Source organism: Lissotriton helveticus, chromosome 3_1 (assembly GCF_964261635.1).
Source record: "Lissotriton helveticus chromosome 3_1, aLisHel1.1, whole genome shotgun sequence".
Classification (NCBI taxonomy): Eukaryota; Metazoa; Chordata; class Amphibia; order Caudata; family Salamandridae; genus Lissotriton; species Lissotriton helveticus.
Window position 1 is genome coordinate 501364866 of NC_136061.1, and position 1153433 is coordinate 502518298.

Below are 1153433 nucleotides of genomic sequence, written 5' to 3' on the forward strand. Positions count from 1 at the left end.
TTATTTAAGACTGGGTGGACTATAGCGAGGGTAGTACCTCAACGGAGGACTTAAGGTCAAGTGCAGTATCATCAAGTCCCAGTGTTGCAACAGTCAAAAGACGTAAGAAGAGAGCGCTGCATTTACAAGGTATCAGAGCTGATGGGGTGACGGAAATGGACAAGGATGGGGTTATATCAGGCACTGATATAGTGGCCTTGGATAAGGAACAACCTGCTCCCCAGGAGATCACTTTGGCCACTATCTATGATACAATGATGAATCATAGAGCAGAGAGTAAAGCAGAGAATTTACGTACTCAAGCTACATGTTGTAAAGTCAAGAATGCCCTCCGACGGGCAATCAAAAGATGTGCAGGGACAGCTGACAGAGTCACGGAAACTGAGGCCAGAATCTCTGTATTGGAAGATGAGGCTTCTGCTCAGAAGTCAGAGTTAGAGTTGGTCAAAGCCCATCGGGATGATCTCAGTCACAAACTAACGGAGTTGGAAAATCATAGCCAAAGAAATAATCTACGTTTTCTGGGGGTACCTGAACATAAGGAGGGCTCTTACACACGCAAGTTTGTAGCTGAATTATTGCAAGAAGCTTTTCCTGAGCTGACAACATGGGACTGGCCAAGGGAAATTCAAAGGGCGCACCGTTTCCCTTTTATAAAGAAACAGCCACGTCCAGGAGAAGAGGACCTCCCAAGGGCAATTCTAGTCTGCTTTAACAATTTCCTAGCCCGGGAAGATATCTTTTTGCGAGCACGACCTGATAAGAAAGCACTCGCTAAGGACTGCAGCTTTTTTGTTAGACCAGACTTTTGTCAGGCCACGGTGTCTAAACGATGGCATTTGCGCCAATTGATACCTGAATTTCAACAAAAAGGGGCAGTGGTGTATTGGCAGAACCCGGCAAAACTCAAAGTTATGTTTAAGGGGCAAACAAAATTATTTTTGTCTGAAGTTAAGGCCAAAGAATACCTGGATGTTATAAAGTAGAGCAATAGTTTATTTCTGGGTTTGTATTTTTTCCTTGTTGGGTTCTTTCCCGCCCTCTATGGTATTTAAAACTTATTTTCATGTATCTCTTTTTGGAGAGACCGGGAGGGAGGGGGACACGGCATTACATATTCTGCAGGGACTGATGGTCCCTGGGCCTCATGTGCTGGGTAGGGTACTAGGGGAGGAGGTTGGTTTCGAAGGGTGGGAGTGGAGGGGAAGGGGTTGGGCTTGGGGTGTAGGTGGTGGGTGGGTGAAAAGTCAGCAGCAGAACAGAAGCAGGTGGTTGTAAATGATGTAAAGAGGAGCAATATCCGTCCTGACAGCTCCGTGGCCTTGTCGACAGAGCTAGTCGTTTGTGAGTTGGTTAAGTTGTTTTTTGATGACAATGGATAGGAAAATAAAAATTTGTATGCTGAACATATGTGGTTTTAACAACTTTAAGAAACGGCAGGTATTGGCTAAAATTGTGCAAATATTACATATTGACATATTATGTTTACAAGAGACCCATGTTGCTTGGGTTAATAGGGGATACTTGAAAAATCTGGGTATGGAGTTGGCAGTATGTTCCAAACAAACTGGGGTGAAAAGAGGGGTTGCTATACTGATGATGCCAAACTACTGGATTTTATTAATGTTGAAATAGCCCAATGGCCACAACCTGTAGTAATGTGCGGTTACTTTAATATAAATATTGCTGCTGGTCTCAATGTCCGTTCAACTCGTGTGTATACAGGAAGAAGGAAATTAATGTACTCTTCACTACGGGGCCTAATGATAGAACATGGTCTCCAGGAGAAGTGTGGCTCAATGGTTAGAGCGGCAGACCCTGATGCAGAGGTCTAGCCCGGGACCAGGGTTCAATTCCCCGCCTCGGCGGGTCTTGGGCTAAAAATTCCACGGACCTGATAATGCTCGCCTCGGTGCCCATTCCAATCATGGAGTCCCACTCTGCAACTCTGGGCAATAGCTTGCTTAATCTCCACAACGGCCCCCACAACGCTAAGGATGCCTGGCCTCCACCTTGGGGGTGCCCAGGAGTGGACACCTCACAGGGAAAGCCAGGATGGGTTCCACAGCGGTATTCGTACAAGCGCCTTGAGACCCTTGCGGATGAGTAGTGCGCTATACAAGTATCAATTTACATTTACGTGATGTCTAGAACGTCTAGAACGCACTGCACCCTGAGAATCCCGGTTTTACCTTTTCTTTCTGCTCCACATTCCAAATTTGTTCGACTAGACTTTTTTTTATCGCTGCAGTTTTGTTATCCAAAGTTAATATCTCGATTCAACCCAAATTGGTTTCTGACCATAATCCGGTGATTTTAGAGCTGGCTCTGGATTCCGGGTTTCAAGTAGGCCCACGACGTTGGTCTTTTGATAGGAAATTACTAGCCGATGAGGACTACTGTCAATTTATGTGTAAGACTATTCAGGAATTTTTTATTACCAATAAGAGCACGGCCTCACAGGAGATAGTCTGGGAGACATTCAAAACAGTTGTCAGAGGAGAAACTCTCAGTTTCTCCAAATGTAAACGTAGAAAGGTCTTGATTAAGCATCAACAAGATTTTGCACGGGTCATCAGTGCTGAGCGCAATTTAGCTGATGCAATACGCCTAGGTGTGGACCCAGTTTTAGTTCAAAAGGCTCAACAGGATCTTACTATTACTAGATCGTCCGCGTATGCCAATATTGCTGATCAGATCGCTGAAAAATTTACACAGTATAAAGAAAAGGCGTATGAATTTAGTGAAAATACTGGCAGACTATTGGCTAAGAGGCTAAGGGAGAGGGCAGTTTATAATGACATTTCAAAAATTAGGGATTTACAAGGGATTATGCAGGAAACCAAGGCAGGCGTTCTTGAGGCGTTTCAAGGATTTTATCAAGCATTATACAGTAATCCGGGATTTGGAACGGGTGGTGGGGAGGAGCAGGAGTACCTGCATGAGCTGGCTTCTGAGACACTGCCAGATCACTGTAAAACAACATTATCTATCCCTTTGTATTGTACTGAGGTGGAACTAGCACTCTTAGGCCTGGCACAGGGTAAGACTATGGGCCCCGACAGCATCCCTTTAGAATTCTATCGTACGTTCTGGAATGTATTAAAGAATGAACTGGTGGAAGTATGTCAACAGGCTTTTCTAGGCAAGGCACCAGATTCATGGTCTAAAGCAACGATCGTAGTTTTTAAAAAGAAAGGGAAAATAGAAATAGAAATGGGATCATATAGACCAATTTCGTTACTGAATACAGACAGTAAGATTTATTCTAAAATTATAGCCAACAGGATGAACGATCTTATTCCTGGGTTAGTCTCAGTAAGGCAGCATGGGTTTATACACTGCAGAGACACTACTGACCATATTAAAAGGATTGTCTCCATGCTAGACTGGTCACAGAGCAGTAAATCCCCTGTCGGCGTGGCCCTGTTGGATGCTGAAAAAGCATTCAACAGGGTCTCGTGGCGGTTCCTGTGGGCAGTCATGGCTTGGAAGGGATTTCCGTCAGAGTTTATTACAGCTGTACAAACTCCGTATTCTCATCCATCAGCCGTAATCCGTATAAGTGGGGATGTCTCTGGTGAGGTTGCGATAGCAAGGGGGACGAGACAAGGCTGTCCCTGCTCCCCCTTGCTGTTCGCTTTATATATTGATCCCTTTATAGTTACTTTAGAGGAAGATAGTGTAATAAAACCGTCCAGATAAATAGCGGACGCTTTAAAGTATTTGTGTATGCAGATGACATCGCTGTAGTAACGTCGAATATTGCTGATGCTTTACCCCGAATTATTGAGGGTGCGGGAGTTTTTGGCAGGTTTTCCGGTTATAAATTAAACGTTACTAAAACTCAACTGATTCACTCACAGACCGGCTGCCCTGAAAATATGACCATCGAGACGAGGCAACTTATCTTGGTATTATGATCACACCGAAAGTAGAGGATATCATCTCTATAAATCTCAATCCCATTATTGCCTCATCTAATAAAACATTAGAAAGGATCAATAAATTACAGCTATCACTTTTTGGCCGTAGTAACGTCCTAAAAATGCTTATCTTCCCTAAATTTCTGTATCCCGTGCCATTCCATTCTTAATACCCGCTGTTTTCTTTTCTCGAATTGAGAGAATGTGCTCAAGGTTTCTCTGGGGCTATCACCGCGCCAGACAAGTCTTGAAAAAGTGTAGTTTACCTAGAGAGAGAGGAGGTTGGGGGTCCCCGATTTTCAACTATACCACTGGATTGCTATATTGCAACATATAGGGGGTGCTAATCCTGCCGGAAGATCCAACGCCAGATTTTGCTGCCCCCTCAATCTATGAGATGCTTTTGGGTTCAGAAGCAAAACAGTGTTTAAATCGTATAATTGAGCCGCGCTATTATAAACAAATGTAAGGCTGTTACTGCTGCGTATGTAATATGGAGGAAAACAAAGAAGAAATTAGGTATAGGCCCGAATCTGAATGTATATACTCCGCTTCAAAATTGCTCTTTGCTACCTGAGACTTTTGGTGATCATGTAATGGCAAGATGGCACAATTCGGGAATTTGTCACCTTGGGGATCTATTCCATGGGACTCATTTCGTATCATTTGAAATTCTACAGAAGAATCACAACTTAGCTCAAAGGGATTTTTTAAGTATCTTCAGGTGCGCAGTTTTTGCGAACAGAAATTAAACAAGAAGGCAATTACATTAAATAAAATTGAGATTATGGAAGCACTTAGATCAAGGGTTAAAATGGGCCCCCTTTAGGAGTTATTCATGGTTACAACGGAGGATGATCTAGAAGCTTGCGAGCTAAATTGGGTTAATAAAGGGATGGAGGGGGTTAACCTCACAAGAAGTATAGAGCTTGCAACTAATGTATTATTTAACAAACCCTTAAAGAGTCAGCACTTTATGTCAATTTTTGGATTATATTATACACCTGGAAAATTGGCTAAATGGAATTCCGGTAGGGGGACTGGTTGTAATCGGTGTGGTTTGTATGCGGCTGATGCCCCCCACATGTTTTTCTTCTGCCTTAAGCTCTCTAAATTTATTAAGGATGTCGAGGATTTTATTACGGTTAGTTTGGGCATAACAGTACAATTATCATCAACGTTGGTGATCTTCTGGTGTCAAGAAAATTTACTGAATGACTGGTCGCCCGCCGAACAGGGATTTGTATTTATCTGTATGGCCATGTTCCGTTTATGTATCACCTCTCAATGGCTGGACTGTGCACCGCCAACTTTTATTAATTGGCAAACCAGGTTGCTCTCTACATATCATCTTGAGATGGCGCTATACTGAACCAAGGGTATTAGAAGGAGAATACAGGGGAATAAATTGTGGCATCCCATTGCTAAGTGGATAGGTTCATAATCTGAAGCAAACTATGGATATAAACTAATGTACTTCATGTTCTTCCTTCTTATAGGAGTATAATATTATTTGTTAATGTTAATGTTAATGTTAATGTTAATGTTAATCTGCATTTATTGAGCGCTCGTGCGCCCGGAGGCTTCATGGCGCTATAGAAAGGAGCAATGCGCGACAGTCAATTAGTGAAAATGAAGCAGCTCAGTAATGTGCCTGAGAAAAGAGCCAGGTCTTCAAGGAATGTCTGAAGCTGAGGATGTTGTCACTCAGTTTTAGGGGTAGGGGAAGAGAGTTCCAGTAGGCCGCTGCGAGATGGTCAAAGCAGCTGCCTCCGAGACGCTTCCTCTTGAATGGAGGCACAATCAGGAGAGATTTGTGGATGGACCGAAGATCACGGGAAGGGCTATATCTTTTAAATAAGTCTCTAATAAACAGGGGACCAGTGTCATGCAAAGATTTAAAGATAATGCACCCAGCTTTAAAGGCCACCCGTTGCTCAACCGGCAGCCAGTGTAGCTGTTTGAGGCCAAGCCTGACTGACTGCCTCCTGGGAATGTTCAACAGGAGTCTGGCCGCCTGGTTCTGAACCAGCTGGAGGCGTTTAAGCTCTCCCATCTGGAGCCCAAGGTAAAGACTGTTGGAAAAGTCCAGCCTGGACAGAACCAGGGAGATGACGATCTGTGTGAGGGCCGCTGTGGAGAAGAAACAAGCTTTTTTTTTATTTTCTTCAACTGAAAAAAGCTGGAGGACACAACTGCTCCAACCTGTTTTTTTAAAGAGAGGTCCTCGCTAATGAAGATACCTAAGCTCTTAACCGAAGATGATTTGGATGGGGGAGCGCCCATGCTAGAGGGCCAGAAGCTGGGGTTCCAACTACATATACTCTGTCCAGGCAAGACCAGTTCGGTCTTGCCCGGGTTGAGTTTCAGATGATTGCAGCTCATCCAACTCAAAATGTGGGACATGGTGTTTTGAAATTCAACCACAGAGTCCTTGGTGTTTAAAGGAAAGATGAGCTGCAAATCATCAGCGTAGTTGAAGATGGTTGCCTTTGCATTCCTAAGGGAGAACAGAAGGGGGCGAAGGTACAAGTTAAAAAGCAGAGGAGATAACGAGGAGCCTTGAGGTACTCCGCAGGTGGTGGGTATGGCCGGAGCCGTAAAGGAGCCCAGTCTGACCGATTGTGTTCGGCCAGTGATGAATGAACGGATCCAGCTCAACGCAGGGCCCCTGAGGCCTGCCTGTTCGACACGGCCGACCAAGATGGTGTGGTCGACCGTGTCGAATGCAGCAGAGAGGTCCAGTAGTACCAGAGCCTGATGGATCCCCACATCCGCGTTCCGCCTCAGAGTATTCTGCACCGAAAGAATGACCGCCTCGGTAGAGTGGCAAGGACGGAAGCCAGCCTGATTAAGTGCAAGATACTCTGATTTCTCCAAAAATGTGGAGATGCTGTCACAGACGTGAGACTCCAGAAGCTTGGCGCAGTATGGCAGCAACGATATCGGTCTGTAATTGAGCGGATCAAGTGGGTTGGCACCTGCCTTTTTTATAAGGGGAATGAGAAGGGCTTTTTTGAAGTTGTTTGGAACTACACCCTGTATAAGTGATCCATTCAACATGGAGAGTAAGCACCCGGGGAGGCTTGTGCCCACTTCTTTCAAAATGTGAGGGGGGCAAATGTCGTCAGGGGAACCGGATTTAACCTTAGTGAGGAGTTTGCATAAATTGGCATTTTCGATAGAGGGGTAAGAATCCAGGGTAACAGCATTGTGACAGGTGTCTGCAACGAAAAAAGAAGACTGAGTAGGACGGATACTTTGTTTAATAGTGCAGATTTTATCGAAGAAGAAGGAGTTTAGTGAATTGCAGAGCTCCTGTGTGGGAACCATCGGGAGGGAAGTTCTGTTGCTGGTGCTAAGGTTTTCCACAATATTAAACAATTCTCTAGATTTATTTTGGGCCTTGAGAATTTTTTCCGAAAAATAATTCGTTTTGTGCCTCAGAATAAGCTTTTGATAATCCTTACGGGCCTTGCAGTAGTTAGCCCTGTCCTGACTAGAATAAGCTGTCCGCCACTTTCGCTCCATTTGACGAACTTTAAGTTTAACGGTTTTCAAGTGAGGTGTGAACCACCTGTGAGCGTCATTGGGGCGAGAGCGGGGAAAGTTGATGCAGGGAGCATGAACGTCAGCCGCCTGAAGTAGCCACTCTGAGAAGGCTTCTTCCATTCCTTCAATGTCCTGATCAAGTGAGGGAGCAAGAGATGTTAGGGATCCTATAAAAGCGGGGATGTCAACATTCTTCCACATTCTAGTCTTACCTCCTAGCTGGGGCAAGGGCTTTCTACTTCTTTCAGTGGTCATGGTAAAGTTGATCAGAAAATGATCTGACCAGATGCAGGGCGTGATGGACTTAATAGCCAAAGAGATGTTTTGAGACCAAATTTGGTCTAAGCTATGCCCTTTATCATGAGTTGAAAGGTGAATATGTTGGAGGAGGTTCATATCTAGGAGGGTCTCTTTCAACATGGCTGCCTGGGGGTCAGACTCAACCGAGTCTAGCCAGAGGTTAAAGTCTCCCAGCAGCACAATTTTATTGTGGGAAATTATCAAAGGGGCAAGTTGTTCTGCTAGAGATGCAGTAAACGTGGGCATGCTTTGAGGGGGACGGTATATAAGGATCAAGAGTAGTGATCCAGTGTTCATATCCATTTTAAAAATCAGATTGTCTGATCCTGTTAAACAAAGAGAGGGTAAGATGGAGACTTTGTAGGTGTTGCGAATGATCGCAGCGACCCCTCCGCCCCTTTTACCGGCTGGCCTGTCGGCATGCAATATATAGTAGTTCGAAGGGACTGCGGCTAAAATATCAGGCAGGGATCCCTCGTTAAGCCAGGTCTCTGAAATGAATAAAAAGTCTGGTTGTTCCGCTTGGAGCAAAAGAAAAATGTCCAAGTAGTGCTTAACCATAGACCTGGTGTTTATGTATAGACACTTGAGAGTGGTTTCATAGGCATGGGGGGTAGAGGAAGGGCACGCGGGTTTTGGCTTAGAAGCTTTCCCAAGATAGAATTCAGGCTTCAATATACCATAAGTGGCGGCTCGCTTTAGGATGTAAGCGGGTGGAGCGAGTCCAGTGCTATCAGAGGGTCTAAGTGACAGCAACAAAGAAGAGGAGTATTTATGAATTAGACCAGGGATTCTGGCCCCTGGCCCCGGTCTGCCGCGGACGGGCGCAGACGGGCTTGACTTGTGCGCGACTTCGGCGCGAAGTCGGCGTGCCCGCTGCGCTCGTCCGCTGCGCTCCTGAAAACACATTGGTTTTGTAGCCTGCCTCCCGGGAGAGCTAGACCGCTAAATCCGGTCCAGCCCCACTCAAGATGGCGGCTCGCCTCACCCTCCACACAAACGGCACCAGCCGCGATGGAACGGGGCGGGCAACAAGGATTCTATCAATGCAGTCGGTAAGATAGTGACATAGGAAGTATTCACAGATTTAAAAGCAGCATAAAAATATTTTAAGAGCGCTGGCGCCTTACTCGCGCCAGAGCAGCGACAATATCAACCAATGCCTGCGCAATGAGCAGAAATGATATGCTAAGCTCCAAGAGAGCCTGGTTGCTGCCACCAACCGAGCGTTCTCGGGAAACACTGTGTCTCAGAACGTTTTGTAGCCTGCCTCCCGGGAGAGCTAGACCGCTAAATCCGGTCCAGCCCCACACAAGATGGCGGCTCGCCTCACCCTCCACACAAACGGCACCAGCCGCGATGGAACGGGGCGGGCAACAAGGATTCTATCAATGCAGTCGGTAAGATAGTGACATAGGAAGTATTCACAGATTTAAAAGCAGCATAAAAATATTTTAAGAGCGCTGGCGCCTTACTCGCGCCAGAGCAGCGACAATATCAACCAATGCCTGCGCAATGAGCAGAAATGATATGCTAAGCTCCAAGAGAGCCTGGTTGCTGCCACCAACCGAGCGTTCTCGGGAAACACTGTGTCTCAGAACGTTTTGTAGCCTGCCTCCCGGGAGAGCTAGACCGCTAAATCCGGTCCAGCCCCACTCAAGATGGCGGCTCGCCTCACCCTCCACACAAACGGCACCAGCCGCGATGGAACGGGGCGGGCAACAAGGATTCTATCAATGCAGTCGGTAAGATAGTGACATAGGAAGTATTCACAGATTTAAAAGCAGCATAAAAATATTTTAAGAGCGCTGGCGCCTTACTCGCGCCAGAGCAGCGACAATATCAACCAATGCCTGCGCAATGAGCAGAAATGATATGCTAAGCTCCAAGAGAGCCTGGTTGCTGCCACCAACCGAGCGTTCTCGGGAAACACTGTGTCTCAGAACGTTTTGTAGCCTGCCTCCCGGGAGAGCTAGACCGCTAAATCCGGTCCAGCCCAACTCAAGATGGCGGCTCGCCTCACCCTCCACACAAACGGCACCAGCCGCGATGGAACGGGGCGGGCAACAAGGATTCTATCAATGCAGTCGGTAAGATAGTGACATAGGAAGTATTCACAGATTTAAAAGCAGCATAAAAATATTTTAAGAGCGCTGGCGCCTTACTCGCGCCAGAGCAGCGACAATATCAACCAATGCCTGCGCAATGAGCAGAAATGATATGCTAAGCTCCAAGAGAGCCTGGTTGCTGCCACCAACCGAGCGTTCACTCGGTTGGTCCATTAATGATGAATGCTTTCAAGCTGTATGTAATTTGCAGAATTTTTTTGTAACCTAAGTACATTTTGAAGTTTTTTTTCTTCTCCTTCTTTGATTGACTTCTCATGTGTCTGTCTGCTGACATAAACTTCAATAAAAAAATACAAACAAAAAAAAATAGACTGTTTAAAGTTCAACATAATATTTAAAGTTAAACACATTGCAGGAGTTGAGAATAACATCGCAGATGCAAAATCTCGTATTCAGTGGGAGAGATTCCGTGGTTTGACGCCTGGAGCGGATTTACGGACGACTCAGGAACCCAGCGAGATACGGGATTTGGCGAAATGAATGCTCATCAACTCATCGAACATTCATTAGCAAAGAGTATCAAACTGGCATACAGAAGAGCTTGGATGGAGTTCTTAGATTCAGGTGCATCGTATAGAGTTCATGATAATGCCGGGTTGCGTCAGAGCAGAGAAGTTCATTATGCTTAATATAGACAGGAACATCTCTTCTACGACAATTGCCAGGAAGCTAGCTGGAATATCTTTCTACGGCAAGTTCTTTTGGGGATACAAGCCATCGGCAGGGAAATGGGCAGGAGGGTCTTGCAGGGATGGGCAAAAACAAAAAAGAGAGGGATATACAAAAGAGAGCCTTAATCTTTAAAATTATTGTATAGGGTAACAATTAGCTTATATGACATTTGTTTTTCTACGTTCGAATACCATTTGTTCAAGTTATGTATGATTTGGCTTTTCTTTGGTGCCTTCAGGATATCTGAATTGCTGGGCACTGCTATTGACGGGGACCTCAAAACACAAAATGTAGCCTTAGTTCATTTAGGTATAGAAATGTTTCTTGAACACTCAAAGACAGACCAAACAGGGAAAGGTTCAAAAGTAATTCTACAAACCATAGGTGGTCCTTTATGCCCCAAACAAGCTTGGTTAGATTTTCTAGCAATAGGAGGTACATCTTCAAATTTAGTTTTTCGTCATTTGGACGGATCCCAGTTAAAAGCTACCCAATGCCTTTCTATTTTGCGGAAATCTTTAAAGAAGTTTGCGAAAAACCCTGTCAATTTTGGTACACATTCATTACGCATTGGGACGGCATCAGAAGTTGCCAGATGGGGATTCTCCATTAGCGAGGTTAATAAATTAGCACGCTGGTCCTCACATTGTTGCTTGCGTTATATTAGAAATTTAGAATACGAAGTTTAGGAGCACTGTTATTAATTGTTTTCTCTTTGCAGCTCTGATGGCAAGTCTATCACTGTTAAAGGTGCAGCCCCTGATTAGGGGTTGTCCCCCAGTGCACATCGTGTTCCTGGCCAATAGAGCTTATATCAAAATTATTCAAGTTGCACAATCGAAGAACATTAAACCGATCCGTTTTCAAAAATTCTTTAGTGGTCACTTTTCCAGTAATCATTCGTTTTTCAAAACATAATTCATGTTGATTGTCACATGATCATATGCAGTTATTCTGTGATCCCAATGCATTTCGGGCACTGCCTGTGCCCTTCGTCAGGGGACATTCTATAAACAAAAGATGCAGGAAATGGTCTCAGTGAGGAAAGACTCTCGCGTGTCTGTAAGATTAAAATGAGCAACATGCATGTGTTCGTCTAAACGAAAGAAACGTGTCAAACGAAAAACATGTGATCTTAAACATATTGTGCCTCTATGTGTGAAGTGTGACATGCCTGTTGCTGAGTAGAATAATCACAACGGTGGTCATTAGGTGAGTATAACATGACAAAAAACGTGTGACCAAGAGTCATGTGGTGTATGCCGATGGAATGAATAAAAAAGTGCAATGAACCCAAGTTAAACCATAAACGAGTTCAATGTGTGATTAACGGAGCATAAAAGTGAGGTTTGAATACGTGGCCTTATACAGGAGGACATCTCGCCTTTGTCCAACACTAGAAGTAAAGAAAGCAATTTTAAACAGTTATTATATCTTTTAAAAAACAGAATCCAATCAACGATTACATGCGAGCACGCTCATCAGGTATCACCGTGCCCAACGAATTCCTAGGGGCCTCAGAGTCCCTCGAAAACCCTTACTCTGTAAAAATAACTCCAGGTTTGTTGAAAAGTGGTTTGCTATTCTCAACAAATGCTCTCTAGATTTAATCTTATTAATTGTGGAGGAATTATCAAAAGCCTTGGAAGAACTTGCCGCTGAGATTAACATTATTAAAACAGAGCTCACAAACACCATGGAAGCCAGCGATTTGACCAAGATGTTGGATGACATCAAGATACAACTCAACAAATATACTCAAGAAATACAAGAACGGAAGATACGCAAATACAAAAGGGATACCATAGATTATAAACTCAGGGAGGTATACACTTGGGCAGAAGTGTATGCCCGCCGCCGTCAAAACCGCCCTTATAATCCGTATTCAGAAACTGACACCTCCTCCTCTGAAGGAGATACCAGAACACAACCTACAGCACGGGCTCAAGTCACCACTGAAAAAACTGCTTCAACTACCGTACCCACGGTTCATTTTTTAGAGGAAGGCCCAAACGAACCAGTCGACCCCGGCGGGGCAAAAAAAAGCATAGACACACCAGCAGCACCAATCGAAACGAAGAACAAGAAAAGCAGCAGGAGAAGATAAAAGATTTCAATACTTTAGTGATTAACATCTCTTCTTATGAGCTCACAGAACAAGAAACAAACACTCTACAAAAAGGACAAACATTTGTTCCAACGACTAACACTAACACCTTGGAATTAGAAGTGAGTTTCTTCAAACTTATGCGCAACATCAGATTGAGACACTATTTTGAGAACGTGGTACAGACTAAGAATCAAGAAGAAGACATGTTGATGGGACTCAGACCCAGGAGTACGTTTTTGGCTCCAGTGAGCCATAAGATCATTGACACATTTGAGAACTTTGTGAAACATGACTTATCTACTTGGTAATTTCAACAGACCTCGAAACATACAAACTTGACCATGAAAGACAGAAGCATTTTTAAAGAACTTGCTGAGAATGACACCATTGTTTGCCAGAATGCGGACAAAGGCGGCGCCTTAGTCATTATGGACAAAACGTACTATAATGAACAGGTTTTGCTACACGTATCTGACACCAACACCTATGCCGTTCTACACCACGATCCTACGCAGCAATTTACTTCCATTTTATTGCAGATCGTCCAACAAGCATTAGATGATGGCATCATCACCGAAAGAGTTAAAAGATACCTCACTCCGGATAACCCCAGGCCACCATCCCTCTATATGCTGCCAAAAATCCATAAAAATCAAACGCACCCACCCTTCAGACCCAAAGTTTCCACCAGTGGAAGCATCCACGAACCAGTTGGTAAATACATAGATAAACATCTCCAGCCCTTAGTGACTACTACAGCATCATACATCCGTGACACCACAGATTTTTTAATCAAGATCGATTCCGTTCAACTTCATACAGATGAAGAACTTTGGTTATGTACAGTTGATGTTTCATCACTGTACACATCAATTCCCCACAACCTAGGGATAGAGGCCATTGAACATGTTCTACTTAACTCACCTTTGGATCCAGACTTACAAGTCTTTTTGATGAAATTAATGATGTTCACCCTGTACCACAGCTATTTTACTTGGAATGATGACTGGTATATGCAACTCTGCGGAATTTCCATGGGAAATTGTGCGGCACCGGCTAACGCCAATCTGTTTATGAGACATTTTGAGGAACAGCATATCACGAACCACCAGTTATGGTTGCAACACGGAAGAATTTATCTTCGATTCATTGACGATATTTTCATTGTCTGGTCCGGCAATGAGAACACCCTCAAGTGCTTTCTGCAGCAAATGAATGACATTGACGAACGGATATCAATCAATCAATCATGCCATTTGTATAGCGCACTACTCACCCGGGAGGGTCTCAAGGCGCTTGGGGGGAGGGGTATGCTACTGCTCGAACAGCCAGGTCTTGAGTTGTTTCCTGAAGGCGAGATGGTCCTGGGTCAGCCGAAGGTGGATGGGGAGGGAGTTCCAAGTCTTGGCAGCCAGGTAAGAGAAGGATCTTCCTCCGGCGGTGGCTCTTCGGATGCGTGGTACGGCTGCGAGGGCAAGGCTGGTGGACCGTAGCTGGCGGGTGGGCGTGTAGAAGGTCAGGCGGTCGTTGAGGTACTTGGGGCCCAGGTCGTGGAGAGACTTGTGTGCGTGGGTGAGGAGCCGGAACGTGATCCTCTTGTCGACGGGGAGCCAGTGCAGGTTCCTCAGGTGGCTGGAGATGTGGCTGCGTCGGGGGACATCCAGGATGAGTCGGGCGGAGGCGTTCTGGATGCGCTGGAGTCTTTTCTGTAGCTTGGCTGTGGTTCCGGCGTAGAGGGCGTTTCCGTAGTCCAGTCGGCTGGTGACGAGTGCCTGGGTGACAGTCTTCCTGGTCTCGGTCGGGATCCAGCGGAAGATCTTGGATACAGTTCACCTGGGAGTTTGATCAACAATCTATCCATTATCTGGACGTTCAAATTCATATCAGTGAAGGAAAGCTCACCACTAACTTGTTTCGTAAGTCCACCATTCGAAACAGTATCCTACATTACAATAGCTTCCATAGATCCGGACTTAAACACAATTTACCTTTTTCCCAACTGTTGCGTGTCAAACGCATCGTCTCATCTGATTCTGAATGTACTGCACAAATGGAGAATATGTTGACTAGATTCAAACAATGAGGCTATCCCGACTGGATCCTGGAAAATGCCAAAAGGAGATGTCAAACCTTCAAAAGACCAGATCTTCTGAAAGTTAAACAAAAAGAGGCCCAAGAGTGGATGGTTGTAGTGTCCAAATACTCAACAGCCAGCAATAAGTTTTGGAATTTGATATTAAAACATTGGCCATTACTGACTAACGAACAAGATTTTAAGGGACTTTTTGATAGTACACCCATCTTCGCATATACCAGAGGTCACAATTTAAAAGATTTGCTCCATCGTACATCAGATGACTCACATACCATTCAATACAAAGGTTTGGTACCTTGCTACAATTGTAGCAGTTGTCATAACATCATCCCAGGAAATGTCATGAACCATTCCATGAAGGGCACACCTATCAAATTGAAAGTTAATGCCACATGTAAAACTGTGAACTGTATATACATGTTGAAGTGCCCATGTGGGGCATGTTATGTGGGACACACTGAGAGGAAAATACGCACACGCATTGTGGAACATAAAAGCAACATTCGTACTAACAATCTCAGATCCACTGTCGCGACACACTTCATAGAAAAAAGACACAACGTGTCGCAATTGAAATTCCTCATTTTGGAGGTTGTCAAACCCAGAGCTGGCATTCACAATAAAAACAGACTTTTACAAGTCGCACATTCCCAAGTGGCAAGCTGCCACCACCGCAACACGAGAAGAGAACGTCGCATGGCACCACATCATGAAGGAAAGAGTGACAATCCTGTCTCCCTGAAGAAGGTTTTCCACAGAGCACCACAAACATGGAGGAATATTTCCTTAGAGTCCCTTCAGAACCTCTGAATTATTTTGAACATTTGACAGCTGTGCCGTAGAATTCACCTTTTGGTGCAGTTTTTTATTTTTTTTGTCAGGGAGAACACCCATCCGAACCTATTTAGTAGGTTCACTAGGTTTAATTGCTTTCAAGTGGGTCTGGTGCTCGCAGTAAAGACAGCCGGCAGTGTGATGATGGCCCAGTGATGAAAGTGAACCGCATCAGTGGTGAAAGGGGGTCATGACCTCTTTAAAAAAATGTTGGACAATTGCACCTATTTTTGGGGGGTGACAAATTAAGCACTTGAACTTAATTGTAACTCCTGTTACAGCACTTACAAGCGGTTAAAGGGAAAAACTTTGAGAGAGAGGAGAGCAGATGGGAGGTAGGAGCAGGAAGGGCACTGTAGTGTTATGCTGGACACATTCTAGTGTCTCAGCAGACACTTGGTTAGTCAGCCACTCCCTCCTGGGGCCCGGGTGCACGTGCTCGTGGCCAGTTATCTAACCACATACCTGGTGTCTGTGTCATGATTCAGCAACATGTAGCCCCAGGGCCCACAACACCACAATGGCGACGAGTGGGTCTTAACCCACGTGCAAGCTAGCAAGCACCTCGCAGGTCCTTGGTGAGGAAAGTAAGTGCCACAAAGTACTGCCACTATCGTTTGTCCACGGAGAACACAGCAAGCAGCACCCCTGCCTGATGTGGAGCAGTGAACTGTACAGTGCTGGAGAGATACATGGCAGGCTGGTGAGTGCCACCCCTAGCCTGTGCATGTGGGTGAACGGTGGTGAGTCAGCCCCCTAGCAAGAGGGATGAGTCCGGACAGTCCCTGCCTGCAGCACTATGATGCCCGACACCAGGACCGAGCCAGTGGTGCCACGCGACCTCACCTCTCATGGCGCACCACACCAGTGGTGTCTCAACTGCAAGTGGTGCAAGCGTTTAACACAGTGACTTTGCCAACAATGAAAGCCATGAACCAAGGCTACACCTGCCCTGATTAGGCCCCTGCTACGCCCGGAAGTGCCTGCGGCCACTCTGTGGACCAGGAGGTCTTTTCCACAAGTAAGGAGTGCCTGAACTTCCCTCACAGAGTGGCAAGAAAGCCAGCAGCCCTGCCACCCACCTAGCGGGAAGCGCACCACGAGGTGCATTGGAACAAGAACCAGTCTGCAACGGAACCAGAGGTACATCCCCCTTCCTGTGGAGGTGCCCATTAGCGGCACTGCCTGCCGCCATCTGCCTGGGAAGAAAGCACTCTGTCAATAAAATGCATTCTGACCCCAAGCAAGGCCTAAGCAAAAGCAGCCTCCCTGTGTGGTGTGCACTCAAGTGTACGAGGCGCATAAATACTGCGCAGCTCCCTGCGAGTCTATGAAGAATCATCCGGCAATAAATGCTAAGAGGAGAGCTTGTGGCCTGGAAGGGTCCTCTAATGAGGCCAACCTCGACGGGGGACAGGAGAGGCTGCCCACCACTGTCAGCTTTCGCCTCCTTACCTGCTGGTGAGCAGTTACTCATCGATTCGTGCTGCTGTCCCCGCATGCACTGATACTCCCGGCGTGGGCCGCATCCCTCTCATCTGCGCAGCTACACCATCAATAGTCCTGAAGCCCGCAATACCAGGAAAGGCTGTTGATTTAAATGTGGTGCTAGCCCCATCAAAGGACCGCCACTCCAGTATGGATCTCTCAGTCAAGAAAGCTGCGCAAGCTGTTAAAGATGGTATGCAAGAATTGTCCCTCATAGACATTTGGAGATTGAGGCACCCGGGGCGCAGGAGGGTATATGTCACTCTTATGCTCATCAGTCCTGGTCTTGCCTGGATTATTGGTTGACTACCAATGATGTAAATGCCTTGATTACTAAGGTTCTCCACTTACCCAGGATACTCTCTGACCACTCCCCATCGCTATTCCAAATGATAATACCCATGTATACACTGCCACAGTTCCAGTGGCGACTGCAATCCACTGCCATGCAGGACCAGGTGTCCCAGGAAGTGGTGCGGGAAGCCATTGTAAATTATTTTGATGATAACGTTAGTTCTGTACAAATTTTGGGCATATTGTGGGAGGCGTTTAAAGTGACGATACGAGGGGTATGCATAGGATTGCAATATGGGGTACTTAAATCACTTTGTGGCTCTATGAAAAGCCTTGAGCAAGAACTGTTAGATCTTGAACGGCAATATGAAGCTACGTCAGATACCGCTAGATTAGCATCAATTAGAACCAAAGTCACTGAATATAATGATCTGGCGGATTTAGAGGTAAAGCATATATCCCGGCGCTGGACATCCAGATATTATGGGGAAGGTGGGAGACCGGGACGGGCCCTAGTAGCCAAAAGAACAGAACCGTGGGCAAAAAACTGTATGGTGCAATCAATTGTGGAAGGGGACACTAGGCACTGTGATAGTGCAGGTATCCATGACTCCTTGGTGCATTACTACACAGCTATGTATAAAAGTAGACACACGGCTGATGAAACTGATATAGCACAATACCTGGAAGATATAGCCCTGGTCTGGTTGTCAAAAAGACAACAAGACTTTTTAATGCACCCGATAACGCTAGACGAAATATGTGAGGCTATACTTACCTTACCCAATGGCAAAGCTACAGGCACAGATGCGCTCCCAGCGGAGTTTTATAAAGAGTATATTGATTTACTGGTGCCACTTCTTCATGCTATGTTTGAAGATGCCTATGAGCAGCAAAAGCTACCGGACACACTCCGCAAGGCACTAATTATAGCCCTACTGAAACCAGGAAAGGAACCTGATAAATGCAAATCATATCGGCCATTGTCTTTAATGAACAGTGATGTGAAGATATTGGCGAAAGTACTGGCAACTAGGTTGAAATTACTGGTGTCTGTCATGGTGTTGCCTGATCAATCGGGATTTATCCCTGCCTGTTCCACGGCTCATAACCTTCGGACGCTTTTTGCAGTTATACATCTTCTGGAACCAACCTTGCCTGCTGCGACGGTCCTGCTGGATGCCGCAAAGGCATTTGACTCCATTTCCTGGCGGTACATTTTGGCAGTGTTACACCGTATGGTAGGTGCCATTAATCTTCACTAACTGGATCAAGTTATTGTACATGGATCCAAGGGCTCGGTTGCGTGTTAATAGCAGGACGTCTGATACATTCCCGATTGGGCGTGGGACGAGGCAGGGCTGTCCTTTATCGCCTCTACTATTAGCAGTGGTATTAGAACCACTGGCCTGTACATAGCGACAGCGTCATGCGCGGGCAGCACTACTCTTTCATCAGCGGCCGCTAGCGGTCTCCATGTATGCGGACGACATGGTTTTATATGTGCGTGAGCCAGCGTTGCATTTGAAACAACTCATTAGAGAAAACATTAGATTTGAATGGCACTCTGGTTCGGGAATAAACTGGGACAAGTCGGTTGTAATCTCTCTGACAGAAAGCGCAGATTGACTTGGGATTTCCGTTGGAATGGAGCGAGGAACCGGTTAAGTACCTCGACATATGGGTTCACAGAGACCCGCAGATTGTCAACCGAGCAAACTTTGGCACTGCGATCACGCGACTTGAGGAGCAAGTCACTAGATGGATACGACTTCCATTAACGTTTGCTGACAGGGTGGCTCTGCTTAAAATGGTGGTTCTACCGAAATTTTTATACTTATTTGTCACCATACCTATTATATTGAGAACACATTTTTTTAATACCATTCGTAGGTTACTGATCACGTTTGTTTGGGGAGGTAAAAAGCTGTGTGTTAAATCAGAGGTGTGAACATTGCCATATGAGTTGGACAGGTTTAGAGTGCCTGACATGCAGTTATACTACTTATGTGCACAAGCACAGTAAGGCTTCTACTGGCGAAACGCGCCCCCATATACACCACATGTCGTGGTTGAGGCAGGTGCGGTTCGCCCAACACCACTGAAAGCCATGATTGTTAATGAAACTATGGTGTTTGAAAAAGATTAAATTGATACGGTACAATGTACAGCTCATGCTTGGAGGGAACTTGGGAAACGTGCCGGGAGATTGCCGCTGTATGCCTCTGCAATGCCTCTGCTGCATCATGGAGAAATATCAATGACAAGTGAAATAGATTCACTAAATGTTTTACAGATGGCAGGAGCGTGTACCATGGAAGATATATATCCTAATGGCCAGTTCATAGATCTTCAGATCTGTGTGGGGGATGAGGAAAGTCCTGTTATGTCGACATTTGTATACAGCAGACTGCGAGCTGCAGTTAGGGCATTATACCCTTGTTTCCCTGAAGAACCTCCTACTCTAGCGGCCTTACAAATAATATATACCACACAGCTTAGAACTAAATTAGTTACTCGAACACATAATGCATAGCAGACTGATGAAAGGGCTGTCAGATTTGGCCCTGTGGGGAAGTGGAATGATATATTACCACAGGCGCTAACAGAAGATGAGTGGTAAACCTGTTGTAGGCTAACGGGTCAGTTCACTACAAATGGGAACCTTCGTCTGATCCACTATATTAATCAGATGTACTATACACCACCGCAACTCTACAAATATGGGCTTAGGGACTCGCATTGTTGTAGAAGGTGTGGTGCAGATAGTGCCGGTTTTCAACATCTGGCGTGGAGCTGTCTAAAAGTGGCTGACTTCTGGGAGAAAGTTACTGGGGCTGTGACAGTGTAGTGAATGTGCCATTTATATGGTTGAATGGCCCGATTATGACCGTTGCCCATCACCATCTCAGTGTATTCTGACTTAATATAGTGATGTGTAGGCCTGCATAGTATGAATAAGCTACAAAGTAGGGCTCGATTATGCCTTTTCTGTTTCCGACTTTATCTTGCTACATTGCAGTGCTTTGCCTATCGGCTTTGGCATACTCTTATGCCGTCTTGCATACTAATTTTGCTTGTTTACGGGAGTAGTGGCCTATGCTTACGCGACTCCATTTTCTAAGCTGTCGCCATCTTCTGAGCCTTTCTAGGTGAGAAGCCATGTGATGCTTTTCACTTGTTTTCTGCACTTTGTATGCTGGTAGAAACCGGTTCTTGTCGGAGGAATGTGCTCACTCTGCTCTGGAGTCATAATAGACTCTTGGCCAGCCAAAGCTGTGGCCTTGGTGCAAAGTGGTACGGAATCTGATGGGAAAAGGGGGCGCGGCTCACAGGAGCTTCGTCTTACGTCTCCACTTGTACTAAAGGGGGTGTCTGAGTCTCAAACACCGGAAGTTCATCGCAGTGCAGACATGCAGCTGTGACGGTGGAGCGAATAATCCCAATTCGGCTGGAGAAACGGACTCCCCTCTGGCGAAGTAGAAGCGGGATGTGTAGATACTTGGTGAGGTGTTCCACTAACTCTTATATTCTTACTGATCTTGCTTAACTATATTTTCATATTTTCAGATCCAATACATTTATATACATATAAGTTCTAAATATGTTTTATCGATTGCATTTAGCAATTGCTTAGGTGCTAATGTGAAGAAGGCCTATCGTGACTTATATCTATCTTTATCCTATCATTGTGTAATAAAAGAAACCCCAGAGTATATGATTATTTGTCTGTAATCCTTGTGAAGGGAGAACGGGCTCCTTTTTGACCAAATGCTTATGGAAGGATGGGTAAGTTCCCTTCTAATGGGTAATTGTTGATACGGAAGGTTGTCTGGCTCCCAGCAAGGAGCGAAATTCTAATTCTTCCACCCCCAGCCTTGTTAGGAGAGGTATGCGCTGGATATATGTAGCCCTACCTGGGTGAGTATTCTGTAATCGGAGAGGAGCGGAAAATAGCCTCCCGAACAGCGCCTGTCACCAGTAGGTTTGTGAATATGCTGTAATACATTGTGGTATATTTTATTGTAGTTGTTATTCTGTGCGAGCCTCTCGGCAAGAGCTATAGATTCATTCTTAGTGATGGTGTTCCATTCTTGGGTAAGTATTGTGAAGTGTTGTATCATTTTTGGTCCCAAGAGGAGATAAGCTTGCATGTCCTGATTATTGGCAGAATTTTCAGGCCATTAAAGACAGAAATGGTAGGTGAATCTATAGTTTATACCATGACCACTTGCCTTTTGGGAAATGTGATGAAGCTTAAAGCTAGTAATCTGAAATTGGCTGCCTTGGCGCTACTGTTGGCTAAACGCAGGGTCTCAATACGTTGGGACGGTAGACCTGCACCAGAATTAGCGCATTGGCTAAGAGATATTGCATAAGGTCGAGATCAACTTACTTGTAATGGGGAGGAACTGCCAACAGCCTCAAGACCATGTGACATTTGGAGGCCATTCACTGCTTATATGTTAGCTCACTCAACTGACTAATGACTCATCTTGCATTAATACTGTGTCTGATTTATGTGTTTTTTTACTGAATTGCAATGCTGCTGTGACATAACTTATTATAATAATATTGTAACAACCTACTGCTATGTATTTTGCAATATAGTGAAAATGATGATGTTCTATTGAAGTTATATGAAAATTTATAAATAAAACTAAAAAAAACTAAAAAAAACTCCCAGAGTGAGCAAGAATGTTCAATCGGAGACTGTCAAACCCAGCAGGTACTATCGCCACCGTGGGCTGGCAGAAATATGCAAAAGGCCTCAGCGCAGCATCAAGACTTGCATGGCAGAAAATGTGCCCCCATGTATGGGAGACAAAGAAACAAGACTGGCCCAGAGAAAAGGCTGCCCCACCAGATCCAAGCACATGCAGTGCTAGAAGCGGATGTATGACGTTACAACGCGACATATTACAACACACTCCATTACAACGCAGGATCCATTACATCGCATGCCTTTACAACGCATGACATTACATAGCAGATGCTATTACAACGCATGCCATTACAATGCAAGTATAAGTAAGTATATTATTTTTTTTTTAAATGTAAATAATTTATATTTAATTAACACCTTAGGAGCTCGTAAACAAATCTCCCCAGTGCTGCGCTGTCCATTATCCAGTGCTGAACTGGACGTCCAGCGGTCGCACGCAGCACTGGGGAGGTAGTGCCCGTGACGACCGTTGGCCGACGGCAGCACCTAAAGGGTTAATTAAATAAATTAAATTATTTTTAAATAATTATTTAGTACATATATTACTTTAAGTTTATTTTTAAAAGAACTTTTAATAATAAAGAACTATTTTTAATAAATAATAAAATTATTGAAATTAAATTTTTTAATTAAAATAAAAGATTGTATTTTAAAACTAAACCCTAAAAAAAACCTGTACCCCAAAACCCAAACCCAGCCTTGAAACCTAAAAATACCCCTGTACCCCAAAACCCAAACCCAGCCCTGAAACCTAAAAATACCCCTGTACCCCAAAACCCAAACCCAGCCCTGAAACCTAAAAATACCCCTGTACCCCAAAACCCAAACCCAGCCCTGAAACTTAAAAATACCCCTGTACCCCAAAACCCAAACCCAACCCTGAAACCTAAAATTATCCCTGTACCCCAAAACCCAAACCCAACCCTTAAACCTAAAAATATCCCTGTACCCCAAAACCCAAACCCAACCCTTAAACCTAAAAATACCCCTGTACCCCAAAACCCAAACCCAACCCTGAAACCTAAAAATACCCCTGTACCCCAAAACCCAAACCCAACCCTGAAACCTAAAAATACCCCTGTACCCCAAAACCCAAACCCAGCCCTGAAACCTAAAAATACCCCTGTACCCCAAAACCCAAACCCAGCCCTGAAACCTAAAAATACCCCTGTACCCCAAAACCCAAACCCAGCCCTGAAACCTAAAAATACCCCTGTACCCCAAAACCCAAACCCAGCCCTGAAACCTAAAAATACCCCTGTGCCCCAAAACCCAAACCCAGCCCTGAAACCTAAAAATACCCCTGTGCCCCAAAACCCAAACCCAACCCTGAAACCTAAAAATACCCCTGTACCCCAAAACCCAAACCCAACCCTGAAACCTAAAAATACCCCTGTACCCCAAAACCCAAACCCAACCCTGAAACCTAAAAATACCCCTGTACCCCAAAACCCAAACCCAACCCTGAAACCTAAAAATACCCCTGTACCCCAAAACCCAAACCCAACCCTGAAACCTAAAAATACCCCTGTACCCCAAAACCCAAACCCAGCCCTGAAACCTAAAAATACCCTGTACCCCAAAAACCAAACCCAATATAAAAAAACATAAATTAATATATTTATTTATTTTTAATATTAATTAAATTAATTAAATAATGTTAAATAAAATATAAAATAAAATTATATACTTACCTATACTTACGTTGTAATGGCATGCGTTGTAATAGCATCTGCTATGTAATGTCATGCGTTGTAAAGGCATGCGATGTAATGGATCCAGCGTTGTAAAAGTTGCGTTGTAATAGAAGTGCGTTGTAAAAGTTGCGATGTAACGGCTGTTTCCCGCTAGAAGCAGGTACACAACACCGTAAAGAAAGCAAAAAAGAATGGAGAGAGTGTCATGCACGCCCCCTAGTGGTTGTCTGCCGAAGAAGGCTGTGAGAGACACAGCCAGGACTGATGCGGAGTACACCACGTGCCCCCAGTGGCCGTAGATTACTACAGCAGCAACAAAGAGCCCCCAAGAAACACTATGCTGCAGAGCATAAGAAAAGGAGGTGCCTAGTATGAAGTGGAGAGCATCATAAGCTGAGCATTGCAAGCCCGAGGGCAAGAGGCTACCACTGCAAGAAAGTAGAGCAAGCATTCCAAGTAACAGAAGAGGGCACCCAAGAAGGAGATCGAAGAGCTCGAAGTCAGAGGTGTGCAGAAGGACACACCAGGGAACCTGACAGCATGGGCAGGGGCCCGGGAGATAGAGACATCTCCAAAGCGAAGAAGCAATGCTGAAGGCAGCAAGGAGAATATCCACATTTCCATTGCTCCAGCAATGCCCCGCAGTGGGCCAAAGACAGCAAAGAGTGTCCTCCCAAACACAGCCTCAAAACAGAGTCACCAGTGGCCCAAGACAGGCAAGAGGAGAGTCGCACACTTCCCATGGCAAGCTGCCACCGCAACATGCAATCCAAAGACACACAGCAAGTGGCCGAACACCACATCGCACTGCAGGCAAGGGTCACGTCACTTGAAGTGACCCAACCGCCAGGCCTGCCAGAACGGAGGCATGAGCAGGCACAACGATGGCGCAGGCTCGAAGCGCAAGCACAACACCCTCGAGTGAAGAAGGTGACCTGCGAAAACCTTTGAAGAAGGGATTGGACCAGCAAGAGGTCCGCGCAAAGAAAAGTGACAATCCAGTCACCATGAAGAGCCAGACGACCACAGTTGAGCTGAAAAGACCAACAAAAGGAGAAGAACGAGGACTCGTACCGTCACAAGACAAGAGCGCACCCTGAGACACCAGACAGCCACCAAGGCGGACTAGCATCCCTGGAGACAGCCCAATGGGAGAACCAAACGTAAGCTGAAGCCAGCGCGAACAGCGTCTCTCTTCAATGCTTCCCAGTGCGACCGTCCAGGCACCACAGCTTCAGAGGATAACGTCCTGAACATCATCGCCTTTCCAGCCATGGCCGATTGGTCATCGTAGTGCCCAAACACCTCAAGCAAAGACTCTACAGCAGGCCTCCACTGACGCTCCTGATGCACCATAGTCTAGTTGAGAGACACCAACAGCATCACGTCCAGAGCACACAAGTTCATCCAGCAGTGTGCGAGAAGACATTGATCTGACGGACAGGCTGCCAAGAAATCTGGACTCCATTGACCCATCGTTCGTGCCCAGTAGACTTTGGTTAAATTATGGACGGGTGCAGAGATGCTCTGGTGCTCCCAGCTGCACCTGTCCACTACTGTCCCGTGGACAGCTTCTTAGGACCAAGAGACTGTGTGGTGTCCTATGTGCATAGTTTGTTTCCATAAGTTGGACTTTGTTTTATTTTAAATAAAGTTTGGGGGAAATGTAGTGTCGTGCTGGACACGTTCTAGTGTCTCAGCAGACATTTGGATAGTCAGCCACTCCCTCGTGGGAGTGGACACACACGGGCCCCACACCCAGCGATTACGAGTGACGTGGCCCTGCTAATAAAAGGGCCCGGGTGCACATGCTCGTGGCCAGTTAACTAACCACATACCTGCAGTGGTAGAAGTGGGCGGGATCGGAATGGCACGGCGTGCCCCTACTTCTAAAAATTATTCCAGGCCGTTCCCCTACTTCTTACTTTCAAAAAAGCATCCTGGGATGGCAAGAATAGTCCAACTTAAAAATGATAACTTTTTTCATTCAGCTTCCAGGGGCTGCTCACTCTTCTCTGTTGAACTCCAGAGGCTGCAGCAGCCCTTCCCTGAGCTCTCACAGACTGAGGGCAGGGCCATTGTCATTCTGATTGAGGCAGATTATCCCCTTTGGAATGACAATGCACCCATGCCCGCCCTCTGCCTTTAGCATATCATGTGCCAGCCAGCGAGATCGCAGTGAGTGATTACAGAGGAGCTTTCCCCAAACAGAGTACTGTGGGGAATTTGCCCCCTAGTGTAATTTGTGAATGTTGTGCACAGAGTGAACTGGGCAGGAGCAGTGACCGGACAGAAGAGGCGACAGGAAAGGAGAGGTAATAGGGCAGGAGAGGTGACTGGGCAGGAGAAGTAACGGGCAGGAGAAGTGACAGGGCAGGAGAAGTGAGGGGCAGGAGAAGTGACGGGCAGGAGAAGTGACGTTTCAGGAGCAGTGACGGGACAGGAGAGGTGACGGAGTAGGAGAAGTGATGGGTCAGGAGAAGTAAAGGGGCAGGAGAAGTGAAGGGGCATGAGCGGTGAATAGGAATGGGCAGGAGGAGTGAATGGATAGGTGCAGTGGCAGTGAACGGATAAGAGCAGTGAACGGGGCAGGAGAAGTGATGGGACAGGAGAAGTGATAGGGCTGGAGCGGTGATCGGGCAGGAGTGCTGACCGTACAGGAGCAATGAACGGGCAGGAGCAGTGTACGGGCAGGAGAGGTGACAGGGCAGGAAAAGTGACGGTGTAGGAAATGTGACGAGGCAGGAAAAGTGACGGGCCAGGAGAGGCAACAGGAAAGGAGAGGTGACTGGGCAGGAGAGGTAACTGGGCAGGAGAGGTGACTGGGCAGGAGAAGTGATGGAGCAGTAGAAGTGATGGGGCAGGAGAGGTGATGGGGCAGGAGAGGTGATGGGGCAGGAGAGGTGATGGGGCAGGAGAGGTGATGGGGCAGGAGAGGTGATGGGGCAGGAGAGGAGATGGGCCAGGAGAAGTGATGGGCAGGAGAATTGACGGGGTATGAGCTGGAGCGGTAACCGGGCGGGAGCGGTGAAAGGACAGGAGCGGTGAATGGGGCAGGAGCAGTGAACGGGGCAGGAGCAGTGAACGGGGCAGGAGCAGTGAACGGGGCAGGAGCAGTGAACGGGGCAGGAGCAGTGAACGGGGCAGGAGCAGTGAACGGGGCAGGAGCAGTGAACGGGGCAGGAGCAGTGAACGGGGCAGGAGCAGTGAACGAGGCAGGAGCAGTGAACGGGGCAGGAGCAGTGAACGGGGCAGGAGCCGTGAACGGGGCAGGAGCCGTGAATGGGGCAGGAGCAGTGAACGGGCAGGAACAGTGAACAGGGCAGGAGCAGTGAACGGGGCAGGAGCAGTGAACGGGGCAGGAGCAGTGAACGGGGCAGGAGCAGTGACTGGGCAGGAGCAGTGACTGGGCAGGAGCAGTGACTGGGCAGGAGCAATGACGGGGCAGGAGAGGCGACAGGGCAGGAGAGGTGATGGGGAAGGAGAGGCAACAGGGCAGGAGAGGTGACCGGGCACAAGAAGTGATGGGCAGGTGACGTGACATGCAGGTGATGTGATGGGTAGGAGGGATGACGGGGCAGGAGCGGTGATTAGGCATGAGCAGGAGCGGTGAACGGGCAGGAGCGGTGAATGGACAGGAGCGGTGAACGGGGCCGGAGCGGTGAACGGGGCCGGAGCGGTGAACGGGGCCGGAGCGGTGAACGGGGCAGAAGCGGTGAACGGGGCAGAAGCGGTGAACGGGGCAGAAGCGGTGAACGGGGCAGAAACGGTGAACGGGGCAGGAGAAGTGACGGGACAGGAGCGGTGACCGGGCAGGAGAAGTGACCGGGCAGGAGAGGTGACAGGGCAGGAGAGGTTATGTGGCAGGAGAGGTGACGGGGCAGGAGTAGTGATGGGGCAGGAGCGGTGATTAGGCATGAGCAAGAGCTGTAACCGGGCAGGAGCGGTAACGGGGCAGGAGCAGTAAAAGGGCAGGAGCAGTGAACGGGGCAGGAGTAGTAAACAGGGCAGAAGTAGTGAACAGGGCAGAAGTGGCGGGCAGGAGCAGTGAACGGGGCAGAAGTGACGGGGCAGGAGAAGTGACAGAACATGATAAGTGACTGGACAAGAAAAGGGACAGAGCAGGAGAGATGACAGGGCAGGAGAGGCGCCAGGGCAGGAGAGGCGCCAGGGCAGGAGAGGCGCCAGGGCAGGAGAGGCGCCAGGGAAGGAGAGGCGCCAGGGAAGGAGATGCACCAGGGAAGGAGATGCGCCAGGGAAGGAGAGGCGCCAGGGTAGGAGAGGCGAACGGGCATGAGAGATGATGGGCAGGAGAAGTGACGGGCAGAAGAAGTGACGGGCAGGAGAAGTGAGTGGTGATGGGGCAGGAGTGGTGATGGGGCAGGAGTGGTGATGGGGCAGGAGAGGTGATGGGGCAGGAGAGGTGATGGGGCAGGAGAGGGGATGGGGCAGGAGAGGTGACGGGTCAGAAGGAGTGATTAGGCAGGAGCAGTGACCGGGCAGGAGCGGTGAACGGACAGGAGCGGTGAACGGACAGGAGCGGGGAACGGGCAGGAGCGGGGAACGGGCAGGAGCGGGGAACAGGGCAGGAGCAGGGAACCGGGCAGGAGAAGTGACGGGCCAGGAGAAGTGACGGGCCAGGAGAAGTGACGGGCCAGGAGAAGGGACGGGGCATGGGAATTGACGAAGCAGGAGTGTTGATCGAGCATGAGCAGGAGTACTGACTGGACAGGAGCAGTGAAAGGGCAGGAGCAGGCGTTTCCCGGGGCGACTGGAAGGGTAGGGGGCCAGTTTAGTTTGGGGGGGGGGAAATCGGTTTTGTACAAGTGCAGGAGTTTTAAAAACACTGCAAAGTTCTTTGTATATTCAGCAGGTTTCAGTCAACAATACAAGTGCCAAGATAACTTTGGTGATCAATGTACCTGCTGGAGAGAGATGGGAGCATGTTTTGTCTAGTGGCTGCAAAGAACATGTACCATGCATATCAAAGAGCAATATTTTATGTGAATAGTTCAGTGGGTACTGCTTTGTGTTCACTTCTTGAATGAAAGGACACTTGAATACATATGGCCTGGCAGTTCGGGCTGGACTGTTCCCATTGGGTGCAGGATCAAGACTGATTTGCATATGGCTGGGTCCAAACTGGAATGGCATGGTGAGCAAAAAACAATGGATTTAAGCCCAGATCGCTGTACTAAGATGAATGTATGACATTGTTCTGCATGCTGTCCACCAGTTGTTCGTTTTGCTATATTATGATTGAGCAGCTAGCTGGCTGACATGAATATGAAGGAGCGTTTGAGGGTTTTCGTGAGTCTAGATTCTCCTGAAGAGTCCCTTTCTCTTCTGAGCCCTGCTTAACACATGTGTACAGGAGGAGCCCTGTATTCATGACCTCAATGTTTGAGACAAAAAATAATCATGGATTTCTGAACAATGAGAGTAAAAGCATTAAGGTAACATGTTGTACCTGCTTATATTTCACACACTTTACATAAACCTGTATTCCCTATGAGTGTTTGCTTTTTCCTGAATTAAATCTCAAATAAACATGTTTATCTATTGTTTTAATTAAATAACGTTATAAGCTGTAACTAGTCAGTGAAATGCTACACGTACTAAAAATTGGTATATTTTGCTATTTCTAGCCGCACCCCTGACCCCGCCCCCTGATCCAATCTCCGGTTATTCCCGCCCACTGATTCTCCACCCACAGTTCCCCTACTTTTTATTTCCCACTTCGACCACTGCATACCTGGTGTCCATGTCGTGATTTCAGCAACATGTGGGCCTAGGGCCCGCAACACCACATGCACCAAATTTGATTTCGACCGGTGTGCCATCTCTACGAAGTCCGGCTCTGACTACTGATAAGGGTAAATCATTTGTAAATACAGAATCGAACGTCATACACTATAGGACAATTGGTTCACCACTCCAACATAATATTTCTTCTACTCCCAAAATATGAAACCAATCCAACTAGTAATTCGTTAGATATCTACCTTCCTTGATAGTATGCGCACATCACGTCTATTAGCTGCGCTAAATTAATACAAAAGCGAAACTACCAGCCCCAAATTATAACGTGCTTTCGACTAACATATTATGGGCCTTACAGCAACTATTACTGGGATAGCCTTAAATACGTATTTTAGCTGTGATGTTGATAGTACTTTTGCAACAGAATTCTTCTGGAAATATCAACAGTTGTTTTTCAGGTCTACAGGCGAAAACTATAAAATAACAATTGCAGCTCCATTATAAACTCCTTGGCTTGGCCTGGGCTTATCAAACTGGTGGTAATGTGTCTGCACCTGCAGGTGGCGCTGTTTGCTCCCTGGGAAAGAGACCCCCTGGTTTCAAGCAAAACAGAGGCAGAAAGTGTGCAGCCGCGCTGTCACCAGCAGGGGGAGACGATCTGAGCTGCTGTCCATCCCCGCCCCGGGCTGCTCCACCTTCCAGCGCTCCTCGGCCAGGCGTGGCCATCCCAGGCAGCAGGAGTACCGGAGGAGGAAGAGGAGAAGCCGGCTCCCAGCTTAGCCCAAACTCCTGTAGCCGGGGCGGCCACTCTGCAGCCGGGTCCCGCTCAGTGCCGGTGCCACTCTGCTGTGATTCGAGACAGTGGGGAGCAGTGTCAGGTCAGTTTGTCGTCTCAGGAGAGTGCTCTTTTTATTGTACTCAGCAGCGAAGGGTACCGTGAGTTAATGGGGGCTGGTGCTGGGGGCGTACTCAAAGGGGGTTAGTGCTTGTGGGAGCAACCGGTGGATACACACTTAAGTACTCCAAAAATTAAGTAATAGTTAATGTGTTTTTTTACCTTCACTTTGCAGTTAACTCATACCGGCATCCAAACCGTAGCACAGAACTGAGTGTTTGATATGTCCAAACTTTACTCCTCAATCCCGTTTCCTTTGTCCATGCCTGAGTAGTATGCAGCCCCCATTGCACTCCGGGGCTTGCAGCGCTGCGTGTCACACTCATACAGACAGCTGGGATTGAACGGTGCTCACGCACACACGGACATGGGGATGGGTGATGCGGGCTGTGCTTTTCCTGCTTTAACGTCCCCTTATTCTTCAATCAGTCCTAGACATATGGAAAGGAGCACTCCTGTATGTGGTGTGGCCCCCGGCCCCTTTGGTCTTTTTATGTATGTTCCCGTCTGCTAGTAGAAGTGCCTCATGCCGGGCAGGGAGGGGGCAGGCACCGGTTGTCCACGCCTGCCCAGGACACCACAGGGTGCATTGAAAAAAAGTGGCCCTAGTAAGTCGTCCCACTTTATTCACTTTTCTGTGGCACTAAAGTGTGAACTCTGCCTGCTCGTGGCTGGCCGTAGTCCCGTTTCCGGGGAAGCGGGGGCTTATGTAGAAGGTTTGTTTAGTTGGGGCCCTCCTGGGTCTGATATATGGGCCCCGCGCCAGGCATGTGCACACCCCTCGCCCCTGTGTCTTCTTGGAATAAAAGTAACGAGCTGCGCTGTGCCCTCCGGGAATCACCCACACCTGTTCAGGAAAGAGGTGTGTGTTTTGGGGGAGGGGGCCTTGTTCTGCCGACGTCAGTAGCGTCAGTCCATGCTCTCCGACAGAAGGGATACTCAAACTTGCAGCCGAGCCCGCAGCTCCTCAGTGTCCTTGTCAGTTAGTGCACTTTTTTTCCTGTCAGTTGTCGTAAAGTCACGCCGTCATTTTCGTAGGTCGGCTTTGCATCAGTGTTGTTTAGTTGGCTGCAAGACTTCTCACGTGTACTGCTGGAAGCGTTGCATTTTTCTTTCATTATATAGCGCTTCATTCCCTCGAGGACGCATGGAAGCGCATGATTTGCAATGGGCTTCTACATTAAAACGATCGCCGCATGTGAGACGAACTCTTCAAGGTTATTGGATTAGTTCAGTCATATCTAGCGGATCAAGAAGCCTCAGTTGCCTCATGGCGCTAGAGACAGAACTGTAACCGAGGGGCGACGCGCTGTGCAATGATTTTTATACTTGAGCCTCAATCATGTATGAGCCCTTAGATAGCACACTTTCACGTGTATTTGTGTTCACTGAAAGTACCCCCTTCCCCCCCTTCAATACTGGGATATGTGTATAATAAACATGCTATTTTCTTTTTTTTCCATAACCACAATTTGCCTATAAATCTCAGTGATTGCAGCTTGACTTGTTAAGAGACACCGCTCCCGGGTTATGTTCCGGGGGGCTTTCTAATGCTTTTCAGCCCCCAGTGAACACAAAGGGCGTCCCCTTCCTTCCTTTACTTCAGACTGCAGACGCCCCCTCGTGCTGCTCCCGGCTCCCTCCCTGCAGCCCCGTGGTCCTGCTCCGGGGGTCTGGTGGGCGGGGTGTCTTTGTCCAGGCGGCGGCAGGGCCGGCCTCCCTGTGAATGAAAGAAACAGCCCCCGGGTCCTGTTTCCCACACTGGTGTGATTCATTCTAGCCCTGATTGGAACCACATTGGGAGCAGCCGTAGATAACATGTCGGCGCTGGCAGTGCTCGGGCGCAGCCGGCCTGCTCTGGAAACCTCTTCCTGCTCAGGATGGTTGTTGCTTCTATTGTTCAGGGACGTGTTGAGTGGTGTCGTCCGAGGCGGCGCGCGCTGTTGCTTGGTGCTGAATGAGGCTGATTTGGAGTGCAGATAAACTCTCTTCTCTTGAACGCAGACCTGGACACCAAACGTCAACAAGGCTGGCCCCTCCCACCTCTCTCCCTCCAACATGTGCCCGCATAGGACCAATGTGGAAACCAGCTTAGTGGACTGGGATCGTAAGAAATACCAAAGAGGGACCCGCAGAGTTACTCAAAGCTTCCAGCTTACCGGAAGCCGTAACCTGCATTACTACCCGGCTCTCTCACTTATCTCACTGAAAAGCGCTACGTCCCTTAACATGAAAACTGGTCATCACACACAACATGGAAGCACTTCCGGCATAGGATCATAGCAAAAGCAAACCCTTCAAGCCACGCACCATACCTACATGCTGTCATGTGCTATGCATGTATGCAAGCACATCATCGCCCCATATAGTCTTAGTAAGCTCTATATAAATGTTACATGACTATTTGCCAAAATAACATGTATTTTAACTACAGGGATATTTAAACATAATTGAAAGAAATTCTTCAGAAACAAAATCTTTTTATACAACAGGTTGGAAGAAATGGCAAACAAAAACTGATCAGGGTACCCAAAAATTGGGTTATGGTTACATCTGACATACAGTGCCTAAACACGGCTGAAGTGTGGTATGTAGTGCTGTGCAAAAGTAGCTATCAAGCTCAGGGCGTGGAAATCGAACGGGGTGTATTTGATAGTTTTCACGCTCCATCCCTCATTAGTTTAGCTGTCGTACCTCTAATAAAAGCTGTACTGGGAGCCCTAGGAGTCAGTGTTTCCTCAGTCAGCCACCTGATGTTTCTGGCCGCCTCACGCCTCGGTGTTCCTCTGCTTCCTGGTCCCAGCAGACACTGGGACAGCATCAGAGACTGCATGTGCAATCCTCGCCCTGCTGTCATGTTATTACCAACAGCATGAGATCAGTGCAGGAATTCGCCTGAGCGGGCTGGTCCAATGCTCGCTCAGGCAGTCTAGCCTGTTTGTCCAAGCTCACTGTGCAATACAACTGGGTTGGAGAAACCTAACTGCGCATGCCTGTTTGGCTGACCTGAGAAGGCCGGCCAAACAGACATGAGCACTTAGAAGTGCACATACCACTTCATACCTCCTCGCTCCTATTGCCCGGCCTCGCGACTCCCTACACACACTTGCTCAGCCAGTAGCTGAAAAAGAAAACCATAATAGAAATTGCTTTTATTTTTCAGCTGCTGACTCTGAGCCAGTGGGGCGGCGCTCCTTTGCCATTGCAGAGGAGCCGCCGCTGGTGTTGCATCATCGGTGTCATGGAGTCACCTGGTAAACTTATCAAGAATGGTAAAATGCTTATCAATCAGGGGTGCATAATAGTCTCTCCCGTATTGATTATTTTCTCCTTTCTGCAGAAGGCCTCCCCATGTAACCGATGTAGAGATACGCCCTCGAGGCATATCAGACCACTCCCCAATACACCTGACCTACACATTGCACGTCAAGACGAGGAAGCGTATTTTCCCTATTCAACCGGGTTATTTACAAGTCCCCAAGATTCGTAAAGACATAGTGAGGGCTACGAAGCACTACTTTCAGGACAATGAACACTCTGTACAGTCCCCGGGTATTCTATGGGAGGCATACAAGACAGTGGTTCGGGGTCAAGCTATTGCTTCTATAACGGGCTATAGGCTTGAGGCGAAGACAGAATTAGATACCCTAGAGGCTGACTTAGCAGTGCTTCAGGAACAACACGAGCCAAGCCCATCTCCAGACACGGTGCAAAGCCTGCGTCTCAAACAAAGCGCCCTTAAGGAATATCAGATTGAGCAAGTTAAATTGCGGCTCCTAGCCACTTGGCATACCATATACGAGGTAGGTGATAAGACAGGCAGGCTCCTGGCATGGTTAGACAGGAGGGATAGAATGCAGAGGACAATAGCGCAACTCCGCACTCCGACTGGCACCATAGTCACCGCCCCTGAAGACATAGTGTGCACCTTGGCTTACTACTGTGAGCAAGTATACACCTCTAATTCCCCTATGACAGTGGAAGTAGCCCGTACGTACATACAAGACATTCAAATGCCGACTCTTACTGAGCAGGCAGCACTGACTTTGGAGGCTGACTTCACGGTTGACGAGGTTACAGCTGCCATCCACTCTTTGCAATCCGGAAAGGCCGGAGGGCCCAATGGCATCCCCATTCAGCTATATAAGCGCACAACCAATTCAGTTGCCCCGTATCTTCTGTCCATGTTTCGGCATAGCTTGGAGGCTGGTGTCTTGCCACATGACCAACGTAGGGCCACTATAATTACGGTGCCTAAACCGGTAAAGCCCCCAGATGACTGCTCCTCTTACCGGCCAATCTCTCTGCTAAACGCCGAGGCGAAAATACTGGCTAAAATGATAGCTGTGCGGTTAACCCCACACCTCGAAACGTTGATCCATCCGGATCAATCCGGTATAATGCCCAATAGGAGCACTGCACTTAACCTACTGAGAGTCCATGCGGTTGTGGCACGCATGCCCTGTCTTCAAGAACCAAGAAAAACCAAAGGAAATGATGGACGGAGCATTGACAATACAAGCACTCACCCCCAGTCAACTGATCTGGGTTTAATCCATCACCGTTCTTTAGCCCACTCTGCCACCCCAGTTCAGACATGGCCATTTGCAAATCAGTCTGACCCTGTGCCTCATGGGAACAGTCCAGCCCGAACTGCCAAGCCATGCCTTCCCTGGACCGGAAACAAGCTACCTGTTGTTTTTGCAATTGTCACCCCGAGTGTGACGGGTATTCTCAGACGTGAGTCCCGTGCACTCCATGCCACTGGAATCAAGTTATCCAGGCTGATGAGGGCTGAAAACCCGAAACCGGTCCTTGGATGCTTGTTTCCAGTCCAGGGAGGACCAGGCTTGGCAGTTCGGGCTGGACTGTTCCCATGGGGCACAGGGTCAAGACTGATTTGCATATGGCTGGGTTCAAACTGGAATGGCATGGTGAGCAACAAAACAATGGATTTAGGCCCAGATCTCTGTACTGAGGTGAATGTATGACATTGTTCTGCATTCTGTCCCTCACCTGTTGTTTTTGCAATTGTCGACCTGAGTGTGACGGGTATTCTCAGACGTGAGTCCCGTGCTCTCCATGCCACTGGAATCAAGCTATCCAGGCTGATGAGGGCTGAAAGCCCGTAACCGGTCCTTGGATGCTTGTTTCCAGTCCAGGGAGGACCAGGCTTGGCAGTTCGGGCTGGACTGTTCCCATGGGGCACAGGGTCAAGACTGATTTGCATATGGCTGGGTTCAAACTGGAATGGCATGGTGAGCAAAAAAACGATGGATTTAGGCCCAGATCTCTGTACTGGGGTGAATGTATGACATTGTTCTGCATTCCGTCCATCACCTTTTGTTTTTGCAATTGTCACCCCGAGTGTGACGGGTAATCTCAGACGTGAGTCCCGTGCTCTCCATGCCACTGGAATCAAGCTATCCAGGCTGATGAGGGCTGAAAGCCAGAAACCGGTCCTTGGATGCTTGTTTCCAGTCCAGGGAGGACCAGGCTTTGCAGTTCGGGCTGGACTGTTCCCATGGGGCACAGGGTCAAGACTGATTTGCATATGACTGGGTTCAAAATGGAATGGCATGGTGAGCAAAAAACCGATGGATTTAGGCCCAGATCTCTGTACTGGGGTGAATGTATGACATTGTTCTGCATTCTGTCCATCACCTGTTGTCTTTGCAATTGTCACCCTGAGTGCGGCGGGTATTCTCAGACGTGAGTCCCGTGCTCTCCATGCCACTGGAATCAAACTATCCAGGCTGATGAGGGCTGAAAGTCCGAAACCGGTCCTTGGTTGCTTGTTTCCAGTCCAGGGAGGACCAGGCTTGGCAGTTCGGGCTGAACTGTTCCCATGGGGCACAGGGCCAAGACTGATTTGCATATGACTGGGTTCAAACTGGAATGGCATGGTGAGCAAAAAAACAATGGATTTAGTCCCAGATCTCTGTACTTGGGTGAATGTATGACATTGTTCTGCATTCTGTCCATCACCTGTTGTTTTTGCAACTGTCTTCAAGAACCAGCAATCATCCTTTCCTTAGATGCTCGAATGGCATTCGATATGGTGGAATGGACTTATTTATTTGCAGTTCTCGAACATCGGGGCTTTGGCCCCAAGTTCTGTGCCTGGGTGAAGCTATTATATTCAAGCCCCCTGGCCCACGTGGTGGCAAATGGTCATATCTCCAGGGATTTTCAACTGGGACGGGGCACACGCCAGGGCTGCCCATTGTCACCCTTGCTATTTGCTATGACTTTGGAGCCATTGGCGGCTTGGATCCGATGGGATCACCTGATCGGGGGCTGCACTGGACCGCATCGTGGGAGGACCTCATTTCCCTATATGCGGATGATATCCTTTAATACCTGACGTCCCCAAAGCGGTCTATCATGGCGCTCTTAAATATTTGTGGAATTTTCGGACCGGTGTCGGGCTATACTATTAACTGGGCCAAGTCTATCTTATTTGTCCTCAAAGGCCCGCCCCCACAACTCCCGGCATACTGCCCCCTAAGGGTTACAGAGGAATCCTTTAAATACCTGGGGATATGGATAACGCCTAGTTCTAGTCTTTCTCCTCAAAAATCTAGAACCTCCCCTTGAAAGATTCCGATCTGATGTCAAGCACTGGCATACATTGCCTTTGACGCTGCTAGGTTAGGCGGCCCTCTACAAGATGATGACACTTCCGCGGTTGTTATATGTCTTAGAAAACACCCCGTTCCCTGTTCCGGTGAAGTATTTTAAACAAACTGATACCCTGGTTTCGGGTCTACTTTGGGGCACCAAGACGGCGCGAATTTCGCGTGGCAAGTTGATTAGGAGCTGGTATGACGGAGGCGTCACCCTCCCAGACATACAGCTGTACTATTGAGTTGCTCATTTGAAAATAATAAACCAATGGCTACACACATCACACACAGAACCGGCATTTTAAGCTGACCGATACGAGATTGGGGAGGAGGGAACTCTTTCTGTATTGTATGACAGAAAGAGCACAGCATCCCTCTTGGGCCCAACGGCACACACGGTGGGCATATGGTACACTGCACAGACCCGTCTCAAATGCAAAGACACGATTACCCAAATGACTCCGCTATGGACCACACGCAGACTGGGCAAACTTCGCAACAGTAAAGGGTTTAAAGGATGGGACCTGATCGGAATCTCCAAGGTAGGCGACCTATGGAAGATGGGTACAATTATACCTTTTGACCAGCTACAAACCCAGTATGATCTAGCACCAAATGAAAGATTTAGATATTTGCAGGTCCGCCATGCACTACAGTCAGTTATCCCACCCAATACTGACCTGCCAGAATCAACCCCGCTTGAAGACAGGCTGCTTACGGAACCTATGCAAAAAAAAGCGACGTCTTTTACATACCGCAAGCTAGTTAACAATTTACCAGATCCCACCCTGAAATTAAAGCACAATTGGTCTGACGACTTGGGGGAATTTGATGAGGCAGACCGTGCAATCCTCCCCAAGAGAAGTGGCCATACTCTCTAGGCTTCACTTGTTACAGTTAAAAATACTTCATCGTGTGTACTTCACTAGAACTACTCTACATGCTATAGGACGCGCCCCACACCGCTTTTGCCTGAGGGGGTGCGGGGAGGAGGGTACATTCTTCCACACCATATGGCAATGCCCTCGAATTGCTCCATACTGGGCAAAGGTTATGAGAACGATGTCGCAGGTAGTGAATGCATCTGTGTTGTCCGATCCCCGGTGCTGTTTATTAAATATTTGGGACCCTAACGACCTTACCCACCCTGCTCAGGACTGGGTGACGCTGGGCAACATGTTTGCCAAACGCAATATCGCCAAATACTGGGGCGCTCAAGAGGTTCCCATATTGAAAGATTGGTGCGCTGATTTGGATGCGGCCATGATGGCAGAGAGAGTGGTGTATCTGCACCGGGGTTGCCCCCGAAAATGGGATAGGATCTGGGGTGCCTGGAACGAATACAGCGGACACTTGTGTGATCCACCGAGGCCAGATGAAAGTAGTGATCCTGATTGTTAGAGGGGGGGGATGAGGGGTTAGGAGAATGTACTGCCGGATTTGTAACACTGATTGGAGTATTCTACAAACTGTACTGATGTTGTCATATGCATTACATTGCCTTCTTTTTTGATATGTGAATCAATTGTCTGTCAGATGCCCTATTTATGTTCTCAATAAAAACTCTTAAAAAGAAAATAAAAAAAAAAATGGTAAAATTAGTCTACCACGTGGTGTAACTCAACAGGCTGTTTGGATGGAACTTTGTCTTTGGAGAGATTTGTGGAAGAGTCTGCGGGGAATGTACTCCTCCCAGAAGACATCTCTTGTTCACATTGTTGGTGTTCTGCTTAGTTTCAGGAAGCAGTCATGTTATGTTGCCTGTTTTCATGGCAGATGTCTAGAATTTCCATAGTAGAGGGTTTGGTTAGTGCTGGATCCAGGGTATTCTGAACCCACCATTGAGGGACTGCCAAGGGATGACATTTGTGGCAGTGTTGTCAAATGGACATGATTTGAAGAGGCTGGGGCTGTCTTAATTTTGAGAGCAGTAAACCACAGTGGCCGCTTCTAGAGAATGGGGTGTGGAGTTTAAAAAAAACCAAGAAAGGATAAAGGAAGACTTACCTTTGGAACGTCAGCAGCTGTCTCTCCTCCGTTCTCCCTCGGATCCTGGCTCCCGGAAGCTCAGGCTCCCCTGACCAATCACATGGCTGCCTTACAGCAGCGTAGTGATTGGCCTGAGCACCTTGGTTCGGTGCTTATAGAGGGACTGGGACCTGGGCATGTTCTCTCACCCAGGCTGCAATGCAGCCTGGGTGAGATAACATGCAAAGTGTGCATGACAGGTTGGCCGGCCCAAGACAGCCGGCCGAACCATCATGCGCTCTTAAGGTGCCCAATACTCCTCCCATTGCTGGCTGTGATGACATCCTTGCCCTGCCCCGACCCGTAAACTGTAGAAAAAAAATGATAATAAGTTATCATTTTATTTTTCCTTTTTCCACTCCTCGAAGAGCAGGACCGGCCACTGGTAAACCGACTGCACGAAGGCCAACCTTGATGGATGGCGGTTTTGGACTTGATATGGGCACCACTTGTTTTCTGAAATAGCGTGTATCACAAAGGCCAGACCACTGCCCCATTAGTTTCTCTGTGGGGTGGATGTGTTCTTATAGTCAACACTGTTACTTTGTCTTCCTCTACATCAAGATATAGTATTTTGAAGCTTGTCGCATTGACGTTTTGGCATCTGTTGCGTTTTTGTTGTTTATAAGTAGTTACTTTTGTTATACAACATGATACAACTCTGACACTCCTCCACATGTGGCCCGATCCTTTTCCCACAGGAGAGATCAAAGGAGCAGAGTACTAGCAGAGGTTCACTGGGGGGGGGGGGGATCTCAGATGTTCGCGGACAAGAAACTGGTAACAGCCAGAAATACAGGTTGCCCCAGGTGCAGCAAGGATTCTCGCCTATCTTGGATCAGGACCATCCACTTAAAAGGCTGCTTGCTGCATGCTGGGCAGGAGGAAGGGAGATGGCTGGGGCATGTAAACCTCCGTTGCCTTACAGGAACTCGCCTAGGGATTTGCGCTCCCTCTCTGGAATCCAAAAGTGAGTTCCAGTAAGGTGGCGCAGGTTTACATACCTTCACCATCCCTCTTCCGCCTGCTCAGGGTGCAGCAAACAGCCTTTTAGGTGGTTGGTCCTGGATCAATTTTGAGACGCATTTACCCGTCACTGCGTAACACTGTCATCTTTTAGTGAAGAACAACACATCAGAAAAACTGGTATTAAAGATTTGTGATACTCTTTAATACCCCTCCCTCACCTTAACAAGCGCTAACCATACCCCTCCCCCACCTTAAGAAGTGCTATCAGTACCGCTAACTGCTGTGTTTTAGTTAATTTCTGTAATGTTAGCTTTTTATCGAAAGGTGTTCGCTATGTTCTTTTTTATTTTTATTTTTATTTTATTTTTTAACTCCTTTTATTAAATTTGCTCAATAGACCATTACGTACATGAATCACTTATGCTCGTACATAAGGCTTCAATATTACAACCATTATCTGTGAGAGAGGGAAGAGACTGTAGATCACTGGCGGTTTCCGATACACGCTTATACAGCAAAAACATTTTCACAAGGAATAAGCTTAAATCAGGGGCCTACCTTGCCATCCCTATTACACCCTGACATGGATGATACATATCACTCCCCACCCTATGTCGCTCTATATCGCTTCCATGGTAACCATGTCTTCTCCCATTTTTTTTAACACAACCTCTGCTCCTATACACCGTTTCCTCTGCTCGCTGGCACCAGTCGAGATCTTTTTCCCACTCCCCCACTATTGGTGGCAAGAATGCACCCCACCCCCTGGCAATGTTCCGCTTGGCATTCCCAGCCGCAGAGCTAGCCCTATGCCCACGTGTGTCGGCCATCACTTCTAATCATTAGGAGGAGCCATTTAGCATTAATTGGAACCTCCACCCCTGTCACCTCAGACATAACGTCTGTTACTTTCTACCAGAAACGGGTAATGTCGGTACACTCCTACAAAATATTGAAGAAAGTTACTTCCTGCTGACAACCTCTTACACACAGCACCGCCGGCACCCTACCGCATTTATACAAGTGCATACGCGGGTGGTAGGTGCGGTGTAGTATCTTAAGTTGTTTTCATCTAAATCTTGAATAGACTGTGATTTCCCTTGGACTCTATATTGCCTCCTGCCATTCCTTATCCTCCATATTTCCCAGGTCGTCCGCAAACGCCCCCTCGCAGGGTCAACGGGGGCTCTGGTGTTATTTATTAGTATGGAGTAAATTGTCGTTGTCGCTTTTTCAGGGATGGAATCGAGTAGCAGCCTATCTTGCAGAGGCGAGTGATCCGGGACTGGGGTACCCCATGGGATGTGGCTTCATAGTGCATGCATTAATCTAAGGTAATGATACCTCTGCGTCTGGTTCAAGTTGTATTCCTGCTGCAAGTCCTCGAATGTAAGGGGAGCCTCCCCCCTGCACTCGTCTCCCAGATACACGATGCCTATCAGTTTCTACCCTTTGAAGCCCGTCAGGTTAGTCACCTCTTTCAATGGGTCACCCACCCATAGTGGGGACCAGCCTGTCTATTTATCCTTCCAGCTGAGGAATCTATTAGCTTCCCTCCAACACTCTACCACCACTCCAGTGTGTACTGGCCACTCCTCACTCTTTTTCTGAGCATACAAGAGCGGCTCACAGTTCCCTTGCGGCATGGATGCTCTATCTGCTCTGTAGGCCGGCTCGTTGGTGTCCATGTATACCCAGTCATTAATGACCAATAATTGCAAAGCCCAGTCATATAATTTGATGTCAGGGACCGCCAGGCCGCCATCATAGACTCCCTTTTGTAATTTATGTAGTGCGATTCTGGGAGAACCACGTAGCCATACTAGTGTTCTGGCTTCATGGCCACCCTCTTAAAAACTGTTGGTGGAACAGGATATGGGGTATTTTGGAGAACGTACAGGAGGCGCGGCAGAGCCATCATTTTATAGAGGGCCACCCTACCCATAAGAGACAATGGGAATGTACAACAATGACGAATGTCAGTGCGTAGTCGGTCTATCTGGGGCTCGAGGTTTTCCAATAGGAACGTCTTCTGCCTTTGTGTGACGTAGATGCCCAAGTACTGGAAGCCTTCCCCTACAACAGGAGTGGCACATTTCATTGGCAGCCTAGGTGGAGGACCCGATAAAGGGAAGATCCCGGACTAAGACCAATTGATGTTGTAGCCCGAGTAGCTCCCAAACAACTCGTAGATGTGGAGCACCCCGCCATCCAGTGATATGGTCTTGCTAGATATAGGACTATAACGTCCACATTGAGCGAAATTCGCTCTTCCCACCGGCCCTGTACCTCTATACCCCATATCATTGGATCCCTTCTGAGCCAGTGCGCCAACGGCTCCAGCGCAAGGGCAAATAGTAATGGAGACAGGGGGCAACCCTGTCTAGTTCCACCGTCTGCAATTGAAAGGGTCTCAACAGTCCCCGTTGACCCTCAACCTGGCCATGGGTGTCGTATACAGTAGCCTTAGCTGCAGAAAATGGGACCAAATCCCATCTTGCGAAGAATCATGAACAGATATGACCACTCAATACTATTGAACACTATTGATGCGTTCGAGGCAGAAGGAAAGCTTTATATACCAGAGGAAGGCACCCTATACATGGTAAACCTTAGAGCATGGAATACAATTTAATGAGAAAGTCTGAATCTATAACAGTCCATTGTTTATTAAGACCTGTGCTGATTAAAGTATCGTGTTTTTTTGTGTAGTTTCATTTTTAGGGTTTGTACCACTCTTGATATGCAGAAATGCTTTGTGGACGGGTAGCGTGCAACCTTGTTGGACTTATTCAGTTGAAAGGATGTTGGTTCTGAGCGGCCTATTTGGGAGGTGTTAAGCATCCTGAATAAAGTTATGTTCTTTCATTATGTTGCTGTACCACTCCAGGTAGTGGAGTGAAAGTGAGTGAGCTAGGAGGCTTGAGCCTACAATGTAAAGTTATAAAAAGATTTGTATCGTGCTCTAATACTCTAGAGTGTCCTGTCGCGGGCTGTGGAAGAACGGGCAGGAAAATTAAAAGACCAGTTTAAATAGATGAGTTTAAAATTTTTTTTTAAAAAGGCAAAAGTCCTGTGTATGCTGTAGCTCCACGGGGTGGGCTTTCCAGGCTGCTGCTGCTTTGACAGAGAGTGACTGGCCTCCCAAGCGCACCCTACAAAACCGCGGGATGACCAGTCGCCGCTGAGTGGCAGATCGTAAAGAGCGACTTGGCGTTTACAGAACAAAACACCTCCTAAGATACGCCAGCCCTTGGCCATGAATGGCCCTGTGAGATAGAATAAGGGCCTTGAATTGCACCCGCTGGGCCACAGGTAGCCAATGCAGATCACGCAAATGCTGCCGGATACTAGATCTCCAAGAGATGTCAAACAGGAGCCTGGCCACGGCATTCTGTATGATTTGAAGTTTCTTAACCAGATCGCCTGGAATGCCAGTGAACCGTGCATTGGCATAATCGAGGCGGGAGAGGATGAGGGCATGCGCTACCATTTCTTTAGCCTCTCTCGGAAGCAGGGGAAAGAACCTTCGTAAGTCCTTGAGGGTCCCGAAGCAGACTCCAGTAAGTCTTTTAATGTGTTCTGCAAACCGTAGATCTTCCCCAAACCAAACCCCCAAGTTCTTTGCCGGGTCACCCAAAGAGCTGGGGCATGGAACATTAGGAGGCCACAGGGATTCTCTGAAGACAGGGGGGGAACTGGCCATACAGGAGTGCCTCCGACTTTTCCTCATTGCACTTAAGTTGGGCATGTGCAAGCCAGTGGAAAACAGATGAAAGGCAAATCTGAGCGACCTTGATATCCAGATCAGAACCCCTCCAAGTAAATAGCAGCTGGGTGTCATCCGCGTAGGCTATAATTTTTTCACCCAGTTCCTCCGCTAAAAAAATCAGGGCGGTCAGATATATATTGAATAGCAGGGGGCTCAACGTGGAGCCCTGAGGCACTCCCGTTGAAAGTTTCCTCACGGAGGATGAGTGGGGAGGCACCCAGACCTGCTGAGTACGGTTGTCCAGAAAGGATTCTATCCACTCCAATGCAGGACTGGCAATGCCAATAGTTGACAGCCGGGCAAGAAGAAGTTGGTGGGGCACCGTATCGAAGGCGGCAGAGAGGTCCAACAAAATCAGAGCCGCCCTGCCGCCTCCATCTAGGCACTCCCTGATCACCTCAGTCATTTCCACCAGCGCAGTCTCCGTACTATAGGAGGCTCTAAACCCGGATTGAGCAGGGTGCAGAGCACTAGATGTTTCCACGAAGGCCTCAAGCTGCCGGAATACCACCTTCTCACAGGCTTTTGCCAAAGCTGACAAAAGAGAGATGGGACGATAATTTGATGGAACAGAGGGATCTAGTGAAGGTTTTTTAAGAAGGGGTAAAAGTATAGCCTGCTTCCAGCTCGCAGGAACGGTGGCAGTCTGAACGGAGAGATTGATAATCTCCGCTACCTCTGAGCAAGCCACCTCTGCTACCCCAGCTAAAACTCAGGCCGGACACGGATCAGTAGGTGAGCCTGATTTCAAAGATTTCAGAATAGCTAAAATATCAGGCTCAGCCACAGGCAGAAATTGCATAAACAGGGGGGTGGGTGGACTAGAAATCAGAGGGGGTGCCAAACGAGCACTCCTCTGTTCAAGGGAGAGAATTCCCAAGCTATCCTGAATCTTTGCTATTTTCTCGATAAAAAAGGAAGACAGGTCCTCACACCATTGTGCAGAAGCTGGCAACCTCCTTTGCTCCGTACAGGGAGATAAAAAGCTTTTAACAATAGAGACATTCTCCTTACTGTTATTAGCTCTGGTAATCCGCCCAGCATAGTAGTTACTCTTCGCTTTCCTAATAGCAGTGTAGTATTCCCTCTGGGCTGTACGGAGCGCAGGGAGGCAATACTCCTGACGCCAGCTGTGCTCCAATTTTTTTACAGCCCAGTTTCAGCTCTTTTGGGCATTTGAAAACCAAGGCTTCAAAGGTGGGAAACACTGTTTACCACTAGAAGCTGGTTTGGCATTGTAGCTAACCCCTCGGCTAATCCAGGAGTTAAAGCTGTCCACCGCACCAGCAAGATCAAGAGCAAGTGCCGGTCTGGCCTGAAGCAGAGCTTCAGAGAACGCCGGAAGATTAATCTTCTGGGGGCGGGTGCCAGAAAGTACGCCAGAAGTACAAGGAGACTTCCCCATGGACCACGAAAACCTGATCGGATAATGATCAGACCAGGTAACTTGTTCTGGTTCTCTAATAGACAAATCAAAATGAGTACAAACTAGGTCCAGTAAGTGGCCCCCTGAGTGCGATGTGTTCATGTCTTCAATTGGAAGGGTAAGGGAATGCAGCATGGGCTCTGTGGGGACTGTTTTGGTTTTGTGTGATTGATATCGTAACTTGTGGAGTGTTGCTGCACTTTTGTCAGACATGGTACAAAGTAAAGTGAGGGCAACATGAGACCGTTTTGTTGGCTGTACCCATGATCCCGGTCCAGGCACTCTCTACTATTTCAGAGAACCTGCATTCTTTCCTTAGGAACATAAGCCCCTTTGTTGAATCCTTGTCTAATGATAGGAGCACTGTCTTCAGACCTTAAAATCAAGCTCTTTGTTCCAGCCCACCCCCTCGAGTAAATTCAGCGTTGGCGGGCTCGGTGTCAGTTAAGCGGGGCACGAGGCAAGGGTGCCCTTTGTCACCGGTCCTCTTTGCTTTTTTTTATTGAACCGTTGGCAGCAGCAATTCGGAACTGTATTAATATTTCTCCACCTGTAACTCGTCTGTCCAAAATAAAGTTTTATTCAGACGATATTATGTTGTTAATCAAACCGGATATGCAGTCTCAAACTCATGCTCTTCAGATTTTTGAGGAATTTGAGGCTCTGTGGGGGTACCGGATCAATAAAAAGAAAACGGAAATTTTGGTGTGCGGTGGTATAGACCCGGAACTCCATTCGGATATTGCCCGTGGTATTCACAATAAACCCAAAAGATATCTCGGAGTCTTTTTTTCGGCTTCTGTGCAGGATCTGTATATACTCAACTTTGATCCCCTTCTCTAGAAAGTTTGTTCAATGTTCACACGGTGGAATCCTTTCCCACTCTCGATTCTTGGGAGGGTCGCCTTAATTAAAATGTCCATTTTACCCTTATTTAATTTTTTGTTTTCAACCATTCCCTGCTATTTATCAGGTGCTTTTTTTCTAAGATAGAATCCTTGTTTTCAGCTTTTATATGGGCCAAAAAGACGCCACGTATTTCAATGGGAAATCTATATGAGGATACAGAGCAAGAAGGCCTATCCCTCTCTAATCTTAGGGACTACTACAACGCATACTTTGCACAATACCTAGCAAGGTTTAGGAATAAAACTGTCAGCCAGAATCTATTCATAAATTTTTTCTTTGATTTAATTTGCCTTGAAATTCAGATACCCTCTCCCCTCTTGGTAATAAAATCTCCCAAATTTGTACGGTACAAGATACTGACTTGGTTCTTTAAGAAACGTTGCGCCATGTTAAAAAGATACTCTCTTTCTTATTTGAATTTAAATACCCCCTTGATTAGTGCATTTTCGTTTCTAGGAATCAGAATAGGGTCGGATACACTTGACAATTTGGGGCAGGCCGGGTTTGCTAAAATCGGGGATTTTTTAAGAAATGGGTCATGGATTCCCCCGGTAGAAATGATACGCTTATTTCAGGGAAATTTTCTGCTGATAGGATTCTAAAAATCAAATGATAAGAACCTAAGGCAACTGGATTGCACACAAATTAGTTTACTCACCCAACTGTTTAACGATCTTTTTTTGGAGGAGCGACTAAGAAAACCCGGGGAATGGAAACGCTGCCTCGCACAGCGTAAAGAGACTGCTCTACGTGTAAAGGCGATTAAAAATTGGCAGGATCAAGAGGATCATGTGTTACCGGCGAATGGGAAGGGACACAGAGAAAGAAGGGGGCGGGGCCGCAGGGGAGCATCGGCGGGAGAGGGTGGGAAACGCGGCAGGGGCTGGGCACAACAAGTGGGGCAACACACAATAACGCTGGGAAACAATCGACGAAAAAAAAGAGGCAAAATACAAAATACAAATGCAACAGAGGCAAGATACAAAATACAAACGGTCAAGGATCAGGAGCACAGCTGTGGGCAGCGGCGGCACTCGGCGGGATCGGGGGCAGCCTGGGCTCACTCACGGGAAGTGTGCGCGGTGCGTGGGGTGACCGGCCCAGAGGGTCATAATTCCCTCCGTGATTTAGGCCAATTATTTGTGATGTAAAAACAAAAAAAAGTGTGACTAGTCAAACAAAACTTTTTTTCATCACAAAGGAAAACATATTTCCACCTTTTGTAAATGATTATTATATATTTACGTTTTTTGTTTACTTCTGTTTATAAAAGCCCTATGTCTCTTCAACCGTTGGCAATGTTTACACTATTTGGGAAAAAATTTAATTTCCTATATACAGCAATCCGCAGCTGATAAGTGAGTACTGAACTTTTAGAAGGTGACAAGCTCTGCAGTTGAACCTCGTGTACTTTTTTTTAATAGGTTTTGATTTATTTGAATCAGAAACAACATTGTTTTAGTTAAACTTCTGTAACCGATGACGAGGATTGAAGATTATGTGGCAAATGTTTTAAACTAAGACTGAATCAGAAACTGTCACAATGGGTGGCACTGACTGTATTGCACAATGCCTAAAGAACTGCTTTTTGTAAAATCATAACTCCAAACCCAGTTCACCACCATTAATCAATAGAGTAGGTCAAGCAGACGCCCCTTGGCATCACTAGTGCCACGTTGTTTGCCCCATGTTCATCGTGCCCAGATAGCCTCATTTGGCCAAGACACCGCACTGCCATCCCTGGACTTTGCTTTTACATGTCAGTGTTATCAGGTGTATTGGTCCAATTTGCTCAATTAAAATGAACCCCGGCTACAACTCGCAGAATGCACTGTGTATAAAGGTCCAGTTCAGGAACGAAAAAGGGGTGTCCCTATGACCAGGGCCGGTTCTAGGATTTGCGGGGCCCTGGGCCAAAAATCAATGTGTGAGGCCCCTCTAATTTACATAAGGTACCCCTTGCAAGGAGACCATTCAGAGACACTGCGGGAGGGCCATTGTCCAGCATTTTAGCACCCCGACAGTTTTAACTTTCAGCCCACAAGCAACGCTCACACCTTCAGCCTGATAGGTGTGAGAATTGCTTGTGGGCTAAAAGTTAAAACTGTGGGGACGCTAAAATGCTGGGCAATGGGTGTCCCGCAGTGTCTCTGAATGGTCTCCTCGCAATTGGGACAAGAGGAAGCGTCTCCCTACCCTAGGTCTCCTGAGACCATCCTTGAGTTGCCTGGGGAGGGGACCCCTCCCACGGACCCTAATATATTTTCTTAGTTTTATATAGCGCGAACTTGACCCGAATCGGGTATCAGAGCGCTTTACATAGCACCAGTTGCATTACATGAGGACACATTCATTTTTGTTAGGCACGGGGAGATTAACCCCCAGATTCATCATTGTCATGTTTTGCGAGTCCTAAATAGCGATTATTAAGTAATCGCTATTAAAGACTCACAAAACGGGATTCATGTAGAAATCGCAATAATATTTGCGATTTCTACTGCTTCCTTATTTGAGATTAGCAAATTGCTAATCGCAAATAAGGAAGCGATTTCAAGGGTGCCAGGGGTGTCCAAAGGACACCCTGTAGCACCCCTGAAATGAAAATGTAGACTGATGTTGCGCACACACATGTCCAAAGGACGTGTGTGTGTAACATACAACTTAGAAAAATGCACTAAAGTGCATTTTTCTAAGTTTTCGCTATTTACCACGAAGTTACACTTCGCGGTAAATAGCGGCCCCAGATTGCGAATTCGCAATTTCAAAAAGGTTCATGAATAGCATTTAAAGAATCTCTAATTGAGATTACTTAAATGCGATTCTTTGCAATATAGCGATTTCTAGTATAGCGATTTTTGCATTTGTGAAGATGAATCACAAATTTGCTAGCATTCGCGACAAGAATTTGCAATTCTATTAAGGACACGGAGGCGAGGATTATGCTTCTCCATCTTTATTGAAGCTCACAGCAGCCAATGAAAATGCTTGCTTTTCATAGTAAACACGTTAAACAACTACACATCCCATCATGACTAGCCCAAAGGCACGCCCCCTCAGTCCATAAGAGGCCTCTGCCTGCCGCCATCTTCCTCTTTCTTTAAGGCGAACAGCTCCAACAACACTTGGATAACTTGGTAACTCCTCCAACGTGGAAGAAAACAACTTTTCCGGGCGTATTATCCTTGCAGTCGTCGACTTTCAGTCACTCTTCTTATCTGACCCTGCAATAAAGGATATGAGACCGTAACCACCATAACCATTGGGTGGGCAAGCATTTATACATAACATGCCGGGTGGGATAATCCTCGCCTCCGTGTCCTTAATAGAATTGCAAATTCTTGTCGCGAATGCTAGCAAATTTGTGATTCTATTTCAGGACCGGAGGCTTCCGATTATGCTTGTTTAACGCTTACTAAAAACAACAGAGGTAATATCCCCCACCGGCTTATAATAGTACGTCTTGAAGGTCGATTCTGAAGACCAATCTGCACTACGCATGATATCTTGTATGCTGGACCCCAACATAAATGACTTAGATGCCATGGCTCCTCTGACTGAATGTGCACCAAAAATGGAGATATCCACACCGGCTTCTTTCATAACATAACGAAGCCATCTGGCAATGGTAGCAGCCGCCACCGCTTTAAAAGGCTTTTGTATGGCAATCAATAACTGAGAACAGCCCTGCGGTCTATTAGCCGCTGTACATTCCTCATAGGTTTTCAAACATTTTACAACACATAATTTATCGTTCTCCTGAAAAGCATTATAAGAAATATGACGAGATAATGTCTTTGTGCGTCCTGAAATGGAAAAAGAAACTCCTTCTGGAGTAAATACTCTACCTGTAAGCTCCAGCGCTCGCACGTCCGATGACCTCCTGCACGCCGATAAGCAGAGTAACATGGCCAACTTAGCTGACAACTGCTTTCTGGATAAAAGTGAGTTAATCGGCCATTTGTTAAAAAGTTCTAAAACCAAAGACACGTCCCACAACCCCGTGTATTTGGCTTTCGGTGGGTTAGCCACCCTTATTCCTTTAAGCAATTTGCACACCACTGGATGCATACCTATTGGTTTTCCATCCAGCTGAGCATGGCCTGCTGAGATGGCTGACCTAAAATTATTGACCGACCTGTAGGCCAAACCCTCGGAAGCCTTATCCGTGAAGAAATTCAGCACGTGGGATAAGTCTGCCCCCACGGGATCCAGGAGTCGTTCCATGCACCAATCCATCCAGTTCTTCCAGGCCGAGGAGTATCGCTTCCGCGTGGATGGTGCCCAGGCCTGCTTGATGAAATCACAAGCCCTGCTCGAAACGCCTGGCAGCTGCCACTGTTCCCTGAAAGCCTCCAAGCCATCAGCCGGAGCCTGCCTTCCATTATCAAGGGATGCTGTTCCTGATGAGGGCCCAGCAATAGCGTCTCCGATTCCGGGAGGAGTCTGGGGCGGTCGCAACTCCACTGCATCAGTTTGGGGAACCATGATTGTGACGTCCACCAAGGGGTCACCATGACTACTTCCGCTTGTTGCTTGATCACCTGAGACATTGCCCTCGGGATCAGCAGGAAGGGTGGGAAAGCATACTGCGTCCCCTCCGACCAGTTCTGGAGAAATGCATCCGTTGCCAGCGCCACGGGATCCGGTCTCCAGCTGAAGAATCTGGGTACCTGATACGTTAGTCTGGATGCAAACAAGTCCGTGCTGAACGGACCCCAAATGTTCTGCAGCCATCGGAACACCTTCGGAAGCAACTTCCAGTCGCTGTAGTCCCTGAGGTATCTCGAGTTCCAGTCCGCCACCTGATTGGACTGACCCGGTAGATATTCTGCTATTATCGATATCTGATTCCTTAGGCAGTAGTGCCAAAAATCCTTGGCTATTTGTACAAGCATGGACGACCTCGTGCCGCCCAACTTGTTGATGTATCTCACCGCTGACACATTGTCCAAACGCAGGAGGATACAACAAGACGTCCGCTTCGGGGACAACGTCCGCACCGCGAACGATCCCGCGAGCAGTTCGAGACAATTTATGTGAAGCGAAAGCTCTTCCGGAGACCACCTGCCACCTGTAGAGATGTCTCCGCAACGAGCTCCCCAGCCCCAACGGCTGGCGTCCGACTCTATTGTTATTTCTGGAAGAGAGCCGAAGATCGCTCGACCGTTCCAAGCGTCGACATGACCTAACCACCATTGCATTTCGGTTCTCACCTCTTCTGTGAGAGGAATGCTGTCCGAATACGACAGACCCTTCCGCAGATGTCTGATCTTCAACTGTTGCAGAGCCCTGTAATGCAGAGGGCCCGGGAATATCGCTTGCACCGATGATGCCAAAACTCCTACCACTCTCGCAATTGCTCTGAGTGACACCATGTGACTGTTCAGCAGTCTCCTGATCTCTTTCTTCAGGTCCTTCAGCTTGTCCTTCGGGAGGCTTAGCTGCGCTATCATAGAATCGATCGTGAAACCCAGGAAGTCGATCACCTGAGTGGGTACCATTACTGATTTCTTGGAGTTGACTACAAAGCCCAAGTTTTGAAGCAACGTTGTCGCAAGAGTGAGGTGTCGCAGGAGAGTCTGCCGACACTGATCTACTATCAGGATGTCGTCCAGGTAGATTATGAGGCGAATACCACGTTCTCTGAGGTATGCCACCACAGGTTTCATCACCTTGGTGAAGCACCAAGGTGCCGAGGAGAGCCCGAAAGGCAGAACCAAATATTCGTACCACCGGCCTTTCCACCGAAATTGGAGATATCTGCGATGCGGGGGAAATACCGGCACAGACAGATAAGCGTCTTTCAAGTCCAGCCGGACCATCCAGTCTCCCACTTGTAGTAGATCTGTCAAAAGATGGATGCCCTCCATCTTGAAATGATTGTACGTTATAAACTGGTTGAAATCCCTGAGGTTCAAGACCAATCTGTTTCCGCCTCCCTTCTTCAGTATAACAAAGATATTGCTGCAGAAACCGCGAGGACCTTGACAGACCGGTGCTATCGCGTGTTTCTGCAGCAATTCGGAGATCTCTTCGTCTATAAAACTGAGATCTTGTTGGGAAAAATGGAGATCTGCCGGGAGCCCCGACTGAACGGGACGAGAATAGAACTCCAAGCGGAAACCTTGCACAGTCTGTAGCACCCATGCGTCCTGTGTAAGCTCCCGCCACTGCGCTAGGCAGTGTCGTGTCCTTCCCCCCAAAGGAAGAAGAGAAACCTCTGAGACTCTCACCTGAGTTCTGCTGGTGCTTGAAGGTCCCCCTGTTGGTATTCGTCTGATAACGGCTCTTGTCGAACCTCCTGCGGGAGGGGTAGAAGGTTCCACCACGGGTGGAGTCATACTCATTTCTGCCCCTGCCGAAGTCGCCTCTTTGGGAACCTTGTTGACCTCCACGGCCCGACGAGCGGCCCCCGCCTCGTCCGGCCCTGTTAAAAACTCTCTGGCTGAGAGCTCTTTTGATGCCTGACTGCGCCTTGTCCAGCGCCGTAAAGGTCCCCACATATTTGGAAACATCCTTGACAAATTTGTCTCCAAATAATTGACCCGCTGCTAGGGGTCCCGGCTCAGCGTCGGCTAGCTCGGTCAAATTAGTGTCCATCTTCATGAGCAGCGATTTCCTTCTTTCTGACGAAATGGCACAATTCGCGTTGCCCAGCAAGCAGATGGCTCGCTGGGTCCAACCAGCCAGTACGTCCGGGTCCACAGGAGTGGAACTCTCCTTGGCCGCTAGAGCCATCTCTAAAATCTTCGCCAATGGACCGATTGCGTCCAACATCTTGTCCTGGCATCCTGACCAGGCCCTGTCCAAACCTCGTTTGGGGTCTTTTGAGAACTTCCTAAGGAAGGTCAAGAGGCTTGCGTCGATCTCAGGAGTCTCCGCAACTTTGTCTGGGATGTCCGGACGAGGGCATTCCGATTTAAGACGGTTCCTGACTTCCCTGGGGAAGCTCTTGCGTAGATTGTCGTGAATGTAAGCCGTCACCGCCTGAGGCGGCACCCAGTCCTGGGATCTGGGGTGCATTATTTCCGAAGGATCGAAGGTGAAAGGCGTATTCACCTGAGCAGTGGCTACCTGCGCCTTCTTCGGAGGAGGCTGCTCCTCCGAGGTATCCGTATCTGTACCTGAAGTAGTGTCCGTGTCAGTGTCAGTATCTGCATGGACCCTGCGCTTGGATGTGGCCTTAGCGCCAGAATAGGAATGATCCGCCGTATCAGGTAGGGTAGCAAGGGCCTGTGCATGAGGCCATGTGGCAGTGTCAACAGCAGGTTGACTGGAAGTGGATGCTTCCGCCTTCTTCTTTTGCGGTTTGTTAAAGCCATGCCTCTTGGCAAAGCCCTCCAATTGCTTCCTTATTGGGCGAAGGGCTGTGGCTAGGGCTTGCTGCACTGTTTGTGGGACCGTAGTCTCCATAGCCCTGTTGACGGACGACTGCACAGACGCGTCCAATGCAATGACTACATTGTCTTCAAGGACAGCCTCTTGCTGTCCATCATACACCTCCTCCTCCGCATACTCTTCATTGTACTGACCCCACTTCGACATTTCCGGATTGGTTGGTCTGCACGTCAATGAAGAATTGCCAAAACACTGATCAGCCACTGGGAGGGTCAAGGGGGGGGTTAGCCCTGCAAGCACACTGAATGTCACCAGTTCAGAACCCCCTCAGCAAAGCTGTAGTCACAGGGGCCAAAGACCCAGGCCAAAACACTGTCCACCGAGCGTGTGCACACTCAAATCACTGGCCTTAATATTTTACAGCCTTCACAGGCGTTTTGATAGAGCAGAGGGGCCACCGTTAACTCGCCGTGCAGAAAAACGCTAAGACTGTCAGTTTGGGGTTCGCGCCGCGACATGCAGCCCAAACGCGACTGAAATCCTACTAAAAAGGAGCCCAAATTCAGCGCGTTTGGAAGCACGTCGCGGCCGAGAGCCACCCGGACCCTACTCGCGTCATTGGCCTATGAGGGACGCCAATGCGCATGCGCGAGACGCGCCTACGGGGAAATCAGCCGGGAGAAGGCTCCAAGTGTATATTTCGGTGCCCGTCTGCCCCCGGTCAACGACCGTCGCTACCGCACGCCACTAGGCGATATTGACGCCACTGAGGAATGATTCTAGAGTCGCTAGGCGCCGCGACGCTAGCGAACAAGCACAACACACTCCCTGAAGTCCCAGTCACCCCACAAGCAGGTAAACTCGATATACCAACATACACATTAACAATTGTATGTTATAGCGGGCAATTATAACCACTCGTTCATTACTGTAACATATCTTAGCCTACATAAACATGACAATATATGCCAACAGCAGAGGGAGGTAACAAAGTGCACTTAGCTCTTGCTGTGAGCAGCAAAGAAAGAGGAAGATGGCGGCAGGCAGAGGCCTCTTATGGACTGAGGGGGCGTGCCTTTGGGCTAGTCATGATGGAATGTGTAGTTGTTTAACGTGTTTACTATGAAAAGCAAGCATTTTCATTGGCTGCTGTGAGCTTCAATAAAGATGGAGAAGCATAATCTGAAGCCTCCGGTCCTGAAATAGAATCCCAAATGCAAAAAATCCGCTCGCAAAGGGCCAGATTCTCAGAATCTGGCCCTTTGCGAGCCGATTTCAGTATGATGAATCTGGACGCAAGTGATTTTCCCAGAATCACAGGATGTTCCGCGCCATTGCTGAGACCCGAACCCTGTTCCCCAGATTTTAGGTCGACCACCCTAGCCGTTAGGCCTACTCCGCTTTCTGAAATAGCAAGGAGACCGCTTTCTTTTAGTTGTATCGGCCGGGAAACAACTGGACACACGATAAGTGCAGGCCCCATGCTGTTAGGCTGAGTGCGAGGCCCTTGGCAGCTGCCCACACTGCCCATGCGTAGCGCCGGCCCTGCCTGTGACATGGAGGCAAGTGGTTATCGCCCTTTTCATGATGCTTTAACAATTGGGTTTCAAGTCTGATGTGCCCGGCTACTTCTCTTCTGGGAGCCTCGCCCCCTCCTAAAGGCGAACACTTTTGTGTTTCTGTCATAACACACCGTTCACAACGCTGGGTGGAGCAGGTCTTTGTGTTTGTAACACACGTCAGGTGTGTCTTCCTAGTGTCATTCTATACTTCCTAATCTGTAGATCAGGAAAACGACCCTTCTTTCCTTCCGTCGGTTTGTATGTCGCAGACAGGTGAGCACGTCAGCAGAAGAGACCGCGGGGCTTGTTTTTGCTCTTTCTGTGGCTCGCACACATTCTGCTGCCTCAGCCCTTTGGAAGCACCCACACAACAGGTTCAGCCCGGGTCTGTTGTGAGGCGAAGAGGCCGAGACACTGCCACTTTTGTTCAAGGGCTTGCAGTAGGACATTGTGGCCAAAGTCTGCTTTTTGCTGAGCCAGAAAAACGATGGCCTAACTATATCGGTGCTCCGAAAATGTTGCCTTCGTGGAGTTTCTTTGCTGCATATTATGAGCGAAAAGGTCGAGCTGGGGGGGAAATATAGAATCCTCTTCAACTGATCTCAAGCAATTGAAATTTCACAGGCATTTGAGGTGATTAATTTTTTCCAGCTGCTAATTTAAATGACAAAACGGCATTCTGGTAAATAGTCAATTAGATGAATGTGCGCTGTGTGAGGGGGTGATTCACTGCTGTCCTTCGTTGGGCGGCCCCACGTGTTATTGTTTGTTGCAGCAGTCTGCCGGGGCCCCACCTGCGCCTCGCATGATTTACCGCTTTGACAATTCTTCATCCTTGCTTTAAAGAGCCGGACGCAGGGCAAGAAGAAACGCTCCTAACCCCCTTTAGTGCATCATTATCAGAAAAGAGAGGCTTGGTGGATACTGCGAATCCGATATTTTGCGTTGGGCTGGTGGCACGGCCCACCGGCGAAGAAGAGGGTGGATGTGTCAGTCCGAGTCGGTAAACTCCAGGCGGCTGCCACAGGCAGCATCGCCACCCTCCGCGAGGCCGCGGCTACCGGGCAGCGTGGCTTTCCATGAATAGAAGAGGCGGGTGAAATGACAGAGCAGTGGCTGACCGCCGCGCCATAATGAGAGAGCCAACCCGGAGCATTAAGAGCACAGCTGGGCGCGCGGCCGCCGCCTGCAGCCTGCACATTAGGTTTGTGGTGGTTAATGGCAAGCTAACATGCGTCTGATATAGCAAGAGGCTTGGTTCTTGTACTAATTTTAGTTCAGTCACCTGGATACTCATTACATGTCAAAAAGAAAACAAGAGTTGGAATGGTGCTATAAGGGTGGGGCGATGGCATGAGAGGAATGGAGCGAAATGTCTGTGGGCGACGCCCTCTTTCTCGAGAAAGGCTTCCTCTCTGCTGCACTCTGAGTAAAATCATCCTTAAACCCCCTTAACCTGTTGTGAATCTTGCCTGGGTGTTCTCTGGTGTCATTAGGACAGTGATCTATGTCACCTCCAGCAGGTTAGCAGCTGAGATTCCATTAGCAATGTTGTTACTTTTCTCGGTCTTATTTCACTGCTGAGTTTGCGGGGATAGTCTGGTTAGGTTACTTTCTATCTCCCCAAGAGCCGTGCAGTGCAGGAGACAGTTCGCCGAAAGCAGGGTCTGGAGAAGGACGCAGGGTCTTCTGAGTAAGTGGAAACAGGTTTGCAACAACCCAGCCTCACCCTCCTCACATAAAGGCTAGCGTCACACGCGGGTCTCCTATTTCTGAGAAGACGGTGAGACTGGGTTGTTTCCCTTGTGTGATATGTCTTTAATGCCACCCAACTCTTGGCACTGAACAGCTCTTCCGTGTCATAAATGCAGGACACGGAACAACAGAATGGGGATTGCTTGCCTCTCGTGCAGTTATGTTGTGTATTTGTAGAGTGCACGATCACCTGGGAGGGTATCCTGCCAGGATACCCTCCCATATTTCATTTGTTCCCCTTGCCTCTTCTGTCCTTCCCCATCTCCTCAGTGTTTTACAGTGGCTCTATTGTATGGATTATAAGATTAACCAACATGGCTAGTCATTGAAATCTCTTGTATCTTAGCTCAGATTCTGAGTAACAGATTGATTGCATTTTTTTAGGATTACTGTATGTGCGTTGTGAAGGTACGCAGAGGAAGGATACCACTGCAAGAGGTAAGCACAGCCTTTTGAGCTGTGCTTAAGATTCATCAAAGATTGAAGAGACTAGGTGAGAGCCGGCTCATCCATGTTTCTCTATGATCCCAGTTTAAATCTCTGTATACGGTTCACATTGCAGGGGATATCACATCTTTTGAGCTCTCTGCATGTCTTACTGTAATATTGGCAAGCCTTGGTGCCATCTTTGTACATTGCATTGCTGCTGTTGAGCTCCAACACATCGCTTGTGTTTATTGCTGAGGTTGGCCTGTCTCAGATGTCCAATGTGCGTTTTTTATTGTCTATGGACCCTACACTCTTTTGCTGTGGGATAAACAGTTTCTCTGAAGAGTAATTTGCTCCCAGATGAGTTCCCCAAGTTCCCCAAGTTGCCCCTTCTGCTGGTGTCGTACGGTTGTACTTTATCAAGTAAAACTGTGCATTTTTTGTCCAACATAAACGTTGGACTGGTGCAAGAATGATTCTAAGCACCCCTCAGGATATGTTGTCCCATAGTCAGATAGCTCACAGTGCACTATTGTTTATTCAATTGTGATGGCTCTGTCGCAGAAGAGCCGAAAACAAATAAGATCTTGCGTGCTGAATTTAGCCCTTGTACAGAGTGTTCAAGGTCTTCTGATACAATGCCTACGATGTGGTATTGTAAGCAAACCGAGTTCGAGGAATGTTACCCTGTGTGTGCAAGCAAATGAATGTGTGTCAAATGTAATCGTGTTTAGCCCCTCCCATGCTCATGACGAGCTGAGCTCGTCATGAGCCACGGCGCTCCGGTGCTCATGACGAGCTCAGCTCGTCATGAGCCGTGGAACGCTCAGGTGCTGGGAGAATTTCTCTCCTGAACGTTCCACTGAGCCAATGCACCTGTGACGAGCTGAGCTCGTCATGAGCACAGGAGCCCCGTGCCTCATGACGAGCTCAGCTCGTCATGAGCATGTGAGCGCTGTGCGTGCCCCCTCCCCCCCAGCACAGCGGGGGAATAACCCCCGCAGCGAAGGGGTTAAGGGGAGAAAAGGCAACTTAAGAATGTGAGCATGCAAAGGTGGCGTTGCTCAACCGGGCCTAATAACTCCACGTGATACTGGGAACATGGGGAATGAAATACCGGTCTGGTGCCCTATTTGCTTTGCATTACTGAAGGCTGACCCTTTCCTGTAGCCCTCTGTCTGCCTTTCATTAAGAGGGGTTGACCCCTTGTTGAGAGTAGCCTCAGTGTAACTTGCATTGTTGGGGGGCTGGCTCAAACCCTTCTTGCCCTGTGTGCATTGCATCAGATAACATTTTTGTCCCCCTCTACTTTTCCTCTCAGAGTTTGCCATATTTTCACAATGTGTCTGGGTTTCAACTACTATGTCAGGGTCGCCAACTTTCTATAGTGATATCTACTTCTACTAACAATCCTCCCGAGCTAATATCAAATGTTATCACTGTATAATAGTTACAACATCACTTAACATTAATTAATGACCACTCTAAGCAGCATTATCACTAGTGACCACCAAGCCTTTCAGGTTACCAGCAGAAATGTAAGGAAAAACTTTTGAATAGGAAATAGCAGCCAAAGTAGCTAGTGCCTTCTGGCACAAAGGACTGAACCACAGCAATAGATCTCCCCACCTCAGCTAGAATTATCGCACAACTATCAGTTTTAAATGTGTTTAGAAATGCAACCTTTTGCCGTCTTCAGTTTCCGATAATGCACATATGTTTCTATTGTATACATCTTTCCATTTTGGGTAAACAAACTCAATTTGCAGTTGAAAAATCTTTTTGAAATATATATATTTTTCTATCAAAATATCCGTTTAAATTTTTCAGATTTACACAGTCCCCAAACATCGACTTTTCATCTTCATCAAGTATTCTCATGTACGGCTGCCACACATGAACAGATTCTGCTTCAAACGCCCAGTTAGTACATTCATAGACCTTGGATGCTCACCATAACACCATGGATGCCTGTAGTATGCCATTAATGACCACCATTGTACCAGAGCCAGCATTGTGCCCAGGCTGGTCAATTTAAAAGCAAAGATACCCACAATATGTCAGTCATGGTCATTATTGTTTAGGGGTGGCCAGCATTATATTAGGGATGGCTACAAGTGGCCAGTCGTGCTCTTAATACATACATTATGCCTGCCAATAGTTCACAACTAGACCAAGAATGTCCAAAATATATCAAGGACGATCATTATTATTCTATTTCCATTATTATTCCTTGCACGGACACTTGTGTCAGAGATAAACCCCTTACGATGGGGGCAGCATATATTTGTAGTATTCCTTAACATAAGCATAGGTTCCAGGGATCAATACCATTTTATTAAGGAGGGCACAATAGCAGGCATCACAAACACACAGGAATATGCGCATGAGAGTCTCAATTAACTCCTCTCTGGATCCAGATGCTACGCTCCACAGATCTAAGGCTGATCTCGCATCCAACTAGAAAATGTTTTACTCCGACCACTGCAGCCTCGCTCTTCAGTGAGTCCACACTTCCTAGCTACTTCTTTAGTTGCTTCTTGTACTTATCTTTACCATTGTCAGAGCCACTGCAATTAAGCAGCTGTAGAGAACCAAATTACGCAGCAGTGTTGATTAAAGTATGTGGCAACAAAAGGCAAGCTATGCACAGTAATGTGACACATTTAGTAGCCATTTCACGTCATTATTTTGTCATTGTTAAACGGATATCACAAATGTGACCAGTTAACCTCTGTCAAGGGCCTTCCACTGCGTAACAACATATGTTGAATCATTTTTAGTAACTTTTGATCCATTTGAGCAAGAAACAAAATAGAGTTTTCCTGAAATCTGCTGATTATGCAACAGATGGATTGTCGCAAATCCATAATTATCGGGAAAAGGTTGCAGCAGTAAAATCACATCATTCCAGTGCCCCAGCCTATTGATTACACACATGTCTTACAACATGGCCAGTTTCCTTGTGACTTTGCTGGACTGCAAAATGAGCTAGATCATAATGATGTAATTCAAATAGAATGACACTGCGTGTGTTTGAGTGTTCTCTTGAGACCTTGCCTTTGGCTTACTTACCTGCTCCTCTAAGGGTCTTGACATGTGCAATGCTGCTTTCTTTAATAGTCACAGTCCTCCGAATGAGGTAGTGGGTTTAGCTTCACGTTCAAGAGCAACTTAGAGCATGCTGGTGAGCTACCAGTAGTACCCGGGCTACTCATTGGAAATTTCTGTTCTATTTGCTTTTTTTGGGCCAAGCCCTATCCGGTGCCATCTGTGTTCTTTGGTTGGGATGGAACTCTCTGCCCCTGCAGAGGGCTCTGATGCCCTCTGTTTGATCTGCAGGGGGTGGAATTCTTTATGTTGTTCTGTGTGGGGAGCTTTAGGGCTGGGTGGGGGGTGTCAGCACTCTCTGTTGCACTGGATGGAGCTTTGAAGTGGATTCAGAGCTCGCTGTTGCCATCTGTGTGCTTTGCATGGGACCGAGTGTGCTCTCTGGTAGCTTCTGTTTTTTTAGGTCTCGCCTGAGCCAGCGCATGCACTGGCCTGTCGAGACATTTAGTGAGTGAGGCGTTAGAAATGCGACCACAAGCTTTTGCTTGTGGCCTAAAGCTTGCTGTTATGCGTGCGGGCACACACACAGCCGCCTTCTGGCTTTCCTCGTGATCAGGCGCCATCTGGCTTTCCTCTCGCTTGCTTTTCAGACCAGCGCATGCCCCTCCCCACCACAGAGCTCGTCTCGCGGCTGCAGGTCAGTATTCCAACACTGCTTGCTCTTTAATTGTCCCACTTTTGTGGCCGCGTCACTTTTTACTGCTGTGCGGCCAATGCTCGTTTTAATTATGATGTGCTATCTGTCTAACAAGGACTACCAGTTTACCTTCACGAGTGACTAAATGTATGCTCCCAGACTTATCAAATCATTTCCCAAATGTTCGGTTCATTTTTCTGCTCCATAAAACGGAAGTTTTTTTTTAGTACAATGTCCAAGAGTCTCGTTCCAGTATTTGGGGTAGGGTATAATCTTGTACAACCCTTCCTGAGTGCTGGCAATCAGAATGCCTCCTCAAAAGCTCTCAAGATTGTTGATGCTTTACATAAGAGTCCATTTGCCCTTCCTCCATGGACATCTCACTCACCCCTGCCCAAAACACTCCCGCTGATGGGGCTTTGTCTCTGCCATTTTCACTTACAGGGCCTGATTATTGAACTTGATTGCGAGAGGCGAGGCCGCGTCTCCCCACATCCTGGCGCCTTTGAAGTCACAATGGCTTTGAGATTCGATTGCGGATTCTGCCCACGGCCATGCTATCTCTCCCGCTCCGCCCCCTGTCCTCTCTTCATTAACACCTGCCCTTGGCGAAGCTGAGACAAAGGCCCTCATCTGCATGCGCTGATTGGCTGTAACCTGCAGAGCACAGGAATGCGGTTAGGTGGCAGAACCGTAGGGAAGAAAAGGCGATCAGGGCCTACGAATGCAGACATTGTACCTCAGATTACAAACAGATTTGCACCCCTGCTGACTCAAGGGAACTCCGCTTCCCTGCCCCCTTAATGCAGCCAACGCCACAGCATAACAATTCCTGTTCCGACAATTGTACGAGTCATTAGAGAAACAATTGTTTTTTGGGGAAAATTTCACTTTGGGTTGTTTAAAGAACATGTCTGTCCTTAGAAGAAAGGACCACTTACCAGATGACTCCGTGTCATCAAGGACACCATGTTGCAATCATGGGATTTCATTTAACTCACTAATGAATTCTGGGACTTGTAGTCATGATGTTCATATTGGACGCAGGTTCTATTTCGACGATATTTGAAGGGGAAACCCAGGACAGAAACATAGAGGGGCAGATTTACAAGCTCCTTGCACCACTTTTGCGTCACTTTTCCCATGTTAAAAGTGACGCAAAAGTGGCTTGATAATCTACCCCAGAGTTCCTAATGATGATAAGTCGTCTGGTAATCTTATCATACAATACAGTAAAGGTGTACTGATGCCATGTTTGTGGCTTTCATGCACACCGCGCTGTTTTCACACAGTAAAGGTGCCCCAGTAAGTATATGAGGCATCCGATTGGCTTGAGCAGACTTGTTTTGGTTTTGTGCAAGTTTGGTTTGTTTAATTTAATTTGTTATTCAGCTCCCGAACTTGCTTGCTTCATTGGCATGTGTTATCCATGAGCGATATAAAAATAAATAAATATATGCGTTTAGCACTCTGCCGTTTTGATTCCCTGCAAGAGATTTCTGTTACTAAACCCTCTCTCCCCCTTTCTTTTCTTTGGTTTTTCAGTGACTTTCTCCTGCGAATAGAGACTCTTTGTAGTTCCCTGTCTGAAAGTTCATAAGGGGTTGGGCTGTATTTTTGTTACGTTCCATTCTGTATCGTTTAAATGGCGTTCCTCACAAATGATCCAGTTCTTGTTAGTTTTGGCTACATAATAATGTGGGACTTCAGGTCCCAGAATTCCAGGGTTGTACAGGAAGTGTCGGTTGGCTGGATAATTCACTGCCACCACACACACCCTCCTTCTTTAAATGCCTTGACTCCCTACGGTGTTCGACGTCTATTTCGGATTACGCATTTGTCTGCTGTGATTTTACCTGCAGCAAGTACGTTTTTGTTGCAGATTTCGCACTTCGTCCGCGTTTGCCTTCCATAATTCCCAGCCTCCTTTAGACTTTGTGCTAATACCGTGTTTGTGCTAATACCATGTTTTGATTTTTAAATAGGAAACACCAGGGTTTTGTTCCCTCTGCCTGAAGGCTGCTCTCTTATTAATTGACAATGTGCCTATATTACATTCGCATTCTTGAACTTCTTATGACCCCCTCGGTTGGTGGACCAGTCCCTGAAGACTGTCTGGTCTTAAGTAACTCTCAATTGTTTAAGTATACTTAGAGCACTGTGGATTTTTAGTTGAATTTAATGCCTCATATTTATAAATGTTCGGTGACCTTATGCAAGGATTAATTGCCCCTCATACGTCTCTATGCTGCATGGTTTACCGGTCTAATGCTGCATTGTTTCTTGGTTTACCAGACTTATTGCTTTTTTGTTCTAGTTCGGTGCTGTCTCAAATTAAGTATGTTTTTGGTTTATAGTTCTCATTTTGAGCGGTTTGGTTGTGCTTCAACTACACATACTGCAATACATGTGCAACCATTTAGGTGTGTCTGTCAGTACTTCATTTGAAAAAATATAAGTGCCAGGGCCCTCCTCAGGAGTCCACTGTCAAGTGCACCACTTATTTTCCCTGCCGGCACTGCCAATGACAGCACCAACACAATACTCTTTGTGCAACAACATCAAGTGTTGCATGGCTAAACACTTATAAGGTCCCAAAGGCGAGACCTATTGGCTATGCCAATGCTTGTTTGCTTTGTTGGGGGTTAACATCTATTTGGTGAAGATTTCCCTCTATGCCTACCGTCGTGCATGTTTTTATGGCTACCTGATTTCTCTCTCTGATGCATGGATGCTAGCAGTGAATCACTTCTTTTGAATTGCCCATTCTCTAGTGACTGATTAAACCGACCAAGGCTATTCCACTGCTGAGGTGTTCTATAAATAGATCACAAATTGATGTTGAAAAGGGGATTTCAGAAGACCATACTTTCAGTCTGTACAGTGTGTTACTATGAAACAAGCAAGGTCCTGCTGCCAGATACTTACACTTTTATTCCATAGGTACACGAGGTTTCCAGTTCATTTGTGGTCTTCCGCAATTGCACTGAAGTCATCACATACCGAAGCATGTCAGGACCAAATATCCTTAATGCTTATTCCAGGGTATTTTAAGAGGTTTACTGGAGCTTGGCAGCTGTTGACTGAAATAAAGAAGATATTTTAAGCCAAGTATTTTCTGGTTGGAACTGAGCCTGGGCTTGTGTTCTGTAATAGTGAGGTAGTTGCTGTACACTGGTTTGCTGTTATGATATGTGGTTTGCTGCATCAATGCATTTCACTGACATCTCAGGGCACCTTGTCCTGAAGTCGTGTGTAGCAGCATGGCCACCACTCCGAATGTACTATTTGCCCTCCATCTCCCTGCAACACACACTCCGAATTAGAACTCGCTGCACAGAACCACTTCGACTGATAATGATCCTACACACAACTGCATTCCACAATATTTTGGCATCAGTGGCACCTGAAAAGTAGGTGCCCATTTGCCACATTCGTTCATGAGCTCTTGATGTTCCAGGTTACATTTAGTATGCAAAAAGTGAATGCCCAACTCTGCGAAATGAACCTTGATGGCCCGCCCAATAGGAAGTAACGGATGAGGCTTCTCTTTTTCCAAGTCTATAAATAAACGGGAGATGGTAGAGGAGACAATGTCGTTCTTACAGTGTGGGCTCACTTGAACACGCGGTTATTCAGCAATGCTTGAGGCCCTAAGAAGCAAATGCCTAAAAAAACATGTCTCCCAGGTTTTGCAGAATGTGAAGTTAAAACAAGCATTTTTTAAAAAAAGAATACGAAAAATCAGCGCATATGTAAATTTGTGTTGATATTTAACAATTTTAACAAGCACTGGCAAAGTCTAAATGTGTTGCCCTGTTTTGGCTTTGTCTATGCAGTTTGCTTATGCTGTGCAGCATTGTGTAAATTGGAGAAAAAAAGCGATGATGCATGTATGGTCTGACGCATATGCCATATTTTTTATTTACAGATCCCAAGTTGGTAAACGGCTCTTGGACCAACTATTAAAAAAAAAATTAGCTTGCACGAGAAAACATTTTGTAAGCATTAGCACAATTCATGGCAGCTGACCAGCCATCCAAAAAGATTTAAAAAAATAATAATAATGATGACTACCGGGAGCTGTGGGAGGGCAGTGGAGGAGAAAGTGAGGGGAAGGAAGCAACAGGGAGTGGGCAGTTGCACGGGTGCAACCGAGGCTGGACCTGGTGGGAAGAAACCAAAAATAGTTTTTAAAAGGCCAAGGATGGAGTGGAGAAAGCAATGGGTGAACTGCAGTCTTGGGGAGATGAGCAAGTTACATTGTGCTCGGGTGTGGGTGTTTGGGGGAGGAAGTTACACACTCGAGGGAGAGAGCTAGAAAACACTTGCATTAAGTGCGGGGGAAAAAGTACAAAATAGTTTACTGAATGGGAGCAGTGTAAGAATATAAATCATCCCATCAAAAGGATTGTAAAGAGACTATGCCCTGAAGAGAGACCTATACAACACGAGGAAAGAAAGTCCTCAAATAAGAAGTAAGCAAATGTGTGAGTATAAACTCAACCAGGGATAAGCAGTGGGTTTGCTCTAAGCACCCTATGCTTTTGGTATGGTTCAAAAAAGGTTTTCGCTAACAGACGGAAGCCCTGATAAGAGAGACCTATAAATGTATGTTTAAATGATGTGTATATTGTAACAAAAAATTAATGCTTTGTCAGTTATCCTATCATGTTACTCTTGTATGATTTTTGGAACATACATCTCCTTACATGCATGCTGCATGGGATATTGCCTATAAAAGATGTGGGGATGAAGTGTGAATCCTAACACCCATTCGCAACTGACATTACATTTAATACATGTTCGATGAGGTTACCAGGAGTCTCAGAATTAGACCTCAAAGTCACTGATTGAGGACATTCATAAATAAAAGTTTGAAACACTTCCTTCACTGATTGGATGTACAGCAGCACGCCTCGGCATTGGGCCAAGAGGAGCTTCAGAAATCTGTGTTTGAAACCGTGGTAACCGGTGTAAATCTTGGAGCGTATCCTCTGCTTGTTAACCACAGAAGGATGATGAAATGAGTACTATTGAGTTGGTACCAATATTTATATATCTAATGTGTGTGTAGCGCCAGGATACCACTTAATTAAAATGTTCATTCTATAAATGTACCAGATAGATTTGTGCTCGAGCTGGTATGCTGATTGTGATGATGTGTGTGGATTAGAATGCAGAAAATTGAAAGACCGGTCAACTGGAGAGTTGGGCAAAGCTGAAAGAATGTGTTGGTCCTGGCACAGTATGCACGCTCACTCACACTTCTGTGTACCCGAAGAAGTCTATTTTACAAAAATGCTTCCTGGTTCATTCACTCAAACCTATATTTAGCTTCCACATTTTTTTTTCACTCGTTACTGCTGTACATGTTGCACAAGTACAGCACCTTGAGAGCCAATGCATTTTCTTCTCAAACTCGTCCTCCTCCCACCCCTTGCTCATAATGTGGACTTCAATGAGACAGGACCTCCAGTTGCGCTATTTAGAAAACTCTAGGCCCATCCAGTTCCCCCAGCACGGCATGCTAAGGGCAGTCCCAAAATCTTTCTGGATTTTTCCTGCCTCTAGCAAGAAACTGGGGGCTTGGTTAAAGAATCTTTGCTGGGGTCACTATTGTTACATCCTCGTGTGTAGAGGTGAATGGCTTCAAGGCATGCAAAGCAGTAGACCAGCTGATGGGAACGTGGTATTCTTAGCGTATTTGCCTTTGAGCTGCGCACCTTCTGTACTACAACATTTATGCTTCAACCCTTTGCTAAAACAGTTATGGAATATTTAAGGCTCACTACAGAGCTTTGCATTAGCAACATTGGTGGTGATTCAAACCAGAAGCAGAAATAAATCTTCCTGTTACGGTTGCTGTCTGGGCTCACAGAATTATGGAAATAAAGAGATAGGAAAAGTTTATGGAGAAGGTATTACATGGAGGTCCTTGCCCTTGAATTGAGGTGCGATGACCTGTGACACCGATTAACTGAGGCAGCACACACTCACGATTGCCCAAGGTCTCTGGTAACAGATGATGTGTAACCCGGGCCATTCTTGGAGTGGTACTTGCTGCTCGTAAAATCACAGCAGACAAATGCGTAATCCGAAATTGACATCAAGGCATTTAAAGAAGGAGGGTGGGCGTGGCCAAGATGGCGAGGTGAGCAGTCTCACTCCCTGCGAGCTCCCCGGAACCTAGACCCCTGAGCCTTGTTTTCATGCCGATCTCCCCCCGATCAGCCCAAAACTTGCAGCGGAGGCGGTAGTGCTGCCGATGGTCCATTCTGAGCCTGCGTCCGCCCTGGGGACTGCGCCGGAGGAGCTCCGCGGCGCAGGCCGGTGCTGGCGCCAGAGGCGGGAGGGGCTGCGACCTACGGCCTGCCGAAGCATCGGATGGCGTGGTGACCAGGCCCACAGCGGATCTAAAGGGAGCGGACTGGCCGAATAAACAGCGGAGGCTTCTGCAGAGCAGCGGACGGAAGCCCGGGGACTGCGAGGCGACCGGAGGTGGCCGGCGGTGCTGTCGGGGCTTCCCCAACGGCCGGGAGCTTCTACGCAAGGCCGAGGACGCGGCCTATGGGCGGAGCTACCCGGATTCCCGCACCGGACCGGGAGAGCGCGGCGCTTGCCATCAGCGGAGGAGAGGTGAAGGGCCGGTGGGGACAGAGAGGTCGAAGGGAAGCAGGCCCCCCGAGGCGACGAGGCCCACTGGTTGCCGAGACGGAATAGGCTCCGGACAGGCCCCACCAACGGAGGACGGCCTCATCGGAACACGGCCGAGGGTGAGGCCGGTCGTGACGCAGATCAATATCAGCACCCACTGGGCCCCTCACGGTGGAATGGCCTCGGGACTGTGACAGAGGTGAGGCTTACTTGCAGCGGTATTTGAAGAGCAGGGCGCTTCGACAACCGGTCACAGCGACAAGGCCTTCCGATCTGCGCCACCGCATGGAACAGGGGTGTTGCCGAGGGTGGCCCTGAACTTGAGGCGACAGACGCGGGCCCTGAGGCGGAAGAGCTGAGGCGTGGAGCACGCGCCGGTTCGGCGCCGGCAGCTAAGAGAGGCGGCAGCGCCACGAGAGTGCTATCTGCAGGAGCCCGAGAGAAACGCATCCCTTAGAGGCCCACGGTGATGAGTACAATGGCGGTCAGATGGGGTGGCCTGTAAAATTGCACTGGGGCCGGCTATGGGGGGCTAGCAAGGAGCCGCCCAAGTACTGCGAGGGGGCTAGGGCAGGCATCTAGCCCACAGTCTTTGCCCGCGGCGGTGAAGACCACCCACAGATCGCTACCAGGTTGGTGCCCATCGGGATCACGACAGCGGTCTGGATTTCGTAGAGGGGCAGACCTGACCCGCACTAGTCAGAACGGACCTCCACGTGGCAAATCAGAGGGCAGAACCGGACACCGCACTGCATCTGCACGCAGCGAGCGCTTGAGTGCTCTCGTGCTCTGAGATAGAGCCGGACAGCCCCACCGGGGAGGTCAGACTGACCATCGGTGGAGGGCAGGGCAATCTCCCCGGACTATCAGTGACCCCGGCATACTGCTGGCTATCTCCAAGGGCCGAAGATCCGCCAAGTCCCTCCCCAGCAGCTTCTGCCTCCAGGATGGCCGGCAACAGGGGTGGGAAGAAAGGAGACAGGACTCTACCAGAGATGCTAAACAGGGGATCATCGAAACAAGATAAAGGACAACACTCACCGGGCCCCTCGCGCAGCCCGCCAGAGGCGGGAGGGGGAGAACCACCGGTCACTAGGTCCTTCCTGGAATCTCTTTTCAGCTCGCTGCGGGAAGACTTTCAGACTCTAAAGCAGGAAGTGGCCAGAGAAGTCCGAGAGGTGCGGAGAGAGGTGGATAGCCTAGGTGAAAGAGTGGCCAGCATGGAAGAAACCGGACACTCGAGGGATGAAGAGGTCGGACATCTGCAGCAGGAGGTGCTGCAACTGCAAGAACAACAGCTGGACCTCCAGGCCCATGCGGAAGACCTGGAAAACCGGTCCCGCCGGAACAACATCCGCGTCCGGGGGGTGCCTTCCAAGGAAGAAGGAGAGGACACTGCTGGATACTTGCAGAGCATGTTTAGAGAGATACTGGGCGAGCCGGAGGACTTTCCTATCAGGATCGACCGGGCGCATAGAGTGGGCACAGCGTGCCGGTCCTCGGCACCTCCGCCGGATCTTCTGGCCTTCCTGCCGGACTTCCCACTTAAGGAGCGAATCCTGCATGAAGCGAGGAAACGACAATCACTCCAATTCCGTGGGCACTCAGTTGCACTTTTTCAAGACTTATCGACGATCACGCTGCAAAAACGCAAATCATTTAAAATAGCAACAGACTTTCTGAGAACCCATGGGATACAGTACTCCTGGGGACATCCTTTCCGTCTCATCTTCCGGTGGAATGGCGTCCTACACCAGCTCCGATCGCTCCAGGACACTTCCGGGCCGGGATGGACGGGGCGCTCCGGGAGACGGCTGTAGGAGAGTGGGGTCTGCAATCCTATGGTCACCCCAGATTTTTGCTTTTTGCTTCACTGGTTTATGACTTTCCCTGGCTGTGGGCCTGCTAATCAGACCCACAGCCTAGCTGTTCTCTCTCTAAATTGACAACCATGTACTTTAGGTGCATTTACCAATTGGTACTGGGCCACCTTATCAGTCCCTGTACACAGGGCATAGGTGTACCCAGGGGCTGAAGCATGTATTATGCCACCCCTGGCTGGCCATCTAAATCTGACACAACTGGCTGCATGACAGCTGGGGCAAGGTGGTGTAAACACCCTTTGCTGTAGATATAGTATACCTATATCTAACCCTAAAATGGACACATATATTCCTATCAGTCACTCCTATGGAAGGCCTTATCAATCCTGAAGGCAGAGTGCTTGGAATTATGTGAGATGGTGCTCTGGCATGAGCTGAGGCCGTTTGCAGCTTGCGGAACCAAGTCCTAATAGCTGTTCCATGATAACGCTATACCATATACTCTTAAGTGCATTATCAACCTCGCGGTTAAATGCTAACTCTGGTATAACATTATCAAAACATGTCGAGTAAGGTGTCATACAATTTGGAATACTACCCCATCGCCAATTCTGGCGACGGGGGTAGCATTCCACCCTTCTAGAGGGACACGACATGTATGTAACTGTGAACCCCGGTTAAAGTTAACTCGAGCCTCAGCATCACAAAATGGATGCTGCCACCACAGACACAAGTCTGACCTCCTGCTGCTGGGAGTCCTTCCAGCGAGGATGGCCTGGACAAAGGGTTTCCTGCCTTGGGAGGTGCTAGCACCACCCCAGACAGGATTTTGTGTATTGAGGTAGGGAGGCCTGAAAGGAATGAGACATGCCTGGGGCACACAAGGTGCCCTGTGCATACACCGGTTCAAACCAGTTGCTGGGGCATCCCTGCCCCAGCTCTGGCGGGAAACCGGACAAAGGATAGGGGGTGTAACCACCCCCCTTCCTGGTCCCACCTAGGGGAGGGACCTAGTCAGTAGTGCAGCCCCCTTTAGGAGAATAAAGGTAGGAGCTGGTCCCATTCCAAATTAGATTATCCTGAACTATTCAACAAGAAGAAACTCTGGCCTTCGACGTTCTGCTCCACAGAAGACTGAAGAATCTCCCTTGTGGACAAGGAGTGTCCACCCTGCAACTGCAGGCACCATCAAGCGTCCAGCGGCTTCACTTTGTCGTCTTCCCTCGAGGATCCAGACTTCTGAGCCCGACGAGACCCGGATTCCCAGACCTCTCCGACCTCTACCTACATCTGCAGCAAGGCTGAGACCCGTGGGTGCGACGAGACACGTGGGACCGGCCATCTTGAACGAACCTGCACTTTGCTTCCAGCATGACTCCCGAGGTAAACTCGACCAAGTGCTTTGGGGACTGAGAAGCCCCAACCCCGAGCAGCCCCTGCACTGAAGATCAGCCCTCCAGCTTCCACGAGATCTGCGTGGGGCCCTTCTGCTTGTTTGCTGATCGACGCGTTGTCTGGTCACTTGCCGGCTGGCTAGTGGCCTCCCAGACGACGAACCTTTGAATCTTCACTGCTGGTCTGGTTGCTCCAGACTGGCCCTTGCTCCCTTCCAAAAGAGGGGCACCCCGGACTCTCCTAGTCCGCACCAGACGCTTTCTTCACTCACCGCGTGGGTTGCCTTTGCCAAGGCCTGTTGAGTCCAATCCTGGATCTGACACCGCCGACAGCGAGAGCCTGCGTGGGACAGCTCGTGCCTCCATCCTGGTCGTCGAAGACACCTCCTGGTCCACGTGGCTGCAGAGTCAAGCGGCCACCCTTCACCTGATCGCGACGACGACATCTGGTTCCTTCCTGGTTCCACTCCAGTCACTGGCTAGTGACTGTGAACATTGTCCCCTCTGCTTTCAGGTCTCCTTCTTCAACAATCCACCCTTGGATTGCACCGGACATCTTCCTCCTGGTCGCCTGCAGCATCTTTTCTTTCAGGCTCCATTGACTTCCACGCGAGAACCCGACGCACTTTGACACCTATGCACCCGCAGCCCGTGGGTGAGGTAACGAGAGCATTTCGGTGCTCAAGGGTAGTTTAACTGTCCTAGTGTCCAGTCCCACAGTCGTTTTAGTCCTACCTAGTCAGGATAGTCCGTACTCACCTTTAACTTGAACTGTACTGTCCATAGACGTTGTTACGCATCTCGCGTGTGAGTTCACACTCTGCACACGCGTTCCGTGGGCCTCCTATTACTTACCTGAAGTTAGTATAGCGTGGTCCCATCGATCCTACAGCCTCTGGACAGCTCCATTCCTTTTATCGACTCTCACATTCCACTTACTTAGTATATGGTTTGTCGTGCCCCTAGGGCACCATTGTAATTTGTGCAACTTGTAGTATTTTTCGTAAGAGATTGTCATGTGCTTAGCCCTCTGACCTCATAAAGAGTTCAGAGGTGTTGTTATTAATAAATATACTGTTTATTTTCATAACAACCTGTGTGGTGTCCTTTCATCTGGTATTCAAGGGGTTATATCGTGGTAAAACAGCTGGCTTCACATGCCAAAAGAGTTTAGCCTAAGACTGCTTTGTCCATGCTACCATTAGGATAGCTGGTCTATAAGGTTGACTTACAACCAATCACCATAAGGGTTGTTTGGACTGATACAAGGTGATCACTAGAACTAGTGAGCATCATATATCAGGCCAACTTCTCACAACGGCCGGTCACACTATCTCGAGTGACATCGCGCTGACAGCCTGAGTCGACTCCGGGGGAGATCAACACAGCTTCTTTCACATTGCAGGTTTGGGGGTTCTGAGGGAAGGGGGTGGTGGGCGGGAGTGTAGTGGCTGGACGTGTAGTGGCTGGACGTCCACTTCAGTGACTTAGCACGGACTTATCCCTTGAGGACCGGTCTGGGACTATGCCGTTCTGGAACTTGTTGAGGGTGGGAGGGGGGTATAGAGGGGGGTGCGGGCTGTTTTCAGAAGGGAGGGGGTCGGTGGGAGGGAGGGAAGGGTGGTGGGGAGTTTTGGGGGTTTGGCTGGGGAGAGAGGGCTGGAGGGGTGGGGATGGGGATTTTTGGGTGGGGGTTGGGGAGTTGGAAGGGAGGGGGTGGGTCGTCCAGTGCACTATACAGGTCCTAAGCGCTTTAGCGGCATTCATATACCTTACCTCGCTCGAGGGAGGAAATTGCGCTTTCAATTACACCTTCTCTTATGCCTCCCAGCATATTCAAGGTGGTGACCCTTAATGTTAGGGGCCTCAACAACCCGGTCAAAAGGCGGGCGGTATTGTCTCTCCTGGAGAGCACCCAAGCTGATGTTTGTCTTCTTCAGGAGACACACCTACTATCCCGAGATACTCATAGATTGCGCTCACATAAATTCCCAACACAATTTTTCTCTTCTAGCACCACTAAGACGGTGGGGGTGGCAATCCTGGTGGCCAGACACTTCAGAGGGGAAATCCTTCACAAAAACACAGAACACAAAGGTCGGCTGTTAGCATATCGGTTTAGGATTGGAGGTATCGCCTTCACAGTTGGGTCCTTGTACAGCCCTAATGAACAACAAGAACGCTTCTTGCGATCCGCGCTTGTAGACGTTACTGCTTCGCAGGATAGGCATGTTATCATCGGAGGAGACTTTAATATGGTCTTTGACTCAGCCATGGACAGATCCGCGCAACGCTTCCCGCAGGTCGGGGAGTTCTCAGCCGAGTGTAAGGCACAGTTGTAGGAGGTAGACATACACGACCTCTGGAGACACATGCACCCCACTGACAGGGGGTATTCGTATTACTCCCATGCCCACAAGACGTACGCGAGGCTAGACCATCTCCTGGTCACAACTCCGGTACAGGCTTTGGTCTCAGCGACGGACTTGGGAATGCTGTCCTTATCGGACCATGCCCCGGTCTCCGCCACTTTGGGTCTCCCGCCGGTGGCTACTCCTCCCAGAACATGGCGCCTCCGCGACACCTTGCTACACAGGAAGGTGGTGGTTGACCGCATCGAGGGAGCGATCCGAGAGTATCTGTCCCAAAACGACAACCCTGACACCACCCTGGCAACGCATTGGGCGGCCCTGAAGGCAGTCCTTAGGGGGGAATTTTCGGCAATCTCCTCTGCTGAAAATAAAGAATGGCAGGCCAAGAGGGATGAACTTACCCAGCGAGTCCGCGAGCTTGAACAGATGCACTGCAGGACGGGAGCCCCCAGAATTTGGAAGTAGCTTAAGGGGGCAAGGAAACTCCTGGCGGCCCTAGATGTGGACCGAGCGGAGTATGCTGCGCTTCGCCTGCGCCATGCATACTACACCAGAGGGGACCGCTGTGGCAGACTACTAGCTAATAGGCTTCGGGTGGCGCATCAGAATCAGCTAGTGAAGGAGATCTCTGACTCCATGGGGACGGTAGTGACGGAAGACGCCCATATAGCCGAAACGTTCCGCAGATTTTACGCGGATCTATATGCTGGAGACCCAACGGATGTCACTGCGATGTCCACATACTTGGACTCGGTCACCCTGCCCTCCCTGGACCCCTCGCAGGCAGAGCACCTTGATAGGGACATTTGAATAAAGGAAGTGATCTCCGCCATCGCCAGACTCAAGCATGGCAAGGCTCCGGGACCGGACGGGTATACCTCACTTTTTTATAAAACGTTCTGCACGACATTGGCCCCGATCCTCACCCGCCTTTTTAACTCGTTCGCTGCTCCAGGGGCCATACCATCTGACCTCCTGCGAGCCTCACTCACAGTTATCCCCAATCCCGGGAAAGATCGGAAGCACTGTGGCTCTTACAGGCCGATATCCCTCTTGAATGTGGATTTAAAACTGTACACTGGGATTCTGGCGGCCCGACTCACCCCCCACCTACCGGGACTTATAGATCCGGACCTGGCGGGATTTGTTCCGGGGAGGCAGACGGTGGACAACACCAAGAAGATCGTTCATCTCTTGAAGAAGGCCTCCCGGATCCCTGGAGAGAGAATAATGCTGGCAGTGGACGCTGAAAAGGCGTTTGACCGAGTGCATTGGCCTTATCTCGAACAGGTCTTGATGTAGGCAGGCATGGGAGACCAGTTCCGTTCCATGATCCTCAATTGCTACAGATTACCAACTGCGGTAGTGCGAGTGAATGGTTATAGTTCGAGGAGCTTTAACATCGAGAGGGGTACCAGGCAGGGATGCCCGCTCTCGCCACTGCTCTTCACCCTTTATATGGAACCATTCGCCCAACGGGTGCGTAACAATCCGGCGGCAACGGGGGTGCGGTTCGGGGGCTTTACACACACCATAAGCCTCTACGCGGATGACATCATACTATCGCTTGACGAGCCCCGGACAGCCCTTCCGGCATGCATCGAGGAGCTGGACTCCTTTGCTGCTGTTGCGGGTTTTAAAATGAATATGGGGAAATCTGTGGCTCTGGACATCTCCCTTACACCAGCCACTAATTCTCATCTACAAGGCCAATTCCCCATGCTCTGGTCGTCGGAGCTGGTGCCTTACCTGGGAATCCAGTTGGCTCCCACCTTGCCGGCCATGGTGGCGGCTAACTACACTGCGCTGGGCAAGAAGATCCGGGAGGAACTAGGGCGATGGAATCGCAGCACTCTTTCCTGGCTAGGCAGAATAGCTGCTGTCATAATGACGTTCTTACACCAGGTTCTTTACCTGTTCCGAGCCTTACCCCTCCAGCCACCGGTCGGGTGGATCTCGCAGTTACAGGCAGACCTCTCGCGCTTCATCTGGCAAGGCAAGAAGCCTCGAATGCGCAGGACTCTTTCCATGCTGGCCCCAGAGGCAGGAGGGCTGGGAATACCGGATCTTCGCAAGTACTTCCAGGCAGCACAGTTGCGCTACCTGGTTGAATGGAGCAGGTGGGAATCAGATAGGCACTGGCTCTTCCAGGATCAGGCAGTAGCGGGCCGACCCCTGCAGGAAGTCCCATTCCTACGCCGGCCTCACCGGCCCGCGAATCTGTATGCCTCCTTTGTCACCAGAGTACCTCTGCGGGTCTGGGACGCCACCAACCTCGCACATACTCTTACTACGTTCCCGTCACCACTCACACCGTTGGTGGACAACCCGGATTTTACTCCGGGGATGGAAATGGGAGCCTTTACCCACTGGCGAGCGGCCGGGTGTCGAGCCCTGTGTCACATGTATGGCCCAGAAGGAGTCATCCCCTTCCCACACTTTCATCAGGAGTTTTCATTCCCTGAATCTGAAAGGCTCCGCTATATGCAGGCTCGCCACTGGGCACTACACCCGCAGGTACGGGAGTCGGCCGACAGACAACTCCTTCCATATGAGAAATAGCTTATGACGCGTACATCAGACTCGAAATTGATCACAGATCTTTATCGGCTACTGCAACCACTTTCTTCGCACCTCTACAACCCGGGAAGGGAGCGCTGGGAGAGGGAGTTGGGCAGGACACTGAGCCACAAGGAATGGGAGCAGATATCCTACAGGGCAAGACACTCGGCATACCACATGGGCCTCACCGAAACGCTGACTAAGGTCTCTACCTACTGGTACTATACGCCGGAGCGGATCCATGAAATGGACCGTAGCAAGGACGATACCTGTTGGAGAGGGTGCGGACACCGGGGCACACTGACACACGTTCTATGGGACTGTCCGCTCCTAGAGCCCTACTGGAAGGAAGTATTAGATGAAATTGACTCCCATTTTAACATAGAACTACCACGCTTCCCCGCATATACCCTGTTAGGGCTCCCAAACGGGTTGATGTATACCCTCAGATCACGCAGGGGCAGACAGATAGCCATAGCACTGGGTTCAGCTGTTCAGAACATTTTATTACATTGGCGCACTACCACATTACCCTCTCTCACGGCTGGCTACACAGGTTGTGGCATGTACTGGGCATGGAGAAATTATCACTCACAGTGGCGGGGGACATAGAGCAATTTAACGATCTTTGGCATCCGTTCCACTCTCTGCTGCTCACTGAATTCAAGGAGCTCACCTGTCCTAAATACCTCTGCCTCTTGAGGCTCACGAGCCCTGCAGCACCGACCTCCTGAGTGGATAAGGGATCCACCTCTCTCGCTAAAGGCGACCAAGGTAGACGGCTGGGAGACGACCTGTGCACTGGACGATGGGTGGGTTGGGGGGGGGGTGGGTAGGGGTATTGGGGTTCCTGGAGTTGGGGTTGGGGGGGAGTTTGAGAAGGGAAGGTTATTTACTCACTGCAACAATGCATATCCGTTAATGCCGTTGTGGACCGGCCCGTGATCGAATTATCCTTTGGAGATATAACGCTGTGGGCGTGGCCTTGTCCGCACTGCCCTGATGCCTCATACATTTTGAATGTTTGTCCATTTATGTTGTACCAAATAAAATATTTTAAACTTAAAGAAGGAGGGTGTGTGTGGTGGCAGTGAATTATCCAGCCAGTCGACGCTTCCTGCACAACCCTGGAATTCTGGGACCTCTATTGGTCCAGCTGAAGCTGCCAGTTCAGCATCTGACACAACAGGAGGAGCCATCGAACAGTGAAATGGCCGCTGATAGACAGTGACCGGGAAAGAGAAGATCGAACATTCTTAGAACTAGAAGTGTGTGAGAAGAAAGACTGCAGGGACGTTGAACCTACAGGGTTTCTGTCGGTAAACCAACCAATCTCATGATTACTGCGCATAAGAGATGAGTGGAGTGGGAGGAGCTGAACCAATCGTGAGTTTCAGCCGTGTACATGCCGGCCGAGTGTCTCTCGTGAAACTCAGCACGCCACCCGAGCGTGAACCTGCAACTGGAAACAAACAAGCGAAGTGTAAGGCCAGGATGCGGACAGCAAGTGGGAAATGCCTGCGACTCAGCAACCTTTAGTTAAAGCAGCAAGAGGTCAACCGAAAAAGCAAAAGTGCGTGTTTTGATCACAAGAGCGAACTCTCCACGCACACCGGGAAAGAGAATAAGAATATATAGCCTCGTTCAAACCTTAAACTCATTTACTGCACAGTGCACTGATCAGGGATGCCAAGAGCTTCAGCAGAATTTCGTTTTGATGAAGTTATTAAAGCACCAATTAGTAGAAAGTATGTTTGATTGACCCTTCGTCGATGCCCAGCCAGAACAGAGCCACGGGCTTGCTGCATTTCTTTGAGAAATTCTAGTATAAAGTTTCATCAAAGACTCATTACTGTCATGGCTGCCCACTGGATCTGAAGTATGTGTGCACTTGTCCTATATTTTAAAACCTGCTTGAGTTAACAACTCTTAGCTGGGGCCATCATAACCTTCTGTTGCAGTAAGCCCTCGCAGTTCTAAAATGACCTAGGTATGCTAGATGGTGCCTGTATGAATGCAGCATTCATCACCTTTGAGTTTCCTCTAAGTTTGATTGATCTAATATCTAACTAATATTGTTCTCCAGCGAAATGCAGGCTCTCAGTTATGAGGATTCATTTCTTTTATATCAATCAATAATTTATTGTGAACCTTATTTTGATAAAGAAATGACTCTCCTGTTTGTTCCCTTTCTTCTCTTTGCCTGCTGGTGTGGGGTCTGTTCCATTGTTGTAAATTTCGTTGTGTAATTTAGGGTTCAGTGGCATTCTTTTTGGAAACTGACTGCACGGATTGGTAAATGAAGAGTAAGTATGAGAAGCAGATCGGCCTTTCATTTTATTAACAAGGAAGTGTCACTGCCTCCAATTAAGGCAGGTAGATCTGAAGCTGCTTGGCTTGAAAGCTCGTACTGAACAGACTTGAAAGTCCTATTTTTATTATTAGATAGCAGATGAAATGTTAATCCTACCCATGGCTGATGCATGGGGAGAAAAGTCCCCTTACGTCAACACCATTATATTTGTGTTTTTCCACACAATATTATTTGTCTTCCCTTCTCTGCGCTTACGTACATCTGGCTCAATGTTTGTAGCGGAGCGATCACCTGCTGTCATTTAGCTTATTTCTAAGAGTAAAGCTCAACTGTAGAGCAACAGCGCAATATACCGGAAAAATAAACCTTAATTCGCCAACTCTTCCAGTCCACCTCACCAGCAGCCTTTCGTTGATGAACCCCGGTTTACGTATTCCAGGTGCTTTTGCTTCAGTCATTGAAGCTAAAGATGTCTGTTGGTGAATATATGCTTCTCCCACATCATTTAACTTCTCAGTGTGTGTTAAGCTGGGGACGGTGCAAAAGCCTTGCAGAAATCCATGGAGACCACATACAGTGTTCCTCTTTGGTCTGAGTGCCAGGTCTCTTAGTAAAGGACCACCTCCTGGTCATAGTCTAGTAGTAGTTAGGAAGCAAACTGGACCTACTATTAAATTGCCATTGCTTTCCTCAATGTGTTTAGCCTACATTTACTGTATTCTAATCTATCTCCGGATCCTGTGCTTCGAAAGAAAGGGTTGCAGGGCTGGGAAAGGATCAGTCATCCTTTTCATAAAGTTAATGGAGGGGAGTGGGTGTGCGTGTGTGTAAATAAATATTGGTGAAAGGGAATCTTCAGCATGCATTTGGATGTCTGCAAGCTAATGTTTCTTCAATTTGAATAGTATCCCTTTGCAGCAAACTAGTTTTTCTCCTATGTAGTAACATTGCATTTGACACAGCTAACTTGATTACCTGTGTTCAGAGATACGAACTAGAGCTCTGGGTAGTTTTGCGCGTAGTCTGTCCTGAAGAGAAGCAAACCGGAACATTAGCAAATTGGGACTCTCTAACTGGAGCTGGAGGGGCCTGTGGGTGCTGGAAGGAGAAGAGTAGGCTTTTGAGGTTGTTCTGCTCGTCTGCTACAGTCCAGATCCAGGCTCAGACCTCTTGAAACAAGATGCATAAAATTTTATTTTGAAGCGGTGGGGTTATAACTTATAAGCCATGGCCTCTGACTCACTATTACTAATTAAAGGTAGACAAACTGTCATTCAACTCGAGGATAAGGTTATAACCATATTGTGACAAGGTTATCCGATTAGCCTTGTCCTATGGACCAATTGGTCTTTCGTTGCTGCTCACAAGACATGCTAGTTTGCATCATACATATATTGTACAATTATCCCCTTGAACCTATTGGGTAAATCTAAATGAACTAACGGGGGAGAATGAGAGCGGTGTCTTAAAAGAGGGGGTGAACTGAACATACTTCCTAAACACAAGTTGAACGCAGAAAATGTAGTCCACCCTTATATGATATGTAGACACTGAGTAATCCGGAGTGATTATATTTGTGATGATTGGCCTCCCCCACATAGTATGACATGCTTTATCATCAGTGGCGGCCGGCATGGATCAGGGTGGCGGGCGGCAGGGGGGAAGAGAGATGTAAAAAAAAGATTTTTAAAAAGTACCTCCTTGCCGTGTGTCTCCTCGAGAGGAGCCGGCCAATCATTGTGTAGTTACAGAGTGCTCACCACTTCCCCACCCCCCTTGCTCCTAGAGCAGGGCTGCCCCTCCCCATCCGCACAGGAACTGCAGCAGGAACAAATAAAATGACAATAGCAACGAGTTATTGTCATTTTATTTTTACTTTATTTCCACTGGTGAAAGCCACTGTTCATCATCAGGACTCCATCCAGCACTGGGAGGCATCTCGTGGGAAGCCAGATTGTCAATAATTTCAATGTGCTTTGTCGTGAGGCTTTCTTTTTCTGTTTTTGGGATGTATGAGAACGTAGAATGTAATGGGAGAAACCTTGACAGCTTAACATTGTGAGGGTAGGCTACTTTGTGACAATCAGCTTATTAATACCTCTCTAGCTACAAGGTTAAATAGAAGCCAATCTATTTTTTACACACTGCTGTTTCATTGGTCAGCATGTTTCAGAGCAATATATAAATATAGCACTTTCACCAGGACTTGTTTCCACTAAAAAAGGATACATTGATCAGTCACTCAAAGTTTGAATGTCACAGCTGTGCCCCTAAGACGGCCACATTCATGGTCGTCAGTTTCCAGTTACCAAGTAAACGCTTAAGACTATGTGCACAGTAGTGTTTTTCTTTAAAAAGATGAAAATATAGCGAATCATAATTTTAGGGGTTCACAAGAACTGAGGAGTCCTATACGCATGTGGTTATGGGTGGCACACTCCACTGCGAGTGGGCATTTTGTTATATTGAACAAGTGCTGTGTACTGTCAATTCTGCATGAATATGCTGCTGTAAATGGAATGGAACGAAACTCACTCATTTGAAGAAGTAACCGCTAAGTGAAGGGATTCTTGTCCACAGTGTTCTGGTAACATGCCCATACCAATTGCTCCTGAGGCTAGGCAAGCGGCAATTCCTGTTGGTCGAGAGCAAGAGATGTTGGAGCTGCAAAGAGTCTGGCATGTAACAATAATAACTCGTGATCACTCAGACAAAGGTGGAGAACCTAGTCCTTAGGTGCCCCTATCCAGAGGGAGTAGAAAAGAACCTAACACTGTAAAAAAAGGCTCTCCTGAGCAGCAAACCGTTCCAGCGAGCACCACCCAGTTATATGGAAGTGCCACAACATACCCGTGTGGTTACCAGGAAGACCCTTGCCCATCTTGAGTGGTAAAGAACTACTCTCGCCTCCATGCAGACCGCTTTCAACACATCATTCAATATGATATGTTCAAGCATAAAAAGGCTCAGGAATAACCTTACAGACACAGTTTCCACAAAGCTGAAGTTGGTGAATTGACTTTTACATTGCAGCTATGTAAATGCTGTTACCATAAACAAGGCGGGAATGAACCTAGGCATTAATCATGGTTATGGGAAGATCAATGAAGGAAAAATCTTGAGTAACTTGAAATAAATAATGCACACTGTCTATTTTCACAAGCTGGGTTTCCAGATCAATATAGATTTCCATGTTACGTAAAACATTACCTAGAGGAGAAAGCGGACCCATTGCTTGCAGCTAGCAACTACAGACAGCACCCAGAATAGCTCGTAATAGCTGGATTTTGGTTGGATTGAGCTTGAAGGTTGACTACATCGATCACCTTTTGATACTCAAAAAATTGCCCAAAGCACTTGGATACCAGGTAGTCTTCTCTAAAGTACATTGAGAGAGACCAAGCACTAGCTTTATGACTTCTGTGTACACGTAAAATTGGTCTCCTTCCTGATTGAGTATTATAGCAAGGGTCACATACACATGTCAGATGAAAAGGTAGGTACTATGGACCCTTGTGGGAACACAAGTTTAGTTCCTTGGACTACGATGTATATGGTGGAAGAGCCAAAGCTTGATGATCAGCCAGGAAAGACATTATGCAGTCTAGGGCTGTGCCAGAGAAGTGTTCCTCACTAGGGCGTTAGAGGCATAATCAATGGTGTTTAAGGCAAAGATCTAATAGTACCATCAATCATCAACAAGCCTGAGGAACTCGTGAATCACCACAAATCTGGTGCTACAGCAATGGCTAAATCCTGTCTGGGACAGATCCATCATTTTATTTCTGCTCATTATTGCAGTTGCCTAATACCAGTCTCTTAATCAGTGGAATTTGCCAATAATTACTCAGCGGTCTGGGACAATTTCATGACAATTTAATGAGCAGTTGCTCCGCAATAGCAGATTTTAAGATTCTGAGGACCATTCCCAAGGTTAGTAAAATAAATAATTAACAGAAGTAGCTCCTCTTCTATGTAAGTACAAAGCTGGTAAATGACTCTCTGCTAACTGACCGTGTGGGAGCTGCTGAGTCCACTTTCAGAATTAGTGTCACGTTGAGACTCTGTAATATTCCCAAACTAGGTAAAAAGAAGTATAGCATACTTGAACAAGGACTGCAGAAGCAGGATGTACCCTCAAACCCTGTGAGCAATGAGAGTGATCGAACCCTCTGATTCATCGGTTTCCTGGGCATTTGATGAATAATTTATTTCTGAACGGAATACATGAATGGCCCAGGGAGGGGTTGAGTGTTGAACGTTGATTGTGACCACCAGAAGTTGTTCTAACAAATGTTCTGGTATACTCAATAAAATCCATTAAAAAGTGAAAGGAGCATAGGTCTTTTCTAATGCCACCAGTATTTGGAGAATGTTACTCTGAAATAGCTTTTTGGAAAATTCTTCTAATGCGTTTGTGGTGTCCAAGGTGGAATCTTGGACTCTGTAGCTGACTGGAAGAGACGTAGGTATTATGTAATAAAGCTTTGTCTCAACAACTTTCTTATGGTGTGGTGTACTGTCTTTTCACAGTCCTCTGAACAATTATGTTATTGTCGTCCTTTTATCTGCGCCTGACAGGCAGTAGTTTCAGCAGCATTTACTTTTTTTTAATTTCAAAGTATATTTATTAAGAATTTTTAAACATACATTTAACATTGCTTTCCTATCGAGGGGTAACATCACAAACTGGTCGTACATGACAGCGGTTCAGGTTAAAGTTTACATGTTCGGATGCACCCCTTTCTTCTGTCCTACTAAAGAAGTGTAGGTAAGTGAGAAAAAAGAAAAGAAGGAGCAAGAAAAGGGAAGAAAAGGGGGGATGCGCACGGAGGTGACATGCTTGTGATTCTATCTTGGTCTGTGGGAGCGGCCCTTGTGGGTGACCGCCCTGTTTTGATACTGTTCACAGGGGCTCGTAGTGGCCCAGGAACTCATCCAATGAGTTGAGTGCTTAGTTTCTGTTTAATAGGTTTGGGAGAGAATGAGCAATTTCTTCTAATTTAGATTGCAATTGGATTCTGCATACACAGAGATTTGTTCTGGATTCTGTAGAGACCCTCGTTAAATACATAATGAACAACTGTAGAATCAAAGTTTAACGGGGGGACCTACACCATGCAAATGCTGTGCTAGCGTGTACAGTGTTGGCCTCCAACTAGCACTGCCTGTAGTCCCTCACTGGTGTGTAAAGGATAAATAATTCCTTCTCTGTGGGACCACAGTTGCAGTAGAAAGAGGGAACTCAACGTGTTTGCATATAATTTTGATATACTCGCCTCCAACAATAATGTCACTGTTTAGGGAATTGACTCCTAACAGGTGACTGGAAAAAAACGTAACTTTTTAGCTCCGCAGGTACTGTAAACCTATTCAGAGAATTGAGCACTACGCCTAAAGAACCCTCCAACCGAAGCTTTTTCTCAGGGAGAAAGGCGTGATTATTTGAGAAGATGTTTCGAGGCGGTCAGTCCTCCGTACCTTCTTTAATTGCTGTTAGTTGTTAGTGTCACATGTATATTTCCCTGGTCACTGTACTGCAGAGTTCTGACAGCTTCCCTTGTTGGTGGTAGGCTTATTGGTATTGTTGCGAGTTTGGAGATTTCTTCTATACTTTTGTGAGAGAAGAGATGCTCTTTGCAGGAATGTTTTCCCTCTAATTGAACTCTTTAGGTTAACGAGTGTATCTGAGGTCTTAAAAAGGTACACTAAAGGCCTGGGGTGTAACTGAGGTGGATCTTTCACCAGTTTTGTGTGACTCTGAAGCTCACATATTCTGTTGTTAAACCAGCGAACTGAAAGCAGAACCACTTTTTTTTTTTTTTACTAATAACCGGCTTTATTGGACGCCCTGTAAAATAGCTAAGTTTGCTCCTTTGCCTCCCCCAAGTGCAGAAGATGTGGTTTTGTGGAAGCTAATGACGACCATACTTTCTTCCTGTGTCCCAGTATAGAGGAATTCTGGAGTGGAATAGTTTATCCTGAGAGAAATTTTCGGGATGATTGTTATGAATTCAGTGTTAGTTCTCTTGGGAGTTGACATAATGCGCAACCTCCTACGGTGGAAGCAGAGTGGGTTCCTAGTTTATCTGATACTTATTGCATGGAGGGAAGTCTGCAGGATGTGGATTGATTTGCTACCCCCGAGGGTTGAGGACTGGGTTAGGGCAGCAGTCTGGGTTTGTCGCTCAGATTTGGGATGTAAAACGGGCATTGCATCTACGATTTGGGCCGATTTTTCAAAGTGGTGTAGGGACCAAGGAATTGGTCAAGTATTCCAATGATTACACTGAGGCACCGTCCGAGGTGATGGTACCACCTGGCTTTGCCCGGGACTAGGGAAAAGCCAGAGTGGATAGATAGAGCTATGGGTATTTGAGGACAAAAAAAAACTAAAGACCTGGGGTAGGTAGTGGCCTCTGTGCCCTGAAATGTATGTGATCTATGCACTTCCAACCGGCAGCAAAGAGTAGGCCCTTAGGTTATTGCTGTATGTTGGAAGTGGATGTTGGATGATACTGCTCAATTTTGGCCACGTTTATTAAAACTCTTACACAAGACACTGGCCAAAGTCTTGTTTCCCTTTTGAGGTAAATTGTCACGTTTTCTCTGAAACTCGGTTTGTATTTCCAGCTCTTCCTGTTTTTGTGTGTATGAAAGCCTACACCGTGAATATGTGGGTCGATTCTGTACATACTGTGCATCTTTTATGATTTGCTGTTAGTCCATGGAGAATTCCAGTGTTTCAGAGACTTTTCTTTGCAATAGACTTTACTGGCACAATATGGGTGGTGACTGGTTGAGATTCAGCTATGGTGAAAGGTGATCCACTTCATACTTTAAAAGAAAAGTGTGAGTTTCAGTAGAAAGAATTGAATGGGCCGCTTGAATACATACCCAGAAACCTATTGACTGGGCAGTACATCTTAACAATGCTCTTGAATGTACGCAGAAGACTCAGATTACTGAGTAACTAAATAACTCTCCTTTTATAGTACTTTTTTCTATATTTAGTCCGGAGTAGATTTATTTCATTGGGACTATTGTCTGTTAACACACTGTGAGGAGGCTGAGATGTCTAATTGACTAAACCATGCAGCCAATCCTCAAGTTCTCCTTCTTTCTACCTACCTCTCCTCCAGAGTGATGACCTTTGCAGGCCACAGTGGTCCCTCCCATCAGTGACTTCAACAGTTGTGGTGTTAAAAAAAAAACAGAATGAAGAAGGGCTTCTCAGAACAGCTACATCACTTTTCTGGAGCAATATTGGGTATCCTAATGAGCAGAATATACTTTTTATCTGCCTTGTCTCTGTTGTTCAGAGTGTTCGTATTTGCCCATGAGGGTTGACTGCCTGTATCTGTTTTCCACAGTGCTTGTATTTGCCCATTAGGACATAAAGCGTAATGCGGGGGTGAAAAGGCCAGTGAACTCGCCAGTTAACGCAAGAGGAAGATGTATTTGTCTAGACTTTGACCTTAGTGATGTGGATTGCACAATTCCCTTATTTTATATTTTTGTAGAAAATATCTATTACCGCAGTTGTGCGTTTCATTCACTTTCTTTTAAAAACATTTTTTTCACTTTCTTCAAAATAGTTCGAGCCCTGATGATTGAATTCTAGGCCCATTGCACAGTGCATTAATTTCTCCAAATGTTTTCTTAAGTGCTGCTTCTCTTTATCCTTCTCCAGTCTTAGTTTGGACGGCTCTGCCTCAATCACTGTTGTCTCACCAACCCACTGCATGCAGTAGAAATGTGGAACATTCTGTTCGAGGCATATGAGCTGCAGATCGTATACTTCTGCATAGTTCGCCATCTGGTGTTGGGCTCGGATGTTTGCACTTTGTTTTGGTAGGACGATAATGCGCATGGTCATCGACTCCATCCTTAGATTGTTTTTTTCCACCATTGGGTTTGGATGTACATTGCAGTGCTCTAGGTCGATATCGGTTTAGAATCCCCCTTCGATGCGCAATTCTCTCCACTCAACAGTATTGTCTCGTTCGCGTTTCCCTTTTCAAAGCGTATCTTTAAAACAAACTTCTCAACCTCCATCTTCGACGCGGGTCATTTGGCCTCTACGCGCCGACCACGCCTGGAGTCAATGGAAAGGACTCCTTTAAAAAAAATGCCCAGGTGTGGTGCTAAGGTCCCACACACAGACTTGCATGAGGTGTGCAATCTCTGGCTCTCCCCGGAGCACGAAGAAAAGAACTGCAAGGCCTGTGCATCGTTCAGGTCGAAGAAAAGCATCTGTGATCGTCGAGCTTGATGTCCTGAAATGTTTTGCATAAGCAGCTCGATTCGGGACGTCTTCGAAGCAGATCCCAAAATCCAGCCGGAACAATCAGGTGACGAAGAAGACATCTACGTCTTCGAAGATGATGACTCCGACGCTGAAGAGGAGACAGTCACCCTGGATCAGTGGTCCGTGAGTACTGAAACCACTCTCCCCTAAAACAAACTGAAGGCCCCGGTAACACCCTCGCCCTCCGGCTCGGGTCGTCACTGATAACATACTTCAGTCGCCCCGTCCTTGGGCCCGTCTCTGAAACCGAAACATAAGCCTTCCGACTCGGGCTCGAGTCAACCCCATTCCGGCGCCATGAAATCCTCCCCTGCACCAAAGCCACAAGGGAAAGACTCTTCATCGACGTCAAAGCTCTCGGTGTCAAAGCATACCAAAGACAAAGATCGGAACCGAAGAAATCTTCAGAGCCGAAAAAGGCTTCGGACTACAAAAAGTTATCGGAGCCGAAAAAGGCCTTGGACTCCAAAAAGGCTCGGAGCAGAAGTCCAAAGAAGTCTCGGTTCCGAAATCTTCGACAACGAACAAAGACAATTTGCCCACTCCGCCTGATTTTCCAGACTAAAAACAAAAAACTTTGTCTATTGATCCAAACACGGGCAAACTAGTCACCAAGCCTCCAAAAAAGAGGAAACTGGACACTTCAGAGGACCCTCAAATACCTCCTAAGAAACAGAACATGGGCACTAACACTTCCCCACCTCCTTCTCCTCCTCCAGGGAATCCACACCTATTAATTTCTCCACCACACTCCCTACAACCTATAGTTTCACCTCAGACATCAGATACTGACAATGACTTAGGTGGGGAAACTGATCCACAGGGGATGATAATGATGATTCACATACCATCCCACATAACTTAGACCTTTGGGAGGACTACAATACAGACACCGACCCACATAATGACCCGGATGTCTATCCATCTAAGCCGTCACCACCAGATGACAACACTGGGTTTGCACAACTAATCACCAGAGCTGCCCAATACCATGGAGTCCCCTTACACTCCGACCCCTTAGATGAAGATTTTTTGCTAGAAACCTTTGCATGCTCGCAAAAAACAACAAGCACCCTGCCAACGTTAAAAGGCTTAATAAAACATGCCTCAGAAGTTTTTAAGGACCCAGTCAGAGCCAGGGTTCTCAACCCCAGGGTGGATAAAATGACCCAATTTATATTAAAGGTCAGATCCCCTTGGACTCCCTTCTGGTAACTAATGCACGCAAGCGGGCAAACTCACAGGGAACAGGTGACACTCCACCTCCTGGTAAGGAATACAAATTAATTGACGCATCAGGGAAACGTATTGTGTCACAGGCTGCAAACCATAGGCGCATCGCCAATGCCCAAGCTTTATTGGCCAGATACGACAGAGCCCACTATGACGAGCTTCGAAAAGCTCATGGAACACCTTCCTGACCAGTACAAGCAAAACGAGGGTAAATTAATTTCCAACACCTCAATAAAATGTGCTTTGGATGCGGCCGATATTGCATCTCATGCAATTAATACTAGTGTCTTGTTGCGCAGACATGCCTGGCTCCGGATTTCGGTATTCAAGCAGGAGGTTCAAACTGCTATTTTAAACCAGCCGTTTGATCAGGAACATCTTTTTGGGCCTACAGTTGACACATCCCTAGAAAAGATGAAGAATGACACCAAGACTGCTAAGTTTATAGGGGCCTTACAGTTCCCTTCCCCTAGAGGCTCTTTCTACAGAGCCGGCTCAAAAACCACGGGTTCAGAACAGCCCTCTACCTCTTACAAAAGCCCCACTCAAACATCCTCCAAAGGATACTTTTGCGGAGGATACAGAGGCAACAATATTGTATTGTATGTGGATTTGTAAAGCGCGATTGCTGCCCGGGGGCGTCCAAGCGCTAGGAACCAGCAGAGGAGATTGGAGGAAGCAGGAGTACTGGCAGAGAGTTACTGTGGGGAGTTGAAGAGGAATGTTTTGAGCTGTTTCCGGAATGAGGAGAGATTGGGGTTGGCTCTCAGATGAAGGGGTAGGGCGTTCCACATCCTGGAAGCATTATGGGTGAAGGTCCTACCGCCTGATCTGGCCTTTTTTATTCTGGGTGTTGTGGCTATGAAGGCTTGGTTTGAGCGAAGGTTTCTCCTTGGATGGTAGTGGGAGACTAGGTTACGGGTGATCAGAGGACCTGTGTCCCAAAAAGCCTGGTGGGCGATACACATGGCTTTGAAGTGGATTCTTTGGCGTATTGGCAGCCAGTGTAGGCTGATCAAGCCAGCTCTCACAGATTGTCGGCGAGGGAGCCGAAGTAGTGTGCGCGCTGCACAGTTCTGCGCTGTTTGAAGTCTCCGCAGTGTATAATCTGGAGCCGCAAGGTAGAGGACGTTGTTGAAATCCAGGCGGGACTGGATCAAACCCTGGATGACTACCTGCTTAGCCTCCACAGGTAAAAGATAAAGAACTTTCTTTAGCATCCTAAGAAGGCCAAAGCAGGTAGCCGAGAGTTTGGTAGCTTGAGTACCGAATGATAGGGATCTGTCCAGCCACACCCCAAGGCTCTTGATGTTATCCTTGGGTGCCGGGGAGGTGCCCAGACAGGGTGGCCATAGAGCATTGAAGGAACTGGGATCAGCAGGGCCCAGAAGCATCAGCTCTGTCTTGTCCCCGTTCATTTTGAGTGATGAGGAGGACATCCAGTTCTTTACCTCCTCTAGACATTTCCTGAGCCCTCCTCCCATTGGCTTATTGGCTTCCTGCGCCAATGAGACCACCAGCTGGGTGTCGTCAGCGTAGGAAATGATCTTAACTCCAAACGGACGGACGACCTCAGCCAGTGGCCTCATATAAATGTTGAAGAGCGCAGGGCTTAATGAGGAGCCTTGTGGGACCCCACATCTTAGTGGTCTACTAGTGGACATTGACTCGCCGTCAAATACCCGAAAGGATCTGTCCTTCAAGAAGGACTTGAACCAAAGCCATGCCTTGTGTTTAATACCAATATTAGTCAGACGATTCAGCAAGATGTCATGGCTGACCGTGTCAAAGGCCGCACTGAGGTCAAGGAGGATCACTGCCACTGATCCTCCTTGGTCCAGGATGTTTCTGGATTCCTCGGTGACCATGAGAAGTGCGGTTTCAGTTCCATGCTTGGGGCTGAAGCCTGTCTGAGTGGGGTCCAACAGTTGGTTGTTTTCTAGGTAAGCGACCAGTTGGCCGTTAATGTATCTCTCGAAGATTTTACTCAGCCAAGGGAGTAGAGAGATTGGCCGGTAGTTGCTAAAGTCTGAAGGGTCCAAGCTGGGTTTCTTTAGCAGGGCTCGGACCATGGCCCGCTTCCATTCAGGTGGGACCGTGCCGGAGATGATGGAGGAGTTCAGGAGGTCCATTATGATGGGCAGAGTGACCTGGGATGCTGACATAACAATGTCTGGCGGGGCTGGGTCGTCAGGGGAACCAGATTTGACTTTCCGGGCCACAGATTCCAGGGACGCAAGGTTGAGAGGGGGAAAGTGGTCCAGTGTGGGAAGAGGCTGAGATGAAGGGTGTGTCTGAGTTGTGTTGGGCAGGGCTGGGAGGGCGGTGGCCAGGGGGGGGAAGGATTCATAGATTTTATTGATTTTTTGGTGGAAGAAGTCTGCCATCTTGTTACAGTGTTCTGTGGATTTGGTCTCAAGTAGGCTAGGTGGCAGCTTTGTGAGATTTTTCACAATCTGAAAAATTTCTCTGGGTTTTGATTTGGCTGAAATAATTTTATTAGAGAAGTGTGCTGCTTGGGTGACTTTGATTTCTTCTTTATACTCTTTGATTAAATTTCGGTATTGAATTTTATTTCCTGGTGAGAAATCCAGACGCCATTTCCTTTCGGCTTTCCTACACTGGCGTTTCTTTGCCCTCAGGGCCTCTGAGTACCAGGGAGCAGATTTATGACAACGTTTCACTGTGGTTTTTCTTTTGGTGAGGGAGTGGTCGAGTGATTGAGTAATCCATTCTTCGTATGTCTGGTTTGCTAAGCAGGGGTCCTCATTGTAGAGAGGAAGACTGCTAGCCAATTTGGCGGTCCATTTTTCGACTGGTAGGCGAGACCAGGGTCTGGCTATTCTTACTATGGGACTGATGGTTAAAGGCCTAGATGTGGTCCAGGTAAAGGGAACTAATAGATGGTCAGTCCACGGGAGGGGGATTGGTAGACTAGTTGCCAGATCTACACAGTTGCTGAATACTGGGTCCAGCAAATGACCCTTAACGTGGGTTGGAGAACTGACAAATTGAATTAGTTGCAGAGCTGCTAAGTCGTCTGTAAGTGTGGTTGCTGTGTGATCTGCTACGGAATCAAAGTGAAAGTTAAGATCACCTAGCAGGGTGAAGTTAGAAGAGGTACTAACTCGTTCAGCCACAATCGAAGCAAGATGGTTGTGGAATTGCTTGGGGGGACCAGGGGGCGGTAAATTAAGGTACCTGAGAAGCAGTTGTTAGGGGAGAGTTCGAGACTAAAGGCTAGGCTCTCGCAATCAAGGATAGTTTCCGGGATAATTCGGCAGAGAAACTGATCTTTATAGATAATTGCTAAACCTCCCCCTCTACCCTCGGGACGGTCCTGACGAGTGATTTGGAAGCCGGGCGGAAGGGCTGTGACCAGGGCAGGGTCCGAATCTGTGGCAAGCTAAGTTTCCGTCAGGAAGACAATGTCTGGCATACGTTCTTCCATCAGTAGTGCAAATTCCTCCCTATGTTTAGGTAGGGATCTACAATTTAGCATAAACATGCGGTACTCGTGAGACTGGTCTGGGGCCGGCTTGGGTTTAAGGGTAGATTTGCAGGTAGGGCAAGTTTGTGGGATTTTTTCTACATGGAGCAGATGCTGTGTGCACTCCTTTCGAAGGGGCCTTAGTCCAAGGAGGGTATCGGCACTGTAATGCCTGGGCTTTGCGGTTTGAGATGTAGGGGGGATAGCCCTAGGCCCGGTCTCGGCGCGAACGAGCGCAGACGAGCTTGCCTTAAGCGCGCCTTCGGCGCGCAATCGTCGCGCCCGCTGCGCTCGTCCGCTGCGCTTCCTCCACATACACATGATTTATGGGAGGAGGGGAGGTGAAGGGGGGCGTGGCCTCGAGGGGGCGTGGCCTCTGTGCACGCCGGTGATGGCGGCAGCTGTTGGTGTTTACAGGAGGGCCGCGGCTGCGATAAAATCCGCAGCGCGGTATGTCAGCGTCAGGGTCTCTGCCCTATCTGAGCAACAGAGAAGCTGGTGAGTTTAAAAACACAACACAAATAACGTGACTCTCAAGTGTAAATTTTAAGATTTTTAGCTAAGCAGTAAAAGCTCCCGGCTTCCGCCTCAGGAGTGGTGGTTCTCAATAATAAGCGAAGAGGTCGCAGCAACAATAGCCGCACCTTCCCTACCATTAAACAGTGACTTCTTCTTCTTCCACTCCCACCCCCCCACCCCGATCATCCCACTCCTGTCTGGGGACGTCTTTCACAGTTCCTACCTGTCTGGAATTCCAACAGAATAGACAAGTGGGTAAGACAAATGATCCAGTATGGTTATTGCCTGGAACTCACTTCTACCCCCCAAACATTCCTCCCAGACAGCACCCGATGTCCTTAGAACATCTAACACTTCCCAAAAAAGAGGTTCTCTCTCTATTACAAAAACGCGCAATAGAACTACTCCATCTGCTTCCTAATTCCAAAAAAGGACAGCTCTCTGAGGACCATACTGGACCTCAGGCCAGTAAACCTCTACATTCAGTCAGACATGGTCACACTACAACAGCTGCTTCCACTACTTAAACAGGGTGACTTTCTCTCCACTCTGCATCTAAAGGACGCCTACTTACATGTTCCCATTTACCCCGCTCACAGGAAATATCTCAGGTCTGTGGAAGATGGTCAACACTACCAATTCAAAGTCCTCCCATTTGGGGTCACTACAGTCCCCAAAGTCTTCACCAAATGCCTCTCAGTAGTTGCAGCCCACTTAAGGATACAGCTTGAATATGCCTTCCCTTATCTGATCGATTGGCTCATAAAAGCCAAATCACACAGCAGCTGTGTGCAACACACACAAAACAATTCAACTGCTTCATCGCTTGGGATTCACAATAAACCTCACCAAATCCCATCTCCAACCGCCCAACATACAACAATACCTAGGGGCTACAATAGACACTTCACAAGCTCTAGCATGTCCCAAACCAGTCAGTTCAGCCTCATCCCTCACTACCAACGCGAGTGTTCATGCAGTTAACTGGGATGTTGTCCTCCTGCATTCTCCTTGTCCCTTATGCAAGACTCCAAATGCGTCCATTACAGGAATGTTTGGCGAGTCTGTCGAACCAGTCTCAAGGTCAGCTAACAGATCTGGTGTTGGTGGACGACCGCACCCAGCGCTCTCTGCAGTGGTGGAACACACAAAACCTTTCTAAAGGGCGGCCTTTCCTCGACCCAGTTCCACAGACAGTATTAAGAGCAGAAGCATCACTCACCGGCTGGGGAGCTCATCTTCAAATCCATACAATCCAGGGCATTTGGACCCCCCCCCCCAACAAAAACCATTCCACATCAACTACCTGGAATTGTTAGCAATCTTCCTAGCTTTAAAATCTTTTCAACCTCAACTCCCAGGCAAAGCTGTCTTGGTCCGTACAGACATGACAGCAATGTACTACATACAGAAACAGGGAGGAACACACTATCTGCAGCTTTCACACCTAGCTCAGTGCATATGGAGATGGGCCATTCCGCAAAACATATATCTCCTTGCAGACACCTCCCAGGGTACAAAATCAAATCGCAGATCTGCGTAGTTGTCAAACACAGCAGATCCACGAATGGAAACTTCATCCTCAAGTTCTTCTTACATTTTTTCACATGTGGGGTCACCCAGAAATAGATCTGTTAGCCACACACCAAAACACAAAATGCCCAACGTTTGCGTCCAGGTATCCACACCCATTGTCCAAAGGCAATGCGATATGAATGAAGTGGTCGGGCAAATTTGCTTACGCTTTCTCGCCTCTCCCACTCATTCCGTTAGTGGTTCGGAAACTCAAACAGCATTCCCTCACAATGATCCTGGTTGCTCCAACATGGGCCCAACAATCATGGTTCACAACCCTATTGGAACGATCAGTAGTTCCTCATCAAAAGCTACGCCTCTCACCCAAGCTTCTCACTAAGAACCATGGAGAGATGAGACCTCCAGATCCCAATCAACTCAACCTTGCGATCTGGCACCTGAGGTCTTAAAGATTGGCTACCTCAATCTCCCACCAGACTGTATGAACGTCATTAAAGAAGTTCAACGTCCTACCACCCCGGGCATGCTATGCAGAAAAATGGAAAACATTTTTGTTGTTTGTGCAATAAATGACAATCAATCATCTAGATGCATCGATTCAAAACATTATCTGCTACCTCTTGCATCTACAACAATGTAACCTAGCAGATACATCTATTAGGCTACACCCAGCGGCCATTGCAGCATACCTCCAAAACAGACAACACTTGTCTTTGTTTCGAGTTCCCGCTATCATAGCTTTTATGGAAGGACTTAAAAGAATAATTCCACCCAGAGTTCCACCCTCTCCAGTGTGGCACATAAACGTGGTCCTTACCAGACTCATGGGTCCCCCTATTGAACCTCTCCACAAATGCGAACTACAGTTCCTCACTTGGCAAGTAGCTTTTCTGGTCACTATCACATCTCTCAGAAGAGTTAGTGAACTCCAGGCATTAACCATACAAGAACCATTTTTACAAATCCATCATAACAAAGTGGTTCTTAAGACTAACCCTAAATTTTTACCCAAAGTCGTATCTGCCTTCCATCTCAACCAGTCTGTTGAACTCCCAGTGTTTTTCTCTCAACCAGACTCAGTGGCAGAACGAGCTCTTCACACGTTAGACGTTAAAAGAACAATACTTTACTACATTGAAAGAACAAAATTCTTTACAAAAGAACATACAACTCTATGTGGCTTTCTCCCCACCTCATAAAGTCAATCCTATCTCAAAAACAGGAATTGCAAGGTGGATTGTTAAATGCATCCAGATATGCTATATCCAGGTCAAACGCACTTTAACCATTCCCCCTAGAGCTCATTCCACCCGCAAAGTAGGGGCTTCTATGGCATTCTTAGGGAACATTCCCTTAGATGACCTCTTCAAAGCTGCAACTTGTGCTACACCACACACCTTCACAAAACACTATTGTGTAGATGTGCAAGCAAAACAAGCTAGTGTGGGCCAGGCTGTATTAAGAACACTTTTTCAAACCACTGCAACAGATACAGGTAGCCACCGCTGAGGAGGTAACTGCTGTATAGTCTATGCACAAGTAAACGATCTGCAGCTCATATGCCCTGAACGGAAAATGCTACTTACCAGTATGCATCTGTTCATGGCATTTACAGCTGCAGATTCGTATAAGCCAACCCACCTCCCAGATACCTCTTATCTGTTTCAGCAATATCCCACTTAGATACATTACACATGGGCATCTCTTTCTACTACTTACTACTCCATTGTAACACTTCATGGCAAACACAATCTAAGGATGGAGTTGATGGCCATGCGCACTTTCGTCCTAGGGAGGAGTCGCCTACCTCGTGACTACAAATACTTTTTCCAAGGCAAAAACAAAGAGCAAACATCCGAGCCCAACACCAAATGGCGATCTATGCACAAGTATACGGATCTGCAGCTTTACATGCCAAGAACAGATGCATACTGGTAAGTAGCATTTTCCTTACTTGTCGGCACCATACCCTAGCTCTGTGTCCTTAAGTACATGATGGTAATGCAAGGATCTGCGGTATTAAAAAGTGGCTGCTAATTGTCTACTGAATTAAAAATCTGCCAACAATGAAATAGAGGACTAAGATGCATTTAAACTGTTATTGGTGATGGCAATGAGCCCTTAGCGAAACTCACGTGTTAGCAAGGCTCTATCAGAAACATGGGGTCGCACTTGACATACGTGACGTATTTCCAGATTAACAGGTCTAAAGCCTCACAGAACAAGAAGACAAAAGCCAGTGTGACTCAGGGTATTGCCATATCACCTTGCATTCAATAAGCAACTGAAAACCCACCTCTTAAAGCTAACCTTCCCCAGCCAATCCACCCAACACTGGCACACCACAGCACTTTTCTGGGTTAGCCACCTCCTTAAATTTAACATTCTTCCTGCAAATGCCTGTAACGCGCAGCACCACTGATTACGTGGTTTGTAGCCTATGTAGATGGCCAAATAAATAATTCCAGGCCGTTTTGCATAATTAAGACGCTCTGTAAAAAGTGTTGCAAAGTAGAATATTGTGTTTTACATACATACACATTATAAAATCAAGTCTTTAAAAGCCATTGATAAGAAGGCATCTCAACAGTTACGTATGCAGAGTTATTTTTAAATAAAGAATGTTTCTGTATGCTTATGAAAGTTGTCCCCGTTTGTGAACATAAAGTGTGTTCTTTTGTTAGAAGTGATAATGATGAATTTGGTCTTAAAATGGATTTAAACCAGAATACAAGTCAGTATGCCGGTGATTGTTGTCTTTATAGAATATTTATGTACTCCTTTTAACAGTATTTAATGTTACTGGTACTGTATGGTTTCTACCGTAGAGTAAGTTTGTTTTTGTTTTCATCACTCTAAAAGATGAGCACTTTTCTCCAAACACACCTAAGAGTCAACCCTCCTGTGTGTTCCTTTTCCTTCAAATTAAGTGTTACCTGTGGCCTTTTTTCAGTCTTGATGTAAGCAGTGCACACGGGGAACAGTTGAGTCTGACATTGCTCTGTGTAGTGGTCTCTGAATCACTTCTGTAAATTATGACCTCTATGCTCCTTTCGCTAAATATCAATTCTGTTGCATTTGTGTTCGGTGGCACCAGCCAATACTGTCATGTCAAAGTATTTCCAAACGTGTGTACGTAGATCAGTGGTGGCATGCTTGTTCACTTAATTCACAGTATGCTCTTCAGTGCTTGTATTCCAAGTGTGATCATAAAGTCTCATCTGAATGTGTGGTGGCCTCCTTAAAGCGTCTGTCTGCTGCCCTATTTCTGATTGTACCGGCCACCTATGTGAGGGCTATAGGCACAGATGCTCGACAAAAGGGACTTGTTCACTTAAATTAAGTTGCAATATATATGTATATATACCTAGCCACTGTTACAACTAATGTGGGGATTTCAGCCGTATCTATGATGAATATGCGATTGGAGGGGGTTTTATTCCCTTTTGGGCCATGATGAATGAACTCACTTGAAAATAATTTGGTTTGAGTGCTGGTAGGAGTGCAGTGAATCCTTTTGGCTTGGCACACTTCTGTGGTGAATGTAAGCTTGAGTTTCACTAGAAAACAGTGGATCGCACTTGTAGAATATCAGCCCTGTTTAACAGCGTGTTTATGCCAGTGTTTAAGGTGCAGCAAAAATGACCTGCACACATATAAATTGTTAAATCCAATTACACCCTCAAAGCCCCAGGGGTGTGTAACACACGTTCAGTGTTTTATTTATTGATTGTGAAAATTAAAACTACCCTTTTTTGTACAATTATCACTGATGTATTATCTCTCTGTCTATCTCTCTCTCTCTCTCTCTCGCTCTCGCTCTCGCTCTCTCTCTCGCTATATATATATATATATATATATATATATATATCTCCAACATAGCAGGTAGCCTCAAACGAGAGCCTCAAAACACAAACTTCGCTATGTAAACTTTAAATGGCGGTTTTGCAGGCAGCAAAGACAGAATAGGCATCCAAAATAAATCGCCAAATGTGTTTCAGGAGTCTTAAATCCCTTCGTCAGTGGCACGTCTTCATAGAAGCAAAGCAAAGTTCAACTGCACATTTATAATTGAAAATTCCCCGCCCAAATGGGCGTGGCCCTCTCACGGCCTTCTGGTTATTTTAGTGTGCAGCATTTACATCCTCCGTGGGCATGCTTTCTTCACGAAATCTCATGACATTCATTAATTTTGCATGAAATAACCTGAAATAACAGCGCGCCCACTTGGGATAAACGCCTACGCACTACAAAGAAGGCTTATGGGATGGCCACGCCTACAATTGCAGGGACATATAAGAGAAACGAGTGTGCAAGGAACTGTGCTTGCATTTCAGCTTTGACCCAATGCCACTGATGAAGGGAGCATATGTACCCGAAACGCGTCTGGCATCTAATTTTGTGATGTGTCTTTCTGGGCAGGAGGTCTGCCAGCAAGCTGCCTGACTACCATTAAATGACCAGAATACCATACTTTCCTGTGGCCTGTCTTCAGTCGGGTTCCTGTGTTGATGGATATGTTCCGGCTTTCATTAATTTTGCATGGAATAACATGAAATAACAGCGCTCCCACTTGGGATAAACACCTACGCACTACAAATCCCAGAAGGCTTATGGGATGGTCACGCCTACCATTGCAGGGACCTATAAGGGAAACGAGTGTGCAAGGAACTGTGCTTGCATTTCAGCTTTGACCCAATGCCACTGATGAAGGGAGCCTATGTACCCGAAACGCGTCTGGCATCTAATTTTGTGATGTGTCTTTCTGGGCAGGAGGTCTGCCAGCAAGCTGCCTGACTACCATTAAATGACCAGAATACCGTACTTTCCTGTGGCCTGTCTTCAATCGGGTTCCTATATTGGTGGATATGTTCTGGCTTTCCCAGTCGGGAAGAAGGCCCACCGCTGTTGCGGACCCGTCCTGACACCACTTTGGTGTTCGAACTTTGGGAGGAAACAAAGGGTGTGGTTTGCAGGGAGCACCTCGTTTGAAGCTCGAAGCGGCATCTACAAAGCACGGCAGGCGCCTGACAGGACTTTACGTCAGCCCACCTGGGTTTTACTGGTTTTAATTTTGCATGAAATAACAGCGCGCCCACTTGGGATAAACACCTGCGCACTACAAATACCATAAGGCTTATGGGATGGCCACGCCTACCATTGCAGGGACATATAAGAGAAACGAGTGCGCAAGGAACTGTGCTTGCATTTCAGCTTTGACCCAATGCCACTGATGAAGGGAGCCTATGTACCCGAAACTCGTCTGGCATCTAATTTTGTGATGTGTCTTTCTGGGCAGGAGGTCTGCCAGCAAGCTGCCTGACTACCTTTAAATGAGCAGAATACCATACTTTCCTGTGGCCTGTCTTCAATCGGGTTCCTGTGTTGATGGATGGATGGATATATATATATATATGAAACTTCCTGTGGCTTCCTTCAATTGTGGCACCTGTGTCGATGGATGTATTACGGCTTACCTAAGCCGTGAAGGATTGCCCGCTGCTGTTGCAGACCCGCTTCGACATCACTGTGATTTTCGGACTTGGGGAGGAAGTCAAGCCGGTGCTCAGCAGGGAGCTGCCTGCTTGAAGCTCTTTCGGGCATCTACAAAGCACGGCAGGTGCCTACCAGGACAGCATTTCAGCCCACAAGGGTATATTTGATTTATTCGCATGAACAGTCAGCGCGCCCACTTGGGTATCACAGACTTGCACTACACATCCCAGAAGGCCACAGTGAGGGCCACGCCTATCAGGGAGGGATGACGAAGATAAAAGTGCATTGCTCAGCGCTTACATTTCTGCCATAATCAACGCCGCTGAAGAAGGGATTTTAAACCTGAAACGCGTCCGGCGCTACACTTTCTGATTTGGTTTCCTGTACAGGGCTCTGCCAGCAAGCTGCCTGATTCAAATAAATGAGCTGATTAAATGAAACTTCCTGTGGCTTCCTTCAATTGTGGCACCTGTTTCGATGGATGTATTAAGGCTTGCCTAAGCCGTGAAGGATTGCCCGCTGCTGTTGCAGACCCGCTTCGACATCACTGTGATTTTCAGACTTGGGGAGGAAGTCAAGCCGGTGCTCAGCAGGGAGCTGCCTGCTTGAAGCTCTTTCGGGCATCTACAAAGCACGGCAGGTGCCTACCAGGACAGCATTTCAGCCCACATGGGTATATTTGATTTATTTGCATGAACAGTCAGCGCGCCCACTTGGGTATCACAGACTTGCACTACACATCCCAGAAGGCCACAGTGAGCTTTCATTTCAGAGTGGGCTAAAGAACGGTGATGGATTAAACCCAGATCTTTTGACTGGGTGTGAGTGTTTGATTGATTCAGATGCTCCGTTCATCACCACCCCCTTTTGTACCGTTTTTGGCCGCCATAAGTGTGGCAGGGTATGCTCAGACGTGAGTCCCTTGCTCACTTTGCCACTGGATTCAAGCAAGCCGGGCTGAAGATGGCTGGAATGCCAGAAACCGGTCCCTGGATGCTTGTTTCCGGTCCAGGGAAGACATGGCTTAGCAGTTCGGGCTGGACTGTTCCCATGAGGCACAGGGTCAGACTGATTTGCCTATAGCCATGTCTGAACTGGGGTGGCTGAGTGAACTAAAGAATGGTGATGGATTAAACCCAGATCAGTTGACTGGGGGTGAGTGTTTGATTTGTTCAAACGCTCCGTCCATCATCCCCTTTTGTATCGCTTTGGTCGCCCTAAGTGTGGCAGGGTATGCTCAGACGTGAGTCCCTTGTTCACTTGGCCACTGGATTCAAGATAGCCTGGCTGATGAGGATTATGAATCCGAAACCGGTCCCAGGATGCTTGTTTCCGGTCCAGGGAAGACATGGCTTGGCAGTTCGGGCTGGACTGTTTCCATGAGGCACAGGGTCAGACTGATTTGCATATAGCCATGTCTGAACTGGGGTGGCTGAGTGAACTAAAGAATGGTGATGGATTAAACCCAGATCAGTTGACTGGGGGTGAGTGTTTGATTTGTTCAAACGCTCCGTCCATCATCCCCTTTTGTATCGCTTTGTTCGCCCTAAGTGTGGCAGGGTATGCTCAGACGTGAGTCTCATGTTCACTTGGCCACTGGATTCAAGATAGCCTGGCTGATGAGGATTATGAATCCGAAACCGGTCCCAGGATGCTTGTTTCCGGTCCAGGGAAGACATGGCTTGGCAGTTCGGGCTGGACTGTTCCCATGAGGCACAGGGTCAGACTGATTTGCATATAGCCATGTCTGAACTGGGGTGGCTGAGTGAACTAAAGAATGGTGATGGATTAAACCCAGATCAGTTGACTGAGGGTGAGTGTTTGATTTGTTCAAACGCTCCGTCCATCATCCCCTCTTGTATCGCTTGATTCAAATAAATGAGCTGATTAAATGAAACTTCCTGTGGCTTCCTTCAATTGTGGTGCCTGTGCCTGTGTCAATTTTGATATATATATATATATATATATTCACTGAAAAAACCATAGGTTTTAGGAGTTATATAGTTAGGAATTTGTTTTTAGAAAACCTTTGAAATTCACTCAAAAAACTATGGGACAGATGTAGGTGGCCAATTACCGGTCGGTAACGGCCGAATTCGGCCGTTACCGACCGGTAATTGGATTTTGAGATGTAGGAGCATGCTTTACAGAATCGGTATTTTACCAATTCTGTATTTACAGATTCGGTAAAATTACCGAATCGGTAAATACAGACTCGGTAAAAATACCGAGTCTGTAAAAGCATATGTAGGTAGCACATCTTTGAGTGCCGCAGGCCTTTCAGATTCGGTATTTTACCACCCAATCCAATTGGGTGGTAAAATACCGAATCCAGGTGTGCATGCACATGTGTGCATGCACACCTGTGCCATGTGACACACAGACATGCCCTTAGGGCATGTCTATGTGCCACATGGCGCACATGCCTATTTTTGGGGTGCCAGAGGGTGTCAAAGTGACACCCCCTGCACCCTTGCAAAAATCGGTATTTACCGATTCTGTAATTACAGAATCGGTATTGCCCATTGATTCCTATGGGCTGCAAGGCCCATAGGAATCAATGGGCAATACCGATTCGGTATTTACAGAATCGGTAAATACCGAATCTTAACGATTCAGTATTTACCGACCCTGAAATACCTACATCTCCCCCCCCTCTATTTTACCACCTCTTAAATACCGATTTGGTATGAATCGGTATTTAAAAGGTGGTAAATTAAAATTACCTACATCTGGCCCTATAAGTTTTAGTGGTGTTATAGTTAGCTGGACATTTTACTCGTACAAAACCAATGAAATTGCTCCTATATAGTTAGTTGTACTAACTATATTTCGCGCACCCGCAATCCACTGCTGATGATGTCACATATTAGATCATTCATGACATGGTCAGTGACATCACTGATGACATCTCAAATGACATCACTGATGTCATCATCCAGTGAATGTGGTTTGCTTCGTTATTTAAATATGCATTATATATATAGCAATTTACATTGAAGAATGAGTGGATATATATAAATAAATATTTGGATGGAGGATTTAGTAGCAGTGTAATTGACTGTTTACTTGACCAATTTATAATGTCTCACTAAATATAGTGGATAGTGACTAAACTGTGTGAATATCTGTATCACTTTGTCAGTTGTTGTGTAAACTGATTCTACAGTTGGTTACTAGCTATGTGAAAGTCTATATTAGTTATTGATTAGTTAACTGAGTATTTGTATGGGAGTGTGAAAGTGTGTGTGGTTCGGTGGGGGGTGTGTGACTGTCCAAAGATGTGTGAATAGTTGATTCAGTAGATATATGAAGTTAAAACTACATGTTCTAACAGTTTGGGTGAGTGAATATCTTTATGGGTGTGGTGATGAGCAAATATATTTCTCAATGGTACAGGTCCAACAAACTAGAAAAATAAAAGGCAGTGTGTGTGTCAGTTGTTGTATATAAATAAGTATACATAAGACACAATGATTGTGTGAGTGACTGTATGGATAACTGTATACTTATAATAATGATTTTATAATTCACTAAGTATGACTTACTATCTAAATGAATAGAAGAAGTGGTGTTTGTATAAGTGTTTTGCTAAGTAAATATGTAAGTATGATCCATTGTTTGCATAAGTGAGTAGGATGACTTCATATGTGAATAGGATGCGTGCTGTTGTTTAATGTCGATATAGATGTATAAGTATTTTTGATAGTGTTCTATTGTTCATTGACAGCATGTATAAGTGAATCCATAGGTAAGTGATTAGATGTGTGTATACATCTATGAATCACTGAGTGGATTTTTAGATACTTGTATTGCTGTGACAATTGATTTAAATATGATACTCTGTAGTTTTACAAACAGTGATGTAAAATTGTATTAGTGTATGAAAAGGTGTATGTGATTGTCACGTGGATGATGTCATCAGTGATGTCATTTGAGATGTCATCAGTGATGTCACTGACCATGTCATGAATGATCTAATATGTGACATCATCAGCAGTGGATTGCGGGTGCGCGAAATATAGTTAGTACAAATAACTATATAGGAGCAATTTCATTCGTTTTGTATGAGTAAAATGTCCAGCTAACTATAACACCACTAAAACTTATAGTTTTTTGAGTGAATTTCAAAGGTTTTTTAAAAACTAATTCCTAACTATATAACGCCTGAAACCTATGGTTTTTTCAGTGAATTTCAAAGGTTTTTTAAATGCTGATTCCTAACTATATAAGGCCTGAAACCTATGGTTTTTTCAGTGAATTTCAAAGGTTTTTTAAATGCTAATTCCTAACTATATAAGGCCTGAAACCTATGGTTTTTTCAGTGTTTTTAAAAAAAAAAAATGATTGGTTAACTGGCTTATTAAGTGTATCTTAGTGAATACATATATTAGCGAGTAATGTTTAAATATTTAAATATATGCATGAGTGATGTAATATGTGACGTCTTCAGCAGTGCATTGCAGACGTGCAAGTTATAGTGAGTCCAACTAACTATAACGTGGGAATTTCAATGGTTTTATGCGAGTAAAATTTCCAGCTAACTATAACTGGTGTGAAACCTATGGTTTTTTCAGTTAATTTCAAAGGTTTTTTAAATGCTAATTCTAACTATAACTGGTGTGTAACCTATGGTTTTTTCAGTGAATATATATATATATATATATATATATATATATATATATATATAAAATTTCTATGGCAAAATGAAACCCCTCATTTTGTTCCTTTTCAAATTAAATGTATTGTGTTACCACTTTATTCCAATCAAGATGACTTCAGGTGTGCCATACTTTTGTCATAAATAAGACTGTTAGCGTTCTAGTTGTTCTTTAGAACACTCTGGGACATTCTGTCATTGAGCTATAGTTGGGCTACATCTGGCTGATATTTGGGCTCTTTTGTCTCTGGTGGCCATCTTGGGAGACTGCATATCAGAATGTTTTTAATGAAATATAAGAGGATTTGAGAAGTCACTCAAAATGTGCCCTAATTTTTCTTTCTTCAGCACTAATCATAATTTCTATGGCAAAATGAACCCCCTCATTTTGTTCCTTTTCAAATTAAATGTATTAAGTGTTACCACTTTATTCCAATCAAGATGACTTCAGGTGTGCCATACTTTTGTCATAATTAAGACTGTTAGCGCTCTAGTTGTTCTTTAGAACACTCTGGGACATTCTGTCATTGGGCTATAGTTGGACTACATCTGGCTGATATTTGGGCTACATTTGTTTTTTTTGTCTCTGGTGGCCATCTTTGGGCTACATTGGGCTACATTTGGGCTCTAACATATATGTAGCCCAATGTAGCCCAATATATATTTTTTCAAAGTTAATTTTCGTAAAAACCACTGGAGCACATATCTTGAGACATAGCAAAGGCACATCGGGCTACCAGTCCCTACAATTTTGCCAAGTTTGGTGGAAAACCATTCAGCCGTTCGGGCTAAAAGTGAGTCCAACCGCCCTATAGAAATTAACATGGGGAAAACACGTTTTGGGACCCCCCTCTTATCTCGGCCCCCGCTTGACGAATCCCCCCCCAAACTTTCAGGGAAGGAGCGGAGCGCCGCGAGGCAAAGTTGAGGAAAATTTCAGGAAGATTCCTCAACCGGCGCCAAAGTTATTCCCAATAGAATGTTGCGATTTCCCTATGGAAAACAATCCTAACTATATATACATATATATATATATATATATATATATATATATATATATATATATATATATATATATATATATATATATATATATATATAATATCATTTTTTTAATGTAATCTCGTCCTAGGCTTCATCCTGGTAATTTTCATATAGTATAAGTAGGGCTACCGGTTTTGTGGTATTTATTTTTTTGACATTTCAGTCTGTATTTATCCAGATTTATTTTGGGTTTTGTGGAAAAATTAAGCTGAAATAAGTATATTTCCACATTTATTTAAATATGAACCCAAGCTTCAATCCCTGCCAGGATTCAATGTTGTGAACACCCGCACAAGATAATTCAATGCACATATCTGAAAATATGCACATTTTAGTATCAACCCTGTGCATATCTACTGGTGTTAAAGCCTCTTTACTAAAATTCCTTTCTTTTTTAATCCCCTTACCTATCAATTCACACAGCTATTGGCCTGGCAGTCATGGCAGACAGTATTAAGAATTACTCAAAAAGCAACCCAATCTCCGTTTTTATCCACATTTAAAAATAAATACAGACAAGAAAATAAAAGTTTTCTGTCTGTATTTATCTGTAAAAATCAGTAAAAACGGAAAACAGGGAGCCCTAAGTATAAGGCCTTAAAAAGGCATCCTTCATTTAGAGACATCACAAAAGAGGATTGTGCGAGTCATTGCGTTATTATGGTGCTTTCATTAGTCACCTCTGGGTTAGTTTCAAGGTAAATACAGTAATTGCATAGTATAGTTATTTGCGGTTGTTACTCAAACTGGAGCATGTTCAGAAGTATGTTTATTAGTGCGCGGTGCACACCTAGATGCATTGTCTTGGGATAGATTCGAGTTGCGGTAATGTACCTTAGAAAGCTATCGCCTCAGTTTGTGTTTCAGGTGCTGTAACTTGTAAAAGTTCTGACATCCTTTTTTGAAGGCTTGCTGTGTCAATATGTAAACATTTAAAAAGACCGCAGACGTGTTGATTCTCCAGCAGGGACGAGTTTAATGTCTCAAGACTTGGGCATAAACTTGCTTGCCAAGGGTACCATGCTGTTGTGCGCTGCACACCCTGCTCAAAGCGGAGCGTTGGGCTTTCGACGTGCCCAGCCCTGGCTATTACAATGTCATGTTAACCTCGGCTGTGAAACCATTGACTGAAGATCTGTAAAAGCAAGGAGCATAGTGAATAGGATAGTTTTACGGTTAGATTCTGCTCCATGTCCTGGGATATCAGCAATCCATCCCGCTTGCATCCGTCTTCCTCAGAATTTGGACTTTACACTTGAAAGTCTAGACGTCTGTCTGCCTTTATCCAACTGTGATCTCCGAGGTCTTACTAATTTACCGAAGCTCTGCTTTAATTTTAAATTGTAACTCTCCTTGTATTGATGTGTTCACCTTCTGTGATTTTGATGGGATTGCCTGGGCAGTCTTTAACTGATATTTTAAGGATGTTTTAATTTACAATTGTATCTCTTATTGTATTGAGCTGTTCTGCTTTTGATGTCTGGTGGTACTGCACCCCTTTTATCGTTTTAACCAGCTAAATAATTGTTTTAAAGTCCAGTCCCTCTTGCATCTACGCTGTGTCGGTGTTTGATGGGTACAAATCTTTTGGAAGCCCTTTTGCAGTTTTGGGCCATGGTGGGCATGTTTTAATAGAACTGCAAGTGATTTGAAATAGTTGAAACAACCCTTTTTAGAAGTGTTGATTTTTCATAGATCCAGTTACCACAAACCATTGGGAAACTTCATTTCAGTTAAATATGTAAAGAATGCTGAGGTGCGTTCCACTTCATGTGGAAATGTTAAAACTATGTATGTAATCTGATGGGCAAGTCTGAATGCATTTATGCACGGTTTCTTTCGGTTTTGTGTCATGGCATTCGCCCAAGTAAAGTTTTGGTTACAGCACAAAGGCAGTTTCCCCCAAGAAACGCGTTAGTTGAACTTTGTTACCCAATGGTAGCATCCAGTTATTCATGTCGAGGTCGATAAGGATCTTGGTTCTGATCACTTTCACAGAATGCATGTCAAAGTCTTGCATCTTTAGTTTGCAGGGCGACTCTCCTCTAGGTTCACATGCTGTGCGGTTTCTTGCCGTCCCCTGTTTGGTTGCGTAAACTGTATGTCAAGCAGGACTCGTACAAAGTATGTAAGATATGCCTGTCCAAGGATTACAAGTCTGAAGGGTTCTGAGCCTATACAGCTTTCCAACTAAAGACCTTAAAAACTATGGAGTAAGAGGCAAGGCGCGTTATGTTATGGCAAAGTCCAAAGACATTCCCCAAAGCACCTGAGGCTGTCACCAGTGGAAGCTCTGATGTGCTTGAAGAAACGGAGGAGTTTCAGAGGGAATGCTCTGCGGCTGGCTCCAAAGTTTCAGCGGCAGTTGACTATAGGTATGCCAAGTCGATGCCAGAATTATCTCAGTATTGAAAAACCCAGGTCTACAATGCCTCCGTAGGAAATCCTCTTGAAGCCATCACGATCTGCAGATTATATGAGGAAGAAAGCTCAGTCGACACCGAAATAAAAACGCTCTGCGGTTGAGGGAGGCAAAAAGAACAAGCATTTACAATGCAATGGTCTCGCCTTTGCAAACGTTAGAGCTGACAACATTTTTTATTTATGTGTTGGTTTTGAAAACCGATAAATAAATGGCATTGTCATTTACAATGCCAATAGCTTAATCTCTCGCAAATGCGAGACCTATTGCATTTGCACACACACACACACGCACAGAGCCACACACACAGAGCCACACACACACACACACAGAGCCACACACACACACACACAGAGCCACACACACACACACACAGAGCCACACACACACACACACAGAGCCACACACAGAGCCACACACACAGAGCCACACACACGCAGAGCCACACACACACACACAGAGCCACACACACACACACAGAGCCACACACACACAGAGCCACACACACAGCCACAGAGCCACACACACACACACACAGCCATACACAGAGCCATACACACACAGAGCCACACACACACAGAGCCACTCACACACTCTTACCCAAAATAGTATACACATGGGTTTACAATGGACATTTAGCAACACTTCTAGTGCCTTAAATGTTTAATCCCCATAGCCCAGAACCCTTGAGTGTATGTGTGGGGTTGTGTGTGTGGGGTTGTGTGTGGGGGTTGTGTGTGTGTGGGGTTGTGGGCTTGTGTGTATGGGGTTGTGTGGTTGTGGGATTGTTTGTGTGTATGTGGGGTTGTTTGTGTGTGGGTTTGTTGTGTGTGTGTGTGTGTGTGTGGGGTTAGATGGGGTACAGGAGATAAGCTCCCAAGGACAGGAAGGCTGCACGTGCCCGATGTCAGAACAATGTTTGTTTTCAGTAAGTCGGGGCTTCTTAAGTGAAAACAACATTGGCCCGTCTGAGCTTCAAACCGAAAATTCACAGAGGAGGCCAGTAGTACGATTAGAAAAATGTCTATCCAAAACCGCCCGCAGGCAGCAGCATGGAGGTAAGCGAGCATCTATGGAAAACACAGACCACAGCCTCAGCAGTTACGGGCAGACCCGGCACTTGCGTCCAATAACACTTGTTACCAGGGCGCCTCTTTGAAATGGAAACAGTGGAAGGTAACCTGGAAAGGGAGATGTTTTTCAACAGCGTCAGCTCCCATATGTAACCAAACAACGCCCTTCTGCGCGCGGCATTTCCAGATACGAAAGGACGTTTTGAGAATATAGATTTTCCCTGGAGAGTCCCGTATTTCATGTCTCGGCGCGAGAGCTGCTGCACAAAACCTACATTAGTGTCTGAAAGAGGCCATACAAACTAGAAAAAACAGTTAAATGTGCCTCAATTCCCACCACAGCAGAGTACCTTATGTGCGTGACGCGAGGATGCGAACAAACCACACTCGCGTGTGCCAAACGCTGCCCGGGAAAATTCACCAAAACAGTTGAAATAAGTGAGTTCATCGCACTGCTCGCATGAGGCGGTTCAGGCAGCAAGCAGAGCTTCCTTGTTCGGTTGTTTATTTTGGAAACATAAATAAATTAAAGGCCGCATTTCGTGGGATTTTATGCTGCGGAACAATTAAAGGAGGTGTGGCATTTAAATCCGATTTTAATCACACTGCCGGCTAGCGCTCGGGAGCTCGTGCGAGCCATTTGTGCGCGCGTGAGCATCTGAGAGTGAGTGTGGGTGCACGCGCGCGCGCTGGAAGGCCAGTTTCGCACAGCCTTGGCTCTACCTCCCCCAGACGTCACCGCTTCCCCCAGCAGCTCCGTGAGAGAGGGTTGGGTGAGTGACAGACCAGCCTACTTTTTAATAGCTTTGTCATGTGCCTGGGAACAGTAGTAAGACAGGTGCCTTCCACTCTGCCTCAGTGAGGGGCCGCTTTCCTCCATGAGTGTGTGCTGGGCGCCTGGTGGATCCGTGCACTGGAGTTTGAATGCTGTGCAGCCGTCATTCGGGGACTGGATGGCGTGGGACATGTGCAACCAGGACTCTCTATGGAGTGACTTAGAGGTGAGCAGTGCAGTCCGTGCAACACGCAAGCTTGCATTTTGAGCCCAAATGCACGTTTATCGGTCGTGCTGTTATTCTGCATAAAAGGGAAGCTGCGCCAGTGACCGGGCCGGCCGGCGAGGAAGCACACACCTGGTCTTATCTGCGCTCCTCCAAGTGGCTATTTTAAGACTGTCTGTGCGATGCCTCGGAAAAATCAAAGATTAGATGCTGTCATCGGCGTCTCATGCAGTTCTACTAGGGACACGAGGCAAAGTTATGCATTCCCTTCTGTGCTTTTATACATTAGCAGCCATGTAAATATAGCAAATTAAATTGACAAAAGGGTGCAGTGGAACAAATACTTCAGTACCCATCAGGGCCGGCCTAAGGCATGTGCAAGCTGTGCACCTGCACAGGGCCGCCAAACCCCAGGGGCCGCCACGCCAATATATATCCTTAGATACATATTTGCGTGGCGGCCCCTGGCAGGGATTTGGCGGCCTCAGACCCCCTACCTAACCTCCCTGCTCAGGGCCTCCGTGAGCCTAGAGCCGGCCCTGTACCCATAGTACAAAGAGAAACAAGCACGCGCCATGACGCAAGTTTTCTCTTTTAGCCTGTCCTTTTCAGACTGGGCTCCCGGACTTCCTGCTGACTTAAAAGGTTCCTTATCTTCTTTATGGGGCCATCTGGACCCTTAAAGAAGATAAGAAACCTTTTACTTCAGCAGTAAGTCAAGGAACCCAATCTGAAAAGGACTGGGCTTAAAGAGAAAGGAGAACCTCACTAGGACCTCTTCTCCAATGGCTGGCCACCGTTTAGGAGGCCAGCCAATGGAGAAGAGGGGCGGGGCGTAACCCTCGCTAGTGAAGTTCTCCTAAAAACATAAAATCTCGCAAGCTCGCTTGCGCGCAGTACGCCACGCAAGACCTAAAAACTATCTTCTGTGTCGAAAGAGACATCAGTGCGCACAAACCTTCAGATTGTTTTGAGTCCAAAAAGTGATTCTGATCACGGGAGGGCTAAATAATAATACACAACTCCATCTTATAAAAAAGACTGATTCTAATCGTGATGCCAGAGTGAAAAAAAAAGCTATCAACATCCAAAAACAGAAAGCCATGTCTGCAGTCCGAGGCTCCAGCCTTTGTACAGGAAAAGAAAGAATTTGAGTACATACCTGCTGCTCCTAAAATAAGACCTAAACAGTATACAACTCTTAGGAAGGAAACCGAGCAGGAGTGAGAAGAATATACACACCCAGCATCGTCTGAGCCAGAGGAATAGAGTTTAAGGTAGACACTCGTATGCCCATTCTATACGACATTGAGGAATTGATATTGCAGGAAATGGATCAAGATTCCACCCAAGAGGAGATGGACACCTATTCATCAAAACCCTCTGTTCCAGGTGACTTATCCACATATCACACACTAATAAGGAAAGCATCTAATAAATGGTGTCAGCTGGAAGACCAGGAAAATACTTTGTTTCTGCTAAAGTGCCCAATGCGGAGGGAAAATCTATAACTTCAAGTTCTCCTACCATTTCATACAAAGGACAGCTGATATTTAACGGGCTAGTATCATCTAAAGTTTTGACTTCCATGGTGGACATAAGAACCAATTAACGATAGATGTAACATGCCTGCGGGCTCACACATTGTCTCTACTGCCAGGAAAAGGGTGAATGTACCAGCCCCTCTACCAGATAAGGATAGCAAGTGACTAGTTTCTGCCTGGAGGAAAATGGAGACATCAACAGCCAACAGAATGGAAAATTCTGAAGATGAGCGTGACCCTTGATAGCTTTATACAATATCAGTGGGAGGCAATAGAGTAGTCTATTTCTGAAAATAGAAAAAGAAACAATTAAATAAAAGAGAAAGGCAATCTCCAATAGCTTTCTAAAACCTGCTCTGAATGCTGCCGATACTGAGGCCAATGAGACGTTCATAACTGAGCCTTTACCAGGCGCATTGCCTCTGGTATTAATTTCCAGAGTTCCCCAGGGCTTATCTCTAATGGAGACCCTATTGCAGAGGTCTTCAATCTTTGTTGCTCTGAGCCCCCCACGCAAAATGTTGAGGTCAGCCCCCCTCCAAAACTTTATGGCAAGGATTGGGGGACTGGAAGTGACATGGCTATGCAGGGGGTGGGGCTTATGAAATGATTTCAGGAGTACTTTTTCTATAGCTCTTAAACCACATTAAATATGAGACTTCTAAACCCGCAAATGCATCAAACAAAAACATGTATTGTCCCAAAAATACTGCTCCCCATAATGGCGGTGTTGTGAACCCCTCGCATTCTTGGACCCCATTGCAACTGTGCCTGCTGCATTAATGATAACGCAAAACCAAAGGGGATGATGGACGGAGTGTTGAACAATGCAAGCACTCACCCCCAGTCAACTGATCTGGGTTTAATCCATCATCATTCTTTAGCGCACTCCGCCACCCCAGTTCAGACATGGCCATATGCAAATCAGTCTGACCCCGTGCCTCATGGGAAGAGTCCAGCCCGAACTGCCAAGCCAGGTCTTCCCTGGACAAGAAACAAGCATCCTGGGACCGGTTTCTGGCTAATCAGACCCTCTAGGATTTCGCAGTTTGCCGTGAAATCGGCACTTTTGTAAAAATGCAGCGATTTTTACAAAAATGCCAGCGAAATCGGCACTTTTGTGACAGGATTTCTGTATCTCTGCTCACCCATATCCCAAGGTCTGTCACCGAGGATGTGCACCATTTAACAAGGTAGTTCAGAGTGCATTTAGCTACAGCAGCAATGAAGGGAATTATAAATAACTATGTCCAATTAATAGTGATAAAAAAAAATAGGTTTGATACGCACAGCCATATTGTTTGTTCCTTGGGTGAACAAGTTGTTTCGTGCTCCTAAGGTATCACTCTCCAGTCCTATAGAGTGTTGTCTCAATTAAATTGTATAAAGCATCCCCTGGCTAGGGGATGTCCCTTAGTGCACAGCGAATGGGCCCAATGGGTCTTTCAATTTTTAATCCAGTTGAAAATGAAAAAATCCACAGTAGAAATGTGGTTAACTCAAATTTTTAATAATGCATAGTTCCCAAATCTGATAGAAATCTCAGTTCATAATTCTTTTCACAAGTGACTTATTTGTCATTCCAATGTCAAAAAAACGTTCCCGATGCAATTCGGGCAACTACGTGCCCTTCTTCAGGGGACTCATCTGGAGATGAAACCAAGCAAAATGCGCAATTCACAAACTGAAATATGATATACATTCACAATACATAAAATTTATAAGCATCATAGTCATGTACATGTCCATTATTTCATATTCATGTAATACCATAATTAAAGAATTCAAAAGGTGGCAAGCGGTAGCAGTGGTGAAAACCATCATGGAACGTGATGTCGATAAAAGTGGAAAGATGTCTATTGAAAAACATCAAAGATTACTATGTTCAATTTGTGTGGAGACCGGTGTGAGACTTCATGCAAACCACGTTACAAAACGAAAAGCGCTCCCGAAAAGTGACCCGTGTAAGAAATATGGAGACCAAAATGGTTGATCACACATTCTTTAATATGTGCAAACGTGAAACTTACAAGGAAAGTGTTCAAAGTCACGTCCTGTTAAAAATACAAAAGAAACAAATCTTTGTATTCGGGCAACGAAAGCTTAGTGCGGAAATATTGGGACCCTGCGCAGGGGTGTGGAATTTAATGAAATATGTACTTGTCCAAGGGACAAGTAGCTTCATAAATCTACTTGTCCTGTAACAAAACCCACTTGTCCCTTTGGTGCCACATAGTGCGCCGTAAAATAATGGCAGCCATCTCAATATAGAAGAGCTTTGATAGTAGCCTCTCTGGTTAATGTCAGGCTAATACTATAAAAGGATTTGACTTTTGAGGGTTTTCACTAGCTTTTCTCTAATCTTTTCCCATACTGAGAAAGGTTGGAAATTTACTTCCCCTGACAATGACCGAAGTAAAGTTTCTTCCAGGGCTGGGAAAAATGTGGTTCGAGGAAAAGTGAACTTGTAAACACTCAGATTTCCACTGGGGCACATTCATCTTTGCTCATGCTAAAATGCAATTCACAAATGTTTTCTAGAATTACGGTTTCCTGGCCTACTTAAGGAAATTCATGTGAATTCATGAAAAACGTAAATCTGCATTAATATAAGGACATATATCCTGGGTGCACTTTTGTGACTTTCTTTAACATTTGAGCCTCTTATTCAATCTGAGTTAACCAAGACTTTTTGTTTTTATTTAAATGCTTTCTCATCCTATCTATCGGCTGGCTTGATTGTGTGTGACAACATTCTGCTATTTTACAAAGTAGTTTTGTTCAGTACCAGGAATTTCTATGGCACTGAGGTCTTTATGAGACCAAATACTGGCTGTCTAGTAAGAACGTGCTGGCGAACAGCACCACACCTACCTGATAATCCCCAGGTAGAGAAAGGAGCATAGTGCAGGCCAAGTGAGTAATCAGAAAATTGAAATACCCCCCACTTTGATCCAAAGCTCTTATGCCACCAAGCAAGCGAAAAAAGTCACTAGAGTCCTCTCCAGAATTGCTCCGTCTCTTCCATCTAAGCATCCATCCATTCATCCTTTCACCCACTGATATCTAGCATTTCATCTTTACGTAGTCATCCATTCATTATTTCATCCATTAGCCTTTCACCAATGTGTTCGTCCATCTGTGGATTTGTCAGTCCATCCGCTCATTAATATCCAAACCTACCCATCCATCTCCAAACCTAACCATTTCAGCCATCTGTCCATCCTTTTGCTCATCCATACAGCCACCCTTTCCCTCCATCCATCTATCTATCCATCCATCCTTTCACTTATCCATCCATCCTTTCACTCATCCATCCACCCTTTCACTCATCCACCCACCCATCTACCAATCCATCAATCCATCCTTCCCCTCAGCCATTTATCCTTTACACTCATCCATCCTTTCGCTCTCTAATCCATACACCCTGTAACCCATCCATCCATCTTTTCCTTCATTATAACATCCTTTGTCCATCCACTATCCCCGTCCCTCAACCATCCCTGTCACTCATTCATCCATGCATTTAGCCAGCAACACTTACACTCACTTATCCTTTCACCCACACATTCATCCATCCTTTCACTCACACCCACCCTTTCACATTAATTATGAGCCTTTGTCTGTCGAGCTGCAGACAGAAGAGGCCCATCAAGAGCTCCACCTCTACAGTAGCTGCTAAAGTGGGGTGTTCACGAAGCCCCTGTTCATTCCTATCCTTCCATCTCCAAACCTATCTACCAAACTCATCGATCCCGCCTTCCTTTCACTCATCCATCCTTTTGCGCATCCATCCTTTCACCCCACACATCCTCCTTTTCGCTCATATTCATCCACCCTTTCACTCATCCCTCCACCATCCTTTTGCTCATACATACATCCTCCTTTTCACTCGTATATCCTTCCACCCTTTCACTTCCTCCATTTACGCTTTAGCTCATCCATCCACCCTTTCACTAATCCCTCCACCCACCCTTTCACTAATCCCTCCATCCACCTTTACACTCAACTATCCACCCATCCATCCACCCTTCCACCCAGTTAGCGACCTACCCACCCACCGATTCACCCAGCCATCCATCCATTTATCTACTCTATCTCTCAACCATTAATCCCCCTTTCATTCAGCCATCCATCCTTTCACTCATCCATCCACTTTCACCCCATCCATCCACTTTCACCCCATCCATCCACTCAGCAATCCATCCTTTCACCCTTGCCCATCCATTCTTTCACGCATCCTTCCTTACATCCATCATTTCACTCATTCATTCATCTATCCATCCACCCTTTCACTCCACCCATTCATCCATGGACCTATCCATCCAGCCTTTACTCATTCATCTATGCAGCTATCCATCCAGCCTTTACTCATTCATCTATGCATCTATCCATCCACACTTTCACTCATTAATGTATTCATCTATCATCCACTCTTTCACGTATTCATTCATGCATCTATACATCCACCCTCTCACTTATTCTTCCATGCATCTATCCATCCACCCTTTCACTCATTCATCCATGCATCTATCCATCCACCCTTTCACTCCACTCATTCATCCATGGACCTCTCCATCCAGCCTTTACTCATTCATCTATGCATCTATCTATCAGCCTTTCACTCATTAATGTATGCATCTATCATCCACTCTTTCACTTATTCATCCATCCACCCTTTCACTCATTCATCCATGCATCTATTCATACACCCTATCACTCATCCACCCACCCCTTTCAAATCCATTATGGGCCTTTGTGTGCGGACCTGCAGACTGAAGAGGCCCATCAAGAACTCCACAGCTGCTGTAGTTGCTATGGCAGTGTGTTCAAAATGCCCCTAGTGTATGCACAAAGTGAGATGAGAGGCCTACTGCAAGGACAGAAATGGGGGTGGCCTTAGGCCTGCGTGAAAGCCTCATGGAGAAACTTATGAGCTTTAATGTAAGCCCTGAATGACTAAGAAAACGAGAGGCCAAGGGGAGCAGGGGTGTCAAGGTTTAGGCACCGGGTGAAACAAAGTGTACAGGAAAGGCAAAGTGCAAAGAAGGGGGTGCACGAGGTGCATGAGAAGGGAAAGCGCTGCTATTGGGGCCGTATGAGGCCCAAGAGTGGAGCAGAGATTAAAACGCAGGGGTCATAGAGTTCAAGTCAGAGCAAGGGGCCAAGAGGCAGATAAGGCAGCCTCTTACATGCCATTGCTGCGAGTGTTCTGGAGCTGCAGAAGCACGATGTTTGTCTCCTGCTCAAAGAAAATAAAAGGAACAGGGGCGGGCCTGGGGGGCACACAAGCTTATGGAGCTGGCTGCAACTTTGAGCTCTGCTATATCTCTGTTGTTGTTCTGCTCTTGGGAAATTAAAGTGCAGGCCCCAGCACCATTAAACTGTCTACTTGTCCTTTGGACAAAATGCAAATTAAAACCTCTTGCCCTCCTAAGAAATCTAGATGTCTCGGGCGTCGGGAGATAGGAATTCCCCTCCCCTGCCTGCGGAAGACCACTTACATATAAACACAACATGTGTGTCTGGTATCCGATCTTGTAATCGCTTGTTACGAGCTGTAAGCAGGCTCTGTACGGTGCAGTAGCATCTACAATAAAAGAGGGGTGGAGCTCATGAGCGAGTCTGACAAATTTGAAAACGTTATGTGGTGTAGGCGAAGGGACACCCCAATGTTACTTACAAAAGTTAGCGAAGCGCGACGGCAATGTGAATCTCAATCACGGTGTAGGTTGTGGTCTGGCGTTCAAACGTGCGCGTAGTCAGATAAAAAAAAACAGTGTCAAAAATCACGTGACTGCGTGAATAATGGCGGCCATCTTAGCATGGTGAAAACGGAAAAAGAACCGTGAAGTTGAAAATAAAAATGAACGAACGCGACAAAAGAAAGATGCAATGACAAAGTGCAAGTATGTGTGAGAAGGGAAGACAAGGAAGTGTATACCCTAAATATGATACGAAAAATGGACATGATGAATAGCAGAATAACCGGTACAATGTACATCCTGCTACACTACATTGTTGATAATAAATCCAATTATGAGTATCTAAACATGGGTGTACTATGTCTCAAAGGGATGTTACAGTTGTTCATAAGTCAATGTCTTATGAATTAATATATCATATGCATTAATGTAATGTAATGTAATGTAGATCTGTTCCTTCTTTGGTTTCCACAGTTTCCAATATCAAAAACTTTAATTGAGCAATGTTGTGTTTTGTCTGTAAAGTGAACTGCTAGTGCTGATTTAGATTCTTTAAACTAATGTTACTCATATGTTTGAGAATTTGAATTCTTATTTTCCAAGACGTTTTCCCTACACAACATAAGCCACAAGGGCAATTATTCATGTAGATGACTTTTACAGTGTTGTAGGTAGCATTCACTCGGAGTTTAATTAACCAAAGACGGAACAGATCTAAACAACAGACTCTTACAAAGTGAAAACTTTTGGATCCATTTTCTGAACACAATGCATTTTAATGGACTAAATGATAGGATGGAATTCTTATGAAACCTGTAATTTAGATCTAATGATTGTCTTTGTTGTTAGCTCATTCTTGCATTTATTTTTTGCAACAAATGTTATATTTTTTCCAACAAATGTTACATTAATGCATAAGATATATTACTTCGTAAGACATTGACTTATGAACACCTGTAACATCATTTTGAGACATAGGTCACCCATGTTTAGATACTCCTAATTGGATTTACTATCCACAATGTAGCAGGATGTACATTGTACCGGTTATTCCGCTATTCTTCATGTTCATTTTTCATATCCAGCCCGAACTGGATCATTCTTTAGCTCACTCTTCCACCCCAGTTCAGACATGGCCATATGCAGCCTGGCTGATTAGCCAGAAACCGGTCCCAGGATGCTTGTTTCCGGTCCAGCGAAGACATGGCTTGGCAGTTCAGGCTGGACTGTTCCCATGAGGCACAGGGTCATGCTGATTTGCATATGGCCATGTCTGAACTGGGGTGGTGGAGTGAGCTAAAGAATGATGATGGATTAAACCCAGATCAGTTGACTGGGGGTGAGTGTTTGATTTGCTCCAACGCTCCGTCCATGATCCCGTTTGGTATCGCTTTGTTCGCCCTAAGTTGGCAGGGTATGCCCAGACGTTTGAAAGGCACTTTCAGACGTAGTGTTTGTGTGACTGTCAGGGAGCTGTTACTACAGTTGCTGCTCTCTTTGCCTATATTGCTTTTACGGGGGTTTGTTCTCTAAAATTGGGGATTTTTAACTGCACCATTCCTGTTGCTCGGGGGTGGAAAACATTTCACCTACCCTTTAGGATCACATTGTTCTCCCTGATTTGTGGTGTCCGTCCGTGCGAGCGGACCCGCCATCATGGAAGTTAGCGCTTCAGCTCTCGGGGACAGATTAGCATAAAAAGAGTTGATGGCGCGAATGCGCAGCAGACGCGCGCAGCGGGCATGTCAAAGGCAAGCCCGTCTGCCCCGTCCGCGCTAAGTGCCAGCCATGCTGTCCCTTTAGGAGAAAAAGTGGGCTCTAATGAAGCCTGTCGTTTTATAAGTTATACTAGTGTGGAGCTACACAATATTGGTGAGCTGGTCAAAGATAGGGGGGAATTTACATTCGCAGAGACTGCATTACCGACTTCAGTCTTCTTAAAAGAAGGTATTTTGACTTGTGGGCTGTTAAATGTAAGATCCTTGCCCAAACACCGCGTGGAAATTCAGCTGTTGCTGGAACTCCATAACTGGATGTATTGTTCATGACAGAGACCTGGACTCACTTAGAATATGAGGTAGAACCAGGATGGGCTTGTCCGCCTGGGTATAAAATCTGCCATAAACCTAGATTGAGTGGGAGGGGTGGTGGGGTTGGTGTGATCTATAAAGACCCCTGGAACATGGTTACCATTGATATTGATGTTGTTGAAGGTTTTGAATTACTTGGCTTCGCCATTAAGAACGACCATGGCCATGTTTTAACAGAAATTATCTGTTATAGACCTTTGGGGGCCTTTAGTGTGTATCAGCAGCAATCATTGCTGGAGACTTTCACCAACATGGCCGCCACTCCTAGAAGATTAGTGATTCTGGGTGATTTCAATCTCTGGCTGAATGGAACCCTTGACTCAAGCTATTATAATGTCCTCCAATCATGCGAAGGCCTTGGCTTTTTCCAGCAGGTGGCTAAGGCTAGTCATAAGGTTGGGCATATATTTGATTTAATTTTTTCAGGGGTTTAACACCTTATTATTGTGGAAATTCTGCCTATGGATTGGTCCGATCACTTTCTGATTAAATTCCATGTGGACATTGCTATTCACAATAATCAGGCAGCCTGTATTATGAGTAACTATATTAGCAGAGACTGGAAGGCTCTCCTGTGTAAGAGGGGTTTAGCCCCCATGTTTCAGTTAGAGGACTGCTTTTCTTTAGATAAGCAGGTGGAGGAGAACTATGTATCCCTCTGCTCGAAGATTACTGCGGTTGTAGACTCTATGGCTCCATTAAAAAGTCACAGAAGAAGGGGTAGACCATTGGCCCCTTGGTTTAATGATACATTTAAAAAATGTAAATCTGATTGTAAACAGGCGGAGAGGAAGTGGAGAAGGGGATATGAGGATAAGGATAAACACATCTGGAAAACCAAGATTGTGTGTTATAAGAAATAGATTAACAGGGCCAAAGCAGAATACTTCTCCAACACTATTCTTAATGCTCCCAATAGTTCAAAAAGTATTTTTTTAATTTTGAATAGCTTAATCAGTCCTGATTGCACTAAGAATCAGATACCCCCCCCTCTCAAGACCTTTGTGATAATTTGGCTAGGTTCTTCAATGATAAAATTAAAACTATTATTGATGACCTGGGTGGGGACCATCAGCAACTTGAGTCTGGGATCATAGACAATATGGGTCTTAGTGGTATTGCTGAGAGTGGTACCGATGCTTCTATTAACAGTTTAGAGAGCTTGGCCATCAACAATTTAACAGATGTTGTGCCATTGACTGTGGTGGACTTTAGTAGGGTAGCCTTAGGTATCCCTTCTGGATCCCCTTTGGATCCTGTGCCACAAAAAATCTGGAAAGAGTTTGAGGCAGAGCTGTTCCTACACTTTGGCTAATTTGCAATCAGTCTCTTTCTAATGGAGTGGTCACGTCTCACTGGAAACAGGCATTGGGGACACCTCTGTTAAAAAAAGCCCACACTGGACCCGGCCTGCCCCAAAAACTATAGGCCAATTTCCCTTTTTCGGACAAAATTGTAGTATGAGTGGTCAGCAGTACTCTTTCTAATCACTTGGAACAGAATAAACTGCTAGAGGATGTACAGTTTGGCTTTCGGCATGCCCATGGCACAGAGTTGGCCTTGGTGACCGTGATGGATGAGCTTCGGATGCGGGCAGACAGGGGTCAAGCAGCTGTGCTTATTCTGCTCGACCTGTCTGCAGCATTCGATATGGTTAACCATGGGATCCTGTTGAGAAGACTGAGGGAGGTGGGGGTGACGGGCCGTGCTCTGAGTTGGTTCCAGTCTTTCTCTCTGATAGGAGGCAAGCAGTGTCTACCCCCCCTTACCAATCTGCCTTTACCAACATCACGCATGGCGTGCCACAGGGCTCGGCAATTAGCCCAATTCTATTCAACATTTACATGAAACCTTTGATTGCGGTCATAAAAGAGCATAACATCAACATTATGCGCGCGTTAGTGGTACAAAGTACCATTTTAAGCATATTAGACTACTGCAACGCATTGTTGTTAGAGTCTCCGAAATATCTTCTGGATAGACTTCAGAGGATTCAGTCAACGGCAGCCAAGCTAGCCCTAGGTTCTTCTTCCTCATCGACCTTGGCGGAGTTGCATTGGCTTCCGCTTAGACCGAGAATCCAGTTTAAGTCTCTCTGTCTAGTGTTCAAACCTTTGCATGGGTCTGGACCTGCTTCCATGCGGAGAAAGTTTGAATGGTATGTTCCAGCAAGAAGCCTCTGCTCCTCATCGGCGAGACTGGTGAAAATACCAAGAGTCCGGAAAGCAAAATCGGGTGGCAGAACTTTTGGCATACCAGCTGCTAGACTTTGGAATGAACTTCCATTAGAATTGAGACAAGTCAGCGATTCCATTCCTTTTAGAAAGAGACTAAAAACGTGGTTGTTCCCCAAAGTCTAACTCAGCTGTCAGCCTCCGGGCACACTTATATACTGTAATCTGAGTATGCTAGCGCCAGGATGCCTGCCAGGTGATCGAGCGCTTTATAAATGAAATAAATAAATAAATTAAATAAATAAGACGTGGGTCCCTTGCCCACTGTGCCACTGGATTCAAGCTAGCCTGGCTGATGACGGCTGATTAGCCAGAAACCGGTCCCAGGATGCTTGTTTACGGTCCAGGGAAGACATGGCTTGGCAGTTTGGGCAGGACTGTTCCCTTGAGGCACAGGGTCTGGCTGATTTGCATATGGCCATGTCTGAACTGGGGTGGTGGAGTGAGATACAGAATGATGATTGATTAAACCCAGATCAGTTGACTGGGGGTGAGTGCTTGCGTTGTTCAACACTCCGTCCATCATCCCCTTTGGTTTTGCGTTATCATTAATGCAGCAGGCACAGTTGCAATGGGGTCCAAGAATGCGAGGGGTTCACAACACCGCCATTATGGGGAGCAGTATTTTTGGGACAATACATGTTTTTGTTTGATGCATTTGCGGTTTTAGAAGTCTCATATTTAATGTGGTTTAAGAGCTATAGAAAAAGTACTCCTGAAATCATTTCATAAGCCCCACCCCATGCATAGCCATGTCACTTCCAGTCCCCCAATCCTTGCCATAAAGTTTTGGAGGGGGGCTGACCTCAACATTTTGCGTGGGGGGCTCAGAGCAAAAAAGATTGAAGACCTCTGCAATAGGGTCTCCATTAGAGATGAGCCCTGGGGAACTCTGGAAATTAATACCAGAGGCAATGCGCCTGGTAAAGTATCGGCAGCATTCAGAGCAGGTTTTAGAAAGCTATTGGAGATTGCCTTTCTCTCACCAGCACTGATAGGTTTTGACAATGTCATGTGAAGTGGAGGACGCTCAATGGGAGAGCAATGATGTGAGGTGATTTACTCAGAAGTAATGGAGGGACAACGAACAGGAGAAACAATGAGTGAATACGCCATGGCAGGGAACCAAGCACACAAAGGCGGGAGAATTATCACCAATGCACCAATACTGTACAAAGCAATCCTACTGATTATTATGAAAAGATCCTTGGGAGAAAATGGGAGGAAATGTAACTGTGGCTTCCAGAACCGGAAAACAATGCCTCTGTTAAAAAGCAGAAGCACAAAACTGCCCCCAACTGTGCAGCTGTTACTGTACAAAGCAGTTGAGGTCATTCTAATTAAAGTTCCTCTGTGTAAGACAAAATAAAGCTGCAGTCCGTAAGGTAGGTGCCGTGCGTGCAGCATTCACTAAAAGATGCTCGGGTCAAAAATAAAGCTGCAGTCCATAAGGTACTACGCAAACAAATGATGGACGAAATGCTGAATAAATCATACTTTCACCCCCAGTCAAGAGATCTGAGTTAAATCCACCGTTCTTTTGCTCACCATGCCACCCCAGTTTAGACCCAGCCATATGCAAATCAGTCTTGACCCTGTGCCTCTTGGGAACAGTCCAGACTGAACTGCCAAGCCAGGTCCTCCTTGGACCGGAAACAAGCATCCTGTGACCGGTTTCTGGGTATTTCCCTTCATCAGCCAGGCTAGCTTGAATCCTGTGAGCAAGGGACCCACGTCTGGGCATACCCATCCCACTTAGGGTGAAACGTGCTACGCAAACAAATTATTGACTGAATGCTGAATAAATCATACATTCACCCCCAGTCAAGGGTCCAAACTGGAATGACATGGTGAGCAAAAAACAATGGATTTAGGTCCCGATCTCTTATTGGGGTGAATGTATGACATTGTTCTGCATTCTGTCCATCAATTGTTCTCATTGCATTTGTCACCCCGAGTAGGACGGGTATGCCCAGACGTGGGTTCTGTGCTCTCCATGCCACTGGAGACAAGCTGTTCTGGCTGATGAGGGGTGAAACCCCAAAACCGGTCCTAGGATGCTTTTTTCCAGTCCAGGGAAGACCTGGCCTGGCAGTTCGTGCTGGACTGTTCTCATTGGGCGCAGGGTCAAGACTGATTTGCATATGGCTGGATCCAAACTGGAATCACATGGTGAGCAAAAAAACGATGGATTTAGGCCTAGATCTCTGTACTGGGGTGAATGTATGACATTGTTCTGCATCCTGTCCATCAATTGTTCTTTTTGCAGTCCATAAGGTAGGCGCCCAGCGTGCAGCATTCATTAAAAGTTCCTCAGAGGAAAATAAAAGCCACAGTCTATAAGGAGGCTGCTGTGCGTGCAGCATGCTAGTACACAAGCCATCGCCGCAGTCCGTAAAGTGGCTCTGTACATGCGGCATGCTAATACACAAGCCACCACCCAAAGAAAAAAGAGTGCGCACAAATACACATTAATTAGAGAAAGACGAAAAACATTTAGGGAGGGTCTAAAACAACAAAAGGTGGGAGTAATTAGACATGCTGACTAAACAGAAGGATGCATTTATAAAAGGCACAGATGGCAACCAATGAAAAAAGAGGGCTTCAAGCCATAGTATACATTACAGCATGCCTCACAGAGCAGCGTATGCGCTGCCCAGGTGTGATCTTAAAATCATATACAGGAATCTGGATCTATTTTTTTTATTTTTATTTTAACTGAGTTTTATATAGCGCGAACTTGACACGAAGGTATCGGGTATGAGAGCACTTTACATAGCACCAGTTGCGTTACATGAGGGCATGTACATTTTTGTTAGGCACAGGGAGATTAACTGATTTACCCAGAATCACAGAATGTTCAGCGACAGTTCCGAGACTCGAAACCAGTTCTCCAGATTCGGGGTTGACCGCCCTAGCCGTTAGGCCAACCAAATGTTTGGTAACACACAGATCCATTTGTTTCCGTACCTTTAAGGAAAAATGTTTACGCTGGCAGACGTAATCTCTTAAACATGCAGACACATTCTCCATCCCATTTCAGGCTTTCTGTAACCTGTTAGCTTGAATGTGGTTCAGAGCAGAGATTGGTGGTGCACCTTTTGCATTAGGACAGTTGGCTCCTTAACCAGTGGGCGCAGGATTGCAGAGTGTGGCCCTTCTCCTGTTCCTGCCTCTTGGTGAAGAACAGGACAGTAAATCTTTGCAGTGGTTGTTTGTCTTCAGCAGGTACAGGCTCCAGGCGGGCTGGAGTCCTCCACTGCTGTGAATGTCTCGATTTGCAGCAGGAGAACAATTCCTCCTGGTCATGTTACCATGATCCTGGACGACACGCTGTCTCGGAGGTTGTTGATACTTGTAGTTCACCACACAAACTATGTAGAGTGGCCGGGTGACCCATTGTAGGCTGGGTCAGTATTAGTTACCCTCACATTGATATGTCCTCTCTCATGGGTGTTCCACTTCTCCTCTTGGACAGTCTCTCCTCCTCCAGGGACAGACTCACTCCTTAGCTCTCCGAGCAGGCAGGTAAGCTTCTGACTTTAAGCAGACCTTCAGCTCTCTAGCAAATTGTGCAGATTTGAGGTGATGTGCCTTCACCACTGGGAGATTGGTTGTCAGACACACACTAGTCCTGGATCACTGCAGCTCTTGCAGTATTATTTGAAGCACTTCCTTCCTTGTCCATGTCCATCTTGGAGCTGGAACAACATGGGACGGTTTGTCTCTCCCCTTTATACTGATTTTTCAGACCAGGGATGTTGATTCATTGTCAGAGGTCCTGGAACCAGGTAGTTTAGATAATATTCAAATTGTGTTTTCTGCCTGCAGTGCAGGCACAGTCGTTGTGCAAAGAGATGTCTCTCCCCTGAGGTATTAACCATGTTGGCTCCTGGCAGGAGTATCCAAAACGTGTGTGAGAACTCTACTCAGAAAGTTATGCACCTTTTAAGAAGAGAATCTGCTGAGCCACCTCCCCTACCATCAATCAAGTGGCAGTGCTCAGGCGTGACTAACTTGAAATCCCCCTGCGGAAAGGCCCTCCTAGAATTTCTTATGGTAACCAGGTCTTCATCTTCCCACACTTCAATGTCTGGGGCTCTTCCTTTCAGCTTCAGGAATGCAGACAATACATGTCCACTGTCTGGGGAAACCATACTCCAACCTCCATAGTGTGCCCTGTCAAATCAGGGGCGGTTCACGATGGGTCCCGATGATCCCAGTCCTGCTGCTATCCATACCTGGCACATAGGCACTTAACATGCAAACGGGATGTTAGCGCAAGGGTGTAAGTGTCACATATAAGCAGAACTTTCCAAGAGCGTGGCTGGTCGGTAGCACTCCATCTGAAACAGAGAAAAAAGTCTGTTCGGTGCTGTGATCCATAAAAACAAACCTTCAGCTACCGCCACTTTGTCAACAACCCAGGACTAGGAGAGCAGTCCCATTTCTAGATGGAGGCCATGCTTGGTACCGCCCTCCAGGTCAGGACTTCGGAATCATCACGTATAGGCCTAGGCCTCGAAAGGCGTAGTAGGTGAGCATGTTAATTGGGCCAAATAAAAGTTTGAAAATCAGTTTCACATGCGATCAGGTAACTAGGGGCTGGGGGACAGTTGAGAAGTTTATTGATGGTGATACTGTTGGGATAGAGAAGGGTAGGTGAGAGAGAGGGGTAGATGTGTGAAAAACTGTTGATAATATCCTGGGTTTATAGAAGAGTTCTGTCTCTCCATGTGGTGGGTGGTAGAAACTGGTCAAACTTTGAAGGATGCCAGTAGCCCAGTGAGTGCATTGGGATGGCACTGAAGGGACAACAGCAGAGTTCAGGCACACTGAAACTTGTGTACTTTGGAATTCAGGAAATAGGTAATTCAGTCACTAGTAGAGAAAGAAGCCCGTTTTAATAACCTGGAATTTAAAATGGTTAGATGCCGGCCAGAATTGCAGGTATTTTATCGTATCGTGAAGGGAACGTTTGAGTTAGCATCTCTCAACCTTGTTTGCGGCCACCGGGCAGTCCTGTCTCCTGACAGGCACGGTCTTGTTAAAAGCCTGTTGAATATTAAAAGCCGTCTCTGGGAGTCTCTCTGACAGCTGCTGCTGTTTGTTCTTTGATGTCTGTGGCACTCTAGCCTCGGGTTGGTAATAGTTCGCTGGACAACCAGGCACTAACGCAGTTCTGACGTGACACATCTGTCTCGTTGCTTTTATCTGCAGCAGTAAACGTCTGGGAGAAGTTTTGGCGGCTGGAGTGAGAGCGCAGCTGATGTGAGAAGCTTGGCCGGTCTAGGGTAAAGGCGCCGCCAGCGCAGGGGATAGTGCCTCGGCATATAGCGCATCGCCCCGTTGCCTAGTGAAGGGCGATACTGTCACTTTTATAGGGTGTCGTGGTGTGTTATTTTGTGTGTTTTGGTAGCGAAATTTCACAAAAAGTTGTGGGATAACCGTAAATAGATGGACCTTAAATTGACAGTTTCTGTTGCAGCAGCTCACACGCTTGGAGTTGGAGATAGCGTGCACCCAGTGCTTCAGTGAGCCCGCTGGCGTCACCGAACTCCCCTCCCCCATGCTCCACGCCGAGCCTGTGTTTTGAAACCAAAGGCTGCGAGGTGCCAGCTGTCTGTGTGTGAAATGAAGGCTGCTTGATGCAGATTGTCGCTCGCTTCCTTTACAAACAGGTATGCACGCATGTGACGCGTGCTGCGCCGCTGTGCACGCTGTAATCCTCACAAACTGACAGAGGGGCTTCGCCGGGGGAGGAGTGGGTGAAAGGTTTACATTTTTGTGGTGAAGGCCAGATGCCTTCTGAACTGATAACCCGATAGACCTGCCAGCCAGTCTGTGAACGCAGCCTCTGCTCAGCTGCCAGCCCTGAGCCTAAAAATGACATGAATTCAAAACTAGACTGTCCAAACGTTTTTTCTCCTGCTCTACAGGGGCCCCTTAATTGGCCACCTAGTTGCTAATATTAAATATTCTGCTTGAATGTGTTTAAGTAACCTTGGCTTATGCCGCTGCAGTCTTTTACACATTAAATCGCCCCTTCTGGCATTATTTAGAATGATGAAGAGAGGTTCTAGCTCGTTAAACGTATGGATTCAGTTAATTAAAAAAAAAAAAATAATAATAACTTACATTCGTGACATCACTCCACATTATTTTAAGGATAGAAACCGACAAGTTTTCCTGAGGGCATGCGGCCTTCCTCCAGGTCACATCAAGTTGTCTTAGGTGCACAGGTTACAACTTTCGATTATAAACGCGTGCTTAAAACTGCGGCAAACGTAGAGTACGTGACCCCAGGCAGAGAGGAGAGACCCGGAAGTGTTTAGCAGCCGAGCGAGGAGTGGCCACCGAGGACCAGTGTTCCCGAGTGAAGCTTCTTTTCTAAATCAAGAACCGTTGTTAAATCGAACATTTCTGAGTAATACAATACCTGACACTAGGAAACGCCAGAAGGCTCACTTTAAATAATAATGGGAAGAAAGTCAGTCTGTAATTTTTTTTGTCCCTTTAATCCAAGAAAGTGACTGCTTGTTTACATCCCCGTCAGTGAGGCCCTTCAAGGTCTACCTTAAGTCTACAGTCGGTTCCCTTGCTCTTGTCCTCCGAAAAGGTTTGTTTTCATGCACAGCCCGCGAAAGGCGTGGTACATTGCCACTGCGCAGTGTCGTGTAAACAGTGCGCCCCTCCAACCCAAGGGACTGTAACTTATAATTATACCGTTAATAATGAACACTTCTATCACTTATAATCGATTTTCTGTAAGATATTATTATTATTTATTATATTGAATGTGGAAGCAGGCTTCACTTCTCTTGACAGTTACAGACTAGGCAAAATGTTGCCAGATGTGTGCCCTTATAGGGTTCCCTATTTTCTTTTTAAAGGATGTTAATACCTTCCAGCGGCTGGACATTGTACCGGCATTGTGGACCATACTGTGAAAGAGCAGTTCTAATGCTTTCATTTACATTCATTCATGGTTTCTTCCAATGAGTGAGTTATACACAAAGAGGATTGTTTTCCAGTACCTTGTTCATTGGAAGGTTTGACTTTGTTTGGTCCAAGTGATGTAGCCATCACTTTCAAAGGCAAGTGCGCACAACACGATGTTCGTTGGACAGCAGTCTCTTCTGAGGATGCTAACTTATTGTGGGAAACCTTTCTGCACATCCTCCCATCTCTCAGAAGCTCCCTTGCACAGCACGGGTCCTTGAGACCACTGTCGCAGGTTGCTTGAGCCGCACCTGGATTGCAACCGCTGCCTCTGGCTTGCAGTGTGGTCCCACCCGCTCCAGTGAGAGATGAAAACTACCAGTCGAATAGGATTGAAGAATTGTTATTCACCTGGAAACAAAGTCAAATCTGTACCCCACCTTTTTCTCCTGTTCATAGTCTCCGCCACATTCATCAACCATTGATTGCTGCATCCTCCTCAAATTAGTGGCTGGAACTACTGAGATCGGCACACGTAGCTTAATTAATTCACGTCTTCCCTTCTAAACTCAATAAATTAGGTAACATTTTGCTCCTAAAATTCTCTGTATAATGCACCTCAACGATTGTTTTAAGCCCTTTTCAACATTTACAATCTAGTGCCTACTCTAACAAATACACTCCTAAAACTCATCTGCGCCTGAAGATACAGAATGGGGAGGTAGATAGTCACCAAATCAGTGCCTGTCTGTTTTACATTCAAGTTTGGGTACAGAGAAACATGCTTTGCCTTCAAGGTTATTAAACTGAGATCCCGTTTTACAGCAAGCCAATCCTACACCTTCCTATACATTTTAAAAATATTTATTAATTTTCAGTGAACTTAGTACAAAGATCACGAAACAAAACCACAAGTACCAATTTTAGAAAGCACGACCTTCCACTTGGCAAGCCGCTACTTCAGGCCACATGGAAATATAGAAACCTCAATGCCGCTCTCCTTTTTGCATCCTGTTGCATCGGTACCAAGGCTGCAAGACATAAACATTGCAGGAAACTGTTTAATCACCAATCTATTAGAGTGCATTCCCCTGCCTCTTAACTGAAAAGTATACCATTCTGAACTGAGAGGGCTTATTACCCGCTATATCTGGACAAAGTGTCACAATACAATTTACATGGTCAAGTCGGTCATGGTCGTATCACCAGAGCGGTCACTTTGTCTCAACGTTTGTGACTATTTGTTTCTAGTACGATATGTATTCTAAGCTAGGCCTCAACAATATTTTGATACAACCGCACAGTGTGCATACAAGCCTGGCAAGCGTATCTTTGTTTGTCTGAGGAATAGTCTACACACTGAGTCACTGTCTCACTTCTAAAAACCTGGATCCGAGATGGCTTAGAAATGTTTTAGTTTCATGACAAATCAACATTTTGCTAATAAGCACATTGCAAACCTTCATCTAAATTGGAATTCCTAAGAACTTTTCTAATAAAAGTAAGTGAGACTAGTCCGTTTTGTTATACTCCAATTATGGTGTTCTGCTTTTTCTCAGTTAAAGGTTGGTTATTTTTATACTTTTCTTGCGCTAAAGTCTAGCAGTCATCTAGCTTTAAACGTGTTGCAGAGCATCAAATTGACAACACCTTAGGGAAATGATACACAAGACCCATGCATGAGCGCTTCAAGCAGTATGTGTATGAAGTTACTATGCTGTTCTTTTTAAACTAAACCATTCACAATACAAAAGTTAAGATCCACAGCACTTCATGATACGTTGTAACTGGGCTTTAAGTGGAAGGAAAAAAACAAAGGGGGTGGGGGGTCTCTCAAAGGGGCATAGCCGATTGAAATTAAGGGCGTGCCTAAAAAAGAAACAAGCTAAAAATCTGTGCTTAGCATAGTGTGCTGCCCGACTGGATTTCGCTGCCTCTGTCATTCCAGATATATAATACAACAAGTAACATTACACCCACAACAAGTCAGGGTTATTGGCTTTGCCGATGCTCATTAGTTGTGTAAGATTAAATGGGCAACAACTATGGCTTCGTTGTACAGGATATTTTAAATGCTTTGATTCTGAAATAATGAGACAGTGAAAAAACTATACCAAGTCTCTTTCAGGGCTGGGAACCAAAACAGGCCCTGGCAAAGTGCTCGCCCCCCTCCCCCGCCCCGTGGGGGGTTGGGGGTGCCGCCGAGCTGCCAGGGCCGGTTTTCTGCCGATTTTGTTACAGGGACGATTTTGCACCTATGCTGCAAAAACGGCCCTGTAACAAAAACGGCCCCCAGGGCCCAAAACCGGCCCCCACCTGTGCGGCGCACCAGGGTTTTGCTCGGTGCCCACTACGGCCAGTCCGGCCCTGGTCTCTTTGGAGTTACCTCAAAGGCTGTGAAGTGTGGTATAGTGGCAGGTTTAAGATTTTTTTTCACCTGAGGGTAAAAATGCTGAACCCGATAGAGACCCGTCTCAGCACCTGCTTTTTACAACTGAGTGTGGGTTGGGATCCTGATAACCAAGCCCCAGCACCAGTATTCTTCACCAAAACTGTACCTTCTCCCACGATTGGCCCAGCTCTGGGCCACATGTAAGCCCCTTGTAAAAGGTGTATCCCTGGTACCAAGGGCCTTGTGACCATAGAGAGACTGAGGTCTGCAGCATGTATTGTGCCACTCATCGAGACCCCTCACCTTTTACAACTTCACCCAGCCATGGCAGGCTGCGTGTTTTGGTGCAGACCAAACTTAAGAGTCGACTTGGCACCCATCCCTGTGTTCTATGCCCACCAACACCGCCTGTGGCATGGGTAAGTCACCCCTCTAGCAGTCCTTAAAGCCCTACCAGGTGAGGTCATAGCTACAGGAGCAATATGCCCCTACAGTGTATGTGCCATTCAGAGACACTGTAAGTGAAGTGAAACCATTTTGAGTACATGGGGTGGGGTTGGTCACCACGAACTCCAGAGTTCCATGATGGCTTTACTGAAGTCTGGGAAGTTTGGCATCAAACTTACCAGCGCATTAAACCCACACTGATGCCAGTGTGGGATTTGATGAAAAATGCGCTCAGAGAGCATTTTGGAGATGCCCCTGAAAAACAACCAACCCTAGTGTGATTCCTGACTGGCTCAAGGCCATCTACCACTCTCAGAAGGGTTTCTGGACCTCTGGGTAGCGAGCCCCCACTCTCTGGGTCAGGAAAAATGCAGATCTTGGGCAGAGGTGTCATGCCTCCTCCCTCCAGGATGGGCAGGGTCCGCGAGGAGGGAACTTCAAAGGCCTGCTGCCTTTGGTAGCTGCCCCTAGCCTTTTCCTGCTATCATCAACTGGCTATCACCAGTTCTGACCCCCATTTTATGCGAGAGAACCTTGCCAGGAAAGCAGGTGTTCCCACCTTTGCCACCCCCAGCCCTCAGGTGGGAGAGGCGACGTGAAGGCCACCTCTCAGTCCCCACCATCCTGGAGATGGAGGGACCCCTCCAATCAGGAAGAAGCCTATGTACCTCTCCCACTGGAGGGAAGCATACTAGGGGGCGTAGACACCCCAGGGAAGGGACCCATTGGTCTCAACCTGCACATCACTATAACGCCCCATAATCAAGTATTTTTATTGACACCCCTGAACCTTGCCTCTTCAGATGAGAGGTGACCAGAAGAAGGAGGACTGAAGGGCTGTGGTTCAGAAGAGGAAGATTACGACAACTGCTTTGGCCCCAGCCCTACTGGTCTGCCTCCTGCTCTGAAACCCCCTGCTAGCTGAAACTGGCATGTCCTGCAGACAGCAGCCTCCAAGAACCCAGGAGACCTGCCCTGCCTTCCTAAAGAACTCTGATCTCCTGTGGACACTGAATTTGTACGATACCACCCCAAGAAAGAACTCGAGATCCAGCTGGATATGCAAGTCCTCACTGTAGGAAGGTGGAATCTGACTATATGGTTACCCCAACTTTTTTCCTGGTGTTTTGCTGGTTTTCGACTTAGTTGGCCTGGAACCCTGCTATTCAGGGCCCCAGACTATCTGCTTTCTCTATAAAATGGACTCCATGTAGTTTAGGTACATACCAGATTGGTTACTGGGTCACTCTTGTGAGCCCCTGTATAGTGTACCATAGGTACCCAGGGCATAGGTGTACCATAGGCCTACCAGGGGCGGCAGCATGTATTGTGCCACCCCTGGTTTTCCTTCCAAGCTGACACCACGGGTCTGTTCACACAGCCTGGGTAAGGTGGTGTAATCACCCCTTCTTTAGATATAGTATACCTATATCTACCTTTACATATAGACACATATACACCTATAAGCCACTCCTATGGTAGGCCTCGACAATCCTGGAGGCAGAGTGCTTGGTGTTATCTGAGAGGGTGCCCTAGCATGAACTGAGCCCCTCTGCAGCTTTCGGAACCATCTCCTTATAGCTGTTCTATGATATAGCCATACCATATACTCTTAAGTGCATTATAATCCTCGCGGTTAATGCTAACTTTGGTTTGGCTTTATCAAAACATGTCGTGTAAGCTGTCAAACTCTTTGGAATACTACCCCCCCTCCCCTGCCAATTCTGGCGGCGGGGGTAGAATTCCACCCTTCTAGAGGGAAAAGACATGTATGTTACTGCTTTACCCGGTTAAAGTTAAACCGAGCCTCAGCATCACAAAATGGATGCTGCTGCCACAGACACAAGTCTGTCCTCCTGTTGCTGGGGGAAACTCCAGCAAGGGCGTCCTGGACAATAGGTTTCCTGTCCAGGGAGGTACCAGTACCTCCCCAGACAGGGGTTTTGTGTATTGGGGCAGGGAGGGCTGCATTCAGTGAATGCATCTAGACACTGCCTGTTACGTTAAAAAAAATGTGTAAAAGCGCACTTACACCAAGCGGTTTCATGGCGCTGAGGCGGAAGAAAATGTGGAGGTGAGAGTGGGAGAGGTGTTTATTCATAGGCTTGTGAGGTGCTCCATGCATAGCCCGGTTCAAACCAGTTGCTGGGGCACTCCAGCCCCAGCTGTGGCGCGAAACTGGACAAAGGGAAAGGGGTGTAACCACCCCTTCTCAGGTCCACCCATAGGAGGGACCTAGCCAGATAGTCCAGCCCCTAACCTTAGTATAAGTATAGGAGCTGTGTCCCTAGGACTTTAGATTATCCTTGACGAATCTTTGAAAGACATATCTTGGACCTTCGACATTCCATTCTGACCTCCCTGTGTAAACCGGCACCAACAGCAACTTCGCCGGTCTGCAGTTTCAAGACTCCCATTGGAACCTGAAGACTCTGCGACTCAAGAACTGGACTTCCAGACTTCTCTGATCCCGATCCACATCCACAGCAAAGCTGAGACCCGTGGCGGACACGAGAGACGTGGGACTGGACATCTTGGACCTCCTGCATTTTACTACCTGCACGCCTTTCCTGAAGCCTCAGTAAGTTGTGAATTGGGGTACGAGAAGCCCCAGCCACGAGCACCATTTGCACCGAAGCCCAGGCCCCCACACTCCACGAGTGTCCCGTGGGCCCCGCCTTTGCATTTGAGCTCAACGTGTCTTCCCGGTTTGTTGCCCGTTTGCTAGTGAGCCCCCTTAAGACGCCATCTTGAATTTGCTTTGCTTTCCTGGTTGCTCCAGGCTTGCTCCAGCTTCCCTGAAAAGGAGAAGCACCACAGACCTTGCTGGTCTGCAACAGAGCCAATCTCGACATCCTGCGTGGGTTGCGGTTGTCAAGGCTTGTTGGGTCCAATCTGGATACAGACACCGCAGTCATCTAGATCCATTGTGGGACAGCTCAAATCCAGCGCCTGGTCATCGTCGATGCCACCTGGCCCTCGTGGCTGAAGAGACAAACTCACCTTCAAGCACGCAACATCGCCTGGTTCCTTCCTGGTCACTGGCTAGTGACCCAGACTCTGTTCCCTCTGCTTTCAGGTTCTTTACATCACTGATCCACCCTTGGATCCACCCGGACACTTTTCCTCTGGTCGCCTGCAGCACTTCTTTGCGGATCTCCATAGAAAACGACGACGAAACCTGACATGAAAAGACACCTATGCACCCGGCTTCCCTGGGTGAGGTAACATGAGCACTCCGGTGCTTCCGAGGGTCTGGACTCTTGAAGTGTCCTAGTTTAAAAGGGTTCCATCCTAGTCCATCCGGAAGTGTCCTTAAACAGTAACTTTGTAACTTCTTCATTTCCCATTATGAGTCAATGGTAACTTGCGACTGTGTTTAGACACTGCACGCGTCTCACGTGGACCTCCTACTTTCTAACCTTTGGTTGTTTAGTGTAGCCCCAACGATGCCCTAGGCCTACTCTCTATTTCAGACGTGGTTCTTATACCACTTTCTTAGTATATGGTTTGTGAGGCCCCTAGGGCATTACTGTATATTGTGCAACTTATCGTATGCTAATTGAGTAACTTGTGATGTACTTTTACCTCTGACCTCATAAAGAGTGCAGAGGGGTTGTGTTTAGAATAAATATATATATATTTGATATATACCTTGTGTGGTGTCCTTTCATTTGGTATTCAAGGGATTATAATTGGTAAAACAGCTGGCTTCACATGCTCTCTGAAGTCTTAGCCTATTGACTGCTGGTCCATGCTACCACTAGGATAGCTTTCTATAAGGTTGACTTTACAACCACCATCAATAAGAGTTGATTAGACTGGTGCAAGGTACCCACTAGAACTAGTAGACATCATATGCCAGGCTAACGTCTCACACTCACCACTCTGCACTTGATGCCCACAGCCCAAGTTTTAGTGGCCAACACCCCAATGAAGTCTCCCCGGCTATAATGACCTGTGTTCCAGCATTGTTCCAGCATTGGATGACCTCCACCAACTTTCTCCTCAATGCCTGCTGCCTCATCCTGAAGTGCCCCCACAACCATGACCGGAACCGGTGAGAAGAACCCAACACGAAAGGACACCCCTGCACCCGCAGGTTATGAGTTCTGAGGTGCCCAACCGATGATGTCCTGGTGTTCAGCCACGCTTCATCTTCATCCTCCAGTCATTGGGTCCCTTAGTCCAGGCTTCTAGCTCCAGCCTGCAGCTCTTTTTTGCGACTGAAATCTTCCATTGAAAAGCATTGGCTTCCTGAAACCTCCCGAGCACCCTGCACCCAGCTGCCCCAGCGCTGCTGGTGGTGTGGGCTTGATGCTAACATGGGACCCCCTTTGCCCTGACCCTAACCTTAGGAGTTGGCTTCCAAGACAGAGTGGCCTGGCCGTGAGCAGTCCATAACCGAGGTGCCCCCGAGCTCCATTGTCTAACATTGGCACCCTGCACTCTACACTCAGCCGCCCTAGTGCCGCTGGTCATGCCCCTTGAGTGCCAACCTGAACCTTGGTTCTACCCCTCAAAACTCCAACCCTGAAACCGTTTACTTACCTGTAAACTTAACAATTTGTTTTTTTTTCTTCATAGGACTGAATGGTGGGTGTTCTCTGAAAGATCTTTTAAGTGTTGAACTGTCTTGTACTGCAACAAAAAGTGACTTAGTGCCTTCACCAGAGTTAACTTGTTTATCAATTGTTTGTGTTGCTAAAACTGTTAGGAGTGTGTTTCATTCCAAACTGGAAAATTAATCTAGAAGTAATCCAAAAGTATTCTAATTGTAATTCCAAGTATTTTGAATACATTGCCAATCCTTTTCTCCACTGCTAAAATAATCTAAATGTTCCTACCAAATCAGTGTTAACTGTCTTTTGAAAAGTAACATTGTATTAAGAGTTTAACTTACTTGCTACTAAGTAAATCTTGGTTCTAGAAATAAAATATAATAACTTTTTATACACACAATTTGCCTGGATTCAGTCTTTGAGTGTGTGACATCATTTCTTGTCGTAGTGTGTACAACACATGCTTTAACATTACCCTCTGATAAGCCTGACTGCTGAATCACCCTACTGCAAAAGAGAGTAAGGGATTATCTACTTTAGCCACTGCTATACCTTTGGGGATCTACTGGACTCTGTGCACACCATACCTTTGGTGTGATATATAGAGAGCCAGCTTCCTACACTTCAGCTCTGCAATTTGCACATCTCACTTTTTCTAGTACGTTTCCCGTTTAGTTGGAGATAACAGAATGTTGGACAATATAAAATAACTGGACATTTTCAGTTTGGATAATAGGCTCATTGTCTACCATTTCTTTAAAAAAAAAAGTTTACCCATAAAAGATCTCTTAAAAATTTGTTTCCACCAAATGTGCTCTCTGAGACCAAGTCTGGTTTCCACATCTCGACAAGCGAGTTGAAAGAGAGTTAAATGCATGCCATCTATGCAACTGCCTGACATAGCAAACCATTCGACACCCGTTAAAAATGTCAGAGTTGCCAATGCATGCATGGTAGAGAATTGCAGTGTTTTTTTTGGTACTCTTGAAAACGGACATCACCTGATAGTGATCGTTGGTGAATATTCCAGTTTTCCATTGATTGAAGAGCTCTCATCTGTCCCTCAAGAACGTGTCGTTGAGAGGTTAGACAGGATCTTTACGACATGGAATGTTCCTGTGATCTTAAAATCTGACAATGGCCCAACGGCCCAACTTTCAACAGTCAAAAATTCAAAGACTTTGTAAATCATCTTAATGTGAAGAATCAGAAGAGCACTCTTCTTTGGCCACAGGCAGTGGCCTTGTTGAACGGTTCATGAGTACTCTGAGGAAAGCCATCCAGCATGATATACTGGAAAAGCCCAATCTTAAAGCTGTCCTTAATTCCACTCTTTGAGCTTACCGCTTGTGCGCCCTCACTCGACTACAGGTGAAAGGAGGTTTGGAAGAGCCTTACCTCAAAGGACCTACAGAAGAGCAAATACTAAGGAAGTAACCCGCATGAAAGAGGAAAAAGAAAAAGAAGTCCAATACAAACAAGTGTCGACATGCAATAGATGTCATGTTCACTATTGGAGATAGAGTCCTTGTTCGTCAGCATAGAAAACTAAAGTCGGATGCTGAACCAGTTAATGTTTTGACCAGCAAAAGACACCTGGTGACTGCCCAACGTCCTGAAAAGTCCAATACACGAGACCCCTCGCACTTGCGACATGTGGCTTGTCAGGCACTGATGCCATTGTAAAATCTGAAAAGGCAAGTGAAGAACCCCTGACTGTTGCTGTCTCTCCATCACCAATGCCAGTCATTGACATTTATACTGCCAGTCTCCAGTTTCTGAAGACACGGTCGGAACATGTGATCCAAGTGCCACAAAGACTCATTGAAGAGCTGTAATTGTATATATTTGTAAAAAAATATAATTTTTATTTAACAGAGGCGGATATGTACTGTCATGTGAGTTTGTAATGACTGAACCATTGTGGCTCCTGATGAACTCCATAGAACGGTGACGTAAGAATTTGAGTGAAGTGAATGTAGATTAAGAATGTTGAGTTTGCAGTTACATGCATAAGAATATAGACCTGTTATACTAAGCTCTGTGGGTAGTGTAGTCATTGGCGAGTACCCGGGCTGGGGAGGGCGCTACATCATCCCTCTTGAATATTCATAAAAAGAGCAAAATCCCTCATACACACTTGGTGTCATGCTCCATCAGCACTTCTGTCACCTAGTACTCCTATAACATTGGATCTTGGTATCTTATGTCCGTGTTCAAAAAAACTTTAACCAATCTTGCTGAAGAGATGAAAAAATGTGACTGTTTTCCTTTAGCAAGTTGGAAATAGTCACCTTTGAATAGAGGCACCTATTAGTGTTATCTCTGTATAGCAGTGGCTACCCCAAGCATTGTCTTTGATACCCCTGGCCCAAGGGGTATTGAAGGCAGCGTCAAACACAGATGTAACCGGGGACTGCAAGCACCCTGTTAACTTCAAGTAATTTACACACTCTTCCATTCCTTTAACCCTGCAGCAGCAAATAAAAAATTGTTCAGGAAATAAAGGTGGACCAAGTGGTGAATCTTGTGATATCATCATTGGTCAAAAGCACATGATGTCACTTCCATGACCTCTGGCATTTTGGTGAACATATATACATGCTTTACAGCATTACTAAGGTAATTATAAATTATAATTGCCTGATGTGCCCCTAGCAGATGATAATCATGGATTTCTGCCCATCCTAGCTGCTTCCCGACCCACGGGCATGGGGTACTTAGGAGTCAGAAGGAGATAGATTTGCACAAGCATGAGTTCTGTTTGTGGTGTGCACTTCTATGATCCTGATGAAGGGCTGTGAGAAATGCCTCTGGTTTGTTTGACTAGCCAGAGCTTTGTACTCGGGGTTTCACCATCTGTTTAAATTTGCCTTAAATGTCTAAATTCAACAATACTGGAATTCTTGCCCATCAAATATTGAAATGGATTTAGATTTTTTTTTTTATTTGTTCTACTTTGAAAATTACATTTGTAAAACAAAAGCAAAGTGCATTTTGGCTATTGTTCTCCCAAAGCTCATTAGTGTTCAGGTGAGAGCTAAACAAAAGTTAATGCTTTTGTTCTTTCTCATACCGAGGGCTATGCAACTAATGGTATAATATTTGTTACGAAATACAAACTTGGAAAAGATGTCATCAAATGATTGTAGAGGATTTCTGTTATTGATTGTTAAATTAAAAAGCCTTCATGGTAAATAACAGATGATCATGGGTTTCTGATGGATATGTAAGTGCTTTTCTTTATAAATTCAAGCATAATTAATGGACAAGGAGGGAAAGAGTGGTGGGTAAGATGTCTATGCTATTTGTTCAGCTTGTACAGTGAGGAGTTAGCTGAAAGGTTTCATAAGACTGACTTTTTAGTTCAGTCCTTTCAGAATTACATGCTATTTGCTATTACAATACTTTGGATCAGGGGTCTTCAATCTGTGGGGCCCGACCCCCAGGGGAGTCGTGGAGTGACAAAGTGGGTCCCACATTCCAGGTCACACTTCTGTCTATTTTTATTATTTCCAAAAAGGTGTCCTGGGGCTAATAACTATCTGCTGGCTGAAATGGCAAATAAGAAACACACAGAAGGGGAAGGAGAACCAGCCAAATGGGGTAACCTACAGGGTGTAGGGCCAGGTTTTTATAGCTTCCTAAAGGATAATAGATTAATGGTGGAGCGAAGCAAAGGTGGGTGAAAGTTCCATAACTGTGCAGCTGCACCAAAACAGTGAAGCCGACTATTCATGTTTTTCTGAATTAGGGAACAATAAGAAGATTGGCACAGGCCGAGAGGAGCATACAGGTATGCCCAGTGATGAGAGGGTGAGAGTTGATGGGATGAGAGAGGACAGCATGGGAGCGAGAGAATTCGATTTAAGAGGTCAGGGATGAGGAGAAATGTGAAGTGCTGAAGAAGTGCAGTAACGCAAGAGAAGTGAGTGTAAGCGAAAGGTGATTGCACAGAGGAGGGATACTGTTAAACGGTGAGAGAAGATAGCCGAGTGATGATCTGTGACATAAAAATAGAATTTGGTACGACATGGGTGAGGGGCAACAGGGATGAGGTAAGAGAGGGAGTACTGTGGTGGGTGCTGAGGTAATGGGGGAGAGGGACGTTGGTTCAAGAAGGTGTGGAAGAACAAAGGGGAGATGTGAAAGATGAATGGTGGACTGGAGAGGTGTAAGATACAAATAGACAGAAATTTGAAGGAAGAGACTTGAGGTGAATGAGAGGTGCTGAGGGTAGAGAGAGGTGATGTGTCCAGAGAGGCCATGAGATAAATTAGAGAGGAGGGCAGTGAAAAGACCGAATGGCAAGAGGTGATTAAACATGAATGATAGGTTGAATGGGGAGAGTTCAGAAGTTGTAAAAAGGGGTGAAAGAAAATGGCTTGCAAGGCGAGAGAGGGATCTGGGGTTGGAAGAGGAGAGTGGGGTGGAACGGAGGGGGTGAGAGGAAAGTGGCGTGGGTAAAATGCTTACCTCTGCATAAGGCTGCCAGGGTTTTAATGGACCCTTGCTGCTCCCGGCCAGTGCCAGGTGAGCTTCTAATGTGGCAGCACTTATTCCTGCAGAGTGGAAGGCCCTTCACAAAGGTTGACTAGACATCTTTCTGTTGTTTATTGCTGTATTTTCATTATAAACTGGTAGTGATGAGATTAAATCTTTCCTCAGTGTTACTGTATGTAAAAATGTCAAAATAATGAAGCAATAGTATCCCAAAATAAGCGGCATCACATAGCATTATTTATTTTTTCTTACCATACAATTTAGTCGAACCTGCCTCATAATTTCAGTTGCTCTGCCTATAGGTTTAGAATTGTTTGTCCCGGGGGAGGGGGGATATGGTCCTTACGCCTGAAAATTTTGACTGGGTGGGCCTCGGCATCCAAAAGTTTGAAGACCTCTGCTTTGGATGGATAGGTAAAGCAACCTTGCCTCTGAAATAGGTACAACATCCCTTTTCAAACACCTTCGCACATCCACATGCTCTCCTTGTCCATTGTATAAAGACACTCAGTCCAGTAGAGTAATTCATGCAGTGTAGACGTTCTCCATGAACTGAGGGAGTGTCATGCATCAAACAATTTGAGTACGATGGTGATCCAAGCATAAACATTCTAGAGTGTTCGAAAGTGCTGATCAAGATTCACAGAACTTGTCTTATAACCATGCAAAATTCCTGTTACATGACCCCTGAGAAGCACTTTCCAATTTTGTTAGCATCTTCATTCAACATACTTCTGCACCTAGCTAACCCTGGGCTTAGTTCGCTTACCAGCGCTACGCATAGCACTAAGCAAAGTGCGGTAGGGAAATGCTGTTTGCAACGATTGCACAGTGCCGGATGCTTGTCCGCACTGTGCAATCATTGCAAACGACATCTTGCACAGTGCAAGTGGTAGTTTTCTGCAGCTCGAGTAGTTTTGTACTCGAGCGGCAGTTTTCTCAACGCGGCCTCGTAGTTTCTCATCGCGAGCGGTCGCGAGCATACATGACCACTCGCAATGAGAAACCTGACCTCCCCGCGTTGAGAATCTCGCCGGGAGGTTTATTTTCCATGCTCGCGATCGACAACTTGATGTTGCTGATCGCGAACGAGGAAAAAAGTCTCACCGGGATGTCATTTTGCTCGCTCGCGGTCGCCAACTTTACGTTGAAGACCACCGAGCAAGCAAAAAATGCCCGCTACGCGTTTTTGCACTGTGCTACGTGCAATTTGCATAGAGCGTAGTTGCGCAAGCTACGCGAGCCTAAGGTAGTTTTCCACCCAGGCCTACACCTAGCCTCCTTTACTACTTGAGGGAGTGCGATGGTGGAATAATTTTGTTTACTGTTCACTGGGATTAAAGGGATGCTTTCTGAGGCTCTGTTGTGGATTTTGGCATTGTAGGTGAGTCCACGTGTGCCCAGTCTAGTTATCAAGTCATTTAATGCTTTTGTGTTACAGACTTATTCTCCTGGCTGCAGATTAATCAAGGACGGCAATCCCTCTGCTCCTCAAGCAACATTATCTTTGCTCTATTAGGCAGGTAGCATTGGTAAAGCAAAACCACCTCTGCTGTACCGTCTTGGTCTAGCTCATAGAGTGTATTTTCACTCATGCTGTCTTTATTTTCGCCTGCTGCACTGGAGGGCCTGTTTCTGACCAGTCAGAGCTTTCTGACTTTCAACTTCCTTATTTTTAGGTCTCGCCTGCAGCAAGCTTTTAGCAGACCTACTGTGTAACATTACCAGGGCCAGACTGGCCATAGTGGGCACCGGGCAATCCCCCGGTGCGCCGCACGGGTGGGGGCCGGTTTGGGCCCCTGGGGGCCGTTTTTGTTACAGAGCCGTTTTGCAGCATAGCTGCAAAATCGGCCCTGTAACAAAATCGTCCGAACACCGGCGCCGGCAAAAAGCTCGGTGGCACCTCCAACCCCCCCCCCCCCCCGAGTGGGGAAGGGGGGCCGACCGAGCACTTTGCCAGGGCCGGTTGTGGTACCCAGTCCGGCCCTGAACAGTACTGAAGCTTTGAGAGGGCCCTGAGTCGGCCCATTCCATATCTTTGGTTACCTTTTTTGTCAATCTAATTTTCTTGATTCTTACTTAGTGTCTTTCTTTCCTCTTCTTGTGTTTGCCCCTTTTCCTGCAGCACAGCTTCTTTACCATTCGCATGATTAAATGACTTGTATCCTTCTATAGTTGACATAAGGGAACAATTTTTTAAAATGATTTTTATTCCAGGACTCTATGGGAGTACATGTGTTTTCTTGCTCTCTCCCCTATCTACTACGCCTGCCTCTTCCTGCTCGCACTGCTTGCTTTCCACGTTGCCCCCTCTACCCAGCTCACCCATTGCTTCCTCCACCCTGTGCTTCTTTACTATTCATTTAAAAAAATATGTTTTTTACCCATGTTTATTTTTTCCCCTCCATCCCAACCAGTTCTTCTTGCCTTGGCCCTTGCTGCTTGGTGATGTCCATTCTTCCCGTCTTCCACACTCCTCGTGTGCTCCCCAGCAGCTTGGCAGCATGGACTATCCTGCTCTTCAAGTCCGCTGCTCCCCTACCCCTTTATTTGTTTTTTTGGTTAAAAGTTTTTTTCAGAGGGTCCGACATCTCTCAATTCTCTGCAGTGCCCCTCTTTTTTCCTTTGTGTGCTTTTGCACATTTTAAAAAATGTTCTGCTCCAAGATTGGCAACCTCTATGTTAGAACAGTAAATTAAAAGTAAACAAAATAACATATGTCGTATACATCTGTATATGTGTTGACTGACGCCTGCCCATTTGCCTTTATTTTGTTTTTGCAGATGCTGTTAGGCATCGGCTACAGCGAGCAGATTTTTTATTACTTTTCCACAATGCTGTTGAGCATCAGCAAACATGATTTAACTGAGCCAAAAGGCTGGGTAACGGCTTTCAAAGGAAAGACTTGTTTTTATTTTTTTTTAATGCTCGGGGCTGGTGTGAGGTCACTGTAGCTCACTCTGCATCTAATTGCAGCGCACAGCATAGAAACGGTGGTCATATGTCGGATGATTTCACATGTTCTCTTTTGTCTGAAGAGCATACTTCAATCAGAATATGCGCCGAGCCTTGCAATAGTCCAGGATGTGCCAGCATTGAGGGTTCTGAGGACCCTGCCTGATTTCATGTTTCTCCGCTGTAATTGATTTGATTATACAGTCTAATCATTGCTTATCCCAGCCCAACGTCCTCCCACGGTCTCGTGCTCCGTGTTGTACTGGAAAATGTTAATCCACTGTTACATTGTACAATATCCAGTTTAAGTGATGCCACAAATAAACTTTGTTGAACAGATGGGTTGTGTAAACTGAGTTTGTAAACTTTGTTTTAGCTGTCTGTTTTTCTCAGATTTTCTTTTCTTTTGTGTTTTTATATCTAGTGTTCCTTTTTGATACATTTCTGTAAGCCGTTTAAATTATGAGTTATGCTAGTGACCATAGGTAATATGAGGTACATCTGTGACTCAAACTATTTGATGGGCAGCTAGAGGCTGGGATTTCTACCCTGGTTATATGCGAGGATCAAAACGTCATCGACCATTCAGCGCAATAGATGGCACATTTCCCATTGTGGCTCGTCCAAATTACTCCTTCAAATCTGAAAAAACGTTTGCATTTCAGTTCATTTGGAGCCACATTGTTCTCTTGATTCACTGTATATATTTAAACACTTTTATACCATGCGCCGTTCATGCTGATCACATTTGTCACTTGCGTCGCCACCTTTTATGTCACTTGCACATGCCGAGCACCAAGTCCAATTCGGGTTGTTTTGTTATTCATTTACGTACAGTGCTGCTACAACTGTATTTCTTACTTTTCATAAATTATATGATGCCATGAGCACGTTTCAAAACAAATTGAGTCTCTTTGCTTCTGTCCACGTAATGCTTTTCGCATACATGTTTAATCGCCTTTTTAGTAATACCAGTTGGGATATTGTTTCTTTATTCTAACGTTCAGGGTGGAGCATATATTATTTTGAAAGGAAATTTGGAAAAAAGTTATTTCAAGAGAGGGATCCCAAGTGCAGAAAGCAAAATGAATTCAAACTGTCGAAGTGGGTACCCGCCTACATTTCATTATGGGCCCCACTTGGCAGGATTAAAAACATATGAGAGGTTGGCGCTTATGTATACAAGAGCTATTGACATCTGTCCCACACGGCAGAACCCGGAAGCCACATTCACTCACATGGTCTGGACATGCCCCCAAATAATGGCATTCTGGAGTGATGTTGCTGTGGCACTATCGGACGCAACCGACATGGTAGTTATGACCCAAGGACTGCATTTTATACTAGGCATAACAAAATGCAACGCACTACATAAGAACATCAACAAATTTCTGGACTTGGCACTTGGCCTTGCCAAGCGCAGAGTAGCCATAGCCTGGAATTCAGCAGCGGCGCCCAGTATACATGCGTGACTCACTGATCTCCGCAGGGCACTAGTGGCGGAACACGAGTTAACTTAAGCTAATGCTGCACAATTGCCCACCTCAGCGCCCCCCACAGATTGGCACAAATATTTAGACTTAGTGGGGTCAAAACTGAATGTTACAATCCACATCCCACAATAGAGCCGGGACTGCACCATCAACGAGGGATACTAAGCGTCTCTGAGACATCGCCATAACTCAGGAGGGAACTGAACCCCCCTGCCCTCCTTCAATCCCTCTCCTGTCATCACACCCCAGCCGAGATGATACCGACCGACATTAAGCTGCACAAGACCCACGGGCCGGACTACTACACTAGATGTGACCAGGCACTGACCTGTATCATACTGCGCAGACGGAGGACTCGCCCCAAATTTTGACATTTTGCAAACATCCACCCCATGATGCGTACGGAGACGTGCCCAAAATTAATAGACTGAGGAAAACAAAAGGAGCCAGGCCCTTAAGGACAGGTGGGAAGGCTGGACCTTATCTTGAACACAAATACCAAAAGTTGCCTCACCACCTACATTTACATCCACATTTAAGGAAGGCTGAAAACGCTGACTGTCGAATTCAACCAGGTACTTTTATTTATACCAATAATATTTTTTGTTTCATCAAAATTTGTCAAAAACAATACATGAAGACACACAAAGGCACTTGTCAACATTACATATTTACACTAAAATTATCATCATTTTCTCTATACAAAAGTATTCTAAATGAAAAAACACAAAATACCGTAAGGAACTAATATTGGGGCAAATCTACAACAAAACAGAACAATTTAAACATGTGCAAAACAGGACAAAAGATCTCTACAAATGTGCTAGATAAAGCATCAAAAACGAGTTTTAGAAAAAGAGAAGAGTGAGAAAGGACTACAGACAATTTATGAATCGTTTTGCCACCAGCAGTTGCTGGTATAAAGGACTAAATCCCAAGTTTAAATTGTTCTGTTTTGTTGTAGATTTGCCCCAATATTAGTTCCTTACGGTATTTTGTGTTTTTTCATTTAGAATACTTTTGTATAGAGAAAATGATGATAATTTTAGTGTAAATATGTAATGTTGACAAGTGTCTTTGTGTGTCTTCATGTATTGTTTTCGACAAATTTTGATGAAACAAAAAAAATTATTGGTATAAATAAAAGTACCTGGTTGAATTCGACAGTCAGCGTTTTCAGCCTTCCTTAAATGTGGATGTAAATGTAGGTGGTGAGGCAACTTTTGGTATTTGTGTTCAAAATTAATAGACAACAAAGATATTCGGTAGATTATGGGACAGTTGTTAATTATGTTTATGGATATGTCAATGGACAATTTATGTAACTACAAGATCCTGAATCAACACTAATATCAGAACACTGGGATACTGTTATGACTGTAACCTACCTCTCTTGTATTATTTTTGTCTTTGTAACTGAATGTACGAAAATATGCTTAAAATATACTGTCATGGATTAGTATTAATAATAATGTAAAAAGAACCGATTGACAGAATGCAGAACAATGTCATACATCCCCCCCCAGTACAGAGATTTGGGCCTAAATCCATAGTTTGTTTTGCTTACCATGCCATTCCAGTTGGAACCCAGCCATATGCAAATCAGTCTTGAATCTGTGCCTCATGGGAACAGACCAGCCCGAACTGCCAGCCTGGCTGAAGAAGGGTGCTACCCAGAAACTGGTCCCAGGATGCTTGTTTCAAGTTCCGGAAATTCCTGGCTTGGCAGTTCGGGCTGGCCTGTTCCCATGAGGCACAGGGTCAAGACTGATTTGCATATGGCTGGGTCTGAATTGAGGTGGCGTATTGAGCTAAGGAATGACGATGGGTTCAACCCTGATCTGTGACTGGGGGTAAGTGTCTGAAAAGATTCAACGCTCCGTCCATCATTTCCTTGTGTTTGCTTTGTTCGCCCTAAGATGGCATGGTATGCTCAGACGTCGTTCCCTTGCTCACTTTGCCACTGGATTCAATTTAGCCTGGCTGAAGAAGGGTGTTACCCAGAGACTGGTCCCAGGATGCTTGTTTCCGGTTCAGGAAAGACCTGGCTTGGCAGTTCAGCTGGACTGTTCCATGAGGCACAGGGTCAAGATTAATTTGCTTGTAGCTGGGTCTGAACGGAGGTGGTGAAGTGAGCTAAAGAATGATGATGGATTCAACCCAGATCTGTGACTCTGGGTGAACGCCTGAAAGTTGTATAGCATGAATTTGGCCCGAATCGGGTATCAGAGCGCTTTACATAGCACCAGTTATGTTACATGAAGACACACATTCATTTTTGTTAGGCACAGGGAGATTAAGTGATTTGCCCATACAAAAGATTTAATTTCATACAAATGAGTAACCGCAGATCAGATCATGTGAACCGTAAAGCCCCCTTTAGTTCCTAGTCATTCAACTTCTCCATGGAACTATTTAGAGTAGTCCATGGCAGTAAGAATCTCAACATCTATCAGTACATTAATTGTTTCACGGTCTTACCTGGGAGCAAGAAAGACTCCTAGAAGAACTACCTATCAACCAAACGTAGCCAGGATGTTGAATGCAAACCTGAAGTGAACCCTTCCTGAGAATTAAGTTTGCCTTGATCACCAATGACAGTAGACACGCTGAAGTGAAGAATGTTGTATGGTAATGAAACTCTGCAGTTTCACCTCCTAACTCTGACACCACAAACTCACTTGGATACCACATCAACCATGGCTTTATGTTATAGACACATTACTAAGAATTGCCACCTTTCCTCCTTTACTATGTTCGGGCATTCCTCCCCCAAGTCAGACTACAGAATGGGTGCTTAAACATTTTTCCTGTGCCAGCATGGAGAGCAGGGATGCCCTTCTTGCCAACATCCCAGAGGAAAACTGGGAGAATCTTGTAATGACCATCCCTGGAGTTTATGATTTTACCAGTCGAATCGGTGAAAGCCACCCAATCTCTTGTTAGAGATATATAAGGCCAAGTGTATCCCGATGGCAACCTTTGGCTGCTAAACCTAGGGGCATGCCAAAATTCATCACATCCAAGTTGTTGAAATACATTTTTTTTTTTTAATCTTTTTATTGTTATAGCACAAGAGAAAAATATACATAGACATATCAGGTGTCAATAAATGAATTACAGCACAGTCGTGGACGGGCAAATTAGGGTTCGAAATAGTGTACCATCATAAGCAACAGAAAATCAAATGCAGCGTGAACCAAAAGCAAGCATTGGACAGCACCGACAGCCATCACCAATCAACAACACCCGCCCACCAGAAGTACAGGATATACGGAGCAAATATAGGACACCCGAATGCTCTGTAGGGAAAAAACAGGAGAATATGCACACAGCTCTTGTGAAGAAGGAAAAGGGGAAATAGAATGGTCATAGAAAATAACAAAGAAAAATAAAAAATCCCCCCCCCCACCCTACACCCCTGCCGAAGGCTACGACCTAACCCCACTAGCAGCGTGCCTGTCGCCCCCTAAACTACACCCCAAGGAAGGGAAAAAAGATGGAGGAGGAGAAAGTAACAAATCAATAGAAGCTCCCTGACTCCCATCCCCCGGCAACGAGCAAACACCCCGTACCGGAACGTTAAGCCAAATATAGCAAATCAAGAGATATTTCGTAGGGGAATGGCAAGCAAAAAAGGGGGACATCCTGCCCGATCCCCGGCACCACAGAAGCATCAAACCGTCCCGCATACAGCAGACAAAAAAAGTCAAACACTCAGAACCACGTCTGGCTCTTGCTCCCATAGATGTAACCCAACAAAGACAGAAGAAACATTGCTTCAATGTCCAATCAAATTCAACTCAAACCCGCACGGTCCATCACGGAGACCCCTTCGAGTACTAAAGAGTGGTCGCGAATGTCACACGGAGCAATCTGGGGAATAATAAACAATTGACATACAATAATGCAAGTTATACAGTGCCACATGACGCCAGACGTAATACCATTATAAGCGTGTCCCACATTGTCACCGGCCAAACAAGCACCAGAAAGCACCAAAGCACTCAGCCCTGGCCCGCACGATCAATTGAAGAGACAGAGTCCAGCTGGCCATCCGCCATTTTGGGTATTGCAGGAGACCAGGGCGACCAGGATAATCCGTTGGACCGCCCACGACAGCCGGTCGGGAACAACAATGTGAAGGCAAAGTCAATGTGAAAAAGCACCCTGCACGACTGTAAGTCCCCAATGCGTGATATCTGGCACAATAACACCAAGTCCGGGAGAAGAGGGAGAGGCATCCCGTCAATCCACAGCTGAAATGGTGGCAGCAGTCGGAGCCGAGTCCCCACCCACGGTGCAGAGCCAAAACCTCGGGTCCCCTCCTTACCGGCAGCAAGCGGCCCAGAGGTGATTGCGTGATCCCGGTACTTCAGTGCCACCATGTCCGCTGGAGCAAACAATATAGTCCGCCCGGGTGCAAGATGAGGTCCAGTGCCCCGCACACGAGAACAATCCCGCACAGCGTGTCCCGCAGCGTAAATCATGGCGTCTAATTTCCTCCCCAGGTCACGGGCGATGCAATCAAGGGCGACACGCAGGGCACCAAGCGCCGCCATAACATCCCCGATCCCCGGCGGTACCACGTAGCCATGAGCCGCAGCACTCCTCCTCACTGGTAGCTCCCCGATCAGCTGCGATTCAGCAGGCAGGACGTTACTCTCCAGGGAGCCCAACCGGTCACCATCACGTCGCCCGCATGAGTACTGTCGAGCTGTGACCAAAGGAGCAGTAGACTCCATGGCGCAGTATAAATTAGCATGGAAGCAGACGCAGGACGGCTATCACACACCGGAGTCCTCAGTGCATCGGCCCAGCGCACCTGACGTCCAAAATGTCGCCCAAAACAACACCGGGAGGAAGAAGAAGGGTGTCCGAGCGGCACACGGGCAGGAAAGGATGAAATATGAGCACCTGGGTCTATGGTGTAACGCAAGCACTCGGACCGCCTGGTGAGCCGGATAGCTGCGGCGAAGGTGCTTTCAATTAAGGCGACTCGTTCCGACAGGCCGACTCCGCCCCGAAGCAGATGGCCACCGTGGCTGCGTCAGGGGCCGGCCATCTCAGTCACCCAAAGCCCCGGTTCCATGTCCATTCAGGGCCGGAGATCGAGCGAGGACACTTCTCCGGTTCTACAGCTGGCAGAAAGCACGGGAGCACACCACCGGGGGCAGCGTCAGTTCCCCGTAGCAAAATTGTGGCACGGGTGCAGGATAGATTACAGGATAGGCGTGAGGGATGAGAAGATCGGCGGAGCTGAGATCCTAGGCGGCCATCACGGTCGCCTGCTTGGCTCCTCCCCCCTTGAAATACATTTTTGAGCAACCTTTTGGCTGTAAGTCAGGGTGCCCCCACCGAGATCATTCACGAGGAACTTCTTTTCTGACTTCATCCGTGTCTGCCCACTCCTCTTGTGGTGTTATCTGTCTGGTTCACGGAGGATCTACACCTAAATAGACTTATCCCACAGGACTGTTTGTCATCAGATAAAGCCGACCACATACCATGGATCTCATATTATTTATATGGAACTGTGCCACCCAGATCTTTACGTTCCTATGGTGTAACGAAAAAAGAATCTAATCTGAGCTAAGCAGGCCTTTGTTCGGAGGGTGGTTGCAGAAAGGGAGAATTCTTCTGTAACAAAACAGTTGTTTTGCGGTTATGTCATAGTTAAATCAGTCACGGCATGGAGCTGTACTGCGTAGTGGATATATCCAATCACCATTGGCGTCTCTTAACATTTCTGAGATGAACACCTTTCACCAATTGTTATTTCCAAAAGAGGTCTGTTTTTCTCAATTTACCTTGCCTCCATGCAGCTGCGACAAGACTTCCATCTGTACTTCCATGCACATAGTACTGCTGTGTCCAAAGCTTTCAGCCCTATGGCATAACTATCGAAGGCCTATATTGTCTGTATGTGATTCAACCAGATTAAACCTGCTTACCTATAGCTACAGCTTTTGGCCACACCCAAACTGTGCTTTCTTGTTTGTTCTCTATCTGGGGTTTTAAGCGCCACTCAAAACATTGCATTTGCTTGTTTTAGGAATGTGGTGTTAATTTTATTGTTTTTAAGAGCCTGATATTGACTGTGATTGCTTTTTAATTCACTCTGAGCCGATGCATGTGCTTATTTATCCAGGCTTGTTTGTCTTATGATGTAACATTTTATAGTGTACTTCTATCATTTTCTCTAAAAATTGAATAACAGTTCATTAATTGAATGACTCCCCCTGTAGCTCCCGAGAGTACACTTTGAGACTGCATGACATAGAGGGACTGGGAAAGTTTGACCAGATATTGTAGAGAGCCACCGGCCTCATACATACATTGTATCCACTGATACATGCATCCCCACACCCCCGGGGCAGGCTCGCTCCGGGGTATATAATAAACAGGCGGAAGACCGCTCGGGGTCTTTCCGGCACACCGCTAACTGTATGTGTCCTTGTCGTTATTGTATGCTGAGAGCACATGTGCGAGGCCCTGCCCCCGCACACCACATTGGCGATGAGGCCGGTACTGACCTCGCGCGTGCCCTGCCACCTGCCGAGTGCATCGGCCGTCCGGTGCTGGCGCCCACGTCTCAGTGTGCCACCTGCGCCGACCAGATCGGGCCACGGAGCCCACCCGCTGTGGCCGTTTATCTGCCCACGGCCTGTCTGCTGTGTGTTGCTGCCGGCGCATCGGCTTGAGGCCCGCCCACGCGCCTCCTCTAAGGGAGCGTGTTCAGTCGGCGGGGCTCGCCGCGCACGAAGAACGGGTGAGTGCTCTGTCGGCGGCCACGCCCGCGTGGCGCATCTGCGGCCTAGTCAGGCCCTCCCCGGCTGCGCGCACACTGGACCTGCCCCGCATCACGCGGCCCCGGGCGCATCGCTCTAGCGCGCTACACCATGCGCGCTGCCCCGGTGGGGGAGGGGTGAAGAGGAGCGACGGTGCACGTCGGCTCCAGGCTTTCTCTGCTGCCCCGCCTGCCCTGATCAGCGAGGTACGGAGCTCCACAGCCTTCCCTGCGTCTCAGTCAACGACTGCACGCCTTGGACACACCTGGCGCCACCACCACCCCACGGAAACAAGCATTGGCCAGTTCAAGAAAGAAAAGAAATAAATAATAAAGGCATAAATAGGAACACCTGCACTCCAGCTCGGAGGCACGCTGGCCCTGACTGGCCCCTGTGCGTCAGTTTGCTGTCCCTGTGCCCGCAGCGACTTGAGAACTGTCTGGGAGGGAGAGTAGCTGCTCCGCACCACGGAAAGTGCCCCGGTTTTTCCTGCCCACATCGCCTGGTTGCACACGCGCCCGCAAGAAACGCAATGACAGACGCAACGCAAGGAGCTGCAGCGACAGCACCAGCACCAGGCCCAGCGCCACCGGGCCCCTCAGGCCCACCCCAGAACCTCGCCACTGGTCCACAGATGATCGGCCATGCCCACACAGGGGTTGCACCCCTTCCTCCGTTCAGCGAATCGACTGACCCGGCGACTGCAGCACTGCGGTGGAAAGCGTGGCTGGGCCGACTCAACTTATATTTCAAAGGAACCCGTGAGACAGATGGCACGGTCAAGAGATCCCTCCTCATCCTATATGGAGGCCCCGAAATATATGACCTTTTCGAAACTCTCCCGGAAACTGGAGGAGAAGACGACTATGATGCGGCGGTCGATGCCCTCAACGCCCACTTTGACCCCCAACTGAACAATGATTTTGAAAAGTTTAAGTTCAAGAGGGCATGGCAAACGGAGGCTGAATCAGTATACATGTATTACGCCAGGATACGCCGATTAGCCAGCAGCTACCCGTTCGCTAATCTGAGAGAGGAGATACGAGACCAAATAGTTGTGGGGTGTCGTTCAAAGTTGCTAAGGAAACTCATTCTCCGACAGCCGGGGATCACCCTATACGAAATCCTCGTCCTTGCCCGGTCCCACGAGCTATCGGACGCGAGGGCTGACGAAATGGAAATGGCGTTGCGCTCACCGATGGCACTACCAGCAACTCCCAAGATGGCGCCGATTAAGGAAGAAAGGGTGGACGCGTTGCAGAGAAGACCGCAAGGCGATCGCCCGCAACAATGGCAGTCGCGAGGCACCCAGTGTGCATACTGCGGTGAAGACCATCCGGCGACAGCGACGTGCAGTGCTAAAGGAAAAACCTGCTTGAAATGTGGCCGACTGAACCACTTTGCAGCAGTGTGTCAAGGAGGAAGATACCGGCCAAACGCCCCGAGATCACGTGGAGGATATGGGCCCAAGTCATTGACACAAAGAGTACGGCGACTGTCGCTGGAGCCCGAACATCCACCCCCAGACAATCAGGCCCAAGAAAGAAGACCGCGCTATGAGGACGACGACGATGATGAAGTGTACGTGATATCATACGTCAGCAGGACATTCACAAAAAGAAGACCGCCACCCATGTGCACCGTGTCGGTGGAAGGCACCGAAATGTGAGCGCTCAGACACAGGGGCATCAGTGAATGTGATGGACTCCGAACAGTACGAACAAATGTCACTCAAGCCCGCACTTGCACCATCGAGCGCACGCATTTACACCTATGGGGGTACCGACCCACTACCACTGCGAGGGGTCATCAGCACCACCATCGTCAATGGTGAATACTCGACGGAAGCTCGGTTCCATATCACCGAAGGAAAAAAAGGCACACTCCTCAGCTGTCACACAGCCGAAGACCTGGGGTTAGTGTTTTTCGCAAACCAAGTTCACCAATCACACGCGGACAGCATGCTACAAGAATTCCCAGCACTATTCAGCGGCCTAGGGAAACTCAAAGGAAAGAAGGTGCGACTACACATTGACACCACCGTGCGCCCAGTTGCCCTAAGGCACCGGAGGGTGCCGTTCAACCTCCGACCACAAGTGGAGGCCGAACTCAAAAGACTAGAAGATCTGGGAGTCATTGAGAAGGTGTCGGGACCGACTCCCTGGGTGTCGCCACTTGTCGTGGCGCCCAAACCCAAGCAGCCTGGCGCCATCAGGCTGTGCGTTGACATGAGGCTCCCTAACGCTGCTGTGAAGAGAGAGCGCCATATCACCCCAACGATGGACGACATCGTTGCTGACCTGAATGGAGCGAAGTGGTTCTCCAAGCTGGACCTCAACGCGGGGTACCACCAACTGGAGCTCGAACCCGAAAGTCGATATATAACAACCTTTTCGACTCACGTCGGGCTCCGACGATACAAGAGGCTGAGCTTCGGCGTATCATCCGCCGCTGAAGTGTTCCAGAACGCAATAAGAGAGGTATTGTCGGGGTTGAGTGGGGTAATCAACCTGAGCGATGACATACTCATATATTCCAACACTCTGGAGGAACACCACACCCATCTGAGAGCCACGCTGCAGAGGCTGGCGGAGCACGGACTGACCCTGCATAGATCGAAGTGCTCGTTCTACCAAGAAGCTGTCGACTTCTTCGGATACACGTTCACACGGGAGGGTCTAAAGGTGGACCCGAAGAAGGCAGAAGCAATCCGGACTGCAAGCACTCCACGGAATCCATCCGAGGTGCGGAGTTTCCTCGGAATGGCCACATACTGTGGCCGGTTCATTCCCAATTTAGCGGCCCTAGCAGAACCTTTGAGAGCGTTCACACGCCAAGATCAGGAGTGGGAATGGACATGCTCAGCAAATCAGGCGTTCCAGGATATCAAAGCGAGCATTCTGGACAAGGCAGTAATGGCGTACTTCCAACCACGCCGGAAGACAGAATTAATTGTGGACGCCAGCCTAGTGGGCCTGGGAGCCGTATTGCTGCAAGAGTACGGCAGAGACGAGTGGAAACCTGTTGCTTATGCGAGCAAGGCCTTCACTGACACTGAGACTCGATATGCACAGATCGAGCAAGAGGCCCTTGCCATAAAGTGGGCGTGCCAACATTTTCATTTGTATCTATGCGGACAAGAGTTCACCATCGTGACGGATCACAAGCCATTATTGCCCCTCTTCACAGGTTCATCCAGGCTTGCACCCCCACGCATTGAGCGTTGGGCCGTCCAACTGCAAGGATACATCTTCAACTTAGTGTTCCAACCGGGGGCACACAACCCGGCCGACTATCTGTCTAGGCATCCGGACGTGACGAGGAAGGCGCTCCCGCTCGCAGATGGACAAGGAGTGGAAGAGTTCGTCCATATGGTGTCTCAAGCTGCATGCCCGGACACATTGACGCTGCAGGAGATAGGCGAGGCCACCGCCACTGATGAGACACTTACCCGAGTAAAACGAGCCCTTGAAGACAATAGCTGGACGCGATTCCTCGACAGGATCCAGAGCCTGAGACCGGAAGTGAGCCATGCCCGACAACAGATCTGGCAGATCCGAAATGAATTAAGCGTGGGAGATGCGGGAGTTGTGCTTCGAGGACACCTCATTGTTGTGCCCGAGAGCCTCCAACAGCACATGCTAACCATAGCCCACGTGGGCCACCAAGGGATGGCCAAGACAAAAGCCAGGCTAAGAAACAAGGTCTGGTTCCCAGCCATGGACAGCATGGTAGAGGAAATGATATGATCCTGCCACGCCTGCATCATAGCAGGGGGAGACCCGGCGCCAGCCCCGGTCATCACGGAAGATGCACCTCAAACTCCTTGGACTCACCTGAGTGTCGACTTTGGAAGCTTCCCCGATGGCAGACACACACTCGTGGTTGTGGACTCGTTTTCAAAGTTCCCCGTGGTGGAGATCATCCCGTCAGTGGCATTCCCTCAAGTCAGAAAAGCACTCAACCACATTTTCGCGACGATGGGACTCCCCGAACAGATAAAATCCGATAATGGGCCACCATTACAAGGAAAGGACTTTCAAGTGTATCTGGACAACCTCCGAATACGACACAGGAAGATAACACCGCTATGGCCCCAAGCCAATGGGGAAGTTGAAAGACTCATGAGAACCCTTAACAGAGCCCTCAGGATAGCGGTAGACAGCAGAAATGACCCGGAGGCTGCCCTGGACCAATTTCTAAGTGCTTACAGACAGACCCAACATAGCACCACAAAATGTGCTCCAGCGCACGTGCTATTCAAAAAGGCGCCCCGAGGCAACATACCGGCAGCACCCACCTGGACACCCGAAACAAGAGACAGCGAAGCCATCCAGTCGCAGAGGCTCATAACGAACCAGAAGGCGAGCGCGGCTCGGCATGCACAACAATCATGCATAAGAGAAGGAGACACCCTGGTGGTCCAAGACCGTCATCCAGGGTGGAAATTCCGGACTCCTTATGAACCGGAGAGGTGGACAGTAGAGAAAATTCAAGGAACCATGGTGACGGCGCGCCGAGGCCGTCAGACAGTCACCCGTAACATATCCTGTTTCAAGAAGGCGGAAGCGCCGGCTGGCGTCCCCGCAAACATTATTGAAGCATCGTGTGCAGAGACAGACACCTAGGACGAAGACGAACCATGGGCTGCGGCCGCCGCCCCGCGACCAAGCCAGAGAGGGCCTGACGAAGGGGCCAGCCAACCGCATACATCTCAAAGCACCCTGGCGGGGGCCCCGTCTCCAGTGCTGAGGTAACCCCGGCTGGGGTTGCCGGCTCCCCCGCATGCAGAAGCCGCCGATACCATCTGAGGCCCAATCCAGGTCCGAGCCAGAGACTAAGAGATTTTGCCTGGACCTCACCATAGTGAGATGATGACTCTATAAACGAACTAAATTGAAGGAGGGATGTAGAGAGCCACCCGGCCTCATACATACATTGTATCCACTGATACATGCATCCCCACACCCCCGGGGCGGGCTCGCTCCGGGGTATATAATAAACAGGCGGAAGACCGCTCGGGGTCTTTCCGGCACACCGCTAACTGTATGTGCCCGTGTCGTTATTGTAAGCTGAGAGCACATGTGCGAGGCCCTGCCCCCGCACACCACAGATATGTCGACATTTGAGGTATTTACCGGCTCTTCTTGCCATTGAGAGTAATACTAAAGCATATCCAGCAGTCAAGCTAAAGCTCCCTGATGGTCAGTGCAGCCAGTCGTGAGTCCAAGTGCAAGTTTAGGAGACCAGAAATCTCCCGCTGTGCCCCCTAGACCTAGAGCCTCATCCTAACACAGTTCTGTCGTGCTTCGTTTCTTTTCAACTTCTGGACGCCGCCCAGTGGGCACCTCTTAAATGAGAACCTCCTCCTGTAATCTCAGAAACGGCGCCCCCTGCTGATGCTGTATGAAGAAAGACAGTGGAACTTGGACGCAAATTGTACTATCTTGTCTCCCATCCACTTTCTTGAATGACGTCTGTTGCTCTGAAGCTAGGAACGGTCTTTGCATATATGCATACAAACCAGCACGGTACAGTGTCAAGGAGAGTTGCAGGGGTGTGACCCCCCAGCTGCAAAATGGCTAGTGTGACCCCCTCACTGCAGATCATCATGGAAACTGTCTACAGTCCTGGCCTTTTAACCTGCAAACTATTCGTTTCAGGTATCTTAGTCTAATTCTTTTAATACAAGCAAGGAAAGACGAAAACACCCTGAATCCATTAAGTGAGCTGCATGCCTGTGTCCCTTCCCAGGCCTGCGAAGTAGCCCTCCTGCTATCACTGTTTCTCAATTTTGTGATTCTGCAAACGTTAACTTACAATTAAATTACTATAACGCACCAGGTCTGGAAACTTAAAAGTAGGGTTCTTTACCTCGTGTAATCGTCACGAGGGTCCGTGGCTGGCATGAGGTAATGTATCCTCCTTAAAGTGTTTCATTTTTCTGGAAGTTAATGCTGTAAAGTAATGAGTAAAAACTATAGAAAGTTTCCACCGTCTGTGATGTTTGCATGAGGTGACGCATCCTAACAGCTCGTTATAGATGTGTGCATTGTTTTAACGGATATCGTATTACCTCAGTTAATAACTCCATGGTGGTTATTTTTCAGACGCACAATGTTCTGTAGTGTTGTGCAACCGCAACTGGCCATACAGTAAGAGATTAGTCCACTTTGATTCCCGATAAACGAGGAAAGTCTGCATTAATCAAGGAGAAGGGCCAGGGGCAATAAAATGATGGCAAATAAATGTTGTTGTTTTTTTGGGGGAGGGGGGTTATTATGTAGCGCAAACTTGACCCGAAGGTATCAGAGCGCTTTACATGAGCACCAGTTGCGTTACAGATGGACAAATTAATTTTGTTAGGCACGGAGAGATTAAGTCATTTGCCCAGAATTATAGGATGTTTAGCGACCCTGCTGAGACTTGTACCCACTTTTCCGGCTTGGAGGTAGAAGCTCTAGGCCTCAGTCCATATCGGAAACCCCGAAAAGGTTATGGGGACCTCCCAATTGTTTGCACCTGTTAATTTAGCTTACCTGTGCTGAGGTGGTCTAAGGTATTTCTAATCCATCGACACTTTAGCACATATTTTTTTAGCAGGGCCTTACTGGTTGTGACAACTGTGCCCTTTCAAAATGCACTAATCACTGTACAAGAGCCATTTAAATAAGTGATCTGTTTTTTTTTTTATGCGAGAGTGTATGTGTGATCAAGAGAGTTAAACAGTATTATTATTGATCGAAACCCGTATAAGGGCAATTTGTACACTTTTTACGTATGATTTCGTAATGTTTGTAAATTTATCAATTGATAATACATGAAATAATGTTTTAAACAATAAAATTCCCATTTTTTGATGACATTTATGTGAAATAAACCAAATATGACCCCCTCCCTGTTACTGTCTTTTTGGGGTTCACTTTTCATTCGATTTTGGAATCATTGTCCAATATAGAGAGGAGATAAGTTATGATAAAGGGAAGAGTGGGAATTGACATCTTGTCCATTGGTGCTCTATTTACTCCCAACCAAATCAAAATAGCTTAAAAAAAAGCAAGTTTATAGACTTTACATAAAGAGCGCTGGTCCTGGCTTGAGGCTTTAATTTGGTCATGATGGGGTCTTCCACCTCGAGGAGCAATGCAAAGGACATATCGTCGGAAGAGAAGAAGCTGCTGGGAGAATTGGAGTAGGTGAAAATTTGGAGGATGAAGCATCTGGGGCAAAGCATTTTACATTTTATTTGCCAGTGCACCCCCCTACTGTAGACTTCGGCACGTTACTTTTGAGCAAAGCGGTCTTATCCTCTAGTGGAGCGGAAAATGACACGAATACTGTCGGACCACGCACTAGTGTGAGTAGCATGTAGTGGTGATCTGTCCTCCCCTTTCAAGGAGAGGAGCTGGCGAGTGAACAGGCACCCTCTTTAGGATGCAGTGAATAGGGCAGAAATCACCAAAGCTGAAGATTAAGAGAAGGAATATAATAGTTCACCAGACAACCCTTAGGCAGTTCTCTGGGACACTTTAAAAGCCATAAGTGGTGGCAGCTAACTTCCAAAAGGCCATGCTTGCTGTTAGTACTTGGATGGCCTCCAATTGTCTGAGGCTTAACTCGGACAAGACCGAGATCATGATTTTCGGCAAGCTTTCTCCGGAATGGTCCTCCATCTGGTGGCCTGTCCAGCTGGGTGATCCACCCATCCCGGTAGAAAAGGCTAGAAATCTGGGAGTTATTTTTGATAGCAAGTTGTCATTCAGCCTTCACGTCAACAAGGTTGTGTCGTCTGCGTTCTTTATTTTAAAGAAAATCAAAAAATTACTGCCTTACCTCCCTACTTCAGCTGGGAAGACCCTGGTTTCCACCCTAGTATTTTCAAAAATTGACTACGGGAACGCCCTCTTTCTAAATACTCAAAAACTTGTTCTATCGAAGCTGCAGTCCATACAGAATGCGGCTGCAAGGATTCTTCTTGACATCCCCAGTCGCCAGTCCACTACTCCCGCCATTCGTCATCTGCATTGGCTAAAAGTAGAGAGCCGAATTAAATTTAAGGCCCTCTGTATTGCCTATAAGGCAGTGCATGGCGTCGGACCTAAGTTCCTGATAGAAGCGTTTCAGCTGTACACCCCCAAGAGGCAGCTTAGATCTGCCAACACCTGCCTCCTTTCAGTGCCTCGTACAAGAACTGCTACCTGGGGAGACAGGCGCTTTCTGGTGGCTACACCCAAACTTTGGAATCTATTGCCATTGGAGATTAAAACTGCCCCCAATCTGATGAGCTTTCGTAGGCTCTTAAAAACATGGTTGTTTAACCAGTAAGTTGCTGTCTGATCGTATTAGCCTCCATATGCGCCGAGACACCTTCGGGTATTTGTATGCGCAATAAAAATCTCGAAATAAATAAATAAATAAGTGGGGCAGATGATGGCACTTGTGCCATAGGCCAGGAGGCACAAGTCTGCCTTGAAGCTTACTAACAATACCAGAGGTCTGCCCCGGAGTTGTGCTTGGGAGAAGATCTTAAGGCAGTCACAGCAAAATGGGAACACCTGAGGGTGCTAATTAAAAAAAACAAAACAGAAAATGCATTGCTAACTCTGAAGAGAAAGGCTATGAAACCGGTTTCGGAGCCCATTGCATTTTAGTGAACTGGTTCAAAGCTAAATATAATACAGGAGGCATGTACATCCTGAGTAATAATGAAGAGGACCTAGTGTTTGAGAATAGGGCAAAAGCAAACCTGCTCTGTTCTTACTACTCAAAGCTACACTCTACAAAAAGTGAAGTAGGAGATCTGAGCAGGCACTTTTTGGGAAAGTTAATGTTTTCCCAGATAGTTGAAGCTCGAGGAGAAGCAGTGGGGTTACCATTGAGGATCTGGAAATCAGCAATGTAGTTCAAAACATTTATATTACATGGGCTCCAGGCTCCAGATGGGTTTAGTTTTGAGTTCTGTATGATCTTCTACAATACATTGACACTATACTGAGGGACAGGTATAGATTGTTTTCAGAGCCTTGTCATCTATGGCGAATGCAAATATGATTGTTATCCTTAAGCCGGGGATGGACCACTCGGAATACTCAGCCTACAGGCCCATAATATATTTTGAGTGTAAATATATATGTAATAATACTAGTAAATAGACTATCCACACTCCTCCTCATGCTTATCCATGAAAACCCTGAAATGTTTGTGGTGAAGAGGCAGACATTTGGCAGCATCTGAAAACCGGGTAACCTTTTTGAAGATGCAAAACTCAGGAAAGTAAAACATGCTTTGTTATCAGATTCTGAAAAATCTCTCAACAGTGAGGGGCTCCTGTATGGTGAATGGGATGGGGAAGTTTGGGCAAAGAAAGCTTTTGTGAACATTGTACTGGCGTGTTTCAAATAACAGAATGGCCGAGCCATGCTTGATGGGGTACCCTCACAACAAATTAACCTGCAAAGATGTACGAGGCAATAATGCCCACTCTCTCCCCTCTTGTTTGTACCAACAGAGTAATTGAACTGCAAGTACAATTAAACAAAGCCATTGAAGGGATTACTTTTGGTACAGTGGAAAATAAAGCATCTCTGTTCACCTATGACATAATGTTATTGCTGCAAGATCTATTATATATCTATCTTCCTTGCTTGCGGCATTAGGGGACTACGGGTAACCTTCCAGGTAGAAGGCTAATCAGAGTAAACCTAAACTTCTTTTCCTTAACCTCTTGAATGGAAAGATTGCCGAGCTGAAAGGTGCCTTTCAGAGCTAGGAACAGTGGCAGTACATTTTTGGCCATATTTTTTACTTCGTCCGCTACTGAATGATGCGTGGTTAATGTCCCTGTATCATATAATGAAGTAAAAGGTGACTTTCTGAATTTAAAGTAACTATACATAACACGGCTGAGCAGTATGGCAGAGTTTAAGATGAACATTATTCTCGGGGAGCCATACAAATTTAAGGCCTTGCTGGTTAGGATAGTGAAAAAGACCAGAAAATCTACAGAAAGCTGTAATAGACTTATTATGAAATGGAAAACCTCCATGGGTATTCGGTGAACTCTTGAAGGCCCTGTGAATGGGGGAGGGCATTTATGATTCCCAAACATCCTAGACTGCTAAAAAAGTTCCCAACTGCGGAGCGCCAGGGAGTGGTTGAGAAGGAAGTCCAACAAGCATTGGGTTCAGATGGGCCAAGCTGTTGTGAGGAGGTACTTCTGAGACTTGACCTGGTTTCCTACAAAAAAACGAGCCCAAATGTTTGCTTTAGTCAAATTATATGTAGTCTATTGGCTGTCAAGGACAAGGTAGCAATATTCTGTCAGATTCCTACTTTTTCAAACCCCCGTGACCATAATATGTATTAATCCAGAGTTTGGGTCCACACAAAATGAATCCTCCTTCAGAAACTCGGGTGGATTGATTTCTGTTTGAGATGTGTTCATACATGCCCAATTTAGGGTCTTTGAGTCGATTATAAACAGGCTTATGGCCTACCAGAATCTGAAACATTTTGATACCAGCAGATATGCCATTGGATGGCACAGCCCAATTTAGGATGTTTGTGTCGATTGTAAACAGGCCTACGGTTTACCAGAATCTGAAACATTTTGATACCAGCAGATATGCAATTGGATGGCTCAGTCAGAAATTAGAGGCACAGCAATAGGTGGAGATCTGGCATCTACAAATGGTTAATACAGCGGTAACTGTACTTTAGGAATTATTTGTCTAGATGGGAACATGATCTGGGAAAAGTTTTCTACTAAAATCTGGGAAACACTGTGGAGAAATGTATATTAGAACACAATATCAGTCTAAATACAGAGATTCATCCACTCGAATTATGATTGGATGGTATCTAATGCCAAACAAAGCAGAATTGTCTCTTAAGTGATTATTGGGTATTTTAGTGGTTGTGGAAATTATTCATGCAGCTCGATATAGGAGGATTATGAGAAATTGGGTTGTTGGTTGACTGGGGTGTGAGCCCTGGTCAAGCAACAGTTACAATCCCTTGCAGTCTGAAACCCAAAAAGTCACTAAGTTAACCTGTGTTTAACCCTGGGTAGCTTGGCACAAAATAGCAGTCAGGCTTAAGTGCAAAAAAGTATTTATGCAGCACACAAACAGCAATAAAAGTGAAAACGCAACACTAGAAACTTCCTACACCAATTTAGAAAAATAGAGTAAGATTTAATACATTGACACAAAAACAACAAAAACCCAATCAGTAGAACCAGAGTTATGAATTTTAAAAGTTACTAGTAAAATCAAAGCGCCAACCTCTGACATCTATTCATGCGAGACCTGGTCAAAGTTGAAAAATATGGCTGACCGCTATGGAGCGCGGTTTGCATACAAGTAGTGGATTTAGCCTGGTCAGTACTTATGTTTCTGTGAAGGCAGAGCACTCCCTATTCAGTTGCAAGTGGGGCTGTGCTCCGCTCCACCCCTCAACCTGCCAAAATATGGCCCATTGAGGTCCAACTAATCCATCTATTGTGACTGTGAGGAATTCACTAAGTCTGTCAGTTACACCCAGTCATGTGACCCAAGACAGGCTACAGGTACAAAAGGGATAAGGGCAGAAAAATGCCAGCTTTCTAAAGTGGTATTTTCAACATTGTAATAAAACAACCTGATTTCACCATTTAAATATGGATTTTCATTACAATTCCAAATGCACCAAACATGACATAACTACATGCGCCAAGTTGGAAATTGATACTTATTAAATGTAATAAGGAATTCCCAATGCTATCTGATGGGAGATGTAGGCCTCACAGAGGTGAAAAATGAATTTAGTTTTTCCACTAACAGGACATGTAAAACTTAAAAGTACATGTCTAGCCTATTAACCCCTTCGCTGCTAGGCCTTTCCCCCTCCTGTGCTAAGCCTTTTTTTGGCGTTTTGGAGTAGTGCGCGCTTAGGCCCTTGTAACTTTTTGACCACATAAGGTATCCGCGCCAAATTTGCGTCCTTTTCTTCCAACATCATGTGGATTCTAAAGGCGCCCAGGGTTTGTGGATTCCCTTGGAGGGGTCCCAGAAATTAACCAAAATATAGTGATTTTTTAGTTTTTTTCAGAAAAATGGGAAAAACGGGCTGCAAATGAAAGCCTCTGGGTTTTTCCCTGAAAATGGTATCACAAAAGGGTTTGTGGGGCTGAAATCTCCATTTTCTCAGCTTTCAGGGAATGACAGTCTTTTGTCAGAGAACCGAAATTTTTCACTCAGTTTTGGCATTTTTCTGGGACATAGCCTATTTTTGCTATTTTTAGAGCTTTCCACCTCCTTCCAGTTAATGGTAGAAATGAGTTTGAAAGCAATAATGGATCCTGGAAAGCTTTACATTTTCGAAAAGTAGACAAAATTCTGAATTCAGAAAGGGGTCATTTGTCTAAATCCATGAAGGTTTCGTTATAGAAACTAACAGTTAGATATTGGAATAATTGAAAATTTGTTGAAAAAAACAGCCTTTTCTCTCAACGTTTTCACCTATAACTTTTTCTAATTTTGACAGCTCTTGGAAAGCAATATACCGTTACATTTGTTAGACCTTCCTGGTTGTGGGGATATATAGGACTTGTAGTTTCACCAAGAACCCGACGAACCCAGATCCAAAAACTGAGCAGCAACTTGCAATGGTATTTTTTCATTTACTGGGTATAGTGCACTTTGTCTTGGAAAATGTATACATGGAATAATCTGTATGAAAGACACCTATGTATTTCTGAATTGGGTACAAATTATAGAGTTCAGAAACAGTATATAATTGCACATTTTCAAAGTTGGGAATACTCATACTAGCATGAGAATTATTGGTCATTTTTCATAAAGATTTTTTTTTATACAATGTCTTTCATTGAAAGGGAGAAATGCATCAAAGCTCAATTGGTAATAACAGTTGTTTTACAAATCTGAATTACCCCAAGTGTCCCGATAAAAACGGTACCTCACTTGTGTGGGTCGGCTTTGTGCCTGCGACAGGAAACGGCGCAAAATGCAACGTGGTCACACCTAAATTTTGCAGTTACAAATTGACCCTTTTTTGGCAAAGTGCCTACCTGTAGTTTTTGCACCCTAGCTCTGCCGGCACCTAGGGAAACCTAGCAAACCTATACATTTTTGAAAAGTAGACACCCAGGGGAATTCAGGATGGGGTGACTCGTCTGCCTACCCCCAGGTTTTGTTACCCAGAATCCCTTGCAAATCTTAAAATTTGACCAAAAAAACACATTTTCCTCACATTTCTGTGGTGGAAAGTTCTGGAATCTGCGTGGATCAACAAATTTCCACCCACCCAGCGTGCCCCCAGGTCTCCCGAAAAAAATGGTACCTCACTTGCGTGGGTAGGCATAGTGGCTGCGACATGAAACAGCGCAAAACGCAGCATGGTCGCACCTCAATTTCCCAGTGAAATTTAGCACGTTTCGGACAAAAAGACTACCTTTTGTTTTTGCGCCGTAGCTCTGCCAGCACCTAGGGAAATCTAGCAACCCTATACATTTTTGAAAACTAGACACCCAGGGCAATTCAGGATGGGGTGACTCGTCTGCCTACCCCCAGGTTTTGGTACCCAGAATCCCTTGCAAACATAAAAATGTGACCAAAAAAACACATTTTCCTCACATTTCTGTGGTGGAAAGTTCTGGAATCTGCGTGGATCAACAAATTTCCACCCACCCAGCGTGCCCCCAGGTCTCCCGAAAAAAATGGTACCTCACTTGCGTGGGTAGGCATAGTGGCTGCGACATGAAACAGCGCAAAACGCAGCATGGTCGCACCTCAATTTCCCAGTGAAATTTTGCACGTTTTAGACAAAAAGACTACCTTTTGTTTTTGCGCCGTAGCTCTGCCAGCACCTAGGGAAACCTAGCAAACCTATACATTTTTGAAAACTAGACACCCAGGGCAATTCAGAATGGGGTGACTCGTCTGCCTACCCCCAGGTTTTGTTACCCAGAATCCCTTGCAAACATAGACATTTGACCAAATAAACACATTTTCTTCACATTTCTGTGGTGGAAAGTTCTGGAATCTGCGTGGATCAACAAATTTCCACCCACCCAGCGTGCCCCCAGGTCTCCCGAAAAAAATGGTACCTCACTTGCGTGGATAGACATAGTGGCTGCAACAGGAAACGGTTCAAATCGTACGGTGGTGAATTTACATTACCTTATTGCAAAACTACCTTGATTTTGGGGGGGGGGCATCTGAGTTTGTGGCCCGGGGCTCGGTGGTATTCTTTGCAAAGTAGCAAACCCAAACAGTTCTGAAAACTAGACACCCGGGGGAGTCCAGGGAGGTATGGCATGCATGGGTCCCCCAATGTTTTCCTACCCAGAACTCCTTTCAAACCTTAAAATTAGGTAAAAATAGCACTTTTCCAAACTTTTTGGCGTGGGATTGCCGTGCCGGCAAAAAGGTCCTACCACCCTGCGTTCCCCTTGTTCTCCCAAGTAAAAGGATACCTCACTTGTGTGGGTGCCCCAAAGCAGAACACGCCAAAAATGAATTTTGAAAAAAGTAGTTTTAGTCATATTTAAGTTTTACAAATTAAGCACCCCAGCCTGAGTCACATGCCTTTGGCCCACCCACACAAGTGAGGTATCATTTTACTCGGGAGAACAAGTGAAATGCTGGGTGGTAGGACATTTGTCCCGGCAGCGAGATCCCACCCAAAAAAGTATGGAAAAGTGGGGTTTTTGACCAAAATTTCAGGTTTGCAGGGGTTTCTGGGTAGGAAAACATTGGGGGACCCACGCATGCCATACCTCCCTGGACTCCCCCGGGTGTCTAGTTCTCAGAACTGTTTGGGTTTGGTAGTTTCCAAAGATGCCTGCCAATCCCCGGGCCAAAAGCTCAGGTGACCCCCTCAAAAAATAAGATTATTTGGCTAAAGGTAATGTTTTGGTCTCCACAGTATGAATTGGGCCTTTTCCTAAAGCAGCCGCTATGCCTACCCACACAAGTGAGGTACCATTTTTATCGGGAGACCTTGGGGAACACTGAGTGGGAGGTAATTTGTGTGAGCCCAGTGATGCCACGCTTTCCCACACTAAAACGTGTGAAAAAACTGATTTTTTCCAAGCAAAAAATGAGGTTTGCAAGGGATTCTGGGTAAAGGAACGTTGGAGGATCCACGCAAGCCATACCTCCTTGGAAGCCCCCGGGTGTCTACTTTTCAGAAATGTGTGGGATTGGTAGGTTTCCCTAGATGGCTGTCTCGCACGGGGCCAAAAACCCAGGTAACCCCTCTTGCAAAAGCTGGTGGACTTAAGATTTTCACCATTGTTAAATTCACCAGCTTTTGCAAGAGGGGTTACCTGGGTTTCTGGCCCCGTGCGAGACAGCCATCTATGGAAACCTACCAAACCCACACATTTCTGAAAAGTAGACACCCGGGGGCTTCCAAGGAGGTATGGCTTGCGTGGATCCTCTAACGTTCCTTTACCCAGAATCCCTTGCAAACCTCAATTTTAGCAGAAAAAAATCAATTTTTTCACACGTTGTAGTCTGGGAAAGCGTGGCATCACTGGTCTCACACAAATTACCTCCCACCCAGCGTTCCCCCAGGTCTCCCGATAAAAACGGTACCTCACTTGCGTGGGTAGCCATAGTGGCTGCAACAGGAAAAGGTCCAAATCGTACGGTGGTGAATATAAAATACCCTGAAGCAATATGACTTTGATTTTGGGGCGGGGGGGCACCTGAGTTTTTGGCCCGGGGCTGGGTGGTATTCTTTGGAAAGTAGCAAACCCAAACAGTTCTGAAAACTAGACACCCGGGAGAGTCCAGGGAGGTATGGCATGTGTGGGTCCCCCAATGTTTTCCTACCCAGAACTCCTTGCAAACCTTAAAAATAGGTAAAAATAGCACTTTTCCAAACTTTTTGGCGTGGGATCGCCGTGCCGGCAAAAAAGTCCTACCACCCTGCGTTCCCCTTGTTCTCCCGAGTAAAAGGATACCACACCTTAACAGAGTTACTCAAAAGTCAAACATTCAAGCACGGCTATCTATTCCTCAAAGACACACACATACAGGTTGGATTTGGCACGAGGGCGAGTGATGGTTCAGTACATAAAATTTTATTAACAAGATATTTCAAAAAAATGAAATGCTCTGTCAATAAATAAATGCATAAAAACTGAACCAGTGACTCGCAACTCGTGAGCTGTAAAGCCACGACAAGGCACCAACCGTTTTACAGGCCATTCACGCACCTTTCATACCTGATACAAACCAGACCATTGACACCATCCGAATGGAAAAGCAACACATAACAACAATCACAATAAGGGGCAAGGTACACCCTACTGCAGAAAGAGAAAAAAAACAATTATTACTGCACAGCCATCTAATCCGCAAGCACACACACATACTGGTTGGATTTGGCACGAGGGTGAGTGATGATTCAGTACATACAATTGTATACGCAAGTAATTTCACAAAAATGAAATACACTGTGTATAATTGAAAGTATGATAAACTGAACCACTGACTCACAGCTCGTGAGCTGTAAAGCCACGTCAAGGCACCAACCTCTTTACAGGCCATTCATACACCTTTCGTACGCGTGACACATACAAAACATTCACACCGCCAGCCGCGGACCCATCACATTCCAACACTCACACCAGCAAACAGCGCCATTCAAGGGCCCATCACTTTCACACGCCCACATTTCGGACACTGCAACTACACAAAATGGTGGACTGTGTGGAGTGTCACTCAACTAGCAGTGTGTGTAGTGACCAACAGAAAGTAACTACTCACACACCGCCTGCCGAGCGCCAGTCCACCCACACCACCATCCAAGCACCAGACCATGCACACCGCCAGCCAAACACCACTCAGCGCACACCGACAGCCAAGTACCACTCCACACACACCACCAGCCAAGCATCACTCCACGCATACCACCAGCCAAGCGCCACTCCACACACACCGCCAGCCAAGCACCACTCCGTGCACAGACAGCCAAGTACCACTCCATGCACACCACCAGCCAAGCGCCCCTCCACACACACCACCAGCCAAGCGCCACTCCACAAACACAACACCAGCCAAGCACCACTCCGTGCACAGACAGCCAAGTACCACTCCACGCACACCGTCCAGCCAAGCGCCACTCCACACACACCGCCAGCCAAGCACCACTCCACACACACCGCCAGCCAAGCACCACTCCGTGCACAGACAGCCAAGTGCCACTCCATGCACACCACCAGCCAAGCGCCCCTCCACACACACCACCAGCCAAGCGCCCCTCCACACACACCACCAGTCAAGCACCCCTCCACGAACACCACCAGCCAAAGACAAATCCAAACACAACACCAGGCAAGCGCAAGAGCACGCACACCGCCAACCAAACACCAGACCACGCACACCGCCAGTCAAGCACCAGTCCGCAGACACCGCCAGACAAGCACCAGTCCACAGACACCGGCAGTCAAGCGCCAAACCATGCACACAGTCAGACAATGGACACTACACGCAAACCAACATCATACTTTAGTTTTTTTTTAAAACAAAAGAGAAACAAAAACAAATTGAAAATTGATACAAATCTACTAACTAGACAACTAAATCTAAAAAGACTACACAAATACAAACTTTGAAACTGAACAATAACTATTACAGAATAAAGACCAACCAGTTCACTTTACCACTCATTGATACTCCCAAAAATTCTTTTGCGTGTGGTACAATCTAAAACAAGCAGGTACACACAGCCCGGGGTTTGAAGGGCAGTCGGGGCAGTACATGCAAACCTCCTTCCGCAAACCTCTTCGCCAACAGACTCTACATCTCCGACTGGGAAAGTCTTTTGAGGTTGTAGGAGGAATTGTATCAGGAAAGTGGCGATCTTTCAATCTGGCAACATCCTCCACCACTCCAACTCTAGGAACACTTGCCTGTTCCACTAAAACAAGGCTGCCTATTACAGACTCCTGAAACTTTACAAAAGTCAACTTTGACTGGGGACAAGATTTCTGGAACACAATAAAAGCATTAAAGGTTGCCAAGTGGAAAAGATGGATAGCCAACTTCTTGTACCAAATGTAAGCCTTACGAAGAGCAGCATACGGTTCCAACCTCTGATCAACTCTGTCAACACCACCCATGTACTTATTGTAGTCCAGTATGCACACAGGTTTGCGCACTTCTGCAACCTGACCCCAAACATTCTGCGGTTCAGTGCTTTCATCATGTATTGTAGTCAACATGTAGACATCTCTCCTGTCTGTAAACTTCACAGCTAGAAGCTCCTCACAACGCAAACCACAGCACTGTCCCCGAGCAAGCTTTCGACAAACAAGTTCTTTTGGGAAACCTTTACGGTTTGAGCGGATTGTGCCACAAGCAACAGTGTCCACTTTGGCCAATTCCCTGAACAACCGCACACCAGTGTAGAAGTCATCGACATACAAATGATGGCCTTTGTTAAAAAATCCACGACCAAGTTCCCACACAATTTTCTCAGTCACTCCAAAAGTCGACGGACAACCAGGGGGGTTAATCCTGGATTCCTTACCAGTGTACACCCTGAAATTAGAGACATATCCAGTCTCACTGTCACACAGCATATACAGTTTGATTCCATAGCGTGCCCTCTTACTAGGAATGTATTGCCGAAATACCAAGCGGCCCTTGAACAACAGCAAAGACTCATCCACTGCAATTTCTTTCCCAGGATAAAAGATCTCAGAAAATCGATCAACCAAATGATCAATGACAGGCCGAATCTTGAAAAGACGGTCACAATCAGGGTGATCTCGTGGCAAAGCAAGACTATTGTCAACAAAATGCATCATCCGCAGCAGAAGCAAATACCTATCACGAGTCATGACTGCCGGAAATATAGCTGTTGCCATCAAGGGACTAGTAGACCAATATGAAGCCATTGATGGTTTCCTAAGCAAGCCCATCAAAAGAGTTAAACCCAAAAACTTTTTCATCTCCTCCAAATTGGTGGGAGTCCACCGGGTAGCTCTAGCGTGGGGCTTAAGGCTGGCACTGTTCACCCTCAAAAAATGTTCAGCATACAAATTAGTCTGCTCTACAATCTCTGCCAAAAACACATCATCCATAAACAACTTGAAAAAATCAATAGGCAAAAAGTTTTCAGTGTTCACCCTACACCCTGGAACACCAGTAAATTCAGGCAATGCCGGCTGCACCATGCCTGGTGCAACCCAGAGGTCAGAACTTTCATCGTCAAGTCTTGCAGCCGCAGGCCGCCGCCCAGCTAACTCTTGTCTCACAACACCAACTGGAAGTCTAGCAGCCCCAGGCTGCAGCCCAGATCTCTCTTGCCGCACAATTGGCACCTCACTGTCCTCCGCAACCACAGGCACAACCATGTCCTCCAAAACCGTAAACACAGCAATGTCCTCCCCAACCACAGGCACATCATCCACACCAAAAGTAGCTTCATCAGCACTCAAAGTGTCTTCATCATCAGATGAAGCCATGTGTAGAGAAAACTCACTACCTGAATCTTCACCTCCCACCTCTGGCTCAGAATCAGAGTCAGACTCTGGACCATGGTCAGAGGAAGAATCAAAAAGCATTCCAACAACTTGCTGAGCAGTAATCCGGCGGCTAGCCATTATCCTTACAAATAAAGGAGTCTGCACAAACAACTCAACAACCCCAACACTGCGCAAAGTAAGATAAAAATGTAAGACTTTTTCACCCAAAAATATATTTAGAAAAAATATACAATTCACTTACAAGACACAACTACACTCACCAGCACCTACTCTGCAAAGACACAGCAAATAGGCAACGATATCCCACTAGAAAGAAGAAATAAAAAACCTTGCATCTACAGAAGGACACATCAAAAACAAATGCAAAACATGTTTTACAATCACAACAAACAGCAACAACACATACTCGTATTACTACACACTTTGCAAAATAAACAATTACATTACAATTGAACAAAAAAAAAGGTCTCTTACCAAACACATGCAACTACAGAAACAGCAGAACAGAACCACCAGTAACAGAACCGCACACTGCAACAATCTAAAGAGAAAAAAAACCCAATACACATTAGAAGAAACAAAAACACACATTACAACAGGCTATGTCACAGGGTATGTCACAAATGGGGTGTCTGTCCCCAAGGGGGGAAGATTATAAATCATTATAAACGTGGGCCCCCTGGAAGCAACCCTACGGAGGGCAGAGAGGCCAAATAAAGTCACGGCAGAACATACTGAAAACAAATGGGCCCAAGGAAGCAACCCTTGGCCAAGGGGTCGCTCCCTATAAAAAAAATAACCCTGGAGTCTAGTGGGCTTTTCTATTCCCCCCCCTGGGGCAGAAAAGTCTAAAAAAATATTAGGGCCACTAGGAAGCGACCCTTCCCAAAGGGGTCGCTTCCTTTTCAAATAAAAAACAAATCCCTGGTGACTAGTGGGCTTTTCTGCTCCCCCTGGGTGCAGATCGGCCGAAAAAACGGCCGATCTGCCCCAGGGGGGGCAGAAAAGTCTGAAAAATATTTTATCCCCCTAAGGAAGCGACCCTTGCCCAAGGGGTCGCTTCCAAAAAACAATCCCTGGTGTCTAGTGGTCTTTTCTGCTCCCCCTGGGTGCAGATCGGCCGAAAAAACGGCCGATCTGCCCCAGGGGGGGCAGAAAAGTCTGAAAAATATGTTATCCCCCTAAGGAAGCGACCCTTGCCCAAGGGGTCGCTCCCTTTATAAATAAAAAACAATCCCTGGTGTCTAGTGGGCTTTTCTGCCCCCCCTGGGTGCAGATCGGCCAAACAAAACGGCCGATCTGCCCCAGGGGGGGCAGAAAAGTCTAAAACATGATTTGGCCCCCTAAGGAAGCGACCCTTGCCCAAGGGGTCGCTTCCTGCACACAAAAAACAAACACAAGCAATCCCTGGTGTCTAGTGGGCTTTTCTGCCCCCCCTGGGTGCAGATCGGCCAAACAAAACGGCCGATCTGCCCCAGGGGGGGGCAGAAAAGTCTAAAACATTATTTGGCCCCCTAAGGAAGCGACCCTTGCCCAAGGGGTCGCTTCCTGCACACAAAAAAACCAAAAACAAGCAATCCCTGGTGTCTAGTGGGCTTTTCTGCCCCCCTGGGTGCAGATCGGCCAAACAAAACGGCCGATCTGCCCCAGGGGGGGGCAGAAAAGTCTAAAAAATAATCTGGGCCAAAAAGGAAGCGACCCTTGCCCAAGGGGTTGCTTCCTGCACAACGTTATTGCCCCCAAACACATCCCTGGTGTCTAGTGGGGCATTCCTGGTGCACGATCGCGACGCTGTGCGCGATCGTGCACCAGGAATGCCGTGCATTGGGACATCAGGGGAGAGGAAACACAGTTTCCTCCCCCCCCCGATGCCTCAAGGCACCGAAAAACGGCCCCACCGGAGCAGCAAACACTCACCTCTTTGCTGGACGCGCTGGAAACAAATGGCTTCCAGCGCGTCCAGCGCTTCCTGATGACGTCGGCGCGCGCTGTGCGCGCTGACGTCACCAGGAAGCGTGGGGGGGCCAGGGGGTGGCAGCGGAGAGTCTTCCGCTCCCACCCCTGCAAAAAAAAAAGAGATCGCCTCACAGGGGGGGGGGGGGGGAGCGCCAGCGCTCTCCCCCAGGGCTGTACTGATGACGGAGCGGTTCCGTCATCAGCACAGCCCAACCGATGCTGATGACGGAACCGCTCCGTCATCAGCATCGAAGGGGTTAATTACAGAGCACTATGCCCTGTGGGGCTATCTAGGGCCTACATTAAAGAGACTTATATGAAATAAATGGAGAGTTTATGGCTTGGCAACGGGGTTTTAAGGCCAAGTTGACATGACCGTTTAAAACTGTTTTCAGGCTAGAGTGATGGGCATTATTTAAGGTGCTACTTAAGTGGGTGGTACAATCCGTGCTGCAGGCCCACTGGTAGCATTTAATTTATAGGCCCTGGGTATATGGTATACCACTCTACAAGGGAATTGCACGTAAAATAAATATGGCAATTGAATATAAGCCCATTTAACCATGTTTAGGTGAGTGAGCAAAATCACTTTACCACTGCTATGTCTTAAGGCCACAAAATCAAATTCAGCAAAAAGTGGAGGGTAAAAGCCAAAAAGATTTAGGGGTGACACTGCAGAGAGGGCCGGGTCCAACAATGATCATGCCTGATATTAAAAACATTTGTAAAAGGTACTGGTCTCCATAAAGCAGATGTTATGCTTTGCGATTCAGCCATTGCAATTATAGGTCTTTGCCCCAAGAAAGTTGAAAGAGATCACCCCCTCCATCCCCCTCCCACTGATTCCAGAAATTGATATACCAAATATTGTTGGTGCCCAAATTGAACATGGCCAGACAGTTGAAACAAAGGTGAGAACTTGCGTTGTGCTGGAGGATATAGGAACAATGCCCCCTGAGCTGCTTTTGCTCAAATTATGAAAGACCAGGATGTTTTTTTTGTCCATCTGGTTCCATGTACTGCAATTACATGATGGGGGCGGTAGGGTGATTATAGTTGAGTGACTCTTCAGCCAGACTGAGGGCACCAAGTTTGAACTGACTAAAAGATCGCTAGAGTTGAAAGGTGAGAGACCTTCATTTCAAGACTGACGCGCATATATATATATACTAATGGGGAACATGTTGCTTATCCGCACCATTCTTTTGGTGGGGGAGGGGCTGGAGTTATAAGAGTGGAATTGTTAATGTTTGATTTAAAAAAAAAAATTTGGTTTATTTTACCCCACTTGTTCTTAAACTGTGCTGTTATGAAAGGTGCTCAACACGGGGATGCCAAGTTCACATGATGAGATGGTCTCATCTATGTAGTCTGTTCTTGCACCTGAAAAATTAATATAAGTTTAAAAAAAAAAACGGCAGTTACACAACTCTGAGTGGAGCATTAGCTTTTTCTGAGTTTTTTCCCCCTGCAGATGATTTAAGATCAGTTGAACGCACACTTTCAACCTTAGCACCTCTATTGAGACTGAAATGGTCACCATGTGTTAAACTAGTTAGGATAGAAGTTTTAGAATGAACTGAGACACTTAACACTTTTCACATAGACCACCAAACATATCACAGACGAGAGGTGGCAACGACTTAAGGTTTGTACTGCTGTACCTGTGAACACGAATGGTAGTCCATTCTGTAGTCCATTGCTAATTTATTGAGCCTTGTGTACTGTACTTTATTGCCGGTCCATTGAGCCTTGCAGCCGCTAAGGAGTGAAAGTTCTGAGAAGATGTGCGATGAAACCAAAACAATCTGCTTTTGAACACCATGATGTATTTCCAGTTCTGCAAGTCATTTTACAGTGTGGCTCTAATGGGTACATGCAAACTAGGAAAATAATGTATGTATTTTTTCGTTGCAGGTCAAAATGGCCAAAATGGAGGCGAAGACCTCGCTTTTGGATAACATGATAGGTGTGGGAGATATGGTACTTTTGGAACCACTGAACGAGATCTCTTTCATTGACAACCTCAAAAAACGATTTGACCATGGGGAAATCTATGTAAGTAATTAAAGCGATTCGCAGCAGAGAATATTTACAAAACACAGAAATTAATGATATTTTGGCATGGTTCGTGAAGAAAATTATAATGTAACACTTTCAAAGTTTTACTTAACATGACTTGGAACATTCCCTTATATGGCTGTGCATCAAAATTTTTAAGAAATATTTTAGCAGCTTGGTGGGGGGGGGCAGAGAAATGATGTATGGCATACAGCCAAAGGCGTGGCTTAGAATAATTTATTTAATTGATCTAGGCGAAAGAACTGTCCCTTCAATGCCTTCATCTCGGATTGGAAATTTGCCAGCATTGCTGATTACTCCACCTGTGTTGACTTATAAATAATCATTACAGTACTGCACTGTCCTCTTATAAATGTAGCCCCATATGTAGGTAACTTCACAACTGTCTTCTACAGTGAGATAATCTGCATTCTGCAGACTTACCCTTTCTAGCGTTTCAATGTCAAAGGTTACAGCATTAAGTGCATTTTACACAAATGTGTCTGTACTGTAGCAGTGTCATAGGAAAACGTGTGATATAAAACCACACACATGCTGTATTTTAGGAGTATATAGACAAATGTCTCTATCACGTTATTCCTCATATCTGTATTTTGTGCAATTGTGCGTGCACCTTGCACACAGTCAAATGTCTAACCACAGTGATATTCATAGCCATTTAGAAATAAATAGGTGTGCACTTTACATGTAGCTGGGTTTAGCAGGCCACGGCCACCTTAAGTGTCAAAACACCAGTTGTACAGACCAAGACATTGGGAGAAAAAGGCTTAAAGATTGTATTGTCAAAATGCACCCTTCAGACTTGACATCAATTCTTGTCCTTGTGGCATCATGTAGGAAACTGGCTTTATAAATTCTACACCAAAGGTATAGTGTGTATAGAGTCCAGGTGACCCCAGTGGTAGGCAGAGGTTCGAGTTAGATAGAACCGTACTCTATTTGTGGTAGAGTGGTCAATCAGTAAGGCAATATCAGAGGACAGTGTGAAGCATTTGATGTACACACTCTGTCAGCAAATGAATTCACACACTCAAGGACTGAACTCTAGACCAATTGTTTTGTATAAAAATATACTGTTGTTTTATTTTTAGAAGCAAGCCTGGCACAGGTAAGCATTAAATACTTTACAGTAATAAGTTGCTGATTGTAGAAGAGTTTGAAAATGCAATAGGAATTGTACTTTGATTTACAGGGGATACAGTACATTGAAATGAATAGGCTTTTTCAGTAAATTATAGGTGAGTTACTTTTTATGTTACTTTTCTAACTCAGTGCTGGATACCTAGATTCTGTCGGACCGGAATACACAGTAATATAGTATTTCAATTGTGTTATTTATACACTCTGCTCAAATGAAGGGTACACAGACAGTGGTACTTATATCCGTATAACCAAACACACTGACCACAAAGAAAAATTCAAGTAAAGTTTTACTCGTATACTTTCATATTCTCTGTATTATTAAAACAATTAGTTTTGCTGTCCAAAAACAAACATAAAACATATACAGCACATAAATTCTGTGCAGGACTAATATAAATCTAAAACAAGATACAAAAATGTAAATTCCACAGACTAATTGGCGAAGACCACTATATATGCAATAATCCAGTAGATACATCAATTAATTCTTGGATCCTAGAGGATTTTGTATAGTAGGTTCTAAATAGAAGGAAATGCGTCGACGTTTCGACCCTGGGGGACGATGCGCTTGTTGTGCGCATTAGAGGCGGGTCTTCATCAGGACTGTGCAGTTGTAGGACAGCCTTATCCGAACCTTGGCTCCTCTTGAAAACCTGGTCCTATTAAAATAGTATTGCTGGTCAGCCGACTCAGCCAATATTACGAAATTCCTTGGATCTCTGTAATTCTTCCGTCCTTGCACGAGGAAGAGTAGAAGAGAGACGCGAGCAACTCTTGTCAAATCGAAGAAATCACGCCTCACTTATCCCACCAACTGTATAATTCAATTATTACACTATTCTGTATTAAATATATTAATACAGAATATGAAAGTATATGAGTAAAACTTTACTTGAATTTTTCTTTGTGGTCAGTGTGTTTGGTTATACGGATATAAGTACCACTGTCTGTGTACCCTTCATTTGAACAGAGTATATAAATAACACAATTGAAAGACTATATTACTGTGTATTCCGGTCCGACAGAACCATTATTATTCAATGTATTACACACCCAGGTTCTGAGGGTTACAGGGTCACCCCATTAAATGTAATGGGATACCTAGATTCAGCACTGGGACATTTCGTGCCAACAGGTAAGTAAATACGTTTTGGTTATTCATGCAATTTTGAATGAATATTTTTTAGATTTCAAAACTCCACACGTAAAAACTTTTTGGAAGAAAATTGTCAATGTTACCCTATGGAGGAAAAACAAGTTATCGGTTCACAGGTAAGTTATCGAGTGTGGTAGTTAAGGTTCTGGGTTTAGACTCGGTGGTCCCCCAGGGTCAGTGATGCACTCTTGTTACACCCTCAGCAGCACTAGCTCGGCCGGGTGCAGAGTGTTGAGGCCCAATGTTATCCAAGGGGGGATGGGGAGCCTCTGGTTGGAGGCTGCTGGCAAGCAGGCCACTGGGTTTAGGTCAGGGCAAATGGGGAAACCACGTAGCACAAAAGGTGCAACCTCAGCGGCTGTCAGGTGCAGAGTGCTGTTTCGACATCGGGCGCACAGTTGTTTTCAATGGAGAACCTCCTGTTTGCAAAAGCACTCCAGGCAAGGAGACCAAGGACTTCTGGGTGCGACCACCACTTCCAGAGGTAAGTTGGGAAGTTAGGGGTTGGTTAGGCACTGTTGGTTTGGGCACACAAGGACGTGGGGCGTCAGGTGCAGGGGTGCCTTTTGGGGTCGGATCTTCTTACCAGCTCCTGGTCGGCATCTGGATTTATGCTGCAGGTGTCAGCTGGAGACTTGAGGCAGGTCAGGCGTCGCCGGATCGTGGTTCAAGATCGCTGGGGAGACCTCCTCGTGGTGTTTTTCCACTCGAGCTCGGGCTGGGTTCGGTGGGTGCAAAGTGGGCTGGATTTGCGGTTTCCGGTGCTGCCAGAGGTTGCAGTTGAACAAATCCGGTGTTCACGGGAGAAGCAGTCTTTGGAAGTGAAGGCAGGCAGGCCTCCGGGGTTTTTGAGGTTGCTGGCTGCAGGACTCATTGGGATTTCGCAGGAGCAAGTTTGAGGGGAGACAGGCCTGTTGGGATGGGACCAAGTCAGTGGACGTCTTTCTCTTGTTAGCTGGCTGCACGGCTGTTCGGTCCTTCTTTTTTTCTTCTTGTCGTTTCTGGATCTGAGGAAGCAAAGTTCAGGGTACCCACTAAATACTAGATTTAGGGGTGTTACATGTAGGTAGAGGGCAGAGACCAATGGGTCCCTTCCCTGGGGTGGGTACACCCCCTATTGTGCCACTCTCCAGTAGGACGGGGATAGGAGCCTGTCCCTGGTTGGCTGGGTCCCCCCAACCTCAGGATGGCGGGGACTCTGATTGTGCTTCACCTCGCCTCCCCCACCTAAGGGGTGGAGTTGGCAGAGATGGGCACACTTCTCTCCCTCACTTGTTTTTCCCGCCGGTTCTCATGCCCAAAGTGGGGGCTAGAACCAGTGGGGACCAGTTGCTGAAAGCAGCAAGTGGTCTGGGGAAGGTCACGCTTCCCCTTCGTGAACCTTGCCCATCCTGGGGGAGGAGACTTGGCACCTCGTCCCAGGATGTGCGTTGGTTCAGGCCCCAGAGAGCAGCAGGCTCTCGACCCAGGGGTCCAGTAACAGCTCTGTTGATGGCAGCCTAAGCAGCCACTCAGGTGGGACACTAGAGGTGGGTTAGTTTTCAGGGTGCATCTCTGAAATGCCCTCTGTGTGCATTTTTCATTAAATCCCACACTGGCATAAGTGTGGGTTTAATGTGCTGAGAAGTTTGATACCAAACGTATCAGTTTTAATTGTAGCCATTATGCTGCTGTGGAGTTCGTAATGACAAACTCCCAGCACCATATACTCTTAATGGCAGCACTGCACTTACAATGTCTAAGAAGGACTTAGACACTGTAGGGGTACAGGCTCATGCACCTATACCCTCACCACTGGTATAGTGCATCCAGCTAGAGGGGTGACTGATCTATGCCAGGGCAGTGGGTTGTAGGCATGGTACACAGACGTGTGCCATGTCGACTCTTCACTTTGTTCTGCATCAAAACATGCAGCCTGTAAAGGCAGTGTGTGCGTGTGTGTTTGTGTGTAAAAGTACAGGGCCTCTAAGGGTGGCACAATAAGTGCTGCAGCCCTCAGAGGCCTTCTCTGGGTAGAGTGCCCTGGGTACCTGTTGTACCATTTACCAGGGGCTGACCTGTTGCCAGAGATGCCAAATGGGTTTAGTTTTGAGGAAATAACACTTCGCCTAATTTTAAGCAGCGAGGCAAACCGTCTTCATCTTTAACGATGGCAGCCACGCCTTTCTTTTCTGTGGCGCGGCTCGCCAAACTCTTTTTTCTTTTTTTTAAAAACTTTTTATTGGTACTGATATCATGACATAATACATTCACATGATACATATATTTGGCTGTAGTCATAGCTTTGAAGTTTGGCAACATTACACATTTTAACAGCATCCATTTTATAATAAATGTTTCAATTGACCCATGCTCATGGTCGTCCCACTTTTCCTGAAACTCTTTTTTTAATATTTTATGCTTTTGGTAAGGAGCTCAGTACGCCGCTGTTGTGTTCCCTGTCAGCCGCCTTTATCTTTAACAATGGTGGCCGTGCCTTTCTTTTCTTTGGTGTGGCTCACCCAACTTCTTTCTATCCCTTTCTCGCACAGGGCAGCTAGGGTTAAAGTGAACTTCGAGGTCTAGCATCTGCTGGCTGACCTCACCTGATCCCTCGTAGTCCAGCCCATCTCCACCATGGAGAAGTCCAGCGGCTCCACCCCTGCGCCTAAGTAGCTTGTCCGCCTTCCTCTTCTCTTGTCTTCATTCCCTCCACCCCCAACTCCTTAACGCCCCAACTAATTCTAATAATATAGTATTGCATGCACTTTTTTAGTTCAATAATCCCTCCGCTTCAAACCCCAAAATATAAATTAAAAACATTATTTATAATGCCAAAAGCTTAAACTGTTACAAATGCAAGGTCTATTGCATTGCAAATGCTAGTTTTATGTAGTACTTCATCACGGTGTAATGTTGTTTTGTTGTCCTTTAATTAAATTGTGTTGGTACTAGGTCACATCATTTTATTTTATTTAAGAATATTAAAGTCTTTGCCAGCTCTTCCTAGCTCTGTACCCGTGACTTTCTAAGAACATATAGGTTTTGGCAGCAAGTGCTTAATTTGCTGTGTACCTTACCAGCGTTGGCACACTCACCCACACACAAGCACACCATGTCTGCCTGCATTTTCACAGCCATCCCAAATTTTCGCTGTAGCAAACATGTTTCTTTGTACTTTTTTCCACTCTCTTTGCCAAGCTTGTACCAGTGCTGGTGTATATTGCTTTTGATCTGCCACTCTTTATTTGCACCAGTTTCATTACTTTAAGCAGGTTCTATTAAAAATGTTTTTGTCACTATTTTTCATTGCACTGTTTTTCTTTCCAGGCTGTGTCCCTCCCCCCACTTTAATCTCATCAGTATACCTGTGTAATATCTTTTATGACTCAATTCTATTTTCTCTCTGGAAATTGTAGACAGTTTGTAGAGTAGCAATGAAGGCAAATGGTGCAAGTTGTCGATACATCGCCTTTTAAAAAGTGCAGGAGTGTGAAAATAGAGAAAGGCTAGGACCTCTTTCACTTTGTGTTGGAGATGAGCAGATCTGCACAGGCTAAGAGGAGTGGTAAATGTATGCCAGTTGAGCAGAAAAGGGACAAGAAGAGGGTGACAGAGAGGGGCTGAGAGAGAGTTTGAGACATTGAGTAGGGAACAAGGGAGAGAACAACGATTTTTGTTGGGTTTTAAATAACTTTATTTCTGTTTTAGCTTTTTTAGTAGATGCCTGATACCCGAGTGGCCCAGGCTCTATTCATTTTGTTTTATTTGTATTTGAATTTTCACTATTTATCCACTTTCTGTATTCAAGAGCCGGTGTAAACATACTAGTTTTTATTCGAAGGAATGGCAAATGAGCATTTTTCTCTGCATTGAAGGTATCTCATCTCTAAAAGCCAATTAATCCTCCCATGAGGAATATCTATCTTTTGAAACTGGCAACTTTCAGTTGAATATCCATTTGCACCATGATTGTTCACATGGTGATGCCAGCTTTGTGTAGGATTTTGACAATCCACCAACCCCCCTCCTTTGATCACAATATCTTCTATTTTGATGAACCTACACGTCTCCATTAATCTTAATGCTGCTGCTAAATTTCCAGTTGTAGATCTGTTAATAAGGTTCCCTGATACCACCCATGGCCTGACCTGGAACAACAAGATTAACTATTCACCGGTTAGTTTTTTAACGTGACCCAGAGAATATGAGTTTGCTACCTTTTTGTACAAATTAGCAGTTGTTTTTAAGGAGCTTGGTGTTGTACACACATTGCATGTATAGTGGGGTTTTGGACTTGGGCAGGCAAACCGGTGCATTAGTGGAATTCTTGCTAATAGTTATCAAAGGCTGAATTTAGAAGAAAAATTATGTATGACTGTGGCAGTGCATCCGAAAAACAGTTGGGAAATATGAAGCGTCTTATAATATTTACACTATTTTCAACTATGTCAAATGAGTGAAGGTGACACATGGAATTTTCAGAGCTTGGACAGGGATGGTGACCGCGGATGTTTTAGAGTGAGACATGTGTTCACTAACATAGTGATAGACGGGTAAACAACAATTTCTTCCAAATAATGCAGAGGTGGGAGAATTACAAATTTTGATTTGTTGATGCTTCCCTTTACAGAAATGTTGCTCAGATCACTCCATATTCTTTGCTGAGCCCTCAGAATCCGAGCAAGTTGGTTCAGGAGGACCCTGACGGTGCTGCAATGCCATACTAAAAGCAACATGTAAGGGAGATGAACAGTGGTAGAGAGTAAATGGGGTGGCCCCTCACTAATGTTGGTCTCCATACCACTAATTCTGATGTGAGATACATTTTCCTGACAATATATTATTTATTCAGAAATCATAAGGGGATAGAGAACTTCAACTTGGTCCACAATAGGAAAACTGAATAGATCACTCAATAAAGATGTGTGAACTGGTGTGGTGTTGAAGCCCAACTTGTGTGTGATTGTTCCATCTTCCATAGACTGATTGACACTGCAGTGAAGCTTACGCTGTACCTGTCAGAGACCTTCTTCTCTTTGCACCTACCCAACCACATTAGAGAGCAATTGAGATCCGATGTGACATTGGCCCCTGCCACCCCACGAAGCCTAGAGGAATAACGTGTGAGAATTATTGTTCAAAATCTTTAATGAAATGTAAATGTTTCCAAACGTTTATGCTTTGATTCAGAAACGTTAGCAGTATTTTACATTAAGTTTTGGTTCCTTGGCTGTTGGACCAAGCAGCTCTCCAAAACAACTCGAATACTGTGTTTTCACGTTTCTCTTTCCTTTAACGAGTTACCTTTGTGGAAACCACTTTTCTATTTTATCTTGAAAACCCAACATGTTTCCTCCCTGCTTTGTCCTTTGCAGTGAAATCTGTTTTTTGGTGTCTTACCTTGCTTTCGTTCTGTGGTGAAATAACCGGTTAACATTGTGTGCAGTGTAAATCCCTGGGTTTTGTTTACGTTTAGGGGGCCCCTGGAGATTCACAAAATGCTTGCCTGACCTTAGGGAGAGTTTTGCGGTGGGAAGAGAGAATTCCCATGAACTGTGTCAATTAATGTTAAGAAACTGGAGTTGAGAAGCAAGTTACCAAGCATTTTTTACATTCTTTCCTAGGGAGCTGGACTCAATCTGAACTGCCATCTCCTGCAGTGGAGAGCAGATATTGCATGGGAAGAAGGGTCATGTAATGTGGGAGGGGGAAGGGTGGTTCTGATCAGATAGGAGCTGTTTCAAATAGCAACTTGTTGAACTGTGGCTGCCAGAGAACACTAAGTACCTACTTTTAAAATAATTTACAAACCAAATCGCAAAAAGTGCGTTTTGCCTGCCCATTGTTAACCTTGTAATTATTTGGAACGTTAGGGGATACACTCTGTAGTTTGGTTTGAAGCATAGCCTGTGTTAGTGTGGTATTTCGTTGTACATTGCAAACAGAATCCTTCTTTTTAGGTCTAACTGCAAACCGCTTTCGGGGTCTGGGTGACCTGATGTACGCAACACACACAAAATGAGCCTATTTGGGGCAAACAACCTTTAAGTATTACTTGCCTGAGCTATTTGACAAATTTTGGAGCAATCCCCTGCCTATCACAGATGTGTAGGGACTGGGATCAAAGTAGTCTTCTCCTGTATTTCGCACAGGTGTCTGTATTGTATTGCAGTGTGTATATATCACTTACTACCCCTACGCGGGAACGGAACCGCCATGTATGTGTGGGGTTCAAAGGTTTAGTAGGAAATTGTCTTTGTTTTGTGATCATGTCTGGGAAGTTTTTCCATGTTGTGCTTGATGACTACCAAGGTGCGGTTATCGTTTTATTGGACTCTCGGATTATGAGATGTGAGAGAGAAACACTGAGTTTATGGTTTTCAGTAATCTGGCAGCTTTGAGCAGCTCTGAAGATCCTTTATTGGTATTCCTTATGATCATAGTCAATTTAGCTGGTTATTGCACTGAGCTGAAAATGTATTTATAGCTTTGGTCCAGAACTGGCATAGTTGGTGAGATCGCCTTTTTTGCTATCATCCTATATCTGATTGTCATTGTGAGATTTAAAGAAGCATTCATGCTGCATAGTTATTTGGGACCTTCAATGATGGACTAGACTAAAGTCCTCTAATTGACCAGCATTCTGTGACCGATCTCTTCAGTTGTTCCATGCCTGTTTGTTGTGTGATGGTTGTTTTATTGGCTGCTCCAGTACTCGTGATGATAGTGCACTCTACAAATCTGTAAAACCTATTTCCCAGGAGGTTATCCTAGTGCTGAGCTGGTATGATTCGCTCCAAACCTAGGGCCTAGTGGAACGACTTGAAAAGCAAGGTCTTCAGCTTATTGTGGAATTCAGAAAGTAAGGAGGAGGCTCTTATATAGTGGCAGGCCATTCCACCATTTAGGAGCTATTTAATCGAAGGCTTGACTGCCAGATCTGGTTTTACGTGCATGGGATGTGTGAAAGTAAGAGTCTAGACAAATGGAGCTGTCTGGAAGGTTTGTGAAAGCAGATGTGATGATTGAGGTATGCTGGGCTAGTGTTATGTAGTTCCTTGGAAGTGTGGTTGAGGAGTTGGAAATGTGCGTGTAATGTACGTTGAGTCCTGTAGCAGATATGTCTTATGTGAGTGTAAGAGGGGTAAGTTACACTTGGCTACTGACTGCTCAGTGTTATGGTATTAATGTTAGTGTGGACCAGAAATGTTCTATATGAATTTACATAACTATATAATATCCAGGCGAATGATAGTTAACTCTTCTTAGGTTAACTGCATATAGAAAGTAGTTTTCAGGTTGGGTTTTTCCATAACTTGTGGATTGTAAGCTGAAGATTGAACTTGAAAGTGCAATTGTTTTTCTGGGTTCAATCTCCTGAATGAGAGAGAATGGAGCTCCTTCGGCTCTCTGACTGCTCGCACCTGGCAGTCATTCACGTTCAGTGCACCCGACTCCCCTTCCATGTGACATTAGATTAGTAGTGAAGGCAGGCCTCTGCCCGTGGAGTGCATCAGACTGCTTGATGTCTCAGATGGGGCTCTCCTCAGGCTACCCCAGGAGTTGGGCTTTAGCTGGGGCTATCTGTTCAGTGATTCTTAAGTGGAACTCGCTTCTGCCCAGTCATTTAGAGGTCTGTAAATCAGTGTGTCCCTGCTATATGCGACTAGGCACAACTCGGCCCCGTCTCCACCCATTTCTACCTCCCGTTGTCAGTGATTCTCCCCTCGGCTCTGGTTGGGCCCTCAGTCTCCCATCAGTTCTACACACCATTCATTCCCATCAGTGCCCTTTCCTGTTTTTTACCTACCTGCTCTCGCCTCAGTCCGTCTATCTTCAACCACTCCCCCCGACTCCTGCCGACTCCTCCCTTGGCAGCCCTATCTCCTGCCCCTCAGCATCTTTCCCCTTCCACTGTTTTCCTCAACTCAGCAGTCCTGCCTACTCGCCTGACTTCAAGTTTGCATGTCTTCAGGGACGTAGCCTTTCTCCCTCAGTACTCTAGTATCCTCCATTTACTGCGGTTTCCTCGGTCTCCTAACAGCTTAAGCTATTCTGTCTGGCCTCTCGTCTTGAACTTGTGAATGAACTTGTGTTTTTTGTAATCCGATACCCCACAGTCTAGGGCTGCAATCAGGAAATATAGTATGTTGCCCCACTTTAGGACTGAAATCAATCCCATGCCCTTTCTCTACTCCTCAAATTGGACTTGAACACCTCCTCTGGCACCCTGGAGTAATAGTAAAGTAACAAAGAAACAAATACATGCATTAGAGTTTGCCCTTACTCCTCAGCCTCTGTATTCAAAGATCACGAGGCATCGCAATTTCAGTAGAAATTCAAACCTTATTCATAACTTTAGGGAATTAAAACTGTACGCTAATGTATCATTTTGTCTGTATGCTGGCTATTAGAAACCATGTATGTTGCCTAAGTGACTTTCAGGTGCGATAACTCGTCGTGTTTACTGAAATAATGATTTTCATCAAAGTGACGATGTGATAAAGTCCCATGGCTGAATTTCACGAAGGCACATGGGATCACGCCATCTTGGAATTTTACAGCCAGAAATGGCACTGCGAGGACAGAGTATGTGAAACACACTACACAGCACAACATACATTTAATCCTGCAAGGTAAAAGGGACCATCCGTTGAACCAGAACACATTGTGCCTTAAAACCCAAACAGACATCAGCAAGCAAAGAAACATTCTGGAAATCGTATTGTTGATGATTTTAGTAAGGGAGTAATGGGTAAAGAGAACTATTTGCTTTCTCTACCTAAGTGGTAGCCTATAACGCCTTCCCTCAACATAGGGAGCTCTGAACTAGCATTGGGGTTCTTCCTTTTGTGTTATCTGGCATTTGTAAAAACTCACAAGTGGCACAACTGTGCAGTTTTTACAGATGCACCTGTATGGTTAGTCTAGTAGATTAGGAGTAGTAAAACTTTACTACTCCTAAACTGAGAAAAATCCTAACTTTAAAACTTTCGGTATTCACAGAAGGCATTTAGGAGTCCTAACTTTACTACTCCTAAACTGAGAAAAGTCCTAACTTTAAGACTTTCGGTATACACAGAAGGCATTTAGGAGTCCTAAAGTTAGGAATCCTAACTTCTGTGACTACAGAAATGAGTAAGTGCCTTCTGTGAATACCAAAATGAGTAAGTGCCTTCTGTGAATACCAAAATGGCAGTAAGTTTAGGATTTAGTCTTAAGTTAGTTCTGTGATTCGGGCCCTGTGATTCTGGGCAAATCACCTAATTTCCCCATGCCTAACAAAAATGAACGTGTCCGTTTATAACGCAACTGGTGCTCATGTAAAGCACTCTGATAGCTTTAGGTTGAGATTATGCTATATAAAACTCTCCCCGCCCCACCCCCAAAAAAAGCTTGGCATTTTCCAAACCGTATGTGTCGTCCAGTATTACCATACTGTGAGTATGTTCAATATTCCCATGAGGAGTGTAAGGGCCACACATTGTTTTCAACTCCACATTTGACGTGGGAGTCTACAAGTGTATCCTAGAATGTGGTGCTTCCATTCTCACTCAAACTGTTTATTACACAATTTCTGCTTGGAACACATCATCCACAAAAAGATGGAAGTAGACAATAGGCAAAAAAATTGCAGTATTGACTTCACATTCTACATCGTCAGGAAACAGGAGAATTTGCACCTTAAATATTTTAGGGAATTCCATGCCAGCACTCTTTCTTTGCTCCATAAGGTATCTGCCTGCACTCTAGATTTAGCTACACTGCCTCTCAGCTGCACAGATTATACTTGCAAAGCGACATCACTGGAGTTGTCATCAGAAGGAACTCCACTGACTTAAAATACCTTTCAGATTCTGATCCATAATACTCTGCCTCAAATGCAGTATCCATATCAGAACCTTCGTAAGAGCTATCATCCATTATTTAAATAGAAGCCTGAGCAGCAGCAATCCAACGAGACGCCATTTCTGGGAACCAACTAAGATGTTCTTCCTCCTACTTTGCGCTAGGTAAACTGCAAAGGTGTGTGTAAAAATGTCAATGCACTGAGAATGCAATATGCATGATGCGAGCTGAAAGTATAAATACAATACAGTGCAATGCTGTGAAAGTTAGTGTACTACTAAAGTATTAAGAGTGTAACAATTTCCTCAATTGCATTTGCAATTCTGAAATACGCATATCTTCTCCAAAAAAGCCAAAAGAGAAAAAGATTGCTTAAACTAGCAACACAAGGCAATTTTTTTTTGGGTTCTGTAAAAACATGTATTTCAATAGTAGTCCTTGGCGTGGAAAGGAACTACTCACTCACTGTGAAGGTAGTCAGTGGCTGAAGTGGTCTGACTCATTGCCCCATGCTATATGCTGAAGTGGGCCAAAGCCAAATGTGAATGCCACAACAACAAAGCAGCAGTTAAAGTGGGCTGACCCACTGCACCATGTTTATAATATAATTTTTCCTCCTCTGAGGAGGGGTGGAGGGCACGATTTTCCTAACTGCCCAAAAAAGATTCCCTGGTGGCCTAGTGGGATTTGTGGGCATGTATTGCAGTCTGTGCCCCAAGGGCAGGAATCTATGGCAGAGAGGCAACTCTGCAATTGAGTCACTCCATTTCCACGGGTACTCCTCGTGTCACAGTTGCTATCTGAGAAGAGGTGGTAGCAGAAAGCCCCCGGACAGGTATGAGCAAAAATAAATGATCTTTGTATTCAGCCTCACCAGGGGAATTCTGTTCAGCAGCTTTGGCTGTAGCACAGTTCAATATTCCAATGGGAAATTGCATAGGCAAACATGTTTTGGGACCCCCTTTTTTTTTGCCACCAGCTTGAGCAAAACCAAAGGGGATGATGGACGGAGTGTTGGACATTACAAGCACTCACCCCCAGTCAACTGATCTGGGTTAAATCCATCATCATTCTTTAGCTCACTCCGCCACCCCAGTTCAGACATGGCCATATGCAAATCAGTCTAACCATGTGCCTCATGGGAACAGTCCAGCCCGAACTGCCAAGCCATGTCTTCCCTGGAGCGGAAACAAGCACCCTGGGACCTGTTCCTGGCTAATCAGCCGTCATCAGCCAGACTAGCTTGAATCCAGTGGCAAGCTGAGCAAGGGGCCCACGCCTGGGCATACCCTGCCAACTTAGGGTGAATGTTTTGATTTGTTCTGCATTCCGTCCATCAATTGTGTGTCTTTTGCTTTCTCGCCCTAAGTGCGCCAGGTATGCCCAGACGTGGGTCGTGGGCTAACTTTGGCACTGGAATCAAGCTATTCTGACTGAAGATGGGTGAAACCCCCGAAACCGTTCCTAGGATCCTTGTTTCCGGTCCAGGGAGGTCCTGGCTTCGTAGTTCGGGCTGGACTGTTCCCATGAGGCACAGGGTCAAGACTGATTTGCATATGGCCACGTCTAAACTGGGGTGGCATGGTGAGCAAGAGAATGATGGATTTAACCCATATCTCTTGACTGGGGGTGAATGTTTTGATTTGTTCTGCAGTCCGTCCATCAATCGTGCGTCTTTTGCTTTCTCGCCCTAAGTGCGCCAGGTATGCCCAGACGTGGGTCCTGGGCTCACTGTGCCACTGAAATCAAGCTATCCTGGCTGAAGAGGGGTGAAACCCCGAAACCAGTCTTAGCATGCTTGTTTCCGGTCATGGAGGACCTGGCTTGGCAGTTCGGGCTGGACTGTTCCCATGAGGCACAGGGTCAAGACTGATTTGCATATGGCCAGGCCTAAAATGGGGTGGCATGGTGAGCAAAGGAATGATGGATTTAACCCACATCTCTTGACTGGGGGTGAATGTTTTGATTTGTTCTGCATTCCGTCCATCAATTGTGCGTCTTTAGCTTAAGGGATCACAGCAAAACTTTCCAGGAAGGAGCTGAGAGGATGAACACTTTATTTTGGAAGGCTGTGTGAAGATTTATCAAATGGCGCCAACTTTATTAGCAAACAAAAAATCCTTTTCATATGGAAACATGGGGCCTAATTTAGCTCTCAGCGGATGGGTTACTCCGTTACAACTGTGATGGATATCCCACCCTCCGAAATATAAATCCCATAGGATATAAGGCATTGATATTTGGGTGGAGGGGATAACCGTCACCATTTTGACATAGTAACCCATCTGCTGAGATCTAAAGCAGGCCCCTGGTTCTAACTATAACTACATAGTGGAAACTGCCACTGTGAAAAAGAGATGTTTAAATGTACAATGGAGTTGGAGTGCCAGACTGAATGGCGCACGCCAGCTACTCAAAAATACCATTGTGATACACTGCTTATGGGAACACCTATTACATCACCGATGACATCTAAAGTCTATGGCGCTGCATGATATACATAGGTTAGGTACATATAATTGGGGAATGTTGGTGGTTGTGTTTTTTATTTTAAAACAAGGGGCTTTTTTATTATTAGAAGACCTACATATAACTCTACCTTAACCTTTGTTTTTTGTACTCTGTGTGTGTATGTGTGTGTGTGTGTGTGTGTGTGTGTGTGTGTGTGTGTATGAAAATGTGTTGGTGTGTGTACAAACCTATCAGGGGTGGGTAGTGTATAGGGGTAGTATTGAGATTTTTAAGCTCAGGTATGGGCAATGTATAGGGAGTTTTTAGGACTCTTGAATCAGTAGTATGTAGAGGTACTAGGGGGTAATATGGTTAAGGCATGGGTAATGAATATTGGTATTAAGGTTTTTTTTATGGAGGTTAAAGAAATGGTAGTTTAAAAATTAACATTAAACGAAATTAAGTTAAAAATGCATTATGTCAAAATAAAATCACGATTAATTCACTATAGAGTAAATATTAATAGATACAATTTGCCCCCCAAAAGCAAATTGGTTACTTTTTAAAATGTAACTAAAGCATCGTGTGGTAGCATGCTATCATTTACGGTAGGACATTTTCCGCTGAAATGGCCACTAAATTTGCACAGACCTACAGTTTTACTAAAAAAAAAAACCTATACTGCACACCAATAATAATGTGTGGAATTAAGGTTTCAGTAATATTAAGAATTAGTGCATCACCAAATAAAGTATATTTTTTTATTATTTTTGTACTCCTTTAAAAAATATTTTGTTTCCATCACACTTCAGAATTACATAAGAAATTGTGCTTAATTTTTGCTTTCCTACCCGCTGAATGTGTACATGTCATTTACGGATATTTACATTTTATTGTGTTACCAAAGCAAAATGACATTCTACAGCCTTTCCTTTCACTCTCCCTGAACCCTAGCAAGACTGTCACATAATTTACTTTACATTTCTTTCTCTGATTGCAAAGTGAGAGGAGTTTGTAAACACAAATCCCCATGTTAAAAAAACATAGGCTACGTTTTCTGACGAACTGCTGCTTGACATTCGACCTCTATTTTTGAAGCTCAGCAACTGTGACAAGATGATACATGATTTAAAAATATCTTTATTTATTGCTTGGAGTTTTGAGACTCACCAAAACTTTGCTCACCACCCATCTATGGGTTGCGACCCACAGTTTGGTAAACACTGATGTATGCTAAGTTCCTAGAGGATATTGAAGTTCCTCAAACATTTAATTCAGTTTTATTGCATCATGTTAAAACTTTATACTGTATATAAACAACTCGGATGATGAAAGAAATCTGAAAGAATAGATCCTTGTTCTGACAAGCCTTTTGAGTGTGGGAGAAGGCCAGTAAGAAAGATTAGAAATCACATCTTAGTTTTGTTTATTCTGAACTTGTCTAGGTCATGTTCATGACATACCAGCTGCTAATTTAATAGATACAAATCTCATTTCCAGGCCAATGTTGTGCAGCTCCATCAGTGAGACATTTTACCTCCTGCTGGGCTTTGTATGATTGATTTAATTCCTACCCCCTGCAGCAGTCTAGAGAAAGCAGACCACTTAAAGCGCCACTCCACAATTTTTTTGTAAAAAGTTTTTTAAGTATTCATCTATTCTTTCAGAATACAGGGTGCCCACATACATAGTAAAATTCACAGTGACTTGCTTCTTTTGGAAATTAAGCTTTTAATGTATTGACTGAATAATATTCTCACTATTTGCACAGGCAGTGCAGTGTGAAATCCCAACCTTGCAAACCAACATCTTATTCTTTGTTTGTAACTGTTGACCCAACCTTTTATAACAAAGAGTGTACATTCAGACCTGCGATTTCCCAGTGTGGAGACCAGTCTAGCATAAGACTCAAACAGCCATGCGTAACCTAATGTAGTACACAGCTGGAAAACATTTTGCTTCCTTCTCTTGAGAGTTAATACACGTGTATGTGAAGGTGACTTCTTTTGTTATATTTACTATTTCCACATCCACAGGTACATTGCAGTCCTGTGACACTCTCTTAAGAGATTTTCATGAAAAGTATGGCTCGCGCGGGAAACTGAGTATCCATAGGAATATTTTTCGCCAAATGGACACTTTTCCCTTTAAGCTACTTTCAGAGACATGGTGGACTTTGGTCGTGAACTCTGTCATCGGCCTTTCCCGTTATCCAAACAGTTAGCTTCACTTCCTTGCAGTTTTGAATGTGCACGCCTTTCATACAGCACTTAAAGCGCCACTAATCAGTGTATTGCCGAAGTAATCCATTTTTTCTGTGAGTAGGAGTGCCATTCGTGACTTGGTCAATTTTGTAAATGCCACGACTGGCTAAGTTTGCGGAAAATGTTAACCTTTTTTGGTAAACAGAATCGCTTTGCTGTGGGAATGCAGTAAACATCAGGCTCTCAAAAGGCCCTCAACTGTTTCAGACATTTCCATATAATTCGTGTTTGGTACACCCAGAGTTACTGCACCTCCGCCTCCAGATAGGGGTGATTATGTTGATAAACCATGTGTGAAAGGTAAGGTTATCAGATCCCTTTTGGCTCGAGGGACACAATGTTCCAGTTCCACTTATCATTCTACAAATCTTTTTTTAAAAAGCTATACATTTATAATAGTTTTACTCAAATTAAATAAATAAGTAGGACAAATTGTTAAATTCATATGTAATTGGAAATACAGTGAAGGCTATAATTATAAAGATAGAAAGAGTTTTGTGAATGTTTCTTTGGAAACAGATGGAACATGTGTGATGCGAGAGATAACGAATTGCATTCGCGAAACTCTTTTCCAAGGCATTAACATTAGACCAGTGCTCTCATGCAATGCCTCATTTTTGTTTCTATGGTTTACATCTTTTACTTAAGGGATAGGGAAGGAAAACACTAACACAGTGATCAAGGCTTCTCAGCCAAAACATGTCTTGCTTGCTTCCCTGAGTTGAACAATAAAGCATTTTAAACTCCTTGGAGTGCCCATTGGAAAATAAATATATATATATATATATATATATATATATATATATATATATATATATATATATATATATATATATATTCTCTTGCTGCATATGAATCTGGTTATATATTTTGAATTTACTTTTATAAATTCTTCGCAATTTTTTGCACTGTATTTAGACACCTTGCACTTTTTCTATTATGGCGTATTGCTATATACTTTTAACATATCTATTATGATTGAATAATTTGATTTGTACACTTTTATTTTTATTTTGCACTAATTTTTACTGTTGTGTGTTTTTTAATTCCTCATGACTACCTGCACTTTTAGCGATCCTGACTATTTGGTACATTTTCTGTTTAGGTATTTGCTTCTTGTACTGCAATGAATTGGGCACTTGCCCTTTATGTTTTATAAATTCTGTGACGTATTTATATGTGTGGTTAATTAGCATATATATTTTGGATGGTTTTAATTGTACAGCTTAAAGCTACTGCTGGCCACATTACAATTGAAGCCTGTATTCCAGTTTTACCTATAGTATTTTGTTGCTGTTTATGAAATAGTAGGTGGAGCATCTGTTCAAAAAACCACAGTATTTAAACACATTTGGTCTTGAGCATGTCATGTGATCAAGATTGGGTTTACCTGGTCGAAACGCGTCTTGCTGCTGTTGTTGGAAAATAAAGCACTGCATCTTTAATGAACCTACCGAGTGGTCTGTACCTGGTTTTGGCTTCACCAGCGTTGCTTCAGGATTGTGGATTATATACATATATATATACATGTATATGTATACATATATTTTCACATATATCTATATATTAGCAGCCCACCCCGACGTTGTCCGGGGCAGAAGGGGGCTGGGGGCAGCACCGCTGCAGGAGACGTGCAGCAGAGCGGCCATCAGCGGGAGCAGCAGAGCGTACTTACCAGCTCCCGCGCCGCCGCTCCTCCCCGCATGTCGGGTGTGTGTCCTTTGCTCCTTCCTGCGCTCCCACCAGCATCGCCGCTCCTCCAGAGCGTACTTACCAGCTCCCGTGCCGCCGCTCCTCCCTGCATGTCGGGTGTGTCCCTTGCTCCTTCCTGCGCTCCCACCAGCATCGCCGCTCCTCCCCGCGCTGGGCACTCCAATGATGTGTGTTGGTCCCGCGCCACGGCTCCTCCCCGCATGTCGTGTTTTGTTCCATTGCTCCTTCCTGCGCTCCGGTCCGGACAGCGAACGTCGCCTTGACGTGACATCACGCCCACACGCCATTGCGCCTCTCGCAAGCGTTGTGACGACGCCGAACGCCGCGTGCAATCACTGTATCCATACGCCCATACAGACTACTTTTCCCCTAACGTCCCCCCCACCCCCTAATGTATATGGTGTGGTTTTCTATAGCCTATGTCCATCTCCTGGACCTCCCCTTTCCAACGCTGTATTGGGTGTTGTGATTGGTGGTGTACTTTTCGAGTTTACCTGGCTCAAAGGACACAGTTCTCTCTTTATAATAGTAGTATAGGTATATATATATATATATATATATATATATATATATATATATATATATATATATATATATATATATGTGAAAATAAATGTTATCGAATAACATTGTTAAGGGCATGTGTACTAATAAACACGACTAAACACATTACTTCAGTACAAAGGTGTTATTACCATAGTAGATTTGAGAAACAACTGAATAATGCTTTATAGTTTCCATTTTAGATTCACATTATGGAAGAAGCAAACTGATGCCAAACTGACAAGACCTAGTTCTTATAATTTTTAATTCTCTGCACAGATATCTCCTTCTGTTCTGTTTATGGTTATACACTTACTACTAACTACTGCATTTGAAAAAAATATATCAAGGCAGAAACCATACATTCAGATCTGCAGAGTGCACTAATCTATATTTTACCATTGTTTAGGGATGGGCATCACGATTCACTCAAGGCTTCGCCTCTAGTGAATCATGGCTAGCTTTGACTCTGTTAATAAATCGAATACTCCACTCTGTGCACCTGTTTATGTACTATATATTCACAGAGAAAACTACAATAACTTCACTTCAATTCGATCAGAATGAAAATAACCTGAAATTCATTGCTTATAATATAGTATGCCAGTCATACATCAGGTCCTCCCATGAAAATCAATCACCTCTCAATTGACGAGACAGATGATGTAACAATAGTCCATTGAACATGACTTATCACAATATCTCCTTACCATTGACATTCTCAATGACCTCACTATAGATGCAATTTAATTTTTGTTTCTGTATGGTATTTAATAATTCTGTTTTTATTTTGTACTGGTATTTATTGGTATATTGTTGGATCATGAGCAGTCTGTTTATATGTTTTCCTGGCGAGGGCCGCTTTTAATTAGCTTATTAAGCATAATTCATTATTCTCAGGTGTTTCATTTTTTTTTTCTTGAGCTGCTTTTTACATAGAATTTTGGTTTGTTTTATTGTATTGTAATTGCATTTATATAGCGCTTACTACCCCCGACAAGGTGTCAAAACGCATTTTGGGCTAGTAGCACGCTACACCGGAACCCATAAAAGATTAGTGGTGAATTAGTATAGTGAAATTTGAAAGTAATTTGAGTGGGGGATATATTAGTCCGTTATTTGGATTGAGAAGAATAGTGGAGGGTTGGAAGAGGGAAATAGGTTTGTATTTATATAGCGCTTGATAACCCTGATGGGGTGCTGAAAATACCCTGAAATTCATTGCTTATGATATAGTATGCCAGTCATACATCAGGTCCTCCCATGAAAATCAATCGCCTCTCAATTGACGAGACAGATGATGTAACAATTGTCCATTGAACATGACTTATCACAATATCTCCTTTTAACCTCCGTTTTTATTTTGTACTGGTATTTATTGGTATATTGTTGGATCATGAGCAGTCTGTTTATATGTTTTCCTGGCGAGGGCAGCTTTTAATTAGCTTATTAAGCATAATTCATTATTCTCAGGTGTTTCATTTTTTTTTTTCTTGAGCTGCTTTTTACATAGAATTTTGGTTTGTTTTATTGTATTGTAATTGCATTTATATATTGCTTACTACCCCTGACAAGGTGTCAAAACGCATTTTGGGCTAGTAGCACGCTACACCGGAACCCATAAAAGATTAGTGGTGAATTAGTATAGTGAAATTTGAAAGTAATTTGAGTGGGGGATATATTAGTCCGTTATTTGGATTGAGAAGAATAGTGGAGGGTTGGAAGAGGGAAATAGGTTTGCATTTATATAGCGCTTGATAACCCTGATGGGGTGCTGAAAATACCCTGAAATTCATTGCTTATAATATAGTTTGCCAGTCATACATCAGGTCCTCCCATGAAAATCAATCGCCTCTCAATTGACGAGACATATGATGTAACAATTGTCCATTGAATAGGACTTGTCGCAATATCTCCTTACATTGACATTCTCGATGACCTCACTATAGATGCAATTAAATTCTTGTTTTTATGTGTCAATTAATAATTCTGTGTTTTTTTAGTACTGGTTATTATTGCTATAAATATTGTTGGGTCATGAGCAGTCTGTATGGTTTTCCTGGCGAGGGCAGCTTTTAATTTACTTTTCAAGCATAATTATTTATTCTCTGGTGTGGTTTTTTTTCTGAGCTGCTTTTTATATTGAATGTGTTTGTTTTTATGATACACTGTGCTTATGTGCCATGCATTTAACCCATTTGCATCAGGCACTTCTCAGGTTGCCCCAGCTCCATGCCTAAGTCCCATACATTTGCAAATTCAGGCGTGCAAATTTCTGTTCTGTGCTTAAATCACACACTCCCAATTTGTCTTTTAAATTGGCTTACAGCAGTGCCTTTTTTGTGGATTATTATTTTTACTCTGGCGTTTTTTGGAATACAAAATAGTGGGCATGTGCTTGCGATAGTGTGAAAAGTTTAAAACTTACATGTTCGAAATGCATTTTGTACTATTGTTAATACAATTTTTCCATGCAACAGTGTTTATACCTACATCCCCCCTCCCCACCCACCCCACCAAGTCATCGTTCCTCCCAGGGCTTTAAGTTGGATGAAAAACCAAACTGGGGGGTCTCTGAAAGGGGTGTGGCCAATGTAATTAAGGGCGTGGCTTAAAAAACACGTAAGCTAAAAATCTGTGCTTAGCATAGTGTGCCACCCGACTTATATTTTGCTGTTTCTGTCATTGCATCCAGATTCATGATACAACAAGTAATATCATACCTACAACAAGTCAGTACTATTGGCTTTGTCAATGGTTGTTAGTTGCATAAGATAAATAGATAAATAACCTGTGGCTTGTTGTATATAATATTCAAAAAGCTTCCACTTAAAGCCCTGGTGACACCACGACAATGTTGCTGCTCCTGAATTTCAAAAAGAGAAGGGAAATTCAGAGAGAAAATTACTCTCTTTAAAGGATTTCCCTTCCCCTACAAACCTCTACTGGCATGATGTCATGCTGTAAGTTCTCCAGTAGGTAAAAGTGAGCAGTGTGAGCACGCGCATATCGATGTGCCTGCTGTCACTGCAATCCAGAAAAAAACGGACTACCTGTGCCCTGGGCACAAAACAGAGTCCGATAGAGACCCGTTTCGAGGCCCGCTTTAAAAAACTGCATGTGCTCAGCACCGGTGAGACCCAGCCCACTTAAAGCCTTGGTGCCTCCCGTGTCTGATGTTGTGTTTTTTCCACGATGAACAACTCACCAATGTGTCTTAAATTGCGAATTTCAAGATGGCACCAAAAAAGGAAATCCCTCAAACAAGAACCTATACAATTACCCTGGGTTGGAGGTTTAGGTAAAACAAAGTATGCCTTTTTGGTTGGAAAATAAGACACTTATGCAGCCTGTCTATTAACTCTTTAAATGCATACAAATAACAATAATTAGTCTGTAGCAATCTGAAACCTATCTGCGTAATAAGGGCACTCCCAAATGTAGTGCCTATTAAAGTGCCTGCGAAAAATCGACTCCCAAAGTTGTCACTTCTGATTGAGTGGCAGTCAAGTGGCTTTATCTCACTCACGGACTTTGATAACTCGACCTGGAATCAACTTGCTCATCTACTTCTTAATCATGACACACCGTGTACTTGTAGAAAAGAATTGTCATCTCAATGTGCCTCATGCTGCTCTGGAATGGGTGTATAAAGCTATTAAAAGCCATGACTAGAGAGACGCGCGATCGCGCGCTGCAAGATGGCCGCCATTTAGGGAGCTCCACAACATCGGACCCGTTTTTGGGCTTCAAAACGCCGAAACCTTGTCCAAAAATCGGCGAAAATTAGGGCGCTTTGCTTATTCAGCGCCTACCTGTTTGGTGAGGTGTTTCTTGACGATTTTTACGACGGTGAGCAGCTTTCTTCCATTATTTGCTGCTGCTCCCAGCTCTGCTTCCAGGAACAGTCGGGTCAGTCTGTCAGAGGGGCGGAGCAACCCTTCAGAAAGAGCCTGGCTTGGGCCTAGCAACTCCCATAACCTATTATAGCTGCTGCACCAGCTTCAACAGGGTTTTCTTCTTGCTGCCTCAGTACTTTGCTCCCTTTCTTTATTTCTTTGATAATAATTGTGACTTTGTCATCTCAATAAAATGGAATATAAGAATTCTAATCCATCCAAAAGAAGGCAGCAAGTTTCACCTCCACCTATTAAATCAAAGGCGGTTGAGTCATCTGAGCCTTCTTTGTCACTAATTTTAGAGGAAATTCAAGCTCTCCGTATTAATACTGACTATTGCTTTAGAAATTAAAAATGTTCGAAAAGAAATGGCGAGTTTATCAATGACAATTTCTAATAATACCATTAAAATACAGGATAATAAGTCTAAGCTTGACTCCTTCAACCCACTTGTTGCAAAAATATCACCAATGGCTACAGAACTTTTGGACATGGAAAATCGTAATAGGCAGTACAACCTACACATTTTTTATCTGCCAGAAGAGGTTGAGGGAAATAACTGCAGGCTGTATTTAGAAAATTTGCTTCCAGGCCTTCTACAAATTAAATTTCCAGAAAAGTTTGAGAATGACAAGGCCCACAGGATTCCTTCTCATCGCAATCTTAAACATAATAAACGTCGTCAGATGATTTTCAAAGTTCTTCGACATCACCATCTGGTTTTGATTAGAAAAGCTGCGCGGGAGATTCCATCCTTGATGGTTAAAGGGAATAACATTTTTATTCACCAGGATTTTGCAAAAGAAACTGTTTCAACTCGTAAAGAGTTTCTGCTCTCTGTCCTCAACTGAGAAGATTTGGGTTCAAATCTGGTCTTTTTGACCCTTCTACTATGCGTATCTGGAAAGACAATGTCTCAAAATCTTTTCACAGTCCCGATGATTTACATAATGTTTTGGACCAACAGTCACATCATTCTATAGATACTCATGACTTTAATACTTGAATCCAACTGAATTCTTCTGTCCTGACAAGATGATTACGTATTCTTCTTTTGTTCTTCAACGGTTCCGGTCATACTTGTTGAGCGTATGAGCGTTTCATTCTTGATATTAATGTACCTTGTTTGTCACTTTCTCCCTGCTTTCGTTTCTTCCTATCCCTTCTTTAAATCTAGAGTTACTGTTTTTCTTATATTCTATATTTATTTCTTCCTCGCCTCTTCTTGCTTTTTTACATTTATTCCCTTTTCTATTTCTTCTTTATGGCTAACGTTCATAATATTAAAGTTGTTTCTTTAAATGTTAAAGGTTTACGTCATCCAGTTAAACGTACAACAATTTTAGATTATTTAGGTAATTGTAAGGCAGATATTTGCTTTGTTCAAGAGACTCATATTGATGATAAAATATTAAATTATATGAAAAAAGTGGGTAGATACTATTGTTTCGTCACCTACTAATGGTAAGAAAAATGGGGTAGCTATTTTCTTTGCAAAAAAAATTACATTGCCAAGTTCTAAGTAAAACCTCAGATACTGATGGTAGATACATAATAGTTAAAATTAAATTTCATGACTCAGTCTTATTCTTACTCAATATTTATGGCCCTACTACAGATGACCCCACTTTTTGGTCTAATATTACCACAGAAGTTTTAAAGTTGGGCAAAGTTCCTTTGATTGTTGGAGGGGATTTTAATGTAATTGCTGACCCGTTATTAGATAGATTGTCTAGTGCTAAATTTCGTCCTCCTAAGGTTTTCCATGCTTCTAAATAATTTATACATACCACCAAATTGGCGGACATTTGGCGCTTGTATTTCCCTACTGACAAATGTTTTACTTTTTTTCTAATCCCCATATTTCACATTGCAGAATTGATTATTTTTTAATTTCTCCTTCACTTATTCAGTCTGCGACTAATCCCATGATTGGCAATATTGATATCTCTGACCGTGCCTTGATTTCTTTTGTGTTAAATTTAACCTCCACATATACAAAACAAACTAGATGGCGTATGAATACTGGCATTGTTCTTAATTATAATAATAAATCAAAAATCCTAAAGGCCATTAATGATTACTTTTTGCTTAACACTGAAGACTCCACTTCTATGGTCAATAGATGGGATGCCTTTAAAACCTATATTGGGGTGAAACTATTTCTATTATGGCCTATGAGAATAAAACTTTCAATGCGCATATTAATCACCTAGAAAAACAAATAGCAACATTTGAAAGACTTTTTATTACGTCTAGTGACCCTCAATACAGAGTTAAGCTGCAAAAGCTCCGATATGAATTTAATTCGATCCTTAGTAAAAGAGCTGGCATCCAACTCTCCAAATCTCATGCTAAATTTCACTTTAATGCCAATCGTTCTGGGAAACTCCTAGCGAATTATTTGCGTATAAAAAAAGATAAGACACAGATCACCTCAATTCATGGCCCTAATGGTAAAATTGCTCTGTCTCATAATGATATTGTTAAAGAATTTATGGATTTCTATTCTACTCTATATAATAAGCCAGATTTTCATGATATCTCATTAATTGATTCTTTCTTAGATACTTGTGACCTGCCTAAAATTTCACAATCAGATAGGCTTGGACTAGATTCTCCCATTTCTACTGATGACATTTTAAATGCCATTAAATCTCTTAAAAAAATAAGTCCCCTGGCCCTGATGGTATACCAGCTGAATTTTATAAAGAGTTCCAATCCCAACTTTTACCTTATCTTTTTCAACTTTTTACTTTTTTTGGTTCTTCAGGAACTATCTCAGGTTCTTTTACTGATGCTTTAATTATTGTACTTCCCAAACCTGATAAATATCCTACCCTTGTTTCTAATTATCGGCCCATATCCTTAATTAATCAATTAAATTATATGCCGGACTCCCTGTTTTCCGTTTTTACTGATTTTTATAGATAAATACAGACAGAAAACATTTATTTTCTTGTCTGTATTTATTTTTAAATGTGGATAAAAACGGAAAATAGGTTGCTTTTTCAGTAATTCTAAATACTGTCTACCATGCCTGCCAGACGAATAGCTGTATGGATTGATGGGTAAGAGGGTTAAAAAAGAAAGGAATTTTGGTAATGAGGCTTTACCAACAGGAGATATGCACAAGGTTGATACTGACATATGCATATTTTCATATAAGTGCATTGATTTATCTTCTGTGGGTGTTCACAGAATTTGAAACTTGGCAGACATTTAAGTATGAGTGCCTATTTATTGGTTAAATAAATGTGGTAATATACTAATTTCCGCTTCATTTTTCCACAAAACCTAAAATAAATATGGATAAATACAGATAAAATTAGCAAAAAATAAATATGGATAAATACAGACGGAAATGTCCCAAAAATAAATAAAATAAAACCGGGAGCCCTAATTATATGCTAAAATTCTTGCCTCTAGACTAGCCCGTATACTTGACTCGATTATTCATCCGAATAAGTCAGGTTTTATGAAGAACCGATATTCTGCAAAACAATACGAGAACCTTATTGCATGTAATTGAACAGGAATTATGGCTTTAAATGCTGAAAAAGCCTTTGATAAAATCAATTGGCAATTTTTATTCCGAACCTTGCTATCATTTAATTTTGTTCCCTTGTTTATTAGTATGATTTCTGCCTTGTATTATGCTCCCACTGCTCGGTTATTTATCAATGGACAAATATCATCTCAATTTTCCCTTTTTAGAGGCGCAAGACCAGGATGCCCCCTTTCTCCACTTTTATTTCTAATTGGAATTAAACCTTTTATTACTCATGTAAGAAAATGTGATAATATTAAAGGCATCACGGTGAAGAATGTTACTCTTAAAACCTTAGCTTATGCTGATGATGTGTTACTATTTATTAATGATCCTGTATCCTCAATCCCTTCCTTATTAGAAATTATCACAAAATATTCCATGGTTTCAGGTTATAAACTTAATATTAATAAAACAGAATGTTTCTCTTTAAATGTTTTTTGTACTCCTGATATGCTGCCTATGACTGATAATATTTGGCAAAAAAATACGTTTAAATATCTTGGTATTTTGTTCTCGTCCTCCATCAAAGCCACATTAATATTGAATAGTAACTTTCTCCTAACTTATATTAAAGATAAAACATCTCAATGGTCTTCTCTTCATCTTTCTTGGTGGGGTAGAATGGAGTCCATAAAAATGACTATTGCTCCTAAAATTTTTTATACCCTTGCTATGATTTCTACTCCGTTTCCTTTAAAATGTTATACAGGTATTGATAGATTGTTATCTACATTTCTCTGGAATAATAAATCACGTCGAATTGGTTATAAAAAACTTTAAAATACCTAAATATAATGCCGGCTTCAGGTTGCCTGACTTTTTTCTATATCATAAAGCATTTATATTGAAACAAAGTTCTATATGGCTTAATTCTTCCTCTATAATTAAACCCCCCATTTGGTTTCATATAGAACAATCTCTTGTTACCCCTTTTCCATTACCAACCTTGTTAACAATGTATAATCTACTATCCTACACCGTTCAGTTATTATTTAATCCTCTAAACTAATTTTTAATGACTTAGATTCACATTTTGTATTTCCTATAGGTCATTCAGTAGATTTATTATTATGGTATAGTAATGTTATTAAATTGAATAAAATGTGAATTTCTGGAATTCATGGATTGAAACTGGTATCTTTTACCTTCAGGATATATATTTAAATAATGCATGTATTCCATTCGAAACTTTACAATTGAAATTTAGGTTACCTAAATACGATTTTATTAAATTTGAGTTTCTATGTAATTCAATTTTAGACTCTTTCCCTCATTGTATCACATCTAATGTTGAAATAGATTTAGTAACTTATATTCACGCTGTCTCTAAGTCTTCACATGCTGTTTCTATTTTGTATAAAAAATTTACTACCTCGATAGGCACTAATTTAGATATAATTTCGTCATTTCGGAATACAGAACTTTCCCTCTCTTTATCTAATGACACTTGGAAAATTATATGGCTTAATAGTATTTCAGGTTGGTTACCTGTATCGCTTTATCAGACCAATTCCTACATCTTGCTCAATTGTTTATGGATTCCAATACGCCTATTCCTTGCTAAATTGTTACAATCTGATATATGTTGGCATTGTAAATTGCATTCCGATCACTGCAACATATGCTTTTTGTCTGCCTTTACTTTCTACATTTTGGGCTGATGTGTGGGATATTATACAAAAGATATTACATATTCCAGATGTTCTTTCTTATAAATTGTTAATTTGTAAATCGATTGATCTTGTACATATCCTAACTTATTTAGAAGAAAAGTTATTCAATTTTTTAATGTCAGCTGCTTTAAAATCTATTACTTTTTGTTGGAAAGATATTTCTGAATTATCTGTTCATGCTTGGTGGTCTTGGGTCATTTTTACAAGAAGAGGAGCGCAATTATCTATGAATGGGATTAATCCTAATTCTCACTTCTATCAATCCTTTTGGTTACCTATTGATTATTTATTACGTTAAATGTATTTTTACGCCGGTTATATAAATTATCTTCATATTTCATTATTTATATGTTATTAGTAACTCTATTTTATTTAGATGATTTAAGATATACTCCTATTCCCTTTTACCCTTTTCCCTCTCCTGTTTGTTATTCTCCTTTTACCGTTTGAGTATTGAAATTGAGTACCTATTATAACTTACTGATGTTTTTTATGTTTCTTCATATTTTGCTCATGTATAAGTTTTCTATATTGTCTATTTCTGTACTTTATTCTGAAACTTCAATAAAATTATTTTGAACATAAAAAAACCCATAAAAAGCCATGCCTAGAAGTTTGTGTAGTGCCAGGGAAAGTGTTGAACCATTTATTTTCTGGGTGGGGCAAACCCTGGAGCAGATCCAGGAATATGTATCCTTCAGGGTTTACTGCTAGTTATCTCTGCAAATGGATCAGCTTCTACTCACTTTATTTGCAATCCTCTTGAGGACCAAAGAGTGATAATTGTATCCACATAAGTACCCATTTAGAAAAGAAAACAACTCTTAACGTACATATCCGATTTTTTGCACTGGCAGGTGTTGATTTGGAGTTATATGAAAGTCCAGGCATGTTCATTGACTTACTAGTAATTTTCCTCAGCCGTACTCCCCTTTCATCCTAATTTAAGAATACATCTCACTAAACATTGTTACTTACATCACAGTTGAGTGGTTATTAAATAGCCCAACCTGTCAATGCTTAGTAAACAGCCAAACCTGCTCAGAAAGACAGTCTCTCCAGAACCATGTATTCTCGTTAAAAAAGTCCATTCTTTCAGAGGCACCAGCATTTTGGTTAAGGCTTTTCAGACCGGGACACCTCTTCCCAGGGGATGTGTTTTGGTGACTGAAGCTTGACCTCACTTGGTGGCATTGTGTGATCCCAAGCAAATAACATGAATTTTCTGCACTGGATTTCCATTAGCCTATGTTAGAAGCACTTAGAAATGAGCTAAACAGCGTTCATCACTGTTAAAAAAATTATTATATTGAGATTTTTCCTTGAAAGTTAATTTCTATCATCCATCGAGTTCATTAATACTGATAATAGTTATAAATTACAAGATAGAAGGATAATGGAATCCCAGTCACACTCATCAACTTCATCATAGTCCTCGCTACTAAAGCCCTAAGATCTACCCTCAAAATAATCATGTTTGTAGTAACCACAACCCCACTGACTCGAGTTGCCCCACCCGCCTTGCAGCGTCTGTAGAATCTTGGATACTGCACAAGTTGTGAAATACTCCTTTGACAGTGTAAAACGCAGCTGGAAATTCCATTTCCTCTGAGTCCCACATTGGGTTCAAGTTACATTGCTCTTGTACTTTCCTGCTTCTTCTTTGGACAAATAGGTACTACATTGGTGACCAACCACACCACCTGCTCAGACTTCAAGATTCTTCTGCAAGATTCATACTTAATCTATGCTCTTGAAATCGCATAAAGCTGAACTTAGAACTGCTACACTGGCTGCCAGTGGCCTGCTGAATCCCTCTCAAGGACCAGTGTATTGCACATCTTGCCTTCCATTTAACTAGATCATTGTTCTAGCAGTGAAAGCTGAACTGCTGCAGTCCCAGGCAATCTCACCTTGTGAAGAGACTTTTCTGACCTGGTCATAACTCTCAGTACAATGTGTTAAAGTATATGCACCCAGATGCACCCAGTTGCAAAATTGTGTTCCACCTCTTTCTGTAAGATTATTGAAATATGCTATTCACACCCAACTAATGACAAATAGAGCACCAGAGCCATTTCCCTGACCAGGATTAATTTCCTGTGTCTTGACCAGTGGGCCATGATCACGAATCAGTTGTCCAGTTTAAACCACAAACATCTTAGGATATGTATAAGCACATTATTTTGCCCTGCGTACACACACTCTGTGATTCTAGTGTGCTTAACTGGAACAAATTCACTGCAACAATAAGGGAGCACATTTCTGACTCTCCAGCTCACCTGCCTTTTACCTTGTAGGACACTTGCAGCTATGAGTGTAGATACTTGGTTAAATTGTGAGTGTGTTTTGGAACTGCTACCAGCTATTTTCTGTTACAAAAGAAGAACCTCAAGCAATGTGAAGTGACAAACATCCACAACCTTAAAGGAAAGTTCAAAAACCTGGAGTCCCGGTTCAATGTTCTGAGGGGGTGGAAGGGAAACTAAGGAGAGTGGGGGTTCTCTCCTTACGTAAGTAGGATGATGTGGTTGAGGTCTTGTAGAAAGTGATGTTGGAAATCATGTTAGTCAAAGGCCTGACAGAAAACTAAATGGTTACAAGCGCATTGAAACTGGCCATGAAGGATTCAGTATTGAGAACTCAGACCTGCTAATTGTAAGAGCATCCGAGACTAACGATCTAATATCGAGAGCTGCATTAAGGAAACAAAAGCAAGGGAGTGCTTTGGTTTTTAGGTCTCGCCTGTCGATGCGCATGCGCATCGAGCAAGGCGAGAGTATTGGGACTTATCCGCTCTTTATCCACACTGCAAGGAATCGTGGCGATTCCTTGCAGTGCCCGTGACTTTTAAGCTCAATGCGCATGCGCATTGAGCTTAAAAGCGCGTGCACGTCCGTCTTTGTTTACCCGCTCCGCCCCCTCCCCTTCCCGCCGTCTCGCATTTCCCCTGTCGCACTTCTCCTCCCCCCTCCCCTCTCTTCCCTCCGTCTTGTTTATTGTACCCGCTCCGCCCCCTCCCCTTCCCGCCGTGTCGCATTTCTCTTCCCCCCTCCCCTCTCTTCCCTCCGTCTTGTATGCCACTCGCAACGCTCCCTGTCTCACACAGATCCGACATTAGTTCATGTTAACTTTGTATGTGGTCATCGATTCTTTAGGATGTTAAAGTTCACAAACTGTTCTCCTGCTTGCAATTGACAATGTACATAACATGTACTGTATTGCGCAAAACACATCCTGCTGACAAATTAGTTAATCCCTAAGCTATAACACGCAATTCTCTGGACTACAAGTTTTTACCCGCTCCGCCCCCTCCCCTTCCCGCCGTCTCGCATTTCCCCTGTCGCACTTCTCCTCCCCCCTCCCCTCTCTTCCCTCCGTCTTGTTTATTGTACCCGCTCCGCCCCCTCCCCTTCCCGCCGTGTCGCATTTCTCCTCCCCCCTCCCCTCTCTTCCCTCCGTCTTGTATGCCACTCGCAACGCTCCCTGTTGCTGTCTCACACAGATCCGACATTAGTTCATGTTAACTTTGTATGTGGTCATCGATTCTTTAGGATGTTAAAGTTCACAAACTGTTCTCCTGCTTGCAATTGACAATGTACATAACATGTACTGTATTGCGCAAAACACATCCTGCTGACAAATTAGTTAATCCCTAAGCTATAACACGCAATTCTCTGGACTACAAGTTAATTTCAACAGGTATGCTCGAGAAAACCTCCAGTTCCAGGTTTTAAACTCAGCGCCATACACAGGTTAGAACGTGCATGCTAGCACGTTGGCCACGCCACGCAGTATTTAAACAGGACCTCACACGCGGCACTTCACGCATCACCAGCCACATCAAGAAGGAGATAGACCCTTGCAGCTCTGCTCGAAAGTAAGTCTGCCCCACTTTTGCTCTCGCTAGACGGCAGAAATCACCATTTTAAACAAGACACCTTACCGGCACAAGTCCACGAAAGACCCGTATTAACAGCTCACGGTTTGTTTAACTGATTGCACCCAATGTTTATGAGGATAACAATTACCGTTGGTCCTCTCTTTAGACACTTCCTGAATCACGCTAGGTAAAAAGAACTCCGCCCGCGCCTACTATAATGACGCTTATTCTGCATGTTTATTGTTTTCAACGAGTGGCACATATGGCCGACCAACTGCATTATGAGCTACCTGAGACATTCTGATGTTAGGTTTTCCTATTCTTTATCCCCGCAGGTAATCGCTTTCGCTGCACTTAACCCCCACCCCCCCCATTTGCAGCAGCCCTACTGTCCTGTACCTGTACTCACAGTGCAAGCACCCAGTGCAGCCCAATCCAGACTTGCAGCAGCCGTACTGCCGCTGTACTCGTACTCACACTGAGATCAAGCAGTGCATCTTCTTAATCCCTACTTGCACAACTCCCTACTTTTTCATTACCAGGACACCAAGCAGTTGTCCAGCCTTGCAACCTGACCTGCAGCGCCCCCTTATGTCCCAGTACCGAAGCACACACACATACAGTCCCGTCACTACCCTAACTGTCGGACGCGTCCCAGCATCACTAGTTTGTGGCACTCACCCTAGACCCCCCGAAAACAGCAGCGCCGTATCCCGCTGCTCGCATTCTTCCCTGACAGCACCGCGCATCTTGCCCGCCTTCGGCTCGAAGGAGATTATCCCCCACAGCTGCCCCGGAGCGTGGCGGGAGGAGGGGCAGGGACCAGATAGACTCGCCGCCTCCCTCCGTCCAATCGCATCGTCTGCAATCTGGTATCAATAATTTAATTTATAGGCACGATAAACGCTCCCAGCTCTGGCCGGTGGGGGGATTTGCTCAGCGTTTTTGCATCTGTCTAATTTGATGTGGTGTAATTGGTTATTTAGATCCGCTCACCCACACTCACCCTCACTCACCCTCACTCACCCTCACTCACCCTCAACCCCTCACCCTCACTCACCCTCACCCACCCTCACTCACCCTCAACGCCTCACCCTCACTCACCCTCAACCCCTCACTCACCCTCAACCCCTCACCCTCACTCACCCTCACTCACCCTCACTTACCCTCAACCCTTCACCCTCAACCCCTCACTCACCCTCACTCTCACTCACCCTCACTCACCCTCAACCCCTCAGCATCACCCTCACTCACCCTCACCCTCACTCACCCTCAACCCCTCACCTACCCTCACCCTCACCCTCAACCCCTCACCCTCACCCTCACTCACCCTCAACACCTCACTCGCCCTCACCCTCACTCACCCTCAACACCTCACCCTCAACCCCTCACCCTCACTCACCCTCACCCACCCTCACTCACCCTCAACCCCTCACCCTCACTCACCCTCACTCACCCTCAACCCCTCACCCTCACCCACCCTCACCCACCCTCACTCACCCTCAACCCCTCACCCTCACTCACCCTCACCCTCACTCACCCTCACTCACCCTCACCCTCACTCACCCTCAACCCCTCACCCTCACACAGTGCAATAGGTCTCGGAGCATTTGAGTTAGAGCTTTTAGAAATGTTTATGGCTTTTTTTTTTTATTCTTTAGCATTGGCTACAGGAAACAAAAATGCTAAAGATTTACAAAAAAACCCATAAACAATCCTAAAAGCACTAACTCTAATGCTGCGAGACCTATTGCATTTCCAATGCTTGTTCAACCTTGGCCACAAGACTGGTTTAGAAGACCTTTGGAGAAGAGAACATTCCACGTTCTCATCACCTATCCAGCTCGGCAGAGTCCGAGTTACAAGAGTATTTCTTTTTGTTCTTCCAAGGTGAGGCAAAAGACATTCTTTGAAAAAGTGAAAAAATAACAGTGCCTGATCAAGTTTACAGCTTGCAGAGCACATTATTGATTTTGTCCAGGAGTTGCAAAATATACTTCTGGACTGATGTCGGAGTGGACAAATTAGCTAGAGAGGTGGGTGAGGGTAACATTTACTTGTTGGATTTTTCCATTTATTAGTCCACATTAGCCCAACATTTGTCCGTCAGTCTATTCTCTTATGTGCCCATCTATGTACTTTGTTACTGATAGGGTATTCCTAAACAAATTGGTAAATATGATGGCTATCTCCATTTACTCCTCTAACAGGATTGCACCGAGTAGCAGCCGTTCCCTTTGAGCAAGCCATATGCATTTGGATGCAATCCAATTAATCAACACATCAACTGCTTCTGTTTCTGAATATAGAGGATATGCTCGATGAGCATTTTATGCCGTCCACTCTGAAATTGTGAGGAAATGCCCACTCACTGACATGGGGAACCTTTTTGAAATTAAGGTCACATACTGTCCTTCTCCAACTCCAGATCATTCCATATTCAGGCCTGATGATGCCCCGCTAGGATGTAAAGAAAGCACATACTACCTAAGACGGTTGATGGTTCTAAAATCAGTAATAATCCATTCCTGGTTGTGGGCAAATTACGAGCTGATGAACTTAGTCTATCAATGAGAGATTACAGATTTGAATATGTTGGACAGGCGCATTCAAGATTTGAACCGTTCTTGTACAAATGTTTGAGTACCATTTATCTTCACTTATCACCTATCGAGCACCTAATGTTTTATTTATGGAAATTGATCGCATTAGAGCCATAAAATATATCATTCTTAGTAATTAAATTGTCTGGACCATCATGTTCTTATACTTTTTTTGTTGCTATCCATGAATGTGATTTAACCATGTAATACAACTCTATATATGATCAATTATGTAAGTATCCAACAGAACCAATTTTTGTTTTTTGTACAGTATTTGGTGCCCAGGTTCTGAGGAACATAGGGGCATCCCATTGATATTTAACTTTATCTCCACTCAGTAGCAGGAGTTAATGCAATGCTTTTGAGTCAAGGGTTAAAATAGTCTTCACACTGGTTTCTGAGTTTTGTGTTACTTATCTGCTGCTAATGTGTAAAAAAATTTGCAGATGCAGTGTAATATGGTATTTGTTATCGTTGTCGCGCATCAAAAGTGCCCGTGTTTCACAACAGGTAGTAACTAAAGTGGATCATGATGATCCTTCACTCCCACTTTGTAGGCATGCAGAATTGCAATAACCCATTGCCATAAAATGTCTTGTAAATTGGTATAGAAACTAGTGCCTGAGGTATCAAAGTAAGGTCCACCCCATGCAAAGGACATTTACCTTACACATTCCATTTGTGATGATCAGCATGGCTGTGTCTGGTAAATTCAGTCGCATGCGAGCCCCATTCCATACCAGTCTAATTTGGTCTCTTGGTTAGTAGGTACAAATCGACCGACAGGACTTCATGGAGAATTACAAATGAGCCAGGAAAAAATGTCCATCAATTCGCCCACAAGTATTGTGTGCCATTGGCCAGTTCATCAGATGCTATATAATTTGTTATTTTTTGGTATGGATTTCCGGTGCTAGTTTGTGCCCCCACTGATGGAGGAAAGGATACCATTCTGTTACGTGATTCTCTCCCCCCACCACTCAACCATCCAGTTTTTATCGCATCTTCGAAGGAAGAATTACAAATTGGTCATTAACCACAGAGAGAACCTAATATAGGGAAAATAAGTAAAATGATGAACATCCTCTTAGTGACTGTTATGTGTATTTAGTGGGAAGGGCTGGTTAGATATTGTTCTCATTTAGTAGTTCAGTTGCTTAACAAGGGGAAAACTGCAAGCTTTAATCCATGTTGAGGATTGATAATAATAGGCTGAAACACGTTTCTTTTTTTGTTGCAGACTTACATTGGCAGTGTCGTTATATCTGTAAATCCTTACCGATCTCTAACCATTTATACACCGGAAAAAGTGGAAGAATACAGGAACCGAAATTTCTATGAACTCAGTCCCCACATGTAAGTATTAAAGTTAAGTTGCAGTGCTGGCATGATGGCGGAATGTAAGCAATTAATCCCATTTGTATTATTAATTCTGCTTCTAGTTTATCACTGTGACTATAATGTAATTTTTATTCAGATGGGCTATGGTTTAAAATGTGTTATTTTGTGAAGTAAAATAGAAGCAGAGAGGCATACAATTGCATGCGGGCAATGTACTATTGTGTACCACACATTATAATTCAAATGGGTTTCATTAACAATATCCATGCTTATAACATTTAGCAGTATGTTTTTTTAAACTTCAGGGATGCTCTGTTTATACATAAAACAGTAAAATAAAAAATAGGTGACAAATATTTAATTTAGAAGTAATATAGCTAAAGTAATTTTTCTATCTTTACATTTCATACCTGGATCAACAAAGAGGTGATTTATGGGAAAAACATGAGAAATAAAGAATGAGAGGATTCAAACCCACCTTGTGGTAGTCCGCTCCTTTCTCTAAGCTTGCTAGAGGCTTTTGACCGTTCAAGTGGCACTGTCTTCCTCATTTTACGATGCAAAAAAAGTCCTAATCTATTTAACTTCAATCTTAATACATTTGATTGGTCATTACGTGGGTTTAACTCTGCTCCTTCAACCACACAAACAATGAGAGAGGCGGTAATTCACTGTAAATTGTTATTTGTAGTCTATTTAACAGTGCCCTCTGTTGCTATAAATTACTTATGTCATTTTGTCTAACTATATACTGTTGCGCTGACATGTGCCTATCTTATCCAACAAAGATAAGGCTCATTAAGCTAGATCAACTTCAGAAAACAATTCGTGAGGTACCACAGGACCAAACCATCTAATGGATTGTTTGCCTGTGCGTTCACAAGTTGAAGGCGATTCCTCAATGTATAAGCATCTGCAGCAGTGCAGTCCAGTACGGTCACGACCAACTTACTCAATACCATTGAAGCAGTATCTGATGGGCCCAGGGTTGTCCTCTTTCCTGCTGGCCAAGGAGTTGTAGTTTGACAGTATCCACTCTTCCATTCCTGTCTTATAATTCCCACTGCACCAACATGTACCCCCAAATAATCTCTATATGCTTTACTCTTGCTGCTTTTCACCTAAAGATTACAGGCATTGACTTCTCTTTTGCACATCAGTCGAAAGTGAAATCTATAGAGGTCTCAACAGTGGCCAAGAAGACACATTGTTACTGGTGTCCATATGACTCCTGTCACACCATAGCTGCAGATTTACATCTCTGAAGTCGTGGAGGACTTGTTTGTTCTTAATTCCTTTCACTGGACCCAGATTACCAGTGCCTCCTGGGGACTTCAGAGGTTAGGATAGGCTTGGCAATAAAGCCTTACACGAACACCTTCAACTCTCACTCAATGTCTAGGGGATCTCTAATGGAGATCAAGAGACTTCTCATAGAGCGTATCCACCCTAGGGTGGACATACAGCCTGTCCACCCTAGTACTATGTACTTGGTTAATATAATAAAGGAGGTGGGTATCACCGAATTCTGCATCTGTAAGATCCGAATCATTCAACCCCCTTTCAGAAGGTTAGAAATATTGGCTTTGGCAGCAGTTTTGAACAATGGTTGGTTTTTACTCCATGGGTTCACAGAATACATGTTTCTCCAGTATTAGGGTGTCTTTCATAGATTCACATGCTTGAATATTCCCCGTCGTCGAAGTGGGTGTCCCACGGTAAATAAAATAGCAATAAAATACTAATAATATATATATGCAAAAACATAACACCTAAAATATGTACTAGAAAAGGTAGTAAATACCCAGACATAATTCCTACATAGGAATATATGGTAGAGAGACAAAACACTTGCAACATATTCCTGTCATTATGTTAGTCTAAACTACAGCCAATCAGGCGCTAGCACCCCTCCAGAACCTTCTTCTCAGAGCTCAGTCCCTCAGATTTTCTACCGCACGTCATGTGAAGGGAGTCTCCCTGAGCTCTGCTCAGTTTTCTCAACTTCAAGTTTTCCTGTGATTTCCAGCATGTCTTCAAGTAAGAAGTCCTTATTTAGACCTTGTTCTTCTTGTGGGAAACTCCGTCTTTATTCTGAGGACCCCCACAAGAAGTGCATTTACTGTCTGTATCCAGACCATGAGGTTGGAATCTACTAAAACCCTTAAGGACAGAGAAGGCCGTCTCCTACGGCTTCAGAGACTTAAGGATAAGGATTCAGCACTTTCAGATGCAGAAAGCCTAGTGTCTGGACCTTCAAAAGCAGCCTCCAAATGTAGCAGTGTGCAGGATTTGCCCTCACCATTCCTAAAAAAGAAGCTTTCGCTATCTGTGGCTCCTGCGGTGTCTTCTCCACCTCCTGCTACGTCCACGCCCCCGAGACCTGGCTCTCAGGCGTCTCTTGCTTCTTTCCATCATGTTTCTGCTAAAAAATTTGTTTCATCGTCGACGATCGTCCCGACGACGAGATCTGCCGTCTACGGCTCGTCGACGGCAACTGTGACGACGATGTCAGCTTCTGGATTATCGACGACGGCGACATCGTCGTCATCCATGTCGACGAAGGTATCCCTCAGTTTCAAGACTGTTTCATCGATGATTCCTATTGCTTTGTCGTCGACGAAGAAGTCTCGCTCGTCGTCAGTTAAATCTTCGTCGACGAGAGTTGTTAAGAAATCTTCGTCGTCGGCCCCGTCAACGGGGCTGACGACGAAGATTTCGGTGGCTTCATCAACGACGACTTCGTCGGTGGTGGTACCGTCGACGATGGCCCCGTCGACGATGGCCCCGTCGACGGCGGCCCCGTCGACAGTGGATTCCTGTGCTACGACTCCGTCGACGCCTATGCCATCATCGTCGTCGGTACCATCGACGATGATTGCATCTTCATTTGCTTCTTTGCCTTTGGTGCCGATTCCTTCCTCCGGGTCTGGCTCATCCACCGTCGACCCACTGCACCAACGTCGCAAGATGCCTGTTGACCAGCTGTCTATCCCAAGTGATCCGCAGCCTCCATCGCCCTTGTTTGCCACGGGTTCTGAGCAAGACTCTGATTTGGACGATGATGTGGATAATTCCTTCAGGGTAGCACGCAGTCCTTTTGATTTAGTTATTAAATGCCAGGACTATGGTGAGGATGATGATGAACAGTATTTTCAGGCAGAGGAACGTTCTGTACAGGTTCCAACTGCGACATTGCCTCTGTGGCTCATCTCCAATCTCCAGTAACAATTGTTCTTCTATGGCCCTACTTGCAGGAGCACACAGTCCTCATAGTGTATCCTTGGTGCTTGAGTGTGATAGAAATGATCTATTTTGCTGTTTTACCTGTATAAGAATCTGCCCTTTGTCAACACAGCCATGTGAGTTTTGCACAAACGTACGGGCCCTGCAAGCAGCCTGTGTGCAGTTTTAAAAGGTTGGTTGCTACCCTTACGTGGGGCACTTTCAGTGGTGGCTGCTTTCAGGGAACTATTTGTAGGTTCTCTATTTCTTTGGACCCTCTTAGATCTTAGCGTTATGTTGAGCATAAAATTAAAATCCTCTCAAATTCTTCAGGAAGCATCCAGTTTATCAGAACTATTTTGGACACTGATCTGGCAAAGTATTTCCTCCACCCCAAAGAGTGCCATTTATTGATGGAACAGTGTACCTTTTAGATATGTGCAGCTCTGATGGTTTGAGAAGCTTCAGGGACACCAAAGAGTGGTGGTTCCTCATTTTAAATTGTGTGTTTTGCAGCTTCACTTGGCCAAGCACTGTGTTGCTGGAGAGCCTTCAAAGTCTGTCACAGTTTAGCCCACTCAGACATCATATCTCAAATCGTGGATCCTTTCTCCAAGCCTGTCAGTGGGTTAACCGTTCAGCCTTCGGTCCAAAATTTCAGTTGCTGGACACTCCTCTCAGTATTGTGGTGAAGCACTGTGGGAACCTGTGCATAAGCACTTTCTGGTCCCAATCTGACACACACCTCCACAAAGCGTTTTTGTCGTTGATCCTGAAGGTGTTCCTATACTTGAAAGCTCTTCTGTCAGTGGTCAGGCCAAAGGTTGTGATGATGCAAACCATCACCATTACAGTCAGTTTTGTATAGGGGAACAAGAAAGTGGGATCAACAAACCACATCTCTGAAACTGTCAATAGACCTACAGGAGTGGGCCATCTATGTTGTCACATCCCCGGTTTCACATCTGGAGAGCATACTGACTCAACCGCTATTTCAGCTTATCCCACATATCGAAAACAAACATGACAGTACTTGAGACAATTGTTGAGGAAGTGGGTATCCAGACATGGATATATTTGCGGTTCACATACATTGGAAATGCCAGGACCTAACATCCTAGATGAGCACATGTCCCAGATTCTGTAGGAGTTGACTTTAAATAAGACTGTACGAGGTGACCTCAATTTGGACTGGTCAGAGATTTCATACAATCATTACTGTGGGCATGGCTTCACTTTATCTACCTCTGGCATACTACACCTCCCTTAAGAAGCCGACCATCCAGCTTCTGCAACAGTCACACCTTCTGCTAGTAGAAGAGAATGATTTTTAAAGCCTCCATATGTTGGATCAGATTGAATACCTGATCCCTGATCAATTAGTTTTTTCCCACTTTGGTACCATCTCTGGCAACTGACTACTGGAAGGATATCTTGCACTAGTTTCAGTTTAAGATGTTATGGGGCACCTGCCCAAAGGTTCCATCCCTCTCCCATGCTCTGTGGACTAATTAATATAATTGTACTGAGACCTGGCAGTTTTAGATGTGCTGGTGGATGTCTGAAAACCCCAAACTGTTGGGCAGCCATTTTGACTTAAAGGCCAGAAGACTCATTTGCCACCTCCCAGGTGATCAAACCCCACCTTATATGTATAATGGTATTTGGACGACGACTTCTGGACGTCAGTACTCCATTTACTTTACGTTTAGAAGGCACCTACAAAATCCCTTAATGAACTGTTTTGGACACTCAATCCTGTCAATTTATCGTTACTCCAAATGCTTATCCAGTCAATTCTGAAGTGTTTGTGAAACATTTATTAATAAACGGCTCAGATACTCTCCTAATTTCACGTTTCTTCTGTTTTGCTGTGATTTGTTTTCTAGTGAGTTCTGTTTAAAGCATCCCAGTACTCTGCAGTGTGGAATTCTATAGGTTATTTGTGTAAACTGAATGCTGGATTATCTCCTCCTTGTCGGCAGACTGTTGAATGGTATATACATATTGTTCTCTCACTTCCTAAAACACAAGCATTTTAGACACCTTTTGCTGCTTGGACATCAATCTTCTATACCAGAAAGCAGCCTTCTTGACCGCATTCACTTCTGCGGGCTGCATTGGTGAGCTCTGAACACTAGCAGAGGTCTTCCTTTTATATACCAGTCCACACCTCATGTTAATGTGGTAGCAACCCTCTAGAGACGGATAGGTAAATCACAGAAATTCTTAATAAAAAAATATAGTTCTCTAAGAGCTTGGCATCCTGACGTGGCAGGGTAGGTCATACGAAAATGTTGTTCCTCAATTGGGATAGTGATTTCAGATCAGCCATTCTTTTAGAGAAGACCTACCACATGTGCAGCTGAAACAGACAACTGTAAAAATCTTTCTAGCATTTCATGAACTGAATACATCTTGTGCAGTATCTTTCAAAATAACAGCATCACTGTTAAAGTTGCCTTCAGGGTTCCTTTAGGTTTGAGGAGGTCACTTAATTAAAATATTGAATCGCCTGAGACTTCCTGCTACACCCACAGTCACCTGCAGTGGAAGCTCCTATAAAAGAAGGCTGTGGTGACGCCACTCATTTCAAGGCTTAATACTGTATCTCCTTTTAAAAAAAAATATTTTTATTAAGCAACTCCGAAAAGATTGTACAAAAGATAAAAACATGTTCACAAATATTACATATATCAGCATAAATATTTCATACAATTAATAGAAGTTAAATGGCTAAAACATCATATTGTCATAAAAGTTTGTCATATAAAAGATTTTAAAATCACTATAGGATACAGAGCGTAGGAGCTGAGAAAGAGACGATATTTCATTACGCATATCTAATACCATTATTCCAAGCATCGATTGGCTCCCAAATTTTGCTGCTTTGTAATCTAGTACTTTTCCCTCTTGCTGCATATATTGCCTTTTCTTGGTTATAGATCCCCAAATAGCGTGTTTAGCCATATTTGAAAATTCGGGGATCGGCCTCCTTCCAGCGAGCTGCTAGAGTTATTCTGTAGACTGCCGTGCCCAAAAACAGACATGTTTCCTCTTCCTTATTATGCCTGAGAGTGTTATCGTATCCTAATAAATATAGAGTGGGCGATTCTGCTTCTTTGTGGCCAAACACTTCCTCCCAGAACACAGATATCATTTGTCTGAAGGGTGTTAGTTTATCACAGTCATAGAACATATGAATCAAGTGCGTGGGACTTGTTCCACATCTAGGGCATTCGTCATTTGCTCTTTTCCCCCAGGTATATAATTTGGCAGATGTATAATATAAATTATATATGGTTTTGTACAATTGAGCCTTTAAGTTAGAAGATACAAATTACTTAGATATGAGCAGTAGTGACATATCCATGTCGACATTGGGATTGTTAAGTTTATTTGCCCATGCAGACTCTGTATGTTCTAAATCATCCTTCTGTCTTTCCATTAATATATCATACAGGGCACCTATCCTGGTTGATGATTTTCTTATATGTTCTAGAAGGGGAATGTTCGACAGAGATATTTGGGATTTTTAGGCTGAGGATGGTATTGACTTGAATGAACTTAAAAATATCTGTATTCGGGAAAGAGAAATTATTTTGAAGGTTCGGGGAACCTAGTATCTGGGTCTCTGTTAAGGAAGTCCCCTACAGTTACCACCCCCAACTTTTCCCATCTCTTAGAAATGTCGTCATTAGCTTGTCTAGATAACACAGAGGAGTGCCATAATGGTGTATACTTGCTAAACTTTGAGATAGCGAGATGTCTTGAGGTTTTCTCCCATATTCTCCAAGCGCTATTTATAATCTTGAATTTAACCTTCTTATAGTAAGACGGTTCTATTTGTCTTTACAGAAAGCCTTTTGCTTTGTTTCCTAACGCTACTTCGTAGATCGATGGTATAGCATTCTGCTCGGTGTTTATGCATGATGTATTTGCATTAAACAGGGGTGACATTTGCTGGAGTAGAGTGGCCCATAGATAAAACATTTTATTGGGGATTGCTAACCCGCCTCTGTCCTGTGGCAGGGAAAGATAGTTCAAGGCCCTCCTGACTTTCCCATAATTCCAAATAAACGTACTCATTTGAGATTCTATTGTTTTAATGACATTATCTTCCACTATTAAAGGGATAGCACGGAATAAATACAACAGCCTAGGGAGAATATTCATTTTTAAAAAGTTCCCTCTACCAATGATTGAGAGGCGAAGACTGTCAACCCTCTCTAGGTCTTTCTTAATAGTCTTAATTAGGGGGTCATAATTTAGTTTATTAATATTCTCTACCTTAGGGGATATACATATTCCAAGATATACGGCATTGTCTACCTTCTTTGGATCGTCAAACTGAACATTATCAGTACAAATAACCATTGTTTTATCTCGATTTGAGCGAATATCCAGAGATCTGACCAATGGCTTGAGTGATCAATTCTATTTCTGCAATTGCCTCGGTGGGGTTGGATGGAACTACCGCCACGTCATCGGCATATGCAAGTATCTTAGTTTCATGGAGACCAACCATAACGTGTTCTTTTGCCTCGCTTGATATTAGTTTCAGGATCAGGGGATTTATGTACAAGGCGAACAGTATTGGGGAGCATGGACATCCCTGCCTCGTTCCTCTTAATATATTAAATGAACTAGATTCCTGGCCCATCACTAGCACCTTAGCCTTTGGATCCCGATACATTGCCTGGATTGATTTAGAAAAGCAAGGCCCAAAGTTGTTTTGATCGAGCACCGCCCATAAGAATTCCCACGAAACTCGATCGAAAGCCTTTTCGGCATCGAGCAGGATCATCGACATCTGGCCCCTCGCCGCATTCATAATGTCAAATAACGCTATCTGTGGTAGCCTTACCAGGGATAAAGCCATGCTGCCCTGGGGAGACCAGATGTTCAATGACCCTCCTGAGCCGATTGGCCAAGATCTTCGCGTAGAGCTTTGAATCAGAGTTTATTAAAGAGATTGGGCGGTACGAGGATGGAAGTTTTGGGGGCTTTTCTTTTTTGGGGAAAATAACTATATTTGTTTCCTTCCATGATTCAGGAGGGGTGCCACTTCCTTGAATCCCTATGAATAGGTCTAATAAATAAGGTGTTATATGTTCTCCGAGAATTTTATATAATTCTAGTGGAAGTTTATCAGGGCCCGCTGCTTTACCCGAGGCCAGATCTAACAAGGCCAGTTGTAATTCAATATACGTAATATTTTTTTCCAGATCTTCTCTGGTGGTATCATTGATGATCTTGTTCGATCCAGCCTCGGTTAGCCATAACCTCAGGGCATCTCTGATTACATCTTGATCATTCATATCTTCATTTTGATATAATTTTTTATAATATTGTCTAAAGGTTTCTAATATATCTTCCGGTGTTGTATACTTCTGACCCTCCACTTCGATAGTAGTAATTGTATTAAGAGAGTGTTTTTGGCGAGTGCGTAGAGCTAGCTGCTTCCCTACTCTCTCCCCATCTTCGTAGATTTTATTACGGTTTGACTGGGAGGTCTCAGCCACCTTCTGGGTAAGCCTACTGTTAAGCTCGGTTTTAAGAATAAGCATTTTTCGTAGAATAGTTCCCCCATCTTCACCTCGCATTATTAAAGTGGTGTGCTCTTCCTCTATCTTAGCCAGCTCCTGCATCTGTAAGTTATTGACTTTATCTAATTCTTTCTTGCGCTTGGCGACAAAGCTAATTGTCTCCCCCCTTAGAGCAGCTTTGAAACAATCCCATACTATACCCCTGGACGCGCTATAGCGGTTACAATTAAAAAAAACCTGAGTCCATGTCTTAATATATTTGACATAGCCTTTATTTGCCAGAAGTTTTCTATCGAAAGACCAGGTGGAGCGTGGCCTATTAAGATTGGTAATATCGAGTGTGAAGGCTAACAGGTTATGATCGGAGATTGTCTTTAGAGATTTATTAATTTGTGCCCCATCAGAACAATCTCTAGTTGACGATATATAATCAATCCGCACATATTTATTGTGAGGATATGAAAAATAGGTGTAACCGGGATCCGACTGGTGTTTTAAGTCCCAAGTATCTATTAAGCCCAGACTCTCTCTTAGTTGGGAGGGATGTATGTCATTACATCGCATTCTAATACCACGCATACCATTACAACGCGGGTATTACAACGTGATGACAATGACATCGCATGCCATTACATTGCATACTTTTACCACGAGTATGCTTTTACCACGCATGCCATTACAACGCAAAGGCATGCGTGGTAAAGCTATACTCGTGGTAAAAGTATGCAAGGTAAGTTACATCTCTATCCCTACACCTACACAACAAACTACTCCCACCCTTACACTACCCCAACCCAAAAACACTACTACAGTACTACACTACCCACACTACCCACACTACTCCCACCCTTACACTACCCTAAACCCTAAAACACTACTACGCTACCCACACTACTCCCACCCCTACACTAAACCCTAAAACACTACTACGCTACCCACACTACTCCCACCCCTACACTACCCTAAACCCTAAAACACTACTACACTACCCACACTACTCCCACTCCTACACTACCCTAAACCCTAAAACACTACTACGCTACCCACACTACTCCCACCCCTACACTACCCTAAACCCTAAAACACTACTACGCTACCCACACTACTCCCACCCCTACACTACCCTAAACCCTAAAACACTACTACGCTACCCACACTACTCCCACCCTTACACTACCCTAAACCCTAAAACACTACTACGCTACCCACACTACTCCCACTCCTACACTACCCTAAACCCTAAAACACTACTACGCTACCCACACTACTCCCACCCTTACACTACCCTAAACCCTAAAACACTACTACGCTACCCACACTACTCCCACCCCTACACTACCCTAAACCCTAAAACACTACTACGTTACTCACACTACTCCCACCCCTACACTACCCTAAACCCTAAAACACTACTACGCTACCCACACTACTCCCACTCCTACACTACCCTAAACCCTAAAACACTACTACGCTACCCACACTACTCCCACCCTTACACTACCCTAAACCCCAAAACACTACTACGCTACCCACACTACTCCCACCCCTACACTACCCTAAACCCTAAAACACTACTACGCTACCCACACTACTCCCACCCCTACACAACCCTAAACCCTAAAACACTACTACGCTACCCACACTACTTCCACCCCTACACTACCCTAAACCCTAAAACACTACTACGCTACCCACACTACTCCCACTCCTAGACTACCCTAAACCCTAAAACACTACTAGGCTACCCACACTACTCCCACCATTACACTACCCTAAACCCTAAAACACTACTATGTTACCCACACTACTCCCACCCTTACACTACCCTAAACCCTAAAACACTACTACGCCACCCACACTACTCCCACCCCTACACTACCCTAAACCCTAAAACACTACTACGCTACCCACACTACTCCCACCCCTACACTACCCTAAACCCTAAAACACTACTACACTACCCACACTACTCTCACCCTTACACTACCTTAAACCCTAAAACACTACTACGCTACCCACACTACTCCCACCCCAACACTACCCTAAACCCTAAAACACTACTACGCTACCCACACTACTCCCACCCCTACACTACCCGAAACTCTAAAACACTACTACGCTACCCACACTACTCCCACTCCTACACTACCCTAAACCCTAAAACACTACTACGCTACCCACACTAGTCCCACCCTTACACTACCCTAAACCCTAAAACACTACTACGCTACCCACACTACTCCCACCCCTACACTACCCTAAACCCTAAAACACTACTACGCTACCCACACTACTCCCACCCCTACACTACCCTAAACCCTAAAACACTACTACGCTACCCACACTACTCCCACCCTTACACTACGCTAAACCCTAAAACACTACTACGCTACCCACACTACTCCCACCCTTACACTACCCTAAACCCTAAAACACTACTACGCTACCCACACTACTCCCACCCCTACACTACCCTAAACCCTAATACACTACAATAAACATACACTACAACACTACACTACCCTAAAACCTAAATCACTACACTACATAAACACTACACTACCCTCCCTAATACACTACACTAAATAAACACAACACCACAACACACACTAAAACGTTTTAAAAAAACACAAACCAACATTATCACAGCTTTACAGGTAAATCGCAACTCTTGAAAATGATAACCAACTTGCAGAAATTGGTGGAGATATGATTCCACATATTTTAAAATTGATGTTATAGTATTTGCACGCCGTAGAGCTGGTATTGCATCTTCCAATTAGCAAGCGGAAGTCCCGCTGCCCTTGTAATTAGAGCCTCCTTTCTGTTTCGGCGCCACATTTTGACAACCGAAATAAAGTGCCTTTTTTATTCACACTATTTTACCTTACCCAATTTCGAGTGTTTTAGATGCCGCCCCCGCCGCAATTACACATTACATCGCATGCGTTGTAAAAGCGCATGCGATGTAATGGTATATGCGATGTAATGGTATGCGTGGTTTTACCACGCGTTGTAACATCACATGCGTTGTAATACATGCGATGTAAAAGCAACGCGTGGTAAAACCCGCGTTGTAATGGTTGTTCCCCGTTGGGAGATTGCTCTAAACACTTTCGGTTTGCGTCCGGCATATATATATGTGTCTTGGTTTTGTCTTGTCCCCTTAGACCCCAAGGAAATATTAAAATCCCCACAGAGTATTAGTGTTCTGGGCCAGGAGGCTAATTCTAATTCTAGATCCTCAAATATATATGGGTCATCCTGATTAGAAGCATACACTGTGCAGATTGTAATACCAATTTTCAGCTCTATAATAGCCCACCTTCCTAGGGAATCAACTGATTTACGTGTAGCCTGTCCTAAGAAAGCTCTGCCTAATATGGCTACACCCCGGATTCTGGATGTCTGTGTTGTGGTCGCCAATAAATTATACCCAGGGAGCTTTAATAAATCCCTTTCATCCCATGGTATATGGGTCTCCTGGAAGCAGAGTACATCATATGAGCTTTGCATGATTATCCCGTGTAAACGGGCCCTCTTGTCCCTGTTGTTGAGTCCCGCCACATTCCCGGAGCATAATTTCAATTTACCCATAATATTTTGGGTTAGATGAAAGAAGCCTAATATATGTTCTTCTAGTTTTAGCCTGTATAGAAAATATACCTGACATTTGCATATTCTTTGTACAAATTGAGTTGCTTTTTTTGTTGCTTTTTTCCCCCCCTATTTCCCCTGTCCCAACCCCCCCTCTCCTCTCCCACTCCCTCCCCAACACCCATAGTGAGGCGTGTAGACTCCATAAGAGTCTGTTTGATGAAAGTGCGTCTGCTGACCAGTGCTAAATTAGATATAACAGACTTATCATCCTACGGATTAAGTAACCTTATATCATTATATCACTATTATATGTGTCTATTTTGTTACTTTTTTTTCCCCTTATTTTTCCTACCCATTCACTCCCCCCTTTTTTTTTTTTTAGATTGTATTCTAGCCCAGCAAATTAGTTGCTTTTCAGCATACACCCCGAGAGGCCACAATCAACCTTTAAGCTATAAATGTGATTACCAACCAAACTTATTAGACATCCTCGTGCTCTTAATCATAACTTAGGGGCCGATTAGGATTGCGGTTTTTCCGGAGGATGCGGAAAAACCGCTGCGGAGCTTCCAAAGACCCACCGCCATATTAGGATGGCTGGTGGCTCTGGAATTCCGTCCGCCGCTTTTCCGCCGCAGTCGCATTACAACCGCGGCGGAAAAGCTATGATATGGTGGTGGTGTCTATCAGACACCGCCAGCCATATAAGGATTGTGGGAAAGACATGCTTTTCCACGGCGGCTTTTCCGCCTTGGGAAAGCATATGGACTTTCACTTAAGGGGCCCGTTGCGGGCCCCCTGGGTGGAGGGGGGGTGGGGGGTGCAGGGGTGGCGCAAATGCAGGGGGGTACCATAGGTACCCCCCTGCATTTGCGTGCACAAAGCAGCAGGCACAGCGCGGTGCCTGCCGCTTTGTGCATGCAAATGCGATGCATGCATTTTGAACCTTGTGGCGGGTGCAGCTTGAAGCTGCACCCGCCGCAATGTTAAAGATAGAGGATGTGACCGCCACCCTGGCGGTCACATCCTAATCTGCTCGGAGGGAACGCCGCAGCCCCTGCGGACGTTACCTCCTCCTCAGGGGTCGCGGACGGACTTGGCCTTAGTTAAGACCATCTAGATATTCTTTTGCTTTGATTTCCGAGGTGAAAAATTTTGTTTGACCCCCATTTATTACTTTCAGTCGAGCAGGATTGTTCAGGTATGCCTGCGCCTTTTTTTCTTGGAAGGGTTTAATGAGTTGGCGGAGCCGCCACCTCCTTTCCACAGTCGCGTGACAGAAATCAGGGCGTACGAAGTAGGATAACGAGCCCCTAACACGCTTTGCTTCAGGCCTAGCTTTCTCAGAAATTGCTTGCCTAAGAAGGAAGTTACCAAAATAGACTAGAATAGCACATGGATACCCCCAGGTTTCGCTGGATGCCTTAGAGTGAGAGGAACGCGATGGGCACGTTGGACTTCTAAGTCCCAGTTCCAGCTGGGTAGTTCAGGCAGAGAGTCACGGAATAGTTGTATTACATAGGAGTGAGCATCTTCCCCCTCCATTGCCCCTGGGATGCCCAGGACGCGAAGGTTATTCCTTCATAGACGATTTTCGAAGTCCTCCAACTTCCACCTCACGTCTGACAATTCAGCCTCGTGTGCGTCAACCTGCTCGTGATTTGCGGCAATCTCAGATTCATTAGAAACAATTCGAGACTCTAGTTCTGTCATTCGATCACCAAATGTACCGACTGTTCTCGTCAACTTGCGCACCACCCCTTGCACCTTACGAAGAGCTGCTTGGGCCTTGCGCCCGTCTTGCGATGTCTCTTCACGGTGCGCAGCTATAGCTTGAAGTACCGTTTCAAGTGTGGGAGCAGTTGGGTTCGGATAAATTGGGGAACCTGATAGTTGTGATACAGTCAACAGAGCTGGTGGAGCTGTGAGCTGAGTTGACGGAGTGTAATCCCATGCTTGCTCCGCTGCGCCATGATGGCTCTTTTTTCGCTTTAGGACAAGTTTTTTGGCCCACCTTGGGATCTCTCGTTCTCATTTAATCACTTGCGTTGCTAAGGAGAGAGCCAGTCTCATCAGACCACTCGAGTTCATCTGAAAATTAGTAGAAATAACTCGGATCTTTGTCTTTATCCTGGTCCACATCAGTACCTTTATAAGCAGCCTCAGCTCTGCTAGACTTTGTAGAATCCGTCTCTGTCTGGAGCTCATTTGTCGCATTTGATCTAGCATTAGCCCCTGACTGATCAACCAGATTGGTATTAATGCTCAGACCTCCCCCCTCCCCCCCACTACTTCAGGTATTACATTGTCCCCCATATCAACCTGGGGCACTAAAGGAGTGTTGTTATCCACAACTACCTGCAGGGGTGGCAGGGGAAGCAGTGGTGCAGTGGTGATGAGACAGTCAGCCTTGTCGTTTTGAGCATTTTTTTTCTGTTTCATTTAGCATTATTTCTCCCCCAGTTGTCACGGCGATGAGCGCAGGACTTACTATGTCGATGCTGGCCGGTCCGAGATCATCCAAGGGGCTGCCAACAGCAGCGGAATATTCATCGGCTTTCTTCGTGGCTACTGGAGTCTGCAATTCACCCGGCTTACTCTTCCCGCCTTGACCCGGAAGGAGTTTAGCCGGTGTTTTGCAGAGGAGGTCCGCAACTGAAGGGCCGGTCAGACTCCCTTTCCTCGCCGGAGCTGCTCCCTGCTTCGGTGTCCTGGATGGAGCGGTAGCAATAGCATCTGCCGTGGTACCACCGACCTGCTTACTCGGCTCCGCACCCTCGCGCAGGGCCAATCTTGCAGCCCTTGCCTTGGCGGCTGCCGCCGCCGCGTTCTTTGGAGCCATGGTGATTTTGCTGATGTCCGCGTCAGTGCCTCCGTCAGCCCCCCACCCCGGAGCTCCGAAAAGGTACGTCTTCTCCGTAGCTTTGTGAGTCTTGGTGCTGCCTCTGCATAGATACCGAATCACTATGAGGCCAATCAGGGAGCCCAATGTCGCAAGTTGACTTCTGATTGGCACCTTCGTGTTGAGGCTGTTTTTTTCCTCCAGCATCTCCGTTTCTCTACTTATTTTCACGCTGTCACATTGTCAATTGGACATGCAGGCTTGCAATTTCTGGAATGCTTTTAGTGGACGCCTTCATGTGGGGGTTAGAATCATTCTCAAAGACATATCATCCACGTAGACTGTTTGATCCGCATTTTCTGTGACACCAAGCACTGGTCTGTGCGCACTACGGTCTCACACGACCACCATCTTGCCCCCCGATTCTGCCTTAATACTGTATCTCCTGTGACTCATGATCTTAAGCATGCCAGGATGGCCGATCTAATAAAAAGAAACCTGTCTGCCTCCAGATAAACTGGCAAACCTCAGACTAGTCTCTGACCTTTCTTGCCACAAAAAGGTTCTGGAAATTGTGGTACTTTTGCAAATATCTACTCCTGCGAAACATAACCTCACTCTCACAGGGTACTGACACAAATCTTTATGAATCTAGGAAAGAAGATGCCTAGCACCAGGGCCACATCTGTGCATTCATTCTTTACAACCTGTCTGTCACTAGTGACACACTGAACCACAATACTCCATTGACTAGTACCACTTTTGTGGTTCAGGTCTTTATGGGGAAAGCATACAGACCGGTGACAGCTGAATATTTATTTCAGTCCTTAAACATCTTGAATGTTGTTCCACAAGATTTAGTAGTCTCTTCTGTGCCCTTGTGCTGACGTGGCTTCCATTGCCTCATTCTGAGCAAGCATACCTAAATGATACACAGATCTGCAGTAGACTTCTGCAGTTTTTTTCTATTGCCACATAGTGATGAAGCACCTCACTCATTTTCTTTCAATGGATGGGTCTCCGCTACATTTGTTTAACTGATGCACCAGGCATCCTTGGTCAGATCATTTTATAATCCCGATCATCTGGAAGTCATCAAGGCTTATCCCCAACGACCAGCTAATAAAGAGCTGGGACCGATCTTGGGCAAAACTAGCTCCTGAAATCTGGCCTAATACACTGTCAAGCGCTAACCATAAAGGCGACCCCATTCCTAGTATAGCCTGCGATAACCTCAATGAATGCAACGTTACATCCCTGGACTCCATTTGTTCCATATAATTGGAGCTCAAATCGACCTACAGAAAACGATTCCCATGGTACACCCCTAACATACGAGAAGTTAAACAAAAATGTAAAAAAACTAGTGCGGGCATGGAGGAAGGATTACTGCCCAGAGAAAAAACTGAAATATAGAGAGGCATTTAAAACTTATCAGACAGAAACTAAGAGCTCAGGCACAATACTATGAGTAGAAAAGTAACTTGGCAGCCAATGATCCCAGGGAAATTGCCAGAATAGCAAAGAATCTGCCACTCTGCCCCCGCCAGAAAGGTCCGTAGAATCAGCACCTCAACGCTGCATGGAATTAGCAGAATTTTTAAATAAAAAATTCTCAATATATACAATGCCTTTCCACCAGCTCCGAAGCCAGAGAATCCGGGCACTAAAGTGGAAAGTACCATCCAGGGATCGGACCGTCTAGTCGACTTTCCCATCCTAGACCTGATTACTCTATCCAAACTTTTCACGACAGTCATATTAGGATCCCCTGTGAAGCAGCACCAGTACACTTGCTGCACAAGATACAGGAGGTTATACTACCGGTATTACTGGAAGTTCTCAACTCGTCCATATTCACCGCGATAGTACCATTGACCTGGAACCACGCCATGGTTAAAGCACTAATAAAAAAAAACCAACCTCAACCCGGAAGTCTGGAGCAACAACTGGCTGGTTTCGCTACCCCCCATAACCAGTAAAATCTCTGAAAAACATGTAAATAAGACCCTTACTTACTACCTTGAATCCCTTGAGATTTTACACAACTCCCAGACAGGATTCCGACCTAACCATGGCACACAAACAGCACTATTAACAGTTATGGAGGAATCGCGGAAAGCCCTTGACCTGGGAGGTACAGTGGGCAATCATCTTGCTTGATCTAAGTGCCACATATGGCACTGTAAATCATGGTATTCTACTGGATAGACTTAAGGAGGTGGGAGTTGCAGGCAAAGCTCTATCCTGGTTTAGGTCCTTTTTAACAGATAGATCATTCCAGGTATTTGAAGGCAGTGATACCTCAAGAAGGATCCCACTAACTTGCGGTGTCCCACAGGGATCTTCATTGAGCCCCACTCTTTTCAATGTGTACTTAAGACCCCTGGCTGAGGTCCTCCTGTATGGGGCCCAGATAGTGACCTATGCGGACGACACTCAGCTGGTGGTAGCCCTCAACCACCCTAAGAAGAGCGCAGTCGACCTTCAAGCTTGCCTAGGAAAGGCGGCCACCTGGATGGACCAATCATACCTTAAGCTTAATGGGGATAAGACTGAGCTAATGATTCTTGGCAATGGCACGAGCCGCCAGTCAGATGTGAACTGGCCAAACTGCTTAGGTCCAGCCCCAAAACCCAAAGAAAGGATGAAAAGCTTAGGAATCTGGCTAGACAGGTCACTTAAAGTTGACCACCAAGCAGTACAAGTAGCGGCTATATGCTTTGGAATCTTAAGGCAATTGAGGAAAATATTGCCACTGCTCCCGGAAACGGCACGCAGAACTATGGTACAGGAATTGGTGCTGCCTCGGTTGGACTACTGTATTTCATTATACCTGGGCACCCCGAATGCCACCACAAGAAATCTTCAGGTGGTGCAGAACTGCGCAGCTAGGCTGCTACACAACATTCCCAGAAAACAATCGGCTAAACCAGCACTGAAGGCACTGCATTGGCTACCCATCACAGAACGCATAATGTTCAAATCACTTTGCATTGCCCACAAGACGCTCTGGGGTACTGGTCCAAAAATCAACTGCGCTATGTCCTTTCACCGGCCCTCTCACAGCCTGAGATCAGCCAACCTATTCCAAGCAAAGGTTCCTTAAATTTTGAGAGTACGTTCGGGCGGGCGTATGTTCCCATACAATGCATTCATTCTATGGAACACGCTTCCGATCCAGCTTAGATCAACGACTCACCACTTTGCATTCAGGAAGCAATTAAAAATGTGGCTCTTCCAGAAACTGCAGTGAGACTGGAAACTTCTTGTGGTTGCATCTAGCGCTGAGATGCCTAAGGGTAGCCATGCACTTTATCAAGAATGAATTAATAATAATGATAATGATAATAATGTTTCTAGTTAACTGCTCATTTGTATAATCACTCATCCTCTTACTCCAGCTATATCTATCCTCAATCTGGTGCTAATCCTTGACTCAGAGTTGCTTTTTCCATTGAATGCCAGTAATGTGGCCAAGAGTTTGTTCTTCCATCTTTGCTGCTTTTCAGGGGTCCTTCAGTTAATGATAAAACATCACGTAGCAATAATCTTCACAGCTGACAGGCCCCCCTGAGCCTATCACAACGCTGGTGCGGGGTTGTGATTGGTCTGAGCGCCAAGGATCGGTGCTCAAACTGGAACAGGGAGCCTGTGCATGTTCCTGACCAAGCTGTGTAATGTAGCCTGGTAGGAACATGCAAAGTGTGCATGAACTGTTTGGTCGGCCCATTAGGGCCGGCCAAACAGTTCATGCGCACTTAGGGAGTGCACACCACTCCTCCCCTGCTCTGACCAGCCCCGCCCCACCACTGACTGCTATAGGGAAAATGAAATGATAATAACAATACTTTATCATTTTCTTTTGAACAGTAAGGCGATGCTCCTACGCCTTAGCGGAAGAGCCACCACTAGCTTATTTTATAAACATTACAAATGAAGCAAAGCAATTATTAATTTCTCTACAATTGAAACAAGTGGATAGTTAAATATACTGTAAATCGTCTGTAAGAAGGTTACACATAGTTCTTTATGAATTTGTCAGTCCGTAGCACGTTTGGCTGCTTCGGTTAGGCCACTTACTTAGTAACATTGGCTTGTTTACAACCTTAGTTCAGGCCGGGCACTTTGGTAAGAGCCTGCCTGAATGCTGTTTCCCTACATTTTATGGTCCTCCCTGCTTCATCCCTCGTACATCACTAGCAAAGGAGATGCTCAGTATCTCAAAGTAGCCATTGAGCTAGAACTGTGAATCCAAGTGTATATTTCTAAACCACAATCTCGTCCATGTTTTGCGGTGCCAGAACGTCTCCTGTATTGAAAGTGGGAGTGGTCATTGATTAAGTGTTTCTGGTCTTCAGTGAGTGCATTTCTGTGCCACGTTCCTTATTCTTTTGTTTGCCATCCCTGCTTATAAACAATACAGTGCCAGAAAGTAAACAGCTGTTTGCCGAAAGTCTACAGGCTGGGGACATTGTCAGTAGTCGTGGATGAATGACCTTGTGTAGTTTAGTCTGCTGCCAGGATGTGTGCCATACCATGCATGGGTAAATGTGGATTGTTCATCTGGGTCCACCACCGCCTTATAGCCCACCGTAGCGGGCTATAAGGTCCATTAAAGTCCCCCTCCAGCATTAAAGAGCCACGGCTTTTAATGGCTGGTATAGCCCAATACGGAGGACTCTCAGGCTATTAGAACATTACGCCCCTAGAGGGCAGAATGTTCTAAATAGTAAAACAAATGCCTTAGGAGCTTGAGTGGGTTGGAATCCCCTCAGGCACGTGAGGCCTTTGTTAACAGCAACAGTTGTGAACAAAGGCCAACTCGGAATGTTGGAGCCCATTAGAAGCCCGGAGCATGCCATTGTCTTTAATAAAACTCCGAACATTCCAATGTTCGAACACCCGAGAGTTCAGCATGGCGTCGGCCACCCTTGTAGTCTCTTCCTTTCATGCAGGGGGGCTTTAAAAGAATCTGCGCAAAGGTAAAATTGGCTTCCGGTGAACAGACTCCTGTAATACTTGCACGTGCCCAGCAAACGCGTGCTTCTTCTGAAGGGAGCCGGCTGCTGACTCGCTGCAATGATTTTTGGAATTTGAACACTTGAAATGCACTTCGCCGCCACGGACTGAAGCGAAAGAGCATTGGCCTGGAGTGCGCGCGCTCCTGCCAGAGAATCTTGTTTGTTGTAAGAGTATTGTGAAGTCTGGTATTGTAACAAGCGTGAGGACACTGCCAAGCGCAAGGGGGCACACAAAAGGCAGAGATCGCCACGAACTGTATTGTAAAAGTCCCTGAGAAAAGATGGAACAATCATTGCTGATCAATGTCTTCTATGAGTAACGTATACTGGTTGTAATGTATGAGGACAGAGGCCTCGATAAGTGAGGGGTGGGGGGGCGGTGGGTAAGAGTTCTCCCCGCTGCTGGCAAGTTTGATGTGTCACTGCTTCTGCCCCAGGACTTCAGTTAATGAAGAGAATACGAATTTACTCCATGGATGTAAATGTGAACTACAGCTTCTGTCTTCTGTTTTTGGCAGTTTCTTCCCACCTTTAGCGCTCTACTCTTCACACACTTGGGACGCCTGTGATCTGGATGACAAAGTTATAGAAATACATGCCCATGTCCTTTGCACTGCTGGCTTGAGAGTAGGCAGCTGGTTGGAGAAATTCTTTAACCACATGAAATAAAAAAAAAAAAAGCTCTCCCCAGTGATTGCTATGGATCACCATATTAAAATGTAACACCAACGATTTGAGGAAGGCTCGTTGTATTAATTTTGAGGGCACAAGATGAATTTTTCTGGTTTATCATTGGAAATTGTTGAACATTTACCTCGAATGTGCAGCATTAACAGATTGTGCTAGATCTGTGAGAGTGACATTTTTGGGTTTCGCCTACACGCATGTGCTGTCAGCGAAAGCTATTTTTCCCCCAAAAAAGTTTGAAAACGGGCTTAGAATCTACCCATTACTTACCACTCATTACCATTGGTTGGAGTCCACTTCATTCTCTGTTCCTTGCTTTTTACTGATCATGCATTCTGCTGCCTGTTCACTTATTACTGTAGTCTCCTTCGGGCTTCTGTCCATGCGTGCAGCCTGGACCCAGCACAGCTTCCTGTTTGCGGCCAGTGTTCTTCCACTTGCAGCTCTCTCCTGAAAAGACTTTTGTTTTTGTTTGTTTTGGGCAAGCACTCTATCTATAAGAGTGCATGGCACTATACGGTCTACCCACTTTCCCCTACAGTCAGTTTTCCCCATCCTCCCGCTGTCTTTTTTCACTCCCATCCTCCCGCTGTCCGTTTTTACCTCCAATTCCCCCTGTCCATTTTCACCTCACTCCCTGCCATCCATTTTCACCCTCACTCACCTCACCGCCCTCCCGGTTGCCATTGTCACCCTCCTGCCCACCGTCTTTTAACCTGCCGCCCACTTTGCACTCGCCATTGTTTTAAATTGCTCCCACCCCACCCTCCTCCTTTATGTTGCTTGTCTCGCTCTTGATTGATATAGTGGAAACTTGGCAAAGTGGCATTAGGGCACATGTTGAGCCTGCTGCCTCTCTCTAGCGCGCCGTTGTTTCAATTGCTCCCTGCCCCGACTCTCCTCTCTTGTGTTGCTTGGCTACTCCAGCCCCGCACACTGTATTTTTTCTTTTTTTTGCGTATTGCACCACCGCGCAGGTTGCTGTGCCACATGTCAAGAAAAAAAGTTCTGTAGCCTGGTAAATGCTGACAGCATCAGTGCTTTTTTTTGCTTTTACTTTTACTTTAAGCCATGTTGCTTAGCATCTAGCACTGCTGTGCAACACGTAAAAAAAGTGCCAAAGGCAATAGATTTCACATAGGCGAAATGTTGGCTTTGCTAATGATTGTTTCACTTCTTCTGCACCTGAGGTATGGCTAGAAAGCTACGTTGTCTTATGGTTGTATCAGACTTCTCTTCACACACGCAGACAGGTCACTGATTAGGCAAGTTCCCTCTGCTAAACCCGACTGGCCAATGAAAATATTTTTGGCATTTCTTGTTTAGATCTAACATTATCGCAGTGCTACCAGAACAGCTGCTTGCCATTGACTTTAGTCGATCTAGTAAGAGAGTCTGGGTTATAGAACTATTCGGGAACATCTAGTAAGCAATAGGTATTCTTTAATTACAAAAGGCACATGATACTTTCTTACTCATCCAAATGTAAACCATCTTGCAATGTTAATCTGGTCAAATTTGACTTCGGTTTAGTCCAGCTTGAGACCCTTAGAAGCAAAGGGAGGAGTTTTATCGTATTCTTCATATACAGTTGCCCTACTTCATTGTGGCAAACATAAATGGAACAGCTTTGCGCTACAGCCAAAAGTCTGCTTAGAAATTTGTTTTCCACCTGCTGTAAACTACTAAAATGTGAATACCTCCACAAACCTGTACCATATATTGTCGCTGAAAGGCACTTATTATTACAAATTGTTCACATTTCCCTAATCAGTCCCAATATGGCCGCAGACCTACAATGGGCTGCTTTGCCCTAGAAAATTATTGGTGCCTTACCATGCATAAATGCCCCAACTAAGAGCTGTGTTTAGTGCTATTCCCAAATAAGTAAGTCTGGACACGCCCCACCTGTGTTCCAGAAATGATGTGGGAGAGCTGTTGGTCGATTTTGGCCCTCAAATCATAAAGTAATTTGCCTCCAAATCAAACATTTTCATTAAAGCAGTAAAGTAAGCCAATGAAATCTGGAGCCCATTTCCAGTCCTGGCATGCAGGACTGCATCATCTGCATATAGCAACACCAGTACCGGGCACTGGAGGCCAGGAGTGATATTGGTCTAATAACTCTGGTCCCTAATACCACCCTTTAAAAAAAAAATGGCACTATTATTGATCTTGACTAGGAGTGTGGTAGCGCACTTTTAGTGGCAGCTCTGATTGCTTTCATTAAAATAGGGTCCACAGTTGTGTGTTAGTTTCTCTCTACTTTGCTCTTTTTGAGATAAGCAAATAGAAGCTGATTGTTGGGTCCTACTGCCTACGCTATTTGAAAGTAGTCAATATAAGTTGTGTACGTTTATATGTACTGAGCTGGGTGACTCCGCCCTTAAGGTATACTCATTCCAATGACTCCACCATAGCCACACCATTAATATGGAAGCATCCTACAATCTTAGTCTTTCTACCCAAACGGCAAGGATGAGTGGTACGTGCTATCTCAAAAATGTGTGAATAGGACTAGATTAGCAGCTCTTGGGGGGGACACCCATCATATTAGGTAAAGGATGGGGTTGGATTTCCAATCCCTCGGAGTTCAGTCAAATATATAGAAGAGGAAGTAATGTGTAACTGCTCAGGCACCTAAGCTCTAGATATCACTCCTTCCTAAAGTGGTAAATCTGAAACATGCAGAAGGTACACACCTAAGCCTGTTGTCTTTGTGAAGCGTTTTTTAAAGTTTCTCTGGGAATTGAACAGTCAATCATTCAATCAGCATGTGTAAAGCGCGACACTGTCACCCTTAGGGGTATCTGGGTGCTCTGTCCAAGAGCCAGGTCTTGTGTCTTTCTGCTATAGAGGGGGCTGTACGTAGCTGGAGGGGATGGCCATTCCAGGTCTTGGCAGTGAAGGAGCGGCCATCACTGTGGATGTGACCGATGTGGGTGGTGTGTGCGAGGGTGAATGAAGAGGAGTGCAGGTGTCTAGAGGGATGGTGAACGTTCAGTCGGTAAAATACAACGAAAGGGGGTGTTGTTTTTCACAGGGTTTGGAGTGGCGCTTGCTCAATGGCGTGAAGTTGCCTCACATTTGAATTGTAGCTGCGGTGCTACAGGTGAGGGAAGAACCCCTAAACCCTCAAATCAAGGACCAATGTCCGTCTACAAACAACTGCAGATCCTGTGCACATGCTGATAAGTTGATAGACAATATACTTCACAGGCCAGCCAACACATGTTTCGTCAATAGGATGTAAAACCCTGGACTTCCTCAGGGCTGTGCTAGAGTAGAGTACGTTTTTGGACCTTGCAACTAGTGATACTTCCGACCCACTGGGTCCTAAAGAATTTTTCTCTCCGCGTTGAAAATGTTCATGAGATTATAAATCATAGATGCATCCTCAGATCAGAACACTTTTCTGCGAATAAATTGGAATGGTAACATTTGTTAAATCACTCAAAATAATTATTTTCAATGTATGTATATTTATACTTTCTATTTTTTATATGAATGCAAATAGGTTGAATGTTGGAACGAAATAAAGAGAAGTGATTGTGAGTGCAAGTAGATGATTATTCCTTTTCAGGCTACATTTTTTTTGTATCCTACTTTTATAAATAATGCTGTCTTGCTAGAACCGCCATTAAAGGTTAGAGTTAATTTACGTAATAAGGAAGGCTGGGCTACTTTGATAGTGCTTACCTCTCTAAGAAGTGTCAATTTAGAAAGGCAAAGTGAATATCAAGACCAGCGAGTGACCAGAAAACTAATTTGGAATATAAATCAATAAAACTGCTATATGGTAATTCATTTAAGGAGAAATACATAATTACTTACTGAGTTTGCAAGAAATGAAGGTAATCAATCTAGCAATATAAAGAATTGGTGGTAGATGGTAAAACATGGTTTCTCTGGGAATGTTGTTTCATTGGACTGTGTGGTACCTGAGGATATGTGAGGCCTCAACGTTACCAATGTGTATAGACCTTTTCATAAGCTCATGTCACATGAAGATTATTGTTCTGGAAGGGTGACCGCTTGACTTGTGAGGCCTTCTGTATGTGGATAAACCAACAAGACCCATTTCTAAAGTTCACGGGAACGATTTCCAACCTTTCCATACCCTTTTTGGACCTTACTATAGCACTGGAACCAACCACTATTAGCACCACTCTATACAGAAAGGACACTGACAGGAACAGTTTATTGCCTTATACCAGCCATCATACTAGATCGCTAAGGGACAACCTACCTTTCGGCCAATTTCTCCGCCTACGGAGAAATTGCAGTTCAATCACTGATTACAAACAACAAGCGCAGTCCTTACAAACCAAGCTTCTGGACCGGGGCTATCCCACTCGTCTTTTGAAAACCTCCACCAAAAGAGCACTTAACAATAACAGAGAAGCTCTGCTCGAAGTACATCCCAAGGAGCAAGAGGACACGATTACCTGCGTGACTTCGTTAACGAAACATTCTACATTTTTCAAAAAAACAATCAATTCACATTGGGGCATTCTCAACTCTGCAGGGATGGAGATACCGCGCCCCCGCTTTGCTTTTAAGAGGACGGCAAATCTTAAGGACACGCTGATTCACACCCGTCCTAAAAAAACCAACACTCAAGTTGTCAATACTCTCTGGGACCTTCCTCCAGTTACTGGACACTATCGCTGTGGGTCCTGCGTTGTATGCCCCCAGAGCATCCAAGGCAAGACCATTGTACTCCAAGGCAACTACACATGGACAATGAACAAACATACCAACTGTAACAGTTCCAGATGTATTTATGTGCTGATTTGCCCATGCGATCTGTCGTACATTGGGATGACCATGCGCCCAGTTAAACATCGAATAATGGAGCACAACAGCAACATTCGATGTCACAAATCACACACCAAACTGTATGAACATTGCAAAGAAAATCATCATCTCCCAGAAAACATCAGGTGGACTGTCCTTGAGAGTCTACCAAACTTCAACCAACAAGCCCTCTTCAGACTCGAACAAAGATGGGTACATCGATTACAGTGCGATGAACTGGGATTGAATGATGGGGTGCCCTGGACTACCCTCGCCAGATAGTTATCAATTGGACATTTGTCCACCCCCACCAGATTAATCTGCCCGTTCCAAGATGGCCCCCGCATTGCAACGCGTTAGCCTCGCTGTTTTGAGCTAACCCCTCTTTGCTCTCCACTCCAGCGTGCCGGTGCCTAGCAACCGGAGGGACACGCCCCCCTGGTGCGCGCTCAACTCTCCTTTATCTGCACCGGACTTAGCCCAACTACTCTGCTGGCTGTCCGGACTTCGGTTCACCGTGGGATGGGTAGGTGCTGAGATGCCTGCCATCAGCGACCTTTGAGGTAAGGTGTCGAGCCGATCCCTGACAATCCGCGTGCTCTCTGCCAGCCGCGCGGCAAGTCACTTCTGAGCTGGCCCCCTATACGCGGGGCTCTGCGTGGAGGCGCATATATATATATATATGTTTGTCTAAAACGATCCCGCTGGGCTGCCTTACTCTCCCTGCAGGTACCCCTCTCTCGCTGCTGGCCCCACCTGGACAGCTCGTGAGGCCCCCAGGAGCAATCATAACGGGTAAGCGCATCATTGATTCTGACTCTGCCCTTGATCACGCGCACTTGTCGATCAGGGCATTCTGTTTGTTTTCAATACTTGCTGGTGATCACGACCATCACGCCAGCACCAACCTCACTTAGAGACAGAGTGTCAAACTCCACACGAGCGGTTTTATACTTGCGGTTTCTTTGGGTTATGTGGCTAAACTCCTTAGTCGACATATACATATTTTTAAACATAGGCTCCTCACACCACCTGCCTGTATTAGGGTGTAACATTTTCAATGGCCATGAATTTGGTGTCACACCCGACTCAGCACGCTGCATAGCCGTGAGCCCAGCCTTTTCACCTAGATGCATGCTATAATGGATAAGCATGACAGCCCAAACACAGAACGTGTCCTCCACGCGCTCTGTATTGATTAACCACTTTTCTCTCATAGTACCACTCAACTCTGGTATGACATAGTAGTGTTTACTTCACTGGGCACTCATTTTAAATCACTTTGAATACAGGCACTTTTTGATGTAATTTGTTCATACCACACTTTAACATCATCAATGTCTGTTTATTTTTCTCTAGTTCCCAGGAGGTCCCGCGCATGGAACCAATTCTGTACGACACTAAACAGGTCGTATATTGGGGTCTTCTTAGCTAAGAGGATTCCAGCAATCATATGAGCACTAAGGTCCTGACGAATTGCCCTTATGGCAAGAAACATGTCGACCGCATTCACATCAAGGGTTGAATAAGGACTGGTCCCATTGTCCATCACTCCTTAATACCCCTTATTTTTACTAAAGCAGCAAGCCTGATCATTAAAATCATTCCCAAAGGACTCGACTGACTTTTTTTAGACACACACACCCCCTTGCTCACTATTGCACTCCTCAGGCCCCTCACACACACACACCCGTTGGCTCAGAATAAAAGATCTCCACTAAAGTGCAGCTCCCCTTGCTGCCCGACGGGCATTGCACCGCCAGCCTGCCGTAGGAGCAGGATACCAATGATGACGCTGGACGGTCATCGACTGGGACAACAGTTGTTGTCCTGTCGATAATCTGTGTGAGGTATCCTTACATTCTGAAAAGGGTCTACACCATGCACTTTTCCTGTCATTACTATTGAGAGAAAAGACTAACCGAGCTAAACCACTAGCTCCCACTGGGGAACTCTGTACAATACTTTTTGTTTGCTACATGAAGATTATATAGCAGACAAATATGGTCGGATTTATGGGACTTTTCAGTACATGAGGGATTCTCTTCTTTCTTTGAACATAATCAGCGCTATTGGTCCTTGGAATTTTTGCACTGTAATGGTAAAACACCATGGGTGCTGGAGGGCATAACAAACCGTACCTTTGTTTGTTGGGTTGACCAGAGTGACTGCTTTAGAGTCTTGAAGAGGGACAAGGGTGAAACCATATTTAAAAGGACTAGTGACCTGATTGTTCTAATTATTATATGATTAGGTTGTCATTAGTTCAAAAGCGTATTCCAAAATTGGTTTGCAGCATTTAACAGCGTTGGTGGCAGAAAAAATGTGGCTCCTCCTGAGAAGGTTGGCCATTATTACCATTGGTCTTTATTTCTTAATCTGGGCTCATGTGGGGAAATTGATGAAGAAAGCTAAATTTGAGGTTGTTGCATTGTCTTCTGTAAGTTTTCGATCTGGTGGATACAGAGAGACCTTGGAGTCGTCTTGCAGTTTGGGATGTTCACCCTTGGTCTCCTGTCTAGCTTGGGTTCCTGTCAGATTTCAAATCTACTGTACAGGTGAAAATCGGCCTTTCAGGTCACCTAAATAAATCTATTTATGTGTACAGTGGGTCAAAGGATAATTTTTGCCCCGGACCTGTTGCAGGAACACATTAGTTTTCTTCCAGAATGGGTGGTATTCGCATCTCCTGCATGTTGCCTGCAGATCACACACACCTGCTCCTCCAGAGAAGACCATGCCTCACAAGATGACTGTACTATTGGCAGTTTCACAGTGAATGAGGATAAAAGTAAGTCTTGTTTTTTAAAAGAATCACTGCAATTAATCCTGGTGGTTAGCTGAAGGACGACCAGAAATAGTAAGACCTTTAAATATCCCTGCCTTATGTTTCATAGGCTTGTTAAGGCAGACAAGTCACTTTAAGCTAATCTCCTCGCATACTTTGTGTCTTTAGGTTGACTGGTATAATTTGATCCGGAAGGTTGTTAGTTGACTTCTGCTCCCTTGTTACCAATAAAGTAGAACATAGAATACTATTGGGAGTCAATGTTCAAAACGTCTCTTAAATGTCTCCCCCAGTTCAGCGGTGAGGGGATACGAAGAGAGTGAAGGCTATCATTATAGCCTGTATTAGTGTATTAGCAGGTATTAGTTTGGTTTTTCCATTGATAAAGTGGTGTTGAGGAATCAAGTGCTTGCTCTTCATGGTGAATGAGCTGTAAAACAGCAAGAGAATTTGGGCAGTGGAAAGTCTAATGCAGGTTAATTGTATTAAATATTTGGATATTAGCTGGGATTTAATTCAACAGTGGGAATCTTTCCTTTGAGAATTAGTAGTTAGAAAATATGTACAGCATGTTGGTATCTAAAGCATTTGCATTGTTTAGTAGGGAAACCAGTAATCTAGAACTTTAAAATCTTAGGACATTAATAAGTTCTTTACCTGTGTGCCGAGCCCATAGTTTTATGAATGAGGTACATGAATTTCATCTGAGAATGAAACATTTTAATCAATTTCTAGTATTACATCTGTGATTTTGGTGTATGATAGTAATTGTATTTACCAAATATTAATTGAAATACTTCTCTTATGTTCATAGATGCACCTTTGCCGTAATGATTTATTACTGCATGACATATTTTATTAGATGTTGCAGTTGGTTTACGTAGGTTTCTAGGGTTATTGAAAATGTTTAATTTTACTGTTCCATTATGAATTTAAAATGTAGTCCTTTTCAATGTTTTACATTGGTTCTGGTCTGCATGACATTGTATACAAATACAATTTTAATGAAATTAGCTCCCACTTTAAATGCACTCAAGCAACAAATACACACTTTGATTTTGATGACACTGAGATGTCTTTATTCGCCTGCAAAGCCAGCTCCCATATGAAGTATTGTCTCTTTAGGAGAGGACTAAGTATTAAGATAGCTTACCTACAAACGGGATCTAAATATGGTTCTTTCCAACCTGCCTGTGACGTAGGCCCACAGACTTAAATTCAGATATTTGTTTTTAGAAACCAATGATTTGAAGGAGCCTTAGGCATAGTTTTATTTTAATTGAGATACCTGGATTTCCTTTGGATGATTATTCCTAGTTGATCTTTAAGAGGACATTATTGCTTTACTTTGACCCTATATAGTATCCAGTATTAAATAATTATTTCTGGAGTTACATTTTTAGCTTTATTTATCTCATGTATATCAATGTAACCCAGGCATTCTTTCAGGGCATGTGCCTTAGGGTTGCCCACCCTGTTAATATTTAGGCAAGTGTTAGATTCATCTGTCTTTGTGAGTAAACCCGTGGTATTTTGGCTGTAGCTCAGAACACTTAAAATGTATCCACCTCTACCAGGCGTGTGACAGTAGGATCCTTCAAATTAGTTTTTCTTACCTTAATACAGTGGGAATATTGTTTGATAAATGTGTTCATTAAAAATGTGTTAAGGCTTTTTACTTTAAAGTTGTTCTCTGTCGTATTTGCTTGTAATGTTTACCAGCTTTTAATTATAGACAAAACAAAGAATTTCTGAGGCAATGTTCTTTATCAGTTTCCCCTAGCATTCAAAGCAGATTGTCTCCAGACTTTGATAAGAGCCAAGTCATGAAGGTCACTTTTCAGTGTGCATAGTCTAGTGACCTGTCTGTCTTCTAACATTTATAAGGCAATTCGATCTTTGATTTCTATAATTAATATTTATATATTTTTTATGACTTGTAATGTAACAATAGAGTTCATCGTTGTATTTCGGGCACTGATTATGCCAGATTTGTTTAAAACCTGTTGATTTACATTAAGCTATTTGTTTTTGTTGTCATACAAGGTATTTTCTCATTCCTTCAAATATTTTCACCTTCGCCTAACAATGCCACAAATCACCTTAATTTAAATTGCCCTTTAGTCAAGGTTATTCACTTTGGGCCAGAGGCACGACGCTTTTTAGCGTGCGCAAATGGGTGCACAATACCCCGCTCTGTTGCCCTTATAGGCGCTGGTAACCACCACCGCGCAGGGGCCCGAATTAAATTGAAAGGGACCCTTTATTAAAAAACTGGATCGGTCTGTGGGCACCCCCCTCATTGCCAATCAGGGGCCAGGGACCACCACCTCCCTGGGCCCGAATGAAATTGATTGGTGAGGAGGACTACGAGGCCCCCCTCGCCCGGGGTCCACCACCTCTCCAGGACTTTGTTACATTTTAAGAGGGGGGAGGGGGTGCGCAGCCCCCCTCCCAGGCTGTTTTTAGCCACGGGCACCACCACCTCCCTATCGCAGGCCCTTCATAATGAAAGATGGGGAACTTCGTGGCCCCCCCACTTCTGGAGCGATTAATGGCCCTGGAGATTACTAAAACCCCCAGGGTCAGCTCCCTATCTCCTGAGGTGGCAACCATCTGAAGCTAGCAGTTTGCTTTTGCTTGATGGGAGCTTTGACTGCTCCCCCCAAGTGAAAGTAAAGTGTCAGTCCGCTGCCAGTGGGTAGGAGCAGGAAAACTGCTCTTTTGCTGGGAGCGAACTTTTCATCTGGAAACTAGATGAAATATTTATTCCCACGTGCACAGAGCAGCATTTTTGGCTGTCCCTAGGTGTAGGAGCCATGCTGACTACAGCTAGTGGTGGGGAGCCAGCAGGTACCGTGGGGACTCCCACCGTGGCTCCCAGCGTATAACACTGGGGGCCCTGGGTGGGCTGTCGAGCACCCAGGGTCAGGATGCCGGGCCCTCTGGAATGGGATCTCTGGGACCAAAATTGGCTCAACGAGATGGACCACGCAGCCCCCCTCCAGTTGAATAAAGGATGCTGTAGTACTCCCTTTTAATTACCATGAGTAAGCAAATGCCCCAAATCCTCTGCAAGCTCCGCTCCAGTTGAATAAAGGATGCTGTAGTACTCCCTTTTAATTACCATGAGTAAGCAAATGCCCCAAATCCTCTGCAAGCTCCGCTCTTGTGGCGTCCCAGTCGTTTTCTTTGGTAGTATGCAAAGGTCTTTCCACCTTTTCCCCGGTTGAGGACAGGTTACCAAAAGGTGCCAGAGCGCATTTTCCGACAATTTTGGTGGCGCATTCTTGTTGCAGAGGAATAAGAAGACATCTCCACCTAACAAAGAGGCACTTACTTCATATTGCTAAGAGGAAGTACCTCTGGTGGAGATTCACCTTTTTATAGCCTCGTTGTCTCCTCTTGATGAGGATTCATGTTATCACAGATTTGTGGATGAAAATGCTGCAGGACAATCACATTGCCGAAACTACATGCACAGAAGGTCACTCGAGACATTACCTCATGGTCCTTTACGCAGCTGTAGTGAAGTATATGCACTAGACATTTACCCAACAAGGTAACACTTAATATTTAAGCAGTAGAAAGTACTCCAGTTGGATAGACATTTTTGGCAAAACTATAAATTCTTCCCGGAAAAAGTGAGGTTCCACTTTGGCCCTGATGCTCGTTTTACAGAAATTAAACCTCAATGGGAAGCACAAACATAAACACAGAAGGTGCTCCAGTTAAAGCTCCACTTCTGTAAAGCACACATTTTCCTAACTTCTTGGGCTTGTCGAAGGCAAAGCAAGTGTGTTTCCTGTCGTATGCTATTTTGAAAACCAATTTGAAATCCTTAATAGAGGTGAATGCATCGTTGATTTATTGGAGCTCAATCTGATCTGTAGTGACTGTTAGAAGTGGTTTCTTTCTTGTCTTGAGACCAGAATCCATGGTTCTTCATTTTAATTACCCCAAGTATGTAAATGCCCAGAATCATCTGCAATGTCTGCCCATTTGGCTCTGCCCTGTTCTACTTAGAAGTATGCAAAAATGTAGTGCCTTGTCCCACGTTGGGCAGCTTTCCAAAAGGCCTAGAAGCACATTTATAATCGATTTTGGTGACCCGTTCTTGATGCAGAGGAATATTAAGGACCCCTCCACCAAACAAAGAAGCACTTAGTTCTTATAGTATCTGAGGAAGGACCCCTGATCACTGATTTGTGGACCTAAAAGCCTGAGGAACAATCACTATTGCTGAAATTACATGCATACAAGGTCAATGGCACTAACTAATTAAGTAGTAGAAAGTACTTCAGTTGGATATTCATTTTGTGCTAAACTGTGGACTCTTGTTGGCTAAAGGTGCAGATGAGGTTTCATTGTGACCCAGTCATTCACACAGCTACTGATGCACCCACACACACTCAACCACACACCCACACACCCACACACCCATTCAGCTACTCTCACATACACTCACAGACCCACACACCCACTCACACACCAATACAATCACTCCCACACCCACAAAACCTTTCACACCCCCACTCCCGGATCCATACAGCCACTCACACACCCACTCACTGAGCTATACAAACTCCCCCACACCCACTCTCAAATGTTACAGGTTACAGTCAGGAAATAAACTTAAACAGAACCTTAGAAATTCACTAAAAAAACAGAGGACACAGGGACATTATAGTTAGGAAATAGAATTAAAGAAAACCTTAGAAGTTCACTGAATAAAACAAAGGTTGCAAGGAAGCTATAGTTAGGCTCAGATTTCACTCATACAAAATCAGTGAAAAACAGCAGTTATAATTACCTGAGCCAACTATAACTTATGCCCCCGCATTGCAGCGCTTATTACCTCACATATTACATCACTCATAACAGCAAATCGCAGAATCCGCCAAACCCTCGCAGGTGGCCAATAGAGCCTAGAGACTAGTTACTGAGGACTTCACCCCCGATAATATGAAGTCTTTGAGTTGTCTTCCAGTGAATATGGGAGCAGCCAATCTCGAAACGGAAATGATAAAAGTCCTGGACCTATATGCCCCCATGATAAAATGCAAAAAGACAATCTGACCCCAATCTGAGAAGTGGTACACAACAGACTTGAGGGCACTAAAAAGAAAGTGTAAAATAACTGAACACCAATGGAGACTGTCTAAGCAGGAACCTGACAGGTTAAGGTTGAAGTCTGAGCTTAGGATCTACAACAAAGCCATTAAAAAGGCTAAGAAGACCTACTACATGCAACGAATTAACGAGAATTGCAACTCAGCAAAAGAGTTGTACAAAATAGTAAGGGAACTTGGCAAACCTGTGAGTATGTCCCAAAAACTGCCCCCCTCAGAAGAAGCCTGTGAAGAAATCAGTAGATATTTATCCGACAAAAATTGTAGAATCTACTCTTCCTTTAACCCAAATACCACTGCAAACTCAATTAACTGGGAGCACCGGACTCCTCACCCAAGTGGGCAACATTTCCCCTCTAACAGAGGATGAGGTCCTAAAAGCGATGGAAGAAGTGAAATCAGGATCTCCCTTAGACCTCTGCCCTCATTTTATCTTTGCTCGGATCACAGCGGTGTTATGTCCCTATGTCACTCAACTACTCAACCACTCTCTTAACTCTGCTACCTTCCCTGAGGTCTGGAAGCAGACGGCAGTGACCCCCGTTGAAGAAAGCAGGAACAGATGTGCACAACCCTGCAAACTATCTGCCAATTTCTCAGCTCCCATACCTCGCCAAGGTTTTGGAGAGATAGGGGAAACAGACAACTATCTAGAGTCCAATAATTTATTAGACCCCACACAAAGTGTTTTCAGATCTACCAACAGCACAAAGGCAACACTTTAGATAACATCATGATTGCTGGAAATCCTGCATGAAAAAGGAATCCACGCCAAAGCCCTACAGTGGCTCAGCTCATTTCGGAGTAGCAGAGGACAGACAATTGAACTTGACCAGTTCTTCTGTAAACCTAGGGCCATCGGCTGTGGCATGCCACAAGGAGCATTCCTGAGCCCCACACTTTTCAATGATTGTGTCATCCTTAGCGAAAATCCGTAAAAAAATGGGTCTCAGTGTTTGCTCCTATGCGGATGATACCCAGCTGATGGTAGCGATTGAGGAAAGGCATTATGACACCAGAGCAAAACTGAAAAACTGCCTCGCAGAGATGGCACAATGGATGTCAGAACATTGCCTGAAATCAAACGCAGGGAAATCGGAAATCCTGCTCTTTGCTGGAACGAACCTGATTTGGGATGTCACTTGTTGGCCACAAACTCTGGGAGATGCTCCAGCACCCCCACCAATGTGTTAAAAAATTAGGCATCCTCATCGACCCTACCCTTTCCATGAAGGACCATGTGCGGGCCCTGTGTGGAAGGGGCTTTTCAACCCTGAAAATCCTAAGGAGACTCTTTCCCTGGATCCCATTGGAGTGCAGACATACAGTCACACAGGCCCTGCTCATTAGCATGCTAGATTATAGGAATGCCTTGTTCGTAGGCATGGCAGGCTATCTTTTTACACGCCTACAGGTACTACAGAACGCTGCCGCAAAATTGGTATGCAATAAAAGCAGACTGAGCTCAGCATCCATGTGCATGAAACAACTCAACTGGCTACCCATGCGACAGAGAGCAGTGTTCAAACTACTCAATCATGCACATAAAGTACTATACTGCAGTGGACCAACAATCTTACAGAATAAAATCGAATTTTAAGCTCCTACGAGGTGCCTACAGTCACTCTACCAAGCACAAGCCAGAATAAAGCGCATAACGAAAGTGAGGGCAGGAGGACATTTGTTCTCATATCTGGCAGCAAAAAAGTGGACAAACTATCTCAAGACCTTACAGCAGATTATCTGGTTTTCAGGAAAAAAAGTCAAAACCCATCGGTTTCCTAAATCCTAATATCTGTCAGATCCACTATTCCCGCAGGTAACTGTACAACGAACTCCTGGTACTTAGCGCCGTGATATCCTTCGGGATGATTGTTAGCATTCTATAAATAAATAAATAAATGGTCAGTGACATCACGATACTATAATCCACAGAACCACTCACATTCCCACACAACCACACCCGCTCACACATGTATGCAACCACTCACACAACCACTCACACAACCACTCACACATCCATAGACCTTCACATACCCATTACTTTACCCATACAACGAATCACATGGCCACTCACTAACCCATTCACCTACTCACAAAGCTACTCACTGACCCATACAGTCACTCACACAGCCACTTGCTCACCCACACAACTACTCACACACATGTATTCACCAATAAAGCCACTCACACCCCCACTCCCTAACCCATACAGCCTCTCAACAGAGCCACTCACTCGCGCACCCATCCAACCACTCGCGCACCCATCCAACCACTCGCGCACCCATCCAACCACTCGCGCACCCACCCAACCCCTCGCGCACCCGCCCGACCCCTCGCGCACCTGCCCGACCCCTCGTGCACCCGCCCGACCCTTCGCGCGCCCGCCCGACCCTTCGCGCGCCCGCCCGACCCTTCGCGCGCCCGCCCGACCCTTCGCGCGCCCGCCCGACCCTTCGCGCGCCCGCCCGCCTGACCCTTCGCGCGCCCGCCCGACCCCTCGCGCGCCCGCCCGACCCCTCCCACGCCCGCCCTCCCACGCGCGCCCGCCCGACCCCACGCGCGCCCGCCCGACCCCACGCGCGCCCGCCCGACCCCTCGCGCGCCCGCCCGACCCCTCGCGCGCCCGCCCGACCCTTCGCGCGCCCGCCCGACCCTTCGTGCGCCCGCCCGACCCTTCGTGCGCCCGCCCGACCCCTCGCCCGCCCGACCGACCCCTCGCCCGCCCGACCCCTCGCCCGCCAGACCCACCCCTCGATCCCCTCGACCGACCGCTCGACCCCTCAACCCCTTGCTCGACCCCTGGACCCCTCGCTCGACCCCTCACGCACCCGCCCGACCCTTCGCGCACCCGCCCGACCCTTCGCGCACCCGCCCGACCCTTCGCGCACCCGCCCGACCCTTCGCGCACCCGCCCGACCCTTCGCGCACCCGCCCGACCCTTCGCGCACCCGCCCGACCCTTCGCGCACCCGCCCGACCCTTCGCGCACCCGCCCGACCCTTCGCGCACCCGCCCGACCCTTCGCGCACCCGCCCGACCCCTCGCTCGACCTCTCGACCCCTCGCTCGACCCCTCGCTCGACCCCTCGCTCGACCCCTCGCTCGACCCCTCGCTCGACCCCTCGCTCGACCCCTCGCTCGACCCCTCGACCCCTCGCTCGACCCCTCGCTCGACCCCTCGCTCGACCCCTCGCTCGACCGCTCGACCCCTCGCTCGACCGCTCGACCCCTCGCTCGACCGCTCGACCCCTCGCTCGACCGCTCGACCCCTCGCTCGACCGCTCGACCGCTCGACCCCTCGCTCGACCGCTCGACCCCTCGCTCGACCCCTCGCTCGACCCCTCGCTCGACCCCTCGCTCGACCCCTCGCTCGACCCCTCGCTCGACCCCTCGCTCGACCCCTCGCTCGACCCCTCGCTCGACCCCTCGCTCGACCACACAACCACTCACAAAACCACTTATATACCCATTCTCACAACCATACAATCTCTCACAAAACCACTTATATACCCATTCTCACAACCATACAATCTCTCACAAAACCACTTATATACCCATTCTCACAACCATACAATCTCTCACAAAACCACTTATATACCCATTCTCACAACCATACAATCACTCACAAAACCACTCTGAGAACATATGTTAGAAATAGTATCACTTAGTAATACAGAAAGAATATTTGTTTACCTTATGCCGTCGCTTAGTATATATTTTTAAGTCTCCGAAACATTCACGATATGCTTACAATCACTGGCTGATGTTATGAATGATGTCATTTGAGATGTCACTGATCATGTCATGAGTGATGTAATATGTGCTGTCATATAACTGCTGAAATTCACTTGTTTTGTACGAGTGACATTTGAGCCCAACTATAACGTCTCTGTAACCTTTTGTTGTTTTTCCAGTGTGTGTGTGTATATGTGTATTTTATTTGAAAGTTTTATAGAGCACTAACAAGATCCTAGGCGGATATCAGAGCGCTATACAGTCAGTAAAGTTAATAGAGTACAGACCGGTCCAAAAACGGTTAGGTTACGTAAAGTACATAAATACATGATAAATCATAGAAACTTGGGGATGGTCAAGTTGAAAACAAAGTACATGATTGTGCCATCTTGGCGTAGCTGGTTAATGGTGTGTCGTCATCTTTGTCTCGGTATGGGCGACGTAGGTAAGTTGAGGAGAAATAGAGGGCTCTTAATGGAGCCTTTCTCCGGTATAGGAACAAGGACCAAGCTGAAATAGTCTTGCTGTGTCTGAACATCACGCTCCGCAGAATTTGGCCATGAGGATCGACTACACTTGTTTTTTGAAGGAGGCTGTGGAGGGGTTCAGTCTGTCTTCTGGGGGAAGAGCATTCCAGATTCTGGGTGCCATCCCGGAGAAGGATCGGTTGTATGTTTTCTTCTTGTGGAATTTTTGTGGCTTGAGTAATAGGTTTTGCGTGCTTCTTAAGGCTCTAGCCCTGCCCGAGAGGGTTAGTTTCTGCGCTAAATAGCTGGGTGTATTTAGATGCAAGGCTTTATGAGTCATACACACAATTTTCAGATGTATTCTGGCTTCCAAGGGTAGCCAGTTCAACGAGTGTAGCTCTGGGGATATGTGTGATCTTCTGTTGGCACCGGTGATGAGTCTCGCTGTGGCGTTGATTGACGCTCTTAGTGCGGCGGTTGATGTCTTGGGGAGGCCACAGAGAGAGATGCATCCATAGTCCAGTCTTGGTAAGACTAGGGCTTGAACAGCCTGTTTGAGGTCGTTGGCTGGTAGGAAGGGTTTCAGTTTCCTCAGTATGTTAATGTGGAAGTTTGCTCCCTTTGTCGCATTACTGATGTGTTTCTGCATGGTGAGGTTGCTGTCCAGGGTTATTCCTAATGATTTTGCTGAATCCACGATTGTGGGTTGGACATTGAGTGCTGACAGATGTTTAATCCATTCTTGCATCATGGGTAATTTGGCGGGAGGGGCTATTAGCAAGAATTCTGTTTTTAGGGCATTCAGTTTGAGATGGTTTTCTGCCAGCCATGTTTGAGTTTTCCTGAGGGTTACGTTAAGCAAGTTGATGTCGTCTACCGAGTGAATCTTGAGGTATAGTTGTGTATCGTCTGCGTACATGTGAAATTGAACGTTGGATGCTTGCAAAATTTGAGTGAGAGGCTCCATGAAGAGGTTAAATAGTGTTGGGGAGAGTGCGGAGCCTTGTGGAACACCCAGGGTTACTTGGACCGGTTTGGATAGAGAGTTATTTACCTTGAATTGCTGAGTCCTGTTCTGGAGAAATTATGTGAACCACTTTAACACTGTTCCTGAGAGCCCCATTCTGTGTTCCAGAAGGTGTAGCAGGTGCTCATGCTTGACCGTGTCAAACGCTGAGGAGAGGTCGACGGGCCCGGACTGGCCGTTGCGGGCACCGGGCAATCCCCCGGTGCGCCGCAAGGGTAGAGGCCGGTTTTGGCCCCTGGGGGCTGTTTATGTTACAGGGCCGTTTTTGCAGCATAGCTGCAAAATCGGCCCTGTAACAAAATTGGCCGAAAATCGGCCCAGGCAAAGAGATCGGTCGCAGCCCTAGGGGGCCGGCCGAGCACTTTGCCAGGGCCGGTTTTGGTTCTCAGTCCGGCCCTGGAGGTCGAGTAAGTTGAGTAGGCAGGAGCCGTTTTGAACGAGGATATGCAGTGCATCATCAATTATGTGTGTCATGGCTGATTCGGTCTGTGCCCTGCTCGGAAACCTGACTGGTGTGTGTTCAGGAGGTCGAAGTTCTCGATTTGTCGGACCTTGCTAGTGTCATCAAAGCACATGGGATGAGCCTAACCTCATACGCAGATGACACGCAATTGGTGTTGGCCATCAAGGGTGATGGGCAGGAGGTAGCAGAACGGTTTCAAAATGGAATGATTGCTATTGGTGAGTGGATGGCGAGAAACTGCCTGAAGCTCAATTCCGATAAAACGGAGGTAGTCATTTTTGGAACTCTCTCGCCTGCCTGGTCTGCAACCTGGTGGCCCTCAGCTTTTGGCACCCTCCCATGCCCTTACCTCTAAGGTCAGGAACCTAGGAGTAACCTTCGACGACCAGATCAATTTCATGGCACATGCAAATAAGGTAGCGGCCTCTGCCCATTTTAAACTCAGAATGATAAGAAAAATCATTCCTTTTCTGCCGGACACGGCCGCCAAGACTCTGGTTACTTCTTTGGTTTTAACATCATTAGACTACTGTAATGGACTCTTTCTTAATGCACAATCTCGAGTCACAAAAAAGCTCCAGACTATACAGAACGCGGCGGCACGCCTGTTGTCCAGAACGCCTAAATTCGCGCCCATTTCAGACACCTTAAGGACTTACCATTGGTTGACCATCCAAAACAGGATTAAGTTTAAATCCCTGTGCACAGTTTATAAAGTACTGCAGGACCAAGACCTCGTTTTCTCAAAGACCAGCTAATTCTTTATAACCCGGCTAGACAGCTCCGATCTACATCCCTTAATCAACTAGTTGTCCCACGTTCCAGAACAGTCTCCTGGGGCGACCGCCGCTTTTTAGTGGCGGCTCCTAAAATCTGGAATACTTTGCCACACCACATAAAGACCAGTCCTTCACTCTTGCAGTTTCAAAAAAGACTGAAGACGTGGTTATTCAACCAATAACATAGAACATCAATCTGCATGAGCTTTCAATCATTGGGGAGGGACATTGCTGTAGTCTAGCGCCGAGACGCCTACGGGTATTCGTTAGCGCTCTATAAATGTCAGTAAATAAATAAATAAATAAAGATGTGCCTTGTCAATTGAAGTTGTACACATTTTTCCAAACGTTTGGCCACTGTAGGGATGTTGGAAATAGGGCGATAGTTATTTAGGTCCGAGGGATCAGCCGTGGGTTTCTTTAGGATAGGTGAAACCTGTCCGATTTTGAGGGTATCTGGAATGTGGCCTTGGTCCAGTGAGCTATTGATAATCTTGGACCAGAGGGGTAACAGCAGGGTTGAGAGGTCTTTGACTGCATTTGCGGGGAGGGGGTCCGTGAAGTGATTGGCAGGGTTCAGGGTATTGATCAATCTGCCAATGGAGTCTTCAGTGTAGTTCACAAAGGTTGTGTGTGTGTGTGTGTGTGTGTGTGTGTGTATATATATATATATATATTCACTGAAAAAACCATAGGTTATAGACCATATATAGTTAGGAATTAGCATTTACAAAACCTTATTTTACTCACACAAAACCATTGAAATTCCATATATAGTTAGTTGCACTAACTATATATCGCGCACCCGCAATCCACTGCTGATGATGTCACATATTACATCATTCATGACATGGTCAGTGACATCACTGATGACATCACTGATGACATCTCAAATGACATCACTGATGACATCTCAAATGACATCACTGATGACATCACAGATGACCTCTCATTTGACATTACTGATCACATCACTGATGACAACATTCATGGGATAATACGATGAACTTCTTCAGACTCTAATATAACCTTAGATACACTCAGTGTAAACAGACACTCAGACTGTCGCTCATCCATGAAGTTACACACACACCTAGTCAGTCATGCAAAGAATCAATCACACCTCCATTTTCTCAACTATACAGTTATACACACCTTACTTATTCAAACACATACTAACACATATTTACTCTCTTATACAATCCCGGATACAAGTTCACAATGATCCATACAGCCACTCACACATTCACTGGCTCTTATGCACAGTTATTTATATATGTCAATTCTCACATGTACTGTGTTTTACATATGTACTTACTTTCACATGTAGCACTGAGATATCCATTCACTCACCAATACACTCATGCACACAGTCAACCGCCCATACAGCTGTTTCCACATGCACTTTTGAACCCATACATCTAGTGAATCAACTGCTCACACATCTATGCACAGAGTCATACACCTCCCAGACACCCACACACACACTCAGTCTCCCATACAAATACATGGGCAACCAATCAATAACCCATATAGTTACTCATATAGCTACTGATCAACACATGCAGCAGTTTACAGAACAAAAGATATAATGATGCACAAATTAAGACAGTTTAGTCACTAACCCATGCACTCAGTGAGACACATTTAATCACTCACTCATACAGTCAGTCATGCACCTACTAAATCCTTCATCCAGACACTTATAAATCCACTCATTCTTCAATATGCAAGACATATTTTAACTTTAAAGAAATATACAGTCACTGGATGTTGTCATCAGTGATGTCATCAGTGATGTCATCAGTGATGTCATCAGTGATGTCATTTGAGATGTCATCAGTGATGTCATTTGAGATGTCATCAGTGATGTCATCAGTGATGTCATTTGAGATGTCATCAGTGATGTCATCAGTGATGTCACTGACCATGTCATGAATGATGTAATATGTGACATCATCAGCAGTGGATTGCGGGTGCGCGATATATAGTTAGTGCAACTAACTATATATGGAATTTCAATGGTTTTGTGTGAGTAAAATAAGGTTTTGTAAATGCTAATTCCTAACTATATATGGTCTATAACCTATGGTTTTTTCAGTGAACTTCAATGGTTTTTTAAAAGCTAATATCTATATCTGTAAAATATATTCTTTATTACGTGACGTATCACGTAGCCACGTGAGACGCCTCATGACGCGTCGCATAACCGTGACGTATCGGCTCTGCAGCGCAAACAAAACCCGTAACGTAAGCGCGCCGGAGCACGCTTACAGATATATATATTTTTTTTAACCTTAATTAGACAAAATCCACACGTGCACATATCTTGAGGCCTTGCAAAGGCACATCAAACAGTCCCTACAATTGTTCATATGTACTTACTTTGACATGTAGCACTGAGATATCCATTCACTCACCAATACACTCATGCACACAGTCAACCGCCCATACAGCTGTTTCCACATGCACTTTTGAACCCATACATCTAGTGAATCAACTGCTCACACAGATATATATATATTTTTTAACCTTAATTAGACAAAATCCACACGTGCACATATCTTGAGGCCTTGCAAAGGCACATCAAACAAACAGTCCCTACAATTTTTCAAGTTTTCTTGATAATCTATTCCATTAATTTTTTTTTTTTACTGTTTCTCTTGTTACGCTTACCGGGACCGAACCCGGTACGAGAACCGGACGCTCCAAAAACACAAGATGGCGGACTCCCGTTACGCTGCCAGTTAGCTGCCCGGTTCGCGTACCGGGACGCGCCTCTATGGCGAAAAATCGCAAATTTTTTTTTGCCCCGCGGGGCACTTTAATATCCCCCTCATCAATCCTAGGGGGTCAGGAGGGGTCTACCTTGCCCCCTTTCCTTCATTTCCCCCTTCGTTTTTCACCGCATCTTGTCTCTCGATCCTACCAAGAGACAAGATGGCGGCCGCTCCGGACTGTTTAGAATGTTGACAGACACCAGAGAGCCAATCAGCTTCGCTTCGCGAAGTTCCGTTACGCGTCAGGTATGCGAACCGGGGTGCTGCCCGGAGCGCGCTTACAGATATATATATTTTTTTGAACGTTCATTTCTCAAAATCCACTGGAACACATATAATGAGACCTAGCAAAGGCACATCGGGCTACCAGTCCCTACAATTTTGCCAAGTTTCGTGGAAATCCATTCAGCCGTTCGAGCTAAAAGTGAGGCCAACCGCCCTATGGAAAATTGCATGGGAAAAACGCGTTTTGGGACCCCCTTTTTTCTCGGCCACCCCTTGACGAAACCCCCCCAAATTTTCAGGGACTGCTCAGAAACAAAATGTGCCATTTTCCTGAAAATTTCAGCCAATTCCGTCCTCAAACGCCAAAGTTATTCGACATAGGATTTTTTCTCTATGGGATTATGGGATTTTTGAAAATTCTAACTATATATACCTACTGGCGACCGCCAGTAGGTTATATATATATATATATATATATATATATATATATATATATATATATATATATATATATATATATACATATACATATATATATATATATATATATATATATACATATACATATACATATACATATACATACACACACACTCCACCAATGCCAGTACGAGCGTTGCAGCTGTCACGAGTGGTCCAGGTCACTGGCAGACCTCAATATTTACTCCGAATCACCTCTCATACAAAGAAGTTCACCTGGACACTCAGCGCTTGCTAATAATTCTTTATTTCGACAAGAGAATAGTCATGACGCGTTTCACCATTACGGCTTGATCAGCCGTAATGGTGAAACGCGTCGTGACTTTACTCTTGTCGAAATAAAGGATTATTAGCAAGCGCTGAGTGTCCAGGTGAACTTCTTTGTCTGAGAGGTGATTCGGAGTAAATATATATATATGTATGTATATATATATATGTGTGTGTGTGTGCGTATATGTGTGTAGACACATCTAGAGAGAGCGAGAAGGGGCTCTAGTTAACTGAGCTACCTATAACTTCCATCCCTGACATGCACTGCTCATGATCTCTCAAATTACATCACTAACGACATGTAAAATGACATCTTTGATGCCATCTCGAATCACAGTTGGAAAGATGACAAGCACATGCTAGGCTGGACCCAGGAGGAAGATGGCAGCATGATATGTAGCTTTCAATTCGAGGTTGAGAATGGCACTGATAGTGGACCAGGCCCAGGGTATGGTTAATACTGGTGTTTTGATCACTGCGGAGATGAAAGGTAATAATAATGATGAGGTTTGGTGGACTAAAGACCAAGTAGTGATTAACAACAAGTCCAGAGTAGAAGTCAGGTGCTGACTCTGAGTAGGAGGAGTGATGGCGCAGGAAGGGCAGGTAGAAGAGTAATGTGTGTTCTGTATGTTTTGAGAGAGATGGTGGCTGATCATTGATGAACTGGGCTAGACGGCAGTGATACTGTTCTATGAGGAAGCTTTTAGGTGTATGAAATGAAGATTCGATTGTCTGGAGTTGTCGTAGTAGGAATGGTTTGTAGAATACACAGCGAGCAAATGCTATGGGTAGGATTGTGGGAAAATGTGGTAGTGACCTGGTGATAACTGGTCTGGCGATAGGTGGACTGAGATAGTTTATGTCCATGCTGGGGAAACATCATACGGAGAGATCTAGAATTAATAGGTTAAGGTTTCACTGGGGCTGAATGGCGCCTGTTCCATCTTAAAGTATTCAGCTGTGGCAAATACTTTTCATTCGAACTGTATATATTTTGCGAGCAAGATGGGGTTGCATTTCTACTTTCTGAGATAAGGGGTGTAGTTAGTGAATTTGTTGATGTTGTTGGGTGGTGGAGAGAGATGCTGAGATTTATTGTTAACTCAGAAACCACGTCGGGGAAGAATTTGTTTTGCGTTGCAGTAAGAGAGAGCTAAAAGTTTGATAGGGAAAGAGCTGGGAAGATTGGGGAAGAAAAGTATCGGTAAAGATCTAATCAAGGAGGGGCGAGGGGCAGTCTGGGCCTGCTGCTTGCAGGCTGTAAAGGAAGTAGATGAGGATTCAGGATAATAAATTGGAGTTGAGAGGTGAACAGATTAACGTGTTGAAAGTTAAATGGAGGGGAGCGTTGAAGACTTAACGGGTAGATAATGTTTAGGGGTGGGTGCGATGGAACTGATTAATAGAACATTGTGTATGTGTCTAAACTAAAACATTGTCAGCTCTGCTTGCTTCCAATAAAACAGCCAGCTTCGAGTGGTCCTTCACTCAGTCTGTAGTAGGCCATTACTTGAAGGGTGTGGTGTGCATTACTTTAAGATGAAGCATGGGGAAGGATATGGAACAAGCGAAAGGTTCTAACCCTCCCCCGTCCCCCTTAATTGATTTGTTAAAACAAAAGGGGGGGGACTAAATCTGCCACAAGAGTGGAACGATTTTCGAGTAACTCTGTCACAAACTATTCAGTCACAAATGCTTTTAAGACACAAGTTGCAAACCTGTGTTTTGTGTAAACAGACCTGGTTAAGACTTTCCACAGTGTTTTGTCAACATAACCCTTACTTGGTATGCAGTATCATATCATTGAGATATATTTATGCCCAGTGTCTCACTTTTTTGAAAATGCCGAGAACCAACTGCAAAGTTACAATTATAATTATCTTGTGCTTTCTACCCTGATGAAACAGTGAAGTGGTTTGCGGCGAGTGGCACACTCCTCCAAAACCTCAGTGTAGAGGTATATGGGTAGTAGATTAGTAATATGGGGTTCTTTTCTGTGTGTGAATAATTGTATTTTTTTGTGCTCTTTAGACCTCATGCATTTATTCTAGTGTTTTGACTAGGGATAGATGAATTGGAATAGATCAATAAGGCGAAGGCAAGATGTTATTGTGAGTGATGAACATGTACCCTTGTTAGTTGGATGAGTAGGTAGAACAAGAGAAGGGTGTGTAACACATGTTTGGGAGTCCATTGTATTCTAAAAGGTTTAGGATGTATCAGTGTAGGGTAAGAGCGACATGGAAGGTGTGTGTGTGGTGTGCATATGTGTATGTTTGTATATATATTTGTGTGTGTGTGTATATGTATTTGTGCTTATACATAAATGTGTGTATATGTACACAGTACATTCCATTGGATCAGAGAGCATTGGTGTTTTTTTATTTTTTGCTGTCTAGTGGGAGATTGTGGGACCCAAACTTGGGATCGCAAATCTGAGAGCTTTGATACTTGAAACAGGAAAATTTCAGTTGCGGCTGTTATTACATGACCTGATGCTCTATGCCCATATGGAGCGAAAAAATATTAAAGGGCGAATTAGGGGGCAGCATCCTCTGACCCCACTCCCATGTGGTGTTGGAGGACAACCCTCCATGTTTCTTAAAGTTGTGGAGTTCATGAACCCTAAGAACCTGCTTGAGAACTGCACACATATTAGGTCTTGGGTCCAAGACCCTCAAAAAAATACACCCAACTACAGGGATAAGGCCATGTAGCCATGTTTGGATGCTGGGTCTGGACATAGGCTAGGCCTTATTTCCCATACCTCCTGTGCACGGCTGAGGACCATGCACAGTGGGGGTTGGTCGCTCATGGGGGGGAGGTGAAGGTCTTCACCCTCAGACAATTGTGTGTTGTCCATTTTTTTGGCAAACGGCCTGGCAGGAGGCCAGACCCTGCAGTCAAACTTGCTGTGCAGAACCAGGCTCTGTGTGACTTGGTTATATAGGAGATATGTAATAGAGCATCCAGAAAAAAACAATTTCAAAAATGTAAAAGTAAAAAGGATGGTTTCCTCCTGTTGATAACACGCTAATATTTGTTTGAAACATTTAAGAAATTTGCTTAAAAAAGAACAGGTACTCTGTAGCAGTGGTTACGAAATAAAAGCAAAACACATACGAGATTGGCCAGTTGTGGTTATCTCACAAACCATGATTTGCACCCAGATTCAATGCTCAGGACCTTGCAGTACTTCTAATATCAAACAACAAGAGTAAACAACCGAGTATAAGATTGTGTGGCATAAAGAAATCGCACTATATGCGTAGCGAGCTCATCGATTAATGTCAAGGTGATGTGTAGTGTAACTGGTGATTTCATGGATGTCATGTTGTCGAGGTCATGAACATTGAGATTCGAGTGCCATCAATAAATATACCCACGATGTTTATTGCAAACCAGTAAACCCTAGGTTACCTGCAAACTGAAAAACGATGGCAGCTGTGCGAGTTATACTTATTTGATGTTTGTTTCTTGATTGAAACATATTCTTAATGAACACTTTTTCCTTTAATTTATTTATTTCTTATAAAAGAGGCACAAGAGCTCCTTCATCCGCCGTGCCCTTAGGTGCAACACCTGCTGTTTACAACTCTTTGTAGCTCAGCCAATAACCCCCTGTGTTAAAACACATTATCACGATGCCTATCACAGTCTGCGACCTACTCCTAGGCGCAGCAGGGTTTTCCTGCCTGACAGCCAGGGGTACGCTGCACGGCCTGGAACGTTCAAGCTGCGGTGGCTACCTGCTTTTGACAGTGGTTGCAGATATTTGCAAATCACCTCCATGTGAGAAAGCTGAAAAGCGGCTCTCTGGAAGAGATTTAGTCCATGAATGATGTATATATTTAAAAAGCAGCACGTGGCGAACAAGAACTACTGGGCACGGATAAAGCAGCACACACACCCCAGATCCTCCCCCACGACTAGCTTGGGGCATGGGGTGTGTGGCAGGTGAACCAGCACTTATGATTATCTTGGAGAAAAATCAGGTATGCTTCTCTTGTCGGACTAGGGTATTGTATTGTAATTGTATTTGAATTTATATAGCGCTTACTACTCCTGACGAGTCGTTGAATCGCTTTTTCGGCGAGTGACACGATACTCGGGAACCGATAACCCCATGTGTGTGTTGATGCACAGCAGTTGGGTCACATTCTACTTCGCCGTTCAAGTGAGAGTTTTTGTTCTCCAAAGATGGGACCCTGGCAAATTAGCTTCTCTGCAGAGATACTAAAATGCAGTCATTTGACTCTTGCTGTTTGATCCTATGCTTTCTAGCTCCCCAGAGGCGTAAATTGTTGGCAGTGTTTTTGCCTGCTACCATTTCACTGGCCTTTCCGGTAACCAGACATCTGGCATGAATTTTCAATGTCTCCAGAGACTGGTAGGAAATACATGCAGTTCTTTTTTTATCAGTGATTACATTCTCTGTAATATGTGGTATAATTAGTATTATGATCTTGTGAGCAGCTCCAGAAAATTAAATGTTGTGGCTAGCCAGCGAGTTGGGGTGAGCGGACACTGAAAGATTCAACAAACACCCCATAAAAAATAATCGCGAAAGCAACAAGCACAGTAAGTGAGTCAATGGATGGAAAAAATGCAGCAATCTTAACAGTGCAACTTGGATACAATAAAGGAAAATAACTAAACATGAACAACTTTTGACCCACCCCTCCTCCCAATTATATCTCAGTGTCTGCATACCCGCTTAGGCAGCCCTCCCCGTGTGATCCTATTGTCCCATATTAATGTCTGAAGTCTGTTCTCATGCTGCTTCAGCGGTAGCTCAAATGATCCCTGCGAGGAGGACAATATGTCATCCACCATTTTCTAAAGCCTCAGGGTACGTCTTCTTACTGATATTGGTAATGGTGGTTTTCTCTGCTGTTGCTTATTTCTTCAGGACCCTGCACCACAGCGACACTGATGGAGGCTTTGTTGCCTTCCAGGTCATCGCGGTGCGGCGTTTGTACAGCATCAATGCTAGGTCTATCATCAGCCTGCACTCCAGCCTACATGCTTTAGGCCTCGGCATCCATCCCAGGAGGAAGAGTTCAGACTTAAGGACAAGTTCGCTGTCCTGGTCACTAGCTCCGCTAGCTCGGTCAGTACTGCTACCGAGGCTTTTGCTATCTTGGGGCATGCCCACATCATATGATACAATTGCGCACAAGGCGTGCTGCACCTGGGGCCCTGGAAGCTTAAGATTTCTCATAACACAGTTGAAATGTTAAAATGGACTGAACTGTTTGGTTTCTGAGGAGCATAGCAGGGGTTGTTGGAGGCTCTTTACCTTTTCTACATAGACCTACTTCTGATTGCTCAGTGACAATCTTCATAAGGTACTGCATGCTAAGCAACTCGCTCATTGTTACCAGATACCCCCATACCCAGCTTCATTGACTTTGAACCTATTGTCCATAGAGCCATATACTATGGTTTGAGCAAAATACTTTGACTAGGAGCACTATGACAGGGTTTCCATGTGTCTCAGTGAGTGTGTGGTCTTTGGGGTTGTATGAACATATGTGCATATGAATGAGATATATGTTCATGGGTGACTGAGAAATTGTGTTGTATGTACTTGTGGCACTGGACATACCTTTTTCTATATGTGGCACCGTTGCAAGTATAACACAAACATGCAACCACTTATTTTTTTAAATGGGAGAAATTTCAAGTGCAGAAAAGTGTTGTGCAAAATGTTCATAATGTGGAAAAAATGTTGCTCTTTAAATTCCTCCCACTTAAAATAATGACTGTATTTTTCAGTTCTAAATATGGCACTGTGTCTACCAGCCTCTGGGAGCATTATGCCTACTGTGTGAAAGTGTGACACTTTGAAATGGGAGAATATAAAACTGAAGAATCACTCAAATGAACTCATATTTCCCGATACTAATCAACCACTAATCCTTTTGGGTTCTGGAGTAGCATGCTACTCTCCGAAAAGCGCTTTGACGCCTCATCAGGGTTACTAAGTGCTATATAAATACAAGTACAATATTGATTCCATAAAACTCATGATTTAAATTTTCTCCTATTTCCAAGTTTCATATTTTCAAACAGCAAGCATCTTGCTTCCAGTGGCCTGTAAACAGATTGCCATATTTATACCCGAACAAAACAACCATTTGGAATATAAAGTGAAGAAACATGTTTCATAAAGCATTATGACTTAATTGGTTTAAGAATGGAGAAAAATACGGAGACTTCATGTTTCATTGAAATATTTTTATTCACTTTAAATTTCTCCCATTTAAAAAAATGACAGTATTTTTCAGCTATAAATGTGGCAGTGTCTGCTGACCACTGAGAGCAAGAGTTCTGCTATTTGTAAATGCAACATTTTGAAATGGGAGAAAATTAAAATGAAGAGTTAAATGAATCAATTATGTAACTTTTCATGTTAATTTTCTTCCATTTAAAAGCATTCAGAAACATAATTTTCTTGTCACGCCAAAAATGAGTTGACCAGGGCTTTTCTTTAAGAGTTAAATACCGTGTCCCTGCCGTTGCTCATCCCCCACGGCCCCACCACCCTCCAGTGCTGATTTCCACTTCCCTGCCTTCCAGCTGTCCTGCCCTCCTGTTCACACTACTTATGGCCGCTGCGCCATTGGCTCGCCAAAGGCAAACCTGTCAGCGCCTGGACTGCGCCCAGTACCAGGGACCTTGGTTCTAGGACCATCCACCGATACGATGCCAGCGCATCCACGCACTCAACACCAGAAGGCACACCGCCTGCTGCTGGGCATCACCGATGAACACCCACGGCCCGTTTTCCTGTCAGAACTGCAGCTGCACCTTCGCCTGCCACTGCACACTAGCCCTGCTCACCACAAGATCGACAGACACCGGTCCCGACTGCCTCAAGTGCATCATGCTCAACGCATGCTCCCTCCATAAGCACGCCATGGAGATCTGGGACCTGCCTGTCTACCCCCGACATCGCCTTCCTCACGGAAACCTAGATGAACTCCGCCTCTGCCCCGGACATCGACACCACATTCCCAGATGGTTACAAGATCATCCACAAGGACCACGTCCGCAAACCAGGAGGAGGCATTGTCATCGCATACAAGAGTACCCTCCGCCTCACCACCCATGCAGACAACCTCTGGGCCAACATGAAGCACCTCCACTTCCAGGTCCAGACCAACCCAAAAACCACCCTCCATTGCACCCTTGTCTACAGCCCCCCCGGACCCTGCCCACCCATCAGCGATTCCATCAACTGCTTCACACCCCAGGCTCACAATTCCACAGACTACATCCTCCTCGTTGACTCAACTTTCACCTGGACAGCCCCAATGACAAAAACAACTCTTCCCTTCTGGAGAGCCTTGACACCGTCTGACTCAAACAACTGGTCACGTCTTCAAACCACTCAGTGGGACAAACGCTCAACTCCATCTACTTTGCCAGCGACAACATCCTCATTAGCCATACCACCAAGCTCCTGTGGACCGACCACTGCTGCGTCCACTTCGCCTTCACCAAACTCACTGAACACCACCACGGCCACTGCTACCCATGTAAAAGCTGTAAAAAGGTCACCGAAGAACAGATCACCACCTCCCTCAACAAAACCCATCCAGCCAAAACATCCACAGAAGCAAAACCGCAGCACGCAATCTCCACCTGCGCCTACACTTTGGCTCCCCTGGAAAAAAAAACAAGCAAGCGACACTCCAAGAAAGCCAGCTGGTTCTCTCCTGCCCTTCATGAGTCCAGCGCACATGTAGACAGCTTGAGAAGAGATGGAGGAGCAGCAAGACCCCGGAAAAAAACTCGCCCTTCAAGACCGCGTTCACCGCACACCACCACCTCATCAGAACAATGAAGAAAGTGACCCTACAAGAAAGGATCAATGCCAATGCACTCAACAGCAAGGAACTTTTCACAGTGGTTAAAGAATTCGCCACACCTAGCACAGAGACAGCTGACATCCCCCCTCCCAAGACCTCTACAACGACACAGCACGTACTTCTACCGCGAGATCAAGGAGATATAAGACCGCTTTGACAGCATTCCTACCTAAGACCCTCCCACCCCACCCGCAACCACCACACCCTACTATGCCGAACCCCAACAGACATCACTCAGCTGGACCCCCTCATCACAGATGACACCCTAATGATCATTAGGAGCATCCACTCTGGAGCACCCTCGTACACCTGCCCGCATCACATCTTCAACAGAGCAGGCACCGCCATCGCCCCACAACTCTGCCGCACCATCATCTGATCCATCAACTCCGCCACCTTTCCAGAAGACTGGAAACCGAGTTCAACCCCTTGCTGAAGAAACCCTCTGTGAACCCAAGGGCCCTCAAGAACTTCAGACCTATCTATCTCCTTGTTTTCTCAGCCCAGGTCATCGAGAAGGCTATCCACGTTCACATTTCCGAGTTTATCAAAGCGAACCACATCCTGAGTCTCTCCCAGTCTGGCTTCTGAAGCAACCACAGCACCGAGGTCGCCTTCCTCACTGCCACAGACTACACCATGCCCTCCTTGGTCGAGGCAAAACTGCAGTCCTCATCCTCCTGGACCTCTCAGGCGCCTTAGATACCGTCTCACCGTACCTTCTGCCGAAGACTCCACGATGACTGCATCCAGGGCAAAGCCCTGAAATGGATCCACTCCTTCCACACCGGCTGAACACAGAGAGTAAGACTACCTCCGTTCCTCTCGGAACTCACAGAGATCAGCTGCAAAGTACCCCAAGGCTCCTCCCTGATCCCCACACCTACATGGCCCCGCTCACAGCCATTATCAGAGACCACAGACTCAACATAGTCTCCTATGTTGACAACACCAAGCTGCGTCTCTCCCTCACCAACGAACCCACAGTCACCAAGACAGCTTTCATGACGAGATGAAGGTTCTGGCCACCTGGATGAAGAACAGCTGCCTCAAGCTCAACTCAGAAAAGACCAAAGACCTCATCATGGGCTGCCCCCCCCACCCCCCATCTGCCTGGAACGACTCCTAGTGGCCCGCAGCACTTGGAACCTCCCCCACACCCACAGACCCAGCGCAGAACCTAGGCATCATCCTGGACTCCCCGCTCACCATGAACCGCCAGATCAATGCTGCCTCATCATCCTGCTTTCACGCACTACACCTGCTCTGAAAGATCTTCAAATGGATCCTTACAGAGTCCAGAAAAACGGTCACCCATGCACTCGTCCGCCTCAGAATTGACTACGGCAACGCACTCTACGCCGCACAGGGCTCGAAAAATCATGAAAAGTTTACTAGACCTGCAGGTCTAGTAACTTTGATGATCTATTAGACCTAACTGTAATGTACTTGACCCCTGAACTGGTCTAAAATTGTGTGATCCTAGGCAAATTGTGTCTTATGTAGCCGCCTATTATCACATAAGAGAGCACATGCAAATATGGGAGTTCACTATTTCTGCTGTACAAAACAATTAGTTTTATTTACTAGACCAAATGTTTGTTCCATTTATAACCAGAATCTAGTCCATATATAGGGTACTCATGATTACTGCCTTACCTCTTATTTCACTTATAGCATTGTCATGTGGGCAGGAGCAGTAATAATTCCCAGTTTGTTTAAAAACTCACTGTTCATAAATATATTTCCAAAACATGATGTGGTAGTGCAATGTCATTTACAGATAGCATATTTTCCATGAAATGGCCACAAAAATTCCACTAACATGTGGTGTTACTGATAACGCAACAACAATTTTTGGAAATTGGGTTTCAGCAAAAATATTGAAAATTTGCACAACACCAAGTAGTGTTCTAATTTGTTTTATCCAATAAAAATATCTTTTCACCACAAAATTTCAAAAATGGGTCTTCATAACTAGTGAAATATATTTGAAATGTTTGAACAGTTCACTATTTCAGTGTTCTGTTAGAAAAAAGGCTGACATCTTACAGCCTTTCATTTGAAATGGTTTGCACACAGTTCACTTTACAAAATCCTCTAACTCAAGTCACGAAAGAAAAATAAATGTAATAAGATAAGCTGACTTTGACCCCTATCTCTGAAAGCCAGCAAAAGTGACAAAATAACAAGATGCATTGGCATTTTTCTTGCTCTTTCACTTTGTGAGCAATAAAGATGTCTTTAAATCATATCTTGTCACATTTGTTCTGCTTTTAGAGACAGAGGTCAAAAGTCAGTTTGTCTTCCCTGAAGTTAGAGGATTTTCAAATTGCCAAAAAGGGGGAGTAGTCCCTAAAAATAGCTCATCCTGAATAAATCTTGCTCGACAATGCAAGTGGATTTTTTTGAGCCTGCGTCATCACGCGGAAACGCCTTAAGAATCTGTAGAACATCTAAAATGCCTCCTTCACACTCCTCCTCAACATCCCCCACCGCAGCCACATCACCAGCCACCTCGGAGATCTCCACTGATTCCCAGAATCACCTTCAAGCTCCTCACACAGGCCTACAAATGCCAGCATTTGTAAAGCGCACAGCTACCTCCAACGGAAGTGTCCCAGCGCTGTCCGTATACTGCTATGGAACCCTTCCTGGCTTTTTCCCTGTGAAATGTCCACTCCTGGGCACTCCCAAGGTGAAGCCAGGCATCCAGCGCTGTTGGGGCCGTTGTGGAGATTAAGCAAGTTATTGCCCAGAGTTGCAGAGTGGGACCCATAATTAGAATAGGCACCGAGGCGAGAATTATCAGGTTCGAGGAAATTGAGCCCAAGACCCGCCGAGGCGTGTATTGAACCCTGGTCCCGGGCCAGAACTCTGCATCAGGGTCTCCCGCCCCAACCATTGAGCCACACTTCTCCACAAAGCCTTATACGACATGGGACCTGTGTACCTCCGCCACTGCCGCGCATTCCACGTACCCACCTGAGACCTCTGCTCTGCCCAAATGGCCCTGGCTGCCGTCCCACATAGCCAGGGCAAGACCATAGCCGGAGTAAGATCCTTCTTCTACCTCACAGCAAAGACCTGGAACACCCTGCCTCTCCACCTCATTAAATGACCACCACTGGCTCAATTTAGGAAGGACCTCAAGACCTGGCTCTTCAATTGAACCAAAGCGCATTTTATCAGGCAAGTACAAAATAAAATTACGTTGGTGTCCTTCAAATTTCTCTGGACCAATACCAATAGATAAGTGATAAACGTGATGACTTGATTTACTTGACTTGAGGTTGACTAATGGATTAATCAACAAAAGATTGCTTGAGTTAGTTTCTCTAATTTGTGGAAGAATAGCAGTAAATTGAAATCTGTCGAGATTAGCCCAAAATAAATATAGTTCTAGTGGCCAGATTGAACACTTTTCTGCTGCCCAGTTTTATTTTCTAATTCTAAAAAAAAATCTAAGATTCAAACACATATCTATGTCATATCTGTGTTCTAATTATTGATGTGTTTGGTTGTGTAAGGAATGGAAAGTGTATTGATTAAATCGGATAATCATTCAATTTGGTGCTGATACATGACTTACAATAAAGTATTGTTAGTCCATCTTATAACTTCTTCTAGTGAGATTGCTACAAGGTTTCAGATCTGACTTTCTATTCAGAATGTGAAAGGAAGAAAATGTGTGTAGTCCAGCTCACAATGTTTGGTGTAAGTGGGGTTTCAAGGTTTCAGAAGAAGTGAAGCAAAAAAAAAGTCCTTGCTAGGTTTCTCCTGATTAGCTCTCGTCTTGGGACACTGATTATATTGTTCCAAATGTCTGTTCACTCCGGAGCATGGGAACAAAGGGGCCACCATACTCCGGAGTGGATCAAAATAGAGAATGTTAAATTGTGCATCCTTTGCAAGTGGGTGGTGATACACTCTGGTATCATTTAGTTCATGTTTTCTTCCAAGTATTAGAGTTTTCCTTTTGAATGTTTGTCTGTAGAAGGGTATGTATATGGAGTATTTCCGTGCTTGATGCTGAAGCTATACATGGCTCTCGTCTTTTACACAGCTGATGGTTAAGGGACTGTTAAGAATCTGCATCATGGGTACTGACATCCTTGAAGGAGATGTTGTTCCTGGAGCAGGTTGGATGTCCATTATTATGCTATTTGTTTTTTACATTGTATTTTGTATACTTACTTAAATCCTGTATGTGGTGTTGGTACAGCTCTTTACTTTCTAGCATTCTTTGGATTTTAGCATATATGGGCCTGAACAGCAACCTTCACATTTGTTCGCAATGATTTATTTTATCGATCAGTCGAAGATTTCATCACGAACAGTTAGACCTTTGGAAACCTGAGGGTGACTGCCATTTATTGGAATGTGCCTATTTTCTCAACTTGGTATAAGTTATATAGATGTCCACATTTAACCTGTGGATAACTGATCGGAAGGTTAGAATTCATTTTCTTTACCAACCCAGAGACTTTGTGTTTTGCCTGATGTGATAAATTTGTATACTTCGGTCTATTTTTTAGGTTTTGCCTTAGCCATGCGTACGAAGTACGCATGCGCTAGCAAAACCTCTTGATTTCTATCTGGGGTGATGACCCGCCTCTGCCTATCATTGGCTAGCTCCATAAATGGAGGCTAGCCATTGGGAGGCAGAGGCTGTCAAACGCGCTTTCTCTCAAACGCGATTCGGGGGCGTTTCTGGTGCTTTTTTTAAGCCCCGCCCCTTTGTCCCGGGCCGCGCTGCGATTGGCTGCCGGCCCGGGACACCCCCGTGACGTCATTCCCGGGCCGCGCTGTGATTGGCTGGCCGGCCCGGGACCTGACTTGTTTGCAAAATGTCGATGCCAAACCGATGGCTAGGTTCGTGCACGGGACCTTTAGAGCCTTCGCTTGGCTCCCCCTGCTCATTTGTTGGCTTCTTCCCTAATTATGCAGCGAATTGTGACAAATTCAATAAAAAAAAATATAAGACATGGAGAATAAAAAGCCAACAAACATGGCGTTTAACAATGGCAGAAGTACGTAGAGCGATCACTCTACAATCGTAGCATCTTATTGTTTATTTATGTCCTGGGCATGCGCTGCTTTGCCTGAAAAAAAAAAGTGACGCACGCAAAAGAATCCTGGTAGGTACATACATGATAAGCGGAAGTGACGTACTGCAAGGGGGTGGCGAACTGACATTACGGGAAATCGAAAGCTAAGGGAAATAGTAAACAGCAGGGGCTGCGAGCTGCGGTAGAGTACCCCGTGGGAGCTGCGACCTTAGGACGGAATCACAAGGCGTTCCCGGAGCAGCAGCACGATGGGGGCGGCGTTGGGACTATGCTCGGCCGCCAGCTGGGCAAGAAGGGTGCTCGGTATAGCGAGGGGAGGTCTGTAAAGGGTGCTGCATTGACGCAACTCTGTCTCACCCCCGCAACGATCTAGCCAGTGGTATCCATTCTCTCACCCTTGTGCATAGATATACTCGCATGTATATGACTTCCGGTTTCCTTTGTGCGGACGGCAAGCAGAGCTGGCAGCCGCCGCATCCCCACCCTCAGTCAGCCTCCCTCTCTGGAACCTCCTCGTCCTGCCGCTTGCCCGGCCGCTGCAGCAGCACCCTGACTCCCTGACCCACGCTAACAGCGCTCGGCGCCCCCCCCCCTTGGCGAAGATAGAGCACGAGCTGAAATTCCGAGGTAAGACGCGAGGGCCGAGGTATTAATGCCACTCTGAAATTGGCTATGCCAGGGTGCTAGCGCACGCCCCTGGCGCCTCTGTGTACCTGCTGGTCCCCGCAGACTTGCCAGCAGCTGCATATTGAATCCCCCGGCGCGGCTCTCCGTCACTGATTGACCGGCCTTTGACCTGGCTGACCCGGGACCTCGGCCGACGCCAGAGTGGTGTCTCAGCACCCTGAACTGAACTGGGGTCTGCCACCTGTTTGCCGTGCGTGTCGAGTCCTGCACTGGACACACTGCCTGGGGAGTCATCGCGGCTGGAGGCCTGTGAGGGAGACAGCCTGGAAGTCAAGTTTCTCCTGAGGTGGGCGGGCCGCGGTGGGAGCATGTGGCAGTGTTACTGAATTTCTTACTTTAATTTGAGCGGCAGCATTTACTCGCACTGCTCGCTGCCAGTGCCCAATTGGTGATCACAGTGCGTCATCATGCCTGCTGCTCTCGGCGCTCCATTTGCGCACTACTGCTGACTCTAGTGCCTGCACCGGTTGGGCCGTCGCACAGTGGGGCTTATTTTATGGCCATTGCTCAGCCGCCACCAGGATAGTTATAGACAGGACTCAAATGAACAGGCCGCAGCATGGAATAACGCGGGCGCAGGCGGCAAACCGAAGTGAGTGCCCCGAGGGTTCCTGGAGGTTCGCCTGAGCCTGGCAGTTTGCTGCAGAGAGTTGCCAATGTCAGTCATGCAGCGCTGCCTGGCTGAAGATTCAGAACAGTAAGTAAGTAGTTACCATTTGCCACCCACCGAGTGTCTGTCCGTGCGTGTTAATTATATCATTTTGAGCGCACTCTCGGGCACATTGGTAGATCAGCACCGACAAGATGTTGGGACTCCGGTGCTGTTGGGGCACCGGCTGGGTCACGCCAATCACTCGGATCACAGTGGTACCAGCCCGAGTCCTGACCTGAGATTTATTTTACCGGTAGCGGGAGGGGGTTGGGGGGACATTGGCGTGCAAACTGTATTTTGTTTTTTCTTTTCGTCAACACTAGGTACCAGTGTGTTGTTGCAGTTGTTGGGGCCAGACGCAGGAGTGAGATGTTACCTCTGCCTTTCTACCCTGCTTCTGCATTAAATTGTAGTGGCAGTCTGTCCATGTCTTTATAATGCCCTCGTGTCTATCTCTCTGTATCTGTGTCCCAGTGTCAGTTAATACATCTCTTTCAGCCTCCTTGTCTCTCAATTCCAGTGTTCACAGTATCACTGCACAGAGGCCTTTCCCAGCCTTCTGATGCTCCCATTCAAACTTCATTGATGTATATTTCACAAAGTGCAGTAATGACTGCCAGGCATTTCACTCCTGCAACAAAGGAAGCAGGGGTACACTGAGAAACTAGTACATGGTTTCTCATTGAGTAAATGGTTGTAATTTGCAATTTTTATATGTTTCTCTCGTCTTCACTGCTTTGTTTTGCTCGCGAGAAAGTGTCACTCATACTCGTTGAAATGTCACTCATAATAACACTGAAATTATAAAAATGTCACACATGGCAATCTGAAACCTTGGCAGCTATGCCCAACCCTCCCGTTGTCAGTGCCTTCTTTTCCACCCCTGCCCTCCCTCCGGTAGTCTGAGCCTTCTTCTCCCCTCCCCTGCCCCTCCCGTTGTCTGTGCCTTCTCCCCTGTGCTCTCCCTCCCATTGTCTGTGCCTTTTTTCCACCTCCTCGCCCTCACGACCGTTGTCTGTGCCTTCTTCTCCCCTCCTGCTGTCCTCCAATTGTCTGTGACATCTTTTTCACCCTCCTGCCCGTTGTCCGTGCCTTCTGTACTGACCTGCTGGTCTAGTGTTCCAAAGTACCAGCCACTCCCAGAGGGCTGGCTCACACCCCACCCCACCATACATGCCAATAGAACCGATTCAGGAGGGAGACTACCGATTTTTCAAGCCAAAAATTGCTTTATTTTAGCTGTCTCCCACCTGAAATTGCATTTTCAACAATAGAAGTCAATGAGGAATTTTCATTCTCACGATTTTTTATTTTAAATCTCCCACGTCCCTGTCCTAAAATGTTGGCATGTATGCACCCCACACCGATCTAGCGCAGGCGTCAAAGGAAATGTGACCCTGTAACTAAAAGGGTCCAGGCGCACGTGCCCTGGGCAAGTACTACCATCTAAGTCCAGAGTCTATGTCCTTACTATTATTATATGAGGGCCTAGGGCCCCACGACTTGATCCGAAGCCGCCCCCTCCCTAGCGCCTTGAGACCCTCACAAGTGAGTAGCACGCTATACAAACCCCTGATTGATTGATTGATTGACTTTACACCTTCTTTTCCACCCCCGCCCTCCCTCCCGTTGTCCGTGCCTCCTTCTCCCCTCCTGTTGTCCGTGCCTTCTTCCCCTCACCTCCCTTTGTCCGCGATGCCTACCATTTGCAATGCAATAGGTCTTGTGTAAATGCAAAACCTATTGCATTGCAAATGCTTGTTCCTAATATCTTTGCAATAGGGACAGTTCATTTAAATCGACAAATGGCCTAGCTGCTATTTTGTTTACACATTCGTGAATGCTTCTCCTCTTAGTACAGTGCACACAACTTTACTTTGTATATAAATTTGATAAAAAGTCAAATTAATTAAACCTACAGTATCAAACACGTTTTTGCATTTTCACCACCTAATCCAATTTGAGAGCGTCAGTGGGATTCTGGTTAGATGTAGGCTTAGAGTACCTAAAAGGAAAAGGGCACCTGCTCTTCTTCTCCTAGAGCTTAAATAAAATGAAGTGTTCCTGCCTGATGAGCAAGGCTGTAAAGGCAACCAGAGTGCAAACGTGATCAATTCTTTACACAGCCATGGTTGTGTTTCTAGTATTGAGTGCTTCTTTGTCCATGATACCTTACTCTGAATGCATTTCCACCTAAACCAAATCCAAGTAAGTAGCATTGTGAATCATCTATCTGCTGACGTTGGGAAAGCACAGGGAATATAATTTAGCTTGCATTTTCTCCTCTTCATGTGAGCCACCAAGACAATTCAGTTGTATATTAAATTGCATACCTGTTCTTATATCCTCAGGCTAACTGCATGAGATTGAAGTATGGATGTGACCTGGCTGATTTGTCCTGTGTGGAAGGAAATAAATTGTCTTTGTGTATGTATGGGAAGAGTAGCCCAGTAGTACAGTGTTAGACATGAAAGTGATGCATTGAATGTTGGGGGTCTGTGTATTATGGATGGGGCCCTGACCGAAGCTTTAGAGCTATAGCTGGAACACAAGGGCCTAACCTGGAAGGAATAACTTACGTTTCACCTAAGTGGTTCCACATTCCGCTGTGCTGAAGAGCCCTTAAACTACAACATTTTGGTGATGACATTTTAAAAAGGACTTGCATGGAGTTGCAGGACAACTCTGGTGGCAGTAAGGAGATGTTGCTGAGAGAGGATGAGGACTATTTGGAGTTGTAGAGAGACCCTGGTATCTGGCAGTACTAGTGAACTTGGAGTTGCAGAACAATGGACAGAAGAACCTGCTTGGATCTAGTAGCAGTAACTGGTGGGATAATTTGACCAGAAGGTGCTCAAATTTGGAGCGATTGCTGTTCAGGTTATGCACTCTCTCTGGAAAACATTCAGGAGAAAACCTGTCTTGGCTGCATTAACCTAATTTTGGAAGTGGAGTGAGGACATGATTGTTTGCTTAATTAACTTTCAGGGCTACCAGTTGGCTGCTGTGCATTCACATGGTCTGAACAGTTGCCGCTGTTGGTCGGCAGTGGAAGAGCAGTTTAATTGTGCCTGAAGCTAGAACATGGTGCAAGTAGGTGTGTTGACATTGAGCATAAAACTTGAATGAGAGGAGGTATTTGTCAAATGTTTCTTAGGTGAAGATATGCAAGCAGCGTACCACCTCTGTCTGAATGGTATTGAGGCTTCTAGAATACCATTTAATGAGAATGTTTCATCGATGAGTTAGGCCTTAGGCATGGGGTTGGGCACCAGCGATAAATCACAAGGAGGTACTTGGTACTAGTGATTGTGAGGAATGTGTTTGCGTATAGGGAAACAAAGCAAATACAATAAGATGATGGACGGAGCACTGAAACGTTTCAGAAACTCACCCCCAGTCGCTATTAAATGTGGGTTGAATCCATCATCGTTCTTTAGCTTGCTTCGCCACCCCAGTTCAGACCCAACCATATGAAAATCAGTCTTGATCCTGTTCCTCATAGGAACAGTCCAGCCCAAACTTCCATGTCAGGTCCTCCCTTGACCGGAAAGAAGCATCCTGGGACGGATTACGGGGTAACACCCCATATCAGCCAGGCTAGCTTGAATCCAGTGGCAAAATGAGCAAGGGATCCACGTCTGGGCATACTCCGTCAACTTAGGGCGAACAATGCAAACACAATTAGATTGTGACTACAGGGAAACCTCTGATAGAAAGGGCCACAAAGAGGAAGGCTTGTACTTGTGGCCTGCCATCCTGTATGATATATTGCCATGGAGGAGTGTCCTTGTCCCTTTACCCGCAAGGTGATGTTAGTGAGGGACGAGTTATGGCCCGAAGCCATTTTCAGACCATTTTTTGAAATGTAGAATTTTAGCACAGAGACATGTTGTCTGTTCTCTTGAGGGACTGTTTTGTGCGAAGCTGACCCCCTGCATTGCTTGGTAATCCTAATTTGCAGGTTCTACGGCCTTAGACACTGCAGAGAAGTCTCAGACCGGTGTTTATCCACCAACACAGCACAAACTGCGGCCAGACTAGGGCAATTCAGAGATGCAATTCTGGCCGCACTGACACATACCATTAAAGCCACTAGCAACAATTAGCGGGCCATCAAGCTTGATCAAATGGCTTGCACAGCAAAATAACAGTCTTGCGTCCACAACCAAACCAGAGTCCTGGCCAGGATTTTGCCTAACCTAAATTCTAGCCACACAAGGAAATTAAAATGGTCAGGATCACAAGATTAAATGAGCACGTCAGGCAAGTCAATTTAGGAAAATACTTGTTAATGTTGTATTAAATGTTTTTATTCATAATCAATGTTAGGATGGATAGCATAAAGGTTTTTACCTTCCACTATAAACTAACATGAACCCATTGTGTTAAACGGTCCACCTTAAGGTAACCCTGGGCGGCCAACTACGCTACGCTTGCGAAGTTTGCGTAGTGTGTGCTACTTCACGCTACTTGAATTGCACGGAGCACAGTGCAAAATCACGTAGCGTAGTTGGCGGTTTTTGCTCGCTCGCGGTCCTCAACGTCAAGTTGGCGACTGCAAGCGAGCAAAATGACATCCCGGCGAGACTTTTTACACGTTCGCGATCAGCAACATCAAGTTGGCGATCCCGAACGAGGAAAATAAACCTCCCGGCGAGATTCTCAACGCGGGGAGGTCAGGTTTCTCATTGCGAGTGGTTGAGTATGCTTGTGACCGCTCGCGATGAGAAACTACCAGTCCGCGTTGAGAAAGCTGCTGCTCGAGTAAAAATCTTCTCGAGCGGCAGAAAACGACAGCTCGCACTGTGCGAGATGCCGTTTTCAATGATTGCATAGTGCTGACAAGCATCCGGCACTGTGCAATCATTGCGTAGTTCGCATAGCGCTACGCGTATCTCGTGTAGTGCAAAGTGCACTACGCGTAGCGCGACTACGCGAACTACGCCCTGGGTTTATTTATTTATAAAGTTACCTAAAGGATGAGTAGCCTGGGTCCCCAGGCGTAGCTGTCATCCTCATGTTTAGTTCCAGCCTGGGCTATTGCGTTTACGATTTTATAGATTTTAGCGAATCCCGTTACTCCAGCTGGAGCATGCTCGTCAGTTATGATTTCAAAAGCCTTTCTCTTTTACTTTTCTCTTCTTTTCTACTTTACACATGGTGGCGGAACAGATAAACTAAAGATGAAGTACAACAAGTTTGTCAGTATATCGTTATTTTGCTCAAGGTTTACATCATTTTAGTGAAAATGGACTTGCATGTTAGATATATATATATTGGAAAGTACTAAGATGACGTTTGAGAATTCTTGCAAAGTAGAATACATTAATTAGTTAACACAAAGAGGTGGAGGGCCATGGGAAATGCTTCATGTTTTTGTTGCATAGACATACCTTGAGGAAATGTATTGGCAGATGTGATCTATTAGTGTGCAAGTCATTCTCGCAGACTATGTTGGAAAAAATATTTCTGCAACATTTCTATCTTTGTGAAATTGCCTGCATCAAGAATGGGGAATACAAAACGATAGTGTAACAAAGTGTTGATATTGCTGTCTGAGTGTTGCAAGTTTATATTTGGTTTGAGGTTTTTTTTATTTGGCCATGAAGTGTTTGTGTTTCATTTTTGCGTTGCAGCATGTGAAGGACGGGCAGTACCCATCTGCAGGTTGTGTTTCTCCTAGACGTGGGTGTAAGTGGTTTGCTCGGAGCTGTGTTGGTAAACTGTGTGAATCTGGCTGGCAGCTTGCGAAGTGAATTTTTAGTTCCCTTACGTAGGCTATCGCAGAGGTGTCTAAATGCATCGCAAGATATGTTTTCCTGTATTGCGAATATTGGAATACAGCAGTACCCTGTCGCATGGTATTTTCTTTTGGTGTTGAAGACGTGCAAAATAGAAATACTCTTTGTTAAAAGGAAGTTGGTTGACGTATAGTACCCTGTGGTGTTGTAGTTGGTAGTAAAATGTTCCACCTGTAGACCTCTTGTCAATGCATAAATGGGATGATTTGAAAAGTGTAAGTTACTAGAGGCACATTGGCGTTTGTCTTGTTAGTATATTGGTGTGTGTGTTTCAGCTTGCGTGAACTGGGGCTCATCATTGTTGCATAAGAAGGGAGGAGCTGGCTTCAGAATTTGTGGCATGTAGTAGGTGTGGCCTTAGGACATTGATCTAATGTGCTGATGAGGATTAGTTGAAATTTGAGTACAGAACTGCACTGTTTGGTTTCTTTTTATTTTGCAATATTTTGTGGGTGCATAATGGTACTGTCGAATGTGGAAGATGTACCTTCTGATGGTTTGCAGGATGCAGAGGGTCTGGTGTGGTTGCAGATTCAGGTGCGGTTTCCGGTTGACCCTTGTGAATCTCTCATCTGCCTTATGTATGAACAATTTGTGCTACAATATCACCTCTGGAATTAATGTTAACCACTGTTGGAAGTTGCTAATATCTGCTTGTCGCATCACACAATAAACGTATTCACACCTGCTCTCCACAGCGCTTTGAAACCAGTTGGGTGTTGCTTGTGCTAGATAAGGCAGCCAATAAATAAAGATGGTTAAATGTTGAAGTGGCAGATGCTTGACTCTTCATCAACACGGCTTACTTGATTGGCTGGAACCTGATGGCATAATTTTCAAGAGCTAAGCAGTTCCTTTTTGCTACATGAAGACATCTTCCTATATTCAGGAGAGTTGGATATGGCACAATTTCAATCATTTTGGCTGCTCGGAAAAGGACTTACTGCCACTCTTCCTAAGTAGGATCTTGCTCTCTGATGATACAGACTGTTGTTTCAGCATCCTTCCTATCTTCATAGGTGCTCTGGCCATTATGTCTAGTTATCGTTCAGTAGCGTGCCTTCTTTGTAAGTTATGCAATAATTAGTCCCTGCCCAGGAGAGTAGTATCTTACCACAGCTGATAGATGGGTTGGTCGCAGAGCACTTGCTGTCTGGCGTTCAGAAACTCAGCATAACATTTGTGCAGCAGACGACCCCATTCTTACAAATATGTTTTAGCTAAGTTCAAATTGAATCATTATATCTGTCAATCTAGTGTGTGCAGGTAAAAGGGGATGTAGTACACAAACTAATGCTACCTTTCATAAAACATATGTCTGTTCTGAGTCTACATTTCTAAAGTTGCAGAAATTCGAAGGAGAAGGCCTTCAAATGCAGGCTATCTATTGATACTAGTTCAGTGTTGTGCTCCCACAAGATGCACAGGGGCACGACTCACTAGCCGCTGCTCCGTCTACTCTGGAATACAGTGCATCACTGAGAACAAAACTCAACAACCCCCTCTCCGGGAATATTCTTTATTCTGGACGGTTCATACACAACTATGACGTTCAAAAAGCGACAATGTCGTGGCATCTTTCTCCAGCTTCCTCTTTAAATCTATTCTGCTTGGACTAGTCCAGTTTGAATCTATTGAGCTAACTAAATCACCTTAAACAAATGGCACGTTTTCAAATGACCCTCATTTTTTGTGATATAGTTTTTTCATGGATATGGCAGTTTGTTTTTATTGATATTGTTCTGTAGTAAAGGAAGGATGTAATGGGTAGTATTTTATGTGCTCAGACACAGAGGATTAGACCGACAGTATGATGCAGCATAGATTTTTTGGGTTTAAAGCTTGCAGAGATCAGGCCACTAGACTACAGAGTTTATTTTATCTTGTAATCCAGATTAGGCTGCGGGCACCTGCAGTGCAGTAGAATGTTATCAAATGTCTGACAGGTTGCTGCAGTAAGACATTGAGAAACCTGGCACTGCACAACAATTTTCTGCCCCTTCTTTAAGGCTTAGAAAGGTAAGAAAAACATCACTCTCAGCCTAGCAAGATCCTTTACCTTTTTCACCTTAATTGCTTTAAAACATATTCATTCTCCCAAATCAGTCTTTTGTTACTAGTTGGATTTTGCCGTTCTTTCTAAATGTGCTTGTGGATCGCTGGGAATTACTCTGAAATTCTTGTGTGCATTTTGGAAATTTGCAGACGAGTCATTGGCTGATTTGACCATGCTCGTGTGAACCTCTGGTTCTACACTTCTGTGGTACGTAGATGGTTATTTCGCTACCTAATGCATCTGTGCTACTTTTATAGTTCGTAAAAGGCAGTATAAAATTCTATATTTGGGCTGTATATCAAATAAAAATGAACACTTTTTATATGTTCTTTTTCCTCCGTCATTTGGATTAAAGTGATGAGTGATTGGAGTTCGAGGGTTTAGAAGAAGGATGCACCTACCTAGAAAAAAGATGTCAAGGTTGTGAAGTGTTTGTGTTTTATTTTTGCGTGACAGCATAGGAAGGACAGGAAAACTTTAAGAAATAGTGTTTGTTGTTTGAGTGATGTAGAAAATGCACGACTCAAAATGGAGATAAGTGATGCGAGATATGTAGAGGTGCCAGAGTGTGCAATGCCCACCTCACAGTTCTCACTGATGACATGAACCCGGAAATAGAGGCAGGCTCAGAATGAGTGGGTAGTGAGAGGAAAGGTGATAGAGAGGAGAAGCTGGGCCATGGACAGATGTAGATGGCTGAGTGGTAAGGCAAGCAGCGACAAGAGAAACTAAAAGCAAAAGGAAATAAGCCACGGCTTGAGAAATAAGGAACTAACGCTGAGGAAGAAGAATCCACTCCCAAGTGGAAATTGGAATGCGGTGAGAGGGACGAATAGGGATGTAATGACTAGTTGTTTAATGGGTCCCAAGAAGTCAGGAGGTCACTTAGGTGGTCTAAGAACAGACCGAGCAATGCGAATACTGGACCCTGAAGGGAAAACGAGGTCGAACGTTAAATTGCAGGGGCCATTTGGTCTTCATTGGCTTTTTTTTTTATTTACCTAACTAAATTGGGAAAGCGTGGGGCTCCCTGAAGAGAAGAGAATATTTATAAACATAAGAGAAAATATGAATGGTCAGAAAGAATGTAATAAGGAGGGGACCAATGCAGCCTAGCTGCCAAAGTTTTTGTTTATTTATTTATTTCAGTGATTGGCAATACGACCATGCTCAAAATATGGTGACCTAGTTTTAGAGAAAGTTTGAAGAATTGAGAAGGTAATGAAAAACCTGGTTGGAGAAAAGAAATGGGAAGAGAATGGAGGAAGGGCAAGGGATGAGTTGGCATGCTGTTTTTAACCCGAGGAGAGACAATGGTCGAAGACAGATACAAAGCCCTTGACAGAAAGGAAGAAATATGATCATATTGAAACACTTACCGGTTCCTCATATGTTCTGCCGAGAGGGCAAGAATACTCCTGGCACCTGGGGGGTGGGGCGGATGGCTGTAGAGTGGTACAGCAGCACCAGTCCGGAGGTTACCGAATAATCGACAGGATTGAATGAAGAAAAGAAGTTCATTCAGAAGCTTGCGAAGACCCGAAGAATCTTACACTTTTTTATTGAACAAAGAACGTCGGTGTGAAGATGATTTATTATACAACTAGCTTAACCGTCGCTCGTTGCTGCGACCTCCGAAGAAAGGAAATTCAAGGAAACTCGTTATGATAACATTCAATTTACATTGTGTCATTTTTATTGAAACTTATTCATTTTAATATGGAAAACATTTCAAAGTGTTTTAATTCTATTTATTTATTCGAGTGCTTGTGGATACACGATTTTTTGTTTTTCCGTTTGGTGCGTACATCAGTATTCGAAAGATTATAAGGGCCCTGTGGGGCCGATCTTTAAAAAAAAAATGTATGCCAGAAACCCTCACAGGAGTGTACTCAACAACTTCCCAAAGTTTCTTGGCGATCGGCTGAATGGTGTTTTAATTCTATTTATTTATTCGAGTGCTTGTGGATACACAATTTGTTGTTTTTCCGTCTGGTGTGTACATCAGTATTCGAACGATTATGAGGGCCCTTGGGGGCCGATCTTTAAAAAAAATGTATGCCAGAAACCTTCGCGGGAGTTTACTCAACAACTTCCCAAAGTTTCATTGCGTTCGGATGAATGGTGTAGTAATGCATAAAGGACAAACAGACAGACAGACAGACATACATTCGTTTTTATATATATATATATATAGATAGATTAAACCAATGCAGGCCCCTTGATGGTATCTACTGTCCACTCCGAAGGGCTGTGAAAAGATTAAAATGGAGGTGGTGCAAAAGATTGAGATGTAGGGTAAGAAGTCAAAGCTTTTATCATGATGTAACCGTATTCACATTCTAAAAACATAACACTGTACCTAATCTGGTGCTTTTTACACCACGCTCCAGGGGAGTGAATGTGCTGGTACTGCCATAGCCATAGGACATATTTGGGTTATGCCTCCATGAGGAACTCTGTGTGATGCATTGATATCCTTAATTATTTTGTCTATTGAGCTCGTAATTCAGTTATGTTATTATGTAATGCATTCGACATTTCATTGATTAGGATTTCACGGTCCTGGCTTGCAGCCTTTCATCACGCTTTACACATGTTGTGGTGACAGCTACTAGAATATTATGTGCATTGAGAAGTGAATGTGAAATGCTTGCTCTGAGGGTCCCGTGGCAAACATGAAAGCGGTTGAACATTTGAAATCTCCTCTAGATAGTTTTCAGAGCTTGTGTAACGTCAGTCACTCGAAGGCAGCATTTCAGGTTTGGGGGTTACAGGCTACTGGGTGGACAGAGCACAACGGATATTGGTTAGGAGAGCTTACTAGGGTTAAATGAAGGACACTGCTGCAGCGCTTGTGTTTATTCGGGTACAGCAGAGACCAGCCCCAGCTCGTGTAATCTCTGCAGGAGGGCGCATTGAGTTCAGCCGGTTTTTCATTCATCAGCCAAATGGGCCAGTGACTGATTTTAGCTGTCATTTGTGATATTTGACGTTTTTCAATCACACTTAGATCAGTGATCATCTTATTGGTGCAGCCTTGAGCTGAGTCCACAGAGAAAAGGGTATCTAATTTTCTTTGTTTTATGCATCTGTATTTGTTTTTGTTTAATGAGTTTGAATTTTTTTTTATCAATTGACTGCGTTTCTTTGATCAGACAACATCTAGAATGTTCTGATAAAATCAGCTATTTACTGCACAGTTTTTAAGAATTCCTAAGGATCAAAAGATAATTTCAGAATCATAGTGCTGGTTCAGGCATAGTCTTTTTCGAAGCGCATGAATTCGGGAGATTAATGCTCCTTCAAAGCCAACAGCCATAGCAGAGCTAGTCACATGTAAGCCCGAGCATAGTTCGTGGAGTTTTGCTACGCAGAACTCCGCAAAGTTACACACAGTTCCGCAAGTGGCGGAGTGCAGTGCGAACTGCAGTTTGTGCTGGAATTACTGTCGCTAGGGTAGAAATTCTACCCGAGCTGCAGCTCACGCTCGCGAACTTACAGTTCGCGATCGCGAGCAGGGAAAAAACTCTACTGCACATCGTGAAGCAGAGTTTTCTGCACTCCACGAGCTCTGCGGAGTGCAGAAAACTCCACAAACTCCCCGAACAGAGCGAAGTTAACCGCCCAGGCATAGTCACATGCTGGAGGCTTGTGACTAGGCCTGGAGGCCACCAGAGTTGGGTCAAAGTCATTCACAAGTTGAGTGCACCTCAGGTGGGTGGTATGGCTGGAGCAGAGATGGCCAAATACCACTAGCACGTCTGAAAGGCAAGATGGCCTTATACAGGTATCATACACATCCTATATCCGGTGCACATCCATAAGATCAATAGAGCTGGTGCTAAGTCATAACGTCAATCATGTCAGATACCTCAGAAAGGAAGTTCGGAAGGGAGAAATCCACTCTGTGTCTTGTGCACTTTTACTATGCAAATAGAACTTGTTGCAGGGATTCTATTTGAAAACAGAACTGTGCCTTGGGAGAACAGGCCGCCCGAATGTAGGGACTGAGGGCCATATGCATCAAGCATTTTTTGCCTTCGCAAACGGCCGATTCGCTTGCGAAGGCAAAAAAATGCCTTTTTGTTTCAGCAAACCCTATTTTGCGATTCATTAAGCTGTTACTAAATTGCAAAATGGGTTTGCGATTCGCTATTAGGAAGGGGCGTGTTTAGGGCGCCCTTCCTAATACCGAATCGCATCAGTATGAATGTTTTGCGACCGAAACATTCACATTTTACCACCTACTTCATGGTAACCAGTTTGCAAATGGGAAGCTTTGTGAATGTCTGTAAATGTATTTTCAAAGAGTAGGCAGTGGTCCCACGGACCAATGGCTGCTCTTAGAAAATGAAAGGAAAAGTTTTCATTTTCTCTTTTGTAAAGTATCCCGTTTTACTTTAAGGAAAACGGGCTGCTTTACAAAAAACAATTGCATTAATTAAAAGCTATGATGTACATGGTGGTCTGCTGATCCGCGCGGGCCACCATCCCCGTGATTTGGTCAATTCATAGGGGGTCGCAAATGGCAACCTACCTCATTATTATTCATGAGGTAGGTCATTTGCGAGCCCCTAGGAATTGCAGAAAGTGTTAAACACACTTTCATGTATTCTATTTTGCAATTTTCTAATTGTGAATTTTAAGAATTCGCAATTAGGAAATCGCAAAATAGATTGTTGATGCATCTGGCCCTGAGTCTCTCTACCACATCAGTACATGTAGGCCCAAATTGAACTAACTCACAGTGCCTCACCCTCACTCCTAACGTTTTCAGAGTAGCAGGTGATTTTGGCAAACCTAGAACACAAACATCTAGTCCTCAAGGGAACCGTGGAACCTGATCACCACCTTTCGTTCTCACTCGTGTATGTGCACAGTAAACCAAAAAAAACACATGAAGAACATTTACAGTATATTTAATGAAACTAACATTTTGATGCAGGTTTGGCTATAAACAATGAACAACCCGACCATGGCAACTAATATATCTATCTAGGCCCACCCTCACTATGTGAGCACAGGGATATATTTGCGATCTCTGGGATTAGCGCCAAACCCCATACCTGGTATGTGTATTGAGGTGGTCTGCATCATGGGTGTAAACTCAGTTTACTCAAGGCTGCTGCCTCAGTTCCAAGACTGATCTCTCTTATGGAATTCTCCACTCTAATCTCCAATGAGCTGAGACACAGTTTATATTATAAGAACTGTTCTGTTAGAAAGACTACAGCTCTGCTACTGTGGTTTTGTCTAAAAACTTTAGATGTTGGTGACCGTGCACAGTAAAGCAGTACACAATGTTGTTTCACCTTGTACGAAATGTTCAGATTGAATCCGAAGTAGTCACTGACTAACAAATAATATGCACAGAGTATTTCTAAAATAATATCATGTCACAAAAATAAATGTATTGTGTGTGGCTGTGCAAAGCAAAGGCAGTCTAAAGCTGCTAATACGAGCAACCAAGAGAGACCAAAGTGAACCCAGAAGGGTAAATACTACAGACTACAACACTGCATGTGTTGCATGTTAGTTGCAACACTACAGAGCCATATTCAGGAACATGCCTGGTTTACCACTGGTAAGCCAGTGGTGCTGGGGTATGCCAGTCAAACCAAGCCTACTTTGGGCATCTAGAGAGATATGGGGCTGAACCTTGGACAGTTTTGTATGACTGGGCCACAAGCAGTATGTATGTATATATTTGTTTGTATTTATATGGTATTTCTATAGCGCAAACCTGGCCAAAAGGCAGAGGAGTGCTGTACATGGTCGAAGACGAGCATAAAGTCCGCAATTAATTATAGGGGAAGCTGGGTTTGTGAATGGTTAATGCATTGTCAAGTTGTGTACTTTAAAAAGGTGATTCTTGTACGTTTTAGGGCGAGACAACTTATGTTATCACTTTTGGGGGAATGTGGACAGCAGACTGTCACGCGCTTCTCCTGCCGGAGATTGTACCTCGTGGGCGCGCACGGCGCCGTGCCCCTCTCCTGCACTCACACAGTTACACTCACGCATGCGCACATACACAGCCACACGCATACACAGGCAAACACACACTGCATACACACACGCACCCCCCCTCGCCGCCGCACCTACACACACACACTAGCGCACCTACACACACACATACAGAGACCCCCCCACACACACACCAGCGCACCTACACACACGCACACATACAGAGACCCCCCTCCCCCCGCCGCCATCGCACATATACACGCACACACACGCGCACCCCCCTACCCCCTACAACTAAGCCCCACTTACCGCCATTCGGGACTTCTGTAGCCGGGGCTCTCCCTCGGGCATCGGAGCCCGGCACTCCGTGGGCGCGTGCGCGGGACTCCCGAAGACGGAAGTCCCGCCCAAAGGAAGTGGGCGGCGTGCGCGCCGTACTTTCCAGGACGCTGCAGGTTGGTGCGAAGGGGTACGCTTCAGGCGTATGTGGCGTGCGGGGAGCACCCGCGGACTGCTACGCTTCCGGCGTACCTTCGGGCCTCACAGCGGCAAGGAGGCAAGTGTAGACGGGGCTCCCGGGGCAATCTGGAGGCTCTCCTCCCGGTGGGAGCTCGTCCGGCTCGTACAGGCGTCTCCAGCAACTTCCCTCACTGCTAGTTTTTTAATCCTCCGTTTTACTTTTGTCATTACAAATCGCAGCTCAAAACACCCAAAGAGAACAGTGAAAACCGGGAGTGCACGAGCTTCTGTACTCCTGACAAGGGATGGCGCTTATCTGCGGATACAATTACCAGAATGTAAAGATAAAACCGGGAGGGACTACGTGATTATGAATAGCTGACAGGCGGACTTCTGAACTGTGGGAAGGTGGCGTCATTTGTACAGGGCCTCCGGTGAAGCAATAGAGATTCAGGGAACTGAAAGAGCAGGGAGCTGTCCGTAGGCAGGAAGTTGGATCTCTACATTGGCTTGTCCGTGGGGCTGGGCCTCCGCCCCTTGCCCCTCCCGCAGGCGGACGCGCGACTGTAGGAGTTGTATTTTGGCCGCAGGCAGCGTGAGATAAGAAAGTGATGTAACCGTGGGGATGAGCTTGCGCAAGAAAGGGTTCTCAGGCCCAACACCTCACCTGGGCGCGGCCTTATAAGGCACACAGGAACTAAACTTCTGAAAAAAAAACTCTATTTAGCGCTAATTGCCCATGACGAGGCGTTGTTCTTCAACAGGAACGCCGGGCCGGCAGGGCTGTGGTGGTAGGTTCACTGGCTAAACTCTGCCAAGCAGCTGACCCTGCTCCAGATTTAAGTAGAGCCTGGCGTACAAATTATTCCTGGTGAATACAAATCCCAGGATGCCTGCATTTTATATTCTACCGAAAATCCATAAGCCTGCCCGGCCTCTGCCGGGCAGGCCGATTGTGTCGGGGATACAATCTATTCTTGAGCCCCTGTCTCAATTTGCAGACTATTTCTTGCGAGAATCAGTGATCACACAAAGGTCATTCGTAAAGGATACCATGGATATCCTGAATGTGATTGGTGAAATGACCTTTGATCCCACCTTTGAAATATTGGTCACCATTGACATCGAATCTCTCTACTCTTGTATCCCCCAGGACGCCACGCTGGTGGCGGCAGCGAGGGCTCTGGGGGAGCAGGAGTGGTTTTACGATGCCCCACAAACGTTTATAATCCAATGCATTGAAATAGCACTGACACGCAATTTCTTTTGCTACAAAGACAAGATGTTCCTACAAACCACGGGGACCTCTATGGGGGCCACAATGGCCCCATGTCTGGCTTGCATATATGTAGGCCAGCTTGAAGAGCACATCATCTACCCCACCAGCAATCCCTTCAGAGACCATGTGCGTCTCTGGAGGAGATATATAGATGATGTGCTCTGCATCTGGACTGGAGATGAGACTAAGCTGCTGGATTCCCTTAATTGGCTTAATTGCCAGGATCAAAGCTTGAGGTTCACGTGGTCCTACAGCAGGGAGTCTGCTGTATATTTAGATCTGGACATCACAGCGAAGGACAACATTTTGAGTACTAGTGTACATCAAAAACCCACGGATAGGAACTCATTGTTGTCCTACCAGTCTTACCATCCACGGGCCCTCAGGGACAATCTCCCGGTGGGCCAATTTCTCCGATATAGGAGAAATTGTTCAACCACGGAAAATTTCATTGAACAGTCACAAGTGCTGGGGGAGAAACTTCTACAAAGACAATATCCAGCGAAAACCATCAAATCTGCTAAAAAAAAAAGCCTTAAACACACCAAGAAGTGCTCTGTTAGAAGTCAACAAGAAAGAAAGAAAGGACTGCCTTCCTGTAGTCCTGACCTTTGACCCTCTGGTTCTAAAATTAGACAGTCAATACGAAAACACTGGGCGATTCTCTCCAACAAAGACTTCAAAATGCCACAGCCAATGTTTGCCTTTAAACGTACTAGTAATTTAAAAGACAAATTGGTACATACTCGGATACAAACACCGAAAGTGAACAGCAAACCACGCCTCACAGGTCACCACCCTTGCGGAACTTGTTCTGTGTGCCATCTCACTGCAAAGATGACTAGTGTCACTCTAGAGTCAGGTAAGGAATGGGAGCTAAGACAGTTCAGTAACTGTAACACCACAAATGTGGTGTACAGACTGAACTGTGAATTTGGACTACATTATATAGGGCTCATGACGCGTAAAATAAAAACACGCATTCAAGAACACCTGAGCACTATAAAATCTGGAAAGTTGACAACAAAATTAGTGCAACATTGCCACATTAACAAGCATTCGTTTAAGTGGTTGGTGCTGGAGAAAGTGACAGGAGACACACATTCAGTGGAGCGTCTGCTGGTCAGGAAAGAAGCTAAATGGATTTTTCAAGAGAAATCGGACAGACTTGGGCTGAACGATTTATTGGAGTGGAATAAGATACATTGAAATACTCAGTAGAAGGAGCTTTTTGGCATTCATATGAGTGTACACGTATACCCAATACGTGGCATGCCGTGGGACACTTTGTCCATGAGGACACCTGGCTAAATATATACCTATAAGATCCCCTCTATAAACTCCTTAGAGGTAGGGATACTGTAGTGGTCCACTCCCTAATCATATGAACTGGGATCTCTCTGCTCTTAGGCAGTTATTGGGCTAGACTCACGATGGTGCAGACAATATTGTTCAGTGTACACTGAATTTCGATACTGTACCCTTGCTTTATAAAATAACATAAAAAAATGGTTTGCCATAAGCATCAATTTTAATATTCAATGTTGCAAAACGTATAAATATCCGATCTACAATAGTGTTTGGATGTCATATTTAGGTGGGCATGCATAAAATTAGAAACAAATGTGCCTGCTGGCTAAATAACAAACACATTTGTCACCTTAAATATCGAGGTGACTGTGTTTTGTTTGTCCGTAGAAAGGCACATAAAGTTTAAAAGGGTTTGACTCCCGAGAAAATGAGATCACGAGCCGTAATCTCGCGTGATTTAGACTCTTCTGGGTACTCTACACTAAGGGGAATGGGAGTTGGCCCAATCCAAGATGGCGGCCGCGTTTTTACGCGAGAACACGCCAGGCAATACATATACTCTAATCATTCCATTGGTAAAAACGCAGGGGCTGAGACACGGCTGATGATCTTCCACCATTCTGGTAAGGGGTAGGGTCTTCCGATTTTGCTGAAGTGTGGAAGCTGTATTTGGCTGCTCCGAGCTCGCTATGTGTGATAGACATATCGAGTAGGATATAAACGGACCATTCCTAACATTTGGGAGGCACTGAATTGTCATTGCAATTGATACCAGTGTAAATGGACGGGGACATAAGGGATTTTTAGAGCATAGAACCGGAAGGTCCACTGCAAGATTGTGCCCTGAGTTGACAGAATTCGCACTAAATTGTCTGGGGGGTGCAGTATTAGCAGTGCTGTGATCTCATGTGTACAAACTCACTCGGGCAAATATAAATGATTGAACAATTTGTCACTTGCAGTAAACTGAAGGGGAAGAGTGAAAAATCGACCGTAGGCGATTTTTTCATGTACTATGATCAACAACCTCGTTCCCCCCCGGCTAGTAGGAGCACCTATGGCCAGATGAGGGTAATTATCAGGAGGTTACATGTATGGTATACTGGGTGGACATGCGCTATGTAAACAGGTTAACTACAGAGGTGTGTTTTTCATGTGTTTTTACAGTTGTGAAGACGTTTGGGTCCATATGCAGTGGCTTTAATATACATGACGCCCTGATGAAATTGCCTAAAATTCAATGGGCAATGAAACATGTCGGCAAGTAAAGTAGGATTGGTTAAATAGGTGATAACCACGACTACTTTTTCTTTTTTATCTCTCCATACCCAACACAAGAGACAGAATAAAATTGTATATCTGTGTTGGAGTGTGAGTGTTTTAATGTGTTGATTGACACTTTGCTGGTCACTTTCTTTCTTTATCTACGTTCACTGCATCTTTTCACAACCTTTTTGTGTTTCTGGACACTATTTTTTCTTTTCGAGCTTGATGGTACCAATGATGAGAACAGGGCTATCCTGGCGAGTACCAGTCAGGTTCCCGTTTGGCGGTGCGCTCGTGAGGTGCCATCTCGCTCTTGCACACTTTTTTTCGGTTTAGCACAATATATGTTGGACACAAGATTAGGTGTGGTATGAATGGTCTCACAACTGTATCTTAGTTTTTGAGAAACAGGCAATGGTTTAAATATAGCACTACCCTAAGGTATATCGACTACCCCATTAAAGCTTAAAAGGGGAGTATGGTTTGCAAAAAGAATGCAACAAACGAAATATCCTAACTAAGGGTGAAGTTATTGAGTGCTTATACAGTCTAGGTCTTGTTTTGTACTAGTTGTACAAATTATTCTGCCAAAGCCCCACGCCACGTTTAGAAACGCTCGTTTTTGTGTCACCAACTCTGCACCGATGACTGACACCGAGGGCGGGTTTTGCAAAAAAATAAAGCTCAAATCATGTTTTTTGTCACATTGGTGTGAGAGTATGTTAATGAGTTGATTTTGTAACACACACATGCAGTAAGGGGGCCACTTCAGAAATATAGACCATGTGCTCTGGAGCACGTTTTAGTGCATCACAGAAAGTTGCCTCTTTCTTCATAGGTCCTCGCTGATCTCCACATGACTAGTTACACATATAAACAAGCATTTCCAATACAATAGGTCTCGCAGTTACAAGAGTTTCAGCTATTGCATTGTAGATAACAATGCCTTTTATTTATGTTTTTAGCACAAAAACAAGAATAAAAGGCATTACTATTTGCAATGTCAATAGCTCAAACTCGCGTAAATGCGAGACCTATTGCATTGGAAATGCTTGTCTGAATTGGAGCAGCATAGGGCAATCCTGTTAAACACACTTTTTAATTGAGATATTGGATGCATAGATAGAAAAGGCCTGCTGTCTTGTTTTACTTTTTCACACTTATTAATCTGCAGTCTGATGCTGTCCTGCCTGCGGGCATGCTGAGAACCTTCAGTTTTGGTGAGTTTGTGTGATAAGTGGGGCTGCTGATCATGATGGCTGTGTAAATGATGCAGAAGGTATTGAAGATGGTGCGGGCCAGCACGGGTAACCAAAGTAGTTCCATCAGGAAGGGGATGATGTGATAATACTACTTCAGGCCCAGGATAATACGTTTTGAGGCATGTAGGAGGCACCTAAAGGGTGCTAATGTTGAGTCTGAAAGGCCAAGACATAGGGCATTACCACCATCCAAATCTGAGATTAGAAAGGCTTGACGGTTTGACTTTCTTTAGAAGAAAGGGCATAAGGATTCCTTGATTTTTGACAATGTGTTCCTTGAAATTGAAGCTTGTGCCCAAGGTGCGACCAAGTGATTTGATATTCAGCAAAAGTTGGAAGCTGTCAGGCACCTGTCATCTGGACAATTCTAAACGACCAGTAGAACAGTCCCAAAGTTCTCATCCATTTTGCTTGCCAACACTTGACCAGCATTGCCATTCCCAGTTGACTTTGCTTTTTGTATATTGCATGAACACAGAAGGGCACATGCAGACAGAACAAGATACTTACAGGCTTACATTTGTACACAGAGCAAGTAGCATATAGGCACGTGCACTAGGGCAACACACATACAGGCACCCCATACACGCTCCCCATACTTGATTTTTAAGTCTATCTTTGATTTGAAGTAGAGAGCTTGGGCGTTGCTTGTGATCTAAGCTTTCTCTCTTGACTCTTCCCTTTTGTGATAGCTGGGGAGACATGGACTTGCTGAACTACTTTCTGAAGTAACACAATGAAATAAGGTAGCTGGCCCCTGTGATAGATGATAGCTGGCAGGCTCCTGCATGTCTGTGGTAAAACTAATTTCTTTGTCACGTTTTAGATGCCACTGCCTTCATGTACACTTGCACACGCACCACAGCCACAAGCTATTCTGATTTAGAGATAATTGTGTTAATCCAGTCCACACAAGTGAAGCAGGACATGCGCTAGAATTACTTGCAGCAATTTTTAGGCCTGGTGTGTGTACAGTGCCGGCATACACATTGTTACCAATTTTTTAAAACTGAACAAATCGGACTTTGATTCACTCAGATGAGCTTCATCTCCTCATGTTATGACTATGTGGTGTATCATTCCACCTTCTAGGAAGTGTTTCTGTCAGACTGCATAAAGGACAATTTTCATCTGAAAAATACACTCCAACACCATGTTTATGACATTCTATCCTTTCACCTATCTGCATTCTAATCAGAAAGCAATATCTTATAGCTACTTTTTCCCCACTGATGAAAATTATGCTATGCCCATTTTCGTTTCTAGTATTCTCCCTCATATTTAGTGACACACCAAAGTCTGGATTGTATCGCCAGCGCGCCGAAGGCGCGCCAAAGGAAAGCCCGTCTGTGCCCGTCCGGGCCCAGCCGGCCCTAGGCCCCGATTCCATGTCCAACTCCACCCGTAATCGCCTTAGCTATACTCAAGGAGACCTTCTATCCCTCAGACCCACTAATAATGTTAACTGTCACTATATCTACAAAGGGGAGAAATCCTTCATTAATTGCGATCCCTGCAGTCAAGTCCACTCCAAGATGGGACACCACGCCCTGCATCTGGGCCTTCTGAACTGTAGGTCCCTCCCGAAACATTCCCTAGAGATATACCTCCTCATGCAGGATCACAAGACAGACATACTGTTCCTCATGGTAACGTGGCTAACACCCAACTCGGAAGCCGACATCGTTAGCGCCCTCCCTCAAGGTTTTCTAATTTACTTCCAGAACAGACCCCTCGGTAGAGGAGGTGGCATCGCCATAATATATAGGGAACAATTTGTCTGTAGAGCAAAAAACGGCGGCGTCGAAGACTGTGAGAGCTGCCATTTTACTTTACAAATTTCACCCACAGTCTCCCTCTCCGGCCTACTTGTATACCGCCCACCCGGAGTCCCGACTCGGTTCTCCAGTGCCCTCATAGAAACCGTTACGACACTGGCAGCCTCTACCCCGAACTTCATGATTCTGGGAGATCTTAATCTCCACTTCGGGAACCCCCAGGACTTTGCAGCGTCCGATCTTCTCCTCGACCTCACTTCATACGATTTGAAATTAATCAACTCAGAGGCGACTCGCAACAAAGGGCACCTACTTGATCCTATTTTTACCAACATCCACGAGCTGAGAACCACTCCCCCTCTCCCACTCCGTGGACAGACCACTTCCTGGTCCCACTTTCCTGGCAAATCAGTGCCCCGCCTCCCCAACCCCTCAAGACGCGAGTTAGGGATAGAATTTGGTCCAAACTTCCGATTGAAGAGTGGTCCTCCATCCTTAAACAGTCCTATCCCCCCCCGCACTTGACCCAATAACTGCAGATACGCAATTCGAAAACTGGCTCACTCGCTCACTTGATTCCATTCTTCAAAAAAAATACACCCCGAAAATGGAAAAGAGGATCAATCCCGCCCCTTGGTACACACCCGAGCTAAGACTACTTCGAAAAATATGCAAAAAACTGGAGCGCTCCTGGAGGAAAGACGGAATAAAATCCAGAAGAGACGAATATCGCATCGCCATGAGAACTTACAAAACAGCCCTGCGTGACACCAAGAGGCAATTCTTTAATGAAAGAATTATAAAATCCTCCAACTCCGCTTGAGAAACCTTCCTATTTATGAAAGAACTGCTCAAAGTGCCTGACCCTCCCCCAGCTCCTGACACCTTCGAGAACAAATGCAACAAATTGGCAAAATATTTTGACGAAAAAATTCAAAATATCCTGGCCACTTTGCCCCAAGTCAATCTAAGAGCCGACACTAATTGCCAAGCCAACCTAAGAACAGACTTGAATACCCAGCTGGCCAAACCAGCTATCTACTTGGATACCTTTGGTCCCGTAACAGGAGATGAAGTTCTCAAAACGCTGGCCATTATAAAAAGCGGTTCTCCGAGCGACCCGGCTCCCATGTGCATCCTCAAGATGGTTGCATCCATTATTGCTGCACCCATCACTGACCTCATTAACTCCTCCCTGCTTCAGGGAACGGTACCCCCCGGTTGGAAGGGAGCTATCGTTAAAGCCCTTCTAAAGAAGCCACTCCTAGAACCCTTGGACTTGACCAATTACAGGCCAATCTCCCTTCTGCCTGGTATCAGCAAGGTCACGGAAAAACTAGTCAATAAAAAACTCTCCCAATTCTTGGAGTCCAACAATCTCCTCCGGAAATCGCAGACTGGTTTCCGTCCGGGTCAGGGCACAGACACCGCCCTCCTGGCAGTGGTCGAGGAGGCCAGATGCATTCTGGACTCAGGAGGATCAGTGGCAGTGATCCTCCTGGACCTCAGTGTGGCCTTCGACACTGTCAACCACTAAGTCCTCATACAGCGACTTACCGACATAGGGGTGGTGGGAACTGCTCTTGCATGGCTCACGTCATTTCTCAGCAATCGCACCTTCCAGGTCTGGAAGAGTAACACCCGATCAGCGACGATCCCCCTCCAGTGTGGAGTACCTCAGGGCTCTTCCCTCAGCCCTACCCTATTCAGTGTTTACATGTCCCCACTGGAGGAGGTGGTCGCCCCGTTCGGAGTTAAAATCGTGAGCTATGCCGATGACACCCAACTGGTCGTCTCCCTTTCCCAACCTAACCAAGGACTGCCCACTGTCCACACCTGCCTATCAAAAATCTTCACTTGGATGGGCGAATCATCCCTAAAACTTAACGGATCCAAGACAGAGATCATGTTACTAGGACATAAAGGATCCACCCTCCCCCCTAACATCTGGCCCACCTGCCTGAGAGAGCCTCCCTCTCCCATAGGGGAGATCAAACGTTTAGGAGTATGGATGAAAAAGGACTTATCCTTTAAAACCCAAGCCAAAAAAACAGCTGGAACCTGCTTTGGCCTCCTCAGATCGGCCCGGAAAGTCCTGCCTCTCCTCCCTCAATCCTCCCGTAAGTTGCTCATCCAAGGACTGATCCTGTCTAGATTGGATCACAGCAACGCCATCTTCCTTGGAGCACCAGAATCTACCCTCAACAAACTGCAACAAATTCAGAACGCCGCAGCTCGGCTCCTCACGGACACCCCGGCCAGAACTTCTGCCAAACCCGCGCTAAAACTGCTGCACTGGCTCCCCATTAGAGAAAGGATAAAGTTTAAGTCCCTTTGTATAGCACACGAACTTAGTCGTACCCTACAAAGCGAACAGACCCCTCCGCTCAGACCATGAACATCTTCTCACAGTGCCCAGAGTAAAAAAGGCACGTACAGGAGGTCGTCGATTTGCGGTCAACACAGCCACTCTGTGGAACGCCCTTCCCCTCAAACTCAGGAGCGAACCTTGTCATCTCCGTTTCCGGAAACTCCTGAAAACACTTCTCTTCCCCTAAACCCCCCCTCGTCCCGCTGCCCCCCCCCCCCTCAGACTATGCTGTTTTGGTTTTAGCGCTGGGATGCTTCCGGGTTACTACGCGCTCTATAAAACCCACATTCATTCATTAATCCGAAGTTGTATTGTTTTGTATGTTTTGTAAAATAAAGTTTATGTAGGGATTCCTACTCTTTGTTATGAGCCACACCACTGGGTACTACCTATCCTGTTTGTTGCAACATCACCTAATGTGCATGACTGGGAAGGTGTAGGTTTATCGTGTGATCTATGTGGTGAATATTTTGTGCAGGCCAGGTGTTCCACTGTTGTTGTTGAAGAGTGCAAGATTGATTGGGTAATGACTTTCCTTATTTACCTTCTCCAGCAGAGAGGCTCAAGGTTGTTACTAAAGTTGTTGCCACATCAACAGACCTTATGATGTGGGCTTGTTGTTTATTGCAGCTCGCCTAAAATAAGACTGAGGGTCAGATGGTGGAGAGCAGCCAGGTTTTTAAAGTACTTCAGAATTCTTGGTTGTTAGTGAGATTCTGGACTTGTGCTGGGAGAGTGATCTAGAGCTTAGCTGTCACAGAAAACTAGGTGCCACAGATTCAGGGATTTCTGTCTCTAGGAATGTTCAGTAGTTTATTCAGCATCAATCCCGAGAGTCCTTCTTCATTCAGATTTGTATATTTTGGGACGTACAAATATCAACCTGATATTGATGGCTTGATGTACAATGCAGATAGCTTTGAAGGAGATACACCTGAGTTTCTGGAGCCAGAGAATCTTAAAGAGCAGGGGCAATGGGGTAATTGCATGAAATATACAGGAGTTCTTTTTACAGTGGTGTTCTGATTATGATGTAGGCTGTGTAGAATAAAGACTGGAGCATCATGTTATATGTATTGTTAATTTGTGTTTTGTAAGATGGCAGTAACTAAGGTGCTGGCAGCCTGGACCATGTAGAAGAAAACAACAGAAGTGTTGCAATGGCATCCTGGTGTTAAGGAAGGCTTTGGTAGCCTGGTTTACTTTGGGTATTAGGGAGCGACAGAATCCATTATTGCCCAAAGGTTTCTCATCTTGCTGGTCCTAATTCCTGTGGACATTTATCACTGAGGTGGTGCATAGACTAGTTCCGCAACTAAGGAATGATGGTTGCACATCATCCATTAGTTCAGTACTAGTAATCATAGCCTTTGGTCTCGCGTTGTTGCTAGCGTAGTTGTAGCATGAGATGTTTAAGGATTTTATGTCTGAATGAGGATTAGGTAGGTATGGAGCAGAGGAGTAATCAAACTTTAAGGGATGAGTACATCAGGGAGTAAAAGCGATGACAGTAACAAATGCAGTGTGATTATTAGATAAAGCTTCATAAAGTTTGAGATAAAGTCCAGTTCAGTGATTTGTATGCGGAGCAAATTGGTGACCAGCCTTCCTTCTAAATATTTTTGTTTGTGTGCGGCTATAGAGTTGTACCTCTGGACCCTTTGTAGTGTGTAAAAAATACATACATAAATAAAAAGAATTGACAAAGCCAATAGCTCTCTCTTGTAGGGAAGACCTATTAGCTTTGCCAATACTTGGTTGTATTGTTTATGAGAAATCCTTTCCCTTTATTGTACTGTTTTGTGCTTTTGCTTTTACTGTCTTCAGGTTCTTGGAGAAACGGCCAATGCTCAAAGTGGTATTGACTTGGAGGGAACAATGAGATTGTTTTTGTAATAAGTGTCAAAAGGCAGTTCACAGCCAGGAGTGAAATGGCTGTATTGGTAGTCTAGTTTTGTCCAGCATAAAATCGGGTATTAATAGCTCAAATACATTGCAGTCAAGCGTATTTAAAAATCTTTATCTTCGTAGTTAATGAAGTTGTTCTTGTGGGGGGGGGGGGGCGCTAGAGGGCGCACTGCGGAATGGCTGGCTGAGTGTGTCAGCTCCGCCGGACGGGAGCTAAACAATGACCTTTGACCCCCTTCGGACGCCCCAAAAGCGGCGAAAACGGTGGATATGGCCGTCGGAATACACTACCCAAGAGAGAAGTATGCTGCAATGACGAATTAGTGGCGTTTACCGACATTAACGGAGATAATTGCTGCTGGGTGGGGAGAGGCGGCAAGATGGCCGCGCCCGCCATTCAGGACTATCGCAGGTACTGACGACCAGACGCCCGACACACAGTCATCCAGACCCGCTGTGGGACCTGCCGGGACGCTCGGATGCCAGCGCAACTAGAGACAGCCAACGGAGAGCCCTGGGACACACGGAGATTGCGGAGATGCGGTGTGCGTTCCAACGGACACAAAATGGCGGAGGTGCTGGAACGCAAACCCGCTGCGGAGTGAGGAGCGCCTAAATAGTGCCCAGACCCGCGCGACGCTAAGGGGTCCTGTATGCCGGAGGATCAGAGACCACTGGCTGAGGGCGAGCGACGAAACCTCCTGACAGCGGTGAGCAGAGCTGGCGGCGAGATCAAGTGCGTCTACTGCCTGCAGGTCGGCGAGAGCTGAAACTGGAAACGCGAGGTGAGATATCGGCAGAGCCAGGGGTGCGAAAGCGGCAATTCTAAGCGGCAAATCCTGGCGAATGGAGCATATGCAGCAAGCACACCACAGGGTCATAAACCAAGACTACGCTGGGAAGTGAAACAACACGATTATAGTCATTAAGCTGCAGCGCCACTGCCACACTATACGGGGGGCGTGTAGCTCCTGCAGCGCAGAAGGTTTGGCACAGCAATGGGCCTAGGGAAAGTCTAGGTCCCCATATAGTTGCCCTGCGATCACATATGAAGAGTGGTGCCTGAGCACTGCGGAGACGGCAATCATGGCCGCCTGACCTGTGGCTGCCCATACCGCTACAAGTGAAGACAACACGGAGGCCCCGCGCAACTAGCCAGCAACTGATGAGTAGACCTGCTGCCCTGTTGGGAGCCAGAACACCAGCCCGCCGCACCCAAGCCAAGGCGGGAGCCCAGAAATCAGCGAGCCCGCACAGCCACAGCCCCCAACAGCACGTTGGTGACATGGGAAAGCCAGATAAGCAACAGACAAAACTTGCTTCCTGGTCTCGAATGGGAGTTAAGAGCAACGCGGCTACCCCAGACATAGAAGGAGACCAGGAGACGCCTGAAGGTGCGGGCATGGAGGCAGTCCTCAGGGCCATCCAGCAGAGTCTCCAAGAGATGAACAACAAACTGGATAACGTGATGCAGAGGGTAGACAGCATGGCGGCGACGATAGAAAAACACGGTGGGTGCATAGTAGAAGCAGAACAGCGGATCTCTAAAGTGGAAGACGACTCCAGGACCGCATTGAAGGCGTGCAGCGGTTATGACAAAACGTTGGAGACTCTCCGGGCGAAGGTGGAGGACCAGGAAGCGAGGTCCAGACGCAATACCGTGCGCATTTCTGGCCTGCCGGAGTCCACCAACACTGGCAAAATGGAGACCTATGTCGAAACGCTACTAAAAGAGATCTTTGGCGCTGACAAACTATCGTCTGTCTTCCTGGTCGAACGGGCTCATCGATCATTGGCACCGGTGCCTAAACCGGGTGCGGCCCCACGCATGATCGTTGCCCGTTTGCTAAACTACAGGGACCGGGATACAGTCCTCAGATTGGCCAGGGACATGGGCAAAATCGCGCATAATGGGAATACCCTGGAATTTTACCCGGACCACACCATGGCAGTACAAATGGCGCGCAAAGAATTTGCTCCGGTAAAGAAAAAATTGCGTGATCTGGGACTGGAATACGCAATGCTGTACCCTGCGAAACTCAAGATCATGTCTGCGGGTAAACCGGTGGTGCTCCCGACGGTGCAAGCGGCACAGGAATACATCAAGAAAATGGGCAAGCGGAGGAAGGCACAAGATCGAGACGAGCAGACCAGTGACATAGATTGACTCTTCAGGAGAATGGACCCCTCGCATAAATGCATGACCAGATGTCGACAAGTTTTTTTTTTTAAACTAACGGGTGCTGCAGTGAGGAGCGAGAGTAGTTGGGTATCGCGCTCCCAGAGGGACGACGGGAAGTGCTGGTACCACACTGCTTCCGGGTGTGGGGACCTCCCACGCACCACATGCTTGACAGAGCTGGATGATTACACTAGAGGTGGCACCTCTCGCAGTGAGTACACTGGTCATGGGTTGAGAGTCGGGCTGGAGGGAGAAGAATATAGACAATAATGGGCTGCACGACGTCACGCTGAGTGCTGAATGCTAACTTGTGCATATAGGGATATTGATGAGATTGGACTTAACGAATGTAACTGAACATTGGAATTGTGAGGTAGAGTCCAGTTGGACGTCCCAGCAAAGACGGATTCAGAAATGTGTCAGTCGACGTAACTGACGCCTGCTGAGTGGCAAACATACAACGGGGCGGCAATGTTGAACTGTGTGTTTGCGGACTGACGAGGGGTGGGGGAGGGGGAAAAAGGGATTACGTACATTAAAATGACTAGACCGCTAGCTTCTGTCCACATCCACCATGTGGATGGAGATGTGTGAACCTGGCGACACCCCCGAGAGGGTGCGCCCCAATCCAAGTTCTACTACAGTTATGAAAGTTTTGCAGGGAAGGCATTGGTAAAGTTTGGGCGCTGAAGTGGGTGGGGGGTGGGGGGGATTTGGGGATTGTTGGATTACAAACGCTGTGTCTGAGAAGCATGGCGACCTCCTTGTTACTGAATCACACAGACACGACAACAGAAATGCGAATCACACTTCACCTATTGCACACAGGGCTGCGACCAACTACTAAGACGTACACAAAGATGACCACTAACACGACATGGCTATACCTGCCAACACCGTCGTGACGGGATCACACGCATTAAAAGTTCTCACGTGGAATGTAAGAGGCCTAGGCAACCCCAAGAAAATCAGGCAGATATTTGCATACCTGGATAGAATACATGTTGACATTGCGTTTCTACAAGAAACGCATTTTGCAGCCACGGGCACAGCAAATCTGGGCGCTAGGTGGGCGGAGTCAGTTACCTGCTCGAATTATTCGTCATATTCCAGAGGGGTCAGCATCTTAATAAAGAAGGGGACACATTTTGAAATAGCTAGCACACACACGGATCACGAAGGCAGATATGTGATATTAGCGGGTACAGTGAGACAAAGGAGGCTAGCATTAGTGAACACATATGGCCCTAATGTCGATGATCCAGGTTTCTTCAGGAATATATGGAATACCATTGCAGAACTTCAGGTGGAACATGTGCTCTGGGGTGGAGATTTTAATGTGGCGCTGAGGGATGGGCTGGATAGAACACCGGGCACGCTGGAGCCACATGTCAAAGCGAGAGCAATGATACAGGATGCAGTGGAGGACTTGGGCATGATTGATATGTGGAGGGCTCAACACCCGGGGTTGACAGTGGCGACACATATCAACGCAGCCCATAACAGCTGGTCCAGACTGGACTACTGGCTAGGAACACGTGAGGTGACGTCATGGGCCATACACATACGGCATCTCCCCAGGACATTGTCTGACCACAGCCCTGTGCTGGTCGAGATGACTATCCCACAATATGTGCCGCCGCCTTTCACTTGGAGATTCAATGCGGCAGCACTGGGAGACCCCTTATATGTAGATACCTTACATAAAGCAATGGTAGATTACTTCGAACTCAATGACCCAGAGACCGATGATCCTTGTCTGTTGTGGGAGGCGTTTAAAGCCACAACTCGAGGGGTCTGCATCAGTGCTTCTGCAGGCATTCTAAAAGATATCCGACGCCAGTTAACAACACGCGAGGATAACATACATGACCTAGAACAGAGATATGCACAAACAGGCGACACTAAACTGTTGGGAGATACACCGCCAGTTTGCATAGGACGAGCTTAAATATATGTCCAAACGCACAACTGCCAGACGATATGGGGAGGGGGGCAGACCGGTCAAAGCACTAGCGGACAAGATCTGCTCAGGTCGTCCGCCCCCCCAAAATATCACGGCTATTCAAACCCAAGAGGGACACGTCATTAGGGACATGGAGGGAATAACTAGAGAATTCATGGCCACATATGGTAAGTTGTATGAGGCACGCCCCATGATACCACAAGAGGACTTATTGGACTATATGGCAGACGTAGAAATAGCTTGGCTCGCGGATGGGCACCGGGAATATCTAGCTCGACCTATTACAATTGAAGAAGTCACAGATACGATTAAAAGACTCCCCAATGGTAAAGCGCCGGGCCCAGATGGGTTTGTGACGGAATTTTATAAAACATTTGCAGACTTGCTAGCACCATATCTGGTGAGATAGTACGGAGCGGCGCATGAAGCAAAGTCTCTGCCACCATCAATGATGGAGGCACTACTAATCGCGTTGTTGAAACCTGGGAAAGACGAGGATAAATGCGATTCGTACCGCCCCCTCTCACTCATTAATGTCGACACAAAAATAATAGCAAGTCTATTGGCAGATAGACTCAAGCCACTGATGCCCATGTTAATTCGGCCAGATCAATCTTTATTCATACCTGATAGGTCCACCATGCATAACACGCGCACGCTCTTCGCACTGGCCCACTACTTGGCGCCAGAACTTAACGCAGTGGCGGTGCTGCTAGATGCGGCCAAAGCTTTTGATACCATAGATTGGTCATTCCTACGCGCTGTTCTGCTCCGCATGGGCTTTCCGCCTATCTTCCTGGGATGGATTAATATGCTATATACGAACCTAACAGCAAGGATACGAATTAACAAATATGTCTCTGAGCCGATACCGATCTGTCGGGGCACCAGACAAGGGTGCCCGCTTTCACCGATGCTCTTTGCTCTGATGTTGGAACCTCTGGCGTGCAAAATTCGACAACATCACCACTATTCGGCGATACAGCTACCAACACGGCCCATACACATCTCGCTTTACGCTGATGATATGGTGCTGTACGTTAAAAACCCGGAACAACATCTCAATCCCCTGTTAAGGGAATATATTAAGTTCGGACAGCACTCGGGTTTACAGATAAACTGGTCCAAATCCTTAGTATTAGCATTGACAGATAGCACACATCCCACGGAGCTAGACTACCCGCTTGAGTGGTCAGACGAACCAACCAAATACTTGGGGGTATGGTTCCATAGAGACCCGGAACTGGTCATTCGCACTAATTACGGTAGAACGATTTCGTCATTAGAAGATAAGGTTGCCAGGTGGAATAAATTGCCGTTGTCACTGGCAGACAGAGTAGCAATAATAAAGATGGTGCTACTGCCCAAGTTCCTCTATTTATTTAATAATATCCCAATAAAACCGCCTGCGGAGGTCTTCCGCAACATTAAGAAACTGGTGCTTAACTTGCTGTGGGCGGGAAAACAGGCCAGGATGGATTTACACACTATGACACTACCATTCGCACAGGGGGGTTTCAGGGTCCCAGATCTATATCTCTATTACCTGTGCGCTCAGGCGCAATTCGCGCATTACTGGTACCATGAAATACCCTTCCTGACACATGTGGCGGTGGAAGCGGGGGATGCAGACCCGATTCCGCTGACAAGTATAATAACGTACAAACGGCCTAGTATACACGACCATGCAATTAACTCAGTCAACACCACCACGGAAGCGTGGAGACTGATGGGGAAGGCTGCGAATTGCTTACCACTTTATGCGCCTGCCCTTCCACTAGAGCATCATCCAGCACTCTCAGTCACCCAGGAACAGGTTGGAATGGATTTGCTGAAATGTGCTGGGGTAGATAAATTCGGCGACCTATACCACACAGGGGCCTTTAAGACACTAGATAGCCTGGAATATATTACTAATCCGACATTGCTGTTTAGTTTTACCTATTACAGGCTGCAGAGGGCAGTCAAAGAGCATTTCCCGAATTACCCAACTGAACCTAAAACATTGGCACCTTTACAACTCGTACTCACCACACCTACGGCTTCCCACTTGGTATCGAAATTGTACACCAGCTTGCAGCGAGACATAGGAGTGAACACAGAGAGGGCGAGGGACAAATGGAACACTGCGCTGGGCGTACAACTCACGGATGATGAATGGTTAACGACCTGCCTGCTCACAGGTATGCTGTCGCCAAATGGGAACCTAAGGATCATTCACTACAAGTACCTACATCAAATGTACTATACCCCAATGAGATTGCACAGATATGGGTTAAGAGATGACTCCAGATGTGTAAGGTGCAAACAAGAGAATGCGGACTTCATACATTTGGCGTGGAGTTGTCGCCGGGTGGCGGGATTTTGGGAGGAGGTGGTGCAGGCACTAAATGAAATGCTTGGGATGACAATGCAATGTGAAGCCAAGATATGCTTATTGGGTATTATCCCACAGCTGAGAGCACAACGACGTAAATTCTGCGGGGTGGCATTGCTGATGGCCAAGAGAAGGGTGTCAATGCATTGGAACAGTACACTAGGGCCGAAGGTTAAGAACTGGGTGGAAGATTTGACATATTGCCGGGATATGCTGGTCGTGTATGAGGAAGAGTTGCCAGCGGGGTCGCGACCCAGAGACTACCGGATGTACTTACGCAAATATTTAATGGAACATGAGTTGGTAGACAATGTGGATAACCCTTAGAGTAGACTGCATCGGGCATGAAGAAATGTGGTGTAGTGATATCAACCTGTGACAGGGCGAAGGATGCTGTGACACAGTGATAGTTCTTCTCAGATTTCCTGGGTTTTTAGTTGTTTAAAGAGTGTTAAACGTTATCAAAAAAAAAAAAAAACAGAAAAGTAAGATGACTAACGTGATTTTTATGTGCAAATGCACTGCTCTGAACTGCCACACAATCTTCGCCACAACGCCGCCGGTCCCATGGATGTCGGCTGATGGGTTGTGTACTTAGCAAGCATTGTACGTGTGTTATATCTGAATAGCCGGCCTGTTAAGGTTGTAGGCGACACCATGTATACTGACGAACTGATAAAGTGCAATAAACATCTTACAAAAAAAAAAAAAAAAGGTTGTTCTTGTGGGTGGTTGAAGTGAAGCGTGATGGCACGTCTGTCATTCTAGGTGAAGGCATGGTCTCCTGTTATAGTCAGAAATCCAGGAGTTGCAATGATGGCAACAAATGTGCATTCATCAGGGGATGGTTATTAGCTGTTTAGCTTTTATTGTGGATCATTGGGTATTTCTGGAATTAGGAAGAGGATAAATTACAGCACATTTGTCAAAGTTTTTTCTTTATTGAGATTAGGAGTATGACCAGAGTAATCCAACCTAGGTTTATTTTTTACCAGATTCTAGCTTATTTATTTTTAGGAAAACCTATGTATTTGATTCTCTGTTACTGATGACTGCCTCAGAGTTATTCATTGAAAGCTGTGATTTGAGCAATAGTACCCTGCACTTCAAGTTAAAACTTTGGTTTGTTGTGTAAGGTTTATGTAGATTGGGGATTAGACTAAGCCAGACAATTTGCATTCACCTTTAGTTTCTGTAGGGGTTCATCCCCCACTGAGAATGGATAAAACTACCATTTATATAGCGCGTTTCAAAATGAAGTTGTATCTAGATGCTGAACTGCCCATGGTGTTGCATTATTGCTGCTCAGTGAAAAAGAAAAGAACTCAACACTATTATGTCATATTTTGGAAGTCATATATGTATTTAAATCGCCATTGTCTGTGTATGAATAAACTAAGTAGCAGTTTGGAGTGGTTTCATATACTTGTTGATTAAGGGAGAGCACGATGGTAACTTGGGCAAACTCCACAAATGTTAAGGCTCCTACATTTGGTACTTTCAAAAATACCTTTGGTAGGGGAAATCTGTTCATAAATTGCGTTTCAACAAAATGTTATTAAATCGTACAGTAAACGTAATAAAAAAACTATATCATCACAGTCTTCTAAAAATAATTCATAGGTTGTTTGTTTCAGTGTTGTCCTCTACTTAAGGTATTACAAGTTCTTCAGGAGATAAAAGTTGGAAATTGAACAGGGGAAGCCTGGTAAATATTTGGCAAACGTGTCCTCTTCCACCTGCAGCTTTGGGTGTTGACACAGCCTCAATGTTCTTAGTCTAGTAAATCTTCAGCTTTGAGGAGACACCGACACCACCATGACCACTAAGCAAATCTAATAGAACCCTAGTTTATTTTTGTCCCCATATGTTGCATGCTCAAGGTAGATGATGTAGAATTTAGTTTGGAATCAAATGATTAGACAGTGAATCTACACTTTCAAAGAAAAATATTATTCACTCACATTTTGTATGTTTAAAATCTACACATACGGACATCCAACTCTTTCCAACATTTGCAGAGCATGGTCTGCTGCCAACTCAATGTAAGTGAGTGGTGTGCGTTCATGACAGTGATCATGTTGGGGGTGAACAGTAAGGGAGCTATAATGCACAGTCGCAGCACTTCACTACCATAACTGAAGAGGGCATTGCACTCACCATTACAACAGTTCATTTTAGCTCCTTGGACATTATTATGAGTTTGATGTCCAGGTCACACATGTCTAAGGCTACCCCATGTTTCCCAATAAGCCCAGTCCACCATTTCAAAGGTCATTTAAGGCCAAATGAATAGCTTTCTTCTTCTGAAATTAATATTTGCAATTAAGTAGCTGGCACTGTTCCATGGAAGCCAAATTGCTTCTGAATTTCAAATTGGACTCTGGGTATGACAATATTCGCACATACACAAATGCAAGGTATTCCCACTACAGAGGGAAAATAAATGAGATCACAAAAAATAAAGAAACTTTTTTTATACATCATTTAGAGAGCATGAAGCTGCTATGATTAGCATCTAAGAATGTAAGAAGTACAGCAATTTAACTGGCCAATTAGAACCAATGGCGGCATTCCAAGTAGTGCTGTAAGGGTGCTTCCTTTTTATTGAAAACACCATTGTAATTGCATAGGATAGGAAGTAGAAACTTTCTTGTGAGATCTGACTTCCCCTTTCACATATGTTTTTGCTTTATAGATTCTGCTTCATTGAAATGATAATGGACTGTCTGTACACATGTTTGTTGCATTTATTTTTTATTCTAAAGCTGGTATGCCATCAAGCTACAGTTGCTTAATGCTTTATTTGGTTCGTTTTATGTTCTGTTAAACGATTTGTTTGTGGGAAAGGGATAGTTATTGGGATGAGTCTTGACAGTGGCATACCAGCTTGCTTACTTCATGACCGTTTCAGCCAGTTTATAAAAGTTGGTTGCTTTTAGTAAGATACATTTATGAATATTCCATTAGAATAGAAGAACGCCCTTAGAAGTTTTGGCTAAATAAAATTACACTAATTTCGGAATGCGGTAAGTCATTTTCCTAGTCGGTTTGTGATGAATGCTGACGGTCACTATTTAAATTTTTAACAGATGCCACACAGCTGCTTTTAACTAAATGCTTTTCTTGAGATGCATTCAAATTGTTTAATTGTATAGTGACTTGGAACTAAGGCATGTGGTTCAGGTCTGTAGCTATAAATAATGACACAAGATACAGCCATAACACTTAGGGGTAAGAAAGTGAGGTGATTTTAAGATCTGAGAAAACATGCTTAGACACTTTGACATGTACATTGAGATTTTTATGAAGACCCAAGGTAATTGATTGACCTCTGGTATAATGATGATATTTATAATTTTGGAATATGAGGTGCTTTGTCTCAAGAAACTATACCTGGTACATATTGTATTTTGCTAGATGCTAGTTTTGGCCTGAATGTGCTTCTGGCATGAATCTGCTCTGAAGACACAGCTGCTTCCAACTTTCATCTAGCCAGCAATCTTTTGTTCTCATACCGTAGAGCAGCTGGTTTTGCTGTGAATTTGAGGGCTGGAGTCTATGGAGTATTAGTTGTTAGTTATTATCTAAATGATGATAATTATCCTTAATGGTGATCTCCTTCAACTATTGTTAGTTTATGCCAGTTTGAAGTGCTGCGCTTTATATTGAAAAAAGTAATGGAAAGTGCTGAAGAAGGCAGCTGCCAATAAAAGCATAAATGCTTTACTAGATTTTCATCAGTATAATCTCGCAATGTATATCTTTTTTGATCAGTTAGATTTGTGTAAAGTCCTTGTCCAAGTACGTTTTTTGTGTGCAATATTCTATTAACTGAATAGTTAATATAACTTTTGCTATTTGTTGTGAGCCATTTGACTGCAGCAGAGGAAAAGAGTGACATTTGCATCTATATCTATGATAAAAACATAATTTTACTTTTCAGTTGATAAGAATGTATGCCAAGGGAAGAGGTTTATAATCAGCTAGTTTTCAGCTTGTTCAACACTGCACCTACTTGCGGTAAAAAAAAATGTTTTAATATAGAATCGCACTACCAAAATGCAGCTTAAAGAATGTCTGCTAACAAGCTCCAAACAAAATACATTGTATGCCATAACTTTCTTGAGTAAAAAGCCAACATATAGATCAAATCCTTCCAATCCCAATGCCTCTGGTACTTCTCAGCTGCATACAGTTGCCGTCATGTGTTAGTCCTTAGTGACTTTGAGTAATGTGGGCAGCCTAGTTTTAGCATCAATAGAAAAATATAGCTCCAGAGACACCTGATATGTAAGGTTTGATGTGAGAACAGACGTGGTGTTCCTATTCATCACACTTTGGTGCTTAGTGATGACTATATGGACGCTTTTTTGCCTACTATAAAACAAATAATGGCTGTTGTCTTCAGTAGATCGATTGTCCGTCGACTTCTCCCTCTTTTATGGCTATTCATCTTTCAGCTCAGTGGAGTCAGGTAGACAATTGTCCAGAGAATCCTCTGCCTAGGCATCTTGGTTGATAGGAATATGACTGGTCTCTGGAACAATTCTTTTCCCGATATTCCTCGAGCCTAATTTAACACTTAACTGATCCATGCCTGTCCCTGCTGTGGATACTGAAAATACTTGTAGGGCAGGATAGCCTTCACATTTCTTTTCTCTCTTCAGAAACGAATTTATAGTTGCCAAAATAAGTGATAGCTTGCCGTGAGCCTACTTTCAAGTCTGTTTGATGATGACCAAAGTGTAATCCGTAGGTCTTGAAATGCCATTCTCAACATTTTTTAATCTAGAATCCTCCCCTACCAGACTGGATGTACATAGTCTTAATTCCGTCTAATAACAATTTATTTGATAGGTTTTTTAAAAATTTCTTTTAAATGTTGGCTAATTTGTATAAAGGGGAGTTAATCGTCTTTAAGTAGGGACTGTGAGTAGTGCTGGGTGAAATATTTTGGTGAAAAGCCAAACTAGTGAAATTAGTCATTGTTTTCAGCTTCCCCACTGAAGCAAAATTAGATTTAAAATCATCTTAATCAACTCTTTATATGAATTAGAACGTCAGATTAATTTGATTAATTAATGTTGCAAACCTCCTTTATTCAGGCTCCATACATTTCCCTTGGCCTCAAGCCGTGGTCCAGAGGGGTGTTGATGACTGCAGCGATTATTATTGGCTGGCAGCAGTTTAGTGCAGGGATGTATTCTGAGTGGTTTAACATGTTGCCAATCAGATCGCTGTTCTTTCAGTCATCTGATTAGCCGAAATTTCAGACAAGCAGAATATGGCTGTGTTTGGCCTCCAGCAACCAATCAAAATAACCCTTCCATGAACCATGCCAACTTGTACACCAAATGTTATAATTCAGTGGTCTGCTGACATTGCCAAATTACCGACCTGCAGTTCGCTTTCCTTTTTAACATTTTTCAGGCAGAAATGTGTGCCTTGAAAATGGAAAATTTCCACGTGGGGTTACTTCCACGTATCGTGGATTTAAAAATGTAGGACATGACAAACATGAAGCCTTGCCTAAAAAACTGAGACGCTGTGTTGACAAATAAGGCATCGAAGTATTGAAGAAGATGCAGCAGTGTGTTAGGCTGAGATGCACACCTAATGTACTTTAGTCTGACTCTCAGTGCAGTGGAAAGAGGAGACCGGAAATTCCTACCGGCCTCCCAATGAGAGGTATTTGACCGCACTTGCCTATTTGATTGCTTCAGGGGTGAGTGCCTGGAACCCCTGGGCTCTCCTTCCTGTCTGTGCCGTCATAGGGCGCACAGACTGTGCCCCACTTCCAATGTAGTGGATAGTGAATGTGCCTCTGACAGCTTTTTTTGTGCCTTTTCACTGGTATTATGACACAGGTGCATATGAGGTAACTCTCCCCTGAGGCCTTGCTGGGATGAAATGTACTTGCAAGATCAAATATATATCGATTTGAGCCGAAGTGTCTGCAGCCTGTCTTTAATCAAAACATTCCCTTAAGGTGCAGAAAACAAATACGGAAGAACGTTGTGCCCTTAGGGCTCCTCTGTAATACAACACCAGGAGGTCGATATGCATGTGAATTGTAAGTAAAAGGTTGGGGTTCATTTTCAACTAGTATTGACTGTCAGATTACTCTTGTAATATCGCTTTTTAGTTAATCTTGGTGACTGTGTTAACTTGTTTTTCATTTGCTAGTGACACGGAGGCTTTCTTCATGCATCAAGTCTTGTTTGACCCTCTTGGCTGGCTGTCGCCCTTTGATAAACCGTGTTCACTCTAGGAAGCTGCAGCATGCTCGCCTGGAACGCACTTTTCCTCGCTAGCTCTTCAGCTTTGAATTTCTCACTATATGACTTCCTTTTGTTATTTTAATAATATGTACATGCATTAGCAAATGAAGTTTATGCTTTCAATGTAATCAGTCTGATATGAATTCTGGAAAGTGAATGCTGTCGTCTTTGTTTTTTCCAGCTATGCTATTTCAGATGAGGCATACAGATCTCTCCGGGACCAGGACAAAGACCAGTGTATACTCATCACCGGGGAAAGCGGAGCGGGAAAAACGGGTATGTATCTCTTGGCTGCGTCTACCATGTGCCAAGCATTGCAGATTTTGATAATTCGCCCAGAGTTACAAGAACGGAGTGGTGCATCTTGTTGGTCCAATGATCATGGCAGGTCCTCGCCCCCTGCTTCTGATTTAGTGTAGGTTGTTGTTGATGTAGCTTGTCATCAGTGGTAGGGATCAAAACCTGTGAAATGTGCATGCCGGAGCAATGGTGCGTCTGAGGAGGTTAAAATCAACTTGATGTAGATCTATTAGGAAGGACTTTGCTCGTTCTAGTAGAAAGTATCAAGGCCAGGATAATGAATGCGAACGACTGCAGCAAACGTACCACTGAAATGACAGGGAACCAGGAGCTCATGCGTTTTTGTCTTCCGTGGATATAACTGCACTTTTAATTGCAGAGTGTGGATCCAGCGAGAGTGAGGGATATGAAGCTTCAAGGTTGGGATGGAGCTTAAATTGCCAATGCCATAATGACTATAGAGCAAGGAAAGGAAGGCGCATGTGTCAGCAGGTTCGGTTTCTCTGCCTCTCTGAATTTTTGATACATTGCATGCTGCGGCACCCATAGCTCCCATGGATTACTGATTTACCTCACCCGCTGCTGCCATCACTTGGCATTGTTCAGTGACCTTGAGGATCTTGCCGTTTGCAGTTAAGATCCAGTTTGCTTAATTTTTTTGGCATAGGTACCGTAAAAGCACAAGATATTAAATTCGTCATTGAGACAACCTTGAACAGTTGGATGTCTCGAGGCAATGGCCATGTATCCTTTGGGATCATTTGTATATCCAGGTTACTCCTTTTTAACACTTTCCTCTTTAAGGGTTAATTAGGTCGACAAGTATAGAATTAATCCTGACAATAGGAGTATGTTGGGAATTCCTTCACACTATGGAACATTACTATGCCATTTAAAAAAAAAAAAAAGTTATTTACGTACAGGAACTATAGAGTAGTCACACACAAAACAGATTATATCCCCTTCTTGTGCTGGGATATTGCACAAATAGATTTAGTAGATGTGAAATTCTGGAACAGACTATATTATTGGTTATGGTAACATGCAGTTTTGTCATCTGTCCTCGGAATAAAGTGGTGCTTAGTCCCCTGACTGTGTCTTTGTTTACAGTCTCCAGTCAATGAAACATGTGCTAAGCAGAATGCCATATTACGCTGTTCATTTGCATAATGTTGCATTGAATTTATTATGTTTGTGATTCATTTGTCCTTCGATCAATTGTTATGTGCAGCAGCGGTAGATGTCACAAATCAATGAGATTGAGATCGAGTCTAGGCAGTTGTCCTGTATAATGAAGATAAATGTTATAAAAACGTCCACCCAAAAGTGAACTAGTATTTGCCCCCACAGTAAAATGACTTTATCTTGCCAATAGGTCAACTCCAAAGTCGCAGTGTCCCTTGCCAGTTATAGGTCACTGACCTTTGGTGGTTGGTGATGGAGGTGCACCTGGCACATTTCAACAGGTCTGAACAAGTCTCTCAAGTCAAACTTGCAATTTGCATGACTTGAGTTGGAAATTACTGTGTTGGTTTAGAAGCTGGTCTGACGGATTCCCATCTGGATGAAAAGGCAAATTTAGATGCTTTATTACGGTTTTGGATGTGAAATATTTGCAGAGTGGCTTTATTTCCTTGGGTGATTGGCTTTGGGAATATAAGCCAGGCCTAAATGAGACCGCCCCCTAATTTTATTCACGGTTCTATAGTTTTTGCATTCCACCAGTTTGATCTGTTCTCTTTTGGTACTTATAGCTGTTGGATGAACTAGCAATTAAAGACCAAACAAAGGGATATTTTTAGCCAATATATTCCCTAAACTCCCTTGTTTTGGTCAGCCCCTACCACTTGTTCCCCTACCGCTGCCTGATACTAGGTTGAGACTCCAGGGCAGATCGACTCATTCTATGTCCCAACTCTTGTCACTCTGCTTGTAATTGATAGGTTTCTCTGTATTGGGGGTTTCAATGTACTTGACGTAGGATCATTTTTCTTCACTAGGTCTGTGAGGAGAGATGTGAGACTAAAAAAGTGGGTATCACCGACCTCTAGAATCCATTAACCCCTATTTTTTTACGTTGGGATGTTTTAGAGTCTAAAGTGACTTGATTTTCTCGACATTTGGATGTGAGTCCATGTATGAGTCAAATCCTTAGGGCAAACGCTGTGTAGCTAACTTAGATATCTTCTATCCCGTATTTTTGAGGAGTTTTTGCACTGAACCAATGACTTGTTAATGTTTTAGGTGTTTGAGCTCGTATATCACTGAAATTTAGTGTCATCTAAGTAGGAGGTGGCTTTTGTTTGCCCGTATTACATTTTCCTTCCATTTCTGAGAGGTCGCTGGTTTCTTAGTGTAGGCCTGTTGTAGATGTTGAAGCAAGAAACAGTAGTGATTTGTCTAAGGCTCTGCAATACTAGAGCTCGACCAGGATTTCTTTTACACTTCAATGATGTCCATTCACACTGTATTTCCTATTTTTTCTTTTCCTGTGACTCTTCTGGCATTGCAAATTCTGAGTTGCTGGACCTACATCTGTGTGGAATGTGTTCTCCCATGATGATGTAGCCCAGTGTACGTTCAGAACATATGTCCTATATGTTGTATTAGGTTTTCTGATGGGTATTTCTAACTGCGGATTCCTCACTTTAGAATACTCCCCAAGCATCATACTGGATCACAAAAATGTCTCTCCACAGCAGTGCTTCTGTGCACAGCTAGGTGGTGTAATGCAGCTTGTTGCTGAGTCCACATTGCCCTGGAACTGTTGAAGATATAAACACCACTCTTGTGCTCTGACATCTGTTCCTTTTTTTACCCACCCCCTATGATGTGGATCTAGAGCTCCGCTTTATACTTTGTCAGTTTTTACAATGATGACTTCTAAACATTTTCACCATTTATTTATTTATTTATTTTTTGCATTTATACGGCGCGCTTACCCGAAGGTGTCCTGCGCTAGATGAATACTCCTAAAGGATCAGGCCACAATCAGGTTAATGTGTAAACAGCCAGGTTTTAATGCCTCTCCTAAAGGTCAACAGGTCTGTCATGTTCCTCAAGGCAAAGGACAAGGCATTCCAGGCCTTCGTTGCCCCCAAAACAAAGCTCCTGCCTCCCCACCGTGCCTTCTTTATTCGAGGAACTTTGACCAAGCGCTGCCCAGCTGACCGTAAGTGTCTGGGAGGAAGATACCATTGAAAGTACTGCTTCATGCAGGCCGGACCCAGGCCTTGCAAGGCCTTGAAAAACAGACATAAGGCTTTGAAAGAGATTCGCTTCCGTACTGGCAGCCAATGTAATTTAATAATTTCGGCGGAGATGGAGGCATACTTTGGTATGCCCATCAGCAGTCTAGCTGCCGCATTTTGCAACACCTGTATTTTATTAAGAAGCCCCTGTTGAGCATTCAAAAGCAGGCTGTTGCAGTAGTCTAGGCGTGACAACGCTAATGCAGAAATAACTGTTCTTTTACTGCTCTCAGGTAGGAAAGGGAGAATCTTTCGTACCATTTTAAGTATAAAAAATACTGATGATGCTATGGCTTTGACCTGGGGCCTAAAGGTGAGCTGCTCATCAATGCCGACACCCAAGTTCTTCACCTTAGCGACTGGGATAGGCGGGGAGCCCATCTCCGGCCACCAGAGAGGACTCCAAAAGTTCTCCTTTGCGCCAAATACAATGACCTCAGTTTTGGCTGTGTTTAATTTGAGGCAATTGTCAGCCATCCACCTGCTCACTGCCAACATACATTCCTGGAATTGCATAGCGATTCCTTCTTCCTTCCCGGGTAACAGTGACACCACAATTTGTGTGTCATCTGCGTAAGATGTTAAATCAAAACCAAAGGACATGACAATCGGGGCCAGCGAGGTGACATAAATATTAAACAGTGTGGGGCTTAGGGAAGACCCCTGGGGAACACCAGAGGGCAACGCGAAAGGTTTAGATGCGTAATCACCCATTGCCACACACTGGTCTCTATTAGTTAGGAAAGCTTTCAAGATCCTCAACCCTTGAACCCCACAGGCCCTCAACCGGTCCATCAGGATCCCATGATGTACCGTGTCGAAGGCCGCGGATAAGTCCAATAGGACCAATGTAGCTCTGCCTCAGAGATCCAGCACTTCCCTGATTTCCTCCGTTGCTTTAATCAAAGCGGACTCAGTACTGTGACCAGCTCTGAATCCGAGCTGGGAGGGATCTAGGGCCCGGGTGGCCCCTAAAAAGTCACTAAGTTGAAGGTTCATCATTTTTCTCTACTAGTTTGGCTGGTAACGGCAGCCTAGATATGGGACGATAGATATTAGGGTCCTGTATATCGGAATGAGCTTTTTTCAATAAAGGAAGGACGGAGACCTGTTTCCAACTGGAGGGAAAAAGTCCGGTCGCATACATGTTGTTGAAAATCACCGTTAGAGCCGCGGCAATTGGAACAGGCGCCATTTTGGCAACCGTTGCCCGACACGGGTCACATCGGGATCCCGATCTCACCGTAAAAGCAATTTAGTTGTCTCCTCCGCACTCATCGGAGCAAACTGCTCAAGCCTGGAACCCTGGAACTCTCCCACTTCAATAGTCTGACTAGGACTAAGTGGATCGCTCTTATATTCATCCAGAAAGACCTTAAAAATAGTATCAACTTTGGCCTGTAAGAACTTGGCCAAAACCTCACATAACTCTTGGCTAGGTTGAGGACCTGGCACTTTCTGGGATGCGAGGCAGGACACTGTTCTAAATAGTTCCTTTGAGTTACTGGCCAGATTAATCCGGTTTGTGAAGTAATCTTGTTTTGCCCGCACTATCATTTTCTTATAATCAAGAAGGCTCCGGTTTAAGTTTGCCTTATCCGTTTCCTTATAACCTTTGCACCAATCCCTCTCCAAGTTTTTACAACCTAATTTCCACCTTCTAAGGTCATCCGTATACCAAGGGGCGGAGGGAAAGATCCTATAGGAACGACCCCTACTTGGTGGCACTAGTGTAGCATACGCTTGCTCTAACCATCCCGTGTAGGCCACCGCGGCCTCTTCCACCTCTAGTGGGAGTTCTACCCTAGAGGCCAACAAAAGCTCCTCCAGACTTGCCCCTACCAGCATATTCCAGGTTCTATGGCCCTTTACTCCAGTGCGGCCTTGCTCTACTTTAGGGAGTTTCTTAAGAGTTATCTCAAACTTCACGGCCATATGATCAGTCCAAACAACTGGCCAAGTCCCCGTGAACACTAATGATGGATGGTTAGAAAACATAACATCCAGTAGATGATCCCCGCTATGAGTGGGTCCTACCACGAGTTGCTTTAGCTCAACTCCCGCCATCAGGTCCAGAAGGGCAGTGGTGTCGGGATCCTTTAAGTTTTCCACATGAAAATTGAAATCCCCCACCAGGGTATAAGCCTCCTCGCATAGACCTGCCTCTAGCACGGTTCCTACCGAGGTAAGAAAAGCGTGTTTTGTCCCTGGGGGTCTATACAATAGGCATCCTTTAAACGAATGGTGGTTGGCGAGAGTGAAATTGAAAGAAAGGGCTTCACATGTCTCAACCTGAATATGCTGAAACCTACCCTTTAGGGAGTTGTGGTATATAACCGCCAGGCCCCCTCCTCATTTACCTTGCCTATCCTGCCTATAGCACAGAGAGTCTAAGGGAGTGGCCTTATTTATATCCGGCCCCGATGCCGCATCCATCCAGGTTTCAGTAATGAATGCGATTTTTATTTCTTTCTCAATTAGCAAATCGGCGGATTCCAGGCTATGTTTCACCAATGACCTGGCATTGATGGACAAACATTTATAAGAGATAACAGCATCCCTTAAAGGCCCCTGTTCGGCCCTTCCTGTGTCCTGGATAGACATCATAAGCATTTTAGGGATCGCTCTATTGCAAGCCGGGCAGGACTCCGTGATGGTAACTGGCCAGCTATCAGGTTGGAAACAGAAGCAATCAGCCTCCCGGTCCGTACCCCTAAGCTCCATCAGAGTATCCCTATCATAGGAGTATAAGGAGGCCTTACCGATCGGTCGATGACCAGGGATCCTGGCGCAGAGCGCAGGTCGAGCGTGGACTGGCGCAGATGGGCTTGCCTTTGGCATGCCTGCTGCGCGCGTCCGCTGCGCGCCCGCGCCAGCCCTGAATTTATTTTAACTTCCTCGAAAAGACATCATTCCCCATGTGCTAGGGAATGATGCAATCGCCCAAAACAGGTTTCAAACCATGTATTGAAAGTAGGAATCAAATGTTGGTCTCAGACATGCATGAGGCATGTGATTGGACTCCAGGCTTGGCCAACAACACAGTTGTGCAGTAAGTGTATATTCAATCAATCAATATTGCTCAATCAAGCCTTAGACTTCCTATGCACCAGTTGGCAAAGTCAGGTTTGAGTCCCATCATGCTTCTGGTTTATGGATAATAGACCAGTAAATAACACAAACCTCAAACTATTGGAGAGTGAAAGGGTAGACACACCTCTTCACCCTTGACTAGATTGCTTTCTGGACCTCTTTATCAACTTATTGTATAGCTGCCCCTCAAACCTCTCACTCATTCTGTAATAGTTTCAAGCTGTATCTAATCAGACACACTTTGTTGTCCAGGTGATGGAGGTTGAGGCCCATGGTCAAAATGTCCTTAGCTTCAGATTTCTCTATTGATTCCCTTTTTGTGTGTCCAGCGCTGAGATGTGCATTTCGGTATGATTCTTTGCACTATACCAAGTAATAATAACATAACATAGCAAATATCAGAAATAAGGGATGAGCTATATTGCTGACTGCCAACACACTAGATAGGTGATGCCCTGCCATATTTTACATCTGGTATTGGGCAAATCTCAAAAGAATAAAAACAGAGAGTAACATGATGATGATATGATATGATAAAAATCATTTATACAGCGCACGTACACCAACGTTTTCTTGGCGCTTCGAGGACAGCCTGGGAACATGCACCGAGGAGTGATCAGTTAACTGTAGGCTTGGGAAAAGAGCAAGGTCTTCAGAGCCCTCATGAATTGAGGATAGGAGGGGATTAGACGGAGAGTTGGGGGAAGTGAGTTCCAGAAGAGTGGAGCCTGTGAAGAGATTCGCAGGCCGCCATGTTTCCTGCGTCTGAAAGTGCAAGTAGACAATAGGGTTGAGCCCGTGGATCGAAGGACATGGGAGGGAGCATAACAGTGGATCCGAGAGGCGATGAAGGCAGGGCCTTATGGATCAAGCAACCTAGTTTGAAGACAGGGCTGGACTGGGAACCAAAACCGGCACTGGCAAAGTGCTCGGCCGCCGGCCCCCCCTCCCCACTCGGAGGGGGGGATGTTGGAGGTGCCGCCGAGCGCTTTGCCGGGGCCGGTTTTCGGCCGATTTTGTTGCAGGGCCGATTTTGCAGCTATGCTGCAAAAAACGGCCCTGTAACAAAATCGGCCCCCAGGGGCTCAAAACTGGCCCCCACCCTTGCGGCGCACTGGGGGATTGCCCGGTGCCCGCTATGGCCAGTCCGGGCCTGTTTGAAGAAGCTGCGCTGGGCCACAGGGAGCCAGTGGAGGCTCCTAAGAAGGGGTGTAGTGTGACTAGACCTGGGCTGGCCAAAGACGAGTCTAGCAGCTTGATTCTGGATAAGTTGGAGTTGATGTATTTGGTAGGCAGGTATTCCTACATACAGTGCATTCGCATAGTCAATCTGAGATATTACCAATCCCAGAATGACTTGAACAAGAGCATCTTGAGAAAGAAATCTGCTGATTTTCCTGATGCGATGTAAGTGGAATATACAGACCGATACCACTGATTTGATTTGGGCCCTCATGGAAAGGTCACTATTAATGGTGACTCCGAGACTTTTTACAGAGTTGATGGAGGATGGAGGACAGCCCAGGGAGCGTGGCCAGAAGTTGGTGTTCCAGGGGTTTCCTCGGTGCCCTGTCAAGACCAGCTCGGTCTTATCGGGATTGAGCTTGAGCTGGTTCGCGTTCATCCAACTGCTAATAAAAGTCATAGTGGTTTGAACATTCTCAAAGGAGGAAGGGGAGGAGTCAATATTAAAAATGAGCTGTAGGTCATCTGCATAATTAAATATGACTGCTGATCTCTTTTTGAAGCTCAGAAGTGAAATGAAAAATGTACAGATTAAATAATAAAGGGGAAAGGGAGGAGCAATGAGGGACTCCGCAAGTGAGACTTTTTTTCTGAAGTGAAAGTGGAAAGGCGAACTGCTTGATTGCGGTCCTGGAGGAATGATGTCAGCCACCTCAGAGGTGTGCCCCGGATGCCGGCGTTCTTGACCCGGTCGAGAAGGATGGTATGGTCGACGGTGTCAAACTCCGCCGACAGATCCAGGAGCACCAGGGCTTGTGAGATGTTCTGATAGGCCCCCTTTCTGAGTTCATCATGAACCGCCAGGGCAATGGACTCAGTCGAATGTTGAGGCCTAAACCCCGCTTGCTGGGGGTCTAGGAAATGAGAAGATTCCACGAAGGTGCTGAAACTGTTTGTTACAAAAGCCACCAGGACTTTACCCAAAAAGGGAAGCAGCGAGATAGGACTGAAATTACTCAATACATAAAATACTCAAGCTTCCTCTTTACCTCCCTGACAATGTGATATGCCTAAATATGATTTCCTTCTGCTGCGGCCTAATTTGAAGTAGAGTCTTAAAGTTTAAAATTATTTTTTATGCACGCAAATTGGTAGTTGTCCTGAGTTACATAAAACATTTATGGTTGAAAGTGTGCCCAAGATTACCCAGTCTATTCATTGCTGGTTGAAGCACTTTCTCGAAAATGGATTTCAAGCTGTGATTCTAAGAGAAACTAAAGACTCCTTACATCTTGATAACATATCGAACCACCTTCTTGTATGATTTGATTTAGCATCTTAATGGCCCACTCTTCAATTTGATCTAAAACACAAGTCTGAGGTGTTGTTAATAAATAGAGGCACACATGATCATGTCTTACAACGGGCCCTTAGCAGGTAGAGGAGTAAACCCAGAGTGTTTTGGGTTGAAGAGTACATGCAGGGAAGTTCACCGCATGAAAATGCAGATAAGACTAAAGGTGTATTTCTGGCTTTTGGAACTACCTCTGTTTTAGTCCTCTAAAAGCCCAAACCCACCCCATTCTTTTGTTGAATAGAGATCTTTATCCGACGACAGAAATAAGTACCACTTTTTATATAGTGATTTTGCAGGTAATCCGCATTCATTAGTTGTGCAGCACTTCATACTCCTAGTGAGGTCATGAAGCACCCTTCCTGTTTGGAGCACATGGTTGAGTTTTGACTGTATGGCACTTGTTGGATGAAGTGCCCGAGATTTGAATGATGTGATTGTAGCATGGGGTGTTGTGAAGAGTGTGAAAATAGTTGCAGTCATGTATGCAGGTAGTCATCATCAACTTTATCGTGGACAGTACAACTGTATAACTTGATGTTGATGTGCGTCAATTGTGGCCCCTAACATATACAGAGTCGGTCTTGAAGCATAAAATAACCTTTTGGAGTCCCTGTTATTCCACCCAGGGAATAATATATGAAGTCCGCCCAGGAGTGAAAAAAGGGGAGTTCGTTGAAGTACAGTAGAGGTGAGAGTAGCAGGAGATTTTGCCTCAAGCTATTTCCTCCCCCAAATAGTGAAATATGCTACATGCAGATGCCCTTAACCTTTCATCTCTTTAGAAGGGGTAAAAGGATGTGGGAAGTCCTCAAGGTGGACTGCCATAACTCACTGCTGGAACCAAATTGAAGAATCTCAAATTCTACAAATGACACTAGCTAGGTCGAAGAAGGCAGTTAGCCGAAAGGTCTGCAACAGAAAAAATTAAAGGACACAATGAAATTAGCATCCTGAAGTATCCAGAGGCATACAGATTTCTTCTCAAACCATTCTAAAATGTGCAAGAAGCCATACTTCAAGGCTTCTGATCTCCCAAGTCTGGCACAAGTGCATTGCATACATAATTGAGTATTTAAAAAACGTGTATAAAAACGAACTGGTCAAAATTAATCTCCAGCTGTTATCTCTTTTTAGTTTAATTTTTGTGAGGAAATATCTGCTTTGCTAAGCTAAGTTTACATGTGCAGCACCAGTCACCTTAAGAAAAATACAAAGGATTGTCCTTTGGGAATAATCTAACCACTGACAAATTTGTAAATACATTTACAAATTTGTAATAAAGATCTATGTGCTAGCGCACTGATTTTCTGGTCAGAACAGTAATCCTCATGAAGTGTGTATACAAGGTCAAACAGTGGTTACATTATTCCCAAAGGACAATTATTTGTGTTTTTCAGATTGAACCCTAGTACTTTGGGTGTGCAAGGGTCCCTCTCACTTTTTAGGTCGAGCTGGTGTGAAGTATCTATTTGTTGTCCACTTCCTGGGAATCTGAGACAGGGGATGTGCACGCGCAGGAGATTCCCCAATGTGAGCGCGCACGTTCACTCACACGGCGTGCACATCTCCTGTCTCACATTGCCAGGAGGCCGATAAAACATACACACACGTGCGCACACACACACACGCACGCACCCCCCCCGCTCACGCGCACACACACAGCCACGCACCCCCCACCATTCATGGGCTCACATGCACACACACAGCCACGCACGCACCCCCCCACACACTCTCGGGCTCACTCGCACACACATAGCCACGCACGCACACACCACCCACCCCACTCACGGGCTCACACACAGCCCCCCCACCCCCTCACTCACCGGGTCTCTCAGGCTCCTCTCGTCCCGCGGTGGTGGGGGCTGTACGGGCTTGGTAGGCAGCGGGGGCAGGCACCGGCAATGTGCCTCGAGCCCCCTCCGCTTCTCTCCCCATGCTACTGGCGGCAGCGGTCCAGGCCCTGCAGCAGGCGGGGCTCTCCCTTAGCATGGCAGCCCCGCTGGTGTAACACGCTGGCTCCCTCCTCGTCGGAGCGCAGGGTAGGCTCCCATCTGCTTCCTGTCTGTGCTGGTGGCCCCGCCCTCAACCAGGAAGTCCCGGGCAGTCCTGCCTGGCTTCCTGTGTCTCGTCTCGAAAGGCAGAGTCCGCCTCGTTCCTCCTGTAATGCACCTTTGCTAGTCCGCGCTATATAAAAACGCATACAATAAAATGCTAAAACCTTTGTGCGTGGTAGGGGACCTGAGCAGTAGGTCGGTCGTGGCTAAGGCAAATGTTGTGTTAGTCCTGGGTCCCGTCCATCGCGCCATATGCGGCAGTCACAGTGAAGCCCGTTTCAAGGTAGGTGGGCAAAAGTCTCGAAGGGAGAAGTTATATTTGATAGTTTCCGAAGACTGCAGCAGGAGACTTTGACGCTCTACATGCCTGAAGCCATCATTAAAACACGGGGAACGAATCTTGAGAGCACTACGAACAAGAAAGCCTCAAGTCGCTTACCACGGCGGAGCCCTACAATCAAACGCGTATGTGATTACTTTACTCAGCATTCGCACTTCCGGTAGCTTCAAGCACACAGTGACAGAACACCAATATGGCGACAACAGTAGTTCCGGTATTGGAAGGCGATCTGGCGGCAGTGCTCTTAAGTGGTTCCCTGTGCTGCTGACAGCTGAACTAGATGTCTTGAAAGATTCCAGTTGCTGAGTCAGAGTAGTCGAGATGCAGGGGCGGATGGCTGGGGCCGGCAAGAGCCTGAAGGTGAAACAGTAGTAGGGAGGGGACGTCCCGAAGCCTTATGCCCAAATAAACTTTAAGTTTCTGCCCAATGCACATGCGTTCCTACTCCGTCGCCCTTGTCTTTGAGCATTTAGCCTCTTTAACCTCCACACCCTTGTTCAAAACATCCTCCACCCCTGACCTTTATAATCTCCTCACAGCGCTGTTCGCCTTTTTCCACTCTCCCTGCTCCCCTTGCCACTGTTTCTGATTATCCCGTTCTGCACCTGCTTCTTCTTGCCTTTACATCTGCTCTCCACCCAGCTGCCCCTTTATGTATTGATTCCCCGCTATCCCTTACCACACCTGATCACCATTTGTCTCTGTTTGCGCTCTCACCTTGGACCGTAGGTGCTCCGTGGGACTGTTGGACATTCTTCGGACAGACAGTCCCTAGCTTTATGGGTAAAACCCGCTGTATGGTAGGATTTTCGAGCACATGTACGCAGTGTCATTGTAAATTCTATTTTTATTTTTTAAACATATCATTTTATTAAGACCTCTACGGAGATCAACAATTAGTATAATCTAGTACTTAAAACATTTATTTATATCATCTATGCAGTCAGAACTAAATTTCAAAAGCGAGTTAAAAATGTACAAACATTATAGCAAATACATTCTTCAAGTGGAGAAAGAATTAATCAAAGCGTCCCAATTAGTTATATTAAATTTAAAATATAGCAAAAGTGAGGTTTTACTGTTGACGGCCAAATAAAAATAAGTAAATAAAAGAATTGTATTTGTATAGAGCTTACTACCCCGGACACTGCGTTGAGGCGCTTTGCTGTGTGTAGCACACTATTCTTTAACCAAAAGTTCTAAGTAAAGGGGTGATAATTTAGCAATAAGTGTTTACCTCTCCTTGTAGTATTAGTTGTGTTAATTTTGACACTTGAGATCTCATACATTAACTCATGGTTTTGAATAAGAATAGTTTAATCAAAGTGTATTAGTAAACAAAAGACTGATTATTTAATGTTATTGGATGTGGTCGACATGTGCCTGTTAGTTGGATGAATTAGAAGGGACGAGAGAAGAATTTGGTAAGCATTTTTGGGAGTCTATTGACCATTTTGCGTTGTTAAGAGTGGAGAAAAAGGTAGAGATGGAAGGATTTTTGTGTTTTTATTTTTTTTAATATAAAACAATACTATAAACATGTATACAGACACACTCAAATTAAAATATACACATATATGTATAGTTAAAAACACATATATAGTCATTTGTGTACAGTGCATAAACCCATTATATGTACATACTCTTTATTGCTAGACCATCCTTCTGGCAAATCAGGAGGCGGCGTCGCACTGATTGCTCGTAGAGAGTTCTCTTTTCAGTCCTTAACCTTTTCCTCCATTGGCTCAGCCGACTTTTTAGTGGTGCGCTCAGCGTCTTTTGGAGTCCCACTTACCTGCCTGCTCATGTACCGTCCCCCCCAGCCCTCTCAACTCTTTCTCCCCGGGTTCCAAGATCTAGTGGCCACCCTTGCGGTCAACAACTCCTCCATATTGGTGTTAGGAGACTTTAACTTCTGGCCCTCCAACCCTGCAGAATGCCCTACTTCCAAAGAATTCTCAGAAACCCTTCGTTCCCTCAACTTCGACTCCCACGTTCACTCTCCCACTCATAATCAGGGTCACATCCTTGATCAGATTTGGTCCCTCAACTGCCCGATAGCCTCCCTGTCTATCTCCCCTTGCACCTGGTCTGATCACTTTCTGATATCCTTCTCCCTACACCTTAACCCAGTCACCAAGCCTCTCCTTCCCAGAAACACCTGGGCACGCTCTTGGAGCAAGGTGGATGTGGCCGCTCTATCTGTCACACTCTCCGCATCTAGCCCGGACCTAGACGGACTGTCATCTTCCGCCCAAGCCGACTCTATAAATTCCTGGCTCCTATCGGCTTGCGACTCTGTCGCTCCCCTCAGGCGGGTGTCTTCCAGACGTCCGAATGACGCTAATCGCTGGTTTAATGAAGAACTCAAAACCCTAAAACTCTCAGTACGTCATGCTGAGCGGGCCTGGAGGCGTGACTACTCCCCAAACCTTAAAACCCAGTACTCCGTTCTCCTATCCCAGTATAAAAAAGCAATTCTGGCCACTAAGACCGCCTTTTTCTCCTCAAAAATTTTAGCCGCTGAAAATCAGCCCAGGGAAATCTTTTCTATAGTACACGATCTGGCCTACTCTGACAGAACCACCCTCAAACCTTCTCCTTCCCAGGATCTTTGCGACTCCCTTAATACCTACTTTCTAGATAAAATCTCTAATATCAAAGCAAACATCCCTCCTCCCCCCCCTACTTTTGTCGACCCACCGTGTCCGTTAGGCGAGGCTCGCCTCGTATCCCTCCCTCCTTTGACAGAGGAGGCCTTTCTTACCCTCCTCTCGACGGTCAAATCAGGCTCACCCCTAGATCCCAGTCCCCCTCACATCCTCAGACATATCTACTCCACCTGTGTGCAGCCCCCTCTCAAACTTCTCAACAGCTCACTGTCTCAGGGCATTGTTATCCAACCCCTAAAAACAGCCACCATCTTGCCCATCCTCAAGAAACCTGGAGCCGACCCCTCCGCCCTTGTCAACTACCGCCCTATTTCATTATTTCCCTTCCTATGGAAGGTACTAGAGCGCCATGTCACCCGTACGCTTAGCACCTTTGTGGAGGAGAGCGGGGTTTTAGCCCCCCGGCAGGCGGGGTTCCGCCCCGCACACTCCACGGAGTCAGTGGTGCTATCGGTCCTTGACAACCTCAGAGAGGGTATGGACACCAACCATCCCCAGGCCCTGGTCCTCCTCGACCTCTCCGCCGCCTTTGACACGGTTGATCATTCCATCTTACTTTCTCGTATCAGGGCGGCGGGGATCGGAGGTTCGGCCCTGGTCTGGCTGTCCTCCTTCCTGAGGGACCGCATCCAGGCAGTACGCCTGGGCGACTTCTCGGCGGACTTCCGGAAAGTCCCATGCGGGGTCCCCCAGGGTTCCTCCCTTTCTCCCCTTTTATTTAATTTGTACATCGCCCCTCTTATTTTCGCCCTCCACCAAATGGAAGTCACCGTTCTTAACTATGCGGATGACCTGCAGCTTATTTTCACCCTGTCCCCATCCCCAGAGTCCATGGTGAATTTTCAGTCCACCATGATCTTCATCCGGGACTGGATGAATTACAACCACCTAAAGTTAAATCCAGATAAGACCGAGTTGATTCTGACAGGTGGTTGCTCCAGTCCCTGGACCGCTCTCTTCTGGCCCCCCTCACTTGGTCCCCCTCCATCCCCTTCCTCCTCCGTAAAAACGTTAGGGATCAAACTGAATAACCAACTCACCCTGCACTCCGAGGTCAGTTCGGTGGTGTTCTCTTCTTTCCTTTCACTTCGCACCACCCGCAAAGTTTCCCGTTTTTTTCGTTCTCTGCCCTTAAACTCATTGTCCTAGCGATGGTGGTCTCCCGCTTGGACTATGGAAATGCTCTATATTGCGGTATGCCCGCCTATAGCATGCGACGTTTACAGCTGGTTCAAAACCAGGCGGCCCGCCTGGTCTACAACTTGGCCAAATTCCATCACGCTACGCCTCTCCTAAAGTCCCTACACTGGCTCCCTATTCGAGAACGAGTCCAGTTCAAGATGGGATGTATCACCTTTCAAGCCCAGGCTGGCACAGCTCCCGCCTTTATCTCTGCGGAAATCAAGGCATACGCCCCCGCCAGGGAACTTCGCTCATCTTCCCAACACCTGTTGGCAGTCCCACGCTTCAGACGTAAAAAGTGGGGGGGCACGAAATTCTCCACACTTGCCCCCGCCTTTTGGAATTCTCTGCCTGCCCACCTCAGATCTTCCACTCAATACTCCCACTTCTGAAAGGCCCTAAAAACCTTTCTTTTTTCACAAGCCTTCCCTTCATAATCCACCCCTCCTCATCTTCCCCGACTTCCCTACCCTCTAGGGCTCAGTACCTCATAGCGCCATGAAACCGCCAGGTGTACGCGCGCTCAATAAATGTTTTAAACTCAAACTCAAACTAACTGTGATTATATATATATATATATATATATATATGTGTATATATTACCTACTGGCGATAGCCAGTAGATATATATAGTTAGGACCTAGTTACCATAGGAAATCCGCAACATTCTATTGGGAATAACTTTGGCGTCGATTGAGGAAATTGCGTGCAATTTTCCAAAATTTTGGCCAGCTCAGTTCTGCTCCTTCCCTGAAAGATGTGGGGGGATTCATCAAGCGGGGGCCAAGAAAAAAGGGGGTTCCCAAAACGTGTTTTCCCCATGTTAATTTCCATAGGACGTTCAGACACGACTACAGCCCGAACCGCTGAATGGAATTACACCAAACTTTGCAAAATTGTAGGGACTGGTATGCAGAAGTGCCTTTTCTATATTTGGTGAAAATTGCTTCAGTGGTTTTTATGAAAATTAACTTAAAAAATACATATATATTTATATGCGCGCTTCAAGCGCTTACCGGTACGCGTACTGGGGAGCGCACCCGGCGCGCCACGGAAGATCGCAAGCGGAAAGCTGATTGGCTCTCGGGTGTCTGTCAACATTCCAAACGGTCCGGAGAGTCCGCCATCTTGTGTCTCGGTAGAAAAGAGACGCAAGAGGTGAAAAACAAAAGGGGAAAACTCTAAAAGGGGGCAGGGTAGAGACCCCCTGACCCCCTAGGTTTTCGCAGGGGGGCCTAGGAGGACCCCGAAGGGCAAAAAAACCTTTTTTTTTTATATTTTAATTTCGCGGAGTACTCTCTGGGTGCGATGCCATGTACACTTACAGGTACGTGTACCCTGAGCGTACCAAGGGGAAAAACAGAAAAAAATTATTTTTGGGCCTGGAGGGTCCTTGTGGGACCCCCTGAGCAGGCCTAGGGGTTCAGGGGGCTTCTACCCTGCCCCCTTTGCGTGTTTTGCACCTTTGTTTCACTGCTTTCTTGTGCCTTGATTCTACCGAGTCACAAGATGGCTGCCAACACTTCCTGGTTTGGAGTGTTGACAGACCGTGGCAGCCAATCAGCATGCCTTTCACCGGAAAGCAGCATGCTCATTGGCTGTCAATACTTCTAACCAGGAAGTGTTGACATTCATCTTGTGCTAGGTAGACCGAGGCACAAAAGAAGCAGAAAAACAAACGTGTAGAATGCAAAAAGGGGGCAGGGTAGAAACAACCTGACCCCCTAGGGCTGCTCAGGTGGTCCCACAAGGATATTAACATATTTAAACGTTATCCGCTAATAGAATTAGCATTTAAAAAACCTTGCGAATTCACTGAAAAACCCATAGGTTTCAGGCCTTATATAGTTAGGAATTAGCATATAAAAAAACCTTTGAAATTCACTGAAAAACCATAGGTTTCAGGCCTTACATAGTTAGGAATTAGCATTTAAAAAACCTTTGAAATTCACTCAAAAAACTATAAGTTTTTGGGGTGTTCTAGTTAGCTGGACATTTCACTCATACAAAACCATTGAAATTGCTCCTATATAGTTAGCTGTACTAACTATATTTCGCGCACCCGCAATCCACTGCTGATGTCACATATTACATCATTCATGACATGGTCAGTGACATCACTGATGACGTCTCAAATGACATCACTGATGACATTATCCACATGACAATCACATACACCTTTTCATACACTAGTAAAATCTTTATCACTCTTTGTAAAATACAGAGTATCATATTTGAATCCATTGACACAGCAATACAAGTATCTAAAAACCCACTCAGTGGTTCCTAGATGTATACACACATCTAATCATTTACCTGTAGATTCACTCATACATGCTGTCAATGAGCAATAGAACACTGTCAAAAATACTTATACAGCTATATCGACATTACACACCAGCACACAACCTATTCACATATGAAGTCATCCTAATCACTTATGCAAACAATGGATCATACTTACATACTTACTTAGCTACACACTTATACAAACACAACTTCATCTATTCATTTAGATAGTAAGTCATACTTAGTGAATTATAAAATCATTATTACAAGTATAAAGTTATCCATACAGTCACTCACACAATCATTGAGTCTTATGTATACTTATTTAAATACAACAACTGACACATACACTGCCTTTTATTTTTCTAGTTTGTTGGATATGTACCATTGAGAAATATATTTGCTCATAACCACACCCATAAAGATATTCACTCACCCAAACAACTGTTAGAACATGTAGTTTTAACTTCATATATCTAGTGAATCAACTATTCACACATCTTTGGGCAGTCACACACCCCCCCACCGAACCACACACACATCCACTCTCCCGTGCAAATACTCAGTTAACTAATCAATAACTAATACATAGTTATTAACATACATAGCTAACACATAGCTAGTAACCAACTGGAGAACCAGTTTACACAACAACTGACACAGATATTCACTCAGTTTAGTCACTATCCACTATATTTAGTGAGACACTATAAATTGGTAAAGTAAACCGTCAATTACACTGCTACTAAATCCTCCATCCAAATATTTATTTTTATATATCCACTCATTCTTCAATGCAAATTGCTATATATTTTAATAACGAAGCAAACCACATTCACTGGATGATGTCATCAGTGATGTCATCAGTGATGTCATTTGAGATGTCATCAGTGATGTCTCTGACATGTCATGAGTGATGTAATATGTGACATCATCAGCAGTGGATTGCAGGTGCGCGAAATATAGTTAGTACAACTAACTATATAGGAGCAATTTCAATGGTTTTGTATGAGTGAAATGTCCAGCTAACAATAACACCCCTAAAACTTAGTTTTTTGAGTGAATTACAAAGGTTTTTAAAATGCTAATTCCTAACTATATAAGGCTTGAAACCTATGGTTTTTTCAGTGAATATATATATATATATATATATATATTCACAAACAGTCTGTCTAGCAAGAAAGAGTGCAGACAGTTTATGTGTTATTTCAAAGTGATTGTATTCTTTGTCTGCTACGACACGTTTTGGCTGCTTTACACCGCCTTGTCTTTTAATGTATGCTGATAACGTTGTTATATTTGATTTACCCCAATTGAGCTGCAGTGCAATATGGAGGCTCTTTTTAATTACACAGAGAAACATTTTTTAAGAATAAATATTTCAAAAACAAAAATAATTTAGGGGAAGGTATCCACCGCCCTCACTCTATCCACTGCCCTACCTATCACCCTCACTCTAACCACCACCCTATCTATCACCCTCACTCTATCCACCGCCCGATCTATCACCCTCACTCTATCCACCGCCCTCACTCTATCCACCCCCCTATCTATCACCCTCACTCTATCCACCGCCCTCACTCTATCCACCGCCCTCACTCTATCCACCGCCCTATCTATCACCCTCACTCTATCCACCGCCCTCACTCTATCCACCGCCCTATCTATCTCCCTCACTCTATCCACCGCCCTCACTCTATCCACCGCCCTATCTATCTACCGCCCTATCACCCTCACTCTATCCACCGCCCTCACTCTATGCACCGCCCTATCTATCACCCTCACTCTATCCACCGCCCTCACTCTATCCACCGCCCTATCTATCACCCTCACTCTATCCACCGCCCTATCTATCACCCTCACTCTATCCACCGCCCTCACTCTATCCACCGCCCTATCTGTCACCCTCACTCTATCCACCGCCCTCACTCTATCCACCGCCCTCACTCTATCCACAGCCCTATCTATCACCCTCACTCTATCCACCGACCTCACTCTATCCACTGCCCTATCTATCACCCTCATTCTATCCACTGCCCTCACTCTATCCACCACCCTATCACCCACACTGTATCCACCGCCCTCACTCTATCCACCGCCCTATCTATCACCCTCACTCTATCCACCGCCCTCACTCTATCCGCCGCCCTATCTATCACCCTCACTCTATTCCCCGCCCTATCTATCACCCTCCCTCCATCTGTCTATCGCCCTCCCTCCCTCTATCTATCGCCCTCCCTCCCTCTATCTATCGCCCTCCCTCCCTCTATCTATCGCCCTCCCTCACTCTATCTATCGCATCACCACAGCATCACTCAGGGGCACTACAACATCACTATGCACTACCACAGCATCACTAAACGCCACTGCATCACTCGTCGCCACCACAACATCACTCAGCGCCACCACAGCATCAATCTGTGCAACCATTCAACAACAACTAGTTCAAATATGTTCTCTCAATGTTTCAAGCTTTATTACAAATGTCACAAGAAAGATGTTAATATTTCACTTCTGTTCTTGGATTTTCGTCACAATAAAATACACTGAACATAATCTTCACAAAAGCTATTTACAAAAGTTTAAGCTATTGCCATTTATTAATTACAATAACGTTTAAGTATTAATTATTACAAAAATAAAAGCCATTGTTATTTGTAATATCAATACATCTAAGTCACGTAAATACAACACATATTGCATTACAAATGCTATAGGTGTCACATTTGCCAAAGTTAAAACTATTGGAATTGTAAATAACAAAGCTATTAATTTAGCTATTTTCAAAACCAACACATAAATACAAAATTTGCCATTTACAATACCAATAGCTCAAACTTTCCTAATGCGAGACCTATTGCATTGCAAATGCTTGTTGTAAGAGCAGTCCCCTTTAGGCCGGTTTAGTGTCCAGATTGAGGGATGGTGCCTCACATCCATGATGCTTCATTCAGATGCCTGGATCATGAAGCTGAACGTAGTATGAAAGAGAACATAAGATGGTATGTTACACGCAGAACACTTATGTCTATGAACCTCTGCATAGATGTGCCAGACTACTTTTAGGACCTAAGTGGATATTACGGGTTTCAGCCTAAAGTGCAGGCTAGAGGCCAGGCTTACAGTTTTCAAGACAAAGCAACAAGCCGTTCCTGTAAAGGTAGGACAAACCCATGTCTTCGTTTAGTTCTATTTACCTTGATTATGGTTGCCCACTGCTTTATAATTCGCTTTGTTCTGCTGTGTTCTGTAATCTTCCCGTTCAGCAGCCCCATGTTTGGCTGTGTAACTGAGAGTTTCTGGTGGCTCAGCTGCTCTTCACATTTAGGATCTTTATTTCGCACACACCAAGTATTCTGATCCACATTCTTAAACTAGGGTTGCTCAGCAATTGCAGTGTTGATGTATTATTACCTGGTGAGAATTGCTCCTTTTCCTGATATTGACACCTTTCCTATGGCTTTGAACTCCAATTCTCCCAGATAAATATAGACTTTAAAATTAAAAAAACGTTTTCTGGCTTTCTATGTTTATTCAAATATTTGTTTGAAATGGTTTCTTTTTCTGGGGGCACAGGGGCAATGTAGCTAGGTCTTCTATTTAGCGCTTTTTGGTTTTTTTCTTCATCAGCTTTAGTGGACTGTTATCCACCGGAATGGAATTTTTCCTCATTAATTTGCTTTATGAATTTATCAATGAATATATGAATTATTAGATCATTTATTTGTATTCATTAAACGTATTAAATTATAATTATTCATTAATTTATCACGCTAATTAGACCTCATTTCTCCATGACAAAACTTACCAGCCGGCCAAGTGTTATAGTTATGCTACAACAATGTAGATGTGCTTTGTAATCCTAAATGTTATGCCATTAAAATTGAAATATTCTTGTTCTGCAGAGGCCAGCAAGTTGGTTATGTCCTATGTTGCTGCTGTCTGTGGAAAAGGAACTGAAGTGAATCAAGTGAAGGAGCAGCTTTTGCAGTCTAATCCAGTTCTTGAAGGTCAGTGTCCTGATTGAAGAGTATATTGTTGTAATATGCAACTCTGCATGTTGTAAGATGAGTTTTGGTTATTTGTACAATAACTAGATGACTCATTTTTTAAACCGTATGACACAGGTTTTGTTTAATGAAGGAGACATATTTTTGACCCCTCCCTTTTTAAACCTTTGCAATCAAATATCACACCTGATATGTGCTTATGTATTTAAAGTGCCAGAAATGTTCTATATTTTTCAGGTTTCTGTAATCAAGCTGTCCATCAGTGGGAATCGGTCTATGATTTTGACATTCCTTCCTGGTGTTTTATAGAGCATGATGAGATTTAAGTTGGCCCGTCGGTTGTTAGCTGATCGGGCTAACCATGTGCCTTTTGGGGTCTGTTTTCGTGTGGTGATGGGCATAAGAAATTGATGCTTGCATTTTGTAATCTTGTGAAACCCAGGTTGCCCTCATCTTCTCGTCCCAATTGTAAATTCCTAATACTGCCCTAGTAAACTCTTTTTTTTAAAAAAAATATGTTGAAAGTAGTTTGTCTGACTTATTTGATGTAATTTACATTTTGGACGGTTCTGAAATTGAATGACCTGCCCCTTCATTTGAATTCAAAATTCACTTTTTGTGTGTGCATTCTTTTTTTATAACGTACATCGATTCATTGCGCAAATTAGCTGTGCCCTGCAGAACATGACGATTCCTATGTACAGCAGGTTACAATTCTGCCTCTATTAATTTGCAAAAGAGGTTAGAATTTTTGCTTGAAAATGATGCACGATGACAAGGTTAAAATCATTTAGCACAATGGGGGTATCTGTGAAATCAATTTGACACACTACTTTCAATGCCTATTGGGCGGGCACAATGCATTTGTGTTAAACCGCGTCATTGGTATTTAGAATTCTTAAATTTACAGGTATTTTGGAAGGGTATGAATTCTATTAGAAATAGACACTCAGCATCTGCGAAACACAATTGAATGATGACACTAAAGGCTGGTTAAGAAGTTAAACGAACTTCTGTGGCTTTCTGTACTCTATGCATATTTTATCACCATGGTAAAGACTGTTGTATGCAAGGGGAGATTAAATGACCGCAATGCTTGCTGGCACTCTTTGGGGGGAAAAAGCAAGAAGGTGGAAGTGTCTTCTGAATTCCTATGAATGAAAACTCATGTTTTAGTCATAGCTTTCAGTTGCTGCTCAGTGTAGGGTTTAGAGTCAGCCGGTACAGCAGTTACTTTTAAAGATACCATTGGGCTTGGTGCAGGTTTCGTTGAGAATCCTGTTTGGGCAGGATTCTCTAGGACAAAACAGTACCTATCCTGTATCATTTTAAGCTGAACAGCCATACTCTACATCTACCAGGGCTACCAGTTAACCGAGCACCTTATCGTATTCACGAGTATCTTCCTACTGATTCAGGCATATATCTGTGGGACCAAATAAGGAAAGCTAATTGTTGTAAGCAGACCATAAAATAAACAAAAATTGTGAGACTTCTGAGATACTCACAGTTAGAGTTTGAAATTAGGAAGTGAATAGGTCATGCGAATGTTGCACAAGCTTGCAGTATCCAATTAAACTACCACAACCTACGTACCACAACTCAACAATATCACAAGTGCAAGCTACAACTTGAACGGAAAGTACTCCAGCCTAAGTGCCATTGTTCGCTACCTCCAAATCTCATTGTTGCCTGATAAGTGCTCTTGGTTTCAAGTAACATTACGGCGCCCTGTTTGTTTTAAAAATATTCATAAGAGCTTCCCATGACATTGCATTGGCCTTATAAATTCTGATGCCAGACTAGAATCACGCCTTCTGCTCCATCCGCGACCTGAGCTATAATGGAACAAATCCGAAACAAGCATTTACAATGCAATGGTTTTGCCTTTGTTAAAGTTAGAGCTATTGGCATTGCTCTTGACACTCTGAAGCTCCACTCTGAAGCTCCACTCTGAAGCTCCACTCTGAAGCTCCACTCTGAAGCTCCACTCTGAAGCTCCACTCTGAAGCTCCACTCTGAAGCTCCACTCTGCACTCTGAAGCTCCACTCTCCACTCTGAAGCTCCACTCTGAAGCTCCACTCTGAAGCTCCACTCTGCACTCTGAAGCTCCACTCTGAAGCTCCACTCTGCACTCTGAAGCTCCACTCTGAAGCTCCACTCTGAAGCTCCACTCTGCACTCTGAAGCTCCACTCTGAAGCTCCACTCTGAAGCTCCACTCTGCACTCTGAATCTGCACTCTGAAGCTCCACTCTGCACTCTGAAGCTCCACTCTGCACTCTGAAGCTGCACTCTGCACTCTGAAGCTCCACTCTGCACTCTGAAGCTCCACTCTGCACTCTGAAGCTCCACTCTGCACTCTGAAGCTCCACTCTGCACTCTGAAGCTCCACTCTGCACTCTGAAGCTCCACTCTGAAGCTCCACTCTGAAGCTCCACTCTGAAGCTCCACTCTGCACTCTGAAGCTCCACTCTGAAGCTCCACTCTGCACTCTGAAGCTCCACTCTGAAGCGCCACTCTGAAGCGCCACTCTGAAGCGCCACTCTGAAGCGCCACTCTGAAGCTCCACTCTGAAGCTCCACTCTGAAGCTCCACTCTGAAGCTCCACTCTGAAGCTCCACTCTGAAGCTCCACTCTGAAGCTCCACTCTGAAGCTCCACTCTGAAGCTCCACTCTGAAGCTCCACTCTGAAGCTCCACTCTGCAGCTCCACTCTGCAGCTCCACTCTGAATCTGCAGCTCCACTCTGAATCTGCAGCTCCACTCTGAATCTGCAGCTCCACTCTGAATCTGCAGCTCCACTCTGAATCTGCAGCTCCACTCTGAATCTGCAGCTCCACTCTGAATCTGCAGCTCCACTCTGAATCTGCAGCTCCACTCTGAATCTGCAGCTCCACTCTGAATCTGCAGCTCCACTCTGAATCTGCAGCTCCACTCTGAATCTGCAGCTCCACTCTGAATCTGCAGCTCCACTCTGAATCTGCAGCTCCACTCTGAAGCTCCACTCTGAAGCTCCACTCTGAAGCTCCACTCTGAAGCTCCACTCTGAAGCTCCACTCTGAAGCTCCACTCTGAAGCTCCACTCTGCACTCTGAAGCTCCACTCTGAAGCGCCACTCTGAAGCGCCACTCTGAAGCGCCACTCTGAAGCGCCACTCTGAAGCTCCACTCTGAAGCGCCACTCTGAAGCGCCACTCTGAAGCTCCACTCTGAAGCTCCACTCTGAAGCTCCACTCTGAAGCTCCACTCTGAAGCTCCACTCTGCAGCTCCACTCTGCAGCTCCACTCTGCAGCTCCACTCTGAATCTGCAGCTCCACTCTGAATCTGCAGCTCCACTCTGTATCTGCAGCTCCACTCTGAATCTGCAGCTCCACTCTGAATCTGCAGCTCCACTCTGAATCTGCAGCTCCACTCTGAATCTGCAGCTCCACTCTGAATCTGCAGCTCCACTCTGAATCTGCAGCTCCACTCTGAATCTGCAGCTCCACTCTGAATCTGCAGCTCCACTCTGAATCTGCAGCTCCACTCTGAATCTGCAGCTCCACTCTGCAGCTCCACTCTGAAGCTCCACTCTGAAGCTCCACTCTGAAGCTCCACTCTGAAGCTCCACTCTGAAGCTCCACTCTGCACTCTGAAGCTCCACTCTGCACTCTGAAGCTCCACTCTGCACTCTGAAGCTCCACTCTGCACTCTGAAGCTCCACTCTGCACTCTGAAGCTCCACTCTGAAGCTCCACTCTGCACTCTGAAGCTCCACTCTGCACTCTGAAGCTCCACTCTGAAGCTCCACTCTGCACTCTGAAGCTCCACTCTGCACTCTGAAGCTCCACTCTGAAGCTCCACTCTGCACTCTGAAGCTCCACTCTGAAGCTCCACTCTGCACTCTGAAGCTCCACTCTGCACTCTGAAGCTCCACTCTGCACTCTGAAGCTCCACTCTGAAGCTCCACTCTGCAAGCTCCACTCTGCACTCTGAAGCTCCACTCTGCACTCTGAAGCTCCACTCTGAAGCTCCACTCTGCACTCTGAAGCTCCACTCTGAAGCTCCACTCTGCAAGCTCCACTCTGCACTCTGAAGCTCCACTCTGAAGCTCCACTCTGCAAGCTCCACTCTGCACTCTGAAGCTCCACTCTGAAGCTCCACTCTGCAAGCTCCACTCTGCACTCTGAAGCTCCACTCTGAAGCTCCACTCTGCACTCTGAAGCTCCACTCTGAAGCTCCACTCTGCACTCTGAAGCTCCACTCTGAAGCTCCACTCTGCACTCTGAAGCTCCACTCTGAAGCTCCACTCTGCACTCTGAAGCTCCACTCTGAAGCTCCACTCTGAAGCTCCACTCTGAAGCTCCACTCTGAAGCTCCACTCTGCAGCTCCACTCTGCAGCTCCACTCTGCAGCTCCACTCTGCAGCTCCACTCTGCAGCTCCACTCTGCAGCTCCACTCTGCAGCTCCACTCTGCAGCTCCACTCTGCAGCTCCACTCTGCAGCTCCACTCTGCAGCTCCACTCTGCAGCTCCACTCTGAATCTGCAGCTCCACTCTGAATCTGCAGCTCCACTCTGAATCTGCAGCTCCACTCTGAATCTGCAGCTCCACTCTGCACTCTGAAGCTCCACTCTGAAGCTCCACTCTGAAGCTCCACTCTGAAGCTCCACTCTGAAGCTCCACTCTGAAGCTCCACTCTGAAGCTCCACTCTGAAGCTCCACTCTGCACTCTGAAGCTCCACTCTGAAGCTCCACTCTGCACTCTGAAGCTCCACTCTGAAGCTCCACTCTGAAGCTCCACTCTGAAGCTCCACTCTGAAGCTCCACTCTGAAGCTCCACTCTGCACTCTGAAGCTCCACTCTGAAGCTCCACTCTGCACTCTGAAGCTCCACTCTGAAGCTCCACTCTGCACTCTGAAGCTGCACTCTGAAGCGCAGGACGGGCAGCTCGGAGCTCCGGAGCCCCCTGCCCCCTGCCCCCCACCACCACCACGTCCCTAGCATTAGAGCTCAGGACTGGGTCAGGAGCCGGGGGGGGGGATGTACTTTGTAGGAACGGGAGGCTACATTTTCGTTACGCCACTGCCCTGCGCATCTGTGAGAAGCGGCAGGCTCTGGGCTCATTCAGCACTCCGAGGCTTCCCCAGGGGGATACGAACGCTATTGTCGGTCTACGTTCTGAGATCTGTGAAAAAATATTTCTTTTAAAAAAAAAAGCTAACAACATCAGAGTGGGCACATCAGTAAAAACACTTTACACTCGAACACAAAAATGTTTCACCTGTTGCATAAGTCAGACCCAACTCAGCGAGGCAAACTTTCCTTGCAGAAGCCAAGCCTCCTTCAGACGTAACTAGCTGCAGCGGCGAGTTCTTCCCCTTCCCTGCTCCTCCGTCGCCAAACAGCTCCATAGGGCACGGATTAGGGCATTTTACCGAAGTCTCAGGGTTTCCCTTTGTTCACTCACGGGAACCAGAAAACAATACATTTACATTTTCCTGCAGTTGCAGAGAGTACTAAAGTAAGCGCTTGTATTCTCCGCTTTGTTTTAACTTTATCAAACATGGGGTGACGTAAAAGACAGCTAAAAAAGATTACCCCATATTATGCTGTAAGTAATGGTTTGGTGTTCTCTTGACTTAGAAGCGTTCTTGAATGTTATGCGCTGCTTAGAATGCTCTGCAAAACATAACATAGAACAATACAGGACAAACACAGAATTTCGGACAACACGGGAGGAACACGTTTAATATCGAACAAGTAACCCCCACAGTTTACTTGACTTTAATGGTGGCTCTGTTGCATCCCGCTCCTGTAGGACAGACACGTACCTATAGAAGCAAATAAGGCACCACAAGCCCACTCGGGCCCTAATTCAGTGGGGGGTGGGGAGGGTGGAGGGAGGGGGGGGGAGGGTGGAGGGAGGGGGGGGGGCGGACATTGAAAGAAAGTAATGTTTTTACAGAGTGACACTAACAGGACACCTAAAAGCAAAACCTCGTTTAAATCTGTTGAGTGTTGAAATCTCTTCCCACAAAGGTACCGTACAGGCACAGTAAAACAGGCACTAGCCCACTGTGTTGTACAAACTCCACAGGGCCTCCGACTTTATCCCTGCCGACTCCGCGTTTACCGCCCCGTGTCTCTCCCAGCTTCACTCACTCAGACCCTCGTACCCTGGTTTCTCTTTACGTGCGCACGACATACAGTCTCAGGGTTTCCCTTTGTTCACTCACGGGAACCAGAAAACAATACATTTACATTTTTCTGCAGTTGCAGAGAGTACTAAAGTAAGCGCTTGTATTCTCCGCTTTGTTTCAGACATGCTGCGCCGGCCAGGGCTGGGGTTCATGTAAGTGAGGGGTGCCCCTCCTTGGCCAGAGCTCAGCTGTTTCAGGCTGGAGCATTGTCTGCGCCGCGGAACGGCAAGAGTTAACCTCTCTGCCGCATCTGCAGCCTGCTCCACGAGTGACCGGCGGGCTCAGAGCGCGGAGGACCCAGGCAGCGGGGCGAGGGCTCTGGATGCGGGGAGGACGGAGGTATGTCGCCGGGGGTAGGGGGCTGCTTCCTTCAGGCCGGCTTCTCGCTGCGGGCAGCATCTCCGGTCTCCCTCACAACACGGGAGACCGGCAAGGCAGGCAATGGCAAGGCAGGTCCCGGCAATGCCGGACCAGATTCGGGGGCGTTCCCGGCGTCGCGTGACGTCGGCAAAAGGGAAAGAATGTCAGGAACGCCCCCGTGTCTGGTCCGGCATTGACGGACAGGCCCCTCGTCCAATGGCAAGGCTCTGTTTACGGAGCCAGCCAATCAATGACGAGGGCCGACCCAAAGCACCCTACAGTTCTCAACAGGATTTCGCCTGCGCGAAAAGCTGCGCAGAGCGCAGCTTTCGCTAGGCAAAACCTAAAAAGCAAACCACCCTCCACAAGATCCCTAAATGAAGAAAAACAATGGATGCTGTTTAGATCAGCCAAGATGCCCAGTAAGTAAGTGGTCCCAGCATGCACCATTTTAGCAACACAAACACTTATATTAGATATGCAATTCAAAAAACAGACTATTAATACTGTGTTCTATTGTATGGCCTAGGTGCTACATTGTTCTTAAAAAGTGCGGAATTAATACACCTTGTGATGTCAACAATGCATTCTGTGACCTCACTGGATCTTTAAAAACACTTACCACCAACCCTATTCCTCACAAAAACCACTTACCTACCCCACCTTCCCCTTTTCTTCTGGGCACATTGTATATAACGTGTAAACATTTGGAGAAAATTGTTTGTCATATATGTGCTTTGACGAGGGTGTGATTAAACTAACATCTCTCTCCCCAAATGCTTTACTGTTTTTTGAATTGCATATCTAATATAAGTATTTGTGTTGCTAAAATTGTGCATGCTGGGACCACTTACTCCCTGTAACATTGAATACCCAGGTCCCGGTACTTTTGGGTTGACCCTCCTAGGTAATGAAGATGCCCAGTAAGGCTCCTCCACTCTAAGCGTGTTGTGGCTTGAGAAGGAAGGAGGTAATTTTATGATTGTGTTGGTAGTACCTTATTCCTGGTTGCATCATAGTGGTCAGGTTCTAGAACGTTTGTGGACATTAACATAGTGGAAGGGAACTCTATTATTATTTAAGTCAGTTTTAGGCAAAATAAAAATACTATTGTCAGGGAGCAGCCCACTCTAAAGGTTTTAAGTTGTTGATATATTTTGTTGATAAATCAGTCCAGAGAACTGCTATATTAACAGTTTTTTTGGGAAAACGTTTCTGCAAGTGACGAAAAGATTGCATATGTCTAAGTCATCTGCTAGTCTATCTTTAATAATCATGGATATAGTACTATCTAGATCAATGTATATGCATTTGTTTCTCACTGTTGGTTTACAGATGTACTTAAGATTTTTTTTTTTTTTTTTACCACTAGCTTTTGGAAATGCTAAAACTGTAAGGAACGACAACTCATCCAGATTTGTAAGTACTATTCGGAGCTGCGTACCTAAAGTGTTTGAAGCCTATGATTACTAATATGTAGCAGCACATTTGTCTAAGGAAGTTGTTTTGTACCTTGCCAAAAACAAGAGTTTATATTTGCCATTTTAAGCACTATTAACGCTGTCAGGGTCTGTCATTATAAGGTGTCTGATTAGTTGAAATGCATGCATTTGACATCTTGTTGCTATCGATATTTATTGTGGCTGGTAGGATATTACATGCCACTTCAGTGGATTTCTAAGCCAATGTTTTTTTAGATTGAAATCGAGTTCGAAACCTGGCTGTTAAAGTGCAGTAGGTTTCAACTAGTTTAAAAAATCAGATATTGAGGTACAACAGTTGCCCTGTACATTCTAACTGGAGCCCCACGTTTAGTCAATTTAGGTTTAACTGTGAACTCTGTGAGTTTGAGCATTTAATTTATTGCTTTGTCTTGTACACATTTGAAAAATATTTTCCAGTCACACAACAGTTTTTATGCTACTATTAGTTTTCCATTCTACATCACCTGATCTCCATTGCGTTGACCTGACCATATTATTGATCATGTAGTTACTGTTTCTAATGTTCAATTGTCTTCTTTTACGTACTGTTGCTCTCTTATAAAGTACTCCAATTCCCTTGGGCGGCCGCCGTGCTATATACACATGTATAGATAAAAAAATAAATACCCTTCCTTTTTGTGTTGTACCTTCACACAACCCTCGCACTCAAGCTCCCTTTGATGCCTCTCGTCCTCCGTTACATTCTCAAGCATATCTTTAAAAAAAGCAATCTTGTGCTGATAGCATCCAGTAATTATTTCACCTCACAAATAAGCAATCTGAATAATTTTTATGAGATTGAGACCATGGATTGCATTGCAGATGGTCTGTGGAGCATAATTTATAAAGCATCAATTGTAAGATGAGAGGAGCATAAAGTAAGGGTGAAAGTGGGTTTAAAAGTGAATGAGTGATAGGCATTGGTTGGATGTGAATTTAAGGAAGTAGATGTTTGAAAAGTATGGTATTTGATATGCTGAATGCTGCCCTGAGCCATGGACCGAATTGCCACACACATCGCAAAGTATTGTCTTGGGCCTTCTTGATTGTACCACTTCAAACGCTTAACCTAGTCACTCAGCCTAAATATCCAGACGTTAACACCACACAAAAACTGGCTATTTTGTCCCTTTTATCCTGTTATGTCAGTCAAGCTTTCATGATTGCACTGTCTATTGGAAGCACAATGCCCCTTGTAGTCCCAGCAAAGTACACAGCTCCACCTATTCCCCTTAATTGAAGGAGCAGTGGAATCACATGATCCTCGTATCCAAATACAATCTCATTGAAGGAAATGTGGCTTACCTTTGAATGCTGCTAGTCGAATAAAGCCTCTGTATTTTTCATTTGTTGATGTTCCTACTTACAGGAATAGAAAAGTTGGATATTGGTTCCCAAATTTCCCTCAGTTAAGTTTTTAGTGTTATGCAAAATGATGTGGAATAATGAATGCTCTACTGTTTTCCAAAGCTTATGAGGTTGTAATAGAAATAACATTTTGAAAAATAAAATTGCAAACTCTCCGCCTTTTTGACTCTACTCCTTCCATCTCTTCATCAAATCATGGTCAAATATTTATAATCGTCGGCACAGACCCCAACGGCACTGAAACTTATATCTGTGCTGAAGTCTTTAGGCTGAAGACTGCTTGCGCCACAGTCTGTGCCGAAACGATAGAGCCACTCCTCGATTAAGTCCAAAAAGAGATTGAGGCCCGTCAAAGACGTTTGATAATTCATCCTCAAACGGGAAAATCATTACTCAGCCATCTAAAGCTGACACACATCACCCAAAAATGCATCTTTCTTTTCAGGAAGCTTTGGAAGAAACTCCAGTTCCTAAATCTTGGAAAAAAACGGACTAGGCCACCCGCCCATTACCTGCCCCTCCATCACCAATTCAGCTTATGCAGGAATCATCTTCCCAGCACTCCTCACATGGGGATTCTCTTTCATACACCCCACAGGGATCACCACTGCCATTCCACAAGGAATTAGAGGGGGAAGATCCAACCCCCATTTCACCACAGCTAGAACCCTGTGACACTTACGATGCTGCACCCCCAGCCGACACCAACCCTGCTCTGTACTCTACTCGTCCACCCCCGCAGATAATTCCTCAACTTGCCATGAGCTACTTGCCAGACAGCAGCTTAACATAAAGTCCCCATCCATTCTGATCCTATAGAGGAGAATTTTTTATTTGAGACCCTCTCCACCGAACAATGCACTGCACAATGCATCCCTATGTAAAAAAGTTATGTTGTGAGAGACAGGATATTTTTCAGAGCCCTTTCCGAGCACTGGTGATAACTCCCCATTTAGACAAAATATATAAGGCTTCCTCTTCTGATCTCTCTTACATTTGAGGTCAGCTTTTCTTGTTGTCCATATAGCTAGGAAGAGGATTGACTCCCATGCGGGAGAAGCACCCAGCTGGACAAAAAGAGCGAGATATTAGACTCTGTGGCAAAGAGAGTAGCGACGATGTCTGCTAACCACTGGCAAATTGCCAGTTCTATAGGTCTCTTAAGTAGACAGAGCCACATGGGACGAAATGGAGGAACTCTTTGAAAAACACCAAAATAGAGGGCATGAATTAGTGTCTGAGGGAAAATGAATTTCAAACAATACTATAAGATGTTCCCTTGTCATGGCCGACACTACTGCTGGAGGTATAAACTCAAGCCTCCTTCTTAGACACCACGCATGGCTGCGCATATCAGGTTTTAAGCCTGAGGTTTAGCAGAGTTTGTTAGCCCGAACCATTTGATGAACTACATCTTTTTGGACATTAGTCAGATCATATCTTGGAAAAAATGAAAAAAGACACAGAGGACCTTAAGGGCGGTGGGTGCACTTCATACGTCCACTTTTCCTGGTTCCTTTTGCTGCATGCTCTTCTTCCAAACAGGTTTCGCTGGAAACCTCCACAACACGCAATTACCTGCATAAACAAGCACCCTCGGGTAGAGATTATTCCTGAGGCTCCTCTGGAGGATATAGTTGAAGGAGAGGTAAAGGCCCCTCCCCAAAAGCTACCCCTACCACAGCTACCAAACCCTGACTTATCACTCATGCCCCCATCACAAAACACCTGTCAGGGGTCGTTTACAACAGTTCCTACCCATTTGGTGGAACATCACTTCCGACCAGTGCGTGCTGGACATTTTACAGCAAGGTTATTGCATGGAGCTAACTACCACACCTCCCACTATACCCCCTGCAAACACAGTATCTCACCAGAGCACATAAAACTGCTCATTGAAGAGGTGCATTCCCTCCTTCTCAATGTTGCCGTCGAACCAGTATGTCCTCAACAACAGGGGTTAGGAGTGTACTGTCTGTATTTTCTAATGCCTAAAGAAGATGGGTTTCTCAGGCCCATTGTGGACCTAATACCCCACATCAAATACTTTCGCTGAGAATATTTTCATATGGTCACCCTCCAAGAAGTTATGGCTCTTCTACAGCAGGGTGACTTTATGACCGCACTCGACCAGAGAGATGCGTACTTTCACATACTTCTAAATCCTGCACATTGGCGTTACCTCAGGTTTGTGGTTAATGGCAAACATTATCAGTGAAAATTCCTCCCTTTTGAAGTTACGACAGCTCCTCCGAGTGTTCACAAAGTGTCTGGCAGCAGTAGCCACACACCTACGAAAGCAGGGAATTCATGTCTTCCCTTATTTAGATGACTTGCTCATCAAGTGCCAGTTATACAGCGACCACACTCAGACCACTTTACATCTTCTGCACACATTAGTATTCACAATCAACAAGTTCAACCATACTTAATAGCAATTCTTGAATCAGGAAGGAGGTTGGCCTATCCCAATGCGGCAGGAATACAGTCCTTTCAGACAATCCTTCTACAATTTGAACCAGACTGCCAAGTTACAGCCAAAACAGATACACACCTTCTAGGCATAATTACCTCCTGCATTGTGATAGTGCCTCATGCACAACTAAGCTTGCGTCCATTGCAGGAATGTCTAGCGCAAAAAAGGTCTCCAGCGGAAGGTCATTCGGAAGATCTAGTGTTGGTCAGCCACCAAACTTGTCACTCTTCTGTGGTCGAACACCAAAAACATGTTGCATGGGCAGCCTTTTCTCAACCCAATTCTGCAGAAGACCATCACAATGAAAGCTTACCTCATTGGATGGGGAACACATTTGCAAACCTTGACCGCCCAAGGCCACTGGGAACCCAAACATCAGGGCATTCACATCTACTGGCAGTTGAACTAGCATTTAAAGCATTTCTTACCCACCAAGTGGAAAAGGTTGCCCTGTTTGTACGGACAACACCACTGCCATGTTTTATCTACAGAAACGGGGGGTAGGGAGGAATCTGTCTCCATAGCTCTCTAGGCTCGCCCAACAAATTTGGAGGTGGGCTCTCCATCACAAAATACACTTACTAGCGGAGCACCTCCCAGGAATAGACAGCAACCTCCTCCGCAGGGTGCAGCAACAAGTCGATGAGTATTCCACCCGCATGGGAACTCCACCCGCAAGCCCTCCACCAATACTTCCAGTGGTGGGACTTTCCTCAAATAGACCTATTCACAACTGCAGAAAATGCAAAATGCCCAAACTTTGCACCCAGATACCCACACCCACAGTCGAAATGCAATGCACTGTGGAGGAACTGGTCAGGGATATTTACCTGTGCTTTTCCTCTACTTCCCCTGCTTTGTTTTCTGGTTCAGAGGTTAGGACAAACATATCTCACCCTCATTCTGGTAACACTTACTTGGACTCACCAAACTTGGTTTATGGTACTTCTGGAACAATGAAATTGTCTGCTACCTGCTACATCTGCAGAATTGTGGACTTGCACTTACTTCCATCAGGCTGCACCTTCCCACTGTGACTGCTTACCTACAAAATAGACATCATATGTCTCTTTTTAAAATCCAGTTATCAAAGCCTTTATGGAAGGCCTCAAAAGGTTATTTCCTCACTAATCCCCCCCAGCAACATCATGGACCCTCAATATTGTTTTCACTAGGCTTATGGTTTGCCCTTATGAGCCTCTTCACTCTTTTTCACTCCAGTTCCTTTCTTGGAAAGTGGTTTTTCTAGCAGTTTTACTTTATTATGGTGTGTTAGTGAGCTCCAGGCATTAACCTTTGAAGAACTTTTCTTTTAGGTACATAGAGACAAAGTTGCCCTCCATACCATTCCAGAATTCCTTCCTGAGGTGGTTTTGCAATTCAACCTCAACCAATCAACAGAACTCCTTGTGTTTTTCCCCTCAACCAGACTCAGTGGCAGAAAGGGACCTTAACACACTAGATGTCAAACGAGCTCTCATGCATTATATAGATATAACAAAACCATTTAGAAAGAGGCAACAACTATTTGTTACTTTAGTCAAAACCTCACAAAGGAAAGGCCATTCACAAATCTGGTATTGCCAGGTGGATAGTCAAATGTACTTGAACCTGCTATGCTAAAGCACACCAAACCCAATCAGTCCCTTCAAAGGCTCACTCCACTCACAGAAAGGGTGCTTCTTTGGCCTTCTAGCAAGCATTTAAATAGCTGAAATATGTGAAGCAACTACTTGGTCCACACCAAACACCTTCACAAAACATTACTGTGCGGATGTGTTAGCTAGACAACTGGCCAAAGTTGGCCAAGCAGTACTCCGCACAGTTTTTCCATTTACTGCAACACCCACAGGTTAGCCATAGGTTTTTGGAGGACTGCTTTAGGGTCTATGCACAGCATGTGTATCTACAGCATTCACATGTCTCGAACGGAAAATGTTTGTTACCCAGTAGACATATGTTTGTCTGATATTGTGCTGTAGATTCACATGCCCACACCCTCTTCCCCAGAAAACCTGGGACCACTGCAGTAATCTTCCTATTAATTTCTCTTTTGCATCTACATACACCTCTGCATAGCTTTTCAAATCACTACATCCTCACCCGTCGTATGGCGGAAAATAATCTAACAATGGGTCTCTCTGTGGGAGGTAGTCTTTACTTGTGAATTTTTGAGAAGCTATAAAACCTTGGGTTCCTTGATTTTACTGCATTGAGGAATTATACCTCATTTTTCATAATCCAATCATGGGCCTGTGCTTCCTCCACCATCGTGTTGGTAAGTTTAGGAGTGGGGTCCCAACTCAGAATCTCTTAACTGTCTGAGAGGAGTTGCTGGCACTCATTGTTGTACATGGCCCAATCCATGACCATTATTGCTCCACCCATAGCGCCTGGTTTTATAATCAATCCTGTATTTTCCTTCTGGGTTTCTAGAGCCCTCAACTCTGTTTAGATTGTCAAATGTGTTCTTGGTGTTGCAATTAATAACATCAATAACCATAAGGACTGCTTGTTCAAACGCTAGAACTTCTCGTGGTTGTGACTGTGCGGGGGGCTGGAAAGTCTCTTTTATCTGCAGACCACTATTCTGTTCCTTCTCTGTGGGGCTATCCTGATTTTCAAAAAATGCATGTAGTTTGATTGTTCTAAAGAACTGTGCTAGTTCAGTGTGGAGATAAAACAAGCCGCTCTGTGGACAGGGGACAAATCCCAAACCTTTTGATAAAACCCCCAATTCTTAATTCGGGAGGCCAGTGATAGTGAGATTAACTACAATGGAGGGTGCCTGCTCGTGGACGGAGAGAGCTTTTTTTTTTTTCTTTTTCTACTGCTCGTGACCCTCCGTTCGATTTTAACCACACATGTACATTTGAAATTGTTTAGAAATTCAGTTCAGCTGCCTCCAACCATGCCCAATTTAACTTGTTGCAAAAAATGTTATCATCATTGAAGACATTTCAACGTTAAACTTACCCAGAGTCTATTCTTTGGAGCACAGTGGAACCTATATTGCCCCAGAGGTCAGAAAGTACAACTGAGTCAGCTTCACCAACTGGTAATTTCAACTCTCCTTTAATAAAATAGTGAAATAGATAAATGAAACATTAGCTCCTATAACTATTTAAACATGGGAAGCAGGTGATCTGCACAACATTGATTAAACTTCTCTTGGTCCCAAAGAAATAAAGAACCGCAGTCTGCGCCAAGAAATGAAGTGGCCTCTGTGGTCTTGTAGGCCTTTGTAACAAGTGCCGGGGCAGCCTCTGCTGGCATATACTACTACAATGCCTTTCTAGCTATTTCAGGGTTTCTGGACCCAGGATTACTAGGTTTGCAGATGCCAGGCCTGGTAATTATGTGCCTGTAAAACACAGGATCTGGATATGGAGCTACTGGGACTGCAGGCGCCTACGGAGCTCAGTACCTGGCTTCTCGTCGTCTTGCACTACTCTAGTAAATGGCAGTCTCCCCAGGCACTCCCAGCCTAATAAGCCTAAGATCTTTCCCCCTACTGCAGTTTAACGCCTGCTGTGAAAATAGGTCCGGGATGAAGAATATTTGCCAAAAAGAACCCTATAAAACAGTACTGCTGGGCTATTCCAAGCTCTGGGCTCATGATCTCATATGGCCGAATTTGGTGCTGGCATACTTGCTGGGATCGGAGATTTTCCCCAGCAACAAAAAACTTGCATTACGTGTGGTAGGAGGCGTCAACGTGCATTTCCAGTGGGGAGAAAATGCTTCAATATCACTTGACACAAATGTACAATGGACAAGCTACACAACTGTGGTCATAGGAATAGAAAACGGAATATGTGGGAGATAGGTTGTGCTTGCCTAGTCTTGTAATTGGAATGCACTGTTGGCCAATATTCATATCTGTGTGCATATGCACAAACTATACAAGCAAGTGGTGCTTCTTGCCTAGTGTAGTAGAAAGTGAAAATGTGGACCTGTGTGTGTTACTGTTACACTGAAGTCTGATGAGCAAGCACTAAAGGGGGCGCAAATAGCTATAAGCCCAACAAAATACTTGAACTTCTGCCTGTCACAGGGCCACTGGCACCAATGGAGACTTTTTCATCATGGCATGACCCTCCCTGTTATTGCAAAATACTGCTCCTCCATCTTTGCGATGTTGTCCTAAAGAGACCCGTTGGTGGTTATTTTTGCACGGTGGTGTCCAAGTGTGACACAGCTCGCCAATGGAAGTCTTCCTTCGCACCCAATATTGTGGACTGGTGTTCCATGATGGACTGGTGCGTGAAGTTAGTGGAGGCAATCTATCGCTCATGAGGATTCCCTCGTGAACACTAGAAAATTTCGGGGAGGTGGTGGGCCTACTATAATCTATCAGATGTATAACATGTCAAAGCACGTTTTCCTCTTCACTGTTTCCATTTCGGCTGTGAATGCATACTGCTCGGAACGTTTTATTATTTTATTCCCTTATTTGCAAAAAACAATAAAAGTTTGCTTAAAAAAAAAGTACTTAAACTCTCGCTTTGTTCAGTTCAAAAGCCACTCTTTATGTACGATTTCACTTGTACATCCATGAAAAGTGGAAACGGGTATATTTCCACACATCATTTGTTAAATATTTGCATTGGCTTTAAGTAGAGCATTGTTGACTGAGAGGAGAAAAACAACGTTTGCCCTGGACTTTGGACAGTGCTCAAAATGGAGTTTCGTGTTTAGTTCAAAGGAACTTGATGATAAAAGAAAAGTAATTGCACGTTTTATTATAAAGTGTAAGGTAGACCTACTTTTCCTAGCAACGGACTAGTTGGTCAAATGTTTTTTAAAAACACAGTTTTCTGTCTTCTCCACTTGATACTTTTGTATCACATTCGATATTATTTGTACACAAGTAGTGCAGTTACCACACATATGGAAACTTCCCTCACAAAATAAAGCTGATAATATATGCGACTAACCGCTTGAAGTTGACTCCTGGGGCCTTGCAGGATTGTGACAGGGGGTAGCATTGCTGACATTCTTTCTTGTTTGTTTTCATTTACTGGAACACTAATGCCGCAGCTATTTGTAAACCACAACCTGTCAGTCTAGCCTGGTGAGTTGCAGACCATGTTAAACTGCAGTACGGGGGGTTTGTTTTGCTTCTGATAATGTTAATTCTCCTCCCCTTCGACTCCTGGACTGTCAGACATGGATTCTACATTTCCGTTTTACTATTTTAACATAATTGTTCAGGGTCCTAGGTCTTACACACTTACTTGGCCAGGAAGGAGAAGGGGGCTCAGAATGGTCAAATTCCTTTTCCTCACTGTAGGCGGGCCATTGTGTTTCTTTTATGATTAAGAAAGGTGGTCCTGTTGGTGGCTGTGTATACTAGAAACTAAAGAATCAAACACACAATACTAGTGGATGCTCTCTGGAGTGTCTAGAATCCTGGCTAACCCTCTGCCTGACAGATATCATGCTGCTGCCCAGACCAGAGGAGTGCCGGGCATGTCTTTACTGTTCTTACTGTTGGTCCCCAAGCTCATCTGCAGCCATTTGTATGATATCTTCAGGAGCATGCACTGTTGTACAAGAAGCACTTTACACCTCTTGCAGCAATGTGCATTAAACTTTAACTGTAGCTGACTTGGCAGTGTTTTTTGTTGAGTGCCTCTGGCAGGTTTGGTCATAGAAACCAGGTAGCATGAGCGTAGGTCAGCCTCGAAAGGCACATTCATTGTCCTCAAGGACATTACATGAGGCCTCGTGCTTCCTCAGAGGAGGATCTGGCACATAGCAGAATACCCCTAAACGTGCTTCACACTGGAGCCTTCTAATGATCATAGAAAAGTGCCATATGGTGACTGACAGGAAGTGATGCCCAGTTCCATAGTTGCCACTCTCCTTTCTTCCAGCCATTGCTTGCCGGAGTAACGGGGAGGGGAATTTTATCCAAGTGTCAGGGGGCAATAGTCACTAGATCTTGAAGAGGAGGTTGTAGTGCTATAGTATTTTGGTGAGAAGCTGCATTGACCTCGGAGGAGTTGGCTTTTATTTAGCACTGTGACCTGTCCGCGAGTCATGACCATCCCTCATCTTTTCCTCATGCCACTGTGCAATAGGAAGGTTCTGCCCAGGGATTGAAATATTGAAAATTAATCTTGCTTGCTAATATTTGTCAGAAAGTACCTGGTGAAGTGTTGAGAAGCTAATCTGTCAGATACAGTAAAGGCAGAGACTGTGCTGTAGAGCCATTTGAGAATGGCCTCATTGCATTTGGGTATATCTTGCTACATGACAATGTGGATGAACACATTACTTCATAAATCCTAAGCTAAACCCATTCACAGTAAGAATATCAATCTTATTTCTCAAGGCTTGTGTTCGTTACAAAACTTACATGCTACAAAATAAGATTGTACTTGCTTCCTCACTGTTTTGGAACACTTGTTGTGCCATCTTGGGGCCCTGGTTTGTAGCTGTCCTTAAATCAGTCTTCTTGAGACTTTGATTCTATGTTGTAGTCTGACTTTTTTGCCAAAAGTTTTATTTTCACTTCAGGATCAGTTAATATTTTTCACTATGGTTTGGTTCTTCCTCCTTCTCAACAAAAGTTGTTATAATGATTACGGAATGGTAAGAGGAAAGTCCTAATTTACCAGACCCATGCGTCCTTCTACAAGTAACAAAAGTAATTTAGCTCTAATGGATATTTCTAACCCTAGATTCCTCACCTTTTCAATCTGCAAAAAGTTCCAACAATGTTCTCACACACCAATTGGTGACCCAATGTGGCTCTGTGACAGACGGGAGTGTGAAGACTGAACAGCAGCAGCTAAATTCATTTGATTTGCCAATCAAGGTAGTTGTCATCCTTGCGGCCAGATGTCCTTCCGCGAAGTCCATCTATGCCGGGAGAAATGTGTTGCCTGCTTTGGTGCTTGACACACTGAGCAGCCCCCCTGCACTACCACCAGCAGCCTAGGCTATGGATGTGATAATGTTTGTTTTTTCATTGGCTCACTAAGGCCTTGCAGTGGGCACCATAAAGGCTATTTATCAGCTATTTTATTTATCCAATCTATTAATATCACCAGATGTGATCCTTTTTTAAAAATTATTATTAAAGTGGTACATTACCATGTTTCCCCAAAGCCATTCACCATGCCATGGTGGAATTTAAATGTAACATTAACATTTGTCCTGTGAATCCCCATTGTACCAATACACATCTGCTCTTTTCCACTCACTCAAGACTCAATTCCTCAATGCTATCACCTAATCACATTGCATGAGTGAACTACAGGTGTGTTCATTGCAACAGTCCTACACCACCTTTTTCCCCAGACACATTGGTGCTGACTACCGAGGTCTCCTTTTTACCAAACATAACTCCTTTCCACGTTGGTCAGGTCATTACTCTTCCAATGTCTCCCCTCACTCCTTGAAAGAGGCGGAGGAACTCCATTGGCTTAACCCCAAAAGGGTACGCAGCTTCTATACTGACGACACGAAAGCCAAGTGTGTGGATGACCAACATTTTGCAGGGTTTTCTTGAGCGTAGAAAGGAAAGCAGTGTAGAAGAGGACCCTGCGAAGGTGAATAGTCCTCATGCAGTGGCCAGGAACATACCCATGAAGTCCTGTGGGCTCATTCCACCAGCAGCAAGGCTACAACTACAGCACAGATATGAAGGGTATGGGTTATGGTCCCATGCCAGCCTGCAACATGGGACTCCCTGCACATGTTCAAAAAACATTACTGCCTTGACAGTCAGTTCTGCCTGTCAGGTTTTCCACTCAGGCCTGCCAGGAAGGCCACTTTGCCTGCTTGGTCTTGCATGACATTGTGTTCTGAGTTCACTCCCCAGACCCTCCACCGATGGGAGGTTCTGCAAAGTTATCTATTGAAAAAGTGACAAATTTGTGGTTGAAAGTATACCAGGTTAGAGATCGGAACACTGTAATCTACAACTTTTGTGCATCACATCCAAGGTCCCTGAAGGAGAATGATTGAAAGAAACGAGTGTCCACTCCATTACTTGCCGGCAGAATGGAATCACCACAGAGACACATGGTGCAATTACCAGCAGGCTGAAGCATTTTTGTAGAAGTTCTCCACATCCAACTAGGTGTCCTGACACACTGAAAAGATCAGGAATCGGATAGTAAAACAGATACACTAGAAACTATGCTACTGAAGATACGTAACTTGTTCATCTTTAGCATCTCAAGAGGTAATAAGTCTGAAATGGCTTTTCTGATGGACAAATTTGTGTGGCCATTGAAAAGCGGAGAGAAAGTGGTCATCCTGCTCCTAGGACAATCGCTCAGTAGAAAGTGGACAACCTTGCCCGACATTTTGTGTGTAGCTTAAGAAGGTGATTCTTTGACAGTCAATTGAGTTCTCATTTAATGTTCTTTGAACACTGCCAGCATGATATGGGAGTTCAGTAATCAAGGGATACTAGGATCCTCAGCGTTGCAGTTTCTGGAATTATGAGGCTGGTGTATCCTTAGAATGACATGGAAAAGAGATGAGCAGAGAATGTATTTATTACAGTCATCTTAAAGAGACATAACTTTATCTTCCATTTGTTCGTACCTGGGTATGTGGAGGCAGACGCTAAGGACAAGGTTTATGGGACTGGATAGAATGTGTTGCTCAAATTTCTCGTTTTAGGTCATAGAAATTGTAGGAAGTCCTGAAATGTGAATTGTCTATCTCCGTGACAAAAGACATTGCCAGTAAGTGCTGGGAGAATGAAGAATAGGTTTGTTGAACTGACGATAATAATAAGTAAGTTATCTGGGCATTCATAATCTTGAAACCATCACCTGGAAAGTAGACATGTCATACATTGAGTGACAAAACATAGGCAACAAAATATTTTGGCTAATCCTTAGAACACCCTGAGTTTGAGACCTCACAATATTCATTCCTTTGAAACATGGACAAAAGACATGGAACACTTGTGCATCAGGATGTTGTTTTTAATATAAACAATACATTGCATTGGAAAACAGATGGAACACCGCAGCCTCAGCCATGCGTGTTCTGACTCCGCAAGTGCTACCATGCTTGCCCTAACCATGCATATGCCTTAATCACGTATATGCGTGGTTAAGGCAATGCGCAGTCTAGCTGCTAACTGGCAGACGCGCCAAAGAGCAGGAAGGATCGGGAGAGGACGCGATGACACGTTGAGGTAAGTGGGGCTAGGGCTGGGTTTTGGGGGTGTAGTTTGTATGGTTGGGGAGGTCGGGTAGTTTTCCGTACTGGGGGTTCAGGGTAGTTTTCATGGCTAGGGAGGATCATGGTAGTTTTTCACAACTCCTGGGGTTCGTGGTAGTTTTCAGGGCTGGGGGTACGGGGTAGTTTTCAGGGCTTTGGGGGTTTGGGGTAGTTTTCAGGGCTGCGGGGTTTCGGGTAGTTTTCAGGGTTGTGGGGATCCGGGGTAGTTTTCAGGGCTGGGGGGTCCGGGGTAGTTTTCTGGGCGGGGGGGGGATTGGGTAGTTTTCAGGGCTGCGGGGGTTTGGGTAGTTTCAGGGCTTGGAGAATCAGGGTAGTTTTAAGGGCTTCGGAAATTCGGGGTAGTTTTCTAGGCTGGAGGTTTGGGGTAGGTTTCATGGGCAGGGGATTTGTGGTAGGTTTTAGGGCTGGGGGTTTGGGGTAGTTTTCAGTACTGGGGGTCTGGGGTAGTTTTCTGGGCTGGGGTTTCGGGGTAGTTTTTAGGACTGAGGGAGTCTGGTAGTTTTAAAGGGTCTGGGGGTTGTGATTGTTTTCAGGACTGTTTGTAGTTTTCAGAGCGGGGTTTTCAGGATGGATGGGTAGTTTTAGCTATCTGGGCAGGAATAATAATACCTTTTAGGGCTTGGGGGCAGGCTAGTATTTAGGATCTGGGGTGGGGTAGTTTTTAGGGATCAGGGGAGGCCCGGTAGTTTTTAGGGATTAGAGGGAGGTCGGGTAGTTTTTAGGTCTCGCCTGAGCCAGCGCATGCGCTGCTCTGGCAAGACAAAGAACCTTTCTGTGGAGGGTCCTTTCACCTGTTGCTACTGTAGAGTCCAGTTTACCACACAGTTTCTGGAAACCTGTACTAAGGGGCATATAACAGCCTATACACCCATCCCCAATTTCAGGAAAAAATCTACCAGTGTTCTTACTGGGAGGAAAAATCTTCTTTGCAACATAAGGTCACTACCCAAGCACACATCAGAAGTATGGGACCTAGTTTCTACCAGCGACCCAGATCTGTGTTTCATCACTGAGACTTGGCTTAAACCCCACTCGACCCCCTCAATTGCACTAGCAATTCCAACCGGCTACAAAATAATCAGGCTAGACCGCCCCACGAAAATAGGAGAAGGGATCGCGATTATTCATAAACAAGAAATCAACTGCAACATAGTAGCAGAACTGAGCACTCCAGATATTGAATTACTGATTTTCAAATCTGCCTTTTCCCCCAAACATACCAGAATGGGTGCCCTAGTGTACCGCCCACCGGGACCCTGCACGAACTTTTCTAACACGCTACTTGAGAACCTTGCCCCTTATGTTGACAAAGACAGGGACTTCTTACTAGTAGGAGATTTTAACATACACAGCGAACAGAAAGACTGCAAGGAGGCACAATCTGTACTAAATGACCTATCCCTACTGGGGTTAACACAACGAAATTTGGGGCCAACACACCAGGCAGGGCACACCGTAGATCTGATACTAGCTAATTTCCCTACAGTTACTTGTCTACCTCCCACCCAAGTCAGCTGGACTGACCATTTCATCATTGAATTTTACACCCCTCATCCCAAACCTGCTCTCCATGGGCCGATTTCCCTCCCAAGTGAACGACGTCAATGGCATAAAGTCAACGAAAGCGCATTTAAAGATAAATTCAAAGAATCCTCCATTACCACATCGGAGAATATTGAAAGCGCCCTCAAGAAGTTCGAAATAGCAACTAAAACTGCCATAGACACCTTAGCCCCCTTAAAACAATTTAGACCCCGGCCAGCCAACAAGCAGGAAATATGGTTCTCTGATGACCTCAGGACATTAAAACAAGCAGCTAGCAAGCTAGAGAAGAAATGGAGAACCTCCCACCTGGCGACTGATAGGAGCCTCTACTGGGACTCATTGTCCACCTATCACAAAGCCATCCGTACTGCGCGAAAAACCCACATAGCATCTCAAATCACTGCTGCATGTAATTCCCCTAGGGTCCTATATCAAGTACTACAATCCTTTGTCAAACCTGTAGCATGTGAAAGCTCTGAGCTGGCATCACAACAGCTCTGCGACGAAATATCTCTATTTTTTTCAAATAAAATAGATACCATCTATGAGAAAATAGTCAACTCCAACAATGCAATAACTATTGACGCAGCTCTTGCTTATCACGTCACAGAACACAATCAAAATACACATACCCTAGACATTTTTCCCCCTATCACTCCAAAGGAGCTATCAGTACTCACCACACAGATCAAAAGCGGGAGCCCAGATGATAATATTCCAGCCAGACTAATGCCCACCTTGCTGGAAACATTATGCCCTATGATTGAGAAACTTGTCAATCTGTCACTTAGTACAGGCTCCGTCCCCAGAGAATGGAAGCAGGCCCTAGTAAGGCCTATTAGGAAAAACACTGCCACACCATGGACCGAATTAGCCAATCTCAGGCCCATCTCCCTGCTACCATTTTTGGGAAAACTGACTGAAAAATAGGTCAACCGACATTTATCCAGCTACATCGAAATAGCTGGCGGCCTGGACTATTCTCAATCAGGTTTCAGGCCGAAACACAGCACAGAATCCACCCTCCTGTCTGTCACTGACGATTTGCACATGTTCCAGGACAAAGGCTACTCTGTGATCCTAGTGTTACTGGATCTGTCGGCAGCTTTCGACACCGTGTCACATAACATCCTTATTGACCGGTTGTCGAACGTAGGAATTAAGAACAAAGCCCTTGCCTGGCTAAGGAGCTTCCTATCCGATCGCACCCAGACTGTCACCATGGGTGCATATTGATCCGCGGAGGTAGAGATTTCAAAAGGGGTGCCACAGGGCTCATGCCTGAGCCCAACACTCTTTAACATCTACGTGGCACCCCTGGCAAGAGTGATGCGCAAATTCGGTTTCATCCCCGTGTCATATGCGGATGACACTCAGCTCCTCTTTTCCTTTAAAACCCTCACCGCTGAACTAAGGAACTCCTTCTCTGCAGGCATGAAGGCTGTAGCACAATGGATGTCCACCAACTATCTACAGTGCAACGTCAGCAAGACTGAAGTTATGCTGTTCGGAGAAGCTAAAATACTGTGGACCCCGGATTGGTGGCCACCTGATCTTGGTACGGTCACAGAACCCAAACAGGTCGTAAAAAATTTGGGGATCCGCCTTGATCAGGAATTATCGCTCATACAACACAGCAACTATGTTGCAGGCTCATGCTTCCATACCATTAGCCTGCTGCGCAAAGTCTTTCCCCTGCTGCCTGACTCATTCAGGAAAACCCTAGTACAAGCCCTTATTTTGAGTCGAATCGACTACTGCAATGGCTTGTTTCTTTCCGCCAATGAGGGAGTGTTGGCCAGACTCCAGGTAATTCAAAATACAGCGGCTCGCCTAGTCCTCAATGCCCCTCCAAGAACAGCATCTAAGCCCCTCCTAGACAAACTGCACTGGCTCTCGATTCGACAAAGGACAACATTTAAAAAATGTTGTCTGATTCACAAGAGCGTAAATGGACAAGGCCCCACCTACCTGGAAAAGAAATGTACTCCTTACATCCCCCCCAGATCGCTCAGATCCAGTAATAGCCATCTACTGGTAGTGCCTCGCGCCAAGAAGGCTAGGCACGGAGGCAAAGCCCTATCAGTAGTGGGACCCACATTGTGGAACAGACTCCCTCTAACTCTCAGACTATGTTCTGAACATCTGAAATTCAGGAAACAACTTAAAACCCTGCTGTTTAGAAATGAAATCTAGTCTAGCCTTACTCATTCCTCTGTGTATGTCAGCCTGCCCAAAAGCGCGGAGATACTCCAGCTGAAGTCGATTCTAGCGCTATAAAAACTCATAAATAAATTAATTAATTAATTTAGGAGTTGAGTTTTAAAAGTCCGACCACAGCTTTGTGTGGCATAAGTGTGCGGTTACGCGCACAGGCAGAGCAGAAGCGCCATCTGGCTTTCCTCTCGCTCGGCCAAGCACGCACACCTCGCTTCAATGCCCCTCACCCACCACAGAGCGCATCTCGAAGCTTGTTTTTCCTTCTGCGCGAGGCGCGCGCCTTTCATGCCAGGAATGCAATGTCCAACTTCCCATAAACATGCACCCCCTGTGTACACGCACCCATATGTAGCCCTCACTCACAACTTTTAGATAGGACACATAAATTCCCCCCAGCCAATCCATGCAACTGGTAGCCAAGTAAAATCTTTACAGCGGCATTTGGCACGAAACGAGCATCACAAACTAGGTGCATACATTCCCTCTCTTAACAGAAGAACACACAGTGTGGCCCCCCTGGTGAAAGTGTGCACTCTTCTTCTAATATACAAGCCCACGCTCCTTCCGAACACATAACCACGCGCCCTGCATCCATACTCTGACTAATGCACCCTGCTTCACAAGCTCGTGTTTCCCACACAATTGCTCGTGCAGGGCCCCTCATTCCACGCAAACACACGCAATGCCGTCTCCACAGAAGCATATACTACCCCTTGCAGTTGTAAACTGTCCCATCATGTGTTGTCCCACTCGCTCCTCTTCCCTCCTTCACGCCATCTGTTTCACGTGTACATTTGCCAGTAAGTTCCTATGGACAGCCTGCTCAGCCTATGCACAATGTTTTTTTAACAGCCTTTCATTTAGCAGAGATGCCCTTGCGACGCTGCTGCTTTGGACTCCTGTGAAACATACGCATCGTTCATTTCACAGTCGTGCACAGAGGCACTGCTGCCTAAACGTCTAGTCGTAAAACACTTAGTTCTGTTAGTGTTGTTAAGGGGGCCTGGTTATTGCAGCCAGTCGGCGTCAGGCATAGAGAAAGAGCTTGGTTTTGAAATTCCACATCGAAAGCAATAACATTCCGGTATGTACATCTTCTATGTCTAATGACCGGAGATGCGAGCACGGCTGTGCCACACAGGCAACCCTTACAGAACTCTATTAGCCAAGCTGCCTTTCTGTGTATACTTCCTAGTCACAGATGGGGCCCAAGTGAAAACATATTGTGACGTTCTCGCAGTGCCAAAAAGGATGGCGCACGTGGGCAATGGGGGTGGAGAAGAGGAGACTGGAGAAGTTATTACTGCTGTGAAACACATCAGAATGGCCAAGAAGAGCACACGTCACTCAGCAAGAAATGCTTGACAAAGCTGCAAGTTTTACAAATGTACTGAACGTGAGGTAAACAACCATGAATGTTTTGGACCTCATCAATTTATGCCAAGAGTATATAGCCAATGGTAAATGTTCACTAAATGAGAATCCAGACTCAGAGCTGCATAAGTGGCGTAAATACAAAACAAACTCCACCCTTGCACCTGTATGGCATAGGCAGATTCATACCCTGTGAAAACTTCGCACGTGATGGAAGGACGATACAATCAGAACCAGCATCTCTGTATGCCTGTCAATTCTTCCACATCCTAGTGCGGTCGTGTGTCTGCCTTGGTCCTATATCTATCCTCGTCTGTCGGAACAAGCATTGGCATAGCCAATAGGTCTCGCCTTTGGCACCTTATAAGTGTTTAGCCATGCAATACTTGATGTTGTTGCACCAAGGATATTGTGCTGCATAACAAAAAACTAATAAGGTCCCAAAAGCGAGACCTATTGTCTATGCTAATGCTTGTTTGGACTGGAGGCAGGGACGTTTCTAGGGTTCGGGGGTAGGGAGTTGGTTTTCAGGAGGGAGGGTGTTAGTTTAAGGATTCAGGGTGGGGCAGGGGTCAGGGGCTTAAGACTTACCCGTTAAGTCTTAGCCATGGATATGTCTTTAACATACATGCCTTAACAACGCATAATTCGTTATAAAGACATGCGTGGTAATGGCATATTCATGGTTAAGACTTGCATTGTTGAGACTGCGTTGAAGCGCATGCATGGTAAACGCATGTGTGGTTCCATCACACAGCCTAATGCATCATGCCTTTAAAAGGGAGTACAAACGGAGAATTGGAGTTGTAGGAATTTATTAATCTTTATAGCATGTTTAGGTTGTCCGGCTGTTGCATTAAGGGAACTCTAGCATTTAATGTTTTGTGTGTGACTTTTATTTTGTCTAAGAAAGCACAACGTTCTTGCTTGTCCTACATTAAGAAATATAAGATTGATAAAGTCAAACTGTAGTAAATTAATCACAAATAGGTTGTATTTTTAGTGTTGTAAAGGAATGAATATGCACATTTATTGGCGCCTGTGTAAACCTCTTTCCAGAAAAGTAAGAGGTGTCAAATTCCCAGTGTGCACAAACTGTTGCTATAACTTAATACCCACATAGGCAAAACCTGATGTGAAACCGCCTTTATAATGAAGCCTTTACCACACAGCCTTTACCGCGCATACCTTTACCGCGCAAGTAAGTATTTTTTTCTTAAATAACCTATTTTAGGGTACTTTTTAGGTTTCGCCCTGGCCGTAGCACTGCATAAGCAGTGCCCCGCCCAGGGCGAAATCTTATGTCCTACATATGGGGCTTTGGTCCCGCCTCTGTCTTCCATTGGCTAGCTCCATAAATGGAGGCTAGCCATTGGAAGAGATTGGCTGTCAATCACTCTATCCCCTCAGAACGCGATTCGGGGGCGTTTCTGGGTCTTTTTTTAAGTCCCGCCCCTTTTTCTGTCATGCCTTTCTGGGCTCCGCCCCACTCCCGCATCTTGTTCCCTGCCGTGTCTTTTTCCCGCCGCATCTTGTTCCCTGCCGTGTCTTTTTCCCGCCGTGAAGATCACCGCCGCCAGCCTGGGGATCCTGTGACGCGCTGTCCCGCCCCCTCAACCCAGGGCCGCGCTGCTATTGGCCGCTCATGTCTTTTTCCCGCCGTGAAGATCACCGCCGCCAGCCTGGGGATCCTGTGAGGCGCTGTCCCGCCCCCCCAACCCAGGGCCACGCTGCTATTGGCCGCAGCCGCGACCCCGGAAGTCAGGCAGGCCGGGGGCGGGACGACAAGACACCCGGAAGTGACCTCCCTTCCCCAGGGCTGCCCCGGGGTGCAGTAGGAGAGTCCTGCAGCCGGCGCCTTCCACGGGGCTCCCAGGAGTGAGGGAGAGCCCCGCGCTGCAAAGAGGTGAGCCTGCGCCGTTTCTGCTTCCCCCAAGCGGGAGGAAGCTGTCTTCAATCTCGCCGTCAGCCCTCACCAAGCTAACCCACACCCTAGGGCACCCTACACCCACGGAATCATTAACTTCAGGCAATTTAAATGAATCACCCGCACCCTCAGAACCCCTCATCAATTACCCCCCAAAACTCCCAAATCCCCTTCCTTTTACCCCTCTCTCTACTGGCCCTCACCCCCTGGGTTACTTTGGTCAATGTTCCAGTCCCCCCCCCCTCACCCGAGGCCCCTCTCAAAGCAACTCCACACCGAGGCCCCAGACTCCTCACTGTAACCAACAACAACCATTTGACCAGTTGCTGCCCGCAGTGCGCATTGCTTTGTATCTCCCTCTCTGGGGTTTGCCTCTGACTCACCTCGCAGCGCCCATTTTCTTGATTCCAGCGTTTGTGTCAGCTGGCCGTGACTTGTTCACACTCACGCCAGTCGTGACTTCTCGACGCTCGTTTCGAGTGATTCCTGTTCCTGGGCCTGACACCTCAGCTTAGTCCGCCAGCCCTCCTTACTCTCCGACTCCGCAGGCCGGCCTTTGTATTTATAGTGCCTCCCGGTTAAGGCTCCTGTCCCTCCCCTGACCTCATCCAGGGATGGCGTCACATCCTCACCCCCACCCCTGCCACCGTCACGTTTGTTCCTCGGCCGCAGGACACAGGACATGGAATAGGACATGGGATGTGACAGGGAGAAAGAGACCACGCTGGGCTGTTACCAGAAGAGAAGGGTGAGGAGGAACCCTGCAGCGAGTGTATTAACCCCCTGAGCCAGCTATCCTACTGAGATCCGACTCTGCCCCATCCAGAGGTATAGAGCTGTGCAGCGGGTGCATTAACCCCCTGGGCCAGCTATCCTACTGATATCAGACTGTCACACCCAGAGAAATAGAGCTGTGCAGCGGGTGCATTAACCCCCTGAGCCAGCTATCCTACTGAGATCCGACTCTGCCCCATCCAGAGAAATAGAGCTGTGCAGCGGGTGCAATTACCCCCTGAACCAGCTATCCTACTGATCTCAGACTGTCACACCCAGAAAAATAGAGCTGTGCAGCGGGGGCATTAACCCCCTGAACCAGCTATCCTACTGATATCAGACTCTGTCCCACTCCCATCCAGAGAAATAGAGCTGTGCAGCGGGTGCAATTAACCCCCTGAACCAGCTATCCTACTGATATCAGACTGTCACACCGTCCCAGGTCCCAGGAGAGGACCGGACAAGAGGCCAGCACCAAGCGGGGGCTCTCCTGTGTGAAGAAGAGCCCCGCTCCATGCTGCAGCACCAGAGAAGAGCCCCGACACAGAAGACCCGGTGAGTGTGGGCGTCTTGACTCCAGGGGCATTGCTTGTTTTATTATTTGACAAGAATTCTTAAATGATTGGACGCGAGAGGTGCAAGTAAGAGTTCACAGTTTGGGGTGGCAGGTGTGATTTACTACCCGAGAGCATGGCTGAAGGTTGGGAACCAATGGGCACACATGCCAACATTTCAGAAGAGGTAAGGGGGAGATTTGAAAAAAATGAACAGAATCGGGAGAATGCATCCGTCTACTGACTTCTTTTAAAGCAGAGGAAATTTCAGGCAGGAGACAGCCACAATTAGTCACTTGTCTGCTTTAGAAATCTGGAGTTTCGCGCCTGATTGAGGTCTGTTGACAAATATGGACGGTAAGACTTGGGTAAACATGTTAGAGCTTTTGATTTTTTTTTACCATGAACCCAGTGTTTTATGTGGGCCGGGTCCTGCTGGTACGCAGCACCGGCAGATCTAAAAAGTAGCTGCTAAAACGAGTTCCTATCGGGCTCTCCGTTTTTGCCCTCACCCTCAGGGTGAAAAATATAAATGTTCACTCTGCAGCAGTCCTTCACTGTATATGATGTGACTCGCTGTGGTTCTTTCACAGTCTCATCATTACAAAACGGAAGCATTTTCAATGTTCTGTACAACGAAGCCAAGGTTGTTTCTTAATTATCTTACAATCACTGACAAAGCCAATAGTCCTGGCTTGTTGTAGGTGTAATGTTACTTACTGCATTCTATATCTTTCCGCTGCAGTACAATGCTCTCCTCATTAAGGATGCTCTTTAGTGTCACATGCAAGAGCGTGAGGGGGGTTTGGAAGGAATCTGAAATAGTAGGGACTGCTGTCATTAGTAACTGAAAAGGAATGTTATTTTTTGTGTCCCTTTTGCGGTAGTTAGAATAAAATAAACCCTGATGGGCCTCTCTTTCAAGGTGTAGTTCTGGTTAAGTCTTTGCTGCTGCTGTGATATGCTGTTTTCAGCCCCTTGGAGCTCTGACACTACTTCCTGCCGGAGCCTCTGATTGGGCAGTTTTGTTGTAGAACATTCTGCTCTTGTCTTAAATGTGAACACTCAAGGAGTTTGGAATTAACTCTTTCTCCCAGCCTCGCAGACTGAAACGTATGTGTCTGTGTGTGTGCGTGCCTGGGCGTGTGCGCGCATCTGTGTATGTGTGCAAGCCTGTGTGTGGTTGCCTGTGCATGTGAATGCATCTCTGTGTGTGCGCATCTGTGTATGTGTGCGTGCCCATGTGTGCGCATCTGTGTGTGTGTGCCTGTGTATGTGTGTGCCTGTGTATGTGTGCGCCTGTGTATGTGTGCGCATCTGTGTGTGCATGACTGGGCGTGTGTGTGCATCTGTGTGTGTGCGCCTGTGTATGTGTGCACATCTGTGTGGGGGTGCGTGCCTGGGTATGTGTGCATCTGTGAGTGTGTGTGCCTGTGCGCATCTGTGTGTGTGTGTGTGTGCGCCTGTGTATGTGTGCGCATCTGTGTGGGGGTGCGTGCCTGGGTGTGTGTGTGTGTGTGTGTGTGCATCTGTGTGTGTGTGTGCTTTAGTGGGCATATGTGCGAATCTGTGTATAGTGTGTGTGTGTGCCTGCCTGGGTGTGTGCGCATCTGTGTATGTGTGCGCCTGTGTATGTGTGCGCATCTGTGTGTGTGTGTGTGTGTGTGTGCATTCCTGGGCGTATGTGCGCATGTGTGTGTGTGCGTGCCTGGATGTGTGTGCATCTGTGAGTGTGTGTGCCTGTGTATGTGCGCATCTGTGTGTGTGTGTGCGCCTGTGTATGTGTGCGCATCTGTGTGGGGGTGCGTGCCTGGGTGTGTGCATCTGTGAGTGTGTGTGCCTGTGTATGTGCGCATCTGTGTGTGTGTGTGCACCTGTGTATGTGTGCGCATCTGTGTGGGGGTGCGTGCCTGGGTGTGTTTGCATCTGTGCTGTAAATAACGGGTGCCAGGCTACATATTGTATAGTTGATGCAGTGCACAGGGTTAGTACAAGAGCGATGTGCACTAATGAACAGGTGTTTAAAAAAAAAAAAAAAGACCTATATATATGCCCAATCTACCATGGGCAAACATTTTTGGACTTGTCGGTGGGTGCAAAAGTGGACAGTGCCAATCTTCCACTGGCTGATAGGTCCTTAAATTAATGAGATGATTGTGTCACTTATCCTATTATCAAACTCGCTTGGGTCAGTGTGGGCCAGTTGATCATGACTCAGCACAGCACTAAAAACGACGTTTTAGAGGCATTCTAAAGCAAATAAAATAAAAGATGGGATGAAAACTGAAGTTTATCTTGATTGAGACAAGTTGCCAGTCGGATAACACCAAGGGAAATGCATTAAATCTAGTCTTCCAGTCTAGCTTAAATGCCACTTTATGGCCATCTATGCCACATCTAGATTATATCTTTAAGAGGGACAACAGGCTTGGGGTTAGGATGTAAAATTGTAGGCTTTCTAATTGGTGCTGACAAAAATGAAATGTGATCTGTGATGTTTAGATGCTGCTCTGTTAGTTTTTTTTCCTTATGTCACTGCTGTCATATGTTTTTATGTATTATTTTAAAGTGACTGTATTTATCCAGTCCATAATGGAGTCTGTCAATCATTGTAATTGCCTTTGTACAAATGTAGCAAAGTCTTTACTCAATTTAATGAATTTGGCAATATGAAGGGCTGAGTTGGCCCTGCCATAAGGGCACAAGAGATTTCAGCAGCAGTCACTTAATGTGCAGAATGAGCTTACCAGTTGAGATAAAAATTTGTCATAAACAATGTCAATAGCTCTAACTTTTTCAAAGGCGAAACCGTTGCATTGTAAATGCTTGTTGTGTTTAGGGATGAGCAGGGTAAAATAAGGTAAGAGTAATTTTGGAATTTAGGGTTGGGTAGTAGTAAAGGGAGGAGATAAGAGTGCATTTAGGGTTTAGAGGTAGGTAGTGGTAAAGGGGAGATATGGGTAAATATAGGATTTAGGTGTGGATAGTGACTAAGGTTAGAGGTAAATTAAGAACAAGGGGATGTTTGGGTGGCATCTACCCCAGAAAGAAAAACAAATTAAGGAGTCACGATGTCCGTAAAGTATACAATAGAATACATCAATATTCATTGATATTAACAGAATGTACATAATCATTATCATAATGATTTGAAAGCAGTCTCTGCAGATGCTCAAATATTGCATACCAAATACGCTGCATTGGCTTACATTCCTGGTCTAGGCTCTCTTAAGAGCTTTCCACATATTTGTTTAATTATTGTGGGGCCTACCATACTACTATTGGTTTGGCAGCTCACACATTTCAATTTGCAGAACATTAATCAACTGAAGTGTTTCGCGAGTTTTTCCAAGACTTGTAAATGGAGTACATATGTTATGTCTTGCATTGCTGCACTTAAATTTTTTGTGGATTCTGATGCAACCATTTTGCCCGCAACTAGATAATCATCTGGGTAGATCTAGTTAAAGTTATAGCTTTTCTATCTATAATCCTATTCTGTAACAGACAGGAAAGTTTCCATGCCTGCCAAGTATCACGCATCGGGTGTGACACTAATGCATTTCAGTGTGGTGTTCCGCACCACCGCACTGAAATGCATTGTCACGCATTTTTAATCATGCCAGTCTGAAACTGGCTACATGGTGGTGCCCTGGCTCTGCTGCTTCCCACAGACTTGCGTTGCCAGCAGCGCTCTCCCTCAGTAAATTAATAGTTAATCTGACTGCTCAGCTCGGGAGTCAGAGTGCTACAATGTTACACTCTGACTCCCCTGCTGCCTGGCGGCATTTCAGTTCCTGTCGCACTTTCATCAGACCCGGGGGCTTCTGGGGCCTGCCCTCGACAGGGGTTGCTACTGGCAGCTGTGGCATCGTGGGGTTCCCCGGGATTGGATGTGACCTTCGGCCTCGTCGTGACGTCCTGTAGGCGCCAAGAGGAAGTGAGGTAAGGTGTTGGCAGGTCAGAGAAACGGCGGGGGATCCAAGAGTCGGCGAGTCCTGTTAGCTACTGTCTGCCCAATAAAACTCACGTTGGACTGGCGGGATGCGGCCAGCATCGAGGGAGTGACTTGACTAGTCACTATCTTGACTTGACTGGTCACTCACTTACTTGAGTATTTCATGGCCGCCGTCCGCATTATCAAAGGCGCCATCAACATCGTGGTGATGAGCGCCGCGGGCGCAAAACTAGAAGTGCGGGGCCGCGGCTACAGTTCAATAAACGCATGGCAGGCTGCATGCAATTGCAGCGCTGCTCCAGTATGATAAAGTTGTACAAAAATTGTTATTATTTCAAAAATGCAACGGACCCGCCTAGTGGTGCAGTTAAGACCCCCAGCACAGACCTGGGCAGCCATTGGAGTTGCTGAGTCACACCATCATGCCCAGGTTCGTGTTTGCTATTGCGGGACCCGTATGAAGAATCGTGTCGCAGTTATTAAGTAGTGCCTCGTGATGTATGGCTCTGTGCTGCAAATTGTTTTATTAAGGGCGCGCCGCCGTGCTGCCAGTCGACTTGGAGTTGGACCGCGGTCGCTGCAGTGCTGGACAAGTACTGGGTTAAGTGGTGTCTGCAGCCTCTGTTGATGATGTACGAGTCCGGACGCTGCAGTTGAGTTTGGGGCCTGCAGACTCTAATGATAGGCTGGTCGATGGTACCGTGCTTCGCCCTGAGAGACTGCCCTTGACAACACTGTCTTAGGTAATGTAATTGCTATTCTATTTCATTTATAATGCGCCATGAACATACCTGCTGAAAGACGGGTCTTACAATGTACCTAATTCACTCCACACAACCACCAATCAGAGGCAGCCTTTCAAACGAAAATGTGTATTCTTCGGGTGGGAGGCAAATTGCTCTCTGATAATTTGCTATCGAAAATGATTCACAGTGGAAAGGATTCGAATTGTGGCTGATGCCTGTGTTGCCGGGGCAGAGCTTGGCTTCTTGCAAAATGGGTGTAATTGTTTTTGGTGTGGCGTGATTTCAGACATAACTGCTGAACTCAAAGTGTGCAGAGTCTAATTTAATTCATTATTGAAAGCTAAAATACACAATCAAAATTGCCTCTCGCACAGTTTTTATTTTGTATGGGTTTGAATCTATCAGGGAGTTAAGGGAAAGCCATAAATCTTGGATGGAAATTGCAGGCCGTGGAAAGCAGGGAGTCCCATTGCATTATCTTCATGGAAGACACAGTGTACCATCACTGAGCAGAACTGGTTTCAGATTTCATCTGGTCAACTCTGATCTTTCTATAACACACTGCAGGCGCAGAGCAAAAAGCTCCTGCCAGTGCAGAGGGTGCAGCAAAGTTGGTGTACTTTGACATCCCCAAACTGTATTTTATGTAGATAGCTCAGCGGGTTAATGCTTATGCCACAGCGATCCTTTAGTTACTTGTGGTTCAGCCGCACAAGCTGAGCTGAGGAAGGGTGCTGTGTTTAGATATAACTTATGGGTGTAAAAGCTCCTGCTGGAGAGATACTTGTCTAGTAGCAGTTTTGACTCACCAAAAAGTAGCACAGAGGGTCACAATGCATTTTGCTAAGATCAGTTTGCACCAGTTTCAAGATCTTACAGTTTTCGTTGCTCAAATGGGTGTAGTTTCTAATATTTATATGTTCCTCCCTTCTTCATTGCGTGATTTTGCCCATGGGAAAGTGTCACTCATAGTTGTTGAAATGTCACTCACGATTACACTGAAATTGTGAAAATGTCACAAATAGCAATCTAAAACCTTGGCAGCTATGGGAAAGAGATAGGTCATTCTCCTAGGTATTGTTTTAAAGTTCTTTGCTTTTAGAGCAAGAATAATTGTTAGACTTGGCATCTTTTTGGCGTGTTTTCCCTGAGTTTTTGCTTTCTGACCTCCCGGTTTTACTCTGTTTTTGCTGGCTTAGTGTATTTGCGCACTTGTCTCACTGCTGAACAGTGGTAAAGTGCAAGTGCTCCTGTGGTAAAATGTGTTATGGATTGGTGTTTCCATGATTGGCCTATTTTATTTGTGTCAGTCCCTAGTAAAGTGAACTGAGTGTGCCAGGGCCTGTAAATCAAATGCTGTTAGTGGGCTGCAGCACTGGATTGTGCCACCCACACAAACGGCCCGTAAATGTAACTCTGACCTGCCAGTGCAGAGCCTGTGCGCAGTCTAGTACTGCCATGTCGAGTGCACCCACTTGCCAGGCCCTAACCTTCCCTCTTCTTACATATCAGTCACCCCTAAGGTAGGCCCAAGGTACCCCTGTGGGCATGGTGCAGTGTATGTGAAAGGTAGGACATGCCCTGGTATGTGTGGTATGTCTTGATAGTGAATTACTGTAAATCTCGTCTTTCACTATCACAAGGCTACCTGTTCCCGTAGGACAGAATGGGGAGTTTGTTTATAACATCTTATAAACATAACAGGCCCTGTGAACTAGGTAGAAAAATAAAGTTTAGTATGCCTGAACTCAGAATCTAAAGATGCATCTTTTAGTGAAGGTAATTTTTACTTTCTGTGTTTGAAAATACCACTTTTAGAAAGTTGGTATTTTCTTGCTCAGCCATCCGGCAGGCCTCTGCTGGGTTTGTGGATTGATCGTCTGGGTTTTGGATGACAGGGGCTGTTTCCGGTCCAGGGAGGACTTTGCTTGGCAGTTCGGTCTGGACTGTTCCATGAGGCACAGGGTCAAGTCTGATTTGCATATGGCTGGGTCTAAACTGGGGTGGCATGGTGAGCAAAAGAATGATGGATTTAACCCAGATCTCTTGACGGGGTGGTGAATGTATGATTTATTCAGCATTCCGTCCATCATTTGTTTGTGTAGCACTTTTCACCTTAAGTGGGATGGGTTTGCCCAGACATGGGTCCCTTGCTCACTGTGCCACTGGAATCAAGCTAGCCTGGCTGATGAAGGATAATACCCAGAAACCGGTCCCAGGATGATTGTTTCCGGTCCAGGGAGTACTTGACTTGGCAGTTCGGTCTGGACTGTTTCCATGAGGCACAGGGTCAAGTCTGATTTGCATATGGCTGGGTCTAAACTGGGGTGGCATGGTGAGCAAAAGAATGATGGATTTAACCCAGATCTCTTGACTAGGGGTGAAAGTATGATTTATTCAGCATTCCGTCCATCATTTGTTTGCGTAGCTCTTTTTGCAGGGGCTGGGGAGCAGCAGTGGCTCCAGATAGTCTATGTGGGTCAGGAAAGAGCTGAATAGACCTGGGCTGCATTTAGAGTAGGGGGGAGGAGTTTCCTTTCACCTGAACGGGCTTGGTCTGCCTCTGACAAGGCTGTACCCACCTCCTGCCAGGAAGCCACACCAGAGAGGGCAGAATTGGTTCTGGCTGGGCACAGACACTCTCTGCCTAAGGACAAAGGATTTTGGGCTATAAAAAGTGGAGCCCAAACCCCTGAATTTTGGAATTATTTTGGACCAAAAGGACTGCCTAGAAGAACAGGAGAAGCTGTGAGGAGGAACTACCACTTTGCTGAGTGCTCTGCTGTTTTGGCCTGCAGTGGCTGCTTCTGTCTTGGGCAGTGAAAGGACTGTACTGACCTTTCTGCAATCTATTTTTGTGAGTTTCTTCAAGGGCTTGAGGTAGAGCTTGCCCCCTGTTCAAGAAGTCTCAGGAACAGCAAAGACGTCAAGTTCTTCTGCCCTCAGCACTGGGGACTGTGTTTTGTACTGCAACAGAAGAAAAAGTAACCCGATGCCTTCCTCGACGCAGCTGCCTACTCCGTGTCCTGAAAGCAGCGTAGAGGGCACCACCGCAATGGCTCACCACAACCTTGGTCTCACTGACGACGCATGCTGACGCCATCACCAAGCCGTTGCTTGCACCGTGACCTGTGTACACCGCCGTCCACACCGCCTTGCTTGGTATCCCTGACGCCACAGCTCCACACCGAAATCTACGCTACTGCCTGCTTCCTGGTTCGAGGGCACTGCTCATAAAGTTACATAACGCACCACCCTCATTGTGCACCGCAGCCTTGGCCTGCCGGCGCCATCGACTCGCGTTCATCAGCCGACGACCGCGCTTCAGCAACGACGACGCCATCCTGGCACCGTGTCCTGCCAGCACCACGACGAGCACCGCATCACTTCGCACTGCGACCCTGGTCTCACCGACGACTCCATCTGACAAGGCCACCGAGCTGCTGCTTGCACCGCGACCTGAGGGCTGCACACTAAGCACTGCTGCAACTTCGCACTGCCGCACCAGACACCTGCCGACGACAGCGCTCCTGACTACAACCGCGAGGAGTTCAATCTGCAACACGTGTGACTTCAAGGGCCCGACGACTCCTGCCCCGAACTCCGGAACCGACGCCTGGGGACGCTTTCGGAAGCTCAACAATAGGTAACAGACGCCCTGCATTTCTAAAGGTACTGTTTTGCAGGTCTTTCCTACACCGTATCTGCACCGCAACGCCGCGGTCAGCCAGAACTGTTTGGGTTTGTTTGTTCACGACTCCATGATAGCCCCGGACGGAGCTATCAACATACATCAAGGAACTGTTTTTCAAGGTTATTTTGATAACTGAAGATTTCTAAGTACTGTATTGTGGATTTGTATCGTTTTTGGTCTTGCCTTAAGTATATAGAAATATTGGATATTTTTCTAAGCTGATGTGGTGTCATTTTGTAGTGTTTACACTGTATTACTGTTGGTTATGTGCAAATGCTTTACACACTGCCTCTAAGATAAGCCTGACTGCTCGTGCCAAGCTACCAGGGGGTTTGAAGGGATTATTTTAGGAGTGTAACTCCCTTATCCTGACTAGGAAGAAGGGTCCCTATTTGGACAAAGGTACCTACCTCTGCCAACTAGAGACCCCCATTTCTAACAATAATAAAAGAAGAAGAAAAATGTCTCTGCAGTCACAAAAAGCAGACAGGTAGGACTTGTCATTAGTTTTTCGGTGCACAAAGGATTGAATGCTGGGTTGTGCTCTTCACTTGGGTGCAACCTTGACCGTGGATCTGGCTTGTCTCCTCCCTTTTACCACTTAGCAGGGTAGGAGCCTTTTATGTTTGAGAACGGACTAGGGATCTGGAGAGTGTAGGTGTAATAGTGGAACTACATGAAGCAAACTTTGCAGAGGTTACAATATTATTGGGGTCATCTTCGACCTGTGCCAATCCTCCTTCATTTGATCACCTAAGTATCTCATCCACTGTTCTCTTCTTAGGAATCTACATTTGGGATGTGGTTGTACCTCTCTGTATTTGAAGTTGCTGCTGGTATGTGATTGTTGAACCTGACATACAATGGCACTACCCAGATATATGATGGATATAGGAGACATCTGTGACTTTACTTGCCATGTGATCGATGCAGCTGAGCAAATAAGTCTTCTTCTACATAGTGCGGCTATTTTTGAGCACATGATGGCTTTACACAGGCATGGTATTGCAGTATTTTGGCTGTGACTAATATATGTTGATTCTGGATACAGGGAAGTCGTAGTTGGGGAATAAAGCACATGCAGCTGCATCTAGAAGAAAGTACCGTATGATCATTGGAGGATGCACTAGCCCTTATGAGGCTTTGCATTCCAATCCAAAGCTGTTAATACTATACAGTGGCTACTATACTATACATTCCCATTCAAAACTGTTACTGGTATACACTGGCTGTAGTTGTACCCTATGTGTTTAAGTTTTTTTGAGGATCAGTTTGTAACCAACAGCTATTATATTATATCTCTTTACGTGTTCCAGTGGAAATTAATTAAGCCATTTTAGAGGTACACAAAATCTGCAGAGCAGATGTCCGCAATTGAGCTGTAACTGGACTTTGAACAGGGATCCTTTGCCTTTGCTATATGGTAATTGTATAACTATCAAGCATATGACCGCTTTGGTTGGGTATATGAAGAACTTAAAAGTAGACATGATCACTTTGTTCATGTTTGGTTTAGATGCCATTGATAAAGTTGATTTTGATGTATACAATTTGAGTGCGTATCACAATGGCGATTTTTGTACTAAAATTAAAATGCCACACTTGGTAAAACCACATTTTGCTCTGCTTGGCTAAACTAGACCTGGCCTTCATATTGAAGTTAGCTGTACTGTGTTCTAATTTCTCTTATCCTCATACCTAGCAAAATATGCTCTATTACAATATGCTCTGTTCTCTAAGAACTCTGCTACTTTTAAGGCTTGCCTCCTTGAACTACTGTAGGTCTATTCATAAAATGAGACTTTCATTGTTTTGAGTGTATCTAGATTTGTGCTGACATGTCATGTCATTAGGTCACAAGAGGTTGTTATAATAATTTGGGGATGGTTTTTGGTGGTGCTAGGATGATGCTGTAATACATTTTGTATTCTGATTGGTGAAATGATGTGTGATCACTTTATGCTGACACTGTGATTTTCGCTGAGAAGTTTGATAAATAGAGCTATTTTTGGAGGTGGGCCTGTCGGGTTTGCTCTGACTGTAAAGAGCGGCCCCATCTCATTCTGTCTCATGATTTGGATTTGATTTATTTTACTCTGAAACTTGACTCTTGTCATTCATTCTGTATGCAGCATTTGATTGTGCCTCATGCTAGTTTTCTATACCCATTTACCATTATTTTGTCTTTTATTCTTGACTTCTGTATTGCACTTTAATTATTTAATAGGCCTTCATGATTTTAAACTTAAAGGCTTCACGTCTCCTCTTGCTTTAAGACTTATTTGATTGACTATCTTATTGATTTGCTGTTCATCTGCTACCTGTAGGAACACACTGCCTCGTATGATTTTTAGGTTACGATTGTCTTTCATCCTGCATAGGTGCACTTTTCTTAGATTATCGGGTATGATAATGTCAACACCATACAGTTCGTAGATACGTTTCTTATTGGCAGACACTTAAAGCAAGTCCTACTGGCGAGGGTTTGTGATTATTAACATAGGTTATCACTGTAAACAGTCCATTCATCTTACATTGATTTTAAACTCCACCTTTTCAAAGTTTTTGGATTTATACATCCTTCATTGTTCTAATCTTGGTTTGGATTCACACTAAATCCAGACCTTCAATGTTGTACTGAAAACCCCTTTTATCTACTGAGAAAATTGATATCAGGTTGTGCCTCATTTATCCAAGTATTCCATTTGAGTTGGTGGAACATCCTGAAACCTGTTTTTATAAACTCTACTGCTAGTTTAATAAAGTATAACAACATATGTAGTAATTTCAGGCAATTAAGTTTAATTAGTGGGTCATTAGATCTCCTCTGGAATGAAAGGGCTTACTGTACCCATTTATCACCCCACAGATCTTCCCATGATCCATTATTTTAACTATGTCTATATTGGTTTACAAATATCCTCTTGTCAAGATGACCCTGTATTATGCTTTTTCCTCCCTCACCTTTCTCCACATTTTGTTTTGTTTATCCGGGAGCATCTAGTTTATCTAGGCGCCTCATAGCTTCCTATTTTGGTTTCTTCACTACTATTCAATTATCCATATCCCAAATCCATTTTCTGTGTTTTCCTCTCTGTTTAATTATGTTTCACTTTGCTAAATTAAAGCCCAAATATAGAAATGTTTTGGTACCCTATATCAACTTGAGATCTTAACTTAGTTTTAAAAGCAACCACTCAAGTTCTGCTCTCTCGACCTTCCCCTTCTTAATAATGTATCCATCACGAATACATCAGTCAATTCCTGCTAAAAATGTTTGGATCAATCCAAAAGTACATACCAAGTGTGGACAATCTCATTTCCTTCCATAATAAATGCAGTAACCCTTCTCAAATTAAGCATAACTGAGCTGAATTTCCAGTTTCCTTAGGGCCATCTTTGACTCCATCTTCGTCAGGTCACTTAGGAATTTCTCTCACAGTTTTTGGGTTTGAGCTTACAGTTCTTGCTCTGTATATAGTTCTTCCCTTGGTTCTGTCAGCCTTCCACTAGGAAGATGAGTGTTGGACTTGCCAATCCTGCCAGAATTAAGGTGGTTCTGGTAATGTATTTCATTAGTATTGTGCAGAAAAGTTTGCCTTACATAAATAAATCATTGTAAATCTCTCATTGTAAAATTGTAACCTCTGCTGCTTCTCCGTGCATTATTGATCATGGTGATAATTACTTGGAGCCATGTTCCAGTCTATCATTTTTTCCCATCATTACTCCTCAGACAGGAGCCTGCCATATGCATATAACCCTTGGGCCTGCTCCAGAAGTAGCAGTCCTGCTAAAACTGCCAGGCCAAGTCCCCTCTGAATCTGAACACAAGCAATCCCAGACCGGCTTTGGCCTAGTAAGGCCTTGTTTCTGAGGTACAGATTGAGCCCAGTTGCACAGTAAGCACAGGACCCACAGCTAGGCATCCCCTTTTCCCATAAGGCATTGCACTGAGGAAAGCATAAATGATTTGCTGAGATGCTTGAATTAATATCAGCTACTGATAATTACTATGTACCACAGTTTAGGTCATAAATGTTTTGCCCGCCCTACTACCTCAGGCAGCTTCCAGCCTTGGTCCTGCTGAGCAGGACACAGTGAAAACCAGACTGGATATGGCTTATTCAGAGAGGTATGCCTTGCGTCCTGTGGCACAGTGAGCACAAGACCAACGTCTGTGCAGCCCTGTCACAATGTGAGTGTCTCACTGCAAAACATAAATTGCTAAGTGGAAAACCTAAATTAACCTCAGGTGCTGGCAATTCATATTCAAGTACAGACCTCCATATCATGTCAGACAGGAACCAGCTATATGTAAATTGGCCTTGGTCCTGCTCTAGTTTCAACTATCCAGTCCAAACTAGCAGGCCAGGTCCTCTCTGGACAGAATGTGCTCATATGTGGACGAAAGAGAGGAAATAAGATTTTCTGCACTTTCTCAAACACTGGTTTTAACTCCTATTTCTTCCCACCCTATTCCATCTTTCTATTTGACGCATTCCTTTTGTACATTTAAATAGCAACTTTGAGTAATAGTACATGATGTCAATATGTAAATGATTGATAAAGAATGACTTCCTATCCCGAGAAAGAGAAAGATGGCCTGCCTCATTGTGCTTCCATATTCACTGACATTTGGGTGAACGATATTTGCAAGTGAAACTGATGTTGACTCTTTTTTTTCTTGGCAGGGAAAATACATGGATATTGAGTTTGATTTCAAAGGCGACCCGCTTGGAGGAGTCATTAGTAACTGTGAGTTTCCTACCTGGACTTATTTTAAATGTTTACAGTATTATTTGTTTTGACCTTGTATGCAAATATGATTCATGTGTATTCCAAAATTCACTCTATGGGTCTGGATTAACACGAATGCTTGCACAATCATTGGACGCTTATCAGTTTTATAAACCAGTATTACAGATCCAGAATTCATACATTCTAATGTCTTGGTCGTTCCGCTTGTTTCCATTCAAAGCAGATTATAGAACTACAAGGCATAGTGTTAATTAAAGGGAAAAAAAAAACTAGAAATAACAAAACCAAAGTAACATTCTAACAATAGTTACATAAAAGGGGAGGGGGCAGGGGGGAATGCTTGAATTAAACTCCATCACTGGTGATTACTCGGGCCAGAACCCAGTCCATTGTTATTTTGCAAACCATGTCACCTCAATGTGGACTCAGCCATGTGCAAATCCGTCTTGACCCTGTTCCAAAGCGAACAGTCCAGCCCGAATGTACACACACGTTCAATCTTTGTGCAACATGGCATTCTGCGTACATCTCAGACTTGATCCATGTACCACATGCATTATTCTGAATAGTATGCTTATGCAAAACTCTTTAAATTGAAATAGGCACGGGGCACAGCTGCACTGATTAGTTCATTTTAATTTTGCCTATGGGCAAGTTCTCCCGCAATAGAACAGCTATCCTATTATTTTTACTCGAATGCATTGTTTTGGTTCATTGTTTGGTTCATAAATTGCTTTAACTTTGTACTTGTAATGCAGTCAAAATCAGTTCGAGTGAACATAAAGCCCTGAAAAAGACTGATTAAAGAATAACAGGATTCTTTGTACAAAATTGTCAAAAAATCTCATTGAAATTAAGAATTTAGTGATGTCGGTTGTCAAAGAAGTAGAGTAGTATTATTTTCATTAGCCCTATATTATGTTACACCCCTAGATTGTGTTCAAGCGCATTGTTTTGTAGTTTTATATTGAAGTTGATGCCTGAAGAAAGTCTATAGTAGTCTTGTTTAAGAGTAGAGCATTAGAGAAAGGCGACCACAGCTAAACCAATATAACACTGTCCAGCTATTTGATAAGTCTGAACGGTTCTCATAATGTTAAAGTAGGGCTTGATGGGGTGGTTCTCATAACAACTCTTGTTACAGTAATTCTTTAAAACATTCATACGAGGCCTTTGCTTCACGCAGGTGACTATTTCTCTCGCATCCCATGCTGCTGGTTCTTTTGCTATATCATTGTAACATTTGTGATAGAGGCTACTCTACGTCTGAAACGTGTACTCAGTCATTAACCTGCTTTTCATATTCAATTTGATCTCCTATTTGCATTGAATACAGAAAGCATCTTTTTTGGGGAATGTTTTCTCTGCGTTGGCAAACCCTATAAGTCTGATTTTATAGTACTAAGCACCATTCGTGGATGCAGCACTTCTAAACATTTGTGCATGCCTGCATTTGCCTCTTAGCACATTAAAGCAACACCTACGGTCACTGCTTACTGTTTTAGTCTCTAGTAAGAAAGCCGATCATCCTTGATAGTACAGTTTTTTTACTCCGCCATTAAGCACACACTGAAGATAATATAATCTAGTATAAATAGGCTTAGTGATGACCAGGTCACATTGGGAATGTTGGTTCTTAGTCATTGTGTTTTTAAAAAAAAATTATGTTAAGGTGGTATGAATAAATTCATGGCATGGCATATTGAGTAATCTCCCTTGACAACCGTATTGTTGAAATGCATTCACGTTGGTTCATAGTCATATAGTTTTTTGACGCGTTGTGGCTTATGTGCAGGTGTTATATTGGATTGGTCTGTTCCTCGTCATTTAAAACACAACACAATAGCATCATCAACATTTATGAATATTTTACGATCGCCATATGTTAGCTATTGACATGAATCCTGTGTGCTTTATCTCTTTTAAATCCTGCAAGTGAAAAGGAGGCTAAAATGTTGCTTTGTTTACTAGTGCATACTTGTAACTGTTACTTTAATGATAGCTAGCTCTGTTTTGTCTGTTCTTATGAGTGGATGTTGACGCTACATCACGTTCATTGAAGAAAACAAACCGAAGTACCTCTGTCTTGAACACGGCACAGCTCAAAGGTTGCAACACATTTGTTTGAAACATTTAAACTCTAGGTAAAAAGTTGCATTTTTACCTAGATTGCACTTTTCCTCTCGCTTAGCTTTATTAAAGCAATTACACATTGTTTTGGCTAATACCTCAGTTGTTCTTTCGAGAAGATAAGCTAATTTGGTCTCAGAGAGCCTCTACTGTTATTGAGTGGACTTTATATTATTTTGACAGAACATAATGTTCTGTTCAATCCGGGGAAAGAGGCCGTATCTCAGGCTTTCTGTATTCTCAAGAATATTGACTGGAAATCAAACTAACCTCTGACATAATTTTGAAGAAATACATTCCGCCCACTACGGTTTTTGGGAGCTGTTGCCATGTGAAAAAGATCCTGGTAGCCTTGGATAATTAATGATGATTTAAAATTGAATTTGTACATTTCGCAAATGTTACTAGATTCAAAGATATCTTTTTAGGGATCGTATTTTTATTGTGTGTACTTTAACAGGTTTGCCTTCTTCCTTTGCTTATTGTTCGTTTCTATTCCAGCCACTAAAGTGCATTCCAGATAATTAGTGTAGTGAATATCCTTAGTTTCTCTTGAGCTGCAGGCCTATTCCGGTTAGATGTAAGTGATTATGCACAGTACTCACGAGGTAGTACTGAAAACATTATTATTTTTAAGGAATATTGCTTCTCATACAGTGCGGCAAGGACCCTTTACAAATGTCACAATGGTTACAAAATTCACATTTAATAGAATAGTTTAGGTAGGGTATGGGTGGTAAGACTCTTCCCAGACTGTCATGCAGACTTCCCTCTCTGAAACAACCCCTTGATGCCTAAAGAAAGGGTTGGTTATCTAGAATGGTAGAAAAGGACTTCTTCTCATGTATGGCAGTTTAGACTCCCCTCTAGATGTATTTTTTTTTGTTTCAAATCTGTTTATTGAAATTATGACAATCAGAGAAAATCAACCAGGTTGAAAATATACAGTCTTAGAAGGGCACAAAGTCACATTCAAAATCCAGTATCAACAACACAGTGCAACAACAATATCCTACAGGGCATATTTATTACCATACTTCGTAAATCCAATAATGCTGATGAGAAAGCCGCTAAGCTGGATGTTGGAGCAGTACAAAGCGGTCTCCGGCTAGCCTATTTTGAAGCTCCACAGCTGTCATTTAGAGGTAAAATGGAGTGCCCAGTGATACTAGGATTATTTGAAAAGCCGTTCTGATCACCTAGAGTATGGAGTAAGCGTCCAACTATGTGTGTATGGTCTCATGTTCAAGCACTGTGTTTGACCTGTGTGCCTTAGTCGAAGCGTGGTATTAACAGGACCATACAAACAGCTTCAGTTAAACAAGGGGGAAAATCAAAGTCTCAGTGGAGAAGGGAAGGAGAAAAGGGGAGATGAGTTGTTTAAGCCTAAATGTGATGGAGAATGCGAGGTCTCGTCAGGGCCGAGGGAGTGCGCCTCTTCTGCTAAGGCAGTGACACTGGGGACTCTGGCTGTCGGCCCCTAAAGCAGGGTTCAATAGAATCCTCAAATAGTTGTAGAGCTCGCAGTCGAGGGGGAACCAGCCTGGAGTGTTTGGTCCCAGAAAAATAGTGTATTAGAGCCTGCCAATTGCGGGTGAATTTAGCGTCTGTGTGATTGACGCGGGCAGTAAGTAGTTCAAGGGCTAGAGTGTGCCATAGACTGAGAAACCATGTGGCTATCGGGGGAGATGGCGACTTCTTCCAGAATAGAGCTATTGTCTGTCAGGCATCTCCCAACATTTGTTAAACCAGGCGACATTTTGTATATGTCATGGCAGCAAGTGTCGGGGGTCCAACGCTTAATAGCGTCACCGCTGGAGAGGAGAGGATGGTGAACCCCAAAAGCTCCTAATGTGGCTAAGGATCTCCTTCCAGAAGATCGTGTGCCCCGGGGCAGGACCACCACATGTGTAGGAAATCACCTGTAGCACCCTGACATCGCCAACACATTGGGGGAAAGTTTGGTAGCATTCATTGTAAGCGGGCTGGGGTATAGTACCATCGCTTAATGAGTTTATATGCTGAGTCGCGTTGCGGGATGCTGTGATATACCTTCCGGATGTCTCGCCACAATCAATCCCAGTCCTCAGGGAGTATCTCCCCTCCCAAGTCCAAGTTCCATTGCGTTTGATTTGTGTGGGGTATAGGTAGTTGTGCGTGTTGCAAGACAGTAGAATTATGAGTTATCAGACCCTTCAAGCCCCCCTTGCTGCGAACTAAGGATTCAAAGGCAGTACGTTTTCTGGTTGCACCTTTGATATATATATTCCTGCAGTAGCAGCCAGTGTCGAATTTGATAATATTGCAAGCGAGCCCCCTCTGTGAGACGAAAAGCTGTTTTGCTTTGATCAAAAGTAAGGACTTTACCGCTCTGGAACAGATCTTGTGTAACTCGACATTCACCCTCAGACCATTCACTAAATGCCCGAGGTTCCAGCGCAGGAGGGAACACGAGATTACTGAGTATAGGCATATTCGGAAAGGGAAACCTAGTCAACTCCAGAGACCGCCAGCCTATCCCATATCTCTAAGACCGTTTTAGTGGGGGTAGCTGTGTACGTGCTACGGGGGGCGTGCCCCTCGAGGGAGCCAGGCCAGGTCCCACAGAGGTCTGCATGAAACAGCACAGTCCATGTGGAACCAATGCTTCTCGCTCTCTTGAACAACCCACTCTGATGTGTATTGTAGGTGAAAGGCGCAGTAATACTCTATAAGGTTAGGGCATGCCAATCCTCCTCGATCTCGTGGAAGCATCAGGATCCTGTTGGAAAAGCGTGGATGGGATTTCTCCCATATAATATCAGTAAAGTCTTGTTGTAGAGACAGGATGTCCTTTTGTGGTATGGGGTGGAGAGGGATTGAAATAGATATAATATCTTTGCGAAAAGCGTCATTTTTATTGTGTTGATACTTCCTAACCAGGCAAAAGGAAGGCCTCTCCATCTGTGCAGTTCCTCCCAAATGGCACTTCTATATCTAGGCCAATTAGCTGAAGTCCAGGTTGAAAGCAAGGGAGTTGCTTCTAAACCTAAGTATCTTATTCACTTATTAGACCAATTTAACGGTATCAGATTTTGAAATTCTAGGACCTCTGTAGCCGGTAGCGTGAGATTAAGGGCATGTGATTTAGTGAGATTAATTCGGAAACCTGATGCTTCCTCGAAGGAGTGCAAAAGCATGGCTAGCGCAAGAAGAGAAGTAGACGGGGAAGAGAGAGAGAAGGTAGTCTGTGAAGAGAGAAACTTTATGGTCGGACCCCCCCCCAGGAATGCCCTGAATAGCAGGATTGTGTTGAATAGCGATGGCCAAAGATTCCACTACCAGGGCAAATAACGGGGACAATGGACACCCCTAACCAGTGCCTCAATCGTGTCTCAAGGGCAGGAGTCGAGGAAGTCCGTGACTGCATCATGAGAGCAAGGCATGTCTGCATAGAGTTCCTTATAAAAGTTCAACAGAGTCAAGCATTTGTCTGGCTCCAAAATAGCCCATGCGCCGTCTGGGCAGTTGAGTTTTGCAAAATGTGCTCTCGATGTCTTAGCCTGGAGAAGTCTCACTAGGCATGCTCCAATCTTGTCTCCCCCTGTAAAATGTCTGCCTAAGGGCGAACAGGTGTCTCTCCCCCTTGTTAGTGCGATTTAATTGGAGCTGACCGCGCAAGTCTGCTAGCAGTCATTTATTATGGAGGGATGGTTGTAAATGGTCTTTTCTTTCTAGAGCCTTAATGTCCGAAGAAAGGGATGTCTCTAAGAGACAGGATTCTTGCAGTCTGGTTATTGATATAGAAGAGATAACTCCCCGCATAGTAGCCTTAAAATCGTCCCACCTAATCGCTTCTGAGGTTTCGATAAGGTCATTTATTACAAAAAAAGCTTCTATCTCTTTCCGGATATCTGTTTTATCAACAGGATCCCGAAGGGCCTGGGGTGGAACTTGGGCATGGGCTGATAGAGAGATGTCTGATATCTCAGCCTCAGTTAATGTGTGCATCAGCGGTAAGGAAAGAATGAAGTAATCGATGCGAGAATATGAACGATGTGCATGCGAGAAGAAGGAATAATCCTTGGAGTCAGGGTATAAATACCGCCATGCATCTACTAATCCGAAGTATGTAATGATATTTTTTCAGAGTGCCGGACATAGCCCCAGCGCTATGATAGGCTTGTGCTGTGTGGTCCCATTCCGGGTTCCAAACCAGGTCAACGTCCCTCCCAAGGGTGATTGGTGTTGTAAGTGAATGTAAGAGTTCGTTAAGGTGTAACCGTAAGAAGGCCTCTCGATTTTGATTAGGGGCGTGTATGTTTATAAGAGTCAGAGGCGTCCTACCCCAAGTAATTTGGATTTTTAAGAACCTCCCGTCTTTGTCCACCGTAGCTTTAGAAGGCATCACAGTCTGCCGGCTTTGAGGAAGATGGCCACTCCTCCAGTTTTAGGAGAGCAAGCCCAAAATTAAGAAGGATATTTGGGATGGAACTTTAAACAAATGTCGGAGGAAAATAAGTGAGTCTCCTGGAGGAAAATAATGTCAGGGTCCTGACGAATTAGGTAACGCCATACTTGGTGTCTTTTATTGGGATAGTTAAGACCCTTAACGTTAGTGAGAGAAACGTAATGACTTTGGCCACGTTAAGTCTAATAGGTTACGTCGCCCAACTTAAGCAGTTGGCCAATGCGGCAGGGATGTCTCTTCCCCTCAGAGGGTTTCAGGGCAGGTCAGTACATTCGGGCGACCATCTAGCACTATTGAGCAAGAGACCCGAGGGCACCTCTCCCCCAAATCACAAACCCCAGCAGCAGCGCATCTAGGAAAGGAAAAGGAGGTGGTAGAAAAAATAACAGAAACAACATATATAACAATAGGCGGCCAACAGGGCCGAACGGTGTCAGGGTCTACTAAGAGCAGCCCTATGTCTCCAACACAGGCCACTCAGAAGTAGTCACGCTCCATAAGGACCCTGATACAAGGGCGGCAGCAGGCACAAAAGAAGTTTGTGGATCTCCGCTTCCAGTGCCTGTGGCAATAATAAGTAAGTAACGTGTTGATCCCTTCCCGGCTCGGCATCAGATCAGCCAAGGTTAGGTCCAGCAACAGCCATGGTCGGAGGGGGCTTCGCTTAATGCTGAAGTACTTGTCATTGGTTTTACATTCCCACAGAGAGACTGCCCCTGTCCTGACAAAGCAGAGGTCAAATCAGCTACGACGATAATTTTAAGTTGGGTTGGCTAAATGTCTTGTTACAAAGTTATATAAAAAAAAGCGTTAGTGGAGACAATGAAGGATCGAGTTTGGCCTGTGATGAGACCTGCTCTCGGAGATGTTGTTTAGAGTTAGGTGGCATGACGGTAGACCGTTCTGATTGCAATGATCCTCCCGGTCTCCCTTGAGGTGAGGGCCGATCCTCTTCTTCCACTTCCACCGGGAGTTGCAAGAGCTGCTTTGCATCCCACAGGGAGCGAAGAGTACGACGTTTATTTATTTATTTATTTATTTATTTGTGGGTATTTATTAAGCGCAACCTATCGCTCCGAAGGGAGCATCATGGCGCTGATTGTGCGTAGATGGGAATTGGGTAATGCAGAAATCTAAATCGCGGCCATCACATAGGTATCAGATTGCTGATAGACCCAGGTCTTCAGTTGTTTCCTGAAGAGACTCTCCGTCTCGACCAATCTGAGGTTTAAAGGCAAGTTGTTCCAAGCCCTGGCTGCTAGGACTGTGAAAGTCTTTCCGCCCCTGGTTTTGTATTTGTATCTCGGGATCTTGGTGAGGTTTCCACCGGAGGATCTCAAACATCGTGCAGGGTTATAGTGGACAAAACGATTGGCGAGGTATTTAGGACCTGTGTTTTTCAGGGCTTTGAAAACTGTTAGTAGGAGTTTAAAAAGGATCCTCTTGTGTAGTGGCAACCAGTGGAGACAGTTTAATGCTGCTGAGGCTGAGGATTTCCTGGGAAGTTTTAACACTAATCTTGCAGCTGCGTGCTGTACACTTTGCAGCTTCTTCAGTGTGGACTTTTTCATTCCAGCCATCAACCCATTGCAGTAGTCGAGTCGAGAGAGTATTAATGCGACCACGACCGATTTCCTGGATGCAATGGGGAGGAAGTCAAAGAATTTTTTTAAAGATTTGTTAAGTCCGAAACAGCAACCTGCCGTGATCCTGACGTGATCATCAAAGGAGAGGGCTGAATCAAATTGTACGCCAAGATTGCGCGCAGAGGTCACTGCACTAGGCGGGGCCTCTGAATCTTTGGGCCACCAATCCTTAGGGCAGAAAAGCAGGTCTTTACCTAATGGTATGATTTCAGTTTTACCACTGTTGCACTTCAGGTGGTTTTTATTCAACCACTGAAAAACCTCCGTGAGACAGTTCTGGAAACGCAGCTCTGTGTCCGTACATTTGTTGTCGATGGAGACGACAAGTTGGGTGTCGTCAGCATAAGACGTGACTAGGATCCCATGAGACTCTATCACAGCTAGAAGGGGTGCCATATAGATGTTAAAAAGTAATGGACTTAATATGGACCCCTGCGGTACTCCCGATGTAATGGTTTTTTCATTGGATAGGTAGGGACCCAAAGACACAGATTGGGACCTATTAGTCAGGAAAGATGTTACCCATGCCAAAGCTGTGTCTGTCACGCCAATCTCACGCATCCTGTCAATCAGGATGGCGTGAGATATTGTGTCGAACGCTGCTGTGAGATCGAGCAGGATGAGGACGACTTTCCTACCCTCATCCTGCAGGAACTTAATGGAATCGGTGAGTTCTATTAGGGCCGTTTCGGTAGAGTGGCAGGGGCGAAAGCCAGATTGCTGGGGATGCAGAATGTTATGGTCCTCTACAAAGGCTTTTAGCTCCCAGTACACTATCAGCTCCGTGATCTTTCCTAGAGCGGGCAGGAGTGAGATAGGGCGCATGTTTGTCAGGTCTGTGGGGGATTTATTTAACTTCCAGGTAAACATCAGGGCGACGGGATGACCCCTCTGGTATTTAATATTGAGGTCTCTGACCTTACCCGTGACAGGCTTGAAGTGCTTTCTCCTTCGCAGCGTGGCGGGTGCAAGATCTTGGAAAATCTGGATTGACAGACCGTTTTAATAGAAATCTTTGACCCCCTGAATCTTTTTCAGAATGGCTTCCTTTTCTGCAAAGAAGCAAACCCTCGTAAGTATATCCAGGATAAAGTCCGGTCTGTTATGGGGACCCTGGACACGGTGGGCTCGATCGAGCATCGGGGGGGGGTAGAGAGACGCTTCTTCACCTTCTTTAATGGCCTGTAAGAGATCCGCAGTGAATGCCATAATATCCTTGCCCTCTGCTCCCAGAGGCACTCCTCTAATACCTAGGTTGTTTCGCCTACTGCGATTTTCAAGTTCCTCCTGCTTCAACTGGAAACTGATGTTTTGGTCTTCCGGCTCCCCCAGCTTTCTCCATAGGTTTTCATGGTCCTCTGACCTTGTGTCCATGGTGCGCTCAAGGTCGTCCACCCTGCCTCCAGTCTCCCGTTGGATATCTGGTAGACCAGCTCGAAAGTCCTGTCTGAGGGAGCCAATTTCATCTTCGATCTCTTGAAGGAAGGATGCCATAAATGCCTGAGTGATCGGAGCATCTGCTATGGCTATTTCTGGTGCAGAGGTTAATGGAGCAGGGGCATTCTGTGAGGGTGGTGCTGTCTTGGACCAAAGGGAGGTAACTGGGTTGTCCCGAGTTGCAGCAGACTGATTCTTTAGTGGCCTTATATTTGGGAAGCATGGCTAGAAGACCGAGGTGTTTCAGAGACCTTGGCAAGTGAAGTATAGGTTTCTTCAGTTTGCATAGAGATTCGGGTGGGCGTCTCACTTTAGCTCTATGGACTACCCAGGAGCACTACTGCAATTCCAGCACACTCCATTTGCCCTTGTTGATAGCGGCTCCCCGAGTGGGATCGTAGATGTTAGCCAGGTTAGTGAAGGTATCCATGTTCATCGCGCTCTGCCCTCAACGTATGTCCTGAACAGGATTCACGTGGGGTCTGCACCAAATGCACAACCCGATGAGTAAGGTCGACCATAAGTGGGGGTGCTCGGTTATGAAATACGCTGATCCGTTCAATGTCTCAGCGTGCAACACATGAGGCCAAGGGTCCCACCAGCAGGCCAGATCTATTTGATTAAGCCGCAATCCTAGCAATCCTGCTTGCAGGTTCCACTGCTGAGGACCTTTGCAGGCGGTGGTAACCAGCGACTTGAGAGTGGAGGGCATCTCGGATGCAGGTACATAGGGAGACAGTCAATTCCTACTCTTAACGGCTCGGCTGAAGCAAGAGCAGGCTCAAGTCTCAACCAGCTCTCCTCACACCAGGAGCTCAGGGCTGTGTCGTCTGCCCTGCCTTGTGGGGGGTAGAGTTAAATTGGCAATGATGCAGGCGGCCAATCCAAGGCACCAAAGCGGGGTCAACTTCCCCTCCCCGACAGCAGTGTTCAATGCGCGACCCACGTTCGTGCTGCTGCTTCACTCACCACCGAGTCGCTGGAGAGCGCCTGCCATGGCCCACTTGATCAGAATGGCTCCGACGGGCCAGCTCGCAGTCAAATCACCGAGCCCCAGGCGCCGATCTGCAGCTAGACTGGCTCATTGTTCAGCAGCGCCCTCTCAGAACGAACATGAAGCGCTACTTGTCATTGCTCCCCTCCGCCCTCTGGGCACTCCCTCTTCCTCCATCCCGTAAACGGGCCAGGGTGCGGTGCCTCCACTCACCCAAGAAGCCAGAGTATCCAGCTCATTCCCTGGCAAAAAAGAGGAGGCCCAGCAGCAGAGAGCCGGATCAGGCTCTCCTCCGCTCCTCTCCTTCCACGATCACAGTCCCGGAACCGGAAGTTGCTGACCGGTGTGAATGCCACAGGTCAGCCAATCCAGCTAGCTGCAAAATGGCGGCGGAGGGGAATGCCGGAGATGGGTCCCAGAGATCGAGGTCTCCACACAGAGCAGCGCGCTTCTTTCTGGCCAAGCGTCGCTGTGGCTTCACCACCGCCAGGTAAGGTGGTCCATGTCAGGTACCAGACCTGGCGGGCTGGGATCAAAGGCTGTAACGGGCTGCGGTGTAGCAGAGACTCAGCTTCACACATCTCGCTCTATTTACAACCTGCAGATGTATATTTTAAAATACTTACAGCTCAGACGTTTTTTTAAAATATGATTGGGGCAGCCGAATGTTTGTGCAAGTGCTATTTCCCAGGGCTGTGTATCTGAAATTGACCAGGAGAGCCAGTTTAGAAGAAGGGAAACAGACTGGAATGCGGCTCACTAAAGAGGTGTGGAGATATTTGTTGGTGTGCATGCTCTCATTGGGTGTTTATTGAATAAAGCAGTCCAATATTATGGAATGCACGTTATATTCCACAGTGGCCTATTGACACAAATTACATTGACCGATTAAAAGCTGACTCATTTGCTAAGTGCACAAAGTTATTTGGAACACTTTTTTCCCTTTGCCATCTCTGCAAATGATTTGATATTTACCTTAACAGACAAATTGATAAGATGCCAAAGGAAGAATCTCTTAATTCCTTGATTCTTCATCTGGACAGAAACTGTAAAAATGGATCAGGTAGAAGGATTAAAGTTAGATAGTGAAAAGAAGCCCACAAGGAAGGAGAGATGTTGAGAGTAGGTGCAGGAGATGGGTCAATGAAATGTCTGGTTCAGCTAATTGCAATATGCACAGGCCACCATTAACTGTGGAGGGACCAGAGGCTTTAAAAGACCTCCGGAATAAATATTTGCAGGCACCAAAAGCATGCCACTGGCTCGCCTCACACTTTGTCTAACATAATTCCTTTCGTCTGTAAAGCGCTCTGATATCTGCAAAGATCTTGTTCGCGCTATATAAAACTTTCAAATAAATAAATCAGCCTTGGACCACTCGCCTGCTCCTTTTCAACTGCTGCAGTCACGGATTTACTCCTTTGGTCAATCAAACGTACTCCACAGCAGCAAGAACAATATGAGGAGTAATCGGCTCATGTTTTTCAGAGGCGCTCTTGTCTAGACATGAGTGGAAAGCAGGGGTGGTAAAGAGCCAATCTTTCTTTTGCCTGTCATAAAAAGAATGATCCTTTCTATAATGTAATTGATTTTATCTCTTGGTCTACTGCATTTAAAGACAAAATATCAGAGCGTAAAATTGAATGGACACCAAATTGTATATGATCATGCCCTACAATCCTATACATGTCTATATCGGACATTTCTTATTACAGTGTTCTAATAAAGGACAGGCTTTTGGTAAATAAATGCTATTTCATGAAAAGCTTTACCACTCCATTAAAAATGGTTTTGAATTTGATCATACATCAAATTACAGTACCCATCTATTAGGGTTAATTTGTTCAAGCTTAATGTACTGCATATCAATATATATTTTTGTGAAAGAAGCCATTTAACGGAGTGAAGTGCAAGAGGCAGCTCACATAGATTCTCAGTCTCACAAAGATTGTGGGATTTAGCTCATTTGACTGGGAGATGATCCAATATGTTTTTGATCCCAGCTTTTGTATTTTTATGAGCACATAGTCTATCTGAGACAAGTTGCGTAGCTTTTGGGTCCTCCTGCTCCCAGTTAATTAGTTAATGCAGGACTGTAGGGGTAGTCAAAAACAGTCCTACACATATAGCGATGGTGAAACTGTACCGAACTTGGTATGATGGCGGAATAGCTCTCCCAAGTGTCTAGACATACTATTGGGTGTTCCAACTAACTGTAAGTAATCACTGGCAGCACGTCCCTCTCACAGACCCAGCTTACACTTTCGACAGGGTGGAACTGAGAGACTGGGGAACGTACCGTGCACTATACAATAAACCGCAGACCCTGCTGGGCCCAACGAACCACTCGCTCCAGATATGGCGTACAGCACGTAGGAAGCTGGGATGGCAAAACACAATCACACAAGCCATGCCGCTTTGGGTCACAGACAGATTGGGCAGATTGGACTAGAGTAAGGGCTTTCAGCGCTGGGATTCTATAGGCAGATCCAAAGTCTGGGATCTCTGGGTACGGGGGAAGATGCTCACATTTGCACAACTCCAGTCACAATATGAGATGACAGCGGCAGAACAATTCCGTTACTACCAAATAAAACAAGTCTTAGAGGCAGCAATCCCCCTGACACTAACCTGCCTGAGGCCTCACCACTAGGAGACAGACTGCTCACAGAACATATGGATAAGATAGCAATCTCCATGACCTATCGAAAAAGTATTAATAACATGCCTGTTCCCATGCAAAAGCTCTGAGACAAATGGAGCGAGGAGTTGGGAGAATTAGACGATACTGACTGGCAGGACACACTGGCTTCAGCTAGGGAGGTGGCGATCCCATCCAGACTCCGCCTGTTACAGCTTAAGATCTTGCATAGAGTTTATTTCACAAGGCCAACGCTTTACAATATAGGGAAAACTGATAACCAACTTTGTCTGAGGGGATGTGGGGCAACCAGCACTTTCCTTCACTATCTGGGACTGCCCCACGATAACAATATACTGGACATCAGTAATGGACACGATCACACGAATGAGTGGAAGCCCAGTCACGCCAGAGCCCAAACACTGTTTATTAAACACATGGGAAGCCACAGACCTTAACTCCACAAGGCAAAAATGGACACCCCCAGGAATGATGTTAGATAAAAGAAATATCGCTAAGCATTGGGGAGGTGCCGCCGCCCCCACACTCACGGAGTGGTGTAAAGACATGGACATGGCTATGGTGGCAGAAAAGACTATGTATGTACATAGGGGATGCCCGAAAAAATGAACATGACGGTGGGAGGGGTGGAACACCTAGAAAGGAGGACTATGTACCTTGCCAACAATACTCCAAGACCAAGAAATATTGTAAAGAGATTGTCAATAGCGCTGTACTGTGATAAACAGACACTACTATACTGCATAAGCATTAATGTAAGATTGGGAAAGAAATCCTCACCTGTAGCTCTAACAAACCAACTGATTGTAAAGATGCCTGTTGGTAATATTTTACCAATGTGCCATTTCTTTGTGATAAAATAAAAATCTATTTTTTTTAAAACTGTCCTACAGATGCTTGTTCTGCCTATACAAGAGCGGAGCCATTCTAATGGTTGGCTGAATCATGACCATCATGTTGAAGCCGTAACCTAGATTGACCATTACAAGTTAGAAGCAAGCGCTTAAAGCAGTGTGACCCACTGTGTGCTTCGTAAAGTACTCTGATAACCGGATGCTTGCAGTAAACTGTATCATTTCACAACTCAATTCTTGTGAACGCGCAATTTTGTTCTGGTTATATGGCCAACTAAGTGTGGCAAGTAGCCTGACCTAGAAAGAAGGGTAATGCCAGGGGGTGAAAAATGCCTTATCCACACATGCAAATGGTCAATGTGTATGCTTGTAGCAGCAGCAATATGGGGGTAGATTGTGTGGCCATCTGATAAACTGTTTGTGATGGAGATGAATAATCTGCGGACATTTGCAAATCAGCCCTTGTTGACTATTAATGATTTTCTGCTTTTAATTATCTGATTTCAATAACTGTTTCATTCCCATGCATTCATTTTGTAGTTATGTGTTTTTTTATTATTAAATGTGTGATAGCAAGATTTTGACTCGCAAGACGACCGGCCAAAGAGACAATTGCATTTTAAGGCGCACATCTCCCTGCTGCCACTCTGCAGCACTGGCCCCGTCCCGTCACTCAGTTCAGGACGGGTTGGTTACTGGAAAATAAAATTCCAATAAATAAACTTTATTACCATTTTAGTTTTTAGCTCTGGCGTCTGGGGGTAACTGTCCTCCGCTCAAATGGAGGAGCCGCCCTGTTTAGATTGTATCTCCTGTAGTGCAGTTTGCCTGGCAGTAGTACCACTTAGAGCAATCCTTGATATTGATTGTTGGCTTTTCACACAATGCTAACGAGTTTGTATATTGTGAAACTGTTTGGCCTCACTTGATGATGCCTTATTGCAAGCCTGTCATTACCCTTAAGCCAAGTTTATTCTATGAAAGTATTGTCCTGTTTGACTTTGTCTCATGTGTTCACACAACTATCTAAAATCATCATAAGCGAGAGCTCATACATATGACAGAGGAGTGCATAATAGTTATAACTCAGTTAAACCTAGTGGCCTATTTTGTTCTTTTTCATTATGTTTCCATCTACCATGTATTTGTTGTTAATGTGCCCAAAATGTACATAAGTGAAGAGGGTCCCTGGATGTTGTATGTTGCCCAAAGTATGCTTGCTCAGCTCCGGTTGTAGCATACGTATATTATTGGAATACAATAATAAGTTTATGCCACTAATTGTTTGTAGTGCTTTGTGCTTAGCATGCAGGATGTAATGGCAGTAATATAGCTCTTCAGACAAGGAAACTGACAATATTGAGCTCTTCCCTCTGTGTATTCTTTGTTTTTGATCTTGTTCAATCTTTGCAGTTGCCCTGTTTTGTTAAATTCCTTATTATGTTACCTTTAAATAGACCTTCCTTAATTTAGCACCTCTGTGAATTTTAAAGTTCTATCATTCTCAGCTGTTTTTGCCAACGTGAAACATGTGATGGTAGCCTTTTTAGGTCGAGCGACCTATCTCAATGCGCATGCGCATTGAGCGGGAGCGAGATATAAAGGGGCTTAAACAGAGGTTTAACTAGCTGGCGATTTGGTGCTGTGCCCGTGCGCTTTTAGGTCAATGCGCAAGCGCATTGACCTAAAATGCGCGTGCACATCATCAAATCGTCATCTGTTCCCTCAGCCACACTCCTCCCACACCTTTGAAGTGAAGCTTAGCTTCACTTCAAAGGCCCCTGCTGCTTCACACCCTCATGCCGCTCTCCCCGCTCCGCCCCCTCCCGCCGTGTCGCATTTCTCCTCACCCCTCCCCACAGCAATGCCCTCCGCCGTACTTTCACTTTGACGGCCGCAGGCCGTCTCTCGTGTTTCTCCTTGTTTTATTTACTGACCCCCTCCAACCCCATATCCCATGTTTGCTATTCTTTTTCTCCTCTGTTTCTCTTTTTCACCTTTCCCTCTCATTTTCCACATTTCCCCCTTCATCTCAATCAGTCCTCACTGTTCAATCACCTCTCCTTCTTATTTACTCTTATTACTATTTTCCAGTGTTCTTCACTTTTTCTTTATTGTTCAAACTCTCCGAGCTATGTGTTCTGATTACTCTTCTGACTTCTGTCACCTTCTCTTTCCATCACGTTCTCTTTCCCATGTTTTCTTTTTCGTCTCTCACATACGATCTCCTTATTTCCTTCTTTCCTTTTTCTTCTGCCAGTCCCTTTTTAATGCCCGCATTTTTGTCGCTCTCTCTCCCGTGCTCTGTCCCCTTTGTTGCACTGTCACTCTCTTTATCTGACGTCCTTTATCTGTTGTCCTCTCTAACTCCATCTCTCTCTGACTTCGGATCTCTTGCTGCCTCTGTATTCTTTTTCTCACTCTCGCTTTTTTCAATTTGTATAGCCTCTTCCTCCTTTCTCCTTCCCGCTTTTTCTCGTCTTCTCGCCTCAGCATTTCCTTTCCTGTCGTTCTCCTTTATTTGCCATCTCCACCCGTCCCTCATTTTCCTCTTCTCTCTCTTTCACGTCTCTCCTCTTACATGTCTGCTCTTTATTTTATATGTCAGAAATAATCTCTTCTCTTTTAATTTTTTTCTTTGTGTACCTCACTCCGTCCATTTGCAGTCCCTCACCTTGCATGTCTTCCCGTACTCCAGTATTACGTAAACAATACTTGACATTCCTTCTCCCGCTTTCTCCCTGGTGTTCTTTTTCTGCGTCCCCATTCCTGCCTTACCCAGTTCCCATCTCATTGCCTCCTCTACTACCTGTTCATATGCCCCTCGTTTCCTGAAACATTTACTCCCTCCTCCCCGCCATCTCTCGCTCTTGCATATGCAGATTTGTCACCGTCAGCTGTGATGAATACCATTATTTCCCCCCTGTCTGTGTACAGTTGGCGCGCACACAAGTCCCTTCATGCCTTTGCCTCCCAGGCGGAACGCTGGAGCCAGCCTGGGAATGGCATCTTTAATAATGACAGGAGATATATAAAAGCACTCTTCATAGCATTGGCATGTGGTCCGCTGACAGTTTCTAAATTATCTGCTATGTGTGTCCATACTGTGCTCAGGTTGGGTAGACCTACAGGCCTCCTCCTAAAACGGCATCATTTATGCCATATGCATAATGGAGACTGGCTCACAGACCTACATTTAACACTGCCCTGTTTGTATTATGTTCTCTGCTCATGCAGACACACAGACAGGCTGTAGGCTGCAAGCAGTAGACTATTAGATCATGCACTTTTCATATCGAAGCAGCACCTGCCACAGCCACTGGGCTGAGGCGGTAGCAATAGAAACAGAACAAGCATTGGCATAGCCAATAGGTCTTGCCTTTGGGACCTTATAAGTATTTAATTCTGCAGAACAATATCCTTGGTGCAGCATCAACTGTTGCATGGCTAAACACTTATAATGTCCCACAAGCGAGACCTATTGGCTATGCCAATGCTTGTTTAAAGTGATGTATAAACTGGCCATTTTGAAAAGGACATATGTTTGTTGTCTTCAAATTGTTAAAGGTCTATCCCTCACTTGTACTACCTACACCGCAAGCAGCGAACACAATTGTTTAATTAAAGCATAGTTCCATTGTGTACATAATCTTATCCAGACTAATGCTTAAAGTTAAAGGTGCAGCATAAATTTGTTTATTTCTGCCTAGAATTCTACACAATTCATGTATTATTTTTTCTCTTTGGCTGGAGTGAGCGCTTGATTATGAAATCCATGCTGAAGGGGCATGCTTTTCTATTTTTCTTCTTGATATTCTTGATATTTCTGTTCTCTGCAGTAATTTGAGGGTATATATATATATATATATATATTTAAATATATATATATTCACTGAAAAAACATAGGTTTCAGGGGCGTTATGGTTAGTTGGACCTTTCTCTCGTACAAAACCATAGAAATTCCCCCGTTATAGTTAGTAAAGCTAACTATAACTCGCGCGCCCGCAATGCACTGCTGATGAAGTCACATATTACATCACTCATGACATGGTCAGTGACTTCACTCATGACATCACTGATGACATCACTGATGACATCATCCTTGTGATAGAGTGGCAGACCTCCTCTCACCCTAATATAACCTTTGATACACTCAAAAATACAAAGTAACATTTTCAAAAACAATGGACATACCAATACCAGTTACAACACACCTATTCAGTAATTCCAAGATCTACACACACATCCACTCATTCACCAACAATCCCTATATAGTCACTCATACATGAACTCTCTCATCATATGTACTCCTACACCTTTACATCCTGTTACACTACCACTCATCCATAGTTACTCACACACATAGTCACACATGCAAACTAAGTATCAAACATTCATTTAAAACATATGTAGTTACTCATAAAGACACTATTGAGACAGTCATTCACTCACTAACACACCCATACACACACTCATCCACCTATACAGTTCTGCTCACATGCTGTCTTCAAAACATACCAACAGAGAGTCACTCATTCATGCATCTATTCACTAAGTAATACCCCCACCTTACCATACAGACATTCAGGCACTCCTACTGATACTCAAAAAAACAACTAATAACCCATATAGACACTCATGTAGCTACTCACCAACCCATGCAGCCACTTATACACAGTGAGAGACTGATACAGATATTTACATATTTAAACATTACTCACTAACCCATGTATTCACTAAGATACACTTAATCAGTCAGTTATACAATCAATTTTACACAAAAAGTCATCCATTTAGACACTTATGTGCCCATTTATTCTTCCATCGACCTTGAGATATACATATATAAAACATATTTAATTTGCAGAAAAACACACATTCACTAGATGTCATCCGTGATGTCATGTGAGATGTCATGAGTGATGTCACTGACCATGTCATGCGTGATGTAATATGTGACGTCATCAGTAGTGCATTGCGGGTGCGCGAGTTGTAGTTAGCTGAACTAACTATAACGGGGGAATTTATATGGTTTTGTACGAGTGAAATGTCCAACTAGCCATAACGCCCATGAAACCTATGCTTTTTTCAGTGCAAAAAATATATATATATATAATATAATTTTACTAGAAATGCAACATCATTTGCCGGCACTCCCTTTCACCGGGCCTTACCCTGCACTGCTCCAGCCAACATGGGCACAATTTTGAGAAGAATACCTCCAGGCAACACTACCCGGTAACAATGAACTCTGGGAGATGTAGTCTACTACCAGACTGCAACCAGCGGGCGGACACAAGACTTTGGGAGGCGAGCATTTCCACCAATGGGATGTGCAGAGGACTATTTTAAGGCAGTGTTTATGCGAGGCACGGAGAGTATCGGCATCTGAAGAAGGCGAAAGCACGCCCAAATGCATCATGCCACACTTGCTTGTCATTAAAGTGCCTCCCTAAGGAATCCTCGTGTGGCCTCTTTTCCTTCGCTCTGAAGGGGAGTTTTGGTGGTTTATTTTACTATGTGTACATGTGAGAATGTCTCAGTCCGCCTGCTTGCCTCGGTGCACGGAAAATATGGTTGGGACTGACGTCAGCACTCCGACGAGGTCCTCTTATGGCTCCGATGAAGTCATACGGTGTCGCGAGCAGAGCCGTGCTATTATGACGTCCTCGTCGACGTGGGAGAGCTAGGAAAGAATTTCCGTGGAATGCTGGTGCAGAGGATATTCACCTAAGTGTTCAGGTTAGTCCTATGGGAGCACCTGTTTATGTTGCCACTCCAGAAACCGAAACCCGTGATCCGAGAGCTGAGGCCCTCAAGATGGCACACAAGGTGGGGTGCTCAGTCGTGTGCACCAGCGGGGCAACGAAGTGACATGCACCACAACCCACAAAAAAGGTAACCAGGGCACTGATTAACACAGGGTCTTCTCTTTGTATCTGTCAGGAACAACCAAGTTAAAATGTCCTAGTACCAAAATTTAGAATTAGTGCTACCGGGTCTTCAAGAGGACCTGCGATGCCGCTTCTGCCTCCCGTGCCCTGGAGGAGGCACATGGGTTACGCGGTACGGTCATACTGTGGTGGGACGCATACTCGTTAACCTCTCATGGCACTGCTCCACACTTCAGGGAGGATGCTTTTTATTATTTTATTAGCTATGTTTTCTGATGACGTGTCGCGCTGGCCCATCCAACAACAGAACTCCTTTAGATCCAAACAGACTCTTCCACTCTCCCACCGGAAGTTAAACCAGGCCACGCAGACACTTTCACAATACAACAGCCGGGAATGCACTTTTCGGTTAAAAACCCCCCCACATTTCTTCCTCCAAATTAATCAAATAAACGTCTCACTGAAGAACAGGGGCCAGCTTCGATCAGTAAACAGCTGTTACACCGACTTTTTTTACTTCGAGATACCATTTCAACGCATGCATTACCGCACATGCTTTGTACATCGCAAAGTCATTACTACGCATTTTTTTAGAACGCATGGTCATTTACCAAGCATGCCTATACAACAAATTTTGTTGTAAAGGTATGTATGGTAAATGACCATGCATTCTAAAAAACATGTAGACGATCCAAGGGGAGAGAGAAACCACGAGGAGTGAGAGGTAAGGGAGATTGGGCATGGGGTGGGGGGGGTTTCCCTTCTAGGGTTTAGGGTAGTGCAGTGGTGTTTGAGTAGTGTAGGGGGTCGTGCTGGTGGTAGTGTTATAGGGTTTAGGGTAGTGCAGTGGTGTTTGTGTAGTGCTGGGGGTAGTGTTTTATGGTTTAGGGTAGTGCAGTGGTGTTTGGGTAGTATAGGGGTCGTGCTGGGGGTAGATTTAGGGTTTAGAGTATTGCAGTTGTGTTTGTATAGTGTAGGGGGGTTTAGGGTAGTGCAGTGGTGTTTGTGTAGTGTAGCGGGTCATGCTGTGGGTAGTGTTTTAGGGTTTTATAGTAGTGCAGCCATGTTTGTGTAGTGTAGGAGGCCATGTTTTAGGGTATAGGGTAGCGCAGTGGTGTTTGGGTAGTGTAGGGTGCTGTGAGTGGTGTTTTAGGGGTTAGGGTAGTACAATGGTGTTTGCCGAGTGTCGGAGGTCATGCTGGGGGTAGATTTCGGGTTTAGTGTAGTGCAGTGGTGTTTGGGTAGTGTAGGGAGTCGTGCTAGGGGTAGTGTTTTAGGGTTTAGGGTAGTCCAATGGTGTTTGTGTAGTGTAGGGAGTCGTTCTGGGTTAGTGTTTTAGGGTTTAGGGTAGTGCAGTCATGTTTGGGTAGTGTAGGGGTTGTGCTGTGGGTAGTGTTTTAGGGTTTAGGGTAGTGCAGTGGGGTTTGTGTGGTGTAGGGGGTCATGCTGGGTGCAGTGTTTAGGGTTTAGGGTTGTGCAGTGGTGTTTGGGTAGTGCTGGGGTAGTGTTTTGGTTTTACGGTAGTGTAGTGGTGTTTGTGAAGTGTAGGGGGTCGTGCTGGGGGTAGTGTTTTAGGGTTTAGGGTAGTGCATTGGTGTTTGTGTACTGTAGGGGTTCGTACTGGGTTCTAGTGTTTTAGGGTTTAGGGTAGTGCAGTGGTGTTTGTGGAGTGTAGGGGGTCGTGTTTTAGGGTTTAGGGTCATGCAGTGGTGTTTGGGTAGTGTTGGGGGTCGTGCTGGGGTAGTGTTTTTGGGTTTAGGGTAGTGTGGTTTTTGTGTAGTGAAGGGGGTCATGCTGGGGGTAAATTTAGGGGGTCGTGCTGGGGTAGTGTTTTTGGGTTTAGGGTAGTGTAGTGGTTTTTGTGTAGTGAAGGGGGTTGTGCTGGGAGTAGTGTTTTAGGGTAGTGCAGTGGAGGGGGTAGTGTTTTAGGGTTTAGGGTAGTGCGCCCAACCAGCCACAATATCCGTGGACAAGAGGATCCTGACTCTTTGGAACGCTCCGCCAATTGAATAATTTGGGTCAAGGACCCTACCATGTCCAAGACCTTTCAATTCCTTTCTTGGGATCCCTCATATACTTGGAGAAAAAGGTACATAGTTTCTCATCAATTTCAGGCGTGTGTAACACTTTCCCCTTCAGTGAGGGCCTGGGGCATTCTCCCCTCATCCTATTCCTGACCTCCCTTTCAAGGGGTGATGGATTTTCCCCACTACATACTCTGCCACTTTGGCGTCAGGGATCCACTCCGCCGACCTAGGATGGTAAATTTGGGTAGGCTCGACCATGTCCGAGTGGACCCCGTCCCCAACCGGGGACCTGGAGGAGTGGAACTCTGGACGCCAGGGACGCCCGAGTCCTTATCCTCATTGGAGGAGAAATCGTTCTCCGATACACCCTCTCCCTCTAAGGGAAATCCGTCTTCTGGATCTACAATAGTGGTGACAGCGTCGCAATTTTCTCGGGGCTCCTCCTCCTCCCGGCAAGGTGCATGTTTTAGCGTTCGCGCACTCCTGAGGAAGGTCTCCGTAATTTATCAAATCCTTCCAAGTGCCCCGCGTTATGCTTAACGGCCCTTTTATTCCTCATCTGGGAGCTACTGGGACCCGCCACCACCAGATCTAGGTCACTGAACACCCCAGGGATGCTTTTCGCAAGCTTATCAACCTGATCCCTAGGAGGAGCCAGCGCCCTAGAAATAGCCAGAGAGAAGGCTTGGTCCACTGCTGGAGCGAGAAGTTGGGGGGGCCATTCCTCCTCCACTTCCTAGTAGGAGGAGTAAAAATGGTCTTCTGGAGAAGACATGATAGCAGAGGGTGTGAGCACAGAACAAATGCCCTTAAAATCCTTAAGGTCGCCCCCTCGCCGGTGCTCCAACAGCTGGGCTTTCCCCGAAACCGTTATAAGCATAGACTGAGGCACAATACCAATTACCACCACCAGGTGGCATTGATCAGTAATGTGACCGTTTGGGGAAATCACTGCATAGCGGTGTCAAAATTAGGCGAGGATTGGTCGGGAATCAAGCGGACTCTAAAGGAGTGACCGGATTCCCAAACCGGTGTAAAGACCAGCGGGAGCGCTCGACGGAGCTGCCTCGCTCGGACCAGACGCGTCTGACAGGACCTCACCGCACACAGAGCGCACAGTGGGAGAAACTGCGAGGGGGAGAACGCGCTCGGGCAAGAGCCTGCTGCGCAGGGAATATGAAACAATACAAAGGCAATAATGCTAATAATGTGCACAAGAAACCGCTATACAAACAGCAACAACGTCAGATTAAGCCAAGAATGTAAGGAATGCACTTAACTGACGAGCAGTGAAGAAAGAGGAAGCGGAAGGGAAGTCACGATATTCTATACAATGGACTGTGATATGATTGGACTATAGTTGCCTTGGAGACTACCCCCCTAATGGTTCATGGGTTGTGAATTCTTTTGTTTAATGATTGTTGTGGTACGTTTTCTTTGAACTGCTATGGAAATAAAGTGAGGAAACATATGCATAATCCTCGCCTCCGTCCTGCTATAGAATTCTTTAAACTTTATTCGATCTGATTTAGAAACCTAGATCATAAAAGTGTACATAAAAACAGTAAATCCTCTTTTCTATAACAATACAGTGAGAATTAATTAAAGCCAATAGGTAAAAACGGGGGTTACAAAGCCCAGTTCAGAGCAACTTCAGGTTAACAGAATCATAAAGTTCAGTGTTTCACAACATCAATCTTATGCAAAATACGCAATAAGGGGCCCAAGTAAGATGTAAGCTCCAATACCTGACCAGTCTGCACTATATAACACTGCAGAAAAACTAGAAATAAAAAGTGTTTTGAACACTTCTGTCACTGGACTATATGTGGGCTACCTCTGAGTGATATTTGTGCTACATTTGAGCTCTTTTTTTCTCTGGTAGCCATCTTGGGAGACTTATTTGTTATGAAGTTTCCTAATTTCCTCATTTACTGCAGTCTCCTCAGTAGGAAATGCTTTCAGTTTTTTACTTTGATTTCATCAAGACGGCATTCAGCTGTATCACACATTTGCCATAAATTCAGAATGTTAGCACTCTAGTTGTTCATTAGATTACTGTAGTAAAGCTACTGCTCACCAGGGAGTTAACTGGAAATCTACTGCTGGTATTGAAAGTGATTGTTTCATTCTGCATGTCAGAATTTTCTAATGAAATAGAAGAGGATTTGAGATCTCACTGAAAACATGCCCTACATTTTCTTTCTGCAGCACTAACCATAAATTCTATGACAAAATGAACTCACTCATTTTGTTCCTTTTTAAATTAAATGTTAATTACCAGTTTATTCCAATCAAGATGGCTTCAGGTGTGCCATACGTTTGTCATAAGTAAGGCTGTTAGCGCTCTAGTTGTTCTTTAGAACACTCTTAGAAGCTGCAGTTGAATACGAAGGCATCAACTGACAGTTTCTCCCCTTGTTGGATGTACATGTTTTACTGAGAATGTCAGACTTCATTCTCACATGACTGAGAAAGATAATGTGAATTTACAGAAAATATGCTCTCATTTTAGCTTCTGGAGCACCTTCCAAAACTCTATGGGACAAGCATGTGAAAATAGTTTTCTCTCAAACATGATTCATGATATCCCAGCAGAAGGTTTTTCACAGGGTAAAATCACTTTAGAATACACCACAATTCCTGAAATTAGTATAGTACCATCAACAAATTAATTCTAATGTAACTAAAGTCTGTCATCACCCTTTATAGTTCTCCTTTTGGTAACCCTCAAAATCTTCGATTCACTGCAATGCATTTCAATGGGGTACTATCATGTATGTTGGTCCCAATATGGCTGCAAGCAATTCCAGGATGAAGTACTTACAGCCAATCAGATCTCATGATGACATGTATGGTTAGGCTTCGCCCAGATATCGATATTTTTTTCTTTTTCAAATTTCTCAGGAACTACTGAATGGATTTACACCATTTAACAAAAAGAGTACTTTCTGAACCAAGGGCTACCGTTTTGCCAAATTTTGTGTAATTCCGTTAAGCAGTTCGGGCTGTAGTCACGGCTAAAGTTTCCTATGGGAAATTGCATGGGGAAAACATGTTTTGGACCCCCTTTTTTCTCGGCCACCCCTTGACGAATCGCCCGAACCTTTCAAGATATGAGCTGACTGGAGCGGGCAATAGGTTTTAAAATGTTTGCAAAGATTGGTCAATCGGCGCCAAAGTTATTGGGAATAGAATGTTGCGATTTTCCTATGTTAACTAGGTCCTAACTATAACTACCCACTGGCAACCGCCAGTAGGTAATATTATAATATCAATAGTACAGAGACTTGCAGGGGGTAGGGTGGAAGGGTAGTAGGCAATATAGAGCCTTAGTCACATTATCACCTGTCACGAAGGAGAAGATTCCTTGGTATGTCCTCCTCAAATGAGAGAATACAGTAACTCAGTTTACAGGTGGTAACAAGCATGTCAGTCTAATATTGGAAGCATTGATATATTTATGTAGTCTTTGCTAAATAAGGGAGAATTTACTATTGAATAAGAGCGGGACATTGCACTATTTTATCCATCACTATGTGATGCAATTTAAGGTCTTCTGCCAAGTTGATCATAATGTGTAAAGATAAACTGATGGTGGAAATGGATAAACCTACTGCTGTAGATGTGGATAGGTATGATATTGAGCATATTTTGGTTTCAATTTTGAACGAAGAGAGGATAGGATATCCGTTAGATAGAATTACCTAATTGTGGAATCCACACAAGGCTTTCAAAGGCTTAGACAGATTACTATTATGATGAAACTTATGACAAATACACCAATTCACTTCCTCTTAAGTCATTAAATCTTCTTTATTACTTTATACCTCTAAAGAGAATTGAAGGTCTGTTCAGAGTGAAAACGTTATCAATTTAGAAATCAGGATTTTAGGAATCTGGGTGTGATCCAAGCAAATTCATTCTTTTACATGCCCAACTATCCATCAGATATCTGCAAAATGCAATAAAGGTTATAGGGCATGCTGCTATGAACAAAGTGAGAAGCTCTTTTATTGAAGGCTGTTAAAGAAATGAGCAGATAGCCGTGGATTGTAGTAGTTGTCTGATATTTCTGCTTCTGTGCACTTCTTGCCTACCACCTTTCTTTTGCAAAACTAACACTGTATATTTCGGCTTCCTTTTCTTGTAAACTGCCACTATTCTGAGTTTGTCATCTACCTCTATATTTTTTTCCTAACCGTTCACCATTACATTCTTGATGCCTACAGACATTCCCTCCTTGGCCATAGTTGTTTTTGTCAACAACTGCTGTCCACTTATTGCGAATTACAGCCATTCACTTCTTGTCTCCTATGGTTATTTTCATCTTGTCATCTACAAACATACTTCTTATGTAACCCAGTCCTTGTCGATAATATGTGTGCTATTATGCTCTTCTCATTATCGGCAACTCTCATGATGCCTTCATTCAAACATGCAGACTTGTTGCTACTGAATGTAACTTAGTAGAGCAGATACTGGCTGTTCTCCCTCATTTCTTATTGCGAAGGAAGACTACCTTCATACTCAGCCTGCCCAAGATTTGCAGTCCCAGTATTATGTTTGATAAAGAAATGTCATAAGTGAACAGCAACTGCCACAGAATGCTAAATCTTAAACCACTTGCTAAATCATGGTCTATCTTCAGTTTCCCCTGCAAAATGGACTTCTCACTGACCTTAAGACCGAACCTCTATGAAAATTGCAGCTATATCAGAAAGCAAACATCCTTTAAATGTTTTACACTAATACCGTATCCTCATCAAGGAAAGGCTCAAAGTTATTTACGTGGTCCACAAGACTTTGAGGCACTTAGAACATTTATCAGCATACATATGAATATGTGTCTCGCCAGTTTGCAATTAAGACCCTTCTACCAGTTCAAAATAGCTTCCGACTTAAGTCAACTTCAAACCTAACCTAAACACTTGTCGCACGATCTTTACAAACACAGTTGGCTCAAACCAATTCATCATTGCACATGGTTGTCAACTTTGCTTCTATGTACACATTTGTGCTATATCTTCTCCCCAACATGAGCAGTTTTCTATTAGCTGTTGTACTGTACATAGTACAGCCATTTAGACCACATTATTTAGATAAATATAAAACAAATTTAAAAACATTTATAACAGATAAGAAAGACCCCTTTATATCATTGTTTTCCATTCACGATTCTCTAAATTTCGAGGTGTAGATGGATCCATGGAGATGGTGTTGTTCACAAAGATTCACTTCTCATCACCATATCATTTTCCTCACAATGCCTGCCTCCATTGTTTTCTTATCACCCACCACAATTCTCTTTGTGTAATGTCCAAAGGTCTTTGTCACTTACATGCATTCTCTTCTCCCCCTGTCCATCATTCCTTTCCTGGTACCTCCCATCAGTCTGTTAAATCATTCTGTTCTCCTCATCTCTTTCTACCATTCCTTCTTACTTCCTACAACCCGTTTCTTTTCCAAGTCTATCACTATTTATGTCACCCTGATTTTCCATAGACTCTACTGCACTGCCAAACTGCACCTGCTCAGCCACTTCCACACACCCTCAATAAAGAGGACCGGAGCCTGGGACTTTGGTTGTAAATCAAAACCCCTATATTAGTTCTCACATCCTTGGTGTGGTTTTCTCCCAACGTTTTGCCTTTCAGCTTCTTATTTTGCAGAGGTCGTTTTTGCTGGCTTTAGGTCTAAACACTTTACCGCAGGTAATCCATGCTTAAGTGCTTGTGCTTACCCCCAATTGGCTCATTTAGTTTACCGCTAATTGGCTCATTTAGTATACCATATACTCAAGGCCTGTAAATCAAATGGTACTAGTGGGCCTGCTGCCCTGATTGTGCGTGCCACTTAAGTAGCCCTTTAAACATATCGTGGCCTGTGTGTGCAGTTTTAAACTGTCAATTCAACCTGGCAAAATACCCTAAACCTTCATTTTTAATACATATAAGTCACCCCTAGGGTAGGTCCTGAAAAGCCCAGTGAGCATAGTGCTGTATATTTAAAATGTTGGACATTTACTTTTAAGTGTTAAATGTCCTGATAGTGAAAAACTCATAAATTCGTATTTCACCGCTGCAAGGCCTGTCTCCCCCTCCCCCCCTTACCCAGGATACAATTCGGTTACCTTATTACATTTAGTAAGTGATAACGTTCAGTTGGGATCAAGTAGACCGGTTGAGTTTGGTACTTAAAGAATTGTAATTAAAAACCCTCCTTAATGGTTGTCGGCTCAAATTAGTCTGTGGGTGAATGTCATTAGAGGAATGGTCCATGTTTGCATCATTTTGCAGGGTGTGGATTCTGTGTTAAGTGGTGTATTTATAAGTTTGTAACCGTAGGTAAAATGTCTTTGTACCACTCATTGGTCACAATGGAAGGGTGATGACCACCATCACAATTAATTTTATGCCTTTCATTTATGGTAGTAATTCATGGAATTGTTTATACGTGTAGGAATGTATGTGTGCATCTATATGTGGGCAAGAATGCCTGTGCTTCTGTTGTCTGCGTATGCTTGCATATGCATTATCTTGAATGAGTGCAAAGTGTTTGTTTGGTATGCTGGGTCTGTATATGCTACCTATGTGTGTCTGTATGCACCTTGTCTGCATGTCTGACTTTCTGTGTCTGTGTGTTCACACTATAAAAAAGATAGACCATCTGGCACTATTTCAGTAATCCTTCACTTTATCAGAGTGTCCTTAGAGTTTGTTAATGGGTTAATCCTGAGAGAAAAGTATTTGGTAGCCTGGTATTAGTGTGAGTGTCCTATCCGTGCCAGTTGGAGTATACAGCTGGGGCTGAGCTGGTCCCATCATAGCTCCAGGTTCCCTTGTAACTTGTTCCTTAATAAAGTACCTGTTCTTGTAAATGGCTCTCTCCTGGGTCTCCTTAATACCGTGCGTCTTAGAAACACAGCACTATCTCATTTGCCCACATTACTTTTTTGTTAAAAAAATTGGTATGGTATTATCTTTAATAGATCTATTTAGTTAATGTGTTGCAGTTAAACTTTCAGAAAATGAGTGTAAATTACTTAAAATAAATTGAAATGTAATTTGAAAAAGAAAATATCTCCAAGTTCCAAGAGAAGGATGTGTGTGCTCATCTCCGCTCCTCCCTCTCATTATAATTGTCTGCTGCCAGGAGCTGTGTGTAACTGGGATATTGTGAATAATCGGGCCCTGGGGACATTCTGAAAAAAATGCTGCATCTCGCGGGAACGCCCTTTCCACTAAACCTAGAAAGGGAATGTAAACATGTTAAAGTCAAGGTGATCTGCAGGAACAAATGAATCGTATTCCTGCATTTTTCGAAGTTAGGTTGTTTGTAATTACTGTGCTGCAGTCCTAATTGCAGACGATTTACTGGTGATTGGGAAATTGTCTGTAAGTTATACATATATATATTTGTAACCAGACGGTTCCATTCTGTGATTTGTTTATTCCTAACACTATACGCTGCTGCATTGTCTTCTGGTCCGGTGCTAACAAGCCCTCGACTTGCCGCTAATCCCCGAGCTCAGGTTGATATGTGAGCGCGGTCTATAATAACAGTGTTCTGGTACTTGTCCTGTGCTTTTAAAATGAACCCTCCCCATGCTAAACTTTACATGTGAGTATTGTCGTCATTCTTAGTCTGCCTTTTGAAATGGTAGAAAGTGTTATCATTATTAGTGTGCATGGAGTCTGCCCTAACTCGTATAAAAAGCTGCCTTGTCCCGTAATATTCAGCCATACCTGAATGAAGAAAGGTCCCTGGCATAGTCTGCGCACACAGGGGTGTGCAGCGAGCCATTTGCTGCGTCATCCTCTTTGAAGTTTGGCATCTGAGAGGCCCTGTAATGGAGAAGCTTTCTGATGTCACCGCCTCTAATCGTAGGCACCTGAACCTATAAAGTAACCACCCAATGTACTTATGTGCTTGTGGGAATTCGATTATTGTGAAGCTAGCTTTGAGAAATACCCCTTAACCCTGGGCTCTGGGAATGGTCGCTTGGAGCCAAAAAAGTCCAGATGACCAACCAGAAATGGACTTTTGTGTAAGAGGGGTAAAAAGGACATCTTAAGGCCAGCACAGCACTAGCTTGTTTGCTTTTATCTGAAGTTTACTGAGCGCACAGTGCGTTTCATCTGTTGCTGCTATAAGAAAACACTTTTTTTGGTTGAATCCTCACCCAGAGTTGTTGCAAATTTTGTCTATTTTAGTGTGTCTGCTGATTTTAGGCTTAACTGAGTCGTTTGTGCGCAGCAGTGTTGCAGAAAGAATATCAGTGTGGCCATTAAAGTACAGCCCATAAAATCATTATTTGCCTTCCATTTTTATTTATTTATTTATTTCCCCCCAGATACCAGCACAATAAAAGCAACCAGATCCAGAATAAAGAGATACGAGGTGTTAGTAAGAAGCAAACAAAATATTACATAAACTTATTACAGAACATCAGAAAATAAGGAAAATACATTTTGCTCAGACGGAAGCCAATTTGTAACACAAAGCATTGATCTGGGTTCATAAAAACACATTTGAGCTGAGCCAGTACAGTTAACTTCACCCTACTTGGCTTATTCGTCTGATTTCTGGCAATTGCAATGAGAAAGTAGGCGCTCAAGCCAATGGTGAAAGGTAGGGGGCGAGGGGTCTAGCAAGGCAGAAGCGATATTCATCCGTAGTACAGCCATAGCCACAAAAAGAAATTGATAAGCCATCTCATTTTGTTCCGACCTACTTACTCCCAACAAGACCAGATCTGAAGTTAATATAATGTTTAGCCCTATCTAGTGACCGATCTAAAAAATCCGTAATAGAGTCTAGTAATACCAGCAGGCGTGGGCAGAATGCAAATATATGCACAAGATCTGCTGCCATCGCCCCACACTGAGGACAAGTGATCCCCGATAGCCCACCCCACTGCGCTAGTCTTGCCGGAGTATAATATAACGCAAAGACCATTTTAAAGTGTTGCGCCTGGAGCCTGGTAGGGCACAAAACCGTCCGGGCTAGCTCGAAAAAAATGGCAAGTGCCTCTGGGGCTTCCCCCACACGTTCCACCCATTTATTTTCATGCTTAGCTAAATCGTCTTGTTTTAAGCCTATCAATTCTGCATACATTAGCCTAATGGTACCCTTAGTGCTGTCTCGCATGATGTCTATAATTTTGTTACTGTTAAACCCACTAAACCCCCCCCGTCTTTTTATCAAATAAACTGCGCAACTGCAGGTATTTAAAAAAATTAGCCCTTTCCAACCCAAAGTCAAGCTGAATATTGCTAAATTGGCGAAACCCTTCATCCAATATTAAGTCCCCAGCCATCTGAACTCCCTTTATTGCCCATACTGCCATGACCTCGTCTGAAAAGATTTCCAGAAAGGTGGGGTTTTTATAAAGCAAAGTATAGTGATTAAGTCTCCCCAAAACAATCTTCTTTTTTTAGAGACCCCCCAGATCTTGAAGGCAGACAGAAGAGTCTTGAATGTTGTCGTCTTAAAATAGCTGGGATCCGTAAATTTCCCAAAACAATTCTCAGCATGCTCCCCCAGTAACAGCTTATAAACATCTGGGAGCTCTGTTTCCCCATTCATATCCCTCGAGCATGAACCAACCAGTATGCCCATGTATTGGAGAGCGGCAGCCCAGTAGTAGCTTCGAAAATCAGGGACTGAAAACCCCCCCTTTCTCCTGTGGCAAAGACATAAACGGAAGAGCCCTCCTAGTTTTCCCGTGTGCCCAGATAAATCGGTTAATAATACCTTCCAAAATAACAAACCAAGATTTTTGAAACTCCAACGAGATTGCCCAAAACAAATAAAGAATCTTTGGTAAAAAACATCATCTTCACCACCTTAAAACGTCCAACAAGAGATAAATGAAGATTATTTAGTCTATCAAAGTCCAGTCTAGCCTTCCTGATTACTGGCACGATGTTCTTGGCTACTAGATTCTCTAAATCAGACCTAATCCTAATACCCAGGTATACTGCTAAGTCTGTAACTCAAGGATGTTCGATATTAACAAGCCGATTCTTTATAACTTGAGTTTTTCTACTGTTTAGTGCAGACCCTGAATATATGCCGAACTCTTGTGCTATTGACACCACCACCGTCAATGCCGAGAGCGGATCAGCGGTGATAATGGCCACATCGTCGGCATAGGCTAGAACTTTAGATTCAACACCCTGACATACAATTGGACAGATTCCATTGATGGCCTTGAATAGCCATATTAATGGGTCCATATATATGGCAAATAGCAGGGGCGAAGATGGACACCCCTGCTGTGTCCCCCGCTGGATATTAAAAGGCAAAGTGTGGCTACTGTTAAGCCTTAAGCAAGCTGTGAGTGTGTGGGGGGCCAAATAAAGTACCTGAATAGCTTTAATAAAACCCTCCCCCAACCCAAACCATCTCATTGATTCCCACAGAAAATCCCAGGAGACCCTATTGAATGCTTTTTCAGCATCTAATAACAAAGCGGCCATAGGGTCCCCTGAGATCTCTGATGCATCAAAGAGTGTTATCACCCGCCGTACATGCTGTGTGGTTCCACAGCCCATAATAAACCCATGTTGACAGGGGTGGATAGTTTTCTTTAATATATTATTTAGCCTCGTGGCCATTACTTTCAAAAAGATTTTAACATTGCTATTCAGCAATGTTATGGGGCGATCGATATGAGCCTGGCTCCCTAGGTGGCTTATCTTTTTTTAAGAAAACTATAACATCCGCTCCAGCCCAAGACTGGGGTGCGGGGCCCCCCCTTTGAGCCAACAGCATAACCTCAATCAGGTCTGGTCTGATGGTATCTTTAAATGTTTTATAAAACTCTAGCGGAATCTGGTCAGGACCAGCTGCCTTTCCAGATGGCAAATCTTGCAAAGCCCCGATAATTTCTTAATGAGAGAACACCCTCTCGAGTTCCTCCCTATCTGCCGAGTCTACCTTGTGTACAACTACATCATCTAAGAAATTTCGTATGTCCAGCGGCGCCACTAGTGATTCTCTGCTATATAGGTGCTGATAGAAAAGCCTAAAGGTCTCGAATCCCTAGCGAGTCTGTTATAACCTTCCCTTCAGCATCATACATTTCGAAAAAAACTCCCCGGCCGCCATTTTTTTTTTACTTACTCTTACAGCCAGAATATGCCCCACCCGCTCATTATATTCATGACAATGCTCTTTTTTTGCCAGATAAATCTTTGCAGCTTTCACAGCAAAATGATCACCAGCCTCAGCCTTGTTTATAGCAAACTGAAATGTTATTTCTTCTATCAGCCCTCCCCTACTAATAGCAGTGGCTAAAGCCTCTTCCAGTTTGTTTAATTTTTCTCTAATTTCCGCCACCCGCTGTAGCTCCTTCTTCTGGCGACGTAGACTATAACTAGTGGTTTCACCTCTAACCCCCGCGTTAAAAGCGTCCCAGACGGTTCCTGCATTAGTACTCCCTCTATTAAAATCCCAGAATTTCTTAATCCAGCCCTTCATATATATAACATAGTCTGGATCATATAGTAACCTCAGTTCAAAGGTCCATCCCTGAATTTGCTTATCCCCCCCCCTCCCCGAGAGGTTAACTGTAAGAACTAACGGATTGTGGTCCGACATTATCCAAGGGTGCCTCTCAATATGACAGTTAGAAATAAACTGATATGAAACAAAGAAATAGTTCAATCGGGAGATAACCTTATGCTGTGCAGAAAAAAAAGTACTACCTAAATCTGTGGGTTTCAGATATGCCCATACATCTGTCAAGTCATTATTGCTAACCAAATTTGCTAAAGCAACACCAACCCTTCTTTTCTTCCCGGAATACTTGCTTCCTGGCATGCCCCACCGTACCCCCAAACCATTAATGTTGAAGTCCCCACAAACAATCATAGGGGTGGGCCACACAGCCAAGTTAGAATCTAAGGCTTCTAACATTTCTGGGTCATCACATGTTGATCCATAAAGAGAGCATAGTGTAAATTTAAGACCATTTAATAAGCATTCAATCACCACCCACAGACCCCATTGATCAGCAGTCTTTCTTAAAACCCTAACATCATTCCTCCGGGTGGGGATTGCCCCCCCCCCCCTTGTACGGGAGCCATGTGTCGTATGCACCAAAAGCTTAAATCCCAGTTGTTTCAATTTACGAGCTCTACTACCTTCCATATGTGTCTCTTGAACACAAAGAAAATCTGCTTCAGAGACTTTAGCCAAATTGCCACATTATTCCTCTTATTTTGGTAATTTAATCCACAGATATTAACTGTCAAAATCCGCAAACTCATGGATTAGAATTTCCCATTTCTTTATAGTAAACCCACATCCTCCGACATTCCTTTAATCTCTCCATACTTGCATTTATGTTATCAACATTGTTCGGGCCTCCATTGATAGCCAGACAAAGACATTTTGCCTCCAATTGCGCAGCTCCATCGCAAACCTCACAAATCGTGCTACCTCATATTGTGCTGAACCCAAACCAGGACCCCCAGAGAACCAGCCCCACACCCTCCTCCCCATCCCCCACTACACCCCTTACAGGTAACTAGGTCAATCATGACCTATGTATGACCGCTGAGCTTCCATCTCCGGCAGCACCAACCTCCCCCCCCCCCTCGAATGTCCCCTAATACCACATACTAACTAGCCTCTGTAGACAAATCCTTGACATTACTCTGCCCATCCCCGAGAATTCAGCAAATAGAAAACCAAGGCAGTTAACAAACTTATACTTCATAGTAAGTTTTCCATCACACCATAACCCTGTGAAACATTAGTAGCTAACCATGGTGGCTGGCAAAATTATACCGTATTAAGTTTCCCTCACAAAAAAGGCATTAATCGTCCCCTGTGCCCCCCTCTACAGTATTAGCTATGGCCCTTTGCCCCCACAATTCGTTTAGCTCCGTAAGAAATTCCTGGGCTTTTACCTCAGAAAAAACATTCTGACCCTCCCTTTATGAATAACCTTGAGCCGTGCAGGAAAAAGCAAGAAAGCTTTGCAGCCTACCCCCTGAAACGAAGTTATCATCTGCCGTAGTCTCCATCCAAAAGTCCGACAGAGCGAAGAAGGTGTGCCCCTCCAATGTTCGCTTTGAGTCAGGTCTAGCCTGGTCTATTATAGCCTGCCTTAACAAAAAATTGCCACCAAAAATCAAGATGGTACTAGGTCGCTCCTCTTGATTTTCCGTCTGGGTTCTCCAGAACATTGGGAAGCGATGTGCCCACTGTACTTCCATCTCCCAGGTCCAGTGGGCGAGGTCCAAGAAAGCATCCTTCAACAGCTTAAAAACAAAGGCCATAATATTCTCTCCCTCCACATTTTCCTCCAATCCAAGCAACTTGCCGATTTTCAAATTCCTCGAGCTTCCAGACTTCATCTAGTGATTGTTTTTCCTGTATAGCCTTAAATGATTGTAATTTCTCAACCTCCTCCTCCACAGCAGCAGTTCTTTCTTCCACATGGGTAACTCGCTCAGACATGTCAGTACACAACTTGTTTGTTTTACGGATGGCCCCCTACAGTTTCTTAGTGGCAAGTAGCGATCTCCTACTTTCCTCTCTCGCCACCCCCTGCATCTGTTTAAGAGTTACATACAGTAGCTCCTGTCTCGGAGAGGGAGGCATAGTGCCAGAGTTGATGGTTCCTCCTTTACCACTTTGTAACACATTCCCAGAATCAGGCCCACTACCGGTGCAAGCTGTCAACATGGATGCGGAGTAGTCCCATTTGAGCTTCCTAGTAGCTGAGTCCGAAGATCTCCCTTTGGTCCTGGCCCGCCGTTTCGAAATCCTAGATCGGGTGCTATGCGTCTTCTGTGTAGCCGATGATTCCCCCCCTGAGGCAGTCTCTTGTGATGATTCCAGCTTGCTAATCTCTGATGTGTCAGAATCATCATTCAGCGAAAAAAAAGTATCTCCTTCCGGGGAAAGCAGGGTGCGCTCGACCAAAAAGATATAGTCCCATGATTGTTCTGCTTGCCTGAGACACTACTGCTGTTGCCACTGTCAATCTACAATGTGTCTGGTACTGCCTGGGCTTGCACTGATGTATTGAGCAGACATTGGGATGATTGACAATCTGTATTCTCAGCGACTGTTGCTAGACTAGCCTGCCTAACAGAGGCATTGCGGCCTTTATCCTTATCCTTGCTGTCGTTTAGAGCCTTATGCCCACCCATTGTAGTAGCCGTGGTAGCCGCAGTCAGGAGTTTGCCACCTCCAAAACCTCCTCTGAAGATATCGTGGGTGGGAGCCCACCTGTTATGTTTGCATCCATATACCTTGCACCACTCAGTTCCAAACCGCTAGCTAAATTTTCTGTTGTCTGAGACTTGGGCTGAAGCTGGGGGTGGGAACTACAAAGCCCAGAATCCACCTGGGCAGCCATTGGAAAATCATTACCCTGTACACAAAGGGTCGGGTCATCCGCCAAAAGAAATGGGCTACCATCGTTTCTAAGCGCGACAGGCGCTACAGGGGCCAAAGCAGGGGAGCCAGCAGGGAAACCAGCAGTACTTGGATGTATTGACGCTGTGGCATTTATCACCCCAAACTCCTCCAGGATCGAAGGCTGACGCATAGTGCCTTTTGCTGCAGCAGTGGCTGCAGCGTGTAGCCTTGTACCGCCCGCCACGCCAACATCCTGCAGTTTATTGTCCTCACCTTTCTTTTTGGGGCCACCTCGCCGCATCTGACCAGAGTCTGCACCCGTGTCCTGCGCGCCCTCCCTCGGAATTCCTTTAGTCTCCTTGCTTGTATCCTTGGTTGCATCCTTAGCGTCCTTAGCATCCTTCGCAGCGCTCGGATCTTTCAGTATTTTAGTTGTCTTCGGTGCCATCCTGGATTGAAACTGAAGAGACCACTGCCGGAGAAATACAAAGAGCCGCCGCAGAGTTACTGGAATCTGTAACAGCCGCAGAACGCTGTGCAGTACACCGTAGGAGCATCCACGAGAGCCGAGCCAGCCTCCCCTGACCCCTCGGAAGTCAGCGGGGTCGGGAGCCTGCGGAGTTTGAGCAGCCTCACAGTAAGTCCACCAGGACATATCCCTTTCATTTAGCCCAACATTTTCAGAGGGGTTTCACAGAGGGAGAGAAAGGTCAGCGCTGCCCTCCCTGAGGTCAGTCAGCGGCCATCTTGCCTTCCAGTGAACTATTAGAGGAGTGTTTCGCAAATGGTGTTTGGGCCACAAGCTCGTGTTTGGTGGGTCGTGAATGTCCAAGCAATAAAGGTGATTTTAAATTCTGTATTTATCCTGTCACATTGCTGCGCATCAGTGACAGAGGTCCAATGTCAGGCTATGTCTTCTGACAAATTATTACTTATGTTTTTAGGTCTCGCTGAGTCGGCGCGCATGCGCTGCTCGTAGAGACTTTAGTAGGTGAGTTTTCAAAGTGCTGCTGGCTGGCCTAGCGCTTGCATTCACGCGAGCGTGCACGCGCGAACCGCCAGCCGTCAGCGCCATCTGTCTTTCCTCCTGCTTGCTACCTGCCTCCTTCCCTCCCCCGCCTTAGCGCTTACAAGCATTCGGGATTCTCCCAGTGGGTGCATCTCTCAGGCAATATCACGCCCACCTTAAATTTCTATACTGCAGTGTTTACACACTTTTAAATAATTAAATAAACTGTGGGTGGGGACATTGAATCGACAAGTACCTCATTAGCTTTAGTAGCTGAATAAGACTTATTTGCAAATAAGTTCTGGAGGGTGGGGGGGAGGCTTAACTTATTGTCTAGCATCTACTACCCATTACGTGGCACTGAGGTGCATGCACTGCAGGCTGTAGGGTACTTCTTGGAAGCCTTATATTATTGACTGAAAATGTGTAAAGATGTTGGTGGTAGGGACATGCTTGTTTAACTTGAGGAGCGCGCGCGCTCCAGACGCCCTCGACGCACAGTTACACTGATACACAGGCATATAGTCCATACCTCCTGCACAGCACCTCTGTGCCCACCAGGGTATTCACGGTATGTGACACCGATGCGCTCTCCTTACACACACAAGAGGCAAAAGGAGTCCAGCGCCAGCTAGCTGCCCCACTGGACCCACCAGATGACTCTTGGTCTACTGCAACTGTGCACCCTTCAAAAACAGACCCACAGGCAATGGGCATTGAAAATCCCCCAATCCCCTTTGTGCACATCATAGTGACCCCAATGCTCTTGCCAGTACTTAGCCGGTGGTAACTGTGCCCACCAGAGATCATCACCCCTGCACGCCCACTGGCCACCACTGGGCATGGTGACAACACAATTGCCCATTTCGCACGTGCATTTAACGCTCCGAGTGCCCCGGCATCAGTCTTTACAGGGCACAGTACTTGCCACGGGCCTTGTTAGAACCCCGGGTGCTGTAGTTTTACAATTGGACTTTTTGGGCGGTTACATAATGCGTGTACCTACAGGTTTTCTTCTATTAATTGATACAGGGTGATGGGGAGAGACTTTAAGCCCAGAAATTGGTTTGTTACCACCTGTCCCCTTATCGCCCCCCCTTGCCTGGAGTGTGGTGTGCGTCTAGAGTCGAGGATCGGGAGGTTTAATGCGCGGGGGGCCAGTCTGCTATTTGAACAGTTTGTACCCCCTGGACATGTCGTGGTTATTTAGCGAGGTGTGTTTGGCGCTTGTGTTGTTTATTGCATTTTGTTTGTGCCTGAGTCGGCTCTTATTAAGCGGCGGGTTTGTGTAGTGTGTAACATGCCTGCGTGTGTATGCGTGTTATGGTGCAGATGTGCACTGTAAGATGCTGCAGGCTGTTTAATGTGTAATCTGCGATGTCCCTCAGTCCTTCAGCTGCTACAAACAGCGAGGTCCGTGTCCATGCACTGCACGGGGGCACAGCTGCCATGTTCGCTTGGTTCCTCCTGCACTGCCCTGGTGTCAGTGCTCTGCCCCTTCAAGTGCTTGTTAAAGCACGGCGAGGGTGCTTCTCCCATAGTTGTATTTTTGGTAGCCAGTTCAATCCTATAACCACATATCCTGGGTGTGAGCTGTGTGCCCTTAATCCACCCATAGTGGGTATCGATGTTGTTGGTGCTTTTACATTTATATAGTCAGCAAGCTCTGTGCAGCCTTGAACCACAAATCAGATTGCACATCTGCCTGGGCATTTGGCTAATCTTTAACCCCCAGAGTCATAATGACAAATGTCAAACTACATGTCCCAGGTTGCTTGGGACTGGCCGGGACAGTAGACAACTATCATCCTGGGCCCGGAGGCCGAGGTGGGGTGCTATCTGCAATGCTGGGTTAGCCGGTACCGGGGATGGGGCTGATTCGTGTTGTTTTCTTTGCAACTGTAAATTATAAGAGTGTAATCACCCCCACACCCTAATTAGTCAGTTGTACTGCTTACCCTGCTCTAGAACATAGCTTACACACATTGGCAACAAATGCTTGTTAGTTCTTGCGCGTAATATTCACCCACGTGTTACACGCTTCATTGTGATGAGGTGCCCATGTGTATCAACAATGTGTGCGAGAAGAGCAGAAGGCCCCAATACCAAGAGAAATGTAATTTTTTTTCTTCTTAGGCCCATAAAAAGCATACCTGCCCTGCTGCCCCCTCACTCTGCTCCAGTCCTGCAGCTGTCTGATAGCAGGTGTCTCTGTGCCACTAACGACCAACCACCCCAGCTCCGGGACATGACAGATTCTGGTAGTATTAGTTTAGTTTTTGTTTTAATCTAACATGCCAGGCCCCAATTACAAAAGCTGAGACCAAGAATGTGTGACGTGGATCAGTCGGCAAGCAACATTTGCAAGGAAGAGTGTTTCATTAACTTGTCTGTTAATGTATTTTCATTTTCAGTATGGCGCTAGCGTCTCTGTTAAAAAGTGGTTTAGTGGTGGATGCTTGCACGGGTCCAGAGAACGGTAGAGGGGTTTAAACATGCAGGCAATGGCAGTGAAGCAATACTGCATCCTGTACCAGCAGGGCTGTGGGCGCAGGGCACGGAGCGCAATGTCCGGTGTAATCCTGCTTTAACAAACCTCGCGCTGGAGGCAAAACATTTGAGCTAGGAGCCGCTCAACGTTGGAACAAGCTGCCGCTCACTTTAGTTTACATATTCCGCCCTTTAGCACTACATTTCGTAAAGCAAGAGCAGGCATTCACAGCCAGCTACCTTCACGCCCATTCACTCTCACCCACCTAGCAGCGTTCTACGTGCGGCCAACTCCCAATCTCGTGCCAGACCCATGGCAGACGAGGCTCGCGAGAGTACAGCCATGTTGTACCATACGGAGCACGCAATAGGGCTTTGGGGGGGGGGGGGGGCGGCCGACCAGCGGGAGGCCTGCCACCCCCGGGGGAGGGGGGGGGGTAGAGTCCAGCACCGTAGGTGGGCTGGTTGTGGGCTATTTTGGTAGCCTTGGGCTGGGGTGTGCTAATTTTGGGCTGCATTTGGGCCGGTTTACTTTAAAACCGGCCATTTTGTGTCATAGGCCACCATTTCGGTGGCTTGTGACACAGCAGCCGGGCGGGGGGTGTGGCGGATAGTAATTATTTTCCCTCCCTCCCTCCCTCCCTGGGTTTTCTTTCATTTGATGGGGGGGTTTAAGTTTTGAGGCTTGGGGGGCAGGGGGTTGGGTGTCTTGCTTTCTTCAGGGTGTAGCAGGGTTTTTTGTGGTATGCGGTGGGGTTTTTTCGAAGGAGTTTTCTTGAGGGCCGGTGCATCGGGGTTTGTTTGATGGTTGTGGAGTTTGTTGTGTCGCTGGAGCAGGTGTTGGTGTGAGTTTCAGCCTTTGGGGCGGTTCTTCCTAATGTATGGGGGAATTGTAGGAGATCTGTTTTTGGATTATCGGGGGGTAGGTCAAGCACAATAAAGTATTTAGCTATGTGGAGAGGCAAATTGACGTTTTTGCTAATTGTTTCCTGTTTGTTGATTGGGGGAACCAGTTTAGGGGAGAGGGTGGGGGGTTGTTCGGAAATTACATATTTAGTGAGGTCTAGTTTTGTACGGCGCAAGCCAAAGGTTTCATTGTGTAAGGTGCACCTGCTTCCAATAAATCGGCCTTTATCACACCTAATTTTGAGTGTCTGGTCGGTGCTGTTTGCCCCCCCACCCCCTTCCCACCACCCCTCTCCCCCATCGGGCCCCAAACGGTTCTCCAGCAGGAGATGCTGTGAAGCCTGGATCCCAGCCTAGCTGAAGCGGCGGGAATCAGTCCAGGTAATTCATCAGTTACTATTCCAGAGCAGGACTTCCAGTGTCAATACAGAAGGAACGGACTGGAACGTGACTGCAGAGACATCTCACATACACTGCAGCAGTGCTGGGTGTGTTTGCCCTGTAGCCGGGCTTTTTCCACCACTTGCAGTGCAGAGAGTATAGTTCGTGCACTCTCCTGGAAGTGCAAATATTTTGTACTGGTTAATGGTGCAAACTTCTGTTTAATTGCCCTGCCCAATAGGTGCGTTTTTTTTCCAACGTCTTTGTGTGTCTATGGTCAGTACATACATGTAGCATGTTTGGCACATGCCTAGGCCTGTATGAATTCAATACCAAGGTACTTTCTTCGATTCACATTTATTGTCACTTCTTGGAACATATAACCGTACCCGTTTTTCCCTTACCTTCCTTTACACCCTCCCAGAAGCTTTCCACTGTCACTAGTTACTTTATTCTGGAAGGATCTTTACTTCAGGTGAGTGTCTCGGCTGTATTATTTTTTGGCTTCCTCCTTTCCCCCAAAAAACGCAATTCAGTCAGTAATAACTTTATTTCGGTCACTTTGACCTTAAAACTACAGCTAAAATTATATACAATTCATTTACTTTTAAAATCAATTGCAGTTAAAACAAGCATTGGCATAGCCAATAGGTCTTGCCTTTGGAAACATATAAGTGTTTAGCCAAGCAACAGTGATTTGTTGCACCAAGGATATTGTGCTGGATAACTTACAAGGGCCCAAAGGAGAGACCTATTGGCTATGCCAATGCTTGTTTAACATGGGGATTGGTGTTTACAAACTCGTCTCAGTTAGCATTCAAAAGTGAATTGTGTGACTATCTTGCAGGGCGGGACAGAGCGTATGAAAGGAAACGCTGTAGGATGCCATTTTTTGTAACACCAGAGAACATGTAAATACCTGTAAATAAACTGCAGACATTCAGTAGTTTAGTAAGCATAATCGAAGCACATTTTTTTGTAATTCTGAAGTGTCATGGAAAATAAAGATTTTAATTGGAACAAAACAAATCAAGATACTTTTTCATGATGGTGCGCAAATTGTTTATATTTACTGAAACCTGATTTCCACATATCGGTTATTTGCATTTTAGTTTAATCAGTAAAACTCTGTCCATGTAAATTTAATGTGCCTTTCAATGGAAAATGGGCTGTCTGTAAATGACGGTGCGCTACCACTCGATGCTATATTTCCATTAAAAATATCTCTCATCTCATGTCCATTGAAGCTAGGTGGGTTGTGAAAATGTATCAATCTAGAAAGTGGGTCGTGGTTCTAAAAGGTTTAGGAACTATTGTATTAGGGAACAAAAATGAAAGGAATGAGACAAGAATTTAGTTTCTTGAATGATGTTCCAATAGATCTGTTACCTTCTCTCTTCTGTATCAGATATCAGGAGTGATGGTAAAATATTGAAAATAGGAACTTGCTTAATACACTAAGATTGCAGCAGGATGTGATCAGACAAATGAGGGCAGTCTAATTATATACTGCTTCATCAAGAAGACACATACCAATTACAATTTCAGTGATATTTGCAGGCCTTGTGTCTAAATAACTTAGTTGTCTGTTGCCGAACCCCTATTGTGGACAGTACCAATACTTAAAGTAGGCTTTGCTCAGCCCTTGGCATATGATTACTTGTCAGTCATTTGCTTGCTTCCAATTCAATGGCTTTCGTTCCTCTTCTTGTATGTACCCCTTTCCTGCTTTCCTGGAGTCCAGCTTTCTTTATATATATATATATATATATATATATATATATATATATATATATATATATATATATATATATATATATATATATATATTCTATATCCATATCCAATGCTCACATTCAGGGACATTTTTTTTCTTTTAGTGCTGAATGGGAGTGTTTTTATACTTTTTCCCCATGTGCTGCTTCCTATGGTGACCACCTAACTCAGTGTCTTGAAGCACATTCTTTCCAGTTTTGGGCTTTTAACTGACAGACCACTACTGCCTGCTGTGTTAGTCTAATGACAATGGAAGCTGCAGAACTCTCTACCCACAACGGAGGGGGGCTTGGGAGCACCAGCGTTCGAAGCTTCTTTTTTAGCGGTGCAACTCCAGTGGCTATCGTATTGGACGGCGGGGCGACCCATAGGAGATACTATCACCAGGGACGGCCCTATGCCACAGCCGGCAGTCCACAGACTGCTACTGCCAGGTACTAAACCTATACGCATGAGGCCACTACAGTTGTCCATAGACCGCACCTGTATGATGAGAATACATAGGATGTCTAAAACGAGACCGCCGTACTCGCCCCTGTTGCTGTTGGTGGGTTTTCCTAAAAGGGACGCGTACTACACAGCAGGGGACCTCCAGGTATGGACAGACCTGGCAGTTAGGGAGGTGGAATAAATTCTCTGAAGAGGGACAGTTGAAGACATATGACCAGATGATGAAACCGTATGACCTCCCACCGGGGCAATTTCTATTACATAGGCAGATACTGGATAGCAGCCGGAGGCACTGGAACCCAAACACAGGGGAACCTCCAACGCACCCAGTAATTCACACGATTCTCCATATGGGAGTAGGGCGGCATCTGGTCACTTGGCTGTATAGAGCAATACGCGAGCTGATCTCCCCGTCCCTTGAGCCCCTACGTCAGAAGTAGGAAACGGACATAAGACGGGTAGTCCATGACAAAGAATGGAGCGCAGCTCTGGAGTACCCGAAAAAAGTCTCCAGAAATGCGCGATTCAGGAACATACAACAGCAATATCCTCCATAGGGCCTACCTTACACCGCACCACCTCCACCAATTCTTCCCTGATACACATTTTGAGTGCCCCCGCTGCCAAACCCCAGCAGCAGATTTTAGACACATGTTCTGGGACTGCCACACGCTTAGTGGTTTCTGGAGCAGGGTTCATCGGACACTTACAGAAGTCACCAGTATCACAACCATGTCCACATGTGCGCTCGGGATCTTCCGCAGGCGGAAAACCAAAAAAACACAATATAGATTCATGTCCCTTGCCATCCTCTTGGCGAAAAGAGGAATAGCCATGTACTGGAGGTCCCCGGCCTGGATAGGCGCCATGACTAAATGGGGAAAGGCTGAGGAAGCGACACTTCGGGAGGAAGAATTGAAGGGAATCCGCAAACACCCCATCTCTTTAGAATGGGCACAATTGATGCATGCTTTTACACAAGCAACGAACCCACCGGAGACACCGCGGCCTCACAACCCATGACCCAACCGACCGACCCAACCCCCTCTACCTCAGAAGCACCGCAACAAAACCGATCACCCCAGGCCCTTGCGCGAACGGTACCCCCACAGAGCGGTCACCCCCCCTGATGGACTGAGGACCACCACAGAAATCAGTTATTCGTTCCCCTCCACCCTCCACCCTGCGCACACTGCCAGATATACACACCTAGTTTGACACAAATATCCAGGGATATAAGCAATCCCACCTGAACAGTCGGAAACTTCCCACTCCCCATTAGCCCCTCCCTCCCTATGGTTGGCCCCAATGGTTAATAAAAAGTTTAGTAGTTTACACTGGAGAGGTACATCCACCAGTGAATACCTGGGAACGCATTTAGACACGATCGACACGACAACATCAAGAGACACACAACATGACACCTTCGTCAGGTACACCTGGAGAGACGGATACTACATAAGTTGAGACGCAGGGTCACCGCTGCGCTGAGAAGGGTGTATCTACCTTCCCCGACGAATTCTCATTATACTGTGCACAACACGGACGCTGCAGCAACATGTTGTTTGTACATGTGGACCAATCACCTTACTAACAGTTGGACAGTACTATATGCATGTAGGGTATTATGTATGTGGTTCTACGTGTTAATATATTTTTCGTAACGCTGCACTACTGTATTGTACTAAAAATGTCGAAATGGAATGCAAAAACCCAATAAAAAAATGTAAGCAAAAAAAAATGGAAGCTGCAGAAGACTACAGTACCCAGAATGCACTATGTAGTCAAAGATGTTTAATCCTAAAAAATCTCATGCACTGGATCTGCATCTTCTTGTGTGGCAAGAATTTTGACAAGACATTGTGTGCTAGATGATCTGTGCTGTGGTATATGTGAGTTTAAGAAGGCATGCTCTTTCCATCAGGAATGCCTGGCCTACTGTTGTAATCAAATGATGTTGAAATCAATAAAGTATTAAGGTTTTGCATTGTGCACAGTGGCATAGGCCAATTGAGCCCCTTCATTGTTATTGTGCCAGGTATAGCCTGGCTTTCGAGCCTGTGCTGACGGGTGTGGTGTCTGGGGTACTGGCGAGTGCAACTCTTTTTCTTGGTTGGTTATGTAGGCCAGATTTTAAACATTCAGAGATTAAGTCTCATTGTGACATTTTGGGAAAGGAATTAGTGGGTTACAGAATCTTGGGCAGCTTTTGAATTAGGAAATGTATATTAGAGAAAGAAGGAATTAAGGTTTGTACAGGTGCGTCTAGCCAGTTGCGTCTAGCGTTGACACATGAGATCAATCTATATCAGCTTCTGAGTCTAACATCTCAAGATTAATCTTGAATGGCAGTTGTTTACATAGTTGGTGTATAATATGAAAATCTGGCATACATCCCTTATATTGACCTTGGAGCTCTAGAAAGTACTGATTGTGAAACCTTCCTGTAACAAAGTGAAGTTGAACATTGGATGCAGCTTGGAATGTTGCAATGCAGCTGAGCATCGCTATGGTTGTACACTCTTCTTACGTTAAGTAGTGTGTGGTAATTATAGCCATTGTAAAGTGGGTGTGTAAATGGAATGCTTAGAGAAATGCAGGATTATAGAATACTAACACTTGCTCAAGGAGAAGCCAGAACACAGCCAGGAAGACCGTTCCCAACCAATCTTATTGATTTGTTTTCAGATTCTGAGACAGGACTGGACTGAGAAGCTAAGGTCTAGCTGAAAGGGAGTCAAAAGACAATGGTAGTGAGTTACTCCTGATTCCTTCCCTGAAATAGTTGACTAATCTTTAACCTCTAAGAATCCAGAGGTAAATCAAACCCTATCAGATTATAACACGACTTTGGACTCTACCTTTCATAGATCATAAACTCACCCTCCTGAGGCGAAAAGCCGGGAGCAAGACTAGCTGTATTTTAAACTTGTGTGTCACCTATAACTTGTGTTATTTTAAAAAACGCACTCACTTCGCTTTCCTGGCACTTTCTGGACGTGCCCTCTGAACTCTCTCAAAGCGGATCTAGCGCTGTTAAGAGAAGCGACAAACACCAACAATCCCTGCCGCCATTGACGGCGTGCTGCGAGGCCACGCCCACTCCGAGGCCACGCCCCCGCCCTACCTGTATATAAGCGCTGACTGTGAGCGCTGCATACAGATTCACTCACCCTCCTGAGGCGAAAAGCCGGGAGCGAGACTAGCTGTATTTTAAACTTGTGTGTCACCTATAACTTGTGTTATTTTAAAAAACGCACTCACTTCGCTTTCCTGGCACTTTCTGGACGTGCCCTCTGAACTCTCTCACAGTGGATCTAGCGCTGTTAAGAGAAGCGACAAACACCAACAATCCCTGCCGCCATTGACGGCGTGCTGCGAGGCCATGCCCACTCCGAGGCCACGCCCCCGCCCTATTAATCCTATTAAACCATGTGCATTCACCGGACGCGCAGCGGACGGGCGCAGCTGGCGCGCCGTTTGCGCGCCGAGGGCGCGCCTAAGGCAAGCCCGTCTTCGCCCGTCATCGCCAAGTCATCGCCTCTCGCCAGTCCCCCTGGTCGGACTCTATCAGCACCCCTTCACTACGACAGGGAACAACTACTTGCCTGCAACCCTGGACGGACCTGTGCCCACCCAACAGGTACGCTTGGTCAAACGTGCCTTCAATGTAAAATCTGGCATTTTACTACTGCCACCCCCCACCACATTCGACAATTACAAGACTTACCCAAAACCACCCCCATCACGATCCTCCATCTCAACGTCAGGTCACTCATCAAACATCACTTTGAGGTTAACACCCTCATACTGGATGAAAACCCTGACATCCTCTTCCTCTGTGAAACCTGGTTACGCGATGGCATCTCTGTCATACCTAACCTCCCGCTCCCAGACGACTACCTTATGTCAAGCCTAAATAGAGATGGGAGAGGCGGAGGCATTGCTGTAATCTACAAAAAAAACTTGCATGCGCATTCACCAAGGAAGAACTTCCCGACTGTGAATGTGCTCACTTCAAAATCACTATAAATCCTAACTTCACCATGTCAGGTCTCTACATATATCTCCCACCTGGACCTGCCTCAAAGTTCACCGAAGCTCTTCTTGAGACAGCGAACTCTCTAGTGACTAAAACTGCAAACTTCACCATACTAGGTGATCTCAATCTTCATTTTGACTTGCCTAACGATTCTACTATCAAAAATCTTCTTGCCGACTTCTCCGCCCTGCAACTTAACTCCCTTATACAAACCCCAACGCATCTAGCTGGTCACACCCTAGACCCAGTATTTACAAACATCGAGGAGGCTAGGACAGAGGTGCCCCTACCGATGGGATGGACAGACCACTACCTCATTAAACTGACAACTTTAGTCAATAAAACTGCGCACAAAAACGCACCAACCCGCCGTCTAAAAAGACCATGGCACAAACTATCCTTCAGCGATCTTCATGCCACCCTTGGGGAATTCCATCATGAGACCAACTTAGACATCAACTTAATCTATAGCACGCTCCATGATTGGATTACGGGAGGACTAGACACACTTATTCCAGCGAAATGGACGAAAGTACGCAGCTCACCGTCCAATCCATGGTATAATTGGATTGGAAACTATCTGGACAACAGAGCAAGTAGCACTACAGAGCGTAGCGCGCTCATAGGAGCTTGTATAAGGATATTTTAAAAACTCTTGATTTGTATTTTGTATATTTGCGAATTGCTGCCGTTTTATGGCATCTTAATAATTACCCACTCACTTGCACCATAATCGTGTTTTCACCGCGTTTGGAGCGGGTCCTTCTCCCGTGAGGCAGCACTGCGGCGGCCATCTTGGGTTGGGGGGTTGCAAAGAGAAGCTGCGCACGGTCTAGTCGTCGCAAGGACGCTAGACCGGTATTTAAACGGGGCAAACTAGGCGGCCTGTGATTGGAAACTATCTGGACAACAGAGCAAGTAGCACTACAGAGCGTAGCGCGCTCATAGGAGCTTGTATAAGGATATTTTAAAAACTCTTGATTTGTATTTTGTATATTTGCGAATTGCTGCCGTTTTATGGCATCTTAATAATTACCCACTCACTTGCACCATAATCGTGTTTTCACCGCGTTTGGAGCGGGTCCTTCTCCCGTGAGGCAGCACTGCGGCGGCCATCTTGGGTTGGGGGGGTTGCACAGAGAAGCTGCGCACGGTCTAGTCGTCGCAAGGACGCTAGACCGGTATTTAAACGGGCCATGTTGACGCGCAGCGGGCACGCGCGGCGGGCTCGCCGGAGCATCGCCGGAGTCACGCCAGAGTCCAGCCCGTCTGCGCCCGTCCGCGCACGAACGGGCGCAGGGGCTGGGACGGCTGGTCAGCGTCGCATATACTCCCCAGAGGAGCTTAAATCCTTGAATAGAGGTGAGCCCATGGTGGACCAGGCGGTCTTGCTGCTGCTTAAAAACCACGGCATATCCCGGACTGTCAGGGTCACACCTGCCCTGGGTAAACATCCCACTTTAAAAATAGCTAGCCTTAATACCCGCTCGCTTCACTGCCATCATTTGGAGGTATATAATATGCTTCAGGACAGTGATATTGATGTCCTGACTCTCTCGGAGACCTGGACGGATGAGAACTCGATGCCGGATATCATTGCCGCTGTTCCAAGCAGATATGATATAATGTGGCACAACCGCCCAGGGGGCTCACGGGGGGGTGGGGTAGCTATCCTCTATAGGAAGACTATGACAGTTGGAAAGGTATTAACAGAGACGATTGACCTAGCCGATTTGCTCGGGGTAAAGGTCACTGTACACAATATGTGTTGGGTGATTTTGTCTGTCTATCGCCCGCCTAAGTCAACTCCTCTTTTCTTTGACCTATTTTGTCCTATTATATCTGACTTTAGTTCAAGATATACAAAAATCCTGGTAACAGGGGATTTTAATCTACATTGTGACAAGTCTAACTGGGACTCAACTACGCGTCAGTTAGACACATTAATGTCTGCACTGGGTTTTAAACAGATTGTGGATGCCCCAACGCATGTAAAAGGCCACACTCTCGACCTCATGTGGACCACAGATGCCACTCTAACATTCAGTGAGGCAACGCCCTGTGTCTGGTCGGATCACTGCTTGGTCTCTTGTGAGGTCCCCCTCAATAGTGGGGTTGTTCGTAACTCACACGGTTCTAGAAAAACCCGGAAATGGGCTGAAGTCAATCTGATGTCTTTGACCAAGGCACATCTGGAACCCCCCCAGGCCTTAGAGCAGGATTGTAATCTGGACCGAGAATACTCTGATTTAACGAGATGTATGACTCGGGCCATCGATCAGTTAGCGCCAGTGAGAATACAGCAAATAAAGGGATCAGGGAAAGCTCTCTGGTTTACACCACTCTTAAGGGAAACTAAAACAAAGCTAAGGAAGTTAGAAAGGTTGTGGAGGAAATCCAAGCAGGACATGGATAGGAATATCTATAAGGCCTCCCTCCATCAATATAAAAAACTTATGATCCAAGCTAAAGCGGATTACCTTGAGTCGCGCCTAAGCAAGGCTGCTAATATCCAGAAAGAAACCTTTAAAGTATTGGCCGAGCTAAGTAAAAAACCTGACAATGCTAAGGCCCCTTTCGATTGCAACACCTTCCAGGCCTATTTCCTGGAGAAGGTGAAGATCATTGTTCAGGAGATAGAGAATGGGGCGGCGACAGGGACTGCCTCCGCCCTAACATCTAAAAATGCGAGCGATTGCTCTCTGGAAGTGTTCCCGGAGATGGATGCACTAATCTTGGAACAGCTGATGGGTAAAATTAAATCTGGCTCCCCAGCTGACCCATGTCCACCTGAGATTTTTCGCATCGCGCGTCCTCTACTAGAGGACTGTATTATCTCTCTCCTCAATAAATCGCTAGACATGGGATATCTGCCGAGTGAACTTAAGGAGGCGCGGGTAAGACCCTTATTGAAAAAACCGGGGTCGGATCCTGCTGTGTTAAAGAATTACAGACCCATCTCCCAGCTGCCCTTTCTCTCAAAAATCCTTGAGCAGCATGTTCTACAGTCCCTGTCCTGCTATCTGGAATCTCACCACCTACTCCATGATAGACAGGCAGGTTTTCGAGCCCATCACAGCACCGAGTTGGTGATGCTCTCGGTGCTGGACGAACTAAGAGGTAGGGCTGACTGTAAGAAAGCGAGCGCCCTGATTTTATTAGATCTGTCAGCGGCGTTCGATACTGTCAGCCACACCTTGCTCTTGGATAGATTAAAGAACTTCGGGAATAAGGGCTTGGCTTTTCAGTGGTTGGAATCCTTCCTTACAGGAAGGACCCAAAAGATACAACTGGGGGATGAAACATCTGAGGTGGGGATTTTAGAGTGTGGGGTACCGCAGGGGTCTGCCCTGTCCCCGCTTCTATTTAATCTGTACCTGCAACCACTGATTGCTTCGCTGGCTGCGATGGACTGTAAAGTCTTTAACTACGCGGATGACACGCAGTTGCTGCTAAGTATAAATGACACCACGGCTGCGCAACTCCAATCCCAGAACATCTTGAGGTTCACGGTGCAATGGATGACGGATAACCTTTTAAAAGTCAATCCTGACAAAACTGAGATCTTGGTTATCCCATCCATTTCTTCACCTTGGAGTGATCTCTACTGGCCTATGGAGTTGGGCCCTGCCCCAAAACCAAGCCTGGCTGTAAAAAGCTTGGGGATTAGGTTGGATGCTGACCTGTCGATGGCTCCTCAGATCTCGTCGGTGGTAGGCAGCTGTACAAATATCATTCGGCAACTGCGGAAGTTATCCCCTATCCTCTCACAGCCCATGATGCGATCAATAGTGGCTGCCATTATCATTTCCAGAATTGATTATGGGAATGCTCTCTATCTTGGCCTACCGAAAACTCTTACCAAAAGGCTCCAGGTTTTAATGAATGATGCTGCCCGATTGATCTTTAGACTCCCGAGGAGGTCTAAAGCCACTCCTTTATTACAAAGCCTACATTGGCTTCCAATTAAAGAAAGAGTGGAATTTAAGAGTTTGTGTACAGCTCATAAGGCGATTTATGGTAAGGCTCCGGCCTATATCAAGGAGCGCCTGCAGCTGTACTGTCCGGTGAGAACACTTCGGTCTTCGGACTCGCAGCTGTTGACCTGTCCTCGCTATAGGCTAGCGACGAAGGGAGGGAGAGCCTTCTCAGTGTTGGTTCCCCAGCTGTGGAACAGCTTGCCTGGAGGGCTGCGCGAGGATGGAAACCTCTTAAGATTTAGAAAGAGCCTAAAACGCTTTTGTTTAGGAGAAGCCTGAGCATAGCATAATTTAGTGTTGCTCTTTGCTCTGATTCCGCTATGTTATTGTCCTGTATCATCTTTTCCTGGCGCTTAGAGACCTGTAGGTGATTAGGCGCGGTATAAAATTAAAATAACAATAACGACACCCTCAAAGCCATGCGCAAAGACTGTAAAAGAGCCGAGCGTCTTTGGAGAAGGGATTACAACAATGAAGATAAAAATAATTATCTATTAAAACAAAAAATGTACCACAAAGCCATCCGCGCTGCACAAACCGCCTTCTATGCAGATAAAATCAACTCGAGCCCCACTCCTGCCAAAGAAGTTTTTAAACTTGTTCAAGAACTACAGAACTGCAAATCCTCCTCCCCCAGCATCTCCTTTGCGCAACAATGTGAGGAGCTCGCCACGTTCTTTGTTGACAAAGTACAAAAGATCTACAGTTCCTTCCCTCAGCACTCCCCAAACCTTGCTAAAGTCACTAACCCCCTCCCTAACCATACTATCCTGACCCACATCCCAGAAATGTATTTTGACAACCTCACTAAATTGTGCCGAAAAGTCAAAACTGGCTCCCCGTCAGACCCCATGCGCCCGGCTCAATTCTTGGAGTCACTTGACTTTTTTCTACCTTCCCTGGCCTCTATTCTGAATCTCTTTCTCCTCAGCTAGTGTACCATCTGCCTGGAAGCAAGCGTGGGTTTCACCTATCATCAAGAAACCCTCCCTAGATCCATCTAAACCGGAAAACTTCCGACCGATCTCTCTGCTTCCATGGCTGTCTAAACTCGCTGAAGCTCATGCTAACAGCGTCCTGTCACAACATATGGTTCAGAATAACATCCTGGACCCATCTCAAAATGGGTTCAGACCGGGCCATAGCACGGAGTCTGCTCTCCTGGCCACTACCGAGTACCTCCGGACGATCTTAGATGCCGGTCAAAGTGCTGCGCTGATTCTTCTCGACCTCAGCGCGGCCTTTGATACGGTATCCCATGACATTCTTCTTAATCGTCTGGAGACATTCGGAGTATCTGGCCTTGCTTTAAAGTGGTTCCATTCTTTCCTCAAGGACAGATCCTTCCGGGTCTCAGCACCCCCTTTCCTATCTAAATCTCATCCCATTGCACAGGGAGTTACGCAGGGCTCTGCGTTGAGCCCATCCCTTTTTAATCTTTATGTGCAACCTCTGGCGGCAGTGGCCAAAGAATGGGGCCTGACACTGGTGTCGTACGCCGACGACACACAGCTGGCCATCACTCTTACTGAAGGCCCTTCCATCTTGGCCTCTAGATTTAAAAACGGTCTTTCCGCAGTAGCCCAATGGATGACGGACAACTGTTTACAGCTTAATGCTGGAAAAACAGAAGTGCTACTCCTTGGTAAAAACATCAGCCATTGGAATCAGCACTGGTGGCCGTCTTCCTTAGGTACCATTCCACCGCCCAAATACCTAGTTAAAAATCTAGGAGTGTGGATGGATGCCTCACTCAACTATCAGACCCACACCAAAAAAATCGCTGCCACTTGTGTCGGCTTGCTGAGGAGTCTCAGCCACATACTGGGCTTCTTTGATGCTAAGGTCCGCCAGCTTATCATCCAAGCAACTATCCTCTCGCGTTTGGACTACGCCAATGTACTCCTCCTAGGCGCCAACAAAGGAGAGATTGCACGACTGCAACGCGTGCAAAACTCTGCGGCGAGAGCCTTAGCCGGCCTTCCTCGCAGATGCTCGGCCAGAGCTACAATTCGCAAACTACACTGGCTACCCGTTGACTCCAGAATTAAATTCAAAACCTTCATCATGACCTTTAAAATGTTCAAATTTGAAAATCCAATGCTGCTACGACCTCTTCTCACCCCCTACGCTCCATCTCGCAACCTGCGATCCTCTAACCAGCACCTTTTGTGCGTTCCTCGCATAAAACTCTGCCGCATGGGCGGCCGCTCCTTTAGGGTTTTGGGAGCCAAGCTATGGAACGATCTACCACTAAATATTCGCTCCATAGAAAGCCTACCTGCCTTCCGAAAAGCCATTAAAACTCACCTATTCCCCTCCCCCTAACTCTCCTCTTTACCTCTCACTCTCAGGTTAGGGTCTGTGACTTCTTTAGCGCCGGGACGCCTCTTCGCTGGGGCAGCTGTTTTGCGCTTTACCAAAACTATAGAATAGAATAGAATAAACCACAATGGCTATTGTCCATTTCTTCCTTGTAAATCATGACGTTGTAGTACTATTAGCATCAAAAAACAAAGTGATGGATGGAATGCATGATTCAATCTCAGCCAATCCATCATTTTTCGCCCACCATGTCACCTCAGTTTGGTGGCAGACATGAGGTGCCCTTGGCACCCTACTCCAGCCTTGGCACTCTACTCCAACGGGAACAGTTTGTCCAAACTATCAGGCCAGGCCCGCTCTGAACCAGAACAAAAGTAACCCGTGACTGCTTTCACCCTTAATATGGGCTCATCAGCAGTGGCGGCTGCTTGCGATGGAGAGTTGTGAGGCAGACAAAACCGTAAACTTGATTAACTGATTAAGTTCATACCCACATGCATTACATTTTTGTTTTGAAGTTAAAATGTTTAACTTCAAAATGGTAATGTAATGCATGTTGGCGATTTAGGGATAATTACAGACATAGAGTACATTTAAAAAAAAAAAAAAACAGAAATAAAAGTTACTAATCTCCGTCCTCGCTCCAGTGTTCTTCTCTCCTCCAGCGAGCCCCAGCCAAGTCCGCTAACCAATCCTGGTGCTGTTCTCATGCTGCATGAGAGCAGCACCAAGACTGGATGGAGCAGGCTCTCTCAACGCTTCAAAGAGCCATGAAGGCCTTTGCTCTGTTTGACAGCTGGGCTGAGATGTTTAATTTGTGCATGTCTAGTTTGCCTTCGCAAGACAGAGGCCAAAGAGACGGCTGTACTTTGAAGTGCCCAGTCCATCACTCCTCTCTGCTGCTTCAAGTCAGCAGTAGCCCCACCCCCGTCCTGAGATTCTGCTCAGGACATGGATTTGCAGAGCCAATGAAAAATAAAATGGCAATGTTTATTAACATTTTATTTTTCAGTGAGGGCATTTTAACTGGTGGAACGACGCTTCTCCGCCTTAGCGAAGGAGCCGCCACTGCGCATCAGTCAGATCTAGCTTGATTTCAGTGGCACAGTGACCATGGGAGTCACTTCTGGGCATACCTGTCACACTTAACAGCATCAAAAAACAAATGCAGTTTAATGCTGTGGGTGAGTACACTACTCATCGATGGCTAGGACCCATAGCTATTTTATCTTATGCGAGCTTAAGAATGTCAAGCATTGTAAGGGAGTTATTATGCAGTGTATATGAACCAGAATTGACTGCCCATGCACTATGTGTTTTGCTGGCTGCATAAGCATGGGGTTATATATTGTACTGTTTTGTAACTACATTTATATTGCACTTACTACCCTTGATCAGGCTTAAAGAACTTTATGCCTGGCAGCACGCTGCTCCAGAATCCAAGGTTACTCTTGATTACTGGGATTAGTCGTGTGCTCTTAAAAAAAATTCTAGGTATTTACTTCGGTTTCTACCTGGTAGATTAAATTAACAGGAGTTGGACATGATCTTTTGTCACAATCAAAAAAACACATGGGGAGAGGAGTTGGCCTAATGGTTAGGGCGGTCGACCTCGAATCTGGGGAACCCGGTGCAAGTTTCGGCAATGACGCTGAACATCCTGCGATTCTGGGCAAATAACTTAATCTGCTCGTGCCTAACAAAAATGAATGTGTGTCCTCATATAACGCAACTGGTGCAATGTGAAGCGCTCTGATACCAGATACCGGGTCAAGTTCGCACTATATGAAACTCTGTTAAAAAAAACAAAAAACATTCCGCTAAACTCGCACATTTTGCTTTGTTCAATATTGTCAATGTAGTTTGTATATGTAGTCCCTATAGTTTGTCAATGTTATGTAAATTTAATTTGCTATCACACTAGCAACACCCTTACAGGGGTATCTCAGCGCGAAAGACAAATATAGCAGCAGAAAGAGAACTGAAAGTTAAAAAAATCAGTCTTTAGTAGTTTTTTAAATTTGGTGTAATCAGTACAAGTACAGGTCTGGAGAGGCAGATTGTTCCAATAGGTGGGAGCCAGATATGAAAAAGATCTGAACCACACTTTGACTGACAGATGTGATGGATAGTAAGTAATGCTTGATCCATGGATCGCAAGTTCCGCATTGGATAATAGCATTTGAGCTTCTGGTGTAAGTAGTTAGGCACTTTCCCCATTAAAGCCTTGTGGGTCAGAAAACAGGTTTTGAAAATTATTCTCTTTCTGATCGGCAGCCAGTGAAGTGATCTCAGAAGTGAAGCAGAAAGAGATCTTGAAGGAGCCTCCAAGTCTATGTTCACATCGGCCTGTGTGCTGTGTTTGACTGCATATCCACAGTTGTGGAGAGCGTGAGGTGATAGACTCGGAAACAGAGGAATCCCAGTGAGAAGCCTTAGTCCAACCTTTCTGTTGGGAGTGGCACTTGTGAGGCGGTCCAGGCAGAATCTGAATGTTTTGGATTTCTGCCTTGATCTGGAGCCCAGGATTCCTTGCCCCCTCAGAGAGCCATTCATTAATAGTTCCTCTCCGGCACCTGGACCTGAGGGATGGGCGTGAAGTATTGCCCCCCTTTCCCCAGATAGAATGTAAACAGCAACAAATGGCAAAGAAAAAACGGAACAGGAGCCGTGGGGACGTATGTTCCGGCAGCTCTAGCGTGCCAAAATGGGATCGTTCCTGCACTTTTGAACAACTGCATCAGTTTGTTTCCTGCTGATGGATAGAGAATATTTTCAATGATTTGTAAATGAAATAGAGACTTTTGGATAAAGATGCTTATTCATGGAACCCATGCACCAAGAGCTAAACGACACGTCTCAGTTGTAATCCTACGTTTGTGTGGTTCTCATAGGGCCATTGTTCTAATGCAAATCTTCCAGGAAAGCTATCTGTATGTGGTGGCTTTGACAGGAGCTAAATTTAGTTTGCTCTTTGAAATGGTGATTTCTCTCCAGAAACGCAACAAAACTCTGGAACAAACGTGTGTTTTGAGTTAACATACCCACATTTTAATTTTACATTTTGTTAACATCGCTGATCACTCAGGGTGTGGCAATACCTTTCAGGGCAGGTTTTGTGAAGCTCTGGTGCGATCCCAAAACAGTTCTAACTGAGTGACTAGACAAAAGAAGGTTGTAATCGAATGAAAAATTAATGTGCTTTCTTGTAAACCTACTTTATGTCCAAATAAATTTTACAAGAGGGATAAGGTGAAGTGACGCCGTGCCCTAGAGCACAACAGTATCAAACTGTATTTTCAGTTAGAGGAGCTAGGCGTGAACATGTATTCTTGCCACAGGTCTGCTGGTTGTTTAAGTTTTTAATTACTGCAGTTTTTTTCTCGTGCATCTGTGCAGGTTATATTTCTTTTAAGCCTTCTTTTCAGGGAATCCTCGCAAGTTGATGTAAAAGATATTGTTTTTATCTTTCACAAAACACATTTTTCATGTTTTGAACACTAAATTACTACATTTCTAGTTATTCATGCAGACTTTGGCACAAACCTTAGTTGACAGGATTCACTGATAAAATACATTGCAGTGATCTGCCCAAGCTTTGAAGAGGCAGGACTTTCCCCATATTATTGGATTCTACTTTGTGAAGACGCAGTGTGTTAATCGTGGTCTCACAAAGACTAGGATTTGTTTGAAATAGCAGATGCATGAGAATTGTAAATACAGGGTTCCGTTGTAAAAACGCTTCAATACTTCCTTAGATTTCCTTGTGCTTCTCTGCCACAGTGGTGGTGATCTGGGCATTGCTGTGTGAATTAACATAAACAAATCTATTTTTTTTATTCTGGACATAGAGTAGTACGTGTTTTGTATTGGCCTCTATCCCAGAAGCGTTAACATTAAGTTCTCCAAGACCGTTTTGTTCTGTATGACGTTAGAATCGTAGTATTCAAGCCCATCAGCCTGCATGTGGAAATAGGAGTAGGCAGCATTATGAAAAGCCGTGGTGTTGGGTACAACATCCAAAGGGTTCCCGACGTGAATATTTCTTTGTGTTAAAATAGGTGAGCAGTGTCGTTCGTAGATCTGGTTCTTGAAGATTAACTCAACCAGTAGCACAAAAAATTAAATGGAAGTTTTCTTTTTTATTTTAACAGCATTATTTTTAATAACAAACACAAATACAAAATATAATATAAAATCATAGCAATTCTCATTCTCGTATCTTTTGTTTTTAGTTGTTGAAAGCACCACCACACAAACACAGTAGTTCACTAGGTACTCGAAGAGGATGAAGATAAGTAGCAGAGACACAGCAATGGAGAAGTTGGAACAATTGACTTGCGTCTGTGTTCTCGTCACACTCTTCCCCAGTAAAGATTCTCTCAGCCATTTAGAACTGAATATCCGCTTAGACATTGGATTCCCACCCAACCCTTGGGGTATTGTATGGGTATTGCACTTTGGTAATTCGAGGGAAAGCAATGAGAAAATGATTATCTTCAACAGCAATAGGTTAGCTAGAATGTGCCTTTTCTCATCTCTAAGCTTTCCAAAAAATCCATTGCAGCAGCCATTTGAGAAAACACATTTTCTGCCCCGTTGAACCACCTTCAATTTAAATAGACCAACTAAAGCCAGTGAGCCCTTCACCACCACATCTGTTACGGTTAAGTATGTTTCCAATCTGGAGGTTGAGATGTGGTTGTAAGCACCGCTACAACTCCCCTCAGTATCTCCAATTCTGACACAATAGGATATCGTAGGTTTTCAAGCCACACATTTCGACAGGGAGTGGAATTGATGATTTCCAGCTCATTGCTCTTCTACGTTTGGCCGTCGCCAGGTCAAGGAACTTATTGAGGGGCTTTCGGGCTCGCACTCGAGATGTAATCCTTAGCAAGAAGTGCTGGGCATCCGTTGGTACAGCTTCACCCACTGCCTCCAATAAGACCTCTACTATAGGCGACCAATATGATGTCAAGTGTGTACCCGACCACACCATGTTGGTGAAAGTAACATCAGGGTTATGACAGTGTGGGCAGGAATCCGCCGTGCCTCGGTACATCCCCTCAAGTCTGTGGGTTGTGTGAGGTCTGTGCGATGAAGGAAATTACATTGTGTGTACTTCAATCTGGCATTCATAGAGACGCACTTTGGCGCCTCGAAACACTGCGCCCACTGCTTGTCGGAGAGCGTTGTGGAGAGTTACCTGTCCTAATATGCGCAGAGCACTGTGAGAGGGACATGCTGGTCCATGCGTATAGAATCATGTAGCAGTCAGTGTGAATACTCGGTGGCCAGCCCATTGTGTAATCATAATTTGGAGGGTTCTGGATATGTCAGGTTCATCATGGGATTTATCCTAGATCTTATGTAAGTGATGCATACAAGAGGAAGGAGCCCGCCAGACTGCCAAAGTCATCTACTAGGTTCTCAAACGTGCATAGAATCTAATCTGAGAACATGTCACCCCAGGTAGTTTAGCCCGCGGTAGTCCAGGCGTCCACTTCTGGTCTAGCACCTAAGTCTGTGCAACCAGGCAGCACCGAAAGGATAGCTCAGGAGCATAGGGGAGGGAGGGCCGCTGTTAACACAAGTATATATTCCAACATGAGCGGGCCATGGACATAAGAATGCTCCCCACCACTTTCAGAATTGTGTTAGTTGAGCCAAGTAGCCACTTCACCACCCTAGTCTGGTGCGTCCCGGTTGCCCAGTGTCTCAGCTCTGTGGCCTTCCAGCCGTCACATTGACCATTGCAATTGCGCAGCTGCATATTAATGATCATAATTCGGGGCCCCCATGCCTCCCTCCGCTAGTGGGGTGTACAACGTCTTGAGAGACTCCTGTTTTCTGCCGGTACCACAAATTAGGGCAATCATGATCACCGTAAGATCTTGAAAAAAAACTTCTGAGGGATTTGAAACGTTAGAGTGGGAAAAAAAGTACAACAATCTGGGTAACACCTACATCTATCAACCCTCATACTAATAGGATTCCGATTCATTTCCCTGTAGGAATGGGAAATTGGTATGATATTGTGTAACTGAAATGGGTTGAGGGCACATCACTGCTAACTCTTTTAAGTGATAGGTAGGACTGAAGGAAACTTTACAATTAATAATGGATACTAGAAAATCGAAAATTCACTAATGTGTTAACAGATGTTGCAGTCATTCGTTTTTGGGTAAAAGTTACTTTATGGAATAAAAGGTATAGAGCAAACTGCAGTTGGATTTTGAGAGGGTGTGCAACCGGAGGCTTCTTGTTTTAGGAGACATCAAGAGAGAATATGGTTTAACATAATTATTTTTTTCCAGATTTGTTAGAAAAATCTCGTGTTGTGCGGCAGCCACGAGGTGAAAGAAACTTCCACATCTTCTACCAGCTGTTATCTGGCGCTCCAGAAGATTTGCTGAGTAAGTACTTAACTGAAGCCATTCATTGCACATGGATAACATGACCAGTGAGAAAGGAAAAAAAAGTAATAAACTGCCTGTGTCACTGTAGTGGATTGCTTGGCTCTGCTTTACCTACCTTTGGCTTAGTTCGTCTCAATAGGATATGACATTAGTACATTGTAATTAAAGCTCCTTTCCGTATCTGTTTGACAGTTAGCCTGAAGTATCATTGGTATAAAAATGTTATAACGTCTTTATTTTCATTAGTGCTGCTGTTTTTTAGAGACAGGCTTGCATCTGTTCCTTTCTTCCATGTTCTGGATTCGTCGTAAGAGCTTCCTTGGCGTATTGAGGGCATGGGCTCTCTGTTCATAGTTTCTGATTTCAGAAAAATAGGGAGAAATAGGCTGTTTTTGTTACCCTTTTAGTTAAGGTTTATTTTTTCCCTTTAATGAGGCACAAGTTGTACAGCAGATTTTAATTTAGGATTTGTTATGTTATGTCAGAATTTACCATAAATGAATATTTTGTTGTTGTTTTGTGAATTGTATGTTGGCTTGTCGTTTTTTAAATTGGCTGTACTTCTGTTGTAATTTATAAAAGTCACTAATTTACTATGACTCTGGTTGCAGTGAAAAAAGGCATCACCACAGCTACGTGTGCGCAGGTCCAGGAGGTGGCCAGCCAAGCTAGGTTAAACTCACACAGTTCTGTTACTTGTATCACGTATACCTCACACCACAATGTTTGAATAGGATAGATATTCCCCTCATATTCTGAGAGGTGCTTGTGCTGTAACTGGGTACCAGCAACAATCCTTCATATGACCTGGGCCTGCACTGGTGAGTGATGCTTCTGGAAGAAGGTGGTGGGTAACCTCACTAGGATAACAAACCTACCACTTGCACTCACAGTAAAACAGTGTTAGTTGGGAGTGGTGCTGCTGCCTAAGCAAGGCACCAAAATGTGCAGTAGATTTGCCTCCTTGGGACTGCTCTGAGCTAGGAGACAAATTGCTATCCATTGGTTGGCCCAGGATCCTCCCTGCGTGGGGAAATAAAGATCAGACCTGGGAGAGTGGGCAGTGGCTGAGGAACGGAAATTAAAATGGCGAGAAGAGTTGAGAACTCAATGAGGGATATAGGAATATTTCGGCAGAGATGTTGAACTTGATAGTCAGTGAACTACTGCAGACACAATTCGAGAATACCCTGGACACTTTCTGACTGCATGACGATAAACTGCAGGGAAATATCAGGGCGACTGCTGTAGGAGATGACCGGAAATATCAAGATTTCCCGCCAGCCACTCATCCCCACCTGAAACATAGGGGAACACTAAGCATCGACAAATGAAATGACTGCTGGGAGTGCCCTCTTTTTACACCTCTCTCCACAGTTTGTGATGAACACTTGCTGTTCCTACCCACATTTAATCTTTTCTAGTGATGTTCTAATGTATGCCACTGGGCTGCAGTGCTGAGCTTTGTTTGTTGATGATTGTTGTACTACCATAAAATGTAAAAATTCGAATTAAAAGTATACGTATAGCATGCCCATTGCAATTTAGGCAGCAGAGCACTAAACAAGTAACCGAGAAGTATACTTAGACGCTATGAAGAAGGATAGCCCTGTTTTTTTTTGTTCTGAGGTACACTCTAAAAAGGCAATTGTTTTAGATGTCTAGGCCATTCCCAAGTGCCAAAAGAAAGGTAGTTTAATTGAGGAGAATGCAAATTCTTGATGCTGAGCAAAAGAATGGCAATTTACTTTTTTAGGTCTCGCCTACGACGAACGCGCTGAAAGCGCGTTCTCGCAAGCGAGAACTATAGTCGTCGTCTCAGCAGTCTGAGACCGACGAAGTGAGACAAGACCTGGCCGCGCGCAGCGTTTCTCCATAGGATAACGTTGTGCGCGCGGCCAGGTCTTGTCTCCACGGCATGCGAATGCAGACCGGATCGCGTCGCGCGCCTCTCTGGAATGCAGGGGGAGTCTGCAGAGAGGCGCGCGGCGCTGATAAACAGGCAAGAGGCGCGTGTGGAATCCGAGTCTGCCAGGCTGCACGCGCTTTGCTGCCTGGCATTTACTTTCGCTGTTCTTGTTTCTTGAGTAGTTGCTTGTTTTACTTTCTGCAACCTCTCGTCGTGTTTTCATTTGAATATTTAATTCTTGCATAATTAACTGTGGTAAATGCCATCCACGGACCTGCACTCCAGATTTCAGCACTCATAACTTTACTTTCATTTCCTCAGCAAAATGCCATGTTCCATTTCCAGGCACCTTTGATCAGCACGGTAGCAGTGAGCACGGCACAGATTAATCGGTTTGTCAGTGGAAATACACGTACAGCGCTCCGATACCTTTGAGTTGATTTGGCAGTAAAAGAAACATTTCTGTGTTGGGTAAATCACAGCTTGTGATGCTAGGCAATTCTTGATCGCGCTCATGCCAAGAGTCTTCCACAACACTCTTGCACATGACTTTGAGCCGAGGCTGCGGCATAGATTTACCAATGGAATAGTTTAAATTGACTAACCGGGCCAAAGTATTTTCACCACGCAGAAGTCAGCGACTGATATGCAAATTACCTTGTAACATGAGGCACGTAGGTTGTAGACGATGTATATGACCATTTGTCATGTACCAAGTGCTCTATGAAAGTGCTATAAGACTTGCCATTTAATAATAATAATGCCATTTATTTATCAGTTTTCAAAACAAACACCTAAATAAAAAAATTGTCATTTACAATGCCAATAGCTCTAACTTTTGCTAAGGCGAGACCGTTGCATTGTAAATGCTTATTGTTTTTTGGCACCTTCTATAGGAAAGTTACTGTTGCCTCCAATTTATTTCTTTTCCAGAGGTGCGTTGTTTCTATGAGGTAGCTGGGAACTGCCAGATATTTTGAGTAATACAGGTTTTTATAAATTCAATTCAATTATGGCTTAAATTATGAGTTTATGAAGTTCTCTTAGAATATGAGCAATGTGGATTGATTTTATGTAGTGCCTTTGGCGAAGTGAGGTGACACATTTAGGAACGTCTTTAAGAGGAGACCTGAAAGTAAGGCATTCCCTGCCCCCTTCTAGATGGGAGGGGATCAGGTCAGGGCCTGCACCAGTGTTCTGAAGTTAGTTTGGGCAAGATATCAAGTTGTGCTGATTTGGGCAGGCAGTTCTGGATTGGGAGTGGAACACGAGGAATTCATTTAAACTGGCAAGAAAATCATCAAAACCATCAAATTGTCTAGCTTTTCTAAGTAGGTTTTCAGGTTGTAATATCTTACTTACTTGGCCTAATGAAGCAGAAAGCCAAGTTCCACATTTTAAAAGGATTAGTGATTTGAAAGAGCCAAATTTTACAAATTGTGATCATGATCAAAGGAAAGATGAAACTAGTTCAGTTCTTAGTGACCCTATCCATGTGGATATGAAAGGAAGTATTGTCTGGTCAGTTGTTTCAGAAGCAACACTAAAATAAAGTAGCATGAAGAGACATTCATCGTCAATATCTGTTTTACATAGCAGGTCATTCATTATTTGGAGAATTTGTGTGTCTGTATCACATTTTGGTCAAATTCCAACTGGAAGGTATTCAGGTTTGAATTAGTTATGTTGGTACAGCTTTTTGAATGGTTTGAATGTTTTTGAGAAAGCGAAGCTTAGACAGACTACTTTAAATTATGGTAGTCCATCTGGTCTAGGTTAGGTTTCTTAATAAAAGAGGAATCTGGCCAAATTTTAATACAATGGAAATACTTGTTGATTTCTGGATGAATGTCAGAATTACAGGATCAATGTCAAGAGCTGAGGTCGATAGGATGGTATTGTCTGTATAGGATGAAGAGTTGGTAGATGGTATTATTTGGAGAATGGCTTGAGTGCAGATTTTTTTAGCTTGAGCATTTCGCTGTGTTTCTCTGGAGTGTTGAATGTCATTGAATGTTTATCTCTATGTATTTTTCAGATCTCATCAGAGAAGTTGCCAATATGGCTTACTGTAGGAGCAGAGCATCAAAAAGTTATTTTTATGAATTTGATTATTACAGTTTTTTTACAACTTACTCGGGTGCGGGCTAGAGCATTCGTTGCTATCTTTATAAAATTAATAGTCTTTTGCAAGGAGAATATTCTGGATTTTCTGTGAATCTTTAGTGAGGTAACCGTTTTCAGCAGTTCTTTCCGAGTTTGCTGGTTGTCATTTTGCTGGAATCGAAATTTGCCTAGCTTATGTAACGGTAAGTTTCAATTCTATTAAGGACACGGAGGCGAGGATTATGCTATTCTTCCTTCGCTTTATTAACATCATAAACTCCATAGCAGCTCAGGAAAAATATGAACAAGGAACCAATGCTTTCAAATAAAGCAGTGAAATAACATTTTTTCTCTAGTCCAAAACCACAACTCCCAAGAGTCTCTTATGCACATCCAGTCCATAGTCCTTCCACCATGTCTACAACATCTAGATAGCCAGTCTCCTCTCTCTGCTCTTCCTCTTTCTTCGCGCAGATCACGCATTCGCCTCACTGATCCTGTTTAGCTCCCTCGTTGCCTGCCAGAAAAAACGGACAGCGTAAGCGGGGAGTCACAGGAACGAGACAGCATGACAGAGGAGCATCATATGTGAACAAAAAGAACATAACCGCATAGAGGAAAACACTTTACTTACTGCCATACGGGCGGGCAGGAATCACTGCGCATTCCGGGTGGGATAATCCTCGCCTCCGTGTCCTTAATAGAATTGAAACTTACCGTTACATAAGCTAGGCAAATTTCGATTCTATGTCCGGACCGGAGGCTTCAGATTATGCTAGTTCAAAGCTTACTCACCACCAACTGGGCCAGGTCCACCACCGGTTTAAAATAAAACCTTTTAAACGTGGAATCCGAGGACCAATCTGCAGCCCGCAGTAGATCCTCCAAGCGAGCACCCGCTGCAAACGCCTTAGAAGCCATGGCCCCTCTGGCAGAGTGTGCTCCAAAAAGCTTCGTATTGATGCCTGCCTCTTGCATGACCCAACGCACCCACCTTGCAATGGTGGGGGAGGAGACAGCTTTGTGTGGCTTCCGCAAGGCAATCAGCAATTGACGCTCGCCCGGAGGGCGGATGTCCAAGGTCATATCTTCGTAAGCCTTCAAGCATTGCACAACACACAACTTAGGAGTGTCCAGAAAAGCTGGATATGAAATAGAGCGCGACGCCGACTTTGTGCGACGCCCCAAAGTAAAAGTAACCCCCTCCGGGGAGAAAATTCGTGCCGATCTATCCAACGCGCGCACATCCGACACACGCCTGCAAGAAACCAAGCACAACAGCATGGCTAGCTTAGCTGAGAGCTCCTTCAGAGACAAGTAGACGTTGGCTGGCCATGAAAGGAATAAATTCAAAACCAAATTGACGTCCCAAAGGACCGAATACCGGGGTTCCGGAGGTAACGACAGACGAATACCTCGCAGAAGCCGGCAAACCAAAGGATGTTCTCCGACAGGAGACCTATCGATCGGGTTGTGACCCGCAGAAATCGCAGAACGAATTGCATTAATCGTCCTATAAGCAAGGCCATTCGAGGCTAGTTCCGCCAAGAAATTCAAAATGGGAACGAGGCCCGCGACCAAGGGATCCAAATCCCTTCGAAGACACCAACGCATCCACTTAAGCCAAGCGGATCTGTAGCGCTTCGTCGTACTATCGGCCCATGCTTTGGAGAGAAGGCCCTCAGCCGATCCCGAAAGGCCCGGGAGCGACCAACGTCTCCTGAGAGCCTCCACGCCATGAGACGGAGAGAGTTCCGCAAGACGAGAGGGTGCGGCTCCTGATCTGGATTCCTCAGGAGAAGAGGAAACAGGGGGAGTAGGATTGGAAAATCCCAAGAAAGTTCCAGAAGAACTGGAAACCATACTTGAGACCTCCAGAGCGGTGTAATCAGCACCAACTCCACTCCTTGGCGGCGTTCCTGGGCCGCCGTCCGCACCACCATGGAGAACGGGGGAAACGCAAACGGTTTTTCCCGACTCCAATCCTGCAGAAAGGCGTCCGTGGCCTCCGCCAGGGGATCCGGCCTCCAACTGAAAAATCTCGGGAGCTGGTGATCCAGGCGGGACGCAAACAAGTCCACCGAAAAAGGACCCCAAAGGTCCTGGAGCCATTGGAAGACTCCGGAATCCAGTTTCCACTGACTGGCATCCCTGAGGTACCTGGAGTGCCAGTCCGCAACCTGATTGGCCTGACCCGGCAGATACTCCGCCGTCACCGCAATGTGACGCTCCAGGCAGTACTCCCAGAAGTCCTTCGCCAAGTTCGCCAGAGCGCGAGAACGAGGACCCCCTAGGTGGTTCACATACCGAACCGCTGAAACATTGTCCATTCGGAGTAACACGCAGGCCTTGATTGAATCTTTGGTCCAACAACGAACCGCGAAGGAGCCCGCCAGGAGCTCCAAACAGTTGATATGCAACCGTTGTTCGTCGGAAGACCAGGCGCCGCCGGTGGAGAAATCCCCGCACCGAGCGCCCCAACCCGATCTGCTGGCATCGGATTCTATGACCAGGTCCGGGATTGACCCGAAAATCGCCCGACCATTCCATGCTTCCATGTGAGAAAGCCACCAAGACATCTCCTCCTTCACCTCCTCCGTGAGGGGTATCAACTGATCGTAGCTCATTCCTCTCCGGAGGTGCTGGGCTTTGAGGCGTTGGAGCGCCCTGTAGTGCAGGGGTCCCGGAAAGATCGCCTGGATGGAGGACGACAGGAGTCCCACCACCCTGGCAACGTGACGCAAGGACGTAGTGTCCTTCGTGATCGTCTGTCGCAACAAATGTCGGATTTTGGCAATCTTCCTGGATGGAAGGCTCAGAGCGGCCTCCACCGAATCCACCACGAATCCTAGAAAGGTAATTCTTTGAGTGGGAACCAGCACCGACTTGGAGTCGTTGACCACGAAGCCCAGCCGCTGAAGGAGGCGCACAGCTTGCCGCAACTGCCCGGCCAAACGCACCGGACACTGCCCCATGAAGAGAATGTCGTCCAAGTAGACCAACATCCGTATCCCCTGGCCCCTCAGAAACTCCACCACCGGGTGCAACACTTTCGTGAAGCACCAGGGGGCCGAGGAAAGGCCGAACGGGAGGGCCATGAACTCGTAGACCCTGTCGTTCCACAAGAACTGAAGGAAACGACGATGAGGCGGGTGAATAGGAACCACCAAGTAAGCATCCTTGAGGTCTAGCCTCACCATCCAATCTCGCGGAAGGAGCACGTCTCGGAGGAGGTGGATACCCTCCATTTTGAAGTGCCGATAGACCAACCACCCGTTGAACTCCCTGAGATTGATCACCGGGCGCTTGCCCCCATCTGTCTTGTCCACCAGGAAGACATTGCTGACAAAACCCCTGGGATGGCGCGTTGATTGACGGATGGCGCCCTTGCGAAGCAATTCTGCGACCTCTCCGTCTATCAAACGCGCATCTGACTCTGAGAACACCATCGGCCGCGGAGAAATCTCCTGAATAGGGTGGTCGTAAAACTCTATGTGAAAACCACGGACGGTTTGCAAGACCCAAGCGTCGGCAGTGAGCAACTCCCATTCCTCGTAAAAGGACGCCAACCGCCCCCCTATAGGAACTTGATCCAAACAAAGTACACTCACCGGTGGCATTGTTGGGTCCGGAGTTTTTTCGGTAACCTCTGCCGCCGAAACGCTGTCCTCTGGTGGGGTAGAAATTATTGAAGTTTGCAGAGGTCTGGTATTGCCCTCTGCCGGAGCCTTGCCCTCTATTGTTGGTCTGTTGGCCACGGCCAGTCGCGCGGCCCCTGCCGCGACCGGCCCCACCGGAGAAACGCTGATCAAAAACTCGCTTAATGTTGGATTGCGCCCTGTCCAGCGAGGTAAAGGTGGACACAAATTTGCCCAACTCCTTAATGAAAGGCTCGCCAAAGAGGCCCCCTTGGGCCACCGCGCCCGCCTCAGAGGAGGCCAAGTCCCCCAATTTCGGGTCCAACTTAATCAGTAAAGAACGCCTGCGTTCAGTGGAGAGGGCGCAGTTGGCATTCCCCAGGAACACGATTACACGTTGTGCCCAGTTCGATAGCACCTCCGGGGAAATGACCGTGCCATTCGCCTTCGCCTCCTCAGCCATGTCGAGGATTTTCGTGGCAGGCCCGACTGCATCCAACAACTTATCCTGACACGATCTCCAGGACCGGTCAATGCCCTTGCGGGGGTCTTTCATGAATTTGGCCAGGAAGGTGGCCATTTTAGCGTCCAACTCGGGGGTCATGGCCACCTTGCCGTCCAAAGTGGGCCTCGGGCATTCCCCCCGCAAGCAACCCCTAGCCTCTTTCTCTAGGGGCTTGCGCAGGCGACCCGCAACGAACTTTGCTACAGTCTCCCCCGGTGCCCAGGCCGCAGACCGTGGGTGGACAATCTCGTCCGGGTCCAACATGCCCGATTCATCCCGAGGGAGCACTGTTGAGCTCGAGGGGCGCCAAGAGCGCACCGACTCCCCGTCATCGTCCGTGTCAGGGGAATCGTACACCGGGGACGAGGGGGCAGTACCCACATCTCCCACGGGCTCAGGGCCCGACAGGGGCGCAGGGGGGAAACAGTCACCTTAGCCAAAAAGGCGTCCCGGAGACGCTCAAAGGCACCCTTGTCAACCCCCTGCATCCCTGAAGGAGAACCCTCCCCACGGGGTTTCTTAGTAGGTGGCGGGCGTTCGCCCGACGTCCCTGGGGGGTCAGTAGGCGCCCCCAGATGTGCAGACCCCAACTTAGCACATTCCTCCACAATACGTGCTGAGAGGCGGTCCTCCATGGGCCCCACCACCTCAGTGACGCAGCGGTATATGGAGCTATCCACCGCTTGATAAAATTCATCATCTTGGAGGCAAGAGTAGGGCTCCTCCTCATACTGCTCTTCGTGTGCCATATCCCCAAACAACCTACAACACAGGCGCAAAACCTTAAAACTGCAGCAACTAGGCACCAAAAGCACCCTAAAGGGTGTACTGTAGCTTTAACAATGTGGGCAGACAGGATGACTGCAATTAATATTGGGGCCAACCAACGTTGCAGGTAGGGGGGCACCTACACCCCAAGGCGCGCGGACCCTCCACACCGGGGCCGGGTCTAACTGCCCCTCAAGCGCGCCAAGCCACACTTGTTTGAACGGTGCATACAAGCGCCTACAGGCGTTTCCGCGGTCTCAGCCGCAATACCGACCCCAGCGGGCGTCCACAATGCAGGGAATACAGACCCGGTTAACCGGGCGTCAGAGGGACAGACGAGGGCAGGCTCCGGCGCAGACAGGCTCCCCAGCGCGACTCCCGAGATCGTAGAGACGCGCTGAGGAGTCGGCGAGACGCACGGGCGCCCTCTGGCGGGTGTTGTGATCACCGCGCCAAACGGGAAAAAATCAAAAGCCGCGTAGGAACGAATTAAGCGTTCCCGCGGCTGAGGGCTCTGAAAGGGAAACAGCGTTACACAACGCAACAAGCCCCCAACAATTCCGCTTAACAGCAACACATGCAAAAAGGCACAAAACCTCAAAACTGCAGTGTAATGACTGAGGAACACAAACAAAAGCACTTATCTGGCTGCGGGAGCAGCGAAGAAAGAGGAAGAGCAGAGAGAGGAGACTGGCTATCTAGATGTTGTAGACATGGTGGAAGGACTATGGACTGGATGTGCATAAGAGACTCTTGGGAGTTGTGGTTTTGGACTAGAGAAAAAATGTTATTTCACTGCTTTATTTGGAAGCATTGGTTCCTTGTTCATATTTTTCCTGAGCTGCTATGGAGTTTATGATGTTAATAAAGCGAAGGAAGAATAGCATAATCTGAAGCCTCCGGTCCTGACATAGAATTCAAATCACTTATATACCAACGTGCTGATGATTTCTCTTTAACATATTTTTGAATGAAAGGAACAAATTAGATAGTAGTACTAAAGGTTGAGGAATTGTTCCAGCTGGTAAGATCTTCCATCACTAGTGGTGTCCTTGGCTGTTGCTAGGTATTTTAAATAATCTAAAAGGTGATAAATAGAAATGTGGATGGAATGCTCCATATTTTCACCGGTTTAATTTTGCCCATATTTTGGATCTAAACTTTTTATAGGTTAGTGAGGTTTTGGTCTGGGCACCATCCGGTTAAGAGAGATCTGTTCTGCCATAAATCTAACAACATCATGCCTTTACAGGCAAAAGTATGTCACTTTAAAAAGTATTTCATTTATTATGAATAGAATCTGCAGTTTTAAACACTAAATTAAGAATCACCTAATATTCCTATCAGTGAATCAAGTAAATTGTTGTAAAACATCTATCAATAGTGAATGACCTTTAACTTTTTCGTTCTAGTGTGTTCAGCCTTTTCATTGTGTAGTTTTTGTACTCTGTTGAAATTTTTTTCAGTGTGATATCTTTTAAGGTCAATAACAAGACTGTGGTGTGGAGTGTCTGAGTACAGACAGTTTCTTTGATATGTCAATTTGCCTTGTTTTAGAACCTAGAATTTCCATTGCTATGTTCAGAAATTCGTTGAGTTGTAGCAAGTCTTTGGGTCACCCCCAAGCTAAATAAGCATTCGCAAAGCCACTAGGTATAGCTTGAATATACCAAAAAATGTAAACACAGGAATTGACAAATGCGGTTCATGTGCATTGTATGATCAAATGCTGTTTATCACATTAAAGCCTATCCTACTGGCTTTGGATGCTGGAAAAAGTAACAAAAAAAATCTTGATTTCTGTGTCGGATGTTTACAGGAGAAAGAACAGAATACGACAGACCGCATAGTTGAGTTATTTTCTATATTTTGAATAATCCCTTGTGCATTCTAATGGAAGCACTGACAGCCACGGCCGGTGGTGGGAGTACCTGCCGGGCGGTGACGTGGGGAGGGTGAGGGGCAGGGTGGGGGTTAGTATTGTATGGATTACGGAGTTTAACAGGTAGGTAAACATATAAATAAATAAAACTAATTTTGTTGCGGGCACTGCATCGCGTTTGGTGATGAAATGCACGAAAATACATTTGTTTTATTTATTTTTATGTTTACTTACCTGTTAAACTCCGTAATCCATACATTACTACCCCCCACCCTGCCCCTCCCCACGTCACCGCCCGGCAGGTACTCCCACCACCGGCCTCGGCTGAGCACTGATAGCATGACCTTGGAAAGTAATGTTCCATCTGGGTGGGGCCAAGCAAAAGCTCACGCTGTTTATTTTAAAGAATTGCAAAAAATGTCATCAAAACAGATGCTCTGTTGAGCCGGACCTAAAAAGAGAAGTCTACCTTGCTTAAATCGGCCTGTTATAAAAAAGTTAAAATAGTCTTGAACTAATATTTGTTGTATTTTATCATTCACTGACATACTTTTGGGATCCTTTAAAATAAGTCAGATGCTGTCAAAATCCAGTAAAATGTGTAGAACGTGGTTTTCCATGCATTTAATGTCACTGTTCTATAAAGAGAAACGTTCTGCATACCGTGCCTAATAAGACCACTACCTATGATTACTAAAGCACAAGCAAAAAGCTGGTGATAATTTTACTCCAATAATTGCGTAAAAAGTAACCCTGGGCGTAGTGGGCGTAGTGGGGCTTCGTGGAGCTACGTGAAGTGGGCGAGAAACTACGCCCACCTCCGCACTCCGCGTAGCCCCACTACGCACCGCAGGCCTCCCTCCCGCCCTCCCTAAATACTTTAAATTAAAAGTGTAAAAGAATTAAAAGGCACTTACCTTGCCCGCCGCTGCCCGCCGCGTCCCCGGGGCTCGCTATCTTCATGGCTTCCGTCTTGTGTATCTAATGCGCATGCGCGGGCGACCGCGCATGCGCATTTCTCGTGAGAAATGCGCATGCGCGGCCGCTCGCGCATGCGCATTAGATACACAAGACGGAAGCCATGAAGATAGCGAGCCCCGGGGACGCGGCGGGCAGCGGCGGGCAAGGTAAGTGCCTTTTAATTCTTTTACACTTTTAATTTAAAGTATTTAGGGAGGGCGGGAGGGAGGCGGGTGGCGGCCAGCTACGCTCCGTGTGCGGAGCGTGCATAGTGCCGGATTCTACGCCTGCTACGCAAAATGCGTAGAAGCCGGCACTACGCACACTCCGTGCACGGAACGTAGCCGCCCGCCCAGGGTTAGTAAAAAGACTGAAACAATGACGCTCTTTTATCTCTCAATGGGAAGTATTTTATGATAACTGGTTGTGGTATTGTATTGCAGTATTTATATAGCGCATACTACTCCTATGTGGGGTGCTGAAATGCTTGCATACATGAGTAGTACACTACACCATGCTAGGTGTGCAGCTGGATAGTATTTTGTCTTTCTTTTAAATATATGCAGAAGGGGTTTCTTTTCGTGCGTGATAACCATGCCATGCAGTTTTTGTCCTTAGAGACACATGGCATGAGTGCAGGATAATGAAGTGTGGGAGACAGACTCGCAGTTTTATGGTTTTCTGTGTGCTGATAGCTTTGAACAGCTACAGGGCCCTTTGAGGTATTCTATATGATATACCCTGCTTAGCTGGTTACTCCACTGGGCTGTCCAATCTGAAAGTTTGTATATAGTTGTGGTCCTGAGTTAGAGTGGTTTGAGGGAGGGAGATATGGAGTAATCTGTTGGAATGGACATTTTTGTTATCATCCCATTTTTAAGTGTCTTTGTGAGGTGTAAAGAAGCAGTCCAATTGTATAGATATTTGTGACCTGCAGGGTAAATTATACTAAAGTCCTCCGAATTGTCCAGAAATGTCTGACCAATCTCCTCAGTTATTCCATGCTTATTCCTTTGGTGAAGACTGTTTTTTGCGCTGTAGAGTGCTAGTGATGGACAACCCTCATAGCAGATTTGTTGTATGTGAATTTAAGAGGTATATGTTATACTTTTGTTGCTGACCGCTGTGTTTTATGGTTTTAGTATTTTTGTGGACCATGAATGTTATATTTGCAAGTTCATAGCTATATAATGCCACAGCGAACCATAGATCAGCTTTTCAAAGCTTAAGTACGACCCAAAGAACAACCGGCCAATCTCCCTCCTCCCCTTCCCAGCCAAGGTCATCGAAAAAGTCGTCAACACCCAGCTCTCCCGCTTCCTAGAAGACAGCAAGGCACTTGACACCTCCCAATCCAGATTCGGAAAAAATCACAGCACCGAGACCGCATTCATCGCTGCCACAGACGACATAAGGATCATGCTCGACAAAGGAGAAACCGCAGCACTCATCCTGCTGGACCTCTCTGCCGCATTCGACATGGTATGCCATCATACCCTCCGCACACGACTCCACAACGCCAGAATCCGCAACAAGGCTCTCAACTGGATCTCCTCATTTCTCACCGGCAGAACCCAGAGAGTCCACCTTCCGCCATTCCTGTCTGAGGCCTCCAAGATCATCTGTGGCGTTCCCTCAAGGATCCTCCCTCAGCCTAACGCTCTTCAATGTCTACTTGGCTCCTCTCGCCAACATCGCTCGGACACACCGCATCAACAAAGTATCATACTCAGACGACACCCAGCTGATCCTCTCCCTTACGAAAGGCCCCACTACTGCCAAAAACAACCTTCACAACGGACTACACGCCATCTCCAACTGGATGGATTCAAGCCGCCTCAAGCTAAACACCAATAAAACAGAGATCGTCATCTTCGGCTCCAAGCCCTCAGCATGGAACGACTCCTGGTGGCCCAACTCCCCAGGCACCGCACCCTCACCCACCACCCACGCTCGCAACCTGGGCTTCATCTTGGACTCCACTCTCAGCATGACTCAGCAGGTCAACGCAATCTCCTCCTCCTGCTACAACATTCTCCGCATGCTCCGCAAGATCTTCAAGTGGATCCCCGTCGAGACCAGGAAAACAGTCACCCACGCCCTGGTCAGCAGCCGATTTGATTACGGCAACGCCCTATATTCAGGAACAAAGGCCAAGCTACAAACCGAGCTACAACGTATCCAGAACGCATCCGCACACCTAATCATTGACGCCCCACGCCGCCACCACATCTCCCTCCACCCCAGAGACCTACACTGGCTACCCGTACCGAAAAGGATCACCTTCAAGCTCCTGACCCACGCATACAAGGCTCTCTACAACACCGGTCCAGCCTACCTCAACGACAGACTTTCCTTCCACGCTCCCACACGCCATCTCCGCTCCGCCAACCATGCTCTCGCCACCATCCCCTGCATCCGCCGCACCACCGCCGGAGGAAGATCCTTCTCACACCTCGCCGCCAAAACCTGGAACTCTCTACCACTCCAGCTACGCCAGACCCAGGACCTCCTAACTTTCAGGAAATGCCTCAAAACATGGCTTTTCGACCAGTAGCATCCCCTCTCCCCAGTGCCTTGTGACCCTAACAGGTGAATAGTGTGCTTTATAAGTTTATTGATTGATTGATTGATTGATTGATTGATTGAAGTACATATCGAAGGCTGTCTCCTGGTTGAGTTTTTTTGCAGTTTGTGGGTTGTAAGCAGAGAATTTCACTTGAGGGTGCTACTATTTTGTGGGCGCTGTTGCCAGGATGTGGGTGTTGCATTTACCTATTAAATAGCCATGTTTTCAACTGTCTTCAGATGTGTATATGCTCATCTGTGCTTCTAATGTAGGCTGAGTTCCAGAGTTAGGCAGCTTGTACTGAAAAAGCTGTGCCCCCTACGGATTTTTTATGGTAGATTTAGATTTAACCCAATCGCGCCTTGGTTACCTCAGGCATTTTGTAGAACTGAATGAACTCTGATTGCTACAGAATCATCCGGTTTCGTCATTTTCCGGTAAAGCAGTGGCGAAGGGTAATATTGTTTTTTACGTACTAAAAGCTTGATACCCCATGCTTCAAACTGGGGTGTGGCGGTTAGTATCAATTATGCGATCTCTGCTGTCCTTAGGTTGAAAGAGTTATTTCTTTTTGAGTATGAATTCATTGATTAACACACTTAGTGGCTAACCAGTCCAGAGAAGAGAATTGATTTAATGCTGGTATGGTTTCCAGTAAATTTCAAATATTTCTTCGGTTCTAATGATCATGTGATCCCTGTGAAGTGTATTGAGGTATTAGAAGGATCTGATTAGACTGTGCAAGAAGACTGAGGAGAGCAGGGAGCGGGTACTTCATGCTGGCGCTTCTGATCATTGGCCCTTTCGCTGGTGTTGCGTAGGTTGACATTTATCAATATTGTCTTTAGATGTTCTCTATTAGGCTGATCAGTGCTTAATTTCTAAAAAAAAAAAAATCATACGTGCCAGGGCTCTCGTCAGGAAGCCACTGCAGCCTGCACTACATCGCCCCTGCCATGCTGCCAATGATCGTAACAACACAACTACTAACCATCACACTCCTACAAGTGTGATAGTTCAGACTATTTCAGGCCTCTGAAGGTATAGAAATGGATGGGCAGCAGGCAATAGTCATTTTAATGTATGTTGAATTAATACTTAACTGGTGTTGTGGCCATCTCTAAATTAGCCAGACAGTGCCAACTTGGGGCCGACTGTCACAAGTGCCGGTGCTGACAATTAAGTGACAGTGCTGAGCACCGGAAACCACCAGCTCAAATTAAGCACTGGGCTGATTACACTTCTGCAGCACAACCTCCCCTTCTCCTCTGAATGGGCTGAATGTTTTGTCTATTTGTGCAGGGTCCATTATTGTTGTTTTATTTTTCACATGGTCTTTTCTTTGCTCATTTGTTTGACGAGTCGGTCTTTCCTGTACAAGATGTGGGGAAGTTGAGTTTTCTTTATTTAGGTTTATCATACTCGCAATCGATGGTTCCGTGTCGATTGTTGGGATTATTTGTTTGTTTTGTGCTGTCTTCATCTGTAGACATCGAGTTGTGAATTGTAGAGGTGGTCTTAGCTATTAATTGTTTTAATGATTTGGATGTCATCTACATAGTTGTAACAGATGAGGTTGTATGATTTAATCAGAACTGGTAAGGGGGTTATTTAGATGTTGAATAATAGAGGAGATATGATAGACCCCTTGAGGAGGTGATGTGAAAATTGGTTGGTAGACTACGCTTTGTGAAATAAGTAGCAATCCATTTTAGAGCTTTTTCACTGATTCAGAGGTGTGGACAGTGTCAAAGACAGCTACTAATCCATAAGTAACATGGCAGCTACTCCATTTTCGTCCTTATGCAATACAAGCGGCCTATTTCCGGATACCAGATTATTCATAATTAACAGAAAAAGTGGTTGTTGAACATGCATATTCTGTTGAAGAGGAGGAGAACTCGACGTCACAGCAGGCATAAAAGACTTCTTTGAGAAAAACAAGTTGTAGAGTTCAAGCCACTAGATGGCAGGAGTCCAACACTGGCAGGATGGCAGGAATGTGCATAGTATGTGAATCTGCAGCACTATATGCGACAAACAGATGCTTACAAGGTAAGTAACATACTCCTTATGCTGGCTTCTTCTGTTCGTAAATCACTGTTTTAGCTTTAAGCATGAAAACTATGCAAAATATTGCAAAATATAAGCAATTAGGTTTATTGAACTCGACCAGTTTTGCAAGGTATAAATGTGCACATTTTTGACCATTCATTTCATAGTTCACTTATACTGTCTGCAGAAAACAGTCATAACATTCTTCTGCATTTTTTGTTTAGTAACCAATCCTTTGCCAAGCCCAAATGTAGCTTTTTTTTGGGGGGAACAAGTTAGAAGTAACTTACAAAAAGATGCCAATATTACTGGTTTATAGGGAAAAGGGGATATAAAATGTCAGTGTAACTATTATCAAAAAGTTGACAGAATTTAGATACACAGAAGAAGTGATAAACAAAGGACATCAGATGTGTTATGGAACAAGCAGCAGTCTAGTGTCTGGGGGGTGGAGTCGTGGGAGAGACCGGAACGGGAGGAGCTGGGGGGGACACAGGAAAGGGCAGTTAGAGTAGGTACGGGGAGTAGAAAGGTTTTTAATAATAAAGCTCTGTAGAACAATCACCAGCGTCGGCCTCTTCATTGAGAGGACGACGCGACAACTGGCGACAAAGGTGGGATGGTAGCGCTGTGCCAGTGCGCCAGTCCCTGAGCGGTGATCCGGTTCCAGCGTGGGGCATAACTAATTAGAGTCGCCGTCGCGACGAGCGTGCCCCCCCCCTTCCTCCCCAGAGAGCGCGGGCCGTGAGTGTGAGAAGCCCTAGCAGCGCGTTCCTGGCCGAGGCTCCGCGACCTGGAGGTAGTGTTGAGCGTAGCCTGCGAGCGCTGTGTGCGCGCTGAAGCCTGGGTGCCTACCCCAGCTGTAACGAGGGTCGGCGTGAAGACATCGAGGACGGGAGCCCACCCCGATTCTACCTGTGCCTGAGAGGCTTGTGAGGACTTGCCAGCGTGGAGCTGCAGTGGTCCTGGCCTTTGCGAGAGCGCTGCTGCCTGCAATTCGGCGTGGTGAGTGAGCACCGGAATGAAAAGAACCGAAAGCAATAGAGAGCCAAATCTCGTCGAAAACGAGATTTCAAAGCAGCGGCCATTTTGGGGTCAGGCATTTTGCTCCTATCCCCTATCAAGGATACTGAGTGGCCATTTGGAAGTCAGGCGGTTGCAAAGTTCAACAAGCATAAGCAAGTACAAGCTCTGAAGTCAACAAGCACAAGCAAATGCAAGGTCCGAATTCAACAAGCCTAAGCAAATGCAAATTCCGAATGAAATAAGCACAAGCAAATGTAAGATCTGAATTCAACAAGTACAAGCAAATGCAAATTCAGAATACAATAAGCACAAGCAAATGCGAGTCTCAAAATAAATATTTAGCACCGAGAGGAATAATTGACTGAAAGTAAAAAAAAACAAGTGCCAGAGGCGAATCTCAATCCTCAGCTGATTGCCTGGTCATCTGCACAAGTCGTGATTAGGACAAGAATAAGATGGCGACATCGCCGACGCGGAGAGCAGAAGCTCCAGCTGCAGCCAACAGACTAGGGATGATGGGCGCCTCCTATCTACGTCCTCCGGAACCACTTGCACTGATAGCGGGAGGAGGAATGGGTCTCAGGTGGCAAGAATGGCTTGAGGATTTTGAAGATTTTATGCAAGGCTCGCAGGTGATGGAGGAAGATCAGAGATTAATTGTGCTCCGCAATTTGGTGGGGAAGGAAATTAGCCAAATCATCAAAGAATTACCGACTGATGACGCGGGGTGGTATGCCAAAGTACGAGATGCCTTGAATAGAAAGTTTTTACACAAGAAAAATGCGGATTACAAAAGATACACCTTCAATTTGGCATCGCAAGAAAAGGAAGAGCCCATGAGCACATTTATCACTAGACGATATTGTGAATTTGACAACTTCTCCACAGAAGATGCCATCAGGCTACGCATCATAGAGGGATGCCAATCAGAGTCACTCCGAAGACGCCTCCTACGGAAAAGTCACACGTTAGATGAGATCGAAGAAATGACCAGAGTTCACAATCAGGCGGAGGAGCATGCTAAAAAGATGGAGGCGGGACGTGTGAAAAACGCGAGCAGGTCTTCCGGCTTCAAGCACGTACCACTCGCAGACACTCTCGTGAGAGGCGGAGGACGTCAAGACCTAATTCTCATCACAAATATACAGGACACAAACGTTATGACTCTGGTCGACGGGACAAGAAGCGGGAGCGTCCTCTCAAATGTTCCAGGTGCGGATACAATTTCCCTCACACGGATGCCTGTCCAGCGTTGGGGCAGCAATGCCGGAAGTGTGGGAGAGACAACCATTTTGAAAATGTTTGCGGAGAATATCGGAAGAACAGACAGAAAGACTACACAAGCTAGTCTCGCCCAACAACAGTGCGACATCATGCCAAAGCCGTCCGAGACCGCCAAGGATCATCCTCTGGATCCTCTCGGTCGAGTCGAGAGTCACGCAAATCGCAGTGGCTAAGGCGGTCACCGTCACGAGAATCACGGTCAGCGTAACCTGCATCACAGGACAGTGACTAGTACATTTGCATGGTGGCCGACCCAGATCAGCTCAAGAAATACCCACGACTAGACATTCGCGTAGGGAATCACGCGACAAAGTTTGTGCTCGACAGTGGTGCTTCCCTAAACTATATCCCAGTGACTGAATACAGGAGAATGAAGCCTACACCTCCGTTAAGCCCTGCACATGTCAGAGTGTACACCTGGATGTCCAGAAAACCACTTCCGTGTTTGGGAAAGTTTGCAACCACTCTCACGCACAAGGACCAGTCTGTACCTGCTCACATACACGTAATTGAAGGACCAGAAGCGGACTGCCTCCTCTGCCTTCCCACTGCTGAGCGACTTCGGTTGGTAGAAATCTTATATAGAGTACACGATGACCCAGACATCCACAAATTTCCCAAGCTGTTCACTGGACTTGGAAAAATGACACGATGTCAGGTACGCCTACACAGAAATGAAAAGGTGACGCCTGTCGCTCAACATCACAGGCGGGTCCCATTCCACCTCCAGAAGGCTGTAGAGGATGAACTACAAGAGCTCTTACAAGCGGATTTCATTGACCGAACGGAAGGTCCTACCCCATGGGTTTCACCAGTGGTGATCGTGCCGAAAAAAGGTACCCCCGGAAACGTGCGCCTATGTGTCGACATGAGGGTCCCAAATACGGCCATTGAGCGAGAACGTCATCCCGGGCCGCATTTGAGTGACATGATCGCGTCCCTGAATGGAGCTCAAGTCTTCTCCAAATTGGACTTAAATAAGGGATATCACCAGCTTGAGCTGCATGAAAGGTCAAGATACATCACCACGTTTGCCACTCACCTTGGACTTTTCAGATATAAACGACTCAGTTTCGGAGTATCTTCTGCAGCTGAGATCTTCCAGGAATCCATAAGAAAGACAATTCACCACATCCCCAACGCACTAAACTATAGTGACGATATCTTGGTTTATGGTGCGACTGTTCAGGAACATAATACAGCACTGGACAGAGTCTGTCATGCTCTACTTGAAGCAAACCTCACACTGAACAAATAGAAATGTGAATTCCACAAGTCTACTTTGGAGTTCTTTGGACACATATTTTCAGGAGCAGGGATGAAACCAGACCCTGAGAAGGTAGCAGCCCTGAACGACACGAAAAGCCCACAGGATGTCGGTGACATAAGATCTTTCCTAGGAATGGCGAGCTACTGTGCCAGATATATAAAAGACTACGCCACCATCAGCTATCCGCTGCGTAACCTCACCAAGCAAGGACAACCATTCAAGTGGACACCTCAATGTGAGCAGGCGTTTCAGGCGATCAAAAGGGCCATGGAATCAGCAGACAATCTGGCCTACTTTAACGGCAAAAGGAAAACGGAAATAACTGTGGATGCCAGCCCAGTTGGCCTAGGGGCCACCCTTGCGCAGTTCGATCATGACACTGATCAGAGGCACATTGTCGCATATGCCAGCAGGAGTTTAACTGACACTGAAAAAGCTTACTCCCAGCCAGAGCAAGAGACTCTTGCTGTTGTCTGGGCTTGCGAGCACTATCACATCTTTGTTTACGGCAAGCATTTTACATTAGTCACAGACCACCAGGCACTAGTCACCATATTTGGCAACCCCAGAGCCCAGATGCCTCCTCGGATAGAACGCTGGGGCCTGCGGCTGCAGGAGTACACCTACACCAATCCTGCCGACTATGTCGAGACATCCCAGAACATCACGGGCGTCAGGACCGTCCCTCGGGGAGGAATATATTCGTTTTGTGGTCGACCAAGCCAGACCACCGGCCGTCCCACTGGAAACCATCTATGAGGCCACTGCCCAGGACAATATCATGCAACAAGTGAAACTACGAATACAAACGGACACGTGGCGACATTGCAATGATGATGACAACCGAGATCCCAGTGAAAGACAAGAACTCAATACCTTCAAACACGTGAGAGATGAACTGTCCGTCACAACAGAAGGGCTCATACTCCGAGACCAAAGGATAGTTATTCCAATGCAACTTCGCCAAGGCGTGATCAACTTGGCTCACACGGGTCATCGTGGGATGGTAGCCACCAAGAGAGCGCTCCGAGAGAGAGTGTGGTTCCCGCTATTAGATCAGATGGTGGAATTAACCCTCAAGGACTGTCCTCAATGTCAATTGGTGAGTCAGGGAGAGCCTCCCGCTCCCCTTCAAATGTCTACCTTGCCGAATGGTGTATGGCAAGAAATTGCCTTGGATTTCTTTGGACCCCTTCAATCAGGGAAGTACATTCTGGTACTCATGGATGAGTACTCCAGATTCCCCATTGCACAGTTTGTCTCGTCCACCAAGGCCACCAGTACCATTGCTGTCCTGGATGAAGTGTTTGCAGCGTGGGGTATTCCGATTGAGGTCAAAACAGACAATGGCCCACCGTTCAATGGTCAAGAGTTCGGGGAGTTTGCCAAACATCTTAACTTTAAGCATCGTAGGATCACTCCCCTCTGGCCCCAGACTAACGGAATGGTGGAACGTTTTATGGCCACTCTGAAAAAGGCACTTCAGCAAACGTCTCTGGACAAGAAAGATCCGCAAGTTGCCCTGAATGAAGTCTTGAGGGCATATCGAACAACTCCCCATGCGACTACTGGCAAGTGCCCTGCCACTCTCATGCTGGGGCGTACCATCAGGACTAGAATACCCACTTGGGAAAACACCCTACAATCCCAGTCTGATAACGCTGGACATGAGGACATTGCTAATCAAGATCGCAGAAACAAAGAAAAGATGAAGTCCTACACTGACGCTAGGCGAAGAGCTAAATCCACGTCCATCCAAGAAGGGGATTGGGTGCTAGTCAAACAGGAACAACAAAAGAAAACGGACTGCAGTTATCGTGCTGAACATTTGGTGGTCACTCAGCAAAAAGGAACTATGATTACTGCAGAATCTGAAAACAAGAGAATCACACGCAATGTGTCCCATTTTCAAAAGTGCACCCCAGCCGTCAGGGATGCCCTTGACAAGACAACAGGAATCTCAAACAACGAAAGGACAGTCACCAGTCCTGTATTGCTGAGGCCTGAGGATCATGCTGAATCTGAGAACGAGAATGCAGAGGCATCTCTCAGACCCCGACGGAACATCCGCAGACCTGTGCGGTTGATTGAGGAACTGTAGATACTCTCTAACTCAATTTTATTTTGTTAAGAAAGGGGGAGATGTTATGGAACAAGCAGCAGTCTAGTGTCTGGGGGGTGGAGTCGCGGGAGGAACCGGAACGGGAGGAGCTGGGGGGCACAGGAGAGGGCAGTTAGAGTAGGGACGGGGAGTAGAATGGTTTTTAATAATAAAGCTCTGTAGTACAATCACCAGCGTCGGCCTCTTCATTGCGAGGACGACGCGACAAGATGGAAGTCGACAAAGGTCACCCTTGCATGAAGAAAGATAATCTACCTTTTCATGCATATGGTTTCCTTCTCTTCTGTGTTGCAAAATGTGTGAGCGTTTTTCCAAGCATCAGTCACACGACCTCAGTCCCTAGTCCTTATCGGGAGTTTCTCCAACTGCCAATCTAGTACCAGCAGTATCTTGGTAGTGGTATTACTAATTTGTGGTACACATCCAAACATCCACCATTCTGTAAATTTTTTCATTAGTGGGGTGTTGCTCATATCCACGAATATGAGAATGCAGCACAGCTCCATTGTACATAAACAGCAGATTGTAGTACTGAAAGCTCTTCCACTGATGCCCTAAAAACCTTTTTCTAACTTTTTAATGAAGTATGCTTTTATCAGCAAGGCCACTGCAGTTATGCGGCAGGGAAGAACCAAATTATGCGATAGGATTTACTAAATTATGCTGGAAGAAAAGGCAAATTATTTGAGATTATGCAACACATTTTACGACATTATTACTTTTGCCCTTGGTCAAAGTTTGCGACTCAGGACCAGTCTTACACACAAATACAGCAATATGCAAACTTGGCAATTGGCCTTCCAATGTGCTGTATCACATATATAGTATGTTTTATATAGTAAGCAGTGGAGACTACTGACTGGACAATCTCACGCAAGAGCACCATCATGGAAAGATACAGCCCCAACGCATGCTGCATAAAATTTCAAAGACAAAATCCTCACCCAGAGACACTAATAAGACTTCTTTTACAGTCCAACATATGAAGGGTTTAAAGTGGACTTCATCTTCTACACCAAGAAAAAATGGAGGCAGAACTTCCTTCAATGCCTTCACGTAACCAGCCCCACCACTGTCCCTTATGGATCTAAATTCACTATCTCCCGATCCCAGAACTGTAATGGAGAATTGTCCATAACCATTTACAGAAATGGGAACATCCTAATCCAAGCCTCTTAACTAAACTTATCAATTTTTGATCTCTACTTCCCTACTTTCTGCTCCTCTATGCCATTTGCTCCCATCACCACCCCTCCCCTCTCCTAGAGAACTCACCCACACACCCACCCTGCCTCTTCTAACTAAACCTTCTGCTCCCAACCCCCTTTTGTTTGGTCTCAACCCCCACCTCTCTACAGCCTCTGCCATTCCCAGAAGCCCTGAAGCTTTGGTTTTGCTGCCAGAACTACCTCTCCCCACCCTCCCCAAACCCCCATTCATGGCCCTCCTCCTCTTCCCAGTGTAATCCATCTTCCACACCGAGCTGTCTCAGTCCCCCAACCAATGCAGGCTGGATAACACCTTAGCCCCCACCCCAGCCTCTGGCGAGCTCAATCATACACCACCCCCTTCCACCTAGAACTCAAATCAACACTATTCTGGATGCAATATCGTCACTATGTGAGGACGCAAAGAATATGCATATCCTGCCCCCACCCTTCCTCATCTATGCCAAACGCTGATCCTGCCACAAACTTGCACTCCTATTACTGATTTTCCATACTCAGGCAAATGACCCCCTACATTCATCACCACTGCAAACCTAAATGCACCATTACTGGAATGTCACAGCAGGAAGCTGAAATGCTATGTAACACATAGGACAATTCTCTAAACCAACTTTGCCACGGCAAGATCGTGGTCATCCTTGGCACCAGTAGGACACCTTTCACCACTCAGCCTCCTGCCCAACTAACTACCATCCAACCCGGTCAACATGGTCCAAGATCTGTACCTACTCTTTGCTGTATGCTACTAAACTGCTGGTCAGCTTTTACGCATGCCACTAAAATAGCTGAAACCGTCCTACGCCGCAGAATTTACATCTTTCTACATGAAACCTGGATGAATGACCACTCTTCCTCTTTAATCGTACTCCTAACCCCTCCAGGCTTCTAAATTACAAATGAAAATGCCAGAACTCCTTGACACTTCCCCATGCTCCTTTTCCAGGAACTCTCCTAGAATTTGGAACTCTCTGGGTCTGTCACTCATTCCCTCACTTCAGGAAAAAACGTAAACCTACACTAACAAAAATACCAAAAGTCTTCCTCCCTAAATCATCTGCCTTGCTGGATGTTTCTCACTCACCCCAAACACAAGGAGATGGACGGAGCGCTGAAACTTTTCAGACACTCACCCCCAGTCACAGATCTAGCTTGAATCCATCATCTTTCTTTAGTTCACTCTGCCACTCCAGTTCAGACACAGCTATATGCAAATCAGTCTTGACCCTCTCCCTCATGGAAACAGTCCAGGCCGAACTGCCAATCCATGTCTTTCCTGGACCGGAAACAAGCATTCTGGGACCAGTTTCGGGCCAACAGCCCCCATCAACCCAGCCAGGAAATTGGAGCTTCACTACCTCGGTAAACAAACTGTGCTGCTTCTCCCCACCTCCGCAGCACCCTACCATATCTACCGCCGAACCTTATCGTCCACATATTGTATTATGTATCGTTTTCTTCCTTTATAGTCTGTTTAATGTATTTCTTATGTATTCCACAAGTAACTTGTGTAATTTCTGTTATGCCAACTCTGTAAAGCTCTCTTATACTTTCAGGCCAAGTTCGCGCTATACAAAACTTTATGAATAAGCATTAAGGGATAGTAAATGAATTTTAGTCTTCAATGAAGGCTTGCGTTAAGGGGAGTTCAGAGTTCAGGGAACTGGAAGTGTTAAGGGATAGTAAGTGATTTTTTGTGGTAATGGGATGAGTAGCATTAAAAGGTAGTAAGGGTTTAGGAAGGGTAGCAGAGGCGGTTTCTAGGGTTTAGGAATAGGTAGCAGTAAGGAATGGTACAGGTTTTTATAGGATTCACGGATAGCAGCGTTTAAAGCCTTATATTGCTGTAGTAATTACTTTGGAAATGTGTCTTCGAAGATTGGCATAGTGCTAAAAGACCAAAAAAGCTGCATTCATGCTGGATCTACCTTCGTGGGTGGAATTGACCGGTATGATAGTGCGGTGTGCTTTGGTGAGTTAACACCTACCCTCCAAAGGCACACTACCCTCTTCTGATTGCACATACCAGGGCACTGTTCATGTAGGAACTGAGTTTTCTGCTAAACCCCCCCAGTGGGAATAATAATGTGTACTGCTAAAGAGAAGGGTTGATAACCATCGGTAGGTCATGTTCTCTTACCCCCGCAGCCATTACTGACACCGAGGAAGTGTCATTTTAACACCAGGTGCAGTAATCCTAGACAATGCCACATTCAGGCCATAGTTCAAAAGAAGGGCGGGTGTGTGTGTGTGTTTAAACAAAGCTCTACCGTGTAATTAGCCACAAAGAGCCCTGCCTCACCCGAGGCCCTCACTGCACGTTGTGTTCACCGCTATATAATCCAGTATCACCTCAGGCGCTCCTCGTGGTGATGAGATCACGTGCCCATTAGGAGTTTGGTAGGATGACCTCGAACACAGTTTAAGTGCTTTTGGAATTTCTGTTAAACCTAAAAAATACTACCAACTCTCAATCTGAAAGTAAACAAAGCGCCACTTTTCCTTCTTTGTGGCACTCAGTCGTAGAAGAAATTCTGGGTCAGCCTGCTGCACTCATGTAGGATTACCGTTAGGTGCAACTGTGCTTTAACCGAACAAAGTAAATAGTCCCCCGTAAAATCGATGGACAGGTTCGGTGCTTTAGTGTATAAAACTGATATCATAACGACTTCTTTCCCAGCAGTAACTCACACAAGCAGCACATTAACGATGCTTTGCAATATATGAAACACGGCACACAGGCATACATGGGAGAGGTCTCCATGGATGGCATGCGTGATTTTTCTTGCCCCCTTGCATTGCTGAAAGTAGTGTAACACTTGTATCAGTGATGAAGACTGCTAATTTATTTATTTATTTATTTATTCAAAGTTTTATATAGCGCGAACAAGATCCTTACAGATATCAGAGCGCTTCACAAAGACAGGGTAGGGGCAATAGGGCTGAACAGAGATAGTGGGAGCAGTATAATAGTCACTAACATGGTAGGATAATAATAACATACATAAATCATATCAATATACAATCAGGTAAACAAGTAATATAAGACGGCACAAGTCATTGATCCCACTACAGAGGTGTTCAGGTACACCTTGGGTGTGTGGATGGCTTATACCAATGTTTTAGTATAGAGAGAACACTGAGTGGGGGCATCGGGAGAGTGAATCAGTAAACCAGCGTGTATCATATATTGGTCGGTAGTAAGAGAGTAGCGTAGTAGTGTCCCCATCAAGTAGAAGTATAGTGCCAAAGGACAAGGTGAACAGTGATACAGAGCAATGCAGAGTCTCTGATCCAGCACCTATAAGGTTCAAGAGATCTTGGCCAGAAGGATGGTTTTCACCTCTTTCTTGAAGAGTGCAGTGGAGGAGATAAGCCTGGTTTCAGGAGGGAGCGCATTCCAGATCCTGGGTGCCATTCCTGAGAAGGAGCGCTTGTATGTTTTTTCCTTCCGGAATCTACGAGGTTTCAGGAGTAGATTTTTTGTACTTCTATTGGATCTCGAACCTCCTGATATAGACAACTTTTGAGCCAGGTAGTTGGGTGCATTGTGGTGCACGGCCGAGTGTGTCATAACTGCAATTTTTAGCTGTATTCTGGCTTCAAAAGGCAGCCATTTTAGGGACTTTAAGTCTGGGGATGTATGCGAATGTTTCCTTGAGCCAGTAATGAGTCTCGCGGCAGCGTTCAGGGAGGCTCTTAAGCGAGCTGTTGTGGATAGCGGGAGTCCGCTGAGGGCCACAATTCCGTAGTCTATTCGAGGGATGACTAAAGCTTGTACAGCAGTTTGGAAGTCTTCGGCAGGGAGGAAGGGTTTAATTTTCCTCAGTGTGTTGATTTGGAAATTAGCTGCTTTTGTGGCTTCGCTAACGTGCTGCTGCATGTCGAGCTTGGCGTCGAGTGTGATGCCTAGGGATTTCGCCGAATCCACTATGGTAGGTTGGACATTGAGTGCTGTTAGGTTATTGAGCCACGTTTGGGTGGTGGAAATTTTCGCCGTGGGTGAGATGAGTAGGAACTCAGTTTTCAGAGCATTTAGTTTGAGGTGATTATCGGCCAGCCAAGATTGAGTGTTAATAAGCGTGGAATTCAGATGTTTGATATCTTCCGGGGATTGTAGCTTTAGGTAAAGTTGTGTGTCGTCGGCGTACATATGGAATTAGACATTGGAAGCTTGGAGCAAGGTGGCAAACGGTTCCATGACGAGGTTGAACAGTGTGGGGGAGAGGGAGGATCCTTGTGGAACACCTAGATCTGCAGGCACAGGAGTAGATAGCACATTGTCGATCTTGAACTTCTGAGACCGGTTGTGAAGGAAGGACGAAAACCATTTGAGAACAGTTCCCGATAGACCCATTCTAGTGCTTAGCAGCTCCAGCAAGTTCTCATGTTTGACCGTGTCAAATGCTGACGAGAGGTCAAGAAGGATGAGGAGGCAGGACTCATTGCGATCAAGAATTTGGAGGGCGTCATCAATTATGTGTGTCATAGCTGTTTCCGTGCTATGTTTCGCTCGGAAGCCTGATTGATGAGGGTTGATGAGGTCAAATTGGTCAATGTGTTTTGTTAGTTGGAGTTGGACACATTTCTCCAGCAGTTTGGCCAGGGTGGGGATATTGGTGATGGGCCGGTAATTGTTTAGGTCAGACGGATCGGCTGTAGGTTTCTTGAGTATAGGCGTGACTTGCCCCACCTTGAGGGAGTCTGGAATGAGGCCTTGTTGCAGGGAGCTGTTGATGATTTTGGTCCAGAGAGGGAGGAGCAAGGGGATGAAGTCTTTTACAGCATTAGCAGGTAGAGGGTCTGTGAGGTGATTAGAGGGCTTCAAGGTGCAGAGCAGTTTGTGTATTGCTACTTCCGAGTAAGTATCGAAGTACAGCCAAGATGCCTTGTTTTTAGGTTGAGTGTTAGCCATTCTGGTGTGGTTGGGGAATCGGCTTACATCTATGATGAGGTCATTTCTTATGTTGTCAGTCTTTAGCTTAAAGAAAGCAGAGAAGGCTTCACAGTGTGGGGTGTCGCTTGTTGTGCTGTTTGATTGTAAGGGTTGTGTCTTTGTTTGGGTCTTGATTAGTTCGAACAGCTTTCTTGGCCTGTTTTTTGCTTGGTCCAACTGGCGGCTAAAGAAGTCCGACTTTGTGCGCTTTATTTTCCTGAAGTAGGCATTTCTCTTGTTCTTAAGCCTTTTGAGGTGCAGTGCTGAAGGGTCCGATCTCCAGGTGCGCTCTGCCATTCGCATAGTACGCCTGTCGTCATTGAGTCTATCATCATACCAGGGGTTATATGGCAAGACATTTGTTGTACATGCAAGTTAATAATGCAAATGCAGGAGAAAACGGTCCTGGTTTGCCCAAGGGAAACAGGCATTGGATGAATTACTGGAGTATGCGGATACTTAGCGGGTCAGTCGCTGTGTTTTTGGCTGCCCCTTATTTAATTGAACGTGATCTGCACTTTATGCGATAGACTCTGTTTTTAATGATTTTATCTTTTGAATGTTCTATTCACTGTTGATTCTCTTTTAATATATTTTTGGCACTGTACTTACCGGCCCGACCCCGGTCCACCGCGGCTTCGGTCGTTTGTGTGGAGGGAGGGTACCGGACAGACTGCCCTGCCCCTGAGCTAGTGACGCACTTCCAGGCTGTGGAGGAGGCGGGAGATCTTCCCCGCTCCACACTATTTACTCTGGTAGGCTTCACGGACGCGCAGTGGAGCGGATACTTAGAGGGTCAGTCGCTGTGTTTTTGGCTGCCCGTATTTAATTGAACGTGATCTGCACTTTATGCGATAGACTCTGTTTTTAATGATTTTATCTTTTGAATGTTCTATTCACAGTTGATTCTCTTTTAATATATCTTTGGCACTGTACTTACCGTCCCGACCCCGGTCCACCGCGGCTTCGGTCGTTTGTGTGGAGGGCGGGTACCAGACAGACTGCCCTGCCCCTGAGCTAGTGACGCACTTCCGGGCTGTGGAGGAGGCGGGAGATCTTCCCCGCTCCACACTATTTACGCCAGATGGGTTCACGGACGTGCAGCGGACGCGCGCAGCGGGCGCGCCGAAGGCAAGCCCGTGTGCGCCCGGCGCCTCGCCCCCGGGCCCTGACCCAAGTCAAAGACTGTCATACTCACGGGACTATTTGTTTGCCCTGCCACCTAAAGTACCCTTCGAGTACTACATATGGCACCCTAATGCTCCCCGGAAAAACTGTAACAACTGTGGGTTTAGTGGCATTTCAAATTCTAGTAATCCTCCTAATAGTTCCCGCCCTACTCGAGTCACTATACTTGGCCTTAATTGTAGGTCACTAGTTAAACTTCATGCTGATATATTAGATCTTCTTCTAGACTCTGGCCCTGATATAACATTCCGAACGGAAACCTGGCTTACCACTGACTCTATGGTATCCACTAATCTGGCCTTACCGGCTGGCTATAGGCTACTTACCCAGAACAGGCTTAAAGGCAGAGGGGGAGGTTTAGCAGTGATATTTAAATCCGTTTTTCATTGTTCTTTATCCTCTCTGTCTATTCCTGAGTGCGAAAGCGCATTATGCAAAATCTCTCTCTCCCACAACTTTACCTACACTGGGCTTCTCATTTATCGCCCTCCTGGCCCAGCCAAGGCCTTTCAAGAGGCTCTAGCCCATATTGCCTCTTCTCTTGTTTTAGAGTCAGCCAATATAAATATTATAGGGGATCTCAATCTCTATCTGGATTGTTATGATTCCCTTAAGTCAACTGGTTCAATTGGTTGTGGGCCCCACACATCTAGCTGGTCATTTACTTGACCCAGTCTTCTCGAATCTTCAAAATCTGATAGTACTTCCCCCCTCCCCCTGATATGGACTGACCATTTCCTATGTACCTGGATTTAGAAGAAACTACTCTGAAAGCCCCTTGTCAGTCGTTGTGGAAACGTCCTTGGCACAAACTGGACGAAGCCACTCTCCAAGCCACGCTAATAGCTTCCCAGCCAGTCTGGCCCTCTGATCCTGAGGCAGCCGACAGAATGTTTAGGGGCTGGATTAATAAATCTCTAGATCAAAGTATCCCGAAGAAACTGTCTGAATCCAAGGGTGTGCTAACTCACGCCTGGTATAATGAGACTCTTCGAGTAGAAAGGAAAAAGTGTAAAATCTTAGAACGGGGATGGAGGCATATGACGATATTTCCAAACACAAATATAGAAAGGCCATAAAAATCTATCACAATCCAGTTCAGAAAACAAAAGCCTCCTTCTATGCTGCATCCATCGCCTCTAGTGCTAATCCCTCTAAAACCATTTTTTCCTTCGTGAAGGATATGCTGCAACGTGCAAGAGGCTCCAATGATACCATCTCCTCCAATATCCAATGCGACTCCCTGGTAAAGTTCTTTATTAATAAGGTGGACCTTATTTACAGCGTCTTAGACGCTAAACAATGCCCGCCCAGCCCCACGGCAAATTACACTTCCTGGGTAGCTTCGGACTCTTTAGAGACTTTGTCTTCTGTGTCCCCTGAAGGCTTAGTCATTTTAACAGCAAAAGTCAAATCCGGCTCCCCTGACGACCCGGTAAAGCCTGAGATCTTTAGAAAACTTCACAACTATTTGCTATCAGAGGGTAGGATATTTATCAACAACTCCCTCCAATCAGCTGTGATTTCCAAGTCTTGGAAGCATGCAAAAGTTGTACCGCTACTTAAGAAGCCTACTCTTGATTCTTCTTTATCAGAGAACTTTAGACCTATATCTCTCCTTCCATATCTGGCCAAGATTATGGAATCCCATGTCAACACCATCCTGACTAATTATTTAGAGTCCAATTCTATTCTGGACAGCTCTCAGAACGGGCTCCGCTCAAAACACAGTACAGAATCAGCGCTTTTAGCTGTTACTGAGCAGCTTCGGGCAGCACAAGATGAGGGTAATGCATCGGCACTGGTTTTACTTGACCTTAGTGCCGCCTTTGATACGGTCTCCCATAAAATTCTCCTCCAACAAGTTTGGAAGAGATCGGAGTCAAAGGCAAGGCTCTGGCCTGGTTCACGGCATTCTTGTTGGAACGCTCTTCCCAAGTTCACACCCCCCCTCATTTTTCCACTATCTACCCTCTAAAGTGCGCTGTCCCCAGGGCTCGGCTCTGAGCCCTACGCTGTTCAATGTGTACTTTCGCCCTCTGGCCTTGATAGCTAAAGAACGTAACATCAAAATGACATCTTATGCGGACGACACCCAGCTGGTGTTCACTTTTACTAACAACCCGGTTACAGACCAACTGAAATTCCGTGAGGACATCTTGGCCATCTCCGATTGGATGACTTTGAACTACCTGCAGCTGAATTCTGCTAAAACAGAACTGCTCCTGGTAGGCCGCGACACCCATAAATGGGACCCCCAATGGTGGCCGACGGCATTAGGCTCCCCTCCACAACTGAATGACACTGTTAAAGAATTCGGGGTTGTGATGGACACTGCCCTTACTTTTGAGCCTCATGCTAAGAAGGTGGCGGGCACTTGCTTTGGCCTCCTGCGCAGCCTCAAAACTATTCTATGTGCCAGTACTGCTCAATTTTTTATTTTAATTTTTGCAAAACGAGGAACAAGCAGCTCATCTGCATGGACCACTCTTTCAGTCCAAGATTGCTTTCAAAAAGTTTTTATTATTTCAAAACTCTATTATGGTTTTTTTGTTATTTCAAATGTTTTACAGGAAACTTATATATTTGACAATTATTTCTAATCAAACGGAGACATTAAGTTCTCATTAGGGAGAGAGGAGGACTTCTATTTTCTATATAAAATGTGTGAATATGTACATGAGTGCAATAGGGAGAAAAAATGTAAAGAAAAATCAAGCGTACTTCAAATGTCAGTTTCAACAATCATACTGTGACACATTCATAAAAAACTTGCTCATACATCCAGAAGGAAAAGAAAAAAGGTCTTTGTTTGAAGTGTGTATGGGTGGCCCTATACTATTTAATCTCTTTTAGTAGATGGGGCACATATCACAAAGAAATATTTTCAAATATTTACATAATCATGAAATTAGGCCATCAAACAGTCTTTTTTTTTTTTTTTTTTTGAAACTTTTTATTAAAAGTAAAAACAAGAAAACAGAAAAACAAAACAGAGCAAGGCATTACAATAGACTTGTGTCACCATTCGGCTCGTGGGGGGGGGGGGTACAAACGTAAATCAGATATCGTTGCAACCAGTAAATCGGGGGGAGGGGGGGGGGAAAGGAGACCAGAAGTATACAAAACATCTATAATCCTGCGGAGGAAACATCAGGTTGGGAGGAAGACAAGTCAATATCACATTCCGATATGGGGGGAGTACATATATCACCACGGTATGTGTTCCACTGAGTCCAGATTTTCCCCCATTTGCCAGGTGTGCCACGGGAAACATAAACCGTTTTTTCTCGAAACATGCACCAATCCATGTTTTGTTTCCACACTAAGACTGTCGGAGGCCTCTGGGCGCCCCATAGCTGGGCAATGTCACGCTTGGCGATCATGTTACCCAAGGTCGCCCATCGAAGCTGCGCCAGATTGTAATCATTCGGCTCCCAGACGTTCAGCAAGCACCTCCGCGCTTCAGGCATCAGCCGTACACCCGTAACCTTACTCATTACCGCATGCACGCGATTCCAATAGCTCAGCACAGCCGGACATTCCCAAATCATATGGAGAAATGTGGCCACCATACCGCATCCACGCCTGCACAATCCATCCGTCGAGAATCCCATTCGCACCAGACGCGGACCAGTCACATACACCCTATGCAGAATTTTGAGTTGGACAAACCGAAGGCGTGCCGGGATAGCCACCTCTTTCGGGGAAGAGATCACGGCCTGCCAGTCTTCATCATCGAGCTCCAGACCATCACCGGTCCACAACCCTCGGAGGCCTTCCAATAAGTCAATCCTAGTATTAATCAGTTTTTTATAAATGAGCGAGATAGTGCTATCAGGGACATGCCCATCTAGTATCCTATCTTCAAGCGGGGATGCTTCCGGCACGTCCGAGCCGCGGGGAAAAACAGACAAGATTGCGTGCCGGACTTGCGCATACCGAAAGAATTCCCTATCATTTAATCCATATTCAACTTTCAATTCCTCAAAAGTTTTGATCCTACCCTTGATCCACACATCATCGACCCTGCTGATCCCTATCATGTCCCACCGATCGAATCCCCTCGATTGCCAAAGGGAGCCCAGTTTTTCCGAGGCATAGAGTGGAGTAGCCCGGGTCGGTCTGTCAGCCCATCCCGTGGCCGCCGTAGCCCGATACCACACCTGCACCGCTGTTTTAGTGGGACCCGTAAGAGATCTACTGGCTGACGTCGCGTATAGAGCCCTGTTGTAATCGCCGCCGGGCAGCAACCATTTATCCATCGCAAAGGCCGGGTTTAGTGAATGAGCATAGGTGCCGTGGTTGATGGCCCCTAACTGAGAGGCCCAATAATAGCGACGGATGTCCGGGAGTGCGATGCCGCCATCATACCAAGGGAGCGTGAGCTTCGAAAGGGCAATACGAGAACGGCCCCCCCATATCAACTGTCGCTGTAGACATTCAATCTCCCGGAAATACCCGGCTGGTACTACGTCAAGTGTGTTTTGAAGTGCATAAAGAAATCGGGGGAGCGACATCATCTTAAACAACGCCGCTCGTCCCAGGGGAGAGAGAGGGAGTCTGTTCCACGTTTCTATATCCGCCCGAAGACGTCGGAGAGGGGGCAACAAATTGCTCTCGTAACGAAGCGTGGGGTCTAGGGTAACAAAGATTCCCAGATATTTGAATCCCTCGAGCACCACCGAAATAGGACATCCACTTGGCAAGAGGGGAGCATCGCCGGAAAGAACATAAACGCAAGATTTTGACCAATTGATGACTAGACCGGAATTTTTACTGAAAGAAGTCAAAACGTCGAAAAGGACGATCAATGACTTCCGGGGCGACGTAAGGTATAAGAGTATATCATCCGCGTACAGAGATATACGGTCTTCAAATTCCGGAGACCATCTAATACCCTTCAAGGATGGTTCCCATCTCAACCAAGCCGCCAATGGCTCTAAGGCAAGAGCAAACAGAAGTGGGGACAGAGGACAGCCCTGGCGCGTACCCCTACCAAGCGCAAAGGAGGCCGAAACACGCCCATTCACCACTACCTGGGCTAAAGGGCCGGCATAAAGCAGCTGCACCCAACGGACAAAGGCGGGTCCAAAACCGAATTTAGAAAGGACCGCCCAAAGATAAGGCCACTCAAGCGTATCAAACGCCATAGTGGCGTCTAGGGACGCCAAGATGGCCGACTCCCGCAGAGTCCCGGCTCGCGCTAGGACTCCATGGAGGCGCCGAAGATTAAGTGCCGTATTGCGATGTGGTATAAAGCCGGATTGGTCCGGGTGAACAAGATCTCCTATAACAGATATCAAACGAGTAGCAAGAACTTTGGCCAGGATCTTAGGTTCAACATTGATCAGGGAAATAGGTCTGAAAGATTCGCAGCGGTCACGCGGCTTTCCCTCCTTATGGATAACCACTATGGAGGCCAGCCTTTGATCAGGAGGAAGAGACCCTTTCTCAAGGGATTCCAAGAACATCGATCGCAAATACGGCGCCAGTACGTCGGGACGGAGCTTGTAAAGCTCGATGGGGAGTCCATTAGGGCCCGAGGCCTTCCCGGAGCGAATCGATCGGATAGCGGTCGCAATTTCATCAACCGTGAGCGGAGCTTCCAGTAGGTCCCGCTCCGAGTCAGACAAGCATGGCAGCGAGATATCGCGTAGAAGCAAGCGGGAGTCCTGCTCTGGTCGATCGGACACAGGGGAGTACACTACCCGAAAATAATCGGCGAACCGCGCCACGATCCCAGCAGGGTCAGTGATACTTTCACCATTCACATCAACTATGACGGGGATAACTCGACTCGCGCATTCTCTCCTATCCAACCAAGCAAGCAACTTCCCAGCCTTATCTCCCACATCATACAGACGCCCCTGCTGTTCACGACCCATCTCTTTCGCAGCGTCAGTCACAAGTGCTCTATATTCGTGCTGTTTTAGGTCTAACAAGTGCAGCTTCTCAGGGGAGGCTCCAGAGTCCAACTCTCCCTCAAGGATGGTAAGTTCAGTCTCAAGACGGACAACCTCTTCCCGCTTACACCTCTTAACATTGCCAATCGATGAGAGGGCTTGTCCCCGAATGACAGTTTTATACGCCTCCCACAAGGAGACAGAAGAGGACACTGAACCCACATTTTCAGCAAAGTAATGATCGATCGCTTTAAGTAATTCCACTCTAATCTTAGGATCACGGAGGTACCATGGGTTAATCGGGGCAATCCGACCTCCCGACCCCAGACGAGCGTTCACAACTAACCACAGCGGGGAGTGATCCGAAATACCCCTGGCAAGATGTTTCACCTCCCCTATGAGGGAAGCCTGGGAAGAGGGCATCAAAACATAATCTAATCTCGAAAGGCTGCCATGGGCCCCGGAGTGAAAAGTATACTGCCGTTGCCCAGGATGATGTAAATGCCAGCAATCGGTTAGCCCCATTGCCTCCAGTAAATCCCCCAGCCAGGATTGAGATTTAGCGAGGACACGGGGAGGGTGACGATCCTACATTCCAGACACTACTGAGTTGAAATCCCCCCCTGCTACAAGTACACCCTCGGGCACTCCCAGGATCACTTTTCCCAAATCAGCATAGGTCGTAGTTTGAAGGCCTGGTGGTATGTAAACCGAGAGTAAAGTAATCACCCTCCCTTCCCAACGCCCTACAATAGCGGCATAACGCCCCCTATCATCAAGTATAACGTCATCAATAGCAAGGGGGAGGGAGGTCCGAACCAGAATGCCCACCCCTCTGGAGCCGGAAGTGAAACCCGAGTGGGCCATGAGACGGTATCCACGCCTATTCATGGCGTGGCACGTATTACCAAGCAAGTGTGTTTCTTGAAGCAAAACCACATCAGGAGACAAGCGTCATAGCAACTGTAAAACCACCCCCCGTTTAATTCTGTCTCCCAACCCATTTACGTTCCAACACAGAATGCGTAGTCCCCTATCCCCCATCCCAGCATCCACCCCAGGTCCCCCCCCCACACCCGCCGCGACACTGCAACACAGGAGATCGTCAGTACTATGCCTTGAATAAAACAAAAAACCCTAAACTTGAACCCCCCAACCCCCCAAACCAACATTATACCCCCCACCCCGCACCCCTGCGTGAGACTCAAAAGCCACCCCAACTTGCAGTGTGCCTGTCGCCCTAACATACAACTAATCTACGAAAAGAACCCCAGAGGAGGAAGATACACCCGACCCCCTCCCACACCCCATTAAGACAACACAATAGCGGACAATAGTAGCATAGCATCAAACCACTGCCGAAAGTCAATACGTTGGTCCAGGAGCCGATTCACTCCCTATTCCTGCTCCATCAGGCCGCCCTCCGCTCCACCGGAGTGTTCCGAATGATCAAATTGTTCCTGTCCAGGGGGCAACGAGTCCAACCAGTCACTAGCAGCTCCAGGATGGTCAAAGAAAAACGTTTTATCATTGTGAACCACACGCAGTCGAGCCGGGAAAAGCATGGCATATTTCATGGCTCTGTCTCTCATTCTCTTCTTCACCCCTTGAAATCCCAGTCGCTGCCTCTGAACCTGTTGGGTGAAGTCCGGGTAGAAGCTGATTGCGGCGTTTTCATATTTCGTAGGGCCCGATGTGCGGGACGCCTGCAGGATCGCATCTCTGTCACGAAAGTTAAAGATCCGTGCAATGATGGGGCGCGGAGAAGCTCCCAGCTTGGGCGGGCCACTCGGGATTCGGTGGGCCCGTTCCACTGCGAAAAACTTGCTCAGGCCCTTGGGCGCTAGGTGATTCAGGACAAGGTCCTCCACCAGTAGGTCTACCGCTGACGAGTCCGTCGTCTCCGGGACACCAACCAACCGGACGTTGTTCCGCCGTGCGCGGCCTTCAAAATCGTCCAAGCGTCGAGAGAGGTAGTCACGGGCGGATCTCAAATTACCGACCTCCGTCTGTAATTCAGAGACGTCGGCGACAAGACTGGATGTCTTCAGGTCAAGGGATTTGACCTTCTCGTTAGTCTTTCCGAGGTCTGCCCTGATCAGAGTAACATCTATAGCAACCGTGTCCAGCTTGTGAGTCAGGGCCTCATATTGTTGTCCCAACGCGGCCTTCATCCCAGCAATGGCGCCCATGACGTCCTTCAACGACGGTTCTTCATCCAACAGGGAGTCATCCCCAAAGGTGGCCGGGGGTTTAGTCATACCACTCGGAGAGCCCTTAGTGAGGGTATAGCCATCCATAACGTTGGACTGCACAGGACCTCCCCGAGTTGCCGGTCTGGTCTTGCGCCTCTCCGCCTCGGGCTTGGTAGTCATTTTAGGTCGTGCGCCCCGGAGGGTATTCTGAGACCTAGTAAAAATGGCGACACTCTATACGCCCGGATCAATTCGGAGAATAGGTGGAGGGCCAGCCACTGATCAAAGAGCAGCGAAAGTCCAGATCACCAAACGATGACGTGGTAGTGAAAGAAACAAGCGACCAGGGCGACCAAGGCAAAGTCAATGAGGCCAGACCACAGGAATCGAAACTGAAAGTAGAAGACCGGGCATAGGAGCCTCGCCTGGGCCGTTGTTATTCGATTACCACCCGGCTGGCAGAGAAGGCAAGCCCGGGGCAGTACCATGGAGCAGGCCAGAAATGTTCAAAAGTCCTTATCTTCGGTTCCCGGGGACCAAATCGCAATCTGAAAACGGATAAATGATCAGCCAGGTCACGATCACAAAAGCCCGTCGTCTAAATCAGGATAAGATACAGGATGATCGGTGGAGGTGGCGAAGGTCCGGGAGCTCTGAGCTCACGCGACCATCTTGGGTGCGCGCTAAGCTCCTCCCAAACAGTCTTTTTAATCATGATAAATCACAAATGATTGGCCTAACAAAAGGAAAGAAAGAAAGGTCGACACGTTTCGATTCCCAAACGTTGGTGGAATTCTCATCAGGACCATGCGTGGAGTTAATCTGAAAAACATAAAAAATGAGCGAACCTTACTATTGGTGTCCTAAAAAGGAAAGGGCGATCCTCAACTTAACATCCAAACAGAGACGCACTCAACCGGTACCTGTTATCTTTGAGGTGTCTTGTCTTTGGTGAAAAATCTGTGTGGGTTCAAATAATGAAAACTGTCAGCTCTAAGTACGAAAAAGTAACAGATTCTTTTTGTCCCATGTGGGACTAATGGTTACTCACTTGTTTGAAGAAGATGAGCGGAATGGTTTGTTCTTAATCCGATATTATGCTGTTGGGATTGACTTTCCTCTCGACTGGTTCACACCAGATTGTGATTGGTCTCTACAAGCAAAATAACAATGTATGAACTTGTGTAGCTGTGATTTGCTGTTGTTGACAAGAGCTACATGATGGAGTGCTGAATTTGTAAAAAACGAAGAAGTCCGCATTTAGTGAACTATGTTGTTTGCTCATTGTGAGCTACCAAGGGGGGAAGTTGTTCAGTTAGTGACCCCGAAGCTTCTGCCTTGCTCTTATTGTGTGCGCATTTTCTATATAAAATCTTGTGTACGTTGTTTTAATACCCAATCATACTACTCTGAGGGTACACCTAAGAGCTGCACGGTTGGTGTCCTGAAAACGCTATAAAGTAGGCTGCGTGTTTATTTTTGCATGCGTAAAGCGATGATTAAACTTGTCTCGTAATGCACAAATCGACAGCCACAAGAGGGGGAAAAAAGTCGGGCAAAACGTACCTTCGTGTTGAGAACGCAAAGTCTCCTCTCGGCAGCGTTTCAATCAGCTTACCGTGTCTGTGCTTCCAGGTCGACACTCGTCAAATGTATTGGCGAATACTTCCGGTAGAGGGATTTGTGGGTATTTATCTTAGTTGAAATGCGAATCTGAACCTTTCGATAGCCTGGAATATTAAACAAACCGCCGTCATTTGACGCAATGATTATTGAGATGACTTTTTTGCGCACCAAAGCTGCTAGTTGTGAAAAAATGGGGGAGTCATGTGGGGTGAAACACATGAGTGATTTGCATGTTTTGGTCTCCTGACTGATGTACCTTACTAGAGATGATAAATCTGCCATCTGTGGTGTAAGATTTCAAAACTCAAGGTACTGGTCCATGTGTATTCATGGGGTTGGCAAGATTTCGCCTTGCAGGTTGTTAATTGCCGTTCCCTGAATGTGATTGTAGTCGGAGATGTTGTCAATAAAGTTTTGTAGAAGTATGTCCACAATTTAGTGTTTACAAATGGTATAACACCGACATTTCATTTAATCCATTTATTGTTGTATTACATTTTAGGATCAATAGTGCCTCTCTTTTGCAGAGCTTGGTTTCCAGGTCTCCACCTCTTGGGTCAGATTCTACTTTTGAGATTATTGTCCATTTCAGGTCATTATCTCCATGGGCGTTGTTAATCCAATGCTGGACTAGGGGAGCTGTTAGTACTTTTCTTCTAATCCTCGACTTATGCTGGGAAATCCGTTGTCTCGCCTCTTGATTAGTCTTCCCAATATAAAGCTTGTTGCAAGGGCAAAGAATGCCATATATCAGATTTCGCGTTTTGCAATTTGTGAAACAATCATGCTACCAGGAAATTCCTTCATGTTGGAATAATGTCCCCTCAATTGTAGAAGAACAACATAAGCATGTCCCGCATTTGTGGTGGCCTGTAATTGGAGGTAGATTGACATAATCTCTTAGTGTGGAATTTCTAGTTTTAGGTAGTGCGGTACGTACAATTTGTTTGGGAATGCTTTTATCTTTTTTAAAAGCAAAAAGTGGTGCTTCTGCCAATTGTGGATCTAATTCTTTGAGTAAATGCCAATTTTGGTGAATTACTTTCTTTAGCCAATTAGACGAGGGACAGTACGTTGATACACAAACTATACGTGTTTGGGTTTCACGTTCTTTTCTTGTTAAAAGTTCTTCTCGCGGTGTCCACCACGCTCTCTTTATGGCATGTTTAAGGAGTTTTGAAGGATATCCCCTGTTTAGTAGCTTCTCTTTAAGGGCGTTCGCATGTTCCATATACTCATCTTTGAAAGTACAATTTCTTCGAATGCGAAGAAATTGTCCTGTCGGTAGGTTTTGCTTGAGGCTTCTGGGGTGGTTACTGGTGTAATGGAGGGCTTTATTCCTGTCTGATTTCTTTTTATAAAGCATTGTTACTAGTTCTCTATTTGTGCAATACACCTCTACGTCTAGAAATGCCATTCTATCCCTAGAGTACTGTAAGCTGAATTTGATATCTTGTGTCCTATTATTTATCCAACGGAGAAAGGCTGTTAGCTCTTCCTCATTACCTGTCCAGGTTAGGAAGAAGTCATCGATAAAGCGGAACCATCCACTAATCCATTGTTTGAATGGATTAATCATATAGATGAATGTCTCTTCATATTGGTTCATATAGAGTTCTACCAATTCTGGGGCAAATGGACAGTCCATCGCGACTCCTTTGACTTGAAAAAAGAAGTCATCTTTGAATTTAAAATAATTCTTCTTGAGGGCCATTTTTGCTAACTGCACAATGAACTCTGTCGGTATTCTCATGGTCGGTCTCTCAAATTAAGGAAAATTTTTAATACTTCTAAGGCTTCGTCTTGCGGAATTTGTGTATATAAGGACACTACATCCATACTGACTAGAAGATCATTATTTTCCGTGAATGAGAATGTTGTAAGTTTATTAATGAAATCCGTAGTGTCCTGTAAAAAAAGACTTTACTTCTGTCATAAAAGGCTTGAGGAAAAAATCAACAAATTTGGATATTGGTTCGAATAACGACTCGCAACCTGAAATGATTGGTCTTCCAGGGGGTGCTTTCTCATCTTTGTGTACTTTAGAAGGTACATAGAACAATGGGGTTCTTGGATGTTTGTTTTGTAGGTATTCGAACTCCTTTTTCCCGAGGAAGCCCTGTTCAAATCCTTTATTGAGTATAGCAAAGAGTTCATTCTGGAGTTCCAGAGTGGGGTCTTTTTCAATTTTCCGGTAACATTCCTTGTCCATTAACTGTCTATTAGCCTCTGCAATATACTCTGTTGTTCCCCAGACGACAATGGATCCGCCCTTGTCGGCTTGCTTCATTATGACATTTTCATCAGTTTTTAAAGAGCATAAAGCCTCTTTTTGTGCTTTAGTTAGATTTGGCTTTACAAAGCCCGATTTTTTCTTTTCTTGAAAGGAAATAGCAGATAAAATCGTTTTTTGAAAGGTAGTGACCTCTTTTGGAACCTTGTTTGAAGGCTGACAAAAATTTGACTTTTTACATAGTCCCATTGTTTCTGTATGTGTTGTCATCTGTTTGTCTGTAAAAAAAGTTGTTAAACGGATTTTCCTGCAGAATTCAATGAATTCAGATTTTAAACGAACAAAATCAGTTGCCTTTGTAGGCACGAACGTGAGGTCTTTTTCTAGGACACTTATTTCTGTTCCTGTTAGTACTTTGTCTGAAAGATTATAAATGGGAGATTTTTCTATTTTATGTAATTCTGTCTCCTTGTTGACATTTCCCATGGTTGGTTCTGGTACCGCGTTTTTGCTCGGGTTTTTGGTTGGCCTCGCGCTAAAAAAGACTGCTGCTGTTGTTGAGGAGTAGCTTGTTGGTAGTTTTGTTGGAAACTTTGTGGATAATTGGTTTGATATCCTCCTCTTCTACCAAAGGTAGGTCTATAACTACTATTATCTGCGTCACTTCCGCTTGATGATGAAGTGTCGGAGAAAGTTATGAAGTTGTTACGTGATCGTCCCTGATTTTCTGGGAAAAATCGTCTTGCTTCGGATCTGGGATAGAAGTCCTGTTGAAGGTATGTGTTAGACCTGACACCTTTTGGCGTGGTTCTTCCCCCATCTTTTTGCCTCTGACTCATGTGTTTTGATGCTGTGCTGGATTTCGTTTTTGCTGATTTAGATGCTTTGGACCCTCTGCCACTGCTGATCAGTGACAGAGTGAAAGTGCTCCCTCGGTAAATTGTGATATTGATTGAATATACCTGATTGGCATATTTGTATCACCACGAAGTCCCTAGTAAAGGGCACTGGGTGTGCCAGGGCTGGTGATTACAAATGCTACTAGTGGGCCTGCAGCGCAGATTGCGCCACCCACATGAGTAGCTTTAAAATGGCGACTCAGGCCTGCCAACGCAGAGCCTGTGTGCAGTCAGTGACTGCCATGTCAGCCTGGCCAGTGTCCCCACTGGCTAGGCCTAACCCTTCCCTGTCTGTGCACATCAGTCACCCCTATGGAAGGCTCAAGGTACCCCCCTGGGCAGGGTGCAGTGTATGGATACGGTAGAGCATGTACTAGTGCAGGTAGTATGCTCTGGTAGTGGGCTGCAGCCATGTTATGTGCTCACTGCTGAAAGGCTATCTTGCTCCATAGAGTAACATGGAGGAGGCTGGGCCCATGTGATACCAGCCTATCTTCCCATAGGAACAAGATGGGACATAAGTGAAAGATATCCCTGAACTCAGAATTCAATGACACATCTTTTAGTGAAGGGTGTTTTTAAATCCTGTGTTGGAGAATAGCACTTTTAGAAAGTGGTTGTTCTGTTGTCTAAACCTTTCTGTGTGCCTGGGTTTGTGGAATGCCTGCCTGGTCTGGATGTGACAGGGGGGGCTGCAGAGCCCCAGAGGAGAGGGTCGGAGCCATCCCGGGGATGAAAGGGCACATCTGCCTGCCTGGGAGGTGGGAGGAAGGAATGCCTGATAAGTGCTGGGCTGTGCTGGTCTGCCTCCCACTGCTAGCCCCCTCCTGATGGACAACGGACACCTCTGGCCCTGAAGCTGACAGGAAGAAGAGAGCCAGAGACACCTCAGTGCTCCGCAACCCCCAGAACTGGTTTAGACTGGACCAAGGGCCTCCATGCACAATGACTTCAAAGAACTTCAAAGACATTGAGGGGTATAAGGAAAGGACCCCTGACTACAGAGAGTTGGATTCTGAAACTCTGCAACCAAGAAGGAACCTCGGCTGGAAGGAGGACGGCTAGAGAACCAAAGGAAGCTTGCCTTGCTGTGTGCTCTAAGGGCTGACCTGTTCTACTGTCTACCTGGAAGCTGAGGAGAAGAAAGGGGCTTTGCTGTGTGCTGTGACCCTGCCTACTTGAAACTGCCAAGACTCTGCTGTGTGCTGTCTACAACTGAATCTCCAAGGGCCTGAGAAGAGCTGGCCTCCTGTTGGGAACCCAGGACTAAAGGTTCCTAAAGCTATCCCAGAAAACGGCTGGAAAATTGTGCTGTTGGGACCCGAGACGCGTGGTGGTGGACTGCGGAGCGTGAGGAAGGGATCGGTGTGCTCATCGGCACATTAATCGTGAGGGTCGGAGGCTTGTGGAGCCTCCCCTCGTGAAATCCGCTCCCAGGTGGTGGCAAGGTCGAGAGGGGGGTCTAGTCGAGACCAGCGCCCTTGAAAACCCTTTGCCGCCAAATCACCACCGCGGCCCGGGGCCAGGAAAACCCCCCGCAATCTGCTCCGAGGTCCAGGAGCTGCCGCGGCGAAGAACGAAGCCGCCGCGCCCCCATTGGTGGAGGGAGCCGAGCCCCCTCACTAACGCCGCGACGGGATTGGCCCTAGCGGCGCAGCGTCATCAGCAGGATCGGGCCGTGATTGGCCCGCGGAGCGTAGCGTCATCGGCGAGGCCGCGCTGCCATTGGTTGGCGGCCTCGTGCTCAGAGGGGCTCGTCTGGAGAGCCGCGACGGTATTGGCTGCCTCGACTGAAGCTGCCGAGGAGCCGGGAGATCACCGCCGGGACCGGGGAAGAGATCTGACCCCGCCGATGGACTTGGAAGCGTCCCGCACCCCTGGCCAGCCGTCCCCCCACCAGGTGAGCCTCACCGCCTCCCCCGCCGCTCGTTGGATTGTCGAGAACGGACGGGAGAGGAAAGGGGACCGGCCGGGGCGGGGACGCGTGCAATCTGCACGGCCGGCGCGCCTGAGTTTCAAGGAGGCGCGAGGCTGCACCTGGGACGAGAAAGAGTCCCCGAGCCTCGCGCAGAAGCGCATTGACAGCGCTTGAAGCCCCGAGGTGGGGGCCAAAGGGGGCATTGTTTTTAATGCTCGTTTTGGAGAGTGGAATGAATAGGAATCAGGAGCATTATTTTTAGACCCCTGATCTGAGAGACTAGAGACTATTTTTGTTTGGAACCTGAGAATATTGTTTTAAATGCCTATTTACAAGTACCATCCTAGAAATTAAGTGCAACCTGTAAGATGAAATGCTAAGTTGTCTAAAGAAGTGATTATCATGCAACTGCTTCATTTACATGCTGAAACTAGATAAAGCTATATATTTTTATAAAATATACGTACCTGTGTGGTCTCAGTTTGTGGTGGATTGGGGATTATTGTTGTGTTAAGTGCAAATGTTATCCACATTGCCTCTGTTTAGCCTAGACTGCTCGCGCCATGCTACCTAGAGGGTGAGCAGGGGTTATCTCAGAGGGTTATTCCGTCTCCCTGACCGGAACCAGGGGTCCCTACTTGGGCTAAGGTACTTACCTTTGCCAACCAGAGACTCCCGGTTCTAACAGTATGGATAAGCTTTTTCCAACGAAAAGTTACGTTTATCTCTCTCAAAGTTGTTTTCTTTTTGATTCACAGTGTAGTCCTTGAATTCAATGATTTCCTTTTCGACTTTCTCAAGTAAGGCTTTTGAATCCGTAATGTGCTGATTTTATTTTATTACTGTTTCTACGGCTTCTATTTCTTCCAATTGCGTCTTGGACAACCTTTGGGCTGTTTCTATAGTTAGGACCATTAAATCTCGGCTACACTTAGTTTCAATGAAACTGTAGCCCTTTTTATAAATAGCGTCTTCCGTGAAAATTACCGGTATATTTTTGACAATCAATCCCGTGGGGATAGTTCCTGCTCTCAGATGTTGAATGAGGTAATGTCCATGTAAGTCCGTGCGGATTTGTTTTTTCTTCAATCGAATCAAATTGTCTGATTCATTGCTAGTACGTGCAGTATTGCTGAGTGTCGCTGAGCTGAACGAAGGAGGATCGCTCAATAGTTTTTTGATATGCTCTTCACTGTAAGCAAAGGTTTGATCCTCTGACATGTTAACTTAGTAATTTTTGAATGAATATCACTGTTTCAGTTGTCACATACATACACTCCCAAACACCTAATGACACGTGAAAAAAAAGGACCACTAATAAGTAAAGAATTATAAACCTAATACAAAAAGTGTTAAGAAAAAATATAAAGTTCCAGGGGGGGACAGGAATGTCTGACCTGGATGGCGGACACAATGAAGCGTCTGAGATTCACCTCGCGAGCACGTGCCCGCTATCAATAGTAATAAATAACAAGGGTTTGGCTTAAGCGCAGTAAGGCTGCGCCAATACTATGAACAACAAAACAACGTGCCAGTACTGCTCAATTTTTTATTTTAATTTTTGCAAAACGAGGAACAAGCAGCTCATCTGCATGGACCACTCTTTCAGTCCAAGATTGCTTTCAAAACAGTTTTTATTATTTCAAAACTCTATTATTATGTTTTTTTTGTTATTTCAAATGTTTTACAGGAAACTTATATATTTGACAATTATTTCTAATCAAACGAAGACATTAATTTCTCATTAGGGAGAGAGGACTTCTGTTTTCTATATAAAATGTGTGAATATGTACATGAATGCAATAGGGAGAAAAAATGTAAAGAAAAATCAAGCGTACTTCAAATGTCAGTTTCAACAATCATACTGTGACACATTAAAAAAAAACTTGATCATACATACTTGCTCATACATCCAGAAGGAAAAGAAAAAAGGTATTTGTTTGAAGTGTGTATGGGTGGCCCTATACTATTTATTCTCTTTTAGTAGATGGTGCACCTATCACAAAGAAATATTTTCAAATATTTACATAATCATAAAATTAGGCCATCACACAGTCTTTTTAATCATGATAAATCACAAATGATTGGCCTAACAAAAGGAAAGAAAGAAAGGTCGACGCGTTTCGAATCCCAAACGGGTGGAATTCTCATCAGGACCATGCGTGGAGTTAATCTGAAAAACATAAAAAATGAGCGAACCTTACTATTGGTGTCCTAAAAAGGAAAGGGCGATCCTCAACTTAACATCCAAACAGAGACGCACTCAACCGGTACCTGTTATCTTTGAGGTGTCTTGTCTTTGGTGAAAAATCTGTGTGGGTTCAAATAATGAAAACGGTTAGCTCTACGTACGAAAAAGTAACAGATTCTTTTTGTCCCATGTGGGACTAATGGTTACTCAGTTGTTTATTTGAAGAAGATGAGCGGAATGGTTTGTTCTTAATCCGATATTATGCTGTTGGGATTGACTTTCCTCTCGACTGGTTCACGCCAGATTGTGATTGGTCTCTACAAGTAAAATAACAACGTATGAACTTGTGTAGCTGTGATTTGCCTTTGTTGACAAGAGCTACACGATGGAGTGCTGAATTTGTAAAAAACGAAGAAGTCCGCATTTAGTGAACTATGTTGTTTGCTCATTGTGAGCTACTCAGGGGGAAAGTTGTTTAGTTAGTGACCCCGAAACCTCTGGCTTGCGCTTATGGTGTTTGCATTTTCTATATAAAATCTTGTGTACGTTGTTTTAATACCCAATCATACTCTGAGGGTACACCTAAGAGCTGCACGGTTGGTGTCCTGAAAACGCTACAAAGTATGCTGCGTGTTTATTTTTGCATGCGTAAAGCGATGATTAAACTTGTCTGGTAATGCGCAAATCGACAGCCGCAAGAGGGGGGGAAAAGTCGGGCAAAACGTACCTTCGTGTTGAGAACGCGAAGTCTCCTCTCGGCAGCGTTTCAATCAGCTTACCGTGTCTGTGCTTCCAGGTCGACACTCGTCAAATGTATTGGCGAATACTTCCGGTAGAGGGATTTGTGGGTATTGTAGTTTATCTTAGTTGAAATGCGAATCGGAACCTTTTGATATTGGATTTTATAAAGCTCAAATGTGAGGGGGAGCATTGGGGTGCTGTATGTCATGGGGGTGTTGGGGAGGATCTTGTATATTTCACATAAATATGAGGGATATTTTGCAATTTTCAGTGAAGTGCCGAGGCCAAGATTCGAACCTATGTCCAGAAGTAGTCATCTTAGACACTATGCCAGATCTTATTCTTCATGACGTGAATTGTGTACATCTACAATCTGTGAGTACTGGTCTGTTTATTAGGTGTAAATCCCAGTAGATGTGAGTGGGCACGTGTTTGTACAGTGTGTGATGGGAGTGGCTCTTATGGACCTCTGTTGTCTGGGTACCGTCTGCTATATCTGATTCATTGTTCTCATGGCTCAGTTCACACAGCGTCACCCAGTGTTTCATCGCTGTAGCTATTGTGGTTACTCAGGAGTTTTCAATGGCATATTATGGGCACCAGGGGCCCTAATGGAAGCAAAGAATGTGAACCCATCCGGCGTCTGTTGGAAGCTGGAAAGACTGCAATATTAGTGTTGCATTGGGCCTTTCAAACCCTTGGGCTCTCTGTCACTGAATCTACTGCTCCTATTATAACTGTACTCTGCCTGCGAGTGTGTGACCCATTCCATGTTCTACATTTTTCTTGGACTGGACAGCAGTCTTTCATAGGCTGACCTTAATCATGTTAGTTTTGCCAATCGAAATACCGCTTTGAAAACTTCCAATTTTAACCATATCCTCAGAAGGAGAAAGGTGATTCCCCCCCCTTTACAGAGTGGGTAAACATATTCCAGAGTGTTTGGCTCTGGGACTCTTAATCTTATGCTCCTATGCTTCTTGTTTGGATTTTTGTTGGCTAAAAGCATGGAAGTTTGCTCATATAAATCGTCCGGCTGGTATAGAATGAGCAACACGTTTGGTGGCTGCATGGATCCCTCGACTTCAATAGGCATGTGCATAGTGCACCAGGCTTTACATTGGATCTTGACCTTCGCTAAGAATTAGCCTGATGACGCTTTTAGCATTTTCGAAGGTCTATGTAAACTGTATTACTGTCGTCCAACCGGGCTTTCACCAGTGGCCTGGCTTGCTCTATTTGTTGTTTATTTTTCTGAAATTATAGGCTAAAGTGTGCTTTTTTTGACCCGTTAAGGTTGGCAGTAATAATGTAGAGGTCCAATCGTAGAATAGAAGAAACATTTGACTAAAATGGTCAAATAAATTGAGAAGTACTAAATACAATTTTAATAAATCTGTATTACAACACTTTAAGAATAGTGAGCTAGAAAAACCTTAAGTTAATATTTTCATTATGATCCCAAAACATGATTATATTCCTGTTTATAAAAACAAATGTGAAACTGTGTTTTGAAAGGACGTTTTATTTTGTTACTAAAAAACGAAGTATGCATTTCTCTTCTGGATTACCTTTAAATCAAGTACTGAATAAATAATGTTTAAAAATTAACTGTTATTCATAAACGGCGAATTCATGAAGTTATTTATTTCATTCATTTAATTTACAGTGCATTTAAATTATCCATCTAATTTACTTTTGCAGGTTAGTAGTAGACGTTTATTAGGACAATCGTCATTGGAACATTCTAAAAGAATAAGACTGTACATTGTAATATCACCTAAAACCACTGACCCCTCCTCCCCCAAAAGCAGTACAACCTGTTCAAACCCATCCTAAAAATCGTGGTTGGCAGGGAGTATAAAGAGTGCAATTCCTACTACCACATCAAAATAGCACATTTCAGACAGCAGCTGCATCGCATCTAACCTTTGGAATGTTTGATATTTTAAAAACTGGGGTCTTAAAAACCTAATACGAGAAGAGATATAAAAGAGACAGTCCATAAGTACATGAGACAAGGGGCATTTTGCATTCAGGAAGCACACTGCACCATTTCCGGGACTGCAGAATATTCATTTTTTTATGTTGATTTTTTTTAATGTATTTCATTTAAAAAGAGGTTTTGGCAAGAATTTTTGTAACTGTTAAAGTAAAATTTAGACACAAAATGTATACTTTGAATACTGTATTTTAATACTTTATTTTAGATTTCTTCACTGAATTCCACATCAAATACTTTTAATGCAACCTTTTCTGTCATGGCTTTGGCATTATGCGTTTTTACCAAGTATACTTTTACGCACAACCTTCTATAGAATTGTGCTAAGGAGTAGAAGTCTGAGTCAGCAAAAATGACCTGCTTCTCCATTGGAGTAGGTTCCCCTGAATGTGTCCATTTGTAGGGGAGCGCTCTATCATTTGCACTGCTGTTTAACATGATCCCTGGTTTACGCTGCCTACAACAGTATGTGTTAATGACCTTTGTCCCAAATCCTTAGATCTAATATAGTGAGAGTTTAATTTGAAGGTAAGGTCGCTGCACTCGTTTACCTGCACCAAAAGGCATTTTGCACCCTTTGAACAGTAGTGGACAAAAGGGAGAGTGTTGCAATTTGCTGCATGGTACTTTTCAAGTTGTGGACTCTGCAGACCTGATTGTTGGCTGTAGTCTTAAAGGAAAGACGGGTAATTGAGGCACAATTTTTGCCTCTTGATCAATATTTCAGATTGAAATTGCCAGTGTTCAACCAAATGTACAACCAAATCGATTTCTTGTGAAGCATCAACTATAGTCTTAGGTTTTCAAAACTCAACAATTGAAAAGTGGATCCAACCAGGATTTTGAGCACAATGTCTTTTTTCCTTCAGAGAAGATATAATAACAAAAAACTGAAGGAGTCGAAATTCTTTACAAAGATCATGACTGAAAACAAATGACGCTGCAAACAATGTATCCTAAACTAAAGCTTATTGTTCCAAAATGTAATACAAGAGAACATAGGTGATCTGAGCTGATAGCTGGTCAAGGTATGTTGATAACATTTAAGGAGAATTATCTCATTACTACGAGTGTTTACCTTTTTTGATGCCATTAGCGATGGTCAACCAAATAATTTGATATACTACCTCAAGATCTATTTTAATTAAAATCCTTCAACATTTATAATGTTGAAGGATTTTATTGGGGAGAGGAGTTAGCCACTCGACCTCGGACCTGGGGATCTGGGTTCGAGTCTCGGTAACGACGCCAAACCTCCTGTGATTCTGGGCAAATCACTTAATCTTCCCGTGCCTAAAAATGAAAGTGTGTCTCATGTAAAACGTAACTTGTGCTATGTAAAGCGCTCTGATACCTGATTCGGTTCGGGTCTAGTTCGCGCTATATAAAACTCTACAAAAAAATAAATAAATAAAATAAAAAATAATGTGCGGGCCTGATATGTCCATTTTATTATATCTATATTGTGTCCTTTTTATCTTCTGTCTATCTATATACAGCTATGTTCCTGAGCAAGTATGCCCCTCTGCTAAAGAACCCCATGCTGTTTGAATGAAAAAACACTTGGAGCCGTTCTGCATATTTCTCAAAAGTCATAGGTCAGAGGGAATGGTCACATCTCCATTAATTTGTTGTTTCAATGCAAAATAGGAAGGCCAGCCCACTTCCTTTCTTCTCACTGTTTCTTTTCTCAAGGGGTGAGATGCTGTGGCAGCAGTGACATTCAGTGTTTTATCTTACACTTTTGAAGTTGAGCTCTATTTAATGTCAGGCACGCTATGCATACACAGTGTGTCTCACAGACATCTGCAAGTTGCTTGCTTGTTCTGCCTTGAACACCTTTTGAATTATAGTTCGATCTACAAATAGTTCCCTGCTCTGATTCTTTTGGAACATTTTCCCATTCGATCGTCTCTTTTAACTACCTCATGCTGGTTTTCGTTTTCTTACACGCACTGAACTAGAAAGGATTCTTTCCCACAGAAGTTGACCTCATTAACTTTTTGTGGCCAAATACATCTGTTCAACAAGCTCAAAATTTCCCTCTTTCTAAGCAGCTCCAGCTAAAAATGTGTTTCATTCAGAATTTGGTGCATTAACAATGTTGTTCATACTATACAGTGTAGTCTGGGTTTGTGAGGTGAATTTTATCATTGCATCAAGGCCAATATGTGGCCTCTGCATCAATGACCCCACTCAATGCGTTATAGTGGCTGGCGGAGAAGCTAATGAGCTCAAATTCACCATTTCTGCTCTAATCCCCTTTCTATGGAATATTTCAGCATCTAAATTATCTGTTTACAGGAGTGCATCACTCTTGACATGCACTACCTTGTTGAAGAAAGACTACGCTCCCCAACCCCCCCTTTGCAGCATCCGTTTGCCTCAGATGATGTTTGGACACAGATAATTTAAGTTCATTTATTTCCGCCAATTGAACACTTTTACTGGAGTGATTCCTGCTGGGGTAAAAATGGGCTAGGGTGTGAAAGTACACATATTCTAGTTCCATAGCTACAGATCTGTTTAGATGAAGATCTTTGTGATTGACTATGGATTGCCTTCTCTCAAAGACAGGGCAAATCGTCATTCTTGGGGCAGCTAATCATCACACATGACCTCTTCTATGAGTAGCCTTCTCCTCCTGATGTTCTGAAGACGCTACTAAACACTTTTCCTTAGCAAGTGGGAATTCAAATGCACTTATGTTCATTTGTATTGGCCACATTTGCTCAAATAGCCTGGACATTCTACTTCATTTCTAAAGACAAAATGTTTTCCTGTGGAAAGCATTACATTTTACAACGGCAGCCTCTCTGCTTTCTTTAGGCCAAACTATGATTCTCGACACTTTTGACTGTTGTGTTGTCTCTTGGGACACATGCATGTCTAAAGGTGTCTGGATTAAACAAAGAAATCCCACCCACGACCATTTGGATTAAACGAGGAAATCCCACCCAAGACCATTTGGCATCCGTTTAAGTTCACACGCTTCTTCAGTTATACTTTATAAAGGAAGTATATTAACTTCTTGTAGCCGGGGTGCTCTTTCCCTTTGAAATTGATGTAATTGCTTCAAAATCCATTTTCTTATGTGTTTTTCTTGAAGACGGATAAAGCTAAATCTACAACTCTTGGGTTGTTTTGGTGAGAAAGAAAAGACAGAGGGCAGGTTTCTTTAATTTTAACTTTTGAAATGGTGAATGCAAGAAAATGACTGCTTACAGCTGAGAGAATAGTATCCTTGAAGCAAAGCGGTAATTATGGTTAGACATTCACATCATCCATTTCCCTGTATCCAGGCAAAGTTCCTTCGGAGATTGACTTTATGTTGGTGTATTAAGGTTTTAAGTACGTTAGTAGTTTGTGGCAAATCATGTTTTTCTTTGTGTTGCAATGAACCTTACTCCAACTTCTGAAGTAGAACTTGCTTTATTTTTTACAAGCCTCCAAATATCTATGCACACTATGCCTTCATTTCGATGTGCATCAAACAGCGAAGTTGTACTATAAATGTGTCAGGCCACTCTGGCCCAGCTCTGAAGGTGGGGATCCGAGACTTGCTAATTATAGGATTTCAGCGCTGTCACAGACAGACCTTTTTTTCAAATAAAGAACCCACAAAATGACTTTTTAGTTGTTGGCCATCTCTTTCTACAAAGCTGAGCGCGGACACCCATATACCACTCATCATTTGAGGGCCAAGGCGTTTCGCTCCATTTATTAAACATATTGATTAGCTATTGCTTTAGTATGGTATGTCGATCTACATTCATATTCTTTAGCATTGACACCTGCATTCATTGCATAAAATTAGGTAAAATGAGCCGCAAGGGTTTGATGGCGTCATATTTATCTTACTTTTCTGGAGTATTTCCTGAAAATGAGAATAAAGGTGCTAGCCCATTTTAGGGCACTTAAGTACTGCTCATACCCCCTTACCCACCAGGTCTTAAAAACATTGTAAAAATGTTACCATACATGTGGGTCTAGTAACTTGAATAATATACTAAATGTTATGTGCTTGACCCATAAATTGTTCGCATATTGGGTGTTCCTAGGTAAATATTTTCACCAAATCAACGTTTTTTCCATTTTTACATGTTAAAACTCATTCACATATGTACGTTCAGCGTTTTCTTTGAGATATTAGACTAAACATTTACTCTGTGTATAATAAGAATTAATCCCACATATAGGGCTAGACATGGCCCCTGATTTGCCTCTTAGTTCAGTAATAGCATGATTATCAGGACTGGGGCAAGAATGTTTTTCAGTTCTTGCTTAAAAACTCAAATTTTTAACAAATATCTTACTAAAGCATGATGCGTAAGTGCACTGCCATTTGCAGACAGCACATTTTCCATTCATATTGCCACAAACCTTCCCACAAACAGACCGTTTTACTATTAAAAGTATATAGAGCACAAACGAGAATGTGTCAAATTGGGTTACAGCTAATTTTTATCACTGGCAAGTACTTTTCGGATTTGTGTTGATCCTATTCAAATATTTGTTTCCATCACAAATAAGATTTACAAAAAATTGCTTTCCGTACTACTCAACCCTATTTTGAAATCTGTGTACAGTCAATTTACAAGCCATATAAATGTTGTGCTAGAAAATCCTACAGCCTTTCACTTCACATTCTTTGTACCCCAGCACAATTGTCAGACAGTTCCTTTTTTCAAAATCCTCTAAGTTTGTCGTAAGAGGAAGAAAAGTAAACACCTATCTCCATGACAAAATAAGCAGCAATTTGTCAGAACATATATGCTGACATTTGACCTCTGTGTTTGAAATGCACAACAAATGCGACTAGATAAAAACAAGGTTTAAAGGCGTCTGTATTGCTCATTCCTTTTCTGAATGGACATAACACCTTTGCCAGCTCGAGCTCTCTCACCAGAAGAGATTAGTAGGCCCTAAAAATAGCTTGACCTGATAAAATCTGGCTGATTATAGTGAGTGGGCTTGAGCCACCATTCCATGTTCATTTATAAAGTCAACAAAGGTCTAGACATCATGAGAAAAATTGGTAGCATATGCAGCAGCATAGACCGCTGACGCGAACTGCAATCATACCCTGGCCACCACGTCCACTACTTGCAACGTCCCGACCTGGGATTCCTTTCAATCTCTCACTGAAGATGTTCTCACAGGTCTGCTCCCCTCACTCAACAGTATGTCCAATGGCACCTTCCTACTTCCATCCTCCCTCACCAAGTCCCTGTCCACATTTACCTAGCTAAATATTAGTACCTCCCTCAGGACTTCCTTTCTTCCATGAGAGCTGCCCAGATTCACCTCCGTCCTGATAAAATAAAAAACTGTACTTGGTCACCTCGCCACCTATCGCCCTATTACTCACCTCACATTTTCAGCAGAATTCCAAAAGTAGCAATTTCATTGGAACATTCACCAGCACAGTCTATTGCAGGCCTTTCAATCTAGTTTGATCTATTTAGTACATGACACCTAAATAATTAGCAATAGAGTTTATCAATGTCTGTTGCTTCTTCTCATTTCGATGCCATTAGATGCAGTTAAAGACCAAAGTTCTACCTAACACTCTCATACTGAGTGATTTGCATCAATGTTGTTACCAGGTTCATATTATTCCTAGAACATAAACTACAGTATGTTTAGAGGAACTCCTTCAAACACTCTCTACAGTCAAACTACTACTTAACTCCATCATTGATCCATTTAAACTTAAGCATAAAGCCTCTTGGTGTTTTCTTGGCCAATACGATAATGTAGAACTATATCTCCAGGTATCAACCATGACTGACATCTATTTTTTACAAACTTACCTGAAAGCAGTTCAGTTACAATTACTTTAACCAAACAAAAATAAACCTTAGAATTGGAGGAAAATATTGTCAGCAGCTCAAGCACTGGCTAAACGGCATGCACATAGATGGTTTCTCCCTGTTCTACAGAATTCGTGGAATATTCAGTGTGCAGGTACCAGATATATCATGCATGAAGTTTTAGGAGAAGACCATGAGAGAGAATATTTTTGAAGCCGCTTTGGTTCATGTACCTCTTTAGTTTCCAGGTTTGCTAGAAGAAGATCAAGAACTTCCTTCATGAAATACACATTTTGCACGTCTTGACCATCAATGGGTATGTAACTCAAGTTTACCAAAGGATCACAACAAAATGTTCAGTGTGAAAATATTTCAAATGCAAGAAAATAGTTTGGCATTGAGACAAAGGTAATTAATCGTACTATGCTGCAGTGGAACCAGAGGAGTTGATGTGCCTCCAAGGGACTTACAGAAAACTTGAGGCTGATGGCAAAATCAATCTGGGGCAGTTGACCTGGATGAATAACCTCAAAACCAGTCATCGAACGAGGCCATTATGCCCAGGTCTAATTATTTAACAAGGTTGATCTCCATCAAAGTGAGGAGGGCATGGGAAAGGCATTCAGTCTAATGCAAAATGGAAAACACACACTAGACAAACATCTCATTAATAATCATATGACTGTAAAAAAGCACCATGTGAAGTGGATCAGCCTTGAATGGAATATTGGCTCTAATGCACTACATAGTGACATAGAGGATTAGTGTTGGGTGAAAGAATGGCTTTGAGAACATGGCCTGAAACAAATACCTTTACTTTGTGCCTCAAAAACTAGTTCCAAGGAACCAAGCTATACCCGGTGGATGGGCCCATAACTAGGGGGAAACTGGTCCTCGGTTGCTTGTGTTCTGGTTCAGGGAGGACCTGGCTTGGCAGTTCGGGCTGGACTGTTCCTATTGGAGCAGGGTCAAGACGGACCTGCATATAGCTGGATTCAAACTAAAGTGGCATGGTGTGCAAAAGAACAATGGATTGGGATGTAGCTCTAAGGGATTACCAGTGGCCGAGATTAATTCAAGCATTCTATCTATCACTGCTTTGTATACTTATTGGGTCACCTTAAGTGGGGTGGGTATGCCCAGACGTGGGTCCTGTGCACACTGTCACTGGAACCACGGTGTATCTGACTGATAAGCACATAACTAGTGTAAAGCTGTCCCTGGGATGTCGGTGTTCCTGTTCAGGGAGTACCTTGCACCAAACCAGGTGGAATAAATCAGGGCTGTCAATGTCGGGGCCATATGTAGAGGCTAGAGTTATTTCTTTGCCACGTAGGATAAGATATAGCCCCTCCTGCTCAATGAATTCATGTAGCAAACGCCATCTCCATCCCTTTCCTAAAACAATCACCACCTCCTAGTGTAGGGGGAATTTGCTGCTACATGGGTCCTGCCAATCCATCTGGATCGGAGTCTGGTGTGAGAACGATCATTGAGGTGGAGTTCCTGGTGAAAGACTATGGCCACTGGCTTGTGGTGGCCGCGCGTGGATGTTTGTTCCGCGTGGGCTCGGCGCTCGCCCGTTGGCCGCCCCTCCTGGTCTGCCGGGCTTGCTGGGGGGCGCGGCCTCCTGTGCGGTTCCGGATTGGCTGGCTGGAGATGATGCCTTCCGGTTTCCACTGCCTGAATTCCGTCCTGAGGGCAGTCAGGCGCTCCTGTCCCGGCGGTTTTGTGGCTTTTTAAAAACTCGGGCAGTGGTGAGTACCGCATAGCGGTTTTGGGTGCTATTTCTTTTTTGCTTCCTGTGCTGTCGTGCTGTTGGTCTTCTGTGCATTTCCAGGATGGGCAAATGTTCCAAGAAGAGGCGTCATAGGGAGAGGTAGTCTTCCTCTTCGTCCAGTTCCTCTCGTTCTCCTGCCAGGTCCAGGTGCCATGGTGGGGGTGATGATGCGTGATTGAAGTGCTTGATTAGGGAGACCATTTCTGAGATGGGTGCTGGTAGGGCACGCAGCAAGGGGGCGGCTTCGGCTCCTGTTTCCTCTGGGTCCTCTGGTGATGAGTCTGCGGGTGCAGGGGACTCTGACCTAAAGGGGAAGTATATTGACAAGGACGCCCTGCCGGAGATTTTGCAGCATGTTAAGGAGAACATGGGTTTCACTGATGTTGCTGCTCCCAGTACGTCTAGGGGTTCTTTACTGCGGCAATTCCAGAGTTCTGCCACGGTGGCTGTCCCGGTGCACCCCTTTATTAAGGATGTTCTGAAGCTGGAGTGTGCTGATCCGGATCGTATTCTGGTTCCACGCTTTATGACCCGCCTTTACCCCCTGCAAGATATGGCCACGGAACTCCCGGATTCGATCCCCATTGACTCCTTTGTGGCTAGTTTGGTGGGTTGCACTTCCTTGTCGGAGGACACTGTGCTGAAGGATCCTGTAGACAAGAAGGCTGACGTGGCTCTCTGGAAGGTTTATTCTGGCTCCCATCTGGCCTTGAGGGCTGGTGTGTATGGGACTTATGTATTGCAGTCTCTGCTGTCTGACATTAAGTCCCTATATCAGTCGATGGGCGACGCCACTGACTGCTCCGCTCTTCTTGGACACATCGAGCGTCAGGTGGAGCTGCTTTCTGATATCTCTTTTGACATTGTGCGGGCTGCTGCACTCTCTGGGGGTGCTTGTGTGGCGGCTCGGCGCAGTCTTGTGCTTAAGGACTGGAAGACGGACTCTGCGCAGAAGGCTTGTGCTTTGCGTTTGCCCTTCCAGGGTTCTATGCTGTTTGGGGGGGGAGTTGGAAGACAAGTTGCATAAACTGTTCAAGGAAAAGAAGCACTCTTCTTCCTTTAAGGCTTCTACTGCTGCTCCTGCTCCCTTTAAGCCTAAGCCTTTCTTTCGCACCTCCTCTCGTAGGCAGTTTCGGAAGGGCCAAGGGAGGTTTGCTTCTGGTCGGGATCGTAAGGCTAGGTCTCCTCCTCCGGCTAAGCCTCGTTCCTGACTCTTTGGCTGTGGTTCCTGGGTTGGTGGTAGGAGGGCGGCTGCGCTTCTTCATGGATGCCTGGGTTCAGTCCTGTTCTGACGCATGGGTGTTGGATGTCCTGCGAGAGGGTTATGTAGTAGAGTTCTCTGTTCCCCCCTCCGGACTCCGGTGTCCGCCCAACTCCCTGGCCTGCTTGCCGGTCCAAGAGGGCTCATCTCTCTCGAGGGGTGGAGGCTCTTATTCTAAAGGGGGCCATTCAGGAGGTCCCTCCTGCGGAGGTGGGGTCGGGCTTCTATTCCCTGATTATTCTTGTGCCAAAGGTTACGGGGGGTTACCGCCTGGTTCTGAATTTAAGGGTTATGAACCAGTAGGTTCTGAGGATTCCCTTTCGCATGGAGACTCTGCAAAGGGTGATTACTTTGGTCCTTCTGGGTCACTTCATGTGTACCCTGGATCTTCAGGATGCTTACTACCACGTTCCGATGCATCCTCGGTCCCGTCTCTTCCTGCGGTTTTGTGTGCGGGGGCAGCACTTCCAGTTCCAGGTGTTGCCCTTCGGTCTGAGGTCTGCCCCGAGGGTCTTTACGAAGGTGGTGCCTCCTTTGGTCGCCTGGCTTCATCTTCAGGGGGTGATGGTGTATCCCTACCTGGACGACTGGCTGATCCATGCTCCATCTCGGGTCCTGTTGTTGGAGGCCAGGGAGGTGGTTTGCTCTGCTTTATGTCAGCACGGGTTTCTGATCAACTTCCCGAAGTGTTAGTTGTCCCCGTTTCAGGACTTAGTGTTCATTGGGGCCCGGTTTCGTACGAACCTCAACCGTGTGTTCCTGCCTGGCCCTCGTGTCCTGACCCTGGTGTTCGTGGCTTGTCTGTTTCGGGCGGGGGATTGTTTTCCTGTGCGCCTCTGGTTGCGTCTTATGGGTCTGATGGCGGCGACAGTCTTTACGGTGGCTTGGGCTCGGTTCCACCTGCGCCCCCTGTGGGGTTATCTTCTGTCCCACTGGAATCCGTTGTCGGGGAATTTGGGGTTCCTTCTGCCTGTTTCTCCTGTGGTCCTCCCGACTCTTCTTTGTTGGTCAACCCGGTTTCATCTATCTCAGGGTCTCCCTTTGCAACCTTCCCCTTCTCTGGTCTTGACTACGGATGCAAGATCCCTGGGGTGGGGGGTGACCTTGGGGTCTCGGTCCCTTCAGGGTCATTGGTCCGTCCTGGAGTATTGCCGGTCCTCCAACTGGAGGGAGTGGACGGCGGTTTGTCGGGCGGTGATGGGCTTTCGTAGCCTGCTCCTCGGTCGAAATGTTCTGGTGCGTTTCGACAATATGGTGACTGTGGCGTATCTGAACCATCAAGGGCGGATCCGTTTGGCCTCTCTGAATTCTCTGGTTGTTCCCCTGTTCTGTTGGGCGGAGGGTCACCTTCTGTCTCTGACTGCGATTCACATTCGGGGAGTGGACAACTGTGTGGCGGATGCCCTGAGTCGTTGCTTTCCGGGATCGTTGGAGTTGTCTCTCACCCGGGTTGCGTTTTGGCTTGTGTGCGTGAGGTTTGGGCGTCCCTTTCTGGACCTCTTTGCCTCCCGGCAGAATGCTCAGCTACCTCGCTTCTGCTTCCGGTTTCGGCAGGAGGGTTGTTGGGGGGTGGATGCCCTGTCGATCCCTTGGCCGTCTCGCCTGCTTTATGCCTTTCCTCCTCTGGCGCTGATTCCTCGGTTTCTGTCCCGCCTGTGTCTGGAGTCTCGGGAGGTGGTTGTAGTCCTGCCCTTTTGGCCTCGGAGATCTTGGTTTCCGACGGTTCGTCTGTTGGTGGTCCAGGGCTCTTGGTTTCTCCCCCTGTCCCCGTCTCCCCTGTGTTCGTCTCCCCTGTGTTCGTCCCCATCTCTTCTCCGGTTGCGGCTGTCGGTGTGGAGGTTGAGAGGCAGGGGTGGCGGCGACGTGGATTCCCTGAGAATTTAGCGGTGGCTCTTCAGGGTTCCCGTAGGCCTTCTACCCTCCGGTCTTATGATCGTCATTGGGGTAATTCCAGTCAGTGGTGTACGGCGTTGGGCCTTTCCCCTTTGCATTGTTCCTTGCAGGCTTTGCTTCATTTTTGTGGGAATGTTTCGAGAAGGGTTGGGCTGTGTCCACTTTACGTGCTCAGTAGGCGGCTGTGAGGGTGTTTTGTTCTCAGTGGGGTACCCTGTCGATTGGTGAGGACTTGGTTTCTCGTCTTCTGCGTGGATTTTCCCTTTCTCGTCCTGTGTCCCGGCCTTCTTTTCCCTTGTGCGATTTTCCTTTGGTCCTTCGGGCTTTGATTGGTCCTCCTTTTGAGCCTTTGTCGGACGTTGACTTGAAGTTTGTTACTGTAGGAGAGTAGGGTCTGCAATCCTATGATCACCCAGATTTTTGCTTTTTGCTTCACTGGTTTACGACTTTCCCTGGCTGTGGGCCTGCTAATCAGACCCACAGCCTAGCTGTTCTCTCTATTCCAAATTGTACCCAGGTACTGAATTGGCACTGGGCCCTTTCCAAGTCCCTGTACCCAGGGCTGAGGTGTACCCAGAAGTCTCCCAGGGGCTGCAGCATGTATTATGCCACCCCTGGACTGACTAACCAAACAGACACAACTGGCTGCTTGACAGCTGGGGGCAAGGTGGTGTACTCACCCTTTGCTTTAGATATAGTATCCCTATATCTAAACCTAAATGGACACACAGATCTCCTATCAGTCACTCCTATGGCAGGCCTTAATAATCCTGAAGTCAGAGTGCTTGGAATCGTGTGAGATAGTGCTCTGGCATGAGCTAAGCCTGTCTGCGGCTTTCGGGATCCATCCCTTAGCCGTTTCCATGATATCGCATACCATATACTCTTAAGTGCATTATAATCCTCGCGGTTATATGCCAACTCTGGTATCGCTTTATCAAAACATGTCGAGTAAGGTGTCATACGAATTGGAATACTAACCCCTCGCCAATTCTGGCGATGGGGTTAGCATTCCACCCTTCTAGAGGGACACAACATGTATGTAACCTGTAACCCCGGTTAAAGTCAGACATAGCCATAGCTCCACAAAATGGATGCTGCCACCGAGACACAAGTCCTCCCAGAGCAGGAGGCAAGGACAAAGGGTTTCCTGTCAGGGGCGGTGCCAGCACCGTCCCAGACAGGATTTTGTGTATCCCAAGTAGGCAGGGCTTTAGAGGAAGGTGACTGCAAGTGGCACCCCGGTGCTCACTGTGCATAGGCCGGCTGAAACCAGTTCCAAGGGCACTCCAGCCCCGGGCCTGGGGAAAGCCCGCCAAAGGAGAGGGGTGTAACCACCCCCCTCCTGGTCCCACCCATAGGGCAGGACTTAGTCGCGTGCCAGCCCCTTTTTGCAGGATAAAGGTAGGAACTTGCCCCCTTCCAAATCAGATCATCTTTGAATCCTGAAACTACTTTCCACGAAAGGAACTCCAGACTTCTTCCCAAGATTCTCCCTTGTGACTAAGGAGTAGTCACCCTGCAGCAGCAGGCACCAACCAAGCATCGCGGTTTGTTGCCAGTCTCTCCTTCAGATCAAGACTGCTCCAGCACGACGAGAACCGGCTTCCCTGGCACCTCTGACCTCAGCCTACATCATCAGCCCAGCTGTGATCCGTGGGTGCGACGAGACCTCGAGGGACCGGCCATCTTCAGAACTGCACGACGCTTGTCCAGCACAACCACCGAGTGACCCTCGACTGAGTGCTTTGGGGTAAGAGAAGCCCCGACCCTGAGCAGCTCCAGCACCGAAGTTCAGCCCCCCTGCATCCACGAGATCTGCGTGGGGCCCTTCTGCTCTTTGCTGCCAACCGCGTTGTCCAGGTCGCTTGCCCGTTGGCTAGTGGCCCTCTCACGACGCTCCACGACGACAAACACTGCTGGTCTGGTTGCTCCAGACTAGCCCTTGCTCCCCTCCAAAAGAGGAGCACCCTGGACTCTCCTGGTCCACTTAAGACGCCATTTTAGGTCCACCGCGTGGGCCTTGCATTTGCCAAGACTTGTTGCCCAATCCTGGGTCCAGCGACGTCGACAGCAAGAACCTTCGTGGGACAGCTCGCACCTCGATCCTGGTCGCCGACAACGCCTCCTGGTCCGAGAGACTGCAGAGCCCAGCAGCGCCCACTCACCTGGCTGAGGTGACTTCGTCCGGTGCCATCCTGGTGCCCACTCAAATCACTGGCTAGTGATTCAGAACTTGGTCCCCTCTGCTTACAGGTTTCTTCTTCCCTGATCCAGGCTTGGATCACTCCGAACTTTCTTCACTGGCCGCCTGCCAGCAACTCTTTCTTCAGGCTCCTGGATCTTCAACGAGGGTTTCCGACGCAACTTCAACCCTATGCAGCCGCAGCCCCTGGGCTAGGTAACCTGAGTACTCCGGTGCTCCAGCATAGTCCAACACCCTAAGTGTTCGGATTCACTCTTGTTTTCGACCCACCTAGTCGGGTTCGCCCGACAACAGTAACTTTGCAACTGCTAGCCTCCATAGACTTTTTCCCGCCTTACGCGTGAGAGTTCCCACTCTGCACACGACGTCCACAGGCCTCCTGCATCTAATCCCAGTGTTTAGAATTGTAGGCCTAGCGATTCCTGAGTCTAGAAAAGTACTACTTACCCGCTAGCAAGTTCGCATTCCACTTACTGTGTATATGGTTTTTCGTACCCCTAGGGCATTTGTGTAAATTGTGCGACTTAAAGTATTTTCTTAAGAGTTTTGTTATGTGCTTAGCTCCCTGACTCATAAAGAGCTCAGGGTAGTCTTGTTATAAATAAATATCTGTTTATTTTCATAACAACTTGTGTGGTGTCCTTTCACTAGGTGTTCAAGGGGTAATGTGATGGTAAAACAGCTGGCTTAACACGCCCTCTAGAGTCTTAGCCTTAGACTGCTCGTATCCATGCTACTAGGATAGCTGGTCTATAAGGTTGACTTACAACCAATCATCAATAAGGGTTGTTTGGACTGATACAAAGTGCTCACTAGAATAGTGAACATTATATATCAGGCCAACTTCTCACATTGGTGAGCAGCGGGTGGGATTTGAGCTTGCTGTTGTTTTACCACACATATCCTAAGAATATCATTTGAAAGATCACATAAGTACTAAAGGTACATATAACTTAGCTTAGAATACTCTGAGTTCTACTGAACCAGCTGTTGTAGCTCCTAGGGCCTACCACACCCTAAACTACAACTCTAGCAAGGGATCAGTAGGCAAACAAATAGTGTAGGTAAGTGCACCACTTACACCTCACTAGAAAAGCATGTCTACCAATGGAGAGTCTTCAGAGACTCCCCTTGTGGGTATTGACCCTCCACAGGTCACTTCAAGATATGCAGCTCTCAGTTTCCAGGAGATGAGACAAGTGTGTACCTCCAGGAAACTGAAACAGGGGTCTAACCCCACCATTCCCTTTCTGATAGGTCTCTTAGAGACATATGATGCGAGAAAGATTTCTCAGCTAGATGGGAATATGCCAGCCTTAGAGGGTACCACTGGGGATCCAGACCTCCACAACACTGTAAATGCAGTTGAGGAGGAGGATCCTGAGGAACTCTCTGGGGATGAGGCAGACAAAGGTCTTGAGGTAGTCAGAAGGCTAACTAGGGCCAACATAGACTTGCTTGGGCTAGGATCTGGGGGACCCCCAGTACTGACCCTAAGTAGGCCTAACCTTGGAGTTAGGAGAGATAGATCTCTTTCTAGGGACTCCAATAGATCTCTGCACTCTAATGCCTCTTCTCAGAGGAGAAGGAACTCTCCCCAGAGGAGATTGACTTCCCCTCAGAGAATAGAGCATGAAGCCAGAATGAGACAGGCTGCTCTGAGGATTGAAAGGGAAGAACTTGCCCTGGCCAAAGAAAAGCTTGCATTTGCTAGAGAGCAGCAGATGAGTGGGTTAGCTCCCACTGGTGGCAGCAATCTCCCAAGAGATAGAGAGAAGGGTTTAAATACTAAACACCTGACAAAGATAGTGCCCCCCTTTAAACAAGGGGATGACATCCAGAAATGGATGGCTGCTTTGGAGAGGGCCTGCACTGTGCAGGGCATTCCCCAGAGTCAGTGGGCAGCTATACTGTGGCTCTCCTTTGATGGCAAAGGTAGAGATAAGCTCCTCACTACAAGAGTGGAGGATGCTAACAATTACCAGGTCCTGAAGAATACACTGGTTGATGGGTTTGGTTTAACCACTGAGCAGTACAGGTTGCTGTTCAGAGACACCCAGAAAACTCAGTCTCAGGACTGGTCTGACTTTGTGGATAGTGCCACTAAGGCTTTGGAGGGCTGGTTGCTGGGTAGCAAGGTTACTGATTACACAGGATTGTATAATCTGATGATGAGAGAACAAATTTTAAATAACTGTCAGAACCAGTTGTTGCACCAGCAACTTGTTGATTCAGATCTGACCTCTCCCCAAGAATTGGGAAAGAAGGCAGACAAATGGGTCAGAACAAGGATCAAGCAGAACCAGAACCAGGGTGGTCAGAAGAAAGCAGACCAGAAGGGTAATACTAAGAGTGAACAAAATGACCAGAAGTCTTCAACAGGTCCCCAACAAACCAAAGAGGGTGGGGGTCAGGCTTCACAGCAGAAAAAGAAGATTTAAGAAGGCCAGTCAAAAAGGTGGTGCCAGTACTGTAAAAGTAAGTCTCACTGGTTTAGTGAGTGCACCAAAAGAGGAGGGCAAACCTCTACCACTACAGCCCCTAAGGCAACTGCACCCCCTAGTACAGTCAGTAGTGGTAGTGCACCTCCCAAGGGATTAGTTGGGTTAACCTTGGGAACTGAGGAGTCTGACAACTTAGTTGGCACACTCACTCAGGCTGTCCTTGTCTGTACAGGGGATATGGATATGTCCCCTGATGTAAGTCCCAATACTTTGGGCAAATACAGGCAGACACCTTTAATAAATGGCAAAATGGCTCAGGCCTACTAACTTTGTGGACCCTGGACAGATCATGCCAGGTACAGATTTCCTGGTGACCAATGCCAGCAACGTCACTACCAGTCATAGTATGGCGATTGTTGCTTTCTCCTGGGGAGGGGTAAGTGGCCAAAAGAAAGTTGTGGTTAGTTCAGACCTCCCAGTGGATTGTTTGTTGGGCAATGATTTGGAGTCATCACTATGGTCAGAAGTGGAGCAGAGGACTCACATGGAAATGTTAGGCTTGCCAGCACATGTGCTTGCTGTGACTAGGTCACAGGCCAGAAGATGCCCCACTGAACAGGTGCTGGATCCTGGAAGAATGGACCAGACACCTTCCAAGAAGAAGAGCAGTGGGGTTAAGGCTTTGCCTTCCCCCTTGCCCCAGGTTGAAGATCAAGTCTCTGAGGAGGCTGATCTGAGAGAGCTGAGGGAAACTGAGCCTAAAGAGCTTGAACTTGATCAAGTTGAGTTTCTGGGCTCAGGGGGACCCTCCAGAGAAGACCTGGGGAAGGCACAGTTAGACTGCCCTTCCCTTGAACCCCTCAGACAGCAGGCTGCTGCTGAGGCTGCAGGGAATGCCACAGGTGCCCACAGGGTATACTGGGAAGATGGACTCCTGTACTCTGAGTCAAGAGACCCCAAGCCTGGTGCAACCAGGAGGCTGGTCATCCCCTTGTCTCTGAGAGGTTTCCTTCTCACCTTGGCCCATGAGATTCCCCTTGCAGGTCACTTAGGCCAGACAAAGACTTGGGACAGGCTTGTCTCACACTTTCACTGGCCTCACATGAATGAGAATACCAAGGAGTTTTGTCGCTCCTGTGTCACCTGCCAAGCCAGTGGTAAGTCAGGTGGCACAACAAAGGCCCCCCTCATACCACTACCTGTGGTGGGGGTTCCCTTTGAAAGAGTGGGGATTGACATTGTTGGTCCAATGGAACCCCAAACAGCATCAGGGCACAAGTTTATACTGGTGGTGGTGGACCATGCCACCAGGTATCCTGAAGCTATTCCACTTAGGACCACTACAGCACCTGTAGTGGCAAGGGCCCTAGTTGGAGTGTTCTCCAGAGTGGGCTTCCCTAAGGAGGTTGTTTCTGACAGAGGTGCAAACTTCATGTCAGGATATCTGACTGCAATGTGGAAGGAATGTGGTGTTAACTACAAGTTCACCACACCCTATCATCCACAGTGCAATGGGCTTGTTGAGAGATTCAACAGGACCCTCAAAGGGATGATTCATGGACTACCTGAAAAGCTCAGGCGTAGATGGGATGTCCTGATACCCTGCCTCTTGTTTGCTTACAGAGAGGTCCCACAGAAGGGGGTTGGCTACAGCCCTTTTGAGCTTCTGTATGGGCATCCTGTAAGAGGACCCCTGTGTTTGGTGAAGGAAGGATGGGAGAGACCTCTCAAAAAGCCTGCAACCAACATAGTGGACTATGTACTTGGTCTCCGCTCCAGGATGGCTGAATACATGGAGAAGGCAACTAAAAACCTAGAGGCCAGCCAAGAACTCCAAAAAGCTTGGCATGACCAGAAGGCTGTCCTGACTGTGTACCAGCCTGGACAGAAGGTGTGGGTACTGGAGCCAGTGGCCCCAGCAGCCCTCAAAGACAAATGGTCTGGGCCCCACACCATCATTGAGCAAAAGGGAGAGGTCACATACCTGGTGGACCTTGGAACCTCCAGGAGCCCCCTCAGGGTGCTCCATGTGAACAGGCTCAAGGCATATGTCGACAGGAAGGACATGAGCTTGCTCATGGCCACAGATGAGGGACAGGAGGAAGAGAGTGACCCTCTCCCAGACCTGCTCACTCAGAATCCTGATGATGGATCAGTAGATGGTGTTGTCTTTTGTGGCAGCCTCTCTGAACATCAGCAACAGGATTGCAGGCAAGTTCTGCAGTCCTTCAGACATATGTTCTCTCTGACACCCAGTCAAACTGATTGGTGCACCCATGAAGTGGACACTGGAGACAGTCTGCCTGTCAAGAGTAAAATCTACAGACAGCCTGATCATGTCAGAGACTGCATCAAGACAGAAGTGCAGAAAATGTTGGAGCTGGGAGTCATTGAGCCCTCAGATAGCCCTTGGGCTAGCCCAGTAGTTCTAGTGCCAAAGCCTCACACCCAGGGTGGTAAGAGAGAGATGAGGTTTTGCGTAGACTACAGAGGCCTCAATGCAGTCACTAAGACTGATGCCCACCCAATACCAAGGGCAGATGAACTTATAGATAGATTGGCTTCTGCCAACTACTTAAGCACATTTGACCTGACAGCTGGGTATTGGCAAATCAGGTTAGCTGAGGAAGCCAGGCCCAAGACAGCATTTTCTACCCCTGGTGGGCATTATCAGTTTGTGGTAATGCCCTTTGGTTTGAAAAATGCACCTGCCACCTTCCAAAGGCTGGTGAATCAAGTTCTCACTGGGATGGATGACTTCTGTGCAGCATATCTGGATGATATTGCTGTCTTTAGCTCCACCTGGGAGGATCACCTGGTCCACCTGAGGAAAGTGTTAGAGGCCCTGCAAAAGGCAGGCCTCACTATCAAGGCCACTAAGTGCCAGATAGGGCAGACACAGGTTGTATACCTGGGCCACCTTGTAGGTGGAGGCCAGGTTCAGCCATTGGAGAGTAAGATACAGGCCATCAAGGACTGGGCTCCTCCAATCACCCAGACTCAGGTTCGAGCTTTCTTGGGCCTGACTGGGTACTATAGGAAATTTGTCAGAAATTATGGGTCCATAGTGACCCCCCTTAATGACCTGACAAGTAAGAAGATACCAAAGAAAGTTCAGTGGACAGCAAGCTGTCAGAAAGCATTCGATGACCTAAAGCAGGCCATGTGCACAGCACCTATCCTAAAGAGTCCAGACTTCTCCAAACCATTCATTGTCCAAACAGATGCTTCTGAGTTGGGTGTGGGAGCTGTTCTATCTCAGCTGAATTTTGATGGCAACGACCAGCCAATTGCTTTCATTAGCAGAAGGCTGTGACCCCCAGAGAGAAAAATTGGTCAGCTATTGAGAGGGAGGCCTTTGCTGTGGTATGGGCCCTGAAGAAGTTGAGGTCCTACTTGTTTGGAACTCACTTCACAGTTCAGACCGACCATAAGCCCCTCTTATGGCTAAGTCAGATGAAGGGTGAAAACCCCAAACTACTTAGGTGGTCCATTTCCCTACAGGGGATGGATTTTACAGTGGAGCACAGACCTGGTACTGATCATGGCAATGCTGATGGGCTCTCCAGGTATTTCCACTTAGAGCAAGAAGACTCACCTGGTCAAGGTTAGTTTATTGTCCCAAAGTTTGGGGGGGGTCATGTAGGAGAGTAGGGTCTGCAATCCTATGATCACCCAGATTTTTGCTTTTTGCTTCACTGGTTTACGACTTTCCCTGGCTGTGGGCCTGCTAATCAGACCCACAGCCTAGCTGTTCTCTCTATTCCAAATTGTACCCAGGTACTGAATTGGCACTGGGCCCTTTCCAAGTCCCTGTACCCAGGGCTGAGGTGTACCCAGAAGTCTCCCAGGGGCTGCAGCATGTATTATGCCACCCCTGGACTGACTAACCAAACAGACACAACTGGCTGCTTGACAGCTGGGGGCAAGGTGGTGTACTCACCCTTTGCTTTAGATATAGTATCCCTATATCTAAACCTAAATGGACACACAGATCTCCTATCAGTCACTCCTATGGCAGGCCTTAACAATCCTGAAGGCAGAGTGCTTGGAATCGTGTGAGATAGTGCTCTGGCATGAGCTGAGCCTGTCTGCGGCTTTCGGGATCCATCCCTTAGCCGTTTCCATGATATCGCATACCATATACTCTTAAGTGCATTATAATCCTCGTGGTTATATGCCAACTCTGGTATCGCTTTATCAAAACATGTCGAGTAAGGTGTCATACGAATTGGAATACTAACCCCTCGCCAATTCTGGCGACGGGGTTAGCATTCCACCCTTCTAGAGGGACACGACATGTATGTAACCTGTAACCCCGGTTAAAGTCAGACATAGCCTTAGCTCCACAAAATGGATGCTGCCACCGAGACACAAGTCTGCCCTCCTGCAGCTGGGAGTCCTCCCAGAGCAGGAGGCAAGGACAAAGGGTTTCCTGTCAGGGGCGGTGCCAGCACCGTCCCAGACAGGTATTTGTGTATCCTAGGTAGGCAGGGCTTTAGAGGAAGGTGACTGCAAGTGGCACCCCGGTGCTCACTGTGCATAGGCCGGCTGAAACCAGTTCCAAGGGCACTCCAGCCCCTGGCCTGGGGAAAGCCCGCCAAAGGAGAGGGGTGTAACCACCCCCCTCCTGGTCCCACCCATAGGGCAGGACTTAGTCGCGTGCCAGCCCCTTTTTGCAGGATAAAGGTAGGAACTGCCCCCCTTCCAAATCAGATCATCTTTGAATCCTGAAACTACTTTCCACGAAAGGAACTCAAGACTTCTTCCCAAGATTCTCCCTTGTGACTAAGGAGTAGTCACCCTGCAGCAGCAGGCACCAACCAAGCATCGCGGTTTGTTGCCAGTCTCTCCTTCGGATCAAGACTGCTCCAGCACGACGAGAACTGGCTTCCCTGGCACCTCTGACCTCAACCTACATCATCAGCCCAGCTGTGATCCGTGGGTGCTACGAGACCTCGAGGGACTGGCCATCTTCAGAACTGCACGACGCTTGTCCAGCACGACCACCGAGTGACCCTCGACTGAGTGCTTTGGGGTAAGAGAAGCCCCGACCCTGAGCAGCTCCAGCACCAAAGTTCAGCCCCCCTGCATCCACGAGATCTGCGTGGGGCCCTTCTGCTCTTTGCTGCCAACCGCGTTGTCCAGGTCGCTTGCCCGTTGGCTAGTGGCCCTCTCACGACGCTCCACGACGACAAACACTGCTGGTCTGGTTGCTCCAGACTAGCCCTTGCTCCCCTCCAAAAGAGGAGCACCCTGGACCTTCCTGGTCCACTCAAGACGCCATTGTAGGTCCACCGCGTGGGCCTTGCATTTGCCAAGACTTGTTGCCCAATCCTGGGTCCAGCGACGTCGACAGCAAGAACCTTCGTGGGACAGCTCGCACCTCCATCCTGGTCGCCGACAACGCCTCCTGGTCCGAGAGACTGCAGAGCCCAGCAGCGCCCACTCACCTGGCTGAGGTGACTTCGTCCGGTGCCATCCTGGTGCCCACTCAAATCACTGGCTAGTGATTCAGAACTTGGTCCCCTCTGCTTACAGGTTTCTTCTTCCCTGATCCAGGCTTGGATCACTCCGAACTTTCTTCACTGGCCGCCTGCCAGCAACTCTTTCTTCAGGCTCCTGGATCTTCAACGAGGGTTTCCGACGCAACTTCAACCCTATGCAGCCGCAGCCCCTGGGCTAGGTAACCTGAGTACTCCGGTGCTCCAGCATAGTCCAACACCCTAAGTGTTCGGATTCACTCTTGTTTTCGACCCACCTAGTCGGGTTCGCCCGAGAACAGTAACTTTGCAACTGCTAGCCTCCATAGACTTTTTCCCGCCTTACGCGTGAGAGTTCCCACTCTGCACACGACGTCCACAGGCCTCCTGCATCTAATCCCAGTGTTTAGAATTGTAGGCCTAGCGATTCCTGAGTCTAGAAAAGTACTACTTACCCGCTAGCAAGTTCGCATTCCACTTACTGTGTATATGGTTTTTCGTGCCCCTAGGGCATTTGTGTAAATTGTGCGACTTAAAGTATTTTCTTAAGAGTTTTGTTATGTGCTTAGCTCCCTGACTCATAAAGAGCTCAGGGTAGTCTTGTTATAAATAAATATCTGTTTATTTTCATAACAACTTGTGTGGTGTCCTTTCACTTGGTGTTCAAGGGGTAATGTGATGGTAAAACAGCTGGCTTAACACGCCCTCTAGAGTCTTAGCCTTAGACTGCTCGTATCCATGCTACTAGGATAGCTGGTCTATAAGGTTGACTTACAACCAATCATCAATAAGGGTTGTTTGGACTGATACAAAGTGCTCACTAGAATAGTGAACATTATATATCAGGCCAACTTCTCACAGTTACCTTAAAGTTTGTGTTTCTGGTGGCCATCACCTCTGCTCGGCGTCTTGGGAAGTTGGGGGCCTTGATGGCGCATGAGCCTTTCTTGTCCTTTTCGGATGGTGGGGTGGTTCTTTGCCTTGATTCTTCCTTCGTTCCTAAAGTCGCTTCTCAGTTTCACCGGTCCCAGGAGGTGGTCTTGCCTGCTTTGGGTGCGGGTTTGGATTCCCCGGGTGGTCCCTGTTGGTCCTTGCTGGATGAGTGCCGAGCTCTGCGTGTTTATCTGGAGCGCACTTCGGCCTTTCGTGTTTCTGATTCCCTTTTTGTCTCCTTTGGGGCTGCTTCCCGTGGGCCTAGGGCTTCCTCTGTCTCGATTGGTCGCTGGCTGAAGCAGGTCATTTCTTTGTCCTACTCTCTTTCTGGTTCCCCTCCTCCGGTGGGTGTTCAGGGTCGTTCTACCAGAGGTGTGGCGGCATATTGGGCTGAGGTCCGGGGAGTTCCTCTCTCTGAGATTTGTAGGGCGGCCACTTGGGCTTCTCCCAATACTTTCATCTGGCATTATCGCCTTCCTAATTTGCTGGGTGAGGAGGGCGGTTTTGCTTTGGTGGTGTTGGGTTGTGTTCGCCCTTGATTTCTGTGTTCTCAATAAATCTCTGGGTTTCTGTGCTGTCCTGGTGGTTTGTTGTGGTTTTTTTCTTGTGGATGATTGCCCGGTTGCTGCTTTGGTATGTCTCATTTGTCCATGAAGGTGTCAAGGACGGAAGGACCTGGAGGTAATGTCCTATTACGTATGGTAATCTTCATTACTCCGGGTCCCGTAGTCCTCAACACCATCATGACTACCCTCCCTCCCTCCCTTTGTGCCAGACTTCATCTTGGGCTTGGTATTTCAGAGGGAATGCTGGGACTTGTACCCTTTTGTACTCCTGGCGGGAGGGGGGGGGTTGGTCCAGCATTACTTCTTTCTTTTTTTCTGTCTGTGATATAGATATCTCATTTGTCCATGAAGGTGTCGAGGACTACGGGACCCGGAGTAATGAAGATTACCATACGTAATAGGACATTACCTCACACAAACACACTTGTGATTCTTGTCCTATTTCACATTAATGAGACTATAGAATTACCAACATGTTTCGCCTCCCCTCACAGAAGCGCACTACTTACTGTTGATACTAAAAGAACGTTCTATACTGATAAAACCAAATCCATTTCTAAGACACAGCAGTTACTTTCAGATTTTTGCACTTACGTAAGGCAAAACCCATCAAAATACAGAATTGGCAGATGGATTGTAAGGTGTATTTCTGTCTGTTATGCTAAGACTAAGGGAACCCTTAAGACTATCTTCCACGATCCTGTATGCCTATTTGTGGTGATAGCAAGTACCACAACATAACACCACCCAGACCCAGAGATCTCTTTTGGCTACATTTCTTTGTTCCCAAAAATATGAGATCCCTGTGTTTCTTCTGCAGGGCCTCGCACAGTTATGTAGGGGAACAACGCTCTCTCATGATTCACCTGTACCAATCAAAACAGAAGCCAGCTGATCCTAAAACTCACCCAAGATTAAGAAAGGACCGACTAAATTACACACTGCATCTTCTTTCCTCCCTTCATGGAGGAGCAACCACCTACCATTCATTAGACATGTCACCTCTTGTGCTAATCAGGAAGAAACTAAAGACTTTCCTGTTCTCCATCCATCTACCTTACTCCTGATCTCTGTCCTCCACCTTAGGCGTAACACTGCTAAACTAACTGCATTCGCTTGCTTTTCCTGATATTTCCCTTGTTCATGTGAGTATATAAGTATGCTCCTTAAATCTAGCTACCTGTTGTTTTCAGTAAAAGTTGTTTTATGTATTTTATCTCTTTTGATATGCTAACTCATCTCTATTTACCATCTCAACCCACTAACGTCAAGGGGTGGGTTCTGACACTTGTTTTGTTTGTAAAGCACTCTGCTACCACTTTGCCAAAATTATATATTAAATGATGTTTTATATTCAGTTTTATAATCTGCCTAGGAAACTACATCACCATGTAACCATTTGATGCTTATGCCATTTACACCCACCTATTCTTCAGGCTAGATATCCATTTTAGAAGCACTTCGCATGAGCTGTCGAAATTGAATGCACTATGTAAGATGCTGCTGGGAAGCCACTATTAGGTGGTTCCTGTGGGGGGCCTGCAAACCAGGGCCATACCAACATGTGTTGTGGAAAACTGAACTGTAGAGGTTGCGGGGAGATCTGCCCAAGGAAGAATGCATTGTTGGAATTCCACAAGGAATAATGACAATGGCTGTGTATGAATTGACAGTACGTTTTGGAAGGAATAAAAGGCAAAGAATAGTTTTTGGGTAAAAGCTCAGAGAAATTATGGCCCCTTAGTTGGGTATATTAATTATCATGGTCACCCCTTTTAGATGATTGCTTTTGTGCTACATCTCATAATGGGGGTAGCCAGTGGCTCTTTTAAAAGCCACAAATTCTAAAATGCCTGCTGCATTGCGACCTATTTAGGCTTTCCTGTTTTCAGTTTCTATTTTTGGTCAATTCTGGTGGGGTTTTTTCAGTGTTTTCAGGTGAATTAAATACCTTAAAAAACAGTTATCAGTGGTTACACATTTTTGCGCCACTAAAAACAACAGAAAAAGTGTTTTTCCGGTGTTTATGGAACGTTTTACTTTTATTATTGCTTGCTTTCTGCACTGATAGAACATGGTATATAGACAGTGTAGTGTATATGAGGTCCAAATAGCTTTTTTTTTTTTTGCAATTTAAACTTATCGTAGTACACCATACAATACTTCTTCACTGAGTCTTTGGTCATGTGCGCTCGCTCTTTCCTTCCCATGTAAACTTCTCTGAAAAGGCCCTCTCAATATTCACACTTGAGACGGGCAAAGCCAAGACAGTCAGTACACAATTTGTTAACTTGTGCCACTGACATAGCTTTCCAAGCCAATACTGGTGCACTTGAAGATTGCGATTCTCAGGGCAGGTTTAGCAACATTTGCATTGAGCTGGGCGCTTATTGAAGCTGTCAAAAATTAAGCAGAACTTTTGACACAAAAGAGGAAATTCCCCTTTATTGAAGGGATCTAGAACTTGTACAGAGTACCACAGTGAGGTTTCATTGACTTCAGATGCCATTGGTGGTGAAGGGACATTTCAATGCATCATTGCAAGCCATTTCTCATACATTGTAAAATAAACGTTTATGAAATGCTCTTCAACATTGCTTTGCTTACCAAGTGGCAATCACTCTAACATGGAACATGTTGCAGTGCCAAAGTCACTAAAGGTGCCGCCCAGCCTACTCTCAAGGTGTTTCAGATCTACACCAATTATGCTGAACACTTGCCAGACAAGAGTTTTTATTAATTATGTCCACTACAGCAGTTATATTTTCCTGTAAAAATCTAATAATACAGTAGGGTGTACTTTTTTCACATCAATATCAATATGTGACCAAAGATCCTCACATTTCTTGCCTTTGGCATCATCACTCAGCAAAAATTCTGTAAATGGTTGCCACATGGATAATATAGCATTCATAGCCCCTTGGACTGAGAACCATCAGCTAAGGAACACAGCTGGGATGACTCTTTCTTTGATGCCACACAAAGCACAAAATGATAAATATTTGTGTTTTAGTTCCTGTGCATAAGAAAACAGTGCAGAAGAATGGACTAAAAAGTCAATAGCATCCCTCATTAACTCTGAAGATTGTAAAGATACTTTCAGCATACCATCTAACAAGTGGCAAGGATCTCTTACAGGGAATAACTTCTGAGCATTCCAAGTGACACAGCGTTCCATGTTTTCCAAAAGTCTGGTGTCATACTTTCACCACTATCCCAGATGCTTGGTGATAGCGCTCTTTATACATATACTTGTCACTATACCTTGCATTGAATGTTTAAAGCCTGAGGTGTTGGCAATTCACCTACTATCAATACTGACTCACTAGAAACTGTGGGCTGATGTATTAAGGGGTTTTACCCATTCTCTGTGGGTAAATGTGATGACACATATTAGGAAAGATTCTTATGAAACCAGCCATTTTACGTATCAGTGAAAGAATCAAACGCAGCCAAAATATCAAATATAATTTTGATATTTCCTGGTTCTCTACAGGCTATAAAATAATTAAACGAGAACTTAACATGCTTCTAAACCCTGCATCTTTAGACAAAAGGCCAAAAAACTGGAAAAAGCAAAAGGAAGAAGAAACAATATTTCAGTAGCATCCCTAAACAAAAAAACTCTGGCAGAATAATGTTAGCCCAGTCTGTCTTACTGCTCGCTTGTATAACAAAGTTACATTGTATTGGCCCCTTTAGGAAGAAAAGAAATTACTCTCACTCGCTTTTTCCTTTCTTTGAATGGCATTTAGTAAGTGGTTGTGCAGGCGCTTTTTCAGTGTGTATATGTTTTCACTGGTGAGGGCTACTTCTATTTCAGTGGGGTTTTATCAGTTATTATAGGTTTAAACCTAAAACCCCACAGCCTAGACATATTATACAGGTATGGCATGACAATTAGTTAAAGTGCCAATATTAAATATAAGGTAATACAACAAGAGGTACAATAGTTGTAAGCACATTAAGGGGGAAATGAATTCTTCCCAAAAATATTTAATCAGATCAAGAAGTAGAGATTAACCTTTGTTATTCAGACTTTCCATTCTCCCTCTTCTAGTCTTTCTTCTACCTTAGAGCTGGGATTCAGCCTCGTGGAGTAGAAATAAGCAGGTGCATGGTCATTTATTAAGACTATACAGATTGTACTGAGATCATACTTTGACAATACTAATGTTCTCTGCGATCTTCATCAAGTTTGATGTTCTTATCTGACTCCTAATTTACAATCAACATTGACAAAGCTATTTGCTGTTAATGCTTTTCAACACCGACAAAAAAGAGGGAATTTTGTTTCCAATGATTTTGATCAGCAGGTGTAATGTCTGCACTCACGTGTCATCAATTATGCGTACACTTGCATCCTTCTACGTCGGCCTAGTGTAATGACACACTTGCGTGCATGTGTCATCTCACAATACCATTTTACATTTTTTTTATTTACCGGTCCCCAACGTGCCAAACGCCAATTTTGGAGAAGTAATTGTTGGAAAGTGAAAGTTAAATGCACTTAAAACGCAGACCTAAAAAGGAGTGGCCCAGCAGCAAATTACATATTCTGGGCCCGGTAAAAATTAAAAAAAATGTATTAATGCGATTTGAGGTATGAGAGTGTAGCAGAGGAGCAGATACAGTGAAACACTAGCAGAGTAGGGTGTGTAGGCATGCAACAGTGAGCAGAGAAGCACAAGCTACAGAAAGTAAAATAATACATTGGAAAAAAAGCTGGGAGTGGTGGGGAAAGCAAGGGGTAAAAGGAGGTGGAGGGAGCATCCGAGCACACCGGGGGAAGTGGATATCTGGGGATTGAACAGCATATCGGGGGGAGCAAGAAAATACCTGCACTCCTATGGATTGCTGAATTAGAAAGAAGAACGTAGTTCTCTGAATGTGTACAGTGGAGGGATACAAGTCATCCAAGCCAAAAGAAGGTAATGAAGATATGCTCCGGGGCGGGGTAAACAAATGCAACATGGAAAGGAAGGGAAGCCACTGAAGCAAATTGGAAAGCCAACCAGTAAGCAATGGGCTGGCCCAGAGCCTAATATAACTTTAGTATTGTCCTCAATAAGTCATGTTCGAAACAGGCAGCTAGATGTGGTCAGTAGGCGAGCCCTAAATATCAAAAGCATAGCCTTTTGCTATGGTTCTTAAAGGGGAAAGTATCATTTGTTTTTTCCACTGGCATACACCCAACAGAAGTTCAGAGTGTGGTTGTAACTAGTTAATCGGTTTACTAATGCCACTGGTGTGAACTCTTATTTGTAGTGCTATCAAATACTGCTCAACCCATTTTGCTAAAGTATTTCTTAATCACCTTCCAGCTGCCCTTACTATTTTCCAAGAATTTATAATAAGTAGAGTGCACTCTCCAAGCACATTTGTATCGTTTTCTGTATTTTAACTATTTATTAAGCCTTATTTGTTTTAAACTCCTTTTAATTGTACTTTATTTAAAATTCTGAACTAACTTCTTTCACTCGCATACCCAGGGCTGAGAGGTGAAGTGTAACCTCTTTGAACGTACTTTGATTGAGAATATTCCTTTCACACTTTCAAAGAGCTCAGATTACTGTAGCTCTTTGGGCAGATACACATTTGTGCACGCACTCTGAAGGGAGAGCATTATATCGGTTTTAATCAAAGCTCAGAAGTGTGCAGATAAAGGTAAAGTCCTTGAAGGTGTTTGGATATGGGGCAAAAATTCACTTTCCCAAAGTATACGGTGTTACAGTGGTCGCCTAACCAATTTTTTAAAATGCTACTGTTGTATTTATTTTCATAAAATCACGTTACATTGTAAGTTTTCTCATTGCTATCTTGTTTTGTGAACCGTGACCTGCATTCAGTTTAGTGCAAGGATGCTTGCCTTGCTTTCTTACATTTGAAATGTATTTTCATTTTCTACCGATTCGTTTTACAGCTGGATTGTGTATATTGATTGCCCCTTTCAACTTAACTTCTGTTCCTTTTACCAGACAAACTTAAACTTGACCGAGACTTCAGCAAGTACAACTACCTGAGCCTCGATTCCGCCAAAGTAAATGGAGTGGATGATGCTGCAAATTTTCGAACAGTTCGGGTAAGCTAAACGCACGCCCCATATATTCACCAGGGCCTCACACAGACAGTGAAATTTAGATTTTAAAATGTTTCTTCTGCTGGGTTTTCCTTAACCCAAATTTCTCCAAAGTAATTTATGTTTTAAAAATCTGTTTTAGAAACTTTTTTTTTTACTTCCCCCATGGTGCACTGTCAACTTCTTGAACTTGAGGACTGTTCATATAGCGGAATGTATGTGTTGTCAAGGGAGCGTGTTGCAGGTGCTTCCCTTATAATACTAGAGAACTACTCGTGTGCATATTTTCTTCCTATAATTAGCAAATAGCTTACGCTCCTCAACAGAGGTCAGTGGTAACTGTGAGAGTTAAGCCTATACTTCAGCTCTTCTGTGACAAAGGAAATTGCCTTGGTGATGGCTCAGTAGGGTGAATAAAACGTGTTTGAGCTTGAAAGGATTTTTTATGGAGTTCTTTGTTTATGGTTATGTGACACTTTGGACAGTCCGCCCCCTTTCCCGTTAAGGAGCTGACATCTCTAGAGAATCTCATCTCCTTGTTCGTTTCATTCCACGCGGGTTCATTGCCCAACCAGTTAGGTTGATTGTGTAAGATAAATGGTTACTCAGGCTGTTACATCATACATATAGTTATTTTCAATTTATAGCACTTTACAATCAAAAGCTAAGCAAGATTTTGTTACTGTGCTACGTAATAGTACTTATTTATTATGCATCCTTTTAAGGCTAGATTATTGTAATACCATCTATTTGGGGATAAACAAGCGACTACAATCTAAACTACAACAAAAGATTTCATGAGTGTATTTGTAATTAGCCCTTTAACAATATTTTGCATTGATTCATTTTCAGAACGCCATGCAAATAGTGGGCTTCATGGATCATGAGACGCGGTGTGTCCTGGAGGTAGTGGCCGCACTTCTGAAACTTGGAAACATAGAGTTCAAACCTGAATCTCGAGTCAATGGTCAAGATGAAAGCAAAATCAAAGACAAAAATGGTAGGCTCACAGAATAGAGATTTAAGTGCTTTGTAGGCATGTAGTGATGGCTATTACAATTTTATTTGGCTGCTTCCAAAATTAACACAATGTGGAAACCCTTTGGGAATCTGAATGAGGGGTAGATATTCTGCAACACAAAGGTAATCTTCAGGTGACCATATAACCGAGGTTCTAGAAAGTACACGTTAATCTGTCTAGCAAAAATGGTTGAACAGTGCCCAGCTGGGAGGCGCATCCTGTGTTGCTCATTCCATCTACACTTGCATTCTGTACACCCTTGGGTTGAGTCAGGATCTCCATTCCTGGGGACTTGAAGTAAATCTTGCTTAAGGCTATGCTTCTACCTATGTAATTGAAATTTGTGTAGAGCACATTTTGTCATTAATGTTGCCAATAATGCTCTTTTAGCTAACCAACCTTCACACTTAATTTCTGGAATGCAGTAGCAGAATGAAGTCTGATTCAGCTTTCAAAGTTATGGATTTTGGTCACACTTATAGTTTGATCACTGCTTCTAATTGCCTGATCCATCTAAAGCATATATTCAACCAACATTGCTGAATTTAAAGTTTGATCGACCCTTTGAGGTTCACAGAGTTTGCAGAATAGCTTTGGGCCACCGAAAGTTTTAATATGTAAGGTACACTATTCTCCACTGACATTACCAAGACATTTGCAGCTGCAAGGAAATAGAAGGGAATTATATTTAAGACTCCCAGGTTTTTTTTTTGGTTTTTTTAACATTTCCGTCTGTATTTATCTATATTTATCTGTTACCCATCTTGTTGGAATTTATCCATATTTATTTTGTGTTTTCAGAGCAAATGGAGTACTTCCACATTTATTTAACTTGTAAGCTTGCCTCATACTTTGATGCCTGTAGCGTTTTAGAAAATTAGGCAGCCAAAAATAGCAAAACATTACACCCACATGTAAATATTAGCATTAACTACAAATATTTGTTAAGCTATGCCTGTATTCAAGGACATCTCATCCCATTTTTTTTACCTCCCTATGCTGTCTGTGCTCAGCTGTTGGGCTGGAATTAATGAATAACAGTGTGTAGAGTCAGTCCCAAGAAGTAACATTTCCTGCATATAAAAATAAAGACAGACCGGAAACACATTGTTTTCTGTCTGTATTTATCTGTAAAAATAACTAAAAACGAAAAACTGAGAGCTGTAATTATATTACAGAATGGGCAGCGTTTGTGTTTATCCCGAGGCAATTCCCATTTGAAGGTCATGTTAATGAATATTGCAAACCACAAAAGCCAAAGAGACCAGGTATAATGTGGACAAAAAACAGTGTAGGGGGTTCCAAAGAATTTAAAAATCTTTGAATAACACATGCAACATGAGATGGAACTTCAGATTATAATGAATCCGATTTAATGTTTATAAGGATAAAAACATTTATAATACTATGAACTAACATATTTTGATTGATCATCAGTATGGCTTGCTAAAGTAAGAGGATTGTTTAGGCAGTGATCTTAGACGCTATGCTAAATAAGGCTATTAATATTTGTAAAAGGAGTAGGAATATTGACAGAATGGTAATTACGTATATTTTTGTTTCATATAATATGATTGTTTACGAGTGTGCTCACTTTTTTCTGGATTTATTTCATGTAGTTCATTATGTGTTGTGGTAATATTTTTTGCCGAAATTTCTGCATAGAAATACGCATTCCGTCTCTTCCAGCTGCTGGAATATGACTGTACAATCACACCAACTTTAAGAAGCGGTTGTTATTTTGATTTTTAGCAGTTAGAGAAGAATATCGCACAATACGTTATTCATTATAAACTACTTGCATTTGACGTACAGAAATCGAGGGCTAGCTTAAGGTTGTTATATGTGGAGAGTAGTAGCTATTCCTTTATATAATAATTTTTAATTTCCCCAGTGAAAGTACCATCGTGGCACGAGGATTTGGTGAATTGAACTGTATGAAATAATATTGTAATCTATGTTATGGATAATGTAGTATTATGAACAATGGCAAACTGTTGGCTGTAATCGTGAATTAACATTCAAATAGTACACTTCTTTTAAGAAAGGGCACTCATTGGATTTTAATAAGGTGCTTATCGGAAACAGCTATCGTACTTTACATATTTGGCTACCTGAAGGGTGTGAACTTGAAGCAATTTCCTTCTCTTTGTACCACAGTTTGGGTCTCAGTAGGTTTAATATAGAAAAAAGCAATATTGTGCATCTGGGCATCAGGAGATGTTCAAAATGTATTGAGGCTTACATTGCAGCCTTTGCTTTTCTAATGGGTAAGTAACGTTTTTAGAGATACTTGTCGTAATTCCCAACTCCAATGGCATTTCTTTTTAGGTCTTGTCTGCATGAGCATGCGCTCTCGCGAATCTTGTGTTTTGTCATGACTTTGAACCTGCCCATTACTTACCATTCGTTTGCAGCATGTCATTCTTCTTTGCTGCCTTCTGATTGGGAAGCGTTGCCTATGCGTCACTTCCTTTTCTTTTGGCAGCGCATAAACTAAACATAGATTAAATAAATGTCATGTGATGACCCTCCACTGCTCGTGCTTCGATTCAGGTACTATTTATGCAAAAATGCTGTGCTACGGTCAGTGCTGGACACGTCATTGCACTTTTCTTTATATTTTACCTCTACCCCTACCCGCCCCTTCCTGGTTCTTCTCCCATACCTGTTTCTTCTTCTCCCCTAACACCCTCTTGTCCGTGATTCGTTTTTTACAAAATGTGCCTGTTGCTTCTTTCTTTTGTTTACCTGTGTTGCTTCTCTGCTGTTGCCCCATTTCAGGTACTATTTATTTTATTTTCCTGTGTTGCTTCTTTGTTCGTGCCACGAGTCAGGTACTATTTATTTAAAAAAAAAAAATGCTGTCACGGTCAATGCTGGCCATGTCATCAAGCTTTTTGTTCAATTCCAACCTCCCACCCGCTACCATCCTGGTTCATCCCCTCTTCTCCCAACCGTTTAGTCTTCTCCTCGAACACCCTCCCTTCTGTGTTTCCTTTTGTAATAATTTGTCCCTGTTGATGTTTCCGTTGTCACACATCACTATTGCTGCCCAGCCTCCTCCATCGTCTCTCCGCTACTCGCGCGGCACATAGCAGATCTGTATTGCGCATCTCACTGCAGCCATGCGCTCCTTTTCTGTAACAAAAGCTCTGTGCATGTGTAAGGCGGAAGTGCCATAGTCTGGCTGCTCATTAGTGGTGACTCTGTTTTCCTGGGGCAGAATGCCACGACTGTGAGGCTAATGCAAAAAGAACAATTGATGGACAGAATGCATAACAATGTCTGTTTCACTGTCCTTAGGCCTGAAACTCAAACCCCTAATTTTTAAAAAGACTACCCCGACCCTCTCCCAGCTCTGCAAACTAGCCAGCCGTCCCCAAGTCCTATAAACTACCCGACCCCACCAACCCTGAAAGCTTCTCCCATAATAATTAACATTATATTGATTGTCGGACAAACACACCCCAAGTCTTACTGTCCATGCCACGCCCCTGAGAATAAATGCCCTTTGGGATCAGATGGTACTCTGCCTGAATGAGGTGAGCCAGCCTCCCAGTCATGCAAAAAGAACAATTGATGGACAGAAAACATGATATTGTCATACATTCACCCCAGTACAGAGATCTGGGCCTAGATCCATCGTTTTTTTGCTCCCAATGCCATTCCTGTTTGAACCTAGCGCTATCCCTAAAACTACCCCAACCTCTTCCACTGCCCTTGGGCTTAAAACCCAAACTCTTATGGGGAGCATGGGGGTTGGGAGGGGCTCGAGTATTTGGTAGGGAGGTTGTAGCTTAGGCAGGGGGAAGATTAGTCGCAACCTTAGCCACGCATACCCCTTTACCATTCATGGCTTTAACAAGAAAATACATGGTAAAGGCATGTGTGGTAAAGGAATGCGTTGTTAAGACGCATTCCTGGTTTAGGCTGCGTGGTAGAGGCACGCACAATTTAGCCGTGCATGACTCTATCATACAACCTGCCACTACTTATTCTCAGTCATTAGATCGGTGTGTGAACTTAGCTTTAACTTTCAAGAACCGTTTACTCTTCATGGGACGTGTGTACGGAAAGTTCATTATGTCTCAATGCATCACCACTGCTTACCCCTCTGCCTCCAAGAAACTCACAAACAGTACCCCAGGAAGAGGCCGAAGAAAAAAACCCTATGTAGTAAATTACTATGGGGTAACCCAGTATCCCTCAGAACCTGGGCATCTATACACAGAGGTACAGCGGTACAGAAGACATACGCTTGAAGAGTCTGCGCCATTGAATTACGAACTAGGGTAAGCAACACTTTAGTCCGTTACCTAGGACTACCTAGTAATTTGGTAGGGGACATACAGTAATTGGGTCTATATGTCTCCATAGATGCCCACTGGAACCAGACTGAACTGCGATTGAACCGGTGGAAGTCTGGGTCTGTGCCCCATATCCTATACGGGCACCCCAGAGGTGAGTCGAGTATTAAGATTAGCCATGCTCCTTGACTCATAAATTATAAGCAAATCCTGACTCCATTCTAATTAATCTAACAGGCGACATCAGTCCTACCCAACTACAATCCCCCAGTCCTGATGAAGACCCGCTGTGACCCACAAATCAGGCGTCATTAGGGTCGAAACGTCGACGGATAAAGAGGTCTGTGGACCAACACGGAATATTCCACAATAATTGCCAATTGTAGTGGCGCATAGGAATATTTCCAATTGAATACTGCTTTGGCCACCTTTTTAAACCCAATTGTTCCTTCACTTGTACATATTTCACTGTTTACAATCTCACTGCACAATAAATCACTGCACTATTATGTCACTATCACCTTACTCTGATGCGCCGTTTTTGTAGAATTTATAAATGTATATATTGAATTCAGGGTTAATATGAATGACATTGAATTCATAAAATAATCATTTCATACCCTATCGGTTGCTTTGGATTTGCGTTTTTCATACTCGTTTTTTTGTCAAATTGAAAGCAAGTTGATACTGTAGCTTAAGAAACCGATGAAATAATACATGAAAACTAGAAGAAATCTTTTTGCCCAACAGAACCATTGTTTATATTGTGTGAAGAAAAAACCCTATCACTACTTTGTAATGCTCTGTGGCAGCTCAGCCCAAACATATGCCTATCATAGGAACATACCGACAAACCAGACTCCCACATTCATCTTTGCAGGTTGAAAACATTAGTACAATTGAACATGGCTACAATTACGGAATGCAATTGCTTGGAGTAGTGTATGTGTGCGATATAATATCATAGTTATTTGTGATGTCTTACATATTGCATTTCACATGAAAGGGACAGGGCTGACATGGTGTAAATTCGACCACTAAATAAACCTGTGGTCATTGTTCGTGTAGATATCACCTGCATGATCCTCTCCAACAAGGTTGTGTACGTATCTGTCTATTTGTCTATCTATCTATCTATATATTCTCTTTCTATCATTCTCACCCTTTCGCTCCCTTTCTCTGCTGTTTTAACCCTCCCTCTTTCTTGGTCTCATGTCCACGTCCATCTATCACAGCTGGACACCTAGACTGGAGCAGCGACCCTGTGATATAACTAGCATTGGGAAAGCCAGTAGGTCTTGCCTATGAGAGCTATTGACTTTGGCAATGTTTTCCAGTCCTGCTGTACAGAAGCGTGGATGCTTTGCAGTGTGGCTAAAATTCATTTAAAAAAGCACTATGACCCAGCCAGGGCAAATGTGCTTTTTGTTTTGTTAAGTGCATTAGCATTCGATGCATCATAGTCCTTTTTCGTTTTATGTTTTTTAGCCATGCTGATATACATCATGGCTACAAATCATTGCCAAAGTCCACAACGCACTTGCAATGGTGAGACCCATTTGCTTTGCCAATGCTTGTTTACTTGACCTTCTGTTAAATAGGTTGCCCATTATCGTATTTGGTACACTGTATTATCTTTAACATGTTTGTATATATATTTTTACTTTGTATGACAATTTGCCAGATATTTATGGACAACTGTTCCCCTGTTAGATTTGCCATAGTGCTTTTTTAGGTCTCGCCTGTCGATGCGCATGCGCATCGAGCAAGGCGAGAGTATTGCGAGTTATCCACTCTTTATCCACACTGCAAGGAATCGTGGCGATTCCTTGCAGTGCCCGTGACTTTTAAGGTCAATGCGCATGCGCATTAAGCTTATGCGCATGCGCATTGACCTTAAAAGTCACGGGCGCGTGCATGTCCGTCTTTGTTTACCCGCTCCGCCCCCTCCCGCCGTGTCGCCTTGCCTACTCTCTTCCACAGCCTCCCCCAGCTCCGCCCCCTCACTACTTGATTGCACGGCCGCTAGGCCGTGCCTCCCCTACTCTCCTCCCCCCTCCTCCCCTGCCTGCCTGCCGCTAGCTGAGTCCTAGCGTTGGCTGAAAATCCCGTGATTTTGGACAAATCCCTTAATCTTGCTGTGACCTTGTTTCTACTTTCAGCGCGGAGGCTTATTTCTAAACATGTTCACACTCTCGACGTCTGAAACGGGTGAAACAGGACTATGAGATTGCAAGATTTCTGCGAAAATTGGTAGTCTTAAAGAGCTCTGCCGCCCACTTTAAAACACATTCAAGACCTCACTAAGTGAGAGGAGACCCCACTGTTCCTCTACCACGAGGCATCAGACCTTTAAGACCGCAGCGTTCTTTCTGTTCGAGTGAACGCAGACCCTGTACAATACCACTCGTACGAGTCACAACCCAGCCTACTATAATCGCGCATCTTTGTGTGACACGTTCCGTGAATTCCATTCCCCGAATCTGTTGCGAAATACTACAGCCCACACTTTACCCGTGTTGTGACTGACTAGTTTTAATTTATTGCGGTGCCCATTTCATTTACACTATTTTTGTTCTGAAGTGTCTGCCATTTATTGCAGTATTGTACCTCTACCTGCACTTTGTACGCTTCTGAAACCTGCACACATATCACTTTTCCTCCTATAATGTACCGATTGCTACTTCATGTATTTTTGCTGCTCACCATTGTCACTATTCATTCACGCAACTCAACGTTGCCTTCCTTCACCTATAATTTTCTCCTCACGCATCCTTAATGCTCCCATCGAGACGCGCCCCGCCAACCCACTGCAAAGTCCGCGCTACCAAAACCAACAAACAAACTATCACCCCCGCATCGCTCTCCGTACTCTGGCCTCAGCAACCCCCTTCTCCACCCCCACCAGTCCCCTCGGCTAACTTGGTAGAGATGCGGCCCCGCCCGGGCTCCCCCCTCCCAGGACTTCCTCCTCGCATCCCTGCCCCCTCGCGCTGCTTCAACCCCTCCCCTGGCCACGGCACTTTATTAGGGGCCTAACCCGACCATTTGACTGTCATTGTAAGTCTCTTGCTGGAGCTACAGTCCCAACAAAAAATAAGCCTTTCGGCAGTCCGATGTCCCAGCTGCGTCTAGCTTGCTTTCTGTGACCAGACACACGTTTTTTGGCTTTTATTGAGTTATCCCCTCTGCTCTTGAACATTGTAAATCGCACCCTCTCTTCTATAGGTGCTAAGTGCTATATCCTGTATTTTTCTTCTTCATATATGACTTTGTTTCTATCACTGTGCTGCTCTCTGCAAATTTATAAAGCGCTCTGATACCCGTCAAGTTTGCGCTATAAAAAACGATCAAATAAATAAATACTTGCATGAAGTCCGTGTTTTAAATCTAGCGACTGAGATGTATTTTCTATTTTGTTTAGTTCATTTCGTGACAAAAACGTTACGAGTCATTGCCTGTGCGACTTCTTTTAATCTTGCAGAAGCAAGGCTGCACCACGCCACATCTTGTTCCTCTTTTACCCACTCTGACACTGTCCCGGGACCGTCAAAACCAGTTTGCCCAGTTTGGAAAGCTTCACTTCAGTGCTTCTCTCCTCTACCTGCATATCAACACGGTGGTGTGAGGGGGTGTGGTGTCGGGAGAGGTAGGCTGGGGGGAGGAGAGGTGTGTTTGTGACAACTCCGAGGGCTGTGCACAAACGCCTTTCATTTGCTCGGTTACCAACAATCTCATAGCCAGCTACTTAAGTGTCCAGGGAAGGCAACACGCAGGGCCGAAAGCTGCCGTTATTATCCGTAACGACCTCAGAGGGGACCTCTCAACATTACTCACAGAAAACAACTCAGAAGGTGGAGTCATTATACTAAAAGGAAACCGCACAGGCTTTCTGTATACTGTGACTGTGGGAGAATTAGTTAATGTTCCTGCGTTTGAGTTAGAGCTTTTAGATTTGTTTATGGCTTTTTTTCTTTGTAATTCTTTAGCATTGCCTACAGGAAACAAAAATGCTAAAGATTTAAAAAAAAAACCCATAAACAATTCTAAAAGCACTAACTCTAATGCTGCGAGACCTATTGCATTTCCAATGCTTGTTTCCCTACCTTTTCAGACACGCTGCTGTACAATATGGCTGAAAGACATTGAGAAAGCCAATATGTATCACGTAGGCAACACCTACTGGCTTTGCCAGTGCTCTTTTGAACTCGAAGTGTAACAATGTCTTGGTGACCGCTCTAAAGTGGAGGAGGCCATTCTTCAATGGACAGCCAATGCATTCTCATTTATTTATGTATCTTTGATGTAGGCTGTATGTTTTTCTTTGGGTATGCTTTCTGTTCAACTAAGTTAGCTTCTATGCACTTGGCGCACAGGGTCTCGTTGCCAACAGACATGAATTGAAATGTACACTGATGGCACTCAGATCTGTACTTGGATGGAAAATGAATCCGGGAGCCGAATAAACGTCGAAGCCAGGACAAATGTTGCCATTGCTTGAAGCATGCTTTCTTCTGTATTCAGTCTTGATGGTACACAATTGAGGAATTGCAGTTTTCTTTTGTTACCCAGAACACTGGGAAAAGCCATGGCCTCCGAGCCAGAGGTATAAAATGAGGTCATAATCTTTGATGTTGGCAGAAACCTCTCAGTCAATCTGTTCACCAAGTATTTGTCTCATGGTTGAGTCTGTATCGGAGTACTGCATTAGGATCCCCCTCGCATCCAGATTGCACCACACTATGCATGCGGCATGCACAATATACTCTATGTCTTCCATGCCCTGAATATCCTGCAGCGCCTTCCCCACTAAGCTCCCGGCCTGCCTTGAGCAAGACTCCTACCATTGTCCCACAGTCTTGGTATCCTTCCCAAGGTTCCGGCCCAGAAGGTCTGCAGTCAGCCTGCTCCCTGCAAACATCCAGAGTTGTACCTACCTCTTCTGCATTGACTTGCTAACTCTATTAACGATATAGTGAACAGAGCGCTGTAAAGATGTTGTCAAGGCCACCTGCCTAGGGTCCCATCATAAACTGACCTAAGCATGCACAGAACCACTCGAGAACAAGGTTGTCCTGAGCGGGGATGTGAACTAAGCTTTGCGTTGTCCGATTGAAGTGAGTTATTTCAACATGTCTGAGAGTGTCGGAATGATAAGGCTGCAAGCTTGGGAAAATCTGAAAGGACAAGGGTAGTGTGACTTTAAGAGTGTGTGAAAGGGAAGTGATGAGAGAGAATGAGGTGACACTGATCATTCTGGGTGGAAGAAGAAATGGCATGGAAGAAGGTGTGCAGCTTGATGACCGATACTCGCAGCTTGTGTTTATTTGATAACATGCTAACGGATGTGTGAGTAACCATGGCATGGACTGTATCTTTCGCACATCCTTCGGTGAATGAAGACTTAAACCAGGTGTTGGCAGTGTCTGCTGCCCACATTTTATTTAAGTAAGGTGCACATAGCAGTGGCGTGGTAATGATGAAAGTTGCCCTGGTGCAAGCAAGGAAATGAACTCTGACTGCCATCAGGATAGTAAAATACAGCAACCATTAGGGTTCAATGGGCCCCTCAAGGCCCTGGCCCCGGGGCCACTGTGCTTGCTGCACCAATGGTACCTACTTGTCTGGCTTATAGTTTTTGTGTGGAAATGTGTGAATACAGCTTCCTTTTATTTTTCTTTATGTAGTAATGTTTTTACCGGCCCCGCAAATAAACTTTGATAGCCTTATCTGCCAATATTTCCACCTTTTCATATGAATCCTTTCACTTTACCCAGTGCGCAATCATCCCTCTTATAAGGTGGTTGCTAATTTCTTTCTTTCATAGTTAACTTTGTAACACTAAACTTGAGCAGATGTGGGCCTGCGTAGTGATACCCTTGAATAAATGTTGCTTTAGTTATATTTACACAGCTTTGCCCGCAACAAAAATGTTTCATTAAAGTATTTTTGTTTTTAAATTAGTTCGTCACCTGCAAATGTGAAATAGTTTTTTTTTAAACAGCTAAGCTTAGACCTAAAATAATATTTTATCTTCGTTTATAAATATATATATTTGATTTATTGTTCACTAATATAATGCAGTGTTAATCTCCGCACCACCCCCCTCTCTCCACTGCCAACAGAACTGAAAGAAATCTGTGAGTTGACTGGCATCGATCAGTCCGCGCTGGAGAGAGCCTTCAGCTTCCGAACAGTGGAGGCGAAGCAAGAGAAAGTCTCCACGACCCTAAACGTTGCTCAGGTACGACCTGTAAAGGATTAGGAGAGAAATTGTTTGGCAATGACGTTTGCAGTTTGCAGTTATTGCCTGGATTCCGTTTTTAAACCCTGTGTGTCATTGCAGGTGGCCATGTGGGCACAATTATTTACACCATTCACTTCCATGAATGCAATTTGCACTTTTTTCTATGCAGTCTGTAAAAGAAAAATATCTCCTACCTGAAATGTATGTTTGTTGCGAAGATGAGTTTGTTATTCCCCTTAATGAACCTGCTTTTTAGCATATTTAATGTCTTGGATACCTTTATGTGGTATTTACAATAAGAGAAGCGTTTCTATAAATTGCCACCTACATTTTTTTTGTACGCACTTCATCTGCAGATTGATCTTGCTACTCATGCAAAAAGCTTTTTCGAAATGGCATTAATGTGGTTGATGTACAAAGGTACACAAGGTACAGGAGAGCAAGAGGAAGTGAAGCGTGTTCCAGAAATTTAGCGCCCTGACGTTCTACCATGAGCAGCTCTCCTCGCTATGTGTTGGTCCTCACTCCCTCTCTTCATCCCTCCCTTCCTTGCCGACTTCAGGCAATCGTTCGAGTGTAGACACAGGACCCACACTAATACAAGCATTTGCAATGCAATAGGTCTTGCATTTGGAGAGTTTGAGCTATTGGCATTGTACATGACAATGCCTTTTATTTGTGTTTCGACAACCAGCTAGCCGTGTATAAACACACACTTTGTACTTTTAGTATTTGCTTCTGAGAAGCAAGGTTGGAAGTTACTGCGCCTCTTTTACTGCCAACCTTGCCTTGCATCTCGTAATCGGGGACTATAAGTACAGAGCGCGTGTTTGCGCACCGCTTGTAGGTTTTCAAACATAAATAAAAGGCATTGTTATTTACAATGCTAATCGCTCAAATGAGAGACCTATAACATTGCAAATGCTTGTTTTAATATAGCGCTTTATGCTATAATTATGTCAGTAATTAGGGGCATAACAGGGCTAAAATAGACATAAGGACAATTGTTTTATATAAAGTTCTATTTTTTTCTACGCAAGCAGCTGGGTAATAGTCCAAAAAAAGTGTTGCCTCTGTTAATTGTCACCTATTCAGTGGCTAATTCTTTTTCAAAATGTGACATCCAGCCAGAAAGCTCTCCTAGCATCTGAGATGCTGATTCTCAGAGTGTGCTCTAGTTTGTGCCTTGGTTTTAACGTAATCAAAAATTAAATACAAAATACTTAAGAACAGCCCATATGAAACAATGCACTATGAGCACATCTTCGAGAGAAAGGATTGTTAACTGGTGCTGTAGGCGAAAATAGTTTAGAGTTGTGTTCTATTGTTGAAAGATGAACTCCTAGGAAAGGACTGCAGCAGTGAGCTTTCCTGCAGGGGAACGTGAAATTACAACCAGTAGATTTCTTCCAAATCACGCTTTTCTTTCATGTTGAAGATAAGTGAAGCGAAGGAGAGAGAAGTGCCCTGTCAGACACGTACGCTTTGACTTGCTTTTCTCAGGTAGGGTCAGGTTGTGGGGATGACAATATTAACTTCCTTATTGTAGCAAGGTTTGTCAGTACTAATGGTGGTCTGGTCTTTTGAGGCTCTTCCCGGGCTGGTAATATGGTACAAAACAGCATGGTGGCCAGCTGGTTGGCACAACGAGGTAATCAACTGAATGGCTATTGACTCAGATGTTGTAGACGAGCATGCACCCCTTCTTGGTTTGAGCAATGATAGGTAAGAAGGGATAGGGCACGAGTCCAGCACTTTCAATCTGGTTTCTATGAGAGTTTCCTCCTGACATGAAGAAAAAGCCCATCCTCTGTATTTTGCCCAGTTCTTTCAGACAATGGGAGGGAGCAAGTGCAATGGTAACATGAACAAGTGGCGTTTGGAGCAGAGCTCCGAACAGAAGCAGCAGGAAACTAAGAAAATTAGCAGAGGAAAAAGACTGCGCGGACACTATGTATGGCCGCTCCTGAAATGATGCCTGTTACAGGGCCAGTTTGCAGGACGGTATCTGAAAAGCCAGAAAGTGGGAGAAAGTTAAGCATTTACATACCGAACCAAGAGAGTTTTGAAAGCCAGGCCTAGGAACCAATGAAAGGAAAGTGCGTGGTGAAAGCCCAGAGAGAGAGCTGCACCAGGTCGAGCGACAGCACATGCGCTGCCTAGGCTTGCCCTAAACTGGTGTAATGTAATACTGGCTTGGTAGATTACAATGCACATTGATAGTATCAAACACCACAGCCAGGGTACAAATTAATGTAGCAAATAGCATAGATGAGTGGAAAAGTATTGATCATTCAAAGGCACATTTACTAGAAAATAACTCCAATAGCTCCTTCGTTTCCCCACAAAGTAGCTTGGATGCGAGCTGTCTTACAGCTGGCTTATGAACACTGACCACACTACTCACTGCTACAGATGTGGTAAAATAGACCAGTAATTAGTATTCATCCCATGCACTGGTATGCTACATATATGCAAATCTGCATTAAGGGGCCCTACACCTCTACCGTGCCTTGCAATTTTCTAGGACCTGCCCTCACCGGATGCCTCCACTACTATAAAAAGGATTTTTAGAATTCCCCTATGCACTCTGTTTCGTCATTACCTTCAATTGTGGTGTCTAAGTCTTCTTTGTCCCCCTGGATTCCAAAGAGCTCTTGCTGGCACACAAGAACTCCCAGTACTCCAGTTTGAGCTAATTTACTTTTACTTTTCTTGACTATGTTCTACTGTGATCTTTTGCTCCTTCAATAGGATACCTTTTTGGGTTTTGCCTCGGCAATGCGTACGAAGTACGCATGCGCCAGCAAAATCTAATGTTTTCCTCTGTGGAGTCGGGTATCCGCCCCCTCCTCGCGCCCTCCTCCCATTGGCTAGCTCCATAAATGGAGGCTAGCCATTGGGAGCCGGATCTGTCCGTCAAGGCCGGACCAGATTCGGGGGCGTTCCCGACAATTTTTCCCTTTTGGCCACGTCATGCAGCGGTGGGCGTGCGCTCTATCACTCACAGGACATAGGCAGACCACAATCTGTACGTCTGTCAGACACATTGAGCATGGCTGTGTTATGTATTCACGCATGCCAATGGCGTGCGCTCTGTGCCCGTCAGGCACACGCTGGTCCTGTCTGTCACGCACACATTGGGTGAGCCCGGCTGTCACTTACACGCGCACTACTATGCCTGCCTGATCCCGGCGCTCACACAGCGTGTGCTCCTGGGGGAGTCACAGACACACTCGGGACCCGTCTGTCAGACGCATGCACTCCTTGAGCCTGGCTGTGTCACATACACACGCACTGTGCCTGCCTGTCAGGGTCACACCGTACGAGCCCAGCGCTCACACGCACAGGGCGTGTGCTCCTGGGGGCCTCACAGACACACTGGGGACCCGTCTGTCAGGCCCCGGCCGGCGCCGCAGCCAGAGCCGCCTCTATTAATCCCAGGTCAGCTCTCTCGTCAGATGCGGGAATCCACAGTGCGGGGGGAGGGCTGCGGCGGGCAGGCAGTGCGCGCCCCCGCTATAAAGAGCGCAGGAATGCGCCGGCCGGCTCTCTCCCCCTCCAGAGTGCCCAGGGAGCCCGGTGCCGCCGGGGCGAAGGGCAGCATGGCCTCGGCCTCGGCCTCCGCTGGACAGACGCCTACCGCCAGCCGCCGGGAGCTGTGCCAGCGAGCCATCCAGCACGCACGGAACATGCGCGCCCACCTGGCCCGCCTCCTGGACACCTATGTGAGTAGTGCACATCCCGCGTGTCAGGCTGCTAGGGTTCGAGGTGTCCCGGCTCTGCCCGGACGCCAGGGGATCTGCCCATTCTGTGTGCGCCTAGTGTGTGTGTAGTCTGTATGAGGGGGTGGGCGTCAGGGGTCGAGGTGTCCCGTTCTGCCCAGACGCAATGGGCTCTCCACCAGTGTGTGCGCTGGGATCCGGGTGCCACGGGTCTGCCTCGGCTCCCTGGGGTCTCCCTAGTCTATGCATAGTGTGTGTGCTGGGATCTGTTGCTCAGGTCTGCCTCAACTCATTCAGATCCCCCCATTCACCTTGATAACACTTCTGACCTAGATGCAGGGCTTTAAGTGGGCCGGGTCTGAGCACTGGCAGTTCTTTTTTTTACGTTTAAAATGCTTTATTGAGAAGAAAAAACTAAGTAAAACATCATTACAAAGATCGAAATAAACAGAAAGCGTAAGAGCCTGATAGATGTATAAGAAACAAAAAACAGAAGCATCCTTTTAAATATAATTATACTAAGTAAAAATGCATTTTAGAAAATGTTCATGAAAGAAAAGAGGAAAAGAGAAAAGGAAATAAAGAGAAGAGTAAGAAAGATGAGAAAAAGAAGAAAGCACTAGCAGTTCTTAATGTTAAGCAAAGATTGTTAGCTTACATATTTATAAGCCACGCCCTTCATGACATCGGCCACGTCCCTTTGAGAGACCCCCCTCCCCCTGATTTTTTCATCCCACTTAAAGCCCTGCATGGATGTAACTGCTTAAAATCTATATATCTCCCGTTAGACTGCAGATGCTTGTGTGTGCCTCGGGGGGGCGGGGGGGGAGGTGTGATGGGGAGGGGGAGGGGCGTACATGGGAACACTGACGATTCATTTGGGACACTGCCGACAACGTGCGTCAAAGTGCCGTCTTTTACCTCGTCTCTTATTTAACAGTGTCCACCACGCACACTCCGATGTTGGTTAATGGAAAACGTACGTTCCCTGACCTTTACCCCACATCTGCAGCTTCTCTGTTTCCACGCGAGGGGTATTTTTACACATTCCAGGCAGATAAGTAAAATATCCGTTTCACCAGTTTCAACTGAAACAAAATGAGATAATGATTTGCCTAGGATCACACAGTGTAGTCGATTTGGAAAGCTAGAATTACAATCTGGGGCTCCTGCATTTTTAGTCAGTTCACAGGACGTCCAGTATATGCACAGTACTGGAATCCTAGTCATGCCCGCTCCCCTGATTTGCGATTTCACCGTGTAATCTTATACAAATCGGACGTCCCCATTTGCAACAAAACAAAATAACGAATAAAGCTCTATGTGGTTCAAAAATTGATGTAAATTGACCTAAAACGATTTTAGGAGCAGCCCTGGATGCTCCAGAACACTCCCTTCTGCATTGTTTTCTCAGCACATCTTTTTAATCTCCGCCTCATTTAAGTTTTTTGCCTCATAGTATCCATGTTTGTTCTAAAATGTGCCACAAAATTACTTTCAAAAGGCGATGACCCAAAATGTGGCTCAAATGTGATGAATTGACATGCACCCCGTGCTTAGAGGCCAAGGCACTGAAGGCACTGTGTTAGTTTGCACCGACTTGTGTGTTTAAGTCCCTGCGCAGACACTGGGCGCGTTGTGTGATCTTGGCCCGCCTCTGCCTACAGACTCCCGTTACTAAGGGGCCATTCAGAAATGTATTCCTTTACTGACTGAAGAATGACACTTTGGGTAAACATGGAAGTACGGCACAGGCTGCCGAGAGATCCGCCGCGGGTTGTTTTCAGATCTACGTCACACGCTGTTTACCTAAACCCTGCACTGACATTTCGATTAGTGTGTTCAAAGAAAGGTCATGGAGGGAAGGCTAAACATATGCATTTAAGTACCCCTCGGGCTATGCAAATCCCTTGCATGTCCTCTGCAGCCACGCCTTCTTGTCGCATTCCCCTGGCGATGTGCTGCAGGGGGCCCCAATAGAGTGCTTATAAATAAAATAAATGCATTCGGAGCAAAATGTGCATTGCCTTCACATAGGTATAGCGTGCTGGAGATGCGATGGCGCGCGTAGCTCACGGCAACAGGCCCCTGGAGAAAATGGCGACAGGCGTCTGGCGCACAGGTGACTCATGGCAGGGCACGGTGCTGTATAATACTGTGTGTGTGTTTGTGTAACTGTGTCTGTCTGTATAACTGTGCATGTCTGTAGCTGTGTGTGTATGTAGCTGTGTATACAAAGCCTGTCAATGTGTGTAGAGGAGGAGCTCTGTGTGTGTGTATAGCTCTGTGTACATATACCTATGTGTGTATAAGTGCAAATGCAATAGGTCTCACATTTCGTAACCATAAAGCTATTTACTAGTAAACGACAAAGCCATTTGTTTATGTTTTACAAAAAAAAACATAGGTGAAAATGTTGACATTTACAATGCCAATAGCTCTAACTTTATCAAAGGCAAAACCATTGCATTGTAAATGCTTGTTATCTTTTGCCACTCACGTATCTGTTCTACCAGACCGCTTCATTTCTGAGAACACAAAGTTAAAGTGTCTTTCAATGTAGTTTTTTCATATTTGTGTTCTCTGAATGGTTACCTTTTTTGTATTTTACTCAAACAATTGACTGTTCGTGGTGACATGACCACTTTTAAGTTACTTTTTCATTGTTTCAATAGGCTTTTTATGCCCGCGATGCCCTGGCAAAGAACATGTATAGTAGACTCTTTTCTTGGCTGGTGAACCGAATCAATGAAAGCATTAAGGTGCGTCCCTGAAGATTTAACGTTTTTAAAAGGTTTTAAAATAGACCTATGGTTAGTCTGAATGATTAGTGACTCATGTGAAAAAGGATTTAATGGATTCTTTCAAGCTTATTTTAGTGCATTCGTAGGAGGGTCTGCAGCCAAAGATGGAGCCCTCCATTGTTTTCTGTGTTGTTGCAGCAGGTTATTCTCAGAGAATATTCTTTATCACTAATGTGTTTTTTACCCAATTATGGTTGGCTTGTATTTGGGCACCATTTGCTTTTCTACAATAATAACAGAAAATATTTTAGAATTGTTTAACTGATCCGTAGACTTGCTAAAAGAATATCAATCCCCCCCCCCCTCCGATTCAGACGGGAGACTACGGATTTCAAGGCTTGTCTCCTGCCTCCTGATTCCTTGATTCCTGCATGCAAAAGCCCGATTACTTGATGGGCTTCTCCGACAGGGACTAGTCTTATGTGACAGAGTATGCGGTGCCAGGAACCTGCTCCTGAAGGGTAGTGCACAACATTTTTGTCTTGCTCTATGCCTGCACTTTCTCAATAGACAATAGGCCAGATTCAGGCCTCAATTTAAGTCAACGGGAAAAGTATATTCTCCCGATTATTTTTTTAAAATCTACCACTTTGCTCTTAGAAAGTGTTGGCAGGTATGAGAGTGAGAGACCACAAATGAGCGCAGGAACATTTCTTCACTTGTCATTAGCTTCACTGTAGGTGCACTTGGAAGCAGATGTTTTCCCCACCCTTTAGTCCAGATTGGATGTACTGGAAACCATAGGAGGAATCCTGCCTTCGTCCTTTAGTCCATCTTGGATTTACTGGTGACCACAGGCGCAATTACCCTATATCTTTCCCTAGTAGTTCCTTCTTAGAGGTACTGGTGCCATGACCTGCTTATACTGGCAAAACAAATTGTTATTGTGAACTGTTGAATTATGCTCTTTAGTTTGCAGCTCTGCACAGCCACCGTTACACAGAAAACTAATATACATCTACTTGTTTTAAAGGCACAAAGCAAAGTGCGGAAGAAGGTCATGGGTGTGTTGGACATATATGGCTTTGAAATTTTTGAGGTAAGTGTATTTGAGATGGATTATAGCTCAAATACATGTATTTTTGGGGGGAATCATGCACATCATCTAAAGAGCGAGATAGTTGCATACTGATGCTTTGATGTCAGCATTATTTATTTGATAAATAGTTTTTTTTAAAGCATTTAAATTCAATTGTGTGAATTTTGTACAAAACGAAATGCCTAATATACTAATAAAAATGTGTAATAAAAAAATGGCAATTGAAGCAGATTATTTTTTAGAGTTGTAATCCTAGTTAAAATAAAAAAGGGAAATTAGGAAAGTGATAAAAGCTCAAAACAATTACTTCATTCATAATATAATAAGGTCTCATAATTTCGGTGAAGTTCAGAGATACATTGCTGAAGCCCATGGACCAGAACCATAAATTCAATCCCATGTAACATGATCCATTCTGAGATGAGTTTACTTATGTGTTGTCTGTACATTTGCCGTCGGTGCCTCCTTTTATGCTTTTTAAAACATTTTTACCAAGAGCTGTGATATAGAAATGCTTTTTTTCTGTAAGAGTTATGGGTTACTGAAGAGGTTATTTTGGTCAATAGTTTGCACTTTTCATGGGAGAAAATGTTACATTTATGTTTAAAACATGTTTTGCCTTTTCATGGTGAATTATAGCATTTCTTTTCACTTTGATACATTAGAATTTAGTTTTTCTTAGTGTTACACGTTTACATCCATTTTGTTTACTCGGTGTTTTGGGATTCCTTGACTAAATGGCTTATTTTGTTAGTCCAACATCACATTATTCTGCGCCTTTGTTCAGGCACAGTACATTTTTCTTTCTGGATTCTAAAAATGATTTTATTAAAACGTGCTTAAGACAGATTAAGTGTCCGGCTATGGTTAAATGAATGTGTGTAGGGAGGAATGAGGAGGCAGTAAGCTTTGTCAGCACAAACTGTTCTTCAGCAGTGCTGAGCCAGTAATTTAGCAATGGGTTGATTGTTGGAACTCGAGTGTAGTTTCATTTTGCATTCTACAAATTTGAAGTTTAACGTTTTTTTTTCAGAAAAGCACTTTTTGGTGACAGCGTTGCTTGTCTTCATCTGGATTTTTAATGAGTTTGAAAATATGTCCTTTAAAGTAATAATGAAATGTACAAGGATTGCGCAGTTATTGCACTAAGGACTGTGACAAATATCTTCACTTCATTTTGTTTTCTTTTTGTGTCAAGCATCAAGTCCGTGTGATTAACGTTGCTATTTAAACCTGTTGGCTTGGGTGGTGTCTTTGAAGTGTTTCGAAAATTCTCTCTCTCTGGGTCGCACCATTTCCAGGCCTGGGTTTTCATTTTTGCAAATAATTCGGTTTGGATGTCTTAGTCCAATTGTTTCAGTTGAAAGGAACCAGAATGTACAAACTTGCTACTTGAAAGCCCAAGCCTGGAAGGACACAAGGTGCTCCAGTGTGACCATATGTATACTTTCTTATAAGAAGCACTGAAATGATTTATTGCAAGAAAAGAATTGAAAATGGCTAGGTTTTGGATATGTCCAGTAGAAAAAATAACCTGGTCTGCATTGGTAAATTAAAAGTACTGAATGGCTGGGCGCAGCTATAACTGAACTTAGTTTCTGTTAATTACAAGTTGTTGGGTTTAAGGTTACTTAATTTAATTAGCATTTTACATGGATATTAATGTAAGTATTCAATATTTTTATTTCACACAGTTAAAGTCACAGCAAGTGGGGCTAAATACTCAGTTTTAGCAAAGTGGATTAAAGTTCCACATTGAGTGCTGTTTTCTGAATACTAAGTTTTAACAGAAAATAGTGAGGTTTCTACACAGAGTGACATCCAGTAGCCAAGAAAACTTTTTTCTTCATTGATAACAAGGAATAATGGGAAATGACTGAAATATAGTTGGCTCAGGAACAGAGCGCGCCAAAAATCTTTATCTCTTGTTTTGTCATTTTCTTGTTCTGATAGATACTTCTAACCATGGATTCCTCACCTTAGAATACTCCTAGGCTGCAGACTGGATTCAGAAACTTTTCTTCAGCAGAGCTACCACACGCTGCCAGGTGGCACTGTGTGGCTCGGCATTAGCTCTGTACCACTCCAGTAGTGATGAAGCAGAGCTACATATAAGCATCACATGTGTGTGGTGATGTCACTTCTTTCTTTCCGTGTATTTGTATGCCGATCTGGAGCTCCACTCCAAATAATATTGATATTCTGGTTACTTCTAATATAAATTCCATTGTGCTAGGAATTGATGTCCACACCCAAAATGAGAAGTTTCGAACCATGCCGTGTCATTGATGTCTGGGCTGGGCTCCGGCTAAAACCTGAAGTATTGTGATAAATGTGTACTCATGTACCTGAAGATGATACTGGGACAAGAGGCAAAGAACACATACAGTTACACGCTTCAAGTAAGTCGCTCTACCACTCGAAGATGCAGATTGTCCTGTTATTGCAAACAGTCAACTTTGTGGTTGAAGTCCTCCAGTAAGTCAAATCAAAAGAAGTTCAAGCACAAAAAAAATTGAATCAGGACTCTCCTCCATCCTGCCATTCATAGCATAAAGAGAAGGCGTGGGGATGTCAGACATTTGCTGGCTCCAGAACTGATCTCAGTGCGCCTGGGTTTCCCAGGCCATCTGCAACACTGCAGATGATTGAAGCTGTCAAGGAAGCCATGCTGCAGATTGTTGGTGTGCTTCCGGCTCCTTCTGGCCAGCCTTGAGGCCCCAAGGAACAGTAGGTACCCCCTGTCAAGTTATTGGTGGTGGATTAATCCTCTGTGTCACCTAACTCCTCCGGACTCTTATGGGCACTGTACTAACAATGGTACGGACTTTCATTCCCGCTCCTACCTCTGCACCACCCACATACACTTTGATGTCTGCACTGAACCCACTGACTTAAGAGGATCCAGTACCAATATCGGACACCGAACTGACTTCAGCTCAATCTCAGCCAATATCACAGTGTGATCAAAAATTCACAATCTGCTGTAGTACATCCTGGCTTTGACCTGATGCCTCTACAAGGATGTACAAACAGAGTCTCCATTACATTTGTAGCCTTTACTCAGAGCAAGGGATACTCTGAGATGTGAATGTAAATAGGCAGGTGACGAGATATCAGATCAGCTCCTGAGAAACCTCCTACTCCAGAGAGCCTTGTGGTTCAAGCCTCAACCAGTGAGATGAATCCCCCAAAAAATCCCCAGCATTCCTTTAGAGAGGGAGTCCAATTGGATTTGGGGTTTTGGCAAGCATGTTATTTCCTCCACTAGTCTGCCAATGGATTCTATAAATGCTGTCTGCATAATGAGTTACTATACAAATGCCTTGTAGAACATCGCCAGGGAGATCTTGCTGGCTGTCCTGGAAGACCTCTAGGCCTCTTTGCCTCAGACAATTCACGATGGATAAGACACTGACATATATGTTATCTGTGCCTGAGTGGTTATGACTGATTGCCTAGGGAAGGGCAGTCAGTCAGCACCAGTGTCGTGCTTTGTCAACATGCATGGATGTGTTCCAGAAGTACAGGCCTCCCTGGTCGAAACGCCCTTAAATGGGTTACACAATTTCAGTGAGAAGGCAGACTCAGCGTTGTAGCTCTTTAAGGAAATTAGGTCTACTAAGCATTGTTTGGGTCTATCGACCCCAGCCAAACAGTTTGAAAAGTGCAGAGGCTATTCCAGGGGTCTGGCATATAGGGAGGAACAGTCTCACCAACCAGTGACCCTATTCCTTTTGGGGCCATGGACGTAGTTCCAGCACACAGGCCAGCTGGGAAGTCTATCCTCCCATTATTCTTCTCCTGGTGCAAAATCAATGCCAAATATTTACCTTCCAATCCGTGAAAATATCAGACTAGTACCTGCCCACTCTACTACAAGAGTTGCAATTGTTACTCTACAGGGTGCTATGAATGTGGTATGAGACTCAGAAATAGGAGGTTGTTACTTTAGCTGTTTTCTTGTCCCTAAGGATAAGAGAGGTCTTTGGTCTCTTTTGGACCATGAACCTCTGAATTCCTCCTGCAGAAGAAAAATTCTAAATGCTCTGGCTGGCCTATATCCGGGCTGTGTGGTGTGGGTGAGTGCATATTCTTGGACTTCCAAGACACCTATTTTCATATACCTGTCCTGCAGTGCCACAGAAGTTATTTGCTGTTCAGTGTAGGTCAGACGCATCGATTGTTCAAAAAAGTGACGACGGTCGTCTCAGCCCAACTTCAGAGATCAGGGATACCAGTCTTCTCCTACCTCAATGACTCGCAGTTGAAGATAGTCTTGCCACAGTCAATTGTAGACCACCTCCAGATGATGGTGAACCTCTGGACATTGGTGGGTTTCACTATGAACCAACAAAGTCAGGTCTGACTCCTTTACAGAGGCTTTCATTCATTTTAGCCGTCTTGCATTTTCAGGCTTCCCTCCACCACGATTCCTGGACATTTGACAATGATTCTGAAATTTTATCCTTGGTCCTGGGTCATAGTGATGGCATCTGTGAGGCTTTATGGCCTCTTAGTCTCTTGTATCTTCCTTATGAGCTACACCAGGTGGTACATGAGGGCTCTGCAATGGAAACTGGAGTTCCAGTGTGGCATACATCAAGGAAAGCTGACTGAAATCATCCTGATCTCGGAAGAGAAGGATCTTGATCTGCAGTGCTGGCAGTTCATCTGCTATTGATCTTAAAGCAGGCCAATCCACATCTGACTGTAGTGACTGGAGTGTCCATTCTGGGACGGGGATATCGTCTAAGGGGCTTGGAGATTCTGATCTCATTCAGAAGGTGGACTTCATTTTAGTCTTTAGGAATTGCATTTCATTCATCTGAGTTTAATAGCCTTCCTGCCATCCATCAAAAGGATGCTGGTGAAGTTTCTCCCAGACAACACCATCATGTGGTACTGCAACTCTCAGGGCATAGTGGAGTTCTGGGTCCTGTGCCAGGAGGCTCTGTGCCTCTGGTGTGGATTAGAGTGCCAGGGCGTTTCCCTGGTTGGGAACCACATGGCAAAGCCCCTGAATGTGAGAATAGACACTCAGGGGCAGGTGGTGTCTGTGAGACAATGAGTTGCGGCAACATCCAGAGGCATCTTGCAACAGTGTGGAGTACCCTATCCAGATCTGTTCACCACTGTTGAGAACACGCAGTGTCAAACGTTTTGTTATGTTTTGAGTTTCTGCAAAAGCACTCAATAGGAGATACGTTCCTCCTAGAATGGAACACAGATTACTGTACGTACACCTTTTCAACTGTGCCTCTCTTTCCAAAGTTCTGAAAATGATCAAGAATGACTGGGCCCAAGCCATCTTAGTTGCTCTGGGTTGGACCAGGTGAGTGTGGTACCTGGCGCTTCTGGGCATGAGCATCTGTCCTTTGATAAGGCTGCCACTTTGTGTAGATCTTTTGTTGCAGCAACAAGGCATGGCCCTCCTTCCATATCTGCCCAATCAAAACCTACATACGTGGAGACTGAGCTGCAGCAAATTACTACATTTGATCTGCAGCCTCACAGGTGAATATCACCCTTTCCTCCAGGCGCCCTTCCACAAAATCTATCTGTGATGGCCGCTGGAACAGATCTGTGGCCTAGTATTGCACTCTCAAGACTGATCCCTTACAATCAAAGCTGTTGAATGTCCTTCTATTTGTTTTATCTTTGGCCAAGCCAGAGGGCACCATCCATCAAACGTTATTCGTCTGTCCTTGGGTCCTTTATACGTTTATGGGACCAACTCTCCTCATTTAAATTACCTGTTGTGATACATTTTTATGAAGGGTTTGACACAGTAGTTCCCTCCGAAGCAGTTTGTGGGACCTCAATATGATTCTTCTATTTGTGTATGCCCTTTGAGCCAATGCATATCTGCTTGGTACATCTCCTGACTTTAAAGAATACCTTCCTTATTACACGTATATCAGCTTGTTGCATGAGTGACCTTCTGACACTTTCAGTGCATCCGAATTGACCACTTTTTTCCCTACATGTTGGTGCTGAGTACTCAGGCAGTGTTCTGGTCAAAAGCCATGGCTCCCTTCCATGTTGGCCAATCGATCACCCTCCCACCGTTCTTTGCTGCTGCTCACTCCTTGAAAGAGGAGGAGATGCTCGATCGGCTGACCCTCAAAAGGGTTTTCAGCTTTTACATTTATTGAACACCATGCTGATGAGCTGCTTTTTGTGGGGTTCTTTGGGGTGAAGAAAAGAAAGGCTGTGCAGATGAGGAACCTGTTGGGGAGGATAGCCCTCTGCATCAAGATCTGCTATGCATTGGCCAAGAAGAAGCCCATTGATTGTCTGTGATCCCATCCTACCAGGGCTATGGCTGCTGCCACAGCGTTGGCTTATGGAGTGACTATCCTTGATATCTACCAGGCTGTGATGTGGGCATCAGTGAAGACGTTCACAAAGCACTACTTCCTTGACAGCTAGGCCTAGTGGAAGGGGCACTTTGTACACTTAATTGTGCAGCACTTTATGGCTCTACAACTCTCCACAGCCCCTCCAACCTGGTGCAGTACTGCTTTGGTATCTATTCTAGTGTATGGGATGTGCAGTTGGGCGTATCCTTCAGAAGAATAAGTTACTTACCTTTGATAATGCTCCTTGGGAATATTGTATCTAACCGCATATTCGTCACTGTCCTCCTGCCTCCCTGTATTGTTGAGTTGGCTCTTTTTAAAATCTAAAACTGCCCGAATTAGTATTCTGCACACTGGTACCACCAACTATTCACTCTCTGCTCTGAGGGTTTGGAAAAGGAGAAAACACAAAACTGATGTAGTCACAGAGTGGAAACTATATGTGACACCTCTTCATTACTTCTAGGGCGCACAGAGCCACACCTTGTCACCAAGCAGTATGTGAGCCCTTTTCTGAAGATAGGTTTCCTGATGTAGTCTTGTGCTTAGTAATATTCCAAGGAATATTCTGATGTATCTGCAATTAGGAAGAGTATCCGCCACAAAGAGCATTACCGATTATCTTCTTTCCTCTATCCAACCTACCTTCCTAACCTATCCCCTAATTTTCAGTTTTTATAACTTCCATCTAAACTCTTCAATTTTGGTCCCGTCTGCCCCATCGGTTCTACCGTTGTAATTCCTTATGACACCTGGTTAATTGTAACAGATACTTGTTCAATGTTGCTTCTCTTTAATTGTGCTCCAACGTTGTTTTTAGTTGCAAAGTGCCCAGACTCCAACTTAGAGTTGAGCCGACCTACATAAAAATGTGCAGGAAATAAATTGCAAAGTTTATAGAGAGCAAGTTAGATAGACGTGAGTGCCCTAGATTAGTTCTTGCAGATGGCAAACCTCGTGCTACTAGCCTCAACAGGTACGCTTCAAAACTACAAAATTCAGGCATTCATTAACACTTTAATTGCATACTCACTGCACAATTGTTTGGTATTTCCATGCGCGCAGACGTCCATCTGATTTTGTAAAGTCTGCACTGCAGTGAGGAAGAGTTCTGAAGAAGTGTTTTCCATTACCAAGGGAGGCCCTGACATTAAAAACTCCGTAGTAAATGCTGCGAAGTAATTGTATGCGAAATAACGAGTCATATTCATTACAGGCACATTCCTGTCCCTGGGGTATTTACAAACCTCTATATTAAGGGTGTTCTTCCAACACAAGATCTCCACGTTCTAATTAAGAAAAATCTTGCCTCCATTCTGATTTAGTGTTTGATTCATTACACCTAATAATTAGTGTTGCAGACACCAGCTTGTTAAGACGACTGTGGACCGAGTATGTACATTTGTCACATCGCAACGTATTTTAAAATATTCATCAAAATCCTTCAGCACTCAACTCTTTCAGATGGAACATATGGAGAGCTGATTTTTAAGAGACAAATCGCCATAAAATAGCCACAGGAGAGGATTTTAGGTGCGATTGCAAGAGGCTGATCTGGCAGGCATAGGTTAATCAGCTGTAATTTACAAGATCCATTAGGCGCGCCAGTGTGTCCTGTGTGCCTAATACCATTCGGATCTCCTTGTTTTGCTGCGGTGTTCACTAGATTGCATTTTTGGTACTTTCTGAAGAAGCCCAGCCGTTATTCATTGAAAGTCACGAAGACCATGTAAGCCCTTGTGGGATTCATTTATGCTAAATCGCCAGAACTTGATGTAGAGCACTGGAACGTCCCACTGTGTCTTGGCTTGGCATTTTCTTCATCGTCACATTTTTCCGAACATGACTCTTTCCTTCTCCCTGGTGAACCATTGAATTCTGTCCTCCTCATCCTCCTCTTAGGCTGCGCGGTACTGTCCTCCTCTTAGGCTGCGCGGTACTGTCCTTCTCTAATCACTTTTATCAGTATTGACCGTGCACCATGGTCTCACACCTTGTTTCACACTCCTCTGCAAATATCTTTCTGGGCTTGCAGCCATAGAGCTACTAAGGCTTCATTAGATGTTTTGAAACCATACTCCTTCATGAACTGAACTTTATTAAACCTACTACATTCTAGCTGAGGCACCGTTTCTGATGCCAACCAATACAAAGTGCGAGTTTTTCTAATATTTACTTGCGGAATGTCAAGCCTATGATTAAGGATTCTCTTTAGAGCCAACTTTAAAGGCAAGTGCTGTTCGGTTTCAGTCAATTATTTAATTTACCCCATGCTATATAGATAAGACTTCTGTGTCACTCTCGTTAATTGGAAGACTTCACTTTTCACACTCCTGCATTCTCTTATTGGTTCAAAATCTTTCTTCATTTCCCCATTGTAGACTCCTTTCAGCAGTTCCCCTACTCGGTTCACTGATAATACTCTCTTCAGCCTTCCTTATGTGCCTCATTACATTCTTCCCTTCCTTTTTGTTCACTCTTTACTTGTCAGATTTATATTGACTCCGAGTCAAATAAATCTCTTTTCTAGGTATCTTACTTGAAACTATGCAGCTGGGATTCCTAAAATATACCAGAAGGAAGGCTATCAAGCAGAAACCAACCAACAAACTTTCACCCACACGAAGGCTAGCATACTAGAAGTCCTGCTAAAAGGAAAGACTATATAGAACCAAAGCCAAGTCAACACAACTCACTGGAAGCAATCAGGCAGGAATCAACATGAAGTCCCAACCCAAATCCCAAAACAGCATCCCTACCATCTCGCACCCATGCAAGCAACACACATGCCCTTCCTCACATCTCTGCTTTAGCAAATGGACTGGCTACACAGGTTACTAATGGAATGTAAAAAAGTTTTCTGAGGAACTTAATATTTTCTCTTGGAAGGTTCCCTGCAGATTTCCACCATGTCATTTGTACTTGTAGTTTGAACCCAGCCATATGCAAATCAGTCTCCCAACTGTAATGGCGTGGTGAGAAAAAGAACAATGGATTAAACCCAGATGTTTGCGACTGGTGGTGAATGTTTGCATTGTTCAGCATTCCGTCCATCATTTGTTCCTTTTGACATTGTATCCCTGATGCTGTTTTTGGAACTGGTGATTCATTTCAATGTTAATACACCAGTATCAATCCGGATTCATGCCAGACTGGAGTACTTTTCCTAATCATAGCCTACTTTTCGATTGTATGGAATATACCAAAGACACTTCGGTGCCAAACGCAGTTCTATCATTGGATGCTGCTAAGGTGTTTGGCCCAGATTTTGACAAGTGTGGGCTCCGGCCCTCATTTAATGTACTGGATGTGTTTGCTTTAAGATGAACCTTACTTGTTGGCCAGTCGGGCTACGTCAGGGTGCATTTTTCCCTACACCCTTCATTGTATGTCACCCTCGTTTGTTACTCCTACCTTCAGCCCCTCCAAACCACCCAAACGCAACAACCCCCCCCCCCCCCCGTTCATCCCCCCTCAGTCTTGCCTCCCGTTCTGGCTGCAATAGAAACAAGCATTGGAAATGCAATAGGTCTCGCATTAGGAAAGTTTGAGTTATTGGTCTTATAAATGACTTTTTTTTATTTATGTGTTCTTTTTTAAAATATCTAAATTAATAGCTTTGTCATTTACAATGCCAATAGTTTTAACTTTCGCAAATGTGACACCTATAACAGTGGGGAAGAAAGCAATGCAAGAAAGTGAGAACAACAAAAGAAAGGAGACTGGGAGAAAGGGAAGAGAGAGAAAGAGGAATAGTGAGAGATAGGCAAAAAGAGAACTGGAGAGTGAGAATAAGGATGTAGGGACAGGTGCAAAGGAGAGAAGTAAAGAGAGGTACACAAGAGAGTGAAGACAGTGCGGACACTAGTGAAAGAGAAAGTAAAATAAAAACGGAACACGATGTGGAAGGTATGGGAAACACCGAGCCAAAAAATAAATGGGGGCACGGAAAAGGAGAAAAAAGACTTATCAAGAACAATCCAAAGGGTGCCTCTATGTCACCTTGACAGCATGCTTCCTGTATGCAAATGCCATCTAACATATCAGCGCATTCTGGGAGATGTAGTCTTTCCTTGGTTGAAAGGAAAACATACGATTTAACGAACCTTGTAATGATGCCACCTAAAAAGGAAAAGCCAGGGCTGCGACAACGTTGGCCCCTTGGCGTGTTGCTATCGGGCACCCTAAACATACCTGCACTGAGTCATGCGTGTAGAACTGGAGGCAGGCGGTGCCCTTTGATGCAAGACATGCGATTAAAAAAAATAAGGCTGTGGTTTGGAATGCCAATAAAGTTTATCAAAATGGATCAATTTGTTTGCGTTGGAATTCCCAAAAGTCGACGTAATGCATCCCTCGCTTCAAAGAAAAGTGCACTCGCAGTGGGAGAGCTGAGGGACTCACAATAAGATACAGCGTGCCAGATTATAATAAATAACAAGACGGAGGGAAGGCAGAGAAGGGGAGGGGGGAGGAGCGCCTGGAGAACAGGAAGACAGAAACGACTGCGAGGCACCGGGTAAGAGAGGAACGAACCGCTTGTTGTATGCGTCTGTTTTGCCTGCATTTGGAAAAAAGTCCGATACTGAGTGCCTGGAAGCGAGTAATAGCGCCCCGTATAACAGTGTACCAACACTGCCTATTTTCTCTCACTTAAAAACTGAATGTGTTACCAACGACATAAAGAAAAAACACGCCAAATTGAATAAACAGTGCACTCACAGTGGGAGAGCTGAGGGACTCACAATAAGATACAGCGTGCCAAATTATAATAAATAACAAGACGGAGGGAAGGCACAGAAGGGGAGGGGGAGGAGAAATGTGACACGGCGGGCAGGGGTGGGGGCGGAGCGGGGAGAGCGGCGATGAGGGTGTGAAGCAGCAGGGGCCTTTAAAGTGAAGCTAAGCTTCACTTCAAAGGTGTGGGAGGAGTGCTGCTGGGGAACAGATGGCGATTTGATGATGTGCACGCGCATTTTAGGTCAATGCGCTTGCGCATTGACCTAAAAGCGCACGGGCACAGCACCAAATCGCCAGTTGGGATACTAGTTGGGTAAAGTCTGTTTAAGTCGCTATAGTCTCGCTCTGCTCAATGCGCATGCGCATTGAGAGGTGAGACCTAATAAACATCATGACCTGGCCAGAGCTGCTGTGCAACATGGCTAAAAGACATTTACAAAACAGATATCTCTCTTGTGGGCAAGACCTTTTAGCTTTGCCAGTGCTTGTTATTGAGTTAGCATTGATGGGGTAGACTGTTTGTAAGTCCAGTAATTTTAGTGGAATGTTACACAGAGCTTTAGATAGCATCTTTTTGTAATCTTTACACTGTTGATGCGCCCACCCCATCTCTGTCTCTGTTCTTCCACTCTCTCCTATCTAGGGCAGGATGTTCTCCCCAACAAACACTCACCCCTCCAACTGCTATTTCTCACGAGTTCACTCTGATTTTGGCTTTACCAATGCTGCCTAGTTGTTTCAAAAGCATTGGCAATGCCAAACCATTTTAACATTGTGTGTGTGCATGCTCGTGCTCATATGGTGGCCGTCTTGGTGGAAACCAGTGCAAACCCAATGAAAAACGGCCCCTCTGGCCCACAGATATTTTTATCTTGTCACTAGTGTATGGCATTTCTGCCGCCCAAGTGGTTGTGGGGACCACTGGGCCCAGAAGTTGGAAAAGTTGTTTACAAGCCATCCTTTGGCAACCCATAAGCAATTGGTTCTGCCCAAGGGAACCAGGGGCTTTTAAGCATTGCAGCGTTACAGTGTCCATTTAGTTTGGGGGACTAGAGAAAGGAGCCCCCCTAGCCATCATTAGAGGGGGGGCCCTGGATCGGTAACAGTTGTCCCCTGTCACAGGCAGTTGCCTCTTCGCCCGCAGCTGCAGGAGACCAGTGGGCTGCAGGAGATAGTAAGAAACAGCTGATTCGCGTTTGCAGTTTACAGAGCGGACCATGCCGTTTTCCTGGGTTTCGCCGTGCAGTCAATGTGCTTGTAAGAAGTATGGACTCCCACTTTGTAAGATATACAGGGCAGTCTCATCAAAGGACATGCTGCAGGCTATAGGAGAAGCCCTGGGAAGTAATTTTCTCACTTTCCAGGAGATGCTCCTTGGTGGAAAGGGAACACTTGCATCTTCTTGAAAGTGTGTTTTGGGGCACTGGAGAAGTTAGGAGCAACGCAGTAGTCTCCACTCAATTTAGAACTTTTTGCACCCTAAGGCTCCTGTGGCAGGTGATTCATGATTCAGGGAGAGCTTTACATCTGTTTCAAGCACTTCAAGGGCTGACCCTTCGGTGCGCCCTAGAGAAAAGTCTCCCCATCGTTTTCCTGGAGTTTTGATGGCAGTCTGGATTAATGCTACCGACAAGAATGTCACTGACTTGCACACTGTCTTTCTTCCGGTTGTCATTGAAAGCAAAAGACGATAGGTGTGACTTCTTTATGGTGAAAGCTCAAATATAAGCATATTTGTGACAACATGCTGAAACGCTTATCAAGATTGAAATGTTTCTGTACTGCTCTTGACGATATAGTGACACTTGTTTTTATAATGCCAGTTCCAGAAGGGGCATAGAGAGCAAAAACATTGGCTAAGTGAATAATTAGGCATCCAGTAGCAAAGGCAAGACCCATTGTTTTGTCAATTATTGTTTTCCCTTTAGTGTTTCACTCGAACTGGCAGCAGCTTCACCTCGTACAGCGCTGGCTGAATGTAGACCTTATCCATGAAAGCCTGATGGTTGACGAATATGCTACACTCAACAAAAGAAAGCGTCGATTTCCTGCTTTGCCTCAGTGTATTCATAATCTCTCCCATCATCTGTTTTTTTCCTGATCTTTGTTGGGGTATATTTGCATATGATCTTTGCCCAGTGTAGGTTTTGCCTAGTCAAATTTATGGTGTGTAATTTTCTCCGTGGTCGTTGCAAAACAGCGGTTCTATTATTAAGGCCTCCCTATCAAACTTACCATTGTTCCAAAACCAGCCAAGCTGCCGAATAGGATTTATGAGTTTGTCATGGGCTTTTTTAGGCGCTCTCTTTCTGTAGAGGTTTGTTTGCACGCCTGTTTATACAGCAGTTTCCCATATAACTCACTTCAAACAACCCTACGATGTCTTTCGTCCACTCACAGCGAGAAACATGTTGCTCTCGTTTACTTGGTTACCATTACAATTCCAACTTTTGCACTCTGTATTTTATGTTGATTTCTAACCACTTCAAAGTTCTTCTAAAACGAACATCTGCCTGCTTGGAAGGAGTTCCCATGTCTATACTGGCCCCTTTATGGATCTTTTGTTTAAGCCATCTATAAAGTTATCAGAACTATTTTGCCCAAGATGATTAAATTATTTCTGTGTGTAGCTTTATTGATGCTTTGGCTGTATTCAGTTCCTAGGGTATTGTCTTTGGGCTCCGAGGCCATAGTAAATGCATAGTGCACACCTTATAAAGTCTCGAAAAATAGCAGGGCGCTGTTAGGGTGGGTGCTCTGAATGCGAGGAATGCTGCTGCCTCTCCCAAGAGAGAATGCACCCGGGAGACCAGCATTACTGGCCAGGGGCATTGCTGCCTTTGGTGCAGCAGGTGCAGTGGCACTGAGACCCAGAGCCCTGAGAGGCCTATTGAACCATGGTAATTCCTGTATTAACTACCCCAACAGCAGTAAAAGGTGCCATTTTCCTTGCTTGTACCAGGACATTTATTTATTTTATATAGCGCAAACCAGACTCTTGCGAGTATCAGAGCGTTTTACAGGGCAAGTGGAGTAAATATACGATATATTACGATATAGGATAACACAAAATAGGTAAGTTATACATACGTCACTCTAGATCAAGATAGGATGGTGTTAAGCTAGAGCAAAACAACAAAGATAAAGAGAAGGACGAATATGAATGAAGAGAAGCAGGTAATACAGTGCAGTGAATGGACATAGAGTTCACGTGAATCTTTGCTACACTACTGTACTGACTACTTGAGTCTCTTTGCCTAACAGTCCAAGAGCTGCAGGGTTGGGACCAGGCTCGAGCAGACCCTCATGGCCCTCTCTGCTGGGGCTTCCACTGTTCGGACATGGAAGCCCTACAGTCATTGCCTGACTCCCCTATCTGACCCGCCCCAGAGATACGGATTTCAGGCTGCGATTGCAGAAAGGATTTGCCACAGAGGGCAACCTTGCTCTTAACTCCATGCAATATTGTTCAGTGAACCACTCACCTCAAATGTTTTTAATCTTTAGGACACACGAAGCCGAAGGGCTAAATAATCAGGGTCTTGGTTGCTCGTGGGCTTCAAGTGGGACCCTGTGTAACAGAGTCTGGTCTACTACAGTATGCAGAGTTAGTCGACACGGGTCCTGTGGGCAGCAGAACTAAGATAAAGCAAGCTGTATGAATGTACAGTTCCTGAAAACTTGGAGCAAGCGGAACATAGGTGTTTGGGGTTGGGTGTGGGTGGGGCAGACTGGTGTGGGGCGGTCAGGAGAAGAATCTAGAAGCAGCTTTTACAGATGAGGCTTATCTGCAGGCTGCAGAGCACCGTAGCCTTTGGACATCTGCAATGGGGATATTGTTAGATTCGTTGACGGGCTTGGCCTGCAGAAGAAGCTCTTGAAAGCCACCGTCCGCTGACTGGCTCTGACGTAGCTGTAGGCCAGGTCCGTTAATACAGGATGGCCTGCTAAGGGCAGTCACAGTAGGAATAAAAACAGTAGATGGTATTCTCCACTGTTTTTTTGAAGATGAAAACTGGTATTGACTGTAAAGCAGGTGTCATGATTGAACTGACTCCCACTTCCTTCTAGGTTAGGCTGTTCAGTAATCCAGTTTTTTTATTTTTTTTTAAACCGTGGATGAATTCTAGTGTAGTTAGGGGACGTCTGTGCCCTACTTGTGCTACTCGCCCTCTAAATGTCCACTCCATCACGGACTGATCCAGGCTGAATGTGGCATTTGTTGTTGGGTCAGGACTCTCTTAGGCTGGGTCCAGGTGCGGGCTCAAGAAGGAGGAAGCCTTTTGAGTCCCTGTGGCTCGGAACAGGAGGCCAGCAAACTAGTCCTTGTGAGTCACTATGGAGGTCCTGGGACAGTTGAAGATCCAAGCTTGTCCCCAGTAGCAGAGCAGCAGGGCAATCATTGCAGCAATCCATCAGAGCATCAGTTCAGCAAGAATGGCAGTCCTTCTAGCAGCACAGCATTTCTCCTTCCTGGCAGAGAATCCACTGTTCCATAAGTGTACTGAAGAGTTGGTGTCTGATTTACCATTTTTATACCTTGGTGCCTTAGTTCTGTAAGGTGGGGGAAGCTTCTAGACAATGTCTTTGAAGTGCGTAGAATTTCTTGCCTCCCCTGCCCTGGCTCCAAGCTGGCTGCAGTGACAATGTGGGGGTCACTTGCCCCTTTGTTTGAAGGCAGAGCACGGACTATTCATTTGCAAGTGGGGCTGTGCTCAGCCCCCATTCCTTCCGTTCTGCCAGCAGAAGGCCCATTCAGGCACACCTAATCCCTCTATTGCATGACTCTCTGGGAGGAATTCACAAGGTGTAACTGTTAGTTACACCCAGTCATGTGACCCAGGTAGGCTACAAGCACCAAAGGGCTAAAGGAAGGAAAATGGCAACTTTTAAAAGTGACACTTTCAAAATTGTAATGAAAAGCCTACTTTACCATTGAAGCGGGTTTATCATTACAATTCCATTGACACCAAACATGATATAGCTACCTGCTCGCAATTTGGAAATTACAGCTTATTACATGTAATAGGGAATCTCCAATGTTATACTAAGGGAACTGTAGGAGTCAAAGTAGTGAAAAATGCATTTGAGTTTTTCACTACCACAACATGTAAAACTGAAAAGCACATGTCCAACCTTGTAATTACACCGCACCCTGCCCTATGGGCTACCTAGTGCCTACGTTAGGGATAACGTATATGTAATGAAGTGAGAGTTTAAGGCTTGCCAAGGGAGTTTTAATGCCAAGTCGACATGGCAGTTTAAAACTGTAACCAGGCTGCAATGGCAGGCCTGGGACATTTAATGAAGTGCTAGTTAAGTGGGTGGCACAATAAGTGCAGCAGAGACACTAGTAACATTAGTTTACAGGGCTAGGTATATGGTGTACCACTCTACAAGGGACTTAAAGGTAAATTAAATATGCCAATTGGGTACTGGCCAAACTAACCGTGTATTGGTGAGAGAGCACCTGCACTTTAGCTCTGGTTAGCCGTGGTAAAGAACACAGTACACATAGTCCTAAGGCCAGCAAAAACGAATTCAGTAAAAAGTGGAGGGAAAAGGGCAAATATTTAAGGGTGACTTTCCACACCTCATTAGGTAGATACCATTTTGGGGGACTCAACCATTGTTGAGTTCTTATATACATGAGTGCTGTTTTATTGCAAGGATCCACATAAATATAAAAAATATCTTAAGGTATACCCTGGGAAATATTCTTTATTTTTGGGTACTTTAGAAATGATTAAAAACCATATATTCCGGAGGGCGTGGCTAGCAGCCAAGGACGATCGCTGCGGCGTGACGAAGCTCTCTCTCACCGATGGCCAAAATATCGTAAATCAGCCTGAAACCCAGAATGCTTGCAGGGTGAGCGTCTCCCCTCCGACCTGGTGCCCCCCCTGGGGTAATTACATCGAGATCCCTGCGGCCGCGGCGCCCCCCGAGGCGAAACCCCGATGGGCTCAACGGCACGGCAATGGCGGCGCAGCTGTCCTGAAACAGATCGACGCTCCGTTTTGTGCTTGCGGCGGCCGCCCTCTCTCCCCCTCCCCTCTCTGCCTGGGGGCTGCTGACGGTCCCGTTTTGATCCGCGCTGCGTCGCGGCGGCTGGCGCCTCAAGGTATAGGGGGCTGGCCGGAGTCCTCAGGGGGAGCCTGACGTTGGACTGGGGGCAGACTTGAGGGCCTCACTGCAATAGACGGCCGAAATCGTAACTGCGGCCGAACGAGGGGAAGCCTTGTGGGATTCTAGCCCCCTCGGCTGGTGTGGATCTGCCTGAAGGACTCCCCAGAGGCAGGACTAGTGCCCGGATTGGCTGCTTCTGCTCCCCAGGACTTGAGGATCGCCGCGGGACAGCGGCGCCTGTGGCCCGGTCCACCCTGGGCCTGACCGGCCGGCAGCTCATATGAGGTGGGGCGCTCCGCCCACCCCCCTGCAGGTACTCTCCCGAAAGTAAAATACTAGGTGCCAGTGACCTGATTTGGCCTCCATAACGAGCTTTCGTGAGCACAAGAGCGGCATTGGTGGACGTAAGGAGGTTGTGGATGTGTGTCCCCCACACCCCCCTGTGGGTCCCTCAGTGACAGAGGACTTGCCGGCCCACCTGGATGCCTCAGTGTCTGCAGTAGGTGCGCATTCATAGACTCTGACCTATTATGTGGGCCTAGGAGGGATTTCCTCGGCGCGGTGGTGAAGCTGTGGCCTGGCCTGCCTGGACTAACTACAGTTTGCGTGAGTTGGTGTGAGGGGGCGGTGTCGCCATTGTTATTATTTGTTTCGCGGCGACGTGGAGGATGGCTACGGGGGACCGGGGCTCCAGGGGCAATGCCCAGAAGCAACTGTCCAAATTTGCGGGGACTAAAGGGGGGTGCACCGAAGGCAGATAAGGGTGGCCCGGTGGCATCGCTGCCCTCGGAATCTGAACCGACGCTCCATGACGTTCTGGCGGCTATAGGGGGAATGCGCACATCGATGGACTCCGTCACAGTGGAGGTCTCCTTGCTCAGAGCGGACTTTAAGCAGATGAATGAGAAGGTGAAGGAGCTCAAAATAGCGAAGACGGCGCTGCGGGACGATACCTCCAAGCTGCAACGTCTGCAGATCTCTATGTGGAGGACCTAATCACGAAGCACCTGAGACCTAAAGCGCTGTCAGCGTACTTCTCAATAGAACGGGCCCATAGGGTGCCGGGCGGAAGGCCCAGACCTGGCGCCCCACCACGACCCTTACTTGCCAGGGTCTTCAACTTTCGGGACAGGGACAGCAGCATCCTACAAGCCTCGAGATCTGGCCCTCCGCTCAAACTTGACAACTATGAAGTGTCCTTTTTTCCCGATTTTACAGCCAGGGTCCAGGCACAGCGCAGGAGTTTTCAGGCGGTTAAGCAGGAATTATGCAGAAGAGACATTAAATACGCAATGCTTTTTCAGGCGAAATTAAGAGTGGAATGGGACGGTAAACCGTGGTTTTTTGACTCTCCAGATGCGGCCTGGGAGTGGGTGGAGGGCTGGACGAAGGTCAAAGGTCGACGGGACAGACCGGAGCGCAGCAATGACAGTGGAGCTGAGGGGGCAGAGCTGGAGTCCGCAGCTGAATCGAGCAGTCTCCATGAGCAGGACTAAGGCGGTCTTTAACTATTGATGGACCCGGCATCGGAGATGCACGCAAGTACTGAGTGTGGATGGGTGGAGGGACACCACTGACGGCTCCGGACCTTAATAATGGCTGAAGTGGGCTTTCCATAACTCTTTGTTAATACTGTGTTTTATCTGTTGGTTATTCAGATGTGTTATGATGTTTTGAATGGTGCTATTGCAGAATTAAGGCTGTACCCAATTGTAGACATTTCAGATTGCCATCGGATGGAGGGCTCATTTCCCCCCTGCATCTTTAGCATGGTTTGGGAGGGTATAGGCACTCTGCCACGTTGGGGGGAGGGTAGTTTTACATCCACAGGCAGGGGAGCAGGGTGGGGGGAGGAGGGGAGCAAGGGAGGTTGTCCTGGGGGGGAAGGGGCGGGGCTCCTGTTGATTCTGAAACTGTAAAGACTATGGAAATGATAGCGAGAAAATGTGTAGGATTGTTGGGCTCTGTTTTATGTTTTGGTTCTGGGCTATATCTCACTGCTATGATAGATGGAAGTGCATGCTGCAGAGACTGGTGGGCACTGTTGTCTTAATTCTGATGGAAGAAGCAAGTGCAATGTGCAATGCTGTAGATGTCAGCGCCCCCTTGGAGACCCCAGCAACCCCTCTGACTTTCATGACCTGGAATGTACATGGGCTAGGGGATAAAATTAAAAGGACTGGTGTTGCAGTATATACGTCGCACGGCGCCAGCAGTGACATTATTTCAGGAAACACATCTGGTGAGCTCGGCCTGTAAGGCTATGGACCGTTGGGGCTGGCATTTTGGTTTCGCAAACGATTCCCACTAATTGTTCAGCAGGTCTGGAGGGACTCACAGGGTCAATTTGCGGCTATCTCCTGTCAGTGGGAGGGGAGGAGGTTCAACGTAGTGTCAGTGTACATTCCACCGGCCCTTCATTCTAATGCGCTTCCCGTCCTTAGCACATTTTTATTGAGTCTACCGGAGGGGGAGCTCATTATAGGAGGTGATTTCAATGCAGTGTTAGATGCTTCGCTGGACCGTTATCCATGCAGGACGCTGGGGACTGGGAAGTCCCGGCTGACTGGATTTCTGGAGGCACTGGGTCTTACGGATGGGTGGAGATACAAACATCCTGGTGAACGGGGGTACACCTTCCACTCGGGGGTACACAATAGCCTCTCCTGCATCGACTGTTCTTTCCTCTCCGCGGAGAGTCTTCCGCATTTGTCTGAGACAGAGATAAAATCACGGGGCATCTCCGATCACTCACCGGTTACCTTGACATATACCTCCCACGTTAAGGTCCGGAAACGGATTTTCCTGATCTCCCCAGGCTATTTACAGGTTCCCAAGGTCCGAAAGGAGCTTATAGTAGTTACACAACACTATTTTCAAGAGAATGCGAACTCTGTACGCTCACCGGGTGTTATGTGGGAGGCCTACAAGACCGTGCTGAGGGTGCAAGCCATAGCATCAATAACGGGTCACAGGCGTGTGCCGCCAGAGGTGACCTGGACACGATGGAGACGGACCTGACCGTGTTGCAATCACGACACAAAGCTGACCCCACGGAGGAGACAGCGCATCAGCTACGTTTCAAACAAAGTGAACTTAATGAACTCCAACGGGAACAAGTTAGGCTGAGGATACAACACACGCACCACACAATTTATGAAATAGGGGATAAGGCCGGGAAACTCCTGGCATGGCTGGATCAGAAAGAGAGGGCACAGAGAACGATATCGCAACTCCGCACCTCAGCGGATATGTTAGTTACTGCCCATGGGGACATTGTCGACACCTTGGCTGACTATTTTGAACAAGTCTATACCTCCGAATCGCATATTATGACGGAGGAGGCACAAACTTATATGAAGGTCATACGAATGCCTTCCCTCTCAGAGGACGAGGCCTTGCTTTTAGAATCCGACTTTACGAAAGATGAAGTCCTTGCAGTGGTTCGGTCCCTACAATCGTGTAAAGCCATGGGGCCCAATGGGATCCCTATTGAGCTATATAAGCGTGTAACTGAGCTCACAGTTCCCCACCTTTTGGCAATGTTTTTAGATAGCTTAAGTAAGGGGAAGCTGCCACAGGATCAGCGAATAGCTACAATCGTTGCGATCCTGAAACCTGGCAAACCCCCGGACGCATGTACATTATATCGTCCGATCTCCTTGCTCAATGCGGAAGCCAAGATTTTGGCCAAAATTATAGCCAACCGATTAACCCCACATCTGGAAACTCTGATCCACCCAGATCAGTCCGGATTTATGCCTAACAGAAACACCGTGCTCAATTTACGTCAGGTGCACGCGGTGATGGCGCAGATGCCTAGTCTCCCGGAGCCTGCGGTTATGTTGTCCCTGGATGCTCGAATGGCATTTGACAAGGTTATTTTTTTGAGATTTACTGATGGAAGTTACTTTAAAAGAACACGTTTTAAGATAATCATGGCGGCCTATAATATATGGAAAGGATTTTCCAAAAAGGTCGGAATAGGGAAATATAGCGCATATACTAGATTTAAAAATAATCCTTCACTACCTAGGGCAGTGTTCTCAGGAATGGTATATCAAGAATGGGAGAGCCGAGGTATAGGTATGATTGGCGATATGTTGGATGATAATGGTATGCTACAATTTATAGATCTGAAAAATAAGTATATGTTAAACACAAATCATTTTTTCAAATACCTTCAAATAAGGAGTTGTATACTAAACAAAAAAGGGGGTGCTTTAGGATTTGGGAGGAGTACAATGATGGAGCCTATACAAAAAGGCAATGACTGTACTATAAAAAGATTTTATTTAGAAATGACAAAGTTAAAAAAGGATGATCTTGTGGTATATAAATAAATAATACCGGATCTATTTTTTAATGAATGAATGAATAACAGATAGCTCAATAAAATAAGAGTCAAGATTCGAGGTAGTAGGAGTTTCTGCAGGTTTATTACAGCATAAGGACAGGATCAGGACAACCTGCATAGGAACAGAGGTGACAGGGCCCAGTAGGACAACTGGGGCCCAGCAGCTGCCGGGGCTTGATCTGGGATGAGCGCGCTAACTTTTAATAACAATACATCAACTTATATACATAGCGCAAACACATAGCATTACATTGCAGTAGGCGTAGCAGTGGGTGGAGCAGAAGGCGTGACGCGTAGCAGTCGCGAAAGATAACAGTAAAAAGAGGTGTAACTGGGAGTATACATAGACATGTGATGCAAACGTAACAGAATATGTCATGAATGGGCGGAAACTTTGGAGGGGGCTACCTAAGGAGCCGGGACCTCTAACCTAATGGTGCGCGTAAACTGGCAATGACGTGTTACTAGGAGAAGCTGGGGGCTATGAACTCTGTGCTAGGAGCAGAGACTAGAGTCTGGAGGGTCGGAGCGACATGTACCTAAACCCTATCTGGTATCTGATGTTTAGGGAACATATTGATATAAACTAGAAGTCATGAGGGGAAAAGCTAACTTGATTCTAAGACTGGACCATACATTATTCTACATGTAGTGCGTGATGAAGAATATTAAATGACCATTAAATACAGTATTTCTCTAACATGGAGACGAGAAGGCTAGACAATGACGGAAACTATTGATGCAGTTCAGTAGCTTAGGAATGCAAAGGAGGAGGACTGAACTGATAGCTGGAACTATAACATACTTTTGGCAGACTCAGAGGCAGAGCCAAGCTGCACCGGGCACTGCGAGGCAGGAAGTAAGTGAAGGGTCGAGGATACAGGTGGGGGCTGTATCGCTCCTCAGCGAGGCTTTCAGGAGACAGGAGCTGAATCTGTGGTCCGGGCCCTTTTGAGGCCTGGAAACGGGGACTTTATAATGGAATAACGTGCACACTGAGAAACGTGGCAACATAACTTTACATAGGCCTGATATTCGTAGTATTCACGAGGACTGGAAACTGACATATCAGAGGTGGACACAACTGTAATTGCGTCTTTAATCGGACATGGGGAATAACATATGCATATTGGTCATGCACACATAACATATGATGGATGAGGCGTAGGGACACAGAACATGGCAAAATTTACTTTTCCACATTCCCTCCTTGTCACTACGTTTCCATCAGGAAACATCAATTTTCATGATACCATCTATCATTTCATACAGTACCATTTGCTCGTCTCGAATTGTCTTGGAACGGGATTTAGAACGGGGCTTGGGACTAGGAATACAAGAGGTAGCACACATGCTGCAAATCGCAGGGCCACATTGTATACAGAGGCAGCAGCTAAATATGATCGCTACTGCAATACCTAGAAAGGACAGGACTTTCCATCCCCATGCGGAAATTATATTCCAGAACCAACCGGACCATGTCCAGGTGCCTGGATCTTGGTGTAACAGATGGGCAATTTTATGGAGTCTGGTTATAGCTGAATAAACAGACGGCGCGTTATTTGGAATGAAAATGCAGCAACTAGATCCGATGACTCTACAGGCCCCGCCCCTATCGGCCAGTATGACGTCAAGGACGAGACGATTTTGCAAAACGACAAATCTCATAGCAGATTGTTCTTCGGTTAAGTTACCTAGAGCAGAGGCAGTCTCATTTACTACAGCTTCAAGGGTTCTCGTTAACCTACGGATTAGTTTACTATTCTGGACAGGTCCTACAAAGAAGAAGAAACCTTTATTGAAATCTGTATACTGTTCTAGAGTAGTTTCAGTATAATCGACAATTGGGGACTCCCTTCTATGTCTAATGTGTACTAGATGTGTGTTTCTGTGATAATCAGATGGGGCTAGGAAAACAGGTGGCAGTAGGAAGGCAATGTAACAGGTTCCCTCCCAATCGAGGGGCAGACGGACATATGCAGTTTGACCACAAATAAAATAGGAATGACGTGAAGCTTTGAAAACAGATTTCCCACTGTCACTATACTGGATAACAGTAGTACATTCACTATGACCTACATGTATGGAACCATAATTACGGACACATAATTCGCCTTTGACTGGTAGTACTGAAATAGCAGGTAAGTCTGGAGTAGTATCAGACTGAACATTCAGGACCATGAAATTCGAAGAATAATTACCTAAATTATAAACTTCATTTTCTAGATCTAAACCTGTTCTGTGGGGGAGACCTTGCTTGTCTGGAAAACATGTACTGTTAAGAAAAGACATATCTGTTGAGGATGACGTTAACGTGGACCATGCTCCACATGAACCATTATGTGAGAATGGATAAGGAAACAGTGGCAGAACTCCCTTCGGTGTCTGGAAAGGGGGGAGTCGACCACACACCCAACAATTAGTGGCATTGCTGGTCTGGTGTGAATAATGTAACATACGGATAAATGTGTTGTTGCGCATAGCGAGGCGGTAAGAATATTCGTGAGGAGGCAGATCACTAAACGTGTGTTCTACTGTAGCCTTAGCAGACATATTAGCATGAGGAACTGGAAAATACAGATAGAATGCATAGCTGGTGCAGGAAATCATTATGCTGATGAATAATATGAAACTCAGAAAAATGATACATCTGATTGAACTTCGACTGACTCTCTCACTATGGGGGTCTATTTTATACATGTCAGAAACAGTCTAACCGTTTCACCTAGGGGAGGACTTATACAATCAAACTGACTGACTTATTTTACTAGACCTGAGCTTTAACTTATACTCCTGCTGCGGAGTTTTCTCTAACAAGGGAGGGGTTGTAATAATGTCTTGTGCGGGACAGTCCTTAAGAGCAATATTCTGGCAGTCTTTCGAATCCTGGGAAATGTTTTTTGAAACGGATTTCAGTCCTTTAAAAAGTTTAACATGAGACAGGTGGATCCATCCTTTTCTGCCTTCCAACTTGACGGCGGTACGGGTGGTGAGGAGGACCTGACGTGGCTCCTTCCAACGTGGTTCCAGCGGACTTGATCTGTCGAAATTTCTGATCATCACTAGGGAGCCTGGAACGATCTCGTGCGGTGCCACCTCGGTATTGTCTGGAAAAGCGGCAGCAACCTGTGAACGACATGAGTTGAGGGCAGACATCAAGGAAGCTAGGTAATCTGTCAACATATTACATGAAACATCGGTAATACTTCGGGGTCTAGGAGTACCCCACATGTTAGGGGGGCGGCCGAATACGACCTCATACGGGGACAGACCTGATCTGGAATGTGCGACCATGCGCATATAAAACAGAGCGACTGGCAGAGCTACTAGCCAGTCTACACCTTTTTCTTTACAGACTTTGGCAATGCGGATTTTCAGGGTCTGATTATGTCTCTCTACGAGACCGGCTGCTTCAGGATGGCGTACACAATGGAACTTCCACTGGTACCCTAACAAAAGGGAAACGTGCTTCATTAACTCTGAGGAGAATGGCTGACCGTTATCAGAATATACGACTCTAGGGAGTCCGTATCTAGGGAAAAACTCACGAACCAACTGCTTGGCAGTGGTCGCGGCTGTGTAATCTGGGACTGGATATGCTTCTGTCCACCTGGACAAAGCGCATACAACTACAAGGACATACTTGAAACCTCGACATCGCTCCATCTGAATATAATCCATCTGGAGGACCTCAAAAGGGTGGTCAGGGGGCTGGAAACCACCTTGTTCCACCGGGACACTTTTACCTGGATTAAACTGACAGCATATCATACAGGTGCGGACTTTCTGCTTGGCTGCAGCTCGTAAATGCTTGTTGAACCATATGTTCTGGATACTGTCTAGCATAGCTTTTTCTCCTAAATGTGCTGGACTATGTGCGGTATTGATAATGACTTGAACCATAGAATCGGGGAGAAACCATGTGGCTCTACCCTTCGTTAACCATCCTTGATCTGTCTGGACCCCTCCTTGTTCAGACCATTTCTTGATTTCATTGGGAGTAGCATGTAACTGGATATCTATGACATCTTGTGTAGGGTCCTTAACTGTCATGCATGTAATCGGATCTGGAGTATGTGTCTGATTAACTGGAATGTCTGGAGTCTGTGCTGTAAGCTTGGCTGTGCGGTCTGCTAGATCATTACCTTGGGAAATAATGTCAGTAACTTTCGTATGTGCTTTGCACTTCATGATAGCAATGGATGTCGGTAAATGTATGGCATCTAACAGGGCTTGAATAAGGAGACCATGCTGAATCTTGGTTCCATGAGAAGTCATGAAACCTCTCTCCTGCCAGAGCACTCCGAAGTCGTGTACAACTCCGAATGCGTAACGTGAATCTGTGTAAACATTAACTTTCAGGTTCTTGGCATGTATACAGGCTTGTGTCAGAGCAACTAGCTCTGCTGCTTGAGCGGACAGGGTGTCAATACGGTGTGTTTCAATAACTTCGGTGTCAGTAGTTACTGCATATGCTGCGACTAGTTCTCCTGTACTAGTTCTCATACATGAACCATCCACATAAAGTGTCAGGTCAGGATCTGATAACGGAATGTCTGTCAGATCTTGTCTTGGCTTTGTCGTAATGTTAACTACTTCCACACAGTCATGTGTGTCTGGTTTTGAATTAACTGATGGTAACAGTGTAGCAGGATTCAGAACGTTGCAGCGTCTAATTTCTACGTGTGGCTGGAACAGTGTCAATTCATAACCTGTTAAACGTGCAATTGTCAAGTGCTGAGTTTGTGTTCGGTTTAAAAGAACTTCCACGGAATGTGGGACTTGTACTGTCAGGGAGTGTCCTAAAACTATGGAATCACTTTGTCTGATAGCTAGTGCTGTGGCTGCAACTGACTTGAGGCACGCAGGCAACGCCTGGGCGACTGGATCTAATGTGCTCGAAAAATAAGCACAGGGCTTGTATTGTCCTGCTTGATCTTGTGTGAGAACAGATAATGCTGTACCTTCCCGTTCTGTAACGAAAAGTGTAAAAGGCTTACTGTAGTTCGGTGTGGCTAGAACTGGAGCTTGACATAAAGCTTTCTTTAACTCGTTGAAACTAAGTGTATGGTCAGATGTCCAAGGGAGGACAGTCGATACGGCTGCCTCCTGTGTCGTTAACTGTATCAGTGGCTTGGCTAGAAATGCATACTGGGGAATCCATTGTCTACAATAAGAAGTAAGGCCGATAAAGGCACGTACCTCCTTCTGGGTTCTGGGCTGGGGAAGACTCGCTATTAACTGGATACGGTCGGGTGTCAACTGCCTACCCCTCTTGGACAGCAAGTGTCCTAAGTATACCACTTGCTGGACACAGAATTGAAGCTTCGAAGGTGACACTTTGTGCCCCATCTCGGCTAGAAAATACAAGACTGTAAGTGATGCTCGCTCGCATGCACGTTCAGAACGGGCTGTGATCAGTAGATCATCGACATACTGGAGCAGGGCAGTGTCAGTTGGCATGTGAATATTGTCTAGTTGTCTCTTGAGTGCTTGACTGTAAATACTAGGGCTTTCTGTGAAACCTTGAGGAGCGCGTGTAAACATATAGCTCCTTCCATTTAAACAAAATCCGAAAAGAAACTGGCTGTCTGGATGAATTGGAACACTAAAAAATGCATTCTTGAGGTCTATGACAGTGAAAAACATGGCTTCGGAATCAATAGCAGTTAACAGGGATGAGATGTCTGGGACAACTGGGTACTGAGGAATAATACATTTATTAAGCTCTCGTAAATCAATCACTAATCGATATACTGGGGGTGCATTCGGATCAGTACGTTTCATGACTGGAATGATCGGAGAATTGCATATATTGGAGTCAGTTTCTACAACTACTCCTTGAGCCATGAGCTCGTCAATAATTTTGGATAAGGCTGCTACAGCCTCAGGTGGCAATCTGTACTGTCTGATTCGGGGTAACACTACACCTGGTTTGAGAGTCACACGATGGGGTGTGATTTGCATATAACCTACATCAGTTGGACCTTGCGCCCATAAGTGCTGTGGAACATTAGACAATCTTGAATCAAAATCTCGTAATACATAGTGACCCTTAAAGTCACGTAGGAACAGACGTATTCCCTCTGGGGAACAGCAAATAACTGCACCTAACTCTTTCAGTGTCTTAATGCCTAACAGATTTTCTGGACATGACTTAGTAAGTAACAGATCAGTAGTACGGGACAATGGACCTACTTCTAGAGTAACTGGCTTTGATATCTCATTAACTATTGGCTTTCCTGAAAATCCAAGGGAAACATTTCTTGAGCCTGAGAGCGGAGCCCCTGGAACTTCGGCGTGACTAATTGTGGTCCTACTTGCCCCTGTATCGATCAAAAACTTTCTGTCTTTCCCTAATACTTGACTGTGAACATAGGGACCTTCTTGATCTACAGGTATCTCGATGAGAGGCAAGCCTACCTCCCTCTCTAGGCTGTTTCATGAATATGGCTGGTACTCTGGATACTCAGACTGTGCATACTGGTACATCTGCGATGTAACGTGCTGTGTGGCAGCAATAGGCTGCGGTACTGTAACTGTCTGCTGTGCATTCTGTGACTGCGGAATCTGTGAAACTTGTTCTTGTCTAGGCGGACGTGGTCTTTCTTTAGTCTTACCAGTAGCTATGTTATGTTTCAGAACTGCACACTCGTTTATAAAATGACCTGGCTGTTTACAATAATTGCAGTTCCCTTTAACGGGAGCTGCAGGATGACTGGCTTGATTCGGACCCCTCTTCTGACTGTCTTGAGGAACAGATTGTGCAACTAGCACTTTCATTTTCGTGTCTTTCATACGTTTTCTCTCGTGTTCTTGCTCTTCCCTGATTCTATTCTGGTGATACTGGAGCATCTGGAGCATCTGGGACGGGGTATTTGCTTGCCAGGTGCTTTCGACTTTCAAAACTCGGTTTTTAATTTGTGGACTTGAATTCTCGACTAATTTAGTAACAAAAAGATGAGGGTATGACTCACTACTTGTCTTGAGACCACTGTTAATACTAAAACAGTTCTCAAATCTAGAATAAAAATCACTAATATCTTCATCTTGTTTCTGTTTACAGGCTGAGATTGCATCCCAGTCTTCTTTTCTCGTTGTCAATAATCTGGGTAAAACTTGAATCAATAATTCTGGTAATTCTTTACATTTATCTCCAAGACCGGTACCTGGTACTCGTGCCTTGTCTTCAGCTTCTAGAGCTGCCCAATCGATCTTTTTCTCTCCCACCTCCCATTCTTTTTCCTTTAACTTTTCATACACCCCTGCGGGTAACAGGACCTTTAACATTTTAATGATATCTGGGTAAGTGTATTCTCCCATACGGAGCATGTCTTTTAATTCTCTATGGAACCCGGCTGGATCTTTGTCATGACAGGGAATTAATTTCTTCATTTCAAGAAGTTCCATCTTTGAAATCGGAGTGTACACAAACACTCGTTGCATTACGCCACCCGCCCCTTGGACTGGGTGGACTTCTCGTAACGGATTCTGTCTGTCTATGTAAAATGATTTACTTTCTGGGGGTGAGACATGGACAAAATGCGGATTCAGGAACGTTCTATACTTGTGACGCTGTTCTAGAATGACACTAATTAAATCGGTACCTAGACCTCTCCATCTATACTGGAGTAACTCGTTCAGGATATCATGCAACGGACCTGGATCAGAATGTTGACCCTCATACAAAGTAATGAGGTGCTGGATCATATACATACCCACCAGTCGTTGCTCGGCTGGGGGCAGTTTCAGAAACATTTGTGCCACTATTTCGTCTGGAAAAGTGGTAGAATCAGTAATCCATCGGACTGCTGATCGGGCTAGTTCTTGTTCATGCATGGTACTTAATTCACTGTAACCGACTCGTGATTTCAAAATGTGATCGGTAGCTTGAAATACTTGTTCTAGAGAACCTTGTTCTGGTGCTGGATGATGAAAAATAGACTTGGGTTCTAGACGTAAATGGCGATCTGGAAATCTAGATTTTCCTACATACGCTATTCTGGCGGGATTCTCGTTCTCTTCCTCTTCAGGATCAGAGATACTTTCTTTCTCGCTTACTTGTGCTGCTTTACGCTGGTCGTGTATCTTTACTATTTCTTTACGAATTTTCTTGTACATACTCTCCATGGCACCGACGGTCTTGTGCTTACCCTCGGCTATATTATCACTCCACCTTGTCAGGATTCTCATTTCGGCAGAATCTTTAGACGGGTAATCTTGTTCTCTTATTAGACAATTGATCAGGAACTTTAATATCATGAGCTGGATCTCGGCTTTCCTTTGAGACATAATCTCGCCAATACTTTCTGGATCATCCCCTGTACGGATGAAACGATATATTCTGTCTAGATCTTCTTTCATATTCGGTAAGGTGACCAGATACTCGGTCACTCTCCTTACACGTAAGGAATATAAAACCATATTATATTCGCCTGGAACTGGATCATAGACACATTCGTTAAGGGTTTGCCTGATTTCTGTAACAGACTGATGTTTGGGCGTACGCTGTAACGCTTGATCATGTAATTCGAGTAATGTTAAACGCTTGTGTGGCGGCGGGGTTTGAGGAGGACCTCCTCCTGCGGCCCCTAGACTAGAATCGTCGACTGACATTCTTCGTGCTGACAGGGTCGGTAATTGTAACGTGGGCTGGACTTGTATGGCGGACTGGACCGGGGGAGCTGTTAAGGGCACCCCGGTGTCTGGAGGAGCATGAATTACCTGGTTTACAGGGACTGGCGGAGCGCGAACAGGATTTGCATATTCTGGGACTGTGTCGTCCAAATAGGACGAAATAAAAATATCAGCTGCGGTCGGTTTGTGACGTAGCTTGGTCGGAATTAATGGTGGCGGGAAATTACTGGATGCCTCTGGGGTCGCTTTTGGCACACCTTCGGCAAGAAGAGGATACATACCCTTAATGAGGGCATGCCTCTGTCTGTCTGACTGTTCGGCTTTGACTTGTTCACCTATCTCGATTAATTCTCTTTCTTGGGCTCGTTCTTGGGATTCTCTACTTAACTCTGACTTTCTGACTTCCTTTTCCGTTCTTCTATGAGCTTCCTTGCGCCATAACTCGATGGCATCTTTCTGTGACTGTCTGGCTTTCTTTTTCCATAATGCTTCTTCTACTCGCATGATACATTCGGCATCCCATGTACCCGATACGGGCCATCTATACTTTTCTTCTAACTGTTTGGTATACTCTACCCATAAATCTAGATACAATATGGCACTTATGCCATGTTTCTGATACATAAAGTGACCTGGACTGTCCCTAGGCGGGACAGGAACTGCTTCCTCTAATAAACCCTTTCTAGTTTTTAACTGACGTAACTTGGAAAAGAGCGGCATTGTAAACTTGAATCGGAACACAATACAATACACGAAGAACAATAACAATTGGGAAAACAATTCAGGCATACCACGACATTGGAATTACATTAAACAATATCATAACATAACAGTTCGAACAGAATATTACCTGGAATACTTGAGAACAGAAACAGAACAGATTTTCTCGAGAACGGAACAGACTAGAATTACTGGATGCACTGCTGTTACAGTACGGAACATACCGGTCCCATAAAGGGACGCATCAAGACCCGTATCCACCTAGGTGAACACTTCGTTTGTGAGTCTGGGCACCACCAACCCACGGACCAGGAGTCAATTTAGATTGGTCCTGTCTAGATACTACCCCAGCAATGGTACTCACCGGGCAGCACGGAACGGAAGGCCTCGGACGGGACTGGACTGCTACGACGACGAACTTCGGACTTCGGACTTCAGTTACGGGTGGGCCTCCGGATACCTCGGACCTTGGACTCTCGGCTTGGGCTCTGGTCGGGACTCGCCGCGTTCCTCCACCGTCTCGTTTGGATGCTGGACCGCCTCCTCCGTCTCCTCCGTGGGCCTGAGGGATACTTGAAGCAGAAATATCTGCACGTGGCCGGTATGGTTCCGTCACGGCTGCAGAGGGTCAGGGGGTCGGCGTGGCTTCACCGACGCGTGGGGAAAGGGCAAGTCCCTATTCGGGCGCCATTATGTGGTATATAAATAAATAATACCGGATCTATTTTTTAATGAATGAATGAATAACAGATAGCTCAATAAAATAAGAGTCAAGATTCGAGGTAGTAGGAGTTTCTGCAGGTTTATTACAGCATAAGGACAGGATCAGGACAACCTGCATAGGAACAGAGGTGACAGGGCCCAGTAGGACAACTGGGGCCCAGCAGCTGCCGGGGCTTGATCTGGGATGAGCGCGCTAACTTTTAATAACAATACATCAACTTATATACATAGCGCAAACACATAGCATTACATTGCAGTAGGCGTAGCAGTGGGTGGAGCAGAAGGCGTGACGCGTAGCAGTCGCGAAAGATAACAGTAAAAAGAGGTGTAACTGGGAGTATACATAGACATGTGATGCAAACGTAACAGAATATGTCATGAATGGGCGGAAACTTTGGAGGGGGCTACCTAAGGAGCCGGGACCTCTAACCTAATGGTGCGCGTAAACTGGCAATGACGTGTTACTAGGAGAAGCTGGGGGCTATGAACTCTGTGCTAGGAGCAGAGACTAGAGTCTGGAGGGTCGGAGCGACATGTACCTAAACCCTATCTGGTATCTGATGTTTAGGGAACATATTGATATAAACTAGAAGTCATGAGGGGAAAAGCTAACTTGATTCTAAGACTGGACCATACATTATTCTACATGTAGTGCGTGATGAAGAATATTAAATGACCATTAAATACAGTATTTCTCTAACATGGAGACGAGAAGGCTAGACAATGACGGAAACTATTGATGCAGTTCAGTAGCTTAGGAATGCAAAGGAGGAGGACTGAACTGATAGCTGGAACTATAACATACTTTTGGCAGACTCAGAGGCAGAGCCAAGCTGCACCGGGCACTGCGAGGCAGGAAGTAAGTGAAGGGTCGAGGATACAGGTGGGGGCTGTATCGCTCCTCAGCGAGGCTTTCAGGAGACAGGAGCTGAATCTGTGGTCCGGGCCCTTTTGAGGCCTGGAAACGGGGACTTTATAATGGAATAACGTGCACACTGAGAAACGTGGCAACATAACTTTACATAGGCCTGATATTCGTAGTATTCACGAGGACTGGAAACTGACATATCAGAGGTGGACACAACTGTAATTGCGTCTTTAATCGGACATGGGGAATAACATATGCATATTGGTCATGCACACATAACATATGATGGATGAGGCGTAGGGACACAGAACATGGCAAAATTTACTTTTCCACAATCTTGAGAAATGGATAGTTAAATGGTCCTCAGATTTAGATATAGCTAGAGAAAGAGATATTTTTTCTGAATCACTTGAGATGGGATGTAAACTATTATGCTCATCGTCCCTTCAGGCCCAGCACTACAAGAGTTTGTATCATTTGTATTACACGCCATGGAAAATTGCTCAATGGGGGGCCGTCTCGGGCACCACGTGTTTTAGATGTGGCAGTATTGAGGCCAATTTGTTACATATTTTCTCTACCTGTCCACATTTAGATAAGATAAAACATGATATTGGGAATTTTTTTCGAAGCGCCTTAGACATAACAATAGAGCTGGATTCAGCAACTATTTTGCTGGGAGTCTCCCCCAACGGGCAAATAAATTGTAAATATTTTTTGTTTGTAGCAATGGCGATTTTTAGACTGCTTGTGGCCTCAACTTGGTTAGATCCAAATCCTCCCACGTATCATCAATGGCTTGGAAAAACTTTGTCAATACAAAAATTGGAAACAGCTATTTACTCTAGGAAAGGGAGAAAGGGCAAAAAGCTGGGTATGCAAATTTGGGGCCCTCTGATTCAGTGGAAGTTTGGAACTGAATAAGGTAATGTGAAGTATTTATATATGTATAATTGAAGGTTAACATATATGATTTTGTATGTGTATATAATATGATAGGATCTGTATGTAGTATGTATATTGTAATATTTTTTCCCTTGTCCTTTGAATATGTGGCTGCCTTATGAATTGTACTGTGCCTTGTCCATGTAATGGGGGAGGGGGAAAAATGAGGGGAAAAATGTATCAATAAAAACATTTAAAAAAAAAAAATGAATATGTGGGAACCCAATGACCTTTCACACTCTGCACAGGACTGGATGACATTAGGTATAATGTATGCAAAAGAAACATAGCTAGATTTTGGGGATCCCCGGCTACACCGGCAGTCAAGGAGTGGTGCTCGGACCTGGACTTTGCAATGCTGGCTGAGCGAACAGTGTATTTGAATCGAAAATGTCCACGAAAATGGGTTAGGCTCTGGGGTGCATGGAATGAATATAGGGGGCATTTGTGTGACCCTCCGACGCTAGATTGCGAAAGTAATTCTGAGTAGGGGGGAGGGAAGAAGCAGGGGGGCGAGAAGGGGTTTCGTAATTGACGCAAATGTACTACTTCTTATCGTATGTATGTAGCTAGATCCTATATACACTGTTCTCTATGTATGCACAATTTTAAAATCTTTTTCTTTATGAGCCCATGGTTGTTTTGAAAAGCAATAAAATTGTTTAAAAAAAAACACATATATTCCGGATACTGGATGAGATTCAATACCTCACCTACCCATCCGATTATGCCTACATGTTTTGGCCATTCCTAATGCCCGTATGGGGCTCTAGCCTTTGTCAGGGCTCTTATTATCCCTGCCTAGCTAGAAATTCGTCCATGCAGTTAACATGAGGCCTAACAATGTCATACCGTTCTTGTTCTCTTGTGAAAGAGAGGCACCCTGAATTAGTGTGATTTGGATTTTTTGTTGGGTCAGATCAGGGAGACGCTTCCCTGTAGCTACACATCTTCAAGGGGATGTTCCTGTGTGTGCACCTATGCTTATCGCTGTCTGCCGCGAGCCAGAGTCCTGCAAGTTAACCCAAAAGAAAAGCGATCACATATGACCAATGTGTTCTAGAGGTATTCACCAATGTCTACTGCCTAAAGCTTCTTACTACCCCATCCAACATTCCACTCTGCAGACATGTCCTCAGTCAAAGCCATCTCTGGCTCCTTATGTAAGAGATACAGGCCTGCCTCCAAAAAAAGAAAAAGAAGGGGAGCAGAAAAGAGTGTGCCTCCACACCATCAGGGGAAAGCAGTTTACTCTTTACTTCCTTTTTGGCAAAAGGGGTGACTCCCTCAGGCCCTTCTTACACCCCAGGCCTTTCAACAAATACATCCTGTTGTGACATTATGATATCACAACTCTGCAGTACATCATTCTTCTGCTTTGACAAAGTGAATACATGATTGCGCTTGACTTCAAATACTCCAATTTCCACATACTCAGCCCATCCTGCCCACCACTAGTATCATTGCTTTGTGTTAAGTAGATATAACTACCATTTCGAAATGCTAACTTTTGGGGTGACGGCGACTTCAAGGGTGCTCATGAAGTGGCAAGCAATGTTGGTGATCAATTTGCGAAGTCTTGACACTCATGTCCTTACTTGACTGGAAAAGGGTAAGAGTGGCGGCAAGCAGTAATGTTTAGCATTTGCTAAAGCAGCGATTTCCTTGTTCCACAGTTTGGGATTCATCATAAATGTTATCAAGTCCCACCTCCATTCTTAAATGATCCTATATTTACTGTGATGCATGCCCCAATCACGAGATGGTATTGGCATTCCAGCAGCTGCTGCCTCCTTTTCAGCTCGATCATCACTTCAATGTCAGAACCGTGGTACTTTTAGGAATGATGGCTTGCATTTCCATCATACTGCATGCCAGGCTCCACATGTGCCCTTTCATGAGGCAATGATCACAATAGGAGGGTCTCTGGGAAGATCTAGTGTTGGTGAAGGCCAAGACCAACTACTAGTTGCAGCGAAGCCTTTCTGAGACCCCCTGCCACAGGTGAACATTAACACTGATGCCTTCCTCAAAGGTTGGTAGCGCATCTGGAAACCTTGACTATAAAGAGTGTGTGAAATCCTCATCACCGGGGCTGCCACATCAATTGTCAGGAACTATTTACCATACACTTAGCCCTCAAAGCCTTCTACGAGGTTGTTTGGGGAAAGAAGTTCTCCTTAAGACAGACAATATTATGGCAGTGTATACTTGCAGAAGCGGTGGGAGGTTCAAGTTCAGAAATTTGTATAGCGCACTACTCACCCATAGGGTCTCAAGGTGCTTGGGGGAGGGGGGTACTTTATTTATCGAATATCCAAGTTTTTAGTTGCTTTCTGAAGGAGAGGTGGTTCTGTACAAGGCGGAGGTGGGTGGGGAGAGAACTCCAGGTTTTGGCCGATAAGTAGGAGAAGGTTTTTCCCCCCATGGTGGATCTATGGATGTGTGGAATTGCGGCGAGGGCTTGATTGGTTGATCGTAGTTGGCGGGTGGGGGTGTAGAAGGACAGTCGCGTGTTGAGGCATTCGGGTCCTAGGTCGTAGAGGGCTTTGTGTGCGTGGGTGAGGAGACAGAACGTTATTCTCTTGTTGGCGGGGAGCCAGTGGAGGTCTTTTAGGTGACCGGAAATGTGAGGTTGACGGGGGATGTCCAGAATGAGTCTAGCTGAGGCGTTTTGGATGCGTTGGAGTTTTTTCTGTAGTTTGGCTGTGGTTCCGGCGTAAAGGGTGTTTCCGTAATCCAGTCGGCTTGTGACCAGTGCGTGGGTGACCGTCTTTCTTGTTTCGGTGGGGGTCCAGCGGAAGATTTTTTTGAGCATGCGTAGGATGTTGAAGCATGAGGATGATACGGCGTTGACTTGTTTGGTCATCGAGAGGGAGGAGTCCAGGATGAAGCCCAGGTTACGTGCGTGGTCCGTAGGTATGGGTGTGGTTCCCAGGGCCGGTGGCCACCATGAGTCGTCCCAGGCGGAGGGGGATGATCCTAAGATGAGGACTTCCGTTTTGTCCGAGTTCAGTTTTAGACAGCTGTTCTTCATCCATTCGGCTACTTCTTTCATTCCTTCGTGTAAGTTGGTTTTGGCGGTGTTTGGGTCTTTGGTGAGGGAGAGGATCAGCTGGGTGTCGTCTGCGTAGGAGATGATGTTGAGGTTGTGTTGGCGTGCGATGGATGCGAGGGGACTCATGTATACGTTGAAGAGGGTAGGACTGAGTGATGATCCTTTTGGTACGCCGCAGATGACTTCGGTGGCCTCTGATCTGAAAGGGGGGAGGCGGACTCTCTGGGTTCTTCCAGCGAGGAACGAGATGATCTAGTCCAATGCTTTTCCTTGTATTCCGACGTTGCTGAGGCGTTGTATGAGGGTGCTATGACAGACTGTGTCGAAGGCAGCGGAGAGGTCTAGTAGGATGAGGGCAGCTGTTTCTCCGTTGTCCAGTAGAGTTCGAATGTCGTCTGTTGCTGCGATGAGGGCGGGTTCGGTGCTGTGTTTGGCTCGGAAGCCGGACTGTGAGGGGTCGAGGGATTTGTTGGATTCGAGGAAGGCGGCGAGCTGACTGTTGACGGCTTTCTCAATAACTTTGACAGGGAATGGGAGGAGCGATATGGGGTGGTAGTTCTTAAGTTCAGTGGGGTCTACTGTGGGTTTCTTCAGAAGGGTTTCTTCAGAAGGTTAACACTCCCCTCAGCACTAGTGTGTATTGAGTGATCCACCACAACATTTGACTTTTAGCTGAGAACTTTTGGGAGTTCACTATGACATAGCAGAGCTGCTCAGCAGGGTGCATCCAGTCCGTGAGTGGGAATTCCACCTAGAATTCCTTCATCTGTACGTCCCCATTAGAGCATCCTACAAATAGACCTGTCTGCTAACCCTGCACATGCAGAATGTCCAAACCCTGCATCCAGGTACCTGTTTTCTTTTGGCAGCTTTATTTAGCATGAACTCTGCATGAGTACCAGTTACACAAGGGCAGATTTTTTTTTTTTAGGCACTGGAGCTGGCCTAATGGCTAGGGCAGTTGACTTCGACTTTGGGGAACTGGGTTCGAGTCTCTTCAATGACACTGAACATCCTGTGATTCTGGGCAAATCACTTAATCTCCCCGAGTCTAATAAAAATGAATGTGTCCTCATGTAATGCAACTGGTGCTATGTAAAGCGCTCTGATACCCGATTCGGGTCAAGTTCACGCTCTATAAAACTCTGTAAAATAAAAAATAACTGATTTGCCCACGAGAATAACAGGATGTTGAGCGGACCCTAGTACTTGAACCTCATTCCGCCATTTCCAAAATCAGCAGCTCTTGCCTTAACTCCGCACCCTCTCCCGTAGTCCATGGACCATGCACAATGGATAAACTGATCAAGGATATTTGCCTATGCTTTATCTCCTCTCCTACTCCTCCTGTATGTGGTATTTGGCAAGTGTCAATGACCCTCAATCTGGTGGTCCGACAGTATTGGTACTCCACGCTTCTGGAAATGTCCCATGAGAAACTTCTGCTCAGACTGAACTTTCTTAACCAGAGACAAGGTCAGTTCCGACAACCGAGACACCGGGCAACTCCACCTAGCGATTTGGCACTTGAGGTTCTAGAGTTTTGGTACCTGAAACTGGCCCAGGAAGGCATGACCATTCTGTGGAATGCAGAGAATGTGAATCAACAGCACTACGCTTCGTAGCCGCTTGAAAACATGGCTATTTTCATCGATGTAGATAGGTCCTCCTTTTTCTCTGCTGACATTTTTAGCGCCGGGACGCCCCCGACGGGGGTAGCCGTGCGCTCTATAAGATTCATAAATAAATAAATAAATACGCTCTAAACACAGATGCTTATGCTGTATGCAACATTTTCCTTTCGATTAAGCCCTCCATGAAGAATGCATGTTTTCCTGCTTTTTCCCTAGTGTGCTTCTGTCCTGTTGCCCCCTCTCACTGCTGCTCTCTTTCTCTTTTGCTGCTTCCTGCACTCCCTGTTACCCTCTCCTTCATCTGCTTTCACCGCATGCCCTCCGTGTTGCTTTCACTCATGTGTAATACTTTTCCCCAGGTAACCTCCATGGTATCCCTCTCCTAGAATAGTCAATTTTCATGAGGAGATAACATGAGCTATGCCTAGACTCCACATCTCATAGGTGGGTGAAAGGGAAAAGATTCCTTTTTATTTTAATATAACCCTCACCAGATCCAGTACTGGCATGCTTCATCATCGGGTTTACCATGACCCCTAAAGGTCAGGATGGGCTTGACCATCTTCCAGGGAGCTCTTTGAATATTTCTTTCTAGGGGGGGAGGTTACAAAATAATATTACGTTTCCTACCACAAAGTATCCCTTTATTAGCTGGGAGGATGGGAAAGATTAAAAACTGTGAAGGGGCATCCAAGATATAGTGGTCCTATGACCTTATTTAAATGCCAACGTGTTTCTGCCCTACACTACTGGACTAAAAAAGGTCCTGGGCATTCGTCAGGGCAGAAAACATATTATTGCATCCCCATTAATGCCGTATTGCGTCCTGTGAGGAGACAACACTTATTTGTGCATGCCATAACTATGCCCACTTGCCTTATCGGGAGTCCCCTACTGATGGCTATATTCTACCCTTCGAGGGGTGGTGGTGGTGGTAGGCCCGCTCACCAGTTGGGGAGAGTGGAGGACGAGCAATATTATAGAGGACATGGACCCTTTATGATGGTTTGACTACAGGGCCTATCCCCACCGCCCCTGAAAGGGTAGAATATACCCATCAGTAGGGTACTCCCGCAAGTCAAGTTGACATAGTTATTGCATCTACAAATAATTTTTCGGACAATTGTTCAAAGAGCTCCCTAGAATGCAGTTGACCCCCCCCCCGACCTTTAGGCATCAGGGTGAACCCGATGATGAAGCATGACACTACTAGAGTGGGTGAGCGTTATATGAAAAAAAGAGAAATATTTTCCCTTTTTCCTCACCTTTGAGAGGTGGAGTCTAGGTGTAGCTTATTTTCCCTCCTCATGAGAATTGACAGTTCTAGGAGAGGGATACCGTAGAGGTAAAGTGATTAGGGAGTACGTATTCCCTCATCCTTTCAGATATGAAAGGCTCTCCCAACTCTTCCAGATTCAGGAAGGCCTTGTGACCTCCTGCACCAGTCTAGAGTATTACTTTTCGCCTCCATCCCTCACCCACCCTTATTTATATTGTATCCTCCTCCAATTTCTCCCCCACTTCTCCTCTGTTGCCCTCCTTTCCATATTGCCCCCTCGCCAATGCACATTTTTTCCATCATTTTTTGGTGGAGGGGCAGCCAGAAAATTACTGCTGGCCCAATCTGTAAAAATAAACAAAAGAGAAAAATGGGGAAAAAACACTTTCCTGCTACATGAATTTCATTTTAATTTTTTATTATTTACTGATTCCTCTTGCATCAATGAAAAAATGGTATGCGCTTACGTGATGCGCGTGTGTGCACGTATGCCATCACGCATGCACGTGCCACAGAAAATGGTGCAGCTTCTTTATTGTTCCTTTTAATTTCTTAATTTCTTCTTTTGGCCGAGCTGCACAGCAGTGTCAGAAGGCATTGGCAATGCTAATAGGTCTCAAAAGCGAAACCTATCAGCTTTGGCAATGCTTGTTTGTTAGATTCACCTAACTTTCTAAAAACGATCGATCTTATTTGATGCATGCCCCTTAAACATCCGACTTTGGCTTATATTTTCTCTCCTTTGTGGTTTGAAATACTGCACCAGCTGGATGCTCATCGTGCATGCTTCTACAACGTGGTCTCTTTTTATAGTTTAAAAATCACATTGAAACCAGACAATAGATGTTTCTGCTTAAGTGTGGAATGTTCTGATCTGACACTAGAATACATCTCAAAACTGACAGTATCTGAAGTGCCTTTCTCTGATGCCATATCAACTTCAAAAGCGGACATGTGACTAGCAAATGCACTAAACTTCCTCAAAGAATAACTCCACATGGTGTCCAGACATGATGACCCCTCTGCTGCACTGACTTCAAAGGCAATTAGACGCTGCTCGGATTTGTTTCACTTGCTTATGTTTTGGGTGTTGCCTGAAAAAGTAGTTCTTCCGCAGGATTTATTCACTCCCGGAATGGGGGGGTGGTTGTGAAAATACACCCTTAAATTGTGCGTCCCATACCTGACCTTTCCCACACATCAAAACCACGTGCGTTATAACTCCTGCTTCCCTTGTTTGATTAAAGAGTACATTATGTATTTAATGGAGATATGTAATGTCATTTTATTGCGAGTGGAACAAAGCAGTCCTGTCTCATACATTTCTGAAACAAACCCCTCTTAAGCTGTGTATTGGTCTAGACACAAACTGTATATGCAACGCCTATGAAGTGATTATGCAAGGTGTGGAGTAGTCCATATGCATCCGTCAGCCTTTTGCCCCCTAGTGTGTTTGCAGCCTCTGTGCATTAAGATTTCTTGGTTCCTGAAGTGTTAATCTCTTAACTATATGCAGGGGAACTGAATTTCAAAGGAGTCTCGCATTGTTTGCATGCATGAAGTGGAAATATTATTTCCGGGGTCTGCATCGCTGTCAAGTCCAGGCCGGCCACACATACAGTGCCTTGCGGCGCGTTATCCGTACATGCCAACACACTCCATTCGGGCGGGAGACTCCGGATTTTTTAAAGCCCAAAATTGCTTTGTCTTCTACCTAAAACCCCCACATCTTCATTATGAATCAGTGGAGAAAATCATCAGTTCACCCGATTTTTTTTCTCCCTAAATCTCCCTCCTACCAGGTTAAAAATGTTGGCATGTGTGCTTTACTGGCTTTCAGCTCTTGCTCCCACAGACAGCAGGAACACACTTGCTACCTTGAAAGGCAACTCAGGGAGTCAAGTCAAGTCAAAAGATAAGTTTATTTAGATCATAATCTTTAAACCAATTCACAGTACTTACTGCATTAAAATATCATCTATCAACAACAATTCATACAAAATTCTCATTAAAATCTCATTCCTTTAAAAGAGAAGTGTAAATGGACTTCCCCCAGCCATATGGCATTTAAAGCTGGGTGCACGTATTATCAATTACTCCAAATGGTTTTTATCCTAAAAAAACATAAAACCGATTATCTCTAGACACATTCCTATTTAAAACTTTAAAATCTATTTCTGACTTATTATAAAACTCTGTACAACCTTTATGAATTTCCCAAGTGCAATTACAATATCAATGCTTGGGAGTTCTGTAATTAGCTGAAGTGCTTCTTTCCTGTTTCTTATATCATATTTTATAAATATTGGACGCAGCCAAAGTTTACGCTGTTCTAAAATATTTATACAGTCCAACAAAAAGTGCACGGTATCCCCTTTTGTACCCAACCTGTATTTACAGTGCCCATTAGGGTCCAACATTTTGGCTTTAAATTCTTTATTTGATATCCATGGATTAATCCCAATGCGTAACCTTAGGATCTCTTGTCTAAACCACCGGTTAGGCAATAGATCCAAATAATGGAACCAGGTTTCCTTTCCCCATGCATTCATCATAAAATCCACCAATATTTTCTTACCAAGATATTCCCTATCCATGCTTCTAGAAGCAGCTTGGCCATTAGTTCTTAGCTCATATTTGGAGCACTCTATTGTTAGCGAATCACAACATATATCTACTTTTATATTTTCGCAGGCCTGTACCATTCTCTTCCTACATGTTTTTGCCCATTTTAGGTCACTTTGTTGTATTTCATTTCGACACCAGGGTGCAACTTTTTGGTCATTTTCAAGGCGTTTCCAAAATCTAATTACTGCACATTGTGCCTGTACCCCCCAAGAAGTTGTCCCTAGCTCAGTTCTTATGGCTTGCACCATTGCCGATTGGGGTAGGGATAAGAGCTTTTTCAAGCATTTTCCTTCCTCTAGGTCCCAGACTCCCTTACCGCTCAAATAAAGGATTTCTGTTCCTTAGAGGACTTGTGGTGGGATCATCGCATTAAAAGCTTTCAGTAATGGTCGATGAGACTTATCCCCATAATCCCGGTTAAACATTTTTAACCCAGCAATTGAAGTTTGTGACTTCGCTTTTTGGGCTTCCAGGTGTGTTTGCCAGTTTAATTTTTTATCGAACCACACACCTAGGTATCGGTATTTATTTACAGATTCTAGTTTAAGATCCCCTAAAAACCAATTAAACTTCATCGCTTTTTTCCCAAAGCATAGGATTTTCGTCTTGTCTAGATTTACCTTTAAAAATAACTTTTTACAATATTCATTAAAAGAATTTAATTTCCTTTGAAGGCCAATTTCTGTTTGATCCACTATTACTAGATCATCTTCGTATAGCAGACACGGCACCTTTTTGCCATCCATTCTTGGACTGGCAATACCCTTCACTTCAAGGCATTTCGGTAAATCAGATAGGAAGATGGAGAATAACTGGGGGGGCCAGTACGCAACCTTGATTCAGACCATTTCCGATTGGAATTTTCAGCGTCAGTGACCCCTCAGTATCCCTGATCACTTGAGCCCAGTTTTCCCGGTGCAATTCTTTTAATACCGTCAACAGGTCTCTTGGGATATTTTTCTTTATTAATATTTCCCAGAGACAGTCCCTGTCCACAGAGTCGAATGCGGCTCAGAAGTCCACGAAGCAGCAACAGTGTTTTCCGTTCTGCTCCGTCGACTTCCTTGCCATTGCCCATAAGGAGAAGCAATGATCTGTCGTTGAATGTCCTGCTCTGAACCCTCCCTGTTCGAACGGTATTATTGCGTTCTCCTCGACCCACTCATTTAGTCAGTTTAAAACTAGTTTTGAGAAGACCTTTTCCCCTATGTCCAGGAGATTTATCAATCTGTAGTTTTGTGGTTCCCCTGGGCTACCCTTTTTGTGAATAGGTCTGATTATTGCCCCTTTCCAGTTTATTGGCATTTTTCCCTCTGTTAGGATTAATTGGAAAAGGTGGGAGAAAAACTTTGCCCACCATTTTCTTTGGGACTTAAGGATTATGGCTGGGAGGTTATCCGGCCCTGCCGCTCTAGTTAGGTTCAGCTTCTTAATTATTTCTACGACATGGTCTTCTGTGAAGTCTACTTTACATACAGGGAGTCCCTGAGACCCACCACTACAGGCAGCAATCCTGCGACACATACCCAATCAGGAACAAAATCCACGGTGGACAGATGGCACCGGAAAGCCTTGTCCCCCCCCCCCACCTCCTTCCCCACAGAAGAGAGGGACCCCGAGTTTTGTGAAGTGGCAGCATCAGGCATAGCCGGGGTGGGGAGAGGTGTGAGGTAGAGGGAAACGAGAGCTAATAATTGGGTCTTATCTTGTAGGATTTCTGTTATCCTGCCCATGGTTTACTAGAGAAAGAATGGACTAAATGTACTTCAATGTTAACAAAGCTGTCTCCTCTTTGGTCTCCTTTACGCTATTATAATTTGCACAAACCCCTCCACTCTAATGTGCGCTTGTTGTGGAACATTCTAAGTCCTTGCAAGCAGGCTACCCTCTTGCAGCTTGTGCTTTGCCAATAATGTCAGGAAACTATAAGTTGTTTCTAATGCAGCTATTGTCCGAAAAAAGAAAATTTTGCAGTTTTGGGGTTTTTTGTAAAACTAATAACGTTTCCTTATGATTTTTCTTCTGGTTTGTTGTTTCATCAGAAAGCTGTAAGTATGGTGCTTTTGCAGTGGCAATTGTGTTGCATGCTGTTTTCCTGTAATCTCCACTGGAGTACTTACTACTTGCATTCTAATGTAGCGTCTCTGTCTTCTGGTTTCAAAAATATGATGTGCAGCAGGTATTTTGATTTACCAGTCTCGAAAGTAAGCTGCACAAACAAACTTTTTTCATCTTGAAATTGGCCTGAGAGGTTGTAATTTGTTTGCTTTTACTTTCTATTTTGAGCTATACTGCTTTTTATATCGTTTACGCCTTCTCATTGCATAAGAAAGTTGTTGTCTGTTTTGTGGTGTAGAGTTCCTGCCTTGAGGGCACAAATTACATTGCAGGTTTGCTAGATTTGGTGATGCCATATAATCTTGATTTGTACTTTCTGTTTTGGTGATAGTTGACATTCTAACAAAATACTTTTTGATAAACTAACTGGTGAAGCCAGTTAAAGGCAGTGGGACCCAATTTCCTCTGATTCTTACTGATCATCACATCCCACCCTGGGTGTGCTCCCTTTAAGCATTATTCGTGCTTGAATCCAATAATTCTGTACCAACAAATCGGCACAGTTGGTGATTGATGGTTCCACCCGGGACTTGGCACACAACATGCATGGTATATAAGGTATATTGTATACATTCATCAAGTGCAGGCTAACCATTTGCAATGGTACATATGTTCTCCTGCTTCTACTCAGTTCTCGAATATTCTAGATTATTTTGATCGCAAAGTCTGACCTACTCCAAGTATGATAGGTCAGAGGATTTTTCTAAACCTGTCAAAACAGTCTGATACAAAACTGATCAACCCGTTTATCTGTCCGTTAAATGCACAGGTTGATATTAGACACATTGTACCATAACATCCTTTTGACTCTACCCATGTTGAATGCTCCAAATCCGTATGTTTTAGACTTGCAGTATGTAAATCCGTGTACCTAGGTTGTGGATTGATGGACAGCCAAAGGCTCAGGCCTTCTGTGTTGCAGGGTACACTGAAATTTTAACTAGTGAGAGTTCGGGTCAAGTTTGCGCTATATAAAACACTGTAAAACAAATAAATAAAAATAAAAACTCAGTTCAGAAGATCGATCTCACTGCTAAACATTGGTCATAGGTTTTTTGTGAAATCCCAATTCCACTAGGTCGTTTTGAACTAATCCGAAGTTTGAGCCCTAAAGTTGAAATAGATGAATTCTATCATTCAGCACTGGTCATGGAAAGTATTGTTGGTTGGTGCTAAATATTCCTTCAGGGGTGCACGGATTGGGTATTTTCTGTGAATAATGAATGAATGCATGCATATAGAATGGTGTGATAGTAACATTTACTTGCAGGTCCTGAAACTTGTGATTTATCTGCTGTTGGTTAAATAAGCTTTGACTTTTTCAAATTGAAAGCAATATGTGGTGGTATTTCGACACAGAATTAGAGCACTCTGCATCTGCCGTGGTGGCATGTTGTATCCAAACTGCTCTTCCGGTTATGTTTCTTGGGTGGATTATGTTGCTGCATGATTTCTGTATGGATGAGCATTTACTACCCCACACGCATCTTTCTTTGAGCCGAAGTAGGTGCATTTCAGTTTGCATCACAAAGCTTGTGTAGTCTTGCTAGGCCTTATTGAGTGCATGCTCTGTCACGGAGCGTCCATGTATTAACGTTTGTTTCTCTGCATGTAGGACAACAGTTTTGAGCAGTTCATCATTAACTACTGCAACGAGAAGCTGCAACAGATCTTCATTGAGCTGACGCTGAAAGAGGAACAGGAAGAGTACATTCGCGAGGTAATCCTGCTCTTCATTCTTTTTGCTCCTTCGGTCACTTCCGGCCCTGGTTACTGCTGTTTCACATTACAGCCATGCACTGCTGGAAGAGCTCTTGACTCTCACGTCACTTTCTTTACTGATGTCAGTGCTTTAAATGGGGAAAAAAGTGCAGGTACTCATCAGATCGACCTGGGGGCCTGGCAAGGAGGTGGGGATAGAGGCGGGACTAAGGGTGGGTCTAATGAAAAACATTTGAAGGGCACAATAATTTTTTCGGTTGCAAATGATTACAAATTGCTTCACTTCGCAATTTATTGTTGACAGACTTGAAAGGTAACTAACTATCAGGATTCCCTTTTTGTCAGAGGGTGCAGAGACTTGTTTTACTGAACATTAATTAAAGGAAAAAAGACTACATCCTAAAATGCAACTCTGACCCACATCGGGTGGAAGGAAGCCATCAGTTGTAATGCTAGTGATCCTGGGAGTTGTCTCTGGTCTCTTGAACTGTGTCCAGGCTTGGGTACAAAGTAACTCACCCTGATTGGAATACATTTGTGGACACTTATGACATTTGCTTACTACAAGAGACCTTCCTGGATTCGATCCATAGACCTGGTTATCTTAATTCTTTTCATTTCTGCAATCCCTAGTCAGAGGGGCAGGGCAGGGCCCCTGGGGATTAGTTATTTGGGTCAGAGGTGCCAAATACACCAGCACAATATGAACTCTCCCGGTATCCTGGGTGTTCAGTTGAACAATGGAGGTAATTCTGTAATAACCATCCTCAGTGTTTATGCAAGAGGGGTTAGGTGATTTTAATTTAACATTTGAGCCCCCTGTAATGGCCATGTTTACTAAACCATGGCATCTGCATGGGCTGTCCCCCTTTTAGAAAATCCTCCAGTTAATAGATGAACACAAGCTGCTCTTCAAATGTAGGGAGTAACAGTAGCGTATGGGCTCAGGGCCCTGAATGGTAGGACCAAATCTGACCCAAAAGGAGCTCCCACTTATAATAAGCCATATCATATGAGCCAAATTAATTGTATATCTTAGTTGGTCTAAGGCTGTCATTGATATGATTGTTCTAAATAGTTCAGCAAGTGCCCATAACCCTCTGTCTATGACTTCTAAGGCATTCTGTGAAAGTATTTCCCTTGACCCTAGCTTTCCTTCCTATACAAGGGACATTGCTATGACAGCTGACAAACGCCACCTAAAATGGAACCAGGTGGCTCCCGTCCTAATATAGTATCTACCGTTGCTAAAGATCTTCAAACAATCCTTGCCTACGTTGAGGGTGGTCATTGTTTCACTGCAGACAAACCAAAGTCTACCCACAAGGCCTTCTTTGAGTGTATAGTAGGCCATTTTACCATTGCAGATTTATCCTATAGAAAGGCCCTGACAAGAAGCAATCCTGGTTTAATAAAGAATGTCAAGCTTAATCGCTCCTTAATTACAGCTATTAAATCTAAAGACTTGGTTGGTATCCCTGCTCTTGGAAAGGCCTACAAGATCGCCATTACTAGTGCCAAAAGGGATTTGAATGAGTAAAGATAGAGGGCCCTTTTAGATGCAAGCTAAGCCAGAGACCTGTCAAAATTTTGGCTTTTGGTTGCACGTGGAGGCTTGTCTGCCACACTAGTCATCAAATAATCTTGCTCCATCTGATTGGGCAGATTATTTTTAAAATGTATATTCTGTTCACCCTACCGTCTTGATCCAGGCTGTTATTGTTGTCCTCCCTCCCCTGTCATGTGCCGCGCCAATTTTTGACATTACTGACATGTTCAGTCTCTAAATACCATTTTGCGTGGCCCAGCTGCGGGCCCTGACGGTGTGCTAGCCGACATAATCTTATTTGACATGGAGGCTTGGCACGTTACATTTTAGCCACTGCCATTTTAGCAGGGGCTTCCATTCCCGAATCCTGGAAGGGTGCAATAATTGTACCCATCTATAAAAAAAAAAGGTGATTGATCACAGCCAAGTAGCTACAGACCAATAAGCTTAATAGACTGTTTTCAAGGAGTCTTTTGCTGTTGTGTGCTGGCAAATGTCCTTATTTGGATTACTGAGAAAGGTGTCCTTAGCCCTTTTCAAGCTGGTTTTCACAGGACGCTATCGACCATCGACCAGGCATTTTGCTTTCTGCTGATTTATTGGAGGACTGTTGTAATCGGCAGAGGCAATCTTTGTTACCTTTGGCGATCTAAAGTCGACCTTTGATTTGGTCCTCCAGTCTGGCCTTTGGAAAACCCTTCCTGACCTGGCAATGCTTCCACACATGTTATTGTTACTAATTCGCCTACATGGGGACAATTGTGTGTGTTAAATGGGAGAACCAGGGTCAGTTTTCTGACAGGGTGCCAGTCAGCAAAGGTGTCCTCCAGGGTTACATCCTGACACCCGCCCTGTTCTCGCTATTCATTAACGATACTGTCCAGTTTTTGTCCCAGGCTGATAAAGATGCTCCTGCACTGGCACATAATCTAAAACTCTAGAACTCTTCTAAAACTGAAGTGATGTAATTTAATCAACAAAAGTTGTATAAGTGGAGTATAGTCCTGTGGGGAGCTACCCTCGAGAAGGTTGACTCCTTTACTTATCTCGGAGTGACGTTCTTTGGGGGTATGACCTGGCACTCTCAAGTTAATAAGGCTGCTATAAAACTTAAGCATATCTCAGAGGCATTGCTTAATAGCCGTCTCTGGTGGCTCAGTGGACTAATGCTTCTACTGCAGGTGCCTGTGTTTGACTTCATGGTCACAGGTTCGATTCCTTGCGGGTCCACTCAGCCTTTCATCCACCTGAGGTCGATAAAATGAGTACCATTGATTTGGGTAACAATAGACATCTGTTATTCAGCGCCAAGATACTTCTGGGTGAACGTGAGCTTTACAAATATACGTTATGTTATGATGTTAAGGAGTATTCAGCTCCATACACTAAACCTACTTCACCCATCCTTAAAATTTGACCCCAAAGCATTGGCCCGCAAAGGGCAGTCTCAACTAAAATTAAAAACTTATTGATGAGTTCTGAAGCTGTTGTCCGTGAGTAGATATTCAAGATGACTTGGTAAGGATCGATGTCTCATGACTTGTAGTTGACTGATTGCTTCTGGGTTCCAGAGGTGCCAATCTGTACGGTCTGGAATTGATTGAATAGGTAGGAGGAGAAGAATTGCACAACGTTGCAAATGAGTCCCATTACGTCAGGGGTGGATGGTCAGCATTTCAGAAGACGACCTATGGGCCCAAATGTGTCAGGAGGAAAGATGTAACGTTTTCTATAGTGTGAGGAGTTCTCTGCATGTTACTTGAAGGGATTAGTAGTAGTGTGATGTTGATGCTTTTCTTCCATTGTCTTTACTGTTTGCAAACTGTATATTTGTTGTGGCTGAAGTTAAGGAGGAACCAAGGATTCGATGTTTTGCACTATGTATTTGTTGGTGTGTCAATGTAAACCACTCGAGCTGAGCAGAGCATACGCGTAGGTCACACGCTCTCCGCAGCGATCGTTAAACGTGGGAGGATGCTTCTGCGCAACTCCGCATTGACTCATTGGAGCCTTCTCACCGACCACCATGGTCGGCAACCCTGTTGTATGCATTACGGTCCACTCAGCCTTTCATCCATCGGAGGTCAATAAAATGAGTACCATTGAGTTGGCGAACAATGAACATCTGTCATTCAGTGCCAAGAGACCTATGGGTGAACGTGCCCTTTACAAATACACATGTTATATCTTTCTTGCACATGGGATAATAGGGCACTTAGATATGTGTATGTATCTGTCCCTCAATGAGTAGTTTAGTACACTTTGCACACGGTCCTGACAAATTGCCTTGAACTCCCTAGACTTTATCGGCAAGAAACATGCTGCCCACCATTTACACCCAGTGCTAACGTGGACCATTATATCCACCCAACCCCATACTTGTTTTTAATATAACCTAGGGCTCAACACATTAAAAACCCCATTAACGTACCCCTGGAGTTATTTTTAACACTTTACTGCACTCTACTCACACTACACCCTCACCATTTACACCTACACTTCTCAGACGGCAGCTTAAAAGACCCCTGGCTAAGAGCCCCCCTGCGGGGCCCGTTGGGCATTGCAGCGCCGGCCCAACGAGGAGCTGCCCAATGATGGAGCATGGCACCCCTTGGGGTGTGTGAGGGCTCTTGCTCCTGAAGGGTCAGATCCCCCAGACTTGATCACTCCGGGCCCTTCTGACCTACTCGTCACAGGAACTGCACACTTTTGTTTTTCAGTCTTTTTCAGTGTGTCAATGTATACGTGGTTTTACATGACTGAGTTTAGGTTGTGGAGAGTGATCTTGTTGTCAGAGGTTTGGAGGGGAGTGGCATGGTGAGTGCAAGAGAAATCCGAACTGTAGGTTGACAATACAGAAGTGCGAAGGGTTTTTGATAATGCCCACAATTTAGCCGTCAGAAAGGGAACCTATAATTGTAATAATTTTTTTTAATGAAAGTTGAGAACAAGGAAATCTAGGTTCTGTGTTTTTATAAACATTGATATTGTACACACAGTAGTCCTGCTCAAGGGTCTTTGTATACATTTCTGGCTGAGGTCCAGAAAAGTGCATGGGAACTTGACACAGGGCTAGTAATGGAAAGTTAGTCTGGAAGCAGTTCAGGAGCTCACATTTTAGTCCTATGCTGTCAGTAGCAGAATACTGCGTTTCTCAGTTTGTTTTAAGACTTAAAAACACATTTGTAAAATTCTTCCGTAAGTACCCTTAATGGGAATGCACTTTAAAATGATCCCACTAGAGATGCAATTAATCTAGTGCTCAAGGCTACATATGGCGTGGTAGTTTCTGAAACTAATAGAACATTTTTGTATTTTTTAGGGTATACAATGGACTCACATTGAATACTTCAATAATGCCATTATTTGTGATCTAATTGAAAATGTAAGTTACCTTTTTTTTAATACATTCTTCCATTGTGTACATTTTCTGTATATTTCTTTGTTGCTGGTAAACATTTATTGTAATGTGTGCTTTTTAATTGAAAGGTCTATTGATTGATTACAAAAATAAGCAGCTAATAAATGATTTGACAGGAATAGGCAGAAATGCCTTTTGTTAACAAAAGATACCACATATTAAGTGAACACAGTTGTATTAAAAAATTGAGGTGCCAATTACGAGTTTGGCGGTCTTCCTGTGGGCCCGGTCCCAGGAAGGACGACAAGCAAGTGGCAACTGAGGGGGAACAACATGTGCCCGCATCCACACTGGCCAATCTCCAGATTTGCCCTGGGACTCTATCTGGGGCAACTCCTAATCAGTACGGCAGTGGTGACATTGATACCGCCGCCATTGAGTGGTGGCGGCGTTCTGGTAGCAGTCTCACTGCCCTGTCTTGTGACCTCCAGTATCGTAATCAGGTCCTAAGTTTTCATCCTCTGACCTCCTGTGACACTAGCTACACAAACCAATTCATCACCTAAGATTCATTGGAATACATGTCACTAACTTTTCAGGTTTTGGGAGGTGACCATCCCAGCGTGGTATCTACATATCATACATATCATAGATAGAAATGGATCTTGATGGAGCATTTGATTTTACCCGTAGAGTAGCATGAATAGTGTACCACTTGACCAAGCAAAGAGTTTTTTTTTTCTGGTGGATGATAATAACACAGTCCTCCTTGCTGTTTTGTTTTTCACAAGTTTTTAAACAACATGTTTGCTGTAGCTGGCCATAATGCTGATTTTAGTCTGTTAGGTGGTGAGGCTTCCAGGGCTCTGGCACACTGAGAATATGTGATGGTAACCCCCTGATTTTTCACTACGCTATGCATTTTCGAATCCAGCCTTTCAAAAGAAACCCATGACCTATGCTACATTCGCTTAACTGCATTTATATATGAGAAATGGCAAGTTGCCTAAATCTATCCTTAATGCCGCTATTTGAAATTTGGGTGTATTTGTGGAAATTTGCACTGCCGTCTGATTAGATCTCGGTCTCTTTCTTGTCTTCCAAGCACATCCCCCGTTCTGACCTCAGCCTATCTTATTTGTGTACTCATTTTGTTTCCCACTTGATTCTGCCTCCGTTAAAAACTACAACAGGAACATAATCATCCTGTCTATTCCTACCTGCTCACATCATCATCTGACCGTTAACCAGAAGCTATCATTTAAACTAAATATTTTTAGCGGACAGAGAGGGAAAATATTACACTTGCATTCTATATTGGTAGACTTGGAGAAATGACACCTGAAGTCCGAAATTAGTTTTCCTCTATGCCTCTGTATGAATGCAGTTCTGTTCTGGGTGCCTGTTATGTGGAAAAGTGGAATGGGTTGGCATATTAATAATTTGCAAAAGACATTAGTTTTCTAAAAAGCAAGATTACAAGCCAACCTGTATTTTTGATCTGTAGACCTACAAAAGAGTCATGGATGGAATGCTTGAATTAATATTAGGCACTGGTAATTAGTGGGGCCGCACCCTAGTCCATCATGTTTTTGCCCACTGTCCCCATCAGACAGGAGCCAATAGTAGCACCCCATGTAGCACCCCAGTCTGACCTGCCAGACCAGTTCCTCTCTGAGGCGTAACACAGGTAACCCCAAACTGTTTTTTGTCTATAACCCCTTCCGTGCTGCTGTCGGGCGTTGGCCGACAGGAGCACTACCTCCCCAGTGCTGCCGTCGGCCAACGGTCGACGCAGCCCCGCCCACCCTTTAGGGAAAAACCGCCACTGTAAAGGCGTTAAGGTCCTCTTCAGTGGGGTGCAGCTTGGTTCAAGTGGCTTAGTGAACACAGAACAAACCAATGTTTAGACATGCCACTCCCATATAGGTCATCGAACTGAGTACAAAAAAAGCGGTGGGTGAATGTGCTTCAATGAATCTCTGCCTAGCCCCAAGCTGTTGTTGTCTATAAGGTACTCTTCAGTGGGGTGCAGCTTGGTTAAAGTAGCTCAGTGAGCACATAACCAACCAATATGCAGGCATACCAATAGCATATCTGTAAAATAAATAAATAAAATATAGGTCATCGTACTGAGTTCAAAAAAAGTGGTGGGTGAATGTGCTTCAATTAATGTCAGCCACATATATTTACTCAGTGTCACATCCCTGCCCATCGTTGTTTTTCCACCAAGTCACCTCCGACAGCAACCAGACGTATGCTAATCAGCCGTGGCCCTGCTCCAATAGCAACAGTCCATTCTAAACAGCCATGCCAGGTCCCCTCTGAACCCGAACACAAACATCTCCAACCTGTGAGTTGTCCTATGGGTTCATATATGTACATTTGGCAGCCATAACGATCTGCCAGCAATGCCGAGAACACAAGTCTATTCTTAGGTTTCTTGTAATATAGGCATTCGTGGAAGGAATGAAGAGATATCCCAACATGTACTGTTGAAGCGCAATCATTGTAACTAGTCTCATGGGATCAACGGTGGAACCCATGCATACATTGAACTATCTTCTAAATATTTTTAGTGGCTATACTTCATTGGAGAACGTCCTAAAATGACAGGCACTTTTCATAAATAATTGTTAACGTGGAGACGGATACTGCTTTTTATGGCTAAGTTCTTGGAATAAATTCCCCAGATTCGAGAAATTATGCACAATTATTCACGGTTTTATTTTAACCAAGTGGTCAGAACGGTGCAGAAACGGAACAGCAAACACATGTTTCACCGATATGGCTGTCCAACCGAGGTTTTTTTCCAAGGCATATATCATAAGTTTTATTCGTCTAGAATAGATGGTGGTATAATGCCCAGAAAGAATGTGTGTTTACAAAAGATTAAGCACTGAATTGGCTCAAGTAAAAAAGTTAAATGCAGCAGTTGTGAAGCGACTGCTTCTTGGCTGCTGGGACCTTTGTACATGGCGTGAAGGCACAGCTTCACTTTGCATGGTGGTTACCTCCGCCCTACTGCTAGGCACGCTAATCTCACTATTTTTGCTTCACGTGCCTTGAAAGTCCTTTAGGCAGCAGCACTCTCCTCACCTCAACATCAGTCTGTACGGTATGGACACCACAACCAGCAAGTCCAATGCGACTAAGGGGTTTGAGTACTAACTAACTGAATGATGTGTATCAAGAAAGCATCACTATAACATTGACTTAGCTTGCCTGGCAGTCAGTCATGTCCAGTTATTTCACCAAAGGCTCACAACCCCAGTGCAGACATGTTTTTAAAATATATCTAAGAAAGGTTCTCCTTTCTCTGCTCAGATCCTGGGTAGTGTATGCCTCTGGACCCTTGACTAGACCAACCAACCAACCAACCAACCAAGTGGATGAAGTCCACTAGTTTTAATCCTAAGGTCAATAAAACTATTTCTGGGCTCAGCTCGAGGTGAATCTGATCAGATCCTGACTGAGAATTGTAAATAGCTTTAATGTGCTAACACCAGGAAATAGCGGCATGCATAAATTCTATTTGCATGCTTTGACGTGTTAAAGCCAGACCGATTGGCTTTAACACTGCTAGTTGTCCCACGAATGACAGTGGTTTTCATTGGCCTAGGTTAAAAGATATTTTTTCATTTGGACATTTACACTAGAAACGACCGTTTTAAGATATTTGGTGGTATTTGGCAACGTTCTCTGGCCATTATGATGGTACTAGTATGGTCCTGTTTATAATGGTTTCAATATAGCTCCAGCTTTGTCTGGCTCTGTAGTTCACATGCAGTGCATGCACAGCCCTCCCTACTCTACATGCATCAAAATTGACAGGTGTGGACACTGCACACCCATATAAATACTCCCCCGCTACCCCTCCCCCCACTAGAGGCGGAGCTGACTGAAAAACTGTGACATACATGCCTGGTTGCTGTCTGTTTTATTTTCCTTCATATTTACAATATTGTACTAGTGTGGCATAATCTTACAGTGCAGGCTGCGTCTTTTCAAATGTATGTTGAATCATATCTTTGGATAAAATATAAAATAACATTTTAAAATGCTTGGCATCCTTGTTTTATTGTGAGTAGTATTTTTCTTTAACTAACATTTCGGTAGACAGCAGTTTTGAAAGCTTTCCTAATTACACATGGTCAACACTGTGCTTGCTCCCAGAGCCAACTAAACTGTTCCTCTTCAGTCCTGAGAGAATAGATGTTGTGCCTGATTAACACTAAGGAACTAGATCACATGAATATTGAATGTTTTGCACTGATGGATGCAACAAAAAACTGCAAACTAGTCCTTGGAAACTTAATGGATGCATGCCCTTGAATGAGAAGATCCAATTATGGCGTGTTGTCCGGAGATTGCTAAGGTGCATTTCAAACCATTTCATAGCCGTTCATTAAGTTTCATTAAAACTCCAAAGGAAAATGACAAAGTACATGGCAGTTGTGACTGCACAACTTAGATTATCGGGTGCACAGGGACTCCTTTCTTTGGCAATTGATTAACGCAGGATCAAAGCCTGCCCGAATGCATTACAACTGGTATTTTCCTTGGTGCAGTGAGCTGTTTGCTGTGCAGGTGTTTTTTTGGTGGCAATACTGGAAAAGTCCATAGTTGGGTAATTGTCTCAATAGGATGTTGTAAGAGTGAGACTTTGTTTCTTAAGACTCCTGTAGGTCGTTCCTTTGGCATGATTGAACATGACCACACCTGAAATATCTCAGGGAAGATAGTGCCTGATCCCCTGAGAAACCCCATTAGGTTTCATTACTTCTATGGATCAAGAGTTTGTTCCAATTCATGTGAACATATCTGATTACCGTGCAGCTCATTGCTAGCTTCTGGGGCCAGGTATTAATGAGGTGCCCATCATGCTGTTCTGTACATAAGTGGTGGCCATAGACTTGCAAACTTTAAATTGATTTATTGGACCTTAGTTGTCCTGTCTGGAAAGCATGCCAAAAACTATAAGCTGCCCCCATTGAAATTGTTGCTCTGTAGGAAAGGTGCTATCAGTTGCTAACTTCATTTATTAAAGCCATACTCTTGAGTTTCTAGCTCATCGTGTGGTGTTTTGACGAGAAAGAAGTTTCCCAACAAACAAGCTGAATCACACGACACCGAATCCACACAAAGGCATTCTCAAGTAGTGTTATGTAATAGGTTGGAAAGCTGCCTGGTGCCCAGGGATCGAAACCTTTGCCAGCGTTAATCCAAACTGGAGCTCCATCCACATTCTATGTCTCTGGAAGGAAGCCACGTCTTACAGTAGCAGATAGTCTGCATCCTCTTCTAATCCATGCCCAGAGGTGCCAGAGGCAGTAAATGGCAGACATGCCTACATGGTCATAGCCCTGGCTAGATGAGTCTCATCGTTAGAACTACACCAACGCTTGGTATGTAAAACAGTAATTTTTTAACAGAAATCTTGTTAGTACTGATCAACCCTAATAAACCTTGCTTTGGTTTTAAAATTAGTTCTCTGTACACATTTAGTTTATTAGTATTCTGCTTTTTAACAATATATATACCCAGCCCATATTTCAGAGCACGGTATACTGTGCTGTAGATTATAGTATTATGTGTTAAAATGAGCTAAAACAAGCTGAAGTACAATGTTCAGCAATTAAACACACTAAATGATCCTACCAGCACTTCTGCTATTCTTATAAATTATATGATGACTGCATTTCAACTGAACTGTTACTCTAGGTAACAACTGTAGCAACACCTGTCAGCAGGGTTGCTAAATCAGTAATTGGAAGTATCATTACTTCTTAGCAGAGCTGCTCTACTGGAGGTGGACATTACCAATACCTCTCACATCTGCTATATTAGCACTGGAAAAACTACTGTGTTGCTGCTGGACTGCTGCACTAGATACAGGCAGTATCAGCAATTTTAAGCAGAGCGGATCTATTGGTAATGGGCACTAGCAGCTCTTCTCCGCAGAGAGGCTTCTCTTGCTCCATTTTGCCAGCACGTCTGGGCAGGCTGTTGGACAGGTGGTGGACAGTGGTAGCACTTTTCAGCTGGCTTGCAACTTATGTAATGGATGGTAGGCCTGATAATCCTATGACGAACAGCACCATCATTAGACAATAGTCATTTTATAGACTCTGGAAGGATGAGAGACTGATTGAACACCCTGAGTTTGAACCTGGAATCATGAGGACACACACCGATCTTTCTAATTAATGTGTTATTCCGATGAGCGACCAGACCTAGCAGCTACTCCTATGACAAATGTCCTAGGAACTGAGAAAAGAAAGCCTTGTAAACTATGAGCAGGACATACCTCTGGTGCCTGTGTCTTCAGCTGGCTGAATACCGTGTGATAGCTGGTTCTTCTAGTCTCTTCCTAGACTTGGTGTCTGCTAGTTTCCTTCTAGATTTGGCGCCTGATAGTTTCTTCCTACACCTGGTGGCTACCAGTCCCGTCCTAGATTTGGGGTCTGCTAGTTTCTCCATAGACTTGGTGTCTGTTAATCTCTTCCTAGTTTTGGTGTCTGATGGTGTCTCCCTAGACTTGGTGTCTTCTAGTCAGTTCCTGGATTTGGTGTCTCCTAGTTTCTCTCTAGACTTGATGTCTGCTAGGACTGTCAATAGGACTCTCCTTGGAATGTTCACTTGTCTTACCCAGCTGGTATGAGTGCTGTAAGGGACCCTCTCTGACTCTCTTGTAAGAATGACATTGGGAGAACTTCTCCTGCTCCACTTTTATCAATTGACGACTGCAAAATAGTAAAGGCGGACCTAAGGATCAGCGTAAAGCGAGATAGGTGCCTACTGTGACTGATCCGTGGCAGGCATTACTGCCTGGGGTAAACAATGCATAAGCAAAACACCCAGGTTTCGCTCACATTTCCTGCTATGCTCTGGTGACACACACAATACTCTTTTATGCCTCCTCATTACATGGTGCTCTTTCTCTCTAAGATGCACATTTGCACATTTCTACACTCTAGTATCCACTGCAATTTATAAAAACATTGGGGCTTATTTATGAAAACTGTTGCATCGCTGTGTCAAAACAACAATGCAACAATTTTCTCTGCGTTCTCCTTGTGACGTAATGGATGTGCCATATTTATTGTATGGTACTTCATGTCGCAAGGAAAGGCATACATTAGGAATCCTGACGTATCTGTCGACGCAAAAGTAACGCATTGCTGGAGTTGTGTCACAAGCATGACACAACTCCAGCAATGTGGGGGGAAGCCTATTCTCAATACCCGGCATCACTCTTATGCCTGCCACGAGGCAAGGGTAAGGTTTTGACGCAATGGTGTCCTAGAAGTGGCGCACTGAAATCTTATAGATTTCAATGCACTACTTATACAAGTCTTTGATGCGGGGCAACACCCTTACTGCATACATTACACCTGATGCAGGTATTATATGGTGCAGGGCTTTACAAGGTAACCCATCTGCCTAGATGCGTCACCTTGTAAAAATTGTGCAACATGGCGCATTGTTTACGCTGCCACTGCATTACGAAAAGTAAAGCAACTGAGACGTGAAAGTGTCACAAGGAGCTCATAAATTAACTCCTTTGCATTAACGCCTAAAGTACATAAAAATACCTGGCCTGTGGCGGAGCCAGGAGGGGCATTGATCCTTTGTTAGTCCAAAATCATTTGTAGCTTTATTATGTAATGATTGTCCACAAGCTGTTGTGATAATTGGTCACATCTTAGTGTACAATTTTTGCTTAGCCTTAAGAAAGGAGTTTTCGATTAAAAGTGTTTGAGACAAGCTATGCTCTTTCTAAAATGCAAATAAGGGCTGTTACATTCTGAACATAGATCCAGATGCTAAATCCCTCTTTGCAGACACAGTGTCCAAAATCTATACATCTAGTGCCATTTCTTAAGCGGTGAGCCAATAATGAGATTACTGACTGCCCTCGGGGAGGAGTGCACGGCTTCATCCTTTTTGGATCGCTGGGCCCGCAGACAGTTCCGTAAGTGACCCGGGGCACGAGCAGTGATGCTGCAATAACACCTCGAGGTCACCCTGTAGGTGACCTGCCTCCACGGGTGCGCTTTCTCCACATTCACTTTGGCGCCCCACTCCATCTTGTTGCCTTTGGGTGGGACTTTTAAGTGGCTATTTTTCTCCAGACCTTGGTTCTACCTTGCCTACATTCGGGTCTGGGAGGCAGCTGAAGACGTGCGTTACAGAGCCTTGCCGTTCCATACTAGACACATTATTATGATTTTACTGTTTTTGAAGACTTTCAACACTGTTGGTTACCATGAAAGTAATGTTTCTTCTGATTATTTATGGAGTGCCGCAGTGCCCGATCAGTTTGTCCCGGACCTTGGATAGGGTTGAACATGTTCCCATGGCCCCTACAGCTGTGTTCAAGAATTGTAATGATAATGTGTATTTTAGCTTTGGGCCCCCTGGGCAGGCTGTGCACCATGTGTGTGCTGAGGCTGCTCTGAAGGAGAGAAGCACTATTACAAGCTGGCTTTGGGTCTTTGGTTGCTGATGCTTAGAAGTAATGACAGGGCGCGACCCCTGGTTGTTGCCTTTGGGCCACCAGAGCGGGCTTTGTATCTGGTCTGTGTTGGCAAGGTTGTGGAGCTGACTGACCCCTTAGTGCTGAGTTTAGTTCTAAGGGCACACAGTGAGTCATTCCCTGTGAATAATTAATTTGCTGTTTTTGAAAGATAAAGAATCACAGGCTTCAACACTGTTAAGTTGGTTTTGGGCCCCCAGAGCACATCACGTTTGTGCACGTCCCTACTGCTTTAATGGGGTGACCATGATGTTTTGTCATTTAATGTTAGCTGTAGATGATGGATCCCCGAACAGTGTCATGTATGTGCATGTTTGCATTGTGCTGAGGGGATTACCAGGTAATTGTTCACGCAGCTCTCTGATTGATGTCACATGCAGTTTTTCTGAGTCCCCAGATAGATCATGCAGTCTGTGTGTTCTCCTTTGTACTGCCGGTCACTCGTATATTCAACTGTGTAGCCTTGGACGGTGACATGTATGTGCTTGTAACTTGCATGATTGAGGTGACTATTAGCAGAGATACTACGTGTCTCTCTGACCTCTTTCAAGTGCTCGCCGTACTTTTTCCCCAGCACCTAAAGGGGCGGCAATCTCAGGGATAGCCCCGGGCGCCACAAGCTCTAGCTGCACCCCTGGAGCAATAGAAACGGCAATGCATCGAGCTGCTGCCAATGTGGCATACTTTACTCTCGCTCTCTGTTAAATCGTCCGGAGACTACTTGTTTTTGCATACTTTGCATTTTTCTGGAGAATGTAGAAGATGAGGCAAATATGCAAGATCCCTGGTCATTGTCCCATGAAATGACGACCGGGGAGGGAAAGCATAAAAGAGGGGCATTAAACTCGGATGCATTCCTGAAGGGGAACTCCGCAAACCCATCTACTCAAATTGGAGCATCAGTGTTTTCTTTCATCAGTCCTCCCTCTGATAGCTTTGCAGACAGAAGCAACTGCAGAGAGAAAGAGAGAGCGAAAGCTTGCTCATTCATGAAAGTCGAGTAGCCATCTCATGCGAGGAAAAAGATTACATTTGTATTATTACTGTTGTCAAAATCTACTTATTGTGCAGCTATATATAATAGAGCCTGAGGCTCTGGGGCTCGTTGTAGATGAAAAGCTATTTAAGGACAGTCGCGAGGGATTTTTAAAAAATACCCACAACAAGACAGTCCCTTCCTGTGGACGGAGACAATGGCCTTTTAGTTATCAGACCTCAGAGGGACTTTAAACAAAGGGCAATACTGAACATCTGCTGGCTCAATGGAGGCCAACCCAGACATCTCCTTATCTATACACCAACAGAGCCCTAAGCTAGCCTTCACATAAACTAGAGGTCCAAGTGGAATTAATATAAGCATTAGCGTTTTATGTAGTCATGACGGATAGAAAGCTGGGGGTCTAACCAACATGGTATGCAGGTTCTGAAGTAACTCCAAACAAGTGGTGGCAAATTGTAGTTGTTCCCCACTCCTTTATAAACTAAACCCTATGCCCTCTATATGCAGTCAATCGTTCTTCATTTAAAATCTTTCAAAATGGAGGTGCATTTCTCAGCAATACATTTCACTGTTCTAGTAGCACAGATTCAGCTCTGAATCCAACTATTAAAGCCAAATATTCTTCCTTGACAACTTCAATCTACAGCATGCACTCAGAGGGCTCTAATCCAGTGGTGAGGGGGCCTTTGATAACCAATGAGTAAATTATAATCCCTCCAATGATCAGTCTAGACTTTTTTTGGAAAACAAAAACAAGCTAAAAAATAGATCAAAAGTAATTAAAATGATTAACGATACAAAAATGTAAGTCACTGTTCATCCCTTACATAATACACTCAGCAATACCAACTCCCTTTACCAAAAACGAATTTTGTGGTTTACAGAGAGCACTGCGGGTAATAAGGGGCACTAGAGCCCAGTCCATTTTGCACCTTTGGGATGTTGCCTTCGATGGTAATCGCAGCGATGTGGGCAAATATACTCCCCCAAACTCTGTCAGAAAACGCATACAGGCTCTACTCAACACTGCACTGAAACCAGTATACCTATGATAAGTGCAGTATTCCACAAACCAACGCCATCTCCCATAACATCGGAACTACATAACATTGGCTTGAATAGGTCTCTAGTGCACAAGAGTCCGGAAGCTGAAAGATATCTTGGGATGACATCCAACTCGCCATAGTTTCTAATGGAATGTAGGCCTTTTCAGCGCACATGTTTAACATGCATGCCTGTACCACACATATGCCTTTACCACACACATGCCTTTACCACACACATGCCTTTACCACACACATGCCTTTACCACACACATGCCTTTACCACACACATGCCTTTACCACACACATGCCTTTACCACACACATACCTTTGCCACGCGTATGTCTCTACCACACATACGCCTTAACCACACCCACCTGCCTTAACCTTGCATGCCTTTACCATGCATATGCCTTTATCATGCATATGCCTTTATCCTGCATATGCCTTTATCATGAATATGCCTTTATCAGACATGCCTTTTCCATGCAAGTTAAGTATAGTTGAGGTAAACTCCTATATATACTTATATCATAAAAGAAATGTGAGGGGTAAACCCCACCATTTTTCATTAATTGTACACTTTTTTTTCTTTATCGTAGGGAGCCCCATCGACCCCCTCTTTTTTTAATTACCTTTACCACCATATGTCTGTACCCACCCCACACCCTAGAAATACTCTTACCACCCTATCCCTTCTGTTCCCTAAACCCTAAAAATACTCTTATCAGCCTATACCCTTATCTCCCTATAGCCTTACCCATTGCTAAACCCTAACAATACCCTTACCACCACATACCCCTTTTAGCCTCTAAACTCTAAAAATACTCCTACCACCTTATTGTGGTTTTCAATGATTGTTTAGCAGCATGTATGACAAAGAACTCTGTCTCAATTGTATGCATGCTTCCTGCATAATAAAACAGTATTTGACGGAGAGTTGTCTGTTATATTCTGAACTGAGTGCTTTGGGAATTGTTCCCCAATTGCATAAAAAACAATTCAATCCCTCCATTCTGCAACATGAGATAGGGTGAATGTAAATCAGAAGAATTACTTTATGTGAGAAGTTGGCCTGATGTGCAGTGCTCACTATTCTAGTGATCACTATATATCAGTCCAAACAACCCTTATTGATGATTGGTTGTAAGTCAACCTTATAGACCAGCTATCCTAGTAGCATGGATACGAGCAGTCTAAGGCTAAGACTCTAGAGGGCGTGTTAAGCCAGCTGTTTTACCATCACATTACCCCTTGAACACCCAGTGAAAGGACACCACACAAGTGTTATGAAAATAAACAAGGTATTTATTAGAATCACAACAACCCTGTACTCTTTATGAGGACAGGGTGCTAGGCACACAACAAAACTCTTACGAAAATACTTAAGTTAGCACGGTATACACAAATGCCCGAGGGGCACGAAAAACCATATACTTTAAAAGTGGAATGCGAAATTACTAGCAGGTAAGTACAGTACTAATAGGCTTTGGAATCGCTAGGACTTGACTATAGAATCGTTAGATTACTTCTAGGAGACCCAGGGGACTCGGGTGCAGAGTGTGCACTCTCACGCGGGATGCGGGACAAAGTCTATGGAAGCTAGTAAAGTTAAAGTTAGTGTTTACGGGCGAGCCCGACCTGGTAGGAAGAAAACGACAGTGGATCCTGACCCTTGGATAGTGAGGCTATGCTGGGGCACCGGAATGCCGAAGTTACCTAGCCCAGGGGCTGCAGCTGCATAGGTCTCAAAAGACGTCGGGAATCCTCGTTGCCGGACCAGGAGCCTGGAAGAAAGATGCTGGCAGGCGACCAGTGAAGATTGTTCGAGTTGATCCAAGCCTGGATCTGGAAGAAGGATGACACCTGAAAGCAGAGGGGACCAAGTTCGTGACTACTAGCCAGTAGTCAGTGGGCACCAGGAGGGCACCGGATGGTAGTCACCTCGACTAGGTGAGTGGGCGACGCTGGCTCTGCAGATCTCACGGACCCGGAGGCGTTGTCGGCGACCAGGATGGAGAGGCGAGCTGTCCCACGATGGATGAAGCTGTCGGCGTCTAAGTTACCCAGGATTGGGCAACAAGCCTTGGCTAATTCAAGCCCACGCGGTGGACTCAAAATGGCGTCTTGAGTGGACCAGGAGGGTCCGGGGTGCTCCTCTTCGGAAAGGGAGCAAGGGCCAGTCTGGAGCAACCAGACCAGCAGCAGTGATGTCGTCGGGCGTCGTTCAGAAGGCCACAAGCCAACGGGCTAGTAGCCAAACAACGCGGTGAGCAGCAAAAAGCAGAAGGGCCCCACGCAGATCGTGGAGATGCTGGGAGGCTGCACTTCGGTGCTGGAGCTGCTCAGGGTCGGGGCTTCTCGGACCCCAAAGCACTCACCAGGGAATTACTCGGCGGGCTTGCTGTGCAGAAGTCGTGCAGTCTTGCAGATGGCCGGTCCCTCGAGGTCTCGTCGCACCCACGGTTCTCAGCTGGGCTGTAGAGGTGGGTAGAGGTCAGAGGTGCCAGGGAAGCCGGTTCTCGTCGAGCTGGACAGTCGGATTCCGGAGGAAGGACTTGCAGCAGACCGCAGTGTTCTTTAGATGGTGCCTGCGGATGCAGGGTGACTACTCCTTAGTCACAAGGGAGAAATCTTAGGAAGAAGTCTTGAGTTCCTTTCGTAGAAAGTAGTTTCAGGATTCAAAGATGATCTAATCTGGAAGGGGGCCTGCTCCTACCTTTATCTGGGAAAAGGGGGCTGGCACGCGACTAAGTCCTGCCCTATGGGTGGGACCAGGAGGGGGGTGGTTACACCCACTTCCTTGGCGGGCTTTTCCCCAGCTCAGGGTCTGGAGTGTCCCTAGAACTGGTTCAAGCCGGCCTATGCATAGTGAGCACCGGGGTGCCACTTGCAGTCACCTTCCTCTGAAGCCCTGCCTACCTAGGATACACAAAATCCTGTCTGGGACGGTGCTGGCACCGCCCCTGGCAGGAAACCCTTTGTCCTTATCTCCTGCTCTGGGAGGACTCCCAGCAGCAGGAGGGCAGACTTGTGTCTCGGTGGCAGCATCCATTTTGTGGAGCTGAGGCTCTGTTTGACTTTAACCGGGGTTAGGGGTTACATACATGTCGTGTCCCTCTAGAAGGGTGGAATGCTAACCCCGTCGCCAGAATTGGCGAGGGGTTAGTATTCCAATTCGTATGACACCTTACTCGACATGTTTTGATAAAGCGATACCAGAGTTGGCATATAACCGCGAGGATTATAATGCACTTAAGAGTATATGGTATGCGATATCATGGAAACGGCTAAGGGATAGATCCTGAAAGCCGCAGACAGGCTCAGCTCATGCCAGAGCACCATCTCACACGATTCCAAGCACTCTGCCTTCAGGATTGTTAAGGCCTGCCATAGGAGTGACTGATAGGAGATCTGTGTGTCCATTTTAGGGTTAGATATAGGTATACTATATCTAAAGCAAAGGGTGATTACACCACCTTGCCCCAGCTGTCGTGCAGCCAGTTGTGTCAGATTTGGATGGCCAGCCAGGGGTGGCATAATACATGCTGCAGCCCCTGGTAGGCCCTGGGTACACCTATGCCCTGGGTACCTAAGGTACACTGTACAGGGACTGATAAGGTGACTCAGTATCCAATTAGATATGTACCTAAGGTACATGGAATCCATTTTACAGAGAGAGCAGTAGGCCTGGGTTCCTGAATAGCAGGGCCCCAGGTCAACTAAGTCAGAAAACCAGCAAAACACCAGGCAAAAAGTTGGGGGCAACCATAGTCGGGGATCTACCTTCCTACATAACCCCCCCCCCCCCAAACGAAAGGAGATAAGGCTAGCCTTGCCAGGTAAGCCTATATTGCCTGAGTGGCCATATAAGGAAGTACCAGCACTGGCATGGTTACCCCCTATCTCATGGTCCACTAAGCAATCCCTCACCCTAAGGGTGTCTGAGGGTCTCCACCATAGGGAATCTCTACCTGTGGTGTGTTTTGGCAAAGTAACAGGCTGGTGCTGAAATGGAGTACTGAAGTGCGGCTCCACTAATTTTGGGCTCAGCTTCCTCCAATCGCTATCCACCATAAAGGCCTTTCTTTCCAAGACTGAGTTGTTTTGGGCTCTCAGGGTCAACCTCTGGCTACCTACAGCTGGAGGTTGGGTCCCTCTGTTTGGCTTACTGGAGGGACAGGTCAGGTCTGGGGCCCTCAGGTCCCAAGTTTGGCTGTGCCCAACAGTGTCCATCTGGGGGAGGTCCCTAACTAATTTTAAGGGGGATCCCTCAGGAGTGTGTTTTATTTTCACTTGGCTAGGACTACTAGCTTCAGTGCCCTTAATCTGCTGATTGGGGAATTCTTTTGGACAGGGGGCCCTTTGGGGTCCAACACTGGCCTCCCTGACCTCTACAGCCCTGGGCTGACTGAGGCAGGGTAGAGAGGGGCAGGTTACCTGCTCCAGACTGGGTCCCACCTTGGAAGCGTCCACTGACATCAGGGGTTCTGCCAGGCTAGGCCTGACTACCTCTGTGGCAGTTTCTTCACAAGGGGTCAGATCAGTTCCCTGAGGAGGCTGACCCTTTCCTAAAGTCTGGTGGGAGGGAGATTTCTCTTCCTCCTCAATGCTCTCTGTCTGAGTGGAGTGATCCATAGTTTCAGGCTTCACAACACTATTATCTGTCTGAGTTTGAGCTGTGGCCATCACAACTCTCCCAACCTTTTCAGGAGGGGGCTCAGTTTGGGTGTGGGCTGTGACCATCACAGCCTTTACAACCTGTTCTGGGAAGGAAGTAGTCTGAGATTGGGCTGTGACTGGCACAGCCCTCCTGACCTGTTCAGGGAGGACATCTTGGACTGGGGCTGTGGCTACCACTGCTCCACTACCCTTACCATGGAAGTTTACCATTTTAGAATGGGTTTCTTGCTCTACTTCAGCCCAGGCTGAGAGCTCTAAATCATTCCCCAGTAGGCAATCTACAGGCAAGTTTGGTGACACTGCCACTCTCTTGTGGCCAGTGACACCTCCCCAGCTGAGATTGACCACTGCCATGGGATGATCTCTCTGTACTCCATCAATATTGGTCACCTGGTATGTGGCACCAGGTAAAAGTTGCCTTGAGGGGACTAGACTCTGTCACCATAGTGATGCTAGCCCCTGTATCTCTGTAGGCCTCAACTTTTATACCATTGATGAGGGGCTCCTGTCTGTACTTGCCCAAAGTGTTGGGACAAGTGGTGAAGTTGGCAAACCCCATGCCAGTCTCACAGACAAGAGTATCTAAGTTTGGGGACCTGGTTAGGCCAGAGTCCCCAGGAACTCCCAAAGTAAATGCACCCAAATTCTTGGGGGCACTCCCACCACCTGGGGGATTACTACTAGTAGTAACAGGAGGTTTGGGAATGTTACTTGGGGGTATGTTCTCCTTATTGTTATTCTTTGGGCAACTGCTGTCAGTTTTCAAATGACCCACCTGTTTACAGGGATAACAATAAGGTTTCTTTTGGTTATTAGAAGGATTCTGGGACCCACCCCCCTCAGAGGATTTTTGGGGCCCTGATGTGGTTTGATCTGGAGATTTATTCCCACCCTTCTCTTGAGGCTTGGTTGATTCCTTTTTCTGGTCACCACCTTGGTTCTTGGGCCTAATCCTGGTTCTGACCCATTTGTCTGCCCTCTTACCCAATTCTTGTGGAGAGGTCAGATCAGAGTCTACCAGGTGCTGGTGTAATAACTGGTTCTGACAATTATTTAAGACTTGCTCTCTCATAATAAGATTATATAATCCTGTGAAGTCAGTAACCTTGCTACCCAGTAGCCAGCCTTCCAAAGCCTTAGTGGCACAATCAACAAAGTCAGACCAGTCCTGAGACTGAGTTTTCTGGGTGTCTCTGAACAGCAACCTGTACTGCTCAGTGGTTAAGCCAAACCCATCAACCAGTGCATTTTTCAGGACCTGGTAATTGTTAGCATCCTCAACTCTAGTAGTGAGGAGCTTATCTCTACCTTTGCCATCAAAGGAGAGCCACAGTATAGCTGCCCACTGACTTCGGGGAATGCACTGCACAGTGCAGGCCCTCTCCAAAGCAGCCATCCATTTCTGGATATCATCCCCTTGCTTAAAGGGGGGCACTATTTTAGTCAGGTGTTTAGTATCTAAACCCTTCTCTCTATCTCTTGGGAGATTGCTGCCACCAGTGGGAGCTAGCCCACTCATCTGCTGCTCTCTAGCAAAGACAAGCTTTTCTTTGGCCAGGGCAAGTTCTTCCCTTTCAATCCTCAGAGCAGCCTGTCTCATTCTAGCTTCATGCTCTATTCTCTGAGGGGAATTCACTCTCCTCTGTGGAGAGTTCCTCCTCCTCTGGGAAGAGGCATTAGAGTGAAGAGATCTATTGGAGTCCCTAGAAAGAGATCTATCTCTCCTAACTCCAAGGTTAGGCCCACTTCGGGTCAGTACTGGGGGTCCCCCAGATCCTAGCCCAAGTAAGTCTAAGTTGGCCCTGGTTAGCCTTCTGACTACCTCAAGACCTTTGTCTACCTCATCCCCAGAGAGTTCCTCCTGATCCTCCTCCTCCTCAACTGCAGTAGCAGTGTTGGGGAGGTCTGGATCCCCAGAGGTTCCCTCTAAGGCTGGCATGTTCTCATGTAACTGAGAAATCTTTCTGGCATCATATGTCTCTAAGAGACCTATCGGAAAGGGAATGGTGGGGTTAGACCCCTGCTTCAGTTTCCTGGAGGTACAGACTTGTCTCATCTCTTGGAAACTGAGAGCTGCATATCTTGAAGTGACCTGTGGAGGGTCAACACTTACCAGGGGAGTCTCAGTGGACTCTCCATGGTTAGACATGCTTTTCTAGTGAGGTGTAAGTGGTGCACTTACCTACACTATATGTTTGCCTACTGATCCCTTGCTAGAGTTGTAGTTTAGGGTGTGCTAGGCCCTAGGAGCTACAACAGCTGGTTCAGTAGAACTCAGAGTATTCTAAGCTAAGTTATATGTACCTTTAGTACTTATGTGATCTTTCACAAGATATTCTTAGGATATGTGTGGTAAAACAACAGCAAGCTCAAATCCCAACCGCTGCTCACCAATGTGAGAAGTTGGCCTGATGTGCAGTGCTCACTATTCTAGTGATCACTATATATCAGTCCAAACAACCCTTATTGATGATTGGTTGTAAGTCAACCTTATAGACCAGCTATCCTAGTAGCATGGATACGAGCAGTCTAAGGCTAAGACTCTAGAGGGCGTGTTAAGCCAGCTGTTTTACCATCACATTACCCCTTGAACACCCAGTGAAAGGACACCACACAAGTGTTATGAAAATAAACAAGGTATTTATTAGAATCACAACAACCCTGTACTCTTTATGAGGACAGGGTGCTAGGCACACAACAAAACTCTTACGAAAATACTTAAGTTAGCACGGTATACACAAATGCCCGAGGGGCACGAAAAACCATATACTTTAAAAGTGGAATGCGAAATTACTAGCAGGTAAGTACAGTACTAATAGGCTTTGGAATCGCTAGGACTTGACTATAGAATCGTTAGATTACTTCTAGGAGACCCAGGGGACTCGGGTGCAGAGTGTGCACTCTCACGCGGGATGCGGGACAAAGTCTATGGAAGCTAGTAAAGTTAAAGTTAGTGTTTACGGGCGAGCCCGACCTGGTAGGAAGAAAACGACAGTGGATCCTGACCCTTGGATAGTGAGGCTATGCTGGGGCACCGGAATGCCGAAGTTACCTAGCCCAGGGGCTGCAGCTGCATAGGTCTCAAAAGACGTCGGGAATCCTCGTTGCCGGACCAGGAGCCTGGAAGAAAGATGCTGGCAGGCGACCAGTGAAGATTGTTCGAGTTGATCCAAGCCTGGATCTGGAAGAAGGATGACACCTGAAAGCAGAGGGGACCAAGTTCGTGACTACTAGCCAGTAGTCAGTGGGCACCAGGAGGGCACCGGATGGTAGTCACCTCGACTAGGTGAGTGGGCGACGCTGGCTCTGCAGATCTCACGGACCCGGAGGCGTTGTCGGCGACCAGGATGGAGAGGCGAGCTGTCCCACGATGGATGAAGCTGTCGGCGTCGAAGTTACCCAGGATTGGGCAACAAGCCTTGGCTAATTCAAGCCCACGCGGTGGACTCAAAATGGCGTCTTGAGTGGACCAGGAGGGTCCGGGGTGCTCCTCTTCGGAAAGGGAGCAAGGGCCAGTTTGGAGCAACCAGACCAGCAGCAGTGATGTCGTCGGGCGTCGTTCAGAAGGCCACAAGCCAACGGGCTAGTAGCCAAACAACGCGGTGAGCAGCAAAAAGCAGAAGGGCCCCACGCAGATCGTGGAGATGCTGGGAGGCTGCACTTCGGTGCTGGAGCTGCTCAGGGTCGGGGCTTCTCGGACCCCAAAGCACTCACCAGGGAATTACTCGGCGGGCTTGCTGTGCAGAAGTCGTGCAGTCTTGCAGATGGCCGGTCCCTCGAGGTCTCGTCGCACCCACGGTTCTCAGCTGGGCTGTAGAGGTGGGTAGAGGTCAGAGGTGCCAGGGGAGCCGGTTCTCGTCGAGCTGGGCAGTCGGATTCCGGAGGAAGGACTTGCAGCAGACCGCAGTGTTCTTTAGATGGTGCCTGCGGATGCAGGGTGACTACTCCTTAGTCACAAGGGAGAAATCTTAGGAAGAAGTCTTGAGTTCCTTTCGTAGAAAGTAGTTTCAGGATTCAAAGATGATCTAATCTGGAAGGGGGCCTGCTCCTACCTTTATCTGGGAAAAGGGGGCTGGCACGCGACTAAGTCCTGCCCTATGGGTGGGACCAGGAGGGGGGTGGTTACACCCACTTCCTTGGCGGGCTTTTCCCCAGCTCAGGGTCTGGAGTGTCCCTAGAACTGGTTCAAGCCGGCCTATGCATAGTGAGCACCGGGGTGCCACTTGCAGTCACCTTCCTCTGAAGCCCTGCCTACCTAGGATACACAAAATCCTGTCTGGGACGGTGCTGGCACCGCCCCTGGCAGGAAACCCTTTGTCCTTATCTCCTGCTCTGGGAGGACTCCCAGCAGCAGGAGGGCAGACTTGTGTCTCGGTGGCAGCATCCATTTTGTGGAGCTGAGGCTCTGTTTGACTTTAACCGGGGTTAGGGGTTACATACATGTCGTGTCCCTCTAGAAGGGTGGAATGCTAACCCCGTCGCCAGAATTGGCGAGGGGTTAGTATTCCAATTCGTATGACACCTTACTCGACATGTTTTGATAAAGCGATACCAGAGTTGGCATATAACCGCGAGGATTATAATGCACTTAAGAGTATATGGTATGCGATATCATGGAAACGGCTAAGGGATAGATCCTGAAAGCCGCAGACAGGCTCAGCTCATGGCAGAGCACCATCTCACACGATTCCAAGCACTCTGCCTTCAGGATTGTTAAGGCCTGCCATAGGAGTGACTGATAGGAGATCTGTATGTCCATTTTAGGGTTAGATATAGGTATACTATATCTAAAGCAAAGGGTGATTACACCACCTTGCCCCAGCTGTCGTGCAGCCAGTTGTGTCAGATTTGGATGGCCAGCCAGGGGTGGCATAATACATGCTGCAGCCCCTGGTAGGCCCTGGGTACACCTATGCCCTGGGTACCTAAGGTACACTGTACAGGGACTGATAAGGTGACTCAGTATCCAATTAGATATGTACCTAAGGTACATGGAATCCATTTTACAGAGAGAGCAGTAGGCCTGGGGTCCTGAATAGCAGGGCCCCAGGTCAACTAAGTCAGAAAACCAGCAAAACACCAGGCAAAAAGTTGGGGGCAACCATAGTCAGGGATCTACCTTCCTACACTTTATCAAGAGAATCTTCTTAAAGGAGGGTTTAAAACGGGGATGGCTTTTGACACCCCTGTTTTGTTTGTCTCGCTGACATGGGAGCAACATAGCCCAGCATAAGACTTCCCCCAAAATTGAGAAAGGTCCTTCTAAGTGTGATCCTGTATGCCAATGAAACAGTGATCTTGGAGCACACTTCATTTTTTTTTAGAAATACTGAAGTTCTAAGCCCTACACTGTTATAGTGTTATATTGTTAAAGTCAAGTCAAAAGGCTTTATTTCGATAAAAACATATCATAAAAGCATCACATTATATATAAAAAAGAAACACATTATACAGTTAAAAACACGAATTAATCTATTTACACCAGGGTTTTTTCCCTCTATTATATCTAATATTTACAAGTAGATGGCACAATAAAATACCAAAAATGTAAGAATCAAATTAAACATTTCATTTCATTTAAACCTTTTGCTTCTAAGATACCATGTCCATGATAGAAATTTTGACAGGCTGCAAGCATGAAATGGGCGTGGATCTGTCGTTAAGATACGCAGCGCCACAATATGAGACCTAGTGCCTAATGACCGACACAAAGATTTTAACCACCTAGTTCTTGGGTTCATATACACTGGACATTCAAACCAAAAATGCGCTATGGTTTCTGGTCTAGTTGGGCAGAAAGGACAGAATACTGTAGTCTGGGCAAGCTGTTAGGGCGCGTAATGGAAGAGCACCGACCCTAAACTTAAAGTAAAGAGCCCTATCGAATGACTTCCATATAATATCCAAATAGAGTTCGCGGATCGGCAGATCCTTGAACTGCAGGAAGTCATTCGTGAGCCTGCCCAAAGCATGGTCGGCGCTAGTTCTAGACGCAACCCAGTTCCAATAAAGGCTCTTTAGTGTAGCCTTAGGGGGAGAGGACCTACCAACCCATGCCTCGCTAAGACCCAGATCCCCAAGCAAAGTTTTTACATTTCTTAGCCACTTTACTTTATGCCAACCAGGTGATGCCATGACTTCAGTTAGCCCCTTAGCATATTTGGCCAGTTCAGGAGTTCGCCATATCCGAGCCCATAGGAGCAACGGTCTGAACTTGGCCAAATCGCTAATAGGGCGACAGCCTAGGTCGAGCAATAAAGGTGCCATTGGAGTGCTTTGAGGAAGCGACATAAGATCCCTAAAGAATTTATTTTCGGACCTTGTTAGGTCAACTGTGCTAGTGGTGCCCCATAGCTCTGCCCCGTAAAGAGCAGAGCTAACGCCCTTAGCTTTGTAAATATCGATAACGGGGGCTATTGGTCTTATCGAACAGGATCGCTGTTTCCTAAGCAATGCCCCAGCTACCCTCTTATGGTTTAGAAGCATTTTGCAAAGGTGGGCAGTCCACTGCATGGTATGAGATATGCGTATACCTAAGTAATCAAACACTGTGACCCTTTCTAAATGCACAGAATTCAATGTAGGTGGGCTAGAAAGTTTTTTCGGGGGATTCATCACCAGGTACTTTGTTTTTTCGGTGTTAATTATTAAGCCCCACTGCAAGCAAAAAGCCTGGAAGTTGTTAAGAAGCTTTTGGAGGCCCATAGGGGACTTAGATATTAGGAGCGTGTCATCCGCAAATAGGAGGGTAGGTATTCGCTCGCCCGCCAGGGATGGTTTGTCTGAAGGATCTTTTAGCAGGTGCTCAACCACGCCGTTCACGTATAGTGAAAAAAGGGTGGGAGCGAGAACACATCCCTGGCGGACCCCTCTCTCTACCGGGATTCTGTTGGTTTTCTCGCCCTCTGTGCCCCATCTTATTTGGGCAAAGTTCCCTTCATGAAGCCTGACCAGTATTGACAATAAGTAACGTCGGATCCCCAAATCCGAGAGCACCCTCCAAAGGGTGCCCCTGGGCACAAGGTCAAAGGCAGTCTTTAGGTCGATAAACGCGAGATAAAGACTGCCTTTGCCTATAACCACCACCTTCCAATAAATTAGCATTAATCTAAACGTCTGCTCAACTGTGCCAGTGCCAACCCTGAACCCTGCTTGGTAGTCAGACACTCTGTTCATCACCACCCCCTTTTCTGAATCGTTTTTGGCCACTGTAGGTGTGGCAGGGTATACTCAGACATGAGTCCCTTGCTCACTGCTCCATCAGGATTCAAGCAAGCCGGGCCGACGAGGCTGAAATGCCAGAAACCGGTCCCCGGTAGCTTGTCTCCTTTCTGGTGAAGAATTGGCTTGGTAGTTTGGTCTGCCCTGTTCCCATGATGCACTGGGCCAGGGACAGACTAATTTGCATATAGCCAGGTTCTGAGCTGGGATGGGGCAGTGAGCTAAATAACGGTGATGGATCAAGCCCTGATATTTGGACTGGGTAAGAGTGGTCTGCTTCTTTCAGACACTCTGTTCATCACCACCCCTTTTCTGAATCGTTTTTGGCCACTATAGGTGTGGCAGGGTATACTCAGACATGAGTCCCTTGCTCACTGCTCCATCAGGATTCAAGCAAGCCAGGCCGACGAGGCTGAAATGCCAGAAACCGGTCCCCGGTAGCTTGTCTCCTTTCTGGTGAAGAATTGGCTTGGTAGTTTGGTCTGCCCTGTTCCCATGATGCACTGGGCCAGGGACAGACTAATTTGCATATAGCCAGGTTCTGAGCTGGGATGGGGCAGTGAGCTAAATAACGGTGATGGATCAAGCCCTGATCTTTGGACTGGGTAAGAGTGGTCTGCTTAATTCAGACACTCTGTTCATCACCACCCCCTTTTCTGAATCGTTTTTGGCCACTATAGGTGTGGCAGGGTATACTCAGACATGAGTCCCTTGCTCACTGCTCCATCAGGATTCAAGCAAGCCGGGCCAATGAGGCTGAAATGCCAGAAACCGGTCCCCGGTAGCTTGTCTCCTTTCTGGTGAAGAATTGGCTTGGTAGTTTGGTCTGCCCTGTTCCCATGATGCACTGGGCCAGGGACAGACTAATTTGCATATAGCCAGGTTCTGAGCTGGGATGGGGCAGTGAGCTAAATAACGGTGATGGATCAAGCCCTGATCTTTGGACTGGGTAAGAGTGGTCTGCTTAATTCAGACACTCTGTTCATCACCACCCCCTTTTCTGAATCGTAATTGGTAGTCAGAGAGAACATTGTTTTCATTAATCCATTGCAATATTCTCACCAACAACACCTTCCCTACCACCTTCTGGATTGAATCTAACAGGCTTATAGGCCGATAGTTTGAAGGATTGTCTCTCAGGCCCTTTTTGAAAATGGGCACGACTTCAGCCCCTTTCCAGGATTCAGGGATGGCACCGCCTCTATCAATTGCGGTAAGCAGGGATTGGACCAACTTTCCCCATTTCAGTCTGTTCGAGCGAAGAAGGTCCCCAGGGATGCCATCTGGGCCAGCTGCTTTTTGGGACACGATTGTGCTGATAGCATACTCAACTTCCTTAATTGTAAACGGAAAATCATTAAGGTCACCTTGCAGGGAGCAAAAGCTAGATGGGGGCCAAAGAGCTAGTCTCATATTGGCAGGTGTACAATTTTGAGAAGTGGTCAAACCATACTTGGCTGGTGATGTAACATGTAATGAGCTCGCTATCTGGTCTATTTCTAGCTCTTATTGTGTCCCAGAAGCGTCTAGCATCCTTACTGGAACTAGCCTCTTTTAGAGTTTGCCAGTATTGATCTTCCCACTCCTTTTTTTGCGTATGTTATGGCCTGCTTATACTCTTTTCGGGCGCTCTGTACCACAGGTTGTGACTTCCCTTTTATGGCCTTAATCAAAGCTAGCTTTTTGAGTCTGCAAGTAGGAGTAAACCAATCGTGGGCGCCCTTTGGCTTCTGAGGCCCTAAGATCTTATCCCCCCGTGTTTGTTTCAAAAATAGTTTTCCTATGGTTTTGATGGTGTCCTGGAAAGCAATTGTGGCTCTACCAGGAAGCGGGTAAGCTAAGATGGTGTCTAGCTCCCCTTGTAGGGTTGTTAGTGCTGCATCTATAGCCTCTAGCTTTGCTTGATCCAAGACTACTTTGGACCACTTAAGACGTCTCCCACAGTTTGATGGGTAAAGTTTGGGGGCAAATTCCAGATTACTTGGTATTGCCTCTTTTATTTTACCTGGCCATACACTCCTGAGAGTTAAGGAGAGTGGGTTATGGTCACTATCTACTGTGGGCAAGACAGCCATATCCTGAACAAATTTCCAAAGGGTAAGATCGAGGAGGATGTAGTCGATCCTTGACGTCTTATTTACCCTATTAAATGTATCAGTGCCCATGGAGTCCGAGTCAGTGCGGCCGTTAGCAGCTCTTAACCCAAACTCCATGGTTGGTGCATTCAGCTGGATCACCCTTTGGGACCATTTTTTTATTGGTCGGATGGTTAACAGGGGTATACCCCTCCTTAGGTCATCCTCGCCTATGCCCAAAATGTCCTCCGTCGCAAGAGGCTCAAACGTACAGTTAAAGTCTCCAGCGACCAGGACTTGCGTGCCATCACTACAGTGTCTAAGCTCGTTTTCAAGGATGGCTACAGTTGGAGATAGAGAACCATTTTTTGAACCTCTGGCATAGATGTTAAATATCTCGATAGTTTGACCCCTGTTGGGGCCCTTAAGTGAGATTCTAAGAATGCCCAAGGAGTTGGACTGCTTTTGCGTGATGCAGCAGCCCAAAGAGATGCTTACCCAGATAAGGAGCCCCCCCGAAGTGTGGCCCTGCCCAGTAACTGGGGATACTGCGGGTACAAAAAAGGTAGCATAGCCAGGTCTATGGGTGGGTTCTAGACTACAGGTCTCCTGGAAAATGCAGATCTTGTGTGCCTCCACCAAGGTATTCCAGTCTGGTATACCTAAATTCCTGCGGATACCTGCAATGTTCCAGCTAATAATCTTGAATGTTTCAGTGGGGTCTAGTACTTGTGGTCTGGGGGAACTAATGCCAGTACCAACTGGCTGGATAAATGGCGAGGACCTAGTGAGTCGGCCCAAGTCCAAAGCATCTTCCAGATCGCTAAAGTGTGCTGCTTGGGTCAGGGAAAGTAGCGTAGAATTTTTTGCTAAGTTGGGAGGAGAGGAATTGGTGTGTCAATATCCAAGACCCCGGCCATAATGTTCACGCCCGTTGCCAAAATTTAAGGTGGAATGAGTAAAGTAATCATCAGAAGGCCTTCCCCAGGAATAGAACCCACGATTCTGGTGTGGGGTCTGGGGTGCTTGTTGTGGGTAAAAATGCCCCAAGCCAAATGTTCTTATTCCACTGATGCCAGGCTCGTTGTATTGGTTACAGATAAAATTTACGTTAAAAACACAGCTGGATCTCGTGTCAAAAACAAAAGTAGTGTTTTTTTCTTTCTAAGAAACAAACGAGAAGCTTGATGGTCATTTGGGAAGCACTGAATTGAGAGATTTCCCTTTTACAACTATCAGCGTCTCTGGCTCTAGGCGTACAAGCATTACCCTATGCTTGTACGCCTCTTTACAAAACCCTGGACTCACCCACGTCTGAACCGATTTTTAATGTAATAAGAGCGAAACCAGTTCAGTCATGTAGCCTTTCCGGGCCACCTCTCTGCTTGGATGGCCAAAACTCAATACAGTACTTTCTGTAACGTTTTCAGCCTCCTGAACTGTGTTCCCCAAGTTTAAATCCAGCTAGAGTTTGGCTTCTGAGGCAAACATTTGAGTTCATGGTGTTTAACTTGAAGTGAGATAGTGTGTTTGTTAGTGGATTAAAGAGGCCTGAGGTGAATTCACGACTACGTCTTGGTATTCGGAGTACCGGTTTTTAATAGCAGGGGCAGTGCAGAGCTTTGGACTCTTCTCTCATTCATTTACAAGTTGAGCACTGATCAGAGGGTTCCACAACTTGCTTCTACGTGGGACTCTAGATATTCAAATGGATACTTTAAACCCCTGAAAAGTTGGTCATAACTCTCACTCATCAACAATTTGAAATGATGCCAGAAAGTCTCAAAATGATTGCTTTGTCAGGAGCTCTGTAAACTTATTTACTGTCATCTTTTGTTTTGTTTTAACCGTTTTTTTATTGTTGAGGACCTGAAATCTCCGCCAACAATAACGTTTAACAATAAACATGTCATAAAAAAATAAGCATTGACAAAGCCAAAAGTCTGACAGGCACATTAAGCTGGCAATACTTGTTTTTGCATTGAAGTTGCTGCTACAGTTCAATACCATTTGTTTTTCTAAAAGATGCAGCCACCTTTGGGAAGCCTTTCTTGTCTTATCTTTTGGTTTACGGGCCTTATATAGATCTTGGCAGATATGTTACTGTTGGATAACCCAGATATATCAGAAGACCTAAATCTAAGATAATTGATCAGTGAACGGCCGAATGAAACAACACATCTAAACAAAGATCATAAAGAAATAATTTGAAATGTTCCATGCTTTTTAAAGAATTATATCTCATCTTATGTACTACGTAGCTCCCTTTGAGTTTGTAATGATACAGATGTGTTTATATATTTTTTACTTTAGTATTGCTATGAAATGATGTATACATGAGTAGTTGTTAGTACAAGCCTAACCATGTGAAACAATGGTGCACAATGGAGGAGAAGGGATTCGGGAGGGGGTGAGAGTCCACATTACACTGCTAGGGGACCAGTCTTCACACGGGGGCCACTGGGACGGGCTGGGTTCACAACTTTTGTTTCTTGCTGACAGGTTGGCCTTCGAGGATGTCTGGTTCTAAAGCGGCCTAGAACAGTTTTCCTTGGGCTCTAAAGCAGGCAAGGGCATTGAGCTCCTCTGGCCCCTATTGGATAGTAAAAGACCACCATAATTAGGATGCAGTGGGCACTAGATGCAATAATGTGAGACAAGCCCCAGGGCTACTATTTCTTGCAGACATAAAGTTAAGATTATACTTGATCCGCCTGCATCGAGATGCTGGGAAAAAAATTGTTACTGGAGTTTGAAAACCTACTCTTATGTTGCAGAATCAAAATGGAATCCTGGCCATGTTGGATGAAGAATGCCTGCGGCCTGGGACTGTTACAGATGACACCTTCTTGGAGAAGCTCAACCAGATCTGTGCCACACACAACCACTTCGAGAGCAGGATGAGCAAGTGCTCTCGCTTCCTGAATGATACCACCCTGCCACACAGCTGCTTCAGAATCCAGCATTACGCTGGCAAGGTACCACGTGGACGTGTTTCTGTATTGTTACGATGCCCTGTCTTGCCAGGATCAAGTATTATAAAATTGTAATGAAAAATGTAAGGGAAAAGAGGACGAAAAGCATTTATGGGCACTCGCATCAAAAGTGCATGATTCTTAATGTGTCTCCTTTCAAAAACAAATGTTATATTTGCAAATATGTCTTTTTTATTTATAAAGTGCAACCAAGAAAACAGAACTTCGCCACGGTTGAAGGAAACATTCAATAATGTAGTACAGCACCCTGAGTAGCCTCATTCAAAGGTAGAATTTAGGGAGCATTTTTAAGAGGGCAGAGCAGTACGTGGAGATAATGCCATGAGTTTTCACTGAGTTTCTCTTCTGGTAGTGAAGACCGGAGCATAAATTATCCAGTATTAAAATGAACTTCTTTATAAATGATTCCCCTGACAGGTGTAATATCTACAACGCATAAATGAGTCGTTAAATATCGACTCATCAAATGGTGCCTTAAATGAACTAGCCAGAGAAGAATATTTTTGAAGCAAACAAGTCAACTCTTACGTAGTCTGTTTATCTTTCTAACCTGTTTAGTAACATCCAAAACTAAAGCCGACTGGGATAAATGCCATCATGGAAAGGTAATAGTATTTTCATAGGCAGCTTTGCAAGCTGGTTCTTAGTTTTACACCTCGAAATAGTAGATAATGTGAAGCATTAGTGCTACTCAGTGGAAAATCCGCACAGTTTCCCTTTTTCGTCAGTTTTCCCATGCAAATCCCACTAGGTACTGCTACGTGAATTTGCTTGGGAAAACCCCGGGTCCATGTGCCATTTGGACCCATCTCTGACCTTGAAATCAAGTACATTTAGATTACATTTTAAAAAAAAATCCAGCATTTATTTAACCTTGTACAACAGCATGACTGAGTTACTATCACAACTGACATTATCTTTGCTTACCTCTTGCTCATTATTGCAGTTTGCGTCTTCCATCTGGATACATCTTTGTACCTCTTCCTGAATTCGAGTATTGCCAGAAGTGCAGGAATATTTTGTGTGCATGCTGAAAACCTAATTCTTACGGTGTTTCATCAAGCTCAAATTGTTTGCCTCACATTTCCCATGCACTGAAATGTTTTAGAAGGTATCTTTTAGACATGTACATTACCTTCGCAGCTCCCCTCCAACAGTTTACGCCGGTATACAATGATTTTATCATAGGTGTTGTGGTGGATGACGACATCTGTCGCCTGTTTCTGCGCACCTTCAGTAGCGCCGGTTCTGCAAGTAATTTACTGTATCTGGGATTCTGACTTAGGTATGACACCATTTTTCCTGACATCTCCTAGGGTTTGTAATATTTTGTGTAATACATAAGTAAATTCTTGTGTTAACACAGTTTGAACTTGATTTAGGGCTAACCATGGTGGTCGGGTTGAGTCTGAAGGTAGCATAGGTTAAAATGGATATTTTTAGCTTTAACATCAAGAGCTCCGACTTAAGCAAAACATTTGAAATTCATTGTTTGTTTGTTCAGGAGTTTGAGAGGAAAGTGGATTGATATGCATCCCAGTATTAAGTAATTATTGCACCAACCATTTAATAGTCTGATCTGCGGTTAATTGATTCCACTTCCAAACACTCTACTTGCATGGGTAGTTGGGAAACCCTTTCAAAGAAATGGCAATTCCCCTTTTAGATAGCTTTAGTGAGGATTCTATTCAGAACCTTAAGTACTGCAATCCTATATATATATCCTGCCCATGCCTAGTATGGAACATTTGAGGCAATTTTCCACATCTCCACCCTGCTATTGTTAGACTTTGACAGGTGTTGATCTTGTCTGATGAGTTTTACAGATTCTGCCGCAAAGGCTCAAGAAACATCTATGGATATTGATGCCCCAGGCTGGGAGTCCCTTTATTAAGTTATCAATTACCTTAAATTTGATAACCTGTGAGAACTTTGGGTCAACCGATTTGAACAACATATAATGTCTAAAAACTATCACGTACGCATTTTTCAAAGAAGCTACCATTTGATATTCGCATCAATCATTTCACAAGAGCTGCCTAGCAACACAACCGAAAACATAGGAGCACGCATCCTCCAATCCTCAAATTAAATAAGTTGATTTCAACTAATGTTTTGAGTGGTCTCTTGTAGAAGTAATTTGGAATATATAACCAACCAACCCTCAATAAATAGAACATTTTGAGGAAAAAAAACCTTTCTGAGTTTAACAAGGCTTATTATAGAAAGTGGAAACTTTCCTACTTCAGAATACATGCATTATGTAAAGTTTTGTGAAAATTTGTAAGTACAGCTAGTGGAATACGGAACACTAATGTAACTGAGTTATTCAGTTGTTGCGACAATTCTGTGGTCTGAAGAAAGCAAAAAGATGATAGGTAGAATGCTTGACTTACTCTCAGCTACTAGTAATTACTTGGGCTGCATTCCAGTCCATCGTTTTTTGCCTACCTTGCAAGTCTAGACAGAGCACAGCCGTATGCAACTAGACCTTGGTCAGTTAATGGTCAGTTATTATGTACCTTGTTAATGAAAGCACAGCTATTAGTCTTAAATGTGAGGAGTCTTCTTACAAAGCGAATTGGGGTGTATCCATGGCTAAACAGTTGCAAAGTGCAATTTTTCTGTTGGGCAAACAGACTCTTTTAGCGAGGACTATCCAATACAATGAGAGACCCTAGCTCGTAAAAAGTTTAGGCTAGATATGTACCTGTTTGATATCTTGCGCAGCTTCAACAGTGAGGATTCTAGAATTAGCATCGTGGGTCTCTTTGAATGATGGGGCAGAACATAAAAATTGATATCACTGCCCATGGAAATTATTTTAGAACTTTGTTTCTAGTAAACACAACGTGATGGTTATTGCACTCATTTTAATATCTGTAACATATGAGGGTGGTGACTTATACTGATATGCATTGCTTGCTTTTCATCTCCTTCTTTTGTAGGTGATGTACCAGGTGGAAGGATTTGTTGACAAAAACAATGACCTGCTGTACCGTGACCTCTCCCAGGCTATGTGGAAATCCAACAATTCTCTCATCAAAGCAATGTTCCCGGATGGAAATCCCGCCAAGATCAACCTTAAGAGACCACCCACCGCAGGATCACAGTTCAAGGCTTCTGTGTCAATTTTAATGAAAAACCTGCAGACAAAGAACCCCAATTACATAAGGTATGTACATGTTTCATAAGGTCAACCACTTCAGTGTCCACTCTGCAATTTAAATGTGTACTCTGGTAGTCTAAAATTCAAGGCTGCTTTTAAAACCCTACTCCTGTGAACCCTTCTAAGGTTGAACTGTTTTCTTCATTAGTCCAAGGGCGACCCTTAAGGAGGGACATTTTCCTCCTTTGATGAAAGAAAGTAATGTTAGTACCAAAACCAAACTGAAGATTTATAGATGTTTTCATTTTACACACCCTATCACACCAGTACTTTGGGTCAGCCCACCCTTCCTCGTTTGTGGTTTCAACAACTGGCCTCAAAAGCTGCTAAACATTTACTCCTAAATAACTAAACCTCATTAACTCTAGTCTCCCTCCCTCTGACAGGAACATGTCTGTTTGGCAGATTATCCATGGTGTTATTGTATTTGTCATCCTGCCTGGGGAGACGCCACACATTTACAGTATTGAATGGAGGCATGTGTTGTTTGTTTTAAAATGTGACCTTTCTGAAAACACCTAGTCTAGCTTTCCCTTCCTTTGTTTGGAGACTAAAACATGCTAGACACATCTTACATTCTATATATGCCTCAGCAATTATCAGGCTTAATCTTTGAGATTGTTGACTGAAGCTTTTCATGAAAATAAGTATCTTAATTTAGACCATAGTATGAACAAAAACTTGAATTTGTCACCCCTCATGAATTGACCTATTCATGAACACACATGAGTGCAAGTTGTCTGGTCTCCATCACAGACCCTCTATTATATCAGTAAAATTCCTGAATGGTAGATCCAAATATACTACTTGCCTATTCACAAGAAAAGAAGCTTGTTACAGCACACCCATTACTATGTAAACCAATTCTTGTGTATTGATATGCATGTTATCTTATAACGTGCTGACAGCACCTTTAGGTAGTAGGTGTTTGAAGCTACTTGAGCACCCCGCTGTACTTACTGCTTAAAATAATTATTATTCACGCTCATTATTGTTAGGTGTAGACACATTTTTCTTTTTGATGTGCGGTTCTTATCCTCCTAGGGAACACTACTACCTATCAGTTGTTTATCGTAAATACTACTTGCCTACATGCACATATCATAGGCACAGGCAATTTGTGAGCACGACAGATATCTCTTGCACACAGTGATAACAAAAAGATAACTGCATTATTTCTTGTGAAAACATTTTTGGATTTGTTTAGACCAAAACAGGAGGATGCTATTATCAGAGATTAAGACTTGAATTTGAATTTGAAGGGGATTTATAGAGCGCATGGCTGCCCGAGAGCGTCCCAGCGCTAACTGAATCCAGAGGAGGGGTCAGGCGAGGAGAAGGAGAGGTCAAGGGAACAGCCATGTCTTCAAAGATTTACGGAATGAAAGGAGATTAGGTTGAGCCCGGAGGTCCGGTGGGAGGGTGTTCCACATCTTGGACGCCTGAAATGAGAACTGCCGACCTCCAAAGCGTGTTCTCTTGATCCTGGGTATTTGAGTCAGATGGGCGTTGGTTGAGCGTAAGGTTCTGTTAGTCGTATAGGGTGTCACGAGATCTTTTAGGACCGGCGGGGCTTTTCCATGCAGGATTTTGTGAGTTAGGCACATGGCCTTGAATTGCACCCTTTGCTCCACCGGAAGCCAGTGGAGTTCTTTAAGTGCAGGTTTAGCCGAGCAGCGTTTTTTTGTGCCTGTGAGGATCCGGGCGGCCGCATTTTGCACCACCTGCAGCCTAGAGATGACTTTTTTTGGTGAACCGAGGTATAAGGCGTTGCCGTAGTCAAGTCTAGACAGTATTAGACCCTGTACTAGTAGTTTCCTTGACTGAAATGGGAGCAATGGGAGGATCTTATGGATGGAACGTAATAGGCCAAAGCAAGTGCCTGCGGTTTTCCTGGCTTGCGTGTTAAGGGTTAGTTTGCCATCCAGCCAAATCCCTAAGCTTTTAATATCAGTTTTGGGGATTGGGGGTGGGCCCATGCTGGGAGGCCATAGAGACTCTGGGCGGAAGTGGGACTGGTTGCCCAGTACCATTAGCTCGTTTTTTTCCCCGTTGAGCTTTAAGTGGGACTCGCTCATCCAGTCGACTATATCCTCCAGGCAGGAGTATAGATTGATGGTGGAGGGTTCTGCCTGGCTGAGGGAGACGACCAGCTGGGTGTCGTCCGCATAGGTCAGGAGTTTGATGCCATAGGGGGCGACAATTAGGTCAAGTGGTGCCATGTATACGTTGAAGAGTGTAGGGCTCAATGATGAGCCCTGGGGCACTCCGCAACATATCGGGGTTTCCCTGGAAATGCAGTCTCCCTCCGCCACCTGAAAAGAGCGGTTGTGGAGGAAGGATTTTAACCAGTCGAGGGCCATCCCAGTGATGCCCAGGTTTTCCAGGCGTTGGGCCAGGATGCTATGGTTGACGGTGTCGAATGCTGCGCTAAGGTCCAGGAGGATCACTGCCACTGATCCTCCTGCATCCATGATTTTCCTAGCTTCTTCGACGACGGCTACCATCGCTGTTTCTGTCCCCTGGCCCGGGCGAAAACCGGTTTGGGAGGTTTTTAACAGCTCGTTGGACTCCAAATAATGAGAAAGCTAGGAGTTGATGTATTTTTCCGCCAGTTTGCTAATGCCGGGGAGGAGTGATATCGGCCTGAAGTTAGCCAGGTTGTCCGGATCAAGGTTTGTTTTTTTTATAAGTGCCTTCACTACCGCTTTTTTCCAACTTGTGGGAACGATTCCGAGGTCAAAGGAAGCGTTTAGTAAGTCGGTCATAGGTGGTAGGATGCTCGGGGCAACCTGCTTCAGGTGCCTTAAAGGGACTGAGTCAAGAGGTGATCCGCTTTTAAGGGCTTCCAATAGGGAACCGAGGGTTTCCACGTTGACTTGCGTTCCACATCCTTAACTTTAGCCTGTTTTTGCACAATGTTTATATTTTGCTGTGTGACCCAGTGAATATTTGGAAATATTGGTCTAGCATTAATTTCAGTTTCAATTGATTCATTGTGTCTAGTGAAATGTTCGCCCTCACACTCTGCATATCATTCCCTGTTCTTCGGACTGCTAATTTCTGGCTTTCGGTTATCCAATGAAAATTCTTCATGGAGTGACTGGTTTTGCGACTTGATACTAATCCAAGTGAACATGCAGAGATTAGCAGTGTCCTTTGGCTTTGTTGTTGCAGTGTAAGTGGCAGTTTTGCAGCGTGAATCTTTCTGGATTCACTATGCTGTGCATTATTCCGCGGTCTTGTGGTTGGGTCCGGATTCGTAGTCTTTTTTTTTTTTTTTTGTAGCCCAGGTGGGCGTCGGCGTCACACCCCCTTGGGTGCATTTCCAGTGACGTCGGCTAACTTCCTGCGGAAGTTCCCACTCTTGGGCGCCATCTTCAGATTCTTTCTTTCCGCGGTCGGGTCTGGATCGTTCCCGTTTGGGCTCCAGACATTTTTGGAGAAAGAAGAGAAGAAAAGACAGAAATCACCAAGGAAGGTCATCAGAAGACTCCAGGGGACTTCATCGACGAGGAGTCAGCAAAGGAAGAGGCGAATTCATCGAGATCCTCGACGACCGTCGACGAACACGCGACCAGGGAGGCCCTGAGCGCTCGATGATGGACAACACGCCGTTCAAGTTCTGCCGTAACTGCCACCACAAGTACGCGCACAAGGACCAGCACCCGGTATGCAACCTTTATCTACCGGTGAATCACGAAAGCGAGGACTGCAACGCCTGCTCCGCCTTCACCCCGAAGACCCTTCGTGTGAGAGAGAGACAGAGGGTAGCGCACGCCACCCTGCAGGGGAAGGCCCCGACTCCGTCCCTCCACGACCTGGGGATGTCTTCCGAGGAAGAGGACAACGCTGCCGCCGAAGACGACAGCTACACGGTCGTAGAGACCGATTACACGAAGACTTCTGATAAGTTAGGAGACTCTCCGGCCCCCAAGAACCCGAGAGACTCTGAGTCTTGAAAAAACGAGGGCAAGGCCTCGAAAGCGCCGACGCCAAAGCACCAGGCGTCCGCGAGTACTCACAGGCCCAGCGGATCCTCTGAGAAGGAGTCCCCGGCACCGAGAGCTGTTGAACAGCAGAAGTCGTCGAAAATCGTCCCCGAAAAGGATCGATCGACGCCGAGGGACAAGGACCCTAAACTACCGACGCCGACAAGAGACCCGAAATCCGGTTCGATGTCGAAAACTTCGGCACCGAAAAGCACGACACCGAGCCAGCCGCCGAAAAGAGCGGCCGAACCATCCGACGCGGAACACGCGACCGAGATGGAGAAAAAGAGCAGGCGCCTCGAAGCCGAAATGGAAAACATCGTGCAGCGGAAGAAAGAATTTGACGCAAAGATGAAAGCTTTCACGATCCCTCACAAGACCAAGCCACCGGTGGTGGAGGTGGTCGAGGAGGAAGACGAGGTCACCGAAGAACAAGAACAAGACGCGGACGTCGAGGTGGTCGACGACCAGGAAGAGTACGAGAATCCCTACCATAGCTACAACTATGGGGAGGAAGAGGACAGCAGGACGGACGCAGAGTCGGCCCCCTCTGACCTACAGGAGGTGGATTACATGGATGTCGAGACCGACAGCCCGGAGGAGGCGGTCGACACGTATCCCTCGAGGCCCTCGCCGCCGGACGACATCGGGGCCTACAATTCGGTGATACGGTCTGCCGCAGCGGCATTCAAGCTGAAGCTCGATGAAGAGAAGCAGAAAGCAGACTTCCTTCTGGAGACATTGCTCCCAACACAAACTAGGAGCCAGTACCTGCCAATGCTCGACAGCGTCTTGGCCCAGGGGAAGGAAGCATTCAGGGAGCCCGCAACATGCAAGGCAGTAACTCCCAGAACAGAGAAAAAATACAAACATTCCTCAAAAGACCCATCCTACATTGAGGGGATGGTCTCCGCAGACTCCATTATCACGGCCACAGCAAGGAAGAGGGCTAAAGTACCCACTACCTCTGGACCACCACCGGATAAGGAGAGCAAAAGGATGGATCTGGTGGGCAGAAGGATCGAACGGAATGCTGTGACCCATTGGCTCATGGCTAACTCCAACGCCCTGATAAACAGACACATGTACCAGATCATGGAGGAGCTGGGGCAGTTGGTGAAGGACCTGCCCCAGGATGCCAGGCAGAAGGCCGAAAAACTGGTTGAAGAAGGGAAGAACGCGGCAAATTCTTGCCTTAAGACGGCCCTGGATGGAGCAGACACCTCCAGCAGGCTCATGATGATAGGTGTCACTGAAAGAAGACACGCATGGCTAAGGATCTCAGGTTTCAAACCAGAGGTGCAACACAGCATTCTGAACACACCATTCAACGGCGACACGCTTTTAGGAACAGTGGATGAGAAGCTCAGCCAACTGAAGAAAGATAACGAAACAGCAAGGTCCATGGGAGCATTGCAGTTCAGAGGCAACAAAAGGGGCACCCCGTCACGGAGGCCTGGCGGGAGAGGTGGAAACCAGCCAGGTACATCACACCAGGCTTTCCAACAAACGCACCAGACAGACTCGCAGGCCCAGCAGGGTCAGCAGAAGCAGTCCTGGCAATACCAACAAAGAGGCCAGTCCTTTCGAGGGAGAGGAAATGGACGTGGCCAGAATAGAAGAGGGGGACAGCAGCCCGCCTCTAAGTGACTTCAAAAAACTCTGTGTGCCCACACACAGAATGGATCCCAGGGTGCGGCACGTACAGAGGGATCAAGACAAGCTAGACATCTACGACCACATAACACCAGTGGGAGGAAGGTTAAGATTTTACCTCCAGGAATGGAGAAAAATCACATCAGACAAATGGATCCTCAACATCATCCAATTCGGTTACTGCATAGAGTTGGAGGGGAGGCCAATAAGCAGAAAACCAAGGAGAAAACAACTAGTAAGCAAACAGCTAGAGTGTCTTCAGGAAGAGGCAAAGGAACTCCTGCGGAAGCAGGCCATAGAAGGGGTACCCTTCAAGGAAAGAAACACAGGAATATACCCAACGTACTTCCTGGTGCCAAAGGTAGACGAGACAATGAGACCCATTCTGGACCTAAGGTTCCTGAATAAATTCATAAGAACGCAAAAATTCAAAATGACCTCCCTGCAAGAGGTGCTCCCGCAATTGCAGATCAGGGACTTCATGGTCACAATAGACCTCAAAGACGCCTACCTGCACATCCCAATGAACAGAAAGCACAAGCACAAGCATATGCTCAGGTTCACCATCGGAGAAAGCCACTACCAGTTCACGACACTAGCCTTCGGGCTAAAATCAGCACCAAGGGTCTTCACAAAGTGCCTCGCTGCAGTCGCAGCGCACCTACGAAGGCAAGGAATACACGTATACCCTTACCTCGACGACTGGTTGGTGAAAGCAAATTCATACCAGAAATGCAAGCAGCACGCACATACAGTGACGAGCACGCTCATAAGCCTGGGGTTCTCCATCCATTGGAAGAAATCATCAATGGAGCCGGAACAAGTGAAGATCTTCCTGGGAGCACAGATCAACACCTTACAGGGCAAGGTGTTCCCCAGCGAGAAGAGGGCGAGGGCGCTGGTGAAGGAAACTCGCCTCTACCGGAAGGGACAAGCTCGGACAGTGAGGACTGCGAGCAAGATCATGGGGATGATGGCATCATGCATCCACCTGGTACCCAATGTACGTCTCCACATGAGACCCATTCAAGAATGGCTACAGGAACAATGGTCACAAGCTACAGGCAGTTGGGAGGATCTAGTGGTTGTGACACACGCAGTGCAGAAGGAGATGACATGGTGGACCATGGAGAACATAACAAGGGGAAAGCCTCTAACACCCCCAACGCCAACAGTGACCATCACCACAGATGCATCCCTGAAGGGATGGGGCGCTCACATGGAGGAGCTCAAGGTGAGGGGACTGTGGACGCCAACAGATGCGACAAGGCACATCAATTACCTAGAATTGAAGACAATCTTCCTTGCACTGAAACCTTTCCAAACAAGACTGTACAAACACAAGGTGCTGCTACAGACAGACAACACCACCGCGATGTTCTACATCAACAAGCAGGGGGGCACACAGTTGGCCCCGCTCTCAACGCTGGCGCAGGAGATATGGAGATGGGCCATCCCTCTCAAAATAGACCTGCTAGCCATACACCTACCAGGGAAGGACAACATACAGGCAGATTGGCTCAGCAGACAGACATCTGCATCCCACGAGTGGGAGCTCAATGCTCAGGAGACAAGGTGGCTGTTCGACAGATGGGGAACACCATCAGTGGACCTGTTTGCCACACGCCGGAATGCAAAATGCCAAAACTTCGCATCCAGACAGCCCGAGGAGGGGTCACTGGGGAATGCCCTATGGATAGATTGGTCCGGGACATTTGCTTACGCCTTTCCCCCGATACCACTGATGCACAGAGTGCTGAGCTAGTGCAGAGCGAGCAACATGACCCTGATACTGGTCGCGCCACAGTGGGCCAGGCAGACATGGTACTCGCAGATCATGTAGATGACACAGTGTGCACCCCACAGATTCAGCAGGAGGAAGGACCTACTCTCCATGCAGAACGGAGAGGTGCTACACCCAGAGCCAGAGAGCCTGAGCCTAGTAGCGTGGCTCCTGAGGACATAGAGTTTGCACATTTGAGATTCCCAGAAAGCACCCTGAGGGTCCTTCGGGAGGCACGAAGCCACAGCACTCGGAGGTGCTACGTTGCAAAATGGAAAAGATTCACAATGTGGTGCAGGAAAGAGAGACTTCACAATAAAATGAAGTAGGACTCCACAGTGCTAAGGTACCTGACACACTTGTTGGAAAAGAACCTTAGCTCATCCTCGTTGAGAGTTTACTTGGCGGCGATAGTCGCCTACACAAGGGGAGAGACGTACAGGAGTTTCTTCACATCACAGGTGGTGAAAAGATTCCTAGAAGGAGCGAAAAGGATCGCACCACCCAAGCGGGTGCCACCACCTGCATGAAACTTAAACATAGTCCTAACTGAACTCATGAAGGAACCCTTTGAACCACTTCACAAGGCCTCCCTAAAGATGCTAACTATGAAAACAGCTTTCCTGGTTGCAATAACGTCCTTACGAAGAGTAAGCGAACTTCAGGCGCTAACGCTACAAGAACCCTACATACAAATACACAATGATAGGGTTGTGATGAGGACTGACCCACACTTCATGCCGAAGGTGGTATCCAAATTCCACATGAACCAGTCTATACAGATACCAAGCTTTTTCCAAAAACCAACAACTAGCGCAGAGCGGGCTCTGCACACCCTGGACGCCAGAAGGGCAGTCATGCACTACATTGAGAGGACGAAGGGACACAGGAAATCAAAACAGTTCTTCGTGTCATTCGCCAACAGTTTCATGGGGAAGGCAGTAACTAAAAAGACTATTGCACGGTGGATCGCACAGACAATTCAACTCTGCCACAAACGTGCAGGACAAGAGCTAGCAGAGGGGACACATGCCCACTCCACTAGGAAAAAGGGTGCTACAATAGCCTTCCTGGCTAACACACCCATAGAAGACATATGCCTGGCGGCAACATGGGCTTCGGTGCACACGTTCACGAAGCACTACTGTGTGGACATACAGATGAACAAGGAAGCACAAGTCGGACAAAGGGTGCTCCAGCACATATTCAATAACCAACGCTCATCTTCCACCCAGCCGCCACAGAGATGAGAAACCGCTACAAAATGTATGCACAGCATAGTGAATCCAGAAAGATTCACACTGCAAAACGAATAGTTTTCTTACCTGTCGGTGTAGTCTTGCAGCTTGAAGATCTTTCTGGATTCACTAGCGAACCCACCCACCTCCGCCAGAAAGATGAGGCTGGAGAGAGAAGAGGTGGTTAAAAAAGAAAGGACTTTAATAGTACAAAGCGGTAAAATATCACCTAAATAGAACATTGCCATTACTTCGGAAATGAAAGAAACACGGAAAAAAAGAACCCGACGATGGCGCCCAAGAGTGGGAGCTTCCGCAGGAAGCATGCCGACGTCACCGGAAATGCACCCAAGGGGGTGTGACGCCGACGCCCACCTGGGCTACAAAAAAAAAAGACTACGAATCCGGACCCAACCACAAGACCGCGGAATAATGCTTCCGATTCCATAGCCTTGCACTGATTCTATGTGGTGCAGAAATTGAGTGCATTTCTCTCCTTCAAAGTCTGGCATTTGATGATCCTAGCCATTGTCTTTCAGCAGGCTCAATGATGGTTTACACTTACCAGCCACATGTGCTATGGCCATTTCCTGAAACCATTTCCTGAAACCTTTTTATTCCTCTGCCATTCCCCGACCAAGCTTGCTAGATACCTTTAACTAGGCATGTTTATTCTGGCCTCATAGCTCACACAAACATGGGTGTGAAGATGCTGGTATGTCAAGAAAAAGAGGCCTTTCAAGAGAATAAACCCACACGTTTAGCATCCTAAATAGGTAAATAGTCAATGCAGTGGTATTTTTCTTTCTATTTGCCAGAATTAATGTTTCTCTTTAATGTAACATAATTATTTTGCATGATTTGGTCTTACCTGGTGTGATGTGGTATTGAGTTGGGTTTTCATGTGGTATGGTAGCATGGATGAGGTGTAGTATGGTGTACATGTTATGGTGTTGGATGGAGTGGTGAGGTGGTATGGGTTAGTGTTCCCTAGTCAAATGTGATGTTACCATGATTCATGTTTCATGTATTCAGGGTTGTGTGGTGTTTTGATTCAGTATGCTGTGTTGTTGTCTTTTGCGCTACAGTGTGATGTAGTGTGGCACCATGAGTAGTAGTACAATTGATGGTGCGGGGGGTTGCATATTATGTGGAATTCTATTTCACATGGCACAGCGTCAGTGAAGGCAAGTGGTAATTGTCTGTGTTAATATTTTTGGACACTAAGTTTTGTGGATTGATTATGCATTGTTATGGTGTTGTGTGGTAGTTTGTTTGCTAGTTTTATGATTTAGTGGGGTACAGGTGGTTGTTAAGTTGCGGCATGGTGAATTGTATAGTCTGGTATGCTGTGGTGTTATGTGGCATATGATGTGGTATTTGTATTTGTACCACATGGTTTGTTGTGGTATGGTTTTGTCTGTGTTGGTGATTTGGTCTTTTTCTGTCAGTGTGAGTCTACCTAGCTCTGAAACTTCAGTTACAATGTCCATGTTCCTCTGTCATACTTTCTTCTTTGCCTGCTTTTCCACATGTCTCTTTTCTCATCCCCTGAGTTTGGGTCACTTGTCTGCATTTATGGGTCCCTTTGGTGCCAGCTTCCCTTTGTGTGAGCCCTCTTGACTGTACCTAATTATCTGTGCTTGAGTCCTCCTACGTGCGCTTCCAATCTTATGTCACTATTACATGGTTATGGTCTATTTCATACCGGTGTCTCCCTGGATATGCACTTTTTACCCTGTTTCTCCACAATGCAGGCTTCCTGTCCATGGTTTGTCATCTTACGCTCCTGCTATCTATAGAGCCTGTGCACTTCTGTTTCACAGTGTCTCAACCCTTGCATAACCCATTAATGCTCTGTATCTGTCCACACTTGTGCTAATCCTTTCTGCTGAAAATCCTGTCAATGGCAAATATCCTGTTGATGTCAAAAGTTTGTGATAAGAGACTGCAGACTGTGCAGAACGCGGCAGCAAGGCTCCTGCTCAAACTACAGAAGTCAAGAGGCTGCACAGTGGAACCCTAAAGGCCGCTGCACCTAACTTGCTATCCCTAACTTATATAGAAATGATCTGTAACTACCCAAAAATGTTTGTGCACACTGACAAACACCCACTGTCACAGTGTAATTCCAATACAGGAATATAACAATTTAAACTAAACAGCACAGGTGCCCCACAAAAGAGCTTAGACAAAGAGTTTTATAAAATCCATCTCCACCTGTATTCTTCCAAAGTTCTTTTTATTTCTATGAAGTTTTTAAAACATGTACTCCAAGGTCCCAGGTCAGGGAACTAGGTGATATACGAAGATGTTTGCACACTTGCAACAGCTGGCCAGAATCAGGCGGAGTATTCCTCATCGGTAGAAGACCTGTTTGGTCTTGCAAGCCATGCACTTACCTTCCCCTTTCCCCAAAATCTCCTCTGCATGACTTTATGTACAGTATCCCTGGGGGAACAGGACTTGGCACTGGAGCATGCTTTGCGCGCATTCTCCCAATACAAAGAGTCCATAGGACTTTGCCTTTAACCACATTAGCAACTCATTGTCATTGCTGTTATATCCTCTTAGGCACAACAGTTGGTTATTTGAAACTGGGAGATAGCAGATATGTAAACACTTAATCATTTATTGCTTCATGGATGTCATTGTTAAAGTTAGTGTTCTGATGTGATGTATAATGTCACCAGAGATTTCATCAATGAAGTACTTTGTGGTCTAATGTATGACTTGTGGTGAACCTGGGGCTTATGGATGCTTAGCTAGTAATAACCAGTCTGTTTAATTATTTCTTTTCAGGGTTTAAATGTATCTCTAGTTACCAGGCTCTCTATATTATTCCTTTATCTGTCCACACACCACAGAACTATTTTCTGACCATTTTAGAACCAGGCAGCTGTGAAGATCCTTATCCAGCTTACTTCATTTCTGACTAGTATATGAAGAGTATAATTTCAGTATGCCTGAGAAGTTGTACAATTTCTGATCTACTGATACACATCCACTAAAACGAAAAGAATTAGAAATTTTGCAGCAAAGTGAGGAAAACCAGAGGAATGCGGTTGGTTCTTGAATAGGAAATACCACCTGCCAGCTTTTGCAGTCATTTCCATTTCTTATTTGCACATTCTAGCAGAAATACATGAGAAATAGAGCAAGAATGAACCAAAGGGGAAACATAGGGAGATGCAGGTATAAGAAAGTACCAAGATGATAAAAAAGGCACTTTTCAACTTTTCTTTTTGTTGTCTTCCTTTTTCACATTAATCAATTGTGGAATATTATTACCTCTAATGTCTTAATTTCTGTATTTTTTTAGATAGTGATAAACTCATCAATACATGGTCCATCCTTAAGTCTCATCTGTGCTCTGACTCTTTCAGAGTTGCATCACAGCATGAACTGATTACCATTGTATTAATCAAATTTAGCACTATATTTGTGTGCTACAAAGGTGTAATATAATCTTTAACAGTCTAATTTTCTGGTTGCAGTCTCATATTAAAGTGGTACCTTTGTTATATAGTGCTAATTTTTGGTAGATAATTGGCATCTAACTTTCATATGTATACATCATATTATTTAGATCCCAGTGCTCTCCTCCACCACATCCAGTAAATTCTCAAACACCACTTGCTCCCAAGTGCATAAGCAATTCCATAGCAATAATAGCTTCCTCTCAACCTAAGGTTTAACACCACATAATCTAGCATAGTGAACAAAGAGGTTTGCCTCCATTTAACAATCTGTGTCTTTCCAAGGGACAGAAAACAGAATGGTGGTACCATTTGCCTTCTTCATGTTGTGCCAGCACAAAATGGACACACACCTACGAATAATAAACACAGAATCTGTTGCCAAATAAAATATTACCATGTACTTATGGCCCTAGAGTCTTGATTAATCTTTACTCCTACATTCAATGTAGTGCTTGAATATTAGTTTAAACTTGAGTCTCCTGCACGTGTAATAATACGTTTCACTCAAATTTTTTTTAAACTCGGATGAGAGGACTATTACGTCAGAAAAAGTCTAGAGATTGTCGGTTAAAGCGTAGGACATCACCGGAGTGCTTCTTTTCCAGATATTGAATCCAGCGTCAAGGTTGCTTACCATCTTTGAAGCTCACATCAGTGGTGAGGAATGGCAAGTAGTTCCTCATCGTTTCTGACACTGCTCAAAAAAGCCATGTCAAGGAAGATGAGATAATGAAATGGTGGCATGTGTTCAGATGCATATTGTGATTCAATGACAGCACACACATGTAGGAGAATCAAGTGTGAAACGTGAAGTCAAGTGCCAGTGATGTCCCTGATTGTGTGGCGATGACTTACTTATGCTACAGGCATCACTGGAGTTGTTCACCGTACCTGGTAGGTTAGTCTGCAACATAGAGCATGTGGAAAGGCATAACTACTAATTGAAAAACTTCAGTTACAGCCAACAAAGGTTGAGGAGTAAATACCAAAATTCGAAGCAAACCAGTGAAGTTCTCCTCAGAGCAACAAAATGAAGATAATCAGTACAACAACATAATCTTAGGTACTTTAATGGTAAACACCCCAGTGTCTAGGCTCACCACTTGCCAGCATTAACAGCCTTTAAAAACTTGAATATGCTATAGGAAATACGCCCGATTAAATCAGGAATGAACCAAGGGAGAAAAAGGTAAAGGTATAGAGAAGCAGGGGAAAAGAAGGTAAGACGAAAACTTTACATGGAGATTACGTATATAACAGATTTCGGATGGCTTGATCCTTCTGATCCAATAAAGCATTCCAAACTGAAAGTCCATCTTTTCTCAGATATTTCTTTTTAATAATTCTTTGTATTAGAACTAGGCGTCAAAAAGAAAGAACACAGTACAGAAGAGTCACATCATGGTACTATATAACATCTCCGGGGCGGGGGGGGGGGGGGTGACAGGGGATCAAGGTACATACATGTCAGAAAAACTCACGGGCATGGGGGTACTTCAAATACAGAATCTCTAGGTGGCACGCAGATCTCTCCCCTATATCTGTTCCAAAGTCCCCAAACCGATGCCCATTTTCGAGGTCGCCTCTCACTGTGTAAACAGTCTTCTCCCGAAACATACACCAATCTAAGTCAGTTTTCCAACTCTCAAGGGTAGGAGGCAGCTCGGATCTGCACTGCTGAGCAATATTCCTTTTCGCTATTGTAAAGCCTAGTGTGGTCCACTGCTTTGTGCCAAGCTAAGATCAGTAGGCTCCCATATGTTAAGGAGACATCTCCTTGTCTCCGGCAACACAGCGACCCCCAAAACCTCCTGTATAGTGTTATGGATCTTACCCCAGTACTCAGCAATATATCGACACTCCCAAAGGATATGGAGGAATGTACCCACAAGACCACACTTCCGTCTACACAATACTACTTCCGATAACCCCATTCGGACAAGGCGGGGGCCCGTGACATAAACCCTCGCTGGGATCGCAACCACTTTTGGAGAGGACACAGCCGATTGCCAGTCCTCATCATCCAACTCTGTGCCATCTCGTGTCCATTTATCCCTCAACTCCCTAAGTAGATCTGCCCTATGATTAATTAATTTCTTATAGATCAGAGAGAGAGTTTTTTCGGGGAGATGACCATCTAAAATTCTATCCTGGAGAGGCGAGGCCTCAGGTAGGGCCTCCTGTAATGAATGTTGGATTTGCGCATAGCGAAAGTACTCAGTTCCTATCAGTTCAAATTCGACCTGCAGTTCTTCGAATGATTTAATCTTCCCCTTGCCCCAGATGTCTTTAACAGTTGAGATCCCTATCGGGTCCCACTTATCAAATCCTTTTGTATTCCAAAGCTTACCCAGACGTTCCGAAGCAAACAGTGGGGTAGCTAGCGTCAAGCTGTCCCTCCATCCCAAAGAGCTTGTGGCATCATGCCTGATCCGCACTGCATGTTTAGTTGGCCCTGTCAAGTTCAGCTTCGTTGACTTAGAGTACAGTGCCCTGTTGTAACTACCTCCAGGGAGGAGCCACTTATCCATCGCATATCCAGGATAGGCCACGGGCCCATATGTTCCCTGGTTGATTGCGGCCAGCTGGGAAGCCTAGTAGTATCGTTTGATGTCTGGAAGGGCAACACCTCCATCATACCACGGGAAGAGCGTCAGTTTAGCTCAAGCAATACGGGGTCTGCCCTTCCATAATAAACTATGCTGCAACCCTTCCACCTCACGGAAATAACTAGCCGGCACTACATCCAAGGTACTCTGAAGGGCATAAAAGAAACGAGGCAGAGATCATTTTAAAGAGAACCGCTCGCCCCAACAACGAGAGGGGAATCTTTCTCCAATTCGCAGTGTCGCTCCTAAGCCTCTACAAAGGGGGAAGGAGATACCTAGCATACCGGACCGCCGGATCCAGAGAGATGAAAATCCCCAAATATTTAAACCCACCCGTGTTAATTTGGATAGGACAATTCCGCAGAGGAACCGGGGTCTCCCCCCGAAGAACAAACAAGAGAGATTTCCCCCAGTTGATGGAAAGTTCGGAGTTCCTACCAAAGGAGGCCAGGATTTCGCACACACAATGAGGGACTTCCTAGGGGAGGTCAGATAGAGCAGGTTATCATCCGCATACAAGGAGATCCGGTCTTCCCAGTCAGGGGACCACCGAATCCCTCCCACACGATTATTAACCACTATCTGAGCGAACGGCTCAGAGTACAATAAACGCACCCAGCAAATAAAGTCGGGGCCAAATCCAAATTTAGCCAGGACCGCCCACAAATAGGACCATTCTACGGTATCAAAAGCCATTGTTGCATCAAGTGAAGCGATTAGGGCCGGTTCCTGCAGAGTGTGAGCCCTGGCAAGCACGCCATGTAACCTACGTAGATTCAGGGCTGTATTTCTGTGGGGAATAAATCCCGATTGATCCGGGTGTATCAGTCCACTGATCAATTTAACCAGCCTATTAGAAAGAAGCTTTGCAAGTATTTTGGGCTCAGCGTTCAATAAGGAAATAGACCTATAAGAGGCACAATTAGTCTTTGGTTTACCCTCCTTATGAATCACCACCACCGACGCAACTCTCTGATATTAAGGCAGTATCCCCTTCTCCTGGGCCTTGACAAACATACCTTTAAGGTGAGGAGCCAGCTTATCTGGCCTAAGATTGTATAGTTCAATTGGGAGCCCGTTGGGTCCAAGTGCCTTACCCAAGTTCAAGGAGCGAATAGCTTGAGCTATTTCGTCGGTAGTCGGGGCACTATCCATAAAATCACGGTCCTCATTGGACAGACACGGGAGCCGTATATCCAGAAGCAGCAAATGGGAGTCCTCTTCCGGCCGATCTGAGACAGAGGTATACACAGTTTGAAAATATGTCGCAAAGCTATCGACAATACTCTGGAGATCAGTAAGCAACGCTCCCTCGGCTGTAACAAATTCCAGGACGACACGCTCCGCCCTATCCTTGTTGTCCAACCATGCAATGAGTTTCCCTGCTACATCCCCAAGATCGTAAAGCCTACCCTGCAGCTCCCTGCCAAGAGCCCTGGCATTGTCAGTGACCAGAGATTTATAATCATATTGCTTAAGTCTCAAAGTATGCAGTTTAACCCGAGTTACCTCCCGCTCCAGTTCTCCTTCCAAGCGACCAATCTCAGTCTCCACTTCAATAACATCTTTATTCCTTTCCTTTTTTGTTCCATCTATCAGTGATAGAGCCTGACCCCTGATGACAGTCTTGAAGGCTTCCCAGAGAGACACAGAGGAGGACACCGATCCTTCATTCTCCAGAAAATAATGGTCTAGAGCCTTAATGAGGTCCTTACGAAGTTTAGGGTTACGCATATACCAGGGGTTAATAGGGGCTACCCTACTCGCCGATCCCACAGCGACACAAAACCGGAACCAGAGCTGGGAATGATCAGAGATACCCCTGGCCAGATGTACAGCTTCAGTGATGTAAGACGCCTGAGCCGCAGGCACCAAACAATAATTTAGGCGGGAGAGACTGCTGTGGGCACCAGAGTGAAATGTCTATTGCCTCTGGTCTGGGTGGAGCAGTCTCCAGCCATCTACTAAACCCATTGCATCAAGAAAGTCGGGCAGCCATTGCTGGGTGCACCCCGTATATCACTGGGAATGCCTATCCATAACTCCAGATACCACTGCATTAAACTCACCCCCCAAGATCAAAAGCCCTATCGGCAATTCCAACAGGAGCTTTCCCAGATCATCGAAAGTAGTGGCCTGCATATCCGGGGGGACGTACGCCGACAAAAGGGTGAGAACGTGCCCCTCCCAACGACCCGTCACCCCAACATATCTGCCTCTGTCGTCCTCTAACGTGGAGTCAATCACCAATGGGAGTGCCTTCCGAATCAGGATGCCCACCCCCCTGGACCCAGACATGAATCCCGCAAGGGCCACCAACTTGTACCCCGTTCTGTGCATCGTCTTACATGAATTACCCACTAAGTGTGTTTCTTGGAGCAAGACCACATCCAGCACATGACGTTTAAGATACTGATACTGAAGAACCACACTACGTTTAATTTTGTCCCCAACCCAATGACATTCCAACTTAAAACCCTCAGTTCCCTACCCCCCATCATCGTACATGAAAAAGAAGTGAAAATCCTCTGTCTGTTGCATGTTAGTCAAACATAATGTATTGATGCCATCAACTACAAAAAGATTAAAACAGACCGCTAATATTGTGACACACAATAGTAGCTTGAATACGAATAACCCCCCCGCTTTCAACCCCCCACTCTGCACCCCTGCATGCAGCTTAAGCGCATCCCCAACTAGCAGTGTGCCTGTCGCTCCCAGTCAACGCAACACTAATCTACAACTAACTAAATGTAGAAAATAGAGGGAGGGCCTAAACTAGCCCGCTAACCCCCACCCCCACCACCCCCCACCCCGCTCCCCGCCCTGCCTCCGCTACCCCATCTCAACTCAATTTGTGGCAACCTCATTAGCAGCGCAGCAAGTTAGAAGAGCCATTACATTCCTGCCCCATCCCCCAGTCATTACATATTACTATTTAAGCCCCATTTACAACATTTTAGACTAGGTCATTGTTCTTCCGCATCGCCCCGGTCTCGGCTCGCCACGTCAGTTGCGTGTGCACTCTACAACTAGTCCGCCGCCACCTCAGGATTATCAAAAAAACAGGCCTTCCCATTGAGCTCTACTCGGAGACAGGCAGGAAACATCATAGCACATTTTAGTCCCTTGTCTCTCAATGTCCTCTTCACCGACAAGAAGCTCTGACGCTGTTTCTGCACCAATTGGGTAAAGTCCGGGAAGAAGGAGAGATTCGCGTTTTCATATTTCAAGGGAGGCGCATTACGAGCCGCCTGCAGAATCACATCCCTGTCTCGAAAATTGAGGACCTTTGCAATCATAGGGCGAGGGGGCGCTCCCGGCCTACCCCTGGGGACTCTATGCGCACGTTCAATCGTGAATACATTACTAAGGCCTTTAGGCTTGAGGTGGTTGAGAACAATGTTTTCGATAAACAGATCCGGCGACTGCCCTTCTGACTTCTCGGGCACCCCAAGAATACGGACGTTATTACGCCTGACCCTTCCTTCATAGTCGTCCAGCTTGCGATCCGTGAGGCATTTTATGGTCTTAAGGCCCCGCACCTCCTGCTGCAGCAAGTTCACGTCGACAATCAAGCTGACCGTCTTGAGCTCCAGTGACTTTACCTTTTCGTTGGCCTTCGTAAGGTCAGCCCGTATCAGTCCCATCTCGATTGTGACAGTATCGAGCTTGTTGACCAGAGCTTCCATCTTCTGGCCCAAGGACGCCTGAACCCCGTTGATAGCCGCCATAAGATCCGTCAGTGTAGGTTCAGTGGGGGCAAAAGTGACCCCCCCCTTCCGATGGGGTCTTTTTCGATTCCACCGGGGACCCTCTAGGCAAGGTGTAGCGATCCAGCTGGTTCGATTGGATGGTCTTGGGTCCCCTGGAGGACCGTGGCTGGGGCTTGTCTGACTCCGTCTTCGTCGCCATCTTGACACCTCGCTCCACTAGGCCAGACCGGGCTGAGCTCCACCCCTGAGGTCAGGGTATCCTATCTATACCAGTCCCCTGTCGCTCACTGACGGTCCAGACATGATCTCGCCCCCTCCTGGCCGCCACTGTATCAAGTTCGGTCACCCAGGCAAGAGCTCTCCCACAGACTCCACCGCATCCAGGAAGTGGGCCACGGTTCAAGGGTTCTACTCCTCTACCAGGGTCTTCATGCCACTCACAGCGACCACCAGATTCTGACAGGGCAGACCGCACAACAACGCAACTCCACCGCCACTCTTCGCATAGTCCACTGCTAGCTCACCTCTCGTATAATATCGAGGCTGTGCTTGGCGGTTGTCCTCCCTGCTGCCCTTTCGCCGATCCGGAGAGTGCGCCAGTGCTACACAGCATGGGCTACTCTGCTGGGCATTCTCTTCTTCCCCGACATTGGGCAGCCAGCGGGCATCCACCGGTCCGACCGCCGGCAGCACTATACAACCACGGGGGGTGTCCCAAGTCGGCCCGGGCAGATCGCTCTTCAATATGGCCACCAAGTTATATTCCACCACATGCGAGTCTGTACACTGCCGCCCAGCCCTAGCTCCCCCCAATCACCATCTGTCCATGAGTTCCTCAGGGGCAGGTTCAATATTTAATGCTGGTACTCCTCCTGCTCTGCACCAACACCTCACCACTCTCAACTGGCTCTTCTAGTGCCCCGGGGATGTGTGCATGCAAGGGCCAGGGCTGAGCGGCATGAGGCAATCCACAACCCCGGCCGCATATGTCCTTGGACGGTCGCGGCACCCCGCAGCTCCACAGATGGTCGCAGGGGCCGGGCCGGCGCATCACGAGCGCTTGCGCTTCCTCCCAGCACACCTTCGCCTTCCCCGCAGATCAATGGGGTCCTCCGACGCATCCGGGAGATTCGTCAAATACTGCAGGCCGGACCGATGTGAGGTGGTCCGTGGTCCCCTCTGTTTTGACACTCCATTCGGCCTTCCCAGTAACTCGAGGCCCCGGCTTCCACGCCGAACAGGGCCCTGAACTGTCGAGCGGCGTAGCTCCGCCGGCGGAGCTCGGAAACGACCCGGGGCAGTTCCTACGGGCATCGCTGCAATTCACGCTTCAAGGAGTGGGGCTCGGGAGCAATATAATTGTCAGGATGTTGTGGCAGGGAATGGAGGTCGGCGGAGCTGAGTCCCTACGCGGCCATCTTGGTCGCCGGCTAGGCTCCTCCCCCTCTTTTTTCAGATATTTAATGAACTAATACTGAACACACAGCTGAATTGTTGTCCTAATTACTAACATCTCTGCAACATTTCTTGAATTGGGACACATATTGAGCTTGTAAGTGAACTAGCTCCTGGGTTGATATTCTTGTAACTACTAACTTCTCTGGGACCCTAATCTTGCTGTGCAATTTTATTAAATGATCCCCTCAGAAGAACTCAATCACTCTCAAGACTGCACTCTCACTTCTGACCAACTGCACCATAACCAAGCTCTATTTCTTGACGTACGTGCTTTCCTTGTGTATCATTTCCACGCCAAAACAGTCTGTTTCCTACCTACTTCGAATCACTTAAGCTGACATGACAGCAGATCCAAGAAGATGGCTATACTCTTTTTTTTTTTATTTCTTTATTGCATTTCAAGGGAAAGTACATCAATTCGTAATCGCAATCCCCAATAACTACCCCCCTCCCCCTATCTGACTTCATCCGACAATCGTCATACATTCAGTACTATAACATTAGGTTGTTCATTAGTATACACAGCCGTTTAGCCAACAACCCATAGTACGGGCAGGCGGCGCATCTCCACAGTTAAGTATCCTATGGTCGTTAGGAGACTCCGTGATGGGCGTGTAAGCATAACACAAAAGCGACTACTAAACCTGTCCCGTTCCCTCCAATCAGCACATCACCCCACTCCCTATGCTGTTGCGGGCGCGTCAGCTTCTCTCTTGCTCATCAAGTATGTGTGGTATAGGCTCCAGAAATTTTTGGGCCTGCTGGTGGGGGGCTGTAGTTCGCTGTAATTCTCGGATTGAGTACAGCAGTAGAGCATATCATGCGCCCAGCGTTTTGGCGTTGGGAGAGGGCCCCTCATCCAGCAGCAAGCCAACACTCTGTGGGCCATAAGAAGGCCCATGTCAACCAGTCGTCTAACTGCTCTGGGTAATTTTTTCGTGTAACCCAATATAGCTATCAAGGGATGCGGTGTAATCTCAACCTCCGTCAGTTCACTTATTTCGGCAAAGATTTTCTCCCAGAATCCCCAGACACCCGGTCATTGCCAAGCAAGGTGCAGGAAATTCGCCTCAGGGGCAGTGCACCTTTCACAGCTCGCCGAATCTCGCAGGCCATATTTAAAGAGTCGTGCCTGGGTGTAGTACACTCTGTTTAAGAATTTGAAGTGAACTAATCTGTGTCTGCCATTTAGTGAGACCTTCTTAGTGACTGTCAGCAGTAGCGCCATGTATCATCATCTAGTGCTAGGCCTAAGTCAGTCTGCCATGCCAGCCGCGCCTTGGTGTATGGGTATCGTGTGGGCGTTTGTGTGAGCTTGTATAGGCTAGACAGCACCCCCCTGGATGATGCGGTCTTGAGTACATACGTCCGCTCTGGGACCTCTGGGGGTTCCGCCATGTCCCCGCCCAATATGTCGCCCAACGCGCTGCGCACCCTGTGGAACTGAAAACGCGTTAGCAACTCCATCTGCGAACAAGTCTCCTGCCGTGTTTATGTTCAGGGTGTGTAGGGCTTCAATCACTCCCCTCTCCATTAGCGGTGGGAGCCACCTTGCCCAGTCTACTGGCATCACCGGAGAGTACAGCAGTGCCCCTCCCTGCATTCGCAAGAGGCTGTGCCATGCGTGATTAGTGGCTGTCAGGGAATCAAGTATGCCCGTTCTGCGATCAGTCGCCCAAAAGATAGTGTGATGTAGTTTATCAGGTTGTGCAAAGATGGACTCCATGCGAACATGAGGTATGTTTCTGTCTCCGTGTAGCCATGTGTTCAAGTGCGACGCCTGCGCTGCTCTGTAGTATGCTTCCATGTCCGGGGCTCCCAACCCGCCCAGTGTGTAAGGCATAATAAGTGTCGTCCACCGAACGCGTGGCTGACCGCCCGCCCAAGCCAGCTTCGTCAGCTGTTGTTGTAGTCGTGCAAAAAATGATTTGGGGAGAACTATTGGCAAGGTAAGGAACAGGAACAGAAAACGCGGGAGCACGACCATTTTCATTAAGGATATGCGCCCCATCAGGGATAGTGGAAGTTTACTCCATTGTACCACATCATCCTTCAATCTGCTAACCGCAGTGCCATAGTTTGCTCTGAAGAGTACTTCCGAGTCTGTGTGCAAATGTATCCCCAAGTACCGGATCGTGTCTGTGGTCCATTGGAGAGGGTAATCCATTTGAGTTTGTTGCGTGAGCGGCGTGAGTGGAAAGGCAAGCGACTTGGTCCAGTTGACCCGTAGCCCTGAGAGCGCCCCAAAGCGCACCACCTCCCGAAGTACTGGTGATAGATTGTTATCTGGGTCACGTATGTACAGCAAGGTATCATCAGCGTACATCGAGACTATGATCCTGTAGCCCGGGAAGCCTATGCCTTCGTTCCCGTGGTATTCCCGCAGCGCGCAGGCCAGCGGTTCAGCTACCAGAGCATATAGGAGGGGCGAGAGGGGGCATCCCTGTCTGGTACCTCTGCTAATGGGAAATGGATCCGTAACCAGGTCCCCTATGCGGAGCCTCGCTCTCGGTACATGGTACAGTGCGCCCAGCATTTGCAGAAAAGGCTGTCCCAAGCCCATGCGTTGCAGCACCATACGCATGAAGGGCCACTCCACGGAGTCAAAGGCTTTCTCCATGTCAAGGAAGACAGCCAGTGCCCTCCTGTCCGGTCCGACATGTTGGATCACTCCCAAAACTGTACGTATGTTATATACTAGGTTTCTGCCGGGGACAAACCCCGCCTGGTCCGGGGCAACCAGTCCGTTCACAAGCAGGGCCAATCGAGTGGCTAGTACCTTGGCGAACAGCTTGGTATCAACATTCAGCAACGACAGGGGTCTATATGAACTGGACTCTTCTGGGGGCTTTCCCAGCTTCAAGATGGTAACCAGGAGCGCCTCTCTCATTGAGTGCGGCATGCGGCCCTCCACACATATGTCGTCAAATAGGGTCGAAAGGTGCGGCAGCAGTTGATCCTTGAAGGTTTTGTAGAAGCCTGCCGTTAGGCCGTCAGCTCCTGGTGCACTGCCTGATTTCATACTGGCAAGTGCGTCTAAAATCACCTCCTTCTCAATCGGTTTCATAAGAAATTCCCGATCATGGTCGGCTAATGAAGGGATGTCTATATGACTTAGTCGTCTATTTCCTCTTCCATACCCTCCGCTTTTGAGGAGTACAAATCCGAGTAATAAGATTTAAAAGTCTTGGCTATTTCTCTCTCATCTGTAGTAGGTATTCCCGCAGCGATGCGAACCATAGAAATGTGTTGGCGCCGCCTCCTCCCCTTCATGAGGTTGGCCAATACTGCGCTCGGTCTCTCCCCTTCCCCATACACCCGAGCCGTGGAGTATTTGCTCATGTGACGGATCTCCCTATCCGCTTCCTCATGATACTCCACTAGTAGTGTCTTAATTTCTCCACTCACAGCGTCGTCTGTGAAGAGAGACTGTCTGCGCTCCAATTCTTCCAGCTTTCCCTCCAAGTCCGTCAGTCTCTTCCTGATTGCTTTAAGAATGCCAGAGTGCTTTGACATCGCTACACCTCTAATATAGACCTTGAAAGCCTCCCATACTACTTGGAAGCTCTCAACTGAGCCTATGTTCTTTTCCAAAAACAAATCTATAGCCTCGGCTAGCTCTCCCTTAAACACTGGGTCTAGCAATGAGTTTGGTGGGAACCTCCATGTAAATGGTGGTACGAGTTTGCCTGGTATTTGAATTTCCATGAGGACCGGTGAGTGATCAGATAGGATTCTGGGCAAGACCCTGCATTCTTTCACTCGGTGCAGGAGGGAGGTGGAAGCCAGCAGGTAATCTATCCTAGTGTGGATATTATGATATGCTGAGAAATGCGTGTACCCTCCCTGTTGCGGATTTCTGAACCGCCATACATCTCCCAGATCGAGGCAGGTGATTGCGTTCTGCGGCTCCAGGGCAGCAGACGCAGGTCGGCGGGGAGGGCCAGAGGATCCGTCTAGAGTAGGGTCCATAGTGAGGTTGAAATAATCCTGGCGGTGAGAGTCTTGTAGAAGTCAGGCGAGTCAAAATTGGGGCCATATGTATTGACAACTATCAGGTCCGTAGCTGGGCCGTAACATCTAGACATGACAAATCTCCCCTATGGGTCCGCGTCCAGCGTGAGGATCTGCAGTGTAGATTTTGGGTTAAACCACGTCAAGACCCCCCTGGCGCTAGTGGTGAACCCCGCTACCGAGACGTTACCCTCCAGGCTGGGAAAACGACTGTTAAAGGAGGGTCTGGGGGACAATCTTTACCGACCTATCAAGTTCATACCCCTAATGAACCATATGACAACAACAAAAAAACCTGAAGGTCTATCAGAGTTGAGAAAAAGAAGTGGCCACAAGAAAATGACACACACCACTATCACGACTAACGGTGAAAGACCATCAGTTATGAAGAAGTCCTATCAGCCCACCCATATGGCGGAACATTGTCATCTAGGACCTTATCAGCAGGTTCTCATATGGCCAAGCTCACAAGTAATTGCTTGGTACCAATTGATCCTGTGCTGAAGGAAGATGTGTCCTCACTGAGAGTGGTACTGATAGGGTGCAGTGCTCATGGAAAAAAGTGAGTGATTAAGATGGCGATCAGGGTAGAAAAATAGTTTATTGGTATCTCCCTGGACGTCAGATTAAAAAGAGTGATGGCAGTGTAACAATATCACTGTACAGTAAGCATATACGATCTAGGCCAACATGTTTCTGCCATTATAGTAATATTTTACAGGCATTCTTCAGGGCCAGGCTGGAATAGCAGCTACTGCAACATCTACTATTATCAGTGTGAAATCAAAATCAGAAAAAACTTTATGAACATGGTTAAAGTAAGTAGAATCGTGTGGCTGGATCAACCACCCTACCGTATCCTTGTAATTAACCATGTAAAGAGCAATCCTTTCCTGTGAACATCAAGAAGAAAGGAACAATTTTGTAACAACCAAAGAACGCTCTTTATCAACAGATATTTGAAAGCAAATTCTTGTGGCATTCAATTACTCCATAGGATAGGTAAATGTATACCGGCCAAGTAGAAACCTGTGCAAAGTATAGAGTCACAAACAGATAATCTGTATACAAAGAAATAATAAAACTAACATACACTTACCCAGCTTTGTGTGGGAAGTAGGCCTCACCTCACCCGGCAACGGCTCGGATAAAGAGGCCCTGCTCTATTGGACATATGGAGAAGGACAAATTCAGAGGATGATAGCTGTCACACTCTCTATATGTATTGTTGTTCTAAAAAACTTGGTTGTTCAATTATGGCCCATGGGTCCCAAAGAAGCGAAATGCTACACTCAGAGGGCTGCATTCAACTGGGACATATATACTAATTATACTTCATATGTTAAATCCAGTGTATTTAGTTATCAGCATTTATGAAAAAATGAGTATATAAAAACATCTCTATAGTCTAAAGGTCGACTACTTGAAGTAGATGGCAGAAAACAGGCTATGGTTAGAGCCCACCTAGCTCAGCCGATGGTCATGCGAGCAGGACTACACAGAGACGCTGTACAACGACTGGGAGAGGTTCGGGAGTCTAAACAACAGCAAAAAGGCAAAAAGGTCCCTGGTGTCTTCGTGTCCTTACCTGTCCGTCGGTACCTCCAGGAATGAACCTGAAACGAAGGGGAGGTGCCGACGGACAGGAAATAATGCGTATTTATACGTACGCTAATTGGCAATGATGCCAATTAATAATCCTCACCTGCAGGTAGGAGGCGCGGCCATAAAATATGTGGTGAAAGCGCATGACGCGCGTTGAATATCTCGGCCTCGCGCATGCGCAATGGGCAGGGATCAGTGGAGACTAGCGCTCAAAATGCGGCGCTGGCATGTGAAGACCGAAGCATGCGCGCTGGACCACTCCCTACGCTAGGCCTCGCGCATGCGTGAATAGGCAGGGATCAGCGAGGTAGAGACTGGCGCTCGGAGTACGGCGCTTGGCCTGTAAAAACCGAGGCATGCGCGCTAGGCAGACACATGGAGTAATAGTACAGCGCCTGCGCCGAGTAAAAGACGGTTTCTGATGTGAACTCGGCTGCAAGCCTGGAAACATCCAGTGTGAAAGAGCGCAACTACACTGATATAGGAGCTGGTATAATCTAACTCTCATTAAGACAACTAAAATTACCGTAAAGAAGAATTACATAGTCAATTGATTAGTTATATACTTAGATCATTAGGCGTTTGTGATGAACAATAAAGTAATTTTTTGATCTTGCCCCTATTCAGAGTATCCTTCTTAACTAACCTAGTTATATGTGCATACTAATTCATTGGAAGACAGGAATTATCAATGTCAGAGTGAGCTATCTAGTGTCAGATACAAGACTATGGATGTGTTCCTAAACAGTGTACGTAAGCCTTGTTCATACAGAGTACAGTGTACATTAAGAATGACGCTCTCAATACACCAAGGAGTACGAAGAGATGCGTGTCAAGCAGTACAACGCAACCCCTCGGGACATGAGCAGTAGCTAGTAAGTAGTAAGGGGGCTATACCAATGATGTAACTGAAATAAACTTTATTCACAGTGACACCCAAGGTATATTATCGTTCAGCCCCTGGACGTCCGTCCTAAGTTTGAAAATCCAACGTTGCTCTCTAATGAATAGAAAATGTGACACATCCGTCACATGTGGTGGAATAAACGGTCGTTCCAGAACTACCCATTTAATTTCATCAGCCTTGTGTTTAAGCTCCAAAAAGTGATTAGTTAGGCGAGTAGATTGTTTATTGCACCTAATGGTGCTTTTGTGCTCGCTTATGCGGAGCTTAATCTTCCTGGTAGTGTGTCCGATGTATATTAGCTTGCACGGACATGTTATCATATAGATCAATTTGTCTGAATTACAGTTGGTGTGGTTATTCAACCGCCAGGGTCTTTCAGTCCCTATATCAATTGTAAGGGTTTTGCATGTCTGTGGACAGACAGCACATCCTCCACAAGGGTAATGACCACGTACTGGTTCAGTATTCCAAAGGGTATTTATGCCTTCTTTTGGATGGTACCTTGGCCTGGTATGGACCAGGTTATCCCTAATGCTGGGGCCTCTTTTGAAGGCAAATAGGGGGCGTGGAATATCACCCATTGCTGTATTCAATATTTTCCAGTGTCTAAGGATAATTTTCTTCACATCATTGGAACGAGTATTAAAAGTATGTACCATAGTCATACGGTCTGTAGTTGTTTGTTTGATCTTGGGTTCCATGAGCGCCTCCCGATTGTTGTTTGAAGCTCTTTAACAGGCACGGCTCACCAAATGGTTCGGATAATGTCGTTCTCTTAACTGTGTCGTCAAGTCTTTGGCATGTTGTTGAAATAGGGTCTTGGAGGAACAGTTCCTTCTGACTGTCAAGAATTGGCCTACTGGAAGGTTGTCCCGGAGTGCCTGGGGTTGGAAACTGTGATAGGACAACAAAGAATTGCGTGACATAGGTTTCCGGTAAAGTTCACTTTGTAGGCCTCCTGTTCCTGCCTTGATCAAAATATCTAGGAATGGAAGTTTCTCATTGCTTGATTCCATAGTGAAATTCAGATATTGATTTTGTGAATTGAGCCACGTGTGGAACAATTCAGCGTCATCGGTAGAGCCTCTCCAGATGACTATCACGTCATCAATATATCTTCTCCACAGCAACACCTGGTGGAAAAAAGGGTTGCTGTGGTGAAGGACGTGATCTTGCTCAAATTGATGCATGTATAAATTGGCAAGGCTCGGGGCAAACACGCTCCCCATAGAGGTCCCAGAGACCTGCAAAAAAAGGTCATCCTCATACTGAAAAAAGTGTTCGAGGCATGTGGGCTGCTAAATTCATATCTAGTGCATAGATCGCCGCCTAGTGTTGGGTCCGGATGATTGCACATTGTTGTCCTGGAAGAGTCTTCGAAGTATCACGAGATAGGTGGCTCCTCCCCTGGACTACAGTGCGCATGGGCATCGACTCCATCCCCAGATTGTTTTTTTCCGCCATTGGGTTCGGATGTGGTTTTCGACGTCTCCGTGTCGGAACCGATAAACTTTGTTCTTAAGGCCAAAAGGCCTTCATTACCTGCGTCGGTATTGTTTGCGCACGGTCTCGAGCGTCGTCCGACTCTCTGAGCCGGAAATCTACGGAGTCAAGTTACTCTTCGGACATCGAGGCCCTCTCGTCGCAGCAAGACCCGCCGAACTTAACATGGAGCGGAGCCCGTTTAAGTGCTGCCCCGTCTGTGGATCCAAATATCCACACATCGATGTGCATCCGGTCTGTAATAAATGCCTGTCACCGGACCACAACGAAGAAAACTGCATGGCCTGCTCTAAATTCAGGTCAAAGACGACGCTCAAGCATCGGCGCGCGGCGCGCCTCGAGGCCCAGCGAGCGACACCGGCTCCCGACAACATATTCGACGACCCCGCGGAGGAAGGCGGTAGCCATCATCTCCAGATTTCACCACCATCGACGGAGGTCCAGGCCGATCCCGAGGAACACGTCGAAGGACAGGGCCAGGACATTGAATACGTCGAGGAGGTAGGGGACGACGAAGAAGTTTATGGGGCCGCGGAAGATAGCTCAGAGGAAGAGCTATGCCCCGAAGTCTATATTGCTCAGGCTCAGGTCACGGGATCGCCACTCGGCCTTACCCACGACCCTGCACCGCTATCCCCGGCCCCGCATTCTAGCCCGGCCACGGACACTCAAGCGGAGCCGCCATTGCACGTATCGAAACCGAAACTGAAACCTTCGGGTTCTACGGCACCTAAAATGGCCGACGTCCAGCCGAAATCGAAACCGAAAAACACGGATTCGACAACACCTAAAATGGCCGACGTGCAACCAAAACTAACAAAGCCTCCTCCTTCATCGACTCCGTCCACCTCCGGCCCACAGAAGTCGAAGAAGGCTGTCGAGTCAACAGCGCCGCAGAAGGTGCACAAGGACCCGTCCTCCAAAAAGGCCGTCCATCAAGAGTCGACCTCTGTTGCTCCGGCACGGACGTCGAAGTCTGTTCACATGCCTTCGGACGCACCTACGGCGCCGTCAACTAAACGCACAGTCGAACAAACATCGACTACAAGCCACGACCCGAAAGCCGCAGGCACTACGCATCGGCACAAAGATGCCGGATCGGCAGCATCGGCGTTGGCGCCAAGGCCTACAACGGAACAGCGCCACGTTGCGGCTGAAGATTCGTCTACGCAAATACCGTCGACACCGAGGGACTCGGACGCCACCGGACACCGGCCGTCAGCTACAACGCCCTCCGCCTCCTTCACTAAGCAGGTCACCGACTCCCTGAAACGGATTCGGGAAAAGACTCTGTTGGCGACGGCTTCCACGCCATCGGCTCCAAAAACGGTGGACGCACCGCAGAAGTCATCAACCAAGCTTCTTTACACTCTTCCACCAAAGGTGGCACCAAAGGCATTTGCACCTAGATCGGTGCCAAGGACTTCGGATCCTTCAGCGCATCACGCCTCAGAAGAACAATCTGAGCATTACATCGATGCCCAAACAGGGAAACTGACCCTTTACAAAAGGAAGATCACTTCCCAACCACTGGAATCCTATGTTATTCCACTGAAGAAAAAGAGGCCAGCACAGGACATTCCTGCCCTTATTGAGCCTATTCTACCACCTCCTAGAAGGAGTCCATCACCTTCCCCCAACCAATCAGGGGGAGAGGGTGATGAGGAAGACAACCAATACAATTTCCCAGTGGACAATGACCCTGATGTTCAGCAGGACACATATGACGACACTGGGGACCAAGGTGGACAGCAGGTGGTACAAGATCCACAAGGTTTTGGGGCACGTACATCTCCAACAGAGGATTCTGCAGCATTTAATGCTTTAATAGAACGGGCAGCAGCAAATCATGATGTGGACATGCATGCTGACCCGGTGGAGGAAGATTTTTTGTTTGACACTTTCTCTGTCTCAGAAAGAACAGTTAAGATACTTCCTATGCTCAAAGGTGTCCTTAAACTTGCTCCAGAGATCTTTAAAGAACCTACCAGGGCACGAGTGGTCAACCCACGTATCGAGAAGAAATACAGGCCAGCTCCTGCAGATCCAGCATATATTCGAGGACAGTTGCCTCTAGACTCGTTGGTGGTCGCCAATGCCCGCAAAAGGGCAAACTCCCAAACTACGGGTGAAGCTCCTCCCCCTGACAAGGAGTCGAAAGTGCTTGAGGCATCCGGCAAGAGGGTGGCTGCGCAGGCTGCCAATGTATGGCGTATAGCAAACACACAGGCACTATAGGCGCGTTACGATAGGGCGCATTACGACACCCTAGAACAGCTCCTTCAACATCTACCTGATGAGTATAAAGAAGCAGCCGAAATGCTCATACAAGAGGGAAAGCTTATATCAAACGCTGCAATAAAGTGTGCACTTGATGTGGCAGACACAGCGGCTAGGGGAATTAACACTAGCGTCATGCTGAGGCGACAAGCTTGGCTTCGTATATCTGGATTTAAGCCTGACATCCAAACTACAATCCTCAACCAGCCCGTCAATCCTGACAGACTGTTTGGCCCAGATGTAGACACCACACTTGAAAAAATTAAGAAGGACAACGAGACTGCTAAGTCCATGGGGGCACTTCAGTCACAACAGTTCAGGGGAAGCACTTTTCGTCGCTCAGGAGCGCGTGGTGTTACCAGAGGACACTTGGGTCAACAATCACAATTTACAAAGGGTGGTGCACAATCCACCTACCCCAAGCAGGGTAGAGGGGGATACAGAGGTAACAGTGCCAAGGGCAGGGGCAGAGGGAACAACAACTCACGTTCCTCTGCCTCAAATAAACAGTGACTCTCTGTCACTGCCCCCCGACCATCCAACACCTGTCGGGGGGAGACTCCAGCAGTTCCTGCCAGTCTGGACATCCATCACCACAGACAGGTGGGTGCGAACACTTATCCAATACGGTTATTGTTTGGAGTTAACATCCACTCCTCCCAACATTCCCCCAAGACACCGTCCTATGTCGGCAGAGCACTTGCACTTATTGCAGCAGGAAGTCTTGGTGATGCTGCAAACAGGCGCAATCGAGCTCGTACCAGTGGAAGAGGAAAGCACAGGAGTCTATTCCCTGTACTTCCTCATCCCAAAAAAGGACGGATCCCTCAGACCTATTCTGGATCTACGCCCCCTCAACATGTACATACTGTCGGAGCATTTTCACATGCTGACACTACAACAAATTCTTCCCCTGCTAAATCAAGGGGACTTCCTAGCAACCTTAGACCTCAAGGATGCTTATTTCCACATCCCACTCCACCCATCCCACAGAAGATACCTCCGGTTCACCATTCAAAACAGGCACTACCAGTTCAAAGGCCTACCCTTCGGGGTGACTACTGCCCCCAGAGTGTTTACAAAGTGTCTGGCAACAGTGGCGGCGCACCTCAGAAGGCAGAACATACATGTCTACCCGTACCTAGACGACTGGCTTGTTCAAGCAAAGTCGGAACAACAGTGCGCCGCAGACATGTCCCACACTATTCAACTCCTTCACAGTCTGGGGTTCTCGCTAAACTACCCAAAGTCGCACCTTCCACCAGCCCATGTGCGGCAATATCTGGGCGCGACAATAAACACCCTGACTGCTATGGCTCAGCCAAACCCAGCCAGGATCAACAGCATTCAGTCACTGATCCAGAGGTTCAGACCGCAACACTCCCTGCCTGCGAGAGTGTTCATGCAGTTGATAGGCATGATGGCCTCCTGCATTTTCATAGTCCCGCACGCGAGGTTGCACATGCGTCCTCTCCAAGAATGCTTGGCAAATCAGTGGACACAGGCTCGGGGACAACTGACGGACCTAGTGTTGGTGACCGGTCGGGCATACAACTCTCTGCATTGGTGGAATCCACACAACCTTTGCAAGGGACGACCGTTCCAAGAGCCTGTGCCACAGATTATACTGACAACGGACGCGTCTCTCCAAGGGTGGGGAGCTCATGTGCTCCACTACACTGTGCAGGGACTGTGGTCCACTCAACAACAGAAGTTGCACATCAACTACCTGGAATTGATGGCAATCTTCATGGCGATGAAGTCCTTCAAGGTACATTTGTGCAACAGAGTCGTGTTGATCCGGACGGACAACATGACAGCCATGTACTACATCCAAAAGCAGGGAGGTACTCACTCACCACAGCTGTCTCATCTGGCTCAGAGCATGTGGAAGTGGGCCATTCAGAGGAACATTTTCCTCATGGCGGAACACCTCCCCGGCAAGGACAATCAGATGGCGGATCTGCTCAGCAGGTACAGCCATCAAATGCACGAGTGGGAGATACATCCATCAGTGCTCCACCCGTACTTCCAGCAGTGGGGTCATCCAGAGATAGACCTGTTTGCCACAAGGGAAAACGCAAAATGCCAAAGCTTTGCCGCCAGGTTCCCTCACCCGGAATCGCAGAGGAATGCGATATGGATGAACTGGTCAGGCAAATTTGCGTACGCTTTTCCCCCAGCGCCTCTCATTCCGCTGGTGGCAAGAAAGCTAAAGCAACACTCGATGAATCTCATCCTGGTTGCTCCAACATGGGCACGCCAACCATGGTACACCACGTTTGTAGAACTTTCCGTGGTACCGCATCAAAGGCTGCATCTCACACCCAGCCTCTTGACGCAGAACCATGGCGACATTCAGCATCCAGATCCGCAACAGCTCAATCTGGCGATCTGGCTCCTGAGGTCTTAGAATTTGGCTACCTCAACCTGCCTCCTGAATGCATGGACATCATCTGGGAGGCAAGGAAGCCCACGACCAGAGCTTGCTATGCTGCAAAATGGAAGCGGTTTGTCATTTACTGTACAGACAACAATATCAACCCGCTAGATGCTTCCATTCCTAACATCATCTGCTATTTGTTACATCTTTACAAATGCAATCTAGCGTACGCCTCCATTCGGATACATTTATCCGCCATAGCGGCTTATCTCCAGAATAGGCAGCACCTCTCTGTTTTCAGGGTGCCTGCCATTAAAGCCTTCCTAGAGGGACTGAAACGAGTCATTCCTCCTAGAACTCCACCAGCTCCCGTGTGGAACCTCAATGTGGTCCTCACTAGGATGATGGGCCCACCTTTCGAGCCACTGCACTCCTGCGAACTTCAGTTTCTAACATGGAAAGTGGTTTTTCTCATTGCTATCACGTAGCTCAGGCGTGTTAGTGAGCTGCAAGCGCTCACAATCCAAGAGCCATTCACCCAAATACACTCTAACAGGGTGGTGCTCCGCACTAACCCCAAATTCCTTCCAAAGGTGGTGTCACAGTTTCATATCAACCAGACTATTGACCTGCCTGCATTTTTCCAAAACCCACAAACAGTAGCAGAAAGAAAGCTTCATACATTAGACGTTAGGAGGGCGCTAATGTACTACATTGACAGAACACAACCCTTTAGAAAGACACAACAACTTTTTGTTGCCTTCTCAGCACAACACAAAGGCAACCCCATTTCCAAAGCAGGAATAGCCAGATGGATTGTTAAATGCATTCAAATCTGTTATCAAAAGGCTAAACGCACTTTAACAATACCCCCAAGGGCGCACTCCACACGCAAATTGGGGGCCTCCATGGCTTTCCTGGGGAACATTCCTTTAGAAGACATTTGTAGAGCAGCCACATGGTCTACACCACACACATTTACCAAGCATTACTGCGTAGATGTGCATTCCAAACAGCAGGCAGCTGCCGGACAGGCTGTTCTCAAGACACTTTTTCAAGCTTCTGCAGCTGGCACGGGCAACCGCCCTTAATGGAGGGACTGCTGTGTATTCTATGCACTAGATATGAATTTAGCAGCCCACATGCCTCGAACTGAATATGCTACTTACCAGTATGCATCTGTTCTTGGCATGTAGGGCTGCTAACATTCATATCGCCCGCCCTCCTCCCCGGTGCCCGTAGCGGCTGCAGACACTCTCTTGCATTCATCATTAGCATGGACATCCTCTACACTGTTTCACTCCATCTCTGCCACAATGGCTAAAAACAATCTGGGGATGGAGTCGATGCCCATGCGCACTGTAGTCCAGGGGAGGAGCCACCTATCTCGTGATACTTCGAAGACTCTTCCAGGACAACAATGTGCAATCATCCGGACCCAACACTAGGCGGCGATCTATGCACTAGATATGAATGTTAGCAGCCCTACATGCCAAAAACAGATGCATACTGGTAAGTAGCATATTCATTTCCATCATTGCCAACCTGGCACATTCCATGATGAAACCTACTGGTGTGATTGTGTTCAGTTCTTTTGATTCAAGGAGACTCTTAATGCAATCCAGTGTCTCTTGCTGTGGGATGCACGTGTATAAAGACTCGACATCAAAACTGACCAGGAGGTCAGTCGTGATGTCGAATTCCACTTCTGTCAAGAGTCTCAGGACGTCACCAGTATCTTTCAGATATGTTGGAGTTTCTGATACGATCGGTTTTAGAAAAAAATCCACAAAAGTAGATAGAGGCTCCAAAAGTGAGCCTATTCCCGATATGATAGGACGTCCTGGGGGTGGCCTTTTTTCTTTATGTATTTTGGGTAAGCAGTAAAAGTAAGGTGTCACAGGATGAGACGTGATCAGATATCTCGCTTCTAGAGGTGTGATCCATCCTTCACTTGATGCTTCTTCAATAAGACTTTTGATCTCATTTGCAATCCTTGTAGTAGGTTCTTCAGTGAGGCGGCGGTAGGCTCTTGTGTCATTAAGCTGTCTCAAGCACTCAGCTCGATAGACCTCTGTATCCATCAGCACAATTGCCCCACCCTTGTCAGCGGGTTTAACTATCAGAGATGTATCTTTTGCCAGATCCATCAAAGCAGTTTTTTCAGCTCTCGTGACGTTATGATAGGGATTGTGCTTGTATTGACTTAGGTTCTTGATGTCATGAGTTACAGCTTGTTCGAAAGTAATGACTCGTGCTGGAACTTGATGACTCAGAGGTGTATATGTGGATTTGGGTCTGAGACCAGTGTTACGATCTGTTGGTTCATCAGTATCCACAGCCTCTTGGTTGATGTTAAAGAAAAAATGGAGACGTATCTTCCTGTAGAAGTTCTCAAGTTCACGTCTCAACGTTATTAAAAATTCAAACAAGGTTCTCCTTCCAGAAGGAGACAAGAGTTATATTAAAATTTCAGAGAAAATTTTTCTCTGAAGACAATTTAATTTGAGACATCTCATACAAAACAATAAAATATAATAAAACATTCAATAATACATCAAGTTAATACAACAGGTATCTATATAAAAAGGAAAACACAAGTACTCTAACCTAATCGTAAAGGAAGATGTAAGAAATGGAGTGCTGAAATTTCAATATAACTCTTGTCTCCTTCTGGAAGGAGAACCTTGTTTGAATTTTTAATAAAAGACTGTGAACGTTACATTTTAGTTGACCAGTAATTCAAGTTATACACTAATGAGATGTCCTGAGTGAATGGGATGTGACTAGAATAGAGTCTAGTGAGTGTTATCGTCCTTGAACCAGTCCAGGGATAGCCTTTTGACTTTGATATTCTCAATGTTACACAAATACAAACCCATACAATTTAAACCAGAACAAAGTGTGCACTTTAAGAATTTCACTCAAATCAAAATCACATTGGTGTCCCTTGGAGAATCACCTTGTAATTAAACTAAAAGATTTATGTTCTCTACAAATGTTTGTGGCAACTTGCCTTCTTTCCTTTCCATGTAAAATGTAATGCCATAGACCTATTTTTCCACCTCCAAACCTCATCATCCCAAATGAACATTTCAGACTGGACTGGATGGTTCACCTTTTGCTATCTTTCAGCACCACTCTGCTAGTAGCCCAGTTAAGTGGTTAAAACTGAAAGCCCCAGAAGATCTCTCACAGCTCTATCTTATAAAAACTCCTTCATGACCTCTGCACAATAGCTCATCACAGACATTTTCATATTCATGGAAGATCTCACCAACTTCAAAACAACACCACTTTATAGCTCATGAGCAACCTTGCTTGCCTCACACAAAAATACAACAAAGGCTAGTACGGTGCTCTATGTTACAACAAGGAACTTAGCAACATTAACCAAGAAACAAGACGCAACATGGAGTTTCTTTTATTTACTTATTGGATTAATAAGGCGCTCAGCTACCCAACAAGGGTTTCCCGGCGCCATAGCGGACAGGGCACAAAAAGACATGCAGCAGAAATAGGGGTTATTGGTCAAAAAGCCAGGTCTTAAGGCTTCTGCGAAAGTGGATATAGTCAGTTTCATTACGGAGTAAATTCAAAACTCAGGAAGCACCACAATCGCAAAACTAAGGGAAAGCAGATTAATGAAACTGTGAACTTGAAGCTAAGTTGAACTTCCAAGCGCTTCTTCAAACTTCTACATGGCGCCAGCCCCAGCAAGGAATTCGGAATTTCAAGCTTAGGTGCCAGTGCAGACCACATTGCCATTATTTTCTCAGAGTAAATACAAATAGTTCAAGGAGAGCTCCAAAACAAATCACAAATATTACCTCTCAAGTTCTAAATGGACCAACCTGATGCGGTCATCCTTAAAACACCTACACGCAAGAAGGAATTCAGATCTCAGTATATGTGTGTAATTCATTACTTATAACACTAGCAACACTTTGCCCATGACATAACTTTACTGATTCCAAACAACCATTAACTCCTCACTAGAGGAAGGCATCTTCCCCTTTTCTCCAAAATCTAGCTAAATCATTCCAATAAAAAAAAATACCTTGTTTTTCATCCAAAAATTAAGCAAGCCATTTAAACTCAACTTCTGGCTCACATTACCAATAATGACTTAGTTAACACCTTTCTGTCTGGTGGCTGGATTCTGCGTAAAAGGCAGGATGAGGTGGCAAAAGTGAAAAATACTAAACAGTCTTCAATAAGCGTCAAATGTTTGTGTTGTTTGAACTATCGGTGGCTTTTCAACACTGTTTACCACAAAACTAAACTTCAGATCTTCTCATCTAGGATGGAATAAGAAGTTAAAGGCGTAAATTGTTTAAAGCCTTTCATTACTTCAAAATCCTAATATGTACATGGGGCTGTAATTCACTGTGCGTAAAGAGAATTACATCGTAATTAACCAATACTCGTGTGATAATGTGTCTCAGAATCTAAACCAACTAAAAAAAATTTTTTTTTTTAAATATATGCGGAAAGAACCTCCTTGTAGAATGAATACGCTAGGCTGAGCTCTTTGTTCTTTAAATGTGACATAGAATGTATTCTACTCTACACCACTGACTCTCCACCTCAGGCAGAGTAATTGTTTACTCCTCTCAGTAAGTGATCTCTTCCTCTCTATCCCTTTGCCAAATCAACAGGCTTCTTTATTACTCAAAGCCTAATTATTATCGCACAGATCTCCATAAACTGCTTCCTTCCATCTACATCTGCAAAGAAAACGCAGGTCCTCAAATTATTCCCTTAGAGTTAAGGAAAGCATTGCAACCATTAGTGGTTGCTCAATTTAACAGAGGAAATGCATTGCTAGCTAGCTTTCTGAAATCCTTGCAGGCTGCCTTCAGGAATTTCATGTTGCGACTTGATTCTAAGCCTCTAAAAACAACATAAACTCCATTCTGAGAGAACTTTTCTGGCTGCCTTTTGGGACAAGAATTACTTTTAGTTCCTTTCCCTCTTTAGCTTCTTTACCGCCTGCATCATATAGATCCTTAATCATCATCTCACCCAACTACCAGAAGAATAAGCTAGAAACTACTGTAGGCGTAAGTATAAAAGGAGCTAATCATGTCTCCTGAAAAATCCAAGACCTGCTCCACCTAGTTCAGATATAGAACCATGTAGCCAAAAAAAAAGTCGTCATACGAAGATACTATCCTTCTAATGACTCCTCCCTTCAGAACCCACCTTAAAGATTTGTGTGAGCTCATGTGCTTTTTCTTTTCTGCCTTTCTATTTATCTTTACTAAAATACTAATTCTTGTCATTTCGGCCTTTCTATTTATCTTTCCTAAAATACTGATTCTTGTCATTGGTAATAGTTCTTGTAAAGTGATATATTGTCTTGCACTGAACCTGCCCTGCTGCTGTGGTGGGCCATGCAATTGAGATTTTTAAAAGATGTTCAATTTCTTCTTCAACAGTGATGCTTATTGTAGCCTTTCTTGGTTTGGCATTTATCAATCAAAGCTGTTCCCCGTTTCCTCTCAACAGATTTTTATTTGTATGCGTACTACAGTAGATGACTGTTTCAAATACCTTTTTACTGCTTGAGATCACATTTGCATTTTAAATGATTTAAAAGTAACACTCACTGATATTTATATATTTTGCCTCACTTTGTAAATTAACCGGGATTAACATCTATGAACGTTATTAGTGTGCCCAAAATATATAGATTGAGTGCAGTAGAGGAAGTAAGTGATCAAGCAATTTATTTACTTGGTGATGGTAAGACCAAATAATTTTAATCCTCTTCACGTGAACACCTGTCAATGGAAAATTGCGAAACTACTTCTTGTTGTTACAATTCATTTACGGAATCCATGTCCATTGCAGATGCATCAAGCCAAATGACAAAAAAGCTGCCCATATCTTCAATGACGCTTTAGTCCAGCACCAAGTTCGGTACCTCGGTCTGCTGGAGAACGTACGTGTTAGGAGGGCAGGTTATGCTTTCCGACAGCCATACGAACCCTGCTTGGAAAGGTACAAGATGCTCTGCAAGCAGACTTGGCCTCACTGGAGAGGCCCTGCCAGGTAAATGGGTTTATTTTATTTTTGGGCAGAATGGGAAGTTTTTGTCAACTGTTTTGCTTTTTCTATTTGTCCTACACATTTAAAGAGAAAAAATGTATTTTAGCAACACACTGCCAATATAGGTAATCAAAGCTATTTTATTTAAAGGGACTGTGCAGTATACGCTACAGAAACAAGGTTGTTGTAACCCTTTCCTTCACTTCCCTCTCAAGGACCAGATTTTCCTCACAGCTGTAAAGAGTGCTCTGCAATGCTCATTTCTCTAAGTAGAGGCATTTACCTTTCACTGAGAATTAGGATTTGAGAGAGATCCAATGCATATCCTACCTTCAGCAGCAGGTGGGTTGCCTGGACAGAAATGCTCAGTGTCTGCATCGATCTGAACACCATTTGTTCTTGGCATGTGGGGCCTGAGCAAGAGATACTAGTTTAAAATACCACTGAACACCATAGAACAGTAGTAGGCACCAAAGACCCTGGTGATCCCTCCCCAAGCTGCGCTCAACATCTGCATGTTTTTCCTTTACCTTGCAGTAAGTAACTAAGGGAAATATTAGGATCATCAGAATCGCTTTGGCGAGTTATAGGTTTCAATATGACAGGTTTTTTGTTTTGTTTTTTGCTGGACTTTTCCCTGGTCTACACTCATTTGATCAGATATTTCACTATTTTGGAAGCGATGTGTACTGGCAAGATGGCACCGTGAGTTATGATATTGCTGCTAATATTCTTGTGTAAACTTTAGGTTATTGGTTATATACTGAAGAAAGACATTGGCCATCCTAAGGCTTATTCTTCTGAATAATACTCAATGTATGAAACACATGTCGAGGGTTAGCAGGCAATGTGCTGTGCTTGAACATGCGATCATCAAATGGCCATTTGTGACTTTGTGAACCAGCATGCATTCAGGGGACTGCAGCCATCTTTCAGGGAGCAGTGTGCATCTCCACCCGTTACTGCACGAGTTAGTTATTTTTGGGTCAGACCAAATGCACTCCAATTTGTATGCAATGTAAAGGTGGGTGACTGCAGGATTTAGAAGGCTAAGCATTAAGATGGGACTCTAGTGTTACATGGAGGATGGCATGTTGTATGAGACCCAGTCTTGGTCGTTAAGGCAAGCAGTGTTGTACTCCATACCCAAGCTAGTCCTCTGTGTGTGATTTTGGGCTAGCTCTGCTGATGGTCGTGTGGCACCTGCTCTGTGTTTTATCAAAGGTTGTGGAAACACGTCAACTGTACACGAGCCAAAATAATGGGCATTACCAAAGTTGTTTTTCTTGGTCTTCAGACATTCGTACCAATACACCTTCTTCAGAGTCCTGTGAATTTCCTGCTAAGAGCAAAGATACAGCCCAAAAAACTAATGGTCCCGAGCTTATTGGCTTGTTATGTAGGCGTGTCATCCATACTGGCCGGCCTACCAATCCACTATTGGGAAAAATAGCCAATTTGTGTTCCTATGTCACTGGTTTTCAAAAGCATGTCTGAATTATTTTCTCGCTCTAAATTCGAGGGTTTGTTTTCTTTATTTCAGTAAAGAAAGTAGGGTGCTCTTTCTTGGAGTGCATTTTTTCATTCCTACAAATAAATGATAATGTGTCCGAACTGGAATACTTCAGTATTTAAACAATTATTTTAGAACATTCTCTGTCCAATCTTAAAGTTATTGCATGGCTTTTGTAGTTTCTGTTGCTCTGCAAAACTCCACCCGTGGAATCAAAATAGGTCCTGCCGCAAATACCACTTTACACCGTGTGTGAGGGCTGTGTTTGGAGCAGCAAGGGTATTTCACCAGAATAGCTGCAGCATACGTACAAACATAATTATACGTACCTCACTGCTGACATTTCAGGAACAGTAATAACATGTTCCCTGAATCTTTCCGTTATTCAGTAGCAATATATAGAGCATGGACATAATGAAGGATTACAACACATAAGCTTACATTTCTTTCCACTTTTTTAAATTTTTATTTCTTGCCTGGATAGATGGTAAACCAGGTACCAAGGTCATCGGAGAACTGTACATGTTCGAAGGCTCAGCTCGTAGGACAAAAGTTGACTAGTGTACATATACATATGTACATTAAATATGGCCTTATGTAGCTGGGAGAGGATTGTTAGTCCGTGAGTCTGCTTCTGAACAAGTTGAGGGGAGTACGCATTACTAAGCTGTTCTCTATGTTAAGGGGATGCAGTCATTCTTTTCAGAGTTCCGCTCATGTCTTGTTTTGCGTGATAATGTCGAATGCATTGCTGTATCGGATATGCAGAGAACTTTTCCAAAGTTTGATTCGGTTTAGTTTTGCTTTGCACTCTGATCTTTGGAGATACTCATGGATTGTTAACTTTGAATTGTAACATTTTCTAACAGATCTAGAACTAAATTAGCCGAGGTGCAATTTATTGCCAGCCATCAGGTGACTCTAGCCATGGTGTTCAGCTTTGAAGGCATGGTGTGTGTTTTGCTGCTTGTCAGTCGACGTACAGGGAGGGATTTCTTCTTTACTATAGGTCTGGAGGGGTTTCTGAGGGGTGCGGGTATGGGCCCTTTCTTAAGGCTTTTCTGTGCGATGGTGAAAAGTTTTACTTCTTTCCTATGATGCTGAGAGATGGGAAATGAAGACCGCAATCCACATTCTTGGTGCTGAGTCCTAAAGGTTTGATTGAGCGTGTGTTTTCTTGAAACTGGGATTTTCCAGTCCAAGCTCCATTTTCCTTCTCATGCCTCCAGGAGCACCCCGAGACTGAGATTGACAGCCGTGTATCAGGGGATATGTGGTGCAGAGGTTTTGTTGGTCAGTCTGTCTTCAATATGCAACACGTGTGCCACTGGAGTTCAGCTCAGGCTAGAAGTGACATGTTCGTTTTTCCTGGTGCCAACAATGAGGTGGGTTGCTGCATGAACTGTTTTAAAGTATGCCAGACCAATTTATTGGGATGCCAGTCAGCGAGCGGGGCATTGCCGTCGTCCATTAATGCTTTCAGGGTGACAACTACTGATTACAAGCCTGCATTGGTATTATTATGCTATTTAATTTTCAGAAGATGCAATAGGAGTTGAGCAACATTTTCACATTCTTCATGTGAAGATCAGGTTTGATTTTGTATGCCCTGGAACAGTTCTTGCCAATTGTTTATTATGAACAACAACATGGGGTTTGATCCTGTAATGCCAGAGTGGGGGAGGTATCAATCAGAGCACGCAAAAAATACAAGACCCCCACCAGCTATCAATCTATATATATATAAACGAATGTATGTCTGTCTGTGTGTCCTTTATGCATTACTACACCAATCATCCGATCGCTATGAAACTTTGGGAAGTTGTTGAGTACATTCCCGCAAAGGTTTCTGGCATATGCATTACTACACCATTCATCCGATCGCCATGAAACTTTGGGAATTTGTTGAGTACACTCCACGAAGGTTTCTGGCATACAATTTTTTTAAATATCGGCCCCCCAGGGCCCTCATAATCTTTTGAATACTGATGTACGCACCAGACGGAAAAACAACAAATCGTGTATCCACAAGCACTCCAATAAATAAATAAAATTAAAACACCATTCATCCGATCGCCATGAAACTTTGGGAAGTTGTTGAGTACACTCCCGCGAAGGTTTCTGCCATAAATTCTTTTTAAATATCGGCCCCCTGGGCCATCATAATCTTTCGAATACTGATGTACGCACCAGACGGAAAAACAAAAAATCGTGTATCCACAATAACTCGAATAAATAAATAGAAATAAAACGACACTTTGAAATGTTTTCCATATTAAAATGAATAAGTTTCAATAAAAATGACACAATGTAAATTGAATGTTATCATGACGACTTTCCTTGAATTACCTTTCTCCGGAGAACGCAGCAACGCGCGACGGGTAAGCTAGTTATTTTAATAAAAAACACAAAACAGCACATTTAATCCTGTGTGCAATTTGGGATAATGTATTATTCACATCTTATTAATCAGTTTTATTCGTCTTATTACACAAAGTAGCCTCATTTTACATATATACAAGTTGGTACACACCACATCGTGATACTTTACAAAAAAACACAAGAGATAGTGGAATAATGATTTCCTACATTCCTGTTGAAAGACGTTTTTAGGTTGTCACATACAAATGAACAATGTCCAGAGCTCCATATCACAAAAATGTAGTAAGCTACTCCTCGAAAAAATTATTGGGTTTGTTTTGTGAAAATCATAAATGGCCCAAATAGTTCAAGTTCAAGTTCAGAAATTTATATAGCGCACTACTCACCCAGAGGGTCTCAAGGCGCTTGGGGAGGCGGGTGCATTTACTTATCGAAGATCCAAGTTTTTAGTTGCTTTCTGAAGGAGAGGTGGTTTTGAGTAAGGCGGAGGTGGGTGGGTAGAGAGTTCCAGGTCTTGGCCGCTAAATAGGAGAAGGATCTTCCCCCATGGTGGATCTGTGGATGCGCGGAATTGCGGCGAGAGCTTGATTGGAAGATCGTAGTTGGCGGGTGGGGGTGTAGAAGGACAGTCTCGTGTTGAGGCATTCGGGTCCTAGGTCATAGAGGGCTTTGCGTACGTGGGTGAGGAGACGGAACGTTATTCTCTTGTTGACGGGGAGCTAGTGGAGATCTTTCAGGTGGCCGGAGATGTGAGCTTGACGAGGGATGTCCAGTATGAGTCTGGCTGATGAGTTTTTTTTGTATTTTCGCTGTGGTTCCAGCGTAGAGGGTGATTCCATAATCCAGTCGGCTCGTGACCAGTGCGTGGATGACCGTCTTTCTTGTTTCAGTGGGGATCCAGCGGAAGACTTTTTTGAGCATGCGTAGGATGTTGAAGCAGGATGATGAGACGGCATTGGCTTGTCTGGTCATCGAGAGGGAGGAGTCCAGGATGAAGCCCAGGTTGCGTGCGTGATCCGTTGGTGTGTATGCGGTTCCTAGGGCTCGAGGCCACCAAGAGTCGTCCCAGGCCGAGGGGGATGAGCCTAAGATGAGGACTTCCGTTTTGTCCGAGTTCAGTTTTAAACGGCTGTTCTTCATCCACTCGGCTACTTCTTTCATTCCTTTGTGTAGGTTGGTTTTGGCGGTGTTAGGGTCTTTGGTGAGGGAGAGGATCAGCTCGGTGTTGTCTGCGTAGGAGATGATGTTGAGTTTGTGTTGGCGTGCGATGGATGCGAGGGGACTCATGTATACGTTGAAGAAGGTGGGACTGAGTGATGATCCTTGTGGTACGCCGCAGATGACTTCGGTGGCCTCTGATTTGAAGGGGGGGAGGCGAACTCTCTGGGTTCTTCCGGCAAGGAACGATATGATCCATTCCAATGCTCTTCCTTGTATTCCGACGTTGCTGAATCGTTGTATGAGGGTGCTACGGCAGACTGTGTCGAAGGCTGCGGAGAGGTCGAGTAAGATGAGGGCAACTGTTTCTCCGTTGTCCAGTAGTGTTCGGATGTCGTCTGTTGCTGCGATGAGGGCGGTTTCGGTGCTGTGTTTGGCTCGGAAGCCGGATTGTGAAGGGTCGAGGGAATTATTGGATTCGAGGAAGGCGGCGAGCTGACTATTGACGGCTTTCTCAATGACTTTGGCGGGGAATGGGAGGAGCGAGATGGGGCGGTAGTTCTTAAGTTCGGTGGGGTCTGCTGTGGGTTTCTTCAGTAGGGCGCTGAGTTCGGCATGTTTCCAAATTTCCGGGAAGGTAGCGGAGTTGAAGGAACAATTGATGACATCGCGGAGATGGGGTGCGATGATGGAGCCTGCTTTGTTGAAAATGTGGTGGGGACATGGGTCGGTTGGTGATCCTGAGTGGATGGAGTTCATCAGGCGAATGGTGTCTTCGGTGGTGATTGGGTTCCAGGCGCAAAGGTTGTTTGAGGGCGGTGTTGGATCGGAAGTGGGTGGAGTGGACAAGTCTTCGGACTGGTTTTTAAAGCTGTTATGTATTTAGGCGATTTTGTTGTGGAAGAATGAGGATAGAGAGTCGCAGAGGTCTTGGGAGGGAGAAATGTCATTGGTGCCGGCGGTGGTGTTAGTAAATTCTTTGACGATGTTGAATAGTTCCTTGCTGTTTTGGGCATTGTTGTGAAGTCGATCCTTGAATGCTGATTTCTTGGTGGATCGGATTAGTTGGTGGTGTTTGCGGGTGGCGTTCTTGAAGGTGGCTAGGTTATCAGTGGTTGGGTTTTTTCTCCAGGTTTTCTCGAGAGTACGACAGAGCTTCTTGGATTTCTTACGGTCATCGTTGAACCAGGGGGCTTTTTTTTACCTTGTTTGATTAGATGGTTTTTCAAGGGTGCAAGTTTGTCAGTGCCATAGGTGATCCTTTGGGTGACGTTAATGGCTGCTTGGTTTGGGTCCGATGATTTGGTGGGGGGGTTTTGGTGAAGAGTTGTTCAGTGGTGATTTTGTTCCAATTTCTTCGCGGAATAGGTTGTGGGGGGTTATGGGTCGTGGACTTTTTGTAGTTGAAGTGAACGCAGCTGTGGTCCGTCCAATGGAGAGCTGTGGTGTGATCGAAGGAGATGTGCTTGCTGGAGGTGAAGATAGGGTCGAGCGTGTGTCCGGCATAGTGGGTGGGGGTGTCTACAAGTTGTTTGAGTCCAAGATTGGCCAGGTTATCCAGAAGGGTGAGGGTGTTGTTGTCGTTTATCTTTTCCAGGTGGAAGTTGAGGTCTCCCAGTAGAATGTAATTCTCGGAGGGGAGGGCATGTGGGCTGATGAAGTCAGTGATGTCTTCGCTGAATTGTGTGCGGGGACCTGGTGGTCTGTAGATGAGGGTGCCTCTGAGTGTGGTATTGTGGTCGGTATGAATTTGGAAGTGGAGGTGTTCGGCGGAAGCGAGGTTGTCGTCGGGACTGGTTGTGATGCGGATGGTGTTCTTATGGACGATGGCAATGCCTTCTCCGGTTTGGTTGGTGCGATCTTTTCGAATGATCTTGTATGTGTCCGGGATGGCTATGGCGATGTCGGGCGCTGATGAAGCGTTCATCCATGTTTCTGTGAGGAAGGCGACGTCTGGCGATGTAGTGTCGAGTAGGTTCCAAAGTTCAATGGAGTGTCTGTGGACTGAGCGGGTGTTGATTAGGATGCACTTTAGGTGGTTAGTGACAGGGTTCTGTTTGGGGTTAGTGGATTTGGTGTGGGTCCTGATGCAGTCGAACTTGCAGGAGTGGCAGGCGAAGGGTCCGTGGGTGTGACCTGGGGAGGCATGATAGCAGTTCGGGAGTCGGCCGGGGTTAAGTGCTGAGAGGGTTGCGGCTTCATAAGTAATGCGGGTGGAATGGTTTTTGCGGGGGCCAGGGGGTCTGGCCCTGGGCGCGGTCCAGGCGCGGACGGGCGTAGACGGGCTTACCTTTGGCGCACCTTCGGCGCACCTTCGGCGCGCATGGGGCGCGTCCGCTGCGCGTGAACGCTGCCCGCAAAAGCATCTATCATAAGTGGATAGTGGAGGGGGGAGGGGCGAAGGGGGAGCAGCTGGGAGGCGGGAGCGGGGTGGAGGTCCGGGCACAACAACAAACCGCAAAATGGCAGCAGGCCAAAAACGAAACTGTATTGGGGCACAACCTGAAAAGAACGCTATGCACTAATGAAATAATTTAACCAAAGGCAGCCAGGCACAATGCAATTCTACTGACTGCGCGCTTTCTAAATATAGCGCTACGGTAATTATTTAACAGAATCAGCAATATAGCGCTACGATAGTTATTTAACAGAACAGGCACTAATGCGCGTTTTCGAGCTATAGCGCTACGATAAATTAAATGATAGCATGGAAGTGGATTCTGTCTATATGTCTATCTGTCTATCTGTCTGTATCTATCTATCTGTCTGTCTGTCTGTCTGTCTGTCTGTCTGTCTGTCTGTGTGTCTGTCTGTCTGTCTGTCTCTCTATCCAATATCTGGGGGCTGGATGAGGGATCCGGAGACCTTTAATTGTTTTTGTAGTGACACTGGTGTGATTGAGAAAAAGAAAAATGTGTTCCCTACTGTTAGAAATACAAGTTCCTAGCACAAAGTACGTTTATAAACTAATTCGGAGTGCCGAAGTCATGAAGTCTTTCCATGCTTGCAATGTATTTTTCCACCAATAGCGAAGAGTCAGTATGGGTTTAAAACGCTGACATAAGCAACACCGGTGTCATTGGCATTTGAAAAAGGCATTTAAAGCTGAAACACGTCCTCTGCAGTGGCGGCTGGTCCATTAGGGGCGTCGGGGCAGCGCCCCACTTGTCACAATCAACAAGACAAACTGTAACGTTGACAGGCAGCAAGAAATGTAAGCAGACGCAATTCATTCCTCTGTTTACATTTCCGACCTGTGCTGGCAGCTGCTTCACAGCCTCAAGTGCGCATGCGTCATTCAACAATAACGCATAGTGCATGCATGCAGGCGAGAGCAGCAGGAGTCCGGAGAAGTGGACTCCTACTGCGCATCTGCGAGGGGCACTTTTTATTTAGCACGGCCACTCCATTGACATTACATTAGGCATGCTGCGCATGCCTAGTGACGTACAGTCCCCCCCATGCCCTATCAAATGGCAGGATACCGCCCCCAGTCGCATCCAGTCCTATGATTTGTCACGTTGGACTCGGAGACGTGATGTGACGTGGGACCCGCCGCCGGCGGAGGAGATGGCTGCCTCATCGTGGTAAGTTTAGTTTATTTGTTTTAATGTATTTAATTACCCGTGACCCCCCACCCCCCTGCACCTACCCCCGGAGTCATGCAGGCCGTGAGAGGGACCTGTAAATTTGATGCCACCTCACATACTTCGATGATTTAGGGACCCCGGGCCGGCATATACATTGACTGCGACTTGGACAGGCTCGTTGCTAATGTTCAATTTCACCAGGACGGGCTCGTTGCTACTGTTCAGTTTCGAATTAAATATATAGGCCCGGCAGGGCACCAGCGGGGACCCCAGGTCTGATTGGTAACTTGTTATTATTTTATTTTTATCCGTCCCAATTCCCACCCCCCCGCGTACCCACACTTCCGTTTTGCTGGCCGCAACTGCCCATGTGCTTATTCCCTCAGAATGAGCGGAAATAAAAAACGTTTCATGCCTCACCTTTGAAGTTATCTATTAACGGCTTTCATTGAGTTACTTCAGTGAAGTGGTTCCATCGCCCCCTGAAGTCTTCTGTTTTTCTTAATGCTTATCTGAAGGTGTCAAGGGCGGCTCTCGTGAGTCTGTGGGAAGCTTCAACCATCAACTGTCGTGGGGCTACCTAGATTCTGTCCCACATCCAACACCCAGCGTGCCCTGCATTGGCTACCGATCGCGCAAAGGATCCAGTTCAAGGTCCTTTGTGTAGCCTACAAGATCCTTAAGGGCTCCCCTGCTTTGATCCTTTCCAATCTCTTGTCCCGTTACGCTCCGGTCCGTGTTTTAAGATCTTCGGACCTAGAACTTGCGGTTGTCCCCTGCTTTAAGCGCTGCCGGGCTGGCGGCCGCTCATTTTCAGTGCGTGCGGCGGTTTTGTGGAATTCCCTCCCCCCCGAAATCCGCGCCCTTGGGGATCTGCTTTCCTTTCGCCGAGCCATTAATACTCTAATGTTTCCTTAGATTCTTTTATATTGTCCAGTTGTGTTGTGTTGCTACCTTGTCGGGCGCCAGGACGCTCCTTTGCTGGAGCATCTGTGCGCACAATAAATGATGCTAACATAACATAACATAACCCACACTGACCCTAGTGCACACTGTAGAGTGTACTAAGACGGTTTGTGTTTGCGTTGGGGGAGGGGTGGGTTCTATGATTACTTTCTCTCACCAGCAACAGCAGCCCGATCCGCATCCAGACATCCCCATACCCACGCTCCGGCAGCCCCTTCCCCCGTCTCACCAGATTCAAATGTTACCAGCCGCCCCTGGTCCTCTGTCTAAAATAAATGGAAGCTCTACGAACCCATGTGTGCTCAAGTCTTTTTCTTTATTGAGTAGATCTTCTTCGATATATATATCTATATATATCTATATATATATATATATATATATATATATATATATATATATATATATATGACTTTTTAACAAAGACCGTGCCTTCTAAACGCATAAAGTCAATAAATACTGAATTCTATGACTTGTAAATCCTGAGTGTGACTATTCTTGCGCTCTGGCAGAGCGAGGCGATTTAAATAGTACCAGAGTATCGTGTGTATATATTCACTTAAAAAACCATAGGTTATACACCATATATAGTTAGGAATTAGCATTTACAAAACCTTATTTTACTCACACAAAACCATTGAAATTGGCATATATAGTTAGTTGCACTAACTATATATCGCGCACCCGCAATCCACTGCTGATCATGTCACATATTACATCATTCATGACATGGTCAGTGACATCACTGATGACATCACTGATGACATCTCAAATGACATCACTGATGACATCACTGATGACATCTCAAATGACATCACTGATGACAACATCCAGTGACTGTATGTTTCTGTAAAGTTAAAATATGTCTTACATATTGAAGAATTAGTGGATTTATAAGTGTCTGGATGAAGGATTTAGTAGGTGCATGACTGACTGTATGAGTGAGTGATTAAATGTGTCTCACTGAGTGCATGGGTTAGTGACTAAACTGTCTTAATTTGTGCATCATTATATCTGTTGTTCTGTAAACTGCTGCATGTGTTGATCAGTAGCTATATGAGTAACTATATGGGTTATTGATTGGTTGCCCAAGTATTTGTATGGGAGACTGAGTGTGTGTGTGTGGGTGGCTGGGAGGTGTATGACTCTGTGCATAGATGTGTGAGCAGTTGATTCACTAGATGTATGGGTTCAAAAGTGCACGTGGAAACAGCTGTATGGGCGGTTGACTGTGCGCATGAGTGTATTGGTGAGTGAATGGATATCTCAGTGCTACATGTCAAAGTAAGTACATATGTAAAACACAGTACATTTGAGAGTTGACATATATAAATAACTGTGCATAAGAGCCAGTGAATGTGTGAGTGGCTGTATGGATCATTGTGAACTTGTATCCGGAATTGTATAAGAGAGTAAATATGTGTTAGTATATGTTTGAATAAGTAAGGTGTGTATAACTGTATAGTTGAGAAAATGGAGGTGTGATTGATTCTTTGCATGACTGACTAGGTGTGTGTGTAACTTCATGGATGAGTGACAGTCTGTGAGTGTCTGTTTACACTGAGTGTATCTAAGGTTATATTAGAGTCTGAAGAGGTTCATCGTATTATCACATGAATGATGTCATCAGTGATGTGATCAGTAATGTCAAATGAGATGTCATCAGTGATGTCATCAGTGATGTCATCAGTGATGTCATCAGTGATGTCACTGACCATGTCATGAATGATGTAATATGTGACATGATCAGCAGTGGATTGCGGGTGCGTGATATATAGTTAGTGCAACTAACTATATATGCGAATTTCAATGGTTTTGTGTGAGTAAAATAAGGTTTTGTAAATGCTAATTCCTAACTATATATGGTGTATAACCTATGGTTTTTTCAGTGAATTTTCAAGGTTTTGTAAATTCTAATTCCTAACTATATATGGTCTATAACCTATGTTTTTTTCAGTGAATTTCAATGGTTTTTTAATAGCAAATATCAAAAGCTTTAAAATGTATTCTTCTTTAGATCGAAAATATATTTTGTATGTTTTTAATACAATTTTTTATGTATATATATATATTTTTTTTTGTTTCGCTACCGGTCCGCGCACCGGGTAGCTTCCCGTTAGCTCAATTTGGTGCCGCGACCCGGTCCGCGAACCGGTAAACGTTCCGTTTGCGCAACTGCCGCGTTAGAAAACAACATCGTGACGCGTCACGTAAGCGCGACGTATCGCGTTGCCGCGTAATGCGTCTTATGACGCGCCGCGTTAGCGCACCCGGAAATGCTCCGGAGCGCGAACCGAGGCGCGAAGCGCAGCACCCCGGAAGCGATCCGGGGCGCGGCGCGGAGCGCGTAACGTAAGCGTAACAGGTCATGTGACTTGTTAATAAAACTTTTCATTGGTTCATTTCACTTTTGGTTTCCTAATGATGTAAGGCTAGGTCATGTGACCTAAAAATAACACTTTTCATTGGTTTAGAACATTTTTTTTTCCCAAATGATGAAAGCCCCCACCTTTTTTCTCACTCTGACTTTCAACTTTGTGAGAGGAAGACCTATTTTGATTAATAAGAAATGGCTTCATTAGTAGCTGCAGCTGGTGCACCCCCACCACCACCACCACCACCACCTCCTAGGAAGGAAGGACCACCTCCTCAGGTCATCCTTAATGAAGAGGAGGAAGAAGAGGAAGAGGAGCAAGGGAGGAGACAGTTTTTACCTGAAGAGCCAAGGAGGTCCCATGTGAAGGATAGTTATATCTGGCAATTCTATACATTTCCCCGGGGCCAAAAAAAAGTAAATGCCCGCTACGTCACATGTCTGATCTGTGGCAAAACTCTGTCCAGAGGGACTGATAAAAAGTACAGCTTTGGCAATTACACCATGCATCGGCACATGGAGAGGTGGCACCCTATAAATTATAGTGCTGCACAGGTACGTGACCTGCAGGAAAACCCCCCTCCTGTGGCCAGTACATCAACTGAACAGGCAGTGACGGGACCAGAGGCGAGGGAGACGGTCCCAAACATTCAGTTGAACTTCGGGGTCGTGAAGCAAGTCTGCATTTTTTGCGGCAAATTAATTTGCTATATGGAGAGTAGCATAACTTTAATCAACAGAGCTATCGAAAATCATAAATGTCCAAAATGCCCCAGAAAGTAAATTATCTTTTTTTTTTGTTGCTCCTGTTGAGCCCTTTATAATGAATAATTTTCGTTTCCCTCCCCAAAAAAAACAAAAAAATTATAAAACCGTTCAAAAAATAAAAAAAAGTAAAAAAATGTTCAGAAAAAAAAAAAATATATAAAACAACAAAAACAATAAAAAAAAAAGTTCTTTTCAGAACTACCTCCCATTTATAAAAAATTGCTAGAATGTTTAGCACTCTGGCAATCTCTATTTCTTTTGATTCGCTTCCCGGTTCGCGCCCCGGTACGCGAACCGGAAGCGAAACAGAAAAAAAAAAAAAAAAAAGAAGAGTGAGTATAAGGGAAGGAAACGGAGAGTAATGTTAAAAGAAAGACAGCTAGAGGGAGTAACACAGAGATACTGTTTAATAGATCTATTTACCAAAGAAAAGATGTAAGAGGGTATAATTGAGAAAAACAAAATAGATAAGGAAGTGAAAAGAAAAAAAGGAGAGTAGAAGAATAATAAACAAGAGTTTCTTAGAGAATGTGAGTGAATGTTCAAATTAAGAAGAAAAACAGTAAACGATGTGGAATGAGAGGTAGGGATAGAACCGGACTAAAAGAACAACCCTGAGGGAAAGTGTTAAGAAAACAGTGAGCGAAAGTAAATAGGAATAAAACAAGATGTATGACAGTGACTAAGGTTAAAACATGTGGAATAACAGAGAGAAAAAACAGAAAGCAGAAAAGAAGAAGTGACAGAAAAGTAATAATTGAAACAGCAAAGAAATGTAAATAACATAGTGTGCTTGAACTACAGGGAGAAAGCATAATGAACAAGTAGTGAAAGAGTGATGAGTCAGAGACAGTGAGAGTAATAGAGACGGAGTGAGTGAACAGGAGTGAGGAACTATGAGAACAGAGGGACTGAGAAAAGGAGTGGAAGGAGTAGAGTAAGTAAGTAATAGAAAAAGGAATGAGGGAAGTAGCAAAGGCAGGAAACTGAGGGTTAAAGAAATGAAGCAGTGGAACTAATAGAAGTTAAATGTGATAGAAATGTAACGAAAAGAGTACAAAACACTTACCTTATAATTGTCGTTAACTTAGTCATTTGTTATTTTTATACTTTCAATCTGTGAAAGAAAGAACAAAAATTTGAAAAATATTAAAACATGTATTTAAAAATTAGAAAAGACAAGGGAAAAGATTGAAAATCATCCAATTTTACAAAGAAATAAAGTTAGAGATAAACATGCAGAAAAAATGAGAAAGAAACGGTGATAGACAGTCAGAGAAAAAGAAATTGTAATTGAGTAAATTACTAAGAGAAAAAAAGGAAGATACTTTCAGTGACAGAAAAGAAGGATAGAAGAGAAAACTAAATAGAAGTTGTGTAAGCTACTAAAAGAAAGTGAGTAAGGTAAACTATATAAGGAAAGGGTGAATAAGGAAAAGAGAGTGAGGGAGAGAGGAGACAGAGGAAGTGAAGGAAAGAGTGTCAGATACAGACTGAGTGAGGCAACAAAGAAAGATAAATGAGTGAGGGTGAGTTATACTAACTGATTGCACCAAAAAAGGAGAACCCAAAAATATTTAATTTAGAAAACAAAGGGAGGAAAGATGGAAAAGACAAGCGAAGCAGAAGGTCTAAAAGCTGGAAAATGGTGCAAGGGAGAAAAGAAAGAAGCAGAGTTGGAATAGGGAAACAAAGGTTGAAATATAAGTTGAGTTAGAGAACAAGGGTGAAAGAGAATAAAACAAAAGGCAATGTGAGTATGTAAAGAGGATTGATAGAAGGTAGTAAAAGACGAGTGAGCATGAGACAAGACGAGTACAAATTAAAATTCACTATACAAAGTACAGAATTAATTATACATGTTAAATGGTTTATTTTTGCTGTTCTCAGAATATATCAAATTTCACTAAAAACAGTGAGTTGAAGGTATTCATCATATAACAGCGGGGGAAAAAAAACACAATCAAAATGATTGGTTATGTATTATGGGTTTTTTAAACACAATCAGAAATCAGAACTCCTCAAAAGTAACTTACTTTCCATGACGTCGAAGGATGTCCTATGAACAGCTTATACTCTGTTGTGCTGTTATTATTTTCTGCCCGCTACTTTCTGAAAGAAAAGCTCCATCGATTTGACAAATATGTTACATACAATAAATGACTTCTCACTCTCTACCGCACTTCTCCTCAAGGCCAAATAGTGTAAGAGCCATTTATAACTCTTGGAATTCTTCTAAGCAAATCCCGTCATTTTCTTTTTCCACAACTTTCAGAAAGAAAACGTTCAAGATCACTTTCACAATCCTGTACTAGTAATATCTCACCCTTCTTGCTCACTCATGTTCCACATTTCCTATGACACTGATACTGCTTACTATGAGGCACACTTACACTACCTCTATGACTACTACAATTATTTAATTCTCTTGATCACTGTTAATCACAAAGCAATTTAAAACAGTACATAAATTTATATCAACTCCTAGAATCATTATAGGCCAGTTACCTACCCTAAATTCTCTCTTCTGAAAACACAAAGTAAGAATATTTTAAGTCAAAAGGCAACATTGTTTCATAGTCAAATGGGAATCATTTCCGAAACACCAGCTTTTTTTACATTTTAAATAAGCTGTGTAATAAGCGGATGTTGTCAAAGGACCATCATGTCATATAATAGCTGCAGTTACAAATGTTCTTCCTAAAATCAACGACTGTGTAGCCACAACATTTGTAATTAAAATTGAAAACTTACTTTCATCAGGTTTATATAGTTGGAATTTTAAAATGACATTATAACCAAAAGTTTGTACAAATAATGTGGACAGCATTGCAGACTTACATTACCTCTACTCCATGTTTTGATTGGCTGCTTGAATTAGCTTATTAAAAGAAACAGTTTTTCAGAACTCATTCAAAGTGCAGTTATTTTTCCATGACGTCAAGTGTTATGGTAAGAACACCGTTTGCTTTGGAAAATACTCTGTTGTCCTTTAACTAATCCGTGCCCACCACTTTCTGTAAGAAAACCTTCTTTTTTTTTTCAGGAACTACTTAAAACTCAAAAATAACTTTTCACTCTGTACTACACTTATCCTCAAGGCCAAATAGTGTAGGAGCCATTAGAACCTCTTGAAATTCCTCAGAGCAAATCCCGAGATTCTTTCCCTAAAATTTTGGTTGTAAAAACACCAGGTAAGAATTTTTAAGGTCAAAAGGCAATTTTTTTTTTAAAGTTAAAACGGAATCATTGCAGAATGACCAGCCGTTTCTAGACTTCAAATAAGCGGTGTAATGTCCTGATGTTGTTGAAGGACCGTCATGATATATAATTGCTGCAGTTACAAAAGTCCTTCCTGATATTGACAACTGCGAAGCCACACAATTTTTAATTAAAGTTGTCAATTTTGTTCCATCAGGCCTACATCGTTGGAACATTAAAATGACATACTGGCCATAACTTCGTATAAATAATGTGGACAGCATTGCAGACTTACATTGGCTACACTCCATGTTTTGATCGGCTGCTTTTACTAGCTTATTAAAGGACACTGATTTACTGTCTGGCAAAGTTAAATATATAAATCTTTCTGAGTCTACACTAGTAGTACTTGATACCCTACAGTTCTCACAGTCATGCTGCCATTGATAAGAAAGGCCAAACAGATGATCTACATCTACACCTTCATCTTGCAATACATCAAGCATATACATTAAAAACTCCTGACAATCTTGCTGAATATTTTGAGAGAATTGCGTTGACCTGAACATTTGTCTAACAGATTTCGAATTTCAGACACACTTTCTATTTTTGTTCTATCAGTGCTACATTTCTCTAACACAGAATTCAATAAACAGCAAAAACTTTGATCCGAATTGATCACAATCTGTTCTTTTAAAGTTTCTAGAGAAAAGACAACATTAACCACTACATTAGCATAGCAGTTGACACCAGAACTATTTTCAAATTGAAAACCAACAACATCTTCAACAGAATCCATTTTCTTTCTGCTTATAATTTCGGGTTCATCGACCTTTCGTCTTTTTGCTACAACCTCCCTACTATTGGTCACATTTCTTCGTTTCCGGCCTACCACACGTTTCTCAAACAAAGGATATTGAGGCAAATGTGGCACATACTCTCTTCTTAACCTATTGTATTCTTTAACACAATCTAGATCCGCACAAATGTTTGTGACATCACACTCAATCAAGTACAATCCCGATAAAGTTCTGACTCGTGACAATGCCACTTATGCCATACCCTCCTTGAACACAGAACTGCCAATTTTCACCAATGCACTGTCTACACTTAAACCTTGCGATTTATGGATTGTCACCGCATATGCCAAGCAAACAGGAAACTGCTTACGGCGAACATATAAGTCTTTTACAAGCAAAAACCTAGCAGAGCAACGACCAATTAGCTGTACTTCCTCAATGCCATCAAATTTAATTTTTAAAAATTCAATTCCATCTCTATTTCTGTATTTCTCAAAATCAACAACATTACCCATTGATCCATTTACCAGACCTCTTTCAACATGTAAATTCCTTCTCAAAATGATACGGCAATTTAAGCACACATTCAGAGTCTTTTCAAAACCAGCAGTTTTAGATATAGTCTTCTCTAATGAATCCAATTTAGATTTCAAATTCTCAGACAAAATAATTTTTGCTCCCATATGCTCTATTCTGTCAATAGCTTCCAGTTTCACAATCTCTTGGTTTTCTAAATTCAACATTTTGTTGTTGAAGATGGCACATTCTGCAAGAGTTGGCATCAAACATATTCCAGATTTCTTCTCAGTAATTTTCCGAAAAATATTCTCTGGCAGAACGTCTTCTTCTGGATACAAATTTGACAGTAATCGTGCATGTAAAGCTTCTTTCCCATGCTCGGTCACTTTTCCGATTCTAACATCTTGTAGAATATTCTTATAATCTTCATCCTTCGCTTGACGCATATTTTCACGCAGTTCCGCATAATTGAAGTTTAACCATATATTAACGTTGCCAATGCTCCCTAGGCACTTCCTGGTATCTTCATGTGTAAGTAGTTTAAACACTGGTTGTCCTTTCACTGGTGTCAGCTGCAGAAGATCACCGAAAACAATGATGTGTTTGCCACCAAATAACACATCATACACTGTTTTAAGAACTTCTTGCATTCTCAAATGCACAAAGGCAAGCATGACATTGGAAACCATGCTTACTTCGTCAATGATAAGAAGTTTCATTTTCCTCAAGACTCTTGAAACTTCACAACAAGCATCTCCAGATAACTTGTGGTATTGTAATTTGTTATCATGCTCCACTGGCAGCATCAGTAGACGATGGAAAGTAATACCTTTAATGTTATGTGCTGCCAGTCCAGTTGGAGCGGTGACAACACAAGACAGCGATGACTCCGTCCTTTTCTGCAAATAACATGAAATTGCTTTAATGAGGAAACTTTTTCCAGTTCCTGCTTCTCCACTCACGTACAGTTGGACAGGCTTCAACGACGTACATGAGCACTCTTTCTTCTCATGACTTAATCCATGATCAATTTGGTTGGTAACTTAGTCATATATTTTCCTCTGCTCAACGTTGAGTTGTCTTTCCAAATCTTCTAAGTTAACCGCATCCTCCTGAGCATGTGCCATGGCTCTTTCCACTTCAATCATGGCAGTGGCAGCTTCATTTTCGATAACTGGTCCTCCTAGTGGATCCTGACTCAATGAAACAGAACTCTGACTGTCCTGAGAACTGTCTCTAGCAATCTCGGCTGCAATTGTTGCTTCCTGCTCGATTTCCGCATTCAACATTTCTAGATATTTTGAAAAAACAGGACATTCTATGGTCTCCTTGGCTGCATTGAAAGAGTCTTCATAACAGAGGAAATCTCCAAGCAGTTCCTCTTCTGCACGCCAAGGTTTGAAAAGTTGCAAAAGAGCTAAATAGAAAAACTCTTTTCTTTCAGGAGATTCGCCTCTCATTTTTCGATGATTTACCAATTGGCATTTTCTTTGCTTGACCAGACATCCCTCACTTCCAATTACAGCATACACTCCTTTATCAATATCTTCTTTGATGTTCCTCTTGAATATGTAATTTTGTAGAACCTCATACAGACAAACATTCTCGAGGTGACTGCTTCTATTTGGATAATATGTATCCAACATGTTGGTCTTCAAAATATCTGTACTGTTTGGCTCCTTTTCCGCCAAATACTCAATTTCCCGTACAGGTTTCAGAACTCGATTACGCGTTGCAGCAAGACCAAGACTCGCCCAAATGATACTCCTAGATTTGGCATAGAGACTTGCTGAAGATAAGCGGTCAGAACATTCGTAAGCTCCGATTTCTCGATACGACAACATCTTCAGACTGAAACTGTACAACTTCTTACTGAGGCTCTTTTCATGGGAAATGTACTCCCACATATCCTTCAATTCTGTCTTTTCTTTTTTTGTGATGTAAGATGTCACATACCGAGCCACAGCCATACAGTTATCAGCCACAAACTGTATATCCATGTTAGCATTCCACATGGACAAAATCACTGGGGTTGTAGTTGTTGATGTACTTGGACTCTTCGTTTCTTTTCAAATTGTATGTATTTTTGGGTGATTTCCTCGTCACATTATGTCGCAGCGAAGACATCAAACTGTTCACTCTTCCTTTAGAAATCACCGGTCGTGGAAAGCTGAAACGACATTTTGTGTAGAACTTGTCCTTGTTTCTGAATTTACGACGACAGTACTTTCCACAACGATGGCTTTGAAAGCGTAAAGCTTGTTCTCTTAGGCTTTTGTCTTCCTTTGTCTTTGGAACAGCACATGTAGAATACTGTTCTATGAAACTCATCACCAAGTCATCCGGATCTGTTCCAAATGTGGGTGCATCTTTGATCCATAGCAGCATATGTATATGAGGAGCACCTCTTGCTTGATACTCCTTTCTCCAGAAGAAATCCAACACCTCTCCAAGAGGTGGATTTTTCTTGTTCATGATGAAAGACATCATAGCTTCAAATCTATGATTGAAGTACCTGCATACATTCACTGGATCCAAAGAGCACAGTTCTCCGGGTGTCTTGAATTCGATATTTTCAATGTTTCCATTTGCCTCTCGTAGAAATTCAAGTAAGTCTTCCCAGCCATACTCGGCACAGCTGAGAATGAGGAACCATGTGGGAGTTCCTAAATTCCTCAGCATACATTTTAAATCACCATGACGACGGTACCAGTACTCATTAGTACCACGCTGACATGCCATGAGATTAATCAGGTGAGAATCCAAAATACTGTCTTGCACATTGACTTTATGCATAAAGTCCCTTGCCGAGATATTTTGCATCTGTACACCACTTTTCAAGATGTGGTTCACTGCATATGACAGTCCAGACAGATCACTTTCAAACAGTAGATGAAACAAATAGGGAATGCATTGACGAAACCTAGGATCTTCTGCATACAATCGTAAAGTCCGGTATTCAGAAGCAGGAATTTGATCAGGTCGCTCATCATATCTTCCTCCTTGACCTATTGGAAATAGCTGTGGGAAACACCGAGCTTCCAAACTTTCCTCCCAAACACTAATGGGACTCCCTTTGGCTTGTTTCATTTGAAACAACTCAAAAGCATTCCCCATGACTTCCTTGGAATGCAAAGGATGAACACTATAATGTTCATATATTTCTTCATTTTTAGAGGCTTCTACTTTATCAATTTGTCCAGCACACAAATCGCTGTCCTCTTCTTCACTTACTTCCTCTTCTGCAACACATACATTCTTGTAGTACTCATTGTTTTTCATCAAATACAATGTTGCCTTTTTGACTTTCCTAACATCCACTAAATCTTGCCAGATTTTCTTACTCTTTGTAGGAACCCCATTAACTAAGATAACCAGAGGTTCCTCTTCCACTTTCTCTACTCCAATTGTATTAATGTTTTTCTTCAAATCTAGAGGCAAATAAACAACTCTTCCCTTTAATCCTCTCTGTAAATCTGATGGAGGCAATTTCCCTGTCTTTGGCTCCATTCGTACAATAGCCTGAAAGGGATGGACACTTTGAATCAAAATAGATTCATAAGTATTTAAATCCTTCAATTCAGAAGGAATGTCAACCAATTCCAGATTATTATGAACCGCTCTAGCAGTCATCCGGTTTTCATTTAATTTGTTACAACAATAAGTACACACACGTTGATCCGATCCCAAATCAAAACAATTTTCTACCATCAAGTATGTTGCGAAATCCTTCCATTCACTATTATTTTCCCTTTCACTTTTTGCATATAAATCCACTAACTTAGTCTGATTCTTATAATAAGTGCGTCGACAACACACACAAGTGAAATTAAGCCTCTCACTTGATTTCACCTGAAACGTGGCAATTTCCTTCTGAAAATTATCTGTACTGGAAATCTGTACACTCTCTTCCACATTACCTTCTTCTTCTGGGTCAATTTCAACATTCTCCTTTTTACTTGCAAAGTAACAAAACTCAATTTCTTCACAAATATTCTTCACATCTACTTCAGAACCATGCAAAGAGCACTGCTTAATTGTTTAAGCGTAATTGCTGGACTCTTAGCAAAATACAACATTCTCACTAATTTCCTCACTTTATTATGATGGACTGCTAGCATCCTGAAATGATGAAAAACACTCTGGCATACTCTCCTGGAAAGACAAGCCAGTGAATGACCATGTAAACCTGTCACTTCTCTCACTCTGCATGGATCTAATTCCTGCAACAACTTCATTTTCTGTTTTAAACTTTTCTTATTAAATGTCCGTACAAAATCACAAAGCAAATTGATGGAATCCTGTCGCACACTGCAAATACTACTACACTTCCAGGTGTACACTGGACCCTTAGGACATCTCCCTAAAACTTCATCACCTAACACCTCTTCTGCCTCTGACACAAGTTTTTCTTTTTCAACTGGACAACCGTCTTTCACCTCATATGCTCGACCACTGGTGTCAACTGCATGCACCAAATCATTGTCCTGGAAGTAACTCTCCTCATTGAAAAATGCCTCACAACTTGAACTATGCATCCATTCTCCTGAAAATACTTCACAAAAATGTGTACGATTAACTATTCTCTTCCATCTACTATTTGTTTTGAATTCATAAATTGCCTTGTTTAGTTTCCTAATTCTATTGATTACCAAAATAAATAACTTTCGCTTCATTTCCAAAGCCTGATCAATAATTTTCTCAACATTTTTCTTTTTCTTATAAAAAGCCAGTTTCTGTTGACCTTTCTTGCCATTTTTCATCAAATTTATAATTATCCTGTTGCGGAACATTCGTGTACGAATGTCCCTAAATTGATTGTGCCTTCTACCGGCACTCACAGAGTTTTCTCCTGCTCTACCACTAACTTTATTAAGGGGCCTTTCCTTCCTGTTTAAATTGACTCTCTTCTTCTGGACTAAAACATGTTCTGTAGTGATACTTTTTTTTCTGGAAATGTTTCTTAGGAAAGATTTTGTTGTCTTACCCGGAGCTTTTTTGGTGACTTGAAGAGTTTTTATTGTAGAGGACTGCTGCAAGCATGTAGTAAGCTGCTGTGTTTGACGTTTTGTAGCCTTTCTCCTCCTTTGCCTCGAAGGCATGTTTTAATTTTGAAGTGATCTGCAGTTGAATCTGTGGTAAAATATAATAAAAAATGTTATTACCACTATTACCAAACAGTAAATCAATAACAGTCGTCAAAAAATTAACACACTAGTTGTCAATTCTACATACAATAATTTTTAGTGCATTGACAAATTTAAAACTCACAAATAGTAGCAAAGAAATGGAATGCTTCTACATTTGACCTGTGCTCTTTTATATGTGAATCTGAACTAATTGTATTAGCATATTTCACTATTTTATTAAAGACACTTCACACAAGCTGTTTTTAAAGTTGTATTTAATTTTAAATAAAACGGTTAACATGGTTACTTTTCATTTCCAGTAACTTAAATTTAATTTTAAAAGTCTTTACAGTTCAATAGGCTCGAGCAGGTCAGCTGCCCACCCTATGTCATACAATTCTGACAAATGGGCATCCTTTAAATCATCCAAGGGATCTACTTCTACTGATGTTTCAATGACAAGTTCAATGATAAGATCGAGATCAACAGATTGCTCATTATCACTCATGGTTGATGTTGTCGTTATCTTTAAAGAAAGAGAACAACAATGAGATGTTGCAGAGTAAGAGACAAATCTCAGAGACTATAATAGTAAAATTGTTTAACAAGAGTAACATTTTGCAGATATTATTTAGCCATGTCCAGCGATGCTGAGGAGGTGAGGACTATGTCCAAGTTTTCAGTGAACAGGACTCATCTCTTCTTAACCTTGGATAAGCCTCACCAACTCTGTGTCCCCTGCTCATACTTAAATGTAAAGGGGCAGATTTATGTTAACTGGCGCATCCCCAGGGATGCACCAGTTAACGTGTGCCGCTGCTCTGCCACCCATGGTGTGCCGCATTTACAATGCCGAGCACCATGGGGCAAAAACAGCACAGATGCTTCACGCATCTGTGCCACAAAAGCGGCGCATTGCAGGAATCACGTCGCAAGCGCGACATGACTATTGCATCTTTTGCGCCGCTGCTGCGTCACAAAAGTGACACAACGGCGGTGCAAAAGAGGCGCACGGCCATCATAAATCTGCCCCTAACATTTTAAATGATTGGTTCAGGATGCCGATAAGGAGTGGCCTATCCAGAGGTTTGTTTGAGGTGAGGCCTACTCAGGGTTGCAGATGAAATTTAGGCTTGTTGAAGAGTACGGAGGAGATAATACATGTGCAGGCCTACCAACGAAGTGAGTCATGTCCACTGCACTCTTGAACAAAGGCCAGACCTCCTCTGTCTCCCTGGACAGGCCTAAACCTCATCTGCACAATGTGATTCGTAATGTTAGGAAACACAGGTGATGTAATTGAAAAACGTGCAAATATTTTTGCTCATTTCACAATCACATCACCTGTATTTCCTCAGCTTAGGTATCTCATTGTCCAGATGTAGTCTAGCATATCCAAGAGTACGCAGAAGATGAGGACTGTATGCAACAGAGCAATGTACATTACTCACCTCCCTTGACACTTACAGAAGCCTCAGTTTCTCCATGGCTCCTACACAGTTCTAAATGTATATCATTATCATCATAGTGACTATGAAACTCTAGCATTACATATTGTGAAACCTAAATGTCTTAAAGTAATGATTTTTTAACCGACAAACAAGCAAATTATTCTCCCAGATTGATGGTGAGAAGTGATATATTTATTTAAAGAAGCAGACACTTTTTTGTCATTGTCATAAATGTAAAAAGCATTCCTTTTCTTTATGAACCATTTTCATGTCATAATTTGAAAACACAGCACAACTCCTATGTACAAGTACACCCTGTCAGTACTTAAATTTGCCAAGCACACATGCGGGCGTATTTACAAGAGCCTTGCACCACGGAGAAATGACTTAAATTTACCAAGCACTCATGAGGGCTTATTTACAAGGACCTTGCACCATCTTTAAAGTCACTTTTAACATGGGGAAAATGACGTGAATGTAGCTCATAAGCTTTGTAAATTTGCCCCCATGTTGACTATGAAACTCTTGCAGAACATATTGTGAAACCTAAATGACTTCAAGAAACGAGTTTTTAAACCGACAAACAAGCAAATTATTTTCCCATATTCATGGTGGGAAGTGAAATATTCATTTAAAGAAGCAGACACCTTTTTGTCCTTCTCATAAATGTAAAAAGCATTTCTTTTTTTAAAAAAACGATTTTCTGATCATAATTTGAAAACACACCACAGCTCCTATGTACAAGCACACCCTGTCAGTACTTAAATTTGCCAAGCACACATGGGGGCGTATTTACAAGGACCTTGCACCACCTTTAAAGTCACTTTTAACGTGGAGAAAATGACGTGAATGTGGCTCATAAGCTTTGTAAATTTGCCCCCATGTTGACTATGAAACTCTTGCAGAACATATTGTGAAACCTTAATGACTTCAAGAAACGTGTTTTTAAACCGGCAAACAAGCAAATTATTCTCCCATATTCATGGTGGAAAGTGAAATATTTATTTAAAGAAGCAGACACCATTTTGACCTTCTCATAAATGTAAAAAGCATTTTTTTTTTTTAAATCGATTTTCTGTTCATAATTTGAAAACACAACACAGCTCCTATGTACAAGCACACCCTGTCAGTACTTAAATTTGCCAAGCACACATGGGGGCGTATTTACAAGGACCTTGCACCACGGGGAAATGACTTAAATTTGCAAAGCACTCATGAGGGCGTATTTACAAGGACCTTGCACCACCTTTAAAGTCACTTTTAACATGGGGAAAATGACGTGAAAGTGACTCAAACGCCTTGTAAATATGCCCCAAGCAGGCTATGAAACTCTAGCAGTACATATCAAGAAACCTAAATGATTTCAAGAAACGTTCTAAAAACACATCAAGTAAGCAAATTATTCACCCAGATTCATAGTGAAGTGACTTAAAATGCCCTAACACACATGAGGGCATATTTTACAAGGCCCTTGCACCACTTTTGCGTCACTTTTAACATAGGGAAAATAACGTGAAAGTGGCTCAAAGTCCTTCTAAATATGCCCCATGCTGGCTATGAAACTCTAGCAGCACATATCAAGAAACCTAATTGACTTCAAGAAACGTTTTTAAACACATTAAGTAAGCAAATTATTCACCCAGATTCATGGGGAAGTGACTTAAAATGCCCTAACACACATCAAAGCGTTTTTTTAAGGCCCTTGCACCACTTTTGCGTCACTTTTAACATGGCTATGAAACTCAAAGAAACAAAATCTATTTGTAAAACACTTGACACAAAGCAACATTTTAAATACACAACGTTCTTCTTAATTTTCTCCCTAAAGCATACTATTCTCTATCTAAATTAAATGAATCTTTTCTCAGCTTAGCAAATACTTTTTGAGTTTCAAAACAGTCTCAGACACACACCAATTTTTCTTTAGCAGAGCAACGGGTATGCACTCCAGAGGCTGCAACCAACAAAGGCACAGAAATGCTGTAATTCATCACACATATCTCTCATGTCACCCAATCAAAACTCTTCCCTCACTTTTTTCAAATCAACACACTTCCCCCCCCTCTGCCCTTTCTGCCTTTTTTCCATAGCAACCACCTCCTGAAAGACCTCTCATGTTTACAAGTTCACACAACAATGTTTCAATTGAACTCTGAACTCTCAGTACACCTGCATATCCAGTGCAATCTTTCATAAAATGATTTTTTTCTTGACCACTCAAATTACATCTTTCAAAGAGCTCATCCATGCACCCTAACTTTCTGTTTTCAGCAATCAAAATCCACCAATCACTGCTACTGAATCATTAGCACTGAAACTCCACAGTTTTTTTCATTACAAACTCCTACTGTTTCAACTGCCATTTCAGTCCCACACTTCATCTGACTGCAGCAGAACCTCCTCTCACCATGTTTTCTGTCTGGATTGTTGGACATAGTTACATCCACTGGGCTCAAAGGTATGCTGATAACAGGAATTTACACAACCTCAATTTACAAAATGTGGAAATCAACTGGATTGGCCACAGAGGATTAAGATGTCACCAATTGATACCATTGGTGAAAACCTTTTTGCATTTGCCAAACCCTGACCTGTTAATTGTGCACTGTGGAGGAAATGACTTGGGCACTTTGACTGGGATAGGTCTGGAAATGCTTTTAAAGGACACCTTTGAGCAATTGATGGCATTTTTTCCTCAAACTGCCTTGGTATATTCAAATATATGCCAAAGACAGAAATGGAGGTGGTCCAACCAATTTTGTCCACAAATTGAGAAATCGAGGAAGCATGTAAATAAGTCTGTTTCAGCTTACATGAGAGACCATGGAATGGGCTCCATCTACAACAATAACTTGCGTTACTACATGCAAGATATCTACAGAGGAGATGGAGTTCGCTTCTCAGATGAGGGGAACAGAATTTTCATCCTGAATTTAAGTCTATGTATTGGTACCTACTTATAAGTACCTAGAACTTACACAGAACCCAAAAGCTCTTTTCAGAGCTACCTTAACTATGATTACTCTTTAAAAATTTCAAATGTACCTTTTTTCACTAATTTTCACTTTTGTTCGCTTCCCGGTTCGCTACCCGGTTCGCGTACCGGCAGCTAACCTCGCGAAAAATTCAAATTTTTTTTTTTCAACATATATGAGCCTCCTTAGCCACCCTTAGAAAACCTAGGGGGTCAGGATACGTCTCCCGTGCCCCCTTATACCCTTTCCCAACATTCTTTATCCTCCATCTTGTGTCTAAATTCATCTGAAACACAAGATGGCGGACTCCCGTTACGCTACCGGTTAGCTATCCGGTTCGCCTACCGGGTAGTGCCTCTACCGCGAAAAAACTGAATTTTTATTTTTTTTATTTTTTGCCCCGCGGGACCCTTTAATAGCCCCCTCATCAATCCTAGGGGGTCAGGAGGGGTCTACCTTGCCCCCTTTCATTAATTTCCCCCTTCGTTTTTCTTCACCTCTTATCTCTCAATCCTACCGAGAGACAAGATGGCGGCCGCTCCGGACTGTTTAGAATGTTGACAGACACCGGAGAGCCAATCAGCTTCGCTTCGCGAAGTTCCGATACGCATCAGGTACGCGAACCGGGGCGCTCGTCCATTTCCTGAAGTATGGGTTTTTTTATTCAAGAGACTCAAGGAGCCCCATCCACCTACGCATTTCGACCGCAGGTCTTGATCACAGTGTTACCACTTGTCCATTTTCTATTTTCACTATTTATACATTTACTCCCCATTAACTTATAATGAAGCATCCTGGGAGATGTAGTTTAACAAAACATTCTGAAATTTTTTTTTTGTTGTTGAAACGTTACATTAGAATACATTAAATTCATCACTTTTAAGTTATTTTTCAAAAGTATTAGAGGGAAGGGACAGTCTTTCAAGGAGATTACGAGAGTCGGTTTTTACGCATGGAAAAATTCCATCTAACTTATGTCTAAGTTAAGCCGACACATAGTCCATCATTTACCAAGTCGTTTGGATGTAATGTCTATGTTATGATAGTTCATTCATTGGCTCAGTGCCATTTAACTCCTCATCGACGGTTCTGTCCTCAAATACATTTCATATAGGGCTCAGTGCCCAAATAATTATATTCAAAAAGTGATTTTCATAATAGTCTGCATATTATAAGAAGTCAAGACATCTCATATATATTTGAGTCCCCAATAGTCCAAAAGTCATTAAGATGTACGTACATCTCATCATCCATATTCAATCCTCTCGGCGTCTTAGTTTGAAAACGTATGATTAGACGAGACTCTAATCTCCTCAATTGCAGTTTTCGGTTACCTCCTCTTTCATTGGGAAGTATCGTCGCTATACCACTATAGCGTATGTCTTTCCATGTTTTGCCAGTGTGTAATGACATATGCTTAAAAATTGCATAGGACATGTCCACATTTTGGATTGCTCGAATATGCTCCAAGATTCTTTTGTGTAATGGACAGGTGGTCATGCCAATATAGTTTTTAACCACACGCGCATGTTAAGATGTAAACTACATGTGTGGTTTTGCAGGTTATTGTTTTCTCTATATTGAAGGTCTTACCTTGTGGGTCTTTTAGGGATTTCAGGGATACTCCTACTGTTCAAGCTTTACATTGTATACATTTGGTAAAGCCTTTCTGTCTGGAGGTTAACCAATCTTTTTTCCTGTTCATTTTGAAATGACTATTCACAAGTTTATCTTGCAGAGAGGGTGATTTTCTAAACGTTACAAGAGGATGTGCACTCAATTGGTCACCAATGTCTGGATCTTTCTTGATGATGTTCCAATATTTATTAAGGATCCTTCTTACGTTTTGACTCTCTTTACTGTATGTCATGATCATTCTGATCGGTTCTGGTTTGGATACTGATTCCACTTGTTTTTTATCGATCAGAGTTTGTGTTTGAGTAAGTTTTCTAGCTTTCAGTTCTCCCTTTTTAACATCTTTATAGTTGTATCCTCGCTTGAGGAATCTTCTTGTTGTCTCCTTGTATTTAAGATTCATCTCCTCTGAATTCGAACAGTTTCTCTTCATACGGATGAATTCACCGTAAGGTATACTCTTTTTTTAGGGTTGTAGGATGGAAGCTATCTCCATGTAGAATACTGTTGGTTGCAGTACTCTTTCTATGAACAGTAGTTTCCAATTGTCCATTGTCAATGTGTTAACGCGGGATTTCTGGTCTATTGTTATAGATCTAGATCCCAACTCCAGTCGACTGAACCGTTGGTACCTGTCATAGAGTAAAAGGTAATCCACTACTAGGTCAATCAATTAATGACTTACACCACTCTAAAGAACCACTTACTCTTAATAAGTTTAAAAGTTTATTACAAAGCCAAACTTAACTGAAGATACAAATATCTCAATATAAGGTTCAAAAGATATACGGGTATCAATACAAACATAAATTTTCTAAATGCTCTTAGTCGGCAGAAGAATATTACCAAAACCAATTCAAAAATCATCAAAGTTGCAAGAATAGACACAAGCTGTAGCTTATGAGTCATTTACAGAAAGGAAAAAAATCAGATTAGACTGTCCCTACACTAAGTGACATCCCTACTTAGCAAGATCTTAACCTAAAAAAAGGTGTCAGCAGTGGCGTCTTCCAAAGAAGATCACACACTTCCCTTAGTCTTTGTTGCAAAACGATGTCTCGCAGTTCCCTATCTGCCTAGCCATCCGCTCTCTTAGGTTCCTCAGACCATCTGCCTTCTCTCCACCCAGGGGTCCTGTCCCTAATACAAAATCACATTTACAATGGAAACGCCCTTTAGAGACTCCCCTCACGTGGTGTAGGTTCTGGTATTTTCCATGCTGATACTCCTCTGGGCCCATCGTTAGCGTTGACCTTGCTTCCCAGGCTCCTCTCCGGCAAGACGGTACCCCCCAGGAAATTCCTGAAGCCTCCTCCAGGCCTGTGCCTGGCGCCCTGAACAAAAGTCTATTCATCACTCTCTTGATTGGAACCTCCTCGCACCTGCAAACAGACACTTGTACTGTGGGCCCCAAATTCCGGCCTCCACCGTATCTTCCAAGTCGTAAACCATCGAACAAGCTTCACAAATTGTGCCTAGCACGACCTTTCTCTAACGAGCACATACAGATCAAAAGAAACGACTTTGTCCATTCAGGCCTATTTAGAATTACATGAACGGGCCTGTGCACTCTGCAAAACATTTAATTTCTTAGTTTAAACAGTATTCTAACTTATTACACACAATGATTATATGAAACACTTCTATAAAACATAATTTTCAGTTCTATGATCAAAAATACTTTGAATTACAATAACATCAAAATCCATCATCGTGTAAGAGTGTAACAGCATCTCGTACTCTATGTGAACTGCCATGTGGCCTACACATTTCTACGTTTAGCAGAATTACATTTTCCCCTACCACCGCCACATAACATGGGATTTCAACATCATTCTAACATCTCTACAAACATCTACATTAGTTCTTCACACTTGATATAAGTATTCTATTTTAATTAAACACTCTTATATAATGTTTACTAAACTAATACAACGTGCTTGTAAATATGGTGCACTTCTATATTTTCTTGATTTGCGCTCTCTCAATCCCCCCTTTGATGACTTTTAGTAGTCATCACCATCACAACACCATCCCTGAGGTATGGACTGAGTCAAACTGAAGTCGTTGCAGTACCCCCTCGTTTCATCATCTCTAGAGCCTTCAGACTCCTGTACTGATTATCCTGCATCGCAGTCAATCTCCTCTCCTGCTCTCTCATGGATTTCTGCAACCTGTTTGATCTATACCATTTGTACAGCCGCAGATTATACAAATCACTATTATGATGATAGGTTTCAGTATGTACCAAATGATACTCTTTCCTAAGTTGGCAAACCAACCTCCAACTTTACCCATTCCTTGACCTACTTTTTCCCACACTGTTACCTTTGTCAAATCCTCAATTTCATGATGTATTTCAGTAATGTTCCGAATGTACTTTTCTAAAGGTTTTGAATTGTCTGGAATGTAAGTGCAACATTCCTGGACCTTCAAAGCCTTACAGACTCCTCCCTCTTTGGCTAACAGAACATCTAGAGCAAGTCGGTTCTGAAGAACCATTGCCCTTATCGATTGCATCTCTCCCTCCACCAGTATTAATGATCTAGCAGTACTGGCGGACAACCTATCTACAACTGTTGCCAATCTTCTAATCTTGACATCATTTAGTGCTATCCCTAAAATAGGAAACATAGCACCAAATACGTCTCCAACTACCTCCTCAGCGCTTACATCCCTTCTTCCTCTAGCTTGAGTTCCTCCCTCTATAAGTTCCAAATCCTTGGCATGGTATATTTTGGGGAAGACAATTGCCAAATAACATGATCCATACCAATTATCTGGTAGTTTCACGTATGCATTCCTTGCACACACAAAATATACATTTGGGATCACCTGCATTTCCTTCAAGAAGTCTTTTGAGTAGTACTCTAATTGGAAAGCATGTTCACAACTTACTTTTCCCACAAACACATTCTCGTAATAGGTTTCACCCCTATGTATACACAGTTTCCCCTTTTTCTCTCGGTCTAAAGCTATTGGACCATTGCTACCCTTTCTTTGGTGTGCCCTTTCTTCCTGGGTCCAATCTGTTTTCCATTGACCTGAAGCTTTTAAAATCTTCTGTCTCCGGTATCGATCATCCACTTGTCCTACAAACTTTTTCTCAATGTCTGACACTTTACAAGTCAAATTATTTCTTCGGGCATGTGAAGTATCTAATGTTTTCCAAGGAAGGAAAAATTTCTGTAATCTGTCTTCACTCTTATAATAATCCCACTTATTTAAATGCTTGTAGTTCGGCACTTCTGGTAAAACAGCATCGAAGTTTGAAAAATAGTATTCAAACCCATCACGTTCATAGAATATACTAAGCAACAAACTACATGTGATTCCATAAGTCAATGGAAGATGATGATATCTGATACCTTCGTCTACAGAGGCTGGCAATTTCATGCAAACATAACAATTCTTGGCCTCCATAGCATCAATGTATTCATAAAGCAATTTAGCATATGCATTCGATTTAAAATTTCCCTGTGATTCATCTACATGTAACCTACGAGTCTCTGCTGCTAGTAAAGCTTTATCTTTCTCTGTATTGTCCCCCTTTTTACCAGCAATAGTAGGTTTCTGTGTCGATACAATTTTTGCTTCCTTTGCAGCCTTTTCTTCATTTTCATGTCCCACTACATATGATATAGTAACTACTAAAACTATAAGAAAAATCACTCCCACTAAAAGTGTGCCTACTATACATTTGGCCCTGCGGTTCGGGTTGCCAACCTCCATGATCTCAAACAGTGTAGTTCCGGTTTTCTTTCACAGCACAATGTCTCTTTCCTTTGTACAATGTCTCTTTTCGAACCACACCTGGAAGCTGATAATCTTCTCCGCAAGATCAGTCTTTGTGTTCTATAGCAACAGACAACCCTAGCCCTTCTCCGTCCACTAAATGGAAGTCCCTAGTTTCTTCTTCTTCCACTTGGCGCTAGGTTATCTCTCAATTTGTTTATTTACAAAATCTTTCACACAGTCTTTTAGCAATCCGAAATTATACGTGTTCCAGCGACTCTAATCATGGCTTCTAATATTTCCAAACGAAGAAGGACCTCCTCAAGTATTGACCTTCTTGAACAACAAATCGGAAATTCTATTCTGTTTAAAACCAGGTCTCTTATTCCGCTCAGATAAGGAGGATAGGGGATATTGAGTGTCAGCAACCCTTCGACCTCCACTCCCGGTATCAAAAACACTATTTCCACTGTTATGATGGGGTCAGTACTGGTCAGGGTCACTTCCCTCACCCTCCCGGATCTCTGTGCACTGGACATCTGTAGCGAGGTAGGTCCACTCAGGAGTAGCGTATCTTCTGCAAGGCCCTCGCACCCTCCTCGATCTTCTCGGACCTTCCTGTTCCTGTCTTTGTGCACTTTCGTCCAAATCCGAGTCTTCAGATATAGGGGCAAAAGTTTTCTCCGGAGCTGGCTTCAAGCTCGGCCTCTTTCTTATTTCACTTGGCCAATTAGCTTCTCCACGCCTCTCTCTCCTATATCTTGTCCTCACATTCGGTTCTTGATCACTCTGGACTTGATCTGTGTCTGAGCCGTATTCACAGCAACTTTCTCCTTCTGTGGCAACTTCAGTTTCACTGCCGTCCTGTTCTTCTTCTTCTTGTTCTGTAGCGCTCCCAACTTCTTCCGACACCCCCACAGCTTGACTGATCCCCTCTTGTGGTTCACCGTCTACAACTGGATTTTCATCTGCGAGAGGAGCTGTTTCTTCCAGGGGTGCTGGAACTCTTCGAGTATGGGAAGAGTGAATCCAGTTTGGCAACCCTCCACACTTCACAGCGGTATTCGTGGTCAGGATAACTTGATAGGGGCCCTTCCAACGCACATCTAGGCAGTTCTTCCGGACGTGCTTCTTCAGCAGAATCCAGTCACCTGGACACAAATCGTGACATAGATCTCTTGAAGACGGAACTTCAGCAGCCTGCACCTGAAGAGACACAGAATGAACGGCGTCAGACAGACCCTTGCAGTAATCCAGGATCAGGTCATCTGTAATATTCAACAAAGCTGTAGTTGGTACAGACGGAAGTCTCATTGCCCTCCCCATTAAAACTTCATGTGGAGAGAGACCTGGCCTCCTGTCTGGTGTGCTACGCATACTCATGAGTACCAAGGGCAGAGCATCAGGCCAGCTTAAGGACGCCGATGAACATACTTTGGCTATTCGGGACTTGAGTGTGCCATTTATTTGCTCCACAATACCTGAAGCCTCTGGTCGATAGCTACAGTGCAACTTCTGATCAATGTTCAATGCAGAGCAAAGCATCTTCACAACTTCACTGTTGAAATGAGTTCCTCGATCTGATTACAGGGAGGTCGGCACCCCGAAGCGCGGGATCAACTCTCTAAGCAACAACTTTGCTACTGTGAGTGTATCGCACCTGCGTGTAGGGTATGCTTCGACCCATCTGGAAAATATGCATACAACCACCAGAACATACCTGAGGCGGTTGCTTCTTGGCATTTCAATAAAATCTAATTGCATTCTGTTGAAAGGCCCCCCAGACCTCCCAATGTGACTCATTGTAACTGGTGTTCTTTTCCCTACATTCAATTGCTGACATGTAACACACCTCTTACACACTGCTTCTGCTGCAATCCTGAATTTAGGCCAATACCAGGTCTGCCTGAATACCCTCAGCATAGCATCTCTTCCTAAATGTACTGGACCATGTATCTGTCGTGCCATTGGACTCACCAATTCCTCAGGTAACACTGCCCTTCCATCTGCTGAAACCCAAAAATCCATTTCACTTTTCACGCAACCTGCTGTTTCCCATGCTTTTTTCTCAGAATCAGGTGCGTTCCCTTGCATGTTTTTTAAATCCTCCCAAGTATCAACAGTTTCTAGCATCATGTTTAACTCGGTCCTTTCCTGAGCCCCACCCACTTCCACCTCCGTGAAAGAATATCCTTGCTCCGCACAATAGCGGGCAACTTCGTCTGCATACCTATTACCTTGTGACACAAAATCTGTATTTTTGGTGTGGGCTACGCATTTGACAATTGCAATTGCTGCTGGACCTTGTAATGCTTCTAACAACAGTCGCACAAATTCCCCATTTCGAATAGGCGAACCAGAGGAGGTCATGTAACCTCTCTGAGACCACAACTGCCAAAAATCATGAACTACACCAAAACCATATTGGCTATCGGTATAAATGGTGACTCTAATTTTGTTTCCTGCTAAACAAGCACGTGTCAATGCAATGATTTCTGCCACCTGAGCGGAGTGTACTCCTTCCAGGCAAGCGGCTTCCACTACTCCAGTAATGGTGCAAACAGCATAAGCTGCTCTCAACCGACCAGTATCGTCTCTTAAACATGAGCCATCAACAAAGAAAATTTCATCAGGGTCGATCAACGGCTCATCCACAATATCTGGTCTTGGCTTCGTGCATAGTTCAGTCACATCAAGGCAATCGTGGTCTTCACATTCCTCGCCTTCTATATCATTAGGAAGTGGCATCAATGTAGCAGGATTCAAAACAGAGCACCTCTTAAGGGTCACGTTCTCCGCAGCAAGTATAACTTGCTCGTAGCGCGTGAGCCTACTACTGGTCAAGTGCTGTGTCTTGGTCCTGGTCATTAACAGTTCTACAGAATGAGGTACATACACCACTAACTGGTGTCCCATGACAATATTTTCACACTGCTCAATGCTGACACCTGTTGCAGCAACGGATTTGAGACATCCGGGCAACGCTGCGGCTACTGGATCTAAGGTAGCCGAAAAGTATGCAACTGGTCTACGGGCATTTCCATGAATCTGTACCAAAACTGACAAAGCACAACCTTCCCTTTCGCAGCAGAAAAGTGAAAATGGTTTTTCATAGTCAGGCATCCCCAAAGCCGGAGCACGACACAAGTCCTCTCTCAGCTGTAGAAACGCCATCAAACAGTCCTTGTCCCATGGTACCGGATCACTCACCTCCTTGTGCGTCAGTTTTTGTAAAGGTTTTGCTTTCAGTGAAAAGTTAGCTATCCACTGTCGACAATAACCAACCATTCCTAGGAACATCCTAACTTCTCTCTGTGTCGTAGGCGCGTTCATCTTCATTATCGCCTCTATCCTATCTGGTGACACTTTGCGCTTTCCTTTTTGGGTTTCGCCTGCCGAAGGCTGCGCTCTGCGCAGCTTTTCGGCACAGGCGAAATCCTTTGTTTACAATAAGGACTTAGGGAACGCCCCCCGGCTCTCATTGGCTAGCTCCATAAATGGAGGCTAGCCATTGGGTGCTGGATCTGTCCGTTAAGGCCGGACCAGATTCGGGGGCGTTCCCGAGAATTTTTCTCTTTTGGCCACGTCATGCGGCGGTGGGCGGGGCTTTTTTTTTGGCTGGTTGAGGTTTGTTTGGGCCATTTGGCGGCCGACCGCCGGCCGAGGAAGTCCAGGTGAGTGGTTCCTTTCCTGTCCGTTCCTTTAGCTTTGTGGTCCTGCCTTCCTCCGTGTCCCCCCTCCCCCCCTCCCGCTCTCCATGTGCCCTTCGCCCCCCCTCCCGCTATCCGTGCGCCGTTCCCGCCCCCCTCCCTCCCTGTGCTCGTGGTGCTTGTTTTCTCTACACTGGATTTCTGGATATACTTCAGGAAAAACATTATACACCAGGTCACCAGGATCATATGGGGGTAATCACGCACTTCATGGAGGTCATGGATTGCTGAGTGGGGCATAAACATGAAGTGCACAAAGTGGCGTAAAAACAGATGACGCCCTCTTTTTATGAGGCCTCAGACACCTGAACAAGGCTCTTCCTGCCCATTTTCCTTCCTTTCTGCGTGTGCCGGACTCGTCGTCAGGAGGAGCCCCAGATACTAATTGTGTTCTTTCGACGCCGCGTGAGCCCTGACAGAGGCAGATAAAACACAAAGGTGGCTGCCAGTCAGCAGAGCCGCAGCCCCGCTTTAATGGCGCGGGCCCTCGCGGCTCGCGCCATCTTTTAAGTGTCAGTGTCTTAGCTTGAGAGTGGCTTTATAATCATGCCTCACGCGGCTTTATTGTACTACACTGCGCAAACTTCCAAGGATGGCAAAAAAGGCCTGCCATAAATAGTTTACGCACCATTTACATTTCATTAATCTGCTAAAGCCTTCAAAGTGATACCTGCGCGCGCTCCCTTTCAAGCCGGGCTCATTCCCTCCCTCCCGCTGGCGCCTCATTCTTTCAAGGGTACTCAGCTGGGGGAAAGCGTCTCTTGAGCAGTTTAAATCCAGCGCGTCTGCCAATTACCCGCGCCCCCAGGGCGTCCCCCTGCGGGCGGCAGGGGCCCGCGGCGAGGGGCGGCCCTCGGGCTGTCCGTGGGCCAGCCACGGCCGATACAGCAAGAGCGGTGCTGTGTGCAATCAAGGGTTTCCGCAGGGGACAGGATTGCAGTATTCTGTAATGAACAAACAGTCCTAGATTCTGATCTCACTGGGGCAAAGACAGCAAACAAGTGTGACTGGAAAACCGGCCCCGGATCACACATTTCGGAGATGAAATCCGCCATCGTACAACTAATTGTGTTCGTAAAGCATTTTAGGCTGAGATCACCAATAGGCTTAATCTCAATACTTTAATTAATCTGAGGTATATGCAATTTTACTGCTCACACTTGATTTTGTTTAGGTTTGAAGTGTATCGACCATGCGCTATTAATGACAAACTTTCTACTAAACGCACGTATTTTAAGGGGTTTTGAGTCTGCCTTTGTCAGCCATCTGCTTTTTTGCACCAGAACCATCAGCCATTGGCTTCAGACATGGTCCATCTTATCTTGGATCAGCCCGCAGGAATATTTTTTGTCTCACTGTTATTCTATTGCCTGGCTGGGTGTCCCCTTCCTCTGCCACTGGAATGCATGAGGTACTATTTTCCATCTAAAGTGAGTTGATAAGCAGCCAGGCAACAATGGGTATCGGGTGTTGGCAAAATCACCTTAAATATGGAAGCTACAGACAAAAATGATGACCTCTTTCGCTACAATCCATTTTTCTGATGCTCCGGTCTATGCTTCAGGCCAACAGAATTGATATTTGTATAATATGCACACAGCTGATACACATACAATATATGCGTCAAGCCTATTGATTTTGCAGATGCTTACATAGATTGTAGAACCCTTTACAGTCAATGACCCACCAAACGCAAACCAGTCCTGGGCCAATCCCAAACGAAACACCAGCCTGAACTGCTGGGCCATGTCTCATAAGTGAATACTTGGGTCCACAAATTGTTGCCCCATACGATTATAGGTGAAACTCAACGAGTCGGTCCTAAAAGGCTAAATGTCTAGGCTTGCGGTCTAGTTATTCATTTTGTTGTGGGAGTCATGACTGATTTGTGTCTGGTCGTTGCAGTGAATGAACAAAACACGCGAGACTGGTGAGCGGACCTGAATAGTTACCGGTGGCTAGCTGAGATTAATTCATACTTTCCATCCATCATTTGTTGTCCTCAGAGTGGAAAGCAAACTCCGGTATGAAGCTTCCACTTTTAAACTAGAAGCGAAAGCTCTTGGAAAGACTGGGGAAAGAAAAAGTATATACGCCAGAAAGTCCAAGGGCAGTGCTCATTCACAGTGGTTGTGGTTGAAGGTTTCGGTTTGAATAGTTTCTTCTCACCGTTTCCTAGAAAGACGAGTTGTCTCTGGGCTCCTTAATGCTGGATGAAGATCATTTTTGAGGTGGGGACCAAGTCACTTTATGGTTCTACCTCCATGCCTGTTTTGTGGAAGGTTTGATTAGGACAAAGAGACCTGATCTGGACAATCCAAGGCCCCTGGTGGAGTGGTAGAGTGTGCCCAGATGACGCAGATAAATGAGACCACCGACACAAAGGCTTTGGTATGAAGGTTATGAACACAAGGGAGGTTTAGCTATTGGTTCTGAACCCGGAAGCCGCCAGTTCCTTCGGCACTTATTCAAACTGGTCAACCCTATGACAGTAAGTCGTGTCGACGATACATACAGTCACCATACATACATACCACGACCCCCTAAGCCCCTTTCACCCAGCCCTTCACTCTTGTGTCGGCTCTATACTTGCCAAACCTTCATTCCAAGACGCCTTCCAGTTACCCCAATCTCTCAGTCCACCTCCCCTTCATTTCCTCCTCCCTGCCTGTCTCTCCTGAGTCCGTCTTCTCCTCTGGTGCCCCTTCTTCCCACCATCAGTTCACGACCCTTCGCCTCACCTACCCCTCCATCACTCCACACAGACCCCCGCTGCATCCCGTCTGTTATTCAGCTCCAGCCCCTGCCGAGCCTCAGCCAGGCTCCCTTCCAACCCTCTCATCCTATCCTTCTCACATCTCCTTCACTTCGTCCCTCCTTCTCTCCACTACCCGCTTTCACTCAGCCATTCTTCCCTCTGCAGCCAGCTTGTCCGGCCCCCTTCCTTCAGCTCTCCTGACGTTTCTTCTCTTCATCTCCTCCCTCGTCTCCCCCCTTCCATTCCGGCCCCTTCCCTTCGTACCCACTTCCTACGACCCTCCCTATCCCTACACCCAATAACTCTATCCCTCCCTCGTCCTTGTATACCACGTCCACCATCCGTCCTTGGTGCCCCACCCCCCTCCCTACGACCCCCTCGTCCCTCCTTCACCCCATCTCTTTATGCCCGCCATTCCCCATCCACAGCATAATCTGAAAAAGTGTGGGCAGAAGGTGAGGTGGGGAGCAAGAAAGGGGAAGGAAGCGAGAGAATCGGGTGCTAGAAAAACTCGAGGAAGATTACTTCATATCATTTTTTTACACCTCGGTTTATTTTATTTTAATTGTAACGGATCTTTGTGTAGAGTGCAGAGTAGTGAGTGTGCAGAGTAGTGAGTGTGCAGAGTAGTGAGTGTGCAGAGTAGTGAGTGTGCAGAGTAGTGAGTGTGCAGAGTAGTGAGTGTGCAGAGTAGTGAGTGTGCAGAGTAGTGAGTGTGCAGGAGAGTGCAGAGTAGTGAGTGTGCAGGAGAGTGCAGAGTAGGGAGTGCAAGAGAGTGCAGAGTAGGGAGTGCTAGAGAGTGCAGAGTAGGGAGTGCAAGAGAGTGCAGAGTAGGGAGTGCAAGAGAGTGCAGAGTAGGGAGTGCAAGAGAGTGCAGAGTAGGGAGTGCAAGAGAGTGCAGAGTAGGGAGTGCAAGAGAGTGCAGAGTAGGGAGTGCTAGAGAGTGCAGAGTAGGGAGTGCAAGAGAGTGCAGAGTAGGGAGTGCAAGAGAGTGCAGAGTAGGGAGTGCAAGAGAGTGCAGAGTAGGGAGTGCTAGAGAGTGCAGAGTAGGGAGTGCTAGAGAGTGCAGAGTAGGGAGTGCTAGAGAGTGCAGAGTGACTAGGGAGTGCTAGGGAGTGCAGAGTGACTAGGGAGTGCTAGGGAGTGCAGAGTGACTAGGGAGTGCTAGGGAGTGCAGAGTGACTAGGGAGTGCAGAGTGACTAGGGAGTGCAAGGGAGTGCAGAGTGACTAGGGAGTGCTAGGGAGTGCAGAGTGACTAGGGAGTGCTAGGGAGTGCAGGGTGACTAGGGAGTGCAGAGTGACTGCTAGGGAGTGCAGAGTGACTGCAGAATGCTAGGGAGTGCAGAGTGACTAGGGAGTACAGAGTGACTAGGGAGTGCTAGGGAGTGCAGAGTGACTAGGGAGTGCTAGGGAGTGCAGAGTGACTAGGGAGTGCTAGGGAGTGCAGAGTGACTAGGGAGTGCTAGGGAGTGCAGAGTGACTAGGGAGTGCTAGGGAGTGCAGAGTGACTAGGGAGTGCAGAGTGACTAGGGAGTGCAAGGGAGTGCAGAGTGACTAGGGAGTGCTAGGGAGTGCAGAGTGACTAGGGAGTGCTAGGGAGTGCAGGGTGACTAGGGAGTGCAGAGTGACTGCTAGGGAGTGCAGAGTGACTGCAGAATGCTAGGGAGTGCAGAGTGACTAGGGAGTACAGAGTGACTAGGGAGTGCTAGGGAGTGCAGAGTGACTAGGGAGTGCTAGGGAGTGCAGAGTGACTAGGGAGTGCTAGGGAGTGCAGAGTGACTAGGGAGTGCTAGGGAGTGCAGAGAGACTAGGGAGTGCAGAGTGACTGCAGAGTGACTGCTAGGGAGTGCAGAGTGACTGCAGAATGCTAGGGAATGCAGAGTGACTGCCGAGATTAAGCTAATGGCAATGTAAATGACAATGCCATTTATTTATCTGTTTTCAAAACCAACACATAAATACAAATTTTGTCATTTACAATGCCAATAGCTCTAACTTTTCCAAAGGCGAAACCATTGCATTGTAAATGCTTGTTCTATCCTGTGACCCAAGTACTGTACTTCTGTCAAACAGTACTGCAATTTGTTCGGAGATACCTTGTGTCCATTTTCAGCTAAATGGTTCAGCAAGGCAATGGTATCTATCTTACAAGCCTCTTCCGTTTCTGACGCAACAAGTAGGTCGTCTATGTACTGGACCAGAACCGAGTTCTGTGGCAGTACTAGACTTTCAAGGTTTTTCTTCAATAGCTGGTTGAAAATTGATGGGCTTTCTGTATACCCTTGCGGGATACGACACCATGTTAGGACACGATTTTCCAGCTTAAAAGCAAAAAGGTACTGGCTCTCCTCATCTAATGGGATTGAAAAGAAAGCCTGACAAAGGTCTATCACTGTGAACCACTCAGCTTGGAATGGTATCTGAAACAATATCACTGATGGATTCGGTACCACTGGACAACATGAAACAACTATGTTGTTAATCTTTCAAAGATCTTGCACTATCCTAAATTTCCCACTAGGTTTCTGCAAACCCATAATCGGGGAGTTGCATGGACTTCTCACGATTTCCTTCAGTATTCCCTGTTTTATCATAGTCGATTACAGGTTTTATTCCTGCAATCGTCTCCGGGGTCAGTTTGTATTGGGGCGTTCTTGGATATTCAGCATTTGGTTTAACCATAATCTTCACTGGTTCTACTCCTTTGATCAGTCCTATCTCTTCTCCAGTAAAATCCCATACATCTGATGACACTGCATCTCGTAAGTCCCAAGGAAGGTCCTCCACAGTCAGGGTAGGATACAGTTCTATGCATGTTCTCGAATTTGTAACTTTAAAAGTAGCATCATCATCTGTAGTCTGTACCTCCACTCCCTGAGGTGTGCAGTATATTGTACAGTTCAGTTTGCACAATAAGTCCCTTCCTAACAAACACACAGGACTAGAATCACATACCACAAACTGATGTTCATCTGTGTAGTTTCCTATTTTCACTGATACTGGTTCCGTCAAAGGGCTATTCATTCTCCTATTTGCAACTCCTACCACCTGAATCGTTTCCCCCGACATTGGTAGATCTGGAACCACTGCCGATCTCAAAGTTGATCGAGTAGCTCCAGTATCCACCAAGAATGTTGTAGGACACCCTGCCACTTCAGCCTCAACAAACGGTCCTCTTTGATCCACCTCTAGAACTGCCCCAAGGGTACAGTCCTCCTCTCTATTTACACGTCGTCCTGTCAATGGATCAACGTAGTAACACTCTTCTTCACCTGTGAAAACAGGCATTTGTCTATAGACCTTTCCCCCTGTCGTAATCTTTGGTGGCTGCGGGAACTGAGCTCGTGGAGCCGAAGTCCCCCCTTTGGCCACCTTACTCTTTGTCACTGTCACCCTTTGGACTGGAACTTCCTGAACTTCCTCCTCTAGAACTTCCAGTTCTCCGTTTTCAGGGTTATAGGGACACTCGCGTCTCCAATGTCCCACCTGGTGACACTGGTGACACTTTGTCGTTTTTTTCAATGTAGCAAAGTCTATTCTAGGTCTCGAATTTTCCTCGTTGTCCTTATTCTGACTGTTTGATTTCCGTCCCATTGTCCCTGTTCCCTGTTGCTGCTGTCCTCCCTTTCCAGCTGACTGCATCTGCACCATCATCAGTTTCTCCTTTAGTTTCTTTGCTTTGGACTCTAGTTCATCACTGCAATACCTTGCGTATCTCAAAATCTCATCCAATGGTTTGTTTTGCCAACAAATTAAATGTTGCTGAGTCATCAAACAAATATCAGGTCTCAACCCCAAAACAAACTTTGATACAAACTGTCCTATATCCTTGGGATCCATTACATCTAATCCACTGTATTGTTTGAATGTTTTCAGCAATCGTTCATAATACTCATGAACTGTCTCCTTGGGTTCCTGTCTTGTTCGGTCTATTTTTACCCAATCTATGTCTTGTGGTGGCACCTTCTCCTTCAGCCATGTCATCACCCTTTCATATTTTACCATTACACTCTCTGACGGTCCATTAGTACGATTATCCCTTTCTGGTTCTGCCGTTGGCCACTCGAGACTAACCTTGCATGCTATCCGCAAGTCTCCTGGGACCACATTGTCGAATAAGGTGTTCAAATCAATCCACAATACTTTTGAAATCTTGACAAACCTCTCTACCTGCTTGTACCACTCTACGGGATTTTCCCTTAACTTCGGAAATGAGTTTGTAAATGCAGCCAAATCTCCCCTACTCCAGGGCACGTGTACATAACTTCCATTCGCTATTTCTCGCAAAGGGAATGCCTCCATCTGCATTAGCCTTCCCTCCGGAGACATCACATTCGCACTCCGTCTAACAGTTCCCTTTTTGGACCACCTCTCTTCCCATTTGTCCAGATCTCTCCATGCTCTTATTCCTGTGATCAGCTCCCTTATGTGTGTTTTTATTCCAGTTGTCCTCCTCTCATCTAAGTCCTGATTTGAATAATGCAACCTGTGGTTACCCTGTAATGCCTTGGTTCTGGACAAATCTACCATATACTTGTCTGCCAGTTCAGATAGTTTCTCATGAGTTGCTCTGGCCTTTCGAGTGATGTCCTTTGCTATAAACAGCAGCTCATCTTGTTCGTACATGTCGATCCTTTCTAAAAACAATGTACCATCTAATATATCGTCCAGATCAGATCTTAAGCTGGTCACATCGAGTCTTTTAGCTTTTATTACAGCTTTCAATATTTACATCTCTCCCATCACAGCTCTGGGTCCTACGTCTAGGCTCAGGCGAGTTATGGGGAGTCCTCCCATGCTCCCATCTCTCCAGGTCCCATGCAGTTCCATCCTCTCTGGGTGTATGGTAAAACACTCCTCTATTTCCCATAGTCTCACATTTCCCATTCTGCCTGGTTTCTCTAGGTGCATGGTAAGACATTCCGCTATTCCCCATTTCTTCACCATTTGCCGGTGGTCTCTGATCACTCGACACCTGGCAAGATCCTTCACTGTTCCCAGTGTTCCCACGATTCCAGTGCTGTACGTTATCATTAGGTGCGTGGTGAGTGCACCTAAACCTTTTCCCTGTATTCTCGGGTCCTTTGTTCTCCCTCACTTTGAATGAAACGAGATGTCTCCCCACACTCCGTATTTCTGCCTCTTTGCTCCTGCCCATTTCCTCCGTCAATATGACATGTAACTCCTCTACTCTCCTGACTTTTACCATCCCACTCTTGACTGCTTTCGCTAGCCCCGCAGTGAGATAATGTCCCTTTTCCTTGACTTCCCCATTCTGCTTCTGCTCTTGACCTGCACCTCTGTACTTCTGTGGACCCATCCCATGCCCTCAAGTCAGCCCTCAACTCTTTATAGGATTTCGGCCGTGGTCCCCTCAGGTCCATCGGTCCTCTTTGACCCCCCTGTTCTGCTACGGGACCCACTGCTGAATCCAATGGTGTGCTCCACGTTATCGGTCCTGGTAATTGTCTCCAGGCATTTGTCGTGTTATTCCTCTTTTCCATCTCCACTCTCTCTCTCTCCAACCGTACCTGTTCTTCCTCTCTTCCTTTCTCTGGGTTATAAACCGACACTATAGGACCTATGGTAACGGGTACTTGAAGAGCATCTGGCAATCCATAAGACTCAACCCTCTCTGTTGCTGGCATCTTCTGCACCACAACCCTTCCGACTACTCTCTGTACAGGACTACGTTGAGGTGTCTCCTCACCTTTGGTAGGTACCCAATCCGTTAAAGGGAGTGGCCTGTTCTCTTCTATGTCAACCCTATCTTGCTTTGGGAGTTCAGTACCTTCTATCTACCTATTGTCCGGAGGCGGTCTATCTATCAATAACCTATTTATTAGGTTATCCTCCGACTCGCTCTCTTCATCTTCTTCTATTGGTCTCTTTTCTCCTGTAACCTCTCTCACTGGGTACAACTTATCCACTTCAATCTTCTGTACCCTCCATCTTTTTTCCTCCGCATCCCATTTGGCATCTTGCACTGCCCTTACTGATCGCCGTACCCTTTCTTGGCGTCTGTTCTGACTCCTGTCGTGCGCCGCCCTAATCCATGCATTAAGCGCCTCAAACTTTGTTGGTCTAGGCAAAGGTCTCAATGAGGACGTAACTGCTTTCAACTGATGTAACACTTCTAGTCTAAACGTTCCGTATTTCGGAAAAGTCAGTTCCTCATTCCCCTCTGTAATCTTACTCCAAGTACCAAGCCACAGTATAGTATGCAACCCAACATTCGTTGCCATATAGTGAGCTGGTGTACCCTCCGGCGGTGCCTCTTCCCCGTAATAAGATTCTCTTCTTTTTTTCTTAAAAATCCCTCTCAAACATTTAAAACACTTCTTGTTCAAAATTTACGAATTTCTATTTTCTCCGCGTTCGTTTACTTCCTGATAACAATCCACCAATCTCAGCGCGGTTTTCGCTAACTGGCCTATCACTGCGCGGCTCTTTGCTGACGTCACACCAACCGCCCTATCTTTCTTGATTTGCGCTCTCTCAAATGTATACCTTTGTATCTAGAAATACAATCTCCTTTTCGCTGATTGCTGATTTAAATCTCAGCCCCAGATCGTTGTTATTCAGTTTGTTCAGATATTCGGAAAATTCAAGTTCAGTACCATTCCAAATCAGGAATAAATCGTCAATAAAACGGAGCCAAATTACAATTTTTGAAGTGTGGTGGTCATTCTCTTCATCCCAGGCTATAGTTCTTTCTCAATAGCCCATTGCTAAATTGGCGTAGCTCGGTGAAAATGCCACGCCCATAGCTGTTCCACACCTTTGGGCATAGTGTGTTTTATTAAAGAGAAAGACATTATTATTAAGGCATAGCTCCGTCATTTCTTTGATCATTTGCCAATGCTGGTATTCTTCCAAAGGTTTCTGTTTAAGGAAGAAATCCATGGCACTCAGTCCCATTTCATGAGTTATGGACGTGTACAATGAGACTACATCGATGGTAGCCAATTTATATCCATCAACCCAAACAATGTTCATCAAATTACGTAAGAAGTCTCCTGTATCTTTGAGATACGATGTTAATGTGGGGACAATAGGTGCTAGAAAAGAATCCACATAGATAGACAGGTTTTCATACAATGAACCACAACTTGCTATGATGGGCCTGCCCGGTGGTTTCCTTAATGTTTTATGCACTTTCGGCAAAAAGTACATGGTGGGCATGATAGGATCCTCATATTTTTTTTCAGAATGTTTTGTTAAACTACATCTCCCAGGATGCTTCATTATAAGTTAATGGGGAGTAAATGTATAAATAGTGAAAATAGAAAATGGACAAGTGGTAACACTGTGATCAAGACCTGCGGTCGAAACGCGTAGGTGGATGGGGCTCCTTGAGTCTCTTGAATAAAAAACCCATACTTCATCAAATGGACGAGTGCAGACATTATTTTCTGTTTTGGTGAAGGATTATTTGTGGGGACACGTTCATCCCTGCTGTCTGACACCGACCGATACAAGCGTGCACCTTCTAAGGAACAAATTGGTGGTTAAAATATACATATATGTATATATATATGTGTATTTATATATATATATTACCTACTGGCGGTCGCCAGTAGGTATATATAGTTAGGATTTTTTCTCTATGGGATTTTTGAAAATTCTATGTCTAATAACTTTGGCGTTTGTGGACGGAATTGGCTGAAATTTTCAGGAAAATGGCACATTTTGTTTCTGAGCAGCCCTTGAAAATTTGGGGGGGGTTCGTCAAGGGGGGGCCGAGAAAAAAGGGGGGTCCCAAAACGTGTTTTTAACATTGAGTTTTCCATAGGGCGGTTGGCCTCACTTTTAGCCCGAACGGCTGAATGGATTTGCATGAAACTTGGCAAAATTGTAGGGACTGGTAGCCCGATGTGCCTTTTGTAGGTCTCAATATATGTGCTACAGTGGATTTTGAGAAATTAACGTTTAAAAAAAGATATATATCTGTAACAGCGGACCGGGCAGCGCTCCAGGACGCGTACTTTTCGCGCAACGGAGCTTTATGAAGCGAAGCTGATTGGTTCTCCGGCGTCTGTCAACATTCCAAACAGTCCGTAGCGGCCGCCATCTTGTCTCTCGGTAGGATCGAGAGACAAGAGGAGGCGAAAGCGAAGGGGCAAATGACCATAAGGGGGAATAGTAGATCCTCGCTGACCCCCTAGGTTTGATGTAGAGGTTTTAAAAGGGCCCCGCGGGGCAAAACAAAAAAATAAAAAATAAAAATCGAACGGCTGAATGGATTTGCACGAAACTTGGTAAAATATTAGGGACTGGTAGACCGATGTGCCTTTGCTAGGTCTCAATATATGTGCTCCAGTGGATTTTGAGAAATTAACGTTCAAAAAAAGATATATATCTGTAACAGCGCTCCGCTTCGCGTAACGGAGGTTTGCGACGCTGATTGGTCATTCTGTCACTGGGCTATAGTTGGGCTACATCTGGCTGATATTTGGGCTACATTTGTTTTTTTCGTCTCTGGCGGCCATCTTTGGGCTACATTGGGCTACATTGGGCTTCATTGGGCTTCATTGGGCTACATTGGGCTACATTTGGGTTCCAACATATATATAGGCCAATGTAGCCCAATATATATTTTTCAAAGTTAATTTTCGTAAAAACCACTGGAGCATATATCTTGAGACATAGCAAAGGCACATCGGGCTACCAGTCCCTACAATTTTGCCAAGTTTCGTGCAAATCCATTCAGCCGTTCGAGCTAAAAGTGAGTCCAACCGTCCTATGGAAATGAAGGAAATGAATGGGTAATTTGTAATTAGCAAATAGCTCATCGCAAACTAGGAATGGTAAAGAATCGCTATTTATTCCTTAAAGTTCGCTATTTAGGAAATGCAAAAAACTTTGATGATACATATGGCGGTTCATCTCTAACAAGATAAGAAGCATAGGGATAGATTTATGATGACTGGCGCATCACCAGGGATGTGTTAGACATTCTGTGCCGCTGTTCCGTCACCTATGGTGTGCTGCATTTACAATGCGGCGCATCATGGGGCAAAAACAGCACAGATGCGTGATGTATCTGTGCCGTAAAGGTGGCGCATTGCTGGAGTTGTATCGCAAGTGTGATGAAGCTCCAGCAAGGGTCGGGGGTGCCCCTGTCGCAGGGTTTCTGTTCTCACACAGAACTGTGGACAGAGGATTGGAACCTCGGCGAATTAGGGTGTCCCAAAACTCACCTTAGTAATCAAAAACCCCTTAGCAAGCTAGGTACAGTGTCACATTGGATATAACAAACTCTCAATGTTTAGACAATCCAGAATATGAACTTATAGTACCTCAGGATACGTGGAACTCATGAACAGTCGGTCGTTATATATTTCTTAGAAACCAGAACATGGAGTTAAGAAGAACACATGTGTATTTGAAATGTTTATTTACTAATGCCGTCTTCTCAGGCGTATTATCTTAGATAATACAAGTACACATATTATCAGTAGCAAAATTACCAGCATAGTTACTAGTACATAAAAAGCGAATGGTGACAGTATGTTAACATGCTGTAAATGAATAAGAGTTAGCAACACTTATAAGCAGCCGCGGGCCGTGGAGGGAGTTACGGTGGGGCAGGGAGGCGGGGAGGGGGAGGGGCAGGGTGGAGAGGGCTCCACCCTGCTTCTCCCCCTCCCCGCCTCCCTGCCTCACCGTAACTCCCTCCACGGCCCGCGGCTGCTTATATCTCACCCTCCCTAATACACATATTATATTATTTGCTAAGAAGGTCTCTTTGTGTTGGTTTAGGGCGTGCCCATACTTTAGTGTCTTAGATTTGAAGGAATCACATCAGCATACACCAGCTCTCTCTTCATGTGAACCGCATCAAGTGTTGTGTATGTGTGTTCGGCAAAGCAATATAAAACCCGCCTCATGCCCAGAATTGGCAAAGTTGCACTTATGTTATGAGTATGAAGTCGTGGAGATCAGACCTCATAACAATTCTGTATCGTGTTGTTCTTGAAACTTTAGCACTCGCTGTACAGATATAGTTTAACAAGCAAAGCAGATAGTAGAGCAATAACATATTATTCTCATGTAAACCACGATGAACTACTAGGTTGAAAGCTAAAGCAACAACTAAGTGTCGTGTGCAGAAGTTGCAAAAAAGGAAAAATGGCGTTTAAACCGGTAATGAGCCCATGCTAACTTAACACGGTGTAAAGATATCCAGGACGTAGATGACACCTCCCCATGATCCGGAAACGAACTGAATAAGATAATAGAAGTGCCATCTCATGAGAGCAGATTGCAAGTTTATATGTGGACGGTCCGCAAGGTAAAGCATTAAAAACTAGGAAAATTTAATGCTAAAGAAAAATAAAACAGCCAAGTACTTTATCGAGTCTTAAGCCAATAGGCAAGGTAAATAATAAAAACTTGACAAATAAGTCAATGAATTGTCAATGAAATGCTACTACTCAGCATATCAAACATGAAAAAGGTCTATGACATAACTGTGTATGCAAAATAAGCTGCAACAGCCTCCAATAGGAAGTCACCGTCTTCATCCGAAAACAGTTCAGCCATCCAATTTAAAAGCGGAAAAGAACATACGTGCTCTCCCAGCACCGGATCCTCTATCACCATCAGAGGACAGCTCGGTGGGTTTTCAAGAAAGCTCTGTTCCAAGAAAGACTGTGTTGCCGCCAGTAAATTCCAGGGACCAATTAGTCCATGCATCAATGCCACAGCCATAATCCTTTCGCCAGGACAAACCAACTCGTGAGTAATGATAGGAGTCATCAGCTGATTAAAGTCGACGTCAGGAGAAACCGGTCCGCAGAGACACAAATCAATGGCCCAATCGAAATCACAGGTCAGGCAGTGAAATACAGGCTGGACACAGGTGAAGTAGGAGAATCGAAAAGATAATCCATATGCCGTGCTTAATATCGCCAACGGCATTGTGCCATAATATTCTAGCATGCGATTGCGGAACAGTGTCAGCAGCTGCAGGGCGGGAGGTTGCATAGGAGGGACATCCATATTTAAAAATGTAAAAAAGCACAAGAGCGTCCGCTGGTAATGCAAGTAAAAATGGCAATCCACGAAGCAGAGTGGAAAAAATACAATGAAAGAAAGTAGGGATGACTCGAAAGATTTTCTCAAATGAAGTCACAAGACCACTGGTAACAACTTTAAAAAAGTGCGCCAGGGCCTTTGTGGAGGATGCGTTAGAGATAGTCCGAACCATCTTGCTGAAATGGAAAGGCAAATCTGAATTGAAAAGGGTCTGCACCTCTGTACGGGTGTTCGCTATGTGAAGCACGAAAGTTTCACGGGCCGAACTCAAGGCCACCTCTCTCTGAGACAAAAGAGCTCTTATTCTTGCCATGCCGTTGAAATCTGCTCCCAAGGTTGGTATTTGTGGCGAGATTGAAAACTCCCTATGTTCATGTGTGGGAGGAAATAGAACATTTCTGCAGCAAATAACCCGTTCACTTACTGTTACGATAAAAGGAATACTTTTAATTAACCCAGATCAATCTTCATTATTGAGCATCAAATAACTACCATTTTCCAACAACTTGAACGTGGGGATGATAGCAGGAACTGGCGTGCCTTGCAACACGCAAGCCATATTTGGTCGGTGTTTGTTGCATGAACCGTGTAACTGTATGTGCCTACACATTAGTGAATGATCTGGCGTCTCAGTGCATTCCTCTCCATTCAGATAAACTTCTTGATCATCTTTGAAACATCTGTATGTGTATGGAAGCGACCAGACCTCATGAAGAAAAGCACTACCTAAAGGTTCATAACGACCTATTGGTATATATTTCATACAATTTGAAAACTTATATAAAGCAAAAGGCAGCGTTATTAAACCGTGGATAAGGCACGTTGCCAAAAAACCCGCAATCCTCTGCTGATGATGTCACTGAGCATGTCATGAATGATGTAATATGTGACATCATCAGCAGTGGATTACGGGTAATAGTATCTCTAGTTTACTCCCCTATAGCTGTCTTTCTTTTAACATAAGTGTCTGTTTCCTTCCCTTATACTTACTGTTTTTGGTTCGCTTCCGGTTCGCGTACCGGCGAGCGAACTGGGAAGCGAACTAAGAGAAATAGAGGTTGGCACAGTTCCAAATATTGTACCAATTTTTTAATAACGGGGAGGTAGTTCTGAAAAGAACTTTTTTTGTTGTTTTAAATTTTTTTTATTATTTTTCGGAACATTTTTTTACTTTTTTTGAATTTTTCTGAACAGTTTTATATTTTTTTGGGTTTTTCTTGGAGGGGGCAATGAAAACGATTCATTGTAAAGGGCTCAACAGGAGCAACAAAACAAAAAAAAAGTATTTATTATTTTGGGCGTTTCGTACAAACTTGCATATGATAGTCAATAGCTCTGTTGATCAGAGTGATGCTTCTTTCTCCGTAGCAAATGAATCCATCGCAAAATACGCAGGTGCGTTTTACTTCACCAAATCTCATTTGTATATTTGGCACCATCTCCCTGCCCTCTGGTCCCGTTACTTCCGGTACAACAGATCTTCTGGCCATAATAGGGAGATTATCTAGGTCGTTCCGAAACTGTGCAGCACTGTAGTTGTTAGGATGCCACCTAGTCATATGGCGATGCATTGCGTAGTTTCCGAAACTGTATTTTTTCTCGGTTCCTCTGGACAGTCTATCTTGACATATAAGGCAAGTTACGTATCTTGCATTTACTTTTTTCTCACCTTTGGGAATTTTAAAAAATTGCCAAATGAAGTTTTCTTTCCGGTGAGACGTCCTGGGCTCCTCAGGCAAAAACTGCCTCTCTTCGTGCTCGTCGTCCTGTTCCTCTTCTTCCTCTTCTTGTTGAATTATAACTTGAGCAGGTGGTCCACTCTTCCTTGGATGTGGTGGAGGTGGTGGGGAAGCACCAGCTGAAGCTACTAAAGAAGCCATTGCTCAGTGATCACAAAGGGTCTTTCTCTCACAATGATGAAAGTCAGAGTGAGGAAAGAAGGAGGGATTTTCATCATTTGGGAAAAACAAGAGTTCTCAACCAATGAAAAGTGTTCATTTTAGATTATATGACCTAGTCTTACATCATTAGGAAACCAAAAGTGAAATGAACTAATGAAAAGTGTTATTACCAAGTCACATAACCTGCTGTGTTTACGTTAAGCGCTTTGCAGGGCCTCCCGGTTTGCTTCCAGAAACCTGCGCTTTGCGACTCGGTTCGCGTACCAGTTCGCTAACGTAGCACGTCATATGACGTATCACGCGACAACGTGAAACGTCATGCGGACGGGAGGCGTCACGATGTTGTTTTGTAACGCGGCAGTTGCGGTAAAGAAACGTTTACCGGCTCGCGGTCTATTTCGCGGCATCAAGGTCAGCTAACGGGAAGCTTCCCGATTCGCGAAGCGGGAACGAAGAAAAAAAAATATTTAAAAAAAAATGATTCATAAACATATAAAATATATTTTTGGATTTAAAGAAGAATACATTTTACAGCTACAGATATTAGCTGTTAAAAAACCAATGAAATTCACTGAAAAAACCATAGGTTATAGACCATATATAGTTAGGAATTAGCATTTACAAAACCTTGAAAATTCACTGAAAAAACCATAGGTTATAGACCATATATAGTTAGGAATTAGCATTTACAAAACCTTATTTTACTCACACAAAACCATTGAAATTCCATATATAGTTAGTTGCACTAACTATATATCGCGCACCCGCAATCCACTGCTGATGATGTCACATATTACATCATTCATGACATGGTCAGTGACATCACTGATGACATCACTGATGACAACATCCAGTGATTATGTGTTTCTGTAAAGTTTAAATATGTTTTACATATTGAAGAATGAGTGGATGTATAAGTGTCTGAATGAAGGTTTTAGTAGGTGCGTGATTGACTGTATGAGTGAGTGATTAAATGCGTCTTACTGAATGCACGGGTTAGTGACTAAACTGTCTGAAAGTGTGCATCAGTATGTCTGTTGTTGTGCAAGCTGCTGCATGTGTTGATCAGTAGCTATATAAGTAGCTATATGGATTATTGATTGGTTGCACAAGTATTTGTATGGGAGACTGAGTGTGTGTATGGCTGGCTGGGAGGTGTGTGACTCTGTGCAGATCAATGTGTACTTGTATCAGTGATTCTATAAGAGAGTAAGTATGTGTTAGTATATGTTTCAAAAATGTAAGGTGTTCTGTGTTTAACTGTATAGATGAGAAAATGGAAGTGTGATTGATTCTTTTCAGGACTGACTAGGTGTGTGAGTAACTCCATGGATGAGTGGCAGAGTGTGAGTGTCTGTATAGGTGTATGAGTGCATATGATAGTGTTGTAAAGATGAGTGATTGTATGTATGAATGATTGTATGAGTGAATGTGTGTGTAGACATAGGAATCAGTGAGTGCGTATGTAGTAACTAGTATTGGTGTGTCAATGGTTTCAAAAATTATACTCTCTATTTAACACTGGGTGTAATAGAGGTTATATTAGAGTGTGAGGAGATGCATTGTATTATCACATGAATGATATCATCAGTGATGTGATCATTGATGTCAAGTGAGATGTCATCAGTGATGTCATTTGAGATGTCATCAGTGATGTCATCAGTGATGTCACTGACCATGTCATGAATGATGTAATATGTGACATCATCAGCAGTGGATTGCGGGTGCGCGATATATAGTTAGTGCAACTAACTATATATGGAATTTCAATGGTTTTGTGTGAGTAAAATAAGGTTTTGTAAATGCTAATTCCTAACTATATATGGTCTATAACCTATGGTTTTTTCAGTGAATATATATATATATATATATATATATATATATATATATATATATATATATATATATACATGTATATATATATATTACCTACTGGCGGTCGCCAGTAGGTATATATAGTTAGGATTTTTTCCCTATGGGATTTTTGAAAATTCTATGTCTAATAACTTTGGCGTTTGTGGACGGAATTGGCTGAAATTTTCAGGAAAATGGAACATTTTGTTTCTGAGCAGCCCCTGAAAATTTGGGGGGGTTCGTCAAGGGGGGGCCGAGAAAAAAGGGGGGTCCCAAAACGTGTTTTTCCAATGTTAATTTCCATAGGGCGGTTGGCCTCACTTTTAGCCCGAACGGCTGAATGGATTTGCACGAAACTTGGCAAAATTGTAGGGACTGTTAGCCCGATGTGCCTTTGCTAGGTCTCAATATATGTGCTCCAGTGGATTTTGAGAAATTAACGTTCAAAAAAAGATATATATCTGTAAGCGCGCTCTGGGCAGCGCTCCGGTTCGCGTACTTTACGCGTAACGGAACTTCGCGAAGCGAAGCTGATTGGCTCTCCGGTGTCTGTCAACATTCTAAACAGTCCGGAGCGGCCGCCATCTTGTCTCTCGGTAGGATCGAGAGACAAGAGGAGGCCAAAACAAAGGGGGAAATGACCATAAGGGGGCATAGTAGATCATCCCTGACCCCCTAGGTTAGATGTGGAGGCTTTAAAAGGGCCCCACAGGGCAAAAAAAAAAAAAATCTTTTTTTTTTTTTGCGTGGGGAGCGCCCGGTTCGCGAACCGGGAAGCGTTCTGGGGAGGGTACTATAAGGAAAAAAGAATGATAGACTTTTCAAATACTGTATGTTAATTGATTGTTGGTTTTGTTGATCATTTTTTAATTTCTTTATTTTTTAAGCAATTATTTATTATTGTGATTGTGTTTCAAAATTTAATAACATTTCTAACATTTCACTGTCTGAAATGTCGTCATTTTCATTGAACATAGTTTGTAATCTCTGAGGGTGTAAAATGTCCTCATTTTGAAGGAGGTCATCTACTGCTTGCACACATTGCAGTAGTTCTTGGTCCCAAGTTTCATCCATACATTCTATATAATTTGGATCAATTAATTCTTGGCTGCTCTCTTGCAGGACAATTTGAAATGAAACTTTCTGTTCGCCTTCCATGTTGCCTGAAATTTGGATAAAAAAAATATATATTAGTAGAGATAGGGCACTGTTGGGATTAATTTTAGATAGGCAGTTTTTATCAGTGAATTTATCTTTGGGCAGTGTATAGTATCAGAGTGGAAGTAGGAATATAAAAAAGTGTATGTGATTTAACGTAAGTAATTTCATAATTATACAAGAGAAACCTAACTCCATCCATAACTATAACAGAGAAGTCTATCTAAATGTATAACTACTACAGAGGGATAGTATATAACTATCAGAAAAAGTTTACCATATTAACTTTTGGTGCACAATATACTTCAGTTTTAAAAATAACAACTTACCTTTACAAAGAAGTTGAAGTGATTAGTGAAAATCCAATTGAAATGTACAACAAGAAGTAGTAGTCAAAATGGCTGTGTTTCCTTCTCTTCCTTTATATATATTCAGGTATATAACCAATCAAATGTCAGGTAATAAAAGTAGAAAATGAAAGTAACATTTTCATTGGTTGTCAATTCCAACACTTCAGATGTGTTTTGAGAAGTAATTTACCTCACGGTATTTAGAGAGGTCTACAGGCTAAATGGCTAAATGGAATTTCAATCAAATTTGTGAAAATGATAGGGATTGGTATGTAGTATGAGCTAATCTATATTTGGTGAGAGTGTCTCCAGTCGTTTTTCTGTAAATTACTTTCCCACCTCTTTTGATAGTGCGCTTCCCGGGGAGCGCCCCGGTACGCGAACTGGCGAGCGCCCCGGTACGCGAACCTGAAGCGTTACGGGAATCCACCATTTTGTGTTTCGGTCGACTTAAGATACAAGATGGAGGGCAAATAATGTTCAGAATGGGTAGAAGGGGGCACGGTAGACTTATCTTGACCCCCTCGGTTTTCTGAGGGTGGCTGAGGAGGCTTCTATGTGCGAAAAAAAAAACATTTTTTTAAAAAATTTCGCGAGGTTAGCTTACGGTTCGCGTACCGGGTAGCGCCCCGGGGAGCATACTTTGTTGAAAATTAGTGAAAAAAGTTAGAGAAAAATAATAATTGTGAGTGATCAGATGTAGGGTAGCTCTGAGAAGAGCTTTTGGGTTTATGGTACATTTAGGTACTTATAAGTAGGTACCAATGCACAGTCTTAAATTCAGAATGAAAATTCTGTTGCCCTCATCTGAGAAGTGAACTTCATCTCCTCTGTAGATACCTTGCATGTAGTATAGTTATTGTTGTACATGGAGCCCATTCCATGGTCTCTCATGTAAGCTGAAACAGATTTGTTTACATGCTTCCTCGACTTCTCAATTTGTGGAAAAAATTGGTTTGACCACCTCCATTTCTGTCTTTGGCATATATTTGAATATACCAAGGCAGTTTGAGGAAAAAGTGCCATCAATTGCTCAAAGGTGTCCTTTAAAAGCATTTCCAGACCTACCCCAGTCAAAGTGCCCAAATCATTACCTCCACAGTGCACAATTAACAGGTCAGGTTTTGGCAAATGCATAAAGGTTTTCACCAATGGTATCAATTGGTGACATTTTAATCCTCTGTGGCCAAACCACTTAATTTCCACATCTTGTAAATTGAGGTTAGGTAAATTTCTGTTCTCAGCATACCTCTGAGCCCAATAGATGTAACTATGTCCAACAATCCAGACAGAAAACATGGTGAGAGGAGGTTCTGCTGCAGTCAGATGAAGTGTGGCAATGAAATGGCACTTGAAAAAATAAGAGTTTAAAATGAAAAAACTGTGGAGTTTCTGTGTTAATGAAGCAGTAACAGTGATTGGTGGATTTTGATTGCTGAAAACAGAAAGTTAGGTTGCATGGATGAGTTGTTTGAAAGATGTATTTTGAGTGGTCAAGAAAAAATCATTAAATGAAAGAATGCACTGGATATGCAGGTGCACTGAGAGTTCAGAGTTCAATTGAAACATTGTTGTGTGAACTTGCAAACACCAGAGGTCTTCCAAGAGGTGGTTGCTATGCAAAAAAGGCAGAGAGGGCAGAGGGGGGAAGGGTTTTAATTTGAAAAAAGTGAGGGAAGAGTTTTGATTGGGTGACATGAGAGATATGTGTGAAGAATTACAGCATTTCTGTGCTTTTGATAGCTGCAGACTCTGGAGTGCATACCTTTTGCTCTGCTGAAGACAAATTGGTGTGTTTCTGAGACTGTTTTGAAACTCATAAAGTATTTGCTAAGGTGAGAAAAGATTTCTTTAATTTAGATAGAGAATAGTGTGCTTTAAGGAGAAAATTATGAAGAAAGTTGTGTTTTTCAAATGTTGCTTTGTCTCAAGTGTTTTACAAATAGATTGTTTCTTTGAGAAATTGTAATTGGAGAAAATGGGAAGTATTAGTACTGACAGGGTTTTTTTGTGCATAGGAGCTGTGGAGTGTTTTCAAATTATGACTTGAAAATCGTTTTTGAGGAAAAGGAATGGTTTTAAAATTTATGACAAGGACATAATGGTGTATGCTTCTTTATAAGGCAATTGAGTGTCTCTGATGTTATTTTTCCCATTTTAATGTAAGACCTTTCCCTGTGGAGCAAATTGCTTGTAAATATGCTCCCACCTGTGCATGGCAAATTTAGATTTTGAATGTTTGCGTTACATAGCCATGTTAAAAGTGACCCAAACATGCTGCAAAGGCAATCAAAAAACGCTTTCATGTGTCTTAAGGACATTTTAAGTCATTTCCCCATGTGGAGTGTTTTCAAATTATGACTTGAAAATCGTTTTTGGGGGAAAGGAATGGTTTTAAAATTTGACAAGGACATAATGGTGTATGCTTCTTTATAAGGCATTTCAGTGTCTCTGATGTTATTTTTCCCATATTAAATTAAAAGACCTTTCCCCGTGGAGCAAATTCCTTGTAAATATGCTCCCACCTGTGCATGGTAAATTTAGATTTTGACTGTTTGAGTTACATAGTCATGTTAAAAGTGACCCAAAAAAGTTGCAAAGGCTTTAAAAAAACACTTTCATGTGTCTTAAGGACATTTTAAGTCATTTCCCCGTGGGCAGTGTTTTCAAATTATGACTTGAAAATCGTTTTTGAGGTAAAGGAATGTTTTTAAAATTTATGTGCGCCATATGCCCCCAAATTTCTTTTTCAGGGGTGCAGCAGGGTGTTCTTGAGACACCCCTGCACCCTTGGAAAAATTCCTAATTTGCGATGAGCTAATTGCTAATCGCAAATTGCACCTTCATTCCTATGGGCCTCCTGGCCCATGGAAATGAATGGGTAATTTGCAATTAGCAATTTGCTCATCGCAAATTAGGAATGATAAAGAATCGCTATTTATTCCTTAAAATTCGCTATTTAGGAAATGCAAAATAGTTTGATGATACATATGGCGGTTCATCTCTAACAAGATAAGAAGCTTAGGGATAGATTTATGATGACTGGCGCAATGAGGTGGACATCACTTACTTCATTGGTAGGCCTTTACATGTACTATCTCCTCTGTATTCTTCAACAAGCGTAACTTTGATCTGCAACCCTGAGTAGGCCTCACCTTAAACAAACCTCTGGTTAGGCCACAGCTTATCGTCATCCTGAATTAATCATTTAAAATGCTAGGGACAGATTTATGATAGGTGTATGCCTCTTTTGCGCCACTGTGCGTCACTTTTGTGATGCAGCGGCGGTGCAAAAGATTTGCTATGAGGCGACAAAATTATAAATTGATGCATTTAGGCAGATGTGTCATGCTGTAAAAAAACCGTGCCACATGAAACCGATGCAGCAGTGATGCAAAAGATGCACCATGTTGCAAGACAGGCCTCACTTGGGGCCATATGTATCAAGCTAATTAGCATTCGCAAAGGCAAAGGCGAATTTCGGCCTTTGCGAATGCTAATTAGACAAATGGTATGTATCAAACAAGTTTGATGCAAAATAAGGAATCAATCAATCAATCAATCAATCAAGTCATTTATATAGCGCACTACTCACCCGTAGGGTCTCAAGGCGCTGGGAGGGGGGGGGGGTGCCGTTACTGCTCGAACAGCCAGGTCTTGAGCTTCTTCCTGAAGGAGAGGTGGTCTTGGGTCAGGCGCAGGTCGGACGGGAGTGAGTTCCAGGTCTTGGCAGCCAGGTGGGAGAAGGACCTTCCTCCTGTTGTCGCTCTTCGGATGCGGGGGACGGCGGCGAGGGCGTGGCTGGTTGATCTGAGGAGGCGCGTGGGAGTGTAGAAGTTGATCCTGTTGTTGAGGTAGCTCGGGCCTTGGTCGTGTAGGGCTTTGTGCGCGTGGGTGAGGAGGCGGAAGGTGATTCTCTTGTTGACCGGGAGCCAGTGCAGGTCTCTCAGGTGTCCGGTGATGTGGCTGCGTCGGGGGATGTCGAGGATGAGTCTGGCCGCGGCGTTCTGGATCCGCTGGAGTCTTTTCTGGAGCTTGGCGGTGGTTCCGGCGTAGAGGGCGTTGCCGTAGTCCAGTCGGCTGGTGACGAGGGCCTGGGTGACCGTCTTCCTCGTCTCGGTGGGGATCCACCGGAAGATCTTCCGTAGCATGCGCAGGATGTTGAAGCATGACGAGGAGACGGCGTTGACTTGTCTGGTCATGGAGAGGGAGGAGTCCAGGATGAAGCCCAGGTTGCGTGCGTGGTCCGTCGGTTTGGGTGCGGTGCCCAGGGCGGGGGGCCACCAGGAGTCGTCCCAGGCGGAGGGCGAGGAGCCCAGGATGAGGACCTCCGTCTTGTCTGAGTTCAGTTTTAGGCGGCTGGTCGTCATCCATTCGGCTACCTCTCTCATCCCTTCGTGCAGGTTGGCTCTGGCGGCGTCGGGGTCGTTGGTCAGGGAGAGGATCAGCTGGGTGTCATCGGCGTAGGAGATGATGTTCAGGTTGTGTTGGCGTGCGATGGTCGCGAGGGGGCTCATGTAGACGTTGAAGAGGGTTGGGCTCAGCGAGGATCCTTGGGGTACGCCGCAGATGACTTTGGTGGCCTCTGACTTGTACGGTGGTAGACGGACTCTCTGTGTTCTTCCGTCGAGGAAGGAGGTGATCCATTCCAGTGCCTTGTCCTGGATTCCGATGTTGCCGAGGCGCTGTACTAGGGTGCGGTGGCAGACAGTGTCGAAAGCCGCAGAGAGGTCCAGGAGGATGAGGGCCGCTGTTTCTCCGTTGTCCATCAGAGATCGTATGTCATCGGTGGCAGCGATGAGGGCGGTCTCGGTGCTGTGGTTCGCTCGGAAGCCAGACTGTGAGGGGTCGAGGGATCCATTCGTCTCGAGGAAGGCGGCCAGTTGTTTGTTGACGGTCTTCTCGATGACTTTGGCCGGGCACGGGAGGAGCGAGATGGGACGGTAGTTCTTGAGGTCGGTGGGGTCTGCTGTGGGTTTCTTGAGAAGGGCGCTGAGTTCGGCGTGCTTCCAGCTCTCAGGGAAGGTGGCGGTGTTGAAGGAGGTGTTGATGATGTCTCGCAGGTGGGGTGCGATGACAGCGTCGGCCTTGTTGAAGACGTGGTGAGGGCAGGGGTCGGTCGGAGATCCGGAGTGGATGGAGTTCATTGTGCGGATGGTGTCTTCGGTGCTGATCGGAGTCCAGGTGCGGAGGGTGGTGGTGGGTGGCGTTGTTGCGGTTGTGGCTTCCGTTGGTTGGTTGCTGAAGCTGTTGTGTATGTCCGCGATCTTGTTGTGGAAGTAGGACGCGAGGGAGTTGCAGAGGTCTTGCGACGGGGTGATGTCGTTGTTTGCGGCGTTGGGGTTGGAGAGCTCTTTCACGATGTTGAAGAGTTCCTTGCAGTTGTGTGCGTTGTTGTCCAGCCGGTCCTTGTATGTATTTTTCTTGGTGGCGCGGATCAGTTGGTGGTGTTTCCGGGTGGCGTGCTTGAGGGTGGTCATGTTGTCCGTGGTTGGTTCCCTTCTCCAGACTTTCTCGAGGGCTCGACAGTTCTTCTTGGAGCTCTTGAGTTCGTCGGTGAACCATGGTGTTCTTCTGCTGCAGGGTCCGCTGGGTGGGGTTCTCAGAGGGGCGAGTTCGTCTGCGCAGTTGTTGATCCACATCGTGAGGTTGTCGGCGGCCTGGCTGGGGTTCGCTGAGCTGGTGGGAGGGTGCTGGCTCAGGGAAGCGGTGAGCTGGTCGGCTGTGATCTTGTTCCAGCTTCTTCGGGCAGCCTGTTGCTGGTGATGGTGGATCGTCGTTCTTTTGAAGGTGAAGTGGACGCAGCTGTGGTCCGTCCAGTGGAGTCCTGTTGCGTGGCTGAAGGTGACGTCTTTGCTGGATGAGAAGACGGTGTCGAGTGTGTGTCCGGCGAGGTGGGTGGGGGAGGTCACCAGTTGCTTGAGTCCGAGGTTGGCGAGGTTGTCGAGCAGGCTGATGGTGTTGCGGTCGCTGTTGTTCTCCAGGTGGAAGTTGAGGTCCCCCAGGAGGATGTAGTCGGCGGAGGGGAGGGCATGCGGGCTGACGAAGTCGGTGATGTCCTCGCTGAATCGTGTGCGTGGTCCCGGGGGTCGGTAGATCAGGGTGCCTCTGAGGGTGGTCTTCGGGTCGGTGTGGATCTGGAAATGCAGGTGTTCAGCGGTGGTTAGGGTGTCGTCGGTGTTGGTCGTGATGCGGATGGTGTCTCTGTGGATGATGGCAATGCCTCCTCCCGTCAGGTTGGCGGTGCGGTCCCTCCGGATGATCTTGTAGCCCTCCGGGATGGCGATGGCGATGTCTGGGGCTGAGGAGGCGTTCATCCAGGTCTCGGTGAGGAAGGCAACGTCAGGGGCGGTGGTGTCGAGGAGGTTCCAGAGTTCTACGGCGTGTCTGTGGACGGAGCGGGTGTTGAGCAGGAAGCACTTGAGGTGGTTGCTGCTGATGTTCGGCTTGGCGAGTGCTGGTGCAGGGTGAGTCCGGATGCAGGAGAACTCGCAGGCGTGGCAGCTGAAGGGTCCGTGAGTGTGCTTCGGGGCGGCTTGGTGACATCCTGGGGTGCGGCCGGCGTTGAGTGCGAGGAGGTCCGCGGCGTTGTAGGTTCGTCGGGTCGGCTTCCGTCGGTGGGGACCAGGGGTCCTGGCGCTGGTCGCGATCCGGTCGCGGACGGGCGCAGACGGGCTTACCTTTGGCGCGCCTTCAGCGCACAATCGGCGCGCCCGCTGCGCGTCAACGCTGCGCGTTCGCACGGTCGCCATATAAGGCGAAGTGCGCGGGTGGGCGGAGCAGCTGGGAGGCGGGAGCGGGGAGGGAACAAAAGAGAAAGGGGCGGGGTAACTGGCGGTGGCGGGAAGCGGGGAGGGAGATCGGCGAGAGCGGCGGGAAAAGGGTAGACGTTAGCACAGAAAATACAATGTCACAGAAAACAAGCACAACTTACGGCCAAAAACAAGCACAAATAACGGCAAAACAGGCAAAACTTACGGGGGAAAAGAAAAACAAGCACAAATTACGGCAAAGCAGGCAAAACTTACGGGGGAAAAGAAAAACAAAATTTTTGCTATTCCTTATTTTGCGATTGCACTGAAGGATTTGCAAATTTTGCGATTCCTTAAATGCAATGTATCAAACAAAAAATATGCAAAAAATGCCATTAAGGATTTGCAAATTACCACCAACTTCTAGTTGGTGGTAATTTGCTAATTCTTTTCAAAAAGCTTTTTTTTCAAAAAACAAAAGGTGCCATATGACGCCCATACATGCCCTTAGGGCATGTATGTGCGCCATATGCCCCCAAATTTCTTTTTCAGGGGTGCAGCAGGGTGTTCTTGAAACACCCCTGCACCCATGGAAAAATTCCTAATTTGCGATGAGCTAATTGCTAATCGCAAATTACACCTTCATTCCTATGGGCCCCCTGGCCCATGGAAATGAATGGGTAATTTGCAATTAGCAATTTGCTCATCGCAAATTAGGAATGGTAAAGAATCGCTATTTATTCCTTAAAATTCGCTATTTAGGAAATGCAAAATAGTTTGATGATACATATGGCGGTTCATCTCTAACAAGATAAGAAGCTTAGAGATAGATTTATGATGACTGGCGCATCACCAGGGATGTGCCAGTCATCCTGCGCTGCTGTTCCGCCACCCATGGTGTGCTGCATTTACAATGCGGCGCACCATGGGGCAAAAACGGCACAGATGCGTGACGCATCTGTGCCGTAAAGGTGGCGCATTACTGGAGTTGTATCGCAAGTGCGATGCAGCTCCAGCAAGGCTCAGGGGTGCCCCATCTCCACAATGCTGCGTCAAGACCTATGCCTGCTTCAAGCAGGCGCAGGGTTTTGACGCAGCTTTGTCCTATCTGATTGTAAATGCGGCACACCATGGGTGGCAGAGCAGCGGTGCACGTTAACTGGTGCATCCCTGGGGATGTGCCAGTTAACATAAATCTGCCCCTTTAAATTTAAGTATGTGCAGGGGACACAGAGTCGGTGAGGCTTATCCAAGGTTAAGAAGAGATGAGTCCTGTTCACTGAAAAATTGGACATAGGCTTCACCTCCTCAGCATCGCTGGACATGGCTAAATAATAGCTGCAAAATGTTACTCTTGTTAAACAATTTTACTATTATAATCTCTGAGATTTGTCTCTTACTCTGCAACATCTCATTGTTGTTATCTTTCTTTAAAGATAAAGACAACATCAACATGAGCGACAATCAGCAATCAGTTGATTTCGACCTCATCATTGAACTCGTAATTGAAACATCAGTGAATGTTGATCCCTTGGATGATTTAAATCCTGAGGATGAAGAAGAACGTGATGAGGATGCAGATTTGTCAGAATTGTATGACATAGGATGGGAAGCTGACGTGCTTGAGCCTATGGAACTATAAACATTTATTTTAAAAATTTATAATAAATAAAAAGTAAAAATGTAAACAGTTTAATTTAAAAATAAAGACACCTTCAAAAACAGGTTATGTGTAGTGTCTTCAATAAAATATTAAAATATGCTCATAAAATTAGATCAGATTCACATATAAAACAGCACAGGTAAAATGAATATAAATTCCATTTCTTTTCTGCTATTTCTGTATTCTAAATTTGCCAAGCACTAAAAAATCTTCTATGTAAAAATGTCAAGTAGTGTTTTAAGTTTTTGATTACTGTTATTGATTTACTGTTGGGTAATAGTGGTTAATAACATTTTTAGGTTTTGCCTACGCAATGCGTACAAAGTACGCATGCGCTAGCAAAATCTAATGATATCTCTATGTGGGGTCGGGTATCCGCCCCCTCCTCCCATTGGCTAGCTCCATAAATGGAGGCTAGCCATTGGGAGAGGGCTCTGTCCGTCAATCTCGGACCAGATTCGGGGGCGTTCCCGAGAATTTTTCCCTTTTGGTGACGTCAGCCACGCCCCCGAATCTGGTCCGGCATTGAGCCGGCACCCGCCTTCCTGCTCGTTTACATTGTTTACGTCGCAGCCTCGTCCTGAATAATAAGGATTACATTTTACGGCGTTCCATATAGCGAGGATACTTTTTTCATCCTTGTGTACAATTTAAAATTGAAGCAACGAGTTCAATAAGGAATACGAACCGAGCATACAATTTTTAAACAAGAAAACAAATCATCGTTTAGCTGAATAACGTGCGTTTTTCTTTTTGAAATATTATTATTTTTTTTAACGTTAAAAGAGAACTGTGATAGCGATACAAAATTGTTGACAGTCTAGGGAAGAACGTATTTTCCTCTTACTGATAATGTCAACAATTATTTTACCGCGCGCCCTTCCAAGATGCCCGTTCTATTTTGTTACCGTCTTCAAGGGTTCGCGCCTTGTGTCCTCTTTTTGTTTCTTTGGTGTGAAATTCACCAATGACCAGGAGGGAAACCGGAGAGGGGCGTTACTGAGCTTCGAGAGAATTCGCCGAGGAATTCAATAGGGCTGAGCAACAATACAGGTGAGAAAACGCCAGAGGAGGGTCATTTGAAAAGGCGGCGGCCGATGTGGTGGGCGAGCTTGAGAGGTAAGAGACAGCGCTAGAAGGGCTGTAAAATGGCGTAGGAGGGGCAGGAAGGAAGGCGTAGGTATAGTGGATCTTGCTTCATGGAGGGAAGGGATACAAGGCAGAGAAGAAGAAAACGGGGTGATGCAGAAACAGGGATGTAAGCAAAGGGTGTGGTAGTGAAGGAAAGTGAGGGGAATTTAGGGGAGGACGTATTAATGTGGGGGTAGGGAAGTGGAAGGAAGTGAAGTGAAACAAGCGAGTAACAACAGGGTAACCATTTGACAGGCAAATAATTGGCCAAAGGTGTTCACCTTATTTTTCTAATTTGCATTTCGTGAACCCTAAATATCTGGACATCATTTGAAGTTATTACTGTATTAGGCAGAACCCCATGGAGTTCAATGTGCTATGTTTGTGTTCAGCACCTGATTTGTGTGTTTGAGGAGTAAAGGTGATAAACTAACTTTCGTAAATATTTTGTACTAAGGTTTTGTTCGCTGCCAACATATAGCTTTCGATGCATTTAAATCCAGATGAAAAATTAAGCGACCCGGTGAGTGCCTTGTTTGGCAATATATTGAGATGCTTGTTTTACACGCTCCCCTGCAGACGCAGTTTCAGATCTTAGGCGCTTCTCCTCTCTCATCTGCGGTTCTCCCCTGCCAGGGGCTGGCCCGTGATGGCTCCCTTCGTGTCGTGTTCTGTGCTGTGAATCCGATCAATCACTCATGGCTGGCACCAAGGCCACTGAAGCACGCTTTCTCACTGCGCACAATCCCTGGATTCACCCCAGATTATTATCCCATTTACATGCAGAACGGGGTCCTTGAAACCCAAACAGATTATGGCGGCTGCTTTTGTGAGGAACAGCTGACTGCAGCATTGTACTCGCTGCGGTATCCCACTGTACATAACACGGCACCTTTCCTCTCACATACCCTGCTGTGCGTGTGTTGCTTTGTGTATAATTCTTGCTGTTTTGTGTCGTATTGTGCGAACGGGGCGCCATTGCCGTCTGACGGATGCACAGCATGATGGTAAACTACATCTTAAAATCGTACACATACAGAAACAGACCAGGTCGTGTCTTCCCCAGATGAAGGGGTGGCGCTTGCTTCACCATGTTTTTTGTCTATCAATGCTGTTTTATCCAAGAGCTGATGGCAGAGGGAACGTGCCAGCGCTGTTGTGGGGTTGTAGCAGGCATTGCCAGTCTGGTGAGTAGCTCCAGTGCCCAGATGTTGGCTTTCTGTTGCTTTTGTTCGCTCGGCATCACCAGACATTTGTCAGTGGCTTCATCTTGAGTGTGCCTTTAGAGTTGGTGTGAAGCCAGCTCCTGGCGTCATCTGCTTGGAATGAGTCCTGCCCCCTCACCTCTAGAAAAGGCGCCAAGCATTTTGAACTCCTGACTCTACCCCAAACCCCCTCTCAATCCCGTGCTATCTCGCTTTTTTCTCATTCTCCCTCCCACTCTTTGTCCCCCGCATTCTCTCTCCTCTATCCTCGTCTCTCTCTGTTTATTATTCTCATTCCCTCTCTTTTTCTCTCTCCCCTTTCGCTCTCCGTCCTTCTCCCCTTCCTCTCTTTTTATTCTCGGCTCCCCTCTCTCTCCATTTCTCACTATTTCTCTCTTTTCCTAGGCACTGCGAAGGTGAGCTGCTGAGTCTCAGCCGCGTCTTAAGGTCGAATTCTGCTGACTCGGTACACCTGTACACAGGCATCTTCCCACCAGGCTTTGTGAAAGGCAAAGCTGGTCCATGTGCTGTGTGCAGGGGTAGTGGAAGCAATTACTGCAAACATGGCCTCATGCGTACCTTCCGTGACCCTGGCATTCCTGCGGCTACTTAAAGCCTCCCTGGGGGTGGGAGATGGGGGTACTTTCCAGGGGTTACATAGGTGAACACAGCATTCGCCTTGTAAGAAATGCAGCGCTGCCCTGTTGTGAATAGGGGGACAGATGGTCAAAGAGAGGTGCTTTACTTTAGCACCCAGTGGTTTAGGCGCCCAGTGCTGAGCATGGGCAGAAGCTGCAGCGTGAATGGCTGAATGTAGTCAGTAGGGCTGTCATTAGTGCAATTTACCAGTGCTGGGGGGAAGGGGGCAGCACTGCCCCAGGAGACAGAGCGGTCGCGTAGCTAAAGTAGAAAGACTCAGACAGAGAACAGTCGGCATCCGAGGGCATGCCCATCCAGGGCAGAGACTGTGAAAGTAGCTCTGAGAGGTGGGCTCCAATGCTTTAGGCGCTAAATGACCTTGGGACGCAGCAGCCCAGCCTGTGAATTCCCACCCAAGACTTGCGTTGTCTTAAGTGCTCGCGGCAGAGCTATGTGTAACCAGCCGGACACAGCCTCCGATCCGTTCAACATTCAGTGCACCAAGTCCTAAAATGGTTGCGTTTGGTTTCAGTCTCAGCCCCACCGGGGTGAACAGCGCTGCTGTCCCCTCCACTACCCCTGTGACCTCCATCCTTTGTGCATTTCACACGGTGCTGGGTAAGGCTACTTACCCCACTTACTGTTTGCACCTTTCGACCCAGGACCAGATGCGCTGAGACCTCCCCCACCACCTAGTCACTGAATGCTTACTGTGTCTTAATGCCACTGCACGTTTGCACCCATAATGAGGCCTAATTTGTTTGTGTGTGTTTTTTAAATACAAATCGAATGCTTTGTCATATCAATTTGTTTTGACTAATTTTTATCCCTACAGTCCATTATGGTTCCTTCTCATTCCTCAAAAATATGAGCTCAAATCATTTTCAGCCTGCATTAGATTCATATTTTACATATAGTCCTTCTACTGAATCTGCATACGAACTCCCGTAGATCCAATGAGGCCTAATTTGTTTGTGTGTTTTTTAAATACAAATCGAATGCTTTGTCATATCAATTCGTTTTGACTAATTTTTATCCCTACAGTCCATTATGGTTCCTTCTCATTCCTCAAAAATGAGCTCAAATCATTTTCAGCCTGCATTAGATTCATATTTTACATATAGTCCGTCTACTGAATCTGCATACGAACTCCCGTAGATCCAAGTGTATCAACATGTCGTGCTGCTATCGGACTCAACCCAAACAATAAATCATGTACATCAGTGTGCGTTAGGTCGGCTTCATAGCACCCACTGCGGCTCCTCCCAGAATTCTTTTCTATTGAAGAGTGTGTTCAGAAGAATACATTGGTTTATGTGCGTATCATGCATCCGCCGGAGCTTCTGCTGCATTACCTATGAAGGACTCCCAGCTCTGACACCTCCTCAAAAGGGCCCCCTCCCATAGCCCCAAAACCCGCCCTGGCCCATGGTTTATGGCATCTAGTAGGTTCGTGCCCTGGAGTCCTCTAAACCCAGCCTTGAATCAGCGACTCCCGCTCCTCCTCTATTGTTTTCCCGTCCTCTTTCCTGTCTGCATCCCCTCCCTTCTCTTTCTCAGTACAGACCTGCTGCGTTTCAGCCCCCCCTCTTCATATTCTCTGTCAGGCACCCCTTTGTTCTTCATTTTAGAAAGTTCTTAGAAGTTAGAATGAATTAACATTTTACAAGACAAGGAGTGATGTCACACAACCTTCAACCTCAATGGCGAGGAATTGACATCATTTAAATGATAACATTTAAATGTCGAATTATTAGAATAACAAGGTAGTCAAGGCTGGCAGTTTGGGGAGCAGTATCCCGATGCATCAAAGCAGCTCTACCCGTTTAATGGAGGACTTCAGAGGGGCTCCCTTAGAGGTGCTGTTGCCCCCAGTAACTTCGGGAGCTCCGGGGGTTCACCCTGCACACAGCAGAGCTCGTGCTCGAGTACTTATCAGCAAGAATGACATATAGCCTTCTGCCACCAGTTCTACCTTCTATTAGCTGCTTTTCTGTGCTTGGCAGTGGTGTATGGATGGGGGTTCCTGTAACTTGATGAAAGCCTCAATAGCTTTGTGTGTTTAGAACTCTTGCTGAGTCCTTCTGCCCTGTCTGCCTCGTGATTTGTGCCATTCTGGCCTCCGTTACAATCATCCCCCCCTCGTTTTTGTGTTCTTCTTCCCTCTGCCTGTTTTTTTTGGGCCAATCTGCCCTCAGTTATAATTGTTTCCCCTCGTTTTTGTGTCCTTCTGCCCTCTGTCTGCCTCGTGTTTTGTGCCGTTCCTCCACCTGAACTGAGCCCTTTAAAATAAGGCCATGCTCCAAAAAGTACCGCAGCCCCCTGCCCTGAACAATACAAAACTGCCCCCTACCTCCGTGAAGTACTCTGACTCTGCTCCCTACCCTCCCTTGGCGCCTAAAACTGTCCCCTGCCATGCACCCTACAAAGCCTCGACTTAGTAAACTGTCCCTTCTCTGTGTGCTTCGAGGCCGTAAAATGTAAGCCTAGGCACAAATGTCTCACTGGGAAAGGCCCGGCCTATTTGGCCAACAAATTCATCCCGTATGTTCCCACACGATCTCTCAGGTCTAGCGAACAGGCTCTGTTATGCGTACCTATGGCTAGGAAGGCAAGACAGGGGTCTAGAGCTTTATCTGTGGCAGGTCCAACATTGTGGAATGGCAGGGCTCGACAAATCCAATCGAACCCTCGCATTTGCAAGGTAAATTGTATGAGGTCGAGCTATTTTTAGGTCCTACTCGCCCTTTCAGGCGAGTAGGAAAACATACTAACTTTTGTCCTCTGTCTTTGAAAACGTAGCAAATGTGACAAGATAACATTTAAAGGCCTTTTTATTGCTCACAAAGCAAATGAGCAATAAAGAGACCTTTAAATCTTGTTATCTTGTCACATTTGCTCCGCTTTCAGAGACGGAGGTCAAGTAGGTTACTATTAGGTCGAGGAGTTTTTTTAAAGTACTAGACCTGCAGGACTAGTACCATTTTTCAGATTTGTCAAGCCCTGAATGGCCTTCCCTTATCTATCAGACAGTGCAGGGAACGCCTTCCTTTTAGGAAAAAATTGAAAACCTTTCTCTTTCAGAAATAAAATTCCACTCCGAGGTTAGGACAATACACAGCTAGTGTCTCTTTTGTTCGCTGAAGGTGCTAAAAGGCGCGGAGATACTCCTTCGGGAGTCGATTCCTAGCGCGGTTCAAATTTGTAAATAAATAAATAAATGGTTGCATTTGTGGGGTAAAGTTTTATTCAATGTGATTTTATGTAGCGCAAACTTTACTCGAAGGTGTCAGAGCGGTTTACATAAGAACCAGTTGCCAAACCTAAGGACTTTGATTTACATGCGTTAAGTAAAAGATAAAAACAGGAAAACAATTGAAATGTACTAGATGTAGTCACACAAAGAAGAGACTGTTGATTCTCGTTATATTTCTATATACATATGGAAGGGATATGAATAGATGTACTGCAAGAGTCACATAGGAATGTTAGAGTAGAAAGGTCTACTGCATATACTAGTGAATACAGTCATCTCTATATACAGAAAAAATGAGTTATATTTAGAGGGGTCGGAGTGGGACACAGTGGGTGGATGGATGCATGATGGATGGATGTATGCATGATGTATGGGTGGATGCATGGATGGGTTGTTGGTTGGATGGGTTGGTGGATTGCATAAATTGTTGAGGGATTGGCTGTATATATGCATCTATCCATCCATCCACCCATCCACCAGTCCATGCATCTATCCATACACCCATCCATGCATGCACCCATGCATGCATCCACCAACTCATCCATGCAAGCATTACAACAAGAGCCCGCAGCTCTCCTTCGTCTCTCCTCGCCCCCCTTCCCTGAGCCCGCAGCTCTCCTTCGTCTCTCCTCGCCCCCCTTCCCTGTGCCCTGCCCTGCTATTGTAAATGGCAATGCCATTTATTTATGTTAAAAAAACATAAATAAATAAAATGTCAAGAGCAATGCCAATAGCTCTAACTTTAACAAAGGCAAAACCATTGCATTGTAAATGCTTGTTTATTATATTTTACCACAGATTCAACTGCAGATCATTTCAAGATTTCAGCATGCCAACCAAAGAAAGACTGAGAAAGGCTGCAAAACGTCAAAGACAGCAGGTCAATGAAAAAAAGCAGCAGTCCTCTAACAAAAAGATTTGTCAAGTCACCAAGAAAGCACCGGGTAAGAGTACAAAAACATTCATAAGAAATATCTGTAGTAAAAAATATATTACTACAGAAAATGTTTCAGTCCAGAAAAAGAGAAGCAATTCAAACGGAAAGGAAAGGCCAATGAAAAATGTTACTACTAGAGCAAGAGATAACTCTGTGCATGATAGTAGAAGGAAACAACAGTTTAGGGACATTCGTAAACGAATGTTCCGCAACAGGATAATTGGCAATTTGTTAAAAAATATTAAGAAAGATCAACAGAAAGTGTTTTTTTATAAGAGAAAAAAAATAGTTGAGAAAGTTATTGATCAGGCATTTGAAATTAAACGTAAGTTATTTATTTTGATAATCAATAGAATTAGGAAGCTAAACAAGGCAATTTATGATTTCAAAAGAAATAGTAGATGGAAGAGAATAGTTAATCGTAGTAATTTTTGTGAAGTTTTTTCTGGAGAATGGATGCATAGTTCAAGCTGTGAGGCATTTTTTAATGAGGAGAGTTATTTCCAGGATAATGATTTGGTGCATGCAGTTGACACCAGTGGTCGAGCTTATGAAGTGAAAGATGGTTGTCCAGTTGAAAAAGAAAAACTTGTGACAACAGAGATAGAAGAGGTTTGCATGGTCATTCACTGGCTTGTCTTTCCAGGAGAGTATGCCAGAGTGTTTTTCATCATTTCAGGATGCTAGCAGTGCATCATAATAAAGTGAGGAAATTAGTTAGAATGTTGTATTATGCTAAGAGTCCAGCAATTATGCTTAAACAATTATGCGCTGCTCTTTTGCATGGTTCTGAAATAGATGTGAAGAATATATGTGAAGAAATTGAGTTTTGTTACTTTGGAAGTAAAGAGGAGAATGTTGAAATTGACCAAGAAGAAGCGGGTAATGTGGAAGATAGTGTACAGGTTTCCAGTACAGATAATTTCCAGAGGGAAATTGCGACGTTTGAGGTGAAATCAAGTGAGAGGCCAAATTTCACTTGTGTGTGTTGTCGACGCACTTATTATAAGAATCAGACTAAGTTAGTGGATTTATATGCAAAAAGTGAAAGGGAAAATAATAGTGAATGGAAGGATTTCACAACATACTTGATGGTAGAAAATTGTTTTGATTTGGGATTGGATCAACGTGTGTGTACTTATTGTTGTAACAAATTAAATCAAAACCAGATGCCTGCTAGAGCAGTTCATAATAATCTGGAATTGGTTGAGATTCCTTCTGAATTGAAGGATTTAAATACTTATGAATCTATTATGATTCAAAGTATCCATCCCTTTCAGGCTATTGTAAGAATGGAGCCAAAGACAGGGAAATTGCCTCCATCAGATTTACAGAGAGGATTAAAGGGAAGAGTTGTTTATTTGCCTCTAGATTTGAAGAAAAACATTAACACAATTGGAGTAGAAAAAGTGGAAGAGGAACCTCTGGTTATCTTAGTTAATGGGGTTCCGACAAAGAATAAGAAAATATGGCAAGATTTAGTGGATGTTAGGAAAGTTAAAAAGGCAACATTGTATTTGAAAAAAAAAAAAAAATACTATAAGAATGTATATGTTGCAGAAGAGGAAGTAAGTGAGGAAGAGGATAGCGATTTGTGTGCTGGTCAAATTGAGAAAGTAGAACCCTGTACTAGTGAAGAAATATATGAACATTATATAGTGTTCATCCTTTGCATTCCAAGGAAGTCATGGGGAATGCTATTGAGTTGTTTCAAATGAAACAAGCCAAAGGGAGTCCCATTAGTGTTTGGGAGGAAAGTTTGGAAGCTCGGTGTTTCCCACAGCTTTTTCCAACAGGTCAGGGAGGAAGATATGATGAGCGACCTCATCAAATTCCTGCTTCTGAATACCGGACTTTGCGATTGTATGCAGGAGATGCTAGGTTTCGACAATGCATTCCCTATTTGTTTCATCTCCTGTTTGAAAGCGATCTGTCTGGACTGTCATATGCAGTGAACCACATCTTGAAAAGTGGTATACACATGCAAAACATCTCGGCAAGTGACTTTATGGATAAAGTCAATGCCCAGGACAGTATTTTGGATTCTCACCTGATTAATCTCATGGCGTGTCCGCGTGGTACTAATGAGTACTGGTACCGTCGTCATGGTGATTTAAAATGTATGCTGAGGAACTTAGGAACTCCCACATGGTTCCTCACTCTGAGCTGTGCCGAGTATGGCTGGGAAGACTTACTTGAATTTCTACGAGAGGCAAATGGAAACATCGAATTCAAGACACCCGGAGAACTGTGCTCTTTGGATCCAGTCAATGTATGCATGTACTTCAATCATAGATTTGAAGCTATGATGTCTTTCATCATGAATAAGAAGAATCCACCTCTTGGAGAGGTGTTGGATTTCTTCTGGAGAAAGGAGTACCAAGCAAGAGGTGCTCCTCATATACATATGCTGCTGTGGATCAAGGATGCACCTAAATTTGGAACGGATCCAGAAGACTCAGTGATGAGTTTCATACAACAGTATTCTACGTGTGCTGTTCCAAACGCAAAGGAGAAGAAAAGCCTAAGAGAAAAAGTTCTAAGTTTCCAAAGCCATCGATGTGGAAAGTACTGTCGTCGTAAATTCCGAAACAAGGACAAGTTCTACACCAAATGTCGTTTCGGCTTTCCACGACCGGTGATTTCTAAAGGAAGAGTAAACAGTTTGATGTCTTCGCTGCGACATAATGTGATGAAGAAATCACCTAAAAACACATACAATTTGAAGAGGAACGAAGAGTCTAAGTACATCAACGACTACAACCCGGTGATTTTGTCCATGTGGAATGCTAACATGGATATACAGTTTGTGGCTGATAACTGTATGGCTGTGGCTCGGTATGTGACATCTTACATCACCAAAAAAGAGAAGACAGAATTGAAGGATATGTGGGAGGACATTTCCCATGAAAAGAGCCTCAGCAAGAAGTTGTACAGTTTCAGTCTGAAAATGTTGTCGCATCGAGAAATCGGAGCTTACGAATGTTCTGACCGGTTGTCTTCAGCAAGTCTCTATGCCAAGTCCAGGAGTATCGTTTGGGCGAGTTTTGGTCTTGCTGCAACGCGTAATCGAGTTCTGAAACCTGTGCGGGAAATTGAGTATTTGGCGGAAAAGGAGCCAAACAGTACCGACATTTTGAAGACCAACATGTTGGATACATATTATCCAAATCGAAGCAGTCACCTCGAGAATGTTTGTCTGTATGAGGTTCTTCAAAATTACATATTCAAGAGGAACATCAAAGAAGATACTGAGAAAGGAGTGTATGCTGTAATAGGAAGTGAGGGATGTCTGGTCAAGCAAAGAAAATGCCACTTGGTAAACCATCGAAAATTAAGTGGTCAATCTCCTGAAAAAAAGGAGTTTTTCTATTTAGCACTTTTGCAACTTTTCAAGCCTTGGCGTGCAGAAGAGGAACTGCTTGGAGATTTCCTCTGTTACGAAGACTCTTTCAATGCTGCCAAGGAGACCATAGAATGTCCTGCTTTTCCCAAATATGTAGAAATGTTGAATGCGGAAATTGAACAGGAAGCAACGATTGCAGCCGAGATTGCCAGAGACAGTTCTCAGGACAGTCAGAGTTCTGCTTCATTGAGTCAGGATCCACTAGGAGGACCTGTTATCGAAAATGAAGCTGCCACTGCTATGAATGAAGTGGAAAGAGCCATGGCACATGCTCAGGAGGATGCGGTTAACTTAGAAGAGTTGGAAAGACAACTCAACGTTGAGCAGAGGAAAATATATGACGAAGTTACCATGCAAATTGATCATGGATTAAGTCATGACAAGAAAGAGTGCTCATGTACGTCGTTGAAGCCTGTCCGACTGTACGTGAGTGGAGAAGCAGGAACTGGAAAAAGTTTCCTTATTAAAGCAATTTCATGTTATTTGCAGGAAAGGACAGAGTCATCGCTGTCTTGTGTTGTCACTGCTCCAACTGGACTGGCAGCACATAACATTAAAGGGATTACTTTACATCGTTTACTGATGCTGCCAGTGGAGCATGACAACAAATTACAATATCACAAGCTATCTGGAGATGCTTGTTGTAAAGTTTCAAGAATCTTGAGGAAAATGAAACTTCTTATCATTGACGAAGTAAGCATGGTTTCCAATGTCATGCTTGCCTTTGTGCATTTGAGAATGCAAGAAGTTCTCAAAACAGAGTATGATGTGTTATTTGGTGGCAAACACATCATTGTTTTCGGAGATCTTCTGCAGCTGACACCAGTGAAAGGACAACCTGTGTTCAAAATGCTCACGCATGAAGATACCAGGAAGTGCCTAGGGAGCATTGGCAACGTCAATATATGGTTAAACTTCAATTATGCTGAACTGCATGAAAATATGCGTCAGGCGAAGGATGAAGTTTACAAGACTATTCTACAAGATGTTAGAATTGGAAAAGTGACCGAGCATGGGAAAGAAGCTTTACATGCACGATTACTGTCAAATTTATATCCAGAACAAGATGTTGTGCCTGAGAATATTTTTCAGAAAATTACTGAGAAGAAATCTGGAATATGTTTGATGCCAACTCTTGCAGAATGTGCCAAATTCAACAACAAAATGTTGCATTTAGAAAAGCAACAGATTGTGAAACTGGAAGCTATTGACAGAGTAGAGCATATGGGATCAACAATTATTTTGTCTGAGAATTTGAAAACAAAATTGGATTCATTAGAGAAGACTATATCTAAAACTGCAGGTTTTGAAAAGACTCTGAATGTGTGCTTGAACTGCCGTATAATTTTAAGAAGGAATTTACATGTTGAAAGAGGTCTGGTAAATGGATCAATGGGTAATGTTGTTGATTTTGTAAAATACAGAAATAGAGATGGAATTGAATTTTTAAAAATTAAATTTGATGGCATTGAGGAAGTACAGCTAATTGGTCGTTGTTCTGCTAGATTTTTGCTTGTAAAAGACTTATATGTTCGCCGTAAGCAGTTTCCTGTTTGCTTGGCATATGCGGTGACAATCCATAAATCGCAAGGTTTAAGTGTAGACAGTGCATTGGTGAATATTGGCAGTTCTGTGTTCAAGGAGGGTATGGCATATGTGGCATTGTCACGAGTTAGAACTTTATCGGGATTGTACTTGATTGAGTGTGATGTCACAAACATTTGTGCGGATCTAGATTGTGTTAAGGAATACAATAGGTTAAGAAGAGAGTATGCGCCACATTTGCCTCAATATCCTTTGTTTGAGAAACGTGTGGTAGGCCGGAAACGAAGAAATGTGACCAATACTGGGGAGGTTGTAGCAAAAAGACGAAAAGTCGATGAACCTGAAATTATAAGCAGAAACAAAAAGGATTCTGTTGAAGATGTTGTTGGTTTTCAATTTGAAAACAGTTCTGGTGTCAACTGCTATGCTAATGTAGTGGTTAATGTTTTGTTTTCTCTAGAAAATGTAAAAGAAGAGATTGTGGTCAATTCTGATCAAAGATTTTGCAGTTTGTTAAATTCTGTGTTAGAGAAATGTAGCACTGATAGAACAAAAATAGAAAGTGTGTCTGAAATTCGAAATCTGTTAGACAGATGTTCAGGTCAAACACAATTCTCTCAAAATATTCAGCAAGATTGTCAGGAGTTTTTAATGTATATGCTTGATGTATTGCATGCTGAAGGTGTAGATGTAGATCACCTGTTTGGGCTTTCTTATCAATGGCAGCATGACTGCGAGAACTGTAGGGTATCAAGTACTACTAGTGTAGACTCAGAAAGATTTATATATTTAACTTTGCCAGACAGTAAATCAGTCTCTTTTAATAAACTAGTAAAAGCAGCTGATCACAACATGGAGTGTAGCCAATGTAAATCTGAAATGATGTCCACATTATTTATACGAACATATGGCCAGTATGTTATTTTAATGTTCCAACGATGTAGGCCTGATGGAACAAAATTGACAACTTTAATTAAAAATTTTGTGGCTTCGCAGTTGTCAATATCAGGAAGGACTTTTGTAACTGCAGCAATTATATATCATGACGGTCCTTCAATAACATCAGGACATTACACAGCTTATTTAAAGTCTAGAAATGGCTGGTCATTCTGCAATGATTCTGTTTTAATTTTCAAAAAAAAAATTGCCGTATGACCTTAAAAACTCTTACCTGGTGTTTTTAAAACCAAACTTTTAGGGAAAGAATCTCGGGATGTGCTCTGAGGAATTTCAAGAAGTTCTAATGGCTCCTACACGATTTGGCCTTGAGGATAAGTGTAGTACAGAGACATAACTTCTTACCATAACACTGGACGTCATGGAGAAATAACTGCACTTTGAATGAATTCAGAAAAACTGTTTCTTTTTATAAGCAAATTGAAGCAGCCAATCAAAACATGGAGTAGAGGGAATGTAAGTCTGCAATGCTGTCTACTGTTTTATATTGCTTTGTGATTAAAAGTGATGTAGAGAATTAAATAATTGTAGTAGTCATAGAGATAGTGTAAGTCTGCTTCATAGTAAGCAGTATCAGTGTCATAGGAAATGTAGAACATGACTGAGCAAGAAGGGGAAGATATTACTAGTCCAGGATTGTGAAAATGATCTTCAACATTTTAATTGTGAAAGTTGCGGAAATACAACATGACGGGATTGGCTTACAAGAATTCTAAGAGTTATAAATGGCTCTGACATGATTTGGCCTTGTGGAAACGTGTGGTAGAGAGCAAGAAGTCATTTATTGTATGTAACATGTTTTTCAAAACGATGGAGGTTTTCTTTCAGAAAGTGGCGGTCTGAAAGTAATGACAGCACAACAGAGTGTAAGCTGTTCATAGGACATCCTTTGACGTCATGGAAAGTAAGTTAACTTTAAGGAGTTCTGAATTCTGATTTGTTATGTTGTATGGGTTTTTTAAACACAATCATTTTGATTGTGTTTTTTTTCCCCGCTGTTATATGATGAATACCTTCAAGTCACTGTTTTTAGTGAAATTTGATACATTCTGAGAACAGCAAAAATAAACCATTTAACATGTATAATTAATTATGTACTGTTTGCATTTATGATGTACATTTAGAACTGTGTAGGAGGCATGGAGAAGGAGAGGCTTCTGTAAGTGTCAAAGTTGTTGCATACAGTGCTCATATTCTACGTAGTCTTTCATATGATAGACTACATTTCCACAATGAGATACCTAAGCAAAGGAAACACAGGTGATATGATTGTGGAATGAGCAAATAAAATTGCAAGTTTTTCAATTATATTACCTGTGTTTCCTAACATTACACATCACATTGTGTAGATGAGGTTTAGGCCTGTTCCTGGAGACAGAGGAGGTCTGACATTTGTTCAAGAGTGCAGTGGACATGACTCACTTCGTTGGTAGGCCTCCACATGTATTATCTCCTCTGTGTTCTTCAACAAACCTAAATTCCATCTGCAACCCTGAGTAGGACTTACCTGAAACAAATCTGTGGATAGGTTACACCTTATTGGCATCTTAAAACAATCATTTAAAATGTTAGGGTCAGATTTATGGTGGCCGTGCGCCTCTTTTGCTCCATTGTGGGTCACTTTTGTGTAAAAGATGCACCATGTTGCAAGATAGGTTTCAGTTCATCTCCAGCAAGATACCATCAGTTTAAAATGTATATAATTAGCACTGTGTAGGGGGCATGCAGAAGCTGAAGCTTTTGTAAGTGTCAAAGTTGTTGCATGCAGTGCTGCACTTCTGGGTACTGTTTAATATGCTGCACTACATGTGCACTATGAGATACCTAAGCAAAGGCAACACAGGTGATGTGATTGTGAAATGAGGAAAAGAAACTCCACATTTTTCAATTACATCACCTGTGTTTCCTAAGTTTACGAATGACATTGTGCAGATGAAGTTTAGGTCTGTCCATGGACACAGAAGAGGTCTGGCCTTTGTTCAAGAGTGAAGTGGACATGACTTACTTCATTGGTAGGCCTTCACATGTATTATCTCCTCTGTACTCTTCAACAAGCGTAAATTTCATCTAAAACCCTGAGTAGGCCTCACCTTAAACAAACCTCTGGATAGGCCACACCTTATCGTCATCCTGAATCAATCATTTCAAATGTTAGGGACAGATTTATGATAGGTGTATGCCTCTTTTGCGCCACTGTGCGTCACTTTTGTGATGCAGCGGCGGTGCAAAAGATTTGCTATGAGGCGACAAAATTACAAATTGATGCATCTAGGCAGATGTGTCATGCTGTAAAAAACCCGTGCCACATGAAACCGATGCAGCAGTGATGCAAAAGATGCACCATGTTGCAAGACAGGCCTGACTTCATCTCCAACAAGATAAGAAGCTAAGTCTTCTGTAAATGTCAAAAGTGTTGTATATTTTGCTCAACTTCTATGTACTCTTTGATATGCTCGACTCCATCTGCACTATGAGATACCTAACCAAAGGCAACACAGGTGATGTGATTGTGAAATGAGGAAAAGAAACTCTGTTTCTCCTTCAATCTTTTCCCTTGTCTTTTCTAATTTTTAAATACATGTTTTAATATTTTTCAAATGTTTGTTCTCTCTTTCACAGATTGAAAGTATAAAAACAACAAGCATTTACAATGCAACGGTTTCGCCTTTGGAAAAGTTTTAGCTATTGGCATTGTAAATTACAAAATTTGTATTTATGTGTTGGTTTTGAAAACAGATAAATAAATGGCATTGTCATTTACATTGCCAATAGCTCTAACTTTTCCAAAGGCGAAACCGTTGCATTGTAAATGCTTGTTTATGTATGTGTTAGTTTTGAAAATAGCGAAATTAATAGCTTTGTCATTTACAATGCCAATAGTTATACCTTTCGCAAATGTGACACCTATAGCATTTGTAATGCAATATGTGTTGTATTTACGTGACTTAGATGTATTGATATTACAAATAACAGTGGCTTTTAATTTTTTTTAATAATTAATACTTAAATAAAAGGTATTGTAATTTATAATGGCAATATCTTAAACTTTTGTAAATAACTTTTGTTATGTTCAGTGTATTTTATTATGACGAAAATCCAAGAACACAAGTGAAATATTAACATCTTTTTGTGACATTTGTAATAAAGCTTGAAACATTGAGAGAACATATTTGAACCAGTTGTTGTTGAATGGTTGCACAGATTGATGCTGTGATAGCGCAGAGTGATGTTGTGTTGGCGACGAGTGATAAAGATTGTTGAAAATATGTAGGTTAATCTTGCCAAGGCAATGAAAAAAAGGGAGCTGTATTTTTCAAAGTGCTCAGAAACTGAACATCCTGCATGGCATGCTCAATGATTTTGCGTGATCTGGAAGAGTGCTGTGAACGGTAGGAGTTGTTCTGCTGTGTGTGTTGCTGCAGAACTTCTCTCGTGCAGGCAGAGGAAGTAACAGCACACAGCCATCCCAAAGGTACTTCTCCTCATCATCACACTTTACCTTAATATAATCACGTAAGGCACCTGACGCTGCACTTAGTATAGAAAAATGAAAGTGCAAGCTAAGTATGTAGAAGTTAAAGCGCAAGTTGCATGCAGCTATGAAAGGATCTAATGATCGTAATGGCTGCATCCTGTTACACTGCCCTAAAACAAAATATAGTGTAATGAAAAAGGATCAAGCGCTAAAGTGACATGAAAGCAGACGCCCATGTAGATAGAAACTGTGAAACTTCACAATGAGAATTGTGACAGGCCCGGGCAAAAGCGGATTCTGTTATCTTCCGGTGTTGGAGGACAATGCATTAATCAGAAGAACGTGGAAAAACACTGATAACAGACCCCAGACCAACTTCTCACCGTCCGGGGGGGGGGGGGGCTAGTGAGGACTGTCATGAAAGAGCCTTATAAAACATGCGCCAAACACGACAGGCAGCACAGGCTCGAAAACTCTTATTTTTAAGGGGAAAACAGGCAGTGTCCAGAAACCCTCACAAAGCGAGGCACATCACCATGCATACCGATATTTAAAAAATAATCTTCCAAAACTCATGCAATTGCGCAAAAGACTAAGATGAATATTGATGCTCCCCCTTAACTTTACAGTAACGCTCATGCTCTTAAAATGCATGAAATGAACATTCCCACCACCAAACGGAACCAGCAGTGTTAGTATCGTGAAACTGGTGCCCTGGAAAGCAAAACAAGAGCACTCTAATCTGTGAATCCAGACGAAACGAGTGCAGACATATTTGTAACACTTCAAAAGCTCAGCAGTCAATTAGGTGAAGGTTTGCAAACGGCGCTTCAGTGTGACCTCATGTTTATAGACTTATGAAAGCGCTTTGGCAGCTCGCGCTGGAGGTTTCCCCAACTCAGACCATCGTCTGAGATATTTATTATAGCGCCTCGATTAAATGAACAGCCATTAGAGACCGAACAGCAATTATTTTAAAATAAAATGCACATGAGAAATGTAAAAATAAGGACACTGGATACATGAAACAGAGAATGTTACCTTAAAAGGGCTTCCAAGTTCCAAGTTAGGATTCATGACCTGGGATGCATTCTTCAGCCACGTTACAGTGGCTCACTTTCTAACAAGCTCTTGGCATTGCTGTGATTAGGGGGGGGGGGAGGAGAAATGCGGCTCGGGAGCAAATGGTAACGAACGCGTCAATGGGAAGAGCGGCCGTGGGAGGGGAAGTCGGAGAATGCGAAGTGCAGGCTGGGGGCAGGGAGCGGAGCCTTTGAAGTGTGTGAGGCACTGAGAGACAGATGGTGGTTTGTGACGTAGCTGGTTTGTGAACGCGCACGGAGCACATGCACTGTGGCAAATCTGCCGTTGGTTTCAAAGCTTATTTGGCCCTCAATACTCCCGTCCATTTATCACTTAAGTGATAAATAGTCGAGACCTAAAAATGAGTAATCTTTACCTGCAGTGTTAGGCTGCAGAATAGTGGATAAACAGCCATTTTGGTCACGACTGCTGCCAAAGGCAGTTGTAAGGCACAGTTGCACTAGTGTGTTTAAAGAGATAAAAAAAGATTTTTGCAACTCCTGAGGTAGTATATTTTATTGAGCTGAAGTTGGGTTGTTCTTCCTCTGCGTACTTTATGTAGGCATCATTATGTCAATTACTACATTGACAATGTGAGTCCTGGACCAATTCCATCTTTGAAATATAATTCACTGTTGTGCTCAGTGTTGTATTATATTTTATAAAAGCAAGCTGATGTTGTCCTAAAGACTAGCAGTTGTTGTGCTGTGATACACATCACTGATGGATCTGCAATAATTCACTTCAACACTAGAGCAGGCACATCTCCGGCTCCTGCTTGCTGTATGGATGGTGAAGGGGCGGTGATATAAAGTCCTTGTGTGATATACACAACCAGAAACGAGCAACGGGGGTTCAAGAGGGCATTCTTGCCAAACTGTATTGCAATTAATCTAAACTGAATTGTTTCGTTCACTGGCTATATTCAAAGTTATGCATGGTCTGGATCTTATACTGCATATCCATGCTCCAAATGTATCCTGCTGAACTCCCCAGCTAACTTGTACAATTGTTTTCAATCGTGGTGAGGTAGGTAATGGGAATGACCAACGCTGTACAAACCTTTCATGGTTCTGTTGATAAAGAATTAACATTATTTATGTACAAACTGCTCCTATCGCCGATGGGAAAAGCCTCCCCATTTAAAATGACTGCACTGCCCAAGTTCTTATACATATTCTAAAATATTCTATATAGAGTCCCAGGTGACTTGTTGGGAAAACAGGATTCACCCATACACTACACTGGGACAGCAGAACTTCTAGAATAGCATAGATGGTATGCAGAGGGGTCTATGATAGCAGAATCGCCGCCCCAGATCTACTAAGATACCACTGAGTGCCACAACTGATAGTGTCAATGACTGGACTTTTGGTGCTCGGCAGAACCCATTGATAATGGAAGACAGAAGGGCAATGGGGGAGAGGTTACCTTCAAGCTCTACAAGGGTGATGAACCCGGTCGACATGAGCAAGTAAACGAAACTGTGACCTAAGTATGGAAAATAAGTATATTGACTAATGGGATGGGAAGGCAAACATACAGTGGAAAACACCTCAACGGACCAGAGCCGCACTGAAGGCATTGATGAAGCGGGATGTGATCGGACTCTTGGGTGGGGGGGGGTCATTTAAGAACAAATATCAGCAAGCAGCATACTTAATACTACAGATCTCTTCAACAGCCCCATGCACAGAGAACACATCGCCTTAAGGATAGATGGGGAAAAACCACAAGGCCCACTAGAAGATTCTAACTGAGATGAGGCATGCAAATACCAGAGGGACGTTGTCGTAAGCGAGTTTTAGGCTAGTCCAAATTAAAATACTGCTTCATGTCTATTGTAATCCAGTACAATTGGGCACATTTGGTAGAACCCAGGACGACATGTATTCCACAGGAATGTGAGCAGGTGGGTACTTTCAAACGTATGTGATACAAATCTTCTGGTGCACAATCAGACAACTAATACATGGAACTAATGTGGTGGAATTTAAGCTAGCAGTGGAAACGGCACTACTTTCAGTATACAGGGATAGAAGTATGCCTAGACATGAAAAAAGCGTATGTAATGTAGCAAGGACAGTGGTCAGAAGGGACACTGTCAAGCTGCGGAGCGGAAGATCCACCCAAAGACACAAATGTGGGCCCAGAACTTGGACTGTAACAGGATGGCATTAAACCGGATACATCCAGCTCGGGATTGCCATAAAAATGTGCTACGGTTTGAGGGCATAGGAGGGAAACCAGGGGCTAGAGTAAGAAACTGTTCAGGTACAATAACATCGAAAAGGCTGAGAGACAAGCAAACAAAAGGGCTGGTGTGGGACTAAATGGCAAAGAATGATGGGGATAAATAATTGCATTGTAATACAGATGGAGGGGGAAGGGCTAAAGAACATGCTTGATCAGATGTTTAAGTATTCTATGGTAATGTGTTAGTTGAAACGGGACCAAAGATAAACTTGTCAATACTTTCTAGATTACTCATTCTAAAACCTGGACAACAAACGTGCTCACACTACAGCTAATAATTAGATTTTTATATAGCTTAATACTAAGTGATTCTACCTTTTCTGAGCCCTGGAAACTACAGGTGCTATTTCCCGATTTCACAGTATACTCGTCAGTCAGAAGAGTCACAGTATAGTCAGAAGTCGACGAAAACAGCCCAAAGTGAAGCTGCTGACCCGGGACCCCGACTCCGAGCCTGGGACGGGACTTTTACTCCGGAGCCAACTGGAAGTAAACAACGGCAGCGGAAGCGGAGCCGCCCGGCCACAGATGTCCGGGTGGATGCAACGCGGCTCGGCTTCAGAGGAGAGGGGCGACCCCGCCCGGCAAAGGACATCCGCCGCCCCCACAGACGCCCACCCAAGCTGCGGCGTCGACCTACCTGGCGATGGGTCACACGGCCACAGCGCCCGTGCCTTGCCGATCCACGGACGGCGGGAGGGGGCGGGAGAGGACACGAACGGCGGGAGGGGGCGGGAGAAGACACGGAAGGGGGCGGGAGAAGACACGGACGGCGGGAGGGGGCGGGAGGGGGCGGGAGAAGACACGGACGGCGGGAGGGGGCGGGAGGGGGCGGGAGAGGACACGGACGGCGGGAAACGTGCACAGGACAGCGAGGGGGGCGGAAAGGCACACGGAGGGGGCGGGAATGGACAGCGCATCTGAATTCACTTTCAGTGAAGGGGGAGGGAACTGGAAAAAACGTAACTCCGCCCTGGGAAAAAATCTCCGGAACGCCCCCGAATCTGGTCCTGCCTTGACGGACAGATCCGGCACCCAATGGCTAGCCTCCATTTATGGAGCTAGCCAATGAGAGCCGGGGGACGTTCCAGAAGTCCTTATTGTTGACATAGGATTTCACCTGCGCTGAAAACCTGTGCAGAGCGCAGCCTTTCGGCAGGCGAAACCCAAAAAGTGAGAAAGTTAACGACAATTATAAGGTAAATGTTTTGTACCCTTTTTGTTACACTTCTATCACATTCACCTACTAGTAGTTCGACAGCTTCATTTCTTTAACCCTCAGTTTCCTGCCTTTGCTACTTCCCTCATTCCTTTCTCTATTACCTACTTACTCTACTCCTTCCACTCCTTTTCTCAGTCCCTCTCTTCTCATAGTTCCTCACTCTTGTTCACTCACTCCGTCTCTATTACTCTTAGTGTCTTTGACTGATCACTCTTTCACTACTTGTTCATTATGCTTTCTCTCTGTAGTTCAAGCACACTAAGGGGCATATTATCAACACAGCCAATACAATTATTGCTGTTTTTATTGGAAGAAAACTGTTGCAAAAGTGGTTTTAGCGGCAGTTTTCCGCCTCAAAAGCGGCTTTAGCGACACATTTCTGCCGATAAAAGCTGCAAAACTTTTATTGCCTATGTTGATGATATGGCTCTATGTTATTTACATTTCTTTGCTGTTTCAATTAATCTTTTCTGTTATTTTTTCTTTTCTGTTTTCAGTTTTTTCTCTCTGTTATTCCACATGTTTTAATCTTATTTTGAACATTCACTCACATTCTCCAAGAAACTCTTCTTTGTTATTGTTCTACTCTCTTTTTTTTCTTTCACTTCCTTATCTATTTTGTTTTTCACAAGTATACCCTCTTCCATCTTTTCTTCGGTAAATAGATCTATTAAACAGTATCTCTGGTTTACTTCCTATAGCTGTATTTCTTTTAACATTACTCTCAGTTTACTTCCCTTATACTTACTCTTCTTTTTTTTTTTTTTTTTTTTTTTGGTTCGCTCCCGGTTCGCGAACGGGGAAGCGAACTAAAAGAAATAGAGCTTGCCAGAGTGCTAAACATTCTAGCAATTTTTTTTTGAAAGGGGAGGTAGTTCTGAAAAGAACTTTTTTTTAATGTTTTTGTTGTTTTATATTTTTTTGAACATTTTTTGTTTTTTTTGTATTTTTTGAACAGTTTTATGTTTTTTTTGTTTTTGATGGAGGGGAAACAACAAAAAACAGTCATTGAAAAGGGCTCAACAGGAGCAAAAAAAAAAATTACTGTCTGGGGCGGTTAGGGCAATTGTGATTGTTATAAGCTAGGTTGATTAAATTAATGCTCATGTTACCACATGACAGCAATGCACCGCAATACATACAGGTAAATTTGATATGAGCAAAGTTCTCCTGAATGTTTGGCACGGTTTCCCGTGCCTCTGCTCCTGTCAACGATATCAGTGATGTTGACCTGGCCACAGGAGTTGTTGTTGGGTTATCTTGCATGTCACGTATCTCCGCCTGGCTGTAGTTCAATGGATGCCACCTGTTCATGTGACGATGCATTGTATAGTTACCGTAGCTATACTTTTTATCAGTGCCTCTAGATAACCGGTCTTTACAAATGAGGCAGGTGACATACCTAGCATTTACTTTCTTTTGCCCTCGAGGGAGTGAAAAAAACTGCCAAATAAAGCTGGCTTTCCGACGGGAAACCCGGGGCACCTCTTGTAAGAACTGTGGTCCTTCTGTCTCCTCTTCCTCTAGTTCATCCTCTTCCTCCTCTGTGTTGCTGATGAACTGGGGAGGTGGTCCTCTCTTCCCATGAGGAGGTGGAGGTGGTGGTGGGGGTGCACCAGCTGAAGCAACTACTGAAACCATTGCTCAACTATCAAAAATGGTCTTCCTCTCACAAAGATGAAAGTCAGAGTGAGGAAAGGAGGGGTTTTCATCATTTGGGAAAAACAATAGTTCTAAACCAATGAAAAGTGTTATTTTTAGGTCACCTGACCTAGCCTTACATCATTATGAAACCAAAAGTGAAATGAACCAATGAAAAGTTTTATTAACAAGTCACATGACCTCTTACACTTAAGTTACGCGCTGCGGAACGCGTCCCGGATCGCTTCCGGGTTGCTGCGCTTCGCGCCTCGGTTCGTGCTCCGGAGCGCTTCCGGGTGCGCTAACGCGGCGCGTCATAAGACGCATTACGCGGCAACGCGATATGTCGCGCTTTCGCGACGCGCCGCGGATCGCTTCCGGGGAGCTGCGCTTCGCGTCTCAGTTCGCGTACCGGAGCACTTCCGGGTGCGCTAACGCGGCGCGTCATAAGACGCATTACACGACAACGTGATACGTCGCGACGCGTCACGATGTTGATTTCTAACGCGGCAGTTGCGCTAACGGAACGTTTACCGGTTCGCGGACTGGGTCGCGGCATCAAGATGAGCTAACGGGAAGCTTCCCGGTTTGCGAACCGGGAGCGAACAAAAAAAAAGTATAACATTTTTTTTTATTAATAAACATATAAAATATATTTTTGGATTTAAAGAAGAATACATTTTACAGCTACAGATATTAGCTTTTAAAAAACCAATGAAATTCACTGAAAAAACCATAGGTTATAGACCATATATAGTTAGGAATTAGCATTTACAAAACCTTGAAAATTCACTGAAAAAACCATAGGTTATAGACCATATATAGTTAGGAATTAGCATTTAAAAAACCTTATTTTACTCACACAAAACCATTGAAATTTTATATATAGTTAGTTGTACTAACTATATATCGCGCACCCGCAATCCACTGCTGATGATGTCACATATTACATCATTCATGACATGGTCAGTGACATCACTGATGACATCTCAAATGACATCACTGATGACATCACTGATGACATCTCAAATGACATCACTGATGACATCACTGATGACTACATCCAGTGACTGTATAATTCTGTAAAGTTAAAATATGTCTTACATATTGAAGAATGAGTGGATGTATAAGTGTCTTGATGAAGGATTTAGTAGGGGCATGACTGACTGTATGAGTGACTGATTAAATGTGTCTCACTGAGTGCATGGGTTAGTGACTAAACTGTCTTAATTTGTGCATCATTATGTCTGTTGTTCTGTAAACTGCTGCATGTGTTGATCAGTAGCTATATGATTAACTGTATGGGTTATTGATTGGTTGCCCAAGCATTTGTATGGGAGACTGAGTGTGTGTGGGTGGCTGGGAGGTGTATGACTCTCTGCATAGATGTGTGAGCAGTTGATTGACTAGATGTATGGGTTCAAAAGGGCATGTGGAAACAGCTGTATGGGCAGTTGACTGTGTGCATGAGTGTATTGGTGAGTGAATGGATATCTCAGTGCTACATGTTAAAGTAAGTACATATGTAAAATACAGTACATGTGAGAGTTGACATATATAAATAACTGTGCATAAGAGCCAGTGAATGTGTGAGTGGCTGTATGGATCATTGTGAACTTGTATCCAGGATTGTATAAGTGAGTAAATATGTTTTAGTATATGTTTGAATAAGTAAGGTGTGTATAACTGTATAGTTGAGGAAATGGAGGTGTGATTGATTCTTTGCATGACTGACTAAGTGTCTGAGTAACTCCATGGATGAGTGACAGTCTATGAGTGTCTGTTTACACTGAGTGTATCTAAGGTTATATTAGAGTCTGAAGAGGTTCATCGTATTATCACATGAATGATGTCATCAGTGATGTGATCAGTAATGTCAAATGAGATGTCATCAGTGATGTCATCAGTGATGTCATTTGAGATGTCATCAGTGGTCATTTGAGATGTCATCAGTGATGTCATTTGAGATGTCATCAGTGATGTCATCAGTGATGTCACTGACCATGTCATGAATGATGTAATATGTGACATCATCAGCAGTGGATTGCGGGTGCGCGATATATAGTTAGTACAACTAACTATATATGGAATTTCAATGGTTTTGTGTGAGTAAAATAAGGTTTTTTAAATGCTAATTCCTAACTATATATGGTCTATAACCTATGGTTTTTTCAGTGAATTTTCAAGGTTTTGTAAATGCTAATTCCTAACTATATATGGTCTATAACCTATGGTTTTTTCAGTGAATATATATATATATATATATATACATATATATATTTATATATATTTTAACCACCAATTTGTTCCTTAGAAGGTGCACGCTTGTATCGGTCGGTGCCAGACAGCAGGGATGAACGTGTCCCCACAAATAATCCTTCACCAAAACAGAAAATAATGTCTGCACTCTTCCATTTGCTGAAGTATGGATTTTTTATTCAAGAGACTCAAGGAGTCAGCGGGACATATCAGCGGGACATTCGCCTTGGTAAAAAGGTTTATCTTGCTGGGAGAATAGAGGCTGCCTCCAACTCCTGTAAGGAAATCTTTTCCATAGTGAGAGAATTCACAGCTCCCCGCTCCAATGCTTACCGAGACTTGCCCCCTAAGTCCTGGGCTGCGGATCTTGCTAACTTCTTCACCAGCAAGATAAAGCTTATCCAGGACTCTTTTCATCTGGTGGCGCCTGTAGGGTCTATCTGCACCGAGGACGGCTCGCGTCCGGCGGTATCATCGGGCCCGATGCTGGCAATCTTCCCCCCCATTTCAGCCTCTGCTTCCTTAGGGCTTATGGGCACTCTTAAAACTGGGTCGCCCTTGGACCCCTGCCCAGCTAAGTTTCTATCAAAAATGGCGGAAGTTTTAAACCCACTGGCCAATCCACTTTTGAACCTCTCGTTGAGCCAGGGTCTGGTTCCGCTAGCATGGAAGCAGGCAATGGTTATTCCCCTGCTGAAGAAGCCTGGCCTCGACCCTGAGGCATTGGTCAATTACAGACCGATTTCTCTCCTGCCAGCTCTTATGAAAATTCTGGAGAAGCACATACATACGGTGCTGTCCAATTTTCTGGAAATGCACGAGATTCTGCATGCCACTCAATCTGGCTTCCGCCCTAACCTCAGCACAGAGACAGCGCTCCTGGAGGTGTCGGAAGACATTAAAGGGGTCCTGGACTCTGGGGGTAAGGCCATGCTGGTCATGTTAGACTTGTCGGCGGCCTTCGACACCGTTCCCCATGAGGGCCTTCTCGCTAGACTCTATGAGGTTGGCCTAAGGGGGACGGTGCTCACCTGGTTTTCATCATTTCTAGCTAACCGCCGACAAACGGTCTGGGCCTCCCCGGACTCCGCTGTGATGCCGCCTTTGGGTGTCGGGGTCCCGCAGGGCTCTATTCTGAGCCCGACCCTCTTTAATATCTTTATGACCCCTTTGGCGGCATTGGCGGAGTCTTTTGGGGCCCGGATCGTGTCCTATGCTGACGACACACAGCTCCTCTTCTCTTGTAAGAGTGGAGGAGATTTTAATGGAGAGAGCATCCGGGATTGCCTTGAGGCTGTCTTTAGATGGTTTCATCTGAGTGGCCTCAAGTGCAATTCTGAGAAGTCTGAAGTTCTCTTCTTTGGGTGTGCGTCGGCTCCTGACTGGCAAACTTGGTGGCCTACCAACATGTTCCCACCATCCCGTCCATCTTTAGTTGCTAAGAACCTGGGGGTCAAGATGGACAAGGGCCTGACGATGAGAGCCCAGATCCTTGGGGTGACGGGCACCTGCTTTGGCCTCCTCAAGGTGCTGAGGAAGTTTTTACCCCTTTTATCGGAAGAACATCGGAGACTGACCGTGCAGGCTTTGATCGGGTCCAGGCTGGATTACGCGAATGTCCTTTACCTGGGCCTGCCAGAGTATCTGCTGCAGCGGCTTCAGGTTGCGCAGAACGCTGCGGCGAGAGCCATCTATGGCTTAAATAGGCGTGCCAGTGTTGCGGGTCTCTTGCAAGCCCTACATTGGCTGCCTATCCGCAAGCGGATCATCTTTAAAGCGCTGACTCTGGCCTATAAAGCCCTCCATGCTGGGGGAGCGAAGTACCTCCAAAGGAGACTGGCTTTTTACCATCCGGCCCGCGCTCTCAGATCGGAGTCACAGTTTTTGGCGGTGGTGCCACGTGTGAAAAGAGCTCGCATTGGAGGCCGCTCCTTTGGACTGTTGGCACCACGGCTGTGGAACTCTCTGCCGCTGACACTTCGGGGTGCCACCAGCCTACTTGCTTTTAGGAAAGGTCTAAAGACCTGGTTATTTACTCTATAGGCTTTTTTCCCCTTTTTCCTTATTGAGCTCCCCTTTTTGTTTTACTGCTGTTATGTTATCTCGTCGTAGGTCTCACTGCTAAAGCGCCGGGATACTCTTTTTGAGTCGCCGCGCGCTATATAAAAATAAATATAACATAACATATATATATATTTATAATATATACGGATAGCTGGTGGGGATCTCATGTGATCTCATGTGTTTTTCTTCTGCCAACAATTGTGTACGTTAAGTCAGCTTACTATGGTGCCGTGTGAAATGCATTGTTTTGTACTTGTCACTACCGATAGGATGGGAAGAATAGTAGACTGGATTCATCTCTGCTCAAGTAGGATGGCAGAGTTGGAAGAATAGCAAGATTAGTGATTCCTAACAGTTTTTCTTATGTAGTGGCACAGAGCTCCATTTACTTTTTCAGGAATATAGGTCCAGTGATGGTTGAAAATTGAGGTCTACAGTCAACTAAAAGGCATTTTTTAAATCGCAATGAGGCTATGCAGCCACTGTCTAGTTCGCTCTGATGTTTATCATCTTATGAATGTCAGAAATGAGGATAAGCCTCGAACACCCAATGCACCACCATGAGTACCAGATCTTCGAATACACATGAAAGTTTATGCTTCCTTTTGAAAGAAATCTTATTGGATCTCAGAGTGAATTTTACAAATTATACTTTTATTTTAAGAACAGTGATGCTTGTGGCACACGGTATTTGTAAAAACCTGTACCTGTTTTGGCTCTGATGAAGCAACCTGTAGGCTTCGCTATGTGGCCTGTGTTTAGGCGTTCTGGGAATACACTGCTTCTGAGGCGTTTGATGTCGTTTGACTGCAGCTCCTGGAAAGACTCCTTAACTAAAGTGGTTCTCACCGAATTACTCGCATAGTTGCTGTTTTTAATTAGCTCACTGTTTTCTTGAGGGTATAAACTGACAATGTGCTAAAGTCCTGCCAGATGATCTCTGTTTTATCCTGCGGGAAGTTTGCAGCGTGTTTAAGTGGAGATGATTTTTAGCTCATTATTATTTTTTTCCTTAAAAGAAGTCTGCCAACTGCAGCCGCCTTTCCAGCATGTGGGTGATGATCGCTGTTGGTGATGTGCAGTAGAAGGCACAACCTAGGATGCTCTTTATGCTCTTGGACACATTTCTGAATGTGTCAGTTACGATCCTGGTAGTACGCTCTTTTTATATTAAAGATGTTAGCCTGTAGATAAAGGAAGTTGTGGTTTAAAGTTTGACTTGAGAAGCCTCCAATTTGACTTCTAGACTTGGACGTGAGTTCTAGTCGCTTTTCTGGTACTGTACTAAAAAGATGCCACACATACTCCCTGTGCTTTGTGAGTGTTGTGATGCCTGTAATGTTGCAAATCTGAAAGACTGTACTGGGTGCTGTATAGCACCCCTCAGACTGCATGTTCACATCACCTCCTATGCAAATCTTTTGTTTCTTGGTGGTGGAGCAGTACGTAGTTACTAACAATTGAGATCGTGTACCTCCAGCTCGCTGGTACTATTGTGCTTCATTTGGATAACCATGTCACTTTATATTCTTGTCCTTCCGAGGGTAGTTTGTTAGAACAGTAAATGCTTCAGGGGTTGTAGTAAGTTTGGAATTTAGGTAGGAGTTTTCCAAAGTAATCACATTTTTACCATAATTCAAATCATGTATTTAGCTATGGGTAGTTAGGGTAGAATATTTAATAATTCACAGTGTGCTAGCGTGTTTTCAGACAGCGAGAGGGCATCCAAACAGTATCATCTATTGAGTAATGTGCCAGTGTAGAGAATAGCACTGCAGTCTTTGGACTATGCTTTCGAATGTGTGGGAGATCCTACGTCCTTAGCATTCTTTGGGTTGCATGTCTTTACTGTGGACAGTGTTTAATACGGACTCTAGATATCTGAAAGAGACTCGTTAGTGATAGTTTCCTTACCTTAGAATATCCCCAGGCGTCACACTGGATCTGGAAAGTTTTTCGTCAGCAGTACTCCTGCGCGCCGGTAGGTGGTGTCGTGCAGCTCTGCGTCCATCGCTGGCATCGTAAGCACCGAGATGACATCACGGAGACTACTTAGGCGCCACCCATGCGCGCTGATGTCAGTTCTTTCATTTTCTGCGCCAGCAAGCGCAGATCCGGTTAGAGCACGTACTCTAGTCACTTTTTTACTAACTTGTTTTGAGATTTTTGTCTCTACTTCTTTTGAGTCTTTGACTCCTGGTGCCACGTAGGGATGCCTGGGTTTAAATCCTGCGGGGCCTGTCGCCGTACGATGTCGGTGCCTGACCCCCACGGCATCTGTCTCTACTGTCTGGAGCGCGACCATGACTCCCTGTCATGTTCCGACTGTTTGGCCTTGGCTCTGAAGGCTTTTCTGGAGCGATCCCGAAAGCTGCTGGAGGCCAGGCAGTCGTCTCCGCACCGTTCGAGGTCCAGGGGTCGCTCGAGGGCCCAACCGCCGAGCCATCATCATCGCTCCTCGGGGTACAAGTCTTCACCCTCGGAATCGGGTTAGAGACGTAACAAGAAAAAGTCGAAGAAGCATGTTCGCTTTCGGACATCCCCCCGTCAGTCTCCGGACTCGGACGAGGGGGCCAGGGGTCCTTCCTCTGTGGCTCCGTTGGAGCCTGGGAGTCCCGCGGCATACTCACCCTATCCGGGTCTGTCGGCAACTCCAGCCCAGGTGCAAGAGTTTCTTGCCGCCATGGACCACCTTTTCAGGCCTAGGGCTCCCGCTGGCGCGCCTTTGGTCCCCGCGGTCCCTATTGAGGGCCCTTGTTTGCCACCGGCTCCGGCCCCGGTGCTGCAAGGTCCTTCGCCGGTAGCTACGGCGCCACAGGGTCCTCCGCCGGTGGCTCTAGCCCAGCACCACCTGTGGCTCTGTTCCCGGCGCCGCAATGGGTTCGGTTCGTCCCACCTCCGCCCTTGCCTAAGTTTCCGGGCTATTTTGCTCTGGCTTGGGATCCTAATTGGGACATGGAGCCGGATCTGTGCCGTTCCCGATGAAGTTGGAGCATTTGTTTTCTCCTGTGCCTCGGGCCGTGGAGGAGGGGGATGACTGGGAGGGGTTGGAGGACCCTCTTGCACTGCGTTGCGAGTCCGAACATTAGTGGGTGGAGGACTCTGAGGATGCAGGTGGCCTTGACCTCTCCTCTGAGACTGGATTTGTGTTTCCTCCTGCTGTCATGGAGGAAGGCTAAACTGTGGTGCTCCATAGAGCAGCTGAGGCTCTTGACCTTGATCTGCCTACTGTTACCCTCAAAACGAACCTCCTCCTTACTGATGTGCTACAGCCGGCGGCAAGTTCCATGGAACCTCTGTTTCTGCTCAATGATGCCTTGACGAATATTTAATGGTCACCTGGTCTAGACAAGCCACAGGGGTTCCGGTGGATAAAACATGGCCAGGCGTCATCGCCCGGCACCGGGTGACCCTGCCTTTTTAACAAATCATCCGACCCCGGAGAGCCTGGTCATTCAGGCCTCCACTTCCCACAGCGCATTCCCTACCACTCTGCTGGATAAGGAATCGAAGAAACTGGAGCAGTTTGGCAAGAAGTTGATTTCCTCTGCCAGCCTGGGGCTGCGGTCAGTCAACACCGCATGCCTTTTGGTCGGCTACTCTCATGCTGTGTGGGACACAAGAGGAAGAGAGGCTCCACCGGCTGGACCCATAGCATGTGCTATCGTTCTATCTAAAGCTCACACAACAATTCCGGGTGGATGACCAGCTCTTTGTTGGCTACGAGGGCGCCAAAAAAGGCCGGGCCGTGCACCAAGGGACCATCTCTCGGTGGGTCGTTCTGTGCATCAAAGCATGTTACTCATTGGCTAATAAGGAGCCTCCTGTGGGGCTGCGTGCCCATTCTACCAGGGCGACTGCAGCTACTACTGCCTTGGGACGCGGCGTTGACATGCAGGACATTTGTCAGGTAACTACGTGGGCCTCGATGCACACATTTACCAAGCATTACTGCCTTGACCGTCAAGTCCGGAGAGACGGCTTCTTTGGCTGTTCTGTTCTGAGTGACATTCTGGTGTAATCTTATTCGTAGACCCACCACCGGGGTTGGTATTGCTGGGGTATCTATTCTAAGGTAAGGAATCTATCACTAACGTGTCTCTTTCAGATGCACAACTTACTACTTATGTAATGATATATCTGTAAGAGACATTAGTTAGTGATAGAATCCTTACCGCCCCACCCATCCTCCCCGTTCTGGGAACTGATTTCTAGGGTTAAGGTCATCCCTTTCAGGGCCCTAGTTCCATGGCACCAGTGGTCAGTTTCTTGCATGGCTCTGCTTTCCTGGCGCAGGAAGTCAGTCGTGTACAGAACTGTCATCATCGCGAATGGGTGGCTCCTAAGAAGTCTCTGTGACGTCATCTCGGCGCTTACGACGCCAGCGACGGACACGGAGCTGCATGACGCCACCTACCAACACGCAGGAGTACTGCTGACGAACAATTTTCCGAATCCAGTCTGACGCCTAGGGATATTGTCTCTTACAGATATATCGTTACACAAGTAGTAACTTGTGCATCTGGTAGCCTTTGACGAGACGAGAGGGATATTGGGACATCCGGGCCGTGAGGCCACGGTTGCATAGGTGAGCGATACGGGGTGTGATGGGTGACTGGAATAAGGTGCGAGACAAGTACAGGGAGAAGTCCGTTTTCAGATGTCAGGCAGGTGTTTTTCTCGAGAGAAGGGTGCTATTATTTTCTGGAGGGCTTAAAGCGCAGATACATTGTTTTATGAGGGGGCAGGAGGAGGGATAAAGTTGGAAAACAACGTTCTGTGAGTTACCCGTGTTAAAGGGGGAGTGGGTGGAGCGTCAAATTCAAGTGTGTTTAATAGGAAGGTTTTTCTGTAAAGTGCCTTGGTGTTTTTGTCGAGGTTTAAGTTTAGTCGGTATAACATGTTGACTAGGTGCAGGTGATAGAGATCGCAGGTCACCCGGCCAATAATTTCACCATACACGTACAAGGCCCATATTTTTCCAATTTATCGCATACATTAATCGGGTGACCTAACACTCTACTACCAGTAACCCTGTTTCCTTCCTATTTATTTCTATTGTACCCGACTTACCAATCCACCGTTACGGGTACCTATGACCACAACGGATCAGGGAGCTAGCTGTAAAAGGAAAGGCAGGCAAAATACAACACCGATTTTTTTATTTCTTCTGTATTCATCAAATAACCACAGACTACTGGGAAGTTTTAAAAGTTTATCTTAGAAATCAGATTCTGAGAGCATACAATTTACAACGAGAAGACAGTCTATAATCAGAATAACGAAGAGCACATAACCATATAAAAAGAAAACTAAGGCAACCATTTATGAGTCTATAGGAAAGTAATAACAAAGTGATATGCTAAATAGATTTCTGGAATAGAACACGAACTAGAGTTTTACTGTTGGGAAATACTTCAAGAAAAAGAATATGGAAATCCCATACATCTATAGGAGGGGAAAAAGTGGAACACGCTATAGTTCTAGCATCATTACTTCAAAATCAGATTGCAGGAGAAAATTATATACCACATCTATGATTCATAAACAGTATGGAGAGAATGTGCTCTAAAGGTAGGGAAACATAGGGACATGCTAAGGAAAATATACTGTATGACTTTCATAGTAGGTTGCGGAAAGCATGGAAAATTAACGTATGCCAAGGAATGTCTTTATTAAAGCAAAGACAGAAAATAGAGAGTGCAGTATAGAGTTCTTAGTACTGTATATTTACCTAGAATGGTGTGCAGACCAACCCTGGCCACGGGTCAGTTAAGGACAGGAAATACCCCAAGGAAGGACAGTCATCTATGGTACAGCAGGTGCAGAAAGGACACCCCAGGACAGGACAGGAAAACCAGATTAGGATCAGGACAGAACCACCAAGGCACGACCAGCACCCGCAGTTTGGAAGCAACGCCTGCGCTCCACCCTCTCTGCAGCTATCAGTCAGAACCCCGATTGGGTTAGCGAACTCCCCAGCAAAGTGCTCCGCCAGCACGTAAGGTTTAGTAAAACCTTTAGAGTCTATGGTCAAATTCGGACAGAGTGCTCCGCAGCGCTATGTATTCAGTCACCTATTGAGTGCGTTGGGTCAGTGACAGGTCAGCTATTCAGACAAGTCGGACAATTTCTCTAGCTAAACCTAGGCTAGTTATACTGTTTTCGGGTCAGTGTACCACCCCCCAAATGTTGCAAGTGTCAGAATCCCAAATTTCGATTGGTCCCCAAGTAGGATAGGCTAACACACCAATCACAATTTACGTCTACAAGCCGAGTTTTACATATTCTGGAACCGCCTATTGATTTTGGGGTTCCCATGACCGATTCTACAGAATACAATAGAAAGAAATACATTTGTTTCTAATGTAACATATTTCAGCTTCTCCGGCTGTGTGAAGGTGCATCTTCCCAGGCACGTCTTGGCAGGGACCTTCAGTTGGCACCCTGTCAATGCCACCGGCAGAATACGGTCATGCGCAGAACATCATCTCAATATGGAGTCTTGAGCCTTGCATCAGACCCTCAATACCGCGGTACATGGAAAGTAAGCGAAAACAAATTAAAACATGGAAATAACTGAATTCACTGTATACTATGAGCAGCTACTTTATACTCCTTAAATTGAAAATTATACTATGGCATTATAGTTAGTGCAACAGACAAGAACACGAAAGCATTTGCGCAAGCTTCACCACGTTAGGACACAGACAGCCATTTTAGAGGCAAGTACGCATGGGCACATTTTCCCACCAGAACTGCAACTACGTCACGTCACGTGAGTGTGACTAACGCATGCGCAGAAGAAACCCATCAAGCGGTGGCCATTTTAGGGACAATGGTTATTTGTATTAGTAAACACATAGGCAAGCATCACTACGATACATATACAGCCAAAATAAAGGGAAATTAGTAAGACGTACAGGTTGAATTATAGGATTAAGTGTTATTCGAGGTTCTTGATGTCAAGCAAGTCGCGTAATATGCGAAACCTTGCTTCATCAATCCCCTCTTTGATGATATTTACTATCATCACAAACTAATGGAACCAGATGCCAACTTTTCTCACACTTTGTGCATTTCGATTTCTTCCACATCTTTATCAGGGTGAGAATTTTTCATCTTTTTGTAAATCTGATTATTTAAGTCTTCTAATTCAAGTTCATCCACACTCCGTTTCACAACTCTCTTATTCACAGCGTATTTCTTTGGGTGTTTGCGGCATTTGCAACAGACAAATATGAGAAATATGACGAAACCTATCACTCCAATTGGCATCAGTACCTTAAACAATAAACCTTTACCTAAATTAGCAAACCATGCCCTCGAGCATGCCTTTGTTTGTGGCCTCCCTGCAGGAACTCCTTGCTACCTTAGTAGTCAATAACTCCTCGGTCCTCCTGCTGGGAGACTTCAATTATTGGCCTGGTGATTCTAGGGAGGATTTGGCGTCCAGGGACTTCACGGCTACCCTCTCGTGTCTTAACCTCCTGTCTCACGTGTCTGCCCCCACCCATAATCTTGGACATACTTTGGACCAAGACTGGTCATCCCAAGACATCGTCTCTCCCCCGAGTATCCTCCCTTGCACCTGGTCTGATCACTTTCTCATCTTCTTTACTATTAATCTTGGTTCCCCTCACAAATCCTCTCGCCCTAAGAACATCTTTGCACGCAGCTGGAACCATGTGGACCTTTCTTCTCTCTCTCTTTCTTTGGCCTCCTCCCTTCCTGACCTCAGCGGCCTCTCTCTTGATCTTCAGGCTGACGCAGTCAGCAATTGGCTATCTCTTGGGTGTGATCTTGTCGCGCCTCTTAAAATTGTTAAGTCTGTTCGCCCACACGAGGCCCATAGGTGGTTCAATTCTGAACTCAAGACCCTTAAGCTGGAACTTAGACGCTCTGAGCGTCAGTGGCGCCGCAGCTACTGCCCTGATCTTAAGGCTAAATATAAATGCCTCCTTAAGGATTATAAGAAAGCTATCCTTGCGTCTAAGACCAAGTATTTCTCTGAGCAGGTAGTTTTATCTGCTAATAAATCTAAAGAGATTTTTTCCTTGGTCACCAATTTGGCCACCTCAGACCATGTCTGCCCCAAGCTCATCCCTTCCCAGGCCCTCTGCTCTTCTTTAAACGACTTCTTTATCGAGAAGATCGTTAAAATTAAATCCAATATCCCTCCCACTCCCTCCGTTTCCCTTCATTCCGCCCCTTCTGTACCTAATTCTTTTCTTACTTCTTTCCCGCCCATTTCCTTGGATTCTTTTGTAGCTCTACTCATTAAAGTTAAGTCTGGATCTCCCGCCGACTGTGCCCCTGCTTGTGTGCTCAGAACTCTTTTCACTTCTTGTCCTACCACTCCTCTTTCTTTTCTTAATGCTTCCCTTTCAACCGGTTTGGTCCCCTCTTTATTTAAATCTGCAATTGTTTTTCCCATCCATAAAAAACCTGGCCTTGATTCTTCCCTCCCCTCTAATTTCAGACCCATTTCTCTTCTCCCCTATCTTGCTAAAATTCTTGAAAGCTATGTCACTTCCTGTCTTTCTTCTTATATTGAGCAGAACAACCTCCTCGCTTCCCACCAAGCTGGCTTCCGCTCGGGCCACTCGACCGAGTCAGTGGTACTCGCGGTCCTTGACGAGCTGAAGGCCAAGGCTGATACCAACTCCCCTCAAGCCTTGGTGCTTCTGGATCTGTCCGCTGCGTTTGACACGGTCGATCATTCCATCCTCCTTGACCGTGTCAGCGCAGCGGGCATTCGGGGCCCTGCTATTTCTTGGATCACGTCCTTTCTTCTTGGACGCTCACAAGCTGTTAATCTCTCTGGTTTTTCTGCTTCTCCCCTCCCGGTGTCATGTGGGGTTCCCCAAGGTTCCTCTCTCTCCCCTCTTCTCTTTAATCTTTACATCCGTCCCCTTATTGTTTCTCTCCTCGATCTGGGGGTCTCTGTGTATAATTACGCCGATGACCTCCAGCTCGTTTTTGATCTCTCTTCCCCCCACTCCCTATCTTTTTTTCGTTCCACTCTGGTTTTTATTTCCGGGTGGATGGGCGCCAATCATCTCAAGCTCAACCCAGACAAGACTGAGCTTGTTTTGACTGGCGGCTCATCCAGCCCTTGGTCCTCTGCTTTTTGGCCCCCTATCTTTGGTCCCCCCCCAATCCCTGTCCCCTCTGTCAAAACGTTGGGCATTAGGGTCAGTCACGACCTTTCAATGCATGGCCAGGTCAGTTCTGTAGTGTCTTCCTGTTTTCTTTCCCTCCGTTTGATTCGTAAGATTTCCCGTTTTTTTTCCCTTGACTCCCTTAAAATTATCATTTCGGCCCTTATCACCTCCCGCCTCGATTATGGAAATAGCTTGTTCGTGGGCATTCCTGCCTACGAAACCCGTCGCCTTCAAGCAATCCAAAACCAGGCTGCCCGACTCATTTTTCACTTTCCCAAATCCCATCATATCACTCCTGTTCTTAAATCTCTCCACTGGCTCCCCGTTTTACAGAGATCCTTGTTCAAACTTGGATGCCTAGTCTTCCGGGCTGTTGATCGCTCTGCTCCAGCGTTCATCAATTCCTTGATCTCTACTCACACCCCTGTCCGTACCCTCCGCTCATCTTCCTCTGCCCTTCTCACTATTCCTCGTTTTCGTAAATCCCGCACTGGTGGTACCAGATTCTCTGTCCTTGCCCCCCGGTTTTGGAATTCTCTCCCTCTTTCCATGCGCTCTATCCCTATTTTTTCACACTTTCGCAAAGCGCTTAAAACATTCTTGTTTGCTCAGGCCTACCCCTGCTAGATTCCTTGGCCCTGTCTGTTCTGTTCAGTAGAGCTCTCAGCGCCAGGAAGCCGTTTGGCCACCGTGCGCTCTATAAATACTTTATTTCATTTCATTTCATTTCATTTCAATGACCTACAGCGGAGAGACCATCAGTAAGTCTCTTCCAGGCACTATCAAGCTCCAGTGGTTTGAGTTCTTTTTCCAAATTTGTAATGTTTTTCACATACTTTTTGATCTGTACACTTTTGTCCGGTATGTAAGTGCAACAATGTTGCGCTTTCCACATCCGGCAGACTCCGCCCTCTTTTGCTAATAATGTGTCAAGCGCAAGTCTGTTCTGCAAAACCATTGATCTGATCGCAACCATTTCGGTATTGACCAACAGAAATCCATGAGCTGTGTCAGTAGACAACACATCCACTATTGTGGATAATTTGCAAATTCTGTGTGTGTTCAGAACCACTCCCACTCCAGGTATCAGTGCACTAAAAATACTACCCATTATTTCACCTACGCTTTCTCTTTTACTACGCACTAAGCCATTAGTGTTTTCATTGCTTCCAGCAATTTCCTTCACATGGTATATTTTCGGGAAGACAATGCCAAAATAGCAGCTTCCATACCAGTGATCCGGCAATTTGAAATAAGCCTTGTTTCCACATATATAATAAATTCCGGGAAACACAGGTTCTGACCCATTTTTGAAACCCCAACCTCCAATTACCTTGTAATTGTGCTCACATTGACTGGAACCAATGAAAATGTTATTATAATAACTAGTCTTCTCGCGGTGAAGACAGAGTTTCCCTTTTCTCTCGAAATCCAGCAACAAAGCAGGACCACTCCCACCATTTGAGGTGCTTTCCATGTTTTCAGCCCATTTAGGAGTTCTCTGTCTTTTATCATTTGCCTTTCTTTGGAAACTCTCCCTTCTTTTCTCTGCCATGTTTAAAAACATTTTTTCTTGTTCATGTAATGAACAGGTCAAGTTATCTCTGTGGGCTTCATTTAAGTCTATGGTACCTATAGTCAGAAAGTATTCTCCCATATAACGTGTAACGTCACATTTAGTATGCACAGGATTCAGATTTCCACGTACGGGAAGTTCAGAAAATATCACGTCAGAGTTAGAGTAGTAGTACTGTAACGGTCCTCTTTTATAAAACAAGCTAGCTAAAATGCTACAGGAAATTCCATAGGTCAAAGGTAGGTGATGATAAGTCACGCCTTCAGCTACAGAAGTAGGTAGCTTCATGCAGACATAGCAGTCTTCTATTTCCATAGTTTCTACATAATGTACTAAAAGGTTAGCGAATACATTTAAATGTGTCTGGTTCTTAACTCCGTGATAATGTAGTCCTTCCTCATCTGATGCTTCTAAGTCTCGTTTTGTTTGTCTGAGTGCTTTTTCACGTCTTTCTACACTTCGTGTTGTCAGTTCTTCAGTGTCAGTGGTCACAGTCTGTGTAGGGTCAATATTAGTATTTTTGCTCACCATATAAGGAATGAAAACTGTTAGCCCTATCCAAATTATAAACACTATAGCTATACTACATATACATACTTTGCAGCATGTTTTAAAACAACTGCGTCTAGGCCTCCCATTCACACTTGAATCAGACATTTTCGTTCAGAAGAAGTTTTCAACCCCTCCTTGTAACTTTGCACAGGTAGCTTACACTGAGCAATTCAGGTTGGTTCGTCGTCTTCGGCAGAATAATCAGCTGTCTGTTCTTCGTCACTTTCGTCAGTTATATCAAGATCCTCAAACTCCTCCAAGATCAAATATGTCCATTCAGGATCTTGGTATTTTTCGTTCAGTTTTTTTATTCGGTCACTTCTTATTTTGGAGCTTTCTCCCACTTGTTCTGCTATACAGGAACTTTTCCGTCTTTCCGCAAGTTTTTCTTCTACTGTTTTTAGTCTCAGTCTCAGTCTCTTGATATATCTGGGTTCGATATTTTTCTTTTTCTTTAGTCTTTTAGCTGGCACTGTGTTTTGGCTTTCCTCTAATGTTCTTTTATTTTCATTTGCTTGTGGCACTTCTGATTCTTCCCTTCCTGTCTGACTAATTCCAGGTCTTGTCTCTATTTCTTCTGCCTGGTCACTAAGCTGGCCTTGTTCAGGTGTATACTGGATTTGGCTTTTGGGCGTTTCTATTTCTGAGTCCTGAACACGTTCTTCTAATTCTATCTGATCCTGTTCAAGCACTTCGATCTCTTGATTTTCTTCTGCTCGAACTTTTACACTAGTACTGGTCTGTCCCTTTTCGACTTCAGGAGTTTGTGGAGGTGTGTCGATCACTTGCTCTGTCCCTGTCTGACCTTCTTCTTCCTCAGACTTGACGTGAATCTCAATATTCTGAGGATCTTCGCCTGTGCCTGTCTCTTCCTCTCTGTCCCACTCTCTATCTTCGTAGGTTTGACTTCTTGTTCTGATTGGGTCATTAGTCAGGTCGATTATGTGTATCCAATCATCTTGACTGGTGCTCGGTTGTTGGTCATCAGCTACTTCAGGACCAACGTCTGCAGACCCCTCAGCTGGACAACCTTCAGCGTCAGTTTTCTCTTCTGGAATCACCTTCTGTGTATGGCTGGCATGGATCCACTTTGGAACGCCGGCACACTTCACCGCTGTCGTGGTCACCAGTATCACTTGGCGTTGTTTTCCCCACTTCGGTGCAAGGCAATTTGTACGAGTATGCTTCTTTATTACGACCCAATCGCCTGGAACCAATTTATGGACTGGAGTCGTTGGGTTTGCGACGGCGTCTTCCCCAATCTGGCGAGAGATAGAACGCACTTGGTCACCCAGTTGCTTGCAGTACTCAAGTACTAAATCATCAGAAATGTTTAGCAGTTTATGTCCTGGTACCCATGCTTGTCTCATCACTCTTCCCATCAGGATCTCATGAGGGCTCAGGCCTGTTTTTCGGTCTGGAATACTTCTAAGTCCCATCAGAACAAGAGGCAAAGCATTTATCCAGTTCATGCCTGTAGATTCACACATCTTTCCTAGTCTCGATTTTATAGTGCCATTTATTTGCTCCACCACTCCAGAAGCCTCTGGACGATATGCACAGTGCAGCACCTGTGTGATCTTGAATGCTTTACAGAGTTGATCGATTATCTCATTCTGAAAATGTCCGCTTCTATCTGATTCAATTGTGACTGGAACCCCGAACCTAGGTATTAATTCTCGTAGTAACAATTTTGCTACAGTTATGGCGTCATTCTTTCTAGCAGGGTAGGCTTCCACCCACTTTGAAAACAGGCAGACAATGACAAGGACATATCTCATTCCCTCACAGCGAGGCAGTGTGATAAAGTCAATCTGTATTCTTACAAAGGGACCTCCTGATTTTCCAATTTTTCCCAATTCGACTACTGTTCTCTTCCCAGCGTTAAACTGCTGACATGTTAAGCACCTCTGGCAGAGTGACTCTGCTACCTTCCTGAACTTCGGATTATACCATGTTTGTTGGAAAACCAGAACCATGGCATCCCTACCAGTGTGTGAATGTCCATGTATCAGTCTGGCCATAGAAGCAAGCAGATGTCTAGGCAACACAGGCATACCATTTGGGTCCACAATGACACCATCCTCACTTCTCGGTCGACAACCAAGTTTCTTCCATTTTTCCTTCTCCTTTGAAGGCACAGCATGCTGCCAATCTCTCAACTCTTCCCAAGTGGGCACCTCCTCAAACACCATAAGTTGGCAGCTGTTTCCAGGTCCTCCCAGTTTGACATTTACAGACATGCGATTCTTGGCACAATGTTGGGCCACTTCATCAGCAAATCTATTTCCCAAAGTTACATGGTCAATGCCAGATTTATGAGCAGCACATTTGACCACTGCCAATTCTTTTGGTAATTGGATTGCCTCCAGTAAATCTTGTACAACCTTTCCATTTCTGATGAGAGTACCTGAAGAAGTCAGAAACTCCCTCTGTAGCCACAATTGGCCGAAGTCATGCACAACCCCATAACAGTACTGACTGTCCGTTTATACTGTTATTCTTTTGTTTTTTCCAATTTTGCAGGCTCTTATTAATGCAATCAATTCGGCTACTTGTGCAGACTTCACTCCAAATAAACAGGATGCTTCTTTAATGCCGTCTACAGAGACTACAGCATAAGCAGCACTTAGGCCTACAAGTTCGTGTCTCATACATGAGCCATCCACGAACAGCTCCTCATCTTCCACAGGCAAAGGCATTTCCTTAATGTCTGGGCGGGGTTTAGTACTGAATTCTGTCCGGTCAATGCAGTCATGCTCGTCCTCTCCCTTGGCTTCTGCAAGCATTGAGTCAGGGAGCAGGGTAGCTGGATTCAGAATGTTGCACTGAGTAATGACTACATTCACAGCACCCACGAGAATCCTCTCGTATTTAGTCAGCCGACTAGGGGTGAGATACTGAGTTTTAGTTCTGGTCAATAAAATCACAACTGCATGGGGAACATACACAGTTACAGGATGTCCCATGGCAATAGATTCACTCTGTTCTAGACTCGTGCAAGTGGCAGCTACTGCTTTCAAACATCCGGGTAATCCAGCAGCCACTGGGTCCAAAGTGGCAGAAAATATGCCACTGGACGTCTAGTCAACCCATGCTCCTGAGTTAGGACCGACAGTGCACAATTATCTCGGGTGTCACAAAATAGTGCAAATTCCTTGGAATAGTCAGGCATTCCTAGTGCAGGGGCTGTACACAGACATTCTCGTAATTTAGTAAATGCTGTTAAGCTTTCATCATCCCATTCCACGGGGTCCTTTGCTCCTTTTTTTGTCATTTTTATCAACGGTTTTGCCAGGACTGCAAATCCCACAATCCATTGCCTGCAGTAACCTACCACCCCAAGGAACATTCTGACTTCTTTCTGTGTACGGGGTAACTGCATGTTTCGAATTATCTTGACTCTCTCTGAGGTAACTTTTCTGATCCCTTTTTCTATTTGGTGCCCCAGATATTTCACTGACTTTGTACAGAACTGCAATTTGTCAGGGGACACTTTGTCCTTTTTCACCTAGGTGATTCAGTAAAGCAATGGTGTCAATAACACAATGTCTATGACTTTTAGACGCCACCAAAAGGTCGTTTATATATTGCACCAAAACAGATTTTCCAGGTAACACTAAAGATTCAAGGCACTTTTTTAGAATCTGATTAAAGATAGAGGGGCTTTCTGTGTACCCTTGAGGGACACGATTCCAAACGTACACGTGACTGTCAAAAGCAAATGAGGAAAAAAATGTGCTGTCTGGATGCAATGGGATCGAAAAGAATGCATGACATAGGTCTATCACGGTGAACCACTCAGCATCCCAGGGAATCTGATACAGGATTACTGCAGGGTTTGGAACAATAGGGCAACATGGAACAACTATTTTGTTTACCTTTCTCAGGTCCTGCACTACCCTGTACTTGCCACTAGGTTTCTTAATTCCAATTATCGGTGAGTTACATGGACTACTCATCACTTCTTGTATGTTTGCTTCTAGCAGTCTTTTTATTTCAATGGCAACTCCTGCTCTTACTTCTGCACTCATTTTGTATGGCTTGGTATTGGGATAAACTGCATTTTCTTTCATGGCTATTTTAATTGGGTCTACATTTGCCATTAATCCTACATCCTTTCCAGTAAAGTCCCATACTTCTGGTATCACTGTCTTTTGGAGTTCTTCGGGTAAGTCTTGTATAGTCATTTGTTTAATTTCTGAGTCTGGTCTAATTAACATTAATTTGTATATGCCATCCTCGTCTGGGGTTTGAATTTCGACGCCCTTTGGTGTTCAAAAGATGGTGCAGTTCATTTTGCACAACAAATCACGTCCCAGTAAGTTTACTGGACTGGTATCACAAACTACAAATCTATGCATTTCTTTGAAGTTCCCTATTGTGATCTCCATGGGCTCAGTAACTGGGGTACTAATCAATTGATTTGACACGCCCACTACTTGGATTGCTTCTCCCGAGAGGGGTAGGTTTGGAACGTCCGCTGTTCTCACAGTAGAACGGGTAGCACCAGTGTCCAATAGAAAGGTGACATCATTTCCATCAACCTTTCCTTCAATGTGTGGCCCTGACTGGTCTACCGGCAAGGAGGCGCCAAGTACACACTCCTTGTCCTCCCCTCTCAGGCCCCGTCAGTATTGGTCGTCACAGAGAAAAGTATCATTCAACAGAAACTGCGAAGTTGCTGTATTTCTATTCTCATTGCCTCCCCAGATCTCTATGTCATCACCCTGTGGTGATTTTCCCTTATAATTTGGTTTTGGCGCTCGGGGCAATTGACTTGCCTTTACCTGATGCTGGGTCTTTCTTGGTTTTTCATTCTGCGTCTGTGGAGTTAAATCAGGGGTTTGGGTATTATCATGCTGTAAATATTGACACTCGTCTCTCCAGTGCCCAATTTCTCCGCACTGGTGGCAGGGAAATTTCTTTTTAGCCTCTTCTCTGCTCATTTTTACTTTTGGCTTCCCACCACCCCCAGAGCCTTGATTTTGGGTATTCTTATTCATCTTATTCAATTGCTTTTCCTGTTGTTCTGCTAGCTTCACTTGTGCCCACATAACCTTTTCCTTTAGGGCCTTTCGCTTATCTGCCATCTCGTCCTCACAGTACTTTGCGTACCGTAAGACCTCATCCATTTTCTTAGACTGCCAACAAATCTTATTGTCTTTGATCCACTGGCAAATTTTGGGTCTTAAACCATTTACAAACCTGTAAATGAAGTGGGTCATATCCTTCATCTCGATGTTATCTATACCACTGTAAGTTTTGAACACCTGTAACAGTCTTTCATAAAAGGAGTGCACAGACTCCTCCCTTTCCTGCGTGGTTCTATCTATTTTGGTCCAATCAGTTTCCTTTGCAGGCACCTTCTTTTTCAGGTGTAACATGACCTGATCATATTTTCTCATCACTTCATCAGAGGGAGCACCTGTTACAGGGTCCCTGGTATACTCTTTGTTGGGCCAATCAATGGCAACCTTGCATTCCGTCCATAATTCCACAGGAACCACAATGTCGAAAAACCCATCCAGGTCTTTCCACAAGCACTTTTGCACCTTTACAAACCTTTCCACCTGCCTGTACCAGTCCACAGGCTTTTCTCGTAATTTGGGAAAGTCATTGGTAAAGGACACAATATCCTGTCTAGACCATGGAACGTGCACGTATTTTCCACCTGGCACTTCACGCATAGGGTACAACTGTTCAGGTTTGTCAGCTTCCTTTAGAACGAACTCAGAAGACGTCTGTTTAGATCTGGCCTCATCTTTCTTCTTTGCCCACCTGGCTTTCCACTTTTCTACGTCTCCCCATTTTTGCAAAACAGTCAATAATTCTTTGACCTGCGCCTTCTTCCCTGACACATTCATATTTTCCAGATCTTTGTCTGAAAAATCAGCTCTATAGGGTTTCTGCAGTGGCTTTGATTTTGAAATATCTATTCCCATACTGGCTGCAGTGTCTGTTAATTTTTCATGGAGCACTCTGGTATTCCGGGTAAAACTCTTGCCGATAAACAGCAACTCTTCTTCAGAATAGGTATTTAATCTGTCTAAACCTACATTTCCTGCCAATAGTTCTTCCATTTCTACTCTCAGCTTGAAGATATCTAAAGGTTTCGACTGAGGAGTTTGTTTTTCTAACTCTCGACTCCATCTTTCAATCTCTTCAGGAGTCACCAACGTGACACTCTTGGTACCCAAAGTCAATTCCATTTGAATCTCCCTCGTATTGAAAGGATTATGTCTTTTCTGTAACCTTTTTCCTGCACCCCTAATGGGCAGATCCATTAGCGAGACCTCAGACTCACATTCACTGGTCTGGTCATCCACGATTAAGGGCTCTGGTCTTGGCTGTGCTACAACTGGAGTGATAACTGGAGTCTTTGGTCTTCCCTGTCTATCCCCATACAGCGGAACCACGGGTCCAATAGTTACCGGGATTGTCAAGGCTTCAGGACTTGTATTTAACTGGGAGATTTTCTGAATTATCTCGGCTCTCTGCTTAGCTAGAATCTCTCGTTCCCTGTCCTCCAATATCCTGTCTAATGAATTGTCATGTAATACCTGCGGGGTCAAAGTTGGGGCATAACTCGGGGCAGTGGGATGTGTCTCACTTGGTCCCTCACCATAATTAGGTTTTTGGAACAAACTTCCTGTGCCTAGGGATCTTGGTTCCTCCTCAGACGGGGGTCTTGAGAACGGAATTCCTAACGTTGAGGGCCTTGCCTCACCTTCGTAGGGAGGTCTAGAGCAGAAGTCTCTTTCTCTCGAATATCTTGACTCCCTACTAAATGGTGTTCTTTGACAGATATCTCTAGCACCTAAGGGGCCTAAAACCTCATTATACGGAGGTATTTGACAACCCTCTCCTACACTTACTGATCTGGCCTCTTTCCGGGGAGGAGGTCTCCGAGAATTATCCCCTTCACTAGAGGGTCTGTGTCCTTCATTATAAGGAGGCGGACTTCTCATAAACATGTCATCTAATAATTCATCATCCGACTCCCCAATGGGCACCCAATGTTTGCATTTTTCTGTTCTCTTCTCTCCTGCAGGAGGACCACCCATAGGCATCATTGGAAACAGCCCTTCTACAATCATATTCTGTCTCCACTGTTTCATCTTTTTATCTCTGGTCTCTTGCTTTAACTTCGGATAAAATTTTGTTAACCCTTTATCCATTCGGGGCTTATCTCTCTCAAAAGCCTCGATCTCCCATTCCTCTAAAGCCTCGTACTGCGTTAATCTTGGTCTGGGATGCAAATCATTCATTCGGGTTCTCAAATTAAATAGAATTCTGCCATTGAATGTACCCTCTAACGGAAAAGCCAATATTCCGTCATCCTTGGTGTATTCCGCCCAGTTTTCCAGCCATACACACGAATGGTACCCTTTATCAAACATCATGAACGATGCAGGAGTATTAGGTGGCGGAATAACAACCCCTTCTCTGGCTCTAATCGGTTTGTCCTTTTTGAAATAATTCTTTACTTTGGTTACAAGAGACAATTTTCTCTTATTTCCGTACATAATGCTAGTGTTATGCCCTTTCAACTGATCGTTTTCAAACCCTAAATGTCGTGGATCAGGTCTAGTATGCGGTCTATACGTGTGCCACATACGATTTCTGCGAGTGACTTTGTTTACAAATGACTCCCAATCCAAATGCGCCTTTTATTTTCGTGCAACCAATCAAGTGCACGGATTCAAATAATCTCGACCAATGGGTGCGCGGCCTTTCGCGAGACAGGTTCTCACGCTTCGGCGCTCACCCCTCCTTTACAATTTCAGCTCCGCTACACACCCGCTGCGTCTACCAATCCCAGCGCGGCGCAGAGTGACGTCAGAGCAGCTCCGCAACTGACTCCCTCCCTCACAAGGTAACAAAACGTAATTTCTCTCTAAAAGTGCAAGTGCTTTTGTTATTTGACAACGAATACACATTCGCCACTGTACTCAAGTGTCTAGACAGTAAAGATTTTGTTTCACTGCAAGTAAACTACTTCCATTTACTTTTCACACACTACGGATAGATCTCTTCTGCCTACCCTTCACTCAAGCATTAGAGAACCCGCTACTTCTTAGACTTATCCACTTCTTTCTGGGATATATACTAAGTCTAAAGTTTCACCAGCGAACCCCTTTGCTATCACCCAAGCTCCGACGAACCTGCTACTCCTTCCGGTGCGACCCATATCAGGTTATATCACAATAGAAGTTTTGCCAGCGAACTCGTTGCTATCAATAGTTCGAACATACATTCAGGAAAAAAGAACCCTAATTAGTGCTTCCAGTTCTGCCTAACCTGCACTAACCTTCCTTAACCCAGTGACCTCAAAGCGAAGTGGATTCTCCTCACCACTCGCTATTCAATTCCCCGGGGATTCCCAACAAACAAAAAACACTTTACTAACGAGTGGGTTAATACATATATCAGTATAATAATAAGAAAAACAATTTAAAACATTTCATAATTTTTTCAAAGCAAACATTTCACGTGATTGATCAAGTCACAAAAATTGTTTACCCTTGTAGCAGCAATAAAATGTTAGCAGCATCCAACCTATCTAGCTTAACTAGTCCTACCTAACTTTAACTAGTCCCTAACCATAGCTCTGCTACCAGAAAATTACTGATAGAGATCGCAGGTCACCCGGCCAATAATTTCACCATACACGTACAAGGCCCATATTTTTCCAATTTATCGCATACATTAATCGGGTGACCTAACACTCTACTACCAGTAACCCGGTTTCCTTCCTATTTATTTCTATTGTACCCGACTTACCAATCCACCGTTACGGGTACCTATGACCACAACGGATCAGGGAGCGAGCTGTAAAAGGAAAGGCAGGCAAAATACAACACCGATTTTTTTATTTCTTCTGTATTCATCAAATAACCACAGACTACTGGGAAGTTTTAAAAGTTTATCTTAGAAATCAGATTCTGAGAGCATACAATTTACAACGAGAAGACAGTCTATAATCAGAATAACGAAGAGCACATAACCATATAAAAAGAAAACTAAGGCAACCATTTATGAGTCTATAGGAAAGTAATAACAAAGTGATATGCTAAATAGATTTCTGGAATAGAACACGAACTAGAGTTTTACTGTTGGGAAATACTTCAAGAAAAAGAATATGGAAATCCCATACATCTATAGGAGGGGAAAAAGTGGAACACGCTATAGTTCTAGCATCATTACTTCAAAATCAGATTGCAGGAGAAAATTATATACCACATCTATGATTCATAAAAAGTATGGAGAGAATGTGCGCTAAAGGTAGGGAAACATAGGGACATGCTAAGGAAAATATACTGTATGACTTTCATAGTAGGTTGCGGAAAGCATGGAAAATTAACGTATGCCAAGGAATGTCTTTATTAAAGCAAAGACAAAAAATAGAGAGTGCAGTATAGAGTTCTTAGTACTATATATTTACCTAGAATGGTGTGCAGACCAACCCTGGCCACGGGTCAGTTAAGGACAGGAAAATACCCCAAGGAAGGACAGTCATCTATGGGACAGCAGGTGCAGAAAGGACACCCCAGGACAGGACAGGAAAACCAGATTAGGATCAGGACAGGACCACCAAGGCACGACCAGCACCCGCAGTTTGGAAGCAACGCCTGCGCTCCACCCTCTGCAGCTATCAGTCAGAACCCCGATTGGGTTAGCGAACTCCCCAGCAAAGTGCTCTGCCAGCACGTAAGGTTTAGTAAAACCTTTAGAGTCTATGGTCAAATTCGGACAGAGTGCTCCGCAGCGCTCTGTATTCAGTCACCTATTGAGTGCGTTGGGTCACTGACAGGTCAGCTATTCAGACAAGTCGGACAACTTCTCTAGCTAAACCTAGGCTAGTTATACTGTTTTTGGGTCAGTGTACCACCCCCCAAATGTTGCAAGTGTCAGAATCCCAAATTTCGATTGGTCCCCAAGTAGGATAGGCTAACACACCAATCACAATTTACGTCTACAAGCCGAGTTTTACATATTCTGGAACCGCCTATTGATTTTGGGGTTCCCATGACCGATTCTACAGAATACAATAGAAAGAAATACATTTGTTTCTAATGTAACATATTTCAGCTTCTCCGGCTGGGTGAAGGTGCATCTTCCCAGGCACGTATTGGCAGGGACCTTCAGTTGGCACCCTGTCAATGCCATCGGCAGAATACGGTCATGCGCAGAACATCATCTCAATATGGAGTCTTGAGCCTTGCATCAGACCCTCAATACCGCGGTACATGGAAAGTAAGCGAAAACATATTAAAACATGGAAATAACTGAATTCACTGTATACTATGAGTAGCTACTTTATACTCCTTAAATTGAAAATTATACTATGGCATTATAGTTAGTGCAACAGACAAGAACACGAAAGCATTTGCGCAAGCTTCACCACGTTAGGACACAGACAGCCATTTTAGAGGCAAGTACGCATGCGCACATGTTCCCACCAGAACTGCAACTAAGTCACGTGAGTGTGCCTAACGCATGCGCAGAAGAAACCCATCAAGCGGCGGCCATTTTAGGGACAATGGTTATTTGTATTAGTAAACACATAGGCAAGCATCACTACGATATACATATACACCCAAAATAAAGGGAAATTAGTAAGACGTACAGGTTGAATTATAGGATTAAGTGTTATTCGAGGTTCTTGATGTCAAGCAAGTCGCGTAATATGCGAAATCTTGCTTCATCACAGGCACGTTCCTGCTCTGTGGATGTAAAACTCAGCTCCACTGCTTATCGAGAGGAAAAGTAAACAGAAAACTGGTAACGTTTGGAAATTGGCACGGGAGCTACGCCCGCCCTGGAAATGACGCCATGTCTGAGATGTCTTGTTCCAGGTGCCGTTAAGGTGCAGCTCCCGTCTGCTCCGGCCTCTCGCCCCAGCCACAGTTTCCGTAGCCGGCACCCCATTGTTCTTCGAATCCCTGCCTCCTTGCACAACCACTCCGTACCCCCATCCCTTACTCTAAGCGCCGTGCCCTTTTCAGTACCCTCTAACGAGCCCCCCATTCCGTATCGCAAAAGTGATCCTTTCCGGTCCCTATTTCACCCTTCAAGCACGCCAGCTCCTGCTCCACATGACAAGAGACTACCCCAGCTGCAATATAATTTTAAACGAGCATTGAAAATGCAATAGGTATCGCCTTTGATAAAGTTAAAGCCATTTGCTTTGCTAATGGTATTGTATAGCAAAGCAAATGGCTTTAATGCTTACTTTTATTTGTTCACTTTCACAAAATACCTTCATTTTGCCACCCTGCCCTGTTGTAGAAAAAGTAATTGAAGAACCCAAGCAGCACATAGGATGCTTCTGTTGACAAAAATATTGAGCTACTAGGGATCTTTAGAATTTTTTGATTTAGACTTAAATGTAAATATATGCAGACTGTGCCTGCATACAAAGAGGCAGAAATAAAGCCTCCCGGCTCCTTTCTATTGAAAATAATCTGAGTTTGCTAGCACATTTGTAGTGAGAAGTGCCTGCACCAAATATAGTTTTAAAGGCTGGGATTTTAATAAAATACAGCAAAGAAAAGGAGCCCATGTCCGTTCTGTCTCTGGCGCGGAGGGCAATCTCATAACTCTGAGCAACTGGTCCGCACAGAACCAGAGCCCAGCCTGGAACTCCACACAAACAATAAAAAGTGCGGAGGCATCAGGAGCGGAGGCATCATAGCTTGGACTTAAAATGAGAAATCGAAACTAAGCAAGAAAAGGTAACTAACAACATTTACAAAACAATGAATCTACTTATAATACATTACTGGTATAAAATACTTGTGTAATACAGTACAGATATAGTACGTCACCTTCCCCCTTTTAGAAAAACAAAGCCCTTAGACAACTTCTCAATGCATACAGGGTCACGAAATTTTCATTCTCCTGTTGTATCCATCTTGTCTTGTTCATGTTTTTTGCTATTCACTGATGTCAAGCCCTGAACAATACTTGCAGAACAAGTATTATGCCCTGAGGTTGAAAATATGTCCTTTTAGCTTACACAATGAAATATCACATGATGTTCAATTCCCGTTTCAAGTTGCTGCAATACTTTCCGAGAAAGGAATGTGTCAATCATGGACATATATAGCAAACACCAAATCCCAAAAGTTGATTGCACAGGTATTGTCTAAACACCTATTTTGAAACATTTAATTCTCCCAGCCACAAGGATATGTTGACACCATTACCTGTCTCCATCTGTATAGAGCCTATACCATGAGATGTTATTTCACTGAAATTGGCTAGATGCTTAATGCTTGTGTAATTCTTGCATTTTCTATCAGCAGCGCACCATGTATTGGGCCATAATAGTGAAGAAATTACCTTGCTACTGTATTCGAATTGCATGTGTGTTTTCGGGCATATAAGACCCAGTAAAACTCTGTACTTTAGGAATCTTGCGATTTTAGCTTGTGCTTCCGTGAATTCATGTATACACAGCTATCTTTGAAATGTGAAAAATTATCTGTTTCTTTTATTTAGCTTCTACATTCCTTTCCAGACTCTGGTGGTTTTCTTTATTAAAACCTGTGCTTCTTCAGCTTATGCTTCTCACCCAATTTTAACATACCAAAGTTCTTGGAAATCGTTTGCATAGCAGCATGAATGGCGAAATACCAGTAGTACTGTGAGGTTTTACAAAGTTTTTGACCAGACTTTTTCTATCAGAAGGCTCCCAACCCCAGAGCTCATAGTAAAAAAAAAGCCATCTAAATACTCTTTTAAGAATCTGTTCATGTGCACTACCAAACCAATTGATGAAGGTGAATAAAGAGCAAGTTGGAGATGTTCAATGTGGAAATTATTAATGAACACTTTCAATTGAGCTGAAGCAAAATGAGTGCGATTACCTGTGGCAATTTCTTTAGGTGCTCTTTCAATATCAGAACATTTCTTCAAACATTTAACAATAAAATCAGTATTAGGGGCACACTAAAAATCAAAACACACCCATGTGGAGAAATAATTTACGAGCACCATCATAAACTTTTTGTTGCTGGACAAAAGATCAAATGGACCATGCAAAATAAAGAGCTACTTGCTGCAGAGCAAATGCAGGTAAAGGAACCATGTAAATCAGAGACACATTAGTTGAAAACAGTTTCCAGAGTAGAATTGTGATCTTGATTGGTCTTGGCAAAAATCAGAAGATCATCCTGGCAAGCCTGTACACCAACAGCACCCTCCAGTGTGGTGTCCATAAGTCTCTAAAAATCAGTAGCCGCAGAGGCTAGACCAAATGGAAGTCTGCAATACTTTTAAGCCCCAAACGGTGTAACAAATGTCATCAAATAGTGTGACTTCCCATCTAATGGAATTTGAGGACACGCAGATTTGAGAATCAACTTAGATACACCAATACTTGATAAGAGCCCCTGACTCTTGGAAGCAGGTGGCAATAGACTAAGATAATCTTGTTTAGACTGTGAAGATCAGCACACTAACAAATTTCTCCATTTTTCTTGTGTACAGTAACAATGTGACTGACACACTTGGATGATTCAGTGATAATGGTAGTGACAAAAACTCCTAGGCAATGTCAATAAAGCAAATATACACAGTATCTATAACATTAAGAAAACCAAGGAAGACAGAAAAAATATATTCAAAGTTACCATTTTAATAATTTCTTCTCATATTATCTAAACAAATGATATTTATACTAAACATTTAAACATGAAACACAATATGTAACACATCACATTTAATCAATATGTATCAATAAAAGGTTAAAAAGTGGCAATGTCTTTATAAAGATCCCGCCCACTGACTCCATTCTTTCCCTTGACTGCTACATACATTTATGTCAACATTTTCTACCAAGCCAAGTGACACTATCCAGAAAAGGTCCAGCCATATCAATGTCTTGGTCGCAATATGCCTTGAGGTGTACATCAGGAGGTTTAAGATCAACATTCGAGTCCCAATGTTCATCAAACAAAGTATCAGCAATAATAATAATAGGTGCACCTGAATCACACAGCATATCAAGTTCAGAACCCAATGTGACCTACCATACTGAATCTTTGATCTCCTATGTCAAAATCGTGTTAGGCAAATCCACTGTGCTGCATTCATTTTCATTCAGTTGAACACTGTGCCCCTTTCTGGGGTTTTAGTGGATTTGAAAACACCGTGAAAATGTCATGTCTTCTTGCCTAACATTTTGTGCTGCGTTTACTTGAGCATGACTATTGTTTTTTTTACCTAAATGAGATTATGAACCGCACCTGAAACAAAAAAGTATTAGTTTTACATTGCAACATTTTACAGTTCTTATCATTAAAATAAATTGCCTCACTCTGTTCAGCATTAACATGTCCTATTGAATTTACTAGAGAAGGTGAAGAAAAATTGAAGTGTTCCTGAGAAATCAAACGCGTTGAAACAGTTTAATATGTCATGCTTTTGGCTAAGTTGATCACTTCTGACAGTGAAAGACCTCTGTAACAGAGTAGATGTACTTGCATTTTCCTGGAAATACAGCTATAAACAAATTCATCCCTTATATAATTGTCTAACGATGCACCAAAGTTGCAATTCGAAGCCAACAACCTCATTGCTCAAATGAACTCCTCCACACTCTCATCAAGGTTTTATTTTCTCTTGAAAAATGTAATCTTTCTAAAAGAACTCCAGGTTCTTCTACAGATATGTTCCTAAGTCTGGGTATTGCTTCAGCTTATTCATCACAGTCACCAAATTGACCAGCAGGAGCAACGGCTTGAGGTAAATTATAAAAAACTTCCTGGCCTTCCTGGCCTAGATGACTGAATAAAATTGCTGCTCTGCATTTAGGTTTAAATTTATTAGCGTCAATAGAAACTAGTTTTCAAAGGATCTTATCCATGTTTTCCATTTGAGCATAGGTTTGCCAGGATTATGCAGAAATTGAGAAATCTGTGTAGTTAAATTGAAGCTGTCAAAACAAATGTGTACACAAAACAACTTCAAGAAAGGAATGCTGGAAGCTTTGCACAGTGGTAGGGTAAAGTCGTAAAGAGGTGCTTTCAACTGTAAAATGACAACTGATGACTAATAACTGATGACTGATAATGCTCAATGGAGATTCAATAAATCTTCCGAAGAAAAGATGGCCACCAACATAATGCACACAATGGCATCACGTGTAGTAGGCAAACATGGATAATAAACATTTTCAAGGGAAGATGGCCGCTAATGTATAGGGTGCGATGACGTCACACGCAGTAATTGTCACAGTGAGAGGAGGTACTCATTCAACCTCACTCGCACACTGTAAAAAGTGGCATTGAACAAGGAATGCTGGCCAAGGTTGGGAGGAGCGGCATGGCAGAAAACCAAGGACCACAGGAGAAAGCAGGGCTCGTGAAAGAGAGAAAATGAGAGGTTGGACAGAGCTCTAGCAGCTCGTCGCCAAATGTAGCAAGAAGCGTCTGCACCAAATATAGATTGAAAGACTGATTTATTAATAAAATACAGTGAAGAAAATGAGCCCAGGTCCGGTCAGTGTCCGGTGCGTAGTGCTGTCTCAGAACTCCAAACAGCCATCCCGCACAGTACCAGAAGTGAGCCTCGAACTCCACAATAACAATGCAGAGGCAGGGGGAGGAGCCTAGCTCGAGAGCGTAATGGCCGCCTTTTAGCTCGGCTCCGTCGGCCCTCTGGCCAACCTCGAATATCCTGCAATATATCCTGTACTGCGACGATACTTCACTACAGATTTTGGAATTTAACGACCCACTCTTACTCACCGTCTGGTCCGGAGGCTCCTGCGTGTTGTGGGTCCGCAGTTGTGCCCTCGGTGGGATTGGGGCCTCCGGGCGCTCGAGACCGGGACCTCGCCTGTGGGACCCGACCGGCGGTGCTGAGATTGCCGGCCCCGGCCGCGAGAGTGAGCCGCTGGTGGGAGCCGTTGTGTGTATGCCCCGGCGAGCCTGAACCGGCCCGATTTGTGGACCGTGCGGCTGGAGGGGGATGAGATGTGTCGGGGGCTGACTGTGTGAAGGGGTCCCTTCGCCTTTGTTCTGTCCGGTAGCCCTGGACCCGGCGCCTGGCTCTCGCTTGTGGGGCCCGCCACTGTTCGGAGTGGGCCCCCCCCCATTGAGCGCCGGCCTGTTCTGTGCCGGTGAAGCCATCGTTGGGAACCTCCGGAGGTCTGTAAAGTCCTACATTTGGGAACTGTTTGGGGGCCCACGGTGGAGTGCGGGGCGGCGAAACTCACAAAATGGCTACCAACAATGTGTGGGGCGATCCGCTCTGCACCGACGAACCTTGCTGGCCGGATTGCATGGAGGCTTGGGCGTGTGCTCGAGCGCCCACGCTCGGAGATGTCCTGGACGCCTTGATGTCCTTGTATGCTGTCTTGGCCCCCGGTGCTTCTGCCGACCCCATGCGGCCCGCCGCCATTTTGGGTCATCGCTCTTTCATGCACCCCTATCGTCCTGATGCCTCCATTGTTTTGCCCCCTTCGGCTGCGCCAGGAGTTGCTGTCGCTGTTCTTCAGCCGCTTGATGGGCCGGTGGCTTTTGAACCTCCGCTTTCTCACCGCCCGGACTTCGAGGACCTGCACACGACGCGGAGATCTGCTACTTCCCGGACTAATGGGAACTTTGGTGGACCGCTGTTTGCTCCCGCTTCGATGGATTCGAGCTTTTGTCCTGGTGGGGTACCTTTGCATTGTCGAAATGCGAAACTGGACTCCGGCTTGCTTTTGCTTGCCCTGTCGTTGCTGCTACAATTGACTTGCTTCATTGACTTTTTGTTTTCCATTAGTATGGTGGCTCTCCCTATTCTACATCACTGCCGTAACCCTGGTCAACATTACGATTATTCTGTGCTGGGTGGTCCGCTCCATGTTATCCTTTATTGGGTTGGTTTCGTGATTAGGAAGGGCTGGGGGTGAGTTGCAAGACACTGATAGACTGCTGGTTTACCTATCCGTTGCACTGCTGCTTGTACTCTCGACATTGTGAAACGTTAAAATTTCCCCCCCCCCCCCCCCCCCCCTGCCGGTTTTTGCTGTATGTGAAGGTGTAGCATTGATTTGATAATTATTCATTTGCTGGCCGGGGGAGGGTCGTAGCCTAGTGTGTTTGTTCATATCCTCTGGCTCCTCCCTCACATCTTATTTTTGTTTCATATTCCCTTTCCTCCTTCTTTTTATCTCCTCTTTCTACTTTCTTTCTTTACTATATTTCGGGTTTCGGATTAGGGCGACAGGCACGCTGTTTGGAGGGTAGGCGGTAGCCTTCTGCAGGGGTGCGGGTTGGGACGGGTGGGCGGGGTCTTTCAGATGTTTCTTTTTTGGTTCTATGGCCCTCTTCTATCCATTTATAGCGGTGCCGCTTCTGTCCTCGCTTCTCTGGCATGAGTGGGTTGGAGTCTGTCGCTATGCCACTTTTATCTGTTTCGATGCTCCGTCGCGACTGCCATACCCTTCTTCTCGCCAGCTCTCTACTTTCTTCTGTATTATTAGCCGCGGAGTGCCTGGCCTGGGGTGGCGCCCATCTTGCACGATTGTGTTTCTCCTTTTATATTTCTTTTGTTTCTTTTTCCTTTTTCATTTTTCGTATATTTTAGATCAGACGGGGGGTTGGGTGGTGTTCCTTTTGGGTAGGATTTAGCACTCTGTGCTTATGTTGTATGCACTGTTTATTGGATTTTGTGTGTACGGCGTTGATAATAGTACATAGCCATTGAATGCTCGCATATCCTGTTTTCCCTTCCCGATTATATTTCTTAGAGGGCCTGTATCCTCCTACATGGCTTGTTCCACGTAAAATTTGCTTAATTGTATGACACTGGATCCTTTCCTCCTGCTGTAAGAATGTGCCCTCTCATGTCCTGCTATATAGTGGTTAAGTTTGCAAATGAATCCTGCAGTGATATATTGACTGGGTGGGCACTGACTGGCGCGGAATGAAGTATAGTGTTTCTGTATCCTGCCTACAATGTTCAACGCACAAATCCTAACTATTGCTGCTCCTTTAGTTGATATTATGTCGTATGGCTCGCCCTTTCGGTTCTCTGGTCTGAATGTATGATACCTCTTTAAATTTATAAAATGAAACCTACGTTATTCTTCTTATGTCTGTTGCTAATACACCGTAGCGCTTTTATTTTTAGCTTTTCCGCACAGTAAGACGACCTGGAATGTTGTTTATTGTCATAGCGGTCGGCCCGTAGTGGTTGTAGGCAGACGCTGTGTACTATGCATATGATAAATAAAGGTTTTCAAAAAAAAAAAAAATTTAAAACAATGCAGAGGCATCAAAGCTCATGATCTGAATGAGAAATGGAAACTAAGTGAGAAAACGAACTAAAACATTTTCAAAACTATGAAACCACATGTAATAAATTACTGGTATAAAACAATTGTATAATATAGTACACAAAGAGTACAACATTGTTACCATGGTGTTACATAATCCTGGTTCTCCTAGTTAATTGAAGAATTCTTAACAATGCCTGTACTTTTTGCTGAACTGTTTGGACCGGTATATCAATACTTTAAGCGAAAGCAACATTTTTAAAACGTGCTTGCCATTTTTTATTTACCACTATTGTAATTTTTTTTATATATCTTGTTTTATTGAACACAGTGAAACTGGCATTTTGGTACAGGACAAATAATATGTCAGGCATAAATAGACAGCATTACTTTGACAAATCAAAACGACAGGTCATGGAGATCGGGACTTAGGGTGTGAAAGGTTCTTCTAGGGGAGGAGCGGTGGGTGGGATACAAATATTCCCTCTATGTACATTCCATTTGTCCCAAATTGCCGTCAACTTTTTGGGGCAGCCCAGTGCTACATACACTGTTTATCCCCTCAGCATGTACCAGTCCATGTCCGCTTTACAGTAAACCAATGTAGACACAACTCCAGACCCCCACAGTAGGGCGATATTCCTATAGCTACCATCAAACCCAATGTGACCCAGGTTTTCCCCTTACTATTCATATCTGTAGGCTCCCAGACGTTTAACAGACATAGTTTGGCTTCAGGCTGGAGTCTCACCTCAAGCACCTCGCTTATACACTCCTATATTCCCTTCCAATATTGACAATGATGACACATTCCCATAGTATTTGTAAGAATGTACTCTCTTGACCACAATGCCTCCTGTACATCCCATCAGACACACTCCGCATGCTAACAAGTCTGGCTCCCGACACATAACCCATATGTAGGATCTTCAATTGAACTAAGCAGAGTCTAGAGGAGATTGTAACTTCTCTCGAGACGACAACATCTCCTGCAATTTTTCGTCAAGTTCTAACCCGTCTCTCCCCCACCGCCCCCTGGTCTGGACAAGTGGATCAGAGGTATTGTTTATTAGTTTCTTGTATGTGAGGTATATCGCTTCTGTGGGCATGTAACCATCTAATAACCTAGCTTCCAACGGTGATGACTCTGGGGGAGACTCTCCTCTCGGCAAGGTTGACATTAGTGCATGCCGCACCTGCAAATAGTGGAAATATTCTGAATCGGCGAATTCATACTCTTTTTGCAGACCGGCAAAAGCCAACACTGCCCCCTTTTGCCACAGGTCGCCGATCCTTGAGATCCCAATTAAGTGCCAATTTTCAAACCCCATTTACCACTGTTGACCTAATTTTCTGCAAAGTTGAATTCGTGCAGGATTTTTGTTAGAACATTACTTTGTTGCTCTTTCAGGAACGGCGTGGAAGTGCTGGTAAAAGATTTAGGATTCCCTGAAGAAGAATACGCCTTTGGTAGATCCAAAATATTTATTCGTAACCCAAGAACGGTAGGTGAAAAAACATTCATTTGAGCATTTAAACTCTATTTTGTGATCTCTGGTTATCTAGAAAATGTCTTGTGTATGCCTTCCGATTCCTAAGTAATTAGCAATTCCATGGCACCATTTTAATGTCGAAATTTGATTCATCACCTAAATGTGCATTATGTTTGTCTTATTATTGAGCTCCATCAACATTTCATACTGTAGCACTCTTCCTCGTCCAGTGTCCCTTTTCTTACTCAATACCACTGGCATGATTGGCTCTGCTCTACAGTGGTTCCCCTAATATGTAATGTCTGCTTTTCCTGATTTTCCACTGACTTTTTTCAGTTTGAGTCCCACAGTTTGTCCTAACTCTAATCCTATTCTCTCTCTATACACGACCTCACTCTGGGACACATCTTCATTCAGTTCATTGTGCCATCTTTATGTTGATGGTACACACATCCTTTTGTTGTCTGAACGTTGTGATCAGAATCCTGCTTGCCACACCTGCCTTTACACCCTCCTCTCCCTTTCAACATTGACCCTGGTGGTTTAGTTAAAAACAGGTCCATCTACAACCTCCAAGCGTTTGTTGAAAAAGATGTCCATCTACAAAGTCCTAGCAACCGTTTTCAAAATGGTGGACAATAATCCCTTAACCCCTTCCACGGTGATGACGAGCTGGGCTCGTCATGAGGTAGCCTCCTGCTACGCTGATGACGAGCCCAGCTCGTCACGTAAAATGCGGTTTCGCAAAACTCCGCGTACGAGCGGAATTCCGCCCGCACGCATGCGGTTAAACTACTTAGCCAACTTTCTGGTCCTGCTCAAAAGCACAAGTGCTGCTTCCAGAGACCAAAGTCAATGCAGTTTAGGTCCCATCACTGGAATAAAGTACCCCCACTACTCTGAATTTCCTTGTAATGCAATTAGGGCACAAGAACAATGAATGCTTGAGACTGCATGAAAATTGAAAGTCAGTAGTGACACATTGCTTGCAACTTGTGTGAAGCAGTTTTTGTGTCTGGCTCAATTTACATCACAAGCCGCGTAACATTAATGCCTGTCTTTTCAATTAGAAATATCTTGCTGCTTGTGAAATGAAGTAATACCAGTTAACTTGTTAGTTCTCAGAGGATGGAGTGTCCTTGTCTCAGGTTGAGCTGGTGTTCTACAGAACATAGACCACCCGCTTCATAAAAAACCAACACTGAGAATCTGACAGTTAGATTCTTCTATGTTGTGAAAGCATTGCCTTAGGCTAAGAATATAGTAGATTCTCTACATTTTTATAAAGGTATTGATGTGTATTATTTAATGCTTGAACCGGATGCCATGGAGGGATAAAGCGCTGTAAAGTGATGCCAATTTGCAATTTCTATCATTAATATTATGGTTTAGAACACTAATCCCCTCTATGAAACGTGGTTACCTGGAAATAAACCATTAATATTTCGTAAAACAAAACTGTGTTCAATTTTTTGCACACATACGTAGATAATAACTACTGTACTATGTTTTGATAAAACAGAATAACCAGGAAAAATTGAGTAATGTTGGTGGATTTTTTGGCAGTTTCTTTTTTAAACGCTTAAGTGCGCAGAAATCCTATTTTCGTGTAAAGTCATAGCCAGATGTTTTGTTTTTGTGGCTTAGTTCGTCTTATTGTGCACTCAAAGTCTTGACACATTTGTGCGTCAATTACATTTTGTCCCACCTTTCAGTCAAGCACATGCCACTTTAATAGAACGGCTTCAGCTACAATAGGGTTGACAACAGTTTGAATTGATTTCTTGTTTTTCACCCAATGTTTGGCACCTTGCTTCCGTTAATGCTGTCGTGGTCATGATCCATAATGCAAACTTGTCCAAGTAGAGGCAGGTACAGGTAGTAAAGAGTGCCGGCCATCTGCAGGTTTCAACTTTAATGCTCAGCTGGAATTTACAATATTGCGTTGCAGCTGTTCCAGTTAGAAGACCTGCGAAAACAGCGCCTTGAAGACTTGGCCACTCTCATCCAGAAAATCTACAGAGGATGGAAATGTCGCACACATTTCCTTTTGATGAAGAAGAGCCAGATAGTCATTGCAGCCTGGGCAAGGAGATACGCAGTAAGTGTCTTTATTTCACAATTACGTTATCTGTTATGGTATAAAATGTACATTTTATTTAAAAGTCCTTCCTGTAAAGCATTGGTGGCTTCATAGCGAGTAGTGCAAAGGATCAGTTTACCTTCTCAAAGATGTGTGAATAATTTGTAAGGAATACCTGCAGAGTACAGTGGGTTAGGAAGGATTAGTTACATTCTCCATCTAAAGCAATAATACAGACAATGTTTTCTTATGCACATACTAGCAGCCCGTCCCGACGTTGTCCGGGGCAGAAAGGGGCTGGGGGCAGCACCACAGCAGGAGACGCGCAGCAGAGCGGCCAGCAGCGGGAGCAGCATAGCGTAGTCACAGCAGAGCGTACTCACAGCACAGCGTACTCGCCAGTATCACGTGCACAGGGTGTTGTTTCCTTGCTCCCATTTCCTTGCTCCTGGCCGCTTCTGCCCACGCTCCTGTCCGCTTTTACTCCGCGCTCCCCTGGGCATGTCGATGTTGACAGTCCTCCCCGCGCTCCTGGCCGCTCCTACGCGCTCCGGACCTAGCAGGGTGTCGCTTTCTTTCTCCTGGGCGCTCCTCGCAGGGTGTGTCTTCCGCGCTCCGAACCTTGCAGAGTGTTGCTTCGGAGCTCCTGTCCGCTCCTCGCAGGGTGTCACTTCCGCGCTCCGGCCCTCGCAGGGTGTTGCTTCCGGCTTCCGCGCTCCTGGCCGCCGACCCGTGATGTCAGCACGCACGTCGTTAGCTGGCGCTACTTCGAAGGGACTACTTTTCCTTATAAATTACTTTTCCCTTCTAAAATATATATTTTTTTCTTATATAGCCTATGTCCATCTGCTTGCCCTGACGTTTTCAAAGATGTATTGGGTGTTTGGATTGGTGGTGTACTTTTCGAGTTTACCTGCCTCAAAGGACACAGTTCTCTCTTTATAATAGTAGTATAGATTGTTAATTGTGTTTTAATGTAAACACATTAGTCACACCTACACTGTCAAGGTTTCTTAATTGGATAACGCAAATATATTTTGAAATAATTTAGTAATGGATTTTGAATTTTGCTCCCAAAATGGCATAGTGTTGATTACATATGCCAAAAGTGGTTGTGCAATATCCATGGTCATGTAGTTGTTGTGTATTGCTTACATTGGAAGGCTTGTGCATGAATATTCAGATGTGAATTCACTGTAGTAACATCACAACAGTAGTTAACCAAGATATGCTTAACTGTTTGTTCTGCTGCCCGCAGCGGCACCACTACCTATCCGCAGCGGCGGATAGGTAGTGGTGTTCTCCTGCGCCATGTCCCGTCTCACCCGGGTCTCGATAGACCTGAGGGAGATGGGCTGAGAGGGAAGGATGTGGTTTGTGCAGGCACAGCACCTTCCATGTTCTCCCAACACTCTAGACCTACACTGAGGAGAGAAACGAAGCCCCGCTGACAACTGTCTCTATCAGAGTCGCTGTTGGTGGATGAGATGCTGTCTCACTATTCTGTGTGGTAGAGGAGTATGACTTTGGACTTGGATGAAGTGTGATTGCACAGAGAGTGGCAGGCTAGCGGGTGATAGGTCAGATATTGTTTATGTACAGTTTGTTTCATGATTTACTTGCATATAAAAGAATGTCAGATGTTTGTTTTACATATGGAGGTGGGTGGGAGAAGTTTTTTTCCAGAGGGTCATGTGGGTGGGTTGCAGGATGCCCACTAATTCTTTTTTTTTTTTTTAATGAGTATTAGAGAAGGCATATGTTGAGGGTTGCCAGTAACAGGAGGTCAGGCTATTTGTGTAGCTGTTTTTGTACATGTTCCATAGGGGTCCCAAGTTACTCCTCTAGTCCAAACATATGTATTGGAAGCTGGGGTAGACGATTTGTGGAGGTCTTATAGCACATTCGATTATAGCTGGGTAAAATGTGAAGTACAGGGATGTTTTTCAATACTGGGTTCTGAGTGACATCCAGGACAACTCAAATCCGCCTTTGGTCTAGCTGATGTCACTCAGAACCCCAAAGTGAAAAACATCCCTCTAATTCACAGATATCCATCTATATGTTCCTTATGAACGGCCTCACAAATAACGACTATCATGAATACCAGGTTTTAAATCTGGTTATTCACTCCTAAGATGTAGCAACAATAGATACCAAAGTTGCTTCCCCTGTTGCTACTTCATAAGGAAATGAGAGGTTGCTATGGCAAGCACTCTAAGAGCTTGTCAATGCAGCACTGGCTGTCTGCGGTGATGGAAAGCAGAGAGTACAGCTTCGGAAAGGAAAGGTGAGCGTTTGCACAGAGGTTGGGAGGGGTGGGGGTGTGAAGAGGCCAGGTTCTTGAATTTATTTTATTTGGTGTTTTATTTTTGTATTTAGGTCAAGGAGAAGATGCTCTAGCGTGTATGGCTCCTGTATTACTCCTGAAAGCATTGGCAGGTGATTTTGGGGGGCATCCAAAATGTAAATTATAGATGGTTATTGTAGGTAGCTGGCTTTTTATGTGCTAGTGCCAATGTAAGGGCATAGCATGAAAAAACTACAGACGACCCTTATTGATTTACACGGATTAAATTAATGATCCCAAGTGCTCTATTTGTGGTAGCGTGGTTGAGCAGCTTAGGCTTACCAGTGGGTAGTGTTAAGCATTTGCTGTACACATTGTCAATAAATGAGACACACACTCAAGAGGAGACTCGAGAGGAATAGGAAAAATAACACAGATTTTTATATAATTTTAGACACCAACATCTTTGGGATTGGGTAAGTACTTTTGGCGTAAAAGATTTTTACAGCTAAAACAGTAGAAAGTCACAGCTGTCAGATTTAAGGCGTGAGCCTCAAATGTGGTAATGTTATCTTATGGAAGGAAAAGACATGTACTGCATAGGTATACTTGCAAACTGTCGTAGAAGATATCCTTTAGGGTTTAAGGTGCTTATGGCACAGGGTCCAAGAAACCACCAGCAATTTAGGTAGCACAGCCTCGGGGTGTCCAGACGCAAAGGTACTGGTCTTGTTGGTATCCTCAAGTCAAAACAACAGAGTCAGCAGGGGGGGGGGAGACTTGAGGACAAGTCTAGCAGAACCCAATGTGGGCCTCGAATCGTGTGGACTGGTAGGCCAAAGGGACACAGGCAGAAGGGTAAACAACTATTATACTGCATGCGTTACAACATATGCTTTTACCTCGCATGCCATTACAACGGAAATGGCTTGCTGTAGGGGGTATACGGTGTTGAACTCCAACACTTTCCCTACTGTTGCACAGACTGGAGTTGGAATAGTAAATGATACTATTCCAACACCCTACACAACCCCAACAGCGAGCCGGGGTCAAAAATTGTGTTGTAACAGCATGTAAATGTAAATGTAAATGTAGTATACTTGTAAAGCGCACAGCTGCCCCAGCAACGGGGCGTCCCGGCGCTGTATAACTCTGGGGAACCCGTCCTGGCTTTCCCTGTGGGATGGTCCCTTGCTTGGAGTCCCCAAGGTGGAGCTAGGCATCCCCGGAATTGGTGGGGCCGTTGTGGAGATTAGGCAAGCTAATGCCCAGAGTTGCCAAGTGGAACCCCTGATTAGAGTAAGCACCGAAGCGAGAATTATCGAGTCCGCTGACCAAGGTCCACGACCCTGCCGCGTCGGGAATTGAACCCTGGTCCCGGGCTGACTTCTGCTCTCAGGCCTGCCGCCTCTAACCAGTGAGCCACACTACTCCATGTGGGGTGAAAGCATGCATTGTAACATCATACAACCGGCAGAAGTTGTGCACTCAGGCTGTGGGGCTCTGGTGCAGAGGTGCTGACTGGCCACCCAGCATCGGAGGCTCTCACGGTTAGTGGAAGGAAAGAGACAGCACAACCTCTCTCGCTGTGGAACTGGTTTCTACTGAAGTCCCTTGACATGAAGGTAAGTTTTTGTGGCATTGGTGTTAAGATGGACCACAAGCAAGCCTTGATGGGTGCCACTACCCCGGTAGTCAAGGTATTGGTGTAGGGAGGAGGGGGCTCCTAGAGCGTCTAGCATCTCGAAGTTCAACAGAGAGATGGGGTTAACCTCTTAGAGACTCAGGGACCTCCTCCTGTCGTGCTGCTCCTTCTACGGGCCTGATGGGCAACAACTATAGGTACAGGGTAGATGCATTCTGTGCCTGCAGGTGTAGCGGAATGGCTCCTCCACCCCAAGAGTGATGCTGCCTGGTTGCTGAAGTTGCTGTATGGTCTTCTATAGCTTTGGGAGGATGCACATCTTGTAAATGAGTTGGGTCAGTGCAGTTGTGGAGGTTCCAGCAGCAAGGCAGAGTTTTGCACAAAGTAGCAGTTTTCGCAGTGACTGCTCTTCTTTGTCCTTCCTTCGGTTCCCAGTAGACAAATCTGAGTTCCTGGTGTCAGGGAGCCACCTAAATACAGAATTTAGGGTTGTTTAGGGAAGTGTAGAGTAGTAGCCAATGGGTTACTAGCCCATGGGGTGACTACAACCCCCACTGTTGCATATCAAAGGCGGTAGAGGCTTTGAAGCCTCTGGCCTTGATACGCTAAATCACTAACCATCTTGCCGGAAGAGTTGCAAACACCTCCTGCCAGAGCAGGCATTGCTTCTGACCTCTGAGAGCAAGGGCTCTCCCGGGCAGGGGGCCAGAAACTAGTCCTTGGTGGCAGGCTGGAAGAGTCCAGTCAGCCAGCACACTAAATGACTGGTAGTTTTCAGAGGTACCTCTAAGGTGCCCTCTGGGTGCATGCCATATTAAATCCAACACTAGAATCAGTGTAGATTTATTAAGAGTAGGTATTTGATACCATGCACCATTATTTGCAGTAAAGCAGTTATGTAGTTGGGCAACTCGTAATGATCAGTGCCCAGAACATATGCTCAGAATTTCTTCCTGATCACTGGCAATGTCATGGCAGTGGAACCAGACACCACAGGGGCATATCTGCTCATGCAGGTATGTCCTTACATATAATATAATGCACCATACATTAAGGCTCTAAGATTTGCTATAGGGGTTACTTGCCTATATTATATGCAGTGTTCATAGACATGGCACATAGAGTGTGCCATGTTGTTTTTTCAAAAACGCCCCATTGCCCTGCTATGGCAGGCTGCATGCAGATCGTGTGTGGGTTCCTTTGGGTAGCATAATACATGTTGCAGCCCTTAGGGATCCTCTTTAGTACCCATGCCATGGGTTCCAGAGATACCATTTGCTAGGGACTTACATATGTGCTAAAGTCTTTGCCAATTGGGTTACAATTAGACATTTATCTGTTTTAAAGGAAAGAACACTAACACTGGGGGCTGGGTTAGGAGGGACCTAGTGCACTTTCAGTCGAAAAGCATCAGTATTAGAGCAAAAAGTGGGGGTGACATTGTCAAAAAGGGCACTTTCCTACCCTAAAAAAAGAAAATAAATTGGATGTTTTTCACCTTGTTGTCTAATTGATGTCACTGTGAACCCCTCAGTGAAAAAAATCCCCACCATTATTCACTATTACCCATTTATAAGTCTGTATATAACACATGGGAATCTGAAATTCCTGTATGAAAGTAATTCTCTAATTTTGTTTTTACAGTAGAGTATTGACGTCTGTAGTCACCTATAATAATGAAATGATGTTGCTGCTCAACCATAATAACCTATTACATTTGAGCGGTGACACCATAATGCCTGCTGCCAAAGTCAGTTGTCAAAGTGAAAGACAGGCCACAGAGCATAATTACAGCTACTGCTTAACCAACGAAAATTAGAACTGGCTTTTCCTTCATCTGACCTTTTTCTTCAAATGAACAGTTATCAGAAGAAATTAGATAATTGCAGCAGCATGTTTGTTTTCTATCAGTTATAGGTCATTAGAGGAAGCCAAACTTACTCTGTGTTTCAGCACATTTTGAGATATTTGCAAAAATATTAACTGCTTTTGATATGCTTACTTTTGCACCTCAGATTCCACTTTTATTTTTCTACAAATCTACTATCTCTTTCATGTGAAAGAGAAAGACACCAAAGGATTGAAGTGGGTTGTGTGAATGATGAAGGTGTGACCATGTATTTTAAATTAAAAAAACCTCTGCTGTATATTTAGAGGATATTACAAGTCACCTTGGAGTTTCATGATCTTATTAGAGAACCACCTTCTTCCCTGTTCATCTATTTAAGAGACACAAAGGGTGATGGAATGAACGTTTGCAATTATTATAACCACTAACAGTCTATCAGGATAGCCTTCCAAACCATAATTCTGCAACCCACCTTGCCGATTCAGTTTGTATCCAGCCATATACAAATCAGTCTTGACCGTGCTCCAGTGGGGTCAGAGTTCTGTGCTCACCTTGTCACTGGCACCAAATTGCACTTGACTGAAAAGCCCCAACAGCAGTGAAATCGGGAAGCATGTGTTTTGGTTCAGAGAGGACGTGGCTTGGCAGTCTGGGATGGACTGATCCTTTTGGATCAATGATGTTTCTAATCTGTGCTGCATTGTGGGCACAGAAATAATGGAATAGGAGGTCTGAGATTAATTCATGCATCCCTCCCATCACTATTCTGTTTACTTTTGTTCCTCTATATATGACCATGGAATTCCTTGGTATCTACCATTATTATTATAATGTACAGCAGAGAGTACGTTATCCCCTATATCTTGCTCTACATTCTAACCATGATACCCAACGTGGTCAGCAAGAGAGGAATTGTTGTGTAGAAGGAGGAGCCTATAATCTGGCTTATATTCTGGCACCTCTGTATGCTTCATTGAAAGGAGTATGGAGAAAACTCCATATCCAATGGAAGCGCACAGCCAATAGCCCTTAAGGTTTCAACAAAGTAATTAATCTACTATACTTAAAATTGACGCACAATGTATGACAAGAATCAAATGGGTCATTGCATATAATCAATTGTATTCATAGACAATCATTGATAAACACAAAACAAGATGGTGTGATGTATGATTAACAAATCAAATCAACACAGTACAATTTGTCAGTATCAGATGAATCACACTTTTGTAGTGACCCCAATGCACCCCTTAGCAAACCGCTACCCATTTATAAGTCAGTATATAACACATGGGAACCTGAGACACCTGAGACATGGGTCTCTAAAACTGTTACGCGCCCTTCTGTGATGTTTTGAAATAGAGTTATCGCGAGACGCATCGTACACTGATTCTGCCAGATAGACCTTTAATCACTTACCCGCAAAACGTGACTGAAGGGGACTGTAACAGTTTGAGAGGCCTGGAAGCCTTTTGCTAAGGCGTACAACAGCTCTCGTACCCACGAGGAGCTGACTGAAGATTTGATTTTCATCATTCATTTTAAATAAACGTTGCAGCTGTGTGGTATCAAAATGAATTTACTCAAGGTGTCCGTAGAATTCGGACACAGGCTTGCAAACCATGTGGTAGTCCTTATGATTGCAGAGCACAATCTCTCTACTAATGAAGGAATGAGTCTTGCGACTAGGCATTCACCACGAGAGGAAGTAAAGGTGGTATTTTTGTGTAAGTAATATCCACAATCTGAATCGCCTTCAATTTGTGCATTACCAGCTGTGCTAGACTTCAGGTTTCTTTGACATACTGATGTTTTGAAAATATTAAGATTATTTAAACTGTTAAATATGTTAAATCTTCTAAACTGCATACATTTATCAATACAGCAACAACAGAAATACAGTCGGATAAAGAGCTCTACCATTGTTGTGCAGTCTTACATCAGAGGTTGGAAGGTGAGTTTTTGTTTACAGAATGATGCTTTCTTTTTTGTAACGAGCAATATTTCTCTTTATGGCAATATTTTCCAGAGGTTTAGTGCTATATACCCTCTGTGAGTGATTCATTGAAACACTCGAGCCAATCTGGTCCTTAATTTGAATGTAAATATCAACAGTAGACTAGCATTAAGACATTGAACATGCATCTTTTCAAAGTAAGACCCTGTTTGCCTAATTTTTAAGTAATCTACTGTTTTCCAAAATGTAAAATACATATGATGCAGTATCTAACTTTCACGATCATGTCCTACATTTTGGGGCATAAAGTGCGCTATGATTACCTCATGGGTTTAGACTCTGTCATATCAAGAGAAAACTATTATGTTGTTTAAGCTATGTTAGATTTTTATGCCAAATACATACAAATTGGAGTAATCAAATGGATGATTTACGATTGTGAAAACACAAATGTATTTGATCAAATAATAATAAATAACTACTGTGTAACTTCATTCATTTTTTTAAATTGTACACATTATATGCAACATGACTTAAGTCTTTCAAACACTTTTATTACATTCAACCCACCTAGCAATGTTTCATAATACTTTTATGTGGGGGAAAACCATTACTGTCAGTTGCTGTCCATGATCCTTGTTGCATTTTCCAAGACAGCTTAAATACACAATTATTCATAAGGCCTCCCCAGCACTATGTCCGCTTGTCTCCTCCACATATTTAGGGTTTCAATTTTGAAAGTAACATGTTTTTGTAGTTTTACAGAGAACCTTTAATCTTTCTTTTTTTGTTTTAGGGGCTTTGCACCGTGTATTCTCTTTTTGAGACACCTTTGTTGGCTAAACAAATATCAAAGATGCATAGATTGAAACCTGCTTTGCCTGTCCTGTTTGTAGTGCAACCTGTCACAAGCTTAGGTTGCAAATGGATGTTGTCATGCATTGTGGATATTTTTTTCTAGTTTTGCATGCAGGTGGCATGGGTTACCTTGCATAATTGTTTCTACCATTTAGGATGCGTATTGAGGAGAGTCTAAGATGCCTAAAGTGTCAGTGATATTTAGATGTTTTTCAAAGGGACTGGGATGAGCATGTTGCCACAGTCCGTACAGGGTTGCATGCCATTCGTTGTCTAAATCATCCTTTCACAGGTGTCGTATTCATGTTGGAGATACATTTAAGGCCAGTCAAATGTAGGGTGGCATTGATCTAAAACATGAGACCTATTCAGCACCCTACGGTTTCTACCATCCTGTTAAGATCTTGATGTTTTCTGCATAACTGTTAGGGCCCTCCTTGGAGTCCACTTCAAGAGGAGGTTTAATATTGACTTTGCGGTGTCTTATCTTAAATCATCCAGTACTTTAGCACTAAGGGAAATTTTAGAGGACTCTTTAGTGCCTGCTTTCCTCATACTAATGGCATCTGAAAGGGGTATTGTGTAATCAGTTTAAGCTATCTGTAAGAATCAGTAGTTTCTCTCTATCATTTTGTTTTTGAAGTGCGGAATGTCACATATCTTCTTGAGTTCTCTCTACCACCCATAAGGGAACAGCTCCTTGTATTTTTTGTTCTGCATGCTGCCCCACATTTACTAAGACCCTTTATTCTTTGTGTTTCTGGCCTTGCATGTTTTGGTCTTTGAGGACGCTTGTCTTGTTTTTATGTATCCAGTTCTTACCCCAGTTTTAAGTTGTGTTAAGTGATGGAGTACCCGATTTTCTGTAGGGTCCAGAAACTGTCCCATTCCAGGTGCTTCTTCGGAAGACTTCCTTGAACATTTCAGTCAGCTCAGTTACTTGATGCACAATATGTGAATCAAACTTAAAGTATTTAGTTCCTCTTATTGTGCTATCAAAGTAAAGCCAACAGCACTCTGGGTCCAAAGCATCTTTATAATGTGTGGTTTTCTGTGTGGAGTCATATGTTTTACCCAGTTCTGAAACTGTTTGACAGAAGGATACAGGTCATGATTTTAGGAACTCAGCCTGATGATGTGAGAGACCATGGTAATAAAGGAAGCACAGGGTCGTTGATATACTCTCTTGATGGTCCTATTATGGTATTGCATGTATTCATTTGCTATGTCTGACATTTGGGGCACCTGAAAGATCCTCTACCATTTCTGTGATGGCATTTTGGAATACCTCAGCAGTCAATGAAACCTCAAAACTGAGTCTTGTAGTGGGGGAGATCTGGGTGGAAGTTATTTTATAGGGAGTTCTGTAGCATTTCATGTTTATGTTCTAGAGTTGAGGTCTACAGATGAGTTAAACGTTACTTTATTAAGATCACTTACAGTGTAGCCTATGGTGGATGTAATGTTTCTTTGCAAATCTACACTTTTTTGATGGTCCCATTTACTTTTAGGATTTAAGCCTGTAGCTGCTTCTGAATATAGAAGATGATGCAGCAGTGGCACTCCAAATACTAAAGTAGATGGGTCAAATGTTTGCAAAAAATCCAATCACATGCATTTGATCAGGGTAGCATTTGAACCGAAAGTACCTTTGCCCATCTTGCCACCTCAGTGTAGACCCAGCCATATGCAAATCAGTCTTGACCCTACACCAATAGAAACAGTCCAGCCAAATTACCATGCCTGATCACCCCTGAACCGGAACACCAGCAACCCAAGTCTGGTTTTGCCATGATTGGGGCTTGTTGGTCAGATGTAGCTTGGTTCCAAAGGGTGGCACAGTGAACACGGGACCCTGATTAGGGTAGCGGTGGCACACAGCAAGCAGTTGTTTGATGGAATCAATGGGCATTTTCGCTTTCTTGTCTGCCCTTGCCACCCCTGGCCTCTGATCAGTTGGGTAAATTCCTTGAGTACTAATTTTATCAGAACAGTAATTGATGTGCAGTGCAGACTGAATTCGGTCTTCAGTTGCTCAGCAATTGAGAAGCATGCCTGTCCCTGATTCAGAGATGAATATATTGACTTTGACCTTTCTATGTATCTGCCTCCACTTAAAGGTCTCATTTTAGTAGTATTTGTTCTAGGCTGCGATAAGTATATTTTTCGGTTCAAGTTTGGCATGCATTTCACCTTTTGTATTTCACTTTTTCTTAACTTGATCTCCTTCCATCTCTTTAAAGTTTGCTACGTTGTTAACCTGTGCTTTCACATCCCCACTGAATGTTGACTTAGCATTTGGAATAGGCTGTCTGTGTGAACATTTTCAGACTCTGAGTAGCTCATGTTTTTCATTGTCTCTTTTTCTGAATTCCGGTGTTACGTTTTTGCCATATAGTGGTTGGGTCTGGAATTTTGTTTGTTCAGTCCTTTTTGTGTGTGTGTGTCCCTTTGGCGCCAAGTCGGTCTTCTTGTGATGTCAGATCTATGACCCAGAAGCCCATATTCATTTGGTCTGGATGCAAAGTAGAGGGAAAAGGAGCCTTGGATGTGTTGAAGAAAGAGTTAGTCGAGAAAATACTGAGGAAATGAAACACTGGACCTGCAGGACTCATTGAGGCAAGTCACAAACACTAATAAAAATTAGATTTCGGAGGTATTTTCACTTGGTGGCAGTGAGAATGGGGCATATCCTCTCCAGTTCCTACCTAAAGTGCCACCACAAGCTTACCTGAAAGGGCAGCCACAAAGTGTGTAACCTTAGTTTGCTGAAGGAACACAGCTTGGAGGGATGAAAAGCACATGTAGAGTTCCTGCCTAAGACCTTAAACACAAAGGGAAAACCAAGGTGGGCACCATACACCATGACGCGGTGTCAGAATAAACATCCCTCCGTAAAAGACATTGGGCTGCCTAGCTATGAGGAGAGCCTTGAAGAATCTGAAATGGCAGAGGGGGAAGGATTTGACTCTGATCAGGTTGTCATTGAGTCCAAAATAGAAGGTGTCAAAGAAGATACTGGAGGGAAGAGAGCAGAAGAGGCACCAAGTAACAACACAACAACCCCAGTATGGAGCAGCGGTCGTCAGATTCCTCCAAGACTCTCTTGAAATAAGCGAGAAGAAGTGCCACGGAAAGGAAGTTCAATGCCGAAGAGAAAGGCACATAACGCTGAACAGAGAGAGATGGGTATTAAAAAAAACACCTAATCAACATTTTGAGGCTCACATTGAGGCACTGATGAGAAGAGAGGTTTAACTTGCTGAAGGGATTTGAAATCCCTACAAGTACTGAGAAAAGCAAAGGAGGCATACAAAGCGTGTCAGGCCAGTTTAGGAATTTTGGAAGACACAGATGCACCAGATAAAAGAGGAAGGCTGTAGACATTGATTCACGAGAGGAGGGGATTGAAAGATATCCTCATGTCCCCCACCTACTGAAGATATTGTGATCTATAATGTTCTCATCAGGAGGTAGGCCGATACCAGTGAGCCCACATGGAGGAAGAAAAGACATACTCTTGGTTCCTCTCAAATGCTTCTCCCCTCTCAGAGGTAATATCAGTACCTGCCAACGTTACCAAACATCTTGGATTATGGGAGGGACGATTTTAAAGGCTCAGTCTCTGCCAAATTAGTTACGTGGAGAACTCAAACATTCTTCCCAGGACCCAACCAATCAAAGGGCAATGCAGCCTGTCACCCTTAGGCTGGTCTTTCCACAAATTATTCCCTTTTACCTCCTCTTTTTGCTGATATTTTTGTTGGCCTTAGGAATCTGGGCACTTTACCACTGCTAACCAGTGCTGAAGAACGTGTGCTTCACCCCCTAAACATGGTGACATTGGTGTATATCTGATTGACCTATATGATTTACTAGTAAGTCCCTTGTAACGAGATATAACATATACCCAGGGTCTATACATCAAATGCTACTAGTGGGCCTGCAGCATTGCTAGTCCCACCCACAGAAGTAGCCATTCAAATCTTTCTTGGGCCTTCCATTGCAGTGCCTGTGTGTGCAATTTACTGCCACTTTGACATGCCACTTAAAACTACTTGCCAAACCTCAACTCCCATTTTGTTACATATAAGTCACTTCTAAGGTAAGCCCTAAGTAACCCTAAGGGTAGGGTGACATATAAGTAAAAGGTAGGACATGTGTGAATAAACTTTACATGTTCTAGTAGTGACAAACACCCAAATTCATTTTTCAGCACTGTGAAGCCTACCCCACTCTTAGGCTATCATTAGACACTTTTGAGCAGTAATTCCTGATCAGAGGGGAGTAGCTTGTTCATGTTTCATATCTTTGGAACAGTAATGATAAATCCTCACTGGTGAAGTTGGATTTAACATTACTGTTTTAGAAATGCCACATTTAGAAAGTGGGATTTCTCTGCACTTACTGCTCTGTGTGCCTGACAGTCTGTCTCCAATACACGTCTGAGGTGGAGGGGGTCAGCTACACTTTGTGTATTCCCTCTAAACAGCTACGACACAGGACGGATAGGTGTGTCTGAACAACCATCTATATACATCTGTATTCTGATGGCTTTGCCTCTGCAGGATGGATGGTAGGGGCTAATGCGTCACTTGAATAGTCAGTGCTCTATCCCCACACAAAGGTCTGATTTCCCCTCACAGAAATGGCTGTGGGATGAAAGGGATAATTGTGCACTTCAGAGAGGTGCTTTTAAGTCACCTCCACATCAAAAGCACTTTTGGCTATAAGTGCTTGGCCGGACTCTACTGGGCTTGAAACTGAAGCTCTGCCAGAAGTACTGCTGTGCTGCTTAAATGACTCAACTGGCCTGCTGATCTGGAAGGTGTTGTTTTAGGTTTCATGCTCTGCTGCCTGCTGCTCTCCGATTCTGCTGTGGGAGAGCTGAACTCTGCCTTCACTCCAAGTGATCTCCAAGGGCTTGTTGGCTTGCCTCCTGTTGCTTGAGACTCAGGGATATCAAAGTATCTACCCCTGCTCCTGTGCCTGGCTCACTGGGAGAGGCCCAGATACTTGCCACATGAATTTTGACATCTCTTATCTGCACATAGACGAACCGGCACATCTACCCTGTTGCAGGAGTAGAATCGGCACTTCAGGCCCAGTGCTATGCCCTTAGAGGTTGACACATCGGATAGCATATTGCCGCTGCTGCAGCTTGGTTAGATCAGTGCATCACTCGATGCCTCTGGACTCTGGCACCCATCTTCGGAACAGTTGTATCGCCTTCACTGCATGGAGAAGATCGACGCATCCTGCTGGCTTCAACATAGACTCTTTTCGCCGTTTGCAACCAAGAAAGGTACCCACCAGGTCCTGTAGCCGGCCGGTGCTCCATCACAGTTGGCCCGAGCTTTGACTTTGCCCCAGTCTAAAGTAAACTTTTTAGCACTACTTGCTTCTAAGTGCTTTACTGCATGTATTCCTTTAAAATTTTATCTCAATTTATATACATTGGATTTTTCTCAAGTTGGTCTTGTTTTGTTAAGAATATAATCTATTTTTCTAAACCTGTTTGGAGGCTTTTTGTGATGTATTCATTATGTTACTATACGTGTGTGTTGCACAAATACACATTGCCTCTTTAGAAAAGCCTGGCTGCTCTGTGTCAAGCTACCAGAGGGTGAGCACAGGTTATCTTTTAATGTGTATCTAGCTTACCCTGACTAGAATGGTGTTTCCAGCCTGGCCTGGGTGCATACCTCAGCCAACCAGGAATCCCATTTCTGATACAGCTGCAGACACTATTCTGGTTAACTCTACGAGAAAGAAAGCCAACATCCACTTTTATCGGGCACCTATCAGAAAAATAGAGCAATAGGGTAGAGATGGTCCGATGCAAGATGGAGAGAGCAGGCACCATACACTGGTGGGGAGCAAATTCCAGTGCACTGCTCAACAGATATGGCTGTCAGCATTGGGAGAAGATGGAAAAGGTAATGCAACCCTTCCCAGAACTATATAAAAAGAGGAAAAATGCAGGTATAAGAAGGAAATAAATCTCTCTAATTACCTGAAGTTTGTTCTGGACGCAGCAGACACAGCCATCAGGCAGATGTGCTCTAGCAGATTCCTAAGAAGGCATGCCTGGCTGAGGTTGTAGGGGTTCTAACAAAAGGTTGAGGCCACAATAAACATGACTGTCACAGGGGAAACCTCTTTAGAATGGGAGTGGACAAGTGACGGGACAGGATAAAATAGGGCAATGATACAATAAAGCAGTTGGGGGCCTTGAAGCTCAGAGTGCCATCCCAAAGAGGAACCACACCCAGCCATAGATTCACCACAAAGGGAGACACACAGCCTGCTGCACCCTACACCTCCTTTATAGCACAGACTAGAGCTCAGAGCACTGCACCACAGTACCAAAAGAGCTGTTTACAACAAAAGTAAAAAGTGACCAAGCTCTCATAAAATAAAATATAGTCAATCAATTTTCCTGCAATTTGTTGGCCTCCTTCTTCCAAGACTAGGTTAAAGCAGTTTATAACATATATTAGTGAGTTATATTCTTGACCAAAATCAACATTAGCTAGAAGGGAGGGGGCAACATGTGTTCCACTAAGGAGATGCACCCACATTGCTCTCTCTTGAAGCGGAAAAGGAACATGAATGTACAGCTGGATGGTTGATGGTAAGCTTTATTTAAGCAAGTATTTCCCTACAGCACAAGGTTAGCTGCTTGTCCTTTGTCAGCCAGTCTCTTACTACCTTTCTTAGAATCTCCTCACCCTCACAGGAAGGTGGAACTCGAGTGGAGATCGTGTTCCACATTCCTCACAAAGTAAGTGAAAATAGAAACCAATTGTAACACATTCCCTCCCCTTACCACAACCAAACTAAAATTAATTACATGACAAAGAGTAGAACAAACAAGATAACAAACAAAAAAATGATTGATAATTCCAGAAATGGATGACCAGGCAGCCAATGAAGGTTCTAAGCCTTTACATATTCATCTAGATATCCTGGCAGGTGTCGAAATCTGCTACACCTTGTCCTCTCCACAATAGCATCACCAGGACCAATATTGGCACATGCATCGCCTCTGTTCTGTGAAGACATCTTCACGTCCAACCCATGCATCAAGGAAGGGTTAAAATCATCAAACATCAACATAAAAGCACTGTTAGAAGGCAACATTTCCTGCTCCACTTTCAGACTGCATCCCCGTCTCATTTCTGGTACAATGCCACATGCCTATAGTTCCACCTCTCACCATTCTCCAACACCACAGAATGATGTAGAGTTCGTACATCTCTAAAGAGCCCTTTGAATTTAAATAAATCATCCCCACAGCTTTCACCCATTCACCTTGCAAGATGCGTTGACATGGCATGCTGCCATACACTACTTTATTATTTTATTTATTTTTTATTTTTGGAGTTTTCTATAGCGCTGGCCAGACCCGAGGGTATCGGAGCGCTTTACAATCGAACTGGAGGGCACAAGTGTAGAACAGTATATCAAGAAAAAGATTCATACGAGTTCAAGGATTAACATTGTTATTTGGCGCCTGAGGGGCGTATTTGAGGTAGTGACTTTGAGGTAGTCATAGTTGCAGTGAGGGCTGCTGAGGTAGAGTTCGGGAATGCACGGTTGAGGTAGAGGATTTTCAGGCGTCTCTTGAAATCTGGAAAGGAAGGGGTAGTCCTGGTGTCCACTGGGATGGAGTTCCAGATTTTTGGGGTGTTGCCGGCAAACGAGCGAGTTGCGTTTTTTTGTTTCCGGGTTTTCAGGGGGATTAGTAGTAGGGAGTTTGAACTTCTGAGGTTTCTGGATTGGCCTGCTTTCTTGAGCTTGGAGGCTAGGTATTCCGGTTTCCCTGTGTGCAAGGCTTTGTGTGTAAGACAGGCCGTTCTGAAGCTGGCGCGCATTTCCATTGGGAGCCATTTTAAGTCTTTGAGTGCGGGGATATGTGGTCGAATTTCTTTGCCCCTGAGACCATTCTGGCAGCTGCATTGAGGGTGGTTTTCATTGGTGCTAGGTGTGATAGGGCTGTGCCTGATAAGGTTGCGATTCCATAGTCCAGTCTGGACAGCACCAGAGATTGGGTGGCTAGTTGGAGATCCCTCTGCGGGATGTGAGGTTTGATTTTGTTGAGGAGCTTCAGATTGAGGAAGGCGCTCTTTGCGGAGTTCTTAATGTGATTTGTCATTGAAAGTTTGTGGTCAAGGGTGATTCCCAGAGATTTTACTGGGTTAGTCAGTGTGAGATTTCCATTGAGAGCATTAATAGCTTTCACCCATTCCGTGATTTGGGGGTTGTCGTCCTTGTTGGAGATGAGGAGGAATTCGGTTTTTCCTTGATTGAGTTTGAGGTGGTTCGTCCCAAGCCAGGCTTGGATTTCTTTGAGAGTGCTGTTGAGCCTTAGGATGTCGTTGAAGGAGGTGGTTTCTATGTAGATCTGTGTGTCATCTGCGTAGAGATGGAAGGGGATGTTGGCTTTCTTCAGTATGATGGTGAGGGGTACCATGTATATGTTAAACAGTTGAGGAGAGAGAACGGATCCTTGGGGAACCCCTCTGGTCACGGGGAGAGGGTCGGATGTGAAGGATTTTATTTTTACTCTTTGGAATCGGTTCTGAAAGAAGGAGTCAAACCATTGCAGGACCACATCGTTTGCACCCACTCTTTCCTTGAGGGCCTTGATGAGGAGCTTGTGGTCAACCGGTTCGAAGGCCGCTGACAGGTCTAGGAGGATGAGTAGGCAGCACTGATCCGTGTCAAGGGATTTGCGGATGTCATCTACTATGTTCAGGATTGCGGTTTCAGTGCTGTATCCTTTTCTGAAGCCTGATTGATTGTGATCAAGAAGGTTGATGTTGTCAAGCTGGTTGTTGAGTTGGCGTAGTACACATTTTTCTAGGATTTTGGCTAGAAAAGGCAGACTTGAGACTGGTCTGAAGTTGTTGAGGTCGTTGGGGGTCTAAGCCTGGTTTCTTCAGGAGGGGAGTCACCTGGCTGACTTTGAGACAGTCCGGGATGGTGCCAGTCTTTAGGGAGCTGTTGATGATTTCACACCAGAGTGGGGCAAGGGTGAGTTTGAGGTCTTTGGCCATTTGGGAGGGAATGGGGTCGAGGTTGTGGGAGGAGGGTTTGGAGGATGAGATTAGATTGAGGATCTCGGCTTCATGGACGAGGTTGAAGGAGGACCATGCGGTAGCGGTGGGGTCTGTGGAGGTGGTGTCTGTTGATGTTGGATCGATGTTGGTCGACGCGGGAGGGCTGAAGTCTAGGGATAGTTCGATCTTGGCTATTTTATCGTTGAAGAAGGTGACGAAGTTGTCACATAGAGTTTTGGAGGGTTGTACAAGGGCAGTGGTTGGCTTGGATGTTTGTTTTTTTATGATGTCGAAGAGTTCTCTGGGTCTGTTTTTTGCCTTGTCAAGCGCATTGCAGAAGAAGTTAGTTTTTTCTCTGTTGATATGATTTTTGTACCTGCTTCGAACTACTGGTTGCTTACCAGAACGCTGTACCATTTCCTTAATCCATGTGGGGACTAATTTCGTCCCAGCAACCAGCCACTTATCAACTCAAAGCGTGTCTTACTTGTCACTCCATGTACACGCAACCAGTCCACAACATTTCTGAAATCATGACCCTCTCATCTCCCCCAGCAGCTAACGCCATCTGAATGGTACCCTTAATCTTATGATTTGCCCTCTCAACCATTCCATTCCCTTGGGTATTGTCAAGTGAAGTTCGATTGTGCCGAATCCCAGAGGCCTCCAGAAATACTCGCATTTACTGAGATTTCAACTGCGTGCTGTTGTCTGTAACAACCATTGAAGGTATCCCTTCCTCACACCAAACCTCTTTCAACACATTCATGGTCACCTTGGTAGTGACCTCCTTCATGAATTTTACATCTAACCACTTACAATACACATCAACAAGCCCTATCGCAAACCTCAAATCACTTTATTTAATCAACTATTTCCCTGAGCACAAGGACAGTTGCCCCTCCTTTGCCAGCCAGTCTCTAGCTGCCTTTCTTGGACTCTCCTCACACTCACAGGAATGTGGAACTCGAGCGGAGATCGTGTTCCACATTCCTCAGAAAGTTAGTGAAGATGGAAATCAAGTGCAACACTCTCCATATCATACCACCACCAGCAGCTGAGAAGGCACATCACCTTTATTGAGCGACATTGATGCCCAGCATTTCAGGTGCATTTGTGAGAGTGGTAGGTGCCTTTCTAAAGGCACTGCACTCTCAATGTAGTTTGCAAGCACAACACTTACCTGTAGCTACTTTTATTCACTACAATTATTTAATTTGCAAGATGTAAGGCATATTTATAACCTCACTGAGGCATATAAGTTGTGAGTGAGGTGGAGAGAGAATTGTAGGTATAATGATACCTTTAATACTAGTGAAAATACACAAGATTCCCTTCCTGATTACTAGCTAAAATGCATGTAAATTTATGAAAAATACCAAAGGTGGAGAATATTATTTACACCAGATCGACATTTTTGACTTGGTTACAATGCTCTATTTGGTGAATGAAATATTGACTCATTTTCTTAATCAATTCTACATAGGCTCGAAAGATTTTGCGTGAACTGAAGCATCAGAAGAGGTGTAAAGAAGCTGTTACAACTATTGCGGCATACTGGCATGGTACCCAGGTATGGAATGTCAAAAACCTATTTCTTTTAGCTCGTGCTGTAGGTGGTGAACTGCTGTTATACATCTGTAATGTCTCACAATGTGAGTAGGGTAAGCACTAAGACAATTTTCTAAACTGCAGCTAATCTCAACTCTGAACTTAGAAAGAGTGGACTGTTCTGGTGGTCTCCTGTGTGGTGCTTACTCAGACAGTTTACTAATATCAGTTAATACACAATACAAGTGATCCACAAATCACTTGTTGTTCAAAATTACACATTTGTCTCATTAATACTGGGTTCATACAAGATCCTGGTATTCTTGGCCCTGCTGCAAACCGATCATTGGTTAAGGATAGAATATGTTTAGAAAATATAACCTCATGCAATTCTCCTGGAATTTTGCACATAGGAAATGTTGTAATAACATATTTCTTTTATAACACTTATTCCTTCACTTTTGCCTTTCCTAAGTACTGCAAATAATATACTTTACTATTACCCAGGTTAATGATAGTCAATTTCTTTACTTTGGTAGTATGTCAATGTTTAACCTTAAGATCACTGCAGAGGTGAGTATGTAAGTTACTGAGCACTCTTTTAGCTAAAGTTAAATATTTTGTCACTCAACCTTTTACATGTAGTAGGATTGGTGGAAAATGCTATTGCACGCTCATTTAAAGGCATACTAACAGATGCAAAACTGTTTAGATTAAGTCGGGGGCTGAAGGTTTCCTGGAGGCCTGTGCATCCAAGGAAGGGGATTTATGTCCAGACCTTCGAATGACCATGCATTTGTGATTTAAATTCATTCCCACTGCTCACTTGCTTAAAGATGCTTCACACAGGACCACTTGATTCTTCACATAACTTTTAGGTTTTAAGTAACTAACTCATACTCCACTGACTCCCAAATGGAGCCAACAGTAATGTTTTTTTTCCGTGAGGTTTTTAATGCTATTTTCAAATGCACTACAGGCGCGAAGGGAACTGAGACGTCTGAAAGAAGAGGCTAGAAATAAACATGCTTTTGCTGTTATTTGGGCTTTCTGGCTTGGATTGAAGGTACTATATGCATACCGTACATCCAGTGTCCCCTTTTAATAACTAACCCTCCCAGTCTTAAAACGTAGTGAGCATTAACATCTAATCTAACTCAGGTGCATGACTTTACTGCTCAAAGTTTAGGAGCTGATTGAATTCATGCGTGTTTCTTAAACTAAAAAATATTAGCATGTTTCATACTAAAATTACTAATTTTTATTATGAACCGTTCAGGAAGGTGTGAATGCCATTGGATACAAGTGTAAACGTTTTCATTAAGTCTGCTGCATGTGTCTTTTTGTTTGTTTTTGAGCTGTGTACTTTATTTCTAATAATTAAGCATGATTTTGTTTTGCAAGTTGAAGTAATCAGGACTCCAAACACATTGGAAATCAAACAATGAGGTTTTTGTTTGATTTCACTCCTTTATGGGATTCCGGAATTAATAATATATCCTACATTTTAGGGAGTATGTGTATTTTGATGATTACATGTAATGCTGTTACGGCATACCTTTCTCACCATATCCACCATCATTTTGTATTTGTATTTGTATTTGTATTTTTGATTTGTAGAGCGCCTTATCAACCAGGGGTCTCTAAGCGCTTAGCGGCGAGTGGACACCAAGTTGTAGCGGGAAGACAGGCTAGCTGGTACCCCATGCCTCTTGGAAGAGCACGGTTTTTAACTTTTTCCTGAAAGGCAGGAGCTTTGTTTCTTTGCGTAGGTTCTCAGGCAGTTGATTCCATGCTTTTGGAATTGTGTGGGAGAACGTATGTCCTCCGAGGGAGGACAGTTTAAACCTTGGGCAGATCAATAGTGCAGCCTCTGCTGAACGTAAGTTCCTGCTAGGGGCATATGGGACAAGGCGTTTTTTAATATATTTAGGGGCTTGCCCATATAAGGCTTTCTGCGTGATGCATAAGCCTTTGAACTTGGCCCGTTGATTCACTGGCAACCAGTGAAGTTCACGAAGGAGGGGGGTAGCAGGGGTCCTTCTTGGTTTATTAAAGATGAGTCTGGCCGCGTCATTCATGACGATCTGAAGTCTGTTCATTAATTTTTTCGTGATGCCGAAATACATGACGTTGCCGTAGTCCAGCCGTGCCAGGATTAATGCTGACACTGCTCTCCTGAGAGTGTCCGCCTTCAGGATGGGAGACAGTTTGCGTAGTTGTCTCAACAGGCCTACACAAGTGCCCACCACCGCTGAAACCTGGGCTGACATAGTGAGGTTGGTGTCGATAACTATGCCAAGGCTTTTCACTGTTACTGCCGGTACTGGGGGGTTTCCTAATTCCGTGGGCCATAAGAGGTCACTCCAAGGGCTAGATGATGTTGTGATTGCAAGCACCTCCGTCTTGTCAGAGTTAATCTTTAGAAAGTTTGCCGTCATCCAGTTGACGGTAAATTTTATAATCCGCTTCAATTGGTCCTTGAGCAGACCTAATTGTGGGGCCCTTTCTCTATTAGGTAATTTGTGTTGGAAATTTTGGAGCGTGGCAGAACCACTTAGGGATCATTTAAATAAATGCCAAAATCGAGGTAATGGTTTGTTTTGCAACTTGTTTAAAATCATATTGTAATTTATCCTGATGTGACTCGTTTCTCTGCTGCATTGAACTTGATGCAATATTCCGATGAAAGCACATCTAGAAATTCTCGGTGTTGCTAGTCTACTCAAAAGTCGCTTGTTGATTGTGTGTTCAACATGATGCCATGTGGTCATTTGATAGTTCTTGTCGAAGCTGGGCTGACATGTTGACAATGTGTGGACAAAGTTGAACTGCTAAACATTTGTGTGTATCTTAGTAGCCCCCTAAAGAGTGCAGATATACAGAGTGGTGAATCACTTTGATTGACTACTTTTATTTCGGGGTGCACATCTTCTTTGCTGCTGGCAGTTTTACCAGTATACATGTTGCATGGAAGGTTAGACTGTGCAATATGTACTAGTGCATAAGGCTGAACCAGTCGTCCAAGATTTTTCTGAAGTAAAATTCCTGTTGAGAAACATCACGCAAATCTTAGCAAAAATAAGAGTTCTGGTCCGGTAGACAATGTGATCTGCTGTCCTTTTTTCAATTATTTCGTGGTACATATCATTGGAAGACCCACATCAAAAACCAAAAATATTCGACCAATGCAGAGGTGTTTGGCCCAGCAGTTATTTTGTGTTCAAACCAAGCTTTTCAGGTCCAGTTGTAAATCTATTACCTGGTTAAAGATTAGACCACTCCTAGCAACTTGGAGAATATTTAATAATAATAACCAATACATTAGTTATTAAATTTGGTTATGTGGATTACGGTCTGCTTCATGTTTAAAAGGGTTAATGGTGCCTTAGAAAAATTGTAACCCTTTATCAATATTTGTTTCATTTCTATATTTGAAGAAAAATTTGAGAGACTTAGAACTATATTCTCTGATCCTAGTTAGCAATTCCAAAGTATTTTATATTTATAGCAATTTTTAGGGACCACTCATGTACAAAGTTTAAATCTAGAAGCTGTCTAATTATACCAAATGTATGTACAGTTGCTTTGACCAAACCTGCAATAAGTGTTCCTACACCTGTGTCTCAACCTATCACCATTTGCCTTATCACCATTTGCCTTTAACAAGTAAATCTTTGTCACTTCTGTCATATGCAATGACTAGAAAACTACTGATCATGTTTATTTTAATAGGTTTTTTAATTTTCCATTGTAGTAAAAGAAAAATGTCATCTATCATTATAGTAATTGCCTCAGAGGAATTCTGAGCTTTGGTATATGTTTTACATCAGTTGCAAAGACAACTAGAAAGCCTTGAAAGACTTTAGTGCTTTATGCTTCATAACGACATCCGTTTAAGTGGGTGCCATTGAAAAAGTTACAAAATAAGGATTAGTTGTCAGAAGTAGCCAGAACATATTCTAAGGTGGGACCAAGGAGTTGGAACAGAAAAAGGATCTAGGGTTGGTAAGAATGATAAGAGAAGACTGTGCTGACCTATTCAGCATCCATCCAATAGCAAAAAAAATAAAAAGCATGAATCAAAGAAAAATGCCCAGATTTAATCAGATTTTGGTAATTATCACATGTATTACCAAAACATCTTTCCAAAGCAGCATTTAGGCTTGAAAATCTGATATTTCACTTCGACCTCAGATGATTGAAGAGAGGTATTCCTTACACCTGTTTTCATTCACTTCTGCTTTGCGATATTAGTGTGCTTACACTAGGGGAGTTCATGCAACAGCCATGTTTTAGTATACTAACTTTGTGAACATAGCACCAAACTAGGGACAGGGCTTACAGTCCATGCATGGCGGAAAGTATTTAAAAGGCAGGCTGGTACCCCCCCTTCCCTTGATACCGGTGGAATGGTGTCACTTGTTTTGTCAGCATAGAAAAAGAAGTGCTACAAGCCCTTGCAACACTCAACATTACTAAAATGGGTTATTTACTTTCTGATGGTAGAGCCCGAAGGTGGGGCGAGATTGAAGATGAAAGGCACAACTTCACGCCACTCTCACAGTTTCACTTTTACAGGGTCAGGCATGCAGTGCGTGAGCTGCTTGGCGATGATAGTCAGGATCCCTCTGAGTTGGTTTCCCTCTCTTTCCTTCTGCACTCCGCCTCTCCCAACAAGATGGTATCTACTATTTATGATATGTCGCAAGAATTCAGAAGGACACAATTCATCAAGGTCAGGCTGGAATGGCAGAATGATTTGGGGGTGGCTTTGGACGAGAGCACTTGGCAGTACTACTGTGAGGTTACTCAGCACATTTCACTAAATGGAAGGCATCGCCTCATCCATTTTAAGTTCCTCAATAGAGTCTATTAAACTCCGGAGAGATTGCTCTGATACGGGGTAAGGGACACAACTGACTGTGAGCGATGCAAAGCTACCACGGCTGGGTTCATGCATGTTTCCTGGTTCTGCCTGAGAATCGCAGAATTCTGGGGCCAGATTTCTAAACCTCAAGCAAAATCACGGGGCTACTGGCTTTACTGGGCTTCACTAGAAAACTACAGAAAGGTGTAAGGCGGTTAATAGCAATGGGACTACATCTTGTCAAGCGTAGAATTGCGATGCGTTGGGCCCGGGGGTTGGCTCCGTCCGCAGCGGACTGGTCCATGGACATGTTATAATGTAATACGCAGTCAGAGTTGTACAATGAACTATTACCCCCTTAAAATCGTCCCAAAAGTTTATGGGGATTATGTCAGCAATACCTGGTTGGGAAAGAAACAGGTGAATCGGAAGGGAATGATCTTGTTTGTTTATGCTAGTCGGATATATGAATAGCTCCGGTATTAATGTCACACCTGAGTTAGATGGGAGTTAATGTATATAAGGGATGTCTGTGTCCAGCATAAAGAATGTAAGTGATCCGATACATGAGGTTACGTGTTTGCAATGCCCCAAACAGTGATGTTCACTGTCTGTGTAATTTGCTTTCAGTATAAGTTTTATCCAGTTCATATTATTGCACACTATGTAATGCTAATGTTTTACTGTAACATTTCTAAATAAAATAATAAATAAAAAAACTAGGGCTAAGGCTTGGGAGGAAAATGTTAGCCACTAATTACTTTAACTATAATACTGGCATTTATAACTGTGTGATGAATATCATTCCTCAAACGACTACAGATAACGGACGTTTAGTTGATAGTGTCCCCAGAGGTTCTTATTTTCCTGGCCAATTACTCTTGGTTTAGAACATGACTTTGTTCCTGTTAGTATACAACGTAAGATATCTAGTGGACCATGGCATGCTCTTATACTTTTTTTTTTGTAACCTTACTTGTTGGTTGTTGGTGTGGTCATCGTAAAGATACACTTTTAACCTTTTTGTATCGGACAGTAAATATTTGTTTTTGCAATATGTGTCACAGCGTGCGTTACATGAAATTCTTTGTTTTGACAATCCTTCTTTCAGTGTTGCTTGTGTAATGTCAGAGCCATCTATAGTCAAGTTGCACTCAATATCTGCGGCTGCAGTTTAACACACTATACTCCCTCATATCTTAGTATGTCATGAAAGAAAGTAGCAGGCAGTCTTAAACTAGAAATTTGTTCAATTTCCAGGTGTTGTTCTTCTAGGAAGTCTGTGCGGTGGGCCTGGTCACAGTGTTTATGTAAGTTTGGGGAATGTGCAATTATCTGGTTGGTGTCATGGCACGAGGCAAGCCTTCATGGACCATTAGATCAGGTTGTTAAGCGGGATACTAGTGATTGTTACTCACTGGGTCATCTAGGCAGCAGCCCCTATTCTTCAGCATCAAGAAGCTGGTAACCACCTCCACCCACTGTTCTGCAAGTGGTGGTTTACGGAGCCCTCTCCATTTCTCTTCCCTTAAGGCCCCCCTCCATGTTCGGCCAATTTTTAACATCTCTTTTTCACCTGCTGTGTGGGGGGCCAGTCGAAGATTGCTAGAGATGCTCTATATCCCTGCTGGTCACTCCTAAAGCAAAGTCCAGAAATCTGTTGCCCACCTTCTTCTGTGTTTGCTTGCTATATAGACCCAGAAGTCATGTCTGCCCAGGCTGTGCTCTAGGGCTACTGTGCATCCAGAATTTTACCACTATGGGCAGTCCCACACCTTGTGCAGAAAGTCCACGTTAGCCCGGGTGCAACGTGGGCAACTGGAGTCTGCGGTGTGTAGCATCACATTTAGTCCGGGTGGGGGTAAGATATGGGCAGTGCAAATAATTGAACTGGGTGTATTTAAATCAGGTGTTGCGAGTGGAGGTGTACATGCATTTCAAGGTCTGTTCCCATTCTTCCCCTCAAATTGTATACCAATGTGGGTCTCCCATTTTGCCCCTAGGGCTGGCTTGGCATCTATCATCATGGTCTGCATCATTTTATATAACCAGGATATTAAATGGCTACCATTTCCAAATATCAAGTGTCTGCACAAGGTAATGTGTGAAGTTTGCGGGACTAGGGTTCCAAAGAGTCCATGCAGCATCTGCACTGCACTCAGTAAACTAGGAACGGGCCATCTCAGACGTCACTCCTGGGAGTACTCTCCTCCAACGCGCAGAATGAGACTTCAGAGGAGGAGTCACCTAGCATCACTGTCTGCCTCTGCCCTAGCTACCATTTGTCAGGCTGTCAGAAAGCCGCCTTTTGGTAGAGGTAGCTCCACCAACAGTATCACGGGGCATATAGAGAAGCTGACCCAACACAAAGGAACGTCTCCCTCCAACAGCATAGAGCAGTGAAGAGGAGCTTCAGTTTACGAGTCAGTGTTATTTTCACCCCACCTATGCCAGTATCACACCCCCCACCCTTTGCTTATTTCCAAATTCCCTTAACTCCGCTAGGCCTAGACCTGCCAGCCATCTAACTGGCCATTGCTACATAGTAATATATTTCAAAGTTGGGAACTATCAGCCCTCCCTTATCACTTGGTCTCTAAAGCATACACAGTAACACACTGTTTCACTGCCCGTTCCAGATCAGTTCCCGGAGCAAGGCATTCAGGATACGGAACCAAACCTTTGGGGTCCAAACTGGTAAGTGTACAAAGAAACAAAGGATTCTCTACAGCATGATACTTGTTGTGAGGGCTACCCCAGCCATTATGGAGAGCTGAAGTGTCTGTAAAAAGGTGACACTAACATTCAGGGCTCATATTGCGCTACCCAGATTTCCTCCTGGCATATCAATGTCACCGTAGTATATTTCGATTAGCAGGTATTTAAAGACTCGAGGTGCCCAGTGGATTCCTAGTTGTCACACCAGGCCTAGTGGATCTATGAGGTCTGGCGAGACCAGGACGCATAGCTTTTCTGCCAGTTGGTGCATATCCCAGCTATTGTGGCCCTCAGTGTACAATTTATTGATAAATGGGTCAACCCCCCACTCAAATAGCAAGAGCGAGTAGCCCTGACTTTTGTCCCAGTGGATCTCAAAGGGGTCTGAAATGCAGAGTCCTGTGCGTACTCTTGCTCATGCACCCGCGTGCAGCAGTGTGACCCATCTGTCCCAATTACATCTCAGCCATGACTGCCCACAGGTAATCCCATCTCATTGTATCAAATGCTTTCTTGATGTCCAGATACAGCACCATTGCCCCAGAAAGGAAGGCTCGGTGGCGGGGGTTCAGAAAGAATGCAAAACATGCATCTGTTATGGGAGATATTGCGTTTAGGAATTGACCTGTTTTGGCACTCATGTTCCAAGGTGGGAAGATAGGGTACTAACCAGATGGCCAGTTTCCTAAAGTCTAAATTGTAATTGTAATTGTAAATTGTAAATTGATACTTGTATAGCGCACTACTCACCCGCAAGGGTCTCAAGGCTCTTGTACGAATACCACTGTGGAACCCATCCTGGCTTTCCCTGTGAGGTGTCCACTCCTGGCACCCCCAAGGTGGACGCCAAGCATCCTTAGCGTTGTGGGGGCCATTGTGAAGATTAAGCAAGCTATTGCCCAGAGTTGCAGAGTGGGACTCCATGATTGGAATAGGCACCGAGGCGAGAATGATCAGGTCCGTGGAATTTTTTAGCCCAAGACCCGCCTAGGCGGGGAATTGAACCCTGGTCCCGGGCTAGACCTCTGCATCAGGGTCTGCCGCTCTAACAATTGAGCCACACTTCTCCATCAATTCAGCATTGATAGGGAGAAGTAGGCTGATACATCTGTGGCCTCTCCCTGTGTTTTGGGTACAGGCATATCTAGGGCCTCCCTGGCTCTTTCCGACAAAGACCGGCAGTCCAGCGCATGCATGTACATCTCAGCCATTTTTGGGAGTTGGAGGTGAGCAAAAGTTTAGTAGAATTTTATCGATAGGCCATTTGTCCAGGGGAACTGGATTCACACCATCTCTTTAATGGGTCCCCTAATCTTGGGTTCCAAAGCAATGACTTCCAGTGTTTCCCTATCCTCTGCTGTCAGTTGTGGTAGAATCGCTCATTTCATGAAAGTTGCCAGCGTCTCATCCTGCACAGAGCGGGGCTCCCCATATAAACATTGGAAATGGTGTGTGAAGCTTGCATGTATTTCCTGATGTGTGTGTACCGGTTCTCCACTCTGGCCAAAGATTTGGCTGATGGGGTCTCCCCTCCCCTCTGCCCCTCCCCACCTCCCTCAAGTGGGCAGCGCTCAGATATTCACGTTGCTTCAAAGTGCAGTTTTTCCAACATAGCTGCATGCTTCTCCTCTTCCTGCAGCATCACCAGAGCTAGCAGGTGATCTAGGATCTCACTCAAGTCAACGAATGCTGTCCTCTTGCGTAGTTAACTCAGTCCTAAGCAGCCTCTCCACCCCCACCAACTGGCTAAAACAGTAGCTACTGATCATTACCTTGAAGGCGTACAACTCAAAGTTAGCATGTGGTGCAAAACAGGAGGTTGTCTGGAAGTAATCGGTAATCATCTCTATCAGGAGGGTCCCTAAAAGGGGGGGTTATGCAGGTAGTCGATGGGGAGGCTCCAAGTGTTTATAGGTGCAAAGTGTCTTCCCCATTATATTGTAAACAATAATGGGTAATGGTACAAGACCTATCCACCCGGGACACACACCGCCCAGATCCTGCACCAGGCGCCTCTACTCCTCCGCTGCAAGTGACATAGATTCTCCAGCAGTCCAGTGCTGCACTATTCTCCATGCTCATTAACTGCTCACCCAGCAGATTCAGGTAGCCACGCCGATACCAGTGCAGCAGTCAGGCACCTCTCACTCTCCACTACATGCAGCACAGTTTCTCTTGTGCTCCCCGGCTAGGGCCATCCAGCGCCACAGTCCCCCTAACTCCCAACACATATTCACCAAGCAGGAGTCGGTGGTCTTGGCACACTCATCTCCGTGCACCCTGGGCAGAGTCTATCTTGTGGTGTGCTTTTTTGCACGCAAAGCCCACGTAGCACCACTTTTCTGGGCCGCAGTCATCCACCGCAAGCTCAGCTCACTGTCGCTGGTGCAAGAGCCAACTATGCAGGCAAAATCCAGCTGCTCCAGGTGCCACCACTGCTCAGGGATAAGAGACAGTCTAGCAGCTAGTGGTTTTTGTGCCTTCCCTAGATTCCTCGCCTTTTATTTCTTCTTCACAAAGTTTGGGGTTTTCTGGAGAACAGAAGGTGAAATGGCTCTTCTAACTTTAGCCATGATCTAACTTTGGCAAAAATCAGTATCTGGTTTCAGATCGGTAGAATTAATAATGGCTTTCATTTCCAGTGGCCTATTTGCACTCTTCCGTGCCCATTGAAGGAAAGGAGACCCTGGTTTGTCAATATTGTATCAAACTTTTAGTTTTGTTGACCTCAATGTTATATGTATACTGTCATTCCAGAGCTCAGCTGAACATTGAAGTGTTTATTTTTTGGAGGGGGACGTCATCCCCTTGTAATAAGTTTTAAAATTTCGAACCCAGTAGTGTGCTAGGCTAATGCATGCATGCTTGCAAATATGTTGGATTCCCTGCGTCTCAGTTTCCAAGAAAACTCCATAGAAAATAATGTTCTTGCTGATCACTGTTAGAATATTTGCAGTTGTCATGTGACTTGGCTAATAAGTCTGCCAGAAGCATGTTTCCTGTGGTTCCTATGAGTTGAAGGGCAAAACTCCATAAATTGCCATGAAGAGAAGTGCTTGTAATCACTCTGTCGCATTCCAGTGAATCATTCTAGCTCGCCTGTGTCATTACGGACACGGACTTGTCTTGGCCATTGTTAGCCGTGCCACTAAAGGAATCGTCCAGCCCAAAATGTCTTTTATATAAGTTCTTTACATCGTTCACCGTCGCAAGATGACTTTAAACACAGGCACCCTCCTGAAAATGAGAAACACAATGCAGTTCCGGTAGAATCCTGGAATTGTTTATAAAGTGTTTTTAAACATGCAATTTTCAGAGCTCATTGGGTTCACAGCCCTTACAATCTGTGTTTCTAGCAATTAAGAACACTCAAAAACACAAAGATAAAATCAGGAAAGTGGCATACTTTAACAGTATCAGTACTGTAACTCTGAAAAGAAAAATATATGTGTCTTAGATTACATGAAAGTGGGTAAAGTGGCCTCAGAAAACGAACCTATCTTCTGGTTTAGGGTTTGGTAGTAGGTCCCTTAAATGGGGATATCCTGCACCCTGGGATCCCTGGAGTAGCAGAATCTGTAACTCCACAGAGCCGAGGGATCCGATTGCACTCTGACTACAGATACACACTGTATTACGCCATAGGACCGCTAGGGCTCACAGAAGTACTCACGCCATTCTCCTTCTAGGTAGCGTGCAGGCCAACTAGGTGCTAGACCTCTGCAAGTAGGGCAAGATCAATAGGTCAATCAGAACAAAAGGTGGAGCAATGAGGAGTGTGCTCCTTGGGCAGTGTCGATACTCTGCTCGCACACACTTGATGTTGTAGATTTATTTGGGCAGGCCTGATCTGGTTTCTAGTAGCGAGGAGAAGACGTCAAGGTAATGTGTCCATATCTCTGAACTCTCTGAGCTGGTTGGAAGCTTCTACCTAAATAAGTTGTCAGAAGCCACCTGGCTTTGAGGGCTGTTCGCTGCCAATACTTAGTTGGCAGCTCTCCACATTCTGTAATTACCAGCATGCAGGTGTATCGAAGAAGGGCTTTAGTGAGGTGCAGGAAGCTCTAGCTCACATTTCCAGTTAACACAGCAATGCTCCCACACACAAATACACCGGGTATAACATAGGTAATATTCAGGTAATATGTGTATACAGATAAAGCCAAGTAATCAGTTGCAGGAATTCCAGTAAAACTTGAAAGTGGGTAGTTTATTATGGTCCACAACCAGCCGACACGTGTTTCGTCGTGTGTGGTGAGTCACACGACTCTTCAGGGCTTGTGGCACAGCCTATCGATACGTAGGCCCAGTCAAGAAGGATATAATGTGGGTGAAATTCAGTAGAATTCTAAATAGAACTCGTAGAAGAGAATTTTCGTGGTCGGTAAACCACCAGAATACGATTAATGGACGTCAGTGGAACAACACAGCCAAAGTGTGTGGCTGTGCAGTGAGAATCTCTTAACACATGTTAGTGTGTCTCTGTACCGGGAGGGGATCAGCTCTAGTCGGCATATGACTTATAATACTGTTGCGTTTCCGCTAGAACAATCAGCTACGTTGTACTCCCCCTCTTGTGATTCCCGGTCGCCGTCTACCAAGTTACGGACATTTCCAGTTTCCTGGAGTTTGGCAGCGTCCTACTGCTAATCTGGTTCAGTGCATTTCAAAAGTATTTAAATCTGTCCAACCAGATTACATTTTCCCTTTCCAAAGAGCAAGAGATCTCCATCTTCTCTCTTCGCAAATGCTTCTAGGAACCCAACTCTTTTCTCTGTGGTGGATTCTTGCTGCTGGTCATGGACAGCCTGCTCTAGCTGGAGACAAATGAACAGAAAAGGATGCTTGGGAAGGGCTTGCAACTCTCTGCGCCAATCTTCATTTTGCAAGGCCATCCTCACCAATTTAAAGATGTTTGGGATCAGCTAAGGGTAGTAACCCTGATGATTGAGAAATGATCATGTTTAAGTGTTTGTGATCATTATTGGAAAAGTTATGCCCATAGTTGACAACATTATCACTCCTTAAATAGTGCATATTAAGTCACCCCATCTGATCTAGGTCACTGGATTTAGTGCAGAGAAGCAGCATAGTAGGCGATGTGCCTGTGTACAGGTACTCCATTGAGAAAAGCACAAAAGTGAGGAGTGCAATGCCTGCAAAAGTCTCAGACACACTGCAATATATTATTTTTCATACGCTTTGCCTCTTGAGATGGGGTACCCCGAAATAACCAAGGCCTGTCGTGTGGGATTGAGGGAAGTTTTTGAGACACCTGGGTTTTGAGATCACGTAATCCCATGTAATACCAGTCACCCCCACCACACCAGCAGTCTGAGACATGATACCTGGTGATTTGTACTGCTTTACAAAAATGATAAACTTTGCAGACATGTTCTTAGGACAGCCATAAGAAATTGTTGCACTATACTGATGGCTTTATTTCAAAAGGGGAAGTATAATTTGATGCAGCTGTGTCGGTGTTATTTACTGATGAAATGCATGCAGCCTAGCCAGCTAAATGTGTATGTTCTTGCTTTCACTTGCTGTGCCTGCTTTTAACAGCAGCAGACTGCGGTGCCCGCAGCCAGGTCTTAGGCTGCTTCGGTGGCCACTCGCTCCTTATGCAGGACGACATAAGATTGTCTTGCTGATGCTTTTACTTGCAGTTTGCCTGTAAGAGAGCCGGTTGCATCAATTGTTCCGTTAATATAGAGACTTTGCCTCTGCTACTCGAGTCGTTGCCTTAAAATAAATAATTTCTTCAGAGGACCACTTGCTGCATAATTTATTCAAGTCTGAAAATGGGCTTGGAGTATTTGGTCGCCTTACGCTGGTTTAAGGATGCACACGCTGTACTGCAGACTACGTGCTCTACTCTGCTAAATACCTCGCATATTACATCACTAGGGCATGTTCTGTGACATCACTAGCAACATCCCTGCAACATCTGATATTACATCACTGATATCACTGCACGGCGTGGGCGCAAGTTATAGTTGGTGAATATCCGTGGTTTTGTACGTTTAAATAGGATGTTTTACTGACATTTTCATCTATCTATATGGTCCCTTTAACCTTTGGGGTTTTCATTGAATTTCTAGTGTGTGTGTGTGTGTGTGTGTGTTTTTTAATGCAAAGTAACATATTACAATTCCTAACTATAATGTCTCTTACTTTAAACTTTGTTTTATTCTGTGTATGTGTGTATATATAAAAATATATATGAATTCCTTACTGAACGACTGAGTCTGTAGAAGTAGTAAGGCTGTTTACAGCTCAATACCGTTCATTCATTCTTGGCATGCTTGTCTTTCCCAACACCTGCCTGTAGGCTTTGGAATGTTGTCCTCCTGGGACGGCATGACATCATCTCGCTAAGTTAGGCAAGGGTACTGTGGTATATATAGGCCGGGGTCAACATTTGTTTTTGCAGATTAAAGGCCGCGTGCCTGCTGGTGCCGGCTCGGAGTGTTTCCAGTGCGCAATCCTATGGTTTGGCAGGTGTGTTCTAATGCTGCTTTAAATATCTGTCCCGCTCGCCAGGTTAGCCCCGAGAATGGAAAAATGTGGGCACTTTGGAGAGTTGGTTTTGCAAACATTTCTAAACTTGGGCTGGCCTAGAAAGTCTGGCCTTTCAGCATCAGCTGTTTCTACCGTTCAATGACCAAGTGGTGCTGTCAAGAAAAATTCCCTGGCTCCTTGGAACAAATGTTGACGATTTGACGTGGTCAAGGAAGATTTAGTGAAACACTCTTATAGCCATATGATTATTGTAGTAGCTACAGGGCAAACTAAACGTTCCTTTGAAATATTTACATTATATTCCCTCTTGACACTACAATGGATATTGATGTTCGTGTTTTTAATACACAAGCATTTCACATTTATCCCCAACAGTTTTGCTTGGTATCTTGTCTGACCGTACTTTATAATTCTGACACATATTTTAGAGGCGTTATTGAACCTCTGCTGGATGGGCTGTTGGAGCCTCAGATAGCTAATTTGTGTCCTTTATACACTAATTCATTAGTTATTATCTTGTGGTCCGGGAACGCCGGAGGGTCCTGAGAGTCTACTCGGGGTGCGCACCTGCAAAGAAAATTAAATAATAATAACACATTAAAGAAGTATCAAAATAAAGAAACAAAATGTAATATTGAACATTTTAAAACGTTCTGTAAATGTGAAGAAATTTGAAATTAGAGGCTAAAATGAAGTTTGTATCCTCATATTGAATCGTGGGCGTGTACACAAGCTCCAACATTACAGAGAGTGGTTTTCTTGGGATATTTGTTTGAGTTAAATGCAATTTTTCATCATTTGTTTGTTTGAATGCTTGCTTTTATTTCTGGTTCAGGTAATTGACAATGCTTAGGCCAGGGTCTTTGGGTTCCAGTATTTACTGTGGGGCACCCTGGATTCCACCAATGATTCATTGGGGATGCACAAGTTCCAGCAATGATTAAGTGGGGGGTTCCACAGAAGTCAGAAGGTTAAGAACCTCTGCTCTAAATAGCATCCCAGCCAAGATGGAAACTTCTCCATCCAGGCATTTGTCTACTCCTTTCCTGGTATCGGATCGTCTACCCAGATCCACTCGGAGGGACAGCTGACATACAGCCTCTGGTTTAAGTGGAAAGAGTAATATTACAGTGTTCTAGGTGTATAGGTTCTCCTCTTTGAAAACATTTCAACTGACAAGGGGATGAGGAGGGTGTCTTTTGGTTTTGCATTAGCACATTCTTTAAAATTTGATATTTAGACCACAATGTTCTGATCCTGTTAAAGTCATAAATGTGCTCCAAATGTAGATGCAATTCTAGGGGAGCACATTTATGAAACTTAAACAGTGAGATTTAAGAAAAGGGTGCCTAAACACTGTCTGTGGCAGTTATTCTCAAGTAATGTTTTCTGTGCGCTGCCACAATAGTGAGTTGCCGATATTTTGCTTGCTCCAACAATGAATGTGTCCATTTGGTTGAATCTGTACCTTGAGATGCATGATTTCAATGCAGACAGTGATTTTGGTGAAATGTGTTCTTAGCTCATCTGCCCCATTACTGACTGGGACTAGCCATAGACAACTCAGTTTTGTCCACACCTCAAAAAAGTGTGTCCTGCCCAAACACCTGAAATATACTGTTCATGATAACAAGACTATTGTGAACAGCCTTCATTGTGAACAGACAGCATTGATCAGGGAGGAAAAGCTGCCCTTATCTTCCTTGATTTATCTGCAGCTTTTGAAGCTGTTAACCCCTGCCATGCGGTGGTAATACCCCCGCTGTGCTGGGGGGCGCGCGCAGCGCCCCGGTGCTCATGATGAGCTCAGCTCGTCATGAGGCACGGCACTCGTGTGCTCATGACGAGCTCAGCTCGTCATGACCACACCCGTTTCCCTGGAACGCTCAGCACAGCAGGGGAATTATCCCCACGTGTGAGCGTTCCACGGCTCATGACGAGCTGAGCTCGTCATGAGCACCGGAGCGCCGTGCCTCATGACGAGCTCAGCTCGTCATGAGCATGGAAGAGGTTAACTACAAGGTCCTTCTAAATCCCTTACGTGATTTGTCTCTACCCCCCTTTTCCCTGCCTTGTGGTGTCCCGAAGAGATCATCGCTTAGCTTGATGCTCCCCTTGCAAGTCTGATCAGATCTTTTGACTTCTCCTTGGTGTCATATGCTGATGACACACAGATCATTGTATAAATCTCTGGTGACTTTCAAGAAACAGCTGTTAGATTCCATGACTGTATGGAAGAAGTGGGGAGGTGGATGAAGCAAAACTGCCTGAAACTGAACTCGGGCAATACAGAGGTTCTCATTTTTGGTAATGATCTATCCTTTTTGTACCCAACTAGTTGCACTGAATCTGGGGGCACTTCCCACCCCGTTCAGATGGTTAGAAGCCTGGGCGTCTTATTTGGCGATAAACTGATGTTTGAAGCACAGGTGAATGCCCTTACTTCATTCTCCCTCAGCACCTAAAGGACAGTTAAAATAAGTCTTCCATTTATTCCCCATGAACTCTAGAAAACCGTTTTTTCTCTGGTCCTGTCAAAAATTGATTACTGCAAGGCTCTCTACCTCATCATGCAACAGCGGCTGCTAAGAAAGCTTCAGATTCTACAAAATGCAGCTGCCCGGATTCTACTGGAGATTCCAAAGTTCCTCTCAGCCTCCCAAACCCTATATACACTTCCGTGGCTGCCACGGCACAGGTCCTGACTATTTTATAAAAAAACCTTCAATGGTATATCCCTGCCAGAACTCTTTGCTGTGCCTCCGCTAAAAAGTTTAGGATTCCCTGTTTAAAATTAGCCAACTGGGGAGGCAGGAGTTTTATTGGTGGTATTGCTAAGTTATAGAACAGCCTCTCATTTGATTTACAATCACAGACCTCCCTATTAAGGTTCAAGAAAGACCTAAAGAACTGACTCTTTACAACTTAGTCGTAAAACCATCCTTGGATAATTCTTCTTCTCTCTCATAGTACTGTAAGCTCCATGTCTCCTCAGCACCAAGGCGATTCTGGGCATATGCACTCTTAAAAAAATAAATTAACATTATCCCTCCTGGAAATGTGGGACACAAAGACAGGTCAGTTCAGTCACTTTAAAACATATACAGTAGTTCACCTATCTCAGTTAACAGATGATTGTCATGCTCTCTACATAATTGCAAAATGATGGAATGCAATTCTCTTGCAATAATGTCTTTACATTGTTATGGGTTTACAACCCTTATCCTTTGTGATCTAACGATGGCAAACACAAAACTGCTAAAATAAAACTAAAAAAGATGGTGTCAAATCAAATTCAGTACATTGAATCTGCAAAGCAAATGAACATGTCTCTAGTTAGGGAAGGTTCATTAATTTGACCTGAAAAGATGATTCTGCCTCCCGATTTAAATATTTTGATATTCAATGCCTTGAAATGGGGATATCGTGCAACCTGTGTTCGCTAGAAGCACAAGAGTGAACAAATGCTTGAACCACTCACACCATTATTGATCTGACCAGATTTGAGTTTAGAAAATATGCATTTATAAAACCTATTAAGAAAACTTATTGGTGGAAAAAATGCAAGCATGTAATCAGTGTGTCGTAGCACGCAATTTCCATCTTGTGCCCATTATTGTTTGTAATCATCCTTCTCCTTGATTTACTTCATCTGTCACTTTTCTTGGTGAGGTTTGCATATAATGGCATGACATCAATGAATACTACAGTTTTTCTGAAATTGGCATGCAATCGCTGCCCTGCTATTGTGATGGCCATTTTTCAGGCTGATCTCAAAATGATATCAAAAAGCAAAGTTTTGTTGCAGAGTCCTGAAGAGAAGTGGAGATGAAATCACAAAGACCCTGCCAAAGGTAGCAGGAATTTTAGCCTGCGTTGGAGCTGAGAAGTGTACAAATAAGATATTTGTTGAAATGGTATTGGAGACTGTAGTGTTTATTGGAAGGTGTGTGAGAAAGGAAGGAAAAAGTAATGGAAAGATCAGTCTTAGTTTGTACAAAGAGGCTATGTGTGGCAGTGGGCGGAAAGGAAATTCAAGTGGCATACATCAGTAACAAAGAAATCGTATAAATCAGTTTACAGTGGATAGAGAGAAGCCAGCCATATATACAGCACAGGACCAACAGACGTGAAACTAATGGATGTAGAAAGCATTAGTAATGATAGGACGGTCTTGAGGTTGATGAAAACGAATTTCGAATGCAAGTCTAAAGAGAAATGGTTAGCACAAGAAATGTACTGATCGAAAATGGAAAGCCTTAAGAATGGATTGTGGAACCTCTATAGAAAAAGGGGAAAACAACTGTTATGGTCAAGGTCAATAGAGTACAATAATCGCAAAAACTAAGAATCACAATGTAAAAGAATTGTAAGGTATTTGAGACTGTGATGAGGAAAACCAAGACATATGTAAGTTTCAGTCTTGTACATTGATTAAGTAGTGCATCTACACCAACATATATTTATTTTTCTTCGAACATGGCATGTAGATTGTATTGGCTCTGCCAAACGAAAGAAGATTAAGTCTGCCATAGCAAGATTTTATTTTTCTTCGAACATGGCATGTAGATTGTATTGGCTCTGCCAAACGAAAGAAGATTAAGTCTGCCATAGCAAGATTTTGTAATTACCTATCTCGTCTCATTTCATTACTGTGCTGGCTTGCTTCCTCTGCCACAGTAGGAATCAGAATGTCAGAGTTCACACGATGATCTGTAGTGAGATACTTCAATGTGGTCCTCTAATGTACTCCGTTATGAAACCCTCATGTTGGCATACAAGCGTCTCCCGCCACAGGTGTTAATTCTAGCGGAAAGTTAAACGGTGAGAAAGGAGCATCAAGGCAGAGTTATGTGTGAAGGAAAAGATGAGCTGGCTGCAGTGGTGAAGTCAGTGGCAGGATAAACCATGAAGGAAGCAGCCAGAATGAACAGTAAAAGGCTGCAGATTTCAAAGATGGACAATGATCAATTCTGATAGAGCATTGAGCAAAGTGATGCCGGGGTGTGGATGGAGGCCAGAGCTGGGTGAGGCATGGGTAGGCTTTGTATTGAGGGAAGCAGAGGTAGTAACTCTATGTGTACACATCTGCATTCTGTTTTATGACTCCTCTCTTTTTGGTTGTGAAATGGAAGGGAAGAGGGATCATGGGGTTCCAGTGCATGTGCAAGTTGTGCGCTGAGCCGCTACAGCATACACCTTATCTGCAGCACTGGTGTAGCTGATACAGAATGTGCAACCCCATTGAAACCTAGAATATAGTCTTTGACAATGTACAGATTTGTGTTACCCTTGCTCAGATGCTGAAAGAGTTTGACTGCTCATAGTGATTTAAAGTATGTAGAATATCTGCTCTTTTAAACAAAGCTGATAACTTGAGCATGTACATACAGGAGTTTCCTTCATCTTAACTTTATTGCTTTACTTCTTCCATCGAGATTGTTATTTATTATTTTTGCCCTTTCGCTAATTTGATGGAAGTGTGTTTATTATCTATCATTAGTACACATACATGAGGAAAGAAGAGGTAATGCATGAAATGTATGTTAAAACCAGTGCTTAATTTGAGCCAGTGGTTGCAAGTGGGGGGCCCACGCCCACTCATTTTTGAAAAAGAGGAAAGGAGGACGAGGAAGTGAAAGATGGAAAAACCGTACAGAGAGAAAGCAGGAGCCTGCAAGACTGAGATAAAGTGGCAACTGTGGTGGTTGATGAAAGAGGAATGAGGTGGCAGCCTTGGTATTCATCATCCAATCTTAGACAGCGAGGGCCATGGCTTCTGAGCGAAACATTGGACCTTGGCACTTACTGTTCTGCATATTAAGCTCTGGTTAAAATGTTGTCATTGCAAATGTGACCGAATACCTTAGTCAGTACAATAAAAGTACCAACGCTATTGTTCCCTCCGGTTTGGAAGTAAATATATGTCCCTTTAGTATGCCCGACACCCTCTTCCATATGTCCCATGACTACCTCAGAAATGAAACTGCAGATTGTTAAGGATTGAAGTTATTCCACCATCACTAATTGACTGTGATGACACATCACCTTATTTTTGAATTTTGAATAAGGGGCACTTAGAGGGTATAACAAATTCATTCATTATTCATTACCCTTATTAAATATTTAGTTCTACAATAGATCGGATACTTGCCCAGTAAAATAATTTGAGGTAAAATGTACACGTGATCTATACGATATATGCCACAATATTGAGTACCAGTGTAGGTGGAACTGTGATATGTGGCACTACATCACCACCAGAACACCTAAGTGTATTACATCATTTCAGGAAGGAGAAGCTGACAAAACACCCCCCCCCCTTTTTCTATTTTTGTTGGTTTGATAATTTAGATTTTCATAAAGCTTCCTGAGATACGTTTTTAAAACTTTGAACGTTTTCTGTGTCTCTAATTCCATTCTAAGTGGTGTATCTTCTCTTATCCTAGTTGTTTAACTACAGTGTTAATGTTGCTGCCCATTTGACTGTGAATTGTGTTCCCATTTGCTTTATCCATGACCTATTAATATTTACAGAATTCCCCTGCCCTAACAAAATGGTGCACAGTGATGATGGATGGGTGTGTTGTTTGCTGGCTACTCAAAATGCATTCAGTTAGTCTACTCTTTAAGCAACAGATTCTGTAAATCCTGAACATCAGAATTCAGTGCTTCTAAACATATGGTTTTCTCACTCCATTAAAGACAGAAATAACAAAATGAGAGAAGTCTCTGCATATCCATTCCATTCAGTTAATTTCATGTTGTGCAAAATCTCTATTCATTAATCCATGAAAAGACAAAAGTGAGGCAAAATCAAACATTGCATGTCAACCATTGTTGGTGAACAGCTTACACTATGAGAAAATCCCATAATCAGTATCCTAAGACATCTGTAAAGAGTGCGAGCTTCTCAGACATCTGCTGAAGAAAATCCTGTACCTACACATGAAGGTTGTCCAGCTAAACATCACTAAGAGATGCCCCTCTATTTATGAAGATATTTTATCACAATTGCAGATGTCATCCCAATTGCTTCAAAAGCTTAAAGGAGGAGTACTATATCTAACCTTTCTAAGTGGTAATGTATGCCACATTGATAATGTATAGTATCCAGATCTATTCCCCTGTGATAAAATCCTCAAGTTAAGCTACCAAACAGGCTCTTTCAGAGGGAATAGGAAGTGCTCTCTGTGCAGGCTTGCAGAATTAAGGTGAAGCACTGCAGCCTTCTGTATAAACTGCAGGCTCTTGGGGGTTGGCACTTACCTCAAGTTTCATATCATGCCAACTGAGGCCATATCCTGACCTGTGGTGCAATCTTAAAACTTACTGCTTTCCTTGGAATCAAGCTGAGCTAATCTAAGATTGCTTTTAATGTTTTATGAAGTTCTGAAAAGTTGGTGGAACTTTGATGAACTGTTTACTGTTCGCCTCTATACCTATAGTTTTGCCATAATTTTTTCTACCATCCTTGAGGCAGCTTGATTTCCACACTTTGTGATAGGGGACCACTAGGTAATAAAGTACAGAAAAGAATAGTCAGGTGAGTAACAAGTTCTCACGCCATTTTAACCCTTTGTTACAGAAGGTTACTAATTGGCTATGGTTGTACTGTAATACGATCACATAAATTATATAATGAAATATTTGGTGTTAACCGCAAAAGAATTAAAAGAAATGTGTACTATTAATTTTGTTCTAATGCCATTCACAGCCATTCTACGAATCAGTGCACGTCTGTGTTTTAATTTTTGTGTTTGAAAATACTAACCATTTTAGAACTGTTTGATTACCAGGTATATTTATGAGGGGTTTTGAATTGTTAATTTGGTTCTGATTTTGTTCTTTACTACCATTGTATTCCGGAAACAATTATTCTGTTTTGGGGAATCCTTTTCCGGGCGTTTTGCTATCCGTATCGGGCTGTCTCTTCATTTACTATCTAAACGTTTTAGGCTCGGAGGGAATTGAGGCGCTTGAAGGAAGAGGCTAGGCGTAAGCATGCTGTTGCAGTCATTTGGTCTTACTGGCTTGGACTTAAGGTACTTCTGATCCACTCCTACGTGTTGCAAAATCAGTAGTGTGTCTTCCTCTATTAACATACTCTATCGTTGATTGTGTGCCTCTCTGGAACTTCCATCTCTCAAATAAACATGCACGTTTTGTCATGGAACTTCTATTTGTACCAGAGTTCTCAGTAACCTCAATTGAAAAAGTATTTTGGGGTTTGTGAACCATGACTATGGACTCTCCTTGCATCATAGTCTGAATAGTAAGGAAACCTTGAGGATGCTTTCCATTTGCTGGTCAAGATCAGTACAGTTTAAAGATAAAGACTTGAAAGCGAAAAATAAGATATGACGCTAACATAGTCTGCCGCACAGTCCTGCTTTCATATAGGTTTCCACTACGAATTCCAGACAAGTTATTCACTCTTTCACCTCAACTAACCCCTATGAAGCTTGGTTTGGATTTTCGAAACATTGGCATAGTTCCATGGCGAGATCGTATCTGTGTAATACCGTCCTTAAGAGATTGCATTTTTTTGTTTTTGGCCTGATAGGGTTCACACTAATCTTAAACAAAAACCTTGTACACTTTTTCCTGTGCTTGACTCACATTTGGAGTCAGAGACACTAAACCTTACACTTTACATCATGTACAACTCACTTATTTGGCATAGTTCATAATCAAAAGTAGCATCTCCTTTTTCTTACAATGAAAGTTATTTTCCCACTTGTAAATTCCTGAACAGGTTCCAGAGTTATGGAAAAAAATAGAGAAATTTGGGACAAGCTAATTGCAAAGAAAGACTTTAATCTCCATAAATTATGTTTTTTGTTGTTGAGCTTTTTCTTAAAATACTATGCCATTAGTTCCGAATCCTGTTATTTACAGACAAAATAAGGAATGCATATTCAGAGTGACCAATTTTCAAACCTCAAAAGTAATGTGTTCTCTGTGCCCTTGAATGCCACTCCAATAAGTTGTGATCAAAGTTGATCCTCACAATACTTTACCCATGTACATTGTGAAAACATTGATGAAGGCACTAGATGCAAATTTTGAGCACATCATAAACTCCTTCCTATTTCAATAACCTTAAAAGGAAGTAAATACCATATTTTTTCCTGCTTTATTTTGTTAATTATCATTCTCAATGAATCGCCAACCCAATTATTTATCATGTTATACCAGTATTATCAGGCCAGACATTAAATGCTGTTTCTTATGTTGACGCAGTTCAATATATAATAACATACTCTCTACTCACAGGTTTTCCTAGCAAAATTAATTTTCACGCATGTATGACACACGGGTGTAAATGAAAATTTTGTTGGATAGTATTGCTCCATAAAATCTTATAATTTGTACTACTCACTTTAAAGTTAAAAGGTAGGTTGCAATATATAGCTTTATTTCATCTCAAGGCAAGGCACAATTTGAGAAAATATGTTAAACATGTCATTTCCAATAGGTTTATTGGCTACCTTCCTTTTCAGTAAAATAACATCACTATCGAAGTCTACACCGTTATGTTGCTTATTAACTCTTCTTTTGATCTCTTTCTTACAAAACATCTGGATTATTTTAGGTTTTATCATTTCAGGAAATATCACCTCTAGGAGTTTTGTCGTTAAGTATCCTTCTGAGAATCTTAACTTTTATTTACTTCATTTTTAAGGTGCGAAGGGAGTACAGGAAATTCTTTCGTGCACATGCTGGGAAGAGGATATACGAGTTTACAGTTCAGAGAATTGTAAGTTTCAAAAACTGATGACGCAATACTGAATCGTTTATCAAAAAACATTTGTCAGGTAGTTTAGTTTTAATTAGATCGTTTCCCAGAAACATGGAATTTTGGTTTATCACGTTTTGGAAAAGAAGAAAAAAAATAGAAAGCATGCACTGCATATTTAGGAAACTGGCTGCTGTAAATGTAAAGGGAAAATGTGGGCTCCAAAGTCCAGTGATGTAAATCTAACTCCTGACTTCCTATTGATAAGTTGCAATCTGATCGTTCTGAGAACATAGGGCAATTCTGATTAACTATAGTCTGCTGAAAGAAGTGTCTTTGATGTCTGATGTAAAATCTGTTCAGTCAGACATAGTCCGAACTATGAATAAAATTCCTTTTTCAAAATGGTAGGTTCACACTTGACATGCTTTGCCACCTGAATACGTAAAAATGTTTGCGGATCTAGAGGAACGTGTGCGACAGCATGTTTTTAACCAAGTTTCCTACATTTGTGGAGCAAGGCTGTAATTAAGCGTGACCTTCCAATGTTCCCTATGCTTTACTCCCAACACTGGTTCTACTTTACTTCCTGTAAGCAGAGTGTTGAAGATTATCAGTGGATAATTTTGAGGTTCTGGCATGACTCCTTGTTCCTTCAGGCATCAGTCTCTGCTCTTAGTGTTTTTCACCTTGTTATTCAACCCGTTTACTGCGGCCGTTATTTCGGCGCAGGGCGGGCGTTCTATAGAGTGGGCGGGGCCGCGTCGGCCGTTGAACGTTCGCAGCACCAGCCAGGTAGTGCTCCAAACGTTCAGAGGCCGACCGCAGCACTGATAAGGTTAAGCGCCTATGTCTTTGTGCACTTTATTAATGGTAAGTAAGCCGTAGCAGCCAGAGCCGCCTTCTTGAATTGGCGAAACCAGTAGGTCTGTCTGTTGCAAGTGTGATACGTCTTTGTTTGCAAACATATGTAATACAAATTAAAAATTGTAAAGTCAAAAAAATTAAACAGTAAACAAACAAAACAAAAATGGAGAAATTGGCTCAAAAGCCCTCGCATTAATGTCCTCTCCTAGGTGGATGTGCACAAGTGATGAGGAAATGCCATCACATTAAAGTGCAAGGTAGCCAGTGGTTGCAGTGGGCTTGACCCTTTGCCCCATACTGTATGTAGTGGTGGGCGGAAGCAAAATGTGAATGACAATTTATCAGACAAATGGATGAGGTGGGTGGACTCAAAGCCCAAAGGTCTTTCTACCCCTGGTGGGGGCCAGATTAGGGGGCTTACCCTAAGTCTTCCCAATTTTGGAGGGGGAAAGAAAGACTACTAGAAACCTGTGATATGCTAAAAAAGCCAAATATGTTGTAGAGACAGCCCACCTAGACTTTGAGCAATATACTCACCCCTAAAGGCCCCAGCAATCTTTCTTGTCCCTGCTCCCCCCTCTGTGGGGGCAGGGAGCTGGGATTCATGTTTAAAAATAAAAAAGGGTGGGCGATGCCGGCTGGTCAACTTGCCTCACCCCTCCTGTAAAGTCCTCAAAAGTCTTTCTGATTTGAGGGGCAGATCGGGGATGTTACTCCTGATCCATCTTGCTGCCGCGGTGGACAGCAAACTGGAGCCAGAGATTAATGTTTAAAAAGAAAAAAATGAATTGGGGTGCAGCAGTGCGCACTTTGGGATTGGGCCATTACCAAACACCTAAAGGCTCTAACAGTCTTTCTTGCCCCTCAGGAGGCTGAATATGAGTTATACGCTCAAGTGGGTCTCCCAAGGGGTGGGGGCAGAAATTGCTTTAACCACTAGAGATAGATTTAAAGACAATGGAGTGGGGTCTTCTTCCACCTCTAATGGTCCAACAATTAGCACATTTATACCAGTCTGCCCCTGGGGGAGCAGAAAGCCCACTGAATGCTAGGAATAGTTGGTTTGTTTTTCAAATGGGGTGCAGGCATGTCCTTCCTGTAATTAAGCTGTCCCCACCCCTAAAGTCCAACAGAGTTTCTGTCCCCTTGGAGCCTAGAGCATCCCCATCCCAATGGCAAGTGAGAGGAAGTTTGGATTCTTCTGGGAATAGTTTTGACACATGGGTTGCGAGGGAGTCAAAAATGCCCCTCCTGTCAATTCTGCCTCTCCTGGGTGGCTGAAAGACTCTCACCCAGGGAATGGAGTCCAAATTGTTCCTGTCACAGGCAACATGTTCAGTTATACTAGTGGGGTACAGTTTTAATGTGGAGAAGAGTGGGAATGCTGGATGGTAGTAATCTTGTGGACCCGGGGTCGGAGCTTGCCGAAGGACAAGATGGCCGCGTGATCCAAGTGCTCCGCGAGCCATCATATTAATGCCACATGAATTCTCACATTTGATGTTGCTGCACGTTATTCCATGGGTTTAGAGTGAAGCGCAGGATTCCAGCTGCCATATGTGGTGGGAGAAGCGGAACCCCAACGTTTGAGGGAGGAAATGGGCATAACCTTTCATTGCTGTGTAACGCACAGTCCTCTGTTGTCTACTGCCGCGCCCACCAGCCCATGGCACAGACCCGGAGCTGTATTCAGCACTTCCCCAGAAAATCTTGCCCCAAGAGCCCTGCCGCACTTGCGCTGTTGACTGGTACAGCTCGATCCCACTACTGACTACGGCTGCTAGCGTTGCGCCTTGGGTATCGCGGCCGCTCCCGGCGACATCAGCGCTGCTCTGCCACCTGGGCGGGCGGTGTGCCAGGCCATCAGGGAGTGGCGCTACTTTCGTCCCCTCGGCTTCACCCCGGGGGAGGACTTTTGGACCGTGTGAAGAGCGCGGCATATTGTTGCCCTGGAGGTGAGTCCCCTCGGAGTGGCCCGCTGCAGGATTGCTTGGCATGCTACTGGGTCTCAGCCTCAGATGATTCCTCGGTTGGCGTGGCTACCTGAAGACTGCGTCAACTGCCCTAAATAATTGATTAAGTCTTCACACTCTCACAGCAGTGAAAGTGCCTGCTGGTGGCCACATATGAGCGGCGCCTTCGCTACGGCGTGCTACTAGTTGAATTTGTTCGCCAACCCCTGAATGATTGCCTGCTGATGGCTGAATCGAACATTTACTAGCTTCCGCACTACAGTGCATTGATCCTGCGAGCCCTAGGCGCCCAAGAGGTTTTCGCCAGTTTTCACTCACCTCTGGCATATTGAACCCTCTCGTCTGGAATACTCTTCAGTTAGGAACCCCCGATGAGTGCGGGGGAGAGAAAGTGAAGTTGATTCTCTCTGGCGATACTTGGTAAAGGATAATTTTCTGCTACACAGCCTGAGATCACGACTGGCATGGCATTTAGAGGTTCACTGCGCGAAGCACAGTAGTACTACGGACCCCATACCAGATTTCTAGAGCGCATCAGAAGGAGGACGCGTCCCTCCGACGCTAGTTTGGGCAAAGTGTATAAAACCCAAACAAAGCTTCTCTTCTACCAAAGGAAGTCTAGAACCAGGGAGACAGAGGGGGCTCGTTCATCGGAGGACCAAGTAGACGCCCCTGAAGAAGAGCCCAGTGACATTAACCAGATGTTTGCTGCGGTGCAGAAGAACCTATTAACTATCAATGGCAAAATCGACTCACTTGTATTCCACATGGACAGAATGTCAGAGCGCCTCGACAAACATGCAGAGCGGATCGACATGACCGAGCGGTGTTTGTCGGAAGTGGAGGAGGCTCAGTCTGAGTCTGACTCCATCTAAAACCATATGGCCAAAGCACTAGTGACACTACAAGATAAAGCAAAAGATTTGGAGGCCAGGGCCAGGAGGAGCAACATCCGAATTACCGGCCTACCGGAATCCACCTTGATGGGCAACATGGAACAGTTCACAGAGAAACTTCTTGTCACATTGCTGGGCTGTGAAACGTTCTCACAAAAGTTTGTGGTGGAACGTGCCCACCGTGCGCTCGGCCCTAGGCCTCCTCCATGTGCCCCTCTGCATCAGATGATAGTAAAACTGCTAAACTACAGGTACAGTCGATTCCGCCCTAAAGCAAACTAGAGAAAAAGGTGTGCTGACATACGTGGGCTCTACGATATCGCTGTACCAGGATTTCACCATGAAGGTCCAGGAAGCCAGACGCCAGTTTGCCCCTATGAAGCGTCGACTTAGTGAGAAGAACATGGACTACTCTAGGCTCAACCCAGCCAAGCTAGGAGTCATAATGAATGGCAAACCTTGGATTTTCTTGGACCCTAAACCCCTACAAAAAGCACTTAAAGAATTCTCTAAGATGGAAGAGTGGAGTTCAGAAGCAAAAAGACTTGACGAGGCATCTGGTGGGACATCCGGCGGCAGGCTGGATGAACAAAATTGAATGGTCCTCTGTTCGGTGCATTACCCGATCCCTGTGGCCCTGATTCAAGAATGTGGCCTTCTCTTGTAGGGGGCCCTCAAAATCGCGCTCCACTGAGCACTGTATTATGAATAGCTCTACAAAGGACAACACTGGGCATGGTGCAACCAAGACTTCCGCAAGTATTGCTAATGCTAATGTGGCTGCGGCCCGGGGTGAGGGATAATGTGTTGTTGAGATTGAACACACCACTCCATTGGGGAACACATAATTTATATGTGTAGTCAGGTAGTTAATTCCTTCACCCGTAATATGAATTTTTTAAGAACTGCTGGTATCAGATGTGTCTTATTACTCCCGATGGGAAAGAATTTTTTTTTTTTTCTGGTGTAGTTTGTGGTGCTTTGGTAACATCCGCTCCCGAGGGTTTCACACTTCATGGTTTATTGCCTTTCTCACCTACGGGGGTTGGGTGGGGGATGGGGGGACATAGACTATGTTGAGTTGGGGTTTGCATGGCGTGGGCGGGTGCGGTGACATTGTTCTGAGTGCTTCTTTTTGTTTGTTTGGTTTTTGTCACAGCGGGAGTATGGTATCCGACAACTTTGTCAAGAGAGCGCCATTGTAAAGCGCTGCTTCGGGGTTACTGTTGGTGGGAATCAGAGGGATTCTGTTGAGAAATCGTCCCCTCCTATCATGAACACTAGGTGATAGGTTGAGATTACCGACCTGGAACTCCAGAGGACTGAATGACTACCGGAAATCCAGGAAAGTGGTTGCGTACCTCAACAGACATAACCTAGATATTGCCCTATTGCAGGAGACCCACCTCCCTTTAGATAACCCAATATTAACGCTCAGAAAGTTACATGGCACATTACATGCGGGAAACATCCTTTACAACGCAACTTTTACCACGCAGTACCTTTACGACGCAACTTTTACAACGCAAACCATTGTAACGCATTGCGCTGGGGGGCGCTCTAGGATAGGGAATACGTTTAATTTACTATCCAACACCTTCCCTAGTGTCCACTGGGACTGGAGTTGGAATAGTAAATTAAACTATTCACTATCCAGCACCCCTAAGCGCTATGCGTTGTAAAGGTTTGCGTTGTAAAAACCGCATTGTAAAGGCATGCGATGTAAAAGCATGCGTTGTAATGTCATACATCCCTACCATTCAGCATGTTTTTCCACGCATGCGTGTGGGGTACCTACCTGGGTAGACCCAAGATCTGGTCTCTCCTTAGAAGGTCTCCATACTGATGTAGAGGGCAGATTTACGATCTGTAAATGCAATAGGAAAGGCATGGAGTTCATCATTATAAATGTCTACGGCCCTATCTTCGACCACCCTCAATTTTATTGAACCAATCTGAATGTAGCACGACAGTTACCTTCGCTACAGAAAGTATGGGGCGGTGACATGAACTGTGTTCTAAACCCAGCTATCGGCCGATCTGGGGGACATGTTCTGCATCAGTCCTTAGCGGCTATGGCGATGGAAGATGCAATCGCAGAGCTGGGCATGATAGATGTCTGGCGATCACAGTTTAAAGACAAGGGGGATACACACACTACTCTGCCCCACATGATCTATATACTAGAATAGATTATTAGTTTCTTGCGGGCTCACTGAGACATGCAATACGTATTCCAACCATTCACCAATTCTATTAGACCTTGAAAGCCCACAAAAACAACTTTACGTGGAGGTTCCCTTTCTAATACTAGAGGTCGCCGAACCGCCACTGCCATCTGGCCATGGTCGGATCCAAAAAGACACTTCAGCTGCCTCACCTCAGTTCTGGCACCAAAACTATTCACCAAGATTAAATACTCCGTATTGACTCTGATCTGGCACATACATCGGTATCCTCCCACTCTTCTGAACTGACCCAGCCTCTGACTGAGTCTGCCTCGATGCCAGCTAAGAAACATCTTTCTGCTATATCTTCAGTTCTGAAACCAGCCAAACCTAAATCCTCAAAATACTCTTCAGTTCCGAAATTATCAGAGGCGAACATTTTGAAAACATTCCACAGTTTCCCTGTCTCCTGTTGAACCTATCTTCAAAACGATGGATAATTGACAAAGAAAAAAATTCAGATTCAACTAGGAACTGGAAGAATAGTGGCCTATCTTCCACCAAAGAGACAATTGACTTTTGAGGAGTATTTGCACACTCATGTTCCACAAAAGAAGAGGTTAAAGGGCACTGCTTCCAGTTATACTCATTATCCTCAACCTCCTCCACCACCACTACCTCCTCCTCCTCCTCCGCCACCACTATATCCACCTTGACCACCATCTCCTCCTTCCATCTTCACATCATGATCCAAGAGATGCTACACCTCCAGGTGGTTCACCTACAACACACGCTAAAGGTATGGGGGACGCATTAAGAGAGCCAGACCCAGAGGACACTTATCATACTGACCCAATGATAGCTAATGATCCGGATATACAGCAGCTTCACCCTCCTCTCTTGAGAATGCTAGTGCCTACCAACAGGTTATTGTCAGGCCAGTTAACTACCATGGTGTCCAACTACATAAAGAATCTTTAGAGGAAAAAAACTATAGTTGCCATCATTGCGCGCAAAAGAGCTAATAGTCGAGCATCTGGAGATATGCCACCCCCTGATAGAGAGCAAGCGTATCGATGCAGCAGGCAAAGGGGTGGTGGCTCAAGCAGCTAACAACTGGCATATTACCAACTGCCAGGCCCTCCTAGTGCTCTATTTTAGGGCCCACTGGGATGAGATGGAAGAGTTGTATCCACATCGCCCTGAGGAATATGGCAAAGTGGGACATCAGACGGTGGCAGAAGGTCATGCCATCACTAATAACTATCAGATTGGTGGTGGCTGCTGCTGACACGATGGGGGAGTGAGGGCAGCGCGGGGAAAAACAAGAAAAAAAGAAGGAAAGAAGTACACTTGCCTTCCTGCTGCTGGCTGCTGCCTCTATGATTCTCTTCTCCTCGCCTCTAAAGTTCCCATGAGCCCAGACATCCCTACGGCCAGTTCCAGCGTTTCAGGAAGCGCTGGGATTGGCCTGAGCGAGCTTGGTTTCTTCAGTATTGGGGTGTCTTTCATAGATTCACATGCTTGAATATTCCCAATCGTTAAATAAAATAGCAATAAACCAATAATATATGTATATAAAAACATAATTACATACATTCCAAAACCATAAATACTCATAAGTACTAAGGTTAGCATTAACACATAGGAATACCTAGAAGACAAGAAAACCTTTATAGCATATCCATGTCATTATGTTAGTCCAAAGTACAGCCAATCAGGTGCCAGCACCCCTCTAGAACCTTCTCCTCAAAGGCTCAGGCCTTCAGATTTGCTACCGCACGTGAAGGGAGTCTCCCTGAGCTCTGCTCAACTTCTTTCAAGATTTCTACAGTTTTTTTCTGGGATGTCTTCAAGTAAGAAGTCTTTGTTTCGACCATGTACTTCTTGTGGGAAATTGTGGCTCTTCTCTGAGGACCCTCACAAGAAGTGTATTTACTGCCTCTATCCAAAGCATGAGGTAGGTAAATGTAAAATTTGCAGGACTTTCTCCACCAAGACCCTAAAGGACCGGGAAGAGCGTCTCCTCCTGTGGTTGCAGAGGTTGAAGGATAAGGATTCACCTCTTTCTGAGGCAGGAAGCCTTGCGTCAGGTGTGTCTAGAGCCGCTTCTAAACGTAGCAGTGTGCAGGATTTGCCATCTCCTTTCCTGAAAAAAGAAGAAACTTCAACTTCAGAAGGCTCCTGCTGTGTCTCCACCTCCTCCTGCTACGCCTGCGCCCCCGAGATCTGACTTTCAGGCGTCCACGGCTCCTTCTACGCATGTTTCCACTAAAAAACGTGCATAATCGTCGACGGTCGTTCCGACGGCGAAATCTGCCTTCTCCAGCTCTCTGACGACGACGGTGATGACGACTTGTGCCAGTGGGTCGTCGACGTCGGCAGTGTTGACGATGGTGTGTGTGAGCTACAATTCTGTCCCGTCGACGATCCCAATCTCATCGTCGACATCTAAGAAGGCAATCTGGTTGACATCGAAATCTTCGTCGACGCTTACTGTGAAGAGAGCCTCTTCGCCGGCGAGTGCTCCATTGACGGCTGTTTCGTCGTTGGCGGCTTCGCCGACGGCGGCTTCGTCAACGGCTGTGGTGTTGTCATCGACGGCTGCTTCGTCGACGGCTGTGGTCTTGCCGACGGCTGTGGTCTTGCCGTCGATGGCTTCGTCGGCAGTGGTTGTCCCATTAACGATGTTAATGTCGTCGACGTCTACCTTCGCATCATTGCCTCTGGTGCCACTTTCTTCATCCGCATCTGGGGCTTCTGCTGTTGACCCTCTGCACCAACGGCGACAGGTGCCTTTGAATCAGCTTCCTATTCCACATCAATTCTCAGCCTCGGTCACCTCTTTTTGCCACGGGTTCGGAGCAAGACTCTGGTTCTGATGAGGAGGAAGATGATAGGTTCCGGGCATCTCGAAGCCCTTCGGAGCTAGTCATGAAATGTCAAGACTATGAGGACGATCAGGTAGATCCTTATTTTCATGAGGAGGAACCTTCTGTTCAGGTTCCCACCGCTCAAATACCACTCTCCCTCATTTCCAATCGCCAATACATGCTAGAAGATTATAATAGACTATTTCCACCGTCTCACCAGGGGTCTCCTCAACCTACAGTGCCTGCAGCTACCGCAGCTCCTCCCCCTGCTCCACCACCGGAGTCGGTGGCGCCCTCTGCAGCACAAACAGCCTCTATTCAGGTCCATGCAACGGTTTATGAGGGTGATGACGTTCGCCCAGATCGGGAAGACGGCGAAGTCGTTAATGATGATGGGAACATCGCAGACTGGGACGACTATCCGATCCAGACACCGTCTTCGCCACCTTCGGGTCCAGGGGATTCCCCTCCCGTGGATCTACCTGGTTTTCACCAACTTATGGAACGAGTGGCGGAGCGTTTTAAACTTCCTATGGTTCTGAAGGATGAGGACTGTTTTCTTTATGGTTTCAAGAGTCAACCTTTTAAACAGGTCCGGACAGTGCCCATAATTGACTTCATTTGGAACGAGGGTGTCAAACTGATGCAGACGCCAAACTCTATTCCGGCACTTTTTCCTCGTTTGGAGAAGAAATATAGGGCACCCCAGGGTTCTCCAGCTTGCTTGGTAGCGCAGCCTAAACCCGATTCCGTGATCACCAAGGCCGCACAGTGCCATTCCAGGAACCCATCTTCTCCAATTACCGCTCCTCCTGACCGTGAGGGACGTCGTCTTGATGCCATTGGCAACATTTTTTTCCACTTTGGCATCTACCACCGTGAGGGCTGCGAATTCTCTGGCCATTCTGGGGCGCTACGACCGCCAGATGTTGTCGGATATGTCTTCTTTCATCAACCTCATCCCTGAGCCCTCCAGAGCAGAGGCTCCCAAGATTCTTCAGGAGGGAGAGAGAGCGTCATCAGAGATTATCGAGTGCTCTGTGGACATTGCGTGCACTGGTTTTCGTCAGCTTGCGGGGGCAGCTGTTTTACGTCATCAGGGCTGGCTTCATTCCACCTCTTTTCACCAGGAGGTTTAGGCGAAGATCCTGGATATGCCCTATGACGGCGAATTGCTTTTTAGCCAGCATGTGGACGACGCACTTCAAACAATAAAAAAGGACACCGAAAAGGTTCGTGCATTAGGCACTTTGCAGTTTCGCAAACAGCCTTTTCATGGTGCGCTGGAACGCGGCACCTCCTCTTTTTTTCACGGCGGATCCAACCAGTACCACTCCTACGGCCAAGGAAATCAAAGATATTCCTCCCAGTCACAGCAGTCCTATTGGCAGCAGTCTACCAAGTCTTACAGAGGAAAGTCTTCCTACAGAGGCTCCGCTTCTAAGAAGCAATGACTTGCCTTCCCCGCTCAAAGTTGTAGGTCGAATCTCCCTTTTCTTTTCCAATTGGTCTTCAATCACCTTGGACCGTTGGGTGCTGGACATTGTATCAAAGGGCCATGCTTTGGAGTTTATCAAGTTCCCTCCAACCACACCACCAACTGGTCCACCTTCGGCTCACCTCAGGGAGCTCTTTCGACAAATTCGACTCATGAGTCAGAAAGGTGCCATCGAAGTGGTTCCCAAGTCTCAGAAGGGGATGGGATTCTATTCACGGTTTTTCCTCGTCCTCAAGAAGTCTGGCGAATGGCGTCCGATCCTCGACTTAAGAGCACTGAACAAGTACCTGAAGTGCTAATCCTTCCGCATGCTCACACTTGCGGAAGTACTCCGCTTTCTCTCAAAGGACGATTTCATGACCACCATCGATCTCCAGGATGCTTATTTCCACGTGCCGATACTTCCAAAATACCGGAAGTACTTGCCCTTCCAGGTAGGGCGCAGAGACTTTCAATTCAAGGTTTTGCCTTTTGGCCTTCGCTCCGCCCCTCGCGTCTTCACGAAAGTCCTGGACCCGGTGGTGGCATATCTACGTTTGAAGGGAGTTCAAATGTTTCCCTACCTGGACGACTGTCTCATCAAGTCGCAATCTCGTCATCAGGTGTCTCTGGACACTCGATTCTGTCAGACTCTATACCACTCCCACAACTCTCCATCAACACCGAGAAGTCTCAGGTCGATCCAGCTCCATACAGGACCTTTCTAGGGGCCACTCTGAATACTTCACTGGCGAAGGCATTCATGTCACACGAGCGTCAGGTGCGGATTCTACGCCTAGTGGCTCTCATCCGTTCAAAAGGGTCCGTTTCAGTTAGTGCATTGAAGTCTTTTCTTGGGATGCTGTCCTCCTGCATCTCCCTGATCCCAAATTGCAGGATCAAGAGTCGCCCAATTCAGGAGGAACTGGACAAACAGTGGCGTCAGGTCACCTGTTCTTTCAACGATCTGGTCCTGGTGACCGCTCGGATGAGATCCGCTCTCGAATGGTGGGCTAAACCGTCAAACATCGCTGCCTGCACTTCTTTCCTAACCATCGCTCCGTAGCTCGTCCTTACCACGGATGCCTCCCTGGAAGGTTGGGGCGCACATCCTCAGGGGCTATCCATAAAGGGCAAGTGAACCCTGTCTCAACGTTCCTGGCACATCAACAGACTGGAACTAATGGCCATTTTCCTGGCGCTCAAGTCTTTCCATCTTCTCCTGCAGGGAGAGTCAGTGCTCATTCAAACCAACAATACTACCAGTAATCACTATGTAAACAAGCAGGGCGGCACCAAGTCACCGCTCCTCTCTCAGCTGGCACAGAGCATCCGGGAATGGGCACTCCATCGCCAAATCACTCTGACAGCGGTTCATCTACCAGGCATCTCCAACATCCTAGCTGACTCCCTCAGCAGGTCCGCATCCTCGACCCACGAGTGGGAGTTGCATCAGCCGACTCTGGACTTCATCTTTCGGCTGTGGGGTCGCCCGGATATGGATCTTTTTGCGAGCCCTGTGAACCGGAAATGCCAGTCTTATGCAAGTTGGCTTCCCCATCAAGGGTCATGCGGGAATGCCCTTTTGATGGACTGGTGCAATCTATTCGCCTACGCTTTTCCGCCGATTTCGCTGGTTCCTTGAGTGTTGTGGAAGTTGCAGAGACAGCCTTGCCACATTCTCCTGATCGCTCCCAGATGGCCTCAACAAGCATTGTTCTCGGAACTGCTGCTTCTCTCACAGTGCGAACCCATCCTCCTTCGTCCTCGGGCGGATCCTCACAATGGACAAGGGTCAGGTCTGTCATCCGGACCCCTTCTCTCTCAAATTATCGGCCTGGAACCTGAAGACCTTGAATTTGCCCACTTGAACATTACGCCAGCATGTATAGAGGTTCTGGCCAATGCGAGAGCTCCGTCCACAGTAAAGACTTACAAACTAAAGTGGAAAAGGTTCTGTCACTGGTGTGCATCTGCCAACATCCATCCCGTGCACTCCTCTCCTGCTCAGCCTCTGCCGTTCTTTCTCCAGTTGGCTCAATCAGGACTTTCCCACTTCACTTTGAAAGTCTTCCTAGCGGCAATATCTCGTTTCCGGCAGAATGGATCTTCCTCTCTCTACTCTTCCAGAGTCATTCTGCAGTTTTTCAAGGGGCTGTTCAGGATGTTCCCGCCCATTTGGTGTCCTCCTCCTACCTGGCATCTCAATGTTGTTTTGACGCAATTGATGAAGGTGCCTTTTGAGCCAATCCACAAAGCGGATTTGAAATTTTTGACCTGGAAGGTGGCCCTTCTTCTTGCTTTGACCTCCTCACGTCACATGAGTGATATCCACGCCTTTATCATTCAGCCTCCTTTCCTTCAATTCAAATCGGACTGTGTTGTACTTCGCACCAACCCGGCATTCATGCCTAAGGTGCCAACTGATTTTCACCTCAATGAACCAGTGTTCTTAAAGACTTGCTTTTCTAATCCCCAATCTCCAGCGGAGCAGCGTTTGCATTCTTTGGACGTTAAAAGATGCCTTAAATTCTACATCGACAGGACAGCGCCCTTTCGTAGGTCTGATCAAGTGTTCGTTGCTTATGGACGCATGCGCAAGGGGCATGCTGTTACCAAGCCAACTATTGCACGTTGGATTTCCTCCACTATTTCCTTCTCTCATCAGAAGGCTGGCAAGCCTCTTCAGTCTACAGTGAGGGCTCATTCCACCAGGGCGATATCATCCTCTACTGCCCCATTTGCTGGTGTGCCGATTCATCAAATATGTCGAGTAGGCACGTGGTCCAGCAGGCACACTTTCACGAAGTACTACTGCCTTGAGAAGATCAACGAAGCTGATACAGCAGTGGGCCAAGCGATGCTTCGTAATCTTTTTAAATAAGGTGAGCCTCTTTCCTTCCCTCCGCCTGTACATTCTTTTTACTGTTATCGGTCTGGCAGCTTATGTAATTTCATTGCATTTTCATGCTAATGCACTGCTATTTTGTCTTGCGGCCAGCTATTACTGCTCACTATTCTATTCAAGCATGTGAATCTATGAAAGACACCCCAATACTGGAGAAGAACAATTGTTACTTACCTGTAAACTGTGGTTCTCCAGTATTGGTGTCTTTCATAGATTCACATGCGACCCACCCACCTTCCCTCAGAGGCTCGCTTCTCCTCCTAGACTCTTTTGTCACTCTTGTGCTATGAAAATCTGAGGACCTGAGCTTCTGAGGAGAAGGTTCTAGAGGGGTGCTGCCGCCTGATTGGCTGTAGTTTGGACTAACATAATGACATGGATATGCTATATTATGTGTTAATGCTAACCTTAATACTTATAAGTATTTATGGTTTTGGAATGTATGTAATTATGTTTTTATATACATATATTATTGGTTTATTGCTATTTTATTTACCGTGGGGATCCCAATTCGACGACGGGGAATATTCAAGCATGTGAATCTATGTAAGACACCAATACTGGAGAACCACCATTTACAGGTAAGTAACAATTGTTCTTCTGCTCAAAAGGGTACTGGCAGTCTGTGCCTGCTGTACTCTCCACCCGACAGTGCAGCTCTGGGTGGGGAGATGTCAGTGCGCTTGTCAGTTTGGCCGTCCTGAAGCGGCCGGCCAAACCAACATGCGCATTGACAGCAGTGCCCAGTGCCCACTACTGCTGATAGCCCCGCTCCCTAGGACTCGGATGACTGCTGTGGTGTTGTAACCGGCTCCTAACTGTCAAACAAAATGATAATAAAGCAGTTTTAATAATTGCTTTATTGTCATTTTATTTTACATTTTCTCCTCCTGCTTTCAGCAGTGGGGCGACATTCCTTTGCCAAAATGGAGGAACCACCCCTGTATCAGATCTTCGTTGCAGCAGACACAGCTGCATGAGAAAAAACACCAGTCATTCTTGACTCAAGTGTTTTGGCTTTAAGACAGGAGTGCAACAAGCAGTCCTTAAAAATGCCCTTTGACAAGGAACATCTCTTTGGTGCTCAGGAAGACACTACTCTAGATAAAATAAAAAAAAGATACGAAGACAGCTAAAGCCATGGGTGCCTTGCAGACTAAAACATCTAGAGGTTCATTTTGTCGCTCAGGGTACAGGAGCAGATATAAATCCTTAAACACAGATGCCTCTACTTCCCAACAGAAGCAAGGCCAATCCACCTACTCCAAAGGTTTTTTTCATGGGCTCCTTTAAAGGCAGTAGCCGAGGCAGAGGCTCTTCCACTCGTGGAGCATTATCCAAACAGTGACTGCCTCACCCTTCCTCCCCAACCACACAACACCTGTCGGTGGAAGACTTTAGTTTTTCCCTCCAGGCTGGGCATCCATCACCACAGACCAATTGCTACTAGCCATTATACAACACAGTTATTGTCTGGAGCGTGTTACCACGCCACCCAATATCTCACCTAACACTCACAGGATCATCTAGCACTTCTCAAGCAAGAAGTCCAATCCCTACTCCTCAAAAGAGCAATAGAACAAGTCCCTATTTACCAACAGGGCATAGGAGTATACTCCCTATAATACCTCATTCCAAAAAGGGACAGGACTTTAAGACCTCATGTCTTCACAAAGTGCTTGGCAGTAGTGACAGCACACTTAAGATGACAAAACCTTCATGTATTTCCATACCTAGATGACTTGCTGATCAAAGCCCGCACTCATCAACAATGTCAACAACATATTCAGTTGACAGTGGATCTACGCCACAGCTTGGGTTTCACCATGAATATCCCCAAATCTCACCTTCAACCTCTTCAGATTCAACCATACTTAGGGGCAATACTCAAAACACAGTTGCCATTAGCATATCCCAATCCAGCTAGGAGACAAAATTTTCAAACAACTCTATCTCACCTCCTGCCGAAACAAAACTCTCATAATTCAGACTGCCATGCGTCTAACAGGAATGATGGTGTCTTACATGGCCATAGTCCAACACGCAAGGCTACACATGTGCTCACTGCAACAGTCTCTCTTGCCAGTGGTCTGAAGTAAATGGTCATTTACAGGATCTAGTGTTGATAGACCGCCACAATTACCGTTCTCTGCCATGGTGAAATACCAACTATGCATTGAAGGGGCGGCCTTTCTTGGGCCCAGTGCCATAAATCATTCTAACCACAGACACATCAGAAACAGGCTGTGGTGTGCAGCTCCAACACCTAACAATACAAGATTGGTGGGGTGCCAAACATCATTCCCTTCACATACACCACTTGGAACTTCAGGCTGTCTTCTTAGCACTGAAAGCTTTCCTTCCTCATCTCTCACAAAAGGTTGTCCTAGTCCACACAGACAATATGACAGCCATGCACTATCTACAAAAACGAGGGGGGGAGTAGGGGGGGAGTGGGGGGGGAGGAAGGGTGGTTATCTCAACTTCACACCTCGCTCCGACCATATAGAATTAAGCTCTTCACCACCCCATTCATCTCGGCGGAATATCTGCTGGGAATGGACAACATTCTTGTGCACCTGCTCATCAGGACCAACCAGCAAACCCACAAATGGAAAGTCAATCCACAAGTTCTCCTTCAATACTTTCAAAAGTGAGGGTTTCCTCAAATAGAAAAATTCACCACAGCCGAAAACATAAAAATGGCATAACTTTGCCTTCGGGTCCCCACACCCCCTATCCAAAGTCAACGCACTATGGATGAGTTGGTCAAGGATATTTGCCTTAGCTTTTCCACCTCTCACTCTCATTCCATTTCTAGTTCGGAAACTCTGGCAAACATTATGAGAAATGATCCTTGTAGCTTCCACCTGGGCACGTCAACCCTGATTCATAACCTTACTAGATCTCTCACTAGTCCCACCCGAGAAGCTACCCAACAGGCCGGACATTCTCATTCAGGACAATAGACAAAGTGGACATCTAGACCCCAGATGTTCAACCTAGCGCTCTGGCACCTGAGGGGTTAGAATTTGCTTGCCAATAGAATATATGGACATAGTTAAACAAGCACACAGACTCACAACTCGATCTTGTTATGCTGCAAAATGAAAATGTTTTGTTTAATATTGCACTCCTCAACAAATAAATCCCCTTAAAGCCACAGTACAGGATATTATTTATTTGCTTCATTTACAAAAATACAATTTAGGTTATACTTGCGTTAGATTGCATCTTGCTGCCATAGCTACCCATCTTCAAAATAGACAGCATCTATCTCTCTTCAGGATTCCAGTCATTAAAGCATTTATGGAAGGCCTTAAATGAGTTAGTCCACCTCGTGTTCCTCCAGCACCCTCTTGGAACCTAAATATTGTACTTACAAAGCTCATGGATCCTCCTTTCGAGCCTTTGCATTCATGCCCTCTTCAATTTCTATCATGAAAAGTGGTATTTTTAGTTGCCATTACTTCCCTACGGCGTGTTGGTGAGCTCCAGGCGTTCACCTTAGACAAACATTTCTTTCCAATATAAAGACAAACTTGTTCTTTGTACTAATCCTAAATTCTTACCTAAAGTAGTTTCCCAGTTTCACCTCAATCAGTCTATTGAGTTTACAGGTTTTTTTTTTAATCCTGATTCTATTGCCGAAAGAGCTCTTCATACTGTGGATGTAAAAGGAGCGCTCATGTTCTACATAGATAGAACTAATAAAACAACTCTTTTTAGCTTTTTCTCCACCTCATCATGGCAACCCTCCATCCAAATCTAGTATAGCTAGGTTGCTAGTTAATTAATTTCAAACTTGTTACATTGAAGCCAGGAAACCTTTACTGGTAGCTCCTAGAGCACATTCCACTTAAACAAGCATTTACAATGCAGCGGTCTCGCCTTCGGAAAAGTTAGAGCTATTGACATTGTAAATGACAATCTTTTTATTTATGTGCTGGTTTTGAAAACAGAAAAATAAATGGCAATAGCTTAATCTCTTGCAAATTCGAGACCTATTGCATTTGCACCCCCACACCCACACAGAGCCACACACACAGCCACACACACAGCCACACACACACACACATACATCCACACACACAGAGCCACACATACACACGGACACACACCCACACACACACACACAATACCACACACACACACACAATGCCACACACACACACACAATGCCACACACTCGCACACACACACACAATGCCACACACACACAATGCCACACACACACACAATGCCACACACACACACAATGCCACACACACAGCCACACACACACAGAGCCACACACACACATACACACACACAGGCACACACACACACACACAGTTACACACACACACACACACAGAGGCACACACACACACACACAGTCACACACACACAGAGCCGCACACACAGAGCGCCACACACACACACACAGAGCGCCACACACACACACAGCACCACACACACAGCGCCACACACACACACAAAACACAGTGCCACACATACACACACAGCCAAACACACAGACATACACACAGAGCCAAACACACAGAGCCACACACTCACACACACACACTCACATGCCAAGATTGAAACTGGCCTCGCCAGGTCACAATCACTCTTTTTCAATCCCAGCAGGGTTCCTCGGATGTAATCAGGCACAAATGCAGGTCTAAACAGCTTACGTACTTCCTGCCATTGCATACACATGAGTTTAGATACATTTAAGTAAGGGGCAGTGTAGGATCCAAACATATATGAGCAATACATTTGTTTAGCGTGTTCACTTCTGTTATCCAAGTGTCAGCTGTTTTGGATAAAGTTTTTTTTTAACAAGGTGTTATATAATGAGCAAGTAGTTTTAATTAGTGAATTACTTATAATTATAGCAGTAACAAACTTGTAGGCATGGCCCTCCAGGCATACGGCTATAGAAAACTACGTAAAGCATCCCCCAACCACCGTGGGGATAAAAACGTGAGCTGCTAACTCCCTAGGAGGGAGGATGCGCCTTTGCAAGAGGATGAGACCAATTAGTGGCCTGACTTGCACATACTATTTGCCACATAACGAACGCACTTTCCTTTCATCGATGTGAAAAAAACATCCCCCATCATCCACCCGCACTCAAACATTAAGTCAGCCACCACTTCCTCGCAACCAATCGCGCCCCCCCCTTTTTAACTTGGGTCCATGCCACTGGGATGACCCCAAGCGAAACTCTTCCCTTGGACCTTTAAGCAGACAGTACACGACGAACATCTGCAATAATGGGTAATAAATATATAGGTATTCTCGCCATGTCTAAAGTAAGGCAGGCCATGCTTCGCCTCTCATGGCGGCACCACTTCATAATCCCGGGCTCAATCTGACCCTCACATTTCACCAACACCATCTGCCACGACACATCGCGAACACCCCACAACAACAAGTAATATGGAGGATGCCATCTACCTCTAGATCATAGGACACTCAGGAAGCAACACCTGACCTTTTCTATTAAACTACGGTCTATATATGAGAAACAGAGTCTTATCCACAAGGAGCGAGATGTCTATTCTACCTGAAAATCGTTATCCTATGACTCAACATAATTCGACTTTCCGCAGAAACCCAGTATAAATGATGGTCTCATGACTTGCTTCCACACCGACCCAAAAGCCTCCATCAGCCACTCAACCAACCCTGTAGCTCAAAAAATGAACCAGTAGGCCCCACGGCCACCGCTCCATCAAAATAATTTACGTAAGTCCCTGCACCAACTCCCGAAGGGCGTCTGACAAACAGCACCCTGCTTTGGGTCCCGTCTCAGGGGCACACCCAATGCTTCAACCTCTTCCTCCCAACTTGGTGCCCTAGGTTCAATAACCGTGAGCGCCAGAAACTCCCCCGTAAACTAACCCTCCTTCTCCGGACCACCACACCAAACCACAGGCCACCAACACGAAGCACGCACGTCCCTCCCTGTAATCTTTATGCTTAAAACCCCCCGTGGCCCCAGACACGCTTATTGACCTACACAGCTCAACTTACTGCTTATAATTTAACAGGCCATTGGCCTCCTATATTTTTACTGACATCTACCTGGCTCTTGGCCGACCAGGATCCCACCCTGGCCTTCCCCGGTACCTGCTGGGCCTCAGGCGGGAACTCTCTGCCTCCACCAGCCGCGCGCACACAGGAAGGAGGGTCAAGCACGTTCGAACCCTTTTGCCCTAGCGCGGCCACCGTAGTTCAGACGTTCAAATTTTCGATTTTCCGAACAGAAAAGATAGTCTACCCATACCGCCACCCACGTTCACAGAGTGCAGAGCTGGTGCCAATCCAAGCTCGGCTTGGTGCTCACGTCGACGGACTCTGGGCCTGGTGAAGGCAAACAAAGTGCTCTCGCAGCTCCCGAGCCGGCGGCGGTGATTGGGGGTACACACCGCACACTGCATAGGCGGGCACAGCCCCGGGAGTCTCCCTCGCATGGCACTGCTGTACAAACCATAAAGAGCTTGCATCTGCGTATTTTCATGAGGACAAAACAAATAAACAACCGTTCCACGCACTCGCCATTTCTCAGTAAGCCCCGTTCTTTGCAGACTGGGGGGCGTGTTTTTCTTTCTCCCCTCTTCTCCATTGGCTGGAATGTAAATAACGGGCATGTTTTTGACTTGTTGTTTACCATTCTAGCCAATGGAGAAGAGGGTAGAACAAACCTAAAAAACACGCCCCCCATTCTGAAAAAGACAGGGCTTAGAGCGAGACAATGACGCCACTGAGATCTCTTCTCCAATGGCTGGCCGCCGTTTGGGAGGCCAGCCAATGGAGAAGAGGGGCGGGGTTTACCCTCGCTAGTCAGTCACTGCGCATGTGCTCAGCCTACGCCAGTCTCGACCTAAAAAGGGAACAACTATGACCTTTTTAAGAAATATTCCAGTAGCTGACATTTGTAAACCAGCTACATGGTCTACACCACACACATTTACTAAACACTACTGTGTGGACGTTTTAGCACCAACAAGCCAATGTAGGGCAGGCAGTGTTACATACTCTTTTTAATGATTCTGTAACTCTTCTGTATCCCTCACAAGCCACTGCTTCTAAGGAGGGACTGCCTTAGTCTATGCAGGGCATATGCATTTACAGCCACACATGCAATTGAACAGATTATGTTACTTACCCTATGAGCATCTGTTCGTGGCATATAGTTCTTTATATTCACATGCGCCCTCCCTCTTCTTAAGACACTTGTGCCCATTGCAGTTACGTTTTCATCACATATTCACATATTAGCATGGACATCTCTACTGCTGGAAAACAATCTAACAAAGGAGTCGATGCCCATGTGCAGTATCACCAAGTGGAGGAGTCACTCTACCTCGTGACTCGAAACAATTCTTCGAAGAAAAACATCTTGTACAACTGTAAACCCAACACTAGATAGCAGAAGTATCCGGAGCATGTGAATCTACGGCGCGACATGCCACAAACAGATGCTTACAGGGTAAGTAATCCATCCATGTGACAAGAAGAGTCTGACATACCGAACTGTATATTAGTTTTGTAAATTGACCATGAGGCAAAAAAATTGCTGAAGAAAAGTAAGGGGTTCTACTTAAAAGAAGTGATTACGTATATTGTTTCTGCATTGAATGGCGGATTGTCTGAATAGTGGAAGCTGGAGCATTCTCTATATTTAAATGATCTTTTCCTCTCTATCCTGAAAAGAGATGTTAAGGGACTAAAATATTTCTAGGAAGTTCTTATTTAATGGAATGGAAGGAAGTGTCTTTCTTTGAGCCCTATACTTCTGCTTTGGGACTGTTTTTATTATAAATATATTAATAGATTTTCCAAATCCCACTTTGTATGCCCGTTATTTTTTCAAGGAGTTAACTTTATTTATTATTCCATGGTCCCGGTGGTATGAGGGGCATTCAGCACCACAGTTATGTTAGTCTAATCAGAGGGCCCATTTGCCAGGCTTGCATTAGGGCCCTTGGCATTCTTGCTACGTCATGGGGAAAGATCATCAATAAAGCTATTTAATTAACTGTGATGTGCACCTTGCCTTGCTTCCTAAGATGGAGATTTGCTGAGCTTGAACTGAATAAATATATTTCTCCATGGAAAACGGTGATGTTGCAGAACGAAAATGAAAAATAAATGAGTTTGGTATAAAGCCTTTGAATAAATGTTGTTGACATTAACTTGTTGCCCGGTGGATTTCCTACTGTGTATGTTTTGCTTTCATTATTAATCGGAAAAAAAATATTTGATTATTACAGATACAGATGTACTTCCTTGGAATGAAGAAGAAGATGCCTTCTTTATCGCCTATAGACCAGGTCTGGCCAGCAGGGCGCTATCTTTTCTTGGAGGACACTGACAAGGAAATGAAGCGGATATTCCATTTGTGGAGGGTAAGTATGTTTGGGTTTGTCTTAGTGTGCTTTTGCTCTTTTGGCATGTTTTTCAATGTATATTCATGCGCTTGCTTCTTTTATATCATCTATGTTAACGGTCTGTGCAGAATCTGTTCTGTTCTATGCTTGGATAACCTGACTTGAATGTTTTGGTGAATGATTGCTTTTGACCTACTCTTCTGATGGATGCAACTCATTATATATCTAGCTGATTATGAACAATATTGCCTAAAAATAGGTTTTGCGTCTTCTTTCTCTTGTTGTCTTGAATCCTCCTTCCTAAAACAATGTCTTAATTCCTTTTTTAAAGCGTTTATTAAAGAGCTGTTTCTTGCATCCGCTTGAATAACACATGGGGATTCCTTTATTTCAAAACTATCACTTCTAAGTCCATTTAGTATGAATCTGATGTTATTACCTAGAATGACACTTGCAAATGCTGCAGCAAGACTGCTTGAATTTCTTGTTGAAACAACCACATTCAAGTAAGTAATACCACTCATGGAGGAGAAGCATTAGTTCTGCTCTGTGTGCTTGGTAGTGTGATAAGTACCATTTGCAGGTGTGGTTGTGACGGAAGTATAGGAAGCACATTTGGAAACAATCAAATGTGTGTGACGTGTCCTGTATTTAAACATAACACCAATATTAAGACCTCTGCAGTTGAAACATGTTACGGGTCAGAAGTCAAACCTGTTTATAAAGTATTTAGGGTGGTATGGAAAGATGAGACCAAATGGGAACATGGTTGGATTATAGTTAGCCTCTACTTTCAAGCATTTATATAAATTAACACTCTCTATGACCATCTACTCACTTCACACTTTGCATTATTCCATGGCAACCCAGCTCTGCAGCTGCATGCCATCGGGAACAAGCATTTGCGGTTCATGGTGTCTTTGCCTAAACAACCCCATTAAACACAGAAACCAGGGTACTTGTTAGCACTGGTTTATAGGCGTTTTTTAATATAACTCTTTTGATGTACAAATCTAGTGGGGAAGACCTTCAATTTTCTGCCTGCTGTCTCTTTTCTGCTTTACCTAAAGGAGGGGAAAGAGGCTGGGTGTCCTCTTGAGTTAGAACTTAGATGCATTGCTTGTTTTAGCACCTATGTAAAGCACCAGCCCTCGTTTGTCACTCCAACTCTGTGAATTGCCCAACACAAGGCAAAGTGTCTTTTATTTGATGATGGTAAGTTCTTTGCCGAATCACACAGCAAGCAGCTTATAAAGTGCATATTTTGGGATATGAAGGGTGTAAGACCCTAAATGTGATCTCTTGCACACCCTGCTTGAAGCCTTTCTATGGTTCAGATGTTTCTTGGTAAAAGGAAAGAGTCTTGTGCAGTGCAAATGTATAACCGCTTCATGGAAGGCAACTGAACTGAAATGTATAGAATCACTCTGCCAGTGGGCAGCGGGGAAGCCAGCCCCTCCCAAAAGAGCAACATAAACAGATCTGCCTCATTGTTGATCATGAAGTAGCCTATAACTGGAGAGGGGAAGAGGGAAAGCAATCCATGCTTGCATTTGCCAACCTGGAGTGCCCTCATCCAGAATCTTGATTCTTTGTGATGCAAAAAAGCTCAAGACTAGTGTAACGACCATAGTGGTCCTGCAACGATTCAGCCTGTGTCTGCCAAATTAGTTCTTTACAATAATAAATCTGTGCTACATCCTGTTAGAGCAACAGGCTGGTGATAGGCTGTAGGTAATTGATATAAAAAGCAATTCCACGTCAAGTCATAGCCGAAGTGTAGGAAATTCCATCGGCTGGTGCCAGGAAGTGTTCACAAACAGTACAAGGTGATTTACAAGTTAATCATGGCCTCTTGTTTCCACAAAGCTGGTGGATGTGGTGGCCACTCATTTGCTCTATTAAAAAGGATGTAAAGCTAGCCCTTACTTGCCATGTTGATAGTGAGGGCCTCAGAGGCAGTCTTGTACACAGGGCAGCAGGTCAAGATGTGTCTGCTATTCCATCTCAGATAGGTGATGGTTGAGGGAAAGTACTCTCACTCTGAAAGAGACAATGCTCTTCATCAGTGTACTACAAGACAGTCTATTTGCCTAAGCAGCCAGTTTGTCACAGTGTAGAGGTTAAATAGGTTCAAATGACTTTCTGTGTATAGGTAGTTCCGCTTGCTTGATATTAGGAAGGATTCAGATGCATCTGTCTTCCTGCTAGGATCAGGCATCGGATATTCTTGTTGGTCTTGGGTTCAGTCTCACTGTAGCTTCTCTGTAACCTAGCATAGGACGTGTATCTTGCAGTTTGGGACCTTCACTTTCAGTGCTCACATTTCTGTCACTACCAATGTGCATTGTTCCCATAGTTCCTTTCGAGTTCCACCCATTACTGTGTCCTGCTGGAGTAGAAGGTGTTCTGTCTGACCCTTGAAGAACTGCTAATCCCCTGCATATTGCCGCCCCATTAAGGGCAAGATTGTCTATCCTCTTAAACAATACAGCTATCTTGATTTTAATCACCAAGCATGTAGGGCACCCGCCTTTTGCTCAGACTGGGATTGGACATGTAGTAGGAATGCCCAACACTAAAGTACACTGACTGACCAGATTGACTTACCATCTTCACAAATGAGCTACCCAACTCAATACATAGTATCTGTCCTTTTGATGCATTTGAAAATTCGGGCAGTGATCAGTTTGCATTCGGGTAGAATTATACGTGCGTACTCTTTACATGATAAATATGGTGAGGGCCTATGCCCTGAGCAACACTTTCTAAGTGCCCTGTAGCGGAAAGTGTTTCCACAACCCTTCCTCAGAAACTAAAGTGAGAGCAATGGTACAGTTAGAAGAATTGCCTATCCTGAACTCTGATGCAATCACAACTTAAGCTTAACGAGCGCTCTGGCATATTTAGTGCCCCACTATTATCTAAATGAAGTGTTAACAAAGGTAATTCATAAACCGAGCCTTTGAAAAATTGCCCATATTTCACACTGTAATGTTCAGTGATCATAATAAACAGAAATGTTGTTGAGCCTTGATGGAATACAAACCCTGATATAACAGTACGCTTTTCATAATCAGAGAGATTTGACTTGTGAACACTGGAATAATTTGTCAACTCACTTCCTGGCATCAAATGGACCAAGGTAATTTTTATACAGAGCAAGAAGATTTGATTCATACCGTCCTTAGGACAAGTAGATAATATGTAAAGTTGCACATGTCAGAAGACACTCTCCTTAGTGACTGGTGTAGCGGAGCTAGTCCATATTCTCCTGCTCCCAATCACCAGTGACCCCCCACTCATTTACCTTTAAGCACTCAAGTTTGCACTGGGAGAAAGGGTCCCCAGAGGACCTAACTTTACCTGTTGATGCTACATTCTGGTATCTCTTATGATTCATGAGTCTGGAGAAAAATATGACTGCTACCAGTACAAGAGTCACTTTGGTGAGTAGCTTGTACTTCCTTTCCTCTTGCTTATGCCACATATACAACGGCCTGCCTCAAACTGAAAAATTAAATCCACAGAAAATGACTGGGGTGATTCACACCAACTGAAGATTACCTCACAAAACCTGCAAAAACTCCAGAATGTACAGATGCAGAACAAGCCTATACAACAATATTAAAAGGGACCTAATAAGCATTGAACTACAGTAAGTAATGCAAAACAATCTCTTAAGAAGGGACGAACACTACTAGATGCAAAAAATATTGAAACTGCATACTACCAATAAATCAATATCCATGCCCCCAATCCTGGAAACAATGCCAGTATTACAAACAACATTTGCAGATCTTCTGTTACACATCATAAAAGCATCTTAACCAACATGTCTAAAAAGTACAGTGTTGCAAGAAGTAACTGCAGTATTAGTCACAATCATGCCACTTGTTGAACAGCAAACCCACTAACCTCTCGAATATATACAGGAGACTATTCACTTTTCACACAAATGGTAACTATATTCATCATGGGATTGTGACTCCAGTCCTGGATTCAAGCGTGCCTGGCTGATGAAGGGTGTTACCCAGGAACCGGTCCTAGGATGTTTGTTTCCCTTTCGGGGAAGACCTGGCTTGGCAGTTCGGCCTGGACTGTTCCCATGAGCACAGGGTCAAGACTGATTTGCATATTGCTGTTTCTGAACTGAGGTGGCGAAGTTAGCTAAAGAATGATGATGAGTGAAAAGTTTCAGCGCTCCTTCCATCATCTGCTTATTTTTGCTCAGTCGTAACATTATGCAAAATCCATAATTGCATAAATTCATCCAAAAATCTCCTAATTCACTGCAAACTTAAAGCATCTGCCGTATTGACAGTGTTAGCTATCACAACCCTGGTATGTAATTGCTCAGTGTCCTGGAGTTCTACAAGCTGCAGCCTGCCTGGTGGTGCCTTTTTGAAGCAGTTTGTGGCACAGACTCTGTGTTCGAGGCTCTTGTGAGCTGATGCGAAACAAGCAACCCTCATTCTTCTTTTTTTCACTTTGAGTTGCTTTTGATACACTTGATCATAACATCCTGTTAGAGTATATATCTGATACAGGAAGGATTACAGTAAGGCAAGTGTTTATTTATGAAACTTTCGCTGTGCTTAAAGAAATATGATTTAATGTCCCAAAGTAACCGAAACACTAGGAGTGGCACTTGATAAAGCCAATAAATAAACTCTACATGTCTTCAGTAAACAAAGGGAGTCTGACATCAGCCAGCACCATCCTCGATCCATTTCAACATACATTCAACATTGCTTCCCAGTACAGTTCTGCAACTCGTGCAGAATTCTACACTTATACTGGTAGTGCTTTGTTGTTCCTGGGCATCTCTTGCTTTATCCTATGCGACAGTGAGGTACCACAGCTGCATCTCGCTGGTGATTCTTCTTACAATAAAACACAGGGATCAGTTATTGATTTTCGTCCCCCTCTTTAGGAAGTTTGGTGTTAAATCATCGTTATTATGAGGGCGCGATTGGTTGTGTGTGTCAGTGTGCACAGGTCATACTTTGGATTTTCTGCATATCTAATTCAGCTTTTCCATTTATGGACCACAAAGACAGAAGACTGTTGAATTAGTATGTACAGTGCATCGAAAGACATACTAAATATTATTGGGAGGGCCTGCTGACTGCACTAGTGTCTATTTGTAAAATGCAAGTCAATTGTTGAAATGTTGTATCCTATCAAGTGCATTAGTAAACACCCCTGTTTTGAAACATTAACTGGAAATGTGGTATCTGAAAGAGACAGTTATAGCTTCCTTACCTTTGAATCACCCCCAGGTGTCAAACTGGATCCGGAGAGTATTTTCTTAGCAGAAAACCTGCGTGTCGGTAGGGGGTGTTGGTCGACTCTGCAACCGTTGGCATCATGTTCGCCGGGATAACGTTGCGGTGCCTACTTAGAGAGCGCACCTGCACGCTGATGTCAGTTCTTTCTTTTTGCGTGCCAGCCTAGCACAGATCCATAGAGAGCTACCCCTTTAGTCACTTTTTGGCTACATTTTTTTCGAATTCTTTTTTGAGTCTTTGACTCCTGATGCGCAAGAGATGTCCCATCATTGGACCGACTTCAAGCCCTGCGAGGACTGTCCCAAACTGATGTCTGTGACAGACTCGCACCTCGTGTGCCTTTGGTGTCTGAAGCTTGACCATGAACCGAAGTTGTGCTCCGACTGCCAGGCCATGAATCCTAAGTATTTGCGGGAGCGGTCCTGAAAGGTCTTGGAGGCCCAGCAGTTGGCTCTGCGTCGTTCCCGGTCTAGCTCGAGGTGAAGGTCTCGAGACTGCTTGTGGAGCCACCACAACTCATCCCATCCCAACTCTTTGAAGTCCTCGGGTAAGTCGAAGCACAAGAAGAAGGGGAAGAAGCACTGTCACTCTTCGCCTTTTTCCCGTCAGTCGGCTGGCGCAACGCGGGACCTGGAGCGTCGTTACTCAAAGGCTCCGTCTTCGGTGCCTCCTTCTGGGACGACTCCATGCCTCCCCCATTTCCCGGAGCTGGACCGTCCCCTGCCCAGCTTCATGCATTTTACAAGGCCCTCCATTCCAATTTTGGCAGCCGGCGTGCATTCAGGCCCCACGGAGCCGGATGGGGGTCCTGGGACCTTTAGTGCCAGTGGTTCCGGCCCCAGCACCAAAGGACCCCGCGGATCCAGGTCTGGATCCAGATCAGTGGCTTACTCGACCTTCCCCTGCGCCAATCCTGGTGACGACGTCCCCAACCTTACCCCCGAGATGGACCCGGAGCTGAACCAACGTCGGCCGATGTCCTATTCGACACCTGAGGGTATTTTTGTTCCCTTGTTCATCCCTGGTGTTCCCTATCGCCCAGAAGGTGGTGATGAGGATTGGGAGGGGTCACTCGTCCCTTTTGCAGACTAGCTTGAAGAGCTGGACTGGAGAGAGGACCTGGGTGAAGCCAGTGGTCTGGACACTTCTCCAGTCCTTGGCATGCTTTCTTTCCCTACCGTGGCTAGGGAGGAGGGAGGCTCTTACGCTGTGGTGGTGCGAAGAGCAGCCGAGTCCTTGGGCCTGGAGCTCCCTTCAGTGGCAGTCAGGACTAATCTCCTGACAGAGGTACTTCAGCCTGTGGCAACCTCTTCTGAACCCCTCCTGCCCTTCAATGAAGCCCTCCCTGACTTTGTTCTGGGCACCAGGTCCATGCACTGGGGCTTCTGTGATAAGGGTAATTGCCCGCCGCTACCGCCCGGCTCCGGGCAATCCAGTTTTCCTCACCCAACACCTTTCCCCCGAGAGCTTAGTTGTCCAAGCCTCTTCTTCCAAGGGCACCTATCCATCTGCCCCCCCAGACAGGGAATACAAGAAGCTAGATTATCTTGGGAAGCACATGTTCTCCTTCAGATTGGCTCTGTGGTCCATGAATACCGTGTGCCTCTTGGGCCGATTCTCAAATACTATCTGCGATACAGTTGTGCAAGTGCTGCCTCAGTTCCTGGAGGAGGCCTGGTCTGTTCTCTCTCAGGCAGTGGCGTATGGACAAGACGCAGCCAAATTAACAATAAGATGTGGACTGTATACCACTGACTCACTGGGCAGAACGATTGCTACGTCGATGTTGCAAATAGCCGAAAGGGGCTGTTCCCTCCCCTTCGAGATGAACCCCCGCCCCCTCCATGCCACTGTCTTTTGATTGCATGTAAGAGGATGATTTGGCGCTTCTCTGCCAGGAAGTCTCAGCTCTCTTGGCCAAGAGAGCAATCAAGAGGGTTCCTGCACCAGAAGTAGGTCGTGGTTGATATTCCCGCTACTTTCTGGTGCCCCAGGAGAACAAAGGCCTGCATCCTATTCTGAACCTCAGGGCCCTCAACCGCTTCCTCCTGAAGGATAAGTTAAAAATGCTATCCTTGGCTCAAGTCCTGTCTGCCCTTAACTCTGGAGACTGGATGGTGGTACTCGACTTGCAGGACGCATACTTTCACATCCCTGTCCTGCCAGCCCACAGCCGCTACCTGCGGTTCAGGGTGGGCCAAGAGCATTTTCAGTTCACCGTGCTCCCCTTCGGCCTTACCAGTGCCCCTCGTTGTTCATGAGAGTGATGGTGGTGGTTGCAGCTCATCTGCGCAGATCGGGGGTCCCGTCTTCCCCTATCTTGACGACTGGGTGCTGAAGGCCACCTCCAGACTACGCAGACCTCCTGTATTCACTGGGGTTCACTTTCAACGTGCCGAGTGACTCCCTCTCTGATGCTCCTTTTCATCTGAGCTGTTCTGGACACTGCAGTTTCGGGGCCTATCCTCCCGAGCAGAGAGTCTGATGTTTCAGCCTCTATCCCGCTTTTTGGTGAGAATGACCCTGAGACTACTGGGCCTCATGGCCTCTTGCATCCTGTTGGTAAATCATACCAGATGGCATATGCGGGTTCTGCAATGGGACTTGAAGTTCCAGTGGGCGCAGCATCAGGGGATTCTTTCAACTACATTCAGATCTCGGAGGGGACAGCGCAGCAACTGCAGTAGTGGTTAACAAACCAAGCTTTGGTCAGAGGCAGATTCTTTTCCCTTCCCCAACCAGATCTTACAGTAGTGAAATATGTGTCACTCCTGAGAATGGGCGGCAATCTGGGAGAGGCGGAGATCAGAGGTGTCTGTCTCCGGCAGAGTCCGAGCTCCACATCAACCTGCTGGAGCTCTGGGCAATCCACCTGGTGCTGAAGGCATTCCTTCCCTCTCTCAAGGGGAAAGTGGTGCAGGTGTTCATGGACAACACCACCGCCATGTGGCACTGCAATAAATCGGGCGGGGTGGGGTCGTGGACCCTATGTCAAGAGGCTCTTTGTCTCTGGACATGGTTGGAACATCAGGGTATGACCCTGGTGGTTTAACACCTTGCAGGTTCACTTAACGCCAGGGTGGATAAACTCAGCCACCAGTGCCTGGTAGATCATGAATAGTGTCTTTACTCAGAGATGGTGCAAGGTCTCTTTTGGCAGTGGGGAGAGTCACCGAAGAGAACACGCAATGTCAGCAATTAAGCACGTTGAAGTTTCCAGGCGGCACTCGCTCAGCAACGCTTTTCGTTGCGAGTGGAACTGTAGCCTCCTGTATGTTTTTTTACCTGTTCCACTTCTGCCCAGAGTGCGAAAGAAGATCGAGCGTTATGGCCCAAGTTATTCTTGTGGCTCCGGACTGGGCGTACCCAGAGCTCCTGAGCATGGCCAGCAATCCTCCACTCAGACTGCCTCTTTGGAAGGATCTTCTGTTGCAGCACCAAGGGAGGCTTCTTCACCCAAACCTGTCCAGCTTCCACCTCCTTGTGTGGACATTACAGACTAAGTCTGTAATGTCATCTTGGCAGACAGGCATCCCTCCACTAAAATGGTATATGCCTGTCCCTCCACTAAAATGGTATAATCCTGTTGATATACGTTTGTGGCAATATGTACAGCATAGGCTGTGGATCTCCTTTCTGCCCCTGTTTCAGAGGTCAATCAATCAATCAAATAAACTTTATTCGGTTTGTGGTAAAATTTGCACAAATAGAAGTACATAAAAACAATTATATGTATAAACATAATTAAAAAATTATCCTATACCGCAAGCTAAAACAGCTAAACTTGTAAGCATGCCTAGATGAACAAACTCTACACATCCATACATGTCCTAGATTTTACAGCAGCTTTTAAAAACCCTACTATAAAAATAATGCAATCATCTTTCAACAGTTGAAGATACACAAGGGCTGGTCACTTAAATAGGGGCCTCCCAGGTCTGCGTGGACCGCTAGATTAGAGGTTCCACGTGGAACACATAATAAACGTTTCAAAAAATCATTCTCCAATACTTGAAGGGAATCTGCGGCAATATATCCCCAAATTTCACTACCATAGGTAGCCATGGCCAAGCTTTTAGCTTGATAACATTACACCATGGCTCCTGTTGGTTTCTTCCCTATTTTAGAGTCATAATTACAAATTGCTGCTTTTACCCGAGCCAGATCCCCATTTTTCCTCAAAATTACAGGACCCCATTTAAGTTGATCTTCAAAAAGAACCCCTAAGTAGGAGGCTTCTTCACCCAAACCTGTCCAGCCTCCACCTCCTTGTGTGGAGATTGAGCGGCGACAGTTGAAGGCTTTTGACCTTCCACCCTAAGTCTGTAATGTCATCTTGGCAGCCAGGCATCCCTCCAGTAAAATGGTATATGCCTGTCCCTCCACTAAAATGGTATACGCCTGTTGGAATAAGTTTGTGGCAATGTGTACAGCAAAGGCTGTGGTTCCCCATTCTGCCCCTGTTTCAGAGGTCCTTTGTACATACTTTCTTTGGCCCATCAGGGCTCTGCCCTGTGCACTCTGAAAGTCTACCTTGCGGCCATCTCTGCCTTCCTTCGGCTATCAGATCAGCCATCTTTGTTCAATTCCCCTATTGTAAGGAGATTCTTTAAGGGCATTACTCATCTCTTTCCTCCATCTCCTTTGGTAATGCCCAAGTGGGACTTGAACCTTGTTTTAACTTATATCATGTGTGCTCCGTTCCAACCTCTTCACAACTGTCCTCTCAGGCTCCTCACATTGAAAACAGCCTGCGAGCAGAGGTGATGGCAACAGGAAGGCAGAGTGACCTTCAAGCTCTTTCTCTAAGCTCCCTTTATTCTCTGTGCATCCGGACAAAGTGGTGCTTCGAACAAGAACCTTATTCCTTCCAAAAGTGGTTACACCTTTTCACATTGGACAAACCATTACTTTGCCCAACTTTTTCTCCTCTCTCAAACCTTCCAAGGAGGAGGTACTCCACCATCTGGACCCAAAACGTGCGCTGTCCTTCTACCTTGAACACACAAAAGATCTCTGGGTGGATGATCACCTTTTCGTAGGCTATGTAGGTGCCAAGAAAGGTCGGGCTGTTCAAAAGCGTACCATCTCTGGATGGGTTGTCCTTTGTGTTAAAGTCTATTACGCTTTGGTGAAAAAGGAACCTCCAGTGGGGCTCCGAACTCATTCCACTAGAGCTACGGCAGCCTCTACTGCCCTTACACATGGAGTTCACTCATTGACATCTGTGAGGCAGCCACGTGGGCATCCTTGCACATGTTCACCAGACATTACTGCCTAGACAGCCAAGTCTGGAGGATGGCAATTTTGCTAGTTCTGTCCTCCAGGAGTTTATGGTGTGAACTTGGTTCGCTGACCCTCCTCCGGGGTTGGTATTGCGGGGGTATCTTATTCTAAGGAAAGGAATCTAGAACTAACTGTCTCTTTCAGATGAACAAGTTACTTACCTTTAGTAACAATGTATCTGTAAGAGACATAGGTTAGATATAGATTCCTTACCGCCACACCCATACTCCCCGCTCTGCGAACTAACTTCTAGGGACAGGGACTTCCTTGCATGGCCCTAGTTTTAGCATACCAGTGGTCAGTGTCTTGCATGGCTCTGTGCTTCTGGCGTGGAAAGTCGTGTCAGAACTGATGTCAGCGTGCAGGGGCGGCGTATAAGTATACACTGCAACGTCACCCCGGCAAACATGATGCTCACGACGGACGCAAAGTCGACCAACACCACCTACCGACTTGCAGGGGTACTGCTAAGAAAGAATTCTCTGGATCCAGACTGACGGCTGGGGTAATTCTAAGGTAAGGAATCTATAACTAACCTATGTCTCTTACAGATACATCGTTACTGAAGGTAAGTAACTTGTTTGTTAAGGTTCGTCAGTCCCAACCTTGCCTGCTCCCTTGACTGAGCTACAACTCTTTGTCTCAATTCAAAATGATCTGAAGTTCCTTGTGAGCCAGGGGTGTAGATATTCAGCTATACATTAAAAACAATGTGGCTCATCAGTTATGTTTTTTTTTATATATTATCTTTAATGTCCAAACCCACCTCACCCTCTGGAGTTGTGGGGTAGGGAGGCTGGAGTTGTGGGGTAGGGAGGCTGGGGGTGTGGGGTTGGTGAATGAGTCCCCTGAAGGGCATGCCACATAGTATATGTCAGTAATAGTCTATGTTCATAAAAGTACACTTTATTTACAACTTTTTATTGGGCTTTGCCTTGGGGATGACATCAGTACCAAATAAGTCCAGGTTCTTCTGTTATGTGTAAAGAGAAACTGACAAAATGTCATTCTTAACCATTATTTATTTCAGAAAACAAACCTATGAAAATGATTTCAACAGCCATTCAAATTCAATTGCTGTTACAAAGTAACTAAATGGGAGTGGTGAGGAGTTCCAACCTATGTTTACGGGTGGCCAGTACCAGAGCACTGGCCACAGAAAAAGCATCATTGAACTTATACTGTTGATGTGGATGAGAACGGGGTCCTACATTTGGGTAGCAGGGGTTAATTGTGGTAATTTGGGCAATGACCAGTACAAACAGTGGATACTGGGAAGGTGGTGGGTAAGTGCAGAAGATATATACATTGTGCACTGTGTGGAGAAGATGCGCCCAATGATGCCTATACTGGAGGAGTGAAAAGGATTGTGTTCGATCAGTATGGAGCAAAGAATTTGCAGTGGTTCATTATTATTATTATTAACACTTGTAAAGCACGACTATCACCCTACGGGTACTCTGGCGTTATGATACCACCTGTATTTACGCTTAGCCAGACATTCGTATGCAGTTACCAGAGGAAGAAATTTAACAGGAAAACAAAGGACATACTTGAGGGTAAAGCCATGTCTTTATCCTTTTTCTAAACTGCAAGAGATCATCCACTTGTCTAATGTCAAGTGGAAGTCTGTGCCAGAGGTGCGAGGCTCCCGTACTAAAGGCCTTGCCTCCCGATTTAGTTTTTCTGACTCTGGACACCTTCACCAGGTACGCTGAAGAAGAGCGAAGAGTTCTGGGAAGTGCGTACCATGTAAATTTGTCCTGCAGAGATTTGGGTCCAGCATCATGCGAAGCTTTAAACGCTATACATAGTGCCTTAAATTGTATCCTTTGCGATATTGGGAGCCAATGCAACTCAGAGAGTGCCTGAGAGGCAGAGACGTGGTCTCATTAGTGCCAGTTTAGCGCCATGGTCTGTACTCTCTGTAAATGTAAATGTATGTGTCTTGTAAAGCGCACTGCTGCCCTGAGGCGTCGTGGCGCTGTAGACCGCTGGGGAACCCGTCCTGGCTATCCCTGTGAGATGGTCCCTACTGGGTATCTCCAAGGTGAAACCAGGCATCCCCGGCGAATGTGGGGGGCCGTTGTAGAGATGAGGCAGCTAATGCCCAGAGTTGCCGAGTGTGATCCCTGGTTAGAGTTAGCACAGAGGTGAGAATTATCGAGTCCGCTGACCCTGGTCCACGACTTGATTGTAGTCTCTCAATCAAGTATCTTGGAGATTTCTACAGCAGAGCATTACAATAGTCCAACCTATAAAGGACGGTACTTCTAACTATCAGTATTCTAGCCTGTTCTGAGAACATCGGGAGGATCTTCTGAAAAACTCTATCAGAGAGAAACAGTTCCCAGCTGTTTTATTCACATGGTTTTCAAGTGTCAACCTATTATCAAACATGACTCCCAGGTTACGTACCGTGTTACTGGGAACCAATGGGGTAGTAGTGGGAGTGGGCCAGAAATCAAACAGAAGTGTAGGGGAAATTCTACCCATAGCACAGTGTAGAACCTCTGTCTTGTCAGCATTGAATTGAAGAGAATTCTCTCCAAGCCAGAATGCAGTGTCCCGCAAACAGTCATGGAAATCTTCCAAAGATACAAATTGCTCTCCCTCCAGGGACAGAATAAACTGACTGTCATCTGCATAGTTCACAAGATTAATATTATGAGCCCTTATAACCACAAGTAAAGGGTTCATGTAGATGTTAAATAATGTAGGACTAATCGCAGATCCTTGTGAGACACTGTGCAGAAGATTGGAAAACTTGGATCGTAAATGGGGGAGGGCTACTGCCTGTTTTCTGTTGGTTAGATACGATTGAAACCCCTTTAGGGCAGTGACCATGATCCCAGCCTCTTCAAGCCTGGACAGAAGAACCTCATGGTTTACCGTATCTAATGCGGCAGACCGGTCAAGAAGAATCAGTATAGCTGACTGTCCCCTGTCTGCTCGCATTCGTAGATCATCCATAACTGTCACTACAGCGGACTCTGTTCCATGGCCAGGGCAGAAGCCAAATTGCACATCGTCCAAGATGTTATTGTTTTCTAGAAACTGGGAAAGTGATTTACTGACTAATCGTTCCAAAATTTTGACTGGGTATGGAAGGAAAGAAATGGGTCTGTAGCTTTTGGGACAAGCCGGGTTGAGTGATCCTTTTTTCAAGTGGGGTGTCACCAAAGCCTGTTTTCCAGCATGTCGGCACAGATCCACTAGTCAGTGATTGATTGCAGATTTGCCGAAGTATAGGGAAAAGTTCAGGAGCCAGTTCCTCCCAGATTTTGTGTGAAGCGGGTCCAATATAGAACCAGAAGAGACCTCCATGGCCATTTTATGGAACTCTTCCACAGAGAGTGTGTCAAACTGGTCTAAGGGGTGCAATTTATCCACTCCTACCTGTCTTGCTCCCCTTGCAGGCGGTAATTCCTTAGGCATATAACCCATTTTGAGTCCCTCAATTATATTACTAATCTTGTCCTCAAAAAGGTTGCTAGACTGTCACATAATTCCTGACTAGGCAGAATCCCAATTTTTGAACAGTCCGGATTGACCATATTATCCACTATCTTAAAGACACTTCTAATACTGTTTTCTTTTTTTTATACTCCGCTATAGCCATCCTCTAGATGATTTAAACCATGGGGCTGACGGTCTGCCAAGTTTTTTATGACTTTTTACCGGGGCAATCTGGTCTGGCCTTGTATTTGTTCGCAGAAATTTGCATAGTTCTCTTCCACCTGCTTATTTACATCACGACCCTCATTGATCAAGAATTTTGGAGATGTCATTGCCTTTTTCAGGAGTCCCTTCCTGTACCTACTTTGAAAGTTCCTGACTTCCCTAATAATCGGTTTATTCATCCTGGGGTTATATATCTGAAAAACAATCAGATGGTCCGACCAGCACACCGGTAGGAAATCCACTGTTCCCATTATCTGCTCATCAGAAAACACAAGGTCCAACGTATGGCCCCCCCTTATGTGTAGGCTCAGTAACCTATTTTTGTACCTTAAATTCCCACAGGATTGAATAAGATTCTAATAGCCGAATCCAGGTTTGCATTAGGCTATAAATTGAAATCCCCCACACCAAGCAGTCTGCAATGAGTCAATTTCAGGTTTCTCAGGACTTCAATCAACCGCTGTTGTAGTTAAGGGCTGGCTAGTCCACGAGGTCTGTAGCAGACTATACCGGTCAGTACTTGTCCCTTGTGATCCTTTATGGAACAAATCTGAAGTTCGATGCCCTCTAACTCATCAATAACCCCCACTCCACCTCCTCTGCCACTAGTTAGAAGCTTATGTAAGACTTTATATCCAGATGGGCAGGCCAATCCCGGTTAAGTATCTGATCCAGGGTGTGTCCACGTTTCAGTCATGAAAAGCACATCTAATTCCTGGGTTTCTATTAACAGTTGGGTTTCCAGGTGGTACTTAGGCAAGGATCTAACATTGAGCAAATTGCATCGGAGACTACCTCTTCTCGCGAAGTTGGATTCAGACCCTGCGGTCCCTTGTAGCTTAAACCTGCCCCTCCTGCCCCCTGAAACCCCAATCTCAAGCAGCTGTAGTCTGGTATAGTAATACCTCATATTTCCAGCTCCGGGCTTCCCCAAACGGGCAGCATGGCTGGCGATGTACGCGGCCAGTTCGCAGACGGGCTTGCCTTTGGCGTGCCGGAGGCGCGCCCACTGTGCTTCCATGCCAGCGTGTTATGTTTATGGGCAAAGAGCCTGAAGAACTAGAACGTTGACCTCTGAGTATGGCGGGTCTGCTCTGACAGACGGACACCGCGAGGTCAAGGGAGCCCGTAAGAGTGCTTCTAATGTTAAGAAATGCAGTTTAAAATATCCGAGCAATTTAAAAAACAATTAAGAGTAGTTTTCATGAATTTACAAAGATAAATTTACAAATAATGACCTAACCATTACCAGAGTCACATTAGACACCATCCTAAAATATCATAGCATGACATTATACAAATGTTTTGATTGATTGATTAGGCATAACCACATTAGGCCCAAACCTCATTACCATAAACACATTACACACTAGGCCTCACCAGCATAAAGACAGTATGCAATAACCTCCTAAGCATAAATCACATTATGCAATTGCAATCAAATTAGGCATAAAACACATTGTGTAGCTTTGTAGAACCTGGCGCTCTACCAATCTCACCCCCAATGACCCCAGGCCATCTGGCCTTTCACCTGGGCCCTAACCTCCCTTTGTCCAGAATGTCAGCGCTTGGCTGCCAATGCAGCAAATTAGAAAGTGTGCAAAGCGGTGGGGCAGGGCAGGAGTGCTACTAACCCTTCTCTTCTCAAAACGAAATGCCCCCAAGGAAAAGAATGTGCCTCCTGGGTCCCCTCTAGGACTCTCTATAACTACTGATCCCCAACGTTGCAGTTGGCGGGCAACTGGAGAGCAAAAACAAAACAAAGACGCACTGGCACTTCTGTGCCCTCTGGACCCCTACTGGGGCCCTGACAACAATGTGACCCACGTTGCAGCTGCCCGCAACGGCGGCGCAGCTGTGAAGCCAAACAAGACAGGCCAAATGAGCACTGGCACTCTTTGTGCCTGGGGAGCCTCGTTCCACTGGGCTCCTCCTTATGCCTCCTTAGCAAATGAGGACACCGGCACCCACCCTGCCCGAGGGGCACCAACAAGACTCCATACTTCGGCCCCATGTTGCGCACGTAAATCCCCACTCACCGGGACGGCCCTGCTGGACTCCTCCAGTCTGCGGGGGAAGTGCGAAGCTCCTCCTCCTTCCTGCTGCTGGTCACTGAGAAGACGGATGGGCAGGGAGAGCCCTCAGGACTCCGGTCGCTCTTGTTGGCTGGTCACCAGTGCGGGGTGGGCTCCTGCCTGGCTTCTACTCCACGCGGGGCTCCCACCAGCTCACGGGAGCCCCGCTCGGGCTGCATTACTTCCGCCTCCCCTCCGACTTCTGAGGGTGAAGCCCCGCCCACAGTCAGGCAGCAGGCGCCTGGCTTCCGGGTCACCTTTCCCGAGTTGCGGCGGTGATTCTTTTCCTCTTTGTGAAGTGAGGGGTGGGCTCCTGCCGTACAGCACACCACAACGTGAAATGGGCACCTGGCAACCAGCAGAAATGCGGGGTGGCACCCGCCGAGCTTCCTCAAAATGCGGGGTGGGCACCCGCTGTAATTAAACACCAAAATGCGGGGTGGGCACCTGCTTAACGAGGCATAAACCAGCGACTCAAGCAGGGCGGGATGGGCTCCCGCTCTGTCGCTAATTATACCCACAAGGCAAGGCGGGTCCCCGCTGCACCTCGGGACCACAGTCATACAGGGTGTGCCCCTGCTCCACAAACCAGCATGGGGGAATCCCTACACGGGGGATTCCCTCTGAAATCCTTCATGCAGCTCAGCGCTCTGCAATCGCCAGCTCCTCTTTCCTGGCAATTTAGAAATCAGAGCGCTCATGAGGCGCTAGGAGCCCCAGCTCCAGCAGCAAAGTTTTTAGGGGCATAAGGCTGGGCTCAGGCAGGCCAGCTCACAGGGCCCTCCAGCAGGGAGGCAGACCCTTGTTGTGGTTCCTCCTGGAGCCCAGCAACAGCAGCCCCCAGCATAGGAACAAGTTCTTTATGGTCCAGCAGAGGATTGCATTGAGGTAGAGCTATGTCTGAGTGCTGATGATGGGTGTAAGGGTGGCTGCAAGTACGGAGTGCTGAATATCAAGAGACAGGATCACTTGGAGATGCACTTTTGGACCTGGCTGCCAAATAAAACATGGGGAGCTCCTCTCCCATTGTTCTGGGGAGCAATGGAGGTCCATGGACTGGTGGTCATGCCATGTGGCGCAGCTTCCTGTGTTAGCTGGCTCAAGGCTCTTTAAACTCTTCACTATTTAGGTCAGTCATGCGTTGAATGTAATTTGTGCTGCTGCCCACCCACTCACTACAGCCATGGCTCCATGCCTTGAATGTCTTGGGCAGGGGTGGCTAGCAAAGTGGCAGCAGGGGAAGAAACGCACAAGTCAGCCGCAGCAGTTCTTGTTGGTTCAAGCGGACCTGGTCCTTTGCTGGCTTGAGATTACCTTTCTCATAATTATTTGGGGTTAGTGAAAGACTTGCAGGAAGAGACTATTCACGTAAATCAAGAAACTTGGTAAAAGGCTGTAATATCCTTGCGCAGCCTTATGCTTCTATCATGAAGGGTCATAGACAATCTCAAAGAATTTAACTAATGAGATGTTAACCCTTAATATTGTGGTGTTAAAGCTAAATCGTTATTTAAACAAATTAACCAGAGTCTTCTGTGACAGTATTTGTTTTCCCTCAGTTTGAATTCACCTTTCAGCATTAAGTAAGGCCTAGTATTTTTTTCTTTCAGTGATTCTAAATCTTTATTGAACAAAATGTATGAGGGAAAATGGAAAGGAACACTTAAGTAACTTGATGCTTCTAGTCATGGTATCCTCACTACGGCTCCTTAACCCAGCAGCTCCCAACAGCAGCACTAGGGGAGGGAGCTGAGAAGTCACTTTTACTTAATTTTAAAGGATGTCAAGGCTACCTACATACATGTTCCATTAAAATCCATTACAGTTGACATTAAATGCAAATTGTAATATCAAATGTGCCAGTAAATAGTCCAAGCTTTGCGTTGCACCTATTCAAAATGTGTCTAGTTAAGTACAGGATGTGCATGAAGGCTAAATTTACATTTACTTACTAAATTGGGGCCGCATTTTCAAAGGCTTAAGATAAACATACCCTGATCTTATAAAGAAATAGCGTGTACTTGCCAATAAAGTAACTCATCTTTTGGCGTCCTCATTTTATATAGACTGTTGATGTAGCAATTATAAATGTCATAATTTGGTTTCATTAAATTTTTCCTCCACCACTAGAAGCCTATCAAAACAATTTATCTTAAGGCTGCGATTCCCACCTTATTTACTGCTCTTGTGGAACCAGCAGAAATGCTCTTACTATAGATAGTTGGTTAATGATGCGAAGGTGTCATTGTTTTCTTTTACTCGTTTAATTTGCAATCCTTGTTTCTCTTCTACATCCATTTTATCTAAATATACTAGCACTACTAGTCGTAACTGGAGAGGGGTGGTCATATTAGTTTTTTGTGTTCATTTCACTGTTTGTTCAACAGAGGAGAACTTTTGACATTAGGGTTTAATGTAAAAGAGTTCAAATTTTGTTGTGCAGATAAAAGAAATGACTACTTGTTTATTTCATTGCTCTGTTCTTTTTGTGTAGTGTAAGAAATACCGAGACCAGTTCACTGACCAGAAAAAGCTGATCTACGAAGAGAAGCTGGAAGCCAGTGAGCTCTTCAAAGGGAAGAAGCTGTCTTATGCATCCAGGTATTTAACTTGTTACTGGTGTTTCCAGAATTTAGACATGACTACAACCAGTTCGATTATTTGTTTAGATAAGTTATGGAAATTATATTTTTTTAACCTAAATTTTAGGTTGCTTATCTGCTACTTTTACTGGTTGTGATGGCATGAGAGCTGTACTTTGGAAAGCACCAACATCTCCCTTGTGAACAAGCCATAGAGGCACAGTTCTCAACATTAGCAAGTTATATAGAGATGCAGTCGAACATGTTCCTCTCAGAACATTAACTTTTTTATTTATCATTAGGTCAGGCTTAAGCAAGACCTTATGCTGTTAACAAATACCAAGTGGTTGGGCTCTGGATTTGCCGCAGTCAGGCACTGTCATTGTGTTGGCTCCTTCAGTCACTGCTGAAGTGTTTGTCACTTGTTTGGGCTACCCACCACATTTTGATGATGTGTACATTTAGGCTGGTGTCTGATCAAGAATTTAATCTATCTTCAGTATCAGATTCCAATCACCCACAAGCTTACTACGAGTTACTTTCGGTGTACCTTTTGTCCCTGGCCACTATGTGCTATTTCCTTTCACTCTTGTTCTGTTGGCTCTTGTAAACACCTCATGGCTCTGGGTAGACTGGAATCAAGAGCTGCTTTTCTGGCATAAGATTTTTAAACTGAGGTTGCCTCACCACGCCTCGTTTACATTTAAGACAGTGTTTGCATGTTTCTTTTTGGTTCCTTGTGTTTTACTTTTTGCTCCGGTACTGTTTCGGTTTCCCTGCACCTTTTCTCACACACACATGAGTGGCCTTGTGACCTGGTCCTCAGTCATTACCCCTCTCCCCCACCTATCCCCAGTATTTTAATTGCTCTTGCGCCAGTAAAGTTGATGACTCCTCTATAGTTCAGTCATCCATTACCAGTGAGATCGAAGAAAATGTATTTGATAGTTAGGAGATAATCTGCAAAGGATTCATTTTTTTAAAAGACATGCTAAATGCTTTCTGTTTCTTCTTGATGGGACGACTAGGGATTTGATAAAAAGGGCTCATAGGAGAGGTACGTAGATGCACTCCTGACTAGTTCCCTGTGAAATTTGAATATGGGTAGTCCTTTAACCTGTAACGGATGCACTATGGGGTTTCTACAGAACGTGTGCCCCTCAAATGAAATGTTGCATTAATGTTATCTGTTCCATTACCAGCCATGGTTTTCTCCATTGCACAGGGTCAAATGCATTTTTAGCATCTGCTCATATTGCGACATTGCATATTTTCAATGGTAGCATAATGTGTTCAGGCTTACTGTTGTGATGTATTCTTGTTTAATAATCTACTCCGTAAAAATCGCTGCTGTTTAATATGACTAGCCCCAAACAAAAAACAGGTTGCGGATGTGGGCTGAAGTTTGGAAAACGTCTTGTGCTCCATGTTCAGCAGTGTTATGGGACAGTAAGCACAGTAAAGAGGGTTATCATGACACAGTTTATGGATAAGTGCAATTGATGAATCAGGAGTCAGCCATGTGTTGACAACATCCCGATAGAAATCCAATGGTGGTGTAATTACTTGGGATATTAACATTTCCCATATTTTTAGACCCTTCTGAAAAAGAATAACTTCTGATCTGTCTAGAGGTATAATTAGTTCTGCTTTTTCTCACCCATGTAGGTTTGACATTTTCAGATAAATTGAAAAAGATAGATAATTGTCCATTAGAGGTTTACAATTGAAAGCTTGCATGAAAGAATTATGGCTCAGTTGTTAGCCTGCTGCAGCTGAGGAGAAAGCCAACAAGATGTTGTTTCCTTTGTAGCTGAATAACACGCCTGTCCACATTCCATTTGTCTATTCCACATTCCCTAGTGTGGAAGATTTTCGAAGCGCTAAAGTCTAGACGTTAACAGAAAACCTGAGAGGTCATAAGGGAAAGTGTGTGTAATGCAAGATGTTCACATTATCTTTTTCTCCCAAATGAGAGAAGTTGAAATACTGATGGTTTATTGTCAAAGTTTAGACGTATTTGTACTGAGAACTAGTGTTATACCAAAGTGGAATGGTTATTATTTGTGGAAAATGTCCTGACGTTGCGTTCCCACCCATTGAGGTAATAGAAATGGCCTACCTATTCTACAGTAGCCATAAGCCCGGTCTCATGCATACTTTCGTCTGGCAGGTCTCTGAGATTTGAAATACTCCAGGAATTACTCTTCACCTGAAAAACATTTTATCAGGCATCTTTTGGCACCAGAACTAGACTGTGCTACCCTTCATTGTTGTCTTTCAGTGGAGTCGACATCAACTAAAGTGGCATCTCCTTAGTAATGTAGACACATGCTTCAATAGCATTTTACAGTGCTCCCCGGAAGAGAATGGTGAAAGTGCACTTACTGCTCCAAGAGCGGTCGTTCTATTGGCTTTGTATACAATAAGAGCAAGTCAACTGCTGTGAAGTGTACCTGCTAACTGCATCCATACCCTTAACAGTCAGTTAATAATACCATAACATAATACGTGTATTCGTAAAGCGCACGTTCACCCCAGCAACGGGGCATCTTGGCGCTGAAATAACAGATGTATATTGTTACCCATGCCTTTCAATGACCAGAAGACCATGCTTTCCCATGATTAAAATAAAAAGAATAATATTTAACAGTGTTGTTAATCGAACTCAAAGGAGGTTGTGAGAGGTGCACAACTGGATTAAATAATAAGGTAACGCAAAAGTTGTTAAGTGTTAGGGTGCTCTCGCTGGGTGGTGTTGTCCGTCTGCACACCACTAAATACTATTAACAAGTTGTGTCTGCGGGAACCGCAGGTGCATCCCCAATAAGGCACTCCAAAAATGATCACCAAAGTGCTTCGTCAGTTCTTTGAAGATTTCACGTTTATTCTCTTTAGAGTTGTTTCATTTGTGGTTTGTTTGTACTTTACTGATATTTAAAGCATATCAACAGACAACATAGTTGAACATCCGAACAATTGTATCCTATGCATTTCGGGCTGTAAAACCCTTGGTCACGGATAAGCTGAGGAGGAAGAATACATGAAAAGTGTAAGGGATATTCCTATGAGGAAACGTGAGTATATTGTGCAAGGTGCTCGTGATAAAAAATAAGTAAATAAATAAACAACTAATCAACTATTGGTGGCGTGAAAGGGTTGTGAGGAGATTGTAACAAAAGTGAACAAATGGGTAAAGATATTCAAGCAAATTAAACTGGATGGGTCAAGTGTTCAAACTCTTAGTGATCGAATACTGTGCAGGAACTATAACGATCTTAAGGCCGACGAGGGCGTGCTCCGCAAGAAAACGGTTGCGTGTTGTTTAGCGTCAGCGATATGCGCAATGGCATGCACTTACTTCAGGATGGATGTCATGATGGCGTGGAAACGCGTACTCATGCGGTTAGCAGTCGGTTGTCTGATGTGCTCGGGAGAACGCGAACAGATAACTAATTACAAAATAAAAAGTGAAAATGGACTAACGAGTGGAAGTGATATTAAAAAAGTGTGGCGGCCATGTTGGAGCGATAGAATCAGATATAGGAATAGTAAATAGTGATGTTATGAGAAATGTAGGAACAAGGTAAAGTCAATGAGTGAGCAATATCAATATTTACACAGCACAATTCTCAAAATTATAAAAAACAACTAAATTCGGTACGATCATTAAGCCCATTTGGCTTGAGGGTCTGTAGCATATAAATCCATTCAAGTTCTCTCTTAAGTAAAAATTTAGTGTTATCAGTTCCTTCTCTTTTTGAAACCGTTTCAAGAATCATGAATTTCATTTGGGCGATGGTATGGCGAGCATCCATAAAGTGCATGGCTATGTTTGATTTCTCTGATCTCAGTCTAATATTAGATTTGTGCTCGTTAAGGCGTAATTTCATTTTCCGTTCAGTCTTGCCTATGTATAGTTTCCCACACGGGCATTTCAGTGCATAAATCACATTGGCTGTGTCGCATGTCGCGTCTACCTTGAGTTTCACATCGTGACCTTTCATCGGATGCTGTATAGTATTCCCTTTGATTATACAGTTACAGTGACTGCAATTTCTACACGGTTGGGTTCCACGATGAAGTTGTTTAAGTGGCTCAGTGGGTTTTGACAAAATTTCTTTCAGGTTGCTACTTCTGGTATGTGCAAATATTGGTGGTAGCTCGAAAATGCCCTGGAAGTCGGGTTCATTTTTTAACACAGGCCAGTGTTTGTAGATGATTTTTTTATATTTGTAGCTTGCTGTAGAGTACTTGGACACAAGCACCATACGCTGATCTGAGGTCTTGTGGGATTTAGTCATACTTTCCGTTCTTGATATCATGGTGACTCGATCGCGTGCTTGTTGCAGAATGTTGTCTGGGTAACCTCGTTCAAGGAACCTGTTTTGCATTTCAGTGATGCGATCTTCAACCAACATGTCGTCAGACACTATGCGTTTGACGCGTAGCATCTGGGAAAATGGGAGATGTTTTTTGAGTGAGCCTTGATGAAAACTCGAGTAGTGTAAGGCATTGTTTCGGTCAGTGCTTTTTCTGTAGAGGTCAGTGACCAATCCTTGTGGAGTATTTTTTATATGCACATCCAAGAATGCAATGTCTGTATCACTGATTAGCCATGTCAATTTAATGCGTGGATCTTTATCATTGATTTCAGTCATGAGATCATGTAGAGTTTCCTTGGTGTCTGACCACAGAAAGAAAAGATCATCAATGTACCGTGTGTACAGTTTGGCATGGTTCTGAAAATTCGTGTTTGTATATATGTAGTTCTTTTCAAAATTTTCCATATATGTGTTCGCGTATGACGGGGCAGCACAATTCCCCATTGCCATCCCTGAGAGTTGTAGAAACCATCGATCATCAACTTTGAAGTAGGAATGATATAGTGTAAAAAGCATTAATTCGACTAGGAATGTTTGCATTTTCACATCAATTGCACTGTTCAGTAAAATTTGTTCAATTGCTTCAATTCCACCTAAGTGCGGTATGGAGGTATATAGTGAACTCACGTCTGCCGTGCATAATACGTAGGATTCATTGTTGAGGTTTGGAATTCTGGAAAGTTTCAGCAGAAAGTCTGTAGTGTCTTTGATGTAACTGTGAGATTGAATCACTAGAGGTTGCAGATATTTATCTATGAATTTACCAGTTCTCTCATGTATAGATTTCTTGGTTGATACTATGGGCCTGAATGGTGGGTTAGTCAAATTTTTGTGGATTTTTGGGCTCATGTGTATCGTTGGACTTCTTGGGCAATCGATAAGCAAGTATTTTTTGGTGCGTTCCTCAATGATTCCATTTTGAAATGCTTTGAGAACGATATCCCTCAATAGATCTTGAAATTCATTGGTGGGGTTGCAGTTCAGTACCATATAGGTTGAGGTATCTTCTATATGTTCTTTAAGTTTGTTTTGGTACATCTCTTTGTCCAAAATAACTAATGCGCCACCTTTGTCAGCTTTGGTGATTTTGATGTCTGGGTTGTTAGCTAACGATTTGAGAGTATCACGATCTTTGGTGGTTAAGTTCTGGATTTTCCTTGGCGTCTTAAAGTTGATGCTTGAGAGGTCCTGACGAACCAAAGTTTCAAACAAATCTATACATTTGTGACTAGTTGGTGGTAAATATGTACTGGGTGGTCGCAATCCTTTAAGTTCGTCCTCTTTGGTAGTGGTAGCAGGAGGTAAAACGTTATCAAAAAAATGTCTAAGTCTAAGTTTGCGGGTGAATTTGAATGTGCTTACTTCAAGTTCCAAAAGATTAGTCGGAGTGGTTGGGATGAATGAGGTACCTTTCTCCAATAGTTTCATTTGATAATCATTGATTTCTGTCTTCGAGATGTTGATTACGAGACTTATTTCTTTTTGGCTGTTGTGCTTCTCGTGGCTGGTGGACTTTTTTCTCTGTCTTTTGTTTTTGCTCCGCCGGGGTCGTCGGGTGGAGTTTGGCTTACCTCTAAAAAAGACTGTGACGATGCAGAGGCATCTGGTGGCTGGTTGGCACTTGATGTGCTAGCTTGTTCTTTATTAGTTGGTTGCCTGGACTGCTGAGGGCGTCTAGGTGGAATTCTGGTAGAATCTGAGTCAGATGATGAGGTGTCCGTGTTCATGGTCGATGGTTTATTACGGCGTCTTTGGGCGTAGACATCAGCCCAAGAGTAAACTTCATCCAGCTTGTAATCAAGCGTATCCCTTCGGAATTAATCGAACTCAAACACAGAATGGCAACACCATTGCTTGAAAGAGGCCGTCCACTGCCGTGTAATAATTAGTACTGATTTTTTAATTTAAAAAGGGTCTCTGCCAGATATCAGAGATTGACTCCTAGAACAATGGGACAGATATTTGAGACCTTTAAGTTTTCATTCACATGGTTTTATGAACAGCATGATAATAATCTGTTTAATGTGTGGTCTGTAATAAAGTTTATGGAAACACATTACATAACACAAGTTTCTTTGTATTACTGTGTTTTGGCTGCACAGCTATCAGACATATTGCTTAAAATATACATAGAGCATACTTTAGGTCAACCCCCTTTCAGCCATTATCATTTTATGAGTCGCCTCTTTCATCTATTGGCAGGTGAATTTGTTACTTTGGCCTTAACTCTGCCCAGTGAATTTTCCTGTTTCACACAATGGTATTGGCTGTTTGGATGCATCCTTCTGATTCCATTTGAGTAACTGCATCAGATTACTTTACAACTCTAGCCCTGTTGAGTTGAAATGGAAATAAAAACAGAAGCAACGGAGCCTTCGATACAGTTTAACTTTAGTTTTTTTGGTTTTAATGTGCTTACGGTGCATGCATTAGCACATTAAACATAGACCTGTTGGCTTTTACCACTGCTTAGTTTATATGTCACAATAAACATTGCCACTCCCAATCACAATTCATCATCTTAACACGTAAATAACAAAATGTGCTTACAACTTAATTAGAATGAGCGCATCAGAATAACTTATATTTCGTCAAAGCTTTATTTAATAATTTAATTAAACCCAATATTAGAAACCTGCTAGATGTCTCTAGACTATCCATGGTCTCACATTACTCTGCTGTGTAATGCGGATTATATTGCTGCAGTAAACCAGAGAAAAAAAGGTACAACATGGCCTTAAATTATCTAATGAAATGCTCATCAAACAAACCAACCACCTTGCCACAATTGAATCTGTTGGAACCATTTTGAGGAAATGCTGGACTCAAACCTGAATATAGTTGCTGCGTTCACTCAAACGATTTGATTACTATAGATTGCTGGTCTACAATGCACATTTCTGATGCTAGTGTAGAAATGGCATTCAGTACACACAGTAAGCAAGCTAGTAGTTTAATGCTTATTCTTAAGTGTGGATATTTTCTGGCATTTACCTCCATTTGCAGTGGAGAAAGACTACTATTTGTAGCAGGTTAGTTACCAATTGAATCTCAACTGCTGCTTCTACCTCACTGTCTGGCAGAAGTACAGTAGAGGGAAAAGATCTCCTGGATGGGTGTCATAGTACTATAGATCTTAAGTACTAATTTCTCTCCAGCTAACACCTACGTGGTCTACAAATTTGTTGTATGGTGGATGCTTATGCAGACCTAGCTCCACGGTGCTGTCTGGGCGCCGGATCCTATCTCTGGAAGCAGAGATAGCGAGCTAGATATACAGTTTCTCATAACGATGAGAGACTTGTATGAGATTGACACCCTATGAACATCCTAGGAAACAATTATGCCATTTGAGTTCCAAGTGCCACATTTTCTCTTTTATGCAAGATTGTCCAGGGCCACACTCTCTACATGGAAGGAATTTGCAGCAGGGAGAGAACGCCCATTGTTGGACCTAAATAGGGCTATCTGAGAACTCCATGTGAGCCAACGTCTACCGATTAGGCCTAGGTAGACCGAGACTTAAAGTGAATGGAATAGAACACTGGCATAACCTCTTACTAATTTCCTCATTTGTTCCTTTGGTGGTGGGTTGGGAGGAGATCTGCTACATGTGACTTGGTTATTCAGGATAGCCCAGGGATTCTGTGATAGTGATTAATGCATCACAAAGGATGGAGAGGCCTATGGTTACATGTAAATACAAAGTAAACAAAATGGGGGGAGAAGGGGGTAAATGTTAGGTTCATCCTCCAGACAGTGTATAGTTATTAACAAATCTACAAATGACAGATCAGAGAACTTTATCAAAGGGAAGGGCTTCCGCTAAATGTACGAAACAAAAGCCCCAAAACTAAGAAGAGAAAATTCTCTTCTTGAGTCCCCTCAAGTGACCTGCTTCATCATTGGGGCCATCCCAGACAGCTACTGTCTGGGGCATGCTGCAACTTGCGGAACTACATAGGAGCACTTTTTGTGAACAAAATGTGTAGTGCAGTGTTTGGGGGAGTGGTGATGGTGATGCTAATAATACCTAGCTAGTGAGCGATTAATTTATTCCTGTTCCTAGTTGGTATGGATCAAAAGGGGTTAGTAGTAGAGAGGAAGTGTAACTGTTATGTCTATACTTTCCCTAGTATTTGGCCGACATGTTTCAAGGTGTCCTCTAAACCTCTTCTTCAGGACCACATGGAGACCAGCTCCATGCGTACCACTCCGTGAGAAAAACTATCCTATACTATAGTCATCAGTGACGGACTACCTGCAAACCTTAAACAATTTCTAAAAATATTTGATAACTTTATCTGAGTAGGAACTGGCAACACATTTCTAAGAAATCAACCACACCCACTGATCAAGGGCGTATCGAGCACCTTGGGTGACCCAATACTGTCAAGCTGCACAATTGTGATATGTAGTTGAATGGAAAAGATTGGAGTAAGAGAAAAAAAGTAGATTTTTCTAAAAAGAAATAGCAGAATCATCTATCTGGAAGCAATTGTATTTACAGGGGCCCATGGAGGGTGGGAATTTACTGGTCACCAATTGCAAAATCTGAGACAGGGTTCCACTTGTACCTTCATCATTGTCCCTCATTGTGGTAAACCTAGAGTTCATTCCTGCCATGGATCCCACTGGTTTCAACACCTGGACTGTGAAAGGATTTGTTACAGTAGTGGAACTCTCCTATAAGGAAAGGTAGAAGGTATTTTGAGTAACTCAAATCAGTATATGGCTTGCCTGAATATGAAAGATTTAGGTATTATCACATACTCTGTTATGTTTTGAAAACTGTGATTTAACCAATGGTCTGTAGGAACCTTTCTAAATCTGAAACCTAGTTTTTCACTGAGAAGCTGTGAAAGGTGTCTGATATCTGAACTCTATAGACTTCTGATGGGTGCATACACACAAAAGCAATCCACTGACTAAATATGCTAGGAGGCTGAACTTTGGACATCTGTCTCAAAGTAGGACAGGAAAGACATTGAGTAAGATGCATAAGACAGCCTGCAATACAGCCAGGAAAGAATCTAACTTGCGCCATATTTTTTTTTTTTATAATTCTTTTTATTAATAGAAAACAAGAAAAACCAACGGCAGGTGCCTTATTTCACGGAACAAACAACAACTATACAACCATAAAAACGGAATAGACGGATGAACCCGGAGGCAAAAGCTGGGCCATAGATTGTAACTGGCGTGCGGCCGTAAAAAATGCAGGAGTTATGAAGTTCAGTTCAACCAGCACCAATCACAAACCCCACCACTGATTGGAACAGGATTGTAGTGAGCAAGGCAATTTCGAGTGGCAGGAAGCGTAATACAGTAGAGCAGTGAACTAAACAACGACCGCAACTAGCACACAATAATAAAACACAAGACATTGTAGAGGACAGTGTAAACGATATCACCCCCAGGACCCGTCTACCCACTAAACAGGATTACCCATCAGGAAGGCACCTAATAGCAGGATATTAATAGGATATTAAACATAGAAACAAAAACATAAACAATACAAATAACCACTTCCCCCCACCCTGCACCCCCGCATATGGCTTTCGCCTAACCCCAACTAGCAGGGTGCCTGTCGCCCCATCTAACTAAATACTAAAGGTAGAAAAGTGGAGGAGGACATCTTCGTACAGGCTCCCGGTCTCCCCTCCCCCCGTCAGGAACAAGCAACCCCTGTAGTATAATCAAGAAGCTATCAGAAAACACAGGCAAAACGAAACAGGGAAAGCTGTAAACACCACCCAATCTCCCGTTAGCATATTGGTAGCAAATCCCACATCCATTGAGGCCACGATATCAAACCCTGTCAGTCAATCTCATCCTTGGCCCTTCCGATCTTTCATGCGAACTCCCTCCGCACCGAAGATCTCCATCACTGACATTAAATCCCAATGTTATTTCCTCCGCGACCGTAGTAAAACTGCCAGGGAGGGAAAAGATGGTGTTTCAGTCCGAGAACAGTCCCAACAGGAATCTCTGGGAATGGAGAACCGATTTGTCCTCTCTGTCGGCAGCAATGATAGGCGCAGCGATCTTTTCTGAGCCTCAAGCTCGCAATTATTCATCAGCACACTGACCAAGGGCTTCAATACTTCTTGCTGCACGGGGTCCTCATCCTCCGTTAAGATGTTCATCGTGGGAATCTTAGCTCACTTTAGATCTTGCAATGGAGCAGAGTCCGGTCTCACACGCCCTGTCCCAATTGTACCCGCAATCATTTTGTGGACAATGGCTTCCACATGCGAGTGAAGTGCCCCAATGGCGGACAGTACGGTCCTCAGCGACGGCTCGCACTCCGTCCGACCCATCCCTTCTCGCTCGATATCAAACATGGTCACTTTCCCCAGAGAGCCGTGTCTCTCCCGGGGAACAGGCAAGAACGGAACGGACGGGAGCGGAGGGCGACTTAACGTTTACCACGGCAGCCATCTATACTCCGTTACCACCAGCGAGGACCCCGACCCATCGAACACCGGCGGTGGGCAAACCGGGTCTCCGGGACAGGGTCCTCCGCCCACAGCCTCAGTCGTGCCTTGTCGCCACTCCTTCGATGTTAACCAGACCGAATGACCGCCATCAGAATCTGGCAAAGACAACATCCACAGCGATAGATCGGACCCTGCCTGAGTCCCACGGCCGATGTTGTTCAATTGCAACCCGGCTGGGCCAGTACTGGAGGCCCCGGCTCACAAGCTGGGCTAGGCCGCGAGTTAAAACACGACGTAACTCCGTCAATCAAGCCGGTAGAATTCTCAGGATTGCACCATTAGACTCTGCAACTGTTCATCCACACAGAGGTCGGGCGTAGACTCAGGATATATGACAGGATCATCCGGGCGGAGACGGAGGTCGGTGGAGCCGGGAGCCTAAGCGGCCATCTTGTTTGCTAGCGTAGCTCCTCCCCCGCGCCATATTTAAATTTCCTTGTAAGCACAAGCTTGTGCCATTCCTGGAGTTGCCTGGTGCCTATAGATACATGCACTAGCTTTTAGAGGGATAATACCCGTTTTATTAAATTTATTAGTCTACTTTTCGCACTGTTATTTTAGCCAGTCTTTATTTTACCATTATCCTGTTCACTTGCTGGGGATCCGGCGGTGACAGGTGGGGTTGCTGGAACCCGGCTTGTTTATAATTTCTCCCACCTGTTTCCTGTCCATGGACTCTTACAGGGCAATTCCTCTTTGACACGACCTGCGACAGGCGGGCTATAATTTCACCATGGCAGTGCGACCGTGCAGCGGGCACGCCGCTGGTGCGCTGAAGGCACGCCAAAAGCAAGCCCGTTTGTGCCTGGACTGTGTCATGTTCTAGAAACCCTGGCCAATTCAGTAAATACACAATAATCATTTTAAAAAAGCTTTCAGCCATAGCCTTGATCTAACACAAAAATCATATATTTGCGATAAGTGCCATTTCACATGCAATATCACCAAACGGGAGACCACCTCTCCTGATCACCAGCAAGTAGTGAATTGTACTCTACTAAAATCCCATTCGATTTTAAAGCATAAATATGAGCTTTATGAATATATAGAGTCTTACAGCCCTGATATTACCTTTCTTACTGAGACCAGGGCAGATTCAGCAGCTGGCCCTGATATAAACAGTGCACTACCTGCTAACTACAATATCATGCACCTGGATAGAGTAGGCAAATGGGGTGGAGAATTAGCTCTTATGTTTAAAAGCTCTTTAGATCTGCCTTATCACCCAGAAACTAATTTCCGATTGTGAAGCTCTCTTTAGTAGTAAAATAAATATCCACGGTAGGTTTCATGGGTTATTGGTTTATAGACCTCCAGGTCCTAAAACCTGCTTTTTGGAAGCTCTCAGTGAGTTCTTAGAAGGAAGCGTTCATTTCAGTAATTATTCAGTCTTAGCAGACTTTAACTTCCATTTGGATGTTCCTGACAACACTGATACAAACATCTGCTAGACAATCTCATGTCTTTTGAGCTAAAACAAATGGTCCTCGTCCCTACTTTCTGGGCTGGGCATACTCTGAATGGGATCTTTACAAATCTTTGAGAGTGTCAAATTAGCAATATCCTCCCACTTTCATGGTCCGATCATAAGACAGTTCAGTCTAGTTTTAATATTAATCTCCTGAAAGAGCCATCCAACTCCTCTCCCCAGACCAAATTGGTCAGGTCTTGGGATGAAGTCAAGAGCACTGATCTCATTAAATACCTTGAGACCTCTCAAACATCTCTTTCGTACTCTCCCAACAAGGATGCCTCCCTCTATTGCATATGGCTACAGAAAGCTGCAAACCCCACCTGAGAAAGTCGCTAATCATAGAACTAGACCTTCGGCCCCACTGGTATTCTCCCAAATTGAGAGAACTAAAGAAAAATTGCCAACGGCAAGAGAGGACTTGGGAAACTCGCTATGCCTCAGAGGAAAAACAGAAGTACATATCGTTGATTCAGAAATACAACAACCTGATAATCTCAGAGAAAACTATATACTTCTCTGAGAAAATCAGGTCTGCCTCTAACCATTGAACTCTTCCAAACAGTAAATAGGCTTGTCTCTCATCCTGACTCCTCTTCATCTCCTCACTCGCAACAATTTTGCAATCTTTTTTTCAAAGCAAAGTTGAAACCGTTTTCGAAAATCTTCCTCATAGCATCACGTCTGACCAGAACCCCGCAACCTTTCTGTTTTAATCATAACCCCTTCAGGAATTCCCTACCATTGCCCCATAATTGTTGATTGAGCTCATTAAAGCAACAAGTTCAGAGCTCCCTGGGACACCTGTCCTACTAAAGTACTGCATGATATAGCAGACTGTGTGGTTTCTTCCACGACCATGTTGCTTAACATGTTAAAACATGGCTGCTATCCCACAGAATAGAAAAATACCTCCTAGATATGGTGTCAGTAGTGAACTACCGCCTGATAGCAAGACTCCCTTTTCTTGCTTAGGTGTTAGAGAAACACCTTAACACCACTCTTACCATCTCTTTGGAGGAAAACAGCATTTTAGACATCTCCGAAAGCACATAGTACTGAAACTGCATTGATCTCAGTAACTGAAGAGGCCAGGGCTATTCTAGATCGAGATGACAAGGCTGCGGTGGTCCTTCTGGACCTATCCACAGCCTTTGACATGGTTAGGCATATTATCTTGAACCAGCAACTGAGTGAAATAGGTGTTCAACTCCTCTGCTCCTTCCTAGATGACAGGGAGCAAGCAGTGAACGTAGGAAACTTTAGACCAAAGCCTTTCTCGCTGCCATGCAGTGTTCCGAAGGGCTCAACTTTGAGCCCTACCCTGTTTAAAATATATGTGCCCCTTCTCATGAGCCTTATAGGGTCATTCGGGTTTGTCACTGTGTCCTGCGCCGATGACTCTGAAATTAATGTCCCTATAAACAACAGCATTAATGAGGGGGCCACACGTTTCAGCAACTGCATGACCGCAATCTTCAACTGGATGTCTTCCTGGTGTTCGAAACCTCATTTAGGAGTAGCTTCTGGTGGCCACCAGCTCTTGGCCCTATTCCTACTGCAGTGGTCAAAGCAAGGAATCTTGGAATTATTTTCGATTCCAAGTTTTGTTTTAAGGATCAGACCAGTTCTTTGGCCTCTTCATGCTTCCATTCCTTAAAAGTGTTGATAAAAATACTTCCTTTACTGCCTTCAGGCTTGAAGAATGTAGCCGTCACCTCCCTGGTGCATTCAAAGTTAGGTTATTGTAAGGGTATGTTCATTGAAGCACAACAGGATGTTTTAAATAGACACCAGATGCTGCAAAAAGCAGTAATTCTGGTGCACCAAAGATGTTGAACCCCTTTCTGAAGCTGGGCATGATTTACACTGTCTACCCATCACAAAGTGAATCGCCTTCAAAGCGCTCAGTGCAGTGCACAAATCACTCTACCATACAGGCCCCACTCTGCTTTGAGACAAACTCAGTTGGTACATCCCAAATAGATCTTTGTGTTCGGCTTCAGCTAACAAAATGTTGGTTCCAACCATCTCCAAATCTTCCTGGGGAGATGGAAGCTTTTCCTATGCAACTACCGCCTTTGGAACCATATGCCAGTTAATTTAAGGAATTGGGGAGAGGATGTAGCCTCAGGGCTAGAGTGGTCGACGTGGAAGCTGGGAAAGTGGGTTCGAGTCTCGACAATGATGCTCAAAATCCTGTGATTCTGGGCAAATCACGTAATCTTCCCGTGCCTAACAAAAATGAATGTGTCCTTGTGTAACGAAACTGGTGCTAGGTAAAGCGCTCTGATACCCGATATCTTGTGGTCCTATATAAAACTCTAAAAAAATAAAAATGTAAAACCCTAACCATCTGGCTATTAGAAAGTCACTGACATCCGGGCTGTTTACCTCTGCCTTTTAATCTTCCTATCATTAGTTTCAGTCCTTATTTTATTTATTTATTTTATTTTATGTTCTTGTATCGCGCCTGAATTGCCCCCCGAAGGGGTATCTCCGAGCTTTTGCCTGGTGAAGGAACATAGGATATACAGATTCGTGCTCAGAGGTGACTGAGTGGGGGAGGTGTGTTTTAACTATTAGTGAAAAGATGTGTTTTGAGGGTTTTTCGGAAGGACAGGTGGTTGGTGATTTGTTTTAGTGTCTGGGGGAGAGAGTTCCAGAGAACGGGACCTGTGTGTGCCAGGGCACGACCCCCCTGTCTGGATTTTTTTATTCTTGGTACCTGCAACAGCTGAAGGTTGCTTGAGCGTAGTGATCGCCCAGGGACATAGGGTTGAAAGGTATTAGTCAGGTATTTAGGCCCTGTGCCTATCAGACATTTATGGATGGAGCATAGAATTTTAAATTTAGCGCGTTGCCGCACAGGAAGCCAGTGTAGTTCAGTAAGCAGAGGGCGGGAGGGAGTTCTAGGTGGAACATTAAGAACTAGCCTTGCCGCCGTATTTTGGACTACCTGCAGTTTGTTAAATTGGCCTTCGTTAGTTGATAAAAGGAGGCCATTGCAGTAGTCCAATCTGCTTATAACTAAAGCCTGAACTAAGGTCTTTCTGTGTGTGTCTGGGAGGTATGGGAACACTCTTCTCAGAAGACCAATGGCCCGGAAACATGTACCGGCGACTTGGTTAACATGATCTTTAAATGTAAGGGCTTGGTCGAATAGCACCCCCAAGTTTTTCACGGTCTGTTTCGGAATGGGGACAGGTCCTAGTTCTAGAGGCCACCACTCATCTGACCATAGTTTCCCCGCATCACCAAACAGTAATACTTCTGTTTTGCCAACATTACATTGAAGGCAGTTCTTGGCCATCCACTCTGATACTGCCCTCATTCCATCTGCAAAGGATTGTTTTAAGGCAGGTGTAAAGGTTTTGAAAGGGAACAGAAGTTGGGTGTCGTCGGCGTATGACACCGGGGTGAACCCAAAGGACCTCACTAAGTCGGCCAGGGGGGCCACATACACATTAAATAATGTGGGGCTTAGGCATGAGCCCTGTGGCACTCCCCTGGTGAGCTCCCTAGAGATGGATTTGTGGGAGCCCAACCTGACTTCTTGAGAGCGGCCAGAGAGAAAACTCTCCATCCAGGACAGAGCCGCACCCCCCAATCCCACTTCCCTCAGACGACCGAGAAGCACTTCGTGAGACACCGTATCAAAGGCAGCGGATAAGTCCAACAGCACCAGAATCATAGACCCCCCATCATCCAGTGTCATCCTGATGTTGTTGGTCACTGCTAGGAGGGCTGATTCGGTGCTGTGGTTTGGCCTGAACCCAGATTGTGATTGGTCCAGGCCATCCGTTACCTCACTTTCACTCGAGGTATTGCATTGACGCATATGTTGTGCTTTATAAATTTAATCGAATCTAACGTCACACCGACAAAGCTATGCAGATGAAACACAAACCGGTCGGATAAATGCTGGCAAGGCTCTGAGGGTTTCAGAGCACAGGAACACTGATAAGTTTCGTGTCAATATCCAAAACTGCAAGAATATTGGGGAATAGTACAAAATACAATTGAAGAGATTCAAAACTGATACCCAGATTCCCGGTATAAACACTATTAGGCCTGCCAAACAAGCTTACATCCCCTATACACTTCCATAGGGGTGAAAGGATTACAGCAAAGCAAATGATTTCTAGCCTAATGGGGCGAAACTTAAAGGCTCCAAAAGTGGAAGATTGGAATATATGATTGTGGGTCTTGTTGCGAATGGAAAAAAAGAATAGCCACCTTGATGGGTCTGTGAGACAACTTGGACATGCATTGACCGCCTTTCTTAAATTTCTTATTAACAGGATATAGGAAACTAATGCAGCTATTTGAAAGTACTAAGACTAAAACAACCCAACAGGTCACAAGTAAACTCGAACAATAAGAAAGAAGAAGAAGACTTAGGACACCGAGTGGGACTTGGGGAGGGGGATATTATTAAGTTTTGAATGTTAGTGCTTTCTGTTCCAAGAGAAGAAGTGGACCATTTGTATGAAAGACTCTTTTAAAACTTAAAGATTTAAAACCTAAAAAATGTAGTAGATTAGTGCATCAGGTGCATAATAATTGGTTTTAAGAGGCTGTCAAGGTTGTTTTGTTGCCTGTGAAGACCATTCGTCAATCGCAGCTCAGTGATATGTGCATTGTTTTGGTGCATGTACCAATTCTGAATGACAAACATGACAAACCAGAGGTTAATGCATTGCAAGCGCCTTAGTTTGTCAAAGTCTTTTTGATAACCCAACCACTTATAGCTTGATTTGCTGATAGTGTTTTATTGGTATCAATTGACGATTTTATGAGTTTAATCCAAAATGTCATACACTTTCTAATGGAATCTAAGTTCAATACAATTAACTTGGATCAGTTATTCAAAATAAATATATTTTGTAAATGACATAATTTTCTGTACATTGCCTTTTGTCCTGGTTTTCATAAAGCTTGCCTTTTCTTTCTTCTGCAGCGTTGGACAGCCTTTCCAAGGAGATTACTTAGAAATCAGCAAGAACCCAAAGTACAAGAAACTCACAGATGCACTGGAAGAAAAGAACATTATTGCTGACAACATCTCAAAAATTAACCGGGCTAATGGAAAGGTGAATTTAATTGCTTAACATCCACATTTACCTCCGGGACACTACAGTGTGTGTCAGGTTAGGGAATGGGCTAATTATAAAAATGCAGCACAGAACTACTCAGGAGGGAAATCCTGTCAAACTAGTATTGAATCACCTGTGGCCTTGCTGCTATAGGTATTTTATTGGACTAAACACATTATTCCTTCTATTAAGTAACTGTGTGTAGCGAGTTATCACTTTTATTTGCTGAGTTTTTTATGAATATTTGTCACTTTGAAGCTTTCTATTATTGCCATGTTATCCATTGTGTAATTTGTGTTCTCTTTTTAGCAAAAAACATTTTCTTAGTGAAGGAAATTGGTTTGGTTTTTATGGTTTTTATAGTGTAAAACGTTATTGAACATTTCACCTTACTATAACGTTACGTTAGCCTTTGTTTTTTCAGGGAATTTCCAGTTCTTTTAATCATAAAGTAATATTCTATTACCATTCTTAAAGCTGCCCCCCACCCTCTGCGCATGACCTTCCGCCATGCGTGGCATGGGGTTTGCCACAGAGCCTGGCCTGTGTCCAACCCCATTCTGTCTAAGTTGTTCGTAGGGCCTGTGCCCCCTCCACCATCCCCCCCCCCACCTCCCCGTAGCCAGCCAAACGCAGCTGCGCACTGACGAAGGCCTTGCACTATGGGGGTTGGCCAATGGGCCTGAATTCCAATAAAAAGGGGCAATAATAATTCTGTCATTTCCCTCCACCTATAGTTTCACCATCACCATAGTTAACCATGACCCACCATGTACCACTGAGCATTCAAGACATCTTACAGTCACACCCATCAAAGGTATATTGTGTCAGTACATATATTTGGGGCTTTCAGCAAGTACATAGATAGCGGCAATTCATCTCCAAATTCGTTGTGCCCTGTGCCCCATATCTCTTCAATTTCTTCAGGGCTTCCTCTGCTGGTGTGTCACCCTTCCTGAAGCCACACAAGTTCATGTTGGAGCACCATGACTTTATCATATGTAGTAAGGGAACACCCAATTTCTACACAATATCCCTTCGCATCACTGCCAGGGACACATTAGAAAATAATGCAATTTGTTGAAGCTTTTTAGTCTGGCCGTATCACTCGGGTAATAGTTTTAATTGGCAACTCTGGGGGCTATGTAGTTAACCAAGCAGGTTGTTTAGTAGATGTATCTCATTCACCCAGAACGGCTGTATCTTCTAATCCTGTGACAATTAATTACGAAATGTACCCTTAAGTCCCCTCATCTGAAAGGCTGAGTACATTTCCAAAATGCAGTATTCTGATGCAGTACTTCCAAAGTACATATTTTAAGTGCATGAATCTAAATGGGGCTCTTCTGGACACTTTTTTCTGGTGCATAAATGTTTCTGTCCATTCAACGTGGTCCAGGTCCCCAGAATCTCTATCGCGTTAGCCCTTGGTTTAGTGAGTCAGGTGCCTTGTTTAGTAGCGTTATGTATGTTAGTGAGCAAGGCTTCACTGTGATCTCTTCGGATGGAAGTAAATCCTCTAATATCAAATAGGATGATAACACCTCATCGATTTTCACATCATTTCCTCTACAATGAAAGAACTGTAGAAAATTCTAATTTTAGTGTTAGCAATTCATCAAATAATTGCTGGAATGTGTTAATTTTGTCATACCTCCGTAAATCAAGAGTCCTAGGTAACCCTATCAGGCCCCATCCTTTGAACCCTTCCAGATTCTTGACATCTCTCATCCTGTCTGCTACCTAATTAAGTTTACTATTTCTTGTAATTAGTGAGCGAATTCAACAATATCCTATTTGTGTAACTTGTCTAAATTTTCTAATTTTAGAATTCTTCTACACAGCTTTGTGATAAGTTGTGAAACTGATAAATTGACTACAACATTTATATTTTCTGATCTTTTGTTGTCGAAGGTTGATCGAAAATAGTTACATGCTGCTCCCTGCATTCCACCTGCTTCCTGTATCCCAGATATACAACTTTCGTAGTTTGTCCAAAAAGTCTGAGACCCAGGAATGTCTACGGCAGTTAACTTGTATGAATCACACTACATTTTCCTACTCTTACTTCATCATATTTACATTCCATAAAATAAATTACTTTTCCTGCCAGTGGCAAATGATCTAGCATCCTGCATTCCCACACTTCTTGTGAAAAACATGGTACTCCACTACGGGGTGAAACGGCAACCGTGGCATGCACATTTTTTACATGGACCATTTTCAGATTAGGTTGACATGTGGGCAGGTTATAGGCATTTTACACATTTGAAACCTAGAATCCCAGGGGAATCCAGGGAGGTGTAATTGGTTGACCTCATCACTATCTGCAAATGTCAAAACATCACTAACTAACATGTTTCGTCACATTCAAATGCTTTAAAACACTCACATTTTCTGCCACCCACAGGGAAGGTGAAATGCAGATGATGGGTGAAGTTCAAAAAGAGAGCTGTTGAAAGGCATAGTTTTCCATTGTAACATAAATGATCACTGCATCCCTGAGAAAATATAGGTTTCCTAAAGAGGAGTTATTTGTGGTGGAGTGGACTGTTGGACTAATTCGGTGCATTGTCCTTCGGACTAGCAACCTTTGAAGGTGAATCACTTTCAGTTTGCACAGAAAGCTCCAGCAAGACTCCTTTGTGGTTCTCAAAGTGGATCACCAATTTCTCATCATCTTACTAGGCTTCACTGGCTTCCTGTTATCACCAAAACAGTTGTAGGATCCTCTGCCAGGTTTCAGAACTATTAAAAACTGTGACCCTCTATCTACAGAAGACGTTTGTTTCCTAACTTTCACTGAGAACTATATGCTCTTCTTCAGCCACACTTCTCACTGTGCCTGCTCAGTGCTTTTTTTGAGGGGGAAGTTTTATGTAGCATGAACTAGACCCGAAAGTATCAGAGCACTTTACATGAGTACCAGTTGCGTTAGACTGACACATTCATTTTTTTAGGCATGAGGAGATTAAGTGATTTGCCCAGAATCACAGGATGTTGAGCATCCCTGCCAAGACTCGAACCTGAGTCCCCAGGTCCGAGGATGACCGCTCTAGCCGTTAGGCCAAATCCTCTTCCCATTTTCCTTATTAGGAGCTAAAAACTGGAACTTGCTTCTTTCTTTCAGTAGCCAAACTCATTTTCCCAGCGTAAAAACTGACTTTTCTTTGAGTAAGAGCTTGCAGTTGTAGTTCTATTCTTGCAGTGCTAGGACTGTTTAACAGGTAATTGTACACATGACAAGCAATAGCAATGAACGCTTTGGGAGCTCAGATAAGGATGCAGCCATTTATGAAAGGCATGTATTGGGTAAGTTCAAATATGTAAGAGGGTAAATCTCCTTGAAGTGATGGTCTTAGTGTTTTCTTGAATTACTGGAGTATTAGAACATCTGTCCAATTAATGTGGATGCTATTAAAGGTCCTGGGTGTGTAAATGGAGAATGTTGGTCTTCTGTTTTTTTTTTCCTCGTACCACTTTTGTTCTCCAGTGTGGTGATCTTGCGCTTGGTGTGGTGGTGTCCACCAGCGGTTGTTGGTTTCGGATGAATGCTCTTGACTGATTACTAGCCTTTTGAATTCCTCTGCAATTCCAGACTGTTTATTTTTTATTTATTTTAGCGATTTGTACAGCGCATGGTGACCCGAGGGCATCCCCGCGCTAAAATCTTGAAGGCGAACCTGAGGGCAGACAGGGGGGAAATTTTTATTTAGGGAACAGTATCGTTTTCAATTTCTTCCTGAACCGCAGGTGATTGGATTCCAGTCGGAGGGTACGGGGGAGGGCGTTCCATCTCGTGGAGGCATTGATCGAGAAGCGGCGGCCACCTGAGCGTGTCTTCCTATGCCTGGGGACGTTGGCCAGATTCTCATTTTCCGAGCGGAGGGACCTGGAGACTTTGTAAGGGGTAACCAGGTTTCTTAAGATGTTTGGGCCGGAACCGTTAAGCAGCTTATGTGCAGTGCAGAGGGTCTTGAAATCGACCCTTTGGCGGATAGGAAGCCAGTGGAGGTCCTGGATTGCATGCCTGGCTGATGCTCTGGAGGGGAGATTCCAGAGTAGCCGGGCGGCTGCGTTCTGCGTTCGCTGGAGTTTGGTGAGGGTAGATTCTGGTGCTCCGAGGTATATCATGTTACAGTAGTCCAGCCTTGCGAGTACCAGGCCCTGTACTAGGAGTTTCCTGGATAGTGGCGGGAGAAGTGGAAGGATCTTCCTGATGGAGCGCATTAGGCCAAAGCAGGTCCCTGCTGTCTTGGTGGCTTGAGTCTTCAGTGACAGCTCGGGCTCTAGCCAGACTCCTAGGGTTTTGATTTCCTGTTTCGGGGTGGGGATTTCTCCGAAAACGTCTGGCCAGACCGAGGGAGGGATGGTGGACCACTGCTTGCCCAGAAGCATGACCTCAGTCTTGGACCCATTTAATTTGAGTGCTGACTCGCACATCCAGGTGTGTATGTTTTTAAGGCAGTTTTGGAGATTGTCCGGGTGTTTGTCCAATTGGGAAAGTGAGACGACTAGTTGGGTGTCGTCGGCGTAGCTTACTATTCTAATCCCAAAGGGGGTGACAACGTCTTCAAGGGGGGCCATGTAGACATTAAATAAGGTTGGACTTAATGAGGACCCCTGGGGGACTCCGCTCGTGAGGGGGAGGGTGGCAGAGTGGAATTCGCCATCCCACACCTGGTACGATCGCCCTGAGAGGAAGGACTCTATCCACTTGAGCGCTGAGTTTGCAATCCCTGCAGCAGCTAGCCGATGGAGAAGGACACGATGGTTGACTGTGTCGAAGGCTGCGCTTAGGTCCAGGAGGATCACTGCCACTGATCCTCCTGAATCCAGGATGCATCTCGCCTCCTCGATGACAGCGAGGAGGGCGGAGTCCGTGCCATGACCTGGACGGAAACCCGTCTGGGACTGCCGTAAGATGTTATTGGCTTCCAGGTAACATGACAATTGGCCATTGACCAGTTTCTCAGCCATCTTACTGGTACCAGGGAGGAGAGAAATAGGTCTGTAGTTCGCCATGTCGGCTGGGTCAAGCTGGGGTTTTTTAAGGAGTGCCTTAACAATTGCACATTTCCAGCTGGGGGGGACCGAGCCTTGGGAGAGTGATGTATTTATGAGCTCCGTAATTGTGGGTACTACGACTGGGGCAATAGTTTTGAGGAATCTGATCGGGACGGGGTCTAACGGGGATCCACTTTTCATTTTGGTTAAGGTGGATTCTACCTCGTCTCTAGTTACTGCTTTGAAGGAGGTGAGCTGAGGAAGCGTGCTATTTACTGCGTAGTTAGCGAAACCCTCGTCATTCGAGTTGTTGGGTAGGCTGGGAGGGGGCAGAGATGTTAAGATGCGGTCGATTTTGGCGTTGAAGTAGTTGGCCAGCTCATTACTTCTGTCCACAGGCGTAGTGTTAGATGAGAGTGGGACAGATTTTTTCAGTAGCTCTTTAACGATGAGATATGATTCCCTTGCCGAATTAGTAGCGTTTTTAATCCTAGTATCATAATGAGAGGCTTTGGCGATTTTTAGGGAACCTTTGTATAGTCTCACCGTTTGTTGATACTCCACTTTACTTGCGTGCTGCCAGTCTTTTCTCCATGTCCGTTCAGCTTTTTTACATTGTTTGCGAAGGACCCGGAGTTCCGGAGTATACCATGGAGCGGATCCTAGTTTATAGTTCTTATTTTCCCGAGTTTTTATTGGGAGAATGGAGTCAAGGGAGGTGGTAATCCAGGTTCTGAATTTACTGTCCGCGGTGGTCGGGTCTTCCGAGGGAGTCGGGATCGATAAATTCAGTGTTTTGGTCCAGTCCTCAGGGGATAGTCTGGCCCATGCTCTATCTTTAATGTAGGTGGTGGGTTTGTGGAGTTTCTTGGCTACTCCTAGAATGCGGAAAGGGACCATGAAATGGTCCGTCCATGGTAGGGGAAGGGACTTAGTGACTTGAAGAGTGGTGTCATTCGTAAATACTGGATCAAGCAGATGGCCTTTAGTGTGCGTGGCACCAGAATTAGCTAGATAGAGGCCAAATGTTGCCAGTTCTCCAATCAATTCAGCCGCTCCTGTATCTGTGGGGTCATCGAAATGGATGTTAAGATCCCCTATTATGGAGAAGTTGGGGGTGGAGTGGGCTTGCGATGCGATAGTCTCAAGGAGCGCTCTAGTGAAAGAGCTCATATTGCCGGGGGGGCGGTAGATTAGGAGTCCCACAAGCGTGTGGGTTGGACCTACGTGGATGGAAAATTGGAGGCTTTCAGAGTCCGTGATCTGGGCGTCGTGGATTCTGCAGGTAAGGTGGTCCCGGTAGATGATCGCCAGGCCTCCTCCTCTACCCAAAGGGCGGGGCTGGGATTGAACCAGAAAACCTGGGGGGGTAGCCAGGATGACGTCTGAGTCCGAGTGGTTTGTAATCCATGTTTCTGAGAGGAACAGGATATCGAGCTCATGATCCTCAATAAGATGGTTGATTAGCAACGCATGTCTGGGGAGAGAGCGGCAGTTCAGGGTGGCTAGTTTGAGAGCTGTGGGCAAAGTATGTCGGCAGGGGAGCTTGAGCTGGACAGGGCGGCAGCGAGTACATGTATTGTATGGGCCTTCCGGATCATAGATATAGTTACATGTAATATCAATAGGGGGTCTAAGACTAAGGAGGTCACGGCGTGAATAGCTTACCCCAAGGGCTGTCTGGTCCGGCAGGGGTTCTGGCCCTAGGCCCGGCTGGGCGCGGACGGGCGCAGACGGGCTTGCCTTAGGTGCGCCTTCGGCGCGCAAACGGCGCTCCCGCTGCGCTCGTCCGCTGCGCTTCCGGTGGCAGCACATGATGTAGGGGTCAGGGGGGCGTGGCCTTCAGGGGGCGTGGCCTAAGTTCTCGCCGGCTTGGCGTTTGAGGCAGGGGAAAGTTAAACAGCGAGTGAGCGCTAGGTCCGCTGCTCGCTGAAATTCCCAGTGCAGGTGAGTGCCCTGGCGCTTGTTAGCGCGTGGTGAGTTAAAATACAGATTATTCAGTGACACAAAAAGCAATTTTTAAAACCTCCCGGCTTCCGCCTCAGGAGTGCGCGATCGTGAGATTGAAGGTCGCTTGTAAGCAGCGCCTTAAATACAGCGTCAGGGGGGCGTGGCCTTCAGGGGGCGTGGCCTAAGTTCTCGCCGGCTTGGCGTTTGAGGCAGGGGAAAGTTAAACAGCGAGTGAGCGCTAGGTCCGCTGCTCGCTGAAATTCCCAGTGCAGGTGAGTGCCCTGGCGCTTGTTAGCGCGTGGTGAGTTAAAATACAGATTATTCAGTGACACAAAAAGCAATTTTTAAAACCTCCCGGCTTCCGCCTCAGGAGTGCGCGATCGTGAGATTGAAGGTCGCTTGTAAGCAGCGCCTTAAATACAGCGTCAGGGGGGCGTGGCCTTCAGGGGGCGTGGCCTAAGTTCTCGCCGGCTTGGCGTTTGAGGCAGGGGAAAGTTAAACAGCGAGTGAGCGCTAGGTCCGCTGCTCGCTGAAATTCCCAGTGCAGGTGAGTGCCCTGGCGCTTGTTAGCGCGTGGTGAGTTAAAATACAGATTATTCAGTGACACAAAAAGCAATTTTTAAAACCTCCCGGCTTCCGCCTCAGGAGTGCGCGATCGTGAGATTGAAGGTCGCTTGTAAGCAGCGCCTTAAATACAGCGTCAGGGGGGCGTGGCCTTCAGGGGGCGTGGCCTAAGTTCTCGCCGGCTTGGCGTTTGAGGCAGGGGAAAGTTAAACAGCGAGTGAGCGCTAGGTCCGCTGCTCGCTGAAATTCCCAGTGCAGGTGAGTGCCCTGGCGCTTGTTAGCGCGTGGTGAGTTAAAATACAGATTATTCAGTGACACAAAAAGCAATTTTTAAAACCTCCCGGCTTCCGCCTCAGGAGTGCGCGATCGTGAGATTGAAGGTCGCTTGTAAGCAGCGCCTTAAATACAGCGTCAGGGGGGCGTGGCCTTCAGGGGGCGTGGCCTAAGTTCTCGCCGGCTTGGCGTTTGAGGCAGGGGAAAGTTAAACAGCGAGTGAGCGCTAGGTCCGCTGCTCGCTGAAATTCCCAGTGCAGGTGAGTGCCCTGGCGCTTGTTAGCGCGTGGTGAGTTAAAATACAGATTATTCAGTGACACAAAAAGCAATTTTTAAAACCTCCCGGCTTCCGCCTCAGGAGTGCGCGATCGTGAGATTGAAGGTCGCTTGTAAGCAGCGCCTTAAACACAGCGTCAGGGGGGCGTGGCCTTCAGGGGGCGTGGCCTAAGTTCTCGCCGGCTTGGCGTTTGAGGCAGGGGAAAGTTAAACAGCGAGTGAGCGCTAGGTCCGCTGCTCGCTGAAATTCCCAGTGCAGGTGAGTGCCCTGGCGCTTGTTAGCGCGTGGTGAGTTAAAATACAGATTATTCAGTGACACAAAAAGCAATTTTTAAAACCTCCCGGCTTCCGCCTCAGGAGTGCGCGATGTATTGGATAAAGTCTTCCAGCAATTGCTCCTGCGTGCCTGAAGGTAGCACCGTCCAACTCCACAGTAGTGTGATCCCAGAAGAGCGGCACCCCCTCTGTATTCTGATTTCAATTCCTTTTTTTCTGGCACTCTTTGATGCGTATCCAGAACTCTACTACGGATTTTGTTTAATCTTCACCGATTTCCCAATTGCCTTTTTTGATCACAGTGTGCTATTGATGTCTCCCACAAACACTACATGTGTCAAACACCACCTACAGGTAGCACATGTCTATTATGAATCCACTTAATATCCGCCTTTGGTGTCGTGGATCGAAGCACCATTCATGCTCAAAATGTTCCCTTATGTGCTCAAGTGCAATCAAGGAGCAGGAGACGAAGTTGCATGTCATGGAGCAAAAGAAACAAGGCCAGTATAGCTCCAAGTCACTGGCATTTTGCTGCTCCAAGTCTCAGTCCCTGTCCTCAGGTAAGCGTAAGATGAAGTCTAAGGACCAATCTTGGCACAAACACAAGAAGTCCAGATGGGATTCATCCTCTCCCAGTTCTTCTCGCTTCAGAAACGTATTGTGCAGTTGGCACTCAGAGGTCTGACTCTACACCAGTCAACCAACTCGGACTCTATTAATCAGGTCGAGACCTTCTAGGAGGCAATAATGAAGCTTTTCCACAGGGCTCCATCAACCTACCAGTGCCACTCGTCTTCTGCAGATATGATCTTTCCTGGTGCAGACTGACCCCATTACGCCTTCACCTTCACCAGTGGAAGAGGTGTCGCGCAGCGGCCAGGTCAGCTAACTCCAGAGCTTGGGGCTCACGGTTCGATCCCCAGCAGCAGGTTAGCCCAGCACCATGTGACTCTGGGCAATAGCGCACTTAATCTTCCTGAGGGCCCCCATAGCCTTGACACCCTTATGGGTAATTGTTTGCACTTTACAAATCCCGGTATTTCATTTAATTTCATTTCACCTGGCCTCTCACTGGTACCAGGCCATGCCTCCTCTACACTGAAGGCCCACATGGTTTCCAGCAAGCTCCAGTTCAGAATGGACCATGATATTGGATCTTGGGCTCAATTAAGCTTGATCTCGGCAAAGGTCTTCTTATGCGATTACTAAGGCACAAGCAGTGATATTAGAGGACTCTCTGCCAATGCCTCTGCACCAATATATCCAACTGCTTGAGGCTTTATTCGGCTCAGACTCTGTTGCCATACAGATCTTGCAGAATGTTCCACATGACGGGGATGTTGAGGAGGGGGGCAATTTGTTGTTCTTCTCTATAGTATTGATGATGTATTTTGACCTCTAAATGCTAGTGAGAGGCAATTATTCTTTATTGCTTTATTAATTCAAATCATTACAATATAAATAATTACCAAGAATTGTAGACCACACAAAAAAATCTGCCGCTGATAGTGATAATTTCGACTAAAATACCGTAACAGTAAGATGGAGAAAATAGCAATCGAGTCTAAAGCGGGGAGTGCTAATAGATAAAATGTAAACAGGATCTGAAATCATGCTCTTCCCTCATTATACACAAGCTGAAATACTTCGGGTTGAACTAATTCGGTATTTAGTGCAAACATGATTAAAACAAGCTATAAATGGCCATGATAGCTCTATGGGGATGACCAGCAGATACCATCTGTGTTTTTTTGGGCCAGAAAGTAAAGTGCTAATGCCAATCAAGTAACCCACTGTGCAGTATCCCATATACCCTGGGTCTGTATTTTAAATGCTACTAGTGGGCCTGCAGAACTGATGGTGTCAACCACATAAGTAGACTTTCAAACCTGTCTCAGGCCTGCCACTGTAGTGCCTGTGTGTGCCTGTGTGTGTGTCTGTTTACTGCCACTTCGACTTGACATTGAAAACTACTTGCCAAACCTTAAACTCCCCTTTTATTACATATATGACACCCCTAATGTAGGCCCCTAAGGGCAGGGTGCTACACCAGTAAAAGGTAGGACGTGTACCTATGTGCTTTACACGTCCTGGTAGTGACAAACACCCAAATTAGTTTTTTTACTACTGTGATGCATGCTCCCCTCATAGGTTAACACTGGGAAATCCTTAAAACACTTTTAAGCTGTAATTCGTGATTGCAGAGGAGTAGCTGCTTCATGTTTCATATCTTTGGATTGGTAATGATAAATTATCTTTACTGGCAAAATTTAATTCGGCATTACTAGTTTAAGAGTGCCACTGGATTCAAGCTATCCTGGCTGATATGGAGTGAATCCCCGAAACCGGTCCTAGGATGCTTGTTTCTGGTCCAGGGAGGACTTGGCTTGGCAGTTCGGGCTGCACTGTTCCCATGAGTCACAGGGTTAAGACTGATTTGCATATGGCCCGGTCTAAATTGGGGTGGCATGGTGAGCAAAAGAATGATCGATTTAACCCAGATCTCTTGACTGGGGGTGGATATTTTGATTTGTTCTGCAGTCCATTAATTGTGTGTATTTTACGTTTAGAAAGTGGGCATTTCTCTGCTCTTAGCTCTTTGTGTGCCTTCCAGCCTGTCGCCAATACATGTCTGACTTTGGGTGACAGCTAAACTTTGTGCATTCAGCTGCATCTCCGTTCATCTGCATACTGATGGGTCTTCTTGGGCAAAGGGAAGGGGAGGGACTGACCTGTGCACTTCAATAGGTATTGTCCTGACCTCACACAAAGCACTGATCAACCCCCCAGGGTTAGCCTGGCAGGCAGGACTGGGCTGAAAGGGGACCAGTGCACCTTAAATACTTTGGTTTTAAATCACCTCCACTTCAAAGGCACTTTAGGGTACAAGTACCAGGTCTGTGACCCCTTCTAATCAGATTCTTTTTGACCTGTAATCAGACATCGCTGGCTCTACATCTACACAATGCCAGAAGGACTGCTCTGCTGCCAGCAGGGACTGCAACTCTGCTAATGGGTCAGCTGTATTGGCCTGCTGCTTGTTAAGCTGCATGAGGGACTGCCACGTTACTACCTGCTTTGCTGTGCTGGCCTGCTGCCTGTTACCTATGTGCTTTGACTGGCCTAAAGTGTTGTCCAAGGGCTTGTTGGCTTGCCCCTGTTCGTAAAGGTTTCAGGGACATCAAATACTTTTGCTATACCAGTGCTGCCATGGGACTCCGAGTCAGGCAGTTGAAGATTGACCGGAATCAGTGCTTCCCTTGTCGAAAGGTTGAGTACTTTGATTAACTTGCACCAGGCACTCCTGGTGCAGGATACGAGTAGCCTATGCTGTGAGGACCCACACAACATAGGGAGAAGCAACTGCCTTGGGGTTGCGAGCTGAGTGAAGTGAACTCCTCAGTCATCTCCACTCCAACCACTTTCAACCTGACCAGCGTGCACCGCCATGGTCTGAGTGAGGACTTTGCCACTTCGGAAGTTCCGTCATAGAGGTCTGCGGTTCCGAAGGCTGTCGCAACCGAGTGGCCGCATTTTGAAGGTACTGTCTTACAAAAGGAACCGAGTGGACAAAGTTAGTGCTCCATGCAGCTCGCTGCTTCGCATTCCATGTGTTGGCCTCGTGGGACTCATTCCAGATCTCCCGTGCACATGATCTGGGCCCACCTGAAACCGTAGTAATTTATTCACTTATATTTGACGTTTCACATTCCTTAGTGGGGATCTAACTTGAACCATAAAGCACTGTCTTTATGAGCATATTTGAAACATGCTTATAACTTCAGAACTGTACAATCCGATCTTTATTGTTCTAATCTAGTTTGCTTCAGCACGAAGAGTATTGTTTTTAAACGCTTATATCTTGAGAAACATATTGTATTTTATAGTTTTAATCTTGTTTTGTTCAGAATATAATAAGCTATATTTCTAAACCAGTGTGGAGTCTTTTTGTGTTATCAATGTGTTATTGTGTGTGTGTGTTTTGCACAAATACTTTACACATTGCCTTTTTAGATAACTCTGCCTGTTCCATGTCAAGCTACCAAAGGGTTAGCACAGGTTATCGTTGTAGTTTATCTAGGTAACCGTGAGTAGAGTGGTGGGTTCTGCCTGGCTTGTGTGTATACCTTAGCCAACTAGAAACCCCATTTCTAACAGTTGTAATGCAACTGCATCTTCTATCCCCCGTGATACTAATATCACCTGTGGTGGAGCTCGTGACGTTTGAAGATATCTAGATATTGTCAAGTGAACATTTGATTGCCAAGTAGAGCCTCAGACTGCACTGCCCAGTCGACTTGATGTTGCCTGCCAAATGCTGAAATATTGGGTATAATAGAGGACTTAAGTTTGAGTTAAGCTCTCGCTGAGTACTCTTCTTCTCTTTAAGGTGTTTAATGCGATACTGCGAGTAGTTATTGCACTTTGTGGCCTCTGTTTTCTCTTGCTTGTCTGAGATGCTTTCTCACCCTGTTTGAGAGGGATCTTCATGGGGCAGTTTGGGAAAGGGCTGGATCAAGCGCCTTTTAGGAGGATGACTGCTTGTCAGCGTAGGTGCCGGTACACTAATTGCGTGGTGCCCCCTTTGACGGTTTTTGCTCATGCTCTGGATCTTGATCTTGGGCAACACATGTCTTTAGCTTGTGTACTTTAAGAAGGAAGGTCAATGAGTGTTTGAGTAGATGGTTTTCTGGGTCTGGCTTGTTCCGTTCCTCTGGCTCGTGTTCTTTGGGAGGGGGGGGATCGGCCAGCCTGTGATTGAGTGCTCATTCCCCCTAAGGCCATGACTCATACCTGGGGGTTATGTGCAAGAGGGTGGCCTTTTTTTACCTTAACATCATCCGTTACTTCTGATAAAATATGGGGAGAGTAGGTACAGCGCCACTGCACATTGGTAAGAATGGTAGGTTGTGGCTGAGTCTTGTTGAACTCTCTTGATCATGTCGTTCAAAACCTGCAACTGTCGGTCAATACCCTGAACAAGGACTGCAAGGGCCTTTAGGTGGTCCACTTATATTTACAGTATGTCTGCATGAAAAGTTAGTGCCAATGATATCCCCTCCATGGTGTTAAGCAAAGTGGATCGATTGGTCATAAGTAAGGGGGAATTTGCCATGTCTGAGAGGAGTCTCTCTCTCACGATGTGTGGCATTTTAGATTAATTGAATTGTGGGTCCTTTGGTTGTGATAGTGTTGGAGGGAGATTGAGGTTTCTCTTAAGTGCTTCCTCATTGGTTGACCTGCTATCCAGACTTGTTACCATTGGGGACCCATGTGGCACTTCTGAGCCTAATCCCAGCTCAACCATCCACTGCACCCTGTAATGCTGGACCATGTCTAATAACCTAGGGGGCCACACTGTATCATGACCCCTAATTGCCCCCACTACCAAGCACTGGGATCGGCCCCATGGGCCCTCCTTCACTGCCTGGAGAGCTCTGTAGCTGTTGCTCTTCCCCCAGAGCCCCAGCCCATGCACCACTCACTTCACTGGGCCTCGTACTTGTGCTGGCTAGCTGCGAAAAGCAGCAAAAGAGGCAAAGAAAAAGGCCGGCAGCTTGATTTGAGGTCGCTTCTGGTGTCAGCGAGCTGAGGTTGGTGCTGCCATGAAGTCTATGATGGTTGCCCCTACAGATCCACTGTGCTGAGGGGCTGTGGAGCTGTAGGGCTGCAGCAGTGGCGACAATGGAGGCACCTGTGCGCAGCTGATGGGGGGGCCCATGGTGAAAATTAGGAATACAGAAATCCCTCTCTGCATGCTTGGCTGACTCAGCTACTTGGTGCCTTCAAACCAGAGCAGAAGTGGACTGCGGCTCTTCCCAGGCATCCGGACGCAAAACCAGGAAATTCTGGTGCACTTGACACCTCTTGTGTGAAATTGGTCTCTACATTTGGACCCTCCACTGAGTAAAGCACCTCATTTGTGTGGTTGCATGTAGGGTAACAAATGTATTGGAACCACTTTTGCCAACTGTGGTAACTAAGGCTAACATGCTTACTGAAATTTTGCAGCCTCAAATTTCAGAGCCTTTGCTACAGTTCAATGAGGCTATACCAGGCACCTTGGTTGTGGCATGGTCAAAGCCTTGCTCAGTGCTGCTGGCAAGTTGCTTCATCTTTGGGAGCAGTTGTCCTAGTCTGGGTGAGCCCTCTTGACTCTACATCCGTTGCCAGAAAGTCTTGTGGTGCAGATTTCTGCCAGTAGAGTAAACCCTAAAGCGAGGCAAGAAGATGTTTTCTTACACTTTAGCATTGTGATCTCCCAATGCTGCTTGGCAGATACTCGTGCCCTCTGGGATATGGCAAGTAAGATCTTGACCACTCTCGCCGAGAAAGATTTCTTTCATACAATCCACCCACGACAGACAGGATATGTCCAAATACATTTTGTGGCCTATACTAGACACAACAGAATACATAGTGTAGTGATTCATTGTTGTGCATGGGTACATACTAGGAGATTCTTCAGGAATGTGCAAACATCCCACATGAATATGCCCTTTGACTCCAGGCTGTCTGGTGAAAGGTGGGCTTAGCTTTAGAGTGGATCAAAAATAGCTTTGCTCTGGCCTTTCTGTTTCATCACCAATACCAGATGGTCAGGCAAGGATTATTCCCAGAGGCCAGCTTGCTGTCAGAAGTGTCCATTTGCGTCCATGCAGTAGCCAATCCAGCCAACTTTTTTGATCACTATGTCATACAATACTCACTAAATAGGTTATGGTGACTTCACTGGAGCTCACAACATTACTCCAAATGTGTAATATGCAAATATTTTATTGACATATATAAGGAATACGTCTGTGATACAGACTAGAACTGCATAATAAAATTACCTGCTTTGGCTGAAGTCAGGTATATACTAAAGTGTATGGGCTTTTTCAAGTAATGTGTGTGAAGAGATTATAATGCAAATAATACTGCGACTCAATGGGGGGTCATGAATATATAAGGTAACTTCTGGCTATGATTTAATCAGAGCAACCACTTGAGTTGCAGATTGTGTACTGATCTAGCTAAATGAGTTCCTTGTGAACATTGTTTTGTACTTATGTACTCACCCAGCTCACAAGGACGTATGGATTGCTCTTGTTTTCTAACATATGCCAACAGTCCGAAGCAAACCCGGGCCGTCCTCTTTATGGCACCACAACTGCCCTTGATGGCCCTTTGATGGCTCTCCTCTCTTCTGAGACAAGGCGGATTAAGCGCTTGAGTGCTTTAAAGACAGCAGGGCTACAGCCAGGTCCATGGAGTTTTCCATGGCCCTTCGCCACTCCAACCAGCTTTCCATGCCTTTTGTGGCTACAAAAGGTGCTTCCAGCCACGTCTATACCTGCCCAACCACTGCGGCGTGCAAGCCTCCCAGTCTCTGTGTGGCCGAAGAATGGTACCCACAGATCTCATGGGTCGGGCAGCCAGATTTCGGGCCAGTCCACCGCCGCCTCGGCAGCTGCAGCCTCTAAATTGGTATAGTCTGTCCCCTTACGATTATTGGCACCCAGTGGAAGTTAGGATGTGTCATCTCCTGCCCCACTGGTGGTCTATAACATCCGACCAATGGCTACTCCATCCACTTCAAACCTACTCCTTCACCCATGCAACACTCTAGCGACAGGCTGACAGAGGACCATCTTTCTTTGCTCCACTAGCGTGCCTAACAAAAATGAATATGCCCTTGTGTTACGTAACTGGTGCTCATGTAAAGCGCTCTGGTACCCGATACCTTTGGGTCAAGTTCGTGATATATAAAAACTCCAGGAGAAAAAAAAAGTGACTGCTTTCTTGGCCAAGGGAGCCATAGATGCCAGAAGTAGGTAATTGTTTCTATGCCTGCTACTTTCTGGTGCTCAAGAAGGACTGAGGCATATGTGCTATCCTAGACCTGCACACTCAGTGTCTATCTCAAGCAGGAGAAGTTCAAAATGCTCACACTCAGGCCTTGGCTGCCCTGGACCCTGGAGATTGGATGGTAGATTTGGATTTTACAGGGCTCATACTTCGGCATTCCAGTCCTGCCGGCCCTCGGGAGTTACCTGTGGTTCGCAGTGGGACACAAGCACTTTGTTTGCTCTGCTCCATTTTAGCCTTAGCAGCGCGCCATGGGCATTAACCTAGGTGATGGCGGTGGTTCAAGGTCATCTGCGAAGATCAGGGGTGCTTGATGACTGGCTGCTAAAGGCGGGCTAGCCCCAGGCTCTCATCTCCCACATCCAGACTTCTGCGGACCTTCTATGCATTTGCTAGGGTTCACTATCACCGTGCCAAAGTCACACCTGACTCCCTCTCAGATGCTCCCTTTCTTCAGGGCTGTTATGGACATTGTGCAGTTTCTGGCCTATCACTCCGAATGACGCATCCAGTATATTCCAACTATGATGCCGACATTTCAGCCTCTATACTGGATTTCAGTGAGATGGACTCTGCAGCTGCTGGCCTCCTGCATCCCACTGGAATTTGTGGGCACTGCAATGAGACCTTAAATTACTGTGGGTGCAGCATTTGGGAAACCTCTTTGACATGGTCCAGATATCTGAGGGAACTGCAAACGATTTACAGGGTGGCTAACAAATCGTGATTGGGTCAGTGGCAGCCCCCCTCTCTTTTCCCCAACCAGATCTGACAGTGGTGACAGATGAGTCACTCCTAGGATGGGGCAGCCAGCTGGTAGAGTCGGAGATCAGAGGCCTCTAGTCTCTGGCGGATCTGGACTCCACATCCACCTTCTGAAGGTCCAGGCTATCTGTCTAGCATTAATTACCTTTCTACTCTCCATCAAGGGAAGACTAGTGCAGGTGTTCACAGGCAAAATCATCACAATGTTGTACTGCAACAATCAGTGTGGGGTGAGGCCGTGGAACCTTTGTCAAGAGGCCCTTCATCTCTGTACATTGCTGGAATATCAGGGTATTTCCCTGATGGTTCAATGCCTGGTGGGCTCTCTGAACACCAAGGCAGATTATCTCAGTGAAGATGCCTATCAGATCACAAATGGTGTCTCCATCTGGATGTGGTGCAAGGTCTCTTACAGCAGCAGCGAGAGCCTTGGTTAGATCTACCACTGCAGCCAACACACAATGTCAGCAGTTCTGTGCGCTGGGGTTTCCAATGAGACTCTTAATCGTAGATGCTTTTCGTCTCAATTGGAGCTCACGCCTCTTGTATGCCTTTCCACCCATACCAACCCTTCCCAGAGTTCTCAAGAAGATCAGGAACACCCAGTCCCAAGTCATCCTTGTGGCTCCAAACTGGACTCGGAGAGTTTAGTATACCGAGCTGTTGAGCGTGACCTTTGGTCCTCCGATCAGGCTGCTCCTATGGAAGAAACTTCTGTTACAACAGCAGGGGAGGGTTCTCCATCCAAACCTATCAACACTCCTCCTTCTTGCATTGAGATTGAGCGGCACCAGTTCTGCTCAAAGTCTGCAGTGTTATTCTGCCAGCCAGGCGTTCCTCCACCAAAACGGTAGGCGCCTGCCGTTGGGACAAGTTAGTGCCATGGTTTGCAGAAAAACAGGTTGAACCCCCCCCCCCCCCCCCCCTAAACTCCCCTTTCTCAAGTTTTTCTCTTTATTATTTATCTTGCCCAGCAGCGCTCCGGGCACCTTGAACAGTTTTCTTCCTGCTGTCTCAGCCTATCTGCGGTTGCCTGGCCAACCATCCCTCTTCAAATCCTCTATTTGCACATAAGTTCTTGAAACCTTTGCAACATATGTTTTCTCCTTCTCCCTTTATCACACCTCGTGGTACCTTAATCTTCTCCTGACTTTACTGAAGTGTGCTACCTTTGAGCCCTTGCACAACTGTCTAGTCAGACTCCTTACCATCAAGACGACCTTCCAGTTGGCAATAGCATCTGCCCAGAGTGTCAATAAGCTGCAGACCAAGCCTACACACCTGAACATCTACCCAGACAAGCTGCTTCCATGATCTAGAGCTGGCTTTCTACCGTAAGTCATCACTCCCATTCATGTAGGCCAGTCCATTACTCTGCCTACTTTTTACGCTGTGCCACGTCCCTCTAAAGAAGAGGAGCGGCCTCACTGACTGGACTCAAAAAGTCGCTCTGTATTGTACTGCTCGTGGGTTATGTCGGAGTGAAGAACAAAAAGTCTGTGCAGAAATGGACCTCCTCCGAATGGATCATTCTCTTCATTAAAATCTGCTACGCATTGGTCAAGAAGCAATCCCCCACCAAAGCTGCAACCACTGCGTCAGCATGCGGAGTCCCGGTCCTGGACATATGCCAGGCAGCAAAGTGGGCTTCCTTGCACATGTTCACAAAACACTACTGCTTGAACAGTCCGGCGTGTCGAGATGGGCACTTTGCCCGTTCGGTCCTGCAGGATTTTTTGGTATGAAATTGTTTTGCAGACCCACCTCTGGGGACGGTATTAATTGGGTATCTATTCTGTAGTAAGGAATCTGCTGCTAGAAGTTTACAAGTTACTTACCTTCAATAATGCCTCATCTGACAGAGACTCTATCTAGCCATAGATTCCTTACCGACTCACCCATCCTCCCCAGTCTGCAAACAGATTTCCAGGGACTGGGCTTTCCCCTTTCAGGGGCCTAGTTTTTCATACCAGTGGTCAGTGTTCTTCGTGGCTCTGCATTCTTGCATGGAAAGTCAAGAAAAGAAACTGGCATCAGCACGCTGGGGTTGCGCTTATATAGGTACCGAGCACTTCTCATCCAGCGCAGCCAATGCCAGCACGCAGAACAGATTGATGCCACCTACCAGTGCACTGGTGTACTGCTCAGAAGAACATTTCCCAATCAGTCTGACACCTAGGTAAGGAATCTGCAGCTAGATAGTCTCTACCAGATAAGGCAATACCAAAGGTGAGTAACCGGTCTGTTATGCCTGCCATTGGTCTCGGTCTCCTTTATCTGCTCTCACCTCAGCTGCTGCTTTCCTATGGTTCTGAATAAAGTCAGGCGGAACCAAGTTCAGATCATCCTGATGGCCCTATTTGGACTTGGAGTGTCTAGTATGCCAGCCTGCTGAATCTAAATGTCTACCTCATACTCAGTCTACCTATTAAGGAGGGCCTGCTCTCCCAACAGCAGGCCAGGGTTTTCTATGTGAACCTCCACATCCAAGCATGGAGATTGATCAGTATTAGCTGAGCAGATTTGATCTTCCAGAGGAAGTGGTGGATGTCATCTTGGTTTCTCGTTCATAAAGTAGATACATAGATTCATTTTAGGCATCCTGCAATATTTGTGGCCTAGTGAGATGACTGTCTCGTCACTCCACTGTATGTGAAACTTTCTGATGCGCTTCTATTTGTCCAGTGTTTTGTCCAGAAATGCCTTCATTGTGAGCTCTATTAAAGGTTATTTCTGTGTTTGCCTAATATGCCCTCTTTATTGTAAGTCACCAGTTGTGATGCATTTCTTGATAGATCTTGTGTATGTATATGTGTCATAGGTTTTGTAAATGCTAATTCCGAACTATATATAGGGCCTCAAACCTCTGTTTTTTTCAGTGAATTTCAAAGGTTTTTTAATAGCAAATTTCTATAGCTATGAAATATAATATTTTTTATAATGAATCCTATATTGTATATTTATGTAATACTATTTTTTTATGTATATTGTTCATGTTTATTTATTTATTTATTTATTTTTTGCCCTGGAGCGCTCCCGGTGCGCGTACCGGTGAGCGCACCGGTAAGCGCAGTCTTGCGGCGCGCCCTGGTGCGTGTACCGGTGAGCGTCCCGTTAGCGCTATTGCCACGAACGAAAACATCATCGTGACGTATCGCGTAGCCGCGTGATGCATCTTATGACGCACGGCGTAAGCGCGCCCGAGCGCATACAATCGCGCTACGTACGCGCATCTCAACCACCACCACAAGGACCACCACAACAACACAGTGGTGGTGAAGAAGAAGAGGAGGAGGAGGAGGAGAGGCAGTTCCTGCCTGAAGATAATACCCCCTATAAACCCAAGGAGCACTTTGTGTGGGAGTTTTTAAAATCCCAAGGGGACTAAAGAAAGTAAAAACACTGAAAAAAACCATAGGTTTCACACCAGTTATAGTTAGCTGGAAATTTTAATGAAATAAAACCATTGAAATTCCCACGTTATAGTTAGTTGGACTCACTATAACTTGCGCGCCTGCAATGCACTGCTGATGTCGTCACATATTACATCACTCATGACATGGTCAGTGACATCACTCATGACAACATTTTTTATATGTTTACTCCTGCGTTGTTTGTTAGGCTGCAATGGGACCTTAATTTGATTCTCACCTTTTTACTATGAATGCCTTTGAGTATGCAAAGCTCTTATTTTAAAATCTTCTGATTACTTCTAGGCCATGTCAGTGAACTGCATGTGCGCTCATTGCCACCACTGTATACGCGTTCTTTCCAGACAAGGTGATGCTTCAGACTTTGGCATAATTTCTATCAAAAGTGGCATTGCTCTTACATGTGGGGCATTTTATCACACTCTTTGCATTCTTATCTCTATCACATCCCTATAAGGAGGAGGAGAAGCTTCACTGGTTGGGCCCCAAAAGAGTCCTTAGCTTTTATATTGATTGAACTTAGGCGCTCTGAGTGGATGTCAAACATTGTGTGTGCTTGGCAAACTTTTTGTGTGCTTTTACGGGTCTACAAAGGGAAGGGCAGTTGTGTAATGTGCCTTATCCAGATGCATCATTCGTTGCATATGATGTGTTATGATGCCTTGGCCAAAAAAGAGCCTCTCGAGGGCCTTTACATTCATTCTATTAGAACTAAAGCTGCCACTACTCCCGAAGCCAGAAATGTTACAGTGATGCCAGGCAGCCACATGTGCATATGCCCATACCTTTAAGAGGCATTACAGGCTTGACTCTGATTCATAGGGAGGGCCTTCCTGGATGAAGTCCCACTCCTCAGACCCCTTTGCCCTAATTTTTGGGTGGTACTGCTTTGGTACATATTCAAAAGGTGCTGAGGTTGCAGTTAGAAGTATTTGTCAGTAATTCTTTCTGGAGGATACTCTAACTGCAGATTTCTCAACCACCCACCCTCCTTTCCATCGTAGAAGTGCATTTCTATGTATTAAGGTTCCATGTTCAATTTTGGACACTCACTGTTCTGTCTGTTACTGAAGCTCTGTATCTAAAGGGATGTAATGCTCTGTTGTAAACTGACCTAAAATTACAGGCATGATGCGCCAATCAATCAATCAGGGGTTTGTGAAGCGCACTTCTCACCAGTGAGGGTCTCAAGGTGCCGGGGGGAGAAGGGTTTCGAGCAGCTCCTTCTCATCCGAAGAGGCGGGTCTTGAGGCTCTTCCTGAATGCTTGCAGTTTTGGGGTACATCTGATGCTGAGGGGGAGTTCATTCCAGGTCTTTGTCGCGATTTAGGAAAAGGATCTTTCTCTTGTTCTGGCTCTGCGGATGTGAGGGATTTCGGTCAGGGCAAGGTCGATGGAGCGGAGGTTTATCTTAAGTACGTAGAAGGAGATTCTTTCATTAACGTATTGGGGTCCGGTGTTGTCGATGATTTGTAGGTGTGAGTGAGCAGCTTGAAAGCCACTATTTTCGACAGGGAGCCAGTGGAGGTCTTGTAGGTGCTGGGTGATGTTGTCTTGTCGTGGGATGCAGAGGACGAGTCGGGTTGCAGCATTCTGGATGGACTGGAGTTTGAGCAGTAGCGATTTCTTGATTTCGGCGTAGAGGGCGTTCCGGTAGTCCAGTCTGTTAGTTATGAGTCCGTGGGTGACAGTCTTTCTGAATTCAGTTGTGCACCATCACTTCTGGAGCTGGGACGAAGCCAGTGAGGAGTGTAAAGGCACCATTATTAGTGCCGAAGCAATTGCTGGAAACATTTCCAATCTAGACTGGTGCCTGGAGGGAATTCATGTGATAAATAATTTGTGGTTAGGCAGAGTATCCACCGCACGGAGCATTAATGAAGGTAAGTAACTTTTTCTTCTTGTCCAGTGATATAGTAGGTATGTTGGGGTGCAGTCCTTTGTTTGGGAAGACTGTATGTTAGTCCACTGTGGTCTCCGGATAAAGGATCCTTGCTAATTCCTAGTTTTTTCAGTTCAGCCCTTCCTTTTTGTGGCAATATAGCAGTTCAAGACTGTGCATGGTGGGTATTAAAGAAGTGGCCTCTCACCAAGGAACAAGGTGCTATTTATGAACTAGGCTTCCAAGTTTTGCTGTTTGTGGGCGTTTGTGTTCCAAAAAGTTTTTCTTCAAAATGGCATGCTTGTAAAAATGTGTTATCCTGTTTCATTTTATAGACTATTTGTCTGGAAATAGTCCATACTCTTGTCAGTCCCTTTTCTAGAACAGTAGCTCTTTGTGGCTAAGTAGCTATTTCTCCAGTAAATGGCAAGTGGCGTACTATACTCAACCGCATAATCCCTCTTGTTTAAGGTTCTGTTTTGATTTTTATGCTAAATTAATTTTGTGCTTTAGGTGATGTGTATACAATTATCTCCAGTTTGAATGTTTGAATATAGCAAATAGCTGATTACTTAACTTTACAAATTTGAATTGAGAGGTTGCACCTAGTTTGCAGCATTTTAAATTCTTTTTAACTAGAAGCAAAATGTTTTTGTTAAGATCAGCAAACAAGCAGATGTTTTATAATGTAGCACGTACAGCAAATCGTGATAACCAAGAACCTCCATGCCTTGTGTTAGAACTGGGGGTCTCTAGTTGGCTGAGGTAGGTACCTTAGTCCAAATAGGAACCCTTTCTTCTAAGTCAGGGAAAGGAAGGACACCTTCTCAGATAGCCCCTACTCACTCCCTTGGTAGCTTGGCACGAGCAGCCAGGCTCATCTCCAAGGCAAATGTGTAAAGTATTAACAACCACGCTCTCAGTAACCTAGTGATAACACCACAAATAGACTCCAGGAGAGTTTCATGAAAAACAAGTATATGTTTATAAAAACATATATAAAAACAAGATCTACGATGAGACCACACAATAAAAAATCCAACATATACGTATTTGTAATATTTCACCTTGTTGGTTATTAGGCCAGCAAGCCCTTGTAGGTTCTTGCAGTATTAATGAGCAATTCTCAATGATCCAGTGCAGTCTTAATGCAATGCTATGCAGTACGTAAAGCAAGAATCAGGCAGTTTGTGATGTAAAAATAATGCAGTTCGTAATGCAGCAATCAGGCTGTTTGTAATGCCAAAATAATGCAATTCATAATGCAACAATCAGGCAGTTTGTACTGCAAAAATAATGCTGTAGTTGTAATAAGCTTTATTCGATAAAAATTTATCATAAAAGCATATGCATATAAAAATCCAATTGGTGTAAACATGGAGCACATAAAAACATCATAGTATACATTAAATTCCAAACATTTAAAAACCACATATATACAAGTTAAAATAGATATGAAGTAAAAAAGAAGGGGAATCCATTTTCACAAGGCTGGTAAAATAGAATTAAACCATGATGATTTTTACACTAGACATTCAACTTTTAGGAGATTGGTGTTATCATAACTGTCACCCATACATATCTCCGGTGTTAAGACTTATTACATTTTTCGCTTGGATCTTTGTGTCAGCCATGCGCATCCCAGGTATTTAGCTACTCCACATATCAGTGTCAAAGAAGAGGTATCAGTTTTTAGGATGCGTAGTGCAGCACAATGATTCGTAGGGCCTAGCGTTTTGCAGACTGGTTTGATCCATTTTGCTCTAGCCATCCCGTAGACCGGGCAGGCAAAGAAAAAATGGGCAATGGACTCATTGGGATGGACACAGCTTGGGCAAGGAGCTGGTGTTGAATTAGGCCCCTTCCAAGATGCTATCACATCCCTAATCTTATCTTCATATATAGGACCCTGTCCCTGGGAACCTGAATAAAATCGAGGTAGGGTTCTAATCTGCAGGTGTTTTTATGTTCGAAGAACCCCTCAGTAAGTTTTCCAGATTTTGAATTGGATAGTGTCTGCACCCAATCGGCGCATTTTAAAACCTGCGTACGTGGTGGGGTCTGGCTGGCCCAAGCCTCACAAAGTCCAATGTCAGATAAAAGCTGCCTAAGGTCTACCAACCATTTGATTCTACTCCCTGTGTCGGCTAGGACCAGTTTGTCAAGGGCAGCAGTATAGTTGGACAGCTCAGCAGTCCTTCTTATGCGCGCCCAGAAGAGCAGAGGGCGAAGGCGTGCAATATCCTGGATAGATCGCCTTCCCATGTCATAAAACAAAGGCTTTAAGGGAGTGGAAATGGGGAGGGAAAGGTCTCTTAAAAACTTATTTTCCGACTTAGCAAGCTCACTAGTATTCTCCATGCCCCAAAGTTCGGCCCCATAAAGGGCTGAAGGTAATGCTTTACCGTCATAGACCGCAAGGGCCGGGGCAACTGGCCTACTCGCAGACAGATGTTGTTCTCTGACGATCGCCCCTGACACCCGCTTGTGGTTTAAGAGCATCTTGGCGAGATGGGAACTCCATTCCATATTTTTAGAAACCAGGATTCCCAAATAGTCAAAGGACTCGACCACGTCCAGAGGGGCACCGTTTAGAACAATACCATTTCTAAACCATTTAGAAGGGTTGATAGTCATTAATTTGGTTTTACTTGTATTGATTCAGTCCCTGAGAATTACAAAAGGAGCTAAATCTGTTTAAGAGCTTTTGGAGGCCACCCAGTGTCTTAGATATCAGGAGGGTATCGTAGGCGAACAGGAGGGTTGGTTTCTTCTCTCCGGCCAAAGTGAGAGCGTCTGTTGGTTCCTCATTAAGGTGGTCCACCACCCCATTGATGAATAATGAAAACAGGGTGGGGTCCAAGTAACACGCATCCCTGGCGTACGCCCCGGTTCACCACGATCCTCTCTGTCAACTACCCCTGAGATCCCCACCTGACCTTTGCATTGTTGTCATTATGCAGCCCTTTTAAAAAGTCAAGAATCTGGGGGGGGGGGATGCCCAGTTGTTGAAGGACCTGCCAAAGCTTGTCCTGGGGCACCCGGTCGAATGCAGTCTTCAGATCTATGAAGGCCAGATACAGACTGCATTTCCCTATGATCACTATTTTCCAGTAGATCATAAAGAATCTGCCTTTCCTGGAGCAATGCTATTTATAGCTAGTTCCACCTTTTGGAGCTCAAAGCTGTCTGGTTACTCGGGGGCACCTGAGATGGTTGGGGAAATCTCAACGCTTGGGGACTCAGAACAATCTTCTCCCGAATATAGATTGGAGAAGTGTTCCTGTCATTGCTGTCCTGTGATATGGTTAGGGATTAGATCAGATACTTTCCTATTCCTTCTATTGATTAGATCCCAAAATAGGTTTGCCTCCCTCTGGACAGAGCGATACAAAAGGGACAGAGGCCTGCTTAAGTTCCTGCCAATGGGCCTAATCCCAATTGCGTTTTGCTTCCACCAGGGCCTTAGAATAATCTTTCCTGGCTATTTTAATTGCTGGTGAATCCTTCGTCCTGATGGCAAAAGACAAGGCCGCCCTCCTTCCCCTACAATTAGGAGAGGACCATGGGGTGGTAGGCCTTGCTTGATAATGCTTTGGAGCCGATTTCCCTTCTATAGTAAAAAAAGAAATAAGCTTATTAATGGATTCTTGATAAAAGTGTTGAAAGTTAAATTGACTCCCCTTATCGCTATAAAGCACCATAAGTTCCCTGTTCTTGAATTCAACAACCTCCCTAGTGCTTTGCAATTTTCCTTCTTGTTGGGAGACTTTATGCCATTTGAGGCATCGCTTACAGGTAGAGGGGATTACCTCTCTGGTTGTGATTAAGGGACGATTACATGCCTTAGCCCCAGAGGGTCGCCAGATATTGTTTACTTGAAGACAGAGAGGGTTATGGTCGCTGTCTATAGAAGGCGTAACTACCATGTCTTCCAGGTCCCCCAGAGTCGAACATCAATGAGAATATAGTCTATTCTGGATGGGGAACTTAACCTATTAAAAGTGTTTGCTCCATTTAAATCAGAGTATGTTCTCCCGTTCACAGCTCTTAGACCATATTCCAAAGTGAGGGCATTCATTTGAATAGCCCTCTGGGACCACTTTTTAATGGGGTCTAAATTAAGGGGCGGGAGAGCCCATTTTGCTTCTTCTTCGGCAGTACCCAGAAGATCATCCTCACTCAAAGGTTCAAATGTTACATTGGAGTCTCCAGCTACTACTGTGTTGAAATGCGGAGAGATGGAAGATAGCATACTTTTCAAAGAAGATATGGTCGATGGTGTTTGGGCGCCTGGAGAGCCTCTTGCATAGATGTTAAATAGTTCCAAGGCTGTACCATTAGGTGTACCTCTGACAGCCAAGTGTGAGTAGTAATCCACCAGTTGAGGGCAATGCTAACCCAAATTTGCAGTCCCCCAGAGGGGCGCCCTTTACCTGCACTGGTTGCAGGGATACAATAAGTGTAACCGGGTTTATATAGCAGAATTAGGCTCCATGTCTCCTGGAATAGATACACCTCAAACCTTTCAACAAAACTATTCCATTCGGGGAGCAATAATTTCTTCTCTAACCCCGCTATATTCCACGAGAGGATATTAAGAGTTAGTGAATCAGTCCTATTAATCATGGTCTCCACTGCTACACTATTTATATCACCAGGCATTGCCTGTGCGTCTTTTTCAACCAAACCCTGACCCATTGGGATCCCTGCAGTTTGAGAGTTAGCTGGGGCATTGGACTCTCTACACCTTGGTGCGGTTGAAGCAGTAGTGTTCTTATCGTTGTCCCTTGATTTTAGTCCATCTACCTTATTCAAGCCAGACCCCCCTCCCCTTCTCCCTACTTTATCTTGATCTGCCACCCCCGGTAATGCCCAGAGTGGGCAATGTCTAATCTGAATGGCAGAGTGCTCGGGAGAGGAGGTTCGAAACTCCAAGGCCAGCAGATTCTCAGCAAGAACCGCATCGGTTAGCATTAGCTCAATGCAATCCAGCTCAGAATTTCGCGAGGCAATCCTCCTCACTTTAAGGATATCTTCGCGGATTATGGACCTGCAGCCCCTTACATGCCGCAACCAGTGCGTTGCCTTGTTGTGAAGGGACTCACTGCATTCATACCCCTGACTACAGGAGGGTTTTGGAACTTTCACCATATATACTATTGCCCGGGGGTTCGCGGGCATAGCCGTAAGGGGTTGTGCCTGATGCCTCAGGGTGCTGGGGGATGAAGGAATGTGCTAAGCCCCAGATACTTTCAATGGGTTAGTATAGGCTTTTTTCAAACTAAGAACTGGGGCCATAGGAGAAGTGACATTTCCTATATCTCGCAACCTAGAGGAGATCCCACTTCCCCTCTCTGAAGCAACACCACTTATTGAACTATTCCAGTGGGGAGGGACTGAGGAAGGGGGAGCCTGGGGCAATGGGATAGGAGCTGGAGTTTTGAGCTTGGTCCTGCAATTAGAGCTTCCACCATTTTCCTTAAGAGGTCCACCTCTTTTTGCAGTGAATCCACTTTCTGCAGCAGCCCCTCATTGGTATCCCTACATCCACATCTATTCGCCAGATTGCCAGCAGAGTTGCATTCATTCCTTGTCGGGAGTACGAATCCCTCCGGCAGGTGCTCTAATACTGCAAATCTATTGGCACAGGAAATTGGGGAAGGGTTTTCATCACCTCGATTATCACTTGTGGCCCCTAGATTATTTCAATTTAATAGTGGTGAGGAGGAAGGAGGTCGAAGATGTTTCTCAGTACCCTCTGCCGGTGGGCTGTGGGGGATTGGATTTGTGTTTTGTTGGGCCTGCTTTCTAAACATAGCTGGAATTGTACGTTGAGGGTTATCTAATCCATTCTTCTGATGATCTGTACTAATGTCAGATACTTCATTATTATCCCCTAAGATCTCTTCACATTCGGATACTATTAACTCTATTCTATCGAGGACACAATTGTTAGCCGCATGGCTCGCTTTTTTAACCTTTTTTCCTTTCTTATTCCCAGCTGCCCCCCCCACCCTCCATTGCTTTCCTCTTGCCCATTATAAACGTGTCAATATCGGAAACAAACTATCACAGTAATGTGCTAATCCGGACACAACTTTCGCCACCAATAGTTCCCCCAACAATGGTAATTGCGATGGCAAATGTCCCCAGGTAAGTTCCCAAATAAATTCCACAAGTTGTCCCGAAAAATGGAATCAGAACAGTACCTTATGTCCCCTGGCTTAGGTGACAGGGGGGGGGGCCCAGCCCAGCCTCTGCCTGCGCTGATGTGCGCGGATGGGCCCGCCCTTGGCCAGGGCATGCCCGCGCATGTCCCGCGCCGCGGGGGCCCACAGGTGTTTTTATGGCACCTCCTGGTACTGATGCGCTGACGAGATGGCAGGCGTGGCAGGAGGGACTATGAGAGATGTAGTCCCCTCGCCAGAACAATGACGCACAGTCAGGATGCGGTGGTACTGCAGCCCCTCCCGGGACCGTTAAGGCGGCAGAAACAAACGTTGCAGTCTCACCGACACTAATGGCAAGAAGCAGGTGAGACCTGGTGTGGCGAGGGTTTCCTCGTGCGTCCCGTGCCGCAGGGGCCCACGGGTGTTTTTATGGCACCTCCTGGCGCTAGCGTGCTGACGAGATGGCAGGCGTGGCAGGAGGGACTATGGGAGATGTAGTCCCCTCGTCAGAACAATGACGCACAGTCAGGACGTGGTGGTACTGCAGCCCCTCCCGGGACCGTTAAGGCGGCAGAAACAAACGTTGCAGTCTCACCGAGACTAATGGCAAGAAGCAGGTGAGACCTGGTGTGGCGAGGGTTTCCTCTGGCGTCCCGCGCCGCGGGGGCCCACGGGTGTTTTTATGGCACCTCCTGGTACTGGCGCGCTGACGAGATGGCAGGCGTGGCAGGAGGGACTATGGGAGATGTAGTCCCCTCGTCAGAACAATGACGCACAGTCAGGACGCAGTGGTACTGCAGCCCCTCCCGGGACCACTAAGGCGGCAGAAACAAATGTTGCAGTCTCCCCGAGACTGATGGCAAGAAGCAGGTGAGACCTGGTGTGGCGAGGGTTTCCTCGGGCATCCCCAAAAATAATGCAATTCGTAATGCAACAATCAGGCAGTTCTTAATGCAAGCATAATACAAAAATAATGCTAAAATGAGTTACTCTGGCACCGATCGTGGGGCTCTGGACGATCTCTACGTCACTCCTACTGACTCACGGTCAGCTACTGCCAAAATATGCCCCCTACACTGTTATGATGGAAAACAAAGTGCAGCCCCGGTGCTGCCACTCCTCTGAAAAGTACGGGCCACGATATGGACTTGAGCGGAGGCTCGTGCTGCTAAGAGGGAAAGGGCGAGAGAGTTTCTCTCGTACCTCGTACCCCGCCCCAGGTGGCAACACATGCACGGTATGGTAGCTGAGTGTTACCTGGGGGTACGATCTCACTCTTCTCTCCTCTCAGCTTGGGCCTCCGATGCGACTTCGTTGATCTTGGGCAGTGGAACTCGGACCTACAATGGTGATGGTGCGAGGTCGCTCTTTGGCAAAGGCAGGCTCGGACCGGCAGCGGTGAATTCCCACAGTTCCTCTGGGGATGCCGGTCTAGGCCAATGCCAATGACAATTGCAGCACTTCTGGTCACGCTGTTGATCAAAGTAACAAAACTGCTCCGGGACACAGTCACGGGGCAAGTTCTCACAAAGGTCTCAGGCTACCACAGGGCACACGCACACAGCGTCGCTGAGACTCACTTGGACTCCGGGTGCACACGATCACAGGACAATCCTCACGAAGGTCTCTGGCTGGAACAGGGCACACACACACAGCATGGCTGAGACTCACTTGAGCTCCTGGTGCACACAATCACAGGGAAATCCTCACGAAGCTTTCAAGCTGCACAAAGCACACGCACACAGCGTCGCCGAGACTCACTTGGACTCCGGGTGCACACGATCACAGGACAATCCTCACGAAGGTCTCCGGCTGGAACAGGGCACACACACACAGCATGGCTGAGACTCACTTGAGCTCCTGGTGCACACAATCACAGGGTAATCCTCACGAAGGTCTCAGGCTGCATGAGGCACATGCACACAGCGTCGCTGAGACACACTTGGAAACTTTTATGTTCCTGAGTTTCCACAACAAGGAGCTAGCTCTCCTGGAGCCCTTGGGGACAAGTTACTTCAGTACACAGCACACAGCAAAGCCCTTTCAAGCAGGGGAACACAGTTCACAGCAAAGTCCCTAAGCCTCTCCGTGGTTAAATCAGCAAACTGAATGCCAGCCCCAGAACACACAGCAAGGGTCAGTCCTTCTCTTCGGTCTCTTCAGCTTTTCTTCCTTGGCAGAGGTTCCTATTGACCACAAAGTAGTTTGCAATCCCTTTCAGTCTTGATCAGTCCAACGTTCAGGGGTTTCAGCTCTCATAGTTATACCCCTAAATGTCTTTGAAGTCTTTGTGTTCAGGGGTACTGACCCCTGTATAAATCAGTTCTGGGTGTCTCCCTGACAGTGACACCTTCTTCATTTGATTAGTGGGGGTCTGGATCCTCAATCACTCAGCAGTAGATGGAGCCATTGTTTTATGGCAGCAGCCAAGGCCTCTTCACCTCCAGATGCTTCTCCTCCCCCTTACACTCCAGATGCAGGTCAGCCTGTTGCTGTCTCACCTCCTCCCCTGGGTCAAGACATTTCCCAGATCCTATCACATTCAAATCCAGACAGTCAACCCACAACCAGGCAGAGACACACAGAATTGTTCGAATAAAGAAACCAGCCACTTCTAAAAGCGTGTTTTCTAAACACACAATTCAAAAACCACCCTCACAAAAAGATGTCTTATTAAATTGTGAGTTCAGGCACACTAAACGTCCACTCTCCATCTTAAGCCCATGGAAAGATAGGCTGGAAGCATATTGCACATATTCTGTCCTATGGGCAAGATGGCCTTGCAACAGTAAAAAACGAAATTGGCAGTTTTTCTCTGTTAGGACATGGTACACACCTTAGTACATGTCCTACCTTTCACATACACTGCACCCTGCCCAGGGGAGTACCTTGGGCCTACCATAGGGGTGTCTGATGTGCATAAAAAGGGAAGGGTAAGGCCTGGCAAGTGGGTGCACTTGTCAGGACAACAAGGCAGTTTAACAAACCCTGTGCATGCACTGCAGTGGCAGGCCTGAGTTCTCTCTTTAGGGCTACTTGTGTGGGTGGCACAATTAGTGCTGCAAACCCATGAGTAGCATTTCCATTACCAGCCCTGGCACACACAGTGCACTTTACTAGGGACTTTACTAGCAAGGCAAACATACCAATCATGGACAACCAATTACCATTACACTTTACACAGGTAGCACTTGCACTTTGACACTGATCAGCAGTGGCTAAGTGCCCAAAGCATGTAAGTTGGCGACACCATGTCAGAAAAAGGGTTTAGGGAGAAGGCAAAAAGTTTAGGGAACTTTAGCCAAAAAGGGCCAAGTCCAACCCTATTGTAATTATATAATCCCAGTGGCCCCAAATGTAAGCGAGAGCAGCTTCTGACCTTAGATAGAATTATAATTGACTTCAAAAAATTGTTTTGGGCAAAAAGATCAATTTTGTAGTCTGTGGTAAGAGATGGATATCAAATGTATATATTTGTATTTCTATTGATTATTGCTCGACATTGATGTCAATTACTTGCTATATTTTCCTTAATATGCTGTATTTGTTTCTCATTCTCAATGTGTACTCATTTGTTTGCTTGAAGGGAACACCAAGAATTTTCTTGTTGACAAAACGTAACATTGTTCTTGCTGACATAAAGTCTGGACAGATCAAGTTGGAAGTTCCTCTTGTAGATATCACCAAAATTTCCATGAGCTCACAAAATGATGGCTTCTTTGCTCTACACCTGAAACAGGTTTGTTTGTAATTGATTACTAATGGGAACCAATCTATTCTTCAGCTCGGACTGTAGAATATGTGCAATTGCAGTAAAATAGTCTTATGATGATGTAATTTCAGTGAATTTATGTGAGATCTGCCTTTGTAGATACTAGTAAGTCGCCTGTGCAGCTTCTCTTGCGCAATAGAAGTACTTCTCTTGATCTTTCTCTACTTCATTCACCCTTTATTTCCACCATTTTCCTCCCTCTATCTACCCGATCCTCTCCATCATGTACTGTCAACTCCATCATGTACTGACGTTTGTGATCTTTCTGCACCATGTGCGAACACAAGAATTTTGTGTTATTCAATTGCTTACATAGTGTAATTCCTTCAATGTTCACCAACTTCCTTCCCTGCCCAGACATTCCACCTGAGAGGTGTCTTCTCATTACCTCTCTCTAATGGATACTGGTACCCTAGGCCCTTCCATCCCCTGCCTGCTCATGACTATTCTTTGCTCTGCTGCTTTATAATGCATGGCTGCACACTTCCAGCTTCAGTGTCTATGATGAGGATATCAGACTGCGCTTTTTGCAAATTAAAGATTAGCTTACTCTCACAATTTAAGAACTTTACCTAAGAAACACTACCCACATCTTTCTTGCCAATGCATATTTTGTCCATGGTTTCACATATTTGTTTAAAAGACTTATTTTGTAATTTGAGTATATGAAGAATACAAGATATCTTTTGAGTTTTAATGAGATTGTAATCATTCTACATGCACCCTATCTATACATCAGTATACTCTATAGAATTTCTCAAACTAATTGTTTCTCTTGCTGTATTCTTTTAACATACGTCCTTGGATCTGAAGGCATATTATAAGCTAATAAATTACTCGAATTCCTTAGTATGGACATTCTGATAGCTCCAAACAGTGTATTCATGTACACCTCATTGTTATTTCAAAATGGTTGGCAGTATTTAATAGATAAAATCAACATGTACAGAGCGACATGGTTCTTATGGCTTTGGAATTTTAAAGGTTTGTCTCTTTTGTTTGCCTTAACTGAAAACTAACCCATCCGCTGTTTTGTTTATCATAGGGCTCTGCTGCTGCTGCTAAAGGGGATTTTCTGTTTGACAGTCATCATCTTATCGAGGTGGCCACCAAACTTTATCGCACTGCACTCATCCACTTCAAACAGAAGATCTCTTTCGAAATTGCTGATGAGTAAGTCCCCTAATGCTCTTTCACATTTAGTCAGTGTGCCATAGGACTTGATGTGTAAACTGCACACTTCGAGCTGTGTAGTATTCTGTGTACCCCATTTCCTGTAAGGCTGCACTGATGCCCGCAATGCGTGGGCGTAGCCAGTGTACCATGGACCCTAGTGCAAGGAATGAAATGGGTAACCTGGATGCTGTGAAATACTGTAATCATAAGGTTTCAGTTGGCCCAGTGTATCTGCTGCACCAATGGAAGTTACGCTCTTGCTGGTGTGCATATTGAAGTGGAAGCTATGAGGCAGAGTTGGAGGTAGGTTGGAATCCTCACAGGACCTATCTGCTGTGACTGTACCCTAAGGGCGCAACATGAAACAAAGAAGTTACCTCCTACCCGAGTGTCTCAAACTCTTGAAAGGAAGACCCTGCCCTCTAATCTCAACAACCAACTTGGTCTTCTATTAGAAACAAATGTCAATCTTCAAATAGGGAGCATTCAACAAGATTCAACATCGCAAGTGCTTTTGAATTTGTTTAAATCATAATTATACCAGAAAGACTGATATTTTGTTTCTCTACTCATTATCCACCATTTGGTCCCTTTTAATTTTTCTTGGTAATTTTGAGCTTTTTCCTAAATATATAATTTTTCAAATAAATGTATACTGCTGATTAATGCCACAGCCCTTCTCATGGGGAGGTTACCCTTTTTATCAACATCCCATGCCTTAGAAACATCCTCTACATCATACACTGAACTAAGATTAAGAAAGACTTTTTATATATTCGAATTAGTACTATGCCATAGTTTTATTAGGCTCGTTCAACAGTCTCAAAATATGTTTAACCAAAGATTTTGAGTTGTAAATATTAAGGTGTTAGAAGAAAGCTGTTAATATTTGGTGAATCCAATTGATAGCCACTGCTTTGTAAGTGAGAAAGTACCTCTTTTTGCGTGGTCACCCCCATTTTTTCTAGACTGATAACACTGTGTTTTTAGGTCTCGCCTAGGCAGGGCTTGCGCTGTCTCTTCGAGACGTGCTGTACTGAGGTATAGGTTTGAAACTCCACCCACTCTCAGCCCACCTTTTTGGCTGCTACTACTGTCCTTTGTAAATGTTGGCTTTTGATTTGTTAACCGGCTTATTAGTTCCTCCTTAGTACCTTCCTGTCCTCTGTTGTTACCTCCAATTAGGAATGGACCTTTTACATGTGTTATTTCTCAGTGTGTTTCAGTTACAGTCTGTGAGCACTATTTTGTTAATTACTTTGTCCTGGCTGTTGTTGAAAGACGCTCCCTACCCTCCTCTGCCAATCCACATCTGGCATATACACAATGTCTTTTTAAGGCTTTAGCAATGGTGGCCACTCACCTTTCTCTGGTTCACTCCATTTTTTAAACATTGTATGTTTTTTTTTCTCACAAAGCTGCATAACGGTAATTGCGCCAGCATGGCGACTTTTTGAAATATATGGCTCACGATGGCGCCCATGTTTATTTTTAAAATGCGGGTTAATTTAACAAAAAAAATATATGTTCGAGGCATATGAGTTGTAAATCGTATACCTGTGCATAGATCGCCATCTGGTGTTGGGCTTGGATGTTTGCACTTTGTTTTGTCTTGAGAGAAGTCTTTTGTAGTCACAATGTAGGGGACTCCTCCTTAGGACAATAGTGCGCATGGGCATCGACTCCATCTCCAGATATTTTTTTCTGCCATCGGGTTCGTATGTGTATTGCTACGGTTTGGGATCGTCTCGGAACATTTCGGCGTGCAGTCATTTCCCTCCACGGTATTGTTTTGATCACAGTTTTCCCCTTCAACCCGCATTGTTGAAATCCAGCCACTTCGATCGAGAGCTTCGACACGGGCCGCAAGGCCTACCCGCACCGACCACGCCAGAAGTTGATGGAACAGACTCCATTTAAAAAATGCCCTGTGTGTTACTAAATTTCCACAAACAGACCTACACGAGGTTAGCAATCTGTGTCTATCCCCAGAACACGAAGAAAGCAGCTGCGAGGTCTGTCGATCATTCCGATCAAAGAAAACGAATCGTGAACGTCTGCCTCGACGTCACGAGATGAGACGTGGCACTAGCCCAGTGCCGGACATCTTTGGAGAACAGTGACTCATCAGCACAGCGCCGATCAAGAGAAAGAAATCTCTGTGTCTGAAGCTGACGACTCCGACATGGAGAAAGACTCTCACATCACTCCAGGTCAACGAACTGTGAGTAACAAGCCCCAAGTCACCGAAAAACCCATGAAGGCTCCGGTCCTAACTTCGTCCTCAGGCTTAGAAAAACACCAAAAACATGATTCAGATGCCCCGCCATCCGGCCCGGCAATGAAACTAAAAGACAAAGCCTCCTGCTGGGAATTGAGATGTCCCCACAGTACCGGAACTCCAACTCCGCATCAAAAACCAAATCCAAGCATGGAACCGATGCCCCAATACTGGCACCGAAGTCATCTTCGGCACCGAAAGACTCCGACCTGAAACCTCATAAAATCAAGATTTCAGAACCGGCAATAACCAAGCCCAAATCTTCGGAGCCGAAAGCCAAAGATAAGCCTTCAGATCCAAAAGTTAAAGACAAACCTTTGGAACCTAATGTTCCAAAAGACAAACCTTGGGTGCATAAACAACACGCACCAAAGGATTCGGAACCGAAAAAACAGATTGCCCATAAAATACCCTATGAAACACCCAAAGAGAAGGAATTACCACCTAAAGAACTTCCTTTACAAGATCCAATGGATGCCAAGCAAACGAAACTGCATATTGATCCAACAACTGGACATCTTGTAGCAACCCTTCCTAAGAACCGCAAACAGGACATTTCAGAGGAACACCACATACCTCCCAAAAAGAGGAAGGACATGGGTACTTACCCCTCTCCCCCTTACATACCTCCCTCTCCTCCACCTTTTGATGCTAACTTACTAGTATCTCCATATAACTCACCACCACCTCATTTCTCCCCTGACCCACAGGGGTATAATGAAACATACAACCAGTCGCGGCTCCTCTATAGGGGCGTTTGGGCGCCGCCCCCCTGCTTTGTCACCGTGAGAGAACGCAGAAAGATAAATGGTAATAACTACCATTTATGTTTCTGCCTTCTCGCACGGTAAGAAAGCAGAAGTTCTTGGTTGGGGTGGACGGTGTTGCTCGAGGGCAGGGGGGAGTGGCTTGCCCACTGTTGTTCATACTGACTATTTGGGCAGCCTGAGGCCGCCCAAACAGGCAGTATGAACAACAGTGGGCAAGCCACTCCCCACTGTCCTCGAGCAACACTGCCCTCTCTCCCTGCTCTCTGCTTGCTAAGAAATGACCCGGGTGGGGCAGCGGCCTCACCAATCACAACGCTGCCATTGCAGCGTTGTGATTGGTGGAGGGGAGAGAGGCTGCCTTCCTTATGACTTCAGGAATTCAAAGAGCAGGACGTCGGGAGTCTCGGGACAGTAAGTTTTCTTTTTTTTTTCTTTTTTTCCCATTAAACCCCTCCCCCCCCCCATCCCATCCCCAGCGCGATGACCCCATTGACCACCCACCGGCCCGTAATGCCGGCCACCACTGGAAGCAGACTGACGCTGCACTTTAGCTAGCAAGGGGTGTCGGTAAACGCCAGCTCAGGTCCCCAGGCCCGCCTCCTCGAAGCAGCCCACATACTCACACTTCTAGAGGGCCACTGTCCTTGGTTTCATTTCCTCAGCAGCGCCCCACCACTTTGAAATATCAGCAGCCGCGACGATACTAATATAAAGGGAGACGGGGATAGGGATAATTACCATTACTTTTAAGAAATAGGGGGTGATTGCGCACAAGCTTAGGCCTGTTAAAACGTTAATGTATTCTCCAGTTTTTGTAAGGTGCCTCCAGAGGTCTCACTTTGTTGACCATAAAGTGTTCCAATGAATATAACTGAATGCGAACTCTAGTGATAGACCCTCTGGGCACACTATATGTCTCGCTGTATCGCGGTTTTAACCAATAAAGTCTTTAAACCTTATTAAAGTAATCCAAAAGTAAACAGTTTGTATTTCTTCTTTCTTCCAATTTATATTTGTATATTAATATATGTTGTTAATCACATATATTTCTTCAAGAAGTGTTTCAAAATTTCATAATATTTTATATTATTCCATCTTTCCCAATGCATTTCGTGCCATCATGGCACTTCGTCAGGGGAATCTAGCAAAAGTAATGCATATAATCAATGAGGCTACCTGATAAATTATGTACATAAATACTTTCAATATTGTGATTATTAAAAGAATGTGATTATTTACTGAATATCCGTAGTGTATGATAATAAAGTTAGTGAGTAAAAGAAATCCTGAATGAGCTGCTCGTAAAGGAATTTTAATTCATAATCTCGACCGTATTAAAAAGGTGCTCGTGTGCAAGTAAATCAGTGAACTGGTAAAGTAAATCATGGCACAGCACTAAAAAAATGTGAAGAACGAAATGAAATTCGTGGTGATTACAAAAGAAGGAAAAAAGAAGAAGGAAACAATTGTGGGCGTGCAGTATTTTAGCGAACAAATAGATCAGTAGACCTTAAAGTCTGAATCGTGATGTTGCGCAAAGGAAACAAGCAAAGGTGTGTCATAGCGAGAGGGAACCGGACGCACTGTCTCAAGTCTCACAATAAACGCATAAGGAATAGTGTGACCAGTGTTTCCTAACCGGAATATACTGGTGCAGCTGCTCTAATGTAGCTTCCTCTGTGATGTTCAATCGTTCGAGATTTGTAATTTACGCCATTATGAGCGGCGTCTAAATACAGTGGAAATCGAAAGAGGGCGGAAGGTTTCCGCATCACGTGGTGTCACTTGAGTTGTAGCCGCCATCTTAGAGTGGTGTCATCCTCAGTGTACTGTCTATAGTACAAGAGAGTGAATCGTAAGCTGAACTGGTATCAGAAAAAACGCAGTTGGAGCGAATTAGTGAATGAATAAGGCCTGTATAGCGACTAATCTATCTATTTGACTGTGTTAGTGTTATATGTGATAAAATGTGCGTGCATATGCCTGGTGTGTAACGAATGTAATAAAGAAAAAAGAAAATGTGTATGCGAAGTGAAACATAGTTAATGATGTTCACAAATTCAATATTAGAAACATCCAACAGATTTAATATCTTATCCTGTTTTGATGGGTGCGATTGACAGTCGGGGGAATGTGCTGATGGTCCACAGGGTATGACCACCTCCAGACCATTCCTACATTCAGAATTAGTATATGATTGGCCTTTATCTTGCTTTTCTACAGACTCCATATCAGTTCTCCCTTCTGTTGATTGTTGTTTATCTGCTGAGGGAGCCGAACAGGGGCTAATTGTTGATCTAAATGTCGATAAAGCCATCCCAGGTGATCTACTTCCCCCAGTTCCGCCTGCAAGTTGTTCACCCCCACGCTCTGACGCTAGTCTCACTCCTTGCACACCACACTCTGCCGCTCTTGACTTGGCAGGAGTGGGACTAGAGGTATCCAACTTGTGTCCGTCTAAACTAAGGATAAGTTCTTGGAATATTGCAGGTCTCGAATCAAAGCTAGACTTGCCGGATTGGGGGACTTTTATTGATCTCTCTGATATTTGGTCCTTTCAGGAAACATGGGCTCCTGGGCCAATCTTTCGTGCTGGGTTCTTAAATTTTTCTAGACCCGCTACGAAGGGTGCAAGGGGTAGGCCTGTGGGTGGCCTAACAACCTGGGTGCGCCAACACGCGGGTGTAATGGTGATGGAGCTCCTATTGGATAACCCCGATATGCTGGTAATACGGATAACCTCGTCTTCAGGACTAAATATGGTAATTGTGAATATTTATATGCGGGGCGTCCAAGGGGGAAAATGCTCCCCTGTTGCATTGGTGCTTGATGGATTCCTAGGTTCACTACCGGTGAACACAAATAGGGTGGTACTGGGTGATTTCAATACCTGTTTTGAACCCATGGGGTTGGACGACGGTTTGCTTACCGAGGATGAGGACTCCCAGTGGGGTATTCCTGGTCTGGAATTGCAACCAATCAAGAAATGGACTCAATCAGCCATTTTTTTAAAGGGTCTATGTTTGAACCAGGGAATGCGAGCAGTCAATGGGCGTCTGAAGTCAGATAGGCTGGGGGCAATGACTTTTGATAATGGCAGATCCGGCTCGCGCATTGATTACATCCTGGTGAACGTGGAAATGTGGCCCAGTTTGCTGGATATGGTGGTTGTTAAAAGAGCTGAAAGTGATCACAACCCACTGGTTTTATCAATTGAAGAAGGTGCCTTTGCAACCCCTATGGCGGCAGAGGCGTCCTTGCCACAGGTTTCAATATCCAACAATAGAAGAAGGGTTAGTTGGCCCAAAATAGCCCTGGACGAGGAGGTCATGTTAAGGATTAGAAGCATGCTGAGGGATGCATTGACTCAAATCAGCAGGTTCATCCAGGAGTCGGCCCTTCTGGATAATATCACACTACTCCACAGGGATCTCTTTTTAAACCTTCAATCTTTTTTTATTAAACATATGGGCCCTAGTAAGAATAAGCAAAAACCCCTAACTTGGTTTGATAGCGCCTGTAGGGATTCACAAAGGGCGCTACATGCGGCCCTAAGGTCAAGAGACCAGACCCTAATTCGTTGTTGCAGGGCATCCTATAAAGTTGTGCAGGCCGTTGCTAAGAAGAATTGGGATGAGACCCGCTGGAAGGAATTGCTGGAGGCATGTCAGAGCAATAATATGATCAAATTCTGGCGGCAGCTTAAATAGGGAAATTGCCCACAAGATAGATCCCCCGCTAATAGTGTTGAGCCAAGGAAATGGGTTGAGTACTTTGGGAACCAATTCAAAGCGAATGGCTCCAACCCCGTTTATCCGATTCAGATCATTACCAAAGAAGCTCTGGTCTTCACGCCTACCGAAGTGAGGGCGGTGCTAAGGGTTATCCCGGGAGGCAAAGCACCAGGTCCTGACTGCATACCAGCCGATATGTTTAAGCAGGAACAGGACCTCTGGGTCCCATATATTGTTTTCTTGGCGAATGCACTGGCAAGGGGTGCGAAAGTCCCGGAATCATGGCTTGGGGCGGAGATTCTCCCCATTCACAAGAAGGGGGACCGCTCAGTAACGGCCAATTACCGACCCATAAGCCTCATTGATGCAGTACAAAAAATTGTGGCCCGCCTTCTCCTGGGCAGGATCCAGACTTGGATTTCCGATTATGATGTTTTAAGCCCTTTGCAGGCGGGTTTTCGGCAACACATGGGGACCCTGGAGCAAGTTTTTAGGTTTATGTTAGTATATTGGAAGGTGGTCCTTCTTGGGGGAGGTTTGTTGTTTGCGGCATTTGTGGACCTCAGGTCAGCTTTCGATCTTGTACCTAGGTCTAAGCTATGGGAAGTTCTGTTGGATCTTGGAATGCCCAATGAGCTAGTGGTGTAGTTGATTAATTTGCATACAAATACCTATGCCAAAGTAAGATGGGGTGGCCCAGGTGAAGTTACCGACAGCTTTAAAGTTGCTAAGGGGGTCCGACAAGGGTGTGTGTTGGCCCCGACCCTGTTCTCTTTGTTTATTAATGGGGTGACTAAGTATTTCACAAATTTTCCAACGGATGCGCCCACACTTGCAGGAAGGAAAATCCCTCTACTCATGTTCGCGGACGATACTCTGATTATTTCGAAGACGAGGCAGGGACTGCAGTCCGCCCTGGCTCGGTTTGAGTGTTTTTGCAGCGACCATGAGTTAGAGGTGAACGTTAATAAGACCAAGTTTATGGTTCTTCGTGGCCCCAAGCCTGTGAAGGCCAAGGTGTCAATGTGTGGTGCCACCCTGGACCAAACTGAGGTCTTCACATACCTGGGTGTCACACTAAGTGAGAATCTGAGCTGGAAACCACAGATGGATCTTATGACCCTGAAACATGGGCAACTTGGGGGAGCCTTATTGAAGGAGTATGCCAAATCCCTCACTAAACCCATGGCACCGCTTATTAAAATTTATGGTTCCAAGGTAATTCCTGCAACCACCTATGGGGCCGAGCTGTGGGGGTATAGTGATCTTTCCTCCTTGAAGGTGGCTCAGAATAGGTTTCTGAGAATGGCATGTGGTCTCCCTCAATCGACACCTTGTTTACCCCTGCAGTTAGACCTAGGTGTCAAGCCTATTGAAGATGTGGTACGGTTTAGACCACTGGCGTTTTGGCGGCGCCTGTGGACTACACCGGAATTATCCTTGTTTGCTGAAGCCATCGAAGATGTGAGGGGTCTTGATGGGTCCCATAGGGTGCCTTGGTTCTGCCACCTCAGGTTACTCTTGAAAAACTTAAACCTAGAGGCACTATGGGTAGATCCAGCAAGTGCGACTTTTCCTTCTAAAAAGGCACTTAAGGACATTTACTGGCACTGGATCATGGAGAGGAGATCTGTTATGTCCATTGGTCCGACCATGACATTGGAGTTTTTGGTTGCAAAAGATGTTCCCAAATACGAAGCCTATTGGGACTTAATCACCAAGCCACATGATCGTAAACTGTACCATCAACTACGTGTGGGCTCGCTTCCCGTGCGGGGGCTCACGCACTCTTGGTCAGCTGGTGGCAGCGAAATATTAGCTCAAAAGTATTTTAGACAATAACAATAAATGTCTTGAAATTGATGACTTCAATTTACAAATAATCACAGATCGCAAGAAAGTTCCAAGCGGTCATTTGGCCCCAAGGGCTTCACGGTTTCCAGTCTGTATATCCATGTGTTCTCTTTTTTTCAATAAAACTTTATTAATGTCTTGGCCTTCTATTTGATTCATGGTTTCCAGAATAGTAAACTGGAGTTGTGATATGTTGCGCCTTCTTTCATTGAAATGAACTGCTACTGCAGATTTTTCATTCTTGGTTCTGATGTTGCTTTTATGTTCTGACAATCTTGTTTTGATTTTTCTGATCATTTTGCCTATATAAACTAGGCCACACGGGCATTTCAACATGTAAATAACATGAGATGTATCGCACGTTGCATTAACTTTCAGTTTGATTGGTGTACTTTTCCTAGGATGCGTAATGGTGTTGCCTTTAATGATTGCAGTGGTGACCACTGTAATAACTGTTATTTCATCATTAAAGGCATCACGGAGGAAGCTACATTAGAGCAGCTGCACCTGTATATTCCGGTAAGGAAACACCGGTCACACTATTCTTTATGCGTTTATTGGGAGACTTGAGACAGCGCGTCCGGTTCCCTCTCGCTATGACATACCTTTGCTTGTTTCCATTGCGCAACATCACGATTCAGACTTTAAGGTCTACTGATCTATTTGTTCGCTAAAATACTGCACGCCCACAATTGTTTCCTTCTTCTTTTTTCCTTCTTTTGTAATCACCACGAATTTCATTTCGTTCTTCACACTTCCTTAGTGCTGTGCCATGATTACTTTACCAGTTCACTGATTTACTTGCACACGAGCACCTTTTTAATACGGTCGAGATTATGAATTAAAATTCCTTTACGAGCAGCTCATTCAGGATTTCTTTTACTCACTAACTTTATTATCATACACAACGGATATTCATTAAATAATCACAATATTGAAAGTATTTATGTACATAATTTATCAGGTACCCTCATTGATTACATGCATTACTTTTGCTAGATTCCCCTGACGAAGTGCCATGATGGCACGAAATGCATTGGAAAAGATGGAATAATGTGAAATATTATGAAATTTTGAAACACTTCTTGAAGAAATATATGTGATTTACAACATATATGAATATACCAATAAAAATTGGAAGAAAGAAGAAATACAAACTTTGTTTACTTTTGGATTACTTTATTCATGTTTAAAGACTTTATTGGTTAAAACCGCGATACAGCGAGACAGATAGTGTGCCCAGAGGGTCGAACACTATCACTAGAGTTCGCATTCAGTTATAATTACCACTACACCATACTACAAGACCCAGATCCAAGGGATGACTACGATAAAGACCCAGACAATACTAATGATCAGGACCTATATCCTTCCAGACCATCACCACCCGATGATACCATGGGATTCGCACAGCTTATCAATAGGGCTGCTCTAAATCATGGGGTTGAATTACATACTGACCCATTAGAGGAGGATTTCCTCATGGAAACTTTTGATCCATCCCAAGAATCAACTAATACATTGCCAATGTTAAAAGGCTTGCTAAAGTATACTGATGAAGTATTCAAGGACCCAGTTGGAGCACGAATCCTTACCCCAAGAGTTGATAAAAAAATATAAAGCTGCTCCTACAGACCCAGTTAATATTAAAGCTCAAGTCCCCCTAGACTCCCTTGTTGTATCTAATGCCCGCAAGCGAGCTAATTTGCAAGCCACAGGCGACGCACCTCCTCCTGATGAGTCAAAGCTCTTAGACGCAACAGGCAAACAAATTGCATCACAAGCTACTAATTGCCAATGCGCAAGCCCTCCTGGCACACTATGAAAGAGGGCATTATGATGAACTGGAAAAGCTAATGCAGCATCTACAAGATCAATACAAAGGTAAAGCCAATGACCTCTTACAAGAGGGTAAATTAATTACAAACACCTCTATAAAATGTGCATTTGATGCCGCTGACACAGCATCCCGTGGCATTAACAACATGCTTGGCTTCGAATCTCAGGATTCAAACAAGAAGTACAGTCAGCGATACTAAACCAACCCTTTGACCAACAACATCTTTTTGGACAAAATGTAGACTCTTCATTAGAAAAAATGAAGAAAGATACAGAAAAAGGCAAATCTATGGGAGCCCTACAACTAACCTCCAACAGAGGCTCCTTTCGTCGCTCCTTTTATAGCGACAGCTTCAAAATAATTTCATCAGAGAATACTTCCTCTACTAACAAAAACCAAAATCAACCTTCCTCCTCCCGGGGGTACTATCGAGGAGAATATAGAGGAAATAACAATAGGGGAAGAGGCAAAAATAATTCCACCCGCACTTCTCCTGCAAACAAGCAGTGACATCCTTCCGCTTTCCCCCAACCATTCCACTCCTGTCTGGGGACGCCTATCAAAGTTCCAACATATCTGGAATTCCATTACAACAGACAAGTGGGTAAGACAAATGATCCAATATGGTTATTGCCTGGAACTCACTGGTACTCCAGCAAACATTCCTCCCAGAGAATGCCCACTATCCTCAGAACATTTCACTCTTCTCAATCAAGAGGTTCTCTCCCTGTTACATAAAACATGCCATAGAACCAGTCCCTTTGCCTCATCAAGGCAAAGAGGTGTATTCACTATATTTCTAATACCAAAAAAGGACGGCTCTCTCAGACCAATACTGGACCTCAGGCCATTAAATCTATACATTCAGTCAGACCATTTTCATATGGTCACTCTCCAACAGGTAATCCCACTACTCCAACAAGGCGACTTTCTATCCACTCTAGATTTAAAGGACGCCTACTTTCACATTCACGCCGCTCACAGGAAATATCTCAGGTTCATGGTAGATGGTCAACACTACTAATTCAAATGCCTCCCATTCGGGGGGACTACAGCACCCAGAGTCTTCACCAAATGCCTTGCAGTAGTTTCAGCCCACTTAAGAAGACAGCACATTCATGTCTTCCCTTATCTGGACGACTGGCTCATAAAAGTGAAGTCACACAGCAGCTGTGTGCAACACACACACAAAACAATCCAACAGCTTCACACCTTGGGATTCACAGTAAACCTTACCAAATCCCATCTCCATCCATTCAACATACAACAGTATCTAGGGGCTACAATAGAGACTTCAAAAGCTCTAGCATACCCCAACCAAGTCAGGATAAGGACCATACAAGCTCTAATAGCAAAATTTCAACCTCAACACTCGCTACCAGCGCGAGTGTTCATGCAATTGACCGGGATGATGGCCTCTTGCATTCTCATCGTCCCTCATGCAAGACTCCAAATGTGTCCCTTACAGGAGTGTTTGGCACGTCAATGAAACCTGGCTCAAGGTCAGCTAACAGATCTGGTGTTGGTAGACGACCGCACCGATCACACTCTGCAGTGGTGGAACACACAAAACCTTTCCAAAGGGCGGCCGTTCCTCGACCCGGTTCCACAGATAGTGCTATAAACAGACGCATCGCTCACCAGCCCGGGAGCTCATCTTCAAACCCATACTATTCAACTCCCCCTTTTAAGCAAAGCTGTCCTAGTCAGTACAGATAACATGACAGTATTGTATTATATACAATAACGGGGGGGGACACACTCTCTCCAGCTTTCACACCTACCTCACAGCATATGGAGATGGGCCATTCCTCGAAACATATATCTCCTTGCAGAACACCTCACAGGAGTACACAATCAGATTGCGGATCTACTTAGTCGCCAAAAACAGCAGATACACAAATGGTAATTTCACCCTCAAGTTTTGCTTCCACTCTTTCTAATGTGGGGGCACCCAGAAATAGATATGTTCACAAACACACCAAAATACAAAATGCCCAAGCTTCGCATCCAGGTATCCACACCCATTGTCCAAACGCAATGCGCTATGAATGAACTGGCCAGGCTAGTGGTTCGGAAACTCAAACAGCATTCCCTCACAATGATCCTAATTGCTCCAACATGGGCCCGACAACCATGGTTCACAACCTTCTTGGAACTATCAGTAGTTAGTCATCAGAAGCTACACCTCTCACCCAAGCTTCTCGCTCAGAACCATGGAGAGATAAGGCATCCAGATCCCAATCAACTCAACCTTGCGATCTAGCACCAGAAGTCTTAGTTTGGCTACCTTAATCTCCTGCCAGACTGCATGAACATCATTATAGAGGCTAGATGTCCTATCACTAGAGCTTGCTGTGCCGCAAAGTGGAAAAGATTTGTAATTTACTGTGCAAGTAACAAAATCAACCCACTAGATGCTTCCATTCAAAACATCATCTGTTAGCTATTGCATCTACAATTAGGCAACCTAGCGTATACATCCATTAGACTACATCTTGTAGCAATAGCAGACTATCTCCAAAACAGACATTTATCTTTGTTTAGGGTACCAGCTATCAAGGCATTTATAGAAGGACTTAAAAGAATAATTCCACCTAGAGTTCCACCCTCTCCAGTATGGAACCTAAATGTGGTACTTACCAGGCTCATGGGTCCCCAATTTGAACCTATGCATAAATGCAAATTACAATTTCTCACCTGGAAAGTAGCTTTCCTGGTTGCCATCACGTCTCTTGGAAGAGTCAGTGAACTCCAGGCATGAACCATACAAGAACAATTTCTCCAAATCCATCATAACAAAGTGGTTCTTAGGACCAACCCAAAATTTCTACCTAAAGTTTTCTCTGCTTTCTACCTTAACTAGTCTGTAGAACTCCCAGTGTTTTTCCCTCTACCAGACTCAGTAGCAGAACGGGCTCTTCACAGGCTGGACGTAAAAAGAGCGATACTTTACTACATAAAACAAAATCCTTTAGAAAGATTAAACCCATTTTTGTGGCTTTCTCCCCACCTCATAAAGGCACTCCTATCTCTAAAACAGGGATTGCAGGGTGAATTGTTAAATGCATCCAAATATGCTATGCTAAAGCCAAATGCACCTAAACCATTCCCCCTAGAGCTCACTCCACACGTAAACTAGGGGCATCCATGGCCTTCTTAGGGAACATTCCCCTAGATAATAATAATAATAATAATCCACATTTGTAAAGCGCACAATCACCCGTTAGGGTCTCTAGGCGCTGGGGGCCGTCGGGAAGATTAAGCGAGCTATTGCCCAGAGTCACATGGTGCTGGGCTAACTTGCCGCCGGAGCCGGGGATCGAACCCTGATCCCCAGATTCCAGCGTCAATCGCCCTGGCCGCGGACATCTTCAAAGCAGCAACTTGGTCTACAGAGCACATGTTCACAAAACACTGTTGTGTAGACGTGCAAGCAAAACAACAAGCTAGTGTGGGCCAGTCTGTGTTAAGAACACTTTTTCAAACCACTGCAACAGATACAGGTAGCCACCGCTAAGGAGGTAACTGCTGTGTAGTCTATGCACAAGTATACGATCTACAGCTCATACGCCTCGAACGGAAAATGCCACTTACCAGTATGCATCTGTTCTTGGCATGTTGAGCTGTAGACTCCCATACGCCCACCCGCCTCCCCAAATACCGCTATCTATCCAGTACTATCTTACTTAGATACATTACACATGGACATCCTTTTCTATTTCTTACTAACTCCATCATAACCCTCCATGGCAAAACAATCTGGAGATGGAGTACTTTCAAAAGTAGTAAACTGGAAATGAAAACGGATACGTGAAATCTTTCGAGCATTGTCTGTGTGCGCGTCTTGCGAACGTTTGAAATTTTTCATGCAGCGCCATATTGCATGTAGGAGAGTAAATGTGAATTTGCCTGTTATAATGTCATCGATCTCCTACTTTGAGATATTGGGTGATAACCTCGGGTTACATAAGATCACCCTCGTAAAGATGGCGGAGGCCTAACAACTAGATGCACCCTCATAAACATCTTGCTCAGTGTTTAGCAGTAATACGCAATGGGAAAAAAAGCATTTGCAATGCAATAGGTCTTGTATTTGTGAGAGTTAATCTATTGGCGTTGTAAATGACAATGCCTTTTGTTTGTTTTAAAAACCAACACATAAATAAAAGGCATTGTCATTTACGATGCCAATAGCTCAAACTCTCGCAAATGCGATACCTATTGCATTGCAAATGCTTGTTTACTCTGTGCACTGGCACACTTCTAACCAGGCCCGGTGAATGTGCTCTTACCCCTGAATTTTTTTTAAATTGGCTAATACCCTAATTGGCATAACTATCTTCCCTATAAGGCCACTGTATATGGTGTCTGTTAGACCTGGTATCCTTGGCGTGGTGTCCCCCTAACGTTCAAACCACCCGTTTCTGCTGACCTTAGGACTCTGCACACTTTACCAATGCTAACCAGTGCTAAGGTACTTGTTCTCTCTGCTAAAAACATGGCAACATTGGATTATACCCACTTGGCATATTTAAGTACCCTATACGTTCCCAGTATAGTACATTACATGTGCCCAGAGCCTGCAAATTAAATGCTATTAGTGGGCCGGTAGCACTGATTGTGCCCCCCATTTAAGAAGCCAAGTAAACTTGTCTCAGGCCTAGCATTGCAGAGCTTGTGTGTGCAGTTTAAACTGCCATTTTGACCTGATGAAGTAAACCTTTTGCCACTCCCAGAACTTTCTTTATAATATACATGTCACCCCCCAGGGTGGGACCTGGACAGCCCAGAGGGCTAGGTGCAATGTATTTAAAAAGTAGGACATGTACTTTTAAGTTTTACATCTCCTGGTAGTGAAACACTCCTAAGTGCGTTTATTTCACTACTGCATGGCCTATCTTTCCCATAGGATATAATTTGGGTTGCCTTATTACATTTCATTTTATAATTGTGATTTCCAAATGGAAAGGGATGACCAGTTCATGTTTGGTGTCTCTGGAATCCCAATTTAAAAACCTAACATGGTGATGTCAGATTTTAAATTACAATTCAGAAAATTCCACTTTTAGAAAGTTGGCTTTTTCTTGCCTTAGCCGTTTGGTGCCTGCAGCCTGTCTCTGGTCACATTAAGTGTGGTTAGCAGTTGGGCTTTGTGTAGTCCTTTTAGCTACCCACAGACAGTGGGAGCTTAGTGGTGATTGAATGGACCATCACTGACAGGATGGGAGGGAAGACCTGAGCAGAGCCCCTCTTACACATGAAAAGGCTGAATACCCTCTGTAGTTAGTCCGGAGCCAGGGCCAGGAAAGCAGGGCATCTGTGCACATCAAGGCATGCTTCTAGAAGCCTCTCCCCACTTCAAAGGCACTACTGTTTATAAAAGAAGGGCCTGAGACACCAAATCTTCAGTACACTTCTGGACCTTTGGATACTCTGCCAGGAAGGAGGACTGCTGTGCTGCTTCAAGGACTGTCACTCTGCTGCTCTAAATGAACTGCTGCAATGTTGTGCTGACCTGCTGCGCTCTTGCTTGGGGAAGAACTGGACCTGCAACCCCATCTTGAAACCAGGACCTCAGAGTGACTCAAAGGGCTAGTCTGCTTGCTTTCTGATATGAGACTCAGGGACATAAAAGGCTCCCCAGCAGCTCCTGGATCAGTTTTTAGTGGGTTCCTGATCCCTCTCCACCCCCATATGGTGCCTCTCAGGTCCTGGACCCTAGGTGTGGCTCTCGAGTACTTGAGCTTTTGGTCTTCTACTTACTGCGAACAGGCCCATTCATACTGGTACCGCACTGCTAGCTCTGAGAATCAGCTCGAGCCACCGCCAGCCCATCTCTTTGCACAGCAGCATCGACAGCTCACGGAGGACTGCCAACGCAAATGTTTAGCCTGCCTGTCCACAACGCCCGACCCGCTCTTCGTGATACGCCGACCTCAGCCAGCAATGCTCTCCTTACTCCTCGCCACCCTCTCCAACGCAAACAGGACTCTTGGCACAAAGCTTGAGAAGGAAAACCTTCAGCGGAACTAGGATGAATCTGTATCCTACCCGCGCTCCATCACGCACAGCCTGAACGTTAGTCTCTGGCCTGGTCCAGAGTGACCAGAGACCAGATAACCGTGGTTGACGCATTATGCTTCTAAGTGTGATATATAGGTTTATTCTTTAAAAATCCATAACTCCAGCTTTACTTATTAGAGTTTTGTTTTTTTGGTCTTGTTTTATGTATTACATTTTACTCTATTTTTCTACCCTTGCGTGGTATCTTTTTGTGTGGTGTTTTCACTGTTTTACTGTTTGAAGTGTTGCACAAATACGTTACACATTCCCTTTAAGTTAAGCCTGACTGCTCTGTGCCAAGCTACCAAGGTGGTTGAGCACAGGCTAATTTTTAATTTGCTTGAGTCTTGCCCTTACTACGATTGTGGTTGTTGCTTGACCAGGGCTCACACCCCAGTAATCCAATTACTAACAATGTTTCAAAATACACACTCATGGAATGGAAAGTCACCTATAGACTCTAGCACTACTGTGCCATCCACTAGTGCAGCAAGACAAACATGACTTCAGCCCTACCATTGTAGCCTGGCTACTATAGGTTTGAAACTGCAACCCCGCCTGTCAAAATTAACCCTTTTGCTATGAACAAAGCCTCCCTTTTAAGTATTGTCACCCCTATGTAGACCTCGGAGCTCACAAAACAGGGTGCATTTTATTTACAAGTTGGACTTTTAGAAATTTAAAGTTAGCAGTGACTAATCTATTTTGTCTGTAGGAGGGCTGGTTGGCCCATAGAGAAACGCTGGAAAGTATGTCATATGTTATAGTAAACTTGTAGCGCGCACTAATACTCCAGAGTGTCCTGGCGCGAAGAATAACAGTGAGCGCTTAATTTGTAAAAAATAAATACATAAATAAAGAAAAGTAAGAAATAAGTGCCGGGCCCTTGTCAGGAGGCCACTACGGCTTGCACCACCCATTGTCACTACCAGAGCTTCCAATGACAGTATCTACACAACTACTAACCATCACACTGCTACAGGTGTGACCATTGAGACTGTTCTTTGCCCTGAAAGCTGTAAGAATGGCTTGGGCATCAGATATAAATTGTTTTTCTTGTATATTGAATTAATGAACAACCATTGTTCTGCTCAGCTCTAAATTAAAACAAACAGTGCCACCATGTGCCAGCTGTCATAAGTGCCAGTGTTGACAATTAAAAGCCGATGCCCCAGCAGTGGAAAACACTGGCTGGAGTTAAGCACTGCTGGGAAGCAATATTAAATATCAATCGGCAATTTCAGGCTAGCGAGCAGTTAGAAAAATAATTCAAGAACTTATTTGAATATTTATTAAATTCCCAACTCAATGGTTAAGTTGGATTTTTAATTAATATCAATGATTCGGGAATTTTAGAAAGTTCCCTTTCCCTGCATTAGCCTCATACTGTCACCCAGCTGGCGAATAACCCTGATGAAGTTTGAAGACTGCCCCAGAGCAAACACAGTGGTGAGTGTGTGAAGAGGTGCTTTGTTCCTCTGTCATGAATACCAGTTGGGCAGTTCCCAGAAATTTACTTTACTTCAATGGGGCCTCTGGTGGCTCAGTGGACTAATGCGTCTACTGCAGGAGCCTGTGTTCGACCTCTTGGTCACAGGTTCAAATCCTGACTGGTTCACTCATCCTTCCATCCATCTGAGGTCGATAAAATGAGTACCATTGAGTTGGGTAACAACAAATATCTGTTATTCAGCGCCAAGATACCCGTAGTGGTGAACATGCGCTTTACAAATACACGTTGTTATGTTATGTTGTCAAAGGAAGGTGTCCGGTGATGCCTGCATTTGTCCTACCAGTCTCGCAGGAACTAAACCCAGTGGGGGGCTGACCCAGGACTGGTTTGGAGTGACCAAGTAGGAGGGAACTGCTCATTACCTTGGACATTCCTTTTGGTGGGCACACATGCTCTGCACAAGGGGAGAAGGGGTTCACCATCTTGGATTTAGTAAGAGAGGGGCACTGTGGGAATGTTTGCAGATGGGTAGACGGGAACTGCTGCAAAGTGGGTAAGGTTATCGCTGGGAACCTTTTCCCTATTGGTGAAGGAGTGACCACGAGTCACGTCCCATCCACAAGCCAGTGCCAGGCAAATATGTGGCTAGTACCCTCCTTAGACCACTACTGGATTTCGAAGAACAGAAGGAGGAACTGCACCTGCTGTTTGAGACTGGTCATGAGAAAGGGCTGGACCTGCTCATATCTGTACCCAGGTCAAACTAGTGGACTTCAAGGGTCGATTAGCTGACTCCAGGGCCACAACAAGCTGCAGGAGTCCTTTTCTTGAAGTGCCCATCTGATCTGTACCAACTGGACCTGACCTGGACCATGTTGGTGCCCAATGCTAGACCGAGTCGTGTGCCCTAAGTTCTGTCCCTAAGGTCTTGGGATCCTTGTTTGTGTCTACCGTCACCTAACATTTCTGAAAACCGGAGTCTTAAAAACGTTTTAGAACTCAAGACCTCCAAAGGCATATAGGAAATCTGTAAAATTGATCTGCCCAAGACGCACGGTTGGTGGGCTGAAGAGAAAGGTTTCCCCTGCTTGGAGCTTCTCCACAACAGCGAATCTGATTCAGCTGGACTACTTCAAGAAAGCATCCAACCTCATGGAGACCTCTTCAGATATAGCCCACAGCCATCTCTCTGTGGAGGATGTCTAGAGACTAAGTCCGAAGGTAAAAGGTAGAAGGTAAAAATATTGACTAGGCAAAGGAGCCTAAGTATCCTGAGAGGACTTCCCTGGGCACAACATTTAAATTTCTCCCGCTCTGAGTTTTTTCCACCAAACTCAATGATTCTCAGATACAGCCTACTGCCTTTCCCTGCTAAATGTGTTTGATATTCAGAAAATGACTAAATCTCAAGGAAAAGCCTCTGACCTAGGTCAAACCAAGTTGGTGCATCTGACCCGTGCTCTATGTAGATAGATCTTTTATATGTATAATAGATTTCTGCTGCAAAGGTTATTTATTATGAGCATATTTATCATATCTGAAAGAAACAGGTTAGTGTTAGATTCCTTACCTTAGAATATCCCCAGCCGTCAGACTGGATCCGGAAAATTTTGCGTAGCGGTACCCCTACGCGTTGGTAGGCATCGTCTGCGGCTCTGCGTCCGTCGTCGGTGTCGTGATCGCCGGAATAACGTCGTCGGAGTACTTAGATGCAGCCCTCGCGATCTCTTTTGGATCCTTCTCGAGTCGATACCTCGACTCACGGTGCCGATATGGATGCCCGGGTTCAAACCCTGCGACGATTGTCACCGCTTGATGTCGGTGAACGACCCCCACTGTCGGTGCCTTTACTGTCTCGGGCCGACCACGATGACAAGTCGTGCCCCGACTGACGGGCCTTGACCTCGAAGGCAAGGCGGGAGCGGTCCCGTAAGCGTCTCGAGCTCCAGTAGTCGGCCCCGCGCCGCTCGAGGTACCGATCGAGGAGGAGGTCGAGGGATCGGTCGCGGGCCCACAGTCATCGCCACTCGACGAGTCGACTCCAAGTCCTCAGGTAAGTCTAGGCACAAGAAGTCGAAGAAGCGACATCGCTCTTCCGACTCCCCCCCCCACACCCCCCCCCGATGCTCGTGCGACGCGGCTGGGTGTTTGGGCGACACCGCTTATGCGGCTACACCGGAGCCGCAAGCGCCGCGCCCAGCTCCACACCCGCCAGTCCCTGGGCTGCACGAGACACCGGAGATTAGCGCCTTCCTCACGGCCATGAGGTCGCGCTTCCCTCTGTCGTAACCCGCCGAGGCGCCTTCGGGCCCCAGGGGTCCGTCTGGGAGCCCTAGCGGGCCTGTAGCTCTGGCCCCAGTGCTGTCGGGTGCTTCGGCCCGGCGCCGTCGATGACTTCGGTCCTGATGCCGCAGGGCTTCTCGGGATCTAGGCCTGGATCCGTGACGATGCCGGTCTACCTCCGTTGGCGCCGTCACTAAGGGTGTCTCCCCCGACGCCGTCCCTGTTTGACGTCGTCCCCGGTCCCAGCCCTGGTCCAGATCCTGCGTCGGACCGGCACCGCCCGGCACCATCTTCAATGCCAATCGGTGAGCCCTTCACCGACGATCCGGCTCCATCATTTGTTCCTGACTATCAGGAGATGGATGACGAGTAGGACTGGGAGGGGTCTGAGGACCCTCTGGCACTGCAGTGCCAGTTGAGCCAGGACTGGGCAGACAAGCTGGGGGAGACCAGTGGTCTGGACACTTCGCTCGACACTGGATTTGTCTCTCCTCCTACCGTGGCTACGGAGGAGGGGGCTACTTACAGCGTGGAGTTGACTAGGGCAGCCAAGGCCTTGGCTCTTGAGCTCCCGGTCACGGCCGTGAGGACTAACCTCCTCACTGAGGTGCTCAAAACGCAGGCAAGCTCCTCGGAGCCTCTCCTGACATTTAACGAAGCCCTCACTGACGTTCTGGTGGGCATCTGGTCCAAGCCCTCTACAGGCCTCCCTGTAGATCGGAAAGTGGCCCGACGCCACCGCCCAGCTCCGGGCGACCCCAGTTTCCTGTCCATTCACCCCACCCCCGAGAGCCTGGTGATCGAGGCCTCCCCGACCGCTCCTCTGGATTTGGAATCCAAAAGGTACGATCAGTTTGGGAAGAAACTGTTCTCCTCACTGAGTTTGGGGTTGCGGTCTGTCAACACCGCCTGCCTTTTGGGCCGTTACACCCACTCTCTGTGGGATACGGTTGCGGAAGTGCTGCCGCAGTGCCAGGTGGAGAACCAGGCAAAGCTTACCCAAGCCCTAGCAGAGGGACGGGGATGCAGCACGCTATTCAATTCGGTGTGGACTTGATACCACGGACTCGCTGGGTAGGGAGATTGCGACGACAGTGGTGGTTCGCCTCCACGCCTGGCTGAGGTCCGCCAAGTCACCCTTATGGACATGCCTTTTGATGGCCGTCGTCTCTTTGGCGACAAGGCGGACAGTGCGCTGGAGCGTTTCGAGAACTCCAGGGCTGCGGCCAAGTCCATGGGCCTCGGCCAACGCCAGCAAGCTTCCGCCTTTCGTCCCTTTCATGGCCAAGGAAGGGGCGCCCCCACACGTCCTGCTAGCCACAGGCCGCAGATCCAACCTCAACGTTGTCGTGGACGATGTAACTGCCTTGGCGGTGCCGGCAGACACCTGCAAGGTCAGTCCACACCCGCCCCCGCAGCATCTGCCTCAAAATCGTCCGAGTTTTCAGGTCCATTCAATGCCATTGGGGGGCAGGGTTCACCATCACATCCTCCATTGGCGCTCCATCACTTCGGACGGGTGGGTGCTGCAAATCGTCCGAAGGGGCTACTCCCTCCCCTTTGAGGCGACCCCTCCAGACATGCCACCGCAGTACCACTGCATGTCGGGGGATCACTTGTGACTTCTGCAGGAGGAAGTTATGGCCCTCTTGGTGAAGGGGGCCGTAGAGCGCGTTCCTGAGCCAGAAGTAGAATGTGGTTGCTATTCCCACTACTTTCTGGTACCCAAGAAGGGCAAAGGAGGCCTACGCCCTACGCCCTATCTTGGACCTACCGAGCGTCAACGGCTTCTTCCGGAAGGAAAAGTACAAGATGCTGACTTTGGCTCAGGTCCTAGCTGCCCTGGACCCAGAAGACTGGTTGGTAGCGTTGGACTTGCACGACGCGTGTTTCCACATCCCCGTCCTGCTGGCCCACCGGCGTTACCTGCGGTTCACGGTAGGCCACGAGCACTTTCAGTTTACCGTGCTCCCCTTCGGCCTTACCAGCGCCCCACGGGTGTTCACGAAAGTGATGGCGGTGGTCGCAGCTCATCTGTGCAGATTAGGGGTTTCAGTCTTCCCCTATCTCGATGATTGGTTGTTGAAGGCGGGCTCACCCCAGACAGTCGTCTCCCACCTCCAGACTACGGCCGACCTCCTGCACTCGCTGGGGTTCTCCATCAACGTGCCGAAGTCACACCTGTGTCCCTCTCAGAAGCTCCTATTCATCGGAGCGGTTCTGGACTCAGCGCAGTTTCGGGTTTATCCCCCCGAACAGCGGGTTTGGGATATTCAGGCTCTGATTCCGATCTTTCAGCTTTTATCCCGAGTTTCGGTCAGGTTGACGCTGCAGCTCCTGGGACTGATGGCCTCCTGCATCCTTCTGGTGCATCACGCCAGGTAGCGGATGCGTCCTCTGCAGTGGGACCTGAAGTTTCAATGGGCACAGCATCAGGGCAACCTGTCAGACCATGTCCGAATCTTGGAGGGCACTGCAAGACAGTTGCAGTGGTGGCTCACGAACCGCGATTGGGTCAGCGGCAGATCTCTCTCCCTACCCCAACCGGAGCACGTAGTGGTGACGGATGCGTCCCTCCTGGGATGGGGAGGGCCACATGGGAGACAGGGAATTCAGAGGCCTCTGGTCTCCGGCGGAGTCCCGGCTCCACATCAACCTTCTGGAGCTGCGGGCGATCCGGCTTGGACTGAAGGCATTCCTCACCTCTGTCCGGGGAAGTGTAGTGCAGGTGTTCACGGACAGCACCACCGCCATGTGGTACTGCAACAAACAGGGCGGGCTGGGGTTGTGGACCCTTTCTCAGGAGGTTCTGTGCCTCTGGACATGGCTGGAACACCAGGGCGTTACCCTGGTGGTTCAACACCTAGCAGGTTCCCTGAATGCCAGGGCGGACGAACTCAGCCGCTGGTGCATAATGGATCACGAATGGCGTCTAAGCTCAGGCGTGGCGCAAGGCTTCTTTCAGCAGTGGGGAGAGCCTTGGTTAAATCTATTCGCCACCGAAGAGAACGCACAATGTGATCAGTTCTGCGCGTTGGAATTTCCACGGCGGCACTCGCTCAGAGACGCTTTTCGTCGCGAGTGGAGCTACGGTCTGTTTTACGCCTTTCCGCCTATACCACTTCTGCCCAGAGTGCTGAAGAAGATCAGGCGCGACTGGGCCCAAGTCATCCTTGTGGCTCCGGACTGGGCACGAAGATACTGGTATCCCAAGCTACTCAGCATGTCAGTTGATCCCCCGATTTATCTGCCTTTTCAGGAGGACCTTCTGTAGAAGCAGCAGGGGACGATCCTCCACCCGAACCTGTCCACCCTCCACCTCCATGCGTGGAGATTGAGCGGCGGCAGTTGAGGCCATTTGACTTGCCTCCTAAAGTCTGTGATATGATTCTGGCAGCCAGGCGTCCCTCCACAAAATCGGTATATGCCTGCAGGTGGAACAAATTTGTGGCATGGTGCACAGCAAAGGCTGTGGATCCACTCGCTGCCCCCCTTTCAGAGGTTCTCCTCTTCTTTCTTTCTCTTGCCCAGCAGGGCTCTGCTTTGTGCACTGTTAAGGGCTACCTCACTGCCATTTCTGCCTTCTTGAGACTTCCTGATCAGCCTTCTCTCCTCCTGTTCCATTTGTGATGCCTAAGTGGGACTTGAACCTTGTTCTAACCTATTTGATGTGCGCTCCTTTCGAGCCACTTCACAATTGCCCTCTACGTCTTCTGACAAGACTGCATTCCTGGTTGCCATCACCTCTGCCAGGACAGTGAGTGAGTTCCAGGCTCTATCTTCTAAGCCTCCTTTCCTTTCTGTCCATCAGGACCAAGTTGTCTTGAGAACTCGTCCTTCTTTACTGCCCAAAGTGGTTACAACCTTTCATATCGGGCAGTCTATCACCTTGCCCACCTTCTCACAGCCTCCGCATCCCTCGAAGGAGGAAGAGAGGCTCCACCGTCTGGACCCAAAACGTGCTTTCTCCTTTTATCTAGACCGCACACGCCAGTTCCAGGTGGACGGCCAGCTCTTTGTTGGTAACATGGGCACGGAGAAGGGACGGGCGGTGCACAAACGGACCATCTCTTGGTGGGTCGGGTTGTGCATCAAGGTCTGTTACTCCTTGGTGAAAAAGGAGCCTCTTGTTGGGCTGAGGGCCCATTCCACTCGGGCCACGGCGGCTACTACTGCCCTGGGTCGGGGAGTCCCCTTGCATCTGTCAGGCAGCTACGTGGGCTTCGCTGCACATGTTTGCTAGACACTACGCCTGGACAGCCAAGTCCGGAGAGATGGCTTTTTCGGCCGTTCCGTTCTCCAGGACTTTCTGGTGTGATCTTGGTTCGCAGACCCACCACCGGGGTTAGTATTGCTGGGGTATCTATTCTAAAGTAAGGAATCTAACAGTAACCGGTTTCTTTCAGATGCACAAGTTACTTACCTTCGGTAACGATATATCTGTAAGAAACATTAGTTAGTGTTAGATTCCACCCATCCTCCCCGTTCTGCAAACTGATATCTAGGGTTAAGGTCATCCCTTTCAGGGCCCTAGTTTCATGGCACCATTGTCGGTCTCTGGCATGGCTCTGCGTTCCTGGCATGGAAAGCTATGTACAAGACGCCGCACGAGGGCGGCGTCTAAGTACTCCAACGTCATTCTGGTGATCATGACGCCGACGACGGACGTGGAGCGGCAGACGACGCCTACCGACGCCCAGCGGTACTGCTACGCAAAACTTTCCGGATCCAGTCTGACGTCTGGGGATATTCTAAGGTAAGGAATCTAACACTAACTAAGGTTTCTTTCAGATATGCCGATACTGAAGAGTAACTTGTGCGTCTATTTTTGACCAGGTAAAACCTTCAAACCTCTTCTTTGGAGGATAACATGTAGTGCCACAGCATTTTTTAGAAATATTTTTTTTTAAAAATGAAATTTTAACAGTAAGCATGAAAATATAACCGGGACTCAACCAACCGCAAGTTTCATCTGTTGCAATTAGACAAGAACCATTCACTTGGAGTGTATAATAAGAAAAAATGACTTAAATAGGTACTACATGTAATTTACTAGCAAGGCTGGGCTGCAAATAGTTACACATCCTGTGTAGAGCGGAGGACTCAGAGAAGTCAGCGCCCTAGTGGGTTGGTGCATGCAGATGTGCTTATGATTGCAGGATGTTTTTTTTGTCCAACAATGGAACTCAATAGAAAATTTGCAGGCAAGTTAAAGGAAGGCATTTTGAGTTTTTCCATACCACCCTAAGGATGTGTTTTTGACAACCATAAATATGAAAGGCAGTGATTGGCAAGGAGATTACTCAATGTAATAGCCACATGAGATGTATGTCTTCTGCCACAGAAAATGGCGTACTCTATCTCTTCTATCAAATAGAGCGTACAATTCCTCGTTTTTGCAATCGGTGTCTAATTTAAGGTCAAATTATGAAGATTAAACTCTGCAAATGTGTTAATAAGCTGCCAGGGCACTTGTTTTTCAAAGTTTGTAAACCTCAATGTAATTGTGAGTTATTGCTAGCATCTAAGCCTGCCCTTGTTGTTGGAGATTTAATCCTTTTTTCAAATGATTGCAGGTGGGAAAAAAAAACTAGTTGATATTGTATATACCCGTTTTTAGTATTTGAAAACAATTGTTAGTAGGCTTAAATTTAGTCTGCATTATTTGTGTATCAGTTTCTGTAACTCTTTCAGAAGCTTTTCTTGAATATGCTTGTTCTTTACTAACTGCATATATCAAGGTAGATGCCAATTATTTACTCTTCACAGGGTGTGGAACCAGGAGGAAATCACTCAAATTACAAAGTTCTGACAGATGTCCTGTCACAGCAGTTAAACTGGAATCAGTTACCATTGTTGCCACAAATCGTCAACCCTATATTTGGCTACCGTCATTGGGAAACATATTTTGTATAGTGTCCTGTCCGTTTGCTAATGGTCCAGTTGCTTTGAAAATAATCTATTCATGCACCCATCATCTGTGTACGTCCTATTGCCCATAGGGCTGTTCCATCTCAACTGAACACATTTAAATTGTGAGTCATACTGCACCATTTTACCCAGTTCACTGTCAGTGATGTTTTATTTCCATTTACAGAATGAAAAATGTGTTGAAATAGTTTTTGGAATGGATGGGGTTTTAAAATCACAAACAGACACACAGTTCATGCATGTTATTTGTTGAACTGTTATGTTTAGAAAGCATTTTCTGGCAATCATAAATTAACTAAATATAGTATCTGGTTCCCCTCACACTTTTCAAATTTATATTTTCTTTCTAACATACATAACCTTGGACTGCAAGTGAACCAAACTGTATAGAATAAATACATCTGTGTTTAGTGATCAGTATTTTTTCAGTTTCTCTGGCTCTTGGGAATAATACAAAATTGATGGCTCAGACCTATCAGTTTATTGAAATAAGGAAACTTTTTCTGGAAACTTCAAGGAATATTTATGGTTGGAGCCTGACAATGCTCGCACAATGTATAATTATATTTCGCTCAGGCACTGTGTGAACTATGGATGTAATGCTGCCCGTAATCCAATCTAAACCGCTCTTGATGATTTTCTACATTTAAATAGTGATCTTCACTATCTAAAGAGACATAGGATCCTTAGTCTATTGTTTATTCTTTGACAGAATTTATATTCCATGAATTTTTAAAAGGGCCAGGAATTATGTAATCTGTGGATATTTAAAAAAAATAAGGTATTTAAATCGTTTACGCCTCTGACCTTTTATCTGATTAATATATTTTTCCCAAAACGCACTATCCAGTGTAGGATACAAGATGATGTTCACAGCTTGATAAATCTGTTCTACTCTGCTGTGAGAGGACTGCGCCTGCAGTTCCTGAGCTACAGGAAATTTCACACTTTTATCAGAAATATAGTTCCAGTGTAGAAATATAGGTAGAAATATAACTAATATTGTAATCCACATTAGCATTGATAAGAATCAAGTAGTATCCCAGATGTATGACCACAGAAGAAGCAGCAAATAAGTCATCTGTTATGTGAACTGATTGTCGGAGGGATGGTTTCTCATTCTTTCAAAATCTGTGTCAGTCATTTTTGTATAACGCAATTTCTTGCAGTTGTATAATTTCAACTGATGTTGCTTCTGTTTGTGGTTCATAATGTACCAGCATATGCAGAGGTTGCAATTGTTGTTATTGCAGCGTCAATAAACCAGCATATGCAGACGTTGCAGTTGTTATTGCAGTGTCAAGTTCACTTGCTGAAACTGGTACATGGTGTGAAACTGGAGAAAAGCAGAATCATCAGTGACCTAAAATGGTGTAGAAGATTTCAGCATGGTTGCACCCTTCATAATCTAGTTTCTGCGGAGTAGAAAGAAAATGTGGTAATTTATTGTAGAGTCAAAGGCACCTTCATATTGATGGGTATCTGGCCAACCAAATCAACTATGCTATGCTTTTTAATGTGATTGATCAACATCGTCCTGCTCTTTCTTGCACCAGGAAGCAGCAGCAAGAGTACTGTTCAAGTGCCTGCTACTCCAAGAACAGGTGGCCGCGTAGATGGCTCGAAGATTTTCTTGTCTGGGATTCTTTCTAGAACCTGCTCTCTCACTGTGACAAACCACCTGTCAACAGTTTTAATAACTTTTTCTTCACTTGTTTCAGAGTCAGAATTCTTCATGTGGGACCATTTAGTTCTAGTTTCTTCAACAGTCTGCTCTCTGGACTCTGTAATAGCTATGCAGTATGCTGCTGTGTCAATCATGTATCCAATACAGGATAGCAGTTAAGAGTTGCTTGTGTACAATTCGCTTGTTCTACTACACCGTTTGATACCAGGTGGAACAGGTGCAAATTCAACAGGCATACTCCCAAAGGTGCTTGGGTGCATCGGCTTTGAATTAAGGACTATTGTCTGATTGAAAAGTATGAACTACAGCCATTGCTGCTAGGCACTGCAGGTCATTTATTACAGCTTGCTTGAGCAGTGACAATCTTTTGTGGCCAAGCCAAATTAATCTAAAGCATGAATTTAACAAAACAAATATATATTTACATTGATTAACGCTTGGGAGTGTCCAAATATGGTAGAGGACAATTACTCCAAATGGTTTAACGGAGATAGTAAGGAGAGTATGTGCTGATCTTACAACAGTTGTATGTTTTATTTATTGACAAATATTGCATTGCTGCACATATTTTTTATGAGCCTCAATAAGTATGGGCAGCAGTATAGTTGCTGTAACATTGATACAGTAACACTGATGCCAGCATGAGCTGAAGCTATACCTTCATGTGCCACCCTAATTACATCTTATCTAGCTTACTCATTAGGACTGTATCTGTCTCCTACCCCAGGTATGAAGCCCATATGAACATTATTCTTAGTGCGAGTGTAGGAGGATTTAGAGGGAAAAACATCAGGAGGGTTTTCCCCTATCAATGTTTCTTATATTGTCACTAAAATGTCTGCATCAATCTTAGTTTGAGATAGTTACATCAGCGATCTTAAAGGTTTGCACCACTCTTTGTGCCGCAAGATCTGCTGTACAGTTCCCTTCAATTTTATTAGCCACAGAAGCCAAAGCTTGTCCTGTAGAACAGCTACTTTTCCCCAATGTAGTTGTTTTTATCGATGTTTTTCCCTTTAAATCTCTGAATTTGTTTAAGCACTATGCAGAGAATTCACATTATAGATTCGTACACAAAATGCTAAATCTGACATAATAAGTGTAGGAGCTCACAGATCAGGTTTTTGTAGGGAAAGTGGCAGGGCATGTATTTTTGGTAGCTGTGCAGTGGAATTACCCAGACATTTAGTTTGTGCATGTAGTGCCCTGAGGTCAACATCCTGAAAAATCGTATCTTGTGTATGGGTAAACATTCAGGCTTTGTGGAATATTTTGAGTGTATTGCAAAATTTCCCGAGAATGAGGTGTGGGATTCATATTCAAAATTTACATACGTATCATTTAAAGTAGCAGCCCACTGCAACGAGCAATGCGGAATATTAGCTTCTGTTGCTGCTTCCAGCATAGATATTGGGGAAACTATAATGATTTGTTTTTTCTGTGCTAAAAGATGCTCTTTCAGTATGGCTTGCTGTATTGAATGAGACATCTCGCAATAGGATTAAACATTTCCTCTGTAGAGGAGCACAGGTGGGATCTCTATGCTACGGGAGTTGTCTGTCCCACATTGTATACTACATATGTGTACCAGGAACAACCCTAATTACTAGGTTTGTCTTGGTGTCCAGTGTATGCGAATAATCAGGCAATAGAAGAGGGCAAAAATCTCAAACATGTATGCTTGCAGTTCATATAAGATAGCTTTGTTTTTTTCCAGTTCTTTTCAGAAAATGTCAGCGTCATTAATTCATACAGTAGATTAATTTACCCAGCATAATACTGCAAGTTACTTCTTCCAAAGTAAAACAATCTAATTAGGCCTTTTAACTTCCTTAGTGTGTTTGGAGTTTGCACAATATCGCACTTCTTGAGGAAGTCTCGTGATAATACTTTACACTCTCTGGATAGCTCATGATAAAAAAAAATCACTTTGATATGACATTTTATATTTCTTAAATTTGATTTTATATCCATGTTGGGCTAAAAGAGTTGTTAATCTGATCCACCCTACCCAGGTGTTCAGTTAAGTCATCATCCGTGACATGGATATCAATGTTTGATAGCACCACAAAAGTCTTATTTTGAGAACTCCATCATTCTTCCTACAAAGCCCAGGGCAATTTGTATACCTTTGAGGCAATCATGAATAAGCATACTGAGTATAACTGAATGAAAAAAACAAGTATATACTGGGATTCAGGTGCTATTTGTTTGTCTAAAGAGTCCAGTACGTATAGCTGGTGGGATTATATATTTTTCTTAACTTGGTTAGCCATTAATCCTGCATTTTGTACAGCATGTTCATTTTATTATCTGGGGAAAATGAGTGTTCATAGTAGAATGTCAAGGCATTATACCTTGATATTATAGGTGATCTAAAATCACTTTTTATATTTTGCTTCGCTTTGTGCTTCAAGGGATATTAAGCCTGAACTTGTGTCTCACTTCTTAAGGGAATCACATGTAGAATAGATTCTTTGTCCTACCCCGGTAGGTTTGTTTATAAACAGGAGCCTGGTTCAAAGCCCACACTTATGTTTATTTTTCCCTGAGTTCAAGTGCTAAGGAGGAAAATGGTTGCCTTATTACCTCCTAACTCTGAGGTGCATCCTTTAGGAAAATCGGATTCCAGTCAGCCTCAGCGAAAATGTCACCTTCAATCTCTCTGGAGGGTTTATGTGTTCATTCAGAGTCCTAACTTTTATGTGTTTTTAGCTTCGAGTCCCCACCAGATGTTCCTTGAGAGTCTGGCAAACTTGTAATTTCTGCTGTGTTCTCCTGAAGCATTACTGTCCATATCCCATTCCACAGGACAATCAAAATACTGATACCAATCTGGCTTTCTGATTTTCATCAGTCTCTCAAATTATACCCACCCGTTCTGGATTATTCTTGCGAGATCCAGGCTACTATTTTTGTTGCATCTTTTGCTTTTTTTCATCTCTGGTGCAACTTTCTCTTTACCCGATTTCAATCACAGTCCACAGAGGTGTAAACTTCTGAAATAATCTTTGGAAGTTCCTGTTCGAGATCTTGAATAGGAATCAATGCCAACCAGTGGCGCACTGGCAGAACTGCAGCTTCTTCTCCAATGTTACTCATAACTATTGAGAAAACTGTCTCAAAATTACCCTTCAATTTCATTCCTAAATGTAGAGCTGGTGTACCTGCATCATTTTTAACACCTCCTGTAACACCGCTGGGGAGGCTGTGCAATGCGTGGTAGTATGAATTCTTGCAAATATTGTTCCATAATGATACGCTTTTCTTGAAGAGTTGGTACCATAGCTAGAGGAACACACAGAGTTAACATCCTGTGTCTGTCCTGGGATGTTGTTTTTTGGAATAATCAGATTCTAGCGGGTTTGTTTTATGAGAAAAATAGAATGGAATTCTGTCTTGTTTTGTGGGTGCTTTGCCCATAATGACATTAATAGTCTGTGGAATAATTGCCTGTACCACTGATGCACTTTTCTTGCAGAGGACAGGGACCCTGAGACATAGCAGGTGCCAGCCATGTGTTGTAGTGGTCCCCAGAGCCATTTATGGCTCCAGAAGGTGGGTCTTGGGGGTCTCTGAGGCCCCCAATACAATGTTCATTTTTGCCCCGGGGAGGAGTGGTCCCTGAGACCAGGGAGGCCCCACCCATAGAAATGCAGTAGGCCAGGGTAGGTGGTGATGTCTGGGTCACAGGGGGGGGTTCCAAGAGCCCCCCGATTACTTTCTTACATTTGGCCCCGGCGTCACAGGGTGGTCTGAGAGGCCCCTGTTTAAAAAGAAATTAGTCCCGGGGAAGTGGTGGGCAATAATAAGCGCTATGAGGAGAGCCCGTGCGCCCCTCTCCCTTATTATCAAAATGCCCCCTGGCCCACTGGGGGTGATAACTAACAATCCACTGGAGCCTGCGCTTGATATTTTAAAAAATGTCGGCAGGTTCCGCAGATCCCACCAAAAAGAAAGTGCTGTTTTTGGCCCTGCAGGGGTCCTTGTTGGTTCCCTTCCCTCCCCTAACCTATCGGTGATCACCTGTTTCCACAGGAGAAGCGTTTTGACTTGCCTGTATCTTTGGCGTCGTTTGACAAATCTTCATGAAATGTTCTCAAAAAAGTTCATGTATTCATATATGTATGTGTGTATATGTATATGTGTCTATATGTATATTGCACATTTAATTACATGAGTTACCTCGTCTTGTAGTACTGTCTTTAATCATAAGGGGAATCGCCAATTGCTTTCAGTATAAATATAAACAAGTATTGGCAAAGCCAGTTGGTGTGGGCTTAATACCTGCAGCGTAAGGCGATGAAAGCCTAATTAAAAAATGCTGGTGTAGATAGCTCTAGATCACGTTTTTTATTTCTGTGTGTATTAAAAGTCGGATGGCAATGTAATCTTCAGTGTAGCCCTACTTTAATTTCTGTGACCTGGAAAATAGGAAGGACAATACCGACTGCTCCTGTGGTACCATCGTTCTTTTGCATATAAACTAGAAGAGGATCATATTGAAGGCAAGACGCACATCAATATATTCAGTCTTTTTTTTCAAAGAAATTAAAAAGAAGCCAAGTTCATCGAGCACTCATGCGATACATATGGGAGGGAGCCAGCAGGAGTGGAATGAGGAGTCAGTATTTGGAAAGTAGTCCCTCATACAGTTGAATATGAGCACTACTTTGTAGGGGAAAAGATACATTCTAACAGCCAATAGCATCAGATGAGAAAGAAATACTCTAAGTTGAAAAATTCTGAAGCCAAAGGCTGAAAGAAACTGGTTTAAAACCAGCCAATTGTTGAAGGAGTGGGGACCCAAAGTACATTGTAAGTATATTGTTAGCACAATGTCTTGTTTGACAACTGCGTTGTGCACCCGGGCTACAAATGGTAGAAAGTGTACTGTACAAATCAGGAACAAATCTATACTGTGGGCTATTTCAGGGAATACAAATCTTAAAACATTTTAATTTCATTGTAATGTATGAGGTTTTGTATGCCATGTAAGGCCTTTTTACTAAGTCTGGGCAGAGTTCTGCGCATGCCAAGTTCTGCGAGCGTCGGAGTGCGTTGGGGTCAAGCCAATTTTGAGCAGCGGTTGTCTGTCCTGCACTGTAAAATCACCGCAAACTGCACCAGGCGTAGCGCAAGAGGGCACAGCTTCCTTTCTGTTGCTCGAGTAGATTTTTTACTCGCGCGGCAGCTTTCTCAACATGACCGGAAGGTTTCTCAACGCGAGTAGTCGCAACCTGCCGCAACCACTCGCATTGAGAAATCCGACCACCCGCATTGACGAATGTTGCCAGGAGGTTGATTTTCCTCTCTCACGCTGGCCAACTAGACCTTGGCTAGCGTGAGCAATGTAAAATCTCGTCGGGAGGGGGATTTTCTTCCCTCGCGCTCGCTAATTTGACAGTGACAAGCGCAAGCGAGAGCAAAAAAAACTCTGCTCCGCTATGCAGAGCAGAGTTTTTGGGAACTCCACGTGCTCCACAGAGTGTGGAAAGCTCTGCAAACTTAGCGAACAGAGAGGAGTTTACCGCCCAGGGTTACTTTTTACATACATTAGTTGAAGTGGTGTAAAACACCTATATTTTCACAGTGTTTTTTTTGCTCTGGTGAGAACTAGTTTTTTGCTTTGTTTGAGAAGAGGTGAGATCCCAACATCTTTTTCTGGCACAAAGATGATTGGAATTGGTTTATCTGGGGGATTACCGAATTACCATTTAGGTGTTTCAAAGTTGTTTAGCCCCCTAATGTAAGATGTAGTTGTAGCCTAGCAGAAGAACAATGTGGAAGTATGTATTTTCACTTGCTTTTACCGGACACACCAGTAGCATAAAAATCTCCCACCTCCTAAACCCGCTCATCGAGTGATGGCTACATAAATGTGTTCTTGTTTTGATTTTTTTTTCCTGTTGCCTTTTAGGTTCATCGTTCAGTTCAAACAGGAGAATGTATGTGTCAAATTCATACAAGGAAACCAGAAGAATGGCAACATTCCCACATGCAAGCGGAAAGGCAACCGGCTTTTGGAAGTTGCAGTGCCTTAATGGACATATTTTCTAATCATTCCAAGACTCATTTGTCTGCATCAGTGCAACGACGGAAATTATTTTTAATTGGTTTATTTTTGGGGAGCCAATTGCAGGTGACATAAACCTTTAGCCAAATGTTTCAGTTGCTAATTGACTTTTTAATATCTCATGTTTTATTATTTGAATGGGTTTACCTTTTAACCACTGATGTGCTGCATAGTAACATATTTTATTGTCTGGAAATAGCCATTTTTATTTTCATACCTATTCACTACAATATGTTTTTAAAAACTTTTCATTGCTGAAGGATTTTTGTTGTTAAACTGGCTAGAAGCACATAACCGTACATAATGAAAGTGAAAAGCATTTAAAAGTAAGTGAATCAAAAGTTGCCTTTATAACATCTGTATAGTTATCTCCTCATACAAATCTGTTGCCATAACTCCTGAGTATTGCCAAAGCAGAAACATGGAGGAAAATATTAAAATGAGTCACTGTGGTATTTGTAATGCATTTTCAGGCATTTGCAATTACATATGTTCCTCATACTTTTTGACAGGATCAACAGTGTCTGCATAGCAGTGATCTGACTGTACAGTTAGTTTAGTTTTTATAATTATTTGAAGGAAACAGGCAAAGGCTTCAAACGCACCTTCAAATTAGCAATGTTGCATTGTCTATAGTGAAGGATAAGCTTTTTAAAATTTTGATAAGATGGCCACAATATAGTGTAGTTTCTTACACTTAAAGCGGACCTCTTCAGTTGTTATGCTCTAAGTTTCTTTACCCTTGCCATTTAAATGGCTCTTGCAAGAAGTTTAGATATCAGACTCATGGTATTTGTTTCCATAATTTGTGCAGGTATTCAAACAATGCCTTAGATAGAGCTCTTAAAACATTGAGGAATGTCCTGTCCAATGTGCAATCAATCATATAAAACGAATTGTTAGTTATTTATGCTATACATTATTTGAACATTTATAAAAAAAATGTAATGGTACTTTGCAAATTTGATGTAGCAGGAACATATAAGTGTTATTGATTTGAAGGTGGTATCAGTTGTACACTACACTTGTCAGGTTATGGAAAATACTTGCAATACAGCTGTGACTACATTTTGAAGGCTGACGAACTGTACATAAAATGTGTTATGATATATGTTAAATTCTGTGCTATTTGGTGCCTGAATATTATAACCATATTTTTGTACTTAAAACGTTTATTATATTAGCTGTGTACCTGGTGTAACTTTGAAGCACAACAAGTTACATAAAAGAATTGCAAAGTTGGGAGAAACTTGTAATGGACTGCAATGTATGGTCTATAAACCAGAAACAACATTGAAAACCATTGTCTTGTGGAGTTTTCTTTTGCACATGTTTTGTTAATGGAAAGTATGCCAGCTGGTGAACTTTGAAAGTGGTCCAGCAAAAATAACCACCATGATTTATAGTGGGAGAGCCTGATATATCTGAGAACATTTTGAAAAAAATATCCTAATTGTGAGTTTCAATGCACCATTTTCCTATAACGTGACTACAATAAATTGTTTAAAACACTTACATTGAAGGCACTGTTAAAGGAATTCACCCTTAAAAATGCTTGAAAAAAATATTAGCAAAACACTACATCACTGCCTAATTTCCCTAGTGAGGGTATGTGTGTGCAGGCATGTACAACAATGTATCTGCGTTTGTAGTCTTGCTTCACGTCTACCTTTGAGTTCATGGGCGTCCGCAGGGGGGGGGGCAAGGAGGGGCGCTTGCCCCCCCCTGGAGTGCCCCTCCTTGCCCCCACTGCGGACGCCTACGGAAATGGGTAAATCGGCAGGCCAGGGTTAAAAAGTTAATGTCTACACGTGTGACTCTGGGGTCAGATGGCCAATGTAGAGAGGTGCATGAGAGAATCATCACACTTGCTCTTTCTGTGTGTTTGGAGAGTGAACTGCATGTTCTGGTGGAGCTTAAAGCACTGATTTTCTTAGGCATACACTGCCCTCTGCCATGGGGTAGCCTTTCACGAGCAAAGACAGAAAAGGATTTATTTGTTACGGCTCTTGGAGGTAGTACGTGGGGGGCTTTTCCGAGCTCTTTTCCAGAAGAGTTTATCTGTAGCGTCTGTCTGGCCAGCTCTCAATAAGGATTGCTGTTTTACATGCATTATTGTGTCTGGTTAGATAGCTCAGGACGTTCCCAAGCACCACTAAACTGGTTCTTGAGCGGATGCAGTGCACGGGGTAGAATCCCAGCAGGGATCACCCAGCTCGTCAGTCTTCCAAGGCCAATGAAACGCGAACCTTAAAGTATAGCGCTATAGTAATGAAGTCTCCACGAGGCTGACGGACTACTCATCCCAACCGCGTGTCTTTGCCATATAGCTATGAACAAAAGCCTGGCGCAGGCCCTTACACACCTGACGGGTGTATTTGGCACCAGAGCCAGCTTGCCCCCATGCCGGTGCTCACTGCCAGACCCCTTGTTCTGTGGCCTAAACCATGAAAGGTGGATGGGCTCCCAGTGGGCTAATTTAGCCACGGGCATAATTGGTACAAAGTGTCACTACGACCGCCCAACTTTCATCTGGGTAACACTTTCACCACAGAGGCGAAGCTGTGGTTGAGAAAACGCTGAGTGACAGCCCGCCCCCCACATCCATGGCAAGGTTGATGCCCCACTGGGGATGAGTGATTCAGTAAACACAGTGGCCTGTTGCTTCAGCTAGACATGTACTTACAGGGCAGTGTAAGGTTTTGCAGCAGGGCAGGGTTGAGACGGACTTTTCCCAACCTGGTGCCTTGGTCAGTCACTCAGTTAACACCCTAAATGCGACAAGCTGTGAGACAATACGTTGGTCACTTGCCTGCAGGACCAACTATGTCCCTGCACCGCCACTCACCAGGACTGAGTCAGATCCCTTCACAACCCTGACCCAGCAGGGCAACGTTAAAGTACCTTGAAGTATCACACTGACTACACAGACACTCACTGCACCTCCCTCCCACCTCTCCTGGAACTTACACCCTGAGCTCAGACAGGGCCACAGTCCCAGAAAACAGCAGAGGCCTCAGTCAGACCAGCTCTTCAGGGCCTCTGGATCTCAGGGGTACCAAGGGAAGGGAATCAAAGTGACAAGTACTGACACGGTCACTAACACTACTGGAGCCAGGTACTGCTGCGAACTCACTGAATTACCGATCACCTCCTTGCTTCAAGGGGTAACTAAGCAATCCCTGTATCAAGTACTGCCATTGTCACTGAAATCACCGGAGTCAGGGACTACTGGCAACGCCTCATTGTTACTAGTGCCTCACAGTTTGTTACTAAGTTAACGTGTGAGCGTTAAATGACCAAATGTAAACTAAGCAGCGTTGTACTGCCCTATAAGAGAGAGTTCGTACCAAGGGAGTAACCAGAGAATTAAAATACCCCCTACTGTGAGCCAAAAATCTAATGGCACCAAGCAACGAAGCAAGTCATTAAGGCACTCAAGCAAGTCATTACGGCCCTCCCCAGAGGAACTTGCTCATCTCTTCCATCCAATCCAAACACCAATCCATATCACCACGCGACGTCTTCAATCCCTCGTTCACCTCCTCTTTTAAACCTCACGCCAACTCCAAGAAGGGGTGAAAACACAACAAAGCCTCATTAATGAGTAAATGGTCTTTTAAAGACCTGTGAAGTAATCAGTGCTGCTGTGTTTGTGCCCAGGAAGTCTCAGCCGGACTTCTAGCTGCCTCATCATGGGGTGGAAGTAGGAAGATGTGCACAGCAGGGGGTAAGGGATGGCCAGGGCAGGTGACGCTTTTCTTTTGTATAGGAATTTTTTGCTGGCGTCATAGCCCAGGGTTTGCTGTCTGTGCACTTGTATAGGTGTGTATTCCATACAAGTGCACAGACAGCAAACCCTGGCTATGATGCCAGCAGGAATTACTTTACAAAGGAAAAGCGTCACCTGAACTGCCAACCCTTTCCCCCTGCTCTCTGTGCACTTGTATGGAATACACATCCATGGCGCTGCTCATCAGATGAATGGTGAACAGGGCCATGGATCTGTCTCTTTTTGCATCTAAGGGCACAGACAAAGAAGCAGAGGAGGCCCAGGCAAGGAAAAACCGGGAGACATTTGACCCACATCTATCTACACAGTGAGAACTTCAGGGGGGCTGGATGCCAGGACGACAGTGCTGCTGATCAGGCCGACTCCACCAAATAGTATCAGAAGAGGAGGCAGCAGTTTTTAAGTAAGTTCCAGTAACTTTAATGCATTCTACAGCATCACCAGCATTGACTACTGGCTGCATATCTAGGTTACTCTAAGTGAACGGTGTTGTAGACTTACATGGATGGAAACGTCAAGGAGGACAGGCCCCTCTAAACATGCAAATGTAGTGAAAACTTGTAGGGGCAGATTTACAATCCCCTTGTGCCACTTTTGCGTCACTTTTCCTATATTAAAAGTGATGCAAAAGTGGCACAAGGGGCTTGAAAATCTGCCCCGTAATTTCAGCTTTTGGGGTGCCAGTGAGGTAATTTTAGGGTTCAGGGTGGGTATGGGTTTTGAAGTGTCGGGGTCATTTTATGGGTTCGGGTGGGTATGGGATTTGGGATGCCAGGAGGTAATTTTAGGGTTCAAAGTGGGTATGGGTTTTGGGGTGCTAGGGGGTAATTTTAGATTTCTGGTAATGTATGGGTTTTAAGGGGCCAGGGGGGTAATTTTAGGGTTCAGGGCGGGTATGGGTGTTGGGTTGCCAGGGGGTAATTTTAAGTTTCAGGGTGGTTATGAGTTTTGGGGTGCCAGGGTTTAATTTTAGGTTTCAGGGCGGGTATGAGTTTTGGGGGGGGGGGGCAGGGGTAATTTTAGGGTTCAGGATGGGTATGGGTTTTGGAGTGCCAGGGGATAATTTTAGTGTTCAGGGTGGTAATGAGTTTGGGGGGAGGGGGCAGGGGTAATTTTAGGGTTCAGGGTAGGTATGGGTTTTCGGGTGCTAGGGGTAATTTTAGGGTTCAGGGTGGGTATGGGTTTTGGGGTGATAGGGGAACAATTTTAGGGGTCAGGGTGGGTATGGGTTATGGATGCTGTTGGGGAATTTTAGGGTTCAGGGCAGGTATGAGTTTTGGGGGCAGGGGTCATTTAAGGGTTCAGGGTGGGTATGGGTTTTGGGGTGCTAGGGGGTAATTTTAGGGTTCAGGGTAGATATGGGTTTTGGGGTACCAGGGGGTAATTTTAGGGTTCAGGGTGGTAATGAGTTTTGGGGTGCCAGGGGTAATTTTAGGTTTCAGGGCAGGTATGAGTTTTGGGGGCAGGGGTAATTTAAGGGTTCAGGGTGGGTATGGGTTTTGGGGTGCTAGGGGGTAATTTTAGGGTTCAGGGTGTGTATGGGTTTTGGGGTACCAGGGGGTAATTTTAGGGTTCAGGGTGGTAATGAGTTTTGGGGTGCCAGGGGGTAATTTTAGGTTTCAGGGCGTGTATGTGTTTTGGGGGGGTAGGGGTAATTTTAGAGTTCAAGGTGGGTATGGGTTTTGAGGTGCCAGGGGGTAATTTTAGGGTTCAGGGTGGTAATGAGTTTTGGGCGGGCAGGGATAATTTAAGGGTTCAGGGTGGGTATGGGTTTTGGGGTGGTAGGGAGTAATTTTAGGGTTCAGGGTGGTAATGAGTTTTGGGGGAGCAGGTCATTTTTTGGGTTCAGGGTAGGTATGGGTTTTCGGGTGCTAGGGGCAATTTAAGGGTCAGGGTGGGTATGGGTTTTGGGGTGCTAGGGGAACAATTTTAGGGGACAGGGTGGGTATGGGTTATGGGTTCCAGGGGGGGGGGAATTTTAGGGTTCAAGGCAGGTATGAGTTTTGGGGGCAGGGGTCATTTCAGGGTTCAGGGTGGGTATGGGTTTTGGGGTACTAGGGGGTCATTTTAGGGTTCAGGGTGGGTATGGGTTTTGGGGTACAAGGGGGTACATTTTAGGGTTCATGGTGGGTATGGGTTTTGGGGTGCAAGGAAGACAATTTTAGGGGTCAGGGCGTGTATGGGTTATGGGTACCAGGGGGGTAATTTTAGGGTTCAAGACGGGTATGAGTTTTGGGGGAACATGGGTAAGTTTAGGGTTCAGAGTGGGTATGGGTTTTGGGGTGCTAGGGGGTAATTTTAGAGACCAGGGTGGGTATGGATTTTGGGGTGCCACAAAAGAAAGATGGCTGTGTATGAGATCATATGCGGCCTGCTTTCTGCCCCCATGGCCCCTCCTGCGCCCCAGTGTTTCCTCCGCCCTACCTGGCACACATGATGTCGGAGGATGGTGATGACGTTAACATTTTGCCCCCCCCCCTGGAAAAATTTCTGCGGACGCCCCCTTTAATTTTCCTATCCTGCTCCTTCCATGTAGATTCTCAGCTGTATGTTATGACTAAGAATCTACTTAGAAGGATCAGGGTGGGGAAATAACTCATACAGATCTTGCAGTCGTGAATGTAAATATTAAATATGTACTTTAAGTTAAGTGGATTGCACAGGCTAGGGATACATTCAGATAACGCACAGGTCTAGATAGCAGCATAATCATTTGGTTACATCTTACACACAGGACCTTCCGGTAGCAGTACTGATGTCATAAATAATGTTGTTCATCGAGTTACTCAAACATCCAATGTGAATTGAGATCCTCCGGCTCCAAGGAAATCACTTCAGCAATAACGTGCCCCCAACCAAACCTTGAATTATAACTCAGATATCTGGTTTAAATGTGATATGGAATTCAATATTATTGTCCCCAAACATTAACTTGACATAATATGAATATACCCACATTTTGCTCCTATATATCCATTTTTTTAAATAAATTAAATTAAGTTCCTTAAATAAAAGCATATATCTTTCTGAAACGTATTTCCGTATGCCGGTATTTTTTAGTAAAGCTACACAATTTGACCTCCAAATATGTTTTTATTCTCAATAAGTACTCGCATATACCAAACAAAACTAAGATAGGTTTCTCACTATTTTTCCCATGTATCACAAAACATAGGTTCCTATAGTATGCTAGGAATATTCCCGCTTGTGCCAAGGATGGCAAAAGTAATACCATTGCTACTCCAAAGTGCCAAGCACAGGCTTCATAACACTATGGATAGCCATAGTGCACAAAGCTCCTCCTAATTGCCAAATATGGCAAAGGCCTGGCGTGACCTTCATTGTGTCATTTATGTTCTTAATATGTCAGAGTGACTTAACAATTTGTCAGGGATGAGCAGGGTCAGCATTAGTGCTAGGGTCCTGAGGTAGGATTTACTCGTGTCCAGCCACAGTGGAACACTGCTTACATGCTACAACACGCACTCACGAATACTATTGCTGAAACATACATACATACATGTTATATCGCCCTCTAGTAATTCCAGGTGCGGAAATAACCGGGATTATTCTGGACAACACTTAATGAAGTTTTAAGGAGTAGGAATTCTATAAAGAGTAAGCAGTAATCGCTATCCAAAGAGATTTTCAGTTGACGTTGACAACTGCTGCTCATTTTATTAAATAAAAATGAATGAACGAAGTTGCAGTCAAAAGATTGACATCATTACAGAAATCGATATTTTCTAATAAGCTTCACCATGGCTAAACTGAAATAGTTTGAAAACGTTGAAAATCTGAAATGTACACTGTTTGTGGCTCAATATATTGTAAAAGCTGCGCACAGAAATAGTACAATCCATTTGTTGGAAATGGGCTATTTTACATCGATGACATATTCTGATACCCCTTGAAATCATTGTGAAAGGGGAAGTAAATGTTGATAACGACTTAAAATGTCCATTCTGTTTTGAGCATCACCTACCTACAACAACGTTGCTTTTCCTTAGAAACGAAGCTTGCACGATTCTGAAAGGCAATGCAGCACAGAAAAGGACTTTGCCAAAGCGGATAATCCTCTGCCTTATGATCAGCTAAGCATGACTAAAAAGCAACCTCCAGGGACTGAGCTGTTACCACTATCTTGGCAGACAGAATGCCTGTTCTTGATATGTCTGACCGCAGCATGACCACCCATGCACATATTCTCGAAGCGCCACTGCTTTGACAGCCATGACCAACGGGAAGAGCACTTTGCCCTTTCAGTCCTGCAGTACTTTTTGTTTTGAGCCATTCCACACTCCCACACACAAATTACTCCCCATAGGAGGTACTACTGAGCTATCTCTTCTAAAGGTGAGGAATTTGCAGTTAGATGTACCCAAAATAAAAATAAGTTTCATACCTTCTGTAGAAAGAGCCTTACTGAAACTAAGTAACTAGTTCTTTAAATCAAACTCAAAAGTAGAAACCAGTTTCCAGTAACTCTCTCCTTGCAACAACTCTTCCATCCACCTTTCAAGTGACGATAAAAAGCATCACCTAGCTTCAAACCTCAGCAACCAGGCCCTAGACAAGGACAAATGGCTGTTTCGCTTCAACTCATCAGGTAGGTTGTTGATCACTCATCCCAAATAACTGCTGAGGAATTCATGTGGTCATTCAAATATGTTAGAGTTACTGTGTGGATCCGCAGGTACCCTAGCATCTCAGATTTTGATCACTGGTTCTGATCGAGCTCTAGTCGCTGTCGAGAGATTGGTTTGAGAGAGTCAATCCACAGCCATCTTTGTGAGATTTTTGTGATGATGCAGAGCTTAGTGTTAACTTCTTCAAAAGACTTTTGTTACTTATGCACCAATCTGATAGAGACTACTAGCCGCAGATACCTTACTGTAGAATTATCCCTAGGTGTGAGACTGGATCCAGAAAATCTTTCCTTTCACCAGCATCTCTGCGTAACAGTCATAGTCCTCATCCCTCTCCTGTGCCGCAAGAGCGTTGCTCCCCTGTCGGTAAGTGTCTCAGTTTGTCCCCGAGGGCTGGTTTCCGGCCTGTTGGGGGCTTGGGCTCTCCGCGGGTGATGCGCCCTGTGTATCGTCCCCCTATTCACCGTTTCCTGGTGAGGGGGCATCGAGAGGCCAGATGGAGTCATATGCGGCAGCTTAACAGGCCTCGCTGGCGTCTCCTCCTCCTCCTTCCCCTCCTGCGATGTAAGCGGATCCCTTGCGCTATGCGGAGTCTTCCGTGGCGTCGCCGCCGGCGCTGACTGCTTGGGATCCAGACTTGGAGGATGTGGTGCCGTTGGGGTGCTGCCCTTTGGGGGTCCCTCCTTCGGACCACGGTGCCCCGGCTTCACAGAAAACTTCTGCGGGAGTTCCTGTGGTGTTGCGGGAGGTCGCCGGGGATCGGGTCGCATTCCCGAGCCCCTCTCGGCCCTTTGACAAGGTGATCCTTTATAAGGCCGAGGTGACGCAGCTACGGTGCCGGCAGCAGCTGGCCCTGGCGGCGCCACTGAAGTTGGTGGAGCCCCCTTGTCCCAGGTGTGTCTTTACCTCCACCCCTCTGCTAGTGGGCCTCTTTTGCAGACTGCCTTTCCCTCCCTGCCGTCGCTGTTGTCTCCACCATCATGGGAGGCCCGCTGGCTGGAGTCTTTGGGGTGCAATATTTTTGCTTCGACCCGTGCTGCTCTGCGGGCCCTTAACACTTCATGTGTGTTGGCTAGAGCCACCTCTTGCTTGTGGGACTCGGCAGAGTCTCTTGGATCTGCAGCTGTTCAGGAGAGTGCTGGTGTTGATTTGCGGCACCATGTGTTGGATGGCAGAGAGCTGGCGGCGTTTATTCTTCGCTCCGCTCTGGACATCTCGGAGGTGCTTGGTCGGGCCATGGCTTCCTCGGTTGCCCTTCGCCACCATGCTTGGCTTCGGGACAGTGTGTTCCCAGAAAATGTTCGGGAGTGGCTGGTGGATCTTCCCTTCGATGACACTCTTTGGTTTCACGCCCCGGCAGACTCTGCCATCTGGAGGTTCTTGGCGGGACTTCGTCGTCATCATCATCCTCCTCCTCCTCCTCCTCCTCCTCCTCCATGCCCTCTTCCCCCTCCTCCCCCCCCCCCCCAGTGACTTATGCGTTGATCTGGTTCTTGGGAGCTGTTCTTTCGTTGGGACGGGTCGCTCCAGTTGTGAGATCTGTGTGATTCATGTGCCTGCGAGTCCTCTTTTGTTGGCACTGTGGCTCTGTTGGCTGTTGGCCGGCCCTTTTTGACAGTGTGTTTTTTTCCTTTGGGTTATCTACCCCAGGTTGGCCCTCAGATTAGTCCTTCTGGTTGGTTCTTCTTCGTTGCTTGACAAGCCTTCTGCTGGAGGTTTTTTCCCGCGTGACTTTCTGTTGTCCTCTGCTGCGGAAGTTTCTCCCTAAGAGGGTTCCCATGTCTTGAGACTTAACATACCCTAGGTAGGGTAGTGGTAGCTGTTATATAGCTTGCTCTATGCTTGGAAGCTGTGGTTGCCTTCCGGTCTCCGCTCTCCCTGGCGTTTAAGTACGGTGCAATTCCCTTCTAGGTGGTTGGAATGCTTTGGCGGCGCCCGGGGTGTCCTTCTCCGGGGTCACTGCACTGTTAGCCTGGTTTGCCCTGCTGTCTGCAGCCTGGTGTCATAGCTCTGGTTACACATTCTTTTTGTGTTGTGTGTGCGGACCCCTTCCTGAGGTTTGTCTGGGGCCTTCTTCGCCTTCTGGCTCTCTGTCTCGGGGGCTGGGATGGATTTCTGTTCCTCCCTGTTTCAGGTGCACTCTGCCCGGTCTTCCTGGGTGTCCCCGGGCTGCTTTTTCTGCTTACGCCTGCTTTATTGCTGTAGGCGCTGTTATGTCTGGTCTATTATAGAGAAAGAGAAGCAAGTTGCCGGAACCAAGATGATTACTGAAAATAGTAAATTTAACAGTATGTCAAGGAGGGTTCAAAGGACATAGTAGGTATTGCGGGGAGAAGATAGGGGGAGGGGGGCGAGTGATGTGGCAAGAGAAAAAGAAGGGGGGTGAATTTGGGAAGAGGGAGAAGTCTAAGTAGGGAGAAGGAGAGGTAGTCATAAAGGAGATCCGGGATTTAATTTCCCCAAAATTTAGTGAGCAAATTACTTTTAAGGTATTTTTTTAATCTAGAGTAGGAGGGGTTGCAACGAAGGTCTTTGGGTAGGGTAGTCCAAATGGTTGGGGCCTTACCAGAGAGAGCGAGGGATTTCGAAGCAGTTTTTTGAGTAGGGGGGGGGGTATGAGAAGAAGTGTGTTGGTGCTTCTCAGTGTTCGGGTACAGCCAGCTTTTTTAAGTTTAGTTGAGAGGTAGGATGGGGTCTTCTGGTAAAGGGCTTTGTGAGTATTATAGGCAATTTTAAAGGAGGATCTGCCTTCAATGGGGAGCCACTTGAGGGACTTGAGGGCAGGGGAGATGTGGTCAAAGCGTCAACAGTTTGTTGTTAGCCTGGCGGCGAGGTTGAGAACAGATTTGATGGGGGCCAGGTGGATTTTGGGGGTGCCAGAGTGAGGGGCTTACCATAGTCAATTTTGGATAGAGACTGGAAAGTTAATTTAAGGTCTTCAGCTGGGATAAAAGGTTTGACTTTTTTGAGAAGTCGGAGAGTTAAAAGTGCACTTTTTTTGCTGAGTTCTTGACATGGGAATTTAGTGTGAGTGTATTGTTGATGGTGATGCTGAGGGATTTAACCGAATCGGCGAGGGAGAGAGAGCAGTTTAGCGCATTAAGGTCAGCGATCCACGATTGGATGGGGAGAGGGTTGTTTTTGGGAGAGAAGAGGATGATCTCAGTTTTGTTCGGGTTGAGTTTCAGATGATTGTTGTGGAACCAGGTTTGGATCTTTGTTAAGGCCGTGTTGAGGTGCAGGATATCAACATGGGATTTTATTTTGTAGTACAATTGGGTATCGTCAGCATATAGGTGGTGGTTGATTTTTTCTTGTTTGAGTATCCGGGTAAGGGGATCCATAAAGAGGTTAAAGAGAGCGGGAGAGAGGATGGATCCTTGAGGGACTCCAAGGGAGATGGGGGTTGGGTTAGAGAGGCAGTTTTGTATTTTAATTTGCTGGGTTCTATGTTGAAAGTGGGAGGTGAACCAATTAAGGACAGTGCCACTGAGGGCGAAGCGATTTTTGAGTGTGTTGAGTAGGTTTGGGTGGTAAACTGTATCAAATGCCGCGGAAAGGTCAAGGAGGATGAGAAGGTAGGTCTCGCCCTGGTCCAGGGCTAGGTGAATATCATCGACTATATTGAGAAGCGCGGTTTCCGTGCTGCACCCTTTGCGGAAGCCAGATTGAAGGGGGTCAAGCAGGTTGAACGTGTCAATGTGTCAACGGGCTTCCTCTTCCTTTCTTCTTCCCACATCCCACTTGGAATCAGTGTTTTTCTGACTGTAGGGGTTCCCCTTGCCTGGGGGACAGGGCTCCTCGCCCCCTATGGGGCCTTCTGTTATGTCAAGGCTAGTGGGTCCTCTCGCAGACCCTCCTTCACTGTGGGTATGGCTAGGGTATCTATTCTACGTTAAGGAATCTGCGGCTAGTAGTCTCTATCAGATGTACAAGTTACTTACCTTCGGTAACGATGTATCTGGTAGAGACTATTCTAGCCGCAGATTCCTTCACGACGTATGCTATTTCGCACACTGTTCCCATATTCACACAGTTTTTGTTTGTGATGGCTCCGCATTGTGGCGCGGAAAAGTTCTCCAAAGAAAACTGATGTTGGCGAGCCGGGATGGGGCATATGTTACCTCGCTGACGTCACGCCCGTCGACGACGTCAGGGCGGAGTCAAGCGGTACCGCCCCCGGCGCACAGAGATGCTGTGGAAAAGAAACTTTTTCCAGATCCAGTGTCACGCCTGGGGATAATTCTAAATTAAGGAATCTGCGGCTAGAATCGTCTCTACCAGATACATCGTTACCGAAGGTACTTAACTTGTACGTTTGGTGTAGTCGAGAAACACAATCACCATAGAGGATTCATAGGAAAATGGCCTTGTCCTAATGCCTTCCCCAGTATACCATCTGAATTAATATCACTTTGCATATGGCTGGATACAACAGGCAATGAGATGTTATTTATTTTGATTATAATCAAGTGCATCGCAATAAAGGTATTAATGATTCTGTGTTGAGTATTGGCTCTGTTAGCATTAGGGTCAAATTTATCCATTTATGTGATACTCCTAATGACATGCGTCAAGGCTCTATCTAGAGGTACTAGAATTTAGATATACTGTTGTTGAAGCCCTCGTACTCTTGCATCTTGATGGTGGTAATGCTGTGCTCCCTGGCCCCCCAGCCCCACACTGGTACCCCTTAAGAGTATCCTACATGCAGCACGTCTCATCCGTGGTGTGAAGAAATATGCTAAGATCAGTCCTGTTCGGTTGAATTTAATTGGCTCCTTTTGCCGACCTGCACTATCTTCAAAACCAAGCTACATTATTTACAAAGTCATCATGACCACAACCCCACTTATCTTTTCAGACAACCTCACTATCTCTGCTGATTGTCGGCACAGCTGCAGCCAGACACCATCAGACTGCAGACTAAGAAGTGTAAAAACAGAAAATCAAGATAGCAGACCTTTTCTATCTGTGCACCCACAATCTGGAACAGCGTCAATGTATCTATCAGGACCGCTGCTCCAATTTAGTCAAGAGTTGAAGAATCGCCTCTTTAAAGAACTGTACACCTCAATCAATAATCATCCACAAACCAGGCACCTATACTATCACTCTTCATTGATAATGTACAGTGTTCAGCTGTATTTTGACTAGGTTTGCATTATAGAAATACCACATACCTAACAGTCTTTCTGTGCTAGTACGTGTCTTTGTCTTGGTGATGCTTGGGTTTTCCAACCCAAGGGTCAATTGGATAAGAACCTTAAACATATATAATGGTCTTTGTGTGTCAAGTCTCCGCTTTGTCATAAGCTTGCATTTACCACTCATTTTGTAGGAACCACTGCAGTTGGCCTTTGCTTATGCCACGCAGAATCTGTCTGGAGTGCTTGGTCTCTGGCAAGCTATACTAAAATGCTCCCATTCCTATATCCCAGTGGGCAAGATCTTTTTTTGGTTTGTAACACTTCCGTATGTGTAAAAGGGCATTTAGAACCTATTGAGGGCTTGAATCCACTAACTTCCACAGCTTATTTTGTTCTGATGTTCCATGACTGAGTAAAAACCATTAACAAATGAATGTCACTCATGTCCAGGTGACCCTTGACTTTCAATCCTAGTTAAAGACCTCTGTCGAGAATTGTTAGCAGCTCATTGCAGACTGGAAAGGCTCTGAGTATCTCACAAATAGCCAAGGCCATTCCACTACTGAAAAGCCCCTTCATTTCCAATCAACCAGCTGAGTTACAATTCTAATGATAGGTCATTGTTCAGTGTGAAAATCATTGAAAGGGTGGCCATGAGGCAATTGTCTACCCACTTGAGGAACATACTCTTGGATGAACTGCAATCTGTTTTGCAACCCTGCTGTAGCTCAGAAACAGATCCGAGCAGTTAATGGAAGTTTCTGATGTGTAGAGAGCAGCACTAGGTCTGCACGTACCCTGCTGTGTGCAGTGATATTTGACCATTGATTCTAGATCAAGCATCTACACATGTAGCTGGATCCTCTCTAGTGTTGGACTGGCTTCCTGGGTGGTTTGGCACTGCGATTTGGGCCAGCTTGAAAGGAACTGTGTGTGGGCCATTTCTTTTTGGTCTTGTAGACAGTGACAGGACTATCACCCAACACTTCTGCCTTTTTAAGCTGTCCCCTGCGGTGGTCCAGACAGCTTGAAAAGTCAGTCTAATACTGATCTGGAGTTTAACTTTTACAGGAAGACTTTACATGATTTCTCGGACTCGCGGGGCGGGAGAACTCGTTCGAACATTGATGCGATTTTAAGGTGAAATAGAATGGCAGTCATTCTCACTCTGCATCGGTGATCAATAACTAAAGTTATGATTAAAAACAATTCTCACAGTCATAATGACATTGGATGTCAGGAGGTGGTGACACCACCTCCCATCCAAGGTCCTTTTGTTCCCTTTCTTGAGAGCAATGCACACCTCTCAGCAGGCTGCTGAATGACAGTTGGGGATTATCTCAGAATGGGCCATTAGAGGTTTTAGGCAAGAACATATCACATTTATATGAGTGGCATTTTCAAAATAGTAATTTTATTTCCAACTTTGCCTTCCGTTTGAATTTTAAATTACTCTTAATTTGAGTGGTAGAACCAGGATTCAAGCGATTCCCAATCTGAAGTTATACATTACAAAGTGTTAAATAGTAACTTTGTGCTTTTCTAAGGGACAGCAATCCTTGCAACGAGGAAAAACATCTTTGGAAATTTTTCACTAACAGGACGTTAAACTGAAGGACACATACCTAACTTTTTAAATATCATGCCTATTGCTCTTTGGGTAGATGGAGCTTACCTTAGAAGTGACTTGCCAGTATTAAAATGAAAGTTCTAGGCCTGGCAAAAATTGCGTTTTGCCTAGTCGAATTTGCAGTTTAGAAACAAAGCTAGGCTGCATTGGCAGGCCTAGAGGTATGTTTTCACTTGCCACTTTAGTGGTGGCACTGGGTGCTGCAGTCCATGTGTGACATTTAACCTACAGGCCCTGGGTAAACTGATACCATATACTAGAAACTAACAGGTAAGTTAAATATGCTAATCGGGGATTAGCATACTGTACACATTTTTAGGGTTCAGAACGCACACACACTGGTTGCTGGACACCGCCTCCCTGTTTTAAGCATCAGGAAACCAGCACTAAATCTAGGAAAAAGTGGGGATGATCCCGCTGAAAAGGAATTTTCCTCACAGCAGTAGTTTGGTGATATAGATCTTCAAGGTACGTAGATTGGTGAATCCTTACCTCCCTCCGAGCACTTACCTTTCAATATTTTATCTCTCAATATTGTTGCAATTATATTCTGTTCCACCGATATTTTGAGTTCGATATGAATAGCCACAGTTGTATACCATTACATACAATATGAGTGTGTTTCACTTTATATTTTTTCCATGAAGGACACTTCTGAAAAAAATGTAGCAAAAGGCAAAACGGCACATTTTACAGAATGACCTTTTAACAATATTGGCCAAAGCTTTTATTAACAAGGTTGTTTCAGTTAAGTATTACAATACTAAAAGGCTTGTTGAATGCCTAAGATTTCTAATTCTACACCGCAGCAAATAATGCATGTGCGCATCAGTAAATTCTGTGCCCAGATAAGCAACGGGGAGCCACAGTAGGTTATTGTACAAGTGTAATAATGTTTGTTTAGTACAATGTGCCCCAACATAAAAACGCTGTTTAAATACCTACGATTGTAGAAATAATGTTTTTGTTTTATATACTGTGCTAGGACATAACGTCAATCAAAATGTCAGTGGCAGAAAATAAAATCCTATTTGAACTGATGATGATATAAGCCACTGTGCTGCGGTTAAACCACCTGCTTTGTAAATTAGGTATTCTCAAACTTGCCAGTCTGCTTCTAATCGTCCGAGGTACTTTACACCACCTTACCAGGCACCTGCTCAACACAATAAAGTTCTCGGTCTTTCAGGGGTGTTCACTACTGCCGAAACGGTTATGGCTGCACACTATGACATTGTTTCTGGTGTTCATGTTCTGCCTCTACGCCCGGATTATTAAAGTTTCAATGTCTGCCTAGTGGGTATTGTTATAGCATGGCTTGTATAGCACTATTACAATTGAGGGTCCGCCCATTCAGTACTCCCAGATTTTTGGGATCATCCGGTTTTGGAATTTTTACTGGGGTGAGCCTGGCTACATGCGTCTTGCCCTCTGTAATCACATGGCAAATGGACTGAGAGTGTTTACAGCAAATGTCTGTATTGTAAAATATGGCCGTTATGATGCAGCAAGGTTAAGGGGCTCTTGACTGGTTACTTCTGTCGTGCACAGCCCGGTAACTGCACACAGGTAGCCTGGCACAGAAGGGACACTGCAGGATTAGATATTGACCTGGGGTAGGCCTTACAATATTTTTGTACACTAATAGGAAAAGTCAGTGTGATTTATTGTTTAGTCTGTAGTGACACTTTATTATACACATTGGTGGAAAACAGCCTTAGAGTGCAGTTTTGCTGCTCTTTGGCTTACAGAGACCAGTGATGTATCGAAATGGGGAGTAACCTGTGTGAGAAGACCAAATCTGCAGGTTCCAAAAAGATATCTCTGTAACCTATGGGTCATCCAGAATTGCCACACTTCTCTGGCTCAGTTCAGGATCAGAGTCCATGCCTTTTGTCACCCTTCTGTGCCCATTACATTTCTCTCCATATGCAGAAACAAAGATCTACCCACACTAAGGGAGCGAATAACAGTGCTTCACTCCGCTTCAGAGGAAGAATGGAGTGGGGCTGATAGATCTGCAGCAATTAATTAGCTGTCGCACTGTACCAGGGATGGGCCTGGCTATGCCCACTGAACAAATGGAGGGAGCCCAGACCTCTGGAGCCAACACAGGAGGGGGCTCCCCTTCGAAGATTTAAAGAGTAAGGCCCTGTCAGTGATGTCAATAAGGGACTGGGCTGAGGCCCCCAGAGAAGATATGATTAGTAATTCTTGGACGCTGCCAATTTGAACTGACCCAGCATTCTGTGCAGGAGGGTTGGCATAGGGGTGGAGATGTGATGTGACAACAACCTATGATTTCCTGGGGTGCCTGGCTTCTGGAACCTTCCACTCCCCTTTAACAACTCTTGCACAAGAGGGGGACTCACTCGGGCTTGGTGATTTCTCTGTGCTTTGCTGTTGGACTTTGGGGTCGCCATGGGCAACTGGAAGGCCCTTGATGCCCACTAAGGACTCTGCCCAGTTGAGAAAAGTACTATTGATCCTGCTCAGAGCCCATCTTACACCCCTGAAGACCCGTTGTGGGTAAACCTTGGGCTTTTGTAGACAGAGACGAGGAGAACAGTTAGGACAGGGAGCCAAGAGAACCAGCATTGTGTGCACTGTGTTGCTGAGGAGGTCTGCTGCAACTGGCTAGAGTTCACCACCAGGCGTAAAATGAGCTCAGGATCATCAAAAGGACCCAGGGGACCGAATGATGGCATTTTAAAGGTGCAGCAGGAGAGCCTCTCCATAAATTAGTCATCGCGGTCGACTATAGCTCCTTATAATGCCCAATGGGGCCTTCAGTTTTGCACATTTCCTCTCCTCACAGTGGTCCCAACATGGCTGGGGTACTACCTATGACTCAAGGGAAGCGTTGGGGGCTGCAGGAGTGCAGCAGCTCCCCCTTATGAATTTGTACAAACTACTGACCCTATGTTTGCAGGATCAAGAAACTCAAGGCCCCTAGGGGCTTACTCTATATTCGTAATTATCGTGGCCCTAAGGTGTACAAAGAAGATTCATGTACTGAAGTGCCCTCTAGGTGCTAAGTCTATGGTTGCATGTTATGACATCAAAATATGATGCACTCTAGGGACTGTTTATGATTGTGTTTTCATGGTTGGAAAGTTTGTAAAAAGCACACCAACACTTATTTTGCTGTTTTTTAAATGCTCTATTGTAATAATGTTGGCATTGATTATGGATCAGAGTGAACATGATTTAGTAATCGTAATGAATGTATGTTTTCCTGATTATTATTATTGATTGTGTTTATAAACAGAATGATGTTTTTAACCCCATTGCAGCTGCATGAATTTTGCCGCTGTTTGGGGGGAGGGTGGGGGAGATGAACGCGGCGCTTCCGGTCTCGTGCTGGAACCACGCCGTCACGGGCGGCTTGTCTTCATGACGGCGTGGTTCCATCACGGCCCGCCATCTCATTAATTCGCCCGCACAGCCGCGTGGGTGGAGAGGCAGCCGCATGATGGAACCACGCCGTCATGAGCACACACCGCCTGTGGCTCATGACGGTGTGGTTCCATCATGTGCACGCAAGGGGTTAACATGTGGCTTGTTGATCTGCACTATTTGACCTAGCCAATAGACTTACTACATAAATGTATATGACCCCTTTAGAGGGTCAAAGGTGATATGCAGTGTTATCTATAGTAATTTCTATATTCCTATGTACATATTTGTAAATTAATGTGTAGAATTTGGTAGTGTGTGTAATAAATGTACTTTTCCTTTTTCTAAAGAAAAAGTACAGACTGGACAATGATTTGAGTGCTATTATTGCTTGCCACTGAACAGTGATTACTATCCCACACCACCTCCCCGGAGTTGGCTTTGGACTACTCTGCTCTGCCACCCTGAGAGAGTCTAGTGCTACAATGGGGTGCTTGGTTCCCAGTAAGGAGAACTTTGGACCTATGACTTGGCCTCACAACTAATAACTCAATTTTGTACAAACACAATTTCTCTAAATTGGTGCAATCCTTGAAAGCATCACAATCTTATGACGTGAAAACAAATATTACCTTTTCTTCACTAAAAACACTAGAAGGTCTATATTCTCTGTTGAATATGTTTATTGGGGTATCAATGTAACAAATTTCACTTGTAACGCAGTAGGTATACACTGAACAATGCAAGCTGCATATATAAAGATCTTTATGCTCGTGGCCTCATAAGGGGGGTGGAGTTCTTTAATGTATTTTTTTTCTGTATTGCTGTGCAAATATTTCTCAATGTCTATTTGTGGTCCAGAGCAAAAGCTTAGTCCCCAATCAAGGGAATATCAGGGTTGGACTGGAACAGAAAATAGGCCCAGACAACAAACTGAAAGTCGCCCCATTAGTGAATTAGATATCTAAAAAAAGTGGGCCAGGTTTGAGGCCGTTTTGTACTTGTAAAGACACAAAATATCAGTATTTTTCAAGATATGAATGACTGCATTCATTTGAGCTTGTCGCAGACAATGATTTTTTATAGTATCAGGGAAATCAACAGTAAAACTGGCTCACCAGACCACAAAAGGCCCAAAACAGCCAACAAACCGTCACATACACCTGTCAGACGAGCCCATTGTCCACTGCCTGATTACCCTATAGCCCAGTCCAACCCTGTGGGGTTGCTTCTTGGTACAGTACGGCCAGGAGCCCAAAGAGTCCCTTGGCACGCTGACAATATTGTTTGTTTTTTGTTGCCCGAATAGCAGTAAAATTAGCTATTTTCCTTGCTTGCCTCAGAGCCCATGACATCCTTGCTACGCTACTGTCGCAGGATGGATTTTATCAACATCTTCTGAGGGTCTTTGGATTAAAGAAATGTCGTGAACTTTTCGGGGGTTCCTGTTTGAGGCTATGAATTCGTTCCTGGGGAAATGACGGAGCAATGAATGGAATGCGATCCTAATGACAAGAAACACATTTCCTCTCAACCTGCAAGCCATCTAAGCTGCTACTCTGCCCACAAAACCTTAATAAAATAGACTTTTAATTTTAACTACATTTAAGTTGTAACTAATATGGAAATGATGATAACATAGCATGTTAATTCAGACTACAAAATGTTTGACAGGATGCTCCGACCCGGCCAGGCTCCTGGAGCTCGCTCATTTTATCCAGATGTTCTGAATCACATGTGGGGAAGTGTTTGTGGTCAGAAGCTGTTTCAAAGCGATTGTTGATAGCCCCATGGGACATACCATGACAAATTGTATAATAAAAAGGCTAAAAATAGTACACGTCTTCCCTGGCTAAGCAGAGTTCCCACAATTCTGCAAGCTGGGAAAAATGTTGAAATTCACGTGGACATTATGTGCTAGCCCCTAGTTATTGCAACCTTTTGTTGAACCCAGGCTGTCGATTTATTGTGCTCTCTCTTGTAAAAACTTTAACTCCATATCAGAACGAATTTTCTTTGTTTACATTGTAACGTACACGTGCATACATATTGACTTGCCACGCACGTATTGCCCTGCGTTTCGGGACAATTTTCCAAACCTAGGAGATTATCTGGAGATGGAGAGGTTGTACGTTTTGGAACATAAATCTTATGCCATCATGTTGGCAAGTCCATTCAGGAAGCGGGTTGTGCAGCTGAACTGTGCCAAGAGACGTGAAGTTTGAGAAGGATTAAGCTGCAAGTTCATACAGTTCACACAAAAAATGCATGACAATTACAGAAGTCATATGACTCAAATGTGCTCGTGTGTCTGAAGTCGCAGGAAACTTTAGCATCTAAAAAAAATATAGATATGTATATCTTTCCTTTTTTTTCCCACTTGAAAGGTTAAAGTGACGTTATAGTAAGGCGCTGAAATAACACTAAACGGACATGGTTATAAACCAAAAAAACACTGAAAATCACAGGTTATAGTTGCCTGAGCTAACAATAACTTGGTCACCTGCCATGACCTGCTTCTCACCTCACACATTACATTGCTCATGACGTATTCAATGACATATTTGATCAAGTAAATGTTAACGTGTGCTATAAGGTTTGGTGACTAGAAGAATATTTACAGGATTCTTCTCAATGGATTCCCTCACTACCACCCTTTAACAGTGCCCCTCAGGTCTCCATAACTGCTCTCTCTCATGCAATTCTTTTGTTTTATAATGCCAGTGGTACCTGTGTAAGGTGTCAGAGCACTTCACACCACACACACATTACAGAGACAATGAATCTTAAGTGTGCAAATCAATGTATAGGAAATGTTACATCAGACAGTGGACTGCAAGGTGTAGGAGTCACATGTCATCCATACTGGTAGAGAGTATAATTTAAGAGTGCTCGGTCTGGAGAAGCACAAACTTAGAATTTAAAACGTAACACCATGATTGGTGTTTGGCTTTGCTAATAAGAATCAATTTCTATCCAAGCGAACCCTTTTTGCAACATTAGGATAAAAAAACTGTGGCAAAAAATCGTAACGCTCTAATTTATACCTTGAAGTTGGTATGCAGCTCTTTGATGATAGTTAATAGCTCACTGTTCTATATTAGGATTTACATTTCTAAACTAGGAGTAACAAAAGGGTGTCTCTGACAGAAAACGCTGACATATTTAAATTGTGTTTTGTGATCTGCATGGTACATGTGTTTTGCAGCAGGCAGCATTTTAACCTTCTGCACTACTTTATTATGAGTCAAATCTTCCACTAGAACTGTCCACTAAACTCTCTGCTGCAGGTCCATTAGTCACCAGACTTATCTTGACATTTTCATGGTTGCCTGTAAATTGCTGGAGGCAAGGAACGTGACAGCAGGTGCTTTTAAAACCATATTGTGCTTCAAAACATAGCACCGCACCATAGTCTGCACCTGATGTGGAGGCACCAATTGCACTGCCCTGGAGCGAGCTAGCTAGCTTGCTATCTGTCTATCTATCTATCTATCTATCTATCTATCTATCTATCTATCTATCTATCTATCTATCTAGTCTGTCTGTATTATATCATATAATCACTGGTGACCACCTTATTCAAAAGCTCCACGAAGGTACCAACTCCCTGGGGTCAAAATCCACTCCTCAAGCCACAAGAAATGATTTAATTTATTTTATTTAAGTGATACTGCAAAACATTAATAACAGCTGCGTTTTGGCATAATGCCTTCTATGGGCCTACATGATGTATATATACTTTTATGACACAAACTTTATTGCATTTTTACATACAGTCATTGTTAGACTTGGCTTACCTCCAGAATTTTTGCTTTTTGGTCTCCTGTTTTTGTTGGTTTTATGACTCTGGGCACTTTACCACTGCTATTCAGTGCTAAAGTGCATGTGCTCTCTCTGAAAATTGTTAATCTGAAAGAGACACATTAGTGATAGATTCCTTACCTTAGAATGTCCCCAGGCGTCAGACTGGATCTGGAAAGCTTTACTAGCAGTACCCCTGTGCGTCAGTAGGTGGCATTGTGCAGCTCCGCATCCGTCACTGGAGTCGTATTGATGGAGCAGATTTCATCTGCAGTCATGCATTGTTTTATTTTTTTGTGCTTCAAACAGGCTGCATTTAAATTGCAACGCACATTTTGGTGCAGGTTAAAAACATGGCACATGAAAAACATGAAAGTGAGGCCTGAAAATGCTTTTGCTGAATTTACATGTGTATTTTTTTACAGTCTAGAGAAACGTGGCCTTTTTAGCTTTGAAGATTAATAGAATGTGTTTCTCTCTTCCCAGCCCATCCCATATAATCTACATTAATTATTCCTGTCTTAATAGACTTTGACTTGTTGCATATTTTGATAAACATTTTCAGTTAATAACACCTCTTTTTATAATGTGTGAATTAATAATGCACCAAACACGACACAAGGGACTAAATGCTTGTTTGCATGAAAAGCTATCTAAAACATTAAAGCATGTTGTTGTGTGTGCTGTATTAACAGTGTGTCGCTATATTAACTGTGTGTGCTTTTAAATGTTACACTAAAAGCATGAAAATGCTATTTTCACATTTATTTTGCATGTTGTCATAAATAATAGAAAAGCTGCTTTTCACTAATAGCTTGGCTAGGTAAACATTTATAAGGGGTATTAGTATGAGGGAGGGAAACATAATGGGCTGATTTACATGAAATTAATATTATCTTTGTGTTTGTTTTATTTTTGGGGCCTACACAAAACATGGCTGCCTGTGAATCCATCACGGCTATGATTTGCAATTTAATGAGAAGGGAGCATGCGCAGACTGTGGCAGCTTTCCTCATGACAAGAAGTCCAGGACAGCGTGAACTGCACATTCTTGTCATTCTGCCAATGTACCAGTTAGTTAAAAGTATCCATCTACTGCGCTGAGAAGGAAGGAAGGATGAATTAGATTGAAACATTTTTCCTAGTAAATGTTGCAAATGTTTATAAATGTATTTATTCATGTATGCTTCTTTTGTTAAGACTAGTGAAGTCAGGTTTTTAGAAGGAGTCAGGGAAGTGTGACCTCATGCATCATGACTGACCAATCACGTAAAGGTTTTACTGAAAAATGTTACATCTTTGTGTACTCTGCCAATAATTATGGTATAAATACTGTCCTCTCTGGATGGGGGCTGGCACTTCTTCTTTTTCTCAGCTCAGCTGGCTTCTATGGGTTAGGTACGAGAAACGTCCCGGGAGATTGCTGAAGGGCGGGCTTGCGTCCGAGGAGTGTCAGGGGGAGGTTTCTTGCTTCCACGTCATATCTTGGCACTTCATGCCACATTCCTTTGAGGCCTGTGAAGGGCGGGCTGCTTTCCTCTTTAGACACAGACAGACAGAGAGTGCAGTGGATCAGGATAGGATTAGATGCTAAACTTTAAGTTTATGTTTTGACTAATTAATTAGGTCTGAAAAGATTTATTTGATTTATGCATTTATTTCTCTTAATAGCATATTTTTGCAAACTATTTAAGTACTGATTAGCTTTGCAAGACTATTTTTCTTAGAAACTCTTTAAGACTTTTGCGCCACATTTTTCATAACTACATGTAATGCTTATATGCAGACTGTAATGTGTTCTGTATTATTGATATTTTTCCTGTTTTCCAAATTCTGTAACCTGATTGATATTTTACTAATGAATAAAGGGTCAGAGAAAAAATTAACTTTTTGACTAGAAAATAAAACCCTTTAAAATAATCAACAACTCTCTTTATTGGCTTACAATAATAATTGTATTTTGACTGTTCATCTTTATTTAAAGTCTCCTGAAGGTAATACATGGTGTGAAGGGCCCAACACCTTTTGAGCGGTAAATTAGAGGTAGCATGGAGGTTTTACATTGAGAAACTACCAGAAGAAATTACCGCTCTCCATCAGTATGTGCTGAGATGACGTCACGGAGACTACTTAGGCGCCACCCATGCGCGGTGACGTCAGTTCTTTCTTTTTCCGCGCCAGTAAGCACAGATCCGGTTAGAGCACGTACCCTAGTCACTTTTTGACTACTCTTTTTGGGAATTTTGTCTCCTGTTGGTCTTCTCTGGTGCGTAGGGATGCCTGGGTTTAAGTCCTGTGGGGCCTGCCATCGCAACATGTTGATGGTAGACCCCACGACATTTGTCTCTACTGCCTGGAGCGCGACCACGACTCCCGGTCATTTCTGGACTGTCAGGCCATGGCCCCAAAGGCCTTGAGGGAGCAGCGCCAGAAGTTGCTTGAAGTTCGACACTCATCCCAGCGCCGCTCGCAGTACAGGGGCCGCTCTCGTGAACACTCGCAGGGCCACCATCACGGCTCCTCGTGTCCAAATCTTCACCCTTGGATTCGGGTAAGCGACGACGCAAAAAAGTTGAAGAAGCGTTGTCGCTCTCCGACGTCCCCCCATCGGTCCTCGGATGCGGACAAGGGGGACCGGTGTTCTGCCCCCTGCGGCTCCTTCGGAGCCTGGGAGTCCCGCGGCCTACCCGCCTTTCCCGGGTCTGTCGGCGACTCCCGCACAGGTGCAAGAGTTTCTTGCTGCCATGGACCGCCGGTTTAGGCCTCCGGCTCCCGCTGGTGCGCCTTTGGGCCCCGTGGTCCCGTGTAAGGATCCTGCTCGGCTGTTGACACCACCGACGGCTCCGACACAGATACCGCTGCCGGCTCCGGCACCGCAGGATCTTGCACCGTTGGATCCGGCCCCAGCGCTAAGAGGTCCTACGCTGCTAGCTTCGGCCTCAGCGCTGCCCCGGCTCCGCCTGTGGCGCCACAGTGGATTCCGTTGGTCCCACCCCTGCCCCTGTTCCCGGACAGTTTTGTCCCCGCCTGGGATCCAAATTGGGACATGGCGCCGGTTCGGCCCAACTGGCGCCATTCCCGACGCTGTGTGTTCCTCCCCTGGCACTGCCCCTCCGCCGTGGTCTGTACCGTATGCGGCAGGGGCCGAGGATGACTGGGAGGGGTCAGAGGACCCTCTTGCTCGCCAGTGCGACTCCGAGCAGGACTGGGCGGATGACTTGGAGGGGGCCGGCGGCCTTGACGTCTCCTCTGACCCAGGGTTTGTCTCTCCCCATCCACTATGGAGGCGGATGCCTCGTATACGTTGGTGATAAGGCCGACAGTGCACTGGAGCGTTTTAAAGACTCTCGCGCTACGGCCAAGTCCTTGGGCCTTTCTGCAGCGTGCCCAGCCGCATATACTTTTTATTCCTTTCGTGCCCCGGGAAGGAGTGCCCCTGCCCGTTCAGTCAAAGGCCTGCACGAAACCAAACTCAGCGTGGCCGTGGAAGCCGCCGTGCCGGCTCCGGGGGCCGGCGTGAGTGCAAGTCCACCTCTGCCCCCACGGCACCCGCCTCGAAAGCCTTCCTAGTCTTAGCTTGCCAGTGGGTGGCAGGATTCATTATCACCTTTATCCATTGCCGTTCTGTCACTTCCGACAGGTGGGTGCTGCAACTCGTCCGGAGAGGTTACTCCCTTCCCTTCGAGGCTACCCCCCGGCCATGCCTCCTCAGTTTCACCGCATGTCAGGGAGGCACTTCTCAAGCAGGAAGTCATGGCCCTCTTGGCCAAGGGGGCCATCGAGCGCGTTCCTGGGCCAGAAGTAGGGTATGGTTGTTATTCTCTCTACTTTCTGGTCCCAAAGAAGGACAAGGGGGGCTTGCACCCCATCTTGGACCTCAGGAACGTCAATCACTTCCTCCGGAAGGAGGAGTTCAAGTTGTTGACTCTGGCTCAGTTCTTGGCTGCCCTGGAGACTGGATGGTAGCGTTGGACTTGCAGGATGCCTATTATCACATCCCTGTCCTGCCGGCCCACCGGCGTTACCTGCGGTTCACGGTAGGCCAGGAGCATTTTCAATTTGCCATGCTCTCCTTCGGCCTTACCAGTGCCCCTCGGGTGTTCACGAATGTGTTGGTGGTAGTCGCAGCTCATCTGCGCAGGTCAGGGGTATCAATCTTCCCCTACCTCGACGACCGGCTGTTGAAGGTGTGCTCGCCCCAGGCAGTGGTCACCTCCAGACTACGGCCGACCTCCTGCATCTGCGGGGGTTCTCCATCAATGTGACAAAGTCGCACCTGAGTCCCTGTCAGAAGCTCCCCTTCATCGGAGCGGTTCTGGATTCGACGCAGTTTCAGGTTTATCCTCCCGAGCAGCGAGTCCAGGATATTCAGGCTATGATTCCAATCTTTCGGCCTCTATCCTGGGTTTCATCCAAAATGACCCTCCAGCTCCTGGGCCTGATGTCCTCCTGCATCCTACTAGTGCAACATGCCAGATGGCACATGCGTGCTCTGCAGTGGCACCTGAGGTTCCAGTGGGCGCAGCATCAGGGCAACCTGTCCGATCATGTCCAGATCTCGGAAGGCACTGCTCGTCAACTTCAGTGGTGGCTTACGAATCGTGATTGGGTCAATGACAGATCCTTCTCCCTTCCCCAACCAGAGCCCACAGTGATGAAGGATGCTTCCCTCCTGGGGTGGGGTGGCCACTTCGGGAGAGGCGGAGATCAGAGACCTCTGGTCTCTGGCAGAGTCCCAGCTCCATGTCAACCTTTTGGAGCTTCGGGCGATCCGACTTGCACTGAAGGCATTCCTTCCACCTGTCAGTGGAAGTGTGGTGCAGGTGTTCACGGACAACACCACCACCATGTGGTACTGCAACAAACAGGGCGGGTGGGGTCCTGGACCCTATGTCAGGAGGCTTTGCACCTCTGGACATGGCTGGAACATCAAGGCGGTTCAACACCTGGCAGGTTCTCTGAACGCTAGGGCGGAGGAACTCAGCCGCCAGTGCTTGATGGATCACGAATGGCGTCTGAACTCGGACGTGGCACAAGGTCTCTTTCTACAGTGGGGAAAGCCTTGGTTAGATCTATTCGCCACCGAAGAGAACACGCAATGTCATCAGTTCTGCGCGTTGGAATTTCCAAGGTGGCACTCGCTCGGCAACACTTTTTGTCGTGGGTGGAGCTGCGGTCTGTTGTACGCCATTCTGCCTATACCACTTGTGCCCAGAGTGCTGAAGAAGATTTGGCGTGACCGGGCACAAGTCATCCTTGTGGCTCCGGATTGAGCATGAAGATACTGGTATGCCGAGTTATTCAACATGGCGATCGATTCCCCGATCGGACTGCCTTTTAGGGAGTATCTTCTGTCGCAGCAGCAGGGGATAGTCCTCCACCCGAACCTGTCCAGCCTCCACCTCCATGCATGGAGATTGAGCAGGGACAGTTGACAGCTTTCGATCTTCCTCCCGAAGTCTGTGATGTCATTCTGTCATTCTGGCAGCCAGACGTCCCTCCACTAAGACTGTATACGCCTGCAGGTGGAACAAATTTGTGGCATGGTGCACAGCAAAGGCTGTGGATCCCCTTTCTGCCCCTCTTTCCGAGGTCCTTCTGTTCCTTCTCTCTTTGGCCCAGCAGGGCTCTGCTCTGGGCACTATCAAAGGTTTTCTTTCGGCCATCTCGGTCTTTCTAAGGCTTCCAGATCAGCCTTCTCTTTTTAAATCCCCGGTTGTTAACCAGTTCCTGAAAGGTATTACTCACATGTTTCCTCCCGTGCCTTTCATAATGCCTCAATGGGACTTAAATCTTGTCTTAACCTATCTGATGTGCGCTCTCTTTGAGCCACTTCATAACTGTCCTTTACGTCTTCTTACTCTCAAGACGGCTTTCCTGGTAGCTATCACCTCTGCCAGACGAGTGAGTGAGCTCCAGGCTCTTTCTTCTAAACCTCCATTCCTTTCAGTTTTGAGGACCCGTCCTTCTTTATTGCTAAAGGTTGTCACGCCCTTCCACATCGGGCAGACCATCACTTTGCCCACCTTCTTTCTGCCTCTGCATCCTTCAAAAGAGGGAGAGAGGCTCCACCGTCTGGACCCAAAAGTGTGCTCTTGTTTTATCTGAAGCGCACACTACAGTCCGGGTGAATGACCACGTAGCCTTTGTTGGCTACGTGGGTGCCAAAAAAGGTCAGGCCGTGCACAAACGGACCATCTCTCGGTGGGTCGTTCTGCAGGCCTGTTAATCGTTGGCTAAGAAGGAGCCTCCTGTGGGCCTGCTTGCCCATTCCACCAGGGCAACTGCAGAAACTACTACCTTGGGACATGGCGTTCCCTTGCAAGACATTTGTCAGGCAGCTACGTGGGCCTCGCTGCACACGTTTACCAAGCATTACTGCTTTGACAGTCAAGTCCTGAGAGACAGCTTCTTTGGCCGTTCTGTTCTCCGCGACTTTCTGGTGTAATCTTATTCGAAGACCCTCCACCGGGGTTGGTATTGCTGGTAGCTATTCTAAGGTTAGGAATATATCACTAACGTGTCTCTTTCAGATGCACAAGTTACTACTTGTTACTACTTGTGTAACAATATATCTGTAAGAGACATTAGTTAGTGATAGATTCCTTACCGCCCCACCCAACCTCCCCGTTCTGTGAACTGATTACTAGGGTTAAGGACATCCATTTTAAGGCCCTAGTTTCATGGCACCAGTAGTCATTTTCTTGCATGATTCTGCGTTTCTGGTGCGGAAAGTCGTGTATAGAACTGACGTAAGCGCGCATGAGCGGCGCCTAAGTAGTCTCCGTGACATCATCTCGGCACATACGATGCCAGCGGAGCCGCACAACGCCACCTAGTGATGCGCAGGGGTACTGCTAGCATAACTTTCTGGATCCAGTCTGACACCTGTGGATATTTTAAGGTAAGGAATCTATCACTAACTAATGTCTCTTACAGATATATCGTTACACAAGTAGTAACTTATGCTATGGATTGGTGTTTCCATGATTGGCATATTTGATTTACTATTACATCCCTAATACAGTGCAGTGAGATTGCCAGGGCCTGTAAATCAAATGCTACTAGTGGGTCTACAGCACTGATTCTGCCACCCACAGAAGTAGCCCTGAAAAGGTAACTCAGACCTGCCACTGCAGGGTCTCGCTCAGTTTGTAACTGCCATGTCGACCTGACAAGTGCACCCACTTTCCAGGCCCTAATCGTCCCTTTCCTTACATGTAAGACACCGCTAAGTTAGGCCCAAGTTAGCCCCATGGGCAGGGTGCAGTGTATGTGAAAGGTAGGACATGTACTGGTGTGTGTAACATGTCCTGGTAGTGAATTACAGTACATTTAGTTTTTCACTCTGGAATGGCTATCTGTCCCATAGGGTAGAATGGGAGTTTTATTTAGAACATCTTATAAGCATAATTTGCCATTGGGACAAGATAGGGAAGTAGAGTTTAATATGCCTGGACTCAGAATGTAAAAATGCATGTTTTTGTAAAGTTGATTTTTATGTTTTTAGGGTATTTTCTTGCTTAGCCATCCTGTGAGCCTCTGGAGGTTTGTAGATTGACTGTCTGGCTTTGGAGTGACAGGGGCTTGGTATGTTCATTCTCTCAGACAGCCACTGGGGGTAGTGATGTGTGTCCTGCCTTTCTTGACTGAGTCATGGCTGGGCTGAATAGACTTCTTCTGCATTCAGAGTAGTGGGAGGAGTTTTCACTAGCACCTGAATAGACCTAGTCTATAGCGATGGGAGGAGATTTCCCTTGCACCTGAATAGGCCCTGTCTGCCTTGGACAATGCTGTCTCCACCTCCTGCCGGGAATCTGGACCAGAGAGGACTGAACTGGTTTCGGCTGAGCACAGAGCCTCTCTGCACCAAGAGAAAAAGGAATTTGCTGTAGAAATATTGGGGCCCAGACCCCAGTATTTTAGATTACTGCTGAACTAAGGTACCTGCCAGGAAGAAGGGCTGGAAAAGCTGTCAGGAGGAACTGCCACTTTGATACATGATCTGCTGTGTTGGTCAGCTGCTTGCTGCTTCTGTCTTTGGCAGGGAAAGGACTGGATTGTACTTTCATCATCCTGCTGTTGGAGCTTTCTCCAAGGGCTTGAAGTAGAGCATGCCTCCTGTTGGAAGTCTCAGGGAGATAAAATACTTCAGAGAACTCGCTGGAATCAAGGAACCTGCCAACAAGAAGAGCTGGAAGAGCTGCCAGCAGGAGTACTGCCCCCTTGCTGTGTTGTTGCTTTGTTGGGTTAGCCTGCAGTTGCTGTTTCTGTCTTGGGCAGTGAAAGGTCTGGACTGACCTTTCCTTACATGTGCTGAGTATCTACAAGGGCTTGAAGTAGAGCTTGCCTCCTGTTCTGAAGTCTCAGGGACCTCAAATACTTGACCAAACTCTGGGTACCGCTTCTGGAAACGTTATTTTAGTTGCCACAGAGAAAGGAAAAGCAACCTACTCTGTCACCGACTCCGTCGCTGGCTCCATGTCCTGAAGGCACTGATGCATCTCACACCGCAACCCTGGTCTCACTGACTGCCACCGATGCCACCAGGCAGCTGCTTGCACTGCGACCTGTGGGCATCACATTCAGCATAGCCTCACTTCAATCCGCGTCCCTGATCTCACCAACACAGTCGCTGACCACGACTTCTGTGACAGCATCATGCCTTGGGGTACCACTCATAAGTCAAATGACGCACCTACCCCAGCCCACACCGGCAGTCATTACCGACCAACAGCAGCTTTCCTCAACGGGCTCTGTCGCCTGCACCGTGATCTGTCAGCACTACAACGAACACCGCCTTCAGTCTGCACTGCAGCCCTGGTCTCATCGACGCCGCTGGACAATTGTCACCAAGCCGCTACCTACACTGTGACTTGAGGGCACTGAATGCCGCACCGCTCCCCTTCACTCCTCACCCGCGAAGGTTGCCATGACCGGCCTGCATCAACGTGTCGGCCACAACACACAAGGTACTGTTCACTTGTCTGTTGACGCCCTTGACTGTCGCGGTCAGACGGAACTGTGGGATTCAGTTGTGTGCAGCATCGCGGTAGCACCGGACGGAGCTACAGACTTCAAGAAACTGTTTACACAAAGTATTCTTGCAAAGTGCATATGTATGTTGGATTTGTCTCATTTTGGTCTTGATTTGCATATATAAAAATATTGGATATTTTTCTAAGCTGGTGTGGTGTACTTTTTTAGTGTTTTCACTGTATTACTGTTGGCTATGTGCAAGTGCTTCACACAGTGCCTCTGAGATAAGCCTGCTAAGGCCAAGCTCCAAAGGGGTGAGCGGAGGTTATTTTAGTAGTGCAACTCCCTTACTAGGAAGAAGGGTCCTTACTTGGACGAAGATGCAAACCCATGCCAACTAGAGACCCCCATTTTTTTTTTTTTGTCCTCATTCCACCAAAAGCTGTGCAAATAAACTTTCTCAACCCATTCCGTCGTCGTGGGCACCCGGGGTTGGCGTTCTTGCAATAGAGACCCCCATTTGTAACAGACATGCACTACTGTATGGCGATATAAAGAAAAGCACAATCACCAATCTTCTAGCCATGAAAGTAGGAATTGTTGGCAAGTACAGTACAGACAGCAAAAACATTAAGGAAACCAAATTCACCATACACGTGGTCATTGGAAAGTGATCAGAATTATTTTCAAACATAAGCAATCAACACAACCCTCTCTTTCCCCAAACTTGACATTGTCACAGTATTCATATATCAATCTACCTAATGCAACTGGGTATAAACATCCATGTGGGATCATGACTGGTGGGACCAACGAACCCACTGAGATCAGACATTCGTAACAGAAAGCATCATGAGCCACATGCTAATCCCAAATGAATACAACAGGGTAGCATAGGGATATTATACATATATATCATGACAAATATTTCCTAATATCCCAATTAGAGGTTGAAGGGGCTATTAAAGGGGGAAAAAGGGGTAAGGCACCTGGGCCAGACGGTCTTCCGGCCGAAGTTTACAAATTAATGATAGGCATTAATTTGGCATTAATGATAGGCATTTTGTCACCAATTATTTGCCAGCTATTCAATCAGATTTTTCTGGGCAAGGCTTCTCTGCCTTCTTCATGGAATGATGCAAATGTCATACTAATACCAAAGCCAGGGAAGTCACCAAAGTATATGGATTCTTACAGGCCTATATCGTTACTTAATTGTGATTATAAATTGTTTGCAAAAATCACGGCCGACAGGTTGAGTACGGTTATCCCGCAGTTAATTCATGAAGATGAAAAAGGTTTTATAAAGAGCAGATACTTGAAAGAATTAACTTTTTCACTTATTAGGGCTATGGATATGGCCGCGGCCTACGATCTTCCCTTGGCGGTTATCGCTTTGGATGCCGCCAAGGCGTTTGATCATGTAAATTGGATATATTTACAGGGTTTGATAAAACATCTTAAATTAGCCCAGAATTTCAGCAGTTCTCTAGTATCTTTATATCAGTCCCCTACGTCCCGAGTGTTAGTTAATGGGATATTAACTCAGCCAGTTCCAATCATGCGAGGGACTAGACAAGGGTGTCCTCTGTCACCACTTTTATTTGATTTACATATTGAGCCCCTAGCTTGTAAGATAAGAGCTGCAGAGAAGATTGCTCCGTTCGAATTTGAGAGTTGGTCCAAAAAGATCGGATTATATGCCGATGACATTATTATGTACACCCCTAAGTTACATCAGTCAATGGAATGCCTTTTAGAATTGACCAAGGAGTTCGGAGCTGTATCCGGCTATGCTATTAATGAAGATAAAACTGAGATTATGGCCTGGAACTCAGATGTCGAGGGAATAGCCTGCAAGTCCGAGATGAGATATCTGTGGGTGAGGATAACGCATGACAGGGATCTTACTAAAGTTAACTTTTTAAAACTAAAAAAGGTGATAACTGCCACTCTTCGAGGGTGGGCACATTTACCGCTTTCACTGTTTGGTCGTACGAATTTTGTGAAGATGATGATTTTTCCAAAGATAACTTTTTTGTTTGAAACACTTCCGTTGATATTTAAGAAAGAGTGGTTTGCAAAGATACAGAGCGAGTTTAGTTCTTTTTTATGGGCTTCAAAAGGGCCTCGACTCTCTCTTGGAAGAAGCTTAGGAGAAAACTTGTGAAGGGGGGATTGGCGATTCCAGACTTTCAAATTTATTCATGGGCCTTCCTGCTAAAAAACTGTAGAATGCTATTGGGAACCCCGACAATTTCTGTTATTAGGAAAATGTTTTGTGCAATGCTCAGAAAGAACAACTATAACGAGCATGGCTTTCTGTTTAAGTTTGCTGATCTGAATTTTTTTTAAATGTTAGGTTAAAGGTTCTAAGAGACCTAGCAGAGTTCTGATTCAGAATTAGGAGGTCATTAAAAATTCCATATTACAGTTACATGGCTCTGATTTGGGATGCACCAGGGTCTCCTCCCTAGTCAAAGGACGCTTTGGCTAGACCACTAAGAGAGGCTGGACCCCAGCGATGGAAAGATTTATTTCCGGATGGCAAGTTGATTTCATGGGGACTTTGTGAACAAGAATGGGGTCGGAGCTTCTCCAGTTTTAAATATGTGCAGATACAGAGTTGGGCAACTGAAATGGGAAATCTAATTGGAGTTCACAATGAATTTGAAGAGAAGCTTTTTTCAAACTGTTTGTTTAAAATAGAAGTTGCACTATGGTATTGGCTGATACTGGAGATAGAAGATGGTCCCTTTACGCTGCCTGAGACCTTGTGGGGAGATTGCTTGCCGGAGATTGCGACAGAAGACCAATGTCAAGTAACAATGTATATGCTTTATAAAATAGTCAAACCTGCAAATTTAAGGTGGAACCATTTCTTTAAGAACCACAGGGCGTATTGGTCTCCCCGAAGACTTTCTAAATTCAATTTACCTCCGACAGAACTGGACTGGCTACGAGCCGTGACATTTATTGCTAAATTAGACATTTCGGATCAGACTAAAAAAAGGTATAGATTTTGGACACCATTTTTGTTATGTTTTGGGTGAGAGAGAAGGTTTTTGCTTGATTTTTTGTTAAAATATGAAACCAATGATTAAGCCTTCGCCTATCTCGGCTGGTTTTGAGGCTTCCCAGGCTAGGTGAAGACTTGAGGATAGGGTTGTTACGTTTGGAGGAAGACTCTCTGTCCCACTCACAAAAGGGGCTGTGCTCGGAGGAGGGTTCTGACTCTAAGTAACGATGCACAAGCCTTTTTCCTGTACTGCAAGTATATGAGATAAAAAGCCCAAGGGTGGCTTCGTTGAGTAATGGGCAGCGAGAAGGCCAATGAGGATAAAAAAAGAAAATGACAAAGATTTCCCGAGAAAGTCCCCCTGCTGATTCTTGTTGTGCATGTAAAGTTTCAGGGCGATCTGTCAAGCGTAGCCCGAGAAAAAGGGTGGTCAAAAAAGTGTTTTTCCCATGTCAATCCCCATAGGGATTTTAAACATGACTACAGCCTAAACTGCTGAACAAAATGACACCAAATTTGGTGTAAATGTAGATCATGGTCCAGAGAGTGAACTTTTTGTGATTTGGTGGAAATCTGTCCAGTAGCTTTTGAGGTATTAACCGAAATCCAAATGTGTATGTCTAGGGATGCAGTTCCTCCTTGGATTCGTGAAACCACGAGCCACCAGCAATGCCGTGATTGGTAGGCCGCAACCTGAGAGGAATGTTAAAGTTCGAAAAGGATAAAAGGGTTCTGGGTAAATGTACCCTGATCCCATGGGACTAATGGAGGGGGTCTATGAGGGACTCCTCAGGGGCAAGAAATTGTCCAAAACCCTTTTTGTTTTTGTTTTAACATTGTGATGATCTGTGGATTGTCCCTGGATCTTCTTGGATTGGGGTGAAAAACATACTCACTAACAGATCCACACACCTACTCATACATCCACTTACATAACAACTCACACACCCATGTAGCCTCTCACACACTGTCCCTCAAAAAAACGGAGAGACCCATACCAGTTACAACAACCAATTCAGTAATTCCACCATCTATATACACATCCACTCATTCTCCAACAGTTCTATGTAGTCACTCATACATATACTCACTCACTCATATGTAGTGATACACCTATACATCCTGTTACACACCGACAGTCATCCAAAAGATACTCTCACACATACTCACACATGCAAAAAAACTATTGAACATCCATTTATTTGCATATACAGCTATACACACACTAGCACCTTACGTCTAAGGAACCTTACACATACTTACTCTCTTAAACAATCACTTATAGAAACACATACTTATTTAAACAGGAACTCTTACAATCCCTTACTCTCACATATAGTCACATATATACATGAAAATTCACATATACTACATTAAAACATATGTAGTTACTGGTAAAGACCCTAGTGAGACAGTCATTCACTCACTAACATACACATACAGTCCTGCACATGTGCTGTATTCAAAACACATACAAACAGAGTCAGTCATTCATGCATCTATGTGCTAAGTAATACCCCCACCAAACCATACAAACACTTATACTGATACTAAGAAAAACATCTAATAACCCATATACCTACACATGTAGCTACTCACCAACCCATGCAGCCACTTATACACAAAGTGAAACATTAATACATATATTTAAATATTTAAACATTACTCACTAATATTTTTTTTTCAGAAAGACACACATTCACTGGATGATGTCATCAGTGATGTCATGAGTGATGTCACTGACCATGTCATGAGTGATGTAATATGTGACGTCATCAGCAGTGCATTGCACGCGCAAGTTATAGTGAGTCCAACTAACTATAACGTGGGAATTTCAATGGTTTTATGCGAGTAAAACTTCCAGCTAACTATAACTGGTGTAAAACCTATGGTTTTTTCAGTGAATTTAATAGTTTTTTTTAATGCTAATTCCTAACTATAACTGGTGTGAAACCTATGGTTTCTTCAGTGAATTTCAATGGTTTTTTAATAGCAAATCTTTATAGGTATAAAAAATAATACATTTAAAACGAATTTTATATTGTATAATTATGTCAATTTTTTTTTTTTAATATTTTTTGCCCGGAGCGCTCCCGGGGCGCGTACCGGTGAACGCACGGGTAAGCGCAATGTTACGGCGTGCACCGGGGCGCGTACCGGGGAGCGTCCCGTTAGCGCTATTCTCGCGAACGAAAACAACATCGTGACGTTTCGCGTAACCGCGTAATGCGTCATATGACGCACTGCGTAAGCGCACCCGGAAGCACGCGAGCGCATACGATCGCGCAACGTCCTGACGCGCTTACGCCGCGCACCCCGGGGCGCGACTACGGGCGCACCCCGGGGCGCGTAGCGTAAGCGCGTCGGGTCATGTGACCTGAAAATAACACTTTTCATTGGTTGCTAACATTTTTTTTATAAAGAATGAAATCCCCACCCATTTCCTTCACTTCTTCTTTCACTTTTGTGACTGAAAGACCTGCCTGTTTTGCTGTTGGTTCTTTGTTGGATATCTTGGATTATCATGGCTGCCAGACCATCCAGCAGTGAAGATGACTCCAATGAATTCATCGATGAAGAGCCTCCTCAGCCAAAATACAAAGAACATTTCATCTGGAATTTTTTTTCCATACCTGCTCACCAGAAGAAGGTAAATGCTCCAAAAGTGGAGTGCAGGATCTGTCACACAGTCCTGTCACGGGGTAACCCCAATAAAAAATATTCTTTTGGGAACTCCACAATGATTCGCCATGTGGAGAGAAGGCACCCCCAGAATTTTGCCCGGGAAAGTGTCAGGGCTCTGGCACAAAAGGTTCCCAGTGATGGGGCCTCTACATCAACCGGAGGACGAACACCATCGGTGAGGGGGAGATCACAAGAGCAGGTTCCGAACATTCAGCCTGCATTTAACAAAGGCGCCCTTAAATGCAGATACTGTGATCAGCTACTTTCCTGTGGGGAGCAAAGTGTTCTGCTCATAGTTCGAGCATTGGAGAACCATCACTGCTGTTACCAGCCCTCATTTTTTTATTTTATTTTTTGCTCCTGTTGAGCAGTTTCCATTCCCTGTTTTTGTTGTAGTTCTAAAAAAAAAAAGAAGAAAAAAAAGTTCTTTTCAGAACTACCTCCAATTCTCATCAAAGAGCTATATTCTTAAAAAAATGAAAGAGTAAGTGAAGTGGAGTGCATTGATAAATGAAAGGAAAATGAGTAAGAAAGAACAGAAAAGTATGAGAGGAGAAAGGAAGTGAAGTAGGGGACTGAAAGAAGGTGAGTGTTGGGAACGAAAGTAAGAAGAAGGAGAGTGAACATGGGGAATGTGGTTATTCAAACAAAATGTAGAAAAGGAACGGGGGTGTGGAAGGGTAAGAAAAGATGCATTGCTGGAGTTGCATCATTTTTGTGACACTCTCCAGCAATGCATCACTTTTGCGCTTACAGATACGTCTGAAATACTGATGTATCTAAAAGTACTTGCGACATAATACGTCATATATTTAATATGACGCTTGAGTAGAAGACTGAAGGCCTCATTTATGAGGCCATGCGTCACTTTTACGCCACCGGTGCGTCACTTTTTGTGACGCACCAGTGCTGTTAAAAATGCACCTTATTCAGTCATATTTACAAAGTGACACATCTAGGTAGATGCATCACTTTGTAAACTCCTGTGCCCCATTATACCTACGTCAGGTGTAATGTATGCAAAAGGGACGTATTGACGCAAGGAAGGGTCGTAGAGGTGACGCAGTAAAATCTATGAGATATCACTACGTCACTTTTATGATGCTGTTGCGTCCAAATCTTGCGCCTGTTTCACAGCAGGCGTAAGACTGATGCAGGCCCTTTCACATGGGGCCTGGCCCCATGTGAAAGGATGCATTCCTTGAGTTGCATCACTTTTGTGACAGACTCCAGCAATGCATCACTTTTGCGCTTACAGATACGTCTGAAATACTGACGTATCTAAAAGTGCTTGCGACATAATACGTCATATATTTAATATGACGCATTAGTAGAAGACTGAAGGCCTCATTTATGAGGCCATGCGTCACTTTTACGCCACCGGTGCGTCACTTTTTGTAACGCACCAGTGCTGTTAAAAATGCACCTTATTGAGTCATATTTACAAAGTGACGCATCTAGGTAGATGCGTCACTTTGTAAACCCCTGCGCCACATTATACCTACGTCAGGTGTAATGTATGCAAAATGGGTATATTGACGCAAGAAAGGGTCGTAGAGGTGACGCAGTAAATGAACGGGGTTTTCCCCATGCTACGCTCCCCGGTACGCTCCCCGGTGCGCGTACCGGGCGCTCCCCCTCGAAGACCTTTTTTACCCGAGGGACCCTTTTATGGCCCCCACATCAAACCTAGGGGGTCAGGGGGGTCTACCCTGCCCCCTTTTGGTTATTTCCCCCTTTGTTTTTACCACCTCTTGTGTCTCGATCCTACCGAGACACAAGATTGCGGCCGCTTCGGACTGTTTCGAATGTTTACAGACACCTGAGAGCCAATCAGCTTTCCGTGCTCAAGTCGCGTGGCGCGCCCGGAGCGCTCCCCGGTGCGCGTATCGGGGCGAGGCTATAGATATATACATTTTTTTGAACCTAAATTACTCAAAATCCTCTGGAGCACATATCTTGAGACATAGCAAAGGCACATCGGGCTACCAGTCCCTACAATTTTGCCACGTTTGGTGAAAATCCATTCAACCGTTCGAGCTAAAAGTGCGACCGACCGCCCTATGGAAATTAACATGGGGAAAACACGTTTTGGGACCCCCTTTTATCTCAGCCCCCGCTTGACGAATCCCCCCAAACTTTCAGGGAAGGACCGGAGCTCCGCGAAGCAAAGTTGCTGAAAATTTCAGGCAGATTCCTCCACCGGCGCCAAAGTTATTCCAAATAGAATGTTACGATTTCCCTATGGAAATCAATCCTAACTATAACTACCTACTGGCGACCTTTCTGTGCGACTCATTTGTCTCTCGAGGGAGATGGTTGATTTAATACATATCGGCTTGGTTCCGCCGAAGAGCACGCACAACAAAACGAAGCGCCAAGCAGCCCCGCACCTGAACCATCTTGCCAGAAGCCGTCACACGGATTAGGGGTTTGCGGTGCTCCCGGGGACTGGACTCCGGTACTTTGCCCTCAGTTAGTCCGAAAAGTTGACTGACATTGAGGGAACCTGCAGCATAACATCGTAGCAGAGGTTTCAAAATGGTTTGTTACCACAACGGGATGAATATGCACCACCCACTGGAGGGTTCATAAATCAAGATCGGACGCAGGCAACACCACAGGTACCATAATGCAGCAATCTAAAGGAAGTGATTCCTAAATGGGCGGAGCTATTAGAGACATAAAAAACTTTGAAAATCTTACCTGTGACAAGCCAACGGACCGATTTGGTGGCAGGCACAACCTTGAAAAAGTTTCTAGATGGAACGAAACATGTTGGAGAAGATGCCTTGTTCTGTTGCCCTGCACGAAATAAATTGTTAAAGGCAAGTTTCTGTGCGACTCATTTGTCTCTCGAGGGAGATGGGTGATTTAATACATATCGGCTTGGTTCCGCCGAAGAGCACGCACAACAAAACGAAGCGCCAAGCAGCCCCGCACCTGAACCATCTTGCCAGAAGCCGTCACACGGATTAGGGGTTTGCGGTGCTCCCGGGGACTGGACTCCGGTACTTTGCCCTCAGTTAGTCCGAAAAGTTGACTGACATTGAGGGAACCTGCAGCATAACATCGTAGCAGAGGTTTCAAAATGGTTTGTTACCACAACGGGATGAATATGCACCACCCACTGGAGGGTTCATAAATCAAGATCGGACGCAGGCAACACCACAGGTACCATAATGCAGCAATCTAAAGGAAGTGATTCCTAAATGGGCGGAGCTATTAGAGACATTAAAAACTTTGAAAATCTTACCTGTGACAAGCCAACGGACCGATTTGGTGGCAGGCACAACCTTGAAAAAGTTTCTAGATGGAACGAAACATGTTGGAGAAGATGCCTTGTTCTGTTGCCCTGCACGAAATAAATTGTTAAAGGCAAGTTTCTGTGCGACTCATTTGTCTCTCGAGGGAGATGGTTGATTTAATATATATATATATATATATATACCTTCTCTCTCTCCCTCTCTCTCTATATATATATATATATATATATATATTCACTGAAAAAACCATAGGTTATAGACCATATATAGTTAGGAATTAGCATTTACAAAACCTTGAAAATTCACTGAAAAAACCATAGGTTATAGACCATATATAGTTAGGAATTAGCATTTAAAAAACCTTATTTTACTCACACAAAACCATTGAAATTCCATATATAGTTAGTTGTACTAACTATATATCGCGCACCCGCAATCCACTGCTGATGATGTCACATATTACATCATTCATGACATGGTCAGTGACATCACTGATGACATCACTGATGACATCTCAAATGACATCACTGATGACATCACTGATGACATCTCAAATGACATCACTGATGACTACGTCCAGTGACTCTATAATTCTGTAAAGTTAAAATATGTCTTACATATTGAAGAATGAGTGGATGTATAAGTGTTTTGATGAAGGATTTAGTAGGGGCATGACTGACTGTATGAGTGACTGATTAAATGTGTCTCACTGAGTGCATGGGTTAGTGACTAAACTGTCTTAATTTGTGCATCATTATGTCTGTTCTGTAAACTGCTGCATGTGTTGATCAGTAGCTATATAATTAACTATATGGGTTATTGATTGGTTGCCCAAGCATTTGTATGGGAGACTGAGTGTGTGTGTGGGTGGCTGGGAGGTGTATGACTCTCTGCATAGATGTGTGAGCAGTTGATTGACTAGATGTATGGGTTCAAAAGTGCATGTGGAAACAGCTGTATGGGCAGTTGACTGTGTGCATGAGTGTATTGGTGAGTGAATGGATATCTCAGTGCTACATGTTAAAGTAAGTACATATGTAAAATACAGTACATGTGAGAGTTGACATATATAAATAACTGTGCATAAGAGCCAGTGAATGTGTGAGTGGCTGTATGGATCATTGTGAACTTGTATCCAGGATTGTATAAGTGAGTAAATATGTTTTAGTATATGTTTGAATAAGTAAGGTGTGTATAACTGTATAGTTGAGGAAATGGAGGTGTGATTGATTCTTTGCATGACTGACTAAGTGTCTGAGTAACTCCATGGATGAGTGACAGTCTATGAGTGTCTGTTTACACTGAGTGTATCTAAGGTTATATTAGAGTCTGAAGAGGTTCATCGTATTATCACATGAATGATGTCATCAGTGATGTGATCAGTAATGTCATTTGAGATGTCATCAGTGATGTCATTTGAGATGTCATCAGTGATGTCATTTGAGATGTCATCAGTGATGTCATCAGTGATGTCATTTGAGATGTCATCAGTGATGTCATCAGTGATGTCACTGACCATGTCATGAATGATGTAATATGTGACATCATCAGCAGTGGATTGTGGGTGCGCGATATATAGTTAGTACAACTAACTATATATGGAATTTCAATGGTTTTGTGTGAGTAAAATAAGGTTTTTTAAATGCTAATTCCTAACTATATATGGTCTATAACCTATGGTGTTTTCAGTGAATTTTCAAGGTTTTGTAAATGCTAATTCCTAACTATATATGGTCTATAACCTATGGTTTTTTCAGTGAATTTCATTGGTTTTTTAAAAGCTAATATCTGTAGCTGTAAAATGTATTCTTCTTTAAATCCAAAAATATATTTTATATGTTTATTAATAATTTTTTTTTTAATACTTTTTTTTTGTTCGCTCCCGGTTCGCGAACCGGGAAGCTTCCCGTTAGCTCATCTTGATGCCGCGACCCAGTCCGCGACCCGGTAATGTTCCGTTAGCGCAACTGCCGCGTTAGAAATCAACATCGTGACGCGTTGCGGAAGCGCGACCTATCACGTTGTCGCGTAATGCGTCTTATGACGCGCCGCGTTAGCGCACCCGGAAGTGCTCCGGTACGTGAACTGAGACGCGAAGCGCAGCTCCCCGGAAGCGATCCGCGGCGCGAAAGCGCGACGTATCGCGTTGCCGCGTAATGCGTCTTATGACGCGCCGCGTTAGCGCACCCGGAAGTGCTCCAGAGCGCGAACCGGAAGCGATCCGGGGCGCGTTCCGCAGCGCTTAACATAAGCGTAACAGGTCATGTGACTTGTTAATAAAACTTTTCATTGGTTCATTTCACTTTTGGTTTCATAATGATGTAAGGCTAGGTCAGGTGACCTAAAAATAACACTTTTCATTGGTTTAGAACTATTGTTTTTCCCAAATGATGAAAAACCCTACTTCTTTCCTCACTCTGACTTTCATCTTTGTGAGAGGAAGACCATTTTTGATAGTTGAGCAATGGCATCATTAGTTGCTTCAGCTGGTGCACCCCCACCACCTCCTCATGGGAAGAGAGGACCACCTCCCCAGTTCATCAGCAACACAGAGGAGGAAGAGGATGAACTAGAGGAAGAGGAGACAGAAGGACCACAGTTCTTACAAGAGGTGCCCCGGGTTTCCCATCGGAAAGCCAGTTTTATTTGGCAGTTTTTTTCACTCCCTCGAGGGCAAAAGAAAGTAAATGCTAGGTATGTCACCTGCCTCATTTGTAAAGACCGATATCTAGAGGCACTGATAAAAAGTATAGCTTCGGTAACTATACAATGCATCGTCACATGAACAGGTGGCATCCATTGAACTACAGCCAGGCAGAGATACGTGACATGCAAGATAACCCAACAACAACTCCTGTGGCCAGGTCAACATCACTGATATCGTTGACAGGAGCAGAGGCACGGGAAACCGTGCCAAACATTCAGGAGAACTTTGCTCATATGAAATTTACCTGTATGTATTGCGGTGCATTGCTGTCATGTGGTAACATGAGCATTACGTTAATCAACCTAGCTTATGTAAATCACAATTGCCCTAACCGCCCCAGACAGTAAATTTTTTTTTGCTCCTGTTGAGCCCTTTTCAATGCCTGTTTTTTGTTGTTTCCCCTCCATCAAAAACAAAAAAAATACATAAAACTGTTCAAAAAATACAAAAAAAACAAAAAATGTTCAAAAAATAAAAAAATATATAAAACAACAAAAACATTAAAAAAAAGTTCTTTTCAGAACTACCTCCCCTTTCAAAAAAAATTGCTAGAATGGTTAGCACTCTGGCAAGCTCTATTTCTTTTAGTTCGCTTCCCCGTTCGCTTCCCGGTTCGCGAACCGGGAGCGAACCAAAAAAAAAAAAAAAGAAGAGTAAGTATAAGAGAAGTAAACAGAGAGTAATGTTAAAAGAAAGACAGCTATAGGGAGTAAACCAGAGATACTGTTTAATAGATCTATTTACCGAAGAAAAGATGGAAGAGGGTATAATTGTGAAAAACAAAATAGATAAGGAAGTGAAAGAAAAAAAAGAGAGTAGAACAATAACAAAGAAGAGTTTCTTGGAGAATGTGAGTGAATGTTCAAAATCAGATTAAAACATGTGGAATAACAGAGAGAAAAAACAGAAAACAGAAAAGAAAACATAACAGAAAAAGATTAATTGAAACAGCAAAGAAATGTAAATAACATAGAGCCATATCATCAACATAGGCAATAAAAGTTTTGCAGCTTTTATCGGCAGAAATGTGTCGCTAAAGCCGCTTTTGCGGCGGAAAACTGCCACTAAAACCACTTTTGCAACAGTTTTCTGCCAATAAAAACAGCAATAATTTTATTGGCTGTGTTCATAATATGCCCCGTAGTGTGCTTCAACTACACAGAAGAAGCATAATGAACAAGTAGTGAAAGAGTGATCAGTCAAAGACACTAAGAGTAATAGAGACGGAGTGAGTGAACAAGAGTGAGGAACTATGAGAAGAGAGGGACTGAGAAAAGGAGTGGAAGGAGTAGAGTAAGTAGGTAATAGAGAAAGGAATGAGGGAAGTAGCAAAGGCAGGAAACTAGGGTTAAAGAAATGAAGCTGTCGAACTACTAGTAGGTGAATGTGATAGAAATGTAACGAAAAGAGTACAAAACATTTACCTTATAATTGTTGTTAACTTACTCACTTTTTGTTTTTATACTTTCAATCTGTGAAAGAGAGAACAAACATTTGAAAAATATTAAAACATGTATTTAAAAATTAGAAAAGACAAGGGAAAAGATTGAAGGACAAACAGTTTTTCAACAACTTTGACACTTACAGAAGCTTCTGCTTCTCCAGGCCCCCTACACAGTCCTAAAGATATACATTTTAAACTAACAGTATCTTGATGCAGATGAAGTGAGGCCTATCTTGGAACATGGTGCATCTTTTGCACTGCTGTTGTCTCACAAAAGTGACGCACAGTGGCGCAAAAGAGGCATACACCTATCATAAATCTGTCCCTAACATTTGAAATGATTGATTCAGGATGACGATAAGGTGTGGCCTCTCCAGAGGTTTGTTTAAGGTGAGGCCTACTCAGGATTGCATATCAAATTTATGCTTGTTGAAGAATACAGAGGAGATAATACATGTGAAAGCCTACCAATGAAGTAAGTCATGTCCACTTCACTCTTGAACAAAGGCCAGACCTCTTTTGTGTCCGTGGACAGAGCTAAACTTAATCTGCACAATGTCATTCGTAAACTTAGGAAACCAAGTGATGAAAGTGTTTTTTTAAAGCCTTTGCACCATTTTTGGGTCACTTTTAACATGACTATGTAACTCAAAGAATCAAAATCTAAATTTGCCAAGCACAGGTGCGAGCATATTTACAAGGAATTTGCACCACGGGGAAAGGTCTTAAATTAAAATGGGAAAAATAACATCAGAGACACTCAAATGCCTTATAAATATGCCCCAAACAACCTATGAAGCTCTAGCAGTACATATCCAGAAATGTAATTGATTTCAAAAAACGTTTTTAAACACAACATATAAATCAAAAAACTGCCTATCTAAAATTAATCCCAACAGTGCCCTATCTCTACTAATATATATTTTTTTTATCCAAATTTCAGGCAAAATGGAAGGCGAACACAAAGTTTCATTTGAAATTGTCCTGCAAGAGACCAACCAAGAATTAATTGATCCAAATTATATAGAATTTATGGATGAAACTTGGGACCAAGAACTACTGCAATGTGTGCAAGCAGTAGATAACCTCCTTCAAAATGAGGACATTTTACACCCTCAGAGATTACAAGCTATGTTCAATGAAAATGACGACATTTCAGACAGTGAAATGTTAGAAATGTTATTACATTTTGAAACACAATCACAATAATAAATAATTGCTTAAAAAATAAAGAAATTAAAAAATAATCAACAAAACCAACAATCAATTAACATACAGTATTTGAAAAGTCTATCATTCTTTTTTCCTTATAGTACGCTCCCCAGAACGCTTCCCGGTTCGCGAACCGGGCGCTCCCCACGCAAAAAAAAAAAAAATTTTTTTTTTTTTGCCCTGCGGGGCCCTTTTAAAGCCTCCACATCAAACCTAGGGGGTCAGGGAGGATCTACTATGCCCCCTTATGGTCATTTCCCCCTTTGTTTTGGCCTCCTCTTGTCTCTCGATCCTACCGAGAGACAAGATGGCGGCCGCTCCGGACTGTTTAGAATGTTGACAGACACCGGAGAGCCAATCAGCTTCGCTTCGCGAAGTTCCGTTACGCGTAAAGTACGCGAACCGGAGCGCTGCCCAGAGCGCGCTTACAGATATATATCTTTTTTTGAACGTTCATTTCTCAAAATCCACTGGAGCACATATATTGAGACCTAGCAAAGGCACATCGGGCTAACAGTCCCTACAATTTTGCCAAGTTTCGTGCAAATCCATTCAGCCGTTCGGGCTAAAAGTGAGGCCAACCGCCCTATGGAAATTAACATTGGAAAAACACGTTTTGGGACCCCCCTTTTTTCTCGGCCCCCCTTGACGAACCCCCCCCAAATTTCCAGGGGCTGCTCAGAAACAAAATGTTCCATTTTCCTGAAAATTTCAGCCAATTCCGTCCACAAACGCCAAAGTTATTAGACATAGAATTTTCAAAAATCCCATAGGGAAAAAATCCTAACTATATATACCTACTGGCGACCGCCAGTAGGTAATATATATATATATATATATATATATATATATATATATATATATATATTCACTGAAAAAACCATAGGTTATAGACCATATATAGTTAGGAATTTGCATTTACAAAACCTTGAAAATTCACTTAAAAAAACCATAGGTTAGAGACCATATATAGTTAGCTGGACATTTTATTGACATAAAACCAATTATTAGACATCGAATTTTAAGAAATCCCATAGAGAAAAAATCCTAACTATATATACCCACTGGCTAACGCCAGTAGGTAATATACATATATAAACATATATAATCTGCATATCTATATAAATATAAATGCATGCATACATATACATATATGCATACATATGCCTGTTATTTACATGAAAGTTTTAAAAACACTAATAAAAGCAAAGCTAAAAAGCCACCTCTTTACAAACAGAATGGCTTTAACTTAAACGAGGGCGAGATCTATTGCATTTTCAATGCTTGTTTACTTTGGTTCTATCAAGAAGGCATTCAGATGTGTCACACATTTGCCATAAATTCTGAATGTTAGCACTCTAGTTGCTCATTAGATCACTGTAGTAAAGCTAGTGCTCACCAGGGAAGTCTGCTGCTAATCATGGTTTGCAGCCATTTTCCCGCATTTTTTATCCCGCAGACTTTCAGTCCGCATACCATTATCCCGCAAGGTCATTGACCTCGCATACCATTATCCCGCATTTTTCCAAAACGCATGTGCATTTATCGCGCATGCCTTTACAAAGAATTACGTTTTAAAGGCATGTATGGTAAATGCATTTGCGTTGTGAAAACCACGATGACGAGAGAGGTAAGTGGGTTTGTGTTAATTTTTTCGTGGGTTAGTGATTGTGTAGTGTAGTGTAGTGTAGTGTTGTGTAGTGTAGTGTTGTGTTAGTGTAGTGTAGAGTTGTGGTGGTTGTTTAGTGTAGGGTCATGCTGGGGGTAGTGTTTTAGGGTTTAGGGTTGTGTTTGCGTAGTGTAGGGTCATGCTGGGGGTAGTGTTTTAGGGTTTAGGGTAGTGTTGTAGTGTTTGCGTAGTGTAGGGTCATGCTGGGGGTAGTGTTTTAGGGTTTAGGGTTGTGTTGTAGTGTTTGCGTAGTGTAGGGTCATGCTGGGGCTAGTGTTTTAGGGTTTAGGGTAGTGTTGTAGTGTTTGCGTAGTGTAGGGTCATGCTGGGCGTAGTGTTTTAGGGTTTAGGATAGTGTTGTAGTGTTTGCGTAGTGTAGGGTCATGCTGGGGTGTAGTGTTTTAGGGTTTTGGGTAGTGTTGTAGTGTTTGCGTAGTGTAGGGTCATGCTGGGGGTAGTGTTTTAGGGTTTTGGGTAGTGTTGTAGTGTTTGCGTAGTGTAGGGTCATGCTGGGGGTAGTGTTTTAGGGTTTTGGGTAGTGTTGTAGTGTTTGCGTAGTGTAGGGTCATGCTGGGGGGTAGTGTTTTAGGGTTTTGGGTAGTGTTGTAGTGTTTGCGTAGTGTAGGGTCATGCTGGGGGTAGTGTTTTAGGGTTTTGGGTAGTGTTGTAGTGTTTGCGTAGTGTAGGGTCATGCTGGGGGTAGTGTTTTAGGGTTTAGGGTAGTGTTGTAGTGTTTGCGTAGTGTAGGGTCATGCTGGGGGTAGTGTTTTAGGGTTTTGGGTAGTGTTGTAGTGTTTGCGTAGTGTAGGGTCATGCTGGGGGTAGTGTTTTAGGGTTTAGGGTAGTGTTGTAGTGTTTGCGTAGTGTAGGGTCATGCTGGGGGTAGTGTTTTAGGGTTTAGGGTAGTGTTGTAGTGTTTGCGTAGTGTAGGGTCATGCTGGGGGTAGTGTTTTAGGGTTTAGGGTAGTGTTGTAGTGTTTGCGTAGTGTAGGGTCATGCTGGGGGTAGTGTTTTAGGGTTTAGGGTAGTGTTGTAGTGTTTGCGTAGTGTAGGGTCATGCTGGGGTGTAGTGTTTTAGGGTTTTGGGTAGTGTTGTAGTGTTTGCGTAGTGTAGGGTCATGCTGGGGGTAGTGTTTTAGGGTTTAGGGTAGTGTTGTAGTGTTTGCGTAGTGTAGGGTCATGCTGGGGTGTAGTGTTTTAGGGTTTTGGGTAGTGTTGTAGTGTTTGCGTAGTGTAGGGTCATGCTGGGGGTAGTGTTTTAGGGTTTAGGGTTGTGCTGTAGTGTTTGCGTAGTGTAGGGTCATGCTGGGGGTAGTGTTTTAGGGTTTAGGGTTGTGTTGTAGTGTTTGTGTAGTGTAGGGTCATGCTTGGGGTAGTGTTTTAGGGTTTAGGGTAGTGTTGTAGTGTTTGCGTAGTGTAGGGTCATGCTGGGGTGTAGTGTTTTAGGGTTTTGGGTAGTGTTGTAGTGTTTGCGTAGTGTAGGGTCATGCTGGGGGTAGTGTTTTAGGGTTTAGGGTAGTGTTGTAGTGTTTGTGTAGTGTAGGGTCATGCTGGGGGTAGTGTTTTAGGGTTTAGGGTAGTGTTGTACTGTTTGTGTAGTGTAGGGTCATGCTGGGGGTAGTGTTTTAGGGTTTAGGGTAGTTTAGTTGTTTAGTGTATGCTAAAGGCATATTCGTTCTAAAAGTTTTCGTTATTTTAATTTGCGGCCTAATAGTACATGCGGGATTTTTTTTGCGGACTGATGGTATGCGGGATTTCGTCATATATTCGCTAATCATACTTTCTATGGCAAAATGAACCCCCTCATTTTGTTCCTTTTTAAATTAAATGTTTTAAGAGTTACCACTTTATTCCAATCAAGATGGCTTCAGGTGTGCCATACCTTTGTAATAAGTAGGACTGTTAGCACTCTAGTTGTTCTTTAGAACACTCTGGGACATTCTGTCATTGGGCTATAGTTGGGCTACATCTGGCTGATATTTGGGCTACATTTGTTTTTTTTTGTCTCTGGTGGCCATCTTTGGGCTACATTGGGCTACATTGGGCTACATTTGGGCTCCAACATATATATAGCCCAATGTAGCCCAATATATATTTTTCAAAGTTAATTTTCGTAAAAACCACTGGAGCCTATATCTTGAGACATAGCAAAGGCACATCGGGCTACCAGTCCCTACAATTTTGCCAAGTTTGGTGTAAATCCATTCAGCCGTTCAGGCTAAAAGTGAGGCCAACCGCCCTATGGAAAATTGCATGGGAAAAACACGTTTTGGGACCCCCCTTTTTTCTCGGCCCCCCCTTGACGAAACCCCCCCAAATTTTCAAGGGCTGCTCAGAAACAAAATGTTCCATTTTCCTGAAAATTTCAGCCAATTCTGTCCTTAAACGCCAAAGTTATTCGACATAGAATTTTCAAAAATCCCATAGGAAAAAAATCCTAACTATATATACCTACTGGCTATAGCCAGTAGGTAATATATATATATATATATATATATATATATATATATATATATATATATATATACACAGTTCAAAACACCAAGATGTCCCAAATAGATGGACAGTGTCGTCCTTTCAATGTGTCAATATTGACAGATAGCATACCACACTGTTGGTAGGAGAGGCAAAATTCTATATTCAATTCAAAACGAAACAGTAACAACCGGGGACAGATGAACACCACCAATACATCACCAGTACATTTAAAAATGAGAGAAATTAATAAGACTTATCTAAACACATTTTTGGTTAAAAAAGTTTGGGTTGAATTTATTACATCATCCAATTACAATACATAAAAACATAGTTTAAAACATTACAATTCATTAAAATAATTTTTTAACGTGCAAGAGTATATATATAATTATTTTAATGAATTGTAATGTTTTAAACTATGTTTTTATGTATTGTAATTGGATGATGTAATAAATTCAACCCAAACTTTTTTAACCAAAAACGTGTTTAGATAAGTCTTATTAATTTCTCTCATTTTTAAATGTACTGGTGATGTATTGGTGGTGTTCATCTGTCCCCGGTTGTTACTTTTTCGTTTTGAATTGAATATAGAATTTTGCCTCTCCTACCAACAGTGTGGTATGCTATCTGTCAATATTGACACATTGAAAGGACGACACTGTCTATCTATTTGGGACATCTTGGTGTTTTGAACTACGAATTTTTCCCCCCAGTCCCTATAAAGTCTTGTGAGGGGTCCTCCTTCCTTTTTCATTCATTATATATATACACACACACACTTGCATACATACATATCGCTTACTTACCACACATCAAATCCCCTCCAGTAGATTAAACAACAGAGACACCAATTTTATTTGTGCTGATTCTATTTACTTAGTTTCTTAACAGTCCATATATACATATATATTAACTACTATCGGTCGCCAGTAGATCGTTTTAGTTAGTACCACATTTTTATAGAAAAAGTGTTTTTTCACTTGCCTATATCGTTGGTGGCGTTTGACGCCTCTTCACAAAATTTTCCCAAAAAAGTGTCAGTGAGTTTTGCTGTGAATGAAAGGTTTCAGGGTGAGGCTGAGGAAACAGGGAGTAAAAAAAAAAATCCTATGGTAATTCCTATAACTTTGAACATGACTAAAGCCTGAACTGCTGGACAGAATTACACAAAATTTGGTAGAAACCTTGATGTTGGTCCAGAAAGCGACCTTTTTGTGATTTGGTGTAAATTTGTTCAGTAGTTGTTGAGAAATCAAAGGGAAAGTAGCTAAGGATGTAGCAGATAAAGATGAAAGTACTTCAACCAGAAAGTGCTGGCAGCCATCTTTGGACCAATATACATGATAGCACCCCATTGAAATGCATTGTAGTGAAAAGCAGGTTTTGATGGCCAAAAAAAGGATCGATCATTTGTTGATGGTACTTTACTTACTAATTTTAGGAATTATGGTGTGTTCTAAGATGATTTTAATCTGTGACAAATCCTTCCGCTGTGAGTACATCAATCATGTTTAAGAGAAAACAGTGTTTTCATTATTTTCCCATTGAGGTTATAGAAGTTGCTCCAGAATCCAAAATAGAGCATTTTTTCTATACATTCACACTATATTTCTCAGCCATATGAGAATGAAGTCTAACATCTCAATAAAACATATACTTCCAACAGGAGCAGCCTGTCAGTTGATCCCCTTTTGTTCTAATGCAGCCTCCCAGAGTGTTCTAAAGAACAACCAGAGTGCTAACAGTCTTACTTATGACAAAAGTATGGCACACCTCAAGGCATCTTGATTGAATCAAACTGATAAAACTTAAAAAATGTCATTTAGAAAGTAGCAAAATGAGGGGTTTCATTGTGTTATAGAAACTATGGTTAATGTTGTAGAAAGAAAAATTAGGTAACGTTTAAAGTGAGGTTTCAAATATCTTCTTCTATTTCATTAAAACATTCTGACATGTAGACTGAAACATGCACCTTTGACACCAGCAGCAGAATGCCAGTTAACTCCCTTGTGATCATCAGTTTACAATAGTTTTCTGATGAGCAACTGGAGTGCTAACATTCTGAATTTATGCCAAATGTGTGGCACCAACAGACCGCCATCTTGATGGGATTGCAGTGGAAAACTGAAAGAATTTTCTACTGAGGCTACTGCAGAAAATAATGAGATTAGAGAGCTTCATAACAAATCAGTCTCCCAAGATGGCTACCAGAGAGAAAAGAGCCCAAATGTAGCACAAATATCACCCAAATGTAAACCAAGTATAACCCAATGTCAAAAGTGTGCAAAACACCCACACATATTGGGCTTCTTTATAAATGTGCATGAAAGTGTTAACACATACTAACCATTCAGGAATGTAGTGATCAAATAAAAAAATGAAATATGTTTTAATTTGCTGCTTCTGCACTATCAGATGGTGCATAGTTGAAAATGCCACCAATAATGGTTGCTTTGTGTGAGAGTGGTGTTCCATTCTTATACTTAGTTTTTACAGATCCTGATAGTATCATATCTACCTGCTACGCAAAAAATATTTAATCAACAAACTCAATTTTTATGTGTGTGAATTACATTCAATTTGGAGTAAGAAATTATTGAAAAGGTATATGTGAGAATTTTATAAGAGTATCAAATATTTTTGAGTAAATATTGGAATTATATGAAGTAATGTATAAGTGGCTTTGGATGTTTAATAACAGATGAGTAAGACACCTTATGAGTGTATGAGAATGTGACGGGTTGTTTGTTTTGCAGACTAGGTGTGTGAGAAGTTGGTTCACAATCTGTTGCTTTGAATTAGTATGTTGAACATTTACTGCTTACTACATGGTGTAATTAGTAGTACAACAATCTATCTTAAGAATAAAACATTTAGTTAGCAAGGCATTAGAAACTACTTGTACATGCAGCAGATTCAAACATAGTTGTAGTCACATCTATATTGCACTCTTTTCCGTAACACAGGCACTGAGATATTTGTTTATAGCCACTTACATAGATATTTAGAGAGCCGGAGATAGATAAAATAGACAGGCACATTTATTTAAATGTCTCATGGCACTGCTACAGGTGTACTTCTACAATTTCTTAGATATGTTGCCAGTTCTGACACATCCTTCTCATTCATGTTGGGAAATATTCTTTCAACCATGTATGAGGCTTAGTAGTACAGGTCCTAAGTGTGCACTTTGACTTGAAGTTTGATTTTCCATATAAAAGCTGTCTGTCAAGTATCAAATCCAAGATTCAGTATGCACAAGTCACATGTCAGAGAAGCTGTAGGTGTGCTATAAACCATGATGGTTTGTGCTTGAAAGATGATAGATGTTCTTTTCAGTTCACAAAGTTACGTGTGCACTTGCATGCCCCTATGCCAAGTAGTATGCCATCCCAGAAGCAACTGACAACTATGTTCTGAAAAACATAAAGCCTCTGTTTCAGCTATTGAAGACCGCTACAGAAGCACATATAGATTCAGTCGTTCACCAGAAACTACTAATACATGTAGATTACTCAAAGTTGCAGTCACACCTATGTAGCTCTTTATTGCCTAACACAGGTGTCGTGTCCCTCTTGCGAACCATGAAACAGAGCCTCGCGTCCATAGAAATCAAGATGGACTCGATGCACACGGGTCGATTTTCTAGCTCAAAAACTGGAAAAACATGATGGTAGACTGCAAAAAGCAAAGCATAGAATCTCTGAACTAGAGGACACGTCAGATGGCAGAGAGATACAATTATTGCAAATGGAGCGTCTCTTGAGTTATGGCCAAGAATGAAGACTTAGAAGCGAGCTCACAGCACAACAATGTGCACATTATGGGGGTACCAGAGAGCACTAACTTGGGGCGAATGGAGGACTACATGGAACGGATGCTGAAAACCCTGTTTGGAGTAGATGCCTTTTCCGAACAGTTGGTGGTTGCTAGAGTGCATCGCTCACTGGGCCCCCAACCACTTCCATGAGGGCCCCCGAAGTGAGTATTCGCTCAGATCCTGAACTACCGGGATGTGACCTTCCGACTGTCTAGAGAGAAGAAGCAACTTGAATTTGAGAGGAATGCTGTAGACCTCTATACTGATTTCACAATGGCGGAGCAGGAGGCCAGTAAGAAGTTCCTACCAGTAAAGAAGAAGCTGTGGCAGGTCCAAATAGATTACTCAATGCTGTATCCGGTGCACCTTCGGATCATTCATCAAGGAAAGCAATTACCAACCCACAGCAGGTTGGAGCCTATCTGAAACATGCTGGCGGAGCCTCGAATGACAGAGACACTGAGAAATCACCGAGGCAGTCGCCATCTCCCCTGTCAGAGCAGGGGTAAAAAGGTTCTCCATGGGGATGGACTGGGCAACACCCTGGACACCGGCAGAGTGATTGGAGTACATCTGGATTAAGGATCCCACAGTTGCAGCAGAGAACAGTGCAATTGCCCGGAATAGATTCCAAGATGCCAGACTTCACTATAGGACATCGTACTAGATTATGACACTATACCCGGGCACCCCCTTCTATAGAGCAGTAGGGGGTTGGAGGCTGTGCCCGCTAGGAGAAACAACCTCAGAAGGAGAACCTTATTGGACTTTTGTGAGAACCCCTTAAAACTCTGCTGTTTCTACTTCTTTTTATACTCCCCCTTTTCTTGCTCTCCTCTTTTTCTTCTCCTCTTTCTTCTTATGTGGTAGCTCACTCCTCTTATATTAGTACTAGTCTTTCAAAACTGCTAAGTTTTCACCTCCATACTAACCTCGGATTGCAGGTCATGAGGAGCCTCATTCTGAAATATGCACATGTGGAAAATAGGATTGGTATGACCTTACGGCACCTGTCCGATGTCTCAGACCCAGAGAGAATGTGAGGTGAGAGGCTCCAGAAGCTGACTACACTTTCATTAGAGGCACTAGTTTTTGGGGAGCGGGGGTTTCTTTTTCCTCGACAAGTAGGGGTTGTCATTGTGGGAGGGGGATGTAGGGGAAATGCATCTTCTCAATTGTATGGTACATGACTTCAAATGGAAGCTATTAGCTGTCAGGTATGTCACAGCCTCAGGGGATGGCTGTCCTTTGCAAAATAAAATAATTTACACTCTCCTCTTTGGATGATGGGGCAGCGGGATAATAAAGGATTAAACCTCCTACCCTGGAATGTCCGGGGGCTGGGGAACCCGCGTAAATGTAGGCAAGTCCTGCCCTACTTGGACAGGCACAATATTCACATAGACATGTTGCAGGAAACACACTTTGCACCCTGGACAGATCCCGCATTTCCCTCCTGTTGGGCACGCACATAGATGTCTTTCTATGTACTCTATGTACGCTAAAAGCACAGCGATACTGATAAAGAAGAGCGCACCATATGTGGCAATGGGGTCGATGCAGGATGCACAAGCACACCACAGCATTATGTGGGGAAGATTGGCTACATACTCTATCTCATTGGTGTGCTGTTATTTTCCCAATATAGACGACCCGTCCTTTTTCCGGTGTCCTCTAGGGGAAGGTGTTGGATATGGGATCCACATATGTGTTGTGGGGGGAGACCTAAATACGACTGTGGAACCTCACAAGGACAGATCTTATCCCCAGCCACATCATTACACAGCCACACTGAGTCAGGTACAACAGATAATTGCAGACCCCTTTCTCATAGACGCGAGGAGACATTTACACCCCCAATTGAAGGAAGGCACCCACTACTCCGCACTTCATTCTACCTGGTCCAGACTTCTTGATTGTACCCAGAAGGATGGGAATCTGTTGCACTAGCTCAGCGTCTGTCTCGTAGCCTGTCAGACCACTCCCCGGTTCGGTTCGCACTTGTCCTCCTGGTGGACTGCATGCCTCCCACCGCCTGGCGACTAAATCCACAACCTTACTGGATTCCTCTTTTAGGACAGAGGTGGGGCAAAAGATACAAGACTTTTTTCAACGTAAAGTCAGGTAGGTTCCCTGACTAACCACGGTGTGGGAGGCGTTTAAGTTCACTACTCTGGGCATATGTATCGCAAAAGGGGAAGGAGTACTGTGAGACATACTCAATACCCTCACCCATCTAGAGAAGAACCTTAAAAGTCTGGAAAGAGAGCTCTCAAACTCCCCTCCCCCACATTCTGTAATTATGTGCTCGAGATAGGAAACCCAAATGACATCACACACAAGGACATGACCAATATCTTACAGATTTGTACTGCATTCTACTCATCCCTGTATCCTCTAGGGGGAAACAGGCTATTTCTTTAGCAACATATTTGAGGATGTGGCATTGGGGTGGATTGGAGAGGCGCAAAGGGAGTTCCTGGCTGCGGAGATCGAGGAGGATGAAATTAGAGCTGCAGTGATGCAGCTATGCTGTGTTAAGGCACCTGGCTCAGCTGGCCTACCGGCCGACTTTTCTTACACATATGTGGACTATCAAACTCCTATCCTTAAGAAGGTATATGATGAAGCTGGGGAGGAGGGAGTTCTTCCTAAGTCCATGAGCGAAGAGACAATTGTCTCACTGTTAAAAACAGGAAATTCGGGTGATAAGTGCTAATCATACAGACCACCATCCCTCATAAATTGTGATGTTAAAATCTTGGCCAAGGTTCTTGCGAAAAGGTTGAGTCTTCTAATGAGTTCTCTTGTGCTGCCCGATCAGGCATGGTTTATTCCTGGGTGGTCAACCTCACATAATTTGCATACCCTATTTTCGCTCCTACAGGATGGAGACCCGGACATAGAAGCGGTGGCGGTCTTTTTAGATGCTACCAAAGCTTTTGATTCAGTTGAGTGGGAGGTAACTATTGGGGGTGCTGGGGCGGATTGGGATACCTTCTGGTTTCCTTTGCTGGATAACGCTGCTATACCAACAGCACAGACGAGAGTGCTGGTTAATGGTGTAAGCTCTGCCCCTTTTCCAGTCTCACAGACACCGAGGCAGGGATGCCCGGTCTCGCCCCTACTATTTGGGTTGGCTGTGGAACCACTTGCAGCCAAGCTGCGTCAAAAATATCGGGGACCTGTGATTCGATATCCCAACAGGCAAATCTTGGTATCCCTCTAAGCGGATGATATCACGCTATATGTCCTTCAACCCCATATTATGCAAATTTACTGTTTTTGGAGGGATCACTGGAATCAAAGTTAACTGGGAAAAGACACAGATCTTTCCGCTAATAGAAGTAACTCACTGGCACTCTTTAGATTACCCTCTCAGAAAGAAGTGAAGTATTTAGGGATAACAATCACTAGAGACAGGACAGATCTTATGCAGGTAATTATGGATGGGCCCTGATATCTCTGACGGACATGATAACACGCTGGATCACATTGCCCCCCCCCCCCATGGAGGGGCGCATATCACTGATAAAAATGATAATTTTGCCCAAACTATTGTACCTTTTTTCTAAACATACCATATAACCTGGGTCAGATTTTTTTTAAATGCTCCTGATCACAACTGATCAGGCTGGCAGGGGGGGAAGACAGCCCAGACATCAATGGGACAAACCAATGTGTTTCTTTGCACAGAGTGGCTTTGAAACCCGTGACATGAAATTGTATTATTAATTCATGCAGGCGCATTACTCAACATATTGGTTTCTTCCTCCCCCATATATGCCGCACCTTGCCATTGAGCAGGGGTATATGTACCCCACCCCACTAGTGGGCTTTATTGCACATAAATTCAAGTGCAGAGAATTGGATCCCACCACGGTAGACTGTACTATTGCGGCATGGAAGGAAAATCGCTAATAGACTAAAGATGCTGATGCTATACTCACCTAGACTACAACTTCAACATTATCTGTTCTTCAGATGACAGGCGAAGTGGGTTGCCGACGAATGCTACAAAAATTCAAATTAAACCCATGGGGGGACCTATACATTAATGGGATTTTGAAAAATAGGGAACAATTCTTCCATTATAGTGAACCTGGGTCTATGGAGCTGTTCTTATACATCAGACTCCGTCAGTGTGTTAAAGCAGCTACACCCGACTTTCCTCGAAGGCCACTAACACTGGGCCCACTGCGTCCTATATTACAATGCACCTCCCCATCACACGTAGTCTACCTTCTGTATTGTCACACGCAGGCTTCTCTGACGAATGCCCCCACCGCCTCAAAAACTCGATGGGAAGCAGATTTGGATATGCCCCTGTTGGACAAGCAGTGGACATATAGCTGTAACCAGACTGAAAACATCTCGGCTAATAACCACTTGCAGATGATACACTATAAGTTCCTCCATTGCTTGAAGTACACACCGGCTAAGATGAACAGGTTTCAGATTTGGGCAGATGATATATGTGACAGGTATGGGCATAGGAACGCAGACTTCCTACACCTAGCATGGGAATGTGAACCTATCAAGACATTCTGGCAACAGGTTTTGGAGGCACTTAGAGAGATGATTGAGTTGTCGTTGAAAGAGGGCGGCGTGAGATTAGAGAGGACGCCTGGGCTGAGTTGACATCAATTGATGTGTTGAAGAGTAGTGCTAACTTCTGGGCCGTGGTCAACCAACCCTACTTTGCTGACTCTAGCAATAATGAACTGGATTGTGGAATCCAAGAAGAGAAATGGCACCTGCACTTTAAGTCTGTCTATGAACAGGAGTTTTTGGGGGCTGAGGGCCTGACCTCCTTTCCCAGACTGCCTTACATTTTAACTGTAGATGAGGGGGAAGTGGCAGCGGCCATTGGCAAAATGACTAGAAATTAGGCCCCTGGGCCAGATGGCGTTCCCTCTGATCTCTTTAGAGTTGATATTTCTTTTTTGTCCAAAGTTTTAGCAAATGTTTTTAATAGAATTTCAAAGACAGGAATTCCAGAGACTTGGTCTCAATCGGTGATCGTCCCCATCTATAAGAAAGGGGACAGGGGTGATCCTGGCAATTACCGCCCTATATCTCTCATCGATTCCGCAGTCAAGGTCCTTGGGAGAGTGGTCCTATGCAAACTTACTGAATGGTTAGAGGAGACCAACACCCTTTCTCCCTTACAGTATGGTTTTAGAAAGGGGCGTAGTACCATTGACCAAAGTCTGAATTTACAATTGCTCATTGGGAAGTACACAATAGCGAAGCAAGGATCCCTGTATATCGCCTTCATGGATCTGTCCTCGGCATTTGATCGAGTAAACAGATCCAAGTTGTGGGGCCAGCTTCTTAGCATTGGAATAGATTCTAACATTGTGTATTTTTTAGCAGATCTCCATAGGGACCTTACAGCTACGGTACGATATGACAGAAAAGGTAACAGCACTGGTAAAATTAGCATCACCAATGGTGTAAGGCAGGGATGCATTCTTGCTCCCCTGCTTTTTACACTATATATAAATGATTTGGGTGGAGTCTTGGGAGCAGCCTGCAAGGATATCCCGAGGGCTGGGAAGTACCTATTGCCCGCATTATTATATGCGGACGATGCTGCTCTCCTAGCTAGAACTGCAGTGGGTCTCCAAAGCCTGTTGAATTCTTTTTTTGATTTCATGACAAACCTCGACTTAAGTGTTAACTATGGTAAATCCCATGTCATGGTGGTGGCCCAGAAAGGGAAGGCCAAGAAAAATGTAATGACACTGCATTGTAATGGACACAAATTGACAAGGGTCTCCAGATTTCCTTATTTGGGGGTTGTTTTCGATGATTGCTCTACGTGGCGCCCGCAAATGCTGGAGAAAAAAAAGGCGCTTATGCGCTCTACTTCTGCGGTGATGGGCTTCTCACGTAAATTAGGGGTTAAACCTTTGGAGGCAGTTCTAAAGGTCTATGCGGCTAAATGTATTGCCATCGCTATGTATGGTGCAGATTTGTGGGGTATTGGGCCGGCTAAAACGCTTCAGGTAATAGAAGACAACTTCCTTAAAAAATTCTTTCCCTGCCAAGATCCACGGCCAGCTTCATAGTCCATCAGGAATGCGGCGTCGATTATCTGGAGGATCGAATCGCCATGGCCCCCGTATTAAAATGGATATCAGTCTGGCTTAACTTGGAACTTGAAGTGATCCACGAAATCTTTAAAGATTGTCTATTACTAGATCATTGGGACAAGTTCCCCTGGCTAAAATACGTTCAACAAATGTGTGTAAAGTTGGGTCGGCCTGAATTGTTTAACAAACCATCTAACTTAGTGAAAGGAGATCTGAAGTGGGTCAAAAGCACTTTTTTGTGGAATCGAGGGATGGACAGAGAAGGCTTGGAGCTGTTAAAGCCGTCTGTTAGGACTCACCAACTGATTGTTTCCTCTGATCATGATCTGGAACTCTACCTAAAGGTTGTTAACAACGCAAACCACAGGTATCTTTTAACCAAGTTCCGATTGGATAAAATCCACCTGCTGATTTCAGGCCGCGCCTGCTGGACTAAGCCACCTGATCTAGTGCTGTGCAAATGTGACGGTTGTTCAATTATGGATACTGCTCACTTTGTGTTTTTTTGTGATTATTTTAAAGATATTAGGAAAATGTTTATCACACCCTTGCTAAAGGGGAAGGGGTTTAGGCAAGTCAAGCCAGCTTTATTGTATATTAAACTATTAGTAGTTTGTAATCGCGGGACGAGGAAGGGGAAGCAAACGAGTTTTTGTTGCAGTAGTATTTATTCTAGTTAGCAAGTCATCTGTACATTTCTTTCGGATGTTGCTCTTTCTAGGGGAACGGCTTCTCTCCTGCCGGGACTTTCGGATCACGCCCTCCTCCTTTCTCCTGACGGGGCTCCTCCTCCTGCTGCTGCTCTCCGGAGGTTCCGTAGTGCTCGCCGGCCACCGAGAAGGTAAACAGAAGAGAGGAACCGTAAATACAAATGAACACCGACCCTGGTATTTGAGAGGGAGGGGAACGTGTGGGGAAAGTGAAGGGGACACACGGTGCACGTCTATCTAGTGTGGGAAAGGTGAAGTGTCCGTGATCAGCTATACTGAAGGCTTGCTATGGCGGGGCTTTACAACACTGCTATGGCAGGAGTCTGCTCTTTTTCCTCCACCACCCCAGGACCCGTTCACGTACCTCTGCTAGCCGTACACCTCCTGGCGCACGGCTGGGCGGCTCGCGGGGTTGGCCTCCCGGCTTTACAGCTTCCGTTTCTCCTTTCTCGTCTTTCCCGGCTGATGACTCGGTGTCCGGTTCCACGGCCGCTTGCTCCGGTGACGCTCTGTCCGCCGTCTCCTCCTCCTCAAGGTCCGCTTCGCTGAACCAGCTCTCACCACCTCGCCACTCCGTCTCGAATCCTCTCGCACCAACTCTCCACTCTTCCTCGCTTCGCCAATACGCTCCTCCGCTCCGCTCCGTCTCTCTACTTCCCGCCTCTCCACTCTCCTGCACTCTGTCCGCTCCTCCGGTGTAGTAACACACCTGGGAATCGTTGTTGCCGCCTTTTATGCTCCCTTCTGGCTCCACCTCCGCAATTGGGTCTGTAGTCCACTTAAAGGGGCTCCAACCTTCTTCATCCTCCTCGTCGCAGCTGTACCTTTCTGCGGGGGACCATCCTGGTGCTTGCGGAGGCTGTTGAGACAAGAGGGGGGGTCGTACATTGTTAAAGGGGGCCCCTGTACCGGGCGAGACCCCGTGCCCTCGTTACATAGTTATATGGGAAATTTACAATATAGCTAAATTTTTTACCATAGCGGTGAGGCTCAGTAAAAAGATTAACTGGTCCTAGATGATTTACTGTAAATATTGACCACTGTAACTGGAATCAAGTTTTAACTTAAACTTTCTTATGTTGTTTTTTTTAATTACAGATTGACGTATATATTGTTGTCATTTAAAAATTTTGGCACCATGCGCTGCATATTTTAATGGGTACTCCCTCCCTGTTTATATTGTATTTCTATGTTTTTATGTTGCTTGGCGACTCATGGACCATTTTTGTGTGTTCTTGTACTTTTATGGTTTTGTAATTGAACCGAATAAAGTTTTCTTGAACTGAACTGAGTTGCCTCTGCCGGCTTCGCCAGTTATGGCCCTGCTGGTGTATACTGAAGAGATTAATGCTGCCCATAGGAAATTCACTGTGGTGGAGCTTTTATTGGCTAAGAGAAGAGTCACCTGCAGGTGTGAACCGGGCAGAGCACCTAAATTCAAAGATTGGCTCCAAGACCTTATCTTACTATGCCAAGAACAGTCCCTGACATATGCAGAACTTCTTCTGCCTACCTCAAGGCTGAAGGACATGTAGAACCCCCTACGAATGCATGTATTACCTCACCCACCAAAGAGAGTGAGGGGATTGGGTGGTGCCACTGGGGGGCGTGATAGTGGGGAGGGAGGGAGGGGACGAGAGGTCATGCGGGACACAAATTGACTATTGTTGGGCCATTTCCCTGTCTCAGGCCATGTTACCTTATATATTTCTTTCCCATTATTTATACCTGAAAAACTTCAATAGAGTTAAAAAAAAGTTACTTGCCAAGTACCACATAGAGAAAGCCATCCCTAAAACAATTGACATACATGTTCATAAAAGCATAAAGCCTGTCTTTCAGTTGGGGGTGTGGCCAACTGCCAAGCATGGCGGACGTGAGGTAGTGGAGCTCCGTGCCGGGCCCTGACATTGCCATCTGTGATTTCTACGCGGTGAATTGAAAAGCTAGGAAGCCGAGGTGGCTGGAGACCCCGAAAAACTGTGTGTCTGTGCCAGGCTTTGCCCCGTAAGAACCAGAGTTGCCTGTAGCTGGATGACGATCGGAGAGAAGGAGACCTGGAGGCCTGGGACTCCCGGGTACAGACAGATCATATGCCCCTCAGATGGCTCAAACAGATGAGGGGTGAGAATCCCAAATTGTTGAGGCGGTCCTTCTCCTCACAGAGATTAGACTTTACACTGCCCTGGGTCAGACCACATGGTTGCTGATGATCTATCCAGGTTAATCTGCCTTAGTTATGAGAAGTGACAGGAGGTTGGGTAGTACTCTCTACTTCAGCTGGGGGCAGACGTGTTTTGGTCCTGGAAGCCTGAGGGTGTCTTACCCCAAACCTTTTTCTTTCACTGCTCCTGTTTTGATCAATTTGTTTCTATTCACCTTAGGACTATGTACCCTTTGTCACTGCTAACCAGTGCTAAATTGCTTGTGCTCACTCCTTTAAACTTGGTGAAAATGGCTTTCACCCAATTGGCACAATTAATTTACTTGTAAGTCCCTAATAAAGTGGTACTACAGAGACCCAGGGCCTTTAAATTAAATGGTACTAGGGGGCCTGCAGCGCTGATTGTGCTATCCACTCTTAAGTAGCCTTTTAAAACATGACCCAGGCCTGCCATTGCAGCCTGTGCGTGTAGTTTTAAACTGCCATTTCAACCTGGCAAAATAAACCTTGTGCCAGGCCTAAACCTTTCTTTTGAATACTTTTGTCAGCCCAAGGGTAGGCCCTAAACAGCCCCTAGAGCAAGTGCTTTGTATTTTAAAAGTTTGACTTGTACTTTTAAGTTTTTCATGCCCTGGTAGTGAAAAACTTTCAAACTTGGTTTTCACTATTGCAAGGGCTATCTCTCCCATAGTATTACATTAGGTTACCTTATTACAAGTTTGTATTTTCTTGTCCTAAATCACATGGTGCTTGTATCCTGTTCCTGGGTCACATAGCTAGGTGTAGTTGGCAGTTGGTCTTTGTGTATTCCTCCCAGACAGCATCACATTAGAGGGTGTGGGTGTTGGTAGGAGGGGCCACCTCTGGCAAGATGGGGGATGGAGCTGTCTCCTAAAACACTTAGGGCCCGATGTAGGTAATCCCAGATTACCGATTCTTAAATACCGAATCATACCGATTCGGTATTTAAGAACTGGCAATCGGGATGTAGCTATATTTACCGAATTAATTACCGAATCGGTATGATTCGGTAATTAAGGAATCGGTATTTACCGAGTCTGTAATTGTCATTGATTCCTATGGGCCTTGAGGCCCATAGGAATCAATGTCAATTACCGAATCGGTAAATACCGATTCGGTAATTGGGCGAAACATTGAAGGGTGGCAGGGTGTCACTTTGACACCCTGTTGCACCCCTCAATTGTGCATGGGTGCACATGTTGCTGACATACATGCCCTTAGGGCATGTATGTCTGCAACATGGCACAATTTGTAAAGCAAAAAAAATGCTTTTTGAAGGGTTTTCATTATTTAACACCAATTTCTAGTTGGTGGTAAATAACGAATTCTTAAACCCTTGTAGCACTGAAAACAGTGCTACCTACATCTACAATTACAGAATCGGTAATTTTTCCAATTCGGAATTTTACAGAATCGGTAAATTACAGAATCGGTAAAATTACCGATTCTGTAATTTTACATGCCCCTACATCTCAATATCCAAATACCGGTCAGAAACGGCCGAAAATCGGTATTTTCGGCCGTTTCCGACCGGTATTTGCCTACCTTTATTGGGCCCTTACACTTCAAAGGCACTAGACCAGCTCATAAATCAACTGCACACTAATCTACCATACCCTCAGACAGACTAGGACCAGGGCAGGGAGAAAGGAACTTCCACGGTCCTCTAAGGGGTGAACCCCAGAACCTTTTCCCACTTTCAAGTGGGCACCAGGTATAAAGAGAGCACCGTCAGATCCACTCTTTAGTACACTCCTGGACCTGTGGATAATACTGAAGAATGACTTTCTGCTACCATGCTGCTTTAAGCCTGCTCTGCTTGCTGAGAAGGAAGACTGGACCTGCATCCTTCATCCAAGGCTGATGTGACTCCAAGGGTCAGCTGACTAACCTCCTGTTCTGAGCTACAGAGATATAACAAGTTCCAGAGGCTCACCTGTAACTTTCCAGCTGAGCTGCTGCAATTGGACCTTCCTGAACACTGCTGGGCTCTGCTGGAGTGGGTTCCTGAGCCCCAAGAGGTGCCTCGTAGGTCCTGGACCCTTGGTGTGGCAACATTTGAGCTTTTTCTTACAGAAATAGAGAAATGCTGAAGTTTTGGGTTCCTTGTGCCCAGGAATGGGCCCATTCTCACCAAGATCTTGCCGCCTTAACTGACCACCATTGTGAAGCTTTGGTGAACCCTATTATTTGCGCTATAGCGACAGCGAACACCAGCGAGCACCGGTAGCACAAGATCTGCACTTTGCACTACAATTAACAGCCTGCAGTGACCATCAATGCAAATCTCTAGCAACAACCCCTTGCCAACTTCTCCTGTTCTCCCTTCAATTCCCTCCTGCCTCTGGGGCCACAGCCCTAGGTTTCCAGCAGCCCTTTTACCCGCCAGGCTGCTACATCTCTCCCTGTCATGGCCCCTTGCTGTCTTCTCAAATCACCCCTGCCTATGGTTTAACAGCCCCATGTGTCCTGTAGCCTCTCTTCCTCCACACTGCTACATCTCCCCCCCTTATAGCCCCTTGTTGACCTCTCTCCTTCCCTCCTCCTGCCTCTAGCGCAAAACCCCCATATTTCCTGTAGCCGCTCTCCTTCCAAGCTGCTACACCTCTTCCTCTCATGGCCCCTTGTTGTCATCTTTCCTTCTTTCTTCAGGTCCCTGCAGCCTCCCTCCCCCCAGGTTGTTACATCTCTCCTATAAACACACTTCTCCCCCCCTGCCAAAGCACTCAGCACAACTGCCTTGTATCTCCCTTCCCCCTTGTTGTACGGCGTTTTAGATTCCGAATGGATTTTCCCGATTCATGCCCTTATATAAGTACAATTCTCGTTGCCCTTATATAGGCATAAGAAATCAAGCCCTTATTCAGACATAGCCCTTGCTATCCAAATAGAGGCATGGCTATTTCCATCCATTCACCAATCGTCACAACGATTTCTTGGAAAACCAGCTAAAGCAGTTAGGGACTTCCCCTTGCTTGAATATTGATTTCTCCAAGAACTTATTTACTTTACAATGAACAACTATTACCCAGGGGTTCATTCATGACGTTCATATGCCTGACTTTACGTCAAACATGGCATTCCTAAACACCTTACAAGGTATAAATATACCTTCGCTAGCCATAGTAAAGCACAGTGGTTCGGAGCAGTTCGAAGACCTACTTGCCCGACGCAGCTCGCTACAGCAAGTGCCGAAGGAAGCCGACTCTCCAGCTAACGCACTGATAAGGAAGCTGCACTTCTCTGCCGAGAATCCAGCTCCAGTGTTTCTGACTCCCCTTGCGGGTTGTTGGGAAATCGAGTCCCGAGTCAGAGATACCAACCTCCTTCATTCTAAGGTATGCAACTAATTAGAACCTAGAGAAACCTTTGGTAGATTCTTGGCAAAACTAAACCTATACAAAAGACCATACTTACAACTTCCCACATACTAGAGTTAGGTTAGGTACATTGTGGTAGGCGTATTTTAGAAGCACCAGTTGAGTATTTTAGTCTGTTATTTATGTATGTATTTTAATATGGCTTAGAAACCATACAACGCTCTTACAGTATTATTTCATATTACTGGTTACGCTGTACGCATTATACTTTGCTTTCTGCCTACCGATTGTAGCAGCTCACGTCTCTTGCATGAGAAACAAGACTGTTCAATAAACCCTTTTTATTGAAAACGCCCATCTCACTATTTCTCTGCAAACTCTGTAGAAACGATGCATGCATGTTTGACTGAGTAAAATAGTTCTTATTGTTTCCACGACTCTGAGAGATATGTTCTTATTCTTGGGGAAACAAAGTTGTCATGTTTATGCGGTTGTCAGAAACTTATCCCTTCTTGTGGATTCGAAAGTTTCTAGTGACCTCTGAGCTAGCTGGCACTCAATATTAAGTTTAGTATATTCGATAGAGACCTATTGCCTTAAGTCCTACGTCGAATCTATAGGATATATTATTCCAATGCGCAGAGCCTATTGGGAATGTAGGAACTACACTACACCCTCTTCTTGCTCTTGCCTATTAACCCCCCTCCACCTTCTTCTCTCACTCCCCTGTCTCAGCATCCCAGCCCTCTCTCCACCAGCTGTATGGGACGTGACCCCAGCCCTGGCCCTGCTGCATATAAACAGAGGGTGTTTGCCATAAGGTAATACAGGTTCCCTAATCTCGGCACAAATAACTGTTCATTAAAAAATGCAATTTAGGCCTGGCCAGGCTTGCTTCTCTATGCCTCTATAGTTAATTCAGTGTTATCCACTACCTGCAAGTGGTCCAGGTTTAACAGCTGAATTTCTGGTCTCAGGGTGTGCTTTTCTGTTATTCATTAGGTCTAGCTGCTTCTCGGGTCCTGTCTGTAATTCCTAATTCTAAGTCCTCTACGCAGTGCTGCAGCTGCATCGGCAGTCCTATCAGTAATTCCTCATTCTAATTTCTCTACAAAGTGCAGCTACCAGCTTCTCTGGTCTCATAAGTAATTCCTCATTCTAAATCAGCTCAACAATGCAGCAGCTGCTTCTCTGGTCCCAGTAGTAATTCCTCATTCTAAGTCCTCTACCCAGTGCTGCAGCGGTGTCCCTGTTCATACATCCACTAAACTCTAAACCAAAACATACAGATGAAATACATTCATATTTACAGCACCAATAGCTCTAACTCTTTTTTGGCACTTCTATTTTGTATGTTTTTTCTAAAGCATATATTTAATGAACCCTTAGTGTGTAGAATATCATTATTCAAATATAAAAAAATCAGGGTATGAAATGGGTTTGTGTGAAAGTATGTTTTTTTCTGGTCCTGTATGTATATGTGTAGATGTTTATGTATTTGTTGCACAAGCATTGTCAAAGCCAATAGGTTTCGCCTATGCAAAATTTATTGGCTTTGTAAAAAATGTTTTACATGTGCAGCGGAACAGGGTTAGTAAGGGTAAGTAAATAAAAAACGCTAAGACACGGTCAAAGCCGGACACGACTTATTGTTTTTTAAAATTAACTTTAAGATATGTTGCACAGCAAGTCAACTGCTGTTCACCATGTAAAAAACATTGGCAAAGACAATAGATTTTGCATAGGCGAAACCTTTTGGCTTTGACAATGCTTCTTTTCAAATGCAAGCAAGGAGCCCTGTGAAACCTAGGACTCAAGAACCCATATTAATATGTTGTGCGTTGGAGTGCTGTGAATGGATTTTCTTTTACCAACATTAAAAAAAGGAGCTATTGTCCCTCACGTAGACTTAACAAACTTTGTGCTCTCCCAGTCAAGTAGGGTGGTAACCACCCGTTACTACATGCACCTTAAACAAGAGAATATAAAATCTTCTTTCTGTTTAAAGTTCCCAAAGCCACCACATCTAAATCGTAGTGTTTCAATTGTCTATAGCGATATACTGTGCCTCACCTACAAGCCCTGCTTGGATTTGTCATCAGAAGGCTGCCAGTCAGTGAACTGCTTCCCTTCCTGCAGATCTCCGCCTGGTACCTGCTGCCCCTGACCCTTGCAGGTCAGTTTGTTCGAGGCCCTACTCCATCCGTAGGCACCCACCTGCGTCTCATCTCTGGTAGTCCAGTAGGGAGAAACACTGCTTTGCTGCTGCTTTGCACTCTGTCTCTCTGCCTTTTGCTCCTCTGATCTCTTTTTTTTACCTTTCTTTCATCTTTTCTGATTTTTTAAACTTTTTTTTTTTTGCGCATTTTTTCTCTTCATATCTCTGCTCGTTCTCCACTGCCCCACTCCCTCCAATGCTGCTGTCCCACTTTCTCACCTGTCCAGCCCTCCTCCTCCCCCTCCTACTACTTAGTGGTGGCCGTAGCGTGGTGAAAGGAGCAATCTCACTTAGCTTGTCCGTGAACGACTTCCCTTCCCGCACAGCTCGGGCTGGTGTCTGCTGCCCCTGACCCTTGCAGTGCTGGGTGTTCGAGGCCCTCCTCCACTCGCAGGCACCCGCCACATCACTGGTGGTCCATTGGGTAGCATATCCGCCCTGCCCTCTGTCTCTCTGCCTTCTGTCTTTATCTAATCTGATCTCCTTTTTACCTTTCTTTTATCATTTCTGCTTTTTGTCACTTTTTTTCATTTTTGTTACTTTTTCTCTTTTTGCGCCTTTTTTCTCATCGTGCCCCTGCTCGTCACTTGCAGCCCTCCATCACCCCTTACCTCTTTTCCACCTCCAAGCTGTCCAGTGCGGAGCATCTCTGCTCTTCCCTCCGTCTCTCTGCTCTCTGCCTTTTTCTCCTCTGATCTCTTTTTTACCTTCCTTTAATCTTTTCTGCTTTTTGTCACTTTCTTTCACTTTTGCTCTTTTTGCGCCTTATTTCTCCTTGTGTCCCTGCCGCTACTCATCCCCCGCAAACACGCAATGGAGATCTGGAAGCTGCTTGACTATGCCTCCCCTGACATTGCCTTCCTCACAGGAGCCTGGATGAATGCCACTTCAGCCCCGGACTTCGCCATTGCCATCCCGGACTGCTACAATGTCATCCACAAGTACAGTTCCACCCGACCAGGAGGAGGCATCGCCATTGTACACAAAAACAGCCTTTGCGTCACAACCAGCTCGGCCACCATGAAGTACCTCCACTTCCGGATACTAACCAACCCAAACACCACCCTACGTGGCACCCTCATCTACTGACCTCCCAGATCCCGCCCCCGTTCATGAAATCCCTAGTCGACTTCATCGCACACCATGTTCTCTCCTCCACAGACTACAACCTCCTCAATTTCCACCTAGACAACCTCGACAACCACAACATAACCCTACTGGAGAACCTCACCACCATCGGACTTATATATGTTGCTTGATGAATTTTAGACCACACCACGCGAGTGATAAACACATGTATACAGTACAGGCGAGTATAGGCAATTTAATATTTTGCATTGCAATAAAGTATTTTCAACAACCATTGGACTCAAGCAATTGATCACCTCTCCAACCCACTCAGAAGGACACACTCTCAATCCCATCTTCTCCGCAAGCAGTAACATCTCCTTATGCCACACCTCTGAACTACAGTGGCCCGACCACCACTGCATCTATTTTTTTCACCAAGCCCACCGTACACCAGCATGCCCAATGCCACCCATGCAGGAGCTGGAAAGAGGTCACCAAAGACCTACTCACCACCACCCTCGCTGCAACCCCACCACTAACATCCACTGATGACAATGCCTCTGTACGTAATCTCCACACATGGATTTCCAACAGTACCAACACCACTAGGCCCCCTCAGGAAACCCTCCAAGAAAGCCAGCTGGTTCTCTCCCACCCTCGAAGAGTCCGGTGCACCTGCAGAAGGCTCAAAAAAAGATGGAGTAGCAGCAAGGCCTTGGCAGACCACGCAGCCTTCAAAACCACAGTCACTGAACACCATCACCTCATCAAATCAACTAAGAAAATGGTCATATCAGAATGCATCAATGCCAATGCACACAATAGCGAACTACTCTTGGAACTACTAGTGGAAGGGTGTGGCGCAGCAGCCAGGGCGGCTGACTCTGGAGCATGGGGCTCACGGTTCGATCCCCGGAGCCGGTGGCAGGTCAGCCCAGCACCATGTGACTCTGGGAAATAGCTCACTTAATCTTCCTGACGGCCCCCAGTGCCTTGACACCCTTAGGGGTAATTGTTCTCGCTTTACAAATACCGGTATTTCATATTTCATTACTCTTCCCAGTGGTCAAAAAGTTCACCAAACCCGGCACAGAGATGACAGACATCCGTCCTTCCCAAGACGTATTCGACAACCTCGCCACCTTCTTCCACTCAAGATCAAGGAGATCTATGATCTAAAATCCATCTACCCCAAGGACCCACTGCACCAAAAGAATACATACCCCTATAGACCCTTCTCAACTGGACCACCCTCATCACCGATGATACCCTCAAGTTCATGACCAGCATCCTCTCCGGAGCCCCCTCAGATAGTTGCCTCCACAACATACTCAACAGCGCCAGTGCCTCTATTGCACCGAACTCTTCCGCACAATCAACTGCTCCATCTTCCCTGTAGACTGGAAAACATGCAAGGTCAACCTCTTACTGAAAAAACAATTCGCCGAACCAATTGACCTCAAGAACTACAGATCCAGCTCCCTGTTCCACTTCCCAGCGAAAGTAATTAAGAAGGCTATCGACAACCAACTCTCCGAGTTCATCGAATCTAACAACATCCTGGACCTCTCCCAATCTGGATTTAGAAGCAACCACAGCACCGAGATCACTCTCATTGCCCCAACTTCATCCTCCTTGATAGAGGTGAAACTGCGGCCCTCATCCTCCTGGACCTCTCCGTGGCTGTATCCTACGACATCCTCTGCACTAGACTTCACGACGTCGCCTTTCACGACAAAGCCCTCGACTGGATCTGCTCCTTCCTCACTGGCCAAACACAAAGAGTTAGATTCCCACCTTTGCTCTCAGAACCCACATAAATCAGCTGCAGAGTGCCACAGGGCTCCTCCCTGATCTCCGCCCTTTTCAACATCTACATGGCCCTGCTTGCAACCATCATCAGAGACCACCACCGATTGCCCTCAGCTGATCCTCTCCCTCTCCGATGAACCCGCAGCCGCCAAGTACAACTTCCACAGCGGAATGAAGGCAGTAGCCACCTGGATAAAGGACAGCTGCCTCAAGCTCAACTCAGACAAAACCGAAGTCCTCATCCTGGTCCCCAAACCGTCCTCCTGGGATGACTCCTGGTAGCCCACAGACCATGCACAAACCCTCTGCATCATCCAGCACTCCTTGCTCTCAGTGAACGGCCAGATCAACACCATCTCGTCCTCCAGCTTCCACACGCTCCACCTGCTCAGAAAGTTCTTTAAATGGGTCCCTACTGAGACAAGGAAAACAGTCACACACACACTCATCAGCAGCAGACTTGACTATGGCAACACACTCTATGCCGACGCCGCGTAGAAACTCCGAAAGAAGCTGCAAAACATCCAAAATGCCTCCACCAGACTCATTCTGAATATCCCTCACTGCATCCACATCACCGACCACCTGAGACATCAACTGGCTCCAGGTGAAAAAAAGGATCACCTACAAGCTTCTTACACACACACCTACAAAGCCCTCCACAATGCCGGACCCTCATACCTCAACTACCACCTCTCATTACACACCCCCACCAGGCATCAATGCTCCGCCTATCAGGCACTGTCCACCATCCCACAAATGTGCAGGACCACTACTGGATAAAGATCTTCCTCCTACCTTTCTGCAAGGACTGGAACTCCTTTCCTCTGCATTTCAGGCGATCCCAATCTCTGCCTCAATTCAGGAAAGATCTTAAGACCTATTTATTCGACTAAACAGCAACCCTCCCCAACCTCCACCTCCCAACAGCGCTCTGAGACCCTTACGGGTGAGTAATCACACTCTACAAAACCCTGATTGGTTGAAGGCTAAGAGTTTGAGCCTGTGGTAACATTTTGTTCAGACTCGCTCCACCTGAAATAAACCAGTCCATGATGTTCCGATTACTTCTTGCGCCACATCCTTGTGGCTCATTGAGGACCTGATTCCTGGACTGCCATCCAAAAAAACCTGCTAGGAAAGAAAATTCAACATAGCATTAAAGAACGGATACCAGCACACTCTTCGCATGTACTGCCCAAGGTTAGTGCACAGAACCCAGCTGAAAGTGAAAACCTACAGCAAACCCCCTGCTAATTTGGGAGAAATGTCGTCATAGCCTTTCTAGAACTCAAAAGCACCAAAACTAGATTTCCTCAGGCAGGAAGGATTATGGGCCATATGTAGGTAGTCCAATTGCGATCGCAAATGCAGAAATTGGCAGAATGTCAGCGTTTGCGATTGCAATTTGGTCAGTGTGCTATATAGCACACAAAAACCCACATGCAAAATAAGGAATCGCAAAATTTGCGATTCCTTATTTTGCGAATGCATTTAAGGTATCACAAATTGTGATTCCTTAAATGCAATGTAGGAAGCACCCAAGTTGTGAGATTTTGGCTTAAGGAATCGCAAATTACCACCAACTTAAGGTTGGTGCTAATTCGCGATTTCTTTGAAAAATGTACTTTTTTTGCATTTTTCGGAGTGCCATGTGGCGCACATACATGCCCCTAGCGCATGTATGTGTGCCACATGTGCACACTTGTTTATTTCAGGGGTGCAAAAGGGTGTCCTATTGACACCCTTGCAACCTTGAAATTGCATTCTCAATTTGCGATTCTCTAATTGAGAATCGCAATTTGAGAATGTCTTCCCATTCATTCCTATGGGCCTTCAAGCCCATAGGAATGAATGGGAAGGTATTCCTTATTTGCGGATCTCAATTTGTGATTCGCAAATAAGGAATAGGTGGGATTCGCAAAATATTTTGCTAATCCTACCTACATTGCGTTTTGCGATTCTCTAATTACGATTCCCAAAAAATCGCAATTTGAGAATAGCAAAACAAATATTACCTACATATGGCCCCAAATATAGTCTTTGTTCTTGAACAGCTAATCCTAGAGCCCTACTTCAGAGTGAACTAGCATAACTGGAAACCATTTTCCAAAGGACCCACAGCCTGGAAAGACCCTGAGACAGCATCAAGGTGAATCTGGCAGGACCTCACATTCTCAAGAATAAATTAGACAGACTCTTATCTACAAAGGGGCTATTCCTCCTAAATAATTGTGAGAAGGATGAATAGCAATTAATAGGAGCAATCTGTTTATTGTGGCAATATGAATTTGCCAACTGTTTGATTACTGTGCCTAGGGAAGAGTTAACATTCCCCTCTCTAGAGAAAATGAGAAGTCTGAAGCCAAGATGGAACCTTTCCTTGAATAATTAGAAGGAACCAGAGCGACAAGAAGGCTGTCTCATATTGATTGTTCTCTCTTTCTCTCTCTCTCTCTTGTCCCATCGCCCATCCCCCTGGAACATCTGCTGCCTCCTGGTATCTAATAATTGAGTAGAGAATTATTCTGGGGTGGCGTTGGAGGAAGTACTTTACCCATGCGCAACACCTGGACATTGCGGGAAGTGGCAAACCAACACCACCAAGTGGTATGATTGATGATTTGAAACCCCTAATCCTGGCAGAGGAGTCTGCATTTTAAATGTTTTCAATGCTATTTTGTGTTTGTCATTCCATATTGATGTCAGGAGTGAGTCCATTTTTTTAAACATTTTGCAGGGATGGTAAGTGGTAGGGCAGTGAAGTAGTAAAGCAAACAAGTCAACATGATGAGTCCTATGCTCAGGTGCGGCCAGCACAGGTAAGAGTGATGGGGCAGGGCGGTCCGAGTCCACTATGCGGCGAGCGGAAGATAAGTGGTTTTATTTATTTAATTATACCGAGCCCGTCGTCAATCGACTCCCCCACCACCACCCCGCCTCACCGCTCTTAACTGTGCCGCCCTCTTCTGCCTATGCTCCCCAAAGTGATAATCAGTAGTTTTGCCTAAAACCCAGCATTACTCATGAGTGATCTAACAGCCTTACCAATATTGGCCTCAATGAATTCCTTACCCTGTGCAATATTTGTATGCCCAAGTACTTGAGCATGCGTGGAATCCAACTTAACCTCATACCCTTTTCACAATATTGTGTCTTTATTTTTTGGCCCAATCAGCAAGATCCATTTCTTGGCCCAGTTAGACTCCAGACCTGACATTTACCCAGAATCTCAGCTGTGTACTTTAGGCCTTGCTGAGCATTCCTTAGGATTATCAGGATGATATTTGCATAATGGCAAATGATGTGCTCGTTCCTGGTTTTATTAATATCTAAGTCAAAGAATCACCGCTAATAGTTCCATTACCATTGCAAATAATAGTGGGAAGCTACTATGCACTGTAAGACCTCCAGGATTAATCTCCCTGTCTTTATCTTCGCAATAGGAGCCCAATAAAGAATTTTGGTTCAGGTTATAATTGTGTCATTTATGCCCACGCCACTCATGACCTTAACAAATAACATCCAACTAACTGTTTCAAAGGCTTTCTCGAGTTCCACATAGCAGACCACCGGTTCCTGTGCCTCTTCTGCTGTTTTAAACCAAGTTATGCAATAGGCTTTTTATGCTCTTAACTTGGTGAACTTGGCCTGGTCATATCCCAAGGATAGGGGAGTCTATAACTTTGCTCAGCATAAATAACGGCCTCTATACATTTTTATCTCTTACTTCGTGTCCTGATTTGGGCAAGGGAATGACCAAGGCACCCTTTGTTATTTCAGGCGGTTTCTGATTTTCGTCCACCATTCCTTACAGTTATAGTAATTTAGGAGCAAATTTGTTGCCACCTATCTTGTAAAATTCAGCCAGCAGCCCATCTAATTCAAGCAACTTTCCAGGTGCCTGGCCAGCGATAGCCATCTGCGCTTCCCACTTGTTTATTGGGCCATTAATATCTTTACTCTTTTTGGGAGTTAAATAGTTCAGAAGGCTGTTTACCAGATATTCTGCTATTACCTTAACCTCCACGTCATCCCCTTTTGAGTAAAGGTTGTCATAGTACTCATAAAAACGTATATTTATTTTGCATTGTGTGTGTTTTAACTCATGTGCAGTAGTGGGCACACCTCTCCACACTGGCAGAAAAGGAGCCTCCTGGCCTTGTTGCCATGTAATGTCTAGTGACCATGTATGCCTTGCTATAATGACACTTGTCATGCGTGCCTCTCTTTTGCTAGTCTAAGGTCATCTTTAGCGGCCATTGTTACCCTAATGAGCAAATATTATCAAGTCTGGCGTGAAGGTCATGAATGGAAGAATAGAATACAAATTCTGTACACACTAGGTTAGCTGCTCGCCAAGCATCATCTTCCTTCATTAGGTTTGGCAATCTGATAGTGCTTGGGCTACCCATACCATGCTGGAATTAGGCAGCGGTGGGTACGGCCTACCCACGAACAAGTGTTCAACCCGGCTTTAATCCCCAAGAATCATTATATGCCCGCAAAGCAGGTCAACTCTATTGTAACATTTCATAGAATGAATGAGCACTTAGTTCTGTATTAGGGGAATATATATTACCTAGCAGGACATGCACACCATCAAGTTTCCCAGCAGAATTTCAAAGTGACCACCTGGATATTTGATGCAATTCACCATTTCATATGGCACCCCTGGTTTAATCCACACCAGTGCGAATGCCAAGTATGTGGTGCAGAAGAGCTGCCCACTTCTCCTCCTTTTGAGCATAACACTTTGGTCTACAGATGGGCGCGTCTCTTTAACAGAGCAAATATCCATCTCCCTCCTTCTCAGATGGATCGAAATGTTGTGTCTTTTTGGTAACTTTGTGTAGCCTATTGACATTCCAGGTTAGTGCTTTATACTTATTCATCCTGCGGGGTTGCAGTAGATTTTCAACATTCAAACTAATCTATACCCGTCAAAACAATTAACCAGCTCAACTGAATGTGCTCTTCCAGATAGGTAAGAGGGGAAGAGCTATTGAGGTGGGAAACGTTTCTATGGGTTAGTTACTAATTCGCTGTGTCACCGGTGACCCACAGCAAAGTGTACTTACTGTGCTCATAATTCTTTGTATTGCTGACCGACCACCGTTCTTAAGTAATGGCAGGTACTCATTGCGGCATTAGCCCAGAGGCTCATGAAGAACGATTTTGAGATCAGATAGATCCAGGCTTCCTCACTGCCTGTAATATGACGTCACTGTCTCGACAGTTTAGTATAAGATTTGCACCACCTATGTTCTGGGGAAGAGTCATGGGGGACTGGCCAGCATCCTGTGAGGTCACTTTAGCACAAATAAATTTGAAAGGCCCTGGGTTGCCACATCTTGTTGCATCCAGTTCTTCAAATAGGCAACCATGTTTGCCCCTACTGTGCTTCCTGTCAGCACTCTTCCTTCCAGCAGCAGAAACTTTTTATGTGATATCTTTGCTTCTATTTTTTGCTACTGGGCCAGAAGGTGACAGGCAAAAGAACATTAACGCATGAATTTAGGTAGTTTTCTGCATATCAATGTGATGATAGACACGAGAACATTAAAGTGTCTAATGTCACGGACACTTTACATGCCCAATATATCGTATTACTTGTAGTATGACACCATCCCTGATAACTCCTCCCTCTCATACTATGCTCTCCCCTCCCTCCTCCACTATACCCTTGCCCTCTCTATCTCTCCCTAGCTTCACTTCCATCTCTCTCCTCCCCTCTTTATTTGTGTACTTTTCAATGTATATGTCCATATTCCTCTGACGCACTTGACTTGTTTGATCTCACTGTTCAATGTTTGTTTTTACCTTCCTTGTAAAGCGCTCTGATACTCTCGGGTCCAGCAGCGCTATATAAAACCTTTGAAATAAATAAATAAATAAGTGTGAATTTAAATATTCTGTATATTTTAGATCAGTACTCTAGGACCTCAAGTCAAAATCCATCCATTGCACTCAAATTCTATACATCCAGGGGCATTAAAACGCATACTCAACTGCATTAAAGGCATTTCACCCAATCTCAAAAGGCTATATACATTCTATGCAGATGTTGATACTGAAATTGCATCAGTACCGGAGTTCCAAAATATTACTGCTAACAGGCCATTTGCACCTATTACACCGTGAATCCACCATTTCAGAACTCAGGTGACTGTTCTAAATTCGCCAGCACTAAAAGTAACCCCGGCAATGACCTTCCTGGTTGTCTTATATAATGTAGAAAGCAGCCACAGAGTACAGTATGCCAAGCAGTGCGTACCCCTTGGGGCATTTAGGCAACCACCTGAGGCAGAATCTCAAAGGATGTACCAACTGCAAATGTCTAATAAAATGTCCTTCTATCAAAGCTGTTTACCATAACCAGGGTAGCCAACAACTGAAAACCGTAGTGTGAACCCCCTTTAATATGCATATGGAGGTAATCAGCCTGGGTTAAAGGCAAGTTATCCCTCGTCAGCTTCAATGTTCTTCCCCGTTTCTGAAGTACCATCAACTTCAGTGTAAACATCAGAGACTGTACCCTGGAACTCATCAGCCGGACACCTCTAATAGCCAAGTCCAACTGCAACCTCCTCAAGTTTCTCCATGGGGTTGACAATACACTCCTTCAAGATCACCACACTGTTTTGCAGTCAGATTGCCCAATAGTAGTGTAAAACCTGGAATGGAGAGCCCAGGTAACTCTATGATGGGATTATCGGACACTGGCATCTTCCCAGCCCGTACGTTGTCTTTTGAGTGTAGAATCAGCGTCCCAAAGTCGAAGGGGGATTTAGAAGATAATGCTTAGAAACACATGTCTAGACAACTAAGACAGTCAAAACGCATTTTAGGCACCCAGGCAAGTAGATGCCAAGGTCCCTCAGTTAGTATAGATTGGGATGCTGGAGGATTCATGCACTAGTGAATGCCTTCTTGTTTTGTATTTTGAAGACTCTGAATTCATTGAATGATCGTTTTGGTGTAGTCCCAGTGTGAATTTGTTACATCAGTCTTCGTAGACAGATTGCCTGTCATAGCTGTGGTGGTCATCAATTCTCCCACTTGACAAATGATTTATTTCTCATGACACAGGAGTGGCGATAGTTGGACTGGTTTATCCTGATGCCAACAGCCCTCTCGATTGCACCCAGTGTTCATACCAACCCCAGTGTGCAATGTCCTGATGAGAAGCACTTACCATCTTCACTTTCCCAAAACTATACACAGGAGAAAACACACATTTTCACCTCAATGTCGAAATAAGCAACAGTGTCCTTTTTTAGGCAGGGGCGTAGCTATCAACAGTGCAGCAGGTGCAGTATCACCGGGCCGTCCCACCGCATCCCAGTTAATTGCTTGCCTTTGGGCCCCTTGTACGCCTGCTGCTCTACCGTGAGATTTTCTGCAATCTTTTTTTTTAAGTTCAAAGAAAAGTTTATTAAAATAATTGAATAATGGCAACATAATATACAAAGAGAAAACTATAAGAATAGCATGAATATTAACTGAGAGCATTATAAGAAGTGCGGTGAAATAAAATGAGGGGAGGGGCAAAAAGGAAAGGGAGGAGAGGGAGGAGAAAAATACAGAGAGATAACCATGAGGCTAAAACTTTAAAAGTACAATCATTGAATCTACATAACATTAGAGGCAATGCACAAATATGCAAATAAATAATCACTAATGAATAAGAAGGAACAAAAGGTTATTCAAGGGGGTTCAAGGGGGTTTTGAAACTTCTTGTTGAACTGGGGATATGTGAACGGAGCGCTGGGCACATGCATCTAGGTAAAGGGTAACGGGGAGCCATAATGCAAGTCTTTTCGGAGCCAGGGAGGTAGGGTAAACAAATGCAGTATCTAGTCTGTGGTTGTAACATACATTAAACCACCAAGCTTTAAAAGTAATGCCCTTGGAGTCTTTCCAATTAACAGTAATTTGCTGGAACGCAACAGCCAATAATAAATCAACAATGTGAACATTTGCATCAACATCAATCCAAGAAGAGGAAAGTGAACCAAGGAAAATGTCAGTGATAGAAAAGGGGATGGAGGTATGAAAGATAGAATTAATTTGATTCCAGACTTTAGTCCAGAAAGCATGCGTGGGAGGACATGTGAAAAGCATATGAAAGAGTGAGGCATTGGGGTTAGAGCAAGTCCAGCAGAGGTCGGAGGTCAGGGGAAAACGTTTGTGGAGGAGAGATGGCGTGTAAAGAAGGCGGTTATAGAGGAAAAAAAGGGTTTGCGTGAGAGAGGCTGCCCTGGAAGATTTGCGTATTTTGGTCCATATTTTGTCCCACAGGGATGTGGGCCACGAGACATCAAGATCAGATTCCCATTGCTCCTCAATGTTGGATTTAGGCCTAGGTGATGGGGGATCGTAAAAGGAATGGTATATGGAGGATGCTGATGGGTGAGAGCGTAGTTGAGTGTGTAGAGAAGAGATGGGAGTGATAGGGGATGTAGTCGAATTAGAGTTAGAGAGAGAGTCATAGGCAGACATAACTGCATGTTTGAGTAGGGTGTATTTATGAACAAAGGAGGCAGGGAGAGAGAAGAGTTGACGAAGAACTGGAAAAGGGGTGAAGGTAGATCCCGTGAAAAGTTGGGAAACCCAGATTAAACCACGCTGCCGCCAAGTTTTCCAATAAATGGGTTTCAATTTGATAAGAATGCTATTATTATACCAAATTGTGGTGGTTAGAAGTTCTGTAATAGACGAGGGAGGGGCCGGAGTCTTGGCTAAAAGTAGTTTCGCGGTATGTTTATGAATTGGAGTAGACAGGAATTGGGGCTTGCGCGAGAAGGATAAGTACTCAGCAAAGGTAAAGGGAGAAAGAGATAGGCGTTCAAGTTCAGCCCATAGAGGAAGGGGGTCAGCATGGTCTGTAAGCCAAACGGCTGCCTGTTTCAGAAGGAAAGCTTTATGATAAGCAGGAAAATTAGGGAAATTAACCCCACCCTCCGATTTGGGGAGGCGGAGACGCGATAAGGACATACGCGGTCTCTTACCAGACCATAAAAATACAGAGAGTATGGAATTTATTTTAGTGAAAAATTTGGCAGGAATGGAAATCGGTAGATTAGAAATGGTGTAGAGGATAATTGGGGAGAGCATCATTTTAATAGTGTCGAGACGTCCCCACCAAGAAAGGTATAGGGGGTGCCATCTAGAAGTAAGGTCAGACAATTTTTGAGAACATTTAGTAAGGCATAGTGAAATAGTATCTGGGACAGAAGGAGTAATGTACAAACCGAGATACTTGATATGAGCCGGACTCCAAGTGAATGTGGACGCAGCAAAATCGGGTTTAAAGGTGAATTTGGTGAGAGGCAGGATTTCGCACTTGTCACTATTGAGCTTATAACCGGAGAGATGGGAATAAGTGTGGACTTCAGCGAGGAAGGCGGGGACGGAAACCGACGGATTCGATAGGAAGAGTAAAATGTCATCTGCATAGGCAGCAAGTTTAACTTGTGATTGAGCAAGAGGGAAGCCATGAATGTTCGGATTTTGACGTATTCTGGATAAGAAAGGTTCCAGGGCTAGGTTAAAAAGAAATGGGGAGAGAGGACAGCCTTGCCGAACTCCTCTACCGAGACGGAAAAATGAAGAAATGAGACCATTGGCACATACCGCTGCTCTAGGGTTTGCATAAAGGAGGGAAATAAGGGAAATGAAGTTAGGGCCAAATCCAAACCATTTTAACACGGAGAAAAGAAAGGACCATTCTACTCTATCGAACGCCTTCTCGGCGTCCAGGGCAATAGCAGCTAAGGAACCATTGAAGCGTGGGGATTTAGATAAGACATTGAAAAGGAGCCTGGTGTTGTCGGAGATAAAACGACCCTTAACAAAGCCCGATTGTTCAGGACCAAGGAGATCTGGGAGAAAAGGATCAAGTCTAATGGCCAAAGATTTAGCATATATTTTATAATCAATGTTGACAAGGGAAATCGGTCTATAGTTCTTGCAATGTTGATGATCCTTGCCTTCCTTCGGTATGATGCATATGTAAGCATCCGAGAAAGTACCTGAGGAGGCATCGCTAGTCTTGAAGGAATTAAGAAGGTGGAATAGTTTGGGTAAGAGAAGGTTTGCAAAGTGTTGGTAAAATTCGACGGTGAAGCCATCTGGGCCGGGAGCTTTATCCTTTTTAAGTGAATGAAGTGCAGTGCGGAGGTCGGGAATGGTAAGGGGAGCTTCAAGGGAGGTCAAATCAACAGGGAAGGTGGAAGGAGGGTGAATGCTGGATAAGAAAGTGGAAATAGAGTGAGCAGAGGGTTGAGTGCCAGAAGAATAAAGTGCAGAGTAGAAGTGAGAAAATACCTCCAGGATGTCAGCATCTTTATGTTGCAGTACTGAATTGATATCAAAAACAGACTCCACATTTAACTTATTTTGTTTGACTTTCAAATAATTGGCGAGAATTTTCCCCGCCTTATTTTTCCCACCATAAAATTTTGAGCTGGATTTCAGTAGGTACAGGGAAGCATCATCAGTGGATTGTTTATTATAATTCATTTTTGCAGTAACGAGAGCTGTCAGAGTCTCCGGAGTATGAGAGGTATAGTAGGAATGCTCTAGGAGTTTAATCTGAGACAGCAGATCGTTAGTGCGCTGACGAGCAATTTTACGTTTTGCCGCTACATGTCTGAGGATAAAATCTCTGGCAGCTGCTTTGAAAGCGTCCCAGACAGTGTGAGCAGGCAAGGATGGGGTCTCATTAATAACAAAAAATTCATTGGTAAATTCAGTAAAGGAGGTGGTAAATTTGGGATCAGTGAGGAGGGTATTGTTGAAGCGCCATCTTTTAGGACCACTAGATTTCGGTAGAAAATCAGTGTTGATCAGGACAGGAGCGTGATCAGAAAAAACTATGGGACCTATCTCCGCTTGGGTAAGGGATTGGGAGAGATGGTGGGAAAGAAATATATAATCAATACGGGATTGGGAGTGATGAACCGGGGAGTAAAATGTAAACTCTTCGTCGGTTGGATGGCAAAGTCGCCACGCATCAATTAATTTGTGCTGGGAAATGGCGTGGGCAAAAAGTTTATGTGATTTGTTAGGAACAAATGAAGATTTGGAGCGCCTATCCAAAAAGGGGTCCAGTGGCAGGTTACAGTCACCTGCAAAAATGAAATTGTCATCTATGCAATCGGTGATACGGGAAGCAAACGCCTTCCAAAAAATAGGATCCCCACCTGTGGGGGCATACACATTAAGCAAGGAGAAAGGGACACCTTTAGAGGATAATTTGACAAATAACCACCTGCCCTCAGGGTCAAAGTCAGAGTGTAACACTGAATGAGTAAAAGATTTACGAATTAACAAAACAACACCATTTCTCTTGCCATCACCAGGGGCAGAAAAAACCGTACCCACCCAACCTCTTTGGAGTTTAGCAGCCTCACTGTTGGATAAATGGGTTTCCTGTAAAAAGGCAATGTCAACATTGAATTTAGCTAGGTGAGAAAGTATCTTTTGCCTCTTAATGGGCGAATGTAAACCTTTAACGTTCCAAGAGACAATACGAACTGACATTAAGAAGGAATGAAGGTAGGAAAGTATACAGAAGAAAACAGGCATAGAAGTACTAAAAGGGTAGAGCATGAGAGAAAAAACTGCGATAAGAAAAACATGGGGTAGTACTTACAATAAATGATGGGGGATGGATGTTCAAGAACAGGAAACAGAAGGGAAGGAGTGGAGACGAGAGACGAGAGGAGGGGGGAAAGGCCAACCAACGGAGGACAAGCAAACGGGGTCACGGGACGTCCCATCGGAGAGACACGACGGCACACAATGAGATGATCTGTGAGAAAAAGAAAACAGTGAGATTAGAACAAGCAAACGACTAACTAACAGAAGAAAAGCGGTAGATTAAACAGCTGGAGAACAAGAATAAGCCAGCACAAACTGAGATCGACAGGGTCATGTAGTAACTGAGGAACCTGTGGAAGAAATATCATAACGTTAGAGAAACAACAAAATATCATAAACAGCAAGAAAGACCGGAAATGTTAGCAACAGAGTCATGGCGGGAAGGAAGAAGAAGGGCCAGAGAATTCCATATCAGCCGGACCGCAGGAATTGAGGAAACTGCGTAGTCGGAGAGGATCTTCAAAAGTCATTGTCTTGTTATTATAAGTAACTTTGAATAAACAGGGATGAAAAAGTCCATACTTGGCGCCAATGGACCGCAGTTCTGGTCTCATGTCGAGAAATTCTTTGCGACGAGAGGCAGTAGCTTTGGCATAATCCTGAGCAATAAACAAGGTGGAATCCGACCATTTCAAGTGAGGTATTGCTTTAGCCGCAAAAAGAACCTTCAGCAGATCAGTATACTCAAGAAAGTACATTATGACGCCTCTTGGTTTTGTCGCAGGAGAAGTATTGGAAGGAGCTCTACCAAGCCTGTGTGCGCGCTGAATGTTAAGAGAAGTACCTTCAGGAAGATGGAGGAGCTTGGGCAAGAAGGATTTGAAGAAGGCAATGGCGTCATTCCCCTCGCAACCTTCCTTCAGGCCGTAAAGACGCAGGTTATTGCGCCTATTCCTGTTTTCAAGGTCTTCCACCTGCTTCTGGAGAGTGGAAAGCCTCACATCCATATGTACTGATTTGGTAGCGGCTTCCTGGAGAGAAGATACAGCCTTTTCCACATGAGAAACTCTGGTATCCATTAACGACCAATTGTCAGTTAGAACTTGCAGCTTTGAGTTGGTCTCCTCCATAAATGGGCGCAATGCTCGTATTTCCTCAAGAAGGAGTTCCATGGAAATAGCTGTCGGTGATTTTGGGGGCGACGGGGGATTATGTTTCACCCTCTTAGGAGTGGTTTTCGCTCCAGGCTGGGGAAGAGCGTCCATGTTGAGAGAAGAGTCGCAACTGGAGGTGCCTGCAGAGGCTTCTAATTGAGCCAACGCAGTGAATAGCTTTGAGTTTTTAACGAAGTTGCGTTTAGGGGTTTTGCCTGGACCCTCCGCCATAGAAGCGACAGTAAAAGAAATCTCCAATAATGGGTAGAGCAGATATACAGCGCAAGAATGAGGAAAACCCAGCAAAGTCAATGAGAGGAGGAGGTGGGGTGAAATCCAACCCAAGTCAGGAGCAACTGAGAAGAAATGGTCGCATTCCGGTCAATATGAGATGAATAGCATAGGTGGCATTTGAACAAAGCAGTGGAAAGTGCAAAATGGCCACCAAAGCTGAGGAGAATGCTGGAATTCGAATAAAAATGAAAGAGGATGATTCCAGAAGAAAAAGAAAGTCACCTGGCCATGTAGTCATGAAGCGCCGTCATTTCCTACAATTATGGGATGTTGCCGTGAGCTGTGCACTGTTTTGCCGATGACGACGTGTCAGGCGCGCTCCTTAGGCAAGCGCCGGCTGAGGCATCAAAATGGCGGTCGCGGCAGTGGTGGAGCCGCGACCGAAGGAAAACGGAGCCCGCCTTGCCGGGATGAGGAGCTGGTGCACAGCGTGTGGTTTATCAGGCGCCGGAAGGGGTCCGCTGTCGTTTGTAGGTGAGCATTGCGGTAGAGAGGGGCTGGAGCCGCCGAAATCCCCCGATGGAGACGGAGCCTCACCCCGCTGCTGCCATCCGTCACGGGCGCTTAGCCACGCCCCCCGATTTTCTGCAATCTGCATTGGGATTTGTTGCCGGTGTTATTTCAAAATCTCAGTGGAAATCTATGGCAGTTTTTGCAAGAATAAATGAGAACTTCTAAACCGCATCTTTCCCAAATTTATGGTACTACTTCATTTAACATTTCTGCGTGGACTCCCTATCACATCACTCCCGTGTGTCTAGTACAAAAATTGACACCCTTTCTTTGTTGTTTTTCTTCCATGCTACTTGCTGACAAAAGTTGTATTCAAAACAATATTTGGTAGGAAAGCGTTTAAATTCCTCCGTCTCCTCACATGGGGAAGGGTGGGACACCATTGCACTTGTGACAATAAATTATTGTCACAAGTGCTGACATCGGTGACATGTTATGATGCTGAACTGCCCGCCCGGTGTTCTGCGGTGAATATGATGGAAGTTTATTTCAAAGCCAAAATCCCATTGACTATTACATTCAATTACGAACCACCCTACATAATAAAATAGTATCAGGTACAGTTGCACTGGTTTGCTGAGCGCATACGTGGTGTAACTTTAGAGAAAAAAAGGATGCGTTGTATTGTGTTTCTGGACATTACTTGGCATAATTAAGGCAGTATCTACATATGAATTCCCTCTGCCTAAGGGAGAGGTGTGGGCACAGTCCAGGAAACATTTCCTCTGGAATAGGTTGCTTCTTTAATCACTGAGCGTGTGGTAATTGCTACCAATGAAAACAGTACATTATATTTGTTATGAAATATACCGTGATGATTAAAAAGGGCCACGTGGTGAATCAGAAGATAGTCAAGGGCGGAGGACGTCTCGCCACACGATTACGTATCCTGCCTCAGGTAAGCCGCTTGCTAAGTTAAATACATGATTTCCTGGCACGAGGCGTGGGAGGAAAATGCCACTTACTGCGTCACCAAGAAGAGAACTCCGCATCGACTACTAGAGTGAGCTAAGCTCACACAAAACCCCAAAGAAAATCTGCTTATCGAGCTGGTGTGCACAGGGTATACAACCTTTACAACGCAACTTTTACCACGACCTACCATTACCACGCATTTTTTACAACGCAGGATCCATTACAACGCATACCATTACCACGCATGTATTTACAACGCAGGTACTTTTACAACGCATACCATTACAACGTAAGTATTGGTAAGTATATTATTTTATTAAAAATATTATTTGGGTTTTTTGGTAAAGGGGTATTTTTAGGGTTCAGGGTCAGTTTTGGGTTTTTGGGTAAAGGGGTATTTTTAGGGTTCAGGGTCAGTTTTGGGTTTTTGGGTAAAGGGGTATTTTTAGGGTTCAGGGTCAGTTTTGGGTTTTTGGGTAAAGGGGTATTTTTAGGGTTCAGGGTCAGTTTTGGGTTTTTGGGTAAAGGGGTATTTTTAGGGTTCAGGGTCAGTTTTCAGTTTTTGGGTAAAGGGGTATTTTTAGGGTTTAGGGTCAGTTTTCAGTTTTTGGGTAAAGGGGTATTTTTAGGGTTTAGGGTCAGTTTTCAGTTTTTGGGTAAAGGGGTATTTTTAGGGTTCAGGGTCAGTTTTCAGATTTTGGGTAAAGGGGTATTTTTAGGGTTCAGGGTCAGTTTTCAGTTTTTGGGTAAAGGGGTATTTTTAGGGTTCAGGGTCAGTTTTCAGTTTTTGGGTAAAGGGGTATTTTTAGGGTCAGTTTTCAGTTTTTGGGTAAAGGGGTATTTTTAGGGTTCAGGGTCAGTTTTCAGTTTTTGGGTAAAGGGGTATTTTTAGGGTTCAGGGTCAGTTTTCAGTTTTTGGGTAAAGGGGTATTTTTAGGGTTCAGGGTCAGTTTTGGGTTTTTGGGTAAAGGGGTATTTTTAGGGTTCAGGGTCAGTTTGGGGTTTTTGGGTAAAGGGGTATTTTTAGGGTTCAGGGTCAGTTTTGGATTTTTGGGTAAAAGGGGTATTTTTTGGGTTCAGGGTCAGTTTGGGGTTTTTGGGTAAAAGGGTACAGGGTAAAAATTAAATATAATTAAATTTAAATTACATTAAATTAAATTGATTAAATTAAATTAAATTAAATTAAATTAAATTAAATTAATTAAATTAAATTAAATTACATTATATTAATTTTAATTAAAATAAATATTTAAAAATATTATATACTTACCAATACTTACGTTGTAATTGTATGCGTTGTAAAGGTATATGCGTTGTAAATACATGCGTGGTAATGGTATGCGTTGTAATGGATCCTGCGTTGTAAAAAATGTGTGGTAATGGTAGGCGTGGTAAAAGTATGCGTTGTAACGTCATACATCCGTGCACAGTGGCAGTGAGTTTTGAAAGGGCGCTCGGGCATCTCGCAGACTACAATTTTTTCCCTCGAGCTTCCTTGTTGAGTGTAAATACTAAACATACAACTAAGATACACTCGGCGAGAGATCTAACCCCAAACAGTCATATAGGTGCTATAGATGCTAAGCACTATGAAAACAGTTAACATTGCAGTATTTAGACTATATTGCACAGGGTTACTATTGAAAGCTCGAGCAATGGTACCAATGCTTGTACTGCAGTGATGTAGTTTCAGCAATTGGTATAAAATCAATTGTTCCTGGTCTACCCACTGTCCCACCACCCAAAGCAACAGAAGTGCCCATGCTTCCTTGGAAAGGATACCAGTCAGTCATTCAGTCAAATAAACTTTATTTCGGCTATACAGCCATAAAAGCACATATAATTATACTGTTACATGTATAATAAAAACATATAATACATAAAAGTTATAAAAAATACTAAATATCCTTAGGACCGAAGGAGGTAGTATGATACAAGTTTTACAATGTTATCTGACTCCACTACTGCTGATCGTCCTGTTATTAACAACCTCAGATATCATTCATTGCCTGGTAATCTATGAGCATGATTAAAACATTTAAACTCTTAAGGGGAGCGTTTTTCGCACACAAGTGGCACTAAGGACTTGCCTGACTGCCGTGAGGGGAACGGCTAACTGCTTTGCATCTCCGCCATCGTCGCCTGCCGTGAGGGGAACGGCACGTCACTCTTTGCTCTCCCGCCCCACCAGTACCATCGTCACCGCTGGGACTCCATTTCCCAGGTGCCCCGGCGGCTGTGGCGCGAGAGGACGTCATCAGAGCGCCCGGAGGCGCGTTAAAGGACAGGAGCGCCGAGCGCTCATTGGGAGAGTTTTTCGCACACAAGTGGCACTAAGGACTTGCCTGACTGCCGTGAGGGGAACGGCTAACTGCTTTGCATCTCCGCCATCGTCGCCTGCCGTGAGGGGAACGGCTCGTCGCTCTTTGCTCTCGCACCCCACCAGTACCATCGTCGCCGCTGGGACTCCATTTCCCAGGTGCCCCGGCGGCTGTGGCGCGAGAGTGACGTCATCAGAGCGCCCGGAGGCGCGTTAAAGGACAGGAACGCCTCTCGCCCCGCGAGTCGCACGCGGGAGCGCCCGGGCAAAGCCCGGGCCAAGGGCGGGCCCGTTTAAGCCCGTTCAAGACCGGAGGGGCCGGGTCGGGCCACCCCCCCTTCCATTTACTATCCAGCACTTCCGTGTGAGTACATTATCTATAAAAACCTCTGTAACAAACCGGGAGATTTGCTATGCCACCTAAAGAGGCAAAGGGGAGGGCAGGTGCTGCAATATTTACGGGAGCTATGGACCAATTTATAACAAAGATGAACAGTGTGGTTGACGAGGGGATTACTATAATGGAGGGACGTGTCTCGCATGAACTAGATATTGCAAGAAGATCTTCTATGGGACTAATTGCGGACGCTCGGACTCCTGATAACTTGAATGCCAATAGTGGCTTAAGTGCTTCCCCCATTTTAGAACTTCCAATTCCACAGCTACCCCTTTGTAATCTGTCACAGACTACCCTTAGTAGCCAGTCCACAGCCTCAGAATCATTGCTGTTATCGCCTCAAATGTTTCCTACTGTGCCCAGTGTAGTAAAGGTGTATAATACTAGGCAACAGCGTGGGAAGGACCCAGGGGCAATCTCTAAAAACACCCATCAGTTACCAAATAACGCAGGTGGGAGGAAAAATAAAGGTTGTAAGGGCAGGAAAGTAAACTTACCCATCGCGGAGCAACCAGTCGCAAATTCACCCCATGGATTAACAGGCTCTACCCCGCCTAGCAGGGCGGCAGAGGCTCTAGATGGGTTACCAAGCCAAGAAATGCGACAGAGGGTGTTGGAGGTTGAGCCTAATACTATCTATGACACTATTAAGCTCCTGTTAGCTCCACTAGAAGAGAGGTTGAGCAAGTTTGAGGTCCACCTAAAAAGGATTGAACGTGATGTTAAGGGCCTTGTCGAACCCACTCTTAGAGTTATTTCGCCCTCGGTCACTAAATTGTCTAAATTGCCTAAAACCCGAAAGGAAAAAGTTACCGTTCCAGCAACCAACAATGAGTTAGTAGGCTTAAGTACAGCCCAGTCGGCTATATCTGTTCCCGTAGCTATTCCTACTGACAAAGAAGCAACTCGTCCCAATGTAAATAATTCATGCCAACGCAAGAAGATCTCAGATCAAAACATGTCTGGTGGGGGGGGGGGGGCACCGACTAACCGACTTAATGCGGGTAAAAAGATCTTAAATCTACCTCCGGAGGTTTGCCCATTTCTGGTGGTCCTAGCGGGGGTTCCAGAACTGGGCAAAAACGAGAGGGAAATCCCTACAAAACTATGGAATAGGGTCGTACACTGGCTAAATACGAACAGACCCTTGCCCCTGCACCTAGTGGGAAAAATACTTCTGATTCGCAGGACCCCATGGGTGGGACACTTGGCTAAAAACATAAAGGGTGACTGTATTTTGATCAATTTCAATAACCCTAGAATTGTTTATTTTATCTGCAACTGGAGATACCCTAGCACAGGCACGACTGTCCACTCCCTCCCACTAACCTACTTCTATCCCCCGGCCATTTTGCTCCTCAGCTTGACGGATGGACTATGGTTCCTGTGAGTAGGAGGGGCCCAGCACAAGGAGAATGGCCTATGCCCCCTTAAACATTGATAGCTTCTTTCATTATAATCGTTATGACTGTCTGGACGCAGTCGATTGACCCGATGATATCACAAGTGAAATAAGTATTTCTTCTTCCCCCCGGGTGATCATTCCTTAGACCTACCTGTATTGCAACAGTCAGCGGGTATAAAATCCACTGACATAGCCCCGGACTCCGGGAGTATTATAAACACCAATGCCAACCGGGCCATGGGTGAAACTGCAAGTGTCTTAGTCCATAGTAGGGATAATGTTAGCAATCTTAAAATTGTTTCATGGAATGTGGCAGGTCTGCGAAACAAGCTCTTGTTATCTGATTGGATTGGCTTTATTAATGGGTTTGACATTTGCATGTTTCAGGAGACATGGAGTTTGGAACCGCTGCATATGCAGGGATTTTCTTGCTTTTGTGTACCCGCTACCTCGGTTGGACGTGGTCGTCCTTCTGGTGGGCTCATTATGTGGGTAAGGGTTGATCTTAACCTCAAGATTACACACCACACCCCCTCCTGTCCGGACATTATGAGGCTCTCTATTGAGGGTATAAATGGTGCCCCTGCTTGGGAATTCTTTAATGTATATGCAAGAGGTACCCGGGGGGGGGGGGGGGGGGGGGGATCGCCCATAATCGATATTTTAACTGACTTGCTGAGGCTGTGTGCTCCTGATTCCTTAGTTCTGGTTGCTGGGGACTTTAACTGCTCATTCGAACCCTTGGCAGTAGAGGACATTCTTGGAGTGCACAAGGATGATGCACAATGGGGCGTCCCGTCTCTAACCCTCAAGCCTGTGCGGAGATGGTCTCCTGTAGTCATCCAATTAAATGGCTTAATGATCGTAACAGGTTTAAGAGCTGCCAATGGCCGTATTACCTCCGATGCTCAGGGAGCCAACACCTACAATAGAGTGTCTTGTGAGAGTAGGATTGACTACATAATGATAGATAGGAGGACTTGGAAGTCAGTAGTGGATATGGTCATTATACCATCGGTGGAGAGTGACCATAACCCCCTGTCCCTCACATTGCTAGATCCATGGCACAGAAGGGAGCGCATACCTTCAAATAGCGGGGGGCTAATAACCAAGCAATTTATTCCATCTAATTGTAATGTATTTCTCAAGTGGCCTAAGTTCTGTCTGGATGAGTCTAGACTGAGTAAGCTGGATGGAATTCTTGCCGAGCAGTCAGCAAGGCTATCTGTAGCTTGTGATGAGGCGGTTGGGTCAGCAGAGGTAGAAGATATCTATACTGCCACCATGGATCAGATTGGCAAGTTGTTTACGGTTCCAGCCAAGAAGAGTCTGGCAACTACCAAACCACCTCAGGACTGGTTTGATAGTAACTGTAGAAGGAGGAAAAACGATTTAATTTCTGCCATCAAATCTTCTAATCCAGCATATGTCCGTTCGGCCAGATTGTCCTATAGAAAGGCAATTACAGCCGCTAAAAGGGCTTGGGAAGAGTCCCATTGGGAAAACCTCAGAGATGCAAGCCAAAACAAGGATGGTAATTTATTTTGGTCACTAGTCAGAAAATCGACTGGTTGCGATTCAAACCAAATTCCAAATCATATTACGGACAGTGAATGGTTTGAACATTTTTTTAAACTCTACGGTGGGAATGAACTGCCCGGAGTCCCTGGGCATTTGAGCGGTGCTCTGGATGATGGTTCCCGGCGGCTCGCACCCACTAGAGTTAACAACAAAGAGGTTCTTGCTGCAATAGCCAAAATAATATCTGCCAAAGCCCCAGGACAGGACGGTGTGCCAGGCGACCTTTTCAAAGCTAATCCTGATGGTTGGGCAACGTATTTTGCTACCCTAATAAACGCATTGCTGGCCGGCTCACCGGTTCCTAATTCTTGGGAGGCGGCCGAGGTGATTCCTATCTACAAGAAGGGTCCTAGGGAGAAACCTGCCAACTACCGCCCAATTAGTCTAATAGACGCTGGACAGAAATTGGTGGGCAGGGTTCTCCTGGAGAGGATCCTCTCGTGGGCAGAGGAGCATAAGATCATTTCCCCTTATCAGGCAGGCTTTAGGGCATGCACAGGTACAACTGACCAAGCGTTCAGGTTGTTACTCCTTCACTGGAAGGTGGTTACTATTGGCAAAGGTGGTCTTTATTTGGCATTTATTGACTTAAAGACCGCCTTTGACCTGGTTCCCCGAGACCTCCTGTGGACTATATTGGAGGAGATGGGGATTCCCCCACCAATCTTAAACCTTTTGGCACGCATGCACGATGGTACCTATGCCCGTATTAGATGGGGCTCCCAAGGGCAAAAAACCGATAGGATTCTTGTGAACCGAGGGGTACGCCAGGGGTGCGTGTTAGCCCCAACACTTTTTTCTTTGTTTGTGAATGGTGTGGTCTCTTTTCTGCTTGAAATAAACGCAGATGCTCCGGTTACTTTTTGCAGACGACACACTGTTGGTCTCGAAAACTCCCGTGGGCCTGCAAAAGTTGCTGAACCTCTTCTGTTTGTTTTGTGAACTTAGGGGCCTTGTTATTAACACCTCGAAAACTAAGCTCCTCTATTTCAATCCTAGTAAGTCCTCCAGGTCCACCCTCTCTCTTGATGGAGAACCACTGGAGCGTGTAAAAGTATTTGACTACCTGGGAATTAGAATTTCACAAAACTTGAAGTGGCAGCCCCATATTGATAAAATGCTTTTGAATCATAAAAGGGTGGCTGGTGCTTTGGGGCGAGAACATCGTATGTCTACCTCTAAGCCCGTTGCCCCTGCCCTGGATATTTATGCTGCAAAAGCTGTGGGCAGCGCCCTCTACGGTGCAGAGTTGTGGGGTTTCGATTGCATTAGCGGTCTTATCACTTCCGAGAATAAGTTCCTTAGAGAGCTGGTATCCGTCCCAATGGGCACCCCCATCAAACCATTATTGAGTGATCTGGGTCGCCGCTCCATTCAGGACCTAGCCAGGCTACGACCACTTTTATACTGGGCTAGGTTATGGCGAACCCCAGGGCTCTCTAAGTATCTAGATGGTTTGAAAGAGGTCATGAATCTTAATGGCTCCCATAAAATCAGCTGGATCCGTAACATTAAGAAGCTTCTGAACGACACTGGCTTGCCAATCGATTGGGAGCTTGGAGTTCCTTTATCTAAGCCTGAAATTAAGCGAGTTTACTGGAACTGGGTGGACGAGCAAGATCTAAGGGACCTAAACCAAGGAAGGCTGACCGAAGAGTTTAAACAGCACAAACCCAAGCCTCGTTTGGAGCCTTACTTGGATTTTATCAAAAAACCAAGGGATAGATCCCTGTTCATTCAGTTCAAGCTGGGAAACCTACCCTTACACGATTACACTTGTAAGTGGAAGCCCCCGTACCAAACCCCACCTGACTGCCCAATTTGTGAAGGTGTCACTGAAAGTATCGCTGCCCAGCCTATGTAAAACCGAGACAGAAATGGCTAAAACCTGCGTGTTTATTGCTCGGAACCAGGAATTATTCCGTTGCACTTAGAATACTCAAGGCTGACACTAGTACAAGTTTAGTGTGTGGGGTTGCCAAAATTCTGGGCTGGGTTTGGATAATTAGGGCAAAAGCTATGAGATGATTCAGTTTTAATTAATTTTTAACATCCACAAAGCTGCTAACGTTTAATATGCCTCTTAAATTATTTATTGTAACATGAATGTTTTTACTGTAACCAACTTTGCAAAATGTAAGATTTATGAATTGCGGTTTTTCTTTTAAATTTTGTATGTGCTTTTATGATATCTTGTATATCGAAATAAAGCTTTGATGATGATGATTTAAGAACAATTGCAATATATACATTTAAAAAGGATAAAATAGCTCACAAAAGGAAGGTTTCAAAAGAGTTGTGCAAACATAGCTTAGCAGCATAATTAATGTGTGAGCACAGTTGGATTATTTCCAAGCTCCTGTTTCTTTATAATGCCCCACGTATGCACCACATTGTGAATAAAAACCTGGAAATGGCAAATACAAATAGTGGGTGTGTCTCATATTTTAATAGCCTGAAGGCCTCAGTGTGTTGCCTTATCCCCACATTTCTGCAGAGCTGGAGCACCCACTTGGACCTTGGCCTTCTAGAAGCGGGGCAAAAAAGAAGTACATGGAGTTCTGTTTCTTCAGTCAAATTACACCCTGGCCAATCTAGTTTGATGGCTCCCTTCCATTTGTTTGTAAGTGCTCGGAGCGGAAGCGCCCCATGTCTAACTTGAAGGAACAATTTCTTTGCCATAAAAGGTTGAATATTATCCAGGGCCAACTCTATCTTATATTGCTGTTTGACATTCAGAAACCTGGTGGTCAGACTGCTTGAGTTGGTGCTCTGCGATAGTTGGGCGAATTTACTTTCTTTATAGGCAAGGAATAGGGACTTTTTGGGAATGGATGGACAGGTCTCTTCTGGTGTTAGTATAAACAATAGGATTCTATCAATGTGTAGGTGAATTATTTTTAATACTAGTGATGATGGTCTTAAATGTGAGACGAGGCCCTTTCTTGTGATGACAAAATGAGGGCACTACGTGCTTTTAAAATACCCCTCACACACTAAGAGCCCCTTAGTGTCATGCTTCATCGTGGGGGTCTTCCCGTCCCTCTACGGGGGGGGGCGTGCTATGACCTACGAACTACTTGGGAGCACTAGTAGGTGTGACGATAGGCTATGTGTGGTGCAGTGCAGGTGATATCAGTGAAGTGTAGGGACCTATATATGTGAACACTCAATGACTTTGAGACATCACTGAAACAAAGCAAATACGAAAAACTAAAAAAAGACACAAGCCGCTGGACAAATGAGAAAATCTACCCTTATATCAAAGATGATTATAGACCAATATGAGACAGATAGGTAACTGTCATGATGAATACCTGTACTTACAGACCATTTATCCGAGATCACCATGCTTGTATACCCTGCCAAAGGTCCATAAATGCCGAGATAAGCCCCCAGGAAGACCGATAGTCTCGGGCATTGGTGGACCAACTGAACACCTGTCCGAATACATTGATACATTTCTAAGGGATTTTGTACAGAATCTACCATCCTTTGTCATGGACACTAAATATATACTTAATATATTGAATGATATCATTTGGGAAGAAGGGATGATTTTAGCCACACTTGATGTGGTCTCTCTTTATTCTAATATTGATCATACTCTAGGAATTAATGCTCTTGACTTCTTTCTTAGCAAGCGAGCTGCTGAATTTTACGATCATTCACAAATGCTGTTACAAATGACGGAACTTGTATTGAAAAATAATGTGTTTCTGTTTGATGGTACGTGGTACCGCCAAGAACTGGGGACAGCGATGGGAGCCAAATTTGCTCCGTCTTTTGCCAACCTATTTATGGGTTGGTACGAGGCAGAGCGAATTTGGGGACCCAATAACAGGGAATGGATCCAGTATATCCATTACTGGGGTCGTTTCATCGACGACTGTCTGCTTATCTGGACAGGTTCGGTAGAACAATTACATGGATTTTTTGATTACCTAAATGATAATATGTATAATCTACGGTTTACAACACAGTATGATTATAACATGATTACATTTCTTGATGTTGAGCTATTTGTGCATGCAGGCAAACTAAACAGTAGAATGTATAGGAAGCCTACTAGCTGTAATTCAGTATTACATGCTAAAAGCTGTCACCCAACGACCCAGATAAAATCCATTCCGTATGGGGAGATGGTGAGAGCCAGGCAAAATTGTTCCCTTAATCAAGACTTTCAGGAGAACATATCTGACATATCCTTGAGATTTGAAAAGAGAGGATACAATAGGAAAACCATAGACACAGCTTTAAACAGAGCAAAGAAACTGAGGCGCAAAAATACCCTTAAAGTTAAACCAAAAAAGATGGAGATAGGTGAAACTAAGGTTAGAATGATTACTAATTATAGTACAGAAAGCAATAAACTGTACTCTATTCTGAACAGACATTGGAACTTACTTAAACTTGATCAAGACATTTCCCCATTTGTTACGCATTACCCTTCGCTAACTTTTAGGAAAGGTCTTACTCTCTCCAATCTACTTAGCCCTAGCTACCCGACTAAACCTGTAAATAAGGACTGGCTGTCGACATTTAAAGGTTTTTATAAATGTGGGAGATGCTCATCATGTAGATGGGCAAGGAAAAAGGTAGTGAGCTTCAATTACAATGGTACAGGAGAATATACTATTGAGACTTTCATTAATTGCGACACAACTTTTGTGGTCTATGCTATTGTGTGTAGCTGTGGTAAGATCTATATCGGTAGCACCAAGAGAAGACTAAGGGACAGGATGGCAGAACACTTTAGAGCCATTATACAAGGTGATACCAGGTATCCAACCGCAGCACATCTGATTAGGCACTCTCAAGACAGGAAGAAACATACATTTACCTATCATGGCATTGACCACTTAGATACTGACCCAAGAGGTGGCAATAGAATTCTGAGACTTAGAAGGATGGAAGTCACCTGGCTCATTAAACTGAAAGCAGTAGAAATGGGGTTAAATATTGATCATGAATATGAATTTTTCTTAGGTAATTAAACTTCAGAAGCCTGTTTATGCACGATAGCTCTAGTCATCTAGCATACATTACACGGCATGCATGTGTTCTATCTGTTCTCTAATATGAAATGATGTAGTATATATTTGATGCCTGCACTTTAGAAATTTAGTCTATTGAACTGTACTTTAGATATCAAATAAGAAAAATGATCTACTGTTTAACTGTATGATTCTTTGCCAACATGAGAATTATTGTTATTTCAATTTGAGCGAAGTATAAGTACAATTGGAATATGAGAATTTATATTTGAGAGAAATTATATGTCAATGTTTTTACTGTAAGAATTTTGATTTGAGCTTCAAACTATGAAATTGTTAGAAGCGATAAGTAACTGTACATACATCAGATGTTAACCTATCAAAGTTTATTTTTATTGTGGTATGATACCTTGAAAACATATAGGCCGTGATATTTACAATGAAACTGTAGGTACTAAGAACTGTTTAATGTATTTTACCCTCTATACCTCTAATGTATAGTTCTGGTGAATCAATAGACCATTATATCGGGTTGACGTTATGGTGGGACGGCGGAGTGAAGTGCTGGTGCACCCTTTCACCGGTAGACATCAATAAATATTAGGATAATACTAGATTACTTAATAGTTGGCATAAAATATAAATCAGGTATGATACTTCAATTCGAGTCAGGACCTAATATTAAGTGAATACGAGACTACTCCAAGATGGCGACTGATAACTTTGTTTGGAATTTGATTAGCGTTTTGGAAGTCTATCAATGGTATAATAACATTGGTAATTTATTATATGTTCTGGTATGACAATATATTACATTGTCAACGTTTAAAAACGAATCATTATTTTCTCGCCGAAACTTTTATTATACGTATATTTTTCTAAATAACAACAAAATTGAAATACAAACGTGAGAATAATTATATACAATACATATAATATAAATAAACATAGCTAAACTTTTATGTTTCACGTTTACTAAGCTACGAACTTATACTTTATTAATATGGCGCCCAAAAACCATCTTAAACTATAAAGGTGACTAACTAAGATGGCGCCCGAGTAGGACGCTGACACGGAGATACGCGATCCAAAGCTCGTGGTGACTTTGAATCCGGTGAGTGGAGAACCGGTAAACAGGGGATAGTAATCTTCTAAACGTGACTATTAGTTTAACTTTTAGTTAGCTCATACTCGATAAAATTTTATATTCACAGATACTTGAGATACTCAGATTGAGTTTTTTGACCGGCGAGAATCTGGGGAATAACTTTAACTTGCTAAGGTAAGGTTGTCTCCATTTAAAAACGGAAGGCAACTTAATCATATTACTAAAGGCAGTGATTTCAAAACCCTGTACAGTGGTCTGAATAAATAATTATTTTATTACAGATATTCACAATGATTATAAATATTGGAAACTGGTAATACATATGAAGTTTACACTTGGAAACCTAACCCAGAATATATAACGCTTTATAATATTGGACGCTACATTTAAATGATAAGGTAAGAATGTCCTGACCGTTCTGAGCCGAAAACAGTAACGAAATTAGCATTAAAACTCTTTAGATTGAAATCGAATGTAATGATTCTTTCAGATACGTTTACATTAAAGACTGAGTTATACTAATGAAGTGGACTATTTGATGCTACCGATGAGGAAAGGCATAGGTATGTAGCCTCGCTGTCTAGCCACGACGTTAAACTTGAACTTCTACTAAAAACTCACTATTTCTCTCTCTTACTCCACATCCTGAACTAATATATGATAAACCCTCCATTTATTTCAACCTGATACACGAGGTGCCTTCAGCCTATAAACTTGGTGGTGAGTTAATAGTTCTATATAGTAACTTCACTTTAAGCACAATTACACCATCTTTTTAATTTTCTTGAAAACGAATGTGAAAATGTCACATTTTGGCATCATTTGGTTTTACTTATTATTATTATAATTTGTTTGGGTTGCAGCCCTGAGGAAGTCGTAGGTCTGATCAGACCAGACGAAACGCGCGTTGGCTGCTGTATTGTTGAAATCAAAACGAGGACTGTTTCAATGAAGATTCAATTGTGACAAGAATCAAGATACAAATAAACAGAACACTAATATTGGACCTTTTGGGTGCTCAATGATTATAGTTTCTATGATTATAGACCATCACGTGATAATGTCACAGAGGATGATGCATCGGAGACTGGATCCAGCAGTTCAGACTCCAGCAGGGGCAGAAGTCCAAGGTACCAAGGCACGAGACAAAACTTCCGACGCCCCAATTACCGTGGTGCGAGAGGATGGAACAACTATCCACCACAAATGATGTATCCACAACAGCAATATGGCCCAGCGCCATTCCAACATCCACAAGGGTTATACCCCCCATGGGGTTACCAACAACAGGACTATAGCTTTTTTGACCAAACTCCTTTTTTAGGCACACGCCAAGGACGGAGCAAAGGAAGAAACCGGAGAGGAACCAATCTGCACTGGAACACCGGAGAGGAAGAACCCCCAAGGGTGGCCACAAGGAGCATGACAAGAGCAACAAAGAACCAGAAATGAGCCTAGTGGTTAACCTCACTGACATCGAATTGTCTGAAGCCCAGATAAGAGTATTGGAGAAGGGCTTAGGATATGTCCCCACTGTCAACATGGACAAATTCCTGCTCTGTAAAGAAGTGCAGGAATTTATGGGACGCCTTAAACTTCAGATTTTCTTCAAAGACAAGGAAAACACTACCGAACAAGGAGACACTGGATTGAAACCTAAATCTAGATTCACTCCAATGGATAACACACTACCAATCTAACTCCTTACCTTTGAAAAAGCGGTAATGAGGGACCTTGAAGAACTTGATCCGTTAAATGAACAAGTGTTCCAGAATGTTTCAAGTGAAGAGCGAAAAGCATTACAAGAAATGAGTAGCAACAGCGAAATGGTGATAAAACCAGCGGACAAAGAAGGGGCCACAGTGATACAGACTAAAACACAATATGACAACGAGTGTATGCGACTCCTACAGGATCGATGGAATTACAAAATTCTCCACACTGACCCCACTGAGAGTATCAAGGTAAAGATAAACACAATGCTGGAGGAGGCACTTGCTCATAATTGGATCACCAAGAAAGAAGGCGAATTCTTATGCCAAAAGAACCCTAGGACTCCTTACTAGGACATACTTTACCTAAGATACACAAACGCCTGGACAATCCCCTGGGACGCCCCATTGTGTCTGGGATTGGCTCTGTTCTGGAACCGGTCTTAAAGTTCGCTGACGCATTCCTAAGAGCGATGGTTCAACAGACATCGACTTGCCTCAGGGATACCAAAGATGTATTGAACCTTCTGGAGGACCTGACTTTTGATCCAAAAACACAGCTCCTAATGTGCTGCGACGTGGAGAGTCTATATACTAGCCTCCCACACGATGCGACTCTCACCATCATTGAAGATGTCCTGTTTGAAGATGACTGGGAATACCAAACACCGAGACACGTGATTATGGAGTGCTGCTCCTTGGCTTTGAAAGAAAATTTCTTTGAATACAATGGTACTCTATATTTACAACAGCACGGGACCAGCATGGGAAGTGTCAGAATCGGTCCTTGTGGGCCGCTGTCCGCGCAATGCGTGGTATTTGGCTGCCTCATTGCTATGAACCACAAATCCCAGAGGGCCAAGGGTGATGCTGCGCAGGACGTTAGCCGCGCAGCCCCGGAACTTAAGCCAGAACTTCAGGGAGAACGGAGCCGATAATTTGCTGTGGGTGAGCCGGAGGGAGGAGAGGTCGTTCTTTCATTGAAGTAACCGTGAGTAGGAGACTCCGTGTGTTTGCCGGCTGGAGGCACACGGATTGGAAACAAGCAGAACTTACGCTGTGTTTCTTTCAGGAGACGGACACGGCCGTGTTCGTCAGTTTCCCCATTGACTCTTTTGAAGCACCTGTGTTTGTTTTCCCGGTGTTCAGAGAATCGCGGCTGCGTTCTCTTGCAGGAGAAAACCTTGGAGGGAAACAATAATTCGGAGAGAACTATTCCGGAAACGATTGTGTATACTGGATGTTGTACCTCGGGTGCTACAAACAATTCTCCCAGTCACATGAGTGTTATATGACTGGTAGCTACGGAAGAGTGTAAGGTTCACTCCAACTTGAGGGGTATTACCGAGTGCAATAACTTATAATTTTGATTGCGGGAAGAAACAAGACGAAGGTGAAGTAAACCTTCAGCATATCGTTTATTCTCTGTTTTCTTTCGACAACCTCTTTGTGCTTTATTTACACTACAGGAGAGGAACCAGGGGGGTACCTAGTTAAAACGGAAAAGTGGAGCAAGGCAGAACATTGTCAGGAATTGGTAGGTGAGGTGTTATAAGAAGCTCAAGTCCATGGTGAGACTGTTGTATATCTCATGTACATATATTCTGTTCCTTTCTTATTAGATTGCTGCCACTGATAGGACCTTACCTCCCTCTCCTGCATACAAAGATTAGGTGTTTTCTTTTTCAGGTATGATTGTGTAAGATTGAGAAAAGAGTGTTACTTCACCAAAAAAGTGATTCAGAGTCCTAGGGTAGATAGGGAGGGGTGTGAAGCTAAATACCTTGTCTTTGTCATTTCAGATCTCCCTCCCCGCTGTCCCCTTCCTTTCCCGCGCTCACGGGACCATCCTACTGGTCTGTGATTTATACCGGGCCACGGGGTGGTTGCGTGGGTGTGGGTATAGGTCTTTCAACACAGCCCCGTGGAGAAGTGTGACGGAGCCTGACAGGAAGCACGTTTGCTCCTAGTATAGCGGGCCTCTACGTGCACCATCTAGAGGTAACCAGAATACTGAACCCCAGAAACCCTTTCAGAGACAACATCAGGACCTGGAAGAGGTACATCGATTACATCCTTATCATCTGGGATGGAGATGAAAAAACTTCCCAACAATTTCTAACCTGGTTGAACCTACAGGATGATTTCCTCAAATTCACGAGCACCAGCTCAAATAGTAACCTTGTATTTCTTGACCTGAACATCTTCCCCAAAAATGGCAGATTGATGACCACCACCCATTTCAAAAACACCTCAAACTGCCTTCTGATGTACCAGAGCTTCCATCCTAAACATGTGCGAGATAATTTACCCTGTGGCCAGTTTCTGCGGCTGCGGAGAAACTGCACTGAAATTGAGAATTTTAAACTCCAGTCAAAAGATCTAAAGAAAAAATTGGAAATCCGCCAATATCCTGACAGAATCATCAACCAGGCCTACAAGAGGGCGAGAAACAACTGCAGAGAAAGTCTCCTGGAAGAAAAGGTACCAAAAGAGGAGGAACAGAGACCTATTTGTATAACTACATACAATACTAGTTCCAACGAGGTCACCAAAATTTTGAATAAAAATTGGAAGATCCTGAACAGTGGAGGCCTCCAGATACCGAAACCGATTTTTTCCCACAGAAAAGGGCGAAGCATAAGAGATATATTAGTCCACACAAGACCAAAAGCCGAAAAAAACGACAAAAACCCAAACTTTGTACAAGGACACCACCCGTGTGGCAACTGCAAAGTCTGCTGTTTAACCAAAAGGAGCAAAAGACTGACTTTCCAGAATGGGACCACCTGGGAGCAGAGAGGCTTCACGAATTGTAACAGTTTCAATGTGGTATACCTCATCACTTGTCCCTGTAACTTGGAATACGTTGGTATGACCAGCAGGGCCATTAAGACCAGAATAGGAGAACACAAGAGCGCGATAAAATGCAAAAAAGCCAGTACCAAGTTGACCACCCACTTCCTAGAGAGCGGTCACAAACCTGAAGATATTACTTGGACAATAATTGAGTCGGTGGCCCACGAGAAACACCTCCTAGAGAAGGAACAGAGATGGGTGTTCCGCATCAACTTAAACAAAACTGGTTTGAATGATGAAATCCCATGGGGACAATTATAATATATGCTCACTAATGTCATTCCAACACCAACAAGGGCTATACTCACCATGGGGTACTCTGGTTCCCCTACCATGATAATTAAACAACTCTGGTAGACCACAAAGAACATGCATGAACTACCTGATCCCAATATTGGATATATTAATTAATTTTTACATGAATGCAGCAATACTAACCACCTTTGGTTTACTGCACCTTTAGAAATTATTAATACTGGCCTCTACCATCACCAGAAAACCAACTATCCTCAATAGATCGCATTTTGTCACAGAAACAGTAGAAAGACTCAACTGATACGTTTTTTTCATACCGTTGTGCCACTAACGGCGGCCATCTTGGGTGAGCGTTCTAGTCTACACAGTCTCACATGAGTCATTGGATGACTAATCGGTTTCTCTACCGAGTCAAAAGACGGCAGAGGTACGGCCACCCCATCCCTCGGAGTGGCACAAGGGTAGGATTAAGGCATTGCTCCATGAAGCGGTAACGTAAGTAATAGACTCTGACCACGAGTCTTTAAAACATTGGTCGCGTACATTACAAAGGTAACAACAAACTTGCAAGTACCGGAGAGTGACTGTAAGATGCGGTTTTTCTTTTCAGTATACCGCGGAGAACACCCTTCGCTTGCCAGCTCATGAGGCACGCTAGATGTGTCTTATCAGTATGTATAAATTGTTTTATTCAGTGACATGTGACTACCACGTTTTTATATGAAATTCTTACAGCTAACTATCGATAGAGAGTTCACAAATTTCCCTGTATTATCCGTTTTTCTAAATCCTGAGCCATCGCATTACAACTATCGGCTAAAATATTCTTTGTATTCTCTCGTTAGGAGTGAATGTCGGGTGCATTGAGACATGTGTGTGTGTGTTTTTGAGATGAGCTCGTCCACAGATTATGTGGCTTAACAATTTAAAAATATAAATGAACCACATGACAAATTTTGTCATTACGATGGGGACACCATCCACAGAAATGTAATACCCCTGTGTCCATTCCCACATTAAGCAAACCATGTAAGCTTATGTTTAATGTTATGTTATGTTATGTTAAATTTAATTTCTATAGCGCACGGCTACTCGAGTAGAGTGTCCCGGCGCTTTATTTGGCAGCTCAGAGAGCGAACATAACAGCATAAAAACATTCAAGACAGCAGAAAAGAAACAGCAAACGAGAGACACACTAAAGGGTAAAAATCCAGGTTTTAAGGCCCCTCCTAAAAGACAGAAGATTGGAGGTGCCACGTAAGGCCAAAGGCAGAGTGTTCCAAAGCTGTGAGGCCCTCAATCTGAAGGAGCGCCCCCCAATGCGGGCCCTCTTCACCAGAGGAACCGTCGCCAGAAAAGAAGATTCCGAGTGCAAAGATCGAACCGGGCGGTAAAAAAGAAGCCTGCGCTGCAGATATTTAGCTCCAGAGCCAAAAAGCGCCTTATGGGCCAAGGTCAATGCCTTGAAAATAATCCGCTTACGGAACGGCAGTCAATGGAGCGACTGCACAAGGCCGGACACTCTGGCTCGCCTATGAAGGCCAAAGATCGCGCGTGCTGCAGAGTTCTGCACAACCTGCAGCCGCTGTAAAACGTAATCCGGAAGACCCAGATAAAGGACGTTGGCATAGTCCAATCTCGAGCCAATTAAGGCTTGGACCGTAATCCTCCTATGCTCTTCTGTGAGCAGAGGCAAGAACTTCCGGAGCATCTTAAGAATGCCAAAGCATGTGCCCGTCAGACCGAGGATCTGTGATCTCAACGTCAGACCATTGTCGATCTTGACTCCCAGATTTTTTGCCAACTGGGAGGCCTGTGCGGGGGGGGAACATGTCCGCCGGCCACCATGCCCGCCAATCAGGAGCTGAGGAGCAGCCAAAAAACAGCAACTCCGATTTATTGGAGTTGCATTTGAGGCTGTTCTGCAGAAACCAATTGAAAACCGCCCGAGGCAGTCCCGAATACTCTCTCCTGATCTTTCCTACACGTGAAAAGAAGCTGGGTATCATCAGCGTAGGAAACAATCTGGGCCCCAAAGGACTCCACCAGTGCCGCCAAAGGAGTCATAAAGATGTTAAAAAGAGTCGGGCTCAACACAGAGCCCTGTGGAACTCCGACATCCAATGGCGGCATCTCAGCGGAGCTCGGGGAGGCCCAGACCGTTTGTCGACGACCAGCCAGGAAAGATGTAAACCAGCTGAACACCGTCCCCCTCAGACACACAATGACAATGTGATCCTCGCAGATAATAGACGTGGAGAACTATGTGAAAAGATAAATGTAACACTGTTTTACATGTTTTCTGTGCTTTTTTCTCCCTTTCTCATTACAGAGACCACATTAGGTCAGTTTTTTCCACGCTTCCCCTAGGGCCCACTCAAGCCCGGAAGCTTAACTAGGTAGCCGATTTTTGCTACTTAGTTATAGGACTACAGGCATATATTCTTTAGAATTCAAAATTGAGTATTTTTCTGTAGGGACCACCAGAGGTCCTGATGAGTAAGTAGGAGGGGACTACTTACGAAACATGTCGACCAGGTAGTAAGCTATTTGCTCTACCCACAAACCCCTTTTTAACGTTCCCAGCCTGAGAAGCTAATAAAAAAATGTTTTCTACTAGCCAGGGAATTTTGAATTTTTAGCATTCACATATATAGGTCCCTACACTTCACTGATATCACCTGCACTGCACCACACATAGCCTATCGTCACACCTACTAGTGCTCCCACGTAGTTCGTAGGTCGTAGCACGCCCTGCCCCGTAGAGGGACGGGAAGACCCCCATGATGAAGCATGACACTAAGGGGTTCTTAGTGTGTGAGGGGTATTTTAAAAGCACATACAGCCTGATTCATGTAGCTAATAGCGCTCGCAAAAGGGCCAGATTCTGAGAATCTGGCCCTTTGCGAGTGCGATTTTTGCATTTGGTATTCACAATCCCAAATGCAAAAATCGCTATTTAAGAATTCGCATATTTGCGAGGAATTGCATTTAAGGAATCTCTAATAGAGATTCCTCAAATGCTATTCATGACACAAAAAAAAATTGTGATTTTACACTTTTGGGCCGCTATTTACCGAGAGGTCAGACCTCTCGGTAAATAGCAAAAACTCCGAAAAATGCTTTTAAAAGCATTTTTCTAAGTTGCATGTTGCACACACACATGTCCTTTGGACATGTGTGTGCGCAACACCTGTTCAAATGTGCATTTTAGGGGTGCTACAGGGTGTCCTTTGGACACCCCTGGCACCCTTCAAATCGCTATCTGATTTGCGAGTAGCAAATTGCTACTCGCAAATGAGGGATACTCCCCATTCATTCCTATGGGCCTTTTGGCCCATAGGAATGAATGGGGAGTCATTCCTTTTTTTGCGAGTAGCAAATTGCTACTCGCAAATAGAGAACATGTAGGAATCGCTATTGATTTAGCAATTCCTACATGAATGCCGTTTTGCGTGTCCTCAATAGCGAGTCGCTATGATTCGCTATTAGGGCCACGCAAAACGGCCCGTACATGAATCAGGCTGTATGTGCCCTCATGTTATCATCGCAAGAAAGGGCCTCGTCTCACATTTAAGACCATCATCACTAGTATTAAAAATAATTCACCTACACATTGATAGAATCCTATTGTTTATACAGATCAGTCAGGAGGGTCATTCTATCATTACCTCTACACTTCCTCTATTGTTGTTTTGGACTCTTCTGGTGTTAACCACATATATTCGCCCTCCCCAATGCTTGGCATGTGTTCCTAATATAGGAAAGCCATGGTAAGTTCCCTGCTCCCAAGATGGTCATAACATCCTTCAATTCCTCCCTATAGTTTACTAACTCAGGGGTGCTCCAGAGATGGCACCAGAATAGAAGCAATTATGTCAGCAATGGGCCCGATACCCAGATCCATCCTTAATGGTTTTAAGGGGGTGCTCTTGGGGAGGCCCAACAGCTGCCTGAGAAAAGTGTTCTCTGTTATAGATAGCCTATTGGATGGGCAATGACCCCAGAGTTCTGCTCCATATAGTGACGCTCCCCTTGCCTGTATTTTATATATTTCTGAAGGTGGACCTACCACTTTCTGGGTGCAGTTTTTATGTACTTTTAGGATACCCCCTATGGACTGTGTCAGTTTTAAATTAGCTTTCTTTACTTGGGTCCCCCAATCCATCTTATCATTAAGTGTGAGGCCCAAGTAATCGAAGATTGACACCCTCTCTAGGGCCCTGCCTTCCATTTGAGGGTATGGGCAATTGATAGTATTAGCATGGAAAACCATATATTTCGTTTTTTGGAGGTTTATATCCAAGTCCCTCTTCCTGCTAAATTAACAGAATTGCTCCAATACACGGGATTTGGACAGTAGAAGTGTATCGTCCGCAAACATTAATGCTGGTATTTTGCGGTTTGCTAGCCTCGGTGAATCTATATCTTTTACTACCAATAGAGTTTCAATTAAGCCGTTTAAAAAGAGGGAGAACAGGGTCGGGGCTAAAACACATCCCTGTCTCACCCCTTTCTCTACAGTGAAGGGAGCGGTCAATTCTCCTTTTTTACCGTATCTTATTCTCGCATACGTATCCTGATGCAAGCGCTTCAGCTGGTGGCATAGGTAGGCTGGTACTCTCATATCACGGAGTAAGCCCCATAGCTGATCACGCTGCACCATGTCGAATGCGGATTTAAGATCCACGAAGCTTAGGTAAAGACTCCCACCCTCCATAATTACTGTTTTCCAATAGATCAATTGCAATCTGAATAGCTGGTCAATAGTTGTGGTTTTAGTCCTAAAGCCAGCTTGTAAAGGTGTTAATACATTGGTTTTTTCCATCCATGATTGCAATCAACCAAGGAGAACACGGGCAAATATCTTTTGGGTAACGTCTATTAGACTTATTGGATGGTAGTTTGCCAGATTGAGCGGGGTGCCTTTTTTATAAATGGGAATCATTTCTTCCCCTGCCCAGGTCGGGGGCAGCGCCATACCTTGTAGGATAGTGTTAAATAATGTCCATAGGTAGGGTGTCCACACTGCTTCTTCATTTCACTACTTCTTCATAAATAGATATACGGGAATTCTATCCAGCCCCAGTGACTTGGCTGGAAGCAAATTACCCAGAGCCACAGTGACCTCTTTCATTGTGCAAGGGGCACTAATATTTAGGGGGGTTTTATCTACTACTACTTCCCTGGCAACTGCAGCTCCATCTAAGGCCCTTGAGTTTAAGGATTTAAAATGGGATCTCCAAACTTCTTCCCCCAAGTTTGGTTCGATAGCTGAGTTGCCTTCAGATTTCCCAGTTTTAACTAGGTTCCAGAAACCTCTCATATCTCGGTTGTCTAGAGCTTTTTTAATTGCTTTCCATTTGCATATCTCTCAAGTGGTTTTTACTTCAGCTAGGGTTTTTTATATTGTGCCCTAGTTTCTCTAATACGTAGATTGTCATTCTCGTTAATCCCCATTAATAGAGCATGTTTAGCTTTCCTACACATTATGTTATACCAGGGATGTTTGGGTTTAGGATCAGACCTAGTATTGTCACTATTGTAAAAAAAACTCTGCCAATTTTAAAAAACATATCCTGGTGGTTCTTTCCTAGTTCTCAATCAACACAGGAGCCTCAGAGGGAAAATGCGAAAGAGACAGGCCGCCCCCCACTCATAACATTACCAACAAAAATGGCCTTCCCTTAAATACTGTGGGATAAAGGACCCCAGTTAAATTTCTACTGTTACTACTATCAGACAGAGGGTATCGATCAACCTTCTTGCCCGGTGTGCTACTTCTAGTCACTTATCTTTACTACCACATTATAAAAAGCGTGTGTATATGTGTGTATATGCCCCACGGTTGGTACTGTCTCCTTACTCTTCACTTCTACTGTGAAAAAAGGGAGGGGAAGGTTGACAGAGCCTCACGGGAGCAACACCCAGGGGAGGATATGACAGGCTGGTACTCGCCTGAATCCCCACTTATCATCATCAGCGTCTGTCAACCCAGAAAGAAAAGGGGATAAACGGTGTGCAATGAAACCAAAAACCATATGTGTAACACGTGTTAAATGACCCACTATTAAAAAGAGCTGTGCTAAACTGGCAACTACACCTTTATTCTGTGCTGTTTGCTCGCTCTATTAAAAACCACAAACCGACATGTTTCATCACCATCATATACTTTACCGGTGATTTCTTCAGGGTTTAGTTCGGGTCAGCATGAATCTTGCACCTCTAGATTCTCCCTTTATTGTACCTGTGATCAAACCAGAAGAACAAAAACACACACACAAACAATGTACTCACTGTGTCTCTTCATGTCACTTAAAAACTCAAACTGAAAAGATTTCGACTTAAAAATGATTACTCCACTAATACTTAATACTAGCATTCCTCATACATTACCAGGTGGCCTCTTTTTTCAAGCCTACCGGCCCCCGTAGAAGAATCTGAAACTGTGGGGTACCCCTATATCATTAGCGGGTCCCGTGTACCGCCTGTTAGTCGGTCTCTATAGAGGAAAGAGGAGAAAGGTAACCAATGTACATATAATATTCATGTAGTTTGTCACTTGTGATTGCGCCCTACATGCTTGTCTGATCAGCGCCTTACGATCTCTAATTATCAAGGAGATGATGCGTGCTCACGCGCACGAACACTTCATCCTGCTCACAGCGTATCGTTCCTGCTAAGGATCGATGTGTGTCGGAGGTTAGACTTACAGGTTCCTTATCTCTGAACATATCGCAATCAGTCTTATGCGTAGGGGAACACCCAGTCCACGTGGCCTAACTATCGTATATTCTAACAACTTCATTCATTCTGTCTCCCCTTATGGACATGTCCTGCCCCAGTGATTCTCTCCTTACCGTAAGTGTGCAACGGTCTGGCTTCCGCTCACCCTGCGTCTCCTGGGAGTCGCCGGTGTGCAGTTCTTGACTTCGTGTTTACGGTCACGTGATCGCTATGCATTGCTCTACGCGTGTGGAGCGTAATGCACGCGATCAATCTGTGTGGCGGCCATCTTTAAGAGGGTTGTGTGTTGTTCAAATCTGGTGTGATTCACAATTTATATCAAGATACCTTGATTCTAATTAGGTTACGCCAATTTCATTTTTTAATGTTAGAATCATTGCAGATCATTAGTGACAACATGTGGGTTATGCCCAGCGGCCTATCGAGATCGATCTATGTGGCGGCCATCTTTAAGAGGGTTCACAAATGACACTGACAGCCTCAAAAATCCCCCCAGGTCACTACCCATGTGGGGGTTGTATCATCTGTGCCCTTACAATAAAGACTGGCTCGATAGTCAGGACAAATGGGAAGACGTGGCATCTGAATAGCTTTAGTAATTGCAACACATGCAACGTGATCTACAGGCTCTCGTGTCCATGTGAGTTGCATTACATAGGATTAACAACCAGAAAAATAAAAATCAGAATTCAAGAACACCTCAGTACCCTTAAAACAGCGAAACTCACGACCAAACTGGTGCAACATTTCAGTGATTTGAAACACCAGCCCAGGGACCTCCGTTGGGTGGTAATTGAAAGAGTAAAAGGGGATCAATACAATATGGGTAACAGGCTACTCAGAAAAGAGGCACGTTGGATTTTCGAGGAGGGAACGGACCAGAAGGGCCTCAACGAAATTATTGAGTGGAATAGGCTCTCAGTAATGTAGGTGCCACGTGCAGAAATATTCCGTACTCTCCTGCAGATACTGATATGATTGTAGACAGCAAGCGGATCTTTGTACCTCATCTCAAGGGCTACAAAATGATAATTTAAAGAGTGGTCCGGGGTCCCACCTGAACAGGGCACCGTGGGGTCAATGCTGAGCACAGGGATTGCTACCACGATATTGTCCCTTTCAACCAGTGAGCCGGTATGAATATCTAGTGTGAGCAAGAGTCTACCTAGATGTACATGCCGTGACATGTTAAGTGATAGTTCAGTACACCATTAGGTAGGTTGCTGGGCATGACCCACAGGGTATCACTGTAGATCCACTATGTGTTTAGTCCCGTAAAATGAGATTGCAGGAACTTAATTAAAAAATCGAGGTATCTTGATATAACTGTGATACACACTGTATTTGAACAATATACAACCCTCTTAAAGATGGCCGCCACATAGATCGCTCTCGATAGGCCGCTGGGCATAACCCACATGTTGTCACTAAAGATCTGCAATGTTTCTAACATTAAAAAATGAAATTGGCGTAACCTAATTAAGATCGAGGTATCTTGATATAAATTGTGAATCACACCAGATTTGAACAACACACAACCCTCTTAAAGATGGCCGCCACACAGTTTGATTGCGTGCATTATGCTCTACACGCGTAGAGCAATGCGTAGCGATCACGTGACCGTAAACACGAAGTCAAGAACTGCACACCGGCGACTCCCGGGAGACGCAGGGTGAGCGGAAGCCAGACCGTTGCACACTTACGGTAAGGAGAGAACCACTGGGGCAGGACATGTCCATAAGGGGAGACAGAATGAATGAAGTCGTTAGATTATACGATAGTTGGGCCACGTGGACTGGGTGTTCCCCTACGCATAAGACTGATTGCGATATGTTCAGAGATAAGGAACCTGTAAGTCTAACCTCCGACACACATCGATCCTTAGCAGGAACGATGCGCTGTGAGGAGGATGAAGTGTTCGTGCGCGTGAGCACGCATCATCTCCTTGATAATTAGAGATCGTAAGGCGCTGATCAGACAAGCATGTATGGCGCAATCACAAGTGACAAACTACATGAATATTATATGTACATTGGTTACCTTTCTCCTCTTTCCTCTATAGAGACCGACTAACAGGCGGTACACGGGACCCGCTAATGATATAGGGGTACCCCACAGTTTCAGATTCTTCTACGGGGGCCGGTAGGCTTGAAAAAAGAGGCCACCTGGTAATGTATGAGGAACGCTAGTATTAAGTATTAGTGGAGTAATCATTTTTAAATCGAAATCTTTTCAGTTTGAGTTTTTAAGTGACATGAAGAGACACAGTGAGTACATTGTTTGTGTGTGTGTTTTTGCTCTTCTGGTTTGATCACAGGTACAATAAAGGGAGAATCTAGAGGTGCAAGATTCATGCTGACCCGAACTAAACCCTGAAGAAATCACCGGTAAAGTATATGATGGTGATGAAACATGTCGGTTTGTGGTTTTTAATAGAGCGAGCAAACAGCACAGAATAAAGGTGTAGTTGCCAGTTTAGCACAGCTCTTTTTAATAGTGGGTCATTTAACACGTGTTACACATATGGTTTTTGGTTTCATTGCACACCGTTTATCCCCTTTTCTTTCTGGGTTGACAGACGCTGATGATGATAAGTGGGGATTCAGGCGAGTACCAGCCTGTCATATCCTCCCCTGGGTGTTGCTCTCGTGAGGCTCTGTCAACCTTCCCCTCCCTTTTTTCACAGTAGAAGTGAAGAGTAAGGAGACCGTACCAACCGTGGGGCATATACACACGCTTTTTATGATGTGGTAGTAAAGATAAGTGACTAGAAGTAGCACACCGGGCAAGAAGGTTGATCGATACCCTCTGTCTGATAGTAGTAACAGTGGAAATTTAACTGGGGTCATTTATCCCACGGTTCTTTCCTAGTAACAAGAAGGATTCAGAACCTTCACTGTTTTCAAACAGTCGAAATGCAGTATCTAAAAAAGGAATGCTTCCCAGCGTACTCTTCTACCTCCTTCAATTGCAACTAAATTTGGAAACGGGTTGTGTGGCTGTACTCTGATGGTCCTTGTGCAAAGGGAGAGCTATTTCTAACACCAACGGAATATGGTCACTTTCATGTCGGAGTTTGACCGAGAAATCTTTAATTTTGTGCCATATCTACCATAATATAATTAATTATAGATGTCTGTCCCAACTTATTAAAGGTAAAATTGCCCGGGCTATCAGAGGGGAGTCGACCATTACATGCCCTTAGTGAGTGGCTAAATGTAATGAGTTCATCTGCAGAACTAAAGGGGTTCAACCCCTTATTGGATAGTTGTTACATTCAGGGATTGACCAAGCCGAATCTTCCTCACTTGTAATGGTAGTGGTGGAAATGCCATTTAAGGGCTCAAAGTGACAATTAAAATCTCTGCCAATAATGGCAAAGGTAAACTCTGGTAGAGTGTAAAGAAAGGTGGCGAAACAATGTAAGGTCTGTGAGGTTTGCCCCTGCCTCACTGGATGCGAATAGATGTTGATAATAGCAATCTTCATGGTGTTATACAAAGAGAGAAGGATGCACAAAATATCAGGGGAGAAGGTGTCTATCATTTTAACATTGCATCCCAGGTGTGTGCCGACCCAGGTGCATAAGCCCCATGATGGTCTCCCCCTGGACCCCTGGGAGGCTGGAATACAATATGTAACATATCCCACTCTATGTAGGTCTGACCTTGACCATGTTGCCTGGAAGAGGCATAGCTCATAAGTATCTATATAGTCTCCTCAATCTGGGTGGTCCATTTTTGAGCTAAGACCTGCTATATTCCAGGAAAGAATCTTGATGTTCTGTATTTCGTCTAGGATGGCAACCTCAGAGTGCAGGGAACGCCTATCTTGTTGTGTTGCTTGGTACATGGTCTTAGCTTGGTCTTGAGTCCCTGCCTCAATCTGTGGGTTACAGTCAGGATCCCGAAGCGTCTTACTGGGAGTACTGATTGCAGTGGTGGCCTTATAGGTTTTCTCAAAGAGTTGGTCACCATCCTCAAGTCTTCCACAATTTTGGGGCTCAACTGGCTGTTTATTAATGTAGGTCAAACTTTCACAGGTAGGATTTAGTCAATCAACCAAATCCAGGGGACTAAATCTATTGCTTACGGGGATGTTAAATGTCATGATGTTTTTGCATCGCCGGCCCATATTTAACATGCTACCACTCTAGGCTCTCATTTCCCATTTTTTGTACAAAGTTCCACCTCTGTCTAACAGGGGACAAGGGGGATAGAAGTAACCCAGGGGCAGTGTCTGAATGCCTCCTAACTCCCTAGAGTATCCCTATTTAAGAATATGTTGGACCACCCTGCTGTCTCTGAAATTGATCAGAACACAGTCCCCCGGAACTTCCTTATGCCTCTGCCCCAGCCAACGAACCCTCCTTTTAAGTAGGATTTTGCTTTGTGCTACGTGAGGGAGTGGTCTGTATTTATTTAACCAAAAAGTGATTTTGTTTTTAAGTTCAGGGTATTACTCACCTCGGCCTATTTCCAACTCTGGTTCTCCAGCAAGTATAACAACATAGGGGGTGGAGGCTGGGGGCAGATCTATACTCGGAAGTGTAGAATTTGTTTCCCTTGGTTTGGGATGGGATGTATTCCTGATGTCCGCAGTGCAAGGCCTTTGTACCTGTTGTTTTGTTAGCGGACCTGAGGTAGTTGCTATAGACCTAGGATCATAAGCGTTATCAGGACAACGGGAAGACCTGTGTTGGAGAATGGCTGGGGCCTGATTTTGTGGGGCTGGAGATTTAGTCCCAGTAGGCGCATTTATTTGCACAATTAGTTCATGCCTTTCAGGGGGTGGTGGTGGTATACAAACAGGTGCAGTTACCTGGTTTCTTTGGGGGGTCATTTCCAAATTTGGGGATTTGATAGATTCAATTTTATTCAAGGTGGCATCAATTTTACTCCCCCATGAGTCCATAGATATAGGTAGGCTATCAATACGTCTCATTTGGACTTTGAGTTCAGAATTTATACACTGTTCGAAATGTGCTGTAAGCTCCGTTACCGGATGAGATAACCATGCTGGGGTCTCCGAAGTTTTGAGGCTACTCTCGTCGGCAACATATCCCCCTGGTGGTTGGTTTGCTGCCATCCTGGGAGTATGTTTTGCATGCTTCCCTCCCTTGTGATCATTTTGCTTCTGAGGTCCTCCTTTCTTTTTTGCCCCACCACCCGTGCCGAACTTGATAGTGTTTTCTGAAGCAATGGTTTCTTGGGCGCACAGCAGTTTTAGAATAGTGGGAACAGTTAGTATTTGGGGTGAATAAAGTAGCTCTAACTCCATAGTGGATAAGGTGTTTGGGATCATCGGTGTTAGGGAGAGGCGTCTCTCAATACGTTCTATTTTGCTGTAGACTGCTCCTATTGCCTGCTGCAGCATTTTGTCGATAGCAGTCAGTTGGGCAATGGGGGTTAGCATGGGGACCTTCTACCTGGTGATTGGCCTTGTGAGCGGGGGGGTTCGTTTTCCCAAGATTGTTTACTATCTAGGCCTCCCCAGCCCGCTACAATTTTTAACAATACTAGTCAGTAGGTTGGGGGAAGCGCTATCCCCACTGGTTTTGATCTGCAATTTTTCTCTGTGGGGCCCCTAAATGCTGTCCCCGAATCAAATCACTCTTGTGGGAGCCAATAAACCAACATTAGGGCTAACAGGGTACAGATTTAAGGGGGGTGGCCCAGCCCAGCCTCAATTGGTCTCGGATGGGCTCAGACAGGCCTGCCCATGGCCTGGGCTTCACCTGGCGCGTCCCACGCAGCGGGGTGCGAGGCAGCACTTTGTAGCGCGATGGGGACACCTCCACTGTCAGCAGGTGTGGGTGATTGGCTGCGTTGCACTCTGGGACTCCGAGTCTCACCAGAGTGAGACCGCTACCACCAGCAGCAGCAGCAGATGACCCCAGCGATAATCACAGCTCTTCATGGGAGGCGGATTGCCCCTGAGCTCTCTGGTGATCTTTCCAACAGCGACAAGTAGTCCGTGTGGCAGGTAGGATGGACACCAAACAACCCCTGCTCTGCGAGGCGTGAGGCAGTGCTTTGTAGCGCGATGGGGATGCCTCCACCCTCAGCAGGTGTGGATGATTGGCTGCAGTGCACTCTGGGACTCCGAGTCCCACCAGAGTGATGCCACTACCAGCGGCCGCAGCAGAAGACCCCCGCGATAATCACAGCTCCTCACGGGAGGTGGATTGTCCCCGAGCTCCCTGGTGATCTCTCCAACAGCAGCAAGCAGTCCGTGTGGCAGGTAGGATAGACACCAAACAACCCCTGCTCTGCGAGGCGCGAGGCAGTGCTTTGTAGCGCGATGGGGATGCCTCCACCCTCAGCAGGTGTGGGTGATTGGCCATGTTGCACTCTGGGACTCCGAGTCCCACCAGAGTGAGGCCACTACCAGCGGTGGCAGCAGAAGATCCCCGCAATAATCACAGCTCCTCACGGGAGGCGGATTGCCCCCGAGCTCCCTGGTGATCTCTCCAACAGTAGCAAGCAGTCCGTGCGGCAGGTAGGATAGACACCAAACAACCCCCGCTCTCTGCGGCGCGAGGCAGCATATTGAAGCACGATGGGGACGCCTCCGCCCTGAGCAGGTGTGGGTGATTGGCCGCGTTGCACTCTGGGACTCCAAGTCCCACCAGAGTGAGGCCGCTACTAGCGGCAGCAGCAGAAGACCCCCATGATAATCACAGCTCCTCACAGGAGGCGGGTTGCCCCCGAGCTCCCTGGTGATCTTTCCAACAGCGGTAAGCAGTCCATGTGGCAGGTAGGACAGACACCAAACAACCACTTTGATGGTGTCAGGAGTCTGCCTAGGTGTGCCTTTTGTCTTGGCACAGTTACTGGAGTCTACTGGTCCAGTAGCCACTGAGCTAGCTTTAGAAGGGTGGTAGCTGAGCTAGCTTTAGAAGGGTGGTGGCTGAGCCAGCTGTAGAAGGGTGGTGGCTGAGCTAGTTTTAGATGGGTGGTGACTGGTGACACAATAGAGGTGGGAGCCTGCACCACAGAGCTGGCTGGTCATTGTCTAGCCTTTCTAATAGCAGGACACCCATGGAGATGGAGCTACCTGCAACGAGTGCAGGAGAAGCAAGGACAAAGCTGTAGACTATGCAAGTCCTGGGGCAAGTGCAAAGGGCCCAAATGATAAGTTCTTCAACAGAGCATTTTTCCCCAGCTAAATATGATAACTGGTAGCACACACAGGCTCCCACAGCAGAGGGAAGAGGTCATGGGTGAAGCAGCCTCACCCTCAGTGATAACACACAGCTTCCACATCTCCCTTGATTATGATGTGCAGCACATTTCCTTATATTTAGCAGCTCTCTGAAGTCTCCGTGTTTTCCAAAGCACAAATAGCCTCCACAAGCCTCAGAAAGCTCGTTCTCTGCAGGTATGCTGCTTAGTAAGCTGAAGTCCAGCTCCTTCTGTCAGACTGTCAACTTCCTTTCACCGGTAAACCATCACAGAGAAACCTTCTCAAGTTCATACCTTATCCTCCTGTCTGAAAGGAGGATGGCAAATCAAGCTCCACTCCTGGATCTCGGCTTCTTCAACGACCCATTGTGTGTGCATTGTCAGAAAAGGAGAACAACCTTGAACAACCAACTGGCTGATGAGGGCACACTTTTATCTTTGCTTGAGTGACAGGCTACTCTAAACAGAGGGTCCACTACTTTTGCATCTTGGATACCCGCCAACCCTGGGGCATATTTCCTGCATGTTCTTATGAGGAGGGCTCTCCCATGGATGTTGATTCACCAAAATGTCACGGGTAATGGAAGTGACATCACATGCCCTTCGACCCCAGTGACATCACAGGAAGTTACATCATATGGCTTTGATGTTTTTCCGTCCGTGATGCCACATGACCTTTGACCCTAGTGATGTCACAGGAAGTACATCACTAAAGATATTAATTCTACACTTAGTGCAACATTATGAAAATAGATATACCACTTATACATTTATCAAACACCCCAATTTTTAATTACTTTACCATCCCATACCCCTACCCATCTTTAAACCTTAAAAACACTCACACCCCTCTATCCTACCCACCCCTAAACCACCAAAACACCCTTATCACCCAATGTCCCTACCCATTCCATAAGCCTAAAAACATCTTTACCAACAGTGCTCAATTTGACCTGGTGGTTTCTGGTGCACAGCACCAGCACTTAAATGTCAACAATGGTGTTTGAGCACCAGTTAAGGACACATTAATTTGTGGACGGCATGGGGATATTAAGTGATTTGCCCAGAATCACAGGATATTGAGCCGGGGCTGAAGTTCGAACCTGGGTCAACCAGCTCCAAAGTCGGCATCTTTGGACTTTGTGCCACATCTCCTCACCAGTTGTAGGGTTTGTTGGTCCTGTGTTAGGCAGCCTAACAGGAGAAATGGGCTGTCAAAGCTGCCTCCTGATGAGAGTCCTGGCACGTCTTTTTGTACAAATTATCCACTGCTTACCACCCTATATCCATAAACCGAAAAACACACTTATCACCCAATACCCCTCCCCACCTATAAACCCTAAAACATCCTTACCACCCAATAACCCTACCCAATCCTAAAACCTAACAAGCATTTACAATGCAACAGTCTCGCCTTTGCAAAAGTTAGAGCTATTGGCATTGTAAATTAATTTTTTGTATTTATGTGTTGGTTTTGAAAACAGAAAAATAAATGCCATTGTCATTTACAATGCCAATAGCTTAATCTCTCGCAAATGCGAGACCTATTGCATTTGCACCCAAACACACAGAGCCACACGCACACACACACATAGATGTGGTAGATGTGGTGGTGGTGGATGTGGTGGATGTGGTGGTGGTGGATGTGGTGGTGGATGTGGTGGTGGTGGTGGATGTGTTGGTGGTGGATGTGGTGGTGGTGGATGTGGTGGCGGAGGTGGATGTGGTGGATGTGTTGGTGGTGGATGTGGTGGATGTGGCGGTGGTGGATGTGGTGGTGGTGGATGTGGTGGTGGATGTGGTGGTGGATGTGGTGGTGGTGGATATGGTGGTGGTGGATGTGGTTGATATGGTGGTGGATGTGGTGTAGGATGTGGTGGTGGATTTGGTGTAGGATGTGGTGGTGGAGGTGGATGTGGATGTGGTGGATGTGGTGGGTGTGGTGGATGTAGTGGGTGTGGTGGATGTGGTGGTGGTGGATGTGGTGGTGGTGGATGTGGATGTGGTAGTGGATGTGGTGCTGGTGGATGTGGTGGATGTGGTGGTGGTGGACATGGTGGTGGTGGATGTGGTGGTGGTGGTGGATGTGGTGGTGGTGGTGGATGTGGTGGACATGGTGGTGGACGTGGTGGTGGTGGATGTGGTGGTGGATGTGGTGGTGGTGGTGGATGTGGTGGTGGATGTGGTGCTGGTGGATGTGGTGGATGTGGTGGATATGGTGGTGGATGTGGTGTATGTGGTGGTGGTGGATGTGGTGGTGGATGTGATAGTGGATGTGGTGGTGGTGGATGTGGTGGTGGTGGATGTGGTGGTGGATGTGGTGGTGGTGGTTGTGGTGGATTTGCTGGATGTGGTGGTGGTGGTGGATGTAGTGGTGAATGTGGTGGTGGATGTAGTGGATGTGGTGGATGTGGTGGTGGATGTGGTGGTGGTGGTGGATGTGGTGGTGGATATGGTGGATGTGGTGGTGGTGGATGTGGTGGTGGTGGTGGTGGATGTGGTGGACATGGTGGTGGATGTGGTGGTGGTGGATGTGGTGGTGGATGTGGTGGAGTTGGTGGTGAATGTGGTTGATGTGGTGGTGGATCTGGTGGATGTGGTAGTGGTGGATGTGGTGGTGGTAGTGGATGTGTTGGGGGATGTGGTGGTGGATGTGGTGGTGGTGGTGGGTGTGGTGGTGGTGGATGCGATGGTGGATGTGGTGGTGGATGTGATGGTGGTGGTGGATGTGATGGTGGTGGTGGATCTAGTGGTGGATATGGTGGTGGTGGTGGATGTGGTGGTGGATGTGGTGGTGGTGGTGGATGTGGTGGACGTGGTGGTGGACGTGGTGGATGTGGTGGTGGTCTTTTAATTACTTAAAGTCTCGCCATACAGTGACAACAATGTGCGTGGAGAGTTGGAAGTCCGCTGAAAGTGTACTTCCCAGACCATTAACAATAGCAGATCCTGTCGCCCTCATTGAAATAGTCATGTGCTGGTGGCGGTTACAAAGCCACCTGTCCGTAAACACTGAAAGCACCTGGTTTTAAACCCAACCCATATTTAACCTCCTAGACACCTACAGCCATCAAACGTGCAATATTTACAGCAGCCTATTTTTCCATGATCTCAAGTGAGGGTTTGCCACAGAAAAGATTGTTTGTTTGTTTTCCCTATTGGTTTTCTCTGGGTTGAGCAGTGCGCTAAGATGGGCCAAAAGAGAAATACAAACGTTTGACCTAAGGGGCCATTAGGAACATCTCGGGCTGTTGAAAATTAACTTCGCTCTGCAAAAAAAACACGAGACTTGTAATTTTCACAGCCGTGAGAGCAGGGTAGAGCTCGCCGCCGAACTTGGGGTAAAACCAATGGAGCTGACAAGACCAGGCAGTGAGTGCTCAGCACTTCGAGCCGAGCTAGCCGCACACTGCTCTTGTGGTGAAAGTACGGAGGATGACAAGAGCGGGTGCCTATAAAATGAAGACATCCATCAAGCAGAGACTGTGCTAACGAAAATGTACACTTACTCATGCCAGCCTGGCAGACTGCAGGCTGTGAAGCAGGGAAGGGGCGGGGATCCTCCAGGGGCCAGGACTCTCGCAGCTCACCCCCACCATGCCACGTGCAGAGTCTGGACACCTAACTCCCCGGTTAAGAGGGTCCGTGTAAGCAACCGAGAAGAGGGGAGAGTCGTGGCTGTCTGCAGTCAGCGTTGCTCTGCTGTTACTGCCTGAGCTCAGGTTTCCCGCAGCCTGCCTGCCTGCCTGCTGCAGGAGCTCTCACAGGACACAACCTGCAAAAACTTGTTTAGAGCGGTGCTGAAGAGGGGGTGCGTATGACTGGAAGTGCATTTTACTGAGCTTTTTACTCTGTCTTCCTTCCCCCTCCAAAATGCAGATAAAGACCAGGGCAGAACTGGACAAAGATCGAGGTTTTTACACGGCGATAAATCAAGTATCCTGCTGCGTGGTGTTTGAGTGTACGAGTGTTGAAGCTGGACTACAAACTCGGATTAATAACACTACTGCTACATATTAATCAACATAGGCTGTGTTAATTCACAGTTTCAGAGGCATTACTAGTACACTAAGCTCACTTTAAAAACAAACTATCCTCACTTTTAAAACTAACAACTATATACCCAGTGTACGCATATTAAATATTGGCGATTTCATTTCGAATTCACAATAAACAAGCCTTTAAGTACTTTGCATGTGATGTTTGCACACAGCCTTTTGTCTGTAAACCCCGTCTTTTTCAGATTGACTTCCCGACTTCCTGCTGGGATAAAAGGTTCCTTATCTACTTTATGGGGCCATCTGGACCCATAAAGAAGATAAGAAACCTTTTACGCCTGCAGTAAGTCTGGGAAGTCAATCTGAAAAAGACGGGGCTTAAAGAGAAAGAAGAACATCACTAGGACCTCTTCTCCAATGGCTGGCCACCGTTTAGAAGGCCAGTCAATGGAGAAGAGGGGCGGGGGCTTAACCTGCTAGTGATGTTCTCTCTATCTCATTAAGTCTTCCCAGCGAGACTGCGCAAGCGCAGCCATCGCAGGCTGAGACCTAAAAACACCTGTACTACCAGATACCTCTACCACCCCTAAACACACTCTTCCCACATTATACCCCTGACCCACCCCAACCCCTAAATATATATACATATATAAAACACACACACTTACCTCACAAAAACTTACTATGCGATGTAAAAGCATGTGTTGTAAAGGCATATTTGTGGTAAAGGCTTGAGTTGTAAAGGCAATGCATGGTAAAGGTATTGCATGGTAATATCCTTGTTGTGTGAAGGCTGGTTCCCTTCTCTAACATCAATCTTCCATCGTCTTACAGAATCCCAGGGCACCTGGAATGAATGCACACCTGACTGAGGAAGCCTGGGCTTATTATCTCTGACATCACTTCGGCACCGAACAAGACAACATCATATACGATGCACAAGGAACCGGAAGTTGTTTGCCAAGTCCAGAAAAACAAGCAGAGGAGATTAATTATGCCTTCGCGACTAAATAGATAGTGAACAGGATTGCGAAAGGTAGAGAAGAGGGCACACCAGGCCCCAATGGTATCTACCAGTTTTATACAAACAATACCACGATTTCTGGGAGGCAGCATTACTACCACTCATTAAACAGATTATGGAAGCAGAAAGAATCACCGGGAACTGGGGGAACTCCCACTTAATACTGTTGAAGAATTCAAGTACCTGGCCATAATATTGGACAGTAAATGCACGTTCTAACAACAAAAAGCAGCCATAGCAGGAAGAGGGACTGTCTTGGCGGTTGCATTAAAAAATATTAAACATAAAATAAGTGGCCTAAGTCCTTTAGTACAGGTGATTTGAGTGAGGCTCCTCCTCACTATTATCTACGAGTGCCTAAGAGGAAGAGATGCAGGCATTCTGGACAGTACGGTATCCAGGTCAATGAGAATAATATTCAACCTTCCATAGTATACCTCACCAGCACAAAAATGATTAGAGTTCGGTCTACAGAATCAACAAAGCACGTAAGCGAGCCTTCGTAAAATACTGGCACAAGATAAAGGGAGTGGATTCAGGGACTTTGAACGTGTATCTCTGGAATGAACTGGTAGCCATGACCTACTTACATGCTTCAATAGACTGTCTGGTCTTATGTGATCCTTGGGAGAATGCTGGGTCCCACAAAAGCTTTAAAGAACTGGTAACTAGAACAGTTAAAACAATGTCCCTTGTGGAGGACAAAACCGCATTTTGGTTTGTCATACAGAGTTACTCCAGATGCTCCCCCCAACCATACCTAGGCGCAGGCTTCACAAGAGCAACGAAGGAAAGATTCCTGCATATGAGGCTGGGCATTCTGCCATCATTGCTGCATCTGCCCCCATGGAAACCACCACAGTCAACAACTCAGAGTCGATTATGCGGAGAAACAAAAGAGGAAGTGCTACATTTAATGTGCACATGCGAGAGTCTAGATAAGGAACGAAGACTCATACTAAAACTGGCCCTGAAGAAAAGGGGGATAAGAACATGTAGGCAGGCGGTGAAAGTATGCTTTGAAGGAGGGGATATCCAGCTAGCCTGCTGCCTGGTCCGTTTCATGGGTGCTGTAGGAACAAAGCTAAATACCAGCACTTAGCTGACCTAATGGATACAAATTTTAGGACTCTGTTTTGGCCAAAATGAACAGCAAAAGCTGGCACATGACTGAAAAGTTTAATACAGTTTATTTGTATATTGGTGTTTTATAGACACTATGGCCAAAATAAATTGCATTTACTTACACAGGACTAAAGGTTTCAATATAGTCAATTTGTATATTGCTGCTTTACATACATAAGGTTTTTTTTAGATGCCAATCATGGTTTTATAAATGTGGAGATAATTTAATACTGCTGTTTTGCTATGCAATGGTTTTAAGTAATGAAGCAAATAAAGATTTTACTTATTTACTTACTTTGTCAGGCTGTTTCTTCAATTACTCCCCTCTTACCTCCACCTCTCATAGTTTTGGTCTTGGCTCACTCTTGTTCCTGTTTCTTTTCACACTACTCTAAACAATTAAAAGCTTGACATTGGCAGGAGGCACTGTACTCTGGGGCAAGCTGTCAGCCTGGATGTCTCACCATCTCATAGACAACCTGCTGAATGATCTAGGTTTGTTGCCTTGATTGTTTGTTGCACCCCCACACACATCAAAGGCAAGCCATAGATTCAGGCCATTATGACGATGGCTCCTTGCACCTCAGAATTACAGCTACCCGATGCCTGGGTAGATCTGTGATGAGGTGGGTGCACCCATTCATTTCAGCTATTATCAGTGGAACTTGTAATGAGGCCCCGAGAGAATTGCCTTGCTGGAATTTCGTTCATCTGCAGGCAGCAGAGAAAGTGAAAGTGTACTGTCCATGCAATTAGTTTATTAGCCACACCCCAGAAAGGCTCTATAACTTCCTTGTAAGGAAATGCGCAGCATGGGGGTCTATACAGCCCTCCCTGTTTCCTGCTTTTGAAAGTGTTGTTTGCTTTTGCAGCAAAAGGACAACAATAAACAGTGGTAACCAGCACCTTGGAGACAACTGTGGAGATGCTTGTCAGCATCGTTTTAATTCTTTACTTTGTTAATTGCATTTCAGAATGTCTATTTTACAAAGCAATACATTTTGAAGTTTGTTGGACAGTCTGATAAATTATCATGTTCCAGTTCGGGCGGTGCACTGAAAAGTAAACAGTACTCATTAGCGCCGCTTTCTTTCGGTTCCTGACACTACTTTGGCAGCTCAGGGGATACAAAGGGAACGCCAGGGTTTGCAAGTTTAATGACATACATGAAAAGTCTCCCTGACCTCTCAGTAGTCTCCCATATTACTTGGTCATCTCTCTTTTTGACTTGCAATTAAGTGCTAAAAATTAAATCAACCCTTATGCGGTTAAAGGAAATCCAGCTCAAAGGTAGCTCATTTGGTATTCCCGGTCACTAAAAGGCCTGTCCCTCAAGAGTGAACTTTCCAGTTGTGGGAAACAGGAGCATTGTTTTCTCAACATAAAGCCTTAGGGTGTATCTTTTGTGCTATATAAATATTATACTAACGCATTAAGGAGTGCGTGGTGGTTAAAGACTGCAGGCTGCAATGGAGGTTACAAGAAAGCCTCCCCTCCCCCCCTGCAGTGGAGGTTCAGTTTTTTCTCCCCTAACAGTTGAAAAAATATTTGCCAGCTTATGAATTTATGAAGCTGACACGGTCTTAAAAACAAAGTTTTTAGAGCCTCCTCCCAACTTCTCACACCTGAGTGATTAATTGCCACTAAAAGGTCCTGATTAAGAGTTGAGTTGAGCCGGTGTCCGTGTGGGATTGCTCCATATAATCATGACTAGGCTTTTGTTTCTACACCTGGATTTTCAACATGCTGGGACAACAGACCATATTTTGCCAAATGAAAAATACTGCTGGCAAAATGGTTGTGGAAAGGACTACATTACAGCCTGGACCAATTTCCCGTCCAGCCTCTCTCTCAAGAAAGGTGTGGAGGAAGCATGTGATGGTCTCCCACAATTCAAAATCTTCCTTTTCCCGTACCTCCCTTACCATCACCTCATAGCCCCCCCCACTGAAGCCCCTGAACACATTTACCAGCTGTTCAGAGCAGTTGCTAAATGTGTGTGTTAAGCCTCTCTGAACGGGAAATACTGTGCAGAATTCTGCACTATAATTTCAGGTGAATACAATTATTCTCCATTCTAAGGGGTTTAACTAAGAATTGCAGGGCTCTCATGAGGTGTTACTGCAGGATTCCGGAATTTACAGGTGCAGAGGTAGCGCCCTAACATTACCAAGTAACTTAGAGTTGGGGCTAAAGGGTAATAAATAAGGCATTGAAATATCACATATACACATATTCAAGCTAACAGATCACTTGGCAGATATGTGATGCTGTAGGAGGAGCATAATCACACATTGGTTTGCAAATATGAAACAAATTAGGCAAAAAGTAAAGGGAAACCACTTACTGGGACTGTAATGCTTTGACTTCTGGCAGGTTGCAAAAATAATTCGTTTTGTAAAGGTGCAGGTCACATACCACAAGAAAGCTGCGGCCCAGCAACACGGGAAGTAGGACAGACCAGTATGGGAACACACCAAAATCTACAGCCTGCAAGACAAGCAGACTCGTGCTTGGTGGAGGCTGGAAGCCTCAAAAGGGTTTGCCAAGCAAATTGGCTGTTCCTACAAGTTGAAACATTTAAATTCTGCTCTGTGCCCGGTTGCCTATAAAAAACTCCTTGTATAAAGAGAGAGGAACAGAAAATACCCATTCTTCGATTCCTATTGCCTCCTTTGCAGCCTCAGAGGCCAGGGGTCGCAAAGGAAGTGCCAGGGGTAACGAGGGGAAAGCTAGAGGTTGCCGCTGCGACCTCTGGCAACTCCTAAAGGATGCACAGGGGCTCTCCAAAATATCTTTCCGTCCTACTCACCAGAGAGGAAGTTTAATTAATTCCAGACCAGGAACCTTTGACCATAACCCACAAGAAAGGGAAGGGTCAATCCAGCAGATAAAGTTTTAGCTGGATACACTGGCGTAGCTAGGGTGTCGGTGGGGGCGGTCTGCCCCAGGCGGCATTATTTTGGGGGAGGTGGGCACCTGTGCGGCAGCTGTTTCTGAGCTGCCAGTACACCACACGTGTATCTGTACATGCAAGCACACCTGCATGCAACCAAATCCTGCACCACCTAGCACAGTGGAGGTGCGGTGCCAGTGCGCCGCATGATGCACAGCGTATGTGGTCCCAGGGCTGTCAATCTTGTAGCGCGCGAAAGAGCTACCAATGACGGCCCTGGACATCATTTTTGGCCAGTCCACGCGCTGCTGCAGTGATGCCTCGAGTCGACTCTCGAGTTGAGAGAAACACTACTTTCACAAGTTCATGGGCAGCAGCTGAACTCGGAAATGGCTCCAGGCTTTTGTTGATGAGGTCACATTTCTGTGACTAGCGAGCAGGAGGTAAGTTGCAGATAGTAATACCTCAAGGCCCTACGTCCTCTCCACCGGACCAGTTCAGGAGGCCGCAGTAAGACATCGGGCCAATATTGGGGGGCGCTCAATTATTTCTGTGGTGTGAGTCTCGCCTGGAATTTCTCCCTAAACAGAGCCTTTCTGAGCCCCTTCTGCTTAGCAGCTCGGACTGTTCAGCTTAGGTCGCTGAGCACCAAGCAGTTCAGCTTATCCGGGGCTGCAGCACTAATTGCCAGATTTTTGTGCCACGCACAGCCCAATTTTTTCTGAAGTCCAGAGGCGGAAAGGCCCCAAAGATGAGGAGTTCAAGCCAAGGGAGGAGGACTGCTGCAGGCAAGACACCCGGGGCTGTTCAGCTCCCAGACACCGGCCCTCCCCTCCTTTCAGTGCTCAGAGACATGTGTCCTCTGACTAACAGGTAGGTGTCCTTTTGACCCCTTCGCCACAGGTCCCCTGTGTTTTCTTTCTTTACATTCATTTGAAGTCCTCCTAATGTGTGCGTGGTGTTGAATGGTTTCTTGAACCAAAGAAGAGCGCTGAATGCGAGAAAATGGCGAGAGGTTAGCCGGCGAGGTAAGCATCTGGCCTATATCATAAAGGTTGTAGTCTACAACATTGCACTCTTCCCTTATATGATTGTACCCATTGATGGGATCCATATGTTGCAATGCCCACCCACCAGGTCCACATAGCCTATGTTATTCTGTTTATGGCACAATATGAAGACAAATTTGTGTTTAATAATAACCCATTCTCTGGTCACATTGCACAATGGTATAGATACATTGATGACATCTGGTGTATGTTGAACGGCTCCACACAACATCTGGATGATTTATTTTCGTGGTTGAACCATAGACACATGGATATGAAACTTACCAAGACATCTCATTCTGAAAATGGAACTTTTCTTGATATTGAAGAAAGACATCATGAGGGAAAGCTCATTACCACTCTACACAAAAAACCTACGGACCGCAATACAATTTTGCATTATAACAGTTTCCACCCGCACAATTTGAGAGATAATTTACCACACGGGCAATTATTACGAATACGGTGTAATTGCACACGTCTGGAAGATTTCACATTACATGCTGAAACATTCCAAGCGCAACTAAAAAATAGAGGGTACCCCAAAAAACTATTAAAACATGCCAGCAAGCATGCACGCTTTACACCAAGAGAAAGTTTGCTTACCAAGAAAGAAAAAACTCAGGATGATAGACTTGTCTGCGTCTCAACCTTTTGCCCCCATACCAACAAATTCAAACAAATAATTAAAAATAAATTGGCATATACTTCAAAATATGGATAATTCCTTTGAACCACCACTATTCGCAATGCGAAAAAATACAAGCATAGGACAAAGAATCGTCTTGGCTAACATTACACCTTCCAGAAAAGCAGACTTATTGGCCCATTTGTTGTATAGCATTTTAGGACCCTAGTGTAATTTTTCCGATTCATGCCCTTATATAGGTATGAATCACCATGTCCTTATATAGGCATAGAAATCATAACCATATTTAGACGTAGCTCATGCAGTCCAAATACGGCATGGCTACTTCCACTAGTTCTGAAAATTCACAGTGTTTTTTTGCAAAACTCTGCTTCAGCAGTTACGGACTTCCCCTTGATTGAATATTGATTTATCCAAGAACTCATGGAGTCTTCAAAGAACTAAGACTCCTTGATGACGTTATTATGTCACTGGATTCAAGATAGCCTGGCTGATGAGGATTATGAATCCGAAACCGGTCCCAGGATGCTTGTTTCCGGTCCAGGGAAGACATGGCTTGGCAGTTCGGGCTGGACTGTTCCCATAAGGCACAGGGTCAGACTGATTTGCATATAGCCATGTCTGAACTGGGGTGGCTGAGTGAACTAAAGAATGGTGATGGATTAAACCCAGATCAGTTGACTGGGGGTGAGTGTTTGATTTGTTCAAACGCTCCGTCCATCGTCCCCTTTTGTATCGCTTTGTTCACCCTAAGTGTGGCAGGGTATACTCAGACGTGAGTCCCTTGTTCACTTGGCCACCCGATTCAAGATAGCCTGGCTGATGATGATTATGAATCCGAAACCGATCCCAGGATGCTTGTTTCCGATCCAGGGAAGACATGGCTTGGCAGTTCGGGCTGGACTGTTCCCATAAGGCACAGGGTCAGACTGATTTGCATATAGCCATGTCTGAACTGGGGTGGCTGAGTGAACTAAAGAATGGTGATGGATTAAACCCAGATCAGTTGACTGGGGGTGAGTGTTTGATTTGTTCAAACGCTCCGTCCATCATCCCCTTTTGTATCGCGACGTTATTATGTCCACCTTTACGTCAAACTCGGCACCTTCAAGGTATAAATATGCCCACACTTGCCCAAGCAAACACACAGTGGTTTGGAGCAGTTCAACTACCTACTTGCCCGACGCATCTCGCTACAGCAAGTGCCGAAGGAAGCCGACCCTCCAGCAGATGCACTGAGAGAGAGGCTGTCTTTTCTCCTGCCAAGAAATCCAGCTCCAGTGTTTCCAAGCTCCCCTTGCGGGGTGTTGGGAAATCGAGTCCTGAGACTGACCTCCTTCATTCTAAACCAAGGTGTGGAGCGGATTAGACCCTAAGAGACATCTTGGATAGATTCTTGGCAAAAGAATACTAAACTTATGCTACACCACACTTACTTCTTCCCTCATACTAGACTTAGGTTAGGTACATCGGGGTAGGCGTATTTTAGAAGCACCAGTTGAGTACTTTTTAGTCTTCATTTATTTATGTATGTATTTTATGGCTTAGAAACCATACCATGCTTTTACAATATTATTTTATAATACTCTTCTTGCTGTATGCATTTTACTTTACAGCCAGTATTACGATTGTAGCAGTTCATTTCTTCTGTATGAGAAAGAAGACTGTTCAATAAATACTTTTATGGAAAATGCCTGTCTCTATATTTCTCTGCAACTCTGGTGAAACGAAGCATGCACGAATGACTGAGTCAAATATCTATCTATTGTTTCCACGACTCTGAAGATCAGTTTTATCTTAAGGAAACAAAGTTGTCATGTTTATGCGGTTGTCAGACACTAATCCCTTCTTGTGAATTTGAGAAAGTTTCTAGTGACCTCTGAGCTAGCTGGCACTCACAATTAAGTCTAATATATTCGATGGAGACCTAGGAGACATTAGTCCTACATCACATCTATAGGATATATTATTCCAATGCGCAGAGCCTATGGGAATAGAGGAACTACACTACATGGCGCCCAACGTTTGGTAAGGCACTCATTTAACGCTAGATACTAGAGTAACTCAGTCGTACTTTTCACAGAGACCCCTTTTTCCCGTAAGATACTCCAATAGATGTCTGGAGTGGGTTAAAGGATAAAATATCCGCCATAACCGAGTAGGATGAAAAATCCTATGTATTACTTTTTGGTTTGATTCAACGTTGAAGGATACAGTGTTCTAAAAATATTGTGCACCTTATTTTCTTCTCCTTGAAACATTCTCTGCAAAACTTTCAACAAAATGGCGGACGAGGATAATCCCGGGGCCAGTGGAACTACTGCGTCTGCAAACCGACCGGGTTTAGACGTTACAGGTTTCCAACAAAATGACCCGGATGCTATAATCATCCTGGAAAACAATAGATATAAAACTTATAGAAAATGGCCTATCACCAAGAGATGGTAGAGTTATATTTGTCATAGAGGCACACAAATATCGGCAGACAGAGGTATTCTATTCACTGATTATCTTCCCTGAAGCAAATCCAACAACACATGTGATCCACTTCTACAAGATAGAGGAACCTCCAGCGGAATACGTTCCTTTCGAGGACATTGAAATTCCACTAACTTACCAAGAGCATGCACTCTGGTTTAAAGGCGCCCTACAACATCAAAATCACATTACCAGGCTCGGTCCACTAGGTAGACCAGGAGCAACATGGCCGGTCCTAGCCAGCTATACACCACATCCTGACATTGAAAGAATGTCAGCTGTAGAACTGTTAGGTCAGCTAAAACAATTAATTAAAATACATAGACAATTGGTACAATATGTCATGCGGACTCTAACAGTCCAACCTGCTATAAGAATTCCACAGCAAACCCTTCATCAAGGGAACACAAACAAAATTACACCACAGACTATACAATCAGTCATTGGTAAATTACCCACAAAAAGGGAACAAATTCCATTCTGCTTAGCTCAAAAAATTACTCAGATCGAGGCAGTATTTCCCGATAGTACACCTCATGAGAAACACAGGATTCTAACAATCTGCTTACCAATAGGGATCACAGCACACCTGGAGGACTGTGACACTTGGGGTACAGTCTTTGCTGCAATCTACACAAAAACTCATGGTGTACCGTCTATGGCGGTGATGCCAGACGTCCTGAAACAGATTCAAAATGAATATGGGGCTAAGTCTGCTTTAAATCTCGGTATGAAGTTACTGAAGGATTTCAAACAGGTCTCAGCTATAATATTAGCTAATAATAAAGGTGAAGCAGCATCTGTGGCAATCCACCAAAAACTAAAAGAACTTGATGTAACTGAGCAACCATATGAACTGGCCAGAATAATTGAAAAATCCTATCAAGAACTAGGTAGAGATAGTTTGGGAGGGAAACAAGTAAAGCTGGAACTGACTGAAAATCCTGAAAAAGTTTTTATCAAAAACACACTCACTACTCCTAAAAAGAAGTGGGAAAATACTAGACAGACACTTCCTAAAGAGAAGCGTTCCCAATCCAGAGGTAGGTCTACTCAAAAGGAGCACTCTGAGAAGAGATATTATCTCAGAAATAGAGATAATTTGAGAAACCCTGATAGATGTCAAGATACTGATGCACGTTCCTCTCGTACCTTTCAGACTTCCTTGCAGAAATCTGAAAGAAAGGGACGATCAGAACACAAGGAAGAACGCGTGAAGTCCAAAGACGATCAACACGTTCCAAAAAATAAGAAAACTCAATTCACAAAGAAGAAGGTAGCAAGTCTAAAAATCAGACATGACGAGGATCTTGAGGACACAACTCAAGAACGGGGAGTGGGCCCAGACATTGCTGGACAGCGCACCAGATTTTAGCATAGCTCGCAAGATCCTGAAGGATCATCTGGAGACAGTGGACGTGAATGAATACATTCAGTTTGAAACTGCAGATACCAGGGTTAGTGTACCCCATAGGTTATGTGAAGTAACACTCCGGATAGAGGGGGACATAACTAGAAAAATAAAAGCACTCTTTGGGAAAAAAACCATCTAAGGGTTATGGCATCCTTCTGGCTGAAAAAGACTGGCCACCTGAATTTGTCAGGGAGAGCCCGCACGGCGAAGAGATCATTATGCCAGCCTTCTCCAATCATATTCCTATTAATAAAAAATACACTTATGCCAGAAAATGGGCTGTAGCCCAGGCTCCAGCAATATATAAAAATCACGTGGGATAGGATGAGGACTCTCCTCACCATAAGATCCAGTTAAAAAATCAACTTACTGCTCAGAGGCAGTATCCAGTGAAGCAAGAAGCTAAAAACAGGTCAGGGAGATCCTAGATCAACTTGAATACCAAGGGGTGATTGAAACATGCACCTCATCCATGAACTATCCATTGTTTCCTGTCTCCAAACCAGACAATACATATTGTCTAGTTTTGGACTACAGACATTTAAATTCTTGTTGCAAAACTTTTGAAGTACAAAATGCACACAGTGCAGCACTGATGAACAACATCGTGCGCAAAAAATATAAAACCACATTAGATACTTCAAACGGTTTCTTCTGTCAAAATATCGCACCTGAAAGCAGGTACTTGAACGCTTTCTCAATTATGGGGACACAGCGTCACTTCTGTCGTCTCCCCCGGGGATTCTAGAATAGTCCAGGGTTATTTTCAGCGAGAGTAACAGAGTTACCACAAACGTATGATGATTAGGCATTATCGTATGTCGATGGCATCTATCTTAAGACGATGATTTCGACAGGCACTTGAACAGGGTGAACACCATAATACTTGGCTTCGCCTCTCATGGGTATAAATTCAATTTTGAAAAATCAAGGATTGCCCACCTCAACGTCCTATTCTTAGGATACAAACTTTCAATGGAAGGCAAAAGCCTGGCAGCAAACTTTTTAGAGAAATGTGCGCTGCTACAACCTCCAAAAACACTGAAAAACCTACAGTCAATTTCTAGGATTCCTGAATTTCAGAAGAATTTACATTCTGAACTACACAGAAAGGGTTAAACCTCTCTACGAATTAATCAAACCTGATTTCAAACCCACTAATTGGACCCAAAAACACACAGAAATGTTCCGTTCAGTGCAAACAGACATTTTAGCAACAACACATTTACAGACACGCGTAAAAGGAACGCAACCTCATAATCCAAATCATCCCAGGGAGATGCGGATTCACATACCTAACCTTTAATGAAGGTGAAAAGGTACAAAAAGCTTACAAATCACACTTGTACACACAAGCTGAAATGAAATTCACTTCAACAGAAAAATTCTGACAGCCGTTCAAACTGCAGTAGCAAAAGAGAGAGCCCTCCCGCAGGGAAAACGCATAAAGGTTGTTACTCCTGTACCTGCCTTAGAGGCAGTGACAATAGCGAGCATTCCGAATGCAAAAGCTGTACATCCGAGATGGATACAATGGGTTAATTCTCTTGCTGCAACAGACAAGAATGTCCTCTGCCCACTGAGATTCTGCCTCTAGAACATTACGGATATATAATTTATACAGACGGATCAGCACATCCCACAATTGGGGGAAAACAAGTTTATAGTGCTGCGAGCTCGATTGTTAAAGGTCGCTGGCGAGATGGTAAATTCAGACCGGTGGTCACAAAAACTCAATCTTTGGGAGATTGTACAGCTCAGAGAGCTGAACTACAAGCATTCAAAATGGCGCTTGAAAATATAGATCGCAAATTCCCCACACTCAGAGTGTGTGATTCATATTACTGCGAAATAATGCAGGCTGTCGCCGCTTCTAATAAAGACAGCAGTAAAACGTTTCCGAAAGGCTTTCCACTCAAGTACTCATATATAACTGATGCAAATAATGTTCCTTTTGCTCGAATCCCTGGAGTTGGGGATAGGGTAATTCCAAACATGGAACACAGATTAGGACTGATCTTAGTAGCACATGAAGGGCTAGCCTCTGCACACGCAGGTGTTTCCGCCACAGTATTGTTATTAAAGCACAGATACTAGTGGCCGCGCATGAGGAAACAGACCAGAAACTATGTGATGGAATGTGAAATCTGCCAGAAAATGAAAGTTTCAACAGTGAAACGCCCGGCGCAGACGCCCCTTTTAATTTCAGATAAACCACTTGCATGTGTTTACCTGGACCACTGTGGTCCCTTATAAAGGGATGGCAACTATAAATATATCATGGTCACAGTGGATTCATGCACAAGATTCATATGGATGTGGCCTCAGCGCTCGTCTGACACCCAAACTGTTATAAAAGGTTTGCGAGTCTTTATCGGCACACACGCAATTGGCATGCTACATTCTGACCAGGGTCCTGCATTTAGCTCTCAAGCTTACATGGAGGCCAAGGCCAGCTTGGGCGTTGCATTGCGGTACTCTAGTCCATTCCATCCTGAGGGAAATTCGGTTGTGGAAAGACAAAACCGTGACATGAAGCAATCTATAACAGATAGGGTATTAGGCTCGGGTGAAGGGTGGGTCAAACATCTAATAAGTGCCCAACGTAGTCTTAACAACCTGCCAAGAAATTCTCTGGGTGGAATCACTCCATATGAAATCCTTTTTGGTACTAGAATGATGGTCGAAGACCTCGATCGTCATACTTCAGTGGTAGAAGAAAAACCCTTTGATATCAAAGACTGTTTGGCTGTTTTGCAGGACTTAAATGAAACAAGAAGAAGTCTAAGCAACACCATACAGACGCCAACGACCACTGAAGAAAAACCACCTGTCCCAGCAAGACCTGTCTGGTTTCCAAAAGTTGGGGATCTGGTCTGAGAGAAAATAGCGGATAAGAAGGAATTTGGGCCTTCTTACAGAAAACCAGTACCTGTACTAGCAGTCCACGGATCAAGAAAGGAGAACCGGTTCATATCAATTGACCTGGTAAAACCGCACCATGTGGCCGATAATAAGTAGTAGGCCCAGTGGACTTCAAAGGTGTAGCAGACGACCAAATCTTGCTACTATCCAAGAGGTTCAAACTGAAAGACTCATCACCTTTGAAGAATCTGCAGTGAGAAAAGAAGGACTATGCAACAAAGCCATGGAACTTGTGCCTCTTGATACCCAAATAACAGTTCGTCAAGAAACTATTGTCTACAATGATGTAGCATCTGACTATACTAATATGTCACAGGAACAAGTAGCTCCAGAGATTTCAAATAATTCGGATACAATACCAACAATTGACAGAACTGCCTCTGGCTATTTCATCAACTTTGATACGCTTTCTGAGGATCCCAGTGAGCCCGACACAACGCCAGCAAATAAAACTTTCAAGTAACAAGTAACAGAACTTCACCAGCTTGCAAATACATATCTGGTTTCACCATGGGTTGAATTTTGGATTGTGTTAAGTGTACTTTTTCTACTACTTTGGCTCATTCTTGTTTTAAGTTTGGGAAAGCTGATAGATGGAAAATATAGTAAAATGGACACAGCAAGTAAGAACATCAACTTGCTCCTGAAGCCACAAAAATCATCTCATCGTAAACAAAGAGACCTGTTATCAGTGAACATCACAGCCGTTCCTCTACCTGGTGGTATAGCATGGGACAGAACTGTTTGTTATGACATTTATGGTCCTGTCAAGCTGCTGAAGATTCCACACCAATTTAAGGTTTCCTTGAGTGATTTTGTTTCACCCAGTACATTTTCTGATGATTGGGACTTTGAGACTGTTAATAACATGATGGCAGACTTAGAAATGTCAGCAACATTTACAAAACATGAATACTTAGAAGGTTCATCAGATTATGAACAAATGTATTGTTTTAACCTTTATGGTCACCATTATTTGCACAAATCTGCAAACCCTGGACATTTTTTAACTTATAATCAATGGGAACATTGTCCAACGCCACCAAAGGGTAGCTCTAGAACATTTTATGAAAAATGTCCATACTTCTCAGGCTTTAATGTCACAAATCCAAAAACCTTTTACTTTAAATATGTTAATAAGACAGGCATGAAAAGTATGTTGACTAATACTAAGCAAATTTATTCTGCTGCCTTTTTTGCTCGATTGTCCACATTAGGTTTTGACTTTTGGAAAGACAACAATGAGACAAAAACTGTCTGGTGCACAAAAGACTGGCAGGTGCAAGTTTAGAAGCCTTATTTAGAACCTGCATAATCCCAGAACAAATAATGTTCTTAAATGAAACTGTTCAACAGACATCTTGTCTTGGCCTGGCTAAGATAAAAGATTTAAACTAACCGTCCATACCTAAGTCCACACCTCATAGTAATGGAACTATAGATGAGGAGGTAGACGTAAATTGTATTTTTCAACAAAACAGAACTAATCCTGTTTGGAAAAAATGGTTAATCTGGCCCACAGACATGAATAAATAAATTCCCGAACAAGACACAAGGGTTTATAGTAACTAGGCCAGATCCAAGATATATCCAGAGACAACATCCAGGGATAATAACAACTTACAGTGTAGGAAAACTGTGCCTTGAGTGGCTACAAAAATCCACACTCCCAGATATAAAAATACCCTTAACTTTACTTAAAGATGGCATTGATTTGAGAGAATTCTTACTACGACCTCGCAAACAACATCATAAACGTTTCATATACGCTGGTATTTACGCTGCTTATAATGAAGCATGGAAAGTCATGCAAATGGAAACGGCAGAACGAATACGAGAAATTGATCGTATTAATTTTGAGAAAGCTCTCTCTGTAGTTGACAATGGATTAACAACTCTGTCATCCAGAATTTATTCTTTGGACAGCATTGTATCCTCTGCCATAGACATAATGGAACAAGACTTGCTCATGTTAAAACATGGACAGTCTCGATTGCATTCTATAATACTGTTAGGCTGGACGTTACAAAACCTTTGTTCAGGCTATGTGCCTTGGTGTCTAATCAACACCACGTCATTGTTTACTGGATTTAACCTTACAGATAAACAAATCTCTTTGGCACAGAGGGGAGCAGACTATACGGTGCTGAGCATAGAAAAACTGGAGAGATTACCATTAACCGTTTCTGAGAAACCAGCAGTTGAATTGATAATACATGGCACCATCACGATACCAGTGACGATTTTCCGGTTTCAGTATTGCTTAAAACACATACCAGCAGGCCAGTATGAAAGATTGGGTAAAGAATACATAAACTCGATCTGGGATTTACCATACACACACAAATGTTGGAGTGGGGAAAAGGAGGTATTTCTTGGTGGTAAAAATTGCAAAACCACATTGAGCGGGACACTTCTGTGTCAGGGTATTAATTTACATGGAACCTGTGATGGTTCTTCAACCAACTTCACATGCCACCTGCGGGGTTCCCCGGCAGCAGTGATGGATCCAATTTTTAAGCAGCTTTCCAATGGGAGCTACATAATGTTGAATGATCACAGCTGTTGTGGAATGATACGAGGAATATCTAGTTAGTGTGTCAGCCAGGGTCACTTGCCGTATGCAAGTATTGTTTCCAAAAACTAAGACAGACGGGGAGTCGCCACTATAGCCTTCACTGAACATCTATTCTATACAAATTGATACTTTAAGCAGAATGAAAGCCATTCTTTTACAAAAAACTGTGCCACTGACCTCATCCAGAGACACGTATGATCTGCAAGTTGCAAGGTCCTCTGCGGAGATACATGCCTTATTATCAACAAACTGCCCCATACATTTCGCAGAAATGTTAGGTCGTATCTTAAACATGTCTGATACCAGTGGTATTGTACATGTATTTAAGACTGTTAGCACCATTTGAAGCAGTCCTAGGCATTTCTCCAAACTTCGTGCACTCTGTGTTCGGTGGCTTGCCTCTCGTTTTGGGACTCGTAACAGGGATACTATTTTTATTCCTCCTGCTCCGTTATGGCAAGTCCAGTCACCAGCGGTACCCAGATTACCATGGAGAACACTCTTCTGACACTGCAGTATCGTGAGCGCATAACACAGATTCTTGGCTTGGCTCGTTTGAGAGATCTGAATACCACGTGATTAAAAACCCATAACAGGACATCACAAATGTGGGCAATGCATTGCTTGCGACACTACCATTGAAGGGACAGAGTTTGTACACTGCAACATTAAATGATGCCAGAGAGATTTCTCAAACTGCAAAACTACAAATGCTGTTGTAACAGGGAGACTAGGAGGGTGGCGGAAGCTGCCCCTACTGTTGAATGGTGGGTTGTTGATTCTACCACCCCTCCCTCTCTCCACACCCACCAGAGGGAGTGGAGCACGGACAGGCATCCACTATGGTCATCGCAAGAGGAAGAAATGGGACAAGGTTCCTTTAACTGGGCGTACGAAGAAGAAGAGGACACGCCCCCAACTGACGTGCTGACTGTAGGAATGGCTAAAAACAAGGAAGACCCGAGAACGGCGTGTGACATCACCGAGGAGGAGTTTTCGGAGGATTTTGGAGTACGAGGAGCGATTGGAAGTGAAGGAAGAGAGTTCCGAAACTGAGAGGAGCAAGGCAAATTAACCAAGGGAGTTGCGGTGCCAGGAGGCCAACGTCCCCATGAGTTGCCGAGCCACACTCCCGGGAGAGGAGTGTGGCTTAAGCAGGTACGGCAGTGGGTGTCGGGCTGGGTTGGGAGGCGGGGAGACTCGTCTCGTTAGAACCTCGACCAACGAGCTTGTGCCTACCTTCCCTTTGTAAATATCATATCAGCACCCTCTTTCCCGTTATTCCCCATCACCCTCTCCTCACAATCGACTACCTCAAACCTTGTGTAAATAGCTTATTTTGTAAATACACGACTGCAGCGGTGTCCCCTTCACTCCCTGGTACCCCAAGGGTGTTACAAGAAGAGAATCGTGTCCTGACAGGTCCTTCTATATCTTTTTTCCCTGCATGACCTTTGGTGAGGAAACCGAGGAGCAGGACGTATCTTCCGAAGCGAGAAGAGCAGGAATAAAGAGACTCCCCAGAGGGCACCCGACACCACGGATCCCGTGACGTATTCCAGAGAGTGACTTACATCTCGCAGTAAAAAGACATTTACAAAAATAAAACCCGATCCAGTCTCCAGTCCCTTTCTGCAATCCCGCCACAGCGGTTTATGCAATTCTCTGCCCATGTCAAAAGTTGTACGTTGGCAAAACGAATTAAGAAGTACGACAGAGACTGGCACAACATAGATCACAGATTAACAATACATTTGTTACTGCCCAAATGGTCTCCCACTTTTTGGAAATGAATCATTCAGAACGGGATTTCAAATGGACAATTTTGAGTGTAATCAAACCTGACTCAAGAGGTGGCGATACAGAAGAACTATTGCTCCAAAAAGAGGCATATTTAATTCTAAAATTCAATTGTACGATACACGGCCTGAATGAATTGTTTGTCAGAAATTGGAAGAACAATTCAATAAATCAGCAAGACCACTTTGGGACTACTTGTACCATAATTCTTTGCGCTGGTCAAACATGACATTCCCTGAATTAAAAGTCAAAGCGAAGGTAAAATTTATGCTTCATTTTTTAAACTTCACCCCTTTCGCTCATAGTGCTTTTAAGGTCATAATGATTAATATTTTTATTTATTTTTTTCTGGTCTTTCCAGAAAATTTCCTGTCCAGGCTAGAGCCCTGATGAGAATCCCATAAAGAAATAGGGGATTCGAAACGCCTCGGCGTTCTCCTTACTGCTGGGTTATTTAAATAATAATTGTCCAGATGTAGCATGTTGGTTGAATTTTATGCACATTGGATCTCAAACTGTTAACCTAGGAGTGCAACAACCCCTGTATTTTGTATGTAATTTGATGCACTAGGAAAAGTGGTTGTTGCTTATGGTTTAAATCTTTGATTGGCTATGTTGTTTCATAATGTTTTGTCTTAATACATGCAATTTATTTTGTTCACAATATATGTTATATATGTTATTTTGAAACTACGAATTAGGTGGTGTGTGTCTTTCCACTGACACTTCTTGAAAAAATGTTGAATTTGTGAACTTTTTTCTTTTAAAAAAACGTTGGTAATTAAATTACCAAGACTATGCAAAAAAGATAAATGGTCTGAAGTCTGTTTATTCATTGAAACAGCCACTTGAATAGCAGGCCAGGCTATTTTTTGTAATCAAAAAAATAAAAACAGCCATCACTTACAGGGTGTGCAAGTCACTTGTGATGCAAGATACGTCATTACAGACGTAGTGGAAAAGTGGACATCTTCTGGAATACAGTAATACATCAGTGTTTGCCAGCAGTGGCTCCTTCGACATACATGTGCGAATATAGATCACCACATGTGAAATATGTGGGGGAATCCTTACACCCTATCTTTATCCCTCCATCTGCAGGCAACATAGGTACAGCAGTGCTGGGCTGGGGTGAAGCAGACATGTGGGATCAAGACGTATAAATTAAGGTACAAACTAAGGGTTGCCACATCATAGCTCCATGCATCATATTACACAACATAGCAATGTGTAGCGCAATTGAAGGTTTGCTGGAGGACGAAGGGTGACAGCGAAAAATGACGATGATGAACCGCTCTTGTGAGCGATTGTGACAGAGCCCTGGTAGATTATGCAGGAAGAATTAAGTTAAACAAAAAGAGGGTCACGTGTCACCAGTGCTGCTGCCTTAAATTGTACATTTGAGCCTGTGCATCTTCCAAAAATGACCTTCACATCAGCTAAGTCATGCACTGCCCTAGTGTTTCATCTATCTACTTGTCTATAATGGCATGTTGAAGGTGGCTTATTTAGCATCCTAGGCATTGCCTAATCTATGCTCCATCTACCCTGATCATACATGTTTTAAGCCGCTGTATGCACCAGTGAAAGCTGATGTCATCTCACCTAAACACCACCTAGTGAAATTGATTTCACACAGAAATTGCTTCTATACTCATAACTTTGATATTTCAAAAGCAGAGTATTTAGCTGGGTAACATTTTGCTCGTGCATGCTTGTGACAAGGGTAGTTGGCACAGGGGCATGATATTATTGGACGTGTTCCACTATGTGGTGTTTGTGGTCTGCCCTCTACCTGCCTCGGCTCGATGGGTTCAAGACGTGGGTCAGCACCTGGTGGAGTGATGCCTTTCAACTTCAGGGTTCCTTCATCCATAGATTCATCGTCTGGTGCATGCTCAGACAAGACAAGGAGGGTACAACATTGACTTAAAGGAAAGGGTAACACTTTGGGTGACTTACAAAGCCGTAAACAGGATATGTTTTGGATAACTGTGATTTACACAACAGTTTTTTGTCAGGATATTCATTGTAGATAGGAATATAGTATTTTCTCAACTGTAAATACCGGAATGCATTACATTGACACCCTTGCATCCCAGATTTAACTGAGAGTTTCTGCCTTTAGCATTACCTGTAATGGATGAGGCTGTTATCATCACCTCAACCCCCCTCATTGTTTTCTTGTTGGTGACCCTCATCCAGGAATGGGAACAGTGCTTTTGTGTGTGAAATGTTCTCCTGCACCTGGCTTTCAGTTTCCTCACTGCTATCTCTTGATGCAGAAAATACATATTTCATAGCGAAGATATTAACCCCCTGAGTGTGAGGCACAAGAGTAGATGGGCTGCGAGGGGACCTACAGTGAAGTAGAGAGTGGCTTTGTAACTTAAACCCTGCCAGTCCATCCCCGCTGCTCGCCGTCCTTTTTCCCCGGCCATGGGCGGCAATCTGAGGGATAGCCCCGGGCGCCAGAAGCTCTAGCTACACCACTGGCTGAATAAAGATAAGAGCTGCTGCCTAGGCATACCCATCAAGCTTCTACCAAGAATAGGGAGAGATATTGCGGAGGTGAAATGTCCAGCAGAACAGATACCAGCTCCTCTCGCATTAAATACAATGACACAATGCCGGTACCACTGTCAATCTATCACTGCAAGGGAAGAATGAGCAGTAGCCACTCTCTGTAAAAGAGGGGTTCACTATACATGAGCCCTAGACCTGAGAGCCAAGCTCTAGTGTTTAATATCATGATTAACAATGAACACCCTCAGTGCACATGCAAGACTGTCATATTCACTGAGGTAGATATTAAGAAAACATACCGTACTTCTCTAGGAAATCAACATAGGGCAGAAAAGCATGCTCTACCGAGCCATGCAGAAGACTTCCTGTCCCACAGTCATATTAATAACTATCACTCAACCTAATGGTACTCACTCTATCACTCACAGGAGGATTATAGGGTCTGCTCTGCTGGGGTATGCCTGTAAAATATATCCTTTTTATGGAATATTCTACAACATCACTGACCTCCTAAAACTTCTCACCTCAAATGACTAAATGTTTTACCACTCCAGGCACAGTATTACAGCTTTGGATTGGTAAAATACTATCCAATCAACCTGGAATGAATTAAAGCAGACCCTGGCACTTTCGTTGCTCTCATCAGAGCTCATCAGAGAGACATAGCATTGTCCAGACAGAAGGGAGCACCCAGTACATGTTAAAGCAATACCCTTTCAGGCTTAGAGTGCTGCAAAAAAGGAAGTCAGGTCTCTGATTATTTTAGATGGAGAGCACATTCTTCATATGGAAGGCCACACTAAGTGTTCAAACCCTGATGCACATGGTCTATGTCAGGTTGGGCACTCAACCCACTGAGCGTAAGCATTCCATGTTGTGAGCACAAGGTGAGCATCCATTGGCCTTGTGCAGCTGCGGCTTCCTGCAGGGCCGGGTCAGTGGCCACGCCCTATAACCATTCCTTTGATCATATGCATAAGGGGTTTGCCGCAGGGCCTGACATCAGCAAGACCCTCACCCAACCTGCTGAGAGTGGTCACTGACTGTTCGATGTATATTTTGGGGGGGTCTATGACCAAACCATTTTTTTAACTAAACCTTTTTATGTTTTGCTTCACTTTTTTTTATGCCTATGTGGAACTTTTTTTTTGCAATAAGAGTTTCATTAAAGCAAACAGTGTTTTTTTTTTAAACCATTTCATTTGCAGTGGTAGCCTGAAAGTCTCTGGAAATAGGTTGCCTAAAGATGTCCTTCAGAAGGAGCAGGGAGAGATTGTTTTATGCATTGCAACTGTGGGCTTGCATTGCATGGTGTGTGGCAAGGTCACCTCTTACTGCGAATAACTGTAACAGCATGCTTATCCATTGGAAACTGTTCAAAAACATTTTTGTGGGGTTTTAACCCAGTTTCTCCCCCCATTGCTTATGTTTTATTATTGCTTTGTTTCACTAAAAAAGTAAATATACATACAAACTACTGATAAATCTTTTAAAAATAAAAAAATGTTATTTTCAGAACCAAATTTAGTGATTTAAGAAAGGCGAATATGAAATATTTCTTTTGTATGTGAGAGAGAGTGAGTGAAAGTGATGAACAGCAGAGATGGGTTGAGTGAAAGTCTGAGTGAGTGACGGTACGTGTAAGTGATGAGTGAAGGGTTGAATGAGAACATGAGTGAGAGTAACTAAGAGAGACTGAGTGAAGGGAGAGGGAGGGAGTGACAGAATGAGTATGAGAGTGTGTGCCGCAGGTTTTGGCTGGCCATGTACAGTGGAAGTGCAGTTCTGGATGGCCAGGCACTGCACCCAACCCTATGTGGTTGCCAACCCACTCTGCACATGACCTGTGGCTGTGCACAGCAGATGCTGGCCATTGAGCCTGGCCTCTGGACATGCTCTGTACCCAACCCGCCACAGGCAGGCAACCTCCACGGCACAGTAGTGGCTGACTTGTGCAATAGAGGGCATCCAAGTTTCAAATGTGATTCCTAAGCATGAATTCTAAGCATGTAACCTCTGGGCTGGGGGGTAGAGTATGTGTGTGGATGGGGTTGGGTATGGTTGTTTAACTAACCTTAAATTTGTAGTTTCCACAGTTTTATATTTTGAATAGCTGATATAATTCTTCTTTCCCAAAACAAGATCGGTTGGAGTTTGAAAAAATATTTGTGTTGTTAGTGTAGGAATACTAAGCTGGAACCCTGTATATGAACTTCAGGAGTACACATACACATTTCCTTGGTAGGATCAACCCTTTATTTCATCAGGCACTTTAAACACCACAGCTTTGCTTGTGGCTATAAAGCAACAGGGAACATTGTTAATTATGAAGTTAATTACTTCACTTCTCTGCACATTATTTTACTTTTGTACGTATCAGACTGCATTTCCAATAGCATTTACATGACACTATTTTCACTTATTTTTTAGCCTATATGTGATCAAAAGAAAAAGAGCTTTTTGAAGCAGGGTCGTTTTAATTCCACTGAAAAAGAGTGCTGCAATTGCACGTTTTGACTTCTGGGAACATTCATGCTCAATACAGGACTACATTAGTCATAGTAACAAGCCAATGATCAAGGCTATGAGCTTAAATTTGTTCACTATGAAAATGTACTACAAAGGCAGTATGCCTGGTATATTTTCACTGTGGAAGGGTTTCAGTAGATAATCCTTCTTAGGCCCTTTTAGGAGGGATTGAATTTTTTTGCCAGCTGTAATTTTGTATATATTTGTACTCTTCTGACTGTATGTGATGGTTGCTTTGTGACAAGATTATGCTCAATACAGTAGGTAGGCCTGAGTAGGTCACAGAGGCCATCCAGGGATAAGCAGACCTGATTGGTTCACTTGTAAAAGCTATGTCAGATGCCTCATGTCTGATCTGTTTACTATCAAAAGTTATGGCAAAGGCAGGCAGCATCACTCATTTATTGTGAAAAACATTTCTTAAAGCCAATATGCATTTAAGGATGGATGTTATTACACCTTATTAAAGGCTGGAGAGAGGTATTTTGCTACCTAGAATCTCACTGATTACTGTGTCAGCAAGGATTTTTAGTATTGGTTATCCCCTTTGACACACATAAGGTAGAAGATTAGCACTGTGATAATCTTTGTTAGACGCTCTAGACAAGGGTGGTATATAGTTTGACAAGTATAATTTTGTATTTATTTGTAATTTTATGGCTGTATGTCTGATGTGGTTACACTCAATGTAGTAGGCCTAATTTGGTTATGGTGACAAGCTATAAACTTGATTCATTCTTTAGCAAAAGTTATGTCAGATGTCATAGGTCTAATCTATTTATTATGAGAAGATACTAACAAAGGCAGTAGGGCTGACTTATTTATTGTGCAAATCCTATGTTAAATCCAATAAAACTTTGTGTGGAATGCTATTACACCGTGTTAAGGCCTGTTACAGATTACTGCAGTAGGTAGGGGTGATGATGTTGGTGCTCTCACAACCCCTTGGAGTCGATTCGTTTGACCATATTAGTTCTTGGTATGCCCTCTTAGGATGGTTGCCCTGTAGGAAACCTTATGCTCAGTACAGTAGACCTGAGGTGGTCATGGTGATGACCCAGTAATAAATGTTATAGGCTTGAGTGATCCATTGGGGAAAAGTTATGACAGAAGCTAATCATAGAGGTCAGGCAGCCATATGAGGGGTTGTTTTGCCAACTGTATTCTTTTACCTATTTATACTTGTATCACTGAATGCCTGATAATTGCCTTGTGGGAAAGAGCCAGATCAATACAGCAAAATGGTGATGAATATTGTCAGAGACTAGGTTATTAATTGAAGAGGATGCAAGTTATTGCTAAATCCAGAATGCTTTAACGATCCATAACTCAGCTACCTCCCATATCACTTACTGACTTTATGCTTTTCTTGGACCCTATACACAGGCGCGGTGCGTCCATTGGGGCAGAGCCCCACTAAGCCTCGTGGCGTGGACGCACCGCGCCTGTAAAGCAATGCAGTCAGTATTAAGGACATTGCTTTTCTCACCTCACGCCCGGCCAAACACAATACCGGAGTGCGCCAGGGGGTGGGGCTGGGCTGGGCTGCTGCAGCTTGAGTGACAGTCCACACTCAGCTGCAGCAGTAGTGCGCATGTGTATTTTTGGGCTTTGATCAGCCCGCACATGCGCCTATTTCTTCCCCCTTAGAGAGGGACCCAAGGGGTGCACCCCCAGGGCCGCAGCCCCCGGGGTTGAAAAGGGCGGATGGTAACTGTGCCACCCTAGCCAATACTGGCGCTGCATGCAGCACCAGGGTTGGTTGGTCCACCGCTCAGCAATCCATTATTGGATGCCGCTCGTCGGTGGTGGCACACTGCCGCAGCCGCACTTTCTATGGCCAATCACTGTGTGACTTCATGTGAAGCAATGCAGTGATTGGCCATTTCGGGACGCATGCTGTCTGTCTGGCTGCTTCCTTGTCTGTCTGGACATGGACCGGACAGTCTGCTGCTGGTGCCTGCTGCTCGTCGTCGTCGTGGCTGCAACCAGTTATTATTGGTAAAAGGAAGACGGCGGAGTCCAGAGTGGACCCATCCAGAAGCTGAGATGGTGGCCGGACGGTAAGTTTGATTTTATATATTTTTTTTAATTAAACCCCTCTTGCCACCCCCCAGCGACGACCCCACATTTACACCCCCCACCCGCCCGTCATGCCGGCCGCGTTTGGCAGTGAGTGATTAGTAGAAACAAGGCACAGTAGGTGTGTGCAGGAGACGGATCATTGGAGGGCATTGGTAGAAGTTGCCTCTGGGCCTATGCGACTAGTGACGGCAATGCATGCTCCCGCTCTGCGCCGGTGATCAGTGGGAACTGTACGGTGCGCTAGCTTCACCGATGGTAACCTACGCAGTTGCGTATTTTGGGACTGTGCAGTAATTACAAGGCCTTCGTAGTGTGGGTCTGTGCAAGGGACCGGAAGCAGTTTCTCAAGCTGGATCAGTGCACATTGCATGGATTACTGTTAGTTGGCACGCACATTCTTTAAAATGAAAGCGGGTGGTCGTGCCCGTGACTGATAGTTGCAGTTTTTCGACTGTGCAAGTGACTGACATCATTTATTCTTATGTTACCCGGCTTGTAAAGTTGAGTGGGAGCAGTTGCACGTCTATGCTTTGAAGGAGGGTGGTGGCAGGTGTACTTCCTAGGCTTGTGCGCTGATGTGCATAGTGAGTTGTGGCCAGCCCTTGCTGCAAACTGGCAGCAACTGCACTTTCTGGACCCGTGATTCACACGGGAGTCGGGCTGTGAGAGGTGTCGCATGTACTGCGTGAGGCCCACTGCAGGCCTCATAATACCACCCCCCTACCCGCAATCCATAACATAGCGCTCCTTATATTCTTAGAATCAAAGCTGACGATAAGCTAGAGGCCGGGTTACATTTCCGATTATCCACAGTAACGTGCCGTGGTTAATGCCAGTTTTAATTGTGTCCAACCAGAAGTTGTAGGGAGGCTCGGGATATTATCTGGGGCCAGGGATTACACCTGCATTTATATACGGCATGGCCCGCGTGTGCTATCTGCAGGTCATTTGTTGGAATCTCACTGAGATAGCAGAATGGGTGAATGCACTCATTGGCAGCATCACCACTGACCCGCCGGCAATACGCTATTTTGCTAATCTCTGTGACTTCATTTGCAGTTTACGTAGCGATTTCCGAAGCCTCCACCTTAACCCTCTGCTATTTTGTTCATGCTTGCCAGTTCTATTCCAACTCGAGTCATTGACAGCCAAGGCACTGACAGGGCACTTGTAACTAGATGCTGATTAGCACTATAGGTGCCCCCGCCCTCGGTGGCTGAGAGGGAGGTGAGGGCGGGGCATCTGAAGTCGTGACTTTATGTGACATGATCCATGGCTTAAAACCAAGAGTGGTGAATCCGGCGATCTGTGTGTAAATATCAGCTTCCTTGCGTGGACACCTTGTGTGATACTGGGAAACTACCTTTTGCCGCCGTTCTATTATGTGTAATTGAATCGGTAACGGTTAGAAACCGGCACCGCCCCATTATACTGCTCCTAAACTTGAATACGTGTACACTAATTCATTTTTGTTGGCTTCGAGACTTTTATTAGCCTGTAAGGAGGCTCGGCTGTGGCATGACGTGTGTATATATTTGGGGTAAATGTACGTGTTTGAAGGGATAATGGGATGATTCAATAGATATTGAGAACAGAGGTCTGTGCCCAATAACAGTGCTGTTAGTACACCTCTTGCACCTGTCCCCAGCAGTTTGACTCATTTCTCTTGTCTTCATTTAAGGCTTTCCGGTTCGTTGCCCTGTCCTACTCGTATAAAGCACAGGCCTCCAATACTGCTGCCTACAAGACTCAGCAGCACACTACGTGACAGTCCGTTAATGCCCTACCCTTCACTGTCCTAAACTATCCTGCCTTTCACTGTTCTGTCTGCACAGCTCTTCAGTGGCCTTTACTGACCACCATCTCTATCTTGCTCTTCCCATCACTAACTGCCCTTCAGTCCACCTCCCTGTTATATGACATCTCTTTATTAATGTAATAACTGCACTTTCACAATTGCTTTATTACCTTCCTGCTTTCTCAAATTTGCTTGAAAATGCACAATTTTTCCTCTCTTTTTTCAAAAACTTCTCAGGGGGAGAACTCCCCTCCATCCCCCACTCCCTTTAGGTTGTTCGAGGTCGCTTGCTACGGTGCAGTATGCCAATCATTTTACGCCCAACACTTTCAAATGTCACCAGCCGCCCCAGCCTATACAGAGCTCCACTGCCTTTTGGCCAGGTTTGTGTTATAGAAATACCATACATATGCATTCATACATACCAAAGCCAATGTACCTTACTCTGTTCTGGTATTGTTGTAGGCACAGTTTAGAGATGTAGATAAGGTGAGTAGATACACTGCAGCGTCATGTTCTTTTTATATTATGTCGCTGTGTACACACACATTTATATGTATTTCTTTTATGTTACAGACTTTCAGCCAGGGACATAATGGGGCTACCTTTTCTGAAGCATGTCCTTTATATTAAGGGCATAGTCAGAACATTAATGCTTGGTAGAATCACGGTAGGCTAAATGTCACAATTTGAAGAGCATGATACTTAAAGCGAGATTTAAAATGTCTATCTCTGTCTGCCTATTTACTAACTCTACAGGAACGTTGCCTTTTTTTATAGAATGCTTGTGCTCACAGATCATATTTGTAGAAGCAGTCCCAAAACATAGCTTTTCCAATGAAATTTCCATGGTAATATTTTTTCAGTTAATCAAGAGGTTTTTTGAAAAAGCATCATAAAGGCAAAAATTGTATACATATAACAGGACGATTTACAACTTCGATAAAGTGCATGGAAACTGACTTAATATTTATGACAGCAATGGCTCTGCACTGATAAAAATAATGAGAACATGGGTGGAATTTGCCACTTCATATACCAGGATAATCCGGCATACCCTAGAACGTGGTATATAGAGGACTTGCAGCTGTATTTAAAGTATAAATCAACTCAACAGAGCTTCCTTATCACTGAACCAGTATGGAAGATGTTCTTGTTCACTCTTCGGTGCTTTCAGTAACATATCTAGCACCACAAGGAAAAGCAAGTCATCCGGATTCACATTTTATGCTCAACTGCCTCTTCAACTAACTCAATTTGTCCACTGGCAGGTGTTCTCCATTGTAGGAGATTCATTGATTGGAAACACGCCTTTTAGTAGTATTTCCAAGCCATAGCAGATTGTTAAAAGGTTTAAAGATGGAACACCTGTTGGAGTGAAGGTTTGTGTTTTTTCACAGTGATCTAGAGAACATTTCCAAATCAGGGTACACTTTCTGATTGAGGGGAGCATTACTTAGTGAACACCATATCTACTCAAATAAGTGGAAGTTGGCTTTAATTGTGTTTGAAGGAAGGACATTAGTAAAGCATATGTTATGTTTAGAATGAGAATAGGAAATGTGAGCCCTTCAGAGTCCAGCACTTTCCCCAGAGAGGCTGTAATTGGAGTGGGAATAGTATATCTGACACGCCCTAAGTCCAAAACTTTTCCAAGTGGATAAGTTGGAATGGGATTAGTAAATGTGACCATCCAGAACTCAACACTTTCCTTAATGTGACTAGGTTTGGAGTGGGAATAGGAAATCTCACTCCCTTGAGTCCAACACTTTCCCCATTGTGGCTACATTTTGTGTGGGAATAGGGAATAGTGAATCTGACTCCTTCAGAGTGTAACACTTTCCCGAATTTGGCTATGGTTGTAGTGAGAATAGTATGTGTGACCCGTTCAGAAACCAGTACTTTCCCCAACATGGCTAAGTTTGAGATAAGAATTGGAAATCTGACCCCCTTTAACGTCCAACACTTTCACCAATGTGGCTAATGTTGGAGTGGGAATAGTATGCATGACCTCTTCAGGCTCCACTAGTTTCCCCAATGTGGATAAGGTTGGGGTAAGAATGGTAAATCTGACCCCCTACAACATTCAACACTCTCCCACATGTGGCTAGGGTTGAAGTAGGAATAGCAAATCGCATCCCTTCAGACTCCAGCTCTCATCTCTTTCCACAGTGTGGCAAAAGTTGGAGTTGGGATAGAAATTCTTATCCCTCCAGTGTACAGCACTTTCTCTAATGTGGTTAACGATGGAGTGGGAATAGTAAGTATGCCCTCCAAGTGTCCAATACTTTTCCAAGGTGGCTAATATTGGAGTGGGCATAGAATGTCTGACCCCTTCTGAGTCCAATAATTTCCCCAGAGTGGCTAAATTTGGATTTGGGACAAAAGTTAATCTGACACCCCGTAGAATTCAACACTTTCCCAAATGTGCATATGTTTGGAGTGACAATAATACATCTGACCACTTCTGTGTCCTATAATTTCCTCAAAGTGGTTGATGTTTCAGTTGGTATAGTAAATCAACCCCTACCCCCGTAGTCCAACACATCCCCCTGAAGAGGCCAGGTTTGGAATGGTAATACATATAAATCTCACCCCAGAACTTCAACACTCCTCAAAGAGGCTATGTTTGGTGTGTGAATCATATATCTGACCCCTCCAGAGTCAAACACTGTCCACAGTGTGGCTAAGGCTGGGTTTGGAATTGTAAATATGACCCCTTTCAACATCCAATACTTTCCCCAGGCGGCTACCTTTGGAGTAGAAATAGTAAATCTGATCTCTTCAAAGTTTAGCACTTTACCCAATATGGCTACGTTTGGAGTAGGATTATTAAATCTTACCTCTTCAAAGTCTCATACGGTCATCAACTAATATACATTTCAATATAATACATTTGATAAACTTTTGTGTTTAATAATATTTTTCATGTATTAAAAATAACGATTTTTGTATTAATCACCTTTTATTTTCTTTCATGTATATGTAATATTTTTTTTAGTAATTGTCTTTATTATTTTTACAAAGTGAATAAAATGCTTTTACATACATAACAGCATTTCATAGATTGTGATGAATGTATTAAGATAAATTGTTACAACATTTGCTTTGCACACAAGTAATTAATGTTCATGCTGAGTGCATTTTATATCATTTGGTATGGCCAGAAAATGCATTTTCCTTTATTAAACATATTTTTTCTATTTCATTATTTAAATATTCTTACAGATTGCATATTTAAACAATTGCTTTAGGATTAATACAATTTTAATATTTTGTTATCTCAGTATTGTAATTTAAAGTATTTTTTCAATAAACTTTTACTGCTGTGTTTTTTTTACGATCATTATGTTTTATGAAGGGTTTTATGTTAGTCAAAAACTAAGACCTGGTCTTAGGGTGGTGATATGAGGAGAAATTATTAATTCCTCCTCGTATTTTGCTCTTTTTATGTGTGCTGTATTCTGCAGCACACATAGAAATACAAAGTTGCCTTTAAATATTGTTTATGTGCAGGAAGGTGTCCCTTCCTGCACACAATCACCCCTGCAGCACTGGCACCCTTGCACCATGTCGCAAGAGAGCCTGTGCTGGCGGTAAACAACTTTTTTAGCGCCAGGGGAAAAGCAGCGGTGCGCCGTATTTTGTAAATATTGCGCATTCCTGGCATTACACCACGCTCTGACATTTTCTTGTACATATCCCCCTTTGTGTCCTCACCACAACATCTGCTTCTCGGTTTCACAGCTGAAAACACCTTTTCAGATCCATAAATTGGGGAAAAAGGTTAATAATGCGTCATGGCTTAGTTCCGTTATCCAATGAGTTGTTGTTCACAATCCTGTAAGGGTAGAATTATTGATAATGCCAACTATTATTGTAATGTATAACTTTAGCAAAGTGACCAAATCAGAGCCATCAGTGCCATGCAGAATGCCATAGCTCATTAACTTGTTTTTTGTATTTCTCATCTGCAAATCATAAGTCTGTTTCTTGAGTAGGGCTGTCTCTTTCTCCATTTGATTAACTTTCTCAATCTCATTTTGTGCATGTTATGCATCTCTAAAAATCTGTTAAACCTTTGTCATTCTTTACTTCCAAAGGATATCATTTTTCCACAATTCTTTGTAATGTACGATTGATCTTGACCACAAAGGATTTCAGAGTTCTAATTTCTTCCAATATGTCATCCAACTCGAGTGACACCGCACCCTTCCTAAGCCTTTTATTTGAGTTATACTTCTGTGCAGTAGTTGTAGATCTTGCTGAGCCACTTAGTTTATAAATACCCGCAGCCTGACCTTCTGACATAGAGCACCTAGGGATAGAATTAATATTTTAATTATATAATTATAATCTTATAATTATTAATCTTCTTCGTTCTTCCTTAAAAAAAATAGATTGCAGCTAAAAGCCTTCCAGTTGAAATAGGATCTCACAGCATAGGATCATTAATCCTGACTGTGAACACAAATTAGCAGAAACTCAGCTGTCCAACAACTGATCCTGCAATATCACTGGAGCATCCAATGAAAAGCCCGAGTTATTGACTTCCCACCCTAAGGGGAAGTGTGTTTGCTTAAAAAGGAGGGTGTGATCAAATGGGACTGAATAGAAATATTTTACTGGGATTTTTTTTAACTCAGAAGCTTAAAAAAGCACTGAAAAACAATCTCGGTGCTCCTCATCCTCTGCCTTCAGCTGTGTCCATGAAGCACTGGCTTTTGCACTGCCTTCTTTTTCAATAGAGACCGGTGGCGAGAATCAGAATCAATCTTCCCCGGCCCTCAAGCCATGCACCATCAATGCCACCTTAATTTAAACACATTACTGTTTTCATAGGCGCAATGTCCCTTTGTCAACATCAGCAATAACTGAAAGCTGACTGTTGGAGTTGTCAAAATGAAACCAGCTTGTTACCAATAGTTTAGAAAATTAGAACTACTTGCTTCTTATGTGGCTCGAAACCCAGTTAGTTTATAATTTCCACAGTGGTGCCGCTACTCTTTCCTTAACTATTCATGGCCTGGTTGGATATTTATTGTTTTCTTGTTTCTGAATTGATTTAAGGAACAATTAAAGTCAAATATGTGTAGATCTCTTAAATACATGTGTATGTCTTCCCTTTCAGAGAGTTTAATCTTCTAGCCACCCACAGTTCCATTCTTGCAACTACTCACCCCTTCACGAAATATTTGCCAGACCTAAGAATAAGATTTATATACATTCACTAGGAATTGTATTTTGAGATAACTATGCCCTGAAGCTGGTCGGATTCATGAAAAGGAACATTTCCAACTGAATTTTTTCATCTACGTTTTTATATGGATCGATTGATAGTGATCATTTTCAAATCCTGCAGCGATCTCTTTTTGCCTTAGGAAGAACAGTAAGGTATTTTTCTAAGTCTGATTCCTAAGCTGGGGTATATTCTATTATTTAAAATTACAGACCTTTCAAGGTCCCATCTGGGGGCTCAGCCAGCAGTTGGCAGCCAGTTTGACTGCTGAGCATCAAACAAAATGCCCTTCAGACCCCTTTGTGCCTTTTGGGCATCTTCAATGCCCCTATCCCTGAACCTGTCAGCATTTCTGCAGGGGCAAGGAGATAACATAATCTCAAGATGTTATATGCATGTCACGTGTATTTTCGGAAGGTCTGTGAGTGGGAGGCAATACTCCTGGCACCCCTCTTTCGAGTGGCGAGTTTACAGGCTTAGTAGGGAGTGAGGCAAAGTTGAAGGTTGGCAGCTGCGACCATAATGGAAAACTCAAAACATGTCATTCTTTTGAGAAAATAGTGAAGGCACACTCGCTCTCAAGTCTGCATGGTCCAAACATATCCTAATGTTTTCAGCTGGAGTTACCTTAAAATACCCCCTTACCAATTGCATGATCATTTCAGCTTAGGTGAATAAATGAAAACCACAAAGAGGTTTATTTGAGTAATCTCGTTTGAATCTTGCATCAAATCAGTGTCCGATAGATTTGTACCAAGTAGTTTCATGAGGAAAAAGCTCGTAAAAATGAAAGTTGATTATTATTATTTTTTTTTTGCTAGCCGACAAAGCTGTAGACACACATTTAAGACGGTCTCCATGGACCGGGAGACTTGGCTTTGAATTTAGTGAAAGCGTAGTTGTTAGAGGTATCTGATTACTAGCAGAGCTTTCCCACAATTCATGAGTGTACTGGTTCAGCTTTCTATTTATCACGTCACCTGGATTATTTGTATTCAGTTCTATCCCCGACAGCTCAAAGAAAACTGTTTAGGAAGTTCATGCGCCCAGGCAAGAAAAAAAGTGCAGTATAAAACAGCAACTTGATAAGGTCTTGACTGCCTCGCAGAGATTAATTTTATGGTGACGTTGCTGAAGGACCAAGTCATGAAATGGTTTAAACGGTGGCAACGTGCAGTTAAAGCTGCTCTGGTTATGGTCCACATTTTATAAATGTAATACATTTCAATTAATCATCTTGCTTTTGAACAATCTGCATTTACACGCTATATCGACTTATAAGTTCTTCTGCTCGCATTCTTCTCTTCATAAGCCAGATACGATACACAAATAAATATGACATTGTCGTAGTACCGCCGTCCACATGCGGATGTTCACACCAAAGCACCCTGAGCCTTAGTCTGATCTTTTATTTTCAAGACACTGGGCTACCTGTGGCTTTCTGATCTGTGATCACCACTAATATTCAAGCGGCAAGCTATCGCCATTGAGCATATTCCAAACATGGCTGGGAAAAGCCTCCACTGTCACGAAACTGGATATTATATGCATCAGCAGCTCCCAGCAAGATATGTAGCTCTGTTTTTAGGCCTTGTTTGCCAGTGCATCAAAAACAAAGCAATGGATGGAATGGTTGAAGTAATTTCAGCCACTGGCAATCGCTCGTTTGCCCACTATGCCACCTTAGTTTAACCATCCATAGGCAAATCAGCCATAACCCTCCTCCAATGGGACCAATCCACCCCAAACTGCCAGCACAGGTGATCCCTGAACTGGAACACAAGCAATCCCGGACCTATTTTGCTCTTACTGTGGGCTCATCAGTCAAGTATAGCTTGATTCCAGTGGCATGGTGAGCACAGAACACATGACTAGGCATAACCTTCACACTTAGAGCATCAAAAAACAAAGTGATGGATGAAATGTTTGAATTAATCTCACCCACAGGCATTATCTCACATTCGTTGTTTTTTTGCCCACCATGCCACATCCGTTTGGACCCAGCCATATGCAAAGCAGCCTTGACCCTGCTCCAATGGTAGTAGGCCAGCCTGAAACTGGTGGGACGGGTATGCCCAGATGTGGGTCTTGTGCACAATGTGTCAATGGAACCAAGTTGTACCCGGCTGATGAGCACATAACTGGGGCAACGTCGGCCCTGGGTTGCTTGTGTTCTTGTTTAGAGAGGGCCTGGCTTGGCAATTCGGGCTGGACTGTTCCAATTAGGTCAAGAACTAACTTGCATATAACCGGATCCAAACTGCGGTGGTATGATGTGCAGGATAACAGTAAACTGGGATGCGGCCTAAGTAATTACTAGTGGATGAGATTAATTCAAGCATTTCATCCATTCCTTTTTAGTGTACGTAACTTTTTTGCCCTAAGTGCGACGGTCATGGCCAGATGTGGGACTCCTGCACACTGTCTCACTGGAACCAAGCTGTACCTCGCTGATGAGCCCCTAATGAAGACAAAACATGTCCAGTGTTGCTTGTGTTACATTTAAGGGAGGACCTGGTTAGCAGTTCGGGTAGGACTGATTCAGTTGGAGCAGGGTCAAGACTCATATGTAAATAGCTGAGTCCAAACTGAGGAGACATGTTGTGCGAAATAACGATGGATTGGGATGTAGCCCTAGTAATTACCAGTGGCTGAGATTGATTCAAGCATCCATCCATCACTTATTTATATACTTCAGCTTGTCGCCCTAAGTGGGACAGGTACGCCCAGGTGTCGGTCCCTTACACAACACAGTTTCACTGGAACCAAGCTGTACTCGGCTAATGAGCCAATAACTAGGGCAAAACTGGCCATGAGTTGCTTGTGTTCCGGTTTAGGGAGGACATTTTTTGACAGTTCAGACTGGACTGTTCCAATTGGAATTTGCATATAGCTGGGTCCAAACTGAGGTGGCATGGTTTGCAAAATAACAATGGCCTGGTATGCTACCCGAGTAATTTCTAGTGGCTGAGAATAATTCAAACATTCCACTCATCACTTTTTTGTATATTTCAGTTTGACAGTGCAGATGTCACTGGATCTTATTTGATCGATAGAAAAAGAGCATTCAGAAGCACCACTGAGAGAGCAGCTTTGGTTTCGCCCACATAGTAATTGTCTCAGTACAGCATTTAATTGGGCAGAAGTTGTATGCTTCCTCTAAAAAAAGAGTACTGGTACTCTTATTTTTAGCCCTGTGGAAAGGCTAAACTCATTATAGCAGGACTGAAATGGTTATGGTGCCAATTCAATGATCAAGGCCTTAGACCTGTTCTGTTTATTAGCAAAAGGTACGAAAAAGGTAGTAGTGCTCATGAATGTATTATGAAAAGCATATGTTAAAGAAAATTTAAGGATGGATTGTTATTACACAGTATTAAAGCTTGTAGAGAGGTATTGTGGAATCTCATAGTTTGTTGTAGGATACAAGGATTATAGTTATTGTTTCACCCTCTGACCAGTCTGGATGGTAGAAGATTTGCACTGTGATAATCCTGGTTAGGCCCTCCTCTCCTTGGGAGGGCTGTATTTTGGTTTGCATTTTGGTTTGCCAATTCTATATTTGAATATATGTGTAATTGTATGCCTGATGGTTGTCTTGTAGTAAGGGTTACGCTCAAAACAATAGGCCTGACTTGGTTATAGTGCCAAACCAATGACAAAGCCTATAGTCTTCAATGGTTTGTTAATTATTCATAATTCCGAATGTGATAGTTCAGACTTGTTTAGCAAGACAAGTTTTGATTAAGGCAGTTGGTATGGCTAATTTATTGTGAAAAGTATGTATTAAAGTCAATAGGTCTTAAAGGGAGTATGGTTATTACAATGTGTTAAAGGCTTAGGAGAAGTATTTTGTTATATTGACTCTCACTGATCACCATAGTAAGCCAGCTTTTTGCTGTTTGTTACTCAGTCTAACAAACCCTGGGCATAGAACATTTTCCGGGTGAAAATCCTTGTTAGGTCCGCTTAAAATGCATGCATTTTGTTTTGTTTTGCATGCTTGTAATCTGATAATTGTGTGCCTAATGGTTGCCTTCTGGGTTATTGGCCTGAGCTGGTTCCCTGGAAAAGGTTATGCTAGATGCCATATGTGTGATCTTTATAATATGAAAGTTAACTTCAAAGGCAGGAGGCCTAATATATTTATTTAAAAAAGCGTATGTTATAACAATACATTAATGGTGGTTAACTAATATATTGTGAAGACCGATATTTTGCTATATTGATTCTCACAAATTACCGTACTAGGTTCTGGTGTTGGTCGCCCACTCTGACAAAACCTTTTTGAGGCTTTTTCATCTCATAATCCTTGTTAGACTATTTGTAAAAGAGCTGTAGGACTGGATGCCTTATGGCTACCAGTTAATGCACAATACAGTAGGCATGTGTAGCTTATGGTTAGAGGCCAATGATAAAGACTTGATTGGTTAATTTGGAAAAGTCATGTCAGATGCCATATGTTTGATGTGTTTATTATGAAAGGTTATGACAAAGGCAGGAGCCTGACCTATTTATTGTGAAAAACATTGTTAAACCTAAAGGGCCTTTAAAGGTGGATTGATAATATACTTTATTAAAGACTGTGTTAGCCAGAAGCTCAGAGATCACCAAGGGTGTTAGTGTAAATTACCTCCTATGACAAACCATGGTGGGGGGAGATTTGCACTGTTAGAGTCAATTTCAGACCATCTTTAGAGGGGCTTGTTGGACTCGGATCTCTCTGCAGGATCTCCTCCAAACTTTTTGCCTTCAATCCTCCTGTTTTCTGAACCTGTTTTTGTTGGCTCTAGGATTCTGCACACTTTATCACTGCTAACCTATGCGAAAGTGCTTGTGCTCGCTCTCTTTTAAACATGGTAAAATTGGGTTACACCCATTTGTAACATTTACAATGTACTTGTAAGTCCCTAGGAAAGTGATGCTACATGAACCCTGGGCCTGTAAATTACATGCTACTAATTACCAGTGACTGGGATAAATAAAAGCATTCCATCCATCTGTTGTGGAAAACAAATATTAAAGCCAATAGGCTCCAAAGATGGATTGATATGGTATCTTGAGAGTGCCCCATGACAGTTATTTTGCAGCATGGAATCCTGCTAATAATCAAGGGGTATTGCTTACCCATTTTGATAAGAACAATAGGTAGATGATTTGCACTGTGATATTCCTTGCGAGACACTGTTAGGAGGGTTTGAAAGATTGGGTTGTCTGCCAGACACTTGTAACAAAAGCACTCAATACAAATACATACATACATAGAAATACATACAAAGAAAGGCTTTAGATAATCCCTCTTCTGTCATCTATGTGTTTGAGGATCAGTTTCAGTCTGCTTCCATCCGTGACAGCACACAGCATGGGGCAATGGGTAAGCCCTCTTCAGCCACCGTCTCTATTGCCCAATGTGTGACTACATTTTTCCAGATCATATGTGCAACTAAGCCTGAAAATGAGCGTTTCAGTGAAAATTGGCTGGTTGGCCAATCCTTTTCCTTTTCTTTTTTATGTTCCCTTTTTATAAGTCCCCCTTTATTTAATTTCTATTCCTTTTTTAATTCTAGTATTTGTTTTTGAGCGCAAAGCAGAACTCTAGGCAGTGCCACTGGACACCTCACGTGTGGCCCATTTCATCAGCACAAAGCTGTATCCTGCACAGCCACTGAATCCAAACCAGGCAGCCACCTTGGAATGGTATTAGCCATAGTATACAATTGTTTATTTTTCTGCTAAATGTGGTGGTCATTCTGAAACTTTAAAACATCAATAGCGCATGTACAATAATATTACAAGACGGCCGCCCACTGCTATGTTTCTTTTCATTGTTGTAGAGCTTAGACACTGGCCTTTTTTAATGTTTATTCTTCTAACGTATCTTGCATATGCTTATTTAACTTTAGTGTGCATCTGATAAGTGGATGACTGCAGGAATGAGTCAGTGGGTGGATGAATGAGAGTCTGAGTGCATTTATAAGTTTCTAAACTCACCAGTTACTGAGGAGGCATGTTCAGTTAAAAGCCATATCTTCAATCTTTAGCTACCCTCCTCTAAACGCACGCATACACATGCATATATCATCTATGAGTAAATCAGACTAGACATTGGAAGAGAAAATACCATAAACATGCACAAACACACGTGTACATATAGTCTATGAGTAAATCAGGCTGGAGATTGAAGGAGTATGTACAATAAAAATATTAATTAGGTATTCGTGTAGGTAACCATATCTAATTGACACCTTTCTGTAACACATCAAACTTATAACCAGATATAACTTAGCTGTATTATGTTAAAAGCGCACCACCAAACCTCAAACTCCTCACCCAACACCTCTGATATACTACCAGCACCCTATTAATAATGCACTCTGCAAAGGGATCCCAGAAACCCAGTATAAATCAGAGCACTGCACATTCTTGTAATGTGTGGGAAGCGATATTATGGCGCCACACTAAATGTAAATGTGCATTGTCTCATCAGTACACTGTAGCACAATCTGCCGCCAGCCTACTCGGGTTAACACCTGCACATGTTTCATTGGGGCTGCACACTGGTGCTGCAGCAATCTTCCCTCTTCCCCACCACTCGTCTCATGACCCGGACAAGTGACTTTGCTACTACATTGGCACTCATACATAATTCTGACAGCTCAGCTGGTGATTACTGGATAGGCCCAATTATAGCCCTCCAAATCCAGTAACTAGAGGCAGACTCAATAGGTGAATGACAAAGGGATCTCAACTTCCTGACTGACTGTTACTGACGGATGTATGACGTTACATCGCGAACTTTTACAACGCACACCGTTACAACGCAATTTTTACAACGCAGATACATTTGCAACGAATGCTTTTACAACGCATGACATTACATAGCAGATGCTATTACAACGCATGCCATTACAACGTAAGTATAGGTAAGTATATTATTTTAAAAAAAAATGTAATTTATTAAAATTTAATTAATTTAATAAATAACATTATTTTTTAATAATTAATTTGTAAATATATATACTTTAAAAAATATTTTATTTTAAAAAGAACAATTATTATTAAAGAACTAATATTAAAAAATAATAAAATTATTAGAATTAATTATTTAAATTATTTAAAATTATTTATTTAAAAACTGAACCCTAAAAATACCCGTTACCCTGAACCCTTAAAATACCCATGTACCCCATAACCCATACCTAGCCCTGAAACCTAAAAATACCCCTGTACCCCAAAACCCAAACCTAGCCCTGAAACCTAAAAATACCCCTGTACCCCAAAACCCATACCTAACACTGAAACCTAAAAATACCCCTGTACCCCAAAACCCAAACCTAGCCCTGAAACCTAAAAATACCCCTGTACCCCAAAACCCAAACCTAGCCCTGAAACCTAAAAATACCCCTGTACCCCAAAACCCAAACCTAACCCTGAAACCTAAAAATACCCCTGTACCCCAAAACCCATACCTAGCCCTGAAACCTAAAAATACCCATGTACCCCAAAACCCATACCAAGCCCTGAAACCTAAAAATACCCCTGTACCCCAAAACTCAAACCTAGCCCTGAAACCTAAAAATACCCCTGTACCCCAAAACCCAAACCTAACCCTGAAACCTAAAAATACCCCTGTACCCCAAAACCCATACCTAGCCCTGAAACCTAAAAATACCCCTGTACCCCAAAACCCATACCTAGCCCTGAAACCTAAAAATACCCCTGTACCCCAAAACCCAAACCTAGCCCTGAAACCTAAAAATACCCCTGTACCCCATAACCCAAAACTAAATATATACTATTACTTAAATTAATTTATTTAATTTACATTTTAAAAAAATGATTACAAAAAATAACATACTTACCAATACTTACGTTGTAATGCCATGCGTTGTAATAGCATCTGCTATGTAATGGGATGCGTTGTAAAGGCATGCGTTGTAACGGATCCTGCGTTGTAATGGTGTGCGTTGTAACGGTGTGCGTTGTAATAGTTGCGTTGTAAGGGTTGTTTCCCGTTACTGACACCTATGTGGGAGAGTAATTGGCACACAGAAGTAGATTACCTGGCAGGTGTGTAATATTTCACATGTTCTCCCTTAAAAATAGCTGATTGGTGCAGTGCTGTTCTTCTCTCCACTTAACATGCACACAACGTCATCAAGGATGGTGTGTTCCACACCAGCTGCATAAAATGGTTTGAATGATCAATGCCATGGGCTGGATAACTTTTTGAAATTGTCTATGAGGTGTTAGGAATCCAGGGATCTTATGCGATGCCAGTCTTGATCCAGGCCTACAGCAGATGAAGTATACAAGATAGCAATCCAAAACTCTTTTATTGTCATGGCTATTGGCGCAATAATGACTAGGTCTTTGGATTTGAGCATCAGTTACACATTACTGTTAGAAAGAGAGCTGGATTGAAGTGATGTACTGATACCCTACTCTATAGTTTATACTACTAAAGCTCTATTGTCCTAGTAGTGTCACAACACTGGCAAGGAGATGTAATGAACCTCATTGTGAATCCCAAACCTCTGCACTAAAATTCAACCCTCTATACGCACTGTATATGGGGCGTTTCAGAGGGGAAGGGTAGGCACGAGGTAGTTGACAGTCCAATCTCCAGTAATGTCGAAGTTGGGTGGTATCAGATTGGCTGACTTGAGGAGCAACGTAACACAATAAAGAAGGTATTATGAAGGTATTATGATCAGGAATGCAGTTCAAACCTTGTGAGGGTAAGCAGGATTTTACAATCAGTGTTAAGCTTTTTTGCCTGTCCCCTGGATGCCTTTATGTTGTTACATGGCACCAATTATTATACAGCTTATTCAGACATTACAAATTTTCTCACCTAGCATGATTCACAACTTTTGTTCACTGTTTAGGTTTAAAAGTCTTTGATTAGCTCTTCAAACTCTAAAATAGTATTGGCTTATTACCTCCTCTTGGGTGCACTAGATAATCAGCTCCTACAAGATCTTAGTTTCATTACTTGCAAATCATGTCTTACTTCCGGTTCCATCTCTCTTTCTGTCTCTCTATCCAATTTATGGTCACCACGTACAAATTTTTATTGCCTTTGTTAACTGGTTACCATTTAATAAGGCAACACATTGGATGCAGGTAAGAGAGCTTCAACCAGATATGGGGAGTTTGAAGGTGTGAACTTTAATGGATATCATGATCCTTGGCATTGAACAGCACATAAATACATCTCCTTACTCCTCAACACCCTTTAACAATCAGAATCACAGTTTCAATCTCAGGATTCACCTGTGTTGTGGTGTACACATTCAGAGTCATTTGTGAGACCATGTGCACCGGGAACAAAGACGTTCTAAGCCATGAGCAAAGTGGGCTCTGGCCTAGGGCCCCAACCTTTCAGGGGAGGGCCCTGATAGATCTGGCTCTGTCCTCCAAACAGTCCTGCCCCTATGACCCTGGTTGTTTTAAATACCATTTTCATTTACTTTATTTTTAGTATAGGTTTAGTGTGTGAGTTCGTTACAAAAATGTTGTAGCAAAATGCTGTTTAATATTTTTCAGCACGATATAACATCTATAAAAAAGTCCCTTTTAGATAAAAGCAGGACCTCACGTTTTAGAAATGGTAGTAGGTTGCAGATTGATGCCTTCGGGTTTTAGTTGCGCGGTATAAATTTTATTTCATTCATTATTTCATTCATTCATTGTATTTGCAATAATATTAGTGAGCTGCTGCTATATTAGAATATTGAAGAGCCAAATCTCTGTTGCTGAATATACACATTAAAGATTTAGACGAGAGTGCCTCGGCAGTGTCGGTGACCTGGCCAACGAGGGCATGAAACAGCTGAAACTGGATCCTAAATTCAGAACTGTTCTGATCAGGGGCCCCCAAAACCACGTTTGGCCCAGGGCCCCCGAAATCTTTAAGATGTCACAGCTTGTACGTGTGTGGAAAAAGAGTTCCGACTGTCACACATTTGAGATTTTTGGTACAGTAAGTTCAAGAGATCAGTCCCGCTACGTGACCTTCCACCGATGTCATATTCTTTGTGTGGATACATTAAAAGAGCATTCTACTTGATCAAAAGATGTATAAATGTTTTGTTTGGGTCATGCATATGTAGAGAAAGATGTGTGTGAATTTGGTTGGGAAGAAATTGATGGGGTGCTAAAACATACAAAATTTCTAAAGCCGCTTCTCACAGAACGTACACGTAGTTGCAAAACCTGTGTTACAAAAATATGGGCCTGTCAATATGCCCTTCTCAAATGTTCAACAATCTGCAAATGCACCACAAGCGATTACCAAAATAAATACATAACGTGAACAATGAAAATGTGCATAAAACAGGAGTGATCAACATTATTTGTTTTCATATTCAGATCATAAACATTGTTTGGTGTATACATAGAAGGATTAAAACCCATTATTATTTGTTTCATTTCTCCATATATGTATTTTCTTTTGCCCTGATGAGTTATTTTCTGTCTCTATGAGTCTACTTAACCCCCAAAACCTATATTTTGACACCAAAACGAAGTATGTAGGTCTCACGGTTCCTGAATTATTACATCATCACTGCAACACATCGGCCATTTTTTAATAATATCCTCCAGAAAAATTCGACCTGGATCAGTATTGTCTACCCAAGCTAAATTACATCTCTAATGATTCAAAAACACAAATAAAAAATGAAAATCTCTGGCAAAAAAATGTGTTTACAGAGTTTTATCAGGGACCCAGGATTAAATGTGGAATGTCAGTGTTAGGTTGTAGCTGCTTCTTTTGATATTAATGCAGCAGTGCTGCTTTCACAAGTAAGACAATTTGTGGGGGTAGTGAATCCCATTGCACATCACTCTTGAAAAATATAAGTACATTTTTTTGTTTTTGTTATTACTTTTCTTTTTTAGCTACAAACCATAAGCAATGAAAGGTGGGTAACAGAGGAAACAAATAAGGATAGCAAATATCTGCAACTAAATGCCAGTTTTCGGACTCGTTGGGGCTACTCTCCAAAAACTAGAAGGTTCTGCGGCTTGACTTAGGTGCCCTCTGAGAGTAGCATGATTCCTTTATGAAGCCCCAATGCCACCTATGCAAAACAACAATGTCTGGTTTCAGGTGCCCTCATGAGAGTTCGCAAGGGAACAAAAATCCCAAATGGAAAAAACTTTGAGAAACAGAGGGTTGCAGATGTTTGGAGAAACATATTAGTAGTTCATGGGAAGATAAGAATCGGGATGCTAAACTACTCAGGACTGCATATAGAAGAATCCAGACCTGGGAGAGCTGCAGGAGAGACTTGCAGTAGTTTCTGGCACCCAAGAAAATACTGGAAGAAAATGAAAGTGACAAAAATATAGAGCAGGGGTAACAGAACATGACAGAAATTCTATCAGCTATGTTAAAACACATCTTTCCCTGAATTCAACAACCTTTTATTCAAAAGAAACAGGAAGTGACATCATAGGAAGTATAGAAGCTATCTTGGATTGGAAACAACAATATCAATCCATTGCGTCCACCATATTGGATTGGGAATGATGATATAGTCCAGCTCTGCCTCTTCATTCAGAACTGTGGAAGAGCGAAGGCAAAATGGAGTATTTCAGATGGCACATCGATGACTTCCTGAAATAAATAACTTTTCCCAAACCCTTTTCCTCCTGAGATGGTCCATACAGAGGTGTAGGGTTTTAAGGGAAACGGTTGTGCAAACGCAGAAAACCATTAAGGTTTCCTCGAAACACAACATTTGAAAACAATTAAAAGACTATCGGTATCTCATTGGTGTCAAGGTACAATATTAACGTGTACCATTTTGTATCCTATTTGATGCTATCATATATAGTCATAAATGCACAAGAAAGGTCTACATTACAAATATTTGTACTAAATGCAAAATATGTGAATGGTATGGTAGTTCAGTTACACAGACTATGTCAGTGCCATTGTTTTGAAGCTAGCCAACAACCAAGTATGTGAGCTGCCTTAAAATACCATAACTGAGTCTAGGAAATCTGACCATGGACCAGTGACTGCTCTGGGTTTCCCATGATCTTACATTTGTTAAAAAATACTTTCCCCCCCTATGACTTTTGTGTCAAGTTGTATATCAGCATATAAAGCCAAAAAAGAATGTGCTGCAAACATACTTTACCTGAAATATCGCTTACCACAATATCCTAATAATAAATATTTATAGGTCAGTGTCGATATACCACTCTTACTCACGTATCAACATACCTTAAATATATATCCCTCATCAAGGTACTTACATGTGGAGTTATGAATAGCAAATCTCTATACTGACACATATATGTTTACCTTCATTATGTTGTAGAAGTTGATATTTTGGTTTTGAATATTTAGTTGCATGATATTTTGGATACAATACTCTGATGATTACCCTGTGTCGTACCTCAAACTTTGGGCCTGCCTAATTTAGATAAGGATCACATAGATATTGTGCATGCATGCAACTTGTCACATAATCGTTAGCCCTAGGCAATTCCTCTTTGAAATTAGGCTTAGCCATATCATATCTATTTCTCCACGATTCCAGGTAGTCCAAGAGTAATTTGGTGTGTATGTAAGAACCCTCACTGGTGTTAGACAACTTCACTGATTGTTGCTTCCACAGCTTCTTAGCCACTTGGGTGCCCAAGACCTGCTGTTCTTTGTGGGGTCACATAGTTCTTGAGCCTCAGAAGACACAGTACGCATCTCCCAGCTGTGGACTAGAAGAGTCTCTCACTTGGGCCTGTTTCTTTTCATGCTCCTGGGTTCCTAGCTGCTGCTGCTCTCTTCAGCTTCAATGTGCCAATGACTTGACTGAGGGTTTGCAGCTGCCTTTTAAGATGACTCCATAGCTAAACCACTTAAGGTTTTCCTTCTCTACTCTTTTCTCTTTCTATCCTGGCTGTTCCTCCCTTGGTTTTTTCCTGGCTTTCCAATCCATTGGGTTTCCTGTCATGGGCTGTTTCATGTAATTTCCCTTTCCTGTTTTTTTTACTATTTAAATGCCTCAGTCTGGTTTTAGGTAGTGTTGCAACAAAGCAGCATTCCTTCACTTGTTTCCTCACTACCTCCACTTGTTGCTCCTGACTTCTGAAGAATTCCACTATTAGATTATTGATTCCTAGTTTTTCTTCAAACCTTAGAAGTCTATGTCCAGCAAGGATGTTTTTTATGTCTTTGGCTTTTTCCTCCTGAGAAGATGACAGATTCTCAAGAGCACTTGTTTATCATATATTCCAGTATGTGGTGGCATTGTGGCTTCCAGAAACAGTCACCTGTACTTCGGATAGTGTAGGAGGACCCAGACTAGACTACAGGTAAGCATGTAGACCTGAACCATTATACTCCCAGATATTTATCAAATTAAAACATACTTCTGAAAGTATTTTTCAAATATAGGCACACGCTTTATCCTACGTCTCTTCATTTGAGTCATGTTTACTGGTATACCTTGGATATGTCAGGCCAGTATTGTCAGCAATGTCCGGGAATTAATATAGACTATACATTGACCACTCAAAGTCGATATTCTTTATTAAATTCACACCTGATACCAATTGGCAAACCAGGATTGTTCCTATTCTAATATTTCAGTAATGAAGAAGCCTTTATGCGTCACTCAAACAGTGCATTAAACAAAAACAACAAGTTGAAGGAAGGAACGCTTACATTAATCTCAGCCACTTCCAATCGCTCTGGGCCACATTAAAAAATTGTCCTTTCTTTTCCCACTGCTGCTTTATAGACACAGACCCTTCTTATGCAAATCAGTCTTGGTAGAGCTACAATTTGACAGGCCAGCCCAAATTGCCAGGTCAGGTCCCCTCCAGATGGGAACACACGCAGCCCCTGACCAGTTTCTGAATTAATTAGGTCAGTGAGATATTGCTTGCATCTAAGACACAATGTGCACATCCCATCGCAATTAGGGCATCTACTGCAGGAACAACAAGGTCTTAGAGGGAATGGCTGAATTAATCTCAGCGACTGGCAAACACTCTGGGCTGTATACCAGACCATCCATTTTTGCCCATTATGCCATCCTAACAGAAATATCCCTTATGAAAATCAGTCTTGTTCCTCCTCCAATAGAAACAATACAGCCCGAACTGCCAGGTTGGATCACATCCAGATGCTAAAACAAGAATTAGTAAATCAGTAGGTCTGAATTTAATATGATAAAGTATGCAAACACAGACATGCAGAAATTATGTTTCATTGTGATACCACATTAAATACAGGCCATAAAGTTTTGCCACAACGTTGTAGTAGTGGTGATGATGTGGTGTTGGCATTACTGGTGATGGTACTAGTATGGCTATTGGTATTTGAAGGGTGGTATTGGTGGTGATATTGGCAGTGGTAGAGTTATTAGTGATGGAATTGTGATCATAGTATTGTGATATTGATAGCGGTGGTGGTGTGGTATTGGTAGTGCTGTATTGATCTTATTGGCATTGTTGGTTATATTGGTAGTGTGTTATTGTGGAATCGGTGGTGGTAGCGTGGTGGTATTGGTGGTAGCATTATTGGTGGGGGCTGTTATTCGTGCTGGTGTTGGTGGTGGTATTGGTGATATTGGTAATAGTGCCTGGGGTGGCACTGGTCGACATAGTAGTGGTATTAAAAGAGGTGGAATTGATGGTGGAGGACCATTGCATGTCTGGTTCTTGGTGCATTTCCCCCCCAGTGCATCTTCCGTGACTGAACGATGGAGGTATACAGCAGGAACTGGCCTGGGTATTGACCAGTGTCTGCTATTAGATCCTCCTTAGGCAGGAGTGCCCCATCACAGTAGAGGCCATCCAGTGTGTACACCCCTGTGTTGTGCCAGCAACCTCGTTCTTGTCACAAGGTTATCACTGCACCGTGTGGCATGCCCAGGAGTGGCAGGACCGGTGCATAAGCCTTATCGACCTTGTGAGAAAGAGGCTTCATTTAAAGGAATGGTATTCCACATAAGCGGCGGTGGCATTGGCATCCTGGAATGAGTGTGGAATAAATTAAATACTCTGGGCATGTCCAATGGGGGAGAAGCTGACGCTGTGTCCTGCAGTTGGCGAACCTCCAACCACCGGGAACCCCACTGTAGCTGGGAGGCCAGTTAATAATGCTCACATTTTGTTATGCCTAGGCCACTTTTATTGGGCGGGAGGTAGAGTTTAGCTAGAGCTACCCTGCGTGGAAAGGCATGCCAAATAAACTCCCATATGGATTGTTCTAATGAGCGAAAAAATGGCTATGGGATATACAGGGGGAGGTTAGCAGAATAATATAAAAGAGGAGGTAGAAGGACCATTTTGATAGTAGCTATTTGGCCTACTACTGAAAGTGGTAGCGTCTACCAGAACACCATTTGTAACTGCAGGGTGGTAACTACCTGGCCCAAATTACCACCCAGAAGGTCTGCTGGAGTATAATATATCTGGATTCCCAGATAATAAAATGTGGTGGGCTGCACAGAAAGCAGACACCATTGATTTTGATGAGTGAGGTTGAGTGTGGTGGTCACAAAGGGAAAGATATATATGAAAACAAATGGTCCTTGACACAGTTTTTGAAGACTGAAACAATTAATGTAAGTGTTAATTATTCACACTAGAAAGTCAGATTTAATCTGAACAACAAAAGGAGATGTATTATTAATTAATACTGCTATTCAATGCAAAAAACCCAACACAACAGTACCATAACAAATTATACTGCAGTTTATTTACATAGTAATAAAATTGGCAATAAGAAATTAGGAATTAGGAAAGAATTGGTGCTCAAGTGATGAAAGGGAAAATTTAGAGTACAGAATTCAAATTAGTTCAGTGCAAAGAAGAAGAACAATTTACATTGCACATATATTAAGCCTACCCATACAAAGTATATACACACTATTATACAAGGGGACTGGGAAGATGGTATAGGCTTAAAATTAAAAAGGGGGCATAATCGTCGACGTTTCGACCCTGGCGCAATATAGGAAATTCGCGACCTCTGCTACGGGTCTTCTTCAGGACAGGTGGGGGACTGGGGAAGGGAAGCACCACGGAGGAAAAACGTGGCGGTGTCGCAGGGCCAGATCAGTTGGGCGGTACACCTATGCCAGATAAATTCAATTCACGGTAATTGATGGTGAGTATGTCAATAGACAGCCAGGCGATATGATTCGTACCTGGTGAGGTCAGCCAGAAGAGCAGTGACCATTTATTGAGAGCGGGGAAGTTTGGCTCTGCAGTAAGCAAACCTGGTAATCCTTAAAGACCACGTGGTCCTACCCGGATGTGAGACGCGGGTCTTGTCGGTTTCAGACGGCGTTTGCGAGCCACAACCTTTGAGAACTCCAAATTGATCGGAATTACAGATACGGGGATTTATTAAGGATTACCAGGTTTGCTTACTGCAGAGCCAAACTTCCCCGCTCTCAATAAATGGTCACTGCTCTTCTGGCTGACCTCACCAGGTACGAATCATATCGCCTGGCTGTCTATTGACATACTCACCATCAATTACCGTGAATTGAATTTATCTGGCATAGGTGTACCGCCCAACTGATCTGGCCCTGCGACACCGCCACGTTTTTCCTCCGTGGTGCTTCCCTTCCCCAGTCCCCCACCTGTCCTGAAGAAGACCCGTAGCAGAGGTCGCGAATTTCCTATATTGCGCCAGGGTCGAAACGTCGACGATTATGCCCCCTTTTTAATTTTAAGCCTATACCATCTTCCCAGTCCCCTTGTATAATAGTGTGTATATACTTTGTATGGGTAGGCTTAATATATGTGCAATGTAAATTGTTCTTCTTCTTTGCACTGAACTAATTTGAATTCTGTACTCTAAATTTTCCCTTTCATCACTTGAGCACCAATTCTTTCCTAATTCCTAATTTCTTATTGCCAATTTTATTACTATGTAAATAAACTGCAGTATAATTTGTTATGGTACTGTTGTGTTGGGTTTTTTGCATTGAATAGCAGTATTAATTAATAATACATCTCCTTTTGTTGTTCAGATTAAATCTGACTTTCTAGTGTGAATAATTAACACTTACATTAATTGTTTCAGTCTTCAAAAACTGTGTCAAGGACCATTTGTTTTCATATATAGTATCACCCAGGTCCTGTTGACTTATTGGGTTTACCCCATTGTTTTTCAATGATCACAAAGGGAAAGAGGCACGACTTGCTCTAATTGACCCTAAAGCAGTAGATCATTACAAATCATTCTAGTGCATGTGCTATAGTGGTAGGAATGTCTCGAATATCTTTGAGGTCTAGGAGCATGTAATTTGCGTACAGTGACACCGAGTGCTGCCCATCACTCAGGGGTATCCTCCATTGCTGGCCTACATCTCTTTGGATGTGAGCCAGTGGTACACCGGCTAAATAGCAGCGGGACAGAGGGCAGCCCTGTCGGGTACCCCTGTGGATCTATATTGAGGCAGATATGAGTTGTCCCATCTTGATTCTGGCTGTTGGATTGGTATACAATAGTTTGACCAAGTGGATGAAACACAACCCCAGGCTGTAGCGACATGGTATTGGTAGTCATATTGATGGTGAAGGTGGTACAGATGGCGATCCTGGTTTTGTTGCTGTTTGTGGTGTGGTATTGGAGGCAGAGGTAGTATGGTAGTGGTGGGGTGTGGTGTAGATAAATTGTTTTGAATTTATAAAAACATGGTGACTTAATTTTCTTTGAGTCGGTTTTATGACCCAGACTTTGTTTCACCAAGAAATAAAAGAAGAGCGAGTCTATCTTGAAGGCTTATTTGCTGTGCAGGGCTTTCATACTCCTGTGTTTGTCACTATGTGGGAAGCAGAAAAAGAAATGCAGGACCATAATGAATTCCTTAAAGCCTCACATGTAGTTTCCACTTTCCTGTAGGAACTGTGCTTTTGTTGAGCAAGACGGATTACGAGCACCCTCTCAGGATATGTTGTCCTAAAGACTAGCTAGCTCACAGTGCCACCATAAGCATATCTAAACCTAGACAGGTAGCAAATGGTTTTGGCAACCACAGAACATGACCACCTGGATCCCTCCCAGGAATTGTGGTAACAGATCTAGACCGCTCTGGTTCAGTCACTTGTGCTCTCTTTCTCTCAGAGGAATAAACAAGGAATACACAGAGGGGCAGTTTTTCAATATTTAGTAAGCCATCTTGAATCTTGTATAGAATATTCTTGCTGCAATAATCAATAGACAGAAACAGATGAGAGTAATTGGCTGAGTAATCATTGAACAGAGTGAACAGGCCCACCATCTTGCTAAAGCAATGCATATATGCGAGCAAATAAAACTACATCTAGATAGGTTAGGGCATGCATAGTAGGAGTAATCTAAGTGGCTAGGATGTGTGTGTTCTGCCAAGAATCCCCTATTGGATGATCCAACCCCCATTACCTGAAGGGAAAGAATGTAGGTCCCCGTCTTGATCAAAGGTTGGACATCTCTCCTCGCAGAAACATCAGGACATGACATCATCTCCACATCTGTCAGAGATGAGTCCTGCCCTATGCTATCTGCTATCCCCGAAATTTCAGAGAAGGACCTTATCAGACTGGGTGGCAAAATAAAATCTGGCTCCCCGGCGGACCCTATGAGGCCGCCCCAATTTATTGAATCTTTTACGATGCTTCTGCAGCCGCTATGTCAAATTCTGAACCTATCCTTCTCGAGGGCCACCGTTCCAGTTGCCTGGAAAGAGGCTTGGGTGTCTCCTATTATCAAGAAGCCTTCGCTAGACCCCTTAAAACCTGAGAATTTTAGACCAATCTCACTCCTCCCTTGGATGGCCAAGATCGCAGAAGCCCATGTTAATAACACCTTATCTCAATTTCTGAGTTCCCATAATATTTTCTCAGAACGGCTTTCGGCCAGGACACAGCACGGAAACGGCCCTGCTAGCCACCACAGAACATCTGCGGACTGTCCTGGATGCCGGTCAAAGTGCAGCGCTGATTCTTAGATCTCAGCGCTGCCTTTGACACGGTGTCACACGACCATCCTTCTCCATCGTTTGGAGGCAGCAGGGGTTACCGGTACGGCTTTGGAATGGTTTAGGTCATTCCTAACAGAGAGATCGTTCCGTGTGTCGGCCCCTCTGTTCCTTTCGCAACCCCACTCCATCAGACAGGGGGTCCCACAGGGATCAGCATTGAGCCCTTCTCTATTTATTCTGTATGTACAGCCTCTGGCTGCTGTTGCTAAAAGATGGGATCTTACGATGGTGTCCTATGCAGACGATACCCAGCTGGTTATCACCTTGGCTGAGGGACCATCAGCAGCAGCCACCAGATTTAGAGAGGGGATGACAGCAGTGGCACAATGGATGACAGAAAACTGTCTACAACTTACTGCAAGTAAAACAGAGGTTTTATTGGTAGGAAAGAAGGCTGCTCTCTGGAACGAGCATTGGTGGCCAGCGCCCCTTGGTCCTATGCCTATGCCTAAGTTAGTGGTAAAGAACCTTGGGGTCTGGATGGACTCCACGCTTTGCTTCCAGACCCACACAAAGAGAGTCGCTGCCACTTGTGTAGGACTTTTAAGGGGCCTTAAGCCTCTTCTGAAATTTTCCGATCCAGTGGTACGACAACTTATTGTGCAGTCTACGATACTGTCTCGCCTAGATTACGCCAGCTCTTTGCTTTTAGGGGCTAATAGAGCAGAGATACGGCGATTACAATGAGTTCAGAACTCCGCAGCCAGAACTCTGGTGGGTCTCCCCCGCTATTGCTCGGCTGGGGCCACAATTCGAGGGCTCCACTGGCTTCGGATTGATAAACGGATCCAGTTTAAATCCCTTTGCTTATCGTTTAAGATCTTAAAGTTGAATAGCCCAACGCTCCTGTGCGGTCTTCTGAGCCCGTATGTCCCTCACCGACAGTTACGTTCCTGTGGACAGCATATGGTGACTGTCCCACGGTTCACACGTTGCCGGGCTGGAGGATCTTCGTTTCGGTACTTAGCCGCCAAGTTGTGGAACTCTCTGCCGCTATATATCCGGGCCATGGAGGACCTACTTGCGTTTCGAAAAGCCATTAAAACTTTTCTTTTCTCTTAATTATAGGACTTGGACTGGATCGCTTGTGTTGTAATTTCTTTGGAGTGTTTGTTCCAGGTCTGACCGCGCCGGGACGCCCCTTCGCTGGGGTAGCTGTGCGCTTTAGAAAACTTTTAACATAACATAACAGAGGTATCAGCCAGCAGCTGGGCTGAGGTTTCAGTGCGTAGTGACTTTGCAATAACAGCAAGTAGTCCTCTACCCAAACTTGCTAGTGCTTGTTTATTTATAACAAAAAGCATCCTTGCTCTGAAGCCGAAACCATAGTCAGGCCGCCATTGTTTATGATCTATAGATAGCTGCGTCGCATCATGGATGGACAATAAACAATCACATTTTCACAATGTATGTTCAGACCTTGTCCCGGGTTTTAAAGGTATTGTAATAGTGTTCTTACAAAGTGGAACTTGTAAGCAATGTAGTTTCAGAGAAACTAATCCTACACTGTCACTCACGCAAATGTGTGCTGAAAGTCATTGTGTGAAAGAGAAGGCAACTTAGGTAAATGTGTGTGGCAGCAATTCACACTGGGCCTAACTGAGACACATGACACCACCTTTGCAAACATAAGTCGACTAATAAGCTATCTAAATAGGACGAAAGGCATGGTAATTAATACTACAGCATATGTACATACAAATGATTGTTAAAAGCTATCTAAAAAATCAAATAAAAAAGGCAAATATAAAATTTGAAAGTCAAAGCAATAAGAAAGCTATTAAAAAACGTAAAAGCAAATACAAGACAATTTTGAAACAATTCATGAAGTTCAAAACAGGCTGAATTAAACACTCTCACCAAGAGAAGAGAAGGCAAATTAGGAAACTGTGTGCATTAAAATGGGAGCATATTTCACTGGGCCTAATTCAGACACATGACACGTCCTCTGCTTATGTTTATGTAAAATGAAGACAGGGTGGCAACAGAGCCTTCATTATACTCCTGTTTTTTGTGTCATAGAAACAAGGCCAAGACTATAATGAAGCTTCATTTCACCTAAGAACAAATGCAAGACTGAAATGAAGGCTCTTGATAGCAAGGAGGTATGTCCTATAATTCTGCTTTTGTTCACGTGCTTATATATGTATAGGTGTACATCCGTAAATCCTTTTTTTATCAGTTTGGGATATCCTAACACAAGATAGATAGTCATTTGGTGTGATAAACAAAAAGGAACTAAAAAAGCCTGTTTCAGAAAACAATAGTTTCGGTAAAGGATGCAAGCATATGATAAAGGTGTGAATGTGACAAAAAGTGTGATGGTTGAGCTCACTTTTTACATGCAGAACAGTACCTCGTGCATTGCATTGCAGTGCAAGCACACTGTAGGAGGTGGAATGATGTACCAGACTGCCAATAGGATCTCGGTGACGGAGGAATACTCCTATGGACTGATCAAGGGCCTGAACAAATATGATCATCTCCATTCTGATGGAAACCCTACTCACTCACCATGCTACTTGCACAATGTTTAAAACCAGTTCCAAGCGACATCATCACCAATCACAACTAATCCCCCCTCAACATCTATTTGCCTCACAAGATCTCCACTTCCATTATATTTAGCCGAATATTCACATCCAATGGTTGAAAGAGGCTGATCCAAAAAAGCTATTGACTAAAGGGGCCCAAAGCCCACTCGATGTGGATTGTAGGCAGTCAGACTTACAGGCAGATATGCTGTCAACCCAAACCGACACTGACAGCACCTACTTTCATTAAGTAGTTTTCAGATGATTAATGCTACCCTCTGTACCATGTTTGCCCAAATCAAGCATTGCAGGAACTTTTCCAAATCCATCAATATTCTGATTGGGATCACAGGAGGAATTGATTGGGTAAATTGTGAAAGGGGAGTAGAATTATTGTGGCAAAAGCATTCTCTATGCAGGGCTGGGTGACAGCCCCCCAACAGGGGGCCTTACCTATCAAATCCAAAGCACTGCCTCTCTGATACTTTTCCAATTCACATAGTGACATGCATTCCAACTTTTCATTGTAAACGTGAACTACAAGTTTCCCCATATTTTTCACCTTAACATGTACCAGCCTACTGAAAGCTGCTGTTAGTGAAATAATGCCTTACCCTCTCTCAACAGATTTATGCTGTTATGTTACGTTACTGGAAATAATAAACACTTGGGACCCTTGGAAGCATCAGTCATAAAACCAACACCCCATGTAAGTGTGTGCTGCTCGATTGCACCAGAATCAACAAAAAGGTTACATGAGGCAAAATATGGTACAAGATTGATACTCCAGCATGTCTTCCCACATTGCTCATGAGAAACGACTGTCCATGTTGTCCTTATAGGTTAATCGAAACAGAATGTATTTACTTTGTTGCTCTTCATGAGTCGAAGTAAGAAAACAAGTTCCCAGATTTTCACACAAAGGGATAAAGAAAAAGTAGCTCATTTATGTGGAATACAATGTGAAGAAAACAAATAAAGCAGCATTTTAAGGAATGTAGCAAAAGTCCATTACCTCGTAAAATGCAAACCTAAGGGGAAAAAGGCAATTTCTTGCATTTAAAGTCAGCATTTCTTATTTAGCAAAATAATCTCATGATTATTTCAAGCATAATGAAATTCAATAAGTATATCATATGTTGAAAAAGTTATAATTTTGTCAACGATTATTGGATTATGGCCTACTACTAAAATGCTTGAAAAAGTTCATACATGTAAAATATTCTCAAAAGTCAACATACACATTTTGTTTTAATAAATCCACTTCCCTAATAGTATTAAGCATAATTTCTGAAAGTTTCATTCATATATGACATTGCATATTAATTTTGAAACACTTTCTTCTTTCCATGATGCATTACAGTAAAGAAATTAAAGATGCTAGGTTTCATTATTCATAATAGCATAATAGCCTGTGAGACTCATTTACAAAAATAATTCTTTGTTAATTTTCCATTATAGCAAACATTTTCAATAATAACTTTTCATTATGATCTTGTTAATAACATTCATAATTATTAATAATCATTTAATACTCATAGTAAGTACATTATTTGATTTATACAAGTCCAAGCACACTTTTATGGTGCTGATACTTCAACTTTTCCGAGTGTCAGTGTTGTTTTTCTAGACATATGCAAGGTTCACATTAGTTTACGTTTGTCACAATCAGTTTTATGCTGTTTAAAGAATAACCACTTTTACACTGTTACAAACTCCGATCGTAAAGTGGGTATTTCACTGCCTCAAAAGCCCTTTGAACGGGTTGTAAGTAATCTATGACAGGGGAGAACAGCCATAACAACGCGGGGATTACCCCGCACTGCCATTACAGCACGGGGATTACAACGAAAGTCGTTACAACGACTTTCGCTGGAGGGTGCTGTTGGATAGGGAATAGTTTAATTTTCTATCCAACACCTTCCCTACTGTCAACGTGGGCTGGAGTTGGAATAGAAAATTAAACTATTCCACTATCCAGCGCCCTCCAGCGAAAGTCGTTGTAACGACTTTCGTTGTAATCCCCGCGTTGTAATGGCATGCGGGGTAAAAGCCCGCGTTGTATTGACATACAACCTATGACAGGACATTCTTCTCAGTACTGCCCAAGTCTCAGGATAGTATTTTTGACATGGTAGCACAGAAATCCAGCATAGCTATAATGGGAGAGCCCCTATCTAGGGGTTGTAAGAAGGTATGTTATGATCACACAAGTGGTTAGTTATTCCATTGCATGAAAGGTGCGCAATAGACCTGTAAATAGCATATAGTGCATGCAATCTGGAAGAAAGAAAAAATCTGCATTTTAACTTTAGCTGTCTCACAGAGCTCCGGTAGCAAGATTAGTTACGATTGCAATTCATCATATTCATCAGCTAATGGTTGCCTATAATGTTTTGCCATTTATTTAGTGCAGCAGGAACATGAGCATCTATTGGGGATAGTCCTCTTTTTTCCTTTGTGTTGTTCAGCTTTTTTGCCGAATCATAATATTTTTTAGGATATGTGGATTAGCTGCAAAGAATGGTTGACATTTTGTACTCTCTTTCTTCGTGTGGTTGCCCCCCTCACCCCCCGGGCGTTTTTCTTTTTCTTCTTGCCATGTATATGTAATGCTCCATGTAAATATAATCTTCAATAAAAAATTACGGGGAAAAAAAAACACAGCCATGATTTCGTAGCCCTTGTTTACGGCCATCGGTTGCTTGGTGCGGGGATCGGTAGATGCACTGTAGTACTTGACATGCAGTCTTACTCAGCATTCCTGGATATTATATGTTTGTACTGCAGACTACTAAAACATATCTCATATAACATGTATTAAATGTCACTTCATCTTTGACAAATTCAGACGTGGTAGTCTATTGAATCCGTTGGCCCTTTTAGGTGAAGGCCAAAGTAACCTAATCTCATCAGAAAGATGCAATTCATTGGTGTCCTCGGTGACAGAACTTGCATTCACAGTACTTGAAGACTCGAGATAGTTCAGAATATTTGCTTTGTTCAAAGTCCTATATCATACAGCATAAATTTGCAATCCCGAATACAGTTCACTCGTTTGCAGTACTCGCTGCCACGGTATTATAACTTCATAGCACTGTATACAGCTGCCACGGTATTATAACTTCATAGCACTGTAGTATTATAACTTCATAGCACTGTATACAGCTGCCACGGTATTATAACTTCATAGCACTGTATACATATCGGAAGGTAGTTTAAACCAATTTGGTGGGAATCCATTTATCCTGCTGCTTGGATTAAAGCCTGTGAGGTTAGCAGGTAAGTTATTTTATTGAGCTGTATCACCAGTTTACAAAGTCATCAAAGCAAGGGGGGCAGTTTTATGTTGCATGTTATAGCTGTTGTGAAAAACATATTATGAAGTAGTTAAAAAGTCTTTTTTATGTGTAAACCTTTATCTTTTTCCATTTTCTAAAGAGAATAGACTATCCGATGCCTGTTCTTTATGATTGTTTTGACCGTTTAGTTGGGTCACTTTACGGATGTACCTGAGGGATGAACTATCGTTTATAATTTACTTTAGTTTAGTACTATTGATGTTTTTATGTACCACGCACTACACAATAAATCGCCAATTGGCGATGCGTCTATCTGTGCAATGTAGTTTTGTATGGGTGAATGTGTGGCTATATAAATATTTCCTGGTAGGTGTGCTTCTAATATTCACGTGCATAGATCTGCGTTCTCTATGAATGTCTGTAGAGTTTCTTTGTCGCAAGTCCCCCGCAGTAAGGTCAAACATACATACATGGCTTTGACAATGTTGGTTTTAGAAGTGCTTCAGAGTAGCAAATGCGAAGAATCAGTGTTCAATATAGCTTACATGAAGCTGTGGTGCTCTCTAGTGGAAATTGTTGGGAATACAGAGAAATATTCAATATGGGAATTAGTCATTCAATGTCAGTCGTATAGCAGGTTTCGGTTTATATTTTTTCGCTAATTTTCTTAAAGAGTAATTATAAGTTTTGTCTTCGTTTACATTTTTAATGATAATAATTTTATCACATATAACCTTAACTAACAATTCTTGTCGATATACATCACTTGTTACCAGGCGTTCAGCAATAACAGATGATGTAATCAACAAACTCAGTGACACTCAGGGCCTCATTTATGCCGTTTTGGCGTAGGGCAGCGCAGCAAGACACCTTGCTGTGCTGCCTTACGCCAAAGTGAAAGGGCAGGAATGCACTGCATTTAAGCAATACTGTGCATTCCTGTCCTTTCTCCCTGTGCTGGCGCCTTTTTGGCCGGCCTAGCACCAACGTAGGCACTCTTGCAAGGGTGCCTCCATTGCATGCAGGATTGTTATTGTGCAGGATGGGGCACCTTAATGCACAAAAAAAATACTACAAAGTGTTTCCCTCTTTCCATGTGTGCTGTGAAATGCCGCACACATGGAAAGAGGAAATAGCTAGGAGAAATAAGCATATTTCTCCTAGTTACACCTCACCTTCGGAGGCATACAGATTTGACGCTTCCCCATTTACATCAGTTTGTAAATCTGGGGCAGCATCAAATTCAATATGTGTTGCTTGGGAAAACCCACCAAAACGCCCATGGAATGCCTCTTGGGCGCAGAGTGAGGCGCTGCCAAGATTTGTGTTGTGTCGCCTTACTCATGATTTATGAGGCCACTTAAAGCCACTCAGGTTGGATTTGCATGGCTTCATGAATCTTTATGAGAGCCCTACGTCATACATGAACCACTTCATGTGGTGGAAAAGTGATGCAGGGCTCTAATAAATAAGTTCCCCAATTTCTCATTCTGCGAAGAATTACATGCTGTGCTGAGTAACTTGCATTGATCTGCAAATTACATGTACATTTCTGGAGTATGTGCGTGAAAATGACTTGGTTACCTACCTGTAATTTTCATTACGCCGAGTCATAGTCTTCCTTGTCACAGTCACCTCTGAGGACTACGTGTTCTGGGCACAGCATTCACCCCTAGAAAAAAAAATCCCATACCGCATCCTGACATACCCAATAGATCACAAAAAACAACACACAAAAAGAGAAACAAATAAAATGAGAAAAAGCAAGGAAGACCCAACAACTTGCGCAGTGACTAAAATGGACCATTTTGACTTTTGTTCATCCCACAACTCACAGGGGCGGGAGGGACAGATACAGGACTGTGACGATGAAGACTATGACTGGGAGTAATGAAGACTGAGACATTACCTTCCTCCTCTGTCTTCCTTGTCACAGTCAGCTTTGAGCATATACCAAAAGCACCAGACGAATCAAAAGGAAAACCAACACCTTGAAAGATGCCAAACAAATGTAATTGTTGGTTGAGCATAATCAGTGAACTGCAGTAAGAACAGCAGGACCAAAATCCTCAGACAAAACCTCCTCATCTTCAATTTATAATGGGAGGTGAAGTTATGAGGGGAAGACTATGTTGCTGCCGCACAAACATCCCTCAACAAGGTGCCCTTAAAAGACACCTAAGAGAAAGCAACACCCTTGGTCGAATGCCCCTGAATCACAGGAGAAAGAGAAACCTCTGAATGAAGCTAGGCAAAAGAAATGGCTGACCTAACACGACGAGAAAGTGGCAGCCGGTGTGCAATGACCCTGTCTGGCTACCCTTAAAGTGACAAAACAAAATCCACCTGGTGAATAGAGGCAGTTCTCTCCAGATAAACAGCAAGAGGCCTTGTCAATTCAAAAGAATGGGGGAACATCGTTTACGACGCAACTTTTAGCACGCAGTGCTATTACAACGCGGTTTTTAAATCGCATTCTATTACAACGCATGACTATGGGGGGCCCTCAAGGATAGGGAATACTTTTAATTTACTATCCAACACCTTCCCTAGTGTCAACAGGGACTGGTGTTGGAATAGTAAATTAAAATATTCACTATCCAACACCCCTTTCTGTTATGCGTTGTAAAAGAATGCGTTATAAAAACCGCGTTGTTACAGCATGCGTGCTAAAAGCATGCGTTGTAACAACGTACATCCAAAAGAATGTAGCAACACTTCCTACTTCATAGAAGAGCAAGGAAAAGAGGCAGGAAGGACAATATCCTGGGCCAAAAGGAAAGGAGAGGGAAACTTGGGAAGGAAAACAGGGTCAGGGCGACGGACCACCTTGTCTGGAAAAAACCTTATGTAAGAAGGCTTGCAAAACAATGTTCAAATCTCTCCCAAATACCTCCGCGAGGTTATAGCCACCAGGAAACACACCTTAAGGGTCAGAAACTCCAGAGAAACAGAAGGAAGAGGCTAAAATGGAGACTTCTGCAAAGCATTGCAGACCAGCAGGAGATCCCAGGGAGGAACAGGCGAGGAAACTTCTGGTCTCTTAAGGTAGGAACTCCGAAAAAGGCAATTGGCCAAGTACTCAAAGGGAAGGAGAGAGGTACCCCTGATAGTCTTGATGTGGCCCATTGGCTATGGAGAGTAAAGACTGAAAGCTCCATTAAGACCCCATCTCGTAGGAACTCAAGGATAGAAACACCCTCACAAGAGTCTGGGACAAACCCCCACAATGAACACCAGCTAGAGAAATTCTTACAGTGCCATTCATAAACCCGGAGGGTACTGACATTTCTGGAATTCTGAATTGAAGGAGCAGCCCAAAGTGACTAGTCTCCTCCTTTCAACTTACAAACCCCGAATGACAGCTGCCTGAGTGAATTGTGGGACAAATGAGGAAAACCTGAGCGGAGAAGGGCACAGTGGAAACTTTCAAGGAGGAGCTATGGCCAACTTGTGCATCAGGGGGTATCCTGGTTGACAACACCAACATGGGACTACTAACAGCCCCACCACCCTTTCCTTCCTGATTTTTCCAAAACCCGGCTGAGAAGGGGAAAGGCGGAAAGGCAAAGAGAAGAACTAGTGGCCACAGGAAATTCAGGGCGTCCACCTTCCAAGCCTCCCCGCAAGGAAGAAGGGTGCAGAACCTCAGTAGAAGAACGTCCTATGGGGAAGCAAAAAGATACAGCCAAGGTCTCCCGAATCTCTCTGAAATCTCCTGGAAAATTTAGATTTTTCACAGCCTGCTGGGCAGAAAATCTGGATTTTATTAAGGACACGGAGGCTAATATTATGCAAATCTCCTTTATTACCACAGCTCAGTAGCAACAATAGAAGAATGTAGAACATCAATAACATTCTGAGAAGGAATAAAGTCTCTTAGAAACCATGTCTCAGCCTTCTTTGTTCAAGAACTGCGAAGAAAGATCAACATGAGGTAAACTTGAGGATCCAAAACTCGAAGATCCAAAAAACTCCATAGATAAGAATCCAAGATCAGGTTATTCTGAAAGAAAAAAGGTATACATCGTAATGTAATACAAATGGGAGGGTATGAAGAAAGAGGTGGGATAATATTAGCGTCCGTGTCCTTAATAAAATCCAGATTTTCTGCCCAGCAGGCTGTGAAAAATCTAAATTTTATGGCACGACACGGAGGCCATATTATGCAAGTTTAAAGTGCATTAAGAACATTATCAATCACATTAGAAATTGGTTTGAAATAACATGCTCTAAACATAGTATCATTAGACCAATCTGCAGCCCTAAGGATGTCTTGTAATCCTCCTCCTAAGCAGAAGGCTTTAGAGGCTGAAGCACCTCTTAAAGAGTGAGCACCAAAAACAGAAATATCAACACCACTTTCATGCATGACATTTTTAACCCACCTGGCTAAAGTGGGAGAAGAGACTCCTTTATGAGGAGATCTATAAGAAATTATTAGTTGTGATTCATTCATTCTAAGATATTTAGTTCTTTTTTCATATTCCTTTAAACATTTAACCACACAAAGTCTATCATTTTCAGGGAAAAAGGGATAGAAGATTGAAGATGATAAGGTCTTCGTTCTTTTCTTGAGGAAGAAACAAACTCCTTCGGGTTGAAAGGCCCTACTAGAAATGTCTAAGGCCTTAACGTCAGAAGTTCTACGAAAGGACACCAGACACAATAAGACAGTAATTTTAAAAGAGATGCGTTTGAACGATAGAGAAGAGTTATCTCCCCAAGACGCTAAAGTCCTAAGAACAAGAGTGACGTCCCACAGGGTGGTATATTTAGGGCCAGGAGGGTTTAAAACCCTCATGCTTCTCATTATCTTTTTAGTAAGAAGATTTTGTCCAACTGATGTTTCGTTAATTAAAGAATGACCGGCTGAAATTGCGGATCTATAAACGTTAACAGTTCTGTAAGAGAGACCTGAAGTAAAGAGGTCCGAAAGGTAGTTGATAACATTGACTAGATCAGTTGAAACGGGATCGTAACGCCGTTGAAGGCACCAGCGAACCCATTTATGCATGCCAGTCTATAAGCTTTCCTTGTTCCGGGTGCCCAAGACTCTGAAATGAGTCTGAAAGCATTTGACGAAAGTCCAGGGACATTCCATTGTCTCCTGAAATCTTCCATGCCGTCAGAATTAGAAGGCCCTGCTCTATCAGGGGATGTGTATGACCTTCTGGATCTAGAAGGATTTCCGAGAAGGAAGGGATTAAAATTGGGAAATCTATGCTCATTTCTAGGATGATGGGAAACCATGCTTGGGACCTCCAGAGAGGGGCTATCACTACCATGCTCTGACTGTAACGTCGAGCGTGGAGAAGGAGACGAGGGAGCATTGAGAAAGGGGGAAAGGCATAAGGTGCTAGGTTTGTCCAATCTTGTAGGAAGGCATCTACTTTCATGGCTTGAGGGTCCGGCCTCCAACTGAAGAATTGTTTCAGCTGGGTGTTTATACGGTCTGCAAATAGATCTGTTTTGAATGGACCCCATTTCGTTTGAATGGACAGAAATACATCTCTGTTCAATTTCCAGTTGCTGGAGTCCTTGAAATTTCTGGAACACCAATCGGCAACTTCGTTTTTCAGTCCGGGAATGTGTTCCGCTACAACTGAAATACCTTTGTTCAAACAGTAGTTCCATAGGCCTTTCGCCAGGTCTGTCAGGTCTTTGGAATGAGGGCCGCCCAGCTTGCTGACATAGCGGACTGCAGACACGTTGTCCATTCGTAAAGTTACGCAGCATTTCATTGAGTCCTGAGTAAAACAGCGAACCGCAAACGAGCCTGCTAGTAACTCTAAGCAATTGATATGCAATTCTTTTTCTTGTTGGGTCCAGCGACCCCCAGTGGATAAGTTCCCGCATCTTGCACCCCAGCCTTCTAAACTCGCATCGGATTCTATTATTAGATCTGGGAGATCTCCAAAGATGGCTCTGCCATTCCAAGCTTCTAGATTTCTGAGCCACCAGAGTAGCTCGGTTTTGGATTCTTGATCTAGTGAGATTAGTTGGGAGTACGAGCCGTTGGCTCTCAGATGTCTCGATTTCAGTCTCTGTAGAGCCCGATAATGGAGGGGGCCCGGGAATATAGCTTGAATTGTGGAGGAAAGAAGGCCCAGGATTTTGGCTAGGTATCTCAGGGGAAAGACTTTCATAAGAAGTGTTCTCCTCAGTTCTTTCCTGACTTTTCTCACTTTGTCGCTGGGGAGACGGAGTTCTGTCTTTATAGTATCTACCAGGAACCCTAGGAATTGGGTCTGTTGAGAGGGGGTCGTACAAGACTTTTTTAGGTTTATGATAAAACCTAGGTGTTGTAGAAGACGTATCGTGAGGTCTGTATGAGAGGAAACAGTCTCTCTTGACTGTGCCATTATAAGGATATCGTCGAGGTAAATGATCATCCTGATTCCCCTTTGTCTCAACCAGGATGCGATGGGTCGAAGTACTTTGGTGAAGCACCAAGGGGAGGACGAGAGGCCGAAGGGCAGGCTGCAAAATTGGTATAGGTGGCCTTGCCATGTGAATTGTAGAAACCTTTGATGAGGTTCCCAAATAGGTATCGTTAGGTAGGCGTCTTTCAGGTCGAGTCTTGTCAACCAGTCTCCTTTCCTTAACACGTCCCTTAGGAGGTGAATTCCCTCCATTTTGAAGTGTTGATAAACTACCCATTGATTTAGTTCCTTGAGGTTTATCACTGGTCTCTGCTCTTTGTTTTTCTTTTCCACCAGAAATATGTTGCTGAGGAACCCCGGGGAAAAGGATTCGACTATTGCGCCTTTTTTTAGGAGTTCTTGGACTTCTTGAGAGACTAACATTTGGTCCTTGGCCGAGAACGTTATTTCTCTGGGGGTTCTTCTTTGAAGGGGAGTGGCTATAAAGTCTATTTTGTAGCCCTTTACTGTGTTGAGTACCCACGGGTCTTTTGTTACCAATTCCCAGTTTCCAGCGAACTGGAGTAGTCTCCCTCCCACCTTTGGAGGGGTATCTGAAGGGTCTGGTAAGGTTCTTACCTGTGGAAAAGGAGCGTTGTCTCCTCTCGCCTCTGAAGTTTCTACCACGAGGTCTTTGCCTTTGGGGATAAAATTGTCCAAAGTTGTTGGAATTGTCAAGTTGAATCTGCCACCACCACGAGACATGAAGGGTCTTGAGTTTGAGTTTCCTCGGCCGGGAAAACGACCCCGCATTCTCCCGGCCCGGGTAAAAACCCGATCTTGGAATACTCTTTTGATGTCTTTTTGGGATTTTTGGATGGAGTTAAAGGCTCCTACATATCTAGCCATATCTTTGATGAATTCCTCCCCAAAGAGGAAACCTTGAGTAGTTTGACCTCCATCGTTCTTAGCTAGTTCGATTAATTTGGGGTCGATTTTAAACAGGACTCCCTTTTTTCTCTCAATGGATAAGGCGGTATTGGCATTTCCAATTAAACATATAGCCCTTTGAACCCATTCCCTCAGTTCCTTAGGGTCGACCTGTCGGTCCTCGAGATAGGCTGTTTCTGCCATCTCAAAATTTTTTGTTATAGGACCAATAGAATCTAGTAGGCGATCCTGGCAAGATCTAAGGCCCTTATCTAGTCCTTTTCTAGGGTCTCGGGAGGTTTTAGAGATAAAGGCCACCACTTTGGGATCAAGTTCGGGGGTAGTGGTTACTTTATTGGGTAGGGAGGGTCTAGGGCATTCAGATCGAAGTCTTGCCCTGACTTCCTGTGGAATCTCCCTCCGAAGCCAAAAGGTTAAGTAGTCGGCGACGTGTTGGGAGGGGGTCCACTCGGGTGACAAGGGGTGTTTAATTAGGAGTGGGTCGAACATAGGGTCTCCAAAGGGGTCTAGTAGGGCTATGTTTTTCTCCGGGACCTTAAGTGTCCCCTCTGAGCTCCCCGTTCTTCTTTTTTGGTAATCATCTTCATCGGTGTCGAATTCAGATGAACAGGACAGGTCTATTTCAGGTTCTGAGATATCCTCGATATCCATATTAGTAGGGGGCTCTGGGCCTTCATTTCGCCCATATGGGGTGCCCGGGGCACCATTCTTGTCACCACCCCGAGGGCGTGAAGGGGCGGAGGTTGCCTTATGCTTCTTAGGGTCTTCGTGATCTGTACCTCCTAATGCCCTCTTTTTGGGAGCCTTACCTTTTGCTCCGGATTGAGTCCCACTGGTAGATGGGAGGGGGGAATGTAAGGCCTCAAGCCTTTTATTGATATTTATGTCGATTGAGTCAAGGACCTTTTCAAAGGCCTTATTGACTAATTTTTCTAAATGACCCTCGATGTTTGGGATAGGTTCTGACATGCTTACCCAAGGAAGGGGGTAGTTATAACTGTTGTGGTGGAGTAAGGGTTAAATATTAGGCAGAGCGTAAAGGGATCTCTCGTGATGAAAAGCGCTGTTCGTTGTGTGAGGGGCACGTTATGTGTGCCGGTAAACTGTCATTCCGCCGACAGAAGGGCAGACCAACGCCATAAAATGGCTGCTTAATACAAAAGAATAGGACTTGCCCAAGGTCCCAAAATGGCCGCCACGCACGTTTTACGCGTGCGTCCGCCGTTGCAGGGTGAATTCCTCTAATCCGGCCCCTCTCGAGTAACGTTGGCGAGGGGGCCGGCAAAGTTCACCGAAAATGCAGAGCGGGCTGCGAGCGGAGGCGGAGGCGAGGTAGGTGTGTGCAATCGGGAAGGGCGCTGGAGGAAACACAGGGGTGAGCCCGAAGGTGAGCCCCTGTACTTCGGATTTACTCGTTGCGAGTGGCGCGCGAGTGTATTCAAGCAACAACAAGGATTGTGAAGCGGCAGGGGGCATGAAACCGGTCCGAAATAGAACCGGAGGGGGTCATAGCGAAAGGTGACAAAGGTACAGGGTACCAAGAGGGTAAAGCGCAGTAGGGGTACATACCCATATCAACTAACGCTAAATTAGGAGGTAAAGCCCCAAATCAGTAAGAAACAATACAAACATGCCGTAAACTGTACAAGGCTATTATAATAAATATCGCTATTAATAGTACAACAGGAGGAACAAGCCTCTAGTTACAAAATCACCAAGTAAGCGAGAGGATAAGGAAGAGCTACTTATCTTTCTGAGCAGCAGCAACAAAGAAGGCTGAGACATGGTTTCTAAGAGACTTTATTCCTTCTCAGAATGTTATTGATGTTCTACATTCTTCTATTGTTGCTACTGAGCTGTGGTAATAAAGGAGATTTGCATAATATGGCCTCCGTGTCGTGCCATAAAATCAGAGGTGACAGGAACAAAGACCACGAGGAAGGGAATTGGTGACTTAGCTGACCCATTCTCCCTCCCAGGCAGTTAAATTACATTCAGACCCAACAGGTTGGCCTCTGCCAAAGCCCCTATCTGTTCCGCCAGGAGAGCCAAAAGAGGAGAACAGCCCCCCTGCAAATGATTTAAATAGGCTTGATTGTCCATCCTGATCTGAACCAACTTGTCCTTGAGAAGTGGGGCAAAGTGTAGAAGAGCTTTGAAAACTGCAGCCAGCTCTTTCCAATGCGAAGTCATCCAGCTCTCCATCGTTTACCGAAATCCCTGAAAGTGTCCAGAGGGTAGCCCCCAACCTCAAGGGCTTTCATCTATTGTCAGGGAACAGGGCACTGGTGAGTCCATGTCAGGTTGTCAGTAGCACAAGATTTAAACCACGCCACTAACCTTTCTCTGATGTCCAGCAGAGACAATGGGAGCTGATATTTCCCCCAATTCCCCTGAACGCGACCCCCAACAGAGGAAGAGAACCCTGCTGCGTGAGGTCGTGCCCCGGGGGAAGAAGGGGATAAAATAATAAACTTGCTGCAAGCCTTCTTGTTCCTTCTTGGTCTGTTTTAGGGGACTGTATGGCACCCTTCTGGATTTTTGATTTTGTAGGACAGGAGAAAACACAACATACATGATAAACTCCGCCTTGAATCCTAACGAGCTCTAACAATGTCCTCTGACCCACTTACCAGAAATTCTGCAGCTCAAGTGACTTAGTAGTGATGAGTCGCCAAGACTTGAAATGTTCACTTAATATATACACCCAGGAACGGGCAAAGCGAACTTTAAGGGTATGCAGAGAAATAATAACCTACTGTTGCTCCATAGTAAAATATAATAATTGTCCAGAAAATCACAATGCCCAGAATAGAAATTCGCCACTCAACTAGTGCAATGCAAAGTGATACTCTAACATTCCCAGGTACTGAATTAGTGGAGATAAATGTACGATAAAGAAACAAGCTGAGTACACGGCTCTTCTTTGCTAATGCCGGTTCTAATAAGAATTGTCAAGACCGATCTCTGGCAATAACCAGCAGAATATACAACAAAACTCTGACCTCAAAATCAAACAGGAATAGTTAGTTTGCCAAATATCGTCTTCAGCAACAAAACAGAAACCACCAAATGTCGCAGGTGGAAGAAAGCGCTCCAGCGCGCCTTTCGCTCCCGCAGGGTTCGTAAATGCAGTTGCTGTAATGAAGGAAACGCTCCTGCGCTTCTTTCGCGTCTGACCGTGGCTCAACCAGGCAGAAATAAACGGGTAGGGCAAAGTTAAGGAATCACACCGGCTTTCTTCGGAATACCTGAACCTCCGACGAACCTCTACAGAGATGTTGGAGTACTCGGGAAAGATACTGGAACGACGCAGAAATGCTTCTAGCTGATAATCCAGCGGGGAGCACCATCCGCCATCTTGAATTCCAAATAGAAGATTGTCAAGCACCTTGCTCATGAGAAGGAGGTGCTTAAGTACGGAACTGCTTGAGCCTTCCCTTTGCCTTGCCCCGCTGCCTGCTGGGAAACGTAATTCACAGGGCTTTTTCTCAGTTTAAGCCCGGGGGCTGTAATATACATATGGCGACATTTAGCCTGTCTGCCTGTTACCTGATGGGTGATCGCTACAGTACCCCCTCTCAAGGACCGTCGACTCGGTGGTTGCCCAGGTTTACCAGGGTGTTCTGTATGTACTAACTCAGGACAATGGAGATTTTCTTCAGGCTCCCATGTTCGGTCTTCTACCCCAAACCCTTTCCAATCCACTAGGTATTGAATTCGACCCCTTAACTGCCGAGAATCTAGGATCTCTTGTACCGCATACTCTTCATGACCGTTTATGTCTAGTGGGAGAGGTTTCTCAGGTAATCTCATGCTGGCAGATCATGGTTTGAGTAGGGACACATGAAAGAGAGGATGGATCTGCCATGAATGCGGTAGTGATAACCTCATGGCTACAGGGTTGATAGCCTCCTCAATGCTATAAGGGCCTACGTACTTCGGTTTTAGCTTGTTTATACAGTTTAGATGGAGGTTATTTGTGGATAGCCATACCTTATCTCCCACCTGGTCATCGGGTTATTTTGTTCTTTTCTTATCTGCAAAGTGGTTCTGTGCTGCTTGAGCAGTTGAAAGGTTTTGCTTGGCATCAATCAGCACAGCCCTAAGATGAGCATGATGTTCATGTATGCTGGGTAGTTTGATAGGGCATTCAAATGGGAGCATGTTAGGATGATGACCATAGATACAAAAAAAGGAGAAAAGCCCAATGAGGTGTGTGTAGGGTTGTTATAGGCGAACTCTGCTAACCATAACAATGTGGACCAGTGTAGTGTGTTTTGCAAGGTAAAACAGCGAGGATACTGTTCTAGAGTCTGATTTAAACATTCCGTTTTACCATCCGTTTGCGGATGGTAGCTGGAGGAGAGTCGAGCTTCAATGTTCATAGCTTGGTCACCATCCTAACATGCTCCCATTTGAATCTCCTATCAAACTACCCAGCATGCATGAACATCATGCTCATCTTCGAGAAGTCTTTGATAAAACGCCAATAGTAATTGGCAAATCAGAGGAAGCTTTGTACCGATTTGACATTCTGTGGGGTCTTCCATTGTGTTATAGCATCAACCTTGCTGGTGTCCATCTGGAAACCCTGGGCATTGATGATATAACCTAAAAAGGAGACTTCTTGGACATGGAAAAGGCATTTCTCGAGCTTGGCATATAATCAATGTTGTTGGAGTCGATCCAAGACTGCTTTCACGTGAGTTACGTGTTCCAGGAGCGTAGACGAATAAATCTAAATGTCATCAATATAGACGACACAGAATGTCTCCAAGCAGCCACGCAACACTTCGTCCATAAAAAAATGAAAGGCCGTGGGGGAGTTGCAAAGCCCAAAGGGCATCACCCTTTATTCAAAGAGACCAAACTTTGTTCTAAATGCAGTCTTCCATTCGTCTCCTTTTTTTACTCGCACTAAATGATAGGCTCCTCTGAGGTCGCGCTTGGTGAAAAATCGAGCACCTTTCAATTGATCCAGAAGCACCGGTATCAGTGGTAGCGGGTATCGATTTTTTATGGTCACCCGGTTTATGGCTCTGTAATCAATACACATTATTAATTCTTCACAGTCCTTCTTTGGAATGAAGAAAAGAGGGGATGACGCTGGTGAAGAGGAGTGTCTTATAAACCCGGAGGTAAGATTTTCTTCAAGGTATGTCTTCAAGTATTGTGTCTCAGGTTCCGTTAAGGCATACACTCTGCTACATGGTATGTCAGCTCCTGGTATCAACTCGATACTACAGTCATACACCCGATGGGGTGGTAACAAAGTCGCTTTCTGTTTGTCAAAAAGGGGTTGATATTCGTTGTAGGTGTCAGTAGAACAGCAATATCGCTCTAGTACACAGGCCGTTGCCAGGTAATTAGAGGGTGTAACTTCGTTATCTCTCTGGTGACTTTCCCCCTTAGTGCAATGTTTTCTGCAGTAGTCAGAGGCCATAGAAACTGTGCGGGCCGCCCAACTAACCACTGGATCATGTAACGTCAGCCAAGACATTCCAAGGATGAGACGGAACTGGATGTATTCATGGTGATCAAGGCCAAACTTCATCAGTATGTAAAGTGTGCGATACATCACTGGACCAGAAGTCAGGGCTGTCCCATCCACTGCCTTTACAAGTTCGGGGGTTTCTTTCTTTTCACAAGGAATTCCTATCTTCAGAGCAAACTCTTGGTCGATGTAATTACCGGTCACACCTGAGTCCAGCAGGGCATCCACCTCCAATATATCTTTTGAGGTGATCCACAAGGATACACAGACATTCATGTGAGCTACAGCGGGTTGTTGGGTGTTGGCAAGATCGTTGTATGTTGTTTACCCAAGTCAGAGATCTCTTCCTGATTTGGGCTCCTCAGTTTTCCGCCGGTTCCCTTTGTCTTATAGTGGCTTGTATCCGTGCAACGGAGTTTCTACCTGGGAGTGATGTCCGAGCACGGCATTCTCCAATGAAATGACCTCCTTTCCCACAGTACAGACACAGCTTCATCTTTCATCATTTTTCCTTCTCCTCAGGGGTAAGGGGACCCCGAATCCCTCCTATCTGCATAGGTTCAGGTCCTTCTGGGGATTTGAGATGTTCTTCCACTGAGCTTTTTGGTCTAGTATACAAGAATCGAGTGTCTCCTCTGTTTTATCCCCTTTTCTTTCCTGGAGTCTGTGGTCTAGTTGAAAAGTTAAGTCTATTAACTCTTCACATGTCTGTGGTAGCTGGACTACCTGGGAAAGAACATCTTTGAGTTCTCCTCGTAATCCCTGATAAAACAGAGTGATTCTTTTTTCGGAGGGCCAGTCGGTTTCCACCACTAATCGATTAAATGTTGTGATGTACGTCAGCAGATCCTGGGACCCTTGCCGTAAGGTGAGTAGTTCTCTGTCCAAGATCATCATGTGTGATTTTCTATCAAATAACTTCCTAAATTCTAGGCAGAAATCTGTAAATCGGTGCAACACAGGATCGTTCCTTTCCATCAGGGGGATGGTCCAGCTGGCTGCATTTCCCCCATGTAAGGCATCATGAATGCCGTCTTGGCCACTTCGTCTTGAAACACAGCTGGTTTGCATAAAAAATGAAGTCTGCATTGGTTCAGGAAGGTCTCAAACTTTTTTGGATCCCCATAGAATCGTTCTGAGGGTGCCAAGGGTATGCCTGTGTTCTGTATCACATGTACTGTGGGAACGGTGTCAGTTGTTGGTGGGGGAACAGAAGCAGCTGCAAAAAACCCACTCCCTTGAGTGGCAGGGAAAGGACAATGTGCAGTGTGGGCAGGAGGAGGTAGGGTAGCTGCTCTGATGTAGGAACCCTCCCCATGACCCCTACGGGTGAGGCCCGCGACCCCTCTACGTAATGTACCCATCTCTTTTTGTAGATTCTGATATTCTAAGCGAGAGGTTTGAACCTCCTGTTGAAGAGCAGTTAGGCTCTCCAACAGCAAGGTCAACACCGCGTTGGTATCCATCGTCCAGGCCGGGCATTAAACTTGGGCTTGACAATCTGTCAGGTTGTCAGTAGCACAAGATTTAAACCATGCCACAAACCTTTCTCTGATGTCCAGCAGAGACGATGGGAGCTGAAATTTCCCCCAATTCATATCGGCTTCCTTCGGAATACCTGAACCTCCGACGAACCTCTACAGAGATATTGGAGTCCTTGGGAAAGATACAGGAATGACGCAGAAATGCTTGTAGCTGAAAATCCGTCGGGGAGCACCAAATGCCATCTTGAATTCTGAATAGAAGATTGTCAAGCACCTTCCTCATGAGGAGGAGGTGCTTAAGTACGGAACTGCTTTAGCCTTCCCTTTGCCTCGCCCCGCTGCCTGCTGGGAAACGTAGTTTACAGGGCTTTTTCTCAGTTTAAGCCCGGGGGCTGGAATATACATATGGCTATATTTAGCCTGTCTGCCTGTTACCTGATGGGTGATCGCTACAGTCCATTGGGTACCCCCTTTGCAAGAATTTCCGGCAGCAGCCACAACTGCAGCTGTTGAGAAATTGTGGCTGACACTGGCACCAAGGCATCGTAATCCCGGGACCTCGGATTCCATTGCGCTTGCAGGTGATACACCAGATGGAAGAGATGCCTGCGAACCCGAGGAACCAGAAACAGGGAGGCAGACATGTCCCACTGAACCCTCAATCAGTCCCTTGCTGAAGCCGACTGAGCAGAGAGGAAAGACCCCAGACGGGACCTGAGTCATTGTTGTGCTAGTGGACGAAACACCTTTCCCAACCTCATATCGAAGAAAGCTTCTATGATCAGGAGCTCCTGAGATGGGACTTGCTGAGATTCATAATGAGCCCATGGGTCTCCAGGCAATCCTGCACCAACATACAAAACAGAGTGAAAGGAGGGTCTGAGGGAAGAATTTCATAGACCTGCATGAACTAAATCTCCATTTCATACATAACAACCACAAGAGTATGCGGGTCTAATGAACAGCGCAAACAGTACAATTAGCCAAAAGTAACAAAACTAAAAATAACTGATGCCCGATTCGGTTCGGGTCTAGTTCGCGCTATACAAAAACTCTGCAAAAAAAAAGTCCTATTTAAGAGGACGGAATCCTATCACACACTGGAGTGGTATGCTTCATCATCTGGGATCTCCTCTTGGCTGCAAACCTTGTGCAGCCAAGGAGCTACAACTCCTTCACTGTGATGGAGGAGCTCGGGGTTGTTTTATTGCGATCAGATAGTTAGATCTCCTAAGATCAATGGAGGGTGACAATGTGTAAGAGAATAGATCTAATGCAGTGGGTGAGGTGATTTCAAATTGACTACCAGGAGAAATGTTGGTTATTAAGTATCTCTTGGTGTCAAGAGTTAAAAACAGTCCAAGCGTGATCTAATAAAATTTGCGTGTGCGCTGGTCAAAACAGAGGGTGTACATGTTTTAGCCAAACATGATCCTAATGAGATCGTGGCCTTCCTCAGGACTTAGATGATGCTACAACTGCAAGAAAAACAAATGTGAATAAGCAAGTGTAAAAAACCAAACCGTTCGAAACAACCAGATAACGGTCCGAGGTAGCGACGGAGAGAGCATTGCCTCACGCCCTGAGTTGTTACCAGGAGTGGTGAGACATCCACCCGTATTCTGATGGGCATCAACAACATCCCTGAAGTCTCTACTAAACAGTACTGCACAGGTGATTGTAGGTCGTATCGCTACCTTTATCCAGTTTTAAAATTTACAGGTTTTGGTTTTTTACACTTGCTTATTCACATTTGATTTTCTTGCAGTTGTATCATCATCTAGGTCCCGAGGAAGGCCACGATCTCATTATGACCATGTTTGGCGGAAACATGTAGACCTTCTGTTTTGACCAGCGGGCTCACATATTTTATTAGATCGCGCTTGCACTGTTTTTAACTCTTGACACCAAGAGATACTTAATAAAAAAATGTTTCTCCTGGTAGTCAATTTTAAATCACATTGCACACTGCATTATATCTACTCTCTTACACTTTATCACATGCCATTGATCTTAGGAAATCTAGCTATCTGATCGCAATAAAACATCCGCAAGCTCCTCCATCATCATGAAGGAGTTGTAGCTCCTTGGCTGCACTAGGTTTGCAGCCAAGAGGAGATCCCAGATGATGAAGCATGCCACTCTGATGGGTGATGGGATTCCGTTCTCTTAAATAGGACTTCCCAGTTATTTTTAGTTTTGTTACTTTTTGCTAATTGTACTGTTTGCGCTGTTCATTAGACCTGCGTACTCTTGTGGTTGTTATGTAATCCTGCACCAACGCCACTTCCGCCTGGGCCTTATGGAAAGATGAGGAAGAAATTAGCCAATCATTTAGGTAAGGAAACAGAAGCACTCCTGAGCATGTAACAGACCCACCAGTGAAACTCAGGTTTTTGTGAACATCCTTAGGGGCCGAGGCCAAGCCAAAGGGAAGCACACGGAACTGGAAATGCTGCCCCAGGGCAATGAATATCAAATACCTCTGTGAAAGAAGATATATTGGGATATGGAAATAAGCATCGAAAATGTGTCAAAGAAGCCAGAAATGCCCCAGAAGAAATAACAGGTAAAATCTTCTGTAAGCTCACCATCTTGAAATTTTGGTAGGGAACATAGGAATTCACTGTCTTCAGATCCATGACTGGGCAGTAACCCCCTGATGCCTTCTGGACTAGGAACATCAAAGAATACCATCCCTGACTCTACTATTCCCCCAGGACAGGAATGACGACCCCTTTCTGGAGAAGCTCGAAGATCCACTTATGTACACCCTGGAGCTTCAGAAGATTCCAAGGAGTTGGGGTTGATACGAAAAGATCTGAAGGTCGAGAAGAGAAGTCGATAGAATAGGCAACTGCCATGAAAAGACGAACCAAGGCATTAGTGATGTCTCTTGACCAAACAGGTGACCAAACTGGTGAAAATCTTCCGATTCGGCCTCCCACCCTTTGACAGTCATACTTTTGGAGTGGAAGTAGCAAGGGGGGCCCCGGCAGGCTGTTGTCAGGACTTATCAGAGGAGGGAGTGCCATGGCTTCATCCCACGAAAGAGCTGAGCGTGCCCTCTGCCTTCTGAGGAGGAAATCTCAAATGCCCACCTGTAACCAAACCCATGACGTCTCACCGCAGGCCTCAGAGGTGTCAGGAGCTTACGATCCTCCACCGAATTCTTCAATAGCTCCTTGAGTGGAGGACCAAAGAACTTCACCCCATCAAAGGCAGACGAAAAAGGAGGGCCTTCTGGGAGGCTTCCGCCTTCCATGACCTCTTCCATATGTGGCTCATAGCTGAGACAATGGAACCAGAAATGGCTGCTGCGGCTGACAGAGAAACAAAGGTAATGTCTGACAAGAAGCGAACCTGCTGCTCCATAAGAGACAGCCATGAATTGACAATATCCAATTGTTGAAGCTCCTCAGAGAAGGCTCGAGAGTCATGCAGGAGGGACTTAACAACATACGTTGCATAAGCCCCTGCCTTGATGTAAAGGTTAGAGGCTGGATATGGCCATTTAGCAGCAATGTCTACCTTCTTATCAATAGTCCTTTAAGCAGGGCATAACCTCCTTCAATGAAGCACCCTTCACAAGGCCCATGCTGCCCCCAGGATCCAAGTGGCGCCTAGCCCACTTAACACCTACCACCACTCCATCATACTCTGTGCAGGAGCATCAATGTGTCTGTCAAAACAGGCTACAGGATACTAGCAAGAACCCTCGGCGTAAAACAAATATTGTGACCGCCACTCCACACTGCTATAGTGCAGGAGTGGCACTGGGACATGCAGAAAAAGAGTGCCCACAAACATCACAGCAGCTCCCATAGCAGTGGCGTAACGAAACTGATGGGGGCCCCCCTGCAAAGTGCATGGAGGGGGCCCCCAACACTTCTGACCCAGTCAAGAGCTCTCATGCCCACCTGTGTACAGTGCCGGAGGGGCCCCCATGGAGCTCGGGAGGCCCACCGGCATCGTGGGGGCTGTTTTTACACTACTAGTGTGCACCACGCTTGACAGTGACAGCGCTTTTTCATTGAGGCACTGATATACCCGCTGCTCTGCAAGCAGGTGCGGCCTGCTACCTGACAGCTAAAGTTGTAAGGATCTCCGTGAAAAAGGAGTTTAATCATTCTAAACACACTACTTGTATATGCCCGTCTCTTTGATAACTGCTTAACCTTTTTGCCTTGTAGGGTAATGTAAACGCACATTCGCAAAAGACATTGTGGAATACGTAAAGCAGTACTCTAGAAGTACTACTTCACATACTACAAAATGCAATTCACAAACCCAAGGCCAGAGATTTCGAACCCTGCTTATCCAGTCTTTTCTGTACATATGTCTGCGCCCGATGGCTGAGATGATCACACACATACGTGTAGGATTTAGTAGTCAATGTGAGTGATACAAGAGTGAGTGGTGGGAAAATAAGGAATAATTGCTACAAAATTAGTGGGGTTTACAGAAATTTAAGAAGGGTTTAGGGAGGGAAGTGCTGATATAGAACACACAGCCATATAAGAGTAAGCCATTCGCTAATTCACAAAATACACTTCAAATTCTACTACAGCCCCAATAGTGACAAAATAGGGTTAAATGTCTGTAATGTTCTCCAACCCAGACATGGTGTAAGTCAAGCACCACACGTGGCCTGCCTCTGGAACGGAAACACTTCCATTGAAATCATTAGAGGTAGGCTATAACACTATCACCCCATAAGGGCTAATTCTACATTTTATTATTTTGAATATATTATTAGTCATACATTTTGAATAAATTCAATTACATTTTAACTTAGTTAAAAAAGTCTAATAAACAAAATCAAATTAATTATAACCATAACTTATAACCAAGTGTGTTACAAATTAAATAAAAATGCAGGCGAGGGTAGGTGATACTATTAAAGTATTGTTCGAAAATAATATTTTAAAAATAAATGAATTAATATATTTAAATTAATTTACAATTGAATACCAAGATAATTTCAGGAGGTAGTGGCTTATATATGTTTCCATTAAGTAGTCATATGTTAATATTATTTGTTTAAATGTATGTTCTATTTTTGTTTTTCATTAATTTGATTTGCTTAAATTAAGATTAATAAACCTCCCTGTGTTTTGCTATAGGGCGATCTCAATCCAGATGGTGGAGTTCGCCACAAACAGGACAAAAGTTACTAACAGTAACTTTCATATATAAAGTCAGTCGTAGGAGTCTTCCCCACCCCTTATAAGAGGACGGAAACTGTTAAGTCTAAGTCTACACCGGGGATAAATCTACACTTGGAAATGGTAAACATAAAAGGAGTAGAGATTTACATCCATGTGTAATTGTAGAGCTACAAATGAGTGGATCTACACATATAAACGTATCTTTGTGAATTTGGCCTATAGTGTGCTTTCGAGGTGGAAAAGAAAAATGAAATACCACCACTTTAAAGGGGTGCAGAATTTCTCTGTGGAGATATGGTTTTAAAAAGTACAATGCAGATTTTCATGATACATAATCATGGTAATTGTTCACCTGCGGTCAATCTCCATGAGTAAGTATGATGCAGCAGGTGCACTCATAATAATAACATAATTTTAGGTCTCATCCAAGACAGCACATTCGCTATCTCTTGTCTGACCTTTTGTCTTCTAATAGTGGGCTCAGAAACTGTTTATCGCTTACCATTTGCTGGCTTTATTGTCACTCATGTGCTTCTTTCTCTTGGTCAGCTGCCATAGGCTTTCTTCCTGTTTATGTATTTTTCCCTCCCCTGAAGCATGATCGCGTTACTTGTGTCCTTTAACCGCTCATTTTTTTTTAAGGTGCTACTTTTTTCCTTGTGTTTAAGCACTCTACATCGCCCTCCTGTACTATTCACCCCTGTGTTCCTCCAGCCAATCCTCTGCTGTACATCTGAGTATCCCCAGCATCTTCCTGCCACCCGCTGTTGTCCGTCTGCTAGCCCTTCTACCCTTCTTTGTCTGTGTGCTTGCTTCCAGTCCTTCTCTGCAGCCCACCATTTGTCCGTCTGCTTGCCCCACCCCGCCCGAACATCCTCTGTTGTACATGTTGACCCCCATCCACTCTCCTGCAATTGTCTGTTTCCCCCCACATGCCTCTCTCCGCCCTCTACACTGCTGTACAACATGGTTAAATAAACATTAACGTCAATACCTCTTTTTAGGAGACACCTATTGGCTTTGCTATTGCTTGTTTTATATAGTGCTGCTTCTTAACACATTTCTGCCATTTGTAAGCACTGTAAATAAGAGGTTTTCTATCACTCAGTTTAACGGCACTCAATCTACTGACCTCCCAAAAAAATGAGGGCTGGGGTTACTACCTTCCGGCATAATTGAAATATACAGATTTCTTGCAATTCCATAACTACTCTATGGTGCTTCCGTTGTCGCAAAACATATTGTACAACCAAATGTCTGAACTTATTGTGTCATCGCAATGCAGAGTGTGAGTAGCTACACAATAATAATCCATGCAGAAGAGTAGACCACACAAATGTACAACAAGCATCTTCTCACACTAAAGACCAATCGGGAAAAGCTCAGCAATAGGTTGCAAGGATGCTACATGTATTAAGTCTATTGAAAAACTGTACACACACAAAGGCACATAGTCTTGAAAATACAATGGCAAATCACATCCCAATTGGAAGTCCGAGACAGCCGCAGGAATCCATAGGTTTTTTCCATCTAAACCTATAAGTGAGATGCAATAGTAACAATAACGAGTAGCTCACCTACAGGTTGTGGAGGCAGTTTGGGGAGTTACTGGAGAGGCTGTGTTCGGGAGGTCACTTTTGGCAGCTGCTTGATTCTGATGTATTTTGCACTCTCTGTAAAAGGGCACAGCAGGGTTATGCAGGTGGCTGATTGGATCTTGCTGCAGGTGGTGACCTCTGACTCCTGTGAGCAGAGTCCTGCTGGTCACTACTGGTTCAAAAGCACTCATGTCCCAATGTGCAGGGACGTTGTTGCTGCGTCAAAGAAAGAAAGGGAAACCCAGAGAGAAAATGTCTCTCTTTAAAGGATTTCCCTTACAGGTACAACGATCACCTATGCGACCTCATGCTGTAACTTTTCCAGCAGTGAAAACATGCGCACATCTATTTTACACCAGTGCGTATAGTCAAACCTGACAGTACAGAAAAACAAGCATTTGCAATGCAATAGGTCTCGCATTTGCGACATTTTTAAGCTATTGGTATTGTAATGACAATGCCTTTTATTTATGTTTTCAAAAACAAAACATAGATAAAAGGTTTGTCATTTACAATGCCAGTAGCTCAAAGTCTCGCAAATGCGAGACGTATTGCATTACAAATGCTGGTTTGCATAGCCTTGAACAAAATGCAATACAAAGTGTGTGGATTAGCTAGCTAGGTAGTTTGACCTGTAAATCTCATAAATGTGTGTATACGCAAACACAATGTCTACATAGCCTTAGCAATTGCAGGACCTCCACCTTTTGCCCCTGTCCCCCTCCTCCCGACTCCGTTTCTCTAGTGGGAGCAGACAGCGACCTACTCATGGGCATGACTGGTAGTACAAATAAATTATGTCAAACTTCAGAGGCGTCTGAAAGGAGAGCATATCCATAAATGTTGCCGCATATCTTTGTGTTGTACAGTTTAAAACCAGCTCTAATCTTACCTCATGCCCTCCCCACCCCTTTTCTTTTTCTCTCACACCCCCTCGGAGGCATAGCCCATCACCTTAGAGGCCCCTGGACCCCAGGAGCGGGTCTCGAGAGACGCTGGGATGGGTTTACCATTACCAACAAACAGGAGGGAGGAAGAATGATGTGGTAAAAAGTAGATGAAAAGATAAAAACATATGGATTGGGAATTCAATTGGCGAGATAGGAGGAGCGTGCAGTTTAAACAGAGTGGGAAAGGCAGAAGAGGCAAGGCCACTGCTGAGTGTCAGGGTGCTTTTTACGAGTGAGCTGAGTTTTCTCATATAGCGCTCCCTGCGACTTGCGGCACTAGGTAGAGGTGGGCCTCTCTGCAGCCCAAATGTATGCCTATGGTGATCCTCCGAGCTCAGTTTTGTCCTCGCGTCCTCTAGCCATGACCTCCCGGCCACACTCAAGGCGCTACAGGCACGGGTCAATGGGCATCGGGGAGATGCAGAAACATGGGACACGGACGCATGTTGGCATGACGGGCACAGAGACACACTCATGTGACCCTGTTATGCACCAGTGTTCGGACAGCCTGTACTCTTGTGTGACCCTGTTGTGCACTAGGTATCAACACATGGCGTGCTCTTGTGCAAGGATTTAAGTGTGCCACGTCTCAGGCATACTTTTGAAAAACGACTTTGAGACGGTTCCACTCCAGGCTCCATTTCCACATGCTCCACTTTACTGGCAAAAAACGGATCGACTTCTGAACAGCACTGTACCAAGCGCCCGCCATTGCCTCGATAAGACTCACTCACCTGAGGGCTGAGGCCTGGCCTGCAGTGCCACCTCCAGCTTCTCAAGTCCGAGTAGTAGTAGTTGAGCGCGAGCTTCGCGAATGTCTGCAACCTCCCGACCGCTCTAGCTTTTGTGCTAAATAGCTGGGGGTGTTGCTATGTAGGGCTTTATGTGTCATGCAGGCGATCTTTAGTTGTATTCTCGACTCATAGGGTAGCCAGTTCAGAGCCTTCAGGGCCGGGGTGATGTGGTTATTTCTTTTTATTCTGGCTACCAGCCTCGCGGCAGCGTTAAGCGATGCCCTGAGTAGTGCTATATGTATTTTGGAAGACCGCATAGAGTGGTGCTTCCATAGTCCAGTCTTGGTAGTACTAGAGCTTAAACCGGGGAACATCCTTTACGATGCGGATGTTACCCCGCGCTACCATTACGACGCGTCTCTTACAACACAAGTCGTAACCACGACTTGCGCTGGAGGGCGCTCAAGGACAAGGAATAGTTCATTTACTATTCCAACACCTTCCCTACTATCCACGGGGACTGGTGTTGGAATAGTAAATTAAACTATTCCTAAGTCCGCACCCTACAGCGCAAGTCGTGGTAACGACTTGCGTTGTAAAACACGCGTTGTAACGGTACACGTGTTAATAGCCCGTGTCGTACCGTCATACATCCGCTTAAACCGCCATTTTTAGATCAGTCTGTGGGAGAAAGGGTTTAAGTTTCCTTAGGATACTCAACTGATAATTGGCTCCCTTGGTGGCATTGTAGATTTGTGCCTGCATATTAAAATGTTTGTCCTGGGTGACTCCCGGGTATTTGGCGGAGTCAATGATGTATGGGGCGCAATCAAAGGAAGTTAGATGCTTTAGGCATAAGTCTATCTTGGGTGTGTGATTGGGAGGGGAGATGAGGAGGAATTCAGTTTGCTTGGTGTTGAGCATGAGGTGGTTGCCATTGAGCCAACTTTAGGTTTTATGGAGAATGGCGTTGAGGGAGATGAAGTCATCTGGCGAGGAGATTTTCATGCATAGTTGAGTGTCGTCCGCGTATAGGTGATATTGAATGTTTGCAGAATTTGGCGCATTAGCAAGTAGTTCCATGAGTAGATTAAAAACAAGCATTTACAATGCAACGGTTTCGCCTTTGGAGAAGTTAGAGCTATTGGCATTGTAAATGACAAAATTTGTATGTATGTGTTGGTTTTGAAAACAGATAAATACATGGCATTGTCTTTTACATTGCCAATAGCTTAATCTCTCGCAAATGTGAGAACTATTGTACCCTACGGACGAGCTCAGCAGACAGCAATTACTACCACCCACACACACCCAGAGCCAGCCACACACCCAGAGCCAGCCACACACACAACCAGAGCAGTCACACACACACACTGGAGCAGTCACACACACACACACCCAGGAGCAGTTACACACACACACACACACACACTGGAGCAGTCACACACACACACACACACTGGAGCAGTCACACACACACACACACACTGGAGCAGTCACACACACACACTGGAGCAGTCACACACACACTGGAGCAGTCACATACAAACACACCCTGGAGCAGTCACACACACACACACACACACACAGGAGCAGTCACACACACACACACACACACACACACACTGGAGCAGTCACACACACACACACCCAGGAGCAGTCACACACAAGTGAGCAGCGATATGATGTGCCTGATGCCACTACAGTCTGGCAAAAAAACGGACCGTCTGTGCCAGGGCACAAAACAGAGCCTGATAAGGACCCGTTTCAAGGCCCCCTTTTAAAAAAACTGCCAGTGCTCAGCACCGGTGAGACCTGGCCCACCTAAAGCCATGTGAAAGGACTTTTTCACACGCGACATTCATGCCCCAAATCTGTGGTGTTCATCTGCAGTACGAGCCGAGCACAAATATTATATAATTTCTAGTTTGAATATCCGGTGGTACTCACCACTAAGATTGGACGTTGCCTCACAGCTGCCTCTGATGCAGGCGTTGGACGGTGCCCGCGTCTTCCAGGCGCAGAGCAGCCTCGAACTGAGGTGGCCGGAGAGTTCACTCTATTTCTTAGACAGGCTCCGTCCGTTTCCCTTCGACTTCCACCCTGCCTGCGCGCTGATAACCCGGCCTTGGCGCAAGAGTCAATATGCGTTTTAGCCCTAGTCTTTATAATAGTCTTATTTACAGAGTTCTGCTGAGATACCGAGGCTTTTACACTCGGCCTGCAGACAAATTTAAAGTAATCAAATTAGTTTGGGTCATCATTACTGACCATGTCTGAGGCGAGAGATCAGTCGGTAGTGCAAGGTCCTCCTCAACTGAAGAGGAACGGCAGAGGAGAGTACAGGTCATAAAAGAGGACACTTGTCGCAAATACGACAATAGGCACAGATGCCAGAGATGCCACTGGACGAAGCTCGTGGGCATACAAGGAACTTTGCTCCCATTTGTACACAACATAGCTACTGTGGCTATGTTAGCGGCGGTCAGGGCAATCCTGTTAGATCAGCATTTTATTGCGCGAAAGATGCCCTGCCAGACCTCATGCTGCTGTACTAGCTGAGAAAGTTCCTTTTTTTAATTTTAAACCGATGTTATTTCCCCTTACTGAAGGTAGAAACTGAACGGAAGTGTTAGGAGGGCAGGAGACTGCCTCTTTATGCAACAAGTGAAAGCGTCTGGGGAGATAAATATATTATGGTGGCGTGAGGATTGAAAGGCAAAGGACAGGCCTTCTCAGTATTGTTCAGGCAGGCAGCAACCCACCAAAAGCTCTACGTCTCACCAGCATGTGCCAGCCAGGCCACAGCCATGCTATGGTTTACCACACTGACGTGTTTCCACCTTTCAGAGCTTCAGAAGGGCTTGGGGTGCAAAGCCCTGAACAAAAACTGAGGCTTCTTCGACCCTGCAGGAGTATGCAAAGTCTGGGCCTTTACCAAGTGTGGAGCATCTGCTCGGGCTGCCATCCTGGATTACTCTTCCCATACTTTCAACTTTCCTCCCTCAGGTGCGTTTGTACATCAGTGATCACAGTACACGCCCTGCTCTTATCAAAAGCCTCCTTTCCCGCTGCCAATCTTATTTCAGCCACCATTTCACAAGAGTGTTCCTGCCTTGCGCATTTTCACAAGTGGATTACTCCGCCTTTTGTAATCACCAACCCTTTGAGTAAGGGCACAGCACCCCTCTTCCCTGGGTGGCGCTATGCAGCCACCTGTGTCTTGGTCCCCACATCCCAGTATACCCCACCTGCCCTAACCTAGATAACCTATAACCCTGGTGGCTTAAAAGACCCCCAGTGGTTTGTTTACTTCCGAGTTGGCCTTACATGTTATATATAGCCTGGTTGCTTTAAAAGTACAAGAAAGCCAACTCAATGTAAACTACGTCTCCTCCACCTCACACTTGTGCGCACACACACTATTAAGCCCTGCACCCCAAGGCAAGAGTACCTATCTAGTCACTCAAACCAAAAAGCACCCCTCACAGGATCAGAACAACTCACAGCACTTGCAATCACACACAGCATGGTGTAGCTTGCTTCGCATGCAGGGCGAGCGCATCACCACCACATAGGACTCTTAAGCACTTTAAATGCTGCAATACATAGCGCCAATGATCCTATAAGAATCAGCCCTGTCGGCTTGGGATGAGGAAACCTGCCCAGTGAAGCCCTGGTGCCGACCAGATCAGATACCGGGAAAGGCTTTTCTACACTTCCTGCTTCACTCCCTCCTCCGAGAGGGATTTATGGTCAGCTGCCAGACAGGTTGTTTGCACAACAGGCAAACATCACTGCTGTCCTTTTACAGCTTCCCTGGCTGTCCCATCATATCTGCGCGGTTTACAGGCCACACCATAAAACTAGCAAGAACAATGAGCATTAAATAACCTGCACACTAAAACAGCGCCTGGGTGTTCAGGGAGGGCAGAGTGGAATTTACTTGAATTGATTGTAGAGTTCAGTAGTTCTAGGTCTTCCATCATTTTTTTTATGCGAGTTGCACTTCTCGAAAACGCTTAGTTGAGGCACGCCATTTTCTTCTTTAAAGCAAAGAGTAGAATATATCAGTCAGTATCGCACTATCGGGTTGAGGAACGCACTTACACTTCTAAAATAAAGTTATTCCAAAGGCTCTTGTGCGATGGCATCAAACTTCAACGTACCAAGACAGCTGGTGCTTCATTGAAGTTGCCACACTGGGTCACGCAGTGTACCATGGGTAAGGCCTCTGCCTGCACTGGTTCCATCAAACCAAGGATAGCTTCTGACCCAAACCAGATCCTGCTAAACTTGCAAAGAGGGCAATTTCAGGAGAAACAAATATAAAGGATGGTGAATTTGTTAAATACTTGCAGCTGTCCCTTCATCCAGCTCTAAACACATTTAAGGATAGAAAGAAGGGCGGGCCTACAAATGGAATGCGGAAGCACTTAGCTGCCACCCTGGACTGTCAGCTGGGGCTTTTACCCCCCACACCACATCTGCAGCATCAGTAAGTGCCTAAGCCCCAAGGGTATCCTTTAGAGAGCAACACTACAGGTGATATCAGTAATAGCGCTTCATTTGAACACCTTAACCACTAGGGCTTTCCACCCTTAGTGGAGAGCCCGTTTTGGTTATTCAAGGTAGTTTGGCTTCGGTCTCCCCACGGAAGGAAAAAAAACACAAAATTGATTGGCACTCCCAATCATGCATGCATCACCAGACACCCTCATTAGGAGCACAATACTGTTGCTCTCACGTAAAACACGACTGTTGAAAAAATAATTCCCTTCGCATTGGCATTCTACACTTTGACAGAATAGATCTCTTCACTTCCAGGGTCTGCTATATAGCAAAGTGCTTGGGGGAGGCCAAAGAAAAATATTCATAGTTTTGCTTTTAAATAGTGTTTATATTTTATACTGGCCAATGTTCGGCAGTGCCTCAAAAATGACTTTATAAAAACCAAGACAAAGCAAGCATTGACGAAGCCAAAAGTCTGCAACAAACAAAACCTATCGGCTTTTCCAATAGGAGTTTAAACATATTCTGGGTACATTTACTCCGACAGGACCAGCCCACCTCAAACAGACCCTTTGATTTGTTTGTTCTGCTTGATGAAACTGTAAAGGGAGAAGAGGAAAAACTGCGTCCTTGATATGTGCCACTTTATCAGAAGACTGCATACTTTAGGAAGTAGTATACACGCAGTATTTAACACAAGATAGTAGTTTGTTATTTAACAGTTTAGAACATGTCCATGAAAAATGTATGCCACGTGTTTTTTTTATGTTGTGTATGATCATAAGAGGGGAGAAAACGTTCACCCTCCAAGGCGAAAGAGTGTCGCGAAGTGACGTTGGCAACCCCAGCACTAAACAAGGTTCCTTGGAAGGCAGGATGTGAACATTTGATACTCCCAAAACGTTTCTCGATACTCGCATTGTCAGTTGTTTCGTAGGGCCGCAGAAGGAGGAAGACAATGGCACTTTCCTCAAGCCCAAAAATTGTGCAATGTCCCGTATGCCGGGAAGGGAGCTCTGAGACGACTTCCGGAAAAGGGAGAAGCACACTCCATTTTGTAGCCCGGCTGACTCACTCCAGGGGTGAGGCTATGCTATTCCAAACCAGTCCGGCCAAAAATGCTTAGTCAGGCAGAGGGCCTCTTTCCGGGGTACTTTCCCATGGCACGGAAAATCCCAGGTTGACGTGGAAGTGGTTTTGGGTGGAGTCGGTACGACCAAGAAATCTGTCGCCAATTTATTATATGCAATTAAATATCATACAGATTCATCTTGGAAATCATGAGCGATATGGATTTCAAGTTTGGCAACCAAAAAAGCTATTTGGGACGTTCCGGGCGGTGGCCCAACCCGAGCTTTGCCCTAGTCACATATACAGACGGCCCCCTTCGCACCTGCACGGACACCCTACAGTTCCATACAACCCCTTTCGAAACCCCCATTGTCCTGAATACAATTAAACTCACCCAAAACAAGAAGTTAAAGATGAACACCAAGTATTTGACGCACTTCATACCCCCGGAAACGGCCATTTTCTGTCCTTTTTTCGCCCCTGTAAGAAAAAAAACAAGTCAGGTCCCGGGCCGCGCTGTGATTGGCTGACGTCACGGGGGTTTCCCGGCCGGCAGCCAATCACAGCGCGGCCCGGGAATGACGTCACGGGGGTGTCCCGGGCCGGCAGCCAATCGCAGCGCGGCCCGGGACAAAGGGGCGGGGCTTAAAAAAAGCACCAGAAACGCCCCCGAATCGCGTTTTCGAGAGAAAACGCGATTGACAGCCTCTGCCTCCCAATGGCTAGCCTCCATTTATGGAGCTAGCCAATTGGAAACAGAGGCTGTCCTAACCTCACTATTAGAAACAACAGATTTCGATCTGGGAGTGGCTTCGCCCCTCGCCAGGTTACGAAACCTAATGATTGGTGATAGTGCTGATCCCTGTGGAACTCCTATTGTGACCATGGATGGTTGAGAGAATGATTGCTTCATCTTGATTCTTTGGGTTCTGTCGCTTAGGAAGGAGGTGAACCATTGTAACACTGGACCGGTTAGGCCCAGCCTTCGTTCAAGTAGGGACAGTAGATTGTCATGTTTAACCGTGTCGAAAGCGGAATATAGGTCAAGAAGCATGAGTCGTTATGATGTAACGTTTTTAAAGTGTCATCCATTATATGGGTGAGTGCTGATTCGGTACTGTGGCCTTGACGGAAGCCGGATTGATGTTTATCTAGGAGGTTGAAGTTCTGAATGTGATTTCAAAGTTAAATTTGTACACATTTTTCCAATAACTTCGCCAGAGTGGGGCTGCTGGATATAGGGCGAAAATTGTTGAGGCTTGTGGAGAGGGAGTTGGCTTTCTTTAGTATAGGTGAGACCTGCCCTATTTTAAGGCAATCAGGTATGGAACCTTGCCTCAGAGAGGCATTAACAATTTTTGTCCATAGGGGTAGGGTAGAGGTCTTTACCATTTTGAATACAGATGGGGATAGGGGATTGGAGAAATGAATGGCAGGGTTGATCGCTAGCAGGGTGCTATAGATTTCATGTTCAGGGATGGGTGAGAAGGAGTGCCAGTTGGCATTGTTTTTTGGAACTTCGATTGGAAAGCTATAGATATAGATTCATGGTCAATAGTTTGTCGGGGTTCTTTCTTGGATTAAATGTCATTTTCAATGGTTCTAGTCTTTTCTAGGAAGAATTTGGCAAGCTCGTCGCAGTTAGGGGTAGCCGGGTTGCTTAGCTCCACTAAGTTTGGAGAGTTACGCGATTGTTGTTTTATGATTTCGAATAGTTTTTTTGGACGGTTAATGGCTTGGTTCAGCTGTGTTTTGAAGAAGTCTGCTTTAGCTTTTAAGATTTTTCTGTTGTAAGTATTTCTCTGTGCTCTAATTTGGTATAGGTGATCAGTGGAGGGTGCTGATTTCCATGCTCGCCCAGCTAGTCTTAACTATGCGCACATAGATGTACTAGTCACAATATCACTTGACCTCTTGCTTATACTTTCCTTATTTCACCTGGTGTGAGGATCTGGCGCAAAGTCAAATCACACTGCTTTAGTAGACCTGGCTTTGCTCCCAAAACTATTGTTTTCGTGAACTTCTGGGGTAGACATGTCCCCTTTAAAGTGGTTTTGTTGTTGTGCAAGTGTCAACTTTTCGTGCAAACAATAGCATTTCCACACAAAAGTTGATCATCGCTACTATTTACACTGCTTTATGTCGAGCAAACATACCTTTAGTACATCTGGGTCTAGATATGGATGAAGCATCATCAGATGTTGCTTGAGAGTCCTCTGTAAATTAGGCACCAGTAGACGTTTCAATGCCAAAATGAATTTTTATTTCTTCGGAGGTTAAAAAACAATCATCGTTACTATCGGAGATGTTGGCTGACAGCATGTTTAAGACTGCCCCAGGAAATGATAAACAACTTGTCTTACAGACACAGTGCACCTGTTCCACTTTAAAGCCATTCACAAAATCCCATTACACAAATATTCCTCTGGGCATGTTTAAGTTTTGTTATGTTACTCAGTAGCGGTCGGTGGTGGGAGTAGCTGCCGGGCGGTGATGTGATGTGGGGAGGGGGAGGGGTAGGGTGGGGGATAGTGATCAATGGATCAAGGAAGATTACAGGTAAGTAAACATATAAATAAATTTTAAAAATTCATTGCGCCCACTGCATCCCCAAATGCGATGCAGTGCGTGCAACGAAATTAGTTTTATTTATTTATATGTTTACTTACCTGTAATCCTCCATAATCCATAGATTTCTACCCCCACCCTGCCCCTCCCTCTCCCCACATCACCGCCCGGCAGCTACTCCCACCACCGACCGCTACTGATGTTACTTGGTTTCTATAAAGCTCAGGACACACCCTCTTGGTGCTAATCGTGGCAGTTACCAGTTACGCATCAGTAGAGAAGAGCCATGTTTTCAGTTCTTATCTGAAATTGAGGAGAATGGATTGGAGAAGTGTGGCTCACTGGTTAGAGGCGGCAGACCCTGAAGCAGAGGTCAGACCCGGGACCAGGGTTTAATTCCCGACGCGGCAGGGTCTTGAGCCCAAATATCCACGGACTCAATAATTCTCGTTTCGGTGCCTACTCGAGTCACAGGTTCACACTCTGCAGCTCTGGGCATTAGCTTGCTTAATCTCCACTACGTCCCCCCGTGGCGGGAGGCCTGGCTTTCACCTTGGGGATGCCCAGTACGGGTATCTCACAGGGAAAAACCAGGACGGGTTCCCAAGGCAAGCGCCGAGATGCCTACGGGTAATCGAGCGCTATATAAGAACGCTTAATAATAATAATAATAATAATAATAATAATAATAATAATAATAATTACTCATGTATGATGAGTGGAATATTGTTCTCAAGTTCTCCTGCACATACTCTGAAAGCACTTCCTGAGAGTCTTTTGAATTTAGTTTTCAGAGAGATAATAGGGATGCAGCATGTAATCTCAGAGTGAGTTTTGGAGCATTTTTTGTAAACTGCTTTCTCAAGCTGGACCTTTTGGCATTTTCACATCATCCTGTTCTTTAAAGCAACTTTAGATGCTGTGTTCCTTTGGCTTCTGAACACCCACATGAGCTCCATGGCGTGCGGGATCCTGTGTGACAGTCTTTTGTGGTGGCAGATCTGGGGACTCTCTTTTTGCCCCTGGTGATATAGGGAGCTCCTGGTCCCTTCACACTTCGTAGCACACCACATAAAGGCTGCGCAACAGAAAGAAGTCAAGCCCCGAGGAAATAAATAAACCAAAGAGACGATCAGTCACCTCACCATGGTATACAGCTGATGTTAAACTCATTAAACTTAAATGTCGACGATACGAATGGATCTGGAGATCCGACTATAGCATTCAACACAGGAAATAATACACTAGTGTCCTACATGATTATAAAATAAAGATGAAACAGGCCAAGTCAGCTTTTTTTACCCAAAAAATTCAAGAGGCCTCAAATTCCTCAAAGGAATTGCTTAAAACCGTCTCTAAATTGCCGTCTCTGAAGTGCCCTCGAGACACAATTTTTGTCCCGGATTAAAATGTTGTGGATAAGTTGGCCCTGTTTTTCCAACAACAAGTTCAACCTGTCTATGACGAACTTCATAACTTGTCAGCAACAGTAGGAACTGACCACAAGGAACAAATTGAAACCCCTGTGAATCATGTCTCCCAATTTTCTCTTTTAAATTATAACCTGGTCACAAATTTGTTAATTCAGACTAAATCAGGCTCACACCTGGACCCCTGCCCTCCTTATATACTTCATCTGGCACCTGAAGTAATTAGCTCCATTTTGACCCACCTATTTAATGAGATAATAAGGTCTGGAGTTTTTCCTCAAAGTTGGAAAAAGGCCTGCATAAGACCCATCCTGAAAAAGGAATCTCTGGACCCACTGGAAACCAGGCACTATCGTCCAATATCCTGCCTTCCTTTACCGTCCAAGATACTTGAAAAAGTTATGAACCAGAAACTAATGGAATTTGTGGACCTTAATAACATCTTAGACCCCACCCAGCATGGCTTTAGGTCAGGTCATTCCACGGAATCCGCTTTAATAATGGCCACCGAGGAAATTCGCAGGACCATGGACGAAGGGGGCAAAGCTGTTCTAATATTGCTGGACCTGACGGCAGCTTTTGATACCGTCAATCACGGGGTCCTATTAGATAGGCTCAGAGCTGTAGGAATCTCAGATACTGCTTTTACCCTACTTAGGTCTTTCCTAGAAGCCCGAGTACAGCAAATCCATTGGGAGGGTTTTCAGTCTGGAGAGTTTTTTTTCCCATGTGGTGTCCCTCAGGGATCAGCGCTCTCTCCTACCTTGTTTAATTTGTATGTGACCCCACTGGCAAAACGTATAAAATCCCATGGTCTGCGATTAGTGTCTTATGCTGATGACACTCAGTTAGTGGTGTCACTCTCCCAGAAGGTGGAAGTCACAGCGGAGCGTTTTCGTAACTGTCTCCTAAGTGTAAAGAGCTGGATGAATAAGAACTTTTTGAAGCTCAACACAAAAAAACTGAGGTAATTGAGTTTGGACAAAAACCCTCTATCTGGAGTCATCTATGGTGGCCTCCAGAACTGGTACCTGTCCCGTCCCAGCGCAAAAAGTTAAGAACCTAGGCTTTATGATTGATATAGAATTAACGAGTACCTCACAAATCAGTCAAGTTACATCGGCCTGTTTTTTTACAATTAAGGTCCTCAGGAAAATTCTACCATTTATACCTTTTACATTGAGGAAAACAGTAGTTGGAGCCCTGGTACTATCCCGCATTGATTACTGCAATGCTATGTATTTAGGAACGGGTAAAAAACAGATCACAAAACTCCAGTCACTACAAAATGCGGCAGCCAGAGTATTGCTGGATCTTCCTAAGCGTCACCCGACATCTAATGCCATTCGACAACTCCATTGGCTCCCTTTTCGGCGAAAGGTGCAATTCAAGGCCCTTTGTCTAGTCCATAAATCCCTAAATGGAAGGGGGGCGGAGGACATGACAAACCTTTTTTCTCGTTATGTGCCGTCCAGTACATTAAGATCCGGTAGTCTGGGCCTGATCTGCTTGCCTAGAACAAAGAGAGTCCCGATGGGGTGGCAAGTCTTTTTCCTACCAGGCAGCGAAACTATGGAACTCTGTGCCTTCTGTGCTACGCTTTGATAGTAAGACCCTATTTAGGAAAGCTCTGAAAACCTGGCTGTTTTCCATGATCTAATTGGTAGTCCTTGTCATCTTCCTCCTACAGCGCCAAGATGCCTCGGCATAAGTGCACTTAATAAATAATTCAGTCAGTCATAACAGACCTTTTTATATCTCATTAAGGACAGCTTTAACAGTTTGGCAAGACCTGTTGTCACCACTATGCACTCCCCACAGACCCCATTGCAGCACCCTACACACAATGCATAATATAGATATAGAAAAGGGGTTTTGGGTCAATCCATTTCATCCATTGGCTCTTTCCTGTGAGCCTCATTTGGGCACTGAATCAATAGTTTTTGCCAAAGCTTGTTTTAATGTGTGATGAGCACACTCTTGCGGTGAAATCTTTGGCAACTGTGCCGAAATCTAGGGGCACATTTACTATTATTTCAAGCCGCCAGCAAGGGAACTTGTGTTTAAGGGAGAGAGCAGAAGTGCTCCATATTTACAAAGATATAGAGCATTTCTGCTCTGTCCTTGTGCTGCCTTGTGCCAACCCAGATACCCCAGCACCATAGTGCAATTGTGCCTGAATTATGGGTGTGAGAAGTTAGCCTAGCATATGTTGTCCACTATTCTAGTGGGCATCTTGCACCCGTCTAAACGACCCTTATGGTGATGGTTGTAAAGTCAACCTTATAGACCAGCTATCCTAGGGGTAGCATGGACAAGCAGTCTTAGGCTAAAACTTCAGAGAGCATGTGAAGCCAGCTGTTTTACCATATATAATCCCTTGAATACCAAATGAAAGGACACCACACAAGGTATATATCAAAAATATTTGTATTTATTACTAACACAACACCTCTGCACTCTTTATGAGGTCAGAGTTCGAGATCCGTTTCAAGTTACTCATTAAGCACACTATAAGTTGCACAAATACAATTCTGCCCTAGGGGCCTCACGAACCATATACTAAGTAAGTGGTGTAAGAGCCACTTCTGGAAAGGTGAATAGGCCTAGGGAATCGCTGGGGCTACACTACAGGACGAAAGGTTTGGAAGTGGGAGACCCACGGGAGACGCGTGCAGTGTGGGAACACAGACGCAAGTTACCATTGACTTACAATGGAGAACGAAGAAGTCACAAAGTTACTGATTAAGGGCACTTCCGGGTGGACTACGGTGAAACCCCTTTAAACTAGGACACTTGGATAGTCAATACCCACGGGAGCACCGGAGTACTCAAGTTACCTCACCAAGGGAAGACGGATGCACAGGTGCCTTTTCCTGTCGGGTTTCGTCGATGCTTTCAATGGAGACCTGCAAAAGAAGTGCTGCAGGCGGCCGAAAGAATGTAAATGTAAATGTACAGGAATTTATATAGCGCAAATCACCAAGCGGTTTCTAAGCGCTTGCTTAGGGAACCCGTCCTGGTATTCCCCTGTGAGATAACCCCGGCAGGGTATCCGCAAGGTGAAAGCCAGGCATCCCGCCACGAGGGGCCGTTGTGGAGATTAAGCAAGCTATTGCCCAGAGTCGCAGAGTGTGAACCCGTGAATCGAGTAGGCACCGGAGCGAAAATTGTCGAGTCCAAGGACATTTTAGGACTCAAGACCCCGCCGAGTCGGGAATTGAACCCTGGTCCCGGGCTGACCTCTGCTTCCAGGTCTGCCTCCTCTAACCAGTGAGCCACACTTCTCCTGAGTGTCTGGGTGGATCCAAGAGAGAAGAGTGTCTGGGTGGATCCAAGGGTGGATCAAGGAGCTGAAGAACCTGAAAGCAGAGGGGACAGAGTCTGGTTCACTAGCCAGTGACCAGGAAGGAACCAGGATGGAACCAGATGATGTCGCGATGCAAACAGGTGAAGTTTGTCTCTGCAGCCATGAGGACCAGGAGGAGTCGGGCTGTCCCATGAAGGATTTCGCTGCCCGCGGTGTCGGTATCCGGATTTGACCCAACAAGCCTTGGTAACTGCAACCCATGCAGGAAATGAAGATTTGCTTCAGGTCAGACCAGCAAGGTCTGAGGCGCTTCTCTTTTGGAAGGAAGCTGGAGAAAGCCCAGAGCAACCAGGCAAGCATTTAGAAATTCAAAGGATC

At 44.9% G+C, this 1153433-nt stretch overlaps 1 protein-coding gene across 5 annotated transcripts; it reads left to right on the forward strand.

Annotated features, from left to right (window-relative positions):
- The first annotated feature begins 30269 nt into the window (after positions 1-30269).
- MYO1B (myosin IB) lies at positions 30270-941586 on the forward strand. 5 transcript variants are annotated; one of them, XM_078680405.1, is made up of 31 exons: positions 30287-30464; positions 173992-174132; positions 210109-210224; positions 306832-306926; positions 328279-328383; positions 336298-336344; positions 370962-371025; positions 431190-431288; positions 508807-508910; positions 509760-509907; positions 520364-520482; positions 526886-526972; positions 527988-528053; positions 573870-573974; positions 578848-578910; positions 606228-606428; positions 609395-609621; positions 648101-648301; positions 769744-769837; positions 771777-771926; positions 779578-779646; positions 791062-791148; positions 792106-792192; positions 813198-813284; positions 814928-815002; positions 836414-836548; positions 855364-855470; positions 872774-872906; positions 904947-905099; positions 906178-906305; positions 940128-940384. In XM_078680405.1, exons 2-31 carry the CDS (start codon positions 173998-174000, stop codon positions 940249-940251), a joined length of 3411 nt encoding a protein of 1136 aa, XP_078536531.1. In that variant the 5' UTR covers positions 30287-30464; positions 173992-173997; the 3' UTR covers positions 940252-940384. The 5 variants fall into 5 exon arrangements, with proteins under 5 accessions (XP_078536528.1, XP_078536531.1, XP_078536527.1 ...); XM_078680401.1 differs by having other exon boundaries at positions 30290-30468; XM_078680400.1 differs by lacking the exon at positions 30287-30464 and adding an exon at positions 57290-57362.
- The last annotated feature ends 211847 nt before the right edge of the window (positions 941587-1153433 follow it).

What these genes read in the sequence shown, in the direction of transcription:
- MYO1B (XM_078680405.1), top strand. Translation starts at nt 173,998, where the DNA reads ATGGCCAAAATGGAGGCGAAGACCTCGCTTTTGGATAACATGATAGGT. An exon ending in CATACTGGCATGGTACCCAG is followed by an intron (nt 791,149 to 792,105) that starts GTATGGAATGTC and finishes AATGCACTACAG; the next exon opens with GCGCGAAGGGAACTGAGACG. An exon ending in GGATATTCCATTTGTGGAGG is followed by an intron (nt 836,549 to 855,363) that starts GTAAGTATGTTT and finishes CTTTTTGTGTAG; the next exon opens with TGTAAGAAATACCGAGACCA.